At 42.7% G+C, this 1,153,433-nt stretch overlaps 3 protein-coding genes across 10 annotated transcripts; 1 reads left to right on the top strand and 2 right to left on the bottom strand.

Moving 5' to 3' along the window:
• Nucleotides 1-62,800: 62,800 nt before the first annotated feature.
• On the bottom strand, nt 62,801-159,300 carry TXNL1 (thioredoxin like 1). The gene is made up of 8 exons (XM_033933943.1): nt 159,035-159,300; nt 156,791-156,887; nt 148,997-149,170; nt 134,569-134,691; nt 92,602-92,671; nt 76,123-76,295; nt 67,719-67,823; nt 62,801-63,053 (listed from the first exon to the last, which is right to left on the bottom strand). The coding sequence occupies exons 1-8, from the start codon at nt 159,130-159,132 to the stop codon at nt 63,024-63,026; spliced, it is 870 nt and encodes a 289-aa protein (XP_033789834.1). The 5' UTR covers nt 159,133-159,300; the 3' UTR covers nt 62,801-63,023.
• Nucleotides 159,301-194,688: 35,388 nt separating this feature from the next.
• On the top strand, nt 194,689-800,945 carry WDR7 (WD repeat domain 7). 4 transcript variants are annotated; one of them, XM_033933932.1, is made up of 28 exons: nt 194,689-194,754; nt 199,925-200,096; nt 211,639-211,745; nt 219,995-220,073; nt 228,118-228,292; nt 247,393-247,469; nt 250,114-250,233; nt 255,218-255,363; nt 266,746-266,848; nt 269,564-269,705; nt 280,530-280,778; nt 281,090-281,310; nt 286,974-287,169; nt 298,342-298,556; nt 345,361-346,133; nt 358,819-358,907; nt 365,614-365,700; nt 377,948-378,066; nt 402,205-402,328; nt 456,671-456,784; nt 573,194-573,406; nt 633,310-633,496; nt 670,019-670,136; nt 683,119-683,268; nt 688,283-688,365; nt 707,109-707,208; nt 777,829-777,933; nt 798,957-800,945. In XM_033933932.1, the coding sequence occupies exons 2-28, from the start codon at nt 199,938-199,940 to the stop codon at nt 799,158-799,160; spliced, it is 4,455 nt and encodes a 1,484-aa protein (XP_033789823.1). In that variant the 5' UTR covers nt 194,689-194,754; nt 199,925-199,937; the 3' UTR covers nt 799,161-800,945. The 4 variants fall into 4 exon arrangements, with proteins under 4 accessions (XP_033789823.1, XP_033789798.1, XP_033789806.1 ...); XM_033933907.1 differs by lacking the exon at nt 365,614-365,700; XM_033933915.1 differs by lacking the exons at nt 194,689-194,754; nt 365,614-365,700 and adding an exon at nt 194,775-194,884.
• A 285,334-nt stretch (nt 800,946-1,086,279) lies between these two features.
• On the bottom strand, nt 1,086,280-1,139,417 carry ST8SIA3 (ST8 alpha-N-acetyl-neuraminide alpha-2,8-sialyltransferase 3). Of its 5 annotated transcripts, none has more exons than XM_033933876.1 (5): nt 1,139,285-1,139,417; nt 1,138,307-1,138,472; nt 1,105,731-1,105,853; nt 1,090,532-1,091,089; nt 1,086,280-1,087,207 (listed from the first exon to the last, which is right to left on the bottom strand). In XM_033933876.1, exons 2-5 carry the CDS (start codon nt 1,138,468-1,138,470, stop codon nt 1,086,925-1,086,927), a joined length of 1,128 nt encoding a protein of 375 aa, XP_033789767.1. In that variant the 5' UTR covers nt 1,138,471-1,138,472; nt 1,139,285-1,139,417; the 3' UTR covers nt 1,086,280-1,086,924. The 5 variants fall into 5 exon arrangements, with proteins under 5 accessions (XP_033789767.1, XP_033789776.1, XP_033789758.1 ...); XM_033933885.1 differs by lacking the exon at nt 1,139,285-1,139,417 and adding an exon at nt 1,139,196-1,139,271; XM_033933867.1 differs by lacking the exon at nt 1,139,285-1,139,417 and adding an exon at nt 1,139,018-1,139,052.
• Between the last annotated feature and the right edge of the window lie 14,016 nt (nt 1,139,418-1,153,433).

Here is a 1,153,433-nt window from a genome sequence, read left to right as displayed (position 1 = left end):
AGGGCCCCTTTTATCAAGCTGCGCAAGAGATTTGTAGCGCAAGCTAGCGCAGTAAATGCTCATAGAATTCCTATGAGCATTGGAGCTCATACCTCGCCGGCCTGCACTAAAAACCTCTAGCACAGCTTGATAAAAGGGGGAGGATGATAACCTGAAAATAAGTCTTCAGCTACTATACTAGAGAGAGGTTTCTTCTCATCAGCATAAAATTTGCACAGTACAGGCTTAATCTCTCACCATATATTATCTTCTTTACTCAAGCCAATTAAAAAAATTGGGAGGTTTATTTCCAGGTGGACTCTTTGGTTAGAAAAGGGTTTTTTACGCTCTGGAAGCTTTGGTCCATTAGAGCATATTTTGATGCTTCATCGTTCAGAATTATGGTACAATCCCTTATACTAAGTCAACTTGACTATTGCAATATCGCCTATCTGGCAATTACCCAGAAGAACTTGCAGCGATTACAACTGGTGCCAAATGCGGCAGTCAGGCTGATTTTTGGGCTGAAGAAGTTCGATCACGTAACTCCTTCCTACCGACTCGTGCACTGGTGGCCGATGGAGGCTCGTGTGAAGTTTAAGCTCAGTTGTTTCTGCTTTAAGGTACTTTTCAGCCTAGCCCCCAGATATATAGCTGACCTTTTCTCTTTTTCAACCAATCAACGTATGAGAAGCTCAAACGTGAATTTCATTTCCCCACCAATTAGAGGATGTCAATTTAAAAGACATCTTCAACATCTCTTCTCATATCAGGCAGCATTATGAGGTAAAGATCTGAAACAATTACTCATGCTTGCGAATACCTATGGGGAATTCAGGAAACACCTAAAAACATATCTGTTCCTAAAGTACTTAGGCAGCTGATTTGCACAATCTTCCCAAAATAACTGATCTCTAGACTTTAACTCTGTTAGTTCTACTCAATCTGTAACATTTTTAATCATTGTAAACCGCATAGAACTTCACGGTCCTGCGGTATATAAACTGTTATTATTATTATTATTTCACAAAACTATCTTTCAGTTCAAACTTAGCTGAAGTCTAAATTTCTCCTTCTCTGATCTACTGAAAGAAAAACTTTACTTTCTTTTTCGATTAACATTTTTATGCATTTCTTATTATCCCCCAGCATCAATACAGGCTTGGTTAAATGTCATTTGAATTGCTTCCAAGAGGAAATTTCTTTCTTACAACTCTGAAGCTAGTCTTGGGCTCCCTTCCCGAATCATATTTGGCTATAAATAACCAACACTTTACTTTTCCTGCCTATGCAGCAACATTTCCCATATCCCCAAACCAATCTCGTGCTCCAGGGGATTCAGTATGTTTTTTTGAATATAGTTGGAATCTTTACATTACCTGTGGTAATTGCTTTTCTGCAAAGATAGGAGCAGCTGTTTACCTTTTTCCAGCTTTAAGGGCTTATTATCTTTTGATATAGAATAGGCCTACTACTCTCAACACACTAGTTTCAATTGTCTATGCACATCTCTTAAGTGTCAGTTCCCATCTCTCTTTCTAGCATTTTGAATCTTTCTCCATATGCTTATTTTTTTTTTTTCAGGTCTGATTGGTTTTGTAGCTGTCAACATGCAGCCCCTTAAAGTACAATATATCTTTTCTTTATTTATTTTTTAAAAAAATTTAACATTTTGTTAGAATAGGCACACAGAGTCAACAAAGTTTTTTGAGCACAAGCCAAAAAACAATATAGTTTCAACAAAGCCAAACTTATTTACAATAAATACGGTAATCATATTATTCAAAACAATGGCAGAAAATTCAAAATACCTATATAGCTGATTTCCCCTGTATATACTCTTTTTAAAAGAGTGTTTGTGATATGTAATAAAAATACAAATTTATTTACATCGTTTAAGATTAATTCAAAACACAGCAATTTGTTTGATTTTTAATTTAAAAAAAAACATGATCACATCAGCTCCTATTATCAAAAACTTCACTGGTTGCCGTTCGAGGCTAGAGTGTTGTTTAAATTTGGATGTATTTGCTATAAAGTTTTATTTGGGTTAGCTCCATCTTATCTTGTTGCTCATTTTAGATTTTTTAGATGTAAAAAAAATATACGTAGATCTGGTTGGTTTATTGTCCTTCAGCAAAAACGTGCCGCTTTAAGAAATTCTTAGATAGGACTCTGGGGTTTCAAGCTGGAGTTATGAATTCATTTTTGAATGCTCTTATTACTCCAGGGTTCACTTATTATCAGTGGGCGGGGTCTTAGGCACATGGGCCCAACCCAGCCCATGTGCCTATAGGGGGGGGTCGTAGTTTGCAGGGGCAGGAGGGCTTTGGCTCCCTCCTGCCTCGATTGTGTCAGGGAGGATGCCGGTCTCCGGGGTGGTAGGGCTTGGGCTCCCTCCTGCCCCGGTCGTGTCAGGGAAGGGGCTGGATCGCGGCAGGAGAGATGAGCTATCTCTCTTGCCACGATTGTTGCTGGTGGGAGGGAGGGTGGATTCTGTAACCGGTGTTCTTTTTAGCAGACACCAGTTACAGAATCCAGCTCTTGTGTTGGGTGTTTGGGACTTAGGCTTTTTTTTCATTGATTATATGTGGTAAGTGTAGACGTTGTGGTGGTCTGGGCATTTAAACAGCTGAACGTAGAGGCAGGCATTATTTTTTTTTAAACCTCCTTTTGGACGATTTTTTTGAGAATGGACATTTTCCATGCTTCTACTTTCAGATTTTAGGGCCTAGACCAAAAGGGGACTTAGACTTTTTTTTATTATGTCCCTCCACATTTTACAAAACAAAAACTTTAAAACACCTCGCTTGTACATAACAAACAAAAAGATATATTACACCTCACTCACACTAACAAACAACAGAGAAACAGAGTTCCTAACGATCGACATGGTGATTTTAAAGATGAGGCTGAGTTCCTCGATAAATGGCATATGAATCTGAAAGCATGCTCACTAGATCTGATGTTGATTTATACAGAAAAGAACAGATCGGTCATCAACCAATAAAAAGAGAAGTTAGACTTTGAGCTAGTGAAGTTGAAAAATGAGACTTCCACTGATGAGTTTAACAAACAGCATAAAATTCTGCTTGAGACAATCTCTAAATTTTAAAGAAAATCTAAAGAAAACCAAAATGAGAAAATTTAAAAGAGATGAACAGGACTATGCTCTAAAGCTACGAAGCTATTAAACCAAATAACACACACACTGAACTCTGAAGACTTTCTTAGAGATCAAACTCCACAGGTGACCCTTGAGGGGAGGAACACTGGCCTAGTGCCAAACCCTCAGTAAGCCTGGTTCTAAAAGAGATTTTGTAGAGGCTCAGCATTAAAGATAGCTTTCATAGCAATCTGGCTTGAGGAGCACAGCAATTTGCTTGTGGAGAGAGAGCAGTTGACTAAAAGACTTCTTTATATCTGTTTAGGACCTTTTTGAGGCTTTAGGAAGTATTAAGTGGGAGAGAGTCCTGAAAAACTCTTAAGTCAGGCCAAGCACGCTATAAATGGGGGGGGGGTGAATCCTCTCACCCTAACTGAAAAGCGTTCCTTGAAGAGAGACCTCTGGCTGGTTTCAGCCTCTTAGGGCTAGATTCACTAAGCTCACCGATTGTGTTTGTGATTGTGTACCGACCCGATTTACCAACTCTCTGTGCCGATCATCCTCCGATCTAATCCGCACATGCAAATGAGGGGGAACGCATGCAAAGTAGGAAGGTTGCAATTCACAAAACAATTTCAGCAACACCAACTAGGCTGCCCGATCAAAAAACAAGTGACTGCTGAGGACCAGTCGCTTGTTTAAAAACCCCTGCTCTCTGCCCCGATTCTGCTTTTCCTGCTATCTGCCCTGACTCTGTGGTTTTAACCCGCAGTGCAGCCCCGCTTTCAACCTGCGGGTTAAAACCACGGGCTTGCGAAAGTTTCCAGCTCTGTGATAACAACAACAAGAAAAAGTTTCAAGCTCTATCTTCGCGGTGAGCATGCACAGACCATCTACAGGCAAAGGAAATGGTCTGCACATGCGTCAGGATCACTGGAGAGTGATCCGTGTGGTCAGTGGGGGTGTGTGCCTATTATCACCCCATTTGCATGAGGACACGTTGAGAATTTGTCGGCCTGCCACAGATCAGACACGATCAGGAAGGTAAGTGAATCTAGCCCTTAGTTTGAGACTGAATTCTGAGGACTTTCTTAGAGATCAAACTCCACAGGTGACCCTTGAGGTTAATTCCTCCTGGCCACCCCAAAGCAGAGCTTTGCTTTGCTTTGGTAGGATTTCTCTGTTCTTTCTTTTTTCTTCCAGGTGTAAGTACTTCTGCAACCACAGTATGGCTGGGAAACATCGTGTTACCAAATCTGCTGCTCAGGTTACAACTTCTGTCTCTTTGCAGACAGAAAATGTTACCCAGGTGTGTTATTGACTCTCTGGACCATGGGTGGGAGGGTGGTAATTATGAGCAAAGATTGAATTACAGAGAGCAGCGCTGGATACTTGAATTGAATACTGTTTCCCCAGAGTGCCTTAATGAAGAATTAGATTGACTGTCGTTAATTTAACATATTGAGGATTGGACATTTTGGCCCTTTGCTGACATCACTAGTAATGATTGGCTGATCTGGGTCTTTAAATGTAGACGTCAGACACCATTACCATTTTGTGTGAAACTTGAATGAAAAGAAATAGTAGAAAGTAATAAGCAAAATCCTTTGGTGTTGAGTGCGGTTTTTAAAAAAAACATTTTTGGGGACTAAACTGGATATTGTTTCAATGCAGAGATGCCTTCCTGAAGCAGTCGGTGAGGCAAAACATAGCATTATGTCAAAGGCTTGCTGCATGGATATGTGAAGTACTGGAGATTCTATGAATATATCTGGAGAAGATAAATACTCGCCTTCATCAAACTCTCCTCATCCTACCTTAACTTCAGAAAACTAATAAAAACAAACCTGTTCAACCGATTTGTAACCAAGAACCCTTAAACCCTCTACTGTACTCCTTTTCACATCTTCTTGCTTCCCCACATTGTGACTTTATACAACCAAAATTCTCTGTTATTTTTTTTTTTTCTTCTTCGCTGTATCCAAAATCTCCATTGTTATTTTTCCTTCGCTGACTGTCCAGCTCTTCTTGTTGTAAACCACCTCGAACTACTATGGCTTTGGCGGTATATAAAAATAAAGTTATTATTGTTAGTAGTATTATTATGGGAAGAAATATTCTTAAGATATTTGGTTGAGATTAAGAAATTATGAAAAAGTAAAAAGAAATAAACGGACCAATGAAGATGTACATTGGATTCATGCTGACTAGCATTTTGAATCTGAAGGTTTCAAATATCTGAAGATCCCTGAAAAAATATTATTGCTAAATGGCGTTTATTCATGAAAATTTAAACAAGAGCTATGTAATGTAACTGGCTCTGAGGCTCCAGGCACATGATTCTTCACATGAGGAACTTACATCTTCATCCTCTTCAGGACGACACAGTGAGCATTTTATAGACAAAGGAGAGGTGGGAACAGAAGAAGGGAGAGATATGTTATGTTCCTCTGTCCAGACCAGTCACCAAGTCACAGAATCAGAGAGATCAGTGGTAATAAATTTGTCTTGTAAGAATCTAACTGAGCATGAAATCAAGTTGTTATCTAGAGGACTATTATTTGTTCCATCTATCAGATTTGATCTGTTTCAATTCATGATGATTTTGAGAGATTTTTAAGGAGCTTACAATTATAGTTTGTTTTCTGACAAACCTCCATTTTATGAAAGAACGATTCTGAGACCATGTTCCACCTGGACACCTCCAGGTCTTTTAAACGCCACACTGAGCATATTCAAACAGAGTGTAATGAGAGATATTGCACACTGGTATTCTTCACACCCGAGTAATTTTGACAATTTGACAAGTCAACAAAGATCAGCTTTCCATGATCTGATGAAAGATGATTCGATTGTTGTTATTTAGAAAGCTGACAAGGGAAGTGCTGTCATCATAAAAGACAAAATAGATTACTATACAGAAGCAAGTAGACAGCTGAGCGATTTATCTACTTACAAGCCCATGGCGCTTAATCCAACAAAGCGTCTTCAAAGTAAAATACAAAAAATTGCACATGCAGGGATGAATCAAGGTTTTTTATATATCAGAAGATTATAAATATTTGAACAAAGAACATCCAGTTACTCCGGTATTATATCTGTTACCGAAGATACATTAAAAAAATACCTTCATCTCCTGGCCGTCTGATTATGTCTTCCCATGATTCACTTTTAGAACCACTTTCCTGTTTTGCTGACCAGTTTCTTAAACCTGAGGTTATAAAAAGCAACTCGTACATTAAGGGACTCATAATCAAAAAAATATAAATGTCTAATAAGCATCCTAAATCAGCACTTGGACGTCCTAATCACCAGGACCTCTAAGTGCCAATTACACTTCTCCCTCCGTATTCGCGGTTTCAGCATTCACGGTTTTGATTATTCGTGGTTTTTAGCTTGCAGGCTCCTCCCCCCCAAATTACGTCTGCTTGCATAGAGAAATTGCTGATTCCAAGCGTTTACAGAGAAAATTGCTGATTCCCAGCACTTTCTTCACCATGTTTTGCCTCTCTTTCAGGAACAGGCCAGTTCTCCCACCATGTTATTCATGGTTTCACCACATTCACAATGGTTTTTAATAGAAAACAGCAAATAACATAGGAAAAAGTTATTCACGGTTTTTCTATATTCGCGGATCAGTTATTCCCCTATCACAGTGAATATGGAGGGAGAAGTGTATTGAAACAGCCTTTCTGGACATCTAGCAAGTTGTACCAGCCTCTGTGCATCTAGAGTTCAAGATGGGCATGGTGGAGGCGGGCTTTGGGCATGCATATGGACGGGTTAGACTTGGACATCTTGCAGCAATAATCAAACGTTTAGTGAGACATCCAGGACGGAACTTAGACATTCGGAGCTAGACCTGTTTTAGAAGCATCTAAGTGCCACAAAGATGTCCAAACTGATCAGATGACCACTACATGCATCAAGGTAAGACACCCCCCCACACACACACACACACTCTCCCAGTGCTCACTGACCCCATTCCACCATACAAAAATGAGAACAAAAAGGTACACACTTGGCTCTAGAACAGCAGTATCTGCTATGGGGAAGCCTAGTAGAGCATCAGGTGTGTAGCTTAACCTGATGGGTGGGCTAGTGAAACATAGATAGGAGGATCCAGGCCCATAAGGCTACAACATCTATGGTTTTAAGTATGAGCTCATCAAAACTCACCCAAACCCTATTATACCACCTGTAGCCATAAGGTCTATTGGGGTGGTAGACAGGTGAGTATACTAGGTTTGGGGGGAGTTTGGGGGATCACCAGAAATTATAAGGGGGATATGATGAGATATACATCTAATCTAATACAAGAATTCTGAATCACTCTAATACCATTTAGTTCAAGGCGATTTACATAAAAAAGGAGCCATAGTAATTCTATGGGATAATACAATTCCTTGAATAAAAATATGTCCTTACAATTCTTTAACTAAAAGTACTAACTTTACAAACTATCATATAAAAATGTTTTCAACATTCTATGAAATTTCCACCCTTTATATAAAATTCACACTAATAATGAAAGCAGAAAGAGAATCTGAAAAATAAAGATTGTGATAGAGGCAAAAGCTTATAATAAAAAATTTTATAGGTACATTTGAAGCAAAAAGTCAGTTGGTCCAATACATGCTCAAGGGGTAAAAGATCAGGGTTTAATGGGACAAAGCCATTAAGAAATGTTCAAGTTATGAATCAACTCAATGTAACTTTGCATATTTGCAATATGAATGTCCAAACCATTTATTATACTGGCAAGACATTTGGAAGGTCATCACAGGAATTTTTATTATTACTGCTCAAATTGTGAGTGGTGGTCTGTTGATTTGGGGACCCCTATTTCTGCAGAATTGCTACAAATTACATTAAAGTCTTTTAGGCAGTCCTGGGCTTCCATTCCCTTGCTTGAACTGCAATATAAACTGCTCATGCCGGTTTACATCTCCTCTTCTAGGGTCTATCGTGCTGCCTTTCGTCCAGATTCTTGTTGTCCTAAATGTGTGTGTGTTGGTGGGGAGGAGGGGGTCAATGCTACTTTGGGGTGTATGTCCTTTTGTGTTGAGATTTTGGAAGACTCTTCATCATCACATTGCAAAACTTTGGAATACTCGTTGTTTGCCTCATCCGAAGATGCTTTTTACTACTTTAATCTTGACTCATCCTATACCAAGAGGTCTACGTGCCTTTTTGAAGCATGCATTATTGTTGGGGGAAAAGTCTATTTTGGGACACTGGCTTACTGCACATCCCCCTACCTTGTCACAATGGTGATCCTTGATGAATAATTGAAGATGGAACGTTTGGACATTCCTGAGATGGACTCAGTTAAGGAACATCAATTACAACTTACTTGGGAGCCTTTTTGGGCCTCTTTGACTGGATATGCTCGTAGCCATGTACTGAATATTTGACTATATAGTTGTTATTTCATTGTGGTACTTGCTCTCATGCCGCTCCATGCCTTTTTTTTGGTGGGGAAGGGGAGGTTTTTTGGGTTTATGAAAATTTGGTCTGTGTTGCTTGTTGTCATTGTAATATTGGATTGTGTTCTTTGACCAATAAACAGTTTTGAATATATCTGCTCAAATTTAATTACAAAATAATATTTGTAAAATCAGCTTTTTCGTCTGTTTGTGAATATTGCTGAACGCTTTATTTTCTTCAACTGGAAGGATAACTCCAAACTGAATATTCTTTTGGTGGAGTTCTGTTATAAAGTATAATAATGACAAAGCAATAGCAGCAATAGCTAAGCAACACAACTGTGTGAGTCAATATGGAAAAGTCTGGCAGGCAGTGGCGCAGCAGTAAGGGGGGGTGCGGACTGCCCCGGGCACCGTGTCAGTGGGGGCGCCGACACCTCTCTACCCCACCCCGCCACACTTGTGCCATCCCTCCCCCTACCCCATACCTCTGTAGATCTTCGCTAGTGTGAACAACTTCTCCTGCCTGTTGCTCAGGGCAGCCTGGTTCCCCTCTGAATCACTTCCGGGTCATAGGGCCAGGAAGTGATGTCAGAAGGAAAACAACATTGGCACGAGGAGCATGCTGGAGAAGCCACTTGTGCTGGTGAAATTTAGAGCTATTGGGGAGAAGAGAGCGTGCAAGTATGGAGTGGGGGGGGGAGCAGAAAGGAGTGGGAGTGCAGGAGTCATTACTGCCCCGGGTGTGTCCTACCCTTACTATGCTACACCACTGCTGGCAAGCTTCTGATCAATGAGGAAAACCAGAGTCCATGTCACTGGCTGCATCACTTTACAGTCTAGAATATATAAGGTCTATAATATGGCTCCATTTTATGGGTGTTAATTATCTGCCTGTATTTTTTACTTTTTTATATTTTTGTAAATGTTTCTTCATGGAATGAAAACAATAGATTGAACATAATATGGACAAGTGCAAAGTGATGCACATACAGTAGGAATCTTTTTACAAACTGTGGTAAGCACGTCAAAAAGGCTTACTATGGGACATACACTGGCATCCCACAGTAAAATGGTCAATTTGTGCATGCAGACCACAGTCCACGTGCTATGCTAAAAAATATATTTTTATTTTTCCAGAAAGGGTGTGTGTTAGGGGTGGAGATTGGGCATCATAGCACTACTCAGTTACTACATGAGGAATTGCTGCATGCTAACTGATTATTTAGGTAGTTACCGGTAGTTAGTTATTCAATTTTTTTAGCCTATCTTCCCAAAGGAGTTCAGAATGGGTTACAAATCAGGTACGCAATCATTTTCCCCATCTGTCCCAGTGTGCTCACAATTTTTTTAATGTAATGTACCTGGGGCAGTAGAGCAAAGCACTGCCAGCTGGGAAGGTAGGAGTGTGGGAGGGGGGCTGCAGGGGAGGGAATGAGGAGAGAGAGACCAACAGCTGAGGGAAGGAAGGTAGGAGATAAAACTCTGGATGGCAGGGTGGAGGGAGTGAAGAAGAAAGGAAGGAGAGAGATACCTGATGGGGGGAGAGGAGAGAGAGAGAGAGAGAGAGAAAGAGACCCTCAGAGAGAGAGGGAGGCAGAGAGAGAGAGAGAGAGAGACTGAACAAGGGAAGGAGGGAGAGATACCCACGTGGAGAGAGGGAGAAAAAGAAAGAGGGAGGGAGAGAGATGGTAGACAGTGGGGAAGAAACAGAAATGTTGGATAAGGCAGTGGAAGGGAAGGTACAGAAATGGAAGATGGATGGCGAGCATGGAGAAAGAAGAAAATGTCAAATGGGCAGGAGACCCTGTGAGTTAACAAAAGACAAACAAAACTAGAGCCTGAGATCAACATAATTTGAATAAAATTACCAGACAACAAAAGGTAGAGAAAATAATTCTATTTCCTATTTTGTGATTATAATATATCAGATTTGAAATGTGTATTTTGTCAGAGCTGGTGTTAGCCAGCGAGCATGAGCTAGGACCTAACAGAGAGAGGAAAAGACTTTTTTGTTTGTTCTGTTTATAACACACCACTGCCGTGGGGTAGGAGAGGGAAAAGGGGGAGTGAGATGGGCGAAGAGGCTACAAAATCCAAAAGGATAAATATAAAAAATTTAAGAGAGACGAGAGCGACTATATACAACAAAGAGTATATCCCTGGATAAAAACTCAAGATGAGGTGAATTCTGGGAAAGGTAAAAAAGTGGCATTTGACCACACTTCAGAATCCTCTAGTTTTGGCTCAAGTTCTGATGAGGATTTTTTAGGCCCAAAACCTCAGTTCCAGCGCAGAGGTCGGCGACGAAGAGGCAATGGTCGAAGAAACTATTTAAACCAGGGCCAATATCAGAACCAAGGTCAATATCAAAATCAAGGTTCTTATCAATACCAGAGACCTCAGACCCGTTCACAACGGGGGCAACAATTCCCATAGTGAAGCCATCTTGTGTAGGTCAAGGAACACAACCCGACCCTGATACATTAGAGGGCTCCCTGATTGTAAATCTATCAAACCATCTTTTGACAACTGATGAGATTTCTGTATTATCTAAAGGTTTATCCTTTGTTCCGATGGTCCCAGTGGATCTATTCCAAGATAATATTGATATTGAAAAATTCTACCGAATATTGAGAATTAAATCTTATTTTTTCTCAAAAAGATACACCTATACAAGAAGAGTCTGATTCTCTAGTGACACCTAAATCGAGTTGGGTGCCTCCGGGTCCAGTTGACCCTGTATTGGAAACTTTTCACAAACTCATGAGGTTGGATATTGAGAAAATCAATAAGGATAAACAATACATACGAACTTTCAATATCAGTAAGAAAGAAAATAATGCGATATTGACCTTGACGGCTGACAAAGAGTTGATCATCAGGAGAGCTGATAAAGGTGGGAAAATTGTGTTATTGAAAAGAATGGATTACATGAGGGAAGCTCACAAACAACTATACAGTAATGACTATATAGTTTTAGCGGCTGACCCAACTAGTGATCTACAGTTAAGAATTAACAAACTAACCAAAACTGCTTTGGATCAAGGCTATTTAACGAAGAAAGAGTTCCAATTTTTGAATGTGGGATATCCTAAAATTCCGATTTTTTATTTACTTCCTAAAATTCACAAGTCGTTAACTGCTCCGCCAGGGAGACCCATTGTCTCCAATAAGGGTTCACTTTTGGAAGCTGCATCAATTTATATCGATAAATTTCTGCAAAAATTTGTAAAAAAGACTGTTTCATATTTACAAGATACCACAGAATTTTTGAAGAAAATTGAGTTAATCCAACCGGACCAACATTCCATACTGGTTACGATAGATGTATGCTCCCTGTATACCATCATCCCCCAAGAGGAAGCATTGGAGATTATTAACAAAACCTTGGACCTTAGAATGAACCCCAAAGTACCGACTATATTTCTTTACCAACTTGCTAAAATGGTACTCCAAAACAGTTTTTTCATGTTTGAAGACTGCTTGTTTCAACAAAAGTTGGGGATAGCAATGGGTATCACCATGGCTCCGGCTGTGGCTAACCTGTTTATGAATGAGTTTGAGCAGAAATGGATATATCCCTCTCAATTTTTCAGCAAAGTCAAATTGTGGACTCGCTATATCGATGATATTTTTCTGATCTGGAATGGAAGCTCTGATGAACTGAGTGATTTCTTAAAATACATGGATACCTGTCATCCGAAAGTAAAATTTACTCATACTTGCAGTACAGTTGAAATTTCATTTCTGGATGTATTGATTAAAGTTGTTGATGGGAAATTTAAGACACAAGTATATACGAAACCGACTGACAGTAACTCAGTACTTCATTTTTCAAGTGCTCACCCCAGTTCTCTTAGAAAGAGTCTTCCGTTCTCCCAATTCCTAAGGATTAGAAGAATTTGTACTTCTGATGCTGATTTTAAATGGCAAGCTACGAATCTGAAATACAAATTCCTGCAACGGGGTTACCCAGAAAAAACGATTAATAGAGCCTATAAGAGAGCTCTTTATAATCATAGGGAACTTTTGTTAACCCCTAAAAATAGGAATAATGGAAAAAGTTGTGAGAAAGTTATGACCTGTGTGTTGACGTATTCTAATCAGAGCTATAAAATTGCTCAATCTTTGAGAAAACATTGGGAAATATTAAGCATAGCAGGAACATTTAAAGACTACTCCCTCAGGATAGCATATCGCCGTAATAGGAATTTAAAGATTTTATGTCCTTCTCGTCTTAAAGATACCTCCACTAACTCAGCCAGTACTGTGCTAGGTCATCAAGCATGTGATAAGTGTCATGTGATAAGTGTCAGATGTGTGCTCTGATGGAATGCACCAATATATTTGTGAACCCTAAAGATAATAGGGAGTACATCCTGCATCATACATCGAATTGCAAAACTCGTGGGGGTGGTGTATGCTTTGAGATGTCCCTGTAATTTACTATATATAGGCCAAACATCTAGACCATTGAATGTCAGGTTGACTGAACATAAAAGCAATATTAAAAATCTGAATATGGGGGCACCATTAGCTAAACACTGTATTTCAAAAAAACATGACTTTATGGCATTAAGAGCTGTCATCATAGAGATTGTGAGACCGGATAATAGAGGAGGTAACTTTAGACGTACATTAGCCCAGCATGAACAGCGTTGGATCAGTCGATTAAATACATTGTATCCTAATGGCCTGAATAAACAAATAGAATGGCAACATTTTTATTAAATGCTAGCTGGTTTTCATCTCGAGGCTTTGGATTGTTCTCTGCTCTTAAAAATGTAGTATAGACCTGGGGAAAAAATGTAGTATAGACCTAGGAATCGATCAATGAATCTTTGCTCGAATGAAATCTGATACCCTGACTGACGTCAGTACACTGCCGAGCTGTTTAAATCGAGGCTGTCGCCATTTTGTTGAGATTTTGAAACCGCTTTCAAACGAACATTGAGCAGCAAGTAAGTGAGTCTACTGTGATTAATTTGTAAGAAAATTAGCACTGTTCACTAAAAAACTTTTTCTTTTCTTTTTTGTGTCTTCCTTAGCGACTTGTTTCCCAAATTATTTGGCCCTGATGCAGTGGGTTTGAGTTTGTGCCCACGAAACGCTGGCCACGTTGGCTGTTTTGAAATACAAGCGCTGACTCAAGATAAGTAGGCTTTTTGAATAATGAATGTTGCCTAAAAGTTAGTAGGATAGTGATGACACAATAAGAATTCACTACTAGATGTGATTGAAAGAATGTAGTTTCATGAAGAATGCAAGAGTGTAATGAAAGGAATAGGAATATATTAAACAGAATGTTTTAAGGAAAATGGAATTGAAAACATAGAAAGAACTAATTTATATTAAATTAAAAAATAGGAATAACTAATTGATATTAGATTTAGTCTTTTTTTGAATAAAATTAAATAGTGGGAGTAAGGCCAATGATTGGAGAATAAGGAGCAAAATAACTACGCTGAATATCTCAGTCATTGATTTCGACTATGCGTAGGCTCCAGTACTGAGGCCGACTCCTATTAATAGAATAGAACTTTCATTCACATTGCAGTAAAAGTGGGACTTATTTGACTGATATTATACAAAATAAACCCACCAGGATGTTTGAAAAAAAATGCCCGATTAGGTGAGAAAAGCAAATTGAATTGAAAAATCAGTTCAATATGCCAAATCAAATTAAATCAAAAAAAATTTTCCCTGAATCAGGCAGCACTAGTAGACACCGAAGTGTAGACGTCTACCTCAAAGTGATAGGCACCTACCAGCTAATTCATTTTTAAATAGATTTTTAATTGTTTTTTAATAATGCTTTCAATTATCAATCCCAATTAAGCCAATTAAGAAAATTTACCCCCCCCCCCTTTATGAAACCACGTTAGGGGTTTTTATCACTGGCCGCAGCAGTTAAAGCTCCAACGTTCATAGAATTCCTATAAGTGTCAGAGCTTTTACCGCCGCGGCCTGTGATAATAAACCCTAACACAGCTTCATATAAAGGGGAGGGGGGTAAGCTTGGTGCCTAGATCAGCTAGGCGCCAAACTTCCGATGTCTTTTACAGATTTAGTCAATTCAAAAATTAATCTCCAAAGAACTGCTAAAGATACTTTCAAAGATGCAAAAAAAAAAAAAAAGCAGTAATAGTCAATAGATTCTCACATCAGGAACGCTGGAAGGCACTAAAATAATCAATTACACAACCTAATTGTTCTAATGTGAATATGGCGTGCCCTCAGTGTAGGAGTCAGCGATAAGGAGAGCATCACTCCAGCGCTTAAGACAAACGGCAAATGAGCAGTAATGCGACCCACTTCACCTGCACACCTGGACGGCTGGGGGGTTCTCACAGTGAGGTTCTCTGCCTTTTTTTACAGAATGCACTAAGTGTATTATTTATTTATGTATTTATTTATTCATTCAATTTTCTATACCGTTCTCCCAAGGGAGCTCACAACGGTTTACATGAATTTATTCAGGTACTCAAACATTTTTCCCTATCTGTCCTGGCAGGCTCACAATCTAGCTAATGTACCTGAGGCAATGAGGCGATGGGTCATCAAGGAGCAGCGTGGGTTTGAACCCACAACCTCAAGCTGATGAGGCATCACTTTTGATTTGTGCACATGTGATGTGCCCTATGATGGTGTGCAGGTGAAGTGGCTCGCATTACTGCTCACTTGCCGTTTGTGTTAAGTGCTGGAGCGATGCTCTCATCGCTGACTCCTCACACTGAAGGCACGCCATATTCACATTAGAACAATTAGGTTGTGTAATTGATAATTTTAGTGTGTTCCAGCATTCCTGCTGTGAGAACCTATTGACTATTACTGCTCTTTTTTGCATCTTGCACAGATTCAGGGCTTTAGTGCATGGTCACTAATTCCAGAAATAGGAAAATCTACTTAAACTGTTCTGTCCTAAAATCCAAATCTTCTCCCAACTTAGAAATTTTATCGCTCTCACTAACTTCAAAATCCCTAACCGCTGCTTTAACAACCACTTTATTTTATGTTCCACCAAAAAAATGGAATCAAGCCAAGAAGGACTTCTCTGAATTTTTACTAACTAATTTTTTATCAAGCCCATACAACTTATTATGTGGGGATATTAATATTCACCTCGAGCAAATATACCAACCAGAAATCACGGAATTTTGGTCATTCATCTCTCAATTAGGTTACTTCAAACCCTCTCCAGTCAAAACCCATCAAAGAGGTCATCAGCTAGACTTAGTTACATTCTCCTCCAAAGTACCAACCAATCCTAAAATCTATTGGAAACAAGATTGGATAGACTCTTTATGATCTGATCACAGACTATGTAATTTCACTTGACTGCCAACTAAATACTACCAAATCAACAAACAAAAACAACAAAACAAGAAATAATAAAGTTCATGCTAGTAGAGGCAAGATAAATCCAGTTGAATTTTGGTCCCACTATGAGATTATCTCAAAACAAAATGAAGAAACCGATCAACTCATGAACTCCTGGATTAACGATAGCACAAACATTCTAAATGAAATGGCCCCCATTAAAACTCATAGAATAAGAACAAAAAATTTAGATGGATGGTTTGATTCAGAGCTGCTACTTGTGAAGAGGGATTTAAGAAAATCAGAAAGACAATGGATTAAATCAGGAACTCAAGAGCACAGAGTTGCTTGGAGAACAAAATTAAAAAACTACAAAAACCTCTCCAAGGAAAAACGCAAAAACTTCTATGCCCAAAAAATCGGAAACATTTCAGTTAATAGTAGAAGCCTTTGTAATCTGGTCAATGATCTCTATAACCTTGAGACATTCACTGACACCCATGAAGAATCTACCTCAACCGCAAACACCTTAGCAGATTTTATAACTCCAAGATACAAAAATTAAGATCCTCGCTTCCTGCCAAGCCCCACTGATGCTATCCCATTCTGCTAGACGCCGACAAGTCCAGAGCTGATCTAGAGTCCAGAGCTGATCTGAATTGGAACTATTTTACAACCATTGACTGGCAAACTTTTAGCAAATACTACAATAAATATGCCAACTCCTACTGCAGATTGGATACTTGCCCCCCAGATGTCATGAAAACTGCCCGATCAACTTTAAAGTCAAATTGTTGACATGGGTAAACTTTTTATTGTCTTCAGGAAAGTTCCCAGTAGAAAAAGGTCACATCATGATTACTCCAATTAAAAAAATTGCAAAAGAACCATCTAATGTCCCTTCTAATTACAGACCTATCGCTAGTATCCCGCTGGTTACTAAAATAGCAGAAGGGGTGGTAAATACCGAACTCACCACATATTTGGAGAAATTCAACATTTTACATGTCAACCAATCGGGCTTTCATTCAGGCCACAGCACCGAAACCATTATAGCCTCACTGCTCGACTACCTACACTCACTCTTTATCCAGGGCTCAAGCGCCCTGATCTTGCAACTTGATCTGAGTAGTGCATTTGACCTGGTCGACCACACTATTCTCCTGGACTGTCTGACAAACATCGGTATCTCAGGCTATGTTCTCAACTGATTCCGTGGGTTTCTGGAAAATAGATCATACAAGGTGTTTAAGAACAACTCTTTCTCCTACAGCTGGGAAAACTCTTGTGGAGTTCCACAAGGCTCCCCCCCTGTCCCCCACCCTGTTTAATAGCTATCTTGTCTCCCTGGGTAATCTCTTGCAGAGTTTAAAGCTCAAATTCTTCATCTATGCTAACGACATTACTATTATTATCCCGCTAACCTGTTTTTCACCAGAGTTGCTAAACTCTCTATCAATCACGCTTAATCAGATAGAACTCTGGATGTTAGCTTTTAGATTAAAATTAAACTCAGAAAAAACTAAATTCTTCCTGGCAACACCTAACGAAAAAATCAATGACACCACAATACATGTGAATGGGTCGGATTAGAGTCTCGAACAAACCTTAAAAATACTAGGAGTCACTTTAGACAAACATCTTACTCTGGAGAAACACTCCGACCTAGTATTTAAGAAAAGCATCTCGGTGCTCTGGAAACTCCGCAGCATAAAAAAATTCTTCGACGACACCTCTTTTCGTCTGTTAGTACAATCCTCCATTCTCAGCATCCTGGACTACTGCAACATCATATACCTGGGATCCTTGAAAAAAACCATTAGGAAACTGAAACTGATTCAGAACTGCCTCATCTTTGTCACCCCTTTCTACCATAAATTACACTGGTTACAATTTGAATCCAGAATCCTGTTCAAGTTCTCATGCATCCGCTACAAAACAGTATTTGGTATGTCACCAAGTTATCTTAATTTCTTACTTAATAGGGAGATAAAACTTAATCTTCTGTGACAGAAATAACTATATAATATTGTAATCACAGCTATAATCTCTTGTTAATAATGTTGCTTTCTTTAATTTATTTTAAATATTATTGTGAAGTGCTCAGACCAAGTAACCCAAAATATAGTGAAGTCACTACAATGAGGTTAACAAGGGGACCATCATCGCCTTCACCTGTCCCCTTCCCTCCCTACGTGACCACGAACTAATACAGATCAACTTGATGTACTTATCTGAATAGGGGGGTAGTTGGTTTCGTTAATTCTCATTGGTGACTGTATACCAATAAAATTTATGTGCTCCGTTAAAATCCTAGAACTGTTCGTTCATTCTTCCAATCCCGTCCCACCCGACTCGAGTTTCACCTCTTCATCAGGGAGGGACACTGAGGAAAAATCAAACCACGATCAAAAATCACAACTCAAACCTCTTAAAACATAGTGTAAAAATTAAATTAGATTATACTTATAAGTGCTGAGTACTATCAGGTAAATACCAGTGTATTAACTTAATCTTGATTTTAAAGCTCTTAAAATTCCTATATTACCTATATATAAAATTACCTATATTACCTATATATAAAATTCCTATATATAATATTTAAAATAAATTAAAGAAAGCAACATTATTAACAAGAGATTATAGCTGTGATTACAATATTATATAGTTATTTCTGTCACAGAAGATTAAGTTTTATCTCCCTATTAAGTAAGAAATTTAGTACAGAAGGGAGTTATGGCTACTCTGAGCAGGACCTCAAAGTCCGGACTAACAGAAGAACGAATCTCTTCCTTATTGGGTAGTGCCCGACTGTTTGAAGAAGGAGTAATGGATCAGAGTATCACATGGGATGATATAAAATATACCCATAAGGCACTAATTAGATCCCAATTACATTCAGCTGCATTAGTTGAGTATTGCCATTATATGACAGTCCCTAGAGGGCTAAGGCTTTACAAGGAACCCAGGTTCCAGGATAATACTGAATATATTAAAAACTGGAACGAAACTTTAACTCGATGTTCAATCGATCTCATGCTGTTGACCATTGACGCATTAGCTCCAATGATTGATCTACAGCAAAAAGAACTAGGGTCCAAATTAGAACTAATTAAGCAACAGCTCACAGATGAAGGATTTATGCAGAATTATCAAGAACATCTATCTCTAATGGACAAATATCAAAAAGAGCAAAGGCAATTAAAGATAAAAAAGTTTCGGCGAGACGAAATGGATTTTACCAAGGGTTACGTCTACCCCTGGATGAACCGTAGCTTAAAAACTAGAAGACAACGATCAGCTTATAATAAAAACAAGAAATTAGCCTTTAATTTGTCCACCAGCAATTCATCTTCATCGGATGAAAATAAAACAACGAATATCCAGCCGAGTGAGCCATCATATAAAGACTTAAACACTTTATCAGAATCTTTTTTAAGATTACAGCCCAACGACGGGGCTCCTCAAGCAACCAACAAAATCGAAACTCGCAGTACGAACAGAAACAAGAAGTAGCCACAATAACATCGAAAGGGATCTTCAATCTTTCCTCGCGAAGCTTGGACAAACAAGAAGAGGATCTGTTGATGAAAGGACTCTTGTTTGTCCCCAGCATTAACTATGATAGCTTTGACACACGAGTTCACCTGCAGAGATTTTTTCGGTCTATCAAACTGAAACAGTTCTTCCAAGATAATCAGACTAACGACTCCTCCTTACCTGAAGGATTGAAGTATAAATCAACCTGGATGCCTCCAGGGCTGCTGGACCCTCTAATAACTACCTTTGAGAAATTAGTATTAAGGGATGTTCAAAGTTTGGAGTCCCAACATAGATCGTTTAGTCATTCTAATCTTACCCACGAACAGAGGAGAATTATACAAGATCTACACGATGACAGTTCAATAATTATCTCAAGGGCTGATAAGGGTGGGGGAATCGTTATTCAGGATTACCGGGACTATAAAAATGAAGCATTACGTCAACTACAGGATAACTCATATTACACATTATTAACACAGGATCCAACAACCGAAATTAAACAAAAAATTGATGGGCTATTGCACTCTGCTAAAATAGAACAAATTTTATCTCCTAAAGAAATGAGATTCCTTACTAACGATTTTCCCAGGATCCCCAAAATCCATTTCATACCCAAGATTCACAAATCTGACAGGACACCCCCGGGACGTCCGATAGTAGTGGGGATAGGGTCAGTGTTAGAACCCATTTCCCAGTATCTGGATAGTCAACTGAAACATCTGGTTCCTCATGCTGAGTCATACATTAAGGATTCAACCCACTTTTTGCAATTTATTGAACAGTGTTCTGAACAGACATTCTCAGGAGATTCAATTCTAGTAACTGCTGATGTAGTTGCGTTGTACACTAACGTTCCGCAACAGGAAGCAGTGAAATTAGTAGAATCCCAGTTACTGAAATTGAATTTTTCAAACTCCAAGAGATGTCTGTTGAAAGAAATGGCTGAAATGGTCATTTTCAATAATTATTTCAAATTTGAGAGTGAGATATACCTCCAAACTAAGGGAGAGGCCATGGGGGCCACAGTTGCCCCCACATTGGCATGCCTATACATGACTCAGTATGAGGAAACACATGTTTACAGTTCACCTTATTTTCAATCTGTGTCCTGCTGGAAGCGATTCATCGATGACATATTTTTTGTGTGGAGTGGTGGGGAAGATGCGTTAAAAAGTTTTTTGGAGGATCTTAATCAAAAGGATGCTAATATAACATTCACATATAAATCACACAAGGATCAAATATCTTTTCTAGACATCAAAATATTCAAACAAAATCAACACATCTCCACCACCCTCCACAAAAAAATGTCTGATCGAAACACTTTATTGCAATACCAGAGTTTCCATCCACGAGCATTGAGAAATAGTATTCCTACCGGGCAATTTCTCCGTATACGGAGAATTTGCTCGGAGGAATCGGATTTCGATAAAGAGGCTAATGAAATGTATACCAGATTTACACAAAGAGGATATCCTGGGAAAATTGTTAGAAGGGCATGGAAAATAGCTAAAAACTGCCACCGCCCCTGGTTAATGTTAAAAGATCAAAACAAACAACAAGACCAAGATATTGTTTGCGTTATGCCGTACACCAATAATAGTAACGCCATAAAACATATTATTTTGAAACACTGGGCAATACTACAGTATTATCCAATACTACAAAAGTTGCCCAAATTTGCCTTTTCAAGAGCAAAGAATTTGGGCGAACAGTTAAAACATAATTTGCATAACCAGAGATCGGTGTCTAAGCCTTCCCATAAGCCCTGCGGCAAGTGCAGGGTCTGCCGTTATATATTGGAGGCTACTTTTGTGGAAATACCGTGCACTGGGGGACGTCATTTCATCTTGAACACAGGGACCAATTGCGAATCCAGAGGGGTGATTTATTATATACAGTGCTCATGTAGAAAAATATACATTGGGCAAACGATCCGAATGATCAAAACCCGGATCAAAGAACATTTAAGCAACATCAGGACAAATCGAATCTCCGCCCCTCTGGTTTCTCATTGTCTGGAGCAGTCACACTCATTAGAAGATCTGAAGTACACGGTATTGATCCAAACACACAATACCGAGGGCGACATATCCAAAGCACTAATACAAAAAGAGCAACGCTTCATATATAATTGGCAGACCCTGGCGCCAAAGGGTTTAAATTTAGACATAGATTGGCTAGCCGTTTAAAAGCATTACCCTTCATTTAGTGAATTCAATTGAATTCAGTGTTTATTTCCGGTTGTTGGTTGGGCTAGATCTTCCGGTTACTCTCCTTTATAAAATTCACAAGCTGAGCAGACAGATTCAGTTGGCCCGTTTGCTTTGAGTGAGCCTGATCTCAGTGAGCCTTCACCAGGTAATATAGGAATTTTAAGAGCTTTAAAATCAAGATTAAGTTAATACACTGGTATTTACCTGATAGTACTCAGCACTTATAAGTATAATCTAATTTAATTTTTACACTATGTTTTAAGAGGTTTGAGTTGTGATTTTTGATCGTGGTTTGATTTTTCCTCAGTGTCCCTCCCTGATGAAGAGGTGAAACTCGAGTCGGGTGGGACGGGATTGGAAGAATGAACGAACAGTTCTAGGATTTTAACGGAGCACATAAATTTTATTGGTATACAGTCACCAATGAGAATTAACGAAACCAACTACCCCCCTATTCAGATAAGTACATCAAGTTGATCTGTATTAGTTCGTGGTCACGTAGGGAGGGAAGGGGACAGGTGAAGGCGATGATGGTCCCCTTGTTAACCTCATTGTAGTGACTTCACTATATTTTGGGTTACTTGGTCTGAGCACTTCACAATAATATTTAAAATAAATTAAAGAAAGCAACATTATTAACAAGAGATTATAGCTGTGATTACAATATTATATACCAAGTTATCTTAACCCACACTTCAATTTAAATTAAAACAATAAAAGCTCAAGCAGAATTCACCTGTTTGCCTTTCCCTCACTAAAATTATGTCATTTCAAAAGGTTCCTTGATAAAACCTTCTCCTTTCAGGCAGCTAAACTCAATCTATGGCTCGCCCAAATTGTGCTTGATGCCCCCTCCTATCTTGACTTCAGAAAGCTGCTCAAAACTCACTTATTCCACAGACTGAACTCTACCTTTCCCCTTTTCTACTACCTAATGACTGCTTTCCCTTCCACTAATTGGCCTGTATTCACTTCCTGCTTCCTTTTCTAATTCTGTACCCTTCCAACCTGTTATCTTCAATCATTTCATTGTTTGTATTTTTGATTAACTGATGTGAACCGCCTAGAACTCCCTGGGTATGGCGGTATACAAAATAAATTATTATTATTATTTCCAGCCACAGCAAAAGTGGCCTTGGCGTGCAAAAAAGACCCACAGTAAGGGCTACTTTTGCCATGGCTTTAGTAAAAGGGACTCATAGAGAACAGAAACTCATATCATAGCTACAAGATAGTACGCTCATTAGGAAATTGATCTAAATACTGTGATACCCAATTACCCATTACTGTGATACCCAATGTGTGGTGGCAGCCAATAAAGCAGAGACTATTAAGAAAGAAAGAAAGGCCTCTGTATCACTCTATGTTCCTACTGCACCTCACCTTGGGAATTGTGTGAAATTCTGGTCATTGCAACTCAAAAAAGATATACTGGAACTAGTATAAAAAAAACCCGTTTCCTCTTGATGTTTCCTAGCAAGTTTGTAATTTGGATTAAAATTGGGAAATGTGTGTTTTTTGAGTCATCACATATAACAACAGGGAGAATTTGTCAGCTATTGAGGCTTGCCCTCCAACTGTGACATCTGTTAGCTCTCCATAGGAAGTCTGCTAGAGTTGATTGGAGCTTAGACTACCTGCTTTCTCCAAGTGTGCGTTATTTCCTATAGTATATAGAAAAAAACTTCCTATTTTCTCTGTTCTTATAGTCCCCAGTACGTATTGTTCACTTAAATTTTAGAATTAATGTTGATTACACTATATCCCCCTTTTACTAAACCATGATAGCGATTATTAGCGCAGGGAGCCGCGCTGAATGCTCCGTTCTGCTCCCAACACTCATTGAGTTCCTAAGAGCGTGGGGAGCAACGCGGAGCATTCAGCGCAGCTCCATGTGCTAATAATCGCTATCGCGGTTTAGTGAAAGGGGGGGAGTATATATAACATAATTTTATTTTTTTTTTATTCCTAGGTAATGTGTTCTTTCTTAATTGTCTATGCCACAAAAGTATAGAAAGTGGCTATTATTCCTCTTAGACTTTGCTTTTGTGACCAAAACACTGGTATTTTGAAATTTATGTTTTTTTGCAGAACATTCCAGATTGATTCCAAGCTAAGTAAACTTAGGGACACTTTTACTAAGGCGCAAACATCCGGCAGATGCATTTTGCTATGTATGTGACCAATTTATCAAGACAAGAAGGAAAAAGTACTCCATAGAAGCATCTGCTAAGATGTGCGATATCTACAAGACATATTTTGACAGCCTGTTGAGGATCAAGACAAACCTTGGGGCACCTCACTTCACATGTGAGCTCTACCAAAACACTCTGGAAGGTATGACAATTTTGTTTCTCACTAGGATAGCGGAATTATCTCAATAAAATTTCTTAGCTCTGTTCTGGTTATCGCGTAATTTAACAATTGCCTTTAATTTTTGATTTGCCCTCGTATTTCCATATGCAAAAGTGGCCTTTTCTAGAACAGCTTAGAGCAAGGGTGCCCAAAATGTCGATCGCGATCGTGAGTTAATCGTGTTGCCTTCGCATTCTACTTGCTTCCCGACTCAGAAGTGCTGAGCCGACCAACTTCCCCCACCCGACATCAATTCTGACATCGGAGAGGAAGTTCCGGGCCAGCCAATCGCTACCTGGCTGACCCGGAACTTCCTCTCCGACTTCAGAAGCCACTTGTGCTGGCGAAAATTAAGATGTACAGAGGGAGGGAGAGTGCAAGTATGGAATGGGGGGAGGGAGAGTGCAAGTATGGAATGGGGGAGGGAAGGAACGGTGGAATGTGGAAGGAGTGGGGGTGTGGAGATGTGGGCGCGGAGGGCGCAGTGTGTGCCACCGCCCCAGGTACCTCCTACCCGTGCTACGCCACTGCCTGCAACCTCAGGTTCATTGAACCTTACATACATAAATTGCATCAAATTGAGATTGACCCAACTCAGAAGGAAGGGCTTTTTAGCCTTCAAATCTTGAGTTGTGGAACTGGATGCCACATTTTTTCTGAAGTTCCCTTGCAAGTGTTTGGTGGCTTTTCAAAATATAGATTATATTTTTTGGGATCCGGCTCAGTTAATACAATTTCTCGATCAAAAATAATGGGGGGATTACGGTATATATTTTCTTGGTTGAGATGGCTATTCTCAAATTGAGGAGCCCGATTTGAAAAAGATGCTTATATAGAAGGAAGATGTTTTCTTCCTTTTATTTTCCTTTGAAATAGATTTCTGTTATTAAATAGTGCACCTCTTCTTTTAATGAGGGCTAGATGGAATTTCTGATTTTGTAATGATATTAATGTAAAATGATTTGTTATGTTTCCATATCCTGTTATGTTTCTTTGTAAACATTATTTGAAATTTCAAAATAAAAAAATAAAATAAAATTGCATCAAATTGACTAAACACTATAAGGATGTGTGTAAATTGCATACTGCCAAATTCTATATATGGTACACAAATTTGGGTGCATTCCTAATTTGCACATGCAATTTAATTAGAAAAATGAGATAATTGGTGCCAATAATCAGGTACTAACAATTCTTGGCATTAATTAGCAACAATTAGAATTTACGTATATATCGTCCTAGTCAGAATGCTAGAAAGATGAATGCATAAATTTTCTGCGTGGCTCTGAAAATGGGGTGCAGTGGGGCCATAGGAAGGGGCATGAAACGTTAATATGGAAGATCCACACCTAAATTAGGTGCAAGGATTTACACCAGATTTCAGTTGGCATGTATCCTCGCACCCAAAATTGGATGCAGATCCTGGCACTAAGCACTATTCTATAAATGGAACCCAATTTGTAGCACCATTTAGACTTTCTGAGGGGTAATTTTCAATGGGGAAAATGTGCACATATTTCTCCTTTGAAAATTAGTGCATCTTATGCACATGCAAGTGAGGAGGCCTGTTATAAATTTACCCTACATAGTGACCAAATTCAGGGCCTATAATTGCATGGTCCCTGACTATTGAACCTCACCTTGGAGACTTAGGGAAAGAAAATATTTAAATGTGGAAAAATCTGCAGGAAGTTATGAAAGACCAAGGGTACTTGTTTACAGCTGAAAGTACAAAGAAGCAGGACAAAAAACTAGCAGGTAAAAATATCCCACCATCTAAAAATGGAAACTATGCCTGTATTTTCTGTGGCAAACAAAAGCATGCTTACATTTCTGTGTGTGTGTGAGGGGAGGGGGGGGGGGAGTTCTAGCTGTCTAAACACCAAGGTTTGGTGGCCAAAACCTTTTGAAAATTTACTCCTTTCCACAGTGGAGATGAAAAAAAAAAACCAGGGTTGAAAGACTGAAACAAATTAATATTCCCAAAAAAGTTCTTTAAAAGAAAAGTCTTCATTACTGTGACTAGCATACCTCTAATCTGTCTGCTTTATTAGCTGAGAATCTAATGCAGAAAGCAAGTGGTCATGGGGAGTAAAATACATGTTGCAAAAGGTTAGAAAAAGTCACCAAGCAATTTTTATTGTCTACATTCCATCAAGATACTGAAAGTTGGAAATTTCTCCCAGTGTTAATAATACAGTGTTAGTTACACATGACTGCTTTATTGGAGCTAGACCAACACGACTTCTGTTCACACAATCCTAAATTTCTCTAGCGGCCAGTTATTTAAGGAAACAAAGCCTCTATAATCTGATATATAGGTCAGTACCATGCAATGGGAGTTATGAAGACCAAAAGTATTATTTTTGACTGTATGCATTAAAAAGAAAATCAATAAATGTTAGTCAATTTTACAGAAAAAAATAAGAACTAGAAAAATGTTACAAAAATATTAAGATAATAAATGTTGACATGTAAAAAAAATATATATATATATATATATATTACTGTGCAGATGGGAGCTTTTACTAAAGAACAGCAAAACTGACACCATTAAACATATAAGGGACTTATTAATGAATTTTAAGCAGACTAACAGTATATGAACGGATAGTGCTGTTAAACACTGACCACCCCAGTACTATCCATAGAGTGCCAGGGAAAAGCAAGGGTGAGGGGAAGATCCTTCCATTTAGGCATACAGATAGCAGCAACATTGAGCTGTTATCCATATAGCTAATCAGTATAAATTAGAACAGAAGAAAGGCAGCACTGCATGTATGTGAATGATTTTCAGTGCTGCAGCTAGCATTTAAAACATAGCCATAGGTTCAAATACCAACTTGATCATTTGTAATAATGTTCCCGAGGGAGCTACAGGAAGTTTAGGAAGTATGCATATATTCAAATTGCAGGTCATATTCAAAGTACAATAAATCCTTTTCAATTTCTGAGAAGAATATGCAACGATTGCGGATGGTGCAAAATGCAGCGGTCAAGCTGATTTTGGGGTTAAAGAAATATGACCACATTACACCCCTTTACCGGGCGTTGCATTGGTTACCAACGGAGACGCGTGTGAAATTCAAACTCGGTTGCTTTTGTTTTAAGGCTCTATTTAGTTTGACTCCCAAATATATAAATGAGCTTTTTTTCTTTTACAAGTAATAGACATAAAAGAAGCTCACATTTTAATTTTGTTCCCCCGCCTGTTAAAGGATGTAAACTTAAAAACCATCATCAGCATCTTCTTTCATACCAGTCAGCAGCATGGGCCAAAGAGTTAGATCAACTGCTTATGAACATCCTATATAATAAAACGCTAGCCGCGCATGCGCACTCAGACCTGCGTGATCTGTAGGTCCATGGCCAGAGTGCGGGAGAAACAGACTCGAGCGCTGTGGCCGACTCAGGATGGGAGGATGCGCCGCAGCAAAGAGCTGCACAGGTACTGGAGGGAGAAAGACATATCGCTTCTGCACATACCGGTACAAACCTCCCTCCAGCGTTGGCAGTCGCAGCACATTAAACAGGCAGCTTCGCGACTTTCTCCTGCAGTTGAGTCCCTCTGCCGCGTCACTAATGATGTCATCAATGACGCGACAGAGAGACTCAACAGCAGAAGAAAGCCGCGAACCAGCCTGTTTAGCGTGCTGCGGCTGCCAACATTGGAGGGAGGTTTGTTATTAAAGTCATCTCGCCGGGAGGGTCGCAGAGTCAGCGGGGGTTGGGCTGGGAGGGGAGAGAACCGTCTGCCCCGGGTGCTTCAGGCAGCAGCAGCGTTTACAATTCGCTGCTGTTGCGGCTTCAGGCCTTCCTCTCTGACCGGTCCTGCCTACTTCCTGTTTTCATGAACACAGGACCCGCCAGAGAGGAATACCTGAAGCCAGCAACAGCAATGAATTGTGAATGCTGCTGTTGCCCGATGAAGTAGTTGAAGGAGGAAAGTGAGCAGAGGGGGAGAGAATGGCTTGGAGGGAAGAACAGATGGCAGGGCATGGAGGGAAGGAGGAAGGTATGCCAGACCAAGGGAAAAGGAAAGAGGAGATGGAGAGAGGCCATATTGGACAGAGAGAGAGGGGGCAGACACTGGATGGAAAGAGAAGAGAGGGCAGTGAATGGAAGGGGCAACATAAAGGGTGAACAGTATTCTAGCACCCGTTAATGTAACGGGCTTAATGACTAGTAAGAACATAAGAATATAAGAATTGCCACTGCTGGGTCAGACCAGTGGTCCATCGTACCCAGCAGTCCGCTCACCTGGCGGCCCTCTGGTCAAAGACCAGCGCTCTAACTGAGACTAGCCTTACCTGCGTACGTTCTGGTTCAGCAGGAACTTGTCTTAACTTTTTCTTGAATCCCTGGAGGTGTTTTCCCCTATAACAGCCTCCGGAAGAGCGTTCCAGTTTTTTACCGCTCTCTGGGTGAAGAAGAACTTCCTTACGTTTGTACGGAATCAATCCCCTTTTAACTTTAGAGAGTACCATCTCGTTCTCTCTACCTTGGAGGGGGTGAACAACCTGTCTTTACCAAAATTTATAGGGAATTTAGAAAACATTTAGGGCTCCTTTTATGAAGGTGTGCTAGGGACTTAACGTGCGGAATAGCGCATGCTAAATTGCCACGCACGCTAGCCGTTACCACCTCATTTTGAGCAGGCGATAGATTTTTGGCTAGTGCGTGCTATAGCATGCGCTAATCCGGTGCGTGCGATAAAACCGCTAGCGCACCTTCATAAAAGGAGCCCTTAAAAACATATCTGTTTTCAAAATATTTAGGTAGTTAATTTGTAAAATTTTTATTATGCAATAATCAGATCTTTTAGGGTTTTTACTCATTGGTTTTAACTTTCTAATTCTCTTCAATTCTATTCTATTTTAAACAACGTATTTGTAAATGATGTAAACTGCATAGAACTTCACGGCTTTGCGGTATATAAATAAATTGTTATTATTATTAAAATTGTGCATGTGTTTCTTCGATTATGTACAATCTCCTTTAGCATGCTGTCCACCACCAAGAGCAGTGTTTTTCATTGTAAGACTCAGGGGACAGTGACAAACCACTTTAGTCCTAAGTGAGGTTTTCTGACTCTTCCCCCAGTGCATGTTCCCCTTCAGCCTTCTCTGCAGGTTTACTGTCAACACCGCTTCAGGAGCAGTTCTCTTTTCCTTGAAGACTACACAGCTGTCAGGAGGGCACATTTATGAAGGTGCATCTAATTAATGCACATTTTCAAGTTTCTGTTTTGTGCCTAGTTTCAAAGGTGAAGTACACACCTACTTGTATGTGTGCATGCACATAAATGTAAGCATTAATACTTACATCTGCTCCATAGCTGATGTGCTAGCATATACTCTAAAAATATATATACATAAATTAAGACATGTTATAATCTATACATGTAAGAGCGGACCCATTCCCATTGCATCTAAACTAACTCCATACATACCCATAGTGAAAGTACGTATTTTGAAACTTACACATCCGCCTTCACCTTAGATCATCTCAACAGGACTGCCTTATTTTTCCTTCCTTTTGTGTCATTTGTCTCAATAGTGTACAAACCTAACACATCCCCCCCCCCCCTTCCCTTTATAAAGCCACATTAGGCTTTTTTTATCGCTGGCTGTGGCGGTAAAACTTCGCTGCTCATAGAATACCTATGAGAGTCGGAATTTTTACCGCCGTGGCTGGCAATATAAAAGTCTACCGTGGCTTTATAAAAAGGGGGGGGGGGGAATCTTTAGTGTTATGGGTCTGTGAGAGTTCTGTGTGCATAATATAATAGAGTTTGTGCCAGTTTTCTACAGCTTAACACACAGGCATGCTGTATTGTGAAGGACAAGCTGCAGACTTGACTCCTTACTAACATCGACTAGCCTGCCTACTTCGTAGGGCTTTAAACTAGGTAAGTTGGGAGAGGGTACCCATTCAGATACCAGCGCAGTAACTATCCTGAGGAGGTGAGTCGCAACTCCACTTCTGAGTCCGGGGTAAGTACATACACCGAAAACCGAAAATACTTTAGGATTCACACTAACTCAGGCGGGAAACTCTATACAGGGACTTAGCAAACATAAGGTATGGAGGGCTATGTATGTTAATGCACACAGTTTGGGCAATAAAATTCTGGAATTGGAGACGGAAATAATAAACGCTGATCTTGACGTAGTGGCGATATCTGAGACTTGATTCACGGACTCACATGGGTGGAATATGGTTGTTCCGGGTTACAACTTAATTCGTCGAGACAGAGAGGGCAAGTTAGGAGGAGGGGTAGCACTATACACTAAAGAGGACATCAAAACTACCAGAATCACAGATGTCAAGTACACTGGGGAATCCCTCTGGGTGAGGAAACAAAAAATGCCTGTATCTTGGTATGGTATACAGACCTCCAAGACAACAGGAAGATAAGGATATAGAATTAATCGAAGACATAGAGAACATCACTTTGCGTGGGGACACGGTTCTGTTAGGGGACTTCAATATGCCCGATGCAGATTGGAACACACTTTCTGCGACAACCAGCGGCAGCAGAAAGCTATTAACCTCCATAAAGGGAGCACGACTCAAACAAATGGTATTGGAGCCCACTAGGGACCAGGCAATACTGAACCTGGTACTCACCAATGGAGAAAGTGTCTCGGAAGTTTCGGTAGGTGATACGCTAGCCTCCAGTGACCACAACATGGTATGGTTCAACCTCAGGAAAGGTTTCACTAGATCAATGGGGAATGTGTGGCGCGGTGGTTGAAGCTACAGCCTCAGCACCCTGGGGTTGTGGGTTCAAATCCCGCACTGCTTCTTGTGACCCTGGGCAAGTCACTTAATCCTCCATAGCCCCAGGTACATTAGACAGATTGTGAGCCCACCGGGACAGACAGGGAAAATGCTTGAGTACCTGATTGTAGAACCGCTTAGATAACCTTGATAGGCGGTATATAAAAAAATCCTAATAAACTTGAATAATAAACTTGAATAATCAAACACAACAACTAAGGTCCTCAACTTTCAGGGCACTGACTTCAAGCGCATGGGTGATTTTGTCCATCGAGCGCTACAAGACCATGCTGACACTGATAATGTAAAACTATGTGGTCAACCCTGAAATCTACCCTACACGAAGCAACAAACCGCTATATAAAAATGGTAAGCAAACGACAGAGAAACCACAGACCCCAGTAGTTCACTACAGAGATCTCGGACCTCGTTAAGGAAAAGAAAAAAGCATTTATTTCCTACAAACAATCAGGAAAAGGGGAGGCAAAAGACGACTATCTGGTCAGGTCTAAAGCTGTCAAAACGGCAGTCAGAGAGGCCAAGCTTAGAATAGAAGAGAACCTAGCAAAGAACATTAAGAAGGGGGATAAATCCTTCTTCAGGTATATTAGTGATAGAAAAAGAAACACAGATGGGATAGTATGCCTTAGGAAACCAGATGGGGATTATGTAGAATCAGATTCCGATAAAGCCAAACTACTAAATGAACACTTCTGCTCAGTCTTTACCTGCGAGGTGCCGGGGTCCGATCCACAGTTGCAAGCAAGGCAAAGCTCGGAAGACCCGTTTTTGAATTTCAAGTTTACACCTGGCAGCGTCTACTGCGAACTATCAAGACTCAAAGTGAACAAAGCCATGGGACCGGACAATCTACACCCCAGGGTGCTTAGAGAGTTGTGTGATGTTCTGGCAGAACCGTTATCCGTACTCTTCAATCTTTCCCTGAGTATGGGAAGAGTCCCCTTGGAAGACAGCCAACGTCATCCCACTCCACAAAAAGGGCTTCAGGACAGAGGCTGCGAATTACAGACCAGTGAGTCTCACATCCATAGTGAGTAAACTCATGGAAACACTAATTAAACATAAAATAGATACAATCCTGGATGAGGAGAATCTACGAGATCCCCACCAACATGGATTCACCAAGGGAAGGTCCTGCCAATCCAATCTAATTAGCTTCTTTGACTAGGTAACAAGAAAGCTGGATGTGGGGGAGTCCCTAGACATCATGTACTTGGGATTAGGAGAGACATTAATTGCATGGGTCAATGACTGGCTAAGCGGGAGACTTCAGAGGGTAGTGGTAAACGGTGCCCTCTCCAAAACGTCGGAGGTGACCAGTGGAGTGCCGCAGGGCTCAATCTTGGGCCCGATCCTATTCAACATATTCATAGGGGACCTGACTCAAGGGCTTAAAGGTAAAATAACATTGTTCGCTGATGACGCCAAACTATGCAAAGTAAAAGCACTTTGCCCGACAGTATGATGCAGGACCTACTTCTATTGGAACATTGGTCCTCAACTTAGCAGCTAAGCTTCAATGCTAAAAAATGTAAGGTCATGCACCTTGGCAGCAGAAATCCATGCAGAACTTACACACGAAATGGGGAAACCTTAGCTAAGACTAGAGCAGAACATGATTTAGGAGTGATAATTAGTGAAGACATGAAAACTGCCAATCAAGTGGAGAAGGCTTCATCAAAGGCTAGACAAATGATGGGTTGTATCCGTAGAAGCTTTGCCAGCCGGAAACCCGAAGTCATCATGTCATTGTACAGATCCACGGTGAGACCTCATCTGGAATATTGTGTACAATTCTGGAGGCCACATTACCAAAAAGATGTGCTGAGAGTTGAGTCGGTTCAATGAATGGCCACCAGAATGGTCTCGGGGCTCAGGGATCTCCTGTATGAGGAAAGGCTGAATAAATTGCAGATATACTCACTCGAGGAACGTAGAGAGAGAGGAGACATGATTGAGAGGTTTAAATATATCACGGGCCGTATCAAGGTGGAAGATGATATCTTCTTTCTTAAAGGACCCTCGGCCACAAGAGGGCATCCGCTAAAAATCAGGGGCGGGAAATTTCATGGCGACACCAGGAAGTATTTCTTCACCAAAAGGGTGGTTGATCATTGGAATGAACTTCCACTGCAGGTGATTGAGGCCAGCAGCGTGCCAGATTTTAAAGTAAATGGGATACGCATGTGGGATCTCTAGGGGGGTAAAGTCGAGGAGGGTGGGTCATTAGAGTGGGCAGACTTGATGGGCTATGGCCCTTTTCTGCCATCATTTTTCTATGTTTCTATGTTTCTAACATGTGACCAGCTGGAACCAAAATGGATTAAGCTGATGTAATGTGTCACATAATCAAAATGTCACAATAAAAAACTTGTGGAGCACACTATTCCCTTCAAACAATAGGCTAATGTTAGATCTAAGCGTTGATACCCTAATTAAATTGAATGTATTAGATGTATTAGGATCTCAAGCGCTCGCAGTTAAGAGCTAATAGAACTAGTCTTGGCATTTAACTATTTTGCGAGCTATCATCGGTCCTAGCATCTTTTTTAATTCAATTCAAAGTGTAAGACTTATATACTCTCATCTTTTGAGTTTAACTATTTATCCTTGTTTCAATGACGGAAAATCTCCGTTTCGCTCTCATATACAATGAGAGAGCTTCATCAGGACCAGAGTGGTTAACACTACAAAAAGAAAACAAGGAACAACCTAATTTTACATGACCTTATTTATAGATAAATAAATGATTTAATAAATTAATTATCTTATATTTATCCTATACTTTAGATCTTCCAATTAGTGAGAGCATCAGAGAACCTCCTTTGGCCCACCGCTATTATATGTATCCAAAGTCTTTATCTTAAACTTCAACTTCAAATTCATCTACTTAACCTTAAAACCATTTGGTTTAATTTTTTCATATATAATACTTTTAAACTTTTTAAACTTTTTTTTTAAAACTTTTAATATCATACAGATACAAGTTTCAAGTTTCAAGTTTATTGAGTTTTAATATACCGACCATCAGCAAGTATCTGGCCGGTTTACAATAAAATTTAAAAAGATAATAATAAGTAATTAATACTTAGAAAATAATAAAGTGTACATCAAGGACATAAACAGGACAAACATGAAAGTGAGGGAAAAAAGGAAATGGGAGGGAAAGTTACATGTTAAAAGAGGAAAGGAGAGAGAGGGAAGGGGGTAAAACATATGGGGTGGGATCGCTTTATAAAAGCAGTTTGCTGAGTAAGGAAAGAGAAAAACAAAAACAAAAAAAAAAAGGTTGAATAAATAAAATGAAAAATGTCTAAATGCAAGAGAAGGCGTCGCTGAATAAGAAAGTCTTCAGGCTTATCTTGAATTTATCAAGTTGATGTTCGAATCTGAGTTGCTGTGGCAATGCATTCCACAGAGTTGGAGCTACTACTGCAAAATTTATTTTTCAAGTGTAGAAAAAATCTTTTATGGAAGGGATTAACAAAAGGTTCTGGTCTGCTGATCTCAGTAAGCGGGTCGGGCATTGTGGGATGAGAAGTTTATCAAGATATAAAGGCAGGATGTACGTTATTTCACAAAATATTATTTCACAAAAGATTAAATATTAAATATTGGATTTTAAAAAGATTACTCAATCCTGAAACGTCGACTTAGCTGCCTTTTGCTACTAGCCTTTATAACGTATTCAAATACTCATTGTTTCCTTAAAGCTGATCTATATACGATAACACTAAAAATAATTATTTTAAAATTATAATTATAATCCTTTCCTTCAACTAAACCGTTCTATTACAATAGGCTGTCAAACATACCTGTTCGAATAGCCCCTTGATGGCTATTTTAATTACAGTTTTTAGTCGAAGACTCATGGAGAAATTCTTCCGAATTGTTTTTAGAGCGTCCTATGTCACATCCAGGCTTGTTTTACCAGAAGGGCCGATCTGTACTAAAGATCATAAACAGATCCTACTTCTCACATACCAAGATTTTAACGGAGAACAGCTCTTATACCGGAAATCATCTCCCGGAAGTGATGTTACTTAACACCATCATATATTCAGTTTTTATCTTTATTTTTATTGTGTCACATGTCATATGCCTAGCACTGTGAACTGCTGATTCATGGTTAGGTAGTCTGAAAAGGATGAGCTCTTCATTCTAGGATGTTCTCAAACTTCCTGAAGCTTCAAGGACATTTGGGAACCTTCCTGAAGCTTCCAGAATAAGGTATTGATCATAATAGGAGGAAAAAAGGGGAAAATTCTTTAAAAGGCACCTAAAGTTAGGCGCCTAACTTAATCAGTAAATTGGCTTCAATTATCATGCTCATAATTGAAAAAAAAATTGGGAGATAAGACGCCTCTCAGGTGCAATTCTACAAAAGATAAGTGCCTATTGCAAGGTGCCTATTGGTGCGTAACACCAAAGTAGGCGTGTTTATGGGTAGAGAAAGATTTAGGCGTCAATAGGCATGATTATCTAAAGGACTTAGGTGCCTATAATGTAGGCCTTTAAAATCTTGGCCTACATTATTTATTTATTTATTTATTCAGTTTTCTATACCATTCTCCCAAGGGAGCTCAGAATGTCTTTCCTGTTGGGCTCACAATCTATCTAATGTACCTGGGGCAATGGAGGGATTAAGTCACAAGGAGAAGTGTGGGTTTGAACCCACAACCTCAGGGTGCTGAGGCTGTAGCTTTAACTATTGCGCCACACTTTCCTAAGTTTTAAGTTAGGCGCTGCTAATCATGATTCTGTAATGGGCACCTAAGCATAATTGACACCTATCTTTTTTAGGCACCAGTTACAGAATCTGGCCCAAAGTCTTTCCATTCTGTAAAAGCTTAGCTGTACATCGGTACAAGGTCAAGGATCAAAGACTGACCATTTGCTGCAGCTGTAACATCAGACTCGGAGGATGCCTAACTCCCGCTATCTGTACATCTCTCCAGACCTTGCTGCTGACCCTCTGCTCCTTCCCTGCCCCCCCCCCCCCAACTATTGCATGCACATGCCCTTTCCCTCCTTTTGTACCTCTTTAACATTCCTGGTGCAAGCAGCAACCCCAAACCTGCTGCTCATGCCAGCATTGGCTCTTCCTCTGATGTCACTTCCTGGACCATGCCTAGGGAAGTGACATCAGAGGAAGAGCTGATGCTGGCGCGAGCAGCAAGTTGGAGCTGCTGCTCACACCAAGTTGGAGCTGCTGCTCACACCAGGAATGTTAAAGAAGTACGGGGGAAGGGGCGCACACACGCAGGATGAGGGTGTGTGGAAAGGATGGGGCAGAGAAGAGGGCAGGGCAGGTGCCACCGACCCAGTGCCTCTCACTCTCGCTACACCACTAGCTACAAGCCTGAGCAAAGGTTACCTCTGCACTTAAAATAACTTATTCCTCATTTACTGTACCAGTGAGTTAACAAGTTTCAGCAGGGGATTTGTTTCACTTTTTATCCTTGTGGCCCCACTCCACCACTGCCTGCACATTTCTACACTGGCCTAGTCAGCAGCACTTATTCACATAGTAGGTGCTGCCAGCCAGTTAAGTACCTTTGAATATTGATCCATATATGTCGTGCCACTTAATTAGTGAACATAAGAACATAAGCAATGCCTCTGCTAGGTCAGACCTGAGGTCCATCATGCCCAGCAGTCCGCTCACGCGGCGGCCCAACAGGTCCAGGACCTGTGCAGTAATCCTCTATCTATACCCCTCTATCCCCTTTTCCAACAGGAAATTGTCCAATCCTTTCTTGAACCCCAGTACCGTACTCTGCCCTATTACGCTCTCTGGAAGCGCATTCCAGGTGTCCACCACACATTGGGTAAAGAAGAACTTCCTAGCATTCGTTTTGAATCTGTCCCCTTTCAACTTTTCTGAATGCCCTCTTGTTCTTTTATTATTCGAAAGTTTGAAGAATCTGTCCCTCTCTACTCTCTCTATGCCCTTCATGATCTTGTAAGTCTCTATCATATTCCCTCTAAGTCTCCTCTTCTCCAGGGAAAAGAGACCCAGTTTCTCCAATCTCTCAGCGTATGAAAGGTTTTCCATCCCCTTTATCAGATGCATCGCTCTCTTCTGAACCCTCTCGAGTAATGCCATGTCCTTCTTAAGGTACGGTGACCAGTATGTTTTTTGCCAGAATTTCTTCCATTCGAAGTTTTGCCTCCCTAACTGCCATTTTGACCGCTGTAGACCTGGTCCTATATTCTACCTTTGCCTCTCTTTTCTCCGTGCGCTTGTAGGAGAGAAACGCTTTTTTCTTCTCCTTAATGAGGTGCGAGATCTCCGTGGTGAACCATTGGGGTTTATTGTTTCTTTGTCATTTATTTAATGATTTTATGAAGTAGCTAGTTGCTTCATGTATGGTTGATTTTAGTGTTAACCACTTAGCTTCTACATCATCGGTCTCTGCTTGGTCCTACAGCGTCCGATGGACGAAATCTCCCATGCGTGCGAAGTCTGTGCCCCGGAAATTGAGTACCTTTGTTTTCGTGTTTGATCTAGGGAAGCCTTTCCTAAGGTTGAACCATACTATGTTGTGGTCGCTGGAGGCTAGCGTATCTCCTACTGAGACCTCTGAGACGCTTTCCCCGTTGGTGAGTACCAGGTCGAGGATCGCCTGGGCCCTAGTGGGCTCCGTTACCATTTGTTTGAGAAGTGCTCCCTTTATGGAGGTTAAGAGCCTCCTGCTACCGCTGGTTGTCGCTGAAAATGAGTTCCAGTCTGCATCAGGCATATTGAAGTCCCCTAGCAGTACAGCTTCTCCTCGTAGAGATATTCTCTATGTCTTCAATTAATTCTGCATCCATGTCTTCCAGTTGTCTTGGGGTCTGTATACCACACCTAGATACAGGCATTTTTCTCTGCCTCTTGCCAGGTTTACCCAGAGGGACTCCCCGGTGTACTTGACATCTGTGATCCTGGTGGTTTTGACGTCCTCTTTAATGTATAGAGCTACCCCCCTCCTAACCTGCCCTCTCTGTCCTGACGAAGTAGATTGTAGCCATATCCCACCCATGTGAGTCCGTGAACCAAGTTTCAGATATTGCCACCACATCTAGGTCGGCATTCCTTATTTCAGCCTCTAATTCTAGAACTTTGTTACCTAAACTGTGTGCATTGACATACATGGCCCTCCATATCTTGTGTTTGCTAAGTCCCTGTGAGGCGTATCCTACCCAAGTCGGTGTGACTCCTAAAGAACTGTTTGCAATGTGGGTACTTACCTTGGACATGGAAGCGGAGTTTCGACTCACCTCATCAGGATAATTCTTTTCTGCACTAATATGTGAATGGGTACCCTCCCCCGACTTACCTAGTTTAAAGCCCTGTGAAGCAGGCGGGCTAGTCGGTGTCCGAAGACGTTCTTACCCCTACTGGTCAGATGGAGTCCGTCTGGTCCTGAAGTCCTTGTAGCGCTTCCCCATGGTTTAGGAATCCGAAATTCATATCCCGGCACCATCCCTGTAGCCACTCGTTCGTCCTCAAGATACGTTCATCTCTGGCTTTTCCCTTGCCTCTAACTGGGAGGATCGATGAGAAAACCACCTGCGCTCCTGTCCACTTCAGCCTCTCACCCAAGTGCTTCAAAGTCTCTTTTCCCATCCTCCCTCCCTTCCCACCACCCCCATGAACAGCAACAAGCTCTTCTCATGGCTGCTGGAGCTCATTGCCTCTTCCATAGCTTGCATCAGTGGCCCCTCTCAGTTATTCTCACGGGTCTGTATCTCACTTACCTTCTCCACCTGGCATTCAGCATCTGTCCCCAGGGCAGGATTATTCTTCGAGGGCCCCTAGGCACACAAGTACACTGGGCTCCCCTGGGCCTGCCCTGCCCATGCCCCACCCACACCCCATCCCCATTTATCTGTTTTCTTATTTACTTTTTTATTTCCACTTAATTTGTTTTTTTAAAATTCAAAACAAACAAAGATTAGCATACCAGTGCACAGTTTTTCTTCTATGCAACCCCCAAACATCTCTGAACAAATCTCCCTTCCTTCCCTTCCCACCTACTTACCCAAAACTTTAACTCTGAACCCTTTCCATGCATATATAAATGGGTTCAAATATATTGTAAAGCAGTAATACTATCCGAAATATAAATCTATATTAATAACCAAGTTTACAACACCTAACTGCCTCACTCTTCTACATCAACCATATGTATGTATAAACAACCAAATCTGTAACTCCTCTAGTATGTTCTACTCCATGTATGTTAACTTGCAAGGAATCAACAAGACAAGCAGTTGACCAAAGAATCCAACGTGAAACAAAAGAAGATTGGCAGAAAATAAGGAGATTCAAATCAGGTTAATTCAAGGTGCTCCCAAGAACCATGCCTGATGCATTTCGCCAAACAAGGCTAGTCAACGCTAACAAAAAAAACATGTCTTTCATACAAACAGAACACAGAAAACACTTTCGCCTAGTATGGAATATGGATTCACAAACTAACCTCTCCCTCTTTTACAAAACTGTAGCCATGGTGGTAACAGCTCAGATGCTCATAGAATTCTGAGCATCAGAGCTGTTACCACCATGGCCGGCACTTGAAAATGCTCTACAGTTTTGTAAAAGGTGGATAAAATAGAAATACGTAGACAAAGGTTAAATTGAACCACCAAGAAGCTGGACTCAGCATACAATGCAACACCACAGAAACAGTGATGAATCTTCCCTAAAGCAAAAAAATAAATAAATAAATTGAATTTTTTTTCTACCTTTGTCTTCTCTGGTTTCTGCTCTCCTCATCTTCTTGTCACTCTCTTCCTTTCATCTGTCCATCTATGCCACTTCCAGAAACTGTATTTCTCCTCCTTCCATCTTTCCCTTCACCACCATTGGGCTGGCACTTCTCTTCTCTCCTCTTCTTCCCTTCCCTCTTCCACATCCCCATGGTCTTGCATTTCCCCCCCCCACTTCCATCAGCATCTACTCCTTTTCTTTCCCTCCAACCTAAATCCATCCAATATCCTACCCCCTTTCCATCAGTATCAACCCCCTTTCTTTCCCTCCAACCCAATTCCATCCAGTATCCTTCCCCCTTATGTCTTCCCCCTTTCTCTCCCTCCTACCCAATTCCCTCCAGTATCCTTCCCCCTTTCACTGCACACCAATTCCATCAGCATCAGCCCCCTTTCTTTCCCTCCAACCCAATTCCATCCAGTATCCTTCCCCCTTATGTCTTCCCCCTTTCCCTGTACACCAATTCCATTAGCATCTGCCCCCTTTCTCTCCCTCCACCACACTTTCCACACAGCAATGGAAATGCACCCCCCAGCAACGGCAATGGGCCCCCACCCGACATCGATGATGACAACACCACCTCACCCTCCCCCCGGCATCAATGGATGGCAACGCAGCCTCCCCCGGCATCAACATTAAGGCGGCTGGCTTAGCTCCATGAAGATCCCGAGATGAATGCGTCTGCCGGTCCATCCCCCTCCAATGCCACTTACTTCTTCCGGCAGACGCATCCATCACGGGACCTTCTTGGAGCTGCGTTGGCCGCGTTGTCGTTGATGCCAGCGGTTGGCTGTGTTCCTGTCTGTCGATGCCCGGGGGGGGGGGGGGGGGCCATTGTTGTCATCATCGGGTGAAAGCCCATTGTCATGGAGGGAGAGAAGAAGGGGGGCCCATTGCCATCTGAAAAAAAATGGTATGGTAAGTCATCCTTCAGCAGGCCCCCCCTGACTATTTTGGGCCCTAGGCACGTGCCTACTGAGCCTATTGGTTAATCCAGCCCTGTCTGTCCCCCTCTCAATCCCCTCCCTCCCCCCCATCTACCTTAAAGGCGGTCTCCTGTTGGTCCCCAGAAGTGGCAGCATTGCACATATGCTGCTTTTGGTCAGCTCCAAATCGTTCCTATGGCCTTTGCCCACATCTTCTGACATCGGTTCCTGTTTCTGCATGGGCAACATAGGTCAGAGAGAAAGCTTCTGACCAGGCTGCAGGCAGTATATGTGCAGTTCTGCCACTGGTGAGAATCGAGAAGACTGGAGCAGGCAGGGTGGATGGGGCAAAATGTTGGATTCTACCAACATGGGTTGGGAGTGAAAGAGAACAAAAGAGGTGTTTGGAGGAGACAGGAGATGCTTCAGTGTGATTATTTTAAAAAAAAAAAAATCTTTATTAATGCTTTAATCGCAAAGTTAACTGCGATTAAAATGCAGCCCTACCATTTACATGTGTAGCCCAACTACATATGTAAATTCCACTATTTACAGATGCAGATGCTTCTAAAATTACCTCCTTAACCTCACAACTTTACCTAACATAGGCAGTAATCACTCGTTAGCTCACCATCTTATTGAGTCATCCTAGTTATAAGAAGTATTATAAATATTTTACAGAGGAAACTGCAAAATGAACCATACAGAAAACCTTTGCTAAACAGAGCCTTTAGAAAGACTGAGTGCTTGTTCAACAGAGGCAGTAATTATACTGAACAAACTAAGAGGGAAGCAGAAACCATTCAGCATCAGTTGAAAGTCTGGGATTGGCATTTATATTAAATATTCAGTTACACATTAGGCTTTTCATTCCAAAGAACTGAGAAGCCATCCAGCCCACTGAGATGAAAGACTGCATTATAGCAGTTAAAAAAAAGATGAATATGCTTACACATTGGTAGTCGGTGTACCATTTACTTTGTTTGAAAAGAAACTCGGAAACTCTCAGTACGTAGAAGCATTCTGATTTTTGTCACTGCCTTGTTTTCAATTACTGTGGGGGGTTTTTTATGCAACGCACCAAGGGAAATACAACACTCAGAATTGAAGCTAAAGTGCTCCCTGAGACAAATATGATTAATGAGATAATCTTGTAGATTACAATAGTTAGAGGCAGTTTCTGCCATTTCCTGCTCTCGGAGGACCAGGGCTGTGCACATGCAGTGCAAACAGCTGCAGATTCCTCAGCATAGTTATTATACAACATGGAACTATGCATACTAAAATTCTTATGAAATGCACCCACTGCCTATTACTTCCTTATATAAGCCATATGCAGTAAATCTTACAATTACTGCACCTTGATTTTTGCATCTACAGGTGCAGGCTGGGGCTGAATTTCTGAGCAGAAGCTGCACGTCATAATGATTTCTTTATGCTCTAGTTCTACAAAAGGGTTCATTTTCTTGTTAATGCCATTATCAGTGCAAAAAAACAAAACAAAAACCATGATGACACCTTAAGACATACAAGAAATAGTATGAAGGTAAAGACGACTTCAGTCAGACCTGAACAATAAACCAGATTTCTTTAACGTGCCTCAGAACCCTGCCTTTTAACGGTGTCAGGTCAAAAGCGTGCCGGGACAAAGGTGCGTGCAGACAATTGAGCGCAGTGCGGAGGCGCGCACCGCAGAAAATTACTGTTTTTATGGCTCCGATGGGGGGACGTGGGGGGGAACCCCCCCACTTTACTTAATAGAGATCGCGCCGCGTTGTGGGCGGTGTGGGGGGTTGTAACCCCCCCACATTTTACTGAAAACTTCACTTTTTCCCTGTTTTTAGGGAAAAAGTTAAGTTTACAGTAAAATGTGGAGGGTTACAACCCCCCAAACCCCCCACAACGCTGGCGCGATCTCTATTAAGTAAACTGGGGGGGCTCCCCAACAAAACTCCCGGTCGGAGCCCTTAAAAACTGTAATTTTCTTCAGCGCGCGCCTCCGTCTTGCGCTAAGTTGTCGGCGCGCGCCTTTGTCTTTCGCGGGGTTGCCTATGAACCCTTTTAACATAGGGCTCCTTTTACTAAGGTGCGCTAGAGGTTTTAGCGCGTGCTACAATGCCCCGCACGCTAGACGCTAATGCCTCCATAGAGCTTGCGTATTTTTCATTTAGCGCGAGGTTTGCGTGCACTAATCTTCAGCGTGCGCTAAAAATGCTAGCGCAACTTAGTTAAAGGAGCCCTTAGTAACATAGTAAAGGCCTTAACGGTCCATCCAGTCTGCCCATAAATTATACCCATTTTAAAAAATACATGATTAGATTAACTTGTCTCTTCTTTGAAATTTCTAGGCTGTAGATTGTAGTCTGGTATTGTCCTGGGTTCCAAATGCTGATGTTGCCGTCTAAGCTCACTTCAGCCTATCCAACCGTCCCATTGTTTGCAGGATATATACCGTAAAGTCTGGCCAGTAACATAATAAATAATGTGACCATAAGATTCTTGGTGTTCCCTAGTCTAGAATGGATTTGGTAAATTACTGAAAAAAAAAAAAAAAATGAATCAGAGCAATTGTAGGCCTGCTCTGTATTTCTGTGTTTTCTGAATATTGAAAATTTTAAGCCGTTTTAATTTATAATAAAACTGTCCTCCCAATTCACCAAGGATGCCACAGTTCAGTGTTCTGAACAATCACAGTTCTGGTAATGGCTTGCATTTGTTCTTTCAATAATGTTTTTGAGTAGTCATTTCTGATCAGGAAAGCAATATCTGTATATTACCATTGAAAGATATTGAAAAGGAGACTTATATGTGTGAAGGTCCATTTTAGATATTTATTCATTCATTCAATTTTCTATACTGTTCTCCCAGGGGAGCTCAGTACGGTTTACGTGAATTTATTCCGGTACTCAAGCATTTTTCCCTGTCTGTCCTGGCAGGCTTGCAATCTATCTAATATATCTGCAGCAATGGGGGAATTAACCCCCCCCCTCCACACACACACTTTTTTACAAAACTGAAGCGCAGTTTTTAGTGCCAGCCATGGTGATAACAGCAACAATGCTCATAGTAATTCTGAGCGTAAGAGCTGTTCCTGCTAAGGCCGGCACTAAAAACTGCACTATGGTTTTGTAAAAGGGGGGGGGGGGAGGGGAAGTGACTTCTTCAGGGTCACAAGGAGCAGTGTAGGTTTGAACCCACCACCTCAGGATACTGAGGCTGTAGCTTTAGCCCCCCTCTAATTTTTGATTGGTTGGTGTGTGTGTGGGGGGGGGGGGAGTCAAAATCTGAAGCACTCTGTACCCTGCGATTCAGATCAGCTGGGAGGCGGGGCCACAAGGTGATTTCCTGAGCACAAATATACACACTCAACTTCACTTTCAAACGAGCTGCATTGAAGAGGAGCAGCATTTAATTTGTAACAGAACGGGAAGTGCCCCTGAGTTTGCCCCTGACGAAGGACACGAAGCGGGGCTCTGTAGGGCGATCAGCTGAGGCACTCCCTTTAAACGGACGTCCATGATTTGGTGGACGTTTGTGGTCTTCACTAAGATAAGTTCCCGTTTGAAGTGATCTGCATTTATGTGCTTGATTATTATTGATCTCTACTTCTACCATGAGGATCTTTTTTGATGTTGCTTTACACTATTTAATGTTTTTGAATTATCAGCAATGATTGTTTGTGTTTAGCACTTTGGGTAATTATCCAGCATGTTTTAAAACTTATTTAAAAGAAACAAAAATAAATTATGAAATTTATTACATTAGTTCGAGGGTGGACATTATGATGTTTATGAGCTATTCTTGCAATACACTCTAGGGTGCAAATTTATTTATTCATTTATTTATTTATTCAATTTTCTATACCGTTCTCCCAAGGGAGCTCAGAACGGTTTACATTCATTTATTCAGGTACTCAAGCATTTTTCCCTATCTGTCCCGGCAGGCTCACAATCTATCTAATGTACCTGGGGCAATGGGGGGATTAAGTGACTTGCCCAGGGTCACAAGGAGCAGCGTGGGTTTGAACCCCCAACCTCAGGGTGCTGAGGCTGTAGCTTTAACCACTGCGCCACACACTACTCTGGTGAACTTTCTATTGACTCTCAAGAAGTTCCCACGAACTGATTGAACACCCTGGGCTTCTAAAAAATTGGAGTATTGTTCCCTCAGGAAACAGTGCGTTTAAGTACCCTCGGTTCCAAGTGCTTACTGAGAATCGAGAGCAGGTCTTTTATACTAGCATATGATTTGTAACCACCGTGCCATTGTGGAGAAGGGAATCAAGATATCCAGGTCAGGACGTGCTCAGTACCCCTGCTATTTTATAAAATACCCTGCTGAACACAGAGCTTTTTGTAAAATCCCTATGTGTATTTTGCCAGCATATAAAACAGGGACAGCAGAGATTTATGATCCATCTAGTCTGCCCAAAAAAGATCAACTCATAGAATAAGTATGATGTGATACTACATGTGCATACTTGAAATGGATTTGTCATTTTCCACTGGGGGGGGGGGGGGGAAAGAGCACAGACTGTTGAAATCTGCCAGGCGCTTGCCATTTTCAGGGCACAGACTACTGAAGCTGTTGTCGAAACCTCATTCCAGGCCTTCTAAATCTTTCCAGCCACAGACCATAGAGATCAGTCCAGCACTGGCCTATCTGTCCAACCATGATCAGGGAACTTTACCTCCCTAGCATGCTCTGATGTTACATATAAACAGGACCGCCATCAGAAATTTCTGGGCCCCTTACTGAGCAATCCTATTGGGCCCCCCCCCACGCACCCCTTCCCCCCCCTTTTGTCCAGGGGGTGCTATCAGGAAATCGGCAGGGGACAAAAAAAAGTATGACAGCAGTGTTTATTGTTTATTGTTGTGCACAGCAGAAGCATAATACAGGAATTTGTGCTATGGTGGCCTAGGACCAATGTTTTCTCTAAGGATTGATGAGGTGTGTGCAAAAAAAAATATGCATGAGCGACAAGTTACATACTCCACAAATTTATGAGCAGGCACAGAGGACGCATTTTTAAACAAATATACTCCTTATGTATTTTTAATCATCTATGGATATGTTTGTATGTTTATTGTTCAAATGGTTTTATTTATTTCCCCAAATTTATTTTTGTTATACGCATTGAAAATATTTGATATTGCGTTTAAATCAAAATCTCAATAAACTTGAAACGAGTGCCCATGAGATTGTGGGAGGGTTAAATACTCAAAACTTAGAAGAATAACAATTTACTTAAAGTTTTTGCTACATCAGCTTTCTGGTATCTTTACATACAGTGGCGTACCTAGCATATGTAACACCCGGGGCCCATCATTTTTTGGCACCCCCCCCCATCTGTAAGAAAAACATGATTTTTAGTAACAAACCACACGTCACACATGAGTACCTAGGAAAAGGCAGCATCTTGCATATTGCAGTGAGCAGTACATCAATACACCCATTGTAAAACTAAATAAGCCAGACCAGCACAGATCAATCCTACATCGTCAATCCTAACAGAAAACCATGTTTTTCAAACACACAGAACACAGAAAACACCTTCACCTAGTATGGAATATGTCATCACAAACGAACCCCTCTCCCTTTTTCAAAACTGTAGTGTGGATTTTAGCCACGGTGGTAACAGCCCTGAAGCTCATAGAATTCTGAGCAACAGAGCTGCTACCACCACGGCTGGCACTAAAAAACGCTCCACAGTTTTGTAAAAGGGGGGATAAAATAGAAATACACAGTTTCAACGCTCTAGCTCAGAGATGCCCAAACTTTTTGGGCTTGCAAGCTACTTTAAAATGACCAAGTCAAAATGATCTACCAAAAATAAAATTAAAAAACACAAAGCACACTATACGCTGAGAAAATGTTAATTATCATTCCTATTCTGGGTTTTTTCAAAGAGGTCAAGGCAGATGACTCTATGCATTGTCACCTCAGTAACAACCATACAAAAATAGACAAATATACCCCCCATCCTTTTTATTAAACCACAATAGCAGTTTTTAGCGCAGGGAACTGCGCTAAATGCCCAGCGCTGCTCTCGATGCTCATAGGCTCCCTGCACTAAAAAACACTATTGCGATTTAGTAAAAGGGGGCCATAGTGCAAAATATAGACAGCATATATAAATTCAGACACATTTTGATCACTAAATTGAAAATAAAATCATTTTCCTACCTTTGGTAATTTCATCTGGTTGCACTTTATTCTTCTGACTATGCATCCAATATTTCTTCCCTTCTTTCAGCCTCCTGTATGCTTCCTCTCCTCCAGACCTCATTCCCTCCCCCTCTTTCTTTCTCTATGTCTGTCTTTCTCTGATTCTGTGCCCCATTTTTTTGCTTTGTTTCTGGTTCCCTGTCCCCCCCTTCTTTCTTTCTTCCTTCCTTCCTTCCTTCCTTCCTCCGTGCCCCATTTTTTGCTTTTTTTTCTGGCTCCCTGGCCCCCCCACACACACCTTCTTTCTTTCTTCCTTCCTTCCTGCCTCCCCCATGCCACCACCGCCGCGGAATAGGCTGCTGCCGCTGCCGCAATCGGGAACAGGCCGAAATCTCCCTGCTTCTCTTCTGCACAGGGCCGATCAACTCTCGCCGCCCGACGTCAATTCTAACATCGGAAAGGACGTTCCGGGCAGCCAGGCAGCGATTGGCTAGCCAGAACGTCCTCTCGACGTCAGAATTGACGTCGGGCCGCCGCGAGAGTTGGTCGGCCCAGCAGGGAAGAGAAGCAGGGAGATCAAAGACATGGTGCCGGCCTGATCCCCGATGGCAGCAGTGAGAAGGGAAGGGAAGCAGGTTGAGCACCACTGCTCTAGACGAACCACGGGTTGGTGGCTCCTTGCGAGATCCGCGCCTGCGTCTGAAGCCTCTCTGATGTTATGACATCAGAGAGGCTTCCGATGCAGGAGTGGATAGCGCAAGGAGCCGCCAACCCGTGGCTTTGAACGAACGAGCCGGCTGCTGCTCCAAAAGGAAGAGAATGATCGCCTCCAGACCGCGGGCCACAAATAAAACCTGGAGAGCCACAAGCGGGCCACGCGTTTGAGACCGCTGCCTTAGAGGGAACACTGCCTAGGACCCTGGGGGAGCCCGGGCCCCCTGTCACCTCCGGACCCCTGAATGCAGGACTGGTAGTTCTGCCCTGATGGCGGCCCTGCATATAAATTGTGTGTATCTGAACATAACATAACATCGTACTTCTTGACCACGTAACCATAAGTTCTACGTAGTTTACAAAAGATTATAAGCTAAAATCAATTTGATGATGGCAGGAAAATTATTTGACCAAGTATTTTGAAAAAAGATTAGTTTTCAGTTGGGTTCTAAAATGTTTATAGGAACAAGCTCCAAGCAATAACAATTGAAATTCTCTATCGTGGGAAGCCGCTTGGAATGCTAAAGTATGGTCAAGAAATTTCATGCTTTTACAGCCTTGTACTGACGGAAAAGTAAACAGAGCATGAGATCGTCTACTATATTTATACGATGCTAAAGAAAATCTATTAGCCATGTAAAACGGAGCGGTACCATATATAACCTTAAAGCAGAAACAACCCAGCTTAAACAGAACACGAGCCTCCATTGGAAGCCAATGCAACTCCCAATGGAGTTACATGATCATACTTTTTAAGACCATAGATCATTCTAACCGCTGTGTTCTGAATCAATGTAAGTCTGACCATGTCTTTCTTTGAAATTGTTATGGGAGAGTGGCCGGGGCATTCTATAAAGTTGCGCATGGAGTTATAGAATTTGCCCAAAGTGTGTGTATATTGGTACAAGATCTCAATATGTGTCACATTAGGTTAATAACTTGCATTGAAAAAACAGGCACTGCCAAAGATAACTATGCAAATTGTAACCTGGAAAATCTATTTGTTTGTACACAACCCTGTATAGTAAACTTGTTGTGTAATTATGTCAAATTGTAACCTGTCAACGATATAATATGTATGTTTAACCTGTAAGCCAGGGGTGTCCAACCTTTTGGCTTCCCTGGGCCGCATTGGCTGAAAAAAATGTTTCTGGGGCCGCACAAATGCGCGAACGCTGCAGTAAGACAGAGGAGGGAGCCAGCAAGACGGTAAACACCCGGGGGTCAGCAGAGGAAAACACTGCAGCGGGGCCGCACAAAATACTTCACGGGGCCGTATGTGGCCCTTGGGCTGCAGGTTGGACACCCCTGCTGTAAGCTGTTCCGAGCTCTTTTGGGACTATGGGATAGAAAACGAATTAAATAAATAAATAAGTTGAGTGCCATCATTTACACCTACTTTGAGCAGACATAAGTACAGCACCCAAAAGTTAGCCGTGAGATCCAAGTGTTATTCTATAAAGCACACGCTCCCTTTATCCATTAACCCAATTTAGTTTTACCAGATGTCTGGGAGAACCTAGACATGTCCTCTTTTTAGAGAACTGTCCCTGTACCTGGATGGATTTACAAAAAAAGCCTCGAGCTCGAGGCCACGTCTGGAGCATGGGATGCAATGACATCACACGCATGTATATGACATCATCACACTGAATCTGCACAAGCTCGGAGGCCCTCCAGACACAAGCCCAAGCTTGGGGAAGAAGAGACGAGGTTCGTGTGGTGATGGGGCTGGGGGCTGGGGGCAGTGCTGGGGCACAACAGGGTGCAACTGTTGGCAGAAAGGAGCAGGGATACATGTCCTCTTTTTTTTTTATGAGGAAATCTGGTACCCCTAATCCAAATGGAGAGAGGGGTCCAGATAGGGTTACCAGACATCTGGATTTACTGACCTGCTGTTAGTGATCTGTAACCTGTCACTAAAATCGTCTGTAGTACCTGAAGATTGGTGGGTGGCCAATGTTATGATGATTTTTAAAAAAGGTTCCAGGAGAGATCTGGGCAATTACAGACTGGTAAGCCTAACTTCAGTGCCAGGCAAAATGGTGGAAACAATTATAAAAAATAAAATAGTGGAACATGTAGACAGACATGATTTAATGAGAAAGAGTGGGCATGGGTTCAGCCGAGGGAGATCTTGACTCACCAATTTGCTTGACTTCTTTCAAGGTGTGAATAAACATGTGGATAAAGGTGAGCCGGTTGATGTAGTGTATCTAGATTTTTAGAAAGCTTTTGACAAAGTTCCTCACGAGAGGCTTCTGAGAAAATTAAAGTCATGGAATAGGTTGCAAAGTTCAGTTGTGGATTAGGAATTGATTATTGGATAGAAAACAGAGGTAGGGTTAAATGGTCATTTTTCTCATAGGAGGAGAGTAAACAGTGGAGTGCCACAGGGATCTGTACTGGGACCGGTGCTATTTAACTTATTTATAAATGATCTGGAAATTGAAACTATCAGTGAGGTGATTAAATTTACAGGTGACACTAAACTGTTCAAAGTTGTTAAAACTCATGCGGATTGTGAAAAATTGCAGGCAGACAGACCTTAGGAAATTGGAAGACTGGGTATCCAAGTGGCAGATGAAATTTAATGTGGACCTATGCAAAGTGATGCACATTGGGAAGAATAACCCAAATCACAATTACCGGATGCTAGAGTCCACCTTGGGGTTAGCGCCCAAGAAAAGGACCTGGGTGTCATTGTAGACAATTTGATGAAACCGTCTGCCCAATGTGTGGTGGCAGCCAAAAAAGCAAACAAGATGCTAGGAATTATTTTAAAATAGGGATAGTTAACAAGACTAAGAATGTTATAACGCCTCTGTATCACTCCATGGTGCGACCTCACCTGAAGTATTGTGTTCAATTTTGGTCTGGTTATCTCAAGAAAGATATTGCAGCACTAGAAAAGGTTCAAAGAAGATGATAAAGGGGATGGAACTCCTCTCGTATGAGGAAAGACTAAAAAGGTTAGGGCTCTTCAGCTTGGAAAATAGACGACTGAGGGGAGATAGGATTGAAGTCTACAAAATCCTGAGTGGAGTAGAGCGGGTAAAAGTGGATCGATTGCCAGAGGTTGTGGTAAGAGTGGATAGCATAGCTGGTTTTAAGAAGGTTTTGGATAATTTCCTGGAGGAAAAGATATGGGGCATGCCCCTGCTTGCCCTGGATCAATAGTATGGAATGTTGCAACTCTTTTGGTTTTGGTCGCCGTGAAAACAGGCTACTGGGCTTGACGGACCGTTGGTCTGACCTAGTAAGGCTGTTCTTATGTAATGGTAGCACTCTGGGATTGGGGTTACATCCCTCTACAAATCTGAGTTCTTAGCTCCTAGGAAATGTTAACAAGCAACTGACACAAGGCCCAAAGATGATAAAAATAAAAGCTGATTTATTTACAGGCAAGTGAAACAGCTAAACTAGAGGTACTGGCAATTAGAATGCAAGAATTATGTACAAATGCTAGGTAGCTCAGACATGTGCTTTACACGTTAACTTGTGAACAGTTATCAGAAATGGTTTCAGAGTAAACACACACTTCCTGGACCCCCAGTGGCACTACAGAACTTGTATACAACCTGGTAGTGAAGCAAGGTTCTTCTCCTTCAGGAGGGTGTAGGTCAGCAGGTGATCCAGCCGGCAGGAAAGCTCTGAAGTGTCCCAGTAATGCAGAGATAAGTAGACAAGGTCAGTAACATGAGAGTATAGAATGACATGGGGACAAATTTTTCCCCATCCCTTCCCCGCGAGATCTGTCACTGTCCTGTTCCTATAAGCTCTGCCTTAACAGCACAAGCCCCGAACACTTAAGATTTTAAAGCGTTTGAGGCTCGTGCAGACGAGGACAGAGCTTGCAGGGATGGGGCAGGGGCAGGAAAAGAACTCTCTGGGACAGAACGGGACAATGAGTTCCTGCAGGTTCGGGAAAAAATGTGTCCCCATCTTATTCTCTACATGAGACAATGACAGCTTGGATCTGATGGAAGCACCAGATTTGGTTCCTGAGATGCCTCTTTTATAGGATTCCGAGAGATACATTGTTCCCAAAGATAAAGTAAACAATGCATTCTATTTTGGACATTCTGATTTCCCAAACCACAAGAATGTCCAGTTTTTAGAATTCAGGAAAGTCTCTTTGAACCCAGGTTCCAAAGTGGCTAGGGTGACTTGACCATGGAGTCCTTATATCTGCACAAGCCGTCCACAATGAAATTGTTGCAAGGAGGTTGCATCAGTTAAGTGGGTCATAGGCATCTTCCTGCTGAAATGCAGACCTTGGCAGAAACAGGTCAAAGTTCATACTGCATTGAAGCATTGTCTAAATTAGGAACTGCAGAGGCTGTGAACCAAGCTATATAGTCCCTATATGAGTAATCTTTCTCTACTCCACCAATGCCACAACTGACCCTATCTATGCCTGGGCCACTCTAAATTGCTTCAAAGAGGCTTGTATGGTGTGGGGCCTCAGAGTTAGGTGCACACTCAAGTGTTGCTAGGTCCTGCCCCCTCTGTCAAGGCACTATATCACACATGCTGTTTTCAAGAGTTTGGGGGCAGCCTAAGCAAAGGTTAAGAGCAGCAACAGCTGTGGAAGAAGGGAATGAGAAGGCCTTGTCCTGAAATGCACCCCCCTTCTACAAATTCTGCTGCCCTAGGCAGACACCTAACCAACTTGTTGTAAGGGCAGCCCTGGCTTCTATATTACAGTGGGGAGCCCAATGCATTATTTGCCTAGGGCCCACCAAAGTATGAATCCTGCCCTGGGCAGACTGGATGGGTCATTTCTGTCCTTTTCTGACATCATCTGCTGTTACTAGCATTTTCATTTAACATTGTATTTTGAGAGGAAGAGAAGATCTTGCTTTATATTTAAGAGGAGCACACTTCTCACTTATCTCTTCTTATACCCTTTCTCATAAACCACATTCATATGACAAACTGCTCTTATCTGAATCACCAACTATGGACTTCATACTGTGTCCACCTTGCTGCATCTTATGCATGAACAGCCTCCCAAAGCTGGTGCATCATTTTAACTCGTAACTTATTCAGAAACCTCCTAAAAGCTGTACTTGTTTATGTGTAAGTTGTTTTAACTCTTCATTGCCTCAGGCACAGACTGATTGTGAACCCTTGAGGGACAAAGAAATACCTAACACATCTGAATACAATTTACCTTAGGCTACTACTGAAAGGGTATCAGCTAATTAAAATATACATACCTTCTTAAGCTTTCATTCTCCCTAATTATATAGCCTTGTTGGTTTCAACCATGTTTGCTTAAAGTTCATTTCCTAAGGACTCTTACTTACCTTGTCTTTGTGTCTTCGTGAGACTGTAAAGAGTGGGGAGTGTGTGGTATATAGTGGTTAAAACTTCAACATCAACAGCCTGAGGTTGTGGGTTCAATCCCACACTGCTCCTTCTGACCCTGGGCATGTCTCTTAATCCCCCATTGCTCCAAGTACATTCAATAGATTGTGAGCCGATCAGGACAGCAGGGAAAAAGCACGAGTACCTGAATAAATTCATGTAAACCATTCTGAGCTCCCCTGGGACAATGGTATAGAAAATTGAATAAATAAACTCTCTAGAGTAGTGACTGCTTCTTATGTCAAGCTATACATATGGAACCCAGAGATTGACCTCATCCCCTTGTACATCGCTGAACCTTCCTTAAATGGCCATTTAATGGCAGAATTCCTCTATCTGACCGTGGCCTTGTACTTCACTGGATTGACCCGATTTCAAATTAGACTTTATTTTTTTCCGCTAGGTTTCTATCTATTTTTATTTTAGGTTTTTGTTTTTTTAATCCTCCTAAATATTCAGTTTTGGTTTAATTCTTATGTTATTTCCAATTTATTTTATTTTTCCGCCAGGGGTTATTTAATTTTGCTCTTTCCTCTTGTGAGTGCTGAATGCTGGCCTTTGCTACTGTGCATGAAAATATTTTGTTATGTTAGTATGTTAATGAATGTTTAATATGGTGCTTTAGTTAGATTGTGAGCCTTTTTGAACAGATAGGGAAGTTTTAAGCACCTAGTGTTAACCACCTTGATCCGACAATAATTGTATGGAAAAGCGGTATATCAGATAAACTAAACATACATACATATATGTAAGGCAGTGGTCTCAAACTCAAACCCTTTGCAGGGCCACATTTTGAATTTGTCAGTACTTGGAGGGCCTCAGAAAAAAATAGTTAATGTCGTATTAAAGAAATAACAATTTTGCATGAGGTAAAACTCTTTATAGTTTATAAATCTTTCCTTTTGGTTACGTCTTAATAATAATATTGTAATTTATAGCTAAAGAGACATAGGATCAATAAACTGTTTTAGTTTACTTTTATGATTATGATAAACATACCGAGGGCCTCAAAATAGTACCTGGCGGGCCGCATGTGGCCCCCGGGCCACAAGTTTGAGACCACTGATGTAAGGGGTCCTTTTACTAAGGTGAACTAACAATTAGTGTGTGGTAATAGGTATACGATGGGCTTCATGGCACTTAATGCATATTAATTCATTAGCACACCTTAGTAAAAGGAGAAAAAGTAATAGCAGAAAAAGTAATAGCAATACTTTTTTTCACAGTAAAAGAAAAAACTGAACCATCAGTCTATTTACAGATCTTTAAAAATGCAAAGAACTTCACACTTTGTTTATGCACATTTTTTCATTTCAGGTAAATTATAATTATTTCAGTCAGAGAGGTACACTATAGATACTGTTGGTTTGTTTTTTTTGTGTGTGTTTCAGGGTTTGATGTTGCAGTTTTGCTATTTTTTATCATTTTAAAAATCAAAGTACAATTTTGTGGCTGTTTAGGCTTAGTAATCAGAAATACTTAGAAACAACCACATCTGTTAACCAAAATAATTCCTCTGAATTCTCTGAAAATGAGACAATACTTAATTGAGCTAGTAGAAACATATTCAGAAAAAAAGGGAAGAATTTAAAATTTAGGCAAGAAATTAAGGTTTAACTATTCTAAACATACTTTTAGTGACATCTAGTGGTCTACTGCAAAACAACATTTCTTAACAGTTGACAAGTTATTGCTTTCAAATTACTTAAAATATCTTTACAAAGTATAATTGCTAGGTTATGCTTTTAGTAAATATTAGCTGAGCTATATAGTGACTAAGGGCCTGTTTTACGAAGCCCGTGCTATCGGTAACGGCCCCGAAGCCCATAGAGATTTAAAGGGCTTTGGGGCCGTTGCTGTGCGGCTTCGTAAAACAGGGGGTAAATGGTTACCAATTAGAAAATGATCAAAAAGCCCTGTAAACTATCCCATGAAAATGTTCTGTGAAATTTAGCTAAGAGATACAGCTGAACTCTTGACTAATTAGCATCCTTCGCTAAACTTTGCTCAGACTTCTATTGGGTTGCCATAGCCAGGAACCTCGTGCATTAATAGGTTAATATTGTACAAATTTACTCTTTATGGGGGTTTTTTGTTTAAGATTTATTTTTGAGTAACTTTAGATTTTCAAGTTGTTCATGCATATTTAGGCCACATAAATATTTAAATGTCTCTATCATATCTCCCCTCTCCCACCTTTCCTCCAAAGTATACATATTGAAATCTTTAAGTCTGCCCCATATGCCTTATGACGTAGACCACCAACCATTTTAGTAGCCTTCCTCTAGATTGACTCCATCCTATTTATATCTTTTTGAAGGTATGGTCTCCAGAATTGTGCATAATATTCTGAATGAGGTGTCACCAAGTCTTATACATGGGGCATCAATACCTCCTTTTGCCTAATGGCCATTCCTCTCCCTATGCACCCAAGCATCCTTCTAGCTTTCGCTGTCCACCTTAAAATCATCATATACTATTCACAGTTTACAGTTTTATTTAACATTTGATAAAAACACTTATGAAAACCTTCTAAGCGATTTACAACTTAAAATAAGAATACAAAAATTCACAAAAGTGTACATTAATGCAAATGAAAATCATCATTACATACAAAAATACTTACGTAAAATTCAATGGACAATGACTAATAGGCACATAAGGTAAGGAGGGCAGAATTACAATATTATAAAACAAGGTTTACATGAAAGGGAAGAACAAAAGGAAGGGGACAAGCCTATATGAGAATAAAATTTTTGAAAAATGGCAGAAAATATAATGAAAACCTAGTTAGTAGAATTTATATACTAAGGAAGGTAGGGTTAGGTTTCAAAGGCATCCTTAAATAAGAAGGTTTTAAGAGATGACTTAAACTTAACTAATATTGATTCTTCTCTAAGGTAATTAGGGAGTGAATTCCAAGTCCAAGATTTAGATGGTTGAAAACCCACTTATGTGCATTGTCAACCTAAATTTGTTGCTCCTTATATGCATTTAAAATCACAACTAAGCTTGTGAAACTTTATTCTACAATGCAGGAGAAAATGTCCTTTTCCTTCAACACTGGTGTTGCATGTTTAGAGCATTCATTGATTCATCTACCGGCTGCCACAGCACCGGAGCAGAAATGCATATATTTATCATCTGAGCCTGCTTCAATATTCTACTTCTTTGTGCCTGCTGCTTGTTAGGTCCAAATGGACCTATGTGCAGCAGCATGCAGCTTCTCCCCAAAGTGTATACCAGGCAGAGTAGAGGAACAGGTCCTTTCCTGTCCACATGCAGATGGCACGGGTCACAGTAAACTAGTATTGATTGGAGGAAGGACACGGGCCAGGCTTGTTCACTCTTTCCAAAAATACTAGCACTAGGGAGCGACGAAGCTATTAAGTAATAGATTTAAAACAAACCAAAGAAAATAATTTCTTCACACAATCTGTAATTAAACTCTGGAATTCATTGCCAGAGAATGTGATGACATCAATTAGCTTAGCAGGGTTTTAAAAAAGGTTCGGATAATTTTCTACAAGAGAAGTTTATAAGCCATTATTGAGATGACTGCTTATTCCACTGCTTATTCCAATGCTAAGCAGCATAAAATCTGTTTTACTACTTGAGATCTAGCTAGGTACTTAGGACCTGGGTTGGCTACTGTTGGAAATAGGATACCGGGCTTGATGGACCTTCAATCTGTCCCAGTAGGGTAATTCTTGTGTTCTTTGCAGTGCTGCCCAACAACACAGAAAGCTCAGAGCCTGGACAGGCCAGCAATTTATAATTTGATGGATTTTTTTAAACATCTGCCTGAGCAGTCTATACTAGCTCCAGTCACCTCTCCCTTCCCCCCAAACTCACATACACATCAGGGGTTACAGGAGGTAGAAGATAGACACAACAACAAAACAGAGTGACAGTCTCAGAAAGATACCAACCAGTGCATCGGCCCATGGCAAACTCAGGTAGGAAAGGACTGAAGACATGAAGGATTGGGAAAAGAATTTATGTTTGTTTGTTTTTATAACTTAAGTTTGATTAAGAATTAGAGCTGAGAGCAAACTTACAAATACAACTCAAAGATTTTGGCAACAACCATCTAAATATAATTACAAAGCCTGTATAAAATTTCCTTAATATAACTTGATTGCTCCTTCTCCCCATCCCCTATTCTTCCTTCCCCAGCTGCCCACAGCCAGCCCAGAAAACTGGTGATTCTCATCTCACCAAGTAAGCCACTTAAACATAAGAACATAAGTACTGCCATATTGGGACAGACTGAAAGTCCATCAAGCCCAGTATCCTGTTTCCAACAGTGGCCAATCCAGGTCAAAGTACCTGGCAGAACCCCAAAGAGTAGAAACCTTCCAGAGCTCAGATTGTGATGTCATAATGCCTCATTCCACCAATGCCTCCGCAGGCCCTTTTCTTCTGCCCTGAGCTTAGCTCCCAAGAGCTGCTGATCTTCCTTCTTCGACCCTGAGCTTCCAGTTCTCAAGAGCTGATCTTCTCTTCTTCAGGAGTGCCTCTAGTGCAGGGATCTCAAAGGCCCTCCTTGAGGGCCACAATCCAGTCGGGTTTTCAGGATTTCCCCAATGAATATTTATTGAAAGTAGTGCATGCACATAGATCCCATGCATATTCATTGGGGAAATCCTGAAAACACGACTGGATTGCGGCCCTCAAGGAGGGACTTAGAGATCCCTGCTCTAGTGGTACATCTGTTAGTATTTAGAATACCAGCTTGCATAAGAACTCTGAAGTAACCATTAACAGGGTTTCCTCTCCAGACCGCTATCTCCCAAATGAATATAATTCAAAGATATATAACTGCACAGTGCAAAACTCATTGATTCTAAAATCCTAGCTCTAACTCCCCAACCATTTAATAATAATAATTTATTTTTATATACCGCAAACCATCAGTTCATGGCGGTTTACACAATGGTATTACACTAGGGAATACAAATACAAAGTCATAAAACATGGGGAGTAGATTTCCACTTCCCCTAATCCGATTCCTCACAAATGACTGTGTGTTTATCTCTCAGTGCATGATTTGCATAAAGTGCTATCCAACCCCCTCTGCTATGTCACTTATATGAACTGGATGCAATTCTCTATCACAATCAGAACTACACTCTCATTCAGTTTCAATGCAAACAGATAAACGCCGATTTTAAACCTACTATACACAAAGATTTTCTTCTTTTCAAGCTCTATCAGAAGCCCACACCAATGGGGGGGGGGGGGTTCACTATTATAGAGAATAAAATCATGGAAACATGGCTTAATTGAACAAAGTGAACATGGGTTCAACCAAGGGAAGTTTTCCCTCAACAACATGCTTCATTCCTTTGAAGGTGTGAAAAATATGTGGATAAAGGTGAGTCGTTTAACGTAGATATCTATATTTTTAGAAAGCTTTTGACAAAGTTCCTCATGCAAGACTCCTAAGAAAATGTAAGAGTAATGGGATAGGAAGCAATGCTCTATTGTGGATTAGAAATTGGTCATTGGACAGAAAACAGAAGGTAGGGTTAAATGGCCATTTTTCTCAACGGAGGGTGAACTGTGGAATGCCGCAGGGATCTGTACTGGAACCAGTTCTATTCAACACATTTATATGGAACGAAAAATGAGGTGATTAGATTTCCAGATGATACTAAACTCTTCAAAGTTTTTAAAACACATGACTGAAAAACTGCAGGAAGATCACAGGAAACTGGGCATGCAAATGACAGATGAAATTTAATGTGGACAAATGCAAAATGATGCATATTGGGAAGAATAATCCAAATCACAGCTACCAGATGCTAGGGTCCTCCTTAGGGGTCAGCACCACAAGAAAAAGATCTGGGTGTCATGTGGACACTACGATGAAATCTTCTGCCCAGTGTGTAGCTGCAACATAAAATGCTAACAGGATACCAGGAATTGTTAAGAAAGGGATGTCAAATATGAACTAGAGAATATTATAACTCCTCAGTATTGCTCTATGGTGCATCCTTACCGAGTACTGCATTCAAATCTGCTCATCTATCTCAAAAAAGTTAGCAGAATTAGAAAAAGTTCAAACAAGAGCAACCATAATGATAAAGGGGATGGAATGCCACTCATGAGGAAAGGCTCAAGAGGTTAGGGCTCTTTAGTTAGGAAAAGAGACAGCTGAGAGAAGATATTGGGGTCTACAAAATGATGAGTAGTGTTGAACAGGTATAAAGTGAATAGATTTTTTACTCTTTCAAAAATTAAGACTAGGAAACACTCAAAGTTACATAGAAATACCTTTAAAACAGGGGTGTCCAACCTGTGGCCCCGTGAAGTATTTTGTGCGGCCCCGGTCGAGGGTGATGCAGTGTTTTCCTCTGCTGCCCCCGGGTGTTTATCATCTTGCCGGCTTCCTCCTCTGTCTTGCTGCAGCTTTGCGTGTTTGTGCAGCCCCAGAAAAACTTTTTTCGGCCAATGCGGCCCAGGGAAGCCAAAAGGTTGGACACCCCTGCTTTAAAATAAATAGGAGGAAATATTTTCTCACTCAAAGAATAGTTAAATTCTGGAACTTGTTGCCAGAATATGTGGTAACAGTGAATGCAGCTGGTTTTAAAAAAGGTTTGGACAAGTTCAGGGAGGAAAAGTCTGCTTGCCCTGGGTTTGGTAGCATGGAGTTTTGCTACTACTTGGGTTTCTGACAGATAGCTGTGATCGGGATTGGCTACTGTGGAAACAAGACACTGCCCTAGATCAGGGGTCTCAAAGTCCCTCCTTGAGGGCCGCAATCCAGTCAGGTTTTCAGGATTTCCCCAATGAATATGCATGAGATCTATGTGCATGTACTGCTTTCCATGCATATTCATTGGATAAATCCTGAAAACTCGACTGGATTGCGGCCCTCAAGGAGGGACTTTGAGATCCCTGGGCTAGATGGACCATTGGTCCGACCCAGTATGACTATTCTTATATTATATTCTTATGAATATTCATGAGAGATTTGCACACAATGGAGGTAGTATGCATGCAAATATTTCTCAATGAAAACAAAAACAAAGGATACAGATGTTCTGGAGATAATTTATTAAACACTGACATATAAAACCATGAAAATTCATTTAAAAAAGTACAATGATAAAAAATACAGTGATAAAAATCTAACCGGATCCTACACGGTCCGTGTTTCGGCGAACACGCCTTCCTCAGGGGTTGGATTTTTATCACTGTATTTTTTATCATTGTACTTTTTTAGTTGAATTTTCATGGTTTTATATGTCAGTGTTTAATAAATTATCTCCAGAACATCTGTATCCACAGTTTTTGTTTTCATTGGTGGATTGTTTTCACTGTGGATCATTGGGTCTCCCCATTTTTCTTTGTTGTGCTGCAAATATTTCTCATGCATATTCATTAGGGTTATCCTGAAATCCTGGCCTGTTTGTGACTCTTGAACTTGAATTGAACTTGAACTTGAATTGAACTTGAATAAGCCTGATCTAATGACTACTGGAACATATGAGTAGTCAGCATGCCAGCTTGTTGGTGTCTAGTTAATGTAGTAATATTACCAATTCTTCTCTTAATTTAGCAAAAATGGTTGACTTTGATCTCTTATTTCATCGATTAAATTATAGCGCAAATCAGATAATGGTATCACTTTCATTTAAGCTAAGTGTGGTGGTTGTTATTTGTGTCCACATGCAGATATGGAAATAAGGGTCTACAAAGTTGTGTATGACACCTTTTCATTGTGATGACATTTCTGGCTAACTTTTGAGAGGTATTCTCCCTACATCAGTTGCATGAGGAAGGGTAACAACAGCTACACTTCTTCCTCGTTATTCATGGTGGATAGGGGCAGAGCTGGACCGCGAATGGCGAAAAACCACGAATATCCGGCTCTGACCCACCCCCGCCTCCCCCTAGCATCCCGGCTTTACCTGGTGGTCTAGCTGGTTTTCGGGGCAGGAGCGATCTTCCCACACTCCTGCCCCGTGCAGATAGCCATTAGGAAATGGCTGTGGGGAGTTCCCATAGTCCTGTCCCGAAAACCAGCTAGACCACCAGGTTAGGCCAGGATGCTGGGGGGAAGACAAAAACATGGGGTTTCTTTTTCCCTCCTCCCCCCCCCAAAAAAAATCACGATTATGTGAAATCACGATTAGGGAAACCGCAAATGGGGAGGGGGAAGTGTAGTCACAGAAGCAGTGTATTAATCTAATAAATAGGTAATCACCAACACCTTGTTTGTTAGCCTTTTCTTCTACTTGTCAGTTACGCTTCCAAATATTTCATGTTTGGCAAACTATTTTGTCAAAAACATTCACCAGTTCAGAAATATCGCTCTTTTAGGGCCCCTTTTACAAAGCCGCAGTAGTGATGCTACCGCAGTAGAGGCACCGAAGCCCACAAGAATTTAATAGGCTTTGGTGCCTTTATCGCAGCAGCATTGCTACTGTGGCTTTGCATTTGCATATGTATGAAGTGATCTGCATATTTGTTTTTCCCAACAGCCATGACTTGACACTCAGTTTTTAAAAATTTTGAAGCAGTTTATCAACTAGCATGCTGAAAAGTATTTGGGTAAGAGATATCACTACCCCAACAGCAATGACTTCTAGATCATTACGGTACTGAGACGATAGTACCTTTAGTGTTAAAAAGAGTTTACAGGAAATTAACAGTTCCTCTTAAACATATTCCCTCATAGGGTCACATTAAAAGGTTGGCCTCTATAGCACTTAATATGGAAAGTGTAGTTAACACAATTTTTTCTTAAAACATCCTAAGCAATGTTTCTTCCACAGACTTGCAGGAAGCCCATTCCAAAACCCTGGGGCCTTAAAATAGGCTGCTTCTCTCATTAAAACCCCAGAAGGGAAATAAGTCAGGGAAACCCAGAGAAGGAAGCAGCAGATCTCCCAGAGTATGCTTATACAATGCCTACACAACACACAGTAGTCTTGATTATCCAAACCTTCTCCAATCTGACTATCCGGCATATCCGACAGACCCCCGGTGATGTCATCGTTTCACCGTTAAGTGAGACTTCTATTTCTATTTTCCGGCATAGCACAGAGGGAAGTTTTGCATTTGAGACAGTCTGGTTTGGAACCGGGACCCTGCTTTTACTGCCTTTCTATATGCATTGTGCGAGGGGTTAGCATTGTTTTCTGTATTATCCAACTTTTCACTTATCTGACAATGGGTGGAAGTTGGATAATCAAGACTGTACTTGTGAAGGGCCAGAGGGGTAACTGGGAGGTAGGAAAGTTGTTTATTTTCTAATTCTATGCACATTGGAACTTTTCTGTGATCTGGTAAGAATTAGGACCCATTTTGTTTGTTGATACTGCACTACCAGTTGCTTATGTGCAATACTAAGCTACAGGGTTCATAGTTAGTTGCGTGCGAGACACCAGTGTGCCAACAATTCAGCGCAAGATACCAGCGTGCCGTGGGAAAACTTAGTTTTAAAGAGCTCCAAAGCGGGGTGTGAGTGGGGAACCCCCCCCCCACTTTACTGCATAGTGTTTGCGCTGCTGTTGGGGGGGGGTTGGAACCCTCCATTATAGAGAAAACTGAACTTTTTCTGATTTTTTTTCAGGAAAAGTTCCGTTTTCTCTATAATGTGGGGGGTTGCACCCCCCCACACCCCCAACGGCAGTGCGAACAGTATGCAGTAAAGTGGGGGGGGGATTTTCCCCTCCCACACCCCGTCGGAGCTCTTTAAAACTAAGTTTTCCCACAATGCGCTTGTGTCTTGCACCAAATTGTCAGCGCTCGACTGTTGGCGCGCTGGTGTCTGGCGCGCGATTGTCCCGTCACCAGCTACAGCCTATGAGAACAGATTCCTATGTATTTTTCCATTTGAATCACACTATTAAAGGCGCCATATTTTAAAAACCATATCTGGCTGTGTTTTTGAAGGCTTCTTGGCCCACACCTCCTTTCATTTCTGCAGTTTCCATTTCATTATGGTCTCCACTTCTGCCAATAAATTTTGCAATTATAGATACAGTATATATAAAAGCTGTAGCACAAATATTTATTCTATACTTTGGGAGAAATATATATCAGCCAAGTGGATAGTAATATACCAGTGACATCAGTTTGCCAAAAGTAATGAATTTTATTTACAAATACATGTAACCAGATTACAGTAAAACCACTAGTAAACTTCTTAACAAAAGCAATGATTTACTGATAATGGCATTAATCGAATTAGATCAACAGTCTCAAGTGAGAGTAATAAAGCAATTATCCAGGGGGCTTTAAGAAAAATGAAGATTCCATCTTACTACAGTAAGGCCTTCCTGTGTCTTTTTGCTTCTTTTAGTGGCTCTCTCCTTTCTTGCCTACAACCTGAGAGATAGAAAGCAGAAAAATAAATCATACTTTAAAATGCAAGCCGATTTTACAGAAGTAGCCATTTATTTTTTTAAATAGCATTTTAAACAATTTAGGCCAGTTATCTAGTTCAAAGCAGTTATTGGTTAAGCAAGGAAACTCTAGACAAAAGCAGTCTGGTCTACATGATTTCTCCTATAGGAGACACCGCTTACAGAATTATGAAATTAAAAGGCATTTCTGTAAAAGTTTTATAATTAAGATCCTGTCTGATCAAATTAAACTATGATACTGTTTAAGTGAGGAAAATAAGTTGGTGCACATAAGGAAGTAAGTCAGAACATTGTAAGCAAAAATATGGACATTAGTTATTATTTACAGTGCTTTCCAAGAGTCTTCACATCCTCTATAATAAAACCCTAAGCATGCATGCGCACTTACAATGGCGTGATCCCTGCCTCCGTGATGTGTGCCTCTGTGGCTGTGTTCTATTTGCGGCGTGTGTGGCGGCTTGTGGTGATAGGTGGCGGCGAGAGCAACAGAAAGAGGGTTCACCGCCGAGAGCAACGGTAGGAGGGTGTCCTTCGGCTTGGACGATGCAGACAGGGTGCAGGTGCTGCGAGGCGTCCGACTGCTACTGCTGCACAGGGAAGTGGAGTGGGAGAGAGAAAGGGGGCTGCTTTGGGGGGAGGGGTGTACTGGGGGGCAGGCAGCAACCTTGGTTTGCTCAGGGAGTGAGACAGAAGGGGGCCATGGAGAGACAGGCAGGCAGGCAGGGGACCAGGGAGAGACAGAAAGAAAGACAGACAGACAGGGGCCAGGGAGAAACACAGACAGAAAGAATGACAAACAGACAGGGGGGGCCAAAAAGACAGCCAGCCAGCCAGTGGCCAAAGAGAGAGAGACAAAGAAAGAAAGACAGACAGACACAGGGGTTAGGGAGAGAGAGAAAGAAAGAAATAAACAAAGACAGACAGACAGCAGCCAAGGAGAGAGAGAGAGAGAGACAGAAAGAAAGCGCTACTGCTGGACAGGGGGAGCAGGCAAGGGGTGGTGGTGGACAGCCGAGGAAAGAGAGACAGAAAGCGGCCAAGGAAAGAGAGACAGACAGACAGCCACATACATCTATTCTAGCACCTGTTAATGTAACGGGCTTAAAGACTAGTCCAAGTATATTTTTCATTGTCAAAACATACTGCTCTTCATTGATATAAACTGCTCCTTTTAATGAAATGGCCAATCAGGGACTCAGCCCTAATGAAGTCCCTGATTGGCTCAGGCCCCTCCCAAGGGAAGAGCCTGAGGCGCCTAAGCCAATCAGGGCCTTAGGCCCCTCCCTGTGCATCACATGATGCACTGGGGCGGGGCTTAAGGCCCGCATTCGCATCATAGGAGTGGAGGAGCAGGAGGACTTTGCAGTTCCTCCTGCTCACATCGCTGGAGGACAAAACTTTTTTAAAAAGTACAGGAGAGAGAGGTGGGCATGGGTTGATGGTGGTGGTGTTCTGACAGCAGGAAGGAGTTGGCATCCCTCCTGCCATTTTGGGGGAGTTGGGGGGAGGGGGCACTGTCAGGGGGGGAAGGCTTTTATTTTGGCAAGATATTTTGCGTGTGTAATACATGCAAAATATCTCTAGCATTAAATAAAAATGACCCCCCCCCCCCCCACCGGCAGAATCCCTGACAGCAGTGACAGGAGGCTGCTTCTCCTGTCACTACTGTCAGGGCTCTGCCCTGACTCAATCTCTGACTGATTGAGTCAGGAGTTTGAATGCATATGATTTGCACCTCCGTGCAAATCATTTGCATGCAAAAAAGATAGTGAATCAATCGCTGTTTCAAAATCGGCCAGGAGTCAGCCAACAGAGATTGAATCAATATCTTTAATGAATCTGGGCCTAAGTCAAGGGATGTGAAGGCTTATGCAAGTAATACTATTTGGGGGCCATCTATAAAAAGGGTGTTAAGCACTTACCCCCGAATTCTGTATAGGTCGCCCAAAGTTAGATGTGCAATTCTGGCTGTGCATAGCAGATCTATGTGTAAATTAATTGGCTAAATAGGTGATAATTATTGGTATTAACAAGTACTAATTAGGTAGTCTTTAGTAGTTATCTACAGCACTGCCCTACACCCCTATTTTATAACTTGTGCGTTAACTCCAAAAAGGGGCATTGGCAGTCAGGAGCATTTCCAGGATATAGGCACATAGGGCTAGATTCACTAAACCTTCTGATCCTGTTCCAACAATGGTTTTGCAATTGTTCCCTGATCTGATTCACTAAATTGCTGCCCGATCAATCTCCTACCCAATCTGATCCGCACATGCAAATGAGGGCAAATGTCATGCAAAAGTAGGAAGCGATCGATTCACTAAGCAGAAGAAGAAATACTGATTGGGTTTGCCGATCTGAAAAGAAGCGACGGCTGAGGACCTGTCACTTATTATCCTTGCCGACTCTCCTGCCCTGTTTCGCCCTACAATATCAGTATCGAGGTTACAACCCCATATAAAACAACCATCAAAATTAAAAATATAACTGTAAATTAACTTTACATGAACGTAAGGATTCCTTTTTTATATATTCTGTAAAAAGCACATTGTGAGCCCGTGGGTTTTAACCCACGGGTTTAAAGCATGTTTTGTTCGATAATCTGGCTTCATTGCATCAGTCACAAATCATTCCTTTTTTAAAATGTCCAACTCGTAGGGCCAGCAAAAGTAAACTGCGGCCACCTCTCCCCCTTTCTTTTGAGCTCGCTTGTGCTTTGCGGGAATAAATCCCATCCACTAATTACGAAGTAAAAGACGAAGAGCAAGCGCATGAGTAAAATTGCATCAATAACCAACAAGGATACTCTGCGCATGCATTTCGATCGCTATAGGGTGTGCGTCCAATCAGATCATTTGCATGTAGAATCTGTTGTGAATCGGTCGCTCAGCAGAACTCGGCCAAGAATTGCTCAACAACGATCCAGATTGGTAAGTTTAGTGAATCTAGGCCATAGTCATTTTGGCAACTAACTGCCATTAGTTGAGTGTGAGCATTTACACCAGCCTTTGGCAGGCATAAGCGGTCATGCCCAAAGTTAGGCACAAAAATGTGTGCTAAGCTTATATTCTTTGAAGGCCATTCCATATGGAATGATCTTTATAGAATTCTAGCTTAGCTCAGCTTATTTTAATGGTGGTTCACCTATACAGAATGCCTGCAGAAACAAGCATCTATGAGACCACATTAAGAGATTTTGCAGTAGTTGTCTGTTACCACATGTTAAAACATAACATAAAATCTTATTTGTATACCACGATACACCGTGAAGTTCGATGCGGTTAACCCTTTCAGGACCAAGGGACATATTTGTCCCATAACTTTAAAATCCTATAAATTTTGATTGGGATAGTCTACAGTTCTAAATTTGATATGTACGGATTCCATATGATACTGCCTTTATGTAAACAAACTGGTTCCGACATTCATTCATTAGCGTCGTTGCCAGATTGACGAGAAGATTCACTTGCCACACTGTCCATAAGCCAGAAGTTTGATTTAAAAAAAAAAAAATAATGATATTTCACAAAAAAAAATCAATTTTTTGGCATCTGCAAGTCCTTTTTACCATAAAAATGTCATCAAAACCACAAAAATTGGCCTACGATCCTTATGGTCCTGAAAGGGTTAACAAGCATTAACTAAAAGACCATACATAAGAAGTGAGAGTACAAGTACAAACCACACATTATTTAATTTTTTTCAACTTCTCTGTCAGTGGATTTAGCACGAGCAAAGAATGGGCATGGAAGGTGCTTAGCACTTAACATGCTAATTGCCTAACACAAAGTTGTTAATTTCCTTTCCTGGAGTCCTGCTAAACCGTTTACCACCTCTTATTATGCTTATAGTTTCATGCTTCCATGTTTACTAGGAGCAGATACCTTGCATTAATCTGAATGTTAATGTATGACCTGAAAAAAAAATTGTGGAAACACCCTTTCTTGATGGAGCATTAGTTCTGGGCTTGTCTTGCATTAAAATCCCATGTTATAGTGTGTTAAAGCCCATTAGTAGAACAGCCTCGTTTTCTTATTCTTAAATTACTTTTAAAATATTTATCTAATTGTCACACTTAAAGTGTTGAGTATGTTATGTAGATTGGTGAAAACAATGTATTTTGAATTGTATTTTTTAGAAAGCTGATAAAAAAAGCGCTCCCAGTAGTGGATTTTTTTTTTTCAGTCACAGATAGTAAGTACAATATTTACTCCAGTGCTCCAGGATAAATTTTGCACTAGCATCGCATCTTCACTAACTGGTTATAAACAAACTTGATGGGATGACTAACATTTAAAAGTTTAAACGATCAAAAGGAAAAGAGCTTGCTACACATGGAAGCACACTTTGAATACTTTAGGGTTACAATTAGCTTGATGTCTGTCTTCAGTTTCGTACTAAAGTATACAAATAGAAAATCCTTAAGATACGATTATCAGAGCTAAAAATGCTGCTATAATATAAAGTTTAAAAATCTCATGCACAAAACTTTATAAATTAAGGAATGTTTAGGGAGGGAAATAATGAATAAGTAGCATCTTAGATTTGACGTTTAGTACAATGCGGTCATTCATCCTTTGAGGCAGAGAAAATTAGTAAAAATTGACATGGTGCAAAAATCACTTACTCTCTTAAAGTCATTCATATTTGTGGCTTGAACTGGAGTTCCAATAAACGTAAAATATATAATTTTCGTTGTTTCTTCATCACCTTGATTTGACTGGATAAATAGCTTTAAGAAATGGAATAGTAGTCATTATACATGGTCTTAAGTTTTGTTGTTTTTATTTTTATTTTTTTTAACTGAACAAAATGTTCTTCCTTTAACTAAAATCTCAAAGTAAAAGTCCTTTCAAAAATGATTTCTATTTCTAAGTCCAAAAATCCCTATTTTGAGTCTGATACTTTATACCAGTTACACAGCAAGCAAAGCGATAACTGAAAAACTGGGGCTTTCAGTTTCGGTCAAAACTGTATCTGTGGCCATAATTTGCCACTCGGTTTTGGCCATAACTGAAGCTGAAAACAAAACCATACCACCTCCTCTTCCCAACTGAAAATCCACCCCCCTCAGGCCACCCACCAGTTCTGCCATACTCCTACCCAAAGGCCCACATTCTAAAATCTATGGTGGTCTTAGTGCCTCTACAGAGCAGGAGCAATACCAAGTTGCTCCTGCCCCGGCCCACTGCATAGTCAAAATGGCAACTGAGACTGCCACAGGAGGTTGAAGCCGCCTTATTGAGACTGGAAATGGCATAAGCAGGAGCAACTGGAGACTAACATAAGAACATAAGAATTGCCGATGCTGGGTCAGACCAGTGGTCCATCATGCCCAGCAGTCCGCTCACGCAGCGGCCCTCTGGTCAAAGACGAGCGCCCCAACTGAGACTAGCCCTATCTGCGTATGTTCCGGTTCAGCAGGAACTTGTCTAACTTTGTCTTGAATCCCTGGAGGGTGTTTTCCCCTATGACAGGCTCTGGAAGAGCGTTCCAGTTTTCCATCACTCTCTGGGTGAAGAAGAACTTCCTTATGTTTGTACGGAATCTATCCCCTTTCAACTTTAGAGAGTGCCCTTTCGTTCTCCCTATCTTGGAGAGGGTGAACTACCTATCCTTATCTAATAAGTCTATTCCCTTCAGTACCTTGAATGTTTCAATCATGTCCCCTCTCAATCTCCTCTGTTCGAGGGAGAAAAGGCCCAGTTTCTCTAATCTTTCACTGTACGGCAACTCCTCCAGCCCCTTAACCATTTTAGTCGCTCTTCTCTGGACCCTTTCAAGTAGTACCGCGCCCTTCTTCATGTACAGCGACCAGTGCTGGACGCAGTACTCCAGGTGAGGGCACACCATGGCCTGATACAGCGGCATGATAACCTTCTCCCATCTGTTCGTGATCCCCTTCTTTACCATTCCTAGCATTCTGTTCCAGTTCCAAAATAGCAGCTGCAACCTTCTGCACAGTCTTGAGAAGCTGAAGTGGGAAGCCATGGCTGCCCTTCTGGCTACATGGCAGGCAGGGGCAGGAATGACTCAGGATTGCTCCTGCTCAATACAATCCACTAGACACCAGTTATTTCAAACTCAGGCCTGGGGAGGGACTAAAGGTGAGGGCAGGGTTGGTGGGCAGCCTAGTAGGACAGTTTTCTGTTGAGAGAGTGTGAAGTTTCAGTTTCAGCCAAAAATGCACTGGCTTTTTGGCTGAAACCTAAACCTGTATTTCAGGCCAATTTCAGCGCCAAATCAGGAACTGAAATTTGGTCAGCCTCTTCAGCAAACATTCATCCATCTCTCTTGCCCTAGAATCCAAATTTCTTTTATAAATCTAGCCACACAGAGGACATAAACCCAGGTCTTGCACAGCAGTGACCAACACTTTGTAGCCAACTCTATAATTCTGAAAGGGAGAGGCAAATGATGAATATAATGCAGATCAAAAAGGAATCTCTTAAATTTTGCTTCTTTCATAATTGCGGTTTCCTCAATTAGAATCACAAGCACAGAACTATGTGCGAATGAAGAGAATGAAAGTATTTTGGTGAAGGGAAGATTAGATTCTTACCTTGACAATCTTCTTTCCAGTAGATGGGTACAGTAGTTTGGACTATAGGTTTTATCCTCCCAATTGCAGGAACCTTGCAGAAGGCATCAAACAGATTATTCAGCTCCGCCTTCTTGAACTACTAGACAGTGCCCTTCTCTCTCAGTTTGTACCAAAGCAATGGATAACTTCTAAACAGGACAAATAACGAGAAGGACATGGAGAACTCCTCAACAATGTCAAATTTCCTCTGCTCTGCAATCAAAATAAGTAATTAATCAAATGGAAACTTACCATAACCAAGGTGGAACATAACTCACAAAACCTGTGTGCAACCAGTATTAACCTTTATACAGCATTTCTTGCTTCTTATAAGCTTTTGATAGTGAACTATTTTTATCACTCTTCATCTCTACTAGATGGGCATCCCATCTCTGCTAGGTGGGCATCCCATCAGCATTTCTTTACCTCTTAGCTACCCAAGACAAGCATCAGGAACTCCACAATATAACCGAGACCTTAAGCAGGCGTGCTCTGACGAGTGAGCCATCCATACTACTGTACCGTCTACTGGAAAGAAGATTATTGAGGTAAGAATCTAATCTTCCCTTCCAATGCAAAGGGTACAAGTAGTCTGGACTATAGGGACATATTCAAGCAGGGTAGATGAGCCTGCTTGAAGCACTGAGGACCCAAAAGCTGTGTCCTGTTGTGCTGCCACATCCACTCTGCAAAATTTCTGACATCCTTCTTGCCAAGGTAATAGCTACCAGAAACACCATCTTCACGGTGAGACCCATTAGCAACACCTCCTGCAAAGGTTCATACAGAATTCTAATGTTGAAAATGGTCATCTCATGTGAGGATGCAAACGTAATGTTCCCTTGAGGAATCTGACTATATCAGGATGAGAAGCCAAGGATCCCTTTTTTTCTCATTGGTGAAAACATGAGAGGCTTGCCACCTGTATCTTAAGTGAAGCAATCGCAAGGACTTTCTGGAGCCCATCCTGAAGAAATGTCAGGACAGCTGAAATTGGGCCTCAAAAAGCTCAATCATCTGCACCGCACATCAGAGTTGAAATGTCTTCCATGCCTTAGCATAAGCCATGATCATCCCTGGCTTTTTAGCTCTTAGGAGGGTAGTAACTTCCTCTGAATAACCTTTGTGCTCTAGTGCTGCACACTCAAGAACCATGCCATAAGTCCAAAGCTATCTGGACTTTTCAATGCAATTGGTCCCTGTGACAGAAGGTCTAGAAGTGGCTGCAACCTGAGACACTTGTCCTGCTGCAGCCAAACTAGATCCGCATACAAGGTGCATCAAGGCCATTCTGGTGCCACAAGAACTACCAGATCATGATGTTGTATTATTCTTCAAATGAACCGGCCTATCAGGAGCCACAGGGGAAAAACATATAGGAGCTCCTGTGTGGGACAAGTTTGTACTAGAGCATCGATGCCAGGGCTTGCCAGGTCAAATCTGTGGCTGAAGTACTGAGAGACTTTCTTGTTGTCTGCTGACATCATCAGATCAAAAGCTGGCCACCCTCCAGAGTTTCACAATACTGCTGAACGCCCCCTGGGATTGGGACCACTCTCCCGAATCTAGGGTTTGGCAACCGAGACAGTCTGCTTGGACATTGCTCACTCCTGCTATATGAGCTGTAATTATGGCCTGCAGATGATTTTCCACACAACATAACAACAAACTACGTTTCTAGCTTCAACGGAGCACTCTTTGTGCCTCCCTATCTGTTGACGTAAGCCACCACTGTAGCATTGTCTGAGAGACCCTGACCACTTGGCTTTCCAGGTTTGCTTCCAATGCATGCAGTGCTAGAAGAATGGCACCGAGTTCTAAACTGTTGATTGACCATTTTCTCTGAGAGGGTAACCAGTGGCCCTGAACCATCTTACCCTTGTAATGACCTACCCAGCAATACAGACTGGCATCTGCCATGAGTATCACCCAAGATGAAAGGCATTCCCTTGGATAGAGTCTCTACCCAGAGCCACCACTAAACTGCAATGTGCTTCCGCTATCCTGGGTAATAGCTTCGGAGACCAGCATGACAACAGAACAGTCTGAAGCGGGCATAGATGAGCTTTTTCCCAGTGACCACTTCTATGATTGCTACCATCAATTCCAGCACCTGCAGGTAGTGCCAAGCTGTGGGGGGCTGGCATATAGCCAGTATGTCCAGAATCTGATGCCGTAGCTTCAGTTTGGGTGGCTCTGGAAGAAAACCACGGCCCTCTACCATTTTGATGAGGATTCCCAAGTACCCTAGGGACTGGGTCGGTTCCAGATGACTCTTCTGGAAATTGATGATCCACCCCAGGTTCTGCAATAGCTGCACTACTTGTGCCATTGCTTTGTGGCCTGCTGCCTCTGACAGGGCTCTGATTAGCCAACCATTCAAGTATGAAGCACCTGAATCCCCGCCTGGTACAAGTGTGCTGCTGCCATCACCACTAGCTTGGTAAAGGTATGAGGCGCTGTGACTAATCCAAAAGGTAGTGCCAAGAACTGAAAATGCCTCTCCAGCACAAGGAACCTGTGGAATCTTCCCTGTGTTCCGGGAAGATAGGAATATGCAAGTAAGACTGTCAAATCCGGTGAGGCTGGGAACTTCCCTGGTGATATCGAGGCAAGGACCAAACACACAGTTTCCATCCAGAACCGAGGCACTCTTAGGCATGCACTGAAACTTCAGATCTAAAAAACTGGTCTGCAATCATCTGAATCTTTCTTGAGCACAAAGAAGTATACAGAGTAACTGCCTGAGCCTGAGTTTGCATCTGGTACAGGCTCTACAGTACAAATGTCTATTAGACGCTTTACTGTCGCCCAGATTTTGGTCACTTTCTCTGACCTTCCGACCGGGGAATCCACAAAGAAGTCCTGAAGTGGACAACAAAATTTGAGCTTGTAACCCTCTTGAATGATGTCCAGCACCCATTGGTCTGAGCAAATCTGAGAGTCTCCCTCCTATTTGAGCTCGAGCAGCGGCCTGGCATCATTGGGATTTCTTGGTGGAATCTGCCAAAAGGGACCCTGAAGTCTGCACTTGTTTGGAGCCTCCAAACCTCTGCTGAAATCCATGAAAGGGTCTCTGTGCTGAGGAGCTTACTGATTGGCAAGACCTCCTGTAGCTATGAAAGGAACTCCTATCAGACCCTCCTATTGCCTATGGCCTACTGTCAGGCAGTGACTTGGGATGTTGGTCTGTCACACTGGCCGTAAGTCATCCAATCCTTTGCCGAAAAGCATCTGCCCTTTAAAGGATAGTCTGCTTAAGGTATCCTTAGATGTTGAATTACCCGCCCATTCTCCGATCCAAAGTATTCTGCGGGTAGATATAGAGTAAGCAGAGACTTTGCTCTTTACTCTAAATATATCGTATAGAGCAGTGGTTCCCAACCCTGTCCTGGAGGACCACCAGCCAGTCGGGTTTTTGGGATAGCCCTAATGAATATGGATGAGAGAGATTTGTATATAATGGAGGTGACAGTCATGCAAATCTGCCTCAGGCATATTCATGAGGGCTATCCTGAAAATCTTATGTTGGTCCTTCAGAACAGGGATGGGAACCAATGGTATAGAGCATCAGCTATATAGACCACCCCCAAAAGCAACACTTGGGGTAAAGCGCCCTCCTCCACAACCGGAGCAACATCTTGTGGCAAGTTAGCACCACATATGAGGCCACAGTTGCTGCCTTAAGACCCAAGGCTAAAGCCTCGAACTGCCTCTTGAGAACAAAATCTATCCTCCAATCTTGTGCATCAAGATCACTCTGCCTTCACTAGGAAGCGAAGTATGCTTAGTAATGTGCACTACCAAGGAATCCACCTTAGGCTGTGCAAAAAGCTGCTGAAAACTCGAAGCCAATTGGATATAATTTAGACATAGCCCTGGAACCCCCTTAAAGGGCCCTCCGGTGCATCCCAATGCTCTGTCAGCATCATGGTAATCTCTGGATGTAAAGGAAAATATGTGGACTGGGTTTTAGAACTGCTTAACAGAGAAGTTTGAGTTGTGGACATCCAAACCTAACTCCCGCAGGAAAACCATGAAGACTGCCATTAAATCTGACAGTTTTAAAAGTCTACACAGTGTTGGGTCCTTTCCTTGGTCTAGGGCTGCCACAGACTCCTGGTTATGAATGCTCGCCTGAGATCCAGACTCCTCCCAGCTTGCGGAGTCCTTTTGGGAGAGCAGGGGCATCGAGCCCAACTCCCCATCTTCCCAGTTTGTCTCAGATTGGACTTCCAGATCCTACAGATCTACCCTCTGCTGTGGAACTGAGCTGGTCTGGAAAATGATAACCAAAATATTGGTAATATTTTAGTGGCCACTGATCATTTTACCCAATATGCCCAAGCCTACCCTACTAAAAATCAATGAGCAGACACATTTGCAAAAGTGCTAAGAAGAAATATTTTGTACACTATGGATTTCCCAACAGAATCTACTCTAACCAGCTTTCAAAATCTCTACCTTGATCAATCAAAGAAATGTGCAGTTTGTGGCATCAAAAAGTCACATACCACACCGTACCACCAACAGGGAAATCCACAACCAGAAAGATTTAATAGAACTTTGTTAAACATGTGGGGCACTTTAAACCCAAACAAGAAACAATGGAGTCAACATGTATGCAGATTGGTACATGCTTACAACTACACAAAGAATGATGCCACAGGGTATTTCCCTTATTATCTTATGTTTGGCCGAGAAACTAGACTACCTTCGGATGTATGTTTTGGGGTCACACCAGATGGCCACTCATCAGGAAACCATCACAAATGCATTCAGAATCTCAAGAAGCAACTGAATGCTGCTTATCAAGCAGCTCAGGAGACAGCTGAAAAACAAAAATGCTGCTTATTAAGCAATAAACTCTGCTATGATGCCCGAGTCAAAAGCCAAAACTACAAGCTGTGAACAGAGTACTGATTAGGGCTCTACAGGCAAGCACAAGCTATCAAACCACTGGTGCAAAGAGCCCTATGGGCAAAGCTTTTTGAGGCCCCCCTCAAACAAAAAAGCGTTCCGTCATCTATGGTCCAGACTAAGGCACCTTTGTACGGCAAATGAATTTTTGTGGTGAACTGGCAATCTCCTAGACCAGCATATTCACTCTGGCTTGTATGGATACTTTTACCTATACAAATCACAAATTTAAATATAAAATACAGCAAATACCATATTTTCACGTAGATAACGCGCATCCGTGTAAAACGCGCACACGGGTATAGCGCGCGGGAAACCGAAATATATGTAAAAAAATTTTTGTATACCGCGCACACCCGTATACTGCGCATGCAGCCCGACTCTCCCGTCACCGCCCGACTCTCCTTTCGCCTGCCCTGACTCTCCTCTGGCCACCCCGACTCTTCTTTAGCCCGCCCCGACTCTCCTCTCCCCCTTGAAGTCCTGTCCCCACCCTGAAAGCCTGATGCCCCCCCCGACGTCCTATTCACCCCCCCCGCAGGACCGCTCGCACCCCCACCCCGAAGGACCGCTCGCACGCACCCGCACCCCCACCCCGAAGGACCGCTCGCATGCACTCCCACCCGCACCCGCACCCCCACCCTGAAGGACCGCTCGCACCCCCACAGCCTCCCGACCCTCCCCCATCATGCAGAAGCTCCTACCGGTGTCCTGCTGCTTCCTCTTGGCGGTCCCGACTCCCCGACACGATTGGGGCAAGAGGGAGCTCAAGCCCTCTTGCCCCAGCCAACCACGGCACCCCCGACACGATCGGGGCAAGAGGGAGCTCAAGCCCTCTTGCCCCCCCCCAGACTCCCCAACACGATCGGGACAAAAGGGAGCCCAAGCCCTCTTGCCCCGCCGACTCCTCAACTCCCCGACAATATCGGGCCAGGAGGACCCCAAGTCCCTGATTGTGTCGGGGAGTCGGGACCGCCAAGAGGAAGCAGCAGGACACCGGTAGGAGCTTCTACATGATGGGGGGGGTCGGGAGGCTGTGGGGGTGCGAGCGGTCCTTCAGGGTGGGGGTGCGGGTGGGAGTGCGTGCGAGCGGTCCTTCGGGGTGGGGATGCGGGTGCGTGCGAGCGGTCCTTCGGGGTGGGGGTGCGAGCGGTCCTGCGGGGGGTGTGTGAATCGGACGTCGGGGGGGGGGAACTATGTAAAAAAAAATTTGTACAACTCGCTCACGCGTATAACGCGCAAGGTTATGCACGGTTTGTAAAAATTGTGTATAACGCGCGCGTTATATGCGTGAAAATACGGTAGGTACATGGTGAAAGAGTGAAATCTATTTTTTAAGTTATAATTGTTACCCACCAAATGGAAGAGATGCTATTGTCTAGAAACAGTATTAATGGGAGAAATTCAAAGTAGATCACACTGGTAAATTTCTCAAAAGATAAGGATTACATTTAATCATTTGGATTGAGAATTAATATTCTATGCATTATGCATTGATGTATGACTGATAAAATCAGTTTTAACTTACAGTTACACTATTAACATTTTGAAATTTGACATAGCGCAGCTGAACAATTCCATCCTCTTTGATATCGTCTTCCGTTAGTTCCACAGCTTGGGTTGGTTCACTTCTCATGGCCTCATCAAAATCAATTGAGCGAGGAAGATTGATAAAAATCTTTACAAACTTGGGACCCTGACCTGGATTATAGAACATAAATCATTTTAAACAAAACATTAGTGATTTTTTAAAATAAAAATGAAGGAAAAAAAAAGAAAAAATTATACAGGAGAAACATATTAAAAAACATGGAGCCGCAGCTTTGTGGTTAAAAGAATGCTTCCCAAGCCTAGCTATCCAGAATACCTGTCCATCCAGAATGACATGCCTATCTACTAGAAAAAATATTAGCAAGGTAAGAACCTAATCTCTTTTTAACATTGTGCTTTTCAATCTTATCCTGGTAGGCACACCTAGCTAGTCAAGTTTTCAGGATTACCACATAAATATGCTTATTTTAAAGACCCACTGCATGCAAATCTCTCTCATGCATATTCGTAGATAATGGTTAATGCGGATGGGCAGACTAGATGGGCCATTTGGCCTTTATCTGCCTTCATGTTTCTATGTAGTACTAATCCTGAAACCAACTGGCTAGGTGTGCCTACCAGGATAAGATTGAAAAGCACAATGTTAAAAAGAGATTAGGTTCTTACCTTGCTAATATTTTTTCTAGTAGACAGGCATGTCATTCTGGATGGACAGGTATTATTCTAGTGCTCGCGAGCCATGCTGGAGGAATCCACTCTAGCTTTTAAATCATTCCTCCTTACTAGAGGGCTCTGCTGTCCCCTTCAGTTTGTACCAAAGCAGGTGACAGAGACATAGAGAAACATATGAAGGAGGGGTACCCCGCAAACTGGAATGCCATTCTGCTCTGAAATCATAATAAACATTAAACATTTCCCTTAAACAATCAAAACAGAAACATTAATGTAGAACAAGTATAACTCCAAAGTGTTATAGCAATACTAGTCTTTAAGCCCGTTACATTAACGGGTGCTAGAATATATGTCTGTCTCTTTCTTTCGGTCTCTCTCCCTCCCGCTGTCTTTCTTTCTGTCTCTCTCTCTGGCCCCCTTTGTCTGTCTGTCTTTCTGTCTCTCTCCCTGCCCCTGTGTCTTTCTTCCTTTCTTTCTGTCTCCCTCCCTCCCGCTGTCTGTCTTTCTATCTGTCTCTCTCCCTGCCCCCTATGCAGCAGCAGCATTTCTTTCCCCCACTTCCCTATGCAGCAGCCATAGCAGCATTCCCTCCCCTCCATTTCCCTGTGCAGCAGCATTTCCCTCCCCCTACTTCCCTGTGCAGCAGTCGCAGCAGTATTCCCTCCCCTTCCATTTCCCACTTCCCTGTGCAGCAACAGCAGCAGTATTTCCCTCCCCCTCCACTTCCCTGTGCAGCAGCAGCGGTATTTCCCTTCCCCTCCACGTTCCAGTGCAGCAGCAGCAGCATTTCCCCCTATCCCCCTCTTTCCCTTCCCGTGTTCTGGCCTTCTCCCTTAGTCCCTTGCTGCCGCCACCCCCCCCTTCCCTTCCCGTGGTCTAGCCTGCAGGATTAGTTTGAGCCTCGATACATACCACAACTTGTTCAACTTGTCCTAGTCAGAGTTTATTTTTAAGCTTAGAGGTGCCGTGATCTCCGCCTGTGTCAGAAGCCTAGTCGGAGTTTATTTTTAAGTTTAAAGGTGCCGTGGCGGCTCCTCTCATGATCTCCGCCTGCGTTGGAAGCCTTCTCCGACACAGGTGCGGCTTGTGAGAGAGCCACCGCAGCGGCTTTTAACTTTAAAATAAACTTTGGCTGGTAGGGCCGTATTTCCTGGATGGAGGACTGCACAAAGTGGAGAGCAGGGAGGCCATCGCTTTTCAATTTGTCTGGCGGCCACTGGCACAGCTAAGCGCACATGCGCACTCCTGTCGGCCAGGGACCTACGGATCATGCAGGTAAGCGTTTTATTATAGTAGATTTTAGGCTATATCAGTTTATATTTAAATTTTCTGATAGAGATAGGTGTCATTCTGGAGCCTGAAAAGCCGCTGCCAAGCTCCTCACTAGCTGACTCCAAGAACCACACAGACATGCAATGTATTACCAAAATCAGACAATATTTTATTTAAGCAGAGTATAAAAATGTAACAGCAAAATATATTGTCTCAATTGGTATACATTGGAGAGATCATTAGAAAAATCATACAGGTAGATGCCAAGGCAAAAATATCTACCCTGTAAGTAATCATCTCTGGCTTCCTGAAGACATACATCAATTTTTATAACCTTCCCTCATGGTTACACCTCTCACTCTTGTGTCAATCAAGACTTGTCTTGTCATATTTCAAAGATGATTCTATCTGCCCTGTCCTATCATATCCCATTACCATAGTTGCCCTGATCCATAAATGGCCAATTTTTTATACAAATTCCATAGTTTTTTTCTGTAGTTCTCACTTTCCTTATTTGGCAAGTTGTTGGCAGAATGGTCAGTTGTTTTTCTGTGTTATTCAGTGTCAGCTCTGTTCTAGGTAAAAAGTTCAGTACATTCCTAAGACCTGGCCCCTGTATTTTTACATGCAGGCTTGCTTTTCTGTATCAGGAACCATATATCTTCTTGCTCACATGATCCAAGTTCAAATACACGACAGGCCTGTATTCTTCCAGCAGAGCCTTGATGCCCTGCAAGACCTACATAAAGCTTAAGCAGGCTGAAAATCAAAATCAAAATGCAGGCCAGGCCTACATATAGTCTTGACATCTGTGGTTAGTAAGAGTTCTATTTCATGGGGGACAGAGGGCCCTTCCTCAAGCCCCACCCTGTCAGTTATAACCTGCGCCTACCTACTCTCTACTAGAAAAGATATTAACAATGTAAGAACCTAATCTCCTTATCTAGTGCAATAGTTGTATCATTCTAGACGTACAAAATCAGTCCCAGAAATCCTGGGACTACTGCACCTCTTGCTGCTACATCCACTCTGTAAAACATGGAAAATGTATGTAGAGTGGACCAAGTCACTGCCCTACAAATCTCCTCGGAGGGAGACCACCCAAGCTTCTGCCCATGAAGAAGCTATGCTTCTAGTGGAATGTGCTTTTACAGAAACTGGCGCCATTTCCATAAGCAATATATGCTGATGAAATGGCCCTATGGATCCATCCGGAGATTGTGGCCTTGGAGATCAGTGCGCTGCATCTATTCTGACATTTTCATTGGTAACCCTCAAGATATCAGAGCAACCACAAGTTGATTGACATGGAAAGCCAAAACAACCTTCAGCAAAAGGGATGGAACAAAAACTCTGGCATTTGTGAATTTGAGGAAAGGCACTCTGCAAGAAAGAGTCCAGAACTCCGAGACTCTTCTTGCTTAGGTAATGGGCACAAGAAAGATAGTCTTGTGCATCAGATCTATTAAGGACGCTTCCTTTAGTGGCTGAGGCCTTGCAAAACCACAATAAGGTTCCATGTAGAGAATGGGTATCTATCGAGGGTCTGAGACGCAATGCTTCCTTTAGGAATCTGGCTATGTCCAGATGAGACTCCAATAAAGCCTTTCGGCCTCAAGCCCTGAAACAAGAGAGTCCTGCCACTTGGACTCTGAGGGATACCACTGTAAGTCCCTTGTCAAGGCCAGCTTGGAGGTAGGCTAACACCTCAGTGATAGGAGCAGAGAAAAGGCTCCTCCTTTTCCTTAATGCAATCCCAACTTGCCTGGAACAGCATAAGGAGTCTTCAGGTTTCCTTTGAAAATTTGAGAAAGAAGCCTGTTAAGAGGAAGTTTGAGAGACTCCGCAGGAGGCCGAGGCAAACTCATTTCCTCTAAATACTCCTTAGAGTACTTAGAACCAGAGTCCAATTTAAGATCCAAGTCCTCAGACATTTGATGGAGGAAGGAGGAAAAGGACAATTGATCCGCAAGAGGATGGCCTCGAGAGAGACTCGATGACCTCGAGGCGCTTCGAGTGGAAAACGAAGGCGAGGCCTCTCTGGAGTATTGATATCCCAGCAAATAAGCAGACTGGGACGAGGCACTGGGAGAAGCGGAGCCCTCAGGTTCTGTTATTGGTCTCCTGGATAGAGGAGTTGGAGGCCTCGAAGAGCTAGAAGGCTTGGATGATGAGGGCTTCTCTCTGTAGGAGGACCTGCACCTCGATGAGTGCCTTGAGGAGGGCCTTGTCCGGCGATGAGAGTGCTGCCTGGAAGCAGGTCTCGTGCGAGGTTGAGGAGACTTTGCCTATGCCTCAAAACAGACAATGCCTTATGTGAGGATATAGGGCTGGAAGTAGAGAATGACACGGGGAAAAAATCTGTCCCCGTCACTGCCCTGTCCCCGGACCACTGTCCTAGTCACTGCCCCGTCCCCGGACCACTGTCCCCTTCACTGCCCCATCACCATCCCCGCAGCATCCATACAAGCCTCAAACAGGTCGTGAAGTCTTGCCGGTTCAGCTGATCTTGGATTACCCAGAGAGTGATAGAAATCTTGAATGCTCTTCTGGAGGCTGTTATAGGGGAAAACACCCTCCAGGGTTTCAAGACAAAGTCAGACAAGTTCCTGCTAAATCAGAACGTATGCAGGTGAGGCTAGACTCAGTTAGGGCACAGAATAGTAATAATCATCACCTGGTTATTCACATTACCATAGTTCCTTGGTATTCACTCTGTTGGACTGCCAAGGGATAGAGTTATCAGGGTATCCCTAATGAATATGAATGACAAATTTGCATGCGTACTACCTCCATTATACATAAATGTCTATCATGCATTTTCATTAGAAATATCCTAGCATATTAGTAGCCTTGGAAAACTGGAAATTAAGACTAAGGTTTCTAACTACACAGCCTGTAATGGGGTGGGAAATGGGTGGGGACTGTGCACTGCAGTAGCTCTGACACTGTTGTAAATAGCACAGCAACAATAAGTGCAACTGCATCACCAGTAAACTTAACCATGCAGGAACTGTATGGGAAAATATGTTGGGACTCCCGTACATATACACTTACCACGTGGTAAATACTAAGTTAACACACTAAGAGAAAGGACTGACTCCTAATTTTAGGATATTAAGAAGAGCAACAAGGACATCGATTAAAAAGTAAATACCTTTGAAAGCAACACAATAAGACCCAGACATAAATATTTTCCCATAGGCTTAAAACGGTAAAAACCACTACCTCATACTCTCAAGGCCCCAGAAAAACACCCTGGATAAATTAAACACGAAAAGTTTAGCAGTTAAAATAGTTACAGTAAGATCAGTGTAGTGGTCCTAAAATAAGGCACCAATACATTGGCAAGGAACAAGAATCTTCTTAGCCATATAATTTGTCTTAACTGACAGTAGTAAAAACGAGGTGTGCTGACACACCCTTTCAAAAGCCTATAACACTGCACAACAAAGTTTTTGCTTCCTGAACACTGCTGGGTGTTTCTTATAGAATTTTGGGTGCTGATCATGAATATTACATCAAAAATTACCCATCACGTACCATTTCAGAGAAATCTTCAATTTTGTCGTGATTTTTTCTTATATTTGGATGCAAACAATTTTTTCTCCCATAAGTGTCTTATCAACAACGGTTTGTGCCGCCTGGGTATGTCCATGCATAAAATCTAGCCAGGTTGGAAGCTGTTTTATGGAAGATGACATCCTGGGCATGTCTGGGCAGGTCTGAACGAGCTTGCGCTGTCTCACCATGCTATAATGGTGGCTTCCATACACCGATCCTGCTCATTTGGTTAATATAGATAGTCCGTGTGTGTATATAGTATCAGTATAGTAAAGTATAGTAGTATAGTAGCTGTAGCAATATAACAGTAAGTAAGCTTGATGCTATAGACGTTTTGGTGTCGGGCAATATGTCTCGTCGGTGTCGTAACAGCCGCGACACATTCTGCTATATCTGTGGGGAATATACACTTACGCCTCAGAGACGTTCGATGACTGCCCTTGTAAAGAAAGCCTATCATCTGTATTTTGGCTGCAAAATAGGTGATCAAGACAAGCAATGGGCGCCTCACATTTGCTGTGCGACATGTGCTGTTAGTCTGAGAGCCTGGCTCAGAGGTACTCGAAAGACGATGCCATTTGCTGTTCCGATGATATGGCGAGAACAGAAAGACCATGTGACGGACTGTTATTTCTGTTTGACTAATGTGTCTGGTTTCTCTGCCAAAAACAAGAAGTCAATTGAATATCCTAATCTGCCTTCAGCAATGAGACCCATGCCACATGATGACAGTCTTCCAGTTCCGAAACCACCAGAGGATTGGACCTTAGACGAACCAGATGAAGAAACTGCAGTGCAGGGTTCTAACAGTGACATTGACCCGGATTTTGAACCATCCTCATCAGGCGATCCACATCTGATAACACAGTCCGAATTGAACGATTTGGTCAGAGATTTGGGTCTGTCAAAAGCAAAAGCTGAGCTGCTAGGTTCGAGACTGCAGGAATGGTGTTTGCTATCACCAGGTACGAAAATTTCTGTGTTTCGAGACCGGCATCATGATATAACCAAATTTTTTGCACAAGTCGACAGTCTCTGTTTCTGTTGTGACATTGAAGGATTGTTCTCGGTCTTTGGTTGTGATCACAACCCGGAAGAGTGGCGTCTTTTCATTGATTCGTCAATGTTAAGCCTGAAAGCTGTTCTGTTGCACAATGGCAACGTTTATCCTTCAGTACCTGTTGGCTATGCAGCACATATGAAAGAAACATATGAGAATATGGAAATGTTACTAAAGTATGTCCAGTATACCAGGTATAACTGGAATATCTGTGGAGACCTCAAAGTCGTTGCTCTGTTACTAGGACTGCAGCTTGGCTATACAAAGTACTGCTGTTTCATCTGCGAATGGGACAGCCGAGACAGAGAGTCGCACTATTCTAGAAAGAACTGGCCACTCCGTAAAAAGTTAGTTCCAGGACAGAAAAATGTAGCACATGAATCGCTTGTTGACCCGACAAAGATATTTTTGCCTCCTCTTCACATTAAACTGGGACTCATGAAGAATTTTGTGAAAGCAATGAACAAGGAAGGGGAAGGTTTTCGTTATTTAAGACAGATGTTCCCAAGAATAACTGATGCCAAGATCAAAGAGGGTATTTTTGTTGGCCCCCAGATCAGACATGTTATGAGTGACAAGCGATTTGAAGATCTGTTAGTTGGGCCGGAAAAAATTGGCTGGAAAGCCTTGAAAGACGTTGTTGACAATTTTCTGGGCAATTACAGAGCCCCAAACTACATTCAGCTGGTAGACAAACTTCTCAAAGCATACAAGAGAATGAAGTGCAATATGTCACTCAAGATTCATTTCCTCCATTCACACTTGGACTTCTTCCCCGCAAATCTCGGTGCTGTGAGTGACGAGCACGGTGAAAGGTTTCATCAAGACATAGCTACGATGGAGAAACGATACCAGGGCAATTGGAATCCGTCAATGCTTGCCGACTATTGTTGGATGCTACAACGTGATGCACCAGACACTGAATATAAAAGAAACTCGGGAGCAAAACACTTTTAATTCTGTTTCATTTAGTCGCTTGTGCGAAACGTAAACTTGACTATATATTTTATTGTCAGTAAACATAAAAATGTCTATTTCTCATAGTTCTTACGTGATGCAGTAAAACCAAAACCATATTTGAGCATACCAAGTTGGTACCTGTCATAATCACCAAAAACTTTTCAGGAATCAAGACTTAACCAAAAAATTGTTGTGCAGTGTAATCAATGTTTTTGATCTGAATAAAAAACAGTTATGTCACCAACATAGCGAGCACCTTAGGCAAGAAAGAAAACACGTGGGGCTTTATTTGGTAGTGTGAATGAGTAAACACAGCACTTCGATATCCAACCCACCCATGGCATGGAGAACCAGTTAAGGACATCAGCAAACACATTACACACACAGACACACACACACACGTACAAAATAAGCAGCCAGCCGCAAAGAGGCTCTCTTTACGCCTCCGGGGGTAGAGGGGGCTCAGCCGGACGCCACAGTACGGGCCAAAATGGCGATCCCCAGAGGAAGCCTGCACGCCAAGCCAGGTTCTGAAACTTTGCCTGCCCGCTCGGTGTCAGTACCTGTAGCTCAGCCCTCTCCACCTCCCAGTGCGCTCTCTCCATCTCAAAGCAGGCCCATTCGTGCTGGATGTAGTATAGGATACCCGGAATAGTGTAATGCAATGGCCAAGGTCCTTCGCCTCCGCCACCGTTGGTGGGCTCGGACTGTGGAGGCAGCAACATCTGCTGCTCTCCGCCTACTATCCCCGTGGGCTGGGGACCCAAAGGCCCTGCCGGCGATTGTTGCTATGGGTGAAAGAGAAGGGAGAAGACCCAATTGGGAGCTTTAGGGGGAGGAGACAAGGCAAAGGCAGAACTGAAGTGGACAAAAAGATGGCACATAGTAACATAGTAGATGATGGCAGATAAAGACCCGAATGGTCCATCCAGTCTGCCCAACCTGATTCAATTTAAAATTTTTTTTTTTTTTTTTTTTTTTCTTCTTAGCTATTTCTGGGCGAGAATCCAAAGCTTTACCCGGTACTGTGCTTGGGTTCCAACTGCCGAAATCTCTGTTAAGACTTACTCCAGCCCATCTACACCCTCCCAGCCATTGAAGCCCTCCCCTGCCCATCCTCCTCCAAACGGCCATACACAGACACAGACCGTACAAGTCTGCCCAGTAACTGGCCTAGTTCAATCTTTAATATTATTTTCTGATTCTAAATCTTCTGTGTTCATCCCACGCTTCTTTGAACTCAGTCACAGTTTTACTCTCCACCACCTCTCTCGGGAGCGCATTCCAGGCATCCACCACCCTCTCCGTAAAGTAGAATTTCCTAACATTGCCCCTGAATCTACCACCCCTCAACCTCAAATTATGTCCTCTGGTTTTACCATTTTCCTTTCTCTGGAAAAGATTTTGTTCTACGTTAATACCCTTTAAGTATTTGAACGTCTGAATCATATCTCCCCTGTCTCTCCTTTCCTCTAGGGTATACATATTCAGGGCTTCCAGTCTCTCCTCATATGTCTTCTGGTGCAAGCCTCCTATCATTTTCGTCGCCCTCCTCTGGACCGCCTCAAGTCTTCTTACGTCTTTCGCCAGATACGGTCTCCAAAACTGAACACAATACTCCAAGTGGGGCCTCACCAATGACCTGTACAGGGGCATCAACACCTTCTTTCTTCTACTGACTACGCCTCTCTTTATACAGCCCAGAATCCTTCTGGCAGCAGCCACTGCCTTGTCACACTGTTTTTTCGCCTTTAGATCTTCGGACACTATCACCCCAAGGTCCCTCTCCCCGTCCGTGCATATCAGCTTCTCTCCTCCCAGCATATACGGTTCCTTCCTATTATTAATCCCCAAATGCATTACTCTGCATTTCTTTGCATTGAATTTTAGTTGCCAGGCATTAGACCATTCCTCTAACTTTTGCAGATCCTTTTTCATATTTTCCACTCCCTCTTCGGTGTCTACTCTGTTACAAATCTTGGTATCATCTGCAAAAAGGCACACTTTTCCTTCTAACCCTTCAGCAATGTCACTTACATACATATTGAACAGGATTGGCCCCAGCACTGAACCCTGAGGGACTCCACTAGTCACCTTTCCTTCCTTCGAGCGACTTCCATTAACCACCACCCTCTGGCGTCTGTCCGACAGCCAGTTTCTGACCCAGTTCACCACTTTGGGTCCTAACTTCAGCCCTTCAAGTTTGTTCAACAGCCTCCTATGAGGAACTGTATCAAAGGCTTTGCTGAAATCCAAATAAATTACATCTAGCATATGTCCTCGATCCAGCTCTCTGGTCACCCAATCAAAAAATTTAATCAGGTTCGTTTGGCACGATTTACCTTTTGTAAAGCCATGTTGCCTCGGATCCTGTAACCCATTAGATTCAAGGAAATACACTATCCTTTCTTTCAGCAACACTTCCATTATTTTTCCAACAACTGAAGTGAGGCTCACCGGCCTGTAGTTTCCTGCTTCATCCCTGTGACCACTTTTATGAATAGGGACCACATCCGCTCTCCTCCAATCCCCAGGAATCACTCCCGTCTCCAGAGATTTGTTGAACAAGTCTTTAATAGGACTCGCCAGAACCTCTCTGAGTTCCCTTAGTATCCTGGGATGGATCCCGTCTGGTCCCATCGCTTTGTCCACCTTCAGTTTTTCAAGTTGCCCATAAACACCCTCCTCCGTGAACGGCGCAGAATCTACTCCATTTTCTCGTGTAACTTTGCCGGACAATCTCGGTCCTTCTCCAGGATTTTCTTCTGTGAACACAGAACAGAAGTATTTGTTTAGCACATTTGCTTTCTCCTCATCACTCTCCACATATTTGTTCCCAGCATCTTTTAGCCTAGCAATTCCATTTTTTATCTTCCTCCTTTCACTAATATATCTGAAAAAATTTTTATCTCCCTTTTTTACATTTTTAGCCATTTGTTCTTCCGCCTGTGCCTTCGCCAAGCGTATCTCTCTCTTGGCTTCTTTCAGTTTCACCCTGTAGTCTTTTCTGCTCTCCTCTTCTTGGGTTTTTTTATATTTCATGAACGCCAACTCTTTCGCCTTTATTTTCTCAGCCACTAGGTTGGAGAACCATATCGGCTTCCTTTTTCTTTTGTTTTTATTGATTTTCTTCACATAAAGGTCCGTAGCCATTTTTATCACTCCTTTCAGCTTAGACCACTGTCTTTCCACTTCTCTTATGTCCTCCCATCCTAACAGCTCTTTCTTCAGGTACTTTCCCATTGCATTAAAGTCCGTACGTTTGAAATCTAGGACTTTAAGTATCGTGCGGCCGCTCTCCACTTTAGCCGTTATATCAAACCAAACCGTTTGATGATCGCTACTACCCAGGTGAGCACCCACTCGAACATTAGAGATAATCTCTCCATTTGTGAGGACCAGATCCAATATCGCTTTTTCGATTAGGACAACATGGCCACCTGAACTTAGAAGGGCCACCCACAATGAGTCGATTACACGGTAAAAAGCAGTAAGCAGTGAGGGGGTGCTTTTGATTGCGGGGACGAGGCTTATCACCGATCCTGCGGGCGATGAAAAGTTTTGTCTCTATGCTTGCGATGACTCAGGCTTTAATGGCTTCATAGTTGCGGGTAAACTGCGGCCCCCCCGCGGCTTGCTGTGGGTTTTCTTCACCGTGTCATTCTCTAGCTGGAAGCTGTAGATTTAAGTCCCATAGATTCTATGGTCTGGATCGAGGCATCTCAAAGCACTCCTAATGACTTGGCTCCTTGTATGGAGTGTGAGGATTCCAGACGAGACACTCGCAAAGACTGGACTCCTTGCAGAGTGTGTGTAGATTCAGCTCGAGGCACAGGCAAGGACTCGACCTCTTGTGAGACTGCTGAGTGCCCAGGCTGGACTGCAGGAAGCAAAGTTGAGGCAGGACTATATTTGGTCAGTAACTGAACAAATTCCCCCTCTAAAATGGTCTGGATAGCCTGCAATTGTGGATTAGAGTCTGAAACTAGACCACTTGCTGAGGCTAAAGGCTCCGAGGACGAAGAGGAAGAATGCTTCAACTAGGAGGAATGATGTTAGGTAGCTTGAGGACCACCGCTGGAACTGTCTGCTGAGGTATCTGACCTGAGGGAAGCTCAGAAGATTTGGCAGATTTACTCGAGGTTGAGGACGTTCCAAACGAGGAAGGTCTGATGAGAGTCAAGGTTGAAGTAGTGGAGGCAGGAGGCAACCCCGTAGCAGGCCTGACCGAATTGGAGGTCGAGGGTGTAGCAGGGGTTTCCATACCGAAAATCTTCTCCACTTGAACTCGATGATGTTTGAGTGCTTGAGGTTGAAGGGTAGCAAAGCGAACACACGATTCCGGGCAATGGTCAGGCCCCAGACACTGAAGGCACTAGCGGTATGGGTCAGTGAGGGACATCGCACGTTGGCTACACTTCTTGAAGTCCATGACCAGCTGGGACACAGAAGGAAAGATAGCCGCCACAAAGTCAAAGCCCACAGGCTGAGGGCGTGCGACAGTCCCCGCCAGTCACTCGACAAAAAAATTCAATTCTTTTTTAACAATGACCAAAGGAAAAAGCACAGCAACACGGTAATAAGAAAATAAAACACGAGCCGCGGTGAAAGAAGGCACGAAGCAAACTAAGTTCAGCGCAGAGCGTCAAAGATGGACTTAGCTCTGCAGAAAACTGAGAACTGAGGAAATGCGCCCCGTAGTGGGCGGGAAGGCACTCGCGGGACGGCAGACTCAAAACTTCTGAGTTTCTTCAAAGCAAGTCTGCTTGCGAGGCTATCCACATCCGGGCTACGTGGATGATGTCACTCACAAGTGAGAATAGCTGCCTGCTTGTCCTGAGATAACTATCTTTTCAGTTAGTTTTGCCAGAAATGGTATACTTGCAAATGGGCTCGCAAACACTGGAACATTACCCATCCATCCAGAATAACACTCCTATTGTACTAGGAAGTGGATTATGATCCAGGGAAGCCAAGACTCAAATCCTGTATTCTTTCACTAACTTTATGACCTTGGGCAAGTCACTTCACTCTTCATTGCCTCAAGTATAATTTGGGCATGCAAAGAACTCCTGTACATGAATGCAATGCATCTCTAGTTCAGATTTGGAAAAAGTGAGTAATGAATCTAAAATCAATATCCAAAAGTATGAAAACGCAAGTCACAGATAAAGCACTGTCCAGATTTAGTCAGTCATTCTCAATGCACATTGCATATGAACTAATTTGGCACTGGGCTCTCATAGCCAGAAGCAGGAAAACATTGTCTGTACTAGAGAATGACAGGGGGACAAATTTGTCCCTTTCCCCGCAGGAACTCAATTTCCCCCGACCCATCCCGACGAGTTTTTTCGCTGTCCCTGTCCTATTCCTATAAGCTCTGCCTTAACTGCAAAAACCTCAAACAATATGATTTTAAAGTATTTGAGGCTTGAGCAGATGAGGACAGAGCTTGCAGAAATGGGGTGGGACAGGAAAAGAACTTGCTGGGATGGGAAAATTTGACCTCTTGTCATTCTCTAGTTTGTACCACAGAACTGGTGCATAATAAAAGGGCATGATGGACCTAGGTCAGCCCATCCTTTCTGAGCAGTTACTAGCCCAGCCCTGAAGGTATGATTGTGTAAATAGTGAGCTTGGTACAAGTAGTCTAAATATATATCTATTTACCTCTAACATCAGGGCTTGCAAACCATGGACTTTGTTGCTTAGATTGTGAGCATTTGTGGTCATTGCTTTCCAGTTATCTTTCAGTGATAAACTCATTTTTTGTATAGTTTTTTGTTTAGTCTCGCTTCCTATTGCATTGCTAAGAAGTGAGTTGCTAATATTGTTTACACTGCTATTTTTACTACCATCACATCTTGTCTTTTGCTGAGGGTGGCCACTATAATTGTCCTTCATACTTACGCCACCCCCACCCTTTAGTTTAAATGCCTAGAAATGTAGGGGCTCATTTTCAAAGCACTTAGACACACAAAGTACCATAGAAAATGAGCCTCATGTCTAAATTTTTCAGCAAGGATTCTTTTTCCTGTTATAGTAAGATGCAGCCCATTATTACAATATAGTCTCTTTCCTTTCCATGTCTTCCCCCATCCTCCTATGTGCCTAAACCTTTCTTGTTGACACCAATCTTTGAGCCACCTATTAAAGTGCTCTGTATTTTGGAATCTTTCCTCTCCTTTTCCATATGCAGGTTGTATTTCTGAAAAAGCTACAGTCTTTACAATAGGTTTTAAGCCCTCCCGTAGCTCTCAAAAAGCTTTCTGCAGAATTTTGTATTTCGTTCAGTACATCTCTTTCTATTTCTCCAATGTTATATTACAAGCTGGATTCGGCTTCTTGACCAATTGAGTTTCTTCTACACATATCCATTTCTATTTGTGGTAATCTGTTCTGTATTTGGTTAGGCTTTATTCATGTTTTGCATATGGGTCCAAGCTGAAGTATTTCATGAACCTATGGTTTGTGTAGGGATTTGTAGCAGCCTGGTAAGGACTGTTGTAATATTTGCAATGCTGCTTTTTCACAGACACTGTGGCTTGTTACAGGGGTTTTATTTATTTATTTATATAGCACTTATATACCCCCAAGGGGATCCCTGGGCGATTTACATTAAATAGTGGTCAGTTACACAAGCAGTGGCACTGAGTCTTAAACCTGTAACTAGAGAATAACACAGGGACAAATTTGTCCCTGTCCCATCTCCGTAAGTTTTGACATTGTCCCTGTCCCATTTCTGTAAGCTCTGCCTTAACTGCACAAACTTTGAACACTTATGATATTAAAGTGTTTGAGGCTTGTGTAGACGAGGACGGAGCTTGCAGGAATGGGGAAGGAACGGGAAAATGAATCCCTGAGGGGACGGGGAAAAATTTGTCCCCCATTTCATTCTCTACCTGAAACCTTAGGGTGCCAAAGCAGCAGTTCTGGCCACTCCTCTACACTATTATGGGGACAGGTCTCTATCATCAGTGTTAAAAGTATCTTGTTTTGTTGGGGGAAAAAAGCAAAAGGACCAGTTCTGTACTTTTAAACTAATGGTTTAAAAAGCTCATGAAGTCTGTTTCCCTATGATATCCATACACTTTTAGGGAAAAGCTAGACATTCACTGTGAAGCCTAGGTAGCTATGTGTGAACTGTTTTCTGACACAGAACTGGTGATGCTTACGTTTTAATAAAATTTGATGAATCACTTTCTTTTATACATCGCTTCAATTTATATGCTATTTATTTATTTATTTAAAAACTTAATATACCGCTTGTAATCACAGCAGTTTCCAAATAAACATACATAGATCAAAAACAATACAAATCATTCTTCAAATAATAACACATGTGAAAACAAAACCTACAAATTCTTCAATAACGTACTAAAAAATGCCCAAACAATGGGTTAGATTCACAAAGCAAACTGATCGTGTACCGATCGGTTTGCGATCAGTTTGCGACCCCGCTCCCATTCACTAATCTTACTCCTGATCAGATTCCTGCCCGATCCAATCTACGCATGCAAATATAGGAAGGAAGCAATTCACAAAAGAAAACTTCAGGAACACCGACTGGGCTAGCCAATCAAAAAGTGACTGCTGGGGACCAGTCGCTCACCGCCTTTCCGACTGTCCTGCTCTCTGCCTGAAATCCCAGCCCTATCAAAAAAGTGCCCAGCTCTCTGCCGCTCTCCTTCTTCCACCATACTGCCCTGCTCTCTTTGGCCATGCTCCGCTGCGAGCCTATGTTTTTAACCCGCGGTTTTAAACCAAGGGTTAAAAGTGGGGTGCACTTCTCGCCACCAGCCCCGGCTGATCTACTTCACGTCATTTGCAGGGTCAGAGGCGATCGGATATCAGCATGTGTTGGGACAGGCATGTCGGCATTCCCTGTTACAAGTACAGGCAGAAATATTTGCCCTATTGACTCAGGTCCTTCCCTCACTTTCCCCATATAACTTGCGTTATCATTTAGCTTTAGAAACAAGAGGTACATTTGGAAATGTATAAAGAAAATATAGAGTTACTGGATACCACAGAGAGCTCTCAAACAGCTGTCAGCAAATATTTTCACCATGATAATTCTTGCTGAGAGTAAATCACTGGGGTAAAGATAGCTCATAGCCTCCTCGATCCCCCCCTCTCGTGCTGAAAGCCAACGCATGCGCAGACCATCTCCAGGAAAATAAGATGGTCCGCACATGCGTCCCGATCGCTCTGCAGTGATCCGTCCAGTGACTGTATGTGCATGCCTCCAAGCACATTAATTTGCATGAGGAGGCTTGCTGAATCGATCATCCAAGAAGACTCGTAAACGGATAGGCCACGGATCGGCCGGCAAAGGCAGGCTTCGTGAATCTAGCCCAATGTTAGGAAAGACAGATCATAAGTTTGCGTCTACAAACAGCCTGGTTTGCAACAATTTCTTAAAGCTGTAATGGTCTGCACATAATCTTAATTGCCCGATAAGCCTGTTCCAATATGATATTCCAGCAATGGAAAACATTTGAAGTTGAGTTGCCACATATCTTACATTATCAGCTGTCAGTGCTACCAATTTCATTTTCCCCTCAGAGCGTAATGTATATATTTTGAAAGGAATGCCAGTATATGACAGAAAAGTGGGGAAAAGGATACAGGTATACTGAATAATCATCCCACTGGTTTTCTTTCAACAGACCAACCCAAAACACGAGCCTCAGGCTAATATTACATTTAACCCTTGGGAAGAATAGGAAAATGAGCAATGCATAATAAGACACACAGTGCTACAGAGAATATGACAGTCCAAACGCAACAGTGAAGTTCAAACAGTTTGGTAAACAGAAAGACAGTGAATCTGATCTTCTGTTTTGTGAGCTACTTCTCTCTCCTCTCGTTCAAGAGCATTGCAAATGAAGGTAAAAGAGAGATACCAATTTGACTTTTACTCACCATTCTCTGGTCCTTGAAGTTTCATAGAATAAAGCTTAACAGGCTGACTAAAGGCTACAGTCATAAGCAGCTGTGGAGATAAATTAAAGTTTCAGTGCATGCAACTGAAGAAAAAACTACTACAGTGGTACTTGGTTTACGAGCATAATTTGTTCCAGAAGCATGCTCTTAAACCAAAACACTCATATATCAAAGCAACTTTTCCCATAAGAGTTAGTGTAAACTTGAACAATTTGTTCCACATCCCCAAAAACTTAATTACCATTAGGGATGCCTCCACTGCTGCCTCTGCCACAGACCTATCCACGCGGCTCCTCTAATTCTCCTCCTCTGCTGCTGTTCGCTGCCTCTCACTGTGGGTGGTGCTGGCTGTAAGCAAACCGCCGCCACAGAGCCCGACTAGACACTGTTGGCTCTGCCGCTCCCGGACGCTGCCCTCCCCCCTCCCCTCCCCCGGGATGACAATACCCCCTCTGCTGGGACTCTCAGGTGCTGGCTCACTCCTACTGGACGCACCCAGACTCCCATGCTCCACCCGAGGCCACCGGTGCTGCTATCGCCTCTTCCCCCCCTCCACGACTGGCCCTGTCCTTACCCCTGCACCGCCAGTGACAGAAAGTGCCTACCACCGGTCTGCCGCTGAGCCTTGAGCTCAGGCCTTCTGGATCTCACCCTCTCCGAGATTCTCATGAGATCTCGAGTCTCATGAGAATCTCGGTGAGGATGAGATCCAGAAGGCGTTGAGCATGCGCAGATGCTCAAGGCTCAGTAGCAGACTGGCGGCAGGCCCTTTCTAACTCCGGTGGCACAAGGGTAAGGACAGGGCCGGTAGATGGGGAGGAGACGATCGTGAAGGGGGGGAGCAATACTGTTGGTTACGGAGGTCGGGTCGGGTCAGGTGGAGGCTCGCAAATCGAGTCAATGCTCGGTTTGCGAGTCAAAAGTTTGCTGAGTGTTTTGCTCATCTTGCAAAACACTCGCAAACCGGGTTACTCGTAAACCGAGGTTTGACTGTACAATCCATAACAGATTTGTATTTCTAGAGGACTAAACAAACAAACCAAAGGGACCAAGAAAGCCCCCAGAACATACCTAAACCTCCTGGTTTCTGCCTTTCCAGTTGCAATTAGTTTCTTCAAAGTACAGTGCATCCTTCTTCATCCCCTCCCCCCCACCATCAATCTTGACACATTTACCTGAAATAACTTATACGATATCTCTCTCTAAGCCTATGTCCTTTTGTGCTTTCACTTTCTCTTCTATATTTATTATGTTCTATATTTATCAAGGCTTTCAGAAAAATATTAAATAAAAATTTGAATTTGCCTTAACTTCTAACTTGAGGTAAAATAATCAAAGCATGTAACATTCAAAAATCTCACAAATTTCAGCCATTTGGAGGCGGGGTTTGGGTCTATAATAAGGGTATATAACTGGGGTCAAATTTTGCTCAGTCTTTGCACTATATCCGATTCAGTTGTGCTTTCCATATCTTTGGATTTATGACTTCTTTGTACTTTTGGACTGTTTATGCACATTGACTTATTAATAAAAAGATTTACACTGAAATCTCACAATTTTTTTCAACCTCACAAAAGCAAAGCTGATGCTGCTACACATTACAAAAATGCAAATAAGCACATCTTACAATCTGCTACTATATAACAAAGGATGTTGAATTACTGTGTTAATGAAAACTAATATGAAGGATTTTCTGAGGGGGGGGGGTGAGTATTCCGTTGGGCTCCATCATAAAACAAATATATATTTTTAAACAGGAAAATAATTCCACTTTACTTGCTAATTTCTTTTCCTGAAGTCATGCTAGACCAGGGATCTTAAAGTCCCTCCTTGAGGGCCGCAATCCAGTCAGGTTTCTGGATTTCCCCAATGAATATGCATTGAAAGCAGTGTATGCACACAGATCTCATGCATATTCATTGGGGAAATCCTGAAAACGTGACTGGACTGTGGCCCTCAAGGAGGGACTGACATCCCTGCTCTACACCATTAGAGAAGTTTGGGCAGACCCTTTAAAGGAGTACCGTATTTTCGCGGATATAACGCGCACCGTTGTAAAACGCGCACAGGGGTATAGCGCGCAGAAATCACGATGATATGTACAAAAACTTTTCTATACCGCGCTCAGGCATATAACGCGCATGCTGCCCGACTCTCCTCTGGCCACCCCGACTCTCCTTTCGCTCTCCCCGACTCTCCTCTGGCCACCCCGACTCTCCTCTGGCCACCCCGACTCTCCTTTCGCCCTCCCCGACTCTCATCTGGTTGCCCCGACTCACCCTGATTTTCGGTGCACTGCCCCGACTCTCCTCTGGTTGCCCCGACTCACCCTGACTTTCGGTGCACTGCCCCGACTCTCCTCTGGTTGCCCCGACTCACCGTTCACCCGCCCTGACTTTCGGTGCAATGCCCCGCCTCTCCGTGCCTGTCCCCCTTGAAGGTCTGCCTGTCCCCCTTGAAGATCTGCCTGTCCCCCCTTGAAGTCCTGTCCCCATCCTGAAAGCCTGATGCCCCCCCTCGACGTCCGATTCTTCTCCCCCCTCGGCAGGACCACTCGCACCCCCACCCCGAAGGACCGCCGACTCCCCGACAATATTGGGCCAGGAGGGAGCCCAAATCCTCCTGGCCACGGCGACCCCCTAACCCCACCCCGCACTACATTACGGGCAGGAGGGATCCCAGGCCCTCCTGCCCTCGACGCAAACCCCCCTCCCTCCAACGACCGCCCCCCCCCCAAGAACCTCCGACCGACCCGCGACCCCCCTGGCCGACCCCCCCACCCCCCTTCCCCGTACCTTTGGAAGTTGGCCGGACAGACGGGAGCCAAACCCGCCTGTCCGGCAGGCAGCCAACGAAGGAATGAGGCCGGATTGGCCCATCCGTCCTAAAGCTCCGCCTACTGGTGGGGCCTAAGGCGCGTGGGCCAATCAGAATAGGCCCTGGAGCCTTAGGTCCCACCTGGGGGCGCGGCCTGAGACACATGGTCGGGTTTGGCCCATGTGCCTCAGGCCGCGCCCCCAGGTGGGACCTAAGGCTCCAGGGCCTATTCTGATTGGCCCACGCGCCTTAGGCCCCACCAGTAGGCGGAGCTTTAGGACGGATGGGCCAATCCGGCCTCATTCCTTCGTTGGCTGTCTGCCGGACAGGCGGGTTTGGTTCCCGTCTGTCCGGCCAACTTCCAAAGGTACGGGGAAGGGGGGTGGGGGGGTCGGACATGGGGGTCGCGGGTCGGTCGGAGGTTCTTGGGGGGGGGCGGTCGTTGGAGGGAGGGGGGTTTGCGTCGAGGGCAGGAGGGCCTGGGATCCCTCCTGCCCGTAATGTAGTGCGGGGTGGGGTTAGGGGGTCGCCGTGGCCAGGAGGGTTTGGGCTCCCTTCTGGCCCAACTACACAAAGTACGGGGAAGGCGGGTGGGGGTGTCGTGGGGGTCGGCCAGGGGGGTCGCGGGTCGGCTGGGGGACGGGCGGAGGTTCTTGGGGGGGGGGGCGGTCGTTGGGGGGAGGGGGTTTGCGTCGAGGGCAGGAGGGCCTGGGATCCCTCCTGCCCGTAATGTAGTGCGGGGTGGGGTTAGGGGGTCGCCGTGGCCAGGAGGGTTTGGGCTCCCTCCTGGCCCGATATTGTTGGGGAGTCGGCGGTCCTTCGGGGTGAGGGTGCGAGTGGTCCTGCCGGGGGGGGGGGGATGTATCGGACGTCGGGGAGTCGGCCGGGCAAGAGGGCTTGGGCTCGCTCTTGCTCCGATCGTGGATGCGGGTGCGGGTGGGAGCGCGTGCGAGCGGTCGTTCGGGGTGGGGGTGCGAGCGGTCCTGCTGGGGGGGTGAATCGGGCGGGGTGGGAACTATGTTTAAAAACTTTTGTATACCGCGCTCAGGCATATAACGCGCGAGGGGTATGCGCGGTACGTAAAATCACGTATAACGCGCGCGTTATATCCGCGAAAATACGGTATTCTTCAACCTTTTGACACCTATGGACCGGCGGAAATAAAATAATTATTTTGTGGACTGATGCTGGTCTGTGGACCGGCAGTTGAAGAACACTGCGCTAAGTCATGCACGACTCCCAATCTCTGCCCAATCTCTGCCTCAGACCCTGCCCCCATAATAGTACTAATTATAACATCATTTTTTCCCTTTCATTTTTCATACACACACACACAATATAATCGTATTAACAAATAATGGTTAACCACAAAATTAAAATACACAAAGCACACTGTATGCTTTTCAACAGATAACCCCATGCAAATGCACGACCAAAAAATAAAAGTATTAATATTTTCAAACAAACCCTAAGATGCAAGGCTGCAAGCAGTACAACCCCAGAGGAAAAGAAACAAATGCATTTCTTCCTGAACAGACAGCAGATGTAAATCAATCACTACATAAAAAAATAAAAGCATCTCCCCCTACCGTTGTTGTCTTTCTCCCTCCATGCTGTGCCTTGCCTTCTGGCCTGCCCCCCGGTGGGCTGGTCTAAGGTACGATCAACGCAGCGTCTTCGGGCCCGCTGCTTGAGTGCTGCAGTGCACAAAGCTGTGGGCAGTGGCTCTGCGCGCGCCTCATCTGGAAGCCTTCCCTCCGACGTTGCAATGTCAGAGAGAAGTCTTCCGGTTCAGGCGCAGGATGCGCATAGGAGCTTTTTCCCATGGCTTTGTATACTGCAGCACTCAGGGAGCCGGCCTGAAGACGCCGCGTTGATCGCACCGTGGACCGGCGGCTGAAGAACACTGTCTTGGGCTTGATGGATGTGCCGGCCCTGTGGACCGGCAGAAAATTTCTGCGGACCAGCGGATGAAGAACACTGCTTTAAAGCAGTGGTTCTTAAGCCTTTTCTGTGGAAATACTAGCCAGTCAGGTTTCAGGGCATCCGTAATATGAATAATAAAACAAATCAGAGTAACTTACTGCATAAACCATACTATACAACACTGAAAATATTTAAGAAAAAGTTTTGTGATATGTTCATAAGACAGATTTGCAAGTCTGTCATCCCTATTATATACAGTACAAATCTCTCATGCACTTTCATTAGGGATATTCTTAAAACTCAACTGGCCACTGATGAACACCCCCCCAAAAAACAGATTTAAGAATCTCTGCTCTAAAGACTGTTTAATAAATCCTTGGAGATTGAAAAAGAGCCATAGGACTGGAGAAAGTTTGATGTGGCCTCTCTTACAAAGGTGGTAACAGAAATGTGAAAAAACTAGAGACCGGTGAGCCTTTATACCTCGGTGATGGGAAACATAATGAAGACACTGTTTAAGGAAATAACGGTTAACTTTCTACAAGCCAATGAGTTACAAGATCTGAGGTAACATGGCTTTATCAAAGGCAAATAATGTCAGTCAAATCTGATTGTTTTGACTGGGTAATAAAATAACTGGATTGAGGGCATACAATGGATATTATCTATTTAGATTTCAGAAAAGCCTTTGATATTGTTCCTTATATGGGAATTATAAATAAACTGAGCAGCTCAAGGATGGGATCCCAGGAGGTAACCTGGTGACTAATTTGCTCAAAAGAAAGATAAATAAGTGGAGTGCCTCTAGCATCTGTCCCGAGGCCAATTCTGCACAACATATTTGAGAGCGATATGCCAAAGGGTTAGAAGCAAAAAGTATGCCTTTTATGCATAACAAGAGGATGGACACCCCAGAAGGAGTAGAATGCATGAGAAGTAATCTACAAGAATTAAAAGCTTAGGATAATGCATGGCCCTAAGTTTTAAATATTAAGAAATGGAGGGGAATACATTTGGTGTGAAAGAGTCCAAAGAAGCTGTATACAATAGAAGGTGAAAGGCAGAATGTGCACAAAGCAGCAAAAAGACCTCAGAGTAACAGTGCCTGAGAATATCAAGGTGGAACAATGAGCTATATTCACTAAACCTTCCAATCCTGTCCCGACGATCACAAAACCAGTTTTACTGGTTTTGTGATTGTTCCCAGATCCAATTCACTAAACAGCTTCCCAATCAATCTCCGATCCACCCATGCAAATGAGGGGAAATGGCATGCTAAAGTAGGAATACAAAACAAAAAGTAGAATGGGACTAAAATTGGATTTATCAATTCAATTGCACTGATAGATCGTTTACGGAAGAAGGCGAAACCTCAGACCTTATTGCTACGTCTCATAATAGCCAATGGCCATTTGACAAATGCAATGTTGTGGTTTCAATCATTGGTCTGCCTCCATCCCTTTAATATGAGTGCAATAATTCATTGAAGTGCAATAATTAATAAAATAAATTTTTATAGTCAATGAATTTTGTGATTTTATGATAAAGTTGATAGGATTGTCAAAAATTCATAATATAGTAATAAAGTTATATAAATTCATATAAAAATTCATAGAACTTTAAGAATTTGATGAAAAAACCACCATATCATAATGGCAGAAACTTGTTTTACAAAGCTGCACTAGCGGCTGCAGCGTGGTAACGACCCCGAAGCCCATAGAGATTTAAAGGGCTTTGGGGCTGTTGCCGCACGGCTTTGTAAAACAGGCCCTAACGGTTTATGGGACTCACAAAATTTCATAGAAAGACCATTTATCTAGATCAGGGGTGCCCAAAAGATTGATCGCGATCGACCGGTAGATTGCGAAGGCAACGCGAATCGATCACACTGCCTTCACGTTCTACTTGCTTCCCGACTCAGAAGCGCCGAGCTGACCAACTTCCCCCACCCGACATCAAATCGCTGCCTGGCTGGCCCTGAACTTCCTCTCGGACTTCAGAAATGACATCGGGGAGAGGAAATCTGGTCAGCCCGACATTTCTGTGTGGGGAAGCAGGGACAGCTTGGAGCGGTGGTGGTTTGGAGGCCTGTTCCCCGAAGGAAGTGGTGGTGGTTTGGAGGCCTGTTTCCCGATGGTGGCGGCAGTGGCTTGAGAGCAGGCAGGGAGACAGAAAGAAAGAAGGGGAAAAAAAAGAAAGAAAGAAAGGGGGGACAGGAAGACAGTGGACATGGAGAGAGAAAGACAGACAGAAAAAAAAGGGCCAGGGAGACAGAAAGAAAGGGGGGGGGGACAGGAAGATAGAAAGATAGGGGGCATGGAGAGAGAAAGACAGACTGAAAGAAAGAGGGGCAAGGAGACAGAAAGAAAGAAGGAGGGTAGAGAGACAGAAAGAAAGAAAGAAGGGGGGCAGGGAGACAGAAAGAAAGAAAGAAAGAAAGAAAGGGGAGGGGAGCAGGGAGAGAGGAAGAAAAAGTTGGCGGAGAGAATGAGGTCTGGAAGCATACAGCAGGCTGAAAGAAGAGAAGAAATATTGGATGCACAGTCAGAAGAATAAAGTGCAACCAGAGACTCATGAAATCACCAGACAAAGGTAGGAAAAATGATTTTATTTTCAGTTTAGTGATCAAAATGTGTCTGTTTTGAGAATTTATATCTGCTGAATATATTTTGCACTATGGCCCCCTTTTACTAAATCGCAATAGCGGTTTTTAGCGCAGGGAGCCTATGAGCATCGATAGCAGCACAGGGCATTCAGCGCAGCTCCCTGCGCTAAAAAACACTATTGGGTTTAGTAAAAAGGGAGGGGGTATATTAGTCTATTTTTGTATAGTTGTTCCTGAAGTGACATTGCATAAAGTCATCTGCCTTGACCTCTTTGAAAACCCGCGGAATATAAATAATTAACATTTTCTCTGCGTACGATGTGCTTTGTGTTTTTTTAAATTTTATTGTTGGTAGATCATTTTGACTTGGCCATTTTAAAAGTAGCTCGCAAGCCCAAAAAAGTGTGGGCACCCCTGATCTAGATGGATGAAATCAATGCTGTTACGAAATTTCATAAGACATCAAAAATTCATAGGAAAACCACTTATCATAAAATCACAAAATTCATTGACTATAAAAATGTACTTATATTAATTATTGCACTCCAATGAATTATTGCACTCATATTAAAGGGATGGAGGTGGACCAATGATTGAAACCACAATATTGCATTTATCAAATGGCCATTGGCTGTTATGAGATGTAGCAATACGGTCTGGGGTTTTACCTTCTTTTGTAAACGATCTATCAGTGCAATTGAATTGATAAATCCAATTTTGGTCCCATTCCACTTTTTGTTTTGTATTTCGATATTTTGGTTGTGGAATCATTGCTTTTGTGTTATGCTAAAGTAGGACGCCATCGATTCACTAAGCAGAAGAAGAAACACCGATTGGGTTTGCCGATCTGAAAAGAAGCGACTGCTGAGGACCAGTCGCTTACTATCCTTGCCGACTCTCCTGCCCTCTTCATCCTTGAAATATGTTTTGAGATTACAACCCCATATAAAACAATCAAAATAAAAAATAAAACTGTAAAATATCTTTACATATGCGTAAGAATTTCATTTTTATATATTCTGTAAAAAGCGCATTGCGAGTCTTTGGTTTTAACCCATGGGTTTGGTTTAAAGCGTGTTCTGTTCAATAATCTGGCTACACAAAATAATTCACTGCATCAGTCACAAATCATTCCTTTTTAAAAATGACCAACTTGTAGGGCCAAGAAAAATAAACTGCAGCTATCCCTCCCCCCCATTCTTTTGAGCTCGCTTATGCTTTGCCGCCAATGCACATGAGTTTTGATCGCTCTTATAGTGATCAGTGGGATCGCTACAGGGCGTGCGTCCAATCAGATCATTTACATGTAGAATCTGTAGTGAATTGGTTGCTCGGTAAAACTTGGCCACAAATCGCCCAGCACCAATCTAGATCAAGTTTAGTGAATCTAGGCCAATGTGACAAGGTAGTGATCAAAACCAGAAAAAGTCTTGGCTACACTGCATAACCAGCAGCAATAAAAATGGGGTGATTATGCTCCTGATGAAACTACTTTTGGAGGTCACACCTTTAAAGCTGTTCAAAGGAAAGCACTGGAAGATGTAAGGAGAAAAGACTCAAAGACTTGAATATGTATACCTTGGTGAAGGAAGGACAAGTGAGATATGGACATGTATATTCTTGAAAGACAATAAGAAGCAAAATAAAAAGGGAAATGTGTGCTTCAAGAGTACCTCCTCAACCTTCTTGGTCTGTGAATCCTTGAGGGCCAAGCCCCTTTCCACAACAGTAGTCTTTTGAGTCATTGTGGTGATCAAAGAAGCCAAAACAAAATCCAAGTCTTCCTGGGGTAAAGGGGTAGAACTCTTTACCATGCTCTCTTTCAGCACTGCCTCTGGAGTCTCCCATTCAAGAACCAAGAAGGAGGGCCTTATGGAGGGGAAAGGCTCTGGAGGGTTTCCAAGGTAGGGTCTCTACCAATGTTCCCTCTAAGGACAGAGAGTTCATGTGAGCAAACATTTCCCATTACATTGTATGTATGGGAAGATCCCGCAGCCAGTCTGTTACAGTTTGCTGCTGTTTTGGGAAAGCAGCAGCAACAGAAGGTGGGAGGAAGGTGTTGATCCGAACCCCCACCGGCTGCATGGTGGGGCTGAACTGCCTTAGATCACTACAAAATTATCTCAGTTGCTGCAACAGTTTTTCACTCAGTGAATAGTTATGCTCTGGAACCTGTTGCCAGAGGATGTGGTAAAAGCAGTAAGCATATCTGGGTTTAAAAAAGTTTGGACAAGTGCTGTTCCTTATGACCCTGGGAAATCACTTAGGGCTAAATTCACTAAACTTAACGATTCACTAAACTGCTGCCCGATCAATCTCCTATCCAATCCGATCCAACTCATGCAAATTAGTAAAAGCCCATGCAAAATAGTCAAGCGATTGATTCACTAACAACTGCTTGGCTATTTTGAATCAGGTTTTACTATCCTAAAACCCGACTGCTGGAGACCTATTGGTAACTGTATTACTGACAGATCTGCCTGTATTTTTTTTCCATGGCACAGATATTTTGTGTGTGTTACACACGCAAAATATCTGCCCTATAAAAAAAAAAGAATAAACGACAGGTAGACCTGTCAAAAAAAGTCTCCCCTCCGTGACCCACAAATGGCAGGAGGGATGCCGACTCCCTCCTGCTACCCGACGCTCCTCCCACCACACCACTTAAAGGGATGCCCACTCCCTCCTACCATTGGGCCCATTCACGATTCCCCCCCCAAAAAAAAACCAAATGGCAGGAGGGATGCCGACTCCCTCCTGTCACCGGACACCCCTTCCTCCCCGTTGGGAACAGGAGGGGTGCTCAGTCCCTCCTGCTCCTATGCCTGCAGCAACGATCAGTCTATGGGATCAGGAGGAACCACAAAGTCCTCCTGCTCCTCTGCAGGCCCTAATGCAACACTGGCCCTAGGCCCCATCCCGGTGCATCAACTGATGCATGGGGAGAAGTCCAAGGCCCTGATTGGCTCAGGGGCCTCAGGTATACATAATGCAAATAACCCTGGAGAGAGTGGGTAACCCTGCCAATTGCCCCACTCCTCTTTTAAATCAGACTCTTCTGAAAGCTCCAGCTATGCCTTGGGTCTCTGATAGAAAATTATAACTCAATTAAGAAATTCTTCCTGGAAACCAAATGCTTCAACACATACTATACCTTAAGTATTTCCAGGTCCCTCAATCAAATGCCTTTTTTCTATGTCAAAATTTACAACGAGGGCATCCTCTTCCTCCCCTCTGTACTGCCTTTATACCTGTCAAGATCCAGTTTATGTTCTGTATCATTTTTCTACCTGATACAAATCCAACTTGGTCTTTTTGCAACACCTCATTAAGTCTATTGGCCAAGATTTTGGCAAAAATCTTAATATCAGCGTTGAAGATAGAAGCCTGTCTTTGAGAGTTCCGTTATTACTTCTTGAGTAATCACTGAGTTGAAAGAGCCAGCCTCATATTGTTTCCTTAAAGGAGCCACTCTGTGGATCCCTAGTAACTTAGAAAATTCAACACACAGACCATTCAAATCTAGAACTACTGTCAATTTCAGCACACTCAATTAGCTGTTGAAGAGCCACTTTCTGATCTTCTGTTGACTTTTAGCATTGCCACATTCCTAATAAAACTCAACTATATTCCTACATTTTTACCAATGTACCTGAATACAGCTTCTTAATACTTAAAGTTGGGGAATGATTTTTTTTTTAATTTGACCTAGGTCAGCCATCAAATTTATTTGTAACAAGGCAGAAATCACACACCTCCTTTCATTTTTACCACTCTCGCCCAATGCTTGTCTGTCTGATTTAAGTTTCAAGTTTATTCAAAAGTTTGATAAAACGCAAATCAAGGCTTCTAAGCGTTCTACAATTCACATTAAAAAAAAAAAGGGGGAGACAAACAGGTATAGATACCCACAGGACAATACTTGACCAACATAAAACAATGGGAAAAATTGGGAGAACTACAAATATGAGTAAAGAGTACAGAAGAGGTAACTCACAATAGGGAATAAGAATTATTGAACCTCTCTTGCTGTAACCTAGTCTGTTTAACAGTCAAATGCATCTTTGAAAAGGTAGCTCTTTAGCATTTCCTTAAATTTATCTAAAATTTTTTCTGCCCGGATGTAAAGAGGTAAGGAATTCCATATCATGGTTATTGCGAATAAGGTGGCCCGATGTGTACTAATGATTTTTAGAGATGGTGTATGAAGAATGTGCTGGGAAGAGGATCTTAGGACTCTTGTTGGTTCATGTGGGATAAGAAGTTTGTGGATAAAGGACGGTTCTTTAGTGTTTTGAGTATTTAAAGAAAGAATAGCTATTTTATATATGATATGGTGTTGAATTGGTAGCTAATGAGCAGTTTTTAATAGAGGAGTGACGTGATCAAAGTTTTTCCTGTTTGTGATAATTTTTGTGGCAGTATTTTGCATCAGTTCTAGATGACTGATATCTTTTTGACAGATACCCTTATACAATGCATTACAGTAATCTAACTTGGATATGATAAGAGAATGTATTAAAATGTTGAGCGATTGAGGGTCTAGAATGTTCGCAAGGGACCGAATCATTCTTAATCTAATGAAACAGTTCTTTACTGCAGAGTTGATTTGTGGGTGGTAAGTCAGTTTATTATCTATTACAACACCCAAGATTTTAATGGCAGTCACAGAAATAATAGGGGTATCATTTATTGTGATAGGGGATCTAAGCTGAATGTTGTCTTTCCATGGAAAAAGAAGACATTTGGATTTTGATATACTAAGTGACAACATATTTTCATGGAGCCACTGCCAATTTTTTTCTAATTTGGCGTTGAAAAGACTAATGTTATCCGTGCTAGAAGCATTGCTAGGAGAAATGATCTGAATGTAGTCTGTATAAGCATAAGCAGTAAGACCAATAGATTGGCACAGTCTTACTAGAGGAGCCAGATAAATATTAAAGAGTAGGGGGGACAATATAGATCCTTGCGGGATACCAAAGCTGATGACAGCAATGCGGTTTGTGAAATAAGAGTTAAAGGATTTGTTCAGAGATACCTGCTGTTGCTAACCGTTGAAGCAGGAGTTGGTGATCTATTGTATCGAATGCTGCTGATAAATCTAAAGAGATGAGAATAACTAATTTATGCTGGTCCAGTTGTGGTTAAACCTATAAGTGTTCAGCAGAGTGGTTACTCCGGAAACCAGTTTGATTAGGGTGAAGAGCTTGAGTTTTGTCAAAATAGTCTGAGATTTGGTTGAATATGATTTTTTACGTTACTTTTGCAATAAATGGAAGGGTTGAAATTGGTCTGTAATTGGAACAGTCTTGAGTGATTTCTTTATTATTTTTTATCATGGGGTATATTATGGAATGTTTCCAGGCTATGGGCATGATAGCTGTAGTCAGGCTTTTGTGTATTAGTTTAAGAATAAAAGAGCCAAAAATCAAAAAGTATTGTTTCAAAATATTTGGTGAAATTATGTCACAGCTTGCTCCTTTAGGGTTTAGTGATTGCATAATACGCTGTATGTCATTCAGAGAAGGGAGGGAAAAGTGAGAACATGTTGAATTTTGGGATTTATTTCTAATTTCCTTCCTAATAATGTAAATTTTTTCCTGAAAATAGTTTACTAAATTTTGAGCTGAGGGAGCCGAAGTGTTAGAGAAAGTTTGTTTCTGTTTAAATTGTGTTAGCTTTTTAAGAATGGAGAATAAGACAGCAGAATTTTTTGCTTTGAAAATACAACGCTTATAATATTTTCTTTTTTTCCGTGTTTATGGATTGTTTGTAGTGATTTGAATGTTCCTTGTATTTGTTTAGATTAGGGAGTGTAGGATTGGCTCGCCATTTTCGTTCAAGAGAGCGTAACTGGCATTTAAGGAGAAATAACGGATTTTTTTTGTTTTTTCGACAAAATAGTACGGATTATGATGGGAGCTAGATTATCTAGTAAAGTACAACAAGCATTGTCCCAGATCTTTATTCCCATATCAAAACAATTTATACTTAAATTACATCAGCATATTTATTGACCTATGGTGCAATAAGATAAGAATTCAGCTTCATTTGCACTTGGTAAATTTTCTCCCTCATTGCTCCCTCCACTCCTTGTATCAGTTGTCTCTAATTTCTGTAGTTGATTCCCCAAGAAACTAAGGTGGAATTCATCCACCTCCACACCCTGTTACATAAATGATAATTGCACCATACATTACTGCTTTATTTGTCGTAAAAATAATAGGACCCCTCTCTATGGGTTGCATTAAACCTTTCATGCTCTATTCACTGCTGCTGAATATTCCCAACAGACTCCACAGCTGCCCAGCTATTAATTCTTTTCTTCCTTACCTCTCCGTATCGACCAGCATCACTTCTTCCTTCCATCCCTTCCCCCGCAGCTTACCATTAAGCCAGTCTTTGGCCGTGCAGGCAGTGGCAGCCCTGCTGAAAAGCTGCCTGCAGCCTGCACTGGGTCACTCCCTGAAAAAGGGACAGCCAGGGTTAAGGGGAAAGGTTCGGTGGTACCGCTGATTGCAGGGCCAAAGACTGGCTAAGGCCACGGGGGAGGAATGCAGGGGGGGGGTTGTTACTGAGCCATAATATTGGGGGGGGGGGAGAGGAACAGAAGGCAGGAAGAAAGTTGGTTGCAATATATTTTCTTACCTGGGCTCAGCTATCGAGGTGGGAATGGTCCAACAGGGGATTCTTGAGGGAAGGTCACGGCTGAGGCTCACTACTAGAAAAATGGGGTGTTGGATGACAAGCAAGAATTGCTCCTGATTGGCCATCACGCTTCAGCTCTGTCTTTCTGATTTGTGGACGTGCAGCTTACAAGGAACATAGGTCTTTACTGAATGTGTCTTCCACTGAAGCCTCCAATATGTGCAGGGACAAAGTCTCCTTTGCAATAAGGGTAAAAAGCTCCTCCTGATGAAATAATTGGATGAGAGGCCTCCTTACCCTGAAAATAGCCTGCCCCCCCCTGTGAAGAAAGGGCAACAAGAGGACTATTAGTCCCTTCATCCTCATCTGTAGCAGCCCAAATCTCTTCCATAGACAAAGATAGAATAGGCCCATGAACTGTGTCCATGACTTCCCCTAACATCTTGATTCTCTTACAGACCAAGAGGGTGGATGGAGGTGGCTTCTAGTTACCACCTACAACCCCTCCTACCCATTCTCAGGTCCCACTGAACCACCTGTGGAGGCCTGCATGTTACCAAAAGGCTCCCTGAAAGCACAAGATGAGCTCTACAAAAAATAAAGGCCCAGAAAATTCATTCTGGTCAATGCAGGGAGCCCTCCTTTATCGCCTTACCCCACTAGGGAATAAGCTCTTTTGGCACTCCTTGTGGGGGCAGAAAAGCCTATGGTTCTTTTTCAAAGTGAAAAAATGCTAGCTAATCTGTGTAAGGCGTTATCAACCAAGTAAACTATGTAAAAAAATTCCAGCTAATCCGTGTAAGGCGTTATCAACCAAGTAAGTATACACGTGAGCTATGTAAAAAAATTCCGAACACAAGATGAACCTGGCACATTAAGAAGTGAAATATAGAAATATAGAAAAATGAAGGCAGATAAAAACCTTATGGCCTATGTAGTCTGCCTAACCATGTCGCCTACTATTTATCTTCACCTCTCCCTTAGAAATCCAACGTACTTGTCCCAAGCTTTCTTGAATTAGTTCAGAGGCCTACAGGCTGAGTATACAGTTACTTTCACAGGGATAACATAATCAGAGTACTTGATTTGCATCAAGACTTCACCTAGTTTTGTTTTTTTAACATATACAGCCTACAAAGCCTGACAATTGCCCAACTACCGGGTTTCCCTGAAAATAAGACAGTGTCTTATATTAATTTTGGGCCCGAAAAATGCATTAGGACTTATTTTCGGGAGATGTCTTAGTTTTTTCTATGGTATAACAATCATCTCTCCCTTCCTCTTCTCCCCCCCCACCATATGCAGCATCTTTCCTCCCCTCTCACCCATCCCCTTGTGCAGCATCTTTACTTTACTTTATTAGGATTTTATATACCGCCTATCAAGGTTATCTAAGCGGTTTTACAATCAGGTACTCAAGCAATCAGGTACTCAAGCATCTGTCCCGGTGGGCTCACAATCTAGCTAACGTACCTGGGGCTATGGAGGACTGAGTGACTTGCCCAGGGTCACAAGGAGCAGCGCGGGGTTTGAACCCACAACCCCAGGGTGCTGCAGCTGTAGATCCAACCACTGCGCCACACAGTGGTTGGATCTCCCTCCCATCCCCCTGTGCAGCAGAACCCTACCCACTTTCCCACCATGAGACTGACATACCTCCGCTCCAAGGCCTCCAAAAACAGCAACGGTGGCAGCACTCTGAACAGCCTGCTTCATCGCCTTCCCCGCCGGGGCCTTCCCTCTGCCGCATTACTGAAGTCATCAGTGACGTGGCAGAGGGAAGGCCCTGGCGGGGGAAGGCCACGAAGCAGTCCATTCCGAGAGCTGCTGCTGCTTTAGGAGGCCTCGAAGCAGAGGTATGTCAGGTCTCACCAGGGTGTGGGGTGGCGGAATTGATGAGTCCAATGTTTTGGGTGAATTAGGCAGCACTAGTGTCAGGGATGGAGTCAGGGAGTGTTGGGGACATTCCTGGGGGCGGTCAATCTTAACTAGGGTTTATTTTTGGGGTTGGGCTTACATTAGGAGCATCTTTAAAAATTATGCTAGGGCTTATATTCAGGGAAATATGGTACTGAAAGGGTGTATATTCAGGTACAATAAGTATTTTTCTGTCTCTGCAGGACTCACAATTTGAGTTTGTACCTAAAGCAATAGAAGGTTAAGTGATTTGCTCAAGAACACATGGAGCTGCAGTGGGATTTGAACCTGTGCATGGGGCCAGGGACAATGGGAAACCTGTGGAAAGCCACAGAAATCCAAGTCATTACTACACTTTGACCCCAACATCTCAGCTTAAAAATTTTTTTTTAAAAAAAACTCACCCTGATGAAAATTGATCCAAGTGTTCAGTAATTTTGGCAACAAGGGAGACCACTGATAAATTGGTGAGAATATTTTGTCAATTTGATTTGATCGTTTCGACAGAGTATAATCTCAACCGAGCTAGTCTCATCTATGTGGAGTGATAATGTAGCTACCGGTAATTCAAAAAACAGCATTTCAAGATGGTCTGGATAGGTTGCACAAGTCAAAATATTAATCTCGCACTCTCTCATGGACTCCAGCCATCAAAAACTGAAGCTGAGCCTGAGCAATATCACTTAAAAATATGTTAAAAAAGAAGGGAGGAACAGACTGAACAGACATGAACAGACTGAACAGTGACAGCAAATCAAGCTGTAGTTGAGATGCAGCCAATTGCCAAGCAACCAATAAACATCCAAAACGAGAAGCCCGAGGCAGATTTAATTTGAGAATTATTCAAGAGCCAGGAAATGGCTTATCAATGTGGATACATACATATCGAGCTCGGACAAGGAATTTTGTTCATCTCTTACTACCTAGTACCTACTAGCAACGGAGGTTCCATGTGTGGCCAAAATTGATACATATAGCCTGTTTCCTGCTTTAAACTCCTGTTACCAGTACATCATCAGAATGTTCTTTTCAGTTTCAGGACACACAATAAAGGAACATAAAATGGGACCGAATTCTACCTTTGCAGATGGTTTACTATTTTTACATAGTTTGAAATGAATGTTCTCTCATAGTCTATAATAACATAAGAATAGCCTTACTGGGTTAAACCAATGGTCCATCAAGCCCAGTAGCCCGTTCTCATGGTAGCCAATCCAGGTCACTAATGCCTGGCCAAAACCCAAGGTGTAGCAATATTCCATGCTACCGATACAGGGCAAACAGTGGCTTTCCCCCGTGTCTTTCTCAATAACAGACTATGGACTTTTCCTCCAGGAACTTCTCCAAACCTTTTTTTAAAACCAGCTATACTATCCGCTCTTACCACATCCTCTGGCAACACGTTCCAGAGCTTAACTATTCTCTGAGTGAAAAAAAATTGCCTCCTATTGGTTTTAAAAATATTTCCCTGTAACTTCATCGAGTGTTCCCCTAGTCTTTGTAATTTTTGATGGAGTGAAAAATCGATCCACTTGTACCCGTTCTACTCCACTCAGGGCTTTGTAGACTTCAATCATATCTCCCCTCAGCAAGAAAAGCAATGTTACTTACCGTAACAGTTGTTATCCAGGGACAGCAGGCAGCTATTCTCACTAGTGGGTGATGTCATCAGACAGAGCCCCGGTACGGACGTCTCACAAGCACGTGTTGCTTGTAGAAACTTAAAGTTTCTAGATGCCCGCACCGCGCATGCGCCGGTGCCTTCCTACCCGGAGATCCGGGCGTGTCTCCTCAGTTCAGGTAGCTAGCCTGAGAAGCCAACCCAGGGGAGGTGGGTGGGACGTGAGAATAGCTGCCTGCTGTCCCTGGATAACAACTGTTACGGTAAGTAACATTGCTTTATCCCAGGACAAGCAGGCAGGTATTCTCACTAGTGGGTGACCTCCAAGCTAACCTCAGTGGGATGGAGGGGGAGTTGGCGACTTAAGAGAATAAATTTTTCAATACTGTTTGGCCAAACTGTCCATCCCGTCTGGAGAGGGTATCCAGACAATAATGTGAGGTGAATGTGTGAACCGAGGACCAGGTGGCAGCCTTGCAAATTTCCTCGATTGGTGTTGATCTGAGGAATGCTACTGAGGCTGCCATTGCTCTGACCTTATGGGCTGTGACCTTACAAGGGAGTGATAATCCAGCCTGGGCATAGCAGAAAGAGATACAAGCCGCCATCCAGTTAGAGATGGTGCGCTTTGATACGGGTCTTCCCAACTTGTTAGGATCGAAGGAGACAAAAAGTTGAGGAGTGGTTCTGTGTGGCTTGGTGCGATCCAGGTAGAAAGCCAAGGCACGTTTACAGTCCAGAGTGTGAAGGGCCGATTCTCCGTGGTGAGAATGAGGCTTAGGGAAGAATACTGGAAGTACAATGGATTGGTTGAGATGAAATTCGGAGACCACCTTAGGCAGGAATTTCGGGTGAGTGCGGAGGACCACCTTGTCATGGTGGAATACTGTGAATGGTGGGTCCGCCATCAATGCCTGGAGTTCGCTGACTCTGCGAGCGGACGTAAGGGCTACAAGGAAAAGCACTTTCCAGGTGAGATACTTCAGAGGGGCCCTGTTGAGTGGTTCAAACGGGGGCTTCATGAGGTGGGAAAGGACTACATTGAGGTCCCAAACCACTGGGGGTGGTTTGAGAGGAGGGTTAACATGGAAGAGTCCTTTCATAAATCTGGCGACCACCGGATGGGCCGAGAGGGGTTTCCCTTGTAGAGGCTGGTGGAACGCCGCAATAGCGCTCAGGTGGACTCGTATGGATGTGGACTTGAGCCCAGATTGAGATAGGTGCAGGAGATAGTCCAGCACGGAGGATAAGGAAGCTCGCTGAGGTTCCTTTGACTTAGAAACGCACCATGAGGAGAATCTGGTCCATTTCTGGGAGTAGCATTGTCGAGTGGCGGGCTTCCTGGAAGCTTCCAAGACTTCCCTCACTTCTTGTGAGAATTGGTGAGGGGTTACGTTGAGAGGAACCAAGCTGTCAGGTGGAGAGACTGCAGGTTGGGATGAAGTAGTGATCCTTGATGTTGAGTAAGTAGTGAAGGAAACACTGGAAGTGGAAGTGGTTAACGGCTCCTCCCCAAGTTACATAAACACACACTTTAACCTCTACTGCAGCAACAGGACATCACGGAGAACTCAATTGTTCGCCTTCCCTTCGCCTAAACACTGCCCTCTCAAAAGATTCCTGGATAGAACTTTTGCCTTCCAAGCAGCCAAGTCGAACCCATGGCTAGCACAGATGATACTCGAGGCCCCCACTTACCTATCATTCAGAAAACTACTAAAAACGTACCTTTTCAGCAAACACGATCCTTAATAACCCATTCACCTCACAGGACACTTACCCCACCGCTGCCCCCTTCCTCCTTCACCAGCCCCCCCCTCCCTCCCCCACTCTCTACTTCCCCTACCTAGCTCGGTCAAACCTGCAATTTCTGTAATATTGATGTAAACCTGCCCTCTGTGCAGACAGTTAAGAATCGCTGTAACTTCACGGCTGACTGCGGCAAATCACTGTAATTTATCGTAAATCGGCCTGCAATTTTCTGTCAAAAAATTCTTCTAATTATGCTGTAAATCTGCTTCTAATTTTGTAAACCTACTCCTAATTTTGGTTGTAAATCTGCTATTCAATGCTGTAAATCTGCTTCTAATTTTGTAAACCTACCTCTAATTTTGTTGTAAATCTGCTATACAATGCAGATCATTTGCTAATTGATGTAAACCGCCTAGAACTCACTGGGTATGGCGGTATATAAGAATAAAGAATAATAATAATAATAATAATACTGGTTCCCTGCTGCTGAGTTGAAGTAGGAGGGAGAACCAAGGTTGTCTGGGCCACCGAGGGGCTATTAGAATCATGGTGGCCCGTTCGAGTTTCAGCTTGACCAGAGTCTTCTGGATCAGCGGGAATGGTGGGAACGCATATAGAAATCGTTTCCCCCAGTTCAGTAGAAAAGCATCTGCCTCGAGGCGATGAGGAGTGTAGATCCTGGAGCAAAACTGAGGCAGTTTGGCGTTGTGGGGAGCCGCAAAGAGGTCTATCTGAGGCGTCCCCCATTGCGTGAAGATTTGGTGAAGGGGGTTGGAATGGAGAGTCCATTCGTGCGGTTGTAGCAGACGGCTTAGTTTGTCTGCTAGGACGTTGTTCTCCCCCTGGATGTATACTGCTCTGAGTAGGGCGTTGTGGCGCACCGCCCAGTCCCAGACTCGTAGAGCTTCCTGGCAAAGGAGGGACGAGCCCGTGCCCCCTTGCTTGTTGATGTAATACATGGCAGCCTGATTGTCTGTGCGAATGAGGATTACCATGTCGTGAAGTAGATGTTGGAAAGCTTGGAGCGCATTGAAGATGGCTCTGAGTTCCAGTAGATTGATTTGGTGTAGTCTTTCCGCACTGGTCCAGAATCCTTGGGTGCGGAGACCCTCCAGGTGGGCCCCCCATGCGTAATTCGACGAATCGGTTGTGAGAACTTTCTGATGGGGGGGAGAGTGCATCAGCAAACCTCTGGATAGATTCGAAGAGGTCATCCACCAAAGTAGAGACTGCCGAAGAGCAGGTGTGACTACGATGCGTTTGGATAGTGGATCGGATGTCTGATTCCACTGTGATGCCAGGGTCCACTGGGGGATCCTGAGGTGGAGTCTGGCAAAGGGTGTCACGTGTACTGTGGAGGCCATATGGCCCAGGAGCACCATCAGTTGTCTCGCCGGTAGGGTTTGGCGAGTAGCCACCGACTGGCAGAGATGAAGAAGAGACTCCATGCGTTGCCGGGGCAGGAATGCTCGGAGTCGGGTGGTGTCCAGGACCGCTCCGATGAAGGGGAGGGACTGGGTGGGTTGTAGATGGGACTTGGAGAAGTTGATCTCGAAGCCCAAATTCTGGAGGAAGTAGGTTGTAGCCAAGGCCGCCGAAGTGACCTCTGGGGCTGACGGGGCCTTGATGAGCCAGTCGTCGAGGTATGGAAAGACCTGTAGACCCCTGTCCCGGAGTGCTGCGGCCACTACCACCAGGCACTTTGTGAAGACTCTGGGGGACGAAGATAGGCCGAATGGTAGCACTCGATACTGTAGGTGCAGATTTCCCACCCGAAATCTGAGGAACTTTCGGGAGGCCGGGTGAATGGGGATGTGAGTGTAGGCCTCCTTGAGATCCAGGGAGCATAACCAGTCGTTCTGCTCGAGGAGGGGGTATAGAGAAGCCAAAGTCAACATGCGAAACTTCTCTTTGACCAGGAACTTGTTGAGGGCCCGAAGGTCTAAAATGGGTCGCAGGTCGCCCGTTTTCTTCGGGACGAGGAAGTACCGGGAGTAAAACCCTCGGTTCAATTGGTCTGACGGGACCGTCTCGACAGCCCGAAGCTGAAGTAAGGTTTGGACTTCCTGAAGAAGAAGGGCGGTCTGCGTCGAGCTTGAAGGATACTCTCTTGGAGGATGGTCCGGGGGGACCCGGTGGAATTGAAGAGAGTATCCTTCTCTTATGATGGAGAGGACCCATAGGTCCGTGGTTATGGCCTCCCATCTGTGGTAAAAAAGATGGAGGCGGCCCCCTATGGGAGAGGCCGAGGTTATGCTCCCGGGAGGGGCGTCAAAAGGGCTGGGGAGCCTTAGGTACAGCGGGTGGCTGGACTTTTTGCTGAGACTTCTGGGGGGGTTGTCTCTTCGCAGGCTGTCTCGCAGCGGGCGTTTGTCTGGGCATGTAACGCCGCTGGTAAATCAGGGGTGGCCTGGAAGGTCGAGACTGTTGAGGTTTGGGTTTGGGCCGTAGGATGGATTGAAAGGATTTTTCATGATCCGACAGCTTCTTGGTAACAGTTTCGATAGACTCATCGAACAGGTCAGCTCCAGCACATGGTACGTTGGCGAGTCTGTCCTGTAGGTTGGGATCCATATCGATAGTACGGAGTCATGCCAGGCGACGCATAGCTACCGCGCTTGCGGCGGCGCGTGCCGAGAGTTCGAATGCATCGAAGGAGGATTGCATCAGCTGGAGTCGTAATTGGGAGAGGGAGGCTACCACTTCCTCGAACTCGAATCGAGCTTGGTTGTCTATGAACGGAGTGAACTTGCGGAGTACCGGCAAGAAGAACTCCAGATAGGAAGAGAAAAAGAAGTTGTAGTTTAGCACCCGTGACGCCATCATGGAGTTTTGGTAGAATTTTCTACCAAATTTGTCCATCGTTCTTCCCTCTCGGCCCGGCGGTACAGAGGCGTAGACCTGGGAGGGATGAGAGCGTTTAAGGGAGGACTCGACCAGTAGGGATTGGTGGGAGAGTTGGGGGCCCTCGAACCCTTTATGGTGCACGATGCGGTATCGAGCATCGAGTTTGCTGGGGATCGCCGGTATGGAATACGGCGTTTCGAAGCACTGCATGAAGGTCTGGTCCAGTAATTTATGCAAGGGGAGCCGAAGCGACTCCGTTGGAGGGTTAGGTAAGTGCATGGTGTCCAGATACTCTTTGGAGTATCTGGAGCCCGTGTCAAGGGTCACATCCAGATCATCCGCCATTTGTCGGAGGAATGATGAGAAGGACAATTGTTCCGCCAGCGTCGGCCTGTGGGACGGGCTGGAGGAGGATGAGGCCTCCAGGTCTGTGGACATCGGGGAGTGACAAGGAGAATCGGGTACCGATGTCTCCTCGTACTCCGGGCCCCTCGGAGGGGACACCTCTGATGAGGAGTATCCCCTACGTTGCAGTTTTTTCTGCGGTGACACCTCCGAATGGCGTGAGGAGTGCCAGGATGAGTGTCTCGATCGGTGCCCGTCTCGGTGGCGGGACGGGGATCGGGATCGTCTGTGCATCGCATGGTCTCCCGAGGCCCCCAAGTGGATAGGGCTGGAAGCGGTGGATCGCAACTGGGTTTGCGATGCGGGTTCTTGCGATGCTACCCAAGTCTGGTAAGGAGTACGGAAGAACTCTTCCTGACTATGCCCAGGGTTTCGAGTATCGAGCGGAGGTCTGGTCCCATGTTGGCGCGGAGGCGTAATGGGTTCTAATGGCGGCATATCGGTAAGCGAGGCTTGCCGCGTGGGCATCGCCGCCCTCGTCGGTTGTCGAGGTCGAACGGTGTGGGGGAGGGGGAGGGGGCGGACCGCCCCTTTGGATCGGTACCGGGAGGTCACCCTGTATGGCAGCGATGAGCCCGGGTCCGATGGTCTGCATGAGCTCAACGAATTGAGCTTCCAGCACGGACCGTAGCGAAGCCGATAGGGAGGGATCCGCACCGAAAGGGGGTCCTCCTGCACGGACATCGCGCTCCTTCGAGGTCGAGTGCTTCTGCTTAGTAGCTTTCGGCACTTTGATGACCATTGGTGGCACTGTGGAAGGAAGAGGTACCTGAACCGAGGAGACCGGGGCAGGCACCGACGTCGAGCTCGTGGATGGTGTCGGGGTGAGCGATGCCGGTTTCACCACACTCGATGCAGGGGTGGTCGATGCCGGTTTCGCCCGAACCGGGGAGGTATCAGATGAAGTGGAGGCTGTGGGATCCTTAGCTGCGTCCATCTTGAACATCGATTCCCACAATAGGCAACGCCGCTTGAATGAGCGTGCCGTAAGGGTAGAGCAAGGCCCGCACGATTTCGGGATGTGGTCAGGGCCCAAACACTGCAAACAGTGCCAGTGAGGGTCCGTGAGTGAAATCGCGCGTTGGCACTTGCTGCACTTCTTAAACCCGGTGATTGGCCGGGACATAGGCCGGAAAATCTCCGCCGCGAGGTCGAAGCCAGTGGGCCTGAGCCACGTGGCCGGCCCGTTCGACCCGCCGGAGGAAATAATCTTCTCCTTTTTTTTTTTTTTTTGAAAAAGAAAAGAACTGTTAACTGTAATTAAAAGAAAACGAAAACGCGGACAAGGAAGGCAAATTTAACTGAATTCAGCTAGCGCATGAAGAAGTTGAACTTCTCAGCTCCGCGGAAAAGAAAGAACTGAGGAGACATGCCCGGATCTCCGGGTAGGAAGGCACCGGCGCATGCGCGGTGCGGGCATCTAGAAACTTTAAGTTTCTACAAGCAACACGTGCTTGTGAGACGTCCGTACCGGGGCTCTGTCTGATGACATCACCCACTAGTGAGAATACCTGCCTGCTTGTCCTGGGATAAAACCTATTATGCCTGGTTTTATGTTAAAATGCATCCTATGTCTTGTTAAAATGTATGCTTTTCTTGAATTTACAAGATCTTTTAAATGTGGGTTGGGTACAGGGATGGAAAAAAATACTATGAGGATGGTGAGGGGACAGTATCAATATGATGGGAACCACCTCTACACTGCACTAAACATTAAGCTACTCCTCCACTCCAATCAGATGCCAGGATGGTCGAGGCGACACTCAGAAAACAGGTAATGGGGTCCCTTCAACCTGAAGAACAGAACATGCTGTGGCTTGTCTGTACAGTGCAGTATTATTTATTGTGTTTCATGCTACTCTCTCACCTGCCTTGTCTGTGCATAATGCAGTTTTACTTTTGCCCATTTCACCACTGGTGTCCTCAGTTACCCCCTCCCCAAGCTGCTAGTTCCAAGAGACCTGAGTGCAGAAACACATTCCCATACTGGGTAAGACTGAAGACCCATCAAGACCAGTACCCTGTTTCCAACAGTGGCCAATTCAGGTCACAAATACCTGGTAAGATGCCTAAAGAGTAAAACAGATTTTGTGCCTCTTATCCCAGGAATAAGCATTGAATTTTCCAAAGTCCATCTTAATAACAGCTTATGAACTTCTTGTAGGAACTTGTTTAAACCTCTTTTAAAAAAACCTGCTAAGCTTAACTGCTTGTACCACAATCTCTAGCAATGAATTCCAGAGTTTAATTACACAGTGAGTGAAGAAGTATTTTTTCTAGTTTGTTTTAAATGTACTACTTAGTAGGAGGGTTGATTTTATTTAAATCACAATTTAAATCACTAGTCAGGAAGATGATTTAAATCATGCCTGTGACATTGTGAATGGATAAATGGAATTCATTACCAAAAAAATGTAAAAACGTTGCATGAATATGCATCCTCTTGCTAAAAATTAGAAACTAATTTTTATTTCATGATGAATAACATTTGGACTATAATGTTATTTTAAACAGAAAACCATCTTTAGATAAAATGCATTTTTGAGGAAAAATCTATTTTAGAAAAACGCACAAATTTAAATAAAAAAATGAATCACATTTCTTTTATATTAACCCCCCTCCAAAAAAAAAAAATCATTGATTTTTATCCACCCTGCTTAGTAGCTTCATTGTGTGCACCCTAATCCTTATATTTTGGGACAGAGCAAACAAGCAACTTGTGTTTTATCAGCCACTCAGTATTTTAAAGACCTCTATCACATCTCCCCTCAGCTGTCTCTTCTCCAAGCCAAGGAGCCCTAGCCTTTTCAGCCTTTCCTCATAGGAAGATTTTCCATCACCGTTCACTCTTTTTTAAAATTCTGCTGTAATAAACATTGCACACAATATTTGAGGTGTGGTTGCACCACAGAACAATACAAAGACATCATAATATTCTCATTTTCGTTGTCCATTCCTTTCTTAATAATTCCTAAACATTCTATTTGCTTTCTTAGTTGCTGCACACTGAGCAGGGGTGGGGGAGAGGGGTTTCAGCATAAATGATAAAACTAAATCTTTTTCCTGGGTGGTTGATCACGTAGTTATTTTTTGGTTGCCTCTTCCCTACATACCCATATATACACACTCAAATACAAACCGATCTGAATATAAACCGAGGTGACTTTTCCCCATCAAAAATGAGGAAAAAAGGTTGACTTGAGTATAAACCGAGATTAGAAATTTGGGTGATCCTTGTAAGAAAGTCTACAAAGATTCTTGCCATTCGTTTTAACACAATTTTTTTTTTTACTTTAAATATTTTTATTAGCACAAAACCACACAACATTTACAATAACAGCAATTTAAATAGTTCCTCTGATTTAAGGTTTTTGTTCCCACATCCCCTAGTAGCTTGAGAAGCCTTTAAGAAAAATGTATTTTGGGGATCTGCCCATGAAGGTTCCCTAGTGGCTACATGAGCTTGAAGGTAAGAAGCAGTAACAAACTATAGAACAGGATGGTATTAACAGAAAAATAAACCCAAACAAGCCCTTATGGCCTATATCCAGTCCACCCATCCATACTAATTGCTTAACTAAAAAATTCCCACCTTGCCCCCTATGTATTAAGCAAACACAGCAACACTTGCAGCAACCCCCCCCCCCACACACACACTATCTTTCATGGATGCCCCTCCCTCCCCCCCCCCAGCCAGTCATTGAGAACTTGATCCAACAGCCCAGTATCCCGGAGCTAGGACAAATGTAGTTGGTGAGGATGGTGAAGAAGAGTGTAAACAAAGATAAAAGGGGGTACAGTAGAAAGGAGGAAAGGTGGCAGCCCTAGCAGGAGTGAACTGTGTGTGGAGCAGCCTGAAGAACTAGTGGCCTCCATGTCCTTCTAAGAAAAAGGGCCTCCCCCTCAGCCGGTATCATGCTTACCATTGAAGAAAGCTGCTACTACTGCTGCTGTTGCCCCCGACAATAAAGAAAGTTGTTCCTGGAGCCACCAAACTTACTAAAGGCACCACCATCCTTCACGGACATCCCCCCCTCATCTGGAATTATGCTTATGATTTTAGAAAGCTGCTGCTACTGTTGCTCCCGACACCATGAAAGATGTTGTTGCTGCCACCGAAACTGAAGTAAGCAGTTGCTGACAACGCTGTATTGTGATCCAGTGCAGGGCTTTGAGTATCAGTGCATGCTGTTTCCTTTACAGAAGGACTATCTCTACGACCTCATAAGAATTGCTATTTCATATTGGCCTCATAAGAAAGGCCAATATCTTGATTCCAACAGTGGCCAACCCAGGTCCCAAGTACCTAGCTAGATCTCAAGTAGTAAAACAGATTTTATGCTGTTATCGTATGAATAAGCAGTAGATTTCCCCAAGCCATCTCAATAATGACCTATGGCCTTCTTTTTCAGGAAATTATCCAAACCTTTTTTAAACCCTGGTAACCTAACTGATTTCACCACATTCTCCAGCATCGAATTCCAGAGTTTAATTACACGTTGTATGAAGAAATATTTTCTCTGGTTTGTTTTAAATCTACTTAGTAGCTTCATCGCATGTTCCTTAGTCTTAGTATTTTTGGAAAGAGTGAACAAGCAAGTCACATCTATCCTTTCCACTCCTCTCATTATTTTATACACTTCTATCATATCACTTCTACCATGAGTTGTCTCTTCTCCAAGCTAAAGAGCCCTAGCCGCTTTAGCCTTTCCTCATAAGGAAGTCATCCCATCCCTTTTATCATTTTTGTCGCCCTTCTCTGTACCTTTTCTAATTCCGCTATATCTTTTTTGAGCTATGGTGACCAGAACTGCACACAGTATTCGAGGTATGGCTGTACCAGGGAATTATAACATTTTCATCTTTGTTTTCCATTCTTTTCCTGATAATTCTTAACATTCTATTTGCTTTCTTAGCAGCTGCTGCACATTGAGCCAAGGGTTTCAACTTTTCCTCAACAGCGACTCCTAACACAGAACCCAGCATCACATAGCTATAGTATGGGTTCCGCCTTCCCACATGCATCACTTTGCACTTGCTCACATTAAATGTCATCTTCCATTTTGATGCCCGATCTTCCAGTCTGACAAGGTCCTCTTGCAATTTAACTTTGAACAACTTTGTGTCAATCAGCAAATTTAATTATCTTACTACTTATTCCCATCTCTAGATCATTGATAAATATGTTAAAAAGCAGCAGTCCTAGTACAGACCCCTGGGGAACCCCACTAGTTACCCTTATCCATTGAGAACACTGACCATTTAAATCAGTTCTCAATCCATAAAAAGATATTAACTCCTATCCCATGACTTTCTAATTTCCTCATTAGTCCTTCATGAGGAACTTTGTCAAATGACTTTTGGAAAAATTGAAATACACAATATCAACTGGTTCACCTTTTTCCACATGTTTATTCACCCCTTCAAAGAAATGCAGTAGATTGGTGAGGCAAGATTTCCCTTGACTAAAACCATGATGGCTTTCTCTCATTAATCCATGCTTATGTATATGTTTTGTCATTTTGTTCTTTGTAATAGTCTCTACCATTTTGCCTGGCACCGACAACAGACTCACCGGTGTTATGTTCTACAAGCAAGTTGAGAGTCTACAAAACAAATATCAGATAAGTATTCTTCCCTTGTATTACAATTTTAAAACAGTTTGTGTTGTATTTTCTTCCCTCAGATAATTTACTACCAGAGTCAATGCATCCAGGTATACTTCTCCCTCCGTATTTGCGGTTTCAGCATTCGCGGTTTTGATTATTTGCAGTTTTTAGTTTGCTGGCTCCTCCCCACCCCTAATTACATCAGTTTGCATAGATAAATCGCCGATTCCCAGCACTTTCTTCACCGTGTTTTGCCTTTCCTTCAGGAACAGGTCAGGTCTCCCACCATGTTATTTGAAGTGTCACCATATTTACGATGGTTTTTAATAGAAAACAGCGAATAACATGAAAAAGTTATTCACGGTTTTTCTGTATTCGTGGATCTCCTATCACAGCGAATATGGAGGGAGAAGTGTATAACTTTTCCTTTTCCCCGAGTCTTCCCTTTCCTTCTCTTTACCACAATGCAGGATCTACTTATCTGCTAGTCTCTCTCGGCAAGACTTACTCTGTCTTGCTTAGGGGTCCTGACACAACTCTGCTGCTTTCTCTGCTATCTGCAGCTGTACCCCTCTCAAACAAATAAAAAGGATACACAACACCAACTACTCTAACTCAAGTAGGAACTCTGGGATTTACAAAAATAAATTAATTCCCTGTCTAGACTGACCTAATCTATTATTTATTCCTCTGCTCTAGTCAAGGGCAATCTTCATGTCCTTTTCCAGGAACCATACCACAGTTACATTACAGGCACACTGTCAATTCAACACATTAAATGCAGCATTCACTAATATTTCTCAATTCAGAACTGCTTAAACCAGTGTATCTCAAACTGTGTGCCAAGGAACAGTGGTGTGCCCTGAAGAGATTCCAGAATTTTACTTTAATTTTAAAAATTCCCTTCATAAGTATACACGAGAATAGATGACATGTACATTATGTATGTAAGAGACTGTCAATTTTATATGAGTATCTGTGTGCTTAAGGTTACAACTAAATTTTTCGATTCGATTCAGTCTATTGAATTGATTTTTTGATTTGATTTGATTTTCCTGCCCAATTGGGTGGTTTTTTTCAAACATCCTGGTGGGTTTATTTTATAGCCTCTTCACCCCCTTTGCCCTCTCCTACTCACACTGGTCCTGTGGTGTAAACAAAATAAACAAACAAAAAATACTTTTCCTCTCTCTGTTAAATCCTAGCTCATGTTCGCAGTCTAACACCAGCTCTGGAAGGATACACATTTCAAATCTGATATATTGTAATCACAAAACAGAAAATAAAATTATTTTTCCTACCTTTTGTTGTCTGGTCATTTTTCAAATCATGTTGGTCCCAGGCTCAGGCATCTTTCCTTTTTTTCATCTCCATCCCCCCGCAGCTGCAGCGATGGACCCCACCATCCACAGATCCACCATCTCTCCTTTTCTCAACTACCCTTTCATCCAGCATCTCTCTTCTGTGTCCCTGTCCCTATTCTCCTCTCCAGTAGTGTCCCCCTTGTGTCCCTGTTCCTATGCTCCTTCCATGCCCAGCATCTTATCTCTGTTTCATGTCTCTCCCCATATCCAGCTTCTTCTTTCTCTCTGTATCCCCTTCCCCAGGTATAGGCTTTCTCCTATTATGTCTCCTGCCATCCTGCAGTCTGCCCACCTACTTTGGAGCAGTATCTGTCCCTTTTGCACCCTTCCCCTTGTGGTTTTGCATTTCTCTCTCTCTCCATTAGTTCAGCACCTCTCCTCTGCTTTCCTCCCCCTCTTTTTGGTTTGGTCTTTCTCTCTTCTCTTCACCCCAGGTCTGGCATCTCCCCTCCCCTCTTTTACTCTCTCTTACCCCTTTCCTCCTCCTCCCTCTGCACAGGCCTGGCAGGTATCTCTCAATCTTCAACATAGGAGTATAGCAAATGTGTTATACTGCCCCCCCACCACACGAAGGCCTGCTCCCCCCTCAAGCCTGCATGTTCCTCCGCTTCCCCGCTATTACCTTAAGCTAATATGGCAGCCTGCAGGATCGCCAGTGCTATAGCGATTCCTGCAGCTGCAATCGTCCTCAGCAGCACGTCTCCTCTGCCGCGATCCTGACCCTGAGGTCAGAGGAGGGGAGGGACTGCAGAAGAGAGAACGTGCCGCTGAGGACGATGGGCAGCTGCAAGGATCACTACAGCACCGGCGATCCTGCAGGCTGCTGTATTAGCTTAAGGTACAAGTGGGGAAACTGGGGGAACATGCACGCCTTTCCGACTGACCCTCCCCCCTCAAGCTGGAGCGGCAGCGGATGGCCAGCAAGAGGCAGCGCTGCTGTGCCTGTTTTAGGAAGGCACAGGGGGAAGGGTCGGTCATAGAATCGGGAGGCCGATTTTTTTTTTTTAAATTGAATCGATTCACCTGATTCGAATCGTGAATCGGGCAGCACTAGTTACAACCGCCCAGACAAGCATCATTCTTTGATGTGATTAGTCCTTGAAAACTAACTGCAAGTAAGTTTATTTTTATTTTTTATGCAGTAGTTACCTATCCTAACTTAAGCAATCAAGGGATTGTTACAGCAGTGGCAGTGGTCCTGACCCATCAACCTCCCTCCAGGTATGGTGGTCCTGACCGCCAACCCCCCTCCCTCCCTCACCTTCCCAAAGCAGCATAGGCAGCGCTGTAAATAAGCTGTTCATGGCCAGCCCCAGTAGGGCCTTTCCTCTGCCGCATCACTTCCGACGCAGCAGAGGAAAGGCACTGCCAGGGCTGCCTCTGCTAGCTGGTTGCTGCTGCTGCTTCAGTTAGGTGAGAGGGGAGTGAGGGAGGGGGTTTGGTGGGTCAGGACTGCATCAGGTTAGGGAGGTCCAGGAGGCCAGACCTGCGTGGAAGGAGGGAGGGAGGACCGACCTGGGGAGGAGATGGATGGATGCTGGACCTACAAGTGGGGTTGGGGCATGTAGGAAGGGAGACAAAACTATTTTATAGCAACTCTCAAGCAACCAGAAATTACAGTTATCCGGCATCTATCAATCTTAGAATTTTTACCTTTAAACTTAATCAGGCTCATTTTCAAAACAGATAAACGTCTAAAAGAAAGCATAAACTGGCACTTGGACATCTTACTACTCACAATGTTCAAGTGGGCATTCTTGAAAGCACAGTTACTTACCGTAACAGGTGTTATCCAGGGACAGCAGGCAGATATTCTCAGCATGTGGATGTCGTCACCCACAGAGCCCCCTAGCAGACATTTTCGCAAGTAGACTTGCTTGAAGACCTTCAAGCTTGCGAGTGGACTGTGCATGCGCGAGCGCCCCTCCCGCCCGACCTAGGGCATGCGTCTCCTCAGCGTGTCCTCAGTTCAGATAGCTAGCAAAGAAGCCAACCCGGGGAGGTGGGTGGGTTGCGAGAATATCTGCCTGCTGTCCCTGGATAACACCTGTTATGGTAAATAACTGTGCTTTATTCCACAACAAGCAGGCAGCATATTCTCAACATGTGGGAGACCTCCAAGCTAACCAGAAAGGGATGGTGGGAGAGTTGGCAATTTAAGAGAAGATGTTGCAAAACTGACTGGCCAAAATGGCCAACACGCCTGGAGAAAGCATCCAGACAGTAGTGAGAGGTGAACGTATGAACCGAGGACCAAGTGGCAGCCTTGCAGATTTCCTCAAGCGGAGTCGAGTGGAGGAAAGCAACAGATGCCACCATCGCTCTGACCCGGTGGCCAGTGACCCGACCTGGCAGGGAGAGACCAGCCTGAGCGTAACAGAAAGAGATACAAGCGGCCAATCACTTAGAAATGGTCCGCTTAGAAACAGAGCACCCCAAGCGGTTAGGATCGAAAGAGAGGAACAGCCGGGGAAGCAGAACGATGAGGAGCAGTGCGCTTCAAGTAGAAGGCCAGCGTACGCTTACAGTCAAGAGAATGCAGAGCCACTTCTCCTGGGTGAGAGTGGGGCTTCGGAAAAAAACACAGGAAGAACAATGGATTGGTTTATGTGAAAATCCGAAACAACGTTAAGCAAGAATTTAGGATGGGTACGGAGAACTACCTTATCATGATGGAAAATAGTGAAAGAGGGTCCGCAACCAAGGCCTGCAGCTCACTGACCCTATGAGCAGAAGTGAGCACAATAAGAAACACAACTTTCCACGTGAGAAACTTCAAGTGAGCCTGCGCCAGTGGTTCAAAAGACGGTTTCATCAATTAAGCAAGGACCACGTTGAGATCCCAAACCACGGGAGAAGATTTAAGAGGCGGGTGAACATGAAAAAGGCCCTTCATGAAGCGGGAAACCACAGGATGAACAAGAGAGAGGCTTCCCGTCAATCGGCAGATGAAAAGCAGCAATGGCATTAAGGTGGACTCTAATCGAGGTGGATTTGAGGCCAGCCCCAGACAAGTGCAACAGATAATCCAGGACAGAAGACAAGGAGGCGGACTGGGGATCCTGTCGCTGCATAGCACACCAGGAAGAAAAGCGGGTCCACTTCTGATAGTAACATTGGCGAGTGGACTCCTTCCGAGATGCCTCCAGGACATCCAGCACACACTGAGAAAACTGGAATGAGGGCATCAAATCTTGAAAAACCAAGCTGTTAAGTGCAAAGACTGCAGGTTGGGATGAAGCAGAGATCCCCCGACTCTGCGTAAGCAGAGAAGGAAAAACAGGCAGAAGAAAAGGCTCCCTGGAACTGAGTTGTAACAGCAGGGAGAACCACGGTTGTTGGAGCCACTGAGGAGCTATCAGAATCATGGTGGCATGAGTGGACTTGAGCATGACGAGAATCAGAGGGAAAGGAGGAAACGCGTACAGAAACTGGTTCATCCAATCCAGAAGAAAGGCATCCGCCTCGCTCCTGAGAGGGGTGTTAACCCTGGAGCAGAAACGGGGCAACTTGTGATTGAGTGGGGACGCGAACAGATCGATTTCTGGAGTCCCCAACTGAGCGAACACCTGGCGCAGAGTAGAGGAATGGAGAGACCATTCGTGAGGCTGCAAAAGGCGAATCAACTTGTCTGCCAGGCAGTTCTTCTGACCCTGAATGTAAACAGCATGAAGGAAGATGTTGCAGTGGATGGCCCAATCTTAGAGCCACATCGCCTCCTGGCACAGGGACCCCGTGCCCCCTTGTTTGTTGATATAATACATGGCGAACCAGCAGGTGACAAAAAGCCTTCAGAGCGTAGAAAACCGCCTGAAGCTCCAGCAGATTGATGTGACAAAGGCGGTTGGCACTGGACCAAAGACCCTGAGTGCGAAGACCGTCCAGGTGTGCTCCCCCAACCATAGGCCGATGAGTCCATCGTGAGGACCTTCTGCAGAGGAGCATGAAAAAGAAAACCTCTGGAAAGATAGGAAGAGAGCATCCACCAGCGGAGAGACCGCTTCAACAAAGGAGTCACGACAATGAGTTGAGAGACAGGATCCCGATCCTGGTTCCATTGAGACGCCAGAGTCCATTGAGGTATACGGAGGTGAAGTCTGGCAAAAGGAGTCACGTGAACTGTAGAAGCCATGTGGCTGAGCAGGACCATCAGGAGCTGAGCCGGGGCCGAGGACAGGAGGGCCACCCGCTGGCACAGACAAACCAGGGGCTACTGACGAGGCAGGGGCAAGAAGGAGCGGAGGCGAACCGTGTCCAGGACCGCTCCGATAAACTCGAGGGACTGAGACGGACAGAGGAGAGACTTGGGAAAGTTCACCTCAAAGCCGAGGCTCTGAAGGAGCAAAATTGTCAGATTCGTCGCTCGCAGAACCTCCTGATGGGATGATGCTTTGATCAACCAGTCATCGAGATAGGGAAACACCTGAAGCCCTCGGAGACGCAGGGCCGCGGCCACTACTACCAGGCATTTCATGAAAACCCTCGGCCGAAGGGAAGAACATGATATTGGAGGTGGAGATCCCCCACCTGGAATCTCAGATACCGGCGAGAGGCCAGATGAATCGGTATATGCATGTAAGCCTCCTTGAGGTCCAAAGAGCACAGCCAATCCCCCTCGTCCAAGAGGATACAGCGAAGGAAGGGTGAGCATTCTGAACTTTTCCTTGACCAGAAACCTGTTCAGAGCCCTGAGGTCCAAGATCGGATGCAGATCTCCCGTCTTCTTGGGAACCAGAAAATAGCGGGAATAAAACCCCGAATTCCACTGATCCGGAGGAACCTCCTCGACTGCCCTGAGGCGAAAGAAGGTGTGAGCTTCCTTCAGAAGAAGAGGTAGCTGAGATCTGACAGAAGGAAACTCTCTTGGCGGAAGGTCTGGGGGTACGCGACAGAAGTGAAGAAAGTACCCCTCCTGGAAGATGGTAAGCATCCAGCTGTCGGTGGTAAGACTTTCCCACTGAGTGTAAAAATGCTGGAGATGACCCCCGATGGGGAGGGGGGAAGGCTCCAGGAGGAAGGGAGCTAGGAGGCTCAGACTGAAATTGTCAAAAAGACGGCCCAGGCTTCGCCGGAGCCGGCGGCTAGGCCTTAGCAGGACGCTGCTGCTTGGGAGGCGGCCGAGAGAACGCAGGAGTCGATTTCTGCGGGTACCTCCGAGGAGAAATCTTGTATGGCCGAGCCGGAGGAGTTTTTGGTTTAAGCCGCACCAGATAGGCGAAAGACCGTTCATGCTCTGAGAGGTGCTTAATGGCAGCCTCAATGGAATCATCAAAGAGCTCATGCTCCACACAAGGGAGATTGGCCAGATGATCCTGGAGATTCGGGTCCATATCCACAATCCGGAGCCAGGTGAGGCGCCGCATGGCAACTGCAAAGGCCGTGACCCTTGAGGACAACTCGAAGGCGTTGTAAGCCGCCTGGAACATATAGAAACAGAGCTGAGAGAGGGTATCCTCAAGAAGATGAAACTCCTGACGCCGAGAAGCCGGCATGTCCACCTGGAATGAATGGAGGGCGTCCACACAGTACCTGAGATAGGACGGTTCGCCATTATAGAATATTGATACAGGCGGCAACCAAACATGGTACGCCCTTCCCGGCCCGGTGGAACCGCAGCGTACACCTTCGAGGGGTTGGAATTTTTCAAGGATGACTCCACCACCAAGGACTGGTGGGAAAGCTGAGCATTCTCAAACCCCTTGACCGGGACTGTCCGGTAACAGGACTCCAATTTGGAGGGGATGGCAGTAACAGCATATGGCGTCTCCAGGTTCCGGAGGAAGGTCTGCCAAAGAACCTGATGTAGCGGCAAGTGCAAAGCCTCACGGGGTGGATGAGGAACCCCCATCTCCGCCAAGTATTCCCGGGTATAGCGGGACTCAGACTGGAGATCCAGCTGCAAGGCCTTACCCATATTGGAAATAAAACGAGTGAAGGAGGAGTTTCAAAGAGAAGACTCATCCTCCAGAAGGGACCCAGAACGAGATCTGGGGGCAGCAGAAAAAGAGGGAGAAACTTCCCTCGAATAATAAGCCAGAGCCTCGGAGTCACGAGAACGAGAGACCGAGGAAGCTCTACTGAAACGCCTCGTGGGCGAGGAAGAGTAGCCCTGCGGAAAGTGACTCGGGGAGGACCCCGGTGTCTAGGCCACCAGTTTGGAAGCCTCAGCGAAGACGGAGCAAAGGAAAAATCCCCCTCATGGCTCGAGGCAACCACTCGGGCAACATACATCCGGCTGCCCGGGGAAAGCGGAGAGGACGAGGTCAAACGAACACCCGCCTCCAAAGCCAATGACAACAGAGGCCCCGTGGGTCTCTAAGTCAGAGACCAGCTCCGGAGGGGCAGAAAAGACCAAAGCTTCTTAGAAGGAGCGAGCCACAACAAGGCCAAGGGGCGGGCTCCCTTCTGGGACACCTGAAAGGCCACACGCCCCGACTCCGGGGAGGAGGAGTCACTCGAGGACAGTCTGCGAGACTTCCGAGCACGGCCCCGAGACACAAGGGAAGAACGCCCAGGCTGGTCAGACCGGGGCTGGGTTGAGGTCGAGGCCAGTTGACTTGAGGCCGGGACCAGGCCGGGCTCACCACCGAGGAAAGCTGCGTGGTAAGGATAGCCTTAAGCATGTCCTTGAACATAGGCACCGAGACCAGAGGCTATTGGGTCGGAGATGCAGCAGTGCGCTCCTTCGGGGGTGACCTTGAGGAAGAGAATTCCCTACGTGAGGAGGCATGCTTTGAATGATGTCTCGAAAAGGCCGACGAAGCAGCACTCACATGAGACTCCGAGGTAGGCTTCTTTGCCGGCACACCTGAGGAGGCAAGAGGAGACTTACCTGAGGCCGGGGTAGCAGGAGGAGCCGAGGCCGGAGTCTTCGAGGCCAAGAGGGACTTCGAGGCTGAGGCCCCCAATGCCGGGGCCGAGGCTGAGCTCACAGCCTGTCCTGCAGGTTCCATGGGGCCAAACAGTTGAAGAATTTTGGCCACTCTCCGACGAAGCGCCCGCAGTTGCAGGACTCAGTACGGTGGTCCGCACCGAGGCACTCCACACACCAACGATGGGGGTCAGTGATGGAGATCACCCAGCTGCACTGGATGCAGTTTTTAAACTCAGAACGAGGCCGGGACATAAAAAAAAAGCAGACGCGGCCCCGCGAGGCCAAGCAGCTTAACTAAGACCGGTTACCCGGCGCAAAGACACAAAGTGAAAAACAAGACGCAAGCATAGCAACTAACCTGAAAACAAAAAAAGCAAGCTGCAGCGCAAAGAGACACAATGATTTTGCGCGAAGCAAGGGAGCAGGGCTTCTGGCTCTGCGGAAACTTTAGAACTGAGGACACGCATGCCCTAGGTTGGGCGGGAGGGGCGCTCGCGCATGCGCGGTCCACTCGCAAGCTTGAAGGTCTTCAAGCAAGTCTGCTTGTGAAAACGTCCGCTAGGGGACTCCGTAGGTGACGTCAACCACATTTTGAGAATATGCTGCCTGCTAGTCCTGGGATAAACTGACTTTCAAGAATTCTTTCTGGTTGTTTTCTCTCTAGTGCATTTAAATCTTAAGGGTGTGTGTTAGAGGCATGTTTTTGGGCAGGCCTAGGACTTGGGATATCTTACAGAGATAATCAAGCATTTAACAAAACATCCTGGGTTTGTTTGTTTTTTAAATGTTTTGAGCTAATCTGTTTTAAAAACAAATAAGGGTCAAAAAGGTGTCCAAACTGACCAAATTACCACTAGAGAAATTACCACTAGACATGATCCTCCTTTACTCCCCCAATGGTCACTGACCCCCTCCCACCACCCAAAGATGTGAAAAAAAAAGTACATTCTAGCCCAATGGTCTCAAACTCAAACCCTTTGCAGGGCCACATTTTGGATTTGTAGGTACTTGAAGGGCCGCAGAAAAATTAGTTAATGTTATTAAAGAAATGACAATTTTCCATTTAGTAAAAGTTTCCTTTTGGCTAAGTCTTAATAATGATATTGTAACTTGTAGCTAAAGAGACATATAAGAAACTGTTTTATTTTACTTTTGTGATTATGATAAACATACCGAGGGCCTCAAAATAGTACCTGGCGGGCCACATGTGGCCCCCAGGCTGCGAGTTCGAGACCACTGTTTTAGCCTGTATTACGAGAGAGTGGTGAAAAGTTCTCAGCTCAACCAACCAACTAATTTCATAAATTCTGAGTGTTATTTTGCCACTGTAGCTGAAAAGTATGTTATCTTATTTCATTAAGTGCCAATCTGCAGGAAAAAAAATTCTATGTTTTTGACATTGTTTCAAATCATTGAATGAACCATATCCACGTCATTCTCTTCTTGGTTGGGCTGAGAACTTTTGAGCACTCTCTTGTTCAGCTCCAGATTTTCACAGAGACAACCAAGTCTAGGATAGCTGAGCAGAGAGGGGCACTCTAGGGTGTACTGCAGTGAATGTCACATTTCAAAGTCCTAGGTCAGATGTCACTATATCTTGCTTATATTGTAAGTTTTTTGTGGGTTTTGGAGGGCTCACCATACAGTTTATAGTAACACTAGTCTTTAAGCCCGTTACATTAACGGGTGCTAGAATAGATGTGTCTGTCTGTCTGTCTGTGTTTCTTTCTCTCTCTCTCTCCTTGGCCGCTGTCTGTATCCTTCTGTCTCACCCCCCCCCCTGAGAAAAGCTGTCTGCCCCCAGGACACACATCCCCCCCAAAGCAGGCCCCCTTTCCCTCTCCCTAACTGTCTCTCCATGGCCCTCTTCTGTCTCCCCCCCCCAAGCAAAGCTGTCTGTTCCCAGCACACCTCCCCCCAAAGCAGCCCCCTTTCCCTCTCCTATCTCTCCATGGCCCCTTCTGTCTCCCCCCAACACACCCCTCCCCCCAAAGCAGCCCCCTTTCCCTCTCCCTATCCATGGCCCCTTCTGTCTCCCCCAGCACACCCCTCCCCCCAAAGCATCCCCCTTTCCCTTTTCCCCTGGCTCCCGGTATTGATTCCCTTCTTACCCTCCCAACATCCAAGCGTCTTCTGGCCTGCTCCTCTTCACCAAAGCAGCCTGCGATCGTGGTGGACGGCTTTAGCGAACCTCGCAGGCTGCTCTCCAACTCGATAGCACGTTCCCTCTGACGCGATCCCGTGCGTCAGAGGGAGTGTGCTACTGAAGCTGGAGAGCGGCCTGCGAGGTTCTTTAAAGCCGGCCAAGATTGCAGGCTGCTCTGAAGAGGAGGATCAGCGGCGGCAGCGGCGAGTGAGGGCGGGAGGTGACACAGCGACTCCTTCTTCTGCACGGAGGTGGAGAGCAGCTTGCGAGGTTTGCTACAGCAGCTGGCGAACCTCAGCAGGCCGCTTTGAAGAGGAGCGGGAGGGAGGAGTCGCTGGTGTCTTCTGCACAGTCACGCGAAGGCGCCGTGAGGACTGGCACAGAAGCACACCTCATGGTGCCACCGCTCACGAATTTTCAAGAGCACATGCGCCTCTAGCATTTTATTATTATTGATGTGTACATGGGACTTCGAAATGTGACATCCAGTACCCCCCCTAGAGTGCCCCACTGCTGTACTCAGCTCCCTCTGAACAGCTTGCTAAGAATTCTGGATGCTTTGACATCTGAAAAGTTTCAAGTTTATTAGTTTCTTGATATACCGTCTATCAAAAATATCTAAAAACTGTTTACAAAAAAATTGGTTATAAAAATAAAACTATGTAAAAAAGTTAAGGCATACAAAGCCAATATTTAATTGACTAACATGGAGCCAAGAGAGGAAGGGGGGAAGGGAATACATTATATTGTTATGAAAAATTAAAAAAAGAGGGAGGGAAGAGGAGAAACACAAAAGGTTGGGAAGAATGAATGTTTTCCTCATATGAAATGTTTATTCTCATGTGCTGAATGCGTCCTTAAACAGGAACATTTTAAGTTTGGTTTTGAATTTTGATATGGAAGATTCCCGTCTAAGATCCTGAGGCATTGCGTTCCATAAGGAAGCAGCCATGACAGAGAAGATGTTTTATGTATTGTATCATAAATAATTTGATGGATTGAAAAGATTACAAGAAGATTTTGGGAGTTTGGAATATATGGAATAAGTATTTTGTCAATAAAAGCTGGAGAATGTTCAAGTCTAGTTTTAAACGTGAGAAGTAGGAATTTGAATGTTATACGGTATGGGATGGGCAGCCAATGAGCATCCTTGAGAAGGGGGAGGTCACATAGTCAAATTTTTTAGCTTTATATTTGAGAAAGGGCAAAAAAGATAGAGGCACTAAAGGCCAAAACTTCTAGCTAGGTCATCTTAAAAAAAAAAAAAAAGATAGATGTCTTGCTGTTTTGAAAATGGACATATTCTCTACTGGATTTCTGGATGTCTTTCCCAAAACGTTCAAACTCAGACTTATGATCAAAAATGCCCTTCAATCTGTTCTTCACCAACAATAAAACAGAGTTCTTATGCAAGAGCATTAGCGAGCTGCAAGGGAACGGGGACGACGGGAATCCCGCAGGTTCCCCCTTTGGGTTGTGGGGATCCCGCGGGGTCAGAAGCATTTCAAGCCGAGTGGCTCGTCTTCTTTTTCTGCCTTCCTGCAGCGCGCAGCGCTCCCAGCACGCCACACATAGCCGGCCCGGAAGTCTTCCCCGACATCAGAACTGATGTTGAAGGGAGGACCGTGTGTCAGCCACGTGCAGTGTGCAGCTGCAAACACTCCTTCAACTCCTTCATCAGTAGTCTGAACAGAGCTCTGTCTTCCGGCTTGAGAATATGCTGCCAGCTTGTCCCGGGATAATACTTTTTTACAGAAAGGGTGCTAGATGTGTGGAATAGGCTCCCAGTAGATGTGGTGAAGACAGACTGTGTCTGAATTCAAGAAAGTGTGGGACAGGCACATGGGTTCTCTTAGGAAGAGGAGGAGATTGTGGATGCTGTGAATGGGCGGACTGGATGGGCCATTTGGCCTTTATCTGCCATCATGTTTCTATGTTTCCTATACATATTCATTGTGGATATTCTGGAAATCTGAGAGGCTGGCAGTGTTCATCCCAAAATGAACATGTCAGTGGTTCCCAAACCTGTTCAGTCAGTCAGATTTTCAGGATATCTGCAATGAAAATTCATGAGTTAGATTTACATGCAATGGAGGCAGTGCATGCAAATCTAACTCATGAATATTCATTACAGATATCCTGAAAACACCGATATTTTTTGTGGCAACAGGCTATTTTTTCCCTTTAGAAGGCAGCCTCAAACTGAAACTGAAGAGTCTAAGGGGAATGGAGCTGGGGATTCTAAACTCCAAACTTAATCTGGAAGACTGTCTGGCCAAGCCTATCTGGCCAAGCCTATTCTTGTGTCTTAAGTCTTGTTTTAGGCACTATTGGAATGTAAATGTGTGGACAAGAGGTCCATATAATAGCTCTGCAAATCTCTATGGAGGCTGATCTCAAGGAGGCTTCAGATGCAGCCATAGCTTTGACATAATGAGTTGTAAAATACACTGTAGAACAGGGGTTATCAACCTCATTGTCAAGACACTCCTAGCCAGTAAAGTATTGCTCCATGGTACGACCTTATCTGAAGTATTGTGTTCAATTCTGGTCTCCTTATCTCAAGAAAGATATAGTGGCACTAGAAAAGGTTCAAAGAAGAGCGACCAAGTTGATAAAGGGGATGGAGCTCCTCTCATATGAGGAAAGACTAAAAACATTAGGGCTCTTCAGCTTGGAAAAGAGATGGATGAGGGGAGATATGATTGAAGTCTACAAAATCCTGAGTGGAGTAGATAGGGTACAAGTGAATCGATTTTTCACTCCATCAAAAATTACAAAGACTAGGGGACACTCGAAGTTACAGGGAAATACTTTCAAAACCAATAGGAGGAAATTTTTTTTCACTCAGAGAATAGTTAAACTCTGGAATGCAGTGCCAGAGGTTGTGGTAAGAGCAGATAGCATAGCTGGTTTTAAGAAAGGTTTGGACAATTTCCTGGAGGAAAAGTCCATAGTCTGTTATTGAGAAGGACATGGGAGGAAGCCACTGCTTGCCCTGGATCGGTAGCATAGAATATTGCTACTCCTTGGGTTTTGGCCAGGTACCAGTGACCTGGATTGAACACCGTGAGAATGGGCTAGTGGGCTTGATGGACCATTGGTCTGACCCAGTAAGGCTATTCTTATAAGTCTACTGTATTCTGAAAACCTGACTGGCTTGTTACACTGAAAACCACGCACACTTTGTAGATATTTTATAGTGTGGGCAATTTTCAAGAAGTAAATTTTTTTTGAGGGGAAGGGGGGGGGGGGTCTGCCCTGGCCTATGAGCCTGCATGTTCATTTGGGATAGTCACAAGCTTAAGGTTCACCAAGGTGTTCATTCCCCTTGGCACTATATATCACTGAAAAACATAAGTACGCAGTCAAGTTGAAATAAAAAATAAAAAAGCAAAGTCAATTCTCCTACCTGTTCATCACAGTCTGATTCCAAGTATGTGGAGTCTTTTCGTAAACAATTATCAAAACCATGGTCGTCACTTTCATTAAGACATTCACAGCCAGCTTTATGTATAAATGGCATTAAGTCCATCTGCAAAACAACCACAGATAATACTTTCAAAAAGAATGAATCATGTAAAATGTATTTAGTAAAAAAAAAACAAAAAAACAACAACACCAAAAGTTCATGCATCATTATGCATTAGACTGAATGTAATAGTGACCGAGTAGCTTAATAGATCTGTATTGTAGCCTTCCTAAAGATCAAATGAAACCTTAAGAAAGGGGTTCCCAAACAGTCCTGGGAAAACCTCAACCAGTCAGATTTTCAGGATATCTAAAATTTAGATGCTTTGCATACCAAGGTGGTAGTGTATGTAAATCAAATCTCATGAATATTCGCTGAAGATATCCTGAAAACCTGGCTGGCTGCAGTACTCTCTGGACAGGTTTGAGAATGACTACCTTAACTTGTGCACTACACAGTGGTGCAGTTACTTAAAAAAAATAAAAAAGTCTATTCATATTTCCCTAATCTTAGCAGCATTATACTGGTTCTCTGTGGATTCCTTTTATTTTTTAAAATTCTTTTTTTGGTTTTCTGAGCATTATATGAGGGACCAATTTATCTGAAATTTTTGTTATAGTGTATGCTGGGAGAAATCTCAGAAATTCAACAGTTACTTTTAATTGTCCCCAGAGGGATCTAATTGCAATGCACATCCCTGAAACCTGTACAGTTCAAGGCCCTAAATTATGGAACACCTCAGAGATTCATAGAGAGATCATACATATCACATTTAGAAAGAAGGTAAAGACCTGGTTATTTAGAGAAAGGATGCAACTTCTGAATAGGCATACAAGGAGAAGAATTTAGGAGTTTAGTCAGATCATAAAGAAAGATATAAAACTGCTGGAGAGGGTGCAGAGACGAGCAACGAAGCTAGTGAAAGGTATGGAGAAACTGGATTACGAGGAACTGGGGTTGTTCTCCCTTGGGAAGAGGAGACTGCAAGGGGATCTGATCGAGACTTTCAAAATTCTGAAAGGAATCGACAATTTAGAGCAGGAAAAACAGTTATTTACAGTGTCCAATGTGATACGGACAGGAGGGCATGGACTGAAGCTGAGGGGGAACAAGTCCAGGACAAATATCAGGAAATACTGTTCCACGCAGCGAGTGGTGGACACCTGGAATGCTCTCCCAGAGGAGGTTATTGCGTAATCCACCGTTTTAGGATTTAAGGATAAACTAGATGCACATCTCCTTATAAGAAGCATAGAGTGATATGGGTGACTAAATTTATGCCGGGGCACACCTGGCGGGGCCTCCGCGTGTGCAGATCACCGGACTTGATGGACCTAAGGTCTGATCCGGAGATGGCAGTTCTTATAAATTGGAATCTAAAGACTACATCTCCTCAGTGGCTCAGGCCTCTTTTGTAAGTTTAACAGATTTGTGAGAAAGTTAAAGATCTTTATCAAATCAAAAGGATTTAGGGCTAGATGCACTAAACACAGTCACTAAGAACATGCGAGTCAGTGTTGGCCGATTTTTTGGCCGATTGTGGAACAGCGATTGATTTTCCAACAAGTTTCCATGCAAATGTTTGCCATAATCAAATATGGACTTTTTCCCTGACCTTCAGACCATCTGGGCACTAACACCTCCCATAAGACTTAGAGAAGGCTAAGTCAGTGGCTCCCAACCCTCATCACGTGCGACACAGCTAATGGAACACTAATGCTCTTCAGATGACCATCCACCACAAACTTGTCATGAATCCAAGGTATCCTGGCCTGAGTACCGTATTTTCACGCATATAACGCGCGCGTTATACGCGTTTTTACCTACCGCGCATACCCCTCGCGCGTTATATGCGTGAGCGCGGTATACAAAAGTTTTAAAACATAGTTCCCACCCCGCCCGACGCCCGATTCACCCCCCCCAGCAGGACCGCTCGCACCCCCACCCCGAACGACCGCTCGCACGCGCTCCCACCCGCACCCGCATCCACGATCGGAGCAAGAGGGAGCCCAAGCCCTCTTGCCCGGCCGACTCCCCGACGTCCGATACATCCCCCCCCCCCGGCAGGACCCCTCGCACCCCCACCCCGAACGACCGCTCGCACGCGCTCCCACCCGCACCCGCATCCACGATCGGAGCAAGAGGGAGCCCAAGCCCTCTTGCCCGGCCGACTCCCCGACGTCCGATACACCCCCCCCCCCCCCCGGCAGGACCACTCGCACCCCCACCCCGAACGACCGCTCGCACGCGCTCCCACCCGCACCCGCATCCACGATCGGAGCAAGAGGGAGCCCAAGCCCTCTTGCCCGGCCGACTCCCCGACGTCCGATACATCCCCCCCCCCGGCAGGACCACTCGCACCCCCACCCCGAAGGACCGCCGACTTCCCGACAATATCGGGCCAGAAGGGAGCCCAAACCCTCCTGGCCACGGCGACCCCCTAACCCCACCCCGCACTACATTACGGGCAGGAGGGATCCCAGGCCCTCCTGCCCTCGACGCAAACCCCCCTCCCCCCCAACGACCGCCCCCCCCAAGAACCTCCGACCGCCCCCCAGCCGACCCGCGATCCCCCTGGCGACCCCCACGACCCCCCCACCCCCCTTCCCCGTACCTTTGGTAGTTGACCGGACAGACGGGAGCCAAACCCGCCTGTCCGGCAGGCAGCCAACGAAGGAATGAGGCCGGATTGGCCCATCCATCCTAAAGCTCCGCCTACTGGTGGGGCCTAAGGCGCGTGGGCCAATCAGAATAGGCCCTGGAGCCTTAGGTCCCACCTGGGGGCGCGGCCTGAGGCACATGGGCCCAACCCGACCATGTGCCTCAGGCCGCGCCCCCAGGTGGGACCTAAGGCTCCAGGGCCTATTCTGATTGGCCCACGCGCCTTAGGCCCCACCAGTAGGCGGAGCTTTAGGATGGATGGGCCAATCCGGCCTCATTCCTTCGTTGGCTGCCTGCCGGACAGGCGGGTTTGGCTCCCGTCTGTCCGGCCAACTACCAAAGGTACGGGGAAGGGGGGTGGGGGGGTCGTGGGGGTCGCCAGGGGGATCGCGGGTCGGCTGGGGGGCGGTCGGAGGTTCTTGGGGGGGGCGGTCGTTGGGGGGGAGGGGGGTTTGCGTCGAGGGCAGGAGGGCCTGGGATCCCTCCTGCCCGTAATGTAGTGCGGGGTGGGGTTAGGGGGTCGCCGTGGCCAGGAGGGTTTGGGCTCCCTTCTGGCCCAACTACCAAAGGTACGGGGAAGGGGGGTGGGGGGGGTCGTGGGGGTCGCCAGGGGGGGTCGCGGGTCGGCTGGGGGGGCGGTCGGAGGTTCTTGGGGGGGCGGTCGTTGGGGGGGAGGGGGGGTTGCGTCGAGGGCAGGAGGGCCTGGGATCCCTCCTGCCCGTAAAGTAGTGCGGGGTGGGGTTAGGGGGTCGCCGTGGCCAGGAGGATTTGGGCTCCCTCCTGGCCCGATATTGTTGGGGAGTCGGCGGTCCTTCGGGGGGAGGGATGTATCGGACGTCGGGGGGGGGGCATCAGGCTTTCAGGATGGGGACAGACCTTCAAGGGGGGACAGTGCACGGAAGTCAGGGGGGGTGAACGGAGAGTCGGAAAGTCAGGGCGGGCGAAAGGAGCGTCGGGCAGCATGCGCGGTATACCCGTGAGCGCGGTATACCAAAGTTTTTGTACATATCATCGTGATTTCTGCGCGCTATACCCGTGTGCGCGTTTTATACGGGTGCGCGTTATTTGCGTGAAAATACGGTAGTCTATCACACCTCTCTCTTTTTTTAAGCAAAATTGAGGTATTTTAAGGCAGATAGAGGCTTTTATTTTTAAATTGGTAAATCCAAGATGTTAAAATCACTGCTGTGGTGCACACCAAAAACAGCTTGGGGAAGCTACACCAGAGATTTAAAAATAGTGATTTTAATAATAATAATAATTTATTTTTGTATACTGCCATATCCAGGGAGTTCTAGGCGGTTCACAACAATTAGATGAATTACATACAGTGCGGTTGAAATTGAAGAACATAACAAGCAATCATAGAGTCAAACTAGTTTATGTTTACAATTTAGGTGAGGGAAGGACTATATATATATATATACAGTGGTGCCTCACACAACGAACTTAATCCGTTCCAGGAGCAAGTTTGTTATGTGAAACGTTCGTTGTGTGAAACGCGTTTTCCCATAACAATACATGTTAAAAAAAATAATTCGTTCTGTAGCATAAAATATGCTAAGATGACATAAAAAAAGATAAATTTTTGGTTATTATTTTTATTTAGATACATCTAAAAACATAATTGTTTTTTAAAACAACACACATTTTTTAAATTTAAAGACAGACTAAGTAGAGTCTAATTTTACAGTGAGAGGGCAGAGTCTCAGCGGCAAAAACTGGGACTTAACTGTTCATTTTTTTTTTTTTTCTACCGTGTTTCCCCGATGATAAGGCAGGGCCATCAAATAAGACAGCCCCCCCTTTTTAGAAAAAAATGTAAAATAAGGCACCCCCCCGCAAATAAGCCACCCACCGATACCTGCGCTTACCCGAATCGGGTGGTACGGTGGGTGACTCCGTGTGGTCCCTGGCACCCCCGACACGATCGGGGCAAGAGGGAGCTCAAGCCCTCTTGCCCCCCCCGACTCCCCGACACGATCGGGGCAAGAGGGAGCTCAAGCCCTCTTGCCCCCCCCGACTCCCCGACACGATCGGGGCAAGAGGGAGCTCAAGCCCTCTTGCCCCCCCCGACTCCCCGACACGATCGGGGCAAGAGGGAGCTCAAGCCCTCTTGCCCCCCCGACCCCCCGACACGATCGGGGCAAAAGGGAGCTCAAGCCCTCTTGCCCCCCCGACTCCCCGACACGATCGGGGCAAAAAGGAGCCCAAGCCCTCTTGCCCCGCCGATTCCCCAACTCCCCGACAATATCGGGCCAGGAGGGAGCCCAAGTCCTCCTGGCCACGGCGACCCCCTAACCCCACCCTGCACTACATTACGGGCAGGAGGGATCCCAGGCCCTCCTGCCCTCGACGCAAACCCCCCCTCCCCCCAACGACCGCCCCCCCCCCAAGAACCTCCGACCGCCCCCCCAGCCGACCCGCGACCCCCCTGGCCGACCCCCACGACACCCCCAACCCCCTTCCCCGTACCTTTCTGTAGTTGGCCGGACAGACGGGAGCCAAACCCGCCTGTCCGGCAGGCAGCCAACGACGGAATGAGGCCGGATTGGCCCATCCGTCCCAAAGCTCCGCCTACTGGTGGGGCCTAAGGCGCCTGGGCCAATCAGAATAGGCCCGGGAGCCTTAGGTCCCTCCTGGGGGCGGGGCCTGAGGCACATGGTCACTACATTACGGGCAGGAGGGATCCCAGGCCCTCCTGCCCTCGACGCAAACCCCCCCTCCCCCCAACGACCGCCCCCCCCCCAAGAACCTCCGACCGCCCCCCCAGCCGACCCGCGACCCCCCTGGCCGACCCCCACGACACCCCCAACCCCCTTCCCCGTACCTTTCTGTAGTTGGCCGGACAGACGGGAGCCAAACCCGCCTGTCCGGCAGGCAGCCATCGACGGAATGAGGCCGGATTGGCCCATCCGTCCCAAAGCTCCGCCTACTGGTGGGGCCTAAGGCGCCTGGGCCAATCAGAATAGGCCCGGGAGCCTTAGGTCCCTCCTGGGGGCAGGGCCTGAGGCACATGGTCGGGTTGGGCCCATGTGCCTCAGGCCCCGCCCCCAGGAGGGACCTAAGGCTCCCGGGCCTATTCTGATTGGCCCAGGCGCCTTAGGCCCCACCAGTAGGCGGAGCTTTGGGACGGATGGGCCAATCCGGCCTCATTCCGTCGTTGGCTGCCTGCCGGACAGGCGGGTTTGGCTCCCGTCTGTCCGGCCAACTACAGAAAGGTACGGGGAAGGGGGTTGGGGGTGTCGTGGGGGTCGGCCAGGGGGGTCGCGGGTCGGCTGGGGGGGCGGTCGGAGGTTCTTGGGGGGGGCGGTCGTTGGGGGGAGGGGGGGTTTGCGTCGAGGGCAGGAGGGCCTGGGATCCCTCCTGCCCGTAATGTAGTGCAGGGTGGGGTTAGGGGGTCGCCGTGGCCAGGAGGACTTGGGCTCCCTCCTGGCCCGATATTGTGTGGGGAGTTGGGGAATCGGCGGGGCAAGAGGGCTTGGGCTCCTTTTTGCCCCGATCGTGTCGGGGAGTCGGGGGGGGCAAGAGGGAACCAGGCGGAGAGAGGGCAGTTAAGCGCAGTGCCTGCGCGGAAGGATGCAGCTCGGGCGACTTCGTTGTGTGAAACGAAGTTCGTTGTACGGATCAAGACATAAAGTTCGTTGTGCGCAACGTTCGCTGTGCGAGGCGTCCGTTATGCGAGGCACCACTGTATATATATACAGAGCATATATAGTGCATACGAAAAGAGAATACATTGAATTTAAGAGAAGGGAACAAAGCATAAAAGTTGAATGGAGGGAGCAACAATCTTAGAAGAGTGGGGAGGGAAAAGGTAGAAAAGTTAAGGAAGAGGTGGAGGAACCTAGCCACCTTAAGATCATCACATACAATCACAACCAAGTTACCCGACAACCCTTCAGCAATATCGTTTATAAAAATGTTAAAAAGAACAGGCCCAAGAACAGAACCTTGATGCACACCACTGGTAACATACCTTTCCTCAGCACATCTCCATTGATCATTATCCTCTGTCGCCTTCCACTCAACCAGTTCCTGACCCTGCCCGTCACTTTGGGACCCATCCCAAGGGCATTCAATTTATTTATTAGATGTCTGTGTAGAACACTGTCAAAGGCTTTGCTAAAATCTAAATACACCACATCTAGCGCACATCCTCTATCCAATTCTCTGGTCACCCAATCAAAAGCAATTGATCAGATTTGTCTGACAAGACCTACCTCTAGTTAATCCATGTACATGCACCTATATTCCAGAGATATATGGTTAACTTATTGTATTTTATAAGTTGGGAATGTGCCCCGCCCAAGCTCCATTCAGACTTCATTCACGTGTATACGAACTACATGCTACTGGAGGTATGTGTAAATGGAACAAATCCAGCATGTTCATGCCTAGGCACGTATCAGATACATAAATAAAAAATAAATATGTAAATATATGCCAGTATTCTAAATATTCATGCACAGAACTAGTATATATACATTAATGCTACTTTATAGAATGATTCCATCTCTGTATCAAGTACTTTGATTGGAAGGTCATCTCATATCTCCACCACTCTTTTTGAGAATAAATTTTATGATAATGCTCCTATGTCAACCCCATGGAAATTTGTTTCTTGTACAAATTATTTATACCTTTGGAAGTTTCAATGTCTCTTATGATCCCATTTTTCTAAAGCATACATATTTATGCCCTTACAGGGCTTTTGGTGTAGATCTTGTACCAATGCAGATGGACTTCAAGGGAACCAGTCAATATAATAAAAACTGGAAAGATAAAAGCGAGGATTACCTTGGTAAACAGCTGAGAAATTTCCCAACCCAAGGGATCAACAATGTGCATATTTCTATCCTTGGATGAAAAACAGGGTCAGAGGCAGGATTAGATTTTTACATTTTTTTAAATCTACAGGTTTTTAGGGGGAAAAGTACTACAGTACTGCTGCACAAGGCTTCCAAGAACACTAGGATTGCCTGAACACAGTTGCTATGGTTACAACCCTGACAGCAGCAATGTGACCACATCAGCTTCCAAGAGCACCATGGCAACCTGAATAGATTGGCCATAGTTCCTAGTCTAGAATCAATGAACAACAGCCGGCAGGATGTTTCAGCAACAGTCTTTCTAATTTGCGTAGCTGTTAGAGCTATTACAAACTTTGGTTTTAAGACATGAGGGATCTGAATATTGGATTATAGTTCAGGTCCCATAAAACTTAAATCAAGCTAATGAGGCCTCAAATGGCCTACTACTGGAAGGGGTGAAAGCCAACATTATAACTAAATATGTCTGGGAGAAATATGTTGAGCAGGTGGGTAAAACATAAGAGATGATGGCCTAAATATAGCAGTTTAATATTTTCATCTAGCCAAAGTGGCAAAAGAACAGAGAGGAAGACAGAGCCCAGTCAAAAAAGATTTAACCATGTAAGAGCAAGCAGCAAGGAGTTATTCAACATTTGCTGTAACAAGGCACTGTCCAAGCAGAGCCGTTAACCATTTCAGTCCAATGGCGGATCTGGGATGTTCCCCAGAAGTTATGTGGCCACCAGCAATAGTTGATGCTGGTGCCCACATAGGTAATCCAGAGTTGGGGGATGGGGGGTGTTGCTAGAGCAGGTGGAAGCACACAGCAAAACATCACACTTTCATGGCTGCAAAATGCACAGAAGTATTTTATGCAAAACACAACCTAGACAAAGTCCTATTCTTAGCGCTGGCAATATTTAATTCAATGGAAATATGGTTAATTAACTAAGGGCTTCTTTTACAAAGGCGTGCTAGGGTCTTAACACGCGGAATAGCGAATGCTAAATTGCCGCATGCCCTAGCCGCTACCGCCTCCTTTTGAGCAGGCGGTAGATTTTCGGTAAGCGCGCTAATCCAGTGCGTGCGTTAAAAATGCTAGTGCACCTTTGTAAAAGAAGCCCTAAACCTTACGGTTGCAAAGAAGTGTGGAGAAGACAGACAGGTTGAATGCAACAATGGGGATATAATACAAAGTCTGAGTTGGTTGATGTACAGCTTGACTGAAGAGTCAACTGAAGTGAAAGACACTGTTCTACTTAGGAACTTTTTTTTTTTTTTTTTAGTTCAATCATCTTTATTGAAAATTTTTTTAAAATACAGAACAGTAGGGTAACAATGACCAATAAACTAAGCACTTAATATAAGCCAGCCACCCAGCTGATTTTACTGACCACCTGACTAAATTAACAGAAAAATGTTATAATACTACACAGCATCCCTCTCCCATTCCCAGCTAAACAGAGAGTGGGGGTAAATGGACAATACTCGGACTGGAAGAGCGTCACCAGTGGGGTGCTGCAGGGCTCGGTGCTTGGACCCGTGCTCTTCAACTTCTTAATAAATGATCTGGACATAGGAACGATGAGCAAGGTGATTAAATTTGCGGACAATACAAAGTTATTCAGAGTAGTGAAGACGCAGGGGGACTGCGAAGATCTGCAACCTGACATAATCAGGCTCGAGGAATGGGCATCAACATGGCAGATGAGGTTCAACGTGCATAAGTGTAAAGTGATGCATGTCGGTAACAAAAAAAACCATGCACGAATACAGGATGTCCGGGGCGGCACTTGGAGAGACCTCCCAGGAAAGGGACTTGGGAGTTCTAATCCACAAATCGATGAAGCCATCCACGCAATGTGCAGCGGCGGCGAAAAGGGCGAACAGAATGCTAGGAATGATAAAGAAGGGAATTAAACAGATCAGAGAAGGTTATCATGCCACTGTACCGGGCCATGGTGCGCCCTCACCTGGAGTACTGCGTCCAGCACTGGTCGCGGTACATGAAAAAGGACACGGTACTACTCGAAAGGGTCCAGAGAAGAGCGAATAGGATAGTTAAGGGGCTGGAGGAACTGCCGTACAGCGAAAGTTTAGAGAAACTGGGCCTCTCCTCCCTCGAACAGAGGAGATTGAGAGGGGACATGATTGAAACATTCAAGATACTGAAGAGAATAGACTTGGTAGATAAGGACAGGTTGCTCACCCTCTCCAAGGTAGGGAGAACGAGAGGACACTCTAAAGTTGAAAGGGGATAGATTCCATGCAAACATAAGGAAGTTCTTCTTCACCCAGAGAGTGGTAGAAAACTGGAACAATCTTCCGGAGTCTGTCATATGGGAAAACACCCTCCAGGGATTCAAGACAAAGTTAGACAAGTTCCTGCTGAACAAGGACATACGCTGATAGGGCTAGTCTCGGCTATGGAGCTGGTCTTAGACCAGAGGGCCGCTGCATGAGTGGACTACTGGGCATGATGGACCACCAGCAGCAGCAATTCTTATGTACTCTTTCTTGCCACCTAGCTAACAAATATTTCTAGAGAGAACACGGAAGTGTGATAGTTCACCTCAGATAACTCATGATCTAGTGGACCCTTCCTCTCAACACAATAAAAGCCCTGGTAGTCTAGTGGACTCCCTAACCTGACATAAAAAATTAATCTCTGGTAGTCTAGAGCATCTACCTCCCCTCAAAACCCTCGGACCTTCTCCACTCACCTCAAAAAGTTGAAAAGCATAAGTCATTCAAGATGGTGACACTTGTCCCCCTAACAGTGAATTCCAATGCATCACTAGATGTCAGTCTACCAAATAAGGTAATCTTTTTCTTATTTGGTAGGCTGAACCCTTAAGTAGGGTGTTCCAATGCACGATCAGCGGCACCGGAAGCATAAGTGAGTAGCCATTGCTCCTACCTTTCTACTTTCTCATGTGAGTGGGAGAACCTATCATGGGGATGGGAGGAAAAGGGATCCATTACAATCAGGGCTCTTCATGTATTGTCAGGTCGGGGACATGGGGGAGAGAAGCAGATCAAGCAGATTTTCTTTTTCAAACTACCTCCCTTTTTTGTCAGCACAAAAAAGGGGGAGCAAATAAAATCCACAAAATAAATTTTCAAACAAGAAAAGTGGATAAAAATAAATAATAAAAAGTACCTGGATGATCACAAGAAGGACCCAACACAATCCGTGTTTCATAAGTGTGCCTTCCTCAGGAGTCCATATGACTTGATTGGTATGCAAAAATACAAAGAAACCCAGAACAACAGAACCCAATAATAACAAAAGTCAGTACTGCAGTCGTGTTCTGTTGTTCTGGTCTCATTGTATTTTTGCATACCAATTAAGTCATATGGATCCCTTTTTGTCAGTGCATAAGTCAATCACTGTTCACACACACAGACAGGAAAGAAAACATTTTAGCAATGAGCAGCAGAGTACTGCAATGGTATGCATCCTTTCTGAGCACACCAATTTGCATGCTCATTGCTTACTTCAAGGCACTAAACCAAATCAGTCCTGGGGGAAAACCCAGTTGGTTAGGGTTTCAGGATATCCACATGAATATACAGGAAATAGATTTGTATATCAAGGAGTTAGTGACAAGTTTCCAAGTTTGTTTTATACAGTATTTGATAATTCGCCAAATTAGAATCTTTGCTTGATAGCAGGTCATGCGAGTAACTATACATAATAATTAGTGCTGGTTGCACAAGTTTGAATGTTATGTTTATTTTCTATATTTGTTATAGAGCAGAAAAAAATTGTGTCTGGGATTTTTCCCTGTTTTCCTCCTTCCTGTTATGTCTTTTTATTACAGAGCTTCTTGATTGATTGATTGCTTTTGTACAAACCGAGGGGCAGGAGCAGCTTCCTGGGAAGAAGGTGGAGTTGAAAAACATGACTGACAGTTTTTTGCAAGCAACATGTTAGTTCAGATACAAGACCTAGCTAGCGTTCAAGACCACTAGACACACTGATTATTCTAGTGCGATGCCAAGCTATTAGCCAACCTTTTTCTAATTTTCTAAGAGACTTGCTCATTTTTGGCCCTCTGGAATCACTCCTGTCTTCGGCAACCAACAACACATCCAGGACATTAAGATCTCAATCCCTTCTTTAAAAACCATCAACACCCGACGGGATACAATCTTTTCTGTGACTGCCCCCCATCTATGGAACTCACTACCCACTTACCTAAGAGAAGAAACTAATCTAGATAGATTTAAGGGTAATTTGAAATGCTTTCTTTTTAAAGATGAATTCGATCAGTAAAAGCTAAGAGAGAAAAACACTCTAGATGGATTTAAAGGTAAATTAAAATGCTGTCTTTTTAAAGATGCATTAGAACAGCCAAGCTACAAGGTCAATAGGTTACAAGTACTTTCACCTATCGTTATTTCCCTATATGTTTTCTTTTCCTCAAGAATTGTATTTCCACCCTCTTTCCTCTTGTTCCTGTTATTGTACTAGTCTACGTTTTAGTATTTTTTCCCCCCAAATAATGTTTCTCATACTCTATTTTATATTTTGTACCTCACATTGAATATTTGATCATGCGTTTTAATCAAAATTTTATTAAACATGAAACTTGCTTCCAGCACCTCTCTAAACTTCTCGAGGATCTTAACATCAGGTTTCACCGACTTACTTTTCAGTTTTGCTAATTCCAGACTGACATCCTCTCCTGTAAATAGGTTGGGGGTCTACCTAGTAACATAAGGATAACCTCTCTAACATTTAACTCTGGTCCAATTCCAAGCTTTTCTGCAGAGTTCTGCACAGAAATAGAGGTTTCATATTTCTTCTCTCTGTTGTTGTTCTGTTGCCTTCTCTTCCACTATATAACAAATTTTTTTTTGTTGTTGTTCCTGGGTAATAAGTGTTCATTTTTGATAGCCTTTTTCTATACTTTTGTGGCATAATCAATTGTTCCCCTCAAATTTTGCTTTTGTGACCAGGTCATTGATATTTTGAAATTTACATTTTTTTTGCAGAACATTCCAGATTGATTCCAAGCTGAGAAAAACTTAGGGGCCCTTTTGAAGCCCAGGCTCAAGAAGTGGAACTTACTAGATGAAAATATGTAAGTCACAGATTAGAGGAAGCATCATCAAGCTTTTTTCATCTTCTTTACCCATCAAGATGGGTTCTGCTTCTGCCACAATGTGACCAGTTTGAAGCAATTGAAAATCGCCTAAAACCCAAAAGAGTAGCCTCTCTTCATTGACAGTTCATCCAGGAGCATCAAAGCCATGCTGCTCCATATCAGGAACAAGTACCCATCTCTTCCACCGGCTTACTAGGCACTGTGAAGTATGATGAGTACGGCTGGGAGGTCATCAGAGACTTCAAAATAGTGGCAGGGCCTTAGGTGTCTGAGCCAATCAGGGCCTTAGGCCCCTCCTAGTGTATCCCTAATGGGCATACAAATGGCTCCTACTGGTGTGTCCCTAATGGGTATCCAAATGGCCCTTCCGGTGTGTCCCTAATGGGTATCCAAAACAGTTTTACCAAATTTCCCTGCTATCTCTGCCTTTGGGACAGCAGGGTCACAGAGCCACATTACCAAGGCAGGACTGGCCACAACAGACCGAGTTCTCTGTGGGGAGAAACAAAGTCAAATGGGAACCACTGATGGGACCCCCCAGAAGGTGCTGATGCCAATGAAAATGTCAGAGCTCTAGATAAGAAGTCAGAAGCCTTCAAGTACCTTCAAGACATTTTCCCTAATCTGTCCGAGGCAAAGGTCAAAGCTGGTGCCTTCACCGGACCACAGATAAAGATCCTGGAGTGCAAGGAATTTCCCAAGAAGCTAACTAGGAAGGAGAAAGCAGTTTGGAATCGTTGTCGTAGTGGTTGGGGCTTCCTGAGCAATCACAAGGCTGAAAACTACCTGGCGCTGGTTGAGAATCTGGTGAAGAATTACAGTAAAATGGGCTGTAGGATGTCTCTCAAAGTCCATGTCCTTAATGCTTATCTTGAGAGATTCAAGGAGAACATGGGAGAATACTCAGAGGAGAAACACTCACCTTGCTATCAGGATATACTGGACTTTGAACGCCGCTATCAAGTACAATATAATGAGAACATGATGGGAGACTACATTTGGGGGCTGATTCATGAAAGTGACTTACAATATAGAATCGCAAAAAACTACTTGCTTCTAAATCTTCTGTGGTCATTTTTGTAGAACTTTAATATAAATACATGTTACTTATAATTGATATGTTACTTTTTATGACTTTATAAGAATGAAAAGATGAAAATTTAGCACTGTCATGCTTTAAATAGGTAAACTGCAAAATTTGATTATTCTGATCACCAAAGTAAAGTTTTAAGGAAATAACAGACATTTTCTATACTTTTTGGGCATGAGAAATTACACTTACTGCCCAGGAATAAAAATCTTGTTACATGGTGTTCAATACCTTTCCTGACATTTGCCATTTCTCTTCTCAGTTAAGTCTGGCACCTTTCATGCTTTTTTTGCTCTTACCTTTTTAGCTATATACTTTCTCTTGCTATCTACTTACCAGATATAAATGATAATTGTCTTTACAATCGCCCCTTTAACACTGTGATCCATCGTGATCTTTGCTATTTTTTTCTTTTCCATTTTTTAACCACACCACCACTAATTGTATAATCAATATAAAAAAAACTGTCCCTCAAAACTGTATAGGTGAACTTGAAATTAAACCCTTTTGCTATGAATATGTCTTTAAAATATGCACTTCAAGGGTGGAGTCTGTGTTTTCTCTCTCAGCTATAGAATTAGACACCTTGGAAGGACTATATTCAACATTTTAGCAGATTACCTGATGATTTTTGCATGTTTGAACTCCCCCACAAATTTCTCTAGGAATTCTCAACTACTACGTACATATCCTTTTGGAATATCCACGTCCTCGTTGTTTCCTGGGTCATTTTCAAGGTGCTGTTTAATTTTTTCTTCTAGTGCTGCGGCATCAGCTCCCTGATACTGGTCAATCTTTACTTTGTTGCGAAAGAAGAAAAACGTAGGTGTTGCAGTAATATTACAGGTGGCAGCAGTTCCCTGAAATGCAAAAATATTAAACCTCAGACTTAATATAATTTCACTTTGATAGGTTCTGTTATGTATGGGGTTCAGGTTCTTAACTTTGACCTATGAAAATTTGGACTCCTAGTTTCACTAAGCTCCTACATTTAGAAGCTTCAAATGAGGTTGGTGAGAAGGGCAAATTTAGATCAGAGAAAGGAGTTACGAATGTAGCAATTATTTTCTGCATTAGACACTTAAACAGGGCCTCTAAATCTAGGCAAATAAATGATGAGCCTAAATTAAAGAGCATAACCTTTGGGCTCCTAAAATTAGGAGCCTAAATTTTCATCTGAGACCTGGATGCACTAAACTCTTTGATTGTCTAATGATCATCGTTAAACCAGCCAATCAGGGCCTTAGGCCCTTCCCCATACATCCCAGGATGCATTGAGAAGGGGAAGGCCCGCCATTTCAAAGAGGCAGACCTGCTGGCATGAGGGACTAGGCATCCTTCCTGATGTTAGCTTCTTTTTAAAGGTATAGGGGCGGGGCGGAGGAAGGGTAAGGGGGAACCGAGTGGCAGAGGTAGGAGGGAGTGGGCATCCCTCCTGCCTCTTTTTTTTTTGTTTGTTTCAGGGGCATAGTCACAGATTGCCTCAAAAAATGTTTACATGTAAAGTCCGTCGTACATCGATCACCATTTACAAATTGTTAAATGAATTGGCCCACAGCGACCCACTCAGCTAGAGCAACTGTTTTTAGTGCATCCGGGGCTAAGTTTAGTTGAAAATAGGGGACAAATTTAGGAGCTCAGTATTTTTAGAATATCAACTTATGTGCTTTTTGGAAGGAAGAGAAAGTTCTTGTGCTGTGGCATTCAGGATATTCAATACTCTTCGGAGCAGTACTTTATTATTACATTAACCTTAGGTTAGAGGAGAACAATATAAACAACAGTTTAACTCCTACAATCTGGAATAACTGAACTGTTCAAATAAGAACTGAAATTAATTACAAAAGATTTCATAAAACAATGAAAAAACTTTTTTATATGATTTAGGACTCCTTTTACGAAGCTGCACTAGCGGGTAGAGGTCTGCACGGGAATGGGGATTGCGGGAATCCCCCCTAACCCTCGGGACTCCCACAGGGACCCCCCTCTGGCCCACGGGACTCCCATGGGGAACCCCCTCTAGCCAACGGGACTCCCACGGGGATGGAAGCAGGGTTCGTCCATATAATATAATGGACACGTCAGCCTTAGTAAAAGAGGGGGTTTATAAGTTAACTAGTGTTTAAGCCCGTTAGATTAACGGGTGCTAGATGACCACCTCTACTGCTTTTGAACCTGGGCAGGGGCAGAGGCAGAGCCGGGGCGGGGGGGAGTGACGGTGGGAGAGCAATTTCAAAGCCTCGGCAGCGGCGGCTCCTTGACCAATCCGCGCTTACAACGGCCCCACACTCGCGGTCTGGTTGGCTCCCCCACCAAAGCCCTTCTCAGCGGCAGCCCCTCCCGCGTCCCAAGTCTCTCCGAAGGCCGGCTCCCACGGAAATGGTAAGAAAGTGGAGAGGGACAGATTTTTCACACTTTCGAAAACTACAAGAACGAGAGGGCATTCGGAACCAATGTTTCAGAACCAATGCTAGGAAGTTCTTCTTCACCCAAAGGGTGGTGGACACCTGGAATGCGCTTCCAGAGGGTGTGATAGGACAGAGTACGGTATTGGGGTTCAAGAAGGGATTAGATAATTTCCTGAAGGAAAAGGGGATAGAAGGGTATAGATAGAGGATTACTATACAGGTCCTGGACCTGATGGGCCGCCGCATGAGCGGACTGCTTGGCACGATGGTCTGACCCAGCAGAGGCACTGCTTATGTTCTTATGTTATCATATAAGGATTATATTAAGGGCTCCTTTTACAAAGGCGCACTAGGTTTAATGCGCGTAATAGTGTGTGGTAAACCACCGGCAGGTGGTAGTTTTTTGGCCAGCACAGGGGGTTAGTGCGTGATTAAAAGGCGCGCGCGCTAAACCCGCTAGTAGAGAGTTGCACAGGGACAGAAATCCCGCCTGTCCCCGCCAGGATCCTCTCCGTCCCCACCAGGATCCTCTCCGTCCCCACCCATCCCCGCAAGGAATTACCTCCATCCCCGCCCGTCCCCATAAAAAGCAGCAATTACTTCTGACAGAATCAGCAGGATAAGCAGGAGCACGTTACAGGGCTTCAAAGAAGGTTTGGATAGGTACCTGGAGGACAAAGGGATTGAGGGGTACAGATAGGAGTAGAGGTAGGTTGTAGGGCTTAAAGGAGCAGCAGAAGACTTATAAAAAGGATGCAACTCCCTCTCCTGCTCTTGAACTTTGGTTGGGACAATGGAGCTATATCAGCAATAGGTTTATGTTTTGGAGCTAGCTACTATATTATAGCTAAAACAATATATTTAAAATATTTATTATTCACACTGACCACAGATCTAAGGAGGGTACAGGTAAAAACATGCATAATATACTCCATATTATGTGCCTGTGACTGCACTCTTAATCATGTCTCACAGCTATTGGAAAAACATTTGTAAAGTACTTAAAGCCTGAATTTTCTTGCCAAGAAGAATTAGGAACTCTTCCTGGTTTATAATATTTCACTGCCAAGAAGAATTAAGAACTCTTCCTGGTTTATAATATTTCACAAGTTGAGAAGAACAACATAGTATCAACTGATGCAAACACCAGGACAGTTAGGGAGAAATATTTAGAGTACCTGAATGTAAATTGCTTTGAACAAAAGCGATATATAAGAAATGTAAATCTTCTATATATACATAATATCGGATGTATGTACAGTATATATGTTCCAGCATAACTCCGAAACGCATGGACAGATTTCAACCAAACTTGATTGAATTATCAATTATTAGCTGGGAAAAAATACTGTGGTGGTGGGAAGGGGGGATGGCATGTAAAAAATCATCAAAAAAGATAGATATTACTTTAATTAATGGTGTGAAGCTTGGGGAATGATGTCACACAGTCAGAATGATGTCACTGTCAACAGTATATAAGGATGTGCAGCTGTGGTGTGGTGCAGCCTAAACTGAAGCTGAAAACTGACAATTTGGGTGATGTTAATCTTCAAGTGAATGTAAACCAAAACCCAAGAGAATTTATATCGGGCAATGCTGCAAACAACTTCAACTAGAGGTATGGGGCAGAGAAGGGAGCGCGCATGTGGAGGGGAGGAATGGAAAGAGGCGGAGGGGGGGCAGAGAGGAGGAGAGGTGCTAGCTTCAGGAATGATGTCACACAGTCATTTAACAGTATATAAGGAAGTGCAGCTGTGGTGTAGTGAAGCCTAAACAGAAACTGAAAACTTGTGTGATGTTAATCCTCAAGTGAATGTTCCTCAAGGGAATTTATATCTGGGCAACGTTGAGTGATCAGCTAGTACAGGGGTAGGCAATTCCAGTCTTCAAGAGCCGGAGCCAGGTCAGGTTTTCAGGATATTCACAATAAATATGCATGAGATAGATTTGCAGTGCATGTAAATCCATCTCATACATATTCATTGTATATATCCTGAAAACCTGACCTGGCCCCGGCTCTCGAGGACCGGAATTGCCTACCCCTGAGCTAGTAAAATAAAAAAACCCACTTTAAACATGATCCTCCGATCTATAGGAAAACAATGGAGCTTCATGAGAATGGGGGTTACACGATGCTGATACTTCCAAAGCTATCTCTCACAGTTGTACTCAAGCCACGAAGCTCTGTTGACTCCTCCAATTTTCTGGAATTAAGAGCACCCTAGTTAGGGTAGACAATTCTTTTTGATAGCTCCCTCTTTACATGATGACCATCTGAGTGCCATTAGGCAAGTTCAATGTTATTTATGTTTTTGCAAGCAAATAAAATTATGTATGCTCCCGTACCTTGATAATTTACTGTTTACATTACATTGGTGTTTTTTATTCCGCCAATACCTTCCGGTTCTAGGCGGATTACAATAAGAAGAGATTCTGGTCATAACCAGAAGATTACAAGCTAGCTATTTGGTTGGAACAATTGGGCTCTGGAGATAGACTGAAGTAACCGGTTATATCATGAGCTTGTCTTGATAAATTTCTTAAACATGATAGTTTGGTGCTGAGGTAAGCAAATCAGTAAGGTGGTTGTCTAGTTTCTCTGCTTTTGTAGCGAGAATCCGTCATGCATTTTCTTTTGCTGTATACCTTTTATTGGGGGGTGAGTGAAGGGGGGGTCTGTGTTCTCCTTGGTCTGGATGAGTTTTTATGAATTAGACGATTGATTAAGTAGATTGGCCATTTAGGGCTTTGTAAAGAATGCAGTAGAATTTGAAAAGTATTCGTGCTTGTACTAGGAGCCAGTGAGTGTCTAAGTAGGCTGCGGTGATGTGGTCATATTTCTTCAGTGAGTAGATCAGTCTGAGCTGTGTTTTGCACTGTTTGCAGTTATTTTGTGGTGGCGGGGCAGGGTAGGTATAGGATGTTGCAGTAGTGTAGGATTCCTAATATCAGGACCAGGAGTTGGAATTGAGTTTTATCAAAGTATTTTTGGATATGTCTTAGGTTTTGTATAACAGAAAAGGCTTTCTGAACAGTTTGTTGATTTGTAGTTGCATGCTGTCTAGGCTTCACCCTAGAAGTTTTAGATGGGGTTTTAAGGGGTATGTGATGGAGTTTATTTCAAATTTTGTTATGGTTGGGGTGAAGGGATGCAGCTCTGAACCAGGGCAAGGTCAGATCACATAGGCCAGGTCAGCACACTGTTTGGATCTGAGGCCTTGTGAAGGAAGTATGGATCCTTTCTCATTCCCTGCCACGTTGACATTCTATTAGCAAGGAAAATGCTAGCACCTTGTGACGAATGCTGAGGCATTCCCCCCTCCCTTTTTTTCACATATTAACCTGACCCAAGTCTACCTTTATCTTATCCCTTATCTTGTTTAAGAATTCCTTATATGGGCAACAATCAAACTTTGCCTACGTGCAAAAGCAGGCACTGAGTTTAAGGCTAATCCCGAGGTGCTTAAGAAGCATGCATTATAACCTTTGGACTGTCACATGCTATAGTAAGATTTTAGACAGTAAAGAAGTGTATACAAAGGAAATCACTTTATTGTAACTGTTATGATGTATTCATGTCACGTGAGATAGTAGCTTTGAGAAGCACATGAGATATGTAAACAAATGAGTTACCTTACTATAATCCTCACTGTAAATGCATGATGAAATTGTAACCTTGCAGAGCATTAGCTAAGTAATTAATGGAGCTAAGATTCTCAATAAAAGGGAGGGGGAGACCATTCATTAATGTCGCCTCATCCCACTCTGAGCCTTGTGTGTGAAGCCTCATTCCTACATTGGGGCTTTGGAGTTTTCTAGAAGATGGATTTTTGTTTTGTCAGGGTTTAGCTTCAGTTTGTGGTCTTTCATCCATTGTGTTACTGTTTCTAATGTTTTGTGTAGTGAGTCTATTGCGGTGGGGGTTGGTTGGTCGAAGGGAAGGAGTATGGTGATGTCATCTGCGTAGCTGTAAGATTTTATGTTTAATTGATCTAAGTAGGTTCCGAGTGAGGATATGTAGAGACTGAAGAGCATTGGGGATAGTGGAGATCCTTGTGGTACACCACAAGGGTTGTACCAAGATTCTGATTTTTCTTTGTTTGTTTTTACCCTGGATTGTAGGAATCCTTGGAACCATGTGTGGACCCTGCCTGTGATTCCTACTGTTTTCAGTATCTGATGTTTACATGAACTACTGTTGATGCTGTACAATATTTTTTTCATTGGTGTACTACAGAAACTCTTATGTTTCATGCTTTATAGTTTATTGAAAGATATTATGTTTAAAATGCCCTCCACTGTGGACAGCTCTCAGGCAAATGATAAATCATTTACCGTATTTTCACGCATATAATGCGCGCGTTATACGCGTTTTTACCTACCGTGCATACCCCTCGCGCGGTATACAAAATTTTTTTACATAGTTCCCACCCCGCCCGACGCCCGATTCACCCCCCCCCCCCCCCAGCAGGACCGCTCGCACCCCCACCCCGAACGACCGCTCGCACGCGCTCCCACCCGCACCCGCATCCACGATCGGAGCAAGAGGGAGCCCAAGCCCTCTTGCCCGGCCGACTCCCCAATTCCCCGACAATATCGGGCCAGGAGGGAGCCCAAACCCTCCTGGCCACGGCGACCCCCTACCCCGCACTACATTACGGGCAGGAGGGATCCCAGGCCCTCCTGCCCTCGACGCAAACCCCCCTCCCTCCATCGACCGCCCCCCCCCCCCAAGAACCTCCGACCGCCCCCCCAGCCGACCCGCGACCCCCCTGGCCGACCCCCATGACACCCCCACCCCCCTTCCCCATACCTTTGGTAGTTGGCCGGACAGACGGGAGCCAAACCCGCCTGTCCGGCAGGCAGCCAACGACGGAATGAGGCCGGATTGGCCCATCCGTCCCAAAGCTCCGCCTACTGGTGGGGCCTAAGGCGCGTGGGCCAATCAGAATAGGCCCTGGAGCCTTAGGTCCCACCTGGGGGGCGCGGCCTGAGGCACATGGGCCCAACCCGACCATGTGCCTCAGGCCGCGCCCCCAGGTGGGACCTAAGGCTCCAGGGCCTATTCTGATTGGTCCACGCGCCTTAGGCCCCACCAGTAGGCGGAGCTTTGGGACGGATGGGCCAATCCGGCCTCATTCCGTCGTTGGCTGCCTGCCGGACAGGCGGGTTTGGCTCCCGTCTGTCCCAACTACACAAAGGTACGGGGAAGGCGGGTGGGGGTGTCGTGGGGGTCGGCCAGGGGGGTCGCGGGTCTTTATAGTGCTCATGCCTAACTCATTGTCTTTATAGTGCTCATGTCTTTATAGTGCTCATGCCTAACTCAGGGTTACCCGTGTGTCCATTTTTGCGTGCGTGTGTGTACACGCGCCGGAATGAGATATTGTCATCACAACAGCCCGATTCAGCCCTTCCCTGCAGCAATCAATACAGATAAGTGATGGCAGTAACTTTCCGTGCCGCTGACACAGCTGAAACCTGAACACAGTAACTCATTTGAGTTCGCTGCACAGTCTCTTCTCGTGGGCTCTTATTAGACTCTCTGCTGTGTCTTCCAGAAGGGAGGATATTTAGTGGGCAAGCCATAAGCTTCTAATAAAAGCATTTATGAGGGGGCGGTCGGAGGTTCTTGGGGGGGGGCGGTCGTTGGAGGGAGGGGGGTTTGCGTCGAGGGCAGGAGGGCCTGGGATCCCTCCTGCCCGTAATGTAGTGCGGGGTGGGGATAGGGGGTCGCAGTGGCCAGGAGGGTTTGGGCTCCCTTCTGGCCCGATATTGTCGGGGAGTCGGCGGTCCTTCGGGGTGGGGGTGCGAGTGGTCCTGCCGGGGGGGGGGGGCAGGGCAGGGCAGGGCGGGTAAACGGAGAGTCGGGACAGCGCACGGAGAGTCAGGGAGGGCGAAAGGAGAGTCGGGGTGGCCAGAGGAGAGTCGGGGCGGACGAAAGGACAGTCGGGCAGCATGCGCGGTATACCCGTGAGCGTGGTATACAAAAGTTTTTGTACATAAAATCGTGGTTTCTGCGCGCTATACCCATGTGCGCGTTATATGCGTGAAAATACGGTAATCACTACTTACTTGGCACTGATGTACATCAACTTCCAAAAAGACTGCTTGGGGATATTTATTACTCAAAGCATTGAATGCAGGTGCTATCCGTAAACAAGGACCACATCTGCCAAAAAACACACACAAAACCAAAATTAAAACAACATATTAGACAAGTGGTTCACAAACCTTCCCTGGAAGACCCTCAGCCAATCAGATTTTTTAGGATATTTGCAATAAATATTAAAGAAATAGATCTCCATTGCATACAAAATTGTGGATCTCTCTAAAAAGCTGACTAGCTGGGGGTTCTCCAGAAAAGGTTTTGGAACGCTTACACTAAACAATAACAATTTTCACATTATATTTTCAACCCTATTCTCCAGTAACCAAACTACTGCAAAACAGTTCATGAACTGGCATGAAACAGAAATGGGGTATAAGGATTCAGCAATATCACAAGTTACTTGACACACAAAGGGTAGCAGTGTCTCCTAGTGGTTCAACAGATTGCAGCCCTCCTACTGAAGCAATGCCAAGATTAGAGTGTTATATCAACATACTACAATAAAGATTAATTTGAGAATTAAGAAATGTCATTGGGTTTTTTGTCACTAGTTTTGTTCCTTTTTTTTGTCTTGCGTTTCATTTGTGGGGACTTTGCTCTGTTTCCCCTCCCCCCTTTGTAGAGAAAAGTATTCTTGCACATCTGCTTTTGTACTACAACACCCTAGGAACAGTTCTGACACAGAATAAGTGAAATTTGAACATGAATATTACAAGTAGATACCTTAAATATATGGAAATTGAAAAATGTCCTCATTTTCTTTCTGATGAAAGAGCTACCCTAATGGACATACTGCCAGAATTAATCTTAACGGGATGTGACTTTTCATGAATATTAAGTATTACGACCAGGACGAAGGAAGTCATCATGCCGCTGTATCGTGCAATGGTACGGCCGCATCTGGAGTACTGTGTCCAGTACTGGTCGCCGTACCTCAAGAAAGACATGGCGGTACTTGAGGGAGTACAAAGAAGAGCAACCAAACTGATAAAGGGAATGGAAAATCTCCCATATACCGACAGATTGAAGCAGTTGGGACTTTTCTCCCTGGAGAAGCGAAGACTTAGAGGAGACATGATAGAAACCTTCAAGATCCTGAAGGGCATAGAAAAAATAGACAGGGGCAGATTTTTCAAATTAAGGGGCGCCACAAGTACAAGGGGGCACTCGGAGAAATTGAAAGGGGACAGGTTTAGAACAAACGCTAGGAAGTTCTTTTTCACTCAGAGGGTGGTGGATACATGGAACGCGCTTCCAGAGGCTGTTGTAGACAAGAAAACATTAAATGGTTTCAAAGAAGGTTTGGATAGATTCCTAGAAGAGAAAGGGATTGGGGGGTATAGATAGGTATAGACCATTGCTCAGGCAATGGGCCTGATGGGCCGCCGCGGGTGCGGACCGCTGAGCAGGATGGACCTATGGTCTGCCTCAGCGGAGGCAACTTCTTATGTTCTTATGTTCTTAATAGTGGGAATAAGTCTGTCTTACAACTAAATGTGAAGCAGTAGTCGCTGAGAAAAGAAGTAGGGTGCACTGCCACAATTAAATCTGGGCTCCAGTGGATGGTTTTTGCTCTATAAGATATCACACTTTTTATATATTGAAATTGTCAAATATAAACATACTGTAGATTTTCTGAATTTAGGCTATTACAAGTGCCTTTTTGTTGTTTTCTTTGGAACTACCAGTAGAATGCATATTAATGCATCAATTGGTTAGCGAACTGTGGGGTGGGGGTTTTCATTAAATTGCATTTTTTTCTTAATATATTAGAACAAAAAAAAAAATCTTAACTTAAAATCCATGAACATTAACAATTATAGTGTAGAAGCTGTCTAAGCTCAACTTTGCTTTTGATGTTCCTAGCTATTTTGTAATGTCATCATCATCCGTGCGATAGGAGACAACTCTGCTCTTCAAAGGGAACATGCTGGTTGGATTTCCATTATAGTTACATTGCTTTGCATACAAATACATTTCACACGTAGTCTTCGTTGCATCCTAAAAACCCGACCAGCTTGCAACACTCCTACACAATTCAGCCATTCATACACATGACTTCGGTTTCCCACAAAACCGTACTTTGCTAAAGAAAGGAAGCCTCGTCGTATTGTACTAATCTGCTCAGATAGAAAAAGGCTACTGAAAACTCAGTCTCTGCGGCAGGCTGGGTTCTCCCCTTTCACGGTAAGACAACTCTTCCTTACCCTCTCATAGTGAACTTAACCAGGGTGAGCCTGGATCCTGCGCCGCCAAGCTCGGGCTGAAACTCGGGATCGCTGGCGATCACCTTCACACCCACCATGGTCCACCGCAGAAGGCTGGAGGGAAAGGCAGCAGCTACCGGGACGGTGGGGTGAGAATATCACGGTCCCCGTTGGGGCTCCGAATTATATATCCTGGCTCAATATGCCGCTTTCTGGGCTCTACAAAAATCCAGCTGTCTCACTGTATTCCACTTCCGGTTCCGGCTATCAGTCCTCGGCCTCGCGCTTACTAATGCCGAGTCATCCCAGGCCTCTTAGGAATGGGATACGATGCGAAGAGCGGAAGAACGTACCCAGCAAGCACCACGCATGCCCGCTAGCATAAAGGCGCAGGTAGGCGCCATTTCTGAGTGCGCCCATCGCGCGGTGATTACGTTAGTCGGTAACTATAGTATAAACGGCTAGTTTGTATTTTCGGTTTAGACTAGTGGAGCTGGAAAGTTCAGTCTGTTACTGTAACAGGATTTAGTTATAATTTGGCGACAGCAATGGTTTATAATATATGGTATTTTCATTGAATCTCAATGAAACTAAAGAAAAAACTCCAGCGATAAATCGAAATTTGATCGTCACACCATTGCTCATGGAGTTACATTGGCTCCTTGTAGAGAAAATTTGAATTTGAGTTATGCTGCTTTTCAGACATTGAAAATCTTATATGGAGATGCTCCTGATAATTTATCCAGGTTCACAGAACTATTGGGCAGAGCTGTAGAACATCGCAATACAGATCTGACTTTCTCTTTTATCAACTATCAGGCTAGAAAAATCTGGAATTCACTCCCAATAGAGATTCATGCTACTTCTATCTGATTGGTGTTTTGCTAGGATCTGAAAACAAGGCTATTCCAACAAGTCTTTAGTATGAACAGAATTTGATTGTGAATCTACATTGTATGCTCAGTTGTTAAAATCATAAACGCTACTGTAACTGGATATCTACCAGGTACGCTTCAACCATGATCACTTCGATATCTGGAACAACTCATCCAGCGTGCCACAAGGTTCCCCACTGCTTTGCAATGTCTACATGTCCTCATTGGGCATGCAACTAACCCAACTGGGAATAAAACTATTCAGTTACACAGATGATTTCACGATCATCATCCCATTTGCTAGCTCTATCTCAGAAACCATTCCCAAGGCATCAGAAGCCATAAATGAGATGGAACAATGGATGACAGATTTCAAGCTCAAACTCAATCCAGAAAAAAACAAAATTTTTTGTTGCCTCTCCACACCCGCTTGACAACAAACCCGCTAAGTATCAACAAACTTAGTTACCCTATTCAGCCCACCTTGAAGATATTGGGTGTAACTCTGGATCAATGCTTAACCATGAAAGACCAGGTGGACTCCATTATCAGAAAGGGTTTTTTCATTCTCTGGAAACTTAGATCCATTAAATCATATTTCAATACGTCAGCATTCAGAATCCTAGTGCAATCCCTCGTACTAAGTCAACTTGACTACTGCAACATCGCCTATTTAGCAACCTCCCAAAAGAATATGCGACGTCTTCAAATAATGCAAAATGCAGCAGTCAGACTTATCTTCGGGCTGAAGAAACTTGATCACGTGACACCTTATTACCGGCAGTTGCACTGGCTGCCGACAGAAGCCTGCGTAAAATTTAAATTCGCCTGCCTCTGCTTCAAAGTACTATATGGACTAGCCCCCAAATACATAACGAACCTTTTCTCCTTTTCCACCAACAGACACAAGAGAAGCACACATTCAAACTTCGTTTCCCCTCCAGTTAGAGGTTGCATACTGAAAAAACACCATGAATACCTTCTCTCACACCAAGCAGCCATATGGGGTAAAGACCTAGATCAATTGCTTTCACCCACTACTTATGAGGAATTCAGGAAGCGCCTAAAAACATACCTGTTCCTGAAATACCTAGACAACTGACCCGCTCTTCTCTCTCTCCACAATAAAGGTCCTCCCGATCTCTTATCCATTCCCTCTCTCCTCTCATAAGTCCACATAGAGCTTCATGGTTCAGCGATTTATATAAACTGTTATTATTATCATATTGTAATTTTTCGCTGTCTTTTTTGTAATGCGTGACCTTTTCCTAACAGGTCCTCTCAGGAATTTCTCAGCAAACTGTATAACCTATATTCTCGCTCAGCAAACTGTATATTTATATTTTACTTTCTTAAAATTTCTGTACTCTGTATTTCCCCTGATCATCTGCATATTGTAACTCGCTGAATGTTCAGCTCCCTTGATTGTAAACCGCCTAGAAGTCGCAAGATTGTGGTGGTATAGAAGAATAAAGTTATTATTATCTTAGAAAATATTAAGAATTTCAGACTGTAACTAGTTTTGCAATATGTTGTTTTGCTGTAAGTAGAAAATATGATTGATTATAACCCACCTCAAATGCATGGAGGGACATAATCAAAAGAAATGCTTAAGTCCATTTTGGGCCTAAGTCGCAAGTTGCCCAAACTTGGACACTGGAAAATGTCCATTTTCGAAAAATACGTCCACCATTTTTTTTTTTTTTTTAAATCGTCCAACTGATCGCCTAGACCAGTGATTCCCAACCATGTCCTGGAGGAACACCAGGCCAATCGGGTTTTCAGGCTAGCCCTAATGAATATGCATGAGAGAGATTTGCATATGATGGAAGTGATAGGCATGCAAATTTGCTTCATGCATATTCATTAGGGCTAGCCTGAAAACCCAATTGGCCTGGTGTTCCTCCAGGACAGGGTTGGGAACCACTGGCCTAGACCGCTAAGTTGTCCATTTTTATACCCCATTTTCATCCAAAAATTCATCCAGGTCACAAACGCCCAGAAAAAGACTTTTTGGGAGCGAGAGGGGCCAGAAAAGTGATGAACTGGACACCCAGACATGGCACCAGAGTAATGGAGTACCTTACAGGGCACTGCTGTGAACTTCACAAAAAGGGTCCCACATAAACAGGTATTTCAAAGTTCCTTCCTTGAGGGCCGCAATCCAGTCGGGTTTTCAGGATTTCCCCAATGAATATGCATTGAAAACAGTACATGCACATAGATCTCATGCATATTCATTAGGGAAATCCTGAAATCCCGACTGGATTGTGGCCCTCAAGGAGGGACTTTGAGATCCCCGCACATAAACATCTCACTACAGCTTCCATATAGGTCATAGTGAGCCCCCCAGAATCTACTAGACCCATCTATCTACTACCCCAATAGCCCTTATGGCTGCAGGAGCCACTTATAAGAACATAAGTAGTGCCTCTGCTGGGTCAGACCACAGGTCCATCACGCCCAGCAGTCCGCTCCCGCGGCGGCCCAACAGGTCATGACCTGTCTGAATCACCCCTTGGTTTCTCATCGAAGTCCTATCTTCCCATCCAATTTTTGACCCTTTGTCCCCGCACCCCTTTCAGTACCCTACGATCCCTTTGTCCCTCAGGAATCCGTCCAATCCCTGTTTGAATCCCTGTACTGTATTCTGCCTGATCACTTCCTCCGGGAGCGCATTCCATGTGTCCATGACCCTTTGGGTGAAGAAAAACTTCCTTGCATTTGTCTTGAACCTATCCCCCTTCAGTTTCTCCGAGTGCCCCCTCGTACCCGTTGTCCCTCTCAGTCTGAAGAACCTGTCCCTATCCACCCTCTCTATGCCTCTCAGGATTTTGAAGGTCTCTATCATATCTCCCCTGAGCCTCCTCTTTTCCAGAGAGAAGAGACCCAGCTTATCCAGCCTCTCGGCGTATGGGCAGTTTTCCAGCCCTCTTACCAGCTTCGTTGCTCTCCTTTGGACTCTCTCAAGTACCGCCATGTCCTTCTTGAGGTGCGGCGACCAATACTGAACGCAGTATTCCAGATGCGGGCGCACCATCGCCCGATATAGTGGCATGATGACTTCCCGCGTCCTGGTTGTGATACCCTTCTTTATGATGCCCAGCATCCTGTTGGCTTTTTTCGCTGCTGCTGCACACTGTGCGGATGGCTTCATTGATGCATCCACTAGCACACCCAAGTCTCTCTCAAGTCCGCTGTCTCCCAGCAGTGCCCCCCCCCCATTTTGTAGTTGAACAACGGGTTCTTATTTCCTATATGCATGACCTTGCATTTCTCAACGTTAAAGCGCATTTGCCATTTGTTTGCCCAGTCTTCCAGCTTGTACAGGTCCCTTTGCAGGTCCTCACACTCCTCCCTGGTCCTAACTCTGCCGCAGAGTTTGGTATCGTCCGCAAATTTTATAACCTCGCATTTTGCCTCCGTTTCCAGGTCATTGATAAATATGTTGAAGAGTAGCGGCCCCAGCACCGATCCCTGCAGCACACCGCTCGTGACTTCCCGCCAGTCAGAAAATTGGCCCTTCACTCCGACCCTCTGCAGTCTATGGCTGTTATATGGCAGTACAAATGGGTTAGGGTTTTTTTTGGGGGGTGCACATTTTTCAACATGAATTCAATGATTAGAGTGGCTTATGGGCCTGAGTCCTTTTCTCCATGGTTCACTAACCCACCCCCAAGACCACAAGCCACCTCTGTGCAGCTCTATTAGGCTTTCCTATGCCAGGCTGCCAGGTGCTGATGTTCTGGGGCAGTGTGTGGGGGTCTGTACTTTGTGTCTGCCGTGCTTATCTGGTCACTTTGGATACCTTCTTGTGACTTAGACCTGGTTTTAGATGGCCTAAGTCACAACGTCCAAGTTCCCTCTAGGCAGTGTTGTAAAACTTTCAGTTATACATGCAGTACGACTAAGTCTAGGATGGCCCACATCCCGCCCAAATCCTGCCCTCGACACTCCTCCTGAAACGCCCCTTTTAACTCTGGTCGTTCAGCAGCATTGTGAAGGCCTAGGTCATTTTTAAATACGTCTGAAACCCGGTTCAATTATCGGCATTTGGACAACTTGTCTCACTGATTGTCTAAGTGCCGATTTAGGCCGGGTTTTAGATATATTTCCGTTTTGATTATGAGCCCCATATTGTTTTTCCAGTGGGTTTAAAAAAAAAAAAATGTTTATACAGTCTGGAATCTGCAAGATAATGGGTGGGAATGGAGGAAATTAATTTGTGGAGATGGGTGAAATTTATGTTTCTATGCAACTCTCTACTACAGTTCTCAAAAAAGAGAAAGATACTACTATTAAAGTCTGCAAAGGATGATTAATTTTTTTGTGCAAAACTAGAGTCTGGGGCAAAAGTGGAAAATATGTACAACCATCAAGCTGACTGAACCTGTTTTATTTACTGCAAGAATATTTAATTTAGCAGTCTAATAACACCACATGAATCAGGTTTAGGACTATGATCTAAACCATCATAATAAAACATGCTGACTATCCTTTTAAAAATTCAGTGAGCCCATTACATGTACCAGCTTCTGTTCTAGAACTTTCTGAATTTGTGGAATCATTATTATAAGGATTGTAGTGATCCCACAATGTTAGGTTGTAGGGGTTACATGAGGCGCCCTTACAAAACGCCAGGTCCCAGGTTCAATTCCCTCACCGAAGATTCACCAGGAATAGAATCAAATGAGAAGCACAGCCAGAGGTGATTGCATAAAGAATATATTATAGAAATAGGCATACAGAAAAGTAAGATTCATAAAAGTTACACTTAAATGTTAAAATTAATGAGAGATATAAGTTTTACAATTACAGAGATTGCTTCTCTATTCTTGTGAATGAGAGAGAGAGCACACAAAGAAAGAGAGAAAGAGAAAAGGGGGGTGGGGAGGGTGATGTCCCAAGCTTTGGGTTCCAGAAGATAGACAAGAGAGGAACAAAAGGAACAAGAAGAGCAAGACCGGCAAGAGAGAGACCAGAGCCAAGAGAGGGGGGTGATGTTGTCGCAGTGTTCCCGCTAAGGTGCGCTGGTGTGCGCTTGCGCACAAAATATTACCTGGCAGCGCACAAGTTTCTCGTCACAGCGCACACATTGTAGAGCACAGTTCTTCAACCGCCGGTCCGCAAACAAAATCTTGCCGGTCCGCGAAGGATTCGGTCCCCGCCGCAACGAAAGGCCGGCGTCAGCTGACTTGCAACTTCCTGTTGCAGTCGCTGTGCCGGGACTCCTGCCTTCGCCGGGACTCCTGCCTTCCACCGCGTTTGCCTCCTGCCTTGTCTCCGCACCTCCAGACCAGCAGCGGCAGCTCTGTATGTTTTTAACTTCGGCACAGAGCTGCCCCTAATCAATAGTTTAGCGCGGTTTCATAAGGCAGCCTCGGGGCCTTTGCTAGGCCGGCCCACATCGCATCATCGAAGCGGGCCGGCTATCAAAGGCCCCGAGGCTGCCTCATGAAACCGCGCTAAACTATTGATTAGGGGCAGCTCTGTGCCGAAGTTAAAAGCATACAGAGCTGCCGCTGCTGGTCTGAACTCTTGGGCCGCTGAAGGAGGGCAAAAAGCAGCTATCCTGGAGGTTTCCCTTCCTCTCGCCTTACAGGTTCCTTTTTTCCACCTTTTTTTTTTTTCCTTCAAACGGCAACGGGCCCCAGCATCGACATCAATCAAGTAAGTTCCACTGTCAATCAAGCGGTTCTGCTCGGCCAAAGCTTCCCCTGTGACATGAGCCACCCTCAGGGGAAAGAAAGTGACCCACAAAGGTGAGGGGAAGGGGGGCAGATGATGGAAGTTGGGGGGGGGAGAGAGAGAAGGGGCAGATGATGGAATGGAGGAGATGAGAGAGAGAGAGAAGGGGACAGATGATGGAAGTGAGAAGAAGGGAGAGAGAGCAGAAGGCAGATGGATGTCAGTTGAGAGGGGAGAGCAGATGCTGAATGGAAGTGGGGAAAGAACACATACTGGATGGAAGGAGGAGATAAATAAAGGGGGAAGAAAATAGTAAGATAATGGAGGGGTGAGGGAAAGGGGTGACAAGCTGTGTGTAGACACAGTGAAAAGAGGGAAACGGGACTAAATAGTAAGAAAGAATTTAATTTAGATGGAGGCAGAAAATAGAGAAGGAAGACCAGAGAAGAAAAGGGAAGAGAGCAGAGAATGATCAGATCTGAGTGGAGGAAATGAGAAGAGAGATATGCTAAAAACCACAGGGGGGAGGGAAGGATAGAGATGCCAGACCATGAGGGGAACAGAAGGAAGATGATGGATGCTAGACCAAATTGGAGGGTGGGGGGGGGGGCAGGAGGAGAGATGGCAGGGAAAGACAGACAGTGAATGGAAGGGGCAGATGCTGGACTGAAGAGACAGAGAAGGTTATCATGCTGCTGTACCGGGCCATGGTACGCCCTCACCTGGAGTACTGCGTCCAGCACTGGTACTTTAAGAAGGACACGGTACTACTCGAAAGGATCCAGAGAAGAGCAACTAAAATGGTTAAGGGGCTGGAGGAGTTGCCGTACAGCGAAAGATTAGAGAAACTGGGCCTCTTCTCCCTTGAGCAGAGGAGATTGAGAGGGGACATGATAGAAACATTCAAGGTACTGAAGGGAATAGACTTAGTAGCTAAGGCAGGGAGAACGAGAGGGCACTCTCTAAAGTTGAAAGGGGATAGATTCCATACAAACGTAAGGAAGTTCTGTGGTAGAAAGCAACATATTTATTTGGCTCATAACTTGCTGGCGCCCGATATTTTTAGCTCACAGTGAAAAAAGTTTGCTCACAACACCCGCCCGCTTAGAGGGAACACTGGTTGTGAGGGGGCTTTTATAGTTTGGAAACTTATTCTAAATACAGAATCTATTGAGCTTCAATAGAACTTAAACATAGTAAACTTGTGCTAGACAGAAGAAGAATAGGCTGAAGTCAAATGTAATTTCCAGTATGCCTCTGACAATAGTTTCTGATTAATCTTAGTTATCTGTGCACCTGGACCCATTGTATATCCTAAGCATCAGACATTAACACATCTTCTTAGCACCTCTTTGCCCTTCTTAGCTGCAAGTTGGTTTGTAATCGTGATTTAATCAGGGCTGTTTGAAACATAGTCTGCCTGTGATCTATCTGCATCAACATCCCAGAGTCAGATTGATATAATTTCCCATAGACCTTTGCTGACATTAGTTATACCAACTGAAAATACTGATTGCTAGCAATAGCTATGCTGACAATTATCAGATGGAAACTCTATAAATGCACTTGTTGAATCTCATTTACCCTCCTGTGATGTTCACTGCCATGTTTACTGTATAGCCACCTAAAGGTTTTGAAACATTTAAGTTCAGCTTCTTGATATCTGAATACATTATCACTCAGAACATAGGAAACTTATTCAGCTGAATATGTAATGTTCGTAGTAGTCAGTAGGTGACAGCAAAAATCTTATTCTAGCTGAGATTGTGCTATGTAGCTGATACAGCCATTGAAGAATACCATCTCTCTATGGCCTATGCTATTGTGTAAACATGTAAAAGCCTTGAACTTCTGGTTAATCCTATGATATGTATACCTTCGTTTGTGCTATCACACATGAAAAATTAGGGGAAATAAAAGACAAGATTTAGTATAGGCTGAACAGATTGACATTTTATGTGTATGTGAGATGTGACTGACTAAAAGTGAAGAAATAGACCAAAAACATACTGGGTCCATCTAGCCTAGTATCCTGTTTCCACAGTGGCCAATCCAGGTCATTAGTACCTGGCAGAAGTCCAAATAACATCCCATGCTATTGATCCCAGGGTAAGTTTCAAGTTTCAAGTTTATTAAGTCTTGATGAATCGCCTATATAATTTGCTAGGCGATGTACAATAAAAATAACATGTATTAATAAATGAAACAAGTACAATGTTAAAAATGACATAAAAACAAATTTGTTGTGTAAACATGAAACATACTTTACAAACTAATCAAAAACCTAAATTCACAATAATGTGAGGGTAAGACATACAAGACATGTGAGGCTAAATAGGGAAATAGTTACAATTTTGATAGAAGAGAAGAAGAAACATAAAAGGGAAAAACAAAAGGTGGATAAGAGGTGGCTGCTTTTTTAAAAAAGAAAAAAAACCGAAAATGTATATAAGATTGTCAATTTTTACTACTCATAATAACCATACGCATCTTTGAAAAGAAAAGTTTTTAGCATTTTTTTAAACTGAGTTAGGTCTTTTAGTTCTCTGATGTGGCTTCCCTATGTCTTCTCATTAAGGTTACCATATGGCTCCAGAAAAAGGAGAAACAGTAAAATTAAACAAGCAGAATATCAAAAAATACTGTATTACTACCTAAAGATATTCATTCAAAAAAAATTACGTTATCAGTAATTATTCAGAGCAGGTTCCTACTACGGAGAAAAGACCTCAGTGTTCCCCCATCCATTTTCTAATAATTCCTAGCATCCTGTTTGCTTTTTTGGTTGATGACTCAGAATATTGTCTACGATGATAGCTAGATCTTTTTCTTTGATGCTGACCACTAAAATAAACCCTATCATCTGGTAACTATGATTTGAATTATTCTTCCAAATGTGCATCACTTTGCATTCGTCCACATTAAATGTAATGTCATTTGGATGCTCATTCTTCCAATTTCCTAAGGTCTTCCTGCAATTTTTCAGTCTGCATCTGTTTTAACAACTTTGAACAATTTAGTGTCATTTTCAAATTGAATCACCTCATTTGTACTCCAATTTCCAGATCATTTATAAATGTTAAATAGCACTGATCCCAGTACAGATCCCTGTGGCACTCCACTATGTTTTTCTGTGTTGCCTTTGGACCTGTTATTGCTTGTTTTCATGTTGTGCAAAGCAAAACCAGTTCACAAATAGTTTTATGTTGCTGGGGAGCTCCCCAGTATCCCCTTCCTTGTCATGGATTTGTTTAGGTATGTTGCTTAGCTTTGGGACTGAACTACAGGGGGCTTTCTCTCTGAGGTGGGAGGAGCATGTGCTCAGAAAAGTGTTTGGATTTCTGCAACTCTTGGATTGCGGGAAGCAGGGGTGTCAAAGTCCCTCCTTGAGGGCCACAATCCAGTCGTGTTTTCAGGATTTCCCCAATGAATATGCATGAGATCTATTAGTATACAATGAAAGCAGCACATGCAGATAGATCTCATGCATATTCATTGGGGAAATCCTGAAAACCCGACTGGATTGCGGCCCTCGAGGAGGGACTTTGACACCCCTGGCGGGAAGGGATTGAACACTGATTGTACTGAATCCTCCAGGAAATAACAGAAAAGAGATTGAAGATTAAAACTAATCTTCCAATAGTATATGGTGAGCCCTCCAGAACACCCCCCCAAACCTACTATACCCACCTGTCTACCACCCCAATAGCCCTTATTGCTGCAGGTGTCACCTATATGACAGTACAGTTGGTATTGGGTGAGTTTTTGTGGGCTCATTCTTTCCACCATAAATGTAAGTGGGTAGGGTAGGATATGAACCTATGGTTCACCATACCACCCACCAGGCTACTCCAGACACCCGTTTGCTGCTCTACAAGGATTTCCCATAATATCTGCAGCTGTCATAGAGGCTGATTTGCACTGTTTCTTTCACATCTTTAGGGGGGGATCAGTGACCACTGGGGGGGGGGGGGGGAGTGTGGGAGGGTCATAGCATCCAGTAGTCATCTGGTCAGTTTAGGTACCTTTTTGGCCCTTATTCACTTTTAAAAGAGGTTTAACTCTGAACGTCTAAATAATGCCCTGGACATCTTCAAAAAGGTTTGATTATATCACTGCAAGACATCCAAGTCCTAAGGCCACCCTAATCCCACCTAAAACACTCCTCTAACATGCTCCCTTAAGATTGCGATGTACTGGAGGGAAAATGACCTGCATGACATTTAAAAAGTCTGTTTTGAAAATCAGCACTTGGACGTTTTGGCTTTAACCACTAAGCCACACTCTCCACCCTATTCTACAGCCACCTTATCTAAATTACAAAAGATAAAAATATAAATATCTAATGGTAATGAACTCATTTCTCCCTATAAAATATCTTGTGTGCACTAGCTCTCTGCCATAAAATGGCACATGTACGGAAGAAAGATTTGAGAAATGCTGAGCAGAAACTCCGTGATGAAAAAGAATATTGAGAAATCTTGTTTTCTTCATCATGTGATGCAGCAAGCTCCTGATAAGAAAAAGGAAGTACTTTTTAGAAATTATTTTTTTTTAAAGCTGAGAATGGCACTGCATTAGTTATTTTAGGATTAGCCATACTATATCATTCCCACAGCCACAAATTTAAGAAACACATTGAGATATATGACCCGTGAAGGGGCATTTTTGGAAGGATGTCCAACTCAGAGTACGCTGGGGCTTTTGGTTCATTGAATGAAGAGGAGAAAAAAGCTTTCTTACAGACGTTAAGTATTCTAAATATTTTATATTCTTGTCTTGTAGGATTGACCACCTTTAACATCCTGAGGCAGCTTACAATTAGCAAAACGCTGGCCATCGTCGATGTGTGGTGTGCTTTTGTTTCTATCTCTGCGAGATACTGCTCTTCAATGTTGCTGTAGGCACTAGTAGCTAACCTAAATTTTTTTTGGTGTTTTGAACGTTAAGCAGATATTTACCCACTTGCATTGCACAAGGCTTTTTCTTATAGTGAAATATTATGAGGAGATTTTTTATGCCAATGATTTAAATGCACCCCGGTTAGCCTCCACTTATTTACAACCCGAGTCATCTGAGGCTTTTTCCTACCTCAAGATAATTTTCAGAGAAAAAGCGTTTTGAGGTGCTGGTTGTGGATGGTCCGTTTTTGATTTCAATACCTAGTGCTTATAGCAACAATAAGTATCTCCTGTATGGCCCCACTGGTTTTTCATGTTTATGGTTACTGTGCTGTGAACCACGTTGAGAGTATAGTTGGATATTACAACTCAGGATAGAGATATCCAACTCGCATATATTTTCCAACAGGAAATATGTCAGGATCTCCTGTTTGAAAATGGATGATAGACATTTGTGTGTTGAGGGTATCCAGCTTGAGCAGCCATTTTACAAATTGGAACATTTAACGTATGAATGGCAAAAAAAAGAAAAAGCACTCTTCTGTAGCCCTGACATTCTGCATGCCTGATCGCACTGTGGGGTGGGCTCCAGCCAGCTTTTCAGGTGGGGGGGGGGGGGGTCACCTGCCTGACACAAGGGCTCATAAAAAGATGAAAAACCACACATGCAGCTGGCTATAGTCACTCACAAATTCACAGTTCACACTTGAGCTTGGGCATAAGCTGGAGCTGGATAATTACAGTAGGCCGGATAGGCAACGCCATGGTTTCATTCATCCCACTCAAACTCCTCACTTCCTTACTGATAAAACAACAGCTAAGCCCGAGGTGTAAGTGAACCAAACTGGAACTTTATTGAAGTTGATTAAGGAACAGTCTTTAAACTATTTATATGCTCTCAGTGAAACGCAGACACTTTGGTTTCATCAATAGATTTCTCCCAGTCATTTCCAGTTCACTAGAGTAAAAGTTTACAATCTCTTCAACATGAATGATACTCTGGTTCCATCAACAGATTTCCCCCTGTCAGTTCCAGTTCATGGTAAAGTCAATTATTTACAATTTCTTCAGCATAGAAGGTAGACAGGATGGATCCATCAGCAGATATCCCCCTGTCACTTCCAGTTCCCTTTAGTTTGAACTACAGCACTCCCTCCGGATTCACGATTTCCCTACTTGCGAATTCAATTATTCACAATTTTTCTTTCTTTTTGCAGGCTGCCCGGACCTCCCTGGACCTTACCTGGTGGTCTAGCGGTGACGCGGGACAGGAGCGATCTTCCTATGCTCCTTCCCCATGCAGAGCTATCATCAAAATGGCTGCTGTGAGTTTCCGTTGTAGTCTCGAGACTTCAACAGGAACTCATGGCAGCCATTTTGATGATGGCTTTGCATGGGGCAGGAGCATAGGAATATCGCTTCTGCCCCATGTCACTGCTAGACCACCAGGTAAGGTCCGAGGACGCAGGAGGGAGGCAGGGGTGGGTCAGAGCCGGGCCAAAAAATTATTCATGATTTTTCCCTATTCACGGGCCGGCTCTGCACCCAATTCCCGTGAATACAGAGGGAGAGTTGTATTTACAATTTTCTTGTCACTTTTCCCATAAGGCAGTAAACGGGGCCAAAAGACACTATGAGGAGAAAATAGCCAAGAAGGCGAAAAACTTCAAGCCGTACTTTCAATATATTAAGGGGAAATGACCTACGAAGGAAGCGGTGGGACCTCTAGATGACCAAGGAATAAAGGGAGCGCTAAAGGAAGACAAAGCAATCACTGACAAACTGAACACATTTTTTTGCGTCTGTATTTACCGAAGAGGATATACACAGCATACCGGAACCCATCAGGCTATATGCTGGAAGCGAAAAAGGGAAATTGACAGGGTTAACGGTCAGTCTAGAAGAGGTATGCAGGCAGACTGATAGGCTTTAAGAGCGATAAATCCCCTGGACCAGATGGAATCCATCCGAGGGTCATCAAGGAACTGATAGGGCCTATAGCTGAACTGCTTCAGGTAATAGCCAATCTGTCAATCAAATCGGGAAAGATTCTGGAGGGCTGGAAGGTGGCGAATGTTACGCCGATCTTCAAAAAAGGTTCTAGGGGAGACCCGGGAAACTACAGACCTGTGAGTCTGATCTCGGTACTGGGAAAGATGGTAGAGGCGCTGATAAAAGACCGCATCATTGATCACCTTGACGGACACGGTCTGATGAGGACCAGCTAGCACTTTCAGCAAAGGCAGATCTTGTCTGATGAACTTGCTGCACTTCTTCGAGGGAGTAAACAGGCAGATAGACAAGGGTGACCTGCAGTGTTCCCTCTAAGCGGGCGGGTGTTGTGAGCAAACTTTTTTCACTGTGAGCTAAAAATATCGGGCGCCAGCAAGTTATGAGCCAAATAAATATGTTGCTTTCTACCACAGAACTTCCTTACGTTTGTATGGAATCTATCCCCTTTCAACTTTAGAGAGTGCCCTCTCGTTCTCCCTGCCTTAGCTACTAAGTCTATTCCCTTCAGTACCTTGAATGTTTCTATCATGTCCCCTCTCAATCTCCTCTGCTCAAGGGAGAAGAGGCCCAGTTTCTCTAATCTTTCGCTGTACGGCAACTCCTCCAGCCCCTTAACCATTTTAGTTGCTCTTCTCTGGATCCTTTCGAGTAGTACCGTGTCCTTCTTAAAGTACCAGTGCTGGACGCAGTACTCCAGGTGAGGGCGTACCATGGCCCGGTACAGCAGCATGATAACCTTCTCTGTCTCTTCAGTCCAGCATCTGCCCCTTCCATTCACTGTCTGTCTTTCCCTGCCATCTCTCCTCCTGCCTCCCCCCCACCCCCCAATTTGGTCTAGCATCCATCATCTTCCTTCTGTTCCCCTCATGGTCTGGCATCTCTATCCTTCCCTCCCCCCTGTGGTTTTTAGCATCTCTCTCTTCTCATTTCCTCCACTCAGATCTGATCATTCTCTGCTCTCTCTTCCCTTTTCTTCTCTGGTCTTCCTTCTCTATTTTCTGCCTCCATCTAAATTAAATTCTTTCTTACTATTTAGTCCCGTTTCCCTCTTTTCAATGTGTCTACACACAGCTTGTCACCCCTTTCCCTCACCCCTCCATTATCTTACTATTTTCTTCCCCCTTTATTTATCTCCTCCTTCCATCCAGTATGTGTTCTTTCCCCACTTCCATTCAGCATCTGCTCTCCCTTCTCAACTGACATCCATCTGCCTTCTGCTCTCTCTCCCTTCTTCTCACTTCCATCATCTGTCCCCTTCTCTCTCTCTCTCATCTCCTCCATTCCATCATCTGCCCCTTCTCTCTCTCTCTCTCTCTCCCCCCCCCCAACTTCCATCATCTGCCCCCCTTCCCCTCATCTTTGTGGGTCACTTTCTTTCCACTGAGGGTGGCTCATGTCACAGGGGAAGCTTTGGCCGAGCAGAACCGCTTGATTGACAGTGGAACTTACTTGATTGATGTCGATGCTGGGGCCCGTTGCCGTTTGAAGGAAAAAAAAAAAGGTGGAAAAAAGGAACCTGTAAAGGCGAGAGGAAGGGAAACCTCCAGGACAGCTGCTTTTTGCCCTCCTTCAGCGGCCCAAGAATTCAGACCAGCAGCGGCAGCTCTGTATGCTTTTAACTTCGGCACAGAGCTGCCCCTAATCAATAGTTTAGCGCGGTTTCATGAGGCAGCCTCGGGGCCTTTGATAGCCGGCCCGCTTCGATGATGCGATGTGGGCCGGCCTAGCAAAGGCCCCGAGGCTGCCTTATGAAACCGCGCTAAACTATTGATTAGGGGCAGCTCTGTGCCGAAGTTAAAAGCATACACAGCTGCCGCTGCTGGTCTGGAGGTGCGGAGACAAGGCAGGAGGTAAACGCGGTGGAAGGCAGGAGTCCCGGCGAAGGCAGGAGTCCCGGCACAGCGACTGCAACAGGAAGTTGCAAGTCAGCTGACGCCGGCCTTTCGTTGCGGCGGGGACCGAATCCTTCGCGGACCGGCAAGATTTTGTTTGCGGACCGGCGGTTGAAGAACTGTGCTCTACACTGTGTGCGCTGTGACGAGAAACTTGTGCACTGCGAGGTAATATTTTGTGCGTCAGCGCACCCCAGCGCAGCTTAGCGGGAACACTGCGAAGTATATCTGGATTTTTAGAAGGCGTTTGACAAGGTTCCGCATGAACGACTACTTCGGAAAACTGCGAGCCATGGAATCGAGGGTGAAATACTCATGTGGATTAAAAACTGGCTGGTGCACAGGAAACAGAGTGGGGGTAAATGGACAATATTTGGACTGGAAGAATGTCACTAGTGGGGTGCCGCAGGGCTCAATGCTTGGACCCGTGCTCTTCGACATCTTTATAAATGATTTGGACATAGGAACGACGAGTGAGGTGATTAAATTTGCAGACGATACAAAGTTATTCAGAGTAGTGAAGACAGGGGGATTGCGAAGATCTGCAACGTGACATAATCAGGCTCAAGGGCATCAACATGGCAGATGAGATTCAACGTGGATAAGTGTAAAGTGATGTATGTCGGTAACAAAAATCTCATGCACAAATACAGGATGTCCGGAGCGGTACTTGGAGAGACCTCCCAGGAAAGAGACTTGGGAGTTCTGATCGACAAGTCGATGAAGCCGTTCGCGCAATGTGCGGCGGTGGCAAAAAGGGCGAACAGAATGCTAGGAATGATAAAGAAGGGGATCACGAACAGGTCGGAGAAGGTTATCATGCTGCTGTACCGCGCCATGGTGCGCCCTCACCTGGAGTACTGCGTCCAGCACTGGTCGCCGTACATGAAGAAAGATACTCAAAAGGGTCCAGAGAAGAGCAACTAAAATGGTTAAGGGGCTGGAGGAGTTGCCGTACAGCGAAAGATTAGAGAAACTCGGCCTCTTCTCCCTCGAACAGAGGAGATTGAGAGGGGACATGATCGAAATATTCAAGATACTGAAGGGACTAGACTTAGTAGATAAAGACAGATTATTCACCCTCTCCAAGGTAGGGAGAACGAGAGGGAACTCTAAAATTGAAAGGGGATAGATTCTGTACGAATGTAAGGAAGTTCTTCTTCACCCAGAGAGTGGTAGAAAACTGGAACACTCTTCCGGAGTCTGTCATAGGAGAAAACACCTTCCAGGGATTCAAGACAAAGTTAGACAAGTTCCTGCTGAACCAGAACAGACGCAGGTAGGGCTAGTCTCAGGGCGCTGGTCTTTGACCAGAGGGCTGCCGCATGAGCGGACTGCTGAGCATGATGGACCACTGTTCTTTCTGGGAGTCTCTCTTGGTCTCAGGCTTTGGCAGGAGAATGGAACAACCAAAAAGCTTAATTTACTCTCTCACCTTCTGTTTTATAACCTCCCCTTCCCTCCTGGAAAAAGGGACTTACAGCACCTCCCATAGATTGCCTCTAGTCTTAATAAAATTCAGTAACCCCATTTTTCAAAGGGGGGGGGGGGTCACACTTAGAAGAATGCCAATACAGATATTTCTGCAGAGCAGTGGCAGCCTAGTGTTTAGTGCAGTGCACTTTAAAGAAAGGGACCCATGTTCATATCCCATTTTAACTCTTATTAATTTATTTTTTTACTCTGCATCCTCCAGGAACAGAAAAATACTGGCATGTACACCACTTCAATAGCGTTCAGGCTTGCAGGTGGCTTATATACGAGGTACAGTATTTATTTTTTTGCTTCTGGAGGGCTTAAAATAATATTTTGCTAAAAAACATGTTGAATTGGCATTTGAACTTGGGTCCCTTAGTTTAAATTCTACTGCACTAACCAGTGGGCTACTCCTCAGTCTCTTGCTTATGTATGCCTTATCCTTGCTGTACATCCTTGAGTGAATTCCTTCAAAAAGGTGGTAAATAAATTCTAATAATAATATCTACAGTGTATTTTTCTTTAGAAATGCTTATCTTTTTTTACAAAGTTTGTGGAAGAAAAAGTACCTCTGCACAGTGGCTTTGGTAATCCCAGATGACCAAGTAAGACAGCTTTGATTAATACAAGAGTATTTTTTTCGTTATATAAAAATGTTTCTTAGAATCAATCTATCTTGCTTAGAACCTACTGAGTTCCTCTCTTGGTGTCATTTATCCTACTAAAAGCAAAATATATAAAGCATTTTTCACATTGCACCTGAAAGCATGTCACAGTGTGTACAGTTCACAAAGGGATCAATTACATATTGGGACTCTCAGGAGGTCCAATATTTGCACATTGCTAGTGTAAGTAACACTAAAGGGTCCTTTTACTGAAGTGAGCTAAGCAGTTAATATGTGAATTAGCACATTAACCACTTCTGCATAAGCATGCCATCTATTATTGTGGTAAAGATATTGTATATAGAGGCCTTAACTAAATGTCGGATATCAACCCTATAATCGTATACCAAATTGAATGAGGGGAAGATAATCCATTAATTGTATAAAATAATCAAATCATTGAAACAAAAATGAAAACCACTATAGTATCTAACGTAAAAAATGTAAATCAAAATGTAATTTTAAATATTTAAAGGATCACAAGTAAATTATAATCCTAATTGAGTATTAAGATATTGCAGAAAAAATTGTGATGGACATATCATAAATTATACAGACTTCAATCTTTGGAACCTCTTATGATATATACCATTCCAGGTTCCTGTCTTGTATACTGTTGTAATCATTTATGTCCACCACCCCCTACCAATAAACATCATATACTTTATTTATTTTAATTAATTACAATTAATTACATTTTTGTTTCAATGATTTAATTATTTTATACAATTAATGGATTATCTTCCCCTCATTCAATTTGGTAAACTATTATTGTGGTAGCATGGCAGTCTACACACACTAATTCATATGTTAACTACATGTTGTCTTAAGAGGGTGGAGACTAGGTGATTCATGGGTGGAGAACGGGTATGGACTGCATACTACACTACTTAATGTGCAGTCCATTTTGCAGTTAGCACATGTTCACTTACTCCTAAATTCTATATATGGCATCTAAAAAATTAGCGCCGATAAGAAAAGCACATAGCATGATACTGTAAAAGGCAATCACCATATATGGAATCATGCTTAATACCTGTATGCGCGACTAACATTTACATGTACCCATTTAGGTCAATGTGTGCAGATTGGGCATATTCTATAACAATGTGCATAACTTTTAGGAATGTCCACGATCCTCCCATGGTCCTCCCTTAACCACGTCCTCTTTTGAGATTAGAATTTATGTGCACCACTTTGAAGAATGCACTTAGGGCTAGATTCACTAAGCATATCGATCGTGTACTGATCGGTTTGCGACCCCTTTGCGACCCGATTTCCCTCCGACCCAATTCACTTCCTTCCTCGTTGCTGGGTCCTGCCTACTTTCTGTTTCTGCGAAGGCAGGACCCAGCAGCGAGGAAGACCCGAAGCAAGTAAAAGCAGCAAGTTGTAAGCTTCCCTCCTGGGCTCTAACGTGTGCGTGCTGGTTTCCATTCTCTTCCCTCTGAAACCGGAATTTATGTCCCGTTGAGGGGAGAGAAGAGAAGGGAAGCCGGCACGCACACGTTAGAGCCCTAGAGGGAAGCTTACAATTTGCTGCTTTTATTTGTTTCGAGCCTTGCTCGCTGCCGGGTCCTGGCAATGAGGAAGGCTCAAAGCAAGTAAAAGCATGCTGGCAAAAAAAAAAAAGGCAGGAGTCAAACAAAATTTTCGGTGGCGAGTCAGCCCGGGAAGGAGCATCGGCGGTAGCAGCAGGATTCGCCGGGCAGTTATTTAAATTAGCCGGACGGAGCACCCGGCTAAAAGGCCCTGGGGAGAACACTGTAGGTCTTTTAAAAACTTTCATATAGTTGTATTTTCTTATTGTGATGCTGCAAGACAGAGGAGTCTGACAAATCGCCAGGCCCGGACGGAATTCACCCAAGAATACTAAGAGAACTTAGAAACGAAATAGCGGAGTTACTGCAGCAGATTTGTAACCTATCCCTGAAAACAGGGGTAATACCGGAAGACTGGAGGATAGCAAATGTTACACCTATCTTCAAGAAAGGAACCAGAGGCGACCCGGGGAATTATAGACCGGTCAGCTTGACCTCAGTTCCGGGGAAGATGGCCGAATCATTGATCAAGAACAGTATCAGTGAGCACATAGAAAAAAATAAGCTGATGAGAACAAGCCAGCATGGTTTCTGTACTGGAAGATCCTGCCAAACAAACCTACTGCACTTCTTCGAGGGGATAAGCGGACATTTGGACAAAGGTGACCCCATAGATATAGTATACCTAGACTTCCAGAAAGCCTTCGACAAGGTACCTCATGAGCGCCTTCTAAGGAAACTGTGGAACCACGGGGTGGAAGGGGACATACACAGATGGATCAAAAACTGGTTGGCAAACAGGAAACAGAGGGTAGGAGTAGAGGGACACTATTCTGACTGGAAAGGGGTCACAAGTGGCGTCCCACAAGGGTCAGTGCTGGGACCGCTGCTATTCAATATATTTATTAATGACTTGGAAACAGGGACAAAGTGTGAAGTTATAAAATTTGCGGATGACACAAAACTCTCCGGTAAGGTTAGATCTGTAGAGGAATGTAAAAAACTCCAAAGGGATCTGGACAAACTGAGTGAGTGGGCAGATAAATGTCAGATGAGTTTTAATGTGGAGAAATGTAAAGTTATGCACATAGGGAAAGGGAACCTGATGTACAACTACACGATGGGGGGGGGGATGACATTGGGAAAAGGCAACCTAGAAAAGGACTTGGGGGTTTTGGTGGATAAAACAATGAAACCGGTAGCACAATGCGCAGCGGCCTCAAAAAAGGCGAACAGAATGTTGGGCATTATCAAAAAAGGTATCACTACCAGAACCAAGGAAGTTATCCTCCCGCTGTACAGGGCAATGGTGCGACCGCATCTGGAGTACTGCGTCCAGTACTGGTCGCCGTACCTAAAGAAAGATATGGCGATACTCGAGAGGGTCCAGAGAAGAGCGACAAAAATGATAAAGGGCATGGAAAACCTCTCGTATGCTGAGAGGCTGGAGAAGTTGGGGCTCTTTTCCCTGGAAAAGAGGAGACTTAGAGGAGATATGATAGAAACTTATAAGATCATGAAGGGTATAGTGAAGGTAGAGAGAGACAGATTCTTCAGACTGGCGGGGGCAACAAGAACTAGAGGACACTCAAAAAAATTGAAGGGAGATAGGTTTAGAACAAATGCTAGGAAGTTCTTCTTCACCCAGAGGGTGGTGGACACCTGGAATGCGCTTCCAGAGGGGGTGGTTGAGCAGAGTACGGTTTTGGGTTTGAAAAAGGGATTGGACGAATTCCTGAAGGGTAAGGGAATCCAGGGGTACAATTAGAGGGTTACTATACAAGACAAAATGCTCTTGAGTAATAGATCACTACAGGTCATTGACCTGGGGGGCCGCCGCGGGAGCGGACTGCTGGGCATGATGGACCTATGGTCTGACTCGGCAGAGGCCATGCTTATGTGCTTATGAGTCATCTTGAGTGTCTGCTGCCAGCAGCCTATCTACCATCTCTTTCAAGCTGGACAGTGCCTGTGCATATTCTGTTGGTGCTAGCGCTCCAAAATTGCCTTTAAACCGTGGATCCAGCAAAGCAGCAGTACAATGTAACCGATGAACTGGGAAGTATTTATCCAACATGCTAAGCAGATGGGTTTTCAGCTGTATGATGATGCAACTGTCAGAAGCCTTTGCAGTGAAGTGCTTTTTCAGCTTTATTTTTGTAGGTAATACTAGATGCAATGAGGGGCTCTTGTCAGTTGAGAGGCATTTTGTTGCCACATCAACAGGGTCCAAAACCTGAATGACATCAGCCAATAAGTCTTCATTGATATCAGCCAGCAGATGCAAAACATTTCAACTAAAATTTGGCTCTGTGCTTAGTGCATGAAGATTTAAAAAAAATTTGATGACACTGATTTCAGTGTGCTCCCAGACACAATAGGATATAATCCCACTGCTAACAGTACTTCTTTCAGAAATGCTTTTATAATTGTATTTTAGGGTCCTCAGAGGGCCACCACACACTCAACTCATTTCATTGTGTGGGGCTTTATGCTCCCGTTCGTCATTGGGCCCATATTTCTTTCTTAAACTTTTTTTTAGACTTTTTTTAGGGTAATTTTAAATATAAATACTAAAAGTACTTAGCTTTAGGTTAAACGTTAGTCGGGGGGGTAGAAATATCCGCCAACATGTTTCGCCCATCCAACTCAGGGCTTTATCAAGACTCCCTCACCCTAAATGGATAAAGAAAGACAAGCCTAAGTGTCATATAAACCATAAAGCCTATAATCAATTAAATATAAGTCTAAACTCTTACCGTTCGTTATCTGTTAGTAATCATTTTACTGCCACCATCACGTCGCTAGCGTAATGGCGGACTAATTCAGTGTCAGCTGATTTATACGTGAGCATTTATACAACCATTATGATAATAAGAAAGAGTTTAAACACACGAGTTGTCACCAATGTCAATGGTGTGAATCTACGCTTGAAGGGTCCCAATGGAAAGACCCCCAATTAGGCAATATGGTAAAATCTAGGTCTGACACTACTTGCAAAACTAAGAGGGTCGTATACGTAATTGTATGCCCCTGTAACTTAGTATACGTGGGGCGAACCAAAAGAGCCATTAACACACGGTTAAACGAGCATAAATCTCGTATTAACACTGGTACGATGCAAGCTCCCATAGTCCAACATTGGCTGGAAAAAGGACATGGTATTGAACATATTAAATGGAGGATCATGGATCATATACCTGAGACAGACTTAGAAGGAGATTGGGAGGGTAGGCTGAATCATATTGAACAACGATGGATTTATCGCCTTAACACTGTGGCACCAAGGGGTCTTAATAATGAGTTGGAATGGGCTTCCCTACTATGAAGAGTGCCCCAGGGGGTCGTTCTGTTTATCATCCACTATTCTATAGAACATAGACATAATTGATTAGACTGACCTGAGTATGACGTCAACCCTCAACGTCTTTACGGTTGAGACGCTGACGTCTAGCTCACGTATAAATCAGCTGACACTGAATTAGTCCGCCATTACGCTAGCGACGTGATGGTGGCAGTAAAATGATTACTAACAGATAACGAACGGTAAGAGTTTAGACTTATATTTAATTGATTATAGGCTTTATGGTTTATATGACACTTAGGCTTGTCTTTCTTTATCCATTTAGGGTGAGGGAGTCTTGATAAAGCCCTGAGTTGGATGGGCGAAACATGTTGGCGGATATTTCTACCCCCCCCGACTAACGTTTAACCTAAAGCTAAGTACTTTTAGTATTTATATTTAAAATTACCCTAAAAAAAGTCTAAAAAAAAGTTTAAGAAAGAAATATGGGCCCAATGACGAACGGGAGCATAAAGCCCCACACAATGAAATGAGTTGAGTGTGTGGTGGCCCTCTGAGGACCCTAAAATACAATTATAAAAGCATTTCTGAAAGAAGTACTGTTAGCAGTGGGATTATATCCTATTGTGTCTGAGAGTATATAAGGATATCCTTCTTTCATATTCACTAATAGAGTGCCTAACGACTGATTTCAGTGTGAACAGCATACTGTTCCATCGAGTTGATACACAATGCTTAAGTGTTGTTAACAGCTGATTGTTAATTTTTGTGCATTTTGCTAATGTCACCAGTTCTTTCAAGGTGTCAATAAGTTTGGCGACCTCATGTGGCAAACCAGTGCTCTGCAAATTTGTCTGCTGCTGCAGTCCGTGTGACAAAACAAGATTCAGATTATGACATGAACATCCAATCCACGTGTATTCTCGAAAGGCAACTTTCATATTACTGGCATTGTCTGTGGTGAACACATTGTCTCGACGATACGCCCTAAACTCATCCAGAATTGACTTTACTGTCTATTTTATATTTTCAGATGTATGATGCTCATCCAGTAATCGAGTAGCCAAGATACATGATTCAGTTAGCCAGTTATTAACATACTGAATAGTCACAGTTATGTAGCTGTGGTTGTTTTGCTTGTGTGTCCAGAGATCAGTTGTCACCCCAAACTGCGGCACTGAGGCTAACTTGTCGACAAGTGTGATCTTCTGTTTCTCCACAACGCCATCAAGATGACGAGAGATAGTTGACCCACAGGGCAGGACTTGGTCCAGGTCAACATTCCCATATTTAGCACCTATGAAGATGAGCTTCGTTGCCAAGTTCCTAAATCCTTCCCCTTCAATGAAAGAGAAAGGCCTGACATCTGGTGTACACATAGCGACCAAAACATCAGCTACCTCAGATTTTATGTTACCAAGTACTTTATTGGTATTACTTGAGAGAGAAAAACCTGGTAGTGCTGTAATCTTTGTTGTTGGCATCTGGTTTGCACAATAGTCCTTGTGAGCCCTTAAGCCATTGGTTCCATCACGTGATCTCCAAGAGAGAACTGTCTTGCATCTTGAGCAAAGTGCAAAAGGCACTTCTTTGGCATCAACCATTACCACTTTAAAAAAGTTCCATACTTCACTCTTGCCCTTATTTGTTGCATATGAAATAAGGTCGCTGTTTGAATCTACAAGTTTCTGAACTTCAGTTTTCTTCTCCATCACAACAAATAACAGAAATCAGTCTCTGTAACCAATATAAAAGGAAAAATTAAAATGTATTTCCTACTGTACTGAGCAAAATAAGAATCCCAACCCAATATGGTATGGCTGGCATCTCCCTCCATTTCAAACAAAGCTAACCGTATAAATGATTTTGAATATTGACTCAAAAATAATCATATTGATTGAACATATATTCTAATTGTAATGATATTTGGAAATTGCTTGTATATCTAAAAAAAAACAACCAATAAAAACTTTATGAAAGCTTTTAAATGATTTATCACTATGATCACATAATAGTAACTTTCTGATAACAGATGACACAATCTTTAGGATCACCTTTGAGAGAAATAGTCACTATCCTGATATCACTAAAAATAAGTTGCAGCCCATTGTAAAGTACAAACTTAAACCAAGTGAAGACTTACAAACCGTGTCGAGCTCCACTTCCGTGGAGATGATGCGGTATATAAACTTAAGGCTTAGTTTAGTTTAGTTTAAGTTGGGAAGGACAGGCTGGAAAGGAGGGAGCACTAACTTCGGACACAGAAGGGAGGGAGGGAGCATAAACTTGGGAGTGGGACATAGGATGGAAGGGTCGGGGAGGGAACAGAAAGGGAGAATTGTTAAGCATGGGGTGAGTGAGAGGGAAAGAGATGGTGTACATGGGGAAAGGAAGAAAGAGGAGAATTATTGGAAACAGAGAAACATGACGGCAGATAAAGGCCAAATGGCCCATCTAGTCTGCCCATCCGCAGTAACCATTATCTCTTGAATTCAGACCCAGTCTCTGTTTCCACCACCTCTTCCGGGAGACTCACTGGACATGGTGATGGGAGAGAAGTGAGGTAGACAGATAAGAGGGAGAAATGTTGGATGTGGTAGTGGAGAGGAAACAGTGGGATAGATGGAAATGAATACAAGAGGGAGGAATGTTGAACATGGTGGTGGAGGGAATGGAGAAAGAGAATGTGTCATGGAGCTGGCTTGTACATAAGGGCAAGGGGTAAACACAACAAGACTGGGAAAACAGTAAAATGAATTCTAATTTGTACGCAAAGTCCTGGCCACACCTCCAAACAAAGACCAGAAGCCTCAAAGGATAAAGCAGGCAAAGAGAGGAAGCCAAGAGGCTGGGCATTTCATGGTGACAGTGAGAAAAACACAGCCTAATCTGGCTCATGAAAAGTTCAGGATACATTCAGAACCCCCCGCACCCCAATCTGCCAATATTTTGCAAAAGGAATACAATAAAATCAAGGCAATACTACACTCATTTTGACTGAGGGACAAGGGTAATACTCTGGAAATAGCAGGATCTCTGTTGCCTTTTTTATTTTAGGAATGACTGAGTCATAACCGTGCCATCTAAGCAATATATAAACATTTATAGTATGTTAGATTAGAAGTTAGCTTCAAATGGGAATGGTGCTTTTAGGTTCAAATACTTAAACTGTAAATGTATAATCAAATAAATATTGTTCTATACTCAGTGGAAACGAGGCGTTCTGACAGCTAAGGCAAATATATAAACAGTGGTACCTTGATTTATGAGCATAATTTGTTCCAGAAGCATGCTCGTAAGCCAAAGCACTCGTATATCAAAGCAAAGTTCCCCATAGGCCATGATCCAAACTCAGACGATTCATTCCACAACCAAAGTTTGCTATGGTGGACCAGGGGTGGTTACCTGCCTGTGGGTGCCGCAGCCCCTTCAGCGAGGTGGCTTCCTTACCTCAGGTTCCCCTTGCGGCTGCCCTCATGCTTCGGCCGATGCCTCTGCCATCCGCCAGCGCCTCCTGATTCAAGCCGGCCGCCATCCTGTAGAAGCATGTGCATGACTTCTCAGCTCCTAAGCCAAGCCGGCCACCACCCCGACAATATGCGCAACATGTACAAACACGCATGACATCGTGCGTACTTGTATGTGGCACTGGCACCAGCAATTCGACGCATGTAAATTGAACGAATCTCCCCCGCTGTCCGCCAACATCATTTGATACGAGATATTGGGAGAATGTCTCACTTTTTTAAATTCGCTATCACAACGGCTGTGTTAGCAGACCATCGCTTTTTAACGTGGGTTTTTGAGAATCTTGCCCTCAATCCTCTACTGCCCCAAGTACATTAGATAGACTGTGAGCCCGCAGGGACATATAGGGAAAATGCTTGAATACCTGATTTGTAACCTGTTCTGAGCTCCTTGGGGAGGATGGGTTAAAAAATAAAATCCTCTATAATAAAACCCTAAGTGCGCATGCACACTTAGGACGGCGTGATCCCTGCCACTGTGGTCTCTGGGTCCATGCCGAATTCATTTTTGAACACGGAGGCAGGGAACACGCTGGCGACTCTTCCCCTCACCTCCACCCCACCCACCCTCACTCACCAACCGCTGTTGCCGCCACTGCTCCTCTTCAAAGCAGCCTGCTGAGGTTCATGGCCGGCTGTAGTGAACCTCGCAGGCCACTCTGCACCTCGGTAGCACATTCCCTCTGACGTACGGGATCACGTCAGAGGGAACGTGCTACCGACGTGCAGAGCAGCCTGCGAGGTTCGCTACAGCCGGCCGTAATCCTCAGCAGGCTGTTTTGAAGAGGAGGGCAGATGCGAACGACCAGGAAGCCGGATGCTGGACAGGGGGAGCAGGGAAGAGGTGCTGCTGGACAGGAGGGGAGGTAACAGGAAGGGAGGCCTACTGCTGGACAGGGGAAGCAAGGAAGAGGAGCTGCTGGACGGGGGGAGGTAACAGGAAGGGAGGCCTACTGCTGTACAGGAGGAGCAGGGAAGAGGTGCTGCTGGACAGGTGGGAGGTAAAACGAAGGGAGAAGGGCTGCTGCTGGACAGGGGGAACAGTGAAGGGGTGCTGCTGGACAGGGGAGATGTAAAATGAATGGAGAAGGGCTGCTGCTGGACAGGGGGAGCAGGGAAGGGGTGCTGCTGGTCACGGGGGAAGTAAAAGGAAGGGAGAAGAGCTACTGCTGGACAGGGGGAGCAGGCAAGGGGTGGTGGTAGACAGCCGAGGAAACAGAGAGAGACAAAAACAGACAAAAAGCAGCCAAGGAGAGAGAAAAAAAAGACACACACATCTATTCTAGCACCCATTAATGTAACCGGCTTAAAGACTAGTAAATAAATAATTATACAGGGATATAATGATTTCAAATGATAGTAAACCTTAGAAGTAGGCTTATATAACACTATAAAAAGAGGGGCATAGATAAAGTCTGTATGGCTTGGCAGGAGCAATACAGGAAGCACATGGTCTGTTGAAAAGAAACAGCATTAACTGATTTCCTGCCTTGTGAATAATTTCTTTCTGTCTACTTTTATGCTTATACTGTTTTGTGGGTTTTACTAAATTAAACTAAAACTTAGCTTTATATACCAGGTCATCAACCAAAGGAAGCCCTTCCAGCATCCTGGCAAGAATCCACAAGAGGAGAGCCTAAGGACTCCATCCCAGCAGGTTTCCAGGCAAAATTTGCAGTTTTGAAGAACCAGGGAAGTTTAGAAAAAAAAGATAGCTAAAAATCCAAGATGGCCTCCATAAAAAATTTGCGCCAAAATCATGATATTTTTCACACTTCAAAAATGAGTTTTAGGTTTTCTCAAGAGGAGGAACACAGGAACATCCATAAACATTCAAAACCCCACTTTTCCAACCTCCTCCAATGTCTCTCACAGGCTGTCAAGAACATAAGAATTGCTGCTGCTGGGTCAGATCAGTGGTCCATCGTGTCCAGCAGTCCGTTCACGCGGCAGCCCTTAGGTCAAAGACTAATGCCCTAACTGAGTCTAGCCTTACCTGCGTACGTTCTGGTTTAGCAGGAACTTGTCTAACTTTGTCTTGAATCCCTGGAGGGTGTTTTCCCCTATAACAGCCAGCATTCCAGTTTTCCACCACTCTCTGGGTGAAGAAGAACTTCCTTACATTTGTACAGAATCTATCCCCTTTTAACTTTAGAGAGTGTCCTCTCATTCTCCCTACCTTGGAGATAGTGAACAACCTGTCTTTATCTATCAAGTCTATTCCCTTCATTATCTTGAATGTTTCGATCATGTCCCCTCTCAGTCTCCTCTTTTGAAAGGAAAAGAGGCCCAGTTTCTCTAATCTTTCACTGTACGACGCCTGTATACTCACTGTGATCTGACAGGATCTGTGCTGCAACTTGCTTTCCACTCTATCACAGTAGCTGAATGAAAAAATTAATTGCCACAGTGCTAGTAATGCTTCTACAAAGCTGATCTTTGGGCTGCCAGATTCCTATGTCTGACAACACCTCTACCCCTGCAGACCAACGGATGCGCACTGGGTCGGGTGGAGGCGCGACAACACAGCCAGCACCCTGCAAGATACCGCAGAGCCTCCTAAGGGTGCCTAACAGCCTGCACCCAACCCCTGATTAACAGCAGGTGAGGCTACCTTAGGGACGGCCCTGAATTCCAGAGAAACTATGCAGGCTGGCTAACAGGTACCTAGTCAGATCGGCCTGCCAGCTACAGACCAAAGTCTTTGAATTCTCAAGCAGGCAGAGCTTCAAAATTTGCTCTAAGCACTAAATTACCCCAAGAGGGGACGAAATTACACGAGTTAAAAATAATAAAATGGTGAGAGGAGAACAAACAGGCATGCATGCATGCAAAAGGAAAGAACTGAAGGTGGAGCTAGAGAGCCTAGTGAAGTACAACAGAGGCGGAGTGAAAAATCTGAAGTGGATTCCTTTTGTAGCGGCATGCAGCTAAGGGGAAATAACCCTACTGTCTAATGTCTCACCTATTGCACTGGAAATTAAAATTAAATTAAAATAGACCCACCCATAGAGGTAGACTATGCAGATCTCTTTGGGTTTTATTTTTGTTAAGAATGAACACATTACTTTTAAATGGTTGGTTATAATTTTAATCACCTTGATAGACAGACAATCTATTTTCTTTTCAATGTGAAACACATGATCTAATACAGCTGCACATTGTGCTGACAGATAAGCTAGAAAGATCTGGTTCTTGTTGCACTGCCAAGATGGATTAGAATACTTAGGTCTGAGTGTACAGAGATTACTTCATAAAAGACAAATTAACTACTTCAGTTTAATGGTTTACCTTTTTAAGCTAATAAATAATATTTTGTTTCCATTTAAAATACTGCGTCACCTCTCTTCCTTAAACTGAGCATAAATATTAAAATGGGTAAGGGGACACCACGCTTTGTATTATGTGAAAACACTAGTTAATGGAGAGTTTGTTTGTTACTCTATAAATCATTGAGGTGGAATATTTATTGCCATCTAGTGCTGCTAACTTGGTTTGTTCCTGCTGGAGAAGGCTGTGCCCTGACAACTCAGTGAGCACTAACAGTATTGTTGACACTGTGCACAGTACTACCAGCTGGATAGTCTGACCGAGCACAAGAATGAAAAAGTTAATGAAGTTCTGGAAATTTAGTGCTAAAAGAAAAGAAGAAAGCAGGTAACAAGCTGTTTCTTGTACAGTACTTCCTTTAAAGTTCTAAGATGAAAAACTCGTGTTCTTTCACAATGTTAATAAAGTTGGTAGAATGCTTATTGAACTATCCAAGCTCAGCAAAGGTATTCATGCTTGGAAAGCTGAGAAAGTTATCTATAAGTACGTATTGCTTCAAACTAAAATGTTGGCTTTCTAGTTGGTTCACACTATATACCGTATTTTTCGCTCTATAAGACACACTTTTTTCCCCCTCAAAAGTGGGTGGAAATAAGGGTGCATCTTATGGAGCGAATACTAACCAACCTCTCCCTCCCTTTATTTCTCCGGTGGTACTGGCGGTCCAGCGCTGTAGGGCAGGAGCTTTCAGCCTCCTGCCCTTCCATTCGGCTTTCTTACCAGGCAGCGGCAGAGTCGGAGCGGCAAGAAGGCAGGCGCAAGTTTTTCGCTTCCTGCCTTGCCGCTCCATGAATAGAGGTCCAGCGCTGTAGGGCAGGAGCTTTCAGCCTCCTGCCCTTCTCTCCCCGAGCGGCAGAGCGGCAAGCAGGCAGATGCGAGTTTCTCACTTCCTGCCTTGTCCTGCTCTGCTCTGTGAATGGCTCTCCCAGTTCTCTGCATGGGAGCACAGGCTCTTTACACTGGAGGCTTTGTAATGGGAGGAGCAGTGTGCAAAGGATATTGAAACTTAAGTTCTTAGGGGAAGATTCTCAAAACTTTAACGTGGTTACTAAAGCAGTTCCAGCGGCAAATTCTCAAAACTGCTTACTGTGGTCTTTTCCGAGCTTCCTAGCAATCTTTGACTCTGCCATAAAAATGTATTACAACAAGGTCATTAATAGTTAAAGGAGCATTCCAGGTGAATCTCTATTATCGCTGGGTGATTTCCTAACTTTGATGTCCTACATCTGCGAGCAAAATTTTCTGGCAGGTCTGAGCTGTCGTAGCCTTCTTTTCTGGTCAGTGTCTCAGCACTGATTGGCTCAGGCATTGACAGGAAGTAAGGCTTGACCATTCAGACTTGCCAGAAAATGTTGCCGCCGCCGCCAAGCTACCTCTCCCTCAACATTCCACTCCCTTCTACCATCATGTAACAATTCCTGACACCCCTCCCCAGCAGGAGAGATGCCCACTCCTTCCCGCCGCCCAATTCCATTGAATAGATCGTAAAAAGTTGAATAAGATTGCCAAGTGTCATTTGTTTTGCTTCAGTGGCCATGGAAATATTTTGATTCAAAATTGTGCAGGGATACTGTACATGGTTATGTATGGTATTAAACAAAGAGCTATATCTCTGCAAGTATTCTACTGGCAGATCTTAAACTTTACCAGAGTTTGTTTGGGTCATAAAAGATTTAGCATAAAAGGTTTCATCAATATCCATGATGGTGAGGACCCTAAGAGGTGATTTTAACATGCTGGATGTTGACTGGGGTATCCCTATTGCAGGGTCTTCTAGAAGTAGAGATATTCTGGATTCTCTATAAGGAGAACTGTTACAGCAGTTAGTAATGGAACCCACGTGGGATGGGGTCAGACTGGATTTTATGCTTACAAATGGGGAAAGTGTTTCCGATGTTACACTGGGTGATCATGGTATGGTTTAATATAGAGAGGGTTCATTCAAAAGTAAAGGTTCTAGAAAAAAACCCCCAACAACTTTGTTCAGATAGGGGATTACATCAAAGAATTGTTGTCTGGATAGGAACATCTGAAAGGAGTAGAAATGCAGTGGGCAAAACTGAAAGGAGTTACTTGTAAAGGCGACAAACCATTTTGTGAGGCAAGTAAGTAAAAGCAAGAGGAAAAGAAGGCCATTTTGGTTCTCAAAAGTAGTAGCTGAGAAGGTAAGGAATAAGATTATAGCTTTCATAAAGAGGAAGACAGGCAAAAATATAGCAGAAAGAGGAAGACAGGCAAAAATATCTGAAAAAGTTAAGAGAGGCTGGTCGAGTAGTCAGAAAAGCAAAGATGCAAATGGAAGAAAAAATAGCTGAAATGGTAATATGGGGAGACTACATTTTTTTTAGATATATCAGCGATAGAAAGAAATGCAAAAGTGACACTGTGAGACTCAAAAGTGAAGGGGAGAAATATGTGTATCTAGCAGGGCAGTTTACAACGCCTTCAACTGATATAGAACACGGCAGCGAAACTCATCTTTGGAAAACGAAAGTTCGATCATGTCTCTCCTTTATTAAGAAAGCTTCATTGGCTCCCAATCTGTTTTAGAATTCAGTTCAAATGTGCCTGTGTTGTTTTTAAATTTCTCTATGCAATATTTGATCCTTTGGTCCCTTTACACTGGAATACTCTTAGATCCTGCTACTTGAGGAATACACAGAAATATAAACTGTTGTTCTCCTCTTTTAAGGGAATTAAATCTGTTGGGAAGCTTAGTTAATCCTTTGCTTTTAAGTTGGTAGAGACTTGGAATGGACTCCCCAACACTGTTAGAGTGATAGGTCAGCTACAACAATTTCGAAAAGTCTTAAAAACTTTGCTGTTTTCAAAATATTTAAACAGTTTATCTATGGAATCAACTAACTGACAGCATTGTAAGATCCATTTTTATGACAGATTATCTAATCTCTTCTCTTTTACTAATGCGTATTCTGGTCTTGACTACGTGTAAACCGAGTCGAGCTCCGTCAAGAGATGACCCGGTATATAAACTGAAGACTACGTTAGATTCTTCCCTTTATCCCACCATTTCAGTCCTGTTTGTGATTTACTGCAGTCTATTATTACTTGTCTTTTTTATTATATATTATTTTATATTTCCCTATTTTACCTTTGTAAACCGCCTTGAAATCTGACCAGGCGGTATATCAAAATTTTAATAAAATTTGAAAAAAACCTTGAAACTTATATGCACGTCAGAAGAGCGGGACTTGGGTGCGACTGTATGTGATGATCTTAAGGTGGCCAAACAGGTTGAAAAGGTGACTGCGAAGGCTAGAAAGATGCTAGGGTACATAGGGAGAGTTATGGCCAGTACAAAAAAGAAGGTATTAATTCCTCTGTATAAGACTCTGGCGATACCTCATTTATTGTGTGCAATTCTGGAGACTACACCTTCAAACAGATATTAAAAGGATGTTGTCAGTCCAGAGAAAGGCTTCTAAAATGGTGTGTGGTCTTCGTCATAAGGTGTATGCTCAAGGACAGACTTAAATATCTCAATCTGTATACTTTGGATGAAAATCAGGAGAGGGGAGATATGATAGACACGTTTAAATACCTCTGTGGTATAAATGTGCATGAATCAAATCTCTTTCATTTGAAAGAAAGCTGTGAAATGAGAGGTCATAGAATGAAGTTAAGAGGTGATAGGCTCAGGAGTAATCTAAGGAAATACTTTTTTACAGAAAGGGTGAAATAATCTCCCAGAAGAGGTGGTAGAGACAGAGACTGTCTGAATTCAAGAAAGAATGGGATAGGCACCGTGGGATCTCTTAGAGATGAAGAGATAATGGTTATTGCGGATGGGAAGGCTGGATGGGCCATTTGGCCTTTATTTGCCATTATGTTTCTATATGTCTGGATTTAATAGGACATGTCCTCTTTTTAGAGGATTGTCTAGGTGTCTGGACAGATTTTGAAAACCCTGCAGTTTGTCTGGGTTTTGGAAGGCCTCGGTTCTGCCAGAGCTCAAGGTCTTATCTGGAGGGTCTCCAAGCATGCATTGTATGTGATATGACAACATCATGTAACTTGATATAAACAAGCTGACAAGCAGCTAATAAATGTGTTTACCAAGATCTCAAACACCCGAGACATTACTTGAACTGATTTTGTGTCTTTACTGGGGTGACGTATTCATCATCGGTTTTGTTTAAACAAATCACATAAGGGGCCGAAATCTAACACACAGGCTAAGTCGTGGGCCGGATTTTTTATTAAGATGACTTACCCCCTCCTTTGCTGACGCATAGCGTGGGCCCCAGCACCGGTGGCGGCTCCGATGCTCACAGGACTTCTGTGAGCGTCGGATCAATCACCACCGCCAGCGCCAAAACCCACACTGCGCGCCAGCAAAGGAGGGGGTTTGAATTAGTAGAAGTATAGTGATACAACCTCTCCAACCCCACACTGGCTACAAAATAAATAAAAAAGACTTTTCCTCTCTTTTAGGTCCTAGTTCACGCTTGCTGTCTAACACCAGCTCTGGCAGGATGCACATTTCAAATTTGACATACTGCAATCACAAAATAAAATTATTTTTTCTACCTTTTGTTGTCTGGTCATTTTGCTTTTAGTCCCAGTTTCTCTTTCTGATTTTGTCTATCTTCTAATTCTCTTTCCAGTGTCTGCTATCCATTTTTTTCTCCTCTTCTCTCTTGCTCCAATCCCTGTCTCCAACATATTGATTTTTCCCTTTCAACTTTTCTCCTATTTTCTTTTCTGCCTCTATCCACTCAAATCTTGCCCTCATTCTCATCCTTCTCCTTTTTAAATTTTCAGCTACCTATCAGTTTTCCATCTTCTCTTATTCTGTAGCTCTCCTATTTCCCATCTCACTCCTTTCCCAGCCTCCTATTTCCTTCTATCGCTCCTCCTCTCGGTCCATTTTGCTCCCTCTCTTTTCTGTTGTTCTTCTTCCCTCCCCCTTGACGTTAAACAATGAGATGGAAGGAAAAAAAAAAAAAGAGATGCTGCATCTCTCTCTCCCTTCCACCCCCAGGTCTAACATTTCTCCCTCCCATCTCCAGATCCAACTTCTCTCCCTTTCTCTTCCCAACGGTTCTCCCTTCAAGTATCTTTTCACCTCTTCCTCCACACTACCCCAGGTCCAATCTCTCTCCTTTCATCTCACTCTCCTCACAGCCCAGCTTGCCTTTCCCTCCTGTGCCGATACCTCTTTCCTCACAGCCCAGCATGCCTTTCCCTCCAGCGCCGGTCTCTCTCTCCTCACAGCCTGGCGTGTCTTTCCCTCCGGTGGCGGTCCGATGTCGCCCCCAAGCCGAGGAATCTGCCAGCCTCAGCGATTTGGGAGTGTTGTACCCGACTCCTCCTCCTGCAGCGGTCTGTCTCCAGTGACGTGCAACTTCCTGTTTCCGCCCAGATGGAACGTGGCGGATGGAAGGCAGGAGGGGGAGCCACAAACAACACTGCCGAATCGCTGCTGAAGCCGGCAGACTTTCCGACATGACAGCGACTTCGGACCGGCGCGGGATGGAGGGCACGCTGGGCTCTGAAAAGGGGAAGTTCGGAAGCATTGCTGCAGGCCGGGTTCGGCCCGTGGGCCTTGTGTTTGACACATGTGCTCTACCATAGATGAAGCCCCCCTGAGCTCAATGAAGGAGATGAGGTTTGGGGAGGGGGAGTTGGAATGGTGGGGGGAGGGGGGCTGAGCCACATGTCCTTTTTTTTACTTTAACAAATATAATCCTTTCCCCTTCGCTTGTTCAAAAACAGACTGATTGCTTTCAATACATAACCTTCTCTCTATGCTCTTCACCCTAGCCAGCAGTTTAACCATCCCCTGCTAACTGTAACCCCTACTCTAGCATCCTGTTTGTGTCTTCTTGGTTGATTAGATTGTGAGCTCATACGAGCAGGGACTGTCTCCTTCATGACTGTACAGCGCTGCGTACGTCTGGTAGCACTCAAGAAACAATTAATAGCAGCAGTGAATGGATTGCTCATTCTTTCAAAAAGCACAAAGATAAGGAGATGCTCTGTGAAGTTACATGTTAATAACTTGATACCCTTTACCGGAACAACGGAAGGTCTGTGGCAATTCGCGAGGCAGAAAAAAACAGACAGGAGTTCTCTTACCTTAGATATTTCCTGCGCCCTTCTTCCAAGCAGCTCCGTGACAAAAGCCAGTCCTAGGTATCAAGTATCCTAGCGCGGCGAGAGACAAAACGGGAAAAGCAGACTCGCAAGAAAACATATACCACCCACTTCGTTAGCTTTCTGAAATTCAAAAATGCCCCAAAAAAACCCGAGTCCTGCTTCGCTCTCTCGTTTTCAAGCTCACCGACCTACCTTTCAACTTTTTTCTTTCGGGTCCACCACAACAAACCACTACCCAACTTTCCTTCACCGGCGCCCCGCCCCCCCTTCTGAGGCAACTTCCTGTTTGCGGCAGGGCGGAACGCAGAAGAGGGCGAGAAGTTGCGTCAGAGGGGGGCGGAGCGCAGGAGAGGGATACTGTAGGGCCGGTGGCGAGCGGTCTCAGGTATAAGTTTGAAGATAAGAGGAGGGGAGAGCTTGAGATTGTGGGAGAGGCGCTGTGTCGTGGATGGGGAAGAGAGGGGGGAGAAGACCCCCACTCCCTCCGCGCGTGTGACGAGGGGGTGCTTTGATGTGTGAGGGTTTTGAAATACGTGTGATTTGGTATCTGTTCATCGATTTTTTTTTTTTAAGCTTTTGCAGGGGTGATTAACATTAAACTTGATAGAGCTCCTGCTTGATTAGCTCACGCCCCCATTTTCCTGTGTGTAGTTTAAGTACGTCTTAGTTAAATGCTTCACTTGGTGTTCTCTATATAAAATAGGATTTTTTTTTCTCAGTTAAAAATATTAATGAGACTATACACTAGAGAGTGTTGGTGACCTGGGCTCTGAGTATGCAAGGAGGCTAGTGCCCTCCATATATGCACATTAACTGTCCTTGTGTGCTCAGTTTTGTGAAAACTGAACATGTGTGGGAGTGGGGGGGGGGGGGGGGAGGTCTGGTGCAGCAGCCCAGGAAAACCACAGCTAAGCTGCCAAGCATTGGGTGGCAGAAGACATCTGCTGCTGGGTCTTGTAACCCTCACATACCTGAAAATGGTTGGAGGGGGGATCTTCAAGGGTAGAGCACATTTTTTGTGGTCTCCCTCCCCCTGACACACACGCCTTGGGCTCATGGCTTTCTTGAGATCTGGTTATGCACCTGCTAAATACAACACCTCAAGTTATTTAATAAAGGACTGCCAGAAACCTGGCCTTTATGATGGAAAGGTTGCCGGTACAAAGGAACATTTAAGCATAAGTGGTGGGACTGTGAGTTTGTTAAAAAAAAATTCTGAGACTTGGTTCATATGTTTTAAAATGATAATTATTAAAATTTTCATGATGCTAGAAATGACAATATTAGGATAGGGCCTAATTCCTTGTTTATCAAATGAAAACAATTTATTGGTTCAGTCTCTTTATTTATCAGCAAGAAAACGCTGGAAACATGCACAGGCACCCACTCAGAATGAATGGTTACAACAAATATGGGATACAATAAAAATGACAAAAGTGACATCCATTAAACCATAATATAAAGTTTGAGGAAATATGAAACCCTTTCATTAAAAATGACACATTTCTAAGTGCAAACTTTGACTTTCCTTTACTAAGCTTACTGTAGGATGCTAAAATTTTAAAAAAATTTTCTGCGCAGTGGGGCATGTTCAGGGCAAAGAATGGGATTTTCTGTGCTGATCCATTAGCGCATCTACGTTACTGTGTGCTTATTAGTGTGTGAGTCCTTACTATCACTAAGATAGGCACCAGTGAGGATTCCTGCACTAATTTTTTAAAATGTTTGCATATTAATAGAAACACTGGTGCATGGCCATTAATTGAAAAGAATGGAAAATTGGCTATTTTACTGCTGCAAAAAAAGAATGACCTTAGCCTGTGGGAAAGACCCGCATAAGGGCATGCTAAGGCTACTTTTTAACCACAGTTTAGTAAAAGGACCCATTTTTTGAAATTGCATTATCATTTCTAAGGGCTCCTTTTACTAAACCTTGTAAGATCTGCTTACCGCGCGGGCCAGTGAGATAAATGCTCCTATTCTCATTCAATTCCTATGTGTCGGAGCATTTCCTTCTCTGGTGGTAAGAAGCTCTTCGTGGTTTAGTAAAACACATCATAAGTGCAGACTTTATTTCTCAGTTTGAAATATTAGTCATTCTCAAAAAAAGTTACATCAATAGATTAGTTTTGTTTTCATAATATTTTTACCGTGACAAAGCATTATTTGATACAATCTTGAAAGTGATGCAATACCCTCAAACCTCTCATATTTGGCATATTTTACCAGTAGGTTTTGTTATGTTTTATTAAACCAAGATTATATGTTTATTTTTGCATAAGTCTATACACAGGACTGTGTGTTGTGATTGTAATTATATAGTAGAAAAGGTTCAAAGAAGAGCAACCAAGATGATAAAGGGGATGGAGCTCCTCTCATATGAGGAAAGACTAAAAAGGTTAGGGCTCATCAGCTTGGAAAAGAGATGGCTGAGGGAAGATATGACTGAAGTCTACAAAATCCTGAGTGGAGTAGAACGAGTACAAGTGGACTGATTTTTCACTCCTTCAAAAATTACAAAGACTAGATGATACTCGATGAATTTACAGGGAAATACTTTTAAAACCCAAAGGAGGAATTTATGTTTTCATTCAGAGAATAGTTAAGTGTTGGAATGCATTGCCAGAAGTTGTGGTAAGAGCAAAGAGTATAGCTGGTTTTAAGAAAGGTTTGGGCAATTTCCTGGAGGAAAAGTCCATAGTGGTTATTGAGAAAGACATGGGGGAAGCCACTGCTTGCCCTGGATCAGTAGCATGGAATGTTGCTACTCCTTGGGTTTTGGCAAGGTACTAGAGACCAGGATTGGCCACCGTGAGAACGGGCTAGTGGGCTTGATGGAGCATTGGTCTGACCCAGTAAGGCTATTCTTATGTTTATAGAATTGTGCCTATATCAAGTTAGGCACCAGTATATTAGGCCAGATTTTTCTTGACCTAAAATACTGGTGCCTAACTCATTCCACGTCTGAACTTTTCCCCTAACCACACCCAGTGTCTGGGTAGGTGCCTACCTGAAATTTTTTTTTAAAATCATGTTTTAATTGGTTTTTATTAGTGTTGTTTGATTAACAGTGTCGATTGAACCAATTAAAAAAATTAAATTAGGCACCTAACTTGGTAGGCGCCATTTATAGAATCAGGTACACTGGCCCAGATTCTCTATATGGTGTTGATATCGGTGGCCTTCTAAAAAGCGGCTGCCAATTGCTTGTCAATCATGCGATGGCGACGTATAATGAATCACACCTCCAGGAAAGATAGACATTGAAAACGTAGGACAGGATTTTCCAGGACTACGTTTCCATCACCTATTTTTGTCATGAATCATGTCTACTTAGGCTAATGCCACTTCTGGCATTAGCCACGCCCATAATAGCATTAAGCACCGTAAAGCACCTATGTAGGTGTGATTCCATTGCCTATTATTTAGGTGCCAGTAGGCGCTTTAACTTTGCTGTTTTTTGCCATTTTAAGTGGCATTTGTTAATTAACTTAGGCACCGTTTCTAGAATTTTCCCTACTATGCCTAAAAAAAAAAATTGGTGCTGAAAAAAACGGTTAAATGTTATCGATAAATGGTGCCTAAAGTTAAGCACTGTTTATAGAATAGCGCTTACGCTAGGGATCCGTGTCTAACTTTACGTGTGGCTATTTGCACTTTATAAACGTGGTGCAAAACCTTGTGCCTAAAGTTAGGCGTGGATGCCCCTTTATTCTATAATTATGAGTGTAACTGTGATGAACGCCCTCAACCCACCCATGACCTTCTTATTCCGCACCCGCTTTTTGGCTCCTTGCCTAATGTTAAGTTAAAACCAATTAGTGCTAATTGCTTCTTAAGTCAATTATCAGCACAACACACTAGTTCATTATTCAATAAGTTGTGTGCAAATTGGGCGCACACATCCCAAAGTACCATTTATAGAATTAGTGGGTTTCTTAGTACTTAGGGCTCTTTTTATGAAGATGCGCTAGGGGCTTAACGCACGGAATAGCGCGTGCTAGCCACTACCACCTCCTTTTGAGCAGGCGGTAGATTTTTGACTAAATCCAGTGAGTGCAATAAAACTGCTAGCGCACCTTTGTAAAAAGAGCCCTTAGTGCATGCTAATGTATGTTTGTGCTCTAAGCTTTAGTAAAAGGGACCCTATAAAATTCAATAACTGAGTACAAATAAAAAAAATATATAGGGTGTTAAATAGGTTTCATTATGTTGGCTAGGCCATTAAATAAAAGCAGAACGGAGTCTAGCATACATTTTTGACTAGCTTTTTGTGATGAAAACCTCTTTTCTCAGGTCCAGATCTGAGCCATTTACTTGCATCAAAAGAATGTTCAAAGCAGTTTACAATCCAAAGTAAAATATACACCAGTCATTGTTTATCTTAATAATAGGGCTTTACCAAACTCACATTTAATGTATAAACTTGGTCCTTGTTCATTGCTTAAATGTTTTGGTCATGATGGAATAAAATATTTTTTTTGCCGACACATTGTCTCTTCAAAATGAAAATATATTTTGTATGTTTTCAGATATTTTGTATGTTTTCAGATATTTTAGTGATCAAGTAATGAGACTGCTTCTTGCTGATATAACTTTCTTTGAGTAAAGCGGAATGTTTATAAGATTATGTACAGATCACTACAGCTTTAAAAAGATGTTGAAAATCAAGCTGTTTGTAGACACATACTTTTGATCTGCCTTTCCTAACGTTGTTTGGGCATTTTTGTAACATTTTTCAAATACGTTACAAAATAATTTTTAGGTTTTATTTTCATGTGTATTGTTTCTCTGGTATAATTGATGAATTGACAAATCTCTTTATATAAGCTTTGTGATAGTTTGCAGATATGATCTCTGAGGATTGTGTGTTTGTCTTATGTTTTTTATAATTTTATGTATGCAAATTATGTAACTGCACTTCAATATTCACAGCTCTAAAATCATTCATAATCTTACATTTAATATTTGTAAAGTGTTCAGACCCATAACCAAATAAATACTGTGATAAACACAGACTATGGTTACTGTGGGACCATCATTGCTCTTTACGGTCCCATACTGCTCACTTTTATTTAAAACATGTTCAATAATAAATAACGCTAAAGTGACTTATCTGTAGTGGCGAGAGGTTAAAGGAATTTCTTGCTGGTAACCATGAGTCCAAAAAAGTGCTAGTGCAATGATGGTCCCACAGTAACCATAGTCTGTGTTTATCACAGTATTTATTTGGTTATGGGGCTGAGCACTTTACAAATATTAAATGTAAGATTTTGAATGATTTTAGAGCTGTGAATATTGAAGTGCAGCATCATATATCTTCACAGATTATTATTTTGATCTCCCTAGCAACATTGTAAATTATGTAAACCGTTTAGTTCTAAACGGTATAGAAATTTTTAAAATAAATAAATATTATTTTGAAGAATGATTTGTATTGTTTTTTGTTTTTGCTTTATGTATGTTTATTTGGACTCCAGGCGGTATATTAAATTTTTAAACAAATAAATATAACTTTTTAAAATCATTTATTATTTCTGTTATTGAATATGCAGGTGTGGCCAAGAAATGGCAGGAAATAGTCTCGTTCTTCCTATTGTTCTCTGGGGTCGCAAAGCCCCCACACATTGCATTTCAACAGTACTAGTGATGGATAACTTAGCAACAATTGTCACTGGATGTCATGATGGACAGATATGTTTGTGGGATCTTTCTTCAGAATTGGAAGTAAGTGTGAAATGCTTTAAAGTCTTCTTCAATAAATCTTTAAATTAAACTATATATGGTTGAGAATGCAGGTGGGAGAAGCACCTATATATATATATATATATATATATATATATATATATATATATATATATATACAGTATACATAAAATAAATGATCTAAGATTATGTGTATTGCTGGGTATACTTAGAAATGGTTTGAATAAAGTGTAACTTTTTGCCCTCTTCCTTTGAATTATGTATTGACAACTGGTTCTTTTGTGAGTGTAGTGAAATGGTCTGCAACTTTTCTGAACAAAAAAGCCATTTCATTAGCTTTATTATTTGTGTAAAATATTTTGAGAGCTACAACCCTGTTATCATCCAGAGCACTCATATAAAATGCCTCTACATCCCCTTCCTCCATACAGTCAAGTTCTCTACTTGTTTACCTTTATTACCAGTTGTCATTTACTTTTAGTACCACATTCATTTCCTGCAGTCTCTTTTTCTCTCTCTCGAAACCCTAGCCCTACTAGTCTTTCTGTCAATCTACCATCACATCAGCAGTCTGCGTTACAATCTCCCCCCCCCCCCTAAAAAAAAAAAAAATCATCTCTTTAGTCCCCATTTAATTTCCACAGTCTAGTTGCCATTTAAGGCTTCCACCTCATGGAAACTGACACAAACACCTCTTCCTTCCTTATGGCCAGTGATGCCATTCAGTCTGACATATAACACCAGGCCAGCGGAATATTGCCTCCTGATCTTTGGTTAGCATTAGCTGGTAACTTTGCCTTCTTCAGCTGTTGTCTAGAGAATGACACGGTGGCTGTTACCTGCGGGTAACCCGCCAAAACGGTGACCAAAAAAAAAAGGTCACCGCGAGTTCGGGGACAAGGCCATTCACCGCCCTGTGGAGCGGTGAATGGTAGCACGGGGCGGTGAACAAGTAGTGAACCTGCAGTGAACGAGCGTTCGATCCGGCAGCCCACTCTCTCCCGCCGGCCGTCCATGCATCTCCCTCCCTCCTTTTCCCTTACCTTTTCTTCTTGAAACTGGCGATTTCTATAAGGCTACGAGCTGTATTACAGCCGAAGCCTTGAAGTCGCGTCGCGTTGTCTGCTGGAAAAAGTCCTCTGACGCAACTTCCTTTTTCCGGTTGCATTGGAGGAGACTTTTCAAGCAGGCAACCCGACGCGATTTCAATACAGCTCGTAGCCTTATAGAACTTGCCAGTTTCAAGAAGAAAAGGTAAGGGAAAAGGAGGGAGGGAGGGAAATGCTCGGCTGGCCGGCGGGAGGGTGCTGCTGGATCACGTGAAGGGTGCTAGGGGGGGATGGAAAGGAGAAGACACTGGGGACGGGGACGGGGCGGTGAAAGAGACAGCGGTGACGGAGCGGTGAAGGGGACGGCAGAGATGGGGACGGGGTGGTGAAAAGACCAGCGGGGATGAGGCGGTGCAGAGGATGGTGGTCCGGGGACGGGACAGTGACAGGGACAGAATTTTTCCCCATGTCATTCTCTACTGTTGTCACATGAGCTGATGTGGGCCAACTCTTGCTGCAACAGGTGCAGCCAAAGACTCTTCTCTTTCATTTGGTAATGCATGTGCTCATATGGACCTCCTGTAGTCTATGGTATTGAATATTCCACTTCCTCGAGCTGGGCTGCTGGAAGCATCCTTTCCCTGTAGTTGTCTTAGGAGTCATTCAGATACTAAGCAATGCACGAGGCTTGGGAGCAATGACTTAATGATCCCTGATGTAATATAAAGTACAAGCAGAGTCCAGTTGATAATTGGTGATGTAGCCAGGATTGATTTTCTGGTAGAGAACTAAGGCTAACATGGATGATCATTAGACAGCACAGATATTGACATTGCCTTAATTTATTCTCTTGTTGGCTTGTGCTGCTGCCACTGACTGGGTGAGCCAGATTTCAGAGTGGAAGGGGTAGGCATGAACCACCATGCCTACCTGAGGCTATGCCCGTACTACTGACGTAAAGCTAGACCTAGTTTTTAATCACTGAGGATTAGACTATAATTCATGTGCAGTGAAGAACAAAAACAGCAAATAAGTGCACAACATGGATACTTTTGGGGGTATTCGGTGACTAGTACTCAAGTCACTACATCTTGTCTGTGTAAAATCAAGGACTTGGGAAATTATTGGTCAGAAAAGGCCAGAGAAAAGATGACTGTGTCTCATTTGTGGAAATATGATTCCTGTGGCACCGGTAAAATATTTTTGTCAAGGAAGTAAGGTGTTATTCCTTTTTGGAAAATCAGCTCTTTAATAAACTCAGTTTTTGAGTATCAGTGTAATCTTTTAATTGTTTCCATTATGTCCCAAGATTCAGTCCATTTACCAGCAGGTGGAGATAGAGAGTACAGCAGACTTCTGCCTTTTAAAGCTTCTGTGCATCTGCTCTCAGCCAGTATTCTCTATCTCCAGCAGGCTGGTAGAGGCTTATCTTGTGTTGCTCTCTGTCTGAAACTGGTGATTCTGAAGTTGGTCAGTTGAGGTGGGGATTAAGTACCACAACTACAGCAGCTTTGGGTAACCTGGTGGTGCCAGGTCCCTCCCCTCCCCCTGTTGCATTCTGCTGCCTCCTAATTAATGTATTTAATGTTTAAAAATATTTTTTTACCTGCTTTGACTTTAATATTTTCTAAGGGTAGTTCTTCATGTAATATATTGTGTGGTATATTTTCTTTGGATGTGCAAACCCCAGACATGAACATGCAGAGTCATAGGAGCCATTTTTAATGTGCTTGGTACCCCCAGTTATTTTGAAATGTTGGCATCTATGCGCAGATATTTTTAGTTTAGTTGGAAGAACAGAGCTGGATTATGGCATAGACAAACTAGGCACGCGCTTAGGGCCCAAAGGTTTGTGTGGAGTGGGGAGGACCCTTGCAGATGGCAATCCTAGCTTTCTGAGTCCTGAGCCCAACTGTTTGGATTTTTCTGGGTTCTATAGATTTGTAAATGATGTGTCTCAAAACCAGAAGGGTGGTTAGTATCTGAATATTTTTCAGAGTTTAGCTCTCTATAGCACTCTTGTACCCACCCTACCTCTTCCAGATTAGAGGCTGTGGTAGGATGCAGACAATAGGAAGGCTGCTGTAAATCATAGGGAAGAAGGGCTGAACTGGGATAAGTTCCTGTGGAAGTGCTGTGCATAGGATTCTAAGCTCTGTATGAGCGCTTGGAGAGAGTTGTTGGAACATAGAGGATCTCTAATTAGAAAATGAAAAATTAAAGAGCTCAGGCCAGTACTGGACAGACTTGCACGGTCTGTGTCCCATATGTGATGATTTGGTGTACGATTGTGCTGGGGAGGGCATCAATGGGAACTCTACTAATTTGGAACATGAGGATGTTACTGGCCAGACTTTATGATGAGTGTTCTGAGGAGTAGGGGAGATCATTAAGAATGGGTAAAAGTATGAGGAATAGGAGAAATTTAAGGAGGCTAATACAGGCTGAGATAAAAAGAGGTGATAGAAAATACAAGAACTTTACATGATGGGGAGCAGCCAATTAACTAGCGGCTCTGCACAGGCAAGAGCAAAGGAAGGTCACTCCCCTTGCGATTCACTGCTGGACCACCAGGGATACTAAAGGCATGTGGGGGAGGTGGGAGGGAGGTAAAAATTCTTAGAATCGGCTATGACAGGAGGAGGGAGAGATCCCTCCTGTCCCGGCCATCGCTGGACCACCAGGTCTCAGCAGGCTCGGTGGAGGTTTGCAAGTCATTGGGTGGGAAGGGCGACAGGGTTCAGAACCTGGCAGGGAGGGAGTGGGACTGAGTGCAGAGACTCACAGGGGAGGGAGTGCGTGAGGGGCTGGATGCAGAACAGCGATTTGGGGGGAACAGGGTGCAAAGCTTGGCAAGACATGGCACTGCACTTGAATAGTGATATCAACATCGTATAGAAAATCCGGGCCTTAATGCATGTTAGTAACTACTTCCCCTCAAGTCAACAGTCACATTATACAGCAAATGTATTAAAATACAAGTAATTTACTAAAACAGATCATATTGAGTATTTCTGAAATATTATGGGCTCCTTTTACAAAGCCGCGCTAGGCCTTAACGCCTGGAATAGCATGCGTTAAATTGCCAAGCGCGCTAGCTGCTACCGCCTCCTTTTAAGCAGGTGGTAGATTTTCATTAGCGCTATAGCGTGCGCTAATCCAGTGCATGTGCTGAAACCGCTAGCGCAGCTTTGTAAAAGGAGCCCTATATTTTTAAAAGTCTTCTGAGTATCAAATAATAATTTGCATTTCTTATGGTATCTGGCTATATTTGCCTGAAAAGTTGAAGCTTGTCATAAATGTTTCTAACCATATTCCCCACCTGAATTTCCTTTGAATAAGCTGAGTGTAGTATGACTCTCAGAAACTGCAAAGTTTTAATATATAGAATACTAGGACTCAAAAATAAAGGGTATTTTCTGAGGGTATTTCTTGCTCAATTCATCTATCCACAGTTTTATTTTATGTATTTATTTTTGTATACCATCTCTCTTAAAAAAAACTGCAAGATGGTTCACTGCATAAAATTACAGAATACCATTCCATAAGAACATATTCTTCAACATCAACCCATCATGCCTTACATTGTGAAACTGCAATATTTCTTATCATATTATATTATTATCTATATCTATGGATTTCTTTGAGCTCATATGGAAGCTTGTTCCAGAGTGAAGAACCTTTTTTTTTAGTCAGAATTATGCCCACAGGAATTTCCAGAAGAGTCTTTATAATGAATGCAAGGGCCTCAGAGGTTGGTAATGTGGAATTTGTGATGCCAAAACCTTGGTTGCCAGCTCATATAAAATTTTGGCTTTTTCTAATTAATTTTAAGCTAATTTGTAATCATCCACCTTTGAGTGCTACAAAAGCAATTCACTAACAAGTGATAATGTTTTTTCCCAAGTATTATGAAAAGGGGTCAATAGCAAAACATCAGCATGAGAATATCAGCTGCATCAGGCAAAAGAGCTAAGAATCAATAATAATAAAACCGTTAGCCGCGCATGCACATTGAAACTCTGTGCCTCTGCATACGCAGTAGAATAGAACTCTTTCCATCTGCCAGGAGCCTGCGGCGGTTTCCCCATCGCCCTCTCTTGGTTGTGAGTCCAGAGCCAGGGGCGACCACCATGGTAGCGACTCCCCCTCCCGCCCTCTCTCCGTCTGCTGAGAAACCCAAAAGGAAAAGTAAAAACAACTGCTGCCATGTAAGAGGGCTGGGGGCAGAAAAGGGTGTGTGAGAAGGAGACTGCAAAAGGGACATGTGAGAAAAGGGGGTTGGGGCTTGAAGCTGAAAGGGAAAAGAAGGGAGAAGGGGACTGTGGGGGCCTAAAAAGGGGTTTGGAGCTGGGGCTGAAAATAGGGGACGTGTGAGGGAAGGAGGCTTTAAAGGGGGGTTCTTGGGAATGGACCAGGGTCCAAACCACACTTCAGAGGCAAAAAGGGTCAACTAGGAAAAGGAAACTAGGGGCTGGACAAAAGGGGTAGGTGGGAGAAAGGGGCTGGAGCTGGGGGTCGGTTGTAAAAAGGGAACATGTTAGAGAAAGGAGCTGGGAGCTGACAATGGGATGTGTAAGAGAAGGGGGCTGGGGGCCGAAAAGGAGATATGTATGAAAAGGAGGCTGCAAAAGAGACATGTGAGAAAAGGGGCTGGGGCTGGAAGCTGAAAGGGAAAGAATGGGAGAAGGGGTTGGGGGGGCTAAAAGGGGTTTGGAGCTGGGGTTGAAAAAAGGGGCCATGTGAGGGAAGGAGGCTTTAAAGGGGGTTTCTTGGGAAAAGAGACCTGGTGTAGGAGGCTGTTAAAAGAAGACGGTTCGGAGAAGAGGGCAGGAGCTTGGGACTGCAAAAGTTGAGTTGTGAGAGAAGGGGTCTTGGTCTGGATTTGGAGGCTGGGAAGAAAGACAGGTGTGATAAGGAGACGGGCTAGAACTGAGGGCTGGAAGAGCAGGTATGAGAAAGGGGTTAGGGTTGGGGGGCTATAAAAAGGGAATGTGTGAGAGAAGGGAGCTGGGGATGAAAAAAGGGGGAGGTGGGAGAAGGAGGCTAAAAAAGGGGATATGTGAGAGAAAAGGACTGAGACTGAAGCTGGGGCTAAAAAGGGGGCATGTGAGAGAAAGGGGCTGAAGATAGGAGCTGGAAGAATAAGTGAAGGTTGATGGGGAAAGGGGGAATGGAGAAGGAGTTTTATGGACATGAAGGACAGAGAAAAGGGACAGATTTTTAAGATGGTGAAAAAAGTTGGAAATAGGAGCCACACTGGATCAGATTAATCTATTCTAGCACCCGTTAATGTAACGAGCTTAAACACTAGTATTAAATAAAATAGGTAACAGTGGCAAATGCAGAGGTACCTTGCAATTGAACCTCCATGAAAATGAACTTCCTTTCCCTATCTCATCCTGCCATTTTTTCAGTCAGAAAATTGGTGACCCAATTCATTAGAGATCAGAGAAACCCAGACTATTAAACTTGGCCAATAAGAAGTCATGGCTGGTTAAACTGAATGCAGCAAATTGTCATGAAGTTAAATTTATTACTTACTGTATATACTCAAATATAAACCTGGATTTTTGAGCCAAAAAATGGCCTAAAATGAGGGTCTCGGTTTATATTTGAGTCCTCCCCCTCTTAGACCTATTGTAGGCCTCTCTCTGGGCCTAGCTTAAGCCCTGCTGGTCAAATGGTGAGCCAAGGCTACTACTCAAAATAGATGACACAAGTTTATTTATTTGGATTTATTAACTGCCTTTTCATGAAGAGATTCACCCAATGTGGTTTATAATACATTCACTAGTAATCAGATACTCTTAATTAACTTTTCTTCCTATCTGTCCTGGGAGGCTCAAAATCTAAATGTGGGACATGGGGCAATGGAGTGTTAAGTGACTTGCTCAGAGTCACAAGGAGCATGCTGGGATTGAACTCGCACAACCTCAGGGTGCTGAGGTAGCAGCTCTAACTAGTAGGCCACCTATCCACTCCACAGTAACCTCATGAGACTGCTGTGAGTTCGGTTTATATTTGAGTCAACCTTTTCCCCCCTTTCTGAGGGGAAAAAGGTTATCTGGGTTTACCGTATTTTTCGCTCCATAAGACGCACCCTAGATTTAGAGGAGGAAAACAAGAAAGAAAACATTCTGAACCAAATTCTCCCTGCCAGGCTCTATCCAACCCTATACTCCTTGTCAGGTTCTGCACCCTGTCCCCCCTCCCTGCCAGGCTCTGTACCCTGTCTCTCCTCTGGTGGTCTAGTGGTAGGCTTGGACAGGGCACAGGACAGGCAGGCAGGACTAGTGGCCTAGTGACAGGCTGGCATAGTGGTCTAGTGACAGGTAAGCTGGCCTAGTGGCAGGCTGGCCTAGTGACAGGCAAGCTGGCCTAGTGGCCTAATGGCAGGCAGGCAGGCCCCATACCCCCCACGTATCCTAAATCATCCCCTCATACCCCTCACGTACCCCCCAGTACCTTAAATCAGTGGTTCCCAACCCTGTCCTGGAGGACCACCAGGCCAATCGGGTTTTCAGGCTAGCCCTAATGAATATGCATGGAGCAGATTTGCATGCCTATCACTTCCATTATATGCAAATCTCTCTCATGCATATTCATTAGGGCTAGCCTGAAAACCCGATTGGCCTAGTGGTCCTCCAGGATAGGGTTGGGAACCACTGCCTTAAATCATACCCCCTATGTACCCCCAGTACCTTTTTTAATCATACCCCCCTGTACCTTTAAAAATCCCTCCCTCCTTCCCTAGATGGCTGACTTAGTATTTTAAACATTCCCCCCCCCCCACCCCCGGTACCTTTTAAAATCCCTCCCCAGCAGCTTTTTTGTATTTTAAACAGCCCCCCAAGTACTTTTTAAAATTCCTCCCTCGACGGCTATCTTGCTATTTTAAACATCCTCCCCCCCTCCCCGGTACCTTTTAAAATCCCTTCCACGCTCGCTAGCTGTCTCCTCTTCTTATTTTCCAGCCAGCGGCATGGAGGTCAGAAGAGAGCAAAGCTTTCCGCGCTCCTGCTTGGGCCCACGCTGTTTTCTGAATGGCTGCGATCAGTTCTCGCTGGGACTGGGGCTGCACAGTCAGGCACTTAGATGCAGCACAGCCACCGTGGGCCATATAAAATGGCCAGGCATGCCGGATTCAGCCCCTGGGCCTTGTGTTTGACATGTGTGCTCTAAGCAAAGCAAGAATCCTCCACCTATAGCTCTGCCAGTGGATGTCACTGTTTCACTCACATTTTCAATAGAAAGGGGACAGGCAAGCTCTGCAGGTTTTCTGGGAACCTGCCTGTACCTAGCTATTGAAAACTGATATTGAAGTACCACCCCCCTCTGGCTGCAATGAAGTTGGAGGACTCCTACTTCGCTTATTGTGAACAGTGATGTGCTCTACCCTATAAAGACAATGTGCAGTTCCAGCAATTCCATATATTGATAAGAAAGCTGTGGAACCATTCTAAAACTGTAGAGATCAAAAAAAAACCCACCCTTGAATTTCTTTGTATGCCTTTGTTAAACAAAACAATTTAACAATAGCAAATCATTAACAAGAACTTGGACTCTCAGTAGAGAACTATGGAGAAAGACAAAGAAAAATTCTTAATCAGGGTAGAAATCTGGATTGGTCTAGTAGGCAAGAGCTATTTCTCCTTCAATAGCATCCTCATCAGACCAGTCCAGAACGTGCAGGGCACAACAAAGCAGTCTTCATTATGGGAGGGAAAGGGAAGGGGATTGGAACTTGTATACTGCCTTTTTGTAGTTATACAGTCGACTCCACATCTGTTAAGCACACTTTTCGGTTATCCGCAGCCTACCACCATGGTCCCGCTTTTTTTTTTTTTTTACATTAAAGTCAGTGGACGTAAACTCCGGATATTTGCAATTCGGATAAGCACACAATCCGCTTATGCACACTGATGTCATAGGTCCAGCCTCTATTCTTTAACATTATGTTCACTCCGGTTAAATGCAATCATGTTCTGACTGGGAATGGCTAGGCTTCACACAGAAGCTTAAGTGCTGGGACAGCTGGGAAAGTGAGTGCTCCGCTTCCACTCAAGTTGTAGGGCATAGCTTTCCTGTATTTTAGGCTCCAGCAGCCCATGCGCCTTATATAAACTGAGCCGGCTTAACTACAGCTTCTCCTTATCCTCCCCCCACTCCTATTAAGTGCACACTCCGGTTAAGCACACGTGGAGACCCGGTCCGAAGCGCGTGCACTTAAGCGAAGTTGACTGTACACTCAAAGTGGTATACAAATATACAGGTACTTATTTTGTATCTAGGGCAATAGAGGATTAAGTGACTTGCCTAGGGTCACAAAGAGCACAACCTATGAATACAGAGGCAGCTGCTCTACCACTAGACCACTCCTCACCACTTCATAAGCCCCTTCTCCAATTACAGAAGCTCCAAATGAAGCTTCTTCTCTAGCCACAATATCCTCTCAGTAATGCTTGGAAAAGGTGTGGACCATGATACTGCTCTACAAATTTGTACTGGAAAAACTGCTCCAAGTTCTACCCAAGAAATAGCTACGGAACTCATGGAATGGGCTTTCAGTACCAAAGGCAGCTGCCAGCCACTAGACGATATAAAGAAAAATAATTTTATTTTAAACAGTGAGAGGACAGTAACCTTTCTCATAATGTGTAAAAAAAGATCAAAGTCTGTCAGACCTACGGAAATCCCTCTGAAAAGGAAGGATTACAGTCTGATTTAAATGAAATAGAGGGACTATCTTTGGGAGAATTGAAGGAACAGTGCATGTGCATACCCCAGCTTCCCAGGAAAGAGCCTTCAGCTCAGACACAATTCTAGTTGAAGAAACAGCCACCAAAAATACATTTTTTTAATGTAAGATCTTTAGAAGTGGCTATTATTGGGCTCAAATGGCACTCTGTTGCTGCGGACATTTGAGGGTGCGGGGTACAGCTTCGGAGGTTCCAGCAGGAGAGACTGGGCATCCCTCCTACCAGTCGTCTTTGTGTGGGGTCTCTGCCGCGACCGCTTAACTGATCATGGCAGGGATATCCCCTTGCTACGATTGGCTTAGTGGCCACGTCTATTTGCTGGCCTATATTTCAGGTGCCTATCGTGGCCCTAGGGAGATGTCTAAGGCTGCCTAAGCTCGCCTAAGGCCACTTCCATGCAAAACTACGCCCATGCCTAGTACGAGCTTAGGCGGCCCTACGCACCTTCCTAGGCTCGTGAAAACGCCTACAATGTAGGTAACCCTTCTCAGAGTATTTTTTTTTTTTAAATGTGCATCCCGATTGGCTGGTGAGACAGTGGTAGGATGCCTGCCGCTGCTTACAGTCGGGGCGCCGTTTATAGAATTTGCCCCAAAATGCTTGACTCAAAGCCCTGATTCAAAAGAATACCATTTAACAAGAGCCTAAATGGTCTGATGGATGGGAAAAGCCTTAGAAGGCTTTTTAATCCTATCTGGAATATAATTCCCTGGACTGGTCTGGTGGAACTAAAGGAAAGAAAATTAGCAGGCAAGACCTGATTTCTCTTTTCACTTCCCTTATATGAGAATTATATACTATGGAATAAACTGTAAATGAAATAATAGTTCTTCTGTCTAGAATAAATTTGTTTAAAGTCTTTCCTCTTTCTTATTAAAAATTTTTAGGACGTTTATATCCACAACCTTCTAGCATATTATTTATTTTTAATTCATTTTCTATCCTGTTTTCTCCAAAGAGCTCAGAACGGGTTACAGGTTAACATATAATATACAGTTAACAGGTTACAATTTGCCAAAGTTACAGTACAAGTTGTTTTTTTCTTTTATACAAGTTTATATCCTAATTTGCCACATACTAGCCCTAGGTCCAATACCAATATACATAGTATACAGTTTGCAATTTGCCATAATTATAGTGCAGGGTTTTTCAATATAAGTTTTATCCTAACGACACATACTAGAATCTAATGACAATATCCTGTTCTAATTTAAGATAATTATTGCAATTGAAACTTCCTCTTATTCTTGACCAAAAATATAGAGACTTGCTTGATGAAAGTCTCCTGGTGTCCCATTACATTGTTCCAAAATGTCCTTGTTTATATTAATTCCCAAAAATTGTATTTCACTTGATACATCCTTCTACTAAATGTCCAACCCTTCACAAAAAGATTTTACTTAACACAGATTTGTACCAGCCTCATTGAGCTCTCTCAGAAGAGGCTGCTATATATAACCAGCTTTCAGTTATTAAGGCACTGTTATTGTTAAAAAAATGAAATCAATTTATGTAACTTATCTAAAGAAATGAGAGAGCCAAGGCTATAAAAGCAATGTGGGCATTCTACAATAGTATGCTAGAAGATTATGAATATGAATTCCCTGAAAAATTAAGTTAGGCTTTAAGCAAATTTATTCTAGAAAGGAACATCTGTTTGCAGCATACACTTTTTCTTGTGAATCATTTTCCGGTTACAATAGCCTTGAATCTTATGACATATTCATATTTTGTAATGCTTGCGATTTCTAGATCCGTCCCAGAGCCCTGTTATTTGGTCATACGGCTTCTATTACCTGTTTATCTAAAGCATGTGCTTCCACTGAAAAACAATATATAGTCAGCGCATCCGAAAGTGGGTGAGTATTGTACAAATCCTTCACTAATTAATCATAACCATCATTCTCTGTGGCACTGTCACTAAAGTTTGTATAATTTTAGTAAGTGTTCTCTAAAGGAATGTAAGTTCTTATAGTAAAAGCTATAAATTCACTTGTTCCTGTAAATTTTATTCTTTAGTATGCTTATGTACTAAGTGGATTCTATTAATTACATTACATTGGTGATTTCTATTCCACCAATACCTTGAGGTTCAAGGTGGATTATGACAAAATAAGGATCAAAAGAGGGGATAATTGCCTTACAAAACATGGCAGATTGCAAATTCAATTTCTATTAGGGAACAGTTAATTTTTTTTTTTAAATCTAAAAGACCACTTTTACCCTTTTTACAATATGAAAAGAAATCTGTGAAACCTGATCATTATTTTTTTTTTTAGATTTATTTTTTAAATAAAACTACATTTATGTTTAATGTTTCTTGAAACATTTTACTACATATTAGCATCCAAATCCATAGCTCAGGATGTATATTTTAATTGTAAGTTCACTATCATGACCTCTGCCTGGGAGAAGACAGACTCAGGCTGTGGAAGTCTGCTGCTAGTAGGATCAGCTCTCGGGGACATCTAGCTAGCCAGCTTGCCTTTGTAATTTTTGAGATCAGGGGCCATTCCTTGCATAGCTGCTTGCATCTATGATTTATCAGGAGCTTGAGCGCAGGCTATTTGCCTCCTTCCCGGCTTGACTTGGATTAATAGTGGGCTGGCTGAGTGGTCCTCTGCCTCTTTGCGGCGACCAAGTTTGTCCGGCGAACCTGTGAGGCAGAGTTTTCTATTTATCCCAGCTACATTCCTAAGCTGAAACAGGCAGGCACATGACACAGTGAGTAAGACTATTATAGCCTATGGGGAAAATTGGGGCGTGGGGAGGGGGTGTTCTTCAAAACTAAAATGTAAAAGTTTCTGCAGCCAGAGCCAAGGTCCCTCACCTCTAAAAATACCCTTTCTTGCAATTTTTATACTTCAGGGAAGTCCTCAAGGGCCATTTTTGTTGCGATTTTACCGACAGCGGCTATCTTGGATGTTAAACTATCTTGTTTTTTTCCTAAAGCTTCCATCTGCCTCAAAACCCTTCAATTTTACTTAAAATTGACAGGGATAGGCCCCTCAGGCCTTCCTACCTCTATATGCTTCCAGGTTTGTGCTGGATAGCCAGCCGAGGAGAATCCATGTCCTATGTGTGCTAGAGTGTGGGAAAGAGGTGGGAGCCTTGGGCTAAGTCTCCTCCTCCAAGGGAAGAGACTTTTTCCAGAGCCTTCCAATAGTGCGTTGGCCAAGCACAGTTGTGCGTTGGTTGTAGAGCCCAGGAGGACCATCAGGGGGTCCCCATCGGGGTCCTCAAGACCCCCAGTGCAAGGCTTCATCCCTGATTTTATGAGCCTTGTGTTGGAATGCCTACTTGAACTGCCAAGGGTTTTCAGTATCTGCGTTCAGTGCAATGGAGGCAGTAGTGCAGGGGGTCTCCTCTCAGCATGTATTGCAACCAGATGAGGACACAGAGCTTTACCAGGACATAAGAATTGCCATACTGGGACAGACCAAAGTTCCATCAAGCCCAGTATCCTATTTCCAACAGTGGCCAACCCAGGTTCCCAGTACCTAGCAAGATCCTAAGTAAGAACATAAGAACATAAGAAATGCCTCCGCTGGGTCAGACCTGAGGTCCATCGCGCCCAGCAGTCCGCTCACGCGGCGGCCCAACAGGTCCAGGACCTGTGCAGTAAATTTCTATCTATACCCCTCTATCCCCTTTTCCAGCAGGAATTTGTCCAATCCTTTCTTAAACCCCAGTACCGTACTCTGCCCTATAACGTCCTCTGGAATTGCATTCCAAGTGTCCACCACAAGTTGTGTAAAGAAGAACTTCCTAGCATTTGTTTTGAATTTGCCCCCTTTCAACTTTTCCGAATGCCCTCTTGTTTTTTTATTTTCTGAAAGTTTGAAGAATCTGTCCCTCTCTACTCTCTATGCCCTTCATGATCTTGTAAGTCTCTATCATATCCCCTCTTAATCTTCTCTTTTCCAGGGAAAAGAGTCCCAGTTTATCCAATCTCTCAGCATATGAAAGGCTTTCCATCCCCTTAATCAGTTTTGTCGCTCTCCTCTGAACTCTCTCGAGTAATGCCATATCCTTCTTAAGGTACGGTGACCAATACTGGACGCAGTACTCAAGATGTGGACGCACCATTGCCCGATACAGCGGCATGATAACTTCTTTCGTTCTGGTTGTAATACCCTTCTTGATTATACCTAGCATTCTATTCGCTCTCTTAGCAGCCGCTGCGCACTGTGCTGTCTGCTTCATTGTCATGTCCACCATCACCCCCAAGTCCCTTTTTTGGGTACTCTCATTCAATAACATCCCTCCCATCGCATAATTATACCTCGGGTTTTTGCTTCCCACATGCAATACTTTACACTTCTCAACATTGAATTTCATCTGCCATCTCTCTGCCCATTCCCCTAGTTTGTCCAAGTCTCTTTGCAATTCTTCGCAGTCCTCCTTTGTCCGAGCTCCACTAAATAGTTTGGTGTCGTCTGCAAATTTTATTATCTCACACTTCGTCCCTGTTTCTAGATCATTTATGAATACGTTAAAAAGCAGCGGCCCGAGCACCGAGCCCTGCGGAACACCACTCGTGACCTTTCTCCAGTCTGAGTAGTGGCCCTTCACCCCTACCCTCTGTTTCCTACCTTCTAACCAATTTCCGATCCATCTATGCACGTCTCCGTCCACCCCATGGTTCTTCAGTTTCCTGAGTAGACGTTCATGAGGCACCTTGTCAAAGGCTTTCTGGAAATCTAGGTATATGATGTCTATGGGGTCTCCTCTGTCCATCTGTTTGTTAATTCCTTCGAAGAAGTGCAGTAAGTTAGTCAGGCACGACCTTCCCCTGCAGAAACCATGTTGGCTGGTTATCAGAAGTTCGTTTCTTTCAAAATGTTCATCGATGTTTTCTTTTATCAGTGCTTCCGCCATTTTCCCCGGAACCGAGGTCAGACTCACCGGTCTGTAGTTTCCCGGGTCACCTCTTGATCCCTTTTTAAAGATGGGCGTAACGTTGGCTATCTTCCAATCCTCCGGAATCACACCTGTTTTCAGAGATAGGTTGCAAATTTGCTGCAGTAGTTCCGCTATTTCCTCCTTTAGTTCCTTCAGAACCCTTGGATGGATTCCATCCGGACCCGGCGATTTGTCAGTTTTTAGTTTTTCTATCTGCCTGCGTACATCATCAAGGCTCACTTCCATGGATGTTAACTTCTGTGCTTGATTTCCCTTGAAGATTTGTTCAGGTTCCGGTATGTTGGTTGTGTCTTCACTTGTAAATACAGACGAAAAGAACCTGTTAAGTCTTTCTGCGACCTCTTTCTCTTCCCTCACCTCTCCCTTCCGATCTCCGTCGTCCAGTGGTCCCACCTCCTCCCTAGCCGGCTGTTTCCCTTTAATATATCTAAAGAACGGCTTGAAATTTCGTGCTTCCCTGGCTAGCCTCTCTTCATACTCTTTTTTGGCTTTTCGAACCACACGGTGACATTCTTTTTGATACTTTCTGTGCTCTTTCCAGTTTCCCTCAGATTTGTCCTTTTTCCATTTTCTGAATGAGTTTTTCTTATTGCCTATCGCTTCCTTCACTATTTTAGTTATCCACGCCGGGTCTTTTGTTCGACTCTTGTTGCACCCTTTTCTGAATCTGGGGATATACAGATTTTATGCTGCTTATCTTAGGAATAAGCAGTAGATTTTCCCAAGCTATCTCAGTAATGACCTGTGGACTTCTCTTTTAGGAAATTATTCAAACTTTTTTAAACACTGCTAAGCTAACTGATTTTATCACATTCTCCGGCAACGAATTCCAGAGTTTAATTACATGTTGTGTGGTGAAATATTTTCTCTGGTTTGTTTTAACTCTATTACTTAGTAGCTTCATCACATGCCAACTAGTCCTTGTATTTTTGGACTGAGTAAACAATCAATTCACATTATATCCTTTTTATTCCACTCAGTATTTTATAGACCTCTTTCATATCACCCCTGAGCTGTCTCTTCTTAAAACTGAAGAGCCCTAGTCACTTTAGCCTTTCCTCATAGGGAAGTTGACCCATCCCTTTTATAATTTTTGTTGCCCTTCTCTGTATCTTTTCTAATTCCACTATATGTTTTGTGAGATATGGCGACCGGAATTGTACACAGTATTCGAGGCGCAGCAATTCAGTAGAGCGATACAAGGGCATTATAACATTTTCATCTTTGTTTTTCATTCCTTTCCTGATAATCTAACATTCTATTTGCTTTCTAAGCCACCACTGCACATTGAGCTGAAGGTTTCAAAGTATGCTTAACGATGACACCTAGATCCCTTTCCTGGACAAGGTCTCCTAACATAGAATCAACTCTCAAAAAAAACCTTATGAAATTCGCAAACCTTCCTATCAAAAGGATTGCTCTAGTTCAAGCTCCTCTTTCCCACATGCATCACTTTGCACTTGCTCACATTAAACATCATCTGCCATTTTGATTCCCAGTCTCACAAGGTCCTCTTGCAATTTTTCACAATCCTCTTGTAATTTAACAACTTTGAACCACTTTGTGTGATCAGCAAATTTAATTATCTCACTAGTTATTCACATCTATAAATCATTGCATTTTTTCTTACTTTCTTTGGAGTTAAAAAAAAAAAAGCCCAACATTGGCACCTTCTCCCCTATTACCTTAACAGCAACTTGAGTTGTCTCGATTTCATGTTCTTACCCCTATAATGAGTTATATTCACTCATTAGTTTCAGGCTTGATTGATTACTTTCTCCTAAGTCTCTCTATGCTCCTTTCACTAGGAACGTAGGAGTGGCTCAATGGTTGGGGAGGCTGCCTCAGTGCCCTGGGGTTGTGGGTTTGTTTTTCACTGCAGCTCCTTGTGGCTCTGGGCAAGTCACCTAACACTTAGTTTTATTATATGCATATGACCTGGTGATTTCATGAGTCTCTGGTTGCACTTTCTTCTTCTGACTGTGCATCCAATCTTTCTTCCCTTCTTTCAGCCTGTATGCTTCCTCTCCTCCAGACCTCATTCCCTCCCCCAACTTTTTCTTCCTCTCTCCCTGCCCTTTTTTTCTCCCTGCCTCCCTTTCTTTTTTTCTCTCTTCATGTCCCCTTTTTTTCTGTTTCTCTTCTTTCTTTCTGTCTCCCTGCCTGCCCTCTTTCTTTCTTTCTTTCTCCCTGCCCTCCCCCCAAGCCACTGCCACTGCCATAGGGGAACAGGCCCCCAAGCCGCCGCCGCCCCAAGCTCTCCCTGCGTCGGGCCAACCAGCATTCCTCTCCCAGACGTCATATCTGCCGTCGGAGAGGACGTTCTGGCCCAGCCAGGCAGCGATTGGTTGGCCAGAACTTCCTTTCCGATGGCAGAATTGATGACGGGGAGAGGAAGGGTGACCGGCCCAAGATCGCGATCGACCTATTGGGCACCCCTGTTCAATAGACATGCTGCTGGGTCCTGCCTTCGCGGAAACAGAAAGTAGGCAGGACCTGGCTGCAAGAACAGCAAATTGTAAGCTTCACTGACCTGTTTCCCGCCTTAGCCCGTAGCGAACGCAAGCTCCGGGGCTCTAACATGTGCATGCCAGCCTTCCTTCTCTTCTCTTCCCTCCCCTCCTCCCGGACTATAACTTCTGGTTTCGGAGGGAAGAGAAGGGAAGCCGGCACACACACGTTAGAGCCCCGGAGCATAAGTTCTCCAAGCCGTTTTTTTTTTATGTTGAACAGCGGTGGCAGCAGCAAAATTCATGATCGGATGATAGCCGGGCGGTCATCTAAATTAGCCAGGCGGAGCGCCTGGCTAAAAGGCCCTAGGGAGAACACTGGGTATAGTTTCATAGGATAAATGACCAGTCCTTAAAGTCGGGCTATACAGGAACATATGTTAGAAGACAAAAATTTGAAATCCAAAATTACCTATTGCAGTATTTAAATATTGTCAGCGTAAGATAAAAGAAATTTACCTGGACCCAAAGATAACAAACTTAATGTAGTCATAAAAACATTAACCCCCCTCCTTTTATCAAGCTGCACTAGAGGTTTTTAGCACGGGCTGGTGAGGAGATAGATTAATATATTGTGGTCCACGACGTCAAACCCTGCTGACAAATTAAATTGCAACAAAATAACATAAACATAGAAACATAGAAACATAGAAATAGACGGCAGATAAGGGCCCACGGCCCATCCAGTCTGCCCACCTTAATGTCCCTCCCCTACCTTTGCCCTGTGAATAGATCCCATGTGCCGATCCCATTTTGCCTTAAAATCAGGCACGCTGCTGGCCTCAATCACCTGTAGTGGAAGACTATTCCAGCGATCAACCACTCTTTCAGTGAAAAAGAATTTCCTGGTGTCACCTCGTAGTTTCCCGCCCCTGATTTTCAACGGATGCCCTCTTGTTGTCGTGGGACCCTTGAAAAAGAAGATATCTTCCTCCGCCTCGATGCGGCCCGTAAGATACTTGAACGTCTCGATCATGTCTCCCCTCTAGCGCGTTCTATTTAATAAATTTTGAATCTTGTTAATCAATGAGAATAATAAAGTTTCCATAGTGTAACAGGTCCGAAAACCATGCTGAAAAGGATACAGTATCACAAATTTATTTAATAACTCCATAATTGTATAGTGACTATTGGTTCTATTAATTTAGTGAATATTGGAATATTAGCAGTTAGGTGATAATTTGCTGACAATGAGGGACCTATAATGTAGTAGATTTCATAAGTGGAGAAAGCATATCTGACTAACTATATAACACTTAACAATTCTTTTTCTCACATCACACACTAGCAGGTTCTGTGAACCATTTGATGACCCCTAATAGGCATTTTTCAAAAACAGTGTTGCTTTTAGGAAAATATAGGCAGACTCTTTTTTTTTTTTTTTTTAATAATTGACCCTGAAAATTGACAAATTTCAGCCCCTTTGTCAAAGATTTGAAGGAATGTTATGATGCAGCTATTCATGCAGAATTGCTGCAAATTTGAGAGAGTGGTGTCCAATGCGAGGATAATCTATGATAAAAATCAAGTCTGTATTTACTCATGCTATGGAGTTATAGCAACTGATAAACTGGTCAAAATCTGTTGCAACTAGCTGTCAAATTTTTGGGCACACTTTGAGCAGACTTTTCAGGTGGGCTTTTGTAGCATCATTGCAACTAACACAAAGTTATGCTGGACTACCAAAAATTAGCACTCATGACCAATTATTCTCAATTTTACAAGTAGCTAAAATGACACTTTATTCATCACTGTGTACAATTCTGCCAACATCCAGCCAGACAAGTGAGTCTAGCTCAATGACTATTGCAGTTAGGAATCTAAAATCTTAGGAAAATTCTCTTAGTACCCTGACTATTCTACATACAAACTTTGAACAAAATGTGAAACATAATGGTGGGAACCATTCCACCACTTGGCAATGACCCAAATGCTTTTGTTTGTTCAGGAAAACAGTTTGGACCAGATTCTATAAATAGTACCTAGGCGTGCCTACATTGTAGGTGCCGCTCTGTGCGGTTGTCAGTGAACTGCCATTTGTCCTTTATAGAATCCTGTTTAGCAGCACCTAGGCATCCTAGAGGTAGGCGAACTGGCACCTTTCTCGAACACCTAGTGATACCTAAATCAACCATGCCTATTCTCCACCCCTAACCATGCCTTTTTTCCAGGTAAGTGTCGTTAGGCGTCAGATGGCGCCTTGACCTAGGCATTACTAGGTGCTTCTCTGAATTCCATGCAGAACTTTTAAATAGTGAATTTTAAAAAAAATTTAGCAATTTACTTTAGTGGTGCGGTCAATTACCATACCATTTAAGCTAATTAAAATAATTTGAGTTGCGTGTGGATTTTAGGCATTGCTAGGCATCTGCGATTAGGGCACCTAGTGGCACCTACTATAGGCGTCATTTATAGGCAGAAACAGGAAGCTGCGTCAGAGAGGACGCTTTGGACTGAGCAACACTTGCAGTTTTCGTACGTTCGGATTCCAAAGCAGCATTCGGATTCCGGGGTAAAATTTAAATTTTAAAAAAAAGTTCTAGGGTATTCGAATTCCACTGTATAATCAAAATCACTTAAATAAAGACCTGAATCTGTCAAATTAGTAAGTGCTTTTAACAGCAAACAATAATGATGGCACAATGAGTTATTTACTTTTTATTTCTTAACAGGGAGATGTGTCTATGGGATGTCAGTGATGGGAGATGTATTGAGTTTACTAAATTAGCATGCACACATACTGGTATACAGGTTGGTATGCATATTTCTTCTGATATATTCTTTAAAGCAGTGTTTCTCAACTTCTTCAAGCCAAGTACCCCCTAAGTCTAACAAATATCAACTGAGTACCCCATCCAAGGTCCGCCCCTGACCCCACCCCCACAATAATAGTACTAATTGTAATGCAATTTTTTTCCATTCATTTTTCATTTACACACAAAATAATCTTATTAATAATACATGATAACCACAAAATGAAAAAACACAAAGCACACTCTATGCAAAGAAAATGTTAATTATCATTTATATTTGTTTTTTTTTTTTTAAAGAGGTCAAGGCAGATGACTAAAAAATATGAAATGTCAACTCAGGAACAGCTACAAAAGAATAGACAAATATAGTGCAAAATAGCAGATATAAATTCTCAAAACTGACACATTTTGATCACTAAATTGAAAATAAATCATTTTATCCCAGGACAAGCAGGCATGATATTCTCACATGTGGGTGACGTCATCTACGGAGCCCCAGCGCGGACAGCTTTTCAAGCAAACTTGCTAGAAGTTTCAAGTTTGCACACTGCACCACGCATGTGTCTGCTTCCTCGCCCACTAGAGGGCGCGTTCCACCTCGTGGTCCTCAGTTCATTTTTTTCCGCGGAGCCAGTAAGCCCTGTGGATTGTGAGCTCCTAATCTTTTTTGTGTCGCTGCTTCCTGACACCGCGTCTGATTTTTTCGGTCGCTGTGCTTTTCGATTTTCTGTTCTTTTCTGTTCTTTTCTTGTCAAAAACAAAAACAAAAAAAAAAAAAATATTTTTGTTTTCTCGTTGGGCTCCGGGGGCTCCCGGCAGCCGTGGCCGCGGGACGTCGATCGTTCCCGGCCAGTTTCGTCGTTGATGTCCCGTCCTGTAACGGGTTTCAAAAAATGCAGCCGGTGCGAGGGGCTGCTCTCTATTACAGACCCCCACCGGTGGTGCATCGTTTGTCTGGGCCCGGAACACCCTACCACCTCGTGCGATCGCTGTTCCACATTTCAGCCCAGGGCTCTCCGTCGCAGGAGGGCCAGAATGGCAGAGTTGTTTAAGGCGGACCCCGTGGTGAAGGCCTCGACGTCGGCCTCGGCTTCGGCCCCGGCCTCGACCTCGGCCTCGACGTCCTCGGGGCCCTCGGCCTCTCCTCGCCCTTCGACTTCCAAGTCGACCTCGGGAACGAAGACTACCTCGGGTAAGTCCTCCTTTCCATCCCCTACAGGGTCTGCAAAGAAGCCGTCCTCTGCTTCGACCAAGGCGGGTGGGTCGTCCTCGGCCCCGCCTCGGGCCCCGCCCGTGCAAGCCCCGAGGGAACACTCGAGACCGAGGTCGCCCTCCAGGGAGCTTGCCCCGGATTCGGACCTCCCGACCTTCGTCGGGATCCTGGCTTTCCAGGAGCTCCTCAGAGCGCTCATATCAACGGAGCTGTCGGGGGCCCTGGAACAGCTGCAACAGGCTTCGACCCCGGCGGCTGTTGCCTCGGTGGCCTCGGCCTCGGTGGCCTCGGCCTCGGGTGCCGGGGCTCCCTCGACCTCGGAGACCGGGGCTCCTCCGACTTCGGTCTCGGCTGTCGAGGCTCCGCCCGCCTCGGCCTCGGTTTCGGTCTTACCATCGACCGCGGGGGATCAGCCGGAGCGTAGCGTGCGGCCCCGGGACAAGGTGCGTCGGGTCCGCCGCATTTCCTCCTCGTCGTCCTCGAGGTCCTCCCGGGGGTCTTCGCCCTCGCCTCGGACTCGGTCGAGGCGCCGGCCGAGGAAGCCGAAGCGCTCACGGGGTTCGCCTCGAGGGCGCGGTCGGTCTTCCCCGATCGGGGGCGAGGCGTTGCGGGTGTCGGAGTTGCGCATTGACAATCCGAAGCTTCTCCGCTCCCCGGCGCGTCGGGTGTCCCGTTCTTCCTCGCCGAGGAAGCGGGAGGGGGCTCTCGTCCCCCGGACCCCGGGGTCCTCGCCCCGGGCCTCGTCGAGGTGGACTCACTCTCCTACCCCCTCGAGGCCTGTGGAGAGGACATCGTGGGGCTCGGGGTCAGGGAGAGATCCCTTGTATTATTCGCACGAGGCCTCTCCGGTTTCCTCGGCGAAAAAGTCAAGATCTCCTTCCCCGCCTGCTAAACCGTCCTCATTTTCGGTTTTTGTGCAGGACATGGCCAAGGCCCTCGGGCTGGACCTCTCGGTCGGATCCCAATATTCTAAGGAGTTCCTTGAGGAGCAGGACCTTCCAACTCCACCTAGGGAGGCTCCTCGGCTCCCATACAATAAGGTCCTCCTGCAGACTTGGTTAAAAAATTTGTCAAACCCTCTTACGGTCACGTCAGTCCCGTCCAAGATGGAGGGAAAATACAGGACGGTGCCGGCTAAGGGGTTCGACAGGGCGCAGCTCTCCCACCAGTCTTTGCTGGTGGAATCTGCCCTTAAGAAGTCTCAGCCTTCCCGGGTTTCTGCGGCGGTGCCACCTGGTAGGGAGGGCCGAACCCTGGACGCCTTTATTCCAATTCCCTGATGGCCACCAGGGTGCTAAATTATGCCTTCACTTTTTCCTCCTATCTTCGAGGTATGGTGAAGGACCTCCCTCAGTTTCGTGACTCCCTACCGGACTCCCAGAAGGCAGGTTTTGATACATTCATGTCCAACCTGTCTCAACTGCGGTTGTACCTGTTTCACGCCTTGTACGACGCTTTTGAGCTGGTTTCGAGGGTGTCGGCCTTCGCGGTGGCCATGCGCCGTCTGGCCTGGCTTCGCACCCTCGACATGGACCCAAACCTGCAGGATCGCCTGGCAGATTTGCCTTGTGTGGGGTCCGAACTGTTTGACGAGTCATTAGAGGCGGCGACCAAGAGGTTGTCGGAGCAGGAGCGCTCGTTGGCCTCCTTGGTCCGGCCCAAGCCTAGACCCCCGCCGCAGAAACCCTTCCGCCCTCCCCCAAGGCGGTACCCCCAAAAATCTACTCCCGCCTTTTCCAGACCGCCACCTAGACGCCAGGCTCAGAGGGGCAGAGGGGGACAAACGCAAGCCCCGGCGCAGGGCCCTTCCAAGCCCGCGCCTTCTTTTTGACGGGCTGAGCGGATGGGGCAGGTTCCCCTCCGCGACCGCTCAGAAATCCCTGCCTATAGGGGGGCGTCTTCGGTCCTTTTACCCAGCCTGGACCGAAATTACATCAGACGCCTGGGTGCTCCGGACCGTCTCCGAGGGCTACTCTCTCAATTTCTTGTCTGTGCCACCGGATATGCCTCCGGGACCTTCTACTTTCAATCGGAGCCAGCTTCCCATCTTGCTGGCCGAGGCCCGGGCCCTGTTGAAGCTTCGGGCGGTCGAACCGGTTCCCGCAGATCAACGGGGGACCGGGTTTTACTCCCGCTACTTTCTGGTCCCGAAAAAGACCGGGGACCTGCGCCCTATACTGGACCTCAGGAAGCTCAACAAATTCCTGGTCCGGGAGAAGTTTCGAATGCTGTCTCTCCCGGTTCTATACCCTCTCTTGGAGGAAGGGGACTGGATGTGCTCCCTCGATCTGAAGGAGGCGTATACTCATGTTCCGGTGCATCCTGCCTTCCGGAAGTTCTTGAGGTTCCAGGTGGGGGACTTGCACCTTCAGTACAGGGTCCTGCCTTTTGGCCTAGCTTCGTCCCCTCGAGTCTTCACGAAGTGCATGGTCGTGGTCGCGGCGGCCCTGAGAAATCGGGGCCTTCAGGTTTTCCCCTACCTGGACGATTGGCTGATCAAAAGCACGTCCAGGGAGGGGGTTATCTCAGCGACCCGACAGTCTATCGCCTTCCTTCAACAACTGGGGTTCGAGGTGAATTTCCCCAAGTCGCAGTTGCAGCCGGCCCAGTCCCTTCAATTTATAGGCGCAGTGCTGGACACTGTGCGCCGACGTGCCTACCTCCCGCAGCCTCGCTTGGCGGCCTTGGTTCGGCTGGGGCGGTGGGTCTCGCAGCTGCAGGTGGTATCGGCCCAGCGCATGATGATGCTTCTGGGCCACATGGCATCGACGGTCCACGTCACCCCTTTTGCCAGACTGCACCTGAGAATCTCTCAGTGGACCCTGGCCTCCCAGTGGCGTCAAGATTGCGATCCGGTGTCCCGTCTCATTACGGTCACTCCTTCTTTGAAACGGTCGCTCCGTTGGTGGACCGACTGTTCCAATTTTTCCGGGGGGTTGCTGTTCCTGGCCCCTCCCTTTCGCAGGGTCCTGACCACGGACTCTTCGGAGTATGCGTGGGGGGCCCATCTAGACGGGCTGCGGACCCAGGGTCTGTGGTCGTCGGAGGACCGTCGATGTCACATCAATGTGCTGGAACTTCGAGCCATTTACATGGCGGTTCGTGCGTTCGACCACCTTCTTCGCGATCAGGTAGTCCTAGTTCGCACGGACAACCAGGTAGCGATGTACTATGTCAACAAGCAAGGTGGGACGGGCTCTTGGCCCCTCTGCAGGGAGGCGCTTCGCCTTTGGGAGTGGGCAATCTCCCGAAACATCTTCCTACAGGCGGTCTATATTCAGGGAGACCAAAACTGCTTGGCAGACAAGCTCAGTCGGCTTCTTCAGCCGCACGAGTGGTCTCTCCACTCCAGAGTCCTGCGCGAGGTCTTCGACCGCTGGGGGACTCCGCAAGTGGACCTGTTTGCTTCCTCGGAGACTCGCAAACTGCCCCTATATTGTTCGAGGATGTACTCCCTGGACCGTCTGGAGGCGGATGCCTTCCTTCTGGACTGGGAGGGGAGGTTCCTGTATGCGTTTCCTCCTTTTCCCTTGATCATGAGAACGTTGGTACGTCTCAAGTCATCCACGGCCACGATGATTCTCATTGCGCCTCGGTGGCCTCGTCAGCATTGGTTCTCCCTGCTTCTTCAACTAAGTGTCAGGGAACCTCTGCTTCTGCCTGTGTTTCCCTCTCTGCTATCGCAGAGTCGGGGTTCGCTGTTGCATCCCAATCTTCAGTCTTTGCACCTGACTGCTTGGTTCCTTTCCCCTTCACTTCCATCCAGGTTTCCCAGTCAGTGAGGGAGGTTTTGGAAGCCTCACGCAAGGTCTCGACCAGGCTTTGTTATTCACAGAAGTGGACCAGATTTTCATCTTGGTGTTCCTCGCGTCATCTGAATCCTGATTCTGTCCCGGTGGCTTCGGTTTTAGACTACTTGTTACATTTGTCTAAATCAGGCCTGAAGACGACATCTGTCCGGGTACATCTCAGTGCCATTTCAGCTTTTCACCGGCACTTAGATGGTCGTGCTCTTTCGCTTCACCCTATGGTGCAACGGTTCATGAAGGGGCTAATCAATGTTTGTCCCCCTCTGAAGCCTCCTCCTGTTGTTTGGGATTTGAATGTTGTCCTGGCTCAACTGATGAAACCTCCTTTTGAGCCTATGGACGTATCCCTTCTCAAATTCCTTACTTGGAAGGTGGTTTTTCTGATTGCTCTCACATCGGCTCGAAGAGTTAGTGAGTTGCAAGCTTTGGTTGCGGATCCACCTTTCACGGTGTTCCATCATGACAAGGTGGTTTTGCGCACACATCCGAAATTTTTGCCAAAGATTGTATCGGATTTCCACTTGAATCAGTCCGTTGTCCTTCCTGTGTTTTTTCCTAAGCCCCACTCCCATCCTGGCGAGACGGCGCTCCATTCTCTTGACTGTAAGAGGGCGTTGGCTTTTTATCTCCAACGTACCAAGTCTCATCGGAAGGTTCCTCAATTGTTTTTGTCCTTTGATCCTAATCGTCTAGGACATCCGGTTTCCAAGCGCACCTTGTCCAACTGGTTGGCTGCTTGCATTTCTTTTTGCTACGCTCAGGCTGGTCTCCCGCTCTCGGGGCGTGTCACGGGGCATAAGGTCCGAGCGATGGCAGCTTCGGTTGCTTTCCTCCGATCTACTCCCATGGAGGACATTTGTAAAGCTGCCACTTGGTCTTCGGTTCATACGTTCACCTCCCACTATTGCCTGGACACTTTGTCCAGAAGCGATGGCCGGTTTGGCCAGTCGGTGTTACGTAATCTGTTTTCATAACTTGCCATCCTCCCACCTACCCTTTTTTGGTTGGCTTGGAGGTCACCCACATGTGAGAATATCATGCCTGCTTGTCCTGGGATAAAGCACAGTTACTTACCGTAACAGGTGTTATCCAGGGACAGCAGGCATATATTCTCACAACCCACCCGCCTCCCCGGGGATGGCTTCTTTGCTAGTGATGGAACTGAGGACCACGAGGTGGAACGCGCCCTCTAGTGGGCGAGGAAGCAGACACATGCGTGGTGCAGTGTGCAAACTTGAAACTTCTAGCAAGTTTGCTTGAAAAGCTGTCCGCGCTGGGGCTCCGTAGATGACGTCACCCACATGTGAGAATATATGCCTGCTGTCCCTGGATAACACCTGTTACGGTAAGTAACTGTGCTTTCTCTACCTTTGTTGTCTGGCGATTTTATCAGTCTCTGGTTGCACTTCCTTCTGACTGTGCATCCAATGCTTCTATCTTTCTGCCTTCTGCATGCTTCCTCTCCTTCAGATCTCATTCCCTACCCCAACCAGCATCTCTCTCTGTCCCTCCATGAGTCCAACTTTTCTTCCTCTCTCCTCCGCCTCCATTGGCAATATGTCTCTCTCTCTCTCACACTGTCCATCTGTCTTTCTCTCATTCCTTCCCTTGCTGCAAAGGACGTGGGGAAAGTGAGAGAGAGATCCAGGCTGCATCTCTCTCACCCCCTCTACTGCCACATCCAACATTTCTCCCTCTCTCTTCCCCCGGATCATGTGCAACATCTTTCACCAGTGCCCATCAGCCCTATACCCAACATTTCTCTTTCTCTAACTGATGCCACATCTCTCCTTCCACCACTATGTCCAACATTCCTCCCCCTTGCATCCCTTCTAATCTATGCCATTGTTCCCCTCTCCACGACCATATTCAAATTTCTCCCCCTCATCATTTTTTTCCCATGCATCTCTACCTCACTTTTCTCTCTCTCTCTCTATGCCCAATAATTTTCCTCTTTCTTCCTTTCCCCATGTGCACCATTTCTTTCCCTCTCACTCACACATTCATGCCCAACAATTCTCACTTTCTATTCCCTCCCTCCATTCTGTATCCCAAGTTCATGTCCCTCCCTTCCTCCATCCACATACATCTTTTCCCCTCTTCTTTTTCCCTTCCAACCATGTGCACCTCCTCTCTCTATTTCCTTCCATTCCACTTTATCCATGTGCACCTCCTTCCTCTCTCTTTTCTTCTTCATCCATGTAAATATCTTCCCTTTCTCTTCAGTTCCTCTTCCTTCTCCTCCATTCATGTGCATTTCCTCCTCTTTCTTCCCTTCCTCTCCATCCCATAAGAAACATATCCCTTCTCCTCCATCCATGTCCAGCATTTCTCCACACCCAGCCAGCCTTACCAACTCTCTCCATTTCCCCACATCCCTCAGTCCAACATTGCTCTCTCTCTCCTTCCCCTTCCCTCTGGCAAATCCATCATTTCTCCTCCTCTTACCTTCCACCTTTTGCCGTCCTACCTGACCTGGAATCTGGAGTCTACACAGGGCCTGGCACCAGTGCTAACTTCAATGAAGAGCCTTCATGTCCATGCGCTTGGAAGGCCTGTCAGCTCCACCCACTTTGACATGTTTGTGTCAGAGGGGCAGTACTAACAGGACCTCACAAGCGGATAGACTCGAAGGCTCTGCATCAGTTAAGCTATCACCAGTGCCAGGCCTTGTATAGCCTCTGTACTCTGACAGACAGCGGAAGAGAGGCAGAAGAAGGAGGGCTCTTCGTCGCTGGAGTTAGTTTGGTGTTGTCCGGACTGTGGGGCCACCCCGGTTGACCCGGAAGGCTTCCCTCCGACGTCAGCTTTGACATCAGAGGGAAGCCTTCAGGGTCAGCTTTGGAAGAGGGGGGCATGCCGCTGGAGGAAATGGGGTGGGAAACCCACACAAACGGCTCATGTACCCCTAGGAGTATGTGTACCACATATTGAAAAACACTGCTTTAAAGCATAGAATTTTAATTGTAAATACTGGTTGACTAAATCCTAAGAATAGTTGTTCGTTTTAATGTTGCTAGTTCTACCAGTTTTCTGTTGGGACTCAGAGAGAAGGGAGACTCTTGTGCCATGGACATTACCCAGAAATTCTTGTTGTGGATGCTGTCAGCTTGGAGGTCCTTTATTCTTTAGTATCGAAGATATCTCCTGACTGGATCAGTTCCATGAGTATTATTAGATCTCACAGGACCCAAGGTTAGTAGTTGACTGGCTTTTTTTCAATTTATGTTGATGTACAAGCATACAGTTTAAATCCTGCTGCTACACTGCTACAAGGTTACTGAATTTAAACTTACGTACATTTTATTTACATCTATAAATAATTAAGCTAAATATTAGTAAAAGGTTAGAGGGAAAGGACTTAGGAAAGTTGCATTTATAGTTTTGGTTAATTGATTTAGACTAAGGTTTTGGCGTTGCGCTTGGGGTGGCTGTTGCCAGATTTGATCCATATGAACCAATCTGGATTTATCCAGAAACAACAGGTTGGAGATAATATTCGCCGGACCCTAGACTTGTTGTGGGGATCTTATCAATCTGCAGCTAAAATCGTGTTTTTGACAGGGTGTATTGGGGGTTTGTGTGGGTGATTATGGAGATGATGGGATTGGGTGGGATGTTTGGGCAATGGATTCATAGCTTTTACGTTTTCCCACAGGCGTGCATTAACTTAATGGGTTTTATGCAGATTTTTTTCCCATTGCTTGGAGTATGGGACAGGGGTGCCCCTTATCATCGCTACTTTTTGCCATCTATATTGAGCCTTTAGCGTGCTTGGGATTCGGTGCATGGGAGATATTCAAAGTATACATTTGGGAGGGATGGAACATAAATTGGGTCTTTTTGCGGATGATATTCTTTCACCACTAATAATGTAACTTTCCCCCTCCTTCTCTTGTCAACCTCACTTTCATGTTTGTCATCGTCAAATGTCCTTAATGTCCACTTCCCCTTTGCTCTTTTATTAATTTTACTATCTATAAGCATAATTTTACTTCTATTTTATCTTTTATTGTAAACCGGCTAGATACCAATTGATGGTCGGTATATTAAAAATCAATAAACTTGAAACTTGAAACATATGTGAGAGACCCGGCCCTCACTTTTTCAGTATTATTGGAAGTGTTTCGCTTCTTCGGCCAGATTGCTGGATTTAAAATAAATATGGATAAATCAGTGCTAGGAACAGGGTTTGCTTGAGTCTTTTCTTTTTCAGAAAGCTGGCGGTCATCTTAGATATTTGGGTATACAATTGCCACGGGATTTATCTCGCTTATATGATCTTAACTATGCTGGAATTTTTAAATTGGTGCAGGCTGATTTGCAAAAATGGCATGGGTTTTGGCTATTGTGGTGGGGGCGCATAGCTGTGATTAAAATGAATGTTTTGCTGCACTTGTTTTTGTTTCAAGCACTATTAGAGGTGCCCTCTAGGGTCTAAGTCCCTCCACAAATAATTTTGTACATATATTTGGCATGGTAGAACATAAGAATTGCCGCTGCTGGGTCAGACCAGTGGTCCATCGTGCCAACAGTCCACTCACGTGGCGGCCCTTAGTTCAAAGACCAGTGCCGTAACTGAGACTAGCCTTACCTGTATACGTTCCGGTTCAGCAGGAACTTGTCTAACTTTGTCTTGAATCCCTGGAGGGTGTTTTCCCCTATAACAGCTTCCGGAAGAGCTTTCCAGTTTTCTACCACTTCCTTACATTTATATGGAATCTATCCCCTTTTAACTTTAGAGAGTGCCCACTCGTTCTCTCTACCTTGGAGAAGGTGAACAACCTGTCTTTATCTATTAAGTCAATTCCCTTCATTATCTTGAATGTTTCGATCATGTTCCCTCTCAGTCTCCTCTTTTCAAGGGAGAAGAGGCCCAGTTTCTCTAATCTTTCACTGTACGGCAACTCCTCCAGCCCCTTAACCATTTTAGTCGCTCTTCTCTGGACCCTTTCAAGTAGCACTGTGTCCTTCTTCATATATGGTGACCAGTGCTGGACGCAGTATTCCAGGTGAGGGTGTACCATAGCCCAGTACAGCAGCATGATAACCTTCTCCGATCTGTTCGTGATCCCATAGCATTCTGTTCGCCCTTTTCGCTGCCGCTGCACATTGGCTGGACGGCTTCATTGACTTGTCGACCAGTACTCCCAAGTCTCTTTCCTGGGGGGTCTCTCCAAGTACTGCACCTGTATTCGTGTATAAGATTTTTGTTACCGACATGCATCACCTTACACTTATCCACATTGAACCTCATTTGCCATTTTGCGACCCATTCCTCGAGCGTATTCATGTCTCTTTGTAGGTCTTCGCAATCCTGTGTCCTCACTATTCTGAATAACTTTGTATCGTCTGCAAATTTAAAAACCTCACTTGTGCCAATTTCCAGGTCGTTTATAAATATGTTGAAGAGCACGGGTCCAAGCACCGATCCCTGGGGCACTCCACTCATGATGCTTTTCCAGTCCGAGTATTTTCCATTCACCCCCCACTCTCTGTTTCCTATCCGCCAGCCAGTTTTTATTACATATGAGTATTTTACCCTCGATTCCATGGCTCGCAATTTTTCGAAGTAGTCATTCATGCGGGACCTTGTCGAACGCCTTCTGAAAATCCAGATATACGATGTCGACCGGGTCACCCTTGTCTATCTGCCTGTTTACTCCCTCGAAGAAGTGCAGCAAGTTCGTCAAGCAAGATCTTCCTTGGCACAACGGGTGTTTGGTCCACCTGGGAGACAGGGGGCCGAGCAGTTCCAAACTTACACTGGTACTATTTGGCGGCCCAGTTGCGCTTTTTACTGGACATGTTTATAGCGGATGGTAAACTGGGGGGTCCACTTAGAGCAAAGCTTCCTTCCACACTGTAAATTGAAGTATTGGCTCTGGGTGTCTTATTCTGATTCAGAGAGGTTGCAGGAGTTGCATAATCCTTTTTTGAGACATCTTCTATGCTTATGGGGTAAGGTCTGGAAAAAAAGAATATACTGGGGGGAGGGGTCATCTTTGGCATCTATTAGGGAAGAGCCACAGTTTTTGGTGGGATATGATAGGAGGACTTTTCTAAGATGGGCTGATATGAGTTTAATTACATTTCGGGATATTCTGGTGGGTGGGAGGTTACCTAACTTTGATGACTTAGTAGGGAGGGTTGAGGGTCTTCAGGGTGACTTTTTTGCCTACATGCAGTTACGGCATTTTATGATCTCAGTGGGTTGGTGGAGGGAGTTACCGCAGACATTAAAGCATCTGTAAAACTTATGGGTGCATTTGGGGCGGGCACCCAGGCTGATATTAAATTTGTATCTGTACTTTCGAGGGCAGGACATACTTCATTATCTGTACAGGCATAAATGGGAGGAGGATCTGGGCTTTAGTTTACAAGAGGAGGAGTGGATGCAAATTTGTTTGGAGGTCCAGAAGGCTTCACAATGTGTGCTTGTACAGGAAGATGCATACAAAGTGTTAACCTGCTGGTATCTGACTCCTGAGCGATTGCATAATATGTACCCACAGATTACAGATGTTTGTTGGAGATGTTGTAGAGAAAGGGGTTCCTATTTACATATTTGGTGGGCTTGTCCTGATATCCAAGTATTTTGGTTATATGTTATTACCATGTTGACAACCTGGATCCAGGATCCAGTTCAACTCTTGCCTCAGATTTGTATTTTGTGGTTGCATAATGTTAGAACTTCTTCTTGGAGGACCAAATTAGTATGGATGGGCCTAGCAGCTGCTAAATGTCTCATTGCCCAGCAGTGGAAGAGCAGGGCTGCTGTGACTGGGGAAGCTCTGTCAGCTGGTGCAGATGGAGCGTATTGTTGCTCAACATTATGGTTACTATAAACAATAGGAATGGACCTGGAAGAAAATTTTTGCTCTTCTTTCATCCTTTTTTAGGTATTTAGACAAAAAATGGGAGGGGGAGGGAGGGAGGGGTGAATAGGGGGGGCATTCTGAAGGACAAACTGCATACTCCTTTCTGATGCGTAGGGGTGGGGGAGGGGTGGGAGGGGTGGATATTGCAGTGCTTTGGGAGTGCTTATGGTAGTGGGGGGGATTGGACATGAGATATGTATCTCTGTCTAGTGAGGAATTTGCTGTATTAGTTCAGGGATGTGGGGGATCGGGAGCATTCTTATTTGTATATTGTCTGTTGTGTTGCATTCTATTCTATTTTATAAAATGATTAATAATAATAAAAAAAAAGAGGCCTTAAAAACCTTTTGAAAATAAGAGTGATAAAAATACTTTATTATTGGATTTCATTAAAAATACAGTATACTATGAAATGCTGGTGTTCTGAAAGCTGGTTTTTTTTCTTGGCATTTGTAAATTTACTAATGAACCATGACGGCTTATAGTTTCTCATTTAATAAAAAAGAAAGTATTTATAGTGTAAATTGTTCACAATTATGGGATAGTTGTATAACTTATTTTATTATGTTGTTTGTCCAAAAGATCATCGAATCCATTATGATTCCTTAGTTAATTATGCAAGTTAACTAAAGAACAAATCAAATGGACCTGCTTCAAGGGGGGTTGCTGTAGTCTATAAGACAGTGTCTCTCAAACATTTTTTAGCTCCGGCACACTAAACTTAGCAAATGTTTTTAATGACTCCCAAATTTAGAAAATTTTTTTTTCACAGCATATTATAATTGAAATTGCACAATCAAAAAAAAAATTAAGGGGTCCTTTTACTAAGGCGCACTAACTGATTTAGTGCGCTTTAGTAAAAGGACCCGTAAATTTGATAGTTACGTATTTAAAGTTCTTTAAGCTATGTATGGGTAATTGTAACATAGAAACATGATGACAGATAAAGACCAAATGGCCCATCTAGTCTGCCTATCCGTAGTAACCATTATTATCCCAGGACAATCAGGCAGCATATTCCCACACATGGGTGACGTCACCGATGGAGCCCCGCAGCGGACAGCCTCGAAAGCAAACTTGCTTGAAGATCTCAAGCTTTCGAGTGCTGCAGCGCGCATGCGCGCTTGCTTTCCCGCCCAAACTAGGGGGCGCATCTCCTGTGAGGATCCTCAGTTTATTGTTTTCCGCGGAGCTGAGAAGACTTGTGCTTCTGGCTCTGCAGCAATTTGCCTTCTCTCACCGCGGCTGTTATTTTTTTTGGTCGCCGTGCTTAGGGTTTATTCCCTTGTTTATTTTATTGTTTTTGAAAAGAAAAAGTAAAAAAAAAAAATTTTGGTTTCTTTTTTGTTTCTGAGTCCGCAGGCTTAGGCCTAGGCTCTTTTCCCTTTTTTCGACGGACTTTATTTTTTCTATGTCCCAGCCTGGGTTTAAACATTGCTGAAACAAGGCTGCCCTGTGAACTTCTAAAAGCTAAGTTACTCAGCATTTCATATTCTGCTCTTTTCACTGGTTTTCAGCATTATATCTGCTTAATTTCTCTTCTCCTCCCTGTTTCTTACTAAAAAAAAATATAAAAAAGCACAAAAAAATAAATCCTTCTCTTTCCTCTGTTAAATCTTATTTCCTCTTCCTGCATTTTTGTTTAAAATACAGTGGTGCCTCGCATAACGGACGCCTTGCACAGCGAACGCTGCGCATAACGAACTTTTTGTCTTGCTCCCTATAACGAACTTCGTTTCACACAACGAAGTCGCCCGAGGGGCCCGGGGGGGGGGGGCGGAACTACTCTCGCCGCTTCCTAATGTGAGCCGGGAACAGCAGCACCCTCCTGTCTGAATGCAGTGTTCCATCATCTCCCTCCACCTTACCTTAGATGCCGAGTTTTCCGGCTTTCTTTTTCGGCCAGCCACACACTTTCAAAGAGCAGCACATGCGCGCATGCTCTGTTGTTCAATCTTCTCCTCTGACGCAACCGGAAACCGGAAGTTGCAGGAGAGGAGAACATTGATCAACTTCAGCAGCTGCGCGTGCACAGCTTTTTGAAAGCGTGCGGCTGGGTGAAAAAGAAAGCTGGCAAACTCTGCATATAAGGTGAGGTGGAGGGAGGGAAATGTAGGGCTGCAGAACGAATTATTTTGTTTTACATGTATTCTTATGGGAAAACAGGGCTGCAGAACGAATTATTTTGTTTTACATGTATTCTTATGGGAAAACGCGTTTCACACAACGAACGTTTCACATAACAAACTTGCTCCTGGAACGGATTAAGTTCGTTGTGTGAGGCACCACTGTACTGTGTTTTAGGTGGTATAGAGCCTATATTTCTGGTGCCTGTGGCTCAGGGTGACTAAAGTAGGGAAAATCCTGTTATAAATCCTGTGTTTTAGGGTAGCACTGATAGAACCTGCATTTTTGTTTAAAATACTGTGTTTTAGGTGGTATAGAGCCTATATTTCTGGTGCCTGTGGCTCAGGGTGACTAAAATAGGGAAAATCCTGTTATAAATCCTGTGTTTTAGGGTAGCACTGATAGAACCTGCAGTTTTGTTTAAAATACTGTGTTTTAGGTGGTATAGAGCCTATATTTCTGCCTTACTTGTAGTCTTACTTATAGTCCCACCAACCCCAGGGACCACTATTCATATATAGAGACCCATATAATCAGGACTACTCAAATCAAGTCACTTCACAACCAATCAAGATGACCTTTATTCTATGCAATCACTGTGGTGCTTTAATTTCAAGACATACTATTTGGAGGCTTAAGGCTTGCCCCATCTGTCTTCAACTTGCCAGTATTAAGGAGGAGCTCTGCAAACTTAAACAGGAATTGAATACAATTAAAGCAGCTTCCATCACTCCACAAAATCATACCAACTTACCACCTCTACCTCAAAGAATAAAACAGCCCAGGAATAAATGGGTCACAGTAGGCTCAGGAAGACTGCGACATATAACACAGAAACATCCACCTTCACTAATATTACCTCTACAGAATTCCTTCGCTCCACTAGTGCACTGCGATACTCAGGAAAACAGAAGGGAGGTGGGACTTGAACCAATGAAGGAAACTCAAGAGAACAAGAGCACCCTAAGTACAAATAAAAAAGCCATAAACAGAAAACTATTACTGTTGGGGGATTCCATCATCAGAGGCATTAACCTTGGAACACAGGGCGAGGAGACCAAAATAGTGAAATGTCTTCCAGGATCCTCAGCTACCAGGAGTTCCAGGCAAATACTGACTATAATTAAGGAAGAAACTAAGGATTTTAACACTGATGTTGTTATCCATCTGGGAACAAATGACCTGGCCAACTACTCCACACTTGCAGCACAGAAAGCTTTTCGGGAGCTTGGTGAGGGCGTGAAACCTTTTGTAAAGACTTTAGCTTTTTCTGAAATACTGCCTGCATATGGAAAAGGAGAGCAAAGAGTGAAAAACACAGAGGACTTTAATAGATGGTTCAGAGCCTGGTGTCATCAAGAAGGCTTCAGGTACATAGGAGGATGGGGAAATACATGGAAGGACAAGAAGCTATATTGCACTGATGGGCTACATATTACTACAGCAGGAAAAAGAAACCTTGCAGAGAAATTTAGACAATATTTTTCTAGGCATTTAAACTAGAAGGTGGGGGTGGTGTATGTACGAAGAACAATTATAGAGACCACCCCCGGCAAAAGAAAAGATGTGATAGTAGTAAAGGCTGCAACATAAGCAATATCAGCAACTCATTTCTTAGTATTGCAACGGAAAGTGAAACGACACAAAAATCCATACGAAAAAGGAGATTATCGCTGAAAAATAGCTGGAAAGCGATGACCACAAATGCTCGCAGTCTAAGCAACAAAGTTCATGATCTGCAAACCCTGATATTGGAGGCAGATCTAGATATTGTTGCTATCACAGAGACATGGTTCAGTGAATCACATGGATGGGATGCAAACATACCGGGATATAATCTTTTTAGGAAGGACAGAGATGGTCATAAAGGTGGAGGAGTAGCTCTCTATGTAAAGATCAATATCCAAGCGACCGATATGCAAGGGACCTGGGGAGAGGAAGAAGCGATATGGATTGCTCTGAAAAGAGAAGATGGAACTTCTATCTATGTGGGTGTAGTCTACAGACCTCCGACTCAATCGCAGCAAATTGATAAGGATCTGATTGTGGATATCCAAAAGTTTGGAAGGAAAGAGGAGGTTCTGCTGTTGGGAGATTTCAACCTGCCGGATGCGGACTGGAATGTTCCGTCTGCGGAATCAGAAAGAAGTAGGGAGATTGTGGATGCCTTTCAAGAGGCTCTGCTCAGACAAATGGTGACGGAACCCACAAAGGAAAAAGCGATATTGGATCTGGTCCTCACAAATGGAGAGAGTATCTCTAATGTTCGAGTGGGTGCTCACCTGGGTAGTAGCGATCATCAAACGGTTTGGTTTGATATAACGGCTAAAGCGGAGAGCGGCCGCACGATACTTAAAGTCCTAGATTTCAAACGTACGGACTTTAATGCAATGGGAAAGTACCTGAAGAAAGAGCTGTTAGGATGGGAGGACATAAGAGAAGTGGAAAGACAGTGGTCTAAGCTGAAAGGAGCGATAAAAATGGCTACGGACCTTTATGTGAAGAAAATCAATAAAAACAAGAGAAAAAGGAAGCCGATATGGTTCTCCAACCTAGTGGCTGAGAAAATAAAGGCGAAAGAGTTGGCGTTCATGAAATATAAAAAAACCCAAGAAGAGGAAAGCAGAAAGGACTACAGGGTGAAACTGAAAGAAGCCAAGAGAGAGATACGTTTGGCGAAGGCACAGGCGGAAGAACAAATGGCTAAAAATGTAAAAAAGGGAGATAAAATTTTTTTCAGATATATTAGTGAAAGGAGGAAGATAAAAAATGGAATTGCTAGGCTAAAAGATGCTGGGAACAAATATGTGGAGAGTGATGCGGAGAAAGCAAATGTGCTAAACAAATACTTCTGTTCTGTGTTCACAGAAGAAAATCCTGGAGAAGGACCGAGATTGTCTGGCAAAATTACACGAGAAAATGGAGTAGATTCTGCGCCGTTCACGGAGGAGGGTGTTTATGAGCAACTTGAAAAACTGAAGGTGGACAAAGCGATGGGACCAGACGGGATCCATCCCAGGATACTAAGGGAGCTCAGAGAGGTTCTGGCGAGTCCTATTAAAGACTTGTTCAACAAATCTCTGGAGACGGGAGTGATTCCTGGGGATTGGAGGAGAGCGGATGTGGTCCCTATTCATAAAAGTGGTCACAGGGATGAAGCAGGAAACTACAGGCCGGTGAGCCTCACTTCAGTTGTTGGAAAAATAATGGAAGTGTTGCTGAAAGAAAGGATAGTGTATTTCCTTGAATCTAATGGGTTACAGGATCTGAGGCAACATGGCTTTACAAAAGGTAAATCGTGCCAAACGAACCTGATTGAATTTTTTGATTGGGTGACCAGAGAGCTGGATCGAGGACATATGCTAGATGTAATTTACTTGGATTTCAGCAAAGCCTTTGATACAGTTCCTCATAGGAGGCTGTTGAACAAACTTGAAGGGCTGAAGTTAGGACCCAAAGTGGTGAACTGGGTCAGAAACTGGCTGTCGGACAGACGCCAGAGGGTGGTGGTTAATGGAAGTCGCTCGAAGGAAGGAAAGGTGACTAGTGGAGTCCCTCAGGGTTCGGTGCTGGGGCCAATCCTGTTCAATATGTATGTAAGTGACATTGCTGAAGGGTTAGAAGGAAAAGTGTGCCTTTTTGCAGATGATACCAAGATTTGTAACAGAGTAGACACCGAAGAGGGAGTGGAAAATATGAAAAAGGATCTGCAAAAGTTAGAGGAATGGTCTAATGCCTGGCAACTAAAATTCAATGCAAAGAAATGCAGAGTAATGCATTTGGGGATTAATAATAGGAAGGAACTGTATATGCTGGGAGGAGAGAAGCTGATATGCACGGACGGGGAGAGGGACCTTGGGGTGATAGTGTCCGAAGATCTAAAGGCGAAAAAACAGTGTGACAAGGCAGTGGCTGCTGCCAGAAGGATTCTGGGCTGTATAAAGAGAGGCGTAGTCAGTAGAAGGAAGAAGGTGTACAGGTCATTGGTGAGGCCCCACTTGGAGTATTGTGTTCAGTTTTGGAGACCGTATCTGCCGAAAGACGTAAGAAGACTTGAGGCGGTCCAGAGGAGGGCGACAAAAATGATAGGAGGCTTGCGCCAGAAGACGTATGAGAAGAGACTGGAAGCCCTGAATATGTATACCCTAGAGGAAAGGAGAGACAGGGGAGATATGATTCAGACGTTCAAATACTTAAAGGGTATTAACGTAGAACAAAATCTTTTCCAGAGAAAGGAAAATGGTAAAACCAGAGGACATAATTTGAGGTTGAGGGGTGGTAGATTCAGGGGCAATGTTAGGAAATTCTACTTTACGGAGAGGGTGGTGGATGCCTGGAATGCGCTCCCGAGAGAGGTGGTGGAGAGTAAAACTGTGACTGAGTTCAAAGAAGCGTGGGATGAACACAGAAGATTTAGAATCAGAAAATAATATTAAAGATTGAACTAGGCCAGTTACTGGGCAGACTTATACGGTCTGCGTCTATGTATGGCCGTTTGGAGGAGGATGGGCAGGGGAGGGCTTCAATGGCTGGGAGGGTGTAGATGGGCTGTAGTAAGTCTTAACAGAGATTTCGGCAGTTGGAACCCAAGCACAGTACCGGGTAAAGCTTTGGATTCTCGCCCAGAAATAGCTAAGAAGAAAAAAAAAAAAAATTTAAATTGAATCAGGTTGGGCAGACTGGATGGACCATTCGGGTCTTTATCTGCCGTCATCTACTATGTTACTATGTTACTATGTGCGGCAGGACGATTTCTATCACCGACCCTCATAGTCGGAGTATGGTCTGTTTGGGTCGCACTCATCGTCCAGAAGATGGTGATCGCTGTCTGACCCTTCAGCCTCGTGCTTTTCGCTGCGACAGATTCATTGATCTCTTCAAAATGGAGCCTGAAAAAACCTCGGCCTCGACGGTCTCGACTCGTTTGGGTCCCAAGGCCTCGACATCGGGAGCGACCTCGGGCGGTAAGGCCTCGCCCTCGACCCCTGCTTCGACCTCGGCCTCAAAGACCTCAGGGTCCTCGGCCTCGAAGGTCTCCTTGATCCCGTCCTTGAAGCCTGCTTCTGGGGGTAAGTCTCCTGCTTCCTTTTCAGGTACCATGCTCAAGAAGCCTCCAGAGCTGCCCGGGGCTCTGGGTATGCCTCTCTCCTCGAAGCCTTCGACGAAACGTGCCTCCAAGTCTCGGGAATACTCTAAATCGAGGTCGTCCTCCTTGGAGCGTACGGGAGCACCTTTGCTGACAAATCTTTTGGTCTCAGTGCCAATGTTTGAAGATATGCTCAAGTCTATTTTGACTACACAAATTTCTTCTATTGTAGCTCAGTTAGTCCCGTCTTCGACTTTGCCTCGGGTGGACCAGCCTGAGCAGCAGCCTGGAAACCCTGACCCAGCATCCATGGGGCAGGTCTCGCAAGAGAATTTCTTCTTCAGACTCCTCGCCGGATATCGCCTCGAGATCCTCTTTGCTTCATCCGAAGCATCGCTCGAGGCCATCGAAACACCTTGCTTCGAAGAACTCGAGGCATCGGGACACTTCCTCGAAGACGAAGATTGCTGCTTCTTCTTCTTTATCTTCGAGACATTCGAGGTCGAGGACTCCTTTCTCGAGGTCTTTACATCGAGATCTCTCTCCTCCAGTTTCGAGGCATTCTACCCCCGAACTCCGAGGACATCCCCCTCGAGGGGTCTGAAGAGGAAGCATTCCTTCCCTCCACCACAAACTGGGAGTGGGGCTTCTTCAGTGACAGTGAGAGTGGAGTCGGAACCGGTGTCTCAGTACTCACGTGAGTCTTCACCCTCTTATTCCGTGGCTCCTCGTTCCAGGTCTGCCTCCCCTGAGGAACCTTCTTCTTCCAAGTCTTCCTCTTTTGTCAAGTTTGTCTATGATATGGGTCAAGCTCTTCATTTAGACTTGCATTCAGATTCCAAATATATCCCAGAATACTTGACTGACATGGAGCTAGCGCATCCTCCCAAGGAGACCTTGCGTTTGCCCATGACACCAGTGCTTAAACAGACCTTCATCCGCAATATGGAGACACCTTATTCTGTCACTGCTATTCCATCAAAGCTGGAATCCCGTTATCGCACTGTCCCCTGTAAAGGATTTGAGAAGTCACAACTTTCTCACCAATCTTTAGTAGTGGAGTCCTCCCTCAAGAAAGCTCATCCATCTAAAATTTCTGCAACAGTCCCTCCTGGTCGTGAAGGTCGCACTATGGACAAGTTTGGGTGTCGCTTGTACCAAAATTCTATGATGGCAAACAGAATTTTGAATTACAATTATGTTTTTACATCATACTTCAACCATTTTTTGAAGCTGTTGCCATCTTTTTTTCCAGACTTGTCTAAACACCGTCTGTCTGAATTTAAACAGATCCTTCAGTCTCTCTCTCAGTTGAGGCTTTTTATGTTGCAGGCATCTTATGATGCTTTTGAGCTTTCTTCCCGGGTGTCGCCTTGCCTGGCTCCGCATAGTCGATATGGACCCAAATTTACAGGACCGTCTTGCCAACTTACCCTGTCAGGGGAATGAGTTGTTCGACGACTCAATTGAAGCTGCCACCAAGAGGCTCTCTGAGCATGAGCGCTCTTTTGCTTCCCTGATCAGGTCTAAGCCCAAACCGTCTACTGCCCGGGCATATAAACCGCCACTTCGTCGATATCCCATGAAAACAACTCCTGCATTTTCTAGACCACCTCCTCGACGTCCTCAGCAGCAGCAACGCCCTCAGAAATCTCAGGCGCCTGCTGCCACCAAACCGGCTCCGTCTTTTTGACGTTCCGGTAGAGAGCATTCCATCCTCTCTGCAAAATTCTCTTCTGCCCATTAGAGGTCAACTTTCCCTTTTTTCATCACGTTGGGAAAGTATTACATCGGACCTCTGGGTGCTGACAACGATCCGCGAGGGATACTCTCTGCGCCTGTTTCAGGTACCACCAGATCACCCGCCAAGAGAGTGTCATTCCAGGTCCTCACAACTCCCCCTTCTTCTTCAAGAAGCTCGGGCGCTCCTTTGCCTTCGAGCGGTGGAGGAGATACCTCCTTCCCAACACAATCTAGGGTTCTACTCCAGGTATTTCCTGGTGCCCAAGAAGAGAGGGGATTTGCGACCCATTCTGGATCTTCAAGCCCTCAACAAATTTCTAGTCAAAGAGAAGTTTTGCATGCTCTCGCTTCCAACCTTGTATTCCTTAATGGATCAGGGGGATTGGATGTGCTCACTAGATCTCGAAGAGGCTTATACTCATATACCTGTTAATCCTAACTTTCACAAATATCTCAGGTTCAAGGTGGGGAACCTTCATCTTCAATACAGGGTTCTGCCATTCGGCCTTGCCGCCTCCCCCAGAGTATTCACCAAGTGTCTGGTCGTAGTGGCTGCAGCCCTGCGCTCTCGAGGGCTACAGGTGTTTCCTTATCTCGACGATTGGCTTATCAAAGCCCCTTCTCTTCAAGGGGTTATAACAGCGACCTATCAGAGTATTTCTTTTCTTCAAAGTCTAGAGTTCCATGTAAACTTCCCCAAATCTCAGTTGGTTCCAGCCCAGTCCCTTCAGTTTATTGGCGTGACTCTGGACTCTGTCCACATGAGAACGTTTCTACCCTTAAATCGTCAAGAAACCCTCTGTCGACTCTGCCGGCAAATGTCTTCCCTTTCGACAGTGTCTGCCCGTCAGATGATGATTCTGCTCGGTCACATGGCATCTATGGTTCATGTGACTCCCCTTGCCAGACTTCACCTTCGCATTCCTCAGTGGACCCTGGCAACAAGCACTGAACGCGCCTTCTCGCCATATAATGGTAACTCCTTTATTAAAGAAGTCTCTCCGCTAGTGGATGCTCTCTTCCAATCTTTCCAGAGGTTTGCGGTTCCACAATCTTCCACATCAGAAAGTGCTCATGATAGATTCGTCCACCTACGCTTGGGGAACCCACGTAGATGGTCTCCGTACTCAAGGGTTGTGGACGTCAGCAGATCGCCGGTGTCATATCAATCTGTTGGAACTCAGAGCGATTTTCCTTGCTCTCAAAGCTTTCCTTCACCTGCTTCACGACCAGGTAGTCCTGGTTCGGACAGACAATCAAGTGGCTATGTATTATGTCAACAAACAGGGTGGGACGGGATCTCACTCCCTTTGTAAAGAAGCTCTCAGGTTGTGTAAATGGGCGATTTCTCACAACATCTTTCTCAGAGCTGTATACATACAGGGTCAACAGAACTGTCTGGCAGACAAATTGAGCCGTCTGCTGCAACCTCACGAGTGGACACTCAATTCCCCCACGCTTCATCGCTGGGGGACCCCTCAGATAGACCTTTTTGCGTCACCCGGCAACTTCAAACTGCCTCTGTTCTGCTCCCGCATTTTCTCGCCTCATCGTCTCGAAGCGGATGCCTTTCTTCTGGACTGGAGGGAGCAGTTTCTTTAAGCCTTCCCTCCATTTCCTCTGATTCTCAAGACTCTTGCCAAGCTGAAGGCGGAACGTGCCACCATGATTCTGATAGCTTCTCGGTGGCCCAGACAACCGTGGTACTCCCTTCTACTTCAACTCAGTGTCAGGGAGCCTCTACTTTTACCAGTTTTTCCTTCTCTGCTCACTCAGAGTCAAGGGTCTTTACTTCATCCCAATCTGCAGTCTCTACACTTGACAGCTTGGTACCTTTCGACATAACAGACCCTTCTCAATTTTCTCGGTCTGTTCAAGATGTTTTTCTTGCTTCCAGGAAGCCATCCACTCGCTAATGTTATGGCCAGAAGTGGACTAGATTTTCTGCTTGGTGTTCCTCTCGTCAACTTCATCCGATGTCTTCCTCTTTACCGTTGGTTTTGGACTATTTACTTCACTTGTCCCAATCGGGCCTTCAATCTACATCTATTTGAGTCCATCTCAGTGCTATTGCTGCTTTTCATCAGCCTCTGGATGTGAAACCTCTTTCTGCGCATCCCATGGTTTCCCCTTTATGAAAGGGCTTTTTAATCTGCATCCACCTCTTAAACCGTCTCCTGTGGTTTGGGACCTTAATGTTGTTCTGGCTCAACTGATGAAACCTCCTTTTGAATCTATTGACCGGGCTCACCTCAAGTATCTCACTTGGAAAGCTGTTTTCTTAATTGCCCTCACTTCAGCTCGCCGAATCAGTGGCAAGCATTGGTTGCAGATCCTCCTTTCACGGTCTTTCATCATGATAAGGTAGTCCTTCGTACTCATCCTAAATTCCTACCTAAAGTTGTTTTGGAATTTCACATCAACCAATCTATTGTTTTGCTGGTCTTTTTTCCAAAGCCGCATTCTCATCCTGGAGAAGTGGCACTTCATACGTTGGATTGCAAACGCGCTTTGGCTTTCTACCTCCAACGTACTCAACCTCACAGAACATCTTCTCAACTCTTCATCTCTTTTGATCCGAATAGGTTGGGACGTCCTATCTCGAAGCGTACCATCTCCAACTGGATGGCTGCTTGCATCTCGTTCTGTTATGCTCAGGCTGGTCTTCCTCTGCAAGGTCGAGTGACGGGCCACAAAGTTCGGGCTATGGCGGCGTCGGTAGCTTTCCTCAGATCAACTCCTATTGAGGAAATCTGCAAGGCTGCCACTTGGTCCTTGGTTCATACTTTCACCTCTCATTACTGTCTGAATACTTTATCCAGGAGGGATGGCCATTTTGGCCAATCTGTTTTGCAAAATCTTTTTTCTTGAATTGCCAACTTCCCTCCATCCCTTTTTACTTAGCTTAGAGGTCACCCATGTGTGGGAATATGCTGCCTGCTTGTCCTGGGATAAAGCACAGTTACTTACCGTAACAGTTGTTATCCAGGGACAGCAGGCAGATATTCCCACAACCCTCCCACCTCCCCTGGTTGGCTTCTTGGCTTGGTATCTGAACTGAGGATCCTCACAGGAGATGCGCCCCCTAGTTCGGCCGGGAAGGCACGCGCGCCTGCGCGCTACAGCACTCGAAAGCTTGAGATCTTCAAGCAAGTTTGCTTTCGAGGCTGTCCGCTGCGGGGCTCCTTCGGTGACGTCATCCATGTGTGGGAATATCTGCCTGCTGTCCCTGGATAACAACTGTTACGGTAAGTAACTGTGCTTTTCTTTCTCTCTCTGAGAGATCCCACGTACCTACCCCAGGCCTTTTTGAAGTCAGCCACAGTCTCTGACTCCACCACCTTTTCTGGGAGACTGTTCCATGCATCTACCACCCTTTCTGTAAAAAAGTATTTCCTTAGATTACTCTGGAGCCTGTCACCTCTTAACTTCTCCTTCATTGTAGAGTTTACTGTCAAATGAAAGAGACTCAACTCATGCGCATTTAAATTATGTAGGTATTTAAACGTTTCTTATCATATCTCCCCTTTCCCGCTTTTCCTCCAAAGTATACAGATTGAGATCTTTAAGTCTGTCCCCATACGCCTTATGATGAAGACCACATGCCATTTTAGTAGCCTTCCTCTGGACCGACTCCATCCTTTTTATATCTTTTTGAAGGTGCGGCCTCCAGAATTGTACACAATATTCTAAATGAGATCTCACCAAAGTCTTATACAGGGGCATCAATAACTCCTTTTTCCTACTGGCCAAACCTCTCCTTATGCAACCTAGCATCCTAGTTTTCGCTGTCACCTTTTCAACTTGTTTGGCCACCTTAAGATCATCACATACAATCACACCCAAGTCCTACTCTTCTGTCGTGCACATAAGTTCTTCATCCCCTAAACAGCTATTCCCTCTGGTTTTTGCAGCCCAAATGCATGACTTTGCATTTCTTAACATTAAATTTCAGCTGCCAAATTTCATACCATTCTTCAAGTTTCGCCAGGTCTTTCTTCATGTTATTCACACCATCCGGTGTGTCTACTCTATTGCAGATTTTGATAGAAACAACGGTGAAACGAGGGGAGTGGTCAAAATGGCGGCGGTGTGAGGAGTCGCTAGAGAGACAGAGGAAAATCGTGCTTGCTGATGCCTTTCGTTTGAATTTTACTCTTACCTCACTGCTGCTGACTGATTCCTTTTGTGGAAATGCCTCATTCAAAGCGGAAGGTGATGATTAGGGCTGATCCCTCGCAGGCCCTTGTCTCTACACCCGTCCAGCAAACCGTAGACCGCTTCTTTGCGGCTCTGCCGTCGGTTTCTAAAGACTCTGGACGATATGACCCGGCATTGAGGAGAGATATTGGAGAGCCTCTCGGGATTTGAGACATCGTTGTCCCCTCCGGCTCCTTCCAATCCTTCATGCCCAGCCACTACCAGAGCTTTGTTACAGGAGACTCACAATCCCGGAAGTGGATCCGCGGGATCTCCCGGCGAGGGCGCAGAGCCAGCACAGGTAGTGCAGCTGAAGAGCCAACTTGAGAGAAAGGGATCTTATCCCACTCCCACGGAGGCCTCCTTAGGAGACATTTGGACACTCCTTCAACGTCTGGAGACTAAATTGACCCAAACTACTGAGGAGGTAACAGCTATTACTGCTAAACTTGATAACTTAACTCAAACTGTCGATTCAGTTAAAAAAAATCTTTCAGACCAAGCTAGACAAACACAGGATGATATACAGCAGTTGCAACAATTTAAGGTAGCAATGATTAAAGATAATTCCTCAATACATCGTAAATTAGAACAATTTGAAATCTTTAATCGAAGATTGAATCTCCGTATCTTGAATTGAATTGAATTGGAACTCCGCCTATAGAACTTTTTAAAAGATATTTAATTGAGAACTTAAAAATTCCCCCTAACAATATTCCTCCTTTGAATAAAATTTACTACCTACCAAATAAAAAGATTCCTCAAAAGGATGGGTGAAAAGAAGACGGAAAAGAACACGTAGAAGATAAACAGATTGATTTTGGGAATATTTCTGCCCTTTTGGAACAAACTTTGTCTGTAGATACTGAAAGAGCTACTTTTTTAGGGCTCTTTTACGAACCTGCGTTAGCGGTTTAACGCGTGTAATAGCGCGTGCTAAACTTCTGGCCGCACTAGACGCTAACGCCAGCATTGAGCTGGCGTTAGTTCTAGCCGTGTAGCGCGGGTTTAGCTTGCGCTAAAAAGCTGCGTGCGCTAAAACCGTTAACACGGCTTCGTAAAAGGAGCCCTTAGGGTCTTTTGTTTTTGAGCAAGATTTAAATCTGATCTTGAAATTATACTTTAAAAATTCCCAAAAATTATTTGGAGATCAAAGTCTTTGGATAGACCCGGATGTTTCAAAAGTTACGCAAGAGAGAAGAAAAGACTTTCTTCCCCTACGTCAAGAGCCTTTTAAATTTGGTGCTATGTTTCTTTTAGCATATCCCTGTAAATGCCTATTTACGTATATGGGAATAAAATATACTTTTTATTCTCCAGACCCTTTGAGGGAATTTCTAAAAGTGAAAAAGATCATTAAGGATTGATTAAGGAATGGAAATTATGTGAATAATGCAACCAATAGTCCATTAAGCCTTTTCTTTTGAATGTTAGATCCCTATTTTTTCTCCACTAGATTATGATTACCACTCTTCTATATTGTGGTCTAAGGAAGAGGAAAAAATTTATACCTTTTAATGTGGAAAAATTTTTGAGTTTTGAATTGTTTCCTTCTCTGTATTATATGAAACAAGATTTATGCTTGTGAATATTGTGAAAATTAATAAAGAAATAATAATAATAAAAAATAAACAATGGTGAAACTAAAGTAGATAGAATAGAATTGCTAATCAATGTGATGGCTGTGCTTGTTTTTGAGTGCAAAATAACTCTAAATGCGGCTCGATAGTCGACAAGCAAACACGCATTTCATCATCCACCATCTGCAGTCACTCTTTTTTTCAATTTAATTTCTGTCAGAGCTGAAAATCCAAATTCGCAAAGATAAGAAGATCCAAATAGTAATAAAGCCTTGATTGCTTTGTTGCTCAAGTTAGGATAACTAATGCATAAAAAATAAAAGTAAAACTAAAATTACTTGCCGTTAGTTTTCAAGGAGCAATCATGTCAAAGAATGATGCTTGTCTGGATGGTTGTATCCTTACGCACATAGACACTCATAACATTGACAGACTCTTGCGTATGCAATGTACATGTCATCTATTCTAGTGTATACTTATGAAGGGAATTTTTGAAAGTAAAGTAAAGTTCTGGAATCTCTTCGGGCACACAGTTTGAGAGACACTGCTACAAGGTCATTTTGGTAGCATTAGAGTTTTTATTATAATGAATTGCAATGAGAGTATTTTGTAATGGTAGAAGGTGTTCTTATGACAGATGCTATGTATTTATGAATAATGCTGGACTGTTTGTTTCAGAGGATACTGTTGTAGCTGTCTCGGTGACTGGTATTTTGAAAGTGTGGATTGTTACTGCAGACATTAGTCGTATGCAGGTAAGAGATTAAACTTGACTGTGCCAAACTATTACATGTGTTCTGCTTACTACTTCATAAAGTATATTAAAATGACCCAGATTTTCCGTAATTGTGAGCTGTTCAGAAATATATTACATTTATTATTGATGCTACTGTATATTGTAAATGAAGAGTTATTAAAGAGACTGATATTTTTGATTAAAGAAGGAAACCTTCATGTTCGTTCACATCTTGGCCCTTAACATAAGAAGTTACATCTGATTATTTAATTTTTGATAATTACTATTAGAGTTTTGAGCACTGAAAGGATTATTTCCCCTCCTTTTGATTTTGTTGGTCAGCGTTTGTACGTGGTAGCCTAAAAATCATCTATATTAAAAATGCTTCTGGGAGAGTGTAGTTTTGAGGCAGTTTTGAGAAAATAGGAACATAAGAACATAAGCAGTGCCTCTGCTGGGTCAGACCAGGGGTCCATCGCGCCCAGCAGTCCGCTCACGCGGCGGCCCATCAGGTCCAGGACCTGTATAGTAATCCTCTATCTATACCCTTCGATCCCCTTTTCCTTCAGGAAAGCATCCAATCCCTTTTTGAAACCCAATAGTGTACTCTGTCCTATCACACCCTCTGGAAGCGCATTCCAGGTGTCCACCACCCTTTGGGTGAAGAAGAACTTCCTAGCATTGGTTCTGAATCTGTCCCCTCCTAGTTTTTCCGAATGTCCTCTCGTTCTTGTAGCTTTCAAAAGTTTGAAGAATCTGTCCCTCTCCACTTTCTCTATGCCCTTCATGATCTTGTAAGTCTCTATCATGTCCCCTCTAAGCCTCCGCTTCTCCAGGGAAAAGAGCCCCAGTTTCTCTAATCTTTCAGCATATGAAAGGTTTTCTATACCTTTTATCAGTCACATTGCTCTCCTCTGAACCCTCTGAACTAGCCTGAAATGCAAGTTTTTCCTAAGAATCTCTTATAACATAAACCAGTAAGTTTTTCGTGTATTTTTATTTGAATTAAAAAATTCAAAGTGGGAAAAGGTAGGTTGGAGTCAATCAAATTAAAACTTTAAAACAGATACAGCCAAATTTAAACAAAACTCTAGCCTCAAATGGCAACCAATGGAGATTTAAATAATAAGGGCTTACATGATCATGTTTTTTAAGACCAAAAATCAGGTGAACTGCTGTATTCTGTATTATTCTGAGTCTATTAAGAATTTTTTTGAGATCCCAGATAAACAATATTACAGTAGTCCAACTTGACAAAGTTACCGTATTTTTCGCTCTATAAGATGCACCTGACCATAAGACACACCTACCTCCGAGTCCTCATCTCTTGCAGCAGAGCGATGCACAAGGCAGGTGCGAGCTTTTCGTGCTCCAGCCTGGCCTTGCACCGCTTCCTGAATGACTGCTGTCGGTTCTCGTATTAGAAACACTTACCATTTGCAAGCAGTAGGTCCAGTATGATCCTAACACGTGTAGGTTCCATTACCAACTGTTGGACCAGTTCTCCTGCAACAAGGATATCCTAATCAACATTTGACATATTGAAATCACCTGGTAGTAGTAATTTCCCTTTCACGCTATATTATGAATGTTTTCAATCAAATCTGGCCTTTTCTGCCTGTGAAGGAAACCTGTATATCACAGCACTGTAAATAGATTTTTCTTACCATCTTTCCACATTAATCCATAGTGCCTCTTCTGTACCCCTTATGTCTTGCAGTTCTGTTGATTTAATATTATGTTAACGCATAATTCTGCTCCTCTTCCCTTTTGCCCTAATATCCCAGTCATGGTTTTCTGTGAACCATGTCTCCATTCTGCCACTAAATCCAAGTCATCCTCTTTTACAGCCTCTAGATTCTGAACCTTATATACCATACAACAGGGATTAGTATACACAATTTTCCAAGTGTAGAGGAATTTAGGGCTCCTTTTACGAAGCCGCGTTAGCGGTTTTAGCGCACGCAGCTTTTTAGCGCATGCTAAACCCGCGCTACGTGGCTAGAACTAACACCAGCTCAATGCTGGCGTTAGCGTCTAGTGCGGCCGGCAGTTTAGCGTGCACTATTACGCGCGTTAAACCGCTAACACGGCTTCGTAAAAGGAGCCCTCAATGTTTTATTTACGTGAGAGCTTTGTTCACGCATCCCTAATGATTCTAGTTTAAAATTTTCTTAAGTAGGTTAGATGCTATCCTTTTATTTATAGATCGACATTTTTTTGAGCTTTGGGAAATCTCTGATATTGGTTTCTATTATTGTGATAAGTTTTCTATATAGGTCTGGAATGTTTGCTTTTTCCAGAGTTTATTTATTGGAGCTCTGTAGGGGTCCTCCCATCACCTTGAGAAAGATAATGTTACAGGGACCCATCTCAATTTTTTCACCTGGGGTCCATTCGCTCCAACTTATGCCACTTCTGTGAGGGAGGTGACCTCACTGAATATACATTAACTTCATGGACCAGCAAGATGAAAGTACACCTTAGAACCTGATATATTCAGGACACCCGAATAATTGCACCAAGGGGCAGCATGTTATATACATATTTATAGCATCAACCTGTAGTTTTTTTGGACTTGAGTATAAAAGGAATTAGAATGACTTCTCCTTTTATTATGACATTTGTTAAACCAAGTTTCTCTGTGTATTATTTTCTTTTAGGATATGGAACCAGTGTTTGAGGAAGAGTCAAAACCAATCTACTGTCAGAACTGTCAAAGTATTTCTTTCTGCGCGTTTACCCAAAGATCACTTTTGGTGGTATGCTCCAAATATTGGAGGGTAAGGAAAACCATTTAGGAAAAGAAGCCACATGCTTTAAGAAATTATTTGGAGACTATTAAAGCACTCTAGAAACATATATTCTTCCTGAGTTTCCATTCAATGGAAGACAGTTATGCATCTACTTCTCCCCTTCTTGAGATTTGTGGTTTGTATATTTCTTCTACTAAATGATAACCCAGCTCAGAATTCTTGAAGTAATGGTGATCTGTGCCCCATGCAATTAAGAATTGCTTAAAAGAGAACCATATTCTATTAACTGTTCATTATTTCAAAAACTTGCATAATTGATCGTGAGCCTTCCCTAGTCTTGCCCAAACACGCCTCCAACTTTGCCCCCTTGACCGCTGCTGGGTCAGACCAGTGGTCCATCATGCCCAGCAGTCTGCTCACGCGGCAGCCCTCTGGTCAAAGACCAGCGCCCTAACTGAGACTGAGACTAGCCCTACCAGCGTACGTCCTTGTTCAGCAGGAACTTGTCTAACTTTGTCTTGAATTCCTAGAGGATGTTTTCCCCTATGACAGACTCCGGAAGAGATTTAGACAAACTGCATAGAAATATGTCTTGAAAATGAGTTGCTATCTGTTCCTACAGCTGAACTCTTTCAACATTGGGAGGGATGTGCTGGGTGTGCAGGGGTTCTATAATGTATTTTAGGGTGGTCCTCTACATTTTTGTTGTATAGGACTGGGCATTTTGATCTTTTTATTTTCTCCTTTTTGCAGGAGCAGCGATGAGAAAGGGTGGGTACTGTGGTGGAGGGCGGGGGAATTTTGTCCGGTAAATTTGTCCGGTATATTTCTTTAGTGTATAGCACCTGTCTTTTTTTTTGGGGGGGAGGGAGGGGTTAGATTGTAATGCAGCTTTATTTTGCTCATGTTCTGTACTGCATACTGTTTGCTACAGCTGTTTTGCTGGACTTGTTACAGCTATGCTATGGACTGTGAACCTGTTATTCTTCTTCTGTGTGTGTGTATGGGGGGGAGGGTGGTTTCTAGTACAATTGGATTACAAGAGCTGTACTCTTAATGTTACCTTAATGTTACCTTTCCTATGTTGGCTGTCATATTATCATCAATAAAAATTGTTCAGATTAAAAATGAGTTTTGAAAATAGTGATTTGGATGTTTTTGCAAAATAGTAACAAAAAAAAAAAATCCATCTGCCGCTTTGTGCTGTTTTTTTGACGTTTTGCTGTTTCAAAAATGAGCCTCATAGAGTATAAGCTATAAGAAGGAAACATTGACATACAGGAAATGTTCTTTAAAAATAAAATTCACACTTGTCAGAGATTAGTCAGTACAAACACACACTTTACCGCATCGGCTAATAATCAGTAATGACAAAGTTTGACCATAGAACCTGCATGTGTTACCAGTGTCACTTGAAGACATCTAAAGAAGTAGCAGGTCTCTTAGAGATAATGGTTATTTTGATTGGGTAGACTGGGTGAGCCATTTGGCCTTTATCTACCATCATGTTTTTTATGTAGAATTTGTCTTCTGGAAGGCAGTGCTTGCTCTGTAGGACTCAGGTATTTGGCAATACTCGAGAGGGTCCAGAGGAGAGCAACGAGGATGATAAAGGGTGTGGAAAACCTCTCGTATGCCGAACGGTTAGACAGGCTGGGGCTCTTTACCCTGGAAAAGCGGAGACTGAGAGGGGACATGATACAGACTTATAAAATCATGAAAGGCATAGAGAAGGTGGAGAGGGGCAGATTCTTTAGACTAGCAGGGGCTACTAAAACAAGAGGTCACTCAGAAAAACTGAGAGGAGACAGATTCATAACGAATGCAAGGAAGTTCTTCTTCACTCAGTGGGTGATAGACACCTGGAACGCGCTTCCCGGAGAGGTGATAAGCCAGAGTACAATTCTGGGGTTCAAAAAGGGACTGGATGACTTCCTGGAAGCGAAGGGAATAACAAGGTACAGATAGAGGTTTACCTCACAGGACACTGAGCAAATAGGGTATGGACATTTTAGGTTAGGTAGGGAACACTTTCAGGTTATGGACCTGGAGGGCCGCCGCGGGAGCGGACTGCCGGGCACGATGGACCCCTGGTCTGACCCGGCAGAGGCAATGCTTATGTTCTTATGTTCTTATGTAGATGAGTCTAGGGAGGTTAAGAGCAGAAAAGGTAAGGGCCTTCCAGCTAGAGGTGTCCATCTTTTATATCATTTCCAATGACAGTAATGCCAGATATTCTGATAACATTTTAGAAAGCAATTGGTTGGTGAAGCCACAAGAATGTCTAGTTATATCATTTTGCATTTCTCAGAATTCTGGCTGTGCACGGTCTTTTGACTGTGCAGTCATTCTGGTTGCATTTCTTGGAATTCAGATGTAGAGAATGACACGCGGACAAAATTTGTTCCCGTTCATAACCGGGGGAAACCATCCCATGTCATTCTTTTGTGTCTATCTTAACCTCATCCTTCTACACCAACATTCTTCAATGCAAGGCTTGAGGGTCAGTGGCTGTGCCTATTTGATTTTTCCCTCTCTCCTTGAAGAATGACACAGGGATTGTTTCCCATGGGGATGGGGACAAATTCTGTCCCCGTGTCATTCTTTAAGAGCTCTGACCTGTCTTGTGACATCAGTTCTGGGGACTAAGACTCTGAGTTTGGCTCAGTCTTGAGTGTTCTTGTAACCTGAAACTGAGCTGCAACTTGGAATATGTACTGGTGGTGTGGTCCTGTTGATGAATGGATAAGTGGATGTTTTAACTGGGGAGAATGGATATTTATTTTCTTGTAGATAGCTTTATTTTAATTGCACTTTTATTGTTTGATTGCTTTAAGTTTCACTGAGGTCATTCAGAGATGTTCACAGACCCACCAGGAAGGTGGTGTATAAATAGATCTGTGTATTGTAAACAAATAAATAAAAATTGATTATTTTGCTAGATTTTTTTTCTTGAAGATGTTATAGATCGTTTCTAGTTTCAGTATTTTTGGAAACTTATTCCAAACTTGAGTTGCCAGGTCCTTAGTACTGCCTAAAATATTTTGTTGAATGGGTTTTGAGAGAGTTGGCATTCTCTGACCTTAATGAATTCAGTGTGAATAGATTTAACTCATTTATTGAAATAAGCAAGGCAGTTGAACCAATGTCAGTAGTTTGAATAGAGCCTAAGATGGATAGGCAGCCAGTGCAGCTGGGTCAATAAAGGCATTGCTCTATTTCATCTGTTGACCATGGTAATTATTTTTGCAGCTATGCTTATTACCAACTGCATCCTGGTATTCATCCTTTAGGATATGGGTCCTCAATCTAGTCTTTGGGACATACCTAGACAGTCAAGTTTTTGTGATATCCATAATGAATATTCATGAAAGATATTTCCATGCACTAGCTCCTTTGTATGCAAATATATCTCATGCATATTCATTGTAGATATCCTGAAAGCCTGACTGGCTAGGTGTATCCTAGAGACTGGGTGGAGAACCACAACTTTTAGGGCAATCCAAGATAAACCAGATTGGAGTAATCAAAGTGAGAAATCTCTAGTGTCTTCATCATTGTCTAAGATCAGCTTTAGATTTTGTAAATCCTTCTCCTCTCTCTTCCTTATTTTTATACTTTGTAAACCGTGTCGAGCTCCACTTCCGTGGAGATGATGCGGTATATAAACTTAAGGCTTAGTTTAGTTTAGTTTAGAGATCAAATGTGATGCCCTAGGGGCCTCTTTTACGAAGCCGTTTAGCGCGGGCCCCTGCGGTAATGGCCCCGAAGACCATGGAGATTTAAAGGGCTCGGGGCTGTTGCTGCGCTGCAGCTGCTAATGCGGCTTTGTAAAAGAGGGGGGTAGGAGTCCCCAATGAATGTTGACCTCCCTATATTTATGTATTTTCTGGAATTGGTTATATTATTTTGTAAAATGCCTTAGATAAATGTTATACTGTAGATCTAATGATAAAAAAATAGTGATGACTTGCAAGAAAGTAATTATAGTGTATTTAATTACTATATATGTCCAGCAAATATATGAAAAATTATTTTAGAGAAATTGTTGTGGTGATAGGTCTCATCAGGAGTTTTTAATTTCTTGTTTAAATTGTTTATATCAGTGTCTCTCAAATTGTGTGCCAAGACACAGTAGTGTGCCTTGAAGAGATTCCAGAATTTTACTTTATTTTTAAAACGTCCCTTCATAAGTATACACTAGAATAGATGAAGGTAATGGCGGAATAGAAATCTCTAATGTAATGTAATGTATGTTGCATAAGCAAGAGTCTGTCAATGTTATGAGCATCTGTGTGTAAGGATACAATTGCCTAGACAAGCTTCATTCTTTGACATGATTGGTCCTTGAAAACTAACAACAAGGAATTTTATTTTTGTTTTTTATGCAGTAGTTATCCTAACGAGCAACAAAGCAATCGAGGCTTTGTTACCGTTTGGATCTTCTTATCTTTGCGAACTTGGATTTTCGATTCTGAAAGAAATTAAATAATAATAAAAAAATGACAGCAGATGGTGGATGATAAAATGCGTGTTTGCTTGTTGACTGCATTTTGAGTTAATTTGTACTCAAAAACATTGATGAGCAATTGATGAGCAATTCTATTCTATCTACTTTAGTTACACCATTGTTATAATTACCCATACCTAGCTTAAAGAACTTTAAATAAATAACTCTCAAATTTAATTTTTTGTTGGTTTTGCAATGTTATAATTTCAATTTATAATGTGCTGTGAAAAACATTTGTTCCTTTTAGGGCTCCTTTTACAAAGGTGCGTTAGGGTCTTAACGCGCAGAATAGTGCGTGCCAAAATGCCGTGCGTTATCCGCTACTGCCTCATCTTGAGCACGCTAATCTGGTCTGTGCGCTAAAAACGCTAGCGCACCTTTGTAAAAGGAGCCCTTAGTGTGCCAGAGCTAAAAAAGTTTGAGAAACTCCTGGTTTATATGCTTTTATTTGTATTGATGATCAAAAAGTGTTCTTTTGTTTTTCCTGCTGTCTTCTCTCAGGTGTTTGATGCTGGGGATTATTCTCTTTTGTGCTCAGTTCCCAGTGAGAATGGGACAACATGGACTGGAGGTGACTTTATTTCTGCAGATAAAGTTATCTTATGGACAGAAGCTGGAGAGAGTTTCATCTACAAATTACCTGCGAGGTAATGTACTCTGAGTTAAAGTATTTAAAGAAATATAGGCAAATGTGGCATTTTGAATGAATATAAACATAGGTGTAGGTATGTTTTTCAGATTTTGTTTTGTTTGTTTATTTCTCACCTGCCCTTATCCAGGGCGAGTTACATATTAACATACAAAATAAAAGATTTACATTTATCGTATAAAACACTTCAGAGACACACTATAACAAATTACATACTTGCATATCAAATCAAATTACATATAACATACACATCGCATCAACAACAAATATCATTTAAAGCCAAAACTGGCCAAACCCACACATACATCAAAATATAAAATTCCATAAGTATTACAAGATGCCTCAATAGCAGACATCAATAAACCAAATAAAACAAACCAGACTATCCAACACCTCCGTGACCAGCACTCTAGAGTCATTTACTCCTTCACCCTCAACCAAACTCGGACCCTATATTTCATTTTACAGAACAGATGTTTTTTTCAGCAGTTTCCTAAAGTTCTGTACATTTTGCTGCTGGTGAATGTATCCTGGAAGATTGTCCCACTCCCAGGGGCCGATGCTGTGAAAGACACTGTTTCTGGAAGAGGAAAGCCTTAACTCCCATACAGATGGTACAGACAGATCACATTGCTCAACTGAGCGGAGCAGTCAAGCTGGCTCACGCAGCAAGATGCTCTGGACCAGGTGTTTAGGGGCCAACTTCTGTAAGCACATAAAGACATTCACCAGTAACTTGTACCGGATCTTATTCTTTACTTTCAGCCAATACAACCTTATAAAATATTCTGTTACATGCTCACGTCTGTCCAATTTAAACAGAGAGTGCACCACTGAATTTTGGGCCACCTGAAGTGCCCCAAGACTGATTCTGGTACTTCCAAGAACACCAGACTGCAATAGTCGAAAACAGACAAAACCATCGATTGTAACACCATCCTAAACAATGTGGCCGCTAGATATGGTTTCAATCCATTAACTAACTGAAGATGAAAATACACCTTCCGAACTACAGCAAGCACCTGCCCTCTCATAGTGAGTCCTGAATCCAAAAGCACACCAAGATACTTCACCTTGCGCCTTACCAATACTCTCTCCCCCAGCAATTTTGTTGATTAATACATAGAATGGCCTTCAATGGCTTCCATTTCCCTACCACATTTATTGTAAGCTATTCTTTTTGGGTGATAAAAACTTACTATTTTGCCTTGCCGTCATTTCTTACAAATTTCATGATTCCTTACACCTCCTTTAGATACCTTAGGTCCTAGATGCCCACCAGCTGGTAATTCCTGTACCCAAACAGGCTCATTTGGAGAGCCCGAGACATTCATTCCACTTGCTGCTTAATTGCAGCATATTCTCACGTATGGGCGACGGAGCCCCGGTATGGACCACTTTAAAAGTGCATCGCCACTTTAAGACTTTAGAAAGTTTGCAATAGCCCGAACCGCGCATGCGCGAGTGCCTTCTCGCCCGATGTGGTCGCGCAGTAACTCAGTTTCCGCTGTAACCAGACAGACATCGTGCCTGACCTGGTTCCAGTTAAAGTTCCTCCTAAGACACAGAGTAAAACCCGGAAGGGAATGGACAAGGGTTGTGTTAGGAAAAATAGGGATGATTTGCAGGTTAACCACCAGGGGGATCCTGAAATCTCCCAGGATCGCCTGGAAGAGCCATATTTAGGTCACCACAGGAGGAGCCCAAGAGCCACAGGCAGGTCTGCTGACTCAGGTAGAGTAGGGCGTGCCCCTGCAGTACAAAAACCAGCAGCTGAGCACAAGCAGAGAGGCAGGCTAGGGAGAAGGTTGAAACCTTTCCTCCCTGAGAGTCTCCTCGGGCCAAGCAGGGACGATACAGCCTCACCCATGGAGGTACAGGAGGCTGGTGAATTGCTGGAGGAAGTTCTTTCTGACACTGAACTTCCAATGGAACGTGACAACCTGCCTGAAGAAGTGAGTCCTTGTGAGGAAGCCATGGAGGTTGGGCTTTCCATCAGCTGCAAGTCCTAATTGGAAGGAACAGTGAGTTTGTTCAGCTCTTTTTTGTTTGAAAGTGACTGTATGCTGGATTTTTGCTTTACTTTTCTTTTGTTTTTGTGAAGCTGATAGTGTCTGTTTGGGAGAGGTTTGCTGTTACCTGGGAGGGCGATTTTGTAGGCTATATTGTAGCTAATTGAAAGCAAACCTGGGACACTCTTCCTTGCCTGGCAGTGCAGTGAAAGGCTGCCAGAGGCTTCACTTTGAAGCACTGAGAATAGGGTATCCAGTGCCTTAAACCCTATTGTGTTTTTTTTTTTTGATGAACTGAATATCCTGCTTAGGAGCAGGCTGATTTGAATGCTGAGGTGAGCACAAACCTCAGAGGTGTGGAAAAAGAAAAAAACACTTTGGGACTTTATGTTTGAACTGTTTATTACTCTTACTTTTGAATTTGAACTGTTTGAAGTTGGATGTTCTACTTACCTGTTCTGTGGAACTCATAATTATCCTGACTTTGGTGCTTTGGAAGGAATAAACCTGAGATTTTGATTTACTTCCTTTTTGAGAAGATTGTGGTTTATTTTTGTTTTTCCTATTGGTGTCAGTCCAAGCCTGCAGGGTGACTCCAGTCTGGGTCACACGCTAGTGCTATTGTTTTTGTAACCACTGAGGGGCGCTGTTGAGTCTCGCTCAGACCACAGTCCCGGTTACACCGTGGAGCTAGTAAGACATGCTTCAGCTTCTGTTGAAGTTTATTTTCTTCGCTTGCCTTCCTGCTCTCGCAGATTGTGACTTTTTTTTGTCATAATTTGTTTCTTTTCTTTTCATTCTTTCTTTGAAAAAAAAAAGAATAGTATTTTTTAATTTTATTTTCCCGTTGCGGGCTCTGGCCCACTTGAACTTTATGGACTCTTTTTGCCATAGAGTTCGATTTGTCAATGGCTGTCTTCCTGCCCATGTCCCGGCCGTCAATGGGTTTCAAAAAGTGCGTCGCTGTGCTCGGGCCATTTCGTTAACCGACCCTCACCGTTGGTGCTTGTAGTGTCTGGGAGCCGAGCACCGTGCTGACTCTTGCTCACATTGCTCGTCCCTTCAGAAACTCATCCTAAAAATCCAGTTACTTCAGCAAAGACTACTATTCGGCATTGCAATGGACACGGAGCCAATTTCATCTCCAACAACGTCCGCAACACCCAAGACCGCACTGACCAAGACGACACCGAGGGTTGATCCACCATTTTAACTCTGGTGTCGCAACTCACAGTGGGAAAGCTGGCTAGGAAGCCTTCCCCTACCCCCTCTGGGCCTCAGGTCAAAGCAGCAGTGAGCCTGCTGACCTCGAGGAAACCCAAAAAAACATTCCACTCCAATTTCGGTGAGTGCCTTGACTTTTACCTCCTCATCGCCGGAGCATCAAGCAGCCCTTCCATGCTCCTCCTGTCCAGCAGTAGCCCTTCTCCCTTCCTTTTACCTCTCCCCTGTCCAGTAGTACCCCTTCCCTGCTCTCTGTCTAGCATCCGCTAGGCCGGGTAGCCTCGGGGCTTTTGCTAGGGAGGCCCGCCTCGCATTATTGAAGTGGGACGGCCTAGCAAATGCCCCGTGGCTGCTTGATGAAACCGCAGTTGCTGCCGCTGCTGGTCCGGAGGTGAGGAGAAGAGGTGTCCCGGCAGTGTAGTCAGAAGGCAGAAAGTCAGCCAGCGTCTAAGATCGTGGCAGGATCTCAGCTAAGGCAGGCACTGCGCATGCGCAGCACGGATCACGGACGCACGGAGTTTGAAGTGCGCATGCGCGCTAAGGGTTTTATTATAGCGGATATTGATGGCAATGCATTAGCAAAAACTCACTTCATTGTTATTTCTGCAGAAAATCACAAAAACGTGATTGATGAGACTCAGCCTGCTGAAACCTTAATTAGTTGTTGTTTCTACTGCATGTCATAAACCTCAATCACTTAACTACTGTCAGCAGCTTGCTTATCTTATCCCACAGTTAAAAAGAAAAAATACTGCACTTCTGCATGTGACTTTCTTTCTGCTACACAGTCTCTCCTGGCTATACAGATTTCTGTCAGTCTGATCTCTCACATTGTTATTATTGTACTTAAGTGCTAAAACAGGCAGTCACTTCACTGGTTTTCAGCAGCCTTGTTCCAGCTGGATACAAAAATCATACAGACACTTCATTCGTCCCCAGCAGCCTACTTGTTTTGTTTCACAAAAAACAAACAAACCACTTAGCTACTGTGCTCAACCTTATTCAAATTTCACAAATTCTGATTAACAGTCAAAGATATCAAGCAGTGTCAACATTTAATCACTTCTCAGCTTGTAAGAAATCAGGAAAATGAGAAAGAAATGTATGCTTTTGTGAGGATTCTGGAAGGCAACATGTGCTATGCTCTGTCGGTCTCTTACATAAAAGACTTCAGTCCTCCCTTGTGCACTGTGTATCCCTTGTGTAGGGCAACCCAACCACTGGGCCCCTCATCCGGCTCAAGGTTGTGGTACTCTGTGTATACTTTTTGGTTATTGAAATCCACTAGGGTCTGATGACTGAAGTCTTTTATGTAAGAGACCAATAAAGCAACATGTTGCCCTCCAGAATCCTCACAAAAGCATACATTTCTTTCTCTTTTTTCTCTCTTTCTTATTTTTTAATGTCCCTTATTGCCGTTGCTCCTTTTCCTCTCACCAACTCTAGGATCCCAGACCCTGGTGCTCATGATACCTAGACCTTTTCTGTGCAGATATGGGAGCCACAAAAGGAGGGTTCTTGTTGGTCTCTCCTGCACAGCCAGACACAGAAAGGCACAAATCTGACAGCAGAGTCAGCACGAGAGCACATCTTACAGTCAAAAGATTTGGTGCCTGGACTGAATCCCTGAAGGCATGTTTTGGTGTTATTTTAATTTGATTGGTTGGGCAGTCAAACAAAACCAAAACACCTTCAGGGATTCAGGCCAGGTATCAAATCACAGATTACACTATGCACTTCTGTGCTTTAGGGCGGCAGGAGGTGGAGCCCAAATGCTGTGCTGGCCTAAGATTGGCCAGCCTTCATCCGTCAGGGATTCAGAGTCTGTATTGAATCCCTGATGGCATGACGCTGGCAAGATGTATTGTTTAGTCGTCGAACACGGAAGAGGTAAGCCAAGAAGATGTACTCAAGCAGATAGACAGACTAAAGAGCGACAAATCTCCAAGTCCGGACGGCATTCACCCAAGGGTACTCAAGGAACTAAAAAACGAAATAGCGGAGCCACTTCGACAAATATACAGCCTATCCTTAAAAACCGGAGAGATCCCGAAGGACTGGAAAATAACAAATGTCACGCCCATCTTCAAGAAGGGCTCAAGGGGGGACCCAGGAAACTACAGGCCAGTGAGCCTGACCTCAGTCCCAGGAAAGATGATGGAGGCACTGTTTAAGGACAGCATCTGTGAACACATCGAAAACAATGAGCAGCTAAAACCGAGTCAGCATGGCTTCTGCAAGGGTAGGTCATGCCTCACAAACTTATTGCACTTCTTCGAGGGGGTAAACAGCCAGGTGGATAAAGGGGAATCTATAGACATCATTTACCTTGACTTCCAAAAAGCCTTCGACAAGGTACCACACGAAAGGCTGCTTAAGAAGATATGGAACCACGGGGTACAAGGGGTGATCCACCGATGGATCAAAAACTGGCTGGCGAACAGGGAACAGAGGGTTGGCGTAAAGGGCCATTACTCAGACTGGAAAGGGGTCACGAGCGGAGTTCCGCAGGGGTCGGTGCTGGGACCGCTCCTGTTCAATATCTACATAAACGACCTAGAGGCGGGAACCAAGTGTGAGGTTATTAAATTTGCAGATGACACCAAACTATACAGCAGGGCTCAAACCAGGGGAGACTGCGAAAATCTCCAAAAGGATCTAACGCAGCTGGAAAAGTGGGCCGAAAAATGGCAAATGAGCTTCAACATAGGGAAATGCAAGGTCATGCACGTGGGGAAAAAGAACCCGATGTTCACATACAGAATGGGGGGAACACCGCTAGGGGTCAGTAACCTGGAGAGAGACCTGGGAGTGATGGTAGACGCAACACTGAAGGCATCGGCACAGTGCGCTACAGCCTCAAAGAAAGCTAACAGAATGTTGGGTATCATTAAGAAGGGTATTACGACCAGGACGAAGGAAGTCATCATGCCGCTGTATCGTGCAATGGTGCGGCCGCATCTGGAGTACTGTGTCCAGTACTGGTCGCCGTACCTCAAGAAGTACATGGCAGTACTTGAGGGAGTACAGAGAAGAGCAACTAAACTGATAAAGGGAATGGAAAATCTCCCATATACCGACAGGTTGAAGCAGTTGGGACTTTTCTCACTGGAAAAGCGGAGACTTAGAGGAGACATGATAGAAACCTTCAAGATCCTGAAGGGCATAGAAAAAGTAGACAGGGACAGATTTTTCAAATTAAGGACCACCACAAGTACAAGGGGGCACTCGGAGAAATTGAAAGGGGACAGGTTTAGAACAAACGCTAGGAAGTTCTTTTTCACTCAGAGGGTGGTGGATACATGGAACGTGCTTCCAGAGGCTGTTGTAGACAAGAAAACATTAAATGGTTTCAAAGAAAGTTTGGATAGATTCCTAGAAGAAAAAGGGATTGAAGGGTATAGATAGGTATAGACCACTACTCAGGCGATGGGCCTGATGGGCCGCCGCGGGAGCGGACCGCTGGGCAGGATGGACCTATGGTCTGCCTCAGCGGAGGCAACTTCTTATGTTCTTAGGTGATGAGGAGGTTCCAGGAGCTAACAGCTCACAGCCCACGGTCAGAGCCTTCAGGCATAATGTTCATCGTTCATTGGATTCCAAAGAGGTAAGAAGGAGGGCTGGGAGTCCGCATCCCGGGGAATCAAGGACTTCAAAAGCAAAGGTTCTAGATTTTTAAAAAAACTAACTTTGTTCGGATGGGGGTTTACTTCAGTGAAATATTGTTTGGATGGGAACGTCTGGAAGGAGTGAAAATGTGATGGACAAAACTGAAAGAAGCAATTGTAAGGGCAACAAACCTTTTTGTGAAGTAAATAAGTAAAACTAAGAGGAAAAGAGGGCTGCTTTGGTTCTCAAAAGTAGTAGCTGAGAAGGTAAGAAATAAGAGGTTAGCGTTCATAAACTTCAAAATATCACAGATAGAGGAAGAAGACAGGCAAAAATATCTGGAAAAGTAAGGAGAGGCTGGTCGTGTAGTCAGGAAAGCAAAGATGCAAATATAAGAAAAAATAGCTGACACGGTAAAACTGGGAGACAAGACATTTTTTAGATATATTAGTGATAAGAAGTGCAAAAGTGGCATTGTGATACTCAAAGGTTAAGAGGAGGAATACAGTGTTCCTCCGCGAATTTACAGTTCGAGAATCACGGAATCACTCATTCGTGGTTTGCTCCGACCACCTCTTCATGTAAAGTCGGGCTACACCAATTAGGAGCTGCATGTCAAAGCAGCTCCTGATTGGTGTAGCCTGACTTTACTACAGGAAGAGGTGGTCGGAGCAGACTGTGAGTGATTTTCTTCACCCGCCGGCGCTCAAGCTGTTCGTGAGGAGCTAGCTAAACTAAAGGTAGACAAAGCGATGGGACCAGATGGTGTACATTTGAGGGTGCTGAAGAAACTTAGGGATGTTCTGGTAGCTCCACTGACTGACCTTTTCAACGAGTCTCTAGAGTTGGGAGTGGTACCGGAGGACTGGAGAAGGGCAGATGTGGTCCCTCTCTACAAAAGTGGAAGTAGGGAATTACAGGCTGGTAAGTCTGACTTATGTGGAAAGCAAATTAATGGAAACACTTTTAAAACAGAGAATGGTCAAGTTTCTGGAATCCTGTGGATTGCAGGACCGGGGGCAACATGGATTCACTAGAGGTAGGTCTGTCAGACAAATCTAATCAATTTCTTTGACTGGGTGATTAGAGAATTGGATATAGGTTGTGCACTAGATGTGATGTATTTAGATTTTAGCAAAGCCTTTGACAGTGTTCCACACAGGTGTCTAATAAATAAACTGAGTGCCCTCGGGATGGGTCCCAAAGTGACGGGTTGGGTCAAAACTGGTTGAGTGCAAGGCAACAGAGGGTAATGATCAATGGAGATCGCCCTGAGGAAAGGGATATCAGTGGTGTGTCTCAAAGTTCTGTTTTTGGGCCTGTTCTTTTTAACATTTTTATAAACGATATTGCTAAAGGGTTGTTGGGTAAAATTTGCCTCTTTGCAAATGATATCACAATCTACAATAGAGTAGACACTCTGGATGGTGTGAATAACATGAAGAAAGACCTGGCGAAGCTTGAAGAATTTGCAAGCTAAAATTTAATACTAAGAAATGCAAGGCCATGCATTTGGGCTGCAAAAACCTGAGGGAACAGTACTGTTAGGGGGTAAAGAACTTATGTGCATAACAGAAGAGCGGGACTTGAGTGTGATTGTATGTGATGATCTTAAGGTGGCCAAACAAGTTGAAAAGGTGACAGCGAAAGCTAGAAGGATGCTAAGTTGAATATGGAGTGGTGTTGCCATTAGATAAAAGGAGGTATTGATGCCTCTGTATAAGACTTTGATGAGACCTCATTTAAAATATTGTGTATAATTTTGGATGCTGCACCTTCAAAAAGATATAAAAAGGATGGAGTTGGTCCAGAGGAAGGCTACTAAAATGGTATGTGGTCTTCATCATAAGGCGTATGGAGACAGACTTAAAGATCTCAATGTGTATACTTTGGAGGAAAAGTGGGAGAGGGGAGATATGATAAGAGACGTTTAAATACCTACATAATTTAAATGCGCATAAGTTGAGCCTTTTTCATTTAAAAGTAATCTCTGCAATGAGAGGGCATAGGATGAAGTTAAGAGGGTAATTGGCTCCAGAATAATCTAAGGAAATACATTTTTTTCAGAAAGGATGGTAGATGCATGGAACAGTCTCCCAGAAGAGGTGATGGAGACAGAGACTGTTTCTGAATTTGAAAGGGCCTGAGATAGGCACGTGGGATCTCTCGGATAGAGAAAGAGATAATGGATACTGCGGATAGGCAGACTAGATGGGCCATTTGGCCTTTATTTGCCATCATGTTTCTATGTTTCACTGAATCCCCTGAAGGTCCTGAATGCATACCACTGTCTCATACCAACTATAAATGCTAAATTTATTCTCACATGATTATTCAGCAAACCTTTTTCTGTGTCAGGGAACTTCCTGGAGATTTATCTAGTAGTATACTACCTGTACTGCATGATTATGAAGAAAACCAGGTTCACTTTCTAAGAGCTTCTTATGATTCTTTCAGAATGGCAACTTGGTAGTAATAGATGTGGGGTCCCAATGGCTCCAAAGGATTTTAAGAGGATCTCCATGATAGATTAGCTGATCCACCATATCTGGCAGCCAGTTTGTTTGGAGAAAGTCAAAGACAAAGTATCCTTTATCAAAGTCTTTTCTTCTACACTGAGAGAACTCTGCTCTCAAGTAGCTAACAAGTCAACTTTGACCTGTAGACCTCAGTCATCATATTATAGACAAGTGTTTCAGCCACAGTACATTATAACAGATGATGTTTACAGCTGTACAGCCATCTTCTTCTTTAACACTCACCAATCCAACTATTTAGACAAATACAAAGGCCACAAATGGAAGTAGCAGTCTTCTTCTGCTAATGTCAATCTGAAATCTGTTGCCAGCTTTTGCCTACTTACGTGTAAGGGGGAGCCTTATCAATCCTTATCAACCTCTTATCTTCCTGGAAACAGATCCATTCTTCCTGAAGAGTGCAAGATATGAAGAGGTGCTGCCCCAAGATGAAGGCAAGGCTTGTATTCTAGGTATTTCCTCATTCCTGAGTAGTTAGAAGGCCTTTGGCATGTTTTGGACCTCATCGATCTCTTTTTAAAGCAGAGAAACTCAAACTGAACTCATTGTTGACTATATTGCTCCTTCTGTGACAAAGTGAGTAGCTGATCTTGCTGGATCTCAAAAATGGTTGTATGCACATACCTTGTCAGCCTCAAAAATGGAAGTTCCTGCATTTCATTTACAAAGGGAACTTGTATCAACAGAGGGTGTTGGTTTTTTTTAGCCTTTCATCAGCATCCTGTCTTTTGCAATAGAAAGCAGTAGCAGTGGTCCACCTTCAAAAAAGAAAGATTCTTTATCTAGCTGTATTTGGATAATTTTTAAAAGTTTTAAATTCTGCAAAAATCCAACATGCAGTTCAGATAACACTTCACACATTTTGCAACTTAGCCTTCCTGTTAATTCCAGTGCAGTACATCTAGTTCATAAGTGCAGACTGGAGTCTGCATCTTTTCCATGCAGGCAAAGCTGAAATCAAGTTGAAAACTCCGAGCACTGAAAACACCGAATAAATAGAAAAAGAGAGAGCACAACAGACACTCCTTCCGGCTTGCGTGCAAAAGGGAAAAACTGCAGGTGGCAGTAGAGCTCCCAGTGAAGTAGGAGGGACACAGAAAAAATCCAGAGTGGATTCCTTCTGCATATGGCTCGCGACCATGAGGGAGATAACTTGCTTGTCTAGAATGACACACCTGTTGCATAGGAAATGGAGTTGTGGGGTGGTAGACTTAGGAGTAATGTCAGGAAACATTTTTAAATGGAGGGTGTATTGCCTTCCTGGTGTAGATGGTGGAGGCAAAAACAGTGACAGAGTTCAAAAATGCATGGGATAGACAAAGGATCCCTAAATAGAAAGTGGATAGTGTCAAAACAAAACTGAACAGATCAACAGCTACGAGTATAAAAGTTTATTTATGATATACAGCAGTGGTGCTTAAATGACAACTCCAGCAGTGGGGAAGTATAGCCAATGCCAGGCTTCTGCAGTCTATGTCCCATATATGGCAAGATGTATCAGATGGGCTGGAGTAAGTTTTGACGGTAATATTAGGAGCTTGGAAGGAGGGTCATTGCAGGGCAGATTTTTTAACAGTATGAGCCCCAAAAATGGCAAGAATGAATCAGGAGCAAGTATGCGTATTTTATACCATATTCATATCATATGAGTGCAGGTTTTGTAAATCTCAGTGGGGGAGGGGAGGACGTCTTCTAGGGGAATTTAGCAAGTAAAATATAATAACCACTAGATTGTTGGTTCAGTATTCCCTTGATAATGAATGCGAGTGTTGAGCAGATTGGATGGACCATGCAGGTCTTTTATTTGCCATCATTTACTGTGTTACTATTTTCTCAGATTGTATTTTTGCAATTCAAGATTATGATCCTGTTTATCTGTTAATACTTCAGTAATAGGTGGGGATTAGGATTATAGTCTCAAATTACTTGTTTTGTATCTGTTGCTGTTTGCAGCTGACAGACAAGTATATGCACTTTTTTTTTCTTTTCTTCCCTCAGTTGTTTGCCAGCCAGTGACTCCTTTCGCAGCAATGTTGGGAAGGCTATAGAAAATTTGGTTCCTCCCCTGCTTTTTAGTGTGGTAGACAGAACAGGTAAACAGGTAAGTAATTTTTATTTTGTTTGTATATATTCTTGGAAATTACTGTTGATTGAAATTTACAGACTTTATTGCGTATTGACTTTCTTATGCTTTCATCAGAAGTATTTTGGAAAAACTCATTGGTGAATGAACTATCTTCTTGTCTTTTTTATATTCTGTTCCTTGAGTTATCTGATTTTGTAACCTTTTCTGTACTCCTTTGGGAGGATGGGCTAAAAAAAAAAAGCAAAACCAAAAATATGCAACGACAAAAACCCCCCAAACAAACCATGAGCAGATAATGCATGAGATTTTTGCAACTCTAGTTACTTCAGTTTCTGTGTAAAAAGATTGTGTTAATAGCATGACTGCCAAGTTGCAAGAATCACTTTTTTGTTGGAACAAAGATGAAATTGGAACTTGAACAGAGCTGTAAAAGTATCCATTAAAAACAAAACATTTGACATGGGAAATGGGTCAAGATAGTGCAGAGTGAAAACGCAAGCCTCTAAGTTCTGTGTCCTGCCCCTGGAGCCTGTAGGATCAGTGATGGTGAAATGCAGAGGAAAATCCTGGATTTACCAATCTGACTCTAGTGGTCTCTTGGCCCTAGTACAGCAGATTTAATGTTTTCTTGTGCCTGCAGTCTGTTTAGTAGATTGAGCCCAGAATACCATGAGATGCTTCCCTGATGCGAAACTGGAAGCACAGCGCTTCTGCAGGAGCAGCTGCAGAAACTAGAGCCTTTTAGGAAATTATCCAAACTTTTTTTTAAACCCTGCTAAGCTAACTGATTTCACCATATTCTCGGCAATGAATTCCAGAGTTTAATTACATGTTGTGTGTAGAAATATTTATTTTCTATGGTTTGTTTTAGCTGCTTTAACCTTTCCTTATAAGGATGTCATTCCATCCCTTTTATCATTTTTGTCGCCCTTCTCTGTACTTTTTCTAATTCTGCTACATCTTTTTCTTAGGGTAGTTTTTGTAAGGGAATATATGTGCATATTTTTATTTAGAAAGTTGCTATAACTTATGTGCATGCCTGCCACACAGTTTAGATGTTCTAAGATTATTCTGTATTTAATCTGAAGCATGGCTTTCTGATTAATAGTAAGGTGTTTACTACATTATGGAGCTCATGTTCAGAAGAGAAAAATGTTCAAAAAATGGCATAAAGGGGCAGATGGACATTTTTCTCGCCAAGCTCTTCCAATTTGCTATTTTTGAAACCTATTTTCTAGACCGATTTTTATGTTGTTAATCTGCAGTTCATCTAAATCTCAAGGGGGCATGTTAGAGGCATAGATAGTGTGGGTGGGACTAGGGCGGGCTTATGATTTGGACGTTTTTCTGCAATAAACATTTTAGAAAATGTTCAGGGCTCAGTTTAGACATTTGAGGCTAGACTAGATTTAATAACCAAGAATTGCCAAAAGGTTGCCCAAACTGACCAGATGACCACTGGAGGGATGAAGCTATGACCCCCCCCCCCCCAATATTCCCCCAGTGGACACAGACCCCCATCCCCCCAAAGATGTGAATAAAACAGTATATACCTGCCTATATGATAGCTTCAGGTGTTATGGCCAGTCCTTGCAGAGCAGCAAGCAGGTTCCTGGAGTAGTCTAGTGGTCAGTGCAGTGGACTGCAGAAAAGGAGATTCAGGCCCATATCCCATCCTAACTAGTGCCTTTCCACACTTGTGGTGGAAAGTGTGAGCCTTCTAAAATCCACCTAAAATCTACTACCGTGTTTCCCCGAAAATAAGACGGTGTCTTATATTCATTTGGGGCCCAACAAAGGCACTAGGTCTTATTTTTGGGTAGGGTTTATTTTTTTCATGTACAAGATTATCTCTCCCTTCCTCTCCTTCACCCCAATTCTTCCTCTTTGCTTTCCCCCACATGTGCAACATCTTTCCTCCTCTCTCACCCATCCCCTTGTGCCTTCCTTCTGAAGCATCTTTCTATCCCTCCATACCTCCCATCCCTCATGTAGTAGAACCTTTGAGCACCCGCCACCGCACAGCCGAACCGCCGATGACCCTCCATCCTTCCCTCCCAACCGATCCTCGCTGACCGCGACCATCAGTACACAGACAACCCCAGCGAGAAGGCCGTGAAGCAGCCTGTGAGTGCTGCTGTCCCGATGCTTCTCTGCAGCAAGGTATTTATGGTCGCGGTTGGTGGGGATTGGTTGGGAGGGTAGGATGGAGGGTCAGTGGGGGGGGTTTGGTGGTGTGGCAGGGTGGGGCGAGGGGAAGCATGGCTGCCTATGATTTATTTTGGGGGGTAGGGCTTATTTTCGTGGAAACACGGTATATTAGCATATAGATGACACCTACAGGCATAAGGGCTATTGATCTGCTGTGGGCCCAAAAGTGCCCCACTGCTCTGCTGAGATGTCTGTGTGGACAGTCTACTAAGAATGTTGGCCCCTCCTACATCCCAATAGCTTGTTTTGTGTGTTTTTCTTTTGGACGTGTGTGTGTGTGTGTTTCTTTTTGAACCATTAAAAAAAAAAATAGACACAGTGATGAGAAGCATATTTGAGAAATGGCCATTTTCAAAACAAAAAGATAAGATGTTTTTCTGTTTCAAAAATGATCATGTTCGTTACTGGATTTTTGTGCTTGCCCCGCAAAACATCCAAACTCAGATTTGGAGTCATTTCGAAAATACTCCTCCGCATGTTACATGCCTGAAATTGTTTTATTCTCTTCTTCTTTTGCAGTTGCTAATTTGTCCTCCTGTTATTCGGTTCTTTTATGGGCGCAGAGAATGCTTTTACAAACTTCTAATCCAGGGGGATTCTTCGGGGAGGCTGTGCATTTGGCATATACCAGATTCAGTTGAACAACTAGACAGTACAGAAGGTAGTTGAATTCCTGTTTTTATATAAGCATGCTGCTGGCTTTTTTTATTTTATTTTTTTTACATATAAAATTTCATTGATATCTTTTTAACCAGTGCAAATAAAAATACTGTGTGTGTATTGTGTATTAGGGCTGCATTTTGATTAAAATTTGTTATTGCATTAATTGTGTGGTGTTGTTGTTTTCTCCACTGCAACTTCTTGTGACTCTGAGCAAAATGTAATCAAAATGCAGCCTTAAAAAATTAAAGAATGAAAGGATAGGAAATGCAAATTGACAAATTACAAAATATTCTAAAACAGCATGCAGAATAGCTATAAACAGTCTTACGGTTTTCACAGCCTACTTCAGAAAAGCAAGCCAAAAATAAATAACTAAGGCCCTCTTTTATCAAGCCGGGTTAGTGTTTTCTATCGCCGGCTGGCTGCTGTGATAAATGCTCCGATGCTCATAGAATTCCTATTAGCATTCCGAGCTTTTACCGCAGTGGTCAGCGATAAAAAACCCCTAACACAGCATGATAAGAGGATCCAAATAAATAAATAAGGAAGTCAGGCAATGGTCCATCAACCCTAAGATTCTGTCTTTGATGGTGGCTAATATGAGTCATTTTAAAGTTATTCTAATTTCTCTTTTCTGCCAATATCTTTTTGAGGTAACTCACTCCTATCCATATACACCAGAGTCTGTCCGATTCCCCCAAGATTTTTATCTCTTTTTTAAAATTAGTATTGCTAGCATCAGGATTCCTTTCTGCTTAAGGTGGAACCCAGGCTATTAGGGAATGTTTTGTGGAAGGAAGATCTTATTCTGTCACCTAAAAAATAATATAAATTTCTCCTTGCATCATTGTCTCATCCATTTATTGAGATGTTAGCTCTTCAACCTGGTGCTGAGGTCCTGCAGTTAGAGCTGGGAACAAATCTGAGAATGTTACCCTAGGGGTGCTGAATTTTAATCTTCAATGTAGAAGCTTAAATTTCACTCTTACACCCTCTGTTCTGCATTTCCAAATATCATTGGCTGTCCTATAATAGTCTTCTTCTCCCAGCACTCTCTAAATCCTATGTTAGTATTGCAAGGTATCTGTTACTTTCACACCAGCCAATCAAATTACCATCTAGTTCTCATAGGCAATAGCTACCTAGCTACAGTCCTAATAATTGAATTGTAAATAAATAGTAGCCTTATCTATACCCTTTTGGGCACGCACCCTTAGAGATATTTTCTCTCCTCATAAGGAAGGCGCATTGCCTGGAAATGGGTCCCAGTTCAGAATGATGCTTTCCCTTTCAGGTGACCTTGCTTCTTTAAAGCAGATCAGGGGTTGCCAGGTAGAGGCAGAGCAGCCTTACTATGTCCCTGATTGTTTTGTGTATTACTGTAATCTGCACAGCGTGGCAGGTGCTGTTCTGACTGCCATATTGGACAGACTGGATGGGCTATGCAGGTCTTTTTATCTACTGTCATTTACTGTGTGTTACTGTATATAACTATGTCTGCTGCTCTAGCCCCCCCCCCCCCAAAAGATCTATACTCATTCTAAAAGAGCTAAGAATAATTTGCACTAGTTGTACACATATGAGCTGTCCTCAATAAACAGATCACAAAGCAACAAAAAATTTTTTGGGGAATCAACTGACAACACAGCACATTTTTCTAAATCAGTTTTTCACACTGATTTCAGATCTGTTGTTAGTTTTTTTCAGTCACGTAAACTTTTAAAGTTATGCCTAATGTTAGTTTATGGAAACTAAATTGGCGACACCTCCAAATACATTTTTTCCTTACAACGCATTTGGAGGTGACGGCGATTTAGTTTCCAGCAATGAGTTTTTGCCTTTTCTTGTTTCTTATGGATTATCGAATGAATGCTTTTATGCAAACTTGTTTTTTAATTCATGCCATGATTTGCAAGACTCCTGAGGCAGGCCATTTTGTCCAAAACATGTACATGTTGAGTCATTGAATCACTGTTTTGAAGAAATAAAAAGTTTTTTTTAAAGAAATAAAGGATCTTGATGAAATACATCTGAGTCCACCAGTCTTCTTTGGACATTTCCACTCCTTGGTATGCGCTTTTGTGTTTGTGGATTTGATTCTCCTGTGTTATACTACCCAATGTTAGTTTATAGCATTTTAACATATAGGGTTTTAAGAATTGCAGCATCAATTTAAAGAAATGTTGCAGTATCTTCGGTCCAAAGTCTAAACTAAACCTTAAGTTTATATACCGCATCATCTCCATAAAGATAGAGCTCGCGCGGTTTACAGGAACTTTAATATAAGGAAGGAGAAACATAATAAGAATTAGTGATTATAAAGAGGGTAACGAGATTTACATTTTTGAGAATAGCCAAGTTTTCAGATGCTTTTGGAATAATTGGAAAGAGCCCAGATTCTGCAGTGGAGCAGGAAGGTTATTCCAAAGCTCAGTGATTTTGAAGAAAAGAGATTTCCCTAATTTTCCCACATAGATAATGCCTTTTAATGAGGGGAAAGATAGTTTAAGTTTTTGGGTGGATCTGGTAGTGTCAGGACTCATAGAATTCCAAGATAGTGGAATTAGGGGGGGGGGGGGGGAGAATGCCATGCAGGATCTTGAATGTTAGGCAGGCACATTTAAAGTGAACCCTAGAAATTACTGGAAGCCAGTGAAGTTTTGACAGAAGCGGGGAAACATGATCAAATTTACTTTTTGTGAAGATCAACCTAGCCGCAGTATTCTGGATCCGCTGAAGTCTTTGAAGACTTTTCTTGATTAGACTTAGATAGATGGAGTTACAATAGTCCAGCCTGGAAAGAATGATTGATTGTACAAGGATAGCAAAATGTTGTTGGTGGAAGCAGGATCTCACTTTTCTCAACATGTGAAAACAAAAAAAACATTTTTTTACCAGAAAGTTGAGATGGTCATTAAATGAAAGTGTAAAGTCAATAATGATGCCCAAAACTGTGCTTGAGAATTCAATCTGCAATGTGGGACCAGAAGGTAATGAAATGAGCGTGGGTAACTGATCTAATTTTGGACCAAGCCAAAATAGTTTTGTTTTGGACTCATTCAGCTTCATTTGTACAGTGAGGGCCCAGGATTGGAGTTTCATTATGCACGCTATTATATTTTCAGTGAGGTTAGTAAGGTTCAAATCTATCTCAAGAAGGACAAGGATGTCATCTGCATATGTATATAATGTTTCAAAGGGAGATAGAGGGAAGAATTTCAAAGTAGACATATAGATATTGAAAAGAATAGGGGACAGAGGTGATCCCTGCGGAACTCCACACAACTGTTTCCAAGGAGAAGACAAGGTGCCATTCATATTAACAGTGTAATAATAATAATAATAACAACTTTATTTTTGTATACCGCTAAGTGTAGGAGTGGGATCGTAAGAATTTCGAGAACCAGTCTAAGACTGTGGAATCAATGCCTATTTCAGAAAGTTGGTAAATTAGAATATCGTGCTGGGCAACATCAAAGCCGCAGATAGATCAAATTGTAATAGGATTGCAAACTTATTACAAGAGTGTAGTTGTTGAACCTTTGAAGTTAATGAGGCCAGTAGGGATTCGGTGCTGAAATTGGGTCTGAAGCCATATTGGCAAGGTAAGAGAATGGAGAATCTCTCTAAATAAGATGAGAGCTGAGTAGATATGATAGCCTCTAGCATTTTGGTCAGGAGAAGAATATTCGCTATAGGATGATAGCTAGATGATGAAGATGGGTCTAGATCGGCTTTTTTCAGTAATGGGGTCAGGGCAACGTGTCCCATTTCTACAGAAAATAGGCCTGATAGCAAGGCAGAGTTTATATGTCTAGTGAGAGATGAAATAGCCTGCATGGAAATTTTCTCATATAGGTAAGAAGGAAACGGGTCCAGGGCACATTTGCAAGATTTTAATAAGCATACAACATAATTATACTGGACTGTGTCACTTAGCAACCAATAGTTCTTCAAAAATGCTTAGAGTATGATTTATTTTTGTGAGTTGTGTCTGGATTTCCACGGCACAACATCCAGCAGTAGTCGGCCATCATACTTTCATTCCAGAAACCTTAGTGGCGATGCTCCATTAACTGAACGTTCTGGTGAAAACGTTCTCCTTGCTTGTCACTCACCATACCAAGATTTTCCGGAAAAAAGTCAAGATGTGAGTGCAAAATGTGTATTTTTAATGACATGCGACAGCCAAGTTTCTGATATGAGTCAAGGAGATTCTGACCTCCTTCCTTGTATGAAGGAGACTTATGGTTTCCCAGAAAGTTTTCCACTAACCACTTGAATGCCTCCCAAGCTTCAAGCTCAGCTGCTGAGAGTGATTGCTTAAAATCTTCATCCTGTTTAACGAACTTGATCTGTGGGCCTATAAGGATCCTTTCCTTCAGTTTTGCAGAGCTGATTTTTGGAAATTTCTTGACAAGATATTGAAAACCTGGCAAGTTTGCTTTACCCATGGCCTTTACCAGGTTCTTCATCAATCCCAGGTTGATATGAAGAGGTGGAAGAAATATTTTATGAGGATCCACCAGTGGCATAAATTTCACACTGCTTTTCCCTGGGTTATAGGTATCCCTCAGCTGTCAGACATGCTTGACATAATGTTCAGCTGTAGATCTGCTATCCCACAAGCACAGGAAACAGCAGTATTTAGTGAATCCTCCTTGCATTCCCATTAGCACGCCAATGACCTTCAGATCACCACAGGTGTTCTGGTGTGTTTTATAATTGATTGCTTCTAGTAAATTCTTCATATTCTCATAAGACTTCTTTAGATGAGCAGAATGGGCAACTGGTATACTTGGTTTGGCATTTTCGTTGCGCAGTAACACTGCCTTCAAGCTTCTCTGTGAAGAATCAATGAAGACGCCATTCATCTAGACAATGCACTTGTAACAAACTGTTGAAGAGCCCACTGATGTCATGACAAAAGAACAATGAGCCATTTACAGTGAAGAATGTTAAGTTATGATTCCTTTTTCTGTAATGAGTTATATTAGCATCTTTTGCAAGTAAGTGCTTTTGCTTAAGCCTTGAAGCAAGAAGTTCTGCTTTTTCTTAAGATTTAAATCACAAATAAGATCATTGAGCTCAGCTTGTGCAAAGGTCTCTGGTTCTGAATCTTCATCATTGACATAATCAGGATCAGATAATTCTGGATTGTGACCAGCTGCTGTATCATCATCACATTCCTCATCATGTTCCACAGAAGCAAGTCCATCTTGTGGAGATACAGGGACAGGCAGTGAGTCATCATGAGGAACAGCCTAATAGCAGAATCCAAAGTAGGATATATAATTTTGTGCTTAGTTTTTGCTGAGAATGCACTTGTGTTCACAAGACAAAAGTACCAATCTTTAAAATGGTCTCTCAGTTCCCTCCATATCATTGGGATTGCAAATTACATTGCTGCCTTTTGTCAATTGAGCTAGTCATGAAGTCCATTGAACAACTGGTACAGATGATATGTGGAGCCCAAGACTTATCCTGGTCACCCATTGGACAGCCAAAGTACAATTTGTATACCTTCTTCAGTTCTACGGTAATTGGGCAATGTGCTTTCGTCGTGAATGAACCACAGATGTAACAGAAACTGTCTGGATGATTAGTATAATGTTTTGGCATGATAAAGACTGATATTAATCACCGTAAATAATGTCTGTAACATAAAAAAACAAAGATAACTGTCGTTAACCCTCCTTATACGTTTATCCTATAAACACATGATAACATTTATAATTATATATAATGAGCCTCATTGCAAAAATGTGATGTGCTAGTGAAAAACTGAACACAGATTTGAAATCAGCATGAAAAATACTACAAAACCCACCCAACATTAACTCTGACGAAAATGATGTGTTGACCTATCCTTGTTGCTGTTGAGGAGTTTCCATCTTTCTTCTGGACTTCCTATTAAAGATAGTAGGGAATGCTTAATACATTTAAATACATTTGAAACTTGAGATGCATTTAAGTGCTAATACTGTATAACCTTAGAGATTAGATTAGGTTAAACATTTATAAATAAGGATTTAATACAAGTAGCCCTTCAAGCTTTTGATGATATTTTGATTTAATAGCCTTTTTGCTGGGCCCCATCATCTAACTCTCATAGTAATCCAGCTCTCAGTAGTTTTCTAAGCTAGCATTTTATTCTACTTAGAGTAGAGGGCTTTAAGAAAGATTTTAATTTTTACTACTGAGGCATCTAACCCACTTTTAGCCTATTCTTTAATGTTGTTATATATTCTTTTGAAGCCTCTGACCTAGGCAAGAGAGAGAGGGGCTCATTTTCAAAGCACTTAGACATACAAAATTATCATAGAAACTTTGTGTATCTAAGTGCTTTGAAAATGAGCTCCATAATGAACTCCACATAGGAGCCAATAAGACAGAACATAAGAACATAAGCAGTGCCTCTGCTGGGTCAGACCAGGGGTCCATCATGCCCAGCAGTCCACTCACGCGGCGGCCCACCAGGTCCAGGACCTTTATCTATACCCTTCTATCCTCTTTTCCTTCAGGAAATTGTCTAATCCCTTCTTGAACTCCAATACCGTACCCTGTAATATCATGCCATCTGGAAGCGCATTCCAGGTGTCCACCACCCGTTGAGTGAAGAAGAACTTCCTAAAATTGGTTCTGAATCTGTCCCCTTTTAATTTTTCTGAATGCCCTCTCGTTCTTGTAGTTTTCGAAAGCTTAAAGAATCTGTCCCTCTCCACTTTCTCTATGCCCTTCATGATTTTGTAAGCCTCTTATCATATCCCCTCTAAGTCTCTGCTTCTCCAGGGAAAAGAGCCCCAGTTTCTCCAATCTTTCAGCGTATGAAAGGTTTTCCATACCTTTTATCAAACGTGTCGCTCTCTTCTGAACCCTCTCGAGTATCGCCATATCCTTCTTTAGGTACGGTGACCAATATTGGACGCAGTACTCCAGATGCGGGCACACCATCGCCCAATATAACGGCAGGATAACTTCTTTCGTTCTGGTTGTAATACCCTTCTTGATTATACCTAGCATTCTATTCGCTTTCTTAGAGGCCGCTGCTCACTGTGCTGACGGCTTCATGGTCTTGTCCACTATTACCCCCAAGTCCCTTTCTTGAGTACTCTCACTCAGTAACAGCCCTCCCATCGTTTAGCTCTACCTCGGGTTTCTGTTTCCTACGTGTAAGACTTTACATTTCTCTACATTAAACTTCATCTGCCATCTCGTTGCCCACTCCACTAGCGTGTTCAGGTCCCTTTGTAAATCTTTGCAGTCTTCTTTAATCCTAGCCCCATTAAATAGTTTGGTGTCGTCTGCAAATTTTATTACTTCGCACTTCGTCCCTGTTTCTAGATCATTTATAAATACATTGAACAGCAGCGGTCCATGCACCGACCCCTGCGGAACACCACTCGTGACCCTCCTCCAGTCCGAGTAGTGGCCTTTCACTCCTACCCTCTGCTTCCTACCCACCAACCAATTCCTGATCCATCTGTGTACGTCTCCTTCTACCCCATGGTACTTCAGTTTCTGAAGTTCATGGGGTACTTGTCAAAGGTTTTTTGGAAGTCTAAATATACGATATCTATGGGGTCCCCTTTGTCCATCCGTTTGTTAATTTTTTCGAAGAAGTGCAATAAGTTCGTCAGGCACGATCTTCTCTTGCAGAAGCCATGTTGCTTGTTATCATGTTTATTCCTTTCTAGATGCTCCTTGATGCTTTCTTTTATCAGCACTTCCGCCATTTTCCACGGAACTGAGGTCAGACTTACCGGTCTGTAATTCCCCGGGTCACCTCTCGATTCCTTTTTAAAGATGGGCGTAACATAGGCGTGATCCCTATTTTTAGGTTGTGTGTTAAAACTGTACTGAGCTCCAAAACTGTTTACTAAAGCACTCTCTAAAAAAAAATGTTACTACTGATGCAGTGTATCGCAAACTGTGCACTGTGGTGAGATTCCAGGTGTGCCATGAGATGCTGTCGAGGAGGAGAGGCGCCGGCTGACTGCTTACAGAATCTGCCTCTTGCGGCGAGAAGCATGCCCTGTAGGCAGTCAGCCAGTGCTGGCATCTCTCCTCCTCTAGCACCTCCCTACTGGCGTAGTAGTTGCAGGCTCAGGTCCTCGTCTGGAGGGCCTTTGCACATGCATGGACATTGGTGTGACGATGATCACACATGCACGTGATGTCATTCATTTAACGTTCACATTTCTGGATGCCCTCCAGTCGCAACTCCGAGTTTAGTGTGCCATGACTTTAAAAGATTTACGGGACACTGCACTTAACTAATGGCATGCAGATTACCATCGCTCCAAGAAATGTGTGTAGACATGAAAATCTACGTACACAATACAACTGTGGAAAGGTGTGCAGTTTTTTGTTTTTCTTCTTTCCTATTAGTGAATGAGTCAATCCCTGTTCAGTATTTGATACCAAATGAAGATTGGTTCATTTACTGTCATTGCTAAAATGGCAATAAGCATAACTGTGTGATTAGCACAGTTTATTACATTGGCACTATAATACCTTGCTGTGGCAAATTGTATAATTTCCAGTAAAGATTTAATTAAAGCTAGCAATGTATAACATTCCTTATTTTAGCGCGGGGCTGGGCTGGAGATCGAAAAGATCTCTCCTGCCTTGCACCGCTGGCCATGATTTGAGGAGCAGTTGACTCGATTAGCGAGGCCCCCCCCCTCAAGAACCAGCATCGTCCGCCTCCACGCCCAAGAACCGGCATCGCCCCCTCTGCCCGCGAACACCCCCCCACCTGCCCAAACATAAGCCCTTACCCCGATCTGGCACCAGCATTCAGCAACATGGCACCAGCATTCAGCACCAACCCACAGAATGTGCCGGTGCCCGAAGATCCTGCCTCTTGCTTGGGCTGGGCCTTGAACATCTGCGCATGCTCAAGGCCTTCTGGCTCCCGCTCTCTCTGAGAGAGAGCTTGTGTTTGGGTGGGTGGGGGATGCTGGTTCTTGGGGAGGGGTGGAAGTGCGCCAGTGGCCTCAGTGGTGGGGGGTGAGGTGGAGCAGCGCTGGTGGCCTCAGGGGTGGGTGGGGGAGGTGGAGCAACACCAGTGGCCTCGGGGGGGGAGGGGGAGGGAACAAATCAAGCGAGTTTCCCTTACTTCCTATGGGGAAACTCGCTTTGATATACGAGCACTTTGGTTTACGAGCATGCTTCTGGAACGAATTTGCTCGTAAACCAAGGTTCCACTGTATAGGCATTTTTTGCGGCCTATACACCGGGGTGGCCTATATGCGGGGAAATATGGTAAGCAGGTTTATATTTCTAGCTAACACAATAACAGCTTACTTAGCTGACCTATTGTCTCATTCCACTAGAGGTGCTCTCTGCACAGGAGAGAAAAATGGCTTTTTATCTTTTGTGTATCATTGCAAGCAGAAAATAAGATTTTGATTCCTGCTTGAGTGTTGGTGACTTTTAGTTATTTTGCAAAGAAAGCACAGAACCCAATTTTTCTCAGATTAATTCTACAATGTTTAAAAGAAGAAAAAAAGTGATATTTAGAAATTTGCCTGAAACTAGGCTTGAGTAATAGAGGTGTTGAGTTTTTATACTATGATAATCTCAATTTTATTTTAAAGAAAGGATTATTTTATTTGCTAAATCTTACTCCAATGATTTCGCAACCTTTATGGGGACTTCCACAATCAATTAGGCTTGCAGAATAATTCATAATGAATGTGCAGGAGATAAGCTTACTGATCATGGAAAACACATGCATGTTCATTGTGGATGTCCTGAAAATATTGACTGTGAATGTTTTCAGGACAGGTTTGGAGAGTCCTATCTTAGGGCTAGATTCATAAAGCTTACCGATCGTGTACTGATCGGTTTGTGACCCCTTTGTGACCCCGACCCAATTCACTAACCTCGTGGCCGATCAACCTCCGATCCGTGCATGCAAATGAGAGGGAACGGCATGCAAATGTAGGCAGGCAGCGATTCACTAAAGAAAATGAGGAACACCGACTGGGCTGGCCGATCCCAAAAGAAGCGACTGCTGAGGACCAGTCGTCTCACATCCTTTCCACTGTCCTGCACAAAAAACTCTTATCTGGTCTTCTCTCCATGCTGAGTAGAAAGATGCTTTTACACAGCAAACTGCTCATTCTCCTGATGCAGAGCCGAGGATTGTTTTCTTTCTTGTTATTTCTGCCCTTCCTTCAGTAAAATACTGCCACTATTCATGGGGAAGGGTGGCAGAGAGCAATCGGGGCTGCAGGAGAAAAAGCAAATCAGTCACTGGGATTTGGAGCAGAAATGCGTTTTTACTCTCCCGTGTCTCAGGCTAGCCTGCTTTCCCTGCAGTGCAGCCCTGCTTTAAATCCACGGGTTAAAACCACGGGCTCGCAATGCGGGGAAAAGGGCAGGCTAGCCTGGGGCCCGGGAGAGTAAACGGGCTTGTGAAAAATTTCAAAAATCCTCCCTGCTCTGCTTGCGGGCACCCCACCCACCATTGCACAGTTGGGCAGCTCAACAGTGGTGGTTTTGCAGCTCTGGTAAGCATGCGCAGACCATCTGCAGGCAAAAAAGATGGTCTGTGCATGCTTTAGGATCGCTCACTAGCGATCCGTATGGTTGGGTGGGGGTGGGGGAGCGTTCCTCTGATCGCCTCCATTATTTGCATGCTGACCCGATGTGGATGAGTCGGTTTGTCGTAGATCGGCCACAGATCGGGCATGAATGGGCAGGTTAGTGAATCTAGGCCTTAGTCTCTATATTCAAAAAGCAGTATATTTTTCTTATATAACATTTTATTAAAGATATAGCTGTGTAGTAAACTTCAATTTCTTTGTAGGGCTAAAAGTGACAACTTCAACTTGCCTACAGGCAGCATTTGATAAGCTTGCTCATCGTCCTGCTGGAATCATAGACCAGTTAAGTTTGATCCCCAACAACAATGAACCTCTTAAAGTGACAGCCAGTGTGTATATCCCATTACATGGACGCCTGGTTTGTGGTCGAGAGGATGGTAGCATCATTATTGTGCCTGCAACACAGACAGCTATAGTTCAGCTTCTGCAAGGAGAGCACATGCTGAGGAGAGGTACAGTAACAGATTTGGAAATTTTAGTTGACTAATAAAGTGATGAATATTTTACTTAGTATTACTTTTCTGTATTCTAGCACTTGCTTTGTTCTAAAGTGAACAGAGTAAAACCAAATGACGTAACACTAATTCAAAAAATTCATTTTACCCTTATAAAGAACAAAGCATAACCACATAGTTTTGTTTGTTAGTCTGTACATTTAGGGCTCCTTTTACGAAGGTGCGCTAGCGTTTTTAAAACTACCGCCTGCTCAAATATTATACTACTGATATAACAGAAATTTTACTTTTTGTTTTCTAATTTACAGGGTGGCCTCCACATAGAACACTGCGAGGTCATCGGAACAAAGTCACATGTCTCCTGTATCCTCACCAGGTGTCAGCTCGTTATGACCAGAGATACTTGATATCAGGAGGTGTAGACTTCTCTGTGATTGTTTGGGACATTTTTTCAGGAGAAATGAAGCACATCTTCTGTGTGCATGGTGGAGAGATTACTCAGTTGTTAGTTCCACCTGAAAACTGCAGCGTAAGTTTATATTACTTGCAAATGTTCTCATTTATCACTGGCTCTTATATTTTACAGAAATTCACAAGTTTAGAATTTATGCTATCATAAAGACTCAGTGTCAAGTTTAAAAATTCTCCAAAAAAGTGCTTGATTAAAGTTGGAAAAGCACTTCAAAGGAGCAAAGCAAACTAATTGTATGGCATTGGCTGCCTAAACTGACAAAGATATGAAATACAATGAATTAAAACCATCAGTTGACTTTGAGGACATGTTAACCTACAAATGAATGAGAATAAGTTCCTTGGCTGGATCAATTTAGCAGTTAACTTTTTGTTTTGTTGGCTTGTTTAAATTGTTACCCCCCATTTTTATCTTTCTCTGCCCAATTTGTTGGAAAAATTATATGACACATATACATGTACAGTTGGAAATCCATCTTTTTCCCTCATGGATTTCCCTTTAGTGATTCACATGCATTTAGTTTTTTTCCATTAATTCTCCTGTCACAATTACCAGTAGGGATTGTTATGTAATGTAATGTAATTTATTTCTTATATACCGCTACATCCGTTAGGTTCTAAGCGGTTTGAAGAAAATATACATTAAGATTATAAATGAGAAGTAAGAAGGTACTTAAAAAATTCCCTTACTGTCCCGAAGGCTCACAATCTAACTAAAGTACCTGGAAATTAATAAAGAAGAGAAAATAAAGATGGTTGAAAAAAGAAAAATTCTATGTGAATTTATAGGATGGAAATTAAACTGACAGTGAAGAACTGTATGAAAAATACATATGGAATTCACTTAGAGAGGGTAGGTTACAATCTATTTATGGTATTTGTTTAATTGGAAGGTGTTAAGGTGGGTAATTTGGGGGAAGGTTATCTGAAGGTAGGTGAATCTTCTGGAGGTAAAAGAGGAGGGGTTAAGATATTTGGATGAATTTTTTGAAAAGCAGGGTTTTGATTTCTTTTCTGAATGTTTTGAAGTTGTCTGATATTGTCATAAGATTGGAGATGGAATGGTTGATTTTTGCTGCTTGTGTTGCTAGAAGATTGTCAAACATTTTCTTGCGTTGTGTGCCTTTGAGTGGGGGGAAGGCGAAAGGGTTCGAGGTTCTTCTGTGTCTTGAGGTGGAGATTTGGTTTAAGCAGTTATTTAGATAGGAGGGGGAAGAGCCGTGTAATGCTTTGAATATCAGGCAGTAGAATTTGAATTGGATTCGTGCTTGTATATATATATATATAACTGGCATAACAATACAAAGGAAGTCTACTTCAGTGGGTTTTAAACCTATCCTGAGGGACCCCCAGCCAATCAGGTTTTCAAGATATCCCTAATGAATATGCTAGAGGCAGATTTTTATATAATAGAGGTGACAGGAATGCAAATGGTGAGCCTTCCTAGGATGCACCGGGAAGGGAAAGGCCCACCATTTTGTAAGAGGTGGGCCTGCCAGCTGGAGCAGGTAGGCATCCTTCCTGCCAGACTTTGTGAATAAGGTAGGGAGAAGGGGCTCATCAGGGGTTATGGGGCATAAAGTCCGAGCGATGGCGGCATCTGTTGCTTTCCTCAGGTCCACGCCTATAGAGGAGATCTGCAAGGCCGCCACTTGGTCCTCGGTTCATACATTCACCTCTCACTACTGTCTGGATACTTTTTCCAGACGCGACGGCCAGTTCGGCCAGTCGATTTTACGTAATCTGTTCTCCTGAATTGCCAACTATCCCTCCGTCCCATCCTGGTTAGCTTGGAGGTCACCCACATGTGGAGAATATGCTGCCTGGGATAAAGCACAGTTACTTACCGTAACAGGTGTTATCCAGGGACCCTGAGGCCCTGATTCTGCAAAGTGCCGTTCCGATTTTAGGCAGCTGTAGGCGTCCTACAGCTGTCTAATCAACCAATCGGGATGCACGTTTAAAAAAAAATGCTCCCCAGGCAGGCCGCCTATATTGAAGGCGCCTCCGGGAGCCCCGCAAGATGCCTAAGCTCGCCTAAGGGCCTTAGGCAAACATAGGCGGCCCTACGCGTCTCCCTGGTAGAGGAAGAGACGCTTAAAATGTAGGCCAGCAAAATGCTGGCCTACATTGTAAGTAGATGCGGCCGTTATACTTATCGTGGCAAGGGATCTCCCTGCTGCAATAAGTATAGCGGCTGCGGCCGCCTGTCCGATCACCGGCAGGAGGGTGCCGAACCCCTCCTGCCGGAACACCGCCCCCTGAAACTCGCAATCGCCGGCAGGAGGGTGCCCAACCCCTCCTACCGGAAAGCCGGACCCCCTACGGATCCCCCATGCTAACGACCTCCCACCCATTACTCCCCTAACCTCCCCCCAACTAACCTCTCCCCCTCAACTAACCTTTAAATGTTGGTCGGCTGGACGGGTCTTGCTGCCGTCCAGCCGACTGAGTTTTGGCTGTCTTACCATCTGTTTGTGCCAACTCATTTGTCTAAGCATAGCATGGCACGCCTGCTTCCAAGGCCACGATCTCCAGATGGATCTGTAAAACCATTTTGTCAGTCTACATTATCTGTGGGAAACTGTCCCCTGTCTATATTAAGGTGCATTCGACTAGAAGTGTAGCTTCATCATGGGTGGAAGCTAGGGCAGTCTCTCCAACAGAGATTTTTAGAACGGTGACTTGGTCTACTCCAAACATATTTGCAAAGTTTTACAGGGTGGACGTATCGGCAAGAGAGGACTCTGTCTTTGGTTCTTCTGTGTTGCGGGCCAGAACAATCAGCCTGCCCTAGATTCCTGGGACTGCTTTTGTACATCTAGCTTGTCTAGAATGGTACACTTATTGCACTAGAAAAAAAGATTATGTCCTTACTTTGATAATCTTTTCTAGTAGATAGGTGTTTCATTCTAGATTCCCACCCTGTCCTTCCTGCGCCTGCCTACTGTCTCATTCCGTTTATGCTTCTCTAAGTTGTTCTTGGATGCCAGTCAGCCCTTTGGGGTTTGGAAGAATTCTGTATATATGTATATGTGCATGCAGAGGTTTTTCCTGAGCTGCTTTGATGCCTTTGTTAACCGTTTTGGAATTGATATTCTCATGTTCCTTTGTCGAGCAGCGGAGATGTTCAAAGGTCCAGGTGTGCATCTTTATTTCAAAACTCAACCTAATAGTGCGATGGCTTGACATGCACGTGTTCTGCCAATCCAGCCTGCCTCAGGAGCCTTGTTAATGACTTTCAATACTACATAAAGCAACACACAATAAACATAATAGCTTCAGAAAACAACACTTTTAAAACAACACTTGCCTATCTGGAGGGAGGAGTTAAGATGGCGGCGGCACGGAAGCGGCTAAACTGACATCAATCCGATAACATTCTTTTTGCCTTAATATTCCTGTTTTGGAAATGCCACACATGAAGCACAAGGGCAGTGTCCGAACCGACCCCACTGCGGTAGGACATCCATTCCTGTCCAGCGCTCGATTTTGTATTATACCGCCGCCACCAATAATGCCAGAGGTTTACCTGGAGGTACGCTCAGGCGGTCTTCATCAGAGAGAGCGGCTGGAGACTTCGAGCTGGAGGTTTCTCTCTCCCCTCCAGGAACTGTTCCACCGCCACTCCATGCTGTTGTCGCGGCCCTGCTGGGAGGCCCCTGTGTGGAGGAAGAACTAGGGGAAAAACCCGGATCAGGGGGCTGGGCTTGCGATAAATCCAGCAAGCCAGGGAGAACAGAGAGCCAGCTTGGAAACCAGCTTGTTAACACCAAAACTGGCAGTGATTACCCTCGAGAGCATTTGGGTAGCTCTCGAGAGGCTGAACTCCTCAATGACCAGGTCTTCACAGGAGATTGCGACTCTTGTAAGTACTGTGGATGTTCTTGGAAAGTCTTTTCAAAAAACTAAAGAATTTTCTAGTGAAATTCAACAAGTTAAAACAACCATGACAGACGTTCAGGCTGTTACTAATGACTTGATTAAAGAGAGAAACTTTTTGCTTAGAAAAACTGAACAGCTGGAAAATTATAATCGTAGATTAAATATTTGTATACTGAATTTTCCTAAAGCTTTTGGTGTGGCACCATTAGATATGTTTAAAAGATTCTTGATTGAAATATTAAAAATTTCCCCAGATCATATACCGCCGATTAATCAAATTTATTTGCCAACTAAAAAAGTTATTGGAGCTATGCCTGAATCACAGACTCAGCAAGATACTTCTCTAAATATTACCGACCTGTTGGAAACTACTTTATCAGAAAACATTGAGAGGGCTACCCTATTGATATCATTTGTTTTTGAGCAGGACCTGAATGCCATCATGAAATTATATTTTCGGAATTCACAAACTATGTTTCATGGGAAAAAAGTTTGAATTTTCCCAGATGTCACCAGATCTACGCAAGAGCACAGGAAATTGTTTCTTGCAATGAGAAAGGAGACATTAGCTTTTGGTGGGACATTTCTATTAGCATACTCTTGCAAGTGTTTAATAAAATATCTGGGAGTCAAATATGTCTTCTTTGTACCGGAACAATTATGATCCTTTTTGGATCTGAAGACGCTGGTGAAAGGGGGAATATCAGAAACTGTAGAACAGTAGTTATAATATGGTGTTATAGCTAGCTGTTAAGCCTATTTTCAGATTATTGTATTGTATTGTTTTTCCTTTTTGAGTCGCTCTACTCTATGGAATTCTCCTCCAAGTTGTGGTCTGAGAAAGATTGAATATATTTTGTTTGTTAATTAATATTCTTAATTAACATTAGTGATGTAATTTCTTTTATACGTTTTCTTTCTGTTTTTCTTGAACAAGAGGATTCTTGTAAAGTAATTGAAATTTCAATAAAAAATAAAATAATAAAACATCTCTTGCTACTGCACAGAGTAGCATATAATGAGACTACACTGGGCAGCATATATATCATGACTAAACACTTCTGAGAAACGATCTCCTTGATAAAGCCTTGTCAGGCTTCATCGGGGTGTTCTCTGTGCCCCTCCTTTTTCTTTCTCTTTTTGTAGTGGTTGTCAACTGCTTTGGTACGAACTGAGGAGCAGAGCACAGAGCTGGGATAGAGGAAGTGGAGCCAAAAAAACTAGATGATGCCTTCTGCACAACTCATGATTAGAGATGAATTATACCCTGGTTTAAGACTTGTATGCCTTTCTTCCATAAAGTTTATCAAGGTAAGAACCTAATCTTCCCTTTTTTGCACATACTGCACACACAGATTTTTTTTAATTTTTGCGTATTAGGGGGAGAGTAAGCATTTCAGCGCTAATCAGTTAATGCATAGGGCATTGCCGTGCACTAATTACATGGACTTAGTGTGGGAGCTCTTACTGCCTAGAAAATGGATGGTGGTAAGGACTCACGCAATAATATTTTTAATGACCTTGTGCTGATTGTACAGTTAGCACATGGCCATTAATTCCAGAAATAGAAAAATCTGCATATTTTCAGCTGTGACAAAAATTGTCTTGGCATGTGGAAAAGACCCACAATAATGGCATGCTAACGCCATTTTTGCCATGGATTTAGAAAAAGAGCACTGTTCTTATTTTCTTATGTCTTTATTAAAAATGTGACTTTATTTTTCAATTTGTTTGTTTGATTGTAGTGAAGGAAATTGTAGCAGATGACTTCAATTCTGGAATTTTTTTGTAAAATTGAAGGTTGTTAATAATTCTAATTGCATAATTTAATTTTAGGCACGAGTCCAGCATTGCATCTGCTCTGTAGCCAGTGATCATTCAGTTGGGCTTTTGAGTTTACGTGAGAGAAAATGCATCATGTTAGCATCTCGCCATCTCTTCCCTATTCAAGTAATAAAGTGGAGACCATCAGATGATTACCTCATAGTGGGATGTTCAGATGGCTCTGTGTATGTCTGGCAGATGGATACTGGTAAGAATGGGCATTGTAAACTGATTGATTGAAATGCTTAAATAGTATTCCTTTATTAAGTTCACAGACAAAGGTCCAGGGGTAGATTCACAAATATCAAACACTAATGTTTGTATTAATGTGTATATGTCCGTACATGAATTGTTCAGGTGACATGATTATTATAAATTGTAGATACAAATTCTACTGCACCCTATTCAAAGCCCTAAATGGAAATGGACCAAGCTATCTGAACAACCGCCTAATATGGAGAAACACATCCAGACCAAGGAGAACTCAAGCACACTTTACCCACCCCCAATCAAAGGCATGCAAAGCAAAAAAATATATGATGGTCTACTAGCCACCAGAGCAGCAAAAATAGACCACCACCTCTCAAATCTGCTGACCACGATGCCCAACTACAAAACATTCAGGAAAGAACTGAAAACCATACTATTCAAGAAATTTGTCCAATGATCTAACCAAACCGTTATCGACCCTTCTCAGATCCTGACGCATACTATAGCTATCAACCTTGTAATCTCCCTGGGAATGCCCAGGCTAATTTCTTGTTGTAAACTGCCTAGAACTGAAAGGTATTGGCGGGATAGAAGACATCAATGGAATGGAATGTATTCTCATTATATATCTTATTTGTAGTGCAATAGGCACCTCATTCCTGAACTCTTGTGTAGTCGATCCCTTCCCGTGAGATTTGTGTAGAGATCCTCATTAACAAGAGGGCATCCGTGGAAAATCAGGGGCGGGAAACTGTGCGGTGACACCAGGAAATTCTTTTTCACTGAAAGGGTGGTTGATCGCTGGAATAGTCTTCCACTTCAGGTTATTGAGGCCAGCAGCGTGCCTGATTTTAAGGCCAAATGGGATAGACACGTGGGATCTATTCACAGAGAAAGGTAGGGAAGGGTCATTGGGGTGGGCAGAGTAGATGGGCCGTGGCCCTTATCTGCTGTCTATTTCTATGTTTCTATGTTCATTCAAAAGTAAAGGTTCTAGACTTAAAAAAAACTTACTTTGTTTGGATGGTGGATTACGTCAAAGAATTGTTGTCTGGATAGGAATGTTTGGAACGAGTGTAAATGCAGTGGACAAAATTGAAAGGAGTAATTGTAAGAGCGACAAATTTTTTGTGAGGCAAGTAAGGAAAAGAAGGCCGCTTTGGTTCTCAAAAGTAGTAGCTGAGAAGGTAAGTTATAAGAGGTTAGCTTTCATAAACTACAGAAGATCACAGAAAGAGGAAGGCAGGCAAAAATATCTGGAAAAGTTAAGAGAGGCTGGTCGTTTAGTCAGGAAAGCAAAGATGCAAATGGAAGAAAAAATAGCGACACGGTAAAACGGGGAAACAAGACATTTTTTAGATATATTAGTGATAAGAAGAAGTGCAAAGGTGGCATTGTGAGACGCAAAGATGAAGGGGAGAAATATGTGGAAGCTGATAAAGAAAAGGCTGAATTGCTTAACGGATATTTCTGTTCTGTGTTTACAGTTGAAGCGCCGGGGGAGCGGGACTGCAAAAGACAAACATGAATAGGGATGGAGGAGTGGTAGACTCTGATTGAGGGTTGTGTTCGTGAGGAGCTAGCTAAAATAAAGGTAGATAAAGTGATGAGGCTGGATGGTGTACATCCGAGGGTGCTGAAGGAACTTAGGGAAGTTCTGGTGACTCCACTGACTGACCTTTTCAATGAGTTTAGAGTCAGGCATGATACCGGAGGATTGGCGAAAGGCAGATGTGGTCCTCCTCCACAAAAGTGGAAGTAAGAGATAGGAAATTACAGGCCGGTAAATCTGACTTCTATGCTAAGCAAATTAATGGAAATGCTTTTAAAACAGAGAATGTTCAAGTTTCTGGAATCCTGTGAATTACAGGACCGGAGACAAATCTGATCAATTTGTTTGACTGGGTGACCAGAGAATTGAATAGAGTTTGTGCGCTAGATGTGGTGTATTTAGATTTTAGCAAAGCCTTTGACAGTGTTCCACACAGACATCTAATAAATAAACTGAGTGTCCTTGGGACGGGTCCTAAAGTGAAGGGCTGGGTCAAGAACTGGTTGAGTGGAAGGCAACAGAGGGTAATGATCAATGTAGATCGCTCTGAGCAAATGGATGTTACCAGTGGTGTGCCTCAAGGTTCTGTTCTTGGGCCTGTTCTTTTTAACATTTTTATATACAATATTGCTGAAGGGCTGTTGGGTAAGATTTGCCTCTTTGCAGATGATACCAAAATCTACAATAGAGTTGACATGCTGGATGGTGTGAATAACATGAAGAAAGACCTGTTGAAGTTAGAAGAATGGTCTGAAATTTAGCAGCTAAAATTTAATGCTAAGAAATGCAAGGTGATGCATTTGGGCTGCAAAACCCCAGGGAACGGTACAGTTTAGGAGGTGAAGAACTTAATGTGCATGACAGAAGAGCAGGGCTTGGGTGTGATTGCATGTGATGATCTTAAGGTGGCCGAACAGGTTGAAAAGGTGATGGCGATAGCTAGAAGGATGCTAGATTGCATAGGGAGAGGCATGGCTAGTAGGAAAAAGGAGGTATTGATGCCTTAGTATAAGACTTTGGTTAGACCTCATTTAGAATATTGTGTACAATTCTTGAGGCTGCACCTTCAAAAAGATATAAAAAGGATGGAGTCGGTTCAGAGGAAGGCTACTAAAATGGTGCATTGTCTTAATCATTAGGCATATGGGGACAAACTTAAAGATCTCAATCAGTATTCTTTGGAGGAAAGGCGGGAGAGGGGAGATATGATAGAGACATTTAAATCCAAAAATTTCAAAAAATGTCACTCACCAGCAGTGGGCTACCTCAATAAGATCTAACATTAAGATATAAAACAGGTGGAGAAAAAGCCTCAAAACCATGTATCACACAGCAATCTTTGATGATTTTCAGCTGGCGTTGTTATTGTCATTGGCAAAAAACTCACACCGTGAAATAATGTTTAAAGATCTACAGGGTGAATAACCCACTACTGTGCACAGTAATCAAAAAAGTTTTTCAAAATGTGATAATACTTTTTACTATTATTTTAAACGTTTTTATCATTTTTAAATACCTACGTGATATAAATGCACATGAGTTGGGTCTCTTTCATTTGAAAGTTCTGGAATGAGAGGGCATAGGATGAAGTTAAGAGGTAATAGGCTCCGGAGTAATCTAAGGAAATAATTTTTTACAGAAAGGGTGGTAGATGCATGGAATAGTTTCCTGGATGAGGTGGTGAAAACAGAGATTGTCTGAATTCAAGAAAGCTTGGGATAGGCATGTAAGATCTCTTAGAGGAAGAGATAATGCTTTCTGCGGATAGGCAGACTGGATGGGCCATTTGGCCTTTATCTGTTATCATGTTTCTATCTTTTATTATCAAGGCAATGCTGAATGTGATTTGAGCAGACTGGATGATCATGCAAGTTTTTACCTGCCATTATTTATTATGTTGTATTGCTTATGTCATTAATAGAACATTTAAAATCAGTGATTAGTTACCTCTTGCACTGGAGGTATTCATTCAATTTTCTAAACCGTTCTCTGAAGGGAGCTCAGCAGTTTGCATGAATTTATTCAGGTACTCAATATTTTTTCCTTTCTGTCCTGGCGGGCTCACAATCTGTCTAATGTACCTGGGACAATGGGGGATTAAGTGACTTACCCAGGGTCACAAGGAACAGCATGGGCTTGAACCCATGGTGCTGAGGCTGTAGCTTTAACCACTGTGCCTCACTCTCAACATTTATAACAATTAAAATTGAATTTGCCCGCAACTATTCCCCATCTTCTGCATTAGGAAGTAGTAGGTAATGTTAAACATTCTTCAACTAGTATTAGTAAACCATCATAGGAAGATATAATCGTGTCTCTATCTTTTACTATATCTTCCATTATTTTTATGATTTGTGTTTATTTTGAAGTGCCATGTTGCAAGTAACCATCCACTTAGTTATTACTAATTCTAGTGCAATGTGTCTAGTGGTCCTGAACCCTTTAGGGTCTTATATCTGAACCCTCAAGTTGCTTGCAGAAAACTGTCAGTCATGTTTTCAGCTCTACCTCCTTCCCAGGGAGCTGCTTCTGCCCCCCTCAATTTGTTTCTTTCAAGCAAGTTGCTCAGAAGCGTTTTTGATCTGCTCTGTGATTTTTCTCAGAGGTTTCCACTTGTTGGGATTTCTATTTGGGAGAAGACGCAGATTTGCAAGGCAGAAGTCTGCTGCTAGCAGGTTAACATCTAGCTAGCCAGCCTGTTGGTATTTTTTATAGCTCAAGGGCCTACCTTTGCATAACTGCTTGAATCCCTGATTTAGTCAACAGCTTGAGCGCAGGCTGTTTTGGCTCCTCGGCTCAGGCGAGATTAATAGTGGGCTGGCTGAATGGTCCTTCCCCCCCCTTTCGTAATGACGTTTTTCAGGTGTTGAGGCTAAGTCTGACCCTCTATCTGACTGGCAGCCCGAAGACCAGGTTTATCCAGTGAATCTGTGAGGCAAATATCTTCTCCTTTTGTTCTAGCTGAGTTCCTGTTCTGAAGCAAACAAGCACCACGGAAGTTACGTGGAAGCAGATTCCGATAAAGCCGAACTACTGAATGAATACTTCTGCTCAATCTTCACCTGTGAGGCACCGGGACACGGTCCGCAGTTGAAGGCAACACAAAGCACAGAAGACCCGTTTCAGAATTTTGAGTTCACACCAGGTGAAGTTTACAGTGAACTGGCAAGACTCAAGGTGAACAAAGCCATGGGACCAGACAATTTGCACCCAAGAGTGCTCAGAGAATTGAGCGATGTCCTGGCGAAACCGTTGGCTGAGCTATTCAATCTCTCCCTAAGTAAGGGGAAAGTTCCCCTGGACTGGAAATTAGCTAATGTCGTTCCTCTGCATAAAAAGGGTTGCAGGGTAGAGGCTGCGAATTATAGACCGGTGAGTCTCACATCAATAGTGTGCAAACTCATGGAAACACTAATTAAAAGCAAATTGGACACGATCTTGAATGAAGGGAATCTTCGGGATCCCAGTCAGCATGGATTCACCAAGGGTAGGTCCTGCCAATCCAATCTCATCAGCTTCTTTGACTGGGTAACAAGAAAGTTGGACTTGGGAGAGTCTTTGGACGTCGTGTACCTGGACTTCAGTAAAGCTTTTGACAGTGTCCCACACCGCAGGCTGCTAAGCAAGATGGAATCGATGGGGTTAGGAGAGACACTAACTGCATGGGTCAATGATTGGCTGAGTGGCAGACTTCAGAGGGTGGTGGTTAATGGTACCCTCTCTAAAACATCGGAGGTGACCAGTGGAGTGCCGCAGGGCTCGGTCCTGGGTCCACTCCTTTTCAACATATTCATAGGGGATCTGACTCAAGGGCTTCAAGATAAAATAACACTATTCGCCGATGACGCCAAACTATGTAATATAGTAAGTGAATGCAGTTTACAGAATTATATGGCGCAGGACCTGCTTACATTGGAAAATTGGTCCTCAACTTGGCAGCTAGGCTTCAAAGCTAAGAAATGTAAGGTCATGCACCTCGGAAGCGGAAATCCATGCAGGACGTACTTCTTGAACGGAGAAACTTTAACTAGGATTTCAGCAGAACGAGATTTAGGAGTAATCATCAGTGCAGACATGAAAACTGCCAATCAAGTGGAGAAGGCTTCATCTAAGGCAAGGCAGATATTGGGTTGTATCAATAGAAGTTTTGTCAGCCGAAAGCCTGAAGTCATAATGCCGTTGTACAGGGCCATGGTGAGACCTCATCTGGAGTACTGTGTGCAATTCTGGAGGCCACATTACAGTAAAGATGTGCGCAGAATTGAATCGGTTCAACAGACGGCCACCAGGATGATCTCGGGGCTCAAGGGTCTCTCGTACGAAGAGAGACTGAACAAATTGCAGCTCTACACTCTTGAGGAACGTAGGGAGAGGGGAGACATGATCGAAACATTTAAGTATCTCACGGGACGTGTCGAAGTGGAAGATGATATTTTCTTTCTCAAGGGACCCTCGGCCACAAGAGGGCACCCGCTCAAACTCAGGGGTAGAAAATTTCATGGCGACACCAGAAAGTATTTCTTCACAGAGAGAGTGGTTGATCATTGGAACAAGCTTCCAGTGCAGGTGATCGAGGCAGACAGCGTGCCAGACTTTAAGAATAAATGGGATACCCATGTGGGATCCCTACGAGGGTCAAGATAAGGAAATTGGGTCATTAGGGCATAGACAGGGGGTGGGTAAGCAGAGTGGGCAGACTTGATGGGCTGTAGCCCTTTTCTGCCGTCATCTTCTATGTTTCTATGTTTCAAATGGCATGGTGAGTAAGGATATTATACCCTATGGCGAAAATTTGGTGGTTGTAGTGGAGGGGTGTCTGCATCCAGAGCCTAGGTCCCCTCTTCTAAATCCCCTTACTCTGTGTTTTTTGTCCATTAGGGAAGTTTCCATGGGTTGTTTTTGGTGCAATTTTACTGGCGATGGCTACCTTGGAATTTAAACAGTCTTTTTTTCTAAAGCTTCCATTTGCCTCAAAACCCCTCAATTTTGCTTGAAATCAACAGGTGTGGACCCCTCAGGCCTTTTTGCTCATATCTTATGCTAGGTTTTACTATGGCCAGCTGAGGAGCATCCATGTCCCGTGTGCAGCGTGAACATGCAGGGTTGGGGTGCGAGCCTTGGGATTAGCTTCCTCTGAGTCCTCAAGGGTTAGGGATCCACAAGAGGTGCTTTCCCGGGGGAAGAGACCCTTTCCAGAGCCCTCCAAATGTGCATTGGCCAAGTGTAGACGAGTGGGAGTCATGGAGTCCAGGCCTGGTGGGGAGTCCCTGCCATGGTCCTCAAGACAAGCTTCACCATGGATTTTGTGAGCCTCAGCAAGGCCATTCAGCAAGGCGGTGGCGCAGGGAAGTTCCCCTCAGCTGGCACCCTAGCCAGTCGAGAACTCAGTCTTGGACCGGGCTATTCAGTCTGACATAGACTGGGAGGATGATTTTATGCCACTGTTGTCCCAGAATAAAGTTTCACTGGCAGAGTCTGATCACAGACCACTGAGAGCAGGGGTGTCCAATGTCGGTCCTCGAGGGCCGCAGTCCAGTCGGGTTTTCAGGATTTCCCCAATGAATATGCATTGAAAGCAGTGCATGCAAATAGATCTCATGCATATTCATTGGGGAAATCCTGAAAACCCGACTGGACTGCGGCCCTCGAGGACCGACATTGGACACCCCTGACTGAGAGTCTCTATAGAGGTCCTTGTGGTTGGCTAAGGTTATGGCCAAGCTTTACCTGATGGCTTCAGATTTCCAGCAGTTACTTGTTCATCTGAAAGTAGATTCGCTGGTGGTGCAGGTCACCAAACGCAACTCCCTGCCTAGTGAGGGTGGTGTGATGTTAAAGGAGTCACAGGACCGTATAATGGACTTGCTCCTCTAGAGGCAATTTGTAGCTTTATCCTTAGGGCGGCAGCTGTAACTTCCTTTGTGGCACCTTCTTGCAACAAACAACTGTCTCCGAGCATCAGTCCCAGAGGATCCCCAACTTCTCCTAGGTGGGGTGAATTATATAGCAGATGCTTTGTATGATCTCAACAGTGTTATGAGTAAGGCATCTGCCTATGAAATCACAGCTTTTGTTGTATTTTAAACATCCCCCCACCCCCAGCACCTTTTAAAATCCCTCCCTCGATGGCTGTCTTGCTATTTTAAACATCCCCCTACCTCCCAGAACTCGCAAGAACTGATCGCAGCCATTCAGAAAACAGCATGGGCCCAAGCGGGAGCATGGAAAGCTTTGCTCCTGACCGCCGCGCTCTTCTGACCTCCATGCTACTGGCTGAGAAATAAGAAGAGGAGACAGCTATCGAGCGTGGAAGGGATTTTAAAAGGTACCGGGGGTGGGGGGGTGGGTGGGTGGGGGATGTTTAAAATAGCAAGACAGCCATCTAGGGAGGAATTTTAAAAGGTACCGGGGGGATGTTTAAAATAGCAAGACAGCTATCTAGGGAGGGAGGGAATTTAAAAGGTGCTGGGGGATGTTTAAAATACAAAAAAAGCTGTCTAGGGAGAGGTTTTAAAAGGTACTGGGGGTGGGGGATGTTTAAAATACCAAGACAGCCATTTAGGGAGGGAGGGATTTTTAAAGTTACGGGGAAGGGGGATATGATTTAAAAAAAAATACTGGGGGTACATAGGGGGTATGATTTAAGGTACTGGGGATATGGGGGGATTTAGGGTTCGTGGGGGGTATGGGGCCTGCATGCCTGCCTGCCTGCCAGCCATTAGGCCACAAGCCAGCCTGCCTGTCACTAGGCCACTAGGCCTACCTGCCACTAGGCCTGCCTGCCTACCCTGTCCCTGCCCACCCTGTGCCCTATCCCAGCCTACCACTACACCACCAGAGGGAGGGCAGGGTACAGAGCCTGACAAGGAGTGTGGGGTTGGGTACAGAGCCTGGCAGGGAGAATTTGGTTCAGAATGTTTTTTTTTTTCTTGTCCTCTAAATCTAGGGTGCGTCTTATGGTCAGGTGCGTCTTATGGAGCAAAAAGTACGGTATATTGTAACAGTGTGAATGTTAAACTGTAACCCGTTCTGATCTCTCTGGGGAGGACGGGCTATAAAAATAAATAAATAAAATTACTAAAAAAATATGTTTTATATTGGTGGTGGTGGGGGTGTTAAAAATGATTGGCCCAGGGTGTCACATACCCTAGGTACATCACTAGGTATGCCTTTTCACATTTCCTCCTGGCAGACATTCTAACCAGTACCAGCCTTTATGGCTGGGAGTGGGGTGGTCATTGCAACAGTCATTGGACACTGGCTCAACAGAAGTGGTCCATAAATTGTATGGAACTCAGAGCCATTTGACTAGTGCTTCAGGCACTGGAGAAATATCTGGAAGTCAAGGCAGTCAGAGTCGTCTTTGACAATGTGACAACAGTGGACTATGTAAACAGGCAAGGAGGTACAAGTTGTGCCTAGAAGCTCAACTCCTCTTCCAGTGGGTGGAAGCTCATTTGCAGATTCTCTTGGCTGCTCACATAGCAGGAGTAGAAAATGTGCAGGCCAACTTTCTCAGTTGACAGATACTCGACCCGGAGGAATGGTCTCTGTCCTCCCCAGGTGTTCAACGCCATAGTTCAGTGATGGGGGCCTGCACAGATGAATCTGATGGCCTTGGCAGTAAACAAAAAGTGATTTGCTTCTACAGCTAGAGACTTGAGTCCGGAAGCAAGGGGTTGGATGTGTTGGTTTTCCCTGTGGCCCACGCTTGGGCGAGTCATTCGCAGGATTGCAAGGCATCCGTGGTTGTAGTCTTAGTGGCACTTGACTGGCCCTGCAGTCCATGGTATGTGGACCTAATGCGTCTCCAGAGGGCCTAAGACCTCAGTTTGCCAGTTCAAACAGATCTTCTTACTGAGGGTTCAGTTTATATTGAGATTCTAGAACACTTGGGCTTATGGCATGGCTCTTGAGCAGGCAGCCATGACGAGAAAGGGGTATTCATTTTGCTCAGAGCTAAGAGGCTGACCATGGTAGCAGCCTAAGCAAATGCCTGGAAGTCCTTTCAACATTGGTGTGCAGGGGAGGATGTAGAGCCCTTCTGAGCTTCAGTTTTTAGGTGGTCTTGGGACTTTTTTGCAGGAGTGACTTCAGAAGGGCCTGCCAGTGAGTTCACTGAAAGTGCAGATAGCAGGCCTTTCCTGTTTCCAAGTGTGGGGGGATAGAGACTCCTTAGTCTCTCACCCAGATGTTGTCCAGCTCATTAAAGGGGTTATTTGGTTGCTTCCTCTGGTTTGCCTCCTTTTCTCTTCTTGGAATCTTAACACCATATTGCAGGGTCTCAGTGGATCTTCATATATGAACCCTTGCAGAAGGCTTCCCTTCTAGATCTTACCATCAAGATGGTATTCTTGGTGGTTATTATATTGGTAAAACGAGTCTCCGAGTTGTAAGCTTTTTTCTATAGGGAGACATTCCTCAAGGTTACAGAAGCAGGAATCTTCTTACGCATGGTTCCGTCCTTCTTACAGAAGATTGTCATGGTCTTCCACTTTAATCAGAAAGTCTGCCCACTTTCTCTTCTACGGGGTCAAAGATAAAGGACAGGCATTGTCAAGCATGCTCTCCTCTGGTACTTCGAAGTTACCAATGAGTTTTGTGTACCAGATCTTCTTTTTGTCCTGATCAGTCATGTGAATAAAGGGAGGCCGATGTCTGAAGTCTCAATTTCCAGTTGGATCAAGGTGGCCATTTCCTTTGCTTATATGGGCTTTGATAAGCAGCCACTGATCGCATTGAAAGTTCACTGCACCAGAGGAGTTGCCACCTCCTAGGCATAGACTTAGGGTTGTTTCACCTAAGGAGATCTATAGAGTGGCTACATGGTTTACCCTCCTTACTTTCACCAGGTTATACAGGGTGGATGTAGCAGCCAGGAAAGCCACCGCTTTTGGGTCTTCTGTCCTGAAGGCAGGCTCAGTGGGCCTGCCCTAGATTCTGTGGCCTGCTTTGATGCGTCTCTAATGTTCAGGACCACTAGACACATTGCACTAGAAAGAAAGATTAGGTTCTTACTTCAATAATCTTCTTTCTTGTAAATGTGTCTAGTGGTTCTGAGATCCTGCCCTGTATATGGGATTTGCCTGCCTTCTGCTTGGAATCAGTCTGGTGCTTGAGAAATCTCTGCCTTTCAGGAGAGCTGGAAAAAAGAAAGAAAGAAAGAGAACGCTCCAGACAGTATATAGTCTGCTTTAAATCTCTGCTAGATAGCGGGACATACAAGTAGCTATGAGCTCTATATAAACTTAGTGCTGGTTGCACACATTTTTGTATCTGTTTTTATAACAGCTGTTCGAATGTTACAATGTTTATTGGTAATGTTACAGAGCAAAACAGAATTGTACTCTTGGGGATTCCTCCCCATTTTGCTCTTTCCAGTTATGTCTTTTGCCCTTTCCAGTTATATATCTTTCATGCTTGATTGCATTTATACAAATTGAAGGGGCACAAGCAGCTCCCTGGGAAGGAGTTGGAGTTAAAAACATGATTGACAGTTTTCTGCAAGCAACTTGCAGGTTCAGATACAAGACCCTACAGTTTAGGACCGCTAGATATATCTACAAGAAAGAAGATTATCAAGGTAAGAACCTAATCTTTATTTTCCTTACGTTGAAGGTGCTTTAGATCGCTGTGTAATGGGTATCACAGCTGTGGAGATCTTGAATGCCTGCGATGAGGTGGTTCCTGCAGCAGTGGATTCTCTTAGTCATCCAGCTGTCAATTTGAAGCAAGCAATGACTAGGCGCAGCCTTGCTGCTCTTAAAAATATGGCACATCACAAGCTTCAAACTCTTGCCACTAACCTCTTAGCTACAGAGGCATCTGACAAAGTAAGTGGGTTTATTTTTTTAAAAAAACAAACAAACTTTGAGCTTAGCTTTATGTATGTATTTAATGTTATATTTTCTTAGCACTCAACCCTAGGAATAACAGATAACAGTGGGAGAACAGATATTGAAACCTGATATTTTAGGGTTGTCCAAAAATACCCAAAGTCAGAAAAACTATGCAAATTTAAGTTTTTCCCATGAACTTGATTGTACTTGATCAGGAAACAATTAAAAAAAATTTTTTTTAAGCCCATCCTGGGGTTGCTCAAAGCCACCGATTACATAATGCTCCATTTTTCTTAAAATTTGCTATTTTTGCTTAATGGAGCAAATTTCTTGCTATTATAGATATAACTTTTATGTTTTCACACTCAGCAATAATACATTGATAAAGACATTTTATGCAAAAATCCAACAGTATTTTATTAAATGAACCTTCAATATCTGCACTTTATTATGGAAAATAACAGAAATTTAACATACTTCGCTAATAGCTATACATATACATTTGGGTGTAATCATGTACCAATGGTGTTCCAAACACTCAAGCATTCATTCAATGTCTTCTTGAGATAGGATAAAGCCTGCAATGCTGTTCAACTTCTTGCAACAAGGCCTCATGCTCCACTGAATCTGTGATGATGCCAGTGGCAAAATCAGTTATCAGTTTAACACCTCGCTTGGTTGTCTCATTAACCACCTTCACTATGGTGACAAACTGTTCAGCAGTATGGAAGTTTGGTTCTTCAGACCACATGTCCTTTTGCTTTGCCAACCTTTTATTGGTAATACCAAGAGTGTGAAACAAGAAATGTGATTTAGGCCCAACCAGGTCTCACAGTGACATGCTTAGGTTTACCTGCTTGAAAACTGCCTTGCCCCAACAAAACTGTTCGGGCACTGGTGTGTTCAACAGCTTTGAAGGAAATGCCGTTTGACACTGTCAGTGATTGAAGCATGTTTGCTGAAAAGTGTGAAAGATAGAATTTCTGTCGGGTACCATCAGTGGTTAGAAACTTCTTCAACACAATGTCAATGACTTCACAATCGACTAATTTGTAGTCATGCATGTTGCAGAAAAATTGCGGATCAAGAATGGGTGTGTCTTGCTCTGCATGCTCTCATCCACAGTGGCAGATAAAAGAGCACCAAAAAATGATTGAATCGCTTCAGTTTCAAAATCATCTCCTTGTTGTATGGCAGTTGACTGGAAAACATGAACATTGCTCCGTATATGTTGCAGACCATCCAGTGTGCTTCGGTGGAAAGGTTTTGCCAAGATTGTCGGTGCGTGATTTCCTCAGATTCGTATAGGCTTTTGCTTACTATCAATTTATATTGCGCTTTAATACAAACCCTAACAACCATGGATCCCTGAAGAAAGCGTGTTTTCTGAAACACGGACCGTGTCGGGTCCTTAGGTTTGTTTGAAGGTTGGTAACATTAACCACATTTATATTTGATGTAATAAACATAGCTTGCATCTTGTACACTTTGTCTACAGTCTTCTCTTGGTTTTCATGAAATGTACAATACGAGGAGGTGCTGCTCCAAGAATCATAAATGTGTTTTTGATGCACTCATGATAGATATCACGTGGTAGAAGTGTTGAGTCATTGCTTGTTAGGGCTGTTGTCAGTTCTTCAACAACCTTATTTCTAGTGTTCACTAGCCAAGGTTCGTCAATTTTCAGTGTCAGAAATTTCACATCCTGCTTGTCTAGTTTGCCCCACAGTTTTTTGAAATTTGAAAACAGTTTTATCAAACGGACCCTTTGCTATACTGTCCCAATAACTACTTCAAAGATATGATTCTTGCAGAATAAATAGAAGAGCGTCTGAAGACCAATGCCACTATATTGTCATCCAGCTGTAGTTCAAGTAACTTATAAGATGTCTGCTTGCGACATGCCTGTAGCATCAGATAGGCTTGGAACACCCAGGAGTTTACCTTCTGTGTATTTTGGAGCACCAGATACAAGCGAGTCATTTGTGAGATGATCTTTAATCACTTTATCGTTCAGAAAGGAAATAAAAACTATACTCTTCAAGAAATCCCTGAATAAGGCTTAAAACTATGAATACCTTCCTTCTTACCATCCTCTCCCTAACCCCTGATCCTACCTGACATACTCTTGGAAATGATCTTTGATCTAACTTTGTAACCCTCCTTCTATAACTCTTTTTGTAATCTGCATTGAACCTCAAGGTAATGGCAGAATAGAAATCTGTAATGTAATGTAGTGAAGAGCAACATAGCATGGAGGATTTTCTCATACAGTGGCAATAACACCTTAAGCAATTTTTTGTCCTTTAGCCTTCTGCTGTTGCATATAGTTTTTCACATGATTTCAAAGTCGCTGAGGTCACCATTACCAGACTTAATGACTGCTGAGACGATGAGAGTGGTCATTAGTTATTTCATTGCACTGCATTATTTTGCGTGGAAGTTGAATTGTTAAGAAATCAGCTGCTTTGGTCTTTTTTCTAGGTGTGAAATAGTCAACCTCCTTCTGACTTCCTTCAGTGTCCATCTCACCACTATCACATACTTTAAGAACATAAGAACTGCCATACTGGGACAGACTGAAGGTCCATCAAGCCCAGTATCCTGTTTCCATCAGTGCCCAACTTAGGTCACAAGCACCTAGCTAGATCTCAAGTAGTAAAACAGAGCTGCTTATCCTAGGAATAAGCAGTAGATTCCCCAAGCCATCTCAATAATAGTCTAGGTACTTCTCTTTTAGAAAACTATCCAAACCTTTTTAAACCTGCTAACTGATTTCATCACATTCTCTGGCAACAAATTCCAGAGTTTAATGGAAGATTGGAGATTAGTCTATAGTTACTGGGGTCATTTGGGTCAAAGATGGGTTTTTTAAAGATAGGTCTGATTTCCAGCTTTATGGTACTATTCCTGTTTGAAGGGAGGAAGTTATTGGGGGAAAGAATTGATTTAGTGAAGGTGTCCTTTGTGGATGGCATGAGGTTGGGTGGACACGGATCAAGGATGGAGCAGGAGGGCCATAATGTGCTGATTGTTTTTTTGAGGTCATCGTGAGAGACGGATAACTTAGGGTGTCAGATCTCAGTTTTCTATCTGGGTAGGTGTTGTATTGATTGTTTTGTGGGTTTTGGAATGTAGAATCAAGATTCAAGCATATACAATTAATTTTTTCTTGGAAGAAAGTAGAGAGGGTTTCACTGTCTAGACTGGTTCTTAGGTCTTGGCAATTTCTTTGTGAGTTGTTTCTGTTATTTCAATGATGTCAGTTGAGAGGTTTGGGTTTTTTTTTAAGTCGACTGAGTTAGGATTAAGTACTTTCTTGGATGGGGTTGTGTCCTTCATTGCAGGATTTGTTGTGGTGATAGTGAGGTTGAATGAGATTAGGTAGTGGTCAGACCCAGTGTGCTGGTGTGGTGACAAAGTGTAGGGTTTGAGTGTCGTGAGATTGGTCTTTTTGTATGATATCACTTTTGTGTGAGTTGAGAGGCGTAAATATATGCTGTAATATTTACCCCTTATTGTCTTCATGTTTGTTTTTCAGAGTAAACTCCTTAACACAAGTTTGGTGGGACACAGTTCATACTTGCAATATTGTGCTGATATGGCAAACGGTCTAAAAAAAAAAAAAAAAATCTGTAACATGTATCTCAGAAACCTGATGTGCTAGCTGAATTTCAATTACAGATCTGAAATCAGTGTCATTAAATTAATTAAGAACACTTCTTAAGTTCTCAGTAGCAAAGAAAAACTTTTTTTTTGTTGACCAGTGTAATGAGACAGCTGACTCGCCAATCTATACAACATTTACTTTGCCTCTAATAAATTGGATTCTTCAGTGAACACAAGGGCTTTATCAGTAAGCCCTCTGGGAATAGGGATATACTTACTATACTTGAAATAAGAAGACTCCAAATTATACAGAAAACTTCAATGAAGATCATATTTAATGCAAAGAAGTTAGACCATGCTACTCCCCTCCTTTATAAAGCACATTGGTTGCCGGTAGAACATAGAATCGCATACAAAATTCTTTTATTGACCTTTAAAACTAGACAAAATAGTCAACTAGAATTTATCAATAACCTTCTTATTCCCTTTAGTTCTTCTAAGACTCTTAGATCTTCGTTTAAAAATTTGCTATCTGTTCCATTTCTGAAGTTTATCAACACAATGAGGTCTACCATTTTGTCTGTCAGCGCTCTATCTCTTTGGAATACTATTCCGGTCCACTTACGGGGAGAATCAAATCTTCACCATTTTAAAACGAAATTAAAAACATTTCGTTTTCTTGATGCTTTTGAGACCTAAATGCCCTTTTTAGGGCTACGTAGTTTTAATCTACTTTTAGATACCCTCCCTTTTGTCCTTTCCCTATATGTTCTCTTTCTTACTTGATAAATTGTAGTTCTAGCCTTCTTCCCTTTTTTGTTCCTGTTTGTTTTTGTATTGTTTTTAAATGTTTTGAATTATGATTATTGTTTTAAAGGATGTATATTTACCCCATATATGTTTTTAACATAATGTTCACCGCCTAGAAGGCCGATTGGGCGGTTTATAAAATTTTTGAATAAACTTGAAACTTGAATTGCCTTCAACTTCTAATAAAAGTATATGCTAAAATCAGAAAAAAAAGAAGAAACTGCATTTTCAATATTGCAGTCTAGCAGGATTATAGTTGATAATATGGCGAAAGTTCATCAGTTCAGAGCCGGACATCTTTACCTACTGTTGCTCATCTTTACCTACTGTCCATTCAAGAAATATAAAGGCAAGCGACATGGTCATCCATCCACATCATTTTATTTCATTACGGTCTGAACAATATCTAGGAGAAACAGTGCAAGCAGTCTGCAAGTCCTATTCAACTGATTGCCAGCTCCTTGCCAACCTCGTCTTTCTGGAGTCCTGTGTTAAATCAGTAGAGCAACTCTCAGCTATGGAAGTCCTTACTTGTGTGGCACATTCACAGATAAAGCAAAGTTATTACTAGTAATAAGGGTTCTTAGAAAGCAAGGTTGATCAGACACATGTTTCCTTCTTTCTCTTCTGAGAGTTGATTTCTAAGTTTGAAGATGAACTGATGGAACTTGTGAGGCAATGGCTTTACAGGAACTCCTTAGTAGCACTTTTGGACAATATTACTCTTGTGTATGATTTATTCTGTTGGCTATGGAGAACCTCTGCTACACACAAACAACTTTTCTTGGCTATTACTTATTGATATTTCAGAGTTAACTATTTTAAGCTATATGCAATGAAACTTTTCTTCCTCCAAGGATCTAGTCAAGTTTCTTCCTCTTACAATCTAATCAAGATAGACCAGGTAAATAAGCATTCAAGGATAAATCTGAGAAAAGATTTAAAGTTTCATAAATGAGTAAATAGGTGTAGCCAAGCTGAAGAGAGAGACTCTTATCTATTAGGGAAAAGTTGTAAGAGTTGAGTCATTGTCCTATAAAACTCTCTTTATCAGGAACAGAAGCTCTCACCCTAGGCACTTTTAAGAACATAATGCTGCAGTTTTTCATAATATGTGCCAATTGTTATTTGCAAACTACCGTGAAAGTTATAAAAGGCAATTCTATAAGCTAGTGTCTAAATATTGGTGCCCCCTAGTGTGTCTACTTTATAGAATAGTAGCATTTACAAACCTGATTGGCTTCAGTCATTGGCAGTTAGTGTGGGGGTTTATGAGCAAAAATTTGACCCATTCTTCAGATTCTAAAGTGTATATTTTCTGAATTAGAATAATGTATGTTAGTGCATTATTTTAATTTATTGCCTGTTTTTTTACAACACACAGACTGAATTCTTTTGAGACATGACAGTGCCAAATAGGCAATTTGTTATGACTGGAAGTTTGAGCAATAGGCTCTATTGTAACATTTATGAAAGTCTTTTTGTAAGTGGCTATGACCCATTATGTGATTTTACAATCTTGTTTGTTTCAGTTTTAATAGCACATTTTATAGTGCAATTAGTGATAATAGCACCAGATATCACAGATTCTCTGCCTATCTATTGTAAAATATATTGCTTATGAACATACTCTGTTCTGTAGCAATGGTAATTGTTGCCTAGTCTACAAGGAAAACAATTATAGAAGGGATAAAAAGCTTAAGAAGCTGAGGCTGCAAAGGGGATAATCACTTTATGAAAAATGTATGCTGACAAATCATTAGGGATTTCTCTCACTGCTCTCCTGTGCAGAGATTGCAGGTCTCACTGAGATAACTCATGGATGAGAAGCACCCTCCTCATGACATCAGCTTCCTGACCTTGCAAGAGAATGAGCTTTATAATAAAATGATGGTCACAAAAATAGCCGATAGAATGGATTGCTGCATATTGTGTGATTAAAAAAAGAAAGAAAGAAAGAAAAAAAAAACATAGCACATATTAAGGTGAATGAGACGTTGACATCAGTTTGAGAATGAAAACTCTGTGTTTCATCTATCAGGGATGATGTGTGTAGGTAGGGGGAGTCTAATAGAGAACTTCTGGTAATCGCAATTTTTTTTTCCAGTAGATTTAATAATTTAGTACTGAGATGTAGTGGAGAGTGCTGAATACTGGAAATCTCTTTGGAAAATTACTGTTCCTCAGAGTATTTAGTGTTGTGTTTTGTGTGTGTGTCATAGAATTTTCTATTAACTTTTAAGGAGTACAGGAATTTGAATAGCTATAATAGTGAAAAACCACAAGCTTTGAGCAAAAGATTGTAATGATACAAAAAAATGAGTAACATGTACAGTATAGGGCTCATTTTCAAAGCACTTAGACACACAAAGTACCATAGACTTTAGTGAATCCAGCCCAGAAAATACCATAGACTTTGTGGACCGGATGTCTTTGTTACAAAGTTGCGTATGGTATTGCTCCAAGCTATATGACTGATAGATTTCTCATAGCATTCCATAAACATAGGAGAGAATCACATGCATTGTTTAATTTTCCGTTTGCTTAAGGTTGTAAGAACAAGAAATCCTTGGAACATACACTAGCATTTCAGGCTGCTTTCTATGACAGGAAATTTAGGCCACTGTTGTGTAGTACTTGTTCTTACAAGCACTTTAGAATGCAATTGAAAATTCATATTTTTAAAAAATATTTAGCGAACTAATTTAAATCATCCTTAGGTTATGTTATTTTTAATCTTTTGTTCACCACATTGAACTTATGATTATGCGGTTTATAAGTCCGATGTTATGTTATGTAAATGGCGGCAGCCACTTAGAAAAGCGGTGCTTATTACGTATCGCGTAATGGTGCCATTTAGAGAATTGCTGCCACGTTGAAAATAGGCACCGGAAATGTCGACCAGGGTTTTATAGGCCTACATTTCTGGTGCCTGCATGCACCAAGAATTGCGTTCATAGAGGCACTTACTGGTTTGCAAAGCATTTCCATGTGTAAATGACCCAAACTATCTAAGTAACAATTTTAGAAAAGCATGGTAAATACAGTTTACAAAAAGATGCATTCTGGGTGTGGTTCGGTGGGCCTGAAAAGTACACTTGTATTTCCTATTTTGCAATGAAAATACACATCTTCATAAGACCTAGGGCTCCTTTTATGAAGGCGCAGTAGCAGTTTAATGTGCGCGAAACTGCCGGCCGCGCTAGCCGCTACTGCATCCTTTTGAGCAGGCGGTAGTTTTTAGGCTAGCGCGGGGGTTAGTGTGTGATGAAAAGTCACGCGCGCTGAAGCCGCTAACGCAGCTTCCTAAAAGGAGCCCCTAGATGTCAGCATTTATACAAGGGAGTGCTGTTAAGTCTTTGGCTTTTCTTATTTCAGATACTTCTAATAATACTTTCATCACATCAACTTAAGTGACAATTCCAGAAAACGTGAATGCCATTCATTCCATGATCCTGGACGATTGAAGAATTCTACTAAAAAGGTAGCAGAGACCCTGAAGATATCCCGAAAATGAGCAAGCTATATTATTTACAAGATTTTAGACATGAGAAAGTACTCAGCCAAAAGGGGTTCCCAAGTGTCTTAATGCTGACTAGAAGCATTATCGAGTAGTTGCCTCACAATCCATCATGGCAGCTGTCTTATGGGGTGATGAAGGACTTTTGCTTCTGGAGTTCATGCCAAACGAGACAACCATAACTGGGGAGAGTTATACCAACACAATGATCGCTTTACAGGAGTCAATCAAGGAGAAAACATGAGAAAAACTCACAGCAGGTCTGCTGCTTCTTCACGACAATGTGCCGGTGCACTTGTCATGACAATCACAGGCTGCCATCTGAGAATGTGGGTTTCAGCAGCTGAACCATGCCACCCTACTGTCCTGACCTGGCTCCCTTGGATTATTTCTTGTTCCGAGTTTTGAAGAAATCTCTGTGGATAGTAGTTTTCAAGTGATGAAATATGTCAAGGAAGCTGTGATGTCTTGATTTGAAAGTCAAACAGAAGAATTATTTTCAAAGGTGTTAAAGTCATTGCAGGAAAAGTGAATGAAGTAGATAAATTATTGAATGCCCCTCGTGTGTGTATGTGTGTGTGTTTACGGGACAATTCAAAAATCCCATAGTATCCTGCCAAAATCAGTCCAAAATGGATTGCAAGACAACCACTCGATCAAGCTTCTGGTCGGCATTGAGACATTTGGGAACCCATTTGGCTGAGAGTTTTCTCATGTCTAAAATCTTATGAATAATATATAGCCTGCTCTTTTTCAGGATATCTTCAGGGTCTCTGCTACCTTTTTAGTGGATATTCTTCAATCGTCCAGGACCATGGAATGAATGACATCCACGTTTTCTGGAATTGTGACTCCTGAAGCACTAGATCCGATCCAGACAACCTCCTCCCTCCCTCCCTCCCATAAAGCTGAAGTGGCAGCTGGCGAATGCTGGTAAACAGGCTGCTTCCGTCCAGCCCCGGTAGGGCCTTTCCTCTACTGCGTCACTTCCAACGCTGAATGAGAAGAAACCCATGAGAATAGAGTGGGCTTCTTTGTATTTAGAACATTGCTAATCAGTAGATCAGCTTTGTAAAAGGAGCCCATGAATACAAAATGCAGTTTTCTTTCTTTATTCAATTTTCTATACCATTCTCCCAGGGGAGCTCAGAATGGATTACATGAATTTATACAGGGACTCAAGCATTTTTCCCTGTCCTGGACAAGATATATACCATATATGCTCGAATATAAGTCGATCCAAATATGTCGAGACCCCCATTTTTCCCTCCAAAAGGGAGGAAAAAATGGTTGACTCGAATATAAGACAGGGACTTAATATTCAAGTGCCGTGCCCTCCCAGTGTCCCCTCCATCATGCCTTCCCCTGCCAGGCTCTGCACCCAGCCCCCTTCCCTACCCTACCAGGCTATGCAGCCAGCCCCACCTCACTCCCTGCCAGACTCTGTACCCAACCCCGTACACCCTACCAGGCTTTGCACCCTGTCCCACCTTCCTACCCTGTATTCCCTTTGGTGTTCTAGTGGTAGGCCGGGACAGGAGGGATCCCTCTTGTCTCCTGTCCTGGCCAACTAACAAATTCTTTAAACCCCTGCCCGCCTGCGCATACCTTTTATTCTGGCCAACTAACAATTTTTTTAACCCCCGCTCATGCTGAGCAGTCCATTTATACTATTTTCTGCCAAAATAGGGGGTATTGTGGTAATTGGAAAATCCAAGAGGGCCACTACAATAGTGATTCTGGCAAAATAAAAAAATGCAGGGAAGGGGTTTTGGGAGGTGGGAACCTGAGCCCTAAGCTCAGAAGCCTTCAAAAATGAGTTTTAAGGATCCCCCCCCCCCCTGATTTTTCCCATAGGATGTGTTGGAGCTGCATAACCTTAGATCAGAGGTTAGAGAAGATTTCTGTTGGAGTCCAACCTATGGCTTATTTCTTCTGTCTGCCGTCCAGTCCCTGAGTGGGACTGGACCCTTAGTCCTCCACTGGAGCTACACGACATCATGGGGGGAAAATGCAGTTGGCCCTGATCCTGGATAAACTGCCATAGGACCAGCTCAGTCTGCACTCAAGTCCACTGCGGACAGAACCTGAGGTGAGCCACTCAAGCCCACTACGGACGAACCTGGGGTGAGATTGCTCCCAAAGGTATGGACCCTGAGCTCTGAGAACTACTGATACAGACTGGCCATACAGAAATCATGCAAGGCATGTGCCTGTGGGCTACAGACCTCAGCCCTGAGAGTTTGCATCTTCTTGCAGCCAGAGATGTCCCGGGGTGGCCGGGATCTTCTGCAGGACCAAAAGCCTCTGACCAGATAAACTTGAGCAGAACAGACAGGCTCCCTACTCTTTCCTCATAGAGAGTTAAGACTGAGGAGGTGTATCTCATCCCAGAGTGATGGGAGGTGGAGCATGAAAACAAACATAGGGTTATCTACAACCCTCGCAATTAGTGGAGGTTAAAATCCAGTGGTTAAGACTGCCAGTTCTGTTGCATAAGAAAGGACTTTAATAGTTAATTGTTCTTGTCTTTTCATTAGATGCCTTTATCTGGTAGTTCTTCACCATTACTCAGAACACAAAGAGCCAATAGGGTTTTTGGGATATCCACAATGAATATGTATAATAACATTCTCATTTTAATGACAGCTGGAATTGTTCCTCTTATGTTGACATCAGTGAGCTTAGAATCAGCTGCAGTGCAAGTTTGAAACTAGAGCAACTCTGCTTATGTGAATATTAACCCATTTGTGTCTTTACTTGTGCGGTTCTGGTCTTGGACATTGGGTATGACAGCTTGACACTTTGGACTGGGATGGGGAATGTAACTGATCTGGTGTAATATATTTTTATGTAGATATTTTTTAACTCATGTGGAACCATTAAGGGGGATATTCTATAAATGGCACCGAAACTTGGTTGCCTAAGTTAATCTAAAAAAATTATTTAAAATGCTGAAAAAATGGTATAAATAAAGCGCCTACCAATGTCTTAATAAAAGGTGCCATAATCGCACCTATGTAGGTGCTTTAGGCAGCCGAACACAGTAGGCATGGCCAACGCCTGAAGTGGCATTCAGAAATGTTCACAATGCAAGCTCAGTCACCAAGTCATGAATCAGAATGGCTTTTATTTTGACCCCCAGCGGTCAAATGGATAGCATAACAAAAATAACATTCAGCTTGCAAAACCAGTTTTCAAAAATAAAGGCAAAAAAAATAGATACTTCTGGCAAACAGCACAAATGTTATTATGAGCTTTAACTAGCTCCAGTCCAGCACTCCAGTAATTATAACAAAAAGTATTTTGAAGAAAAACAAAAGACAAACGAAATTGTCTTAAATGAGACCATACACTCTGGCTCAGCATTCAAATTAAAGTTGCTCTCAAGAAACAGAGCTACTTCTCTATGGCAGTAATTTCCAGGCAGAAAAAGATATTCACAGAATAATGTTATCATTCAGCAGGTGACAGTTTGAATAATCTCTGAGGGACGAAGAGATATGCTGTAGTGGTAGGTAAGCTCTGCATAAGGCTCTCTAGTCACATTGGTAGGCAGCACAGCTGAACGAGATTCTGTGATTGCTCTCAACAACGGCAAACACAGTGTGTTTTTATCCAGCATTCAGAACATTCACTTTGTCTCAGTGCTCTTTGGCACAAACTAAACATGAAATTAGCAGGCTGCAAAAATCCAGGTAAGCAAACTTCTTAGCCAGAAATAATGGCCAACTCAAAATCAAGAAACAAAACATAAAACATACTTTGGCTAGAGAAAACCCATCATCCTCACAGCTGCTCACGACTTTAGCTAATCTCCATTTGCTCTACTTGGTTTTCTGAGATAGGGCAGGCTTCCTGGATTTCCATTCCTTCCAAACCTCTGGATCCTGGAAGTTAGAAGTGGGGAAACTTTCTTGCACTTTGTCCATGGGCCAGTCTGAGACTCCAGAATATCCCTGGTCTGGCCAAGGCTTCCTGCGTTTCCTCAACCTGCTTGAGTACATCTGCCATATCACTCTCCACTCCCCTTACTACCTCCTTCAGCCTACCTTTAACCAGACCAAAGCCACTCCCCTTCAGCCTGTAGAGGGTGATGGGCCTTGGCTCCACAGTAGGCTGTGTCTGTTCAAGCTTGCTCTACTTGTTCTGCCTTATTCTCAAAGGCACCACTACCTTGGCTTTAGCTGTCCTAGCTGATGTACTGACAGGGTAAAGAGGCTGTGTTTGTTTGCTCATAATCAACCTGATCATGTTTATTACTGTTTCTACAGCATGGGCAAGGAAGGTCAGTCTCAAGCTGCTCACTAGAGCTGATCTGGTCAGCTCTTATTGCCTGCTCTAGGGGTAAAACCAGCGCGGGGGCTGGGTTTGTCACACTATTTAGGGACTGCTTTTGTATGTCCCATCTGTCTAGAATATCTCACCTGTTGCACTGGAAAAAGAGATTATGTACTTACCCTGATAAGCTCTTTTCCAGTAGATAGGTGAGACATTCTAGATCAGAGGTCCTCAAACTATACGGCCCTCCAAAGTCATTTACTCAGCCCCAACTGCGGCCACATTCAGGGCTGCATCCAGTGTCATTAGCGTCGGCCGGGAGGATGCAGTGATGTGACACGCTGGGGCCGAGGACGTGCCGAGCCACCATCACTATGCTGAGGCAGAAAGGTAGTAGCCAGACCCAGAGCAGGACCCCTTACTATCCCGCTGTTTCTAGCTGCCTACACAACAGCAGGCCAGTAATGCTGCCAGTCAGGCCCTGAGCTCAGGCCAGGAGGCCTAAATCGGTCAGTTGCCCACACCCTAGGCCTGACCGGAGCCCCACAGAACCAACAAAAAGTGTGTGGATTCATTACCACCTGGTACCCAGAAGCACAGGTCAGCTGCAGAAGTGATTGCTACACTCACCCATCCCAAAGAAATAATAGCCATTGTGCATCCGTAGGAAACAATTATATCAAGGAAAAGAAAAATTGACTCCCAAGTGCAAGATATGCAAAGAACAGTGGACCTACGATTGCTTTTTCATGCAATACAAGGAGAGAGCTGGTTCTCAGGATTCAGTGGCTGTATTCAAGGAATACAGTTTACGTCAATACTAAGAAACTCGACATAAAGACAAATATGATTGTTCGGGCAAGTGAGAAAAGACAAAATATTAAAACTGAAAAATGGATTGACAACTCAGCAAAATGCTTTTGTGAAGAAGAAGCAGCTAAATATTTTATCACTGTGAACAAGTTTTCAAGTTGCCAAGCTAATAGTGCACAACAGCAGAGTATTCATTGAGGGAAAATTTGTTAAAGAATGTCGTCTTTCTATTGCCAAAGAGGTGTGTCCAGAGAAGGCTGATTTTATTTAGTACAGTGAGTCTTTCAGGACCTACAATTACACGAAGGATTGAAGAAATGGGGGACAATTTGCATCAGCATTTGCAAAACTCCTCAAAAAAACACTTTACTATTTTTCATTGACATTTGACGAAAGCAATGATGTTAGTGATTCTGCACACCTTCTAATTTTCATTCATGAGATAAATGATCATTTCAAAGTTACAGAGGAGCTTGCTGCACTGCAAAGCATCAAAGGAACTAATAACAAGAGAGGATATCTATGAAAAGGTTCGCCAAACTGTGAACGATTTGGAGCTGGACTGGGCTAATTTAGCCAGTGTGACAACTGTTGGTGCTCCTAGCAAGGTGAGGTCTATGAAAGGAGTGGTTGCATGCATTAACCAAGAGATGGACAAGCACAACCATTCGCGTCCAATAGCCATACACTGCCTCATCTACCAACAAGTGCAGTGTTGTACATCACTGAAGTGGGACTCTGTCATGAAAGTTGTGGTGTCCTGTGTTAACTTTATTAGGCCTCATGCACTAAACCACAGACAGTTTCAGGAATTTCTGTCTGAGCTGAATGTTGCCTATGAAGATATTGTGTACCACACAGAAGTCCACTGGCTGAGTCGAGGGAGAGTTTTGAAATGTTTTTATGACTTACTAACACAGGTTTCTGCTTTTCTGCTTTCAAAAACAAAGAAGTACCAGAGCTTAAAGATACAGAATGGAAATAGCACCTTGCCTTTCTGACAGATGTAACAGAGCTCCTCAACAGTTTCAGTTTGCAGAAAAGGGGAAGCTCAAATGTGAAAGCATTTGAAGTAAAATTGGACCTCCTGATTAAACAAATGAAGGAGGAAAACTTCTGCCATCTTCCCACTACTTAAAAGCTGTTGACTGAGAAACCAACAGTTGCATTCCCAAACAAAAAATGTGTGGATTCACTGGAAATGTTGCAAAGAGAGTTTCAAATGAGATTTAAAGAGCTTTATCTCCATGAACAGGATATAAAGCTTTTCTGGAATCCATTGTCTGTTGACATTGAAATTGTTGATCCGCTTTACCAAATGGAACTGGCCAAACTACAGAATTGTGACTCTGAAACACACATTGAATTCAAGCAGTACCTATGTCTGTGAACAGACTTTTTCCTGAATGAAACATCTGAAATCTCCAACCAGATCCAGACTAACTGATGCACACTTGTATCGCTTGTTACGACTGTAAGTGACAAAACATGGAACTGAACATTGATTATCTCATCAGCCAAAAGCAGGCCCATACTTCCTATTGAAATACTGGTAAGTTTATGTTGGTTAAAATTGTTCTTAATTTTAAATATTGTATTGTTGTTTCATTTTTTTTTTTGCATTACAAATAAGATATATGCAGTATGCAAGGAAATTTGTTCATGTTTTGTTTTCAAACTATAGTCCAGCCCTCAACAGTGGACCGTGAACTGGCCCTCTGTTTAAAAAGTTTGAGGACCCCTGATCTAGACCGCCACACAGTCCTTACTGCGCATGTCTAGTGTTTTACTCTGTTTACGCTTCTCCAAGGTGATTCTTGGATGCCTTTTAGCCCTTGGAGTTGGGAAGAATTTGTATACATGTTTCAGCTTTATATAGGAGCTGTTTCTGAGCTCCTTTGAAGCCGGTGTTGGCGGTTAACATTACTGTTGAGTTAATTCTTGAGCAGAACAGTTGGTTTAAGCCTGTTGCTACAGGTGCCTCTATTTCACATGCATTGGGTGGCTCTCAGTGCTTGGGTGCTAACTATAGGTGGAGCTAGAGAACCCAGTGAAGTACAGCAGAGGCAGAGTGAAAAATCTGGAGTGGATGAAGTTAAGAGGTGATAGGCTCCGGAGTAATCTAAGGAAATACTTTTCTACAGAAAAGATGGTAGATGAATGGAAGTGTTTCCCAGAAGAGGTGATGGAGACAGAGACTGTATCTGAATTCAAAAGGGCCTGAGATAGACACGTGGTATCTCTCGAAGAAAGAAAGAGATAATGGTTACTGTAGATGGACAGACCAAATGGGCCATTTGGTCTTTATCTGCCATCATGATTCTATGATTTCTTCTGCAGCAGCACGCGACTATAAGGAAATAACCCATCTGTCTCTAGAATGTCTCACTTATCTACTTGAAAAGAGCTTACCAGGGTAAATACATAATCTCTTTTTATGCTTGGCTATCTAGAAATTCAATCATGTTATCGTGCTTATAATATATTAAGTAATTTCCTTGTTAGGGTTACCAGATTTCTTCATTAAAAAAAGAGAGTACACGTGGTGCAACCCCATTCTGCCCCCAGCCTTCCCCCACACAAACTTTGTCTATTCTTCGAGTCTGGGCCGTAATGACATCACATGAATGCGCACATACGTGTAACATCATTGTGTGCCTTCATGCATGCTCGAAGGCCCTTCAGATGCGGCCCCAAGCTTGGGGGTCTTCCAAAACCTGGACAAACTGCTGTGTTTTGGAAATCCATCCAGCACCCTAAAAAGAGGACATGTCTAGGTTTTTCCAGACATCTGGTAACCCTACTCCTTGCTCGCATCTTGCTACCTAGAACAACATTCTTAATCTGTTGAACTATCAAGGTCACTGTAGATGCTGGGTAAAATGAACACTTTTTTTATCCATTTTTATTTGCTTTGGGGATTACTGCAGTAGAGGGCAGCATATGCCCATTTCTGTTGTACATATCATTGTGACTCATCTTTATAACTGTCTAATTTTTTTCTCCTCAGTTCATTGACATTTTACTTGTTTATTTTTGGGAGTGAGCTGTCTTTTCATGTCTTACAGTAATACCAACTGCTTTATATAGAAGGTGACCACAAAAAAATGTGTTCAGAATTTAAAAGGCATGCCTATAACCTAAGCAGTTGAATGTTTTAAATCCTGTTCTTCAGTATTGTATAGCTGTGGTTGACTAGCAAAGGGTTTGGAATTGAACAAGGGAGATGGTTCAATCTTGTATAAGAATTATAAAATAATCTTTTCTTTATTGACAGTGGAAATTGCTCTCTGCTGCATAAGACCTTCAGTACAGGAGGCTAGGTTAAACATTGCAGCCCACTGTTGTGGAGTTCTCTGCCAGATGGGTTGGTGGGGGGAGGGGGAATGTGATTCTGAAAGCAGATCAGGTTTTTTTTGTATGTACAGGCTTTTGGATTATTTTAGTTAATAGCTGAAAGGAATAATGGTAGAGATACACATTCTTATGTAGTACATTTGTCAGTGTTTTTATTATGAATATTTTGCTGTTCATAGCATTCATTGCTCCTAACTGAAAGTGTGGTGTGTAAGTTTTATGAAATAGTTTTAGTAGTTCCAGCTCATGCAAGTAAGTTAACCGGTATTCAGCTAACTGGTACTCTCAATCAACCAGCCCCCCAAAAAAAATTACAGGTAAAAAACCAAAACTGTCTCCTGCGCTCCTCAGACAACTTCCAAAGTCATGTGCTCCTGACCCCCCCTCTCTCCCTCCCTCCAGCTCCTGAAACTTCAGCGGCAGCCACGAATCTCCCTCCCTCTTCTGAAGCGGCAGTCAGTCAGTCTTTGCAAAATCCTTCCCTACCTCTGGCCCCTGAAGCAGCAGGCAGCCAGCCAATCCTGACAACCCCCCTCCCTCCTACCCTTTCTCCATCTCCCAAAAAAGCAGAGCCAGTCCCTCCCTCCGCCACCCGAAGCAGCAGATTCATTCTTGACAAACCCCTGTCCCTCCCTCCCCTAACACAGTAATGGCAGCCAGTGAACAGAGGAAGCACATAAACAGGCTATTTCTGGCCAGCCCCAGCAGGACTTTTCCTCTGCCGCATAACTTCCAGCATGGCAGAGGAAAGGCCCTGCTGGGGTTGCCCAGAAACTGCCTGTTTATGCGCTTCCTCTGTTCACCGTCTGCCACTACTACTTCTGGTAAGTGGAAGGGGAGGTTGTCATGATCGGTTGCTGCTGCTGCCTTGGGTCTGAAGGGAGGAAGGTTATCAGAACCGGCTGCCTGCTGCTTCGGGGGCCAGAGGAAGGAAGGGAGGGGTGTTGTCAAGACTGTCTGCTGCTTTGGGGGAGGGAGCGAGATTTGTGGCTGCTGCTGATTCTTCAGGAGAGTGCTGAGGGAGGGCAGAGCTGGGGGGGAGGGAGGAAGGGATATGGATACTGGCCCTGCAGGGTGAAGGGCAGGGGAGATGGACAGATGCTGGACCCATAAGTGGGGAGAAAAAGTGACCTAGAAAGAAGGAAAGAACAGATATTTGACCTACAAGTGGGGGTAGGGGATGATAGAGTGAGTTGGGAAGGGAGACAACTATTTTTATAGTAACTCTCAAGCAACCAGAAACTACAGTTATCCGTCATCCACCAATCCCCATAGGTGCCGGATAACCAAGTCTACTGTAATATTCCTGTTGGTTCAATGTAGCTCTCATAGTCCACAGGCTTCTCTTTTTTTCTTTAGTCAAAATTGAGTACACTACTCCCTCCGTATTCGCAGTTTCAGTAAACGCGGTTTCAATTATTCACAGTTTTTAGCTTGCTGGCTCCTCCCCCCAAATTACATCAGCTTGCATAGAGAAATCAATGATTCCAAGCATTTACAGAGAAAATCGCTGATTCCCAGCACTTTCTTCACCGTGTTTTGCATCTCCTTCAGGAACAGGCCAGGTCTCCCACCATGTTATTTGCGGTTTCACCATATTCACGATGGTTTTTAATTTAAAAAACAGTGAATAACATATGAAAAAGTTATTTGCAGTTTTTCTGTATTTGCGGTTCTGTTAATCCCCTATCACAGCAAATACAGAGGAAGAAGTGTAAATTAGGCAAGGATTTCTGGAAGGAGCAGCTTAATTGTTTTAACTCAGAGCAAGGGGATTTAGTAGTCTCTGGTCCTCAAGCACAATCCTTGCAAAATATAGTTCTGCTACAGCACAGTCCAAGAGGTGTCTCTTGAGACTGAAAGCATAAGATTAAGCTGCTAGAAGTGAGTCTTTTTTTCATAAATAATTTTATTGAAATTTTAAATAAATAAACACACAAATCAAAAAAACAACACTGCAAATACAGACCACACTTGGAATATTGTGTCCAACACTGGTCTCCCTACCTAAAGAAGGATATAAAACTGATGGAGAGGGTGCAGAGGCGAGCAACGAAGCTAGTAAAAGGTATGGAGAACTTGAGCTACAAAGAACGACTTAGAAAACTGGGACTGTTCTCACTTGAGAAGAGGAGACTGCGAGGGGATCTGATTGAGACTTTCAAAATACTAAAAGGAATCGACAAAATAGAGCAGGAGAAAAAGTTATTTACAATGTCAAATGTGACTAGTACAAGAGGTCATGGACTTAAGCTGAGGGGGGGACAAGCCCAGGACAAATGGCAGGAAGTTCTGTTTCACACAGTAGTGGACACCTGGAGCGCTCTCCCGGTGGAGGTTGCTGCGGAACCCACCATTCTAGGATTTAAGGACAAATTAGATGCACATCTCCTCGCAAGATGCATAGAAGGATATCGGTGACTAAGGATTTGCCAAGTTACACCTGGCTGGGCCTCCGCATGGGCAGATCGCCGGACTTGATGGACGTAAGGTCTGATCCGGAGATGGCAGTTCTTATGTTTTTATGTTCTAACACAAATAATAGCAATCCTAAAAGAATAAAAATATAACTACAGTCAAACCTCGGTTTACGAGTGTAACATAGTAACATAGTAGATGACGGCAGATAAAGACCCGAATGGTCCATCCAGTCTGCCCAACCTGATTCAATTAAAATTTTTTTTTTTTTCTTCTTAGTTATTTCTGGGCAAGAATCCAAAGCTTTACCTGGTACTGTGCTTGGGTTCCAACTGCCGAAATCTCTGTTAAGACTTACTCCAGCCCATCTACACCCTCCCAGCCATTGAAGCCCTCCCCAGCCCATCTTCCACCAAACGGCCATACACAGACACAGACCGTGGAAGTCTGCCCAGTACTGGCCTAGGTTTGTGAGAGTTTTGCAAGATGAGCAAAACATTCGCAAAATCGGCGCCTCGGAAACCGAGTTTGACTCGATTTATGAGTGCCACTCCCTGCGATCCGGCATCCCCCCCCAGCGATCCGGCATCCCTCCCCCCCCTGTTCGAGTTGTCCCCCCCTGCGATCTTACATGCTCCCCCGAGCACCAAAACGATATCCCTTACCCCGATTGGGCACCGGCACCAGCACCAACGCACAGGACATGCCGGTGCCCGAAGATCCTCTCTCCCTCTTCTGTGCTGGGCTGGGCGGTGCATCGGCGATCCTTCTTCTTGCTTGTGCTGGGCTGGGCTGGGCCTTGCATTTGCGCATGCTCAAGGTCTTCTGGTCTCGCTCTCTCCGAGATTCTCAGATTCAGAATCTCGGAGAGAGCAAGACCAGAAGGCCTTGAGCCTGCGCAAATGCTCAAGGCCCAGTCCAGCCCAGCACAAGCAAGAGGAAGGATCGACGATGCACCACCCAGCCCAGCACAGAAGAGGGAGGATCTATGGGCACTGGCACCGGCATGTCCTGTGCGTTGGTGCTGGTGCCGGTGCCCAATCATTTTGGTGCACGTGATGCAAGAGATATCATTTTGGTGCACGTGGGAGCATGTAAGATCGCGGGGGAGGAGATGACTCGAGTGAGGGGAGGATGCCGGATCGCTGGGGGGGATGCCGGATCGCAGGGGGGGGGGGTATGGAGCAGCGGCGGTGGCCTCAAGGGGGGGGGATTGGAGCAGCGCCGGTAGCCTCGGGTGGGGGGGTTGATGGAACGAATCAAAGCGAGTTTCCATTCATTCCTATGGGGAAACTCACTTTGATATACGAGCAATTTGGTTTACGAGCATACTTCGGGAACGAATTATGTTCGTAAACCAAGGTTCCACTGTATACTTATAATAACTTCTAATTAGACCTAGGAAGTTGCATTTACCCCCATATTATAACAAAGTCAGATAAATATATTAATATATTACAAACATACCACAATTAATTGCCATACCTACTAACAGATTCCCATATTTTCCTAAATTTACCCAAATTACTACAATGAATAGCAAAAATATTTTCATATTTAGCATACAAACAGCATATTTCACCAGATGTTATATAATCTAATTTAGATAAATCTTTCCAATTGATTAATATAGATTTAACCGTTATCATTAGTAAGTTTATCAACAACTGTGCTTTATAAGAATCTAAACCAAGTGCCCCAAATATGACTATTTTAAAAGTTAATGGTTTTGATAAGGAAATTATCTCAGATAACAGTTAACCAAATGATTCTCAGTTGACTATGCAAGATCAGGTTGTACAAGTGGTGAGGTCATCTTTTTTCAGTTAGGCTTCAGTTTACTCAAACATTTCTGGAAATATCAGGCCTGTGTTCCAGAATTTGGCTATTTTAAGGGTGGACAATAGCAATGTCCTATACTTGGGGATTTCTGTTTCTAGATATAGGACATTGCAAATTGTTCAAAATGCTGTTGATTGAGTAGTTAATGCAGGGGTGTCCAATGTCAGTCCTCGAGGGCCGCAATCCAGTCGGGTTTTCAGGATTTCCCCAATGAATATGCATGAGATCTATTAGCATACAATGAAAGCAGTGCATGCAAATAGACCTCATGTATATTCATTGGGGAAATCCTGAAAATCCGACTGGACTGCGGCCCTCGAGGACCGACATTGGACACCCCTGAGTTAATGTGAAAATGTTAACATTCCCATATTGCTCTTCTGTTGAAGCAGCTGCACTAGTTACACATTCAGTTTAAGATATAGTTTAATCTTAATCATTGATTCATATGACTGTACTAGGTTGTAGGCAAACTAAGTTTTTAAAGGAATGAATAAAATTTTCTTCTTTTCTGAATGGATGCTGAAACAACTTTTTCAGTGACTAGATGTCTCTCTTTGTTTTTGTTTTACATTAAATTAAATCTTTGCCTTTTCCACTGAGGGAAGATGTTGGGGAGATATTGATGATGGTGATTTCAGAGAAACTGATACAAATCATGGTACTCTTGGAATAAGTAATAAAGGAAATTGACAAACTAGAGCATAGCTACTCACCTGGACCAGATGGTATACACCCTATTATTCTGAAAGAATGCAGAAATTAAATTCTATTGCAATCCTAAATTCTGAGTTACTTTTGCCACTGCATCTGAAAAGAGTGCTATTTTATTTTGCAAAGTACCAATTTGCAGAATCATAATGCTATATTTTGACATTGTTTAGAAACATAGAAACATAGAAAGATGACGGCAGATAAGGGCCATATAGCCCATCAAGTCTGCCCACACTATTTACCCACCCCCTTAAGTCTTCTGACCCCTTAAGTATAATTGTAATTATACTGTCACTCTACTGACCCGCTCATTCAAGTCCTAGTGACCCTATCCCTTGGCATGACCCCGTAGGGATCCCACATGGGTATCCCACTTGTTCTTGAAGTCTGGGATGCTGCGTGCCTCGACCACCTGCACTGGAAGCTTGTTCCAATGCTCGATCACTCTCTCCGTGAAGAAGTACTTCCTTGCATCTCCACGAAACTTCCCTCCCCTGAGTTTGAGCGGATGTCCTCTTGTGGTCGAGGGTCCCCTGAGAAGGAAGATATCCTCTTCCACCTCGACCCGTCCCGTGATGTACTTAAATGTCTCAATCATGTCTCCCCTCTCTCTGCGCTCTTCAAGAGTGTAGAGCTGCAATTTGCTCAGTCTTTCCTCGTACGGGAGACCCTTTAGCCCCGAGACCATCCTGGTGGCCATCCGCTGAACCGATTCAATTCTGAGCACATCCTTACGGTAATGTGGCCTCCAGAATTGCACACAGTACTCCAGATGAGGTTTCACCATGGCTCTGTACAATGGCATCATGACTTCAGGTTTCCTGTTGACGAAGCTTCTCTTGATACAACCTATCATCTGCCGTGCTTTAGATGAAGCCTTCTCCACTTGAGTGGCTGCCTTCATGTCAGCACTGATGATTATTCCTAAGTCTCGTTCTGCCGTAGTCCTGGTTAAAGTTTCTCCATTCAGGGTGTAAGTTCTGCAAGGATTTCCGTTACCGAGATGCATGACCTTACATTTCTTGGCGTTAAAGCCCAGCTGCCACATCAAGGACCAACTTTCTAAAGTACGCAGGTCTTGCTCCATAGCATCTTGTAGATTATGGCCGTTTACTATATTGCATAGTTTGGCGTCATCAGCGAATAAGGTTACTTTGCCTTGAAGCCCTTGAGTCAGATCCCCAATGAATATGTTGAAGAGGAGTGGGCCCAGGACCGAACCCTGTGGCACTCCGCTAGTCACCTCCGACATTTTAGAGCGGGTACCGTTAACTACCACCCTCTGAAGTCTGCCATGAAGCCAATCTTTAACCCATGCAGTTAGAGTCTCTCCTAATCCCATCGATTTCATCTTGTTCAGCAGCCTGCGGTGTGGGACGCTGTCGAACGCTTTGCTGAAGTCCAGGTACACGACGTCCAAGGACTCTCCTGAGTCCAGTCTTCTTGTTACCCAGTCAAAGAAGTTGATTAGATTTGACTGGCATGACCTACCCTTGGTGAATCCATGTTGGCTGGGATCCCGGAGATTTCCCTCGTTCAGGATTGTATCTAATTTATACTTAATTAGTGTTTCCATGAGTTTACACACTATTGAGGTGAGGCTTACCGGTCTATAGTTCGCAGCCTCAGCCTTGCAACCCTTTTTATGTAGAGGAATGACGTTGGCTGTTTTCCAATCTAACGGAACTTTCCCCGTACTTAGTGAGAGATTGAAGAGCACTGCTAACGGTTCCGCCAGAACGTCTCTCAATTCTCTGAGCACTCTTGGGTGTAAATTGTCCGGTCCCATGGCCTTGTTTACCTTTAGCCTTGCCAGTTTGTTGCAAACGTCCCCAGGTGTGAACTCAAAATTCTGAAACGGGTCATCCACGTCTTGTTTTATCATCAACTGTGGTCCGTGTCCCGGTGCTTCGCAGGTGAAGACTGAGCAGAAATATTCATTTAGTAGTTCTGCTTTTTCTGAGTCCGCCACCGTGTAGTTCCCGTCCGGTTGTCTAAGGCGTACTATACCGTCTGTATTCCTTTTCCTATCACTGATATACCTAAAGAAGGATTTGTCCCCTTTTTTAATGTTCTTTGCCAGAGTTTCTTCCACTCGAAGTTTGGCCTCCCTAACTGCTGTTTTGACCGTTGCAGATCTGGTCTTATATTCTACTTTAGTTTCTCTTCTCTGCGTACGTTTGTAGGAAAGAAATGCTTTTTTCTTTTCCTTAATGAGGTGCGAGATCTCTTCAGTGAACCATTGGGGTTTGTTGTTTTTTTGTCGTTTATCTACTGATTTTATGTAGCGATTAGTTGCTTCGTGTATGGATGATTTTAGGTACGACCACATAGTTTCCACATTGCTGGTCTCTGCATGGTCCTGCAGCGTCTGATGAACGAAATCCCCCATGCGTGCGAAGTCGGTGCCCCGGAATTGGAGCACCTTTGTTTTTGTAATTGATTTAGGGGATCCTTTCCCAAGGTTGAACCATACCATGTTATGATCGCTGGAGGCTAGCGTATCTCCTACCGAGACCTCTGAGACGCTTTCCCCGTTGGTGAGTACCAGGTCTAGGATTGCCTGGGCTCTAGTGGGTTCCGTTACCATCTGTCTGAGATGTACTCCTTTTATGGAGGTCAAAAGCCTCCTGCTGCTGCTAGTTGTTGCTGAAAATGTGTTCCAGTCTGCATCAGGTATGTTGAAGTCCCCTAGCAGTACAGTGTCGCCCCGTAGAGTTATATTCTCTATGTCTTCAATTAATTCTGCGTCCATGTCTTCCGGTTGTCTTGGAGGTCTGTATACCACTCCAAGATACAGGCATTTTTTGCCACCTCTTGCCAGGTTTACCCAGAGGGATTCCCCGGTATACTTGACATCAGTGATCCTGGTGGTTTTGATGTCCTCTTTAATGTATAGTGCTACCCCTCCACCTAACCTGCCCTCTCTGTCCTGACGAAGTAAATTGTACCCCGGTATAGCCATATCCCACCCATGTGCGTCCGTGAACCAAGTCTCCGATATTGCCACCACGTCCAGGTTGGCATCCCTTATTTCAGTTTCCAGTTCTAGAATTTTATTGCCTAAACTGTGTGCATTAACATACATGGCCCTCCACACTTTGTGTTTGCTGAGTCCCTGTAAGGCTATTCCTGACTGAGTCTGTGTGACTCCTAGAGAACTGTTTGCATATTGGGTCCTTACCTCGGAAACAGAGTGTCGACTCGTCCCATCAGGATAGTTCCTTTCCACACCAGTATATGAGTAGGTCCCCTCCCCCAACTTACCTAGTTTAAAGCCCTGCGAATCAGGCGGGCTAGTCGGTGTCCGAAGACGTTCTTACCTCTGCTGGTCAAATGGAGTCCGTCTGGTCCCTGTAGTCCCTGCAGCGCCTCTCTATGATCCAGGAATCCGAAGTTCATATCTCGACACCATCCTTGTAGCCATTCGTTCGTTCTCCGGATGCATTCATCTCTGGCTCTTCCCTTGCCTCTAACTGGGAGGATTGATGAGAAGACTACCTGCGCACTTGTCTGCTTCAGCCTCTCACCCAAGGCTCCGAAGTCTCTGGTGATGGTCTCTGGGGTGTTCCTGGCAGTGTCATTCGTACCTATATGGATAAGAAGCATAGGAAAATGGTCATGAGGTGTAAGTAGTTTACCCAGGCTGGTGGTGACGTCCCGTATTTTGGCTCCAGGCAGACAGCAAACCTCTCTTGAGTGAGCATCCGGTCTGCAGATTGGTCCCTCGGTGCCCCTCAGCATGGAGTCCCCAATGACTATAACTCTGCGCTTCTTCCGTTGTGGAGGGGGAAGTCGGTCAGAAGATGGGGTTGCGTGTTGGGCCTGCTCCTGTTCTTCGTGCTGGGCCTGCTCCTGTACCTCGTCGGCGGCTTCTTCCTGAAGAATCTGGAATCTATTCTTCAGGACGAGTTGAGGGGTTGATGTAGGGTTGACCTGTTGGGAAGAAAAAGAAGAGGATGAAGAGATTGAAAAAAGGGGGGGGGGGATCTTCTATGTTTACCTGTGGAAGAGGTCACCAACTGCCAGGTGTCATTACCGCCAGCCATTTCCTGTATCCCAAATGTTGTCTTCAAAGCTGATGATTTGGGTGTCTCAAGAATGGACTTGTCGTGGGTCTGCTCAGTAATTTGGGACAACTCCTGAACGACTCCATCGATGTAGGCTTCATCCTCTCGGATGCTTCTCAGGCGAACCACCTCCTCCCTGAGGCTCCACAGTTCCTGCATGAGGGCTCCATCCAGCTGAGCAGCCTCCTCTGTCTGCGTGGAGACTGTAGTGTAGTGCCCGGGGGTGGATTCGGTCTGCACGGAGACCTCTGTCCACCGTCCTGAGTCCTCCTCCCTTTGTACGTCGTCCGTGATCTCTTCCAGGGTCCCCATGGTGGCTGGAATGCTGGATTTGATTGTAGCCTTGGCGCTTCTAGTCCTCCCTGCCATTTCCAAGTTGCAAATTAGATCTGCCTGTCAGTAATTAGAAAAAGAAAAGAGTTAGAAAAATCCTACTGAGAGCTAGTGCGAGATTATGAAAGATTTGGGTGTCTGAGAGAATACGAAGTTAGGAGCTAAGGATATCTGAAAGGGTTGGCTGAATGTGAGTGTGAGTTAGCTCTGCGTGCAGCTATATGAAAGAATAGAGAGAGAAGAGAATGACAGCAGAAGAAAAGAGTTTATTTATTTATTTTTTTTTTTTAGTTAGAAGTTTAGGATTCGCTGCTGGGCTGCCTGGGCTCCTTCCAAGGCTCCTACGCAAAGGCGATTCGCTGCGCGCCAAACGGCCGCGCGCCGTTGGCACCCCCCCTCTTAAGGGGGAGTCCGGGCGCCGATCCTGCTGTCGCGGCTGGTGACGCGGGTGGGCGGAGCTAACTCTCGCCGCTACCCGCTCCTCACCGCCGCGTCTCTCCTCGCGCTCCCCGCAGTACCTCTCTGCCTCTGCCACGCGGCTGCTGTGGCTTCCTCCTTGCCCGGCTCCCTTCTCTTAAGGGGGAGTCCGGGCGCCGATCCTGCTGTCGCGGCTGGTGACGCGGGTGGGCGGAGCTAACTCTCACCGCTACCCGCTCCTCACCGCCGCGTCTCTCCTCGCGCTCCCCGCAGCACCTCTCTGCCTCTGCCACGCGGCTGCTGTCTCTGAGCCGTCATGAAGTTCATATTCCTGTAGAAGAAAACTCCAAAGGAAATCCATGATGATGCAAACGCCCATCATAATCCTCAGTGAAGGAATGGTATGCAAACTTTCAGTGTGGAGATTTCGAGATCGAAGATGCAGCAAGGTGCAGTAGGCCTCAAATGGTGTCAACTCCTGAAATTGTTAATCATGTTCATAACCTGATTTTGGCAGATCAGCGAATATCGGCTAAAACAATTGCTGAGACACTACAGATATCCAGGGAATGTGTTGGGTGTATAATTCATGAGCAGCTGGGTATGCAGAAGCTGCCAGCCCAGTGGGTTCCCAGATGTTTGGATGCTGCCGAGAAACAACATCAAGTGGATACTTCTAAGCTGATTTTGCGGCATCTTCAATAAGCCGGTGCCAACTTTTTGGAACCACTAGTTGCTGCTAATGAAACACAATTACACTACTATGATCCTGAGACAAAACAACAGTCCGTGCAATGGTGGCACTCAGGTTCTCCAAGGCCAAGGAAATTCAAGACCCAAAAGTCAGCAGGAAAGGTGATAGCATAGTGTTTTGAGATCATGAAGGTGTTGTAATAACTGACCATCTTCCATGGGGCCAGACAGTTAATGCAGAAAAGCAGACTGCTACTGTACTGTGGGCCAATTAAAGTAGGCAATGGAAGAAAAAAGGAGAGAGAAGCTGCAGAAAGTTTTTTTTTAAATGCAAGACAATGCTCCTGCTCACAAAGCTGGCAAAACAATGGATGTTTTGACTCAGTTGGGTTTTCAGTGCATAGACAATTCACCCTACTCACCAGATCTTGCTCCATCTATTTTCTGTTTCTAAACCTTAAAAAGAGTTTGAAAGGATGACAATTTTCAAATGATTCGGAGGTGATTGCAGTGGTCAGGCAGAATATTTTTTGGAAGGGTTACAGAAACTTCAGACACAATGTACCAAGTGTGTTGAACTTAGGCTTGAATATGTGGAATAGCTTGTAAGTTTTTTGGCTTCACATCATTTCCTTCTTGGTTAGACTGAGAACTTTTCAGCACCCACTTGTAGTTTTGCATCTGAATCCACAAGTTGCTTGCAGAATGCTGTCAGTCATCTTTTGAACGCCACCTACTTCCCAGTGAGCAGCTCCTGCCCCTTCTTTCTTTTCTGCAAGCAAGTTGCTCAGAAGTGTTTTTGCTCTGCGTGCAGTTTTATTATTTTCAGGTATTTTTTTCTAAGTGTTCTGTCAGAGGCTCAGTGTCCAAAGGTTCCTACTTGTTGGGACCTCTGCCTAGGAGACGATACAGACTCACGCTGCGGAAGCCTGCTGCTAGCAGGATCAGCCCTCTGAGACACCTAGCTAGCCAGCCTACTTTTGAATTTTTTGAGCTCAGGGACCCCACCTGCTTAGCTGTTCGCATCCCTGATTTATCAGGAACTTGAGCACAGACTATTTGGCTCCTTCCTGGCTTGTCCGGGATTAATATTGGGTCAGCTGCATGGTCCTCTCCCCCTTTGTGGTGTAAGCTTTTTCGGGGGTTGAGGCTCATTCTGACTTTGATCCGACTGGCAGCCTGAAGGCCAAGTTCGTCCGACGAACTTGTGAGGCAGAGTTCTCCATTTAGCCCAGCTGCATTCCTGAGCTAAAGCAGGCAGGTACATGGCACTGTGAGTAAGGCTGTTATAGCCTATGAGGAAAATTGTGGGGTTTCCAAAAGTGAATTTTGAAGGCTTCTGCAGCCAGAACCAACGTCCCCCACTTATAAAACCCCTTTCCCTGCATTTTTTATACTTTAGGGAAGACTCCACAGGCCATTTTGCTGTGATTTTACTGTCTGTGGCCATCTTGGATTGTATCTTTTTTTTTTTTTTTTCCCCAAGCCTCCATCTACCTCAAGCTTCCTCAATTTTACTTAAAATCAACAGGGATAAACCCCTCAGGCCTTCCTACTCCTATGTCATGCCAGGTTTGTGCTGGCTGGCTGGCAAAGGAGCGCCTGTGTCCCATGTGCAATGGAGCACACGGGGGAGGGGTGGGAGCCTTGGGCTCAGCCTTCTCCAAGTCCTCCAGGGCTGGGGAGATCTGTTCCCAAGGGAAGAGACCCTTTCCAGAGCCCTCCGAAGGTGCATTGACCAAGTGCAGTCATGCGGTGACCACGGAGTCCAGGAGGACTGGTAAGGGAGTTCCTGTCTGGGTCCTTGAGATATCCAGTACAAGGCTTGACCCCAGATTTTATGAGCCTTATGTGGAACGCCTATTTGAACTGCAGAGTGTCCTTCAATCCCCCTTCTATGAAATTTAAAATATCAATATATGGATAATTTAAAGTAGAGCAAATTGTTTCCGTAGGAATAATTGCAGATTCCTTAAATGTTGTTTTCATGAAAAATGATATATTAATACAAGAGAAAACTAGTAACAATACACTATTTTTTTTATAATCGATGCTAGCAAATATAGATTTTGTTTCTAAAATAAAAAAACAACAGATTTAGCAGGGGCCATTTCCTAAATTGTGTTAACTGTATAGTACTGTTACACTTCCTGCCTGTTAATGTGGCAATTAACATGTTAACAGTACAATTAGCATATGTTAGTAGCCATTAGAAAAGGGGCAGAAATCATGTATTTTATAGCAATGGAAGAAAGTACAAAAATGGGGGATAGAACAGCACACAACAACTGGGGATATACTGTATTTTTTGCTCCATAAGAGACATTTTTTCCACCCCCAAAGAGGGAGTGGAAAAGTTTGTCTTATGAAGCGAAGATACAAATTTGTTAAGCCCGCTGCCGCCACTGCATCTTTTAAACCCCCCTGCTGCCACATCTTTTAACCCCCCTCCGCATATTTTAACTCCCCCACCGCCGCATATTTTTAAAACCCTCCCACCGCTGCCACATATTTTTAACTCCCCCCGCCACCACCGCATATTTTAAACCCGCCTACCCACTGCTGTCATACCTGGTGGTCCAGCATATTTCCCAGCCAGTGGTGCACAGGTCAGAAGCGCAGAGAACAGGAACAAACCCTCCGTGCTCCCGCCTGGGCCCGTGCTGATTTCCGAATGGCTGCAGTCAGCTCTCGCGGGAGTTGCGAGAATTGACTGCAGGAATTCAGAGATCTGCACGGGCCCAAGCAGGAGCGCAGAGGCTTGTTCCTGATCTCTGCACTTCTGGCCTGTGCGCCGCTGGCTAGGAAATAGATGAGACAGCTGTCTAAGGAAGGAGGAATTTAAAAAGGTACCGGGGTGGGTGGGTATAATTACAAAAAGGTACTGGGGGTACTTATGGGGATGATTTAAGGTACTGGGGGTACATGGGGGTATGGAGGGATGATTTTAAGGTATATAGGCGTATATGGGGATGATTTAAGGTACTGGGGGAGTACGTGGGGGGTATGGGACCTGCCTGCCTGTCACTAGGCCTGCCTTCCTGCCTGTCACTAAGCCATTATGCCTGCCTGCCTATCACTAGGCCACTAGGTCTGCCTGCTCTGTGCCCTGTCCCAGCCTACAACTAGACCACCAGAGGGGAGGGACAGGGTACAGAGCCTGGCAAGGAGTGTGTGGTTGAGTGCAGAGCCTGGCAGGGAGAATTTGGTTCAGAATGTTTTTTTTTTTTTTTTTCTTGTTTTCCTTCTCTAAATCTAGGGTGCGTCTTGTGGTCAGGTGCGTCTTATGGAGCAAAAAGTACAGTACTCATAGAAGAAAGTCTCAACAACATCCAGAAAACACTTTTTGTACTATTTGAGATTAGTGCTGGTTGCACACAGTTTTTGTACCTGTTTTGATCAGTTACTGGAATGTTTTAATGTTAATAAATATAGAGTAGAACTGTATAGTAGTTTCAGGGATTTTTCTCTGTTTACTCCTTCCAGTTATGTCTGTCATTATAGTGATACTTGATTGCTTTTGTACAAACAGAAGGATAGGAGCTAGTGCTGCCCGATTCACAATTTGAATCGATTCAGTTTTTTAAAAAATAGGCCTCCCAATTCGATGACCAACCCTTTCCCCGTGCCTTCCTAAAGCAGGAGCTGCAGAGCTGCCTCTTGCTGGCCGTTCACTGCTGCTCCTGCTTGAGGGGGGAGGGTCAGTCAGAAAGGCCTGCATCTTCCCTCAGCTTCCCCACTCTTACCTTAAGGCTAATACGGCAGCCTGCAGGATCACTGGTGTTAGACCGTGAATATGAGAGAGGAAATGTATTTTTTATTTGTTTATTTTGTTTACACCACAGGACCAAGGGTAGGAGAGGGCAAAGGGGGTGAAGAGGCTATAAAATAAACCAACCAGGATGTTTGGAAAAAACCACCCAATTGGGCAGGAAAATCGAATCCAAAAATTGATTCATTAGGCTGAATCAAATTGAAATTTGTTTTCCTGAATCGGGCAGCACTAGTAGGAGCAGCTCCCTGAGAAGGAGGCAGAATTTAAAAGATGATTGACAGCATTCTGCGAGTAACTTGTGGGTTCAGATGCAAAACCCTAATGTTTAAGATCACTAGACACATCTACAAGAAAGAAGATTATCGAGGTAAGAGACTAATCTTTCTTTACAAATCTGTTAGTAGGAATCTGTGACCTATCATAAAAAATGGTTATGATATCTAAGGATTGGATAGAACTAATGCAACATATTTTAAAAAGGGCTTTGCAGGTCCAGGAAACTATTGGCCAGTGAGCCTGAAATCTGTGTTGGAGAAAATGGCAGAGGCGTTACTGATAAAGCGAAATAAAACTTTGAATATATGGACAGACTTGGGTTAGTAGATCAGAGCCAAAATGAATTTAGCAGAGGGAAGTCTTGCCTTCAGGAGATGTGGAGAGCCATTTTCAATAGAAAGTCTAAGTCCAAATTTGGACGTTTCCCCCTAAACACCCAAATTCAGGAGTGGAGAAAATGTCCAGTTTTAAACAAGACATTCAAATATTTTTTTTTTGAAAGTTGCTTACTTGGACTTCTTGGCTGCCAAAACATCTAGACCACCAGGACATCTAAAGTTATTCACCATTGTTGACCCCCAAATGTTCAAATTAGAAACATCCAAATCAGTACCATTTAGACGTCTGAGGTGCTAGCGTTGTAATGGATTGGCCACCTAAACATGCCAATAGAGTAGTGGGTCACCTTTGAGGGTACTGCTGTGAACTTCACATAAAAGGTGTCAGATGTACATCTCACCATAACCCCCTTATAATTTATGCGGAGCCCTCCAAAACTCCCCAAACCTACTATTCGACCTGTCTACCACCCTAATAGCCCTTATAGAAACATAGAAACATAGTTGCAGGTTGCAGGTGGCATCTATATGGCAGAAGAGTAGGTTTTTGGTGGGTTTATACTTTTCACCATAAATGTAGTGTTTAGAGTGGCTTATGATCCTGGGTACTCTTCTCTATAGTTCACTAGGCCACCCACTAGACTACTTAAGACACCTGTGTGTTGCTGTACTATGATTTCCTGTACCAGATGCTGCTGTTCTTCAGACAGACATGAATTATTTTATTTAGAAATTTTTTTTTTTTGGGGGGGCAGTGACCACTGGGGTAGTGTGTATGTGTGTGGGGTTCTTCTAGTGGTCATTTGGTCAGTTTGAGTCTCTTTTTGGCACTTGGATGCTTCTAAAACAGGTCTAGGCAAAAACATCTAAGGTCCTTCTAGGACATCTTGCAAAAGGTTTGTTTATCATTGCAAAACATCTAAGTTTAACCTTTGTCAAAGCTCACCCATAAGACCCCTCTTACACACCCCTTCTAGACTTAGACATTCTGGACGACGAACGACCCACAAGACGTCCACATTTGTAGTTTTGAAAATAAGCACTTTGAAGTGTTTAGAGAAAAATATTCAGGACTGCGATCAGGCCATTCCCTATGTTGTGTTTGCAAATAAGGTAGGTAACTCGGGCATCGCTGGGGATACTCACCTCAGCTAATAAATTGTTAGCCAAATGGAAAGGCATGTTTGTGGTGTTCTGACGGTTGACTTATAAAGTGAATCTGGGCTGGGGAAAGTCACAAGAGTATCATGTGAATCTTTTAAATCCCTTGATGGAAAGGGAAGTGCTGATTGGAGAAAGGATAGAAGATGATGGAGATTTGAACCCAGATACTAGAGTCATGGGAGATGAGTAAGCTATTAAAATTGGGGAAACCCTAGAGCCCCAACAAATATTACAGTTACAATCACTAATACATCAGTTTAAGAACTTGTTTTCCACAATACCTGGTCATTCTCAGATCAGGACCCATCACGTAGAAACGATCTCTGGGAGAGTTATTAGGCAAAAATCATACCGACTACCAGAGACCAAAAACAAAAGAGAAGTGAAATGGGAAGTAGTGGAAATGCTGAAGATGGGGATAATTGAGGAGTCAAATAGTGAGTGGTCTAGTTCCATTGTTTTAGCCCCAAAGCTGGATTTGTGTGGATTTTTTTTTTTGGGGGGGGGGGATTTCAATAACAATTTTCAGTTCGATGCCTAGCCCATGCCCCGGGTGTATAACTTAGAACAATTAGAGGGAGCTCAGTTTTTGTCTAACATTGACCTTATAAAAGGATACTGGCAAACCCCCCTTAGAGGAAAAATCTGAGGAAAAGACCACTTTCATCACCCATTAAGTCCTGCATCATTTTAAGGTGCTCCCATTCAGACTCCTGGCCACCCCCTCTGGGCAAGTCACTTAAACCCTCCATTGCTCCAGGTATCATAGTTAGATTGTGAACCTGCCAGACAGGATATGGAAATTACATAAGAGTGTCTGATTATTATTCAGTGTATTGTAAACCACTTTGGGTGAATCTCTTTCTGAAAATGGTGATTAATAAATCCCAATAAATAATAATAATAAATAATAAATGACTGGCTAAATGGAAATATGAGAAAGCCAGTTGCATGTAGTAGTTAGAGTAGAATATAGGCACAAGTCTCCATCTTTATGGTTGACACTACCCCCCGCTAGGTTACTCCAGGAACCTGCTTGCTGTTCTATTAGTACTGGTCATAATATGTGAAGCTGTTGTACAGGCATGTATGTACTGTTTCATTCATACCTAGGGGGGCTGGGAGGAGATCATTGACTACTGGGGGGAGTGTGTGTGTGGGGTCATGGTTACATCCCTCAGTGGTCATCTGGTCAGTTAAAGCATCTTTTTGGCACTTATTTGTTAGTAAAACAGGTCTAGACTCAAACTTCCAAATTGTGCCCTGGATATATTCTTGAATGTTTGATTATGGCAGAAAAATGTCCACGTATTAAGCCCGACCTAGCGCTGCCCATATCACACCTCGAACACATGCCCCTTTAAGCGGATGACAGCATAGATATTTGCCTAGAAAATAGATTTTAAAAATTGTAAATTGAAAGGGTTTGATGAGAAAAATGCCCATCTGCCCCGTTTGAAAATGAGCACCATGCTGTGGTAAATGGCATTATAAATGTATAAATGGTTAATAGGTGTATAAATGGTTAATAGGTGTATAAATGGTTAATAATGCTTACAAAGAAGTGCCTCTTTGTCTTGTTGAAAGACAAACACCACCACAAGAGTAGTACGACAGATTACTTCATCCACTGAAGTTTCAAGGACTTCTGTTAAATTCAAAGGATTAGGAAGTTCGGGAGAAACTTCTGGACCTGAAGTTTTCTGTTTTGATACTGGCAAGTAATATATTCTATGTAAAGGAGGTAGTCCGGCATCAGGATATTTAAATATTTCTTTTAAGAATTTATAAAACATTTCCTTAGGAGGTGTTGTTAACACCTTAGGAAAATTAAGAATTCTTAAATTCAAAATTTTCATATAATTTTCAAAGTTTTCCATTTTCCTAGACTTTTTTAGGCAGAAAGAAGTGACCTTTCTGGACAGTAAGATCAGTATGTTTCCAGACGTCTCAAAAGCAACTCAGACCAGACGGAAGAGGTTCCTTGAACTGAAACAGTTTGTAATACAGTTGGGGGCCAAATACCAATTGAGATATCCTTGCAAATGTAAGATTCTTCTGGACCAACATTCATATATATTTTTTGAGCCCTCACAATTACAATTTTTTCTCGAAGGAAAGGGAATAACAACTTCAAATATCTCTGAAGGGAATCCCATAGTAATGTAAGAAGATGTACTCTACAAATATGGTTTATTAATATTAATTTATTATAAATATCTCTCATAAATGTGAATTGTTTCTCCTCCAGAATGTGGACTAATTAAGAGCAAAATTTTGTTTAACTATGAAACGGATAGTATCCAGATATATTTTTTTCCTTTAAAAATTTGTGGAAGTTCTCTCTTTATTTTCTTATACAAGTAATGTATATGTATCTATATATACGGTTCCTCAGCCCTCGTTTTAGTTTTGATGATGTCATCACATTTTGTGCGGTTCCTCTATTTAGGCTCTGTATTTTGCGACTATATCTTCTTTATGATTTTCACTTCCTGTAAGGTTGTGGCCCGACGGTGTATTGGTAAGTTTCTTGTTATATGTACTTTTTTCGCTTTTTCATATATTTTTTCATCCGGTGCTCCTCTCTTTATTTCTATCCCTCTTTGTCTTATGCACTTCCCTTTTTCTGGCTTTAGTTTCAGCTCTTCACTGTATTCATGTTTTCCTTTAGTTTTTTATCTATTGCAAGGTTATGGCACGATGTTGTCCTGGTTTAGCTTCACTGTATTTATGCTTTCCTTTAGATTTTTATTCATTACAAGGTTATGGCACCACGTTGTCCTGGTTTAGCTTCATGTTTTATTAGTTTTTTTTGGTATTCTTTCTAGATACTTTTTCATGTATCTTTTTTTGACTCGGGTTTTGTGTTCCTCACGGCGTTCTCATGTTTCTTTCTTTTTTACTTTACTTGCACTTCTTACGGCATCTTAATTAGCATTTTGGCCTTCCGGTCTTTTCCTGTTGGCATATATTTTTATTTTTATTTATATTATATTTTTTATTTTATGAATTATTTAGATACAAACGGCATTTCAAGTGGTTCACTTTATTTGTTCACAAACCCAAAGATCTTCAAGGTATTGTAGTTGTCCCTATATATTACAGGTTTTTTGCCTTTTAGTTGTTTTTAAATCATATCTATAAAATATTACAGTTATCCTTTTGCTGTCCTTATATTTGCCTAGCTTTTAAATTCTCTTAATTTTGTTTGATTGACTATATATACTGATTGCTTTTATTATTATTATTTATTACATATTGTTTTATATATTCTTAATATAAGTCTTATATTTACTATTTAATGCGGTCTCTTTTGAGAGATTTTTATATACATTTTTCCATTAATATTTAATTTTGTTATTTATATATGTGATATTCGGTATATTGATTAAATAATATGTATTTTTGAGTCCATGTATTTTACATTTATATATTTTATTTTGTATTGAAGTAATTTTGTCTATATGCTTTGCTGTTTTTAGTTTATAAAATTTATATATTTTTATATTTATGCTCATTCTTGCTCATGTTTTTTTAATATTTATTGTATTATTATATGTTTTATTAATGTTGTTGCATATGACTTGTAGACTCCTGACGCAAGCCTTAGGGCCGAAACATGTACATGTCAGGTCGAGTTACTTTGGATGAATAAAAGATCAATCAGATGAGTTGAAAGACACTTTTATTTGTGCACCTTTCTGATTGGACAATTCCACCCATTTCTGCTACTTTGTATTTTGTGGATTTGTTTCCCCTGTTATCTATGTATCTATATATAAAATGATAAATAAAAAAAAAAATAATAATAATGCTTACAAAAAGGGCATATAGTCAGCTTCAGAGTTAAGTCCATGCGGAAGGATAACAATTTAACAGAAAGATAAACTTTTGCTCTTCTTAAAGCAGAATAGTGTCAGTGTTGTCATTCCTCCATTTTATTAGCAGTGTCTTAATTACAAAAACTTCACATCCTTTACAGAATGTCTAGCTGAATGCCACCAACTAGTGCACTTTGAATGTTTCTATTACTACAGCTCCCATGGTCTAACATTAGTGCACAGCGATTAATGAAATAACCTTGTTAAGATCTTCTTAAGAAAGCACAAGACCTTTCTTTAGGGGACATACTTCATTGTTAGATTTTCTTATAAATGTGAGCTTTCCTACAAAGGTTTTAAATATAGTTTCCATGAACTTAAATGTTTTTGAAGAAGAGGAGGGTGTCGGATCAGGCAGTGACTTGCTTGAGCTCTGAAAAGTTGATTGATGCTTTTACAGGTATTAAGAACATGCGGTGTTTAATTTTAAATTTGCTTATGTTATTAGGCTGGACTAGCTTCAGTTGTGGTTTAGTGTACTATGGGGGTCTTTTACTAAGGCGCGCTAGCCGATTTAGAAACATAGAAATAGATGGCAGATAAGGGCTACGGCCCATCTAGTCTGCCCACCCCAATGACCCTCCCCTACCTTTCTCTGTGAATAGATCCCACGAGTCTATCCCATTTGGCCTTAAAATCAGGCACGCTGCTGGCCTCAATCACCTGAAGTGGAAGGCTATTCCAGCGATCAACCACCCTTTCAGTGAAAAAGAATTTCCTGGTGTCCCCGTGCAGTTTCCCGCCCCTGATTTTCCACGGATGCCCCCTTGTTGCCGCGGGACCCTTGAAAAAGAAGATATCTTCTTCCACCTCAATGCGGCCCATGAGATACTTGAATGTCTCGATCATGTCACCCCTCTCTCTGCTTTCCTCGAGTGAGTACAGCTGCAACTTATCCAGCCGTTCCTCGTACGGGAGATCCTTGAGTCCCGAGACCATCCGGGTGGCCATTCTCTGGACCGACTCCAGTCTCAGCACATCCTTACGGTAATGCGCGCACTAAGGGCCTGATTCTCTAAAAGTGCGTCCCGATTTTAGGCAGCTGTAGGCGTCTTACAGCTGTGTAATCAGCCAATCGGGATGCACGTTTTTTTTAAAAAAATGCTCCCCAGGCAGGCCTGAAGGCGCTTCCGGGAGCCTAGGGAGACCCGCAAGATGCCTAAGCTCGTCTAAGGGCCTTAGGCTGAACCTAGGCGGCCCTACGCGTCTCCCTAGTAGATGAGAAGCTTAAAAATGTAGGCCAGCAAAATGCTGGTCTACATTGTAAGTAGACGCAGCCGCTATACTTATCGCGGCAAGGGATCTCTCTGCCGCTATAAGTATAGCGGGCCATGGCCCCCTGACCGATCGCTGGCAGAAGGGTGCCCAAACCTCCTGCCCGAAGACGCACCCCCCTCCCCGACACTACCGACCGCCCCCCCCACCCCCGACATTACCGATCGCTGGCAGGAGGGTGCCCAATCCCTCCTGCCCGAAGACGCACCCCCCCGGCGCTAACAACCCCCACTCCACCAAACCTGTTCTTACAGATGGGTCTTGCACGTCGAGCAAGCAGGCACGCCTCGTCGAAATGAGGCGGGCCTGCCCCTTCCCATCCCGTCGAAGCCTAACGCCTGATTGGCCCAGGCTCTAGAAGCCTGGACCAATCAGGCCTTAGGCATAGCGGGTCCGCCCATCCCTACTAAGTCTAAGGTCTGATTGGCCAATCAGGCCTTAGATTAAGTGGGGATGGGCGGACCCGCTATGCCTAAGGCCTGATTGGTCCAGGCTTCTAGAGCCTGGGCCAATCAGGCCTTAGGCTTCGGCGGGATGGGCCGGGAAGGGGCGGGCCCGCCTCATTTCGACGAGGCGTGCCTGCTTGCTCGACGTGCAAGACCCATCTGTAAGAACAGGTTTGGTGGAGTGGGGGTTGTTAGCGCCGGGGGGGGGGGGGTGCGTCTTCGGGCAGGAGGGATTGGGCACCCTCCTGCCAGCGACCGATATTGTCGGGGGGGGGGATCGGTAGTGTCGGGAGGGTGCGTCTTCGGGCAGGAGGGATTGGGCACCCTCCTGCCAGCGATCGGTAATGTCGGGGGTGGGGGGGCGGTCGGTAGTGTCGGGGGGGGGGCGGTCGGTAGTGTCAGGGAGGGGGGTGCGTCTTCGGGCAGGAGGTTTGGGCACCCTCCTGCCAGCGATCGGTCAGGGGGCCACGGCCCGCTATACTTATAGTGGCAGAGAGATCCCTTGCCACGATAAGTGTAGCGGCCGTGTCTAGTTTAGGCCGATTCTGAATAGGACGCCTCTCCCGGGCGTTCTATACAGAATCAGGGCCTAGGTGTCTTGCGGGCCTCGCCTTCAATATAGGCGGCCTGCCTGGGGAGCATTAAAAAAAAAAAAAAAAAAACGTGCATCCCGATTGGCTGATTAGACAGCTGTAGGACGTCTACAGCTGCCTAAAATCGGAACGCACTTTTAGAGAATCAGGCCCTAAATGCTAACGCGCCCATTATATTCTATGGACACGTTAGCATTTAGCGTGCGCTAAATTGTCTAGCGCACCTTAGTAAAAGACCCCTTATATTTCTTAGTAGTTTTTCTCTGTATCCTATAAACACATTTTCATTTGCATCGAGGTTGTTCTATAAATTTGAAAAATTATGTGAAAAACATTGAATGCAGTTATTTCTTTAGAAGACTCTCTCAAGGAGCTCTAGAAGAGAATATCATTCTGTTTGTGGGGGACAAGGGACCATTTCTAATATTTCACATAACCTGCTGTGTAAGTAGTAGTATTGTTTCTGACAACAAAGACAAATAGCTCAGTGTATTCTACAAAGGAATAACTCATCTTGAGATATATTTTCTTGATGCAAAGACGTCTTACCTTTGTGTCAAAGGATACCATAAATGCCTGACCAGAAGCTAGATATGGTCAAAAGTAATCATTTGGCAACATCCAGTCCCAAGTCTAATCAACTTGTGTAACCCTTGGGACTGATATGAGTTGGCAAGGTGTTTGTTTTGAAATATGTATAACATCTCAAGCTGCAGAGTTCACTTCTGTATTTCTACGTTGTGCTAAAAAAAAAATTGACTTTCTAGATTCCAAAACAATTTACATCTTTAGGGATTAATATATATAGTAACTCTTGCAAAATAAAATTTACACTTGATCTTAATAGGAATACCAGAATAACTTCTTAGAATGCAGATAAATCTTGATGACAGTGATCTTCTTTTGATTGAATGTTTCACATTAAATATTTTATTCTAGAAGGTGTATTACTGATTTTCACTCAGAATATGGTTCCTTATGAATATAGCAAAATGTGTTACCTCTTGTAGAGTATGTTTTATCTGATAAATTTAATTTAGATATTTATTGTTCTATATCCATAAATGATTGTAGTATAAGTCTGTGGAATACATTTTTATTTAATGAAAAGTGTTAAAATATATGACCTGGCTAAATGAGAAAAAAAAATTTGCTTCCTTTTAGAATTAGCAGCATTAGCCATAAAGGAGAGGTTTTTTCCTATTTGAAAATGCATTGTTTCATCAACTATCAGGGGAAGCAATGGGGATTACCATGGACCCATCTGTTGTGAATCTATTCATGGCAGTCTTTGAATGAAATTGGGTATATACCTCTAGGTATTTTACTGGGGTATTATTTTGGGTTAGATATATAGATGGTATTTTCTTTGTTTGGAGAGAGACAAAAGAAAAACTAGAAATGTTTATAACTTACCTAAATTCCTGCCACTGTAAGGTGAAATTTACCCATCTCTATAGTACATTGGAGATATTGTTCGTGAATGTGAATATCAAGAAGCATCTAAAGTGCCAAAAAGTGCCCAAACTAACCAGATGACCACTGGAGGGTTTGAATAATGCCCCCCCCCCACACACACTCTCTGTGGTCACTACTTCCCACCTACCCCCTCCCCAAAATATGAATAAAACAGTACATACTTGTTTTGGGAACAGCAGCAGCTGGTATGGTAAAGGTTATTAGAGTGTCACACAGGTGTCTTAAGTAGCCTAATGAGTGGGCTAATGAGCCATAGAGAAGAGGACCCAGGCCGATTAGACAATCTTACCATGACATTTATGGCAGAAAGTGTGAGGCCACAGAAATATCAAAGTAGAAAACAACTAAATCTAGGCCATTTGGATGTGGGAGGGGTCAACATTGTTAATGGACTGGCCACATAGACATGCCAATAGAGCAATGGAGCACCTTAGAAGGCACTGCTTTGAACTTCACATAAAGGGCACAAGATATGCATCTCACCATAACCCCCTTTTTATTTTTGTTGATCATTCCAAAACTCCCCCAAAAGCTATTATACCCACCTGTCTCTCAGCCCAACAGCTTTTGTGGCTGCAGGTGGCACTTATATGGCAGTATAGTAGAATTTTGGTGGGATTTGGTGGCGTCATACTTTCCACCATAAATGTAATGATTAGAGTGTCTTATGGGCCTGAGTCCTCCTCTCTATAGCTCATTAGCTCATCCTCCAGGCTACTTAAGACACCTATGCGATGCTCTACTAACCTTTCCCATACCAGATGCTGCTATTCTACAGAAGATATGTACTATTTTATTCTTTTTTTTTTTTTTGGGGGGGTGAGTCTACCAAAATCCTACTAAACTGCCATATAAGCCACCTACAGCCATAAGTGCTATTGGGGTGAAAAGAAGACTATGGCAGAAGAACAAATCTCCCGACCACAAAATGTAATGGAGGACAGCAATAAACAAGTACAAATACAACATCTCAGAGGCTAAGAAAAACTACTACACCAACGAAATAGAAAACAAAACTCTAGACAACAAAAAACTATTTCATCTTGTACGGAGTTTAACAACACCTCCGAAACAGGACACAATAGGCTACCACTACCAACTAACTGCTCAGGACCTTGCTGACATCTTCCTCAATAAGATCATAATGGTTCAAACAGAAGTTGCCAAAATGACCACCACCTAAAAGCTAACACCCCACCCCTTCTGTCTGCTGCATTACTGATGACATCAGTGATGCGGCAGAGGGAATTACCCAGCGAGAAGGCCATGAAGCATCCTTTTTAGAGTGCTGCTGGCCCGACGCTGCTCTGCCGGAAGGTGTTTATGGTCGTAGTCAGCGGGGTTTGGTTGAGAGGGAAGGATGGAGGGTCAAAGGGGATTCAGCAGTTCGGCTATGCGGTAGGGGCAGGGCAGGGGGAAGCGCGGTTGCCTATGACTAGGGCTTATTTTGGGGTAGGTCTTATTTTCAGGGAAACACGGTATACAGAAAGTCCACTGCACCACTAATTCACCTATTCTTGGCATGGTCAATTTCACACAGAAATCTCAACAGTGTACAATTGAACCTCCCCACAACAAAAAAACCTCAAATGCAAATGCATATTCTACTCAATGTTCACATTCTCAGGTGTGAAAACTCGGAATAACCTTACGAGAACTGTCATAACAAATTTAACTACATCACGTTTCTTTTAAACCTTTCTTTTAGACCTTTCTTTTAAACTCCATATGCTCTACCAGAAACTAAGTCCAACTTTCTTCAATGCCAAACTCTTCATCCTACTACCACACTGTATTTATTTATTTTTATTTATTTATTCATTTTTCTATATTGTTCTCCCAAGGGAGCCCAAAATGGTTTTACATGAATTTATTCAGGTACTCAAACATTTTTCCCTCTCTGTCCCGACGGGCTCACAATCTATCTAATGTACTTGGGGCAGTGGGGGGATTAAGTGACTTTCACTAGGAACAGCGTGGGTTTGAACCCACAACCCCAGGGTGCTGAGGCTGTTGTTTTAACCACTGCGCCATACACTCCCCTCATCTACACACCATTTAATGACTGTAACTGATACTGTACTCAGCTACACACCATTTGATGACTGTTATAGACTCCATCTACCTCATGACATCATCTTATCACCTTAACCTTTTTTTGCTGTACTTTACTCCTCCTCTAATTTCTCTCTTAATGTACCTCCCACGGCCCCACTGAGCAGTATCAAACTACCTCTCTCTACTCGGAACAGCATCTCTACCGTGAGAAATCCCACAGGTCTTCATTTACATCTCGTGCATCCTTGTATTGTAATGTTTATCTTAGGTGTTCCGCAGTACACTAAACTGTTCTTTTCTTACTGTAAGTCACATTGAACTTTTGTAGGCACAGTGTGACACACAAATACCAGATTAGATTAGACAGGTGTGTATAGTTGATTTGGGAGAAACTTTGGATGGCTCACCATATATTAAAAGAGAGTTCTGGCGAAATATGTACTGACACCCTTTATGTGAAGTTCATAGTAGTTCCCTCTAAGGTGCCCACTGCTCTAATGGGATGTCTTATGTGGCCAGACCATTACAATGATGACCCTTCCCATGTCTAAATGGTGTCTATTTGAACATTTGTATCTCGGACTTAGGTTGAAAATGGAGAATAAAGTTAGATGTCCTAGTGGCCTAGATATCCAAATAGGGGATTTTTTTTTTTTAAATAATGATTTAGATATCCCATTCGAAAATGGCCTTTTCTTCTCCTCTGACTTTGGACATTTTGTGGGAAACGTCCAAAGTCAGACTTAGACATCCTATTGAAAATGGCCTTTAGAGTGTTTTGAAAAGTACAAGTTACATTACATTACATTACATTACAGATTTCTATTCCGCTTGTGCCTTGCGGTTCTAAGCGGATTACAAATTAAGAGACTGGACAATTTCAGGAATATTACAGTACATAGAATGAGTTAAATGAGTGTTCTGACACGGGTGTCCTGTTTCCCATATAGAACCTCAGTGCAGAATGGAGGTTTTTGACTTTAGTCAGTCGATCTTTTATGTAACCTTTGAATGGTATGCAACAGATTTATTAAAAGCCTAACTTGACATGTTTAAGATAAATGAATAGTTTAGGGCTGTCTATATAGGTTAGTAACATAGAAACATAGAAGATGACGGCAGATAAGGGCCATAGCCCATCAGGTCTGCCCACTCTATTGACCCACCCCCAAGTCTACTATCCTAGGGATCCCACTCCTGGTGACAGGTTCCCTTGGCTTAACCCTCTAAGGGATCCCACATGGGCATCCCATTTGCTCTTAAATTCTTGCACGCTGTTTGCCTCGATCACCTGCACCGGGAGCTCGTTCCAAGGATCAACCACTCTCTCGGTGAAGAAATATTTACTGGTGTCGCCATGAAATTTCCCGCCCCTGAGTTTGAGCGGATACCCTCTTGTGACTGAGGGTCCTTTGAGAAAGAGAATCTCTTCTTCCATCTCGATATGGCCAGTAATATACTTAAACGTCTCGATCATGTCTCCTCTCTCCCTACGTTCCTCGAGTGAGTACAGCCACAAATTTTTCAGCCTTTCCTCGTACGATAGATCCTTGAGCCCCGAGACCATCCTGGTGGCCATCCGTTGCACCAACTCTACTCTCAGCACATTTTTTCGATAGTGTGACCTCCAGAATTGCACACAGTATTTCAAATGAGGTCTCACCATGGTTCTGAAGGCATTATGACTTCAGGCTTCCGGCTGACGAAACTTCTGCGGATGCAACCTAACAACTGTCTTGCTTTAGATGAAGCCTTCTCCACATGATCAGCAGTTTTCATGTCTGCGCTGATGATCACTCCCAAGTCTCATTCTGTTGAAGTTCTAGCTAAGGTCTCACCATTCAAGGTGTAAGTTCTGCACGGATTTCTGCTGCCGAGGTGCATGATCTTGCATTTCTTAGTGTTGAAGCCCAGCTGCCAGGTTGAGGACCAAAGCTCTAACAAATGTAGGTCCTGTGTCATACTATCGGGTGAATTGCTGTCTCTCACTATATTGCATAGTTTGGCGTCGTCAGCGAATAACGTTATCTTACCCTGAGTTTGGTCCCCTATGAATATGTTGAAAAGGAGCGGACCCAAGACTGAGCCCTGCGGTACTCCACTGGTCACCTCCGATGTTTTAGAGAGGGTACCGTTAACTACCACCTTCTGAAGTCTGCCACTCAGCCAGTCATTGACCCATGTAGTTAGTGTTTCTCCCAGCCCCATTGATTTCATCTTTCTCAACAGCCTGCGATGCGGGACACTATCGAAAGCTTTGCTGAAGTCTAGGTATACGACGTCCACGGATTCTCCCAAGTCTAGCTGTTTTGTTACCCAGTCAAAGAAGCTGATGAGATTGGATTGGCAGGACCTACCCTTGGTGAATCCGTGTTGACTGGGATCCCGTAGATTATCCTCATCCAAGATTTTGTCTAATTTACATTTGATTAGTGTTTCCATGAGTTTGCATACTATTGATGTGAGACTCACCGGTCTGTAGTTTGCAGCCTCTGCCCTGCAACCCTTTTTGTGCAGTGAAGACCCTCCTCTTCAACTAAAGATCTCCCTCAGTCTACACCCCCCCTTAAACCCCACCTCCCTCTTCTCTCCCCTATTTAACTTCTCCTAAATTTCAGTATAGTCCTCTCTTAGTCTGTACTCTGATAAATTGTCTGTACTCTGAAAAATTGTTTGTACCCTGATAAATACTGCACAATTTTGTATGTCCAAGCACCTAAACCTATTGTACATCTTATTTGCCTAATTACTTCTACTGTGTATGTTTACTTGTAGACCGTTCTGAGCTACTGGGAGAACGGGATATAAATCTAAATAAATAAATAAATAAAAATAAATAAATAAATAAATAAAAAACGACGTTAGCTGTTTTCCAGTCTATGGGGACTCTCCCGAACTTAGGGAGAGATTGAAGAGTCCTGATAGCGGTTCTGTCAGGATATCACGCAGCTCACTGAGCACCCTGGGGTGTAGATTGTCCGGTCCCATGGCTTTGTTCACCTTGAGTCTTGCCAGTTCGTAGTAGACGTCGCCAGGTGTGAACTCGAAATTCTGAAACGGGTCTTCCACGCTGGGCCTTGCCTGCAACTGCGGACCGTGCCCCGGTGCCTCGCAGGTGAAGACCGAGCAGAAGTATTCATTCAGTAGTTCTGCTTTATCGGAATCTGATTTTGCGCAGTTCTCATCTGGTTTTCTAAGGCGTACTATCCCATCTGTGTTATTTTTCCTATCACTAATATACCTGAAGAAGGATTTGTCCCCATTCTTCATGTTCTTTGCCAGAATCTCTTCCACTTGAAGTTTGGCCTCCCTGGCTGCCGTTTTGACCGCTGCAGATATCGCCCTATGTTCTAGTTTAGCTTCCTTAGTCTCCCTTCGTTTGTAGGAAATAAATGCTTTTTTATTTTCCTTGACGAGGTGCGAGTACCATTGAGGTTTGTTGTTTCTCCGCCGTTTGTGTACTGATTTAATGTAGAGGCTTGTCGCTTCATGTATGTAGATTTCAGGGATGACCATATAGCTTCTACATCATCGGTCGTAGCTTGGTTCTGCAGTGTCCGGTGGATGAAATCTCCCATGGGTTCGAAGTCAGTGCCTCGGAAGTTGAGTACTTTTGTTTTCGTGTTTGATCTAGAGAAACCTTTCCTGAGGTAGAACCACACCATGTTGTGGTCGCTGGAGGATTTCACATTCATTTAAAGGGGACAATTTTTTCTTTGTACAGTAATTAATTGATCTTAATTCTTTCTGAAGTTCTGATGTAATTCATTTTAGTTTGCTTTAAATTTAGCTCATACATTTAATTTACCTCCACAAGCTGACAATAAACTTCAGTGCATTAGAAAAGGCCACTTGAGTATTAGTAGTAGTAGATCAAATATTAGAAATATCTCGCAAAATAAGCACTAGATATTATAAGATTAACATAGTATGAATATTAGCCACAAAAATGAAAGTGAAAAAGCAAGCTCATTGAACTGTTATAATGTAGCATATACATCTGTAATTCTTTAAGTTGCCTTGAACCTATTAAGGCGTAGTGCGACTCAGAAATACTGGTTTAGATTGATCGATTGAAAGCAATAGATGGAGGAAGTTTCAACTTCACTGCTTGCAAAAATTAGTTTTCTGCACTTTTTTTCTTTAAATTGTTTTTGCATTTTAGTTTAACATATTTTTTTGATAATTATGTTGTGTTTCAACTAAAGTAAACTATCATGGCAACCAACAAATTTCAGCTTTACCAGCTTTACTCAGCAAAGGCTTTCTCAAGGAGAATAAGATGTCTTCCCAATAGAGATACATGTCATCTATACTCATACTATAAGATAAGGAATGTGATCAAAAACATTGGTTTTTTTAACCCAGTAAAATTTTCAGATATAAAAATGTATTGTTAATTTCTTATAGCGTGTTTTTATGAGCAGTAATTAGGATGTAAGTCACATGCATAGGTTGCTTTCAGTAGATGAAAGGCTTTTAGCTTTCTTTTATGTTTATGGTTAATATTTATATTCTGTTAACTTTATATCTGGAACTTGTTTTGTTTGTTGATAAACTGTACACAGAATAGTGTTGAAAAAAATTAAAAACTACTCTTAAATTTTGTAATCTTTTTTTTTTTTTTTAACAGGGTAATTTACCAAAGTACTCTCATAACTCTTTGATGGTTCAAGCAATAAAGACCAATTTAACAGATCCTGATATACACCTGCTTTTCTTTGATGTGGAAGCACTGATTATTCAGCTCTTGACTGAAGAAGCCTCCAGGCCTCATACGACACTTATCTCCCCAGAGAGTTTACAGAAAGCATCTGGCAGTGCTGAGAAAGGGGGCTCCTTTCTTGCTGGCAAGAGAGCAGCAGACCTTTTCCATCAGGTCAAAGAAACAATCAAAGAGAACATTAAGGAACATCTTCTTGATGATGATGATGATGATGATGATGAGTTGGCGAGACAGAAGAGGGAAGAAAGTGACCCAGAGTACCATTCTAGCAAATCTAAACCTTTAACTTTATTAGAGTATAATCTGACTATGGACACTGCAAAGCTTTTCATGTCCTGCCTACATGCTTGGGGTTTGAATGAAGTCCTAGATGAAGTATGTCTCAACCGTCTTGGCATGCTGAAGCCACATTGTCCTGTTTCATTTGGTCTGCTTTCTAGAGGAGGTCATATGTCATTGATGCTTCCTGGTTTTAACCAGCCTGTCTATAAACCACAAGAGGAAATCGAGGAAGCAGGAAGGAAAATGTCCATTACTGAAGGATTGGGAAAAGGCACATATGGAGTATCGCGTGCTGTTACCACCCAACATCTCCTCTCTCTCATCTCCATTGCAAATACCTTGATGAGCATGACAAATGCAACTTTTATTGGGGATCATATGAAGAAAGCTCCTACCAGGTACAAAAAAAAAAAGAAAGTATCTATCTATCTATATTCATATATTTTAAAATAAGTCATTTGGGAAGGATAATTTCTCCGAGGACAAGCGGGCCATATTAATTTCACATGTGGGTGATGTCATCCATGGAGCCCCAGTGCGGATGCTTGAAATAGTGTGGTATAGCTTTAAGAGCTCAAAGCTGTGCAGGTGCCTTCCTTTCAGACTTGTGAGCATGGGACCAACAGTCTTTTTTTTCAACCACAGAGAAACAGGAGAACATTATGTGGCAGCTTTCAATCTCAGTTTTAGAATTATTTTTCGATGTGTAGTGCCTTCCCTTGTGGAAATTTTCTTTTTATTTGCTTTTAAGTACCTTTTTCCGTCTTTCCCTTAGCCTTTTATAGATTTTTTTTTTAATCCATCTTTATAAGTTTTCTTTCTTTTTGTGGCTCACAGGCCGCCTTAGGCCTGAGCATTGGTTGGGAACTTCCCCTTCATTTTTCTTCGGTGAGATTCCCATTTTTCTACTTTATCAATAAATAACTCTTCACAAAGACAGTGCAGGAGGTATGAGAAATATTCACTGACAGGCCTGAAATATAACCCCAGGGGTGGAAAAAGCCTCAGTTGACAAATCCTCCCACCATTCACAAAGTGGTATTAAGATGTTCAGGCTAAACCTCATTGGTATAAAAAATCCCCCCTGGACTGCAAAAAAAGGGCTCTGTGCAGTGCAACATGAGAAACCAAGCATATTAAAAGATAGCTGAAGAAATCAACTTATCTCATAAAGACAATCGGTACACCATCGGTGCCAGCGTTTCACAATTCTGCTGCCTCAGTGTGTAACAAAACCAATCAACACTTCAAAGTGGGACTCTGACAGCGTGCCTCCATGCACTCAGAGTGCCTGTCGGTGAATATTTCTCATACCTCTTGCATTGTCTTTGTGAAGAGTTATTTATTGGTACTGTTGGATTTTCACTATATCTGAGTTATTTTGCCATTTTTCTACCTTAGCCATTTGACTTAGCCACATCCATTTTTCATTGCATTGTACTCAATGCAGTCAGACCATTTTTGCTTCTGGGGCCAGAACATAAAATCAAAATTATTAATAGAATTGTGTAATTATATAAATAAAGTGCGCTCAGTGCTCCTATTTACCAGTCATTTAGAATTAGACCAATAATAAAAGGGAACCATCACTGCAACACTTTGTTCCCTGGATAATGGTATATAAATTATAACTAAAATAACAGATAAAGATCAAAATTATTTATTTGCAAGCTGAAGAATGTTGAAGGCTTAATCCAGGAACAAATCAAAGATCCTTATTCATAGTGGTCTCCCAAGTCAAGGTCCATTATAGCGTTCCAAATGAATAGCCAAAACCCCCTCAGAAAATGTGAAAAAAGGAAATAAGAAAAAGCTACTTATAGTCTCATTGACACATAACAAACATCAAATGTCAGTACTGTCCCCCCCCAGTTTTTTTATCCATAAATCCTTCAAGTGTTTTCCAATTTTGTAGCTCACATTCCAAACATTCCAATTCCTATACAATTGGAAAACATTTGAAGGATTTATGGATAAAAAAAACAACAAAACACCCCATTTTTTGGACATTAACCTTTTTAAGCATCACCTTTAATATTAGTTCATCCTATTCTATGTGATATCTTTAACATAAGATGTGCCATACATAAGAATTGCCATACTGGGACAGACTGAAGGTCCATCAAACTCAATATCCTTTTCCCACAGTGGCTAACCCTGGTATCAGTGGCCTATGGACTTCTCTTTTAGGAAATTATCCAAACTGTTTTTAAACCCCGCTAAGCTGATTTCACCACATTCTATAGCAACAAATTCCAGAGTTTAATTACACATTCTGTGAAGAAATATTTTCTCCAGTTTGTTTTAAATCTACTACTTAGTAGCTTCATCAAATGCCCCCTAGTCCTAGTATTTTTGGAAAGAGTAAACAAGTGATTCACATCTACCCTTTCTGCTCTACTCAGCATTTTATAGACCTCTATCATATCACCCCTGAACCATCTCTTATCCAAGATGAAGAGCCCTAGCCACTTTAGCCTTTCTTCATAGGGAAGCTGTTCCATTCTTATCATTTTTGTCATTCTCTACCTTTTCTAATTCCGCTATATCTTTTTTGAGATACGGTGACCAGAATTACATACAGTATTCGAGCTGTGGCCATACTGTAGAGCAATTCATGGGCCATTTTCATCTTTTTTCCATTCCTTTCCTGATAATTCCTAATATTCTACTTGCTTTCTTAGCTACTACTGCACATTGAGCCAAGGGTTTTCTGGGCAGTGACTGCTAACATGGAACCCTGCATCACATAGCTATAGTTTTGTGTTCCTCTTCCCACATGCATCACTTTGCACTTGCTTACATTAAATGTCATTTACCATTTTGACTCCCAGTCTCACAAGGTTCTCTTGCAGTTTTTCACAATTGTCTTGCAATTTAACAACTTCTTGTCATTAGCAAATTTAATTATTTCACTAGTTATTCCCATCTCTAGATCATTGATAAATATGTTAAAATGCAGAGGTCCCAGCACAGACCCCTGGGGAACCCCACTATTTATCCTTCTCCATTGAGAATATTGACCATTTAAACCTACACTTTCAACCAGTTCTTAATCCATAATAGGACATCCCTTCCTATCCTATTCTTTCTAATTTTTTTCAGAAGTCTTTTATGAGGTACTTTGTCAAACGTCTTTTGAAAATCCAAATACACAATATCAACCGGCTCACCTTTATCCGCATGTTCATTCATCCCTTCAAAGAAATGCAGTAGATTGGTGAGGCAAGATTTCCCTTGACTTAATCCATGTTGTCTTTGTCTCATTAATCCATGCTTATGCATATGTTCTGTCATTTTGTTCTTTATAATAGTCTACCATTTTGCCTGGCACTGCCGTCAGACTCTCTGGTATATAATTTCCCAGATCACCTCTGGAACTCTCTTTAAAAATCTGCATCATGTTGGCCACCCTCCAGTCTTCCAGTACTATGCTGGATTTTAAAGAAAAATTATAAATTTCTAACAATTGCTCTGCAAGTTCAGTTTTCAATTCTATCAGCACTCTGGGATGTATACCATTCTGTCCAGGTGATTTACTACTGTGCAGTTTTTTCAAATTGACCCATTAAGAAAAGATGGGATTGGCATGTGGGATCGCTTCATGGAGTTAGTTAGGGGGTGGGCCATTAGTGTGGGCAGACTAGTTGGACTGTGGCCCTTTTCTGCCATAACATGTTTCTATGTTACACCATCCAGTGTTAACAGAGAATTTTGTGCTTCTCTGATTCATCAGAATTGAATACCATTTCTGGCGCTAGTAACTCCCCTACTTCTTCCTTGGTGAAGACTGAAGCAAAGAATTCATTTAAACCCTCTTCTATGGCCTTATCTACCCTGAGAGCCCCTTTTATCCCTCAATCATCTAGTGGTCCAATTGATTCTCTTCCTGGCTTCTTGCTTTTAATATATCTAAAAAAATGTTATTACTGTGTGTTTTTGTTTCCAGCACAATCTTCTTTTCGAGGTCTCTCTTTGCCTTCCTTATTAGCACCATGCATTTGACTTAACTTTCCTTTGCTATTTACAATTATTTTCAGTCAGATCCTTCTTCTACTTTCTGAAGGATTCTATTTTAGCTCTAATAACTTCCTTCACCTCTCTCGTTAATCACGCTGGCTGCCATTTGGTCTTCCTTCCTCCTTTTTTAATACATGGAATATATCTAGTATGGGCTTCAGGATGGTATTTTTAAATAACATCTACACCTGATGTATATTTTTGACCTTTGCAGCTGCACTTCTAAGTTTCTTTTTTACCATTCTCCTCATGATATCAGTCTCCTTTTTTTTAAGTTAAATGCTGTTGGATTGGATTTCCAGTGTGAACTTATTCCAGGGATTATATAAAAACTGATCATTTGCACCGAGCACACATACAAGACATCTCACCAACTGGGAGATAATCATACATACTATTATCAAGTGGCTCCAGCACCATTACTTCATGCACCAATTGATGCACTCCGCTTAGAGCTATGTCTAGAATTGTTTCCCCTCTTGTCTGTAACCATCTGCTCCATAAAGTAGTCCTTGATTTCATCAAGGAACTTTATCTCCCTAGCATGCTCTGATGTTACATTTACCCAGTCAATATCGGAGTAGTTGAAATCATCCATTATTATTGTATTACCCAGTTTGTTAGCCTTCCTAATTTCTGATAAAATTTCAGCATCTGTCCATTCATCTGGTCAGGCAAATGGTAGTACACTCCTATCACTATCCTTTATCCCTTTACACATGGAATTTCTACCCATAGGGAATCGAAGTTGTGTTTCTGCTCCTGTAGCATTTTCAGTCCATTTGATTCAAGGTCATCCTTGACATACAGTGCTAAGCCTCCACCAATTTGATCCACCCTATCTTTGTGATATATTTTGTACCCTGGTAGGACAGTGTCCCATTGGTTATTTTCCTTCCACCTGATCTCAGAGATGCCTGTTATATCTTTATTTTCAATGTACTATATTTTAGTTCAATATATTCTAACTCACATTTTTTTTCTCAGGCTTCTGGCATTTGCATACAGACATTTCAAACAATGTTTATCATATCTATTTATAATTTGCTCAGCAGTTGGCATGAATAATTTATAATCTTTAAAATCAACTTGCTCTGTATTTAAGGAAACCTAGTCTACTGTGGCCTGTATTGCAATTTCACTATCAGGATGCTCTGTCTTCCCTTATATGATATCTTTTAAAGATATCTCATTCTGAACTATGCTCTTTCTAAGCGACTGTCGGCCTTCCCCCAGTTTCTAGTTTAAAATGTGCTCTGTCTCCTTTTTAAATTTTGACGCCAGCAGCCTGGTTCCACCCTGGTTAAGGTGGAACCCATCGTTGTGGAATAGACTCCCCTTTCCTCATTATGTTGTCCAGTTCCTAACAAATCTAAACCCCTCATCCATGCATTGAGACTCTGGAGCTCTGCCTGTGTCTTGGGTCTTGCCTATGGAACAGGGAACACTTTTGTAAACCCTGGAAGTTCTGGATTTTAACTTCCTACCTAAGAGACTAAATTTGACTTCCAGAACCTCCCTACTACATTTCTCTATATTATTGGTGCCCACATGTACCAAGACAGCAGACTCTTCCCCAGCACTGTTTAAAATCATAGTGTGAGATCTGACACCTTTGCACTGGGCAGTCAAGTGACCAAGTGATCCTCATTCCCACCAGCAACCCAGCTAATGCCTAATAATTGAATCTCCCACTACAATGGCCGTCCTAACCCTTCTCTCCTGGACAGAAGCCCCTGAAGACATATCCTTGGTGCGAGAGGACACTGCATCCCCTGGTGGGTAGAACCTGGCTAAAGGATTGCCTCCTAGTTCAGCAGGGTGATGCTCTCCTTTAAGAAGACTTCCCTCCTCCGAGGATGCCAGACTGGAGGTAGGAATTTTCTACAAAGTTCCTTTAGGTCTCCTCTCTGCCTCCCTTCAGCCCCTTCAAGTCTCAAGAGATCGGACCTGTTCTCTGAGTGCTAGGAACTCTTTGCACTGAGCACACATACAAGACCTCTCACCAACTGGGAGATGATCATACATCTGGCACTCAGTGCAGAAGACTGGATGGCCCCCATCTTGCTGTTGGACTACTGCCTGCATCTTAATATTGGTGATTTCTTTGTTAAGTTGCTACAGGAGTTGGAATATGTACACTAAGGTCCCCTAAGATTGCCAGTTATATGTTAGGCTATGGTAATGTTTAATTTTTTATTATTTTGTAATATTGTAATTGGTAGGTTACCCTCCAAGGATTTCTTAGACTATTTCTTAAGAGCTAATTACTAGCTAATAGAGATTAGTTAATACTTTTTTAACATAAGATCAGGCCAGAGATTAGTGAGAGCTGAGGAGGGTGGGTGGGACAAAGACTATCCTCAACTAATATCAGTGCCCTAATCTGATGTTATCTTATGCTCTGTGATGCAACCTAAAATATTAAAATAGACTAAAACACTTTTATATAAAAACCCTAATACTCTAAAAGCTACACTTTTGCTTAAACTGACTTTGCTGAAAAAGCAAGGTATTGAACTAAACAAAGAAAAGAAAAGGATAATGAAATAACCTACTGTAACCCAAATTTTACCTTTTTCCATGTTTGAATGCCATCAGGTAAGATAGTCCAATGGAGGTTTTCTTCTCCTTAGCAGATCCTCATTCATCACCTCTTCAGGAAAAGGAGCAGTTGAGGTTTGTGTTACCTTTTTATTCTGCTTTTAAAGTGAAAGTGATGTCGGCTACACCTTCTGGATGAAAAGGGCAAACAGAATGCTTGGAATGATTAAGAAGGGGATCACGAACAGATTGGAGAAGGTTATCATGCCGCTGTACTGGGCCATGGTGCAACCCCACCTGGAATACTGCGTCCAGCACTGGTCGCCTTACTTGAAGAAGGACACGGTACTACTCGAAAGGGTCCAGAGAAGAGCGACTAAAATGGTTAAGGGGCTGGAGGAGTTGTCGTACAGTGAGAGAGTAGAGAAACTGGGCCTCTTCTCCCTTGAAAAGAGGAGACAGAGAGGGGACATGGTTGACACATTCAAGATAATGAAGGGAATAGACTTAGTAGATAAAGACAGATTGTTCACCCTTTCCAAGGTAGGGAGAACGAGAGGGCACTCTCTAAAGTTAAAAGGAGATAGATTCTGTACAAATGTAAGAAAGTTCTTTTTCACCCAGAGAGTGGTGGAAAACTGGTACGCTCTTCCGGAGGCTGTCGTAGGGGAAAACACCCTCCAGGGATTTAAGACAAAGTTAGACAAATTCCTGCTAGACCAGAATGTATGCAGGTAAGGCTAGATAGACTCAGTTAAGGTTCAGGTCCTTGGCCTGTGGGCCGCCGCGGGAGCAGACTGCTGGGTACGATGGACCACTGGTCTGTCCCAGCAGCGGCAATTCTTATGTTCTTAGTCACCCTGCTCTGATCCTGACCTTTTGACTTTTCCCTTTATTCAGGCACTATTGTTTAACTGAAAGTCAACTAAACAAAAGAGTAGTTTCTAACTGCCTAACTGAAAAGACCTTTGCAAAAAAAATATGCTCTGTATGGCTATTTTTTTTTCTAGCTGTTCTTTAAACTAATGTTAAATACTAAACAAAAGACTTGTCCTCAACTGCTCTTGGTACCCTAATCTAATCTTATGCTCTGAAATGCAACCTAAAATACAAATCTAGACTAAAACACTTTATATATAAATACCCTAATAGATACTCTAATGGCTATACTATTGCCTAAACTGACTTTTCTGAAAAAGCAGAGAACTGAACTAAAAAACTAAAAGAGGACAATGAAATAACCTTTTGAAACCCAAGTTTTACCTTTTCCCAAGTTTGAATGCCAACCGGTAAGATATTCCAATGGAGTTTTCCTTCCCCTTAGCAATTCTCCACTGAGTACCTCTTCAAGACAAAGAGTAGTTGAGATCTGGGTTACCTTTTTCTTTTTGTTATCTGTGCTTCTAAAGTGAAAATGATGCTTCTGAACATTGTTTTCTATGATGGTAACATAATGTTAAGGGCACTTTTATCATGTGCTAAACTCGGTTTTAATGTGGCACATTTTGGGGGTCTTACCTCTATTTTTTATTGCAGTTTATGCTTTAATGTAACCATTAGTGTGCAGTATCTGTGTTAGCCAGATAGTGTATGCTCAATATAATGCGTTAGCTGTTGTAACACTTTCATGCCCACTCAGAAAAATGCAATAATGTGTGGTTTTAATGCATTGTAACAAAGTACTGCACAGCCTCATAACACACTTGTTCTGTAGCCTGTTACCACAGGCTAACTGAGCATTACCCCCCCCCCCAATTCTATATACTGTGCTTAAAGTTGCATGTGAAAATATGTGCACTTTGCCGATTTGCTTGCATAACTTAATTGGTTAACAAACCAGCCAACGCTGATAATTACCAATTAAACAATTATTGGTACTAACTAGAATTTGCATGCACAACTTTCTAAATGTATTCTATAAAGTGGTGCACGTAAATTCTAGTGCATGGAATTCAAAAGGGAATGCAGCCAAGGGAGGAGCACAGGCGGTTTCATGGCTGTTTCTAAAATATAGCCACAGTGTTATCAAATATTCCTGATCCGTACATAGACACAGGCATTTAGTCCTGATTTTCATGAGCATAAATGCCTGCACCTAAATGTTACTGTGTTCAACAACCTTATAAGGCACTGTTTAAAGTCTTATTCCTGGAATTGTCACCATATAGCATAAATCCAATATCAAATTCCAAGCTTCCAACCTTTAGAATATCCTTTAAATCCTTAACTGATGTTGCTACTTCTGTTTTAAAACAAAAAACAACTCGGAAATGTGAAAAGCTAATAATGTTAAAACAAACACTTTCACCAATGCAATAGAATGTCACAAAATTCAGTGCTGCTGCAGTTTCAATAGAGGGAGTTTCAAATGACTGGAGGAAAAAGCCTCAGATTGGAACCCTTCCACCACCACAATAGTGGTCCAAGGTGGTCAGGCGAACACCTCACTGGCAAAAAACCTCCAGACCGACTCCCAATAGTAGTAAACTTGAAGCAGGGCTGTTGTGCAGAAGATAGAGGAAAAATCCACTTATCTAAATTGTTGATCGGTACACCGACGATGGCCAGCGTTTCACATATCTGCTGCCTCAGGATGTAGAGCAATCCGATCACACTTTAAGCTGGACGCAAACCGCATCTCAAGATCAAAAGAGCTACTTCTGTTTTAGCCATAGGCCTCAGAAACACCCCTCCTCCGTCCCATAAAGGTTATGATCTCATAAAGGGGAGATTCATGTGTAACCTCCTCATCGGTCAAGGCTTAAATTTTTAATGGCTGATGCTCAATAATTTTATGTTTATTTTGAACACTTTTTATACTTTAAAGCGACTAATGAAGTTTATGTACTTATCTTCAAAAGTGTTGCTGTACTTAGGCTGGTGGACCCGACATGTTTCGCTGCCGCTTCGTCAGGGATCCACTCTTGCCGTTAACCACCATCCCACATAGACTCTTAGGAGGAGGGGTGTTTCTGAGGTCTATGGCTAAAACAGAAGTAGCAACATCAGTTAAGGATTTAAAGGAGTAACATAGAAAGAATATTCTAAAGGTTGGAAGCTTGGAATTTGATATTGGTATTTATGCACCTAAATGTTAGTCATGTAGATGGGTGCTACATATGTTTCTTTAAATTGTGGCTTAACTCTGGAGAAGGTTTATAGCAGGGGTAGGGAACTCCGGTCCTCGAGAGCCATATTCCAGTCGGGTTTTCAGGATTTCCCCAATGAATATGCATTGAAAGCAGTGCATGCAAATATATCTCATGCATATTCATTGGGGAAATCCGGAAAACCCGACTGGAATATGGCTCTTGAGAACCGGAGTTCCCTACCCCTGGTTTATAGAATAGCGCTAAGTGTCAATTTTTTGGGCATAGAATTTACCGTATTTTCACGCATATAACGTGCGCGTTATATGTGGTTTTTACAAACCGCGCATAACCTTGCGCGTTGTACAAAATTTTTTTTGCATAGTTCCCCCCCCCCCCCCGACGCCCGATTCATCACCCGGAAGGAGCGCTCGCACTCCCACCCTGAAGGACCGCTCGCACCCCCACCCGAAGGACCGCTCGCCCCCCACAGCCTCCCCCCCCTCCCCCATGGAGAAGCTGTCTACCTTGTTTCCGGATGCCAGCGAGCCCAGCTGTTTCCTCTGCCGGCGGTCCTGCCCCTTCTCAGAGCCCTGTGCTGCGCTGCTTCCTCTTCCGGCGGTCCTGCCCTTTCTCTGACATCAGAGAAAGGGTGGGACCGCCGGAAGAGGAAGCAGCGCAGCAGGGCTCAGAGAAGGGACGAGACCGCCGGCAGAGGAAACAGCTGGGCTCGCTGGCATCCGGAAACAAGGTAGACAGCTTCTCCATGGGGGAGGGGGGGAGGCTGTGGGGGGCGAGCGGTCCTTCGGGTGGGGGTGCGAGCGGTCCTTCGGGGGGGGGGTGCGAGCGGTCCTTCATGGAGGGGATGCGGGTGTATGCGAGCGGTCCTTCGGGGTGGGGGTGCGAGCAGTCCTGCGGGGGGGTGAATCGGACGTCGGGGGGGGGGCATCAGGCTTTCAGGGCAGGGACAGGACTTCAAGGGGGAAAGGAGAGTCGGGGCGGGCGAAAAGAGAGTCGGGGTCTCCAGAGGAGAGTCGGGGCGGGCGAAAGGAGAGTCGGGCAGCATGCGTGGTATACAGGTATGCGTGGTATATAAAAATTTCTGTACATAAATTTGTGTTTTCCGCGCGCTATACCCGTGTGCGCGTTTTACACGGGTGCGCGTTATCTACGTGAAAATACGGTACTCCTTAGTGCTTAACACCCTAGTAAAAGGGCCCCAATGAGTGCTGGAGCTTTTACCGTCATAGCCTGCGATAAAGAAACACTAATGTGGCTTCATAAAATGGTGGGGTGGGAAGGTGTCTGTATATAGCCGTTTGGGGGAGGATGGGTTGGAGAGGGCTTCAATGGCTGGGAGGGTTTAGATGGGATGGAGTAGGTTTTAACGGAGATTTCGGCAGTTGGAACCCAAGCACAGTACCGTATAGAGCTTTGGATTCTTGCCCAGAAATAGCTAAGAAGAAAAAATTTAAAAAATTTAAATTGAATCAGGTTGGGCAAACTGGATGGACCATTCGGGTCTTTATCTGCTGTCATCTACTATGTATGTTACTATGTCATCTACTATGTTACTATGTTATTTATGTATTTATTTAAATTGTTTTTGAAACAGTCAATTTGTTTCTCCTTCTTTGGGTTTCCAGTTGTATTCAAGCTGGCTCTAGGTTTCTTTACAGTAATAAAAAAATAGCACACCAGCAGAATTTTGTACTTCTGTGTTCTAAGAAGATTACTTAAAACTAAGCTTTTTGTTGTTGCCTACCTGTGAATTGCTCCCTAGGATTCTGTTCCTCATCTAACTGTAATGATAGTGAAGGATGATTCCAAGGAGTTTTTAGGTTCCACTTCTTGAGTTGCTTTGAATTATTGTATAATGTTATGTATGTTATTTTGGAAACCGCTGAGACTCTAGGCGGTATATACATTTTTTAAAATAAATAAATATATGAACAAGTCTCTGACAGCAGGAATTTGAGTTATCAGAATCTTCTGGTTTTAAGTACTGAGCCTTGGCTTGGATCAGTAAACATGACTACTCTTTGTCCTGGTAGTATTTCAGGCTTTCCTAATTAGAGTGTGTCTGCAGCTAATAGCATGTGCCCAAGCAAGCTTCCCCCTGGGGACAACCAAACCCTTGTCTGTACTGTACCCACTATGAGCCTCTAAGTGTCAGATAACTATTATCCTGTTACAGCCTGCATGATAGCCCAGCAGTATCATAGACTTGGCTTATGCTCCAGTTGTTTGCTTGATGTGGGAAGGATTTGAGCTGTTGCACACATCAGTGCTTCCTGACTGGATTATCAAACAAATGTGTGGCAAGTTTTGAAGGGCATCATGGCCCATGCCTCTCAGCTGAAAACTATTGCTGCAGTGGTGGGGCTGGGGAATAAAATGGTGAAAAAACAAACTATGAGTATAGGTTTATAGCAGCTGAGCTGGTAAGAACTAGATCTGAAGGAAATGGAATCAGAAAGGAGGAGGAACTGGGACCATAGCTGAAGGAAATTGGTTCTCACTTTAATAAATTACCGTATTTTCACGCATATAACGCGTGCGTTATACACGATTTTACAAACCGTGCATAACCATGCGCGTTATACGTGTGAGCGCGTTTTACAATTTTTTTTTACATTCTGATCCGGCATTCCCCCTGCGAACCGGCATCCTCCCCCCCGCTCGCGTCACCCCCCTCCCCAGCGATCCTACATCCCCCCCAGCACCGCAAAGACAACTCTTACCCAATTGGGCACCGGCACCAGCACCAATGCACAGCATGTGCCAGTGCCCGAAGATCCTCCCTCGTTGGTTTGGGCTGGGCTGGGCTGGGCTGGGCCAGGCGGTGCGAGAGAGATCCTCCTTCTTCCTCTGACGGGCTGGACTAGGCTTTGAGCATTTGCGCATGCTCAAAGCCTTCTGGTCTCGCTCTCTCCGAGATAATCTGATGCAAGCGTGGGGGGGGGAGGGAGGATGCCGGTTCGTAGGGGGAATGCCGGATCAGATTATCTCGGATCAGAGGGGGAGGGGGGAGTGACTCGAGCGGAGGGGAGGATGCCAGTTCGGAGTAGGCGGGAGGAGGTTTTAGCATGCGCGGTATACACGTGTGCACGCTATATTAACATTTTATTACATAAATTTGTGTTCCCTGCGCGATATACCCGTGTGCGCGTTTTACATGGGTGCGCGGTATATGAGTGAAAATACGGTAATGACTCTTAAGATCATTTGAGTACAGTTTATCAAACAGTTTTGCCCTAAGCACAAAATAGAGGAAAATGGATCTGCTCCTTTTTGAATAAAGAATTCTGAGTGGACAATTATTTTGTAAAATTCTTCATTAATCTGGATTATTTTAATCATTTTCAGGATTTTGGTTTAATGGTGGGTTTTTTTGTTGTTGTTTCTGTGTTTTGCTTTCATTTTTTAGGCCCCCTAAGCCTGGAACCCCAGAGGTACAGAAAGGGAAGATTTCTCAACCAATTTCCAGTAGTGCTATGCAAGGACAAATTAAACAAGGTAGAGTATCAAGTGACTTTTTTCTTTAAATAATGAATGCATTCTTACATAACACTTGAATTTTGTATAGAACAAGTATATCAATTATGTTTTAGTGCCTCTTGTTATAAAGAATTAAAATATGACTGCAAGTAAATGGTGGAAAGTCAGTTGTATAAAATAAAATTTCAAAGCATTCAGAAACCACTTCACATGTCGCAGACCTGATGGGCCGCCGCAGGAGCGGACCGCTGGGCGAGATGGACCTCGGTCTGACCCAGTGGAGGCAACTTCTTATGTTCTTATGTTCTTATTCCATGTTATGTCATTTCTTCATCAAAACAGAGCAGTTTTTCTACTATAACTTTGCTACAAGATAAGAAACCAAATGAAATAGGTTATAGCCCTATGTACTCGTATTACTATTTTATTATACTTTTCATTGTCATATTAAGTAGTTTGATAACAAATAATGCTAATAAGTTTATACTTATAAAGGACAGTGCAGAGTTTATACTTGAAAAGGACAGTGCAGAGCCGTAACTTAAAGGCCATCTGTCCTTTAGCGTGATGGTTTACTTTTTAGTTTTCTATGTTGATCTTACTCCTGATGTAGTGGAAAAGACATACATTCCCATGGTAACATCCCACCATACTCTACATAAAGAGGAAGTTTCTCTTTTTTCTCTCTCTTCGTTTCAAAGCAAGAGCCAATCTCTGTTCAATATTAAATACATTTTTATTTTTTTTTTACATTATGTTATCTTAATGCATCAGGAATAATTTTCTCAGGGCATTTGGTAGCAAACAGTGTGAAGATTTTAATATGGAAAGGATATATGTGTCCATTCCCATACTGCCATATTCTGCATCAAGTGGAAGTCTCTTTTTTTTCTGTCTCCTCTTTTCAATGCAAGAGACAATCTCTGTTCAATATTAAATACGTTTTTACATTCCATTATCTTATTACAGCAAGAATAATTTTTTTCAGGGTATTTTGGTAGAAAACATTGTGCTAAAGCTAAGCACATAGCCATATTGCTTTGCTTAGTTTGTTACATTACACCTCCCCCCCCAAAAAAAAAAATCTAAATGGTTTCTAAGATTTGTGTAGCAAAGAATGGCAGAAGTGTAGAATGAATGCAATTTATTTGCAATAGTGTATGTATGCAAAAGTGAATGGTAAAGACAAAGATTTTTCCAAAAAACCCTGAAATTATATATCTGCTGTATTTAAAAATCAAAAAGTATTAAGAAAAGATCTCTTAACAGAAAGATCCTACAGTGGAGTGATTTTAAAAATAAATGTTTATAGTTTTATGCCTCATTTTCGTTTCAGGTTATTTGTGACTTTTAAATTAACTGGAATCCAAATTCAAGGCTTGCTTAGGAAGGACAAAGATAGATATGGCTCTACCTAAATTCTATCCTCTTTCCCTTCTCTCACCCATATCATTTCCTGCTATATATATATAGCAGGAAATGCTTAATTGGATGAAGATGTAAAGGACCATGCATCTGTTCACAAAACTATATATATATCAGAATATATATATATAGTTTTGTGAACAGATGCATGGTCCTTTACATCTTCATCCAATTAAGCATATATGGTCCCTGCTGTCAAGCACATTTTTAGAACATTAAAGTCTATCCCTTGTTCCCTTGATTTTAGTGAATTGCTTAGAATCAAAAGCAATATATTAAGCTAACTTGAGATGCTGGTCAGGTTTGGTATCAGTTTGTCAGACAATAGCATAGATCAAACATTTGATGAAAGAATTAAAATTTCTCCCACCTGCTGGTTAATTTGTTTACAGACACTTAAAAAGCCTCACTTCTTGCAGCCAGATTCAATTAAGCTTGACCTCCTATAAACCACATGTAGGTTTTTGCCTTTCACTACCTCCATAACCAGAGTTCTTGAATCATTTTCAGACTCAAGCATTATATTTATTGATAGTTGGTTAAGATGCCCTTTGCTCAAGCTTTATCACATCTTCTTTATATCTGCTCAGTCACTAACCTGCTGTCTTAAGTACATAAGTACATAAGTAGTCGCCTCCGCCGGGGCAGACCAGAGGTCCATCCAGCCCAGCGGTCTGCTCACGCGGCGGCCCATCAGGCATATTGCCTGGTCAGCGGTCCCTGACTAATTTTATGCCTACCTCTACACTTATCTCTAAACCTTCCACTGCTCTTATCTGTACCCCTCAATCCCTTTGTCTTCCAGGAACCTATCCAGGTCATCCTTGAAACCCTGTACTGTGCTATTTCTTATCACGGCCTCCGGAAGGGTGTTCCATGTGTCCACCATCCTCTGTGTGAAAAAGAACTTCCTTGCGTTTGTTTTAAACCTGTCCCCCTTCAATTTCATCGAGTGACCCCTTGTTCTTGTGGTTTCTTTCAAATTGAAAAATCTGTCTTTGTCAACCTTTTCGATGCCCCTCAGGATCTTGAAGGTCTCTATCATATCTCCTCTGAGTCTCCGCTTTTCCAGGGAGAACAGCCCCAGCTTCTTCAGTCTGTCAGTATATGTAAGGTTTTCCATACGCTTAATCAGTTTAGTTGCTCTTCTCTGGACTCCCTCAAGCATTGCCATGTCCTTTTTGAGGTACGGTGACCAGTACTGTACACAGTATTCCAGATGCGGGCGCACCATAGCCCGGTACAGTGGCAGGATGACTTCCTTCGTTCTGGTCGAGATACCCTTCTTAATGATACCTAACATTTGGTTTGCTTTCCTCGAGGCTGTGGCGCATTGTGCCGACGCCTTCAATGTCGTGTCTACCATCACTCCCAAGTCTCTTTCCAGATTACTGACCCCTAGCATTGAACCACCCATTTTGTAAGTGAACATCGGGTTCCTTCTCCCTATATGCATGACCTTGCATTTCCCTACATTGAAGCTCATTTGCCACTTTTTCGCCCATTCTTCCAATGTCGTAAGATCCCTTTGGAGATTCTCGCAGTCAACCGTGGTTTCAACCTTGCTGAATAGTTTGGTGTCATCTGCGAATTTGATGACCTCGCATTTTGTTCCCGCCTCCAGGTCGTCAAACACTCTTTGGATGAATGTCTTGATTAGATTATAAACTCCAAGAATGGGGTTTGTCTCTTGTGTGTCTTTAGAGACATGTGTACATATGGTATGAACTATACAAACAATAACACAACTTTCAAATTCATGACAGAATCTTTGGCTTGCAGGAATGCAAACCAGATTCTTAGTATGATTGGTGAGGAAAGAAGGTACTATAAAATGGATGTCATAGTTCATTTGAAGATCAGTGGTCTTTCTACATAGAAACGGCATCAATGAAGAACAAGGTTTGAAGAATTTAGAGGAAAGAACAGAACACTTTTTTCTTTCCTTGTGCTGCCCGTAGCAGCACACAAGAGTTTTCTCTTGCTACCGGTGACCCAGTCTGTTTGTGATATTATTGATGCTTCCAGGAAGCTAGCCACTCAACAATGTTATCAACAAAAGTGGACTCTATTTTCTTCCTGGTGTCTCCATCATCATGATCCGACTTCCTTGTCAGTGGAATCGGTGTTGGATTATCTACTTCATCTGTCTGACTCTGGGCTCAAATCTACATCTATCAGAGTCCATCTCAGTGCTATTACTGCTCAAACTTTGGTCTCCAGATTCATGAAAGGACTTTTCAATGTGAAACTACCTCTCAAACCTCTAGTAGTCTGGGATCTTAATGTGGTTATTTCCAGGTTAATGAAACCTCAATTTGAACCAATGGCCACAGCTTGTCATCTTTAAGAAATAGGGAATTAAATCTCCACGGAAGCCTTGGCAAAGTAGGTGAAATATTATCCAAATGAAGAAGCACAGCAGAGTGATCCAAATTTGTCCTACTAAGAATACTAGTTTTAGAAATAGAGATTAGAAAAAAATAAATTTGAGAGTGACTATTATGTGGGGATGCGAAAAATGTATACTCCTTTTCCATAGGATTTAAAAGTCTCCAGGGATCAAGTAACCCAAACAAATTTTTAATGTCCTTGATTATCATATGAGATTTAGTATATCTTTATGGGCTGTTTGATTGTCTATCTAAAATTCCATCCTGCAGTCTCTCATTTATTATCCTGTATTAATGAATTTTCAACTCTCTCTGGTTATAAAATTAAGTGGAGTAAATCATCTCTATTGCCCTTAACTCCTTATGTACTAAAACACCATATCTCTCATTTCTCTTTTAAATGGGAGCCTGGTGAGATCAAATATCTGGGCATTTGGTATGGTTCTACTGGTTCTCTGAACTTTAAATTTATAATAGAACTAACAACTAATATTCTAGAATCCTGGTCCCCCCCCCCTTTATCTTTCTTGTTGGGGTAGAGCTGAAACCATTAAAATGGTAGTAGCTCCAAAGCTTAATTATATTTTCAGTATGATACCGCTTCCATTCTTAGCTGGGTTATATAAGAAAGTGGATAGCCTAATGAATAAGTTTCTTTGGAGATCAAAGCCACCTAGGTTTGCGTTTTATAAGCTAAAATTGCCTAAATCTAGGGGTGGTTTAAACTTACCGGATTTTAAAAGGTATCATTTAGCTTTTAGGCTTGCTCAGGGTTTAATGTGGTTTCATAATTTTGACAATTGGAATGTCCCTAGATGGCTAACATTTGAAAAAAATGTTAATTTTTCTGAATCAATACATCTGTTACCATTTATGGATACATTTCCATTTAATGGTACTTTAAAAATAGTTAAATCATCAGCCCTGAACATATTCTCATTCTACAGAGCTATTAATGGCGATATTAGGAAAAGGGATCACGTCCCCCTGTTGTTAAGCAGTATCTTTGACTCTCGACTTTTTAACTGATATAAAGATACTATGTCAATCTAAAAGCATTTGGGCTTTCTCACTTAATCATCGAAGGAAGATTATTTTTGGTAGATGAATTAGAGCATATTTTGGAGTGTACTGATTTAGATGATAATCTTTGCACAATGCTTCAATATCTCTTAATTCACTGTTATCTACATATAGGGAGGCATCTGGTCTCTTCAATTTCTCTAAGATTATAGGCCCACTACTGTTAGCCTGAAAGCGTCAAATCTTTATAAAATATTAAGGGAGGTTGATAGAGAGAAAGATGTTTCCTTTGATTATATGTATATGATCTGGTGACCTAAACTTAAACCCTGGGGAGTTGGACTGGAAATCATTTTGGACATACTCTGCAAGGCCCATTATGTCGGCATCTATTTGCCAATCCACCTATTTTATGTTACATAAAGCTTATTAGACCACCACTAAAATAGCTAGAGTATTACATTTGTCTTCGGATATGTGTTGGTCTTGTCATCAGCAACTTGGAACTCTCTTGCACCTTCTTTATACATGCCCTAATATGCAAATTTATTGGTCGGGTATATGGTCAGAATTCAAGCGATAATGCATATGAATAATAATGGGTTACCTCTATCATATAAATCTATCATACTGCGTTCCGCATTCCCAGATATCTTGTTACCAGCATCATTCGTTAAAATCTTTGATTGTATGATTGCACTAGCCATTCATTATATTATCTGCAATTGGAAAGATAATTCTAAGCTTAACTTCCTTGAATGGTGAAACCATCTCTGTGTTGTTAGGAAATGAGGAAATAATAGCGATTAAGCAAAATAATATTGCTCATTTTACTAGAACGTCGGCCCCTCTAGATGAGTTCTGTAAGGACTTCAATGATAACGTTAATTGACCCTATTATGCTGTGAGAGTAAGCAGCTTATTCTATTGTAGTATTGTATTATTGATATGCTTTATGTACATTTCTGCAATGTACTGTATTTATGTTATGCTTATCTATACATTTCTGTATTTTAAAAATTCAATAAAATATTTTTTTTTTAAAATATTATTTTGTTATTAAATAGACTTATTTTGATATGGAGTAATTTTATATGCAATTTGAATATATGAAACACCATTTTACATGCTATAATCTATGTTAATAAAATTGCCTGGGAAGCAAATGCACATAAAGTAGGCTCTTAAAAGGCAAGAATACTTTCTGAATTTAAGAAAGCATGGGACAAGCACAGAGGATTTCTAATGGAGAGGAAAGGATATTGGAGATCAGTAGTTGGTATGGATGGACAGACTGGATAGACCAGATGAGCTTTATCTGCCAGCATTTTCTATATTTCTATAGAACTTAATTTCATGCAGAGCTGGGATGGTACTGACAGGCATATATTTTATAAACTGCAAATATATTTGCTGATTTCTATAGGCAAAAATATGTAGAAAAGTGTAACTTTCGGGAGCTTTAGATGGGCTATTTTATAAAGGCACATAAATGCAACATTTGTGCTCATGTGCTTTTCTTACTTAGATGCACTATTTTGCAATTACCTTTCATATTTTATAGTTTTAAAGCTTTTAAATCATAGCTTCAGCATCCTTTTATGCTATTTGAAAATGAAGAACTGTTTAAGGACACATTACATATTTATCCTTAGAACATTGGTGGCTTACAAAAACATTGCAAGGAAGAAAAATATTTTTTTTGTGCTGTCTGCTTTCTTCAGCTTGTTCTCTTTTTTTCTTTTGCATGATGCATCTCTTATGATAAAACTTCAGATATATTTGTTTACTGTTATTCTCTCTAGTGATGCTGATCTAGTTTTTAGAAACTTCTGTACCTCATTTTCTCTTTTCTCTTTATCTCCTGTGTCTCCTCTGCAAAGCTGTCACTCCTGCCGTTTCTGCTGTCCCTGAAGCCACTTACTACGGCTCTGACCCTGCTTTACATTCCTGTTTCTCAGTCAATGAAGGTATTCTTGCTATCTGATTTCTGGTTTCTAATTCACTTCTGTCTTTCAACCAATGTGCTTTGGTCTTGCTGTGATATTTTTTAAAGATGTGTATGGTTACTTTTGCTTAGTTCCTGAAAATGTCTTTCTTTGGAGCTCTTTTCTTTCTTTTTTTGGGTGGGTAAAGATAGCCTTGTTCTCTCTTATTACACTCACTTAAGCCCTAATTCAAGCTTCTTATTTGTCTGTCGACTAGATACAGGAGTTTCATACACCTGGAAAAGCCCAGGTACTCAGTTGATGAACAGCCAAAGGGCCAATGGGAGGTGCTTTAGGTATCTGGCCAATCAGAGTCTTAGGCTCCTCCCCAGTATACCCAGAATGCACCGGGAAGGGGAAGGCCTGTCATTTTTTACTGGCGGGGCTTGCCGGCCGAAGGGTGTATGACTCCCTCCAGCTGGACCTTCTGTTTACAAGGTACCGGGGCGGTGGGGTTGGGGGATGTAGTTGCCAGGGGGGTAGGGGTTTGTCGGGTGGGAGGTTGGTCGGTCGACAGGTGGAAGGGGATTGTTCTGGCAGGAGAGAGTGGGCATCCTTCCTGCCTACCGCGATTGGATGGGTGGGGGGAGTTTCAGGGGGATTTGGCATTCCTCCTGCCAGTGGATGCTTTTGGGGGGAAGATTCTTCAGGGGTGGAGGCAGGAGGAAGTGGGTATCCTTCCTGCTGCCCAAATTTGCAGCAGAGGGGGGTTCGCTACTGCTGCAGTTGCCACTGAGCTGATCATGGCAGGGAGATTCCCTTGCCACGATCAGCTTGACATAAGTGTGATTCTCTAACTGGCGCCTGTGACATAGATGCTGGTTAGAGAATCAGGTTGGTTAGATGGGGTTAGGGATCTGTCCATTAGGACAGACACAATTCTATATAGGACGCCCGTGTGTGATTCTCAAAAGCCGCTTAGGCAGCTGCTGAGACTGAGCGTCCTATATAGAATCAGGCCCAAAATGTTTAAATCATATAAGTTTTATTAAATTGGAATATTTACTAGTCTAGTAAATTGCAAATGATCACTGGAAATACAAGTATTGACATAACTATTATTAGAAATCCTAAGTGCATATTCATGTACTTGTTTTTGAGTTCTATATTAAGTTATATCCTAGAGTAGTGTTCTTCAATGCAAGGCCCAGGGGCCAATGGTGGCCCCATTGAAACTTCTTTGGCAGCCCTCGTTGCCTTTCTGATGTTTTTTTTTTTTCTGCTGCTCTGCCTCCCTACCCAGGATCAGGCCAGAAAGGGGAAAGTAATGTAAATGGAGGGGGGGGGGCAAGATCACATGTTTGAAGAACAAAGCATTTCAAAATGGTCACAACCTGGAAAATACTCCCCAATGAAATCTGAAGGTGGGCTCTAGCGATGGATGTCAACTTGCAGAAGAGACAGTTCAGCGGTGATATGATAGAGCTCTGTAAAATAATGAGTGGAGTGGAAAGGGTAGATGTGAATCATTTGTTCACTCTTTCCAAAATACTAGGACTAGGGGGCATGCAATGAAACTACTATGTAGTAGATTTAAAACAAACCAGAGAAAATATTTCTTCACACAACATGTACTTAAACTCTGGAATTCATTGCTGGAGAATGTGATGAAATCAGTTAGCTTAGTGGGGTTTAAAAGGGGTTTGGATAATTTCCTAAAAGAGAAGTCCTTAGGACATTATTGAGGTGGCTTGGGGAAGTCCACTGCTTATTCCTAGGATAAGCAGCATAAAATATGTTTTACTTCTTGGGATCTAGCTAGGTACTTGGGACCTAGATTGGCCACTGTTGGAAACAGGATTCTGGGTGTGATAGACCTTTGGTCTGTCCCAGTATGGCAATTCTTATGTTCTTAGTATTGTGACCCCTACTGATCAAAAGCTTCTCTTTATTCCCTCCATAAAAGACTTTTATTACACCCGGAAAATAAATTTCGCAGTAGCTGCCCCAACGTTATGGAATTCTCTGCCACAGCAACTCCGCGATGAACAACACCTAGACAAATTCAAGATAAGCCTAAAGACTTTTTTATTTCGTGATGCATTCGGCTGCTTTAACAAAGCGACCCCATCCTATACGTTTTATCCCATTCCCACTTTCTCCTTTTCTTCTCAAATATGTAACTTTTCCCCTTCCTTCCCTTTTCCCCTCACTTTCAAGTTTGTCTAGTCGATGTTATCTATGTTCACTTTATTTATTTTTAAATGCCTATTATTTTATCTTCTATCTTTTTTACCCTTTTAAATTTTATTGTTAACCGGCCAGATATTTGTTGATGGTCGGTATATTAAAAACTAATAAACTTGAAAATATTTATCGGCTCTCCTTCAGCTCATTAGAATCCAAAATGATCCCAGCTTAAAAATTAGTGAAGCCCACTGTCCTAGATTTTTGATTCCTGTACTTAAAAGGAGTAGACATACAAAGATATTTCCATGTGTAAGGCCTATTTAGGAAAAGGCCTTTTTAGGAAATTGCTCAGCATTGCATATGTGTATAAGATTCACACTGACAAGTTGCAACATACTTATTTGTAGGTTGGATAGGTCAGGGGTGGAGCTGCAATATATGGATGTGTTTTATAAAATCAATGAGTTCATACGGTAGAGTACACATAAGCATATAAACCTGCTTTGGATTAGCTGTAAACACGTGCATTGGTATTTGTACTCTATTGAAGTTGGCTCTGGGAGCTTGTTTTGTAAAGGCATATAGACCTCTCTAATGGGTTTATAAATAGGCTTAACCTATATGCCTTTTTGCACTTCTCACATAAATGCCCTGTTAAAAAATCAGGCCCATAGATAAGTGGTTCTGCTGTTGGTCATCTGCCCTATCTTACTCATCCTTCAGGAAATCTCTCAAATCTTACCTCTATGATAAATTTCTCGAACCCCTCCCCTCCAAATAACTATACCCTACCACCTCTCCTCCCCCGATCTCTCCTTTCCTCCACCCCAATCCAATACTTCCTTCCTTCCCACTTACCCCTCCCCTCTCGACACCCTCCCGTAATTGATAATTGATACTTGTCATTTACCACTCTTTATCCTCGCCATACAAGTAACTATCTTTGCATAGTAAACCGCATTATCCAGACTCTTGCACTGTATCTTATTCTTTAAGTCTCTCGCACCGCATTTCACTGTATAAATATCTCTGCTGAAGATGTACAGACTCCTGCACTGTAATTCTGCTTTGCTTTCCGCAGTATTGACACCTATGCTAAATATGTACAGTCCCCTGCATTGTAAATTGCTCTCAACTGCATTGTACATTCCCTTACATTGTATCTTAGCTGTATATGTACAGTCTCTTACATTGTAAACCGCTCTGAACTGTTTGTGGTATACAAAAATAAAGTTATTATTATTATTATTATATATAGATATTCATGTTAAGTAATTCTTTAAAATGAACTGGGTCTGCCCTACATTTACCACACAGTGCAGTCAGTTAATGCATAAGCAATAAAATCTGCTTTAGTTCCTTAACACTGCTTAGTAAAAGAAGCCTTATTTAATTAAAATGTATTGGTAAAAATATATAAAATATTACAAATACAACAATAATAATAACAAAAATATTGGAGAGCTTTTCCTGGAGCCAGGTCTTATGAGCTTTCTGAAATATGACCTGCTTTCACATAATTTTCCTCTTCAGGTGAACTCCACAGTGTTGGCCCAAATTATAAAAACATTTTTTTCCTAGTACAGTGGTACCTTGATTTACGAGCATAATTCGTTCCAGAAGCATGCTTGTAATCCAAAGCACTCGTATATCAAAGCAACTTTTCCCATAAGAGTTAATGTAAACTAGAACAATTCGTTCCACATCCCCAAAAACGTAATTACCATTAGCGACGCCTTCCACCGCTGCCTCTGCCACAGACCTATCCACGCGGCTCCTCCAGTTCTCCTCCTCTGCTGCTTTTCGCTGCCTCTCACTGATGTTCGCTGCCTCTCACTGTGGCTTGTGCGGGTGGTGATAGTGCGCCCTGGCTCCAGGGTGCTGGCTTTAATCAAACCGCCACCGAGCCCAAATAGGCACCATTGGCCCTGCCGCTCCCGGATGCCACTACCCCCTCCGCTGGGACTCTCAGGTGCTGGCCCACTCCTGCTGGACTCACCCCGACTCCCATGCTCTCCCCGAGGCCCCAGGCACTGCTATCGCCTCTTCCCCCCACCCCCACCCCCGACTGGCCCTGTCCTTACCTGTGTTCCACCGGTGATAGAAAGTGCCTGCCGCCAGTCTGCTGCTGAGCCTTGAGCATCTGCGCACGCTCAAGGCCTTCTGGATCTCACCCTCACTGAGATTCTCATGTTAGCAAGAATTTGAAGAACACAAAGGTATAAAAGGTGCATAATCGCAAAGTCAATAATCTGGAACTAGTATCTTGAAATTGAGCCTATAGACCCCCAAGGGACTAATGAAGTGATAGCAGAACAAATGCAACATGAACTTCTTTAAAACTGACACTAGGCAGGTAGGTTGTGATGTTTTAGAAAAGTTTGTATGCCAGTCTAAAAAGACATTAGAGTAGTCTAACCAAACAATTTATAACACATAGATCAATTCAAATTTTCTTAAAAAAAAAAAAAAGCAAAATAAGAGGTGATAGGCTCAGGAGTAATCTAAGGAAATACTTTTTTACAGAAAGGGTGGTAAATGTATGGAATAGTCTTCTGGTAGAGGTGGTGGAGACAAAAACTGTATTTGAATTCAAGAAGGCATGGGACAAGCATATGGGATCTCTTAGGGCAGTGGTAGGCAAACTCGTTAGTCAAAAGAGCCAAAATCAGCAGTACAATGATTAAGATTATTTTTGAGAGCCATACCCTGTGCCGACTTGCACTACGACGGCTATGTCAACCCGAATGATACCCCGCTCACCCGCACGTAGTCAAAATCGATTTATGGAAGAGCCTAGAGAATGACACGGGGAAAAAAATTTGTCTCCGTCCCTGTGAGCTTGGTCCCCATCCCCGCAAACCACCTGATCCCATCCATACAAACCTCGAATAGTTTTATACTGAACTTATTATTTTAAAATATAAAAAGAAACTATATTCTGTACAATTGTCAATTTATAAATTAGCGTCTTCTCCCAACTCTCTCTTCCCTTCAGCATCCTCAGCCCACTCTCTCTCCACTTCCCTTCAGCGCATGCACATAAAAACAAGCAAGCAATTTTATATCATTTTCATTCTATTTATTCATAGAAATTAAAGTCTAAATAATGCCAGTCACATAACAAAAACATGATTTTTCAAAAATAATTCCCTGTACAGTCAATCCTGCAAGGATTACTAGATGTATTTCAGCAGCTCCGCTCCCTCCTTCCCTCCCCCTTACCTTCGTGGCCAAATCAAAATGATCTACCAACAATAAAATTTTAAAAAACACAAAGCACACTGTATGCAGAGAAAATGTTAATTATCATTTATATTCCGCGGGTTTTCAAAGAGGTCAAGGCAGATGACTTTATGCAATGTCACCTCAGTAACAACTATATAAAAATAGACAAATATACCCCCTCCCTTTTTACTAAACTGCAATAATGGTTTTTAGTGCAGGGAGCTGCGCTGAATGCCCTGCGCTGCTCTCAATGCTCATAGGCTCCCTGTGTTAAAAACCGCTATTGCGGTTTAGTAAAAGGGGGCCATAGTGCAAAATATAGACAGCAGATATAAATTCTCAAAACGGACACATTTTGATCACTAAATTTAAAATAAAATAATTTTTCCTACCTTTGTTTGGTAATTTCATCAGTCTCTGGTTGCACTTTATTCTTCTGACTATGCTTCCAATATTAATTCCCTTCTTTCAACCTCCTGTTGCTTCCTCTCCTCCAGACCTCATTCCCTTCCCCAACTTTTTCTTTCTTTCACCCTGCCCCCTTCTTTCTCTCTCTCCGTGTCCCATTTCTTTCTTTCTTTCTCCGTGCCCCCTTTCTTTCTTTCTTTCTTTCTTTCTGTCTGTCTTTCTCCATGCCCCCTTTCTGTCTGTCTCCCGTCTCTCTTATTTCTTTCTGCCTCCCTGTCCCCCCCTTCTTTCTTTCTTTCTCCCTGCCCTCCCCCAAGCCACCGCCATTGGGGAACATTCTGACACTGCCGTCAGGGAATAGGCTGCCACTTCTGCCATCGGGGAACAGGCCACTGCCAAGTTCTGAGCTCTCCCTGCTTCCCTTCTCCGCGGGGCTGACCAATTCTCGCCACCCGACGTCAATTCTAAAGTTGGAGAGGAAATTTCCGGGTCAGCCAAGCAGCAATTGGCTGACCCAGAACATCCTCTCTGACGTCGGCCCCACAGGGAAGGGAAGCAGGGAGAGCTCAGAACTCGGCTGCTTCCTGTTCCCCGATGGTGGAGGTGGCAGCCTATTCCCCGGCGGCTGTGGCTTGGGGGAGGGCAGTTAGAAGGGAAGGGAAGCAGGTTGGGCACCCCTGCTCTAAACGAGCCGCCCTCAAGTGGCTAAAGAGCCGCAATTTGCCAACCACTGTCTTAGGGGAAGGAGAAGATAGTGGATGCTGTGAATGGGCAGACTGGATGGGCCATTTGGCTTTTATCTGCCATCATGTTCTATATCTATAATGTATCTATATTAGTCTACTATAGGAGTTTTCAACATAGTCCCAAGACACATCAAAACATTTTGTTCTCAAGCTATCCATAATGAATATGCAATATAGATTTCCATATAATGGAGGTAGTGTATATAAATTTATCAAATTTATATTCATTATGGATATCCTGAAAACCATATTGACTTGGTGTGTCCCGAGAACTGGGGTGAGAATCCTTGGTGCACCAAGGTTTGTCAAAATTAGAAAAGGTTCAATGAAGATATGATAAAAGAGATGGAACTTAGAGGGCTCTTTAGCTTGGAAAAGAGATGTCAGAGAAAATTTGATGAGGTCTACAAAATCCAGAGTGGGAATGGGTAAAAATGAATCGACTTTTCACTCATTCAGAAAGTATGAAGTCCAGGGGACCCTTGAAATTACATGGAAATACTTTTAAAACATATAGGAGGAAATAATTTTTCAAAATTTATTAAAGTTTTGCAAATAGAAAATACAATCTGTCACACTATATAGAATACAGAAATAATTTGAATTTAAAAAAGGTTTGGATAACTTCCTGGTGGAAAAGTCCATGGTCTTTTATTGAGACAGACATGGAGGGAAGCCACTGCTTACCCTGGCATTGGTAGTATGAAATATTGCTATTATTTGAGTTTCTGCCAGGTACTAGATTGTTAGAAGCAGGATACAGGGCTAGATAGCCCATTGGTCTGATTCAGTATGTTTGTTCTTATGTTCTTACTTTTGGAACATGCAGTGTAATAATGTCAATATTGCAAAAGGTGAAGTGGGGAAATATAAATAAAGTCCAAAAAAACTCCACAAAACAACACTGTCACTCTGTGAAGATTCAAGCAAGGTCATATTAGCCCTGAAGAAACATCTTGGTGCTGTGAAACATTGGCATTTTAACAGACTTCTTTAAACACTCACAGTGGTGTCAGTTGCAAAATATCTCTGTCCTCAATTATTTTAAACCTCAACAGCCAATCGCTGCCTGGCTGGCCCAGAATGTCCTCTCCGACGTTAGAATTGATGTCGGAAAGAAGACTTCCTGCCGGGTTTAGCAGCTTTAGCGGCAGGGCAGTAAGAGCAGCAGACAGGGGAAAAGATGGGGAGGCTTTTTTTTTTTTTGCTGCAGGGAGGGAAGGAGATAGGTAGGCAGGCAAGCAGGCTGGCTTTGGCCAGGGAGGGAGGGAGAGAGGTAGACAGTCAGGCAGCCTGGCTATGGCCAGGGAGGGAGGGAGAGAGGTAGACAGGCAGGCAGGCTGGCTTGGGGGGTGGGGGTGGGACAAAGTGTGGAAGGCAGTGAGAGGGACATAGGAAGGAGGCACTGGGGGCACTAAAGACATGGGAAGGAGGCACTGGGGGCACTAAAGACATGGGAAGGAGGCACTGGGGGCACTAAAGACTTGGGAAGGAGGCTCTGGGGGCACTAAGGACATGGGAAGGAAGGAGGGAGGGAATAGAAAGGGACAATTGTTGGGCCTGAGTGCAGAAAGAAAGAAACAAAAGAAAGGATACACAGACAGAAGGAAACACAACCAGAGACTCATGAAATCACAAGACAACAAAGGTAGGAAAAATGATTTTATTTTTAATTTAGTGATCAAAACGTGTCAGTTTTGAGAATTTATGTTTTGCATTATATTTGTCTATTTTTCTTTAGTTTCTGAGGTGACATTGCATATTTGAAAGTCATTTGCCTTGACATCTTTGAAAACCCCCCCAAATATAAATGATAATTAACATTTTCTCTGCGTATAGTGAGCTTTGTAGTTTTTAAATATCTTATGGTTACCATTATGAATTAATAAGATACGTGCACATGAAAAATGAATGGAAGAAATTGGGGGCAGGGCTACGGCGGGGTTGGGGTGGGGCTAGGGTGGGATTGGGGGCGGGACTGACTATTAATAGATGTTCCCTTTTGATTATATTTAGATTTTTTTCTCCTTCTCCCCTCCCCTGTGGTGTCCTGTATTTCTTCCTTTCCTCCCTACCCTGTGGGTTGCAACATTTTTGTCTTTACTTTTCTTCTTCTTACTTTCTGATGCTGTGGGAATGAGGAGCAGAGTCCCTCACTCAGCAGCACCCCAGGATCACCAGTCTAGGTGATATGGTAACTCCCCTCCCCCCAATGACTAGCATTTCGTCCTTCACTTCCTCCACACCCCAGTGGTTACTGGTATATCTCTTCTTCCCCTCCCCCCATGGTTACTGGCATATCTCTCCTCTATCCCTGAGGATCTACATTTCACTACCTACCTCTTGGAGAGGGCAGGAGCCGGCAGGCCTTGAACATTCACAGATGCTTAAGATCCTGCATCAGCCCAGCACATAACTTTGTCAGTTTCAGCCAGAGAAGGAAGAAGAAGATAGGAGGTGAAATGTCAGTCACTGGGGATGGAGACTAGAAATGCTTGTAACTGTGAGGATGTGTGTGTGTGGAAGAGAGAAATGCTGGTGGTGGGGGAGGGGTGGTAAAAAGAGAGGCTCGAATATGAACCAAGATCCTCATTTTTGGGGTTTTCTGAGGATTTGTTTTTTTTAACCAAAACTCACTTTATATTCGAGTATATATGGTATGTAGATGAAAAATCCAAAGATAAGATAAATATTGGTACAGCATTTATTCCATCGGAACAGTAAATTTCAGAACACTGCAGACATTTGAAACCAAGAGGCCAAATTTTGCTAGTCCTTTATGGAGGTAATTTTTTAAATGCCTTTAGCATATCGAAAAAATGCTCAGTGCGTATAAAATTGTCCCTCATGTATATATAGTAAGCACTAAGATAATTTCATGTGATATGCATGTAAGCATTCTTGGGGATAGATTTAGCTTTTATGGTTTTGTGCACAAAGGCCCATATTCTATAAAAGGCATTTTAACTTTGGCACCAGTCCAAAACACCGTTTAAAAGCAAACTTAAAACAAAATTAAAGGTGCATATCATCACCTAAAAAATCATCAGCAGAATCACACCTCCAGAGACGCTTTATGACACCGAATGCCATTTTAGGCGTGGCTAACACCGGAAATGGTGTTAGACATCGTAAAGCGCCTCCGGAGGTGTGGATCATGTAAAAGGTAGGTGCTGGAAATTTAGGCTTTGAAATCCCTGGCCTACGTTTCCGGTACCTAACTTTCCCAAAGGCGTGATTCTATAAATGGCGCTATTACATGATTAATACTCGATCGACGGCTGCTTTTAAGGTGACTGCTTATAATGACGCCATTTATAGAATCCAGACCTAAGTTATTTCTGCCTCAGAGGAGGTATATCTATGTGACAGCTTTCTGGGAGGAAATTTTATAAAGGCTTGCTGGTTCATATGTTGCGTTCATAAAATAGGGGCAACATATTTATTCATTTGCCTTCACAGCCTTCATATGCTCTAGTAATATTGCCATATATGCTCTTATGTTCTAACTCGAGTTCTATCTTTTTTTGTGTGGAAAAGCATTTTGTTCTTATAGTGACACTCTGATGGCTGTATTTTTAACTAGAACTAGGCCATATTTTAATATCTAATGGAAGAGGCTTTTGTAGCTGTTTTTAGGTTTTCTGCATTTCATATGTTTTATATACTTCTATCTAATATAATAAAATGCTAGCCGCACATGCGCACTAAAAAAAACGTGTTCCCTGATCCGTCCCAAAAACACGAGTGCGCATGCGCACGTTTTACGTCATCACCTACTCTCCACCTCGCGCCACCTATTCATCACCTGCTCTCCACCGATCACTGTTCCTCCTGCACCATGCCACGCCAGGCATGTCCGCAGCCGGCCTCGAGCTCCTGGGGGCCGGCGGCGCTGTGCTGAGGTCCCGCCTCCTGCTTCCGCACTACACGGCGCCGCCAGACCCGGCCCTACACTGAGATCCGCGATCGGGTTGCCATGGAAACCCCGCTGCAGCCTCGCAGCTAGGTAGGGGGACAACAATCGCGCTTATGTTCAAGCCGCCGCCACGACTCCCCTCTCGAACCGCACCAGGATCGAGAGAGGAGCTGCGGCGGGGGCTTGAGCATAAGCGCCATTGTTGTCCCCCTACCTAGCCGCGAGGCTGCGGCGGCCTTCCTCACCCGGCTCACATTGAATCCAAGTAAAGAACCGGGGCTGCCTAAAGAAACAAAGTTTCACAGTGCTTGGCCCGTAAAACAATTCCTGCCGTTGCCAAAATTTGGCCCACCGTTCCTTCCCTTCCTCCATCAGGTACAGTTTACCTCCGCCTATGTTAAAAGGAGTTGCTTTGAAATTGGAGCCCTGCCCCCACCGTAACACATTCCCTCTGCCGCGGTCCCATATGTCAGAGAAGGGGCGGGACCAAGGCAGAGGGGAACGTGCTACAGCAGTGGCAGGCCTCCGATTTCGACGCGGCTCCTTTTAACATTGGTGGATTCACTGCACCTGATGGAGGGAGGGAAGGAAAGGTGGTTGGACGCTGTTGAGCCCCTCTTTAGCCTTAGACCCTCTCCTAACTGCTCCCTCCTGTCTCAGACCACTGGAGCACCTGATGGAGGGAGGGAAGGAAAGGTGGTTGTGTGCTGTTGAGCCCCTCTTTGCCCTCAGACCCTCTCCTAACTGCTCCCTCCTGTCTCAGACCACTGGGGGGAGGTGCCTGTCTTCAGCTGCAGGGATGGAGGGAGGGAAGAAGAAAGAAGGGGCCCTGGCAAGCGAGTTATCAAAAGCCAACCATAGCCTGGGACCCCTACATGATATGAATAATGACCAGACAACAAAAGGTAAGAAAAATAATTTTATTTTCTGTTTTGTGATTACAATATGTCAGATTTGAAATGTGTCTTGAGGGAGGCTTCCGCCGCGGCTTTGGACAGAGGGGTACCATTTTCGTGGGAGCCGGCCTTCGGAGAGGCTTGGGACACGGGGACGGATGCGGGAGGGGCTGCCGCTGCGAAGGGCTTTGGTGGGGGAGCCAGCCAGACCACAAGTGTGGGGACGTTGTAAGCGCGGATTGGTCAAGGAGCCGCCGCTGCTGAAGCTTTGAAATTGCTCTCCCACCGTCACTCCTTCCCGCCCCGGCTCTGCCCCTGTCCAAGTTCAAAAGCAGGAGACATCTAGCACCCGTTAATCTAACGGGCTTAAACACTAGTTACAGAATAATCTGTTATTGTGATGAAAAGATGTGGGCAAAAGAGTTTCAGCAAAGAAGACAGTGGGAACGGACAATGAGCACTCTGCAAGAACCAGTAGTATGAAGAAATTTCTTATTTATTTCAATCTGGGATGTACAGTAACATGGACCCATTACTGTACATCCCAGATTGAAATAAATAAGAAATTTCTTCATACTGCTAGCTCTTTGGAGTGCTCATTGTCCATTCCCACTGTCATCTTTGCTGTTTGGGTTTTCGTCCTGTTGGACTTCTGGTGGCGAGTTTCAACATAATGTTTATGCTAAACAATTTTCAATGTAATGAGCTAATTTAAAGGATGTGTTTAGTGACTAACAGTCTTTCTCATAAATTAGAGGACATATCTCTTAACCACAAAGTAAAACCCTCTGAAGAGTTCCAAAATGCAACAAAAACATTTTACAGACTACACTATGACAGTTTTAAATATGTGCCTTGTAGTTTTTGAGCTAGTTCATCATCTGAATCCTCCCTGTTTTTAGGATGGAGTCAGTTAGCTGCCATGCACTGTGTCATGCTGCCTGATCTCTTGGGACTGGATAAATTCCGGCCTCCGCTGCTTGAGATGCTTGCTCGCAGATGGCAGGATCGATGTTTGGAGGTAATACCTTTGTTTCCCTAATGACTATTTGTGACTCAAAAATGCATTGGACTTTAGAGGTATAGTTAACATATTTTTTATTTTCGGACAAGCAGGCGGCATATTTTCATATGTGGGTGACATCATCCATAGAACCTGGTACGGACAGTGCTAAAAGTGTATTGTCACTTTAAATTTGTTAAGAAGCTTCGAGACTGCCCGCATCAAGCACATGCGAGTGCCTTCCCACCCAACTTCAGCTCGCGGTTTCTCAGTTTTTCATTCTCCGCAGAGCAAAGATGTGTTCTGGACTCTGTCCAAGTCGCATTGTCTTTCCAACATATTTTTGCCCTTCGGCTCATTTTTCTTTTCTAAAGTTTCTTTCTTCGGTTCTCTTTTTTTTTTTCTTATAATTTTATTTTTTTTTTTTAAGTTAATTTTTTTGTTTTTCTCAGTCTGGCCTTCTCTTCAGTATTTTTCTCACTAGGTTTCATCTCAGGATACAACCATTGAGTTTTTCGATTTAGCCACTGAGATTTTTCCTTCTGCCAAGGCCTTCTGCTGAATTCAAAAAGTGCACTCATTGCCAAAGGCCCATTTCCATCACTGGTCTGCACAGCTGGTGCATTCAGTGTCTGGGCCTGGAGCATCGAGTGGACACTTGTATCTGCTGTTCTACACTGCAAAAGCACTCTCTTAAGGTTTGGCACATTCAGCAAGAGAAGTTGTTTCAACTGGCCATGGCCTCCGGAGACAAATTGATGCCATTTGTACTGACAGTACTAGTATTGATGCCTCCCTCAACATCTGATGTTGTTCCTGCATTGGGTAAACCTGCTTAGAACTCGCCCTCTACTCCACCAGCGTCACATGCATCTTCATTGGGTGTAGGACCGTTGTTTTACAGTTTGCAGTTGAAGGGCACAACCAGGGGGCATTTTGAGGCATATTTCATCCTGGGTATGGAGGGACCGGTTCGGCACATACAGAGGAAGCTTACTCGTCACATAGGCCGGTGCCATGTTGTGCAAGGATTTGAGTGCTAGCATCAAGCCCTTGAAGACACAACATTTGACTATGGGTAGCCAGTGAGCTGACAACAGAGCATAGGAGACAGGGTCATGGGCACAGAGGTTTTTCAGAAGCCTGATCGTTTCATTTTGAACATGCTGGAGATGTACATAATTCACTGTGAGACCATTGAATAGCGCATTGCGATAATCCATGTGGGAAAGTACTAAGACATAGAGTAGTTGGTCAAAGTCCGACTCTGAAAAATAGTTCCTTATTTTTTGGAGTTGTCATAGGTAGTAAGATGAGGTAGATACCACCTGAAAAATATGGTTGGAAAGCGACAGGTTGCACATCAGATATTCCTAAGCTGCAATTATAGTAGTTGAGTCCCAGCACAAAGAGGGATGGGCAAGGATGCAGCGTTCTTTGTGGATCCAAAGGAGTTTTAGCTTGGAGGCATTTAGTTGTAATTTGTTGATGGACATCTAGTTTTTGATTTCTGAGAGGCAGGTTAGTAGTTTCGCAGTATGGGTGTCACGCGCTTCTCCTAGCGTAGGTACAGTTGGATGTCATCCACGAAGGAATGAATCCATATTTGATGTTTGAGGGCTATCTCTAGGACAGGTTTAATGTAGAGATTGAATAGTAGGGGGATAGCAGAGTCCCCGTGGAACACCATGTTTGATCAGTTTTGGTTTCGATAACACATCGTTGAGCAGAATGCTTTGGGATCTGTTACACTGCACAACAAAGTTTTTGCTTCCTGAACACTGCTGGGTGTTTCTTATAGAATTTTGGGTGCTGATCATGAATATTACATCAAAAATTACCCATCACGTACCATTTCAGAGAAATCTTCAATTTTGTCGTGATTTTTTCTTATATTTGGATGCAAACAATTTTTTCTCCCATAAGTGTCTTATCAACAACGGTTTGTGCCGCCTGGGTATGTCCATGCATAAAATCTAGCCAGGTTGGAAGCTGTTTTATGGAAGATGACATCCTGGGCATGTCTGGGCAGGTCTGAACGAGCTTGCGCTGTCTCACCATGCTATAATGGTGGCTTCCATACACCGATCCTGCTCATTTGGTTAATATAGATAGTCCGTGTGTGTATATAGTATCAGTATAGTAAAGTATAGTAGTATAGTAGCTGTAGCAATATAACAGTAAGTAAGCTTGATGCTATAGACGTTTTGGTGTCGGGCAATATGTCTCGTCGGTGTCGTAACAGCCGCGACACATTCTGCTATATCTGTGGGGAATATACACTTACGCCTCAGAGACGTTCGATGACTGCCCTTGTAAAGAAAGCCTATCATCTGTATTTTGGCTGCAAAATAGGTGATCAAGACAAGCAATGGGCGCCTCACATTTGCTGTGCGACATGTGCTGTTAGTCTGAGAGCCTGGCTCAGAGGTACTCGAAAGACGATGCCATTTGCTGTTCCGATGATATGGCGAGAACAGAAAGACCATGTGACGGACTGTTATTTCTGTTTGACTAATGTGTCTGGTTTCTCTGCCAAAAACAAGAAGTCAATTGAATATCCTAATCTGCCTTCAGCAATGAGACCCATGCCACATGATGACAGTCTTCCAGTTCCGAAACCACCAGAGGATTGGACCTTAGACGAACCAGATGAAGAAACTGCAGTGCAGGGTTCTAACAGTGACATTGACCCGGATTTTGAACCATCCTCATCAGGCGATCCACATCTGATAACACAGTCCGAATTGAACGATTTGGTCAGAGATTTGGGTCTGTCAAAAGCAAAAGCTGAGCTGCTAGGTTCGAGACTGCAGGAATGGTGTTTGCTATCACCAGGTACGAAAATTTCTGTGTTTCGAGACCGGCATCATGATATAACCAAATTTTTTGCACAAGTCGACAGTCTCTGTTTCTGTTGTGACATTGAAGGATTGTTCTCGGTCTTTGGTTGTGATCACAACCCGGAAGAGTGGCGTCTTTTCATTGATTCGTCAATGTTAAGCCTGAAAGCTGTTCTGTTGCACAATGGCAACGTTTATCCTTCAGTACCTGTTGGCTATGCAGCACATATGAAAGAAACATATGAGAATATGGAAATGTTACTAAAGTATGTCCAGTATACCAGGTATAACTGGAATATCTGTGGAGACCTCAAAGTCGTTGCTCTGTTACTAGGACTGCAGCTTGGCTATACAAAGTACTGCTGTTTCATCTGCGAATGGGACAGCCGAGACAGAGAGTCGCACTATTCTAGAAAGAACTGGCCACTCCGTAAAAAGTTAGTTCCAGGACAGAAAAATGTAGCACATGAATCGCTTGTTGACCCGACAAAGATATTTTTGCCTCCTCTTCACATTAAACTGGGACTCATGAAGAATTTTGTGAAAGCAATGAACAAGGAAGGGGAAGGTTTTCGTTATTTAAGACAGATGTTCCCAAGAATAACTGATGCCAAGATCAAAGAGGGTATTTTTGTTGGCCCCCAGATCAGACATGTTATGAGTGACAAGCGATTTGAAGATCTGTTAGTTGGGCCGGAAAAAATTGGCTGGAAAGCCTTGAAAGACGTTGTTGACAATTTTCTGGGCAATTACAGAGCCCCAAACTACATTCAGCTGGTAGACAAACTTCTCAAAGCATACAAGAGAATGAAGTGCAATATGTCACTCAAGATTCATTTCCTCCATTCACACTTGGACTTCTTCCCCGCAAATCTCGGTGCTGTGAGTGACGAGCACGGTGAAAGGTTTCATCAAGACATAGCTACGATGGAGAAACGATACCAGGGCAATTGGAATCCGTCAATGCTTGCCGACTATTGTTGGATGCTACAACGTGATGCACCAGACACTGAATATAAAAGAAACTCGGGAGCAAAACACTTTTAATTCTGTTTCATTTAGTCGCTTGTGCGAAACGTAAACTTGACTATATATTTTATTGTCAGTAAACATAAAAATGTCTATTTCTCATAGTTCTTACGTGATGCAGTAAAACCAAAACCATATTTGAGCATACCAAGTTGGTACCTGTCATAATCACCAAAAACTTTTCAGGAATCAAGACTTAACCAAAAAATTGTTGTGCAGTGTTATTTAGGAAAGAGGAGAACCATCTTAGCGCAATGTCCGGATTCTGATTTCAGAAAGCTGCTCAATGAGGAGAGAATGGTCTATAGTGTCGAAGGTTGTGCTGAGATTCAGCAGCACCAGAAGGATTACCCTTGTCCATGAGTTTCCAGCAGTCATCAATGATTTCAGTAATGTGGAATTTCCTGAATCCCAATTGAAAGGCGGATAGGGTGCCTTGTTCGTTGATGAAGGAATGTAATTGGAATAACACTGTTTTTTCCAGGATCTTGGAGACAAAGGGTAGGTTGGAGACAGGTCTAAAGTGGCTGGGCACGTTAGGGGTGAGCGTGGTTTTTTGTTTTTTTTTTTTCCAAAATCGGACTGATGACTGCTGGTTTCCAGTTTGTGCTGGTTTCCAGTGTTGATGAGAGGAAGGATGGCATCTACAAAGGCATCTTTCACTGCCACTAGGAGATGTGGCTGACGGGGTCCAGGTTGGAGCCAGAAGGGCGAATTGTGTCTACTATCTCAATGATGTCATCATGGGAGACTGTATAGAAGTTAGTTAGTTCCCAGTTGTGGTTTTGATTGTTTTGTCTAAGTTGCAGGGAGACAATATCTGTAACATAGCGGAGCCAAGATGAGACCATATTTTGTCTAATTTGTCAGCAAAGTAGTCTGAGAGTGTTTTGCTGTCGAGTTCAGTGTTAAGATATTGATTGTCTCCTTGTGATGTTATGAGTATATTTTTTTGTTAGTTGATCTTTTGGAGGTCTTTAAGTGTTGTTCAGAGTAGTACTTCTTTTTAGCCTCTAGGGTGGCTATTTTGTATACTTTATGCAGATCTTTCCATTTGGACCTGTCACTATTAAGTCTGGATTGGTACCATTTTCATTCCACTTTCCTTAGTTCTCTTTTCTTAGTTCTTAAGTTGTCAGTAAACCAGGGGGAGGAATATTTGCAGGGGTAGTATTTGATCTTTTTGACCGGGTCTAGCCCTTCATATAGGGATTTTACCTCAGTGTGCCAGTCCACCGCAGCTTCATCAACAGATTGTGAATTTGGTACCACCGAAAGAGTGGTTGATCGCTGGAATAGACTTCCACTTCAGGTGATCGAGGCAAGCAGCGTGCCTGATTTTAAGAGGAAATGGGATCGTCATGTGGGATCTCTGCACAGAGTTAAATAGGGGAGGGTCATTGGGGTGGGCAGACTAGATGGGCCGCGGCCCTTATCTGCCGTCTTTTTCTATGTTTCTCACTAGGTTAGAGAGGCCTGTGGAGAGATTCTCTAGGTTGATTGTGTCGTTGTATATTATTTTATGTTGGGGTTGCTTCCTGGTTGACTGTTGCTTTGTTGTGTAATTGTGGGTGAATGTGGTTAAATGGTGGTCAGACTGGTTTGGTGGTACAGGCTGGGGTTAGGGTGGTTAGCTAAGTGTATTTTTGAGTAAAGACTAGGTCTAGGAAGTGGCCCACAGTGTGAGTTGGCGAGTGGACCATTTGTTGGAAGCCTAGGTCCGCTAGTGAAGTGATGAAGTCTGCTGGTGCTCCAGTCTCATATGGGTAGTTAGCGAAGTTGAAATCTCCACGTATGATGATTTGGTTATATGTGATGATCTGTTTGCTAAGGATGGATTGTAGGTCATCTAGGACAGTAATTGGTGAATGCAGTGCTCTGTATATCAAAGTGAGGGTTAGGTCTCCATTGTGATCCACTGAGAAGGTGAGGCACTCTAATGCGTTTAATGTGATGGCATCTATCAGCCTTGGGTTGAGGTTGGATTTAATGATGGCGGCTACTATTCCACCTCTAGTGTCAGTGTGGGAGCAAGCTATTGCTTGGTATCCTGGAGGGCACAGCATACCCAGAATTGTTCTGTCATTATCTTTGAGCCAGGTTTCAATAATTAGGAAAGTGTCCCAGTTATTGTTTGTGAGGAGGTCATATAGTATAGTGTCTTTGTTGTTTACAGACCTTGCATTTGCCAGTGCCATTTTGAGGTTATTGGGTGTTGGTGAGGGGAGGGTGATAGGGATAGGCCTAAGGTATTAGGATCTGAGTGGTAATGATTTCCTGTGGGGAAGGTAACAGAGGTTACCATATCAGCCGTGGCCTGTGATTACTGGGTTGGAGGAATGCATGTTGACAAGGAGAGTAATTTGCAATAAATAGGAGAACACAGGTTGTGGCATTGGTAATATGAAAGCAATGTAATTTGGAGTGGCTGTGGTGGTTAGGTTAAGGATTTGGAGTTGTAGTAGGATTTGGTTGGGTAACAGGTGGGGTGTGTTGGGGCTGATTTGTAGATGGGTCTATATGTGTAATGTGTGCCCAGGGGTGGGTGGGAGGGCCTAAGCAGGGTTCACTGTGGAGGTGTAGATATTATCTTGAAAGGTCTGGTGGAGTTTAACATATGCTATGTCAAGGTTGCAGTTTTATGGAAGAAAGGAGTCTCTGTTAAAGTCAGATATAGGAAAGAATTGGAGGAGTGGAGCATCTAAGGCGAATTACATATCCACAGGTGAAGTAAATGACTGCCTTCAATGTTGAAGCAGTCTGTTTTAGGCAGAGGGCACAGACAGAGAGATTGGTACTAGTCTCAAGTTTTTAGAGAATGACAAGGGGACAAAACTTGTCCCTGTCCCTGCAGGCTCTGTCCCTGCCCCATCCCCATGGGTTCTATGCCTGCCCCCGTTCCACGGTTACCCATCCCTGTGCCATACTCAAGCAGAGACATATTGTAACTAATAATTATCACCACTGTAAAGCATGTAATACTAAAAAAATGATAATTATAAACTGAGAGCTGAAAGATCCACTAGGTGACATTTTATATATACAGTCAAGCCTTGGTTTGCGAGTAATGTGGTTTGCGAGTGTTTTGCAAGATGAGTAAAACACTCCAGTAAACTGTGACTCGCAAACTGAGCATTGCCTCGGTAAACGAGCACTTACGCGCCACCCGTGAGCCTCTTCCGGTTGGTGTCTACTCTTCCTTTCTCTGTCTGCAGAAACTCTAGCCCGAGGCCGCACTACCAGGGCACAAAAGGCAAAAGCTGCATACGTGAAGACACCGGCACCACATCCACCACTGCCTCAAACATTGCTGTAGTCTGAGAATGCCAGGGCAGTCGCACGGATGCCCATCCTCCCACCAGCCATGCGTGCACCTATTTGGCCGCTTCCCGCCCAACTGTGGGGCACTGGCAACTGAAACCGAGCTCGGGGCCGCTGCCATTTCACCATAAAAAGGGCAATCCTCTGCTTTCCCGAACTCATGCAGGCATTGGGTTGCTAAAAAGGTGACCGCTGATTAGAAAGGACCCCGCTGGAGGACCTGTGGCTGTTAGAGGCGGAGATGTTGGTAGCCAGCTAGTGGGTGATGCTTGACGGAGGATTTTGTAGGTGACAGTGGTACTCCTGATGCTGGAGGAGCCTTAAGTGAAGGAAGTGAGCCGGGCGATGAGGGAGGTACAGTAGTCGATCTTCTCGTTTTGTTCCAGCTCCTTTTAGCTTTGGCTAAGGAATTGGGCTTAATTTCCTCTGCAGCTCTTTGTGACTCTGGGCAAAGTCACTTAACCCTGCCTCTTCTGCGTCCGAGCTTCCATTGTTTTCTATGAAGAAATGTGCTTTGATATACGAGTACTTTGTATTACGAGCATTCTTCTGGAATGAATTATGCTCACAAGCCAAGGTACCACTATATAAAAAAATGATGCTTAGTCCCATACTCCACCTATACCTAGATATAATTTCTTAATGGGTGTAATTTTGGGTGGGTATAAGGGAGGACAGTGCCCAAACAATTCTGGCCAGCACTGGAAAGAGGAGGGCCACACAGTTCCTAACTTGCCCAGATCTAAACACCTTTCTCTGCTGCTGATACTGCTTCGTTTTCTGTTCACTACTCTGATGGTCCTGTGAGCTGAAGTCAGGCAGGAAGTTATCAGCACGCTTAAGGTATGGGCTCTGTCTAAATATTTAAAGTGACAGTACTCTTGGTAGTGTCCATGCTGGGTTCTGTGAATATCATCACCCACAGGTAAGAATACATGCCTGCTGTCCTCAGAGAATACCTGCTACAGGGAATTCACTTTGCTTTCTCTCCATCTTTATCAAGCATAAAAAACACCTTCATAGTGGCATTTATGCAAGACTCTAAATCAGAAGGGTCCAAATTATTTAGAGCAGTGATTCCCAACCCTGTCCTGGAGGAACACCAGGCCAATCGGGTTTTCAGGCTAGCCCTAATGAATATGCATGAGAGAGATTTGCATATGATGGAAGTGATAGGCATGCAAATTTGCTTCATGCATATTCATTAGGGCTAGCCTGAAAACCCAATTGGCCTGGTGTTCCTCCAGGACAGGGTTGGGAAACCACTGATTTAGAGGTTAACATATTCAAGGCTCCTTCCTATGAATCGGGTATATAATCAGGTATATAATAATTTTTGGAGACCAGGATGGATCAGGTACAGTTTTTAGAATGTCCAAAAATTATTTCCTTAATAGTATAAAGAAGATGTGCATAGAGATCCAAGATGGCCGCGAGTGGCTGAATTTTGGAAGCGTTCATCAGAAGCTCGGTGAAATTGAATTTACCTTTAGTTTCAGCTTGGCTGAGTGACTGTTCTTCATGCCGAAAAGGAGGGGGAGAAGTGCTGCAGGAGCCTCGCGGCGCTCTGGAAATCCCCCGACTACTACTATCACTATCGAGCAAATGCTGAATCGGCTTCAGAGGGAGACAACGGCATCAGGGAGTCGCCCGTTGGAACCGGCGACGCAGAGTGACGTCGCTAGAGGGATCCCAGGGCTGGAGGTTACGCTCAGCCCTGATGCAAGAGATACTCCTCCTCAGCCACAACGCACCAGCTCACCACGGGAACCAGACTTGTCCGGAGAGATAGGGTCTGCTATCCGGGAGGCTCTTTCATCGGTGAGTCTGGAGATAGATATCCCCCAGGACTTTTTGAGTCTAGGGAGAGATACAGAAGCGCTGGGAACATCGGAGAAGAGAGAGGAAAAACAAGACAAACAAACTACATCTTTGGAAGGTGAGAATGGTTCCTTTATGGTAAAAAAACCCACTGAAATTACTATGGAGTCTCTATGGGACTTAGTAATAAAACTGGGAAATACTTTGACTCCACAAATTAAAGAAATGGGAAAGACAATTTACAAACAAGAACAAGAACTAAATAAAATACAAGCAGATATGACTTTAACTAAAACAAAGTTGGAAAAAAATGAACTTGAAATAACGGAGGTTAAACAAGTGCAAGAAACAGTGGTTAAAGATTGTGTGAATATTAGGCGGAAACTGGAAATGATTGAAAATGGCCAGCGAGCCAATAATTTAAGGTTCCTAAATTTCCCTAGGGTCTTATCTATGACACCTAGAGAAATGTTAAAGAAATACTTTTTGGAAGTCTTTTCAGTTTCTGAGGAATTAATTCCGCCCTTTTCCCAAGTATATTATTTGCCTGTCAGAAAAATGGGACAACAACCGGGTAATCAAGATCAGCAGGAACCACAAATGGACATATCCACTTTATTGGAATCTTCTACAAAGGACTTGGTTACACCAGCAACACTGTTAGTTACTGTTGCTTTAGCACCAGATAAGAACTGGATTATGAAAATGTTCTTTAAAAATAGAACTAAAGAGTTCCTAGGACAAAAAGTACAGATTTTTCCAGATGTCACCAAAGAGACTCAAAAACGGAGAAGGCAGTTCCTATTGTTAAAACCAGGAGTGATTTCAGTGGGGGGAAAGTTTTTTCTTAGATTTCCCTGTAAATGCATTGTTCTTCATGGTGTAGATAAATATGTTTTCTTTGATCCAATGCACCTAACAAATTTTGTGGCTTTGAAACGTCTTGAGAAAGAAAGAACTGGAATAATAACTGACTCATGATTAGGAAACTCCCTCCGATTTCAGCCACCTTGATTTGCTTATTATTGTTATTTTCTTTTTAATTTATAAGTCACTCTATTTTGAAAATCTTGGATTCAAAAATTGGGGACTACAGATTGCTTAAGAATGAGAGAATATGTTATATGTATTCTTATTATTGTACTTTGGATACAATCTTACTGTACAAGATATAATGCTTGATAATTTTTTGTGTAAAATGATAAATAAATAAATTGAAAAAAAATAGTATAAAGAAAGTTCAGAAACAAGCATTTCAATAATTCCTCAGTAAAATTCACAAGGATCCATGTTTCCTCTGCAAGATCATATTGTCTTTATATTGGTGCTAATCTGTCATTTTAAGATCTGAGATTGATGTGTAGCTAAATTGGATAAAATAGTATAACATCCTTTGTTTGAATCTGACTTTTGCACCACATGAGAATATGTAGAATTGGCCCACATATTAAACCAAGAATTGTTCCATTTTGGTCATCATATGGCAGTGATCTATCAAGAGACACTTTGGGAGCTAGATTTATTATTTCTGAAGTGCCAGTTGGTGAAACTGAAGAACTGACTACTGCAACCCACGTGATCAGATTGGCTACATTCCTACAAACCACCATTGCTCCTCGGCCTACTTCAAAGACTGACTTGTCTCTCTCTATTCCTTCTCTGTGCTATAGGATTGATTCCTTCTTGGTATTGTCTCTTGGGATATATCTCTCTGGGAAACATATTCCTAGCAACTGATCTTGCAGCCTCCCACCCTCTGAAGGTACCAATTACTCAGTTTCCAAATTGTTCAGCCTATGCTAACAGAACACCTGATTGGAAGAAGCCCTTTGAGAGAGAGTGAGGGGTTCTGAAGTCTGGACTGACTAGGGAAGGGATGAATCTGCACCATGCTCATGTGCTCCTACTACAGCTTTATATCTAGATGCCACCATAATGGAGGAATGAAAAATGCATGTCAACAGATTCTCAGATGGAAATCAGAGATTTGGCTATCAACTATTCATTTTTTTTTTTTTTTCTTTTTTTACCTGTTTTGAAAGGAAGTAAAGAATAATGACAATTTTGAAGTTGACATCTGTAGAGTGTCCTTCCATAGTCCTGCCTACATATATTCTTTTAGACAGACCGAGTGAAGGAAATTTTTAGATACACCGGTTTATCTGAAAATTGCTTTCCTTTCAATTACCTGGGCTTCTACAATTTATTATTGTAGCCTAGTTGATACAGAGTAGTAGAACTTGATCTATGCTTGCTTACTATTTTTTTCAGGAAGATATTTTGAAATGGATGGAATAGTTTTCTGCTTGGAGTAAATATATGCAAGAGTATTATACCACCAAATGACCTATTGCAGTGGTCTCAAATAGAGAATGACACAGGAAAAAAATCTGTCCCCGTCACTGCCCCGCCTGTCTCTGCCCCGCCGTCCCCTTCACCGCCCTGTCCCGGCAGCATCCATACAAGCCTCAGTACTGCAAGATTTAGCTTATTCCTTCCTTATAAATCAAAGTTCTGGCTGCTAAACTGGAGAAAGAGATGTTCAGCTGGCAGGGCTTTGTTTATAAATTTTTATCAACACAACTAATACTACTTTATCCTAAAGCAAAAAAAGAAAATAAATAAATATAATTTTTTTTTTTCTACCTTCGTTGTCTGGTTTCTGCTTTCCGAATCTTCTCATTCAATTCCTTCCATCCACTGTCTGTCTTCTCTCTGCGCCTTACATTTGCTCTGTTACTGTGCCTCTCCCTTCACCCCCCCCCCCATTAGTCTGGCACCCATCTTCTTCCCTCCGCTCCCCCATAGTCTGGCATCTCTGTCTTCTTCCCTTCCAGCGTCTTCTTCCCACTCTCTCTCTTCCCCATTCCCTTCAGCATCTTCTCCCCACTCTCTCTTCCCCATTTCCCAGCATCTTCTCCCTACTCTCTCTTCACCATTTCCCAGCGTCTTCTCCCCACTTCCTCCACCCCACCTTCCCCATGTCCCTTCAGTGTTTGTTTTTCTCCACCCCACCTTTCTTCCCTTTCTCCCTCCCTTCCCCTTACTTTCGCGGCAGGCAAGTTCTAAATATATTTCCTACCAGCAGCCAGAGTGTTGAAATTGCATATGGCTGCAGGAAAGATTATCTCTGATGCAACTTCTGGTTGCGTCATAGATGACCTTTACGGCAGCCACACATAATTTCAATGCTCCGGCTGCTGGTAAGAAGCACATTTAGAGAAATTCCTGCCACGAAGGTATGGCAGGGAGGGAGATGCTTGGGCAGCGGCGATCAGGCTCAGGCAGCGGCGGCGATCAGGATTGAGGCAGGGAAGGAGATGCTTGGGCGGCGGCGGCAATCAGGTGACGGCTATCAGTATGGAGGAAGGGAGATGCTTGGGCAGCGGCGATCAGGCTCAGGCAGCGGCGGCGATCAGAATTGAGGCAGGGAGGGAGATGCTTGGGCGGCGGTGGCAATCGGGTGACGGCTATCAGTATGGAGGAAAGGAGCACGGTTGGTGACCGCGCGTGTTTCCTCCCTTCACTGCGGAGACAAGGCCATTCACCACTCCACGGGGCAGTGAATGGCCTTCTCCCCTTACCTGCAGTGACTACTTTCTTTCTCTCCCCCGTTTCGGCAGGTTATGGATAACAACCACTGTGTCATTCTCTAGTCTCAAACTCAAACCTTTTGCAGGGCCACATTTTGGATTTGTAGGTACTTGGAGGGCCTCAGAAAAAATAGGTAATGTTTTATTAAAGAAATGACAACTTTGCATGAGGTAAAACTTGTTATAGTTTATAAATCTTTTCTTTTGGATAAGTCTTAAAAATAATAATATTGTAATTTATAGCTAAAGAGACATATGATCAAGAAAATGTTTTATTTTACTTTGTGATTATGATAAACATACCGAGGGCCTCAAGACCACTGACCTATTGTGTCACGTTTGGCATGCTAAATTGGCAGTAATGAAAGTCTTAAATTCTCTAATGCTAATCTATACCATACTCCCTTCCCTCGCTGCCATTTCTACCTACTCTCACTCCATATGCTTCAGTTTTTCCCATTATACTCATATCCTTCCATCGCCATCATATATTCCTTGTTTCTCTCATTCTCCTTTCATAATCTTCCATTTTCTGCATCACTTCTACAGAACATGCCTTTCACCTGCCTCCTATTCCAGATTCAGTTCATATAAGATACTTAAGATGTATCTTATATTAGGAAAGATTTATTTTATTGTGTGCCCTAAATTTATAAATTTTCTGAATTGCTATTAAAAAATTTTAAGGATAGAACTTTATAGTAGAAGTTCCGACAAAGACACTGCTGAGCAAATCTGTTTTCTGACATGCATGCAGTCAGAATATCAGTTAGCACCTCTTGTTTGATAAATGACTAGATGGCCTTTACATTGCACCTATGCTGCTCTGGCAAAAATGTTGAATCTGCAGAATTCAGAGAAAGATATGAGAAATAGCACTGAAGTTGAGAGATCTGATTGCTTAACTGAAAATGAAAATTTCTCCTGGGTTACTGTTTTAGTCTGGAGTTAATTGAAATGTTGTTTTCTTTTACATGATTTGTGCTGAAGTAATGAACGATATGTTTCTATACAAATAATGCTTATTTCATTAACTAGGTTTACTGAGAGTTTTAGGTTGCAGTTTTTGGAGTTATTTACATATTTTTTACTCTGGTATTTGTGCTATTTCATACTATTTAGGATTCTTATTTTGTGTGCAGAAAAATATGCGCATACAGGTATGTGTGCAAAGAAAAGCATATACAAGGTGCTACCCAAAAATTCAGGGAATTCAATTGTAAAATAAATTGCTTACCGAAACTAGTTTTCATTGTTAAAAGCTACAGTCTCAGCACCTTGGGGTTGTTGGTTCAAACCCATGATGCTCCTTGTGACCCTGGGCAAGTCAAGTAATTCCCCCCCCCCCCCCATTGCCCCAGGTACATTAGATAGATTGTGAGCTTGCTGGGACAGACAGGGAAAATGCTTGAGTGCCTGAATAAATTCACGTAAACCATTCTGAGCTCCCTTGGGAGAACTGTATAGAAAATTGAATAAATAAAATATTTTCTGTTTAGATGTTTTCTTTGATGATGGGTGAATTTCTAAAAATTGCTAAAGTTTTTGTAATGTCTAAACAACTGTTTTCAGTGCAATAGGAATGATATGCTGAACCTCAGGATACTCTTCCATTCTCGCAAGCATACTGCGGAAAGATGTCAGTCACAGTTTTTGAAACCTCTTCCTCCCAGGAGCCTGTTGTCCCCTTCAGTTTCTTTTTCTGCAGGCGAGCATAAAAGGTGTCTTCTGACCTGCTCAGTTTATTTCTTTTTATTTTGCAATAGTTTTTCGATCTAGCTAGTCTTTTTTGTGAAATCAGAGATCCCTTTTGATAAGGGTCTACTCTGCCTGCATGGTGAGGAACAGATTTAAAATCTTCAGCTGGCAGGTGTATTCTTCAGGGACTTGTTTCAGCCTGCCTGCTGAAGATTAGTGGAGCTCAGGTTCCATTCCCCTGGTGTTTATTCACCCTTTTGACTTGGCCAGGGGCTGGAGCACAGACTGTTTAAGTGCTAATAGCATTCCTCCAGGGCACTCAAGGTGCTGGCTGCTTTTTGTTTCCCTCATCTTTTTTGTGAGAGGTCTGTGAGGTTGAGGGTTGGTCTGTGAAATTCTGATTGGCAGTCCAAAGATCTCAACAAGTGGCTGAGTGACTGGAAGCAAAAGGCCTCTCCTAGAACAGCTACACCTGGGAGGAGCTGAAGCATGCAGGAGCAGCACCATTTTCCCAGCACATGGTCTGTGAGTGAGGCTGTGACAGCCTGTGGGAAAAATTGTGTGTGTGTGTAGGGGAGGGGGGGGGGGGTCCTTCAAAAGCTGTTTTTAAGGCCGAGTTTGTCTGCCAGAGGCATGCATACAGACGTTTTAGGGGCAAATTACAAACCACCTGTCACAGCCAGCGCCTACATCATTGGTTGTGGCCTCATAGATGTAGTGCCCTGGTCAGTGGCACATTTCCTGCTACTTCAAAATATGCTATTGTCTCATTGGTCTCCCCAGAGATAACTCCCTACAGGCCCTTCTATCCTGGACCAAGTAGGCTGCACAGCATGAGCTATGGCTCCTCTCACAGTCTCTAGTAAAAGGAATTCCACTTCAGAATGATTCCTGGGTCAATGTATGCCAGCTTGTCAGCTGGAGAGGGAGAATTGGGGAGGGGTGACCTTCAGTGGTTGCCTGGTGCAAGGAACTGGACACCATCCTATGTCAGCTGGCAGGGAGACACCAGAAGCACATCACTACAACTAGAGGCAAAACTACTGTTTACTTGGGCAAAAAACCACCTGCTGGCCATCATGGCTGCTCACGTGGCCAGGGTGGACAATGTGCAAGTGGACTACTTTAGCAGACAGAATTAAACCTGGGAGAGTGGTCGTTGGTCCTGTGGGCGTTCCAAGACATTTTTGGACATCGGTGTCCAACATTCGATTTGATGACAACAGCACGCAACAAGAAAGTACTTCATTTTTTCAGCCAAAGATATGAGACTGGAAGTGCAGGGCTGGACGCTTTGATGCAACCATGACTGAAGTCCAGACTGTTATAAGTGCTTCCTCCATAGCCCCTGATAGACTTTGTGGTCCATCACATAACATCTGGGTGATCCTCATGGCCCCGGATTGGCCCAGGCATCCTTTGGTATGCGGAACTGATACGCCTACAAATGGATGAATGTCTCCTACTCCAGGTGTATCCGGACTTGCTCACACAGGGGGCCAGTTGCTCTAGGAGTTGCAGGTCATTTTAGCCTTATGGCTTGGTTCTTGAGTGCATGATGCTAGCCAAGAAAGGATATTCAAAAGTGGTCATTACTATCCTACTGAAGGCCAGGAAACCATCCATTCTTTCAGCATATGCCAAGGCATGGGATACTTTTCAGCACTGGTGCAATAAGAAGAATCTGGAGCCTAATAAAGCCTCAGTATTGTTGGTACTGGCTTTCCTTCAAGGTGGCCTGGACAAGGGATTAGCAGTGGTGTCCCTTAAGGTGCAGATGGCTGGCCTGGCTTTCTTTAGAGGCAGAGAGAAGCAAATCTCCCTGGCTGCTCACCCAGGCATTATTAGATTTCTACTGATCAAAGATCCATTCCCTTCCTGGAATCTCAACATCATGTTAGAGGGTCTTCGGAGGATCCCATATGAGCCTTTGACGAAATCTTCTCTCATGGATCTTACTATCAAAGTGATGTTCCTGGTTGCAATTATCTCGTCAAGAAGAATCTCAGAACTGCAAGCTTTGTCATGCAGGGAACCATTTCTGAGGATAATAGAAATGAGAGTGACCTTGCATACAGTATCTTCCTTTTTGCCAAAGGTTTCAGCATTTCACATCAGCCAGGAAGTTAGGTTACCAGCCTTTCAACCTATGGGTTCAAAGAAAAAAGACAAGGCTTTAAAGCTGCTGGATGTCCACAGAGTTCTCTTGCATTACCTGGAAGTGACTAATAAGTATTGTCTATCAGACCATCTCTTTGTCCTTACCAAGCCAAGGCAGACCAACCTCCAAGGCCACCATTTCCCAGTGGATTTGGACAACAATTTCTTTCATTTACATTGTCTGCAGAAAACAACCATCTGTGTCATTGAAAGCACATTCAACCGGAGGAGTAGCCGCCTCATGGGCAGAATCAAGGGTGATATTGCTGGAGGAGATATGTAGATCTGCAACATGTTCTTCCCTATATGCTTTCACTAAATTCTATAGGGTGGATGTGGCAGTGCAAGAGGATTCTGCTTTTGGATCTTCAGTACTGAAAGCAGTCTTACCTCTCCCATTCAGGACTTCAGGAACTGCTTAGCATACCATTCCTATTGCATTGGAAATGAGATTAGGTTCTTAGCTTGATAATATATTTTCCGCTAGATAGGAATGGTATGCTGAACCCCCCCACCCAATAATTTCTGATGTGCCTGTTTTTGCCTTATGCTTCATGGTTCTCTTCATAGCTAAGACTTCTCTGCCAGTCGAATTATGGGTTTGTCCCTCCTTCTCCTGTCTTTTACTCTAGAACTCTTGCATGCTTTGGAATGAACTTAAGGGACAGGAAACACTTGGGAGAAGGAGGAGGTATCAAAAGCTGTGATTGACATCTTTCTGCAGTATGTTTGTGAAAATGGACAGAGTACCCTAAGGTTCAGCATACCATTTCTTTTTAAACTAAACTAAACCTTAAGTTTGTATACCGCATCATCTCCATAAAGATAGAGCTTGGCACGGTTTACAGGTAAATTCAATAAATGAGGTAAGGACATAATAAGAAATAAGAGGTTATGAAGAGGATAGCTAGCTTTACATTTTAAATAGGTAGCTTTACGTTTTGGAGAAAAGCCAGATTTTCAGATGCTTTCAGAATAATTGGAATCAGCCTAGATTCAGCAGCGGGGCAGGGAGGTTATTCCAAATCTCAGTGAATTTGAAGAAAAGGGATTTCCCTAATTTACCTGCATACATGATCCCTTTTAACAAGAGGAAGGATAGTTTGAGTTTGTGGGCGGATCTGGTAGTGTCAGGTCTCGAAGAATTCCAGGATAGTGGAATTAGGGGAGGAAGAATGCCATGTAGGATCTTGAATATTAGGCAGGTACATTTAAAGTGAATCCTAGAAATCACCAAAAAGCAGTGAAGTTTTGACAGAAGCGGGGAAACATGGTCAAATTTGCTTTTTGCGAAGATCAATCTAGCTGCAGTGTTCTGGATCTGCTGAATAATAATAATAATAATAATAACAGTTTATATACCGCAGGACCGTGAAGTTCTATGCGGTTTACAATGATTAAAAAGATGCTACAAATTGAGTGGAACATACATAGTTAGAGATTAGTGGCTAACAGTTTAGGGATCAGATTTAAGGGAGAGATTGTGATGGGAGCAATTCTCCAGATTCGTTACCTAGGTACTTCAAGAACAGGTATGTTTTTAGGTGTTTCCTAAATTCGCCATAGTTATTTGCGTGTATAATTAGTTTTTCCAGGTCTTTGCCCCATAAGGCTGCTTGATACGATAGAAGATGTTGATGGTGTTTCTTAAATTTACATCCTCTAGCCGATGGGGAGACAAACTGCAGGTGTGTACTCCTCTTATGTCTGTTGGTTGAGAAGGAAAAGATGTCTGTTATATATTTAGGGACTAGACCGGATAGTACCTTGAAGCAGAGACATCCCAGCTTGAACTTCACACGTGCCTCCATTGGCAGTCAGTGTAGGAGTTGGTAGGCAGGGGTAATGTGATCGGACTTCTTCAACCCAAAGATCAACCTGACTGCCGCATTTTGTACCAGTTGTAGTCTCTGCATGTTCTTCTGGGAGACTGCCAGATGGGCAATGTTACAATAATCGAGATGGCTTAGTATTAGGACTTGTACCAGAATTCTGAATGATGTAGCGTCGAAGTATGCTTTAATGGACCTAAGTTTCCAGAGAGTAAAAAAACCCTTTCTGACTAGGGAGTCCACTTGGTCTTTCATGGTTAGGTCTTGGTCCAGAATTACCCCCAGAACCTTCATAGTAGGTTGAATAGGGTAGCTGAGATTGTTGATGCCTAGTGGAGTTGTAGTGACAGGTGGGTGTGGCGAGGCTATGAAGAATTTAGTTTTTTCTGAGTTAAGCTTCAGTCTGAATTCTGTGGTCCATTGTTCCATCAGGTTTAGTGCTTCTGTTGCCATGGAAGTAGTTTCAGAGGGAGAAGTAGTGAATGGGATAATGATTGTGAAGTCATCTGCGTAACTAAATAATTTTATACCCCGCTGGGCCAGCTGCACGCCTAGTGATGACATGTAGACGTTGAAGAGCAGAGGGGATAATGGAGACCCCTGTGGAACGCCAGATGAGTTTCTCCAGGTTTTAGAGAGGTTGTGATTAAAACATACTTGATAGGTGCGGGACATAAGGAATCCTCGGAACCAGTCAAATACCTCTCCTCCGATGCCGATTGCGTCTAAGCATTGTAGCAATTTCTCATGATCCACCAGGTCAAAGGCTGAGCTCATGTCAAATTGCATGATTAGGGCGTTATGGCCCTTGCTGAATAAGGAGCGTATGTAATCCAGGGTCGCCGCGATTACTGTCTCGGTGCTAACAGAGGTCTGAAGCCAGATTGGGTTTCATGTGGTAGAGAAAACTGGTCGAGGTAGTCCATCAACTGGGTATGTACTAGACCTTCCATTATTTTTACGAAGAATGGAATGGATGCTACCGGTCTATAGTTGGTTACTGATGTTAAGGGTTGTTTACGATTTTTTGGAATTGGGGTGATTATAATGTGACCGTTATTAGTTAGGAATTTTCCATTTTTGAAATTGTTGGTCAAGATAGCTCCACACTGTTAGTTTAAAGTCTAATGGGGCTGCTTTCATAATGCCAGGGGGATAGGGATCTAGAATGCAGTGTGATTTAGAATACTTGTTATAGATATTGATGAAATTATTCCATTTTAGATCCTGAAAGGAGTTCCAAATCATATCCACTGGTATTTCATTTCCGTGTATGCTGGCTATTTGATGTGCATGTATGTTGTTTGTCGGACAGTTGTTCCTTAGGTTTATAATTTTTGAATCAAAATGCTGTGCTAGATCGTTTGCTGACGGTAGTGTCGTATCGTGGATGGATTGATTGTGACGTGTGGTGTCAAATAAATTTGTAACCAAGTTGAACAGTTCTTTAGTGTTGATTCCTTTCAAACTCATATTGGATGTATTAATTTTGGATGAGTAGAATGCTTTTCGTTTTTCTTTTATCAATTGTTTGTAGTCCTTTATGTTGGATCTCCAATTGTTCCGGTCTGATATTTCTCTCGTTTTATTCCAGATCCTTTCTAGTCGTCTTACTAATTGTTTCATTTTTAATAGCTCAGAGTCGAACCATTTATTATATTTATTTGAGCAGTTTTTACTATTTCGTTTAGGGGCAATTTTATCTAAAATGGATGTGCTTGTTTTCGTCCAATATTCCCAAAAATCATCCCCTTCTTCTATTTCCTCACGTAATTCATAATGTGCCCAGTATTCCTCTGGATTGATATGGCCCCTTGTGAGATGATCTTTTTTTATCTTTGGGTAAGTTTTTGCTTTTGGGTGATTCCAGATTAAGTTAAAGTAGTAGGTGAAATGGTCGGACCAGATATCGTGGCACCAGATACCGTCAGATAAAGAAATAGAAGGATCTAGGATCTCCTTTGTGGACATAGCTACCAAATCTAATTGATGGCCTTTTTCGTGTGTTTGTGTGGGTAAAGGGAGATTGTAATTGAGTGAGGATAGGAAGTTTTTAAAATCTTTCGCGTCTGGATTGCCCTCGTTCTCTAAATGTAGGTTTACGTCTCCTGCTATAATATTGTAAGACGGAGTAATTGAATTATGTAAAATGAATTCGTAGAAGTCCTCTCTGGCTTTTGACCAGCTTTTTGGCGGGACATAAAATAGAATGCAGGAGAGGGATTCTTCTAGATCCTTGTTACTAATTTTGCAGGCTAGTGTTTCTAACTGGTTGGTTATCTTGGAATCTACTAAGTTCAGTTCGAGTTCTTCCTTAAGGATGACTGCCAATCCTCTCCCTCTCCTGTCTTCGCGATTTAACATGTGAATTTTATAGTTATCTGGTATAAGGTCATTTAATATTGGATCCTCTTCAAACAGTAGCCAAGTTTCCGTTAGAAAGAGGCAAGCTAATTGCTTGCTGATGATCCAATATTTGATTAAGAAAGCTTTATTCCTTACCGATCTAGTGTTGAGGTAAGCGCAGGGAACAGAAGTGTTTGTGATGGGTCTGGTGAGTGTGGTGATTTTGATAGGTTTTACTTCCCTTGTCCTCTTTTTGAGGGATCGATGTTGTCTGCTGTTGCTTGTGATTACTTTAATATGATTTACTCTTTCTTCCTGTTGATTGATTAGAAGCCTAATGGGTGTGTCAGGGTAAAGGACAGAGTGAAGTTTTGGATGGAGTGAGATAACATCCTTAATGTTATTGCTTATTAGATAGATCAATAGGATCCATAGGAGATTGTTTGCCAATTGTTTGCCAATTGTTATGATTCCTTCCTGTGGAAATTGTTATGTTGGTTTCCTGTCGTTTCAGTAGTAAGTTTGGTATAGAGATTGCGGGGGGGGGGGGGCGTCAGGAGGCGGAGTTGGACTCCCACGCCGACCCAATCTCTCTCCCCTGCCACGGGACGCTGGGTCTTGGTAGGGGCAGCTCCCGATAGCAGTGGAGCTGCCCTGTGGTGGAAAAAGTGTGTTCGAGGCCGCGGGGGGGGGGGGGGGGGCGCGTCAGGAGGCGGAGCTGGACTCTCACGCCGACCCGGTCTCTCTCCCCTGCTGCGGGACGCTGGGTCTTGGTAGGGGCAGCTCCCAATAGCAGTGGAGCTGCTCTGTGGTGGAAAAAGTGTGTTTGAGGCCGCGGGGAGGGGCATTGGTAGGCGGAGCTGGACTACCACGCCGACCCGGTCTCTCTCCCCTGCCGCAGGATGCGTGCTCTCCTGCTGGTTCAGGAGGGGGGCGGAGCAGTGCTCCCACGCTCCTCTTCACTGTGCGGTGGCCGAAGGAAAATGGCCCAGTGCTGCTGTGCTAAAGAGCGTGCTCTCCTGCTGGTTCAGGAGGGGCGCGGAGCAGGGCTCCCACGCTCTTCTCCACTGTGCGGTGGTCAAAGAAAAATGGCCCGGTGCTGCTGTGCTAAAGAGCATGCTCTCCTACTGGTTCAGGAGGGGGCGGAGCAGGGCTCCCACGCTCCTCTCCACTGTGTGGTGGTAGAAGAAAAATGGCCCGGTGCTGCTGTGCTAAAGAGCATGCTCTCCTGCTGGTTCAGGAGGGGGCGGAGCAGGGCTCCCACGCTCCTCTCCACTGTGTGGTGGCCGAAGGAAAATGGCCCGGTGCTGCTGTGCAAGAGCATGCTCTCCTGCTGGTTCAGGAGGGGGGCGGAGCAGGGCTCCCACGCTCCTCTCCACTGTGCAGTGGGTGAAGGAAGTCTTTGAAGATTTTTATTGGAATTACAATAGTCCAGTCTGGAAAAAATAATTAATTGTACAAGGACAGCAAAATGTTGTTGGCGGAAGCAGGATCTCACTTTCCTCAACATGTGAAGACAAAAAAAACATTTTTTTTTTTACCAGAGAGTTGAGATGATAATTAAAGGAAAGTGTAGAGTCAATAATGATCCCCAAAACTTTGCATGAGAATTTGATCTTCAGTGTGGGACCAGAAGGTAGTGGAATGAGTGTGGGTAACTAATCTAATTTTGGGCCAAGCCAGAGTAGTTTTGTTTTGGACTCATTCAGATTCATTTGTACAGAGAAGGCCCAGGATTGGAGTTTCGTTATGCAAGCTGTTACATTTTCGGTGAGGTTAGTGAGGTTCAAATCTATCTCGAGAAGGACAAGGATGTCATCTGCATATGTAAATAGAATTTCAAAGGGAGATAGATGGAAGAATTTCAAAGAAGACATATAAATGATAAAAAGAATAGGAGACAGAGGTGATCCCTGGCGAACACCACATTGCGGACTCCAAGGAGAAGGCATGGTTCCATTCATGTTAACAATGTAAGAGCGGGATCGTAAAAATTTCGAGAACCAGTCTAAGACTGTGGAATCAATGCCTATCTCAGAAAGTTGGTAAATTAGGATATCGTGGTGGACAACATCAAAGGCCGCAGAAAGATTGAATTGTATTAGGATAGCAAACTTATTATGAGATTGAAGTTGTTGGATCTTTGAGATTAAAGAGGCCAGCAGGGATTCAGTGCTGAAATTGGGTTCTAAAGCCATATTGGCAAGGTAATAGAATGGATAATCTCTCTAAGTAAGATGAAAGCTGAGTGGATATAATTGCCTGAACCATTTTGGTTAGGAGAGGAATATTTGCTATAGGACGATAGCTGGAAGGGGGAGGATGAGTCTAGATCAGCTTTTTTCAGAAGTGGGCTCAGGGCAATGTGTCCCATTTGTATGGAAAATAGGCCAGATAGTAAGGCTGGGTTGATAAGTCTGGTGAGAGATGAAATAACCTGTGCGGGAATTTTCTCGTAAAGGTAGGAAGGGAACAGGTCCAGGGCACATTTGTAGGATCTTAATTTGTGGCACAGTTTAGAGACCTGGGCTTCGGATACATGCTCATAGACTGTCCAGGATCTGTCTACTGGGATAGGGTTAGTGTTGCTGGGCACCAGAGAATTGTAAGTGACTGTTGATGGAAAAGAACTTCTGGAAAATTTTTACTGGAAAATATATTATCAAGTTAAAAACCTAATCTCTTTTTTACATTCAAGAATTAAAAAGTAACTAAAATAACAAATAACTTTCATTAAACAAGTAATTAGTAACTATAATCTTTTGCTTCTTTCTTAAAGTATCTAGTAACTTTATACATTATTTTTATAAAGTAAGTTGCTCAGCACTGGCAACCTAATTGTGTGGCAATTCTAGTCATCCTAATTCTGCAACTAGAAGAAATCTTGTTCTATTTTTGCAGTCTGGAGTTTGAGACCTCCAAGAATATATTTAATCAAATTTTTAGATGGCTAAGTGGGCATGAATTTTAGAATTGCTCCACTTGATATGGACTTGACCATATGTTGTCTTTTTTTAAAAAGGCACAATTATGGACATTTCACATAAGTGTCCTGTTATACAATTAACCCCAAGAGCTTTTTGGCAGAGAGAGTGTCCAGTATTTTCCTTTTAAATGTCCATGCTAGATCACTCCAGACAAGTGAACTGTGACCCCTTGCCATGCCTCAGTATCTCTTTGGCTTCAGCAGATAGTGGATTTGTTTCAAGCTCCACCAGAATCTGGGCCTACAGCCTTCTCAGGAGCAGCCTACTCATATTCATTGCTTCATCTGTTAGAGCCAGAGAAATAGTGAGCAGCTGAAGATAGCACCAGCCCCTATAAGGGGAGTGAAGCAACTCTGAACAGCTTTTCTCTGACTCCCCTTGCTAGCAAGGGGCATAACTTGACTGATCTGGAAGGACTCAAATAAAATAAAATAAAAATTAAATCCAAATTTCACCTTATATGTCTGGATTTGTAGCATTTGGCTTATTGATATTTTTCAACATTTTTACCATTCTTATTTTGAAGGTGAGAGAAGCGGCCCAAGCCTTGTTGCTTGCAGAGCTGAGAAGAATTGGGCAGATAGGAAGAAAAGAAACTATTGATTCGTGGGCTCCTTATTTACCACAATATGTTGACAGTGTTATATCACGTAAGTAGGTTCTCATTTGTTTAAAAAGAATGAATAATTATAGACTACATGCCTTGTAAATAGGGGGGAGGGGTCTGGAGACCCAAGGGAACTTATTAGCTTTGTGTCCCCAATGGAAAGGGCAAGCTAACCTTTTACACTGACTTAGACCTGGTGGTTATCTACTTGGGTTGTGCTTCTTTCAAACTTCTCTTGGTCAGGGCGGAATAGCTGATATCCTTCTTATCAATTGTGGCACCGACGGACCCACTTATACGATGGCCCCGCACAGTGCTCAGGATAGCCGGCGTCTCATGTGCTTCCAGTAGAAGTTGGGAAGTCTTGCTGGTTTCTTAGTCATTCAGGAAATACCAAAAGAGTCAGGAACACAGAAGTTCAAAGCAAAAATAAAGTCTCAATTTATTGAGTTCACAAAACCCTGCATAGGTTTTAGTCCATTCTTTCCATGAACAAAAGCAAACAGGAACAAAAACTGGGTTGTTAAAGCAAACACCCCACACCTTCCTTCCAAGTATCACAGGCGAGTAGTTCCTTAAACTGTACTATATCAGTCTTAATGAGTCTGCCTTAGCAAGCAGGCAGGAATAAGGCTATAACACTTCCTTTAAAGCATGAAAGTGTTGCACCCAGGCCTGGATTGAAGCAGGCCGGGCCCCAACCAACTCAGAAGTAGCTGGTGGGGGAGGGGAGTAGTTGAATCCACTAATTTAAATCTGTGTTTAAACAGAATGCCACAAATGGCCCCACAATCCCTCCCAAGGATCTTGTGTGGATTCTCCCCACTTCTAACACCCCTGCACAAAGTCCTTATTGTAATTCCCTTAATCCTAAAAAGGGCAAACAGAAACAAACTTTCCAGAAAAATAAACTTGAATAAAGGTTTCCAGCTTCAAGCACCTTGCAGTGAGCCCAGCACTGCTCAAGGGCTCCACACAGGTGCCAACAGGTTCCAATAAACAAAACCCAAAAAGTTCAACAAGTTAAGCACAACAAAAAAGCAAAGGAATTGTACTTAGCTTTCCTCCATAGCACAAGATTCTGTATCCATGCTAGCGTCCATAAATTCCATGGACTCTGATTCAGCTGGCTGGTTGGCTTCAGAGACAGGGGCTGCATCTAGCATTTCAATATCCTGGAAATGCTGAGGTTCAGGAGAGCTCCCCTGCAAACCTCCTTCCTGGGCTGACCCAGGGCAGACTGTCTGATTCTTCCTCAGTGCTGCCTCAAGAGCACTGAGGCGACCACGCCCTGTTCTATGAGGGGGCAGGGCAACCTGCAGCTTCTGCTTAGATTTCCCAGGGCTTCTAATTAAGCCCTGCAGCTGTGTGTTAGCTGAGCTAGTGGAATTGTGCTGAGGCTGTTCCAGGCTGTTCCCCTCATAATCTTCACCTCCCCAGGGTTTTGTAAACTGGGTTTTAAATGGGAATGCAGAGCTTTCCTTATTGCTGGAGTCTAGCCTGTCACACTGGTTGGCCCTCTTTAAGGCCAGGCTAGGTTTAGGCAGAGCCTTCCCTGGCACAAGCCGAGCTTTAGGGCTAGGGTTGTGACACAATTTAGTTTGCTTTGTGCCAGTGTCTATCATGTGGGCTAATTCAGTTGCAGAAAACAACTCCTGCATCACTCTCCCTTTAACATTCATGTACATCTCTTGTTAACACTCTGCTGTTGCTTGTGGTAGTTTTATGTATTGGCCTCTAAATGTTATAAATATCACATTTCAAAATTAGAAGCTGCCTGAATGTCAGTTGGTTATGGAACCGAAACTGACCCACTATTCTGTTTCTGGCTGGTTTTGGTTTCAGCCAATAGGTTATTTTAATTTTCAGCCAAGATTCAGTTTTTCCTAAAAATACTGTGTGTTATAAGCTAAATTGACACATTCTCCTGTTTTTATTGATAGGTTGATTATACCTTATTCTACAACTAGCCCCCTCTTTTACTAAGCTGCGCTAACTGATTAGCGTACGCTAATCGAATTAGCGCACGCTAAAAGCTAATGCATCCATAGACTAACATGCACGCATTAGTGTTTAGCGTGCGCTAATCGGTTAGCACAGCTTAGTAAAAGGGGTGGGGGTAGGTCTTTAAGATCCACTAATCAGTGTTTCTTATCTGTTCCCTCTCTACATAATATAGTCTAAGACACTACTCGTAAATCCATATTCTCTGTGGTTGCACTGACATTATGGAATGCCCTGCCAATATCCCTCAAACAGAAGAATATGTTACAGAAATTTAAATTAGAACTCAAAACATTTTTATTCAAAGACGTTTTTAGCATGTAAGATTCTAAATTTTATGCCATGGTGCACATTTTATTGTTTCACTACTTCGTGTGCTTTCTCTTTCCCCCCTTTCCTATATATGGATTGCATTTCTTCCCTTCTTCCCTCTTCATTTCATGTATGTAATTGTGTATTTACTTTATATGTTTTTCCTAAATATTTTATTGTACACCGCTTAGATTTTCATTGATAAGCGGTTTATCAAAACTTAATAAACTTGAAGACAAATATTTGTGCTTTCTTCCGTGTGTTTCCCTCTCAACTTCTCCCTGTACTACACTCGGTGGTCTCCACAAACTTACCTTATAACCTCTGGAGTACTAGAAGTACAGTTGAAGTAAGAGCAATCCCTAATAAATCTTGCCCATTCTTATTCTGCTCTTGAGATGGCTGCTGTGACTGCAGCATCGCTCCTACATATCTACACCACTAGACTAACAGGGATTCTAAGGTAGTCCTAAGGTTAGTCCGTAGGGGTACTTCTCTTTGTATACTTTTTTGATTTTGCTACTGTCATTGTATGTGACGCAGTTATGATCTTGCACAATAGTTTATATGGTAAATAGAATTTTCCAAATACATGCTTTTAACATAACATAGTAAACAGCAGCAGATAAAGACCTGAATGGTCCATCCAGTCTGCCCTATAATTACATGCATTACAATTTCACGATTAAATTAGTGTCTTTTTTCTTTGATATTTCTGGTACTGTGCTTAGATTCCACTACTGGAATTGCTGTCAAAGCTCATTCCAGCCTATCCAAACCATCTCATCATTTCCAGGATTCAGACTGTGAAAGTCTGCCCAGCACTGTACTCATGTTCAAAATTGCTGGGACCCCTGTTGAAGCCCTCCCAAGCCTATCCTAAACCAAATTACCATATACGGGACACAGACTGTGCAAGTCTGCCTGGTATTGGCCTTAGTTCTTCAATTTATATCATTCATATTCTAATTAGAGATACCCTGTGTTCATTCCATGCTTTTTAAAAATTTTGTCACCATATCAGACTGTGTCTGAATTCAAGAGGGCATGGGATAAGCATGTGGGATCTCTCAGACAGAGAAAGAGATAATGGTTACTGTGAATGGACAGACTTAGATGGGCCATTTGGCCTTTATCTGCCATCATGTTTCTATGTTTCTCTCTACTACCTCCCTCTGGAGGGCATTCCATGTATTTACCACCCTCTGCATGAAAATAAAATTCCTATCATTACTCCTAAGTCTACCACAATGCAACCTCAATTTATGCCCTGTAGTTTTACCAATTTCCCTTCTCTGGAAAATATTTGGTTCTATATTAATATGTTTCAAGTATTCAAATGTCTGTATCATATCACCCCTATCCCTCCTCTCTTCTAGAGTATACATGTTTAGGTCTTCCAGTCTTTTCTCGTACATCTCTGCTGGAATTGATTTGGTCACTCAGCTGGTTCTGTCCACTTTTTCCTCCTGGCTTTGTGGAGTATGCTCCCAGTCTTCTGCCTTTCTCAGGGCAGTGTGTCACTCTGGAAAGAGCTCTTAAGATATCGTGGACTATGTCTTGCTTTTATCTGCTGGCACAGGAGTGCCAACAGCTTCTGGGTTAGCCTAGGGTATCAATAAGAGATGCCTAGATAGAACATTATCATTCCAAGCTGGTAAATGGAATAAATGTTTAACTGAGTATATCTCAAATGCATTTTCTTACCAAACCTTTAGAAAGTCAATTAAAATGTACCTTTTTAATAAATTTGTTTTATATATCTACAATGATATTTTTCTGAACTTTTCTTGGTGAATTTGTCTGAATCCTATTATGTTGTTGTAATTTTGGAAGTTTATGTAATATCGCTGTCTAAATACAGTCTCTTCTTTTGTAAAGCGCTTTGTGGTATTGCGGTATACAAAAATAAAGTTATTATTATTATTAGATTTTGAATTGCACAGATATCTTCCAGCACCTCTTTTCCCAGAGCAGGTAGTGTGATGCTTACAGATATGCAGGACTGCCGGGTGGATGGTTTCCTCCGGAGGCCTTTGCTGCAGCTGCTTTAGGCATTAAGGCTGCTTTGGCGGCGTCCTTTGTAGCTTGCATCTGTCTGTCTCGGCTTAGCCGCTCTGGAGACTGAGACTGTATAGCTTCCTCCTTACCTTTTTGTTTGCTTTTTATGCAAGTGCTGGCATACTCTGTTCTTCCTTGCTGGATGCTCTGGATCTGCCACTGAGTTGCTTAGTCATGTCAATATAAGAAGTTTTTTGACAGAACTTTATCATTCCAGGCCGCCAAACTGAACATATGGCATGGAAAACCTATACTTGAGGCTACTTCTTATTTTGATTTTAGAAAATCACTAAAGACATGCCTGTTTGACATGTTTACATTTTAGTTGTGATACTGTTTTAACTTCTTCTTGCTTTTTAATTGATGTATTCTTTTTTATCGACTGTTGTGTACTTTATATACATTGACTGTATGTATCTTTCTGTTGTGAACCGCTTTGAACTTTTGGTATAGCATTATACAAAAAAATAAATTATTATTATTATTATTATTCCAATTACAAGGCTCCTTTGGTTCACCTTTCTTTTATTGAGCAGTTTTGGTTTGACAAGAAACTGAACGATCTCATGATTTATGTGATGGACCTTTTCCCTATGTTCCAGCCTGATAGCAGACCCAAATTCTTTAGAGGTTCTGGTCAGTCTTATTTGTGGCTCCTGGCAACTCCACCCGTATACAACTGCTACGTCTCTAGGATTTTCCCAGGGCTCCCAGCAGCGGTACTTCGACTGCAAATGCTTCCAGCTTTCTACCTCCTGTTTTGCGCATAAAGGCGCAATGACACCAGGCCAAAGTATGTCCCTCAATAGATAGGGGGCAGATTCTCAGTTTGCCTGCCGGCCTGGGCTCACCTTTCATCCGATTTGTGTGTCTTGGACGTTCTTCAGTCAGGCTTCACATTGGACTTACCTGACACATTGGACTTACCTGACACATTGGACTTACCTGATTCTCCCATAAATTGACTTGCCACAGTGCTCAAGGGACAAGCCATTGTATAATGCTTGCTGGATATTCAAGCTATAGAGCTTGGGCCACCCAATCTTGGGCTCTTACAGCTACTCTATATTCTTCTTCGTGCCTATAAAAAAATGTCTTTGGCACTTGAAGGTGTGTCCTGGATCTCCAGCATGTAAATGCAGCTGTCAATGATTCCACACTTTTGCATGGACACAGTGCGATCTGGCATTGCAGCGGTGGCCTCAGGAGAGTTCCTCGCCTCTAGATTAGACAGGAATTTATGTGCAGATGCCATCGTTTTCAGCCACACTGTGCATGCTTGCGGTTGCATGTTTAATTTTAAAAAACAACCAAAGAGACACAATCATTGCCTGTTTTCAGTTCTCCGTACCTTTCTGAGGTAATGCTGGTAGTGGCAGCTTATTTACGAAACATAGGTATGCCAGTTCACACTTACTTGGATGACTGCCTAATATGAGCTCCCTCATTAGCCGAGGGTTGCCATTTAGTGGATCCAGTGATCCCCGTTCTGGAGGGCTTTGGTTGCATTGTGATCTCCAGATGGACCAGTCTGATGCCCACACAGCCTCTGGACTATCTGGGTGTTCTGTTAAACATAGCAACAGGTCATGTCGATTTTACAGAGGCAAGCTGACGGTAGCTGTGTTCTCCCAGTTTCTTCCTTCTTGTGAGAACCTGCTCCATTGACAAAGGGTCTTAAGATTCTTGGCAGCCACGTTGGATGTGGTTCCTTGGGCAAGAGCGCTAAGGTGCCCTCTCCAACATGACTTCATTTCTCACTGGGCTCCACACAGGACTGTTACAATCTAGTCTTCCCTGGACTCTGGTGACTCGGGTCCACAGGACTTGGTGGCTTCATCCACAGTTGCTCTTCAGGGGCATGCCGCTGCAGATTGCCTCCTGAGTCATAGTGATGACAGATGCCAGCTTTTGGGGCTAGGGAGCCCACTGTACTAGTCGTCCCATCCTGCAGGTTTGGAATCTCTTCTACTGGATATTGCCAATTGACAAGCTGGAGCTGAAATCCATGCGGCTGGCGCTGAGGCGATTCCAAAGGTTCCTGCAGAGCCAAGTGGTTGAAGTTTTCTCCAATAGTGCACCAGCAGTAGCCAATGTTCCAAATAGCAGTTGCCTATGTGCCAAGAAAAACTCTTAGGCTCAGGAGACTTGCCTTCTCTTTCTGTGGATGGTATGTCCTCTGAAGGTGTTTTCTGCAACACATGTGGCAGGAGTCGATAGTATACCAGTCGACTCCCTCAGCAAACAGGCTTTTGATCTGGGTAAGTGGAGACTGTCCTTGGCGGCATTCCAGTCCCTTGTGCAGCGCTGGGATCGGCCCTGCTTCATACTCATAGCCACGACACAGGGCATGATGAAGCCTCAATTCTTCAGTCGAAGATCCGAGCCAAACAGCACAGATCTCAATGCTCTTGTGCCACTGTGGCCTCAGGGGATTCCCCTACATGTCTTTCCTCCCTGGCCGAGTCATTCGTCAGATAGAGACCCTTCCGGGCCGGGTTATTCTGAAGACTCCAGATTGGCCTCGCAGGCCATGGTATGCAGCTCTGCTACATCTTCACAGAGGTAACAGCTTTCTGGACCTTTCTCTGGATCTTCCTCTATGGAGGACCTTTCTCAGGACCTTCCTCTATGGTGGACCAGGTCACTTTGCTCTTGTGGTATGGTTTATTGCATGCACAACTTTAGTGCTCACAGGCTATTTTGAGATAGTTCTTGCCATGCTTCTCAAGTCTATGCAGTCGACTACTGTGTCTGCCTATGCTGGGGAATGGCGGAATTTCCAGCATTGGTGTGACTTAGAATGGTTGGAGCTGTATTCTGCTCCAATTTCGGTGGTTCTTGCCTTTCTTCTGGATGGTCTGGATACAGACCTCACTGTGGCATCTCTTTGTGTCCAAGTGGCTGGGCTCTCTTGTTTCAGAGCCCGGGACTGTCCTTAGTCTTGGGCGTCTCACCCTGCTCTTGCCAGTTTCTGCAAGGGGCTCTTTGCATTAAACCATCAATTAAAACACTGTTCCCTTTGTGGGACCTCAATCGGGTACTGTCTGCCTTTACCAGGGCTCGCTTTGAGCCTCTTCGGGATGCTTCCCTCTTGGCCTTGACTTTCCTGGTTGACTTTCCAGTCCCTATCTCCAAACTTCAGGCTCTTTCTTGTTGAGAACAGTTCTACTGATTCTCGGTGTCTTGTCTTCCTTGGGCATGGTTTCTTCTTTCTTGCGGAAGTGATTTCTGCTTCTGAGTTCCTCATGAGGTGCGTTTGTCTGTTTTTCAACCTACTGGTTCTAGGCCAGACAATCGCATTTTGAAGACACTTGCGGTGCGCAGGGTGCTTTTTTGTTACCTGGAGGTCACTAACAACCTTCGTCACTTTGACCTTCTGTTTGTGCTGACTCATTTTGTTGAGCGGGACGCTCCCGCTTCCAAGCCCCCCTTTCCCAAGGGATCTGTGGGGCCATTTTGTCAGCCTGTATTCTGGCCGGAACTCAGTCTCCCGTCTCCGTTAAAGTGCATTCATCTAGGACTATGGTTTCTTTATGAGCCAAAGTTAGTGCGGTCACCCTTGAAGGATCCTGTACTTGGTCCTCTTTGCACACATTTGCCAAGTATTGCAGAGTGGATGTGGCAACAAGACAGGACTCTGCCTTCAGGTCCTTGGTTTTCTGGGTCGGCACAGTAAGCCCGCCCTGGCATTTAAGGACTGCTTTGCTATGTCCCACTTGTCTAGAATGAATCCCCTATTGCACTGGAGATAGAGATTATGTGCTTCCTCTGGTAAGCTCTTTTCCAGTAGAAAGGGGAGACATTCTAGACTTCCGCCCTGTCCTTCCTGTGCCTACCTACTGTCTGTTTATACTTCTCCAAGTTGTTTCTTGGATGTTGGTCAGCCCTTGGGCTGGGAAGACTGTCTGTGTGTCACTGTTTTATGCAGGAGTTGTTTCTGAGCTCCTTTGATGCATTTGTTTTTTCATGTTTATTCTTGAGCAGAACACTTGTTTATGGTCATGGGTGTCTCTATTTCATATTTGTAAGATGGCTCTTTGCTTGGGTACTAACTGTGGGTGGAGCTAGAGAGTACACTGAAGTAGAGCAGAATCACAGAGAGAAAAATCCGGATTGGATTCCTTCTGCAGATAGCATGCGGCCATTGGGATACTTCCCACTTATCTAGAATGTCTCCCCTATGTACTGGAAAAGAGCTTACTAGGATAAGCACAAAAGTTAATTTTCTTCATTCCAGCAGCTGAGCCGTTACTGCATAATTATGGAAGCAAGCAAGCACTGGCTGCTGCTTAGCTCCACTGTTGTTTTTCTGCCTCTGACCCATGTGGTACACTCATTCTACCCTGCCAGACCTGCGCTGCATGATAGACACAAGGCTTGGGGAAGCAGTTTTTTTACCAGATACTGTAGCTCAGAGTCTTTAATCCTTTATGGTAGACCAACGATTCGGATGTTCTTACGGCGGTCCCTATTCTCCTGGTCCTCCATACAATCTAAATTGAGCTGAACCTGGCTTTCAAGGGCGGTCAGCCTTCACTCTGTTGATGCCACGTAGTCCTTATAGGTTGACACTTGCTCCTCTGTGTGCTGTATCTGCAACACCTGGCCTGCTATAAAATCCTTTACTTCCTCCATTGAGGTATGCAGCTTGGCCAGATTATCATCTAAGAGTTATGAAAGATGGTGCATGGAAAATTGCATGACATCCTCCGAGCCGCATGTCAAGGATTTGTTGCTTTGGGTCGCCGCCATCTTCATGATCGGGTTTACTGCTTTCTCTTTGCCTAGCTGCAGTGTATTCGTAAGCATGCCAGAGCCAGATCTAGGTGGCTAACGGCAGGCACTTTTTATATAATCATGGCCTCTATGTATAATTTCAAATGTGTAATCCATTACATAAGAACATAAGAATTGCCGCTGCTGGGTCAGACCAGTGGTCCATCGTGCCTAGCAGTCCGCTCACGCGGCGGCTTTCTGGTCAAAGACCTGCACCCTAACTGAGACTAGCCCTACCTGCATACATTCTGGTTCAGCAAGAACTTGTCTAACTTTGTCTTGAAACCCTGGAGGGTGTTTTCCCCTATGACAGACTCCGGAAGAGCATTCCAGTTTTCTACCTCTCTCTGGGTGAAGAAGAACTTCCTTATGTTTGTACAGAATCTATCCCCTTTCAATTTTAGAGAGTGCCCTCTCGTTCTCCCTACCTTTGAGAGGGTGAACATCCTGTCCTTCTGTACCTTGAATGTTTTGATCATGTCCCCTCTCAATCTCCTCTGTTCGAGGGAGAAGAGGCCCAGTTTCTCTAATCTTTCGCTGTACGACAGCTCCTTCAACCCCTTAACCATCTTAGTTGCTCTTCTCTGAACCCTTTCGAGTAGTACCGTGTCCTTCATGTACGGCGACCAGTGCTGGACGCAGTACTCCAGATGAGGGCGCACCATGGCTCGGTACAGCGGCATGATAACCTTCTCCAATCTGTTCGTGATCCCCTTCTTTATCATTCCTAGCATTCTGTTCACCCTTTTCACCGCTGCTGCACATTGCGTGGATGGCTTCATCGACTTTTCGATCAGAACTCCCAAGTCTCTTTCCTGGGAGAAAAAAAGAGTCGTGTTGGGAACATTTTGGGTGTGGCACAGTGTTTACATACAGTATAAGTATATCATTCTGTAATAAATATGTACTGCCACTAAATAGAGATATAATTTAAAATATATAGATTAGACATTTTAAATTGTTTCCTGGATGTCCTGCTCTGTATCGGACCCACAATTATTTTTATTTATGAGTTTTTGAACCATTCAATTGCATGCAGTTTATATTTTGAAGAATCTTGTTGAGAATGATAACATTTTGTGTATATTTAATTTGTGGCAGTTCATGTGCTCAGTTACAGCTCCTCGGTAGAATTCAGCAGCATTTAACCTTTTAAGAGGAGTGGCTGCTATAGCAACTACTGAGGGTTGATAATTTCCTTTCTTCATTGAGGTTGGATGACCTTTCTGATGTACAGGGTCATGCACATTTGTGTATTTCGGATGGACACCCAAGTGCAACCTCCTTTATAAAATTAGAACAGTCTCTATGTAAAACCTGAAATGTTTTGGACTGTAGTTTGAAATATATTTTGAATTTTCTGTGCCTGAGAAATGTGTTGGGAAAAGGACAGCATTACAACCAGTGCATTTTGGTGAATGTGCAATCCTTTGTTCTGGCTGAATCTATGTCATTTTAACTTGCTTAGTGAAGGGTCACTGGGGTCATGGTCCCTTCGCTTTTCTCTGGCAGCATGGGATTTCATTTGTTCTTTTCCTCTTAGAAATGTGTTGTGAGAATGCCCAATACTCCTGTGTTCGGAGGTTACATTTAATTCATTCTTTGTATTGCAGGCATTTTTAAGAGGAATTTCAAGTTTGCGTTACCTTTAAACAATCATTTCTTTCTTTTTCTAAACAAATGGAAATTTACCTTCCTATAAATAGCGTATCTAGCATTTAGTGAAGCAATCTAGATTGAAGTACATCCTTTGTGCTCTGCGTTTGAAATAATGGTTCAAATTACAGAGATTTAAGAAATTTGGTTGTTGGGATAATATTCCTTGAAATGAACATTGTTTGGTCAAAAGTAGTAGTACTTATTCTCTTCATTGACTGAATGGGCATGAATCTAAATGCTTGCTAGTTTTAATGTAACTAATTTGCAGCCATGAATGCAATGTTGATTATCTAAGCCAGTGGTCTCAAACTCGCAGCCCAGGGGCCACAAGAGGCCTGCCAGGTACTATTTTGAGGCCCTCGGTATGTTTATCATAATCACAAAAGTAAACTAAAACAGTTTCTTGATCATATGTCTCTTCAGCTATAAATTACAATATTATTATTAAGACTTAGCCAAAAGGAAAGATTTATAAACTATAAAGAGTTTTACCTCATGCAAAATTGTCATTTCTTTAATAAGGCATTAGCTATTTTTTTCTGAGGCCCTCCAAGTACCTACAAATCCAAAATGTGGCCCTGTAAAGGGTTTGAGTTTGATACCATTGGTCTAAGCTGTTTATCTAATATTTATTTGCTGAAGAACAAAGTTCTATAAAATAAGGGCACAAATGTTTTCCAAAATAATTCACAGTACTCCACTTAGATATGACTAGGAAGCACAGGCAATAGAAATTAGAAGTGACCTTGTTTTTTCATACTGATTTTACCCCGGTTTATTTCATTTTTTTCTCATTGATACTGTATCTTAGACATTAAAATCCTTTTAACTTATCAAGGACTTGAAGGGGATTCAAATTGGAGTCTGCATACTTAGTATTAGAAGTATATTAGCAGAGTGACTATGTAGAGGTTTCTACAGTAGCTTGAATGCATGATTTGTGTTTGTGCTTCAACCCCTCAGGCCCAAGAGGGCAGAAAGTCCAAGTTTTCATTCCTACAGTACAATGTGCTGCAGTGCCACCAAGTCACAGGCCATTTGATTTCCAAAACGTTTTGAACAGAATCTTTAGGGTCAGTAATAAGTGATTTAGCAACCGCATATAGATATAAACATTGAGACATGATGGCAGATAAAAGCCAAATGGCCCATCCACAGTAACCATTATCTCTTCCTCTCTCTAAGAGATGCCATATGCCTATCCCATGCCTTCTTGAATTCAGACACGTCTCTGTCTCCACCACTTCTTCCAGGAGACTTTTCCACGCATCTCCCACCCTTTCTTTAAAAAAGTATTTCCTTAGATTACTCCTGAGCCTATCACCTTTTAACGTCATCCTATGCAGAGCTTCTTTCAAATGAAAGAGCCTCGACTATGCACATTTACACCATGTAGGTATTTAAACATCTTTATCACATCTTCCCTCTCCTGCCTTTCCTCCAAAGTGTACAGATTGAGATCTTTAAGTCTGACTGTCCCCATACACCTTATGATGGAAGACCAACCACCATTTTAGAAGCCTTCTTCTGGACCAACTCCATCCTTATTATATCTTTTTGAAGGTGCTATCTCCAGAATTGTACACAATATTCTAAATGAGGTCTCACCAGAGTTTTATACAGGAGCATCAATACCTCCTTTTTCCTACTGGCCGTACCTCTTCCTATGCACCCTAGCATCCTTCTAGCTCTCGGCATCACCTTTTCAACCTGTTTGGCCACCATAAGATCTTCATATTCAATCACACCCAAGTGTTGTGCATATAAGTTCTTCATCCCCTAAACTGTACCGTTCCTTCAGGTTTTTACAGCCCAAATGCATGACCTGCATTTCTTATCATTAAATTTTAGCTGCCAAATTTCAGACCATTCTTCAAGCTTCTCTAGGTTTTTCTTCATGTTATTCACACCATCCGAGGTGTCTACTCTATTGCAGATTTTGGCATCATCTACAAAAAGGCAAATCTTACTTAACAGCCCTTCAGCAATATCGCTTATAAAAATTATTTTTTCTACCTTTTGTTGTCTGATCATTTTATTATTCAAATCATGTTGGTCTCAGGCTCTGGTTTATGTCTGTCTTCTGTTAACTCGCTCACCAGAGTATCCTGCCCATTTGACGTTTTCTTCTTCTCCGTGCTCACCATTCATCTTTGAACCTTCCCTTCCACTGCCATATCCAACATTTCTATTTCTTTCCCACTGTCTACCTTCTCTCTCTCCCTGCCTTGTGCTCTGAGTCAAACCTCTCTATTCTCCTCCATGCAGAATCTCTTCCATCCTCTCCTCCATTATCATGTGCAACATTTCTTTCTCTCTCCCCATGCACCATCTCCCTGCCCTATGTCCATATTTTTTTCTCCCTCTTCTCCATGTATATCTCCCTCCATTCCACCATATCCAAGATTTCTCCTTCACCCCTTGGTCCCTATTCATAGAAGTGGTCACAGGGATGAAGTGGGAAACTACAGGCCTCACTTCGGTTGTTGGAAAAATAATGGACTTGTTGCTGAAAGAAAGAATAGTGAACTTCCTAGAATCTAATGGTTTACAGGATCCGAGGCAACATGGCTGTACTAAATTTAAATCGTGCCAAACAAACCTGATTGAATTTTTTGATTGGGTGACCAGAGAATTGGATCGAGGACATATGCTAGATATAATTTACTTAGATTTCAGCAAAATCTTTGACACAGTTCCTCATAGGAGGCTCTTGAACAAACTTGAAGGGCTGATGTTAGGACCCAGAGTGGAGAACTGGATTAGAAACTGGTTGTCAGACAGATGTCAGAGGATGGTGGTTGATGGAAGTCACTGGGAGGAAGGAAAGGTGAGTAGTGGAGTCCTTCATGGTTCGGTGCTGGGGCCGATCCTGTTCAATATGTTTGTGAGTGACATTGATGAAGGGTTAGAAGGAAAAGTTTGCCTTTTTGCGGATGATACCAAGATTTGTAACAGAGTAGACACCAAGGAGGGAGTGGAAAACATGAAAAAGGATCTACAAACGTTAGGGGAATGCTCTAAAATCTGGCAACTAAATTTCAATGCAAAGAAATGCAGAGCCATGCATTTGGGAATTAATAATCGGAAGTTGGAGAGGGGAGAGGCTGATATGCACGGACGGGGAGAGGGACCTTGGGGTAATAGTGTCCGAAGATCTAAAGATGAAAAAACAGTGCGATAATGCGGTGGCTGCTGCCAGAAGGATGCTGGGCTGTATAAAGCGAGGTGTAGCCAGTAGAAGGAAGAAGGTGTTGATGCCCCTGTACAGGTCGTTGGTGAGGCCCCACTTGGATTATTGTGTTCAGTTTTAGAGACCGTATCTGGTGAAGGACACAGAAAGGCTTGAAGCGGTCCAGAGGAGGGCAACGAAAATGATAGGAGGTTTGCGACAAAATACCTTGGAGGAAAGGAGGGACAGGGGAGATATGATTCAGACATTCAAATACTTGAAAGGTATTAACATAGAACAAAATCTTTTCCAGAGAAAGGAAAATGGTAAAACCAGAAGACATAATTTGAGGTTGAGGGGTGGGAGACTCAAGAGCAAAGTAAGGCAATTCTTCTTTACGGAGAGGGTGGTGGATGCCTGGAATGCGCTCTCAAGGGATGTAGTAGACAGGAAAACGGTGACTGAGTTCAAAAAAGCGTGGAATGAACACAGAGGATCTAAAATCAGAAAATAATGGTAACTATTGAGGATCTAAGGCTTGCACGATCTGTGTCTGTATATGGCCATTTGGTGGAGGATGGGCTGGGGAGGGCCTCAATGGCTCAAGGGTGTAGATCAGTGGTCTCAAACTCGAATCCTTTGTAGGGCCACATTTTGAATTTGAAGGTACTTGGAGGGCCTCAGAAAAAATAGTTAATGTCTTATTAAAGAAATAACAATTGTGCATGAGGTAAAAATCTATAGTTTTAAATCTTTCCTTTTGGCTAAGGCTTGATAATAATATTGTCATTTATAGCTAAAGAGACATATGATCAAGAAACTGTTTTATTTTACTTTTGTGATTATGATAAACATACCGAGGGCCTCAAAATAGTACCTTGGCGGGCCGCGAGTTTGAGACCACTAGTGTAGATGGACTGGAGTGAGATTTGACGGAGACTTTAGTAGTTGGAACCTAAGAACAGTACCGGGCAGAGCTTTGGATTCTTGCCCAGAAATAGCTAAGGAGGAGAAGAACCCCCCCCACACACAAATTTTTAGAGTGAATCAGGTTGAACAGACTAGATGGACTATTCGGGTCTTTATCTGTCGTCATCTACTATATTACTATGTTTTTGTTTCATCTCTCCTTCCTCTCTTCAGCCCTATGTCCAACAATTCTTCCTTTCTTCTCTCTTCCTCCATGTTTTCTATCCCATCCCCCTAGGCAGCAGCTTTCCATACCTCCCTTCTATCCCCCTGTGCAGCAGCCTTCCATCCCTTCTATCCCCCTGTGCAGCCACCCTACTGCGAGACCTCAACTTTCAGGCCTCCTAAAGCAGCAGCAACGATGAACAGTCTGCTCAAAGCTTACCTGCCAGTGCTTTCCTCTGCCGTATCATTAGTGATGTCATTAGTGACGCGATAGAGAGAAGGCCTCAGCAGGGCAGGCCAAGAGTAGCCTGTTCACTACCTGCCTTTACCACTGCTTCTGCTTCTTTAGGCAAACCAGACGTATTTCAGGAGATTCAGGGCTCACTGAATCGATTAGTGCGATTTTGCAAGAAAACAAATCGATTCACCAAAGTGAATTGGGCAGCAGTAGTTAGCAGACAAGTCTTTAAACTTGCCTCCCTCTGACCGTTTGCAATGATGCTGGGGAGACCTGCTTTTACTCAGCTGCTCCCTAAGACTGCCTGATGCCTGAACTATAGGCATCCTTGGCTTGCTTTCCACAATAGGCAGATGACAGCACTGCAAAAGTGGGAGCGCGAAACGGAAAGATACCAAGTGCTACTGTAGGAGGTACCATAAAGGAAAGAAAATAGTTAAGAACAGAACTTCTGACACACAGTACCTAGAGCCTTATAAGCAATTGCTGAAGTAGATCTTTCAAGCAGTCTTTGAAGCTTGTACTGTAAACATGGCTAAGTTAGAGGCAACACTTTCATTACAACAGTTGCAATAGAATGCACTATAGCAGGGGTGTCCAACCTATTAGCTTCCCTGGGCCGCACTGGCTGAAAAAAATGTTTCTGGAGCCGCACAAACGCTGCAGCAAGACAGAGGAGGGAGCCGGCAAGACGGTAAACACCTGGGGACAGCAGAGGAAAACACTGCATTGCCCTCGACTGGGGTTGCACAAAATACTTCACGGGGCCGCAGGTTGGACACCTCTGCACTATAGCATCAGACAATGTGAAAGAAAGGAAATGTGGCTATTAACATTGTATGGGTAGGTTGTTGCACTGGAAATCACTCATTGCAACATTGCCAGTTAAGCTACAAATGTATAAGATGTCTCTGAGGCATAGTCATAAGCATGCCAAAAAACCAACAATACTGGAGGAAGGAGGTGCCAAAAGTAATGGGTAAAGACAACATTCGTGAACCAAGCTGTCATATAGTCCTTCAGGGCTGAATAACAGCCAGAGGAACTGTACCCAACAGGAAGGAATATCAGAGGCTGTGACAAGCAAATCTTTTTTAGTTTGGGGTGGGTGCTTCTCTGACTTTCCTGACAGAGCCTGAGCCAATCAGCATTCAGGCACTGACAGGAAAGTAAGACTGATGACACTACCAAAAGCTCAGAGCTGTTTGTAGTTTAACAGGAGTTCTGTGCGGTTGGATATCCGAGACCAGGGGTGTCCACATTTTTTGGGCTTGCGAGCTACTTTTAAAATGACCAAGTCAAAATGATCTACCAACAATAAAATAAAAATAAAAAACCACAAAGCACACTGTACGCTCAGAAAATGTTAATTATCATTCCTATTCCGGGTTTTTTCCACAGATGACTCTATGCACTGTCCTCAGTAACAACCATACAAAAATAGACAAATATACCCCCCCTCCATTTTTACTAAACCACAATAGCAGTTTTTAGCGCAGGGAGCTGCGCTGAATGCCCAGCGTTGATCTCGACGCTCATAGGCTCCCTGCGCTAAAAAACACTATTGTGGTTTAGTAAAAGGGGGACAAAGCACAATAAAACAATCACAGCTCTTATAGAAATTATCAATTATTATAAATGTAAATGTAAAGTTCTCAGACCATATAACCATTAATTTAGTGATGACACCAAACGGCGGTTAAGATAGGGACCATCATTGCATTAAACATACACTAGATAAAAGATAACCACTTATCTGGAATCACTGGAAGGTTGGATACTTCATCTAGCGCAGCTGTGATAAAGTGACTGGTGCTTGAAAGTGCTGAAAAATGTTATAAAAATATAAACTAAACTGCCATATCGAAATCCATGACTCCCCGACTCGAGTTTCGGCTCTTCATCAGGAGGGGACGCAGTTAAAACAAAATTTAAGTTTAAAATACTAAACCAGTGTATAACTTACTAATCCAACCACTATAGATTTGTCATCACCTCCCTTCGTACATACTATATTTTGTTACTCATATTCTTTAAATTAAGTAAAATGAAAACCTGGTCTCATACCATATGTCGGCAACCTATATCCGGCAGGCAAGGAAATACGGGCAACAATGAAACCAGAACGACAACTACTCTGCTTATAAATCTATCCCATACCTCACCAGAAATGACGTCTACAGGACAGACATGCTCGCTATAATTTAAGCTACTCTATGTCTGAATTTAGACCATGTGGCATGAGAATATAAGAACATAAGAATTGCCGCTGCTGGGTCAGACCAGTGGTCCATCATTCCCAGCAGTCTGCACACGCGGCAGCCCCCAGGTCAAAGACCAGTACCCTAACTGAGACTAGCCCTACCAGCGCAATTCTTGTTAAGCAGGATCCTGTCCAACTCTGTCTTGAATCCCTGGAGTGTGTTTTCCCCCATGACAGATTCTGGAAGAGCGTTCCAGTTTTCCACCACTCTCTGGGTGAAAAAGAACTTCCTTACATTCTTCTGAAATTTATCCCCTTTCAACTTTAGAGAGTGCCCTCTCGTTCTCCCTATCTTGGAGAGGGTGAACAACCGGTCCTTATCTACTAAGTCTATCCCCTTAAGTACCTTGAATGTTTCGATCATGTCCCCTATCAATCTCCTCTGTTTGAGGGAGAAGAGGCCCAGTTTCTCCAATCTTTCATTGTACAGCAGCTCCTCCAACCCCTTAACCATCTTGGTTGCTCTTCTCTGGACCCTCTCGAGTAGTACCATGTCCTTCTTCATGTATGGCGACCAGTGCTGTACGCAGTACTCCAGGTGAGGGTGCACCATGGCCCGGTACAGCGGCATGATAACTTTCTCCGATCTGTTCGTGATCACCTTCTTTATCATTCCTAGCATTCTGTTTTTCCCTTTTTACCGCCGCCGCACATTGTGCAGACGGCTTCATCGACTTGTCAATCATAACTCCCAGGTCCCTTTATGCCTGAGATTTTTGTTACCGACATGCATCACTTTACACTTATCCACATTGAACCTCATCTGCCATGTCGATGCCCATTCCTCGAGCCTGATTATGTCACGTTGCAGTTCTTTGCAGTCCCCCTGCGTCTTCACTATTCTGAATAACTTTGTATCGTCTGCAAATTTAATCATCTCTCTCATTGTACCTATGTCCAGATCAATTATAAAGATGTTGAAGAGCACGGGTCCAAGCACCGAGCCCTGCGGCACCCCACTGGTGACTCTCTTCCAGTCCGAGTACTGTCCATTTACCCCCACCCTCTATTTCCTATCCGCCAGCCAGTTTTTAATCCATATGAGTATTTCACCCTCAATTCCATGGCTCGCAATCTTCCGAAGTAGTTGTTCATGTGGAACCTTGTCGAACGCCTTCTGGAAATCCAGATATACAATGTCGACTGGGTCGCCCTTGTCTATCTGCCTGTTTACTCCCTCGAAGAAGTACAGCAAGTTTGTCAAGCAAGATTGTCCTTTGCTGAAGCCGTGCTGACTGGTCCTCATCAGATTGTGTCCGTCGAGGTGATCAATGATGCGGTCTTTTATCAGCGCCTCTACCATCTTTTCCGGTACCGAGGTCAGACTCACTGGTCTGTAGTTTCCTGGATCTCCCTTCAAACCTTTCTTGAATATCGGCGTATCATTCGCCACCTTCCAGTCTTCTGGAATCTTTCCTGATTTTATTAGTTGAAGTAGTTCAGCTATAGTCCCTTTCAGTTCTTTTATGACCCTCGGATGGATGTCATCCGGTCCTGGGGATTTGTCACTCTTAAGCCTATCAATCTGCCTGCATACTTCTTCTAGACTGACCGTCAACCTTGTCAGTTTCCCGTCTTCGCCTCCAGCATATAGCCTGTTGGGTTCTGGTATGTTGTGTATATCCTCTTTAGTAAATACAGATGCAAAAAACGTGTTCAGTTTATCAGCAGTGGCTTTGTTTTCCTTTAGTACTCCTTTTATTCCATAACCATCCAACGGTCTCACTGCTTCCTTTGTGGGTCGATTCCCCTTAATATATCGAAAGAACGGCTTGAAGTTTTTCGCCTCCTTGGCTATTTTTTCCTCATAGTCTCTTTTGGCCTCTTTTACCATTTTATGGCACCTGCTTTGATGCTGTTTGTGCTTCTTCCAGTTTTCGTCCGTTTTTGACCTTTTCCATTCCTTGAATGAAGTCTTCTTGTCTCTGATCACTTCCTTCACCGTTACAGTGAGCCACGCCGGTTCTTTGTTCTTTATCCCCTTGGATCCCTTGTTGATACGCGGTATATATAGATTTTGCGCCTCAGTGACTGTGTCCTTAAAAAGGGTCCATGCCTGCTCTAGCGTTTTTACAGTGCTTATCCTCTTTTTTGATCTTTTTCCCCACCATGAGTTTCATCCTTTCGTAGTTCCCTTTTCTGAAGTTCAGTGCCGTGGCCGTCGTTCTGGATCGATGCTTCGCCCCTGCATCCAGGTCAAAGCGGATCATATTGTGATCACTGGTTCCTAGCGTCCCCTCTACTATTACATCTTGCGCCTGTCCTCGTAGTCCATTTAAAATTAAGTCCAGAATTGCATTTCCTCTCATGTTTTCCTTGACAAGTTGTTCCAGGAAGCAATCACCCATAGCATCCAGGAACTTGGTCTCCCTACCGCAGCCGGAGGTGCCTACGTTCCAATCTATTCCCGGATAGTTGAGATCACCCATGATAACTGTGTTGCCTCCCTTGCAGTTGTTAACTCACCTGAAAAATCTTTAATGTGTAACAAGACTGTATCTCACAGCCTCGATGGGATGGGCTTCATGCAACCAATGAGACACTAAGGAGGCGGACTCTCTTTCTACGGATGTTGCTAAGGTGTTCTGTTATCCGGATTTTGATTTTTCTACTAGTCTGACCAATATATATCTTCCCATAAGGGCAAATTATGCAGTATTTCACCCCGCTGGAATTACAATCTGTACCAGAAGACAGCACAAATTTCTTGCTCCCTGAATGTGGGATATCAATGTATGATTGATCCAGTATGTACCGGCATTGGCGGCAATTGTAACATTTAGTATTGGGGGGGGGGGGAATCTTTCTACATTACGTTCAAATTTTCTGTGGTTTTCCCCCAAAATTTTGGGCTCTTGAGAAAGCAAATTTTGGTCTTTCTGACAAAGATGGCTGATATTGTAAAATTGGCCAATTTTTTAAAATAATTTTCTTGATATCATTCCCAAGATTGGAGTAAGGCAGAACATAAGCTATATTTTGATCAGACTTGTTAGTCTTGGGTTGCAGGAGCCAAGAGTGGTGGCAATTTTTAGCTCTTTTCCACGCTCGTTTAACGATTTTCCCCGGGTAACCGTGATCTAAAAATTTGTTATAAATCTGATTTGCTTGCTTATCAAAGTCCATGTCCTCCGAGCAAATCCTTCTCATGCACAAAAATTGACCTGTTGGAATGCTGTTTCTCAAAACTCGTGGGTGGAAACTTTGATACTGCAAAAGTGTATTGCGATCTGATGTTTTTTCATGGAGACTGGTAGTAATACGATTATTAAGTTTAAAAATATTGATGTCTAAAAAAGATATTTGGAAATAATCATATTTATATGTAAATTTGATATTGGGATCTTTTGCATTAATTTCCTCCAAAAACTGATTCAGCTCCAATATGCCACTGTTCCACACAAAAAATACATCATCAATAAACCGTTTCCAGCAGCTTACATGTTGAAAATGGCTAGAACTGTACACAAATGTGTCCTGAAACAATGTCATATATAGACATGCCAGAGTTAGGGCTACCGTAGCCCCCATGGCCACTCTCTTGGTTTGAAAATATAATTCATTCTCAAATTGGAAATAATTGCTAGAACTAACTATTTCAGCTAATTGGTTCAACAAATGTTGTTTAGCCTCTGAAATATTAAGATTAGGTATTTGGCTTTTAATCAGGGAAATGGCCTCGGATTGGGGCACATTTGTGTACAGGGACACCACATCCACAGTGACCAGTATTGATTCATTTGTTATTTGTTGATGTGAAAAATTGTCGATTACTTGTAAAAAGTGAGCTGAGTCTTTAATATAAGATTTTGCCAAAGGTACAAACATCTTTAAATGGTCATCTATATATTGAGATAGGGGCTCTAATACCGACCCTATGCTCACCACTAAAGGACGTCACGGAGGACTAGAAGACGACTTATGGATTTTGGGAATGAAATAAATCACATGTACCTGGGGAAACTCATTAGTGAGGAACCGCAGTTCCTTGGAAGATATTACTTCTGCCCCTTTTGCTTCCTGTAAAATCAGGTCTATTTTATTTTTAATTATCACTGTAGGGTCATTCTCCAGTCTGATGTAATAATTGGTATCCAATAATTGATGCATAGCTTCTGTATGGTAGTACAGATTGTTTTATTGTGCTTTGTGATTCTTCATCACAGATTCAAACTAGTTATCTCCCTATTTTGTTGTTGCATTTAGTAAAAGGGGGGCCATAGTGCAAAATATAGACAGCAGATATAAATTCAGACACATTTTGATCACTAAATTGAAAATAAAATCATTTTTCCTACCTTTGTTGTCTGGTGATTTCATGAGTCTCTGGTTGCACTTTCTTCTTCTGACTGTGCATCCAATCTTTCTTCCCTTTCAGCCTGTATGCTTCCTCTCCTCCAAACCTCATTCCCTCCCCCAACTTTTTCTTCCTCTCTCCCTGCCTCTCTTTTTTTCTCTCTTCGTGCCCCCTTTCTTCTTTTCTGTTTCCCTTCTTTCCTTCTGTCTCCCTGCCCTCCACCAAGCCACTGCTGCTGCCATCGGGGAACAGGCCCCAAAGCCACCGCTGCCCCAAGCTCTCCCTGCGTCGAGCCGACCAGCATTCCTCTCCCCGATGACAATTCTGCCGTCGGAGAGGAAGTTTCGGCCCAGCCAGGCAGCGATTGGCTGGCCCGAACTTCCTCTCCAACGGCAGAATTGACGTCGGGCAGAGGAAGGCTGATCGGCCCGGTAGATCGTCAAGGCAAAGTGAGTCTTGCGATCGAATCACTTTGCCTTGGCGATCTACCAGTCGATCGTGATCGACCTATTGGGCACCCCTGTCCTAGACCTTGCACGGATCTTCTAATGAGCTCGTTGTAATACAAGGGACATTCACTAATTCATCTACCTGAATATGAAAGAAAGTAGCAAGCATGTTGTAACATGTCTCAAGGTTACTCATGCACAGTTGTGACTCAGTGTGAGTCTAACATTTCAAGAGACAGGATATCAGAAGAGTCCTCATTCGAATCAAGTAAGAAACTGCTAGATTTGGAGCACTGTTCAGTGATAACATTTTCCGGTGGAGAAGAGTCCAAAACACAATATGATTTAGCATATTTGTTATATAATTTAATATAATTATTCCATTCTAAATCATGAAAGGAGCTCCAAATCATATCTGCTTGCATTACATTTCTTTGCATATTAGGCATTTGATATTCATGAGTATCATTTATTGAGCAATTATTTCTTAGATTTTTAATTTTTAAATCAAAATGCTGAGATAAATCATTTACTAAAGGTAACATAATATTATGTATAGATTGAGTGTGGCGTGTGGTATCAAATAAATTTGTAACCAGATTGAACAGTTCTTTTGTATTGATACCCATTGCTACCCATTGCATTGATACCCATTGAACCCATATTAGATGAATAAAATGCTTTATGTTTTTCTTTTATCAATTGGTGGTAAATTTTTATGTTGGATCTCCAATTATTCTGATCTAATAATTCTCCAATTTTTTGCCAGATCCTTTCCAATCGTCTTACTAATTGTTTCATTTTTAGGAGTTCATTATCAAGCCACTTATTATATTTATTCGAACAACGTTTACTTTTTCATTTAGGGGCAATTTTATCTAAAATAGGTGTACTTGTTTCTATCCAATGGTCCCAAAAATCAACCCCTTCACCAAGCTCCATTAACAACTCATATTGTGGCCAATATTCCTCTGGATTAATATGGCCCCTTATAAGATGTTCTTTTTTATTTTTGAATGATATTGTATAAGTTTAAATGTTATTTTATGATACACTTGTTGTAAGATGTAAAATGAATAAAGAATAAAAAAATAAATTTTAATTGATTCCAAACTAAATTAAAATAATAAGTGAAATGATCGGACCAAATATCTTGATACCAGATACCATCAGTTAGAGAGATAGAAGGTTCTAAAGTCTCCTTTAAGGACATAGTTACAACATCTAAATGATGACCTTTTTCATGTGTTTGTGTAGGTAAAGGAAAACTAATAAAGCAAAGATAAAAAGTTTTTAAAACCCTCAACATCTATATTATCCTTTTTATCTAAATGTAAATTTATGTCTCCTGCGATAATATTATAGAAATAAGTAATTGAGTTATGTAGAACAAATTCACAGAAATCCTCTCTAGCTTTTATCCAGCTTTTCGGTGGAACATAGAATAATATACAAGAAAGAGGATCCTCTAATTCAGGGGTGTCAAAGTCCCTCCTCGAGGGCTGCACTCCAGTCGGGTTTTCAGGATTTCCTCAATAAATATGCATGAGATCTATTTGCATGCACTGCTGTCATTGTATGCCAATAGATCTCATGCATATTCATTGGGGAAATCCTGAAAATTCAACTGGAGTGTGGCCCTCAAGGAGGGACTTTGACACCCCTGCTCTAATTCCTTGTTATTAATTTTACAAGCTAAAATTTCCAAATGATTAGTCATTTTAGAATCCAATAGTTGAAATTCAAATCTTTCCTTAAGAACAACTGCCAATCCTTCCCCTCTTCTACCATCACAATATTTTCTGTAAGAGAATGAACTGGGATACGCATGTAAACTTTCCTTATGATCCAGTCACTCTTTTTTTTAGGAATGAGGGAAGAATATTTACCTTAAATTTATTTCTGTGTAGAGCAGGGGTGCACACACTTTTTGGGCTTGCAAGCTACTTTTAAAATGACCAAGTCAAAATAATATACCAACAATAAAATTTTAAAAGACGAAAAGCACACTGTACGCAGAGAATATTCCAGGGGTTTTTCAAAGAGGTCAAGGCAGATGATTTTATGCAATGTCACCTCAGCAACAACTATACAAAAATAGACAAATGTACCCCCTCCCTTTTTACTAAACCGCGATAGCGTTTTTTACGCAGGGAGCTGCGCTGCATGCCCTGCACTGCACTTGATTCTCATAGGCTCCCTGGGCTAAAAAACACTATTGCAGTTTAGTAAAGGGGGGCCATAGTGCAAAATATAGACAGCAGATATAAATTCTCAGAATGGACACATTTTGATCACTAATTTGAAAATAAAATCATTTTTCCTATCTTTGTTGTCTGGTGATTTCATGAGTCTCTGGTTGCACTTTCTTCTTCTGATTGTACATCCAATATTTCTTCCATTCTTTCAGCCTCCTGTATGCTTCCTCTCCTCCAGACCTCATTCACTCCCCCAACTTTTTCTTCCTGTCTCTGCGCCTCCTCTCCTTTCTTTCTTTCTCCCTTCCCATTCTTTCTTTCTGTCTCTCTGCCCCCTTTCTTTCTTTCTTTCTTTCTCTGTCTTTCAGCCACCCTTTCTTTTTTCTGTCTGTCTTTCTTTCTGCCTCCTTTCTTTCTTTCTATCTTTCTCTTTCCATGCCCCTTTCTTTCTCTCTGTCTTTCTCTCTCCATACCCCCTTTCTTTCTGTCTCCCTGCCCCCTTTCTGTCTGCCTTTCTCTTTCTATGCCCCCTTTCTTTCTGTCTCCCTGCCCCCTTTCTATCTGTCTTTCTCTTTCTATGCCCCCTTTCTTTCTGTTTCCCTTCTTTCTTTGTCTACCTGCCCCCCCTTTCTTTGTGTCTCCCTGCCTGCCTCCTTTCTTTCTCCCTGCCCTCCCCCAAGCCACTGCCACAGTGTTCTGAGCTCTCCTTGCTTCCCGATGCCATAAAGAGGAAGCAGAAGCGCCAGGCCGACCAGCCTTCCCCACCCGACGTCAATTCTAAAGTTGAAGAGGAAGTTCTGGGCCAGCCAGGCAGCGATTGGCTGGACCGGAACGTTCTCTCCGACGTCAGAATTGATGTCGGGTGGGGAAGGTTGGTCGGCCCGGGACTTTTGTGTCCTCTTTATGGCATTGGGAAGCAGGGAGAATGCGAAGGCAACACAAGTCTATAACAGAGCCTGGGATGGGCTCCGCGATTGACTCACGTTGCCTTCGTGATCGATCTTTTGGGCACCCCTGGTGTAGAGAGTAAGACCGAGTTCTCTGAGATCTAGGATGGAGCACAAGTTTCCATTCTTCTTTGGACTGAGAAAATACTTAAGAGTAGAAACACCTTTTCTTATGGTAGGAAAGACTGTAGTGTTGAACTGAAGCAGGAAATTGGTTTCCTCTTCTAGCAGGAAATTGGTTTCCTCTTCTAGCAGGAAGGTGGGAGAAGGGGGCATGTGAATCTAGTAGAAAGGTTGGCCTGGCGGTTGTATGAGAAACCAAATCTGGTAGCCTGTTTTTGTTGTGCTGAGGATCTGGAAGTCTGTAGGGAAGATGGTGGAAGCTATGATCAAGGATGGTATTTGCGAGCACATCGAGAGAAATGGCCTACTGAGAACAAGCCAGCACGGATTCTGTAAGGGAAGGTCATGCTTAACGAACCTTTTGTACTTCTTTGAGGGAATAAGCAGTCGGGTGGACAATGGGGAACCCATTGACATCATTTACCTCGATTTTCAAAAGGCTTTCGACAAGATGCCACATGAAAGGCTGCTTAGGAAGCTGTGGAACCACGGGGTGGGAGGGGATGTGCACAGATGGATCGAGCACTGGTTGTCGGGTAGACTGCAGAGGGTCGGAGTAAAGGGACAATACTCTGACTGGCGGGGAGTCACGAGCGGTGTGCCACAGGGATCGGTGCTGGGGCCGTTACTCTTCAACATATTTATCAATGACCTGGAAAAGGAGGCAAAGTGCGAGGTTATAAAATTTGCAGACGATACCAAACTGTGCGGCAGAGTTAGATCCAGGGAGGAGTGTGAGGACCTGCAAAGGGACCTGGACAAGCTGGAAGACTGGGCAAACAAATGGCAAATGCGCTTTAACGTGGAAAAATGCAAGGTCATGCATATAGGGAAAAAGAACCCGTTGTTCAACTACAAATTGGGGGGGAGATTGCTGGGAGACAGCAGTCTAGAGAGAGACTTGGGTGTGCTGGTGGATGCATCAATGAAGTCATCTGCGCAGTGTGCAGCAGCCTCGAAAAAAGCCAACAGGATGCTGGGCATCATAAAGAGGGGCATAACAACCAGGACGCGGGAAGTCATCATGCCATTGTATCGAGCGATGGTGCGTCCACATCTGGAATACTGCGTTCAATATTGGTCGCCGTACCTCAAGAAGGACATGGCAGTACTTGAGAGAGTCCAAAGAAGAGCAACGAAATTGGTAAGAGGGCTGGAACACTGCCCATACGCCGAGAGGTTGGATAGGCTGGGGCTCTTCTCTCTGGAAAAAAGGAGGCTCAGGGGAGATATGATAGAGACCTTCAGGATCATGAGGGGCATAGAGAGGGTGGATAGGGACAGATTCTTCAGGCTGAAAGGGAAAACAGGTACGAGGGGGCATTCGGAGAAACTGAAGGGAGATAGGTTCAAAACAAAGGCAAGGAAGTTTTTTTTCACTCAAAGGGTCGTGGACACCTGGAATGCGCTACCGGAGGAAGTGATCAGGCAGAGTACGGTACAGGGATTCAAACAGGGATTGGACGGATTCCTGAGGGATAAAGGGATCGTGGGATACTGAGAGAGGTGCTGGGATGTAACAAAGGTATAGAAAGCTAACCAGGAAATAACTATAGAAACCCAACCAGGTCGTGCATGTGCAAGACCGGAGGGTTAGGACTTCGATGGGAAGATAGGACTCAATGGGAAACCAAGGTGGCAAGGGGGCCCCTTCTAGTGATTCAGACAGGTCGTGACCTGTTCGGGCCGCCGCGGGAGCGGACTGCTAGGCAGGATGGACCTACGGTCTGACCCGGCGGAGGCACTGCTTATGTTCTTATGTTCTTCCAGAATGGAAGGAAAAAAATGGACCCCACTCTGAATAGGCAGAGAAGGTTGTATGCTGTGTAGAGGGGCTATGAGGGTTAGCCATGGTCAAAAAAGAAGACACTGCTTTGGTTGAAGTCCCTTTTGTTGTTGAGTTTTGATAATAAAGGTCATTGGTCTTTCTGAGATTGCCTTTGATAAGGATATCCACTTTCTACTGCATGGAGTATTACAATAAACCTTCCCTGTGCCTTTGTGTTGTAATATCTCATTCTCACAGGCTTCTTCTATTTTTAATATAGAACATCAACTAACTAAAAATATTGTTATACTGTATATTAATAACAATAAGAATTATATATTTTTTTGTTTTAGTTTTTTTAGTGCTGTGCTCAGATTCGCTCACCCCTTGTGCTTAACAGAACTTAAAGCAGAGGCAGTCGGTTGGGACCATCATTGCCACAGTACTGTCCGAAAGCCACCGTCAATACTTTATGCAAATCACTTATGTATATTAGATTTAAAGTTATACTTATCTGAAGACGGTGCTATTCACTTTTCAGCTGCTCTCTATTGTGCTAGAAACCAACCAAAATAACTTCAAACTTCATAAAAGTAAACCATATATCCCGCTAGTGGCTTGACCCAATTCCTCTACTCGAGTTTCGCTCCACTTGTCATCAAGAGGGAGTATGCTCTCGAGATATGGGCTCCTGCCTCGGGAAAAGATTGCTGACTGGAATCACAAGGGATGAACGGATCTGAGCACAGCATTAAAAAAACTAAACATATATAATTCTTATTGTTATTAATATATAACAGTATTTTTAGTTAGTTGATGTTCTGTATAAAAAATAGAAAAAGCCTTTGATAAGGATAGCAAGTATATCTGCGAAGATAAATCCCCTGAAGTGATAAGTTGATTTGTTTTGTTTAGAGGAGGAATTAGTTGCCAGAAGATGCTGTAGGGTATTGATATCTTCACATAAACCCAAAACGCACAACTATGCTAGTCATCTGGCAGCAATAGCATAAGTGGAAATTCTGGAACAAGTTTCAAAGAGGTCATATGTTTTCCTTATAAGATCTATACCACATTCATCACCCTCCTCTAAAAAGGCTGCTAGCTGAATTTAAGCCTGTGCTGAAAGCCTGAGTGAAAATTATACGTATGATTTTTAAAAAATAGTACCAAATTAGAGGATAGTCAAATCCAGACCACCTCTTTGAACTCTCACTTTCATCGCATTTTTTATGATTTTTTTAATGAGAAAAGACCCTCAGAGATACCACCACGATACTCAAGTATTTCATAGCATCTGGCTTTATGCATCTATTCCTCACCGGGTCTTATTATATACATAACTTCAAATATTTTACTCTGCCATTAAAATTAATAGAGATTTTCAAGTACTTAGCTTTTATATTTAGTGGTCAAACTCCCACGGACTAACAAGCCAACATGTTTCACCAGAAGGGTTTCCTCAAGGCTATTATCCCTATAAACAAAGAAAGTAATATATTAATTTATCCCCAGTATTTTGTACAATAAATAGGCTATAAAATTACATCTGAGAAATAGAATCCACAGTAGTATCATGGAAATATCCATACCTTTGTATAGTTTTCCGCTCTATTACCAGCCACCTAGTATCATTTATCAAGACGGCTGCGGCGTCTTTTTCTCCGTTATAAATACCTCCTGGGTCAGCTGTCAGTGACATCATCTGGGCAAAACCAACAAGTGATTCGGGAGGGAGGCTACTGCTGAGTTTTTTAGTATAACTTTACCATATTCGTAAAACACCCCTTTATGTGTATTCATTCAACTCTTCCTTAAGAAAAAATCAAAAGGGGACCCTCCCTGAAATCTACCTCATATCAATTTTAACCATTCTAGTTCTAAATTTAACCCAAACGGTGTTACTGTATTGAGGTGATAAATCCACCTTTGTTCTAGAAAATTAAGTTTCTCTTCCTTATTCCCCCCTTCCCTCATTCCTATCAGATTAGTGATCACTCTCCATTGAATTTGATCCACTGTGTGTTTAAAGCGAGTCCAATGCTGGACCAAAGGGGCTTGAAGAGCTCCCGTAATAATGCGGGACTTATGCTCATTGAGCCGCACCTGAATAGAATGTTTGATGCGGCCCATATATACAAGAGGACACGGGTAGACTATGATATATACCACCCAGTCAGTCTTACAGTTGGTATTTTCACGAGCATAAATGTTCAGCTTGGTCTGAGAATCTTGCCAATGATTTCCCTCAACAGTTTTATCATACCATTGGCAACGTTGACATTTGGTATGCATGCTAAGCTTTTCATGCACCTCTTCATGATGTTCCAGCATTTGACCCATGGTCCTACCTTTTGTAAATGCAAACATTGGAGGTTCTTCCAGACCTCTCAAAGAACTCAAAATGGACCAGTGTTGTCTAATATATCCCACAGTTGTTCTTACTGCATCAGAATAAGGGAGGACGCAAATTAACTTTAATACCTCCAGATCCATTTGTCTGTCCCTAGGTTTTTCTTTCAATAACAATTCCCGTTGAGCATACCGCGCTCGGTACGCTCTATGAATGGATTTTTCTGAATAGCCTCTATGACGGAACCGCTGCTTCATTTCTGCAGCTACCTTCTTAAATTCCATTATATTAGAACACTAAATATAAAAGCTAAGTACTTGAACATCTCTATTAACTTTAATGGCAGAGTAAAATATTTGAAGTTATGTATATAATAAGGCCCGGTGAGGAATAGATGCATAAAGCCAGATACTATGAAATACTTGAGTATCGTGATGGTATCTCTGAGGGTCTTTTCTCATTAAAAAGATCATAAAAAATACGATGAAAGTGAGAGTTCAAATAGGTGGTCTGGATTTGACTATCCTCTAATTTGGTGAATGAATGAACTGTTCTCTCATACAAACTTTTTACGCTACACATAGTGCTGTTCATAACATTAAAAAAGTAGTAGGCATATATTGGAACATATATAGCTGATAAGCTTCAATGCAGGCAGAATGTGTGACATCTTGAAATACTTCCTTGCAAAGTAATTGAAAGGTTTTGCCAGGAGTCATATTGGGAAATTTTCTGCGCTTTTTGGTGATGCAGAGGAACTGAAAAAGGTCTCGCTGAACCTTTAAGACGTGCCGAGCCAAGTTGACAAGTGGACTGGATGTGAAGGGAGGTGGTGGAGAGGAAAACGGTGGCGAAATTCAAAAAAGCATGGTATGAACACAGAGGATCTATAATTAGAAAATGAATGGTATAAATTGATAATCTAATGCTAGTACTGGGCAGACTTGCACAGGTTGTGTCCCATATAAGGTAGCTCGGTATAGAATGGGCTGGGGAGGGTTTTGATAGGATCTACAGTAATTTGGAACATGTGGATGGTGCTGGGCAAATTCTAGGGTCTGTATCCCGCAAATAGATGGTTTGGATAAGCTGGATTGAGCTTCGACGGCAACTCTGGCAGACTTTGACAGTGTTCTACACAGGTATCTAATAAATAAACTGAGTGCCCTCGGTATGGGCCCCAAAATGATGGACTGGGTCAGGAACTGGTTGAGTGGCAGGCTGCCCTGTGAGAACTTGCCAGTCAGCTAGCATCTTTGGGCCACCCGGGATTCTAAAGGTAGACGGGGAGGCGGGAGGGAGGTAACTATTCTTAGAATCGGCTGCAACAGGAGGTGGGAGAGATCTCTGCTGTCCCGGCCCACCGCTGGACCACCAAGACTTACAGCAGTCCCGGTGGAGGCCTGCAAGGCATTGGAACAGAAGGGGGACAGGGGACAGAACCTGGCAAGAAAGGGAGTGGGGCTGGTTGCAGAACCTGACAGAGTAGGGCAGTGATTGAGTGGGCTGGATGCAGAGTCTGACAGAGCAGGGAAGGAGTGGGAGCAGCACTTGAATATTAACCCCCCCTGGTTTATATTTGAGTCAACTTTTTTTCCTTCTTTTTTGGGGGAAAAAGGTTAACTCGGTTTATATTTGGGTCAGTTTATGTTGGAGTATATATGGTAATTATTAATTTATAATGAGTGCAAATTTTGGGCAAACTGGAAGGATTGTTCGGGTTTTTATCTGCTGCCATTTTCTATGTTAGTACTGTAAGTATACATCCCAGGGTACTGTTGCTAAAATCGGCTGTAGTACCTGAAGATTGGAGGGTGGCCAATGTTATGCTGATTTTTAAAAAGGTTTCCAGGGGTGATCCGGGAAATTGCAGACTGGTAAGCCTGACTTCAGTGCAAGGCAAAATAGTGGAAACTACGCATGTTGATTCATAAGTCATGGCAACTGTATTATTTCTTTCAGAAATGTGCCAGCACTGAAAATCTAATATATACATTTGAAAGTGTGTGACATGCACTTCTTAATGTTGCCACCAGATGAGAGATGAGTGCAGCGGTTTCTAGTAGGGGAGAAGGAAAAAACATGACATTTGAAATCATTGTTTTGTTATGGCACACAGTATGCAACATGAACAACTAAAGTACAAGTACAAACTGTTTTAACTGTTGACATCCTTCAGAGTAGTCTCCCAGGTTGTTTTGTGTGTCTTCCAGTTTGTGAGGGTCACACTGTGAATGCACAGTATTACAAGTACCACCTGTGTCGTGCAGTACGGGAGAAACATCCAGAACTGTTGCACAGTGCCATAATCCAACATGACAATGTTTTGAAGGATGTTAACAGTTAAACATACTCACTCTCAAGCTGATTGTGTGCTTGGTTTAGTGAAACAGCTAACATTTATTACTTGTTTGTTAATAAAACTGTCTTCTTTGTGACTGTACTGCGCTGCGTACATCTGGTAGCGCTATAGAAATAATTAATAGTAGTAGTAAAACGATTATTTCAAATGTCTTGCGTTTTGCTTCTCGCCTTCCACAGACCGCTGCACTCATCTTTCATCTGGTAGCAGCATTAAGAAGTACATGTCACACACTTTAAAATGTATATATTAGATTTCCATTGTTGACACATTGACTTATGAATCAACCCTTAAATTAAAAAAAAAAATTACGGAACACATAGACAAACATGATTTAATGAGACAGTCAGCATGAATTCAACCAAAGGAGGTCTTTCCTAACCAATTTACTTGATTTCTTTGAAGATATGAATAAACAGTGGATAAAGGAAAGTCAGTTGATGTAATGTATCTAGATTTTCAGATAACATTTGCCAGAGTTCCCCCTATTCATAAAAGTGGTCACAGGGATGAAGCAGGAAACTACAGGCCGGTGAGCCTCACTTCAGTTGTTGGAAAAATAATGGAAGTGTTGCTGAAAGAAAGGATAGTGTACTTCCTTGAATCTAATGGGTTACAGGATCCGAGGCAACATGGCTTTACAAAAGGTAAATCGTGCCAAATGAACCTGATTGAATTTTTTGATTGGGTGACCAGAGAGTTGGATCGAGGACATATGCTAGATGTAATTTACTTGGATTTCAGCAAAGCCTTTGATACAGTTCCTCATAGGAAGCTGTTGAACAAATTTGAAGGGCTGAAGTTAGGACCCAAAGTGGTGAACTGGATCAGAAACTGGCTGTTGGACAGACGCCAGAGGGTGGTGGTTAATGGAAGTCGCTCGAAGGAAGGAAAGGTGACTAGTGGAGTCCCTCAGGGTTCGGTGCTGGGGCCAATCCTATTCAATATGTTTGTGAGTGACATTGCTGAAGGGTTAGAAGGAAAAGTGCGCCTTTTTGCAGATGATACCAAGATTTGTAACAGAGTAGACACCGAAGAGGGAGTGGAAAATATGAAAAAGGATCTGCAAAAGTTAGAGGAATGGTCTAATGCCTGGCAACTAAAATTCAATGCAAAGAAATGCAGACTAATGCATTTGGGGATTAATAATAGGAAGGAACCGTATATGCTGGGAGGAGAGAAGCTGATATGCACGGACGGGGAGAGGGACCTTGGGGTTATAGTGTCCGAAGATCTAAAGGCGAAAAAACAGTGTGACAAGGCAGTGGCTGCTGACAGAAGAATGCTGGGCTGTATAAAGAGAGGCGTAGTCAGTAGAAGGAAGAAAGTGTTGATGCCCCTGTACAGGTCATTGGTGAGGCCCCACTTGGAGTATTGTGTTCAGTTTTGGAGACCATATCTGGCGAAAGACGTAAGAAGACTTGAGGCGATCCAGAGGAGGGCGATGAAAATTATAGGAGGCTTGCGCCAGAAGACGTATGAGGAGAGACTGGAAGCCCTGAATATGTATACCCTAGAGGAAAGGAGAGACAGGGGAGATATGATTCAGACGTTAAAATACTTGAAGGGTATTAACGTAGAACAAAATCTTTTCCAGAGAAAGGAAAATGGTAAAACCAGAGGACATAATTTGAGGTTGAGGGGTGGTAGATTCAGGGGCAATGTTAGGAAATTCTACTTTACGGAGAGAGTAGTGGATGCCTGGAATGCGCTCCCGAGAGAGGTGGTGGAGAGTAAAACTGTGACTGAGTTCAAAGAAGCGTGGGATGAACACAGAAGATTTAGAATCAGAAAATAATATTAAATATTGAACTAGGCCAGTTACTGGGCAGACTTGCACGGTCTGTGTATGGCCGTTTGGTGGAGGATGGGCAGGGGAGGGCTTCAATGGCTTGGAGGGTGTAGATGGGCTGGAGTAAGTCTTAACAGAGATTTTAGCAGTTGGAACCCAAGCAAGTACCGGGTAAAGCTTTTGATTTTTGCCCAGAAATAGCTAAGAAGAAAAAATTTAAAAAAATTTAAAAAAAAAAAAAATTAAAATTGAATCAGGTTGGGCAGACTGGATGGACCATTCGGGTCTTTATCTGCCGTCATCTACTATGTTACTATGTTATGTTACTATGAGAGACTCCCGAGAAAACTAAAGAGTCATGGAATGTTCTGTTGTGGATTAGGAATTGGTTATTGGATAGACAACAGTGGGTACATTTAAATGGCTATTTTTCTCAATGGAGGCGCGTAAATAGTGGAGTTCCGCAGGGATCTCTACTGATACCGGTGCTAGTTAACATATTTATGAATAATCTGGAAATTGGAACATCAAGTAAGGTGCTAAAATTTAGAGACGACACAAAATTATTCAAAGTTATCAAAACACAGGAGGACTCTAAAAAATTTCAGGAAGACCTTAAGAAATTGGAAGACTGGGCATTCAAATGGCAGATGAAATTGAATGTGGACAAATGCAAAATGATGCACTTTGGGAAGAATAGTCCAAATCATAGCTAACCTTATGCTAGGTTCCATCTTAGGAGTCAGCACCCAATAAAAAAATCTAGGTGTTATTGTAGACTCTATGCCGAAATCTTCTGCCCTGTTTGTGGCTGCGGCAAAAAAGTAAACTGGATGCTAGGAATTATTAGGAAAGGGATGGTGAATAAGACTGAGAATATTATAATGCCTCTGTATCGCTTCGTGGTCTGGTTGTGGTCTGCATTTTGAATGTGTGTCAAAATTCTGGATTTCTCCACTAGAGTCTGATCCCTTACTTGGCGACACAAAGAAACAAAAAAATAAACTAGACTAACTAATAAGCGGGGAAGAAATTTTTAAAATAAATAAATAAATAAGAAAGAATGATCAGGAGAGCTTTGCTTAGTGTCCATTGGCTGAACTGAAAGAAAAAAATTGGAGAGGAGATCATTTCACGCACTCTCAGAATTTTAAAATAAGAGCTGTTGCACCCTCAAGATGATTGGTGAAGCTACCCAGTGTTTCTTGTCAATTGTCTTTATGGTCTGTTAAATTATTGTTTTCCACTACATAGTGAAGATAAAGAAAAATGTTGAGGTACATACTGCCACATTATAGTTATGGCAGATGGTGAACCCTTGAAGCTATTTATTGGGGCAGGAGAGAGGAGGCAAAATGAAGGGCATTGATTTTTAGGTATCGGGGCTTTTTTTTTTTTTCCTGTTCCATTCCAGCGTTGCAAAGGCTTCACAATTGATATTCAGCCTTTCGTCTTATTTTCTTTCTGTGCATAAGAGAGCAGTATAAATTTTCTTGATTAAAGAGGGTAGAATAATATTTTATGTGCTCAAATAGAAATTTATAAAATTGTCCTTGCATATATATGTATGAAAATAGATGTTCAGAACAAATAATACCTGTGATGTGTAGGCATTCCCAGGAGCCAAAAATGAAGGAGCAGGGGCAGAATTGACAGGTATAACCTTCTGAATGAAGCTTTCAGTGAAAAGTTATATACAGTAGTTGCATATGGTGCCTTTTATAAAATAACTGCAGCCAAATATGTTTTTGAAACAATTCTCTCCCTGCAACAATATCAGGAAAAACTTCATAAGAACATAAGAAGTTGCCTCTGCTGGGTCAGACCAGAGGTCCATCGCGCCCAGCAGTCCGCACCTGCGGCGGCCCATCAGGCCCATGACCTGTACGGTGATCTTTGAATGAACCCTTAAATCCTCTTGGACTCTATCTATTCTCTCTCTATATCCCATCTCTACCTCTATCTGTATCCCTCAATCCCCCTATCTTTCAGGAATTTATCCAATCTTTCTTTAAAACCCCGTAGTGTACTCTGTCCTATCACAACCTCCAGCAGCGCGTTCCAGGTGTCCACCACCCTCTGAGTGAAAAAGAATTTCCTAGCATTGGTTCTAAACCTGTCCCCTTTCAGCTTCTCCGAGTGCCCCCTTCATTACTGATTGTTTTCAAAATGAGTACTGACTGAAAACTGAAAGCAATTTGGAAGTTTGAGTTTCTATTCTTTCCTTATCAGCCTGTGGACTGCTGACCATGCTGAACCTTTTACCCACCGAGGGGCCACCTTACCCTAGCCCTCACAGCCAGTGTTTCCAGCAGAAGCCACTTTCTGGAAGCAGTAGATCAGAGGTGTCAAATGTCGGTCCTCGAGGACCGCCGTCCAGTCGGGTTTTCAGGATTTCCCCAATGAATATGCCTGAGATCTATTAGCATACAATGAAAGCAGTGTATGCAAATAGATCTCATGCATATTCATTGGGGAAATCCTGAAAACCTGACTGGATGGCAGCCCTCGAGGACCAACATTTGACACCCCTGCAGTAGATGATAGCGCAACAGCAGTCGCCAGTTGTATTTATACCTTCTATGCCCCCCACACCTTCTTCTTGGATAAATGATTTTTCTTTCATTTTCAATTATTGTAGTTCTTATATATATTTCTTTAAAAAAAAAAAATTTTAATTGCTTTGACTTGGCTGGTCCAAAATTAGGTGATAAATCAAGTGTAACAAATAAACATACTCGTTTTCTTGCTGTGTATGCATTATCTTTTTCATATGCTGTCTCTTTTTAAAGATGCTGCTGTTTGATTTGCATGTGAATGTATTTAAAACTTTTCAATGTGGTTTAAACCAACAATCAGCTGAAATGCAATTGCATATTAACTTGCCATTGTTACTGCTGATGGAAAAAATGGATACTGTATCTTTAATGGGAAGGAAAAGGTTATCTTTCTATGGCTTTTGTGTGTATGTGCTCATGTGGATATGGGCAGCCAGACAGGCAGTGTGTGCAGAGAGACTAGGGAACTGGCTGTAGATCGATACAAGTGGTGTGAAGTGAATTAATGTGAGGCAGGCAGTCTGTCATAAGGATTACAAGGAATGTGGGGCAGCACTGGGCACTCGCTGCAGAAATCTCTTTCCCATAAATTTAAACCTCCTGTCTGAAAATAAACGGTGTAGACACTCACACATTCCCATATTGTTACATCCCCAGTTCATACACTACAATGCTTTATATCCAATTTTTGCCTCCATGTTTTATTTAATTAGGCCTCTAAATACAAGCTGTTTCTTGATCAATATACATACAAATATTGATGGAAATATATGGCAGTGCATTTATAAAGAAGCTGATCATATTTTGTTAAATATCACTATATTGTTTGGTTTGACCACATTTTGCATTAGCTTTTTTATGTTGTTATATATAGATATATTTGTCTGTTTTAACTATCGATAGATATAAACACACATATATATAAAAAAATAATGGGTCCTTTTACGAAGGCGCGGTAGCGGTTTAACGCGTGTAATACTGTGCGCTAAACTGCCGGCCGCGCTAGCCGCTACCGCCTCCTCTTGAGCAGGCAGTAGTTTTTCAGCTAGCACGGGGGTTAGCACGTGATTAAAAGTCGTGCACACTAAAGCCGCTAACGCGGCTTCGTAAAAGGAGCCCTAAGGCATGCTAATGGATTTAGGGATGCTAACAAAATAATGTGCACTAAGTGCCGTGTAACCCATAGGTATACAGTGGGCTGCAAGGCATTTAGCACACTGTAATAATTAGTGTGTTCTAAATCCATTAGCACGCCTTAGTAAAATGATCCCTAAAAAAAATATAGATATTGATACACGGTGTAACCTTGGTTTACGAGCATAATTCATTCCAAAACCATGCTCGGAAACCAAAGTACTCATATATCAAAGCAAGTTTCCCCATAGGAACTAATAATAATAATAACTTTATTCTTCTATACCGCCATAGTCGTGTGACTTCTAGGCGGTTCACATAGGGAAACTCGCTTGATACGTTCCCACCCACCCCCCGAGGTCAGCGGCGCTGCTGTAGCTTACTCCCCCCCCCCCCCCCGAGGCCACTGGCGTTGCTCCACACCCACCCTCACGATCAGGCATCCCCCCACACACACAATCCGGCATCTCGGAGAGAACGAGAACTAGAAGGCAGTTGCTCAAGGCCCAGCACAAGGAAGAGAGCAGTTCTTCGGCCACCTGCATGTCCTGTGCGTTGAGGGTAACACAATGTGTTTGCGTGGGTGGTGCATGGGGGATGCCGGATTGCCGGGAAGGGGCACTCGTAAATCGAGTCAAGCTCGGTTTCCGAGGCGCCGATTTTGCGAATGTTTTGCTCGTCTTGCAAAGCACTCGCAAACCGGTGCAGTCGTAAACCGAGGTTTGACTGCATTTATATTTTAATATGCTTTATTTTTAATAATGTTGCAATTAACCGAAGCACTAGTGTTTCTTTTTTTACTTCGACCATTGTTGATCTTATTTACACCCTCAAATATAATTGCATGCTTCCTAATGTGTGAAAAATAACAAAAACAAAACATGTAAATTATTTAATTGTCTAAAACACAGGTAGAATTAATGGTAATTAATTTGCCAAAATATACTATAGATTTTTCTTTTTAATTGATGTTTATAGCTTGTAAAGCTTAGTTTTCTGTATTCTTGTATATATTTATAGCAACACGGTATACTTTACCAAAAGTAATATTTTACCATTATTATGTCAAATCTGGGTTTTTTTTGCCCCATATTTAACATAGTAACATAGTCGATGACGGCAGATAAAGACCCGAATGGTCCATCCAGTCTGCCCAACCTGATTCAATTTAAATTTTTTAAATTTTTTCTTCTTAGCTATTTCTGGGCAAGAATCCAAAGCTCTACCCGGTACTGTGCTTGGGTTCCAACTGCCGAAATCTCCGTTAAAACCTACTCCATCCCATCTAAACCCTCCCAGCCATTGAAGCCCTCTCCAGCCCATCCTCCCCCAAACAGCCATATACAGACACATATTTGCTAATGCATAGCATACAATAACAACATGGGAGTGTATGGCGCAGGGGTTAGAGCTATAGCCTCAGCACTCTGAGGCTGTGGGTTCAAATCCCTTGCTGCTCCTTGTGACCCTGGGCAAATCACTTAATCCCCTCATTGCCCCAGGTACACTAGATAAAGTTTGAGTCCACCGGGACAGATAGGGAAATATGATAAAGTACCTGAATGTAAACCACTTAGGATATAAGTGGTATATAAATATAAAAATTATGTGCTACATCTTGCTGCTAGAGCACTATTGCATACTAATCATTTGAAAATTTGGGGCATTTTTGAAAAAAATATTGACAAATTTATTATCAAGGATTCTTCTGCTTGGATCATTTCATATCCCTGGGCAAATCAAGAGCATGTTTTGCAGTTGGGTATGTAAGTTATAGAAAGCTGTCACATGTGCAGCTGCCAATTTTAGGCATGACCATTTATACTTGTTTTCAGATTGTATAAATCACTGTTCTTCAGTGCAAGGCTCGCAAGTCAATTGCAGCCTTTGGGGATCTCTTGTGCAGCCCATGCAGTCTGTCAAGTTTTTTTTGTCACCAAATTTAAGCATCTCTGTTTTGTCCCTTCCCCTTATTTCCCATGATCTGGCATCACTTATTTGGCCCTCCTCCCCTGAGTGTGGTATCTTTTCTCTCCCCACCTTCCCGCCTATCTACTTCCTGCCCACTCAGTGGTCTTCCAAACTTGATTCTCTTTCCAGCAGCGATTCATCCAGGCACTCTCAAGCCAGCTCCAGGAGCCTTCCTGCTGTGTGTCCCTCCCATGCAGCAACAGGAAATTACTTCAGAGAGAAGGCCTCCGGGGTTGACCAGAAAGAGCCTGGCTGAATCACTGCTGGGAAGAGGAACAAATCTGTAAGACCATCGGGTGAGCAGGAGGTGGTGAGGGAATGGAGGGTGGGAAAGGGAACGATCAGTCTCGAACAGGCAGAAGAAGGGGGGGAGGCGGTGCTGGACTCAGGGAGGGTGGGCAAGAGTGAGTGATGCCAGACCATGGTGAGGAGCTGTTTACCATGGGATGCGAAAGAAAGGAAGGAAAGAAAGAGATCAGAACCTGAATATGGAGGAGGAGGGGCTGCTTTCAGCAGGATATGGAAGAAAAGAAGGAAAAAAGAGAGGTGAGAACCTGGACATGGGGAAGGAAAGAGACATCAAAGAAATGCTCCATGGAGAAAGTGCATAGGGACAGGTACATAGAGGAGTATTGCTGGACATGAAGGATGGATAAGGATACAGAGGACTGATGCTAGATGCAAGGGAAGCAAAGAAAGAGGGAGGAAATGGTGCACATAGAGGCAGGGGAAGGGAAGGGAGAGTGAGGAGATGTGTACATAAATGTAGAGAAAGGAGAGAGAAGAAAGGAAGGAGATGTTGCATATGGGATGGAGAATTGAGGGGGGATAGGAAAGAAGAGAGAATGGTTCACATGGAAAAATGAGAAGAGGATAGAAGAGAGGGGGAGGAAATGGTGCACATGGATGGAGGGCTTGGAAAAAAAGAGAGGGTGCAGGGAGGGGAAGAGACAGAAGAGATGGCACGTGGAGGAAGGATAAAGAGGAACGAGATGCTGCTCATGGATAGATGGGAAGGGGAGAGAAAAGAGAGGGAGCAGATAGATGAAGGGGAAGGGAAGAGAAAGGGAGCAGTTGGAACACATAGATGAGAAGGGAAGAGATAGAAACATAGATTTGAGAAGAAGGCAGAAAAATAGAAGAAATCTGAATGTGAAAAATCAGTGCCAAAGATGGATGTAGGGCAGAAAATGAAGAAGGAGAGAAAACCATCAAATGGGCAAGGAAGCCCTGGAAGCAGTTAGGTGCACAGACAAAGGAAAATGCAACCAGAGACTGGGAACAAGGTGATAAAAAAATAAAATTACCAGACAACAAAGATAGTGAATATTATTTTAATTTCAATTTAGTAATTTAAAGTATTACTTTCTATTTCTTTGATGCTGCATTAAATGCACATATAATACACAATCTCCAACAAAAACTGCCAATGAAACTTCAAAAGACATAGACCAAAAGGCAGTGAAAGTCAAGAGTTCTGAGAGTGGTTAACTGATAGTTGACAAACCTGAGTGAAATAACACAAAACGTGAATTACGTGAAATATTATTCAAAATTTGTTAATGTGACGGGGTATCCTCAGTGTGAGAGGTCAGCGAAGGGAGAAATTCTCCAGTGCTTTACACAACAAGGCAAAGGTAAGCAAACCTCTGCCTGCACATCATCAAAGGATACCTCACGTGTGCTAAACAAAATAGTGAAAATACCACAGTGAAAATTAATAATCACACAGGTGAAGTCAATCATCAAAACCACTGAAAACTCCCCAGCCAACTCCCCAAAAAACCCTACACTTAGCTGAAAAAAAAAGTGTCCGTAAATATTGCTGGTTCTGCTAAGTGTAGGTTTTTTTGGAGTTGGCTGGGGGGTTCTCAGAGTGGTTTTGATGATTGACTTCACCTGTGTGATTATTAGTTTTCACTGGTATTTTCACTATTTTGTTTAGCACACATGAGGTATCCTATGATGGTGTGCAGGCAGAGGTTTGTTTACCTTTGCCTTGTGTAAAGTGCTGGAGAATTTCTCCCTTCGCTGACCTCTCACACTGAGGATACCCCGTCACATTAACAATTTTTGAATAATATTTCACGTAATTCACGTTTTGTGTTATTTCACTCAGGTCTGTCAACCACTCTCAGAACTCTTGACTTTCACTGCCTTTTGGTCTGTGCATTAAATGCACAGCGTGACATCTTAGGGTTTAGTTTGTCTACATCAGTGGTTTTTCAACCGTTTTACACCTATGGACTGGCAGAAATAAAATAATTATTCTGTGGACCGGCATCGGTCTGTGGACCGGCGGTTGAAGAACACCGGGCTAAATCGAGGGCTAGACCCACCCATCTCTACCCAATCTCCATCCCAGACCCCGCCCCCGCCCCCATAATAGTACTAATTGCACCTTGCACGTCCCGTGCCTCATCTGGAAGCCTTCCCTCTGACGTTGCAATGTCAGAGAGAAGGCTTCTGGTTCAGGCGCAGGATGCCCGTAGGAGCCACTGCCCATGGCTTTGTGCACTAAATCAGTTAGGAAGAGGGAGCTGGCTCAAAGATAACGCAGCATCGATCGCACCGTGAACTGGCGGTTGAAGAACACTGTTTTGGGCCTGATGCACGTGCTGGCCCTGTGGACCGGCAGGAAATTTCTGTGGACTGGCACTGGTCCATGGACCGGTGGTTGAAGAACACTGGTCTACATTATCACTTTTAGTTTGTGGTCCTGTATTTAAAAAGGGCTTATATGTGTTCTACATGTTTTCTAAGGCCAGGTGTTCTGGTAGCAATGGATGATGCAAAGAATTGGTGTCACGGAAAGTAGGAAGGTATTTGTCAGTTCTCCTTAAGCCCTTTGGGATCCAAAACGGCCCCAATTTAAAAATTAGCAAAGACTATTGGCATAATGCTCATGCCTGAAGTTAGACTCTTATTCCATAATGGCAATAAGCAATTTTTTGAGTGGAATTGCCTTTATAAAATTGGCACTTAGGCCCTGATTCTATAAAAGGCACCTGGCATGTAGGCGCTGATTCTATAAATGGCACCTAACATGTTAGGCGCCGAGAAGTACAAGTGTCAATCACAAGTTTAGGCGCCGTTTATAGAATCACTGCTAGTAGCACATAAAGCAGTTTTAGGCAACAGTAGACCTTGAAACCATAGACACACTATTTATGCCAGGATTTTCTTGTCCAAAATTAGTGAACCCAAGTTAGGTGCCTACCAGTGCCTAAGTCAAAACACACCCAAAATCTGCCCGCAATCCATCCCTAACCAGGCCTACTTTCTGGTAGGTGGCTTGGAGTAGATGCCTACCGTGATATTTTAATTGTTTTTTTAATTACAATTTTTAATTAAAGGCACCAGTTGATGCTTATTAAATAAAAATAAAATAATAAAGGCGCCTAGATCAGCTAAGTGCTCCGATCTAGAGGCCTAACTTTAGGCATCTTTTATATAATCAGGGCCTTGGTGCCCATGTTATTCATACCTAGTTTTTGGCGCACTTTCTTGAATCTACCCCATTAGGAAAAATAACCCAAATTCTAGCTGCATGATGCTAGGGTCAACATTAAAAGTTACCACCCAAGAAAAATATCTATACGTCGTCTTAGGCAATATATTGAAATCTCACTTTTCAGCAACTGTCATAAAAGCAAACAATTCTAAGAATTATTAAGAAAGGAATGGAGAATATTTGACTCTATCTTGAGTATTAGATTTGGTTTTGGACACTATGTCTCATAAAAGATATAGTAGAATTAGAAAAGCCCATATTTTTGAGGCTGCTTTTATTTCTTGATGCCTTATTTATCTGTTTGGTACCCATATTTTAATCATTCTCATAATCACAAGAATCAGCCTACACAGGCACCATATTAAATACCACAGAGCTAACCGGTGAGCACTTCTCAAGACTAGGCTATTTCATCGATGATTTTATGGTGAGAATACTAAAAGGACATTTTTAAAACAATCCAGGAGCATAAGACCTTTGAAGCTAAAATGATGATTAAAAAATATATATTTAATTATTGAAAATGCAAAAAAGCTGCATAACGCATAATAAATACAAAAGAGAATGTAAATCAAGCAATACATCAGAACCCCCCCTTCAACATACAACCATTGCAAAACCACTAAAACCCACCCCTTCCCCCATCTCCTCTCCAACTGCAAACCACTAACAGAGAGCAAGGCTTATACTGAGTATGTAACGAAGCTAATTAAAGAGCATCTCCTGATAAGGTGCCCACACTCGCAGGAAGGAGCTCATATTATCTTTACACAATGCTGTCAGTTTTAGTCAGTAATTTGTCTAAAGAAGACACATCTGCTCACTTCTAATAAGAGGTCAAATTCTTGCTGCAATGGCTATCAGAGTCACCAGCCTTTGGGCCCATTCCTCAACGGGTCCATTTAAAAGAAAAATGCATTCCAGTAGGTCAAGGGGTAAAATAACATATAGTAGAGCCAAAACCCATCTCCAATAAACTTGCACTTTGGGGCATTCCCACCAAATGTGAGAAAAAGTACCTATCTGGGCACAACCCCTCCAACATAAACTTGATCCAGTACTGTAAGTTGCCTGCAATTGTTCAGGAGTATAATAACCACTAGAATAAAATTTTGTACCCATGTTCCATCAAGTTAGTAGTAATAGAGACTTTTAATAGACCTCTATATATTCCTTCCCATTGAGTGTTCATGAGAGAGTAACCCAAAAGGCCCTCCCACTTAGTCTCATACTTGCGTTCTGGAGGACAGCAAAGGATTAGGGCCTTATAGAGTCTATAAATAAGCCTTCTTCAAGGACCATGTGATGCCGTGAGTGTTGCAGGACACAACTTCCTGGTGTTGCTCTGAGAGCCCCCCAAAATCTCCATCCATCAACTGCTAGATAGCATTTTTATGCCTCTTTTTTGCACTGTGGAGACAAATGCTACTCTATGGACAGATATAATCAAATCTCCAGAAATTATGGCAACTCGAGCTCAGAAAAAGGACAAAGTTTCACATGACAAGTCCCTCTCCGGGACTGGATTACCACCCACCTCAATTGAAAGATGAAATCACGCTTGGCAGTGGTCTGTGCTTTGGACTTTCACTTCCAAACAACTACTGAACAACTTACCTTGCTCCACAATGTTCTCATGGATATTGCAAAGCGCACGGGTGAACTGGAAGTACAGGGCTCTGATTTGGAAGACCAATCCCAGCCTCCCAGTCAGAGGCTGAGCAGTTAAAGCAACAAGTTCGGGAAGCGATTAAAAAAATTGACGATTTGGAAAACAAATCTCACCGTGACAATTTATGATTTGTGGGATTTCCTGAATCCCTCTCAGTTGCTCAGCTCATCTAGGTTTTGGAGGACTGGCTGCTGGAACAGTTTTCATCATCACTGGAAGGGTAGCCATATTGAATCAAATGAGCTCATCGTTTGGGTCGGAAACATGAGAGGGCAATATGGCCCCGGCTGATCATTCCCAAATTTCACAACTACAAACAGAAAGTGGAGCTCCTTCACTGTTATAAACTGAAACGTGCTGATCTCTGCTATGAGAATGTTCCTGTCTGGATTTTGCAAGATTACTTTCAGGCCTTGTCTGATCCTTTCTGTGCTTACCATGCAGTTTGCTCTTGCTCACCATGCTTTCACTCTCAGCAACCAGGATAAGTTTTTCCAACACAAACATAAGAACATAAGAATTGCCGCTGCTGGGTCAAACCAGTGGTCCATCATGCCCATAGGTGCGCTCACGCGGCGACCCTCTGGTCAGAGACCAGCACCCTAACTGACTTGAAGGGTGTGTTCCCCTATGACAGACTCCTGAAGAGCGTTCCAGTTTTCTACCACCCTCTGGGTGAAGAAGAACTTCCTTACATTTGTGCGAAATCTATCCCCTTTCAATTTTAGAGAGTGCCCTCTCGTTCTTCCTACCTTGGAGAGGGTGAACAGCCTGTCCTTATCTACTAAGTCTATCCCTTTCAGTACCATGAATGTTTCAATCATGTCCCCTCTCAATGTCCTTCGTTCGAGGGAGAAGAGGCCCAGTTTCTCTAATCTTTCACTGTTCGGCAGCTCCACCAACCCCTTAACCATCTTAGTCGCTCTTCTCTGGACTCTTTCGAGTAGTACTGTGTCCTTCTTTGTGTACAGCGACCAGTGCTGGATGCAGTACTCCAGGTGAGGATGCACCATGGCCTGGTAAAACGGCATGATAACCTTCTCCGATCTGTTTGTGATCCCCTTCTTTATTATTTCTAGCATTCTGTTTGCCCTTTTCGCCGCACATTGCGCGGATGGCTTCATCGACTTGTCGATCAGAACTCCCAAGTCCCTTTCCTGGGAGGTGTCTCCAAGTACTGCCCCAGACATCCTGTATTTGTGCATGAGATTTTTGTTACCAAACAAAAGATTTTGTTTACACTTGTCCACGTTGAACCTCATCTGCCATGTCGCAGCCCTTTCCTCGAGCCTGATTATGTCACATTCTAGATTTTCACAATCCCCCTACGTCTTCACTACTCTGAATAACTTCATATCGTCCGCAAATTTTATCACCTCGCTTGTCGTATCTATGTCCAGATCGTTTATGAAAATGTTGAAGAGCACGGGTCCACGCACCGAGCCCTGCAGCACCCCGTTGGTGTCGCTCTTCCAGTCCGAATATTGTCCATTTACTCCCACTCTCTGTTTCCTATGCTCCAGCCAGTTTTTAATTCACGTGAGTATTTCACTCTCGATTCCATGGCTCGCAATTTTCCGAAGTAGTTGTTCATGTGGAACCTTGTCAAACGCCTTCTGAAAATCCAGATATACAATGTTGACCGGTTCGCCCTTGTCTATCAGCCTGTTTACTCCCTCGAAGAAGTGCAGCAAGTTTGTCAAACAAGATCTGCCTTTGCTGAAACCATGCTGGCTGGTCCTCATCAGCATGTATCCGTCAAGGTGATCAATGATGCGGTCCTTTATCAGCGCCTCTACCATCTTTCCTGGTACCAAGGTCAGATTCACCAGCCTGTAGTTTCCCGGGTCTCCCCTCTAACCTTTTTTGAAGATTTGTTAATATATAGCAAACAATATTAGTCAAAAGTTAACGTATATACTCAAATATAAATTGAAATTTTTGGACCAAAAATACGGTCCAAACATGGGGGTCTCAGTTTATATTAGAGTCTTCCCCCTCCACCGCTGCAGCAACCCATCTGAATAGACAGACTTTTGCGGCCGCGATCAGCACATGCCCACACCCCCCAACCCCTACCAGAACATCAGCTACTGCTCCCTCCCAAGCCAGAGGAACACCAGCACCCCTCGGCGCACCACCGGAACATCAGCTAGCGCTTCTTCCCTCCCTAGCAAGCGAGACTAACATCCCCCCAGGCCTAACACAATCTCCTGGAGGACTGGAAACGTGAACGATTCCCACTCGCTCCTACCCATTCTTCCTCCGAAATAAAAATGGCTGCCAAGACTTCCAACAGCAATCTCTTTTTATGTTGTGTTTTATTTGTAGTTTGTTGACCACAAGACTCCTGATGAAGACTCTGAGTAGCCAAAATATGGCCCATGTCAGATCATATTAATAAAGGGTCTGATTTATAAGGACACATTTATAAGCCTGATTTATAAGGACACATACTTTGGGACAGTGATTTTGCTCAGGACCACCATGATTGGAATACCATTGAGACTCTACTTTGTGTGTTACCATATCCATAACGTTACCCCATATGAAAAGGGTGAGAAACATCCCTTTCTTCAAGATATTCCAGGATCTGTCTGTACTTGAACTTTTGGATAAATTTACCCACAACCCTCAAATTAATTACCAGATGATATGATGGCCTTATTACTGCTTATTTTAAAATGCCTGGAACATAACGATGAGATAAAGAATTATTCAATGTATTTTTAATAATGAAACAATCTCAGTCCTACACCTTTCACCAAATTTTCTGGCATAGGATCCCAGTGTTCGCTCTGTTTCTTCTGTAATTTCAGCAAAATGTGACAGTCGTGGAGGTATTGGCTCCAGACAGATTTAGAACCTCCTGACATATAAGAATAGCCTTATTGGGTCAGACCAATGGTCCATCAAGCTCAGTATCCCATTCTCACGGTGGCCAATCCAGGTCACTAGTACCTGGCCAAAACCCAAGGTGTAGCAATATTCCATGCTACCAATACAGGGCAAGCAGTGGCTTCCCCCGTGCCTTTCTCAATAATAGACTATGGACTTTTCCTCCAGGAACTTGTCCATACCGTTCTTAAAACCAGCTACACTATCCGCTCTTACCACATCCTCTGGTAATGCATTCCAGAGCTTAACTATTCTCTGAATGAAAAAAAATTTCCTCCAATTGGTTTTAAAGTATTTCCCTGTAACTTTATTGAGTGTCCCCTAATCTTTGTAATTTTTGATGGAGTGAAAAAATCGATCTATTTGTACCCGTTCTACTCCATTCAGGATTTTGTAGACTTTAATCATATCTCCCCTCATCTGTCTCTTTTCCAAGCTGAAGAGCCCTAACCGTTTTAGTCTTTCCTCATACAAGAGGAGTCCCATCCCGTTTACCATCTTGGTCGCTCTTCTTTGAACCTTTTCTAGCGCCACTATATCTTTCTTGAGGTAAGGATAAGGATACACTGCACAACAAAGTTTTTGCTTCCTGAACACTGCTGGGTGTTTCTTATAGAATTTTGGGTGCTGATCATGAATATTACATCAAAAATTACCCATCACATACCATTTCAGAGAAATCTTCAATTTTGTCGTGATTTTTTCTTATATTTGGATGCAAACAATTTTTTCTCCCATAAGTGTCTTATCAACAACGGTTTGTGCCGCCTGGGTATGTCCATGCATAAAATCTAGCCAGGTTGGAAGCTGTTTTATGGAAGATGACATCCTGGGCATGTCTGGGCAGGTCTGAACGAGCTTGCGCTGTCTCACCATGCTATAATGGTGGCTTCCATACACCGATCCTGCTCATTTGGTTAATATAGATAGTCCGTGTGTGTATATAGTATCAGTATAGTAAAGTATAGTAGTATAGTAGCTGTAGCAATATAACAGTAAGTAAGCTTGATGCTATAGACGTTTTGGTGTCGGGCAATATGTCTCGTCAGTGTCGTAACAGCCGCGACACATTCTGCTATATCTGTGGGGAATATACACTTACGCCTCAGAGACGTTCGATGACTGCCCTTGTAAAGAAAGCCTATCATCTGTATTTTGGCTGCAAAATAGGTGATCAAGACAAGCAATGGGCGCCTCACATTTGCTGTGCGACATGTGCTGTTAGTCTGAGAGCCCGGCTCAGAGGTACTCGAAAGACGATGCCATTTGCTGTTCCGATGATATGGCGAGAACAGAAAGACCATGTGACGGACTGTTATTTCTGTTTGACTAATGTGTCTGGTTTCTCTGCCAAAAACAAGAAGTCAATTGAATATCCTAATCTGCCTTCAGCAATGAGACCCATGCCACATGATGACAGTCTTCCAGTTCCGAAACCACCAGAGGATTGGACCTTAGACGAACCAGATGAAGAAACTGCAGTGCAGGGTTCTAACAGTGACATTGACCCGGATTTTGAACCATCCTCATCAGGCGATCCACATCTGATAACACAGTCCGAATTGAACGATTTGGTCAGAGATTTGGGTCTGTCAAAAGCAAAAGCTGAGCTGCTAGGTTCGAGACTGCAGGAATGGTGTTTGCTATCACCAGGTACGAAAATTTCTGTGTTTCGAGACCGGCATCATGATATAACCAAATTTTTTGCACAAGTCGACAGTCTCTGTTTCTGTTGTGACATTGAAGGATTGTTCTCGGTCTTTGGTTGTGATCACAACCCGGAAGAGTGGCGTCTTTTCATTGATTCGTCAATGTTAAGCCTGAAAGCTGTTCTGTTGCACAATGGCAACGTTTATCCTTCAGTACCTGTTGGCTATGCAGCACATATGAAAGAAACATATGAGAATATGGAAATGTTACTAAAGTATGTCCAGTATACCAGGTATAACTGGAATATCTGTGGAGACCTCAAAGTCGTTGCTCTGTTACTAGGACTGCAGCTTGGCTATACAAAGTACTGCTGTTTCATCTGCGAATGGGACAGCCGAGACAGAGAGTCGCACTATTCTAGAAAGAACTGGCCACTCCGTAAAAAGTTAGTTCCAGGACAGAAAAATGTAGCACATGAATCGCTTGTTGACCCGACAAAGATATTTTTGCCTCCTCTTCACATTAAACTGGGACTCATGAAGAATTTTGTGAAAGCAATGAACAAGGAAGGGGAAGGTTTTCGTTATTTAAGACAGATGTTCCCAAGAATAACTGATGCCAAGATCAAAGAGGGTATTTTTGTTGGCCCCCAGATCAGACATGTTATGAGTGACAAGCGATTTGAAGATCTGTTAGTTGGGCCGGAAAAAATTGGCTGGAAAGCCTTGAAAGACGTTGTTGACAATTTTCTGGGCAATTACAGAGCCCCAAACTACATTCAGCTGGTAGACAAACTTCTCAAAGCATACAAGAGAATGAAGTGCAATATGTCACTCAAGATTCATTTCCTCCATTCACACTTGGACTTCTTCCCCGCAAATCTCGGTGCTGTGAGTGACGAGCACGGTGAAAGGTTTCATCAAGACATAGCTACGATGGAGAAACGATACCAGGGCAATTGGAATCCGTCAATGCTTGCCGACTATTGTTGGATGCTACAACGTGATGCACCAGACACTGAATATAAAAGAAACTCGGGAGCAAAACACTTTTAATTCTGTTTCATTTAGTCGCTTGTGCGAAACGTAAACTTGACTATATATTTTATTGTCAGTAAACATAAAAATGTCTATTTCTCATAGTTCTTACGTGATGCAGTAAAACCAAAACCATATTTGAGCATACCAAGTTGGTACCTGTCATAATCACCAAAAACTTTTCAGGAATCAAGACTTAACCAAAAAATTGTTGTGCAGTGATATCAGAGGGAAACATAAGAACATAAGAATTGCCACTGCTGGGTCAGACCAGTGGTCCATCCTGCCCAGCAGTCCGCTCACGCGGCGGCCCTCAGGTCAAAGACCAGTGCTCTAAATGAGTCCAGCCTCACCTGCGTACATTCCAGTTTAGCAGGAACTTGTCCAACTTTGTCTTGAAACCCTGGAGGGTGTTTTCCCCTATAACAGACTCCGGAAGAGCATTCCAGTTTTCCACCACTCTCTGGGTGAAGAAGAATTTCCTTATGCTTGTTTGGAATCTATCCCCTTTCAACTTTAGAGAGTGCCCTCTCGTTCTCCCTACCTTGGAGAGGGTGAACAGTCGGTCTTTATCTACTAAGTCTATTCCCTTCAGTATTTTGAACGTTTCGATCAAGTCCCCTCTCAGTCTCCTCTTTTCAAGGGAGAAGAGGCCCAGTTTCTCCAATCTCTCATTGTACGGAAACATTACTACAGTAGACAGTTTTGTCCTGGCCGAAAGCTTTAAAAACCTGTTCTGTTAACACCATTGGACCTTAAGCCTCTGTTTGTGACATTTTCACTTTATAGAAATTCCATAAAGTAGAAGTCCTGAAAACCTAACCATCTGGAAGTGTCCTACAGATTGGATTAATAATCACCACTACTACTACTTATCATTTCTATAATACTACTAGCTCTGAACATAATATAATACATACTATAATACATATAGCACTGAACATTAAACATGGAAGAGACAGTCTCTGGGGAGCGGACTGCTGGGCACAATGGACCACTGGTCTGACCCAGCAGTAGCAATTCTTATGTTCTTATGAGAGAAATGTGCATGCCTACTTTATAGGCAAATTTTGCTCTTTCATATTCATTATGGATATCTTGAAAATCCAACTGGGTAGGGGTCCCCCAGACAGGTTTAAGAACCACTGGTCTAGATTTGAATATAGCCAGAGACAAAGCTTGATGTACTGCCTCAGGAAGTCTATTTTCAGGCATATTGTGCAGCAAGATAAAAAGAATGGAGTCCTGGCAATGGATGAAAAGGATACAGATAAGAGAGATTTACCAATGCACACAGTTCTTGGGGAGGAGTATAGGGATCATAATATAAGAATTGCCATACTGGATCAGACCAGAGTGGTCTTTTCTAGCCCAGTTTCTTGCTTCCTACAGAGGCCTATTCAGGTCATAGTACTTGATAGAAACCCAAACAATGGTAACATTCCAATGCTACTGATCCAGGGCAAGCAGTGACTACCCCATGTCTGTCTCAATAGCACGCTATGGATATTTCCTCCAGGAACTTGTCCAAACCTTTCTTAAATCCAACTACGCTAAATGTTGTAACTACTTCCTTTGGCAACGAGTTCTAGAGCTTAATTATTCTTTGAGTAAAAATAACATTCCTCTAAGGACAAGCAGGCATTATATTCTCACATGTGGATGACATTATCAATGGAACCTGGTAGAAACACTACCAAGAGAACTGTCGCTTTAAAATTTTTTTAAGGCAGTGCCCTTACCATGCGCATGCTAGTGCTTTCCTGCCCGAAGTCAGCTTGCGAGACCTACAGTTCTTGTTTTTTCGCAGAGCCGACAAGCTGTATCTTCAGTTTTCTCTTCAGTACGTCAAACCTTTTGGTGTTTCTGTGCTTTACCATCCTTATTTTCACAGTTTTTGTCATAATTCTTTGTTTTTTGTGTTCCTGTATTTCTCCTGATTTTGGTTTCATTTTTACAACTTTTTGGTTTTTGACCTTTGGTCTACCTTTTCCTGCCCAGGAACATCGATTTATTTTTGGGTTTCTTTTTACTTGAGCACCCTGGGCCATTGAACTCTTTGATTTAGCATTTGTCATTTCCACCTCCGTATCAAAGGTGGTACCGAGCGACTTTAAAAAATGCTTTGAGGTAGTCTTTCTGTCCTGAGGTTATACAGCATTAATTGAACACCATATTATGCAACATAGTTCTTTTACCTGTGTCTGTGATCCCTTCTCGAAAATCACACACAACAAAACAGAAGAACAATCCTGTGCAGGTCAAATATCCCCCTTCAAAAATCACCAGTCCTTTGGGTTAAGAGTTTCTTGAGCACTGGGCAAATATATTCCTTTCTGACTTACTCAAAGTCTTTCTTCTCCAGGATCCCTCTCCACATACACTTCTCCCTCCATATTCACAGTTTCAGCAATCATGGTTTCGATTATTCACGGTTTTTAGTTTGCTGGCTCCTCCCCCCAAATTACATCAGCGTGCATAGAGAAATCGCCGATTCCAAGTGTTTACAGAGAAAATCGCCGATTCCCAGCACTTTCTTTGCTATGTTTTGCCTCTCCTTCAAGAACAGGCCAGGTCTCCCACCATGTTATTTGCGGTTTCAGCAAATAACATATGGAAAAGTTATTTGCGGTTTTTCTGTATTTGCGGTTCTGTTAATCCCCTATCACAGTGAATACAGAGGGAGAAGTGTAGATCTTTCCAAACAGTAATTATCTTGTACCCAATACATCCTTTATTAGTCCAGCTTCTAAATGGGGCTTCCCTTTCCTTGTTTCTTCAGATTTAGGGTCAAACAATTGTACCACTTTTTACCCACCTTTCTGTCTACTATAAGTACGATCTTACTTTCACATTCCCTTCACACTGAACACAGACTCAGAACTCAAGGGAGGCTTCACACTGCACATAAATTAGGCTCAAAGGCTGAACCTTAGGCAAACAACCATAATTCACACAACTATCCACAAATCTAACATATGAATCCCCACCACACCCTAAGGGTCTTTGGCTTTATAGTACCACTGAAAGTATCCCAGAAGGGAGATCTAGTAGTCAAAAGTTATTTATCTTCTCTGTATATTGAGTTGGTATGGTCTTGAATGCAGGAGCATACTGGGCTAGCAAGGATCCTGAAAAGATCCTTACATAAGTAACTATCATATGATAGTTCAATTTGTAACTTATGTTATCTGAAATGATGAAGATTAATTGAATACAATAGAAGTTACTTAAAGATAATGTAGTAATGATAGAGTTCAACTCTTAATTACTGTTCTGAATGTTAAAATCAGTTAATCATTTTGACCATATTATATATTGTTGTACATAATACATAACCATGTATACCAAGAAGACTTATTAAAAATCATTCTCTAGTAAAAGGCTGGTTTGCCCGGAATATCTTACTCCCCTCTAATAAAATCCATTAAGAAGACCCTCCTTTACAGCAAAATACTTTCCGGTAATATGAAGATCCATTGCTTTGACAGAGCAGTTCTATAGGGAGTGCATTTTTATAAATTATACAGCAAAGTAGTTTACTTCCAACTGTCTTTCCCACAATGTCTACCATCACTATTCCTTGGAGAATGGTTTCACTCTAGTTAACTATATTAGGGCAATTATAGTGATTTTTTCCCCAACTGATTTCTCCAGTTTTAACCATCAGTCCTGGACATAATGAAAAGATAGCCACTCTGTAGGACAGAAAGTGTGGCAGAATAGCTACACATAATCTCTAATGATGGAGAATGGAGGGTTTACTTGTTAAAAATTGTTTGGAAACTTTGACATTCTATTTCTGGAATGCTCTTTGACAACAATGAGACAGATGTTTCTGAATAGTTCTGTCTCCATTATTGCTGTTAAAATTTGCTTTCCCTTATAGTTGAACCTCTTCAGCTATATAAAATAAATTTCAGTAATATTCCCTTGTGCAAGAATAGGTCATCTAATTTAACTGATTGTTTTTCTATTTAAAAATCAATCAAAAATAAAAACAGTTGGTCTTGATTTTTATATAATCTATTTTATTTTAGCTGGAGTGACAGCAGAATCGATTCAAACTGGCAGTGCAAGTCCAGATTCAGCAGGGTCAGAAGCCAAAGTTCAGGAAGAAGAACATGATCTTGTGGATGATGACATCACAGCAGGTAAGCAGATACACATGTACTGAGTTTAATGCAGTGCTATATCAATAGCATTTCTCCTTCTCCGATGTTTAATACCAAAGGACTGGTCATTTGATGCATTTTTGTAATAGGACTGCCAGTTAGAGATTCAAAATACAAATGAAATTTCATACTAAAGGGGTTCCTCCCTTAAAGTTATACAAGTTGGGTTTGATATTCAGCATTGTGCTGACCACTACCCAGCATTATATCTGGAAATTCAATGCCAGGCCATGTCTGGGCTCTATAATTGAATTTCTGAATATACAGATCTGATACAAACAGCTGGTTAAATATGTTGTAGAACAACATGCAGGTTTTTCATCACAGTAAGGGAGGGCAGTTTTCTGACAACTAATTGATATATAAATGCTTTATATTCATGCAAATCACTTTGAAAATTGCATTATAGCTGCAGAATTGGAGAAAATATTGTTTACAATTTGCCTGCATATGCAAGTGATATAGTGATAGGTTATATATTTTTTGCTATTCATTTCAATATCTGATTCATTCTTGTGTTTTTGATGAGTTGTAGACAAATTTCTACAGTCTCTGAAATGTAAACTAAATTTATAGTGAAAATATGTAGTTGTACATTATATTTTGGATTGTTATCCTTTCTTAGAATATAAATGATGATCTTAGTTAGGCATCTGTATACAGCAGGGGTGGCAAAGTCTCTCCTCAAGGGTCGCAATCTAGTCGGGTTTTCAGGATTTCCCCAATGAATATGCATTGAAAGCAGTGCATGCAAATAGATCTCATGCATTCATTGGGAAAATCCAGAAAACCCAACTGGATTCTGGACCGGAGTTGCCCACCCCTGCCTTATATGCTAATCATACTGCTTGTTCAGCAGCACATGTGATTGTTCTGATTTGGTAACTTATAAATCAAGAAATTGTGTTACGTTAATACTGTATATTGTGACATGCCCATCCCCAAGGATAACCCTGTTAAGGTTAGAATAGGGGTTAAGCCGACTTCCCTAGCCAGGAATCCGGAAGCAGGTAGAGCCTCAGAGGTTGTAGAGGACAGAGCTGCCTATCCTGAGGACAATGAATCTGTTGCAGACCTAGTTCCCTTTCCCGAGCCAAAGCCTGTCAGGAAAAAAAGGTCCCTTAGGAAATACAACCAGCTTCCAGAGTGTAATTTTACCCCTGAACTGAGAGGGAGCCATGGAGCCTCTAAAGCAGTACCTCAGCCACATAAGACTGGGAGTGGCTCTTCTCCCTTGAAGCAGCTCTCAGAGTCTGAGAGAGACAGCTCAGGAAGGGCTGGCAGAAAGAATCCTCCTGGCCAGGCAAGGGCAAGCGCCCAAACCAGAATCCATGGACTGGGAAAGTCCTGTAACACAGGACATAGCAGAGCAAGAGGTTCTAGAGGAACAAATGGAAGTAACAGAGTTGGTAATGCCTGGAGTGGAATCCCTGGAACCCATGGATGTGAGTGTGGTAGCTTCCTGCTCATGAATTATTATTTTGTGTTAAAGAAGTTTCCTTAAAGAGTTTTTGTTGGGACTATTTTTGATTAGAAGGACCGGGCAAAGAATGTTTCTGAAAACTGTTTTTTTTTGTTGCACAACAGCTGGGCCTGGGCTGGAAGCGGTACTGAACTTGTGCTTAGCACTAATTAAGCTACTCCACCCCAGCTGAGAGAGAGCTTTGTGTGAAGCTGGTGTGTGACTAGTGTGAATACTGGAGCAAGTCTGAGAACTTACAGGATTGGGGTTGGGGAATTTTGTGGGTGTCTTGTTCAAAGCTTTTTGTGAGAGTGAACCCAGCAATCCTGTTCCTGCAACACTAGGACTGGAGTGCTGCATAGTGCTGGAGTGTTTGTTATGCTTGTTTAAAAACCCAAAGGACCTGGTGAAGACCGGGACTAGGATAAGCTGAAGTCCAGGGATCCTTGGAGGATAATGAACTGATGACTAGGAGTTTTGCATTCCTTGAAAGAATAGTTAAAGACTGTGCTAAACTCAGAACTTAACAATACTTACCTGGGACAGGATATTTTTGTTTTGATTTCTTTTGGCTACTTGAGCTTCTGAGAACCTTGGCAGGAGTATTGTCTGTCGCTATCTCTGTGCTGAGACAGAAAGCCAGCTTTGTTGCTTTGTTTTTTTGTTTGAATTAAAACTGTTGACCATATGCGGTGTATCTGATGTTGATTTAGTTAATACACCAGTGAACTGAACTACTATGTAGGGTCTTCCCTTATTGGGAGCCACGCCAGGGTTGTGCTGCCACCCGTCGGTGAATTCCACGGTGCCCTCGCGGGCCCGACTGGTTGACAATATAAAGGAGGTCATTGTAGAACAGTTGTGTGGCATATTCAGATATACATAGAAGCATATACTTACCGTATTTTTCGCTCCATAAGACTTACCTGACCATAAGACGCACCCTAGATTTAGAGGAGGGAAACAAGAAAAAAACCCATTCTGAACCAAATTCTCCCAGCCAGGCTCTGCACCCAACCTCACACACCTTGCCAGGCTCTGCACCCTGCCCCCCCTCCTTGCTAGGCTCTGTACCCTGTCCCCCCGCTGGTGGTCTAGTGGTAGGCTGGGACAGGGCAGGCCAGCCTAGAGACAGGCAGGCAGGCCTAGTGGCCTAGAGACAGGCAGGCAGGCTTAGTGACAGGCAAGCAGGGCCCTCCATCCCAAGGCAGGCAGGCAGCCCCCCCCCCCCCCCCGTACCCACCCCAAACTCTCCCAAACCTTATTTTAGTTCCTCTGGCGGTCCAAAATACTTTGAAAATGTACAAACTCGAAGTCTCACCGGCCTTGTGAAAAATCAAACAGAAAAATAGGAGACAGCAAAAATGAAATTAGCAAACACGCACGGGCCACTGCTAGGACTCGCGCAACCCTCTCTGCCCACACACAACAGTGATGGGAAACCAGCAAAGGGCCCATTTGCACGCTTATCTACTGCACAACCATGTGCCATCCAGCCCCTCTCACCACGTGCCCCGGCCGCAGTAGTTACAGTTCGCGTTTTGCCTTGCCTCACTGCGCGTACAGGATTTCTCCAAGAGATGGAAAGAGCGGAGTTTCAACACGTTTGTGGGGGTGTGCATCCAGCCGCTAAGGAGTTTTATACCCTCTCCTAGACAAGGAAAAAAAACCTTGGCGTTCCCTCTCCTTACTACTATAGCTCCTGCAGATAGAAATACTTTCTGCCATGCCCTTCCTCTTCCTGCAGGTAAAACTTTCCCTTCCCCTTCCTATAAGGAGAGCTGGTGTGGATGTATTCGCTTTGGCTCCTCCTCTTCTATGTATGAATTAAGTTACACTGCCCTCTGCTACACGCTGTCTTATCCTGTCATTCCCTGCAGCTTTAAAGGCATTCACGGAGCAGCGCTGGACTGCTGGAGGGGGGAAGGGGGTTAGGTATTCGCTCCATAAAATGCACCCTTCTTTCCACCCACTTTTTGGGGGAAGAAAAAGTGTGTCTTATAGAGTGAAAAATATGGTATATGTGTTGATTTTTCAGTGTTGCTGTGTACATGTGTAAATGCTGCAGGTCAGCTGAGTAGGGCTCATTAGAATCTATAGGATCCTTTTACTAAGGTGCACTGATTTAACACAAACTCAGTGCTAAGAGAAAGGGATTGAGACTTACCGCCTTTTTGTAGTTTTACAACCACATTCAAAGCAGTTTGCATACATTTTCTTCAAGCATTTTCATGCCCATAGGAATAAGAACATAAGAAGTTGCCTCCACTGGGTCAGACCAGAGGTCCATCTCGCCCAGCGGTCCGCTCCCGCGGCGGCCCATCAGGTCTGTGACCTGTGAAGTGGTTTCTGAATATTTCCATAATCTACCTCTAGTTCTATTGTAACCTACCACTAGTTCTATCTGTACCCCTCAATCCCCTTATCCTTAACATTTTAGGATTTATCATGTGCTACCATGTTTCCCTGAAAATAAGACCTTCCCCGAAAATAAGCCCTAGCATGATTTTTGGGGTAGGTCTTAATATAAGCCCTAATTGAAGCGCTGATTTTTGGGGTAGGGGAAAGCAAAATAAAAGTCCACTACTGGTACTGGGATCTTCCTAAATGCTGCAGCAGATCCTTCCATCTCTCCCTCCCCACGCCGAACGCAAGACTGACATATCATTACCTACTTCCAAAAGGCAGTGTTGCAGCAGCAATCTAAACAGGCTGCTTCAGGCCTTCTCATGTCGGGAAGTTCCACTGCCGCATTGCTGATGACATCATCAGTGATGCGGCAGAAGAACGTCCCAATGTGAGAAGGCCCGAAGCAGCCCATTTAGATTGTTGCCGCGACACTGCCAGTTGGAAGTAGGTAATGATATGTCAGTCTTGCGGTCGGCGTGGAGAGGGAGAGATGGAAGGGTCAGTGGGGGTTCGGCTGCATGGCAGGGGGATAGAAAGATGATGTGGGTTTGTGATTGGGCAGTTTCCCTAGTGCATTTTTGGAGCCCAAAAATAATATAAGACAGTGTCTTATTTTCGGAGAAACACGGTAATTGTTAGCATGCGCTAAATCAGTTAAGCACTGTAGTAAAAGGACCCCAAAGAGTCTAATGAGCCCTACTTAGCTGGCTCAGTCTCTCTTCAACTGGCAGGACAAGAGGATCCTTGGTAGACATTCTGCTCTATATGTCCGGTTCTTCTGACAGTTTAACAGCCCCCCCCCCCCCCCAAGTTTTGGCGCTCTAGGCAACTGCTAAGACTCATAGTAATTCTGGCCTAGATTCTGTAACACATATATTGTTTCAACTGTAGCATGCATGATTTGCATGGATATATTAATTATGTAGACAATATGGGGGGCAGTTCTGTTATAGGATACTAGTGTAACATGGTAACTGCATGACTAATATTTACCACTTGCACTTAATAAAAGCAATAGAGCTGGTGTAAGTGGAATACTTTGAGAACAGACAGACATCATATTCTCACATCTGGGGGACATCATCCATGGAACACGGCATAGATAGTCAAAAAGTATACTGTAACTTTAAAAGTTTAGGACCACCCATACTATGCACATGCTGGTGCCTTCCCGCTTGACATCTGCTCATGGGACCTGCAGTTTCCATTGATTTTTTTTTTTTTCTTCAGTTTTTGTCATATCTTTCTTTCTTTTCTTTCGTTTTATCAAAAGATGGTCTTTTTGGGCCTTTGGGCTTTATCCAGCCTGTCCCCAGGCCAGGAGCATCGACTCTTTTTTGGTATCATATCTACTCGAATTTCCCAGGCCATTGAGCCCTTTGACTTTACATCAGCAGTTTTTCCATCTATGTCCAAGGCTACTAGCAGCTTTAAATGGTACACTCGATGTCAAAGGACCATTTCAGGTACAGATCTGCATAACTGGTGTGTTCAGTGCCTGGGTCCTGTTCATCAAGACATTTCATGCATGCTATGCTCTCATATGCAGAAGAGTTTGCTTAAAGCCAGAAAATTGTAATTTGAGAAACATTTTGCTATAAATTCAGAGACATTGAGTACGGCTGGAGACTCCACCCCTAACACATAACCGTGTACCATTCCAGCATCGACACTGGTACCAACTGCATTGACGATGTGTTCCACATCTTCGTCTTCGGTGCCACCAACATTGGGGGAGCCTCATAAAAAAGCTAAAATGCATAAACATGTCTCTCGCTTGAAGCATGCATCACTATTGTTTCATTTGTCTTCTCCATTGACACACTCTAAGCATTGATGCTCTGATGTAGAGAATGACACAAGAAAAAAATTAGTCCCTGTCTCCGCCCCGTCTCCATGAGCTTGGTCCCCGTCTCCACCCTATCCCCGTAAACCATTTGATCCCATCTGCACAAGCCTCAAATAGTTGTATACTGAACTTATTTTATTAAAGTATAAAAAGAAACAATATTCTCTACAATTGTCATTTTATAAATCAAAGATCTGGCTGCTGAACTAGAGGAAGAGATCTTCATCTGGCAGGGCTTTGTTTATAAATGTTTATCAACACAACTAAATTGTTTCAAGGGGGAATAGGTGGAGGAGTTTTAGGGAGGACATATAAATGTTGAAGAGGATAGGAGATAGAGGTGAACCTTGTGGGACTCCACAGATTGGTGTCCAGGGGTATTCTCCCCTTCGCCGTCTCCTACAGCGGCTGCATGTGCACCCCGGATACAGAGGAGGGAGTTAAGCGTGAGTGATCCGGGGGAGGGTGGACTCTGTCCTCTCGCTCTAGCCTGCACGTGACACCTCCCCACAAATCAGCAACAGTCTCTGTCACGTAGGCATGGAGTTCAGCATGTAGGCACACAGAGTTTGTGTGCGTACTTGCTGAGATCACTGCCTACGTGACAGAGATTGTTGCTGCTGATTCATCAAGACTCGGGAACTCAGCCACAGCCACAAACTTCCACTTTTCTGAGTCAGACTCTATACTCCCAAACATCTGGAGTTGGATGCCTTTCTCCTCAATTGGTGGGTCAGGTTTCTACCTGTCTTTTTCCCAAGACCACATTCTCACCCTGGTGAGGCGGCTCTACACACATTGGATTGCAAAAGTGAACTGGCCTACTGCTTGGATCGAACCAAGTCTCACAGCATTACCACTCAATGTTTTATCTCGTTCGATCCTAGCAGACTTGGGAACTCCTGTCATCAAGAGAACCATGTCCACATGGCTGGCAGACTGGATCTCCTTTGAATATGCTCAGGCTGGGCGGATGCTTGAAGGCTGTGTCACTGCTCATAAAGTACAAGTAGTGAACTTCCTTAGCCCATGTTTGTTCCATACCAACTGAAGACATCTGTAAAGCAGCCTTCTGGTCTTCAAGCCACATCTTCACTTCCCATTACTGTTAGGAGAATCATTCCAGATGGGATAGTTGGTTTGGCCAAGCAGTTCTGCAAAATTTATTCTCTACCTAAATGCCAGGTTCATGGTAGTTGCAAATAATCACCAATCACCAAGTAATCACCAAACCAAGAATCTGCAACCCACACAATCAAAATCTTAGCACAAGACTTAGCGGATTTCTTCCTCAATAAGGTCAAATCGGTCCAAACAGACGTTGCAAAAACAGCCACTCAAAACATTCCCCAACCTAACACCACTGAATACTCAGAACTCATAAAAGCCAGTCAAATCTGGCCTCATTCACCAACCTCTCCATCCTCGATACCAAAAACCTATTATCAAAATTAGCTTCACGAAGCAGCCCCCTAGACAACTGCCCCGCATACCTCCTTTCAGCAACTCTGCATCATATCATCACCTGGATCATTAACCTTCTAAACAACTCCCTGAACCAGTGTCACCTACCCAAAGAAATGGGTAAAATAGCCCTAACCCCATACCGAAAACAGCTCAAGCAGACCTCTCCATAGCATCTAACTACAGGCCAATTGCTGGCATTCTGGTCCTCACTAAAATCCTAGAGATCCATGTCAGCAAACAGCTAGCCACCTACATTGAGCAACACTCCTGCCTCCACCCATCCCAATACAGCTTCCGAAAACAGCACAGTATTGAGCTCTTCATCATCACTCTACTCACTAAAATCAAACAACTGCTGAGTTCGGGGCAACAGGCAATATTACTTCAATTTGATATCTCTGCGGCCTTCGACTCAGTGGATCACCAACTACTCCTAACCAAGCTTTCGGAAATTGGAATAACAGGAACAATACTGAAATGATTTGCCGACTTCCAACAAAACTTCAACTACATGGTCAAAAAGCATGAAGAATACTCCAACCCCTGGAAGGCATTCTATGGTGTCCCACAAGGCTCCCTGCTATCCCCAATCCTATGCACATCAAACTGGAAGATGAAACCATACTGTCCTATGCCGACAACATCTTGCTCCTCATCCCCATAACCTATAACCAGCCAAATACTGCTGAAAAAATCTCAAGCAACATAACAAAAATCCAAACCTGGGCAACAATCAACAAATTGAAATTGAACGCCACCAAGACCAAAGCAACTGATTTTCGCACCATGCAACAGAAGGTTATGACTAACCTCACCCTTCTATCTGGCATCGCTCTCACAATGGGAAATCCACCAAAGTACTCGGCTGCATCCTAGACGACACTCTCACAATGGAACCACAAATCTCTAATCTCCGGAAAAAGACCATCTATACTATGCAACAATTGTGACTCACAAGGCCATACTTTCACCCACACTATTTTGCTCTGATTGTCCAGATGATGGTTTTACCTCAACTAGACTATTGAACTCCGCCTACTTAGGCATCAACACCACTCTAATCCACAAACTGCAGCTCATCCAGAACACAGCCATTAGACTAATTTTCAAACTAAAGAAATATGATTCAATCTCTACCTTCATCAAACTACACTGGCTTCCAATACCATCCTGGACAAACTTTAAAGCCTCATGCATCTTACATCACATACTGTACGGAAACTCAGCGGCTCCTCTCTTCCAGCTATTCTCTAGCTTGGTCAACATCCAGAAGACTCATTTACAAAATTCAACTAAACCTGCCATCCACAAAGTACCTCCACTACAAGCGAATCTTCCACTCCATGCTAACTTACCTGGGAGTAAAAACCTGGAACAACCTTCCAGAAGCAATCAGGAAGGAGACAAATCACACCTCATTCAGAAAAAACCTGAAGACTCACCATTTTAGAACTAAATGTTTCAGCTTTTGCCTGTCACCACCCCCACCATCTAGGCCCCTCCAATTGTCTCTTTTCACCCCCACTTTCCTACCCTCTCCTTTTCACTCCTGATCTTGTTGAGGTTTGTGCAACTCACTAATGGAAGATTAGATTAGATTAAATAATCCTCTTCCCAGAGGCATGAACCTGGTAGCTTGGGAGTCCCAGATGTGAGAATGATGCCTGCTTGTCCTATGAGAAAACAGTTACTCAACTGTAGCATGTGATAGTTACCATATAAGCATGTGCTCACCTGTGAGCATGTTACTCACCATATAAGCATGTGCTTATGTGTGTTCTCCAAGGAAAGCAGGCATATATTCTCATAGTCCTCCTACCTCCCCTAGTTGGCTTCTTAGCTTATGAATCGCAGGTCCTGTGAGCTGGCATTGGGCAGGAAGGCACCAGCACACATGTGATATAGACAGTGTTAAAGTTTTAAAGTGACAGTATACTTTTTGACTGTCCATGCCGGGTTCCATGAATGATGTCACCCAGATGTGAGAATATATGCCCACTGTCCTCAGAGAATACCTGCCTTTGTCTGATCCATGTTTCACCCCTTGGGTATGCTCTCCCCCCCTGCAAATACATGGTATATAAGTTAAAAGATATTTAGAGAATAGTGCTTAGGTACCCTGCTAATACTTATTCAGGTATATGGGTACGTACACTTGTAAGTGCTAGTATTCTAAACATATATGAATGTAATATGTAAACGCGAGCACCTAGGTTATAGAATTACCCTCTATGTATCTATTAGCAATCTGAAAAAGTATATTTAATCTTCCTGTTTCCTTACATAATTAACTTGTCCTTGTTGCCAATGAATGTGGTACATAGTCAAGAAAAATATTTGAAAAATTCTGTATATAATTGAAAGAGTAAGTGTTAAAATGCTAGAGGGGAGTGGTCAACTTTCTGCAGCCTTCATCAGTATACTGAGCTAGCCACCTTTAAAATCTGAGACTCAATTGAGCTGTTTATAGATTTTTTTGAGGCCTTAAAAGAAAACTATATTTCTTTTTATTGACTATAAGCTTGTATAAATTACATTGCAAAATATCTGATAGGCAGGCTGAGAGAAACCTGTATGAAGTACAGTAATCTTATTTTTGCTTATCAAATGCTGAGGAAAACATTTGCACACTAAGGAAAAGGTTCCAATATATCCATTAGCCATCTTGATCTGCCTAATCTTAACAGTATCCACCAAAGAACGTTTCATTTTTTTCTCTTTAAAGAGAGTAATTTTCATGTCTCTTCTTTCACATGTTTGTTTTAGGCTCAGCATAGGGCCAGTCTGAAATCTTTGCTACTGTGTATTAATATGCTGAATAAAGTACTTAAGTAAGAAATTATTCATATGTTGCGGTGATTAAAAAAAGTATTTTTTTATATTTTTATCATAGGAATATAAAAACAATTTTAAGAATTGTTCACACATGGTGATAATTATTTAATATACTTGATCCTCATGGAAATACATAATTTCCCTAAATTTAGCTAAACTGAATCTTTAGTGCTGCTATATAAATCAAAGCAAAAGTGAGAATTTTGTTAATTAGTTTGGCTTAAATACAGCTGAAAATCTTAAGCCACAATTTTATGACACTCTAGCAAAAATATGAGTAGACTTACTATCTTTTGTTTAGAAATTAAACAGTTGATTGGTTAATAAACGATTTAAAGTATTGATAGATAAACATAACTTAAAATCAATTGAAATCAGTTAGATTTATTTCAGATGAATAGTTTTTAAAGAAAGAGAACAGCTGGGAAGCAGAAAAGAATTCAGTGTTGTCAGACAATTTAAACTCACCTCGTCATCTTAAAAATATGATGCATTTTCTTTCTATAGCTGTCTTTTCTAAAACTAATATTTATCGATCAACTTTATGAAGTAATGCTGGTGTGCCGTGGTCAACAAGAATTTATCTGGTTTGACTTAAGGTTCATCAAACACTTCCATTTATCCATGTATTTTGTTTTAAAAGGATCTCTTTCTCATAAATCCTATTAAAAATTAATGCATTTTAGTTTAGACAGTAAAAAAAAAAAAATGCTGAAGCTGTTTACAAGAAAAATATCCTTTTTTTTCAAACTGTGTTCTATCCATGTGTAAACAAGCAACAAAGCTTAACTTTAAAAGAGCATTGAATAATAATTGACCCTCAAAGATAAATTAATGAAATATTGCACTTTCATAGTAAAAAAGAAATGCATGTTGTGTAGCATTTTCCTCTGAATATAAATGTAAATTTTCCTATTAATGTTTATCGCATGGTCCTCTCCTTATTATCCAGTAAAAAAAAAAGTCCCGCCCCCTTTTACTAAGCCGTGGTTGAGGTTTCTACCACAGCCCGGAGTGCTAAATGATCTGACGTTGCTCTGACGCTCATAGAATTCCTATGAGCATCATAGCATTTAGCACTCTATGCCACGGTAGAAACCTCTACCGCAACTTAGTAAATGGGGGTGGGGGAATGGAGCTTTACAATGTATTCTTTCTATTTTAATCATTTGCCATAAAAAATCATTTCACAAAATGTACATTTAAGGGTTTATGGTAAAACAAAAAGGCAAGCAGTTTGCAATATCCAGCGGCAGCACTGCCTCTTGCTGGCTTGTCACGGCCGCTTTAGGGTGCAAGTGAGGGAGGATCAGTTGGGAAGGCCTGCCCCCCTCCTTCGAAGGCCTGCATGTTCGACCATATTCCCCACTTTTACCTTAACATAATACGGCAGCCTGCAGGATCGCCAGTGCTGTAGCAATCCTTGCAGCTGCCGTCATCGTCAGTGTCATGTTCCCTCTGCCGCGATCCTGCCCCTGACGTCAGAGGAAGGGCGGGACCGCGGCAGAGGGAACATGCCGCAGATGATGACAGCTGCAAGGGTCGCTACAGCACTGGCGATCCTGCAGGCTGCCGTATTATGTTAAGGTAAGAGCAGGGAAGCTAGCCAAACATGCAGGCCTTCGGATGGGGGCAGGCTAGGTCTTCAGGAGAAGCTGGGGGAAAATACAGGCCTTTGGGGGGCAGGCCTTCAGGGGAAGCTGGGGGAACATGCAGGCCTACGGGGGGCAGGCCTTCTGGGGAGGGTAGCCCTGGTGTAGAAGTATACAGAGGGAGGGAAGAGGGGGTTCAAAGAGACGTGCATATAATGGGGGGGAGAAATATTGGGTCTAAAAATAGAGGACAGGGAGAGAAATGGTGGACAATGGGATTTAGGGAAGGAAGGAACAGAAAGAGAGAGAAGTTGGACACAAGGGATGGTGTGGTGGGGGATAGAGATACTGGATAGGAGGGTAGTTGGGAAGAGAAAGGGAGAGCTGGTGGACCCTGGGGTGCTGGGGAAGAAGGGAGAGATGCTGGATGAAAGGTAGTTGAGAAAAGTAGAGATGGCGGATCTGGGGATGGTGGGGTCCATCGCTGCAGCTGCGGGGGGGGGGGGGGGGAGGGGGAGATGGAAAAAAAGGAAAGATGCCAGTCCTCCGGGGGAGGGAAGGGAAACGGAAGGGGAAGACAGAGATGGAAGATGGATGGTTAGCACGAAGAAAGAAGGAGACCCTGATCAGAAGACAACCAGAGCCTGGGACCAACATAATTGAATAATGACCAGACACCAAAAGATAGAAAAAATAATTTTATTTCTGTTTTGTGATTGCAATATGTCAGATTTGAAATGTGTATTCTGCCAGAGCTGATGTTAGACTGAACATGAGCTAGGATTTAACAGAGAGAGGAAAAGTCTTTTTGTTTGTTTGTTTATTTTGTTTACACCACTTCGCTAGTGTGGGTAGGAGAGGGCAAAGGGGGTGAAGAGGCTATAAAATAAACCATCAGTATGTTTGAATAAAACACCCAATTGGGCAGGAAAATCGAAGCAAAAAAATTGATTCCGTAGGCTGAATTGAATCGAATCGGGCAGCACTAGTATTTACATATGCATGTCCAATATGGCCATGTATCACTGAATTCAAATTCAGGTCAGTTACGTTGTGTTGGTGAAGCTGGAATTAACTGGGCAGGAAAATCGAATCGAAAAATCAATTCAGTAGGCTGAATCGAATCGAAATTTTTTTCCCCTGAATCGGGCAGCACTACTCTCTACCATCAAGATGCTCCATCTTTATCTCTGACATCAGTGCTGGATTATCTTCTTCATCTTTCCAATTCTGGAATAAAAACTACTTCTGTCAGAGTTCACCTCAGTGCTATTAGTGCTTTCCATCTGCCTGTCAACAATAAATCTCTGGCCCTTAACCCCCTTGTTGCCTGGTTTATGAAAGGGCTTTTCAATTCCAAGCCTCCACTCAAACCACCTCTGGGATCTTAATGTAGTGCTTACAACTTTTATGAAACCGCCATTTGAACCAATGTCTTCCAATCATCTCAAGTTTCTTACTTGTAAAGTAGTCTTCTTAATCTCTCTTACATCTGCCCGGAGAGTGAGTGAACTTTAAGCTTTGGTGGCAGATCCATCGTTCACATTATTTCATCATGATAAGGTGGTCATCCGCACTCATTCTAAATTCCTTCCAAAAGTGGTCTCTGAATTTCATCTCAATCAATTGTGCTATCAGTATTCTTTCAAAAGCCTCATTCTCATCCTGGAGAAACAAATATTGGACTGTAAACGTGCCTTGGCTTACTACATACAAAGGACTAAGCCACACAGGGCATCACCTCAACTGTTCATCTCCTTTGATCCTAACAGAGTGGGAAACCTGTAATCAAAAGGACTATTTCTACATGGCTGGCGGCCTTTATTTCTTTTTGCTAAGCTCAGGCTGGGCTGCAGTTCGAGAGACGTGTAACAGCACACAAAGTCTGAGCTATGGCAGCATCAGTAGCTTTCTTACGTTCCACTCCCATTGATGAAATTTGCAAAGCAGCTACACTTCTCCCTCGTCATTCGCGGGGAATACGGGCAGAGCCGGACCGCGAATGCCGAAAAACCACGATTATCCAGCTCTGACCCACTCCCACCTCCCTGCCGCCTTCCCGGCCTTACCTGGTGGTCTAGAGGGCTTTCGGGGCAGGAGCGATCTTCCTACGCTCCTGCCCCGTGCAGATCGCCATCAGGAAATGGCTGTAGGGAGTTCCCGACGTAGTCTCGAGAGACTACGGGAACTCCCAGCAGCCATTTCCTCATGGCGATCTGCACGGGGCAGGAGCATAGGAAGATCGCTCCTGCCCCGAAAGCCCTCTAGACCAGTGTTCTTCAACCTTTTTACACCCGTGGACCAGCAGAAATAAAATAATTATTTTGTGGACCGGCAAACTAATAGGACTAAAATTTAAAAACCCCGTTTACGCTCCATCTCCGCGAGCTCGGTCCCCGCAAACCATCTGATCCCATCTGCACAAGCCGCAAATATGATTTTATATTGAACGTATTTTATTAAAGTATAAAAAGAAACAATATTCTGAACAATTGTGATTTTATAAATACAAATTAGAGAATGACACGGTGAAAAAATTGGTCCCCGTCACCGCCCCGTCCCCGTCTCACCATCCTCTGCACCGCCCCGTCACCGCCATTCCCTTCACCGCCCCGTCACCGCCACTGCCACCCCATTCACCGCCCCGTCACCGCCACTGCAACCCCATTCACCGCCCCGTCACCGTCACCGCTGCATACATAAAAGCCTCAAACGGGTACGATTTTATATACTTTTCTTTATTTACGTATAAAGGAAAAATTCTTTAAAACTTTAAAACTTAGTTAAATATTAGTTAATAACTATACAAAAACAAACACGACATGTACTTTTAATGCTTACAATGTTAGCCTACATGGTAAGTAGACGCGGCCGCTGTACCTAATCGCGGCAAAGATCTCCCTGCCGTGATTAGCATAGTGACCGCGGCTACGGCTGCAAGTCTCCCCTCCCCCCAGCGATCACAGCAGGAGGGCACCCAACCCCTCCTGTAGACCCCCCCCCAACGGCCCTCCCGACAATCGCAGCAGAAGGGTACCCAACCCCTCCTGCCGGTCCTCCCAATGGCCTCCCCTAAGATCGCCGGCAGGAGGGTACCCAACCCCTCCTGCTGGCCCCCCCCCCCCCCCAATGAACCCTCCCACCCCGGAACCCCCTTAGTCTTACTTTCCAAGTTGGACCGGACGGCTCCTCACACGTATGGTCAGCAGGCTTGCCTCCGTCCAAATGAGGCGGGCCCGCCCCTACCCTGCCCAACCCACAGGATCCTAGGGCCTGATTGGTCTAGGCACCTAAAGCCACTCCCGCTATAGGAGGGGCCTTAGGTGCTTGGGCCAATCAGGCCCTAGGATCCTGTGGGTTAGGCAGGGGAGGGGAGGGGCGGGCCCGCCTCATTTGGACGGAGGCAGGCCTGCTGGCCAGACGAGCGAGGAGCTGTCCGGTCCAACTTGGAAAGTAAGACTAAGGGTGGTGTTTCGGGATGGCGGGGTTTGTTGGGGGAGGGTCCGGCAGGAGGGGTTGGGCACCCTCCTATTGGCGATATAGGGGGCCGTCGGGGGGGCCGGCAGGAGGGGTTGGGCACCCTCCTACCAGTGATCATAGGGGGGCTGTTGGGGAGCTGGCAGGAGGGGTTGGATATCCTCCTGCTGCGATCGTCGGGGGGGCTGTTGGGGTAGGCAGGAGGGGATGGGTACCCTCCTGCCGCGATCGTTGGGGAGGGCTGGTTCTGTCGGCATGAAGGGCTGAGCACCTTCCTGCCGGCGATCGTCGGGGGGGGGGGGGGCGGGTTCTATTGGCAGGAAGGGTTGATCTGACAAATGTGGAGCACGGTGAAACACAGGTAAATAGCGGTTCCTAGAAGGGGGTACATTGGCCTGCGGGGACAAATCTTTTCACCGTTTTTGCGGGCGGTGAAAACTTTTGTCCCCGTGTCTGCGGCGATTTGGCTTTGGAGTCTCCATAACCCGCAGCCAAACCGCAGCCACGCCGCAGCTCCCTGCGGGGATCGCTCCCCGTGTCATTCTCTAATACAAATATACAGAGCACGAACCAACAAAACCCCTGTCTCCCCTCCCCTTCACATATATCCCCTCTACTATCAAGAAAACTGAACAAGCCAAGTTCATAGAAATATCATGCTAACAGAATACTGCAGTCCCTAGTTATGTCTCTAGCAGGATATATATTTCAAATCTGGTATATTCTAATCACAAAATAGAAATAAAATTATTTGTTTCTACCTTTTGTTGTCTCTGGTTTCTGCTTTCATCTTCTTTTCACTGTCTTCCTTCCAGCGTCTGCCCTCTCTGTCTCTTCAATCCAGCATCTGCCCCTTCCATATGGTATTTGTCTTCTTTCTATGCCCCTCTCCCCTTTCCATCCAGCCTATGCTCCTCTCTCCTTTATACACAATTCACTCCAGCTTCACTGCTCTCTTCATTTTTATCTCTCCTATACCAGATCTAGCATCTTTGTCCCTCTCAATTTCTCTGCTGACCCCCCTTCCCATCTCATTCCTATCTCTCCCCTTCCCTTCCTCTAATCTCCCTGCAAGCTGTTTCCTTCCTTTTTTCTTCTCCCTTCCCTCCTCCCCCTGTCCAGCAGTAACTCTCTTCCTTTTCCTTTCCCTCCTCCCCTCCCAGCAGCATCTCTCCTTCTCCCTCCCTCCAGGTCCAGTAGCAGCTGTCCCTTTTCCCCCCTTGCCCAGCAGCTTCCCAGACTCCTTTCCCTCCTCCCCTCCCAGCAGCACCTCTCCTTCTCCCTCTCCAGGTCCAGTATCAGCTGTCCCTTTTTCCCCCTTACCCAGCAGCTTCCCAGACTCCTTTCCCTCCCCCCTCCCAGCAGCATCTCTCCTTCTCCCTCTCCAGGTCCAGTATCAGCTGTCCCTTTTTCCCCCTTACCCAGCAGCTTCCCAGACTCCTTTCCCTCCCCCCTCCCAGCAGCATCTCTCCTTCTCCCTCTCCAGGTCCAGTAGCAGCTGTCCCTTTTTTTTTTTTTTCACCATGCCAGCAGCTTTCTCCCCTCCCAGCAACTCTCTTTACTTGCCAGCGCTGCGATTCAGTAAGGCAGCCTCGGGTCCTTTGTTGGGTCGCACCGCCTCTGAGGAAAGCAGAAGTTGCATCATCAGAGGCGGCCCGACTCAGCAAAAGCTCCAAGGCTTCCTTCCTGAATCGCTGCACTTGTAAGGAGAGCCGCTGGGAGGGAAGAAAGCACAGTCTGAGGCTCCCCATTATCTCTCCGGCCCTGCGCTCCTCGATCTTGCCGGTCCTGTGCGGACCGGCAGGAAATTGAAGAAGTTGATCTCGCCGGTCCTGCGCGGACCGGCAGGAATTTTCTGCGGACCGGCACCGATCCGCGGACCGGCGGTTGAAGAACTGTGCTCTAGACCACCAGGTAAGGCCGGGAAGGTGGCAGGGAGGAAAAAAAGATGGATTTTTTTTTTTTACATGAAGACTGTTTTTTTTAATTTTCCCCCTCCCCAGAAAAAAATCACGATTATATGAAACCGCGAGTGCAGGAACCGCGAATGGGGAGGGGGAAGTGTACTTGGTCCTTAATTCATACTTTCACGTCTCACTACTGTCTAGAATCCTATTCCAGACAAGATGGTCATTTTGGCCAAGCAGTATTACAGAATTTATTTTCTTCTTAATAGCCAACTCTTCTCCCTCCATCCCACTGCAGTAAGCTAGAGAGTCCCACTTGTGAGAATATACTGCCTGCTTGTCCTAGGATAAAGCACAGTTACAAACCATAACAGGTGTTATCCAGAGACAGCAGGCAGATATTCTCACATCCCTCCCACCTACCCGGGTTGGCTTCTTAGCTTGCTTACCGAACTGCGGTACCACGCGCCTACGTCGGGTGGGAAGGCACTTGCGCATGTGCCATGCGCGTAGTCGCACAGTTTCTTAAAACTTAAAAGTGATGGTTCACTTTTAAAACTGTCCATACCAGGTTCCGTGGATATTGTCACCCACATGTGAGAATATCTGCCTGCTGTCTCTGGATAACACCTGTTATAGTAAGTAACTGTGCTGTACAAACAAACCATATAAAACTCCATAAATATGAGACATTCTAAAAGGCAGAACAAGTAAATGTGAGAAGGTTGTAAAGTAGGGTTACCATATGTCCGGATTTACCCGGACATGTCTTCTTTTTAGAGGACTGTCCAGGTGTCCGGAAGGATTTTGAAGATCCGGCAGTTTGTCTGGGTCTTGGAAGGTCCCGGCTCTGCCAGGGCAGTGTCTGGGGGGCCTCCAAGCATATACGGATGCAACACGATGACGTCACATACATGCATGTAACATCATTACATCACATCTGCGCATACTTGAGGCCCTGCAGACACAACCCTGAGCTCAAGGAAGGAGAGGAGACAAGATTTGTGTGGGAGCGGGGCTGGGGTGGAATGGAGCGGGGCCATGTGTCTTCTTTTTTTACTTAAACAAATATGGTAGCCCTATTGTAAAGGATCCCCATATATAGCCAGTTTTCATTTAAAACATAAACTGTACCTTGTATTATAAGCTTTCATTGCAGCAGTCAAACATGCTTGTGTTTATGTAACAATGTGAGTGCCAAACAGATAACAGAAACACCCGAAGAATGATATTACTCTGTTTTATACACACTTTTTAGTTTAAGAATTGTAATTTGGCTTCTGGGGAAAACTGTGTCTAGATTAGAGAGCTGCACGGGAACGGGTACGACGGGGGTCCCGCGGGTTCCCCCTCGGGTCACGGGGATCCCATGGGGACGCCCCCTAGGGTTGCGGGGATCCCGTGGGGACGCCTCCGAGGGACGCGGGGTTCCTGCGGGGCTGGATGTATTCAGCCGCGAGGTTCGTCTCCCTACCTGCCCTGCCGCACACAGCCGAACGGAAGTCTTCCTGATGTCAGCGCTGATGTCGGAGGGAGGGCTTAAGCAAAGCCCTCCCTCCCTCCAACGTCAGCGCTGACATCGTGAAGACTTCCGTTCATGTGCTGCGGCAGGGCAGGCAGGGAAAAAGCAGTGGTACAAGGCGGGGGGCGGTCCGCCCCGGGTACAGCACAGCCAGCCAGGTCCCCCGACCGACCGACAACAGGCCCGGTCCGACAAACCTCCCTGCCCTGTAGCCGTGAATCTAAATTACTTTCTTACAGTAGCTTCAATACTCCAGCTGCTGTAAGAAGGTAATTTAGATTCGCGGCTACAGGGCAGGGAGGTTTGTCGGACCGGGCCTGTTCTGTTGTCAGTCAGGCAGGGAAGCGCCACAAAGGTAAGGGGCAGGGAGGGAGAAAGGGAGGAAGAGTGGAGTGGAGAGGAAAAGGCGCTTAAGGTAAAACTGAGGGGGGAGAAGGACGCTGAAAGCACTGGGGAAGACAAAGGGGTGGAGAAGGACGCTGAAAGGACATGGGGAAGACGGGGGGAGAAGGACGCTGAAAGGACATGGGGAAGACAGAGGGGGGAAGGATGCTGACAGGACATGGGGAAGATGGGGGGAGAAGGACGCTGAAAGGACATGGGGAAGACAAAGGGGTGGAGAAGGACGCTGAAAGCACATGGGGAAGACAAAGGGGTGGAGAAGGACACTGAAAAGACATGGGGAAGACGGGGGGGAGAGAAGGACGCTGAAAGGACATGGGGAAGACAGAGGGTGGAGAAGGACACTGAAAGCACATGGGGAAGACAGAGGGGAGAGAAGGACGCTGACAGGATATGGGGAAGACGGGGGGAGAAGGACGCTGAAAGGACATGGGGAAGACAGAGGGGGGAGAAGGACGCTGACAGGACATGGGGAAGATGGGGGGGAGAAAGACGCTGAAAGGAAATGGGGAAGAGAGAGTGAGGAGAAGACGCTGGCAGGGAAGAAGACAGAGATGCCAGACTATGGGGGGAGCGGAGGGAAGAAGATGGGTGCTAGACCTATTTGGAAGGGGGGAGAAAGGGAGGAACAGTAACAGAGCAAATGGAAGATGCAGAGAGAAGAGAGACAGTGGATGGAAGGAATTGAATGAGAACATGAGGAAAGCAGAAACCAGGCAACAAAGGTAGGGAAAAAAATTATATTTCATTTTTTTTTTTTTTTTTTTGCTTTAGGATAAAGTAGTATATTAGTTGTGTTGATAAAAATTTATAAACATTAGAGGCTCTGGTAGAAACCCGTTTACAAAGTATGTATTCTTCCCAATTAATATTTCCAAATTAATAAAGTCTTTTTTGCTTATTTGTAAATGGGTTTCTACCAAAGCCTTTAATTCAGTAGCATAATTAAATGAAATAACTATTTCTGTAGTTTATAGGGACGGGTGGGGACAGAGGGGATTCCTCACGGGGACGGGTGGGGACGGAGGGCATTCCTCGCGGGGATGGGTGGGGATGGGGGGATTCCTCGCGGGGACGGGTGGGAACGGAGGGATTCCTCGCGGGGACAGGTAGGGACGGGTGGGATTCCTCACGGAGACGGGTGGGGACGGATGGGATTTCTGTCCCCGCGCAACTCTCTAGTATAGATTCCTTTTAGGTATGTGTCTTTGAGTGTTTCTTTTATCTGTTTGACACTCATATTTCTGTAAATAGTATTGCATATTCATTATAGATATCCTGCAAATCCATTTCCTGTGTGTGTTCTAAGGAATGAGTTGAGAACCTCTGATCTAATCCTAAAATACTTTAGCCATATTGTGGTTTATTATCAAACATTTCAAAGTTCATTAACCTGGTCAGCTGCAGATTTCACTGATGCAAAAAGTGAAGCAACACATTGTCTTTCTCTCCATCCTACTCCCCATAAGAGCCAAATACAGCTTTTCTTTTCTTTTTTTCTATCCTTATCCCTTATAAAATATATAATTTCTTCTAATGTTAGTAGATATTTATTTGAGATTCTGTTTTCATTGCCTCAAGATAAACATACAGATGGACAGTGCCAAGCTATCTTTAATTATTGAAGAGTGTTTCAATTTTCCATCTTTGCAGCCCTTTTTTTCAACAATGTAAGCTGTCAGGCACAGGAGAAATGCTGATGAACAGAGAAGCCTGTGGTTTCTGACAGCATCAATGAACTTTGACCTTCCAGGACCATAAAATAGCCAACTTGGGTCCATTTTGCATGAAAAGAGGAGGTTGATTTACGTGAACTAGTTTAAGCTGCTGTAACATCCCTTTATGAAGAAATCACAAAAGTTGAGGGGGAAGGGATAGCTTATTAGCATCAGAAAGGCTTAAAATAATAGTGCTTAGATGGTTTTTAGTTTTGCAGTTTGTAAATATCAGTGCAGTTTTTCTAGCAGAAAAGGTGCTGATAGTCAAACACCAGGCAGTTCTTCATTAGTAGGGAGATCACTGAGGAACCTACTCCACAGTAACCGGGTCCCCCTGCAACCAGCCACAGAATCCATGAAAAGGCAGCACTGAGGCTAGGATTCTCAAAAACCCACTTTAAAAAGTAATGGTCTGCTAACGTAGCCGTTTTGATAGTGAATCTAAAAGAGTGAGACATTCTCAAAAAATTGTGCATTCAAATGAGGTTGGTGGACAGCAGTGAAGATTCGCTAAATTTGCATGTGCTCATCACTGATGATAGCGATGGCCACATGCACAGAAAAAATGTTGTCAAGAAAAAAAAAACAACAGCGGGAGAGATGTTCAGTCTTTCCCACTGTCAACCAACAACCCCACCCCCTGCAATGGGAGAGATGCCCACACTCTCCCCCTGCCCTAAAATTCCTGCCATGATGTGACCTGACCCCCCTCCCCCTGCAGTGGGAGAGATGCCCACTCTCCCCCGCTGGCAAGTAACCCCCTCCCCCATCTCCATCTGATTAGAAGGGTGAAGGAGATCTGTTTGCAGAGGGTGGCTGGAGGAAATGATGTCTATGCTGGAAGAAATGTTCTTTAGTTGCAGATTAGCTGGGAGAAGAATATGAAGATTTACATGCAGAGGAGGTCCAGTAATGTATTTTGTGGCGATCTAAAGAAGAGAAGCTTAGGTGAATCTCCCCATTTTATGGACTATAGGATCTGGAAATCAGGTCCAATCACAAGTTAGGGATAGTGTCCAATATCATATCAGGAATAGTGTCCAATCACAACTCAGGAATTCATTTCAAACTGGTGTCTATTCTGGGTGGATGATGTCATCTGGTTTGCTTCCTAGCTGGGCAGAGCCTTGATTGGATTTTAATAGGTTATTATCTGGGGCAGTGATTCCCAACCCTGTCCTGGAGGAACACCAGGCCAATCGGGTTTTCAGGCTAGCCTAATGAATATGCATGAGAGAGATTTGCATATGATGGAAGTGATAGGCATGTAAATTTGCTTCATGCATATTCATTAGGGCTAGCCTGAAAACCCAATTGGCCTGGTGTTCCTCCAGGACAGGGTTGGGAACCACTGATCTGGGGAGTTTCAGGTAGATGGTATCCCTTTTGTCTCATTCCAGCTTTGAATGGCTTAGGCAATTAACACTTTTGCTCCAGACCCTGTGTCTTTTGTTCTACTCCAGCCTCTGTTTGCTGTTCATAGCTTAGAGTTCTGTTTGACACTACTGTAATTTCTATTATTGTGCATACCTTGCAAGATAAAGTTCTGTTTGACACTGATATCAAGCCCAGCTATCTTTACTATTCACTGAAAGGAGTACTTAACTTATTGGTTTCTAACTTATAATAGGAAGAAGACAGATGGCTAGAAGTTTTCAGAGGTCAGTTAGGAAATACATTTTATTCTTAGCTATAATTTCCTTAGATTGAGACACCCCATGAAATTAATCATATTATGGTACAATGTGTGCAAATGAAGTAAGATGGAAAATTTGTGTATGCCCAAAATTAGGTGTAAATATTAGAAGTGTGCATTGGAAATTTTTTTTGTCATATATTTTCTACTAGTTTCTATTTGTTTTGTTATAAAAATATATTTTTTATTTTAGGTTGCTTTGTTGTCAGTAGTGTGCTCAGTTTTCGATAACATGTACTGTTGATGACATATAGAAAAAAAACCCCCAACATTTCAGGATTTGTTTTCTTGTTGTTTTATTCTTGAAATAAGATAGGAAATGCCATTTCAAACTAATATCTATCTATCCGTAGTAAATATATGCACATAAATTCTCTGGGGTAATTTTCAAAGCAGAACTACACATATCCTTTCATTTTGAAAATGTACAGTTACCCACACAGGGAAAAGTACGATATATGCAGTTCTAAAATTATCCCCTAAGCCAATTTGTTTGTTTGAAAGGCACTGCATTCTTAAACATCTTACTTCTTAGCAAGAATAAGCCATGCAGTGACACAAGTCCACAATGTAACTGCTAATAGAGTAAAAGAGTTTTCAATTTTATTAAAATGGCTTAAATACAGAGGTCAACTGGGGTTTCAGGCACTATACCAGGAAATAAAATCAGACTAGATGAGCCTTATGGTTATCTGCTGTCTGATGCTATGCTTCTCTGCTTCTAATAAATATATATTGCCCCCATAGGGTCTCTTAAATGAAAGATAAGCTTTCTCTTCATAGTTGTGTTTGGGATTATAGCTGTTCATGTTTGTAGTTCCATAGGGTACACGGCACACAAAACCCACTTTATAATTTAATTAGAAGAAGCCTCAGAGTGCTTTATATATTTTTGAAATCCGTTCTTTTATACATATATTAATCACTGAAATACATATAATCAGCACAATTTAAGTTTATTATACATAACTTCTATTTTGTGTGACCAGCTAAAGATAGGAAGATTGCCCTGATAAACAATAATTAAAACCTTTCTAGTAAATTAAATAGAAAGAATCTGGTTTTAAAACAGTTTTTGTCAGAGGCATAAAACAAGGGAAAATTTCAAAATAGGAAAAAATTAGAAAATTTGTTTACTGATGGTAATATGATTTTGTGCCTTTGAGTTGCCTGATAAAAATAGTGATAGATCAGTAAATTATGCCTTTGATTGTATTGACATTTGTATATGTTCAGCATTTTGTGAACTTTATACTTTGGTTAAAAAAAAAAGAAAATCTTTTATGTAGATTGGTATTTTGCCAGCCGATCAAAACACTGTTATTACAACTGAACTCTTGCGTAGTTGCTGCGGGAACTCATGGCAACCATATTTTCAGCGAGACTGCATGGACAGGAGCATAAAAGGATCACTGCTGCACCAACTCACCCAGCTGGACCACCAGTGACTGGGGGGAGGTCTATGCTTGTTCCTAAGGGAAGGAATGTGTGGTGATTGTACATTTGACTGACAGCTGGGATCAGGAACTGTCACCTCACCTCGGGGGAGGAAGGGATTGCTCCTATTCTGGCTCGACTCATCACTGGACCACCAGGATTTAAGGTGGACCCGGAGAAAGGCCAGCATGGGGTTTGGGAAGGAGAGACTCTAATATAAACCAAGATTCCCATTTTTGGGCCAGAGTGGGTACTGTACCCACCACCCATATAAAAATCCCTTTATTGTTGAGGAGTCCTTTATTTATCTGGACTCAGGTCTACATCTTCCCCCTTGTTCAAACTAAAGTCTTTTTATTCTCTCCAAAGTCTCTTCTATGCAATTGGGTTACATGAAATTGAGTTTGCCTCCAGGGATCTTGGTCAAACCCAGGTTGTCTTCTGATACTGAATTCCAGTGAGCCCCCTAGTGGTGAGTTATGGAACATATACCCCGACACATTCCCTCCCCCTCAATTCAACCCCCTGGGGTTGAGTTTTCAAGTCTTCCTGGTCCCCAACTCGGGATAAGTAACTCGTGTCTTCCCTGTTCTATTAATTACTTTAAAAAACTATATGCCTGCAGCATCAAATACCATCACATTAAAAAGGTATTGCTATTCTTTATTAAAGTTAACCACTTGAGGGATGCCTGATCAGTCAGAAGAGGAAATTTTCTGCTCAACATAAAAACATAAGAATTGCCGCTGCTGAGTCAGACCAGTGGTCCATCGTGCCCAGCAGTCCGCTCATGCGGCGCCCCCCAGGTCAAAGACCAGTGTTCTAAATTAGTCCAACCTCACCTGCATACGTTCCAGTTTAGCAGGAACTTGTCCAACTTTGTCTTGAATCCCTGGAGGGTATTTTCACCTATAACAGCCTCTGGAAGAGCGATCCAGTTTTCCATCACTCTCTAGGAGAAGAAGAACTTCCTTATGTTTGTCCGGAATCTATCCCCTTTCAACTTTAGAGAATGCCCTCTCGTTCTCCCTACCTTGGAGAGGGTGAACAATCTGTCTTTATCTGCTAAATCTATTCCCTTCAGTATTTTGAATGTTTTGATCATGTCCACTCTCAGTCTCTTCTTTTCAAGGGAGAAGAGGTCCAGTTTCTCCAATCTCTCACTGTACGGCAACTCCTCCAGCCCCTTAACCATTTTAGTCGGTCTTCTCTGGACCCTTTTGAGTAGTACAGTGTCCTTCATGTATGGTGACCAGTGCTGGACACAGTACTCCAGGTGAGGGTGCACCATGGCCCGGTACAGTGGCATGATAACCTTCTCCGATCTGTTTGTGATCCCCTTCTTTATCATTCCTAGCATTCTGTTCGCCCTTTTCGCCCCCGCCACACATTGCGCGGACGGCTTCATCGACTTGTCGATCAGAATTCCCAAGTCTCTTTCCTGGGAGGTCTCTCCAAGTACCACCCCAGACATCCTGTATTCGTGCATGAGATTTTTGTTACCGACATGCATCACTTTACACTTATCCACGTTGATCCTCATTTGCCATATCGATGCCCATTTCTCGAGCTTGATTATGTCACGTTGCAGATCTTCACAATCCCCCTGTGTCTTAACTACTCTGAATAACTTCATATTGTTCGCAAATTTAATAACCTCACTCATACCAATGTCCAGATCGTTTATAAAGATGTTGAAGAGCACAGGTTCAAGCACCGAGCCCTGTGGCACCCCACTGGTGATGCTCTTCCAGTCCGAGTATTGTCCATTTACCCCTCTCTTTGTTTCCTATGCTCCAGTCAGTTTTTAATCCACGTGAGTATTTCACCCTCGATTCCATGGCTCGCAATTTTCCAACGTAGTCATTCATGTTGAACCTTGTTGAACGCCTTTTGAAAATCCAGATATACATTGTCGACTGGGTTGCCCTTGTCTATCTGCCTGTTTACTCCCTCGAAGAAGTACAGCAAGTTCTTCAAACAAGAACTGCCTTTGCTGAAACCGTGCTGGCTGGTCCTCATCAGACCATGTCCGTCAAGGTGATCAATGATGCGGTCCTTTATCAGTGCCTCTACCATCTTTCCCGGTACCGAGATCAGACTCACCGGTCTGTAGTTTCTCAGATCTCCCCTTGAACCTTTTTTGACGATCGGCGTAACATTCGCTACCTTCAAGTCTTCTGGAATCTTTCCCAATTTGATCGACAGATTGGCTATTATATAGCATTGAAGTGTTCCAATGGCCCATTTTAAGGCCAAACACTTTTTTTCCATAGTGGAGTACTGTTGCGCCTCGTTTGACAGTTTCCTACTGAGAAACATCACAGGGTATTCCTCTTCCCCCTTTCCCTGGCTCAAAACTGCTCCCAGTCCTACCCCAGAGGCATCAGTGTGTAGAACAAACTCTTGATTACAATCAATATTTCATAAAATACATTTCTTACACAAACTAATGGTTGATAATGCACTGTCTGCCTCAATGTTCCACTGTAGCTTATTAGGGGCTTTATTCTGTAATAATTTGGTAAGACTGGACGCTATTTCGGCAAACTTAGGAATAAACCGTTGGTAATAACCAACTTTACCCAGAAATTGGCACAAGTGCTTTTTAGTTTTAGGAATGGGCACTTTTGAATAGTGTTGACTTTTGGGGCAAGGGGTTTAACCCATCGCTTCCTTACAGAATACCCTAAGTAATAAACTTCCTATTTCCCCAAGACACATTTTCTAAAGTTGGTGTAAGGCCAACTCATCTGAGGGACTGACAAACTGCATCCGAATGCTGTGAGTGTTACTCCCAGGTGTTAGAGAAAATTACTATATTGTCCAAATAGGTTTTCACATATTCATGTCTTTCTCCACAATGAAGATCTTTAGCAGGGGTTGAGAGATACCAAGTAGGCATTGTCAGGTGAATTCTATACATCCTCCTCCTTTTCCCTTATGTGTTATCTTTTTCTCATTCCCAGGGTGAAATCCCTTTTCTTTATCATAATTTTCTTTCCAACCTTTGGGACTTTGCTGGGAAGGCTCTTGAGACCTTGTCCCCTCCCTTACCTCCCTGCCCCTATTTCCTCTGCATACAAAATATGTTTGGTCAATTCCACAGCTTAGTTTAAAGAAGATGGCTCTTGTCTGGATACCCACTTTTGGGCTTCCAGAGACAAAATATGTATAAATTGTTACTGGACTACAAAACTCAGTACTTCAGCCCCAGTTTTCCTTTCTAATTCTAACCATTGCTTGGCCTATTCTAGCAAATTTTGAACTATGGCTTGTGGCTGTTCTCCTTTCTGGAATTCCCTCTTCTGGATTTTTTCCGATAGAATTCAGGAGACAAATCCAGCTGGTCTTGAATAGCCTCCTCACTTGTCCATAGTTTAGGGCTTTGGCAACATCTAGGGCTGTATACGTGGCTTGGGCTTCCCCAGTCAGATAGGGTGCGAGCCTTATGGCCCATTGTTTCACCGGGTACTGGGCAGCCATTGTCTCTCTTTCAAATGTGGTCAAAAAGGCCTGCAGATCATCCTCTGGTCACAATTTGGTTAATGTGATTCCTTTAGCCCATTCCTCTGTTTTGTCTGGTTGGGCTACCTGTTGGTGAATTCTTTCCACCAAACGATGTAGCTCTGGTTTGTACCTCCAGCAATTGCATCAAGGGTTGCTGTCTGCCATTGTTGCTCCATGGCTTGAGCGAAGCGCCTCTCCATCGCTTCTTGTTGCGCCTTGAGTTACTCATCCATCCATTTAAGACCCGCATCTGATGCCATGGCTTTATTGGGGAAAGAAAAAAATGCCCAAGTGCAGTTTCTTTAGAGTATGTCTTCCTCAAGAAACCTAGGTTGTAGTTACCTGATCTACTGGGAACATGCACCTTCCCCGAGGGGACACAAGTCCTGGTTTCACTGAGATGATTTCAGGATCCTATTCCTGACACAAATTGTGATCTGGTTTATACGGTTCCCTTGGTCACTCTGGTCCTCACGGTTACTTGGGTTCACACTCTAGTCACTCTAGTCACTCAAATTCAAGGCTTACTAGGGTTGCCCGAGAGCTCCTAAAGAAGCTCTTCCTTTTCAAGAAAAATAGTCCTCAGGTCCTTATGCAAACCCCCCTTGAGGGTCGGTACCATCCCCACCACCTGTTCAAAAATCCCCTTAATGTTGAGGAGTCCTCTATTTATTTGGGGTCAGGTCTACATCTTTTGTCTTGTTCATGAAAACATAGAAACATATTTTCTCCAGTCAGTCTCTTCTGAGCAATTGGGTTATATGCAAATTGAGTTTGCCACTAGGGATCTTGGTTAAACCCAGGTTTTCTTTTGATACTGGTTTCCAGTGAGCCCCCTAGTGGTGGGTGATGGAACATACACCCCATCACAGTTACTATGGTACTTTGTGCGTCTAAGTGCTTTGAAAATGAGCCCAATTGCCATGACTCTAATATTAAAAAAATGAAAAAAAGGATCGTATGTGAATGTTCAAATTATATTACTCAGTAAAACATATACATTTTTTGCTAAGTTAACAGCAACTTGATCTTTTGGTGTTGATCATAGAATTTAGGCTATTTTGTATAAAGGGAAAACTGCTCTATTGATACAATTAAATCTGAGCTCTGCATTCAGTCTGGTAGATCATGAAATTTTACTATCCAAACTTACCCCCCTTTTATCAAGCTGTGCTGCTGAGCAACACAAGCTAAGTGCTGAGCTGTCCATAGGAATAGACTGGGTGGCTCAGCATTTAGCTTGTGCTGCATGGCAGTACAGCTTGACAAAGGGGGGAAGGGGGGTAATTATTTTGAAATTAGTGGAAATGTTTCAAATTAATTCTCTTTATTCATGAAAAACTAGATAGTTCTGTGTTATTAGAATTGGAGACATGTCTAACTTCTGGAACCCAAAATTGTGGTGTTCCCCAAGGATTTTCTTTATTCCCTCCCCCCCCCCCATAATGTTTAATATCTATTTGTATTCCCTTGGAAATGTTTCAAGCCATGAGGCTACTATACTTTACTTATGCCGACCACTTGTCTTTCCAATTCAGCACGCTCTGGCTGATACATATAAGCTTGGACAATTATGTTTTGAAAGGATAGTCCTCTGATTGAAAGCTCATTCACTTAAGTTAAATGCTGAGAAAAATAATATTGTGGCAAAGAGGATTCCAAACCAGAGATGGGCTCAGTTATTGAATCCACAGTCCTGGTGTTTGAATTAATTCAGCTTTATTGTTTGGACTAGCCTGTTAAGTATTCAGTATTTTGGTTGTTTTGGTGTTTATGTGTGTGCCATTGCAGCCCAATTATATTTTTTATAGGTGGGATATAAGTTTTATACTTTTTTAAAATATAAATAGAACACAGATTAATCTGCTTATTAGCTCTTCTTTCTGAAAATGAAGATTTTTATGGCAGGTCCAAGATTAGTTTTCTTTAGAAGCTATCCAATTGGTATTTAGCATTTAGCTCACAACTTTCCATTGGTAGGTTAAGGCCAATTGTATTCAGATACAGTAGATATTTCCCTATCCCCGGAGGACTTCAATCTGAGGGATCCTTTTATGAAGCTGCGTGAGGCACTAACTCATACCCAGGAGAGCTTAAAATAACATACCGTGGGATGTGCTCAGGCATCCTGTGGCAACTGCCAAAATGTGCATTCTTGTACTTCCATGTGGTGGAGCAAAACTTCCAGTTCATGGCCTTACCCTTCGGGCTGATCACAGCATCACTGACCATCACCAAAGTGATGGGTTGTAGTTGCAGCACACCTGTGCAGAGCGGGTATACAAACCCATCTGTATTTGGACGATTGGCTGATTAGAGCCTAGTCAGAATCTGAAGGCACGCTTAGCTGTTCAAAGAGTAATTCAGCTGCTGCAGCTGGAGCAATTCAGCAGCTGGTCAACTTTTGGAAAAGTCACCTGGAACTGATACAGATCTTGGAGTATCTGGAAGTCTGATTTGACACATCACTGTGTGTTCACAGTTTTTCTTGTTGCAAACTGCACTGAATTGTGAGGTATTATGGTATAAAAATAAAGTTATTATAGTAGCAAGATGGCCGCGGTGTAGTGAGGATGTTCACTATTTGCTCTCCTGTTGAAATTGTTTCCTCCCGATAGTCGCATTTATTGCTTCAATACGTCATGCCTAAAAGAAGGGGAAGAGCAGCTGCCACAGCCTGGCAGAGTGAGCTTACCCCAGGAAGGCAGGAGATGATTCGGAGCTTCTTTACATCTTCACCTTGGGGCGAACTGGCAACAATGAGTCAGAGGGAAGTCTCGGCGCTCGGGAATGAGATATCGCTCAGCCCTGTAGGACCTGTGCCAATCCAACAGCCGCGAGAGCGGGAAACTACGGCAGCTCAGAAGGGACAGGAAAGATCCTCCCTGACAGAGCTGGAGGGCTTATCGGCATCCCAAGTCTCCCAGACAGAGATACCATCGTTGGAGAAGGCAACGTTGGTGTTAGAGGTTGGAGGACAGGCTCTATCATTCCCCCCCCCCCCACACACTGGACTGCTTTAGGCTCCTTATATAAACTATGTGCAGGAACTCTTCCTCTGGTAAATGCACAAACTGTGAGAACTGACTCTTTACAGGAGGAAATAAAGTCACAGGGGGAAAAGGTGGACTGCTTGGACCAATGGGTTCAAGGTATTCAATCAAGTCAGACTACTTTAATGCAGGACAAACTGTTGCTAGTAAGGAAGGTAGAAAATTATACCAAAATGTTGAACTTGAGAATACTTAACTTCCCAAAGACACAAGCAATGGCTCCTAAAGATTTATTTTATAAATTTTTGAAGGACTCATTTAAATATCCTGAAACTGGTTTTCCTACTTTACATAAAATTTATTACCTTCCAGTTTCAAAGAAGTTTTCTAAAACTAAGGCTTCAACCGATTCAATAAGTCCTATAAATGTAACAAAAATTCTGTTAACCTCAGAAGACGAAATCATCTCACATTCTACACTTCTGGTGACATTCGTCTTTCAGCAAGACAAAGAGGTACTTCTTAGGTTGTTTTTTAGGCTTAAAGAAGTGACTTTTATGGATTCTAAGATCTCCATGTTCCCAGATGTCTCTAAATTAACTCAATCCAGAAGGAAAGGGTTTCTGGAAATGAGACAATCTGTACTATCTTTGGGGGCTAAATTTCAACATAGTTATCCTTGTAAATGTTTGATCAGGCAGCATTATGGGGTAAAGATCTAGATCAATTGCTTACGCCTATTACGTATGGGTAATTTAGGAAACGCCTAAAAACATATCTGTTCCTGAAGTATTTAGGCAGCTGACCTGTACAATTCTTACTCCAAAATAACTGCAATCAATACCTGTTAATCACTAGCTCTTAACTCTGTTTATTCCACTCAAGTTGTACCATCTTTTAATCATTGTTAACCACATAGAACTTCACGGTCCTGCGGTATATAAACTGTTATTATTATCTTTTTTGATCAACATTCATACATTTTTTTGATCCCCCATAGCTACGATTTTTTCTTGAGACAAAAGGAGCAATACTTTCCAGTGCTCCCATAGTGAAATAAGGTCCAATTTTTTTCTATTCGAAGATGTAACACTACATTATTTATGATTTTCTTTAATTCCTGTATATATCATACCCTATGATTGTGAATTGCTTATAATACCCTATGATTGTTAATAATATAATTAATGTTATTTGGCCAGATTGGTCATTTGATTTTTTTTTTCTTCTTCTTTTATTTAATACGTTAAATTAAATCTCTCTTTTCCTTATATAAAGGGGGAAAATAAATAAATAAAGTTATTATTATTATCCTTCCCGAAGCCCACAAGAGAGAAGCTTCTGTGTCAGGTGCTGAAATCAATGGTTACAACCATGAATGTGGACCCTTGGATAAGGGCGCACTTGCATCCTCTCCTGAATGTACTCCTTTCCCATTGGTGCCTGCAGAGGGATGTGCTCCAGCAGCATCAGCGGAAGCAGTCACAGTCTAGCATGGTGTTTGGAGCCTCAATCTCTAATCAGGGGAGTTCCCCTTCGCATCTCCACATGGGTGATCCTGACGACAATCACCAGCCTATATGACTGAGGTACACATTGCGAAGGGTGACCAATGCAGGGACGCTGGTCCCCTTCTCAGAGAAAGTGGTCGATCAGTCACTTGAAACTTCAAGCCATCTGCCAGACACTTAAGGCATTCGGGAGTGCTCTGCAGAGCAAAGTAGTATTGGTTTTCCTGAACAACACAATGGCAATAGCCTATGTCAGTTGCCAGGGGGGCACTCTACATATGGAAGCCCAGATGCAATTTTCGATGTACCGAGGCCCATCTCTTAGTGCTCTTGGTGGCACATGTGGCAGGAATGGACAGTGTGCAAGTGGATTTCCTCAACTGGAAGACCCTAGATATTGGGGAGTTGTCATTGTCTCTGGAACCCTTTACCTGCATTGTGATTTGGTGGGGATGCATCAGTGGCCTACAAGAAGGTGGTTTGGTTCTTCAGTTGAAGATATGAGCCAGGAAGTGAAGGCCTGGATGCCCTGGTACAATCTTGGCTAAAAGCAGGACTTTTTTACATCTTCTCTCCATAAGCATACTTCTGCGCAGGATCATGACGCACCAAGGGCTGGTGATTCTAGTAGCACCAGATTGGCTGAGGTGACTGAGGTATGCAGACCTGGTCCATCTGCAAAGGCACCAAAGTCTCAGACATCCATGCTCACGCAGGGCCCAATTGCCCTGCAGGATCCTGAATGCTTTGTTCTTATGGCATGGCTCATGAGCGCATGGCGCTTGCACGCAAAGGCTCTGCAGCTGAAGTGGTGTCCACCCTTCTAATAAGGGCAAATTTTCATCCATCTGGACCTCTGTTTGTGGGGTGCCGCAGGGCTCACCATTGTCTCCCATTTTGTTTAGCATTTATATGACTACACTACAATTCTTGAAACTATTTCCAACTGAAACAATTTACAATTATGTAGACGATATTTTCATTTTGCTTGAAGTTGACCCTTCCTCGAATAGTTTGACACCAGATATTAATTCTTGTATCCTAAGAATCCAGGATTGAGCATCTTCAATATGCATGAAATTAAACACCCCTAAAACAAAAGTATTATGATTTAGGCCAAAAATAGAACAGTTGCCTAATTCAGGATTGTTAGCCTCTGGTGATTCACTGAAAATTGATTTCTCATCTAAAATTCTGGGTTTTATTTTAGCTTCTTCACTTTCTTTATCTTCCCAAATTAATAATGTAACAAAAAATGTTTTTTTCATTCTTAAGATGCTTAGAAGAGTATGTCATCTATTTTTTCAGCAACCCTTTACAGTCCTGGTTCAGGCTATTATCTTATCTCAATTGGACTACACTTCTCCCTCCGTATTCGCTGTGATAGGGGATTAACAAAACCGTGAATAACTTTTTTATATGTTATTTGTTGTTTTCTATTAAAAAACCATCGTAAATATGGTGAAACCGCGAATAACATGGTGGGAGACCTGACCTGTTTTTGAAGGAGAGGCAAAACAAGATGAACAAAGTGCTGGGAATCAGCAATTTTCTCTGTAAACGCTTAGAATCAGGGATTTCTCTATTTAAGCTGATGTAATTTTGGGGGAGGAGCCAGCAAGTTAAAAACAGTGAATAATCGAAACCGCGAAAACGGAGGGAGAAGTATATAGCAGCACGCTTTATGTTTGTTTAAGTAAATGCAATTTGAAAAGACTACAACTTATCCAGAACATGGCTCCAAATTGATATATGGTAAACACAAATATGATCATGTTACACCTTTATTGAGATCCCTTTACTGGCTTCCTGTTTATTGGAGGATCCAGTTTAAATGTACAACTGTCATTTTAAAAATCTATATAGGATTTTTTTTCCCTTTGGTCCCTGCTTCATTTAATTCACGAAAAAATTCTATTTTCAGGAATTCTCAGAAATTTAAACTTGGCTTTCCCACTGTTAAGAGAATAAAAACTATAGCCAATTGCTGTCGATCCTTTTCCTTTCCGTTCGTAAAAATTTAGAATGACAGTCAGATTTCTCCCTCACTTATCAACATTCCGTAAAGTAGTGAATATACTTATTTCAGAAATTTATTATTGACTCCTCTTCTTCAAGCTAATGACTATAGAAGATAAATTTTGTTCTAATCCCTTGTATTTTTTGCTAACATTTTGTTAACCGAGTCGAGCCCTCTCGTAGGGATGAATTGGTATATAAAACCAAAGATTAGAATAGATATAGAAAGAAAGTGATTCAAGCTGCGTATGTGAAAGCCTGGAAGTATTTCCAGATTTGGTGCACTCAGAGGATTGAGGACCTGAACATAAGAATTGCAGCTGCTGGGTCAGACCAGTAGTCCATTGTGCCCAGCAGTCCACTCACACAGTGGCCCTTAGGTCAAAGACCCCAGTGCCCTAACTGAGACTAGCCTTACCTGCGTACGTTTTGGTTCAGCAAGAACTTGTCTATCTTTGTCTTGAATCCTTGGAAGGTGTTTTCCCCTATAACAGCCTCTAGAAGAGCGTTCCAGTTTTCTACCACTCTCTGGGTGAAGAAGAACTTCCGTTTGTACAGAATCTATCCCCTTTTAACTTTAGAGAGTTCCCTCTCGTTCTCTCTACCTTGGAGAGGGTAAACAACCTGTCTTTATCTATTAAGTCTATTCCTTTAATTATCTTGAATGTTTCGATCATGTCCCCTCTCAGTCTCTTCTTTTCAAGGGAGAAGAGGCCCAGTTTCTCTAATCTCTCACTGTACGGCAACTCCTCCAGCCCCTGAACTCAGCATGGATATCTGTGGTGCTCACCTTCCTGCAGGAAGGATTGGAAAAAGGCCTAGAGGTTGGCTCCCTGAAAGTTCAGATTGCTGGGCTCTGGCTCTGTTTTGGACCTAAGATTAATAAGGACACTGTAGCTGCATATCTAAATGTGGCCAGATTGTTGAAGGGCGTTTTGTGTCTTCATTCTCCGGTGTGACAGCATTTTCTGAAATGGAGTCTTAATCTTGTCCTTCAGGTGCTAGCTAGAGTGTCCTATGAACCTCTTGAACAAGCTACTCTGATTGATCTTACAATAAAAATGGTGTTTTTGGTAATGATTACTTCAGCCCAATGAGTGTCGGAACTACAGGCATTGTCATGCAGTGATCCCTTCCTCAGAATTTTGGATTCAGGTGTGGTCTTGTGCACAAATTCCATCATTCTTATTGAAAGAGATATCCAGATTTTGTATCAGTCATGGAGTACAATTGCCTGCCTTCACTCCCTCGGGATTGAGGAAGAGTGATAAGATGCTGAAATTGTTGGATGTGCACTGAGTATTACTGTAGTATCTGGAAGCTGACAACGATATTCGACTGTCAGATCATTTTTTCATACTCATGGGTGCAGCCCATAAAGGCATTTAACATTTAACCAACTATTTTAAGATTGATCCCTATGGCCATTTCTTTGACCTCTATTGGAAACAGAAAGGTGCACTCCACTAGAAGCTTGGCTTCCTCATGGGTGGAATCTTCAGTGGTATATCTGGAAGAAATTTGTAGAGCAGCCACATGGTCCTCTCTCCATTCATTCACAAAGTTTTACAGGGTGGACGTAGCAGCTACAATGGACTCCACATTCGGATCATCTGTACTATGTGCAAACTCATCTGCCTTGCCCTAGACTCTGGCGACTGCTTTAATATGTCCCAAAGGTTCAAGAATAACGTGTCTGTCACACTAGAAGGAAAGATAAGGTTCTTACCTCAGTAATCTTCTTTCTAGCAGACAGTTTATTCCTGAAGCCCTTCCTGTCAGATGTTCATTTGCCTGCTTACTGCTTCAAATGTGCTAGGGAATCAGGACATCTTGTTTCTTTCATTAATCCAGCTTTAACAAGGATACAGGATGTGACTGCTGTGTTTAAAAATCTGGAAGGTATCTGTAGAATCTCCCACACTCTTGGTGCAGGTTGCGTTCAGGTTGTTTTTCATTTTGTTATATATTGCAAATAGTTAAGTTTTTGATTTGCATGTTAGATTTTAATTTTATCCTTAGACAAACAGGTAGCATATTCTCACATATGGGTGACGTCATCCACGGGCCCGGTACAGACAGTGAAAAGTGTAGTATCACTTTAAGCTTTCCAGCCCTAGGGCTCTAAGCTTTAGACTGTCGGCACTGCGCATGCGCGAGTGCCTTCCTGCCTGATGCCAGCTTGTGAGGTCGTCTGTTTTTTGTTTTCTGCGGAGTGAAGAAGATGTATCTCTTTTTTCTCCGTCGAGTTGCCTTCCTGTTTAAATTTTTTAACAAACTTTTTCATGTATTAGTTTCTTCTTCTGTTCTTTACTTTTGAAAATCAGTGAAGAAGAATAGTAGACAGAAATTCTGAACTTTCTTTAAAAACAAACTTCTTTCAAAGTTCAATAGCCCTCACACATGGTTCCATCTTTACTTCATACCGGGATCATCTATGTATTTTCGGCCTTATATCTACTTTACTCCGGCTTGCCCTCTTTGACTATTTCAGACTCTGGGGCTATGGTTTAGGAGAAGAGAAGCTATATTGTTTAATGTCAATGTTTTTCTCCTTTTGTTTTTTTCTTATTTCAAAATATAGGTCTGGAGTCAGATTTCCAGTGACTGGCACTTGCCGGTACCGGTAGACATCCATACCTTCATCGGTGGCATATTAGCATCGAGTCTATTTGATGCATGCCTTTTTATACCGAGTCCACAGCTGAGATTCTCAGTGAATAGAAAATCCCAGGGCTCCACCTCCCACCAAGGCCCAAAATGTCGTAATGACGCCAGGCATCCTACCTCTCCGTGCAAGATAGGAGGCAGACTGCAGGACTTCCTGGAAGCATGGGAGGCTATTGCGACCAACCAGTGGGCTTTGGAAGTCATCAGAGATGGCTACACGTTGGAGTTCGCCTGTCCCCACTGGTTCATGGACTCACAGGCAGGCAGACCAGAGAATGCAGCCCAGGTCCAGGCGAGCTTCCCAAGGTTGCTGGACATTCAAGCCATTGAACAAGTTCCAGACGCAGATTGGGTTCTGGCAGATACTACATATACTTTGTCATACCCAAGAAAGACTGAAAGGATTGGAGGTCCATACTGGACCTTAAGTGCATCAGTGCAACTCTCTGAGTGCCTCATTTTCATAAGGAGACACTCTAGTCGGTCGTTGCTTCAATGCAACCGGGGAGTTCCTGGCAGCTCTGGACTTGACAGAAGCATATCTCCACATGTCCTGGAGCAGCATTTTAAATTCAAGGCATTCCATTCAGCCTGGCTACAACCCCCTGAACCTTCACCAAGGTGATGGTTGTAGTGGTGGCTTGCCTCAGCAAACTGAGTTGGCTGGTCAGCCCTTACCTGGATTACTGGCTCATCAAAGTGCCCTTACAGGAGGAAGCGGAGAGAGCGGTTCATAACGTCTTAACGACACTTCAAGGTCTGGGTTGGATTGTCAACCTGAAGAAGAGCCAGCTGCAGCCTGTTTAGTCCTTGGAGTATCTGGGTGTCCTATTCGACATGGAGAAAGGCTGAATGTTTCTTCCAAAGGCATGCAGACTGAAACTTGGGAGCCAAATTTCAGCTGTCCTGGCACAGCAGTCTCCGTCGGCCTGGGATTATCTTCAGGTTCTGGTCTCGAAGGCGGCCACTATTGAGGTGGTTCCTTGGGCAAGAGCGTATATGTGCTCTCTGCAGCTCTCTCTTCTCTTTCTCTGGTTTCCGCAGAGGGATCCTCTGTATGTTCCAAAGCAAAATAAATCCCACTCAAGGGTGCTCAATAAGATAGTAGAGATCAATGGTCTCAGAAACCTACTTGGGTAAGGATATATTCAATCCTAGGATATGTTAATCCAATACCAAGTTATTTAAGGTTTATGTTTCCATTATAGATCAAATTACCTCCACCTCTTTATTTGCGTTATGAATTTCTACGATATCAAACATTCATTATTTTAACTTCTTTTCTTGCTTTTTTTTTAAATAGCAGAGAAATCATCTCTTACTGGTATCTTAAAGTGTACAGAGTACTGATAAACCTGACAGGGACCCGTTTCGCACTTAACATGACTTTTTCAAGGGTTCTCAGGACACACTGTCAAAACATACAAAACACAAATCATAATTAATAATCTCTATATATAAACACCCTTTAGCTGTGTTTTAACTCCTATTTAAAGCTCTATTTAAACTAAACCCAAAACTAAAGGCTTCAAAATGCCTTAGAATTCCAAATCACTAAAACTTAATATTCTTAAAGAGGGACTAATTAATAACATTTTAAAGCAAACTAATAAGCATGGTGAGATTAGCTAAATATCAAGCTGTGAACATTTAGGGCTCCTTTTACTAAGGTGCGCTAGCGGTTTTAGTGCGCACAGCACACACTGCATTGTCGCGCACGCTAGATGCTAACTCCAGCATTGAACTGGTGTTAGTTCTTGGAGCGTAGCGTGGGGTTAATGTGTGCGGCAATGCAGCGCGTGCTAAAATCACTAGCGCACCTTAGTAAAAGGAGCCCTTAGTATCAAGCTGTCCATTTCTACTTAAGGAGCTGACAATTTGCCTTTAAACAACACCGTCTTATGTTAGTAGGCTATGGGTCTAACGTTTAAAAATTGTTTTCAAAGAAGCCAAGTCAGATAACTGATACTCAATTATATAAGCTGTTTTTGCCTAGATCTTTTGAAGTAGGAGATGCGTTTTGGCGTCCCATTTGAAGTTTAATCAGATACGTTACACCCTGAGGCATCAGACTTGTGAAACGCTGGCCACCGTTGGTGTACCTATCAACAGAAGATAAGTTGAAAGTTATTCTATCTTTTAGCAAAAGCATAAATAGCACTGCACTAAGCTTTTATCTTTTGCAGTTAAATGGAGGTTTTTTTACCAATGAGGTTAACGCCTAACCACCTTTAACCACCTTTTGTGACATGGGAGTTCCTCAGTCTGAGGCTTTTTCCTCCTTTTTCTAGAAATTGCATGTCGTTATCAAGCCTGAGCCTATCAGACATTGTGCACTTTTTTTGTGTGAAAGTGTTTTTGTAATATTTGCCTAGAGAACATCCATAACCAAGAATCAAAACCACAGCATTTTATATACTTATTTTCACATCCTGCCTCATTTAGGGCTGCCTGATTCTGCTGCAAAAGTCCGCTAGTAACAAGACTTCATTTAAAATTCTCCAATGCATGCGCTTCTTAATTCATAACATAGGCACATGCGTAATTCATCAATCTAAGGCTGCCTGTTTCTGCTGTGAAAGTCCGCAGAAAATTTGAGTTCATTAGAAATTCTCCAACGCATGCGCCTCTTAATTCATATCTTTGGCGCATGCGTAATTCATGTGTTCCATAGCGTTTAACCAAACTTTATTTTTATAAATAGTGTAAATAATTTAAATATTATAAATATTGAAAATCATTTAAATGGTCAAAATATATATACAGTGCTTCAAACTGTCCAAATTATTGCCACTGGCCCCAACATAAAACAAATCACATGCGTAACGCTGCTAAAAACCGCGCTACGTTTAAAATCCTAAAAAGTGCTTACCAATCCAAAAAAAGTCAAAATTAAATATTGCTATTGCCCAACTACTAAAAACACATACGTGACTCTACTACCATTCAAACTGAATTTAAAATTTCTTTAAAGTGCTTGGTTATCTTATATACATGCAGCTAAACTAAATACTAATATTGTAGACCTTACAAAGAAGAATATTTACTAGGCTCCCATTTAAATCAAAATGCCACCTGTCCAGAAATTACATTTCATTTTCACCTATTTAAAAAAACAAAACAGGCTTATCTCTTCCAACCAGGGTTTCTGGGACTGCTTAGGTACTTCCCTTGGTTCAGCATATCATCCCTATTGCACTGGAAAAAGAGATTAGGTTCTTACCTTGATAAAATATTTTCTAATAGATTGGGATGGTATGCTGAACCCCCCACCCATCAATGTCGATGCGTCTGCCTGGACCTCCTGCTATTTGAAGGTTGTATCTGTGACCTTTCTGCCAGCTATAGTAAATTAGGTAGATCAGGGGGACCACAAATTCAATACTTAATGTGGTGTGAGTGATTAAAATGACTATAGCAAACGTAACATAAATTCACTCACAGACATTCAACATCATTTCTTGAAAACTATATCAACTTATAAAGAAATCAGTGCTCAGAGACACGGAGGTGAAAACAAGGGGCAAACCCCTAAACTATCACCTCACTCCCCAATCATTGCTTATTCAACATATTTAGTTGATATTTAGTTGATATACTGCTGTCCACCAGCAGATTATCACTCTCTCATATGTTGGTTAGCAAGTTATTCAAAAATTGTTCAAAAATTATTCAGAAAGCACACTTATCTTTGATGCCAGGTTCTGACGTGGCCCGTTTCGATCCTGCATCAGGGAACAAAAAATCTGAATTCAAAATGTTACTCCCAGGATGAAAGATGTCTCGAAGCAGAATCTTTGAATTCCTTGGTGTTAGAGTATATCCATCAGTATCTTAAAAGTTGAGCCAAAGACAAACTCTCTTTCAAATTCACAGGGTGGCAGCTGTCAAATTGCAACAAAGTGTTGAAAGACATTGTATATTCTCCAATGGCATGGTTATGAGCTATATGTTTATATTTATGAGCAGATCAAAGTCTTGTTGGGGGGGGGGGGTTCTGTTCTCTCCTGCAGGGCTGTTGCTTTGAAACTAACTGACTAGGGGCAGCATAGAACAAGGAGAAGGAGGAGCTACTGAAAATGGTGATCAGTATCTCTTGCAATGGACTCGCGGGAGTGGATGCAAGACCCTTTGTTCAGCATACCATCCCTGTCTACTGCAAAAGATATTATCAAGGTAAGAACTTAATCTCTTTTATGATTCTCTGTGCTCACACCCTTCCAAGCCTACATTTGCCTTTCTCTGACTTTCATTCCATCACCAGTATCACCTCCTTCCCTTTAACTCAACCGTTTCTGATCTCTAGGCCATATCTTCTTTCTTTTATCCAAACCCAGATTCCCATTCCTCCTCTTCAGTTTTTCTTTAGTCTTATGTCCATATTCTCTTAATATTTCTTCCTTGGCATCCTGATCCTTCACACCATTTCTCCACGACCCCTCCAAGCATACTTTCTTCCCTCTCTTTCTCTCTGTCTCACTAGAGATGGTTCTTGTTGCCCTTTCCCCACCAACTACAGCCTTGTTCCTCACCTTCCCTCTCTCTCTCTCTATTCACCCTTGCCCACAGGTTCTTCCTTCTCTTTTTCCCTCTTCTTTCGTGTATCCTCACCTCATTAGAGATTTCCTTTTCCTATCTACTAGAGACCACCCACAAAATCAGTTAATATTCCTTCCCATTCTCACTTCAGTTCACGTACTCAATGCTTTTTTCCCCATTCTCATCCCCACGCTACTTACTCTTGTCCCACCTACCCATTCACTCACTACAAGACTAGTGGTACTTCTCTCCCTCCAGAGAGTTTCCTGCTGAATGCAGGAGACTAGCAGGGTATGATCCAGGTTTGGAGTTGGGTATATTCTGGTTTCTTCCCAGGCACACTGCCACAGGTGCCGCAATAGTAGTGCTTTTCAACCCAACAAGTCAGGTTTTTAGGCTATCTCCGATGAATATTCATGAGTGAAATTTGTTTACCAAGGAGGCAGTTCATGCAAATCTATCTCATGCATATTCAATGTGGATATCCTGAAAACCCAATGGGGCTGGGTGTGCCCCGGGCACTGCATTGAGAAGAAGCACTGCTCTAGTTTGTTGCAGTCACAACTGCAGTCTGCAAATTGAGTGAGTCAGAGATAAACATGATTTTTCTATAATGTTTTTTTTATGAAAGAATTTCTTTATTAAATGTATTCTTTTATTGACTCAAGATTGTAAAACACAATTCAAATTGCAGTTTGAACATTCGTAGTTTATCAAATTTACTTACTAACACAATTTAATGCATGAAAGTCCCATTATTCATTGTGGAGCATTCTTAAATAAGTAACATAGTAAATAACGGCAGATAAAGACCCAAATGGTCCATTCTGTCTGCCCAAATATACACTCTAAATAATGTAATGATTTAATTGAAATTGCTCTTTATCAAGTGTGTGCTAAAATGTATTAATGTGTGTGAAGTTGTTCACAGAAGTTAGTAAACGAGGAGTTGCACAACTGATAAGATTAACTAGCATTTGCTATTAGTTTTAAAGACTAAAACATTTTTTAATGATCCTTTATATACCCATGCAAATACAAAAACTCTAAATCACTCATGAAATGATTGCATCAAGAAAGTTTTAATATAAATATAAAGAGTAGAAAAATGTTTTATATTATTTGCACATTTTTTTTATTTTTGACATTTGCATATGAAAAGTAGAGCCTATTTAGAATGGTGGTAAACGAAAACACATAAGATTTGGTGATTTTTCATGCAGTGATTAAACACAAATTAAAAACTCTTTTGATCTCTGTATGACTTTTGTGAGACCACATGCCAAAATGTATGTTGACAGGGTCTGTGGAAGGTTCTCAGGTTTCGTTTAACTTCCATAAATGGAACTCAGCAGGAACTTTATTCAGAGACTGAATCTTTTGGCACACTTATTGTATTGAACAGTGGGTTACTGTTTGTTGGGGGCGACAGATGGTTTTTGTTTGTTATATACCTCCACTCTAACAAATTTTGGGAGTTGCCTGGCTAGGAAATAAGAAGGAAGGAATGCATGGTTGCATCTGTCTCTCTTCATTGTAAAATTAATTAAATAAAATAAAGCCAAGCTTCAATAAATAATAATATAGAATTGGGGTAAATCTTTAAGGCTAGCTTCAGAGACTCAATAGAGTGAGTAGGCTCCATAAATGGCTAAACAGCTTTCAGTAGTGGTTCATTTCATTTTTCCAAGTTTTGATTTATTAAAAATACATATAAGTAAGAATGTTTAAACTATAAGGAAATATTTTATTTAAATTAAATTGTAAATGTATTGGCAGGAAAAGCAGACATATTAAATTTAAGACATAAAAGGGCAAGGAGAGCTATTCCTTACCTGCTGGGACGTCGGAGGAGACTTGCTTTATTACCCTGTGTCTCCCGCAGCAGCGGCAGGGCTCGGTGGTGGAATCGGGCAGGCACTTCCAGAGACGGACCCCTGACGTCATCGGGTCCGTCTCTCTTGATTTCTTCAGCTTTAAAACCTAGACTGCTGCCGCGGTTGCGGCTGCAGGGCATGGCCGAAGGGGTGTGCCCTAAGGGGCAGGTCTTGCACCTTGGAGCAACTAGGAGCCGGGGAGCGAGAAATCAGGTCGTATAACTTTAACCTTTCATATCATGGGGAAAAGGAAAATCAAGCCTAAGAGCTCAATACCTGCTGTTTCTGGTCCAATGGACAGGCATTTGACTTTTTCTACAGATAATCCAGCACAACCTTTACTTGATGTGAACTCTCCCATGTCGGGCGCACCGATTAGTCCCCTTGAAAGGACCCCCCCCCCTTCACCCAGTATCTTGTGATAGCGGGAAAATTACTCCCGCTATTTCTACTGAATATGTGGTCCCTTCTGTGCAAATAAGTAAATTAGTCTTTATAATAATAATAATAATAATAATAACTTTATTTTTCTATACCGCCATAGTCAGGCGACTTCTAGGCGGTTTACATTGTAAGAAGGCTGGACATTCAGCGAATAACAAGTATAGTACAATACTAATACAATACAATAAATCCACATATAATACAGTAGAGTGAGTCCAAATTCAAAATCATACAATAAGTTTAAATACAGTACCGAATAAAGAGACTAGATGCAGTACAATAGTCTAAATGGTAACTTACATATTAATTGGAGATCTAAAGGTAATGAGTGTCTGAAAGATTTAGAACATCCGTGAGAGGGGTCTTAGTGGGGAGGGGACCGTTTTAGCCAATGAATTTAGCGAATAGGGTGGTTTTGATCGATTTGCGGAAAGTATTATAAGTCATGTTTGGTTCGTTTATGTGATTTTTCAGCCAGGTTTGCTGTCTGTTCGCTTGGAACTGGAAGGTTCTGTCCAAGAAGGATTTGTATCTGCAGCCTGTAATCTTTGGGTATGCAAAGATGTTTTTGTTTCTGGTCGTTCTTGTGGGGTTGTGTAGGATGAAGTGAGTTTGTAGGTATGAAGGTGCTAGTCCCCAGGCTTGTTTGAAACAGGTGCAAGCGAATTTGAATAGAATTCGCGCTTCTATTGGAAGCCAGTGTAGCTTTTTATAGTAGGGGCTGATGTGATCGTTTTTTCTTAGTCCGAAAATTAGGCGAACGGCGGTGTTTTGTATTAATCTCAGTTTTATTATTGTTTTTTGTGGGATGCCTAGGTAGATGATGTTGCAGTAGTCAAGGAGGGATAGGATCAGTGCCTGTACCAGCAACCTGAATGAAGAAGGGTCAAAGTATTTTTTTATGGTTCTTAGTTTCCATAGCGTGTAAAAGCATTTTTTCACTAGTGAGTTTGTGTGGTCGGTCATAGTTAGGTGAGTGTCAAGAGTGATGCCCAGTATTTTTATGTTTTTGGAAATTGCGTATTCGTGATTATTTATTTTTATCGATGTTCTCGTAATTTTGTCATTGGGACTAGCCAGAAAGACTTTTGTTTTTTCTGCGTTTAGTTTTAGTTTGAAATTAGTGGTCCATTTATCGATTTCGGTCATTGTGTTTGAGAGATTATCTACAATTTCTTTTGTGATGTCGTTTAAGGGTATGAGGATGGATATGTCATCCGCATAAATGTAGTATATTAAATTTAGTTTTTGTAGTAGGTGACCTAAGGAGGCGATATAGATATTGAAAAGTGTGGGGGATAGGGGGGAACCTTGAGGTGACCAGCGGAGTGCCACAGGGCTCGGTCCTGGGTCCACTCCTTTTTAACATATTCATAAGAGACTTGACCCAAGGGCTTCAGGGTAAAGTAACTCTATTCGCTGATGACGCCAAACTGTGTAATATAGTAAGTGAAAGCAATCTGCAGGATAGTATGACGCAGGATCTGCTTACGTTGGAAAACTGGTCCTCGACATGGCAGCTGGGCTTCAACGCTAAGAAATGTAAGGTTATGCATCTCGGTAGCAGAAATCCATGCAAACCTTACACCTTAAATGGAGAAACACTAGCTAGGACTTCAGAAGAAAGAGACTTGGGAATAATCATCAGTGCAGACATGAAGGCCGCCAAACAAGTAGAGAAGGCCTCATCCAAAGCAAGGCAACTTATGGGATGTATCAATAGAAGCTTCGTTAGCCGCAAACCTGAAGTCATAATGCCACTGTACAGAACCATGGTGAGACCTCATCTGGAATACTGTGTGCAATTCTGGAGGCCACATTACCGTAAAGACGTGCTTAGAGTTGAGTCGGTTCAGCGGATGGCCACTAGGATGATCTCGGGGCTCAAGGTCTCTCATACGAAGAAAGACTAAACAAATTGCAGCTCTACACTCTAGAGGAGCGCAGGGAGAGGGGGGACATGATTGAGACATTTAAATACATCACGGGACGTGTCGAGGTGGAAGAAGACATCTTCTTTCTCAGGGGACCCTCGGTCACAAGGGGACATCCATTCAAACTCAGAGGAGGGAAATTCGATAGTGACATAAGGAAGTATTTCTTCACAGAAAGGGTTGTAGATCACTGGAACAAGCTTCCAGAGCAGGTGATCAAGGCCACCAGCGTTATTGACTTTAAGAATAAATGGGATGCCCTAGTAGGATCCTTACGAGGGTCGAGTTAAGGAACTAGGTCATTAGTACTCAGACTTAATGGGGTGGGTCAGTAGAGTGGGCAGACTTGATGGGCTATAGCCCTTTTCTGCCGTCATCTTTCTATGTTTCTATGTTTCTATGAAGGGTTTTTCCATGGTTTAGAGTAGTTTCCATTGCTGATTACTCGGTAGGATCTATTTGTTAGGAACTCTTGGAACCATTTCTTTGCCTTTCCCGAGATTCCCATTGCTTCAAGGCACAGTAGCATGATTTTGTGGTCTACCAGGTCGAACGCGCTGCTGAGATCTAATTGTAGGATCAGTGCGCTTTTGCCCTTGCTAAAGAGATCATAAAGGTGGTTCAGCAAGGAGGCTAGGACAGATTCTGTGTTGTATCCTTTTCTGAATCCTGATTGGTGATCGTTAAGGAGGTTAAATTTGTCTAGGTAATTGACTAGTTGAAGGTTGACCAATCCTTCCTGTATCTTTGTGAAGAGGGGAATGCTTGCTATGGGTCTGAAATTGGGTGTCAGTGTTGGGGAGGCTTTCTGATATTTGGGGATTGGAGTGATTAGTATATGTCCCATTTTTTTGTTTAGTGTTCCGTTTGCAAGGGCGGATGTTAGCCATGCAAAAAGTTCCTTTTTAAATTCTAGGGGGGCAGTTGTCATGATTTTAGGGGGACATGTATCAAGTAGGCAGTTAGATTTGGTGTACTTGTTAAATAAATTTAGGAATTGCTGCCAGTTTGGATATTCGAGGTGGTCCCATAACATGTCTACTCTGGTGTCTTGGTCATGGGGATCCAGGAATTGAAGAGCATTTGATGTGGATGTGGGTAGAGTTGCTCTTAATTCGGTGATTTTGTTTTGAAAGAAATTGGCTAGGGTTTGTGCTGATGGAGTTTGCTCAGTGTCCTTTTTCAGTATTTGTGTTGTATCGGTTATAGTTTTTACTAGTTTGAATAATTCTTTGCTGTTTATTTTTGACGTACCGATTTTATTTGCATAATGCTTAGTGCGTTTTTCTTTGATCAGATTTTTGTATATTTTCATTTTTTGTTTCCAGTTTGTCTTGTCTGAGTCATTGTTTGTTTTTTGCCAGATTCTCTCCAATTTTCTTAGTTCCTGTTTGGTGGTTAGAAGTTCACAGTCAAACCATTCGTTTGGTGGTCTATTTTTCTTTTTGTATGTTTTATATGGTGCTATTAGATCTAAGAGTTCTTTGCTGTAGATTTCCCATGATGCGGGGAAGTCTTGAATTTCATTGTTTATGGGTTGTAACTCGTAATGAGTCCAGAATTCGGTTGGGTTAATAGTGCCACGGGTGGTTACTGTGTTCAAATTTGCGTTTTTGTGTTTTTGATGTGTATTCTGTTTCTGCCAATGTAGATTGAACTTGCCAATGAAATGGTCTGACCAGATACATTTTTCCCAGGGACCTGAGTGGTATTGTATTTTGGGGGTTAGTATTTCTTTGTGGGAGAAGGTGATTAGGTCTAGTTTGTGTCCTTTTTCGTGGGTTATTTCTGTGTCTGGGTTTGGAAAGTCCAGTGACATAAGGAGGTTGGCGATTTCAGTTATTTCTGGTTTTGTCTTTTGTTCTAGGTGAGTGTTTATGTCACCCAGAAGCAGGTTGTATGAGCCTTTTAGGTTAGATAAGGTAAGGAATTCGGCGAATTCCTCTTTCGCGCTTGACCATTTTTTGGGTGGGATGTAGAATAGAGTTGTGGTTAATGATTCTTCTAACTGTGCGTTAGTGATTATGCAAGTTAGTATTTCGAGATTATCTGAAGATTTGGAGTCGGTCATGGTGTAATTGTAGTGATCTTTTAGGATGATCACTAGTCCTCCTCCTTTTTTCCAGTTTCTTGATAGTGGGATAATTTTATATCCCTGAGGTAGAAATTCTCTCATGATAGTGTCGGTGTCAGAGATCATCCATGTTTCTGTCAGAAACAGGAGATCGGGTTTTGTTTGTAGTATCCAATCTTTTATTATGTGGGCTTTGTTTCTCACGGAACGGGTGTTTAGGTAATATCCCTTAATGTTTTCGTAACTGTTAGCTGTAGGGATTTCCGAAAATGTTATCTTTTTTATGTTTCTGTTGCCGAGCTTGTTCTTGTGTGGTTTGCGGTGTTTGCGGGTGGTGTTTAGTACTGTGATTTGATGAGGGTCTTGTTTTGGCTGGTTTTGTAGGAGTTGGAGAGGGTTGGAGGGCTTAGTTAGTTCGATTGGTCTGAGCCAGGAGATGGGGTAAGTGTGCATAGGTTGGGGGAGGTTGTCTTCATTGCCCCAGCATTTAGAGCTTAATAGGCATAGGTATAGAATCCCTAAGAGTAGTTGTTGTTTGTTGCAGATTGCCATGTTGTGTGGTAAGGTGAGCGGTTCGGGTTGTGATAAGTGAGGACTATTGCCTGGCTGGGTGTGGCTGGGTCAGCAGATACTAGAGAGGTAGTGGTGGGGTGAAACTGGTTTTGTAGACGAGTAAGTTGGGTGAGGGGACTGAGTTGAATTGTGAGAGCAGGTTGGGTATGGGAGGAACTTACGGTGAGGGGTAGCGAGATCTTAACTATGAATAGAAGGATAATCATACAGTAGAGTCTGTGGGGAAGACAGTTGTGGCTGGTTGTGCCTGTAGTACCGGTCATGCAGTAACATATAGTAATTATTCATGCATTAATTGGACAGGTTATGCACTAACAGGTTGTACATATGGTTGTAGGCTGTTCATGCATTAGTTGGTTATACGTGCGGTTAAATAATATTATGTTTATTAAGCAAGCAGTTGTGCATACGATTACATAATGTTATGCCTATTGAACATGCAGTATCAGTCTGTGCATGTTGACTACTCGTACTGGTCCAATAATAAACATGCAGTATACAATTGTACATGCAGTGTAAACATGCAGATTCTAATTTTAATGTGTACTTATCCTTGTTCTGGAGTGGTGCTTTTCGCTCAGGCGCTTCGCAAAGGTGCGTGCTAAGGTGCACGCGCCTTTGCCGTGCGCCTTAGCCGGCGCGCCGAACGGCTTCGCGCCGTTCTCGCAGGCAAGAAAAGGTATTCGCCGAGGGGGGGCGGAGCTGGCTCACACGCCCGGATGGGAGGTTTCACTGGAGGCTCCGTGGAGGAGCCGGCCCCGACATGAAAATGTGCTGCCGATTGCAGCTGAGGGTGTCCGACGAGGGTCTGTGGCAAAAACGGCCCGAAAACAAACTGAGGCACGCTCTGCCGATTACAGGCTCAGTTCTGGGCTCACCGTTCTCGCAGGCAAGAAAAGGTATTCGCCGAGGGGGGGCGGAGCTGGCTCACACGCCCGGATGGGAGGTTTCACTGGAGGCTCCGTGGAGGAGCCGGCCCCGACATGAAAATGTGCTGCCGATTGCAGCTGAGGGTGTCCGACGAGGGTCTGTGGCAAAAACGGCCCAAAAACAAACTGAGGCACGCTCTGCCGATTACAGGCTCAGTTCTGGGCTCACCGTTCTCGCAGGCAAGAAAAGGTATTCGCCGAGGGGGGGCGGAGCTGGCTCACACGCCCGGATGGGAGGTTTCACTGGAGGCTCCGTGGAGGAGCCGGCCCCGACATGAAAATGTGCTGCCGATTGCAGCTGAGGGTGTCCGACGAGGGTCTGTGGCAAAAACGGCCCGAAAACAAACTGAGGCACGCTCTGCCGATTACAGGCTCAGTTCTGGGCTCACCGTTCTCGCAGGCAAGAAAAGGTATTCGCCGAGGGGGGGCGGAGCTGGCTCACACGCCCGGATGGGAGGTTTCACTGGAGGCTCCATGGAGGAGCCGGCCCCGACATGAAAATGTGCTGCCGATTGCAGCTGAGGGTGTCCGACGAGGGTCTGTGGCAAAAACGGCCCGAAAACAAACTGAGGCACGCTCTGCCGATTACAGGCTCAGTTCTGGGCTCACCGTTCTCGCAGGCAAGAAAAGGTATTCGCCGAGGGGGGGCGGAGCTGGCTCACACGCCCGGATGGGAGGTTTCACTGGAGGCTCCGTGGAGGAGCCGGCCCCGACATGAAAATGTGCTGCCGATTGCAGCTGAGGGTGTCCGACGAGGGTCTGTGGCAAAAACGGCCCGAAAACAAACTGAGGCACGCTCTGCCGATTACAGGCTCAGTTACTGATATACCTAAACCACCTGAATTTTCAGGTGTTGCAGAGGATCACTCACTAGCAGTGGAAAAACAAGATATTACCCTCAAAGATTTGTGGTTAGGTATTTCCAGAGTTGAAGGGTTTCTCAGAGAATCAATGAAACAAACTTTGGATTATTCACAGTCTGTGTCTCAAAAGTTTCTGAATGTGGACTCCAATTTGAGTTGTTTGGATAAAAGATTAAGTGTGGTAGAAATTCAAAGTAATACATTGCAAGCTGTCTCAGTATCTGCTGTTAAGGATTCTATGCTGTTACATTCTAAAATGGAAATGTTGGAAAATATGAATAGAGTGAGAAAGCTCCGCTTGGTTAATTTTCCAGTGACTGACTTATTATCCCCTGAAATTCTGTTCAAGGAAATTTTTTAAAGAGATACTGGGATTACCCAATGCGGAGACTTTTCCAATTAATAATTATTATTATATTCCGCAAAAGAAAATACAATCCGACCAGGAGGAGGACCATCTGGTCACTAGTGGAGTAAATTTGACAGAATTTTAGAAGATAGTCAAGATGTGATTCAGAGTAGGTCCACTATGGTAATAACATGCATGAGTGAGATAGATAAAACGTTAATAATGAAACTTTATTTTAAAAATAGGTTGACAAAATTCTGTGGAGATTTGGTAAGGATTTTTCCCGATGTTTCAAGAGCTACGCAACTAAGAAGGAAAGAATTTTTGAAATTAAGAACAAGAGTTTTAGCTCTTGAGGCATCATTTTATCTAAAATTTCCATGCAAATGTCTCGTCCAACTACAAGACATTGAATATGTATTTTGGGATCCCATTCAATTACAACAATTTTTAATGGCTCGAGAACAGAAATGAGGACTGTTGGTTTAATGTTTCACTACTGAGAAAATTGGAGGATGTTAGACTCCCAATTAATAGGGAATGGTTAAGATTCAATTGAATCAAGAACCAATTCTTAGTTTTCTTTGTATCTTATGTTAGTTGATATAGTGGTATGGCTCCCCAGTCTTGTGGGCTTGAAAAAGAATTTTGTATTATATGTATAATTATTGTAAAACTTTGTGTAAGAATCCTTTTTCTTTGGTATCATTTGATATTATAAATTGTTAAATTTGCATAAATAAATAAAAAAAAGAAATAAAAGGGCAAGCTATACTAACTTATCAATGAACTTATATTCCTCATATTTCAATACAATTCTAAGCTGATCAGTCACATAGTTCTAATACCTGGCTAAATGCAAAATATAGTGTAAAAACAAAGGGCTGTAAGTATGTTGTCTTCAAAATCATGCTTCTGTGCTAGTTGGAATCATCAAAAATAAATGGTTTCAATATATATAATTTATGAGTGAAGGCAATAATCCATCAATAGTCAACTTAATTTGTGCCATACTCTGCTGTACTTAGATATTATCAGTATCACTTGTTGCTTACAGAAATTTCATAGATATTTATTCATCTCATATATCTTATTTCATCTCTTCCTGGATCCCTGTAGAAATATCTCATCAGACTTTCTATGGCCTCAGCGGCTACACTCGGGCATCCTATTTCATGTAACGCTCGAGCCTATCAGTAGCCAGCCTCCAACAATTTTCTCAAATTTTGCATATAATTTAAATAAATATGTAGATTAAATTTAATGAAAGACTTATCTCATCTTAAGAAGATACACTGAATGGGGCTCCGACCTGAATTCAGTTGTTTCGCATTATGTGCTGTTTCAAGGATAGTTCCCCATTTAAGAAAGTATACCACTATCTCTGTGTATGTCTAAAAGCTATCTGTGCTAGTTAGTACATCTGTTTATTGCTCAAAAGAAACACTGGAGCGTAAGAAAATGAGCCAGCCACTGTCCCTGCCTTAGATGCTGAGCGGAAAATGGATACAGCCAGCAGCTAAGCAGAATGTTGTTCAATCTGTTTTATCAGCAGACATCTAGTTAGATAATTCTCTAACTGTATGCTAGGAATGCCAATGGTTCTCTAGCAAAACCTTTAACAGGTTTATTCTCCCAGGAACTGACTTCATCAAAAAATGAGAAAAATATTTTTAATGGTGTAAAATACTCAAAATTATTTAAAATGTGCAATAATAGAGGCTTTAAAATTACTGAATTTTAACTGTTGAGTACATGATTTGTAAATCCTGGAACAGTTTTTTTACAGTGGTCAGACCCAGGTCTCATCTTTACAGATTCATTTGTATGGTTAAGGCTCTTCTTGAAGTATATTATAGTCATACTTTAATTTCAAGCTATTTTTTTTTCTTCCAGTATCTGAGTGTCATCTGATTTTATTCAGGTCACTATTCAGCCACTGTGGTCAGCATTTATTTTTTTTAAACACTGGCTATGTCAGTCAAAAGATATTTGGATATTCAGCAACACTATCCGGATATTTGCGGCACTGAATCGCCAGATAAGGCAGTCAGCTGCAGAACTCTAGATAGTGGCAATGTTCAGTTCAGCTATCCAGATAACTTATTTAGATAACTTAAGAAAACCTCTTTCCTGGATAAATGCAAAGGTAGTCTGTAATTGTAATGATATTCAGAGACAATATCCAACTTCCCCCTCCCACCACCCAAATTCTATATATTAAATTAGTATTTATGGATTGCTAATATACCTCAGAAGGAGTTCAATGGAATTTATAATTTAGAAGAGCCTGGCCATGTCTAGGGATTACATTATTTCATTAGGGTTCATGACACAGATAACTCAGTTTGTGTTTGTGTAGGCATATGACTATGGCATATGGTTTAGAAGAAGATTGGCTATATCTGATGTTGTAGTCTTGGTGGTATGGGTTCTGGTATGGGTGTCACTGGTGTGTGGTACACTGGTTAAAGTTACAGCCTCTGCATCCTGCAATTGTGGGATTGAACCACGCTGCTCCTTGTGACCCTGGGCAAGTCACTTAATCCCTCCCAGGTACATTAGATAGATTGTGAGTCCATCAGAACAGACAGAGAAAATGCTTGAGTACCTGGATAAATTCATGTAAACCATTTTGAGCTCCCTTGGGAGAATGATATAGAAAATTGAATGAATGAATAAATAAATATTATGGGATCTGGTATGAGTGTCACTTTCCCGGTTTCTAGGGCGCTTGGTCATCTATTGAGATAGGAGTTGTGATTTGTGCCTTGTTCGGTTTCTGGTGGTTGTAGCCTATTGTTTGTAGGGATGGGGGATTAAGGTAAGAGAAAAAAAAAGACCCTCACAAAGTTTAAATCAAAACTAAAAAGTTACTTGTATAGGGACGCCTTTAATTAATTTGCCTTTTTAGCTCAGTTGCCATTTCAATTAGAAGTAGGCAAGCACTGATCTAATATAACTCCTATTGTTTTATCCTTATTTGTTGTCTTTCCTATACCAAATTGTAGTTCCTCCCCAATTTCCTTCTTATGGAATGTATGTCTGTCCACCCAAAAATTGTTTGCCTCCCCCATTTAAAATTTTTTATTGTTCATCGCTTTGTAATCATTGAAAAAAGCAATTTTATCAAATATGAAATAAATTTGAAATTTGAAGAATATTGGCCCGTATTAGCAGTATCAAAAAGTTTGGTGGGCAGATGCTATTTGGGTTTCTGCCAGGTACTTGTGACTTGGATTGGTCACTGTTGGAAATAGGATACTGGTCTGACCCAGTATAGCTATTCTTATGTTCTATATAATCCCCCCTCAAAAAAAAAAATATATCAATCTGACAGCTGTATTCTGAAGCAGCTAGATTTTCTTTATCATTTTTACTGAAACCTCTAAATCCCTAAATAGACTGTTACAGTACTCCAGATTATATTCTGAACAAGGCAGCAAAAATGCTCTTCACTAAAATAATGGTGCACCATTTTCAACTACCTAATGCTGGCTTTTACAAAGGTGAGGTACAAATTTCTACCACTAGCAGCCTTGCAGCCCCAGACAATGACCTTCAAAGGATGCTTCACAGTGAGGTTGAATTCCTCTCCAGGAAACCTCCTCGCATAAGTGTGGGAATGGTTACCAAAGAGGCAGAAGGTGCTTTCATCACTGAAAAGCATCTTTTCTCACATTTCACATGTCCAGCTTAAGTGCTTCCGTGCCCACTTGATCCAGTTGCACCTTTGGGCGTTGTTCATCAGTGGATTAATGTGTGCTTTGTAGCCCCATATGCCAAACTGCAGGCATCGGAGATGAACTGTTGATGAGCTGTCACACGTCTGACCACTCAGAAGCTGAGGTAAGGTGGATTTGTGATTGGTCAATGAAATCCATCAAAGTGCACAGTATTGGCGTAATGTTGATGCACATGGTTGACTGAGGTTGAGGGGTGGTAGATTCAAGAGCAATGTTAGGAAATTCTACTTTACGGAGAGGGTGGTGGATGCCTGGAATGCGCTCCCGAGAGAGGTGGTGGAGAGGAAAACGGTGACTGAATTCAAAGAAGTGTGGGATGAACACAGAGAATCTAGAATCAGAAAATAATATTAAATATTGAACTAAGGCCAATACTGGGCAGACTTGTGTCTGTATATGGCCATTTGGGGGAGGATGGGCTGGAGAGGGCTTCAATGGCTGGGAAGGTATAGATGGGCTGGAGTAGGTTTTGATGGAGATTTCGGCAGTTGAAACTCAAGCACAGTACCGGGTAGAGCTTTGGATTCCTGCCCAGAAATAGCTAAGAAGAAAAAATTAAAAAAATTTAAATTGAATCAGGTTGGGCAGACTGGATGGACCATTCGGGTCTTTATCTGCCATCATCTACCTGCTCCGCCCTCTCCCCGACCTGCGAGGGACCCGACTCCACTCCCAGCAGCGCAGACATTTGTTTTTACAGCCAGCAGAGGAGAGGCAGCGTGGGAGCCCTGATCCGCCCTCTCCCCGACCTGCGAGGGACCCGACTCCACTTCCCAGCAGCGCAGCCATTTGCTTCAGAGCCCAGAGCCCAGCAGAGGAGAGGCAGCGTGGGAGCCCTGCTCCGCCCTCTCCCCGACCTGCGAGGGACCCGACTCCACTCCCAGCAGCGCGGACATTTGTTTTTACAGCCAGCAGAGGAGAGGCAGCGTGGGAGCCCTGCTCCGCCCTCTCCCCGACCTGCGAGGGACCCGACTCCACTTCCCAGCAGTGCAGCCATTTGCTTCAGAGCCCAGAGCCCAGCAGAGGAGAGGCAGCGTGGGAGCCCTGCACCGCCCTCTCCCCGACCTGCGAGGGACCCGACTCCACTCCCAGCAGCGCGGACATTTGTTTCTACAGCCAGCAGAGGAGAGGCAGCGTGGGAGCCCTGCTCCGCACTCTCCCCGACCTGCGAGGGACCAGACTCCTCTTACGCCACCACAAGCCAGAGTCTAAACACATAGGCGATTACCTTCACCAGAGAGGAGAGCGATTAGAATCTCTCTCCATCCTCTTCCGTGTCTGATTACTATTTAAAAATAAATAAATAAATAAATACCCTCGAAACCACCAACACCATTGCCACAACTCTAACCAAAGAGATACTAGATCCAAAGAATCTTCCACCCCACAAACAAAATGGAAAATCACGCATACAAAATCATACTTGCCCTCCTAATACTCTCACTACTCATTTCAAACTGGCAAACCACAGGATATCACCTATCACCCATCCCAATTCTGACAGCAACCTTCAGACAACCACATCCATCCAGAAAAATCCACACCACCAGAACCCTAACATCCTGCCCACTGACCAGCCAAGAACACATTCCCACCGTCTGGGGAAAACGACCTCCACCAAAGCACAAGACCACCACACAACAACAACAAACACCAGCAAAAAATATCCTCTACCTCAATTGCAACCTTAACTCCAACACAAAACACACCTCATTAGCCTGTGCCTACATGAATATAAGATCAATAAGCCCAAAAGCAAATCTAATCAAAGACTGGATAATCAAAGAACAACTAAGCTGTCTCTTCCTAGCCGAAACCTGGCTAACATCCAACTCGGACCCATGCATAACCGAATTCTGCCCCAAAGGTTACAAACTAGAGATGGTATGTCGAGAAAACAAACGAGGGGGAGGACTAGCGATTCTAGTAAAAAACAATCTCAACCTAAAAGTGCTACACAAACAATCAACCCCTCACTTATACCTTCTTGCATGCCAACTCTCCGACAACACACTCACAGGCACCTTGAACTGTCTGCTATGCTACATCACTCCAGGAAAATGGAACACCTCAAAACTTGATCTCGAAGAATTCTTATTCCAGAACTCTCTATCCTCCACATACAACTTGCTCCTAGGAGACATCAATCTCCACCTCGAAGACCACACATCCAAACAAGCAAACAAAATACTCTCATACCTCAACGCCCTATCCTACCAGATCCTCAATCTGGAACCCACGCATGAAAAAGGCCACCAACTTGATATAGCAGCATTCACGCCTCATAACCTCCACACCCCAAATATTCACATCACCAATGGTACCTGGCATCCCTCTCTTTGGTCAGACCACCACAAATACACCTTCACAATCAACTGGCCTCAAAATAACATAAAACCTATGCCCCAAAAAACAACCTTCAAATCTAGACAGAAAATTTAACCAGCCACATTCTGGGACAAAGTGGACCCTGCAATCGACCCCACTGACCCTACAGACTTCATAAAACACTGGCGCACCCTAAGTGAAGCAACCTGCAGACCCTCAGACAAGTGGTTCGACTCCGAACTCCACCTACTAAAAAGGCATTGCAGACAACTTGAAAGATCTTGGAGAAAAAAGAGAAATGACCAAACCAAATCCGCTTGGAGAACCCAAATCAAACTATATAACATCAAACTTAAGGAAAAGCGCAAAACATACTACACTAAACTAATTGGCACAAACAACTCCGACACAAAAACACTCTTCAACTTAGTAAAAAAACTTACGGACACAAACCCATTCCTTGCCACTCAAGGCAATAAAACACCAACAGCTTCCCAATTAGCAGACCATTTCAAACTCAAGATCATCAAAATCAGAACTACCTTCAACAACTCAACTACCACACTCGACGAGTTAATAACAACCCCCACAACGGAAGAAGCCATAACTGCAGACAGAACATGGACCACCTTCCCAACTCTACAATGGCCTGATTTGAACCGACTATATAAAAAATACAGCCACACCTCATGCGACTTGAACTACTGCCCATCGTATCTACTCACAAATGCCTCCCCTAAATTCAAAACCAGCCTCACGCAGTGGATACAAAGCACTCTCATAGAAGGCCAATTCCCACAAGATCTTGGAGAGATCATAATCACACCCTTACTGAAAGACCAAAAAGGTCCTGTAGACACACCTACCAACTATAAACCTATCGCTTCGATCCCATTATATGTCAAGCTGATTGAAGGACTTGTGGCTCAATACCTCACCAACTACCTAGCTGACCACAATATACTTCACTCATCTCAATCAGGATTTAGATCTTACCACAGCACGGAAACACTACTAGCAACACTACTGGACATAGCCCGACAATACCTCAGTAAAGGACACAGAATCCTAATTATCCAACTAGATCTTTCCGCCGCCTTCGATCTAGTTGATCATACCATACTACTCCAGATACTTGATGCAATAGGGATCTCAGGGGTGGTTTACAACTGGTTCCAAGGATTCCTTAAAACAAGAACGTACAGAGTTAAGATAAACGATACGAAATCTAACCCATGGTCAAATCCATGCGGAGTCCCGCAGGGATCTCCACTTTCACCCATTCTATTCAATCTCTACATCTCCTCCCTTGGTACCACTCTTGACAACCTAAATGTAACATCATTCAGCTATGCAGACGATATAACTATTCTCCTCCCCTTCGAAACCCAAGACCACACCTCAACAGGACACCTGGAAACAATACTGGACGAAGTAGAAAAATGGATGACAAACCACAAATTAAAACTAAACTCGGACAAAACCAAATTCTTAATGCTTGAAACGGACAAAAAACCATCCATAACAGACCTGGAAATTAAAGCAATCAAATACCCAATCCAAACCTCCCTCAAAATCCTGGGAGTGCTGATAGACAGATGCTGCACTATGCAGACTCAAATCAACAAAACTACCCAAAAAGCATTCTTCACAATGTGCAACTTAAGAAAAATAAGGAAATTCTTTGACAAAGAACACTACAGGATCATTGTACAATCCCTGGTACTAGGTCTTGTGGACTACTGCAATATCCTATATCTACCATGCCCTACAAACATGATCAAAAAACTACAGACCGTTCAGAACACAGCTCTCAGACTAATCTACTCCCTCGGAAAATATGACCACATCACCAACGCCTACCTAGACTCACATTGGCTACCGATTAGAGCCAGAATTCAATTCAAACTGTACTGTCTAATCTTCAAAGTATTCAACGGTACTGCACCTGCCTATCTAAACGATCGCCTAAACCGTAACCTTCCACCCAGAATAAGAAGAACACTGACACCATTCTCATACCCACCACTCAATGGCACTCATCGTAAAAAGCTTTATGATAACCTCATAGCAACGCATGCAGCAAAACTCGAACCCTCCATCACTAGATTGTTAACCTCAACATCTGACTTCAAAGCATTCCGTAAAGAAATCAAAACGTTGCTATTCAAAAAGTATATACAATCTACCTAATCTCCCTCTCCTCTTCCACTTACACCGACCAGGTTTGCTCACTCCCTGGCACCACACCCTCAATCGACCAAAAAGATATTAAAAAAAAATAATAATAAATAAATAAAAATACCTGGAACCTAATTCATCCTACCGAAACCGATTACCTACCAACGTATGGAAACAGACTATTTGATATGTTTAGTAATGTAACCTGATTTATCTTCCATTGTTACTATGTCTACACACTCATTCTGTCATTAAGTCTATACCCTCAATCTGTATTCTCCAATGTCATGTACCCTCCTGGAAATGTCCAGTTCTCTTCTTATGTAATCCGCTTTGAACCGCAAGGTACAAGCGGAATAAAAATCACTAATGTAATGTAATGTATGTTGTCTACTACTGAACTTGTCGCTTTCTTCTTTTGTACAATCTTTAATGTCATCATGTAAACTTCTTAATACAGAGCCACAAAATTTCTATGGCAGCACCAACTGTTTTGGGGGAGCAGCTGGTGGTATCTTGGGTGGTTTGATATAACAAATCATCTGACATAACCAGAAGGTCCCATTCATGAAGTGGAAGAGGTACTTCTGGGTGATTTGACATTATAGACTCAATTGGTTTGCGGAACTTCTTTGCTTTCCACCCTGGCTCCAAACATGGATTATTCCTCTGGGCCTTCTGTAGGTCAGATTTACTTAAAGAAGGTAAACCATCGTCACTTAGGCTGGTGACATTGGTATAAGCCATAGGAAGGATGGTGGCAGACACTCCCAGTGAGGAAACTGCTTCACTCTCAATATTGGGCTGGCATAAGGCTCTGACTCCATCTTCTGATACTTGCACCCATAGGTCAGAAGAATTACTGTTGTATGTTTTTCTTGATAGTGTATCAATGTTTACTTTTCCTTGGTGGTATTTCTAACTGAAGTCATCTGTAGCTAATATAGCAAACCATCTGTGACCAGTAGCATTGAGCTTAGCTGTAGTCAGCACATATGTAAGTGGATTGTTGTCAGTGCGTATTGTGAATTTGGCACCATTTTAGATAGTCATGAAATTTGTCTATTACAGCCCACTTCAATGCCAGGATTTCCTACTGGTGAGCTGGATACTTATTTTCAGGTTCAGATAAATTTCGACTGGCAAAGCGACAGGCCTCATATCCTCTGAATACTCCTGGTACAATACTGCACCTAACCCTTCCTGACTAGCATCTGTATGCAGAACATAGGGCAGTCGACTGTCAGCGAAAGCCAACACTGGAACATTCGTCAAACAGTGGATAATATTCTTGAATGCCGCTTCATGCTCCTATGTCCATCTGGATCTAAAAGACTCTGATGATTTGAAGTTTGTAAGCCCCGACTTTTGTTTTTTGCCTCCTTTTCAGGTGGGTAACCTTTCATGAGCTCAGTCAGCATACATACTATCGCTGAATAATTTTGTATGAACCTTCTGTAGCAGCCACAAAATCCTAGAAATTATTTTAGTGTTTTTAAATCAGTAGGTTTGTCCCAAGTGGCAACTGCTGCAATCTTGTCTGGATCTGTAACAATTCCTCTTTCAGACATAATGTGTCCCACATATTTCACTTGAGGCAAGTCTAATGATAGCTTGAGTCCCTGTGCCTCCAGCCTGTCAAGGGTCTTCATCAGTCTCATCTTGTGTTCTTCTAGTGTTCTTCCAAACACAATGAGGTCATTGAGGTAAACCAACACTTCCAAGAGATTCATGTCTCCACCCGTCTTCTCCATGAGTCTTTGGAAGATACTTGGAGCTCCTGTGATTCCTTGGGGCATCTGTTCCAGTTTGCCAGTTTTTTGTTTTTTTTGACATCTGCATTTTTTTGAAAATGAGCCCCTTAGTGTTTTGTGTCATGACATATGGAAGTAATTAAATCTTCTTGTCCATGCATAAAGCAAAGTTCCTTACCTGAAACTTTTGTTCTCTGTGAACCATAGGCTAAACCAGTTACACAAACTTTCATACGTCTCTTTTTTTTTTTTTATCATAACTTCTGTTCTAGAGCAGAAGTCTTAAGATTTTTCTAAGATTAGCTAGTAAATGTTTTCTTTTCAGAGCTATCTTATAGCCTCATCTCTTATGCATATTTTGTTTTGCAGTTCACGGAAAACATCAGATATAGGTGAATAGCATAGCTTTTCTTATATGATGCTTCTGAAGTACAGAGATTCACCAGTACTACACAGAAAATAAAAGAATTTTGAGGCCAGAAGTTTGTCTGAAGCTGTTCAGGAAGGTAATAAATAATCATAACTGGTATTCAAAGCGAGAGCAGAGAGGCTACAAAGGAGACTGAATATTAGTGAAAGAGTGATAAAAATATAATGACGCATAAGCATCAGAACGATGCTACAGCATCCCCAAAAATTGGCAGTAGGAAGGACTGTAGAGAATAGCATTGGGGTGGGGGCTTGGAGTTCATGGGGGACTCTAGAGAATAGCTTTGGGGAGGATGCCTGAAAAACATGGGGGGCTGTAGAGAAGAACATTGGAGAGAGGCCTGAATATCATGGGGGCTGTTGAGAAGATCATCAGGGAGGGGTCTGCAAAACACAGGAGGCTATAAAGAAGCATCGGGGAGGGGGCTGGAAAGCATCGGGGAGGGAAGCTCTAAAGGAGAGCATCAGGGAGGTGGCTGGAAAGCATGGGGGATTATAGGGGAAAGCATAGGGGAGAACATGAGGGGGCTGTCCCAGATGTTTGTAGCCCATTATCAGTAGTAAAATAAATATTTTAGTAGCTTGACAATTTTAATTTTCAGGTGCCACATGTAACATTTTGAGTTAATTAAATGGCATTCCTGTTAAAGCAGCAGTCATTGGGGGCTGAGAAAGGAGTTTTTTTATGTGACAGACTAGGTGTTTGATTTTTATTACATTTTAAAGAGAGACAGAATGGGGTTGATTAGCCTTGTTGAATTAGCTGCTTTAAGAGAGAAAGGAAAAAAAATTGTTTCAGAACATAACATTAAGGAATGCAGATGTTTCAGTGTGCTTTATGTAGTTTAATTTTGTGGTTACCGTTATATAGTGTTTATAAGATTACATTGCATGTATATGAAGAATGAATGGAAGAAATGGCTTTACAATTAGTACTATTATAATTTTTACAAAAAATAGAATCCATTAAAAAGGAGTAGACCATGTTAGTTATAGCAGCCAATAATACAAATAAATTGGATTTTAAAAATGTTTTAATTGACTGAGGTGTTTAAAATAACATCTAGAAAAGTCTTATTTTCAATATGGAAAGTTCTTGATGACATCAGGTATTCTATTGCAATAGAGTTCTTGGGACTATGGTATCGCAATTAGGACTGGTTACCTGGTTAGAATAGTTTGATCACTGCAGTCTGAAAGAGGCGCAGTGGTTAAAGGTACATCCTCAGCACCCTGAGGTTGTGGGTTCAAATACACGTTGCTTCTCATGACTCTGGACATGTCGCTTAATCCCCCATTGCCCCAGGTATACTAGATAAATTGTGAGCCCACCATAACAGACAGGGAAAAATGCTTGAGTATCTAAATAAATTCCTTGTTACCCGTTTTGTGCTCACGGGGGAGGATGGGATATAAAAATAAATAAATAAAATCCTGGAATATTCTTATGAATTGTATTTGAAAGTTATAAATAAATAAAATAAAATCCTGGAAACAGCAGATATTTTAAAAAAATTGTATTTATGTTACATATAAACACAGGAGTCCGTACATTAGGTGATCATACTCACAAACTGTTTGCGGAAAGATGTCAATCACATCTTTCAGCTCCTCCTCCTTCACTAATGGAGTATAATGCTCTCTTCAGTTTTTCTTTATGGAAGTGAACTGAGAAGGAGTGTTCTGATCTTCTTTCGAGTGCTTTTGTCTTATGGCATGGCTCTTGAGTGCATGGCCTTAACTCATAAGAGTTTTACGGATGTAGTCATTTTGACTCTTCTTTGAGTGAAAAAAAGCCATTGTGGCTTATTCTAAGACCTGGAAGGCTTTCCACCTCTGGTGCTTCAAAGATCAGGTAGAATCTTTCAAGGTGACAATTCTTGTGATCCTGGAGCTCTTTTCCTGTCAGTTGGTTGACCATGTATTAATAAATTACTAATAAAGTGCAGAGTTTGTTGAGCTTTGGAGCCCCTTATGTGTTAGTGCTAGTTGCACACAGCAAGTTGGTTCATTGATACATCTATGTTACAAGTTCATAATAATTATTGTCTTTTTTTATGAGTTACAGAACAGAACAGAAATGTATGATATCTCCGGGGAAGTTCCCAGTGCCCCTCTTTATCTTTTCTTCTGTTACAATGAAGATAATTGTTTTGGTACAAACTAAAAAGGGCACTGTTCTCCACTGGTAAAGAAGGAGGAGCTGAAAGATGTGATTGACATCCTTTTGCAAACAGTTCATGAGCACGGATTGATCACCTAACATACAGCCTCCTGTGTGTTAACAGAAAGAAGATTATCTAGATAAGAACCTAATCTTTCATTATCAATGTCTTAGGGTGCAGATGGTTGTCCGTTCTAGTTTTTTTTCTTGTTGATTGAAACTGAGCTTAGTTGCAGATTTTTTTGCAGCATAATGCAAAATGTTTTTGAGCTGCCTGAATATGCTGATTAATGTCAATTTTTTTTAGCCTTTTATGATGACAATACATTGTTCCAATGCTTTTGCATCATTTTTTTGTTCAAAGCTTAATTCTTAATAACTTGTCAGCATCCTGGCAAAAGGCTGTATACTTTCCCCTACTAAACTATTTATGTTGTTTTCTTTTCTTCCTCATGATATCACACTGAATCCTTCTTTAATGTTTTATCAAAGCTCAGATGGTACGTTTTTTTCACCACTGATGGTATACCCTTTTGGCTCTGATAGTTAAGAGGGCAATTTCCAAATCCATTTTCCTGGATACTTAGAGATTTACTAATGTAAATTGACCTGGCTGAAAACTGTAGCCCTCTGCCTGATTTAAAGCATACATGGATTTCCATAGCATGCATTTTTTTTAATATATTAAAAAGAAGCTTTTCTGTGGGTGTGCTTAAACCAGGGGAAAATCAATATGTGTACATTTGATTTTCAAATGTATACACACTGTTCTCCAAGGAAAAGCAGGCATAGTATTCTCACATGTGGGTGATGTCATCCATGGAACCCAGTATGGATACTGCCAAGTGCATTGTCACATTAAACTTTTTAGGCATTGCCCATACCGTGCACATATTGTACCAATGCCTTCCCACCCAATGGCTCGTGAGACCATCAGTTCTTTGTTTTCTGTTGAGATGAGAAGCTATGTCGTCAGTTTTCCCTTCAGCGCATCAAATTTTTCAACTTTTAAGTGCCTTCCCATCCTTATTTTCATTGTTTTTGTCATATTTCTTTGTTTTTATCATGTTACAATATTTATCCCGTCTTTGGCTTATTTGTCAAATTTTCGGTTTTTGACATTCAGGCCGCATCGAGCCTCGTTACTTACCTGAGAGCATTGAGAATTTTTGGGATGCTTTTCACTTGAGCTTTCTGGGCCATTGAGCCCTATGATTTAGCGTTGGCCGTTTTCCCCTCCATGTCAAAGATGGTACCAAGTGGCTTTAAGAAATGCTCTTGATATTATCGGACCATCTCAGGTTCTGACCCACATAATTGGTGTATCCAGTGTTTAGGTCCTGAATATTGAGACATTAACTGCCCTCTGTCTTCATATGCAAAAGAAGTCACTCAAAGCCCAGAAACTACAGTTTCAAAAACTTTTCAGTTTTGCGTTGTCATCAACATTGAGTATGGTGGGGGGATTCTGAATCAGACATTCAGCGTCCTATAACCCCTGCATCAACATTGCTTCCAAAGCATTGGGCTCCTTGCAGAGGGCTCTACATCATGTTCATGGATGCCTGAAGGAGGTCACATGTAAGAAAGTTAAGAAGCACAAACATTCTTCTCCTTTTAGGCATGCCATTGCTTCCTTCTAGATGTTGACTTCCTTGAAGCAACCTGGATGACCATTCTCCTTCCCTCAAGATGATGTATTCTCATAGGTCTCCCACTCCACAAACCAGTACAACAGACTGCTTCCACGCTGATGTCTCGTCTGGTACCAGCGCCATTTTTCCATACTACTCCACAAACACCTCACAGTTCTATGCAGTTAACATCAAGAGAACTGTGCATTCACAGAATACATCTACATTATTCCCCTAAGAAAGAATTTCTGCCCACAGACAGTTTATAACAATTTCAACAATTATAATAATATAGTAAGTGACGGCAGATAAAGACCCGAACAGTCCATCCAGTCTGCCCAATAGTTATCTAAGAATTGTTTAGTACTAGAAAGTTCATGGCTAGAGCAGTTTTCGATGTCTTTGATGTTTCTTTCAGAACGTCCTTAGCTGGCTTTGAGTTTCTGATCTAGAAACTTCAGTTCAAGAATGCCTTTACAATGAGCCATGTAAGAGAGGTGATTTATTTGAAGAAAAAATTGAAGAGGCTATGAATAAGATAAAACACAGATACTACGACAACTTTATCTAAACCACAAACCTCTTAGTCTTCTTCATCATCTAGAAGATATTCTGCCTCATTCAGACATTTCTATTATTATAATACCAAAGGCGTTACAATCAGCCTTCTTCATTTTCATCCTCTAGACCTGCTCTCGATGATCTCATGTAAGACAACAAAGATCACAAAAATCACAACCACAATCTCAATCCAAACAGCAATTGTCCTTTTGACTTCTTTCTAGAGAGCATTACCAATGTTCTCCTGACTGTTCTTTACAATCTTCCTTTCAGAGGCAAATTAATTTATTTTCACTAATGGTGGACCCTTGTAACAACAGGTCAGTAGGTGCTTTGAGTTGTCTCCCAGGGCAATGCCCTAAGCTTGCTCAAAAAAATTCCAAACCACCTACCGAAAGAGTCTTTTAATTCCATCGAGAAGACCCTCTTTCACCAACAACTCTCTGCCCATATCCAGTTAAACACAGCAGAATCTGTTCCTCTACAGAAGAGGGGTCAGGGGTTTTACTCCAAGTATTTCCTGATACCAAAAATGACTGGAGGCCTTCAACACATTCCAGACCTCTGGAACCTAAATAAATTTTTGCTGAAAGAAACATTTCCAATGGTCTCTCTGAGAGTTCTTCTACCCCTGAAAGAAAAAAGGAGATTGGCTTTGTTCTCTAGATTTCAAGAGGCCTACACTTCTCATTCTGTATTCACAGTTTCGATTATTTGCTGTTTTTAGCTTGCTGGCTCCTCCCCCCCAAATTACTTCAGCTTACATAGAAAAATTGCTGATTCTAAGTGTTTACAGAGAAAATTGTCGATTTCCGGCACTTTCTTCACTGTGTTTTGCCTCTCTCCTTCAGGAACAGGCCAGGTCTCCCACCATGTTGTTCGCAGTTTTACCATATTCACGATGGTTTTTAATAGAAAACAGTGAACATATGAAAAAGTTATTTGCGGTTTTTCTATATTTACAGTTCTGTTAATCCCCTATCACAGTGAATCCAAAGGGAGAAGTGTACATTCACATATCCATCCTGCCTGCTCACAGAAACTATCTTTGCTTTTGAGTTGGATTTCAACACTTCCAATACAAAGTCAGTCCTCGAGTCTTCATGAAATGCCTTGTGGTAGTATTGGCAGCCCTTCATTTATGGGGGTTTCACTTATTTCACTACTTGATAAAAGCGTCATCATCGCAACTAGCTGAGCATGCCATCAATTTCAACAGTTTGTGTGCTGGAGCTCCTTGGGTTTACCGTCAACTACCAAAAGTCACATCTACACCCATATCAGACACTGAAACATAGAAACATGATAGCAGATAAAACCCAAATGGCCCATCCAGTCTGCCTTTCTGCAGTAACCATTATCGCTTCCACTCTCTAAGAGATCCCACATGCCTATCCTACGCTTTCTTGAATTCAGACACAGTCTTTGTCTCTACCATCTCTTCTGGGAGACTGTTCCATTCTACCACTCTTTCTGTAAAAAAGTATTTCCTTCATTCTATGCCCTCTAATTTCAGAGCTTCCTTTCAAATTAAAGAGACTTGACTCATGCACATTTATGCCACATATGTATTTAAACGTCTCTTATCATATCTCCCCTCTCCCGCCTTTCCTCCAAATTATACAGATTGAGATCTTTAAGTCTGGCCCCATACGCCTTATGATGAAGACCACACACCATTTTAGTAGCCTTCTTCTGGACTGACTCCATTCTTTATATCTATTTTTGAAGATGCAGTCTCCAGAATTGCACACAATATTTTAAATGAGGTCTCACAAGAGTCTTATACAGGGACATTAATATCTTAAGTTGTACCAAGTTTCCAAGTTTTATTTAAAATTTGATATGCCACTTAAAAAATTGTCTAAGCGGTGTATAAGGTCATAACAAATAAAATCAAGGGGGAACACACTTAGACAATAACAGACGTAAGTGACGTAATGAAACAAGGGGGATGGGGGGAGGGGAAAGTACAATTTGCGATAGGAGAGAGAAACGGAAAAAGTCAATACCGAAGGTGGGGGGATATGCTCTTCCTTCTTCCTAAAGTCTGGAGATTACTTGTCATATGGGTCCTTATAAAGGAAGGTCTTTAGGTTAGCTTTAAATTTGTCCATAGATATTTCTTCTCCTTTTTCCTACTGGCCATACTTCTTCCTATGCACTCTAACATTCTTCTAGTTTTCGCCATAAACTTTTCAACCTGTTTGGCCACCGTAAGATCATAAGAACATAAGAAGAACATAAGCATGGCCTCTGCCAAGTCACACCATGGGTCCATCACGCCCAGCAGTCCGCTCCCATGGCGGCCCCCCCAGGTTCATGACCTGTAAGTGATCTTATATCTAAAACATTCTATTCCCTAATCATTTAATATCTTGTAGGTAACCCTCTAACTATACCCTTCAATCTCCTTTTCCTTCAGGAAATCATCCAATCCCATTTTGAAACCCAAAATCGTACTCTGCCCTACCACCTCCTCTGGAAGCGCATTCTAGGTGCCCACCACCCTCTGAGTGAAAAAGAAATTCCTAGCATTTGTTTTGAATGTCTCCTTTCAATTTTTGTGAATGCCCTCTTGTTTTTGTTTCCACCGCTAGTCTGAAGAATCTGTCCCTCTCTATCTTCTCCATACCCTTCATGATCTTATAAGATTCTATCATGTCCCCTCTAAGGAAAAGAGCCCCAGCTTCTCTAGCCTTTCAGCATATGAAAGGTTTTCCATGCCTTTTATTATCCTTGTTGCTCTTCTCTGGACCCTCTCAAGTATCGCCATATCCTTCTTAAGATTCGGCGACCAGTATTGAACGCAGTACTCCAGATTCGGGCGCACCATTGCCCGATACAGTGGCAGGATAACTCCCTTCATTCTGGTAATGATACCTTTTTTGATAATGCCCAGCATTCTATTTGCCTTCTTTGAGGCCGCTGCGCATTGTGCCGCTGCCTTCATTGTGTTATCCACTAAAACCCCTAAGTCCTTTTCCAATTTGCCTTCTCCCAGCACCACCACCCCCATCGTGTAGTTATACATCAGGTTTCCTTTCCCTATGTGCAAGACTTTACATATCTCTACATTGAAGCTCATCTGCCATTTGTTTGCCCACTCACTCAGTTTGTTCAGGTCCCTTTGTAGTTCTTTGCATTCCTCCACAGTTTTAACCCTACTGGAGAGTTTTGTGTCGTCCGCAAATTTTATAACTTCACACTTCGTCCCTGACTCCAGGTCATTTATGAATATATTGAACAGCAGCGGTCCCAGTACTGACCCCTGCGGGACGCCACTCGTGACCCCTTTCCAGCCGGAGTAGTGTCCCTTTACTCCTACCCTCTGCTTCCTGTCTGCCATCCAATTTTTGATCCATCTGTGCACTTCCCCTTCCACCCTGTGGTTCCACAGTTTCCTTAGTAGGTGCTCATGGGGGTACCTTGTCGAAGGCTTTCTGGAAGTCCAGATATATGATGTCTATGGGGTCACCTTTGTCCAATTGTTCATTTACTCCCCCAAAGAAGTGCAGTAGGTTCGTTTGGCATGATCTTCCTTTACAGAAACCATGCTGGCTTGTTTTCATCAGATTATTTCTTTCTATATGTTCACTGATACTGTCTTTGATCAATGATTTGGCCATCTTCCCCATAACTGAGGTTAAGCTCACCGGTCTGTAGTTCCCCGGGTCGCCTCTTGATCCTTTTTTAAAGATTGGTGTAACATTCGCTATCCTCCAGTCCTCCAGAATTACCCCTGTTTTCAAGGATAGGTTGCAAATCTGCTGCAGCAACTCCGCTGTTTGGAGAACCATTTCGGTTTTCTTTTTCTCTTGTTTTTATTGATTTTCTTCACATAAAGGTCCGTAGCCATTTTTATCGCTCCTTTCAGCTTAGACCACTGTCTTTCCACTTCTCTTATGTCCTCCCATCCTAACAGCTCTTTCTTCAGGTCCTCTCCCATTGCATTAAAGTCTGTACGTTTGAAATCTAGGACTTCAAGTATCGTGCGGCCAATCTCCACTTTAGCCGTTATATCAAATCAAATCGTTTGATGATCGCTACTTCCCAGGTGAGCACCTACTCGAACATTAGAGATACTCTCTCCATTTGTGAGGACCAGGTCCAATATCGCTTTTCCCCTTGTGGGTTCCGTCACCATTTGTCTGAGCAGAGCCTCTTGAAAGGCATCCACAATCTCCCTACTTCTTTCCGATTCTACAGACAGAACATTCCAGTCCACATCCGGCAGGTTGAAATCTCCCAACAGCAGCACCTCCTCTTTCCTTCCAAACTTTTGGATATCCGCAATCAGATCCTTATCAATTTGCTGCGATTGAGTCGGAGGTTTGTAGACTACACCCACGTAGATAGAAGTTCCATCTTCTCTTTTCAGAGTGATCCATATCGCTTATTCCTCTCCCCAGGTCCCTTGCATTTCGGTCGCTTGGATATTGATCTTTACATAGAAAGCTACTCCTCCACCTTTTTGACCATCTCTTTCCTTATGCTTGCATAGAAGTTTTTCTTGGCTTCATTTGTGTTGAACTTGTATTTGTTAATTACTGCACACCACTGTGCTCTGGCTTTTTGCTCTTTCTCCATTTCCTCTTCAACCGTCTGCATTGTTATTTTTCTGTTATCGAGTCTGTAAACCAGGGTGAGGTTCGATTTGCTTTTATGTTACATGGATGGAGGGGGTAATGGTGTCTAGTGTGTTAGTTATGGTTTTGTTCCAGTTGGTTAGCATTAGAGTTGTATTTTTCAATGGGGTGTTGAGAGATTTGGGTACTGTGTTCCAGAATAGTTCAGGTCTCATCTTTCTGCATACTAGTCTTGTATCCGTGGTGATCTTGCTGTTCTGGTCTTTGTCTGTGAGATTGAGGCAGAAGTTTAGGAGGTAGTGGTCAGACCATGGGATCGGATCCATATGACATTGCTAGTGAGATTTATGGAGGAGGAGGATGCGAATAGATCAAGCATGTGGCCTTTTTCGTGTGTGGGGCCTGAAGGGGCAATTGCGATTTGGCAATCGTCAAGTAGGGAATTTTCCCTTTATTTTTTCAATGTAGAGTTATTTGATTTACCTGCAGCTGTTTTTTCTTCCATGTCATCAAAGGTTCCCAATGGCTTCAGACATTGTGCTTGATGCAATTGGATCAGCTCTGGTTCTGTCACTCATTCCTGGTGTATTCAGTATTTGGGGCCAGATCATAACCATTTAAATTGTCTTTGTTGCTTGTGTTTACAGAAAAGAACACAGAGGTCCAGAAACACTCAAAAGCAGAAAATATTTGGAGTCATGTCTAAATCATTGGTATTGGTATCGACATTGGTGTCTGCACTGGTATCAGGAACATCAATCCAAATGGCTTTGAGACCTGTTTCTGACACTGGGAGTCATATATTGAGTGGGTCTCCACCTTCCTCGGGGTCGATTACTGAGTAGTGCCATTGGGTTCAGTCAGCATTGGACCTGAGACCGAGGAGATGTGGGTATTAGACGTTGTACTCGTTGATACTAAGGTGACTCAATTCTATGCATTGAGCAAAGGCCTTCGACTGGTGGGTTTTACAAATAGTCTGTTTCAATTACGCTGTTTACGGACAACAAAAACCACCAAATTGCCCTTAAGAGCAATTTCATACAGCTCTCAAAACAGAGAATTATTACTAGAGGAACTCTTTGCCCTTCTGAAAACCAGCACAGTCAAACCTGTTCCAGCAGTCAAACCTGTTCCACCAGGAGAAGAAGGGCTGAGATTCTATATTGAAATATTTCCTTGTTCCAAAGAAGATAGGGGAGATGTGTTCCATCTTAGACTTAAGGGACCTGAACAAATATCTCGTGAAAAAGAATTCAGGATGGTTTCTCTGGGCTCCTTTCTCCTAGTGATTCAGGAACAAGATTGCCTGTGCTTTCTGGACTTGAAGGATATGTATATGCATATTCCAATATTTCTGGATCACAGGAAATGTCTCAGATTTCAGGTAGAAACACATCACTTCCAGTACCACGTTTTGCCCTTTGGTCTCGCCTCAGCTCCCAGAGTCTTTACCAAATATCTAGTGGTAGTCACAGCATCATTATGCAGACTTGAAATTTATGTTTCCCTATCTGGATGATTAACTGGTAAAGAGGCTTATCCTTGGCTTCTAATTCAGTAATTGGTGAAGAGCACATCAAAGAAGGGTGCTCAAGTCAGAGAAGTATTTGGGTATTAGAGCTACTAGGGTTCATTTTAAACTACCCCAGGTCCCTTCTGACCCCAGTCAAATGACTGGAATTCATAGGAGCTCTGCTAGATATTGTACAGGCTCACACTTTTCTTCCTGTGACTCAGCAGACACATCCATTTCCCTAGCCACTGAGTTTCAATCCTCACAGCTGGTAACAACACAAGAGATATTGAGATTGCTAGACCACATGGCCTCCACTGTGCATGTCACACCCTTGGCACATCTACCTATGATAACAGACCAGAGGATCCTAGCTTCCCAGTTGTCTCAGGCCTTTGGGAACCTAACAGATGTCATCTTGCTGCAGGGGGGGCAGCACAACTTTTAAAAAAATTGGAGCAGATATTGTGTATGGGTAATAAACACATCTGTGTTCATTTAAAAAAATGATTAATAAACAAAAAGGTTTCCTGCCTGAACAGCTGAGTGGCAGGAGGCTGCTTCAGGACTTCCCCTGCTTCTCAGCTGTTCGGTCTTCCCCTCCTGACTCTGTGCAAGTGTGAGAGTCGCTCTCACAGCAGTCCATCAGACGGAAGAGACAAGGATTATGGCGAACCTCCCCGCAAACCATTACCCCAACATTGACTGGTTAAATGTTACATCAGGGAGTGCTAGGGAGGTAAAATTCCTTGATGTAATAGATGACCTGCTTCTTGGAGCAACTGGTCTGGGAACCGACAAGAGGGGGTGCTATTTTAGATTTGGTCCTTAGTGGGATGCAAGACATAGTACAGGAGTTAACTGTGTTGGATCCACTGGGAAACAGTGATCATAACGTGATCAAATTTGAGCTGATACTGGGAGTAATGTCACAAAAGAAATCTACTGTAGGGTCGTTTAATTTTCGAAATACAGGATGTTTAGTGCAGTACTCGGAGAGACAACCCAGGAAAGAGACTTGGGAGTACTGGTCGACAAGTCGATGAAGCAGTCCACGCAATGCGCGGCAGCGGCAAAAAGGGCAAACAGAATGCTTGGAATGATTAAGAAGGGGATCACGAACAGATTGGAGAAGGTTATCATGCCGCTGTACCAGGGCATGGTACGCCCCCATCTTGAATACTGCGTCCAGCACTGGTCATCGTACTTGAAGAAGGACACAGTACTACTCGAAAGGGTCCAGAGAAGAGTGACTAAAATGGTTAAGGGGCTGGAGGAGTTATCATACAGTGAGAGATTAGAGAAATTGGGCCTCTTCTCCCTTGAAAAGAGGAGACTGAGAGGGGACATGATTGAAACCTTCAAGATAATGAAAGGAATAGACTTAGTAGATAATGACAGGTTGTTCACCCTCTCCAAGGTAGGGAGAATTAGAGGGCACTCTCTAAAGTTAAAAGGTGATAGATTCTGTACAAACGTAAGGAAGCTCTTTTTCACCCAGAGAGTGGTGGAAAACTGGAACGCTCTTCTGGAGGCTGTTATAGGTGAAAACACCCTCCAGGGATTCAAGACAAAGTTAGACAAGTTCCTGTGGAACTAGAGCGTGCGCAGGTAGGGCTGGTCTCAGTTGGGGTGTTGGTCTTTGACCTGGGGGCCACCGTGGGAGCGGACTGCTGGGCACGATGGACCACTGGTCTGACCCAGCAGTGGCAATTCTTATGTTCTTCCGCCCAATGTGCGGAGAATTATTAAAAAAGGGATGGTTAACAAGACTAAGAATGTTATAATGCCCCTGTATCGCTCCATGGTACAACCTCATCTGGAGTATTGCATTAAATTCTGGTCTCCCTATCTCAAGAAAGATATAGTGGCGCTAGAAAAGGTTCAAAGAAGAACAACCAAGATGGTAAAGTGGATGGAACTCCTCTCCTATGAGGAAAGACTAAAATGGTTAGGGCTCTTCAGCTTGGAAAAGAGACGGCTGAGGGGAGTTATGATTGAAGTCTACAAAATCCTGAGCGGAGTAGAGCCGGGTACAGGTGGATTGATTTTTCACTCTGTCAAAAATTACAAAGACTAGGGAACACTCGATGAAGTTACAGGGAAATACTTTTAAAACCAATAGGAGGAAAATTTTTTTCACTCAGAGAATAGTTAAGCTCTGGAACGCGTTGCGGGAGGATGTGGTAAGAGCGGATAGTGTAGCTGGTTTTAAGAAAGGTTTGGACAAGTTCCTGGATGAAAAGTCCATAGTCTGTTATTGAGAAAGACACGGGGAAAGCCACTGCTTGCCCTGTATCGGTAGCTTGGAATATTTCTACCTTGGGTTTTGACCAGGTACTAGTGACCTGGATTGGCCACCGTAAGAATGGGCTACTGGGCTTGATGGACCATTGGTCTGATCCAGTAAGGCTATTCTTATATTCTTATGCATCAATCGCTCTTTTGGAATTGGACAAAAATCGGATTGCAGGGAACCCACACAATATTACCTACCCTGTTTAGTGCATCTAGCTCTGTTTTTTCAAATGTTTGTTTTGGTATTGTTATATACTTCAGGCTTTCTGATGAAGTGTGTTATCAAGTCATATGAAAGTAAAGAATGCAAATGAGGGTCTTATTGTTCATTAAAATCATTAACATCCATTCCTCACCAATGTGCTGTACATATTTAGGCCTTTAAGGATGCAGTATATCAAATGGTCATTAATCTTTACCTGAAGAATTTCTTTCCTTCCCTTTTTGTTCTGAAATTATACTTTTATGTCATCGCACTGGTCTGTTCAGTAATCTTCTACAGTTGTAGAGTATTTGAAATAAATGCATCAACACATAGGGCCTCTTCTATCAAACTGCGCTAGCAGTTTTTAGCGCAGAGCGCCGCGCTGAAAGGCCCACAATGCTCCCGACACTCATAGAAATTCAATGAGCGTCGGGAGCAGCATGGCTCACCGCACTACAAACTGCTAGCATAGTTTAATAGAAGAGGCCCATAGTATAACTGAAAAAATTCAACTTTTCAGTTCATTTGACATTATATACAAGGAAATATTTCAAATGGAACTTCTTAGAAATATTTAAAAATGTCTTGTTTTTAGATGGTTCACTCTTTCCTTCTATTGGTTGCACTCTGATAAATAAATAGATCTGAGATTCAATAGGCCAACTGCAGCATATAATAGCTATTCAGAGGCAATTAAATTGTCTTTTTTTCATGCCAGCTTGTGAGTGCACCCTTTCACAACCTTCAACTTGATTTGTGGTGATTCAAAATTAGCTTAAAAGTCTTGTTTGCTGACAGCTTAAAGCTTAATTGACTGAAAGCTAAATAGTGTTCTGTATTCAGCACTAAGGCTATTGATGAAGCCATGTGCAAATTGTGCATGTTGAAAGACAGTGATTGGGCCCCCCTGTTCTCCTATTAGCCTTCGACTTAGCAGCGCTACACAGTCAGAATTGCTTTGTCATGTCTTTTATCACACCAGGTATTTCTGGAGTTCACATAGCCACAGCAGTCCAACATTGAGCCTCTGCAGTAAAGAAGGGCCTGCTGTAATACTGTTACAGAGAATGTAGTGTCATTTTTTTGCTACCTGGTCCAGGCCTTAATTTCTGTAGTGGTTATTCTGTTGTTTTTGTAATCTCCTTTGTGTCTTTATTTACCTGGATATAATAAGGCCTCAAGAGTTTGGAAACATACACTGATAAACAAGAAAATGAGAAACATTCCTTATTGATTGCTTTGTAGTAGTGAAAACTAAACTTACCATTATTTGCTGTTATGTAGTAAGTATGTATGTATACAAAACTTGGGGTCTAGGAATCAGCAATTGATTAATGCAGTAAGTAAATCATAGCTTTTGAAACATGAATGATTGCATTTATTGAAAATAAAATTAATCTATTTATAGGTACTTTGCCTTTCTGTTTGGAAGTTGTTCTCTGTGGGGAGAAAACAGCATCAGGAAATTATTGTTATTGTTATTTTTATTATATTCTTATCTGAAGCATGTGTATATATTTTTTTTATCTATGCATATATGCACAGATGTATATTTTGGCATTGCCATATAGTATATTAAGTCATATGCATTAGGGTAGTCCGTGGTAGTATGCAAAAAATATCAACCTTGTCGAACCTTATCTCCACAAGGCTTATTTTTGTCTACTTGGTATGTCTTACTCATGTGTCAAATTTCAGCTTGATTAGACGATATTTAGAGGTCACCCCAGTATGCACTGTTTGCTTGTGTATTTTATATGTAAGTAATTGCACCTAATTAGTTAGACTTCTTGGGAAGTCTGTCTGTCAGCTGTTAACTGCTAGACTTCCATGTGGACTGGATGTTCTTTGAGTGGTCAATTTTCATCACTATAACGAAGAAAAACCTATTTTTTTACAAGCACCTTCCTTGTCATCAGCGTTAGGAACAATAGTTCAAAGCCCTAAATGGATGGAACTTTGAGATAGGTTAAAATGTGTAGCACAGACAGAAATTCATAGTGGAGCGATGGTAGATTATTGTAAGAAAGAAATAATTCCTCGTGGACTTAGAATGAATAAAGGTCCAAGACTTTTCACAGATAAGAATTTTGTTAAACGATGAAACAGTATTCTGAACCAATGTCCATTAGATTTAATGTTGCTGATAATTCAGACATCTCAGGAGAAATGGAAAGAAGAAGCAGAGATCATTAATAAAGAAATTGAAGGATTAAAAAATGAGGTAGATTTTCAACAACAGTTTCAAGATCTGCAGAATAAAGTGGATAAATTTAAAGAAGAATTAAGAATTATAAAATATAAAAAATATCAGAGGGACGAAAAAGATTACACAGATGGTTTTGTGTATATGTAATGTAATGTAATGTAATTTATTTCTTATATACCGCTACATCCGTTAGGTTCTAAGCGGTTTACAGAAAATATACATTAAGATTAGAAATAAGAAAGGTACTTGAAAAATTCCCTTACTGTCCCGAAGGCTCACAATCTAACTAAAGTACCTGGAGGGTAATAGAGAAGTGAAAAGTAGAGTTAGAGGAAAAATAAAAATAAAATAAACATTTTAACAAGACAGCATTGATCTAAATACTTTGGAAGGTAGAAGAGAGGAGAGAAAGGAATAGAAGCAGAAGGGGGAGCCATTGAACAGTAGAATTCTGGAGAAATTTAAATGATAGAAATAGAACAAAACAAAGACAAAAGGCAAAACAATAGATAAGATTAAAGATAAATCATAAGCTGGAAAGAAAAATAAAATAAAACTTTGTCTTCAATCCACGGTTTCAGCGTCAGTGATGAAGTGGAGCAAGTAAGTTTAGGAGGAGCGATTGACGTTTCCAGAAAGGGCTTCTTCAGGGAAGAGACTTGGCAGACAGTCCCAGGATGCCTATGTCTCCTCCCCTGCGATGTTCTCCCATCCATGCATTCCCTCCCAGACACACTGCCCGTGCCCCAGCCGCTCCAAGGAGGCTGCCCCAGATGAGGCCCACGGTGAATGCAGGATTCTCTCCTCTGCGGGAAAGATGATGATGGATGGCAGTAAAATAAATAAAGGGATGACTACAACGGATTCTTCAGGAAGTAGTGAGGATCTTAATAAAAAAAAATACTACTGGCCTGAAGCCTTTTTTAGGAAGAAGAGGCCAATTCAGGAGAGGCCTTTGGAAATAAATTCCACAGGGGGGGCCCTGTAACCCAGTCAGCCAGGATAGTTCAGATGGAATAATAAATCTTTCTGCTAGACAGTTATCCTTACAGGAAGTGTCCTTACTTAATAAAGGTTTATCTTTCATCCCATTAAAACAATATGATACTTTTATTTTATGGACTGATCTGGAACGATTTTTTCGAACTCTGCAGTTTAAATTTTTCTTTGCAGATGTTGAACCTAAATCAGATCGTTCTGTAATTCACGAAAAAAGTAAATGGGTTCCCCCAGGTAACCCAGACCCTGTGTTAACGGGGTTTAAAGCTTTAGTTTACACAGAGTTAGAAAAACTTGAAAATGTGCATTACCCCCAAACCCAAAATCTCTCTCTTGGGGAGCGTAAAGTATTGATGAACCTTCAAAAAGATCCTACGATAGTAATACGAAAATCAGATAAAGGAGGAGGAGTTGTGATTTGGGATAAAGAGGAATATTTTTGTGAGGCTTATTCTCAGTTAAATGATGTTCAGGTATATTCCCCTTTGCAGAATGATCTGTGAGATGTGATTTTTTTTTCCAGAAATATTAAGTATTGTCAATGAGGGGAGAAAATCTGGTTGCATTACTAAGGCTAAGTCCAAATTTTTGACTTTTCAGCAGTTTAAGGTTCTGGTGATCTATTTCTCCCTAAAGTTCATAAGGATTTGTTGCACCCCCCGGGGCGTCCAATCGTCTCGGCTAGGAGTACCTTATTAGAAAGAATCTGCAAGTATGTAGATGTGTTTCTTCAACCGTTGATGTCCAACATTCCTTCTTTTCTACTTGACACTACAGATTTTTAAAAATGCTTACATGCACAGAATCAAGTAGACGGTGCAGTTTTGATGGCAACTTTAGATGTGAAATCACTTTACACCTACATTCCTCAATTGGAAGCACAGTTTTAAAGTCAGTGGGCCTTACAGGCAACACTTATTTCCATAGCTTCAGGTTCTGGAAATACCTGTTCAAAAATCTCCATTTGTTCCTCTTGAGGTAGGTCTTCAGCTTCCTGGCTTGGAGCTATCTCATCTCATGTCTTATGTCTAATGCCTTTCATGATAGCTGTCACCCTCATCATCATTTTTTCAGGATGGTTTTATTTTATTGTAAGTTTTTAACTATTAGTCATATATTTATACAATGCCTCTATACGTCTTTATATGATGATATGGTTTTATTTGATGTTTTTATGTTTTTTATGACAGTTGTTATCTTCATTTTTTACGGTACACTTTATACCTTATTTACCATGATAGGTGCCCTCTCATCACAAAACAATGTTACGAATCCGGCACGTTTTGTAAACTGTGACTCATTTGTTCGCCTCTGTGTCACGTCTTTCTGTTTTTCTGTTCTTTTAGCTTTCACTTTTATTTCTCATCAACCTTGTTTCACTGCATGTTTCTTTCCTTGTGTTTAGTAAATCATTTTGTTCTATTAACTTATGTCTATTACTTTCAATATGTTTTTTAAGTATTTATCTCCTCTTCTCTATGTCACATCATCACACTTCTCTTAGGCATGGCATGACAACACCATCCTTTTAGTTTATTTTATATAATTTTTATTATTTTTTGATCACCATATATTCTTTTAGTGTTTATAAGTTTTTAAATATTGCCAATATTGTTTATATTATTTCAGTATTGTATTTTATTTATTAGGACCCCTGATGAAAGTGTTTGTCCGAAACACGGACCGTGTTGGGTCCCTTGATTGGTAATAAGGTTTTTATATTACTGCATTTTATTATGGGATAATAAATTTTTGCCTGCATCGTGTACATTGTCTGCAGTTTTTGTTTGTTCTCCTGCTTCGCTGTTTATTCTGCAGATCTAGTTGGATTTCTTTTTGTTGTTCTTGGAGCTATCTCATCCACCTCCTTAAGTTCTAGATTATTAGGTTGCTCTGGTCTGGCTGGCTGCTGAGCAGTGGAGAGAGAACCATTCCTCCTCCTTGCCCTCTCTAACTCTAGAACAAACATTGCTGGCTTTTCAGTGTGTGAGCCACACCCTGCTGTGCCTGTACTGCTCTGAGGCTCTCTTCGGCTTCCCCTGTGGATCCCTGGGAGAGTGCAAGGTTTTGTCACAGAGGCATTTTATCTGTACCTTATGTTACTGGGTTTGGAAAAAAACCTTTCAGAGCTAGGCTGAGTCTCCATTTCCTCTACCTCTGAACTGTCTGAAAAGAACTCATATTCAGCAAGGTTCTCCTTAGTGTAATTGGGGAACCTAGGCTGCTGTACTCTTCTGGGCTTGGGAACAACTTTTCTGGCCTTAGTTCTGACTTTCCTGGGACTTTTAAAAGGGAACATGTCAGGCACAGAGTCTGGCTGGTTACAATCTGTAGCAGGTATTCTCTGAGGATACCAGGTATATTTTCTCACAACCCACCTACCTCCCCTAGTACGCTTCTTAGCATTCTTACTGAGCTGCAGGTCCTGTGAACTGACGTCGGGTAGGAAGGCATCAACACATGCGTATTATCGGTGGTCCTTAAAATTTAAAGTGACATTATACTTTTTGACTGTCCGTGCTGGGTTCCGTGGATCACATCACCCAAATATAAGACTATATACCTGCTGTTCTTAACGAACACCTGCTACAGATGAATAATTTTGCTATAGGTAGGGTGTCTCTTGCATGGTTTAGCCTCTTTATACCACATTTCTCTCCCGTAGCCTCTTTCCAAACAGATCTTGTGAGCCAGCCTCTTTTCAACAAGAACACAGTGCTTTATTATAGTTTTCAATGGTAAACACAGTCTTAGCCAAGGTAGACAATTTACCCATTCAGTACCCCAGCTATGGTTTTCAACATTTTTACACATGCAGTCTCTTTCTTTAGGGTTTTCTTCTTCTCAGGGAACTTTTACATTACGCTGGGCCTGGCTCAACAGAGAAGAATTTTGAAGTATCTTTCCAAGAGGTATCTTCCTTGTTTCTAGGGGACTTCTTTAACTTCCTCACAGAAAAATTTTCCTCTTTTTCATGGAGTTATTGGGACATTAAACTCCTTTCTAATCATTCGGATTCTGCTCCTGGTTTTCTTCCCCTCCTGAGCTCTCAATCTCTTCTGTGGCTCCCTTATGCTACTCAAGTGGGGGGAAAAGGGGAAATGGATATACTGGGTCCACTCCTAAGATTTTAAGAGAAGGTTGGTATTTTGTAGTTTAAAAAGAACCAGAAATAAAATGGCAGGTGAAATATTGATCAAAGCAAATCTCTTTGGGAATACTTTAAAGGGAGGTTGTTTGAAATATTAAACAGTGTGTTTTGATCTCTCATCCATTGCTCTATAGAATAATTTATGGTATTGGACACCGGAATTACATATAAGTTAGGAATATTTTAGTTGCTGGTTCAGAGGGTGATATTAAATATGTCCCTGTAAATTCAAAATGCTATTTCCTGCTTGTATTGAAATTTTGTAGTACAGTATGCACTTTCAAAAAAGATGAGCTATTTGCCTACTATTTCTCAAAAAATAAGTCCAATAATTTTGTTGATGAATGGCTGAGAATTAATATTGAAAAATTGTTTTCTGAAAAAGTTTGTATTAGCTGCATGGCATATTCATAAAAAGATAAAGGTAGTCCCCTGTACACAAGTACCATTTCTTGTAAGATTATCAGCAGGGTGGTTTGCCATTGTCTTCCATATCATCTTTACCCCTCTGGCTAAGACTGGATATTTATTTACCCATGAAATTGGGTGGATGGCTGAGTTAGCTAGAGGCTAGCTACCTGATATTATTCCCATGATAAACAGAATTTGAACGCAGGTCCTAAGTGTGGTAGTCTAGAGGCCTACTGATTCCACCACAAAGCCTCATCAAAAACATAGTATATTCTTAATCCTCAGTAATACCGTAGCTTTCTTAATCTATTTTATATTTGAGGTAATTTATTTTATTAATTGTTAAAAACAATGGTTTGTGTCTTCATGCTTTCACTTTTAAAAGTATTTTTCATGTTTATTCGCTAGTTTTTGAATATCCATGTTGATTTTACGACATTTTAGCACACTGTTAACCCCAGTTATTAGTAACTACCGTATTTTCACATAGATAACGCGCACCCGTGTAAAACGCGCACACGGGTATAGCGCGCAAAAAACACAAATTTATGTACAGAAATTTTTATATACCGCGCACACCCGTATACCGCGCATGCTGCCCGACTCTCCCGTCGCCGCCTGACTCTCCTTTCGCCCGCCCCGACTCTCCTCTGGCCGCCCCGACTCTCCTCTGGCCACCCCGACTCTCCTTTCGCCCACCCGACTCTCCTCTCCCCCTTGAAGTCCTGTCCCCACCCTGAAAGCCTGATGCCCCCCCTCCGACGTCCGATTCACCCCCCCCAGGACCGCTCGCACTCCCACCCCGAAGGACCGCTCGCACGCACCCGCACCCCCACCCCGAAGGACCGCTCGCACGCACTCCCACCCGCACCCGCACCCCCACAGCCTCCCGACCCCCCCATCATGTAGAAGCTCCTACCGGTGTCCTGCTGCTTCCTCTTAGCGGTCCCGACTCCCCGACACGATCGGGGCAAGAGGGAGCTCAAGCCCTCTTGCCCCAGCCAATCGCGGCACCCCTGACACGATCGGGGCAAGAGGGAGCTCAAGCCCTCTTGCCCCAGCCAACCGCGGCACCCCCGACACGATCGGGGCAAGAGGGAGCTCAAGCCCTCTTGCCCCCCCGACTCCCCGACACGATCGGGACAAAAGGGAGCCCAAGCCCTCTTGCCCCGCCGACTCCCCAACTCCCCGACAATATCGGGCCAGGAGGGAGCCCAAGTCCCCCTGGCTCTTGCGAACCCCCCCCCCCCGCTAGTTGTTCGTGCCAGGAGGGAGCCCAAACCCTCCTGGCCACGGCGACCCCCACCCCGCACTACATTACGGGCAGGAGGGATCCCAGGCCCTCCTGCCCTCGACGCAAACCCCCCTCCCCCCAACGACCGCCCCCCCCAAGAACCTCCGACCGCCCCCCCAGCCGACCCGCGACCCCCCTGGCCGACCCCCACGACACCCCCACCCCCCTTCCCCGTACCTTTGTATAGTTGGCCGGACAGACAGGAGCCAAATCCGCCTGACCGGCAGGCAGCCAACGACGGAATGAGGCCGGATTGGCCCATCCGTCCCAAAGCTCCGCCTACTGGTGGGGCCTAAGGCGCCTGGGCCAATCAGAATAGGCCCGGGAGCCTTAGGTCCCTCCTGGGGGCGGGGCCTTGGGCACATGGTCGGGTTGAGCCCATGTGCCTCAGGCCCCACCCCAAGGTGGGACCTAAGGCTCCCGGGCCTATTCTGATTGGCCCAGGCGCCTTAGGCCCCACCAGTAGGTGGAGCTTTGGGACGGGTGGGCCAATCCGCCCTCATTCCGTCGTTGGCTGCCTGCCGGACAGGCGGGTTTGGCTCCCGTCTGTCCAGCCAACTATACAAAGGTACGGGGAAGGGGGTGGGGGTGTCATGGGGGTCGGCCAGGGGGGTCGCGGGTCAGCTCGGGGGGCGGTGGAGGTTCTTGGGGGGGGCGGTCGTTGGGGGAGGGAGGTTTGCGTCGAGGGCAGGAGGGCCTGGGATCCCTCCTTCCCATAATGTAGTGCGGGGTGGGGGTAGGGGGGTCACCGTGGCCAGGAGGGTTTGGGCTCCCTCCTGGCCCGAACAACTAGCGGGGGGAGGGGGTCGCCAGGGCCAGGAGGACTTGGGCTCCCTCCTGGCCCGATATTGTCAGGGAGTTGGGGAGTCGGCGGGGAAAGAGGGCTTGGGCTCCCTTTTGCCCCGATCGTGTCGGGGAGTCAGGGGGGCACGAGGGCTTGAGCTCCCTCTTGCCCCGATCGTGTCGGGGGTGCCGCGGTTGGCTGGGGCAAGAGGGCTTGAGCTCCCTCTTGCCCCGATCGTGTCGGGACCGCCAAGAGGAAGCAGCAGGACACCGGTAGGAGCTTCTACATGATGGGGGGGGGGGTCGGGAGGCTGTGGGGGTGCGAGCGGTCCTTCAGGGTGGGGGTGCGGGTGGGAGTGCGTGCGAGCGGTCCTTCAGGGTGGGGGTGCGAGCGGTCCTACGGGGGGGGTGTGAATCAGACGTGGGGGGGGAACTATGTAAAAAAAATTTTGTACAACGCGCAAGGGTGTGCGCGGTACGTAAAAACCACGTATAACGCGCGCGTTATATGCGAGAAAATACGGTAGGTCTCATTGCATAAAATGGGACCTGTGCTAAAATAACATGAGTCATTGGTAAAATAACACTTCTTAACGGTAGTCCATGTTGATAATTGTTGCTTTTATTTTATTTGTAGTTCAAACTGTTCTGGTATCTCCGAAAGGCAAAGCCTTATGTGATGCCCAGAAATAGCTTGATATACTACCCAGCCTTCTCAGATCAGGGCGGTATACAAAAGTAAATAAATATGCACTTAGAAGAAAAGAACTCCATTGGTGACAGCAGAAACTTAATTATAGAAATATTATAACAAAATCACCCCACAAAGCAAATAAAAACAAATAAATCTTCCAGACGTCTCATGTAGTTCTTCCCCCTCTTTCATGAAGGGGACAAGACAAATGCTAACTGAAAGAAGTGAGTTTTTTAGCATATACTTAATTTTTTTTTTTTAATAATTAACCTCTGCCCACATTTCTTTTATTTTTCTAACATTCATTTTTTTCTAACTTATTCATTTTATTCATATTTCAATAAAATACATATTGAACAAATACAAGAGTCTTACACATTAAAATAAAAAGAAATTATAAACAAATAAATCAAGTTTCTTTCACTATATCAGTATTCTTGTTTAGTCCTCATTATGGAGAGAGACAATTTCACAATCTGAAGGAATGATACTATAAGCAAAGAGCTTTTAGGAAAGGGAGTGACACATCCCCATTTATAATATGGACTTGCATACTAAGGCACGCTCTTGTGAATTTGCGATGTTACCCCTTTCCCCTCTAGAAAAAATTGTAATAGATCATACTGTTATAGGGGAAAACACCCTCCAGGGATTCAAGACAAAGTTAGACAAGTTCCTGCTAAACCAGAACATAAGCAGGTAAGGCTATACTTAGGGCACTGGTCTTTGACCTAAGGGCCGCCGCGGGAGCGGACTGCTGGGCACGATGGACCACTGATCTGACCCAGCAGCGGCAATTCATATGTTCTTACAAGGGTATCGTAATTGAAATTTTGCTCCCAATGCTTTCACACTATCTGTCATTTCCAGGAGTCTTTTTCTTCTTGTCTGTGTAATTCTGGATACCTCTGCAAACATCAAAATTTTACTATTCAGAAAATAATCTTCATTCAGCCTAAAAAAAAAAGGCGAAGAAGTGCTTCTTTATCTTGATGAAATACAAATGTTACAAGAAGCGTTGAACACAAAATGACTTCCTCTTGAGAATTCTCCAATGTATTTGATATATCCAGTGGACCTGCTGTCGTCTGAGGAAGAACCTCAACAAAGAGGAAGGCTTTGTTTGACAAACTGGCAAATAATAAATATTATGTAGAGGAGGCAGTCCATTATCGGAATATTTGAAAACTTCTTTCAGAAACTTATAAAAAGTTTCTTTGGGTGTCATAGTTAGTGTCTTAGGGAAATTTAACAATCTTAAATTCAATTTCTTTGTATAATTCTCAAGATTTTCTATTTTTCGCAACATCAATAATTTGTCCTGTAAAATAGTTCCAGTAGTAGATTTTATTCCCTGCACCGACTGTTCTAAAATATTAACTTTTTCTTCCTGGGACTTCAAATCCTCTTCAAATTTTTCTAACCTTAAGGATTGAGCCTGAATAAGAGGAAAATATTCCCAGACATACCTTGTAAAGGGAGTCTAATGTAGTCCAAATAGTGTCCAAAGTAACCTCAGCGGGTCTAACAAGGGGCTGTAATGTTGGTAATTCCCCTCTCTCCGCTGGAGCACTATTGACTAAAGATCTTCCAGCCACAAGTTTCTGTGAAGCCGGTGAGCCCGATAGCTCTGGGGACAGCAGGGAATCCACTGCAAACGTTGCTGCCGAAGTTCCCCTCTCTTGCGGCTGTAAGGGAGGTGCAGGTCCCGTGGGACTAAGCGAAATCTCGCTTCCTAGTGCCGACGTTTCCTTTGCGTTTAGCTTAGCAGGATCGCTCCGAGGCGAGGATGTGAAGAAACTCGTGAGTACTTCTTGCCTCGTTAAGGCGGGTTCTGGCTTTCGGGCTGAAACAGCCACCTTGCCTTATCTCTTAGGCATAATAAATGTGCTCAAAGAGCTGTAACACGAAGATAAAAAACTTTTCTGGCAGGAGGAGAACTTTGAGCGACCTTCCACTACAATGCCATCTTGTCTCATCTTTCCCCAAATTTCTTTAGGTAAACTATTCCACAGGTTTGAGGCTAGCCAGAATAAAACACTTTCCCTGGTAGTAGGTCAGTGTACCATCCTAAAGTGAGGAGATGTTATTTTGAAATCTTGTAAAGATCTCAGGCATCTCACTGTTGCATATAATGTAGTCCATTTGTTAAGGTAAGAAAATTCCTGTTCCCATAGGGCCTTGTGTAGTAGACAAAGCAGGCTAAACTTACTTCTAAACACAAAGGGAAGCCTGTGAAACTTCATGAACAAGGAGGGTATGTGGTCATAGATTTGAGTATGTCCCAAAAGTCTAATTCCTGCATTTGTAGTGTCTGAAGCCTCTTCATAAGGGCATGTGGCAGACCCAGGTAGACAGTGTTGCCATAATCTAGCCAGGATGTAAATAAAGCACGCAACTATGTTTATAAAAGTATTTTTTAACAAAATAAAGTTGTCTAAGAGTGAAAAAATCCCTCTTAACAACTGTAGAAACCTGCTCTTCAAATGTAAAGGCTATGATTCACCCAGATATTTAAGGGAAGTGATAGGTTGGATAGATTTACCAAAATGTGTTGGCACCAGTGTAGGACATTCATTGGTTCCTGTAAACCAGGGATGTCAAAGTCCCTCCTCGAGGGCCGTAATCCAGTCGGGTTTTCAGGATTTCCCCAATGAATGTGCATTGAAAGCAGTGCATGCACATAGATCTCATGCATATTCATTGGGGAAATCCTGAAAACCCGACTGGATTCCGGCCCTCGAGGACCGACTTTGACACCTGTGCTGTAAACCAACAAGGTGCAGTTTTAGAAACAGACCAGTTTGCTCTCTTGAAGCCAGTCTGACACAACCTATAACACCTAAAGAAATTTTTACTAGGATGTTTAGGCGCCCTTTATGGAATCAGGGCCTAGATGCGCCTTAATAAAAGGACCCCTTAGTCTTAGTAGAAGTATAGGGTTACAACCTCTCCAACCCCACTCTGTGATGTAAACAAAATAAATAAAAAATACTTTTTCCTCTCTCTTTTAGGTCCTAGTTCATGCTTACTGCTAATGCCAGCTCTGGCAGGATTCACATTTCAAATCTGACATATTGTAATCACAAAATAGAAAATAAAATTATTTTTTCTACCTTTTGTTGTCTGGTCATTATTTAAATCATGTTGGTCCCAGGCTCTAGTTTTCTTCTGATAACTCGCTTGCCAGAGTTTCCTGCCCATTTGTCATTTTCTTCTTTCTCCGTGCTAACCATCCATCTCTCCTTTTCTCAACTACCCTTTCATCCAGCATCTCTCCCTCCTTCCCCACCACCATCTTTCCCTTTCTCTTCCAAACTATCCTCCTATCCAGTATCTCTACACCCCACCACACACACACATACATACACACCATCCCTTGTGTCCAACTTCTCTCCCTTTCAGTTCCTCCCCTCCCTAAATCCCATTGTCCACCATCTCTCTCCCTCTCTGTTTTTAGACCCATTATTTCTTTTCTCCCCTCCCCCTCAATCCGGCATATGCACGTCTCTTTGGAGCCCCCCTTCCCTCCCTCCATCTATGTACTTCTATACCAGCCCACCCTCCCCTTCTTTGTAGCATCCTCTGGCTTCTCTCCCGGTCTCACCTTTAGCTAATTAGGGCAGCCTGCAGAGGATCGCCGGTGCTGTAGCGATCTTAACATGCTGCTGTTGGCCTCCTCAGCACATTCCCTCTGTCGCGGTCCCACCCCTCTTCTTACGTCGGGGGTGGGATCACGGCAGAGGGAATGTACTGTGGAGACTACGGCAAACTGCTAGGATCACTATAGTCGACTGGCGATCCTCTGCAGGCTGCTTTAAAGGTGAAACCGGGAAGTCAGGATGGAGGGCGGAAGAAGCAAAGGGCCAAATCACGGACCAAATTTAATTACCCTGTGGCCAAATTTGGCCCATGGGCCTGAGTTTGACACCCCTGATCTAAGCCAAACCAAAGCTATACCCATTACTCCAGTTGAAGAAAGCCTTGATAACAAAATATCATGGTCCAGAAGATAAAAGCGGCCGTAAGATCCAATGAAACTGCCAACACTAATTGGCCCCTATCCAAGGTCTTCCATATTTTGGTAAGCATTAAACAGAGCAAATGTTTTTTGCGGCACATTATAATTGAAATTATAAAATTGTAAAACCAACAAAAAAATTAAATTTGAGAATTATTTATTTAAAGATCTTTAAATTATGTATGGGTAATTGTAACAATGGTGAAACTTGAATAGAATTGTTAATGCAAATTAACTCAAAACACAACTCGATAGTCGACAAGCAAATGTGCATTTCATCATCCACCATCTGCAGTCGTTCTGTCAAAGCTGAACATGAAACGGGGACAAATTTTCCCCGTCCCCGTGGGAACTCATTTTCCTGTCCCGGCGAGTTCTTTTCCTATCCCTGCCCCATTCCTGCAAGCTCTGTCCTCATCTGCACAGTCCTCAAACACTTTAAAATAATAAGTGTTCGAGGCTTGTGTGGTTAAGGCAGAGCTTACAGGAATGGAATAGGAACAGGAGACGGGATTGGGAAATTGAGTTCCTGTGGGGATGTGGAAAAATTTGTCCCCGTGTCATTCTTTACTGAAAATCCAGTTTGCAAAGATAAGAATATCCAAACAGTAACAAAACCTTGATTGCTTTGTTGCTCAAGTTAGGATAACTACTTTAAAAAAAATTGCCGTTAGTTTTCAAGGACCAATCAGGTCAAACAATGATGCTTGTCTGGAAGGTTGTATCCTTAAGCATCCTTGTATTCATAACATTGACATACTCTTGCGTACATAACGTACATCTCATCTATTCTAGTGTATACTTATGATGAGAATTTTTAAAAATACCCCTTTTACAAAACCGTATTGCAGCATTTAACACCAACTGCGGCGATAACAGGTCCCAAGCTCCTAGGGATTCTGTGAGTGTCGGAGCTGTTACCGCTTCAGCCGGCGCTAAAAACAGCTCTATGGTTTTGTAAAAGGGGTGAAAGTAAAATTCTGGAATTTCTCGTGGCACACCCAGTATCTCTTCAGGGCACACGGTTTAAGAGACACTGGTGTAAAAGTAGACTCTTTTTGTGCACTTACCTATTTTGTGTGCATTTATAAAAGACCTTTTCCATGTTGAAAACATGCTTTACGTGTAGAAATTGTTTATTGATGTACTTCCTATATCTCATCTGAAAGAGCTAAAATAAAGACACTGTCTCTTCTGTTGCTTATAAGTTAAAAAAAAAAAAAGATTAATTTCAAACTGGACTTATTTATTTACTGTGACTTGAATATCTGAGCTTGAGCTGCATTTTAAAAACATTGATTCTATTCTTGTGGTGTTCACTAGGATTTGACTTGAAATAATTGTGGCCTTCTCCAGATACAATGTTTATGTCAATTATCTGAACATAGAGGATAATATAAAATAAATATTTTGTTCTATTTATATATGAAAAGAAGCTGGAAGTCCACAAGTGAGTTTCTTGCAATGAATAGTTATAAATGGCATTAAACGGTCTAATATTTTTTAATGCCATCATTTTGGCATTATATTCAGGAAAGGGTTGAGAAATAGTTTTAAATAAAAATACTATGGGCTCCTTTTACTAAGCGTTAAGCTGGCGTTAGTTCTAGAAGCATAGTGCGCGGTAATTTCCTGCGTGCGCTAAAAATGCTAGCGCCCTTAGTAAAAGGAGTCCTACATGTTAACTGTGCAAAAATACATATTTTAGAGGAAAACTGTAATCTAATATAATAAAATGCTAGGCCGCGCATGCACACTCAAAAGTCGTGTTCCCTGATCCGTCGCGGAAACACGACTGCGCATGCGCGGCCCCGGCTGCGGCGGCGGCTTTCAAATTTTTAAAAAAAAGTTACATAGCTGCGGCGGCCTTCCTCACCCCCGCCTCTCACTGTGAATGGTACCGGCTCCTCTCTCGCACTGCACCAGGATCGAGAGAGGAGCTGCAGCGGCGGCGGCTTTCAACTAAAAACAAAAAAAAAATACACAACTGCAGGTCGCCGCTCTCATCCGGCTCCCACTGTGCGGCTGAGCGCTGGCGGCCGGCGAACCCTAATTGCGGCGGCGGCTTTCAACTACAAAAACAAACAAACAAAAAAAAAAACAGCTGAGGGTAACAGCTCTCACCCGGCTCTCATGGTGCGGCGAACCCTAATGAACATTTAATCAAAGGAAACAACCGGGGGCTGTCCCTTCTCGCATTCTAAAAAAAAAAAAAACAACTGCTGCACACAGGGAAGAAATGCTGCTGCAGCTGCTGTACAGGGAAGTGGGGAGGGAGGAAAATGCTGCACAGGGAAGTAGGGAGGGGGGAAATGCTGATGCACAAGGAAATGGAGGGGGAAGGAATGCTGATATGGCTACTGTACAGGAAAGTGGACAAGGGGAGATAAATGCTACATAGGGGCAGAAAGAGAGACAAATAGAAAGAAAGATAAATAATAGGAGGGAGGGAGACAGAAAGAAAGAAAGACAGACACATATATTCTAGCACCCGTTAATGTAACGGGCTTAAAGACTAGTGTATGATATTTGCTAATGCAAAACAGGATAAATTGGTGTACATTCTTTAATAGGGTAAAATGCTTTAGTACCAGAATAAATCTATGTAAACCGTTCTGAGCTCTCCTGGGAGAATGATATATAAAATTGAATAAATAAATATATAGTTTTGAAAATGTGAAGTAATTCATTGTTCCTTATAGTATAAAATTGTTTTCAATTAGGGATGATCTTTTTTTGGATTCATTGGCACTTTGAGCCACATTTTACTAGAGAGAATTATTAATTGGGACTGTAGATGTTTTTTTTTTTTAAATTGAGAATGAGAAAAATCTATTTTCATTTTTCTGTCAAGGTGCTTTTTTTACTAAAACAGTATTAGAGAAAAAGCAGGCCATGTAAATACTCTCAAAAACACCACTCTTCCCACAAGCCTGGAAAACTTGTTTGCCATCTTTTGAGATCTCTTCACTGCAAATTGTTAGGCTTGGCAGATTAGATAGCAAATAATTTGTAAAACCAGTAGTTTGTGGTTGAATTAGTACTTTGCTTAATAGTATTATTAGCATCTCTTATTGTTAATGAGCATGTGTTAGTCTATCCTAATACTATATTGAATACTGAACAAGTTTACACATTATGCTTTTTAGGAAGAGTGAATGATGGGTAATGATTATTTAATGACAGATCTCTGGACTGAAAGGCACTTAACGCTCAGAGTATTCTGCAAAGCCTATTTCTCAAAGCCTCAGACAGGTTTATTTGGTCTCACCTTCAATAGAACAGTGCTATATTGATTTAATTGGTGTGGATTTAAACATGCCATTGGCTTAGAATAGCACCTACTATGCAGCCGAAAATGATTGTCTTAACCCTGATAGTTGCACTATATCACTAAAGTGTTTGCTTACAGATTCTGGAAGAATGATCAAATTTTAATTGAAATATATTTACTATGATTTACAAATGTTAAAAGGAATTCAAAATATATCATGTTTGATTTGAGTTAGTTACAAAACTGTGGTCAGTGACATGTTCTGAATATGAAACTAATTCATTCCTTGGAAAATATTTTCATCTTTTTGTGTTTTATACACTATAAAAGAACATAAGAATTGCCGCTGCTGGGTCAGACCAGTGGTCCACCCTGCCCGGCAGTCCGCTCACTAGGCGGCCCCCAGGTCAAACACCAGTGCTCTGAATGAGTCCAGCCTCACCTGGTAGATAAAAGGCAAAATATAGTTATTTATCTTTGGGGAAAATTATTTCATTCTTAGTCGAGATACCCAAAAAGACATTGTTAGCGTGTAAAAAGACATTTTCACATTGATCAGGGTTATTTTTAACTAGACCATGTTAACGTTTTCCAGTTAATGTACATTAACTGCTGAGGTTAACTTCCAGAAGCTGCAAAACTTCCTTGATAATTCTAGAGAGTTTCCTTGGCTCTTGACAGAAGATCATTATGTAGCTAGGATGGGGTAGAGGTTGTTGCAATATATTAATGGTGTGTCTGCTAATACAGAATGCAGTCGATTGCACATCTATTCGCTGCATTAGCATTTAACATGTATTCAGGGCTATCGCATTAACTGCTAGGTGGAAGCCCTACTTCTTAACATGAAATTCTGCATTAGGGGCCAGATTCTGTAATTGACACCTAGAAAAGATCTCAGTCATACTTAGGTGCCCATTCCAGAATCGTGCTTAACAGCGCCTAATCTAAACTTAGGTGTCTGCAATGTAAGCCAGGGTTTTAAAAGCCTACATTCTAGTTGCATAAATCCTTTAGAGAATTGCGCCAAGTGATGCTTGTCTTTCTCTACCCCTAAACACGCTTATTTTTATGATAGGCACTGCTAGGCTAGCTCATTATTGAAGCCAATTTACTAATTAAGTATTAGGCACCTATTTATTTAGGCACCTAACTTTAGGTGCCTCTTATAGATGTTTAATACAATAATTAATAAGTACTGTTAATGCAATACATTTTTTAAAGCTTCACATTAATATGTTAAAGCGCCTTTTCTAAGGACAAGCAGACCAAAATCATTCTCACATGTGGGTGATGTCATACATAAGAACTGCCATCTCCAGATCAGACCCATGGTCCATCGAGTCCGGCGATCCGCACACGCGGAGGCCCAGTCAGGTATACACCTGATGTAGTTTTAGTCACCCATATCCCTCTATGCCTCTCGTAAGGAGATGTGCATCTAATTTGCCTTTGAATCCTAGCACAGTGGATTCCTTAATAACCTCCTTTGGGAGAGCATTCCAGGTGTCTACCACTCGCTGCGTGAAGCAGAACTTCCTGACATTTGTCCTGGACTTGTCCCCCCTTAGCTTCAAACCATGTCCTCTTGTCCGTGTCGCGTTGGACAGTGTACTGTCTTTTTAACAGCTTAAGGTAGCACTCCTACCAAGCATGCGCAGGTGCCTTTCCAACCAGCTCGCAAGTTTGGGACCAGCAGTCTTCTTTTATGCGTTGTGAGGGAAAGATGTGTCTTTAGCAGCTCCTCTTAGCGCCATTTTGTCTGTGAGTTTGGATGTCTTCCCTCATAGAATTTTGGGGATGTTGAAATTTCAAGTTTTTTCACTTTTGTTTCAGATCCTGTTCCCTTACTGCCCCTTTTACAAAGCCGCACGGCAACAGCTCCGAAGCCCTTTAAATCTCTATGGGCTTCAGAGCCGTTAGCACAGGGCAGCCGCTAGCGTGGCTCTGTAAAATAGTCCCGTGGAAGGGTATAATCAAAAGGGACGTCTTAAGTCCATTTTCATCTAAGTCGCAAGTTGTCCAAAGTAAAAAAACAGCCTAGGACACATTTTCGAAAAATACGTCCACAATTTTTTTGTTTCTAAAATCGTCTAACTATACATCCTGCCGATCTGATCGTCCAAGTCACTAAATCGTCCATCTTTATACCACATTTTCGTCCAACTTTTCGTCCAAGTCAAAAATGCCTAGAACAAGCCCTGTTGGACATGGGAGGGGTTTGCAAAGTGATGGACTGCACACCCAGACATGGCACCTAAATAGTGGGGCACCTTACAGGGCACCGCTGTGAACTTCACAAAAAGGGTGCCATGTCTTCATCTCACTACAACTCCCTTATAGGTCATAGTGAACCCCCCAAACCACCTCCAGAATCCCCTAGACCCACTTATCTACCACCCTAATAGCCCTTATGGCTGCAGGAGCCACTTATATGCTAGTAGAATAGGGTTTTGGGGTGTATAGGGGAGTGCACATGTTTAAGTATCAATGCAGTGATTACAGGGACTTATGGGCATGGGTCCTCCTCTCCATGAGTCCCTAACCCACCCTCAAAATGGTTTAAGCCGCCTCTGTGCAGGACGACTAGGCTTTCTTATGCCAGGCTACCAGGTGGTGATGTTCTGGATGCTGAATTTTAAAGGTGTGATTAATATTTTTATGGGGGGGAGTCTGTGATCACTGGGGTAGTGTGTGGGGGTCTGTTTTATGTGTTTGCAGTGCTTATCTGGTGACTTTGGGTAGTTTTTTGTGACTTAGACAATGTTTTACATTCCATTGATCGTGGCCTGTATAACTTTCGGTTATACATGCTGTATGACTAAGTCTAAGCCGGCCCATGTCCCGCCCAACTACCACCAGTAAGCGGAATGAGACAGCATCAAAGTACTTTCTGATAGTTCTTAATTTCCACAATATTGAGTAGCCTTTTCTGACCAGCAGGTCGATGTGAGTTTCAAGGGTAAGGTTGCGGTACAGAGTTACTCGCAGAATTTTTATTGAATCTATAATTGGAAAGACTTGACCATTCAAGGAAATTGATGAGTCTTTGATTTTGTCGTTCGGACTCGCCAGGAAGAATTTGTTTTTTTCTGAATTGAGTTTTAAATTGAATTTGGTCATCCATAGTTCGATTTGTTTTAAGATGGATGCCAAGTGGTTCTTCGTCTCAGGAGATAGGTTTGTTAGGAGAAAGACGATGGTGATGTCGTCAGCATAGAGGTAGAATTTGATTTTTAAACTTTGCAATAGGTTCCCCAGTGCAGCAAGATAAATGTTGAACAGTGTGGGGGATAGGGGGGAGCCCTGCGGGACTCCACACGAGTTTACCCAGCTGAAGGAATGAGTGTTGTCGCTGTAAACTTGGTAAGATCGTTTGCACAGAAAATCCTGGAACCATTTTAACACATTACCGGAGAGACCGATTCACTCCAAACAATCCATAAGAATAGTATGATCAACTAAGTCGAAGGCACAGCTTAGGTCAAATTGCAGGACCAGTGCACTTGTCCCCTGGCTAAATAAGCTGTGGAGTGAACCTGGCTTTTCAGCAAATTGTAGCTCTATCCTTCCCCCCTTTCTCTCCCCTCTTCTACACATAACTTCATGTAATCCTTTTTCTTCTTCTCTACCCACTATTTTAAGTTCTTGTAAACCGTGTCAAGCTCCATTCTCATGGAGATGATGCGGTATATAAACTTAAGGTTTAGATTAGATTAGATTAGTGAATCTAGCAGTGAGGTGATGACAGTTTCAGTGCTTTGGTTGTCATTTAGTATGCTGAATTTGTCCAGATATGTTACTAAGTTCTGGTTGACCAGGCCTTCCATCAACGTTACAAAGAAGGGAATGTTTGCGATGGGTCTGTAATTTGAAGACAATTTGATTGATTCTTTGGGATTTTTTTACTATCGGGGTGATCAGGATCTGGCCTAGGGCCTCTGGAAAAGTAGAAGGAAAGAAAGCCAAGTGTGTAACTTGACTTTGAAGGTGACCGGGGCGATTTTCATCACATTTAGTGTGCAACAGTCTAATTTGCAATAGGAATCAGCATATTTAGAGTAGAACTTGGAGAATTGTTGCCAGATGGGGATGGTAAAAAGTGTTCCAGATCATATCTACCCTAGGTTCGTCATAGAGTTGAGCAACTGGGTAGTTCAGACGGTTGGATGTGGGGGCCGGGAGGATGGATCTCAGGTTGGAGATTTTGTTGGTGAAAAATTTGGCTAGGGCATTGGCCGGAGGTGGGGAGTCTGAGGTAGGACAGGTTAAGGTCTGAATGTCGTAAAGATTGTTGACTAGTTTGAAAAGATTTTTGATGTCTATGTTTGGAGAACCGATTTTTTGTGCGTAAAAGTTAGTGCATTTAGTTGTTATGAGTTTTTTATACTCTTTTAATTTCGTTCTCTAATTCACTCTCTCTTGACTATCTCTGGATTTCAGCCATATTCTTTCAAGTTTTCGTAACTCCCGTTTCGCCGTTCCTAGTTCGGCATTGAACCAGCCGTCCAAATTTTTATTTCTCAATTTCCTTGATTTTATGGGGGCCATTTTGTTTAGGATCTGCGGGTTCAAGATGGTCCAGGAGTCTACCGTAAATGAGTCAGGATCTGGGTTGGCAGCGATGTCGTAGTGTGACCAGAATTCCACTGGATTTACCAAGCCTCTTGTGGCTACCACTTTTTTGGACCTTTTTACCACCTTGGGATTGGATGGGGAGTGTCTTACTTGCTAGCTAAGTTGGAAGTTGCATAATCGGTGGTCTGACCATAAGGAATCAGTCCAAGTGGCTTGCTCTCAGAGAATTTTGGGGTAGATTTGTTCTTTGGAGGAGAAGGTTACTAGGTCTAGTTGGTGACCTTTTTGATGAGTCTTTTCTGGGGTCAGCACGAAGAAGTTTAATGAAGTGATGAAGGACAGTAAGTTTTCGGGGTCAATCTGCTCTACCTGTTCTAGGTGAATGTTCAGATCACCGATCAGTAGGTTGTAGGGACCTGTGATTGAGTTAGTGAGGAGGAAATCGGAGAAGTTGTCTTTGGCGGTGGACCATTTCAAGGAAGGGATATAAAATAGCGTTATAATTAGACCATCTTCTAATTGGGCCGACTGGAGTTTACAGGAAAGCATTTCGAGATCCATTAAGGATTTTGAGGCTAAGATGGTGGACTTTGAGGCTAAGATGGTGGACCTTTTGCCGGATAGTGTGAGTCACAGATCTTGCTGTTTTCCAAGAGAGATTCCACTAGAACAGGGGTCTCAAACTCAAACCCTTTACAGAGCCACATTTTGTATATGTAGGTACTTGGAGGGCCATAGAAAAAATAATGTCTTATTAAAGAAATGACAACTTTGCATGAGGTAAACAGATAGACAGAAAGGAAGACAGAAAGACAGCAGCCAAGGAGAGAGAAAAAAAGTCAGACAGACAGTGGCCAAGGAGAGAGAGACAAAGAAAAAGACAGACAGCGGCCAAGGAGAGAGAGACAAATAAAAAAAGACAGACAGACAGCGGCCAAGGAGAGAGAGAGAAAGAAATAAAGAAAGACAGACACACACATCTATTCTAGCACCCGTTAATGTAACGAGCTTAAAGACTAGTTATAGTATAACAAGACAAGATTTTGGACCAACTATTTTGAGGCCCTCAGTATTATAAAGAATGATTCTTTATCGAAAACATGTACCTTACGTGTCCTCTCCACTCCACCTCACAATCGTGTACAGACGCAGGAAAGCACTTGTGAGAGGTTACAGCAGTGAGGCGGGCAACATTCCAGAACATAAGGTAACCATTGGAGGCAGTGCAGCTTGTGCGTGTGTCCAGTGCTGGAGGAGGTGAGAGCTGAAGGCGGTTACAGATGCGACCACCGGACACTTAAGGCACAAATTTTCCATAATCATTCTTTATAATACCAAGGGCCTCAAAATAGTATTTGGCAGGTTGCATGTGGGCCATGAATTTGAGACCACTGCACTAGAAGGTCTTAGAAATTTAAATGGAGGAGGTTTGCCATTTAGTGTGATGGAAAGGTCATAACCCGATCTTTGCTTGAATACCTTTTACATTTTTTCTGTTTCATCTCCATCAGCGTTTACTTTAGTGTAAATTGGAGCTCATCATCATTAAGTACAACCTTTAATTTTATGAAAGGCATGCTTCTACTGGAACCTCCCACTGAGCCTACCACAGAATCGTAGGACTTCAACATGTTATTAACATAGCTAATGAAAACTCCCATTGAGCTGCTTGATACTTATGAAATGAAGTACCTGATCTTAGAAATTCTTATTTTTGGTGGCAATGAGTTCAGCATGCAGAGTAAGTGAGCTTTAGGCTCTAGTACAGTGGTTCCCAACCTTGTCCTGGAGGACCACCAGCCAATCGGGTTTTCAGGATAGCCCTAATGAATATGCATGGAGCAGATTTGCATGCCTATCACTTCCATTATATGCAAATCTCTCTCATGCATATTCATTAGGGCTAGCTTGAAAACCCGATTGGCTTGGTGGTCCTCCAGGACAGGGTTGGGAATCACTGCTCTCTGATCCACATTATACTACAGTACATGCTTTAACAATACTGTGGGTTCTGCACACTGATCTGAAATTTCTAAATAAAGTATTGCTAGATTTCCAGCTTAACTGGTCTATTGTCTTGCCAAAAGTTTTTCCAGGTTTCATGCGCATAAAGATGAGATCACACTGCATATTGGACTGCAAGAGAGCCTTGGCCTTCTATTTGGAAAGGACTTAGAAAATCCACCTAATCTTTGTTTCTTTTGACCTAAGTAGGATGGTGTCTAATTAGCCAGTGAGACAGCATTAGCTAATTAAACTGCATTTTCTTCACTTATGCCCAGGATAACTTGAGGATCTTGTCTCAGATGCGGCTACATTCATAGCCTACTACTGTTTAGAAAAGGATCGCCGACATATGATTGGTCAGTCAGTCCTTCAGAATATTGAAGATTAGAATCCCAACTATATCCCTCCTAGGCACATTTTTTTTTCTCTTCCAGGTTATAACAAAAAAAAAAAAATCTTAGTTATTGCTTTCCTTTTTCTGTTGAAGCTATCCTATAACTAGGGAATCCCATGCTTTCAGGACTTGCTATCCTATGTGTCCTTGGAGAAAATCAAGTTAGTTACTTCTAGCAAGTGTTTTCCATGGTCAGCAGAATACAAGTCCTCATATACCTGCTCAGTGCCTCAAGAAGTTGTATTCTTCTTAAGCTAAGTATATAGACTGAGCTATTACTAGGCGACAGTTGCAAGTGGGACATGGCAAGCATATATGATGGAGTGACCTTAAAAGCTTCAAGTGTATTTTAAGCTAGGGAAGCTTCCCATATAGGCTCTAGCCCAGTAGCCCATCTTCATGGTAGCCAATCCAGGTGACTAGTACCTGCCAAAACCCCAAATAGTAGCAACATTCCTTGCTACCGGTCCAGGGCAAGTAGTGGCTTCCCTCATGTTTGTCTTAATAACAGAGTATGGACTTTTCCTCCAGAAAATTGTCCAAACCTTTCTTAAAACCAACTACGTTAACCACTCTTACCACAACCTCTGACAGTGCGTTCCAGAGTTTAAACTAGCAAATGACATCAGAAGAGCAATCGAGCAAGCTTTAAACTAAGTAGAAGGGGAAAGCCGATAGTTGACCTGGTGTCGACATTTCGGAAGACAGTATCCCGAGAAGATACTGAGTGGGATAAAGGCTGGGATGACGCAGATGGCAAACAACAGGAGCTAAAAAAGCAGGGAAGCCGGACGAAACGTGAGGAGGATAAGAGGAGCGTACTACAAGGGGAAGTCAAAATGGAGCAGGATGAAGGGAAGGAACGAAAGGAGGTCACTAGGAACATACCACAAGGGGAAGACAAAAGAGACAAAATTCAGGAGTCAGCAAGTCAGGGAGGGGACGGAAAGAAAGACGTAGCACAAGAGAAAACAACAAGGAAGAGTAAATACCAGGATTTGAACTGCATGTACACTAATGCACGGAGCCTAAAAAACAAAATGGGGGAATTAGAAGTCATGGCCAATAATGAAGACTAGACATAGGGATCACAGAAACATGGTGGAATGAGGAAAACAATTAGGACATAGTTCTGCCAGGGTACAAGCTCTACCGAAGAGACAGGACACATCAGAAAAGAGGAGGAATCGCACTATACATCAAGGACACCATTAAATCAACCAGGGTGGACGCGGCACTAACAAATGACCAACCGGAATCCCTATGGGTTAAAATACCAGGAAAGAATGGAATCGACATAAAGATGGGTCTGTACTACCGTCCACCTGGGCAATCCGAAGCAATTGATACAGTAATGGAAGCCGAAATGAGGCGGGAATGCAAGAACACAAACGCCCAGTTATGGGAGACTTCAACTATCCCGGGATAGACTGGAGTCTTGGAACTTCAACCTGCACAAAGGAGACAGAGTTCCTGGAGGCTGTACGAGACTGCTTCATGGAACAACTTGTCAAGGAACCAACGAGAGGGTCAGCGATTCTGGATCTAATCCTCAATGGGCTGAAAGGACCTGCAAAGGGAGTGGAAGTAGTGGGACCTTTAGGCAACAGTGATCACAACATGATCCAATTCAAAGTGGAGGTAGGATTACCAAAGGGAAAGAGAACCATTGCAAAAACGTTTAACTTCAAGAAAGGGAACTATGACGCCATGAGACGAATGGTGAGAAAAAAAAACTCAAAAACAGCTCTAAGAAAGCGCAGACTGTGGAGCAAGCCTGGTCCTTATTCAGAGACACGGTAAATGAGGCGCAAAACCTGCATATACCCAGATTTAGAAAAGGATGCAAAAAGAATCAAGCAATAGACCAGGCATGGATAACAACTGAAGTAAAGAAAGTGATAGGAGACAAGAAAAGGACATTTCGGATGTGGAAAAAGGACAAAATCGAAGAAAATTGGAAAGAGCCCAGGAAGCAACAAAAAGAGTGTCACCGAGTGGTCAGAAAAGCAAAGAAAGAATACGAGGAGAGATTAGCCAAAGAAGCACAAAATTTTTAAACCATTCTTTCGATATGTGAAAGGAAGGCAGCCGGCGAGGGAGGAGGTGGGACCTCTGGATGAGGGCAGCAGGAAAGGAGTGGTGAAGGAAGAAAAAGAGGTGGCTGACAGACTGAACACGTTCTTCTCATCTGTCTTTACAGGGCAAGACACATCCAACATGCCAGAACCGGAAAAGATCTTCAGGGGAGATCAAGGGGAAAAACTATCATGCATTGAGATAAGCCTCGAAGACGTACTCAAGCAATAGATAGACTAAAATCTGACAAATCTCCGGGCCCGGATGGAATCCACCCGAGAACACTGAAAGAGCTCAGAGATGAAACAGCGGAGATGCTGCAGCAGATCTGCAACCTAACCTTGAAAACAGGGGTAATCCCGGAGGACTGGAGGATAGCGAATGTTACACCTATCTTCAAAAAGGGATCGAGGGGCGACCCAGGAAACTATAGACTGGTAAGCTTAACCTCAGTTCCGGGAAAGATGGCCAAATCCTTGATCAAGGAAAGTATCAATGAGCATTTAGAAAATAATAATCTGATAAGAACAAGCCAGCATGGTTTCTGTAAAGGAAGATCATGCCAAACTAACCTACTGCATTTCTTTGAGGGGATAAGTGAGCAATTGGACAAGGGCAACCAAGTAGACATCGTATATCTTGATTTCTAAAAAGCCTTCGACAAGGTACCCCATGAGCGTCTACTGAGGAAACTGTGGAGCCACGGGGTGGTAGGGGACGTGCACAGATGGATCAGAAGTTGGCTGGCGGATAGGAAACAGAGGGTAGGTGTAAAGGGACACTATTCAGACTGGATAAGGTCACAAGTGGGGTCCCACGGGGGACAGTGTTGGGACCACTGCTGTTCAATATATTCATAAACGACCTGGAAACAGGGACGAAGTGCGAAGTCATAAAATTTGCAGATGACACAAAACTCTCCAGTAGAGTCAGAACCGTGGAGGATTGCCAACAATTACAAGGAGACCTAAACAGACTGAGTGAGTGGGCAATAAGTTGGCAGATGAGCTTCAATGTAGAAAAATGTAAGATCTTGCATGTGGGGAAGAGGAACCCAATGTATAGCTATACGATGGGAGGGACGGTACTGGGGGAAGGCAGCCTTAAAATAGACTTGGGGGTTTTGGTGGATAAAACAATGAAGCCAGCGGCACAATGTGCAGCAGCCTCAAAGAAAGCGAACAGAATGTTGGGCATAATCAAAAAGGGTATCACTACCAGAACGAAGGAGGTTATTCTACCATTGTATCGCGCGATGGTTCACCCACATCTGGAGTACTGTGTCCAGTACTGGTCACCGTACCTTAAGAAGGATATGGCAATACTCGAGAGGGTCCAGAGAAGAACGACACGGATGATAAAGGGCATGGAGAACCTTTCGTATGCTGAAAGGTTGGAGAAGCTGGGGCTCTTTACCCTGGAGAAGCGGATACTTAGAGGGGATATGATAGAGACTTATAAGATCATGAAAGGCATAGAGAAGGTGGATAAGAACAGATTCTTCAGGCTAGCCGGGCCCACAAAAACAAGAGGCATTCAGAAAAATTGAAAGGAGACAGATTCAAAATGAATGCTAGGAAATTCTTCTTCACTCAGAGGGTAGTGGACACCTGGAATATGCTCCCAGAGGAGGTGATAGGGCAGAGTACAATATTGGGCTTCAAAAAGGGATTGGATGACTTCCTGAAGGATAAGAGGATTGAAGGGTATAGGTACAGGTATTAAATGAATAGGGGATGAAAGACTTAGGTAAGGTCCAATGACAGGTCGAGTGTTCCCTAGTCTTTGTAATTTTTGGTGGAGTAAAAAATTGATCCACTTGTACACATTCTATACCACTCAGGATTTTGTAGTCTTCAATCATATCTCCCCTCAGCCGTCTCTTTACCAAGCTGAAGAATCCTAACCTCTTTAGCCTTTCCTCCTACGAAGCCTTTATCATCTTGGTTACTTTTCTTTGAACCTTTTCTAGTTCCACTATATATATTTCTTGAGATTAGGTAGCTAGAATTGAATGCAGTACTCAAAGTGAGGTCTCATTATGTAGCGATACAGAGACATTGTAACATTCTTAATCTTGTTAAACATCCTTTTATTTATAATTCCTAATATCTTGTTTGTTTTTTTGACCACTTCCGCACTTAGGTGGAAGGTTTCATCATATTGTCTACAATGACATAGATCTTTTTCTTGGGCGCTAACCCCCAAGGTGGACCTTAGTATCTGGTAACTATGATTTGGGTTATTCTTCCCAATGTGCATCACTTTGCATTTATTCACATTAAATTTCATCTGCTATTTGGACGCCCAGTCTTCAAGTTTCCTAAGATCTGTCTGCAATTTTTCACAATCTGCATGCGTTTTAACAACTCTTTAACACCTGCAAATTTAATCATCTCACTCATCATTTAAATAGCACCGATTCCAGTACAGATCCCTGCGGCACTCCACTGTTTACTCTCCTTCACTGAGAATAATGGCTATTTAACCCTACCCTTTGTTTTCTATCCTATAACCAATTCCTAATCCACAACTGAACATTGCCTCCTATCCCATGACTCTTAATTTTCTCAGGAACCTCTCATGAGGAACTTTGTCAAATGCTTTCTGAAAATCTAGATACACTACATCAACCAACTCACCTTTATCCACATGTTTATTCACACCTTCAAAGAAGTCAAGCAAGTTGTTGAGGCAGGATTTCCCTTGGCTGAACCCATGTTGACTCTGTCCCATTAAATCATGTTTGTCTCTGTGTTCCACAATTTTATTTTTTTATAATTGTTTCCACTATTTTGCCCTGCACTGGAGTCAGGCTTACCAGTTTGTATTTTCTAATTATGCACCTATATGTGTGCTCTGCCATTGCTGTTCCCTAACTCTGCTCCTATATATGCCTACTATTTATTTAAGTATTTATATGCCACTTATAGCCTAAGTGATTTACATTCAGGTGCTCAAGCATTTTTCCCTATTTGTCCCGGTGGAATCACACTCTTTCTAATGTACCTGGGACAATGGGGGATTAAGTGACTTCACCCAAGGAGCAGCATGGGATTTGAACTCGCAATCTCAGGGTGCTGAGACTGTATCTCTAACCACTGCGTCACATATTCCCCTACTAGCAAAATGCAACTGATGTTTTATAAGAGGCATGGCCATATATGTGTGAGAATGACCTTATAAAATCACCTCCATAATGTATGTATGTGTAGATTTAAATTAGGTGTCTTTGTAAACTTCTCAGATAGGTACCCTTTATAAAATCTGGTAGTATCCTTCTCTCATAAGAACAGTTAGTCTTAATTTAGATACATTGATTCTTGTTCATTTAAACTTGTAGAACCTAATAGGTCTCTTAATCCTTTTATTGTACTCCGGGATAAATTTATATTACCTTAGAAACATGTAAAGCCAATTAATATGATCTTTAGAGTTGTTTAGTAAAGTGCTTCAAACTGTTACATTTATCTAGACCTCTTGGTTGTACTGATTGCTGTTTAAATGAAGTAATCAATACTTTACTGCTTTTTCAAAGCTTAAACTTAAGTACCGTATTTTACTTGATTGTGTCTTGCATGGACCAGTGTATACTTGTGGGAGGGAATTTTATAATAAGGCTTCTATAAAAATTTTCAGAAATGTACTTATTTTATGCAGGCAACATAAGCGTCTATGTGACTTTAAAAAATTAGCACACAAAAAGCCCTTGCACACAGAGCCGGTGCAAGAGTATTAGGTGTCCAGGGTGAAACTGCAGCCTCCCCTAATTAACTTCAAAGCCCTGTGAGATTTTGATGAAGTAACTCAAAAGTCACAATCACTTCAATATCACTCCTCCCAGAATAACCTTGTAAAACTGCATGATTGGACTACTGTAACTCCTTATTTCTGGGCTTGCCTAAAATGAAATTGAAGGTTTTGCAGGTGCTTATGAATTCTGTAGCTAGGGTGATTAATTGGGTAACGAGGGCAGCCCATATAACCTCCACATTGAAAAGCTTGCATTGGCTGATGATTGAGCAAAGAATTCAGTTTAAAGTGTTGTCCCTGGCATATCAAACCGTATATCAAACCGTGCCACTTTGGCTTCAATCTTTATAGGAGATTTATAAACCTCCAAGGGCACTAGGATCTGAGGGAAAAATAAAATTGGTAGTATTGTCAGCTGATATTATAAGATATGTGGCAACTCAACTCCAAATGTCATTGTCGGAATATCATATTGGAACAATCTTACTGGGCAATTAAGATTATGCACAGATCATTACAGCTTTAAGAAGATGTTGAAAACCAAACTGTTTGTAGACGTATATTTCTGATCTGTCTTTCCTACAGTGTTGGTCATTTCTTGTATTTTTTTAATATATTTTTTTAATATGTTATTGAAGGATTTGCAAATTTGATTTTTATATACATCGTTGATGTTTTCAAGAATGTTTTTGTATTGTTTTGTTTTTCTTGCTTTGTGTATGTTTAATTGGAAACCGCTTTGACTCTAGGCGGTATATTAAGTTTTTAAATAAATAAATAAAATTAAACTTTATTTATAATATATCTAATGAGGGCAATTTCCAAAAGCCATTTTACATAGGTAAATGGGCTCTTTGGAAATTCCCATGCTGCTATTGCATGAAAGTACAGGCCAGTAGTTCTCTTGAGTTTGTGTTGCTGTTCTTCCCCTCCCCCCTCAAAAAAAGAAGAAACCCTTGCTACTCTAGGCAGCCAACTAGTTTACCTGCTATGGGGTGGATGAAGATATATATCTCATATATACTATCTATATATGTGCATGATGTATAAAGTGCATATATTACTGTACATTGGATAGCAGCATAGGCAGAATAAAAAAACTACGCTTTCCAGGATCACTTTATATGTCTACCCCTAAATTCTGTCTATGGTGCCTTAAGTTATGCGTGCAAATTGATATGTTTAGCTATGTGCGCACAACTTAATTGATTGACCTAATTGGTGCTGATAATTGGCAATTAACACCTAATTGGCTAATTGGCACTAATTAGAAACAGAATAAATGAAGGCAGATAAAAATCATATGGCCTATCTAGTCTGCCCAAATGCACCATCTATTATCCCTTTCTCTCCCTTAGAGATCCAATGTATTTGTCCCAAGCTTTCTTGAATTCAGATTTTTGTCTCCACCACCTCCAACGGGAGACTTGTCTATGCATTTACCACCTTTCCATGAAAAAATATTTTGAGATTACTTGGAAATCTATCCCCTTTCACCTTCATCCTATGCCCCCTTATTCCAGAGCTTCCTTTCAATTGAAAGAGACTTGCCTCGTGCGCATTTATGCTACAGAGGTATTTAAATGTCTCTATCATATCTCCTCTCTTTCACCTTTCCTCCAAAGTATACACGCGCAATTTGGAAAGCACAATTTTATTAAAAGCATGCAGTGTGTGCTTTTGAAAAGAAGGCATGGCCAAAGCAGACCATGGGCATTCCTAAAAGTTAAACTCATTGTTATAGAATATTCCTGATCCCGCACAACTTAGGCCTAGGCATTTAGGCCTGGTTTTAGTTGGCCTAAATGGGTGTGCCTAAAAGTTATGCGACGCACTGGCATTTAGTGCAATTCCATGCACCTTGTACAACTTTGCTAAGTGCCTTTCTACTTGGTGATGATTTTTCAAGTGCAATATAGAGAATCAGGCCTATAATGCATAAAAGAAAATGATTTATATGCAAATTCATTTTTTATATGCGTGTTCCCTGTGCAATTTTATAATTATCACTTTTTATATGTAAAGCATGTTTATATGCAGAAAGGGGCTGATTCTATAAATGGCGCCTAAATCAGCCTGTGCCTAAAAAAAAAGGCGCCGGCTACATGTCGGTCATGCTTGGGTGCCTTTTACAGAATCGCAGCTACTGGCACTTAATTAAAAACTTAGGCGCCCACTACCTACGGGGAATTTAGGAAGCGCCTAAAAACATACCTGTTCCTGAAATACCTAAACAATTGACCCGCTCTCCCCTCTCTCTCCCCAAGAACAGTCTCCCCTACCCCTACCTTTACTCCCCCTTACCTCTTCCCACCACCCCCTACCTTTATCCCCCCTCCTTAGTCCACCTGAATCACACGGAATTGTGATTCATATAATCTATTATCTTTATATTATCGTTATTTTTCGTTGTTATTTTCTAAACATACGGCTTATTCCAAACAGGTCCTCTTGGACATTACCTACCAAAATGTACTTCTTATACTCTTGCTAAGCAAATTGTATTTCTATATTCTTTCTTTCTTAAAGTCTATGCTATCTGTATTTCATATGTATATCTGCATATTGTGTTTCGCTGAATGTCCAGCTCTCTTGATTGTAAACCGCCTAGAAGTCGCAAGATTGTGGCGGTATAAAAGAATAAAGTTGTTGTTATTATTATTATAAATGTAGGTGAAGGTTGGAGAATCGCACCTAGTGGCGCCTCACTCATGTTCCACCCATAGAAACACTCAGGCGTTAGGTACCACTAAGAGCATTGCGATAGGTGCCAGTCTTTTATAGGATTGGCTAGGTGCCTACTGCCCAATTATATTTTTTTTAGACTGATTATTGACACTGTTAAATGTATTTTGACAATTTAGGTGCCATTTATAGAATCAGCCCCAAAATGCTTTATAAAATGGTTTACTGTTTATCTGCACTGTTCTAGCAGTCTCTTTATTATTGCATTTACATGCATAGCTCTTTAATTTAGAGGCATTGTATCTGCCACCTATGTCTTACTTTTTTATGCATAATATTGAAACGGTGAACATTACAAACTCTAAATGCAGAACATTTAATTCTTTCACTAGCACACCTTGAGTTTTCCACATAGGTATCTAAGGGTATTAATTTTCTTTCTGTGATAGGGTGATCAACTGTCCTGTCAAGAAAATGGATTTGTGTGTCACCTTTTATCATGATAAAATGTAGGCACAGTACTCTGAAAAAATACCAAATTTTCTTGAGACAAATGAAACTAGAGAGAGAACTTCTTTTATAGGCATTATTTCATTTCCAAAATATCCAGGTGTCAGTTTATGTGTAAGAAATCATTACGATAAAGTGTATACTGTGTTTAATAACTTGGAGCCAGGAAAAGTTAAGTAATTCTTTTCTTTGTGATGGGCTCAAAACCCCCAAACACTACAAAACAGAAACAACTTAAGCTGCTTAGTTTAGTATTCAAAAGTGGTATCCAACCATCAAAATCACTTTTTTCATTGTTTTTTGTATGAAAGGATCAGTATAACTAAGCTATAGTTACATTCAGCAGTGGCTGGTGTCTTGTCATTATTTCTGTTTTTTAAAGGAAAGTTTTACCCCTTTGTGTACTTTGCTGTGTTTTAGAAGAATGTGTAACAAGTGGCAAATGCCCACTCTGCCATTTAAACATGTTACTGATAAGTCTGTGTGTGTGAAATATTTAGTAGATATCATGCAGTATCCCTTAACCTATCAGAGCGATCATGTTATCTGGAGTATCAAATATGGCTTCTCTATCTCAACCTGTGATTGGTCTAATGTTGACTCTTGTGTTACTGATGAAATTGCAGTTTGTAACTCAGGGATTCAGTAGTATTGCAGGGGAGAAATTTAGGAAATTTAAAATATAGTAAGATTTATAATTAATATAAATTGATTATTACTGTTTGCTGGGATACTTTTAAGATATGTTACAGTTCAAAGAGATTACATCTTTCCTTCCAAATCATGTACAGCAGGGGTGCCCACATTTTTTTGGCTTCCAAGCTACTTTTAAAACAACCAAGTCAAAATGATCTACCAACAATAAAATTTAAAAAAACACAAAGGACACTGTTCGCAGAGAAAATGTTAATTTTCATTTATATTTGGGGGGTTTTCAAAGAGGTCAAGGCAGATGACTTTAAAATATGCAATGTCACCTCAGTAGCAACTATACAAAAATAGACAAATATACCCCCTCTCCTTTTACTAAACTGCAATAGCAGTTTTTAGCACAGGGAGCTGCGCTGAATGCCCCTTGCTGCTCCCGACACTCATAGGCTCCCTGCACTAAAAAACGCTATTGTGGTTTAGTAAAAGGGTGCCATACTGCAAAATATAGACAGCAGCTATAAATTTGGGCACATTTTGATCACTAAATTTAAAATAAAATCATTTTTCCTACCTTTGCTGTCTGATGATTTTATGAATCTCTGGTTGCACTTCTTTCTGACTGTGCATTGAATCTTTCTTTTTTTCTACCTCCTGCATGCTTCCTCTCCTCCAGACCGCATTCCATTCCCCCAATCAACATCTCTCTCTGTCCCTCCATGAGTCTAACTTTTTCTTCCTCTCTCCTTGCCCCCTCCCCTTTCTTTCTCTCTCTCTCTCCCTGCCCCCTTTCTTTCTGTCTTTCTTTCTCTCCCTGCTCCCTTTCATTCTTTCTGTCTTTCTTTGTTTCTCCCTGCCCCCCTTTCTTGCCCCCTTTCTTTGTTTCTTTCTTTCTCTCTCCCTGCCCGCCTTTCTTTCTGTCTTTCTTTCTCTCTCCCTGCCCCCTTCTTTCTTTGGCTTTCTTTCTTTCTCCCTGCCACCCCCCCCCCCCCCCAAGCCACTGCCTCTCATTTCTCCCTGCTTCCCCGACGCCAGGCCAGGCACGTACAAGTGCCGGGCCCACAAGCCTTCCCCCACCAACATCAATTCTGACATCAGAGAGGAAGTTCCAGGCCTGCCAGACAGTGATTGGCTGGCCTGGAACTTCCTCTCTGACATCAGAATTGACGGGGGGTGTGAGGAAAGCTGTGGGCCCGGCGCTTGTATGCATCTGACCTGACGTCTGGGAAGCAGGGAGAACAGAATACAGAGGCAACGTGAGTCGATCACTGAGCCACTGATGTACAGCATAGCACTTCATACTGGAAAACAGTGGTAGCAAGGATTTAGGAAACCAGTTAGCATACTGTGTGTTACATTTGTTGTATGTTTATTGCCCCTATTCAACAGAACTCTGGCCTCACAAATTTAATTTTTATTGAGAGACTATAAAGAAATCCTAGCTGTAAGAAGCTATTCTTGCTGCAGTAGCAATAAGAAGGAAAGCATTTTACCTGATTCAAAACATAGTGTTTGAGAAATCTATGTATATGTGAAGGTTTTAAAAGCAACTGTTCTACATCTGAGAGCAAGTATCGTTGTAACTTTGTGCTTTTATTACTTTCAGAGCAAAAATAAAATTTGAATGGTAGACATTTGTGTTTATAGATAATAGTTCTCGTTTTACAATACACATTTGAATGGTAGAAATGTGCATTTATAGATAACATTTCTCATTTTATAGTATACAAAGAGTTAATATTGTGTTTCTAAAACTGAACAAAAGGTAAAGGAACTTGGCAGGGGAAAAAGTTCAGCAAATGTTCCTGTTGTTTAATTTCCTACTGGAAACAGCACATGTGTTTTATTCCCCTTTAAGCAGTGGCCAGTGCAGAGGCTGAACTGCTGGGGTCAACGCCTTGCCTATTGATCAGTATCCCTGCTGTCCCCTACTCCAGCATCTGCTTCATTGGCTTCTTTCAGGGCCTGCTTCAGTACATTAGAATAGAAATCTATAACCAGAGCTGTGCTCATCCAAGCAGGGAAAGAAACTAAATTAAATGGTATAAAACAATCTTGGATCAGGAGTTTGTGCCAATTCATCTTGATCTAAGATGTCACACCGGGCTCTCTGTCTGAGCACCTGGGCTGGAGGCAGCCATAGTGAAAATAGATGGAGCTGTGATCATTCATTTGTCAGCTAAGGAGCAGGCCAGTGGTTAGCAATTCCCTTCTGCAGAGGTCAGCTGACAGAACAATCAGTGCAACTGCAGAATGGAGTTTTCCTTTGAACTATTGTTATGGAGCATGCTTATTGCTTGAACTGGGGGGAGGGGGGCAGCATGATCTGCTTCCTGTTTCGTGTAGAGCAACACAAAATAAATTATTACTCTCAGCATGAAAATAAATTTAATTAGCAAAGCGTAAATGTGTGTGTCTCTAAACACACATGCACAAAGATATGATAGGATATCCATACACATGACAAACAATACTTTCATATATGCCCCTCACAAACCTTTAGACCAGTACAGTATAGCAGTTCTTATGAATTAAATGCAAACGTGTCCTGCATCTATACATCCCTAATAGTACAGGCACATCATAAGTAGCACATTTTCTTTGTGGAAGTTATGGCACAAAAAATTGTATACCGCATTTTTCGCTCCATAAGACGCACCTGACCCTAAGACACACCCTAGATTTAAAGGAGGAAAACAAGAAAAAAACCATTCTGAACCAAATTCTCTCTGCCAGGCTCTGCACCCAACTCCACTACTTGCTAGGCTCTGCACCCTGTCCCCCCTCCCTGCCAGGCTCTGTACCCTGTTCCCCCATCTGGTGGTCTAGTGATAGGCCAGGACAGAGCGGGCAGGGACAGGGCACAGAGCAGGCAGGCCTAGTAGCCTAGTGACAGGCAGGCAGGCCCCATACCCCCCACGTACCCCCCCCCCAGTACCTTAAATCATCCTACATCCCCCACGTGCCCCCCAGTACCTTATATCATCCCCCCACTTGTCTTTTTAATCATACTCCCTTGTACCTTTAATCATACCCCCTTGTACCTTTTTAATCATAGCCCCCCTTGTACCTTTAATCATAGCCCCCTTGTACCTTTTTAATCATACCCCTTTGTACCTTTTTAATCATAGCCCCCCTGTACCTTTTAATCATACCCCCCTTTGTACCTTTTTTATCATAGCCCCTCTTGTACCTTTTTAATCATATCCCTCCCCTTGTACCTTTTTTTTAAAACCATACCTTTTTTAATTCTTCCCTCCCTCTCTTGATGGCTTCGTACTATTTCCCGGCAGCAGGCGCACAAGTCAGGAGCATGGAGGTCAGGCACGAGCTTTCCGCATTCTCGCCTGGCCCTTTGCCATTTTCTGAATGGCTACCAGCAGTTCTCGCGAGTCCCACTGAAAGGTCACGACCCTACACCACGAGAACTGCCGCTATCCATTCAGAAAGCAGCAAAAACCTAAGCGGGAATGTGTAAAGCTTAGGCCTTACCGCTGTGCTCCTGACTCGTGCGCCTGCTGCCGGGAAATAATACAGAGCCATCGAGGGAGGGATATACGCTGGAAAAAAGTGTGCCTTATGGAGCAAATAATATGGTATATTTTTTTAATCTCACTCCATCTGAGTAATAGCAATAGCAGAATGGCAGTATACTACTGGGCACACTGTGAAATAAAGCAAAATCTGAAAAAAATCCTAATTCAACATACATGTAGTAAACCTACCATACAACAGTAGTATTAATTCCTATGATTTGAACAACATGAGCCTTACTTAAAGACAGGCAACACTACAATATTACATGGGATCCTAGAACACCAATATACCTACTGCTAGTTAAACCAAACAATATAACTGCTACAGAGTTACATAGAAACATGATGACAGATAAAGGCCAAATGGCCTATCTAGTTTGTCCATCCACAGTAATCATTATATTGGACTTTGGACTTTGTCCAATATTTACAGGAAGCTTATCGGCAATTGAATGATAGTTCTGTGTATATATGTTCAGTGTTCTCCCCAGAAATTTTTTCCAGCCGGGTGGCATGAAAAGTAGCCGGGCGGGATAGGGAAATTTGGTGGTGGGGAAAATGAAAAGGTCCTTTTACTAAGGCTTGCTAGCCATTTTAACACACGCTAAACGCTAACGTGTCCATTATAGTTTATGGATGCATTAGCGTTTAGTGTGCACTAATATAGCTAGCACGCCTTAGTAAAAAGATCACTAAATGTGCACTATTTTTATTAGTTAATTGTTATTAATTATTTTCCAATGCTCAATATGATTTTCTTTTTTAAGGTTTGACACTTAGGCTGTGTTCCAATAGCATTTAAGCCACCCTTGAAAAAAAGTAATGCAGATCCTCTTATTCCGAATAACTAATGACCAGTATCAAACCTTCCATTTCTTTCAAAACTACCTTACTTCAAACTCAAGTTGAATCAGTTAATGCTTTGCATCCCCAGAAATCTATGTTTTAAGACACAGCACAGAGATAGTAGTTCCTGCCTTAGGACTCCTTCTACAAAGCTGCGATAGCAATTCTGCCACAGCAAATGCACTGAAGCCCATAGGAATTGAATGGACTTTGGTGCATTTGCCATGGGAGTATTGCTACTGTGGCTTTGTAAAAGGGACTCTTACTGAGTGAACTCCATACTAGTCACCTAGAGACCAATGTTTCTCAACTTCTTCAAGCCAAGTACCCCCCTAAGTCTAACAAATACCAACTGAGTACCTCAGTCCAAGCTCCGTCCCTGACCCCACTCCCATTATAATAGTACTAATTGTAATGCAATTTCTTCCATTCATTTTTCATGTACACACAACCCTACTGTACAACCATTAAAATACTCCTCCCCAATATCAAAATTATAAAAATCCTATTAATACAAAAATAATAATAATGCAAAATACATTTATAAGTCCAACTTTAAAAGCAAGGATAAGCCTCCCCAATACACCCCCAAACAATAAGATGTATAATCTAGAAAAGTGTTTCTCTACAGCACTACAACTGCATCAATAAACCCAGGACTACCATACATTCTTCAAGCATCCAGTCCCTACTCTATTAAATAACACCAGTTAAGACCCTCCCACTGCAAAATCATTTTTTTTGGGGGAGGGGGGCAAGGTCGCAACGGTTCATAGTCATTCGTGTGCGGGACTTCAGCGCACCAACATTTCAGCGCAGACAGATCAGCACAAGACTCCAGCAGGCCGCCTAAAAAGTTACTTTTAAAGAGCTCCGACGCGGGGTGTGAATGGGGAAACCCCCCCCCCAAGTTTACTTCATACTGTTCGCGCTGCCATTGGGGGGAGTTGTGGGGTTGGAACCCTCCATTATAGAGTAAACTTAACTTTTTCCCAATTTTTTTAGGAAAAAGTTCAGTTTTCTCTATAATGACACCCCCCCCTCATTTGTTATTCCTCATTTGTTGTGTCTTTGAGGTAATAGGGTTCAGCAATTTGGTTAATAAAGTATTTTGGTTTTCTTTTTATCTTTGGCTGTAATTCTGAAGACCTTTGCTCAAACCTTGCACACAGTATAACATATGGTGATAGCAGTGGCCCCAGGCATCTTAACAGGAGAGACAACCCAAATATCTCTACTGCTTGGGGCCTGAATAGTGGTAGAGTTCTTGGAATGGCTAAAGGGAATAGAGGGAGGGATGGAGGAATAGAAAGATACTGCGGAGGGAAGGCACAAGAGGATGGATGAGAGGGGAGGAAAGATGTTGCAGATGTGGGGGAAAGGAAAGAGGAAGAATTGGGGTGAAGGAGAGGAAGGGAGAGGTGATCATGTACATGAAAAAATACACCCTACCCAAAAATAAGACCTAGTGCCTTTTTTGGGCCCAAAATGAATATTTTGCCTTATTGTCGGGGAAGCACGGTACATGTCCTTTTATCCTAGCATTTTATATTGCTACTAGTCTTATAGCCCGTTACATTAACGGGTGCTAGAATATATGTCTGTCTGTCTTTCTTTCTGTCTCTCTCCCTCCCGCTGTCTGTCTGTCTTTCTTTCTGCCTCTCTCTTTCCTTGGCTGTCCACCACCACCCCTTCACTGCTCCCCCTGTCCAGCAGCAGCCCTTCTCCCTTCGTTTTACCTCCCCCCTTTCCTGCAGCACCTCTTTTCTGCTCCCCCTGTCCAGCAATAGGCATCCCTTCCTGTTTCCTCCCCCAACCCCCCACGTCCAGCAGCACTTCTTGCATGCTCTCCCTGTCAAGCATTTGGCTTCCGTTCCGTTTGCATCTGCCCTCCTGTCCTGTCAGCACCCGCATGACGCCTTTCGCTACAGCTCAACCGCCTGCACGCATCAACAGCTGCCTCAAGACGCCACAGCCTGCACATGCTGACAGCCGTCGCGTACGCCTCAATCCAAAAGCCACCTCAAGTTGCCCTGGTACTGGCCCGTTCTTGGCATCGCTGCCACTGCCGCCATCCATGCTTTGCACGTGCCGACAGCTGCCTCAAGCTGCCGCAGCCTGCACGTGCCGACAGCCGCCTCAAGTCACCCTTGTACTGGCCCGCTCCCGGAATCTTTGCAACCGCTGCTATCTATGCTGGGCAGGAAGGTGGGCTCCATGAGAGGCCCGCGGGGCTGAAGCTGGTCAGCGTGGCTGGGGCTCGGGAGGAGGAGTTCTGGTGTCTTCTTGCGCGCATGCGCATTCTTGCCGGCCACGGACCTACAGATCAGGGATCACGAAACATGCAGGTAAGAGTGCGCATGTGCGCTTAGGGTTTTATTATAGTAGATATTTGAAACAGGAAGCTGGAAATTACATATATATCTATATATATAAAATCGGAGGTATGTATGTGTGTATGTATGTGTGTATGTATGTGTGTTTGTGCCGCGATCACGCAAAAACGGCTTGACCGATTTGAACGAAACTTGGTATGCAGATCCTCACTACCTGGGATGATATGTTCTGGGGGTCTCGCGGCCCACCTGCACACGTGGGCGGAGCTACAAACATAAAATCAGATTTCACCCATTCATGTCAATGGAAAAAATGTAAAAAGCTGCCATTCTCACAGTTATTCCAACTACCTGGGGTGATATGTTCTGGGGGTCTCGTGGCCCACCTGGACATGTGGGCGGAGCTACAAACATAACATCTGATTTCACCCATTCATGTCAATGGAAAAAATGTAAAAAGCTGCCATTCTCACAGTATTTAAAAAACTGCTTGACCGATTTGAACAAAACTTGGTATGCAGATCCCTCACTACCTGGGGTGATATGTTCTGGGGGTCTCGCGGCCCACCTGCACACGTGGGCGGAGCTACAAACAGAAAATCAGATTTCACCCAGTCATGTCAATGGAAAAAATGTAAAAAGCTGCCATTCTCACAGTTATTCCAACTACCTGGGGTGATATGTTCTGGGGGTCTCGCGGCCCACACCTCTATGTTGCTTGCTCAAGGGTGGGTTCACCCAAGAATTTATATGTTCTTGCTCCAAGAGGTGAAACTAAAATTGTTTTTATAATCACGTTTTGCGTTAGTTGTATAGTATTCATTTTGTCAAATATTTCACATTATAATTTGAATATTGTACTTTTTATTAAGCTGTAAAAAAATATTTTCATTCACCACTATAAAGTATCTTTATTTGAATCCATTTACAGTGTTATTGCTATAATTAAATACCCGTGCAACGCCGGGGCATCAGCTAGTATATATATAGTCTGTTCCAGGACCGTTTGAGTTGCGCACCAACAGGAAGTTCTTTTGAGACGCGCTAGGCAGTGTTGAGTAGTTTGAAACCTCATGAGTAACCTCCTTTTTTCCGTTTGTTGATATCTGTTTTTGTCTCCAAGCTACAGCAGTTTTTGTGAAAGTGTGTTTTTGTGATTGGCTATTTTTCATCATGTGCGACCTCAGTGTGCAGTGCTACAGTGTTAAGTTCTGTTTTAAATTGGGTAATACTGCTACAGAAACTTATGAAATGCTAAAAGTGGCTTATGGAGAACATTTGAGTTGTGGAGGTTTTTTGCATGGTATTCACACTTCAAAAGTGGTCATGAATCAGTGGAAGACGATTCGTGAACTGGAAGAACATCAACATGAACTGATGATCACAAAGGTTCTAGATCCAGCCACTCTTAATACCCTCATTCTCTCCCTTATCTTTCTAAACTGGATTGTTCACCATGACTTTCTACAACAAGGACAAACTGTCAATAAAAATTACTATCTGAAAGTGCTGAAATGACTTTGTAATTGAATTAGGAAGAAGCGGCCCAAACTTTGGAGGGAGCAGTCATGGTTCTTGCATGACGACAATATGTCTGTTCATGCCGCTGTCAAAATTTGTGAATTTTGTACAAAAAATGCGATGACTATTCTTCCCTATCCACTTTACTCTCCTGACTTGGCCCCTGCTGACTTCTTGTTTCCTAAACTTAAATCCACACTGAAAGGAAAGTGATTATACACCTTTGAAGACATAAGCAAAATTCAGTGCAGGAACTTTTGGCGATTCCTGAAGATGCGTTTGACGACTGTTTCCAGAAGTGGAAATGACATTGGGAAAAGTATATACATAGGAAAGGGGAGTACTTTGAATGGGACCCATTGGAATACGCTGTAAGATTGTTTAATACATTTTTATAAAAACAGTCCTGGAACTTTTTGAACAGAGTGTGTAAGCTGCCTGATCTGTAACTTTTGTATATATTTTTAATAATGCCTTAATTCATACATGTATCTATGAACCACAAATGTGTTTTTGTAACTCCACAAAACCCTTTAATATCATGGTTTTTAGTGAATGTGCTTTACCGGTACTTTGTTGAGAGATCACTAGTTTTCAGTTAGGTGCTGGAAATATTGTAGAACTATTAAGCATTATGTTTTGTAAAACTATAATTGTATTTTCATTCTCTGCTACTGGACAGATGCAACTCTTTATTCTCTTCCATCTCCCCCCCCCCCCTTTTTTTTTTTTTTTTTTAGCAATGTTAAGTTTACATTTTTGCCTAATTGGCATTATAAGGTTGCATTTTTGGGATTTAAAATGGGATGAGATGTGGATATAAAATATGCATTTATTTTAGAAAAATTAGATGCAGCTTAGAATTTATAGTGAATTTTATTGATTTTAGCGTTGTTCCTGAAGCAGACTTTATTAATGTAATACTGTATGTCTGCTAAATAGTATACTGATTGAGATGACAATATTATTGTTTACGTGCAGAGCTTTTAAAGTAGATGTTTATTTGACTTGGTAAACATCTTGAGTACATATGTAGACAAAGCTGTTGAGTGCCTTAATTAACTGCTTTACATGGTCCCATTTTGTTGAGATATGTGCAATATATACACAAATTATACTTGACAAAGCTTTGTTCATATGTAAGGCTAGGTGTTTTGCATTTAAACCTTATTTGCTTTATGTTTTGTGTTATCTAGTCAGTCTCTTACAAATGAAGAAAGTATCTTCCTCTTATGAAGAGAGGCGCAAGCAAGCTACTGCAATTGTTCTTCTGGGAGTAATTGGAGCAGAATTTGGTGCTGAAATTGAACCCCCAAAGCTATTGACTAGACCACGCAGTTCTAGTCAGATTCCAGAGGGATTTGGACTCACCAGTGGAGGATCAAACTATTCTTTGGCTAGACATACTTGTAAGTATTTTATTATTCATATGTTTCTTTTCCCAAACATATTTTTTAATGCAGGGTAATATTCATGGATAATATTTATGACTTCTCTTGGTTTAGACTGATAAAATCTAGTAATCCCTACCTCTCCCCTCAAGTGGGCAAATTGTGTTTATTGGTTTAAACCATAGGTTCTCAACCTTTTTGGAATCAGAGCCCACTTTTTCAGTAAATGATTTGATAACGCCCCCCTTGGGTAAACTATATTGTACTTACTTCCCTTCAGCGTCTGCTTCCCTCTCTCTCCCCTCCTCACTTCCCTTCAGCGTCTTTTACCCTTCCCCCTCTCCCTCCACTTCCCTTCAGTGCCATTCAATATCTTCCCCTCATCGGGCCACCTTCCTCCCTTCCCCTCACCTTCGCGGGCGCTCTTCATAGTTTTCTCTTTCTGAGGTGTCTGGACACGGCAATGTTCTCACCAAGTTCCGCACGACTGCCCTAAAGCTTCTCTGATGCACTTTCTGTTTCTGCCTGGGCGGCTTGCGTCAGAGGAGAAGCTTTGGGGCAGTTCTGCCATCAGTGGCCATTGGATTTGCCAATTGCTCAAGGAGGCAATAGTTTCAAGTTTATTAAAAGTTTGTTATGCACGCAATATCAAATATTTCAATGCGTATGACAATAAAAAATTTGGGAGACAAAATAAAACCATTTGTACATGTAAACATACAATGTATGTACACAAATAATTAGTGATACATGAGGGAAGAGTGGTGAACTACATCGCCCTCTCAATATGACACAAAATGCCCCCCCTTAGACTTCTCAGCGCCCACCGGTGGGCGGTAGTGCCCCCATTGGGAACCACTGGTTTAAACCAATACACATCATAGTTTTACCTCTGGTGCCCTGTCAGAAAGCCAACTGCCTATGCTGTAGATATAGGCTCATGAACATAATAAAGAAAAGCCACTCTACTCTGTGTTCCAGCTTTTTCTTTTCCCTTGCTATCGGGATAGAGAGGATGGCATTTCAGGAGCAAACACCATAGGACAGGGAAGATCCATTCCACTTTGTGCTCCAGCCTCTCTTTCCAGTTCTACATAGGTGGAAACCCCCAGAGAGAGGAGTTTTTATGCTGAAGAGGATACAGCAGATGAACAGGAACTTTAAATAATTTGTGAAGAGGAAGAAGATGGAAATGCAGAAATGCGAGTGATATCAGGAGAGGTGGAGTACTGGAGTGAGCACGAGAAGGGGGTTGAATGCTGGGGGTGTGAGTGGCGATTATACTGTCTAAAAATTTTAATTATACTATATTATCACAATCTGCTTCATATACAAGGCAGGTGGGTTAAGGTTACCATTGAAGTTGATTCCCAGAGCTATATTCTGTTAAATGTATATAGTCCAAATATTGATGATCCTCACTTTTTTGCTGACATAGCATATCAGCTTGCACATGCTAATACGGATCATGCTTTTGTAGATAGCGACTTTAATATGCCTAAAAATATTGTCTTAGTTAGGAAATTTACTGTTCCTTATAAGGTTCCCAGATCACATGGGGAACTTTAATATCAGATTTGGGGCTGCTAGACATATGGCGCATATATCATCCCAAAGATTTTGATTATACCTTTCATTCTATACCTCATGATACCTATGTATATTTGGATTATTTTTTAGTCTCAGCTGAGTTGGTTTTGTGTTTATCAGCATCCGCCATAGAACTCTTGCATGTTTCGGACCACTGAGCAATCACTATTGTGCTACTTCATCAAAATAGATCTGAGGTTAATAAAACGTGGCGATTTAATTCATTTCTTTTAGAGGAACCTGCTCTTCTCCAGTCAGTTGCCACATGGACTTCAGAATTCTTTCAATTCAGTACTACCAGTGATATAGAATATCACATTATATGGGATGCCTTTAAAGCTTACTTATAGGGGGAGATCATTAGTTTCATGGCTAGGCAGCGCAAGGCACAGTGTGGGACTTTGATTGAGTTGGAGAGGCAAATTAAGGATTTAGTAGCCAGTTATATTCTACACAGCTCCAAAACTATACTTACCCAACTTCAGAAATTGAAATTCCAGTTCAATTTGATTCTTTCTGAGTGGGTAGTTTGCTCTTCTATAAGTGCCTTTTATTTTGAAGGAAAAAATAGAGCTGGGAGGGTGCTCGCTAAATATCTTAAAAGGAAACAGACCAGCTCTAAGATCCCTGCTCTTTGGGTGACCAACTATTAACCTCTCCCTCAAATATAACTCAACAATTCCAGAAGTTTTATAATAACTTATATAACTCCGGTATCTCACCCACCAAGGTTGATATCGGTTCCTTTTTGCAGTTTCCTCCAACTTTAACATCTGCGCAATTAGAGGGCTTGAATAAACCTATTACAGAATCTGAGATTGCTATGGTTATCAAGCATCTAAAACCTTGTAAGGCACCTGAGAATGATGTTTTTTTTCTGGGGACTTTTGCAAGACATTTCCTGAAATCTTGGTGCCTAAATTGGCATGTTTGTATCAAACTTTTTGGGAAAGACAATTTAGTGTGGGCACATTTATTGAAAACAATCATTATCGTATTTCCCAAGCCTGGCAGAGATCCCCGTTATCCCAAAAATTATACACCTATTTCCCTTATTAATTATGATTGTAAAATTTATTCTAAAGTTTTAGTGGACAGATTAGCTGTGGTTATGCCCTCTTTAATTAGTCCCGCTCAGTGTGGTTTTATCATAGGGCGAATGGCATCTGATAATATGCGTGTTTTCTCCCATATACAACAATTATATTGATTCTCTAGCCCTGTTAGAATGGGTCTGAGTTGCTGTTTACATTTTGACTTCTGCCTTCCTTTGCTCTTGTCTGCTATGTGGATTCTTAAGACTTTGTATGTGTTTAGAAGTTGTGTATGTTATCTGTGAGCCGCTTTGATCAAAAGCGTAATACAAATGTGTCAGATAAATAAATAAATTAGCGTCAAAGAGTCATGCACCATTTTGTGTTATGGCATTCGATGCAGAAAAGGCCATTGACCTCATAGAATGGTCCTTCTTGTTTGAAACCCTGTGTTGGTTTGGGTTAGGGCAGGGGTGTCAAAGTCCCTCCTCGAGGGCCTCAATCCAGTCGGATTTTCAGGATTTCCACAATGAATATGCATGAGATCTATTAGCATAAATGAAAGCAGTTTTTCAAATAGATCTCATGCATATTCATTGGGGAAATCCTGAAAACCCGACTGGATTGCAGCCCTCGAGGAGGGACTTTGACATCCTTGGATTAGGGGAATCTTTTATCTCTGATTGCTTTGCTCTAGCATAATTCTCTGGAGGTATTAGTCGAGGATCTGGTTGGATTCAACACTTAGGGCTCCTTTTACGAAGCTGCAGTAGTGGTTTAACGCAAGTAATAGCGCACACTAAACTGCCGGACGTACTAGGCGCTACCGCCTCCTCTTGAGCAGGCGGTAGTTTTTCGGCTAGCGCAGGGGTTAGCATGTGAGTGTTAAAGCCACTACCGCGGCTTCGTAAAAGGAGCCCTTAGTATGAAGGATTTTGTCCATAGTTAAATCTACTTTTTCCCAGTTGTGACTGTTAAGTCGCCTAAAACTGATGATGTCGATACATGATTTTCGGATTGTGGTTCAGACAATAGTCTTATCAAACTTGGACTATTGTAATTCCCTTTTTTTAGGGGTTCCAGCAGTACAATGTAAAGCATTACAAATGATCCAAAATATGGCTGCAAGGCTAATTTGTGGGGTCAAGAAATTTGAGTACATAACAACGTGATTAAAGAAACTGCATTGGTTACCTGTGTGATCACGAATTATTTTCAAAGCCTTAACGTTGGTGTTCAAGGTCATTAACCATGGGATTCCTTGGTATCTGTCACAAACAATGGCAATTTACCGACCATTCAGAACCTTGTGTTCTGAAGGTGCAATATGCTTATTGTTGAAAGATTTCTCAAAAATGCACTATGAGAACACATGAACTTCTGCTATCTCCATCATGGGAGTAACCTTGTGGAACAAATTAACTGGACCACTGAGGGCTCTATCTGATATTCAGAAGTTCAAAAAAATACTTAAAACCACATCATTTCTAGAAGCATTTCAATGAAGGATATGTTATTTAATGCTGGTTTTAAGATAATTGGTACTGTGAGGATCTATGAAATCTTGGTTTTAAGATGTACTTATTCATTTGTAATTTAAGATATTTGTATAAGTCTTATATGTTTTATTTTATGCTTTTGTAATACCGCTTAGGAATAGGCGGTTGATAAATCTTATAAATAAATAAAAATAAATAATGCCTTTTCATTAACTAGAGGGAAGCGTCAGGGTTGTCCCCTCTCTCCCTTATTATCTGATTTGGTTTTAGAGCCCTTACTGCTCAAAATCCAGCAGTCGGAAGGTATATATGATATTTTGGTAGGTAATACTAATGTTAAGGTGTCTGCATTAGCAGATGATATGTTGCTCTATATAACTGACCTTTTAACGTCCTTGCCAGTAATTCTTTCTGTTACTTTTTTTGGGTCCTTGTCTGGCTATTCTATCAATTGGGATAAAACAGAAGTTATGCCTCTCAACAGACATTGTACTAAAGATATGATCACTCCATTTTCCTTATGCTGGTGTCCTACTGATATAAAGTACTTAGGTATACACTTTAAACCTTCTTTAGAAGATACCCTCTGGCATAATGAATCTTTACTGTTACATAAAGTTATGGAGCTCTGATCTACATGGTCCCCATTGTGGTTCACATGGTGGGGTAATAGACAGCTATTCATATGACCATGGCACCTCAGATTCTGTATGGTTTACAAATGTTGCCTTTACCTCTTTCCTCATGTACTTTTAGGACCTTGGATAGGATACTTAATAGGTTTCTATGGCAGTCTAAACCCCCTTTGCATTGCGCTGAATACCTTAAAATGTCCCCGATGTCTGGGGGAAGTTGGTTTTCCAGATTTTCATAGATTCCAATTAGCTGCCCTCTTAAGGACTGCTTGTCGTTTGTTCTCAGTAGAAGCTCTAGAACCGGATCCGATCTGGCTTCTTATCAAGAGGTCACTGGTACTCCCCTTCACCTTGTCTCAGCTTGCAGGCGCGTCGGGGGTTGCCAGCAGATGCATATGTGGCCCATATTGCAGGCTCCAGTCCAGGCTATTACTGCTCTGGATACAGCTTTGCCTCTCTAGATACATCAGACTCTTCCGGCGCTATTGTGGGGCAATCCATATATTAATATTGGGTCACAGGTCACTTGTTGGAATCTCTGGAGGTAATGTGGTATTCAGCAGTTTGATGATCTGCTTGAAGGTTTCATAATTTCATTCTTTTGCCTCAATGGAGCAACATTTTGGGTTGGCTCCCTCACTAGGTTTTAAAACCTGCCCAAAGTAAACCCGATTCTGTAACCGACGTCCATGTTGCAGACGCCGGTTACACAATTGGGTTTGTTTAGACACGGCCGCTATACTTAATCGCGGCAAGGGACCTCCCTGCCGCAATTAGTATAGCGGCTGCAGCTACGGCCACCAGTCTCCCCTCCCCACCCCCACCGACGATTGCGGCAGGAGGGTGCCCAACACCTCCTGGTGACAGAACTCACCCCCCCCCCCCCCGAAGATCACCAGCAGGAGGGTACCCAACCCTCCTGTCGGACTCCATCCAACAACCCCCTCCCCAACAAAATGCCTCCCTGGACCCCCCCAACAGCCTCCCCGAAAATTGCCAGCAGGAGGGTGCCCAACCCCTCCTGCTGGACCCCCCAACGTCCCCCCCGAAGATCGCTGGCAGGAAGGTGCCAACCCCTCCTGCTGACAGAACCCACCCCCCAAAGATCGCCAGCAGGAGGGTACGCAACCCCTCCTGCCGGACCCCTCCCAACGACATGCCCCAAACGCCCTCCCAGGACCTCCCCCCCCACGGCCTCCCCGAAGATCACTGGCAGGAGGGTGCCCAACCCCTCCTTCCAGACCCCCCCCCCAACAAAACCCCCACCCTGGAACCCCCTCTCGGGCTTACCTCGGGGGGGGGGCCTTAGGCACCTGGGCCAATCAGGCCCTAGGATCCTATGGGTTGGGCAGGGGAGGGGCGGGTCCGCCTCATTTGGACAGAGGAGGGCCTGCTGGCTAGACAGGGCGAAGACCCGTCCGGCCAACTTGGAGGTAAGCCCGAGGGGGGGCTCCAGGGTGGGTGTTTCGTTGTGGGAGGGGTACGGCAGGAGGGTTTGGGCACCCTCCTGCCGGCGATCTGTGGGGGGGGGTGTCCAGGGAGGGCGGTTGGGGCATATCATTGGGGGGTTCCGGCAGGAGAGGTTGGGCACCCTCCTGCCGCAATCGTCAGGGGTGGGTCCTACCGGCAGGAATGGTTGAGCACCTTCCTGCCGGCGATCGCGGGTTTTGTCGGCAGGAGGGGTTGGGCACCCTCCTGCCGCAAACGTCGGTGGGGTTGGAGAAACTGGCGGCTGTAGCCGCGGCCACTATACTAATTGCGGCAGGGAGATCCCTTGCCGCGATAAAGTATAATGGCCACGTCTACTTAATATGTAGGTCAGCATTTTGCTAGCCTACATTGTAAGCATCTCCTGCTCTGCTAGGGAGATGCATAGGGCCACCTAGGTTCGCCTTAGGCGGGCTTGCGGGCCTCCCTAGGCTCCTAGAGGTGCCTTCAATATAGGTGGCCTGCCTGGGGAGCATTTTTTTAGAAAACATGTGTACTGCTATTATTCTTAGGGTAAAGCTATATCCCACTTTCCCTTCCCCTCACCAGCTCTCTGACTGGGAAAATTAATAGCATACACAGATGACTGAAAGCATAATATAGGTTTATTCATACAATTTTATAATAATGAAATCATGCAGTAAGGAATCAATAATTTGTTACCATATATTGCATCATCACTCTGATATCGGAGGACCAGCGATCATCAGAGGCAGCGCATTCATTTCATATCAGCATCACACGGCTCGTCAGCAGTGGAGAAGTCCTGATTCCACTGAGTTCTGCCTGTCTTTTTATGCTCAAATTATGGTCAGGATCCGGTTTTGCATACGTGTTCAATCATGAACATGTCACAAACAAGTTAGGCACTTTTTTGCTCAAATTATTATGGTCAGGATCCGGTTTTGTCTATGTGTTCAATCATGAACATATCACAGACAAGTTCACTAACCATGTATGCACATCCTGTCTTTCCCCCCCCCCTTCTCTCGATTGAATCATCCATATCCTGTCTTGCCAGGTGCAAGTTATCTTTCTGAACTCTAGTTCCCCTTTTAAAAAAAGAAAGTTGTTATTCCGTATTAAGATCCCTTTTTGCATGGCAGATGGTTTCTTAAACAGCCATTGTTACAAAAAACAACTCTCAGACTCCAGGTATGTCCCATACGTATCACATTCGGTCCTTAACAATGAGTGTTGTATGTAACCATCATCACTTTTTGTTGTTTACAACAAATGCCATATGCCACATAACAATTAAAATTATTACCAGAATAACAACTATTAACAGAGGATGGATGATCCAATCCAGAGTCGTTTTAGCTGAAGGTGAGTATCCTAAAAATATATCCCACCAATGATGTGAAGTAGCATCAGCTATTCCTGATCCTATTGTCACTATCGAGTCTGCTGCAATAGTGGTGGTAAGCTGATGAGCCATAATACTTTGATTTAGGTATTGGATGGCACTCTGTATTTTGGTTGATTGAGTTAATATGTTCTTAAATTTGGTCAAATTTACATCCAATTTGGAACATCCCATTTAGTGCTATTCCAAATGATAGACACATCCTTATCTACATCGGAAGTTAATATGAATGTGTCATTTTCCCAGTGTAATACTGAAATGTTATGAATACATCCCGAAAAAGGCACTGCCATTCCTGGTATCACTGGTTGATCAGTTACTACACATACCACTTGTGGTGCTATTTCGACCATATACCTATAGGTTATTGGCATAATAGTCCATTCACATTTGTTTACAGTATTTTGCAATAAACATGGCTCATATACAGCAGATTGTAATTTACAAACTTTTCCATTTAAAGTGTTATCACAAAAAGTTAAATCATGAGTACGATTATGCATATCTATCACCTGTCCATAAAAGGTGGGGGTCCAAAAGTGTTGATTAGGAGCTGACCCAATTAGTAAAGGCATCACTATGTATTTACACATTATACTCTGTTTGGTTACATTGTAAATGGTAAAATATCCCTGACATAGGGTTTCCTCACACCTTATCCCCGAACTAGGTATTTGTAGCCAATGGCCTGCACGGATTACATCAGAAAAAACGGTCCTCCACACTTGTTCATTTGCTGTCAAAAGTTGTGTTTGAAAGACATTTTTCTGTTGTTGCTGCTGTAATGTTTGCAAAGAACATATAGTCCAATTGATTATGTGAGTAATATTAGTATCTATAAGGAAGGTTAGAGAATTACTAGCATTAAAAAGATCTAACATATCGTTATCCACGCCAGCTGCTAGTGTCATTGGGTACCAAATAGTAGGCATCCAATTAGCTTGTATAGTTAAAGCATCATTAATTTTACTTCCAGCGTTATGCAGCCTATTTGCTAAAGATTCTATATCATAACTGTTTATTGTCCCGGTAATAGTTCCAAATCCTCCCAAAATAGTATCATACCAGGCTCTCCTATATCTACATCGACTAGAGGGAGGAAAGGTAATTTTAAATTGTACACGTGTTCGTTCCGCATGCTGACCCACCATTTCACATGTTGACGGTAATCGTTTAACCTGCCCTGGATCAATTTTTGCAGAATCTATATTTACAAAGATAATAAAATCTGCCCATGTAGTACGATTCTTAATAAGAGATGCATTAGTACATAGAAAATATTTGGGGTCTTCTAATGTCAGATGCAACACAGTTCCATTCCAGGTGCTACAATTTTGTATTGCCTGCCATTTCTGTTTTGTATTTAATTCTGGGAACACAGTCTTTAAGCAACATAGAAGTGACACATGGGCAGTGACATTTACCACTACTTGACTCTGATATAGGGCATAAAAGATATACCCTCTTCTGTCATTGTGAGGGCCTTTCCATATGTCCACATTAGTTGTGATGTTAGCTATTGTACATCTCTGTCCTTTTTCACAACTAAACTTTTCCTGTTGTCGTCTGCTGATAGCACTTCTCCATCCCCATTGAAATCGAGCATTGTCATCCAAAACCAGACGCCTAGCCGGAGTCCATCCTTCTACGCGACCCAAAGATACGATACCAAGGACTGTGAATACACCTAGGACGATTAGGGTTTCCTGTAAAATTAAACACAGTATTACTCCCGTAAGTAACATTTCTCCTGTGGGACATATTCCCATTTTTCTACACCAGGCCTCATTATCAATAGCGTACGGTCTTTTCCCACTGCTATCACCTCAGCGGGAGAGGAGGGACCATTTCGGTTGCTAATCCATATTTTGGCCCCAACATTTACAGTATTTGTGGATCCAAACCCTTTTGCCCCCCTAACCGTCAATTCTGTAGGGGCTGTGGTTTCTCTTACCGGAGCTATATATATAGGAATTAGCAACAGTTGTGCAATTCTTTCTCCCTGTGCTATTATTACCTCCTCCGCACCTAAGTTAATTAGTATTACCCTAACCTCCCCTTGATAGTCAGCATCAATCACCCCTCCCAAGACAGTTATTCCTTTTGAGGCATAACTGGATCTGGTTACCAATTGCCCATAATGTTCTTTCAGAATTTTTCTCTGTGTTCTCCACAGCTCTAGTGGTGGAATGTGGTACTGCTGGTAGTGTAAATCCTGGAAGGAAAGCATATGGTCATTAACAAAAAGAACAAAGAAAAGAAACACATGAAACGTTTTCCCCTCTGTTAAACATGACTAGTTCTTGTATCGCAGAGTTACCGTCTCTGTGTTGAATTATTGAAAAGATTCAAAAAAGGTTTTTTTTTTCCTGAAACACAAAACACACAGATTAAATAGACTTATTTCAGGGTCCTGTGGCACCAAATATGGCCACAGGAAAATTTAAACAGGCAGATTCTTTATTAGGTTCCTATCCTGAAGAGCTTACTTGTAAAAAGTAAGCAAAATTTCAATTCCGAATCCATCCACTTACATAAAAGTTTATTATAATTATTATTTTCCATTAACCAAGTTAGCAAGCCCTTTGTTTCACATTTATTTTGATTTTCAAAAAAAAAAAAATATATATAGGTACTTAACCTCTATTTTTCTTAATCTTTTTATTTTAAACTTCCCAATTTAATTTTAAAATGCATTTAAATTTAATTACTCCCTAATCATACATTTCGGGCAATGCATACTTTCAAAAAAATACTTTATAAACCATGCAGGGGCACAAAAATTCATATTCAAAACTAACTTGAAACACTGGGATAGAATACAAAGGCAGGAATCTTTTTTTCTTTTGCACACCGTCACAAACACAATATTTCTTTTAAGCATGGCATCTATTGCTAGAATAAATCTTTTTCTTTGCACAAAATTATCCTTGAGCCTAATCGAGGGTTTTTTTTTTCTTCCATCTCCCCTACCTTAGCATATCCCTTACAATCAGGGAATTAACACATTTCACAAGCTTTCTTTCCACATTTTTGTTTTTTTTTTTTCTTGTTCTCGTACAGAACTTTCAGACAAACAGCTCCTAAACTACTAAAATACCTTAATTGTTCTTAACAGCACAGATCTACACTGCAAAAACTCTTCCCTATGTGTGCTCGTAAAGTTTTCGTTCTAAAAATCTAAAAATCCTCCTGCTGCTAACAAGGTAATTGCAAGTTACTACATTTGAAATCCCTCTGCTAGCTAATATTTACAACAGCATAAATCGATACCTGTGTTTGAAAAATTCACTCTTTATTCTTACTGGGATGCAAACCCACATGGTCGTCTAAACACTAAAAAAAAAGTTATCTCTATTGTTCTCAACACAGCAAGAATCCCTTAGCTATGCAAACTCTGATCTCTCACTACGCTGATCTTAGCGTACAGAAGCCCTCTTTTCCTTCTTGTAATGGGCTGCATTCTTTTTATTACAGATGGCGGGTCTATTTCAGGGTCCGGACAGTGGGGTCCCCGGGGCAATCATCCCAACCCCTTTTAATCCTCCCTTTCCTTTTTTTATACTTATTTTGTGCCACTTTTACAGCTGCTCTTTCTGCTACATCCTGATAATGTTCCAGTTTATCCTTTAATAATTTACTATTACATTCCAGCACCAGACACCGTCCCTCTAATTCTAACCTACTCTGTTCTACTCTCCCTTTCTCATTAAGTGCCGTCTGCAACCGCTTGTGCACCCCACGGTATGCAGAGGCCAACACCCAACTCCTTCGAGCCAGGGTAACTGCTTCACCTGTTTTCACAGGGATTGTTTCAAGTACTTGTACCACATTCTTTGGTTCAAATTCCCTTAATTCCTTATCCCATGATTCCGCCAATCCATGATTGGCCATTTCTGCCGCTATTATTTCATACGGGTCCCCGGTCCAGCCAGGTATCCCTGCAGGTTCTTTTTTAGATTTCTCCTTTCGCCGGAACATTGTTCGGTCTTATTTACGGAGATCCTGCCGACTACGCCAATTAATGTACTGCTATTATTCTTAGGGTAAAGCTATATCCCACTTTCCCTTCCCCTCACCAGCTCTCTGACTGGGAAAATTAATAGCATACACAGATGACTGAAAGCATAATATAGGTTTATTCATACAATTTTATAATAATGAAATCATGCAGTAAGGAATCAATAATTTGTTACCATATATTGCATCATCACTCTGATATCGGAGGACCAGCGATCATCAGAGGCAGCGCATTCATTTCATATCAGCATCACACGGCTCGTCAGCAGTGGAGAAGTCCTGATTCCACTGAGTTCTGCCTGTCTTTTTATGCTCAAATTATGGTCAGGATCCGGTTTTGCATACGTGTTCAATCATGAACATGTCACAAACAAGTTAGGCACTTTTTTGCTCAAATTATTATGGTCAGGATCCGGTTTTGTCTATGTGTTCAATCATGAACATATCACAGACAAGTTCACTAACCATGTATGCACATCCTGTCTTTCCCCCCCCCTTCTCTCGATTGAATCATCCATATCCTGTCTTGCCAGGTGCAAGTTATCTTTCTGAACTCTAGTTCCCCTTTTAAAAAAAGAAAGTTGTTATTCCGTATTAAGATCCCTTTTTGCATGGCAGATGGTTTCTTAAACAGCCATTGTTACAAAAAACAACTCTCAGACTCCAGGTATGTCCCATACGTATCACAACATGCCTCCAGATTGGCTGATTAGACAGCAGTAGGACGCCTACAGCTGCCTATAATCGGGACGCACTTTGCGGAATCAGGGCCTAAATGTACAGGTGATAGCTCCTCCTTATGCTGGAATTGCTTGCAAGCAGTGGGCACTGTTGTTTGACTGTGTACATCTGTCTCCTTTTCGGTCTTCAGTCTGGAATACTGTTGTGCACTATACTCTATGTCCTTCTTTATGTTCATTTAATCTTATCATTCATAGATCTTCTATTTTACCTTCATATATGTCTGTGGAACAAGAAAAACCTCTTTGATATTCTCATTGTTATTACTTTGAAGATCATTACATTGTATTGGAATAATGCTGGTGCTATTACTTATCAACACTGGTGGAATTATATTCTTCTTATTGCAAAATATGAGTATCAGCAACTCGAGATCAGTGTTTAGAGCGATACTGACCCTTTATTATGATACTATTACTCACTGCTCGTCTTACTATTCTGATTTCCATTTTATATTTGTTGTTTTTCTTATAGCACCATTTCTGTTCGTAGATGACTTATGCTTAGTCGTAGCTTATCTTGTTAAGGCCTCACACTTCTATATTCGCTGTCTGTCCTTTGATTCTGTTTGTAGCTACTGTCATTGATGTTCTGTAATTTCTGGCAATGTATTTTTTTTTTACTGCTGTTGTTATTTTGGAAATAATTAATAAACTTGATTGAACTAAAACAAATCAGCAAACAAACCCTAATATCTTTCCAAATCTCCCCTTTTCCCCCCAGAACTCCTACCCAACCCCAACTCAAAAGAAGCATTTCCAATTCCCCACTATAACGGGGGAATGGAGCATCCAAGTCACAACCCAATGTGTTCAGGCTCCCGGCCCCACCAAATCGTCGGACCCATAATACATCCACAACATTTTTGTTACAACCGCACCAACCTCATGTGTTTATCTCCCAATCATCCCTTTTACATCAATCTTCTATAGACATACCCGGAACCAGTGCTGAGTAGGGAGGAAGAACTGCTTTAGACCAGAGATAATGACACAGCAGGCCCTTGGGCGTAATAGGTAACGAATGCGCAGTGGCGTACCAAGGGGGGGGGGGGGCGGTCCGCCCCAGGTGCAAGGCCCGAGGGGGTGTTCAGCTGGCCACTTACCGGGCAATAGGCTGCTGCCGGGGAAAGGCTGCCATTACCGTCAACAGAAAGCCGGCACCGAATTCTCCTTCCCTGCTGCTTCTTTTCCCCGAGCCGAGTAACTCTAGCCGTCCGACATCAATTCTGACATTGGAGAGGACGTTCTGGGCCAGCCAATCGCTGCCTGGCTGGCCCGGAACGTCCTCCGGAGGTCGGGGATCGTGCACGGGACACGGAGCTTGGTGGCGCTGCTTCCCGTGGCCTGTACTTGCCGAGCTCCTCTTAGAGCTGGTAGTCGTCGGTGAAGTGGGTGCACGTTGCGGTAGTGGCCATGTTAGGACTGCGAGATCCGCTCGAGCATGGGGCAGGGTAGAAGGAGGAGACGGCGGGGCAGGGCGGCTGCTGCTGCTAATGATGCTCCTCTCGTGCGGCTCTTCCCTCCCTCTCTCAGCTCTCTCTGTGCACAGTCACCGCAGGGTGGGGAGGGAGGGAGGAGGGCGGCCCAGCACGTCGAGCAGCCCAGCACGTCGGGAAGCCAGAGTTGGTCTGCCCGCGGGAAAGGAAGGAGGGCGAATTTGGTGCCGGCCTGTTTCCGATGGCCAGTGCAGCCTTTCCCCAGCGGTGGTGGCAGCATGGTGGTGGTAGCGGCGGTGGCATGGGGGAGGGAAGGGAGAAAGAAAGAAAAGAGGGGGGAGCCAGGAAGCCAGAAAGAAAGCAAGGGGGAGGGACAGGGATCCAGAAAGAAAGAAAGGGGGCAGGGTGAAAGAAAGAAAAAAATGGGGCATGGGGAAAGAGAGAGAAAGACAGACATATAGAAAGAAAGGGGGGCAGGGTGAAAGAAAGAAATGGGGCACGGAGAGAGAGAGAGAGAAAGACAGACATACAGAAAGAAAGGGGGCATGGAGAGAGAAAGAAAGAAGGGGACAGGATGAAACAAAGAAAAAGTTGGGGGAGGGAATGAAGTCTGGAGGAGAGGAAGCATACAGGAGGCTGAAAGAAGGGAAGAAATATTGGATGCACAGTCAGAAGAATAAAGTGCAACCAGAGACTGATGAAATTACCAAACAAAGGTAGGAAAAATGATTTTATTTTCAATTTAGTGATCAAAATGTGTCCATTTTGAGAATTTATATATGCTTCTATATTTTGCACTATGGGCCCCTTTTACTAAACCGCTGTAGCAGTTTTTAGCGCAGGGAGCCTATGTGCGTTGAGAGCAGCATGGGGCATTCAGCGCAGCTCCCTGCACTAAAAAACGCTATTGCGGTTTAGTAAAAAGGGAGGGGGTATATTTATCTATTTTTGTATAGTTGTTACTGAGGTGACATTGCATAAAGTCATCTGCCTTGACCTCTTTGAAAACCCACGGAATATAAATAATAATTAACATTTTCTCTGCGTACAGTGTGCTTTGTGTTTTTAAAATTTTATTGTTGGTAGATCATTTTGACCTGGCCACAACGTAAGGGGGAGGGAGAGAGCGGAGCTGCTGAAAGACATCTAATAATCCTTGCAGGCTTGACTGTGCAGGGAATTATTTTTGTAAAATCATGTTTTGTTATGTGACTGGCATTATTTAGACTTTAATTTCTATGAATGAATAGAATGAAAATGATATAAAATTACTTGCTTTTTTATGTGTGTGCGCTGAAGGAAAGTGGAGAGAGAGTGGGCTGAGGATGCTGAAGGGAAATGGGGAAGAGAGAGTGGGGAGAAGGCGCTGATTTATAAATTGACAGTTGTACAGAATATTGTTTCTTTTTATACTTTAAATAATAAGTTCAATATAAAACAATTCAAGGCTTGTGTGGATGGAATCAGGTGGTTTGCGGGGATGGGGACCAAGCTTACGGGGATTAGTCCAATAAAATGGTATTTTCTTATTTCTCATTATTTGTTTTATTTTTATTTGTTAATTTGTAAAGTGGTGATTGTTATGTATCAGTTTTTTCAAATTTACATCTACTGTCTTTATATTTTGCACAGTATTAGAGGACATGTATTACTGTTTTTGTGGTGTTGTGGTGTTGCATTGTATGCAAAGTCTGGTTTCTTGGCAGTTCAGTTTAACTTTTGTCTACATATTTCTATTTTTAGTTTGTGATTATTCCATATTGGGTGAGGGTGTATCTGTCTGTGTGTATAAAAGGGGCATGGCTTTCTGATAGCATCGACTGTACAGGATCAATTGACTGTGCGGGATCTGGCTTGTTTAGTTTTACAATGTATGTGTTGGTGTTCTAGTGCTCACTGCAGTGTTTAAGATGCTGCCTTTTCCTAGGTACACTCTTGTTGTGCGATATGTAGATTGTTACTAAAAATCATATTTTTCATATAGATGGGGGGAGTGTCAAAAAATGATGGGCCCCGGGTGTCACATATGCTAGGTACGCCACTGCGCATGCATAAGTAAGAGGGTGGGAAGTGTCAAAAAGATTACTGCCATACTGCCTATAAGAATAATTGCTGTCTCATATGATCACCCAAATACCTCACTTTCCCTCACCACTCTAGCTCCCAAAATAATGTTTTATTAAATAATGAATTTCTTTACTCTGCTGCCACACCCACAATGTATTCATACCCCTCACAATCAGTCCAATCTTTCCATAATTAATGTTTGTTACAAAAGTTCTCATACTCAACAAAATAACTAAGGAAAGAATACAGTAGAAAAAGCTATGACCTTTCCATGTCAGTGTTATTGCAATCTGCTAAGTAAAACCAGAGACATTCCTAATTTACTAGGGCTTCACAATCGCATCACTCACACTCTACTGTGTAACCCACTCGCGTACCATTGCCACTCCACATTATGCAATCTCACTCTCACACTGCAAAGCCCAAGGCAGAAGGAATAGGAAATGTTCAAAGATTATAGCTCAAAGTTACCATCCAGTGAAAATAGAGCAAGAGTTAATTCAGCTAGTAGACAATGATTCCTCAGGCAAGGTACTGATGAAGTCTTTAACCACCATTTCATTCTCAAACATGTGCCACTCTCCCGATGTAAAAATTTTGGGGATGGATAGATATAAACATGAAATGGACTTTGCATTCATATAATTCAGTACAAACGGGCGAGAACTGACTTCTGGTATCCAGCAAGACTGCCAAGTAGTCCTGGAAGATCTTCACCGGTTCCCTATCAAAACAGAGAGAGTCCTGTTTCATTTTGTAGTTTTGTAATAGTGCCACTTTGTAGGCATACTTATGGATCTTTGCAATTACCACACATGTTTTTTGCTGCCCATCCAATTTTCATTCCAACCGATGTGCCCACTCCAGACCCATCTGACCTACCTATCTGATAAGGGCAGCTCCTTTTGCAACCATTGCTGTAATGTGGGGATAAGCCAGGCTTCAGGACTAGACTTCAGAAGGCCAGTAAACTAGAAATTATCCCTGTGAGAGCAGTTCTCAAGATCCTCAGTCTCTGCATTTTGAGTTGTTCCCACAAGGCCTCATCCTCCATCAATACCAAACTTCTTGTGTCCTCTACTGAAGACATGTGGGCCTCCAAATCTCCCATGTGACAGGAGGCCTTCATCAGTAGCACTTCTAGATTCGATATCTGCCTCGAGAGCTGTACAAAACAGGGTTCCAAAATTTTCACTACTGCTGAGGTGAGTTCAGTGATGTGCTCTGGAGATAAAGATAAAGCTATTTCTCTGGAGGGGCCCACCATCTTGCTTTCCATTCCTTTAAACTTTTTCTTTCTCTTTTCAAGTGTTTTTAGTGCTTATATTTGAGTCAAGTCGATAAACAAATTTGTCCATATAAGAGTAAAGGGCTCTGTGCTCCAAAATTGTAGCTTAGTTAATCCGATGGTGGTGAATGGTGACAGAGACCCTGGAGCTCAGCAAATGCATGTCTTGCCTTGCTCACCACATCATGTGACTCATCATGTTGATTACTTTTAACTGAGTTTCACAGTCTTTTTAGGTCTTTAAAACTGAAGCAATGCACATTAATATCTGTTATCAAAACATTAATATCTGTTATCAAACAGATGAAACATTAAAAAAGAAAACAAATATGAAAGAAACATTGTAACAGATGGTTGTACCAGTCTTCTCGGTCCAGCTCACGCCTAGTTAAACTGATATAACAATGCTATTTTCTTCTGCTCAAAATCTACAGTGGGTAAATCAAATGTGAAAGCAAGATCAATTCCTCTCCAAGACAGTAAATGAGCTTTAGATGAGTCTTGTTTCACTGTATGGAGAGAACCTGACTCTGCCATGTTGTAGCATGTTTATTTTGTAAAACAGGTATTAAATCAGTAATAGTCAACTTTTCCCTACCTTCAAAATCAATATGCAAAAAAATAATAATAAAATCAGTTTATGAGGTTAGAGTTAGATTTCCCCATCTCCAAAACACCTTTTTTGATGTTTTTTTTTATTTTCAGGAAAGCTGCCACGAGCTGTTTTTTGTGCTATTTTACTGGCGATGGCCATCTTGGATTTTTATCTTTTTTTTTTTTTTTTTTTTTTTGCAAAAGCTTTTTTTCTGCCTCAAACCCCCTCAATTTTCCTAGATATCATCTGTAATGAATTCCCCAGGTCAATCTGACCCTGTTTCATGCCTTTTTTGTACAGTCTTGGCAGCAGACTAGTGACCGTGTTTTACGTGTCACGAGGTGCAGGAGGAAGGGGTGGGAACTTCGGGCTTAGAATCCTCCGGGGCGGGAAAAGCCCAATAAGCCCAGCTTTCAGGGAAGAGACCCCATTCAGAAGCCAAACGCAATGAGGATGTGAAACACAAGCACATGGCGGCGACAGAGATCCAACTACCCGTCAGGGATAATTTGGACCTCATGTTCAGGGGTTTTCAGACTGTCAGTTTTTTTGTGGAAAGCTTATTTGAAGGACCCTATCTAGTCTGTAAGTACAAGTTTATTTCTGCAGAAGGGAAAAAACCTACAGAACCCCTTGTTTGAGTCAACCATTGTGCATGAGTCAATCATTGTGCATGAACTTACTTAACATTTTTATTTTATTTTTATTCATTTATTCAATCTTTACAAGTTACAACACTCATTCTAGAAATTCAGTGTCCTTTTCCAACCCCCCCCCAAAAAAAATAAATAAATAAATAAACCAAACTAAAATAATTATATCACATTACATCAAGAAACTATAATGTTGGATTTGCACTTCTCCTTAGACCACAATATTAAATAGGAGGGAGGATAACAAAAGTATAGAGAGTACTTTAAATTAGACAACTCAAGGAAATAAGCTTAAACAGACAACCACGATCTTCTATCCTTTTACTTCATCCCACCCCACTGGTTAACTTCTTAGATCCAAAAAACATCTCAGACCGTTTGTTAATATCTTCCTGCATTTGTCTTTTCCATTGCAAATGCAAGCAGTGTCTCACTTCCGGTTCACCACACAATTGTTTCCCACGTACTCACCTTTATAGGACCTCCAGGGACCCCTGAAGAAGACTTTTTGTCGAAACGCGGACCGTGTTGGGTCCTGTATCCCTAGCGGACTAGGTCCTTTAAGGCTCTTATGTGGATGATTTACTTTTATGTGGATGGAATTATTTTATGTGGATGATTTTAGTGTACCTTTGGAACTTTGATACTTTCAAATAAAGTCCATTTGGGAACATCGTCAAAAAGAGTTTTTTTTGTTTTATTTGTCTTGGTGAAACATGTTTAGCATTTGTTAAATATGTACCGGGCCATGGTACGCCCTCACCTGGAATACTGTGTCCAGCACTGGTCGCCGTACATGAAGAAGGACACGGTACTACTCAAAAGGGTCCAGAGAAGAGCGACTAAAATGGTTAAGAGCGTCTAAAATGGTTAAGGGGCTGGAGGAGTTGCCGTACAGTTAGAGATTGGAGAAACTGGGCCTCTTCTCCCTTGAAAAGAGGAGACTGAGAAGGGACTTGATCAAAACGTTCAAAATACTGAAAGGAATAGACTTAGTAAAGACATACTGTTCACCCTCTCCAAGGTAGGGAGAACGAGAGGACACTCTCTAAAGTTGAAAGGGGATAGATTCCGTACAAACGTAAGGAAATTCTTCTTCACCCAGAGAGTGTTGGAAAACTGGAATGCTCTTCCGGAGTCTGTTATAGGGGAAAACACCCTCCAGGGTTTCAAGACAAAGTTGGACAAGTTCCTGCTAAACTGGAACGTACGCAGGTGAGGCTGGACTCATTTAGAGCACTGGTCTTTGACCTGAGGGCCGCTGCTTGAGCGGACTGCTGGGCAGGGTGGACCCACTCTGACCCAGCAGCGGCAATTCTTATGTTCTTATGCATGTAATTTTGTAAACCGCATAGTTATTATGCGGGGTATAAATTTTTAAATAAATAAATGTTCAGGGAGGAAAAACACATATCTCAAACCTAAGTATTTTACTACTCACTTGGAAGGGTATGCTAACAAAAAGGTAGCTACCAATTTCCTCGTTTCCTCTCATTACAAGAAAATCTCTCCGTCTCTTTTGAGTTACTTTAGTTACATCTGGATATATCCATATTCTCTACCCACAAAAGGAAGCTATACCTTTTTTTGAAGTAAATTAGAGAATGACACGGGGGAAAAAATTTGTCCCTGTCCCTGCGACCACCATTCTCGTCCCGTCCCCGCAACCACTGTCCCTGTCCCATCCCCATCCCTTTGACTACTATCCCCACAGCATCCATACAAACCTCAGTACTGCAATATTTAGCTTATTCCTTCCTTATAAATCAAAGTTCTGTCTGCTGAACTAGAGAAAGAGATGTTCAGCTGGCAGGGCTTTGTTTATAAATTTTTATCAACACAACTAATGTACTACTTTAACCTAAAGAGAAAAAAAAAAGGAAATAAATATAATTTTTTTTTTTACCTTTGTTGTCTGGTTTCTGCTTTTCTCCTCTTCTCATTCAATTCCTTCCACCCACTGTCTGTCTTCTCTCAGCATCTTCCATTTGCTCTATTACTGTGCTTTCCCTTCACACACAACCCCCCCCCCCCCCAATTGGTCTGGCACTATCTTTTTCCCTCCGCTGCCCCCATAGTCTGGCATCTCTGCCTTCTTCCTTTCCAGTGTCTTCTCCCCACTCTCTGTTCTCCATTTCCCTTCAGTGTCTTCTCCCCACTCTGTCTTCCCCAATTCCCCTCAGCGTCTTCTCCCCACTCTGTCTTCCCCAATTCCCCTCAGTGTCTTCTCCCCACTCTGTCATCCCCATTTCCCTTCAGCGTCTTCTCCCCACTCTGTCTTCCCTAATCCCCATTTCCCTTCAGCGTCTTCTGCCCATTCTGCCTTCCTCATTTTTTCCTTCAGTGTCTTCTCTCCATTCTGCCTTCCCCATTTTTTCCTTCAGTGTCTTCTCTCCATTCTGCCTTCCCCATTTTTTCCCTTCAGCGTCTTCCCCAATCCCCATTTCCCTTCAGTGTCTTCTGCCCACTCTGCCTTCCTCATTTTTTCCCTTCATCGTCTTCCTCCCACCACCACCACCCTTCCCTCTTGCCACCTCACCACCCTTCAGCACCCCTCTCGCGGCCCGAGAATCTCTCTCCCTCCCCTTTACCTTCACAGCACGTTAGTGAAGTAACTCGCGGAAGCCGGCCGAGCCTGCCTGCAATCATATGTGTGTGTGCGGAAGTTTCTCCTGTGACGCAACCGGAAGTTGCTTCAGAGGACAAGCTTCCGCCCACACACACGTGACTGCAGGCAGGCTCGGCTGGCGACAGCGAGTTACTTTACTGATGCACCGTGAAGGTAAAGGGGATGGAGATACATTCAGTAGGTAGGAAGGAGGGAGGGGGCCGCGTGCGATCAGTGATCGCGCAAGTTCCCTTCTTTAACTACGGGGACAAGGCCATTCACCACTCCACAGGGCGGTGGATGGCCTTGTCCCTGTGCCCGCAGTGAGCACTTTTTTTCCCTCCACCGTTTCGGCAGGTTACCCGCAGCCACCCTCAAGTACACTTAAGTACAGCCTTAGCCAGAGGAAGGGCTGTTGTACATGTTTCCCCTGTGGCCAATGATAGGCAGGATCATTTTCAGAATAGCAACCCACTCAGGGTTGATAATCCTGGTTGCTCCAGATTTTCTAATAAATATCCAATAGGTAAAAGTGGGAATAAATAATATAAATAAATAACATATACTCCACTTTGTTAGCTGATGGGTCAAATCCAGATTTTCTGCATTGGTCGTGGTACGTGGATCTGATTCTGCTACAGATGGACAAGTGTCTCAAAATGCCACATCATTCAACTCTTCTCTTGCGGGGTCTGATTGCTCTGCGGATCCGGAACGCTTTGGGCTTATGGCATGGCTCTTGAGCGTGCAGCCTTAGCGCAGAAGGGCTACTCGGAAGTATTTATAGCTAGCCTAAGAAACCGATGTGCTAAGACTTGAAAAATGTTTCAGTGCAGTGTCCTCAACTGAAGGTGGAGCCCTTTAAAGCTCCAATGTCAGTAGTCCTGGCGTTTCTTCAAAATGGACTTGAGAAGAGCCTAGAGGTTGGTTCCCTAAAAGTTCAGGTGGCAGGCCTCTTGTGCTCAAGTGGAGAAAGTTATTTGGCTTCTCATCCTGCAGTAGTCAATTTTTTGAAAGGAGAGTTGCAGCTGCATTCTCCTGTTTGACCACCATTTCTTTTTTTCCAAGTAATTTTTATTGAAGGTGGCAAAGGGAGCGCATACACAGGAAGTATCAATACAAATCCTCCTCCCCACAGAGGAGGGAAACATAGCAGCTCAACTAGACAAGGTAGAAAAGCTGAACATACCATGTGCAATACACTGCCCCTGTACACTCAAATTTTTATCATATAAATACAACCAAACATGCTAGCCCTGTGCAAACCAAGCCCCACTTTGCCCAAGGGCATATCCAACATCCACCTCATACATACTCCCACCCAAACCACCTCATCCCATTCCTGACGTGGAATCTTAACATTGTTTTGCATGCCCTCAGTAAAACCCTATAAGAGCCCTTGAGGCATTGCTGGTGAATTTTACCATTAAGATGGTTTTCCTAATAGCTATCGCCTCAGTGAGAATGGTCTCGAAGCTACAGGCTCTGTCTTGTAGAGAGCCTTTCCTCAAATTTACGGAGGCTGGGGTTTTGCTGCGCATAGCACATTCCTTTCTGCCAAAGGTATTTTTAGTCTTTCACATAAATCAGGAAGTCCAGCTACTCGCATTATATACCACGGGTTCAAAGAGAAAGAAGAAAGTTTTGGTGTTGCTGGATGTTAGGAGAGTTCTTCTCCGTTGTCTTAAGGTGACAAATGATTTTTGTCTCTCAGATCATCTCTTTGTACTAGAATCCTAACTGCCTAGGGAAGCAGGCTTCTAAGGCTCCCATTTCAAGATAGATTTCTTAAAGTTTTAAAAAAACAAAAACTTTGAGTACAGTACAGGAAAAATGGTTGACTTGAATATAAGATGGGCAGCTTAATATTCAACTGCCCTGCCCTTCCAGGTCTGCACCCAGCGCCACCTCCCTCCCCTGTCAGCCTCTACACCCAGCCATCTTCCCTCCCTCCCCTTTCAGGCTCTGCACCTAGCCCCCTTCCCTTCCTCCCCTGTCAGGCTCTGCACCCATCCCCCTCCCTGCCAGTCACTGCACCCATCCCCCCTTAACTCCCTGCCCTTCCAAGCTCTCCACCCTGTCCTCTCTCCCTCCAAGGCTCTGCACCCTGTCCCCCCCCTCCTGCCTTGTTCATCGTACTTTCTCTCTACCAATATCTTGCATCCTTACGTATGACCCGTGTACCTGGAATCCTTGATGGCAGGCAGGCATGAGCTTTCTGCGCTTCTTCCCCGCTGCTGAGCCTGTCGCTGCTGTGAGTTCTGGCAGTTCAGCTGTACCAAGCAGGAATGTGCTTCCTGTGCTGCTGCTCAGTGCTGAGCGGCTTCATGAATGGCTCCAATGGATTTTCCGCAGCCATTCTGGAAGCCGCTCAGTGCCAGTCAGCAGCACAGGAACTACGCTCCTGCTCAGTACAGCTGAACCGCCAGAATTTGTAGCAGCAACCAGCTCAGCAGTGGGGCAGGAGTGCGGAAAACTCACTCCTACACACTTCACCTCTGGACCACCAGGAATTCCAGGTATACGGGTCGTATGGAAGGCGCAGTGGCATGCAGGATATCAGCAGAGAAGGAGGTACAATGAACAGGGCAGGGAGGGGGGACAGGGTATAGAGTCTGATGGCCCGGCGGAGGCCTACAAGTCCGGGAGAGGAGGGTGGGCGCTGGCCCAAATATAAACCAAAACTTCCATTTTTGGGCCAATATTTTGGCCCCAAAATCTTGGTTTATATTTGAGTATATATGATATTTTTATTTTTTACTGATGTGTTCTCTCTTTCACTATGTTTTTCACCCAAAGGTCTGTGTTATTTATACTGTTGTCAGGAAACTGATTCCGGATTCCCACATCTCCCTTCACAAGCAGTGTTCCCCAAAATATGACAACGAAAACCAGAAATGAACTTAAATAATCAAATTAGTTTATTGAACAAATTAATTTAATAATTACAAGAAAGAATTGAACTAGTATAGCTGGTTAATATATAAACTGGAGGCAAATAGATGAATTTCAAAGTCTAATTACATTTTAGAACTAACCTAAATCAGCTAGCCCTTACTCTATGTACTCTTAAATCAAAGGACAAACTAGTTCCTCAATAATTATAACTATAGTCTTTAAATTGGATCAAAGAAAATATATATATTACTCCAAAGTGTCTCTCTCTGGTAAAGCCACATGCCCTGTAGAGGAAGGGAACCAAAAAGCATCAGCTAAGCCCAGTTCCTCTCAGAATAGTCTTTTATCCACAAAATGTATACCATGTGACCATATGGAAAAATCCAAAATCTCATGTATACTTGGCTCAGGCACATGTCTTCTTTGCACAACTTCTCTAAGGAGGGGCAAATGCACAACACCAGCTACTCTTCAGTGGCTAATTTATGCTATACCCCTTCTCCTTAGCGTATGATTGGTGGATACATGATCATGTCAATCTTCTTTACCCAGAACCTCTTGCATACCTAGGTTACCTTGTTCCTCATATCCAGGCATGTCACGGCACTAAGTTAGTTCTTCAGCCCTGTTGATTTCTGCATGATCATCCATATTTGGCTCCAAAAGAACATAAGAATTGCCGCTGCTGGGTCATACTAGTGGTCCATTGTGCCCAGCAGTCCGCTCACACGGCAGCCCTTAGGTTAAAGACTAGTGCCCTATTTGAGTCTAGCCTTACTTGCGTATGCTCTGTTCCAATAGGAACTTATCCAACCTTGTTTTGAATCACTGAAGGATACTTTCCCCTATAACAGCCTGCAGAAGAGCATTCCAGATTTCTACCAATCTCTGGGTGAAGAAGAACTTCCTTACTTTAAACATATGGTCAATTCCATTTATCAGATAGCAATCAAAAGGGCTTTTACTAATTTGAAAAACAACCAAATTAAGAAACTCAGACCTGTCAGCCATTTCCAGAGGGAGACAATTTTCACCTTGTCTTCCATTTTAAAGTTAGCATCTGTCTCACTAATCCTGTTATCCACAATTCTTAAAGATAAAATAATATACTTAGTTCCTTACAGATTAAAGATAGTCCTTCAAAGTATATTGGTGTTGTAAGAAATCACCAATTTCTTTGAGAGCACACTCTGTGTGGAGTGTGGCTACTTCATAGATGGAGTCCCAGGAAGTTCCAGCCAAGGAAATTTGTAGGGTTGCTATGTGGTCCACCCTCATACTTTCAAGAAATTTTACAGGGTGGAAGTAGTGGCACGATTGAACATCACTTTTAGGTACTCAGTGTTCATATGTCTTTTGCACTAGAAGGGAAGTTTAGGTTCTTACCTCGATAATCTTTCTAGTAGAAAGGCATATGAGTCTTGAAGGCCCGCTGTCAGATATCAATAAGCCTGTTTGCTGTTTCAGACATGTATATACTTCCAGATACTTATCTTTTTCCTGTCAGACAGTTTGAAGAATTTTAGTTCCGGTTGCACTCAGGTAGGTAAGTTGTTAGGTCCACGTTGTTTTATGTTTCTTTTGTTATTGGGTTCTTTAATTGTATTCATTCAAGAATAGATTAGGTTTTGTTGGGGGTTCCCCATGCCCCTCCTTTTTTATTTCTCCTCTTATAGTTCTTTGGTACAAACTGAGGAGCTGTAGCACAGCCCACTGATAAAGGAGGCAGAGCCAAAAAGAATGTGCATGATGCCTTCTTCACAACTCATGAGCAGAGGTGAATAACCCACTGGTTCAAGACTCATAGGCCTTTCTACTAGAAAGAAGATTATCGAGGTAAGAACCTAATCTTCCCTTAGACAAAATAGTGAGCAAGAGTTGTTTTTGATGCCCCCTCTCTTTGTGGACTTGCTGCTCATAGACTGAATCTAAAGAGCAGTGTGGTAGCTCCCTGGATTTGGTGCCCTACATGTCTTCTGTGATGACATTGCCCTTTGTTTAACTGGCATTGGGTATCATTTTATCTAAAAGCTGATTTGTCATCTTTACCATCCCTTCCCCATTCAGGAGAAGCTGCTTGGGGGAATAGTTATTGTAGCCATTCAGGCAGCCTCCTCTTTGGAGAAGCAGGGTTAACTGGCATTTATTATTCTTTAGACTGGCTTTCCATAGCTCACAGTGATGTGAAAGTCTATTCAGGGCATAATGTTCTAACCAGACAGAAATCCAAATATCCCTGGATTGTATGGCAAACCAATTTTAATAGTTACCAAGAAAAATCTAACAGTGTTTCTTAATATCACCTACACAAGTATCTCCTTTGTATTTAATCTGTTATTGTGTAGTTGTACTCTTAACAATTATTTGGATTGAGATTAGCTTTAGAAGATCTATAAATATAAACATTTAGAAATTGTGATGTGTTAAGAGCCTTAAGAGATTATTTCCCCTCCTCCCCCCAAAAAAAAAAAAAAAAAAAAAAAAAGAAACAACTAATAGAATTTCTTTGGCAAAAGAAACAATATCAAAATGGATGGCCTAATCTAGCATTCATGAATATCTATTGCTTTTTTGCAATTCCCTACTCTGGCCTGAAATTTTCACTAGTCTTCTCTGATACTTGTGTCGGATCTGTAGTATGAATTGTAGAGATGAACTGTTTAACTCTTGTAGCTGTCTCTTTCCCCTTATTCTTTCTCCCTTTCCCCTTACTTGTCAGTACAAACCCCTGAAAAATTATGTATCTTGTGTATACAACTGTTCCTCTTTATTATGTAAAGAATAATCTTACCATCCCAAGCAAATTTAACTTCTTTTTAAAAATGTTATTTTTTTTAAGCAAATCCATTAAACACTTGTTTATTTTGTGCTAAATTCTGATCATTATCAGCTGTGGAGCTGACATGCATTTGTTCTTGGGCATGCCATAAACAGTGTGACACAGATATCAGCACAGAATTGCTAATGCTGGTTAATGCAGTCTTTGGCTACAGTACCAAGCTGATGTGTATTGGCGAATTCACATTAGCATATCCCTACTTGTCCTGCACTAGATAATGGAATCAAAGGTTAAGAGCATAGGATTTTAACAGCTCCAATCTGCGGAGCCTTTCCGGGGCTAATTACCTCTTTACTGCGCTGACTCTAATGTGACATGTTTATTGCCTTAACTAACAACTCATTAGCTTAGTTGATGTTTTTGTCAATATTAATTTGTTCATTTAAGCCAAGTCAAAGCTTAAACAAAGATGTCCAGACTGAGAAATGGGCAGCAACAATGAATTTTGTTTAGTTCATCTTATTTTGCTTGGATAATTTAAGCAAGATAAATGTAGACAAGAGGAATATTTCAGAGCCTTTCTGATTACATAATATGTGAATTTGTGTGTTAACATGTGTTTGTTAAAGTTGCTTAATAAGACAAAAAAACCTAGATTTTAGAAAATGAAATATGTGGCTTACTAATCCAACAAAACATGACTCTTCATGCCATGTTTCATTTCTAAAGAAGAAGCTATGTCACATTTACACTAAGGGGTAATTCTTTAAGAAGCCATCTAAAGTTAGGTGGCCAGAGCATGTGTAAATGTTAGTATTCCAGCTATTTATGTGCATGTTTTGACACACATGCATCCGCTCAAACTCAGAGGAGTGAAATTTAAGGGTGACACCAGGAAGTATTTCTTCATGGAAAGAGTGGTGGGTCACTGGAACAAGCTTCTGGAGCAGGTGGCCAAGGCCACCAGCGTGCTTGACTTTAAGAATAAATGGGACATCTACGTGGGATCCCTACAGAGGCCTAGTAAGGCACTCAGACTTGATGGGGTGGATCAGTAGAGTGGGCAGACTTGGTGGGCTATAGCCCTTTTCTGCCGTCATCTTTCTATGTTTCTATAAATGACTAGCAAACAGCCCAAATGTCATTCTGTAAACATGCATATGTGTCATAGCATATAGTATAGAAGCAGGCTTTCACCTAGACAGTTTTGGCAGTGTTAGTACAGATGCACATAAATTATAGAATACTTTATGTTCATAATTTAGTGATATATGTCTGATGTATGTGACTGCACCTAGAATATGGGTGCGTTGGCATGTTACACTGGTATTCTATAAAGAAAAGTACCGTATTTTTCGCTCCATAAGATGCACTTTTTCCATCCTCAAAAAGGGGGTGGAAATAAGGGTGCATCTTAAGGAATGAATATATACAGTGGTACCTTGGTTTACGAGCATAATTCGTTCTTAAACCAAAACACTCGTATATCAAAGCAACTTTTCCCATAAGAGTTACCGTATTTTCACGCATATAACGCGCACGTTATACACGATTTTTACAAACCGTGCATAACCTTGCGCGTTATACGCGCGAGCGCGTTGTACAATTTTTTTTTTCATTCCTATCCGGCATCCTCCCCCCTGCTCGCGTCACCCCCTCCCCCACGATCCTACATCCCCCCCAGCACCGCAAAACATCTCTTACCCGATTGGGCACCGACACCAGCGCCAATGCACAGGACGTGCCAGTGCCCGAAGATCCTCCCTCGTTGTTGCTGTGCTGGGCGGTGCAGGGAGATTCTCCTTCTTCCTCGTGCTGGGCTGGACTGGGCTTTGAGCATTTGCGCATGCTCAAAGCCTTCTGGTCTCGCTCTCTCCGAGATTCTCATGAGAATCTCGGAGAGGGTGAGATCAGAAGGCCTGAGCATGCGCAGATGCTCAAGGCTCAACAGCAGACTGGCGGCAGGCACTTTTATCATCAGCGGTGCAGGGGTAAGGACAGGGCCAGTCGGGGAGGGGGGGGAAGAGGTGATAGAAGCGCCGGTGGCCTCAGGGGGAGCAATACTATTGGTTCCCGCGGTCAGGTCGGGTCAGGTGGGGGCTCGCAAATCGAGTCAATGCTCGGTTTGCGAGTCAAAAGTTTGCTGAGTGTTTTGCTCATCTTGCAAAACACTCGCAAACCGGGTTACTCGTAAACCGAGGTTTGACTGTATATATTTTTTTAAACCTGTACTTTTTTTTTGCGCTCCTGTCTCGGTCCTCCTGCTCTCTTCTGGCAACGGCATAGCGGTGCACGAGACAGGCGCATGTTTTTAGCGTGCCTGCCTGGTCTCGCATTGCACTCCGAATGGCTTCCGTCAGTTCTCATGAGTCCCGCAAGAACTCACGGCAGCCATTCGGAGTGCGATGCGGGACCAGGCAAGCACGCAAAAAGCATGTGCCTGCCTCGTGCACCGCTGTGCCTCTGCCGGAAGAGAGCTTTGGATCTGAGGCAGGAGCGCGGAAAGTGCGCTGGGATGAAAAAAAAAAGAAAGGTAAGGGGGGCTGGCTGGCTTGGCTTTGGCTGGCTAGCTGCCTTGGGACTGGCTGGGGACTGGCTGGCTTGCCTCTACATGTGCCCACCACTAGACATGCCCTGTACCCTGTCCCGTCCTACCACTAGACCACCAGAGAGGGAACAAGGTACAGGATACCATTTGGTTCAGAATTTTTTTTTCTTGGTTTTTCCTCCTCTACAGGTGGTGTGTCTTATGGTCAAATGCGTCTTATAGAGCGAAAAATACAGTAAATGCTTTCTTTGTAAAATAGGATCAAAGTAAGAACATTGTAGGTGCCTAAATGTAGGTGCCCCTTTATAGAATTCTCTGCCTTGCTAGGAGAAGGCAAAACAGATCACCGGACTTGATGGACCCAGGATCTGATCCGGAGATGGCAATTCTTATGTTCCTATGTTCTTATGTTCTTATTAATTAGAAGCTATATGACTGATGTTTGGGAGGGGCACAAACTTGGGAAACAGAAGGAGAGGGAGGGAGGGGGGACATAGGATGGAAGGAAGGAAGGAAGGAGGGAGGGGGCACAAACTTGGGACACCGAAGGGAGAGAGGAAGGGGGGACATAGGATGGAAGGAGGGAAAGAGATGCTGAGATGTAGGAGGAAAGAGAAAGGGAGAATTGTTGGGCATGTGGAGAGGAAGAAAGAACATAAGAATAGCCTTACTGGGTCAGTCCAATGGTCCTTATAGACCAGTAGCCTGTCCTCATGGTGACCAATCCAGATCAGTAGTACCTGGCAAAAATCCAAAGAGTAGCAACATTCCATTCTACCGATCAGAGAAAGCAGTGGCTTCCCCTATGTCTGTCTCAATAACAGATTATGGACTTTTCCTCCAGGAAATTGTCCATACCTTTCTTAAAACTAGCTACGCTATCTGCTCATACCACAACCTATAGCAACGCATTCCATAGCTTAATGATTACCTGAGTGAAAAAAAATTTCCTCCTATTGGTTTTAAAAGTATTTCCCTGTAACTTTATCAAGTGTTCCCTAGTCTTTGAAATTTTTGATGGAGTAAAAAATTGATCCATTTGTATTCATTCTACACCACTCAGGATTTTGTAGGTTTCAGTCATATCTCCCCTCAGCTGTCTCTTTTCCAGGCTGAAGAACCCTAACTTTTTTAGTCTTTCCTCATACAAGAGGAGTCCAACCCCTTTAACATCTTGGTCGCTCTTTTTTGAACCTTTTCTAGACCACTATATCTTTCTTGAGATAAGGCGACCAGAATTGAACACAGTATTCCAGGTTAGATCGCACTATGGAGCAATAAAGAGGCATTATAACATTCTTAGTCTTGTTAACCATTCCTTTTTAAATAATTCCTAGCATCTTGTTTGTTTGTTTTTGGCTGCCGCCGCACATTGGGCAGAAAGTTTCATCATATTGTTTACAATGACACCCTGATCTTTTTCTTGGGCACTAACCCCCAAGATTGGACCCAAGCATCCAGAAGCCTGCAGGCAGAAACTGTGTGCCCAGATTTCTTCCCTTCTGGAGCAACCATCTCCTTCATCATAGGATTATCTTCAAGTTCTGGGATTCATGATTGCCAAGCTGGCTGTGGTTCCTTGGGCGAGGGCATACATGCGTCTTCTTCAACATGCGTTGCTCTCTCACTGGGCTCCACAGAGAGATGCCTTGCAGGCCTGTCTATGTTGGACTTTAGAAGCCCAAGCATGCGTGGCTTGGTGGCTTCTGCTCGGCAGGGGTGTACCGCTACACATTGCCTCCTGGATCATGTTGATGACAGATGCCAGCCTTCTCGGCTGGGAAACAAATTGCAATCATCGTCATGTTCAGGGGTGTTGGATGCCCTCTCAGCGAAAGTGGTCAATCAACCAGTTGGAGCTTAGAGCCATACGACTAGCTCTGACATGATTGCAGAAAACTCTGAGGGCCAAGCGGTCAGGGTCTTCTCCGACAATGTGACGGCAGTAGCCTACTTCAATCACCAGGGAGGAAACAAGTGCATTCCTCTGGCTCAGGAAGCCTGCCTTCTTTTCCTTTGGGCAGAATGTCATCCCCTAGCGCTGACGGCAGAGCATGTGGCGGGAGTAGACAATGTTCAAGCAGACTTCATCATCAGACAGACTCTGGATCCAGGTGAGTGGGTCCTGGCCCTGGAGGCAGCCACATTTCAACCTCATGGCCACGGCAAGAAACAAGAAAGTGGATTACTTCTTCAGTTGAAGATCCAAGCCCCAAAGCGAAGGACACAACGCTCTGATGCAGCCATGGCCGCTAGAGATTCTGCTTGATTTTCCTCCTTGGCTGATGATCAGCTGGGTCATTCGGAGGATTGTGGCTCATCTGGTGGCTCCAGATTGGCCTTGCAGACCATGGTACGCAGATCTGATGAGGCTGCGCAAAGGTTGCAGCCTTTAGCTGAGCGCCTATCCAGACCTTCTCACACAGGGTCCAGTATCCATAGAGGATCTGGGTTACTTTGTTCTTATGGCATGTCTTTTGAGTGTGAAGCCTTAGAGCATAAAGAATATTCTGCCCTAGTTGTTGATACTGTTCTGAAGTCTAAGAAGTTGTCCAACCTTTTGGCTTCCCTGGGCCGCATTGGTCGAAAAAAATTTTTCTGGGGACGTACAAATGCTGCAGCAAGACAGGAGGGAGCTGTCAAGACGGTAAACACCTGAGGAAAGCAGAGGAAAATACTGTATTGGCCACATGCGGCCCTCGGGCCACAAGTTGGACACCCTTGCTCTAAAGCATGGAAGGCCTTCCATCATTGGTGTGCCTAGGACCAGGTGGACCCTTATTCAGCTTAGATTTTGCTGATTCTCGCCTTTCTTCAGGCTGGTTTGGATAAAGGTCTCACTGTGGCTTCTCTTCGGGTCCAGGTGGCCGGGTTCTCCTGTTTTAGATCTCGGGGTCGTCAGTCTTCCTTGCCGTTTCATCCTGATGTTGCTAGATTCTTGAAAGGGGCTCTTCTTGTCAGACCACCGGTTAAGCATCCTTTCCCTTCCTGGGACCTTAACTTGGTGTTGTCTAGCCTTACCAAGGCTCCTTTTGAGCCCCTTCAAGATGCTTCCCTCTTGGACTTGAAGCTCAAGACAGTTTTATGATCACCATTTCTTTGGCGCATCATGTGTCAGAACTGCAGGCTTTATCTTATAGGGATTCTTTCCTCCGTATTTTGGAGGCGGGGGTTTCCCTTCGGACGGTTCCTTCCTTCCTGCTGAAGGTAGTTTCGGCTTTCCATGTCAATCAGTAAGTATGTTTGTCTGCCTTTCAACTGACAGGTTCCAAGACACAGGACTGCCTGTTGAAGAAACTGGATTTGCGCAGAGTTGTTCTGCATTATTTGGAAGTCACCAACAAGTTTCGTCTCTCTGACCATTTGTTTGTGCTGACTCATTCAGATGGATCCATAGGACCATTTCATCAGCCTACATTCTTTCTCTGGAAACAGTCTCCTGTTTCCGTCAAGGTGCTTTCTACCACGAGTGTGGCTTCTTCATGAGCCAAAGCTATATCTGTCTTTCCTGAGGAGATTTGCAGAGTGGTAACGTGGTCTTCTCTTCACATGTTTGCCAGGTTCTACAGAGCGGTCATGGCAGCAAGTCAGGACTCTGCCTTTGGGTTCTTGGTCTTAAGGGTTAGTACAGCAACCCATCCTAGCTTTTTGGGGGGCTGCTTTTGTATGTCACTACTGTAGAATGTCTCACCTATTGCACTGGAAAAAGAGATTATGTACTTATCCTGGTAAACTCTTTTCTAGTAGATAGGTGAGACATTCTAGACTCCCGCCCTGTCCTTCCTATATCTGCTTAACAGTTTTCAATCTGTTTATGCTTATCCAAGCTGATTATTGGATGCCTGTCGGCCCTTGTGGGCATTATATGCTTCAATTTATTGGGGAGTAGTTTCTGAGCTTCTTTGAAGCCATTGTTGGCAGTTAACGGTACTGTTTAGTTATTTTTAAGCAGAACAATTTGTTTAAGCCTGTTGGTGCCTCTACTTCACATGTATTGGGTGGCTCTACGTGTATGGGTACTAACTGAAGGTGGAGCTAGAGAGCGCAGTGAAGTACAACAGAGTGAACAGAGTAATATTCTAACTTCTGCCCTTAGATGCCTGGGAATAATAATAATTGTACAAATATTTCCAATCAAATATTGTTTATAAAAATTAACAGAATAATCTTGTTTCAAAAGGCATTTGTACAATGGAGACACATTACAGTCAGAAGTGTAAAATGCACCTTTTCTGAATAAAATGGTCTCAAAAAACTATTCTGCTGCATTCATTTATGTACTCTCACAATGACCAATATTACATAACCCCAATCTACCAAAGGTCAGCCAGCAGAGGCTGTACTTAAATTCCTAAGCACCCCTGCTGACAATTTATTAACAATTTGCAAAACTTGTATTTTCTAGAAAGAAAGAATGCATTTTTACCAGTAACTTATGTCCAAATGGTACTCAGATGCTCTCAGTGTGGGCTTTTTCTGTGTTTGAGCCCCCCTTAATGAGAATTCCTAATGTCCTCCTATATTGGGCTTTAAGGAGCCCTCCCTTCACATCTAGAAAGGCAAGCAGGCCTCTTGGAATGTCACAGACGTAAGAGAGTTTATATGGTAACCTAGCTTAAAGGTCAGATAGGTCAAACTTCAGATATTACCTCTCAGGATTTCTCAAGGTTTAAAATATAAAAATAAAGTTTGCAAAACCAGTTTTATGTTTAAACACACACATATATATATATATATATATATATATATATACAATCACAAACACATAAGGCTCCTTTTACTAAGGTGCGCTAGCATTTTTAGCGCATGCACAAGATTAGCGTGCGCTATAGCACGCGCTAACTGAAAAATTACCGCCTGCTTAAAAGGAGGCGGTAGTGGCTAGCATGCGCGGCAGTTTCACTCGCACTAAGTGCGCGTTAAAACCGCTAGTGCACCTTTGTAAAAGGAACCCATAGTCCGAGGCCCCAAACACGCCACACTCATATTTCAGTCATATTCAATACTTATTTAGAGCATATTTAAGAAATTTTGGCTTTCTTCTCTACCCAGCAATGGAATGTGAGATCAGATATTCTCTGAGCTAGCTAGCTCAGGAACATCTGTCATCAAGTAAACCAAGAGGATTTTAGGTGCATACCTGAAATATTTTAGACAAAGAAAGACAGAATGAAAGAAAGAAATATGGAGGAAGATTAATACCTCTACAAATGTGTTATATATACATATACCCAATGTCCCTTATGATCTTGCTTAATCCAGCAAATTACATCCTATATAATAAAAGGCTAACTCGCGCATGCGCACTCCTATTTGCGTGCTTCCATGATCAGTAGTTCCGTGGCCGCATGAGTGCACATGCGCGAATCCCCAGCACTTCCCTACACTCGCCGGAAGGACTGGACTGAGTCCCCAGCACAAGCGCATCGGCTCGAGCCACTTCTCATCTCTTGATTACACATAACAATAAAAAATGCCCCAGACGTTAACACCAGCCGGAGAGCAAGTGGAGCGCCTGCGATCCACTGTCACGTGAGCCCTGCATTTGGTGTCCGCGATGCCGGCTTCCCTGCGTGCCTTTTCTGTACCGATTACGCCCGAACTCGCCAGAAATCGCAGCTACACCTAAGCGGAAGCTCCTCTCAAGAATCGCATGCAGATGGGGGTCGTGGCAAGGGAGAAATACAGGCAGACAGCTTTGTGATCCAACGTGAATCGAAGTAAACGTGCTTCTATTGACCTGAACAAAGCACTAGCAAGTTTTGAGCCACACCACCCATCGGGCTAATAGCATGCGCATTCAACGGTTGTCAAAGCAAATTTCCACGTGCGCACGTTCACATACCAACGAGTGTCGAGTGCCGGTTTAACTTAGGTAGCAGTGAAACACACTCACAGAAGGGGCTAAAGAGACAGATTGAAAAAAAAATACAGTGGACAAGGAGAGAGAGACACACACAGACACTCACTGAAGGACAGGGGGCTAAAGAGACAGATTGAAAAACAAAGAAAACTACAGTGGACAAGGAGAGAGAGACACACACAGAAGGACAGGGGGTAAAGAGACACATTGAAAAAAAAAAAACAGTGGACAAGGAGAGACAGACACTCATAGAAAGACACAGATTGAAAAATAAAACCCCACAGAGGACAAGAAGAGAGAGAGATGGAGAGAGAGACACACACAGACACTCACAGAAGGACAGGGGGCTAAAGACACAGATTTTAAAAAACACTAAAACCAGTGGACAAGGAGAGAGAGACACACAGGAAAAAAATGACAAACAGACATACAGCAACCAAGGAGACAGACAATAAAAAAAAAATACAGACATACTTGCATACAGCATCCAAGTAGACAGACAGAGAGACAGTGGGCAAGGACACAGCAAAAAAAAATACAAACAGCCAAACAACAGCCAAGGAGATAGATGGAAAAAAAAGGCACACATACAGTAGCCAATTAAAAAGAGAGAGAAACAGTAAAAAAAAAAAAATAAATACAGTGGCCAAGGATAAATAATGGAAAAAAATACAGTGGAAAAAAAATGGAAAAAAAATACAGTGGCCAAGGAGTTAAGACTGCAAAAAAGACATACAGATATACAGCTGCCAATGACACAGACAGACAGCAACCAAGTAGACAACAACAGTCAAGGAGATAGACGGAAAAAAAGGCAGACATACAGTAGCCAATTAAAAATACAGCAAAAAAATAAAAAACATAGAAACATACAGTAGCCAATGAGACATACAGAAAGACAACGACCAAGGAGACATACAGTAAAAAACCACAAACAATCATACAGCGGCCAAGAGACAGACAGACAACGGCTAAGGAGACAGAAAGAAAAAAAATATAAACATACAGCACCCAAGGAGACAGGCATGCAACAAATAGGAAAAATATAAAAACTTTTAATAAATCAACCATACAATGGATATTAAAGCTCTCACATTAAGTTTTCAGTAATTTTTTTAAACTATTAAGATTGCACATCTATTCTAGCACTGTTAATCTAACGGGCTTAAACACTAGTAAAGAGAATATTATTATACTTATTCTTACTATTAATCCCTAGTGTTTTTCTGGCCTTGGCTGCAATCCATATTCAATTTTTTATCTTTGTACCTAACTTTTCATAGGTTCTTAAATGGGCATCACCCTGTCTACCATAAATGCATTACTAACTAGATTTACCCAGAATTATTTGAAAACTAGGTGTTTTGCATGTACCCTGCACACTATTCATGCCATACCCTAGTGCCCCCTGTCCGTTAGCACCTCTCAAGAGGCAGAGTGGATTCTTTTTGCAGCAGCACACAGCTATGGGAAATAACCTTCCTATCTACTGGAAATTGGCAGTAGATTTTCCCAAGTTCATCTTAATAATGGCTTATGAATTCTTTTTTGAAATTATGCAAGCTTCTTTAAATCCTGCTAATCTAACTTCTTTCACCACATTCTCTGGCAACAAATTTCAAAGTTTAATTACATGTTGAGTGAAGAAATATATTTTCTCTGATTTGTTTTAAATCCACTATTTAGTATCTTTATTGCTTGCTCCTTAGTCCTAGTATTTTTGAAAAAAGAAAACAAGCGATTCACGTCTATCTATTCCACTTTACTCATTATTTTATAAATCTCTATCATAGCCAACTCTTCTCCAAGGTGAAGAGCTCTAGCCACTTTAGCATTTCCTCATAGTGAAGTCATCCCATAAGAACATAAGAATTGCCATACTGAGACAGACTGAAGGGCCATCAAGCCCAGTATTCTGTTTCCAATAGTGGCCAACCCAGGTCCCAAGTAATAAAACAGATTGTATGCTGTTTATCCTAAGAATAAGCAGTGGGTTTCCCCAAGCCATCTCAATAATGGCCTATGGATTTTTCTTTTAGAAATGTATCCAAACCGTTTTTAAACCCCGCTAAGCTAACTGACTTCACCGCATTCTCTGACAACAAATTCCAAAGTTTAATTATACATTGTGTGAAGAAATATTTTGTGAAGAAAGTTTAATTATACATTGGGTGAAGAAATATTTTCTCCAGTTTATTATAAATCAACTACTTAGTAGCTTCATCGCATGCCCCCTAGTCCTAGTATTTTTAGAAAGAGTAAACAAGCGATTCACATCTACCCTTTCCACTCAGTATTTTAAAGACCTTATCATATCACCCCTTAGCCGTGTCTTCTCCCCTTTATCATAATTTTTATCGTTATTCTCTCTACCTTTTCTAATTCTGCTATCTTTTTGGATGCAGTGACCAGAATTGCACACACTATTCGAGGTGCAGCGATACAAAGGCATTAAACATTCTCATTTTTGTTTTCCATTCCTTTCCTTATAATTCCTAACATTCTATTTCCTTTCTTAGCTGCCGCCGCCGCCGCCAACTGATACAAAAGTTTAGAAGGAATTTAAGTCTGTACATTTGACATGATAAGCTTATTAGGAATTAGCCTCTCTATGGAGATATGACATCAGCTGTCACTCCAAATGTGGCAGAAAGTCAGCCATTGTAAAACCACTGTGGCTATTTTGCTTGTAGGTAAAAATACAGTCTTTCATTATTTAAATTATTATATATTTCTGGCTTGCATACTGTTTGGGTTATTCTAAAGAATTTCCAGGCTCTGTTGTGTATGATGAAGATGAAGCAATTTAATCAAACTTGTGGTCTGCAGAATGAGAAAGGAACCTGCAGTGATTGATCTTTAGCACAAGTACTGGTCAAGCTTATAGAGCTCCTTTTACTGAGCTGCGCTAGCGTTTTTAGCACGTGCTAACCCCCGCACTATGCGGAAAATACTAATGCTAGCTCTGTGGAGACATTAGCGCAGCTTAGTAAAAGGAGCCCATAGTGTTAGTAAGGAAATATTACAATGAAATTACATTTATATATTAGAAACTAATTTGAGAAATGTATTGCTCTTGATTGTAATTTTTCAGAGCATATAGTCCTCATATTCAGTAACATCAATGTGTTTTTGTTAGGACAGACTTCCATGATATTAGTGTGATGGCAATATCTTTTGCCCATCTAAGGGAAAGCTCAGAAGAAATTTGCAAACCTGTAGCATAATATATAATGTCTGATCATACATTCACTTTTCATTTGTTGCCCTATCTTATCAGAAATCCAATCCTGAAAACTTATTTGCCTATTTGCTCTTGTGTTCTCTATCTGCAATAAAAAAAAAAATAAGGATAAATAAAATATCACTGTATCAAAAAAATGGTTTGTGTGCTATTGTCTATTCTTGTTCAGTAATTTTCCTGTTTTATTTTAAAGAAAATGCTTAGATAGTGAGATTCATTGTGTCTTTTTTTCTTCCCTTGAGACCATGAAATTACTTAACTGTATTTGTTCTCTGATGATAGTTTGCCAGCTTTCCATTTTGGGACTTATTCTTTGCTCTTATTTATTTCTCAGCTATACTAATAATTACACAGGCTGGCAATTGGGTCAGCATAATACAGCAACCCAGCCATGCATGCACAAAAGCTAGGAAACATTCAAGTGGTTATCCTAAGGACACACATACTATATATATAGCACCACTTAGCTGCTGTTATTAGAAAATAACAATTGCAAGCGAATAGTTTACTTAATTTTTTTCTAATATTTATAAAAGTAACCCTGCTTTTTGTGATAATCTATAGATGAGTGATGATAGATAAATAGATTCTACTAATGCAAAATATTTTAAATAAAGAATACTACCAAACAACAGTATTCAGTTCAATTGTCAGATATCAGTCATGCAAGGTTTTAAGGTGCAAATATTATATGCACAGCCTTTAAGTTAGGAATCCCAGAAGTCCATTTCTGATTAATCAGAGTGAATGTAGATTAGATTGATGGAGGATCTCAACTTCTGTTTTCAGAATATTGAAGAGGATGATGGGAATGTGCTGGGAAGAATGTTCTGTTGCCCCAATTCTCGTCCTTTCTGACTTCATGATAGAGACTGAGGTTAAAGCAAGTTGCTGTTGGCTTATAAGCGTTGAATATCAGCTAGCCCTATGAAATACAAATATATGGATTCTTCAGCCAATATGACAGTACCCTTTAGCTTTGTCATTGCATCATAAATGACTTAACCAGTTTCTTATGACATTATCTGACAATATTGTAAAATATTGATAGTTTGAAATGTTTCCCCTCCGTTATTTGGACATCAGTAAATCACAAATTATATCAAGTTTATTTCAAAGTTTGATTAGATCGCAAAATCACAATCCAATGCGATTTACAGGTAATAATAAAATCAGAGTAAAAAGAAAACCACATTGAATGAAAACCGGACAATTTATACAACTTTTGACAAAACAAGACACAAAAGGAAAATAGGATTAAATACGATTCATAAAGAAAAAAAAAGGGCAAAGGTAAAAAAACAATGGAATGAGAAAGGGTTTTCTGTTATGTGATAACTATATCAACTGCAATATCATATATTTGACATTTGTAGTAATAGAAACTTAATTCTTAAAAGTGAGCATTTATAAGGATGATGGGTCCTTGTCTCATTATGTATTATTTTCACTATTCATACTTCAGATCAATTTCTTCTGCTTATTTGTAGTCATGTTCATAAAAAAGTAATATTCTATACCAGTTAGTGTGTCTAATATTATGAAAACCTATCATGTGATGTATAAATGGAAAACAATTATGACCTTCTATGTTTGGTGAGATATGCATGTGAGATAACATAAAACCTTAATGAGATGCTTGACTAGCTAGATCTGTGCGTCTGACATCCAGATCATTGTATCTGTTAATAATAATAGTGGTGCATGCTTTACATTTACATTAGCTCCCTGTCAAGCCTCAGATAAAATTCAAGATTTATGAGGGGCGTTTAATAATTTATCTATCTGAGTTTGAAAGAAAGTAGTAAACGTGTTGAAACAAATCTGTGCATGTTGTGATATGTCTCAAGGTTACTCATACAGAGTTGCGGCTCAGTTGTGAGTCTAACATTCCAAGAGACAGGATGTCAGGAGAGTCCTCGTGTGAATCAAGTAAGAAACTGCTAGATTTGGAGCACCATTCAGTGATAAAATTTCTCACGAAAGAAGGGAAAAAGCCAAAGGAAATGCATGAATGCAATTTTTGTTAAGTCTGCCTCATCATCCTACAAAGTAAAAATGTAAACAAGCGGTTTAAATGGGGTAGAGAGCCTATTGAAGATGACCCTCACATTGGATGCATGGAAAAACCTAAAAAGTCCACAAAAATGGTTCCACAAAAACAGAAGCAAAGCGGAACTGATGATTTTGTTAAAAGCTTTATTTGAAAATGATACAGAAATGTACAAAATAAAAATACTGTATATATAACTTAAAAACACAGTAGATAATTTGTTTTTGTTATATATATTTTTATTTTGTACATTTCTGCACCATTTCCAAATAAAGCTTTTAACAAGATCATCAGTTCCACATTTTATTTTTTTTTTTTTGGCCTCACATAGGAAGGCCCGTGGAAGCAACTTCCACAGAAATATGTAAGAAAGTCAAGGATTTAATTTTGTCAGACAGATGAATTAAGGTTTCCTGAATAGCTGAAGAAATGGGCAGCTTGCAGGTACAGTTTGGAAAATAATTCATGAAAAATTGGTCATGTCCAAGGTTAGTGCAAGATGGGTTCCAAAAATGCTGACGCCATGTCAGAAGGCCACAAGGCTACAATGTTGTCAGGAGAACTTTGAGATGCTCTGTGAAGATCAAGTGAATCTTTTTCATCATTTGGTGACTGAAGATGAGACTTGGTTCTGTCACAGAGATGCCTAGTCCAAAATAGGGTCAATGCAGTGGAAGCGCAACTCATACCCTACCTCAAAAATGTTTAAGACAGAAAAATCTGCAGGCAAAGTCATTGCAGTTGTCTTCTGGGATAATGAAGGACTTTTGCTTCTGGAGTTCATGCCACACAAGACAGCCATAACCAGGGAGCATTACGTCGACACAATAACTTTGTGGGAGTCAAATCAAGGAGAAAAGACAAGGAAAACTCACAGCAGGTGCGCTGCTTCTTCATAATAATGTGCTGGTGTACATCACAACAATCACAGCCTGCCATCTGAGAATGTGGGTTTCAGCAGCTGAACCATTTACTCTATAGTCCTTACCTCATCCAGGTAAGGACTGTAGAGTGAATGGTTCAGCTGCTGAAACCCACATTCTCAGATTTACATTTATGAGGGAAAATGACAGAGCTACCAATTCCAGGAAGGATATTTTTGGTCAGTCCAGATTTTGACTGTACTTTACAAAGCAGTGTGGGATTTGTAGTCCCTCAATCTTCCCACTGAAATAAATGCCGAAGCTTGCGTAATGATTAGGTTGGCAGTGTCGATCCCAGGCTTGACCTTCATTTTCATTCAAGTTTTATTTTCGTTTGATGAATCGCTTATTTAGTTTTACTAAGCAAGGTACAAAATTGATAAAAATATAAACATATATTTAGACATACAATTTAAAATTTAGAATAATGGGTTAGACAGATAGACTTACAGACCGACTAATACACAAGGTAAGAGGGAACAGAACTACAATTCAGTGTTTTAAAGCAGTGTTCTTCAACCTTTTTACACCTATGGACCGGTGGACAAAAAAAAATTATTTTGTGGACCGGCAAACTACTAGGACTGAAATTTAAAAACCCCATTTCCACCTTGTCTCCACAAGCTCAGTCCTCACAAACCATCTGATCCCATCCACACAAGCCTCAGTTATGATTTTATACTGAATGTATTTTATTAAAGTAAAAAAAGAAACAATATTCTGTACAATTGTCATTTTATAAATACAAATAATACAGAGCAAGGATCAACAAAACCCCTGTCTCCCATCCCCTTCACATATATCCCCTCTACTATCAAGAAAACTGAATAAGCCAAATTATTACAGAATGCTACACAGAAATATCATGCTAACAGAATACCTCAGTCACACATAGCAGGAATAGGGTTAGGGGAGTGCAACTAGGGCAACTGCCCCCCTGGTCAGAAAGAGCCCTAAGCCACTGCCTGCACTTTGCAGTCCCCAGTTATGTCTAACACCAGCTCTAGCAGGATATATATTTCAAATCTAAACTAAACTAAACCTTGGGTTTGTATACCGCACCATCTCCATAGTTGTGGAGCTCGGCACGGTTTACAGGAATTGTAATGAGAAAGGAACTCCATGGAAGGGCTAGATGAAGATCAGAGGGGAGAAGAATGTTAGAGGGCTAGGATGTCAGAAGAGGGGGGAGTGTTAGGTTTTAGAGAAGAGCCAGGTTTTCAGATGTTTACGGAAGGGTTGAAGAGCACTCAGGTTTAGAAGAGGGGAGGTAAGGTTGTTCCAGAGCTCGATTAATTATTTGTTTCTACCTTTTTGTTGTCTCTGGTTTCTGCTTTCATCTTCTTTTCACTCTCTTCCTTCCAGCATCTGCCCTCTCTGTCTCTTCAATCCAGCATCTGCCCCTTCCATCTACTATCTGACCTCTCCCCCTTCCATATGGTTATTTGTCTTCTTTCTATGCCCCTCTCCCCTTTCCATCCAGCCTATGCCCCCTCTCTCCTTTTTACATGATTCATTCCAGCTTCACTGCTCTCTTCATTTTTATCTCTCCTAAACCAGATCTAGCATCTTTGTCCCTCTCAATTTCTCTGCTACCCCCCTTCCCATCTCATTTCTGTCTCTCCCCTTCCCCTCCTCTAATCTCCCTGCCAGCTGTTTCCTTCCTTTTTTCTTCTCCCTTCCCTCCTCCCCCTGTCCAGCAGTAACTCTCTTCCCTTTCCTTTCCCTCCTCCCTTCCCAGCAGCATCTCTTCTTCTCCCTCCCTCCAGGACCAGTAGCAGCTGTCCCTTTTTCCCCTTGCCCAGCATCTTCCCAGACTCCTTCCCTCCTCCCCTCCCAGCATGATCTATCCTTCTCCCTCTCCAGGTCCAGTAGCAGCTGTCCCTTTTTCACCTTGCCCAGCAGCTTCCCAGACTCCTTCCCTTCTCCCCTCCCAGCAAGAGCTATCCTTCTCCTTCTCCAGGTCCAGTAGCAGCTGTCCCTTTTTTTTCACCATGCCCAGCAGCTTCCCAGCCTCTAACAGTGGCTTTCTCCCCTCCCTACAACTCTTCTTACTTGCCAGCGCAGCGATTCAATATGGCAGCCTCGGGTCCTTTGTTTGGTCGCACCGCCTCTGAGGAAAGCGGAAGTTGCATCATCAGAGGCGGCCCGACTCAGCAAAAGTTCCTTCCTGAATCGCTGCTCTTGTAAGTAAGGAGAGCCGGTGGGAGGGAAGAAAGCACGCTGTCGGAGGCTCCCCATTATCTCTCTGGCCCTCGATCTTGCCGGTCCTGTGCGGACCGGCAGGAATTTTCTGTGGACCGGCACCGGTCCACGGACCGGCGGTTGAAGAACTGTGTTTTTAAAGTACAGAGAAGAACCATATATGAAGAAAACAATAGGGAGGGAAAAGTGCAATCCTGGAACTGGTTAACTTGACAGTTCTGGAATGGCTCTTTGTAGCTTGAAAATAAGCTAAAATAATTTATTCCACAGTTCAGATACAGCCAAGGAGTCCTGGTCCACATGCTGTTATTTTTTAGCTTCTTCATTATGGAATATAGTCCCTCTTGATATTGGACTGAGACAAAATTGACTCTCTGTTAGAAGGGCAGTGAAGACATAGATTTTTTCCAGCTCTATAATATTTAGAATGTTAGGGACATGCAGTTTAGTGAAGGGCCCAGCAGATTATATGGTGGTGTGAGAGCCCGCTGCTGGATTGGATAAAAGATCTGCCTCCTCATTTGTCTTATATATTCATTTTATTTTGTTGTTTGTGCATCTGCATTTTTTTCAAAATATTTTTTTATTGTATATTTTATTTTTTAAGTTTGCTTTCTTCAGCATTTTGGTTGGCCTTTATTAAAGGTCAGTAATCTATAAATATTTTAATAAATATAATAATTACCTCTTTTTTTTTTTTACAGTTCCAGAAATTATCAGGCTAATCAAATAATTTAAAACGCACAGCTTTTATGGTAAAATGATTTTTATTATTAGAGCAGATAAAACACAGGTACCAAGATTCAGCCTAACAAGCAGTGCTCCAATAACAGTTTAATAGAAAATATTCCCCCCCCCCCCCCAGGACCGGGTTCCCAATGGCAAACACAGAAAGTAGCAACTCAAATAAGAAAAGCAAAGGTTCAATCGACAGTTCAATATACGACTGCGGGCCACTGGAGTCATGGTGTTCCAGAAAAGCTCCCAAACAGCCGTAAAGCGCTCCCCCCGCAATGTAGAGAGATCAGGCACATCTCTGCACTCCCAAGCCAGCAGGAGAATCATATGAGAACGCCACATGGGAAGATTTGGAGCTTCAGTGTCCAGCCATTTAAGAAAAATACATTTTAAAGCACATAAGATGGGCCACCGAAGAAAGGCACTCAAGCCCGCTGGCCTCGGATGATATGAGGGTGAAAGTCCAAAGAGCAGGTGAGGTGAGGGTCGAATATTCACAGTCCAAAGAGTCCCAACATAAGTGAAGAGTCCTTGCTTAAAAGGCTTGCACAGCTGGACAAGACCACAACATATGGCCAATGTAGCAGTCAGATGCCCACATTTGTCACACGAGGCTGTGGGCCGAAATTTTGCACAAAATGCCCTATAAGGTGATACATATATTCAAAATAACAGTTTATATTGCATTTCCCAAAAGTGTGCATACTTTCTCAAAGCAGGCAGCCTGGCCACAGCACGGGACATGACATCCTCAGGAAATATCATATTCAAATCCTGTGACCAAGCTACCATAGTCGGGCAAGAGGGTCTCATCCTTCAAGTGTCTATTATGAAACTTGAGGGGGACTTTTATCTGGGAGCCAAAAGTATAGGCCGTGGGCAATAAATCCTGACGAACAGAATGCAAGTTGGTCTTGGTCAAAGTGGCCACATAATGTGCTATCTGCATATAAGCAAATCTATCCGCAGCAGTGAGGCCATGCACCTGACACAACGTTTGAAAAGGTTGGATTGAGGCATCATCCTGCACCAGAAGAAATAAAAAGATCAACCCCCTTGCCGCCCACTGCTTAAACCATGAGCCCCCCCATGCCTGGGGAAAAATTCCGATTGCGTACAGCTTTTAAAAGCAAAGAAATTAATTTTTCACACTTGTGTCTATTTCTGATAAACTATTGAAATCATGTTCTAAAATGTTGAATATTGGTAGGGATTAGTATTCAGATTGTTTTGGTGAAACTTCTGAAGAAAGTTTGCTTTTATGGCCCTCAGAAATCTAATGTACTGTAACATATTATTACTTTGGTACCAATGTAGAAATCGGTATGTTAAAAGTTGTGCGCTGAAGGGTGAGTACATGATTTCTAATACGAACATAATGTGAAAGTTGCAATAAGCTAATCATGCATATTTGAAGTACATAAAACTTGTGTGTTATTCAGGGTAAGCGCGCCAGACGCGTGCATGCAAGGTTCTGCGACAAGAGCAGCTAGTTCTGTGTACAGGTCTGAGCAAAATGAAAGTGCTGCACATATCTACCCATGTGCTGCATGTTATTTTGCGTGCATAAAATTGTTAATTTATTGATGTAGAACAACATTCCATCAGGAGCACACCAAACTAAGGAAAGGTGCACTAGTGTTTTTAGTGCACTAGCCGAAAAACTACCGCCTGCTCGAGGATGCGGTAGCAGTTAGCGCGTGCAGCATTTTAGCGCGTGCTATTCCACGCATTACAACCCTAACGCACCTTTGTAAAAGGAGCCCTAAATGTCTTAAGATTTAAGTAGGGCAAACCTCCTTCAAAACGCTGAGTATCGATGTTCTAATAATAATAATAATTTTATTCTTATATACCGCCAAAGCCGTAGTAGTTCGAGGCGATTTACAATAAGAGGAGCTGGACAATCAGTGAAGTTAGGTACAAAGTAAGGTTTTAAAGTACATGAAGCGGATACAGGAATAAGAGAGCTGGAACATGCTGCAAACAATCAGCGAGACTAGGGGCACTAGACAGACATAAATACAAGTAGGCCGAGAACAGAGCGGAAATGAGAGCTCGTGGTAAAAATCAGAATGGACTAAAGCGATAGGGCAATGGGAGCAATTAGGTTACAAATCGGTTGAACAAGTTTGTTTTTACTAGTTTTCTAAAACTTAGATAGGAGGAAGAGTGCGTTATTAAGTTGCTCAGCCAGTTGTTCATTTGTACCTGATTTGTTACACCTGAATGTGATTTGAGCCACTTTAAGTGGGAAGATATGTGGGGGTGTCCTAATTTATTCCTCAGTTAAAATACACATTTTTGTGGATATCTTTTGTTTCATGAGTAAATCAAGGAAAAATTTTGTAGTTTACCTGCAATTACATCACTTTCTTTTCCAGAGATAAATTAAAAAAAAGATTTAACAGCGATATGTGAATATTTCTTAAGAAAGAATTGAATATTTCATGGGGTGTCCTATTACTAATCATTTCTTTAGTGCTACTAGACATACACAGCACTGTATATCAAAACACATAACATAACATTGTACTTCTTGACCGCATAACCATAAGTTCTACGCGGTTTACAAAAGATTATAAACTAAAGACAATTTGATGATGGCAGGAAAATTATTTGATCAAGTATTTTGAGAAAAGATGAGTTTTCAATTGGGTTCTGAAGTGTTTATAAGAACAAAGCTGCAAGCAATAAGAATCAAAATTCTCTTTCATGGGAAGCCGTTTGGAATGCTAGAATATGGTCAAGGAATTTATTGCTTTTACAGCCCTGTACTGACGGAAAAGTAAACAGGGCATGAGATCTTCTACTATATTTATACGGTGCTAAAGAAAATCTATTAGCCATGTAAAACGGAGCGGTACCATGCATAACCTTATAGCAGAAACAACCCAGCTTAAACAAAATATGAGCCTGCTCAAAAGAGCTTATAATCTAGTTCAGGGGTGCCCACACTTTTTTGGCTTGCGAGCTACTTTTAAAATGACCAAGTCAAAATGATCTACCAACAATAAAATTTTAAAAAACTCAAAGCACACTGTAAGCAGAGAAAATGTTAATTATCATTTGTATTCAGGTCAAGGCAGATGACTTTAAAATATGCAATGTCACCTCAGTAACAACTATATAAAAATAGACAAATATACCCCCTCCCTTTTACTAAACCGCGATAGTGGTTTTTAGCGCAGGAAGCTGTGCTGAATGCCCTGCGCTGCTGTCAATGCTCATGGGCTTCCTGCGCTAAAAACCGCTATTGCGGTTTAGTAAAAGGGGGCCATAGTGCAAAATATAGACAGCAGATATAAATTCTCAAAACGGACACATTTTGATCACTAAATTGAAAATAAAATCATTTTTCCTACTTTTTGTCTAGTGATTTCATGAGTCTGGTTGCACTTCCTTCTTCTGTAAAGCCAATATTTCTTTCTTTCTGCCTTTCTTTCTCTCTACCCCTGCCTGCCTGTCTTTCTTTCTCTCTACCCCTGCCCCCCTCTTTCTTTCTCTCGCCCCCCCTCTTTATTTCTGCCTTTCTTTCTCTCTACCCCTGCCTGCCTGTCTTTCTTTCTCTCTCCCCCTCCCCCCAAGCCATCGTGCCAATTTCTCTACTTCCCCGATTCTTTCCCTACCCCCACTCACAAACCACCACACCAATTTCTTCCTGCTGCTTCCCTGAGCTAGGCCTGGCGCGTACAAGCGATTGGCTGGACCAGAACATCCTCTCTGATGTCAGAATTGACGTCAGAGGTGAAGTCTTGTGAGTCCGGCGCTTGTACGTGCCAGGCCTGGCTTGGGGAAGCAGCAGGGAGAAAAAGATTGCAAAGGCAACGCATTCGATCTACTGGTCGACCATTTGGGCACCCCTGATCTAGTTACTATTTCAACATGCTTCAGGCTTTTGGTGAGGTGTAATATCAAGTTTTTGTTAATTAAATTCCTTTTTTTAATAAAAATTTACATCGTTAAATACTTTCTCTAAACACTCACTTCTTGCTCCCTGTCTGAGATGGGTCTACTCTTAATATTTATTTATATTTTGTGTAACAATAACAAAGACTTGGAAAGCAAAGTTATAGCCATACTGGAAAGAAAGTTTTAGCATTTCACTGTAAGATATTTCACATTTAGTAGCCTAATCACCCTCATTATTAATACCCTTGAGGATAAGCTTTACATTTTAATATGTGACTTGAAACAATGATCTTGTTAATATTCCTAGCCTTTAGCAAGTAATTTACGTTCTCTGAAATCATCTTAAAAAGATAGATATGGTTAACTTATATGTAAGTCCCATATAAACATGCGATTCATGTCTGGTTCTGATTTAACTCTGATAATGAAATGCATATTGGCTCCTAGCTGTAAAATAAATCCTCACATTAGAGAAGTAAGCTTTCTTTAACAATGACCTTCAAATGATTCTTTTAAATGCCAGTGCAGGTTGTCCAGACACTCTACTGAGACTTGTTGAAGCAGCTCAGCTGACCTCAATAGTGATTCTTAATGTAAAATGGCTGCAGCAACTGACCCAAATGCCCTTTTTCCTAGTACAGGAAAGATAATAAGCAAGTGTAAAGACAGGAAGAGCATAAGTTAGTTTAAGGGCATCTGTGGTTCATCGTTGGGTTTCTACTAGTTATAATTTAGTTTTAAAAAAGAGGAAATAATATTTGGTTTTCACTCTCAAAAAATCAATTTCAAGATTTTCATCTTTTCTTTAGTGTTCTCAAGAGTATAACATATCTATTTAAATTTTTGATGCTGTGTGTATTGTTTCTTTCTAATTTGTGTAATCAGGGGTGTCAAAGTCGGTCCTCGAGGGCCGCAATCCAGTCGGGTTTTCAGAATTTCCTCATTGAAAGCAGTGCATGCAAATAGATCGCATGCATATTGGGGAAATCCTGAAAACCCAACTGGATTACGGCCCTTGAGGACCGACTTTGACACCTGTGGTGTAAGTCATTTAGCGCTCACTCAACCAGTAGGGTTAATAATTTTCTACTACTACTATTCTTTCTCTTTTTGTTCTGTATTTGTGTTAACTCTACATAAATAGAATCCATAGTGTACTATATGTGCATTATTGTGTAGATTTTATAATTTATTTATTTTAAAAATTTCTATACCGCTTAAAACTAAACAGTTTACATAATTTACATACATAATTTTAAAACAAAAAACATGATAAAATAAACATACAATCCTCAGAAATCATGTCTGCAAATTAATACCATAGCTTGCATAGTAAAGATCATGAATAATTCTTCAACTCTGCCAGAGAGGAAAATTATTGGCTAGAGAAAGGCGACTAGAAAATACCAAGAATTGAAATTGTTTCAACCAGTAAGATCCACATGTCTGACTCCCAGGAGAATTTTGATGTCTGCTGGGTTTTTAAAAAATTATTATTATAAAACTAGCTATTTCATATCAACAGGAAAGCTGCCTTCAGTGCTTATGAAACCAAATTTATTTATTTTTTGTTCACTTCAGTCTGGCATGCTATGAAATATTTCCTCTCATCGCTATATAAAAATACTAATTCATTTTCATGGACAGTATCACAGGATACAATCGTAGATGTAACTTAGGGTTATGCAAGTTCAGTAAATGGTACATAATAAAAATGTAATATATGTTGGCAAAGATGAAGAGCATGATTCACTCAAAAGCTGGCTTTGAAAAAAGGTGATGTCATAAAGATATTTGCCAATTTTGATGAATAAAAATGTAATTCCTTTTATAAAATATGGCTTGGAGGCCCAGCATATATAAGATTTAAACAGTCCCCTATATTAAAGTTTTATAGTTACTCAAATGTGCCTTGGGTGATACGTTGCCAACCTTATTACAGTATGCACAAGGCTTTTAACCATTGAGCCACAGCTGCTTCCTTTCAATTGTGGGTTTCTAGCCATGTGAAGGTGAAAATACCTGAAATCATAGCTTAGCAGATCCCTAAGCTATCATATCAGATGTGAGAAAGAAAGACATTAGTGGAAGCTACTGTGGCTCAATGGGTAAAACCCCTGTTCCCATTTTCCAGAGGTCATAGGTTCAAATCAGATCACATATTTTAATTGTGGCATTCTACCTTGCAGGTGCACCTTGATGATCTCACAATAAGGTCAGCATTGTGCAGCTGCATACCTCCATTTGCAATGAAGTAGAAGCCATGCTAAGGTCTATCTGTTTTTAACCTTTTGCAAATGAAGTTATGTATGCAATCTATATATTTTTGTCATGTGCTTTCTTTGCTTTCAAGAATGAGCTAATTGGAACACTGTTTATCAGAAAAAAGGGTAGCTTTTTAGCAAGAAACATAAAGCTGTGTTTTGCATGTGTTGTGCTTCAGTTAATGGATGTTTTCCTCTAATTAGCAAATAGCATTGCAGTTTGTCCACAAAAATAGAAGGTTTTACATGCAATATATCTGTTTTAATGTGCCCTATTTATGTGGTGCCTTATTAAATGTATTTTGAGCTTAAAGCAAAAATAAAAACCTAGAGAGCTATTTAGCAGATCACATTAAGGACGTTCAAACTGTGCCTAAGTTTCGTCCATAGAACTCAGGTCTATCTGAAGCAGTGGCGTACCTAGGGTATGTGGCACCCGGGGCCCATACTTTTTTGACACCCCCCCATGTAAAAAAATATTTTTTGTAATAACCATGAAACTGAATAAATGGTCATAATAGAAACAGGCAGTGAAAATTTTCTTTTATTGAACCTCATATATGTAACCATTATTCCAAACATACCATAACATAACATAAATTATGTCTGAATTGTCATGACATCAGAAGTAGTTGCAGGTGATGCTTGGGACAGTTCTGATTGTGTTAGTTCGGTTTTATGTGTTTTTTGAATAGAAGGGTTTTTATTTCTTTTTTGAAGGTTTTGTAGTTTGTGGTCAAGGTCAATAGGTTGTAGAGTTGGGGGTCGAGTGTTAGGAGGTTGTCGAACTGTTTTTTCTTTTGACGTTTTTGGTTGGAGGGTGTGTGAATGGTGCATGAGTTCTCCTATGTCTGGTTGAGGTGGATTGAATTATTTAGCTGAAGAAATTAGTTACCCCCCCCATTCCCCACACACATTAATTCTCTTCCATTTTTGTTCCCATTATAAAAAACACTGATAAGTTCTCAGAAAAAAAATACATTAAAATAAGAAGTGAAAACAAAGGCCCCTACAGATGAGAACATAACATAAGAATAGCCTAACTGGGTCAGACCAATGGTCCATCATGCCCAGTAACCCATTCTCATGGAAGCCAATCCAGGTCACTAGTACCTGGTCAAAACCCAAAGAGTAGCAACATTCCATGCTACCGATCCAGGGCAAGCAGATGTTTCCCCCATGTCTTAATAACAGACTATGGACTTTTCCTCCAGGAATTTGTCTAAACCTTTCTTAAAACCAGCTACGCTATCTGCTTTTACCATAACTTCTGGCCACTTCATTTTTAAGCTGAGATCTTTCCTTCCAAACAGAGACTTTGCTAGATGTCAAATACAGCACAAGGTAACTTCACATGGACTTAGCTGTGCAGGAAATGTGAATCTCCTCATACACCCACCATATAGTGCAAAAATGTGCAAAGGTCTGGTTTTTTTCTTTCGATCACTACATAGACTAATGCCACACAAGCAGCGCTGTTACAAACATATTCTGTAGGTCAGTGCTAAGGTTAACAGAGTTTCCTTCCTTGGACCAGAAGGAGATACTGACAAACCCCTGGAAGAGATCCCAAAACAACTACCCAGGAGCAACACCCAAAGACCCACTCAGTGTGTGAACCAGTTGAGTTGAGTGGACTAACTGGGGGGTGGAAATGGGCCCGGAGTTTGCTCAGCAGAATTTCCCAGATCACCTCTTCCTCTCAACACATTGACATGCTGCCGCCACCACCACTAGGAACACCTCACCGGGTAGGCCAGCAATGCTATAAACTTTATAAAACACATTATTATATTTTCTTATAAAGCACATATTTTAACTGAACTCTCTGGCATCCTCAGCCTTTCCATTCACAAAAATAGAAGAAAGAAAAGTTCCCATTTCCTGCTGTCTCATGTCCCCGGCCTATACAATATTTTTCTTCTGCAGAGTGCAGACCCTTCAAAAATCTGACCAAATCCTCATTTCACTTGCATTATAAAGTACTGAGGATGCCATCTCTCCCCAATCCCAGGTCCTAAAGTCTAAGACAATAGCGCAAACTAGTGCTGCCAGATTCAGGAAAAAAAATTTTGATTCGATTCAGCCTATTGAATTGGTTTATCGATTCGATTTTCCTGCCCAATTGGGTGTTTTTTTCAAACATCCTGGTGGGTTTATTTTATAGCTTTTTCACCCCCCCTCTTCCCCCCCCCTTTGGCTTCTCCTAACCACACTGGCGCTGTGGTGTAAATAAAATAAAGAAACAAAAAGGACTTTTCCTCTCTCTGTTAAATCCTAGCTCACGTTTGCAGTCTAACACCAGCTCTGGCAGGATACACATTTCAAATCTGACATATTGTAATCACAAAACAGAAAATAAAATTAGTTTTTCTACCTTTTTGTTGTCTGGTTATTTTTCTAATCTTGTTGGTCTAAGGCTCTGGTTGTCTTCTGATAATTTGCTTGCCAGAGTCTCCTTCTTTCTTCTTTCTCCGTGCTAACCATCCATCTGCCATCTTCCTCCCCTTCCGTTTCCCTTCCCTCCCCCGGATGTCTGGCATCTTTCCTTTTTTTTGTCTCCCTCCACAGATCCACCTTTTCTTAACTACCCTTTCATCCAGCAGCTCTCCCTCCTTCTCCACCACCCCAGGGTTCACCATCTCTCCCTTTCTTTTCCCAACTACCCTCCTAACCAGTATCTCTATCCCCCCCCCCTCAACACCATCCCTTGTGTCCAACTTCTCTCCCTTTCTGTTCCTTCCCTCCCTAAAAACCATGTCCATCATCTCTCTCTCTCTCCTCTATTTTCAGACCCATTATTTCTTCCCACCCAAAGTCCGGCATATGCACGTCTCTTTGATCCCCTCTCCCTTCCCTTTGTGTACTTCTACACCAGGGCCCCCCTCCCCTGAAGGCTTGTCCCCCCCCTTAAAGATCTGCATCCCACCCCTGAAGGCCTGTCCCCCCCTTGAAGACCTGCCTGCACCCCCCCGAAGGCCTGCACTCCCCCCGAAGGCCTGTCCCCCCTTAAAGGCCTGCTTGCCTGTTCCCCTTAAAGGCCTGCCCCCATGAAGGCCTGCCCCCCCTTGAAGGCCTGCCCCCCCTTGAAGGCCTGCATCCCCCCTGAAGGCCTACACCCCCCCCCCCGAAGGCCTACACCCCCCTCGAAGGCCTGCACCCCTCCGAAGGCCTACACTCCCCTTGAAGGCCTGCCTGTCTGTCCCCCCCCTTGAAGGCCTGTTCCCTCCCTGGAAAGCCTGTCCCCCCCTAAGGCCTGCACCCCCCCCGACGGCCTGTCACCCCCCCAAAGGCCTGCCTGTCTCCCTTGAAGGCCTGTCATCCCCCCCCCCGAAGACCTGCACCCCCCCGAAGGCTTGTCCCCCCTTTGAAGGCTTCCCTGCCTGTACTCCATGAAGGCCTGTCACCCCCCCCCCTCCACAAGATCTGCCTGCCCGCCCCACCCTGAAGGCCTGCTGCCCCCCCTACCTCGAAGGACCGCTCGGCCCCACCACCACCACGAAGCACTGCTTATTCCTCCAGCCTCCCCGCTTCATTTCTCTGGGGAAACAGCCTGCAGCAAGATCGCGCGATGCCACCGTGGCGGAGGAAACAGTCTAAGCAGGCAAAGATTGCTGGCATCGCAATCTTGCTGCAGGCTGTTTCCAGACGCGACACCCGGCGCAGGGTGGGGGGACCGGACCGGACCAGGAGCACCCCCTCAGGGCTTGGCACCCGGGGCGGATCGCCCCCCACGCCCTCCCCCCCCTTGGTACACCACTGATCTGAAGCCCAAACTATGCTCAAAAGTAGACCTGGTTTTCATTCATCTACAATGTAGGCATGAGATGGACGCCCTAGGTTGCTCAGTGTTATGAAAATGAATCGAAGGATGCCAATATTGAAGCCTTGCCCAGACCACGCCCATTCTACGCCCACACCTATTCCGTTAAGCGTGAGTTTCCCAATGGGCATCCATGAAATTGTGGATGCGCGTATAAAATGACGTCCACATCCTTTGGACGTCCATGTGCCAATTATTGCTCGTTAAAACCCTTAAATAGCTCGTTAACCACTTATTTTGGATGCCTAAGTCCCGCTCAGCGTTAGGCGGGATTTAGGCGCCATTTATAGAATTGGGGCCTCAGTGTACAAAACTTTTCTGAGATTTATTGTGAAACTTAGACATTCAGAGAATGAGGCATAATACTGTGTTTACCCCAAAATAAGACCTATCCCAAAAATAAACCCTAGCATGACTTTTAAAGATGCTCCTAATATAAGCCCTACCCCCCAAATAAACCCTAGTTAAGATCGAAAAATGTACTTTTATTCAAATGCAGTTATGTCAGCCTCTTCTAGAACATCATCATACTATAACTTTCCAAACCCTTTTTCCATGTACAACAATCTACAAAGAATGAGTCCTTTGTAGATTTTGGGAATTGGGCACCATGTGGAACTGTACCAGGACCTCGCCTTTAGTACGCTGTAGAAAAGAAGAATGTTTTGAGAGGCATCCCGGGAGTTGATGAGGGCCAATGTATGGTATCGCTGGGCATTCTCATTTTGGTTGCTGATCGCTTTGAATGGAAGCCCTAATCAGGTCAGCCCAGCAGTCTATTCAACAACGCTTGATCGGCTTCAGATGGCAACGCAGGGAGATTAGATGGGTATCACCTGCGCAGAGGGTAGTGGTAGCCACTTCAGCTGCAGGCCCTACAGCTTGACCTATTGAACATGAATGTTGGCCTTGGATCATTTGCGCTCTGTTTACGCCTTTTCATGTAATTTGTCCCGACAGTTGGATGAAATCACAGTCCACTGCCCCACAAGCTTGAACTATAAACTGTTGGGTTATAGTGCCTTATATGGGGAAAGATGTTTAAACTGTTGGTGATGAGTGCATGTAGGTGTGTGTCTGTGTTGGATGGAGGGCTGATGTGGGCTTTCTTTCACCAGGATTTTGGGGACTATTTTAGGTTTGTTGCAGATTATGTTGTTCAAGGGGGTGCAATGAGTTCTTGTGTGTTGATGTTTGCCACCCTTCGGGGTGGCTTGTGAGTTTGAGGGGTAATCAGGCCATTGTAAGTGTGGTTTCTGTGAATTATTCTGGTAAGGTGGATATATGTACATGTATGTATTACTGTGTCTTTGGCTACTAAAGATGTTTACTTCCTGTTTGTATGGTGGGAGATCTGCTGGGTTTAAGTGGAAGGGGGTGGATGGGTGGGTTAGGATTGGAGGGGGGTGGGGGACAACTATTGGTTTTCACAGGCAGAGTACTCTTTTTCCACTTTGATAGATGGTGGGTTTCAAGGTTGTTTCCTATAATTTTAGGGGGTTAAACTCCCCACACAAACGTACAGTCTTGTTTAGAAAGCTTGTGCACCTTCAAGCAGAGGTATACTTCCTGCAGGAATCCCATCTATAGAGCCAATGAACGGTACGTGCAAGTCTCTAGATTCTGGTGTATTGGGCATCCACGGGGGCATCCAAAAAGAGAAGGATGGGTATTTTGTTCACTAGGACTCTACCCCTGGAGGTCAAGACAATGGTTCGAGACCCTCAGGGTCGATACATTTTGGTAGTGGAAGCTTTCCGGGGTCGCATATATACTTTTGTTAATCTTTATGCACCGAATGAGAGGCAGGTAAATTTTTAGCCCGAGATGACATCTAAGATCTTGCAATACAAAGAGGGCTCACTGATTGTTGGGGGAGAACTGAATATGACCCTCTTTCCATCCTTGGACAATTCGGGCAGTCAGGTGACCTATGGTAGGAGGGATAGAGCTGCGCCGCTTCCTCCGAGATCTTAATCTGGAGAATGGGTGGAGATGGCTATACACAAGGAATTGGGATTACACTTATTTTTCATCCGTACATCGCTCCTACTCTCAAATAGACTACATTTTGTGAGGGAATTGCTATATAACATAACATAACATAACATCGTACTTATGAACCACATAACCATAATCTCAATGCGGTTAACAAATGACAAATAACAATATGACATAAGAAACATATAAATTAATTCACCAGATACTTTGAAAAAAGGTAAGTTTTCAATTAAGTTCTAAAATATTTGTAAGAACAAGCGCTATTCAACAAAGGTCAAAATTCCTTATTGTGGGAAGCAGACTGGACCAAGGTTATATAGGGTGGACCAGGGTTATATAGGGTGGACCAAGCCGGAATTGAGCTGCAGACTTGGTCTGATCACTCACCTGTGTGGGTGTATTTAGATGGAATCTTCCAAAGCACAGGTAATACCAATTGGAGGCAGAATGATGGCCTCTTAGATGATCCTGTGATCCTTCGCAGGATTCAGACTCTTATTGATGATTATGTCCAGTTGAATGTAGGAGGGGAGGCCTCCCAGGAGGCAGTTTGGGATGAGTTGAAGGCGGTGGTAGGGTCCATCTTATCTCTGTGGCGACCCACAAGAAGAGGCAGAGGGTACGGGAGGTTTTGCGACTTCGGGATGGGCACATCTTGCTTAAAATTGTATATGTGAGTCAGATGACAGCGGCAGTGAGCGGATCCCTGATGAAGCCATAGAGAAACATATCGGATCCAGCTGCTCAGTCTGCTAAATAAGCATCAAAATATTTAAACAACCATTGAGATAAGTAAAAGGTTTAGAGATAAACTACTAATGGAGTAAATGATTAACAATTTAATTTTGGGAAAAGAAAAAGAATCAAAATAGATCTTCTAACCTAAACCTATGAGGATCTAACACATAATTCTCCCTGCTGATAAAAAATCTTGTTTTGGACGGTGGAGTGGTGTTTCTGAGGTCTTTGGTTAAGAGAGCATGTAAGAATTGAATTAGAAGATTTATTAACTTTGAGTGAAGATATGTCAGTTTGCAGGTTTTAAGACTCTAAGTACAAAGACAGTAATAGACTATTTAGAAGGAACATCAATATGCTCTAATGTTGCCATTAGCGTGCGGCCAGGAAAAAGAATTATCACATGATCCCTTACCAGCACCTATTTTGTAGGCAGTAAGGGCTCATGTGGTAATCCTACACTAACTGACCAGCATAAGAACATAAGAATGGCCTTACTGGGTCAGACCAAGGTCCATCAAGCCCAGTAACCCATTCTCTTGGTGGTCACTAGTACCTGGCCAAAATCCAAAGAGTAACAACATTCCATGCTACTGATCCAAGGCAAACAATGGCTTCCCCCATGTCTTTCTCAGTAACAGACTATGAACTTTCCTCCAGGAAATTGTCCAAACCCTTTTTAAAACTAGCTATGCTATCCTCTCTTACCACGTCCTCTGGCAATTGCCTTCTCCAATAACAATGTTTAAATATTTTTTTAGCACGTACCAATGTGAAATTTACTGTAAGACATCTGAGTGCATCCTGGAGTAAGCCATTTTAAGTTGCAGTAAGATTAAAAGGGCTCCTAACTAAGCGCTCAGGAGTTTGTTGATGGGTGTTATATCAAATAAACTTGAAATTAGAGTTGTATGTCTATGGGAGTATGTTTTTATGTTGTAAGTAATGTGATAATATGTTAACAGTGTAGTCTGAAATGTCATCGAGATGTAAGGAGATCCTTAATTTACAAAGGCAACTACTCTACATATAACGTATAAAGAAAAGTGCTGTAGAGAGATTAGAGAATATGTTATAGTTTAAAAAACTGTCCTCAGGAATGTTTCTAAGGTGCACACTAAAGAATGATATGGTGACTGTTACCCGCGGCTAGCCTGCCGAAATGGGAAGGAGAAAATAATGGTTGCCACAGGTATGGGGACAAAGCCATTCACCACCCCGTGGAGCGGTGAATGGCCTTGTCCCCACAGTTAAGTATTTTGCGCACTTTGCCTCGCATCACCCTGCGCGATCCAGCAGCCCCCTCCCTCCCGATTGCCACAGTCTGGGCAGCTCCCTCCCTCCTTTCCCCGTCTTCCCCTCTCTCTATCTTCCCCATTTCTCTTCAGCGTCTGATCCTTCCTCCCCTCCCCCTCTCTCTCCATTTCCTTCCAGTGTGTTCCCCTCTCTCTGTCCTCCCCATTTCCCTTCAGCTTCTGTTCCTCTCCCCTCCTCCTCCTCTTTCTCCACTTCCCTTCAGCGGCCTTTGCATGATCCAGCAGCCCCCTCCTTCCTCCCTAACTGAAACTTCTCCTCTGACGCAACCAGAAGCAGGAAATTGCATCAGAGGAGAAAAGGCTCGGGCCGCTCAGAGACAGAACAATGAAAATCGCCAGCGAAGGTGAGGGGAAGGAGGGAGGAAGGGGCTGCTTGACCCACGAAGGCCGCTGAAGGGAAGTGGAGAAAGAGGGGGAGGTGAGAGGAACAGACACTGAAGGGAAATGGGAAAGAGAGAGAGAGAGAGAAACACGCTGGAAGGAAGTGGAGAGAGGGGCGAGGGTGGAGCAGATGCTGCATGTTAGTGGGTAGGAAAGAGAGGGGAGAAGACACTGAAGGAAAGTGGGGAGTGGAGAGAATGAAACAGATGCTGAAGGGAAATGGGGAGAACATACTGGATGGAAGGAGGGGATAAAGAAAAAAGGACACATGCTGGATTGGGGAGACAGATATCAGATTTGAGGGGAGGAAAGGAGGAGAGAGATGCTAAAAACCACCTGGGGGAGGGAAGGGAAGAAGAAAGAGATGCCAGACTATGGGGGGAGCAGAGGGAAGAAGATGGGTGTCAGACCAATGGGGTGGTGAAGGGTATACAAACAGAGCAGATGCCATATGGAAGAGACAGAGAGAAGAGACAGTGGATGGAAGGAATAGAATGACAAGAAGATGAGAAAAGCAGAAATAAGACAACAAAGGTTGAAAAAAATTTCTATTTCATTTCTTCTTTTTTTTTCCTTTAGGATAAAGTAGTATTGTATTTGTGTTGATAAACATTTATAAACAAAGCCCTGCCAGCTGAAGATCTCTTCCTCTTTTTTGGCATCCAGAACTTTGATTTATAAAATGACAATTGTACAGAATATTATTTCTTTTTACTTTAATAAAATAAGTTCAGTATAAAATTATTCAAGGCTTGTGCGGATGGAATCAGATGGCTTGCAAGGATAGGGCAGAGATGGAGACCAAGCTCGCGGAGACGAGATGGGGACCGAGCTTGCAGGGACGGGGCGGAGATGGGGACAAATTTTTTCCCCATGTCATTCTCTAGTGCACACTGCCTTCTCTGAAGCCTGACTCTGGCTGGAGCATAAATGACAAATGATTTTATATACTTTATTTGTTGTATTTTTGGTTCTTGTCTAATTATTGGAAGTTGTAATTTTTTATGATTTTATTGTAAACTACTCAGATGGCATTGTCATTGGGTGCTATATCAAATGAGAAATAAACTTCAAAACTTGTAGCAAAATATTTTTTTTACATCTTTTTTAAATATGTCTAATAAAGAAAGCATTAAAATAGTATTTTAGGAAGAAACAAACAGATCTTAAATGAATTAACAGATTTTTAAATCCTATTTTCTTGTAATAGGCAAGGCATTGACGTTTCTTCTGCTGCAGCCTCCAAGTCCTAAACTTCCTCCACACAGCACCATCCGCAGAACTGCTATTGACCTGATTGGACGTGGTTTTACAGTCTGGGAGCCTTATATGGATGTGTCAGCTGTACTAATGGGGCTTTTGGAGCTCTGTGCTGATGCTGAAAAGCAACTTGCTCAGTATGTACACAATCAGTTAAAACGCTTCTTTTATATTTTCAGCATATGTAGCTGCTGTACTTAAACATTCAGAAAGTCATTTTATAAAGAATTTTCAGTGAGTAAGCCCTGTTTGAAGTACAAGAAAAGGCTTTTATATAATTCTGCAGCTACAATGTGCATAAAAGGATGTGTGGTGACAAGAAGGCATACATTTTTAAGCAAGTGTTTGGGAGCATGGTTAGGATAGAACTCAACCAGAGTAACAAATTATGCATCTAGTTATAAAATATATACCTACATATGTACTTCACATGCATGTATTTTAGCCACAATATATGCTGTATTTATGAGGCTATTTTTAAAGACACATGGAGGGGTATTTTCGATAGTGTGTTTAAGTCCGACTTTGGACATTTCCCCCAAGATGTCCAAGTTGGGGCAGGTAAACATCCATTTTCAAAAACCACTAGACATCCAATTTTTTTTTTTAAATGACCTATTTGGATGTCTTGGCTCTTAGGACCTCTAACTTTTCGGGCCATTTTCAATACAAAAACATCCATGTTCAAAACGTCTAAATCAAGCCCATTTGGACATGGGAGGGACCAGCATCTTAATGGACTGTCCACACAGACATCCCAACATGGCAGTTAATCACGTTAGGGGGCACTGCTGTGAAATTCACATAAAGGGCTCCAGGTACATATTTAACAAGAACCCCCTTTTAGTTTATGGTGAGCCCCCCAAAACCTACTATACTCACCTGTCTACTACCCCAATAGCCTTTATGGCTGTAGGTGTCACCTATATGGCAGTACAGTAGGTTTTGGGTGGGTTTTGATGGGCTTACACTCCATCATAAATGTAATGATTAGTGTGGCTTATGATCTTGGGTCCTCCTCTCTATGGTTCACTAGCCCACCCACCAGGCTACTTAAGACACCTGTGTGCTGCTCTACTAGGCTTTCACATACAAGGTGCTGCTGTTCTAGAGATAGGTATGTACTGTTTCATTTACATCTTTGGGGAATGGGAAGAGGTCAGTGACTGGAGGAGTGTGTGTGTGGGGGGGGGGGGGGCATACTTTCATCTCTCCAGTGGTCATATGTTCAGTTTAGGTATCTTTTTTGCCCTTATTCACTTTAAAAAATAAAAAAATTCCTAACATCTAAATGATGTGCTGGATACCTTGAAAAAGATTTGGTTATCCCTGCAAGACTTCTCAAGTGCTAATCTTGCCCAAAACACACCTCTTACATGCCCCCTTAACATTTTAGACATCCTGGAGGGTGAATACCCTGCAAGATATCTAAAAAATTAGTTTTGAAAAATGACACTTGGATATTTTGACGATTAAAATGTTCAAATACTGGTTTATGCAGTTTTTTGGACATTTGTATTTTTTGAAAATGAGCTCCATAGTAGCCTATTTGCTTCCAGCTATGTGACTTGTTATAAAATTACCCTCTTATAGTGGCATTAGGAATATTGGTGCAGTTATAAAAATATTATCTGGAGAGGGGAGGAAGTGACATCACCAACCTAGATGGACACCTCGGAACTCAACACCCTCAGCAGAATATCGCTAGCATAATCCCCTCCATCGAATATTAGTGGTGCTTGAAATTTGTGGACTTTGCTTTTTCTCAGCATCTTCTATATGGTATTATGTTTTCTGGCAATCAGTGTTCCGCAGGGGTCGGTGCTCGGACTGCTGCTATTCAATATATTTATAAATGATATAGAAACAGGGACGAAATACAAAATAATAAAATTTGCAGATGACACCAAACTATTTAGTGGTGCTCAGACTAAAGAGGACTGCGAAGAATTACAAAGGGATCTGAACAAACTAGGGGAGTGGGCGACGAGATGGCAGATGAAGTTCAATGTAGAGAAATGTAAAGTATTGCATATAGGAAGCAGAAACCCGAGGTACAGATATACGATGGGAGAGATGTTATTGAATGAGAGTACCCAAGAAAGGGACTTGGTGGTAATTGTGGACAAAACAATGAAGCCAATGGCACAGTGTGCAGGGGCTGCTAAGAGAGCGAATAGAATGCTAGGTATAATTAAGAAGGGTATTACAACCAGAACGAAAGAAGTTATCCTGCCGTTGTATCGGGAGATGGTGCATCCGCATCTGGAGTACTGCATCCAATACTGGTCGCCGTACCTTAAGAAGGATATGGCAATACTCAAGAGGGTTCAGAGGAGAGCGACACGTTTGATAAAGGGTATAGAGAACCTTTCATATACTGAGAGACTTGAGAAACTGGGGCTTTTTACCTGGAGAAGAGGAGAATTAGAGGGGATATGATAGAGACTTACAAGGCATTTGGAAAAGTTGAAAGGGGACAGATTCAAAACCAATGCTAGGAAGTTTTTCTTCACCCCACGGGTGGTGGACACCTGGAATGGACTTCGGTATTAGGGTTTAAGAAGGGATTGGACAATTTTCTGAAGGAAAAGGGGATAGTGGGGTATAGATAGAGGACTACTACACAGGTCCTGGACTGCCGCGCTAGCGGACTGCTGGGCGCGATGGACCTCTGGTCTGACCCAGCAAAGGCACTTCTTATGTTCACAGACTTGGCAGTCCAGGCCGCAGTGGAAGGAACCTCAGGCTCTAATTCTGAAGTGTGAACTGTAACCGAACACACCGTAATTGTATTTCCAGCCAATCTTAATTGAGATTTCTGATGTTTTGGGATACAAATGTGTTTTCTTTTAAAATGTATTATGTTTTAGTTTGTTTTATTTGCAGAAATGTGCCAAAAAGAGGAGCAGAATTCAGTCCTGAAACCCGGGCACAAGTTACTGCTTTACGAAATGAGGCTCGCTTATATCGCAGAATTGCATCATCATTGAAAATTTCACTTGGAGTGGTGCTTGCTGCACTTGAACGTGTGAAAGATACTGGATCTTTTGGTTTCAGGCAACGGAGTGGTCGTCCTCGTGCATCAACTAGCCGGGATGAGCGGAAAATTGTAATGACTGCAAAGTTATCTCCTCATATCAATGCACCTGACTCCGTTCTCACTTACCATCTCACCGTCAGAACCTGAGCAGATGGACAATTTGTCGCGGATTGTTTGAAGGTGGTCTGAAGTCATGTCGTCCAGCAAAAAAACCTTCTTCGTCTGCCAAGGACATTGCCGATCAGGAGAAAGTGATGAAGCCACCTTCACTCAGTTTAAGAATTACACTGGGAGGGTTTGGAGACCTGCAAAACAAAGGTACAATGCAAAATATGTGGTGCTTACAGTAAAGCAGTGTGAAAAAGTGATGGTTGGGGTGTAATTTTGGCATGTGGACAAGCTGGAATCTGGATGATGCCTAGAAACCATGACGGGACCTGCAGGTTCTGAAAGACAAGTTACCAGTATTCATGTCCATACATGGTACCAATCATTTTCAGCATGATGGAGCAACATGCCATTCAACTAAAGTAGTTAAAGCATGGATAACGTCATCTGGATATCATTTACTGGCTCCATGGCCTGGAAACTCTCCCGATCTCAATCCAATCGAGAATGCATGGGTGATAATGAAGAGAGCTGTGGCTGACATGCATCCAACATCACTAGAAGATCTGGACATCAAAATAAAACAGGTGTGGACAACTCAGATCTCACCGGAATACTGCCAGCAGCTATACCATTCGATGCCTGCCCAAATCCAAGCTGTACTCGACAGCAAAGGACGACACGCAAAATACTGAAGGAAAGGCTTTAACAACCACAAACTTTGCTTATTTGTATTAATTTTGGACTAGTCAACAACTACAGTATTTTTGTGCATGTGCTTCATTAATAAAATGTTTCTTGGATTGTTTGTACCTCTAAACTAAACTAAACCTCAAGTTTATATACCGCATCATCTCCACGGAAGTGGAGCTCGGCACGGTTTACAAGAACTTAAAATATAAGAAGAGAAAGGAAGAGGTTTACATGAGCTTATAAATAGAATGGAAGAGTAAGGGGGAAAATAGAATTACATGTTAGAGAAGAGCCAAGTTTTCAGCTGCTTGCGGAATAGTTGGAGAGAGCCCAGGTTCCGCAGCGGGATAGTAAGGTCGTTCCAGAGACCTGTGATTTTGAAGAGAAGAGATTTTCCCAGTTTACCTGCATAGAGAATACCGTGTAGAGAGGGGAAGGATAGTTTATATCTTTGGGCGGGTCTGGTGGAGTGTTTCTTGCACTGAAATTTGCACAGAATAGTGGCGTTCACAAACTTTTGTTCCTCACTGTATAATTTGCCTTCAGTTTAGCCAACAATCTGTTTATCCCAACAACTTTTAACCATCTCTCTATATATCTTACCTTCACCGGATATCTCACCCTATTTTATTGACATTATGAGGATCATATGTTGTTTGAATGCTGTCAGGTGTGCCCATTAAAGTATGCAAGTTACAAGTTTATTAAAATTTGACTGATCGCTTTACATAAAATTCTAAGCGATTTACAATTAAAATGAGGGGGAAACACGTATGTATAAAACAAGATGAGAGACAGAGACTTCAAACAGACTGGAACATAAGGAAAAGGAAGAACTATAATTTGTGTAGTAAAGAAACATATAAAGGAAGAATGAGAGGTGAGGGAAAAAAACCTAAAAGTGGAAAGAGCAGATTAATGTTTAACATTGCACGGGAATGTCCATGTTAGCATTCAAAAGCATCTTTAAAAAGAAAGCATTTTAGAGATCCTTTAAATTTGTCTTGACTTTTTTCATCCCTTGAAAAAGTAGGCAGTGAGTGCCATGTAAGGGGAACTGTTACTGAGAACTACAGAATAATGGTTAATCATTTTAGTTATCTAAAAATTTAGTGAATAAAAATGATTTTAATAACTTTCTAAAATGTGCGTTAGAGCAAGACCTTCCAAATAAAATGGATAACTCTTTGTCCCAACTAGCTGCCTGAGAAGCAAGCATTACTGAAACTTTTTATAGATACAACCTCAAACTGGTTGCTGTTTAATATGTATATTTCTAACACTATCATATTATTTCTGTTATGAGGATTGAAGTTGCATGTCTCCAGATTTATCTCATTGATTATAAGAACACTATCATTTTAGATAACTAAAATGATAGCGATATCTGAAACCTGGTTCACGGAATCGCATGGATGGGATATGATTATACCAGGGTACAACATACTTCGTTGCGACCGAGTGGGTAAATTGGGAGGAGGAGTAGCATTATACACTAAGGAAAACATCAAAACCACCAAAATCACAGATGTTAGATACACTGGGGAATCCCTCTGGGTGAATCTGGCCAGAGGGAATGAAAAATGCCTATACCTTGGTGTGATATATAGACCTCCCAGGCAACAGGAGGACAAAGACATGGAATTGATTGAGGACATAGAGAATATCACGCTGCGCGGGGACTCAGTAATACTAGGAGACTTCAACATGCCAGATGCAGACTGGATCACACTCTCTGCTACCACGGGTAGCAGCAAAAGAATATTAAACTCCATAAAGGGAGCACGCCTCAAGCAATTGGTGTTGGAACCCACCAGGGACCAAGCGTTACTGGACCTGGTCCTCACCAACGGAGATAGTGTCACTGAGGTCTCGGTAGGTGACACACTGGCCTCCAGCGACCATAATATGATATGGCTCAACCTCAGAAAAGGATTCCCAAAAACAAGCACAGCAACAAGGATTCTCAACTTTAGAGGCGCAGATTTTAATCAATTGGGAGAGTTCGTCCATCAGGAACTACATAAACAAGAACAAACTAACAACGTGGAGGATATGTGGTTGTCCCTGAAGTCCATACTACACGAAGCAACAAACCGATACATAAGGACAGTAAGTAAACGTAGGAGAAACAAAAGACCCCAATGGTTCAGTAAGGAAATTTCAGAATTAGTTAAACAGAAAAAAGACGCATTTATCGCCTACAAACATTTAGGCAGAGAGGGGGCAAAAGAGGACTATCTTGACAGATCCAAAACTGTCAAAACAGCAGTCAGAGAGGCCAAACTCCGAATGGAGGAAGAGCTAGCACGAAAAATGAAGAAAGGGGATAAATCTTTCTACAGCTATATCAGTGACAGGAAAATAAACAAAGATGGCATAGTACGCTTGAAGCAATCGGATGGTAAATTTGCAGAATCAGACTCTGAGAAGGCAGAATTACTAAACAAATACTTCTGTTCAGTATTCACTCGTGAAGCACCGGGAGCTGGTCCTCAGCTTCAGACGAGAGATAACCGGAAAGACCCGTTTCAAGATTTCGAATTTACGCCCAGTAGCATCTACAACGAACTATCAAGACTCAAAGTAAACAAAGCAATGGGACCGGATAACCTACACCCCAGAATGCTCAGGGAGTTAAGAGAAGTCCTGGCAGAACCATTATCGGTTCTTTTCAATCTTTCCCTAAGCACAGGAAGGGTCCCCTTGGACTGGAAAACCGCCAATGAAATCCCACTCCACAAAAAGGGTTGCAGGTCAGAGACAGCAAACTACAGACCAGTGAGTCTCACGTCTATAGTGTGTAAACTCATAGAAACGCTGATCAAACAGCATATTGACACAATCCTAGACGAAGAAAACCTACGTGATCCACACCAACACGGGTTCACCAGGGGTAGATCATGCCAATCTAACCTGATTAGCTTTTTTGACTGGGTTACTAGACAACTGGACGCCGGAGAGTCACTAGACGTGGTATATTTGGACTTCAGCAAAGCATTTGATAGCGTCCCTCATCGAAGATTACTGAACAAGCTAAAATCGATAGGATTAGGAGACATTCTAACAACATGGATTGGGGATTGGCTGAACGGCAGACGTCAGAAGGTGGTGATGAATGGTACCCCATCTGAAGCGTCGGACGTGATCAGTGGAGTGCCGCAGGGATCGGTCCTGGGCCCAATTCTATTCAACTTATTCATAAGGGATATGACACAAGGACTTAGAGGAAGGGTATCACTATTCGCCGACGACGCCAAGCTTTGCAACATAGTAGGCAAAAGCTCATTACCTGATAATATGACACACGACCTACTGCTGCTGGAACAATGGTCAAATACTTGGCAGCTAGGCTTCAATGCTAAGAAATGCAAGATAATGCACTTGGGCAAGAGAAACCCGCGTAGAGCTTATGTACTAAATGGCGAGACCTTGGTTAGGACCACGGAGGAACGCGATCTAGGAGTGATCATTAGTGAAGACATGAAAGTTGCCAATCAAGTGGAGAAGGCCTCTGCGCATGTGTGGATGTCAACGTGATGATGTTTCGCATCTGGGTGCCTCGAGCTGTGACCACCTCCTTTAGTGTGCCACGGCTTGAGAAAGCTTGAGAGACACTGCATTAACCATTAGGCAACTCCTCCACTCCATATCATTTCTGTAACATGACTAGACATTTGCGTTAGTATTTTTTATGTACAGTATACTTGCAGAACTTTCAGAATCTGGTTGAAGAATAAAAATGGGTATTCATTTAGATCCCTTAAAAACCTCTGTTTTGACCTTACCTAACACAGTTAAACTAAGGGGTCACTTTTTCTATCTTCATCAGAAATTATCAAATGCTAGATTATAATATGCACTTAGCAGACTGAAAAATATGATGGTGATGGGTATGATAGACAAAAATTAGATTTGGCAGTAGACTTCTTCAATTTGAGCGGAAGCAAGCATATGATTGTTTTGCTTTATATTTTTAAGCCTTGCCATTAGCTATTAATGTGCTTGTCTGGGTTGCACTTTATTGGTATTTGACCTCTAGCTAAAATGATTGATGTCAGCATCAGAGGGCAATAGCAGATAAAAGTCATAACTTAATCCTCCTTGAAATCCGTTAAACAGGATTTGATTATCACTAATTGTATTGTTTTATCATCTGTAGTACAGTATATCTCGAGTGCCATTGTAGTGAGGCGTGATACACTATTGTGATGTTTATTATTAAATGACTCTTTAAAGAAATAGAAAACTAACAAATGTTTCCAGACCTATGAAGTAGTTAAAAAGAACTCCAGTCATAGCAATTTCACTATATTGTAGAGTGCCCAGATGACAGGAGTTAAGCTGTGACTAGGGCTTTCCAAACTTGTCTTTGGAACCCTGCAGACAATTCCTCATTGGTGAAAAGAGAAATCAAAAGCTAAAACCAAAAGAGCAAAAATTGTAAGAAAGAAAATAAGCAGCTCAGATTAAGGTAAAACTATACATCGTTTATAAGTATAAGTATAAGACAATAAGTCCCCCAGATCTTCCAGGGCCAGAACCTAGTGACCATTTATAAACCTCTGCAATTGTTAGGGTCAAAAATGGTAGTTATTCTGTTGAAATGTTATTTTATCTGTAAGGGTGGGCGGGGGGGAGGGGAGGGGAGGTGTTAAAAAATTGCATGGCCAACATCATGTTTAGGAATGCTCTATGACATGACCGTTTAAAGGGGGGGGGCAGTCTGTCCCTTTAAGACAGTGAAAGGGAGCCATAGAAGACACATGCAGCTTCCTTGAGAGCCTAGCCCTATCCCCCTTTCCAAGCTGAGGGGGTGTAGCTATGAGCAGCTTAAAGAGAGGATAGTAAGACAGGAAAAGAGGCAGCCATGTAGGGAGAACCGGATGCCTTAACCCCAGCCAGATCAGAGCAGGAGTGAAGATTGGGAGATGGAGGAAGAGGAGGAGCTATCCTTTTCCCCAGCTGTGGTGCAACCCGAAGGAGAGGAAGCCATGGACACTCTGGAGTTTGTAATAGAACCTGAACTAAGCACAGAAGCTATGGACACAAGCTGCTGAGAAATGTGACAATTTTTTGACCTGACATTGTTTGTTTGCCAGGGGATTTTTATTCTGGCTCTGTTTTGTTTTCCATTTTTTGAGCTTTTCTGCTATTAAGAAACCAGGCTGTTAAAGTTGGGTGTGTTAAGACTGCTTTCAAACGGAACTGTGAGAAGCCTCATTTGCATACTGTGTTTTGTTTTCACTGCTGAGTTACGTTTGGCTGAGCCAGCTGGAAGCTGGTCAGCACAACAACTGCTGGGTGTGGGCTGTTCCCAAACGCTGAATCAGCTAGAGCAAAGACTGTAAGAACTTACCTTTCTTTTTAGATTCAAGTTTTTGCATAAGAGAGGAGAGCAAAGTTGTGCTTCTGGATATTTTTTTCCTTTCTGAAGTTACTGCTTACGTTTGTTTTGTATGGAGTACAAACCTGAACTAATTGGTACAAGTGGTTGACTGTTCTGGTGAAGAGGACTTATGTAATATAGCTTCAAAGTCCAGAAGCAGCTACCAGACTCTGAGCCATTCTGACCAATATAAAAGTTTGTATTTTTCTTTGCCTTGTTTTCTGTTTTTGAAACTGCTGGGTTGTGCCATTCTGCTTGTGCAGATGTGTAGTGGACACTAGGACTACGGACTTGACCGGTGGTCAAAATAAAACTTGAAATTTGCCCTTTTGGTTTGTGTGTTCCTCTACGGGAAAGGAATACTTACCAGAGACAATAACCTTAGGCTGCTGCCTAAAAATACTAGTCCTGACGTGTTCCCCGGGTCTTAGGGGACATGCCAGACCAGTACTCATTTAGGCCAGCATGGTCCGCTGCGCATATCAGGGGCCCGGCCTATGACAATATTCAGTGCCAGGGTATGCAGAGCTTCTGGTATTTGAATATAGGAGTATGTCCACTGACCCAAAAGTTAACTAGGCAGCAGCTGATATTCAAACCAGTGTCCAGTTAATTTGGCATATAAAGGTTGGACAGCTGTTTTGCTGTCCTGACTTTATGTGGTTACTTAGATGGTTAGGGACTGACAATTGCTATTAACCAAGAAAGTTGATGCTCTGCCCTAACTCCACCCCTGGCCCGCCTCTAACCTATCTAGTTTAGGGTACAACTGATTAGCAGACAGTTAAATGCTACTTAATATCGACTGCTGGCTTGCTCAGCAAGTTTAAACTGGGCAGGAGCCACTCCTGTCTGGTTAAACTCTTTTGAGTATTGGGCCCCATGTTTTCTGAGCACCCATTTTTATATATTCAAGAAGTATTTACTTGAGTGTTTAAAAGGCTGTTTTATGCTCTCAAATAACTTAGAAAAGGCTCTCCTATGTATGTAATGCTCTATCTATATATCTACTTATCTATGTATATAAAGAGGGAAAGCTAAGTATAATGATAAAAATGTAATTTGTAAAGCTTAGATTTGCATAATGTTATATTATATAATTTGCCAATCATTGTTCCAAGGCTGTTTGTTTTAAAATATAGAATAAAAATCAGTAAAGCTACTATTCTTACAGATGGAGTAATGAAAAAAAATTAAGAAAAATGTCTGTTGCTCCATTCTGCTCTGAAAAGTGTTCTTGCATAAATACTTGTATTTTACTTTTTTTTTTATCCTCTTAACAATGGAATTAGATTATATAGTATTTACTTGGAGCCACTACATAAATACAAGTGTGTGTGCGTGTGTCTTCTAAAGGTAATTTTTAATCTTACTATTACATCCGTAGCTGTCATAAAGATTAGTACGGCTCTCTGTTCCTAGAACACTGAATAAATGAATGCATCAGCATGTAGCCTTGAGGAGCCCAATGCAATTTTCATCATGATAAATTGTGTAATAAGCAAGAAACTGTTTGCTTATTAATCCATAACAAGATTTAGATTGAAAATGGCCTGTTACATCCATGACATGTACAGTACTGACTATAAAGGGATTGAAATGGAGCAACAATGTGTGTAAGGGTGAAGCGTGCATCTTACCCTCCTGGTGCCCTGCTGGGCTGCCCCTTTTTGTGCTTGATTTACCGTGTACACAATAACAGCGCACAGCTGCCTTGCTTCTGTCTGTGGTGTTAAGCATGCTGCATGAAGGCGCTTTTATGTCAGCCTTGTGCTTTTTTTAATTTCAGTTCACATTTATTGACAGGGAAAAAGCCCAGGCAGCAGGGGTTTTTGCTGCACTGAATAAAATAAATTTGAGCGTAGGCCTGCTGCAGAGAACTAAATAATTCCTCTACCATTCAAACCAACCATGTAAGATTACACTGTGTGCGCCATAAGGATTAAGAAAGTATTTTTGCATTAATTCAATTTTGTTTATGGCTATGAAGACCTGCTGATGCCACTGTCTGCTATGTTTGTTCTTTGTTCTGTAAAATTTAGGGGTCCTTTTACTAAGGCGCGCTAGCCATTTTAGCGTTCTAAATGCGAACGCATCCATGATAACGACTAGCGCGCCTTAGTAAAAGGACCCCTTAGTTTGGTTTATATTGTTAAATTAAAAAAATAAAGCCTCATTGGCTATTTAAAGCAATAACTTTAGAATGCAAAACAAATATTATAATAATAATAATTTATTTTTGTATACCGCTATACCAGAAAAAGTTCAAAGCGGTTCACAACAAGATAAAATACATACAATCAATAAAATTGAAATGACATAATAAAGTCAATTAAAATTGGAATACATCAATTAAGAATCAGAATTGAAATGCATCTGTTAAGAAACAAAAGTGAATTAAAACAGTTGTAATACTAGCAGTGGCGTACCTAGCATATGTGACACCCGGGGCCCATCATTTTTTGACACTCCCCCCATCTATATGAAAAATATGATTTTTAGTAACAATCTACATATCGCACAACAAGAGTGTACCTAGGAAAAGGCAGCATCTTAAACACTGCAGTGAGCACTAGAACACAGTTCTTCAACCGCCGGTCCGCAGGAAATTTTTGCCGGTCCGCACAGGACCGGCAAGATTGACTCATTTGAACTTCCTGCCGGTCCGCGCAGGACCGGCAAGATCAGCATCGGAAGCGTGCGCTGGGCCGGAGAGATCTTGGGGAGCTTCCGACAGTGGCTTTCTCCCCTCTCTGCAGCTCTCCTTTACTTCCCAGCGCAGCGATTCACGAAGGCAGCCTCGGGGCTTTTGCTGAGTCGTGGCTGCCTCTGATGATGCAACTTCCTCTTTCCTCAGAGGCGGCGCGACCCAACAAAGGACCCGAGGCTGTCTTCGTGAATCGCTGCGCTGGGAAGTAAGAAGAGCTGCTGGGAGGGGAGAAAACCACTATCAGTCTGGGAAGCTGCTGGGCAGGGGAAAAAAGGGACAGCTGCTACTGGAAAGGGAGAAGGAGAGATGCTTCTGGGAGGGGAGGAGGGAAAGGAATCTGGGAAGCTGCTGGGCAAGGAAAAAAAGGGACAGCTGCTACTGGAAAGGGAGAAGGAGACGGAGAGATGCTTCTGGGAGGGGAGGAGGGAAAGGAATCTGGGAAGCTGCTGGGCAAGATAAAAAAAGGGACAGCTGCTACTGGAGAGGGAGAAGAAGGAGAGATGCTTCTGGGAGGGGAGGAGGGAAAGGAATCTGGGAAGCTGCTGGGCAAGGAAAAAAAAGGGACAGCTGCTACTGGAGAGGGAGACGGAGAGATGCTGCTGGGAGGGGAGGAAGGGAAGAGAGTTACTGCTGGACAGGAGGAGGAGGGAAGGGAGAATGAAAAAAGGAAGGAAACAGCTGGCAGAGAGATTAGAGGAGGGGAAGGGGAGACACAGGCAAGAGAAAGTAGAGAGATTGATGATAGGAAGGGGTCAGCAGAAAAATAAGCAGAGGGACAACGATGATAGATCTGGTGTAGGAGAGATAAAAATGAAGAGAGCAGTGAAGCTGGAATGAATCATGTAAATAGGAGAGAGGGGCACAAGCTGGATGGAAAGGGACATAGAAAGAGGACAGATAGTGGATGGAAGGGGCAGATGCTGGATTGAAGAGACAGAGAGGGCATACGCTGGAAGGAAGAGAGTGAAAAAAAGATTGAAAGCAGAAACCAGAGACGACAAAAGGTAGAAAAAAATAATTTTATTTCTATTTTGTGATTAGAATATATCAGATTTGAAATATATATCCTGCTAGAGCTGGTGTTAGACATAACTGGGGACTGCAAAACCCAGGCAGTGCTTCTTTAGCTTTCAGCTGGCTTAGGGCGCTCTCTGACCAGGGGGCAGTTGCCCTAGTTGCACTCCCCTAAAACTATTCCTGTCATGTGTTACTTCAGTATTCTGTTAGCATGATATTTCTGTGTAGCATTCTGTAATAATTTGGCTTGTTCAGTTTTCTTGATAGTAGAGGGGATATATGTGAAGGGGAGGGGAGACAGGGGTTTTGTTGATCCTTGCTCTGAATTATTTGTATTTATAAAATGACAATTCTACAGAATATTGTTTCTTTTTATACTTTAATAAAATACATTCAATATAAAATCATAACTGAGGCTTGTGTGGATGGGATCAGATGATTTGTGGGGACCGAGCTCGCGGAGATGGGGCGGAAACGGGATTTTTAAATTTTAGTCCTAGTAGTTTGCCGGTCCACAAAATAATTATTTTTTTTCTGCCGGTCCACGGGTGTAAAAAGGTTGAAGAACACTGCACTAGAACACCAACACATACATTGTAAAACTAAACAAACCAGATCCTGCACAGTCAATTGATCCAGTACAGTCGATGCTATCAGAAAGCCATGTCCCTTTCATACACACAGACAGATACACCTTTGCCCAATATGGAATAATCACAAACTAAAAATAGAAATATGTAGACAAAAGTTAAACTGAACTGCCAAGAAACCAGACTCTGCATACAATGCAACACCACACCACAAAAACAGTAATACATGTCCTCTAATACTGTGCAAAATATAAAGACAGTAGATGTAAATTTGAAAAACTGATACATAACAATCACCACTTTACAAATTAACAAATAAAAAAAAAAACAATAATGAGAAATATGAAAATACCATTTTATTGGACTAATTCCCGTAAGTTTCAAGTTTAAGTTTCAAGTTTCAAGTTTATTGGTTTTTAATATACCGACCATCAAAAAATATCTGGACGGTTTACAATAAATCTAAAAAGAGATAAAAGTAAGATAAAATGTTAAGCATTTAAAAAAAATAATTAGGTGAACATAAATAACATCGACTGGACAGACTTGAAAGTGAGGGTAAAAGGGAAGGGAGGGGGAAAGTTACATGTTGGAGAAGAAATGGAGACAGTGGGAAAGGGGAAAAAACATATAGGGTGGGTCGCTTTATCAAAGTAAGCTCGGTCCTCATCCCCACAAACCACCTGATTCCATCCACACAAGCCTTGAATTGTTTTATATTGAACTCATTATATTAAAGTATAAAAAGAAACAATATTCTGTACAATTGTCAATTTATAAATCAGCGTCTTCTCCCCACTCTCTCTTCCCCATTTCCCTTCAGCGTCCTCAGCCCACTCTCTCTCCACTTTCCTTCAGTGCACGCACATAAAAACAAGCAAGTAATTTTATATCATTTTCATTCTATTCATTCATAGAAATTAAAGTCTAAATAATGCTAGTCACATAACAAAACATGATTTTACAAAAATAATTCCCTGCAGTCAAGCCTGCAAGGATTACTAGATGTCTTTCAGCAGCTCCCCTCCCTCCCTCCCCGTTACCTTTGTGGCCAAGTCAAAATGACCTACCAACAATAAAATTTTAAAAACACAAAGCACATTGTACGCAGAGAAAATTATCATTTATATTCCAAGGGTTTTCAGAGGTCAAGGCAGATGACTTTATGCAATGTCACCTCAGTAACAACTATACAAAAATAGACAAATATACCCCCTCCCTTTTTATTAAACCGCGATAGCGTTTTTTAGCGCAGGGAGCTGCGCTGAATGCCCCACGCTGCTCTCGACGCTCCTAGCGCTAAAAACTGCTATTGCAGTTTAGTAAAAGGGGCCCATAGTGCAAAATATAGACAGCATATATAAATTCTACTAGACTATTGCAATGTCATTTATCTGAGCTCCACAAAGAAAACCCTTAGGAGACTAAAATTGATCCAGAACACTGCCGTCCGCCTCATATTCGGCCTGAACAAATGGGACCACATCACACCTTTCTACCACCAACTGCATTGGCTCCCCTTCGAATCCAGAGTCCTATTCAAGTTCGCCTGCTTCTGTTACAAAACTGTTTTTGGCCTATTACCTAGATACCTCAATCACCATTTCACTCTGAACCACACCAACAAGAAATCCCGCAGAATACAGCTGTTTGTCTTCCCATCCCTAAAATTATGGCATTTCAAAAGATTTCTCGACAAAACCTTTGCTTACCAGGCAGCTAAGCTGAACCCTTGGCTTGCCCAAATGATACTCGAGGCCCCCTCTTACCTTAGCTTCAGAAAACTTCTCAAAACGCACCTTTTCCGTGAACAGGCCTTTTAATCCCCCTTGCCCCCTATTTTCTCCCCTTTCCCTCTCTACCCCGCCCCTTCGGCTGTCCCTCTCTCCCTCTCGCTATATCATATCTTCAACCCGTCCTCCTGTATTACCGTTACCTCGACCTAATCTCTTCAAAGAGTTCCCCCCCCCCACTTCATTGCCTGTATCTTTGTCAAAATTTTGTAAATCCGTGTGTTATCACGGACCTTAATTAATGGATGTAAACCGCCTAGAACTTTACGGGTATGGTGGTATACAAGAATAAAATTATTATTATTATTATTATTCTCAAAACGGACACATTTTGATCACTAAATTGAAAATAAAATCATTTTTCCTATCTTTATGTTTGGTAATTTCATCAGTCTCTGGTTGCACTTTATTCTTCTGACTGTGCATCCAATATTTCTTCCCTTCTTTCAGCCTCCTGTACGCCTCCTCTCATCCAGACTTCATTCCCTCCCCAAACTTTTTCTTTGTTTCACCCTGCCACCTTCTTTCTTTCTCTCTCTCTCCATGCCCCCTTTTTTTCTGTATGTCTGTCTTTCTCTCTCTTTCCCCATGCCCCATTTTTTTCTTTCTTTCACCCTGCCCCCTTTCTTTCTTTCTGGATCCCTGTCCCCCCCTTGCTTTCTTTCTGGCTCCCTGGCTCCCCCCCCCCCCTTTCTTTCTTTTTCCCGTCCCTCCCCCATGCCACCACCGCTACCACCACCATGCTGCTACCACCGCCGGGGAAAGGCTGCCATTGGCCATCGGAAACAGGCCGGCGCCAAATTCGCCCTCCTTCTTTTCCCGCGGGCCGACCAACTCTGGCTGCCCGACTTCAATTCTAACGTCGGAGAGGACGTTCTGGGCCAGCCAGGCAGCGATTGGCTGGCCCAGAACGTCCTCTCCGATGTCAGAATTGACGTTGGACGGCTAGAGTTGCTTGGCTCAGGGAAGAGAAGCAGCAGGGAGGGAGAATTCGGCGCCGGCTTCTTTCTTTCCCCGGCGGCAGCCTATTCCCCGGTAAGTGGCCAGCTGAACACCCCCTCGGGCCTTGTACCTAGGGTGGACCCCCGCCCCCGTCTTGGTACGCCACTGAATACTAGGGTCTTTAATGTTTTCCTAAACTCAAAATAAGAAGTGGTCAGAAACCATGATGGGGCCAATAGTAGCAGTGAGAAGATGTGAAAACAAAGACTGTGAGTCTCTCCGAGACATCGAGCCATGGGCCTTTGAAATGTGAGTGTAGTCCTCGACAGACGGATTTAAGAGACGCAAGAGGTCCACCAGCTTCAAAGTGTCACATAGAAAAGAGAGTTCACTCAGAGAATATAGATACTGAGTAAAATAATTACAATCTTTATGGTATCAGTTTTCATATGTCTGTTACAAAAATGGGAGAAAAACTTCAGAAAATAGAATTTCATGTACATTAAAAAATATATCCTCCCCACACACATTGTACTAAGCCGAGATAGAGATTTCTACCACGGTCCAGAGCGCTAAATGCGTCAACGCTGCTCTAGCGCTCATAGGAATTCTATGAGTGCCGGAGCAACATTGGAGCATTTAGCGCTCTGAACCACAATAGAAACCTCTACTGTAGCTTAGTAAAAATGAGGGGGGGGTAAATTAGGAAGATCCTCATAATGAAAGAAGTTGATTTTGGGAATTCATCAAGCAACATTAGGGCCTTAAGTCACATTATTTCGGCCTTAAAATGACTTAAATGGCCCTAACGTTGTTTGATTCAAAATACCATGGTGATATTTAAGTTGCCGTGAGTTGAGTAGTAATGAGATGCAAAGCATATAAATGAAGAGCATCATGAAAACATGGAAGGACTTCACTATCGCCAATGCCATCAATGTCATTGAAAGAGCAATGAAATCTGTTAAGCCAAAGTCTGACCTTGTGCTGGAAGAATCTTTGGCTTGAATGTGTCATTACCAAAAGAGCCAGTCAAAGAAATTATGAAATACATTGTGTACTTGGCAGAGAAGGTGGTTCGGGAAGGCTTTCAAGATATGGATCTGGGAGATATTCAAGATTTAATAGACACCAGAGCTGATGAATTAACAAAAGATGACCTAATGACTTGACTGTTGCCGAAGGAGAGATGGTACCTGATGAAGAGGATGATGGAGAAGAAAAAGAAGTGCCAGAAGTCAAGTTTATATTGGATAATATTGCAGAGGGTCTATGTAGGTTCAAGGTTGTCATGGACTATTTTTACACACAAAAACTACCCCCTTCTACTCAAACGCACTCCAAAGAAAACAGAGAATAAAGTGGAAGCAAATAATCAGCTTTCTGTCAATGCAGAGGCTTTACAAACATCTAAGCCAACTAATGTGAGAGATTACAAAGGAAAAAGCCTTAGAGCCCCTCCCACAAATATCGTAATGAATGAAACATAAGTGGGAAAATATTTCAGGGGTAAAACTCATCATAGGCATAAAAAACCTTATACATTGAGAGATGTTATAAGCCTTAGGCAATGCAGGAAGAGGTTTGGGAGGCCACTCAGAAGCAGAGAAGTTACAAGTGGTTGGGAGCCAGCACATCCTGAAGCAGCCGTTTCTGGCGAAATGCTGGGCATCGCGTCGATGTGATACTTGCTCTACAAACCTACCTTCATGTGAGATAAGTACCACTTCATTTTTTTTTTTTCTCTTCATGATTATTTGAAATGAAGTAATTAGCAGCTGAAAGCGCTTGTTCTTCCTGCATTGCCTAAGGCTTATAACATCTGCCAATGTATAAGGTTTTTTATGCCTATGATGAGTTTTACCCCTGAAACATTTTCCCACTTATGTTTCACTCATTACGGTGTTTGTGGGAGGGGCTCTGAGGCTTTTTCCTTTGTAATCTATCACATTAGTTGGCTTAGATGTTTGTAAAGCCTCTGCATTGACAGAAAGTTGATTATTTGCTTCCACTTTATTCTCTGTTTTCTTTGGAGTGTGTTTGAGTAGAAGGGGGTAGTTTGTGTATTATATGATCCTTCCACACTTGTGTTTGGTGATCTAATATATGGACTATTTTTATGACATCGACCCATCCATGGGACATGCCTTGAAGGTGAAGGAGTTAGCAGAAGTAGCAATGTCTACATACATGAATATATATAAAGAAATGAATTAGCAGAAGAGCCAGACTGAAATTACAATGTATTTCCAGAAGATACCAAAAGTCCCTGCCTCTCCATCCACCTTACGACATCAGGCACCCCCTTCGTCCTCTCCTCCTCTTCCTGCACCACATGCGGAACATGTTCAAGAGGACAAGAATGAAGACACTACCTGAATAAGTGATCAGTATGTGTTACAGTATTATTTTCAACATTATTAAAAATTATATGAATACTGTATATGAACCTGTGTTTAACAAAAGCAAAGAAGTGCTTTTTAGTTCTTTCTGTGCCCTGATATTTTGTATATTAGAGAATTTTCCATGATTTAATGGGATTCTATGTGTATACATGTTCGGTTCTATAATACAATACAAGAACTTGTTTATACTATATAGTACTGTATTTCATACTTTTTTATACACTGAGGAAAAAAGTTAAGATAAAAAAATTATTGCCATTGACAACTTCAGTAGTACAGTAAATGATAAATTAAACTTTAAACAGCCACCTGATTCTTGTTTGTGCATGTGACCAATATAAAGATTCAAGTTACTGTACTTAAATTGACTTTGCAAGTAGAGTACTGTAGTTTGGAAACTACAGTAAAGAGCTTGTATCTTAAATTAATCTATACCAGCAAATATGGAGGGAACAGTATTTGCAAATTTATGGTATTTGTGAGGGCTGTACTCCAAACACTTGTGAATATTGAGAGAGACCTGTATTTACATGTGATTATCCTTATCTGTTAGAAGTTTCAAGGGGTCTAGTTTGGGTGGGCTAAAATCTACACCTGTGTTCCCTGTTATACAAAAGAACATACATGTATTGGGGAAATTCCCACATTGAGATTCATAGCTACTCATAGGCACATATAGATTTTTTTAAAAGCACTTATTTTAGCCAGGGTTTTACATGAGGGATTAAGGAAGTCATTTCCCTTGACCCCCATGTAGATTTTGTCCACATCCAAAATTAAGCCAAATTAAATGTGTAGCTTCCTATTTAATTGGTGGTATTTACAAATGTAGATTTATAAAATGAGGAAGTGCAGGTGAAAGTGGTACCACTTAACATGTGGGAGTTTCTAAATCATCATTTCCATGTTATATAGTAAATGATAGCAGATAAAGACCGGAATGGTCCTTCCAGTCTGCCCAGTCACACTCATTACACATTCATGTTTAAATTGTCTTTTCTTTAATATTTCTGTGCAATAGACCAAAGAAGGGAGTGTAAGGTGAAGTGCTGGAAGATAAGAGCAGCAGGAAGCACAAGGAGTGAACAGAGGAGGAGAAAGCAATTGGGCAGTGTGCAGGGGAATAGAGGATTAGGATGGGATACAAATAGTGTTTTTTGTGAGGGTGGAAAGCATTATGTTGGGATTACTGATCTTCTCTTATCTTCATGAGTAATGGGAATTGTTATTTTAGGAATGGTGAGCCCCTCATTGTTTTTCTGGGTGTGGATGGTATGTTAGAGCTGCTGAGCCCCTCTTGTTGTTTTTGGAGGGGCAGGATGTACTATACTGGTGCCACTGATCACCTCTTGTTTTTGACTCATTTACTGAATCCCCTACTGTTAATGTCATTAATGTCACCGCATGCCACAGGTGATGGCATATATACATGCACTTGCGAGTATTTTAGAAAGGGCCCTGCATCGAAACTGAACACATCCTGACCTGGATGTTTCAATTCTGATCTCTACATTCTGTGCAAAACAATGTTCATCTAATAAGAAATTAGTGAATGTGTGCTTCCAATTTTATAGCATTTATTTTTGTTTCTCCAGATTTGCTGGAAATACCTATTAACAAAATGGCAATGATCTAAAAAGAATTCTCCCAATCTAGTGAGAGAGAAAACATTCTGCTGTGCAACCCCAGTTAAGGTGGTACCCAGTGACTCTGAAATGCTAGCCTTGAATCCCTTTGTTTTGGTCTGTGGCTTCGGTGCAATGTGCTTGCTCTATCACATACAGTTTTCCTCTAAAAGAGAACATGCAGACCAGCTGGCCCAGCCGTAGGAGGGGGTTAATCTCTGCTTATACTTACCACTGCTGGGTGATGTTAATGAATTAACAGGAAGCCTGTTTCTTTTCAGGAAAATTCTTTCTTAACCAAGACCAGGAGAAAAAAAAAATTAATTGGTAGTGTGGACATACCAAATCAAATGAGTAATAAAGAGAAATAGAAGGGAGGCTTTAGAGTGAGTTGTAGGAACACACTTTAGGAAAAGGGCAATTTCTAAGTTTCAAGGATTATATGAAAAATAAGAAAGTAGAAGTTAATTGGGTAATAGTCTGAAAGTGGTCTATAAATGTAAAACATCATGCATTAGTGGCTGATATGAATGCAGGCATTACTGTATTTGTAGATTTAACACTCAGTTCACTAAATAGAGTAAAGCCTTTATTTAATCCAGTATTAAAACTTAATCATGTGTGAGTGCTACTTCTACTAGTGACATAATCACCACAGCCAGTCCCAGTGGAACATGAAAAGTAGCATCTGTCATGGCCTGGAATCCTACCCCCTGACTATCCCTCACCCCTTAGTGGAATAAGGATCCAAGTAACCAAAATAACCCCTGCCCCAAGAAAAGGGTAAAGTCCCATATGGTCTGATCATCTATACATGCAACCAGGTTATTTCCCAGTGTTCTTGGTGTTTTGAAGTTTACGGGGTTGGAAGTAGGTCTGTGCTCTCTTGTCCCCTCATTTCAATTTAGATACATTGTGTGAGGTGTTACTGGCAGGGAGATGGGGAGTATTGATTGGCCAGGCTAGCCCTTACTCTTGCCTTGGGATAAGGGGGATGGTTAGAAAAGTGATAACACGGGAATTTGCTTGAGATCATACAAGCTCTTATTTTTGTGAGTTACACAGATTCTTACCCTTGATTCAGCTTGCAGTTGAGGAATTCATTGCACTAGCAGCAGTGCGCTTGCAGAGTGTGTGTATTGTTTCAACTCAAATGTGTGAGCCAGGTTAAGGCTCTACCTATTCATGATATCATTCCTTTAAGGCAATGTTAAAAGACCCAAGGAAGTGGTGCTAGCCAGTTTGTTCCTTAGTGCTTTCCTGGGGGCTCCAGACCAGTGGCATCTCCCTCCACCATCAGTGTCAGGGACCAGAGCGAATCAGGTTGGAGTGCGAGAATCGCTCTGCCCCCAACACTCCACAACCCAGGTGCCAAATTTAAAAAACTTTAAAGATCTCCAGCTGCTCCTACCTTCTGGAGCTCCAGACTGGTGGTGTCCCCTCCACCATTGACGTCGGGGACCAACATGAGTCGGGCCGGCGTGGGAGAATCACTGTGCCCCCCCCCCAATGCTCTACAATGCAATGCCATATAAGGGCTGCATCACCTAAGACAGGGGTAGACAATTCTGGTCCTCGAGAGCCAGAGCCAGGTCAGGTTTTCGGGATATCCACAATGAATATGTATGAGATGGATTTGTATGCACTGCCTCCTTGAGATGCAAATCTATCTCATGCATATTTATTTTGGATATCCTGAAAACCTGACCTGGCTCTGGCTCTCAAGGACCGGAATTGCCTACCCCTAACCTAAGGCACAAGCCAAAATGTACTGAAAAATCCTGAGGGGAAAACTGGTGTAGAAATCCTCCTCATATACCAACCGCCTGGAAATTGGACGACAGTAGAAGACAAACTAATCAACTTGATCACCCACTGCACCTCAACTTACCCCAATCTAATCATACTAGGAGACCTGAATCTCCACCTAGAAATGTGAGAAGATCCTAAAACACAATCTTTCAGTGAGCAGCTTCTTCAATTAGGCCTCAATACCTTACCACCTGTTCCTACCCACAAAAACGGACACAGCCTAGACCTAATAACATACATATCCAATGACCTTCCAACTTCCTTTGTGGAACATACCAACTGGGAGCCAGTTACATGGACAGACCATCACCTGCTAAACTTCTTCCTCAAGCTACCCAAGCCTGGTATACAAGCAACCAAAGAGACACTAAAAGTATCAAAACGAGGCAAAACATCAGCAGTAAAATTCTGGAATGTGCTTACAGCTCAACTGCAACCACTGGACACAGATCTTGAGATAACCATCAACTCCTGGCAGAGCCTCACCGTATCCATCCTAGAAGACATTGCTCCTCTCAGAACAGTCTAAATAAAGGCAAGAAACAATCCCTGGTACTCAAACTCATTACTAACGCTAAAGAAAAAAATACAGAGAATGGAAAGAGCTTGGAGGAAAAGCCAAAATCAAGTGCACTACATCAATTGAAGGAAGGAAGTAAAACAATGTAAAGAATCGACAGACAAGCAAAGGAACAGTACTTTGAAGAACAAATAGAGAAATCTAAAAACACCCCTAAAAGCCTTTTCAGAATATTTAACTCGCTCATAGATACGAAAGACATAACCGATGACCCCCAAAACAAAACAACCAAATGCATCAGAATTAGTGCACTACTTTTAAGAGAAAATTAGAACGGTAAGGAAAACAATTCACCCACTTCCTTAAGAACAGTGTGGAAGTACCAGTAGAAATGCTGATGAAATAAAGGGAATTCTAGCAGACAGAAACTGGACAGAATTCTCACCAGTCTCCATAAGAGAAACTAGAACCTGGATAAAAAGACTCACCCAAAAACGCTGTCATAGAAACATAGAAATAGACGGCAGATAAGGGCCACGGCCCATCAAGTCTGCCCACTCCAATGACCCTCCCTATCTATCTTTGCGGATAGATCCCACATGTCTGTCCCATCTGGCCTTAAAATCTGGCATGCTGCTGGCCTCAATAACCTGAAGTGGAAGACTATTCCAGCGATCAACCACCCTTTCGGTGAAGAAGAACTTCCTAGTGTCACCGTGCAGTTTCCCGCCCCTGATTTTCCACTGATGCCCCCTTGTTGCCGCGGGACCCTTGAAAAAGAAGATATCCTCTTCCACCTCGATGCGACCTGTGAGGTACTTGAATGTCTCGATCATATCTCCCCTCTCTCTACGTTCCTCGAGTGAGTAGAGCTGCAACTTCCCTAACCGCTCCTCGTATGGGAGCTCCTTGAGTCCCGAACCATCCTGGTGGCCATTCTCTGGACCGATTCCAGTCTCAGCACATCCTTGCGGTAATGTGGCCTCCAAAATTGCACACAGTACTCCAGTTGCGGTATCACCATGGATCTATACAGTGGTATAATGACTTCAGGTTTATGGCTGACGAAACTCCTGCGTATGCAACCTATGATTTGCCTTGCTTTGGATGAAGCTTGCTCTACTTGATTTGCAGACTTCATGTCTTCCCTGACAATCACCCCTAAGTCTCTTTCTGCTTCAGTTTTTGTCAAGATCTCGCCATTTAGGGTGTAAATCCTGCATGGATTTCGGCTTCCCAGGTGCATGACTTTGCATTTTTTGGCATTGAAACTGAGTTGCCAGGACCTAAACCAGTGCTCCAGTAGAAGTAGGTCATGCATCATATCGTCTGCCATTGAATTTTTGTCTGTTGTGCTTTTGCTCACTACATTGCTTAGTTTGGCATCATCGGCGAATAATGTTATTCTACCTCAGAACCCTTCTGTCAAGTCTCTTATGTAGATGTTGAACAAGATCGGGCCCAGGACGGAGCCCTGTGGCACTCCACTTATCACCTCTGACATTTCGGAGGGGGTGCCATTCACCACTACCCTCTGAAGCCTACCTCCAAGCCAGTTCCCAACCCAATTGGTCAATGTGTCGCCCAAACCTAAAGAACTCATCTTGCTCAGCAACCTGCGGTGTGGTACGCTATCAAATGCTTTGCTGAAATCCAGGTAGACGATGTCCAGGGACTCACCAACATCCAGCTTCCTCGTCACCCAGTCAAAGAAGCTGATCGGGTTGGATTGGCAGGATCTCCCCTTAGTAAATCCATGTTGGCGGGGATCCCATAGATTCTCCTCGTCCATGATCCTATCCAATTGGCGTTTGATTAGGGTTTCCATTAGTTTGCTCACTATTGATGTGAGACTCACTGGTCTGTAATTTGCCATCTCCATCCTGGAGCCTTTCTTGTGGAGTGGAATGACGTTAGCTGTCTTCCAGTCCATCGGGACGTTACCTGTACTAAGGGAGAGATTGAAGAGCGCGGATAGCGGTTCCGCTAGGACATCACCCAACTCCCTGAGCACCCTAGGGTGTAGGTTGTCAGGCCCCATTGCCTTGTTGACCTTGATTTTTGACAGCTCGCAGTAGACGCTGCTGGGTGTAAACTTGAAATTACTAAACGGGTCAACTGATTTAACCCTTGTCTGTGGCTGAGGGCCGATTCCCGGCGCCTCGCGGGTGAAGACTGAGCAGAAGTATTCATTTAACAGTTGGGCTTTTTCCGAGTCCGTTTCTACATAGTCTCCGTCTGGTTTTCTGAGACTTACTATCTCGCCCGAGTTCTTATTTCTGTCACTGATATACCTGAAGAAAGATTTATCTCCTTTCTGGATGTTCTTTGCTAGAGACTCCTCCATGCGGAATTTGGCCTCCCTAACTGCTGCTTTGACGGCCCTTGACTTGGCCAGATATTCTACTCTAGAGTCCTGTGTCCCTGATTGTTTGTAAGAGATGAATGCTTTTTTCTTCTCTTTGATGAGGTCTGAGATCTCTGTAGAGAACCACTGTGGCTTGTTGTTCCTACTCCGTTTGCTTACTGATTTAACATAGCGGTTTGTTGCTTCCTGTATGGTGGCTTTCAAAGTTGACCACATTTCTTCCACGCTGTTGGTGCCTGCTTGGTTTTGTAGCGCCTGGTGAACGAAGTCTCCCATGTCTTGGAAGTTTGTGTCCTTGAATTTGAGAACCTTGGTCATTGTGGTGGATTTCGTGAAACCTTTCCTGATATTGAACCATATCATATTGTGTTCACTGGAGGCCAAAGTTTCACCCACCAAGACCTCTGTGATACTTTCCCTATTGGTAAGTACTAGGTCCAGTATTGCCTGAGGAAAAGAGCACAGTAAAAGGGAAAAAAATAGGTAAGGGTAAAAAGCTATAAAGCTAGTTTTGGTCCTTAAAAGGACATCTATTGTCCAAAAGCATCCTGGAATTAGAATATTTAAAATTTTTGATTTGAATTTATTTAATACAGATTCGAAAAAGGACAAAACTGAGGGGAACTGGAAAGAGCACAGGAAGTATCAAAAAGAATGTCACCGAGTGGTTCGAAAAGCCAAAAGAGAGTATGAAGAGAGGCTAGCCAAGGAAGCACGAAATTTCAAACCGTTCTTTAGATATGTTAAAGGGAAGCAACCGGCTAGGGAGGGGGTGGGACCGCTGGACAACGGAGACAGGAAGGGAGTGGTGAAGGAGGAGAAAGAAGTGGCAGAGAGACTTAACGTGTTCTTTTCGTCTGTATTTACAAACGAAGACACATCCAACATACCGGAACCTGAGCAATTCTTAAATGGAAATCAACATCCATGGAAGTGAGCCTTGAAGATGTACGCAGGCAGATAGAAAAACTAAAAACTGACAAATCCCCGGGTCCGGATAGAATCCATCCAAAGGAGGAGATAGCGGAACTACTGCAGCAAATTTGCAATCTATCCCTGAAAACAGGCATGATCCCGGAGGACTGGAAGATAGCCAACGTTACGCCCATCTTTAAAAAGGGATCAAAAGGTAACCTGGGAAACTACAGACCGGTGAGTCTGACCTCGGTTCCCGGGAAAATGGCGGAAGCACTGATAAAAGAAAACATCGATGAACATTTTGAAAGAAACGAACTTCTGATAACCAGCCAACATGGTTTCTGCAAGGGGAGATCGTGCCTAACGAACTTATTGCACTTCTTCGAAGGAATTAACAAACAGATGGACAAAGGAGACCCCATAGACATCATTTATCTAGATTTCCAAAAAGCCTTTGACAAGGTGCCCATGAGCGCCTACTCTGGAAACTGAAGAGCCATGGGGTGCAAGGAGACGTACATAGATGGATCAGAAACTGGTTGGCGGGTAGGAAACAGAGGGTAGGAGTGAAGAGCTACTACTCGGACTGGAGGAGGGTCACGAGTGGGGTCCCGCAGGGCTCGGTGCTCAGTCCGCTGCTATGTAATATATTCATAAATGATCTAGAAGCAGGGATGAAGTGTGAGATAATAAAATTTGCGGACGACACCAAACTATTTAGTGGAGCTCGGACTAAAGAGGACTGCGAAGAATTGCAAAGGGACTTGAACAAACTAGGGGAATGGGCGACGAGATGGCAGATGAAGTTCTAAGTTGAGAAATGTAAAGTATTACATGTGGGAAACAGAAACCCGAGGTACAACTATACAATGGGAGGGATGTTATTGAATGAGAGTACCCAGGAAAGGGACCTGGGGGGTAGTGGTGGACATGACAATGAAGTCGACGGCACAGTGCGCAGTGGCCGCTAAGAAGGCAAATAGAATGCTAGGCATAATCAAGAAGGGTATTACAACCAGAATGAAGGAAGTTATCCTGCTGTTGTATCGGGCGATGGTGCGTCCGCATCTGGAGTACTGCGTCCAATATTGGTCGCCGTACCTGAAGAATGATATGGCGATACTCGAGAGATTTCAGAGGAGAGCGACACGTCTGATAAAAGGTTTGGAAAACCTTTCATACGCTGAGAGATTGGAAAAACTGGGACTATTTTCCCTTGAGAAGAGGAGACTTAGAGGGGATATGATAGAGACTTACAAAATCATGAAGGGCATAGAGAGAGTAGAGAGGGACAGATTCTTCAAACTTTCGAAAAATAAAAGAACAAGAGGGCATTCGGAAAAGTTGAAAGAGGACAGATTCAAAACAAATGCTAGGAAGTTCCTCTTTACCCAACGTGTGGTGGACACCTAGAATGCGCTTCCAGAGGGCATAATAGGGCAGAGTACAGTACTGGGGTTCAAGAAAGGATTAGACAATTTCCTGCTGGAAAAGGGGATAGAGGGGTATAGATAGAGGATTACTGCACAGGTCCTGGACCTGTTGGGCCGCTGCGTGAGCGGACTGCTGGGCACGATGGACCCCAGGCCTGACCCAGCAGAGGCATTGCTTATGTTCTTATATTCGATGCATAAATAATTAGGCAGCAAATTGCAAAGAGAAGGTGCAGTGACAGCAAAATTATTGGATCTCAACGTGTTGATTGATTTTAGTGATGGTACGACAAGAAGATTCTTTGACATTGAACAATGCGATTTAGAGGGACTGTAAGGAATTAAGAGTCTATCAATGAACTCTGGTTAATTGTTTGAACGTGTTGTAAAAGTTAAAAGTAAGATTTTGTAACTAATTCTATGTTCAATGGGTAGCCAGTGTGCGTTGAACAGGAGAGGTGAAACATCATATTTCTTAGTGCCATAGATAATCTTGATAGCTGTATTCTGCACTATCTGAAGGCGTCTTATTTCCTTTTTTGTAATGCCAGAAGACACTTTATAGAAACATAGAAACATGATGCCAGATAAAGGCCAAATGGCCCATCCGCAGTAACCATTATCTCTTCCTCTCTCTAAGAGATCCCAAGTGCCTATCCCACACTTTCTTGAACTCAGACACAGTCCAAGACGAAAAAGGGGATGATCTAAAAAGGTTAGGGCTCTTCAGCTTGGAAAAGAGATGGCTGAGTAATGATATGATTGAAATCTACAAAAACATGAGTGGAGTGAAACGGGTATAAGTGGATCGATTTTTCACTCTGTCAAAAATTACAAAGACCAGGGGGACACTTGATGAAGTTACAGGGAAATATTTTAAAACCAATAGGAGGAAATCATTTTTCACTCAAAGAATATTAAGCCCTGGAAAACATTGCCAGAGGTTGTGGTAAGAGCAGATAGCGTAGCTGGTTTTAAGAAGGGTCTGGACAATTTCCTGGAGGAAAAGTCTATAGTCTGTTATTGAGAAAGACATGGGGCAAGCCACTCCTTGGCCTGGATTGGTAGCATGGAATGCTGTTTCTCTTTGGGTTTTGGCCAGATACTAGTGACCAGAATTGGCTACCGTGAGAACAAGTTACTGGGCTTGATGGACCATTGGTCTGACCCAGTAAGGCATTCTTAAGTTCTGGGAGACTGTTCCGTGCATCTACCACCCTTTCTGTAAAAAATTATATCCTTAGATTACTCCTGAGCCTATCACCTCTTAACTTCATCTCTTCTCCTCATAAGATAAGAGGACTCTAGCCAGTATATCTATCTCTACCAATCTCTCTAACCTCTTTCACAATTCCTACTGTTAAACGCTGTACAAAGTCTTTTGTTAGCTGCATCAAATTCTTGTTGAAAAATTGTGCAATATCACACACGGGCTTCAGATGACAAAGTTATTTTCTTTTTGGATACTATATGGCCTAATGGCCTTAATCAGCGGGTGGAGTGGGTGGCATTTTTTGGATAAGTGACAGTTTGAAGAATGAATGGCAGTTGTATGGACGAATGGCAGCCGGTTTTTTGGCTGCTGTGATGACAAAGTAACCTGGAAGTCGGATCCTGTAGTTCTTTTTAGCAACGGGTGTTTCTTGTGGCGGTGTGCACGGAAGAGGAGTGAAGTTTTCCAGCTGACATATTCCTTGAGGAACCCTTTGAGAGGCGAAACAAGGCACTTGTCAAAGGATTGGGCATGGATTTTGGACTATACATCTAAATGGTGCCGTGGTGTTTTCATCGACAGTCTGGCCAGACATTCTTTATCAGTACAGCACGGCGTTTCAGACCATGGTCCTAAGCTAAGTAAAACTCTTTTTGATTTTGCTTTTCCTGTGCACAGTGATGGGTATATTACCCTTTTGATAATCACATTTCAGTGGTGGTGGAGTTTTTTTGCCAGTGATAGTACACAAGCAGCTTTGAATTTTAAACAGTATTAAAATTGTTTACTGCTGCGTTGAAATTTTTGAGGCTTTTTCTCCACTTTGTTGTGAAATGGTTATCGGGGGGGGGGGTGTTACCCATCTCTGGTGAGTAATATTTTGCAGTTAAATTTTGAGATTTAAACATCTCTATCATATCTCCCCTCTCCCGCCTTTTCTCCAAATTGTATAGATTAAGATCTTAAGTCTGTCCCCATACGCCTTATGATGAAGACTACACACCATTTTAGTAGCCTTCCATTATATCTTTTTGCAGGTGCGGCCTCCAGAATTGTACACAATATTCTAAATGAGGTCTCACCAAAGTCTTATACATACGACCTCCAAAACTGAACACAATGTTCCAAGTGGGTTCTCACCAATGACTTGTAGAGGGGCATCATCACCTCCTTCTGCTGGTTAACATAGAAACATAGAAATTGACGGCAGAAAAGGGCCGCGGCCCATCAAGTCTGCCCATACTAATGACCCACTCCCTGACTTTTACTCCCCTAGAGATCCCACGTGGATATCCCATTTTCTCTTAAAATCTGACACGTTGTTGGCCTCAATTACTTGCTGAGGTAGCTCGTTCCAATGATCGACCACCCTTTCGGTGAAGAAGTATTTCCTGGCATCACCATGAAATTTCCCTCCCTTAACTTTCAGCGAGTGCCCTCTGGTGACCGAGGACCCTGTAAGACAGAAGATATCATCCTTCACCTCTATACGTCCCGTAATATACTTAAAGGTCTCAATCATGTCTCCCCTCTCTCTTCGTTCCTCCAGTGAGTACATCCGCAGTTTTTTCAGCCTTTCTTCATACGTGAGATCCCTGAGCCCCATGACCATCTTGGTAGCCGTTCGCTGAACCGACTCAATTCTCAGCACATCTTTCCGGTAGTGTGGTCTCCAGAATTGAACACAATACTCCAGATGAGGTCTTACCATGGATCTGTACAGCGGCATTATGACTTCAGGTTTTCTGCTGACAAAACCCCTACGGATACAGCCCAACATTTGTCTTGCCTTGGACGAAGCCTTTTCCACTTGATTGGCAGCCTTCATATCATCACTGATGATAACTCCTAGATCACGTTCCACCATGGTCCTGGTCAAGGTTTCACCATTTAGTGTATAAGTTCTGTGTGGATTTTTTTTCCCTAGGTGCATCACTTTACATTTTTTAGCATTGAAGCTTAACTGCCAAGTTGACGACCACTGTTCCAGCTGTCGTAGGTCTTGTGTCATATTGTCAGGCACACTGCTTTTACCTACTATGTTGCATAGTTTGGCGTCATCGGCAAACAGTGATACTTTTCCTCTGAGCCCTTGGGTCATATCTCCTATGAATAAATGGAATAGAATCGGCCCTAAGACGGAGCCCTGTGGTACTCCACTCGTCACGGCTGACGTTTTGGAGGGGATACCGTTTACCATCACCCTTTGAAGTCTACCGCTTAGCCAATCCTTAACCCATGTAGTGAGTGTATCCCCTAATCCCATCGATTTTAGTTTGTTCAACAGCCTACGGTGTGGGATGCTATCAAAAGCTTTGCTGAAGTCCAAATATATCACATCCAGGGACTCCCCGGCATCCAGATGACTAGTCACCCAGTCAAAGAAGTCAATCAGATTTGATTGGCAGGACCTTCCCCTGGTAAATCCGTGTTGGTGTGGATCACGTAGATTTTCTTCGTCTAAAATTTTGTCGAGTTTCTGTTTGATCAGTGTTTCCATGAGTTTGCACACTATGGATGTGAGACTCACCGGTCTGTAATTTTCTGTTTCTGTTCTGCAGCCTTTTTTGTGTAGTGAAATTACGTTAGCCGTTTTCCAGTCCAGGGGTACTCTTCCCGTGCGCATGGAAAGATTGAAGAGCACTGATAGTGGTTCAGCCAGAACATCACACAGCTCTCTGAGCACCCTGGGGTGTAGATTGTCTGGTCCCATGGCTTTGTCTACTTTGAGTCTTGAAAGTTCGTAGTAGACGCTACTGGGCGTAAACTCGAAATCCTGAAACAGGTCATTTTGGCTGTCTTTTGTCTGTAGTTGTGGACCAGCTCCCGGCGCTTCACAGGTGAATACTGAGCAGAAGTATTCGTTTAGTAGTTCTGCCTTGGTAGAATCAGATTCTGCAAAGTTTCCGTCTGATTGCCTGAGGCGTTCTATCCCATCTTTGTTTCTCTTCCTGTCGCTAATGTACCTTAAAAAGGATTTATCCCCTTTTTTAATGTTCCATGCTAGATCTTCTTCTGTTTGGCGCTTAGCCTCTCTGACTGCTTTTTTGACAGCTTTAGATTTGAACAGATAGTCTTCTTTTGCCTCCCTCTTCCCAAGATGTTTGTAGGTGATAAATGCTTCTTTTTTCTTTTTAATGAGTTCCGAAATTTCCTTGTTGAACCATTGTGGTCTTTTGTTTCTCCGGCGTTTGCTTACTGTATTTATGTAGCGGTTAGTTGCCTCGTTCAGTATGGATTTCAGATTTGACCACATAGTTTCCGGATTGTCGGTTTCTGCATGGTTATGCAGCTCTCGATGGACAAAGTCTCCCATATTGTCGAAGTCTGCGCCCCTAAAGTTGAGGACCCTCGTCGCTGTGTTTGATTTAGAGAAGCCTTTCCTGAGGTTGAGCCATACCATGTTATGGTCACTGGTGTTTCTCTTGCAGCCTAACATCCTTTTGGCTATGACCACTCCCTTGTCACACAATTTCATTGCCTTCAGACCCTCAGTCATGATCACCCCAAGTCCCTTTCCTTATCTGTGTGTAGTAGCTTCTCACCTCCTAACACATATGTCCCTCTTGGATTTCTCTTCCCAAAATGCATCAATTATTGGAGTTCCCTTCTTTTTCTACTTGCAATGTAAACCACTTTGATTTTCTTGATAGATAAAACAGTCTAGAAAATCCTAATAAACCATGAACTCTGCACTTCTTTGCATTAAATTCTCTCTGCCAAACATTAGACTATTATTCTAACTTTTGCAGATCATATTTCATGTTGTCCACTCCCTCTTGATGCAAATCTTAATATCATCTGCTAAAAGACAAACTTTACCTTCTAACCCTTCAGCTATGTCATTTACAAATCTATTAAACAGAATCAACCTCAGCACTTCACTACTCACCTTTACTTCTTCTGTGTGAAGTCCATTAACCCCAATTTCTAATCCAGCTCACTACTTTTAGGTCCTAACCAATGTTCCCTCTAAGCTGCTTGGCCAAGTACTTCTTTCGAAGACCCCACACAGTAGGACTTCTACGCACAGCAGGAACAGCACTTCCCTACTCCGTCCTACCGCCATCCTGGTCGCTTATGCTGCTTCTCTAAACTAGCAACAGCAGCGACAAAACAGATTACTTTGCTCTCCCGCCAGCTGCACTTACAGCCTCAATAAGATCAGCTGCTAGTTGTGACCTGGAACCAGAAGAAAACAACATAGGGTCATGACCGGCAGCTGTGAGGATTGAGGCTGCAATTGTGGCCCCACAGGAGAGTGAAATAAGGTGTTTGCCAGTGTTGCTGCTCATTTAAAGAAGCAGCAGCAGTGACTGGTTTGGCCATGGGAGGTAGGAGAAGAATTGCTGCTCTTGGTACACGGCACAAGAAGCAGCAGCAGCCGGGTGACAGGTGGGGAAGAGACAGGAGGGAGGTGTGATAAAAGGGGGAGGAAGTGAGAGGGGAAGACATTGGATGGAAAGAGAGGGGACTGATGCTGTATGAAAGGGGGGAGGAGACACTAGGAGATACTGATAGAAAGGAATGCTTTAGAGAAGAGGATGGAGGAGACAGAGGGCAGATCCTGGATGGAAGAGGGACAGATGGTGTCAAGAAGAGACAAAGATAGGAGATGATGGAAGGAGGAAGTGAAAGGGGATACGCAGGATGGAAGTGAGAGGAAGAGAGAAGAGGTGGGAAGGGGGAAGGAGCTGTAAAGATAGAGGGAGAAAGAGGCCTGGATGGAAGAGAGGAGAGACAGGAGGGAGATGTGATAAGGGGGGGTGTTAGAGGAAGACATTGGATGGAAAGAGAGAAAGGGAGACACTAGGAGATACTGATGGAAAGGGAGGGAGGGAGCAGCTGCTTTATAGAAGAGGGTGGGGAGACAGAGGGTAGATACGGGATGGAAGAGGGGAGAGAAAGATGGTAGATGAAGAGGCGAAGAGGCAAAGGTGAGAAATGATGGAAGGGGAGATGCTAAATAGAAAGGAGAGAGAAGGCATAGCAGATGCTGTATGGATGTGGGGGAGAGACAAGAGGTTGCTGACACTGGAAGGCAAGAGGAAGATATGGATAGAAGGAGGAGAGAGAGGGGGGGGCAGATGCTGTATAGAATTGGGGAAGACAAATTCAGGATAAAACAGGGGAGGGAGAAACTGAGAGGAAAGAGATAATGGAAAAGGGAAAGTGAAAGTGGACATGCTGGAAACCAGAGACTGGTACCAAAACAATTGAAAAAAGTAAATAGCCAAACAACAAAGGTAGACAAAATAATTTTATTTTTAGTTTAAGATAAAGTAGTGTGGTAAGTGTGTTAATAAACAATAATTAAAAATATCTAGAAAATGGAAATAAGGTGTTGTCTTTTTATTGGATTAATCTTATTTATTTTGACTAACTTTAGAGACCAAGGGCTCCTTTTATGAAGCCGCGTTAGCGGCTTTAGCGCACATGACTTTTTATCACACGCTAACCCCTGTGCTATCCGAAAAACTACCGCCTGCCCAAGAGGAGGCGGTAGCGGCTAGCGCAGCCGGCAGTTTAGCACACGCTATTTCGCGCGTTAAACCACTAACACGGCTTTGTAAAAGGAGCCCCAAAACATCCTTCCTCAGGTCAGGATACCATAATAGCAGTATACTGTCCTGACCTGAGGAAGAAGGATTTGGCTTCTGAAGCTAATTGAAAAATGCATTTAGTCCAATAAAATGGTATCATTTCCCTTTTTTTTCTTGTTTTATTTGCATTTGTTAATTTGTAATGTAGTAGTTGGAATATGTCAGTCTAGCAAAGAGAAGAACACCGTGCCTTAAAAGTCCAAACAATCCAATAGAAGGCAAGGTAGATGTCTATTCAACCAATGGGCAAATTTTATTAATGAAGAAAGCTTTTATTTCTAGTTATAGTCCCAACTAGGATCCATGTTTTGGCGGTATCAAACCGCCTTCCATAGGGGACACTCGGCCTAGCTGTATAGGCATCAGTCCTTTTCCCACAGCTCTGCCCTCAGCAGATGTGTAGGGAAAAATCAGAAATTCACTTCCCTTGCTCAGGGACCTCCCTGAACTGATCTCAAACTAGAACTGATATCTGTCTGAGTCACAGTGGCGAGACCCAGGCAGACATGAGTGTATCAGTTCCAGTTTGAGATCAGTTCAGGGAGGTCCCAGAGCGATGGGGGTGAATTCCTGATTTTTCCATAGACACCAGCTGAGGGCAGAGCTGTGGGAAAAGGACTGATGCCAATACAGCTTGGCTGAGTGTCCCCTGAGGAAGACGTTTTGAAAACACCAAAACATGGATCCTAGTTGGGACTATAACTAGGAATAAAAGCTTTCTTCATTAATAAAATTTGCCCATTGCCCATTAATAAAATTTGCCATTGCTACCTTGCCTTCTGTTGGAATATGTTAGTCTGCCATTATTATATTTTGCACAATACAGGGGTCACACATTGCTTTCTCTTTCTCTAGTGTTGCACTATATATGAAGAGTTTAGCTTCTTGGGGGGTTCAGTTTAATTTTTATTTCTATTTTTATATTGTGGCTACTTATTCTAAACTGGGTGAAGATCTGTGTTCTGCATGTTTAAAAGAGACATAGTTTTCTGTAAGCATTGATTGTATGATTATGATTGAAGAACACTGATTTAGACTACCACTTTTGCTATAGCTGGCATACCACTAACACAAACTAAGGGCTCCTTTTACAAAGGTGTGCTAAGCATTTTAGCGCATGCACCGGATTAGCGCACACTAGCCGAAAATCTACCACCTGCTCAAAAGGAAGCGGTAGCAGCTAGCAGGCGTGGCAATTTAGCGCGCGCTATTCTGCCCTAACGCCTTCGTAAAAGGAGCCCTAAGATAACTGCTGAACCTTAGACCTCTATATAGCAGCTCCAGATACGACTGTATCATTCGTTCATTAAACTTTTAGATCTCGCTGGGAAGATTTATCCTAATATCTTTTTCCTTACATTAATTTCTTTAAGCTATTGGAGGTAACTTTTCTCCATTGATGGAGGCTGGTTGGTATTTCTTTAAATTGTTTTTTATTTTCCTTTGTACAATTGAAATGATTACCGTTTTTCTTATAAACTTTTTGGATATGTTACAATTTGAAAAATTCTATTTAAAAAAAACATTAAGATCTCGTATCAATCTGGGAAAGTTTTTAAAAAAATTCTTTATTGATTACAATTCGAATAGAAAGTGCAAAAATTTTACAAACAATAAATGCATTGAACAGCACTTACATCAAATCAAATAATAATACAAAATATATCCCCCCCCCCGTCCCTCCCTGGATGCGTGTGAAAATCACGTAGGAATTAAAGGCTTATACAATTAATCAGATTTAACAAATTCCATTAATGGACCCCATGTGCTTTAAATATTTTATTATGTCTCAATATTTCCGAATTCATTTTTTCATATCTATAATATTTACACAAAGTTTCCCACCAAAAGGAAAAATTTAGCCTGTCCCAGTTCTTCCAATTCCTGATGATCATTTGCATGGCAACCCCTGTCATAATTATAAGAAGTCTGCTTTTGTATCTATTGGGTTTTTAGCTTTATTATATATTAATTTAGGAAAAATCCTCTGCAAATTTTAACATCATTTGAGCAGTTACTTTGTATAAAACTCTTCATTCCTGGTATAACAGCAACTGTCTTGTTCAGGCTTCAGTGGACTGATGTGTTGTCAAAAAAAAAATCATATTGAATGCAACAGTAGTTTAGTTTAGTTTATTGTCATTTCTAGCCCGCCTTTATCCAGTAGTGTTCTTTTGATTAGAAATGAAAATAATTTGTCTTACTGTGAACTTTGTGATTCATAATTTGTTAACAAGACGCTCTCAACACTTGGGACAGATGCATACTGTTTTCAATCTTCATGGTTAATTATTCGATTTTGTATTTGATGCCGGAACACCCTGACTCCTAATCACTGCTCATTGTTGGAAGTCCATTATATTCTCACTGTTTGAGTGATCCCATTGACCTTGAACTGACATTATAAGCTGTGTCTAATCTTTTCACTCTATACTTTTAATACTACTTTTCTTTTTTCCTGTCTGATCCCTGTTTAGCATTACAATGGGACTGCCTCTGAGTCCAGCAGCTGATTCTGCCCGCTCTGCACGACATGCTCTCTCACTCATTGCCACAGCAAGACCACCCGCCTTCATAACTACTATTGCCAAAGAGGTAGGAACTTTTTGATGCTTTCTGAATTGTCCTTCCAGAACAATGATAATTATCTAACACTTTACTTGGAGCTTCACACAACACATATGCAGTTGTTTCAAATAATAATGCTGAAGAACTTGAAATGAAGAAATGGTGTAGCTTAGGCATCTGTGGCAAAAAAATAAAATATTTATTAACAATTAAATCACAGCTCTATTTCAAGTCAAACGACTGTTTGAAAATGAAGTGTTCTAACCAAATGTTCAATAATTCAGTGTTCAAACTCGCTGGGGGGAAAGTTGGGACCTTCTATATCTTCCGTGTCCCTATTCTTCTCCTGCCACAATAGATCAATTGGCAGGAGCGAAAAAAGTTGGTAGCCCCAGCGGTATTGAAATACTGTGCAAACTAGTGCAAATTTGTGCAAATAGTGCAATAAAATTGCACTATTTTTGTACACCACTCATTGTACTCATTTTACGTACCACTCATTGTACGTACTCATTTGTACACCACCTCTCATTGTACGGCAACTCCCCCAGTCCATTAATCATTTTTGTCGCTCTTCTCTGGACCCTTTCGAGTAGTACTATGTCCTTTTTCATGTACGGCGACCAGTGTTGGACGCAGTACTCAAGGTGGTGGTGTACCATGGCACAGTATAATGGCATGATAACCTTTTCAGATCTGTTTGTGATCCCCTTCTTAATCATTCCTAGCATTCTGTTTGCCCTTTTCGCCACCGCTACGTATTGTGCGGGCAGTTTCATTGACTTGTCTACAAGTACTTCCAAGTCTCTTTCCTGGGGGCTCTCTCCGAGTATAGCAGTGCCTCTTCCTTATCCTGCAATTGTGTGGCTTTAATATGATCATTAAAATATAACACCACTCCTCCTCCTTTACTTCCTACCCCGTCTTTCCTGAATAGATTATAGATAGTATAACTATTTCCCAGTCATGGTTCTCCATGAATCACGTCTCTGTGATTGCCACTAAATCCAACTCAGCCTCTTCTATCAAAGCCAGATCCATAATCTTGTTTCCCATATTTTGAGCATTAGTATATACTGCTTTACAGACATTGCCCCTTTTTCCTATTTGTTTAGAGGTATTTAGTGATTCATTTACCTGAGGGCTTATACTCCCCTTGGGGCTTTGATCATCCTGCCCTAACGTTCCTAGTTTAAAGTCCTTTTCAGTAGGTTAGCCAGTCTGCTGCTGAAGACACTTCTTCCCTTGACAGATACAGACCATCCCTGCTCAGCAGCCTTTAGAAAATTATCCCATGGTCTAGGAAGCCAAAAACGCTCTTGATGACACCATCCATGCAGCTATACATTCATCTCCAGGATGTGAGCTTCTCTGCCTTGGCCTTTACGCTCGACAGGGAGGGTCGACGAGAATACCACCTGTGGACCTGACTGCTTCTCTCCCAGAGCCAAAAAGTCACTTTTGATATATTTGGAAGGGCACCTAACTGTATCATTAGTGCCAACATGGATGAACAGCACTGGATAACAGTCATTAGGCTTGACAAATGCACTAATGAGATGTCCCGCTGTTAAAAGAATTTCACAACCTGGCATCTACAACAAACCTGTCATGAAAAAGACTGTTCCTTCTGAAGCTGGAGGAAAGCGCAGACCTAAACATGGGAAAATATGCATCTGTCATCATTTCTTTCCTTGGCCACATTTTGTGAGAGAAGAACATGCATAATATTTTGTGAATATGCGCATGCTTTAACTTTTGGCTGGGTTATTTTAGCCACCTGGTTGTATGTATAATAAAAAGGTATTTCCAAAAAGAAGGGAAGGTCTGCTGAATGATTTATGTTAGTGAACAGCATTAATATAAAACCTCCTATTGATTCCTTTTGTCACAAAAAATTGTTGTTCATTCATGGAGTTGTTTCCTTTCTTCAGGCTACCAAATAGCATTTAAGCTAGTGGTCTCAAATTCGCAGCCCGGGAGCCACATGCGGCCCGCCAGGTACTATTTTGAAGCCCTCAGTATGTTTATCATAATCACAAAAATAAAATAAAACAGTTTCTTGATCATATGTCTCTTTAGCTACAAATTACAATATTATTATTAAGACTTAGCCAAAAGAAAAGATTTATAAATTATAAAGAGTTTTACCTCATGCAAAATTGTCATTTCTTCAATAAGACATTAACTATTTTTACTGAGGCCCTCCAAGTACCTCCAAATCCAAAATGTGGCCCTCCAAAGGGTTTGAGTTTGAGACCACTGATTTAAGCGGTTTACATATTGTTTTCTCTAACAATTTGCAGGCATTTTCTTATTCTGTCTGTTTCTTATTTTAAGGGAAGGTTAAACAAATCTTAATTAACTCATATAAGTATAAATTACTACACTTTCTACAGGTTTTAACTTGACATTATACTACAACAACAAATTTTATTTAGTTATTTATTTAAAATAATTTATAGTTTGCTAATCTACTATAGTTCTCAAATATTCATATAAAACCCCAATCACGAAACCATTTTACTAGCACTATTAAATGTGATATAGTCTAGACCAGTGGTTCCCAACCCTGTCCTGGAGGACCACCAGGCCAATCGGGTTTTCAGGATAGCCCTAATGAATATGCATGAAGCAGGTTTGCATGCCTGTCACTTCCATTATATGCAAATCTCTCTCATGCATATTTATTAGGGCTACCCTGAAAACCCGATTGGCCTGGTGGTCCTCCAGGACAGGGTTGGGAACCACTGGTCTAGATAATCATACTCACAATTTATACCAGAAACATAAGAATGTTCAATTTGTTTAAAATTTAAATAGAAATAGAACACATACAAATATTAATGATACAAATTATATTTGGAAAGTGAGCAAAAGATACTTATTATTGAGAGAAGAAAAACTGAAATTATAACACCTATTTCTCCCAGGCAACTAATTATAATAAAGTTTTTACTAAACTAGAATAGGCAAGGTATTAACTGATTTACCTGTTGTAAATATGCTGGTATTAATTTAACTTACCCAACATATTCTTTATTAATACTAATTTTGAGGTGCACTCCTTTAAAAAAAAAAAAAAAAAGATTGATATGTTTTATTCTCTTTGCTGCTGTTTGTGTTTATTTTATTTTTTTATACAAACTACTAGGGAGAAATCACAACTCTATTTCAAGTCAAACGACTGTTTGAAAATGAAGTGTTCTAACCAAATGTTCAATAATTCAGTGTTCAAACTCGCCGGGGGGAAAGTTGGGACCTTCTATATCTTCCGTGTCCCTATTCTTCTCCTGCCACAATAGATCAATTGGCAGGAGCGAAAAAAGTTGGTAGCCCCTGCGGTATTGAAATACTGTGCAAACTAGTGCAAATTTGTGCAAATAGTGCAATAAAGTGCTGAAATGCGTGCTAGTTCAATGCCTGGCCCCCCGACTCGAGTTTCGTACTCTTCATCAGGAGGGGTAACTGTTAAAAACAAAACTTTAATTAAAATCCTTGTTTAAAACCATTATATTAACTAGTACCTGAATTGCTGTTAATCTAACCTGATATTCATACATTCATGTGATAACCAATCAATTTTACTTAAACATACCTGCATAGGCGTTATAAACCGGGGACAGCACCGGACCAAGAGCTGAGGAAGGAATACTACTCCCAACTTTATATCCCATAATGCCCCACATGACTGACTAAGCGGAAATGACATCAAACCTGAAGAACGTAACCAATCTATATATATAAAATCGGAGGTATGTATGTGTGTATGTGCCGCGATCACGCAAAAACGGCTTGACCGATTTGAACGAAACTTGGTATGCAGATCCCTCACTACCTGGGATGATATGTTCTGGGGGTCTCGCGGCCCACCTGCACACGTGGGCGGAGCTACAAACAGAAAATCAGATTTCACCCATTCACGTCAATGGAAAAAATGTAAAAAGCTGTGGGACCGATTTGAACGAAACTTGGTATGCAGATCCCTCACTACCTGGGGTGATATGTTCTGGGGGTCTCGCGGCCCACCTGCACACGTGGGCGGAGCTACAAACAGAAAATCTGATTTCACCCATTCAAGTCAATGGGAAAAATGTAAAAAGCTGTGGGACCGATTTGATCGAAACTTGATATGCAGATCCCTCACTACCTGGGATGATATGTTCTGGGGGTCTCGCAGCCCACCTGCACATGTGGGCGGAGCTACAAACAGAAGATCAGATTTCACCCATTCATGTCAATGGAAAAAATGTAAAGAGCTGCCATTCTCACAGTAATTCAAAAACGGCTTGACCGATTTGACCGAAACTTGGTATGCAGATCCCTCACTACCTGGGGTGATATGTTCTGGGGGTCTCGCGGCCCACCTGCACACGTGGGCGGAGCTACAAACAGAAAATCAGATTTCACCCATTCATGTCAATGGAAAAAATGTAAAAAGCTGCCATTCTCACAGTAATTCCAACTACCTGGGGTGATATGTTCTGGGGGTCTCGCGGCCCACCTGCACACGTGGGCGGAGCTACAAACAGAACATCAGATTTCACCCATTCATGTCAATGGAAAAAAAGTAAAACGCTGCCATTCTCACAGTAATTCAAAAACGCCTTGACCGATTTGAACGAAACTTGGTATGCAGATCCCTCACTACCTGGGGTGATATGTCCTGGGGGTCTCACGGCCCACCTGCACACGTGGGCGGAGCTACAAACAGAACATCAGATTTCACCCATTCATTTCAATGGAAAAAATGTAAACAGCTGCCATTCTCACAGTACAGTGGTGCCTCACACAACGAACTTAATTCGTTCCAGGAGCAAGTTTGTTATGCGAAAAGTTCGTTATGTGAAACGCGTTTTCCCATAACAATACATGTTAAAAAAAATAATTCGTTCTGCAGCATAAAATATGCTAAGATGACATAAAAAAAGATAAATTTGTCAAAATGGTGAAAATGGTGGTCTTGCTGAGGCCAAACTCTTTGACGAGGTCACACTGTTTTACCCCACATTCACTCCTTCTAATTATTTCCCGTTTCATTTCAACAGAAATCACCTTCCTGCTTTTTTTAGAAGCCATGATATATAAAAAATATTGAGTTTATCTTAAAAGGACGACTGTATACAGTGAGAGAGGGCAGTTAAGCGCAGTGACTAACGACTGCCTGCAGTGCCTGCGCGGAAGGATGCAATACATCGGCAGCTCAGGCGACTTCGTTGTGTGAAACGAAGTTCGTTGTGTGAAACGAAGTTCGTTGTGTGAAACGAAGTTCGTTGTGTGAAGTTCGTTGTGTGAAACGAAGTTCGTTGTGTGAATCAAGACATGAAGTTCGTTGTGTGCAGCGTTCGTTGTGTGAGGCGTTCGTTATGCGAGGCACCACTGTATATCTAAAACGGCTTGACCGATTTGAACGAAACTTGGTATGCAGATCCCTCACTAACTGGGGTGATATGTTCTGGGGGTCTCTTCACCCAAGAATTTATATGTTCTTGCTCCTGGAGGTGAAACTAAAAATGTTGTTTATAATCAAGTTTTGTGTTAGTTGTATTGTATTCATTTTGTCAAATATTTCACATTATAATTTGAATATTGTACTTTTTATAAAGCTGTAAAAAAATAATTTCATTCACCACAGTATCTTTATTTGAATCCATTTACAGTGTTATTGCTATAATTAAATACCTGTGCAACGCCGGGGCATCAGCTAGTAACTTATAAATTTAACCACTCGATCTCGGAGTTTAATCCATTAGGGCTCGTAACTTGGGTGAAAAACTAAAGAACAGGAGAACAGAACAGGTTAGTTATAAGTTACCTTTCCATCAACCTTGTGGGCATTGTCGGACTTATTGTCACGTGTGGCGCCAATCCTTTATAGTAATTCCAGTTTTACAGAGGAAGAAGTTTGAGCTGTCCACGGGTACAAATTGTGACTCTCAAGGGGTTGTATATTGCGTGATCTGCCCCTGCGGTTTACTATATATTGGTCAAACTAGCAGAAAGATCAAAACACGTATTACAGAACATCTTAGTAATATCCGCAGAGGCAGAATTTCCGCCTCCCTGGTTGACCATTGGTTGCAGGAGAAACACTCACTAGAAGAACTTAAATATACAATTTTAATTCACATCAAACAATATGAGGGTGACATATCTAAACTTTTAATACAAAAGGAACAATGTTTCATTTATAATTGGAATACCTTATTCCCTAATGGATTAAACTCTGAGATTGAGTGGTTAAATTTATAAGTTATTGGTTATGTTCTTCAGGTTTGATGTCATTTCCGCTTAGTCAGTCATGTGGGGCATTATGGGATATAAAGTTGGGAGTAGTATTCCTTCCTCAGCTCTTGGTCCGGTGCTGTCCCCGGTTTAGAAAGCCTATGCAGGTATGTTTAAGTAAAATTGATTGGTTATCATATGAATGTATGAATATCAGGTTAGATTAACAATGATTCAGATACTAGTTAATATAATGGTTTTAAACAAGGATTTTAATTAAAGTTTTGTTTTTAACAGAGTCCCCTGCTGATGAAGAGTACGAAACTCGAGTCGGGGGGGGCCAGGCATTGAACTAGCACGCATTTCAGCACTTTTTTTATTTTATTGTACGGCACTCATTTGTACACCACTCAATCTTTTAAGCGGTATATCAAATTTTAAATAAAACTTGGAAACTTGGTAAAGAAAAAGAGGTTAGCTTTCTTAAACTACAAAAGATCACAGAAAGAGGAGATCGGGCAAAAATATGTGGAAAAATTAAGAGAGGCTGGTCAAGTAGTCAGGAAAGCAAAGATGCAGATGGAAGAAAAAAATAGCTGACACGGTAAAATGGGGAGGGACAAGACATTTTTTAGATATGTTAGTGATAGGAAGAAATGCAAAAATGGCACTGTGAGACTTAGAAGTGAAGGGGAGGAATATGTTGAAGCTAATAAAGATAAGACACTATATTTTTCGCTCCATAAGACGCACTTTTTTCCAAAAAAAAATTGTGGAAATAAAGGTGCGTCTTATGAAGCGAATATACTACCACCCCCAGCGGTACCTTTAAATTTTGGAGGTCGGTGAACAGCTGCCTGCTGCTCGTCGGGTCCCATGGTGCACAATCGCGCTAAAGCCTGGGCCTGCAACACTTCCTAATTGTGCCGGTCACTGGTGCTTTGTTTGACGACTGCCTGCTGTTTACCGGCATGTCGGGGCCAGCAGTGCACAAGCGCGCTGCTACGTGGGCACACACCACTTCTGAATGGTTGCCTCAGTTCTCGCTAGCTCCTCACGAGAACTGAGGCAGCCATTCAGAAGTTGCGCGTGTCCACGCAGTAGCGCGCTTGGGCGCCGCTAGCCCCGACATGCCGGTAATCAGGCAGCCGTCCAACGAAGCACCAGTGGCCGGCACAATTAGGAAGTGGTGCGGGCTCAGTCATTAGCGCGCTTGTGTGCCGCAAGTCCCAACAAGCAGCAGGCAGCCGTCCACTGACCTCCACAATTTAAAGGTACCGCTGGGGGTGGCTGGGACGGAATTTAAAGATGTTGAGGGGCTGGGATGGAATTTAAAGGTGCTGGGGGGGGGTATGTAAAAATGATGATTGATTAGGGGGGCTGGGTTGGAATTTAAAGGTGCTGGGGGGCTGGGATGGAATTTAACAGTGCTGGGGGTATGTAAAAGTATTGATTGATTGATTGGGGGAGGGCTGGGGTGGAATTTAAAGGTGTCAGGTATATATTAGTATACAGTTTGGTTCAGAATGGGTTTTTGTCTTGTTTTCCTTTTCTACATCTGGGGTGCGTCTTATGGTGCGAAAAATACAAATAAATATTTCACAGCTGAAATGCCGGGAGCAGGACCACAGAAGAAAAATGCAAATAGGGATGGTAGGCCGTGATCGATTTTCAGAGGATTGTGTTTGTGAGGCGCTAGCTAAACTAAAAGTGGGCAAAGCGATAGTGCTGAATGGTATACATCCAAGGGTATTGAAAGAACTTCGGGAAATTCTGACGTCTCTGCTGGCTGACCTTTTCAATGTTTCTTTAGAGTCAGGAGTGGTAGTGGAGGACTGGAGAAGGACGTATGTGGTCCCTCTCCACAAAAGTGGAAGTATGGAAGAAGTAAGGAACTACAGGTCAGTAAGTCTGATTTCTGTAGTAAGTAAATTAATGGAAACACTTTTAAAACTGAGAATAGTGATGTTTCTGGAATCCAGAGGATTACAGGACCCGAGGCAAAATGGCAGGTCTTGTTAGATAAATCTGATCAATTTCTTTGACTGGGTGACCAGAGAATTGGATAGAGAGAGTGTGCTAGATGTGGTGTATTTAGATTTTAGCAAAGCCTTCAACAGTGTTTCACACAGGTGTCTAATAAATAAGTTTAGTGCACTCAGTATGGGTCCCAAAGTAACATACTGGGTCAGGAATTGGTTGAGTGGAAGAGCGACAGAGGATAGTGGTCAATGGAGATAGCTGTGAGGAAAGGGATGTTAGGAGTGGTGTACCTCAAGTTTCAGTTCATGAGCCGGTTCTTTTTAACATTTTTTAAGCAATGTTACTGAAGGGCTGTCGGGTAAGATTTGCCTCTTTGCGGATGATACCAAAATTTTCAATAGGGTAGATACCCTTGATAATGTGAATAACATGAGAAAGGACCTAGTGAAATTTGAAGAATGGCCTGCAATTTGGCAGCTAATATATAACGCTAAATATTGCAAGGTCATGCATTTGGGCCACAAAAACCTGAGGGAATGGTATAGTTTAGGGGATGATGAACTTTTGTGCACGAAAGAGGAGTAGGACTTGGGTATGATGATCTTAAGGTGGCCAAACAGGTTGAAAAAGTGACTGCAAAAGCTAGAACGATGCTAGGGTACATAGGGAGACGTATGGCCAGTAGAAAAAAGGAATTATTGATGCCCCTGTATAAGCCTCTGATGAGACTTCATTTAGATTATTGTGTGCAATTCTGGAGACCACCTTCAAAAAGATATAAACAGGATAGTCAGTTCAGAAGAAGGCTACTAAAATGGTTGGTGGTCTTCATATTAAGGCATATGGGGACAGACTTAAAAATCTCAATATGTATATTTTGGAGGGAAGGCAGGAGAGGAAATATATGATAGAGACGTTTTAAGTACCTACATGGCATAAATGTGCATGAGGTGAGTCTTTTTTATTTGAAAGGAAGCTCTGAAATGAAAAGGCATAGGATGAAGTTAAGAGGTGATAGGCTCAGGAGTAATCTAAAGAAATACCTTTTTACCAAAAGGGTGGTAGATTCATGGAGTAGTCTGCCAGATTTTAAGAAAAAATGGGATAAGCATTTGGGATCTCTTCATGGAAGAAATTAGGGGGGTGGGTCATTAGAGTGGGTAGACTTGATGGGCGTGGCCCTTTTCTGCCATCATTTTCAATGTTTCTATGTTCTAGAGGAGGTGGAGACAAAGTCTGAATTCAAGTAAGTGTGGGACAGGCACGTGGTATCTCTTTAGGGAGAGTAGGAGATAGTGGATGCTGCAGATGGGCAGACTGACTGGGCCATTTAGCTTTTATCTGCCATATTGGATAACACCCACTGTATATGTTTGGTCTGGGCATAATACCTTTCGTTCTTCTGCCTCCTAGCACATAGTAGCTCTTTAAGCCAGAGCTGACAGTGGATCATCTTTTATGACTCATGAGTCAAGACCCATGTGACCCATCACGCCTTTGAACAATACCCATGACCCATGGTGCATTTTCCCGGCTCCAGGCTCACTGTCAGCAGATAAGGCTACAATTGATGAATATAGGCCTCTTGCTAAATGGCACAAACTACCTAAAATTTAATTCCCTATCCAAAGTACCTTGGTTGGACCTCCTACTCCTAAAATTCACCATATTCTGGAAAGAGATATCAACAACCAAACCGACCCCTGAATTAGCTTCTTATTATAGAAACAAAATAACTCCTGAATCATACTAGAATGAAATCAATAACTCATTATTATCCCTCCCGATCACTGCCAAGACTTTCTTGACTATTGGAAAACAATCAATGAACAAACCTTAAACGAACTAGGCCCACTCAAATACAGCAAAAGAATCCAAATATCCTCAGAAAAATGGTTTGACTCAGCGCTTATGTCCCTAAAAAGAGCTTGCCGATGAGCTGAGTGCTACTGGCATAAAGACCCATCCACAGAAAACAAGACTAAGTGGTGCCAGAAAATCCTAGTACATAAATTACTATTGATGCAAATGAAAAAGAGTACTACTCTAGACAGATCAACACAAAAGATAATCTTAAAATCAACAAACTGTTCTCAATATTAGATAACTTTACCAAGATGAACAAGATCATAAACAGCGACAACCCCTCTATTCCAACAGTCCAAGAACTAGCCAACTATTTTAAAACAAAGATTCAGTCCACCCAAGAGCAGCTACCCCCCACCAATCCAGCCAGACCTGCTGCAACAAAACTACCTATGGAAATACCAGCAGACAGATCTTGGAATGATTTTGAACAGATTACATTCAAAGACACAAAGCGGCTTCTCCTAAAACACTCCAAACCATTCTTCAGCCTTGCACCTTGCCCGTCTTACCTGATAAAAGAAGCCACCCTGACAACCATAGGAAAAATAACCCAATGGTTCAACTATCACCTAAAAACTGGCCTTTTCCCCCAAATTAGGAAGAAGAATTATCTTAACACCCATTCCTAAGAACCCAGAACTCAGTTCTCTGATGTGACCAATTATGGGCCAGTAGCTTTCATCCCCGTAATCATCAAAATGATGGAAGCATATGTTACGGAACAACTTATATGCTACTTACAACACTTCAATATCCTCCACTCTTCACGATCGGGATTCAGAAAAAAATCACAGCACTGAGATGGTGGTCACAGCACTAGTAACATACAGAAAATAACTACTAAGCAAGGGTCACAGTGCAATTGTAATCCAATTTGACCTAAGCAGCACATTTAACGTAGTAGACTTAGATCAAATGTCTGAGATCTTCAGCAATTTTGGATTCAGTGACCCAACCCTTTCTTGGTTCCAAGGCTTCCTAACCACTTGACGCTAATGCAGTATGTAAGGATGGAAAACTTTCAGATAGCTAGCGGGGTTCCTCAAGGATCTCCAACAGCAGCTTCAGCAGCACCCATACTTACTTAATGTAGGCAGTTATTATGCTTGTCTTCTCTCTCCACCGTTGTGAATGCAGGTCTATACAGGAGAAGAAAACAGGCTGTGGAGCCTAATAAGTAAGCATTGTAGAAGGCTCTGCCAGTACTGCTGCCACAGCAACAGGAAGTGTATGTCAGAAGGAGCAGGACCAACAGAGCCTTGCAATGTGCTTGCGCGCCAGGTTCCACAACCAAATTTCTGCTTCTGTTACCAATGCTGTAGCCACAACAGGTCAGGAAGATGGGGCGATGCTGGGTGGAAAGGAGACAGATAGTGAGATATTGGATCACATGGAGATAAACACTAGGCCCTCAAAACTGACGGGGATGAAGTCCTCAAACCTTAATATCCCTAAATCATGCCTTATTTGCACAGGATGTGTGGCTCAAGAGCGCTCTTTTGCCATGTGGCATGGGATGGAGTGGCGGGAACTTTGAGCTTAGCTTCTCTGTAGTCTTCCAGAGCTGGAGAATAGCAAACAGTCCCATTGGGAGGAAAGAAACACTTCCTAGAGCCCTGGAACAGTGGTCCTGCGCACTGTAAGAGTGTAGATGATTCACAGCTCAAGAAAAGGTGATTACTCCAAACTAAGAGGGAAAGAGAGTTGCCCATTCAGGCCATTATCCAAAGTTCATTAATCTACTTGGCAGGCGTATGCACAAGGCCGAACTTCACCTGTCAGTTCCACTGATGAGCAGCCCAGCATGCAGGCCCCTCTGGATACTCAGAAAATTTCTTCCCTGAGAGCAGAGGCTATTCTGGAATGTGGGCCATCGGACAGGGATGAGGAGTCAGATTTAATCCCTTTACTGTCCCTAAAGTAAGACTTCCCTGGTGGGAGGAGAAGCCTCTCATTCAGAGGACCAGGAGGCAATATTGGCCATAGACCAAGGAGAGGATCCTTCCGTTCACTGACTCTTTAAGTTCTCTGCATTACTCGAGATCATTACTAAGTCCCTTCAAGAGCTAAAATTTGACCCTCTGCAAACCCCGTCCTCCCAGTGTTCTCTTCTTAGTGGGGTCTGAACTCAACCTGTGTCTTTTCCGTGGCATCTGGACCTGAGGATCTTCGTCGCAGAGCCCTGGGAGACCCCTGAAGGTGGCTAAATTCATGACTAAGTTGTATCCAATGGATCAAGAATTCCAGCAAATGTTTTTTACTAAGCCAAAGGTGAATTCCCTGGTAGTCCAGGTGATCAAGCATATTTCCCTTCCAAGTGAAGGAAGCATAGTAGATACGGTCCTGCAGAATAGATATGGTCCTCAAGGGGCAGTTTGAAGCTCTAGCCTTAGACTTCAGGGGTAGGATTCAAAGCAGGTACTCAAGTTTTTGAAGTTCTGCTTGCCCAGACTCTTCTCTAGAACACAACTTCCACTTTAGTAATGGTTCATTCATTCACAACTTGTAAGTCCACTGGCTGTAAAACTCCACAGCCTTTCCAGGCAAAGAAAAAAAAATTGCTCACAACACCACAAAGAAAACAAAAATGTTAAGAGTTCAATCCATGGCTGCAAAGTAAGCCGGTACAGGTTTTACTCCCTTAAAATCTCCCAAAACTCCAGGTATATTTTCTCTTAATAATCAGTTTTTAAAATTAACCAACAAACAAGTAGAGAGGCATTTTACTCAAAGAAGAGTTCAGTTCATTGTCCCTCTTGCAAAGGAAATGTCTCCTTATCAGGTTATAGTCTTATAAGTTTAGTTAAGAGCTCATGTTCTCTTTGCTTTTACTTTATATAGTACTGATAAATGTACAGATGTTTCAGGGAATTTTTAAACATGAATAATTGGCAACTGTGTGCAGTGATTCTCTGTATGTATTATTTGTTAGGTGCATCGACATACAGCTTTGGCAGCCAATACTCAATCTCAGCAAAATATTCACACTACAACCCTGGCTCGAGCTAAAGGGGAGATACTGAGAGTAATAGAAATACTTATTGAGAAAATGCCCACAGATGTTGTGGATCTTCTTGTCGAGGTATGGCATATATCATGAATATATCATTAATTCAAGTTGTATATCAGAAGAAAACATATTCCATTTCTTTCTAAGTAGATAAGGGCTTTTTTGTTTGGCATTACTATGGTAGCTAAGTATTTAGCAAGTATATGATGACTAAATATTTGGCAAGGTTTATTAGTGATGAACTTTCTTGCTGCAGATTTTGTTCTTTAGATTCATATTACAGTGGTACCTTGGTTTGCGAGCATAATTCGTTCCAGAAGCTTGCTTGTAAACCAAAGCGCTTGTATATCAAAGCGAGTTTCCACATATAAAATAAGGGAAGCTCAGATGATTCGTTCCACATCCCAAAAAGACACACACACACACCCGAGGCCACTGGTACTTCTCGCTCCCACCCTAGGAACCAGCTTTGCACCACCCTGCGGCCCAAACCCTTACCTCGAGCGGACACCGGCACTCACCAACCCACAGGACATACGCGTGCCAGTGCCGAAAGAGCCTCCCGCTGATCTATGCTGGGCTGCTGCGGGGCCTTGAGCATCTGCGCATGCTCAAGGCCTTCTGGCTTCCACCTTCTCTGAGATTCTCTTGAGATGCTCAAGGCCCCACAGCAGCCCTGCATAGATCAGCGGCAGGCTCTTTCGGAACTGGCACACGTATGTACTCTGGGTTGGTGCGTGCCGGTGTCCGCTCGAGGTAAGGGTTTGGGGGTGGGCCACGGGGGGTGCAAAGTCAGTTCCCGGGGTGGGGTAGGGGCTCGCATATCGAGTCAATGCTCGGTTTGCGAGTCAAAGTTTGCCAGAATGTTTTGCTTGTCTTGCAAAACACTCACAAACAGCATTACTCGCAAACCGAGGTTTGACTGTATATTTATTATTGAAAGGTGCTGAGTATTTTATTCCACTGTACATACATAATAAGGTTTAACCTCTCTATGTTCAAATTGTCTTAAAACATAATCACATACTGCCTTGGGAATTAACAAAAAATTCACTATGGATAACAGCCTAGGCCTGAGTTGAAGAAACTTCCTTACTCACTGTGTGGTTTGAGAAACATTAGGAGAAGCATCCACAATGATCCAGAAAACAAATTAGATTTGAAATATAAAGTGTAAGGCAAAAGCCTGATCTCTGAGATTATAATAAACAATTCCACAAGAGTGATATACATATAGGTTTTATCAGTTGATGTCTTTAAAATAGTTTGTAGTTAAGCCAGAATCAAGAGCATAATAATCCTTTGTATCGCTCCATGGTGTGACCATACCTTGAATGCTGTGAAATAAAATATATAGCGGAATTAGAAAAGATACAGAGAAGGGCAATGAGAATGATAAAGGGGATGGGATGACTTCCTTATGAGGAAAGGATAAAGTGGCTAAGGCTTTTCATCTTGGAGAAGAGACTGCTCAGGGGAGTTATGATAGAGGTCTATAAAATACTGATCAACGCTCACTAGCTGCCTATAGATCATCAAATTTCCTATAAAATAATGCTACTGACATACAAGACCATAACCTCTGGCCAACCTGATTTTATTAACAGGCTACTCATCCCACATACCCCCCCCCCCATCATACATTACGCTTATCTAATCAAAACTTGCTATCCATCCCTTCTTTAAGATACATTAACACTATGCGTACTAGTATTTTTTCTGTTACAGCCCCTACCATCTGGAACTCAGCACCAAATTATATAAGAGAAATTACATCCCTTGATACATTTAAAAGTAACTTGAAGGCCTTTCTTTTTAAAGATGCTTTCGGTGTATAATAGTCCTTCTAAGGACGGTAATGGAAATCTGTTCCTTGCCATTTTTTAATCATTTTAGCCTATTTTACATAATACTCGACTATTTATTTTATTGTTCCCCTTCCTTTTGTTTTGGTCCTTCTCCCCCTCTTTCTCTTTATACAAATTGTATTTCTGTCCTTTTCCATCCTGTATCGGTAAGTTAATGTTTGTCAGTGCGTTTGATTGTTTATAGCATTATTTGTAATTTGTTTTTAACATACGTTCTTTTTATATTTTGTTTTTATATTATGTAAAACCGCTTTGAATTTTCATAAGGCAGTATATCAAATCTTTAAAGAAACCTGAAACCTAAACCTGAATAGGTAGGTGTGAATCGCTTGTTTATTCTGTCCAAAAATATTAGGACTAATGGGCATGCAATGAAGTAAATTTAAAACAAGCCTGAGAATATTTCTTCACTCTGGGGGAAATTGTAGAAATGGTGCCTTATCGGCAAAAAAATCACCATTAAAGCGCCTACCAGTGCTTAAAAAAATACATACCATAATTGCGCCTACTTAGGTGCTTTTAGCCACTAAACACCACTATGGGCATGGCTAACACCAGAAGTGACATTAGGTGGCCTTCGTTGCAATTCACAGCATAGGCACCAGAAATGTAGGCCCAGAAAAGCCTGGCCTACATTTCTGATGCCTATCTTTCACGGAGGTGTGATTCTCTATACTCTATAGATGCCATTGCCTGATTGACATGTGATCAGTGGCCTCCGATATCAGTGCCCTGTAGAGGATCTGGGCCTCAATGTGTAATTAAACTTTGGAATTTGTTTACTGGAAAATGCAATGAAAGCAGTTAATTTAGCAGATTTTTAAAAAAGATTTGGATAATTTCCTAAAAGAAAAGTCCATAACTCATTAGTAAGATGGACTTGGGAAAATCCACTGTTTACTTTTAAGATAAGCAGCATAAAAGCCGTTTTACTCATTTGGGATCTTGGCCACTGTTGGAAAAAGGATACTAGGCTTGATGGACCGTTGGTCTATCCCAGAATGGCAAGTCTTATGTTCTTATATTTTCCCCATCTTTTCATCCATTTCATAGACCTTGAAACATAAATAATATGATTCCCTCTTCGGTGTCTACTCTGTTACAAATCTTGGTATTATGCCCCTTCAGAAAGCACTGGAAAAGGGATAGCAAAAGCCTCAAGAACAGAGTCCAGGTGCCTCTCTGGAGGCGGGGACCTCAAAAGATGCCTGAGACAAACCCTGAGGGCAGAAGTGTTCGAGGAAGAATAAACTTGAAGCAAGAAAATAAACTCAGGGGAGCAGTAATGTCAGCCATAGGAGAAAGAGGTACAGCAAGCTGTGCAGACACTGATATTGGCTGGCTGAGAATACAGCAGGGAGAGCTCTCACACACGGAGCTCAAAACAAGGATGTTCAAAATGGTCACAGGAGCCAGCGACCGAGCTACAAGACAACTCTGGAACCCAATGGCCCGGACCCTGAGGGACATACAGAAATGTGCCCTGCCACTGTTCTTCACTTCCCAGTGTGAGAGCAATGCTTAACAGTCTCAGCTGAGATAGAAAGGAGAATAAACTTAAAGACGCACTCATCACTGTAAAAGGCTGACAGATCTGAAGCAGTTTTCAGTGACTCAGAACTAATTCAGCTCCGTCCAAACTGTGACCACAAGCATTTAGAAAATGCCAACAAATGTCCCATTTTCATGAGGAAGGAGAATGGGACAGTGGCATGGAGTGAATATGGGGCGCAAGAGGAATATGGCACCAAGTATACCCCCTAAAATAGGCACCATTTAGCTAAAACCCCATAGCTCAACTGAACTGAGAAACTCAGAACAGGAGCAAAGTTGTAAAAACGACCAGAAGCTTATGAGGGATCATCTATCTGCCTGCTGAAGATAGAGAATACTGGCTGACCAAAGGGCATACCATCCTAAATGACAGAGCTCAGTTTAATGCTCTCTATTCTCCACCTGCTGGTAGATGGTCATAACCACAAATCTCTAGATTCACCTGTTGCTGATGACAAGGAATTGTAATTTTTGGCACCGAGTTGAGTGTGGCATGGACTGCATGTTGTCCCTTAGGAGACCTTATGCTGTGAAGAATAAGACTAAATATCTATATGTCTCTGCTGCAGTTTATTGTTTATCTTGGCCTGCGAACTCGGGCACAGAATCCAGTGTTGTGGGTGCTTTAGCACCTCCAGTATTGAGCAAATGCCTTCACATTGTCCAAGAATGGATAAATAAGATAGTTTCAGCACCCTCAATCATTGTGAACTGTTGGCTCCTTTTTTTTAAAAAAAAAAAATTTCTATAACGCCATAATCAAAACAATTTCTACACGGTTTACACAAAATAAGGCTGGACAATCAGCGAAATACAATGCAAATAATTAAAATACAAGTTTCTTAAATATGTTCAATGTAAAATTTTGTTAACAGTAATATCAACATTTAGGAAATGAATTTATCAAACAACTTAATCACTTTTCGAAATGAACCATAAGACAGCATAACTCCACTAATACAATTGCCCCACCAGGACTGCTGCTTACTTGCTTGAAAGGCAAGAATCCTATCCAAAAAAATCTTGTATCTGCAGCCAGTAATTTTTGGATAAGCAAATAGATTGGCTCCTATCAATGTTCCCTCTAATTTTTGCTGGTACTCATGCGCCAGTTTTCCACCTTGACTCGACATGTGCAGCATAGCCCATCTTCACAATAAACAAAGCCAGCAAACAGTTGGTGTGCACGGTTGTTAAGCATATTCACTCCCTTTATGACCCATATGCTAGGGAAAAAAAAGAATATTAACACTAGCCAGTCATGAACCAGATTCAACAGACAGTAGAACGTCACTCAATTTTGCCAGTAATTCAACACAAATTTTTGAAGAGTGAAAGTAAATACCAATACTTTAGCCTTCAGAGGGAGCACTGATAATTGCTCTTTCTGATAGATGCTTATACTGTACTTCGTTTTAATATTTGATATCAGAACAGAGGTGTCTTTATCTGCCATCATCTACTATGTTACTTTGTTATGTTATGTTATGTTATGTTTTATCATAGTGCTGATTCTGATGAATGAGTTTTTGTTCCCTGACAATAAGTAGGGCAGTTGTATAGAATCTTGTATAATTCTTTTGAGTGTTCTAGTGGGACCAATTGCCTCTTAATAAAACTAAAATAACAGAAAATTATTTTAATATGTCATGTTTGTTCCCAAGGTGATGGATATCATCATGTACTGTCTTGAAGGATCCTTGGTCAAAAAGAAGGGACTGCAGGAATGTTTCCCATCCATTTGCAGGTAAAATTTTAACCAGAAATAAGATGCAGAAACTATAGCAATTACTATATATTGGGGGGGGGCGGGGGGAAAGGGGTTTCTCATAAAACTAAAGTTTCATATCTTTTCAAAAAGAGTTATAGTATTCAGCCAGGAGAACGCTCCTAATTGGATATCACTTGCACAAGTAAAAGTTTGCTGACAAACTACTATGTAATTCTTTGCACCCTCCATCTAATCCGCCCAACATTCAGCACCATTTAATCTTAGCCAGTTACATAGGGCTCCTTTTACTAAGGCGCGTTATGGCCTTAACGCGCGGAATAGCATATGCTAAATTGCCACGCGCGCTAGCCGCTACCGCCTCCTTTTGAGCAGGTGGTAAATTTTCAGCTAGCGCGCACTAATCCTGTGCATGCATTAAAGATGCTAGCGCACTTTTGTAAAAGGAGCCCATAATGCTAAGCCAGCAAACCACGAATATTCAGTGGGAGCTTGCCAGTTATATCTGCTAAATTTCACTGCTGTATTGGCCAACATAGCTGATTCAGTGACTGACTAAGTTTAGCAGCCAGATAGACCCTCATGAATAGAAGGTCTATCTTTGGCCACTATAAGTTAATCGGTCAGCTGGCTATATTTCTTACAGTCAAAAATCCAATGGCGGTCATGAGATATGGCTAGGCTTTCCAGATTTCCTCTTTGAAAAAAGAGGACACCTGGCCCTGCCCTGTTCTGCCTCGCCCCATTCTGCCTCCAGCTCCTCCCCCAGCCCCACACAAATCTGCCTGAGTTCGAAGGCCACATTTGGAAGCCTTCACGCATGCACTGATGTCGATGCAATGATGTCACACGCATGCACGCATGCATACAATTTCTCCAATGAATATGTATTAGATTTGAATACACTGCCTCCCTTGTATGCAGATAGATCTCACGCATATTCATTGTGGAAATCCTGAAAGCCTGACTTGACAAGGTTGGTCACCCCTGCTTTAGCTCATCTACTGAATCCCCTGTTATAAATGTCACTGTGCACCATTAATTAACTGGCTATCTAAGTCTGTCTCCTGGGCAGAGCTGATGTGACAGAGGGAACCCAGTATGTGTTTGTCTTTTGTTAACATTATACAGGTACAACACTGAATGTTGGCAATACCCAGATAACATCCAAGTTCTCCCAGAGACACAAATATTCAGTTGTGGTGCCAAGATAAGGGTCAGCACTGTATATCTGAGCTTAATTCTGCCCTTGGCGGTCAGTACTGTCAAAAACGCTGACCAGCACAATCTGAATATCGGTCCCAGAATAATTCTGCTTACTGTTATAAAATTAAATTGATTCTTGTTTTTATATTTTGTGTTTTAATTTTCTACCTTAATATTATTGGAGGCCTTGTGATTAAAAGCCTTTACAGAATTTTTTAAAACGTGGCCTTAGTTACATAAAAGAGAAAAGGATAGGATTTCTTAGTGCAAAGATGTTAACTCATAGTGTGCTCTTTCATGGAATTGCTGAGGTCCAGTTTCCCAGAAAATTACCTTTTTCTTCAATTGAAATAACATTTAAACATTGATAAGGTAAAAGCAGGGGTTTCCAAACCTGTCCTAGGGTAACTCCAGCCATTCAGGTTTTCAGAATATCCACAATGAATATTCATGAGATCAATTTGTATACCAAGAATATCTACAGTGAATATGAATGAAATAGATTTGCATATCAAGAAGGCAGTATATGCAAATCTATTTCATAAATATTCATTGTGGCCATCCTGAAAACCTGTTTGCTAATCACTGATCTAAAGTAAAGGTAAATGGGAAATTAATAATGCAATGGAGCTGATCAATTTGCATTTTTATGACCGCACAATATTCTGTTTAACTCTGGAAAATAGTTGGAAATAGCCCTTATGTTCATTAGTTGAAAGCTGATGTGATATTTACCACTGGCTTGAGTGACATTCATGTGTTTTTAGTAAATGAGAATACTCTGGAGGCAATCCAAGTTGTACAACACTATTTATCGTAATGTGGTTAACAAGACTTTTAATATCCATCACCTATGTAATTGTCGACATTAAATTAATAACTCTGGAAGGATTTGTAAATAATGAATATCCATTCTTTTAATTCAGCAGAAAGAATAAATAACACATTTCTTAGGGTTCTGATCACTGAAAATCTTAGTGAACACAAGCTCTGCCCATAATCCACATGCAGATTTAAAACTGATCATCTTTTAGAGGGTTTGCTGTATCTAAGAATTGCATAAACATTTTCACAATAAAAAAGCACAAGATTTTCAAAAAGTAAAAATAAAATTAGGATTCTGTTTTTCAGAAGCCTAAGAATACTTCAAAATTAAAATAGCTGGGGGAAAAAAATATTACATTACATTAGTGACTTCTATTCCACTTATACCTTTCAGTTCTAGGTGGATCACAGAGAAAGATAACTGGACATTTCCAGGAAGAGTTACAAAAAAAAGGGTCCTAATTACATGGATGAGACTTTGCTCAGAAAATTTCAAGTTAGGGGATGGTTAAGGAGGTGAAATAGTTTTCCTTGATAAACTTTCTGAATATCAGGGTTTTAATCTCCCTTCAGAAAGTTTTGCAATCTGTCATAGTTGTCAGTATGTTTGAGAAGTGGTGGTCTAGTTTCGCTGCTTGCGTTGCTAGGAGGTTGTCGTACATCTTCTTGCGCTGTGTGCCTTTGATTGGGGGGTGAGTAAATGGAGTCCTAGTTCTCCTGGGTCTGGTTGATTTGTTCCGGTTTAGGCGATCGATTAGGTAGGTGAGGGCAGTGCCATTCATTACTTTGAATAATATACAGTAAAATTTGGATAGTATTCAAACTTGTGTAGGGAGCCAGTGTGAGTCTAGGTATGCGGTGGCGATGTGGTCATATTTGCTTAGTGAGTAGATCAGTCTTAGGGCTGTGTTTTATACTGTCTGCAGTTGTTTTGTCATGCTTGCGGGGCATGGTAGGTAGAGGATGTTGCAGTAATCCTGAAGTCCCAGGACTAGGGATTGAACTATGAGACGGTATTGCTCCCTGTCGAAGAATTTTCTTATTTGTCTCAGGTTGTGCATGATTGCAAAGGCTTTCTGGATGGTCTTGTTGATTTTTAAGTTGCATCTGTACTTGACCACTGAGAAAATGGATATGTAGACAAGTCTAATCTTCATTTGGAGTATTATTTCCTTGCCTTTGAATACTTTGTCAAGAGCTTTCATTTAAGAGCGACCAAGTTCTATTTTGCAGAGTATTTCTTACCTGATAGTTGCTTCTTTGTTTATGAAAGAGCCTAGGAGATTTAAATCCTTTACAACTTCTATTCTGTTGCCTTCAAGCTCAAAATCGTAATAATTTTCCATGTTCATGATCTTCATCTTGTTTATGTTCAGTTTTAATCCCATGTTATGAATTTCAGCTTTGACTCTTCTCAGTACATACAGCATTTTTTCTTTGCTACTGGTGATAAGCATTGTATCATGTGCATAGCACAGGTTATTTATATTTTGGCCACCAACTTTGAAACACTTTCTTCTTCCAAATTTGCTTTTCTGAAGATGGCTTCACTGTAAAGGTTAAATAGGTAAGTAGAGAATGACACAGTGACAGAACATAAGATTCGCTGCTGCTGGGTCAGACCAGTGGTCCATCATGCCCAGCAGTCACACGGCGGCCCTTAGGTCAAAGACCATAGTAACATAGTAGATGATGGCAGATAAAGACCCGAATGCTCCATCCAGTCTGCCCAACCTGATTCAATTTAAATTTTTTAATTAATTTTTTCTTCTTAGCTATTTCTGGGCAAGAATCCAAAGCTTTACCCGGTACTGTGCTTGGGTTCCAACTGCCGAAATCTCTGTTAAGACTTACTCCAGCCCATCTACACCTCCCCAGCCCATCCTCCACCAAACGGCCATATACAGACACAGACCGTGCAAGTCTGCCCAGTACTGGCCTTAGTTCAATATTTAATAATATTTTCTGATTCTAAATCCTCTGTGTTCATCCCACACTTCTTTGAACTCAATCACAGTTTTACTCTCCACCACCTCTCTCGGGAGCGCATTCCAGGCATCCACTACCCTCTCTGTAAAGTAGAATTTCCTAACATTGCCCCTGAATCTACCACCCCTCAAACTCAAATTATGTCCTCTGGTTTTACCATTTTCCTTTCTCTGGAAAAGATTTTGTTCTACTTTAATACCCTTCAAATATTTGAGCATCTGAATCATATCTCCCCTGTCTCTCCTTTCCTCTAGGGTATACATATTCAGGGCTTCCAGTCTCTCCTCATACGTCTTCTGGCGCAAGCCTCCTATCATTTTCATCACCTTCCTCTGGACCGCCTCAAGTCTTCTTACGCCCTTCACCAGATACGGTCTCCAAAACTGAACACAATACGCCAAGTGAGGCCTTACCAATGACCTGTACAGGGGCATCAACATCTTCTTCCTTCTACTGACAACGCCTCTCTTTATACAGCCCAGCATCCTTCTGGCAGCAGCCACTGCCTTGTCACACTGTTTTATCGCCTTTAGATTTTCGGACACTTATCACCCCAAGGTCCCTCTCCCCGTCCGTGCATATCAGCTTCTCTCCTCCCAGCATATACGGTTCCTTCCTATTATTAATCCCCAAATGCATTACTCTGCATTTCTTTGCATTGAATTTTAGTTGACAGACATTAGACCATTCCTCTAACTTTTGCAGATCCTTTTTCATATTTTCGACTCCCTCTTCGGTGTCTACTCTGTTACAAATCTTGGTATCATCTGCAAAAATGCACACTTTTCCTTCTAACCCTTCAGGAATGTCACTCACAAACATATTGAACAGGATCGGCCCCAGCACTGAACCCTGAGGGACTCCACTACTCACCTTTCCTTCCTTCAAGCGACTTCCATTAACCACCACCCTCTGGCATCTGTCCGACAGCCAGTTTCTGACCCAGTTCAACACTTTGGGTCCTAACTTCAGCCCTTCAAGTTTGTTCAACAGCCTCCTATGAGGAACTGTATCAAAGGCTTTGCTGAAATCCAAGTAAATTACATCTAGCATATGTCCTCGAACCAGCTCTCTGGTCACCCAATCAAAAAATTCAATCAGGTTCATTTGGCACGATATACCTTTTGTAAAGCCATGTTGCCTCGGATCCTGTAACCCATTAGATTCAAGGAAGTACACTATCCTTTTTTTCAGCAACACTTCCATTATTTTTCCAACAACTGAAGTGAGGCTTACCGGCCTGTAGTTTCCTGCTTCATCCCTGTGACCACTTTTATGAATAGGGACCACATCCGCTCTCCTCCAATCCCCAGGAATCACTCCCGTCTCCAGAGATTTGTTGAACAAGTCTTTAATAGGACTCGCCAGAACCTCTCTGAGCTCCCTTAGTATCTTGGGATGGATCCCGTCTGGTCACAATACTCAAATCCTCACTTGACAGGATTAAAAGTCCACATGAAAAATAATCAATGAACACTGAAGAACAAAGATGACGAACCAACTAGTGTCATTCTTCACATTTCTTTTATTGTAATATTCTTGCCCCAATGCTAAAATGCCCGACGGGACCCGTTTCACTAACACTGGCTTTTTCAAGGGTTCCAGCAGGGAGCACTCATTATCGGCTTCCTCTTACTTCCGGGGCAAGAATATTACAATAAAAGAAATGTGAAGAATGACACTAGTTGGTTCGTCATCTTTGTTCTTCAGTGTTCATTGATTATTTTTCATGTGGACTTTTAATCCTGTCAAGTGAGGATTTGAGTATTGTGTGGAGTTTTCCTATATACCTCACTTCCATGGATCCCGTCTGGTCCCATCGCTTTGTCCACCTTCAATTTTTCAAGTTGCTCATAAACACCCTCCTCCGTGAATGGCACAGAATCTACTCCATTTTCTCGTGTAACTTTGCCAGACAATCTCGGTCCTTCTCCAGGATTTTCTTCTGTTAACACAGAACAGAAGTATTTGTTTAGCACATTTGCTTTCTCCTCATCACTCTCCACATATTGGTTCCCAGCATCTTATAGCCTAGCAATTCCATTTTTCATCTTCCTCCTTTCACTAATATATCAGAAAAAATTTTTGTCTCCCTTTTTTACATTTTTAGCCATTTGTTCTTCCACCTGTGCTTTCGCCAGACATATCTCTCTCTTGGCTTCTTTCAGTTTCACCCTGTAGTCCTTTTTGCTCTCCTCTTCTTGGGTTTTTTTATATTTCACAAACGCCAACTCTTTCGCCTTTATTTTCTCAGCCACTAGGTTGGAGAACCATATCGGCTTCCCTTTTCTCTTGTTTTTATTGATTTTTCTTCACATAAAGGTCCGTAGCCATTTTTATCGCTCCTTTCAGCTTAGACCACTGTCTTTCCACTTCTCTTATGTCCTCCCATCCTAACAGCTCTTTCTTCAGGTACTCTCCCATTGCATTAAAGTTCCTTACGTTTGAAATCTAGGACTTTAAGTATCGTGCGGCCACTCTCCACTTTAGCCGTTATATCAAACCAAACCGTTTGATGATCGCTACTTCCCAGGTGAGCACCCACTCGAACATTAGAGATACTCTCTCCATTTGTGAGGACCAGATCCAATATCGCTTTTTCCCTTGTGGGTTCCGTCACCATTTGTCTGAGCAGAGCCTCTTGAAAGACATCCACAATCTCCCTACTTCTTTCTGATTCCGCAGACGGAACATTCCAGTCCACATCCGGCAGGTTGAAATCTCCCAACAGCAGAACCTCCTCTTTCCTTCCAAACTTTTGGATATCCACAATCAGATCCTTATCAATTTGCTGCGATTGAGTCGGAGGTCTGTAGACTACACCCATGTAGATAGAAGTTCCATCTTCTCTTTTCAGAGCAATCCATATCGCTTCTTCCTCTCCCCAGGTCCCTTGCATTTCGGTCGCTTGGATATTGATCTTTATATAGAGAGCTACTCCTCCACCTTTTTGACCATCTCTGTCCTTCCTGCCCTATTTGAGTCTAGCCTTACTTGCATATGTTCTGTCCCAGCAGGAACTTATCCAACCTTTTCTTGAATTCCTGAAGGGTGCTTTCCCCTATAACAGCCTCTGGAAGAGCATTTCAGATTTCTACCCTTTCTGGTTGAAGAAGATCTTCCTTACGTTTGTACAGAATCTATTTCCTTTTAACTTTAGCGAGTGCCTTCTTGTCCTTGGAGAGGGTGAACAATCTTTCTTTCTCTATTAAGTCAATTCCCTTCAATATCTTGAATGTTTCGATAATGTCCCTTCTCAGTCTCCTCTTTTCAAGGAAGAAGAGGCCCAGTTTCTCTAACCTCTCATTGTACAGCAACTCCTCCAGTACCTTAACCATTTTTGTTGCTCTTCTCTGGACCCTTTTGAGTAGTATTATGTCCTTTTTCAGTGTTGGATGCAGTATTCCAGGTGGGGGCGTACCATGGCCCGGGACAATGGCATGATAACCTCTTCAGATCTGTTTGTGATCCCCTTCTTAATCATTCCTAGCATTATGTTTGCCCTCTTCGCCGCCGCTGCGCTTTGCGCAGACAGTTTCATTGACTTGTCTACAAGTAGTCCCAAGTCTCTTTCCTGGAGGCTCTCTCCAAGTATAGCACCGGACATACTGTATTCGTGCATATGATTTTTGTTATCGACATGCATCACCTTGCACTATCCACGATGATCCCCAAGAGAGCAAAGCATGTGTTAAGGCATTTTGTGGTAGTTTCCCTGGTTCTGCAGGTTAAACTGCGCATTGCTAAACTTAAAAAAAATTCTTCAGAGGGTATGGCATGGGTAGAGTGTCGATTAAACCAGCTGAAAATTATTAAAGATTTGCAATTAAACCAAAATCATCAACTAATGCAAATCATTAGAGAGTGGGCATGGAAACATTCACTAACTAGCGCATTATATTTAGTTTTAAGAAAATGTCGAAGAAACACCTCTTCTGTAAGATGAAATATGGGACTTGATTTCTTGTTTTTTGATGCGAGGCGCTGGTAGCCTCTTTGTAATTATAGGAGGCTTTACATTAATTATTACTGTTATGTTTTATTCATGTTTGCTTTGTTGTACTGTATGTATTCTATTGTGACCCGTCTTGGGAAAAGCGGGGTATAATTAAATAAATACAAATACACATGCTAACTGGTTAATGCAGAATTAACACAGGAGCAGCACCTCCTTAATAGGAAGTAGTAAGGCTCCTGTATTACCTCTGTGCAGGTATCACACGTTCATGGTAACACCAGCACACAATCTACCCCCCCCTCCGCCACCACGTACACACACACGATCTACTACCCCCCCTTTCCAAAAATAAAAAATTGCTGGAAAGTCCTCTAAAAGTACTGTGTAAAATTTGCAGGCATTGTACAGTAAAATTCTGAGTTAAAATGTGTTAACTGGAAATTATAGTACACTTTATTAAAAGGGCTCCTATAAGTGTTATTGTGAGAGAAGATGTATTTTGGTGCGACACTTTAGAACAGGGGTGTCCAACCTGCGGCCCCGTGAAGTATTTTGTGCGGCCCCAGTCAAGGGTGATGCAGTGTTTTCCTCTGCCGTCCCCGGGTGTTTACTATCTTGCCAGCTCCCTCCTCTGTCTTGCTGCAGCGTTTGTGCAGCCCCAGAAAATATTTTTTCCGCCAATGCGGCCCAGGGAAGCCGAAAGGTTGGACACCCCTGCTTTAGAAGGTTCCACAGAACTCTCGTCGTCAACTCCCATTCCATTTTTTATTTTTATGGCTGAAAGAGGATTAATTTGTAAGCATTTGACTAGTTAAGGGTGCTGGAGAAAATCCTTTTAAAGAAAAGATACAGTTATTCTATAGCTGGTGTCCCAAAGGGCCATAATTTACCTGCTTCTGTTGTCCCCAAATTGTTCTCACTAATTATACCTTCAGAAATTAATTGGAAAAGACTTACTGTTGACATGTTAATAAACTGCTTGCTGACATTTTAGTTCCGTTCCCAGCTTGCTTGGGAATCTGCTTTATAAATATGCCATTTCTTTGTGTTCAGAGCCTCTTGTGACTATTAGCGCACACCAGAAAATAAAGCTGACAATAAAGGAAAGGCTGCTTACTTTCAGGAATTGAAAGTTTTAAAAAGCACTGATTGGGGTTTTCTTATATCGTTTCTGATTTTTTTTTTTTTGAGGGGGAGAAGGTCCAATTGAGCACATTTCTGACTCGGTGTGTTTGCTTCATTTCCATAGCTTAAATGCAATCATGACATACATTCTAGGAAAACCTTCTCAGGATAAATGTCTGATATCAGGCATCAGTTGGATGACATTCTTAAAAAATGATAGTTCTAGAGTACAGAATTGGGAAAACATTTTAAATTTGAAATCACAAGCTGTGATTCTTTTAGGACAACAGCATAGATTTTTATAATATCAATTGCTTATGTAACAGGGTTTTTTTCCTTTATGAGACTCACAAATGATATTTCACTTTTATAGTTAAAAACTGAGGACCTTATTTGACAAACTTTTTTTCCCATAGACTCACAAAGGAGCCTCATTTACTAAGTTTTATCCCCCTAATTGGATTTTCTAAACTATATGGGACTAGATGCAGGGCCTAAATGTAGGATCAGCCCAAGGGTATAAATGTCCTATGCACACATTCAGCTGCTTCCTTTTCTTCCCTCCATGGCAACTAAAGGCCCAGCTACCATCACCACTTATAGCTCAGCAGCTCCCCATCCCCTCTCTGTGTCCCCAAGTTGCCAGCATCTTCCCATCTCTAACCCCCCTCCTAAATTTGCCCCCGCTCTATTTCTTCTCTTTTTCCTTACCCCCACCTCAAATCCAGCATCTTCCCGCCTGGCTCGTACCCTGTTAAAAACCATGCTGTCTGGGTCCAGCGGTGATATTCAGCAGCAATTAACCATAGAGTACTGCTGAATATGAGCTCTGACCACCTTAGCACTCTCAATGGTAATCCATCACAAAGCTGGAGATTTACCACTGAATGCTAATGAGGGAGGTTCTTCTCAAGGGTTTTAGCCATGGCTAAAACCAGTTCTAGCAGATGTACATTCTAAAAATTAACATATTCATCCAGTCTCTGGATTTTGTTTTCCTCTGCCTCCACATGTTACTTGACATGTATGCAATATTCAGACATATAACTAACTGGCATAGTATATAACATAAACAGTGGTCCTATTGGCACTGAATTTTGGCTGGATCTGGATAACTTCTAGTTGCTGGATATTAAGGGCCTTAAGCTGGATGCACCGGGAAAGGAAAGTCCCACCATTCTGTGAAGGCGGGCCTTCCGGTCGGAGGGAGTAAGCATCCCTCTGGCCAACCAATGAAAAAAAGGTACTGGTGGGATTGGGGGGGGGGAGGGGCATGCCTGTAGGGAGGGTTCCAGCAGGAGGGAATGGGCATCCCTCCTGCTGATGATCTTAGAGGGGGTGGAGGATCTGGCAGGAGTAACTAGGCATCCCTCCTTCTGGGGATGCCTTGGGAGGATGGCAGCAGGAGTAATTGAGCACTCCTGTGGTGGATATTCATAGGTGGGAGTGGCTTCGGGAGTTCCAGCAGGATGGACTGGACATCCCTCCTGCCGGTTGTCTTTGCGGGGGGGACGGTTTTCCTGCCATGGTCGCTAAACTGATTGTGGCAGGGAGAGTCCCTTGCTGCAATTGGCTCAGTGGCTGCATCTATTTGAAATGTAGATCAGCATTTTGCTGGCCTACATTTCAGGTGCCTATCACGGCCCTAGGGAGATGCCTTGGGCCGCCTAAGCTCACCTAAGGCCACTTCCGGATGAAAGCACACCTAGCCTTGGGCAAGCGTAGGCGGTCCTACGCGCCTCCCTAGGTTTGCAAAAACGCCTACAATGTTAGGTGACCCTCGGTTTTGGGTTTGTTTTTTTGGTTTTTTTTAAATAAAAACATGCAGTAGAACACCTTCTTCTGACTACAATTGGGACACCGTTTATAGAATTTGCCCCTGAGTGCAAGTTCCTGGATTGGGTCCTGTATGGAATATTGGAGGCTAATTCAGCCTGCTTAGCTTGTTTATTCAGTTTTACAAATTAAACCAGGCCATTTAGCAAGGTAGTGACTAAATTGTATGCATAGAAAAAAGAGCTACAATATAAAGAATAAGGTGAAATATATATCAATTTTTCATAATCCAAAAATGAGGAGAAAAAGAACCTCAACAGCGAGCATGATTTCTTAGTTCAAATACATAGAAATTCCTCTTCTCTGCCATCAAAGATCCTAAAATAAACTCCATAAGTGCTATAAAAATCAAAAGTTCTCCTTTTTCTTTTATATTGTTTTTATCTTGTAATATTAGTTACAATATAACCTTATAATAAAAGAAAATATTCAAATATATTCAAAATATAGTACCTATCTTATAAACTAGCAGTGGACGAACTTGATTAAAATCTGTACAACTCTGTAGGTCAAAGCCAGTAGCAACAAAGGCCTTAGCCTAATATGCCACAAAGCTGCCATATTATCAGGGGTCCCACAAAGGTTACCTTGTTTTGCCCATCTAGGGCTGCTTCAGGGAACTAGCAGCAAAAAATATATTAAGTAAATCAAAAATCATTCAAGAGACACTGAAGTCTTGCCAGTATCTATAACAGCACGTGTTCATAAACGCTCAAAAAATGGCAGGTTGGCGTTCCTGGTGACTAAAGAATGACATGGGGTTGAGTACCCACAGTTAACAGCAGGGCCCGTAGGAACAGGGGCAAACTTGGCTCTGTGCCATTCTCTAAAAACTTGACACTCTTAGACAATTGTCAACTGAATTCAAAGATTAAGGGCTAGATGCACAAAGCAAACCGATCGTGTACCGATCAGTTTGTGACCCCTTTGCGACCAGGTTTCCCAGGTTGTTAAATCTGGCCCTTAAAAAAAAAAAACTACAGAAGTTGCTTTTGGATTTAAATGAATTACTGTGAAATAACTTAATTTGTGTCTTGTCTTCCTTTGAATCTTGTATGTTGATCAGATTCTTATCATCTGCAACATCCTTCCATCATGTGCCCAGCTGCTCCAGCCAGTGGCATAGCAAGGGCGACTTGCACCTGGGGCAGTGGCACCCCTCTCCTGCCTTCGTTCCCGCCCCCCCCACCGCCCGTGCCCCTTACCCATGCCGAAGTTAAAAAGATACAAGCAGTGAAGAACTTGCTGCCCATGTCGACTTCAGAGCTCTCTCTGACATCACTTCCTCCTGGACGTGACATCAGAGAAAGCGCCGAAGACGACGCGGGCAGAAAGTTCGTTGCTACTCACGCCAGAGTTAAAAAGGTATGGAAAAGGGGCACGGCAAGGGGAGGAGGAAGGGTGCCGGCGCCCCGAGATACACCGTGCCTGGGATGGACCACTCCCCTCGCATCCCCCTTACTACTCCACTGACTCCATCTTACTGTTACTACAACAGATTAATCCATCATTGCTGACATCAAGGAACATGTCCAACATTTAATAGACACTTATTTTCCTGTTCATCCACTGCACGGTTTAGGTTCTCTTCTACACCCAGGTGATGTAAAAACATAGGCAACTGAATCTTTGGAAAGGTTGACTCTTTGGGAATGGAAGACTCTATTTGTGATATATAAACAGTTGTACAGAATATTGTCCTTTTCTATACTTTAATGAAAATATTTAAATATAAAATATAGAGTCTACAGGGATGGGACGGGGACAGAGCTCACAGGGATGGAGATGGGGTCTTCAGGGATGGGACAGAGCCCATGGAGATGGGGTAAGGATGGGAACAGAGCCTACAAGGACAAACTTTGACCCGTGTTATTCTCAACTGGTGACATCATCCATTAATAAAAGCTCCTGATTTTTATAACATTGGATTCCTCAAACTTTAAGCCTTACTTCTGCAGTGGGAGATCTATGCATAGAGCTTGTGTATTGGTTGGAGCACCTTCAAGAGGGTGATACAAGACCAAGAATTGTTATTCTAAAGTTTTTAAGCTTTGCAATAGGAGATACTATGATGTAAAACTTTTGCATCAATGTGCACTATGCTTCACCCTTCAGAGCATTCCCTCTACATTGTTATACCCACCATTTTCTCAATTATGGCCCCCCCCCCCAAAACCTGGAATTTGTTACCTACGCAATTGAGGGAAGAAAATTTTTTAGATAGATTCAAGGGAAAATTAAAAGGTTTTTTGTTCAAAGAAGCATTTGAATCTTAAAATTTCAGAAGAAAAGCTACTTTTAATGCCATTAGAGGCTTTCAACTGTTTTAACCCTACCTGATGTTGTTTCCTTCTATGTTCTCCTTTTCTGTTGCCATTGTATCTCTTCCCACATGCCTTTTCAATCATGATGTTGTATAATTGCTGTCCTGTTTAGGACTTTGTTCATCAAAACATGTTGTTCGTCTTTCCCCTTTTTTAAATTGTATATCGCTTAGAAATCTTGATAAGCGATCTAATCAAATTTTACTTAAAATTAAGGTACAACTGTATTCTGCTAAGATCTAAGATAGTTCCCCTTCTTGTTGGTGCCTGAATCAACTGCTTCATGATGTAGCTATTTATTTGACTAGAAATTTTACCCCCTAGCATTTCCTGAAGTGACATTTAGCCAGTCAATATTGAGGTCACAATTTAGCAGCAGTTTTTTTTTTTATTATTATTGGTTTTGGTAATTGAAATCACACATTATTGTAGTATTGCCAGATTTGCTAGCTTCCTACTCTGTGTTAATATTTCATCATTTATCTACATACTCTAGCTTGGCAAATGATAATACATACATCTTTTCCTTCACACATGGCATTTTAACTCACTGCTAGCTGTCTAAACTGATATTATATTAAACTTTAAAGCAGTAAATTTAAATGCTAAACCATACTCTAAAATGCCTTTGTTAAATAAGCAGGGAAACTTTAAAAGAGACACTGAAATTACCAATTTAAACCCAAGCCTACCTCTCCCCAAGTTTGAAATCAATTTCCCAGCAGGTAAATACTCTCTATTCTAAGACTGCCAGTGCCTATTGCATAAATTAGTATATCTGCCAGATGTGCCTACACTTTTAAATGGAAGAGCTTTTCCAACCGATGTGTCTTATATAGCTATGACCCTCTCTGCTATTGCCATAATGCCATCTTCTGTATTATCTAGGACTTAAAATGTTCTCCAATGTACATCTCAGCATTTTCTTGTGCTACCATGTTCTGATTGATAGAATCCCCGTTTCCTAGAGTCCTTTGACTTCCCAATTCATAAAAAAAAAGGCTTCTTTGTTTCAAGCAATCTTTGAAGAAGCTGCCTGTGTCATGGAACCTTAATATTACATACAAAGCCACCATTGAATTGAATGGAATCTGCTACACTCAGGAATGTTATTTTTCTTGTAATGATAACCTCATCTAGAAGAATATGTGATCTTCAAGCCTTAGTTTCCTATGAGCCTTATACTCAATTTCATCATGATAGGGTAACTCTTCAAACTCATCCCAAGTTCTTACCCAAATTGGTAACAATTTTCCATTTTACAAGCAAGTAGTGCTTCCTATATTCTATTCAAAGTATCATAAAATTCCACATGAGAGAGCCATCTATGATATGTTTGAGGCTTGTGCTGATGAGGACAGCTTGCAGGGATGGGGCAGGGCCAGAACTCGTAGGGACAGGATGGTGATGGAGATAGGTCCCGCAGGGATGAGTACAAATTTGTCCCCGTGCCATTCTCTACCCTGGTGTGTTGGTGGTGTGTGAGGTCCAGTTGCCCATCAGGAAATTATTGCAGGGTTAGGAAAGGGAAAAGATATGTGGCAGCTATTAAAAAAAAATTATTTTCCTTTAGTACAAGAGCAGGGATTGGTTCACACTGATAGAATGGGAAATACAGTCTGTTCTTGTTATTCGTGATAGTATGGTTACTGGGAAAGTTTGCAAACTGCAAAATCATAAATAATGAAGAGCTGCATCTATGGGAAAATAGAGGTCAGGTTCCAGCAGTACATTTTGCACCGCAAAATCACGTAACGTTAATAATGGATCCTATAGGAAAAATAGGGCTAGGTTCCTGCATGGCATAGCATTTGACAAAAACCATAGTAGAACATTTAGAATGCTGCAAACATATTTTTTATTTGCAGTAATGCTGGTAGAAGTAGCATTTTAAAACAAAAAAATTGTACACATCAGTGCTAAAAAATAAATCAGTAATGTACTATACAACATTGCACTACTACAGTAAGCAATTAGTCTGCTTATCAACCAATGCAATGCACTATGGTTTTCTCACCATTAGAAGTACAGTAACACTGTTGAACAAAAACATTACACACAGCAGTACTGAAAAATAAATATAGTAATGTACTGTACAGTATTGCACTACCATAGTAAGCAATTAGGACCCCTTTTACAAAGCTACGATAGTGATTCTCTTGTGACAAATGCACCAAAGCCCATAGGAATTGAATGAACTTTGGTACATTAGCTGCACTGGGACATGCTATTGGCCTTTCTCAAAGGGGCCCTTAGTGTGCTCACCATTGGGATAAAATGGTTCAGAGGTACTGTAGAGGATGCTATAGTGTAGACTGGGAAACAACACTGCCGTTATGAAAACATTGCTTGACAAAAAACCAGCTTTACGGAAATACACTCAAGGTGAACTTCTGTCAGATCAACCACTGGAGAGGGAGAAGCTTGCAGCTCCAGAATGACAGTAGAAGATGAAGACATTGATGTTGATAGGTCAACCTCAGCCTAATCAACCTCTGGCGCATGAGTGGAAGCTGTCAGGTTGACCTCTGACGCATCAACTACTGGAGAGGGACAGGTGTGCATCTCCAGAATGACAGTATCTGTAGAAGATGAAGATGTGAGTGCTGGTAAGTCAACTTCAGCCTGATCAACCTCTGGCACATGAGTTGAGATTGGCAAGTCAACTTCTGTCACATCAACCTCTAGCACAACTTGTTGATTGAAAAAACTGTGTCGGCCTTGTCTGCATAACTTTCCTTCTCAAGTCCTTAAGTGTCTCAGCATAAGGGGCAAACACAGAGCTTGTCAGATGCTTGAATTTTAGACTGCGCTCCAGCATGGGATAACATTCCTCCATGTCACTGAACAGTTTTTCCAGCGTTGATGCTATTTTTGCTGATGTGAGAGGCATGATTTTTTGAATGTTTGACGCCTCTCCATCATCATTGTCTCTGATGCCTTGTGGCACCATCTCATCCAAATCTTCATTGCTGGGCTCTATGGCACTCTCTTCTAATATTTCTTCCACATCTTCACATATCATGTCCTCAAAGCCTTCTCTGCTGATTTTTGAACACAGCGCATAATTGTTTCAAAATTTCTATTTGTGCTTTCTGAAACACCTTCAAAGCCCTCAAAGTTTCTTATACAGTCTGGCCAATATTTTTTCAACAATTGTTCAGTGTTGCCTGTTTGATGCCATCTCAGGCTATGCCAACATAGTCTATGTCATTGTGTATTGTCACTGTCTTCCACTGTACAGCTGTTGCATATAGTGGCTCTTGAAAGCTTTTACTCCTGATCAAGGGGCTAGATAATGGATGTTGTGTTAGGAGGCATGAAGAAAACTTCAACATCAGGGTGTGCATTTTCCAGGTCTTGCCGACAGTGTACTGATCCATTATCCAAATCAGCATTAACTTAAATGCAAGGTTTGTGTGGTGGAGATAATGTTCAACTTCTGGAACAAAACAGTTGTTGAACCGATCTCAAAATAACACGGACGTCATCCAAGTTTTGCGGTGCCAGTTCCAATTCTTTCCTTTAAGTACATAAAGATTTTGGGCTCTGTAGACATAAGAGGCTTGCATTTTAAATCACCATTGGCATTGATACACAGTAGCAGTGTGGTACGATCTTTAAATGCCTGAATCCTGGGGCTTTTGCTTCCATTTCCTTTATATATGTCTGTTTCCCAGTCTGCTTGTAAAGCAAGCCAGTCTCAACCACATTGAAGACCTTCTCTGGCACATATCCCTTTTCTTCAATTACACTTAACAGGTATGTCTTAAATTGTTCGATAGCTTCATTGTCAGCTGAACCCGTCTCCCTGGAAAGGCATTATGATTATTACTCCTATAGAGGAATTTTTGATAGGTCCCTGGAGAGGCTTACATTTTTTTAGTGCTCACAGAAAAGGGTTTCACGTTTTCCTGCCCCTGGGTAAATGTCTCTGACTTTCATCATAAGAACATAAAATTCCCATACTAGGACAGACCAAAGGTCCATCAAGCCCAGTATCCTGTTTCCAACAGTGACCAACCCAGGTCCCAAGCACTTAGCTAGATCCCAAGTAGCAAAACAGATTCTATGCTGCTTATCCTAGGAATAAGCAGTGGATTTCCCCAAGCCATCTCAATAGTGGCCTGTGGACTATTATTTTAGGAAATTATCCAAACTTTTTTAAATCCCGCTAAGCTAACTGATTCCACCACTTTCTCTGTCAACAATATTGTCCACTGTACTTTTTTTCTCATTCACCATTTGCATTATCCACAAATTTAGCCGCTTCCCCATCTTTTCCATTGACTGATTGTGAATCACAGATTTATTTTGGAACTTTCCATTGCAGCTTCACGAAGAGACCGACAAATATCTTCCTCTTTTTGCTGAATGGATCAGATTGTGGATTCATAGCAGAAACAGACTTGCCCAGAACGAAGCCTGTATAAAACATGTATTTTGTTACTCAGACATACGACATGCTTCTTTCTCTTTGGAGCTGTACCTGCAGATGCTTGTAACTCTCTCTTGATGCTTGGTGGCCATTCTCTTTGGAGCTTTACCTGCAGATGCTTATAAGTCACTCTCATAGACTTGTAACTCACTCTCTCTACACTTAGTAACCATTTCTGGAAGCAAAGCCAAAATTGTGAACTGAAAGTGAAAGGAAACAAAGCATTTTTCTAAGGTTGGAGGTCCACAAATATGCAAATACATGGCGCAAATGGCGAATAGTGGTCACAGTGCATGCAACCATGGATAAATAAAACTATGAATCAGGAATACTTGAATAACAAGAACAGACTGTATTTAATTCCTGATATAGCCAATGGCTGAAGATTACCACAGTAGTATGTAATTTTTTTTTCTGTCAGTATGTACTTTTGTACTCTGCAATAATTTACATGCCATTAGTTCCTGCAGCAAGAGAAATGATTTTTTTGCTCATGCCCAGAAGCTTAACACAGTATATTAACGCTCTGTTTGCAACATCAAATCCTGTGTGCACATTCTCATTCTCTCTCTCTCTCTCTCTCTCTCTATATATATATACATGTATATGTGTGTATCTATTTATGTATATATAGAGAAAGAGAGAAAATTTCATAAGCTGTTCAATAGCTACATTTGTGCTTTAGCCCAAAAATAGAATTCTGTAAAATTTCCCACCCTAGATATATGTAAAGGTATGTGCTTAGAGCTTAAACATGTATAAGTTTACCTTAGGACAGAGTTAGGGAAGTATGAATTTAGAGCCATTCTTTTGAAAATGTAACTTGATGCATGGGGTAAGTTTCCAAACTGAAGTTACATGCAAACTTTTGAAAGAATTCTTAAGCATCTACTTAAGAAACACCATAAAAATATAGATATATGTATATGTTGTACTATAGAAAGTGAGTTTTTTTAAATAAATGATGTAAACACAAATTAATATAAACATAACATATTTCCATGCATTTATAGCAAGAAGGCCAGGCTTCTCCTGCTTAATGTTGTGATATTTAATTCAGGTTCTACACGGTCAGCTATTGTGAGCGGAGTCATAGAATAGCAGTTGGAGCTCGCCATGGTTCAGTGGCCCTGTACGACATCCGGACTGGAAAATGTCAGGTAAATAAATCATTGTGACTTCCTCTTTATAACATGTGCAAGTTATTGAAAAGAAAGAGACTAGCTCTGCACCAGTTGACATACTGATCTGCTGGAACATTATGGATAATGGTAAGGGGATCAATAGTTTAATGAAGGACTCAAAGGATATAGAGTCCTACTGTCTTCATTCACTGGAACTGAAGGGCTGCCATAGTTTGGGGAAGTAAGAGCTCAAAGTAAGGTGTTACTTTACTATGTCTATTCTTCGAAAAATATTATTCTGGTTTAATTGTTATGTGCAGGAAATGTTCTGGTCAGTGTTCTCTATTAATATAACCTTATACACCAATTTCATGTTTTAAACCTTTAGAAATCAAATGTATTTCTATTAACAGAATCTGCACAGTAGCATAATGTGAATGTTACTGCAGTATGATGCTCTGCTTTGCTAAAACTAGTCAGGAGTAGAGATGAGATTCTTGCAATGTAAGAGTAGTGATAACTAGATGCTAACAGTGTAATAACATGTTGGAGGAATATATTTATAGTAGTATTACTTCACTGATGTGATTTTTTTCAATCTGTGGAAAAACCAGAATACCTTTTATTCACTTATTCTTTGAATTTGTTAATATACACATGAGTTGTCAGAGCATTGGAAAAAATATAGTTTAAATATTTTCAGGAAAATGATAGAATGTGGTATTCAAGTTTTACTGACAATGAATCTTCTGATTTAAAAAGTGTCTGAGGTACTTGTTTTTTGTTCTGTTCCTTTGATAAAACTGTTTATTTGCATTCTGCAGATTTAATAATGTGTTATTCTGTTTTACAAAGCATACGAGTCCTGACAAGTGGGTTAAATCCCCCCCCCCACCCAAATCATGACCTGTTGCAGAAGGAATCAATATGTTTTCTTCAGCTCCATCTTCTTCCTTAGTGGGCTGTACTGTCTGTCTTCATGAAGGTGTCTTTCTGATCTGCTCTGAGAAGTTTTTATTATTTGGAGGAGGGGGGGTTTCATCTGATTTTGAGGCTTGTGGTGCTTAAGAGTTCCCAGTGACCCTGGGACAACTAAGCCAGTTTGGGAGAGGATGCAGACCCTCTGACAAGCTGTCTGCTGTTGGCAGGGAAGCTATAAAGGAACCTGCCTAGCCAGCTTGCACTACCAGTTAAGGAGCTCGGGAATCGCTCCCCTGAGAGTAGGCTTGCCCCTGATTTATCAGGCACTTCAGCGCAGGTGGTTCAGAGGGGCTTTGTTTGGTGCTAGTTATGTTTTCCTCCCCCTGTTGTGCACGGGTTCGTGGGCGTCTGATATCTCAGTTCAGTGTCGGCCCAACTTGCAACCCAAAGATTGAAGAGTCCTGGACCGAGGATTTGCATGTTTGAGGCAAGGGTTCTCTCCACTATTCAGCTGCAACAAGAACTGAAGCAGGCAATAGCACCAGCACAGCACAGTGAGTATAGCCATTATAGCCTATAGGAAAATCGGGAGGGGGTGTCTCTAAAAGCCAGTTTTGGAGGTTTATGGGGCTAGATATAGGGTCTCCCACCTCCAAAAACCCTTTCCCTGATTTTTTTCCTATGCCAATTTTTGATGACAAAATGCTGTGCATGAGCAAGGGTCATTGACGCCATTTGTGAAAGCTTCAGGTTTGAAAATAATTATACATGCAAAATGACACCAGCGCAAGGTTTTAAAAATTATAACCAAGATTTATTGAATTATTGTTTCTATTTTTCCATTATTAGATCAAAAGCCTCAGCATAATTAATGCTTACGGTTGCGCTAATGGGAGATCGTCAGAGGTGCCAAATACTGGCCTTCTCACAACGGTCTCGTTTTACTAGTTCCAAATTTCCTATTATATGCTGTTGGCTTTTCGTGACATCATCATCATAATCAACCAATAACAATCCTATGGGTGGTCTTAAAGTTGGACAAAGAAACATTCCTCCACATTTAAAAGTTAGACAAAGTTTCAGAAAATTACTTTTGATTTCTGAATTAACATTAACATATTCAAAAGAATTCTACAATTATTAACAGGGTGCTGAGAAATTCTCAACCTCTCCCTAAATTGACAGTAACTTTAGTCTGGAAGAGGAAAGCTGACAGCTTTATGTTACACACAGTGATAAGCATGGGCTTCCAATGCCCCCCCTTCCTATGCTGGAGACTGACTCTAATTATTTCCAGATGTTGTGATCAGGATTTTTCCTTAGTGTTTCTTCAGGTTTAAAATATATAAAATATGTTTTTTCAAAGCAACACAGTCATACACTTCATTTATACTTTGCTTCATTCACTCTTTGCTTGGCCAAGCTTTTCCATTCAATAAATCATAATTTTCATTCAAAACTACATCCAATTCAGTTTGAGACACGTTATCCTTCTTTACCAGTCTAAAGCAAGCCCATGTGGTATTAATTAACACCACGAGGCTGGGAGCGGGAAAAACTCAGAGAGGACAAAGAAGACAGAAACTAGTCACTGGTAAACACAAAGAACCCAAAATGGATTCCATGTAATCCTGATTTCCACCATGATTTGGCTCAACAGCAAAGTACATACACAGATATTATTATGCTTTCCCTTATATTAATCCTTAGTGTGTTTTTCTCTGGCCTTAGCTACATTATATTTAAATTTTTATTCACCTGTTTTTCCGTACGCTTCTATTTGGGCGTGGTCCTTAACTGACACAGATGTTTGTCTAACTAGAATTACCCAGAATCATACGAAAAACTGGCCTTTTGTAGAAAAAAACTCCACAAAAAATACTGCACTTATCATGTCCTAACATCCATTCCCATTTCCGTCCCAAAACCAGCACCCCCTGCTGGCCACGAGCCACTACTCAGTGCAGCAGCCATCTTGAATTTCTCAATTTTATTTTTAAAAAGCCACAGTCTGCCTCAAAACACCTCAATTTTTCTTAAAATCATTTATCATGGACTCCTCAGACCTTTTTATTCCTGTATCATACTCTGTTTGCACTGTATGGTTGACTGAGCAGCGTTCATGCGCCATGTACCATGGCGCAATTGAAGGAGTGAAGGCCCTGGACTTAGTCCCCTCTGGTACCTCTAGGGCTTGGGAGTTGCAGAGGGTTCATTTGCCAGAAAGGAAATCCTTCCTGGAGCCCTTGCAAAATGATTTGGCAAAATGCAAGCGCATGAACGTTGGAGAGCCCAAGAGACAACAAAGCGAGCCCCTGAAAGGGTCTTCTGGGCTTCCTACTCAGGGCTTTACCCCTGATTTTATGAGTCTTATGTGGACTACTTATTTAAATTGTTGGAGTCCACCTGCTCCCACAGAAGGCACACCTGTGACTGTGCAAGAGGGTCTGGCCTCTCATAGCGCGCTTCCCCCAGAGAAGGTTTCTGATTCAGAAACCAGAAGACCAGCCAGAGAAGGACTGGGGAGACAAGGGGTCAGAGTCCATGCCTTTACTGCCCAAGAATGAATCTTCACTTTTAGGAGATTTGGAATCGCAAACAGAGGTGGCTTGTCAGAAGACGATAGTAGCCTTTGATCATGAGGATGACCTGTCAGTCCACTGCCTCTTTAAGTTTACAGTATTGCTGGAAGTTATGAATTCTGTGTGGGAATTAAATGTGGAACCTCCGCAGACCTCAGCTACACGGTGATCTGTTATGGATGGCTCTAAGACTCAGTCTGCATTTTTTCCTTTGCATCCTGACATTACTTTGCTAGTAATGGAGTACTGGGAGACCCTGGAGGTCTCCTTGTGGGTTGCTAGGACAATGTTCTAGTTGTATCCCTTAGCTCCTGAATTTTAGCAGCTGTTTATTGTGCCTTGGTAGCACAGGTTTCTAAACATACTTCCCTCCCTAATGAGGAGGTATAATTTTAAAGGATGGACAGGGTCGCAGGGTAGATGTCCTTAAAAATTAGGTTGAGGCCTTGGCTTTGGGACTCAATGTGGCTGTAGTAGCCTCATGCATGGCTAACACTTGTCATTCATTGTGACAATGGCTCCAGGGGAATTCCCCCCTGGATTTAACAGAGGGTGTTTTATAATTATGTTTTCCATAATGGCTCAGACGCGTATGTCTGTCCAGAATTGGAGATCTTCTCATGCTAGTCAGATATTCTGAATACAATACCATATTATTATTACAAATTTAATTGAGAGTATGCAAACTCCATATATGTTAGTGCTGGTGGCACTCAGATAGGTGGCTTGGTTGTTCCACCTTGTTTTATATGCTATGTTTTGATTAACATTGTTCGTTATACATGTTACAGAGCAGAATGGAAGTGTCTTGTTAGAGAAGTTCCCCGTACCCCTCTTTTTTAGGTTTCCTATTGTAGTGATTATCAAATGCATTAGTACAAACTAGAGAATGACATGGTGGCTGTTACCTACGGCTAGCCACAGGTAACCCACCGAAACGGTGGGGTAAAAGAAAGTGCTTACTGCGGGTATGGGGACAAGGCCATCCACCGCCACATGGAGTGGTGAATGGCCTTGTCTCCGCAGTTAATGGAGGGAACGTGCATGGTCACAGATCACATACAGCCCCCTCCATCCCGATCGCCATCACATCTATCTATCTCTCTCCCTCCTTCCTACCTACCAATCACCGCTGCATCTATCTCTCTCCCTCTCTTCCCCTTACCTTCGTGGCACGTTTTAATTTAATTAGTTCAAGCAGCCCAAGCCTGAAGTCGCATGTGTCTGCGGAAGCTTCTCCTCTGATACAACTTCCAGTTCCATCAGAGGAGAAGCTTTCGCAGCTGCACTTGACTTCAGGTTCGGGCTGCTTGAACAAATTAAATTAAAACGTGCCACGAAGGTAAGGGGAAGGGAGAGAGATGCACGGACTGCGCAAGGGGTGCTGAAGGGGGGTGGAGAGAGGGAAGGGGATGGAAATGAACAGACACTGAAGGAAGGTGGAAGAGGGGTGGTGGAAAGGAACAGGTGCTGAAGGGAAGTGGGGAGAAGACCCTGAAGGGAAATGTGGAACAGAGTGGGGACAACACGTTGAAGGGAAGTGGGGAACAGAGAGTGGGGCGAACACGCTGGAAGGGAAGAAGACAGAGATGCCAGACTATGGGGGGAGCAGAGGGAAGAAGATGGATGCTAGACCAATGAGGGGGGGAGGAAGAGAGGTACAGTAACAGAGCAAATGGAAGAGGCAGAGAGAAGGCGTACAGTGGATGGAAGGAATTGAATGAGGAGAAAATGAGGAAAGCAGAAACCAGACAATATTCTTTTTTTTTTTTTTTTTAGGATAAAATAGTATATTAGTTGTGCTGATAAAAATTTATAAACAAAGCCCTGCCAGCTGAACATCTCTTTTTCTAGTTCAGTAGCCAGAACTTTGATTTATAAAATGACAATTCTACAGAATATTGTTTCTTTTTATACTTTAAGAAAATAAGTTCAGTATAAAACTATTCAAGACTTGTGTGGATGGGATCAGATGGTTTGCGGGACGGGGACTGAGCTGACTGGGACTGAGCTCGTGGGGACAGGGACAAGCTTACAGGGACGGGGTGGAGACGGGAGACAAATTTTTTCCCCATGTCATTCTTTAGTACAAACTAAAGAGAAGGCAGTACAGCCCACTGAGGAAGGAGACAGCTGAAGAAAAAGTATTGATTCTTTCTGCAACAGCTCACAACGCAAAGTGAGTCGATCGCAGAGCCCATCCTGGGCTCCGTTATAGACTCATTTTGCCTTGGCGATCTACCGGGCCGATCAGCCTTCCTCTCCCCGATGTCAATTCTGCCGTCGGAGAGGAAGTTCAGGCCAGCCAATCGCTGCCTGGCTGGGCCGGAACTTCCTCTCTGACAGCAGAAATGACGTCGGGGAGAGGAATGCTGGTCGGCCCGATGCAGGGAGAGCTTGGGGCAGCGGCGGCGGCTTTGGGGCCTGTTACCCGATGGCGGCGGTGGCTTGGGGGCCTGTTCCCCGATGGTGGCAGCAGTGGCTTGGATGAGGGCAGGGAGAAAGAAAAAAAGGGGGCAGGCAGGGAGAAAGAAAGGAAACAGAAAAAAAGAAAGGGGGCATGAAGAGAGAAAAAAAGAAAGGGAGGCAGGGAGAAAGAAAGGGCAGGGAGAGAGGAAGAAAAAGTTGGGGGAGGGAATGAGGTCTGGAGGAGAGGAAGCATACAGGCTGAAAGAAGGGAAGAAAGATTGGATGCACAGTCAGAAGAAGAAAGTGCAACCAGAGACTCATGAAATCACCAGACAACAAGGTAGGAAAAATTATTTTATTTTAAATTTAGTGATCAAAATGTGTCTGAATTTATATCTGCAGTCTATATTTTATACTATGGTCCCCTTTTACTAAACCGCAATAGAGGTTTTTAGCGCAGGGAGCCTATGAGCGTCAAGAGCAGCGCTGGGTATTTTAGCGCAGCTCCCTGCGCTAAAAACTGCTATTGTGATTTGGTAAAAAGGGCGGGGGGTATATTTGTCTATTTTTGTATGGTTGTTACTGAGATGACAGTGCATAGAGTCATTTGCCTTGACCTCTTTGAAAAAACCCCAGAATAGGAATGATAATTAACATTTTCTCAGCGTACAGTGTGCTTTGTGTTTTTATTTTCAATTTTATTGTTAGTAGATCATTTTGACTTGGTCATTTTAAAAGTAGCTCACAAGCCCAAAAAGTGTGGGCACCCCTGCCATAGGTCAACACTGCACAAATAAAAAAACTTCACTGCTGCCTAACAGAAATAAAAAAACTAGATGACTGCTAATAAACTACAGCTCAATGCATCAAAAACAGAGCTTCTCTGGATACACAAGGACACCTGCGCATACCCCCACCCATCTCTTTCTTGGGGAAATGACTTCCTCACAGCCAAAGACAATATCCGCAGCCTAGGAGTGATTTTCGACTCAAACCTGTTGCTCTCAGATCAGGTATCAAAATTAGTGTCTTCATCCTTCTATTACCTCCGCCAACTAAAGTGCATCCGTGCCTATTTTTCAGAAAGCGATTTTGCCCAGCTACTATATGCGTTTGTATTATCCCGCCTAGATTACTGCAGCGCTCTACTAGTGGGCCTATCAGCAAAAACACTCTCCCGTCTTCAAAGGATGCAAAACGCTGCAATCCGACTCCTAAAACAACCTGGGCTTCCGCGACCATGTCACCCCTGCACTAATTTCCATGCACTGGCTGCCTATCCAAAAGCGAAGCGCTTTTAAAGCCTCGGTGTTAGCCTTCAAAACTTTCCACAAGATGACACCAAACTACATAGCATCAAAACTACAAATTTATGTCCCAAACTAATCACTGAGATTCCAAACAGAAAAACAGCTGATCCTGCCACCTGGCCGTTCACTCAAGTCTGAAACAGCCAGAAGTCGCTCTTATTCTCATTACTTACCTAAATTATGGCACACCATCCCCCCATCCATTAGATCTCTAGACAGTCTTTGGAAGTTCAGGAAAACCATGAAAACCTTCCTCTTTACAAACCCAGCTCCTTAACGACCCACGTCCATATCCCTGACGGATGGACTGCAAATACACCAATCGGAATCTCACTAAAACTCGCTTGCCACCACAAATATAACCATAATTAGTACCACATTCTCAAACAATCAAAGATGAACCCACCTGCTAAGAAAAACTCCTTTACCTCCATGTCCATTAAATCTGTATTTTAAGTCTGTATGTTATGTCCACACTGTAAATGCTGAAATCTAAACCCCTTTGTCTATACTGTAAATGCTGTAAACTCTGTATTTCTCACTAAAGCATGTCCTACCCATACTATGAATGTACTCTTGTAACCCGTTCTGGGCTCCTTTGGGAGGACGTGCTAAATAAATGACTAAATAAATGTCTTTCTCAATAACAGACTATGGACTTTTTCTCCAGGAACTTGTCCAAACCTTTCTTAAAACCAGCTATGCTATCCGCTCTTATCACATCCTCTAGTAACGCGTTTCCCTGTAATTTCATCGAATGTCCCCTAGTCTTTGTAATTTTTGATGGAGTGAAAAATCTATCCACTTGTACCCATTCTACTCCACTCAGGATTTTGTAGACTTCAATCATATCTCCCCTCAGCCGTCTCTTTTCCCAAGTTGAAGAGCTCTAACCATTTTAGTCTTTCCTCATACGAGAGGAGTTCCATCCCCTTTACCATCTTGGTCGCTCTTCTTTGAACATTTTCTAGCGCCACTATATCTTTCTTGAGATAAGGAGACCAGAATTGAATGCAATACTCCAATGTTGCACCATGGAGCGATTCAGGAGCATTATGGCATTCTTAGTTTTGTTAACCATCCCTTTTTTAATAATTCCCAGCATCCTGTTTACTTTTTTGGCTGCTGCCGCCACACATCGGGCAGAAGGTTTCATTGTATTGTCTACAATGACACCCATATCCTTTTCTCGGGCACTAACCCCCAAGGTGGCCCCTAGCATCCGGTAACTGTTCTTCAGGTTATTCTTCCCAATGTGCATCACTTTGCATTTGTCCACATTAAACTTCTCTGCCACTTGGATGCCCAGTCTTCCAATTTCCTAAGGTCCGCCTGTAATTTTTCACAATCCACATGCGTTTTAACAACTTTGAACAGTTTAATGTCATCTGCAAATTTAATCATCTAACTCGTCGTTCCAATTTCCAGATCATTTATAAATAAATTAAATAGCACCAGTTCCAGTACAGACCCCTGTGGCACTCCACTGTTTCCTCTCCTCCATTGAGAAAAATGACCATTTAACCTTACTTCTGTTTTCTATCTGATAACCAATTCCTAATCCACAACTTAACTTTGCCACCTATCCCATGACTCTTTAATTTTCTCAGGAGCCTCTCGTGAGGAACTTTATCAAAAGTTTTCTGAAAATCTAGATACACTATATCAACCGGCTCACCTTTATCTTCAACAGCTCTTATGGTAACTGTACCACATACTAAACTAGAGGACAACATCAATCACCTACATTACACATCATTATTTCAGTATTCAATATAAGGGTAATTGTATAACAGAGCATCTGGTATAAGGTCCTACTTTGGTACAGCTTTATAAAATACTAACATAAGCAGTAGAAATGGTGCCTTTCCTTGTTATCAAAGAAATGAATCCAGAGACAGATGGGTTATCACTACCTACTAGCAGGTGGAGATACTGAACTCTTTTATAAGATGGTGAACAGCCCAGATAATCAGTATTTTCATCTGTCTCAGCAGCTGGCAGACGGTATCTCTGCAGCTCCAGGATCTGGGCTCCTGTTCTGGTGGTTTGTGTTCATTTGAGCTGGGGGTTTTAGGCTGAGCTGATGCCTCTCTGGATGACATCTGGTGGTACAGGATCCCTGCTCTCCCCCTCCTGTAGTGCTCGCTCCTTCCTCACCGTAAAAAAAAAAATTTGATCTACCCTTTTAAGTGAGGAGTTCCAGGGATCCAGGCAGCTTTGCCTCAGCCCAAATCTGTGATGCATGAAATCCCTCAGAGGGGGTTGCAACATTACCAAAATCCAGCGAGTGCACATGGCAGGCACTGTGCAGATGCTGTGAGTACCTCCTTTAAGGTTTTTTCTGCTATCAGGTCTAACCATGGCTTTTCCTTTCACTTTCATTTTAAGGGCTAATTTGCTTCCTGCCATGTTTATTCAGCACTGGGCTGTGGATTCTGGTTGGGTGGCAGTGAAGAGCAGTTTTATTGCCACTGCAGCATTCTTTCAATATGGTGGGTCTGAGTGCTTCCTGCACTGATCTTGGCACACTGTAGTCTGCATCTGTCAGGGAGTGCTCCGGTATCCATTTTGTATTCTTGGGGTTCAGAGGCAGCATCGGGTTCGGCTCTGCTATCGGATCTACCACAATCTTGGTTTCACAGTCATCCTTGTCTGCTGCCTCAGCTACTTTGCCTGCTCATGGTTTTCCATTTTCCCTTGAATTTGTCCTGCTCCTGCATCAGGCCTTTTTTAAGCAGAGGTCTCAGGATGCAGGGATGAGTACACAGGAGGCTGCCAGTTCCTCTCTCTTGGACTCTGTTAAGCAACAGCACTTGGACTCGCCAGCTATTTTGCTACCTCTCTCCTCCATCTCCCTTGTAATCGGAAGGGACTCTTTCAGCAGCCCTTCTCCATTTGGGGATCCTTGAAGGGCTGGAGGAGGGAGAGCTTCCTGTGGATGAAACCAATGATCTTATGGCTGCCCATATTTCACAAGGAGGAATTGCCTGTGTTTATTATGCAGGCTTTGGAGGTGTTGAACATCTCTACTCCGGGGGTTCCAACTCCTGCAGCTGTCAATTCTAGAACAGCTAGTACCCAGAAGCCTCCTGGCTCCCTTTTGGTCCATGAGGCAATTCAGGAATTGATTTCTGCACAATGGTATACCCTGGATGCTATTCTGCGGGAGTTCAGGGCCATGGCTGACCTTCCCTCCACCTTCACATGTTCATCAGAAAAAGTTGTATGGATCTGCCTTTGAATTCCACGGCCCCAAAATTTGGAATAGTCTACCACAGTACCTGCATCAATCAAACTCACATTACCACTTCAGGAAAATGCTGAAGACATATCTCTTCTCTTGTTAAGCCTGTAAATTCACTGTTCGTATTAATTGTTCTGTAATCTTATTGTAAACTGCATTGAATCCTTGTTGAAATTTTTGCAGTGTATGAGAAACTGTATGATACGATGTGGCCAGGATATATCCTCTTGCTCCTGAGGACCTGCACAAGCATCAGCTTTCTAAAGTGGATGCATTGATCACAACAGTGACTAAGATGACCACCCTCTTGATAGAAGCAGTTGCTGCTCTGAAGGACAGGCAGGATCACAAGTTGGAGTCCATCCTGAAGTTGGCATTTGAGGTAGCTGGTTTTACCTTGCAAGCATTGCTCTGTGGCACCTATGCTGCCAGGGCTACTTTGTCATGGCTACAGAGGGTGGCAGATTCCTGTCCTAATTCTAATTCTTCATTTTCTGGTGCCTTCCCGTCCATGGAAATGAGATTGATGTATCTGACCTTATACAATTTGGTTAGGGCATCAGCAAAGCAGATGTCATTGGCTGTCTCTGCCCAGCATTTATTGTGACTTTGTCATTGGTCAGCTTCCAAGCAGAGGCTGAATAAGCTTCCCTTTCCCCCAGAACAGAGATGTTCATCACCACCAAAGCCTTTATAATAAACACAGGCAGTTCCTCCCTGTGAAACATATGGGCAGCCATAGGATCATTGGCCTCATCCACAGGAAGCTCTCCTACAACCTTTCCTACTCCTACAACCCTTTCAGGGAAGCTGCTCTTTGGGGAGGATCTGGAAAGGTTAGTTTAAGATCTTGGTGATTCCAAGATGCAGACACTGCCTGAGGTTAAGCCTAGGGGAGCTTTTCAGGGTGGTCCTTCAAGACCCCATTTCAGGGAGTCCAAGAAATATGATCCTAGGAGGACATCGACTTTTCAAAGACCACGATATCAACAGAAGCAGTCGTTTCAGTCAGACAGGTGGTACTCACTAGCTCAGCCTTCCAAATCCTTTCTTGCCTCCAGAGCTTCCAAATGACACCCTGCTGGTCTGCTCCCCTCTCCTGAGGGCTGGGGGCCATCTTTCCATCTTTTTCAGGAAATGGGCCAAAGTTACATCAGACCAATGAGTGCTGGACATTATCAAAGATGAATACAAGTTAGAGTCCTCTCTCCTGTTGCAGATTTTTTTTTTCTTGGACTCCCCCTGCAGATATTCTGTGAATTGGCAGGCATTTCAGGATACTCTCCATTCTTTGTGATACTTGGGGGCAGTGGTACCCATCCCAGAGACCAAGAGAGATGGATGCTGCTATGTCATCTATTTTGTAGTTCCCAAGAGGAGTGGTACCTTCCAACTGGTTCTCAACCTCGCAGATGAATAGGTCTCTGATGGAAGGACCTTTCAAATCTTCCCCTTGCTGTCTTCTGCATCTTTTTATCTCTCCTTCACCTCTGGATGTGTCATTTGCACCCCTCACCCATGGCCCAGCTACTCTCCCCTCTCTCTGAACCCACCATCCCTGCTGTACCTCAGCACCTTCACCAGTGGCAGTAGCGATGTATGTTTGCTGCCTGCACAAGCCTTGTAGGCTTCCCTCTGCCACATCCCACCAGAGAGAAAATAGAAAGTAACGACAGCGACCAGAACTGCAAACAGTATTAGAGGTGCAGTCATACCATAGAGCAATACAAGGGCATTATAACATTTTCATCTTTGTTTTCCATTCCTTTCCTGATAATCCTAACATTCTATTTGCTTTCTTAGCTGCTGCCACACATTGAGCTGAGGGTTTAAACGTATCCTCAACAATGACACCTAGATCCCTTTTCTTGGCAGTGACTCCTAACATAGAACCTAGCATCACATAGTTATAGTTGAGGTTCCTCTTTCCCACATGCATCACTTTACACTTGCTCAAATTAAATGTCATCTGCCAATTTGACACCCAGTCTCACAAGGTCCTCTTGCAATTTTTCACAATCCTCTTGTGATTTAACAACTTTGGACAACTTTGTATCATCAGCAAATTTAATTATCTCACTAGTTATTCCTATCTCTAGATCATTGATAAATATGTTAAAAAGCAGTGGACCCAGTACAGACCCCTAGGGAACCCCACTATTTATAATCAAAACCAAAACTCTATACCAGTTAGAAATTGTATCACTCAAAATATAAGCTGGATCAGTGCATTAGAATCAACAGAAGCAACACAGAAACAATTGTTCAAGGATGAAAAACCTCAGACCCCTGTGGGAAAAACTTCTTTTAACTTAAGAGGATTGGTTAGTGTCACTTGCAAAAAAAAAATAAACTCCTGTCCACCTGTGTTATAGCTGCTAAATTTTAAAGAGCTGCATTTGTTACTGCAGTCAAAATTACATTCAAAAGTGCATTAAGAATATAACATACGAATAGCCTTACTGGGTCAGACCAATGGTCTATCAAGCCTAGTCCAAGTCACTAGTATCAGGCCAAAATCCAAAGAGTAGCAACATTTCATGCTACCGATCAGGGCAAACAGAGGCAGAATGCTTCTTAAAGTGCTGACATTTAAAAGTGCTTCTCAAAGTACTGGTCAAATGTTCACGTAACCAAATGTAAACGCTGCTTTCAAACAGTTCTTAAATGCTGATATGGAACATTGTATCAACAAAACTACAAAAACTAATTTGTGGCTCGTATGCAGGCTGTGTGTCACAATCTTATCTCTGGCAGCTTCTTTTCCTGCCCCATCCAACGTTGGCCAAATAGCATTTTGCCAAAAGGCTGCTTCAGAGATTGGGAGGGATAGTTTGAAAAATGGCACCTGTAGTGCTCAATGCCCATGCCATTCAGAATATTGACCATTTAATCCTACTCTCTGTTTTCTGTATGTCAACCAGTTATTAATCCATAATAGGATATTACCTCCTATCTCATGACTTTTTAATTTCTTCTGAAGTCTTTCATAAGGTACTTTGTCAAATGCCTTTTGAAAATCCAAATACACAATATCAGTCAGCTCACATTTATCCACATGTTCATAAACTGTTCTGAGCTCTCCTGGGAGAACAGTATAGAAAAATGAATAAATAAATTTATCCCTTCAAAGAAATGCATTATATTGGTGGGGCAAGATTTCCTATGTTGGCTTTCTCTCATTAATCCATGCTTATGTATATGTTCTGTCATTTTGTTCTTTATAATAGTCTCTACCATTTTGTCCGGCAGCAACGTCAGTCTCACCGGTCTATAATTTCACGGATCACCTCTGGAACCCTTTTTAAATATCAGCGTCACGTTGGCCACCCTCCTGTCTTCTGGTACTATACTGGATTTTAGAGAAAAATTACTAACAATAGCTCCTCAAGTTCATTTTTCAATTCTATCAGCACTCTGGGATGTATACCATCCAATCCAGGCAATTTTCTACTGTTCACTTTGTCAAATTGACCCATTACATCATCCAGTGTTACAGAGATTTGTTTGAGTTTCTCTGATTCATCAAAATTGAATATCATTTCTGGCACTGGAATCTCCCCCACATCTTCCTTGGTGAAAACCGAAACAAAGAATTTATTTAATCTCTCCGGTATGTCCTTGTCTTCCCTAAGAGCTCCTTTTATCCCTTGGTCATCTAGTAGTCCAACTGATTCTCTTCCCAATGTCTTGCTTTTAATATACCTAAAAAAGATTTTACTGTGAGTTTTTGCTTCCAGCACAATCTTGTTTTTCAAGGTCTGTCTTCGCCTTTCTTATTAAGCAGCTTGCATTTGATTTGACATTCCTTTTGTTGTTTACAGTTATTTTCATTTGGATCCTTCTTCCACTTTCTGAAGGATTCTCTTTTAGCTCTAATAGCTTCCTTCAACTCACTTATTAACCAAGGCAGCTGCCATTTGGTCTTCCTTCCTCCTTTTTTAATACATGCAATATATCAAGTTCAAGTTTATTAATAAAATTTGATAAATCGCCTATTAGAATCACTAAGCGATGTACAAATCAAAAATATAGTAAGATAAAAGAGGTACACATTTAACAATATTCTTATGTCGTAAACAAACGTGAGATTGGGAAGGAAAGGATAAAAGTTACAATTTTCAATTGGGGTAGAAGAAGGGAAAAAACAAAAGGAAAAGGGAAGTAAGCCACAGCATTCATAGGAATCTAACTCTACATTTAAATATTAAAAGCGTCTTTAGATAAATAGGATTTTAAAAGTTTTTTAAATGTTAAAATATCTTTTTCGTTACGAATGTATTGTGGAAGGGCATTCCACCATAGGGAACCCATCACGGAGAATATGTCTGCTCTTCTTGTACCAATGATTTTCAGGGAGGGGACTGAAAGAAGGTTCTGGCCAGCAGAACAAAGTGAGCATTGGGAATTGTAAGGTATTAAGAGTCTAGATATGAATTGGGGTTCGTCGGAGGCCAAAGTTTTGAAGATGAGCAATATTATTTTGAAGGTGATTCTGTGACTAATTGGGAGCCAATGAGAATCTATCAGTAGTGGAGAGACATGGTCATATTTCCTGGCATTATATATTAGTTTAATAGCGGTATTTTGGATCAATTGTAATCTCCTTTTTTCTTTCTGTGAGATATTAAGAAAAAGTGCATTGCAATAATCGAGTTTTGCTATTACCAGAGAATGGATTAGTATCTTAATGGAATTAGGGCTCAGGAATTTGGATAAAGACCTAATAAGACGTAGTTTGAAAAATCAGTTTTTAATAGTGAGAGAAATATGATCATGATAGGTAAATTTTTCATCGATTACTACTCCAAGGATTTTAACTGAAGGGACTAAGTTTAGTGTAGTGTTATTGAGGGAAAATGAATTTAGCAGAGTTATATCTTTTCTCCAAGTAAATAGTACAGATTTAGTCTTCTTTATGTTGAGAGCTAGTTTATTTGAATTAAGCCAGGTATGTATTATTTCCAGTTTGTGGTTAATGGATTTGATTTCTTTATCACATTTTGGATCTAAGGGATGTATAAGTTGAATATCATCAGCATAGGCGAATGGGGTGAAGCCAATGGATTGGCAAATGCTTAGCAGTGGGGAAAGAAATAGGTTAAACAAAAGAGGAGACAAGATGGATCCTTGAGGGATACCGAATGTAGAGGAATAAGTTTTGGACATATCATTATTGAACTTAACGGAAGAAGTGCGGTTAGTGAGATATGAAGTTAGCCAATTTAGGACATTGTCTGTAATGCCTAATGATTCTAGTCTACGTAACAGTAAGTCATGATCTATGGTGTCAAAAGCTGCTGAGATATCTAGAGAGAAAAGAATGACGGATTTGTGATGGTCCAAATGATATTGAATGTTTGAAGTTAATCCTATTAGTGAATATTCTGTGTTATGAAATTTTCAAAAACCTGTTTGGTTTGGGTGTAGTGCATTAGTGCTCTCTATGAAGTCAGAGAGTTGATTAAATATGACTTTCTCTGTTAATTTCCCCAAGAATGGCAAGTTAGCTATTGGCCGATAGTTTGTAGAATCATTTATGCTAATTTTGTGATCTTTAATGACAGGGGTAATAATAGCGGTTTTCCAGAGGGAAGGGACAGTGGCTGTGATTAGACCCTCCTGAATTAGTGAGTGGATAAAAGGTCCAAAATGGGAAAAATATTTTTTTAAATAGTAAGGTGGAATGACCTCAGATCCGGAATTCTTCAGGTTGACTTGTTGAAGAAGAGATTCTATATCAGTAATTGAGGGGATTTTGAAATTTGAACATCTAGCTGTTGGTACGGATTTTGTTTGGCTTGTACTAATTGGATTGCTTGTTATGTTTGAGGTAAAAGAATTACGAATATTGTTAATTTTTTGAGTAAAAGCATCAGCTAAGTCTTGTGCTGTTAATGTAGATTTGTGAGTAGTGTTATTTATTTTATTTTTTGAATCTATTGTTTTTAGAATATTGAATAAGGTGGAAGAATTTTTGGCTTTATCAATTTTATTGGAGTAATATGTCTTTTTTGCTTGATTGATTTTATCTTTGTACAGTATAACGTTATCCTTATAAATTTGGAGATTAGATTGAGTTTTATTATGTCTCCATTTTCGCTCTAATGAACGTAGTTGTTGTTTTAGCAAACGGAGTTCGCCCGAGAACCAAGGATTTGATAATTTACGGACTGAAATGATTTTAGTAGTTAGTGGAGCTTTGTTATCTAAGAGAGATGACAAAGATTGGTTCCATGTAGTTAAGAGGTTTTCTGTGGAATTAGAAGAAGGAGTAAGAATAGTTGGATCAAGAAAGGAAGTTATGTCTATGTTATCTAGTTTGGAATAGTCTCGGAAAGAAATGGTTTTTGTTTTTGGGTGCTGATTGGGATAGTCTTGACTTGCTTAGTTCCAGGGAAAGAGAGATGAAATAGTGGTCCGACCAGGGAACGGGAATAGTAGTCAGATCAGAAAGAGTAAGATGGTGAGATAGTGGGGCAAAAATCATGTCTAAAGTATGGTTTGCAATGTGGGTTGGTTCTTCTATTTTTGGGTATATGTTAAGAGGGATTAGAGTATTGAGTAAATCTTTGGTATATGAATCAGTGATATTATCAAAGTGAATGTTGAAGTCGCCCAAAATAAGGGGAATGGTTGTTGTAGAACAAAAGTCAGTTAAGATGTCTTGAAGGAGAGCAAATTTATTTTGTCCTAGGGGAGGAGGCACGTAAAGTAGTAAAAAGTTGAGTTTATTGTTGGAGTTGCATTTAAGATGAAGGTATTCGATAGTAGCGTCTGGGCTCACAGGATGGTATTTTTGAATAACATCCACGCCTGATGTATATTTTGAGCTTTGCAGCTACTCCTCTAGGTTTCTTTTTTAGCATTCTCCTCATGTTATCATAGTCTCCCTTTTTAAAGTTAAGTGCTACTGTATTGGATTTCCTGTGCAAAATTATTCCATGTATTATATCAAATCTGAACAAACAAACCAAAAAAATTAAGATACCACAATCCAAAATAAAAATATAGAACCAAAAGTGGATCTTATTAACTTTTAGGAAAAATAAGAGATAGTGATAGTAAAAAATATTTATTAATTAATAAATCAGCCCCAAGGATTTTGGGGAAAGGATCTCAGATAGGTTGCTAATACGTACAAGTCAGCTGGCGTAGCCATTCAACCAGAGCAACCATATTCTAATCATTGATCCTCCTCCATAAATCTTTGAATGTGGAAAATTGCAAATCTTTAAGTGTGAAAAATGATTAAATAGTTTATTAAATAATTTTTAAATAGTTTTTCTATATGCTTTATCAATACTTTTTTATTTTTAAAAAATTGTAATTATTGCTAGGTTCCAAGGCCACTTATCTTGTATTGGTGATTCTTACGGGCCTGTTTTGTCCTTCGCTTCCTCAGAGAATTTACCTCATGAAAAATTGTCATTTCTTTAATAAGACATTAACTATTTTTTCTGAGGCCCTCCAAGTACCTACAAATCCAAAATGTGGCCCTGCAAAGAGTTGGAGTTTGAGACCACTGGTCAGAAATGCCTACGACAGACAAAAATACACATTGTTATCACTCATCTAACATTCCAAACTTCCACACCCATAGAACTTCTTACTGGGGCAACTGAAAAAAACAAAAGCATCAACTTAACAGCAGTATAGCAAAAATTAAATGAAAATAAATAAAACGGGGAACAAATAAACTGCTCAATTTAGGAAAAGGGGAGGGGGAAACTTATAAGCCCTCAAATGAAGCATAACTCACTCTTACATCGGAGTGTAGAACCTTTTCTTACCTAAGACAAAAACTGCTAATCAAACTTAATATTCAAAAACGCTGTTCTTAACAAGGCTACTAAGTTTGAAACATCTATCTAAACTTCACTTTCTGCATGTTGCACTGCTTTCAGCTGTGTATAGCTGAAATTATCAAAAGCAATTAAGGAAAGATTTATAAATTATAAAGAGTTTTACCTCATGCAAAATTGTGATTTAGATTCTAATCTAAAGTATCAACTGCAATAGACAAGATTTTGGTGTAGTGCTCTAGGCTTTTATTGTAGAGGGGAGAATCAATATCCCACTTGTACCTGGAAAACTTGTGCTTTAAGTGTCCGGTGGTCACATCTTCATCCGCCTTCAGCTCCCACCTCCTCCAGCACCGGACACAGCCACCATCTTACATCAAGCAGTCACCGCCAGGAGAGATGCCGAATTTCGTGAGAGTTCACGAGATAACGTACACACACAAGCTGCACTGCCTCCAGTGGTTCCCTTACGTACTGGAACGTTGCCTGCCTCACTGCTGTAACCTCACACAAGCGTTTTCCTGCATCAATATGCAGTTGTTCTCTCCACTCCTCCTCACAATCACCTACAGACGCAGGAAAGCGCTTGCATGAGGTTACAGCAATGAGATGGACAACATTCCAGAACAAATGGATAATGAGAGCCTCAAAATAGTACCTGGCGGGCTGCATGCAGTCTGTGGACCACAAGTTTGAGACCACTGGTCTAGAGGAAATAGGTTCCTATGCCAACCAGTTTAAACATTACTCCTCCTTAACTTTAGAAACAGCAAAACATTTCAGAAAGTTTCCCATGCCACAACCTCAGGGTACTGAGGGTGTAGCATTAACCACTGCACCACACACACTCAGATAGCAAACCACATGTCAATTCAGAAGCCAAGCTTATATCCTCTTGATTCATAAGCAGTCATTTCTGTGGGCTAAATTTCAAACATGTACCTTCAACACTTGTCCAGTTCTTCTTTTGGCCTCTGTATTCCTCAATCAAAGCACATGGAAAAAAAATTATACATATATATATATATATGTATATATATATATATATATATATGTATATATATATATATATTTATATATAGCATACTAAACCTATTTTTTTGGTATAAAGAGGACTCCTCTTAGATAATAATGGAAAAATGAAGTTTAATAATGCATTATTCAAGCAAAGCACATGATAAAATCTATTGCATACTAAACCTCATTCCCAAAACTTAAGATGAGAAACCCTACTCACAATGGCTGTGCCTCAGAGTAAGTAGACATGTTTGACGCACAATCTTGACATCATTGTGACATCAATATGCACCTAGATGGCAGATTGTCACTAAAAAAAATAGGAATATGTGCTGGCGTACCTGACCATACTAGGGATTTGAACCCATGGCCTGTGGAAGATGGAAGCAATGCCTTTAACCACTGAGCCACATGTGCTTCCTTTTAGGCAGGGGTTCCTGTCATGTGAGATGATATCTTAGGAGATTATAGCTATCTCAGGGTAAAATTAAGTTTCCCTCTGGACCCTGGAAAGGGCAGAGTGCAAATGTAAATGGCAAAGTCCACAACCCATACTCTCTTATGAGACCAAAAAGAAGCTGTTAAGGGACTGGGGGGGTAGATTTGAACCCATGACCTGTGGCAGATGGAAGAAGTGCTTTTGACCACTGAGCTACAGGATCTTCCTTTTAGGAACATTATGTCATCTAGGTGCATATTGATGATGTCACAATGATGTCAAGATTGTGCATCAGACATGTCTACTTGCTCTGAGCCATAACCATTGTGAGTAGGGTTTCTCTTCTTATTTTCTTAAACTTTGGGAATGAAGTTTAGTATGCAATACATTTGTGCTTTGCTTGAGTAATGCATTATTAAACATTTTTTTCCATTATTATTAAAGAGGAGTCCTCTATACCCCACAAAATAGAAGGTCCATTCACCTAAGTAACGCCTAAGTCGCGTCCGCCTAACTCACTCCCAACTAATGCCTAAAAGTAGACCTGGTTTTGCAATGCCTACATTTTAGGCGAGAATGTACACACGTTAGAACACTGAGTGCCATGCGATTCTGTAACTGGATGTCCATATGAAAGCCAAGCCTATCCTGTTGGGCGCAACTTTTTCCGATGGGTGTCTATGAAATTGTGGACATCTAGTTTGTGAATCACGCACAGCCTTTGGACATCTAACTTTAGGCATCCTTTACAGAATTTGCCCCACAATATCCAAAGAAAAATCAGTTATAAGAGTAGAAATTCAAATATTTTTTTTCTGAAGCGAGCTCACATTAATATAATGTTTATGAATTGAGGAAAAGGAGGAATATCGGGTACATTATCATTAGAAAATTATAAAGGAATTGAGACACACACTGAGGCCCTGATTCTATAAAGACCATCTAAAGCTAAGAACATAAGAATTGCCACTGCTGAGTCAGACCAGTGGTCCATCATGCCTAGCAGTCCGCTCACGCGGCGGCCCTCTAGTCTAAGACCAGCACCCTAACTGAGACTAGCCCTACCAGCGCACGTTCTTGTTCAGCAGAAACTTGTCTGACTTTGTCTTGAATCCTTGGAGGGTGTTTTCCCCTATAACAGCCTCTGGAAGAGTGTTCCAGCTTTCTACTACTGTCTGGGTGAAGAAGAACTTCCTTACGTTTGTACGCCTAACATAATTGATAAATAGGCTTAATTGATGACGATATTGGCACAACATCTTAGGATAGGCTTTAATTGGTCTTAATTGAAAGTTAAGCACCTAACTTGAACCATTCAATTCTATAAAAAGTAAATGTCTAGCCTATATGCGTCTATCTTTTTAAGGCACCAATTACAGAATCTGGCCCTTTGTGTCTATGGCAAAACTCTCTGCTTTTTGATTTACACGTCCCCCCTCCGTATTTGCGGTGGTTAGGGGCAGAGCCGGCCAGCGAATATTTTTAAAACCCACGAATAATATTCGGGTTGGTTCTGCCCCTAACGACCGCTTCCCCCAGCTATTTTAACTCCTGAAAGCCCACCCTTAAGCCTTACCTGGTTGTCTAGCGGGGTTTCAGGCAGGAGCGATTTTCCCTTGCTCCTGCTCCGTGCAGATCGCTCACAGGAAATGGCTGCCTTGAGCTCCCGTAGTCTCTCGAGCCATTTCCTGTGAGCGATCTGCACGGAGTAGGAGCGTGGGAATACTGCTACTGCCTGAAAATCCGCTAGACCACCAGGTAAGGCTTAAAGGGGGCTTACAGGGCTTAAAATAGCCCAAAAAAAGAAAAAGGAATTTTAGGTTTAAAATCGCGAATAAGTGAATCCGTAGATATGGAGGGGGAAGTGTAGTTGGTAACTGCTAGCTACTCAGTGTGCTAGGCTTATACAGAAACTCCAAATTGATTTCTTTATAGTTTTCAACAGTCACACACAGTACGAACTGAGAGCTCTTCCTGGATCAGTTATATACCACAGTTGTCTGTGCTCTTTTTTTTTTTCTAACTAGTATATTTCTGATTCAGGTTTTTAGTGAATGAGTACTGCAAACTATGTAGTTTGCTTAGAAATTAGATCTGATGATTAAAGGAATGATGGATATGCTGAATCACCTTTTTTAAGAAGTAATAAATCAATGTTTTTTTAGACATTTGCAGAATACTGAAAAACTTGACATGTAAACTTTCATATTCAGCAACAGTATATCACTTATTAATATGACCTGCAAAACAGTACCTTCTCCTCTCCAGCTACAGTAACCTAGGGGTCCTTTTATCAAGCCATGCTAGCGGGGTTAGCGCGTCGGACATTTCATCATGCGCTAACCCCCATGGCCGGCTAAAAAACTAATGCCTGCTCAATACAGGCGTTAGCGGCTAGCACGGCAGGCGGTTTAACACGCGGTATTACACGCGTTAAACCCCTACCGCAGCTTGATAAAAGGACCCCCTAGTTTTTGTATTCTAGCATATATAGTTTTCTTTCATGTTGTGTTAGTAGTGTAATTTTCAATTAATCAGTTTCCTAGGCCTTTAAAGAACTCCAGAAAATAAAATTAAATAGTAAAATGAGGCTGCTCTTATTTATTTTTAATGACTTTTAGGTTAATAGGATAAATATTACTGTCATAGATTTAAAAAAAAATATGTTTTGTTCTAATTTTTCATCTCTTCCAAATGCATATATAGATATATGAATCATCTACCTAGGAAATAGACTTTACAAATCACTAAATATAAATGGCATGTTTCTAGCACTGTGTTGTCAGAACATTTTACTTTGCTAAGTATTGTCTTAAACACAAAGCCAATGCTATACTGTAAATTATTCATATGTTGGATGAGTTCATTTTCTTTGAAATCATGTTACAGTAAAGTCATAGTGCTATAGCCCCAATTCACATGCTTAAAACTTTGAATCTTTCTTATTTTGGGGTCCTTTCCTATGGCAGTAATAGTGTATTATGGGAAGTTGATGGGGGTGGTGTTCTTCCCTTAGCTGTATTGATTTGCCCTTCAGCTGTTTGCAGTGCATAGAGAACCTAGGGCCTTGTTGTTGATTATCTACACAATGTCTCTGTGAGCATTATTGACCCGTTGCAGCTTAGTGCCTGTGGCTCTTGATTTTTCACACCGTCTCCATGACACTCGTAATAAAACATACTGTCTTACTGCTACTCAGTTCTGGAAGCCTTATGCCAACTGCAACATTTCTAGAGAACATTTATTGTATGAGGGGGTGAAGTGCTGTATCAATCCTTATATTGTTTCATTCTGTGAGAGGGTTCAATTTCCCACTTTCAGATCCTACTGTTTAAAAATCTTTTTATTGACTGCATAACATCATAATGGTGGAAACAGAAGTAATAGCATGGAATGATACTCAGGTAAAATGAATTTTGAAAGATTTAGCAAATAGAAATTTCATGATCCTCATTCACAGCAGTGAATCTGATGAAGAAGAGACTGTATTGGGTTGATCATGAATTATGTCTAGAAATGTATCCACATGAAACTGACATTACTTTTGCTGCATCTGTACTTTTGCTGTACTTCTTTTTAATCTAGATGATTTCTGGGGCAGATGCTTTTTGCTGTGTGTATGCATAGAGAAGCTGTAATTAGTGTAAAATATATTTTTCTCATATGTATGTGTCCCTTCATAGTGTAGGTATTATGTACTGTTTCCAAACTTTCTTATATCCTTTCACTGGTAGGATAAGAACAATTAAGAGGAGTCATATTAAAACTGTATTTGGTTTGCAGTATAGCAATGAAGATTTGCAGGTAGGTTGTAAAAAGTGCTGCAGTGAGACTGGAGACATCAGAGCACAAGTGTCAAGATGATTAGTAATATTAATATTTTGGCAGTATAAATTTCAAAATGACTAGACAGGTAAATAAGTGATGTGATGGTTTATGGAAAATGCTTCATTTAAATGTTAGTGCATTCAAAACATCTATTTGGCATATGCAAGATTTCTTAATACTCATGATCAGGTATTGCAAAGGTTAAACCTTATCCTCAGCAAAAACACGCGCAGGCACAAAAGGTTGAGGTTTCATCAAAAACTTCCATCCTCACAACCTGTCAACCACAATTTGATGATTATTATTGATTATTTCACAGCCTTTCACTCACGCTCAGCCACTGTGGCCAGCCTTGATGTACAGATAAGGCTGCAGTCCAGCTAAAATAAGACTCCATCTTGATAATAGACTGAGATGAGATACTCTTATTTGATAAAGATAATTGATGTTTCACGGTGAATTGGAAACTACTGCCTAACATACAAGTTCTTAACTATGTTCAGTCCCTAGATATTGTGAGTGTTTGTAAAACAGAGCAATAAGAAGAGCCGAAATAAAATGTCCATTCATGAAATTCTCACAGTATACAGCAGTGTCACATTCTTTTCAAGAATATTTGACTGGTTTCAAACTACTAGTTGAAAAAAATAAAAGAAGCAGCATGCTACGGTATGCTTGTATTGAGATTAACGTTATTTAAAGTCTTAAAGACCTTGGGTATTATTGATTAGATTGCTTGCAGACTTAATACTAAAATCCTTTATTTGGATTTTGATGTAAGCTACAGTGTCCCAAGCCAAACTTAAACATATCTTGCCTTTATATTCTTTGAACATATGATATTCATTCAACTTAAAAGAATCAAACTGGGATTTTTAATTCTCTTTCTTTACAGCAACTGAATCAAACTGGGACTTTTAATTCTCTATTTTTTATAACAACTGTAAAATTAATTCATATTAACTTTAACTGCTGTAGCTTGATCAGGTGCCTTTTGGTTTGTTGATCAAGGTTTTGTTCATTGTACTGTGCTTCGTATCAACCCAGGAGCCTCTAATTAAACTTGTGTTGCTTGTCGTTGAGTCTGGTTATCATGAGCTAATGACACCCCAAGTGTGTTGCCAGCACACGATGCAGCTGTGAGAGCCTCTTATCCTCAAGGGCTGTGATTATCCAATGATAACTGTGCCATTCTATACCTTGTTTTATTACAAATATTCCTGAGGAGAGAAATGAGAACATAGAGTAGATAGAGCAAATGGATTTTTCTAAGCAGTATAAAGTCGCTAATTTGATATAGAATAGTCAGCAATAAGGGGTAAAAAAGCATTAAAAATACTTTAGGAATAATGATAAGGTTCCTTAACTATCAGAATGTATTTTGCCTATTTTGTGTTCTTAATTCTCTTCTACAGTAAACTGGTAAAAGTGTTCTGCACAGTAGCTTATGGTATTGCAGCTGATGTTTAAAATGTATTTGAAATCTTTGATGTTGAATTGCTAATAGTGAAGTTTGGACTGAACTTCTCAGTCCAGAGACAAGTGAAAGTCATAACCACAAAAGTAAAGGCTTGGGAAGGCTAACCAGGAACTAAATTTCCCTCCGTTCCTTGAGGCAGGGTGAATGTTGGGACAAACACATTGTTTGTGGAATGTGTGAGAGTTCTGTATGGAGGGTCATGTTTGATTGCCTATGATGCAGGAAGAATTACACCCCTGATACAGCAAGAGCGAAACGGAGATTTCCCCATCGGGTTGACTGGCTACGGAGTCCGGGCAGTAGTGCATGATTACTGTGCACATTGAAGACAGCTGGGACTTCTTTGGCAGCTAAGTCTTTTTTTGAGGGCTACTACAGTGCCTTATTTTTTTCCACCATTGCTGATTTAACATACATGTGCAAGTGGTTTCAGTTGGTTTGCTTGCATGATACAAAAGTGGAGTTTTTTGCCATATGAAGCTTAACTGAGGCTTTTTCTCCACTTTTTTCCTGTGTCTTTCTCTCTCAGGTTGTGACTGAGTGAGTGATGTGTGTGTAGGGTGGTGAGGCCTTGCAGTGTCCCAAAGATCCCCGGGTGTTCCATTTAGGGCATACATTGAGATGGTTTTTGATTATATATGTCCCTTTCCTTAGATGGTTTGAGTGGTTATTCAAACAATGTCTCCCAAAATATTCTATGGTTGTGTCCCACAGGAAAAAAGACATGAGAGGGTTGTATAAAGTTACATTTTACTATATGCTTTGGGAATGTCACCAAAGAGAATACTGAAACAATAAGATCCACTGGGAAAAAGATCACAAGACCTCCGACTCAATCGCAGCAAATTGATAAGGATCTGATTGTAGATATCCAAAAGTTTGGAAGGAAAGAGGAGCTGCTGCTGTTGGGAGATTTCAGCCTGCCGGATGCGGACTGAAATGTTCCATCTGTGGAATCGGAAAGATGTAGGGAGATTATGGATGCCTTTCAAGAGGCTCTGCTCAGACAAATAGTGACAGAACCCACGAGGGAAAAAGCGGTATTGGATCTGGTCCTCACAAATGGAGAGAATATGTCTAATGTTCGAATGAGTGCTCACCTGGGAAGTAGCGATCATCAAATAGTTTGGTTTGATATAATGACTAAAGTGGAGAGCGGCCGCACAATATTAAAGTCCTAGATTTCAAATGTATGGACTTTAATAAAATGGGAGAGTACCTGAAGAAAGAACTGTTAGGATGGGAGGACATAAGAGAAGTGGAAAAACAGTGGTATAAGTTGAAAGGAGCGATAAAAATGGCTATGGACCTTTATGTGAAGAAATAAATAAAATCAAGAGAAAAAGAAAACCGAAATGGTTCTCCAAACTAGTGGCAGAGAAAATAAAGGCAAAAGAGTTGGCATTCCTGAAATATAAAAAAAAACCCAAGAAGAGGAATGCAGAAAGGACTTCCGGGTGAAACTAGAAGAAGCCAAGAGAGAGATATGTCTGGCGAAAGTGCAGGCAGAAGAACAAATGGCTAAAAATGTAAAACAGGGAGACAAAAATTTTTTTCTAATATATTTAGTGAAAGGAGGAAGATGAAAAATTGAATTGCTAAACTAAAAGATGCTGAGAACTGATATGTGGAGAGTGACGAGGAAAAAGCACACGTGCTAAACAAATACTTCTGTTCTGTGTTCACGGAAGAAAATCCTGGAGAAGGACCGAGATTGTCTGGCAAAGTAACACGAGAAAATGGAGTAGATTCTGCACTGTTCACAGAGGAAAGTGTTTATGAACAACTTGAAAAACTGAAGGTGGACAAAGCAATGGGACTGAACGGGATCCATCCCAGGATACTGAAGGAGCTCGGAGAGGTTCTGGCGGGTCCTTTTAAAGACTTATTCAACAAATCTCTGGAGACAGGAGTGGTTCCTGGAGATTGGAGGAGAGCGGATGTGGTCCCTATTCACAAAATTGATCACAGAGATGAAGCGGGAAACTACAGGCCGATAAGCCTCACTTCGGTTGTTGGAAAAATAATGGAAGTATTCCTGAAAGAAAGGATAGTGAACTTCCTAGAATCTAATGGGTTACAGGATCCAAGGCAACATGGCTTTACAAAAGGTAAACCGTGCCAAACGAATCTGATTGAATTTTTTGATTGGGTGACCGGAGAACTGGATTGAGGACATATATTAGATGTAATTTACTTAGATTTCAGCAAAGCCTTTGATACGGTTCCTCATAGGAGGCTCTTGAACAAACTTGAAGGGCTGAAGTTAGGACCTAAAGTGGTGAACTGGGTTAGAAACTGGCTGTCGGACGGATGCCAGAGGGTAGTGGTTAATGGAAGTCTCTCGGAGGAAGGAAAGGTGAGTAGTGGAGTCCCTCAGGGTTCGGTGCTGGGGCCGATCCTGTTCAATATGTTTGTGAGTGACATTGCTGAAGGGTTAGAAGGAAAGTTTGCCTTTTTGCGGATGATACCAAGATTTGTGACAGAGTAGACACCAAAGAGGGAGTGGAAAATATGAAAAAGGATCTGTAAAAGTTAGAGGAATGGTCTAATATCTGTCAACTAAAATTCAATGCAAATAAATGCAGAGTAATGCATTTGGGGATTAATAATCGGAAGGAGCCATATATGCTGGTAGGTGAGAGGCTGATATGCACGGACGGGGAGAGGGATCTTGGGGTGATAGTGTCCGAAGATCTAAAGGTGAAAAAACAGTGTGAGCAGGCAGTGGCTGTTTCCAGAGGGATGCTGGGCTGTATAAAGAGAGGTGTAGCCAGTAGAAGGAAGAAGGTGTTGATGCCCCTGTACAGGTCATTGGTGAGGCCCCACTTGGAATATTGTGTTTAGTTTTGGAGACCATATCTGGCTAAGGATGTAAGAATACTTGAAGTGGTCCAGAGGAGGGTGACAAAAATGATAGGAGGTTTGTGCCAGAAGACCTATGAGGAGAGACTGGAAGTCCTGACTATATATACCCTAGAGCAGGGGTCTCGAAGTCCCTCCTTGAGGGCCGCAATCCAGTCGGGTTTTCAGGATTTCCCCAATGAATTTGCATGAGATCTATGAGCATGCACTGCTTTCAATGCATAATCATTGGGGAAATCCTGAAAACCCGACTGGATTGCGGCCCTCAAGGAGGGACTTTGAGATCCCTGCCCTAGAGTAAAGGAGGGGCTGACTGGATAGACCATTCAGGTCTTTATCTGCCGTCATCTACTATGTTACTAAGAGAGGATGGGCATGGCATCCAATAGAAGAGACTGTTATAGAGAATTAAAAGACAACATTACAGAGGTAAGGTGGATGGCCAGCATCTAGGAAAATGGCATTCAGGGTGAACGCATGTAAATATCGATACTTGAGTAACCAAGAGCAACATGGTCCCACATCAGGGACTTGATAACTGGCTTTAGGAAACTGAAGATAGCAACAAAAAGAGGGCAGATGGGAGGCAGGGAGCCAGAGAAAGGCTCTGGGGGATGGAAGCCACAGAGAGAGAGATGCCTTAATTTAGAGGAAAAGGTTTGGTTGAAGAGTCCAGATTCTTAGCATTTAGATTTTTGGACTTGCACTGTAACTAGTTTAACTTTGTTATTTGTGTTTCTGTTGAGACATCACAGAAAATATTACTTTTGAGTTATTTTGAGATCCTGTTGCAGTGTCTTCACTTTGGATCATTAAAACTGGCTCTATGGGGTTCTTGAGCACCCCTTATTAACTCAAAACAAGCCCCACACGGACAAACGATACACACACACAACAATACTACAAGGCCTCAAACATACAACCAACAGCATTCACACTCCCCCAAAAGAAAAAGGGAAACAGAAAAAGAAAAAAAGTGGAGGAAAAGGCCTCAGTTCAGCTTCATCTGGCCAAAAAAACTCCACTCCTACAGAAGCTATTTATCTGTTTATGTGTAAATGCTAAAAAATAGTCCAAAAACAAGGCAACTAAAGTAGCCTACCAGGTGGTATCAAGCAGCATGCCTAATACAGATGAAAGTCAGTGGGTGAATGTAACAAAAGGCAGTATAGTCCAGCTCATAACATCCACAGCAAAAGCAAGAAAAAAATAACTTAGCTGCTAATGGCTTCCAAATCCAGGCCAGGCAGTCCTTGCACCCAACGGGGAACCCTCTGTTTCGCATAAAATCGCTGCGTCAGGGGTATTCATATCATTGCTTCACATCCAGATATTCCAGACCCACCATACTCCTCAAACATCCTCACCACTTCATCAATCGAAACTGGCCAGATGAAGCTGAACTGAGGCCTTTTTCTCCACTTCTTTTCTTTTTCTGTTTCCCTTTTTCTTTTGGGGGAGTGTGAATGCTGTTGGTTGTATGTTTGAGGCCTTGTAGTGTTGTTGGGTGTGTGTATCGTTTGTCCATGTGGGGCTTGTTTTGAGTTAATAAGGGATATATTCGGGCCCTAATCCTTGAGTGCTAAGTTCTTGAGCACCCCCAATATTGGACAAACTCCTTGAGCACCTCCAATATTGAACAAACTCCTTGACCTTGAGTGGAAAGTTAATTCATTCATTGTACATTTCATGTAAGTGTTAAAAAGAATGTAATTATCAGGGTCCAATGCAATTTACAAAACTGAAACAGACCAACAGTCATCCATAATTAACAAGCAACAGCAAGAAAATTATGACAACAGTCAAAATAACCTAATCATTTTTTAACAAACAAGAAATTCTTCAATTTCTTACAGAATAACATATACCCCCTCTTTTACTAAGGCACACTAGCCATTTTAGCGTGTGCTAAATGCTAGCACATCCATCTAATATAATAAAATGGTAGGCCGCGCATGCGCACTAAAAAAAACGTGTTCCCTGATCCGTCGCGAAAACACGATTGCGCATGCGCGGATTTTACGTCACCACTTGCTCACAGCGGCTTTCAAATAAAAATAAAAAATTATACAGCTGCGGCGGCCTTCCTCACCCCCGCCTCTCACTGTGAATGGTACCGGCTCCTCTCTCGAACTGCACCAGGATCGAGAGAGGAGCTGCAGTGCCGGCTTTCAACTTAAAACAAAAAAAATTAAAAAACCCCAACTGGAGATCGGCGCTCTCACCCGCTCCCACTGTGCAACCCCCCCCCCAACTGGAGATCGCCGCTCTCACCCCCCTCCCCCTCCCCAACTGGAGATCGCCCCTCTCACCTGGGTCCCACTGTGCAAACCCCCCCCCCACTGGAGACCGCCGCTCTCACCCCCTCCCCCCCCCCAACTGGAGATCGCCGCTCTCACCCGCTCCCACTGTGCAAACCCCCCCCCATGGGAGGATGCGCCGCAGCAAAGTGCTGCACAGGTACTGGAGGGGGAGAGACATATCGCTTCTGCACCGGTACAAACATCCCTCCAGCGTTGGCAGTCACTGCACGTTAAACAGGCTGCTTCTGGCTTTCTCCTGCAGTTGAGTCCCTTTGCCGCGTCACTGATTACGTCATCAATGACGCAACAGAGAGACTCAACGGCAGAAGAAAGCCGAAGCAGCCTGTTTGATATTAAAGTCATCTTGCTAGGAGGGTCGCAGAGTCAGCGGGGGTTGGGCTGGGAGGGGAGAGAAGCGTCTGCCTCGGATGCTTCAGGCAGCAGCAGCGTTTACAATTCGCTGCTGTTGCTGGCTTCAGGCCTTCCTCTATGACCGGTCCTGCCTACTTCCTGTTTTCATGAAGACAGGACCGGCCAGAGAGAAAGACCTGAAGCCAGCAACAGCAATGAATTGTGAATGCTGCTGCTGCCCAATGAAGTAGTTAAATGAGGAAAGGGAGCAGAGGGGGAGAGAATGGCTTGGATTGAAGAAGGAAGGTATGCCAGACCAAGGCAAAAGGAAGGAGGAGATGGAGAGAGGCCATATGGGAGAGAAAGAGAGAGATAGAAAGAGAAGAGAGGGCAGTGAATGGAAGGGGCAACATAGAGGGTGAACAGTATTCTAGCACCCGTTAATGTAACGGGCTTAAAGACTAGTAGACTATAAATTATAAAGGAGAAAAATAATGTGTTAAAAATTCTCCTAAATCACATGCCCAGTGTCCTAAGTACCAGTCACCCCGGCGGGCCTGCTTCATATGTTTTGGTCTTGTGACCGACTACAGACCTTTTCGTCTTTTGTTGCTCTGTATTTACAAACTATATTGAATAAGCGGATTCCTTTGCGGGCGGATATTTTAGTTTTTTTCCAAGTTACTATATTGGGCTTGTCTAGAGGGGGTAATTTGCTGTTACACAAAGCATCCTTATTGGCCAGAAAATAATAACATAACAATTGCCGCTGCTGGGTGAGACCAGTGGTCCATCATGCCCAGCAGTCCGCTTATGCAGTGGCCCTCTGGTCAAAGACCAGCACCCTAACTGAGATTAGCCCTATCAGCGTACGTTCTTGTTCAGCAGGAACTTGTCTAACTTTGTCTTGAATCCCTGGAGGGTGTTTTCCCCTATGACAGATTCCGGAAGAGCGTTCTAGTTTTCCACCACTCTGGGTGAAGAAGAACTTCCTTACATTTTTACGGAATCTATCCCCTTTCAGCTTTAGAGCATGCCCTCTTGTTCTCCCTACCTTGGAGAGGGTGAACAACTTGTCCTTATCTACTAAGTCTATCCCCTTCAGTACCTTGAATGTTTCGATCATGTCCCCTCTCAATCTCCTCTGTTCGAGGGAGAAGAGGCCCAGTTTCTCTAATCTTTCGCTGTACGGCAGCTTCTCCAACCCCTTAACCATTTTAGTAGCTCTTCTCTGGACCCTCTCGAGTAGTACCATGTGGGGGGATGCCGGATCGCGGGAGGCACCGCTTGCAAATCGAGACAAGCTCGGTTTCCGAGGTGCCGATATTGCGAATGTTTTGCTCGTCTTGCAAAACACTCGCAAACCGGTGCACTCGTAAACTGAGGTACCACTGTACCTCCCCCCCACCCCCGATAAACCCGGCAGGAGGGATGCCTATGCAGGAGGCCTACGGAGCAGGAGGGACTGAGCACACATCCTCCCAACTTTTTGAGTTACGGGGAGGGGGAGAGAGCCACAGTTCAGGGAGGAGGGCTCACATTTGTCGGGGGGGGGGGTACTTTTTTTCTTTTTTTTAATTGGCCAGATATTTTGCGATATTCCTATCCTGCTGCACACTCAAAGCCCAACTCACTGCCTTCTTTCCAAAAGGTCTGCAGTTAACACAGACTCCAGCAGCATGACTTTGGAGACCTCCACACTGCACAGTTTAGGTTACAGACACCACCTTATATATCTAGGTTCTAAGGCAAACAACTGTGTTACAGAGAGGTGGTATATCCAGACAGTTACAGAGATGATACATACATCAAAGTTAAATATTGCAACACAGTAAATGACAGCAGAAAAAGACCTGCATGATACATTCAGTCTACCCAAAAAGGTGGCCAGAGCTGCCAGTCACCCATGTTTAAATTCTGCTTGTCAAGTTTACATCATAACAACCATATAGACATCCAAACATGATAGGGATATGTGGTTATAACTAAGACTCTTTAAGTATTGCTGACAGTATCTCCCCTGAGCTGCACAACACTCCCACTCAGTCTACTCGACAATAAAAGATCTAAAACACTGGAGCTGACAAATCTTCGCCTGTCTTTTACCATTTGTGGGACACAGACCATAAAAGTCTGCCTTGCATTGGCCTCAAATCCCCTAATGCTGAAAATGCTAAATATTCTTTTATTCCTTTGCCATTTACAAGACCATAGAAGTCTGTCCAGTGTCAGCATCAGTTCCCACTACTCTTGCCCAAGATAACACCTCAACAGCCATGTTGCATTTCCATCCTCTTTCTATTTAGGCATCTCTTCTGTTTATCCCATACATTTTTTAATTTGCTCACTGTTTTTGACTCTACCACCTCTTGGCAAAATGGGACAATTCATTGTGGCCATTTAAGAGCCGCTAGTTCAGCATGGCCTTTTCATCGTGGGATGTTCCATCTCGTTTCAGTGCTGGCATATCAGCCCCATGGTTTTGGTGTGAAACCCTTAGTCACTGCTAAGCAAAGAATAAGCAGAGCTGCAGGAGAGTCCTCCTCCTATTGGCCTCAATTGTAAGAGACAAGTTGAAATACATAAGAATAGCCTTTACTGGGTCAAACCAATGGTCCATCAAGCCCAGTAGCCCATTCTCATGGTGACTAATCCAGGTCATTAGTACTTGGCCAAAATCCAAAGAGTAGCAACATTCCATGCTACTGATCCAGGGCAAGCAGAGGCTTCCCCCATGTCTTAATAACAGACTGTAGACTTTTCCTCCAGGAATTTGTCCAAACCTTTCATAAAACCAGCTACGCTATCCGCTTTTACTACTACCTCAGGCAACATTTGCCAGGTTGTTGTTTTTTGTTTTGTTTTTTACTATATCACAACACATTTTTAATTACAATTCATGAATTTTATAGAATATTATATTGCTTATAAAAAAAGTCTTTGTTTAGAATTCAGTTTACTTAGGGGAAGAACCAAAAGCAAGCAGACAATTGTTATATGAAATTTGGCCTGAAATTACTATTTTTAGATCCCTAGCTGTGCCTGATGCTTTAGACACATGGCAAAACAGATTATTGGATGCTATGTTGTCTATAACTCTTCAAATGATACTTTCTCATTGGAAATTCGCTCATTTACTAAATATTACTTTTTAGATTTCTACTATAACGATGATCCACAAATATGAATGTAAAGCTGCCTCTCTCTAGCTAATAGAGGCTACACCACTAAGAAAATATGGTCTCTTATATCGTTTTTAAATTATGCAATCTGAATGTTCCAACTACATATATAAGATGCACTTAATATAACTCATTTGATGATACATATGTTCATTATTTACTGAATCTTCTATATGGAAGGTTCTCCAATTTGTTGCAAACTTTATGTATGACTTCATATTTACGGTCCTATACATATGAAGGTACATTTATATTGTTGTTGTGCCTTCTAATATGGCTATATCCTCAAATCGTTTCTGAATTATTGTACATGATCTCATGCCTCTCTTTTGTTATTGGTTAAAAATTTCAATAAAAATATCTTTAAAATGAAAATGAAATTTGGCCTGTTGGAAAAGAGCTATTGACCACTACTCAGTTTTATTTTTTATTTTGTGCTTTTTTGTTGAAAGAAGGCAATCTCTGTATCTTTCCATGCTATACATGCAGCTTATTTTCCTTCTGCTCCCGCATCCCTTCTGACATCAAGACATCAACTGGTGCCCACCCCCTCTGACATGAAGATGTCAACTTCCTGCACCATGCCTGGATGAAAGGGCTGCGATGCGGTGAACAGATGCGATGAAAAGAAAAAAGTTGAGCTGTGAACTAAAACTCTTTTAAAGTAGCGATGCACTGTTTTAAAATACTGTGAAATCCTTTTGATGCATGGGTTGTGAATGTGGAAAGGCTTATGCTCGAAAAGTTGTAAAACGGGCTGTAGATCTGTGAGATGAAACGCTTTTAAAGTCGATGTACTGTTTAAGGTAGTGATGTGAACTCTTTTGTAGTGTAAGGTGCGATGGAACCAATGGGGCTGAAATGCCAGCACTGAAATGGGCAAGATGGAACATCCCATGATAAAAGGGCTCCACTGAACTGGAGGCTCATAAACAGCCACAATGAATCTTCTTAGACCCCTCTCTCAGAAGGGCATCCCAGGCATCGACTACCTCTCCATGAAAAAGAATTTCCTAACATTATTCCTAAGTCTACCACCCCACAACCTCAATTTATACTCTCTAATTTTACCAATTTCCCTTCTCTGGAAAAGATTTGGTTCTATATTAATACCTTTCAAGTATTTAAATATCTGTATCATATCACCCCTGTCCCTCCTCTCCTCTAGAGTATACATGTTTAGGTCTTCCAGTCTCTTCTTGTACTTTATTTGGTGCAAACACCACCACCACCATTTTCGTCACCTTCCTCTGGACCGCTTCAAGTCTTCCTACATTTTTAACCAGATACGGCCTCCAAAACTGAACACCGTATAGTACTCCAAGTGGGGTCTCACCAGCGACCTGTACAGGAGCATCAACACCTCCTTTCTTCTGCTGGTTATGCCTCTCTCTATACAGCCTAGCACCCTTCTGGCTACAACCACCATCTTGTCACACTGTTTCATCGCCTTCAGAGTGTGAGGACTCTTGGTTCCCAATACCAGCATGCTATTAACATGCATGCACATAATCTGTGACAGAGAACCAGGGAAGCAAGCACTAACGTAGACACATGGAGAACACAGACTGATAGTCCCCAGCTCTATTTGTTGTCTATCAGGCAGCAGGTCACAGCTAGCCAGACACAGACAGGGACAAGGTAGGCTCTCAGAAGCTGAGGGATGCACAAGTGAGTTAGAAGGGGCAGCAAGGGAGAGATGTGCAGGGGAATAATAGAGAAGTTACAGGAAGGGATAGCACTCAATGCAAGATAGTAACAGGTGGGAAACAACAGATTTTGGTGGACAGAATAACAGGCCAGCAGATCACTATCAGCTCTATGTATTCCAATCACCACCAACACAAAAAGTCCAAAAAGACAAGTGGAGCCAGTGTTTGGGCATGTTTTATTAGCAAATGTAAATACTGACACTGAAATCTCCTGACTTACATGTTGATGTACTACCCTTTGCTATATTCACTAACCTGGAGATCCGTGTCCGATCTGTGGGCGATTGGAGGCAGGCCGACTGATTCACCAACCATCTTCATGCAAATGGTGGTGATCGGAGGCACGCCCCATCCGAGGACACGGGTCACTAGGTAGTGATCCCCATGCATGCACAGACAATCTACTTTGCCTGTAGATGGTCTGCACATGCTTACCAGAGTTGCCTGAGTGTGCGATGGGTTGGGTGGGTGCCCGCGAGCAAAGCAGGGAGGATAATGGAAGTCCGTGCCACACCAACTCTCCTGCTCTCTGTCGCCTTCCCTGCAGTGCAAGCCTGTGGGTTTAAAGCGGGTCTGCATGTGGCATGTTCTGGAACACGCCGTAGTGCAGCCTCGCTTTAAACCCGTGGGCTCGCACTGCAGGGAAGGCGGCAGATTTCCAGAGTTGGGGCAGCAGAGACCAGTCTGGGCTGCAGAGAGCAGGGGGAGGTTTGGATTTGGGGCAAAGATCAGGGCGGCGAGAGGAGAGTTGGGGCAGTGGGGCTGAAAGGCAGGAGAAGGGCAGAGTGTAGGGTGGCGGAGCTGAAAGGCAGGCGAAGTTGGCAGAGAGCAGGAAAGGTCGTGAGCGACTGGTCACAACCAGTCACTTTTTTTTTTTTTGATCGGCCAGCCCAGTCGGTGTTGTTGACAAAGTTTAGTGAATTGCATCCTTCCTGCTTTGCATGCCGCTTACCCTCATTTGCATGCATGGATTGGAATCGGATCGGCCTCGAGGTTAATGAATCGGGTTGGGGTCGCAAACCGATCGGTACATGATCGGTTTGCTTAGTGAATCTAGCTCTCATGTCCTTGATTTCTTAGACAGCAATATCTGAATGTTGCTGGGAGAGCCATGTTCAAATCACAGCATTTTTAAAATGGCAATTTCAATATGGATATGTGGACATATCCAAGTTTATATTGCGAGTAGTGCTTGTATAAAGACCACCTGTTACTACAGTAGTTGACATAAATTACTTAAGGGTTTAGACGAAGGAAATGGAGGAAATGTTTATAAACCATTATTAGTGATGTAGACTTAAAGCCACTATGAGCAATAAAGAATAGATCTGCACCTTTGAATCCTTCCAGGTCCTTGTGACCTGAATTATCCACTACCTGAATCAGGATTTTGAGCTAAATGAACCAGTATGCCATATCTTATATTGGTTTATTTTTTGATATTTTATAGTAAATCATATTTATATAGTTAAAACAATATAGCATGCATTACTTTTTCTTCTGTGCCTTCTTATAATGACTCCAAACTAAAAAAGTAATCCTACTTTTCCATTGAATATTGATAATATTAATACACCCCACTGAGAAGCTACCTATTACCTAATCAGTAGATATTAAGTAGAAAATTGCCTCAGACACGTGGAGGGGCATAATCAAAAGAAACGTCTAAGTCCAAGTCGTCCAAAGTCAGACACGGGAAAAGGTCCATTTTCAAAAAATACATCAGCATTTTATTTATTTTTTTTTTTTTTCGAAAATCATCCTGTACATCCAGCCATCTGATCGTCCAGACCGCTAAGTTGTCCATCTTTATACCCCATTTTCATCCAAAAATTCGTCCAAGTCAAAAATACCTAGAAAAAGACCTTTTGGACATGGGAGGGGCCAGAAAAGTAAGGGACTGGACACCCAGACATGGCAACAGAGTAGGGAGGCACCTTACATGACTCTGCTGTGAACTTCACAAAAAGAGTGCAACATAAACATCTCACAACAGCTCCCTTATAGGTCATGGTGAGCCCCCCAAAACACCCCCAGAATCTACTAGACCCACCTATCTACCACTCAAATAGCCCTTATGGCTGCAGGAGCCACTTATATGGCAGTACAAAAGGGTTTGGGGTTTTTTTGGGGGGTGCACATGTTTCTCCATGAATTCAGTGATTAGAGTGGCTTATGGGCCTGGATCCTCCCTCTCCATGGTTCACTAACCCACCCCCAAGACCACTTAAGCCACCTCTGTGCAGCTCTACTAGGCTTTCCTATGCCAGGCTGCCAGGTGCTGATGTTCTAGAAGTAGATATGTAAAGTTGTTATTACGATTTTTAGGGGGGTCAGTGATCACTGGGGCTGTGTGTGGGGGTCTGTACTTTGTGTCTGCAGTGCTTATCTGGTCACTTTGGATACCTTTTGTGGACTTAGACCTGGTTTTAGATGGCCTAAGTCACAACGTTCAAGTTCTGTCTAGACAGTGTTGAAAAATCTTCGGTTATACGTGCAATATGACTAAGTCTAGGACGGCCCGGCCCACCCTCTCCACTCCTCCTAAAACGCCCCTTTTAGCTCTGGTTGTTCACCAGCACTGTGAAGGCCTAAGTCATTTTTAAATACATCTAAAACCCTGTTCAATTATCAACACTTGGATGTTTTTTGTTACTGATTGTCCAAGTGCCGATTTAGGCCGGCTTTTAGATTATGGGGCTCATAATCTGTTTCGATTATGAGCCCCAGAGTGTCTATAACAATGAATGTTTCGTGCGCTCTAAATATCAATCATGGGCTTTTTTTTTCCACCATCCACTCATGTTTATTTAATAATTTAATATTTTATCTAGATTCTTTTTTCTTTATGTTTTATGTAAAAGTTAATAGTATATTTCATAATTTTTTTATCTTCATCATGCATTCGTAATAAATATTTCATGTGTAACTGTATCCTGCTTTCACTTCTTTTTCCTTATGATTATCTATTAGATTTTTCTCTCTCATTCACAGGCGATGAACAGCTCTTATTTTTCTGTTTTCTCTATCAGTGAGCAATAAAACATTATCTTCTACGAGAAGCACTTTCCATATTTTTATACACAATACTATATTCATCGTAGCTATTAACGGTACTTATCTGCTGTTTTCTACACTTTGCGGCTCCCAATCTTTAGCCGCCTTGAATCATATACACAGCCCTCCTGATCATTTAAGCCGCTTCAGCTTGTCCCTTATAATGAAACATATTTATCAGATGTGGTGGCACAATGATGCTTACTTAGTGTTAACCTGTTATTGTTGGCCTTCAGTTTATTGTGCTTGTAATAGGAGAAAAATAATTTTCATAAGTAAATAATTGCTCTTTCTGTAGCTTCTTTTCCATTTCATTTAAGCCACTCAGGCCTCTATAATCACTTTTTTAACCTAGCAGTCATTGTAAGCCAAGCTTGTGTCAGTAGTAAAGAGCATGCTAGAGAATGATGTATTACTGGGAGAATACGATGGGCTGTCCATTTTATGGGAATAGCTGCAGTGCACATTAGTTTAGCTCTCTTTGAATTAAAAATGTACCACAGGGAAAATACTCCAAGAGCTGTAGGCATTACATCTTCATACATAAAATACTTATTTAGCTTGTGATGCTATTCAAAAAAATAAGAGATTATTGTTACTTTTCTTTGTTTTTTATTTATATGTCAGAAGGTTGACTAGATCTGGTACATAGCTCAAAACACATAGGGTTCCTTTTGCAAAGCTACGCACCGGATTAGCGTGCTAGCCGAAAAACTACTGCTTGCTGAAGAGGAGGCGGTAGCGGCTAGCACGCACTATTCCGCGCGTTAAGGCCCTGATAACCTTTGTAAAAGGAGCCCATAGTGTAATTTCACTAGCTTTAAAGAGATCATTAGTCTAGAAAAGACCACACCTTCCGTAGTAGTGACTCCATATTAATCTTTTTTGTATATCATCTTTTCTCCCGCTTAGATTATAAACTCCCTTATAGTTTTTCTTTTTAGGAATGAGATGAGTTTTTGATTTTAGCCATTTTTCTATTTGACTTGTATTAATAATTGTATACCTGTGTTAGATTATTTTGTATACCTTGTATCTTTTCATCATTGCATAAAAATAATATGTCATTTCAACAAAGTACTATTATATATAAATTCTGCTGCTTATTTCAACAAACAGTATCATTAACTGTGGTAAAAATGGAGTCAAGTATTAATACTTTTAGGGTAATTTACAAATCAATATCTATTGCTTGCTTGCTTAGCTACCCTGGTTCTTTTCTGTAATCCACTCAAATATATGTATACAGAGTCTCAGTTTCAGTGTAGCAAAAATGCACCCAAGATCTATGTAGGAATCTTGTGTATAAGTAGTTCTCTCTGGGTGACTGACAGAATGCCATATGTTTGCCAGTTTGATTGTGTATGTGCTAAGATTTTACAAAGTGATGCATATATCTTATGTGCTTTCAGCTTGGTGCATCATGGCAGACATAATTGATAGAACCACTCTGAAAGAACAGAGGTATTTACAGTGTGAATAAATGGCAAGCAATGGCTATTGATTTATAAACTAACCTAATTAAATTACACATAAAAGCACTGGTAATTGTAGCTCATTTTTTTCTTTAACCAAGGTTGTGGAATGCTATCCTATTCAAATATAGCACAAGGAGTATATGGGTTCTCAGATAGAAAGAGCAAGAAAACACATCTGGAAAAGGTGAAGAAATAGGGACAGTCATTTAGATTAAGACATGACTGGAAGAAATGATAGCTAAAACAGACACACAAGACAAGACATTTTAATCCCCCCCCCCCCAACAACAACAACAACAACAAAAAGAAATCTTATAACAGAAGTGTAAGTGGAAACAACACCAAGGGGAAAAAACTCAATCCAAGGTAGGCAATGACACATAATTACAGGAAAACATCACCAAAATAATCATTCACAACTTGTCACACAGAATTCTAATAGCTAAGAGCAACCAGAAACAATAGAGTTCCTTATGGAATAGATGACAATATACTGTAGTATTGTAGTCCAAAGGAGTTCAACTACAGATCCAGAACTACAAAAGGCAGTGAGATGGATTGGTTCATAAACAATATAGTTAGATGGCATCTTAATCATACATGTACATGGGATGTTATTGAATAGAGAATCTGTGCAGCTATTGATATGATAGGCTGACTGTTTTATTTTTGGGTGTAATACCTTGATGGAGTCCTTTTTTTACACTTAATTTTTTATTGTACATCACCTTGATTTGTTTGGCAAAGTAGGTGATTTTATCAGATACTAGTTAAATCATAAAAAAGAACTGTTTCCTTTTATACATCCCTAGCTACATCTGAAAACAGAAACACTTTACATCTAAAGAACCGGGTCTTTCAGTTACCAAAAAAGCAATCTGAAAGCTTAGTCCTTATCTAGCTCAAAGCAGTGAGTTCACCATTCTCATCTTCCTTTTCTAAAGTTTGCATTATGTTTAAATCATGCAAATAAAACCCAGGCACCTCAGATCCAACTTGTTCAGCTATGTTTTTTGCAAAAGGTGGAAGATAATATATGCTAGGTAAAGAAGGAGGATTTTCAGATGGTCTTGCAATCTGTGGTGCTGATAGGTATCACTTATTGTAATTCTCTGTATCTTGGCTCTTACAGCTTATGCAGAATGCAACATCCATACTACTTTCAGGTATAAGGTGATGTGATCATATCACCCCAGTCTTGCATAATCTTCATTGGGTTGCCAAATTCATCTTGAATTTTGTGCAGAGCTATGTTTTTGTTGCATAAGGGTCTTCAACAAACATTACCATATCATCTGACTTTTGCTTTAAAGATTTTCCACCTGTCCAGGATGTCCCCCTTTGTTCAAAAAGCACCTTACAGTTGTCTATTCCATCTGGAAAATTCATTTTGCTGAAACAAAGTCATACTGTTTCACTATTGTGGGCTCCGTTGAATGGAACAAGCTCCCAATTGATCTGAAGAAATTGCAGCTTCATCAGACATTTCTGAAAAAGGCCGTGGATACAAAGAATTACAGTAATCTTTTTACTTTCACTTTCCTACTGAAATAACACAGGATTTTGAGATTTCTCTCTGGGCTCAGGCTTTAGGACTGATTCTGATCCCCAAAGTTTGGTAATCGCATTTTGCTCATTGGCCGACCCCTGATGCAAGAATTGTATGCCGAAACACAGCTCATGTTGGGTCAACAAAAACAAATCCCTGTTCACTGAGGTCCTTTGTGCTTTTTTGACTATATTGTGTTTAGTGTGCTCAGTCCCTTTCTGTGCTGGTCAGTCAAAACTGTATGCCATACAAAAGGTGCAATCGAACCATGGAGCAATACAGAGGAATTATGTATTCTCTCTTTCTTTCTAATAATTCCTGTTTTGCTTTCTTGACTGCTGCTGCAGACAGAGCATAAAATTTCAACATAACATATACAGATAATGTCAAGCTCCTTTTCCTAGGTGGTAGCTTCTTTTTTTATATAATTCTTTATTCATTTTATAACTTACATCAACATTGGTATTAACATTTTAACATAGATATATCACTTGAAATTCTACAATTAATCTTATCAAATTAAATTTATTCCAGGTGGTAGCTTCTAATGAGGAACCTCACGTTATGTAACTATAATTTGGGTTGCTCTTCCCCACAGTCATCATTTTCTAGTTGTCCACACTGAACTTTATCTACCATTTGGATGTCTAGTCTACCAGTCTTGCAAGGTCCTCTTGAAGTTTTCTTATAGTCCTGTTTTGATTTGTCAACTTAGACTTTGCAGATAACATAAAATTACTACCATATTTTAAAGCAAATAATGTACCATGTAAATAATGCATACATTCATATAACACAGGTGGAAATGATATATTCAAGTTAAAAAATGATATAGCACATCCATGAATATAATGCACTATTGCATGAGGCAAAACTGATGTATCCATTCAGGAAACACACAGATATAATATACAATGGAGCAAAACAAAGATACACATTTTGATTTTCATAGCTGTTACCAAGGTAAGAGAAAGGAATTTGATGGATAATTTGCATCCTGCATCCAGCATATTCCCTAATCAATTTTTAAAAATTTTTTTAATATACCTTATACTAGGATACCATTCCTAGAATAAAACACAAGTCCTATACCTACAAGTCATTGCCAGCAACAGAGCGACAGCCAGAGAATTAATGGTTGGCAAAAGCTGTGTTTGAGAATGCAGAAAGAAGAAATCTGAATTAAAAAAATAACCCATGAAAGCATACATGCCATGGCAGCAGAGCAAGATGGCCTCAATTGGAGAATGACTTGAAGGAATGGATCCTGACTCAGTGGGAAAATAATTAGACTATTTCCACTTGTGGCAATTCAGATGAAAGCCAAGCATCTGGCAAATGGAAGAAGCATCCACCATTTTAAAGTTGGTTTTACATGGATTAGAAAATTTATGAAAAAAATTCTCTATCTATTAGAATACAATTTGCTGGTGAAAAGGATGATTAAGGCCACTATTTATGCCTTTAAGGACATTCTGGATCTCATTTTCAAAACAGAAAAACATCCCAACAAAACCCAGCACAAAGTGGCAGATAGACTTTTTTCATAAAAATGCCCAAATTGCTATTTTTGAAAATCATTTTTAAGATGTTTTTCTCCGCATTTCATCTAAATCCCAAGGAGGCATGCTTTGAGCAGGTCTAAGGCAGGCTTATGATTAGGATTTTTTTTCTTTTTTGCAATAATGGAACATTTGTAAAAACGTCTATAGGGCAAAAAAATAGGATATTTCTGGCTATACATGTTTCATAATGACTAAGGGGGAATTCATTAAGGTATGAGGGGGAAGGGCCTTAGGCACCTGAGCCAATCAGGACCTTAGGCCCTTCCCGGTGCATCCTAGGAGCCAAGTGGCAGAGGCAGGAGGGAGAGGGCATCTCTCCTGCTAAGAATCTTTGCTTGGGGGGGAGGTCCAGATGGCTGCAGGTGGGAGACTGTCTGGGTGGCCATGATCTTCGCAGGGCGGGGGAGTCCGGGATTTTTTGCCACAAAGTATGGTAACCCTAACCCAAGCTCTGCATATGTAGCAACAGAAAGTAGCATTGAAATGTTTCCCATTTTGTATTTAGTTTAAAACTGATTAATTTCTTTTTCAAGGGTCCCACGGCAAATTAGGGGGCATCCGTGGAAAATCAGGGGCAGGAAACTGCACGGTGACACCAGGAAATTCTTTTTCACTGAAAGGGTGGTTGATCGCTGGAATAGACTTCCACTTCAGGTCATTGAGGCCAGCAGCGTGCCTGATTTTAAGGTCAAATGGGATAGACACGTGGGATCTATTCACAGAGATAGGTAGGGGAGGGTCATTGGAGTGGGCAGACTAGAGGGGCCATGGCCCTTATCTGCCGTCTATTTCTATTTCTAATGACAAGTTTCTTACTAAAACAGTGTGGAAGAGTGGTGTAATCAGGGCAGGAGTGATCCCCAGGTGCTTCTACTCATGCTGGATCTACCCTCAAAATGGCTGCTGAGAGTTTTTTTATGTATTCAATTTTCTATACCATTCTCCTAAGTGAACTCAGAACAGTTTACATAAATTTATTCAGGTACTCAAGCATTTTTCCCTGTCTGTCCCTGTGGGCTCACGATCTATCTAGTGTACCTGGGGCAATGGGGAGATTAAGTGACTTGCCCAGGGTGCTGAGGCTGTAGCTTTGTTCACTGCATCACACTCTCCCAACCACTGCATCACACTCTGCTAGAAGTAATGGCGGCCATTTTGAGAGCTGAGCCGGCATGGGCAGAAGCGCCTGGGGATCACTCCTGCCCTGATTACACCCCTAGACTACCAAGGATTGTAATGATAGGCCCATGGAGGAAAGGCAACTCCCATTCATAGGAGAAGGGGAGGGAGGGCAGCAAAAGGACAATACACAAATTTTCGGTTTCTATTAAAAGCACACAGTTTTGACCAAAACTGAAGCCAAAGCTGTAGCTTTCTGGCAGAAACTGAAACCAGGCAAGAAAAGGGATTTTGGGCCAGTTTCAGCACCGTAACTGCAATTTAATTGGCCTCTAGTTGAGACGGTATAGAAAATTTCTGCTTATTATTAAACTGTGCCAGTCCAATGAACAGAAAGCTTCTGAATCAAGCCCCTTTTCCCTCACATAAAAGTTTGTGGTTATCTATATTTGTCTCGCATATTTTCAGTTAATTAATATTGGCTTCAACCTGGTTCTGATCCAAAGTCTAGTGGTATTGAATACAAATTTAATTTCTTTATGCATTTCACAAAGCAAAATCTTGTACAGAAAAGGAAATTCAGATGATAAATAACAATTAGAAAAGCAAAATTGGTAACAAACTAAACTAAAATGCAGCTATTAATCCTTAATAGTTCAGAGCTCAAGATTATGACAATCCTCCCCCCCCCAAAAAAAAAAAAGTTAGCGCTCAAGCCCAAAGGAAAAAAAAGAACTGAAAAAGGCACCAATCGAGGGGGAGAGTTGTTTGCACTGACAGCATCTTAGAAGCCAAAAGGTTAGCCAAATGAGAGGGCTCTTAAAAGATATATTTTAAAGATTGAAAGGTAACTATACATTTACAAGGAAACTTAAGGGAAAAAGACATGAATGCAACAAAAGAAAGTGTTTCCTAAGAAATACCTAGAAACATACCAATTTTACATAGGAACACAGAAAATGATGGCAGAAAGACCTATGTCTTATCTGGTCTGCCTATCCATAGCATCTAATTTCTTTTCCTCTCTCATAGAGATCCTTCCTGTAGGCTTATCCTAAGCTTTCTTGAACATTTCAACCTTGAGCTCACTTTTCTCACCACTGAGTTGTTTGATTTCTCTGTGGCTATTTTTCCAGATAAAATGTTTCAAAGGAAGACTCCTGGTGATTTTAAGAAGTGTTCCCAGTGCAACAGAATCATATCTACCATCCTTCTTGTGAAAAAAAGTTTCCTAATGTTACTCAAGTCTGCATCCTTATGAAACAACTTCATATCATGCCCCTTAGTCCTAGAACTTCCTTTCCTTTGGAAAATACTTGTTTCTTGGGCATTAATTCAGTTATTCAAATATCTTCATCATATTTTCCCGGTTCTTCCTCTCTTCTAGGTTATATAGAAAAGGAAAAGGACGGGAGATATGATAAAGTAGTTAACAGAATAGCAAAGTGAAATCATCTAGTATTTGGGCTATCATGAGTATTTTACTGAGAAAGGCTCGCCATCATGCATTGAACTGTGAAAACAGCTTGTTCTGTTCATCAGCAGAGCTGTATTCCTTGCTAATAGTTTATAAAGTATATACGAGGGTTTTAATATACGATTTTAGTGAAAAAATGTTTGTGTACTTACATGTTACATTTGTGCACGTCACTTTAAACATTTTTTAAACTTTCTTACAAATAGTAAAAATGAACCAATGGACCATCCTCTATAATAAAACCCTAAGCACACATGCGCACTTACGATGCCGTGATCCCTGCCGCTGTGATGTGTGCACTGCCTGCCTTCTGCCCCAATCTCCGATGCCGGCTGACTTCCTGTGCTGCTGCGATGCCTCTTCTCACCCCTGGACCAGCAAACGCAGCAGCCGCAGTTTCATCTTGCAGCCGCGGAGCATATGCTAGGCCGGCCCATTTCGGTAATTCAAGGTGGGCTGGCCTAGGAAAAGCCCAGAGGCTTCCCAGGCTAGCGGATGCTGGACAGGGAGATCAGGGAAAGGAGAAGGGGGTACTACTGGACAGGGGGAGCAGGGAAGGGGTGCTGCTTGGCAAGGGGAGAGGTAAAACGAAGGGAGAAGGGCTGCTGCTGGACAGGGGGAGCAGTGAAGGAGTGCTGCTGGACAGGTATTGATGGACAGGGGGAGCAGGGAAGAGGTGCTGCTGGACAAGGAGGGAGGTTAAACAAAGGGAAAAGGGCTGCTGTTGGACAGGGGGGAGCAGTAAAGGGGTGCTGCTGAACAGGGGGAGGTAAAAGGAAGGTAGAAGGGCTACTGCTGGACAGGAGGAGCAGGCGAGGGGTGGTGGTGGACAGCCGAGGAAAGAGAGAGACAGAAAGAAAGAAAGACAGACTGCCAAGGAGAGAGAGAGAAGGAAAGAAAGAAAGACTGACACACACATCTATTCTAGCTCCGTCAATGTATCGGGCTTAAAACTAGTTAAAAATAAAAAGGAAAGTGTGTCTATTCTAGTCAAATATTGATGACTAAAGCCCCCATGTTTCTATACTATTTTCTAGTCTGCTTGCCTCCATCCTCGGGCTGCTTAAACCTGCTGTTTCCCAGTAAACATCATCCATTATTTTTGAAGTATACCTCAATAAAAAGTAATTTTTAAGGCTGTTGAAGTGTCATAGGCAGAAAATAGGTTGACCTCATATTTGAAAATTTACAAAGCTGCTTTTGTGATATCCCTACATGTGTTCACAGGGTTTTATAAATTTGATGCCTTGGCTGCAGCAGAGACAAATTTTGATGGAAGGTTACTGCAGCTGCTCTTTCCCTCCTGGGTCTGTTACTTTTATGATACCACTACTTATTCCTCAAGTATGTTTGATTTGTGATTTGATTTCTTTCTTGTCTTTTTCGTTTTTTTTTACCAACAGTGAGCAACCTCCCACCAGAAGATTTCATTTTTATTTTTGCTAGGTGCACTGCATAAATTGGTTTGAATCTCCTGGCTGAATAATTTGATGTTATATGCCCTTATTTGTTATATTAAGAACTCTTTCCTAAGTATGGTTAAATATATTCAGGAAACTTGAACATTGTATGATCTTCAGTGACAAATAATGCACAGCTACTTTACTGTGCAACATTTTTAAATTTGGAGCATATTTTGGCAGCCACCATTTTATTTATTTATTTATTCAATTTTCTATACCATTCTTCCAGGGGAGCTCAGAACGGTTTACATGCATTTATTCAGGTACTCAAGCCGTTTTCCCTGACTGTCCCGGAGGGCTCGCAATCTGTCTAATGTAATGGGGGGATTAAGTGACTTGCCCAGGGTCACAAGGAACAGCGTGGGTTTGAACCCACAACCTCAGGGTGCTGAGGCTGTAGCTTTAACTACTGCACCATACTCTCCCCTGATATGTTGTCCATTTGGTCATTTCAGGATCCAGATTTGCAGCACGTGTTTTTGATGGCTTCTTACTCATGACCACTACTATTTGGTGCTCCTGTGATTTATTGTATCTCTAATATTTATGCTTTCGTGGGTCTCAAACTGTAGTTCTCAAGAGATTTTTTTTCAGAATATCTACAGTGAATATTCATGAGATATATTTGCATGTAGCCTGTGGGCAAGGTACATATTTTATTAATGTGGTCCCCAAAAAACAGATGGGTTAATTTTGTGCATGAACCAAGCAACAGAGAAAATCCACTCTGCACAAGACCCAGGGAATCCAAAGAAGAAGTAGAATGAGCCAGGTCTTCAAATGAACCATACTTTAATGGTAACCAATGTAACATATACAGAATATCATCTAAACATGCAATAGACTCGACACAGGCCATGTTTCGGCAAGTAAGCCTGCATCAGGAGTCCAGGTTGTTAATCAGTGCTTCTGAAGTTAGTCAATGCACATAGATATAGTCCCAAACCATAAAGTTTACCAGATAAATGCTGCTAGTATCACATCAAAAGTGAAAGTGCCAAGAGACGCTAATATTTTTTTTTTGGGGGGGGGGGGGGTTGTGAAGTCAGGAGTTCCATTTTGTTGTGTCTACTCTGTCTACTTGGAGAGGAGCAAATTTTAAATCTGCAGCTGGCAGGTATATCTTTTGGGGACCTGTTTCAGCCAGCCTGATGAAGATTCATGGAGCTCATGGTCTATTCCCCTGGTGTTTGCTTGCCCCTTTGGCTTGGTTAGGAGCTGTAGCGCAGACAGTTGGGGTGCTTAATAGCGTTCCTTCAGGGTGCTCATGGTGCTGGCTGCATTCATAGTAACATACTAACATAGTAGATGACGGCAGATAAGGACCCGAATGGTCCATCCAGTCTGCCCAACCTGATTCAATTTAATTTTTTTTTTTTTTTCTTCTTAGCTATTTCTGGGCAAGAATCCAAAGCTTTACCCGGTACTGTGCTTGGGTTCCAACTGCCGAAATCTCTGTTAAGACTTACTCCAGCCCATCTACACCCTCCCAGCCATTGAAGCCCTCCCCTGCCCATCCTCCACCAAACGGCCATACACAGACACAGACCATGCAAGTCTGCCCAGTAACTGGCCTAGTTCAATATTTAATATTATTTTCTGATTCTAAATCTTCTGTGTTCATCCCACGCTTCTTTGAACTCAGTAACAGTTTTACTCTCCACCTCTCTCGGGAGCGCATTCCAGGCATCCACTACCCTCTCTGTAAAGTAGAATTTCCTAACATTGCCCATGAATCTACCACCCCTCAACCTCAAATTATGTCCTCTGGTTTTACCATTTTCCTTTCTCTGGAAAAGATTTTGTTCTACGTTAATACCCTTCAAGTATTTGAACGTCTGAATCATATCTCCCCTGTCCCTCCTTTCTTCTAGGGTATACATATTCAGGGCTTCCAGTCTCTCCTCATACGTCTTCTGGCATAAGCCTCCTATCATTTTTGTCGCCCTCTTCTGGACCGCCTCAAGTCTTCTTACGTCTTTCACCAGATACAGTCTCCAAAACTGAACACAATACTCCAAGTGGGGCCTCACCAATGACCTGTACAGGGGCATCAACACCTTCTTCCTTCTACGGACTACGTCTCTCTTTATACAGCCCAGCATCCTTCTGGCAGCAGCCACTGCCTTGTCACACTGTTTTTTCGCCTTTAGATCTTCGGACACTATAACCCCAAGGTCCCTCTCCCCGTCCGTGCATATCAGCTTCTCTCCTCCCAGCATATACGGTTCCTTCCTATTATTAATCCCCAAATGCATTACTCTGCATTTCTTTGCATTGAATTTTAGTTGCCAGGCATTAGACCATTCCTCTAACTTTTGCAGATCCTTTTTCATATTTTCCACTCCCTCTTCGGTGTCTACTCTGTTACAAATCTTGGTATCATCTGCAAAAAGGCACACTTTTCCTTCTAACCCTTCAGCAATGTCACTTACATACATATTGAACAGGATTGGCCCCAGCACCGAACCCTGAGGGACTCCACTAGTCACCTTTCCTTCCTTCGAGCGACTTCCATTAACCACCACCCTCTGGCATCTGTCCGACAGCCAGTTTCTGACCCAGTTCACCACTTTGGGTCCTAACTTCAGCCCTTCAAGTTTGTTCAACAGCCTCCTATGAGGAACTGTATCAAAGACTTTGCTGAAATCCAAGTAAATTACATCTAGCATATGTCCTTGATCCAGCTCTCTGGTCACCCAATCAAAAAATTCAATCAGGTTCGTTTGGCACGATTTACCTTTTGTAAAGCCATGTTGCCTCGGATCCTGTAACCCATTAGATTCAAGGAAGTACACTATCCTTTCTTTCAGCAACACTTCCATTATTTATCCAACAACTGAAGTGAGGCTCACCGGCCTGTAGTTTCCTGCTTCATCCCTGTGACCACTTTTATGAATAGGGACCACATCCGCTCTCCTCCAATCCCCAGGAATCACTCCCGTCTCCAGAGATTTGTTGAACAAGTCTTTAATAGGACTCGCCAGAACTCTTTTTTTCGTGAGGTCTGGAGGGTTGAGGGTCAGTCTGGGAAGGTCCGACTGGCAGCCCAAAGATCCCAGTGAAGTAGCTGAGTAACTGGAAACAGAGGGCCTCTCCTAGAACATCTACACCTGAGAGGAGCTGAAGCAGGCAGCAGCACCACCATTCCCCCAGCACATGGTCTGTGAGTAAGGCTGTGATAGCCTGTGGGAAAAATGGGGGAGGGGTTTCAAAAGCTGTTTTTTTTAAATTGTTTTTACAGCTAGGGCCTTGGTCCCCCTCCCCTAAAATCCTATTTTTTTAATAGTTTTGGTCAACCCTGAGGTGATTATAAGCTGTTCTTTATTATAGAGACCTGGGAGGTCTGATTCAGGGGGAAAAATTTTGATTCGATTCAGCCTATTGAATCGATTTTTCGATTCGATTTTCCTGCCCAATTTCTTTGTTTATTTTTTCAAACATCCTGGTGGATTTATTTTATAGCCTCTTCACCCCCTTTGCCCTCTCCTACCCACACTGGCGCTGTGGTGTATACAAAATAAACAAAAAAGACTTTTTCTCTCTCTGTTAAATCCTAGCTCACATTCGTGGTCTGACACCACTTCTGTCAGGATACACATTTCAAATCTGACATATTGTAATCACAAAATAGAAAATAAAATTATTTTTTCTACCTTTTGTTGTCATATCATTTTGGTCCCAGGCTCTGTTGTCTTCTGATAACTCGCTTGCCAGGGTCTCCTGCCCATTTGTCGATTTCTTCTTTCTCAGTGCTAACCATCCATCTTCCATCTCGGCCCTCCCCTTCCATTTCTCTTCCCTCCTCCAGAGGTCTGGCATCTTTCCTTTTTTTTCATCTCCATCCCCAAATCCACATTTTCTCAACTACCCTTTCATCCAGCATCTCTCCCTCCTTCCCCACTACCCCAGGGTCCACCATCTCTCTGTTTCTCTTCCCAAATACCCTCCTATCCAGTAACTTTATCCTCCCTCCATACCATCTCTTGTGTCCAACTTCTCTCCCTTTCTGCTCCCTAAATACCCATTGTCCATCATCTCTCTCCCTCTCCTCTGTTTTTAGACCCATTATTTCTCCCCCCCTCCCCAGTCCGGCATATGTACATCTTTTTGAACCCCTCCCCTTCCCTCCCTCCCTCATAGAAACATAGAAATAGACGGCAGATAAGGACCACGGCCCATCTAGTCTGCCCACCCCAATGACCCTCCCCTACCTTCTACACAAGGGCCCCCCCGAAGGCCTGCACCATCCCCCCAAAGGCCTGTCCCCCCCACTCTTGAAGACCTGTCCCCCCTTGAAGGCCTGCACCACCCCCCTGAAGGCCTTTCCCCCAGAAGGCCTGCATGTTCCCCCCTGGCCTTCCGCTCTTCTATTTACCTAATTCCTGCAGCGGGGCAGCCTACAGAGAGGATCGCCTGTGCTAGTGATTTTTGCAGTCTGCCATCGGCTTCTAGAGCTGTCTTCCCTCTGCCGCAGTCCCGCCCCCTCCTCTGATGTCAGAGGCAGGATGCGGCAGAGGAAATAACAGCTCTAGAGGCCGATGGCAGCCTGCAAAGATCGCTAGCACCGGCGATCCTCTCTGCAGGCTGCTCTGCTGCTGGAATTAGGTAAATGTAAGTGCGGGAGGCCGGGGGGGAAGCCTGACACTGCAGCGCTTTCCGGACTGACCCTCCCCCTTGCCCTCTAAAGCAGGAGCAGCAGCGGCCAGCCAGCAAGAGGCAGTGCTGCCGCTCTTGCTTTAGGGGGGATGGTCAGTCACCGAATCAGAAGGCCGATTTTTTTTTTGTTTTTAAATCGATTCAAATTGATTCACCCAAAGTGAATCAGTGAATCGATTTGAATCATGAATCGGGCAGCACTATTGTGAAAGCTCACTCAAACGGTGGAAGTCATGACTAGGCTGTATCCTTTGGATCAAGTGTTTCAGCAAATGTTTGCTATGCCAAAAGTGGATTCCCTAGTAGCTCAGGTGACTAAGAGTCATGCTGAAGGATACACAGGACCGCAGAGTGGATATGGTTCTCAGGAGGCAATTTGAGGCCCTAGGAATTATGGCGATATCAGCAGCTTCCTTCGTAGCATGTGCATGCCATTCACGGCTACATAATCTGAATGTGGCAACACTGGCCCATTCCCTCAGTTTATACTGGCAAAACTCTGATCTCCATCATCTGAATATCTAATCCTATATGTGTATTCCCCATATTAAAAGGAAATACATATTTATAGGAAACATTTCTCTGCCAAGTCATACACCAGCTCAAAGGCAATGCACGGATTTTACAAAAGTGCGTTTCAGCCTGGGCTTTTTACAAAGGATTAAGGGAGTCACTCCTTAATATCTCTTTGCTTATTTCTGACTCAATAATGAAATAAATAAATAAAAATAGCAACCATACTGCTCTTAATTGGCGGCATTTACACATCTAGATTTAAATGGGTTAGTTAGATGTGAAAGTGTCACCACTTATATGTGGAAGCTGCATAATCACTTCAGAATGGAATTGCCAGCACTTCCACATAAGTTCATACTGTGTATTTGTAAAACAGCAAATGCATCTGTACTTCTGAATGTCCTTACATGTGTTTTACAAAATACTTCACATTCAACAAAGCCTTTGTAAAATACCACTGGAATTTGATACATCTGGATCTGTCTAACTCAGTTCTCTTCATGATATTCTTTGTAAAATGATTCTTTATGTTGTCAGCCCAATGAGAATGTTGCACACATGTTGATTTATTTTAACATTTAAATTCCCATCAACGATTTTGTAAAACACTGAAAACATTCTTATTTTCTAAGCATTTAGCAATTCGTTCTGTTTAACTCTTCTGTATTGTTACTTTTTCTTTTTTGTTATTTTTTTTACTTTTCTCTCCTTATCTTTCAATTTTTATCTCATTATTATTGGTTCACCTTTTAATTGTTAACCGAGTCGAGCTTCATTTTTATGAAGATGACCCAGTCTATAAATTTAAGGTTTAGTTTAATTTAGTTTAAACTTCTGAACTATTGAAGCCAAGGATTCTTGCATGCATTTTGAATAGATTCATTTTGATCCAGTTTCATTCTGCTAAGATTATTACATATTTTCTGTTTGTATTTAACAGTGGTACTCGTAACATTTTGTAGGGAAGAAAACAGTCTTACGGTACTTCTTAGATGTGTCTGTACTACAGTATACTTTGTGAGATGCTTTACAGCAGTTGGCGATTCTCGGCGCATCGGACCTTTTGGTTTATGACATTTTTTACTCTACAATTTTTTGTGGCATATTTTTCCAAACCTTTTTTCATCTTGGACCCCCGACGAAGGTTTGTCCGAAACACGGACCGTGTCGGGTCCAGTGTTTGGTAAAAAGGTTTTTATATATTTATATTTGTCACAATAAATTTCGCCTGCATCTTGTACATATCTGCAGTTCCTTTTTTTTTTGTTTGTTTTGTTGTTGTATTTTGTTTGTACTACAGTTTAAACAGTTGCGTGTGAACATCTAGGAATTTATAGTTCACAGGAGAAAAAAGTTCATGCTAGTTGGAATTTAATTTTTACACTCATAGTTATATAGCACATTGGCTTGAACTAAATATGGGTTGTAACAAACTGGAAATTAGTTACTTAACTAACAGAATTAGTAATATGTAACCTTTTATCACTGTAGAAACAGTTAAACTGTGTCTTTTAACACTTGGCTGGTTGCAGCTGCCATCTGATTTTTCTATATTAAGTTTGGTCAAGAAAGATCCTGCCTCATTTTATGGTTGTCATTTAACTAGGAAGTAAGAAAAAAGTGTAATGAGGGAATCGCAGCAGGAGGACTTCCTAACAAATGTGAGGCATATATTGACTGACAGCCAGCATGCCATTTCAGTGATAAATGTATTTTTACACACTGCTGTTCAAGGTCACTTTGTGCTTCTCATTGTGTGCTGCCTGTGAGAGCCATGTGATTGCCATTGTAATACTAAGTGGTAGTAAAGTTTGTTGCAAATCATCTTACTGTATGAGTTCAAATACGTTCCTTTTTATTTTGAAGCATTATGTTATTTTAGTTTGTGTGTGACATATTTTGTTCTACTGGAATGAGGGAAAACTCAGTTGCAAGACATAGGTGCCATCAAATGGCAAAGGACCTGATTTATACCTTTTTTAGAACATATATTACCTATTTAATGGAATTATTTCAGCATGTATGGTGCTTTTATGTACATAAGTGTCAGGTTAGATGATCTGAATTGAGCCGTGTGTAGTTTTTTGCAGGGGTAATTGAAGGAGGCCTTTCAGAACCAGTCGAAGGCTTTCATTGTCTGGGAGATTTATTTGCCACAAAAAGACATAGGCGGCCCATTTAGGACTTCAGGCACACAATGACCCTCTAGGTGGGCATCATGTTCCTGCTTTAAAAATATGACTTGTGAATATGGCACTTGGAGAGGAAAATTGCTGTGTGACTCGATATGTAGTTTTAATAATCTCAAAACAGAGTACGTATTTCTACACTGAGTTGATTTTATAAAGCATTTTCTCTGTGTAATACAAGCTTTACATACAGAAAAGGGTTCTTGTAAAATTGCAAGGCACCATATACATATATACATGGCAATAAGATAGCTTGTACTTGTATATGCACCACATGTAGGCGGGGCATAGTTTGGGCAAAGGAGAGGTGGTGGTGTCACGTGCATGCCCATTTTATAAATACCATATATACGTCAATATAATCTAACCTGAATATAAACCGAGGTTACCTATTATCCCCCCAAAAAGGAGGAAAAAAGGTTGATTTGCATATTAATAGGGGGGGGGGTTAATATCCAAGTGCAGTGCTTTGCCTTGCCCTGCCAGCCTCTGCACCCTGTTCCCCCTCCCTCACTGCTCTTCCAGGCAATGCATCCAGCCCATTTTTTTGGCCCAAAAATCTCGGTTTAGATTCGAGTATATACAGTACACCTTTGAAGCAGCTATAAATTTGGACAAGCACAATAATGCACTACTAGAGTGCACTTGTTTTCATATCTCTCCATAAAATCCTGTCATTATAAGAAGTTCCTTGAGAGCACCCTCTCATTTCAAGCTGCTAAATTGAATGTATGGCTTAGAAAAATTATGTTAGAAGTCTCTTCCTATCTTGATTTTAGAAAATTGTTAAAGACTCAGCTCTTTGATAGGCTCGTATCTTAATGCATTCTTCTTCATTTTTTTCAGTCAAGTTCCTTATATTCAACTTGATGTATTTTATCTGTTCTATGTATTACTTCTTTCCCTGCCATGCCGGTATTTTATCGCCTGTCTGACTGGCATTTAACAGTTCTTTTTAAACTGTCAACAATGCTTCCCCAATTTTAAACTGTTGTTTTCTTTTCAGCATTATATTATAAATGCTTTCTGTCTTTATCTGTTTTTTAAGTCCATTATTCTAATTTGTATTTTATCTGTATCCCATGTATTAGCTCACCTTGTTGTGAACCGCCTAGAACTTTTTCAGTATGGCGGTATATAAGAATAAAATTATTATTATTACTAGAGATCATTGTAGAATCCATTTTTTAAAGGCATATTAGTCCATGTTGCTTTCCTAAAATAGCAAGTCTAAAACTTGCACAACCTTGAATTCGACCCAGCCTGCTTCTTGTGACTCTGGGGAAGTCACTTGGCACAGAACAAGAGCAAAAACTGCAGTGATGGTGTACAGGATGCCAAGTCTTTTTTGGTCAAACATAAAAATAAAATCATAAAGCAGTTTGTATCCAAAAGAACAGATAAGGCCGGACCCAAAACGGTTCGTTATCTGTCCTTTTGGATACAAACTGTTTTATGATTTTATTTTTATGTTTGACCAATAAAGACTTGGGCCCTGATTCTGTATAGGACGCCCAAGAGAGGTGTCCTATACAGAATCGGTCCTACACTAAACCCCGATTCTGTAACCGGCGTCCATGGTACAGACGCCGGTTAGAGAATCGGGTTAAATTAGACGTGGCTGCTATACTTATGGCAGCAGGGGATCTCCCTGCTGCAATAAGTATAGCGGTCGCGGCTGCCTGTCCCATCGCCGACAGGAGGATGCCCAGTCCTCCTGCCGGAACCCCCCTGGAACCCCCCCCCCCCCCAAACTGGTAATCGTGGGCAGGAGGATGCCCAATCTTCCTGCCGGAAAGCCCGACAACCCCCCCCCCCCCCCAAAAACTAACCTCCCTCCCCCAACTAACCTTTACATGTTGGTCGGCTGGACGGGTCTTGCTGCCGTCCAGCTGACGGGCCCGCCTCGTGGAAATGAGACGGGCCCGCCCCTTCCCGGCCCATCACCGCTAAATCTAAGACCTGATTGGCCCAGGCTCTAGAAGCCTGGACCAATCAGGCCTTAGGCATAGAGGGTCCACCCATCCCCACTAATCCTAAGGCCTGATTGGCCCAGGTGCCTAGCCTAGTGCCTAGCCTGGGTCAATCAGGTCTTAGGATTAGTGGGGATGGGCGGACCCGCTATGCCAAAGGCCTGATTGGTCCAGGCTTCTAGAGCCTGGGCCAATCAGGCTTAGATTTAGCGGGGATGGGCCGGGAAGGGGCGGGCCCATATCATTTCCACGAGGCGGGCCCGTCGGCTGGACGGCAGCAAGACCCGTCCAGCCGACCAACATGTAAAGGTTAGTTGGGGGAGGGAGGTTAGTTTTGGGGGGGGGTCGTCGGGCTTTCCGGCAGGAGGATTGGGCATCCTCCTGCCCACTATTACCAGTTTGGGGGGGAGGGGGGTTCCAGGGGGGTTCTGGCAGGAGGACTGGGCATCCTCCTGTCGGCGATGGGACAGGCGACCGCGGCCACTATACTTATTACAGCAGGGAGATCCCTTGCTGCCATAAGTATAGAGGCCGCGTCTAGAGGAGTGTGTGGCGCAGTGGTTGGATCTACAGCCTCAGCACCCTGGGGTTGTGGGTTCAAACCCCGCGCTGCTCCTTGTGACCCCGGGCAAGTCACTTAATCCTCCATAGTCCCAGGTACGTTAGATAGATTGTGAGCCCACCGGGACAGATAGGGAAAATGCTTGAGTACCTGATTGTAAAAACCGCTTAGATAACCTTGATAGGCGGTATATAAAATCCTAATAAAAAACTTGAAAAACTTGAAAAAAAAAAACTACTTACAATGTAGACCAGCATTTTGCTGGCCTACATTTTAAGCGTCTCTTCATCTACTAGGGAGATGCGTAGGGCCGCCTAGGTTCGCCTAAGGCCCGCCTAAGGCCCTTAGGTGTCTTGCGGGTCTCCCTAGGCTCCCGGAGGCATCTTCAATATAGGCGGCCTGCCTGGGGAGCATTTTTTTTTTTTTAAACGTGCATCCCGATTGGCTGATTAGACAGCTGTAGGACGCCTACAGCTGCCTAAAATCGGGACTCACTTTGGAGAATCAGGCCCTTAGTGTCCTGTACACCATCACTGCGGTTTTTGCTCTTGTCCTTTGATTTGTTGTTTCACTGCAGTTCCTTTGGATACTTTTTTGTTTCTGCCTTTCGAAGTCACTTAGCACTCCATTGCCCCAAGTATCACAGGTAGATTGTGAGCCTCCAGGACAGATATGGAAAATACTTTTCAATGTATTGTAAACTGCTTTGGGTGAATTTCTTCATGAAAAAGTGGTTAATAAATCCAGTAGTACAAAAGGAAGTGGGAACGGACAATGAGCACTCCACTGAAGAACATTGATGTAAAACCAACTTGATTTTTTTCATAAAAGGCCACAGGCAGAAGATGTGGACCCGACACAGCACTGTGTTTCGGCGTCTGAGGAACGCCTGCATCAGTAGTCACTAAACATAAAAACATAACACAACATATTAAAACACATCATATAAAAAATTTTTAAAAATTTCCTAAGCCCCACAAGTAAATGAATGCCAGAGGCCAATCAAGTAAATAAATAAATACATATAAATATAATGAATGATACATATATTGAAGATATATATATATATATATGTGACAAACAAAACATATGATAATGTTTATGTAAATACCTAAAAATGGAATCAAACCTGTGGAGTATATGTTCACAGATGACAGGTCTGGAATAAAACAAAGCTGTTTAGTAAAAATATGGAAATAGGACCATCAAAATACCATATTTCATCAGGAGAAAAACTCTAAAAACTACAGCATAACATAATATTTACATAAGACAATAAAAGAGCGCAAAATATGTAGCTGCGTGAACAAACTTCAAAAGCTGTTTGATTGAAAAAACAAGTTTTGTAACAAGCTAGCAACCATATAGGATGTTAATGCAGAAAATCTCAAGTGTATCACTACATAACTTTGTAACAAAATAGCAACTTTATAGAATGTTAATACAGAGACTCTTGAGTGTAACATTTCATGCATTGTAAAACCTGAACTGAAGAAAGAGGAAGGTGAGTATAAAGAGAAATATGAAAGCCGAAAAAAAGGGGACCAAGAGAAAAGAAGGAAAAAAGAGAGAGAAAGAAAAAAGAAAGGGAGGAAGAGGGGAAAAAAACCACACCAAAGGAAAATAAGCCAAAAGAACAGAGGACAACAAAAAAGGAAACTGTCCCATCAGCATAGCTGTAAGGGAAAACCCAAAATGCTAAAAGTGACACCAACAAGGTGAATGATACAGCAGAAACTATTGAAAAAATAAATCCAATAAGCATATTATAGGTGCCTTTTTGGGCATTGGTAAAAGCCTCCTGTTAAACTTAGGCCCTAAGATGTAGAAAACATATGGAAGTGCTTATATATCCTTAAAAAAATTGTGTCCCCGAAAGCTGCTGCACATAGTTATACTGTTTTCAAAGGCTGTGGCAAGTTTGTGCCTATATGTGCAAGTAGATTTCAATATATATGTGTGTAAGAGTGTAAAATAAGAGTTGCCAGTCTGGAACAGACTGAAGATCCCTCAAGCCCAGTATCCCGTTTCCTGCAGTGGCCAACCCAGGTCACAAGTACCTGGCAAGATCCCAAAAAGTAGAACAGATTTTATACTGCATATCCTAGTAATAAGCAGTAGATTTTCCAAAGTTCACCTTAATAATGGCTTATGGACTTTTAAGAAAATTATCCAAATCTTTTTTTTAAACTCTGCTTAGCTAACTGCTTTCACCACATTCTCTGGTAATAAATTCCAGAGTTTAATTGCATGTTGAGTGAAGAAATATTTTCTCCAGTTTGTTTTAAATCTACTACTTAGTAGCTTCATTACGTGTCCCCCTAGTCCTAGTATTTTTGGAAAGTGTAAACTAGCAAGTCACATCTTACCCATTCCAGTCCACTCAGTATTTTATAGACCTGTATCTTGTCTCCCCTGAGCTATGTCTTTCTTCTAGGCTAAAGAGTACTAGCCACTTCAAAGGAATTTATTTATTTATATAACACTTATAGCCTAAGTGGTTTACATTCAGTTTCTCATAGGGACATCATCTCATCCCATTTATCACTGTTGTCACCCTTCCCTGTACCTTTTCTAATTCCGCTATTGGACATTTACAAAACACTAGCATGTCCAAAAAAACCCGGCATAAACCGGAACTTGGGTGTTTTTCTCGCCAAAACGTCCAAATGCCATTTTTTCAAACTGACTTTCTGGATGTCTTGCTAGGCTTCATAGCCACTATGGGGTTCATAATTAAAAAAAAAGAAAAGTCTAAAAAGTGTCCTAAATGGCTACTTGGACGATCAAAAAGCCTGATCGTCCAAGTACCCATAACCAAAGCTGGTTTTAGATGTATCTAAAACCAGCTTAGGCCTTTCCCCTGCCACTAAACGCACAGAGAGAAAAGAGGCGTGTTTAGAGGAGGGGAAAGTGCGGGCGGTGGGCGGGAGATGGGCCGACCTACACCTAGGCTTGCAACAGGTATAACCAAAACCTTAGGCAGGTTGCCTAGTTGGCACTTATACGTTTTTGACTTAGACGAAGTCAAAACAGGTCTAAGTGCCGAAAAAGGGGCCGCTGAGCTGATGGTGGCTGCTGCGATCAGCTCAGCGGCCCCAGCAACCTGCCTACCCCGTACAGCAATGATCGCGGCAGGAGAGATGCCCAATCTCTCCTGCCGCGGGTCGCGGCAGCTCGGGTAGAGGAGTGATGGCATCGCGGTAGGGGAGATGAGGCATCTCTCCTGCCATGATACATCACCCCCCAACCCACACACACACACACACACACACACAACGGGGCAAGAGGGAGCCCAAGCCCGCTTGCCCCGCAGCACCCACGGCACCCCCCGATTACATACGGGGCAAGAGGCAGCCCAAGCCCTCTTGCCCCGCCGACTCCCCGACAGCATCGGGGCAAGAGGGAGCCCAAGCCCTCTTTCCCCGCCAACTCCCCGACAGTATCGGGGCAAGAGGGAGCCCAAGCCCTCTTGCCCCGCGGCACCCCCGATTACGATCAGGCCAGGAGGAAGCCCAAGCCCTCCTGGCCTCTCGCCCCCCACCCCCCTACACGATCGGGCAGGAGGAAGCCCAACCCCTCCTGCCCAGCGAACCCCCCACCCCCCACTACAATACAGGCAGGAGGGATCCCAGGCCCTCCTGCCCTCAACACAACCCACCCCAATGACCGAACCCCCGATCGGCCCCCCTTGCCAACCCGCCGACTCCAATCCCACCCCTCATACCTGTAAAATTTTGGACGGATGGGTGCCAAACCCGTCCGGCAGACCAGCCGGCTGCAGAATGGGGCCGGATTGGCCCAGGTGTCTGAAACCCCGCCCACGGGAGGGGCCTATTCTGGTTGGCCCAGGTGCCTTAGGCCCCACCTGTGGGCGGGGTTTTAGACGCCTGGGCCAATCCGGCCCCATTCTGCAGCCGGCTGGCCTGCTGGACGGGCGGGTTTGGCACCCATCTGTCTGGCCAACATTTTACAGGTAAGGGGAGTGGGATTGGGAGTGGAGGGGTCACGGGGTAGACGGGTGGTCGCAGGTCGGCGGGGATGCCGATCAGGGGTTCGGGGGGACAGTTGTTTGGGGGGTTGTGTCGAGGGCAGGAGGGCCTGGGATCCCTCCTGCCCATATTGAAGTGGGGGGTGGGGGTAGAGAGTCTGCCTGGGCAGGAAGGGTTGGGCTCCCTCCTGCCCGATCATGTAGGGGGGTGGGGGGCGAGAGGCCAGAAGGGCTTGGGCTCCCTCCTGACCTGATCGTAATCGGGGGGTGCCGCGGGTCAAGAGGGCTTGGGCTCCCTCTTACCCCAATGCAGTGTTCTGCTGCCTCTGACTGGTAATCTCTCTCTTCCCCTGGGGATGGTCCCATCGGTTTTTGGTAGATGGTAGGCACGGGGCTTTGCTCTTCTTTCCCATGTTCTGCGGGATGATGGGAGGCTCTTGTCCTATGATGAGTTGCTGCAGCGTGGCCTGGCTTCTGCTGGCCTTTTTACGCGCATTGTCAATTGGTCCACTATGTGTGGTCTCTTCCTGGGGGTTCCCTTTCTTTGGGCTTTGCACTTCGGTTTCATACCTTTCTGGGGGGGGGGGGGAAGCAGATCCTGAGCCTCAGGTCTCGGTCTCCTTTTTTCATAAACAACTTGGGGCCCTTGGGCCCCCTCGGATTCTCTCCTCTGTTTTGGATGCTTGGCAGCGGGAATTGGGGAGGGAGCTTGGGGTTGATCTATTGCTCCGCGCTCTTAAATGTATCCCAGCTCTGGTACATAATGCTGAACTCAGAGTGCCACTTGCGAGCCTATACCTCCCAGAGTCGGGCCTATCACATGGGTTGTGTGGATACCCAGTACTGTATTACTTGTCTCACTGAAGTGAATTCTTATTTCCATGGCTTTTGGCTTTGTGAGAGTATTCAGAGTTTCTGGGGAGATTTGGCTTTCTTCCTGCGAGGCCTGTTACATGTTCCAGTCACCCTATCTGCGCTTCATATGCTCTTTGCTCACTTTTCTATGTTTTCAGTGAATACCTCTGCTGAAAAATTGTTTTTAAGCAAATGTTATTTATTGGGGAAAAAGTGTATTTTGAGGGTGGTGATAATCCTCCTTCCTTTTGGTATTGGAGGAACAAATTGCATGAACTTATGGGATGGGAGGCCCAAATGGCCTATTCTCGCCACAGAAGCAGAGACTTTGTCCGTGATTGGTCTCCCTATTTGGACATTTTGCCTCCCAGGAGCCGTAGTCGCATGTTGAACTGACTGCAGCTGTTTCCGGCCCCACCTGTCTGACCTTAATTACTATTTTTGCACTTGGTTTTGGGGGGAGGGAGGGAGGGGGAAGGGTTGTGGAGAGGGGATGGGGAGGGGTATCTCTGTAATCCGGGAAGACATCAGAGTCCAGTCCTTTTGGGGGGGTCCCCTTCTTGTACATCTCTACAATCTAAAAATTTAGTTGTCTACTGTTTTGCCTTTGTTGTTATGTGGTTCTTTGTTGTTAATAAAACAGATTTAAACATAAAAAAAGAAAGTCTCCTCTCATCGCCACATAATAGCACATCGAAGGCTCCAAGTCCTCAGCCACATGACCTCTACAGTACATGTAACTCCAGGAAATCTCAATGGGTACTTTTGTTCCAATGATCTCAAGCCACTGGACTACTATCCCAACAGCTGAGAATGACCTCACATCCAAAAGTCACTTCAGTGATGGTTATCGCCAACCAGTCTCTCCAGGGGCCTTTTATTCCAGATGTTACCACATCAAAAGATATTGACAACCGATGCCTCCATGCTTAGATGGGGAGCTCACTTTGATGGATTCCTTACCCAAGGCTCTTGGAGTCCTTCTGAAAGATCTCTCCATATTAATCTTTTCAGGCTTCGAGCAATCTGCAGTGCTCTATACACATTCAAGGATCGTCTCCTCAATCAAGTAGTATGCATCCACACAGACAACCAGATAGACATGTACTATGTGAACAAGCAGGGTGGTACAGGGTCTTGCCTGCTCTGTCAAGAAGCAATCCAAATCTGGTTCAGTGTGATTCCTTGCAACTTTTTCCTGAGAGCAATCTACCTAGCAGGAAAGCAGAATATCTTAGCTAACAAGTTAAGCAGACTCCTACAGTTGCACAAGTGGTCACTCAATGCTACCACTTTACATCAGATCTTTGTGGGTTGGGGAACCCTAAAAGTTGGATCTTTTTGCTTCCCTCTACAGTCACAAACTTCCACTCTTCTGTTCCAGACTCTATACTCCCAATCATCTGGAATCAAATGCCTTTCTCCTTGACTAGCAAGACAAGTTCCTTTATGCTTTCCCTCCATTTCCTCTACTCAGGAAAACTCTACTCAAACTTCGCCAAGAACAAGCTACCATGATTCTCATAGCACCTCAGAGGTTGCATCAGCCATGGTTCCCTCTCCTTCTACAACTCAACGTTCAGGAACCCATCACACTTCAAATTTTCCCAACATTGCTGACGCAGTATAAGAGCTCTCTCCTCCATCCCAGTCTATGTTCATTAACTCTCACAGTGTGATATCTCTCTCCCAACCAATAAATACCTTTGCATTATCTACCCCAGTGTCGGCCATTATTGAAGCCTCTAGAAAGCCTTCCACATAGCGCTGCTATCATTTCAAATAGTCACAATCTGGTGTAATGTTAACTCACCTGCCCTCTCCCATCGGTCCTAGATTATCTTCTACACCTCTGTAACTTTGGATTATGAACTACTTCAGTCAGAGTTCATCTCAGTGCTGTCATCTCAGTGCTATTAGTGCTGTTCATACTCCACTTGACAAAAAAGCCATTGATTATACATCCTTTAATTTCTAGATTCATGAAAGGCCTTCTCCATACCAGATCTCCAATGAAACCTCCTCCTGTAACTTGGGACCTTAATGTTATTCTTTCCATTCTGATGAAGCCTCCTTTTGAGACACTCTCAACTTCATCTTTTAAACATCTTATGTGACAAATAACCTTCCTTATATCTGTCACATCAGGTCAGTGAACTTCAAGCTCTTGTGTCAGATCCTCCCTATACAACATTCTACCATGACAGGGTAGTTCTTCACACTTATTTTTTCAAATGTCTTTTTGGAGTTTCATCTAAACCAGTCTATAGTTCTCCCAGTGTTCTTTCCAAGACCACATTTTCACCCTGGTGAAGTAGCAGTCCACACATTGGACTGTAAACATGCTCTTGTTTACTACTTGGATCGCACTAAACCTCACAGAACTTCCGCTCAACTGTTCCTGTCTTTTGATCCAAACAGACATGGAGCTCCTGTCACCAAGAGAACCATCTCAACATGGCTGGTGAACTGAAACTCCTTTTGCTATGCTCAGGCTGGGCTGACGCTTGAAGGCTATGTCACAACTCATAAAATTTGAGCAATGGTGACATCAGTAGCTCATCTGTGTTCCACTCCCATTGAGGACATCTATAAAGCAGCCACCTAATCCTCAGTTCATTCCTTCACATTCCACTATTGTTTGGACAGTCATTCCAGATGGGATAATCGATTCTGCCAAGCATTTCTACAAAATTAATTCTTCAATAAGGTGCCAAGTTCCCTCCAACCCTTTTGGTTTCACCAGGATCATGGTAGTTGTCAATAACACTCTTATCAGAGGCGTATGATCCTGACAGCTAGGGAGTCCCACATATGAGAATGTACTACCTGCTTTTCCTCAGATAAAACATAGTTACTTACCTGTAGCAGGTGTTGTCCAAGGACAGCAGGCAATATTCTCACAACCGTCCCTCCTCCCATAGTTGGCTTCTTAGCTTTGTTACTGAACTGATAGTCCCATAAGCCAACATCAGGCAGAAAGGTACCTGCATGTGTGTGGTACAGGCGGTTTTAGAGTTTTTAAGTGACAGTACACTTTTTGACTGTCCATGCTGGGTTCCATGAATGACATCACTCACATGAATATCTGTCTGCTGTCCTTGGATAACACCTGCTAGAGGTAAGTAACTATGTTATCTCTGCTTTAAATGATAAGCATTTGTTAGGAAAGTGCATAAATTCAAACATCTAAGTAATTTGGGTCTCATAGGAATGTCAGATAGAGTGTTTGTGTAAGTTGTCAATGATAAAGCCTTACAACTGCCCTATTTCTATTGATTTTAACCTTCATATTACCAAAACATTTTTCAGCAGCAAGTATTAATTGCCTATTAAGTGCTACAGATTTCAGTACAGATTCCAATGTTTCCTATATTGAATTCCCTAATTAACTGGTTTTTTATTATAAAGTAACAGTGGTTATATTAGACAAAAGAGCTTGTGTAAACCAGCATTATTTAATGTTTTTGCTATAAGTAATAATATACTCAAACTCAGACTGTCTCTTACACATCTCCTCTTCCATAACCCTTTCTACACTGCAGTCTATTTCTCTCTCAGTATTCATACAGCACACATGCTTGTAGTTGTCTTTAGTTGCCTTCCATCACCTTCCCGCTTTCAGGTGGATCACAAGTGTAGTGGAATTCTAGTGTAACAGCCATCTCAAGCAACATAGATTCAATTAATTTTCTGTAGTTCAAAAAACCACAGTAATGGCAGTGAGGAGGAGTAGATGCACAAAACAGGGGTGATATTAGAAAATACATATGCATACTAATATTTACTGCCATATTATCTCATTTTATCAGGGAAATTTCACTTATTTTTGTTAGGCAGCTACTGATGCTACTGTAGAACTGAGTAAATCTTTGTATAGTAGATGTCTACAATTGCATAGAGACAAAAATACATCCCATTTGCTTTCCTTTTCACTTGTTCTTTGCTCAAGGTGCTGAGATCCCTTGTGTTAAAATTCTCAAACATGTTGCACAACAGAACTGAATGTGAAGCTCCATGATTTGCAAAGCAGTAATATATTCTAGCTGGTCTTTTACTGCCTACATCCTAGTTTAAAACAGGAAATCTTTTGGATTTATTACTGTATATGTTTATGTTTATTATATATCACGTTACTTGTTCATCCTATTGTTTTTCATCATTTTTCCAAAGCTAGGGTGATTTATATGTGTGTATATCTAATATATCCAATCTATCTTCTCTTCCTCTTCCTCCTCAGTCTGTCCCTCTGGCTTTCATACCTTTATTTTAGTTTTGATCTATGGAGTGTCATCATTACTAGCAGTTGTATTGCATTGCCAAATGACATTATCCAGCACCACAAATACAGCAAGAATGTTGGCAGTGGTATGCAGCCCCAGTGATGGTGTACAGAAAAAAAGGGATCTGCATGGTCCCAAATAAATGAGCCATAATGTGTTGTGTGATGAGCTTAACCATTTGACATTGATGGAATATGTTAAATATCTTAAAGAGGGCTCACCATTTTTAACATCTTTTATTTATTAGTACACCCTACTGCAAAGAGAATCATAGCCATTGCACAATAGAGATAGCTACAAATCAGATTCAGAATATATGCAGATTGACTACTGAAGGGAGTTGTCATCCAAGTTGTCTAACAAGAGCTGTCATTCCATTTGCTACGATCTAAAAAGAAAAGGCAAGGGCCCAGTAGTTGAATATCCCTGGCAACTCTGAATGTATATGTGTACATTAATGTTATATGTTTTATAAGTTTCTGTATATATAGTAAATATAAGAAAAAGTGTACATTTTAGTATGTTTTAGTTGTATGTTGAATATTTGTTTGACATTAGTTATTATGAATGTTATTATGTAATGCGCTCAGAACTGTGGATGTAGAGGACTATAAAATTTTAAAATAAATATGCCAGTTTGAGCTACAAAAATAGGTGTACACACCAATAGAACTGAGACAGATGATTATTCACTAAAAAGACCCGACACTGCCAGTGTTTTGGCTCCTGGCCTGCATCAGGGGTCTATAACATACAAAAAATATTTGCATACATAAATCCAAATGTACAAATTAAAACAACATTTAAAAATATCATCCTACTTTTTACAATTCACACCATCCTATATATATTCTCAGAAATATTTCTCTAATATACCTATATATTCACTAAATTGAAACATTTAAAAACCTTTAAAACCAATCTCATATCAATCAGCATTTTACTCTTTATATCCACAGGCTTATCTATTCATCAATCACTCTGATTCTCTACATAATCAATCTCAGTTTATCTATAAAATCATCTTTATCCGTAAATATGTGTTACTATCATAAAATTTTTCTTATTAAAATAATAAGAGATGATAAGAAAAATAAGTATTCAAACATCTCTATCATATCTCCCCTCTCCCATCTTTCCTCCAAAGAATACAGATTGAGATCTTTAAGTCTGTCCCCATACGCCTTATGATGAAGACCACATACCATTTTAGTAGCCTTCCTCTGGGCCAACTCTATTCTTTTTATTCTAAATGAGGTCTCACCAAAGTTTTATACAGGGGCATCAATACCTCCTTTTTCCTACTTAGCCATACCTCTCCCTATGCACCCTAGCATCTTTCTAGCTTTACCCGTCACCTTTTCAACCTGTTTGGCCACCTTAAAATCATCACATGTCACACCCAAGTCCCGCTCTTCTGTCATGCACATAAGTTCTTCACTCCCTAAACTGTACCATTCCCTCTGGTTTTTACAGCCCAAATGCATGACCTTGCATTTCTTAACATTAAATTTTAGCTGCCAAATTTCAGACCATTCTTCAAGCTTCACCAGGTCTTTCTTCATGTTATTTACACCATCCTGGGTGTCTACTCTATTGCAGATTTTGCCATCTGCAACGAGGCAAATCTTACCCGACAGCCCTTCAGCAATATTATTTATAAAAATGTTTAAAAGAATAGGCCCAAGAACAGAACCTTGAGGCACACCATTGGTAAAATCCATTTCCTCAGATCAATTTCCTTTGATCACTACCCTATGTTACCTTCCATTCAACCAGTTCTTGACCCAGCCAATCATTTTGGGACCCATCCTGAAGGCACAACTTTTATTTATTAGACGTCTGTGTGGAACACTGTCAAAGGCTTTGCTAAAATCTAAATACAGCACATCTAGCGCACTTCCTCTATCCAATTCTCTGATCACCCAGTCAAAGAAATTGATCAGATTTGTCTGACAAGACCTATGTCTAGTGAATCCATGTTGCCTACAGTCCTGTAATCCACAGGATTCCAAAAACTTCACCATTCTCTGTTTTAAAAGTGCTTCCATTAATTGGCATACCAAAGAAGTCAGACTTACCGGGCTGTAATTCTCTACTTCTTCCTTCCACTTTTGTGGAGAGGGACCACATCCGCCCTTCTCCAGTCCTCCAGTACCACTCCCAGCTCCAGAGAATCATTGAAAAGGTCAGTCATCGGAGCCACCAGAACTTCCCTAAGTTCCTTCAGCACCCTCGGATGTACACCATCTGGCCCCATCGCTTTGTCTATCTTTAGCTAGCTCATCACGAACACAACCTTCTGAAAATTGATCATGGTCTACCACTACTTCATCCCTATTCAGGTTTGTCTTCTGTGGTCCTGATCTCAGTACTTCAGCTGTGAACACAGAACAGAAATATTTGTTAAGCAATTCAGCCTTTTCTTTATCAGCTTCTACATATTCCTCCACTTTACCTTTGAGTCTCATAATGCCACTTTTGCACTTCTTCCTATCACTAATATATCTAAAAAAAAGTCTTATCTCCCCGTTTTAGCATGTCAGCTATTTTTTCCCTCCTTTGCATTTTTGCTACACAACCAGCCTCTCTTAATGTTTCCAGATATTTGTGCCTATCTTCCTCTTTCTGTGATCTTTTGTAGTTTATGAGAGCTAACCTCTTATGCCTTACCTGTGGATATCTTTTGTTTCATGAGTAAATCAAGGAACATTTTTGCTGTTTACCTGCAATTACCGTATTTTTCACTCTATAAGATGCACCTGACCATAAGACACACCCTAAATTTAGAGGAGGAAAATAAGAAAAAAAACATTTGGAATCAAATTCTCCTTGTCAGGCTCTGCACCCAACCCCACACTCCTTGCCAGGCTCTGCACCCTGTCCACCATTTCCCTGCCAGGCTCTGTACCCTGTCCCCCCTCTGATGGTCTAGTGGTGGGCAGGGACAGGGTATAGGGCAGGCAGGGACAGGACACAGATGTCAAGGCAGATGACTTTTTAAAATATGCAATGTCACCTCAGTCAGAATTATAGAAAAATAGACAAATATAGTGCAAAATATAGACAGCAAATATAAATTCTCAAAACTGACACATTTTGATCACTAAATTGAAAGTAAAATCATTTTTCCTACCTTTATTGTTTGGTGATTTCTTTCTTTATTTCCTTCTTCAGGCCCAACAATTGTTCCTTCCTCCCTCCCTCCTTCCTATGTTCCCCTCACTGCCTTCCAGTCTTTGTTCTCTTCCCCCTCCCCCCCCCCCAATTCATGCCAACAAATGTCCTTTCCTCCCTCCTGTTCCCCTCACTGCCTTCCTGTCCTCTTCCGCCTCCCCCCCCCAAGCATGCCTGCCCACCCGCCCAATTTAATTACTTCCAGCTGCTGCTGCTGCAAGGCCACGTTGACAAAGCAGCAGCAGCAGGGGGGGTACTCCTAGCTCAGCAGCGCGGCACCCGAATCAGAAGATGTTGCTAGGAAGGGCCAGGCGGGTGCAGCGATTGCACGCCGCCAGCCCAGAAGCCTTACACCCGACGTTGACAAAGCAACAGCAGCGGGTTGGGGGGGATGACTCTTGGCTCAGCGTGGCAACCTGAACAGAAGATGTTGCTACTTGCTAGGAAGAGCCAGGCGGGTGCAGCGATTGCACGCCGGCCCAGAAGTCTTACTCCTGACGTCAATTCTGACATCGGCAAGAAGCAGACCTTCTCACTGACGTCAGAATTGATGTCGGGGGTAAGGCTTTCCATGGCACTGAGCAACCAGCAGAAGCAGTGGCGGGTGAGGGGCAAGCAGTGGCGGCAGTCTAAGTAAGGTAATGGGGGGGGGGGAGAGATTTGAATATTTGCTCCATAGGACGCACCCCTTTTTCCACCCACTTTTTTGGGGGGGAAAAGTGCATCTTATGGAGCGAAAAATACAGTACATCATTTTCTTTTCCAGAGATAAATTTTAAAAAAACGATTTGACATCGATATGTGAACATTTCTTAAGAAAGAACTGAATGGAGGGTCCTAATTTTTTCATATGACTATATATACCATCTAAAAACTAAATGGTTTACAGTAATAAAACATATATAAAATAAGCATCATAAAGTAAAATTTTAAAATCTTCACTTTTAAATAGTTTCTTCTGCTACAAAATCAACCAAATACATCACAGGAATGCTGTATAAAACAGCTGGGTTTTAACTGTTTCTTAAATTGTAACTGGTTTGAGCATAGTCGTAACTGCTCTACCAAAGTATTCCACAACTTAACAACAGCAAAGTCATTGCTTTTGTGTCTATATATCTCCCCTGCAGTATATTGAAATATGTAAAATGTTCACAGTTGTATCTTCAGTTTTATTTTTCTCAATGCTTGTCTTGTCTAAACATTAATAGTTAATGCATTCCCTAAATTTCTAGTATATTTCAAGTACTTTTGGTCTAGTTGATAACAATTTTCTTTCATTTCTTTTGCAGACTATCCATGGTCATAAAGGCCCAATAACAGCCGTATCCTTTGCTCCTGATGGACGATATCTTGCAACTTACTCTAACACGGACAGTCATATCTCATTCTGGCAGGTAAGAAAACACTAACCCCCTCTTTTACTAAGGTGCACTATGCTTTTTTGCGCGCGGTAAATATTAGCACATGCTAATCAAGTACTAAATACTAATGCATGCATGTTATCCTATGGACGCGTTCCAATAATTTTGCTGTCACTGCCCCTACTCTCTGGAATTCGCTGCCTAACTATTTGCGCAATGAATCCGAAATAAAACAATTCAAAGCAAAATTAAAAACATTCTTGTTCCGGGATGCCTTTGGACAACAACTGTCCTCTTAAGGCCAAAAAACTTAAAATTATTACTTGCTACCCTAACCCACTGTGTTTCCCTTTTTTGTTTCCCTTTTCTTTTACGATTGTAGTTCTTCCCCTCTTTTCCTATTGTTTGAAGTTGGTCTATATGTCTTATGAAGTGTTTTAGATTTCATCTAGTATCCTTTTTTTTTTTTTTATTTATGCAAATTTTAACAATTTTAATGACAAATGATATCAAGAAAAAGGATATTTACACAAAGTTTAACATTCATTATACATATAACACAAAATTCCTTTTCAAGCCCACAAAACTGGGGAGCCATACTACCATATGACCTAACTGAAATACAAAGAAAACTAAGAATTGGTTCGGATTCATATGAATCTTAACCATTCACTATTTATGAGACTCTGACATCCTCCAACTTTCTCAGTAGTGAAACATTAAACCAACAAACCTCATTTCTGTTCTCTAGCCATTAAAAATTGTTGTAATTGAATGGGGTCCAAAAATACATATTCAGTATCCTGTAATTTAACAAGACATTTACATGGAAATTTTAGATAGAATAATGCCTCAAGAGCTAAACTCTTGCTCTTAATTTCAAAAAGTCTTTCCTTCTTAATTGCGTAGCTCTTGAAACATCAGGAAAAATCCTAACCAAATTTCCACAGAATTTTGTCAATCTATTTTTAAAGTAAAGTTCCATTATTAACATTTTATCTATCTCACTCATGCATGTTATTACCATAGTGGACCCACTCTGAATCACATCTTGACTATCTTCCAAAAATTCTGTTAAATTTACTTCATTTGTGACCAGATGGTCCTCCTCCTGGTCGAATTGTAGTTTCTTTTGTGGAATGTAATAATAATTATTAATTGGGAAGGTTTCCGCATTGGTTAGCCCCAGTATTTCTTTAAAATATTTCCTTAACAAAATTTTCAGGGGATAATAGATGAGTCACTGGGAAATTAACCAAGCGGAGATTCCTCACTCTGTTCATATTTTCTAACATTTCCATTTTAGAATGTAGCACCGTAGAATCTTAACAGCAGATACTGAGACAGATTGCAATGTATTACTTTGAGTTTCTACCACACTTAATCTTTTATCCAAACAACTTAAGTTGGAATCCACATTCACAAATTTTTGAGAGACAGACTGTGAATAATCCAATGTTTGTTTCATGGATTCTCTGAGAAACCCTTCAACTCTAGAAATACCTAATCACAAATCTTTAAGGGTAATATCTTGTTTTTCCACTGCTAGTGGTTGGTCCTCTACAACACCTAAAAATTCAGGTGGTTTAGGTATATCCATAAAAACTAGTTTACTTATTTGCGTAGAAGAAACCACATATTCAGTAGAAATAGCGGGGGTAGTTTTCCCGCTATCACCAGATACTGGGTGAAGGGGGGAGTCCTTTCGAGGGGACTCATTGATGCACCCGACATGGGAGAGTTCATGTCAAATGAAGGTTGTGGTGGATTATCTGTGGAAAAAGTCAAATGCCTGGCCATTGGACCGGAAACAGCAGGTGTGGAGCTCTTAGGCTTAATTTTCCTTTTCCCCATAGTATAAATGATTTAAAGTTATACAACCTGAGTTCACGCTCCCCGGCTCCTCGTTGCTCCAAGGGGCTCCCAAGGGGCAGAACCTGTCCCTTAGAGCACGTCCCTTCGGTCACACCCTGTGGTCACAACCGCAGCAGCGGTCTTGATTTTAAGGAGAAGCTAATCAAAGCTAATCAGGAGAGAGACGGACCCGATGACGTCAGGGGTCCTTCTCTTGTAGTGCCTGCCCGATTCCACCACCGAGCACTAAGCCACTACTGCAGGAGACACAGGGCACCAAGAAAATCCTCCTCTGACGTCCCAGCGGGTAAGAACAGCTCCTGATTCAACCGCAGCGGCGGTCTTGATTTTAAGGAGAAGCTAATCAAAGCTAATCAGGAGAGAGACGGACCCGATGACGTCAGGGGTCCGTCTTTTGTAGTGCCTGCCCGATTCCACCACCGAGCACTAAGCCGCTACTGCAGGAGACACAGGGCACCAAGAAAATCCTCCTCTGACGTCCCAGCGGGTAAGAACAGCTCCCCTTCATCTAGTATCCTGATTTTTAATATGTTTTTATGTAAATTTTAGATTGTACACCACTTAGAAATCTGATTAAGTGGTTTAAAATTTTTTTTTAAGAAACTTGAAACTCACGCTTTGATTTAGCATGCGCTAAAATGCTTAGCGCACCTTTGTAAAAGGGGCCTGCAGGACTACACTTTGAATTTTATTAGATAAAAGTAATGCTGTGGCCTGTTTGGAAATACCAGTGAGCATTAACATAGCATCATGAAAGAAACAGTAAAATTTCTTGAACATCTCCACTCTATTCTTGAACTCTCAGGTTATATATCCATTCTCGCTAGAATTTCGTAAGAAGCTTCATGTGCATACCTTTTGCACCTCCTCCTTTATCTCGGCACTGCCCATCAGCTCTTCAGTTGTCTTCCTACAAGCGAGACAGTAGGAGCTTCACTTTCTGCTTGTGTTTATTTTATCTTCAAGTTCCATATTCTTCGCTGATTTGCATGATTTCTTTTTCATGCTGCAGAGAATTCCCCTTGGGGGACAGCTCTGGCTGCGTAAAATCGTAGACTCTAAGGCTAGGAGTCTGCTTCTAGGGGGTTGGCTGCTTTGCAGTGCACCCTTTGGACAGCCTGCATTTAAAGATCGGGAGCTCAAGAACATAGCTCGCCTCAGGTTCGCCTCAGGTTCATCTGTTGATGGACTTGAGTGCAGGCTGCATGTCTCCATGGCGGTTTGTCCAGGGCCAACTGCGTTCCTTCCCCATTTGCGTGCACGCGATCCAGGGGAGGGTCAAGGTCTATGGGCAGCATGTCAGGGCCTGAGAAGCAGTCAGAAGATACAGCCAATCCAATTTCCAGGCTTATTGAGGCAAAGGATCTGCCTGTAAACTGTTCAAGCTTCCATTTTGCAGCTCCAAGAACATAGCATTTCACAGTGAGTAACGGGCTGATAGCCTGTGAGATCGATTTAGGGGGATCTTCAAAGACATGTTTTGGAAGGTTTTGTTATTAGTACTAAGTCCCCCCACCTTTATAATCCTAAAATCGCTGTTTTTTTTGTCTGTTTTGTTTTTCCGGTCCGTCTTTTGGCGCTGAAATCATTGCTGTGGTGGCCTTCTTGGATTTGTTATTTTGGGTGGGACCACAATTATGTTGGGTGGACCTTCCTAAACTAGCCCCCCTGCCACATAATTTATCATATATTTTGCTCCCTCTCCTTATGCCCCTGGTTCTGGCATTTGCCACCACCCTCCATTGCCTAGCAGCTGCCCCCCCCCACCCTCTATTGCCTAGCAACTGCCCCCCCATGTACCTCAGTTCCTGGGCAGCAGTAGCGGTGGCGATGTGCATCTGTTACTTAACGCTGACCATGAAGGCTTCCCTCTGCCGCATCCAACCAGAGAAAAAAACAGGTAACATCAGTGAGGGTGGGGTTTGGCAGAGGGAAGTCTGGGGGATGAGCTTAGGAAGCAAATACACATGCTGCTCCTGCTTCTAAAGGTGATGAGGTTCAGTTAGGGAAAGGTTTAGAAGGGGCAGTTGCCAAACTGTGGGCCGATGAGTGAGAGCAAATGCCAGATCCAGGTGTGGGAGAGAGGAGAGAAAGGTAGCCATTGCTGAATTGTCTTAGTGAGCTTGGGCCCATCCATAGTTATACCACTAAGATGAGCAATAAAGAAAATACATGGATCCTAAAATGTAGCTACAACATAAGGCTACCATTTTTTCTCTTTTGTCATCTTCCTTTTCAGCAAGCATCAAATGGCTAAGTCACAATGGAATCTGTAGTACCACAGATATTTTCTTTTAACAAAACTCCTTTGCAAGTTTCTGTAAATCTAAAGTGGTTTGCATACCTTAGAATTCATACTAGTTACAGTGATTAGGGAAATGAAAGTTGCATTGATATTCCTTGCATACCAGTACTTAAGTGCCACAAATAGATCTGATTATCTGAATATGTATGTGGCTACACAGAACTGGATACAGAAAATATCTAGTCTTTGTGCATAGTGTCTTTGTGGTATGTTTAACATATTTGGTAATATGTATTTTCTCAAATGTACTAGATAAAAATGTAGTAGGATAAGAAAAAAATACAACAAAGGTTGATAGGAGGTAATGTTCTGTTTTGGATTAGGAATTTGTTATTGGAAAGAAAACAGAAGGAAGGGATCAATGGCTGTTTTTCTCAATGGAGGAGGGTGAATAATAGGGTGCTGCAGGGATCTGTACTATTTAACACATTTATAAATGAGCTGGAAATTGGAGCAACAAGAGAGGTAATTACATTTGCAGATGACACAAAACTATTCAGAGTTATCAAAACACATGAGGACTGAAAAATTGCAGGAAGACCTTAGGAAATTAGAAGACTGGGCCTCCAAATAGCAGATGAACTTTAAAGTGGACAAATGCAAAGTGATGCACATTGAGAAGAATAATCACTAAGGTGATCCAAAAAATCAAGTTCATGGAACATGACTTCCACAAGTCTATTTTTGTTCTATGTGTGGCCACTGTTAATTGTGCCAAATTATAAGCCTTTTGGTGAACATTTAGAAGTCACTCAATGATTTTTAATTTAACACATACTCGCCACCATTTTACAAAACGGTACAAGAGGTTTTTTGCGCCAGTCAGCACGCTGAATGCTCTGCACTGCTCCAGCACTGCTGTCAGTGCTATAAATCTCTTGCGCGGTTTTGTAAAAGGGGGGGAAATGCAAGTACAGAATTTTTATTAATTTTCCATATAAACCTGAATTGTGAGCAAATATACATGGAAAGATGTTAAAATATATACTGTGTTACTTACAGTTGAAAATAGACATGTTGGCCTAATGATTTATTATGCATTGTTCAATGTTTAGTGATGACTGGTAACTTGTCATTATTCCACAGTAAATACAAAATGTTTATTTGCGAATGACGAACGGTAGTCCTACAATCAATCAGTATTCATCAGTGATCCTTTGGAGCAGGGTGTATTTGATTTAAATCACTAGTCGGGAAGACTTGATTTAAATCATGCTCGTAATATCATGAATGGATTAATGGAATTCATTTACCAAAAATGTAAACATTGCAAGAATATACAGCCTTATGCTACATAATTAAAAACTAATCCTTATTTTGTGATAAATAACTTTTGGACTATAATGTATCTTAAATAGTAAACTACATATCTTTAGATAGATTTTTTCCTAAAAAAAAACAACAACATTTTATCTAAAAAAAATCAATTTAAATCAAAAAAGTTTGATTTTGTTGATTTTATTTTTTTTTTTTTTTAAATCATTGATTTTTATCCACAGTTATCATGTGGATCTCCAGGTCGCTGTATTGGCAAGTTACTCAGTCACACCAATAGTCTCCAGTTGTGGTCAACCTCAATCGCAATCTCTCTACTGAAGCAGATAATTCCCTTGTGAGTCCATTAGGGAATGAGCGTACCAGGGGTTAGACAAGATGCCAGCATTCCTCCTCCCCCCCCCCCACACACACACACACACCGAAGGGTCACCTGCCTTGACTTCTTTCAGGATGCAACATCCCAATTTCCACCTATTTTGTCAAATAGGTTGAGAAAAACTCGAACAGTCAGATCCGTCTGAGCTTCAAATAGATCCATAAGTTCAAGATAAGGATTAAGAAGACATTGTCTATAGTTTAGAAAATAAGTGATGATGCCATTATATCTATCCCTCTAGCTAAAGGAATATGGAAATCATCCATTATGCAAATTACAGCTCCAACACCCCAAGTCAGGTAGGATTAAAAGGCTAGAACATCATCCCCTTTTGCTATAAGAACATAAGAGCATAAGAATTTGCCTCCGCTGGGTCAGACCAGAGGTCCATCGCGCCCAGCAGTCCGCACCCGCGGCGGCCCATCAGGTCCATGACCTGTCATGTTAATTTGATATAGCCCTATAGCCCCTTGTTTTTATCTTTACTCTTTCCATACTCTTATCTACCCTTATCTGTATCCCTCAATCCCCCTATCCTTCAGGAATCCATCCAATCCCTCTTTGAATCCCCGTAGCGTACTCTGCCCAACCACTTTTTCCGGGAGCGCGTTCCATGTGTCCACAACCCTCTGTGTGAAGAAGAACCTCCTTGCATTGGTTCTAAACTTGTCCCCTTCCAGTTTCTCCGAGTGCCCTCTTGTGCCTGTGGTTCCCCGTAGTTTGAAGAATCTATCCCTGTCTACCTTCTCCATGCCCCTCATGATCTTGAAAGTTTCTATCATGTCTCCCCTAAGCCTCCTCTTTTCCAGGGAGAAGAGTCCCAACTTGTCCAGCCTGTCAGCGTATGAACAGTCTTCCATGCCATTTATCATCTTTGTAGCTCTTCTCTGGACCCTTTCAAGTATCGCCATGTCTTTCTTGAGGTACGGCGACCAATATTGGACGCAGTACTCTAGATGCGGGCGCACCATTGCACGATACAGTGGCAAGATGACTTCCTTCGTCCTGGTTGTAATTCCCTTCTTAATGATGCCCAGCATTCTGTTAACTTTCTTCGAGGCCGCTGCACATTGCGCCGATGATTTCATGGTTGTATCCACCAGCACACCCAAGTCTTTTTCAAGATTACTCTCCCCCAGCAATGTTCCCCCCATTTTGTAGCTGTACCTTGGGTTCCTTTTCCCTATATGCATGACCTTACATTTTTCTATGTTAAAGCACATTTGCCATTTGTTTGCCCACTCTTCCAGTTTGCTTAGGTCCCTTTGCAGGTCTTCGCACTCCTTTGTGTTCCTACTCTACTGCAGAGTTTGGTGTCATCAGCAAATTTTATAACTTCACACTTCGTCCCCGTTTCCAAGTCATTGATAAATATATTGAACAGGAGTGGTATGGACAGTAAAACAATATTTTAATGGTTGGGGTTCTCTTTCAATAATGGAACCCTTATGAGCAAGGGAGAAGTTCACCACCCACAAGAATGAAGTTACCGTATTTTTTTGCTCCATAAGACGGACCTGACCATAAGATGCAACCACCTCTAGAGAAGGAAAAAAACAAGAAAAAAAATTCTGAACCAAATGGTGTACCCTGTCCCCCCCTCTGGTGGTAGGCCTGGACAGGGTACAGGGCACATCTAGTGGTGGGCACATCTAATGGTAGCCTGCTAGCCCCAGGCCACCCAGCCAGCCAGCCCCAGTACACCCAGCCCCAAGCCAGCCAGCCCCAAACCAGCCAGCCAGTCCCAGGCCAGCTAGCCAGCCGCAGGCCACCCAGCCAGGCCCAAACCAGCCAGCCAGCCCCCCTGTACCTTTTTTAATCTTGCCTCCTGCTCCAGGTCCATCGGCTCAAGCCCACCTCCCTTTGCTCGTGGGCCCAGCAGCTCCAGCCAGCTTCCCTTCCTCCCGCAGCACTTACTGGTACCTTGCAGACGGTGCTCAGGGGCTCCTCCTTATTTCCCAGCCTATGGTGCAGAGATCAGTAGCATGGACGCTTTACACTCACCTGCTCGGGCCCCGTGCTGCTTTCCACTAGAACCTATGGCAGCCATTTGGAAAGCAGCACGGGGTTGAGCAGAAGAGCGTAAAGCTTGCTCCTGACGTCCGTGCTGCTGATCTCTGCAGGCCGACGGATACACGCTGGACCACCAGGTTAAAAAGGCGGGACAACAACGATGGATGTGGGGTTTTAAAAAAATTGGTGCAGTAGCAGTGGCAGCGGGCGGGGTGTTTAAAAAAAGGCGGTGCGGCGGCAGCAAGTGGGGGTGTGTGTTTTAAAATAAAGGTGGTGCGGCAGGATAACAAAATTTGTACTTTCGCTTCATAAGACGCACCGAGATTTCCACCCACTTTGGGGTGGAAAAAAAGTGCGTCTTATGGAGTGTAAAATATGGTATACTGGTTAAAATTGGAGGACTGTATACATTACAGATTGATTGTGTTGGTTTGTTTGTGTATGCATGGCCAAGCACCTGCCTAATGAGCACTATTCAGTCTTATGTTCCATTACCAAAACTGCATTCTGTCCATCGCACAGACTTGTTTGTTCCTCCCGTTAGGTGTCTGAGATTGAACATTACATGAACAAGCATCGGCCCGCAAGAATGGAATCATGTGCCTATATATATGGCAGCAGGTTAATCTTGGTGTTTTTAAGAAGCTATTGAAGACACCTGTTTTATAATATGAAATATGGGAATTGACGTACTGTATTGATATAAGCGCAGGGTGCTTGTTTGTTTATGTTTTAAATGTGTTTAAATAGTGAGCTGCTCTGTAAAAAGGGGGTTAGAAATAAATAAACAAATGATCATATGGTTCTCCCTCAATTTTCCCCCCTCTATTGCTCACTGGCGAAATTTTTCTATCTCCATATCACTCTCTGGGTCTTTTCCCTCCTCTATTTCCATAGGGATTTCCTCTTCACCAGGGGACTCCCATATCATCTCCTCTTCCTTTGGGATGGTTCCTTTCCCACCTGACACTTACTTATATAGCTTAGGGGCTCATAATCGAAACTTAAATACGTCTAAAAATCTATCCAAGTCGGCACTTGGATGATGTAAAAGACAGGTCGTCCAAGTGTCGATAATCGAAATGGCTTTTTGGACGTATCCAGGGACATTTTAGGCTTCTGAATCCCACTGTGCACCCAGAGCTGAAAGGGGCATTTTTGGAGGAGTGGTTAGGGTGGGATGTGGGTCGACCTAGACTTAGTTGTCCTGCAGGGATAATCGAATGTTTGACAAGACTGCCTAGGTGAAACTTATATGTTATGAGTTAGATGATGTAAAGACAATATAAGTGCCCAAAAGGTATCGAAAGTAACCAGATAACCACTGCAGAGACAAAGTAAAGACATACACACACACACTCCCCCCGTGTTCACAGACCCCGTTGCACCCCCTACAGAGTTCAGAATAAAAACGTACATACCTGCCTCCGGAACATCAGCACCTGGCATAGGAAAGCCTGGTAGAGTTGCACAGAGGTGGCTTAAGTATTTGGGGGTGAACCATAGAGAGAAGGACTCAGGCCCATAAGCCACTCTAATTACTACATTCATGGTGTAAAATGTGAGCCCACCAAAAAAAAACAAAACAACACTGCCATATAGGTGCCACTTGCAGCTATAAAGGCTATTGGGGTTGTAGACAGGTGGGTATAGTGGGTTTTGGGGAGTTCTCCAAAACCTATAAGGGAGTTCTGGTGAGATGTTTATGTGGCACCCTTTTTGTGGTGTTCACAGCAGTGCCCTGTAAGGTGCCCCTTTGCTCTGTTGCCATGTCTGGGTGGCCAACCCATCACAGTGCTGACCCCTCTCATGTCTAAAAGGTCTTGTTCTGGGCGTTTGGGACTTGGACAAATTTTTGATCAAGAATGTGGTATAAAGATAGACGATTTTTGAAAAAAATATATTTTAGATGTACTTTTCAAGAATGGACATTTTACCACTGCCAACTTTGGGCAACTAGTGCCCTACGTCCAAATCGGACTTAGACTTTTTTTTTTATTATGCCCCTCTTATTCTTTAGGGGTACCTTCCTTACTGATTGGAACTTTCTTGGATGGGCTCTCATACCAGGAAATAGGACTTTACTTGCGTTCTCTGATCTCCTACACTTCCCTTCTTGTAATTGTGGGATCTCAGGAAGAGGATTTTCTTTTCTCCCTCCAGAGGTCCCCCATCTTCCTCATCACACCACCCTTCTTTGGAGCAAGTTGGATAGGTCTTTCTGTGCTGATCAATAAGGCGAAGGAGTAGCTGCGTTTGCTTTGTGAGACTTGAATTATACTGGTGCATTAAAGCAATTGCTCTTTCAAGGCGAAGGAGTAGCTGCGTTTGCTTTGTGAGACTTGAATTATACTGGTGCATTAAAGCAATTGCCATTGATGATGCCGACTGCTTCAAATACTGGTAGTTTGGATCATCTCTCCAGTTTGCAGGATCTTTAACTGGAAATTGTTGAGCCTTTTCTTGTCCATTTGTGTCAAGAATACCAAAGAAGATATAGCTTCTCTTAGACATGATGCCAGGCCAATGGGCCCGAGTGACTCAGGAAGGCAGTTATTACTAGTACTATTAATTATTTTTAGAGCGCTACCAGATGTACTTAGCACTTTACAGAGTCACGAGGGAGAAAGTTTCTGCTCAAATGAGCTTATAATCTAATAATCAAGACAGACAAACTGGATGCCAGGGTAGGGTTACAGTTAGAGGGGATGGTTAAACTGTTGGCTAGGGTGGTGGGCAGTAGGGAATTGAAGGCTAATGTGAAAAAGTGGGTTTTCAGCTACTTTTGAACAAGGGAAGAGGTGTGATAGATGGACTTAGCTAGTTTATTTCAGGCATATTGGGCAGTAAGATGAAAGGAACGAAATCTGGAATTGGCCGTGGAGGAAAAGGGTGCAGTTAAAAGCAACTTATCTGAGGAACGAAGTTGTTGGGGAGGCGTATAAGGAGAGATCCTGAGGGGCTGCAGAGTGAACACACTTGAAGGTTAGTAATAGGAGTCTGAAATGTATGTGAAGGATAAGAAGCCAATGAAGTGATTTGAGGAGAGGGGTAAGGGGAGTGTAGCAAGGTTGGCAGAAGATAAATGTGCAGCAGAGTTTTGCACAGATTGCAGGGGGGAAAGGCAGTTTAGCTGGAGACCTGGTAGAAGTAAATTTCAGTAGTCTAAGTGTGGGGTTATGAGAATGTGAACAAGGGTCCTAGGAATGTGCTCAGAGAGGAAGGGGCAAATTTTGGTGATGTAGAAATATAAGGGTTGGAAAGAGGGAGAGGGAAAGAAAGAAGCATCCATGGAGGGGATGGAGGAGGAGAGAGAGAAAGAAAGCACCGGCAGTAGAGAGGGGTCAAAATGAGAGAGAGAAAAGCACCTGTGAAGTGGGGGGGGATTTGGTGGGAGAGAAAAGCATTAAAAGAGTACAGAGGATGGGAAAGGGAACTAAGGAAATGGGTGAAAGGTGGGAGTTGGGCAGGGTGGGGCAGAGCAGTGTGGATGGGGCAGGGCAGGGTATGGGTAGGAAATGGATGAGGCTAAGGTGGGGTCATGTGTCTTCTTTTTGAATTCACAAATATGGTAACCCTATTTAAAGGTTCTAAAAGCGTAGTTCTTTACACAAGCTTTTAATGAGTGTCAGTGATGTGGTGTTTTCAGAGGTATCTTCAGAGACCCAGAGGCCTGTCATAGGTCAGCCATTTCCTTGCCCTCTCAGCTTTGTTCTATCTCTGATCCTGATGACCTTTGCTCTTTCAGTTATGTGTTGGTGTCTGATCCTCTTCTCTTTTTACTTTATTCCTTGATTTTACCCAATAGTTGTATTTGTTTATTATTACAATTATTATGTATACTGGCTTGAAGCTAATGAATGAAAGGCAGTCTATTAAATTAATAGCATATGTTTATAGCAGAGCTTTACAGGAAGAGGTAGGGGCTAGTTGACTGGAAAGGGCAGTGTTTCAATTAAAAGGAGAGAGCATAATGAAATGAGCAGAAGTGAGGAATAGCACAAAGTGGTTTCCTCTAATACATCTTAATGACCTTGTCACTAGCATAACTGTCTTACAGCACATCATCATAAATATATATTTGGTTAGTATTCAAAGGGACCACTAATGATCAAATGGAGTAGGTTTGGCAATTGAAGGCAACACTGTTCTTGATATTACAAAAACCAAAGCTAGATCTTGAAAAGGATCCATTTGTCATTTTCTGCATTTGCCGTGTATGATTACTCTGCTAAACATAACTCCCAGCCTTTTCAGTTGGACTATTGTTGCACATAACAGACAAAGCACTTTCCTAAATACTGTGCAGTATGATCATATATTGTGACTTCTGAAACACGGGTGAGTGGGAACTATAAAAATGTATAGCTATCAGCAAACACATTTAGTTTACCTACAAAGGAATATCTAAAAAGTCATCAATGGTATTGATTTTGATCTGACAAAAATCAACGTTAAAATGAGAAGCATTACATAAGATAGTACTTGATAAACAGTAGTAATGTTTCACCTATTTTATGTAAAGAGTTAAATATACCCTACGCAGTTAATTTTATATTGTGACCTCGTGCACTAGTGATTCTTTTTCTCCTCTGTGTTGTGTTCGGCACTATTATTAATGCAGGAAAATCAGTAACATTAGTCATCTTAAAAGGGTTATTACTCAAGATGATTTAAATTGTGAAAATGTCAGTGTTGCTTGCATGCGCCCTGCTAGAGATGCAGTGATTTACAGTCTCTGACACCATTCTGCTACTGAGAAGGACCAGAAAAAGTAATGGCTTATATTTTATACTGATCAGAATTCAGAACATGATATCGGCTATAACACATCTTAAATGTCCTTAGATTTGCCAGGTTTCATGCGTCAACCATAAGATATACAGTAAGACTAGATACAAATTTGTAGCTCCCAATGCATTGAGATAAAAAGGCTTATCAAGGGCAAAGAAGTGCTTTAATGAGAGAGAATTGTTTTACAATTATCTACAGATTGCTGTCATTTCTATATAAGAAAACAACTATAAAAGGCAATTCTGTAACCTAGGCACTGACAATTTACATGCACTATATTCATAAAATGTTATAATGCTAGCAGGAGTCCTAGGCACTGTTCTGCAAATATCTGAGGAGGGGGAGGGGGTATACACAGGAGAAGATAGGTGTGACTCCCAGTTAACACGACTAACTTACTGAACACTAGTTACGTAGATCCTTTCCACATTTAGGCACCCACACTTATGCCAGCTCTGTGTCTGGTGTAACTGCTGGCGCTTAAATGTTAGGCAATATGAGGTTACAGTAATATTCTGGAATGAAAATTAAGCATCTAGGGTTCAATATAGAATATGGCCCAGATTAAAACATAAAAATGGATTTCTAGACTGCATAACCTTGCAGTTCTATGTGATTTACAAAAGGCTAAATAAAATGTGAATTAGGGAATAAAGATGAAAATTAATTGCCTAAGAACCTAGAAAACAAGTAAGTTTTCAAGTGTCTCCTAAATTTTACATAAGAAAATGAAACAGTAAACAGCTGCTTAAAATCCTTATCCCAAATAGCAACCTGATACGAGAGCGTACGTTCGTGATATCTTTCAAACTTGCAATCCTTCACTGTTGGATAAACAAAGCATGGGTTTTACGAGAATATTTTTGAGTGGAAACCTTTTCAATCAAGTACAGTGGAGCTTCACCCATCAGGACTCTATAATAATGCAATCTACCTTGAAAACAATGTGTGCCTCAACTGGTAGCCAGTGTAATTCCCGAAACAAAGGGGTGGCATGATCAAACTTATTCAGTCCGAAAATAAGTCTAGCTGCGGTGTTCTGTATAATTCACATCCTGGAAATAGTTTTTTTGACACCTGCTAAGTAGACAATGTTACAATAGTTGAGATGACTCTGTACCAGTGATTGGACTAATAGCTTAAATGCCAAAAAATCAAAATATGCTCTGAGAATTTGTAGTTTCCATAAAATGTGGAAACCTTTGCGTACTACCGAGTTCACTTGATTTTGCATAGTCAAGTTCTGATCAAGAATAACTCCTAATATTTTGACAGAGGAATGGATCGGATATTGTAAAGTTTTTATGGTGATAGAAGCTTGACGGAGTGGAGCAAAGAAAAACCTCTTCTTATCAGCATCAATAATTGGCAAATAACACCTAATAATTTTTAATTTGTATTTATTGGGGCTTCATTTTAGCACATTTTAACATGTTAAAATTTTACGTATAAACAATTTTATTGACGATAACAAGCAAAGATGCACACCATAGAAATAGCAAACAATGAATACAGCATGTAACATCAAGTTTTACAAAATCAAACAAGTCCCCCACCCTCCACCCCTTTTTTTGTTCCAGACAAAGTGCAAATGAAACTCTCCAAGCCCCCCAAACCTCACTCCTCAAAGAAACAAACCTTCCCCAAGCCATCCACTGCCCCTTAGAAAACCAGAACCCCCTATCTCAAGAGCACCACCCATACCCGGAGCGAACCCACACACACACACCCCCACCCTCACTCCCCAACTCCCCAACCCAACCCTACGAAGGTGTCACAGAAGGAGGAAACCTAGATGCAGCTGAAGTGGGATCGGTAATACAGTCCCCAAGTCTGTTCAGAAAATAACTGCTAGTACGAGGGGATAGCCTATGAATATATGGTCCCCAGACTGAATAAAAAGATTTAGAGCGTTTGAAGGTGAAAGTCAAGGCCCAAAATTCCAGTAACAGCAAGGTATGTAAACGATTCCTCCTGTTCCAAAAAGAAGGAGCCTCCATCCGCGTCCAGAATTGGAGAATACACTTCTTACCCAAAAGACAGGCCTTCAGGACTCATCGTCGGGCTCTCCTACCCCTAACCTGCAAAGCCGTCACTTGCCCCAACAGTATCCTGCCGGCATGAAGTAGAAGAGATTGACATAAAACATCCCCCAGATAAAAAAGAATCACCTTCCAAAAGTCTGCAATGATCGGGCACGACCACAGAGCATGAATAAAAGTTTTGGAAGCCCCTTTACAACATTCACAACAATCCTTGGCTGCACCCCCCTCCCCCATTAAATAAAGTTGATGTTGGGAGATATAAGCACGGTACATGATGCGGAATTGACATTCCTTCAATTCTGCCAAGACCACCCAAGTGGGACTAAGACGAAGAAATTCATCCACACCCAAATTGGCAGTCCATTTATCCTGGAGCTCCGAGAGCTTCCATGGTGCAGCCCCTGACCTAATTTTTTTATAAAGGAGGGATATAGACAACTGATCTACTTCCTCAAGAGAGAACAACTCATCTAAACAGCTAACCACATCCCCCGATAATGAAATCCGGGGCAAGGACCTAATGTAATGATCTAATTGGCGATGGGCGAAAACCACCGACCACATACCCCCCAAGCCTGTAAAGGAGCCCACCTGGCTTAACGTGTCCTCAGCCGTCAGAACATGATGCAGAATCATGAAACCCTTTGATTCCCAGTTCCGAAAAACAGCCGATTCTAATCCGGGTCGGAAGTCGCCATTCCCCCAGAATGGTAAAAGACAACTACAGTGAGGGTCAAAGTCCCCCCATTTAGCCAGATCCTTCCAACATACCCAATCAGATTGAAAGACACCTGAAGATCGAATGTAGCTAGGAAGCATGCTCGGCCTAGCCTGCAACACATAAAAAGATGCCAAGGGGTACAGTATGCCCGTTCCATTGCCAAAGAGGAGAAGTGGGAAGTATTATTAGACCATTCCCTCACTTGCTGAACCAAGCAGGCAAATTATATAAGTGTAAATCTGGCATCCCCAGGTTGCCCCTTCGCCAATTCCCAATCAACCGTAAGAAGCACATGCGAGCTCTCTTCTCCCCCCCCCCCCAAACAAAAACGTGCCACTGCCCGATATAGCAAGTTGATATCCTTGGAGGTCACCCGAAGCAGGAGAATCTGCAGATAATACAGCCACTTAGGAAAGATGACCATCGCATACAGACTAACCTGCCCCATAAGAGACAGTGGCAACATAGACCATTGGCCAAAGCGAGCCGCCGTGAGATGCAACAACAGAGGTATATTAAGACGATATAACTGAGCAGGATCAGCTCCCCCCAAAAATGCCCAAATATGTTAAAATTTTAATGCACGTTAATAATTTTAATGCAATAATCACGTTAACCCTTCAATCCCCCTCTTCTTTGCAGGACTAGCATCTGTGTGCTCCCTTTCTCTCCTTCAATCCCATTCACAGCGCTTTAATCTTTACTTTCCCAGCAGCGATTCCTACAGGTCTGCTCTAGGGACTTCCCTCTGCCTAGCTCACTAAGGCCCTGATTCTGAAAAGTGCCGTCCTGATTTTAGGCAGCTGTAGGCATCCTTCAGCTGTCTAATCAACCAATCGGGATGCATGTTTTTTTAAAATATGCTCCCCAGGCAGGCCAATCAGGCCTTAGACTTAGTGGGGATGGGCGGACCCGCTATGCCTAAGGCCTGATTGGTCCAGGCTTCTAGAGCCTAGGCCAATCAGGCCTTAGGCTTCGCGGGATGGGCCGGGAAGGGGCGGGCCCGCCTCATTTCGACGAGGCGGGCCTGCCGGCTGGATAGTACCAAGATCGGCTGGCTGGCCAACAATTAAAGGTTAGTTCTGGGGTTCTGGGGGGGAGGTTAGTTGGGGGGGGAAGTTAGGGGTGGTCATTGGTGGCTGTTAGCGTGGGGGGAGGGCTGTTAGCCCGGGGGGGGCCTTCCTGAGGGGGGGCGTCTTCCGGCAGGAGGGATTGGGCAACCTCCTTCCGGTGATCGGTAGTGTCGGGGGGGTATCTTCCGGCAGGAGGGATTGGGAACCCTCTTGCCAGTGATCGGTAGTGTCGGGCGGGGGGCATCTTCCGGCAGGAGGGATTGGGCACCCTCCTGCTGGTGATCGGTAGTGTCGGGGGGGAGGGCGGCATTACAGAATCGGGGTTAGTGTAGGCCCGATTCTGTATTGGTCGCCCCTCCTGGGCCGTCCTATACAGAATCTGGGCCTAAATGTGTATGTGCATATCCACCACTGTCATTCTTTCCAACTTTTGAGTTTTCAGGAAACTCCACCCACTGCATCAGCATCTGCTGTGCCACTACTTGCTGGCTAACTGGAGGGATAGGGTGAGACCTAGAGTGCTGGTAGCAATATAGAAATAATAAATAATAGTGGCAACAGTGAGATCTCAGCCATTGACAGAGAGAGGTGGTACGCACATGACCTGTGATCGCAGTTTTTTCAATTGCGAGTAACCATTTGCATGGCTATCCCGGTCATAATAAGAAATAGCCGACATTTAAATCGGTCCATTGGGGGTTTAATATGAAGTATCATCCCACATATGACTACATCATAAGTCAATGGAATTGATGACTCCATTATGTTATTAATCTGTCCCCCTATTGACTTCCAAAAGTTGAGTATTAAAGGACAATAGAACAACAAATGATCCAGTGTCCATATGTCTAGATGACAGTGCCAGCATCTATTAGACTTAGAACTATCTAATTTCTGCAGATGAACAGGGATCCAGAAACTTCTATGTAACATGTTTGTCTCATAGATGCTGACCCTGTACACCTCATCCTCCAAGTCCAAATTCGTGGCCAATGAGAAGCAGAAATCTGCTGCTTAATCTCAATGCTCCAAATGTCTCTCAGACTAGTTTTTGGTTTTTTGTTCAAATATTCCAGTATTCATTTATACCACTTGGCGGCCTGATGTCCTAGGAAATCAATCTGGAAGCATAGGCCCGGCAAACTATACTGATCCTTTAAATTTTGCCAATCGGGGAATCCTTTCTGAATGGCCTGCTTCAACTGCAACCATTTATAAACTTGAGACTTTGCTATGCCAAATGATTGTTGCAGTTGTGAAAAATCATGCATTCTCCCTTTTGATATCACATCATCTAAAGTACGTATACCTGCCTGCATCCAATGCTTCCAGATGATCTTAAACTTGCCAATTTGAATCTTGGAATTCATAAGAACATAATAATTGCCGCTGTTGGGTCAGACCAGTGGTCTATTGTGCCCAGCAGTCCGCTCACGCAGCGGCCCTTGATCAAAGACCAGTGCCCTAACTGAGCCTAGCCCTACGTTCTGGTTCAGCAGGAACTCGTCTAACTTTGTCTTGAATCCCTGAAGGGTGTTTTCCCCTACAACAGACTCCGGAAGAGCGTTCAAGTTTTCTACCACTCTCTGAGTGAAGAAGAACTTTCTTACATTCATACGGAATCTAACCCCTTTCAATTTTAGAGAATGCCCTCTCGTTCTCCCTACCTTGGAGAGGGTGAACAACCTGTCCTTATCTACTAAGTATATTCCCTTCAGTACTTTGAATGTTTCGATCATGTCCCCTCTCAATCTCCTCTGTTCGAGGGAGAAGAGGCCCAGTTTCTCTAATCTTTCACTATACGGCAACCCCTCCAGCCCCTTAACCATCTTAGTCGCCCTTCTCTGGACCCTTTCAATTAGCATCATGTCCTTCTTCATGTACGGCGACCAATGCTGGACGCAGCACTCCAGGTGAGAGCGCACCATGGCCTGGTATAGCGACATGATAATCTTCTCCGAACTGTTTTCGATCCCCTTCTTTATCATTCCTAGCATTCTGTTCACCCTTTTTGCCGCCGCTGCACATTGCATGGATGGCTTCTTTGACTTGTCGATCATAACTCCCAAGTCTCTTTCTTGGGAGGTCTCTCCAAGTACCGCCCCAGACATCCATATAGATTGACACGTGGATTGTTATATTGGTATAGATGTTAGATTGTTAATAAATTTTAATGTTTTCCATGTATCACATTGTCCTTATAAAGCCTTGGCATCTTAATACTCAAAATATGACATAATCGCAATGGGGACATGAGTTGCCATTCTAAATAAAGCCAATCCGGAAGATGCTCCAAGACTTCAGGAAGGATCCAATACATACCCTGACGCAGAATAAAAGCTTGATGGTATCTATAAAAATTTGAAAAATATACCCCACCCACCGCAATTGTTTGTTTGTTTTTTAAAGATACTAAAGCAATTCTAGCAGTTTTACCCAGCCAAATAAACTTTGTAAGAATACCATTAAATTTTTTATAGAAGGATCCTTGAAAATAAACCGGCAACATACTCATTTGGTAGCAAACTACAGGCAAAATCATCACAGTTTGCACTCTTTCCCCACCAAGAAAGATGTAGGGGGTTCCAATGCTCACACATTTCTTTACTTTCAGCAATAAAAGACTTTTCATTTATTGTCAGTGTGTCTTCCAATGTTCTTTGAATCAAAATACCCAAATATTTTATTCCCTCTTCCTTCCAAAGGAAAGGGAATGTATGTTTAACGGAAGAATCTCCGATTTACTCCAATTTATTTTGTATCCAGAGAATTTACCAAACCTATCAATTCCAGCAAATGCGGAACAGTGGATTTGGGATTCCTGAAATGAAGCAAGATATCATCTGCCTAAGCAGAGATCTTGTATTCCCGACCTGCATAAGGAATCCCTTGTATCTCCTTTGCTTGCCATATAGCCAACAACCAGGGTTCCAGAACAATATCAAAAAGCAAAGGAGACAAGGGACATCCTTTTCTAACTCCCCTCTTCAGACAAAAACACTCTGAAAATGTATTATTAATATATAATCTGGTTAAGGGGGAGTTATACAAGGTTTGAATCATTTGAATAAATCCAGATCCTATACCAAACCAATCCATTGCTTGATACGTAAAAGTCCATTCCACCTCTAATTTCTTTATATATTTTTTACTTATTATGTATGGGCTTTCTCTTCTCCTTTTTTTCTTTTTCCTGTAAAATGCTCTGTGTGATTAAATCTTAAGACACATTCAGACATTTTTTTTTTTTTTATTGAAAATAGTGTTAGTGAAAGGTACATTCATCATACACACTTGTATCATGTACAGTGGTACCTTGGAATCCGAACTTAATCTCTTCCAGAACCCCATTCGAGTTCCAAAACGTTTGAGTTCCAAGACAGTTTTTCCCAGTGAAAATAATAGAAACTGGATTAATCCATTCCTTGGTCTCACAAACTCAGATTTTCAAATAGACAGCAAGATCAGGCTCCCCCAACTGGCATAAACAGCAAAATCGGGCTCCCCAATTGTCATAGGCAGCAAGATCGGACACCCCCATTCGGCATAGGCAGCAAGATCGGACACCCCCACTGGCATAGACAGCAAGATTGGGCCCCCGCTGGCATAGGCAGCAAGATCGTCAACTGCAAGCGGTGCTCAGCCCAAAGCTTCCCTCTGACACGAACCACCCAGGCGGAAACAGGAAGCTGCATCAGAGGGGAAGCTTTGGGCTGAGCAACGCTTGCAGTTCCCATACATTCAGATTCCAAAGCAGTGTTTGGATTTCGGGGCAAATTTTAATTTAAAAATTAGTTTGGATTCCAAATGGTTCTAGTTCTGGGGGCATTCGGATTCCGAGGTACCACTATATAAGGCAACTGAAAATGGTAAATTCATCTTTTGAACAATAGTGAAACTAAAAATGATTAGGAAAGCTGAATTGTATGATGATTGAGATTGTATCACTAGCTTTCATAAAGTATTGAATATGACAGTATTAGCAATGGAAATATTCTTCCAGAAAAAAGATACATACAGTGATGCCTTGGAATCCGAACTTAATCCATTCCAGAACCCCGTTCGAGTTCCAAAACGTTTGAGTTCCAAGAGAGTTTTTCCCATTGAAAATAATGGAAACTGGATTAATCCGTTCCTGGGTCCCACAAACTCAAATTTTAACAATAAATTCACTGGATTTTGGGGGCAGAAACACACATACGGGAGCACTTTGCAGAATCAGGGCTACAATGTGCAGGGTGTTCGGATTCCAAAGCAGAGTTTGGATTCTGGGGCAAAATTTACTACAAAAAAAAAGTTCGGATTCAAAAATGTTCGAGTTCTGGGGCGTTCAGGTTCCGAGGTACCACTGTAGTTGAATATAAAGAGAATTTAGGGCAATAGTTTGTGCTGAATAGTCTTTCTGAAGCTTAGGGACTGATTCATTAAAGTTTTTTTTAGACACAAAATGGGGTAAAAAACCATAGTGAATCAGCTCCTTAGTATAATTGTCAAAGGGAAAGTGCTGCTTTTTAGTGTTTCATTCTTCATTAGCAAATTGATTGATTTCACTGATTTCTTCTTTTACTTAAAACAGATGAATACTTCGCTCTTGGGAAGCATTGGCATGCTGAATTCTGCACCCCAACTTCGCTGTATTAAAACCTATCAGGTGCCACCTGTTCAACCTGCCTCACCAGGCTCACACAATGCACTCCGATTGGCACGACTCATTTGGACTTCCAATCGTAATGTTATTCTTATGGCACATGATGGCAAAGAGCATCGGTTCATGGTCTAAGGTCTAAATTTGTTTTGGACTAATTTTTTTTTTTTCCTTTTCTCATTACTGGTTTCCCCATACCAGTGGTTATATGTAATTTTTGAAAGCAACCATCCAACATTTGCTTCAGGATACTGTACATTCCAAAAGGCAATTATTGATTCATGGGTATAATTCCAGCTAAGAAAAGAAACGACCACACCTGCTTTCATTCTCGCATGATTCCCCTCGCTCATTTTAAAATACCACAGAGGAAAGGGGAGAACAATCCTTTTGAATGGTTTTGTTATCAACGCCATTGCAGTTATTGACTACATCTTCATTTTCGGATATTGGAGTGTTCCGAAATTAGCTTTAATCTGTGTAACTTTATACAGAATGTTGAAGCAGCCCTTCACCTTTTGTGACTGAAAAGTTGCCTTAGTCAACCTGCTTGCCCATGAATTTATGGCACTAAATTGTTGCCTTTCTAAGGAGAAAGTATTTTTTGAATACAACATTTTCTCCATAGTACTGTCGCCTCCTCTTACATGCCATGGACCTGGCTTCCATCTTAGCACTGTTCACAGCATTAAAGAAGCATTTCCAGCTTGCTGGCTCTTATATCAGCTAGGCTTAGATGCTGCTTTAAGGTAATACAGAACCCCTATTTATACACATTATTATTTTGCATTTAAAAGATATGTTTACCAAAAATGTCTCTGTTTACATTTCTTTCGTTTGCACATCAGTTAGTGGCTACCTGCTGTTTAGTCATTACATCTTCATCAGATTTCATGCAGTTTTCAAACTCCCTGGCTTCGGGTTTTGGTTGTATTAGAACAAAAGGGGAAATTATGCTCTCATCTGACCAACTGAGACATGGTAGATTCCATTACACATTTCAATTGGGAAAGTATCTACTATGAAAACTATTTAATTATTTTAATTTGCGCTTGGCTTGCATTATGAATACGGTCTTGGATGTAGTTTCACAATTTCAAATGGGCTCAATTTAAATACATATGGAAATGAGGAAGCTATTGAATAAAATAGGGTACTTATCTCTCACAGAATATTCACGGCCTTCCTTAGAAAGCCCATTACTTAATATAGGAATGCAGGTAAAGTGACCATAATTCTTGGCATTCACTAAAAACAGTGTGAAGATAATTTGCATAACAATATATTTGTGGCCTCAAATGCCAGGGAAAAGAGGATTGAATGACCAGAATTAAGTGAATGCTTATCTTATCCTCATTAAATATGAAATGCTTAATATGAGCTTGGTTAAATCCCTTGTATATAACAGCCTTTTAATTTCATGCTTAGCAATAAGACTGAAATACCTTGTGTTTACCATTTTACTATTCTGTTATTAGATGTGTGTGACATTTATGTAAAAGTGATATATGGTTTTGCATGCATGCTCACTGAAAACTGGTAGAACATGAGATTCAGCCTTGGAAAGTTTCCCAAACCTGATTATGCTGTTGTAATTGACAGATTAGCTATGTTCTTTCATTGATGAATAAAAGGTATTGCTAACTTTCAAGTAATGCTAATCAAAGTAGCTTTACGCCCTATCTTCTAGTAACATATCTGTGTCAAGAGTGTGATTCACCTTCATGATAGAGATCAGAATTGCAGAAATCCATAAAATATTACATTTGTTTTTCTGAGTGTCCTGCTGTATTTTCCCCTTATCATTTTTAGCAGCAGACTAGCAAAAGAGAGGAACTTCTAATAAAGAAATTGCAACGAACAAAAATATGAACTAGAAAACAGAAAATTGAACCATGCAGTTGTTCCAAAGAATGGCAACAAATGAACAGTCTGCTTTACATTTTCAGATGCTCTGATCTTATTAAGCTAAATATCTTACTTTTCATAAGAAATAGGATCCCCAGTACTCTGGTGGCATGTACAATGTGTGTTCTTAATGAGACTACATTATTTAGAAATAAAAGTTAAATAAACTAGCATTTAGGAATGTGAATATCTTATTTCTGTAAATTGTAATTTTGGTAAATGTTGCAAGGCATAATGTATGGTGGTATTAAACCTTTTTACAGTAAAATACAGGTTTTTTTTTTAAAGTAAGCTTATAAAACTTGCATGTACATATTTTGAATAAAATACTGCAGTATTTGAAAAGAGGGCAACATGCTGCACATCTAATGTTCCAGTTAACTACAGTAGGTAACCAAGCCTTTCAGTAAATAGTAATTTCTGTCACTGATTTGGAAAAGCATAATTTTAGCAGTCTAGTGTCAGCCAAACAATTAGATGTATTCACTTTTGAATTTTTAAAGCAGTTGGAATTTGCTAGATTGCTTACAGTTGCATGCCTAGTTTTGGTCTCTTAACTTTTTTTTTTTTTTCTTTTCATTGTACATCACTTTCTTTTACATCCAAAATTATCACATCTCATACATTTTCATGTTCTCTTTAATAAATGGTATATATTGTGCAGGGTTGCCTATGTACCAAAGAGGATATACACAGCATACCGGAACCAATCAGGCTATATGCTGGAAAAGAAGATGGGAAACTGACAGAGTTGATGATCAGCCTAGTAGAGTTATGCAGGCAGATCGATAGGCTTAAGAGCGATAAATCCCCGGGATCGGATGGCATCCATCTGAAGGTCATCAAGGAACTGAAAGGGACTATAGCTGAACTGCTTCAACTAGTAGCCAATCTGTTGATCAAATTGGGAAAGATTCCGGAAGACTGGAAGGTAGCGAATGTTACGCAGATCTTCAAAAAAGGTTCAAGGGGAGATCCGGGAAACTACAGACCAGTGAGTCTGACCTCTGTAGCGGAAAAGATGATAGAGGCGCTGATAAAGGACCGCATCATTGATCACCTTGATGGACACGGTCTGATGAGGACCAGCCAGCACGATTTCAGCAAAGATAGATCTTGTATGACGAACTTGCTGCACTTCTTTGAGGGAATAAACAGGCAGATAGTCAAGGGCGACCCAGTCAACATGGATTTTCAGAAGGTATTCGACAAGGTTCCACATGAACAACTACTTTGGAAAATTGCAAGTCATGGAATCAAGGGTGAAATACTCATATGGATTAAAAACTGGCTGGAGCATAGGAAACAGAGAGTGAGGGTAAATGCACAATACTCGGTCTGGAAAAGCATCACCAGTGGGGTGCTGCAGGGCTCGGTGCTTGGACCCGTGCTCTTCTACATCTTTATAAATGATCTGGACATTGGTACGACGAGTGAGGTGATTAAATATGCGGACGATACGAAGTTATTCAGGGTAGTGAAGACATAGGGGGATTGTGAAGATCTGCAACGTGACATAATCAAGCTCGAGAAATGGGCATCGACATGGCAAATGAGGTTCAACTGAATAAGTGTAAAGTGATGCATGTCGGTAACAAAAAATCTCATGCACGATACAGTATGTCCGGGGCGGTACTTGGAGAGACCTCCCAGGAAAGAGACTTGGGAGTTCTGATCGACAAGTCGATGAAGCCAGAGTACTGCGTCCATCACTGGACACCATACATAAAGAAGGACATAGTACTACTCGAAAGGGTCCAGAGAAGAATGACTAAAATGGTTAAGGGGCTGGAGGAGTTGCCATACAGTGAGAGATTGGAGAAACTGGGCCTCTTCTTTCTGAAAAGAGGAGACTGTGAGGGGACATGATTGAAACATTCAAAATACTGAAGGGAATAGACTTAGCAGATAAAGACAGATTATTCACCCTCTCTAAGGAAGGGAAAATGAGAGGGCAATCTCTAAAGTTGAAAGGAGATAGATTCTGTACAAACGTAAGGAAGTTCATAGAAACATAGAACATGACGGCAGAAAAGGGCCACGGCCCATCTAGTCTGCCCACACTAATGGCCCACCCCCTAACTACCTCCATGAAGAGATCCCACATGCCAATCCCGTCTTTTCTTAAAATCTGGCACGCTGCTTGCCTCAATTACCTGTTGTGGAAGATTATTCCTGCGATCAACCACCCTTTCGGTGAAGAAATATTTTCTGGTGTCGCCATGAAATTTCCCACCCCTGATTTTCAACGGATGCCCTCTTGTTGCCGTGGGTCCTTTAAGGAAAAAGAGATCCTCTTCCACCTCGATACAGCCTGTGGCATATTTGAACGTCTTGATCATGTCTCCCCTCTCTCTGCGTTCCTCGAATGAGTACAGCTGCAACTTACCCAGCCGTTCCTCATACGGTAGATCCTTGAGTCCTGAGACCATCTTGGTGGCCATTCGCTGAACCGACTGAACTCTCCGCACATCTTTTAGATAATGCGGCCTCCAGAATTGTACACAGTTTTCCAGATGGGGTCTTACCATGGATCTGTACAACGGCATTATGACCTCGGGCTTACGGCTAATGAAACTTCTACGGATACAGCCCATGATTTGTCTAGCCCTGGATGAAGCTTTCTCCATTTGATTGGCAGTCTTCATGTCTTCGCTAATGATCACCCCAAGTCACGTTCTGCTACAGTCCTTGTTAGGATCTCACCATTTAGGGTGTAAGTCCTGCATGGATTTTTGCCGCCAAGGTGCATATTTTGGCATTGAAACTTAGTTGCCAACTTAGTTGCCAAGTCTATGACCAATGCTCCAGCAGGAGTAGGTCCTGCGTCATACTGTCGGGCATTGAGCTTTTGTCGGGCACTGTGCTTTCATCTGTTGTGCGGTTGCCTACCATGTTGCATAGTTTGGCGTCATCAGTGAATAATGTAATTTTACCTTCTTCATCCAGAGAGTGGTAGAAAACTGGAATGCTTTTCCAGAGTCTGTTATAGAGGAAAACACCTTCCAGGGATTCAAGACAAAGTTGGACAAGTTCCTGTTAAACTGGAACATACGCAGGTGAGGCTGGACCCATTTAGAACACTGGTCTTTGACCTGGGGGTCAGCGTGTGAGCGGACTGCTGGGCACGATGGACCACTGGTCTGACCCAGCAGCGTCAATTCTTATGTTCTTCTGATGTGGAGTAATGTGGGACCTTGTTTGCATAAGTCAATAGGAGTTGAAACGTGGGTCTGTGTCTGAGAAACACTGTTGCACACTGGTAGGGCTGGCCCTAATATTTTGTATGACCAAACAAACACATTTCTTAAAAATCTTCATTGAGTCCATTTCAGTTTATACCATACTGAGCCTCATCTCTAAAAGGAAAACACTTATAAAATCAGTAACAATTTTCACCTCACTTCCTATTTTTGTTGGCCAACTAAGAGGTAGTGCAGCATATGAAGATTCCAGTTTTCCCATGGCCAATATTGAATACTAGAACCCTTCCATCAATGACAAGAAAAGCATCATGGGATGAGAGATCTCCTTAGGAGGAGAGAGGACTGTCAATGGGACTTAAGGTTTCCTCATCCCCCTCCCCAGGACAATGATAAAAAGAGAATCGGCACAGCCAATACCTTCCACAGGTTCTGGCAAGAGACCAAGATCAGCTGGCAACAGAGGAATTCTGTTACAGGAAAAGAGATCAATCTATATGTAGCTACTGCTTTTTAAAATTAATTCATTCTATGATTTTTATTAATTTCTGCCTAATAAAACTAAGGGCTTCTTTTACAAAGGTGCGTTAGGGCCTTAATGCGCGGAATAGCGTGCGCTGGCCGCTGCTGCCTCCTACAACACATTCCGAAAATCAGTTAAAACCGCTCTATTTGACAAATTCCTTGCCTAATCAGATGACCTCTCTCAGGTATTCTTTCCCCTTATAACCCCAATGTATTATGTAACATCCTTCTTCTTGCATTTTGTAATTCGCTGATTGTCCAGCCTTCTTTCTTTTTTTCTTTTTAAATCATTTTTATTAGTAGCCTAGAAGTCAGTTTGACTATGGCGGTATAAAAAACTAAAGTTATTATTAATAAGCAGGCGGTAATTTTTCAGCTAACGCGCGCTAATCTTGTACGTGCGCTAAAAACGCCAGCGCACCTTAGTAAAAGGAGCCCTAAGTGCATTATTTTAATTCAGTTTACTTGTTCTAGCTGCTGGTAGTGGATCCAGTCAACTAAGAATGGACATCATCAGTTTTTGACTAAAAGAAAAAACCCTTCGGTTTATTGTAATCCAAGCGCAAGTCTTTAGTTAAGCAAGGCAGTTAACTGGACTGAAAACCTCACAAAAGCTAATCAGATTCACTGCTTCTGTGTTGCCAACCGGCTGAACCTTCCTACCCAATTAAGATTGCATTTCTGGACTGTCAAGGATAGAATGTGAAAATGCAGCCAATGGGGAAATAGCATATAAATTTAGTGGATATGAAATGAGCAACATTGTGAAAGAAATGGCTTCCCCTGCAATTGTTAAATGTGGCAATATATTTCAGCCAGTTGTTTTCCAAATTTAATTCAATGGGAGATGTTATTACTAGACTGGAAGTAGTGCTTATTTCTTATACATATCTGACTATCAAACTAGCATTTACATATTGATTAGACACAAATCTTGAGTGATTTTGCCTACCATAATCCCAAACTTCATCACAGTTTAAAGCTTTCAGCGCTGCAGTAAAATTTGTATTGTCATTCCAGTGTAAGCTTTTAGTGTTTTATTGATTTGTTAGTACTGTATTTGGACTTGCCCTTGTAAATGTAAAGACATATGTGGCTTCATTAACTGTTTACAAGCAAAAGATGACATGATGCGATAGCTCTATGAAAATGTTATAATGATTGAAATTGTTGTGTACCATAAATGATTAAAATGTCTTTCTCAGATTACTTGCTGATTCCACTGAATAGATATGTAATAGTACTATTAAATGTTTCTGTGTACATAATATGAGTGAAATTAAACAAAAAACATTATACTGACATAACTTTTTTCTGTATTGTGTTACATGAAATTGCAGCGGATGCTGGAAGAATGGTTCAGGGTTTTACGGTATGGCTAGTTATAAACTTTACCCAGGATGGGGAAAGCATGTTAAAGAAAGTCAGGCTTGGATTCTTTATAGGGCGCTGTCGGTGGCAGCCATCTTAAAAATTTGCCACCAATCACGTGTCAGTCATGTGATAGCACCGTTTATAGCAATGTCCCGCAAACTTTTCCGGCTGGCGGCACACCAAATGCAGTGCCCCGGCCAGGAGGCACCCGGAAGTCGACACGATGACATCACGCACGTGTGACATCATCGTGTCAACATCTGCGCATGCGTGGAGGCCCATGTTGCCGCGACCTTGTCGTTACAGGGATCTGGGAGGTGCAGGGAGAGGAGGAGAAACGCCGGCCAGGAGGAGAGTCATCCACGCGGGCTGACTTCTACAGGACATGCTGTGAGAGGCACGTCCTGTAGGCAGGCAGCCGGCATGGACGACTCTCCTCCTCGCCAGTGTGTCGCGGCACACCAGAAATCTCAGGAGGCACACTGGTGTGCCGCGGCACACAGTTTGCGATTCACTGGTTTATAGAATCGCGCCTTCAGGAAAGGTAAGCACTGGAATTGTAGGCCAAGGTTTTCAAGGCCTACATTTCCAACACCTTTCCCATAAATCATGCCTCTGGAGGAGCTTTATAATGCCTAACGCCACTTCCAACATTAGCCACGCCTACAGTGGCATTGGTTCATAGACAACCCCGCGAAAGACAAAGGTGCGCGCTGACAACTGAGCGCAAGACGGAGGCGCGCGCTGAAGAAAATTACAGTTTTTAGGGGCTCCGACGGGGGGTTTTGTTGGGAGCCCCCCCCCCCCCCCCCCAGTTTACTTAATAGAGATCGCGGCGGCGTTGTGGGGGGTTGTAACCCTCCACATTTTACTGTAAACTTAACTTTTTCCCTAAAAACAGGGAAAAAGTGAAGTTTTCAGTAAAATGTGGGGGGTTACAACCCCCCAAACCCCCCACAATGCAGCGCGATCTCTATTAAGTAAAGTGGGGGGGTTCCCCCCCACACACCCCGTCAGAGTCCTAAAAACAGTAATTTTCTGCAGCGTGCGCCTCCGCGCTGCGCTCAATTGTCTGTGCGCGCCTTTGTCCTGGCGCGCTTTTGACCTGACACCGTGGCATTAGGTGTCATAAAGTGCCTCCAGAGGTGCAATTCCAATGCCTTTTTTTTTTTTTTTTTGCACCTATATTTTTTCTTTTAAAGGCATTTTTTTTGTTTTTAAAATGGTGTTTTCAAATTGTTAGGTGCTGGTAAGGCACCTAACTTAAGGCGCCGTGTATGGAATCCGGGCCTCAATATCTTGTCGAGATGTGATCTCAATAGTTACATAGGGCTGGATTCTCTGACCGGCGCCCGTCACGTGTCAATCACACGATGGTGCCGGATGCAGAATCGCGCCTCTGGCAAAGGTAGGCACCGGAAATGTAGGCCAGGGTTTTCCAGGCCTACATATCTGGCACCTACTTCTGAAGTGAATCGCGCCTCCGTGGGCGCTTTAGGCTGCCTAATGCCACTTCCGTTGTTAGCCCTGCCCAAAGTGGCGTTAGGTGGTCTAAAGCGCCTAAGGAGGTGCAATTTTGGTGCTGAAACGCAGTTAAAAATGTTTAAATGATGTTTCTTACTGAGCTTGGGCACTTACCGGCCCATAGTGCTGGTTATAAATTTTTATTTTACTTTATGGAATATATATCACGTGATCACAGCAAACTTAACCATTAACCACAAGCAATAATCTTGTATAGAATATGAAATATGTTTTCCCTGGCTACCATGTTTCTATATTTCTTTTATGTACAAAATTGTTAATTATGCATGGAGATTTTGTGGCATGGATTGTCATCCATATAGGGATTAAGCCCAAATCATTAAATTAACTTCTCAATTAACATTTTTACTGAGGTTCCCAAGGTGAAATTATGATTCCCTCCCCCCCCAGCTAAAGCTATATCAACAATCTGAAAAGTTGAATATTTGAGTTTACAATTTAAATAATGCTTTCCATTTTCAGAAAAACAGATCAGTTTGAATTGAAACAGTTCTGTAACAATTATTTTTAGCAGTAATTTGGTAATCTCATGTTTGTTGTAATATAATTACAGTCTAAGACTTGTGTTATGATGGTATATTAGCTGCTGATCTAGTTGTTTCCATATAGGCAAAAGATGCTCGGTAGCAGGATTGTATGACTAGTAATCACAAAAAACTGATCAAATGTGGACAATCCATGACTTTAATAGGAAGGTAAAGCTAGGCAGTGCTGGCTGAACTTTCACCTTTCACCTCTTCAGTTGACAGACAGAGCTGAGTGTTGAAAAATCAATACTTAGGAGCCAGGAGGGAAATATTTCCAGCCTCTAACTAGAGAATGTATTTTGACAAGGCCAAGATAATCCAAGCTGCACAGGAGAAAGAGAAAAGAAGACTCATTTTTAAAGCTTGACACTTCAAGGTGTTTTTGTACAATGGTTTAGAGAAAGCGTCAATACATACAAATAGCAAAGGTCAAATAGAAAAGCCAGAAGAATTTTAAAAATTAGATGTAGTGTTTTAAAGCATACTTTTGACTGTTTATTTTACAAAGAGATCTGTTAAATTAGATCTCACATGTTTGCCCATTTCTTTAAAACATTCAAGAAAAAAAAAAAAGATCCGCATTATAATAAATAATCTTGAAGTTTAAAGCAACACAGTCATTCTTCCTTCCAATTATGCTTTCCTGCAACTTCTCTTTTTTGAGGATAGATATAAATTTATAGGTGAGATGGAGATTTATTTAGAACTTTTTGAGAGGTTTAGAGCTATTATATGGGCTGTCTCTTTGTTTTCTATTGAAGTCCTTTCCCCCCCCCTCCGCCATTCTTTTGAAGTTGGTATTTGGCTGATGAGTTTTTGGTGTTGTGGAGAGATTGATTGTGGCATTAATTTGAGTTTACTTTAAGAAAGACATATTATTTAATATTTAGTACATTAGTATTTGTATTTCATGAAAAAAAGGCCATCCATTTTTTTTAGAATGGCATAATGGATACAGATTGAGCTCTGGAAGCATTTTATAGAAATCTTAGTTTAATATTGACACAAAATGATGAAATATCGTCTAGCATGACCTTTGCTAAAATATCTCCAAAGAAAATGTGAAATGCTGCCACCAAAAAGCATACAAGCATTTAGCACAGCTGTCTCTCTTCCTCTGTTCAAACATGTGTAAAAAATATATAAACACAATAATTATCTCCAAATTGCAGTATGAAATAAGCTTGAATGAATGAAAACCACTTAATGACTGTCACATACAGAGCTATTGACAGGTAAACCTGAAATCAGAGATGTACCATTCCCAGAGAACATTACTGCATCCGTTTAAACGAGGACACCTTTATAGAAGGTCTACTTGATATTTATAGGGAGAAAATTGTCTCAGAAATTACACTGGTGTTCACAGTTTTGCTGCAGTTAGTTCTATGAACAGAAAGGAAAACAACCCTGTTTATATCTCTTCTGCTTCAGAATATATTTCTACTTCCATAAAGCAATCCTGCACTATCTTTTCTCATAAAAAGATGAAGTATCTGAATTATACTGCACTATGGATTGCTACTTAATCTTAAAGTGCACAGTTTTAGAAAAAAAAAAAAAATTCCATCTTTATATGCCAGCCCATCCTGGTTTGGTCTCGAGCTTTCAAGGATAGGAGATTCATCTCCCAATGGAATAGTCTCACAAGAAATGAAGAATTCACCTAAGGGAATTGCATCCTTCACTCTTCTCCTCTCACCGTCTCTTCGAGTCAGCGAGATGGCAATTCACTCAGCTGAACACAAAAACAAAGCTATTTCAGTGTTGCATGGTGACGAGTCTGTAATAAACCCAGCTTTTACAGAAGAAATATTCTGAGCAAAATAATGTTAGACCTTCGTGGTTTTGTATAATCCTTGAAACCACTTTATTAATGTGATTCTTTTTTTTAATAAATGTACACATGCTTAGATTTACCTAAGTAACTTATATGGTAAATTTTGTGCTATAGTGTTCAAGGCTCTAGCCTGGAGTTCTCAGGAGGCAAGGTATTCAATAGTGACAATACAATCTATCAAGAGTGGTGGCATTATCTCCTGGTTCTGGGGACCATAATGACAACGTGGTTCCATGGGTGAGAGCCCTTCTGTGTCTGCTGCAGGAAGCTCTATTTTCGCGCTGGAATCCACAGCGGGACTTGTTACATGCACCGCTACCCTGGTCAGCGGTGGCATGCAACGGTCTAGCATGGCGGTCGTGTCCTCTCTCACTGTCCAGGGGCCTTCGGCTCTGGATCTCGGATTGGGTGATCATGTTGTCAGATGCAAGTCCAAAAAAGCTGGGGAGCAGTGTGCATGACTGTCCCAGTTCAGGGCTGGTTGGCGCCATCAGAGCACTTGTGGTTGATCAATCGCCTGGAGCTACGAGCGATTTGGCTTGCCCTTTTCCACTCCAAGGGTCGTCTTCATCATCGAACCGTCCGTGTATTCTCGGACAATGCCACGTCTGTGGCTTACATCAATCGTCACGGGGGCTCGAAGAGTCCCTCTCTGAACGGGGAGGCTCAGCTGCTCTTTGATGGGCGGAGAGGCATCTTGTGGCACTGTCTGCCGAACATGTAGCAGGAGTGGACAACATTCAAGTAGACTTTCTCTCTCATCAGACTCTGGAGAGTGGTCACTCTCAAAAGAGCATTCGATGGCATAGTGGATCAGTGCGTGTTCCCCAAGTGCGACCTCATTGCGACTGCAGACAACGAAAAGGCCAATCAGTTCTTCAGTAGTCGTGAGGCAGGCAGCGAAGGCCTGGACGGTCTTGTTTAGCCCTGGCCCCAGGAGGATTTTCTTTATGTCTTTCCTCCATGGCCCATGATAGGGTATCTGTTGAAGCGGATAATGGACCATGAGGGTCCAATGATTCTGTCGGCACCCAATTGACAGAGGCAGCTGTTGGTTCAGCTCCAGCAGGATCGGGAACTCCAGTTATCTTGTCATTCTTGCCTTCTCACATAGGTCCGATTGCAATGCAGGATCCGGACCACTTCAGTCTGACCAATAGCATCAGTCAATGAAGTTTCAGGTGTATCCACTGTTCCCTCTAAGCTGAGCGGGAGTTTTCCAAACTACATTGTTGCCAGTAAAGGGGGGAGTTCCAGTATTGTGTTTTCAATTGATAGGGACTGTCAGGTATCCTGGAGTCCTGCAGAGTTTGCCTGTCCCTCACCATTGAAAATGTAACAGTGAAATAACACCCCTCACTGACAGGACCATAGGTGGTGAACTTCCATTCAACTTAGAGAGAACAGTGGGTGTAGGGTTACCAGACATCCGGATCTACCTGGACATGTCCTCTTTTTAGAGGACGCTTTTCAAAACCCAGCAAGGGACTGCATCAGGAGGGCATCTCTGCATGAGTGGATTAAACGCTGTGATGTCATGGCGCACATGCGCATGCATGTGACGTCATTGCATTATGCATGCGCAGATGCCCTATCGACGCGGCTCTGAGTATGAGAACAGGTTGGGGGGGGTGCAAGGCTGGGGCAGAATGGGGCATGACTTGGGCGGAACAGCGGGACTACGTGGGGCAGGCCTGGGGCCAAGGCTATGGATCCAGATTTTACAATAGTAAAATCTGGAAACCCTAAGTGGGTATCCACTAACTATAATAATGTAGTTAAGTACTGGCAGAAAAGTGTTTCACCCGTCTTGTGTACTCAGTATTCCTGCCCATACTGGCAAGCAATAGACCTCATCTGTTAGCCAGAATGTCATCACCGGCAAGATGTTTCCTTTTCCAGTACAGTCTCTTTTTCTTGTCTTCCTCCTTAATCCTCCGTCAGCGTGAGTTAATGATCATACAGGATCCTCACTCGGTTTCCTCCAGCACCCTCTTTTCCCATGCCAAACCAAAAGCCTCAGTAAGAGCATGCAATTTTGCTTAAACATGCATAATTCAGTGACCTTTTTAAAAGAAATTACTGTATTCACACACCTGTTTTCTACAGGGCCTTAACATTAATTTAAAAAAAAAAAAAAAGCAAAAGAGTGCTTGCATCTGTGGTTTTAAAAGAATAGATTTAAATATTAATAGAGGGGAGTTTGTAAGTGGAGGTTATAGTGCAATGGATATATGGGGACTTGCAGAATTAAAAAAATGTATGTTTATATTCTAGAGAATGACACGGGAACAAATTTTTCCTTGTCCCCGTGGGAACTCATTTCCCTGTCCCGGTGAGTTCTTTTCTGGTCCCTGCCCCATTCCTGCAAGCTCTGTCCTCATCTGCACAAGCCTCAAACACTTTAAAATCATAAGTAGCAGCATTCTAGAGCTCAGATTGTGATGTCATAATGCGGCATTCCACCAATGCCTAAACTCTGTCCTCATCTGCACAAGCCTCAAACACGTTAAAATCTTAAGTGTATGAGGCTTGTGTGGTTAAGGCAGAGCTTACAGTAATGGGGCAGGGATAGTGACAAAATTCACGGGGACAGGGAAATTGAGTTCCTGCAGGGTCGGGGAAAAATCTATCCCTGCTTCATTCTCTATTTATATCATCTAGGAAGCTAGTCTGGAGGGAGCTAAAATGCAAAAAATAAACATGAAGAATCGCTGTACTAATCCTGCAAGACTCCTCGGGCCAGATTCTGCAAACATAATAATAACTTTATTTTGTATACCGCCATACCCAGAGAGTTCTAGGCGGTTCACAACAATTAATTAAGATTACAAACGAAGATAACACTGGAATTAACAATTTTTGGAATATATATGTCATTGAAGTTGACTGGAATTAACAATTTTTAGAGTGTACAGGTCAATGAAGTTGACAGGAATATACAAGAGTGTACAATAGGAATATGCAAGAGTGTACAATAGGAATATGCAAGAGTGTACAATAGGAATATACAAGAGTGTACAATAGGAATATGCAAGAGTGTACAATAGTGGGTAAAGTTTTATTTACAGGGAAAAAAAATACAGATCAGTGAAGTTAGATGGTTTGGTGGGTGTAGTAGGGGGAGAAAGTGGAGGTTCATGTGTATTGAAGGGAGTAGAAGAAGCGAGTGGGAGTGTTAGGTGTTCTGTCCATGGAATAAGTGAGTTTTGAGGTTTTTTTTCTGAAGTCAAGGTAGGTGGGGGCGTCAAGTACAATTTGGGCAAGCCATGGGTTTAGTTTGGCCGCCTGGAAGGAGAAGGTTTTGTCAAGGAACCTTTTGAGGTGACATAGTTTTAGGGAGGGGAAGGCGAACAGATGAATTCTGCGAGAGTTCTTATTGTTGTGATTTAGTTTAAAGTGGTGAATGAGGTAGCTTGGGGATAGACCAAACACAGTTTTGTAGCTGAGGCTTGCGAACTTGAATAGTACTTTGGATTCAAAAGGTAGCCAGCGCTGTAATAGATGGCTGCCTACCAAAACAGCGCCGATGATGTTTCAGTCTTGCTACGGTGATGTTTGCCGAATCACAGCTTCCATTAAAGGTAGACGCCGGTAATACAGACCAGGGTTTTAAAGGCCTACATTACCGGCACCTAACTTTGATGGAGAATCACGCCTAACAGTGCCTAAAGTCATTTCCGTCCCAGACCACGCCTACTATGAACTTTGGCACCAATAAGCACCTCTGTAGATGCAATTCTAGTGCCCTTTGAATAGGCATCTGCAGGTGCCTACATTTTTTTAATTGTTTTTTAGTTGGCGCAGTCAATTAGTTTAATTAAACCAATTAACCTACCACTGCCTGACATGACACCATTTGCAGAATCTGCCCCTTGTGCTTTTTCTGTTTATATTTCCAGACTTGACCAATTCTGTCAGCGGCGAAGTGAGAGGGGGGTGGAGGATAATAATAACTTTATTTTTGTATACCGCAATACCACAAGCAGTTCAGAGTGGTGTACAGAGGAAGAGATTGTATACAGACAGCGATGTTACAGAAAAGGACATTCAAATTACATTAACATGCCAAGAGTAGTCAAGATTTATCCGGAAGCATTTCAAAGATACAGCAGGGCAGGAAAGGAGGCAGAGAAATTTATCAAAGAGATTTCCTGAAGGTTTGGTAGGTGGGTGCATTTGAGATGAAGGTGGTTAGGCATTTATTCCATTTGCTTGCTTGGAATGATAGAGATCTATCAAGGAATCTCTTGTAGATACAGGCCCTTCAAGGATGGAAAGGCAAACAGATAGGCACTACATGTGCAAGTGGGGCCTGGAAATTCGAAATGGTGCGACAGGTAGATTGGGGATGAACCTGTTATGGTTTTGAAGCAGAGACAGGCAAACTTGAAAATGACCCTTGCTTCCATCGGCAGCCAGTGTAGTTTTTTGTAATATGGGCTTACATAGTCCGATTTTTTTGAGACCATAAATGAGACAGACGGCAGCGTTCTGAATGACTCTCAATCGTTTGATGGTTTTCTTGAAGGACCCCAAGTATATAATGTTGCAGTAATCTAAGATGCTTAAGATCAGAGATTGAACCAGTAGTCAAAAAGAGAGGAAGTCAAAATAGTGTTTGATGATACAAAGTTTCCATAGGGTGGAAAAACATTTTTTAACCTGAGTATTAGTAGGGTCTTCAAAAGTCAAGCATCGGTGGACCACCCCGGACGCTGGCACCTCTCCTCTCTATCCCCCATTGAACCTCTTTGGCTCCTCGCCAGTGTGAGTAGCATTTCCTACCTGCTGCTCAAGCAGGCCTTGGCTTTCCCTCTGAAGTCACTTCCTGGTGTAGGACCAGGAAGTGATGTCAGATGAAGAGCCAAGGTGTGCAAGGGCAGCAGGTAGGAGATGTTGCTCAGAGAAGAGGGTGGCACCACTGACCAAGGGTGGAAAAACATTTTTTAACCTGAGTATTAGTATGGTCTTCAAAAGTCAAGCATCGGTGGACCACACCAGTCGCTGGCACCTCTCCTCTCTGCCCCCATTGAACTTCTTTGGCTCCTTGCCAGTGTGAGTAGCATTTCCTACCTGCTGCTCAAGCTGGCCTTGGCTTTCCCTCTGAAGTCACTTCCTGGTGCAGGACCAGGAAGTGATGTCAGATGAAGAGCCAAGGTGCGCAAGGGCAGCAGGTAGGAGATGTTGCTCAGAGAAGAGGGTGGCACCACTGACCAAGTGCCTTCTACCCTCCCTATGCCACTGAATTCTGGTAAAGTACATGTCAGAGAACCTCTCTGACTGTAAAGATGGCATACTGATATTATAATTCCTTGTTCCTCATTGTCAAAACGGAAAACAGTTTATTTTCAAACAGATTAAGGGCCTATTTTACAAAGCCCCTAAGCCCTTTAAATCTCTATGGGCTTTGGGGCTGTTACCGCGCAGCTTGTAAAACTGGCTAGATTTGGATGTGAATTTAGCTTCTTTTCCCAGTTATAGCTTTAAGGCAGTAATATTCAGATACAGTAAGAATTTTATTTCATTTTATTTATTAAAAAATTTAGACTGCCTTATTCCAAAGTGGTGTACAAAAGTACTTAATATTAAAACCAGGACTGTGGAGTCACCATTATTATTACAACTGTTTATATTATTGTATTTTTAATATTGTGTTTTATGTTATATCTGTACCCAATAGGACCCCTGATGAAGGTTGTCCGAAACACGGACCGTGTTGGGTCCCCTGTTTGGTAAAAAGGTTTTAATATATAGTTTACTTGTCACAATAAAATTTGCCTACATCGTTGTACATATCTGCAGTTTTGGTTTGTTTGTGCCTAGTCAATGCACTAAACATTCCGACTCTTGACACCTTTATTTATATATCTATATTAGAGTTCATGGGGACAAGGTCAAACTCTATCCCCGTATTATTCTCTAGGTGCCACTTTCATTAATATAAATATCATAAAATATATTGCATTTTGTAATCAAAGACTTGATATCAAAATATATTGTAAAAGTAAAACATATCCTGAAACAAATATGTTAATTAATACCTCCCCCCCCCCCCTTTTACAAAATCGTGATAACGATTTATAACGCTGGCCAACACAATGAATGTGCTGCTCCTAACACTTATAGAGTTCCTATAAGAACATACATAAGAATTGCCGCTGTTGGGACAGACCAGTGGTCCATTGTGCCCAGCAGTCCGCTCATGCGGCGGCCCCCAGGTCAAAGACCAGTGCTCTAAATGAGTCCAGCCTCACCTGTTAAGCAGGAACTTGTCCAACTTTGTCTTGAATCCGTGGAAAATGTTTTCCCCTTTAACAGAGTCCAGAAGAGTGTTCCAGTTTTCTACCACTCTCTAGGTGAAGAAGAACTTCTGTATGTTTGTATGGAATCTATCCCCTTTCAATTTTACAGAGTGCCCTCTCGTTCTCCCTACCTTGGAGAGGGTGAGCAATCTGTCTTTATCTGCTAAGTCTATTCCCTTCAGTATTTTGAATATTTCAATCATGTTCCCTCTGTCTCCTCTTTTCAAGGGAGAAGAGGCCCAGTTTCTCCAATCTCTCACTGTACGGCAACTCCTCCAGCCCCTTAACCATTTTAGTCACTCTTCTCTGGACCCTTTTGAGTAGTACCGTGTCCTTCATGTATGGCGACCAGTGCTGGACACAATACATCGGCATGATAACCTTCTCCGATCTGTTTGTGATCCCCTTCTTTATCATTCCAACCATTCTGTTCACCCTTTTCATCCACCACCGCAGATTGCGCGGACAGCTTCATCGATTTGCCGATCATAACTTCCAAGTCTCTTTCCTGGGAGGTCGCTCCAAGTACCGCCCTGTATTCGTGCATGAGATTTTTGTTACCGACATGCATCACTTTACACTTATCCACGTTGAACCTCATTTGCCATGTCGATGCCCATTTCTTGAGCTTGATTATGTCACGTTGCAGATCTTCACAATCCCCCTGTGTCTTCACTGCTCTGAATAACTTTGTATCATCCGCAAATTTAATCACCTCACTCGTCGTACCAATGTCCAGATTGTTTATAAAGATGTTGAAGAGCATGGGTCCAAGTACTGAGCCCACGGCACCCCACTGGTGATGCACTTCCAGTCTGAATATTGTCCATTTACCCCCACTCTCTGTTTCTATGCTCCAGTTAGTTTTTAGTCCACATGAGTATTTCACCTTTGATTCCATGGCTTGCAATTTTCCAAAGTAGTCGTTCATGTGGAACCTTGTCGAACACCTTCTGAAAATCCAGATATACAATGTCGACCGGGTCGCCCTTGACTATCTGCCTGTTTACTCCCTCAAAGAAGTGCAGCAAGTTTGTCAAACAAGATCTACGTTTGCTGAAACCATGCTGGCTGGTCCTCATCAGACCGTGTCCATCAAGGTGATCAATGATGTGGTCCTTTATCAGCGCCTCTACCATATTTCCCAGTACCAATGTCAGACTCATCGGTCTGTAGTTTCCCGGATCTCCCCTCGAACCTTTTTTGAAGATCGACACAACATTCACCACCTTCGAGTCTTCCGGAATCTTTTCCAATTTGATCGACAGATTGGCTATTAGTTGAAGCAGTTCAGCTATAGTCCCTTTCAGTTCCTTGATGACCCTCGGATGGATGCCATCTGGTCCCAGGGATTTATTGCTCTTAAGCCTATCGATCTCCCTGCATACCTCTTCTAGACTGACTGTCAACCTTGTCAGTTTCCCGTCTTCGTTTCCAGCATATAGCCTGATGGGTTCTGGTATGCTGTGTATATCCTCTTCGGTAAATACAGATGCAAAAAATGTTTTAGTTCTGTATCCATGTGATGGACACCAATTTCAAGCCACTACCGGCATTGTTACTTTCGGTTTGTATTATTTCAGCACAGCATATATTCGCTGGGGTTACTGTATTTGTCTTTTCATGGTTGAGCGTTACTGCCGTCCTCCCGGGACCGCCTGTTTTGTTATTTGTTCATTCCTACTGTTGTGCTATAGCCTATGTTTCCTTGTTATGGTGCTGGCTGCTCTTTCAATAAAATTATTATTTTTTTTAAATGTGTTCAGTTTGTCGGCGATTGCTTTGTCCTCCTTTAGCACTCCCTTTATTCCATGGTCATCCAATGGTCCCACCGCTTCGTTCGCAGGCCGTTTCCCCTTAATATATCAAAAGAACAGCTTGAAGTTTTTCACCTCCTTGGCTAATTTTTTCCTCGTAGTCTCTTTTGGCCCCTTTTACCGCCTTATGGCACCTGCGTTGATGTTGTTTGTGCTTATTCCAGTTTTCATCCATTCTTGACCTTTTCCATTCCTTAAACAAAGTTTTCTTGTCTTTGATTGCTTCCTTCACCTCTACAGTGAGCCACGCCAGTTCCTTTTTCTTTTTCCTCTTGGATCCCTTGTTGTTGATACATGGTATATATAGATTTTGCGCTTCAGTGACTGTGTCCTTAAAAAGGTACCAAGCATCGGGAGCAGCGCAGAGCATTCAACGTGCTGGCCTTTGCTAAAAACTGCTATTGTGGTTTTGTAAAAAAAGGGGTGGGGTAAATTATTACCTGTGAAATAAAATTTAAGCATTATAATATTTGCTTGACATACAATTAACTCTCTTAGGAGTTGGAGCTGGAGTCGGCACAATTTCACCGACTCCACAGTCCAAAAACTGCTTCTGACTCCACAGCCCTGATTTTAAACAACAAACCAACAAGGATATAGTAGCAATAGAGAGTTCAGGCCATAAATCCCTTATATCATCTGTCTCGAATAAACAAATGTCACCGCAATAACTGTTTAAACTGACTCAAATATGATTGGTCGAAGTCCTGTCGGCAATCTATTCCAAGCCACAGGGTCTGCCACAAAATAACTTTGCAAGTACGTTCCAAGACGTGCTTCCTGAATCATCCGATTCAGCAGCTGACATGTAGTTTCAGAATGGAGAGACCTCCTTGGTACATACCAGTGAATGCAGTCCTTCAAATATTGACAAGATTATTGATACAAACATGTATGCACTGTCGTCAGCAATTTAACTTGGACCCTATCAGCAGCAGCCAGCCATTGCAACTTCCTATAAAAAGGAGTAATATGTTCATGTTTGTCAAGTCCAAATCACAAACACACGGCAGAATTCTGTATTATCTGTAAGGATCATATTAAAGACGCAGGCAATCCTGTATAAATGCTACAATAATCAATTTCACTTAAAACTAGGCTCTGAAGAACCTTGTAGAAGTCTGCTCGTGAAAGCATTGACTTTCAATTTATTCAAAAGCTGCAGTTTTAAAAAAGGAACACTTAATAACTGAACACACCTGCCTCTAAAATTATAAACCAGAGTCCAAAATAACTCCCAGATATCAAAGAAGGCTGAGTCAGCTTAGCATTAACAAGAGAGTCTGCTGGCAGGAACATGCATTTTATGCCAGCAATAAAAGATCAAATCGGTGATGTCAGCATGTTCCTTGTTTCCCAAAAATGGGGAAAGCTTGTAGACATCAGGCTGTCCCAACTGCTGGCACAGACTTCTTTCTCAGCAGCCATAGGCTAAATCAGAGCTTCATTTGGTTATTGTCTACCTGTATCTTATCTTGACCACATTGTAAGCTCTAACAAGCAAGAGCTGCTTTTAATGTGCCTTTGCATAGCACTTTATAAACCGGCCTTTAGCACTACACAAATTATAATAATTTGCTTAGGTCTAAATGAATTTATTGTCCAGTTTTCACTACTACTTATCCCGTTTCTTCCTTGAGCACCAAGGTGCTGAGCTGATGGAGCTCTTCAAGTAAGCTTATAGGTTGGATATTCAGTGGGTATTATACATTTAAATGCAGCCTCTATGCCCCTTAACCATGAATTTGCAGTGGATGGTGCCACGGAAACTTCACTCTGACTATCCCAGCAATATCTGAAGAGGGGCTAAATTACGAGGCTTTTTCACACATGCATGCCAATACCATATTTTTCAGATTTATTTATTTGTTACGTTACGGGGTTTTATGTACACTGGAACAGGTGCAGCCTATACAAAGGTGCAACTTTGACTAATTCGTTATTTGTCTAATTATCCTAACCTGAAATGCAGACCCCCTGATTTGGATCTGCTCTCCTTCCTGCTGACTGACTGACTGACTTTCTGCTCCTGCGCTTGGCTCGCTACTTCTCCGGGTCTCTAGGGAGCTGCAGCAGCAACAGGAAGCATATGGAAACATTTTCCTTCATGGCGGCTCTTACTCAGCCAGTCTTAGAACCAGGAAGTTACAGCAGAGCTTGTAATCTGTTTCTGGCGGGGCACACAAGAGGGATGTCTTTGTGCCTGCCTTCTTCTTGCTACTGACAGTGCAACTACTGTGCAGGCCAGCAGGAGCAAAAGTAAGTGACTGAGCAGGAATGGAAGCAAAAAGAAAGACAGATGGGGAATGCAAACTATTGCTTGGAGAGAGACATGCCAATTATGCATCATTTTGGTGGTGTGGAGGGAAAGAGAGGGGTGATACTGGATGGCGGGGAGATGGAGAGAGAAGAGACAGAGAGGCTGTCACTTTCTGTAATTAATGTGAAGATTTAACACTAAATATAATTGAGACTGATATATAAAAGCGACTGATAAGCACAACCCAGAAGTAGGGTTGCCAGATTTTCCTTTTGGAAAATCTGGGCCCCTAGCCCTGTCCACAGGCCTGTCTAGTTACACCCACCCCACCTTAATCCCACCCCAAGCCCATACTAGCCCCCCCCCCCCCCACACACATACACACACTGCCTGCTTTTGGGCAGGGAGGAAGTCCGTGTATGTGCGTCCGTCATGTGATGGTGTCACGCGTAATGGCTGCATATGCACAGACTTCCTGTCCGACACAGCTTTTCAAAACCCGGACAAAGTACCGGGTTTTGAAAAGCCCTCCAGATTCCCAGACATGTCAAAAGGAGGACTTGTTCGGGGAAATCTGGACGTCTGGTAACCCTACCCAGAAGAGGAACCTTGAAATTTTAGTGGTGACGGAACTAAATCACACGAGACAACGGCGCGCTGACAACTGAGCGCAAGGTTGACGGCGCGCCGAAGAAAAGCACTATTTTAAAGGGCTCCGATGGGGGGTGTGGGGGGGAACCCCCCCACTTTACTTAACAGACATCGCGCTGCCGTTGTGGGGGGTTTGGGGGGTTGTAACCCCCCACATTATACTTAAAACTGAACTTTTTCCCTAAAAAACGGGCAAAAAAATAAACAAACAAAAAAGACTTTTCCTCTCTCTCTTAAATCCTAGCTCACATTTGCGGTCTGACACTAGCTCTGGCAGGATACATGTTTCAAATCTGACATACTGTAATCACAAAATGGAAAATAAAATTAGTTTTTCTACCTTTTGTTGTCTAGTCATTACTCAAAGCTTGTTGGTCCCAGGCTCTGGTTGTCTTCTGATAACTTGCTTGCCAGGGTCTCCTTCTTTCTTCTTTCTCCGTTCTAATCATCCATCTGCCATCTCTGTCCTCCCTTCCGTTTCCCTTCCCTCCCTGGACGTCTGGCATCTTTCTTTTGTTTCATCTCCATCCACAGATCCACCTTTTCTTAACTACCCTTTCATCCAGCATCTCTCTCTCCTTCCACACCAACCCAGGGTCCACCATCTCTCCCTTTCTTTTCCCAACTACCCTCCTATCCAGTATCTCTATCCCCCCTCCACACCATCCCTTGTGTCCAACTTCTCTCCCTTTCTGTTCCTTCCCTCCCTAAATCCCATTGTCTATCATCTCTCTTCCTCTCCTCTATTTTCAGACCCATTATTTATTTCCCCCCCAAGTATATGCACGTCTCTTTGAACCCTCCCCCTTCCCTCACTCCGTGTACTTCTACACCAGGGCCTCCCTCCCCTAGTCTGTCCCCCTGAAGGCCTGTCCCCCCCTTGAAGGCCTACATCCTCCCTGAAGACCTGCCTGCCTGTATGTCCCCCCCCCCCCTTTTGAAGGCCTTCATCGATGCATCCCCTGAAGGCCTGCCTGCCTGTCCCCCCCCTTGAAAGCCTGCACCTTCCCCTGAAGGCATGTCTCCCCTTTAAGGCCTTCATCCCCTCCAAAGTCCTGCCTGCCTGTCCCCCCCCCCCTTTGAAGGCCTGCATCTCCCCCGAAGGCCTGCCTGTCCCCCCTGAAGACCTGTCGTCCCTTTGAAGGCCTCCAGCCCCCCCGAAGGCCTGCCTGCCTGCCCCCCCCCCCTTTGAAGACCTGCATCTCCCCTGAAGGCCTGCCTGCCTATCTCCTCTGAAGGCCTGTACCCCCCTCCCCCGGAAGACCGCACCCCTCCCCAAAGGACTACACACACACACACACACACCCCGGAAGGCCTGCGTGTTCCCCCTGGCCTCCTGGAATTAATTTTCCTAATTTCAGCAGCCTGCAGTAAGAGCACTGGTGCTAGTGATCTTTGCAAGCTGCTGTACGGCTTCGGAGCTCTCTTCTCTCTGCCACGGTCCCACCCCTTCTCTGACATCAGTATGTGTTGAGTTAGGATAATAACTTGTACCATAACTAAGGCAAATTATGACCTGTTAATTGTGTATTGTGTATGTTGACCTGTGACCCATCCTGGGCTCTTTGGAAGGATGGGATTGAAAATGAAATAAATAAATACTTGGTGTGAAGGTAGTGGATCTCACATATTGCCTAGATAGTATTTTAGATATTGTTGAGGAGGAGCCTGATGTCTTGGTATATGTAGATATCAATGACATCAGAAAATGTGCAAGGAAGGTTCTGGAAGCCAAATTGAGGCTATTAGATAGAAAGCTGAAATCCAGATTCTCCAGGGTAGGATTTTCAGAAATGGTCCTCATTTCCTGTGCAGGACCCAAGAAGCAGGCAGAGCTCCAAAGTCTCACTGTGTGGTTGAGACGATTGTGCAAGGATGAGGGATTTAGATTTGTTAGGAGCTGGGCAACATTCTGGGAAAGGGGGAGTTTATTCTGGAAGGATGGACTCCACCTTAACCAGGATGGAATCAGCTTGCTGGAGATACAGCAGCTTTTAAACAAAAATGCTGACAAAAAGCTGACAGTCACCCAGGAGCGCATGGTTCAATGTGCAGTATCCTTGAAGGATGCTACTGAAACAGGACATTTAGAGACTCCCAACTGAGAGATTTCTACAATGGTGAAAGGAAGCCAGCAGTGTTTAAGGGAAAAACAGAGTAAAGGATGCAAATTAACCCTGTCAACTTCTAAGTAGCTTGCAGATGCAGGGGAAAAAAACCCCACAATTTGAAGTGTCTATTTACAAATGCTAGGAACCTGAAAAATAATATGGGAGAATTAGAATATATAGCACTAAATGAAGAGGTAGATTTAATAGGCATCTCAGAGACCTGGTGGAAGGAGGATAATTGGTGGGACACAGTGTTATCTGGGTGCCAATTATACTGCAATGATAAGAGTGGATCAAATTGGAGGGGGGGTTGTATTATACATTACAGAGGAAATTGAGTCAACCAGAATGAATATTCTATATGAAACAGATAGCTGGAATTCTTTTGGATAGAAATTCTATGTATGAAGGGAAAGCGTGTAATGGTAGAGCTATACTAATGTCTGCTGGGAAAAAATGAACAGACAGATGAAATGTTTGCAGAAATTAAGAAAGCTGATAAATGGGTAACAGTATAATAATCTGTGATTTCAGTTACCCCAATAATGACTGGATAAATGTTACATCAGGGTGTGCTAGGGAGTTAAAATTTTATATGTAATGAATGAAAGGAGGAGTGATTTTAGATCTAGTTCTTAGTGGAATGCAGGGCATAGGACAAGAGGTGATGGTATTAGGTCCATTAGGAAACCATGATCATAGCATAATCGGATTTGAGCTAATATCTGGAGTGCCTACACCTGCAAGCTTCTCTCGAGTACACAGAGCTCCGTCTTTCATCTACAGTGTCTTGGATGTTTTTCAGTAATTCATATTTTGTAGACCACAAATATATTGAACCCTAGGAGGTTGTTCACAACTGAAACACGAACCGCATCGGGTCTACATCATAAAACTCACAACGGAAAACATTTGTTTTATCCATTGATCTATATCACTTTTAATTGTGAAGATTTTTATCAATAAACATTGACATCAAGACCACTGACTCCACAGTTTTGCTTCTTGTGTGAAATCACAAAGGAAATCTACTGTGGCAGCATTTAATTTTCAAAAGGGCAATTGTGTTAAAATGAGGAAAATTGTTGTGTCAGGGGCTAGGGTGGTGACATTGGGGATGGGTTTGAGAGGGTGGAGCCCTACTTAATACAAGCACTTTTCTGAAACCTAAAAATACCAGATAGCAGGTAGAAATCCTAAAGTTGATCACATTTGACACATCTATTTATAGCAGGGGTGTCCAACCTTTTGGCTTCCCTGGGCCGCATTGGCTGAAAAAAATGTTTCTGGGCCGCGCAAACGCTGCAGCAAGACAGAGGAGCCAGCAAGGCGGTAAACACCCAGGAGCAGCAGAGGAAAACACTGCATCACCCTCGACCAGAGCCGCACAAAATACTTCACAGGGCCGCAGGTTGGACACCCCTGTTTTATAGCCACTGGTTTGGATTCTTCCGCGATTACTTCTGAGTCCAGCAGACGCTTCAGGCTTTATTTTTAAAGATTGTATTCCCAACACCGGAGTGACACCTAATGGACCCATAATCACACCCCTGAGGCAGGCTGCCATCCGGTGGCTGAAACATGGACCGTGTTGGGTCATCTATTGGATCCCTCCAATATAGGACATTTCATTTATGGGACTTTTTATCTATGTGGTTTTTATATGTATTATAATTTGAAGAAATAAAGATCATTTTTCTGAAGGTTGACGTGTTCTATCCCACTCCCCACTTATTTTTTTTCTGCGCTATGACAACATGTTGTAGGTGGATTACACTCAATCCCATGCATAATAAAAGGAAACACATACAGAGCTAACAATAATTAAAAATATAAAAATTTCAGTACATGACTGTGCAATATAGTAACTATTTACTCATTTAATACCTTTGGCTCCTTTTTATCAAGTCACGTTAAGGTTTTTTATTGCCGGTTGCTGGAGTAAAAGCGCCGACACTCGTAGGAATTCTGCGAGCATCAGTGCATTTACTGCAGTGACTGGCGATACAAAAAAAATCTTAATGCGGCTTGATAAAAGGGGGGCCTTTGTCTCTTTTCACAGTATAGATTTCCCCCAACTTTCATGACATTTAAGGATTTTATCACTGATCTTGATTCCAAATGCTATTTGATGTAATGTTTATATATGAAAAGCCCTTTAAATATTTCTTTAAATGCATCCAAAATGTATATATTGCAAAACCAGCCTTAAATAATAAAAGCATAAGCCAAGTATATTGTATAATTACAAAACATTTCCTACATTTAGGTCCTCTTTTACAAAGGCACGCTAAGCGTTTTAGCATGCGCTAAATCAACATGTGCGCTAACCGCTAGTGCATCCATAAGATGGCATGCATGCGTTAGCATTTGGCGTGTGTTTACCGCATGCTATATTAAGCGCTAAAAAAACTTAGCACACCTTTGTAAAAGAGGGGGTAAAATTATTTTGAAATCAGACATATGTGACGCTGAATCATCCATAAGTATGTAGTGGGGGGGGGGGGGTTCCCACAGAATGCTAAGGTTTCTGCTAGCCGTACCTTCATTTGATTGGATTACAGTAGAACAGAATGTGTAATTAATTACCAATTGTTGTTTTAAAAAAAAAATCCTTAATTTTGAATAAGCACTTCTACACATATGCTGCAGAGCTACAAAATTAATAGGCAAGAGAGGCACTTGGGAACTTCCTCAGGAATAGCCCAAACAGTGACAGAAGCATCCAATCTGACCACAATCAGGGGTCAGGATGAAGAAAGTCAGCTGCAGATTATCTCTCAAGGTGATAGTCACCTCTGACCTTTCTGCAGTCCAGTGCCACTGGTCATCCATCTTATGGTCACTCACCAGCAACCCCTTAGCCATTTTACAGCCAGCCAATGTTATTTATTGATTTTATTGACTGAAATCTGCATCTGGCAGGAGGTTAAAAAAAAAAAAAAAGAGCTGTCTTTAGACCCTGGAAATTGTAGGCTTTGGGTTTCCTCCCCATTTCTTGTAACAATGGAAATGCCTTAAGAAACAGGGGAAGCGGGAGAAAATAAAAAGGGGAATATAAGCAAATCAGTATAACTTATACTTAAACTATGATGTAAAGTCTGTAACCAGTCTGATGGCAAACCTATACCACAATAATGTACCAAAAACATTGAGAGAAGAAGATATAGAGGAATAATGAGTGTCGAAGATTAATATCAAGTACAGTCAAAGGACGTGTTGATGTAGTTTTATCATGAATCACAAGGGCTAAGTTGGAAAGCTAAATGGTGAATCAGCATATTGTAATAAAGGACCCCAAAGCCTTCTAAACTTATGCATCAGGCCTAATCTTTCCGCAGCTATTAACAATCCCTCATATTATCGATCCCGTGTTTTGGGGCATTGTTTTATGGATTTGTTATGTATTAGTATATGTACCGATGCAATGTTTGACTGATGTTCAGCTCTATTACTTTCTGTTCTTTTGTAAAACCTTAATAAAAACTTATTGAACTTAAAAAAAGAAACAGGGGAAGCGAATTGATACTCTCAAGAATGTGTATAACGAAAAGCAATAAAAATGGAATTTAAATTTTTTAAAAAAAGGCACATACTGAAGAACGTATGCCTGTTAGTATAGTGTAATTTACATATACACAAAGAGTTACCATGTGCTAACAATTAGCACACGCTAAATGCTAACGCGCCCGTAGAATACAATGGGCACATTAGCATTTAGCACGCGCTAATCATTAGCACGCGCTAAATTGGCTAGCGCACCTTAGTAAAAGAGGGTTATTAACGCAAGAAGTTAAGTCAAAGCGGTTTACAATAAAAGCAAGGGTGGCATTTCAAAAATCAATAAACACAAACAAGATAAAAACGCAAAAGCAAACGGGCACAGATTGGCAAGAGGGGAAAGGGAAGGTGTACAATATATTATAAGGGGAAAAAGGGAAAGAAAACAACAAAAGGTAAAGGGGGAAAGTAGAAAACCTTATAGCAGGGGTAGGGGACTCTGGTCCTCGAGAGCCGTATTCCAGTCGGGTTTTCAGGATTTTCCCAATGAATATGCATTGAAAGCAGTGCATGAAAATAGATCTCATGCATATTCATTGGGGAAATCCTGAAAACCCGACTGGAATACGGCTCTCGAGGACCGGAGTTCCCTACCCCTGCTTAGTAACCGAAATAAGGGGTCCTTTTATTAAGGCACGCTTACCAATTTAGGGTGCGCTAAGGCGCTCATAGAATATAATGGGCGCCTTAATTAAAAGGACCCCTAAAACAGAGCTATAAAAGAGTTATATCCAATGCCATTATAAAATAATAGACCTTCAATTGTGGCTCAAAACTTTTAAGTGATTTCTCAGCCCTTAAGTATAATGGAAGAGACACCCAGAAATGGAAAATAGTGGTGATTTTTTTTTTCAGCATCAATATCTAACTCCAGCAGTGCTCTTGCCTGAAGAAGCTCTCATTCTCTCTCTCTACTATTTCCACTATGAAACAAATAATTGGGCACACAATACCCCTTTTCACATTCTTTTTTTTTGTTGTTTTTTTTATTCTAGAATGAAAGCATTTTGTTCTTTCATTTCTACCCAGGGCAGGTCCATTGAAAAAGATTAAAGCGAAATGAACCCTAAATATTGCGTTTGGATCGGCTTTGTGTGCTCATTCTGTATCTTCAAGAGTATTGTTAAGGCATATTAAGCAGAAAAGGAGTTGATTACATGGTAGCTAACTCCTACGACGAGAGCTGAAGTCAGGCGATGGGGTTCTTGCAAGGAAATATATAATTGTCATGTTGAGGGTTTAAGAATTTGTCTTTGTGAAAGAAGGGCTTGTTTCAAACCATTCAGTATGCCCCAGAGAGAGAAATGTAAATAGACTTGTAGCCTACATGTAATATTCACAACAGCCTTGCAGAGTGGCATAATGGTTAATGCAGGGAGTGGGATCCAGGGGAACTAGATTCAATTCCCACTGTAGCTCCTTGTGACCTTGGGCAAGCCACTTAACCCTCCATGGCCACAGGTGCAAAATCTTAGACTGCGAGTCCACTAGCGACAGAGAGAAGTACCTGCGTAATATTGTGTGCGTATGTTTAGTAGTAATAGCAGTATCAGCTGTTATAATTAATTATCTTCTGGGGCTTAGTATGTGATAATATGAGATTTTTCCTGTGTCCTATGCTCATCCCTAAAATAGGGCTTTTTTTAAAAAAAAAAAAAAGTTTTATTTTTGCAGGTCCTGTGCCAATTCTTCCATTACTACGTGGACTTGCAGAAAAACATACCCCCTCTTTTACTAAGGTGCGCTAACCGAATTAGCACACACTTAAACGCTAATGCATCCATAGACTAACATGCACGCGTTAGCGTTTAGCGCATGCTAAATCGATTAGCACAGTTAGCACATGCAAACAGTTATATTACACCCTCCTCATACACCCCCACAACAAAAAAACATATCTATCGCCCTCATAAAAGCCAGACCTGTAAATAACAGAGACATTGAACTAAAAGACCTCACAGATAAAAACTGTGACATATTCCTGACTACTAAAACCTGGCTTACAGACAATGATAGTTACACCAGGTGTATGTTCCTTACCTTATCACATTTTTAGCAGGCTCCAGTTCACAGAAAAGAAGTAACAGCCATTACCTGCCCATGACAAATTGATTGCAGAGAAATATATTGGTACTACCGTGTTTCCCCTAAAATAAGACTAAACTAAACTAAACCTTAAGTTTATATACCGCATCATCTCCACGGAAGTGTCTTATATTCATTTGGGACCCAAAAAAGGCACAAGGGGTATGCACATGATCATCTCTCCCTCCCTCTCCTTCACCCCAATTCTTCCTCTTTCCTTCCTTTCCCCAACATGTGCAACATCTTTCCTCCTCCCTCCCATCTCCCTATGCAGCAGAAGTTTGCCCAGCTTCTGTCCTTCCCTCCCATCCCTCTTCTATCCATCCATCCCTCCCATCCCTTGTGCAGTAGAACCCTTGAACATCCCCCCCCCACCTCCACCGTGCAGCCAAACCCCTGCTGACCCTCCGTCAGTAACACAGCAGAGTGAAATACCCGACGGACAAGGCCAAGCAGCCTGTTGAGAGTGCTGCCGGCCCAAAGCTGCTTCAGATAAAGGTAGGGTTCATTCACAGTTGGCAGGGAGGGAAGGATGGAAGGTCAGCAGGGGTTCGGCTGCACGGTGGAGGCGGGGGTGGGTGGGATGAAGAGTTGCCGGCAAATCCTAGGACTAGGGCTTATTTTTGGGGTAGGGCTTATATTAAGACCTACCCTGAAAATGATGCTAGGGCTTATTTTCGGGGTAGGCCTTATTTTCACATTAGGTCAAAAACATTAGGGGCTCCTTTTACAAAGGCGCGCTAGCTGTTTTAGCGCGTGCTACCGCCTCCTTTTAAGCAGGTGGTAATTTTTCAGCTAGCGCGTGCTAATCTTGTGCATGCGCTACAAACGCTAGCGCACCTTAGTAAAAGGAGCCCTAGGTTAAAAACTTACATAAGAACATAAGCAATGCCTCCGCTGGGTCAGACCCGAGGTCCATCGTGCCCAGCAGTCCGCTCACGCGGCGGCCCAACAGGTCCAGGACCTGTGCAGTAATCCTCTATCTATACCCCTCTATTCTCTTTTCCAGCAGGAAATTGTCCAATCCTTTCTTGGATCCCAGTACCGTACTCTGCCCTATTACACCCTCTGGAAGCGCATTCCAGGTGTCCACCACACATTGGGAAAAGAAGAACTTCCTAGCATTGGTTTTGAATCTGTCCCCTTTCAACTTTTCCGAGTGCCCTCTTGTTCTTTTATTTTTAGAAAGTTTGAAGAATCTGTCCCTCTCTACTCTCTCTATGCCCTTCATGATCTTATAAGTCTCTATCATATCCCCCCTAAGTCTCCTCTTCTCCAGGGAAAAGAGTCCCAGTTTCTCCAATCTTTCTCTATCTATCTATCTCTCTCTATTTCTGTCTCTCTCCCTTTCTCTCTCTCTCTCTCTATTTCTGTCTCTCTCCCTTTCTCTCTCTCTCTATTTCTCTCTGTCTCCCTTTCTCTCTCTCTTTCTCTCTGTCTTCCTTTCTCTCTGTCTCCCTTTCTCTCTCTCTATTTCTGTCTCTCTCCCTTTCTCTCTCTCTCTATTTCTCTCTGTCTCCCTTTCTCTCTCTCTTTCTCTCTGTCTCCCTTTCTCTCTGTCTCCCTTTCTCTCTCTCTCTTTCTGTCCCTCTCTACTCTCTCTATGCCTTTCATGATCTTGTAAGTCTCTATCATATCCCCTCTAAGTCTCCTCTTCTCCAGGGAAAAGAGACCCAGTTTCTCCAATCTCTCAGCGCATGAAAGGTTTTCCATCCCCTTTATCAGACGCGTATTGTTTTGTTTGGAAACCGCTTAGGTTTAAGTGTCTAGAAATTTTAAAAATAAATAAAAATGGAAGAGAAGATTTAAAGAGTTATGAAAATAAAGAGAGTTTGCCTTTATACCTGGTTGTCACCTAGCAAAAGCCTGGGACAAGCACGTAGTGGATGTTGCGGATGGACCATTTGGCCTTCAACATGCACTGCCAAGGATAACTATGCAAATTGTAACCTGGAAACTCTATTTGTTTGTACTAGATCCCTAGTTTGTATCAAGTTAGGACACAATCTTGTATAGTAAACTTGTTCTGTAATTATGTCAAATTGTAACCTGTCAACTATATAATATGTATGTTTAACCTGTAAGCCAGGGGTGTCCAACCTGCGGCACCGTGAAGTATTTTGTGCGGCCCCGGTCGAGGGCGATGCAGCGTTTTCCTCTGCTGCCCCCGGGTGTTTACCGTCTTGCCGGCTCCCTCCTCTGTCTTGCTGCAGCGTTTGCGCGGCCCCCAGAAACATTTTTTTCGGCCAGTGCGGCCCAGGGAAGCCAAAAGGTTGGACACCCCTGCTGTAAGCCGTTCTGAGCTCTTTGGGGACAAACGGGATAGAAAATGAATTAAATAAACAAAATACCTTTTGTCGTATGCCTTTATAGGCATGCTTCGCAACTGCGCATTAGGGCATAAGGATGAGCAGTTTTATTTCATAAGCACAACACAATGGCCTTAAACAGAATATGGTTCACTATTGTGACCATGTCTGGAACTGGGAGCAGAAGAGAGGGGCAGCCACTCGGGGTGTGAAGCCCTTTGTGGGACAGAAAGGTGACCGAAATGCAAACATGGACAGATGAGCTGAAAAGGATGAGAGGTATTAATATTTATTTATTTATATATTTATATAACGCCTTTTAATTGTCTAAGCCAGGGGTAGGCAATTCCGGTCCTGGAGAGCCGGAGCCAGGTCAGGTTTTCAGGATATTCACAATGAATATGTATGATATGGATCTGCATGCACTGCCTCCTTGAGATGCAAATCTATCTCATGCATATTTATTGTGGATATCCTGAAAACCTGACCTGGCTCCAGCTCTCGAGGACCGGAATTGCCTACCCCTGGTCGAAGAGGTTTAAATTCAGGTTCTCAGTCAATATACCTAAACAAATCTTTTCCAAAGGAGTAAAGGTGGTAGACCTAGAAGGCGTGAGTTGAGTTCTCAGTTGGGCCAACTCAGGAAGTATTTTTTCACAGAGAGGGCGGTAGATGCATGGAATGTCTTCCCATGGGAGGTGGTGGAGATAAAAATGTTAACAGAATTAAAAAATGCTTGGGATAAACATAAAAGAATCCTTTATGAAAGGCATGAAACCAAGCAAGCTTTGAAGTGATTAGATGGAAACACCAATATTTGAGAAGCAAAGCCAGTGCTGGACTGACTTCTATAGTCCGTGCCCTGAAAATGGCAAAGACAAATCAAGTATGCATATGAGGTATCACATCATACCTTATGAGTTTATCTTGTTGGGCAGAGTGAATGGATCGTACAGGTGTTTATCTGCCGTCATCTACTATGTTACTACGAAAAATGCTTTCCTCTTATCATCTGGGTTGGAAAAAACAACAAAGAAGATTGGAGATAAGAGTTCACAGGGTGGAGGGAGAAAGGAGATCAGGATGGGAGATGGGATGATGCTATGGATCAACATAAGAATGCCATTTAAATAAAGCTGAGAGTCTGCTCAAATGGCAGAAAAGCCTCAGGTTTTATCGGCAAAACCCAAGCTCAAACCACCCCCACCACCACCACCACATCATTGGTAAAAAAAACTTCCATAGAGTTATTGAGGTTTAAAATAATTGAGGACTGAGATATTTTGCAACTGAAACCACTGTGAGTGTTTAAAGCAGTCTGTTATAGTGCCAACATTTCACGGCATTAAGCCATTTCTTCCCAATCTGTGCCCATTCCAGGCAGGTCCGATGAATTCTCCAGCACGGATTGCAGGTCAGTGATCCCGACGCATGCGCAGACCATCTGTAGATGGTCTGCGCAGTGTCTAGACCCATCCAGCCGCGACATATTTTTTAACTTTTTTACTTCACGCGTGCTGATTCTCCTGCTCTCCCCTTCCAGCCAATCTTGCCGCCCAGCCTCTCCTGCTCTCTGCCACCTTCCCTGCAGTGCGAGTTTAAAGCAGGGCTGCATTGTGGCGTTCAGCCCCACTTTAAACCCGCGGGTTCGCACTGCAGGGAAGACAGAAGATATTAGTCTGAGCGCCGAGAGAAGCTAATGAAATATTTTAGTTTCATAATTTTAAAGTTGTGTCGCCACTGCAGCCTTAAACTACAATGCGGCCAACATGCACTGCTCTCCCCCTGGCCCCAGGGCTTCTGCAGCCCTTGAAACAGTAAAGGCAGCGAGATTGGGTAGCAGAGAGCAGGGTAGAGAGCAGGGCGGCAATGGAGCTGGAGAGTGGGAAAAGAAGTTTTGCGACTGGTCCCCAGCAGTCCCTTCTTGAGTTGATTGGCCAGCCCATTTGGATCGTGAAATATGTGTTGTGAATCACTTCCCTGCCTACTTTGCATGCGTTTCTTCTCATTTGCATGCACGGATTTGAAGCAGATCACAGGAGACATTAGTGGTCACAAAGGGGTCGCAAACTGATCGGTACACGATCGGTTTGCTTTGTGAATCTAGCCCATGGTTATTTATAACCATCTTCACAAACCTACCTGATCACCATGCACTATGGGCTACATCACGTGTCATTACAGCACTCAATATGCACACACATGTCATAGTCAAATCTCATTACATTTCACAACAGAACCCCTGAGGAAGAAGTGTTTTTCGAAACACAGACCATGTCGGGTCCAGATTTAATTCCTAAAGTGAACCATTTTATGAACAACAACGCTTTACTGACTTTAATAAAAGACTTATTTGGCTAGGTAAAACTGCTAGAATTACTTTAGTATCTTTACTAAAACCAATTAAGGCGGGAGAGGTAAATTTCCCAAACTTTTATACGTATCATCAGGCCTATATACTGCGTCAGTATGTATTGGGTCCTTCCTGAGCTCATGGAACATCTTCCTGATTGGCTACAGTTAGACTGGCAAATTATGTCCCCATTACGGCTGTCTCATGTGTTGAGTATCAAGTTATCTAGTTACGTTAAGGACAATAGTATTATATTTGACACCCGGAAAACCTTGAAATTTATTAACAATTTAACAGAAATTCCAGTAGAGAAATCCAAGTGTCGATCCTTATGGATAAATTCCAAGATTCAAATTGATGAATCTAAGATTGCCTGAAAGCACTGGATGCAGGCAGGCATATGTACATTAGATGATGTTATATCAAATGGGAAAATGCTTGATTTTTTACGACTGCAACAATCTTTTGGTATTTCAAAGTCTCAAATCTGCTGTTCTATTGTCCTTTGATACTTAACTTTTGGAAGTCAATATGGGGACAGATTAATACCATACTGGAGGCATCAATTCCATTGACGTATGAGGTAGTCATATGTGGAACGTTATTGCATATTAAGCCCCCCATTGACCGATTTAAATGTCGGCTATTTCTTATTATGACCGGGATAGCCATGCAAATGATTACTCGCAAATGGAAGAATTGAGAGCACCTTAGTTTTCCTTTCTGGTGGATGAGCTTATGCTTAACTTATAAGTATGAGAAAATGAATGCTGACTTTCTGGGGCATAATAAGATATTCAAATTGGTTTGGGGTCCATTGACATCTTTTATAGTTGCCCTTTATCTTTATCTTTTGTTGTTTTGCACCCACACATCCAGGGGGTGGCGGGGGGGGGGGTGAGGGAGCAGGAAGCCTGAAGTCATAATGCCGTTGTACAGGGCCATGGTGAGATCTCATCTGGAGTACTGTGTGCAATTCTGGAGGCCACATTACAGTAAAGATGTGCGCAGAATTGAATCGGTTCAGCGGACGGCCACCAGGATGATCTCGGGGCTCAAGGGTCTCTCGTATGAAGAGAGACTGAACAAATTGCAGCTCTATACTCTCGAGGAACGTAGGGAGAAGGGAGACATGATCGAAACATTTAAGTACCTCACGGGACGTGTCGAAGTGGAAGTTGATATTTTCTTTCTCTAGGGACCCTCGGCCACAAGAGGGCACCCGCTCAAACTCAGGGGCGGAAAATTTCATGGCAACACCAGAAAGTATTTCTTCACAGAGAGAGTGGTTGATCATTGGAACAAGCTTCCAGTGCAGGTGATCGAGGCAGACAGCGTGCCAGACTTTAAGAATAAATGGGATACCCATGTGGGATCCCTACGAGGGTCAAGATAAGAAAATTGGGTCATTAGGGCATAGACAGGGGGTGGGTAAGCAGAGTGGGCAGACTTGATGGGCTGTAGCCCTTTTCTGCCGTCATCTTCTATGTTTCTATGAAGGGGGTATATCTTGTGTTTTGGTATTATTCCTGATGGTAATGTTGGATGGGGAGGAAATTTTATTTTTTGTATAGATTCTGATTGTTTATAAGTGCTTATTTGATTATTATTATTTGTATGTAAATTGTATTGCACTTTTTGTTGGCATTAAAAACTAAATAAAGTTAAAAAAAAAAACTTGCCATTTTGTATATCATTATGCAGTCTCCTTTGGTTTTTGTTGCATAACAATTATTGCAGACTTGTTGGATTTCTCTTTGCTCTGAACTACAATGATTATAGGACAGGAGAACGAGTAAGGTATGAACAAGCATGAGGGGTAGAGGAAAACCGGGGAGATGGCTAAAAGTAGGAGATTCTGATTATGGAATAAGAAAGCTTGTAATATTGCCAGTTGCTAAACTTCAGATTTCAAAAGCATTCTTATACAGTTTTCAGGGAGCCTTTAAATTTATCCAGTACTTTTTTCCTCCCTGAGGTGGATAGGTAAAGAATTCCAGAGTTGGGGGACTGTAACTGAAACGATATTAGTGTGCCATGTATTGATGACCTTCAAGGATGAATAAATAGATAGAAGGTGTTTCTCATTTGATCTCGTATTTGCTGGATGGAGTGTAGGGTATGAGGAGCCTATCCAGAAATACGGGCGATTTTGATGATCTAGTTTGTCCAAGCACAATGGCACACTATTAGGAAACGATCTAGATGCCATTGTAGACAATACACTGAAATCTTCCACCCAGTGTATGGCAGCAGCCAAAAAATGAAACAGGATGCTGGGAATTATTAGGAAAGGGATAGTAAATAAGACTAAGAATATTGTAATGCCTCTGTATCATTCCATGGTGCGATATAAAAACAATACTCACCTTGAGTATTGCATTCAATTCTGGTCATCTTATCTCAACAAAAGATATAGCAGAATTAGAAAAGGTTTAAAAAAGACCAACCAAAATAATAAATGGGTTGGATAGAACTCCTCTCATATGAGCAAAAGCTTAAGAGGTTAGGGCTCTTCAGCTTGGGTACAGCCTGGGATCAAGTAGGCGTTTAAGTATTGCACAAATACAGAAGATAGGCCAACTGGTAGACTTAACCTGGCTGATAGTCAACAGCGATGATCAGCAATTTTTAAAAATACTATCACAGGCTAGATTAATCCAGGATATTTAGTGCTGAACCATGTGTGGGCTCCAGCACTGAATATTTGGAGCTACGTTTTGTGATACTGGCTGCTGTGGGCCCACATAAGACAGTTATGCAAGTCCTGGCTGAAATATCAGCTGAGACTGCATAACTCTTTTCCCATACTCCTCCCAGCCCCCTAACAAAGCTCCCTCCTCCTTTCCCCCTCTCTCATTCTGCCATCACGATCAAAGCTTCCCCCAAACTCCCCAGGAATGCCTGGACCTACCTGATTTCCCTGGTGGTTGGTGGGGGTCATCTTGAGCAGGAGCGAAGGCCGTTTGGTGGAGGATGGGCTGGGGAGGGCTTCAATGGCCGGGAGGGTGTAGATGGACTGGAGTGAGCTTTGACAGAGACTTCAGTAGTTGGAACCTAAGAACAGTACCAGGCAGAGCTTTGAATTCTTGCCCAGAAATAGCTAAGAAGGCACAAAAACAACAAATTTTTAGATTGAATCAGGTTGGGCAGACTAGATGGACCATTCGGATATTTATCAGCTGTCATGTACTATGTTACTGTGTTATTATGTTCACTTGCTCCTACCTCTTGTGCCTTCCCTGAAAAAATGGCTACTGCTACCTCTCGCGGCAGCTCACGGTACTACACAAAGTACTATGAGCTGCTGTGGGAGATCACAAAGATAAGACGTGAATAGCTTTTGCTGCTGCCCCCAACAACCCCCCCTTCCCCCATGACCACCAGGGACATCAGGTAGACATGGGGAAAGAGGGGAAGCATTCCATTGGAATGAGTCATAATATGAAGTGTGTGTTTGGAAACAATTTTTCATGTGTTGTTTCCTCTCCCAACCTAACCACACACCTAGGAAATGCCTGCTTTCAATACAGCTGAAACTGTACATGTTGTGAAAGGGCAAGTATACTTTATCCCCCTCTTCTATGAAACCTAGCGTTTTTTTAGCGCAGAGAGCCACGCTGAATGGCCTGCGCTGCTCCCAATGCTCATTGAGTTCCTATGAGCGTCAGGAGCAGCGTGGGCCATTCAGCACGGCTCTCTGAGCTAAAAAACGCTAGCGCGGTTTCATAGAAGAGGGGGTATGTGCAGTAAGGGGAGGGTTGATCGGTTTTACCCAGGGAAATCTCATGTGTATTGTATTTCTTTTTGTTGCATCTAGCTACAGCAATTACCGATGGAACAAGCTGTATGTTCAGCAGCCAGAGAAGCTCACATATTACATTACATTACAGATTTCTATTCCGCCATTACCTTTCGGTTCAAAGCGGATTACAAAAAGAGTTATGGAAGAAGGGTTACAACGTTAGATCAGAGAAGGTTTCCAAGAGAGAGAAAAGTAGGATCTGGGGTTAGGGAGGGGATGGTAAGAGGGGGGTTAAGCTTTATCATGGTATTAAGCTTTATTAAGGGATTTCTTGAAAAGCATAGTTTTTATTTCCTTTCTGCACATCTTGTAGTCTGGGGTTGTTGTCAATAGGTTGGAGACTTGGTTGTCTATCTTCGCTGCCTGAGTGGCCAGTAGTCCATTGTATAGTTTTTTCCGTTTTACTTCTTTGATTGGGGGGTAAGTGAATGGGGTGTGTGCTTTTCTATGCCTGGTAGAGGTGGTTTGGATGAAAATGCTGTTTGCCTGAGCTTTAATTAAAATAATTTAGCATTCTTCATTTGCATTTGAACAGTCATTACAAATAAGCCTTACCAACCACAGCGAGAATACCAATCAAAACCTTCTCTACCAACTTTAGAATTTATTCTGTAAAAATAAATAAAAAACCTCCTTCATTTTTATGCTACAAATATGAAACCTATTGGGACTGAAATTCTATTGTATTATCTGTAGCAGAGTAGAGCGTGGAATCACACTAGAATATGTGGGCAATTTTATAAGGTGTTAAGCGTGCAAATAAATGCAGATAAATGGTCTCATATGAAATCCTGAATAGTGTGAAAGTGCATGTGTTGGTTTCACGGCCCGTACGTTCTCTGTGGATGGGCAGAGGGGCAGAGTTGGGATGGAGCCCACTTATAATAACATAGTAACATAATAGATGATGGCAGATAAAGTCACACGCATTATCAATTCATGATTAAACCAACAATGAATGTAATACATACTGTATAAAATATGTTTACTTGATTTGATCTTTATTGGCCATTTGGGGGATTCAGACTGCAGAAATCCGTCTGGCACTGTCCTTACGTCCCAACTACTGGCGTTGCCATCAAAGGCCACTCCAGCCTATCCTGATCCATCTTGCCATACATGAGACTCAAAGTCTAAACGTCTGCCCGGTACTGACCTTAGTTCTTCACACCCGAAGTTGTTGTCTAAGCGCCACTCAGAACGCCAACATACATACTGTCATTTAGGCTTTGTTTTTATATTGTCTTCTTTATAATTAAGGATCCTCTGTGTTCCTCCCATGACCTTTTGAATTCTGTCATCATTTCCATCTCCATCGCTTCCTTTAGGAGGGCAATCCAGGCATCACTGTAGATTATAAAATAATTTATGTGTATAAAGTACATGCTAACATTTACACAAGGCATGGACTGGCATATGTGCTAGCATTTACATGTACAAACATTCTTTTACACCCATGTGTCTGGGCTGAGCGGTATTCCCATCACATATCCACACCCCCAGGTACCTTTGTTCACTGTAAAAATATAAATACAGGGTTATACATACATTCCACATTCATTCCCTTAAAACCCGAGTCCTTCCTGTACTATATCTCTCCAGGTCTCCAGAGTCCTTCTTGACTCTCCATTGGCCCTCTCGGTCTTTGGCAGCATCCAGTGCCATTACCGGTCCCTCTGATGGTTGTCAGCATCTCAGCCAGTTCTTCCGCGGACCACTCCTCAGTCTTTTGGCCAAAGCTCCCCAGTTCCTTGGACTCTCTCAGCTTCTCCGTCGCTCAGTCATCTTATCTGGCACACACACACTGAGGGCTCTCCCAGCCCCTAAGTTGTCTTCTCACCAACAAATGCACCGAGGACTCCTAGCTGCCCAATTGCCCAGTTGTCTTATCTGGCACACACAGCCTCTGTCATCTTCTTGCCGACGCACGCACTGAGGACTCTTCTGGATTCTCCTTCATCAGTACCACCTCCGGTCGTCAAGCCTAAGCCCCTCAACTCCAGGCTATACCGGGTTCCAGGTTACTTCTTCAGCTCTTTTCCTGCCGGTGTATAGGTTCCCGCGGACCCTCCCAACACCAGGCTTTCTCTGCTGCACTAGTCCACCTCTGTCAGGACTGGTCAGCCACACAGGGTCAGATCTCTCTCTCTCTCTGCTAGTGTATAGACCCCTGCAGACCCTCCCACCACTGGACTTCTGTTCTCCACTGCACCAGACCCCCCTGTCAGGACTGGTCACCCTGGCAATTCTACTTCACTGTACTAGGCCCCCCGTCAGCGCTGGTCAGCAGTGGCCTTCAAGGCTTAGGCCAAAGTCAGCATTCTTCCTCCTGAGGGTCACCCAGTTCCCAAAGGAGCTTCTTTGCCTTCTGAGCTCTGTGCTGGGAACTGTTCTTTTCAGCACCACAATCCACTCGGTGAGTGGACAGCTCCTAGCAACTCTTATGCAAATCAGCTCTCCTCACAGGCTCCAAGACCTCCACTGCTCAAGCTCCCTCCGCTGGCCAGTGACAAGTACTCCATCCTGCCACACCATGGCAATATTTTATAGTCATGTAGGCATGTGCTTAACTTTGTAGATAGATTGAAGAGAGACAAATGAAAATGCACAATAGCCATGCATGATTTCATAAAATTACTCTCTAAGTGGACAATTTTATAGCTGGGTGCCTCCTATTCTATAACAGCACAAAACAACTCTTCAAAAATGCCAAAGATACTTCAAAAGATCCAAACAAAAGGCAAAAAACAGTCTAAGGATTCTGAGAGTGTAGAATGCTAACAAGACACCCCTAGGCAAGGTAGCATAAACCCAATAGTAAATAAAAACTATATAAATCAATAATTTTAGGGGAAGAGGCAACCTCAGTGTGGAGGATCAGCAAAGGGAGAAGAACTCCAGCGCTTCACACAAAGGGCAAAGGTACATCACCTCTGCCTGCACACCATCATGGATTGCCTCACGTGTGCAGAAATCAAGATACAAATAAGTGCTAAACCACAATAGGATGTAAGTGACACTAGGAGTGAAAAAATAGCAAAAAACACTCAAAGAACCCTCCCCAGCCAACTCCCCAAGAAAAATCAAAAAAAGGCCACAGCCGACTTAGCTTGAATCTGCCTTGCAAATGCTTGTAGAGAACGCGATGCCGGGTTCAACCAAGCCCGGTTTTGGGAGAATAATATCCCTTCATCAGGAACCCTTGAGTGGAGACATAGATATCATCAATTGAAGCCTCCTCCCCCCAGCCGGCTCCAATTGATGATATCTATGTCTCCACTCAAGGGTTCCTGATCAAAATTTTTCCAATTACAATTTTTCCAATTTGCATGGCTATCCCAGTCATAATTAGGAAAAGCTGGAATTTATAGCGGTCTGGGGGGGAGGGGGCTTAATATGCAATAATGTTCCACATATGACTACCTCATATGTCAATGGAATTGATGACTCCAATATGATATTAATCTGTCCCCATATTGACTTCCAAAAGTTGAGTATCAAAGGGCAATAGAACAACAGATGATCCAGTGTCCCAATGTCTAGATGTACCATCTTGAACCTTTTCTAGCGCCACTATATCTTTCTTGAGATAAGGAGACCAGAATTGAACGCAATAATTCAGATGAAGTTGCACCATGGAGCAATACAGGGGCATTATAACATTCTTAGTCTTGTTAAACATCCCTTTTTAAATAATTCCTAGCATCCTATTTGCTTTTTTGGCCACTGCTGCACATTGGAAGGAAGATGTCATCATATTGTCTACAATGATACCCAGATCCTTTTCTTGGGTGCTAACCCCCAAGATGGACCATAGCATCTGGTAACTCTGATTCAGATTATTCTTCCCAATGTGCATCACTTTGCATTTGTCCACATTAAATTTCATCTACCATTTGGATGCCCAGTTTTCCAATTTCCTAAGGTCTGCCTGCAATTTTTCAAAATCCGCATGCGTGGGGGCATCACGTGCCTGCAAATAAGATGGCCGCTTAGTGTTTTGTCTCCGTTGCAGCCTCTCCTGAAATTTCTTTTTTCAGCCCTCCGGAGTGTGCGCTCGTACCGCAAATTACCACCCACACGTCGGGAAATGGCCAGTAAATCTGGTAAGATTGATTCCGCTCCCACCACGAGCTCGGCCGCGCCCCACCCAGCAACTAAGCGCTCCAAACACAAGCCGCCATCACCCGCTAAGGCCCTGACCTCAGACACCGCCGACAGCGGAGGCTCGATCGCGCGCGACTTACAAGTCCTGCGTGAGTTAATGCAGGAGAACCTAGCCGCCACTGCAGACATTAAATCTGAAATGAGCACGATAGTTGTGCAGTTGAAACAGCATAATGCCCACATAGAACTGGTTGAAGAACGATTAGCAGCCCATGACTCCCACCATAGAGACATTAATCGCGATTTACAAAAACTCACCATCCTTCAAAATGATATGGAAGATTTATCAAATCGCATGCGCCGGAGTAATGTGCGCCTTATAGGTCTCCCTAAATCCAAAGAAGGATCAGACATGCTACTTTTCCTGCACTCTTTCATTCCAAGCATCTTAAACCTTCAATTCTCTCCTCCTTTGGAGATTGAAAGGGCGCACAGAGTGCCCTCAGGTCCTCCATCACCCTCTAAACCTCCTCGTCCGGTGGTTTTCAAATTACTAAGGTACACACAAGCCCTTCAAATACTACAAGCTGCAAAATCTACTGAGGGCATTTCTGTGGATGGCAAAAAGATCCTGTTCGTCCCCGATGTCTCTAAAGTCACTGCTCAAAAGAGAAAGGCCTTTCTCTCCATGCGGCCACAACTTAAGAGCATTGGTGCACAATATGGGCTCTACTACCCAGTCCGAATGAGGGTGACCTACCACAACGTTACCAAAAATTTTGATTCTCCGACTGATCTCCAAAAATATCTCGATGACTCCGTGGGAGCTATGACTTGAACCATATGATATGCCTTTTTTCCTTATGTGCATGCTTTGCAGGGCTGCTTCATATTTGTCTCATGGTTTAATAGGGGCGAGCGATGGAGCAGTTCACTGAGCTCCTCTTAACAGCATGCGACCCCATTCCTTGTATTCTGTTTGTTATATTATACCGGATCACTGCAAACATGAGTCTACTGGTTCCTCTCTCTACTCTCCCCCTCTTCTGACTCTTTGGTGTGGATATCCTTTTCCTTCTCTGCATTCACTGACTCTAACTGCTCTTAGCCTTAACTGGTACACACCCAGGTCCACTTTTATATATGGCTAAACTTAATATCGTATCTCTAAACGTTAAGGGGATTAATAATCCAATTAAGAGGAAGAAAATTCTGCACTACCTTAAACACCTTAATGCTGACATCTGCATGCTCCAAGAAACTCACCTTTCCTCTGATGAAGCTCAAAAAATGTCTGGTGGCTGGGTCCAATACTGCTTTTCTGCACCGGCTCAGGGAAAGAAAAATGGAGTCATCACATTATTGAAAAGATCCCTCAATTTCCAACTATCCTCCCATAAATACGATCCCGCTGGCAGATGGTCTTATGTTGAGGGCTCTATTGCAGGTCAACCCTTGAGTCTTTTCAATATCTATGCCCCCAACGCTGATGACTCCTCATTCTTCCAATCATTTCATACGATCAGCACGACCCCACTGTCGTCTCATACTATATTTGCTGGAGACTTCAACTTTCCCATTGACCCCTTTATCGACAGATCTTCTACCTGCCATCCAGCTAAACTGGGGTCCGTACTGCACTTTATCAACTCATGGACTCATATGGATGGTCTGACTTCTGGAGAATTCTCCATCCTACTACAAGAGACTATACCTTTTACTCTGCACCGCACAAATCCCATTCAAGGATTGACTACATTTTGGGTTCCAAGGATTTGATGAGCCTAGTTTCCTCCGCAAAAATCCATGACATTACAATATCAGATCACGCAGCTGTATCCTGTACTATTCAATGGTCTGCCTCTCATACCTCTCGCCACTGGCGCTTCAACAATTTTCTATTGCAAGACGAGACTTTCCTCTCTCGCATCAAGACAGAGTCACTGGCTTTCTTTGACAAGAACATCTCTTCAGTATCTGACTTTTCCCTAGTTTGGGAATCTTATAAAGCCTGGCTAAGAGGGGAGGTCATCAGCTACTCAGCCTTTCAGCTTAAACAGCGTAAATCTACTTTGAACCAACTTGAATCGGATATTCATGCTTATGAGACCCAGCTGTATCATCATCATGATCCCTCCTTGTATAAAACACTACAATCACTTAAATTCCGCTACAATGAAATCTTCAGTTCCATGGCTTCAGCCTCCATATTCAGACGATCTGTTACTTACTACTCCTCCTCCAATAAATCGGGTCGTCTCCTTGCTACTTATCTCCAAGCAAAGGATCTCTCACATCAAATCCTCTAACGGCCTCCTTCATACCTCTACTAAGGATATCCTTGAGGAATTCCGTGCTTTCTACAATGAACTCTACACCTCTGAGCCTCCGTCTACTGATAACTCCACTGTGGACTTCCTTCGTTCTCTCAAACTGCCTACTCTGTCAGCCCTCTACAACAACCTATATCCACGGATGAAATTGTTCATGCCGTTTCCTCCATGCCATCTGCTAAAGCTCCCGGCCCTGATGGCTTGACTTCCGAATTTTTCAAGTCGTTTTCCTCCCTTTTGGCACCTCATCTACTGCTCTTCTATCAAGGTCTGATGTCCAACTCATCTAACCTCCATCGATTCCTAGAAGCAAATATTATCGTCTTACCTAAACCGGATAGAGACCCCCAACTTGTTAAAAATTATCGTCCTATCTCCCTACTTAATCTGGACTATAAGATCTTTACTAAAGTATTAGTGTTTCGCTTGGAGAAAGTTATGCCTACCTTAATTCACAGGGACCAAGTTGGTTTTATGAAGGGCCGTTATGGTGCTGATAATACCAGATTGTTGTGTCATGTGCTCTATTCCGCCTCGTCGAGTTCCGCACCTCATATTCTCGTATCCCTTGATGCCGAGAAGGCGTTCGACAGGGTGGAATGGAAATATTTATTCACTGTTCTCGCTGCATTTGGCTTACCTCCTATGTTTATCCATATGATATCTCTCCTCTATAACAACCCTACTGCCAAGATAATAGTAAACGATTCTTCCTCCTCCTCTTTCACACTCCACAGAGGCACCAGACAGGGTTGTCCAATATCCCCACTACTGTTTAATTTGGCCTTAGAGCCCCTCCTTGTAGCTATTAGGCAATCTCAGGATATTAAAGGAATAACTATAGCTAACATTGAATTCAAAATTTCTGCTTATGCAGACGACGTTTTATTATATCTTTCTAACCCAGAACCTTCCTTAACCTCTCTGATACAGCTAATCTCCTCCTTTTCTCTGATCTCAGGGTATAAAATCAACTGGGATAAAACGGAGATTATGCCTCTTAATGACTTGTGTATCCCTTTCACTATCTCTTCCCAGCCTTTTACATGGGTCTCCTCTGGGATCAAATACCTTGGTTTGCCATTTGATAGGGATCTCCGGTCCTCCTTACAAATGATCTCCTCCAAACTTCTAACACAATTAACGTCTACTCTCTCAAAATGGTCACCCCTACATCTCTCATGGTGGGGTCGACTGGATACCCTGAAAATGATGGTGATCCCTAAACTCACTTACATTTTTAACATGTTCCCCTTATTATTTCCACTATCCATATATAAACAATTGGAATCGAAAATGTCACGATTCCTTTGGAATGATAAACCTCATAGGATCTCACTACAAAAACTGAAAGCCTCCAATCAGCAGGGTGGCGTTAATTTCCCAGATCTCTACTGCTATCATAGAGCCTTCATTTTGAGGCAGGGAGCTGAGTGGCTCTCCTCCCCTCTTTCTTCGGACATACCCAATTGGCTAAGACTAGAATCCTCTTTTATGAGTCCTTTCCCCCTTTTGCGATTAATGGGCTCCAGGAACACACCCAACCTTCTTAATAATCCTATCATATCTACGACTCATAAGGCTCTCGCCGATCTTGACGCACAACTTGATATCCCCTGGATTCATTCCTCACGCTGTCCTCTTTGGCATAACAAGCTCCTCTTAATTGATAAGAAACCAATATCTTGGCCCTCTTGGTTTGATGTGGGTATCTGGGACATTGGATCCCTATGTCATCCCAATGGGACCTTACTCACGTTCCAAGAGTTGATGAGCTCATTTTCCATCAATGCTTCCCACTTCTACAGATGGCTCCAACTCCGATCCTCACTTAAAAAGTCAGGTTTATACCCGGTTCTAACCAACTCCGCTCCTTCACTACTTATTCTCTCACATCAATTTTTATCACTAGGGCATACTGTCTCACACTTTTATAAATTACTTAAATCATTCTATCCTAATCCTCTAACCCAATTACAATCCTCTTGGGAGAATGACCTGGGAACCCCAATTCCTGAAGAGGCTTGGTCACACATTTATTTCTCCACTTTTCATACCTCTCGCTCAGCCTCGAATCTTCAACACATGGTCTTCCTGCTTCATAGAGCGCCATGGACTCCCATCAAATCGCACAAGATTAACCCCTCTTATTCCAATCATTGTTGGACTTGTCATTCCGAGATAGGCTCTCTAAAACATCTCCTTTTCTCCTGTCCAGCCATATCTTCATATTGGACCTCGCTTTGGAACTATAAGTTCCATTTTCCATATAATCATCCCCTTGACCTATCAAATGTTGCTCTTGAAATCTTTTTCTGTCTCCACCCTAATTTCTGACTCAGATGGTTTTTTATTTGACTTGTTACTTTCTTTGGCCTTGAAAGTTCTTCTCACATGTTGGAAGGACCTGTCTCAAGCCTCTTGCTCTCGGTGGTGGAATCTGGTGTGTCTTACCTACCGAACCGAAGCTTATTTGGCTAAATCCTCTAACAGATACCCACAGTTTCAATTAAAATGGACCTCATTGAGGTCTTACTTACACACCAATTCTCCCCATTGAGAGCTCTACTCACTCTTTCCACACGCACCATTCACACCTATCTTCTCACTTTTTGCTCTTTTCCCTCCCTTTTTCCTCTTCTCTTCGCTTCTTTTCCTTTATTCTCATGCTTGCACTCACATGGACGGGACTCTCCGTTTTCTCTAACATGATATGCTTTGATGGTTGTTTTTATTGAATGGTTTATCTTTGATTGTTATACTGAGCTGTTTAGCGATCTACTTGTTTGAAGCAGAGTATATCTCATGTTGATCAATGTGTCTGTTTGTACCTTCCTTACTCTGTATTTTATAAAACACTAATAAACAAACCTTGACTAAAAAAAAAAAAAATCCGCATGCGTTTTAACAACTTTGAACAGTTTAGTGTCATCTGCAAATTTAATCACCTCACTCGTCGTTCCAATTTCCAGATAATTTATAAATAAGTTAAATAGCACCAGTCCCAGGACAGACCCCTGCTGCACTCCATTGTTTACTCTTCTCCATTGAGAAAAATGACAATTTAACCCTGCCCTCTGTTTTCTATCCGATAAGCAATTCCTGATCCACAACTGAACTTTGCCACCTATCCCATGACACTTTAATTTTCTCAGAAGCCTCTCGTGAGGAACTTTATCAAAATCTAGATACACTATATCAACTGGCTCACCTTCAGTTACATATGTGCTTTATTGATGGTTTATCAAAAGTTCAAAAGCAAGTCCTTAATATACAATCATATATATATATATAGTCCCGACTGTGTCGCCTTCCTCAGGGAAAAGAAAGAACTGAAATCAAAATAAAATAATATAACTTTAAAAGAAATAATCTAAAATTTTAAACATGAAAATGTACTGTATATGCAAGAAATATGAAAGGAACAAGATGGGATAAATGTGACATGCAAAATGCATAAGTGTGGGAGAGATAAAATCAATGTACGAAGTTAACAAATAAAAATTGCATATATAACCCGAAAAGCTACTTGACATGAATATGCGAACATACAATTAAACAAATGAAATGAAATAGAGCTGTATTGTGAAATTATTATGCTCACTGGATGCTAAATTTTTTTTTTTTTTTTTAATGGATGATTAATTACATTTAAAAAAGGGGTGAACAATTGATGTATCGAGGAAAATTGATGAAGATCATGGATAAGACACACAAAATCATTTCACTGCGCACATAGATTTTCAAGTTTTGACTATTTGAAATTATTAAATATAAAAATGTATTATTTGAAGTACTTGACCTTTTTGCATATTTTTCTGATTGCTATCGTATCAGATCGAGTTTGTTGTAGATTGTGCTCCCAGTTATTTTGTTGATTATGTGCGTTGTCCCATATATTTTGGTGAAATAATCAGAAGAAACGGTCATACCAACCAATTTAGATGTACTTGTTTCTGGTGCACCTCACCAAAATGTTTGTCTGATAGCATTAATCACCCTCTTCAAGGTTATTAGCACCACCCATCCGTTAGTTAAAATGCAAAGAAAGCACATCACAGACATTCATTACGTTGTTTTAATAAGGATCTTCTTGTTTAGTATTCAGACAGGGGAAGGTTATAAATCCTTCCTTTCGAGTTAAACAGTTGCACAGGAACCTGAAGGATCTTCCTTCATTTTCAGACTTGCTCTGCATAACAACTCATCAGATAACTGACTAATCTTCCAATAAAAGATCCGGTGACCTACTCTTCTGTATGGGGACTCAGTCAAGGTGAATAATTATCTTTTTGCCATCCAGCTGGAGTGCTTAATTGACAAATTGGTCTTTATCAATAGCTGCATTCTTCCAGCTAACAGATGCAATTGAACAGATCTGTTTTCAATTACAAGTGCAAGTGTGTTGCTAAGTTAAAGATTTCCAGGTAAATTGTCTGCCAGGGAGTCCAAGCATGTATGGAATTTACCAAAATCCATTAAATTTGGTAACATTTGAGTAACTTTCCTTTGACTTGCTCTTGGCTGCGCTACCAGACTGCCACTAATGCAGCTTCACTTAAAACCACCTCTTGAAGTGGAATTAAGTGTAGCCTTGTTATATATTGACGGTGACGGGACTAAATCGCACGAGACAACGGCGTGCCGATAACTGAGCGCAGACAACTGAGCGCAAGGTTGACGGCGCACCGAAGAAAAGCATTATTTTAAAGGGCTCTGACGTGGAGGTGGGGGGGAACCCCCCCACTTTACTTAACAGACATTGCGCTGGCGTTGTGGGGGGTTTGGGGGGTTGTAACCCCCCACATTATACTTAAAACTGAACTTTTTCCCTAAAAAACAGGCAAAAAGTTCGGTTTCAAGTATAATGAGGGGGGTTACAACCCCCCAAACCCCCCACAACGCCAGCGCGATGTCTGTTAAGTAAAATAGGGGGGTTCCCCACCAACACCCCCCGTCGGAACCCTTTAAAATAGTGCTTTTCTTCGGCGCGCCGTCAACCTTGCGCTCAGTTGTCGGCGCGCCGTTGTCTCGCGCGATTTTATCTATGAACTCATATTGATAGTTGCAACAATTAGTGTGTGGTACTGAACCACGAGCTAGATTTCACTGGTGGTCACTCCTCTTCATCCATGACCAGTGGGGTTCTTACCATAAGAACAAAGAAACATAAAAATAGACATACTGGATCAGTATTGTGTTTCCAACATTAGCCGGTCTAGGTCATAGTACCGGGAGGAAAACAAAATACAGTAAAACCATGGTTTATGAGCATAATTCGTTCCGAAAACATGCTTGTAATCCAAAATACTCGTATATCAAAGTGAATTGCCCCATAAGAAATAATGGAAACTCCACAACCCAAAAACTTTCAATACAAAATACTGTACGTACTCGTATTTCAAGACTTTGCTTGTTTAGAACAGTCACTACACTCTTGCAGTGATAGAGAGAGAAGAATCATCGGCTCAGTTGTGATGATGTGATGTGTGTATACTGTATGTACTTGTATTGCAAGACCTTGCTTGTATATCAAGTTAAAATTTAATAAAATGTTTTGCTTGTTTTGCAAAACACTTGCATACCATATTACTTGTAATCCAAGGTTTTACTGTAATAGTAACATTCCATACTACCAATCCCAGGGCAAGCTGTGGCTCAATAGCGGACCATTGGGCACTATTTTCCTCCAGGAACTTGTCCACACATTTTTTTAAACCCAGTTACACTAACCGCTATCACCACATCCTCTGGCAATAAGTTCCAGAGCTTAACTATTTGTTGAGTGAAAAAAATATTCCCTCCTATTTGTTTTAAAGGTATTTCAATGCATGTCCCCTAGTCTTTATAATTTTTTAAAAGGTAAGAAATCAATTCACTTTTATCTGTTCTACACCACTCAGGATTTTGTAGAACATAAGAACACAAGAGTTGCTATACTGGGACAGACCAAAGGTCTGTCAAGCTCAGTATTCTGTTTCCAACAGTGGCAAACTCAGGTCATAAGTACTTGGCAAGATTCCAAGGAGAAAAACAGATTTTATATGCTTAGCCTAGGAATAAACAGTGGATTTCCCCAAGACATCTTAATAATGGTTTATGGACTTCTCTTTTAGGAATTTATCCAAACCTTTCTTAAACCCTGCTAAGCTAACTTTTACTATATTCTCTGGCAACAAATTCCAGAATTTATTTATCCATTGAATGAAGAAATATTTTCTCCGGTCAACAACTTCTGGAGAACTTTGCTTTCCTATATTTCATCTCTTGGGAACTGTGGTGTTAACCTTGACACTTTAATTCTCTTTGATGTTTTTTCTTTAAAATCTCCAACACCGAGGGGTTATCATGTTTTTTTCTGAGGAGGAAAGTGATTCTGATGCACCGGTTCGATGTACAACCCCCATCTCTACAACAGTGGCGTATGCAGAAAATCACCTTACTTAAAGTGGAACGGACACAAATTTGAGCTTTTTGATTCTCCACAGTGGAAGATTTTTAGACAAACTTGGAGGGCTTTTGGGGATTCTCTTCCTCCATGAATGCATAGTTATTTGCTGAATGTTTGATGTGTTTGCTACTGTTAGATAATCCCATTCATTTCGGTACCTATTGTGGTATTGCTTGGTGCAGGGGTGGTGGGGGAAGTGGTTGGCGCCTGAAAATCAGTCATTGTTTGCATGAATTGTTTTTGCCCATGTTCAATGAAAAGATTTCAACATAAACTTTTATTTAATATGTCACATTTTGTTGCACTGTTATCTGAAACATACCTGTCATACTAGAAAGAAAAATGTGTGCATTCACAAAAGAATATAAGGAAAAAGATTATGCATCTTACATAAGAAAAAAAAAATGAAAAACAGATAGCAGCATAAATTATTGTAAATTATTTGGTTGCTATTTAGCAAGACTCCAGAAACCTAGTTTAATAGCAGTTCCTGTTAATAAACTGTTTTTGGAAAGCAGGTGAAATTCTTTGTTCCTTCTTTGCAATAAATATGTGGAACTTGTGTTTTGTGCTGCTTTGTTATTTTTCTCTGCCTAAAAAATTTATTGTTCATTGGGCACAGCATGACCCACTGCAGAGGAACGTTTTTGCCAAACCAAGAGATTATAGGATAGGACTGGCTTGGCAGATGGCAGTGGTGATAACTGTGCATGGCTCTGCCGCTTTGTGTGTCTTGAAAAGATTTTCTAAAAGCTAAGATTAGCCTCATGGGGTGACAATAAGTTTCTCCCCATGGCCCTGGAACCCCCCTCCCCCCCCCCATCAGTTTTGTGTTTGGTCATTAATTTTTTTGTTTCTTTTCGCAGGCCATTTCCTACTGGGTATGCACCTCTTCACATCTACTACAGTGGTTCACTAATAAAAATGGGAAAATGTGGACTTGTGTTGAAAACGACATCACTTTAGCAAAGAAAAAAAAAAAGCCCTCCGTGCTTTGTATCAGTCGTGCACTGTTAAAAATGTGTTTAAAGATCAAGAGTATTCAGTCAGGCCCTACGACAGGATAAAAAAGAAATAGAAAATGAAAGTCCCCACATTCCTTTTTACTGAGCTGAAAAAAAGAAATGCTACACCATACTCTAGAACAGACATGGGCGACTCCAGTCCTCGAGGGCCGGAATCCAATTGGGTTTTCAGGATTTCCCCAATGAATACGCATTGAAAGCAGTGCAAGCAAATAGATCTCATGTATATTCATTGGGGGAAATCCTGAAAACTTGATTGGATTCCGGCCCTCGAGGACTGGAGTTGCCCATGTCTGCCCTAGAACAGGGGTAAGCAATTCTGGTCCTCGAGAGCCGGAGCTAGGTCAGGTTTTCAGGATCTTTACCATGAATATGCATGAGATGGATTTGCATGCACTGCCTCCTTGAGATGCAAACCTATCTCATGCATATTTATTGTGGATATCCTGAAAACCTGACCTGCCTGTGACTCTCGAGGACTGGAATTGCCTACCTCTACCCTAGAACAATCCATTTAGATATACAGCATAAAATCATTTTGAATTTATTCTTCTTATCTAACAAGCTGCTACTGGCAATAAAGAGACCCTTTTATTAAGCTGTGCTACAAATGTTCTTAGTACAACCTTATATGGGTCTTTCTTGCATGCTAAGACCATTTCTAGCATGGCCATAAAATCAGCCTTTTTCTATCATATTTTGTTTTGGCCATGGGCAAATGTTTATTTACCTCCCCCCCTCCTTTTTACAAAACAGTGTCGGAGCAGTTACTGCTGTGGCTGGCGCTAAAAACCGCGCTACGGTTTTGTAAAAGGGAGGTTTCCTCATTTATCAGGATTTATTTGCTTATTGAAGAAATCCACCCAAGGTGAAGTACAAGAAAATCAACATGGACATAAGCCCGGATTCTATAAACGGCGCTGTTGTCGGCAGCCACCTTAAAAATCAGCTGCCAATTGCATGTCAATCATGCACCAGTGCCGTATATAGAATCGCACTGTCAGCAAAGGCAGGCGCTGGACATGGAGGCCAGGGTTTTCAAAGCCTGCATTTCCGGCGCTTACCTTTGACGTGAATTGCGCCTCTGCGTCATCTGGCATTAGACCTCTCTGTGGTGGGATTAGACGCGGTAAAGCGCCTCTGTAGGCAAGATTCTGGTGCCGTTTTTTTAAGTTCCAGTAGGCACCTTGGAATTCATTTTAAAGGGTCTTTTAAACAGCATTTGGCACTTAACATAGGCCCTGGTAGAGCACCCACCGGCACATAAGTTAAATCGCCATTTATAGAATAAAGGCCATAGTCAATAGTCAATTCAACAGAAAAAAAATATTCAAATAACAGTACAAATTGGGGTAAATTCTATAAACTGTATGGCGTCTATAAAAATCATCACTGATAATAGTACTATTCTCTAAGCCAGTGTATCGCAAACTGTGTTCCGCGGCACACTAGTGTGCTTTTTGATATTTTAAGTGTGCTGCGGCTCACGGGGCAGGAAGAGAGGCTCTGGCGCCTGTGTCGCGTTGGTCGCGTATCAGCTGGGACTCCTGCCTTCCTCGTCTCCGCACCTCTGGACCAGCAGCAACTTTTAACTTCGGCACACCGCTGCCGCTAAGCAGTAGTTTAGCCACGGTTTCATCAGGCAGCCTCGGGGCCTTTGCTAGGCCGGCCCATATCGCCTCATTGAAGCGGGCCGGCCTAGCAAAGATCCTGAGGCTGCCTGATGAAACCGCGGATAAACTACTGTTAACGGCAGCTGAGTGCCGAAGTTAAAAGCACACAGTGAGCTGCTGCTAGGCTAGACAGGAGAGGTATTGCTGGACAGGGAAGGGAGAAGGGGCACTGCTGAACATGGGGAGCAGGGAAGGGGGAAGTGATACTGCTAGACAAGGGGGTAGGAGGGAAGGGAGAAGAGGTAATGCCGAACGGGGGAGGATGGAAGGGAGAAACGGGTAATGCTGGACAGGGGGAATAGGGAAAGGGGTACTTCTGGACAGGGGGAGGTAAAAGGGAGAAGAGGTGCTGCTAGACCTGGCAGAAAGGGAGGGAAAGGAAAGGTGCTACACACTGGAGGGGAGGGTGAGATGGTGCATGGGGAGAGAGCATGTTGGGTTGGGGGTGGGAAGGAGGGATGCCACTCGAGGGAAGAGGCAAGGACAGAGAGAGAAAGCGTGCAAGAGGCAGAAAGTGTTTGACTCATGGAAAGAGAGAGAGAGAGAGACATGTTGGTTGGGGGGAGGGAAGGAAGACCAGAGGAGAAGCATGCAGCAGGAAGAGAGAAAAAAATGTTGGACTGGTGAAAAGGAGGAAGAAATGTTGGACTGGGGGGGGCCATAAAGAAGGAAGGGAAGGGAGATAGACTACAGGGGGCAGAAAGGAGGAAGGGAAAGATAAATGTTACACTGGGGGAGGGGGGGGAGGAGAGATGACTAAAGGAAGGGAGAGATACAAGACCAGGGAATGGAAGGGAAGGAGGGGAGTCTGGTAGCGCTATAGATATAATAATAGTAGTGGTAGTAGAGAGAAATGCCAGATTATGGGAAGGAGAGGAGAGATATGCCAGGCTGGGAAGGGGGGAAAGGAAGGAGAGAGATGTCAGACCATGGAAAGAGAGATAGGAAGGGGAGGTAAGACATGGAAAAGTAGTTTTGAGAAGAAAGCAGAAAAATTGAATGTTAAGTTAATGCCAAAGATGGATGCAGGTTTGATCCAAACAGACCAGGGATTTTAAATTACAGTCCACTTAAGGGGGCAATACTTTCAAAATAGAACAAAACAAAAAAGACCCCCTCTCATCAATACTGGGCAAGTTTCTCAAGTAATATCATCATATAACATTTAAAGGCTTTTAAATATTTAAATGTGCTCATAAGCTCTTCAGCAAGGTACCACAGCAGCGGTACAATGTCGCTGGAAAGGTGCTTGAATTTTAATCATAACACATTGCATGGAGTAAGGATTCTTGCTTCTACTGGAGTGGCAAATGTTATGGCTCTACAAGAGCTGTTTAACAGTAGACCACTTATCTGATAAGGTCAGTTCACGGCTCCAACACAGTCTGTGTTTCGCTACGCTACATCAGGAAGCCGGAAGGATAAGCTTTTTGTATTGATTTTATTTGCAGTGTGCAGTGCCTGAGACCTTTGGTCTACACACTTGATGTTGAAAAAAGACGCTTTTTTTCAACATCAAGTGTGTAGACCAAAGGACTCAGGCACTGCACACTGCAAATAAAATCAATATAAAAAGCTTATCCTTCCGGCTTCCTAATGTAGCGTAGCGAAACACAGACCCCTCAAACTAAGCTTAAAAGCTAAGTGAACATTAATACATGTAATTAACGTAGTGATGGCTGTTTTTTGATAAATGAAGAGAAGATATTACTCTCAATATACTTGAAGGACTACAAGAATTTTGAAATTTATACAAATTGTTCTTTGTGTCTTAGAGCGTGATCATTGATTTATGAAGTTGCAGTGACTGGAAGGTGAACTCTTATTGTAGGGAGGTTTAGCAGCCTTCCCTTCAGAGTTTCATGTCTCTGAGCATTTTATATATTTAATTGATCACTCTCTATAGACAGTTTTTTCTATTGAAGTCAGTTTTGTTGCATTTAACTTTAGGCATGGCCATTTGCACCAATGAAAATGTGATGCAAATGCCCTTATTCTATAACTATTTGTGTAAATGAAAGGAATGCCCTCGCTCCATCGAAGACCCACCCATTTCTGTGCCCCTTTTTTGACTCACATGTAAAATTTAGGCATAGAACCTGATTCTAATTAGTGCCAATAAATGTTTGTAACAACATCAATTATTGGTGCTAATTAGCTTGTTATTCAACTGCTTAAGCAAATCTGGTATGGGCCCCAATTTGTGCATGCAATTTTTAGTGCTTTTTTTTTTATATAGATTTAAGAGGATTAAGGCACAGTATGCCACTTACAGATAGCTTTAGCAGGTGACCATTTAAAAAAATTTTAAGTATAGGCCAACATCGGGGCAGGCAGTCCCACAGCTTACTGCTCCAGCCAGCTGAAAGGGTCCTTTTGGGATCTTTAAATTGACACCCAGCTTCGGAACGCTGTGGTCGTGAGCCGAAGGGGCGTGGCCAAAGGGGCTTGCCCCTTCGAAGCCCAAGAGGAACAGGGAGCAGGGAGTATCGAAATTTACAAATATGGGCAAGAGGAAGGCCAAAGTAATACCACCAACTTTGATGACTGGTCCGATGGATCGCTACCTTATGGCTCCTGTGTTGTCGCAAGTGAAAGAGCAGGTAAACTTAGATACTCTTAATGCTTCTCTGTCCTCTGGGGAACCTACACCACCTCCTCAACCACCATATTCTCCAGGGTTAGAAGAGTCCCACCCAGCGTTGGAGGGAACATCTTCTTCCCCACAAACATCTTTATCTCCTGGACTAGAGAACTCAGCACAATCCTTGAAGGGACCTAAAGAGCTGACCCCAGTGCAGATGGTCATAGGGCAAGGCTCTGAAGTTCTCCCTAAAGATAAGAGATCACTCTAAACGATGTATGGCTAAGTATTAACAGAATAGAGTCATCATTACAAAAAACTGTTTTGAAATTATGTCAGTTTTTCTTAGATGTAACAGTGAAAATTAATGAACATGATGTTAAACAGGGTGAAACAGCAAAAAAGTTAGAAAAAATAGATCAAGTTGTTAATACTTTACAAGTTACTGCTGTTTCCAATATTAAAGATGGCATGTTGACTCATGCTAAGTTAGAAAAACTAGAGAATTCTATAAGGGCTAAAAACCTCTGTTTATTAAATTTTCCTGTAACACATTATTCGTCTTCCTTAGAACTCTTGAAATGTACTTGAGGGATATATTACAATATACTAAAGTGGATACTCTTGAATTAGATAACCTCTATTACATTCCAAGAATGTCTAAAGAAATACTTCAAGAGGGTGGAATGGATAAACTTGTTTCACCTGACAGTTTGAATGTATCACAGTTCCTTGAATCCTCTAAGGACATAATTGATAAACGAGCAACTTTAATAGTGGTCTTCAAAACAGAGTTGGAAAAACAGGCTATTCTGAAATTATATTTCTTGAAAAAACAAGATCTGTTTTGTGGCCAACGTGTGACAATTTTTCCAGATGTCTCTAGGCATCCACAGTTTAAAAGGAAGCAATTCCTCCAGCTAAAACCTAAGGTGGTGGCAACTGGAGCTACCTTCTTTCTGAAATTCCCATACAAGTGCTTAGTCTCGTATGGAAGTGATAAGTACATTTTTTTTTTAACCAGTCCAGTTAGAAGATTTTATTAAAGGAAAACCTTTGCTGAAAGCTTAATTTCTTTCTTTTATTTATTTATTTATACACTTTCAAATATAATCAATCAAGTAAAACTTGTACAGAAAGCAAGGTCCGAGAAATAAAGAAAAACATCCATCATAATACATACATTCCAATAATTATTCCATCTTAGATCTCGCTCAAGTCCTCATATAAGATCCAAGATTAAATTAAACGGAGTTTAAGGTAATCAATTAAAAGAAAAGAACAATTATAGGTGAGACTATGATTAGGCAGTCATCTATTCATCATGAGCTTTCTCCAGCCGTGACAGAGACAGGAATGTTGTCAGTTGTGAAGGTTCAAAGAAAACAAACTTATGTAATTTATAATGAACGATACATTTACAAGGGTATCGAAGAAAAAAGGTAGCACCCAGGGCAGTAATTGCAGGTCTTAACAATAAGAATTCTTTTCTACGCCTCTGTGTGTCCCTGGCCAAATCAGGAAACATTTGAACTTTTAGTCCCAAAAAGTCTTTAGCTTAATTTCTATTATTAATAACTTTATATATATTGGAGGAGGGTGTATGATTTATATAGATTGGCCAATTACTGCCTGCAATGTTAAAAGATTGATGGATTTAAGTTTCTAATTGATACTGGTGACCATTATAATGTGGACTATATCATTGTTGATTAATTTCCTTTATATGTTAAGTTGTATTTTATATACAGAATTTAGTGGATATTTGTGAATATTTGTTATTGTAATGAATAATTAAATAAAGAATTAAAGAAAAAAAAAAATTAAAGTATAAACACTCACCACCTTCTATTTTGGAGATAGTAAGAGTTCCTGCATTAAGTCTGTGCTATTCAGTTGGCGTGCACACATTCCCCACATTCCTACAAAAATGGTGACTAACTTGTAGGTGACACTAAGCGCACTATAATCATGTTTAGCAGTGCCTAAGTGGTCTTAGGCGCCAGTAGGCATCGAAACCTTAGGGACACTCCCATTTATGCCAGGGTTTTCGTGGCCTACATGAGTGCACCTAAGTCAAACTGTGCCCAAAATCTGCCCCTAAGTGGTAGGCGCCTCCCAGCTAATTAATTTTTTTAAATTCTTTTTTTAAATTACGCTCTAATGGCACTTTTCAATTATCAGCGCCGATTAAGCCTAATTGAATAATTAAGTTAAGTGCCTAGAAGTGGTGTAGTAAGGGGTGTGGACTGTCCTGGGCATTGTCTTGGTGAGGGGCGGTGGCACCTCTCTACCTCTACCTCATGCCACACTCGCACCTTCCCTTCCCCCCATACCAATTTAATCTTCGCCAGCGCAAGCAACTTCTCTGGCCTGCTGCTCGCGTCACCCTAGCTCCCCCCTGAAATCACTTCCTGGTCACAGGGCCAGGAAGTGATGTCAGAGGGAAAGTCAATGCTTGTGCGAGAAGCAGGCCGGAGAAGCTGCTCTCATTGGCGAAAATTTAAAGAAGTACAGGAAGAAGGGAGGGCACAAGTGTGTCAAGGGGGCGGGGAAAGGGAAGGGGTGCAGAAGGAATGGGGGGCAGTGAGGTGGGCATAGGGGTGCCAGTGCCCCGGGCTCCTCCTACCCTCATTATGCCACTGGTGCCTAGATTGGTTAGGTGCCAAACTTCAGGCGCCATTTATAGAATCTGGGCTTAACGTGCGCAGATGGAAAAATTCATGTGGAACACTTTAGCATGTCTCTCGCTAGGCCATTTTAGGTGTGCATTAATGCCTAACGAAGCTTAGTGAAAGGTACCCAGCGGCGTAGTAAAGAGGTGCGGTCCACCCTGGGCACAGTCTTCCTATGGGTGCGATGGCACCCCTCTCCACCCCCCTCCCCGCTCTTCTCCTCGCCATGCGCCTTCCCTCATATCTTTTTGGCGGTCTCTCTGATATACTTCCGGGACCTGTGCCTAGGAAGTGACGTCAAAGAGGATGCAGGGAAAGGGAAGGGGGGCATGCACGTGCGGCAGGGGGTGGGGAAGAGGGCGGGAAAGGAGTGTCACCACCCTGGGCACTGCTCACCCAAACTGCGCCACTGAAAGTATCCTGAATACCTAAGCTCATGAAACGAAATACATCCTCCAGTTTACGATTATCCTACTTTTTATTTCGATATTTGAAATGCAGCGTTCCCCCCGCGAATTCGCGGTTCGCCAATCGCGGACTCGCTCACTCGCGGTCTGCTCTGATCGCCTCTTCCTGTAGTACAGTCGGGCTCCACCAATCAGCAGCTGTGTGTCAAAGCAGTTCCTGATTGGTGTAGCCTGACTTTACTACAGGAAGCAGACCGCGAGTGATTTTCTTCACCCACCGGCGCTTCAGCTGACCTCTCCTGCCTCCCCTGCCTTTTGACAGGCAAAAAAAATCGTATTCGTGGTTTTTTGAAATTCATGGGGGGTTCCTGGAACGGAATCCCTGCGAATTTCGGGGGAGTATTGTATATATCACTTCTACCTGTTAAATATGTTGAGCATAACAATTTGTTCATGCATACTGTACACTGATTTTACTCATTTCTATTAGACACTTTTCAGAAACTAGAATGTATTTCATACATAAATAACTTCAGATGACTAGAGGAACAACGTTAACATTTTCCTTTTATTTATTTATTTTTGTGCCTTATTCTTTGGCCACCAGACTGCTTTTCTTTCCTGAGAGTTCCTGGCTAGGCTCCACTGATCATTCATAATGTGTCAGGTGGCTTGCAGATGGGAACACGTGTCAATCAATTTTTATAAGCTTTCTAATAATGTGTGAAATAGAAATGCTACAAAAAAGAAAAGTCACCCTAAAAGCACACAGGTAAGCTGTGTTTCCTCGATGAAGGTTCTGGAACATTACCAGCTTTGTAAAATAAAACAAATAAACATCAGCCTGGCAGGAAAAACCAAAAGCCATAGGAAAATCATTTACCGGTCAACTTCTCAGTGCAGTGACAGATGTACATGGGTCTTCTAAAAGCTCCAACGTGAAATGAATTCACCCTGTACTGAATTGGCAACAGTTCCACAACTAAAGATCTACACAGGATATGTAATCAAATAGAGGGCCTCAAGATGAGTAGTTATCAAATGCATTGACTTGGAAAATGGGGAAAGTTTAGGGTCAGGCACATGTGTCCTTGGGGGAATGTTTACTTTGCAAAACTAAAGGCACATGAAACCTTTACGCAGCAGTGCTATGATTGCTGATTTTCATTGCTATTTGTTCCGTAAATGTTTTTGTGTTTAAAGAAAACACCCACCTGCCCATAAGCTCCTTGCTTAAGGACAGTGGAAACTTGATTATTTCAAGAGGTAAATACATTGTTGATGATAAGCCTATAGAGTTTCAGTGTCATGGAATGTTTCATTCAAAAGTTGGTATAAACACATAACTTCTAATTGCCATTATAACAAGAGGTTTGCATAAATAATTCTGCTTTTTTTGTAGTTTACATTGATAACAGCAGGATGAATAGGGCAATATGGTAAAAGTAGGAGCTTTCCAGAATTTTGTAAAGAAAGATAATTTACAGTGCGAGATTAGAGAAACTGGACCTCTTCTCCCTTGAAAAGAGGAGACTGAGAGGGGACATGATGAAAACATTCAAGATAATGAAGGGAATAGACTTAATAGACAAAGACAGGTTGTTCACCCTCTCCAAGGTAGGGAGAATGAGAGGGAACTCTCTAAAGATAACACTATGGACTCATATGTCCAACAATTTCAAAAATGGAAAATTCCTATCAAAAAACGGTCACATTATAATCACCCCAATCCCAAAAAATCATAAACTACCCCTAACTTCAGCAACCAACTATAGACCAGTGGCATCTATCCCATTTTTCGTAAAAATAATGGAAGGCTTGGTACAAACCCAACTGATGGACTACCTAGATCGGTTCTCACTGCTACATGAAACCCAGTCAGGCTTCAGACCTCTGTTCAGTACTGAGACGGTGATAGCAGCAATCTTAGATTACCTACGTAACTTATTTAGTAAGGGCCACAAAGCCTTAGTGATGCAATTCGACATGAGCTCAGCCTTCGACTTGGTAGATCAAAAAAACTACTACAATGTTTAGATTCAATCGGCATAGGAGGCGAAGTGCTGGACTGGTTCCGAGGTTTCCTTACGACCCGCACCTATCAAGTTCGCTTCAATTACAACCTCTCTAAAACATGGAGAAACCCATCAGGTGTTCCACAGGGGTCCCCACTATCCCCACTACTCTTCAACGTCTATATAGCTTCACTAGGAACGAAGCTAACCCAGCGAGGCATAAAAGTATTCAGTTATGCAGACGACTTCACAATCATAATCCCGTTCACAACATCCCCCTCTGAAATCACCCCCACAGCAACTGAAGCGCTAAACACGATGGATCAATGGACCACAGATTTCAAACTGAAGCTCAATTCAGAAAAAACTAAATTCTTCATAGCCTCGCCACACGCACAGAATACGACAATACCATTACACATTAACAATCTAAACTACCCCATTCAACCAACGATGAAGATTCTAGGAGTAATACTAGACCAAGGACTAACCATGAAAGACCACATAGACTCCTTAATCAAAAGAGGGTTTTTCACTCTCTGGAAACTTAAGTCCATTAAGGCGTACTTCCACACTTCAGCTTTCAGAATTCTAGTACAATCCCTAATACTAAACCACCTGGACTATTGCAACATCACCCATCTGACAATCCCCCAGAAGCAAATGCAAAGACTACAACTGATACAAAATGCAGCAGTCAGGATGATTTTCGGGCTGAAGAAGTCCGATCACATAACCCCTTCCTACCGACTCCTACACTGGCTGCCGATGGAGGCGCGCACGAAGTTCAAGCTAGGATGTCTCTGCTTCAAAGTATTAAATGGTCTAGCCCCAAAATACATTACAGACCTCTTCTCATTCCCAACCAACAGACATGAAAGAAAAACACACATGAAATTTGTCTCCCCACCGGCTAGAGGGTGCAAATATAAGAGACACCATCAACAACTGCTATCATATCAAGCAAATCTATTATATCCAGCTCCTATATTTAGAAACCTCTCCAAATAGTTTATCAAAAATATCTTCTCATATAGAGAGGTTTATAGTAGTTCAACCCACAGACCTCAGAAATGCCTAGGAGTATGTTCAGTTATCTTTAGAGAACATACAACCCTAAACGGCACCCATAGTCGTCATAGGTCTTTATTTTAATGTTTTTGCATTTATTTAATAACTTATATATATTTTAGATAGTTATATCAAAAGGTACTCATCTTAGCTTTCATCTATGCGGGTGGGGGTAGGCACTCCGACATAGGCTATGTTTCGCCCCAACGGGCTGTATCAAGGAATCCCCCTGCAATAATATATAGTTATTTAGCGTTGTAGCATTACAACAATATAATGATTCTTAACCAGTAGGCATAAGAAAACATTCTACAATACCTTATATCCAGCGACTCATGCTTCCCGCTATAGAATTTTAAATCGGAAAACATGGCCGCGGCGTTTGTAGCTATAAATAGCTGATTTCGTTTCTAACGTAATGACGTCCTTCAGGCGTCAGACACACCCCCGGTCTAGTTTATCTATTATTTTACAGTCAAATTTAAAGACAACGTTCATTCAAATCAGAGTAAACCACTCAAGTTCAGCGTTAAGCCCTAAAGGTATAACAGAATTTAATTTGTAGATCCACTTCTGTTCTTTAAAATTTAATTTTTCTTTAAGATTTCCACCCTCCCACCCTACAGAGACATGATCTATAACCCGCCATTTCATATCAGAAATCTTATGTTTTTTATCTCTCCAGTGTTGGACAAGAGGGGCCTCTAAATTCCCTGTATTTATTCTCGATTTATGCTCAGTAAGACGAATATTTATTTTCCTGCTTGTCCGTCCAATATAAAGCAATTGGCAGGGACATTGAATCATATAGATGACAGAGGAGCTTTGACAAGATGTATTAGAACGAGCCCGATATGTAGTCTCAGTCCTTGGGTCGTTCCAGATGGGGCCCTCTAGTGTAAGATCACACCATTGGCATTGGGCACAAGCTTGATGGTTAAATATAGTCGTGTCATCTCTTCTTTTGATGTCATAGCGGTATGTGGATAGAAAGTCCCCCAATGTCCTCCCCCGTTTATAAGAAACTATAGGATAATTTTGAAATTGAGAGCTAAGTTGAAGAGTCCGCCAATGGTTTTTTATTATCACAAACAGATCAGTACTTAGAGGCATAAATGGAAGAACCATTATCAGCTGTTCATCTCGAAGATCCATAATTTTCTCCCTAAGGAGAAGAGAGCGTTGGGCAAACTTTGCCCTAAGGTAGGCTCGTTTTACTGATTTATGAGAGTAACCTCTCTCATAAAAGCGCTGGCTTAGGAGCTTAGCCTGTATTTCAAAATCTTCTTCTGAAGAGCACAGTTTCTTAATACGTAGGAATTGGCTCACCGGAATATTAAACTTCAGAAAAAAAGGGTGAGAACTGGAAAAATGGAGGAAATGATTTCTATCCACATCTTAAAGAAAAATTAAATTTTAAAGAACAGAAGTGGATCTACAAATTAAATTCTGTTATACCTTTAGGGCTTAACGCTGAACTTGAGTGGTTTACTCTGATTTGAATGAACGTTGTCTTTAAATTTGACTGTAAAATAATAGATAAACTAGACCGGGGGTGTGTCTGACGCCTGAAGGACGTCATTACGTTAGAAACGAAATCAGCTATTTATAGCTACAAACGCCGCGGCCATGTTTTCCGATTTAAAATTCTATAGCGGGAAGCATGAGTCGCTGGATATAAGGTATTGTAGAATGTTTTCTTATGCCTACTGGTTAAGAATCATTATATTGTTGTAATGCTACAACGCTAAATAACTATATATTATTGCAGGGGGATTCCTTGATACAGCCCGTTGGAGCGAAACATAGCCTATGTCGGAGTGCCTACCCCCACCCGCATAGATGAAAGCTAAGATGAGTACCTTTTGATATAACTATCTAAAATATATATAAGTTATTAAATAAATGCAAAAACATTAAAATAAAGACCTATGACGACTATGGGTGCCGTTTAGGGTTGTATGTTCTCTAAAGATAACTGAACATACTCCTAGGCATTTCTGAGGTCTGTGGGTTGAACTACTATAAACCTCTCTATATGAGAAGATATTTTTGATAAACTATTTGGAGAGGTTTCTAAATATAGGAGCTGGATATAATAGATTTGTATTGACAAGAAAAATATGGCTCAATACAAAAATACCTTTGAAGGCTATACAGAAGAACAATTCCAGCAAATTCTACTAAGACCATGTTTGCTGGATGAAGGAGGCGATACAGCCACAACTAACTCCTGGGAAGATCTAGAGAACGTTTGGAGGAGGCTGACTCGGGCCGAGTTACACGAAAGTACTTTAGTTCAATACTTACGTAAGAGTATGATCCCTCGAGGTCTCCGAATTTTGAAGGAGCCAAAGACGTTTACCATGGACAAAATGTTCATGGATAAGTGGACGGCTATCTTAAATAAATGTAGCAGGGACTTGATGATATTATTAGTAGAAACTACTTCTAATGTAGAAACTGAACTACGTGAACAAATTAAGAATATAGAACATACTATTCAATCAGAACAACAAGCTGATAATGATGATGTTGTAATAAAGAGGAAACATTTGGATGACACGATTTTGGCTTTTAAAGATTCCCTACGTTTGAATAAAATAAAGAAATTCAAGCGAGATGAACGAGATTACCAATATGATCGGGTATATACATGGATGAAAAAACCATTGGGAAATAGACAAAGGGGAAACCCAAAGGGGCCCTATAACACTACCAAAAAAGTGGCTTTTGATGGATCTTCTGGTACTTCCGAAGGAAGCAGTGGTGAAACAACGGATAGTTCTAGTCTACAATCAACTACCGAAGAAAGTTCGTCGTCTCTGAAACAAATAGAGCCATCCAAAGGACGAGGGAAAGGTGTACAGAGACCTCGCGACCAAACCGGTCCGAGCCTGCGCTCAAAACAATATCAGAAACATTGATTATAAATCTGTCATCAACCACTCTTTCAGATTCTCAGATTCAAGTTCTTCAGCTCGGCCTAGGATTTGTCCCTACAGCTAAATATGATTCATTTCTAATGAGAATAGCTTTTTTTCGGTTCTTTAGGAAGCTTCAACTGAAAATATTTTTTGAAGAAAATCCTCCGGGATTGGATATTTCAATTATGAAAAGATCCTCTAAATGGTGCCCCCCAGGATTTACTAAACCTTTTCTTCTCACTTTTAGAGATCTAGTATTAAAGGACTTGAGCGAGCTAGAACAACGATATTATGGCCATAATAGAAGCTATAATCTTTCTAAAAATTTAGAGCTTGCTCTTAAGGAACTCTCTAACAACTTAGATATAATGATAATGAGAGCCGATAAAGGGGGCGCCATTACAGTACAAGACCGTGAAACATATAATCTGGAAGTTAACCGACAATTGTCGGACTCTCTAGCTTATATAAAGCTGGATAAAGATCCTACAGAAATGTTGAAAGTGGAAATTGAAAAACTTATTGATGAGGGTATGCAACGAAAATTTCTGACTCAAAAGGAAGCTGATTTCCTCCTAGAAGTAGGACCATCTACTCCGAAAATCTATATGCTACCTAAGGTGCATAAAAGACTTCAAAATCCCCCGGGAAGACCAATTGTATCTACCAGAAGATCAATTTTAGAACCATTGTCTAAATTTGTAGATTATTTTCTAAGACCTGAAGTTCCGAAAATTCCATCTTATTTAAAAGATTCAGCCCATCTGTTACGTATACTTGAAGAAAATAAAATGATAGAAAACGTTACCTTTTTTGTGACTTTAGACATAACATCTTTATATACGAAAATACCCCAAGAGGCTGCTCTTGATGTTATTAAAAAGATTCTGATGCAGATTGATTTGGGCAGATTTAAATCTGAATGGCTATTAGCCTTAGCTAGGCTAGTAATAACGGAAAATTTCTTCTGGTACAATGGGGACTTCTATAAGCAAATTCAGGGGGTGGCAATGGGGGCTACTTTAGCTCCATCTGTAGCAAGTCTATATGTTGCCCATTTCGAACACGATAAAGTTTTTTCCGCTCCTAATTTCCAACATGTCATCCTCTGGAAGAGATATTTGGATGATATTTTGATTCTATGGGATGGATCTGAATCCGAACTGAATGATTTTCTAAGATGGCTGAACTCTCTTAACCCTCACCTGCTGTTTACTATGTCATATCATAAAGATCATATCTCTTTTCTAGATATTCTCTTGATAAAAGATGGAACTCAACATCTCAAAACAACGCTCTTTCGAAAAGATGTGGATAGAAATCATTTCCTCCATTTTTCCAGTTCTCACCCTTTTTTTCTGAAGTTTAATATTCCGGTGAGCCAATTCCTACGTATTAAGAAACTGTGCTCTTCAGAAGAAGATTTTGAAATACAGGCTAAGCTCCTAAGCCAGCGCTTTTATGAGAGAGGTTACTCTCATAAATCAGTAAAACGAGCCTACCTTAGGGCAAAGTTTGCCCAACGCTCTCTTCTCCTTAGGGAGAAAATTATGGATCTTCGAGATGAACAGCTGATAATGGTTCTTCCATTTATGCCTCTAAGTACTGATCTGTTTGTGATAATAAAAAACCATTGGCGGACTCTTCAACTTAGCTCTCAATTTCAAAATTATCCTATAGTTTCTTATAAACGGGGGAGGACATTGGGGGACTTTCTATCCACATACCGCTATGACATCAAAAGAAGAGATGACACGACTATATTTAACCATCAAGCTTGTGCCCAATGCCAATGGTGTGATCTTACACTAGAGGGCCCCATCTGGAACGACCCAAGGACTGAGACTACATATCGGGCTCGTTCTAATACATCTTGTCAAAGCTCCTCTGTCATCTATATGATTCAATGTCCCTGCCAATTGCTTTATATTGGACGGACAAGCAGGAAAATAAATATTCGTCTTACTGAGCATAAATCGAGAATAAATACAGGGAATTTAGAGGCCCCTCTTGTCCAACACTGGAGAGATAAAAAACATAAGATTTCTGATATGAAATGGCGGGTTATAGATCATGTCTCTGTAGGGTGGGAGGGTGGAAATCTTAAAGAAAAATTAAATTTTAAAGAACAGAAGTGGATCTACAAATTAAATTCTGTTATACCTTTAGGGCTTAACGCTGAACTTGAGTGGTTTACTCTGATTTGAATGAACGTTGTCTTTAAATTTGACTGTAAAATAATAGATAAACTAGACCGGGGGTGTGTCTGACGCCTGAAGGACGTCATTACGTTAGAAACGAAATCAGCTATTTATAGCTACAAACGCCGCGGCCATGTTTTCCGATTTAAAATTCTATAGCGGGAAGCATGAGTCGCTGGATATAAGGTATTGTAGAATGTTTTCTTATGCCTACTGGTTAAGAATCATTATATTGTTGTAATGCTACAACGCTAAATAACTATATATTATTGCAGGGGGATTCCTTGATACAGCCCGTTGGGGCGAAACATAGCCTATGTCGGAGTGCCTACCCCCACCCGCATAGATGAAAGCTAAGATGAGTACCTTTTGATATAACTATCTAAAATATATATAAGTTATTAAATAAATGCAAAAACATTAAAATAAAGACCTATGACGACTATGGGTGCCGTTTAGGGTTGTATGTTCTCTAAAGATAACTGAACATACTCCTAGGCATTTCTGAGGTCTGTGGGTTGAACTACTATAAACCTCTCTATATGAGAAGATATTTTTGATCATATCAAGCAGCCATATGGGGTAAAGACCTAGAAAAATTAATTATGCACACAAACAACTATGAAGAATTCAGGAAACACCTAAAAACTTACCTATTCTTGAAATACCTAGGTAACGAACCGGAACATCAACCCCCCTCGTAACATCACCACATACCTGAACGTGCAAACAGCTAACCCCAACCCCTATTCGCTAAATATGAACACTCTATGAACTTACGGAATATTTCTACTTCTGTGTAAACAACTTGGCACTTCCTGGCCTTGCAACACACAAACTGACGTTAACATTATTAATGTTATCAGATGTACACTGCTATATTCTCTAATTCGTTGTACGAGATATACACTGCTATACTCTTTAATTAGCTGTTCGTAAAGTTTCACTTGATTGTATTTACAGTTTCTTTTATTGTAAACCGCCTAGAAGTCGCAAGATTGTTGGCGGTATATAAGAATAAAGTTATTATTATTATTAAAGTTGAAAGGGGATAGATTCCGTACAAACGTAAGGAAGTTCTTCTTCACCCAGAGAGTGGTAAAAAACTGGAACGCTCTTCCGGAGTCTGTTATAGGGGAAAACACCCTCCACGGATTCAAGACAAAGTTAGACAAGTTCCTGCTGAACCAGAATGTATGCAGGTAAGGCTAGACTCAGTTAGGGCACTGATCTTTGACCTAAGGGCCGTCACGGGAGCGGACTGCTGAGCACGATGGACCACTGGTCTGACCCAGCAGCGGCAATTCTTATGTTCTTATGCTCTTTACAATAATGAGGGGGAAACCACCAGAAGGTATGTTTCTGTTTCAATGTCCCTCTGCCCATATTGCACAAATTTCTCCCAATTCTAGATAGGGTGCTTAGAGTTGCACATGCAAATTTGAGAATGTGCCCAATTTGCCTGCACAGCTTAATTGAATAGTGATCCAATTAGTGCTGAAATGATTTATTTATTTTTTAAAATAATATCTTTATTGAAGTAACCAGTACATACACAATACAAAAAAGCAAGGGCAGAAAAAGCATCAAACTCAGTAAGTAAACAAGTGTGATCCCATAATTGAAATCAAACAGGTAAGGTGTTGATAATTTAACACTTCAAGAGCCCATATGGTGTCAGGACATACCAGCTACATTTTGTATTAAAGACAAATCAATCCAATATCCAGCTCCTACCCCTTAAGCTCCTAACAAAAAGAAACCAAACCAAAGCTCAACACGCATACACCATACAGCCCACAATCACTCCCACTCCCCCATCCCATCGGATGAAAATTATTTATTTTACTACATTTATATAGAAACATATAAACATGAGGGCACATAAAGCCAAATGTCCCATCTACAGCATTCACTATCTCCTCCTCTCTCGAAGAGATCCCACATGCCAGCCCCACGCTTTCTTGAATTCAGACACAGTCTTTTTGTCCACCAGCTCTACCAGGAATCTTCTTCCAGCAACTCAGTTACTCACTCACCTGCTCTCTTACACCACCACTGGGTCCTCTGCCAGATATCAACCCTGAGGTATCCTCCTGGTCACCTCCTAAGTTTACCAGGCAGGCCGCTCTAACAGGCATACTGAGGATTAGGCCAGAAGCCAGCATTCCTCCCCTCAAGAGTTGCCTGGCTCCAGCAGGAGCTTCTGTTTGTCTCAGCTTGGGAACTGTTCTTTTCAGCATCATTTTCCCCTCACAGTGAGTGGACAGCTCCCAGCAGCCTTTGTAGGATATTATGCAAACTAGCTTCTTCTTTCTACTGCTCAGACTCCCTCTGCTGGCCAGAGACAGGAACTCCACCTTGTCACAGATTCATTGAACCAAGTACTGTATCTCTATGATAGCAATAATTTCCAAGTCTTTTTCCACTATTAGGACCTGGTGATCTGGAACTGTATTGGGCAGACTATGAGCAAACTAGTAGCTTTCATCTAGTTCTCCTTGGCTTGATGCCGCGGCCAAGCTTATCTTTGCAAAAAGTAAATTCGATCACATCTCACCACTCCTTTTCAAGCTTCACTGGCTTCCGATAATTTCCAGAGTCCACTTCAAATGCATCTGCCTAACTTTCAAGATCCTCCACGGCATCCTTCCTCCATTAATTCCACTTTCCTGGAATTCCTCGAATCACCAGACCTACCCAAAAATCGAAACTATCCTTCCCCTCATTAAAAGGCATTTCCCACCCAGGAAAACTGGGGACTTCCCTCCTCTTCAGATTCACCGAGCTCTGGAATAACCTTACCGCCCCCCTTCGGAACCTGAGTGCTCTCCAACCCTTCTGTAAACATCTGAAAACCTAGCTTTTCTCAAAAATCTAACTCTCCCTCCTCATCTGACATCCTAGCTCTCTAACATTCTTCTTTCCTCTGATCTTCATCTAACCCTTTCCCTGGAGAGCCTTTCTCATTACAATCCCTGTAAACCGTGCCGAGCTCCATGACCATGGAGATGGCGCAGTATACAAACCTAAGGTTTAGTTTAGTTTAGTTTAGATGATGCTCTTTATAGCTTTATATCCACTCTTTTTTTTTTTTTTACCATTCCACTTAAGAATAGGGAACTCGAGATTTTTAATTTTTTCCACAATCTCTATATGTTATCACTAGAATAGTATAGGAAGGAGGTAGGAAATAACTTATTAGTAAGTTAATGAAGACTGTTTACTATAAGAAGTATCTTGAATTGAGCAGTAAACATGATCCTTTTTTTTCCTTTATCGTTGTTTTCATTTGTTACAATAGGGAGATCATGTCAGACAAATCTCATCAATTTATCTGAATGAGTGATCATAAAATTTGATAGACCATAGAAACATGATAGCAGATAAAGGCCAAGTAGCCCATCCAGTCTGCCCATCTGCAGCATCCAATATCTCTTCCTAAGGGATCCCACATGTCTGTCCCACACTTTCTTGAATTCAGACATAGCCTTTGTCTCCACCACCTCTACTGGGAGACTATTCCACGCATCTACCACCATTTCTATAAAAAAGTATTTCCTTAGATTACGCCTGAACCTATCACCTCTTAACTTCATCCTATGCCCTCTCATTCCAGAGCTTCCTTTCAAATGAGACTCGCCTCATGTGCATTTATGCTACATAGGCATTTAAACGTCTTTCAAGAACAATTATGCAGTAACAATAGAAAATCAGTCATTTCAAAAAATGCTACTCACCTGTTATATACCTGTTTTATCATGATTGCTGTGGGAAAAGTTCAACTTGAGGCTTTTTCTCCACCCTCTCTGTTAAATGTGGATCTTAAGGGTATAAAAACTACTGCTGGTGAGTGCCCTTTTTTGAAATTATTGATTTAAACATCTCTATCATATCTCCCTTCTACCACCTTCTCTCCAAAGTATACATATTGAGATCTTTAAGTCTGTCCCCCATATGCCTTATGACGAAGACCACCAACCATTTTAGTAGCCTCCTTCTGAACATACTCCAACCTGTTTATATCTTTTTGATGGTGCTGTCATCAGAATTGTACACAATATTCTACATGAGGTCTCACCAAAGTCTTATACTGGAGCATCAATACCTCCTTTTTCCTACTGGCAATATCTCTCCCTACGTACCCTAGCTTAGTTCTCTTCAGTCTGCCCAGCACACTCATCATTAATTCATGATCAAATTGTCTTTCTTTGGCACTTTTGGGACCTAGACCATAGAAGTCCACCCGACACTGTCCTTGGGTTCCAAGTACTGGAGTTGCCATCGAAGTCTACACCAGCCTATACAAACAATCTTGTCATTTGTGGGGCACAGAGCGTAAAAGTCTTCACAATCCAAATTACTGGAGGTTTTGTTGAAGCCCTCTGCAGCCATCCTAAATCAAATCGCCACATATGGGGTTCAGACCGTGCATGTCCACCCAGTACCTGTTCTTCACAGCTGGAGATGCCATCTAAGTACCACACAACTCATTTAAACTTGTTTTTATACCATTCATTTTGTAAATAGAGATCCTCTGTGTTCTTTGGTGAGAATTATCCATCTAAGAAAAGGAGGGATCATGGGCATTGCTAGAGTGGAGCATGCCAACAAATTCTCCAGATAGCAGAAATCTCCAGATAACAGAAATTCTCCAGATAGCAGAAATCTCAAAAAGTACTGGATCTGTAACCACTAGGAGGTGTAAGGTAGTGGTAGTTGGCAATTCCCTTTTGAAGGGTACAGTCCATCTGCAGACCAGACATGATGTCATGAGAGGTATGCTGTCAGTCTGGAGCCAAAATCCAAGTTGTTATGGAGAGTGTGCCGAGACTCATCAAGCTTGATGACTACTATCCGATGCTGCTCATCCATATTGGCACTAACGATACTGCCAGGTACCCCTGCAAATGTGTCAAAAGTGACTTTGTGACTCTGGGAGAGAAGATGAATCAGCCAGGTGCGCAGGTGGTATTCTCGTTCATCTTCCCTGTTGAGGGTAAAGGTCAGGGCAGAGAAGCTCGCATCCTGGAGATGAATGCTTGGCTACGTAGATGGTGTCATTGAGAGTGTTTTGGCTTCCTAGACCATAGGATGATTTTCCAAGAGCTGCTGAGCAGGGATGATGTGCATCTATCAAAGAAGGGAAGAAGTGTCTTTGCCAGCAGGCTGGATAATCTACTAAAGAGGGTTTTAAACTAGAAGTGATGGGGCAGGGTGATCAAAGCTCCCGGGTGAGTATAAGCCCTCAGGTAAGTAAATCACTTAATACCTCTATTCAGATGGGAAAAGGGGGCAATGTCTGGAAAGCAGTATATACTAATGCTCGAAGCATGGGAAGAAAGATTCTGGATCTAGAAGCTGTGATGCAAGAAGAGGAGTTGGATATAGTGGCGATCACAGAAACATGGTTCATAGAGAACCATGTCTGGGATATAGTTATACCGGGATATAATCTGTTCAGGAAAGACAGGGTAGGAGGAAAAGGAGTAGGAGTAGCATTATATGTTAAAGAACATATTAAAGCCACATAATTGCAGGATCTGCAGGCAAGGAAGAGGCACTATGGATCAATTTGGAAAGAGGGAATGGTGAATATATTTACATTGGTGTGATATATAGGCCTCCTTCACAGACAGAAGAAGTAGATAGAGATTTAATTGTAGACATTCAGAATATATCTAAAAAAAAAAAAAGGGAAGTCTTGCTAATAGGTGATTTTAACATGCCGGGTATCCCTATTGCTGGGTCTTCTAGTAGGGAGATTCTGGATTCTCTACAGGAACTGTTCCAGCAGTTAGTAATGGAACCCACATGGGATGGGGGGGGTCATAATGGACTTAGTGCTTTCAAATGAGGAAAGTGTTTCTGATGTCACAGTGGGTAATCATCTGGCATCCAGTGATCACTGCATGGTACGGTTTAATATTAAGATGGGTATAGAGAGGGCTCGTTCAAAAGCAAAGGTTCTAGACTGTAAAAAAAACTAACTTTGTTTAGATGGGGGTTTACGTCAAGGAATTATTGTCTAGATGGGAACGTCTGGAAGGAGTGGAAATGCAGTGGGCAAAACTGAAAAGAGCGATTGTAAGGGTGACAAACCTTTTTGTGAGGCAAGTAAGTAAAAGTAAGAGGAAAAGAAGGCCACTTTAGTTCTCAAAAGTAGTAGCTGAGAAGGTAAGGAATAAGAGGTTAGTTTTCATAAATTACAAAAGATCGCAGAACGAGGAAGACAGGCAAAAATATCTGGAAAAGTTAAGAGTGGCTGGTCTTGTAGTCAGGAAAGCAAAGATGCAAATGGAAGAAAAAAACAGCTGACATGGTAAAACGGGGAGACAAGACATTTTTTTTAGATATATTAGTGATAGGAAGAAGTGCAAAAGTAGCATTGTGAGACTCAAAGGTGAAGGGGAGGAATATGTAGAAGCTGATAAAGAAAAGGCCAAATTTCTTAACAGATATTTCTGTTCTATGTTCACAGCTGAAGCGCCAGGAGCAGGACTGCAGAAGACAAATGTGAATAGAGATGGAGGAGTAATAGACTCTGATCGATATTCAGAGGGTTGTGTTCGTGAGAAGCTAGCTAAAATAAAAGTAGACAAAGCAATGGAGCCGGATGGTGTACATCCTAGAATGCTGAAGGAACTTAGGGAAGTTCTGGTGGCTCCGCTGACTGACCTTTTCAGCGAGTCTCTAGAGTCAGGAGTGATACCGGAGGACTGGTGAAGGGCGGATGTGGTCCCTCTCCACAAAAGTGGAAGTAAAGAAGAAGTAGGGAATTACAGGTCGGTTAGTCTTAATTCTGTGTTAAGCAAATTAATGGAAACACTTTTAAAACAGAGAATGGTCAAGTTTCTGGAATCCTGTGGATTACAGGACCGTAGACAACATGGATTCACTAGAGGTAGGTCTTGTTAGACAAATCTGATCAATTTCTTTGACTGGGTGAACAGAGAATTGGATAGATGATGTGCGCTAGATGTGGTGTATTTAGATTTTAGCAAAGCCTTTGACAGTGTTCCACACAGACATCTAATAAATAAACTGAGTGCCCTCAGGATGAGTCAGAAAGTAACAGGCTGGGTCAAGAACTGGTTGAGTGGAAGGCGACAGAGGGTAGTGATCAATGGAGATCGCTCTGAGGAAATGGATCAGTGGGGTGCCTCAAGGTTCTGTTCTTGGGCCTGTTCTTTTTAACATTTTTATAAACGATATTGCTGAAGGGTTGTCGGGTAAGATTTGCCTCTTTGCAGATGATACGAAAATCTGCAATAGATTAGACACTCCGGATGTTGTAAATAACATGAAGAAAGACCTGGCGAAGTTTGAAGAATGGTCTGAAATTTGGCAGCTAAAATTTAATGCTAAGAAATGCAAGGTCATGCATTTGGGCTGCAAGAACACAAGGGAACGGTACAGATTAGGGAGTGAAGAGCTTATGTGCACGACAGAAGAGCTGGACTTGGGTGTGATTGTATGTGATGATCTTAAGGTGGTCAAACAGGTTGAAAAGGTGACGGTGAAAGTTAGAAGGATGCTAGGTGGCATAGGGAAAGGTATGGCCAGTAGGAAAAAGGAGGTATTGATGCCTCTGTATAAGACTCTGGTGAGACCTCATTTAGAATATTGTGTACAATTCTGGAGGCCGCACCTTCAAAAAGATATAAAAAGGATGGAGTTGGTCCAGAGGAAGGCTACTAAAATGGTATGTGGTCTTCATGATAAGGCGTATGGGGACAGACTTAAAGATCTCAATCTGTATATTTTGGAGGAAAGGCGGGAGAGGGAAGATATGATAGATGTTTAAATACTTACGTAATGTAAATGCGCATGAGTCGAGTCTCTTTAATTTGAAAGGAAACTCTGCAATGAGAGGGCATAGGATGAAGTTAAGAGGTGATAGGTTCCTGAGTAATCTAAGGAAATACTTTTTTACAGAAAGGGTGATAGATGCATGGAACAGTCTCCCAGAAGAGGTGGTGGAGACAGAGACTGTGTCTGAATTCAAAAGGGCCTGGGATAGAAAGAGATAATGAGAGAAAGAGAGAGAGAAAGATATAATGGTTACTACGGATGGGCAGACTAGATGGGCCATTTGGCCTTTATCTGCCATCATGTTTCTATGTTTCTATATTCAGCCAAACATATTTACTCGTTTTAGGGGACTGCAAAGATAGCAGTGCTAACTTACATAGATTAGCTATTCATTTAAATTTAGAAGTGCATATTAAGCAGTCTTACCCAAATGGCCAGGGCTGCTGAATATTATCTTTATTGGAAGATTCTATACGGCTACTAATAACTGGGGAGTCAATTCAGAGCGGTTTTCAAAGACATCTGTAATGGATTTTAAGTACAGATTAAGATAGATTCCACTGTGATTGTGAAGATTAGGCATAAAGATACGTGCATAAATCATCCCCTTATCTTTAGGTGGCAGTCTGGCATCTGAACATTGGTCTCTTTGTTTCATGTTTATTTCTTGACTTGCATAAACCCTTATTGTGTATCTCTTCAGCTGTGTGTATCTACTATGGCCTCTTACCCTACAGGAATTCCATGGAGATGTCCCTGCATGGTACAAAGCCCCACCTCAGATTAGGCAGTACAAGTGCTGCTAATTTAAATCAATAATAGTCAGCGATGATAAGCTTATTTTTAATGTGAAGTAGATTATTTTCTGAAACACTCATTACCCATCTGAGAAATAATATATAACATAGATAAACCTTATTTTAGTACAGTATTAATTGGAGAACATAACAGGTGTTTCTGTTTTCTGCTAATAATGAATATAAGTGGAGAGAATGTTGTTTGTTTTTTTCTGGATCTGTCTTTCTGATAAAAGATGAAGGGAGACAGAGTTTCAAGTTTAAAGCTTATTTAAAATTTCTTATACCGCCTAATCATATTGAAAATGAATAAAGAATTTTTTTTACATTACATTACATTACATTACAGATTTCTATTCCGCTTGTGCCTTGCGGTTCTAAGCGGATTACAAATTAAGAGACTGTATAATTTCTGGAATAATACAGTATATAGAATCAGGAAAGTATCAAGTTACAATTGATTAGTCTGGACGTTTCCAGGAAGCATTTAGAGCATATAGTAGATAAATAGTAGGTTGTTGAAGTGAGTTGTACAATGTTTAGGTATAGTTATGGTGGTGGTGTTCGTGTGTGTATTTTCTGGTGCTATGTAGAGGTTAAGATGAAGGAAAGTATTTTTTGAAGAGATGAGTTTTGATTTCTTTTCGGAATTCCTTTATGTCTATTGAATTGATCAGTAGATTGGAGATGGTTGTGTCAATTTTTGCTGCCTGTGTAGCTAAAAGGCTGTCATATATTTTCTTGCGTCTTATACCTTTGAGAGGAGGGTAAGCGAATAGTTTTTGAGTTCTCCTTATTCTGTGTGAGAGGTTACGGTGTAGACTTTTGTTTAGGTAGCTGGGTGCCGTTCCGTGTGTTACTTTGTATAGTAGACAGTAGAATTTGAACTGGGATCTTGCTTTTATTGGTAGCCATTACTGACTAAAATACAGTTTTTTTGTTTTTTTTTTAATATTCTTTATTCATTTTCAAGATTACATTAAGTGTTAAAATATATTCAATCACATAAACAATAAATATATCACTTAGAAATAATCAATGACACATCTCACAAATTCTTACCCCCATCCCTATCCCAACCCTCCCTCCCATAAATTCCATTCTCATATAAAACATGTAACAATAAAATCCCCCCCTTCCCTGCACCTTAAATTTACAAATAAATATAAGGGAACCAATTTTAAATTAATCTTTACAATACTTCGTTAATGGTTTCCACACATCCTAAAACTTCTTAAAATAACCCCGCTGTACTGCAATAAACCTTTCCATTTTATGTATATGGCATAAAGAGTTCCACCAGAAGTTGTAATTTAATCTCCTCCAATCCTTCTAATTAAATGTGATCTGCTGAATGGCAACTCCAGTCATTATAAGTAGTAATTTATTGTTATTTGCAGTTTAAAAAAAACACACAACACTAGGGCAAATAAACTAATAAACTAGCAAAGGACTAATAAACTAGCAAAAAAAAAAAATTAACAAACAGAGACAAGCGGGAAAGGAGGGCTGGAACTACAATATGTAAAGAAAAAGAGAACATGTAAGGGAGAAGAACAATAGGAAAGGGAACAGGAAGAGGGGATATCGGGGTTAGTGAGAAGGAGGACTTATTAGAGCCAAATTCAGTAAACGATGCTCAAATTTAGGCGCAAGGAAAAATCGGCACTGTTATTCTATGATGGGTAGTCCAAGCTCAGCGCACTTCATAGAATAGCATTTAGAGCAGATTCCCGAGTACAAAGTGGGCCACGAGAACTTACGTCAACTGAAACTTGGGATAAATACTGGTGCTCAAGTTGGGCATATAACCCTGTTTTTTTTAATATATTATGCCCAGATTTGGGTGCAATGGTAGGGGAAGATAGAGCCAAAGACAGGGCTACTCCCATTAGGCTTGGAATTTATACTTACATTAGGTACATTAGATAGAGTGGGAGCCCACCGGGACAGATAGGGAAAAATGCTTCAGTAGCTGAATAATTTGTAATCTGCATCGAACTGTAGAATATGCAGAATATTCTACACCAAACATGAATTTTCTTCCCACCACACTGCCCATCAAAGGTAAGATAGCCAGCCCTTTGTTCCAGAAGCTAGTCAAAAGATCACATACCTTATCCTGGTAGCGTTGTTTGAGGTTTCTGGTATGACTTTTTAGAAAGCAGGACCTGAGTACCTGTACATTCTGTATATTTAATCTATTTTGCTACACAAATTGGACTTCTGTATTGTACTTATATGGGCACACAAGATCCATAGACAGTCATATTTTAGCTAAGCATTCTCAACAAGGGCAGTGGTATAAAGAAGTTCTTCTTCATCCAGAGAGTGGTAGAAAACTGGAACGCTCTTCGGAATCTGTCATAGGGGAAAACACCTTACAGGGATTCAAGCCAAAGTTAGACAAGTTCCTGCTGAACCAGAACATACGCAGGTAGGGCTAGTCTCAGTGAGGGCGCTGGTCTTTGACCAAGGGCCGCCGTGGGAGCAGACTGCTGGGCACGATGGACCACTGGACTGACCCAGCAGCGGCATTTCTTATGTTTTTATGGCATACAACTTTAGAAAATGTGCTTCCAATATCACACCCAAAAAAATAACTCCAAAACACCTGCCAAAGAAACAGCCTGCTCGATGGTTCTTATACTCTGTAATCTGGGTTCCTGAAGAAAGGATTTTTCCCGAAACCAGGCTGGTTGGATCTAGCATTCTGTGGTTCTCCTTGTCCTGGGAGACCGCTTTATCATCTATCATCAGTTTCAGCTAAGTCGGCTTTTCGTTTCTATTGGGAGTTCTCTGGGGGAGGTTCTCTGAGAGACTCTTTGATTGACCACACTTGTGTTATTGTGTTGTGCTTTATTTTGCACTTTTTCACGTTTTGATTTATTTATTTCACACACCATGGTAGTACCCTATGATGGTGTGGGGGCAGGGACTGGTTGGTCCTTGTCTCAGATGTGAAGCGTAGGAGTACTGCTCCCTTCGCTGCTTTATCACACTGAGGGTACTCCACTATCAAATTATATTAATTATAAACGTGATTTCTTATTATTGGTGTTTATAGTCTGGTCAACAAACAGCCTCTCCGAGAACCACATGATTTTTACTGCCTCCTTGTCGGTATCTTATATCCAATATCACAGGCTTACTCACAGCATAAGTAACCTGAATAATGCCTGTATCTTTAAGATTTTGTGTATGTATGTATGTATCTTCTTTGCTTCTAAACAACCAATTTACTTTGAATAAAGGACAGGCGTATCATAACTGAGGGCTGTCAGATCGTAGGACCTCCTATAATCTATATATTATTTCAGGTCCACAGAAGCAGGACTGTGTAGCCTTGATAGGCACGTTTGAAATGAGGGAAGTTTTCCTTATATGAGGAGTATTACTTTGAAGAAACGGCACTGCGCGGTTGCTTGCCGCCACATTTCAACGGAAAGCTTTTGAGTTCTTTTGAGGGGCAACATTGGTCAGCATTCCCTGAGGGAGGTCTGTTTGGTGCAGAATGAAACGCCCACTCTCCCCCCTTTTTTTCGGGAGGGCGTTGGGAGTTGAACATCTTCATCCAGCGCTGGTTTATGGATTATACCCTCTAGGACAGGGGTGTCAAAGTCCCTCAAGGGCCGCAATCCAGTCTGGTTTTCAGGATTTCCCCAATGAATATGCATGAGATCTATTTGCGTGCACTGCTTTCATTGTATGCTAATTGATCTCACGCACATTCACTGGGGAAATCCTGAAAACCCGACTGGATTGCGGCCCTCGAGGAGGGACTTTGACACCCCTGCTCTAAGATAAGTGTTGCTTTTCTCTTTTTTAGATATATTTGTTTTTTTTTGTTGATTAGTTTCTGAACAATTGCATCATTTGTATAGCACACATTTGCATATAGAAACATAGAAAGATGACGGCAGAAAAGGGCTATAGCCCATCAAGTCTGCCCACTCTACTGTCCCACCCCATTAAGTCAGAGTGCTGCTCGACCCACGTAGAGATCCCACGTGGATGTCCCATTTATTCTTAAAGTCAAGCACGCTGGTGGCCTTGATCACTTGCACCGGTAGTTTGTTCCAGTGATCCACCACCCTTTCTGTAAAGAAATACTTCCTGGTGTCACTACCAAATCTCCCTCCTCTGAGTTTGAGCGGGTGCCCCCTTGTGACTGAAGGTCCCTTAGGAAAGAATATGTCGTTTTCCACCTCGACACGACCTGTGACGTACTTAAATGTCTCAATCATGTCACCCCTCTCCCTGCGCTCCTCTAGAGAGTAGAGCTGCAACTTGCCCAGTCTTTCCTCGTATGAGAGACCCTTGAGTCCGGAGACCATCCTAGTGGCCATTCGCTGGACTGACTCAGCTCGAAGTACATCTTTACGGTAATGTGGCCTCCAGAATTGCACACAGTACTCCAGATGAGGTCTCATCATGGTTCTGTACAGTGGCATTATGACTTCAGGTTTACGGCTGACGAAGCTTCTATTGATACATCCCATCATCCGCCTTGCCTTGGATGAGGCCTTCTCTACTTGTTTGGCAGCCTTCATGTCTGCACTGATGATTACTCCCAAGTCCCGTTCTTCTGAGGTCGTAGCTAGTGTTTCTCCATTCAAGGTGTATGTTCTGCATGGATTTCTGCTGCCGAGATGCATCACCTTACACTTCTTTGCGTTGAAGCCCAGCTGCCATGTTGAAGACCAGTTTTCCAACTTGATCAGATCCTGCACCATACCATCCGTGAGATCGCTTTCACCTACTATATTACACAGTTTGGCATCATCGGCAAACAGCGCTACTTTACCCTGAAGCCCTCGGGTCAAGTCCCTTATGAATATGTTAAAAAGGGATGGTCCCAGGACTGAGCCCTGTGAGGTGAGGTAGGTGAGGAGGGACAGGCATAAGTGATTAAAATCAGGAGTCAGGATGCGGACCTGAAATAATATATAAATAATATATAGATTATATATGGTCCTATGATCTGAATGCCCTCAGCTGTGATACGCCTGTCCTTTATTCACAATAAATTGGTTGTTTAGAAGCAAAGAAGATACATACATAGAAACACGAAATCTTGAAGATACAGGCATTATTCATGATGTGAGTAAGTAAGCCTGTGGTAGGCATTCTAAGATTCTTTTCAGGAATTCTGAAACATCCGAGGTATACCCTATTATTCTATACTATATCTTGGTATGGGTAGGATGATTAGACCATAAAGAAGCCCTTTTTCTTTCTTTATATCCAATATCAAGAGATGCAGAGATTTTAGTTTACTTGTTAAATTGCAAGCCATTCAATGTGATCAATTACTGTTGCAGATTTTTAAAAAGGCTTGAAAGGGTGTCATGGACAGAGCAGACAATGGATGTAGCTATAGCCAAATAATTATATGCTTTGGCTGCCAGCCTGCTTCATACTGATGCTACTGGAGAGGTTCTTTGCTTGAAGCTTCTGCTGTACCCTTCTCCATTCTCCGGCATTGCTGCCTTCTTCTAACATTGTTTGCATATGACCCATGATGACCCACCATTATGATCAAACATACTATTTCCTTATATCCCATGAGATCAGTGTCTTTGTATATACTGGTGTTAGTTTTCCTCCTAGGCCTGCCTTTCACCTTTCTTGGAGTCATTTCTTCATGTCACTCTTTCGGGTGTTGCTTTTGCCTTTTGTATGTGCATTGGGGTCTTCTTCCCTCCATAATACAAAGGGAAAATGGATTGCTTTATCTTCCTGTCACCAAGTGCTCCAGACAGCACTTCCTCCTAGATGAACAATTATTTCACTAGACCTCTACTTTTGATGATACTTATAATGCTGATCTACCTACTGAATTCAAATGGTGAAATATTTGGAAGATAAGACACAGAACAGCAATGTCCAAACATTTCCACATCATTGCCTTTGGATGTTATAGCCAATGCTAATGCAGCTTTGCCCCTTTCATAGTGCCTTGGCTACTTCTAGACAATGTTGCTGCCATGTTACTACTCTCCCATTGATTTTGTGTCTTCATATCAATCTTGGTGCATTTTTCTCTCTCCCAGTGCTTTTGGTCAGTATTGGCTTGTATTTGTGTCTGGAGAACATTACAGATGAAGCTTTAGGCTGATTTTCAATCTTTCTTTTAAAGTAGAAGCACTGAGCACTTTCATGTGACCTTTATGGCAGTGTGGCAGAAAGTATTCCTGGAGAAACCTGTCTATGGAGACCATCAGATATCTTCATATACCTTCATATCTTCACAGAGGCTCAGTTTCCCATAAAAAAATCTGAACCAGACCTAAGCTTCTTAGTGTTTCCTTACCTTGTGCTCAGGTGCAGTGGAGCTTTCCAACTTAACTATGTAGGTGTTCCATTGGCATTTCTCAGGTATGTTAGGGTCTACCAGCCAATCCTGACACTGTATTGCCTATTTTCAAGAGTGTTTGGACCTTCTACTGAATCTTGGTGCTGTGTCAGCCCTCCTCAAGTATTGTAATGTCTTCTAGCCCAGTGGTTCCCAACCCTGTCCTGGAGGACCACCAGGCCAGACAGGTTTTCTGGATAGCCCTAATAAATATGCATGAGAGAGATCTGCATATAATGGAGGTGCCAGGCATGCAAATCTGCTCCATGCATATTCATTAGGGCTATCCTGAAAACCTGACTGGCCTGGTGGTCCTCCAGGACAGGGTTGGGAACCACTATTCTAGCCTATCTAGATGTTGTGTTTGCCCTCTTCAGATGCCTTAGGGCCTTCAAGCCTATCACAATTCTTTGGTGGTCCTCCTCAGATGCTTTACAGTCTTTCAGCCTTTCTTGCTGCTGTGCTTATTTATTTCTAACATTTCTAGACTCCCTATCCCTAAGTGGTTAACAGTAAAACACAATAGTTCAAGACAGGATACATAAAACCATTTTCAGTTACAGTACAATCACATATTAGCATAACCCTCTTCTGATGTTCTAAAGCCTGTCGGTCAATGTTACTACTGTTTTTACCCACTCTTACTGCCTTGGGATCATCTGGCAAGTGTTGTTGCTTCTTTCCCTTGGAGTTTTCCTGTCAATTTTGGAGCCATTAATCCTTCTCAAAGTGTCTTGGAGTGTCTTGGTGTATTTCTTCCCATGTTTGTCCTACTTTACTCTTCACATTATTCTTTAAAGTCTTCATTCCACTGTTTGTGTTGCTTTGTCCTGATGTTTGTGGATTGGAATTTTCATGCCACTTTTTTCCTTTGTCCCTCTGTTGCGGCTTTGGGGTCTTTGTGCTACTCTTCCTGTCCTATAGTGATAGTGATGTTGCCTCTGTTACAAATACCTGCCAGCAAGTTTTAAACAAATTGTTGGCAAGCTCTACTCTTAAAGTAAAAAAAAATTGCTTGCCCCATTTGCTTTGATGGAAATAAAAGTGGCAGATAATTTGGCATCTGAAGATGAACCAAATGGCTTCTAGAATTGAATACAAACCAAACTGAAAAATTTTGCAGTGTGCATCCCTAACTTATACACAGATGCTATCATCTTCTTGGAATCAATATAATCGCATTCATGCATTGGGAGATCTCACATGGTCCTACAGAAACAGGGAACACTTTGATATAATATTACTCCTGGAAAATGGTGATTCAGAGCAAATATACTAAGAAATCTGTAAGAGTGATTGATTTCCAGATAGTTGAAATAAGAGATGGCTTCTTTGCCTTGCTGTAATGGAAACCAGCAAACTGACTCTCTTTGACAGGTCTCCTAAGGCAACATAGCAATGCAGTACATCCATAGTGATAAAATACTGGTTGCTTGCCAAATATACATCTATTTTCAGCTGAGAAAGCTGCTATTAATTCATGTGATGCTTTCTCATTTTGAGTAACCCAGGAAGCCAAGACACATAAAACATTTGCAAAAGGAAAGCTTTCCTGTATTGTTTATGGAACAAAAAGCCCCTCAAAACAAAACATGCTTATCTTGCAATTAACCCAGGATTTGGGCTCTGCTCCCAAACAATTTTACATCTTTAATTTTTGTTTATTTTCTATCTCAATAAATCAAAAGGAGAAACATACCATCTTCTCTTTTGCAGAAACAACCCTGCAGAAAGATTTTAGGCAATATATACTTAAATGATAATTAAGGTACTTTAGAAATAAGTAAAGCGGGAAAACAATGAACCTCTATCTGTTCAGTTTTTAAATGCATGGCAAGCCTTTGTCTAACATGCCAGCTGCAGAGATTAAAAATATCACATATATTCAGCGCTGTTATCTGCACAGCTGGTGGTGCTGAATATCTGTGGACCACCAACGATGATCCAAATATTTAAATAGCGGGGGAAATAAATCATTGCATCAAAGTCCTAAAGCTAAAAAACATTATAACAAAAACCTAACATGCTGCTTATGGGATCTGTGCATTGTCCACACATAATGTACCTTGTATTTTATGCCCTCAGTGGCGACTCGTTTCACTTAAGCAAATTCTCAATAGCTCATTGGGCTTCTGTGCTTTGATTATTCATATCTTTATCAAATAACAGTTCATTTTTTTAGTCCTTATGTTTACTTGTATTTTGCTTATGTAGTATCAACTTATATTCTCTATTTATTTTGCAAAAAATACAACTTATCTTTTGTTCTTATTCATAAGAAGAACACAACATAACTTATATTACCTATATAACTTAAGTTATATATAATAAAAGCACAATAGCCCAATAAAGGGTGAGCTGAGTCATGAGCTATTGGGAGGGGAGGAGTGGGAAAAGGTGGGGGGGGCGAAGAGGAGAAGGGGTGCTGATGCCCCCCCAACATGGTGCCTGGGGCAGACCGCCCTCCCTGCACCCCCCCTTACTATGACTATGGATGTGACAGATAGAGGGATGACAATGGGAGAGATAGTGCTGAGTAGGTGGGTGAGAATCGGATCAGAGGAGCAGGTAGTGGAGTAGCAGGAGAGTGGAGAGAGTGGGTAGTGGAGGAGAGGAGAAGATGTGCAGTTTCCTCTTCAATGATTTCAGAAAAGGAGAAAAAGATGGCAGGGGTTGAGAGGAGGTTGACAGAAGGGACAGATGGAGTGGGGATGTGTGACCTGGTTGAGATCTCAAGATGAATTTTCTGAATCTTGTCAGAGAAAAACTCTGCCATCGTCTGGGGGGAAAGTGAAGGGGGGATTAGAGGTGGGGCACTTTGAGTAGAGAGTTGAGTGTGCCAAAGAGATGGCGAGGGTTAGAGCTAAGAAAGTTAGTTAATTGGGTGTAGTATTCTTGTTTGGCAAATGAGAGGGCAGACTAAAAGGATGTCAGTAGGAATTTGAAGTGTATGAAGTCAGTATGTGTGTGGGATTTAAGCCAAAGATGTTCAGCAGTAGTGGATGTTGGGGGTCAGCTAGGGCTGGAGTTTGGAGTGCCTTTCAGGATGTGAAATGGGAAAACCAAGGGTATCTAGAGCAGAGGAGAGAATGGTGTTAAAGGAGAAGATGGCTTCATTGACAGACGTGTATGACATAGTAGTTGAAGGGAGAGATGAGACAGTGGTGGAGAGGGTTTCAAGGTCAATAGCCAGAAGACTCCTAAGTATATAGGTAATGATTGGCCGGGTCTGTGGGGAGGGTGATGAGCTGTGAAGGTTAACAGATGATAGAGAGGGGAAGAGTTGTGGTGCAGAATTTGGTGGTAGAGCAGTTGGAGGAGAAGGCAAGGTCAAGCCATTGGCCATTCTGATGTTTAGGTTTGGTGGAACACAGTTGGAAATTGTATGAGGATGTTAAAGTAAGAAACCTGGAAATGTAGGAGTCAGAGAGGTCATCAACATGAATGCTGAAGCCACCAAGGATGAGGGAAGGAGATGAGGGTTTGCGAAAGGAGAGCCAGGAGTCAAACTCAGTGAGGAAGTTAGAGAGGGACTTATCAGGGGGTTGGTAAATGACTGCTACTTGGAGAGGTAGAGAAGCAAATAGCTCTTTTGTAATCCGCCTTGAGCTGCAAGGTATAGGCGGAATAGAAGTCCCTAATGTAATGTAATGTAAACTTCAAAGGAAGGAGAGCAGTGATTTTGAGGTGGAGGGAAGGGGTTGATATCTACAAGATGATGAGGGTAATAGCCCACCACCACCTCCACAACCAACTGGGTGAGGTGTGAGTAAAAGTAGCCTCCATGACACGGGGTGGCAGTTGAAGTAGAGTCTTCAGGACAGATCCAGGTCTCAGTTAGTGCTAACAGGTAGAGAGTTCAAGAGATAAAGAGGTCATGGATGAAGGTAAGTTTTTTGGAGACAGTATGGGCATTCCACAGGGTGCATGTGAAAGTCAGAGAGGAAAGTGGGAGGAGAAGAACAGAAATAAGATTGGTTACATTGTGGTGTGAGGGCTGATTTGGAGGATTGGGGTTGATATTTGATGTCTCCAGCAGAGAGCAAGAGAAGGAGTAAGAGAATACAGATGAGTGTGGGAGAGGCATGGGGTGGATCTGCACCACAGTCAAGATACATACAGGTAGAGTGGGGATGGCTGATTGAAAGGAAGAGAGTATTGAAGCTTTAGGGCTGAGAAGAGGGTAGAGGATAAAAGAGAGGGTAAGGTGGTGAAATCAACAAGTGGCATGGTGATAGTGGTAGTTAAGTGGTTTGGGGGTAAAGAGAGAGACTTAGAAGATTCAGTATTAGGAGGAGGAGTTATTGCAGAGAAGTCATGGGGGAAGAGGAAGGAATGGGCACTAGGCACCTCCTTAGTGGACAATGAGATTTAATCTGGATATGGGAGTTTCCTAGGCTTAGATTGGTGATATAAGTCAGACTTGTGAGATAGTGGTGGCTAGTCTCATATAAAGAAGGTGAAAGTAGATTGGTAATGTAAACTTATCAGGGAGAATTGCACATATGAGAGACATCATTATGTGAGCGCCATGGATAAGAAGGTAGGGTTAAAGAAAGGGTAAAAAAAAATCTGCTCATGTCCGAACAAAATGAGGATGAATAAAGTCAGGTATAATTTTAAGGGCCTTTTTAAATGGTTGAATAAGGGCTGAAAGGAGGGGCATTGCCAGATAATGAGTTGGTCACAGGTTTCTGTTGAAGCAAATTTAGAGGAAATCTTGTCAGTCTGTGGAGACAGAACAATGGAATTACCATATTTTCACATAGATAACGCGCACCCGTGTAAAACGCGCACACGGGTATAGCGCGCAAAAAACACATATTTATGTACATAAATTTTTATATACCGCACACACCCGTATACCGCGCATGCTGCCCGACTCTCCTTTCGCCCGCCCCGACTCTCCTCTGGAGACCCTGACTCTGTTTTCGCCCGCCCCGACTCTCCTTTCCTCCTTGAAGTCCTGTCCCTACCCTGAAAGCCTGCTGCCCCCCCCCGACGTCCGATTCACCCCCCCGCAGGACCGCTCGCACCCCCACCCCGAAGGACCACTCGCACGCACCCGCACCCCCACCCTGAAGGACCGCTCGCACCCCCACCCCGAAGGAGCGCTCGCACTCCCACCCCGAAGGACCGCTCGCACCCCCACCCGAAGAACTGCTCGCACCCCCACAGCCTCCCCCCCCTCCCCCATGGAGAAGCTGTCTACCTTGTTTCCGGATGCCAGCGAGCCCAGCTGTTTCCTCTGCTGGCGGTCCCGCCCCTTCTCTGAGCCCTGCTGTGCTGCTTTTTCTTCCGGCGGTCCTGCCCTTTCTCTGACATCAGAGAAAGGGCGGGACCGCCTGAAGAGGAAGCAGCGCAGCACAGGGCTCTGAGAAGGGGCAGGACCGCCGGCAGAGGAAGCAGCTGGGCTGGCATCCGGAAACAAGGTAGACAGCTTCTCCATGGGGGAGGGGGGAGGCTGTGGGGGTGCGAGCGGTTCTTCGGGTGGGGGTGCGAGCGGTCCTTCGGGGTGGGAGTGCGAGCGCTCCTTCCGGGTGATGAATCGGGCGTCGGGGGGGGGGGGAAACTATGTAAAAAAAATTTTGTACAACGCGCTCACGCGTATAACGCGCAAGGGTATGCGCGGTTTGTAAAAACCACGTATAACGCATGCGTTATATGCGAGAAAATACGGTATAACAATTAGCAGAGAACCCAAGATTGCATTTGGAGGCTACAAGAAAGCATGTATAAGATTTTCATATAAATAAATACAAAAGAGAGATAAAGAGTAAATAACTAAATTCTCAAAAGAATAAATGACTAACACAAGAGAATTTAAATAAGCAAAATAAATACACTGAATAATTTAATTAATTGTGCTCAGTGACATCAATGTGCTTTAAAAACCAGTGGAAGGCACAAGAGATATATAAGATTTTCATATACAATTTCAGAGTCCAGAAAACATAATTACCAGAGAGAGATGAGTTCAATAACACTGGTCAACAAGAATTTTGCTACTGGAGTTCTGTCACCTGCACCTTAACAAGGGCCACATGTTGACTCTAAGGGCTCCTTTTACAAAGCCACACTAGCAGGTTTAGCACGCGTGACTTTTAATCACGCACTAACCCCCACGCTGGCCGAAAAACTACCGCCTGCTCAATAGGAGGCGGTAGCGGGCTAGCACGGCCGGCGGTTTAGCGCGCGCTATTACTCATGTTAAACCACTAGCGCGCCTTTGTAAAAGGAGCCCTAATTCTGAAAACAGTTTTCATCTATCACATCCTGTTTTTAAGTTATGCATCAGTTTGTGTTTATAGGTCAACAACCAACAAAAAATCCAACTTAACTGCAGTCAAATATCAAAACGAAGAACAAAAAGAGGAGAGACTGCAGTGATGATGTACAGGACGCCAAGACTTTATTAAGCAATCATGAAACACATAAAACAGTTTGTTTCCAAAAGGATTAATAAGACCGGATCCAACACGTTCCGTGTTTCAAAAAAACACTCCTTCCTCTGGGGTCCAAACGCATGTCAGAACAAAATGACCTGATGGATAACAACTGAATAAAAGCTGGAGACAGCAGTGAGTAACCGTTAGTGCTCTTGCGCGATGCAGGGTCAAAAGGTTGAAAAAAAAGAGTTCAGTTTGTGTTTATATCATTGTCGTCATAATGCTACCGTGAAGCGCCGATATTTTACTGTTTCTGTAACACAATATTGCATTTTAGGACAGCTCATCGATCACATATACCAGTAATTTGAAAGTTTATACTAAAAAGTGATTGTGCTGCTTCTTCTACCTGTGAATTTTTATATTTTGTTTGTTTTTGTCTAAGATATTATAATTATTATGAACAAACGAGGTTGTGTTAACCATCTTGATAATTTCTGTTATGTCTGCAGAAGACTTTTTGTCGAAACGCGGACCGTGTTGGGTCCTGTATCCCTAGCGGACTAGGTCCTTTAAGGCTCTTATGTGGATGATTTATTTTTATGTGGATGGAATTATTTTATGTGGATGATTTCAGTGTACCTTTGGAACTTTGACGCTTTCAAATAAAGTCCATTTAGGAACATCGTCACTCCACAGACTTTTTTGGGTTTGTTTTTGGGGTTTTTTTTTTGGTTTTCTCTGGATTTTCTTCTTTGTGGATATTTTGGGGTCAATTCCTTTTTTTTTTTTATGCAGACAATTTACTGCACAAGATCAGTGAAGGAATCTGTCCAGCAGACTTCGAAGTGCATACAAGCATTATTTTGGCTGTAAAGTTGGCGACCAAGGTAAAGCATGGGCATCTCATGTGGGCTGCACTGTCTGCTATTCTGGATTAACACAGTGGCAGAATGGGAAACGCAAAAAGATGCCTTTCGCTGTACTCATGGTGTGGCGTGAACCAACAAATCATCACTCAGACTGTTATTTTTGCATGAGAAAAATTGCTGGATTCAGAAAGAAGAATAAATAAAAAATTGGGTATCCTGTTTGCCCGTCAGCAATTAAACCCGTTCCTCATGACTTGGAGAATCCAGTTCCAATTTCTCCTTCCACATCTGCAGCACAATGTGTCGAAAGTTCAGATGAAGAATGTGCCTCTGCTGCTGTGGAGGAATTGTATGAATCTGAAGTGGATGTAAAACAACCTCACCTGGTAACTCAAGAAGATTTTAATGATCTGGTTAGAGACTTGTCACTTTCAAAGGAGAAAGCAGAATTGTTGGGTTCAAGGCTGAAGCAATGGAATCTTTTAAGGCAGGACACCAAAATATCTTTGTTTTGTGATCATCACACCATCTTGGCTTCTTTTACCAAATGGAAGGAAACATTTGTTTCTGTACTGATATTAATGGTCTCATATGTGAACTGGGATATGAACATGTTTCTAATGAATGGAGACTATTCATTGATTCAAGCAAAGCAAGCCTTAAAGTGGTACTTTTACATAATGGAAACCAGAAGCCATCTATGTAGTTGCTTATGCAGTTGCTTATGTAGTTGGATTGAAGGAAACGTATGAGTCAACAGAAACACTTTTAAAACTCACAAGCTATGCAGATCACCAGTGGAACCTCTGTGGTGATCTCAAAGTTGTGTCACTCCTTCTGGGTCTGTAACAGGGGTACACCAAATACATGTGCTTCTTGTGTCTTTGGAACAGTTGTGATAATACCAACCACTACAGGCAGAAACAATGGCTAAACTGACTGGCACATTGTATCTGCCAGATACATTCACATTGTATCTGCCAGTAATCCGTACTGGCAGATACAATGTGAAGCACCTGCCATTAGTGCATCATGAAAAAATCTATCTTCCAGCACTTCACATAAAACTGGGTCTGCTGAAAAATTTTGTCAAGGCGATGGACAGAAATAATGATGCATTTCAGCACCTAAGAAGTATACTTGGTTTCAAGAAAAGTGAAGCCAAAATCAAAGGTGTTTTTGTTGGACCCGAAATCCAGGAACTGATCCTTGATGATGCGTTCAAACAGAAGCTGAACCCAGCTGAATCAGCAGCATGGGAAGCATTCATGCTGGTTGTTCAGAATTTTCTTGGTAATCACAGATCAGAGAATTATGCTGAGCTTGTAGAGAACATGCTGACAGCATATCAGCTAATGTGTGCCAGAATGTCACATAAAATACACTTCTTACATTCTCACCTTGACTTCTTCCCACCTAATCTTGGTGATGTCAGCAATGAGCATGGGGAAAGATTTCATCAAGATATCAAGGTGATGGACAGCAGATATCAGGGAAATTTCAATCCCAGTATGATGGGAGACTATTGTTGCTTCTTGCAAAGAGAGACAAATGACAGTAAAAACGTAAAAGCAAGTGTTTCAAACATCTCTGAACATGCTGACATCACTTTTGTGTGAGTTAAGAGAGGCATAAATATATGTTGTAACATGTCTCCTTATTGTCTTCGTGTTTGTTTGCAGAGTAAACTCCTAAATACAAGTTTGGTGGGAGACAGTTCATACTCACAATATTGTGTCGTTATGGCAAACTATCGAAAAAAATCTGTAACGTGTATCTCAGAAACCTGACGTGCCAGCTGAATTTCAACTACAGATCTGAAATCAGCATCATTAAATTAACTAAGAACATTTCTTAAGTCCTCAGTAGCAAAGAAAAACTTTTTTTATGTTGACTAGTGTAATCCCCACAGAAAGAGAATGAACGAAGTCACTTATAAACTTTTAAGAGTTTACCTATTTAAGTCTATCTTTTCCCAAGTGTACATGCAACTTTCCAGCAAATTCTCACTAGTGAAGATCTCTCTGTCTTCGGAAGTCCTCTCATGGCACCTCTTCTGGACCATTCTAGTTGCAGCTGTAAATTCCTGTTTTGTCTCCAGTCTCTGCCTATTCTCCATGTTTCACTTCCAGTTCATGTTTCAAATATAATTCTAGCAATAGTTCCTAGTTCCAACTATTTATTTAATTTTCTATACTATTCTCCCAGGAGAGCTCAGAATGGTTTACATGAGTTTATTCAGGTACTCAAGCATTTTCCCCTGTCTGTCCTGGTGGGCTCACAATTTAGCTAATGTACCTGGGGAAATGGGGGATTAAGTGACTTGCCCAGGGTCACAAGGAACAGCGTAGGCTTGAACCCACAACCCCTGGGTGCTGAGGCTGTAGCTTTAACCACTGTGCCACACTCTCCCCCGCTGAAAGGTGTATGCAGCGTTGTACATTTTGACATTTATAGACGGTCCCTGCTCAGAAGAGCTCACAATCTAACTTGGACAAACAGATATGACATATAGGGTTGGGGATGCAAAACCCAAGGTGAGAGGAGTTAGGAATCGAAAGCACTCTCAAAGAGATGGACTTTTAACTGGACTTTAAACACTGTCAGAGACAGAACTCACAGTAGGGATTCGGGCAGCTTGTTCCAAGCATACAGCGCAGCCCTCTTGCTTCCTAGTTAGAATCCTTGCTGGGGATGCTAGATATCTAGACCCAAATAGCCACATGTTGTAGGAGCTTTCCCACCAAAAGACATAATTTTTATTGAAAATTGACAACTGGATGATTATTTCTTTTAAAACACATCTCCAATCATTGCTTACTATCTGCCATATTGAAATGACTGGAACTGATTCACAATTTCCTCTAGTCTCAAGAGGCCTATAATGACGCCTCTGACATGAGACAAAATGACCAACAAGGAGAAAAGCAAAACACAAGATCTTATTGAGTTACAAACATTGAAAGACATACTGAAGACTCAGAATTAACAAGAGAGACTTGAAGGGGGTTATTAAATTTGATTGAGATGTTCAACCTCTCACAGCAGAAACTGGAAGATTTGGAACAGTGCAGTGTGCAACTAGAACCAAGGGTGAAACAAACTTCTAAAACCAAGGAAGACATCAGAAAACACCAATTAGAATCAGAAGATCACTCCAACAGTACTAGAAGATCAAATACCAGAATATTTGGCCTACCAGAATCTTCAAAGGGATCTGCTATGCTATCCTTCCTATCATCATGGATACCGAAGGTACTAGATTTCCTTTGGCCCAATTCTGGAACTTCAGATGTTTAACAGAGTTCCCTTGAGAATGTTGAAAGATAGTTTCTGTCATGGAATTCTTGTATTACATTTCTTACCAGAACCTGTTCTAAACTCACACATTGCTGCCCTCCTTTCCCCTTACTATCTGATGGTGGGAAGAAAGGGGGAGGGCTAAAAAGATGTACCCTGTGTACTCATTGTTCTCTTTGTCCTCCTTACTTCAGTCAGATACCCTCCCCCCCCTTTCAAGGCTCCTTTTAGTCCCTCCTCCTGATCACCTTTCAACCCCTCTCTGAATGTCGCCTAGAGCCTGAATAGGTATGTGCAACACAAAAATAGAAGATTAGATTAGATATCACATCCCTCTGCTGCTGTGAGTGTACAATGTCAGAAAAAATGTATATCTACTTCTCCCACTCTATGCTGACTAGAAGGATGTATTTAATAATTCTCCTCTCCCCATTGTTTCTCTTTCATATCATGTACGTCAATGTGTAAGTACTTCCCTCCTTTTAGTTTAGCCATGTTTATTATTTTATTTTTTATTTTTTATTATTATATTCTATTTTATTGTTAACCATTTAGATATCTATATGATAAACGGTATATCAAAAATAAAGAAACTTGAAACTTTACAAGAGTGGTACTTCACCCTTGTCATCACTCCCAGTATCCACAATACTTGCCTGAGGGTCAGAAATCTAAGCTGGGAATAAATCTGTGTATCCAACTTGTTAATATATAGCACTTCTGACAGACCTCAGTGCTGATCCTTTATAAAGATATTTTGTAATCTTTTTACATTGTGTAATTTTCTGTGAAAATTTCCCAGTGTATAATATAGTTTTCATTCCCAGTTTCTAATAAGATTATATGCATGTGGTGTTTAGAAAGTATGGTTTCCATTATCTATTGTTTAAAGAAACAGCTTGAGATGAGCGTGGGCAGAATCTAGTAAAGAGCTTATTGGAATGTTTTGCAGTTACTGCTTGCACAATTGCCAACTGTGTTCTCAAGAACATTTTCAAGGACTTGGAAATAGGATGGAAATATGGAACATTGTATGGTTTGCTTAGGCATATATAGCGGATTGGGGTAGGCCAATCAATATTTTGTCCAACCCAGTATCAGCAAATAGAGAGCCTTTTAGCACTATAGAAATTATAAATAGTAGTGTAGTAGTACATTGGTTTGTTTGCCTTCACAATAAAGATGTTCCACTTGCAAACATAGAAACATGATGGCAGATAAAGGCCAAATGGCTCATCCACAGCATCCACTATCTTCTCCTCTGCCTAAGAAATACCACATGCCTGACCTACGCTTTCTTGAATAGACACAGTCTTTGTCTCCACTGCATTTACTGGAGACTATTCTACGTATCTACCACCCTTTCTATAAAAAGGTATTTCCTTAGATTACTCCTGAGCTTATCACCTCTTATCTTCATCCTATGTCCTCTCATGCTGGAGTTTCCTTTGAAATGAAAGAGATTTGCCTCATGCGCATTTATGGCACATAAATATTTAAGCATCTCTATTATAGCTCCCTTCTCCCCCCTTTCCTCCAAAGTATACATATTGAGATCTTTAAGTCTGTCCCCATACGTCTTATGATGAAGACCACCAAAGTAGCTTTCCTCTTGACTGACTCCATCCTGTTTATATCTTTTTGAAGGTGCGGCCTCCAGAATTGTACAAAATATTCTAAATGAGGTCTCACCAGAGTCTTATACAGGGGCATCAATACCTCCTTTTTTCCTACTGGTCATACCTATCCCTATGCACCGAGCATCCTTCTAGCTTTTGCTGTCACCTTTTCAACCTGTTTAGCCACCTTAAGATCATCGCATACTATTACACCCAAGTTCCACAACTCTTTCATGTACAAAAGTTCTTCATCCCCTTAACTATACCATTCCCTCAGGTTTTTGCAGCCCTAATACATTTCTTAGCATTAAATTTTAGCTTCAGACTATTCTTCAAACTTCGCTAGGTCATTCCTCATGTTATTCAGGGGTGTCTATTCTATTACAGGTTTTGGTATCATCCATAAAGAGGCAAATCTTACCTGACAACCTTTCAACACTATCGCTTACAAAAAGATTAAAATGAACAGGCCCAAGAACTGAACTTGAGGCACGCCACTGGTAACATCCCTTTCCTCAGAGCAATCTCCATTGACAACTACCCCTTGTCACCTTCAACTCAACCAGTTCCTGATCCAGTCCATTACTTTGGGGCCCATACCGAGGGCACTCAGTTTATTTATTAGTCGCTTATATGGAACATTGTCAAAGGCTTTGCTAAAATCTTAATACACCACATCTAACGCTCTCCTTCTATCCAGTTCTCTGCTCACCCAGTCAAAGAAATTGATCAGATTGTCTGACAAGACCTACCTCTAGTAAATCCATTTTGCCTTGGGTCTTGTAGTCCACTGGATTCCAGAAACGTCATTATTCTCTTTTTTATAGTGTTTCTATTAATTTACATACCACAGAAGTCAGATTTACCAGTGTACAGTTTCCTACTTCCACTTTTGTGGAGAGGGACCACATCCACCCTTCTCCAGTCCCCCAGGACCACTTCCAACTATAGAAAAGCATTGAAAAGGCCAGCTAGCTGAACCACCAGAAGTTCCTTCAGTACCCTTGGATGTAAACAATCCGGCCCCATTGCTTTGTCCATCTAGCTCTTCACAAACACAATCCTCCGGAAATCGATCAAGGCCTACCACACCTCCTGCCCTATTTGTGTTTGTCTTCTGTGGTCGCACTCCTGGCGCTTCAGCTGTGAACACAGAATGAAAATATTTGTCAAAATTGGCACTCGGCACTTGTTGCCTCCCACCCACTTTCAATACCTTGCAAGTATTACACAGACACGCTGTTCTTCGACAATATGTGGATTTATTAATGGCCGCAGCCGTAAATGCCCTATTACAACATCATCTACAAACAGCAAATACCAACATGCACAATTTAGATACCAATGTATATCATCATATTCATTCGCCTGAACATATTATATATATAGCATAGGCACAACATCATATTGCTGCATCTCAGTCCTTACACCCATCAACTGATCCGTGTCCTGCCCAGCATCTCTGGCTGGGCCACCGTTGTTCTCATGGGAGAGCCGTTCAAGCTGCCCCGTCTTCTCCCCATCCCGTTCAAGGAGGGGCCCTCTACCTGTCGGCTGTTGAAGTAATGTCACACGGTCTCCCCGCCATCCAAGCCGGGAGATAAGCAAGCCTATGAGTGCTTACCTCACTCGCTTCTGCAAGGCTATATGTTGCCACCTCTTTTGCTATCATCAACTGTAATGCAGTGTTCTTTCATGGCGAGGGTCGAACTGCGGCTTCCGCTGCAGTTCGGGTCGCCTCCCCTCGCTCACCCCGCCCCTTGTGCCTACATCCCTGACCTTGATTGGCCCCCCCCCCTCATGGCCCTATTTCTCTCTACCCCAATTTCCCCTCCCCCTCCCTACCTCCCTTTCCCTTCACCCCTAGGCAAAGGCCTCGGCCATTTTGTTGCCGCTGCCCCCTATAAGGTAGGGCGCTTGTCCTTAAACAGCCTTCTACAAATTTCTTCCCTTTACTTTTAAGCTTTCCTTTGTGCTTAGGTACATCATTATTTTATGAGAACATTTCACTCAAGTGACAGTGCCTGTTGGGGAGAGTTTATCCATTGGTCTGTTTGTACTCATAGGTTTGTTTGCACACCCTACTGCCTTTTAGTTAGGCATAAGCATTTATGTCAGCCATTTGGCTGGTGTAAGTGCTCATACCTAAGGTTAGGGATGTAAATGCAGACTTATACTAGCATTCTATAAGAGCCGCAGGGTGGGCCTGGCCCATCCTGTATGGAATAAGGCCTGTCCATTCAGCATCTACAGACCACCAGCAGTGGTTCTTACCCAAAGCCAGTGGCTGACCCAGAAGCCTTCCCTCTGATGCGCTTGCATTTTGCATCAGAGGGAAGGCTTCTGGGTCAGCCGCTGGCCGCATGTAGGAACCACTGTAGGCGACCTGAAGAGAAACAGATAGGGTTGGGAGGTGGGAAGGGAGGGAAAGAGAGAAGCTGCTGCACAGGCTGGGGAGAGGGGGGGGGAAGGAATGGAGGGAAAGAGAGATGCATGCCCACCTTGGGCTTAGGCCTGCCCAAAATGGGCTGTCTGACTATGCCACTGAACAGCAGTTGCGTGGACAACTGCTGTTATAGAATTTTCGCTTAGTACGCATTATCCCAGCACCTTACTTCAGTGTGTCTAATTTTCATAGGAAATAATGCAAGTTTTAACGATTTGCATCTGAACGTGTCTTCATGAAAAATCTAATGTCGATGTTATACTCGCTGCTTGTCGCAAAGAAAGCTCAGTCTCTGGAACAGATCAGTTTTACTGAAAGAGTCATGCAGAACGCTCATTAAAGTTTGATACTGGGGAGTGACTTGAAATTACTGGTCTGCTACCCCAGGGAGGCAAAAAACTAGCAATGCCTTCAAACTGGAAAATAAGTTCCAGCCCACTGGTTGTTTTCGAAAATGAAAGAGTCTGAAACCACTGCGGCCAGTCAGGACACTGGAAGATGCTACTGTCATTGCAAAATAATGGAAAAACATCTATCCATTAATGCTATACAAGGCCTTCTTAAATTTTTGTTCAATTCCATTTTCTTCTTCTTAGACTTTTCTGATCCTTTTTTTTTTAAAAACAATATTTCATGGTTATAGACAATGCATTATCTCCTGTCACGGCAGTGCACTGATGGTTTCCTTTCTAAATAAACAATAAGGCAACCTTTCAGAAGTCTGACAAGCTGTGCTGAAGGCAGTCTTCCTCTCCAGGATCAGCATGTCCTTTGGAGTATTTCTCACAGGGTGACTCTGCCTCGGGGAAAGACTAATTAACTCTGAGGAAAATATTTCAGAAAACATATCAGGGCAAACACCACAGCCAGATAATTCATACGTGCACAGCCAATGAAAACTAACGGCATGCCATGATAACCCATCACCAACATGATACCAGATTGGTCTTGGCACTTCCGCAGACACAGAGGACCTCTTGGTATTGATACGTAAGTATTTATTGATTTTTCTTTGTCCAAGGCACCTACTAGTCATTAGAGCTTTCATCAAAATTTGCCTAACCACCCGAGCCCAGGCTCACCCACTTTGGACTCAATCTCACCTAGCAGAGGCATAGAATGATGTGGCTGGTGGGGATCCCCCAAGCCAATCGAGGTTCTTGAATACAGCACTGAGAGTAAAAGCTTATATATTGGGAAGGAAAAGAACCTCAGAAACCCGCTCAGAATCTGACTCAAGGTAAACAGTCTGAGACTTATCGGTTCTGGCTTTCTATCATAGGTTCTGAAAAACCTTCCGCTTATTTAAGCTTTTTTCAATGCTGTGAACGATACCTTACTAAAGTGAAAAATTACTGATTAGAAAAAAATCATGGTGCACTTAGATAATGCACCAAAATTAAACAGAAACATTTGGGGCTCCTTTTATCAAGCCGCACTAGCGGTTTAACGCACGCAATACCGCGCGCTAAATTGCCGGCCACGCTAACCGCTACCGCCTCCCTTGAGCAGGTGATAGGCCAGCGTGGGGTTAACGTGTGATGAAACGTCGCACGCATTAACCCCCGTTAGCGCAGCTTGATAAAAGGAGCCCTTGATTAAAAAGCAGTTATTGCAACACTAATCATTCTTATCATCAATGCCATCCTTGATAAGCTGGGTGTACTAGCCAATAATTAGATCACCAACCACATTCCACTGAACAATAATCTGGTAGATATGAACGAACTTATCTTAGATAGCTCAGCCGCGCACAAAAGGGACCCGTTTCGCTGAACAAGTCAGCTTCTTCTGGAGATATTCACGGAACAATTGAATACAATAAGACAGTTGTTCAAGGCAATTGTGATGCGTTATTATCTCAAATTTTTCCTCCCCCTGCTGTATAGGGGGGACAGTTCCACCAGCATTTTTAGAACTAATAGGAAATGGGATTTTGTTCCAAATCTCAGAAAATCTAAAGTATATATGTAAGATCGACAGTTTACCAGTTGATCTAACCCCTTTAAAAGAGGGGAAGGAGAGTTTATACTTTTGTATATTCCTGGTATGAGAAATTCGTCAAGCTTTCAGAGATAAAGGTAATAGGGATGTAAATATACCGTGTAGTGTGGAAGAGTGTGGGCAGTGGTTCAAACCCACTCTGCTCCTTATGACCCCGGGCAAGTCCCTTAATCCCTCCATTTGCCCCAGGTACATTAGATAGATTGTGAGTAGAGAATGACACGGTGACAAAATTCATCACCGTTCCCGTCCTCGTGGATAACCACGGGAAATAATCCCAAGTCATTTTTATAGTGTCTATTTCAACCTCAGTCCTTCTACATCAGCATTCTTCAAAGCAAAGCTTGAGGATCAGTGGTTGTGCCCGGTCATACTCTGATTCATCCCTCTCTCCTTAAAGAATAACATAAAGATGGTTTCCCGCGGTTATCCGCGGGAACGGGGACGGTGATGAATTTTGTCACCGTGTCATTCTCTAATTGTGAGCCTGCCCAGACAGACAGGTAAAAATGCTTGTGAACCGTTCTGAGCTCCCTTGGGAGAATGGTATAGAAAATTGAATAAATAAATACTACACAGGCACATTTATGCTGTATTCTCAGGTAAACAGGAAGCCAATGAAGTTGGCTCAACAAAGGAGACACAAGGTCAGACTTTCTCTTTCCAAATATCAGTTTTGCTGCTGTATTCTGAATCAGTTGGAGTCGATTTAAACTACTCTTACTCAAAGTTACATAAACTGAGTTACAGTAATCCAATTGTGCTAGAACAGGGGTCTCAAAGTCCCTTCTCGAGGGCCCGAATCCAGTCGGGTTTTCAGGATTTCCCCAATGAATATGCATGAGATCTATTTGCATGCACTACTTTCATTGTATGCTAATAGAGCTCATGCATATTCATTGGGGAAATCCTGAAAACCCGACTGGATTCCGGACTTCGAGGAGGGACTTTGAGACCCCTGTGCTAGAACAATGGACTGCACTAATACTGTAAAATGTTGCTGATGGAATAAAAGTCTGAATTTCTTCAACGTACATAAGTGGAAGAAGCATTTCTGTACTAAGTGATTAACTTGATCTTTAAATGAGAGGGAGGAGTCTAATAGAATTTCTAGTATCTTGGATAACAATTCAATTTTCAAAGTTTCACCAGACTTCAGTAAGACAGAGCAAGGGAGCTTTTCCTCCCCTTGGGGGCTCTTTTAGCTCATATTGTAGTGTGTTTTTGCCTTCCACTATATCGTTGTGAAAGTGTTTCTTGTTGACACATTTCAGATTTTTCACATATTCGGAGTTTGGACACCAGTTTTGAACCAAACCATAACAGTTTGGTTTTAGCAGCATTAAGCTTCATCTGGATGGAAATTACCCAGGTTTGGAGTTTGGAAATAGAGGAATCTACGTATATTAGATTCTAAATTATTTCAACTAGGATCTACTTCAAGTAAAATAAAGATATTGTCGGCATAGGTAAATAATGATTCAGATACTGTTAAGCTGAGTCTCTTTAATGAGGTCATATAAACATTATAAAGTAACCGAGCTGCAGGGAACCCTGTGGGACTCCATAAGTAGATCTCCGCAGGACAGATGTTTTTCCATCAATATTTACCTCATAAGTGCACATTGTTAAGAAGTTTGCAAACCATCCCAGAACTCTTTTGTCTAGACCTATTTCAGATAATAGATGAATCAGGATGTCATGATGGACTACACAAATGCTGCTGATAAATTGAATTGTAATAAAATTGCATATTTATTTTGAAGTAATATGCTCTGGATTTTTGAGATTAAAGTTGATAGCAGTGTTTCAGTACTGAAATTAGGAGTTAATGGAAAGGCAACAAACCATTTTGTAAGGAAAGTAAATAAAAGTTAGAGGAAAAGAAGGCTGCTTTGGTTCTCAAAAGTAGTAGCTGAAAAGGTAAGGAAAAAGAGGTTAGCTGTCATACACTACAAAAAATTGCATAAAGAGGAAGACAGACAAAAAAATCCAGAAAAGTTAAGAGAGGCTGGTTGAGTAGTCAGGAAAGCAAAGATAAAAATGGAAAAAAATAGTCAACATGGTAAAACAGAGAGACAAGATAGTTTTTAGGTATATTAGTGACAGGAAGTAGAGAATGACACGGGGCCAAATTTTTCCCCATCCCAGCGGAAACTCATTTTCCCATCCCATCACAGTGAGTTCTTTTCCTGTCCCTGCTCCATTCCTGCAAGCTCTGTCCTCATCTGTATAAGCCTCAAACATTTTAAAATCATAAATGTGGGAGCAGTTACCGGCTGGAGGAGAGTTGTGGGGTGACCCGTGGCTGGTCCTGGATTCCACAGCGGCGGCTTCTCTTCCTGCTGGGCGGCGCAGACAGGCATTCACAGAGACGGACCCCTGACGCCACTGGGTCCGTCTCCAACATCGCTAAAGGCAGCCGCTGCTGTGGTTGCGGCCGCAGCCGCGCGGCCGCAGGGCGTGGCCGAAGGGGCGTGCCCTAAGGGGCACGCAAGGCCCCTTGGGAGCCCCTTAGGAGCCACGTGGAGCCCAGGAGCCGATAGTGGGCAACCTTCATTAGGGGTACATAGATCCAGCTTGGATCCTGCTTCCTATTATTGGATCCAAGAAGTTTATCCTATGTCTGCTGCAGTGAGGACGTCGTTGGAATTTTTCTTATTTTAACAATGCCGAAAAGACGGGGAAGGAATACCGGAGGAGCCTCCCGGCGATCCTTAACCCCAGCGGTTACTATTGATGATTTTCTCCGACGCCTACAACGGGAACAAGAAGGGTCGGGGTTTAGCTCGTTGGGGACACCGCCGGAGAGCGGTGCGGTGGGTGCCCCTGAGCATGATGTCACTCTTAGTCCCGATGTTAGGATGCCACCCCTTCAACCGATGCCGCAAGCTGCAAGCTCTCCAAGGGACCAGAATCCACCTGAGGAGGTGGGTTTCTCTTTGTCCACAGAGGCTAGTATGGAGAGCTCGCTGAATATGACAACGCAGAGAGGAATAATCTCTCTGCAAGGACTTGTGACCGGGACAACAGAAGTTGGGGGAATACAAGACGTCACTGAGGTAAAGCCAATTTCAGAACATTTAGTTACTCCACCATTACAACTTTTTTCACCTACAAAACCTCCTACAGTCACACTCGAAGCATTATGGGACTTGGTGGTGAATTTGGGAAATTCCTTAAATCCTCAAATAAAAAGTCTGGATAAAGAATTAAAAGAACAAAAGGAAGAAATAAAAGTTTTAAAGCAGGATATGTTACAATTTAAAACAGAGTCACAAGATACAAATAAGGAGTTAATGTTATTAAAACAAAATCAAGATATGTTGGTAAAAGATAATATATTACTCAGGAAGAAGTTGGAAATGCAGGAGAATAATGGTCGAATAAATAATTTGAGATTTATAAATTTTCCAAAGATCCTGTCAACTTCTCCCAGAGAAATGGTGAAAAGATATTTTATGGAAATTTTGGAAATTCCTGAAAATTCCTTACCTCCTCTTACAAGAGTATATTACTTACCTGCTAAGCCCCAATTCAAAGAAGAAAACATGGAGGAACCCATGGAGAGGTCATTGGACATTTCTGCAATATTGGAACAATCAGATAGAGAGTTGGCGGTTCCAGCTACTCTCTTGTTGTCTGTGGCTTTGGCTCCAGACAAGGATTGGATATTAAAACTTTTCTTTAAAAATAGGTCTAAAGACTTCCTGGGGCAACATATTCAGATTTTTCCTGATGTCTCCAGAGAGACTCAAAAAAGAAGGAAAGAATTTTTAATTTTAAAACCTGGAGTGACTCAATTAGGGGGTAGTTTTTTCTTGAGATATCCATGTAAATGTGTAGTTAGATATTTATCATTGAAATATATATTTACAGAGCCATCTCAATTGATTGGTTTTCTCTCAATGAAACGTCTTGAAAAAGGAATAACAACGTAATAACGCCTATGAGAAATTAGTTCACCGCACTTTAGTTAGACAAGGATTTTTCTTGCTTAATTAATTTGAAATATATAAGTTCTGCTCTTAATAATGGATCCAATAATATTGAGGACTAGTGTGAGAACAGCTAGATTGGTATTTCCTTGTAGTAAATATTAATTTTGGAATTATAGTTTAATATGTAGTTTGATCTCACTTTTCTGTACAAGATGTATATGCTTGGTAAGATTGTAAAATGTTATAAATAAAATATTAAAAAAAAAAAAAATCATAAATGTTTGAGGCTTGTGCAGATGAGTTGTTTTTAATGATTTATTCCCCTCCCCCATTATCTTTTAACTAGTCTTTAAGCCCGTTACATTAACAGGTGCTACAATATATGTCTGTCTGTCTTTCTTTCTTTCTGTCTCTCTCCCTACCCCTGTCTTTTTCTTTCTGTCTCTCTCCCTCCCGCTGTCTTTCTTTTTGTCTGTATCTCTCCCTAGCTCCCTTTGTCTGTCTTTCTGTCTCTCTCCCTGCCCCTGGGTCTTTCTTCCTTTCTTTCTGTCTCCCTCCCCACTTCCCTGTGCAGCAGCAGCTGAAGCATTCCCTCTCCCTCCATTTCCCTGTGCAGCAGAATTTTTTTCCCTCCCCCCCACTTTCCTGTGCAGAAGCTGAAGCAGCATTCCCTCCCCCTCCATTTCCCTGTGCAGCAGCATTTTTTCCCTCCCCCCCCACTTCTCTGTGCAGAAGCCAAAGCAGCATTCCCTCCCCCTCCATTTCCCTGTGCAGCAGCATTTTTCCCCTCCCCCCCCGCTTCCCTATGCAGAAGCCGAAGCAGCATTCCCTCCCCCTCCATTTCCCTGTGCAGCAGCATTTTTCCCTCCCCTCCACTTCCCTGTGTAGCCGCCAAAGCATTCCCTCCCCCTCCATTTCCCTGTGCAGCAGCAGCATTTCTCCATTCCCCCTTCTCTTCCCAAGGTCTGGCCGGCTTCCTTGACAAATTTATTTTTAAGTTTAAAGGTGCCACTGCGGCTCCTCTAACGATCCCTGCCTGTGGCACCTGTAAACTGAAAAATAACTCCAGCAAGGGAGCCGGCCAACTGGCAATTCAATGAGAGCCACAGCTTCCTTAAACACATCCTCCCCCCCCTTCCCTTCCTTCCCGCTGTCAGGCCAGCTGCCTTAGTCCATTGGCAGAATTATTTGTAAGTTGGTCCTGTTGTTCGGTCTGGCCTGCTCCCTGCTCCCTTAGTGCCTTGCCTTAGTGTATTTTTAAGTTCAAAGATGCGGCGGTGGCTCCTCTCACAATCCCTGCCTGCGTCGAACTTCCGACACAGGTGGCAATTGTGAGAGGAGCTGCCGCCGCGTCTTTGAACTTAAAAGTACACTACGGCAAGGCACTAAGGGAGCAGAGAGCAGGCCAGGCTGAACAACCGCACCTTGAGGTCCGCGAGTGTGCTTACAGGAAAACAGCTTCCTTAATCACATCCTCCTCCCCCCTTCCCTTCCTTCCCGCTGTCTGTCTGGAATTTAAAAATATACCACGGCAAGGCAGTAAGGGAGCAGGGAGCAGGCCAGACCGATCAACAGCACGTTGAGGTCCGCGAGTAAAGCAGAACCCTAAGCGCGCATGCGCACTCCTACCTGCCGGGGACCTACTGATCATGGAAAACGGAACACACAAGTAGGAGTGCGCATGCGCACTTAGGGTTTTATTATAGTAGATTGTACACCGCTCAGACATTTATGCATGGTATATCAAGACTAAAATAAATAAACTCTGCTGGCAGAACTTTTCAATGATTCTCTAGAGTTGGGAGTGGTGCTGGAGGATTGGAGAAGGGTGAATGTGGTCCCTTTCCACAAAAGTATAATACAGAATACAGCGGTCAGAATGATTTATGGCATGAAGAAATTTGATCATGTTACACCCTTTTACTGTGAGTTGCATTGGCTAACAATGGAAGCTCGGGTGTTGTTTAAATTAGGCTGTTTCTGTTACAAGGCTGTTTATGGTACAGCTCCTTCTTACTTAGTCAATAGATTTTCTTTAGCATCATACAGACACAGTAGAAGAACTCATCCTTTGTTTAATTTTCTATCTGTCCAGGGTTGCAGGAGTAAGAAATTTCTTAATCATACTTTGTTATTTCAGGCAGCTCTTCATGACAACGAATTCCAAATATTATTGTGTACTACCTGTTTTTATGGACATTTTAGAAAACAATTGAAGACCTATCTTTTCTCTAAATATTTGACTGTTTAATGAACCGTCTTATTTTATGCAATGTTTACTTTGATAACTTTTTGTAAACTGCTTTGAACTTCTGGTTACGTGGTCAATAAGTACAATGTTATGTTATGTTATATTAAAAGTGGAAGTAAGGAAGAAGTAGCGAACTACAGACTGGTAAGTCTGACTTCTGTGGTAAGTAAATTAATGGAATTGCTTTTAAAACAGAGAATACTAACATTTCTAGAATCCAGTGGATTACAGAACCTGAGGCAACATGGATTCACTAGAGGTAGGTCTTATCAGACAAATCTGATAAATTTCTTCGACTGAGTGACCAGAGAATTGGATAGAGGTAGTGCGCTAAATGTGGTGGATTTAGATTTTAGCAAAGTCTTTGAGAGTATGTCACACAGACGTCTAATAAATAAACTGAGTGCCCTCAGGATGGGCTCCAAACTGATGGACTAGGTCAGGAACTGGTTGAGTGGAAGGCAATAAAGGGTAGTGGTCAATGGAGATCTCTTTGAGGATAGGGATGTTACTAGTGGTGTGCCTAAAGGTTCAATTCTTTGGCCTGTTTTTTCAATATTTTTGTAAGTTAAATTACTGAAGGACTGTCAGGTAAGATTTGTCTCTTTCAGGATGACACAAAAATCTGCAATAGAATAGACACCCCTGATGATGTGACGAAGAAGGACCCAGTGAAGCTTAAAGAATGGTCTGAAATTTTGCAGATAAGATTTGGTTGAGTATATCTTTGATTTAGTACATATGTGCATTTTTCAATATTTGTTTTTTAAAAAAATGTATTTATCATTTTATTCATATTTCAATAAGATACATAGTGAACAAATACAAGAGTCTTACACATTAAAATAAAAAGAAATTATAAACATATAAATCAACAGTTTCTTTCACTGTATCAGTACTCTTGTTTAGTCCTCATTTTGGAGAGAGACAATTTCATAATCAGAAGGAATGATACTACTGTATAAGTAAAGTTCTTTAAAGAAAGGTAGTGACACATCCTTATTTATAATATGGACATGCATACTAAGGCACGCTCTTGGGAATCTGAGATGTTACCCCTTTCCCCTCTAGAAAAAAATTTTAATAGATCATACTGTTATAGGGGAAAACACCCTCCAGGGATTTAAGGCTCCTTTTACAAAGGCGCGCTAGGGCCTTAACGCGCGAAATAGCATGCGCTAAAATGCCACGTGTGCTAGCCACTACCGCCTCCTTTTGAGCAGGCGGTAGATTTTTGGCTAGTGTGTGCTATAGAGCGCACTAATCTGGTGCGTGTGGTAAAACCCGTAGCGTACCTTCGTAAAAGGAGCCCAAAGTTAGACAAGTTTCTGTAAACCAGAATTTAAGCAGGTAATGCTAGACTCAGTTAGGGCACTGGTCTTTGACCTAAGGGCCACCGCGGGAGCGGACTGATGGGCACGATGGACCACTGGTCTGACCCAGCAGCGGCAATTCTTATGTTCTTACAAGGGTATCGTAATTGAAATTTTGCTCCCAATGCTTTCACACTATCTTTCATTTCCAGGAGTCTTTTTCTTCTTGTCTGTGTAATTCTGGATACATCTGCAAACATCGAAATTTTACTATTCAGAAAATAATCTTCATTCAGCCTAAAAAAAAAAGGCGAAGAAGTGCTTCTTTATCTTGATGAAATACAAATGTTACAAGAAGCGTTGAAAACATAATGACTTCCTCTTGAGAATTCTCCAATGTATTTGATATATCCAGTGGACCTGCTGTCGTCTGAGGAAGAACCTCAAAAAAGAGGAAGGCTTTGTTTGACAAACTGGCAAATAATAAATATTATGTAGAGGAGGCAGTCCATTATTGGAATATTTGAAAACTTCTTTCAGAAACTTATAAAAAGTTTCTTTGGGTGTCATAGTCAGTGTCTTAGGGAAGTTTAACAATCTTAAATTCAATTTTTGTTGTATAATTCTCAAGATTTTCTATTTTTCTCAACATCGGTAATTTGTCCTGTAGAATAGTTCCAGTAGTATTCAAAATTTGTTCAATTCTAAATAATCCTAAATATCTGCATCTTTCTAGCCAGTTTCTTCTCCTTTCTTTTTCTTTTTTAGTTTCCAAATTTCACATTAGTAATATCCATTTTATTCACATATTTGGTTATCTTTCTCTTTTCTCTTATCTTTTTAAGAACATAATAGCCTTACTCGGTCAGACCAATGGTCCATCAAGCCCAGTAGCCTGTTCTCATGGTAGCTAATCCAGGTCATTAGTACCTGGCCAAAACCCAAGGCATAGCAACATTCCTTGCTACCGATCCAGGGCAAGCAAAGGCTTCCCCCATGTCTTTCTCAATAACAGACTATAAACGTTTCCACCAGGAATTTGTCCAAACCTTTCTTAAAACCAGCTACGCTATCCGCTCTTACCATATCCTCTGGCAATGCGTTCCAGAGCTTAAGTATACTCTGAGTGAAAATTTTTTTCCTCCTTTTGTTTTTAAAAGTATTGCCCTGTAACTTCATCGAATGTCCCCTAGTCTTTGTAATTTTTGACAGAGTGAAAAATCAATCCACTTGTACCCATTCTACTCCACTCAGGATTTTGTAGACTTCAATCATATCTCCGCTCAGCCGTCTCTTTTCCAAGCTAAAGAGCCCTGACCTTTTTAGTCTTTCCTCATACGAGAGGAGTTCCATCCCCTTTACCATCTTGGTGCCACTATATCTTTATTGAGATAAGGAGATATTCTTAGTCTTGTTAACCATCCCTTTTTTAATAATTCCTAGTATCCTGTTTGCTTTTTTGGTCGCTGCCGCACATTGGGCGGAAGGTTTAATTGTATTGTCTACAATGATACCCAGATCCTTTTCTTTGGCGCTAACCTCCAAGGTGGACCCTAGGATGGGCTGGGGAGGGCTTCAATGGCTGGGAGGGTATAGGTGGGCTGGAGTAAGTCTTAACAGAGATTTTGGCAGTTGGAACCCAAGCACAGTACCGGGTAAAGCTTTGGATTCTTGCCCAGAAATAGCTAAGAAGAAAAAATTAAAAAATTTAAATTGAATCAGGTTGGGCAGACTGGATGGACCATTCGGGTCTTTATCTGCCATCATCTACTATGTATGTTACTATGTATGTATCCGGTAACTGTGATTCAGGTTATTTTTCCCAATGTGCATCACTTTGCATTTGTCCACATTAAATTTCATATGCCATTTGGACGCCTAGTCATCCAATTGCCTAAGGTCCGCCTGCAATTTTTCACAATCCGCATGCGTTTTAACAACTTTGAACAGTTTAGTGTCATCTGCAAATTTAATCACCTCACTAATTATTCCAATTTCCAGATCATTTATAAATAAGTTAAATAGCACCGGTCCCAATACATACCCCTGCCGCACTCCACTGTTTACTCTCCTCCATTGAGAAAAATGACCATTTAACCCTACCCTCTGTTTTCTATCCGATAACCAATTACTAATCCACAACTGAACTTTGCCACCTATCTCATGACACTTCAATTTTCTCAGGAGCCTCTCGTGAGGAACTTTATCAAAAGCTTTCTGAAAATCTAGATACACTATATCAACCTGCTCACCTTTATCCACATGTTTATTCACACCTTCAAAGAAGTCAAGTAAATTGGTGAGGCAGAATCTCCCTCGGCTGAACCTATGCTGACTCCGTCTCATTAAATCATGTTTGTCTACATGTTCCACAATTTTATTTTTTATAATTATTTGTACCATTTTGCCTGGCACTGAAGTGAGGCTTACCAGTCTATAATTTCTCGGATCGCTCCTGGAACCCTTTTTAAAAATCGGCATAAGACTGGCCACCCTCCAATCTTCAGGTACTAGAGAGATGATTTTAGCAACAGGTTACAGATTACTAACAGCAGGTCAGCAATTTCATGTTTTGAGTTCTTTTACTACCTTGGGATGTATACCATCCAGTCCTTTTTATTATTTTTATTTCTAATTTCTAAATCTGTCTTTTAATCAAAGGTTCTAGTTACTGGAATTGTGCCATTCACCTACAGGTTGGTCCATAAGAACATAAGAATAGCCTTACTGGGTCAGACCAATAGTCCATCTAGCCCAGTAGACCATCCTCACAGTGGCCAACCCAGGTCCCTAGTGCCTGGCCAAAACACAAGGCGTAGCAAAATTCCATGCTACCAATCCAGGGCAAGCAGTGGCTTCCCCCATGTCTTTCTCAATAACAAACTATGGCCTTTTCCTCCAGAAAATTGTCCAAACCTATCCGCTCTTACCATAACCTCTGGCAACGCATTCCATAGCTTTACTATTCTCTGAGTGAAAAAATATTTCCTCCTTTTGGTTTTAAAAGTAGTTCCCTTTAACTTCATCGAGTGTCCCCTAATTTTAGTAATTTTTGACAGAGTGAAAAATTGATCCAATTGTACCCGTTCGACTCCACTCAGAATTTTGTATAGGTCATGCATTTGGACTACAAAAACCCGAGGGAACAATACAGTTTAGGGAATGAAAAACTTTTTTTGTGCATGAAAGAGGAATGGGACTTGGGTGTGATAGTATGTGATGATCTACAACGTTGACAAATAGGTTGAAAAGGCGACAGTGAAAGCTAGAAGGATGCTAAGGTGCATAGGGAGAGTTATGGCCACTATTAAAAGGGAGGCATTGTTTAAGACTCTGGTGAGACCTCATTTAGAATATTGTGTACAATTCTGGACACCACACCTTCCAAAAGGTATAAACAAGGTTGAGTCAGTCAAAAGGAAGGCTATTAAAATGGTTGGTGGCCTTCGTCATAAGGCGTATGTGGACAGACTTAAAGATCCCAATATCTACACTTTGAAGGAAAGGCAGAAGAAGGGAGATATGATAGAGACGTTAAAATACCTACATGTCAGAAATGCACACGAGCCAAGTCTCATTTGAAAGGAAGCTCTGGAATGAGAGGGCATAGGATGAAGTTAAGAGGTGATAGAGTTAAGTGTAATCTAAGGAAATACTTTTTTACATAAAGAGTGGTAGATGCATGGAATGGTCTCCTGGTTGAACTGGTGGAGATAAATACTGTGTCTGAATTCAAGAAAGTGTGGGTCAGACACATGGGATCTATTAGGGAAAGGAGAAGATAGTGGATGCTGCGAATGGGCAGACTAGATGGGCCATATGGCTTTTATCTGCCATCATGTTTCTATGTTTCTTTGGCAATCAGCAAAACGCTGAATGCCGCCAGCTGAATATCGACCCTCATAGAGGGTAACTTTATAGCAGGGCAAAAAGGCTGCCAAAGCACATAGGCATATATGTTGTTTATATTTTATAAAGGCAAGAGAAAAGTGAGTAGTGGAGTAAGTCAAGAATCGGTCCTAGGCTGGTTCTATTCAATCTCTTGTGAGAAATAATGCTGAAAATTTAGATTTTTGCAGCTGACACAAAAATCTGCAAGACAGTGGTCACTCCCAGAGACCATAGACAATATGAGAAGTGAGTTACAAAACCTGGAAAACTAGTCACATACTTAACAGCTAAGCTTTAATATAAACAACTGCAGAGTGACCTACTCGGGTTACAGAAAGGAGTGCTAGGTAGGGAGAGGTTGATACGCACATAGCAGCGGAGAGATAATAGTGTCTAATGATTTCAAAATAGTTAAATAATGTGATAAGGCAGTGACCAAACCCAGAGACATGTTGGGCTAATGCAGAAAGAGGCATCATGAGCAATAAAAAGGAAGTGAGGATGATCCTGTAAGGTTGTTAGTGAGGCCTTACCTGAAATACGGCGATTGGTGTGCACACGTCCTGGAGAGTGGGCTCCATTAGTTCTGCATAGAACTTCGTGTTTTAAAAGGAAATGTACATTAAACTTCTTTTTTTGCATAGGAGACTATTGACTGTGCACTTTCCAATACGGAAAGCCTTAGAGACATTTTACTGAAGGATGATAATGTCAAGATCACCATTTCACATGATGTTTGGCCAGGAAGCTTGGCTATTACAGTGTGTGTGTGTGTGTGTGTGTTTATATTTCAGCTACAGAGTCTGAAAGTCTTTTTTTTAACTGTATATAGGAAAAAGAAAATCTATTATCTGTATAAATGAAGCAATTTTTCTTCAGACTAAAGAATCTGAGGCAAGAGAATCATGTATTAAAATGCTGCTGCAGTTTCAGTGTGAGTGAAAATTGATTTGCCTAAAAAGGGATCCTGAGGTAAATTTAAAATATTTTAATAACTAATGGCATCACGGAAACATGGTGGAACGAAGAAAATGTCTGGGACACTGTGCTATCGGGATACAAGCTATACCGCAGAAACAGAGTGGATCAAAAAGGTGGGGATATTGCCCTATACGTCAAAGAGGGAATTGAGTCTACCGGAGAGAACACGCCAGAATTGAAAAATAAGGTAGAGTCTCTATGGTCCAAAATTCCATGAACAAATGGAACTGAAACGAAGATTGGCATCTACTACCGAGCCCCAGGCAGTCTGAGGAAATGGATGGAGAAATGACGGATGAGATTAAACGCAACTGCAAGGGAGGTAACACAGTTATCATGGGTGACTTCAATTATCTGGGGATAGACTGGAACCTAGGCACCTCTGGCTGCGGTAGGGAGACCAAGTTCCTAGAAGCTGTAGGTAATTGCTTCTTGGAACTTGTCAAGGAAAATACAAGAGGAAATGCAATTCTGGACTTAATTCTAAATGGACTACGAGGACTGGCGCAAGGTGTAGAAGTAGAAGGGACACTGGGAAACAGTGATCACAATATGATCCGCTTCAACCTGGACACGGGGGCGAAACATCGATCCAGAACGACGGCCATGGTACTGAACTTCCGAAAAGGAAATTACAAAGGGGTGAGACTCATGGTGGGGAAGAAGATTAAGAAGAGGATAAGCACTGTAAAAACGCTGGAGCAAGCATGATCCCTTTTTTAAGGACACGGTCACTGAGGCGCAAAATCTATATATACCGCGTATCAACAAGGGATCCAAGAGGAAAAAGAACAAGGAACCGGCGTGGCTCACTGTAGCGGTGAAAGAAGTGATCAGAGACAAGAAGGCTTCATTTAAGGAATGGAAAAGGATGAAAACTGGAAAAAGCACAACCAGCATCAAAGCAGGTGCCATAAGGTGGTGAGAAGGGCCAAAAGAGACTACGAGGAAAAAATAGCCAAGGAGGCAAAAATCTTAAAGCTGTTCTTTCGATATATTAAGGGGAAACAACCCGCAAAGGAAGCGGTGGGGCTGTTGGATGACCATGGAATAAAGGGAGTGCTAAAGGAGGACAAAGCCATCGCCGACAAATTGAACAGATTTTTTGCGTCTGTATTTACCAAAGAGGATATCCACAACATACCGGAAGCCGACAGGCTATACACCAGGAAACGAAGATGGGAAAATGACTGAGTTAATGGTCAGTCTAGAAGAGGTATGTAGGACCAGATGGCATCCATCTGAGGGTAATCAAGGAACTAAAAGGGGTTATAGCTGAACTGCTTCAACTAATAACCAATCTGTCGATCAAATTGGGAAGAATTCCGGAAGACTGGAAAATTGCAAATGTTACGCCGGTCTTCAAGAAAGGTTCGAGGGGAGATCCGGGAAACTACAGACTGGTGAGTCTGACCTCGGTACCAGGAAAGATGGTAGAGGACCGCATCGTTGAACACCTTGAAGGACACGATCTGATGAGGACCAGCCAGCACGAGGAAGATCTTGCTTGACGAACTTTCTGCACTACTTTGAGGGAATAAACAGGCAGATAGACAAGGGTGACCCAGTCGACATTCAGAAGGCATTCTACAAGGTCCTGCATGAACAACTGCTTCGAAAAATTGCGAGCCATGGAATCGAGGGTGAAATACTCACGTGGATTAAAAACTGGTTGACGAATAGGAAACAGAGAGTGGGGGTAAATGGACAATACTCGGACTGGAAAAGCATCACGAGTGGAGTGCCCCAGGTTTGGTGCTTGGACCCGTGCTCTTCAACATATTTATAAACGACCTGGAAATTGGAATGATGAGCGAGGTGATTAAATTTGCAGACAATACGAAGCTATTCAGAGTAGTGAAGACACAGAAGGAGTGCAAAGACCTGCAGCGTGATATAAACATGCTTGAGAAATGGGCTGTGACATGGCAAATGAGGTTTAACGTGGATGTGATGCATATCGGTAACAAGAATCTTATACATGTATACAGGATGTCTGGTGCAGTACTCGGAGAGACCCCCCAGGAAAGAGACTTGGGAGTACTGGTTGACAAGTCAATGAAGCCATCCGTGCAATGTGTGGCGGTAGCAAAAAGGGCAAACAGAATGCTAGGAATGATTAAGAAGGGGATCACAAACAGATCGGAAAAGGTTATCATGCCGCTGTACCGGGCCATGGTACGCCCCCACCTGGAATACTGCGTCCAGCACTGGTCGCTGTACTTAAAGAAGGACACAGTACTGCTCGAAAGGGTCCAGAGAAGAGCAAGTATAATGGTTAAGGGGCTGGAGGAGTTGCCTTACAGTGAGAGATTAGAGAAACTGGGCTTCTTTTCCCTTGAAAAGAGGAGACTGAGAGGGGACATGATTGAAACGTTCAAGATAATGAAGGTAATAGACTTATGCAGGTTGTTCACCCTCTCCAAGGTAGGGAGAACGAGAGGGCACTCTCTAAAGATAAAAGGGGATAGATTCCGTACAAACGTAAGGAAGTTCTTCTTCACCCAGAGAGTCGTGGAAAACTGGAATGCTGTTCCGAAGGCTGTTATAGGGGAAAACACCCTCCAGGGATTCAAGATAAAGTTAGACAAGTTCCTGCTGAACCAGAAAGTATGCCGGTATGGCTAGACTCAGTCAGGGCACTGGTTTTTGACCTACGGGCCGCTGCGGGAGCGGACTGCTGGACACGATGGACCACTGGCCTGACTCAGCAGCGGCAATTCTTATGTTCTTATGGTGTTATTGTAATCTGAATTTGAGCCCAGTTTCCTTTTTACTTCTGTTTCTGATTCTTTCTGTGATCTTTCTGGTGCCAATATTCAGCTGACAGTGGTTAAAGCCCACTGCTGGTGCTGAACTCAGAAATTCAGTGCTGCACCATATCTGGCAATCGGCATTGAATTTCTGGTTTTATTTCTGGCTGTTGAAACGTAACCAATTAAGCCGATATTCAGTGCTAACTGATTAAGTTTTTAACTGTTAAAGATAGGCCTGCTATTTGTGTGGCCTATTGTAACCACTGATGAGGTTTTGTGAATTTACAGAGGTGGCTGAGTATCAACAAGGTGGGCAAAATGAAGAATGGAGATTAATGTCATAAGAATAGCCTCACTGGATCAGACCAATCATAGGCAGCAGAGTGCTATTTTGTTTGGGGGGGTCCAAAAGATCTGCCCTAGACCCCGCCACAGACCTGACCAAGCTCCACCTCAGACCCACCCAAACTCCACCCAGACCCCACCCCCATAATAATAGTAGTAATTGTAAATGACATTTCTTCCATTCATCTTTCATATACACACAATATAATCTTATTAACAATACACAACGGTAACCATAAAATTAAACTACACAAAACACTCTTTTTCCCCTGCACAGCATTTCTCCCTCTCTCCTCCACCCCAATGTGCAACGTCTCCCTTTCTCTCACTGTCCACCATCTCTCTCTCATTCCCTCCCTTGTTGCAAAGGGAGTGGGGAAAGTGAGAAAGGGTGCATCTCTGTCACCTCTTCTACTGCCACATCCAACATTTCTCCCTCTCTTATTCCCTGGACTGTGTGAAGCATCTTTTGCCCCTGCCCACCAGCCCCATGCCCAACATTTCTCCTTGTATTACCCCTCTCCAGCTCCATGCCATATCTCTTCCTCCATTTCCTCCACCACCATGTCCAACATTCCTCCCTCTTGCATCTATTTGCATCTGTCCCACTGTTCCCGCTCTACCACCACATCCAACATTTCTCCCTCTCATCTCTCTCTACTTCACTCCTCTTCCATCACCATGTCCAACAATTCTCTCCCTCCCTATGCACAACAATTCTCCTCTTTCTTCCTTTCCCCATGTACACCATCTCTTCCCCTCTCACTCACACCCATACTCATCAATTCTCCCTTTCTATTCCCTCCCCCACCTCAGCATCTCTTTCCCCCATCCTTCCATCCTATGTCCCAAGTTCATGCCCCCTCCCTCCCTTGCCACAGTAAGTTCAGTGGCAACCTGATTCTCTAACCGGCATCTGTAATATGGACGTCGGTTAGAGAATCGGGTTCTTTTAGGTGGGCTTAGGCACAATTCTGTATAGAACACCTATGTGCGATTCTCAACACGTGTCCTATACAGAATCTGGACCCTAGAGTCTCCTTTGTTGTTCGTTTTTTGCATTCCAGGAGGGCTCACCATACGTAGAGTATAAAGGGATTATGATGAGACTAGTGTTTAAGCCTGTTACATTAACGGGTGCTAGAATATATGTCTGTCTGTCTTTCTTTCTATGTCTTTCCCTGCCCCTGTCTCTTTCTTCCTTTCTTTCTGTCTGTCTCCTTCCCGCTGTCTATCTTTCTTTCTTTCTATCTCTCTCCCTCCCGCTGTCTGTCTTTCTTTCTGTCTGTCTCTCTCCCTGGCTCCCTTTGTCTGTCTGTCTTTCTTTCTGTCTGTCTCTCTCTCTCTGGCCCCATGTCTGTCTTTCTTTCTGTCTGTCTCTCTCTCTCTGGCCCAATGTCTGTCTTTCTTTCTGTCTCTCTCCCTGCCTGCTGTCTTTTGTTCTTGTGCGCTGCCTGTCTGTCTTTCTCCGTGGCCCCCTGCCTGCCTACCTGCCTTTCTTTGATCATGGATCAAGCAGGTAGGGGTGCACATGCGCGCTTAGGGATTTATTATTAGTGATTTGCATTTTTTAAAACTCTTTTATGGGTGACTAATAGTTTTTTTTTTAGCATTTCACATATTATACAGCCCAAAATAAGGTCACAGCACCTCATGGCCACCTCTGCCCACTTTAATTCTTTATTTAATTTCACTACCAAAACATTTAAACTGCTTAAAATCTGTCTTACCCCCAAAGCAAATTCCCCTGCCCCCCCCAGCACACCCCTCCCCCCCAAGCAAAGCAAGTTCGCTCCCTGGCCCCCTATCCCTCTCCCCCCCTTCTCTGTGCTGCAGCAGCATTCCCTCCCCCTCCACTTCCCTGTGCAGTACGCAGGGCCGGTTCTGAACGTCGGGTGCCATGGGTGGTGCTTGGGGCTTTCCTCTTTGTTGGCTTGCTGGTCCTTGGAGCGGCATGCAGGGTTACTGGCGCAGCGGGGGGATCCCCCGTTTTTGCAGAGTCGTATCCTGTGCTTTGGCTGGTCATCTTAGCCCCGTGTGCATCGTCGGCCTGGAGGAGCCAATCGGGGTGGGGCTCCCGTGCGCGATTCCAAGGTCGGCTGCGTGGGAGTTTAGGGGCATGTGTGAGCAGCGGGCGTAGGGCTTCGGGTGGGGAAGGTCTGGACTCTGATCCAGCAGTAGTCGGGTCGCTGATGCTGGCCTTCTCTCACTGGGTCCCCGCGCCGTCTATGCATGCTGTGCATGAGGCTTCCAGTCCCGCCTCCTTTTTTTGCAGTTTGTATCTCCCGCCGGTACTGTCGGCTGGCTTGGCCCAGCTGGTTCCTAGACTGAATAGTGTGGGCCCCGTGCAGCAGGAGCTGAAAGCAGCACTGGGGGCTCGTGAGAGGAGCTGCCGCCGCTGCTCTTAACCATTCAAGGAAGACCAGTGAATTAAGTGAACTCGGGTATGTGAAGCAGCAGCGGTATTTTCCTCCCCCTCCAGTTCGGGCGTGGAGTGTAAGTGAGTCAGCCAGAGCTCACAACATTACCTTGGGGTCCGCGAGTGTGGGGCGGTTGTAAGCGTGCATGCGCACTCCTGCCTGCCACGGACATACGGATCATGGAACACGCAGGTAGGAGTGCGCATGCGTGCTTAGCGTTTTATTATATATGATGATGATGATGATGATGTGTACCTGGGACCTTGTATGTGAAGTCCACTGCAGTGTCTCCTAGACTGCCCCACTTCTCTGCTGGGATATCTGTGTGGCCAGTCTACTAAGAATTCTGACCCCCCAGACATCCCAATGGCTTATTTTTGTGCATTTTTTTTCCAGCATTCATTTGGGAGAGGGGGGAGTGTGAGGGGAATGGCACCAAAAGATATACACATGGAGCACAAAAGCATCTCATAAACAGTAATTTTGAAAACAGAAAGATGAGTCATTTTCCTGCTTCAAAAACCACTATGTACACCATTGATTTTTGGAAGTTTTCATCAAAACATCCTAAATCAGACTTAGACACAGTGGCATAGTAAGGAGGGTGGGGGAGGACTGCCCCAGGTGCCACCTTTGCGGGGGCCCTGGTGCCTGTCCTCCTCTCTACCCCCGCATGCCTCTTTAAAAGTTCACCGGCACGAGCATCTTCCATCTGCTGCTCATGCCGACCTCGGCTCCTTTCTGGTGTCACTTCCTGGGTACAGGACCAGGACATGACATCAGAGAAGAGTTGAGGCCAGCGCAAGCAGCAGGTAGAAGATGCTCGCGCTGGTGAACATTGAAAGAGGTATGAAGGGGTGAGGGCAAACTGTAGGGGGGGGGTGCATGGCGCAGCGATACCGGGCACCCTCCCCCCCAGACATCAATCTCCTTAGTTATGCCACTGCTTAGACATCGTATCGAAAATGCCCCTCTGTATCTTTTTCTAATTATTGGTTTTATGGTTTCATTTATGATGGTGGATTTTATGGTTGCATATCATTTTGACCGAGTCTTACTGGAAAGGGCAAGCCATAAAATGTTTAATTTAAATTATTATTTGTCAACTAATTATGACTATTAATGTTTTTGCTGTAAATAATAACTGATGAGCGAGTGCCCCCACCATTTGATTCTGTTTCAGGTTTCAGGTTTATTTAAAATTTGATAAGATCACTTATAAAACTTCTAAGCATTGTGCATTTAAAAGCAGGGATACTACGTAATTTAGGAACATAGACAAAAATGAATAAGGACAAACATGATACAGAAGGGTCAGGGGTAGAACTACAATAATTATAGAAAAGAAACGAGCATGGGAAGTACAATTTGGGTTAAAGGAGGAAATGTCTGGAGCCTTCTGAGATTTATGTTTCTTTAAAAATAAACATTATTTAGTTAAAGATTTATGGATCCTTTTACTAAGGTGAGCTAAACGCTAACGCGTCCATAGACTATAATGGACACGTTAGCGTTTAGCGCGCGCTAATATTTAGCGCATGCTAAAATGGCTAGCGCACCTAAGGGCCTCTTCTATCAAACTGCACTAGCAGCTTCTAGCACGGTGAGCCGCGCTGCTCCCGACGCTCATAGAGTTCCTATGAGCGCACGGCTCTCTGCGCTAAAAACCGCTAGTGCAGTTTGATAGAAGAGGCCGTTAGTAAAAGGACCCCTTAATTTTGAAAGGCATCTTTGAATAGGAAGGACTTCAGGGAGCTCTTGAATCTATCACGATCTCATTCTCCTCTGAGAAAAAAGAGGGTAATTTATTCCATAACTGCGGAGCGTATATTGTAAATATTTCATTTCTTCTAGTACTAATTATTTTTAAAGAGGGGATTGCAAGCAAATTTTGCTCTGCGGATCGTAAGGTCCTGAAAGGTGTGTATGGGATTAAGAGTTTGTCAAGAAATGCTGGTAAGTTTGACTGTCGCGTTTTAAAACAAAGCAAAATAATTTTGTACGTAATTTGATGAGAAATTGGGCAACCAGTGTTCATTTTGCAGACGGGGCGTTTGTTATCTGGCTACACATTTTGAGTATTATTTTCAAAGGATTCTAGTTGTTTTAACCACTGAAATTAAACAGAAAAAAAAAGGCAATAAAGAAGGGGGTCAGAAAATGAGAGGGCGGATGAGGCCCCAAGAGGCTGTTGGTGAGACAGCGTGAAGAGGGAAGCCAGCTTGCAACCTGACAGACACTGAATGAGCCTGTACTGAGAGTGACCCAGACTTTTCATTTGCCATCCTTCAGGAATAATGGTGACAGACACTGTACAACACCATACAAGGGTGAGGTCTGTGTATCTGCCAAGGTAGTAGACAGTGACATGCTCTTCCTAGCTCAGTTCACAAAATGCAGGACTAAAGAACAAACCGTAGGAGGGCACCGCAATAAACCAAAGGCCGCACCTTCAAAAAGATATAAAAAGGATGGATTCGGTCCAGAGGAAGGCTTCTAAAATGGTGTGTGGTCTTCGTGATAAGGCGTATGGAGACAGACTTAAAGATCTCAATCTGTATACTTTGGAGGAAAGACGGGAGAGGGGAGATATGATAGAGACGTTTAAATACCGACGTAATGTAAATGTGCATGAGTTGAGTCTCTTTCATTTGAAAGGAAACTCTGCAATGAGAGGGCATAGGATGAAGTTAAGAGGTGATAGGCTCCGGAGTAATCTAAGGAAATACTTTTTTATGGAAATTGTGGTAGATGCGTGGAACAGTCTCCCGGAAGAGGTGGTGGAAACAGAGACTGTGTCTGAATTCAAGAGGGCTTGGGATAGACACGTGGGATCTCTGAGAAAGAGAGAGATAGAGATAATGGTTACTGTGGATGGGCAGACTAGATGGGCCATTTGGCCTTTATCTGCTGTCATGTTTCTATGTTTCAATGGACCACAGGACTGGAAGATCATAGCTTACAAACCACCCTGTATAAACTTTGGATAAGCAAATCTTCAACAAGAAAACACCGTTCCCATTAATTAATTTAATATGGTTTTCAGTGCATTTATGTCTTTTTAAATGTTTTTCATAGCCAGCACTTTATAGTCTATACAGATACAGATAATTGGGCATGTGAAGAGCCTGTGGGACTCATAATCAAAACAAAAAAAACGTCTAAAAAGTGGCCTAAATCAATACTTGGACGATCAAAAAGCCAGATCGTCCAAGTACCGATAATCAAAGCTGGTTTTAGACATATCTAAAACCAGCTTAGGCCTTTCCCCTGCCTCTAAACGCATAGAGCGAAAAGAGGTGTTTTTAGAGGAGGGGAAAGGGTGGGAGGTGGGCCGACCTAGACATAGTCGTACAGCAGGTATAACCAAAAGTTTGAACAGGTTGCCTAGTCGGCACTTATACGTTTTGACTTAGACCAAGTCAAAACAGGTATAAGTAATGAAAAAGTGGCAGCGGCCCCAGCAACCTGCCCACCCCCCACTGCAACGATCGCAGCAGGAGAGATGCCTCATCTCTCCTGCTGCGATCCTCTCCCGAAGTGCCATGGTTCGGGAGGGTATCGCTATCGCGGCAATCTCTCCTGCTGAAACACGACCCCCCCCCACTAAAATACGGGCAGAAGGGAGCCCAAACCCTCCTGCCCCGACGCAGCCCCCACCCCCTGATCGTATCTGGGCAGGAGGGAGCCCAACTCTTCCTGCCCACGATGAACCAACCCCCACGACCTCCCCCTGAAACCCCGATCGGCCGCACCAAACCCCACGATCCCCCTCCCACCTGGCGACACTGCTCTTGTGAAATGATTCACCTCTGATGGTCTGGCAGAGTATTTAACTAAATTTGACTGATGCAGCAACTTAAAATTATCTGGGTCTTATACTAAGGCGCGCTAGCTGATTTAGCATGCGCTAAATATTAGCGCACGATAAATGCTAACGCGCCCATTATATTCTATGGACACATTAGCATTTAGCATGCGCTAAATTGGCTAGTGCGCCTTAGTAAAAGATCCCCTACGTTTGAGATATTAATATTTTGAATCTTATTGAGGTCCAGAGGAGGGCGACGAAAATGATAGGAGGCTTGCACCAGAAGACATATGAGGAGAGACTGGAAGCCCTGAATATGTATACCCTAGAGGAAAGGAGAGACAGGGGAGATATGATTCAGACGTTCAAATACTTAAAGGGTATTAACGTAGAACAAAATCTTTTCCAGAGAAAGGAAAATGATAAAACCAGAGGACATAATTTGAGGTTGAGGGGTGGTAGATTCAGGGGCAATGTTAGGAAATTCTACTTTACGGAGAGGGTGGTGGATGCCTGGAATGCGCTCCCGGGAGAGGTGGTGGAGAGTAAAACTGTGACTGAGTTCAAAGAAGCGTGGGATGAACACAGAAGATTTAGAATCAGAAAATAATATTAAAGATTGAACTAGGCCAGTTACTGGGCAGACTTGTACGGTCTGTGTCTGTGTATGGCCGTTTGGAGGAGGATGGGCAGGGGAGGGCTTCAATGGCTGGGAGGGTGTAGATGGGCTGGAGTAAGTCTTAACAGAGATTTCGGCAGTTGGAACCCAAGCACAGTACCGGGTAAAGCTTTGGATTCTCGCCCAGAAATAGCTAAGAAGAAAAAAAAAAAAAAAAAAAATTTTTAAATTGAATCAGGTTGGGCAGACTGGATGGACCATTCGGGTCTTTATCTGCCGTCATCTACTATGTTACTATGGTAGATGACTTGATACAGACCTTTAAATACTTGAAAGGTATTAATATAGAAACAAATCTTTTCCATAGAAAGCAAAATGGTAAAACTGAAGGGCATGAACTGAGGTTGCGGGGCGGCAGACTTAGGAGTAACGTTAGGAAATTCTGTTTTTTTTACGGAGAGGGTGCTGGATGCCTGGAATGCCCTCCCAAGGGAGGTGGTGGAGATGGAAACGGTGATGGAATTCAACAAAAGCCATCCAGAAATAGCACAAAAAGTAAATAATACTTAGCTAAATGCCAGCTGCTTGAGGTTTCTTTCTTTTTTTTTTTTTTTGGGGGGGGGGGTTGGGCATGTAGCTACAGCCAGGAAAATCATGGAATCATGGATATCTCCTATTATAGGCCTCCATTTTTTAATGTGACAAGGGCCTGTATAATTTTCTATAGCAAAAAAATCATTGGCGTTCCTTGGTCTACTCCTTACCTTTCCCTACAAAATATAAGTAAGCCCTGGTTAAAGCCCACCCCAGGACTTCCAGTCCAGCCCCAATTTGAAAAAGTAATTCCTCTCCAAAAAGCAATTGTCTTTATTCCCCAGACCCCCCCCCCCGGTTTATCATCAAGTCCCTGATGTTTTATTGAGAGCAGGAGTAATCCCCATTTGCGCCTGCATTCACTAAATTACCAGGGATTTGAGAGTAAGCTTGGAGGGGGGTTGAGGAGTGGGGTAGTTTTGGAATAGGAGCAAATTCATAAATCCAGACATGTCCGGGTTTTGGAAAGCCCCGACCAGCCGCGTCTGGAGGGCCTTCAACAAGTATGTGTGGATGATTTTGCACGCATCCGTGCATACTGAAGGACCTCCAGACGTGGCCTGGACATCGAGAAAAAAGAGATGAGGCTTTTGGGGAGCGGGGCTGGAGGTGGAATGGGGAGGGGCTGGGGCAGAACAGGGCGGGGCCATGCATCTGGGTTTGTCCGTCGTTAAATATGGTACCCCTAGTTGTAACTCACCTTAAACTCAGATTTAAAAAGGCAAGTAGTTAAATCTAAATATTTACATCCCAGAATTAAAGATCAAGAAATAAGACCTAAACTAGAAAGCAAGGTATAAAAAAATAAACCTTACTCCCTTAAAGAGCTACCTGCTAAAACTGGGCCTCTTGTTATAGTGAACAGAGTTTGGTGTTTTAATTTAGAATACTTTTCTTGACCCCAAGCAGTATTTTCATCATTACTCTTAAAAGATAACTTTCCCCTCTAGCTCATATTTATTCTAAAGTGTTTATAAAGGGTTCTTACGGTAATCACCCCTGCTGTGCTGAGAGGAAGCAGATATCCACCATAAGTGAATGCACCTTGGCTTTCATTTTCACCAAATCAAAATGGACCTAATGATGTGAACAATTCACACAGCTGGATTCTTCTTGCTTTCATTGAGTACTCTGTGCTAGAGAGGTATGATGATGAAAATATAATGGTGTCTTTGTGCTTTTATTAATATGTTTATCTATCTTAACTAATTTGCTCCCATTGCTGGCCGTTCTTTGTAACTAGGCCCCCTGGGATGGTAAACACATCTCCATGCTCTACTTTTTATAACCTCCTCTTAACCTCTGTCTTTAGGATTCTAGCAACCTTCAAAGACCGAACGTACAGAAGCTTAAGTGAAAGGCTAACCCGGTAATTAATCAGGTTTGCTATCATTATAGGTGAAGAGACTAAAATTAATTACAGTCTGGCCAGTATTCAAAATTATTTCGCTGGCCTGGAATGGCTCCATGGGAATCAACACTGCTCTAATTCACAAACTGCAACTCATCCAAAACACTGCGGTAAGACTTTTCTTCAACCTGAGAAAGTACGACTCAGTCACAACCTTCATCAAACAAATGCACTGGCTACCCATCCCATCACGAATAACATTCAAAATATCTTGCATCATTCACCGCATACTTTATGGAAACTCTGCGGCCCCACTCATCCAACTCTTCTCAATAGCATGGTCTACTTCCCGCAGAACCCTCAACCGGATGCTACTAAATCTCCCATTCACTAAAGATCTTCGCTATAAACGAGTTTTCCACTCCATGCTTACCTTCCTAGGAGTCAAAACTTGGAATGACCTTACAGAATAGACCAGAACTCAACCTTGCCACATCATCTTCCAAAGAAAACTGAAAACCCATCTGTTCGATTCTTAGGGCTCCTTTTACGAAGGTGTGCTAGGGGCTTCACGCACAGAATAGCACACGCTAAATTGCTGTGTGCGCTAGCCATTACCGCCTCCTTTTGAGCAGGCGTTAGATTTTTGGCTAGCCCATGCTATAGCACACGCTAATCCGGTGCGTGCGATAAAACCACTAGCGCACCTTCGTAAAAGAAGCCCTTAATCTCCTTTACCCTCTCTTCTCTCCCTTTCCCTTCCTCACTTCCTCCTCTCTCTCCTCTTTTTCTCTCCCCTTCCTCTCCCTCTTACCTACCCACCTCCTCTCTCTCCCTCCCCTCTTACCTCTCTTTACAGTCGCCTTGAGCTTGTATAGATATGAGCGACGCACAAATAGATTAGATTAGATTAAATCGTTTTAATACCTAACCGTGGATATTCAGTGGAAGATAATTGGTTATCTCCCACTGAATATCCGCAGTTATCGCCCACTGAATATCCGCGGTTAGGGCTAGCAAATAACAGACTATATCACATGATATAGCCAGTTAGGCATGGATATTCAGCACCACCGGTTAGTGGTGAAAGTAGGCTGCATAAATAGCATGCCTATCTTTAATCACTACTATTTCACATATGGTAGTATAGTTATTCCACCATTTAAATACCCTTATGGTTTTTCTATTTTTCCATACAGTTTTAAAGGATCCTCAGCGGCACCACTTGGAACTCAATAATATTTCATTGTACCAAGCTTTACGTGTCAACTCGTCATCGGGTCCCAATTGTTCTAATCAATTTTAACATATAGTCTTCACTTCTGCATATTTATTACACTTTGAAATTCAAATATTTTTGTAATTTTATAAGCTGTCACTTAGCTTTTAGATGTGGTCTCCGGCTAGGGGAATGTCATACCGACATGTTTCGCTAGAAGTAGCTTTATCAAGGAATTTTCCCCTATAAAAACAGCAAAAGTTACATTAGACACTGTACAGAATCGCTGTACGGACAGAATCGCTATCCCAGTGACCCATATATTTTTATAGAAAATCGCTCCGATAGCACACTTCTTACCCAATAATAAGCCGTCAGCCCTTATGACCACTCTGTCTTTAGAGATGGCGTCGGCGTCTTCTGCTAGCTTTTTATATCTACAGGCCCGGGATCACTGTACTACGTGGCAACAGCGTCACGGGACCTGACGCCGGTTTTAAGGTGAAAATCCTACTCGTTTAGATTCAATTCAATAAAGATCTTCACCATGCCCCCCTACCCAGAACAACAGATTAAATCAAGGTCCCCTAAACACTAAACACTAAACACTTAACAGGTCAAAAATGAAAACAGATATTCAATGTTGTTCACCAGATATGGTCTGGCATTGAATATCCAAGTCTGACTGTTTGCTGATTCTACATACAGCACCCAAAAACATCAGTGCTGATTAGAAAGGGGCTTAGCGCAATTAATCAGTTATGTGCACAAATCGGGTGTGAGCACTGATTTGCGCACACAACTTTGGGGGTTAGTGCACACATTTCATCTGTATATGAGGCCTGATAATTAAGTTTGCGAACTTGCCTCCTTGCACCTACATTGGCGGCACTATACAAACAACTCGATAAGGTTTCATAACCTTGTTATATCAGTATCTCACAGCTGGGTTTGTGTCGATGTGTGGCGGTGTCTTGCCCCAGCCCCACCCCCAATTTCTTCCATTCATTTTTCATGTGCACACAATAGCTTATTAATTTATAATGGTAACCATAAAATAAAAAAAACAAACACAAAGCACACTATGCAGAGTAAATATTAATTATAATTTATATGCGGGGGGTTTTCAAAGAGGTCAAGACAGGTGACTTTAAAATATGCAATGTCACCTCAGTATCAACTATAGAAAAATAGACAAATATAGTGCATAATATATACAGCAGATATAAATTCTCAAAACTGACACATTTTAATCACTAAATTGAAAATAAAATCATTTTTCCTACCTTTGCTGTCTGGTGATTTCATGAGTCTCTGGTTGCACTTCTTTCTTTCTCTCTCCCTGCCCCCCCAAGCCGTCACTACCACCGATTTCTCCAAGCCACTGCTGCAGCAACAGGCCTGGTGCTTGCAACGACTGCACAAACCTTCCCCCTCCCTCCCTCACCAACATCAATTCTGACATTGGAGAGGAAGTTCCGGGCCAGGAAGTTCCTCTCCGACATCAGAATTGACATCGGGAGGGGGGGGGGGAAGGCTTGTGCAGTGTTTGAGCAACCCACTTCAATGTTCTCCCTAGCAAAGAGGTGCCCAAAGGCAATTCAATTGACTGGGAACAACGCCAACGCAGGAACAGAGCAGGTTCATGCAGCAACTGCACAAGCCTTCCCCCCGATGTCAATTCTGACATCAGAGAGGAAGTTCTGGGCCAGGAGTGGTATAGGAGTGGTTTGCCATTGCCTTTTCCCATTCAGTGTGGCTCCACTATGCTTCTACTGCCCAAGATAAGGCCCTTTGGCCTACAGCACCTGGCATTTACCAGGTAGTCTCTCATCCAGGTACTAGCCAGTCCTGATCCTGCATAGCTTCCACTAGCAAGAGCAGGCCTACCCAGGGAAGCCAGGCTGTAGGCATTATCTCTAAGGATAGGTCTTTTAAAAATATACAAATAATATTTTCACAATGGACATTCTATATGTAACATACAGTAAGCCCAAGGGAAAATGTAACTATAATTATTTGATGTTAGTAATATGACCCATGGGTTGTGATGAGGTAAGGTGCTATGTTTTTACTTTTTGCGATGGTTCATTGCAGATGGTGGATTTTGACGTCGCTAACACTTTTCTGCTACTCTACAATTTTTTGTGACTTTTTTTGTTATCCTTTTTTACCATGGACCCCTGACGAAGGTTTGTCCGAAACACGGACCGTGTCGGGTCCCTTGATTGGTAAAAGGGTTTGCATATAATTATTTTGTCACAATAAATTCTGCCTACGTCTTGTACAGCTCTGCAGTTTTGTTTTGTTTGCTCTCGGTTGGTTTTTTACTGCAGTTTAGGTTGGGACCTCCCTTTTCTCCTTGTTTTGTTGTAAGGTGCTATGTTACATGTTTCAGATTGGTATCTTAGTTTTTCACTCAGGGTAGTAAATTTTTCTATCATGGCATACATATACACACACACATACTCCTCTAATACTTGACAGAAATGTGCTCAGAGAAGTTGCAAGTGCATTAAAGCTGGATTAAACATGTCACTTCAGAATTAATACAGCCATACACCATGTCGAGGTGGGAGCGTGTAGAGCATTAGCACAATTAAACCTAGCAGATTAAGGGAAGACAAAAGGTGGACATGACACCGCTACATATCATTAACAATGGACCTGGCACTGGATCAACTATGTACCCGCCACAGCAGGATAGCTTTTACTCCATCACACCCTCACTCTTATCTGTGGGTGACAGAATACTGTGTCAATAGGCAGGACAAAGGAAAGGCAAAGGGCTTTCTGAGGAACGATAAAATCATTAACAAACCTGATAATACAGTGAAGTGTTAGCCTAAATAGTAAACTAATAATAATGCAATCCTGGGCTGGGTGGTGGGGGAGGAACAAAGTTACAAGCAGCTTCTGATTGCAGGAACACATGATCCTTCACAAATGTTTTGTCTCTGTCAGAAAACTGATTAGAGGGGGAGCTAGATTTTGGATTTAGCTCATGCCTTTTTCAGATGTTCAAGGCAAGTTACATTCTGGATGGCAATTGAATGGTAAGTGATTTTGCTCAAGTGGAATTTGAACCTTGCTTCCCTGGTTCTCAGCGAGTGGGACGATACCTTTGAAAAGCAAACAAACGTTAAAAGATTCCGGGTTTTTGGGTCAACTGAAGGTCTTGCGCGGTATGATCCTTTCAACTATCTGAAAAGTTCAAAATCTGAGCTGTTGATCCTGCCTACACATTTATCAGCCAGCAGATAATAATTGACTAAAGATGTGTTTATAAGTCAAAGTTGATAGATTTATACGTTTTGTTGACCGCTTAAAGTGAATTACAAACAGTGAGTTATTTTAACTCAAGGATTTGGAAGACATGCCATAGTTGGCCATTGTTCTCTGAACTGATATGAATGTTAAAGTGATAACATATTGATTTATGTGTACATCAACAGTATAGAGTGGATTAGTTTAGTTAAGTTTAATACAATACTTAATATACAAACTTTTATAAAAAAAAATATCAAAGCGGCTCATGAGCCACTTTTTATGTTCTTCTGGAAAAATACTGAACTAAAATGTGGAAAATCACTGAACTAAGGCCCAGATTCTCTAAAAGTGCGTCCCGATTTTAGGCAGCTGTAGGCGTCCTACAGCTGTCTAATCAGCCAATCGGGATGCACATTTTTTTTTTAAAAATGCTCCCCAGGCAGGCCGCCTATATTGAAGGCGAGGCCCGCAAGACACCTAGGCCCTGATTCTGTATAGGACGCCCGGGAGAGGCGTCCTATTCAGAATCGGCCTAAACTAAACCCCGATTCTGTAACCGGCGTCCATGTTACAGACGCGGGTTAGAGAATTGGGTTAGATTAGACACGGCCCGCTACACTTATCGCGGCAAGGGATCTCTCTGCCGCTATAAGTATAGCGGGCCTTGGCCCCCTGACCGATCACTGGCAGGAGGGTGCCCAAACCCTCCTGCCCGAAGACGCACCCCCCTCCCCGACACTACCGACCGCCCCCCCCCGACACTACCGATCACCCCCCCCCGACAATATCGGTCGCTGGCAGGAGGGTGCCCAATCCCTCCTGCCCGAAGACGCACCCCCCCCCGGCGCTAACAACCCCCACTCCACCAAACCTGTTCTTACAGGTGGGTCTTGCACGTCGAGCAAGCAGGCACGCCTCGTCGAAATGAGGCGGGCCCGCCCCTTCCCGGCCCATCCCGCCGAAGCCTAAGGCCTGATTGGCCCAGGCTCTAGAAGCCTGGACCAATCAGGCCTTAGGAATAGCGGGTCCGCCCATCCCTACTAAGTCTAAGGTCTGATTGGCCAATCAAAGGAAACCAATCTCTCCCCCCACCAGCATTAAATCATGAAATTTAGTTAAACCCAAAGAACTCCATCGTTCAAAAACTGGATTATTTATTTTAAAGCCTGAGACTCTCCCATATCTTTCAATAACGTCTAACACCAGCGGCACTGACTTGTCAGGATCCACAATGTACAACGAGATGTCATCTGCAAATAAGTCTATACGATGTTCTATACCATCCACCACAATCTCCCGCAGCTGGAGATGATTCCGAATCAATATCGCCAGCAGTTCAATCGAGAGCGCAAACAGCAAAGGGGAGAGCGGGCACCCCTGACGAGTTCCCCGTGCAATAGGGAAGAAATCCGTATAGTTCTGATTAATCTTAAGACAAGCCCTAGGCTCCCGATATATCGCCCGAACCCACTCCCCAAACGGTCCCCCAGCCCGAATTTCCCCATCATCGCCCATAAAAACTCCCAGAACACCTGATCAAACGCTTTCTCGGCGTCTACCGCCATCAAGACTGCCTTTTCAGGACTCTGCTTCACTTTCCACATCAAATGTAAAGTTCGTCTAATGTTATCACAAACCTGTCTCCTTTGAATAAATCCCGATTGATCTTGATGGATCAGACCAGGAAGGAGCCTCCCTAAATGCAGGGCCAGAATCTTAGCTAGGAGTTTAGCATCGACATTCAAAAGGAAAATAGGCCGATATGATCCACAATTTAACGGGTCTCTGCCCGGTTTCAACAGAAGTGTGATACCAGCCTCTTCCATAGTTTTAGGTAAACACTCACCAATCTGCACTCCATTCATCAACCGGACCAACAAAGGCCCCACTTGCTCACCGAACGTTTTATAAAATTTGCTAGTATATCCATTCAAACCCAGGGACTTCCCTGTCTTAGCCATCCGAATAACCCCCAGAACCTCCCCTAACGTGACCGGTGCATGCAAAAGGAGCTGGTCCTCAAGTGGAAGACTAGGTAAACCCACTCCATCCAAATATTGGTTCACTGTATCCCTGCCGGCCTCCCCTTCAGCACTATACAACTGGCAGTATTGCAAAAAAGAAGTTCCAATAGCCCCATCAGTAACCTGTAGAGTATCCCTCTCATCCCTGATTGAAGTGATGGTCCCCTTGGCTTGTTTTATTTTTATATAACGCGCCAGCCGAGCACTAGATTGTTGCTGTGCTCATATAGATAAGATTGAAATCGTTCTCTCATATAAGTGTATTCTTCCATTTGAAGTTGATACAACTCCCCTTGTAACAATTGTAATTGGATCATAATCCGGGGATCTAATGTCCCCTTATGAGCCAGTTCTAAAGCAAGCAACCGTTCTCGTAAGGTCAGCATGGTCCGTGCCCTTTGTTGTTTAAGAAGAGCTCCCCATTTAATAAAAATCCCTCTGAGAACTGATTTCAATGCGTCCCATAAGATCAAGTTTCAAGTTCGAAGTTTATTAAAACATTCTTTATACCGCTAATTCAAATTTCTAAGCGGTGTACAGCCTTAATAAAAGAAAGCTTTTAAAACACAAATAAAAATTGGTGTTAAAATATTATACAGTACTATACTAGGTTAGTAGACTTTTAGCATAGGACTTATACTGAGTACACATAATTTGGGAACTAGAGTTGAATTACAATAATTATAATAAAGCACACTTAAGGGTTAAAACAATAGGTGGGGAATGGGACTATTGCTGATTTAGTCCTAAAAAGGACAGTTTTATCCAAAAGCATCCTCAAATAAAAATGTTTTGAGTTTTGCTTTAAACTGCTTTATCGAGGTTTCTACTCGTAAGTGATTGGGCAATGAATTCCATAGGGAAGGTGCAGTGATGGCAAAGTTATTAGATCTCAGCGTATTGATTAGTTTCAAAGATGGTACAACAAGAAGGTTTTGTGACGTAGATCGGAGCAATTTAGCAGGTTGATATGGAATAAGGAGTCCATCAATGAATTCGGGTTGGCTATTGGAATGAGTAGTAAGGGTTAACAGTAAAATTTTGTAACTAATTCTGTGCTCGACAGGCAGCCAATGAGCGTCGATTAGAAGGGGAGAGACATGGTCATACTTCTTTGCGCCGTAAATGATCTTAATAGCAGTATTCTGTATTATCTGAAGGCGTCTTATTTCCTTTTTGGTAATGCCCTTATAGAGGGCAATACAATAATCTATGTAGGAAATAACCAAAGAGTGAATTAGTGTGTTCAACGATGAGGGATCGAGCAGTTTAGCAAGAGACCTTATCATTCTGAGACGGTGGAAACATTTCTGAACCACCGTACTGATGTGATTGTGATAGGAAAATTTGCAATCGAAGGTAACTCCCAAAAGCTTTAGAGTAGATACAACTTTAATTGAAAGCGATTTGATTTTCAGAGGGGCCTGAAGAGTTAATCCCTCTTTAAAGGGAAAGATCATTAGTTTCGATTTATTGACATTGAGTGATAACTTATTTGAATCCAACCATCTACGGTATCATTAAATTCCAGATAAGTAGCTATACTTTGAATAATCTCAGCCTTCACCTCAGACTTTTACAATAAAGACTCATTAATCTCCAATAGCGGATCCCTCCACTCAAAATGGCTCCCACCCAATCCACCGAAACCGGTGCATGGTCAGAAATTTGTATACTCCCATTGTCAGCCTCCTTAATCTCCCCCCAATAATTTCTATGTATCCAAACCCCATCAATCCGTGTAGAGGTTTGTTGTGCATGGAAGAAATGTGTATAATTCCTCTGTGTCCCATGTAAGTCTCCAACAATCCACTAGCCCCAAAGCCTATGTAAAGACCTTAAATACTTTGGTACGTGCCCTAGTGGAGCCCCTGCCCCTCTTAGAGTGGTCCAATCTCCCATCCGGGATCACATTAAAATCCCCCCCCCCCAACAAGACAGCTCCTTGTGCGAACAACAGCTCATCTTTTAACGCTTTATAAAACTCTGCCTGCGCAGAGTTGGGCCCATATATATTCACTATGGTCACCCGTTGTCCCTGAATGGTCCCCTTCAATGCCAAGCATCTCACATGAGTGTCTTGATATATCTTTTCAAGAACCAGTCCCAGACCTTTTTTCACCAAAATCGCAATCCCACCCTTTTTAGTAGTGGTATCCCTGTCCTGATGTGCCCAAACTTGTTCAAAGGCAGGATCACGCAACAAGGCCTCATCGTGAGGTCGTAAATCTGTCTCCTGCAATAAACATATATCCCAGCGCAGTCTCTTCAAGTCCCGGAAAACAATGCTTCTCTTCCCTGGACTATTCAACCCGTTTGCATTCCATGACCCAAGCCGAAGCTTTTGTGGCTCCAGCCCAGACCCCAAATGCCTCCCCAAAGAATGCCCCTTCAACCCAATGTTCCCTCCATCCCCCCACCCTCCCGAACATGCTGATCCCAAGCCACCCGGATCAGCCAGTGAGAAAAGTTGAAGCCTCTCCCAAAAGCTGAAGTCTCCCCATACTCCCCCTCCACTCCAATGACACCCACCAAACACTCATACCACACTCAAACAAGCACACTACAAATTCACACATCCCTCTGCCCTCCTTCAAACACTCCACACTAACATGCCCAGCCATTGCAAGATATAAACACCCCCCACCACAAGCTGAAAAAAGATAGTCCACCATTACTAAAGTCCAAAAATCCTGCTGGAATATCACCATCCGCTCCTCCAACCACTGAGGAAACCTGAGTCCCATCACCACAGGCAGCTCTCAGGATTCTCGTGTTGCCACTTTCCTTGTAGATCGTGTGACAGTCCGCCAGGCCCCCGAGGGACGATCTTCTTTCGTTAGGGTTTCCCCCTGAGGAACCTCCGGAAGATTTCCACAGCCCATGTCTTTCAATGCTATCCAGGCATCTCCCACTGTATCCACTCTGCGAGATTTACCGTTCACCGTCATCCAAATACCAAAGGGGAACAGCCACCGATACCGATGGCCCTTCCCCTGCAGAATCTGGGTCACCTCCTGGAAAACCCGATGTTTCTGCAAAGTGGCTAGGGCCAAATCTTGAAAACTCCCACTCCAATCCCATTCCATTGGAACTGGGGGTGCTTCCGAACTGCTTGTATAATTTTTTCCTTAAGCAGATAGTCCCCAAAACAAGCAATAATATCTTTTGGTGTGCCCGGTCTTCCAGCTCCCAAACTTCGATGGGAACTCAGTAAAACTATGGTTGCCGAGCCTACCTGGTCCGTAGGCCCCAGCAGCTGACTACAATAGTCTTGAATCACTTGCTTGCAATCTTTATAGCAGTCAGTCTCAGGAATCCCCTTAAACCTCAAATTGCTCCTGCGGGACCTGTTCTCTAGATCCTCAACCTGAGCCTGCAAGTCCGCCAACTCCTTGACCTGTTGCGTCACCGCTGTTTTAGTGTCCGCCGCCACTTGCGAGACACGTTGTTCCGAGGCCTCAACCCGGCCCCCTAAATCTCCAACTTCCGTCCGCAGCTCAGCCATCACGGTTTTAACATCGTCACGAACCCCTTTCATCTCCGCCTTTAAATCTTGAAACCAGACTTCCAGCGTTTGTTTGAAGGCAGCCGCATCATCCACAGGCAGAGCTGAAGCAGGAACCTGTGGCATCCGTTCCGGTGTCTGCGCCATCTTACTGTGCACAATTGGAGACGCCGGCGATTTTACAGGTCGTTTCCCGCTCACTGTCTCACTGAAACGGAACTTCTCTAGCCTCCGACGACTCGCCATACACTCAAACCGACTGCACACTGCCAAGTACGAGCGGTTCCACTCGTGGGAAGCTTTTCTTTGCACTTTTTCAACATGGCCCCATCCGAGCTCAAGTTTTACCCTGCCATTCGGGCGAGTGACATCACTTCCTCCTTCAAAGTTCTTTTTATAAAAAATTGAACAGTATTCTTATTAAATTTATTTGGAGGGGCAAAACTGCTAGAATAGCTTTAGTATCTTTACAAAAATCAATTGAGGAGGGAGGGGTAAATTTTCCAAATTTCTATAGGTATCATCAGGCCTATATTTTGCATCAGGGTATGTATTGGATCCTACCTGATCTCATGGAACATTATCCTGAGTGGTTAATTTTGGAATGGAAAATTATGTCCCCAATGCGTTTGTCTCATATATTAGACATTAAACTACCCAGTTGTGCTAAGGATAATAATATTATTCTGGATACCTGGAAGACCCTGAGATGCATAAATAAATTAACTGAAATTCTTAGAGAAATCTTTGTCAAACACTATGGCTCAACTCCAAGATACAAATAGGTGGTTCAAAAATTGCATGGAAAGATTGGATGCAAGCAGGCATAAGAACATTAGAAGATGTTATTTCAAATGGAAAACTGCTTGATTTTTCACGGTTGCAACAATCTTTTGGTATCTCAAAATTTCAATTTTATAAATGGTTGCAACTGAAGCAGGTTATTCAGAAAGGGTTCCCTGAATTGCATAATTTAAAATTTTTTTATAGCTTGCAATTCCTCTGTTTTAGGTCAAGTGGTATAAATTAATATCTGAACTTATGAATAAGAAACCCAAAAACGCTCTTAGGGATATTTGGAGCATTGAGATTAAGCAGTATATTTCTGCATTTCGATGACTACGTATTTGGTCTTAGAGGATGAAGTGTACAGCATCAGCATCTATGAAACAACCTTGGTTCTTTTTGTTACATTGTTCTTTTTGGACCCCAGTTAGGTTGAATAAATTAGATAATTCTAGATCTAATAGATGCTGGCGCTGTCACCTAGACATAGGAACATTAGACCATCTATTGTTTTACTGCCCAAGAATTTTGATTTTTTTGGAAATCAATTTGGGGAAAAATTAATAATATTTTAAATTCTGAGATTCCTTTAACTTATGAAATAATAATTTGTGGTACTATTTTGCATATTAAAGATCCCCTAGATAAATATAAAAGACGTCTCTTTTTAATTATGACATGTACAGCTATACAACTGATTACACGAAACTGGAAAAACTGGGATCGTCTCAACTTTACATTCTGGTGGGCAAGTTTATGTCTAATATATAAATATGAGAAAATGAATGCTGCTATATTAGGGAATAATGAAAATTTTAAATTAATTTGGGGCCCATTGACGTCCTTTGTAGAATCTCTATAGTTATGTTTTGTTATTAGATAATATGCACATCCAGGGAGGGGGGAGGGATGGGAGGTAAATAAGATTGGAAAAATTGTTGGAAAATTTTTGATGGGGGGAGGGGAGGGTATTAATAAGCTTGAATATTTGAACATTTTAAGTGATGTCTATATTGTAAAATGAATAATTTACTCTGTATTTCACTTATTGTATGTTTTAAAAATGAATAAAGAATTTACAAAAAAAAATAAAATTAATGAGTATGAAGTTAAATCTGAAGATAGAGCAAAAAAATTGGAAAAATTAGATCACGTGGTACATACTTTACAAGTTAATGCTGCTTCTAATATTAAAGATGGTATGATAATACATGCTAAATTAGAGAAACTGGAGAATCCTATTAGGGCTAAAAACTTTCGTCTTTTAAATTTTCCTATTACACATTACCTTTCTCCAATAGAACTCTTGAAAATGTACTTGAGGGATATATTACATTATATTAATGTGGATTCCTTTAAAGTTGATAACCTCTATTACATTCCAAGAGAAGGTGGTATGGACCAATTAGTTTCACCTGATAGTTTGAATGTATCACAGTTTCTCGAATCCTCTAAGGATATAATTAGTAAACGTGCTACCCTGTAGGTGGCCTTCAAGACGGAGCTTGTTAAACAGGTTATTTTAAAATTATATTTTTTTAAAAAACAAGATCTGTTTTGTGGTCGAGTGACAATTTTTCCAGATGTCTCAAGACATACTCAGTTTAAAAGAAAGCAATTCCTTCAGCTAAAGCCAAAAGCTTTGGCAGTGGGAGCTACTTTCTTTTTTTAAATTCCCATGCAAATGCCTTATTTCGTATGGAAGTGATAAATATGTGTTTTTCGATCCAACCCAGCTAGAAGATTTTATTAAGGAAAAACCTTTATTACAAGTTTAATTTCTGTTATCGCTATTTTCATTTGGGAGGATGTTGTATGATATATAAAGTAAGCCACAATTTAGCCTGTCCATGATGGTAGAATGTATATAGAGTTGATTTCCTAGTTTAAATACTGGCGACCACTGTAATGTGGACTAGATCAAGTTGATTTATTACCTTATATATGTTTCAATGTATTTTATATTTTTGTGGAGTTTTTGTGGATATTCGTGAATATTTGTTATTAATGTAATGAATAATCATAATAAAGAATAAAAAAATGTATTTTAGAACAGGTTCTGCATCGGCGGTTCATAGACAAAATCACGCGAGACAACGGCGCGCAGACAACTGAGTGCAAGGTTGACGGCGCGCCGAAGAAAAGCACTATTTTAAAGGGTTCTGACGGGGGTGTTGGTGAGGAACCCCCCTATTTTACTTAACAGACATTGCACTGGCATTGTGGGGGGTTTGGGGGGTAGTAACCCCCCTCATTATACTTGAAACTGAACTTTTTGCCTGTTTTTTAGGGAAAAAGTTCAGTTTTAAGTATAATGTGGGGGTTACAACCCCCCAAACCCCGTACAACGCCAGCGCAATGTCTGTTAAGTAAAGTGTGGGGGGGTTCCCCCCCCTGTCGGAGCCCTTTAAAATAGTGCTTTTCTTCGGCGCGCCATCAACCTTGCGCTCAGTTGTCGGCGCGTCGTTGTCTCGCATGATTTAGTCCCGTCACCGCATCGGCAGATCCTGAGATGTCCCAACCTGGATATCTCAATTTCAGTTTGAATGTCCTTTCTAAAATGCTGCTCTGTATTTAATTATGTGTCATGTCAATTCATTAATATTCATACTTATAGTATGAGAAAGGTATTTAAATGAACATCTACAGCATTCTTTTTTTTTAAGCAGAGACCTTTTTAAGAAAGCTCTGGCAGTTTCTGAATTTTGTTCAGCTAGGTAAGCAAATCATCCATGCAATGCTAAACAACTTTGTGATGAAGACATTCTGCCACAGTTACTGTATGACTCCAGGAAAAAGTAGGATGGATTGAGACATCCGGGTTTTATCTTCCATTGCTTTCAATGGAAATAAAACCCAGATGTCTTAATCTGTCCTCCTTACTTCCATTGCTCTCAATGGAAGTAAAACCTGGATGTCTCAATCCATCCTCCTTAAATGGAGGCATATGGTAACCCTACATGCTGCTTTTGGCATAAAAGAAGACTAGCTGGGTTAGACATACATACTGGGCCTGAAATTCAGACCACGTGAGGCAGCCTGGCTATTTCCCGTGGTGGCAGCGAACCCAGTACAAGGTTTCAAGGTTTATTAGAATTTGATATCCCGCCTTATCCAATTCAAAGCGGTTTTACAAAAAGTAAAATAGCATGTTTACAACAAAAATAAAAATGTAGAAAGGGGAATGAACTGACTCGATGGACATCAAAACATAAGACATAGACAGACCATACAAATGAAACAAATTGGAACAAGAGGAAAAAGGGGGAAGAACTACAATATATGAAAAGCAAAGAACAATTATGGGAAAAATACAAAAAGGATGGGTAACAAAAAGGATCGGCCTGGAGGCCAGCACTAATATTGTTTTAACATGGTCTTAAAAGGACAATCAAGTTTCAAAGACGTCTTTGAAAAGAAAAGTTTTTAGACCGGGTTTAAATTTATCTAGGGATGTCGCCTCTCTTAAATGACATGGGGGCCAAATTCCAAAGCAAGGGAGCAGTAACAAAGAATATGGTAGTTCTCATAGTATTAATGTGCCGTAATGATGGAATGGAAAGCGGATTTTGATTAGAGGATCGGAGTGAACGATGAGTGGAATGAGGGATCAGAAGTTTGTTGACCTGCTGTTATAGTTTTAAATGTCAACCAACATTATTTTATATGTTATTCGATGCTCAATGGGTTGCCAGTGCGCGTTGTACAGGAGGGGAGTAACATGGTCAAATTTTCTTGCTTTAGAAATGACTTTTATGGTGGAGTTTTGCACGATTTGTAATTCAATGCCAGGCCGTATCCAGTGACTAGCACTGAATTTCCATTTTTTGGGAAGCTAAAAACATAGCCAGTTGATAAGAACATAAGAACAGCCTTACTGGGTCAGACCAATGTCCATCTAGCCCAGTATCCTGTCAAAGGTCGTCAAACCAGGTCACAAGTACCTAGCAAACACCCAAATAGTATCAACATTCCTTGCTACCGATCCAGGGCAAGCAGTGGCTTCCCCTATGTCTGTCTCAATAGCAGAGTATGGACTTTTCCCCCAGTAACTTGTCCAAACCTTTTTTTAAAACCAGTTACACTAAACGCTCTTACCACTTTCTCTGGCAATGCGTTCCAGAGCTTAACTGTTCTCAAACTGAAAAAATATTTCTTCCTATTGGTTCATCAGCAGGCTGGATAAGTTATAGCGACCAAAAATAGATCTGTTATTTATAAGGATTTATCTGGCTGCTCAACTTAGCCAGTCAGCCAAAGAATATTGGCACTAGGACATAGCTGATGACCTGTTATCCATTAAGTGCTAATATTCAGTGGTTATCTCGCACTGAATATTAGCTCATAGACACCTAAGTGTTATTTAATCAGCCAGGAGTCATTTCTGGCTGGTTGAATTGCACTGAATATCAAGCGAACAGAGCCAAAGGCAGAAACAGAAGACTAGGCTTAATGGGTGCCAGGAGCCATGATGCTCTGTCTAAGTGAAATCGTTCAATCCTACCAACCCAAAGGCTAACAGGCCTGTACTTTTTTTTAAAAGAAAACCATACTGTAAGTACAGATATCACTAGGGAGGTATATTTACTACTATACAACAATGATAATAACATCATTAAATATTTTACTGGAATTGCACTATCTCCTATTTGCACAGCTCCCCAAACTGTAAATCTCTTGGAATAGCCCAGTCATCTTTTCTGCATCCTAAACCCTAAATTGTAATTCTCCAATCTTCTTGTAATCCTCCTGGAAATGTCCAGCTGTTTCTTTTGTAATCCGCCCAGAACTGCGGAATAGAAGTCATTAATGTAATGTAATGTAAATATTTGTTTGTGTGGGATATCCTCAGTGTGACGGTATAGCTGAAAAGGGCAATGCTTTACAAGGGCTAAAAGCTCTACCGCTTCAATTTTGGCCCACGTGTTGAAAAGTGATAAAACCTGTCAACCACTATAGGCCGTACACCATCATAGGATATCCCCTAGTGTGCTTTAAATTCATTTGTAATCTTTGTCCACTAATCGGATAATTGTGTATAGTGATAGTTTTGTACATTTATAAATATACACTCCCTGTGCGTATCGTACAAAAATATCTATGTGAAAAGCCAGATAGAATCAATGGAAAGATTGGCTGCATTACTCATGTGGCTTATCAACTGCCATGCTTGTTACACCCTCCCCCCTCCCCCCCAAAAAAAAACCATTCCTGGACTTGCTACATAGAGGGGTTTGAATAAATTAAATATTTCATATTGGATGCACTTAACATCCCCTATAGAGCATCTATACTTAGGTGCTGTATGCTGTATGAGCCTAAATTAGAATATTAGCATTTACATGTGTATTGTACACATATGTGTGTAAATATGAGTAAGTGACTTAAGTTGTATTATATAACTCTGTGCATATCTTCTCTAGAGCACAAGTGAAAGATGAGCATTTACAAAGGTGGAGTCTGGGTGGGTCTTGGGCAGGTCAAACATTTATACATATAATATGGAAAATAGAGAATGACACGATGACAAAATTCATCACCGTTCCCGTCCCCGTGGATAACCGCGGGAAACCATCTTCATGTCATTCTTTAAGGAGAGAGGGAAGAATCAGAGTATGAATATCCACAACCACTGACCCGCAAGCTTTGCTTTGAAGAATGCTGGTGTAGAAGGACTGAGTTCGAAATAGACACTAGAAAATGACATGAGATTATTTCCCGCGGTTATCCGCGGGGACGGGAACGGTGATGAATTTTGTCACCGTGTCATTCTCTAATGGAAAACTCTGTGGGCTCCTTTTGCAAAGGTGCATTAGGGCCTTAATGCGCGGAATAGTACGCGCTTGCCGCTGCCGCCTCCCTCTTGAGCAGGCAGTAGTTTTTCAGGTAGCATGCACTAATCTGGTGCGTGCGCTAAAAACGTTAGCGCACCTTTGTAAAAGGAGCCCTGTGTATCAGACCAACACTAGTAACAACTAAGGGAAGTAGATATCTATATTCCTGTTTAGAATAGATTCATATTAGGCACTCTTTAGGCACCTATATCTAGGCACCATTATATAAAATTGATCCCATAATTATCATCATCCCATAACCCAGGGGTGGGCAACTCTGGTCCTCGAGGGCCGGAATCCAGTCGGGTTTTCAGGATTTCCCCAATGAATATGCATTGAAAGCAGTGCATGCAAATAGATCTCATGCATTGGGTAAATCCTGAAAACCCGACTGGATTCCGGCCCTCGAGGACCAGAGTTGCCCACCCCTGCCACAACCAGTATAATACACATGTGGAGGATGTGGAGGAGTAGCCTAGTGGTTAGAGCAGCTGCCTCAGCACCCTGAGGTTGTGAGTTTGATTCCCACCGCAGCTCCTTGGGACCCTGGGTAAGCAGTGGCAAAGTAAGGGGGGGGTCGGCACCCCCTCGTGATGACATATTCAGTGTTGGTGCCCACATAGCTAACCAGGCATGTAGGACCACATAAGTAGCAGTCTGAGCTTTATCCAGTCAGCTATGTGGGTGCCAAGACAATGCCTGGGTCGGTCTGTTCCCCCCACATTATTATGCCACTGATAGTACCCCCAATATTTAGCCAGTGGTGGGCAGTGCCTTGACTGCCCATCACCAGCACTAAACCTAAATATTTAATACTGAACTGTTTCCAGCTAGCACATGGCCGGTTAAGGTGATAGACATAACTGGCCATGGCTTAGTGGACAATGATGGACCTGCTTTTTATGCGGCCTTATTTGCCCACTAAGCTTTGCCAATTAAGTTCCCTCTGGCGTCACTTCCTAGTCCCTGCGAACAGGAAGTGACATCAGAGAGAGGGATGAGGCCGGCACCAGCAGCGGTCTAGTTGCTCATCATAGGGATCTCGTATTACATTATTTTAAAAGTTCAATTGCCTAGGAGAACGCATCTCTGAATAGGAAAGTCTTCAGATCTTTCTTAAAAGTATTAAGTGAGGTCTGGACTCCGGCGTCTTGATGATGTAAACTACATTGATCTGGAAGGTATTGCGGTCTAGAAATGTATTAATGTAACTGAAAAAAATGGAATTAAGAGGTCTAAAAATATTTCTCTGAATGATGGAACTACTAACCGATTCTAATTGAGAGATCTAAAAGTTCAGGGAGGAGTGTAAGAAGTCAGATACTTACTAAGAAATAAAAGGATATCTGTAGCACGGATTTTAAATATGAGTATGAGAATTTTGTAAGTAAGGTAACCAATGGGCCGATTTAAGCAGTGGTGTAACATGATCGTATTTTTTGTGTACTGTTATAAGTTTTTTAGCGGTGTTTTGAATCAGTTGAAGTCTTTACAAATCTTTTAACTGTAACTCATTGTACAAAGGAATACAGGTATCTAGTTGACTGATGACAAACGCATGGACTAGTCTAGTTAGGGTGCTGGTCTTTGACCAGAGGGCCGCTGCGTGAGCGGACTGCTGGGCATGATGGACCACTGGTCTGACCCAGCAGCTTGTCTGCGGTGTTCTTTGCTCACATGTTTAAAGACAATAGACTGTTTTCAGTCCAATTCTTTATATGTGAGTTTGCAAACCATTGGACCCCTGAGGAAGGCGTGTTTGCCAAAACACGGACCATGTAGGGTCCGGTTGGATTTTTATCACTGTATTTTTTATCATTGTACTTTTTTAATTGAATTTTCATGGTTTTATATGTCAGTGTTTAATAAATTATTTCCAGAACATCTGTATCCACAGTTTTTGTTTTTGTTTTCATTGGTGGATTGTTTTCACTGTGGATCATTGGGTCTCCCCATTTTTCTTTGTTGTGATTCAAGATATGGACACACGAGAGGGTCGTCTCTTTATTCACTGTTGGACCATTCTGTGGGACTCTGACCCCATACATTAGAGACAAAGTTTAGAATTCAGCCCTCCCGTATTCTTGACTGATTGATTTGTTGTGTTATAGGAGTCCTGTATATATAATGCTGCTGCTGTTCCCTGGGTGGGAGGGGAGATGGGCTGGTTACTGATTTCTTCATGATTGTTTGATTGCATTTGTGCTGTATTGTTCTTGTTATACGAGGGACTTTTGTTTGCAACTCTCAATAAAAATTATTTCAAATTAAAAAAAAACCCCAACAGATTGCATTACTAGGTGTCTGGTGCTGGGTGAAATCACTTGACCTTGTGACATCACGATGCATCGGCAGCATGCACCAGGGGCCCAGGAATGCACACTCCATTGTGCCTTATTGCTTAAATGCAATCACACTAATCATTTCAGTAAAAATGTCAGGTGGAATTGAATGCAAGTCTTGGAGGTGAAAGACCAGCGCTTTATACTCTTGACTTACTGAAAGTTAATTTTGCTGTCTTATGAGATTCAAAGTCTCCTTTATGTCTGACCTTCAGCTGAAGAAGAGAGAGAGAAAAAAAGAGAGACGCATAAAACATTAAGAGACGTTCTTTGTCTGGTAAACAGTTGACGATGAAATAAAGAGTAGCATTTTGCTTGTGTTTTGTGAACGCATCATGTTTACAAGGGGGAACCAACCTTTTGACACCCACATAGACATATGCAGCTTTTCTGTGGCCAATAGACATGCGAGACATCAAAATGGCAAGAACCTACTAATTAGTAATTTATAAATATGTGTGCTGTCTTCCTTGAGTAGAGTACCACTTGATGATAGTAATTAATTGTGCATCGATTCTCATAGATTGACAGGAAGCCTTCTCTGGTACTTACATGGATTTAATGCTTAAAGATTAAGGTGGACGTTGATGATTGAAGCAAACGCCAAGACGATTTCTGTGCATCACACTCTGAAAGTGCCATGCACTGCCGTGTGTACTTTATTCAAAAATCACGTTGTGTAACTATATTGTACAGTGAATAATTTTTAAAATGTATAAGCATCTTACATTTTATGTTTCAATCATGTATTTTTTTTTTTTTACACAGATATAGCTGATCAATTGAGCTCTGCTGTACAGAAATACACAGGAATTATGCTGTCACTTCCTTATGGATTTTTATTTACGTTGTGACAGGCTTCAGAATATCAGGGTTGGTCCCTGATGTTTTTGTATGCCGAAGATGTAACAGTCTGAAAATCCATTGAATACAACTGGATTAGAGCTATGAGAGAACACAAGTGGTTAGCTTTTGAATTTACAAGTACTACTCTTAAGCACATGAATTCTGAAGGCTATAATTTAGAAGGACTCGGGTTACATATTTAGCTGAAATTCCCTGTACTATATGGATATTAGTGTCTTTGGTATGTTTCCCCCAATGCTTTGGCATTTTCCCGTTTCCATTCCCTTTCATAGCCCTGTGTGAAGACGGGAAGTGCACATTTCTAGAAATTGTATTGATCCCAGAGAGAAATGAATTTCTTTTCAGGGCATGATACCATTTTGTAGAAAGAATTGAAGCCGAACAATTCTATGAAGAACTATAAAAAGTCATTAAAGAAAATAATAAAAAAAAAAAAAATCATATGGACAAAGATCATTGCAGGTGATTTTAATGCTAAAGAGGGATGTCAAAAAGCATGAGGGCAACCGAACTAGAAGAAAGAAAGAATGGCAAAGAGAATGAACGACATTAGAACTCAGTTAAAAACATCAGGACTACGAGGCGGGTGCTGAAAAGTTCTCAGCCCAACCAACCGATTTCCTAAGGCCCCCCCCTTTGATCAAGCCGAAGTAGGGCTTTTTATCGCCGTCCTCTGCGGTAAAAAGCTCTGACGATCATAGGAATTCTATCAGCGTCAGAGCTTTCACCGCAGCGGCCAGCGATACAAAAGCCTAACGCGGTTTGCTAAAAGGGGGCCTAAGTTCTGAGCGTTATTTTGCCGCTGTAGCTGAAAAGATTATTATTTCGTTAAGTGCCAATTTCCAGGAACGAAATTCTATATTTTGCCACTGTTTCAGATCATCGATTGATACCGCATCCACATCATTCTCTTCTTGGTTGGACGGAGAACTTTTCAGCACCCCTTTGTACATGGATTGAACCAAAAATATCATCCACATATTCACGAGTCACCCAATCAACCGAAGCCGATTAATTCCCAATGGGCTTTGGTGTCATTACCGTGGGCTGCCATGGTAATTGGCTTCATAAAAGGGGGGCTTAATTTGAAATTGAGGTAAACCTGTCTAAGTGATATTACAGTATTTCATCCTAGAGTATAATAGTGAAATGATGAATATGTAGAGACTGAAAATCAAAAATGTGACATAGAGAGTGGAGACTTCTAAAGGCCTGATAAACTTTTTGAAGTATGGAGGATACATGTTGTTTAAATGATAATTCTGAGTCTAGTATAATGCCTAAATATCTGAAGCTATTAACAGGTTGTAGAGAAGATTCCCAAAGAATAAAAGGAGAACCACATAACAGCAGCTTTTGAAGTATTGTATTTAACGCTAGTTTATGAGACTTGAGCCAATGGTTCAAATCGTGCAAGCAGTTTTGAGGTGGATTTAGATTAATGCAATTCAGCAAAGTCAGAGAAAGAAGCAAAATGTTGTTGGCATAAAAATGATGCCACATTGTTGAATTAAGAAGGCCAAATGGGCTAATGAAAAGGTGGGACACCGCATTCCAAATATATTCCTAAACGATTAACTTTAAATGTTCTGTTTATGATGAAGGATTTGAGCCAATCCAGTACCAGTCCTGATATCCCAATATCTTGTAGTCTTTGAATAAGAAAGGGGGAGTCTGATAAATCGAAAGCTGCACTAAGGTCCGGTGAAACTGCTAATATGATTTTATCTTCATCTAGGTTTGTATGAATTTCACTTAATGATGCGGTAATTACGGTTTCTGCACTGTAACCTCTTCCAAAGCCTGATTGCCTAGGGGGAAGAATGTTTGCTTGTGCTAAGAAGTTAGAAAGCTGATTGAAGTCAATTTTCTCAGTGAGTTTTAGAAAGGAAATACAACTAGGAAACTGGCCAATAGTTAGTGGGATCATATGGATCAAGAGAAGGTTTCTTTAAGATTGGTCTAACTAGTGTAGATTTCCAAGTGGAAGGAATTGAGGCTAATGATAGGCAAATATTTATCACTAGTCTTTAAGCCTGTTACATTAAAGGGTGTTAGAATAGGTGTGCCTGTCTGTCTTTCTTTCTTTCTTTCTCTCTCTCTCTCTCTCTCTCCTTGGCTGCTTTCTGTCTTTCTTTCTTTCTCTCTCCCTCTCCTTGGCCGCTTTCTGTCTGTCTGTCTTTCTTTCTTTCTGTCTCTCTCTCCTTGGCTGCTGTCTGTCTGTAGGTCTTTCTTTCTGTCTCTTTCTCTCTCTCTCTCTCTCTTTCCTTGGCCGCTTTCTGTCTGTTTATCTGTCTTTCTTTCTGTCTCTCTCTCCTTGCTTTCTGTCTGTATGGCTTTCTTTCTGTCTCTCTCTCCTTGGCTGCTTTTTGTTTGTTTGTCTTTCTTTCTGTCTCTCTCTCTTTGGCCACTGGCTGTCTGTCTCTCTGGCCCCCTGTCTGTTTGTCATTCTTTCTGTCTGTGTCTCTCCCTGGCCCCTTGTCTTTCTGTCTTTCTTTCTTTCTACCTGTCTCTCTCCCTGGCCCCCTGCCTGCCTATCTCTCTCTGTTGCGCCATACCTGCCTGTCTCTCCGTGGCCCCCTTATGTCTCCCCCCCTGAGCAAAGCAAGATTGCCTGCCCCAGCACACTCCTCCCCCCAAAGCAGCTCCCTTTCCCTCTCCCCCTCCACTTCCCTGTGCAGCAGTAGCAGAATTTTTACCTACATGGGACACCTCGCAGCACCCGCATGACACCCTCCTGCCGTTGCTCAACTGCCAGCTATATGGAGACAAAGTGCTGCTCAAACTGCTGCACACACCCCAAGCCGGTGCACGTGCCACAAATGGAATACGGCCATGGAGGCACACATCACAGCAGCAGGGGTCACGGCTTCGTAAGTGCGCATGCGCGCTTAGGGTTTTATTATAGAGGATGGAAAATGCCAGAGGTAAAATGCAATAAGATGATATGATGATCCATTCCAAGGAGATTGGATCCAGTGGTGATGTAGTAAAATGCTTGAAGCACCTAGATGCAATAAGATGATATGATGATCCATTCCAAGGAGATTGGATCCAGTGGTGATGTAGTAAAATGCGTGAGATCCCCGCTCCTCCCCCGCATCCCAGCACGAAAAAACCAGCCACTCCCGATCCAGCCGGGACTCAAAGGGAGAATCATTCCTTCCACCTAACAATCCGAACCAGACATCAAAAAATGAAGCTCTCCCTGCATACACACACACTAGCCACCCTTCTGATAATCCTCCTCATTTCCAGTTGGAAAGCAGCAGCAAACAACTTACCCACCACAACCACATCCTCCAGTACAACCAACTTCCAACTTCCCAACAGAAGAATACTCACATCAAGAAACTCGAACCACCACACCAGCAATCAACACTCCATCACAGTTACCTGGAGAAGAAGATCAACACTTCCGAAAACAAAATCTCATCCATCTCCCACAACACTCATATACCCGGAAACAACTCACACTCCCCAGACTGACACGACCTCCCTTACATGTGCCTATCTCAACATCAGAGCACTAGGACCCAAAACAGAAAACATAAAAAACTGGATAAAAACAGAAAAACTTGACTGCCTATTCCTCACTGAAACCTGGTTAACCTCAGACACAGACCCTAGAATAAAAGAAGTATGCCCGCCAGGATACAAAATAACAGTAACCTGCAGAGAAAAAAAAAAAAAAGAGGAGGAGGACTAGCTATAATAATCAAGAACTCCCTAACTCTAAACATACTTGAAAAAACATCCACACCGCAAATGGATTTCCTAGCATGTCACCTCACAAACCCAACACTAAAAAACTCACTAAACTGCTTGCTCTGCTACATAACACCAGGAAACTGGACCACAGTGAGACCTGAATTTGAAAACTTCATCTACCAAAACTCATTAACAGCAGACTATAACCTCATCCTAGGAGACCTAAACCTACACCTAGAAGACACAACCTCCACACCTGCAAATAACTGTCTATCCTTCCTCAATGCCTTATCCTTCCAGATCCTAAACCCACAAACCACCCATGAAAAAGGTCATCAACTGGACATTGCTGCATTCATGACTCACCAACCATCCAACCCAGCTATCCAAACACCTAACGGAACATGGTCCCCATCCCTATGGTCAGACCACTACACATATAACTTCAACATCAACTGGACCAAGACCAAACACACACCTCAATCAAAAAAAACCACATATACTACACGCAAGCATATCGACCCAACCACGTTTTGGTCAAAAGTAGACAAAACCATACAAGACTGCGACCCAAAAAACTTCATCTCCCACTGGAAAAATGTGTCCACCAACATCCTCGATGATCTGGCCCCCCTACAAACCAAAACCAGAACCAGCAGGAAATCAGACCAATGGTTTGATAATGAATTACTCCAACTCAAAAGACAGTGTAGAAGATTAGAAAGAAAATGGAGAAAAAAGAACCAAGATCAAACAAAAACCGATTGGAAAAAAAATCAACAAACAATACAAAAATCTACTAAGGGATAAGAGGAAAAACTACTATACTAATCTCATAGGCACGGAAACCCAAGATTCCAAAAAAATATTCCAAATCCTGAAAGAATTAACAGACACCAAACCATACACAACCACCACGAACACCCCCCCACCATCACCCACCCTCTTAGCAGAACACTTCAAGAACAAAATTACCAACACCAGAGCCACTCTCATCCTTAACCCATCCCATCAAAACACAATCACAATCCACCCTTCAGGAAAAGAGGCAACTGCAGCAGACAGAATTTGGACTCAATTCCCCAACATACAATGGTCAGAACTCAACAAATTCTACAAAAAATACAGTCATGCCTCCTGTGACCTCAACCATTGCCCCTCATATCTCCTCACCACCGCTAGTGTAAAATTCCGCACCATAATGCTACAATGTATTCAATTCACGCTCACAGAAGGCACATTCCCTGCTGACCTCAGCGAAATCGTCATCACCCCAATCCAAAAAGACCCAAAAGCACCACAAAACCACCCATCTAACTTTAGACCTATAGCCTCAATTCCGCTATATGTCAAAATTATAGAAGGCCTAGTAGCCAAACTCCTCACCAATTACATAGATGACCACAACCTACTCCACCCCATGCAATCAGGCTTCAGAACAAACTTCAGTACAGAGACACTACTAGGCTCCCTTATGGATACCGTCAGACAACACCTTAGTACAGGGAAAAAAATGCTTCTCATACAACTGGACTTAACTGCGGCATTCGACTTAGTGGATCACAACATCCTTCTACAGATCTTAGACGCAATAGGTATTTCAGATAAAGTTTACTCCTGGTTTGAAGGATTCCTAAAACTCAGAACCTACAGTGTAAAATCAAACAAAGAAAAGTCAGAATCCTGGTCAAACCCCTGCGGCGTACCACAAGGATCTCCACTATCCCCTACCCTCTTCAATCTCTACACTGCTTCTCTAGGAACGCATCTGGACAATCTGGGCATAACTACCTATAGTTATGCTGATGACATCACCATCCTCATCCCATACGATCATTCCAAACCTACCATGACAGACAAACTTCACCAAACACTTGAAACAGTCACAACCTGGATGAAAAATCACAAACTTAAACTCAACCAAGACAAAACCAAATTCATCCTTCTCGAAAATGACAAGATCCAAACCACAACCAACTTAGAGATAAACGCAATCAAATATCCCATCCAAACCACCATAAAACTACTTGGCATGACCATAGACAGATGCTGCACTATGCAACCGCAAATAAATAAAACAATTCAGAAATCATTCGCAATCATGAGAAACCTGAGACAAGTCCGAAAATTCTTTGAAAGAACACAATTTCAACTTATAGTACAATCTCTAATACTGGGTATATTGGACTACTGCAACATCCTCTTCCTTCCTTGCCCTGCAACTACGATTAGACAACTCCAAACAATCCAAAATACAGCTTTGAGACTCATCTACTCATTGAAAAAACATGACCACATTACAGATGCCTTCATCAACTCACACTGGCTTCCAATCCAAGAAAGAATCCAATTCAAATTCTACTGCATATTATTTAAAACCCTACACGGAGACAGCCCATCATACTTGAACAATCGCCTCATCCAAGCACCCACTACCAGACACAGAAAAACGCACTCCCCATTCATACCCCCCCCAATCAAGGAAGTAAAAAGAACAAGACTACACGACGGCCTACTAGCCACTCAAGCCGCAAGACTGGACAACCAAATCTCCAACCTTCTGATGACCACCCCAGACTATAGGACATTCAGAAAGGAAATAAAGACCACACTTTTCAAGAAATTCCTGAAGCAGCAATAACATCACGACCTCTTAGTAACACTAAAACTGACGCTCGATCTACCCATTACTGCACTAATTAATAACAAAAGAACCTCCACTTTGACCACCTATCAACTCTACTACAAACCACCTCACCCTCAACAACCCGCTAAATGTCTATAAGATCTACAACCTACCTCTCTAGCTAATCATTGTAACTCTGTTTTTAAATTAACCTTTTGTAATCCGCCTTGAACCGCAAGGTAATGGCGGAATAGAAATCCCTAATGTAATGTAATGTAATATATGTAGACCGCTTTGAGTACGGTTGTATAACTACAAAAAGGCGATATACAGGTCCCAATCCCTTTCCCTTAATGAAAGAAACGTTTTTGTTACAACAGTAAGAGTGGGCAAATTGAAAGAGGTCCAATGAAATGACTGGAGGTCAATAGTTGTTTAGATCAGTGTTTCTCAACTCGGTCCTGGAATACCCTCTTGCCAGTCAGGTTTTCAGGATATCCACAATGAATATGCATAAACTTGATTTGTATACACTGCCTCTATTATTTGCAAATTTCTTTCATGCATATTCATTGTGGATTTCTTGAAAACCTGATTGGCAAGGGGGTACTCCAGGACCGAGTTGAGAAACACTGTTTTAGATTGACCAGGGGTTGGATTGTGTGGGAGTTACTAAGAGTATTTCTTAGAGAGTCTACTTTACTCACAAAAGTGGTTGCCAAAGCATCTAGATCAGATCAGGAAGGGGAAAGTTGTAAAGAAGAGGGATTGGTTTCATATCCGAGTATAGAGTACAATACCTTCAATGGATTAGAAGAATTTGTTAGAATATGGGAATAGAATGTTTTTTGGGGGGGCATCTTTAATTGTGCATTATAAATTTTACTACATACCTCGTAATTTTGTAGAGAAGCAGGGTTTGTTTGTTTTTATGTCAGAGGAGCTCTGACCTTCTGAATTTTCTCTTTAGAAGGTGTAGTCCTGCATTATACTACCTGTGTTAAATGGGAAATTGTATTTTGAGGGATTAGATTATCTACCACAGAACTGAGGACCACATTCCACGTAACAGATTGTTCTTCAAGCAATTGGGATTTTAAAAAATCTAGTGGAAAGAGAGTAAACAGAGAAGTTGCTGAGGAAATACTGATTTTTCCAAATTTTCTAGTTATTGTGAGATCTCTGAGGATGCTGATTGGCTTGGAAAGAATCAGTAAGATATGAGCTAGAGATGGTGAAAGACACCAGGAAATGGTCTGACCAAGGCACTGGAGTATATGAAAAGGGAGACCAAGAAACTAGAATTAAAAAATGAAGATAGAACCAGTTTCCTGTGATATGAGTTGGAGAAGATACATGTATGAAGTTTAATTCTTTAATTAAGCTATGAAAAAGACTTGCCCTTGAATTTGAAGAGTTATTGGCATTGGCACGTTACAATCTCCCAGAATGGGTATGTTGAAGTATTTAGAGGCTATAATTGCTAATGTTTGGAGCAGATGATCCCATCTCTCTGACGAGAGACAGTAAACTAAAGAACACGTAGTGGAACTGGTAGAAAGATATTTGCAAATAACAGTTCAGTGTACAGAAAATCTGTAACACATAGTTGGACCACCAAAAATGTGTCAGAGTTACACGAGAGATAATCCTCCTTTACGAACTGAGAGGTAGAGAGAACTGGATAATTAGTGGGAAGACCAGCATATAGGTATGAATCCTCTCTTGCAATGTAGTGAAAGGAGATCATAAACACACAGAGCTTTGAATTCGATGGATCTGCAGTTTATGAGACCCCACTTAAGGGAAAGAGCAGGGGACAAAGGGACTCTATGGCATGATGTTAGATATCTTTCTCGCTTCAGGGTGAAATACACATTCTTGTTAGGGTGGTGTCCTCAAATCACAGAAATTTTTTCATACATAGATCACGAGTTGGATGGACCGAGAGAAAAGACATATACCAAGGCTTATAATAACGAATACAGAAACATAGAAACATGATGGCTCATCTAGTCTGCCCATGTGCAGTAACCATTATCTCTTTCTCTCTCCGAGAGATCCCACTTGCCTATCCCAGGACCTCTTGAGTTCAGACACAGTCTGTCTCCACCACCTCTTCTGGGGTAGACTGTTCCATGCATCTACCACCCTTTCAGTAAAAAAGTACAGTAAAACCTTGGATTGCAAGTAACTTGGTTTGCAAGTGTTTTGCAAGACAAGCAAAACATTTTCTTAAATTTTAACTTGATATACAAGCAAGGTCTTGCAATACAAGTACATACAGTATACACGCATCACATCATCGCAACTGAGCCGATGATTCTTCTCTCTCTGACACTGCAAGAGTGTAGTGACTGTTCTAAATGAGCACAATCTTGCAATATGAGTACATACAGTATACACGCGTCACATCATCACAACTGAGCCGATGGTTCTTCTCTCTTTGACGCTGCAGGAGTGTAGTGACTGTTCTAAATGAGTGAGGTCTTGCAATACGAGTACGTATTGTGTTTTGTATTAAAGTTTTTGGGTTATGGAATGAATTGTCTGAGTTTCCATTATTTCCTATGGGAAAATTCGCTTTAATATACGAGTGCTTTGGATTACAAGCATGCTTCTGGAACAAATTATGCTTGCAAACCAAGGTTTTACTGTATTTCCTTAGATTACTCTGGAGCCTATCACCTCTAAACTTCATCCTATGCCCTCTCATTGCAGAGTTTCCTTTCACATTAAAGAGACTCGACTCATGTGCATTTACATTACGTAGGTATTTAAACATCTCTATTATATCTCCCCTCTCCCGCCTTTCCTCCAAAGTATACAGATTGAGATCTTTAAGTCTTTCCCCATACGTCTTATGATGAAGACCACATACCATTTTAGTAGCTTGCCTCTGGACCAACTCCATACTCACTGATAACTGGAAGAGAGCTAGCCAGAGAGAAATTAGAGATCCCTCTCCTCGGAGCTTACCCCAAGGAGCATGCTCAAGGAGTACAATCTGCTCCTTGGTTGTTCTCCTGAGGTGCGCTTGCTTAAATCGGCATAGGGGGCAGCTAGATGAAAGGCACGAAGTCTGGAATTGGCAGTGGAGGAGAAGGGCAAAGCTACGAGCGACTTATCTGAGGAACGGAGTTCTCTGGGAGGTGTATAAGGAGAGAGAAGCGAGGAGAGATATTGAAGGGCAGCAGAATGAACACACTTTCTCTGCCATGCAAAATTTATATATTAATTTTGCATGACTACCAGTTCAGTATTTCTGATTGTTCTGAAAGCCTCACACTAATGGTGGTGTGAAAGAAGTGAATGTGTTCATCTGTGACTGAGAAATGAAATTGTCAGTCTAATATTTTTTTTTAATTTGGCTTTGCAGCTGATGCAGTGAAATGTAATAGTACCCCAAGCTCACGTCTGTCAAAGAACTGAAGTGACAGGAGTGGAGGAGCTCTTCACATCATTTTCTTCAGATTACTGAACTGAGCAGGACGCCGGCAGATTGCATCTCGGCTAATGCAAGTCCTGGCAAAATACACTTGTGACAAGCCGCTGCTTGCAATTGGCACAGACCTCTGCCTGAAAGGTGAAACAACCGCAGTGTGGCAAATCTTGCAGAAAACAGTGCTTTTATTTCAGTGATATAGCACTGCTCATTCCCTGCTCATTTACTGTGGAGTAAATCATTTATGTACAAGCATTTACATACCGATTGGCCCCAAAGCCAAACACTGGCCCATCTACAATGCTGATCTCAGTTATACACTGATGAACTTCAAATTACTAATGTTAGACTCTGTTGCTCTTATTGCCTCAGTTGGAACACGTGGTAACGTAGTAAATGATAGTAGATAAGACCTGAACGGTCCATCCAGTCTGCATAGCAGCCTCATGCGTTATTAATTCATGATTAAATTGTCTTTCTTTGGCATTTCTGGGTCAGAGACCACCCCACAATCTCAATTTTGACAGGCCTCTCCCAGGTCTCGCAGCCTGACCCTTACCATGGTAAAGATGTGTACACTGTCCTGAAGGTGTAGAATGTCTAAATTTTTCTATCCGTCTAAAAGGGTAATTCTATAAGGTGTACCTAAAGTTAGGTGCTAATAATGCACACATATTTATAGAATAGTAGGGAGAGGAGAGACATGATTGAGACATTTAAGTACATCACGGGACGGGTCGAGGTGGAAGATGATATCTTTCTTCTCAAAGGACCCTCGAACACAAGAGGACATCCGCTCAAACTCAGGGGAGGGAAGTTTCGTGGAGACGTCAGGAAGTACTTCTTCACGGAACGAGTGATAGAGCATTGGAACAAGCTTCCAGTACAGGTGATCGAGGCCCGCAGTATCCCAGACTTCAAGAATAAATGGGATACCTATGTGGGATCACTGCGAGAGTCCTACCAATGAATAGGGTCGCTAGGATATAGACTTAATAGAGCAGGTCAGCAGAGTTAAGGGGGCCAGCAGACTTAAAAGGGGGTCAATGGTATGGGCAGACTTGATGGGCTGTAGCCCTTATCTGCCGTCATCTTTCTATGTTTCTAGCATTTATACATATAATTGGTACCAATAACTGGCAATTACATGCCAGATTACTAAGGGCCAGATTCTTGAAAAGCTGCTGAAAGTTAGGCGACAGTGGCTGCCCTATTGCCACCTAACTTAATTGGTTTAATTGTGTTTTAAGTGGCACAATAATTGGTCCAGCCATTAAAACACAATTAAACCCTCATTAAAAAAAAATAAAAATTAAGACACCGCTACTTGGCCTCCGGGACCAACACCTAGGTTCCTGGTGGCTAGCGGCACATAGTAACGCCCATGCTTGGAGGTGGGCGTGGTTAAGGGGGTTTCTGGACTTCGGCGTCACTATGCGCCATGGCCGTGACTCAGAAAGGACCCTGGGTGCCGCTAATGTAGGGCCTGCATCCTTGGGAAGTGCAATTCTGGAAGTGGCGTCTGTTGGTGATTGACATGCAGCAGGCGCCAATTGTACAGGCGCCTGCCATGGCAGGCGATGCCTGCCGAATCGGGGCCTAAGCGCTATTCTGTAAAATATGCGCTTAAGTCCCTGAGCACACAAATGCATGGGGGTGTTAATATGGGAGGAGCATGGGCACGTCATAGATGCTTTGCCTAGTGACATGAGCCACTTATAAAATAAGTTGTGTGCATGGCATGGTACGCCTATGCATGTAAGGGGGGTGCGGGAGGGGGACGGTCCATCCCGGGTGCAGTCTTCCTATGGGCAAGGCACCCCTCCCCCTCTCTGCCCCCCCATTTCTCTCCTTGCCGCATGCATGCCCCTTCCCTTCCCCCATACCTTTTTTACTCCCCCGCCTGCATCGGCATTGATGCTCTCTTTGATATGCTTGCGTACCGCAGCTACCTCTCAGTTCGGTGAAGATAATGCATCATCAATGTCTCCCACTGTTGAAACTGGTGAGAATATTTCTTCTTTAGATATCCAGTTTGGGGACTTAACTAAGCTTGCCAAAGTCAATTTAGACGACCTATGGAAGGTAATTGTCACCATTGACTCTAACCTCTAAAAGGCAGTAACTTTAGTACGTGCTGATTGTGCTACCATCAGCTCTCATGGGATTAAGTTAAAAGAACAAAGTGAGTCTATTAAAAAGCAAAAAAGAACAGATTAACCACATAAAAAGTATGGAGACAGAGATTGTTAAGGAAAGATCTTACGTACAGAGAAAATTGGAATTAATAGAAAACAAGCAAAGAAAAAATAATTTAAGATTACTCAGCTTCCCCAAATCACCTGTAATTGCTCCATTAGTAATGATGCGGAAGTATCTGAAAGGGATTTTGATAATTCCAGAAGAAAGTCTTCCACCAATAATTAGAGCTCAATATCTATCTATAAGTGGTGGGAAAAAAACAGCTTGTCTCCACTCCTGGAGGAGAAATTGAAATACAGCGGAGTAAATTAAATCTAACAAATTTTTTGGAAGACTCGAAGTAATAACTGAGAAACGTAAACTACTCTCATTGTGACTTTTGTCCTAGAGTTTGATAGAGATTTAATTCTACGGACATACCCAGGGCAGGATTAATTCATTGAGGATCCCTAGGCACACAAGTACACTGGGCCCCCTGCCCCACCCCGCCCCACCCCACCATGCCCTGTCCCCTGCCCCGCCCCATTTTCTTATTTACTTATTTATTTCCATTTTATTTCTTTTACTTTAAAAATTCAAAACAAACAACAAAGATTACCATACCAGTGCCAGTGTACAATTTTTCTTCTATGCAACCTCCAAACATCTCTGAACAAATCTCCCTTTCCTTCCTAGAGGAAGAGATCTTCAGCTGGCAGGGCTTTGGGAAGCCCACCAATTTATATTTTGCATAGGGGTAGGAGGCATAGGGAATGGTGGGAAGAAAATTTAGAGGTCCTTTTATCAAGCCGCACCAGCGGGGTTAGCACGTCGGACATTTCATCACACGCTAATTCCCTTGGCCGGCTAAAAAACTAATGCCTGCTCAATGCAGGCGTTAGCGGCTAGTGGTTTAACGCACGGTATTACGGGTGTTAAACCCCTACCGCAGTTTCATAAAAGGACCCCATAGTGACCATGATTTTATTGGACTAATACATTTTTCACTTAACTTTCAGAGGTTAAAACCTCCCTGTCCAGACCTGAGGAAAGGAGTTATGGTCTCTGAATTAGTATAAAATGTATTAAACTTTATCCTAAAGCAAAAAGAAATAAATACAACAAATTGAAATTTTTTTCTACCTTTGTGGTCTGGTTTCTGCTTTCCTCATCTTCTCATCATTCTCTTCCTTCCATCCACTGTCTGCTCTCTCTCTGCCTCTTCCATATGGCATCTGCTTTCTTTCTATGCCTCTTCCAGAAACTGTCTGCCTCCCCCTTCCATCTCTCCCTCCCCTGACCATTGGTGTGGCATCCATCTACTTCTCTCCGCTCCCTCCATGATGTGGCATCTCTTTCCTCTCCTTCTCTTCCCTTTCCCACACCTCCATGGTCTGGCATTTCATTCTCTCCTCTTCCTCCCCCCCACTTCCATCAGCATCTGCTCCCTTTCTTTCCCTCCAACCCAATTCCATCCAGTATCCTTCGCCCTTATGTCTCTCTCCCATTTCCCTGCTCACCAATTGCATAAGCATCTGCCCCCTTTCTCTCCCTCTACCACCCTTCCATACCATCTTTCCCCCTTTCTCTCCCTCCACCACTCTTCCATACCACCCTGCCCCCTTTCTCTCCCTCTATCACCTTTCTATGCTCCTTTCTCTCTCTCCCTCCAAACTAACCAATGTCGTGAAGCAAGGTCCTGCGATGACTTCAGCTGCCGGCTCTGCCCAGGAAGTAAGTGACATCAGACGCAGGGAGTTCCTGCAAAGTCCAACGATGATTGCATCTGCCAGTCCATCCCCCTCCAACGTCACTTACTTCTTCCCTGATCAGAGCCGGCAAATAAAGTCATTGCGGGTCCTTACAGCAACTCTCTGCATCTGCCGGTCTACCCCCCCCCTCGGATGTCACATTACGGATGTGTTGCCATCAATGCGGGGGGCCCAGTGTTGTCAATCTTCCGACGCTGCCGATATTTCCAGGTGGGAGAGGGCAGCCCACATTGCCGAAAGAAAAGAAAAGAAAACAAAAACAACCCCTGAGTCCTCTTTGTTTCTTTGGGCCCTAGGCACATGCCTACTGGGCCTACCCATTAATCCGGTCCGGTACATACTTTAGGCACATATATGATAAGTTTCTCGGTTCTATTATTCGTGTTTTTCCTGATGTGTCTAAAAAAACACAGAAAAGAAGAAAAGATTTCCTTAGCTATAGACCAAAGGTTTTGGCCCTAGGTGCTTCATTTATGTGCTTTCATCTTTAGTAGTGAGCAAATTTTGCTCACCCAACGTCTCAGTATACCAACAGTTCTCTGAGCACTGAATATCTATCTTCTAATTGCATAAATAGTTTGTGTCCCAGTGTGTTGAATGTTACTCTGGAAGAAAGGCAGGATAGAGGGGATATAATAGAGATATTTAAATATCTCTATGGTATTAAGGTGAGCCTTTTTCAATTGAAAGAAAACTCCGGAATGAGAGGGCAAAAGTTGAAGTTATGAAATGATAGGCTCAGGGGTAATCTTAGAAATACTTTTTTTACAGAAAGGGTGGTAGCTACGTGGAATAGTCTCCTGGTAGAGGTGGTGGAGATAAAGACTGTGTCTGAATTCAAGAAAGCATGGGACAGGCTTAAAGAGAGGACGAGATAAAGGTTTCTACAGATGGGCCGACTGGATGGGCCATTTGGCCTTTATCTGCCATCATGTTTCTATATCTGGTTTCCCCAGGCTAATTCATCAGGTGATTTGCATAATTTGCATCTTCTTTCTCCATCACTATATTTGATGGTGTTAACAGCAGTGCAAGTGTGTTAACTTTAAGGCAGGGGTGTCAAAGTCACTCCTCGAGGGCCGCAATCCAGTCGAGTTTTCAGGATTTCCCCAATAAATATGCATGAGATCTATTTGCATGCACTGCTTTCATTGTATGCTAATAGAGCTCAAGCATATTAATTGTGGAAATCCTGAAAACCCGACTGGATTGCGGCCCTCGAGGAGGGACTTTGACATCCCTGCTTTAAGGGAAGAAAGTTAAAGCAATAGGCATTTCTTTTTCATCACATTAACTAACTCAGGCTTTTAATATACATTTAACACTAATGCAGTATAGTAAATAGACTTCAGTGTCTAGTTGGCTTGCAATCTCAGTGTTATTATAGTATATTTTCATTCAATGAAGACTTTTTTGATATGAAGAATAATACATTATTATTTGTTTCTATTAAGAATGGAAGAACACAAAATAATACTATTCACTTTTGGGATTTTTACCATTTTTCCCACTTTCTTCATAGCTTGATAAACAGGAAAATATGTAAGATAGGGATCTGGAATGCCACCCCCCCCCTCCTCGTCACACACTTCTTCATACACCTAATTAACAATGCCCATTTCTCTTTGACTAACCAAGGCTTCTTAGCTCCTATTGTTCACAATCACAATTAATAGACCACAGACACATTATTTATGGTGAAACCAAGGCCGCAGCTTTGTTTATTGAGAAACAAATGAACAGCCAACAACTGTTTCACCTAATCTAATCTAATCTAATCCTTAGGTTTGTATACCGCATCATCTCCACGTTCGTAGAGCTCGGCGCGGTTTACAGTAGATGAAATAGGAAGGAACTACAACAAAGGGTTAGAGGTAGAAGTGTGAAGAATATGTAGAGGACCTGGGATGCTAGATATAAGAGTTTTTGGGATGCCAGATGTAAAAGTTTTTGATACCTAGGTTGGAGAGAGGCTTACATTTTTGAGAAAAGCCAGGTTTTCAGATGTTTGCGGAAAACTTGGAGAGAGCTCAAGTTCCGAAGAGGGGAGGTAAGGTTGTTCCAGAACTCAGTGATTTTGAAGGGGAGGGAGGTCCCTAGCTTTCCTGTGTGGGAAATGCCTTTTAGCGAGGGGAAGGATAGTTTTAATTTGTAGGAGGATCTGGTGGTATTAGGGTTTGAGGAATTCCAAGAAAGAGGGATGAAGGGAGGGAGGATACCGTGTAGGATTTTGAAAGCTAAACAGGCGCATTTGTAGTGGACCCTGGCGATTATCGGAAGCCAGTGAAGCTTAGCCAGGAGCGGGGAAACATGGTCAAATTTACTTTTAGCGAAGATGAGGTTGGCTGCGGCATTCTGAATCCGCTGAAGTCTGTGGAGGTTTTTCTTAGTTAGGCTTAAGTAAATAGAGTTGCAATAGTCCAATCTGGAAAGGATGATGGATTGGACAAGGAGGGTAAAATGTTTTTGATGGAAACAGGATCTAACTTTCCTCAGCATGTGAAGGCTGAAAAAGCATTTTTTTACCAAGGATTGGAGGTGGTCATTGAAGGACAATGTGGAATCAATGGTGACGCCCAAGACATTGCTCGAGAACTCAAGCTGCAGAGAGGAGCCAGAGGGTAGTGGGATGGAGGTGGGTAGGTGGTCTAGTTTTGGGCCGAGCCAAAGAAGTCTTGTTTTGGACTCATTTGAGCTACACAACATAGTGCAATTGACCAATACAAAACTGTAGTCCCCTGACCCCACCATGTTAGCAAGAGCCTAGGGGGTGGGCATGGACCTCCATGCCCTCGTTCAGGATCACCTGCCTCAAAGAATATTCCCCCACCTGAACTCACTTCCCAATACCAGCTCAAGCCTGATGAGCTGGGGGGTAGACATGGACCTCCATGCCCTCTTTTAGGGTCACCTAACCCGATGCGTAACCGTTCACCTGAGCTCGCTTTCAAATAACTGCTCATCTTCTGCTGAGCCGAAAACCTTGTAGCTCGGGATTACCGCCGCTGCGACAGCCCCAAGCATCCCACCTTGCCACTCAAATTCCCTACCTAGGGGTGGGTGAAAGGGAAAGCTGTCTCTGAGGTGCAGGGGAGAACTCTGCACCTCGGAGGTACTAGCTTCTAAGCTCTCATGACGACTTGCTCTTTCCTCCTCATTTGCACTTCTGGCTAACCGGCGGGAAGCCAAGTTGCTCTTGCACTTCCTGCCACCCCCTAACTCTACTCCCCACTTGCCCTACTGAGCCTCTCTCCATGGGCAACCAACTCGGACCATCCAACCCCTTGTTAAGGTCGCCCATCGAGACGTGCTCTCGGGCTCTATCTTGCAACAGCACAATTTACATATAATAAGTCTTCCTTGAGTTTCCTCCAAACTAGTATACACTGGAAGGAATGCTTGTGTCTGCTATACCATATTCCCCCATATATAGGCCGCCCCAGTATATAGGCCACAGAAAATGCTCAGTTTTGTTTTAAAACTCCAAGATAAGCCGCCCCATTAGATAAGCCACGGTGTTACTTGGAGTAGCTGAACTTTTTTTTTTTTTTTTAAATCATCCCCCCCCCCCACGTACCTTTTTGAAATCCCCCTTGGATGCCTCCCTCGCTGGTGGATGCCTCCCTCACTGGCCGGCTGCTGGCTGCCTCCTCCAGTCTCACAGCCAGCAGTGCAGAGCAGGAGCAATTTTTTCAGCATCCAGCCTGTCCCCGCTCTGTTTCCTGGGTGGCTGCTAGTGCTGCCCGATTCAGGAAAAAAAATTATGATTCAATTCGATTCAGCCTATTGAATCGATTTTTTGATTCGATTCAATTTTCCTGCCAAATTGTGTGTTTTTATAAAACATCCTGGTGGGTTTATTTTATAGCCTTTTCACCCACTTTGCTTTCTCCTAACCACACTGGTGCTGTGGTGTAAACAAAATAAACAAACAAAAAAGACTTTTCCTCTCTGGTAAATCCTAGCTCACATTTGCGGTCTAACAAAAGCTCTGGCAGGATACACTTTTCAAATCTGACATATTGTAATCACAAAACAGAAAATAAAATTATTTTTCTACCTTTTGTTGTCTGGTCAATATTCAAATCTTGGTCCTAGGCTCTGGTTGTTTTCTGATAACTTGCTTGCCAGGGTCTCCTTCTTTTCTTCTTTCTCCGTGCTAACCATCAATCTTCTATCTCTGTCCTCCCCTTCCGTTTCCCTTCCCTCCCCTGGAGGTCTGGCATCTTTCCTTTTTTTCGTCTCCATCCACAGATCCATCTTTTCTCAACTACCCTTTCATCCAGTATCTCTCCCTCCTTCCCCATCACCCCAGGATCCACCATCTCTCCCTTTCTGTTCCCAGCTACCATCTCTATCCCCCTCTACACTATCCCTTGTATCCAACTTCTCTCCCTTTCTGTTCCTTCCCACCCTAAATCCCTAAATCCCATTATCCACCATCTCTCTCCCACTTCTCTGTTTTTAGACCCATTATTTCTTCCCCCAAAGTACGGCATATGCACTTATCTTTTAACCCCCCTTCTCTCCCTCCCTCCGAGTACTTCTACACCAGGACCCTCTCCCCTGAAGGTCTGTCCCCCCCTGAAGGTCTGTTCCCCCCGAAGGAATGCATCTCCCCCCAAAGGTCTGTCGCCCCTGTAGGCCTGCACCACCCCTGAAGGCCTATACCCCACCCCTGAAGGCCTGTACCCCCTTGAAGGCCTGTCCCCCCATGAAGGCCTGCACCCCTCCTGAAAGCCTGTCCCCCCAAAGGTCTGTCCCCCCTGAAGGCCTACACCCTACCCCTGAAGGCCTGCACCCCCCCTTAAGGCCTGTCCCCCCTGAAGGACTGTGCCTCCCCCCAAAGGTCTGTCCCCCCTGAAGGCTACACCCCACCCCTGAAGGCCTATCCCCCCTGAAGGACTGTACCTCCCCTCCCGAAGGACTGTCTTCCCCCTCCCCCCAGAATGCCTGTGTGTTCCCCTCTCGTACCCACGCCTCCCTTTACCTGATTGCAGCCTGCAGAAAGGATCGCGGGTACTTTAGCGATCCTTGTAGGTTGCCATAGGCCTCAGGAGCTGTCGTCCTTCTACCATGGTCCTGCCCCTCCTCTGACGTCAGAGGCAGGATCGCGGCAGAGGGACGATAGCTCCGTAGGCCTATGACAACCAGCAAGGATCGCTAAAGTACCCACGATCCTTTCTGCAGGTTGCTCTCTGCCGCAAACAGGTAAAGGGAGGCACGGTAGGCAAGGGGGGAATCCGGACACTGCAGCACTTCCTGACTGACCCTCCCCTCTCGCCCTCTAAAGCAGGATCGGCAGCGCCAGCCAGCAAGAGGCAACACTGCCAATTCTGCATTAGGGGGCGAGGGGGGATGGTTAGACAGTGAATCAGGAGGCCGATTTTTTTGGTTTTGAATCGATTCAAATCTATTCACCCTAAATGAATCGGTGAATCGATTTGAATCTTGAATTGGGCAGCACTAGTGACTGCCGTCAGTTTTGGCGAGACTCACAAGAACTGATGGCAGCTACCTAGGAAACAGGGTGGGGCCAGGCTGGATGCCGAAAAAATCACTCCTGCCCTGCATCCCTGGTCGCGAGACTGGAGGAGGCAGCTGGCAGACGTCCAGCAAGGGAGTTATCTACCAGCGAGGGAGGCATCCAAGGGGGATTTCAAAAAAGTACAGGAGGGAGGGAGATGATTTAAAAAGCTTTAGATAGGCTGCCCCATTTAAGTAAGCCACACCCCATAGGCAGGTTTGTAAAACCCATGTATAAGCCGTGGCCTATATATGGGGAAGTACGGTAATCAGAGGATAAACAGGATGTAAATCCAAAGCTTTCTAACTTTTGTCATTACATAGCCAGAGAGAGCAGAATATTAGCAGCCTAGACACCTGGATCTTCCTTCTGCTGAAATAAAAGTGGATGTCACTCCCAGGGATTTTTAATTAATTGTCTTTCTATTGTTGCTTCCTTTTGGGTCAGACTCCTAAGTGTCTATCGGCTTGATAGCACTCTGGGGAGTCTTTTGTTCTGAATAGGTGAAAAATTGTACCCATGAAAGAGAGCTCCCCATCCAATCAATTCTCTTTAACAACTTTATTGATTAGCTGCAATAACATTTTTCATTTATTAATTATGAAGAAGATGTACTAGGGATTTCTTAAAGTTTACTATTGTGACTTATGTTCAACCATGTTAAACATTGCCTAGTTTTGATGGCAACTATTTAACCTAGAAAAATTTAATTCACGGTGGTATTAGTAATTTAATGTAAATCTAATAAAGCTTTCTCATTTTATATTAGAGAAAGGGAAAAAAGGATGGAGATGGGATCTGATATACTGTACTGCTGTTTTGTGATTGCATGTAATATACAAGTATTTATTTTGCACTTGGGCCAATAGAGGGTTAAGTGACTTGCCCAGAGTCACAAGGAGAATCTTCTATTTGGATCACACAAAAGTAAGCTGATTAATTAATAAGCAGAAAAATATGGATTACATCTCTCAATGATATGTTAATAAGAAAATATAGCCCCATTATTACATGTCAGCTAGTAATGATCAAATATTGAATTAATTACTTCTAATAAAACAATGTGGAAGCCACTGCAATTCTACATGTACTAAAATCAATTGATGTAATAACCGTGGAGGAACTTTATTATTTAAGTTGAAGGGCATTCTGTTTGCAGCACTTGAACATCCAGCTGACCTTTTCAAAGCATAACAGCTAGAATTAAGGGTCCCAAATAACAGACAAAAAAAAAATCCCCAAGTCCCTGCTATGGTCCCAGAAGTGAAAGACTGGAAGGTCACAAATCTGGATTCTATACTTGTCTAAAGTAGACAACAGAAACTGCACCCAGCCCATCATGGAACAATATCTAGAGCAGTGTTTTTCAACCTTTTTTGGGCAAAGGCACACTTGTTTCATGAAAAAAATCACGAGGCACACCACCATTAGAAAATGTTAAAAAATTTAACTCTCTGCCTATATTGACTATATATAAAGTAATTCTCTTGAATAGGAATCAAATAAACACAAAGAAAGTATTTTATAATTACTTTATTATGAAATAAAAATTATAAAATACTTTATTCAGTGCGAAACCTGGGCCTGTTTGGCTGAACACAAAGCTGATATTCTGGCTGGAATGGAAGAAAGACACACACGTACCTCTTCGTCAACAGCTCTCAGTCTCTCTCTGTATTTGGTTTTTATAGCATACAAAAATAGACAAATATACCCTCCATCCTTTTTATTAAACCACAATAGCAGTTTTTAGCGCAGGGAGCTGCGCTGAATGCCCAGCACTGCTCTTGACGCTCATAGGCTCCCTGTGCTAAAAACCACTATTGCGGTTTAGTAAAAGGTGACCATATTGTAAAATATAGACAGCAGATATAAATTCAGAACTGTGCATAGTAAGTGAAGGGAAGTTTTCATCTCTGGGAATTTACCCAGTTAACTATTAAGTTATTTGGGCAAATTCCTTTGAAAACTGTGGTAATACTGCCTCCACTTTGCTAAATTTAAAATAAAATCATTTTTCCTACCTTGTCTGGTGATTTCTGGTTGCACTTTCTTCTTCTGACTGTGCATCCAATCTTTCTTCCCTTCTATCAGCCTGTATGCTTTCTCTCCTCCACACCTCATTCCTTCCCCCAACTTTTTCTTCCTCTCTCCCTGACCTTTCTTTCTTTTTTTCTGTTTCTCTTCTTTCCTTCTGTTTCCCTGCCTGCCCCCTTTCTTTCTTTCTCCCTGCCGTTCCCCAAGCCACTGCCACTGCCGCTGCCATCGGGGAACAGGACCCACCAATGGATAACAGGCCCCAAAGCCGACGCATGCTCTCCCTGACGTCAATTCTGCAATCGGAGAGGAAGTTCCGCCCAGCCAGGCTGGTGATTTCTGGTTGCACTTTCTTCTTCTGACTGTGCATCCAATCTTTCTTCCCTTCTATCAGCCTGTATGCTTTCTCTCCTCCACACCTCATTCCCTCCCCCAACTTTTTCTTCCTCTCTCCCTGACCTTTCTTTCTTTTTTTCTGTTTCTCTTCTTTCCTTCTGTTTCCCTGCCTGCCCCCTTTCTTTCTTTCTCCCAGCCTCCTGTCCAGCAGTAACTCTCTTCCCTTCCTCCCCTCCCAGCAGCATCTCTCCGTCTCCCTCTCCAGTAGCAGCTGTCCTTTTTTTTCCTGGCCCAGCAGCTTCCCAGATTCCTTTCCCTCCTCCCCTCCCAGATGCATCTCTCCTTCTCCTTCTCCCTCTCCAGTAGCAGCTGTCCCTTTTTTTTCCTGGCCCAGCAGCTTCCCAGATTCCTTTCCCTCCTCCCCTCCCAGAAGCATCTCTCCTTCTTCTCCCTCTCCAGTAGCAGCTGTCCTTTTTTTTCCTGGCCCAGCAGCTTCCCAGATTCCTTTCCCTCCTCCCCTCCCAGATGCATCTCTCCTTCTCCTTCTCCCTCTCCAGTAGCAGCTGTCCCTTTTTTTTCCTGGCCCAGCAGCTTCCCAGATTCCTTTCCCTCCTCCCCTCCCAGAAGCATCTCTCCTTCTCCCTTTCCAGTAGCAGCTGTCCCTTTTTTCCCCTGCCCAGCAGCTTCCCAGACTGATAGTGGTTTTCTCCCCTCCCAGCAGCTCTTCTTACTTCCCAGCGCAGCGATTCACGAAGGCAGCCTCGGGTCCTTTGTTGGGTCGCGCCGCCTCTGAGGAAAGAGGAAGTTGCATCATCAGAGGCAGCCGCGACTCAGCAAAAGCCCCGAGGCTGCCTTCGTGAATTGCTGCGCTGGGAAGTAAAGGAGAGCTGCAGAGAGGGGAGAAAGCCACTGTCGGAGGCTCCCCAAGATCTCTCCGGCCCAGCGCACGCTTCCGATGCTGATCTTGCCGGTCCTGCGCGGACCGGCAGGAAGTTCAAATGAGTCAATCTTGCCGGTCCTGCGCGGACCGGCAAAAATTTCCTGCGGACCGGCGGTTGAAGAACTGTGGATTAGATCGCCAAGACAAAGTGAGTCCTGGGTGATCGACTCACTTTGCCTTGGCGAGCTACTGGCGCCCCTGCCTCGGGCCCCCTGTAAGCTCCGGGCCCGGCGGCCCTGCGGCACACCAGGCAACATCTCGCGGCACACTAGTGTGCCGCGGAACAGCGGTTGAAAAACACTGATCTAGAGTGATCCCCCTGGAGAGGAGCTCAGGAGAACAGGCTGGCTGATGCCTTCTCTCTGGCCTATAGTTGTATGGTGTTGCAAATAGGCTTCAGATATTTTGCAAACTCTTCACCCTGGACAATACTCCTTAACATGCAAAAAAAAAAAAAAAAGACTCTATATCATTGGGCATCATGCAAATCTAGAGACTGTTGTATGTTTTTATACTGGGAGGCAAAGATTTGGTTTCTCCAGGGAGACACAAAAATGTCATTCTGTCTCATTTCTGCCACTGGTTCAATTCACATTAATGCAAACTGTAACAACAGGGAACGCTTAGCTGAGTAAATGTTTTGATTTCATTTAATTGCACAAAAGAAGAACTGACAATTTGGCCCATTTCAAATTGTAGGTGAAACATTTAAAACAAGTGAAGAGTTTCACAACTTATGTGGATATTCATAGTAGCAAAGATTAGCTTTATGTACAGGCAGTGTCTGAGTTAAGAACGAGTTACGTTTTTAAAGCTGCTCTTAAGTCGGATTTGTATGTAACTCAGAACTTGTAGATTTTAAGATTCTTGCTGCTTACCTCTGCTCCCAGCCGACAAAAGGGCCAACTGCCCCTACCAGTATTCTCTCTAAGGTTCAGCATGCACAACCATACACTTAATGTGGCTATGCATCAATCCTGAATCTGCCGCAGGAGAAGTTTATGCCACTGGAACTACTGCTCAGTGAAATCAAATAAAACCACAACCACATTCTTAAGTACGAGTTATACTTAAGTCAGGCATCTGTAACTCGGGGACTGCCTGTATTTCCAATTCTAGGATCATTATTAGAAGCATATAAAGGTAATTCTATAGAGGATGCCTAGATTTAGCCACCAATTACGCACACTAATTTATAGATTAGGTGTTCGGTGACGGGACTAAATCGCGTGAGACAACGGCGCGCCGACAACTGAGCGCAAGGTTGACAGCGCGCCGAAGAAAACCACTATTTTAAAGGGCTCCGACGGGAGGTGTGGGGGGGGAACCCCCCCACACTTTACTTAACAGACATTGCGCTGGCATTGTGAGGGGTTTGGGGGGGTGGAACCCCCCACATTATACTTAAAACTGAACTTTTTCCCTAAAAAACAGGCAAAACGTTTGGTTTCAAGTATAATGAGGGGGGTTACAACCCCCCAAACCCCCCACAACGCCAGCGCGATATCTGTTAAGTAAAATAGGGGGGTTCCCCATCAACACCCTCCGTCGGAACCCTTTAAAATAGTGCTTTTCTTCGGCACGCCATCAACCTTGCGCTCAGTTGTCGGCGCGCCGTTGTCTCGCGCGATTTTGTCTATGAACCTAGATACTCAAAAGGGCATGAATGTCACAAATTTACATTTACACATGTATGTACTAAAATGGATACACTATTCACTTGGCATATAGCTGCAAATTGGCTGTACCAGTGGGCATATCATGGGCATTCCGCCTAACAATGTGTACCTTATTGAATAGTATCAGATGTGTGCATTGCAAGGCACACTTAGGAGTGCCAGCTTATGCTTGCCATTCACCTGGTGTAAACTGTTATGTCTACGTTTTGGTGTGCCACCAGCAACTTGGAGCTTCTATTCTATGAAGATTATTTGGCATTGAAAAGCAGTAGTTATGTGGAATATATTACATATGGTTAGACCAGATTTGAGCCCAATAAGCATGAACAAAAGAACAGTCATATCGAAGGTGTCTCAAGTTACCTGTAGCTAGACCACAGGAGCAGCACTGTTTGGGGCAGGAAGAGTCAATCATATGGGATCTCAAAGGAGTCCAAAGTGACCTGTGAATGAGAAAGTGCGTGCCTGATGGCAGTGGATCTAGATGCTTTAAATGTGGAATTGCCGCTACTGGGTCAGACCAGTGGTCCATCGTGCCCAGCAGTCTGCTCACGCAGCGGCCCTTAGGTCAAAGACCAGTGCCATAACTGAGACTAGCCCTACCTGTGTACGTTCTGGTTCAGCAGGAACTTGTCTAACTTTGTCTTAAATCCTTGGAGGGTGTTTTTCCCCTATAACAGCCTTCGGAAGAACGTTCCAGTTTTTGTCTTGGTCTTTATAGCAAAAGAAAAATATATGGAATATTAGGCTTTTTTTTTGTAGACCCCCCCTCACTAAAAACTGGAGGTCATTCTTAGAAGCTCAACAGATTGTGAGCCCACCGGGATGGATAGGGAAAATGCTTGAGTGCCTGATTTGTAACCCATTTTGAGCTCCGATGGGAGGACAGGTTAAAAATCAAATAAATAATGAAATAACATCGTATATACATAGCAACATAGTAAATGACAGCAGATAAAGACCTGAACAGTCCATCCAGTCCAATAGTCACATTCATTACACAGTATATTCATGGTTAAATTATCTTTTCTTTAATATCTTTGGGCAATAAGCCATAGAAGTCTGTCTGGTACTGTATTTAGGTTCCCATTGCTAAAGTTGCCATTGAAGCCCACTCCAGCCTATCCTAACCATCACTGGAGCTTCTATCAAAGCCCTCTCCAGCTCATCCTAAAACAAATCTTCCTATAGGGGATGTCCAGTACCAGCCTTACTTTGTTTTCTACTATTCATTTTCTAATTAGAGATCCACTGTGTTCATCCCACGCTTTTTTTTTAAATTAATTCCTTTTGCATGTAATGGGCCAAGCACAGTTGCCATCACTGAAGTTTGCTTCAGTAAACTTTTATTTGTTGAAATACTAGCTTTTGAATGAAGATTGACCCATTGGAGTGACTGAGAGCTCCTCCCCCCTGCGCAAAATGGAGTTGAGATGGACACCCACATAAATGGCCTTGGGCCTCCTCAGCTACCAGCTCTCTAAGGTGGGGACAATGGAGGGAGCAGTAGCCTAGTGGTTAGAGCACTAGGCTACTGAAGGCTCAATTCCAGCGCTGCTTTCTGTGACCTTGGGCAAGACACTTAACCCTCCATTGCCCAAGGTACCGTAGTCAGAGATTGATAGGGAAAGTACATACATAGAGAACCTGATAAAAAAAAAAAAATTGTACATTCTGAATTTCTCCAAGATAGGGTGGTATATCAAATGTCAATAAACATATGAGGGCTCATAATCAAAAAAAATACATCTAAAAACCCACTTAAATCGGTACTTGGACGATCTAAAAGACAAGTCGTCCAAGTGCCAATAACCAAAACAGGTTTTAGACATACCTAAAAACGACTTAAGCCTTGTCAGTGCTGCTATATGACCAGAGCTAAAAGGAGCATTTTAGGAGGAGTGGTGAGGACAGGATTTGGATGGGACATGGGCTGATCTAAACTTAGTCATACTGCAAGTATAACCGAAATTTTAACAAGGCTGCCTGGACGGAAGTTGTATGTTGTGACTTAGGCCATGTGAAAATAGGTCTAAGTGGCAAAAAAAGTATCCAAAATGACCCGATAAGCACTGCAGACACAAAGTACAGAGCCCCACACACTGCCCCAATGATCACTGACCCCCCCCCAACACCATAAAAATCGTAATAAAAACATACACATCTGCCTCCAGAACATAAGAATTGCTGCTGCTGGGTCAGACCAGTGGTCCATCGTGCCCAGCAGTCTGCTCATGCGGCGGCCCTCTGGTCAAAGACCAGCGCCCTAACTGAGACCAGCCTTACCTGCGTATGTTCCGGTTCAGCAGGAGCTTGTCTAACTTTGTCTTGAATCCCTGGAGGGTGTTTTCCCTTATGACAGACTCCGGAAGAGCGTTCCAGTTTTCTACCACTCTCTGGGTGAAGAAGAACTTCCTTATGTTTGTACAGAATCTATCCCCTTTCAATTTTAGAGAATGCCCTCTCATTCTCCCTATCTTGGAGAGGGTGAACAACCTGTCCTTATCTACTAAGTCTATTCCGTTCAGTACCTTGAATGTTTCGATCATGTCCCCTCTCAATCTCCTCTGCTCGAGGAAGAAAAGGCCCAGTTTCTCTAATCTTTCGCTGTACGGCAACTCCTCCATCCCCTTAACCATCTTAGTCGCTCTTCTCTGGACCCTTTCGAGTAGTACCGTGTCCTTCTTCAGAATATCAGTATCTGGAAGCCTGGCATAGGAAAGCCTAGTAGAGCTGCACAGAGGTGGCTTCAGTGGTCTTGGGGGTGGGTTAGTGAACCATAGAGAGGAGGACCCATGCCCATAAGCCACTCTAATCACTGCATTCATGGTAAAACATGTGCACCCCTCAAGCGCCCCCAAACCCTTTTGTACTGCCATATAAGTGGCACCTGCAGCCATAAGGGCTATTGGTGTGGTAGGCAGGTGGATCTAGTAGGTTCTGGGGTGTTTTGGGGGGGCTCACCATGACTTATAAGGGAGTTGTGGTGAGATTATTATTGGCACCCTTTTTATGAAGTTCACTGCAGTATCCTGTAAGGTGCCCCACTACTCTGGTGCAATGTTTGGGTGGCCAGTCCATCACTTTGCTGAACCTGCCCATATTCAAAAGGTCTTGTTCTGGGTGTTTTTTGACTTGGATGAATTTTTGGACAAGAATGGGGTATAAAGATAGACAACTTAGCGGTCTGGATGTTCAAACAGCTAGTCGTTCAATTAGACAATTTTTTTTTTGGGGGGGGGATATGTTGGACATATTTTGGGGGAATGGACATTTTACTTAGCCGACTTTGGGTTACTAGCGACTTAGGCCAAAAACAGACTTAGACATTTCTTTTGGTTATGCCCCTCATGTTGTTTATTTTATTGCTATAAGATGCATAAATGGAAATAAATAAACTTCAGTAAAATTAAATATTGCTGCACCAGTGGGAAGCTGTTACTGGCAGCTCTCTAATATATAAATGGAGAGTCTTAGCCAAGTGAGAGGTGTGATTTAAAGAGATTTGAGGAGTAAAACTTCATAGAACTAAGCTCTGATAAAATTTGCCACAAAATCTCTGATCTGCAAGTGAAAGAACATAAATATTGTGCTATAAAACCTGGCAGTCATCTATAATGTACAACAAAGCAATATTTCCCATAGAACATGAATGGCCACCAGAGCAGCAAAACTAGACAGACAACTCACCAATCTGCTGTCTTCGATCACAGATTACAAAACCTTCAAAAAAGAAACAAAAACTCTACTCTTCAAAAAATACATAAAACCTATTTAACACGACCAGATCCATCCCAAGCTCCACCTACTATACTGTCTACTCCTTATCAAATCTAAACTGTTCAAATTACCCAACATGTATTACATAATTTCACGACAATTCTTATGTAATCCGCCTATATATCTTGTAACTGCATGACAACTCGTATGTAATCCGCCTTGAACCGCAAAGTAATAGCGGAATAGAAATCACTAATAAGAACATAAGCAGTGCCTCCGCCGGGTCAGACCATAGGTCCATCCTGCCCAGCAGTCCGCTCCCGCGGCGGCCCAAACAGGTCACGACCTGTCTGAATCACCAGAAGGCGCTCCCTTGCCACCTTGGTTTCTCATTGAAGTCCTGTCTTCCCATCGTAGTCCTAACCCTCCGGTCTTGCACATGCACGACCTGTTGGATTTCTATACTTATTACCTGGTTAGCTTTCTATACCTGTGTTACATCCCAGCACCTCTCTCAGTATCCCACGATCCCTTTATCCCTCAGGAATCCGTCCAATCCCTGTTTGAATCCCTGTACCGTACTCTGCCTGATCACTTCCTCCGGTAGCGCATTCCAAGTGTCCACGACCCTTTGGGTGAAAAAAAACTTCCTTGCATTTGTTTTGAACCTATCTCCCTTCAGTTTCTCCGAATGCCCCCTCGTACTTGTTGTCCCCTTCAGTCTGAAGAATCTGTCCCTATCCACCCTCTCTATGCCCCTCATGATCTTGAAGGTCTCTATCATATCTCCCCTGAGCCTCCTTTTTTCCAGAGAGAAGAGCCCCAGCCTATCCAACCTCTCAGCGTATGGGCAGTGTTCCAGCCCTTTTACCAGTTTCGTTGCTCTCCTTTGGACTCTTTCAAGTACCGCCATGTCCTTCTTGAGGTGTGGCGACCAATACTGAACGCAGTATTCCAGATGTGGACGCACCATCGCTCGATACAATGGCATGATGACTTCCCGCGTCCTGGTTGTTATGCCCCTCTTTATGATGCCCAGCATCCTGTTGGCTTTTTTCGAGGCTGCTGCGCACTGTGCAGATGGCTTCAGTGATGCATCCACCAGCACACCCAAGTCTCTCTCAAGTCTGCTGTCTCCCAACAATGCCCCCCCCCAATTTGTAGTTGAACAACGGGTTCTTTTTCCCTATATGCATGACCTTGCATTTTTCCACGTTAAAGCGCATTTGCCATTTGTTTGCCCAGTCTTCCAGCTTGTCCAGGTCCCTTTGCAGGTCCTCACACTCCTCCCTGGACCTAACTCTACCGCACAGTTTGGTATCGTCTGCAAATTTTATAACCTCGCACTTTGCCTCCTTTTCCAGGTCATTGATAAATATATTGAAGAGTAACGGCCCCAGCACCGATCCCTGTGGCACACCGCTCGTGACTCCCCGCCAGTCAGAATATTGGCCCTTCACTCCAACACTCTGCAGTCTACCCGACAACCAGTGCTTGATCCATCTGTGCACATCCCCTCCCACCCCGTGGTTCCACAGCTTCCTAAGCAGCCTTTCATGTGGCACCTTGTCGAAAGCCTTTTGAAAATCGAGATAAACGATGTCTATGGGTTCCCCATTGTCCACCCGACTGCTTATTCCCTCAAAGAAGTACAGAAGGTTCGTTAGGCACGACTTTCCCTTACAGAATGTATTGTAATGTATTGTATGCTACTGTGTTTCACAGATATTGTGACTTTATACTCTTATCTTTATGTTTTGTATATGATTTTGATTTTGATTCAGATATAGATTTTCAGTGTCCCTCCCCGACGAAGAAAACGAAACTCGAGTCGGGGGGACGAGAAATGAAGATCATTTATATAACCATCATTGGATTTTAAGTATCACTCCATTTGATTTGAACACAGTCACCATTGAGATTTAACCAGCTCCAGTTTAACAGCAAATACCACTCCATTCAGATAAGTACTACCATAGTATCTGAATAAGTTTAAATTTACTAGGGAGGGCCGGGGACAGGTGATTGCAATGATGGTCCCCATGTTAAACTCAATGCAGTGACTACACTATTTATTGGGTTATAGGTCTGAGCACATCACCAAAAAATACTTAATATATAAGTATGTAAAGATAAGAGTATAAAGTCACAATATCTGTGAAACACAGTAGCATACTAATTTGAGTTATTCACAGAGTATCATCGCATATTTCCCAATTATTGTTAAGTTTGTAATGTATTGTAACATGAAGACAAAGAACAATCCCTCATGCAATGAATGTAGACAATTTGGATCATGACTTGTTCAAAGGTCTAGAGCAGGGCTGCCGAAGTTCAGTCCTCGAGATCTACTGGCAGGCCAGGTTTTCAGGATATCCACAATGTATATACATGAGAGAGATTTGCCTGCACTGCCTTCTTGGTATGCAAATCTCTCTCATGCATATTAATTGTGGATATCCTGAAAACTTGGCCTGCCAGTAGATCTCGAGGACTGGACTTGGGCAGCCCTGGTCTAGAGAGATAAATTTTTATATCATTTTAAGATTTGCAATTATATACATTTACGGGCAAATTCTATAAATGGCTTCTTGATGTCCTACCACTGTCTAACCAGCCAATCGGGATGCACGTTTAATAAAAAAAAACAAAAAACACCCCGAGGCAGGCAGCCTACATTATAGGCATTTTTGCGAAACTAGGGAGACGTGTAGGGCTGACTAAGCTTGCCCAAGGCTAGGAATGGGTGTGGTTTTGCCCAGAAGTGGCCTTAGGCAAGCTTAGACGGTCCTAGGGCCGCAATAGGTGCCTGAAATGTAGGCCAGCAAAATGCTGGCCTACATTTCAAATAGACATGGAAGCTGAACTGATCGTGGCAAAGGAATCCTCCTGCCACGATCAGTTTAGTGGCCATGGTAGGGAACCCGTTCCCCCGCAAAGTCGTCCAGCAAGAGGAATGCCCAGTCCCTCCTGCTGGAACTCCAGGAAACCTCCTCCCCCCAAATGTCCATGGCAGGAGGAGTGCCCAGTTCCTCTTGCTGCCATCCCCTGAAGATCACAGGCAGAAGGGATGTGCAGTCCCTCCTGCCAGAAACCTAACCCCCACCAAAAATCAACAGCAGGAGGGATGCCCAGCCCCTCCTGCTGGGAACCTCCCCCCTCCCAAAGATTAACGGCAGGAGGGATGCCCTTTTTTTTTTTAACAGAATTAGGTTATTAGTGCAATATTTTTCTGTAGTGCAGTATTTTTTGTAGATCATTCAACATAGGCCTTTGTTTCGTCATGCACGCTTGCCTTACCATTTTTGCCAAGTCGTGCCATACCCTATTGGTCATGCTTTGTAATATTATGTTTACCAAGCTATGTTTTGCCGAACTATGCTTGCCATGCCATGTCTCACCATACTATGTTTTGTCAAATTATGTTTTTTACCAGCATGCCTTGTTGACTATATTTTGCCATCTCTGTCAGACAATATTTACCATGCTATCTCTTATCATACTATGTCTGAGAGTTTGGCACAGAGGTTAGAGCTGCAACCTTGGTACCCTGCGGTTGTGGGTTCAAACCCACACTGCTCCTTCTGATCCTGGGCAGGCCACCTGATGCCCTAGGTACATTAAATAGATTGTGAGCCCACCAGGACAGATAGGGAATAATGTGTAAGTATAGTACCTGAATGAATTCATATAAACCATTCTGAACTCACCTGGGAGAATGGTATAGAAAACTGAATAAATAAATAAACCACATCACAGAACTCTGTATGCAGGTCCAGACTCCAGGAGTTGGATGTATATTAATATAGTGTAGGCCTATAAGTTCTATTGGCATGGGGTTTTGTTTTTTAACTTTATTTGTTGTTAAGATCATAACTGCTACAAGTAATGCTTCATAAAAGAAAACCAGTCATATACCTTTTGGGGCTGCTGAGATCATGAAGAGAACGTTTACAATCAGGTACTCAAGAATTTTCCCTATCTGTCCCAAACACGTGTTGGAGGTAAGGTGATAATGGTAGAAAATCTCAAATGATCATACCACGCTGCTCCTTGTGACCCTGGGCAAGTCACCTAATCCCCCCATTGCCCCAGGTACATTAAATAGATTGTGAGCCCGCCTGGACAGACAGGTAAAAATGCTTGAGTACCTGAATAAATTCATGTAAACCGTTCTGAGCGCCCCTGTGAGAACAGTATAGAAAAGTGAATAAATACATAAAATCAAAGTGAACTCCCCCTAACAACAACAATAAGGCAGTGGGGTAAGCCAAGAATCACAGGGGTGCATTATAAGTATGACCAGCAGAAAAAGCAAGCAATGATACCTTTGAGCAAATCATCAGTGAGCATTATTATGTCAGGTGAAGTTCCAGAAAGAACCAGGAGGGGGATAGGCATTAAAGGCAAGTGATAGGCTTGAAAGCAATAAGACCAGCATGTCTAAAAGGGTGAGGCTATATGTGAGAAAATACTGTTTGGTGAAAGGACAGTATGATAAACAGGGGAGGCAGAGAAGGAAGAAGTGAGAACCGACAGAAAAAAGAAAAATGGACGATAGGGAGATGATGAAATACACAGTCTCACAAGTCATGAATGCGGAGGGGGCTCTTGAATCTACTCAGATATAGCAAGAAGATATGTTGAAGACTGTTCTTACTGTATAAAGCAGAGGAGAAAAGAACAGAATCAGAGCCTGAGGAGTGGAGCAAAACAAAAATCACCTTGGGAACCTGAGTCAATGTTTTCCAGCAAATGCCAGTTAACTCAGTGTGTTGTCCTTTGCTGCAGTCTTTAATCGCTAATGGGAGGACTGTGGTTGAAATGCTGTCAGCCAATATCAGCTGGAGAGTGTCAGCAGGGGAGTGAACAACAGGATAGCTTGCAGCTATAGATCAGAGCTGACAAAGAAAGGCCGGTTACAATGAAGTCATGGAGCTGCACAGTCCCATCAGCAGTGGGGGGAGCCTGGAAGGTGCAACCTTCCTTTCCAGTGGCTAACTCAATGCCTGGTTCTCAGGTTTGATGTGAAGGGTGGGTAGAAGGAATACCACTGTACTGATGGCATTCAGATTGGCAATCCCCAGACTTGCACAAATAATTCTTAGGGAACTAACACAGCAAACTAATAATTGCCAGAAAGCTATGTATAAATAAAATTAGCTATGTATCATGAAAAATTAAGACATTTGGGGCCTGGTTTACTGCATTATTCCTCATGGACCCAGAATGAGAAACGAGCCTTAGTAAATGAGGCCCTTAGTGACTTCAAGTGATAAGTACAAGTCTCATAAGAAGCAGCTCAATATCAACAAAGAGAATCCTTTTGAACTATGGCTATAAAGAATTCAGTATTGAAGCTTGGAAAATTGAAGGAATAGCTGTATATTGTGCATGAAGAATTTTAAAATGAGCTTTTTGTTTTGTTATGCTTCGGTTTGATAAAATCACTAATATTAGAATTGCTACAAAGGGAATGATTATATGTTTGTTGGAAATAACTCAATACTGTTTAAAGGAAATAGATTCACATTTACCGTAGCCTAGCCTACTAGAGTCCTGGGTGTTGCTCAGTGAGCTTGCTTGCTGCCACAGTTCAGAGCAGACAGATAAGGCCGAATGAAACGTATACTTCTCTTATTTGTTTTCTAGATCATGTCAAATTGCCTGATGCAACAAATAAATGTATGATTTTGCCAACAAAAGTGACAAGATTCTCTTTAGCAATCATTTGGTTCCATGGTCTTTGAGTGTCCAAATTTGACCATAAGAACATAAGAATTGCCGCTGCTGGGTCAGACCAGTGGTCCACCGTGCCCAGCAGTCCATTTCCACGGCGACCCTTAGGTCAAAGACCGGTGCCCTAACTGAGTCTAGCCTTACCTGCGTACATTCTGGTTCAGCAGGAACTTGTCTAACTTTGTCTGGAGGGTGTTTTCCCCTATAACAGCCTCTGGAAGAGCGTTCCAGATTTCTACCACTGTCTGGGTGAAGAAGAACTTCCTTATGTTTGTACGGAATCTATCCCCTTTTAACTTTAGAGAGTGCCCTCTTGTTCTCTCTACCTTGGAGAGGGTGAACAACCTGTCTTTATCTATTAAGTCTATTCCCTTCATTATTTTGAACGTTTCAATCATGTCCCCTCTCAGTCTTCTCTTTTCAAGAGAGAAGAGGCCCAGTTTCTCTAATCTCTCACTGTACGGCAACTCCTCCAGCCCCTTGACCATTTTAGTCACTCTTCTAACATAATGAAATAAACTATAATCTAACTCAGTGGTTCCCAACCCTGTCCTAGGGAACATATATGTATGTATTCAGAGACATTGTGAACAAATAATTAGTTATTATTTACTGCTGGCTTGTGAATTATATTTTTATATTTCTAATAAAATACTTCATATAGCCTTGGTCTCTATTCTTAGTATAAACTTGCAAATATAACAAACTTTGGGTAAGGAGTTTATGGTTTCCCCTAGAAAACTAAGAAACACATGACTTGTTTATGTTACGCTAATTAGTACAACCATAAATCTACCTACAATCTATGACGACTCCCAATATTTTGATCGTAGGATTAATCGTGTAGAGAGTTGTGTCTATAAAGATTGAAGATTCATGTATAATTCTAGGTGGAGATGCAACAAAAAATTTGGTCTTATCATGATTTAATTTGAATTTAAATTCCTGCAGCCAAGATTCCATCAATTTCAATATCGACTCGATCGTCTGAGTAATTTGGGATAGAGTAGTGTTACAAGGAATGATAATTGTGATGTCATCAGTGTAACTAAATAATCTAAAGCCCAGTTTATTCAAATGAAACCCCAGAGAAGATAAATAAACATTAAATAATGTTGGAGAAAGTGGGGAACCTCGAGGGACTCCACAAGGATTTTTCCAAGCTACAGAAAGCTGATTATTTGACTTAACCTGGTAAAGCCTTGATTCCAAGAACCCTTTAAACCATGAGAGGACATTACCTTGCAACCCTAGAGTATCCATGCAGGCCAATAAACTACAGACAATCCCCGAGTTACCCGATTTAAGTACGACTAGTACTTAAGAATGCAGTTGTGGCTTCATTTGATTTCACTGAGCAGTATTTCTAGAAACATAGAAACATAGAAAGATGATGGCAGAAAAGGGCTACAGCCCATCAAGTCTGCCCACTCTTCTGTCCCACCCCATCAAGTCTGAGTGCTAATGACCCAGTTCCTTAGCTCGACCCCCGTAGGGATCCCACTGGATGTCCCATTTATTTTTAAAGTCGAGTACACTGGTGGCCTTGACCACTTGCACCGGAAGTTTGTTCCAGTGATCTACTACCCTTTCTGTAAAGAAATACTTCCTGGTGTCACCATTAAATTTCCCTCCTCTGAGTTTGAACGGGTGCCCCCTTGTGACCGAGGGTCCCTTGGGGAAGAATATATCACTTTCCGCCTCGACACGACCTGTGATGTACTTAAACGTCTCAATCATGTCTCCCCTTTCTCTACACTCCTCAGGAGTGTAGAGCTGCAGTTTGTCCAGTCTTTCCTCGTATGGGAGACTCTTGAGTCCAGAGACCATTCTAGTGGCCATTCGCTGGACCGACTCAGCTCGAAGCACGTCTTTTTGGTAGTGTGGTCTCCAAAATTGCACACAGTATTCCAGGTGAGGTCTCACCATGGTTCTGTAGAGCGGCATTATGACTTCAGGTTGACGGCTGATGAAGCCTCTATTGATACATCCCAACATTTGCCTTGCCTTGGATGAGGCCTGCTCCACTTGTTTGGCAGCCTTCATGTCTGAACTGACGATCACACCCAAGTCCCGTTCTTCTGAAGTCCTAGCTAGTGTTTCTCCATTCAAGGTGTAAGTTTTGCATGGATTTCCGCAGCCGAGATGCATGACCTTACATTTCTTAGCGTTGAAGCCCAGCTGCCATGTCGAGGACCAGTTTTCCAACGTGATCAGATCCTGCGTCATACTATCCTTAAGATTGTTTTCACTTACTATATTACACAGTTTGGCGTCGTCGGCGAACAGTGTTACTTTACCCTGAAGCCCTTGGGTCAAGTCTCTTATGAATATGTTGAAAAGAGATGGTCCCAGGACCGAGCCCTGCGGCACTCCGTTAGTTACCTCCGATGTCTCAGAGAGGGTGCCGTTGACCACCACCCTCTGAAGTCTTCCACTCAGCCAATCATTGACCCATGCAGTTAGTTTCTCGCCTAGACCCATTGACTTCATCTTGTTTAATAGTCTGCGGTGCGGGACACTGTCAAACGCTTTGCTGAAATCCAAGTACACTATGTCCAGAGACTCTCCCAGGTCCAGCTTTCCCGTCACCCAATTGAAGAAGCTAATAAGATTGGATTGGCATGACCTACCCCTAGTGAATCCATGTTGACGGGGATCCCTTAGGTCTCCCTCATCCAAAATCGTGTCTAATTTTCCTTTAAGTAGAGTTTCCATGAGTTTACACACAATTGATGTGAGACTCACTGGTCGGTAGTTCGCAGTCTCTGCTCTGCATCCCTTTTTGTGCAGAGGAACGATGTTAGCTGTTTTCCAGTCCAGGGGGACTCTCCCCGTACTTAGGGAGAGATTGAAGAGCATGGCTAACGGTTTCGCTAGAACATCGCATAGCTCTCTGAGCACTCGTGGGTGTAAATTGTCCGGCCCCATGGCCTTGTTCACCTTGAGTCTTGACAGTTCTCTGTAAACATCAGCAGTTGTGAACTCAAAATTCTGAAATGGATCTTCCATGCATTGCTTTGTTTCCAACCGAGGCCCGTTCCCTGGTGCTTCACAGGTAAAGACAGAGCAGAAGTAATCATTCAGCAGTTTAGCTTTATCTAAATCTGTTTCCACATAACTCCCGTCTGGCGTTCTAAGGCGTACTATCCCATTTGTGTTCTTCTTCCTGTCGCTAATGTACCTGAAGAAGGATTTGTCCCCTTTCTTAATATTCTTCGCTAGAGTTTCTTCCATTCGAAGTTTGGCCTCCCTGACTGCTGTTTTGACCGCTGCGGACTTTGTCTTGTATTCAATGTTCGCTTCTTTCTCCCCGGTGCGCTTGTATGAGAGAAATGCTCTTTTCTTCTCCTTGACGCGGTATGAGACCTCATCAGTGAACCATTTGGGTCTCTTGTTTCTTTGTTGTTTATTTCTAGTGGCATAGCCTCCTACATTTCTCTTGTGGTAGATTCAGGAATGATGTATGGCCACGTTAAGAACAGTGTGTGGTTGTGAATGCTGTACCTCAGAAGGAATACTGGTAGAGACAGTTGGCCCTTTTGTCAGCTGGGAGCAGAGGTTAAGAAGCAAGAATCTTAAAATCTACAAGTTCTGAGTTACATACAAAGCCAACTTAAGAACGGCTTTAAAAACATAACTCGTTCTTAACCCAGGGCTGCCTGTACAGTTTTTATTATATAGATCTTATGCACATTCATTGTGGAACTCTTGAAAACCCAACTGAGTTGTGGACTTAAGGACTGTAGTTGCCCATTCTGTTATAGGAGGATAAGTGTCTTAAATCAAGAAGTAAGGCATTTTAAACCTCTACACTTTTCCTAGGGATGTTTATTGCATCAGGCTTTTCTTAATCTAAAATCCATAGCGACAGGCACACTTACTCCCTCTTTTACTAAGGTACGCTAACCGATTAGCGCATGCTAAACGCTAATGCATCCATAGACCAACATGCACACATTAGCATTTAGTGCATGCTAAATTGATTAGCACACGCTAATCGGTTAACGCACCTTAGTAAAAAAGGGCGTTAGACAAATTTTAATTATTATGTAAACTGCCTTGAAGGTTCGAGTAAAAGGCATATATCAAATAAATTTGATACAGAAGGCCTACAACAAACCAGTTCTATTACACAGAGTATTTTAAACACAAATAATAATAATTTAAACATAATTTGTATTTTCACTGGAAGCCAATGTAGTGTAATCTAAAAAGGGGGTAGCTTTATCAACTTTAGTATCTCCCAGACTTCCAATATCAATTTAGCAGTGTATTTTGCAAGGCTTGCAGTATCCATAAGTGATTATCTAGGAGTCCCAAAACAGGAATGTTACATAAACCAAAATTTGATGAAATCATAGATTGAACAACTAACTATGATTCATTGGTATATATGGAACCTATTGCCCACTCAGATCAGGTCACTGGACTCGCTAATGGCCTTTCGGAGAGCAACAAAGACCTTCCTTTTTGCCAAAGATACTGAATGAAGTGATGCCTTATAAATTGACCCCTTCGAAAGCTATCTTTAACCTCTCATCCCTACACTGTGCTGTTGGGAGGATGGGGTTGAAATCTAAATAAATAAATAAATATGAGTAGGCGTGACCATCTACACCAGCACAAACTCCACTGCATCTAGTTGTGATTTTACAGAATTGCACTTAGGGAAAAGGGATGCGTTTCTGAGGTGACCATCAAGGTGCTTGACGCGCTTCTCGTGTGCAACTTTGGACACAATCATTTATGCCGTCCAAAAGCTAGTGTAAATGCTCACGCCCAGCTAATGGCAGTTAGGTGGTCAAATGCAGGTATTCTACTACTACTACTACTACTACTATTTATTATTCCTATAGTACAGGGATCTCAAAGTCCTTCCTCGAGGGCCACAATCCAGTCGGGTTTTCAGGATTTCCCCAATGAATATGCATTGAAAGCAGTGCATGTACATAGATCTTACGCATATTCATTGGGGAAATCCAGAAAACCCGACTGGATTGCAGCCCTCAAGGAGGGACTTTGAGACCCCTGCTATAGCACTACCAGGCACACGCAGTGCTGTACATTAAACTTAGAAGAGACAGCCCCTACTCGCAAGAGCTTACAATCCAATTATGACAGGCACACAAGACAAAAAAGGGGGAAGTTGTACATTTCGCTCATGTGGGGAGTAAGAAGGTGGCTGATGGGGGATAAGAAAGGGGCTGATGGGGTGGAAGAGGTAGGGGACTAATATGTGGCGGGATTAGGATTTAAATGCAGCCTCAAAGAAGTGGGTTTTCAGCCTGGACTTGAAAACGGACAGAGCCTGACGTAGCGAGTCAGGCAGGTTGTTCCAGGCATGCAGCGCAACGTTGAGAGAAGCCTTAATTTAAAAGAATTACGATGGATGTTTATGCTGAAATCTATGGCTCCGGAGGGGCTAAATGAAACGTCAAGCTGGCTAACCCAGGTTGATCTGTAACCAATCCTGCTAAAAAATTTTGAATGCCGTGGTTTATGTCCTACTTTGAAGGGATTTGTTCATCTAATTTCAAGTTCTCCGGATATGACGTCAGGAGTGGAGTATATTTCAGTGGAGTTTAAGGACGCTGCGGCCATCTTTTTGGATGCCGGCGACATAGTAGTCAGTGATGGAATTTCATTAAAGTATGATATCTTCTGATATTTAATTTTAGAAGATTTGTAAGTTTGGACTCTAACTCTGGTGTTTTTTCTGTTTTTATTTTTAGTACCCCCAGCCTTGACAAAGAGTAGCAAAACGCGTTGGCAAAGGGGAGCATTATTGAAATGTTGGAGAAATACACCTGAATTATGAAACAACACTATTTAAAAGCTAAGTTATTTAAAGTTATTTAAAGCAGTGTTTTTCAACCTTTTTACACCTATGGACCGGCAGAAATAAAAGAATTATTCTGTGGACCGGCATCGGTCCGTGGACCGGCAGTTGAAGAACATTGGGCTAAGTTGTGGGCCAGACCCCGCCCATCTCTACCCAGTCTCCACCCCAGACCCCATCCCCATAATAGTACTAATTTCACCTTGCATGTCCCGTGCCTCATCTGGAAGCCTTCCCTCTGACGTTGCAACGTCAGAGAGAAGGCTTCCGGTTCAGGCGCAGGATGCCCGTAGGAGCCACTGCCCGTGGCTTTGTGCACTGAATCAGTTAGGAAGAGGGAGCTGGCTCGAAGATAACGCCGCATCGATCGCACTGTGGACCGGCGGTTGAAAAACACTGTTTTGGGCCTGATGCACGTGCTGGCCCTGTGGACTGGCAGGAAATTTCTGTGGACCGGCACTGGTCCATGGACCGGTGGTTGAAGAACATTGATTTAAAGCATTTAAAGTATTCAATATTAAGTATGTAATGAAATAAGGCAACAAGGGAATTGACAATGAGGAATTGACAGACCCGATGAGTTAGATCACTCAAAAGGTCAATCTGATATCCCGTAAATGTTACATCAGAACTGCTCTACTTTTGTTATCCACTGAGCTAGTATATTCATCACAAAGGGGGCATGGCCAGCCCTCCACATTGAAGCGTTTACTTCAACTGGGCCACTACACAATAAGATGTACCACAATTAAAAGAATTCAGTAATCAAGGAAGTTACTTAACCAACAAAAGGGCTGCACAAATATACAAGTTCTCTTAACAACAAGGATTCAGCTTAGATGCAAGTTATCTCAAAGTGTGGATTATTAAACACTGAAGCCAAATTGAAATTCCAGTGAACTTAGGGGTCCTTTTCTTAAGGTGCGTTAACCGATTTAATGCGTGCTAAAGATTAGCTAATTCAAAACGCCGCGGCCAAGCTTATTTTCGCAAAAGGCAAGTTCGACCACGTTTCCCCACTCCTCTCCAAGCTTCACTGGCTCCCAGTTTACTCCAGAGTCCTCTATAAATGTGCCTGCATAGCCTTCAAGATTCTACATGGCGTCCTTCCTCCTGTTATCCCACTCTTCTGGAACTCCTCAAACCCGCTCTCGACCAGATCCTCCCAAAAACTGAAACTATCTTTCCCTTCTATAAAAGGTATATCCCGCGCAGGAAAACTTGGAACATCCCTCCCCTTTAGAACCACAGAACTCTGGAACAACCTTTCATCCCCGCTCAGAAATTCTAGCTCCTTCCAATCCTTCCGCAAACACTTGAAAACTTGGCTCTTTTCAAAAACCTAATCACCTCCCGTGCTCTAGTATCCTGCCCCCCTCTATCTCCTAAGTCCCTCTCCTATATCCTTTCCTTGTAGTTCCTTTCCTCTCAACCTCTGTAAACCGTGCCGAGCTCTGCGCACGCGGAGATGGTGCGGTATACAAACCTAAGGTTTAGTTTAGTTTAGTTTAGTTTAGCTAAATGCTAAGGTGTCCACAGAATATAATGGATGCCTTAGCATTTAGCATGCGTGTGACATCATCACGTAGCATCCGCGCATGCGCGGACTTCCTCCCTGCCTGGCAAGGCAGGCAGCGGTAGCAGGGCTGGGGCAGGCTTGGGGTGGGATTAGGGCGGGCATGGGCATAACTAGGTGGGCCTGGGGCGGGCCTAGGGGGGGTCCAGATTTTCCTAAAGGAATATCTGGCAACCCTAGTCTGGCATCATTTACAAAACTATGGCCACACTGAAACTTCTGCAAAGCAGAAGAGTAGCCTAGTAGTTAGTGCATCGGATCAAAAACCAAAGGACACAGGCTCAAATCCCACTGTAAAGTTTTGTTTTGTAAATGTGATCCTTCCAGGACCTGAAAAATACCTACAGTACACCACTTCTGGCTTTCAGGTATCTTGTCTTTTTCTGCCTTCATTTTTCTCTGTTTCTATCACTGGTTCTTCTTCACCCAGAGATAGAGAGTTGCGCGGGGACAGAAATCCCACTCATCCCCACCCATCCCTGCCAGGATCCTCTCCGTCCCCACCCGTCCCCGCCAGGATCCTCTCTGTCCCCACCCGTCCCCGTCAGGATCCTCTCCGTTCCCACCCATCCCCACCAGGATCCTCTCCGTCCCCACCCATCCCCGTCAGGATCCTCTCTGTCCCCACCCGTTCCCGCCAGGATCCTCTCCGTCCCCACCCATCCCTGCAAGGAATTACCTCCATCCCCGCCCGTCCCCATAAAAATCCCACTCAGGCTCAAAAATCCCACTCAGGTTCAAATCCCACTGTAAAGTTTTGTTTTGTAAATGTGATCCCTCCAGGACCTGAAAAATACCTACAGTACACCACTTCTGACTTTCAGGTATCTTGTCTTTTTCTGCCTTCATTTTTCTCTGTTTTTATCACTGGTTCTTCTTCACCCAGAGATAGAGAGTTGCGCGGGGACAGAAATCCCACTCATCCCCACCCATCCCTGCCAGGATCCTCTCCGTCCCCACCCGTCCCCGCCAGGATCCTCTCCGTCCCCACCCGTCCCCGTCAGGATCCTCTCCGTCCCCACCCGTCCCCGTCAGGATCCTCTCCGTCCCCACCCGTCCCCGTCAGGCAATTATTTCTGACAGGATCATCAATTCCACAGTTTCTTTTGTGTATGCGCTGCTGTTTTCCTTGTGGAATCTCTTTGGTGGAACCCTTTTTTTTGTTTTCTGTTCAGGTAATTAACTTATAAACCCCCTCTTTTACTAAGGCTGACGTGTCCATTATATTATATGGACGAACCCTGCTTCCAAAGCCTTCCATCCCCGTGGGAGTCCCGTGGGCCAGAGGGGGATCCCCGTGGGAGTCCCGTGGGTTAGGGGGGATTCCCGCGGGATTCTCGCAATCCCCGTTCCCATGCAGACCTCTACCCAGAGAGTGGTGGAACACTGGAACGCTCTTCCGGAGTCTGTCATAGGGAAAAACACCCTCCAGGGATTCAAGACAAAGTTAGACAAGTTCTTGCTGAACCAGAATGTACACAGGTAGGGCTAGTTTCAGTTAGGGTGCTGGTCTTTGACCAGAGGGCCGCTGCGTGAGTGGATTGCTGGGCACGATGGACCACTGGTCTGACCCAGCATCGGCAATTCTTATGTTTTTATGTTAGGAGGGGCAGCGAGCTGGGACAGGGAGTTACGCTCTTTATTCACAAAGTCTTGTACCTACTTACATTTTAGGAAACTACTAAAATCAATATTATTTACAAAATTTCTAGAGCACTTAAACAATCTTATGGCTAGTTTTGTAGATCACTGGAAATGTCCAGTCTGTATCTTTTTGTGAACTGCATCGATACGTAAGGTTTTACGGTCCAGAAATGTAAATGTAAAGTAAATGGCATGGTTAGGCAGACTAGATAGGCGATATGGTCTTTGTCTGAATTCAAGAAGGTGTGGGATAGGCACATGGAATCTCTTAGAGAGAGAAAGAGATAACGGTTACTACGGATGGGCAGACTAGATGGGCCATTTGGCCTTTATCTGCCATCATGTTTCTCGACTCTTATTTTGGGTATTGATGCCAAGAAGGCATTTGATAGGGTTTATTGGCTCTATCTGTTTCTAGTGTTAGAAAAGATGGGGATATCTAGAATTTTCGTACATTTGCTTCGATTGCTGTATATGGCCCCTCTGGCTTGAATAAATATCAATGGAGGATACACTGAATTTTTTATTTTGGGGAGAAGCACTCGCTAAGATTGTGCTTTGTCACCTGTTCTTTTTGCACTAGTTATAGAGCCTCTTGCACAAGTGGTGGGACAAACTTCAAATATTTCAGCTGTAGTGGGTTAGAAACAAAAATTTTACTATATGCAGATGACATTCTTTTCACAATACGAGATCCCTCCACCTCGCTGAAAGCTGTAGTAGAAGTTCTTACAGCTTTTGGACAGATATCAGGATTTCGGCTAAATATGTCTAAGTCAGAAATTCTGGATCTTGTCAGATTTAGATCGTGGATGGATTTCTAGTAATTACTGCTTTAAATGAGTACAACAATCATTATGATATTTGGGGATCAATTTAACAAAACATGTAGATTTGCTATATGCTGCTAACTATCCCCCTCTTTTGAAAGTGATTTGGCAGGATATTGAAAGATGGAAACATTTAAACATCTCTTGGCTGGGTATAGTACAAACAATAAAGATGGTGGTGCTCCTGAAGTTGATATACCTCTTTTCAGCCTTACCGAACCCTTTATCTAAAAAATTCTTTTTATAGTTAGAGCAGAAGATATTCACTTTTATTTGGCACCATAAGACTCCAAGAGTTTCTTGAGCTATGATGTATCAACCTAGAAAACTGGGAGGAATGGCACTACCACAATTTCAATATTATTATTAAGCAGCCCAATTATGATATTTAGTTAACTGGAAATGGGATAGTAGAATATTACATTACATTACATTACATTAGTGATTTTTATTCCGCTTGTACCTTGCGGTTCAAAGCGGATTACATAAGAAGAGAACTGGACATTTCCAGGATGGTACATGACAATAGAGAATACAGTTTGAGGATAGAGACTTAATAACAGAATGATAGTAAAGACTTAATAACATCGGAAGATGTTTTGGACGGCAGTGTTTTGGTTTCTTGGGGGATGGGGTGAGGGAGGTTAGGTAGATTGTATATATTTTTTGAACAGCAGTGTTTTGATTTCTTTACGGAATATCTTGGGTATGTATGGAACAGGAGATATTGGGAGCGCTTCCATTATGGACGATACCCTGGTTCCAACTTTCATGACTTTCAGTAATAGCTAAGAAGTGTAACCCTGTAATACGGCACACACTTGATTTGTGAATCCAGATACGTAGGCGATGTTACGGGGATAAAAAATACTTTATGGGGGCCGCTATTATATATACGCCCAATTTTACTCCAAGAGAAGTTGATGTGGCCTTTCATCTTTGTGGAAAGAAAGGTCATAAAATATTAGGCCAATTGCTGGAAGACGGGAAAATTGTCCCCTTTGAATTATCGAGAGAAGAATATGGCCTCGTACCAGGTGATTTATTCTATTATAGACAAATTGAAAGTTTTATTAGAAAAGTGGTTCTAAAAGAATTAGTTGTTGTTCTACAGTCAGATTTGGGGAAGGCCATGATAAAAGAGAGTAGGAGAAGAAGTATCACTAGATTATATAATGCACAATTGGAGCATCTTCATCCCCCTTCGAAATATAGACATTGCTAGGAAAAGATCATAGGTAAAACTTATTCTGATAAGCAATAGTTTAAAATATTGCACTCTCTTTTATATGGTACTATAGCAGTAATATGATAGAGAATGGATATAAGATGTTTTTTTGTTGGTACTATACACCGTCACGATTGCGAGCTATGTATGGGAATGGATACGATAAATGTTGGAGAGGATGTGTAGAAATAGTGTACTAAAACACAAATCTATTGAGGAAGTACTATGTGTTTCGATCCTTAAAACCATGGAGTGCGGTCTGTTGAATAAGGGGCCAGACACCCTGCCCTTCAAACATCAGAAATTTATCCCTCTATCCTGGAACTCCCCAACCCCTACTTCCTCCAGATCCTCCCAAATTTTTAAACTATCCTTCCCTTCCATAAAAGGTATTTCCCATGTAGGCAAACTTGGGTCATCCCTCCCCTTTAGAATCACTGAGATCTGGAATAACCTCACCTCCCCTCTCCGAACCTCAAGCTCCCTCCAACTCTTCCGCAAACACCTAAAAACCTGGCTATTCTCAAAACTGTAACACTTCCCCCCTCTTAGGCCTCTCACCTTCCCCCTTTACACCTAACTCTTTAATCTCTCCACTGTAGTTCCTCTCTCATCTTTCTTCCTGTAAACCGTGCCGAGCTCAGCATTCGTGGAGATGGTGCGGTATATAAACCCAAGGTTTAGTTTAGTTTAGTTTAGTTTAGATACATTTGATAATGACAGCAGGTCGACTTGTCTTGGCATCTGCCTGGAAACAATTAGATTTACCAGGGTTACGAGTATTACTGGCTAAAGTTCAATATATACAACAGATGTCTAAATTAACTGCTCTTCGGAGAAATCAGCTACAGAAATATAACACCATCTGGAGTGCATATGAAATTTGGATTAATTCCCAAAATGATAGTCCCAATTGATCTCTGATATATAATCTTTCGCCTACATTTTATGAATCTCCTGCACACATCTTTTCACCAGAGTTGGGGGTGAGGGGGAGAGCTGGAGGGTGGGATGGAAGGGATGAGATATATTAGACATCATAGATAATTAAAAATTTTAGGGCTCCCTTTATTAAGCTGCGATAGCATTTTTAGCATGCGTAGCATATTAGCGTATGCTAAACCCGCGCTACATTTCTAGAACTAACGCCAGCTCAATGGCAATTCAGCGCGCGCTATGTGTGCGCTAAAACCACTATTGCAGCTCAGTAAAAGGCACCCTTAGTATTTGTCATGGAATAAGATATATAATGAATCAATGTATTGTTTTGTATACAACTGTATAAGTCAGATGTTTTTAATTGCATTATTTTTCAATAAAATTTAAAAAAATTAAAATAAATCTGCCATCATGTTTCTATTTATCAATGTTTCTATGTATTTTTTCTGTTTCTGGAAGGCTCAGAATTATTTTTAAAAAAGTTGAAGTGGGATTTGAACCTACACCCCCTGATTTAGAGTCCCTTGCATTAATCACTTGGCTACTCATTTGATTTACTTATTGTTTTATTCAGAATGGCTATAATACCTGCAGCTGATATACAACCTAGTTTTCTTTCCCAGGTTCATTTTCAGGGGAGAAGGAGGTGGACAGCAACATTACATTATATTGGTGTCTTCTACCCCGCCAATACCGTTCAGTTCTAGGCAGTAACAATATGAAATAAGCCTGGGCATTCCCAGGAAGATTACAAAGTTGGTAGCTATGGTATGCGTCGGGATCTGGGAAGGGTCGATATGGTTTGGTTAGATCATTTGACAAATTTCTTGAATAGTATGGGGAATTAAGGAGGGGCCCTGTCTTAATCCCTCCAGTGGTCAGTTGCTCAATGAGAGCAACATTTCGAACCTTGAACATGTCTACAAGAAAACGTCTTTCTTTTTTTTTTAAATACATGGACGTTTCTTCCTGTTTGAAAAAGTCTTACTTTTGGGCCCTCCCTTGTCCAGTCCGAAACACACCTAGCCTATGCCCCTTTGCTAGTTGGACGAACTGCAGTGTGAAACATCCACATTCTAATTTTCCAGGATCAGGACTTGGGCGTTTATAGCAGATGGAGTTTTTAAAGTCATTATAAGAGGTCCATCTGCTTTAAAAATGAACACCATGGTCTTACACAAGACTGTAGCTGTAACACCTGGGTTTAAGGGACGATGAGAGAAAATAAAAATAGAGGACACTCTATGTAGCTTGAGTGGGGCAAGCTCCGATTGGATCTGAGGGCCAAAATAGCAAGAAGAAATTATTAGATGAAATGAAAATAAATCAATAAAACTCGGAAAGCAGTGTGATTTGTTGTCTCTTGAAAATAAAATGTACTGTGATTAATATTAACCTATCCTACAAAAGCTGTTAGACAATTGTCTAATAACCTCCCGAGGCCTCTGAATTGCAGAACATTTCCTACATCATTAACATTTCACTGGGGGAATGCATGTTGAGGGCTGAGCGTTACGGTACAATTAGCAATGCTCACTGGTGAATAGACACTGGCATGAGTGTCCATTTTACTCCTACTGTTTTTGTTGAATACTTTGCAGGGATTTGGCTAATTTTGGTCTCTGGAGACCTGGCTTGTGCTGCGAAAAGGGTCTATGGAAGAAATATCATTTTTTTTTTTTTTGCTGCAGTATGCTATGCTAGCTAGCACAACAATTTCTAAAAGCCAGTGCCATTCATTTAGCCTGGCACCCAGTTAAGCTTCAGGAGCTTTACTTGGTAGACCAGCTGAGCCTAGAGCTTGGTTTAGGTAGGCACAGGTCAAAATTCATACTGTTCCTTCTATATTCAGTTTTCTCTATAAGAGAGAGAAACCTGTGGTTTGGCTTCACAAAGCATACGGAGTAAGGCTTAGAATGCAGTATGTTTGGATATCAAGTTGAGGTTCAAATATGCAGATTTTTAGATTTTAACCTATAATAATAATAATAATAACTTTATTCTTTTATACCGCCATCACTAGTAGTTCTAGGCGATTTACATAAAAGAGAAACTGGACAATTAGTGAAAATATATTCACACAATGGATACACTAATTGCAATGTTAAAAGACTCCTAATTTAGGAGATAAATTAATCAAACAAATTGGTCTTAACTAATTTTCAAAAAGAACAATATGACAGGGCTTGAAAGATACATTCGCCTAACCAAGATTGCACTTTACCTGTTTGAAACGCCAATGTCCTGTCTAGGAAGGTCTTATATCGACAAGCTTTCTGTTGTGCAGGAGTTAAGTTATGGAACTCCTTGGTGGATCGGATACAAAATTGCTGTGAAAAGGGCAGGTTTAGAAAACTTCTTAAGACCCAATTATTTGTAAATCCCCTTTTTTTAGCTATTTCTGGTAAAGTTGATGAATTATCCATGATTTTTATTATCTAAACTATGGTATCTTTCTGAGGATTGCTTGCATGTTTATTTTATCATGTGTCTATTTTTAAATACTAAGGGGCTCATAATCGAAAGAGAAAAACTTCCAAAAACCAGCCTAAATCTGCATTTGGACGATCATAAACGAAAGACGTCCACGTGCCGATACTCAAAACGGGTTTTGGACATGTTTACAAATGACATAGGCCTTCCCAGTGCCGCTGAATGACCCAGAGCTAAATGAGGCGTTTCAGGAGGAGTGTCAAGGGTGGGATTTGGGCGGGATGTGAGCCATGCTAGACTTAGGGCTCCTTTTACGAAGCTGCATTAGGGCATTAATACGGGGAATAGCATGAGCTAGACGCTAACACCAGCACTGAGCTGGTGTTAGTTCTACCCGCGTAGGGTACGGTAATACCCTGCGTGTGCTAAAAACACTAGCACACCTTAATAAAAGGAGCCCTCAGTCGTACTGAATGTATAACCAAATGTTTTACAACACAGCCTAGACAGAACTTGGATGTTGTGACTTAGGCCATTTACAACATGGTCTAAGTCACAAAAACCTATATAAAGTGACCAGATAAGCATAGGACAGACCCCCACACACTACCCCAGTGATCACCGACCTCCCACCTAAAAATCATAATCATAACTTTAAATATCTGCCTCCAGAACATCAGCACCTGGCAGCCTGCCGTAGGAAAGCCTAGTAGAGCTGAACAGAGGCGGCTTAAGTCATCTTGGGGGTAGGTTAGGGATCCATGGAGAGGAGGACCCAGGCCCATAAGCCACTGTAATCACTGCATTCATGGTGAAACATGTGCACTCCCCAAAAAACCCCAAAACCCTTTTGAACTGCCATTTAAGTGGCTCCTGCAGCCATAAGGGCTATTGGGGTTGTAGACAGGTGGGTATAGTACATTTTGGGGGTGTTTTGGGGGCTCACTATGACCTATAAAGGAGCTGTAGTGAGATATTTATAGGGCACCCTTTTTATGAAGTTCACAGCAGTGCCCTGTAAGGTACCTCACTATTCAGGTGCCATGTCTGGGTGTCCAGTCCATCACTTTACTGACCTCTCCCATGTCCAACAGGGCTTATTCTAGGCGTTTTTGACTTGAACGAATATTTGGATGAAAATGTGATATAAAGATGGACGATTTAGCAGCTTGGATGATCAGACGGCTGGGTGTATAGTTAGATGATTTTCAAAAAATATATATTTTGGATGTATTTTTCGAAAATGTGTCTTAAGCTGTGTCTGACTTTGGACGACTTGTGACTAGGTGAAAATGGACTTAGATGTTTCTTTAGATTATACCCCTCCACATATGTAAACTATGTAAACCACTTAGTTTTAAACGGTATATAAATTTTTAAAATATGCTCCTGACTATTCCCTCTGGCATTACCGCATGCTTATGCTCCAGCAGTAGGAAAGATGGGATGTCTTGGATTTTTCTTCCTTACGAGGGCGCTCTTTTCAGAGTGCCTGGGAGCCATTTTGGAGTACCATGACCATCTTGGCTCGTAGTCGATTATTAAACTGTTGATCTGTTGTCCTTTACATTTTTCTGAGTAATCTGTATTTCTGTGAATTTATGTACACCTTTCTTTTACTGGTTTCCCCTTTGGTGTATAGCTTGAAGGAGGACTGGGGAGCGAGGGGGTAGACTGGGGGTTACTGTTTGTTACAAAGTGAGCTTGTTTTCTGTATTCAGATGTGGTCCTTGTTTCCTTTTCCTGTTGAGCTCAATAAAACATATTTGCCAATTGAAAAGGTCAGCTAATAACCTATTCATAAACTGACCTCGCACAACAACCCACTTGCTGTATGTATATAATATATATGTCTATTTGCAATAGGCAAAAGTCAGCTTTCATGATACAACAAAGTACAGCACATTGAGCCAATGGATAACACACAGAATGGCCGTCTCCTGTCATGAATCCATCCTAAGTCTAAGGCAGCCAGTATACTACTTATATACTTTAGTAGCCTAGAGTTCCACCTAGTTACAGATTACATACTCACTTTCATCTAACATATCTACTGATTGTATAGTGTGTATATTTACCTTGGAGCCATATTGAAGCATGATGTAACCTAGTGTCAAAACTGACCTTTCTATTTCCCTGACAATGCATTCTTAATACCAAGTTCAATAATTTCTGAGAGCATGCCCCCCCTCCTTCCTGAGCTTCATTGTCCTTCATTAGAAGTTTAGCTAACTTTGGTAGGACATCTTGTTTTGCCGTAATGGTGCCTGGGCTTATCTTCTTGTTTTGGGTTTGTCATCTTCTGGAAAGTCCTAAAATATCCAAGGCTGCTACTGTTAGCAGATAACCAATATTGTAATAGTCAGCAGATGTTTGCCAGCATTTTGGGGCAAAGATGAATCTTTTACAGAGCATATGGTTTTTTTCTTGCTGACAGAGAGAAATATGATTGTCCAGAAACTAGAATTCAATAGCACAATGTCTCTCCTAAAAATATAATTTTTTGGGGTCTCATAGAGGTCTGCATCTACATTTTCATGAAGGTATTACTCCTGATTCTTCCTCACAATAAATTTTTAAATAACTAAATAAACGAGATCTTCTAGTTTCCCTCAAAAGCCTGTATAATTCAAAGTGAGAGGAAAGATAACTTCTTATGCTGCATTCTTGTCAGCTTAGCATATATATAAAAATGTAAAATGAAATGACATGCTCAATGTACAGGTCTACCATCTATAGATTGTAAGCCAAAATTCTGTCTAAACAGCCTGATGCTGTCCATATAATTAAGGGGCAGAGAGTGGGGTAGTAAGGGGGGGTGGGGGGCAGTCCATTCCAGGTGCCAGCTTGCTAGGGGTACCGGCACCCCTCCTCCTCAACACCACCCCGCTCCTCCCCCTGCCGCTCATGCCCCTTGCCTTCCCCATACCTTTATACTTCTCCAGCGCAAGCAACATTGCTGCCTGTGTCAGTATCGGTACTCTCTCTGACATCACTCTTGGGTCCCACGCCTAGAGAGAGCCAACAATGATACGGGAATGCTGCTCACATTGGAGAAGTTAAAAAGGTACAGGGAATGAGAAAGGATGTGCACACAGCGGTGGGGGGAGGGAAGAGGACGAGGGAAGGGCACTACCGCCCCAGGTGCCTCTCATCCTCACTATGCTACTGGAGGTAGAAGAGGGGAAGAACAAGGGCAGGATAGGAAATTATCCCAATATAGTGGCAATATTCTTTGTTTGTACTGGTTGCCAGTTGAAACTTGCATTTTGTTTAAACTTTGACTTCTGCTCTTAAAATTTTGAATGGGCTGGTATTCATTTATCTGAGTAGTAGAGTCACTGTCTACCAGACTGATTAGATCAAGCTAACTACATAAAATCTCATATAATGGATGCCACTACAAAAGATTCCTGGACAGATCCCTGTCCTTCCAAGCAGGCATTTGGAACAATACCCTAAGCAACCTTCTCCTGAATTTGCCATCATACCAATCTTTCAGAAAAAATCATAAAAACCCACTTATTCGACAAGTTTGTCTGATCTTCCAACCTCACCTTCCAGACTAATTCATTCTTCTTCCTCTCCTCTCACTCCCTCTGCATCTCGTTACTCAATGGCCCCTCTCTCTCACTCTAAGCCAATTCCGTAACTTTCCTGTACTCATGTACTCCCTATTCCCCACACTTGTATCAATACTTGTACCCACAGTATCCACATTGTACCTCTCCTTTATTAAACCATCTTGAACTGAAAAGGTATGACAGGATATAAATAAAGCTATTATTATTATATATTTCACATTCATACAAGTGCATCCATTCTATAGCTTCTCAGTATCCCTTCTTTCATATCTCTCCCTATACCCCTTCCCAGGAATTCTATTTATCAGCTAAGCCAGTCTTATCTGCACTCTTCTGCTTCACCACAACTCCAAACTCCATTCCTTTCATCTTGCTGTGTTGTATTCCTCAGTTGGTATGCTATGCTCTGTCTTTGGCACTATTCAAATTCAGCCTAAAAGTCCACCTCTTTGAGGCTGCATTTAAGTCTTCATCCCTTATCATCCTGTTCAATACCCGTATTGTTTTAATCACCCCCACAACAAATGAAACTCCCTAATCTGTTATTTGTCCTGTATGTCAGAAAATTGAAGCAGCAGGCAGAACAGAAGAACACCTCACCTTCGAGAAAGGACAGTCAAACAAAGAAAGGCAAGGGTGGTGTCTTTCCAACTGGTAATACAGTTTTTATTAAACAATTTAAAAAAGTCATACGTTGAGTAGAACTACCCAAAGTTCAGGTTGGTTTCAGAAAAGATCAAGGAACAAGAGACATTATTGCCAATGTTAGATGGATATTGGAAAAGAGCAAAGAATATCAAAAGCCCCTATACTTTTGCTTCAACGACTATAGCAAAGCTTTTGACTGTGTGGATTATAATAAACTATGGAGAACTCTAGCACAAATGGGAATATCCAAACACATAACTCAGCTGATAAAGAGCCTCTATGAAAATCAAGTGAGAACTGAATATGAGAACACTGACTGGTTTCCAATAAAATGAGGTGTTAGGCATGGATGCATCTTGTTACCTTACCTGTTCAACCTTTATGGTGAAGTCAACTTCAGAAAAGCAACTTTGGAAGAAGAGACCATCAGTTTCAAACTTGGTAGCCAAAATATAAACAACCTATGCTTTGAAAATGATACAATGCTCAGCAGCAGCAGCAAAGAAGACATGCTGTATCTACTGAGAAAAGTCAAAGCCGAAAGTCATAACATGGGATTAAAACTGAACATGGAAAATTATGAAGATATTGAGCTTGAAGGTGATAGAATAGAAGTCAAAAGGATTTCAATCTCCTGGGCTCTTTTGTAAACAAAGAAGCAACTAGAAGGGAAGAAATACGCCACAGAAAAGCTCTTGGTCGCCCTTCAATGAAGGTTCTCGACAAAGGATTCAAATGCAAGGAAATAACACTCCAAACAAAGATCAGGCTTGTCCACTTGCTCATTTTCTCAGTGGTCAATTATGGATGCAAAAACTGGACACTGCAGAAACAAGACAGAAAGAAGAATGACCCATTTGAGCTTTGATGCTGGAGAAGGACTTTATGTGTGCTGTGAACCACCAGAAGAACTAATAAATCAATTCTAGAAGAAATTATACCGGCTATATCACTCAAAGCTCAAATGATGAAGTTACAACTGTCTTTCTTTGGTACCATCATCAGATGAAAAAGATCATTGAAGAAGGACATCATGTTTGGGAAGGTTGAAGGAACCAGGGAAGAGGGCGACCTGCAACCAGATAGTTGAACACATTGAAAACAACCATTGGAATGACCAAGGAGGATCTTACCAGAGTAGCACAAAACTGATTTCTTTTTAGATCTGCAATTCATCAAGTTGCTAGGACTTGAACATGAGCTAATGGCACCTAACTATCCCCTCCTTTTACAAAGCCATGTTAGGTTTTTTAATCGCCAATCGTGGTGGTATTAGTTCCCACACTCGTAGGAATTCTATGATCATCGGAGCTAATACCATCATGGCCGGCGATAAAAAGCCTAACACGGCATCATAAAAGGAGGATATGTCTGTCTTGAATAGTGTCATAAGTATACAGCAATGTGGTATTCAAAAATGAGTACCATCAATCGAAACTGGGTTCAAAACAGAGTCCAAAAGGTGTCATTCGTAATGTCTTTAAAAGCATACCAATGACATTTTTTGGAGAAAAGGAAAAGCTTCAGCCAAATTAAAAGTACTAAATAGTCCAATAAAACCAGAAGTTGCATCAGAGAAGCTTCTGCCCACACAAGCACGCGATGCACGTAGGCTCTGGCGGCTTTCAACAAGTACTCTGAAACCTTAAAACACGTCACAAAGATAAGGGGGAGGGAGGGAGATAGATTCGTAGGAAGGTAGGAAGGAGGGAGGGGACCGCACGCGATCGGTGACCGCGCGCGTTCCCTCCCTTAACTGCGGGGACAAGGCCATTCACTGCTCCATGGGGCAGTGGATGGTCTTGTCCCCGCACCTGCAGTGTCACCTTCCCCCCCTCCACCATTTTGGTGGGTTATCCACGGCTACTTGCGGCTAGCTGCGGGTAACATCCACTGTGTCATTCTCTAAACACATAGAGAAAAGGAATAGGACTGCAAGAGAGTGACAGACTGTTATCCAGGGCCCCTGTCCATAGAAGCATATGGTGGGAGGAGGGTTCAAGTCCCACGCTTCTCCTTGTGACCCTGGGCAAGTCACCCAATCCTCCATTGCCCCAGAAATATTGGATAGATTGTGAGCCTGCAAGGTCAGATAGGGAAAAATGCTTGAGTACCTAAATGTAAACTACTTAGACAACATCCATTGATAGGTGGTATCATAGGCATCAGAACAGGGGAAGCCACAGGGGCCATTTGGCCTCCCCATAAATTGGTGGTCAGAGTCAGTTATGGCTCTACTTTCCCAGCCACTGTAATTTTAAATCTTCCAGCAGCTGCCACACAGAGTCAACGAGCAGGCCTGCCCCAGAAGTCTTCAGTCTGCAGCGACACTGCCGGAAGATTTAAAATTACAGCAGCTGTGGTAGGTAGGTGGGGGAGTCGGGCGCTGGAGAGAGAGGTCGTGCAACAGGATACTGCTAGGGCTAGGTCGGAGCCTTTGGACCCCTGCCCCCCCCAAGGAAAAAGAGTTCCGATACCTCTGGGGAAAATGACCCTCTTAGGCACATAAACAATATATAATGGCTCCCTGTAGGACCAGGGAGGTAGTATCCTGAGAGACTGTAGGATCCTAACCCCATGGAAACAGGAGACCTGGAGAACCAAACCGCTGGAAATTAAAGAGATAGACTGCACAGATTTTACAAGCTGAGCCTGAATCTCAAGGTGTGGCGCTTTGATAGAAATTGAAAGAAGATAGCCTTGGAAGCCTGGGAATCTTAAAGTATTGACAGCCAAGCAGGTGGGGATGATGTGTATTTTCTAGAGTTAAAATATCCTATGTGGTGAGGCTTTCAGCAGGCTCAGGGAGTTCTTATCATTCTATGATGAAACTGAGTGCCAAGACTGGTTAGTTGGATATCATGTGACAAAGATTGTTAGAAGCACTTGAAAGAGGGAACTACTTAACATTTTTTCACCTGAGAAAAGGGAAACCAGGCTCTATTCCTTGAACCTGTGATTTGCATATGTAACTGAGATTGGCTGAATCTGTACTTTTGTATTGTGATTGAGACCCTGGATTCCTAAAGACTTCAAATTGGAACCAAATCTTATCTTTGGACATATCCATTAACGAAGAATGACTTTGTTGTCGTTAAATAGCAAAAATAACCACACACAAAAAAACTTTCTAAATACTTCCGATTTATATATATAGGCAGCGGAATGCTGCTTGGTTTGGGGGGAGGCCCAGAATCTCTGCCCCAGCCCCGCAGAATCCTATGGTGTGGCCTTTCCCCAGCTCCTACCGACTTCAGTATCACAAAAACTTGTCTTCGTAGATTGTAACTGATTCAAAATACTGCTACGAAACTGATATTTGGGAAATATAAATTTGACCACATGACTCCGCTGTTCCAGAGTCCTCATTGGCTCCCGGTTTATTTTAGAGTTCAGTTCAAATGTGCTTGTGTTGTTTTTAAAATCCTATATGGTATCTTTACTCCTCTTCTTCCTTTATCTTGGAACGTTTAAAGATTCTCCTTTGCAAGAGGTAATCAACAATTTAAATGATCTCTTCCTTCCAAGAAAGGGATAAAAGGAGCCAAGATTTATACTCAATCTCTGATTTTTAAGCTTTCTCAACTTTGGAATGATCTTCCACTCCTTTTAAGGAGTTCCGGTTCACTCCAATCTTTTCGTAAATCTTTAAAAACCATTTTATTTGCTAAACACTTTCAAAAATTAATTTTCTGAAACTTAGGGCTCCTTTTATCAAGCCGCGCTAGCAGTTTAATGCACGTAATAGAAATATAGAAAATAATGGCAGAAAAGGGCCACGGCCCATCTTAGCCTGCCCACTCTAATGACCCACCCCCTAACTTCCTCCATGAAGAGATCCCACATGCTTATCCCATTTTTTCTTAAAATCTGGCACACTGCTGGCCTCAATTACCTGTAGTGGAAGATTATTCCAGCGATCAACCACCCTTTCAGTGAAGAAATATTTTCTGGTGTCGCCATGAAATTTCCCACCCCTGATTTTCAACGGATGCCCTCTTGTTGCCGTGGGTCCTATAAGAACAAATATGTCTTCTTCCACCTCGATACATATTTGAACGTCTCAATCATGTCTCCCCTCTCTCTGCATTCCTCGAGTGAGTATAGCTGCAACTTACCCAGCCGTTCCTCATACGGAAGATCCTTGAGTCCTGAGACCATCCTGGTGGCCATTCTCTGAACCGACTCAACTCTCAGCACATCTTTTTGGTAGTGTGGCCTCCAGAATTGTACACAGTATTCCAGATGAGGTCTCACCATGGATCTGTACAACAGCATTATGACCTCGGGCTTACGGCTGACGAAACTTCTACGGATACAAACCATGATTTGTCTAGCCTTGGATGAAGCTTTCTCCACTTGATTGGCAGTCTTCATGTCTTCACTAATGATCACTCCCAAGTCTCGTTCTGCTGCAGTCCTTGCTAGGGTCTCACCATTTAGGGTGTAAGTTCTGCATGGATTTCTGCTGCCAAGGTGCATGACCTTACATTTTTTAGCATTGAAACTTAGTTGCCAAGTCTTTGACCAATGCTCCAGTAAGAGTAGGTCCTGTGTCATACTGTCGGGCACTGGGCTTTTGCCTACTATGTTGCATAGTTTGGCATCATTGGCGAATAATGTAATTTTACCTCGAAGCCCCTCAGCCTAGTCTCTTACGAAGATGTTAAATAGGATCGGGCCCAAGACCGAGCCCTGCGGCACTCCGCTGCTCACCTCCGTTGTTTTGGAGAGGGTACCGTTTACCACCACCCTCTGAAGTCTACCTGTAAGCCAGTCCTTAACCCTTGCAATTAATGTTTCACCTAATCCCATCAAACTCATCTTGCTCAATAACCTGCGGTGTGGGACGCTATCAAACGCTTTGCTGAAGTCCAAGTACACGACGTCCAGGGACTCACCCATATCCAGCTTTCTTGTTACCCAGTCAAAGAAGCTGATCAGATTGGATTGGCAGGACCTTCCCTTTGTAAATCCATGTTGATGGGGATCTCATAGATTCTCCTCATTCAGGATCGTATCCAATTGGTGTTTGATTAGTGTTTCCATAAGTTTACTCACTAGCAATGTGAGACTCACTGGTCTATAATTCGCAGCCTCCGTCCTGCATCCCTTTTTATGGAGTAGAATGACGTTAGCCATTTTCCAGTCCAACGGGACTCTTCCTGTACTTAGGGAAAGATTGAAGAGCGCAGATAACAGTCCCGCCAGGACGTCACTCAACTCCCTGAGCACCCTGGGGTGTAGATTGTCTGGTCCCATAGTTTTGTTCACCTTGAGTCTTGATAGCTCATAGTAGACACTGCTGGCCATAAACTCGAAATTTCGAAACGGGACTTCCGAGCGTTCCCTGTCTGCAGCTGTGGGCCGGATCCCGGCGCCTCGCAGGTGAAGACTGAGCAGAAGTATTCATTTAATAGTTTGGCTTTATCGGAGTCCGATTCTACATAATTCCTGTCTGGTTTCCTAAGGCGTACTATCCCATCTGTGTTTCTTTTTCTGTCACTAATATACCTGAAGAAGGATTTATCGCCCTTCTTGATGTTCTTCGCTAGATTCTCTTCCATTCGGAGTTTGGCCTCTCTGACTGCTGTTTTGACTGCTTTCGACTTGGCCTAATAGTCTTCCTTAGACTCCCGCTTTCCTGATTGTTTGCAGGAGATGAATGCTCTTTTCTTCTGTTTTATGAGGTCTGAGATCTCCGCAGAGAACCACTGTGGTTTATTGTTTTTTCGCCGGTTACTTACAGATTTTATATAGCGGTTGGTTGCTTCATGTATGATTGATTTCAGAGTTAACCACAATACCTCTACATTATCTGTTTGCAGCACCCGATGGATGAAATCTCCCATGCTTTTGAAGTTAGTGCCCTTAAAGTTGAGGACCTTGGTTGATGTGTTTGATTTAGTGAAACCTTTCCTGAGGTTGAACCATACCATGTTGTGGTCACTGGAGGCCAACCGAAACCTCTGTGACACTTTCTCCGTTGGTGAGCATCAGGTCCAGTATCACCTGATCCCTAATGGGCTCTAATACCATTTGTCTGAGTCTTGCTCCCTTTATGGAGGTTAATAGCCTTCTGCTGCTGCTGGTCATAGCGGAAAGTTTGTTCCAATCCACGTCAGGCATATTGAAGTCACCTAACAATACTGTCTCCACGCAAAGTGATATTCTCTATGTCTTCGATTAATTCTATATCCATGTCATCCTGTTGTCTTGGAGGTCTGTATACTACGCCAAGATACAGGCTTTTGTCATTCCCCCTAGCCAAATTTACCCAGAGGGATTCCCCGGTATACTTGACATCTGATTTTGGTAACTTTAATGTCCTCTTTAGTGTATAGTGCTACCCCTCCTCCCATTTTGCCCTCTCTGTCTCGACAAAGTAAATTGTATCCCAGTATAGCCATATCCCACCCATGGGAGTCCATGAACCAAGTCTCGGATATCTAGGTCGGCGTTCCTCATTTCCGTCTCCAATTCCAGAATTTTATTGCCCAAACTGTGGGCATTAACGTACATAGCCCTCCATACCTTATGTTTGCTAGGTCTCTGTGGAGATTCCCGCTTGCGTTAATTTGACTCCTATAGTACTGTTTGTACTTACCTCAGACTCAGAAATGGAGTGGCAACTTACCTCGCCAGGTTGGTTACTTATGCTAGTACGTGAGTGGGTACCCTCCCCCAATTTATCTAGTTTAAAGCCCTACGAAGCAGGTGGGCTAATCGGTGTCCAAAGACGTTCTTTCCCCTTCTGGTCAGGTGGAGCCCATCTGGTCCCTGTAGTCCTTGCAGTGCCTCTCCATGGTTCAGGAATCCGAAGTTCATCTCCTTGCACCATCCGTGCAGCCAGTCGTTTGTCCTCTGGATACGATCCTCCCTGGCTCTTCCCTTCCCCCTCACTGGGAGGATCGAGGAGAAGACCACCTGCGCTTCCATCCTCCTCAGCTTCTCACCTAGGGCTCCAAAGTCTTCAGGTATGTTCTCCGTGGTGTTCCTGGCAGTGTAGTTCATTCCGACGTGGATGAGAAGCATGGGGAAGTGGTCTTGGGGCTTGATGAGTCTGTCTAGCAGGCAGTTACATCTCGGATCCTGGCTCCTGGCAGACAGCAAACCTCTCTTGATTGCATATCTTGTCTGCAAATTGGTCCCTCGGTGCCCCTCAGCAGGGAGTCCCCAATGACTACCACTCTGCAATTCTTTGGAGGGAGCTGATCTGTTGTCTCCGGAGCCGGAACCGTCTGTTGGACAACTTCCTGTACCTCATTGGCAGGTCCTTCCTGTAACAGCTGGAATCTGTTCCTCAAGGTGATTTATGGGGGTCAATGTAAAACTGCCCTATATGCAAGAGAAAGACACAGAAGAAGAGGAAGGTCTTCTATGTTTGCCTGTGGAGGAGGTTACCAGCTGCCAGGAGTCAGCGTCTCCAGCCTCTTCTTGTACCCCAATTGTTGGTTTCAAGGTTGCAGGTTTGGTCGTCTTCTCGGATGTTTCTCAAGCACTTTACCTCTTCTCTTAGGCTCCTCAGCTCCTGCAAGATGTCTCTGTCATCTCTTCTGTCCATCTCTTCTGTCTGTGTGGCGATTGTAGTCTTCTGCTTGGGGATGGCCTCGGTCTTTACAGAGAGCTCTGTCCTCCGTCCTGGCTCTCCCTTCGTCTGCACGTGGACAGTGGCCATCCCCTGGATCGCTTCGGTGACTGGACTGTCGGTCTTGATTGTAGTCTTGGTGCTTCTAGTTCTTCCTGCCATTTTTTTTTCTTAGTTATTTGTTAGTTATGTCTGCCTGTTCATCAGTTAGTTAGAAAAGTCTGCCTGTTAGATAGTTTGAAAGTTTGAAGGATAGAGGTAGTTAGTTATTTGTTAGTTAAGTCTGCCTGTTTGTTAGTTGGCTAGAAAGGTCTGCCTGTTAAATAGTTTGAAAGTTTGAAGGATAGAGTGACTGGGGGGAGGGTCGGGGGGTAGGCGGAGTTATCTCTCGCCTCTTCCCCTCGACTCTGCTCGGTGCGCTCCTCTGTCCCTGCTTTCTCCGCTCTATCTGCTACCCCTCTGCTTGTTCTGCTCTTTCTGCTCCGCTCTCTGCTCCTCTCAGCTATCACCGCTCAACTCCTACTAAATTTCTCTCTGCCATGTGCTCTGGGTTTAGCTGGGCACAGCACCTCCTATCTTCCTACTGCATGCGTTAAACCGCTGGCCGCGCTAGCCGCTAACGCCTGCTTTGAGCAGGCGGTAGTTTTTTGGCCAGCGCGGGGGTTAGCATGTGATTGAAAGTCACGCGTTAACCCCACTAGCGCGGCTTAATAAAAGGAGCCCTTAGTCTTATTACTTATGGTTTTTATTTATTAAGTTAATTATTGTAAACCGAGTCGAGCTTTCTTGGACTGATGTCTCAGTATATAAAACCAAGCATTAGATTAGATTATATTAGATTAGACTCCCCACCCTCCTCGGCGCTGTACTTTTTAAATCTTCAGGTAGGCGCTGTGCAGTGTCAGCGAGCAGGCCTGCTCCCGGAAGCAGAATGAAGTGCTCTAGGGCAGGCTTGCTCGCTGACGCTGTGCGGCAGCTGCCAGAAGATTTAAAATTAGAACACCAAGAAGCGGGTGGGTGGGAGGGTGGGCACCCAATCTTTGGGGAGGTCATGGTCCCTGTGACCTCCCCCATTTGGATGCCTATGGGGGTCACCTTAAAAGAAATGCAAGTTTGTGGAGCAGCAGGTTCATGTGTGTGTGTGCACCTTTGAGTTGACCACTGGCCCATGGCTACCTTCACAGTGAGGAATCTGCCCTGTGATATTTCAAGGCAGAACATAGGAGTGGTTTTGTATGGCTCCACTATGTTGCTGCTGCCCAACATAGGATCCTGCAGCCTACAGCACCTGGTAGTCCCCCATCCAAGTACTAGCCAGGCCAGACGCCACATAGTTTCCAATAGCCAGAACAGACTTACCCAGGGCAGCCAGGCCATAGGCATGTAGCATAGTATACCACCAAAAAGGAAAAACATTTTTCTCTCTCTGGGACAGCACTTAAACTGAACAATGAGACATCTTCCTCTCAGCAATGACCAGAAAGTCCTGGGGAAATCTTTATCCATTCTTCCATCCACACAGAGAGCAAATCATTTGTTCTATCCTCATTACCAAGAGAATTGGCCCTTGTACTGCTGAGAGATATATTATATATCATATTATTGCAGTCTCTCCATTCTGAATCATAATGATAACTCAGTCTTTCTTGAGTTTTCTGTTTGCTGCTTTTCAAAAACCCCTAGGGCTTAGCATTATCAAATGCCGCCCTTTCCAGCAGCAGTTCTATTTATGGATCTCAAAATATAAATTTGCCTATGTATTGGCTGTGTTCTTCCCGCGGTGGTTCTTATTCCTGGGCTGTTTACTCCAAGTCGATGTTGTTTCTTGCGTTTCTTTACAAGAAAACTCTTGTGCCGCAACATCCATAATAATCTCTCCTTTCTGTCTTTTCCACACCATTTACACACAAGAATTTATGGTTTGTGTACTGTGGGGCGAAAGGCATAGCTCTGGCCCTCGCCATTTGGGCTTTGGACTGATTCTACTACCGTATTTTCGCGGATATAACGCGCACCATTGTAAAACGCGCACAGGGGTATAGCGCGCAGAAATCACGATGATATGTACAAAAACTTTTCTATACCGCGCTCAGGCATATAACGCGCATGCTGCCCGACTCTCCTCTGGCCACCCCGACTCTCCTTTCGCTCTCCCCGACTCTCCTCTGGCCACCCCGACTCTCCTTTCGCCCTCCCCGACTCTCATCTGGTTGCCCCGACTCACCCTGACTTTCGGTGCACTGCCCCGACTCTCCTCTGGTTGCCCCGACTCACCCTGACTTTCGGTGCACTGCCCCGACTCTCCTCTGGTTGCCCCGACTCACCGTTCACCCGCCCTGACTTTCGGTGCACTGCCCCGCCTCTCCGTGCCTGTCCCCCTTGAAGTCCTGTCCTCCCTTGAAGGTCTGCCTGTCCCCCCTTGAAGGTCTGCCTGTCCCCCCTTGAAGTCCTGTCCCCCTTGAAGGTCTGCCTGTCCCCCTTGAAGATCTGCCTGTCCCCCCTTGAAGTCCTGTCCCCATCCTGAAAGCCTGATGCCCCCCCTCGACGTCCGATTCTTCTCCCCCCTCGGCAGGACCACTCGCACCCCCACCCCGAAGGACCGCCGACTCCCCGACAATATTGGGCCAGGAGGGAGCCCAAATCCTCCTGGCCACGGCGAACCCTAACCCCACCCCGCACTACATTACGGGCAGGAGGGATCCCAGGCCCTCCTGCCCTCGACGCAAACCCCCCTCCCCCCCAGCCGACCCGCGACCCCCCTGGCCGACCCCCACGACCCCCCCACCCCCCTTCCCCGTACCTTTGGAAGTTGGCCGGACAGACGGGAGCCAAACCCGCCTGTCCGGCAGGCAGCCAACGAAGGAATGAGACCGGATTGGCCCATCCGTCCTAAAGCTCCGCCTACTGGTGGGGCCTAAGGCGCGTGGGCCAATCAGAATAGGCCCTGGAGCCTTAGGTCCCACCTGGGGGCGCGGCCTGAGACACATGGTCGGGTTTGGCCCATGTGCCTCAGGCCGCGCCCCCAGGTGGGACCTAAGGCTCCAGGGCCTATTCTGATTGGCCCACGTGCCTTAGGCCCCACCAGTAGGCGGAGCTTTAGGACGGATGGGCCAATCCGGCCTCATTCCTTCGTTGGCTGCCTGCCGGACAGGCGGGTTTGGCTCCCGTCTGTCCGGCCAACTTCCAAAGGTACGGGGAAGGGGGGTGGGGGTGTCGTGGGGGTCGGCCAGGGGGGTCGCGGGTCGGCTGGGGGACGGGCGGAGGTTCTTGGGGGGGGCGGTCGTTGGGGGGAGGGGGTTTGCGTCGAGGGCAGGAGGGCCTGGGATCCCTCCTGCCCGTAATGTAGTGCGGGGTGGGGTTAGGGGGTCGCCGTGGCCAGGAGGGTTTGGGCTCCCTCCTGGCCCGATATTGTTGGGGAGTCTGCGGTCCTTCGGGGTGAGGGTGCGAGTGGTCCTGCCGGGGGGGGGATGTATCGGACGTCGGGGAGTTGGCCGGGCAAGAGGGCTTGGGCTCCCTCTTGCTCCGATCGTGGATGCGGGTGCGGGTGGGAGCGCGTGCGAGCGGTCGTTCGGGGTGGGGGTGCGAGCGGTCCTGCTGGGGGGGTGAATCGGGCGTCGGGCGGGGTGGGAACTATGTTTAAAAACTTTTGTATACTGCGCTCAGGCATATAACGCGCGAGGGGTATGCGCGGTACGTAAAATCACGTATAACGCGCGCGTTATATCCGCGAAAATACGGTACTACTAAAACATAGAAACATAGAAAGACGATGGCAGAAAAGGGCTACAGCCCATCAAGTCTGCCCACTCTACTGACCCACCCCCCCAAGTCTACACCCCAGTGACCCCACTCCCTATCTCCACCCTCGTAGGGATCCCACGTAGGTATCCCATTTATTCTTAAAGTCTGGGATGCTGCTGGCCTCGATCACCTGCATTGTTCCAATGGTCTATCACTCTTTCCGTGAAGAAGTACTTCCTGGCGTCGCCATGAAATTTCCCTCCCCTGAGTTTGAGCGGATGCCCTCTTGTGGCTGAGGGTCCTTTGAGAAAGAAAACATCATCTTCCACCTCGACACGACCCGTAATGTACTTAAATGTTTCTATAGCACTGAAAAGGCATACGCAGCGCTGTATATATTAACATACAATAGACAGTTCCTTCTCAGAAGAGCTTACAATCTAATTTAGACAGGACATTACAGGGTTGGGGAGATTATGGTAGAGGAAATGATACAGTGGGTATAGGTATCTGACAGCAGTGATGAAACATTAGGCGAAATGGGCCTGTCAGAATCAAGGTTTTGAATCAATGATTTCCCAACCAAAAGCTAAGTCATTTTGATATACAAATTTTTACAATACACCATTTAATATAAATATACAAGAGGGTTATTTATGTCCTATGATTACAGTACTGTCTTGTTCAACTGAACAGCCTATTGGTTGGTTTGAAACGACAAAAAATGATCTGAGGTCTTTTTCCCTCTTGATAGGACAGTTTGGATATGATTTACAGTTGAGATTTATATGATTGTAACATCATTATGAAATTAATGTCATCTTTCTGGGTGTTTTTGTAATGAAGAAAAAATTATTTTACTCTACTCTTGACATTTTCCCCATGTCACCATTATTTAGGGTTACCAGACATCCAGATTTCCCCGGATGGCATTTCAAAACCCGGCACTGTGTCCAGATTTTGAAAAGCTGGTGTGATCGGGGCCGGGGCAGGAGTGCATTGTTTCAGCCTGCCTGGAGGTGTATAATATTTATTACCAGTATGTTTTCGGTCCTAGCCCCTCCTCCATTCCTGCAGAAGAAGCTGTGACAGGGTAAGACTGCCCAGTATTTAAATGACCCTTTAGAAGTGTGGGATTATAGATAAGAGCTGTAGGATTTTAGCACTTGATTTATTTGCGCTCCAGGTGCTATGGAGACAACTTGACATTTCTGGCCCTGATTGAAACCCTTGATACCATGAAGTGGGCATCTCTTATGTCCATTATGTTGTTGATACCCCACCTGTTTGGCATTGGTTGCTTCCATGTTGTACAGTACTTAGGTTTTTTTCCTGGGGTCAATATCTTTAAATGTATAATGATCTTTACTCCTAAACCAGATATGTGAAGTGTGATCTCAAGTTTCTCAAGTTTACGGCTAATGCTCAGCAGGATTAATTCCTCAAGGGCCCCTAGGCACACATGTACACTGGGCCCCCTAGCCCCACCCCCATTTATTTACCTGTTTGCTATTTTACTTCTTTATTTCCACTTATATCTCTTTTTTCTTTTATTATAAAATTCAAAACAAACAACAAAGATTATCAAACCAGTACCAGTGTACAGTTTTAGTTCTATGCGAGCCCCAAACATCTCTGAACAAATCCCTTCTTCCTTCCCTTCCCACCTACTTGCCCAGGACTTTAACTCTGAACCCTTTCCATACATATATAAAAGTGTTCAAATGCATTGTACAGCAGTAATATTATCCGAAACATAAGTCTATATTAATAACCAAGTTTGCAACTCCTCTCAATTGTCTCACTCTATGTCGTCCAACTTTAACCCATATGTATGTATAAACAACCAAATCTGTATCTCCTCTGCTACGTTCCACTCCATATATGTTAATTAGTAACATAACAACAAGGCAAGTGGTCCACCAAAGAATCCAACGTGGAACAAAAGAAGACTGGCTGACAATAAGGAGATTCAAATCAGGTTTATTCAAGGTGCTCCCAGGAACCATAACCTGATGCATTTCACCAAACAAGTCTGGTCAATGCTAAGGTTGATAGTAAGGGCTAACTTGATCATATTTTTTTCAAACCGAAAATCAAATGAACCGCTGTGTTTTGTATTATTCTTAATCTATTAGAGATTTTTTTTTTTTTTGTGAGATCCAAAGTAAATTATATTACAGTAGTCAAGGACAGACAAGACTGAAGACTGTACTATTAGCCTAAAAGATGTTAGGTCAAAATATTTTTTAATACGTAGTTTGAAGTTGTTTTATTTGTGAATGGGACCAGCAATGCTAAAGAGTTGCATTACATACATTCAAAAGAAATGGCCACTCCATAAGAATTTGGTTCCAGGACAGAAAAATGTGATACATGAACCACTTGTTGACTCAACAAAGATATTTTTGCCTCCTGTTTGTAGATGCTTTTTTTTGATCTACTGCTTTTGAATTTGCTCTGGTACCGCTGTTATATTTTGTTTTTTGATGATATTGAAAGGTGGGTTTTTGGGGGGGTTTTGAGTATGTAGAACTATTGCTTTGGGATGATGTATATTAGTATGTATGTTGTTACATGGAAACCGCTGAGACTCCAGGTGGTATATAATTTTTTTAAAATAAATAAATAAAACTTGGACTGATGAAAAATTTTGTGAATGCGATGAACACGGAAGGCAAAAGTTTTCTTTATCTAAGACAGATGTTTCCAAAAATAACTGATGCTAAGATTAAGCAAGGCATTTTTGTCGTTCCACAGATCAGTGATGAGCAATTTGAAGATCTGTTAGTCGGATCAGAGAAAATTGCCTGGAAAGCATTCAAGGAAGTCATTGAGAATTTTCTTGGCACCAAACTATATTCAACTGGTTGACAAACTTCTTAGAGTATACAAAACCATGAAGTGCAACATGTCACTGATGATGCACTTTCTACATTCACACTTGGACTTCACCAGAAATCTTGGAGCAGTCAGCAACGAACATAGCGAAAGGTTTCCCTGGGACATTGCCACTATGGAAAAAAGATATCAGGGCAACTGGAATCCATCAATGCTGGATGACTATTGTTGGGCACTGCAATGAGATGCACTGAGTACAAATGAAAATCAGCAGAAAAACATAGTTCAGCATGGCTAAAAATCAGTGTATCAGAAACTTTGTATATCAAAATATGTTATAGTCAATTAAAGATACCATCATGTTTCTCAAAATTCCTATGTGATACAGTCAGTGGGAAATTATATTTGTGTTTATTTTGAAGAGGTCTATCATAATCACCAGTCTATTTTAAGGAAGCAAAACTTTTGGAAAAATTTGTTGTCCATTGAGGCAGTATATAAAAAGATAATAATAATAAAAACTACTGCTAATATCCCAGATTTAAAAGTTTGCAGAAAGAGATATGTCTCCAATTGTTTATTGGAACATGAGAACATAACAATTGCCATACTGGGACATACCGAAAGTCCATCAAGCCCAGTATCCTGTTTCCAACAGCGGCCAACCCAGGACACAAGTACCTGGCAAAATCCCAAGGAGTAAAACAGGCTTATCCTAGGAATAAGCAGTGGATTTCCCCAAACCATCTTAATAATGGCTTATGGAATTCTCTTTTAGGAAATTATCTAAACCTTTGATGAATCCTGCTAAGCTAACTGATTTCATCACATTCTCCAGCAATGAATTCCAAAGTTTAATTGCCCTTTGAGTGAATAAATATTTTCTCTGGTTTGTTTTAAATCTACTACTTAGTAGCTTCATTGCATGTCCCCTAGTCCTAGTATTTTTGGAAAGAGTGAACAAGCGATTCACATCTACCCTTTCCACTCCACTCTTATTTTATAGACCTCTATATCACCTCTGAGCCATCTCTTCTCCAAGCTGAAGAGCCCTAGGCGCTTTAGCCTTTCCTCACAGGGAAGTCGTCCCATCCTTTTTATTATTTTTGTCACCTTTCTCTGTACCATTTCTAATTCTGCAATATCTTTTTTGAGATACGGTGACCAGAACTGCACACACTATTCGAGGTATGGCCGTACCATAGACCGATACAAGGGCATTATAACATTTACATCTTTGTTTTTCATTCCTTTCCTGATAATCCCTAACATTCTATTTGCTTTCTTAGCATCTACCACATATTCAGCTGAGGGTTTCAACGTATCCTCAACAATGACACCTAGATCCTTTTCCTGGGCAGTGACTCCTAACACAGAACCCACCATCACATAGCTTTAGTTTGGGTTCCTCTTTCCCACATGCATCAATTTACATTTGCTCACATTAAATATCATCTGCCATTTTGACACCCAGTCTTCCAGTTTTACAAGGTCCTCTTACAATTTTTCACAATCCTCTTGTGATTTAAGAACATAAGAATAGGCTTTCTGGGTCAGACCAATGGTCCATCAAGCCCAATAGCCCGTTCTCACAGTGGCCAATCCAGGTCACTAGTACCTGGCCAAAATCCCAAAGTAGTAATATTCCATGCTACCGATCCAGGGCAAGCAGTGGCTTCCCCCATGTCTTTCTCAATAACAGACTATGGACTTTTCTTCCAGGAACTTGTCCGAACCTTTCTTAAAACCAACTACACTATCCGCTCATACCAGAACCTCTGGTAATGCACTCCAGAGCTTAACTATTCTCTGAGTGAAAAAAAAATTCCTCACTCGAGGAACATAGAGAGAGGGGAGATATGATCGAGACGTTCAAGTACCTCACAGGTCGCATCGAGGTGGAAGAGGATATCTTCTTTTTCAAGGGTCCCGCAGCAACAAGGGGGCATCGGTGGAAAATCAGGGGTGGGAAACTGCACGGTGACACTAGGAAGTTCTTCTTCACTGAAAGGGTGGTTGATCGCTGGAATAGTCTTCCACTTCAGGTTATTGAGGCCAGCAGCGTGCCAGATTTTAAGGCCAGATGGGACAGACATGTGGGATCTATCCGCAAAGATAGATAGGGAGGGTCATTGGAGTGGGCAGACTTGATGGGCCGTGGCCCTTATCTGCCGTCTATTCTATGTTTCTAATTGGTTTTAAAAGTATTTCCCTGTATCTTCATCGAGTGTCCCCTAGTCTTTGTAATTTTTGATGGAGTGAGAAATTGATCCAGTTGTACCCATTCTACTCCATTCAGGATTTTGTAGACTTCAATCATATCTCCCCTCAACCGTCTCTTTTCCAAGCTGAAGAGCCCTAACCATTTTAGTCTTTCCTCATATGAGAGGAGTTCCATCCCTTTTATCATTTTGGTCTCTCTTCTTTGAACCTATTCTAGCGCCACTATATCTTTCTTGAGATAAGGAGACCAAAATTGAACACATTACTCCAGATGAGGTCACACAATGGAGCAATACAGGGACTTTATAACATTCTTAGTCTTGTTAACCATCCCTTTTTAAATAATTCCTAGCATCCTGTTTGCTTTTTTGTCTGCCGCCACACATTGGGCAGAAGGCTTCATCTTGTTGTCAACGATTATATCAAGATCCTTTTCTTGGGCGCTTATCCCCAATGTGGGCCCTAGCAGCCGATAACTATGATTCAGGTTATTCTTCCCAATGTGCTTTACTTTGCATTTGTCCACATTAAATTCCATCTGCCATTTGGACCCCCAGTTTTCCAATTTCCTAAGGTCCGCCTACAATTTTTCACAATCCACATGCGTTTTAACAACTTTGAACAGTTTAGTGTCATCTGCAAATTTAATCACCTCACTGATTGTTCCAATTTCCAGATCATTTATAAATAAGTTAAATAGCACTGGTCCCAATACAGACTCATGCGGCATTCCACTGTTTACTCTCCTTCATTGAGAAAAATGACCATTTAACCCTACCTTCTGTTTTCTATCTGATAACCAATTCCTAATCCACAATTGAACTTTGCCACCTATCCCATGACATTTTAATTTTCTCAGGAGCCTCTTGTGAGGAACTTTATCAAAAGCTTTCTGAAAATCTAGATACACCATATCAGCCTTTATCCACATGTTTATTCACACCTTCAAAGAAGCAAATTTTATTATCTTACTAGTTATTTCCACTTCTAGATCTTTGAAAAATATGTTAAAAATCAGCAGACTCCTGGAGAACCCCCACTATTTATCCTTCTCCATTGAGAATATTGACCATTTAAACCCACTCTCTATTTACTGTCTTTCAACCAGTTCCCAATCCATAAAAGGACATTACCTCTTGTCCCATGACTTTCTAATGTCTTCAGAAGTCTTTCATGAGGTACTTTGTCAAATGCCTTTTGAAAATTCAAATACACAATATCAACTGGTTCATCTTTTTTTTTTAATTCTTTATTCTAAACTAAACCTTGGGTTTATATACCGCACCATCTCCACGAATGCGGAGCTCGGCACGGTTTACAAGAAGAAAGATGAGAGAGGAACTACAGTGGAGAGATTAAAGAGTTAGGTATAAAGGGGGAAGGTGAGAGGCCTAAGAGGGGGGAAGTGTTACAGTTTTGAGAATAGCCAGGTTTTTAGGTGTTTGCGGAAGAGTTGGAGGGAGCTTGAGGTTCAGAGAGGGGAGGTGAGGTTATTCCAGATCTCAGTGATTCTAAAGGGGAGGGATGACCCAAGTTTGCCTACATGGGAAATACCTTTTATGGAAGGGAAGGATAGTTTAAAAATTTGGGAGGATCTGGAGGAAGTAGGGGTTGGGGAGTTCCAGGATAGAGGGATAACGGCAGGAAGGATGCCATGTAGGATCTTGTAGGCCAGACACGCACATTTGAAGTGGATCCTGGGGATTACTGGGAGCCAATGGAGCTTAGACAGGAGTGGTGAGACGTGATCAAATTTGCTTTTCGCAAAAACAAGCTTAGCTGCGGCGTTCTGAATCCGCTGAAGTCTGTGGAGGCTTTTCTTAATCTTACAAGTGTACAAATAATAAAACATTTAAAATTAAATACATCACTTGAATTTCTTTCTAGTATAACATCAAATAAATAAATGTATTCCCTTCCCACCCACCCTTTCCTTTAGCATTTAATCAAAAATATACAAAAATAAATATTATTTTCTATTGATTAAACCTACAGTAAACTTTAATTCACCCTCCTCCCCCCTTTCAATAGAAAATGGTATCTACTCATTACAGTAAGTTGTCAATGGCCCCCAGATCTTTTTAAATTTATTATAATATCCTTTTTGAATAGCAATTATGCTTTCCATTTTATAAATGTGACATAACGAATTCCACCAGAAGGTATAATTTAATCTACTGCATTTTTTCCAACTGGTTCATCTTTATCCACATGTTTATTCACTCCTTCAAAGAAATGCAGTAGATTGGTGAGGCAAGATTTCCCTTGACTAAAACCATGTTGGCTTTCTCTCATTAATCCATATTTAAGTACGGTATATGTTCTGTCATTTTGTTCTTTATAATAGTCTCTACCATTTTGTCCAGCACCGATGTCAGACTCCCGGTCTATAATTGCCCGGATCACCTCTGGAACCCTTTTTAAAAATCGGCATTACATTGGCCACTCTCCAGTCTTCTGGTACTGTGCTGGATTTTAAGGAAAAATTACAAATTACTAATAATAACTCTACAAATTCATTTTTCAATTCTATCAGCACTCTGGGATGTATACCATCTGATCCAAGCAATTTGTTACTGTTCAATTTGTCAGATTGACCCATTACATCATTTATGTTATGATCACTGTTATCAAGTGGCCCCAGCACCATTACCTCCCTCACCGATTCATGCGCTCCACTAAGAACTAGATCTAGAATTGCTTCACCTCTTGTCAGTTCTTGAACCTGCTGCTCTATAAAACAGTCCTTGATTTCATCAAGGAATTTTATCTTCCTAGCATGCCCTGGAGATACATTTACCCAATAAATCAAAGAAATGGTTGAATGGCGTGTAATAGAACTTCACACAATAAAGAACCATTCATAAAGCAGTAGTGGACTTAGCAAACAAGAAAACTTCAGCTTGTTAAGGGAGAAAAACCTCAGTTTTGCTCAGAACAAGTGAAAGACTATATTAGCCAAACACCACTGGCTACCAACTACTGATATACAATCAGAAGGGGCAATCATGTCACGGATATAAAAAAAACTCCCAATATACACAGTCCAGAGAAACAAAAGTACTTATCTTAACAAACGAAGTCTTCAGATGCTGGTGCCTGATTGGCAGGGCTTTAGGAATTCAAACGAAAATCCCAACAGCTACTATTTAGTCAAAGTAGAACACCAATGCTGGGAAAATATCCACAATTCGGGGTGTATATTGGGAGGGTTTTTTATATCCATGATGTGTTTGTATCCTTCTGATTGTTTATCAGTAGTTGGTAGCCAGTGGTGGTTGGCTAATATAAGGCTCCTTTTACAAAGCCGCGCTAGGGCCTTAACGCGCGGACTAGTACGTGCTAAATTGTTGCACGTGTTAGCCGCTACTGCCTTCTATTGAGCAGGCGGTAGATTTCCGGCTAGTGCACGCTAATCTAGTGCGTGCGATAAAACCAGTAGCCCATAGTCTTTCACTTGTTCTGAGCAACGCTGAGGTTTTCTCCCTTAACAATCTGAAGTTTTCTTGTTTGCTATGTTCACTACTGCTTTATGAATGGTTCTTTTTTGTTTGAAGATGCATTTACCCAGTCAAGAAAGACCTGACAAAGCTTGAAAGAATGGTCTGAAATTTGGCAGCTAAAATTGAATGCAATGAAATGCAAGGTCATGCATTTGGGCTGCAAAAACCCGAGGGAATGGTACAGTTTAGGGAGTGAAGAACGTATGTGCACGAAGGAAGAGCGGGACTTGGGCGTGATTGTATGTGATGAGCTTAAGGTGGTCAAACAGGTTGAAAAGGTGATGGCGAAAGCTAGAAAATGCTAGGTTGCATCTAGGGAGTGATATGGCCAGTAGGAAAAAGGAGGTATAAGACTCTGGTGAGACCTCATTTAGAATATTGTGTACAATTCTTGATGCCGCTCCTTCAAAAAGATATAAAAAGGATGGAGTTGGTCCAGAGAAAGGTTATTAAAATGGTGTGTGGTCTTCGTGATAAAGCATATGGCAGGGGTGTCCAATGTCGGTCCTCGAGGGCCGCAATCCAGTCGGGTTTTCAGGATTTCCCTAATGAATATGCATGAGATCTATGTGCATGCACTGCTTTCAATGCATATTCATTGGGGAAATCCTGAAAACCCGACTGGATTGCGGCCCTCGAGGACCGACATTGGACACCCTTGGCATATGGGGACAGACTTAAAGATCTCAATCTGTATACTTTGGAGGAAAGGCGGGAGAGGGGAGATATGATAGAGTCGTTTAAATACCTACATAATATAAATGTGCATGAGTCGAGTCTCTTTCATTTGAAAGTAAACTGCAATGAGAGGGCATAGGTTGAAATTAAGAGGTGATAGGCTCCGGAGTAATCTGAGGAAATACTTTTTTACGGAAAGAGTGGCAGATGCGTAGAACAGTCTTCTGGAAGAGGTGGTGGAAATCAAGAGGGCCTGGGATAAGCACGTGGAATCTCTCAGAGAGAGAACGAGATAATGGTAACTGTGGATGGGCAGACTAAATGGGTCATTTGGCCTTTATCTGCCGTCATGTTTCTATGTTTATAATATCGGGGTAGTTAAAATCACCCATTATTACTGTGTTACCTAGTTTGTTAGCATCCCTAATTTCTGATAACATTTCAGCATCTATCCGTTCATCCTGGTCAGGCGGACGGTAGTACACTCCTATCACTATCCTTTTCCCCCTTACACATGGAATTTCTACCCATAGGATTATGCCTCAAAGTCTTGGGCAACTCTTTCCATAAAAGAGGCCTAGCAATTGAAAATAAAAACCAAACCCTGCATTGCAATCTGTCTTTTGCCCTCCAGTCTCAATACATGGGTCGGAATATAAGATTTAGTAAATGGTGCTGGAAAAAGCAGAACCAGAAAAATATCAACCGTGTTCCAAGCTGGCACTGTTTATATTGTTACCAGGTTTAAATCCTGGCACATAAGTTAGGCGCAGATGCCCAGTATTCAGTAATACGCTGCACATCTTTGGTAAATGCCCCTGATCCACCCATGGTCATACTTCCCTTTTGCAAAGCATGCTATATTTGTGTGTGGATCTTTATAGACTAGCACTTAGCAAGATGCCTACACAACTCCGGGTTAAGGGGTTGGAGGAGTTGCCGTACAGCGAGAGATTAGAGAAGCTGGGCCTATTCTCCCTTGAAAAGAGGAGACCGAGAGCAGGGCAGGATTAACCAATAGGCCAAGTAGGCACGTTCCTAGGACCCGAAATGGTCAGGGGTGCCCGATGAAGGAGGGCATCAACATTGTTTTTTCCAAATGGTGATGGGCCCCTCCAGCATCGATCGGCAACGCGCACCTTCCCCCTCCCCATCGACGGAAAGTAGGACAAGCAATCAAAGCAGGTAAGAAAGGCAATGGGAACTGTAATTGTGCAAGCAGTGCTGCTTGCCCAAAGCTTTCCTCTGCTTGCCCAAAGCTTCCTGTTTCCGCCTGGGCGCATGGTGGGGGGAGGGGCAGGGGGCCTAGTGTGCTTGTGTGCCTAGGGGCCCTCGACGAATTAATCCTGCCCTGACCGAGAGGGGACATGATCGAAACATTCAATATAATGAAGGGAATATACTTAGTAGATAAAGACAGGTTGTTCACCCTCTCCAAGGTAGAGAGAACAAGAGGGCACTCTCTAAAGTTAAAAGGAAATAGATTCCGTACGAACATAAGGAAGTTCTTCTTCACCCAGAGAGTGGTAGAGAACTGGAATGCTCTTCCGGAATCTGTTTTAGGGGAAAACACCCTCCAGGGATTCAAGACAAGGTTGGACATATTCCTGCTGAACCAGAACGAATGCAGGTAGGGCTGGTCTCAGTTAGGGCACTGGTCTTTGACCTCGGGGCCACCATGGGAGCGGACTGCTGGATGCGATGAACCACTGGTCTGACCCAGCAGCGGCAATTCTTATGTTCTTAATTAATGCCAGTAGTTGATTGCTAGCCAACTTAGTTGAGTACACATCTCAGGATAGTGCGCGAGCTTGCATGTGTGCATTTGCACGCCATTTATAGAATCCCAGGGGATAATGCTTGAGTGAAATCAAAAGGTGCCAAGACAGCGAACACCAAACGGGTATAATTTAATTGTATGTTTACACTTGCATTCAGTTTAACTATCGTTCCTCACTATTTGTGTATTTTCTTGGAAAGATGGGCCATGAGTCTATTGTTAAAGCATATGTGCCAAACCAACGCAGAGATTCTTACTATTGCAACCAATTCTATGCCTATAGTCTACTTATTTTCATAATAAATTCAAAGTAAATTATATAATAAGGAATCCTCAACAATAGAGAATTATAATAGATAGTGCCCCTCCCCCCCGATATTGCTTCAGCTCTTCAGCAGTACATCATCACCGCCTAGGTACACAACACACAGATCAGGCATTTGTTGCGTGGTCCTTGTTACCACCACTTTTTGGGACCCCTGAAGAAGACGTGCAGTTCGAAACACGGACCATGTTGGGTCCCATATTGCATACAAAGTGGTTTGTTTGTACACAACAATCTGTTTGTTTGTTCTAAATATACTTTGCCTGCATCTTGTGCATTGGTCTGCAGTACCTTTCTTTGTCTTTTGCCCCTCCCTCCCCCTCCCCCAATATTTAGCCAGTGGTGGCAAGCATTTTGCTACCCATTACCGGTGTTATTCCTTGTTATTCAATGCCAGGCCCTTGTCCCGGCTTCAGCATGGAATACCCTTTTTTTTTTTTTTTTAGATCCAGTTAACACATAGCTAGTTAATTTAATATTCAGCCCAAGACTGCATAAGCCAAACCACTTAAAGATAAGACTGCTGTTTATGTGTCCTGATTTATGTGATGAGTGGCTGAATATCAGCACTTATCCTGACTTGCACCCCTGGAGTGCCCATGGGTTATCTGCTTTTGAATTCGGCACTAAGTGGTCATTTTCAGCGGAGTGTGGTGAAGTGGTTAGAGCTACAGCCTCAGTTGTGGGTTCAAATCCCATGCTGCTCCCTGTGACCCTGGGCGAATCACCTAATCCTCCACTGCCCCAAGTACATTAGATAGATTGTGAGCCCAGCAGGACAGATGGGGAAAATGCTTGAAGCTGCTTTGAGTGTGGTTGTATAAGTACAAAAAGGCAGTATACAAGTCCCAATCCCTTAAGTGCCACTGAAAATGACCAGATACCATCAAACAAGTGATTTAACTGGCCGGCAGCCATTTCTGACCAGTTAAATTATATATCAGCCAGATTATTGTTCTTGTTTTTATCATTTGTGTACCTATGATATATGTACACCACTTAGATTTAAGCAATTTATAAGTTTTAAAAGATAAATAAATACATTTTATAAAGCTAACAGGATACTGACTGTCCAATATTTAGAGAAGAAATGTGTTTTTAGGAGTTTCCACTAAAAGATGTTCGGAAGTGGTTTGCCTAATACGATAAGGAGGACTATTTCACACAGCAGCACCACTAAAATGATGTATTCACTGACGCACCAGTTGCGGAACAAATAGGGGCTGTAGTTTGAACCCCAAAGTGCACTTTTAGATAGAGCAGTGGTTCCCAACCCTGCCCTGGAGGACCACCAAGCCAGTCGGGCTTTCAGGATAGCCCTAATGAATATGCATGAGAGAGATCTGCATATAATGGAGGTGCCAGGCATGCAAATCTGCGCCATGCATATTCATTAGGGCTATCCTGAAAACCCGACTGGCCTGGTGGTCCTCCAGGATAGGGCTGGGAGCCACTGAGATAGAGGATAATCTCATAGGCCTTTCACGTGCAGTTTGAGTGGTTTGCAGAAGAGAGCATTAGATGAACAGTTGCTTCTGCCAGGGCTGGGAGGAAAAAGGTTAAAAAATAGCCATATTTATTTAGTCATTTATTTAGCCCATCCTCCCAAAAGGATCCCAGAATGGGTTACAAGAGTACATTCATAGTATGCGTAAGACAAATTTTAGTGAGAAATGCAGACTTTACAGCATGGACAAAGGGGTTTAGATTACAGCATTTACAGAATAGAGCCACAGGTTACCAATCCTGGCGCTAGGTCACCGATCTGAAGGAAAGAAGTCTGCACTGATAGAAATGTACAAAAAATGTTCCTGCCACCCCCACACCTAGGCTTACTAGACGTCCGGGAAAGCCCAGACATGTTTATCTGGGTTTTGGAAAGCCCTGACGAGCTCCGGCCGCATCTGGAAGGGCATCTGAGCATGCACGGTTGCCGTCACACACATCTGCGCGTGCTCCAGGCCCTCCAGACATGGCTGGAGCTTGCTGGGGAAGAAGAAAGGAGGTTTGTGGGGGAGAGGCTGGGGCATAACAGGATGGAGCTGAAGACAGAACGGGGCGGGGCCAGGGTAGAATGGGGCGGAGCTGAAGGCAGAACAGGGCGGGCCATATGTCCGGATTTTTGCAGCCCAAAAATATGGTAAACCTATCCCCACCCCAAGTGTGGATCACTGATTTTGTATTGTCTTCCAAAGGAAAAGTCCACCATGTCTCTAGCAGTATTCAAATCCAAGCTAAAAGCCCACTTTTTTTTAAGCTGCTTTTAACACTTAAAAGCCACCCTATCACTGTCAGTAACCTATACCCATTGTATTATTCCTTCTGTCAGAAACTGCTCGACCTTGAAATGTCCTATCTGTCCAAATTAGATTGTAAGCTCTTTTGAGCAGGGACCATACAGCCCTGCGTATGTTTTTCAGCGCTGTAGAAATGATAAATAGTAGTAGTACGTTTCCCGGAGATCACGTGTATTCCCTTTTCCGCCAAAGTCTATTGCTAGGTTATGATTATTTGTAGGGTTAAAAATATTCACAAAGAGGCACAACATGGCATTTTCTCTTAGTATCATTCACAAAATGAATAACATACTTTTAGTGCATGCTAATGAAAGGATTTAAGTTATATTATGACTTTAAGAGTTATGATAGCGCCTGAACACTGCTTAGGCTGTAATGTTATCCTCTGCCACAGTTAAGAGACTCAAGATGACATTGCAATGTCTTACACAGTCAGTGTAGGGCACGCTGCCAGTTCTTCCCAGACAGAATGGCTAGTGGAATATTTAACTGTATTTATATACTTCAGTACTGCATATATAAAGACAGGAAGTGAGCACTAAATTCCTGCAGACTCATAGTCCTCTTAATGCAGGACTTCAGATTTCAGCCCTGGTCAGAGCCTTGGACCACTCATCACTAGATGCCAGAGCTGTGATTTGTGGACTGACCAAGCCTATTAGAATTAATGGGAAGAGCTGTGACCCACACAAACAAAGGGGAGGAGGAGAGAAATGGAAGCCCAGCAAATAGTCAGTGTGAGTCTTTTTAAAAAAAATTATTCTGAATAGTTTCTGTTCATAACTCAGGGCTCAGTTTATGGAAGGCTCTGCCACCTTTTTGTCAGCTTACTCTTGAACCTGTCACTGCTGATTACATAGTGCGTAGTTTCTCCTGGTGTTGTGGAGCAAAATTGCCCTGCAATCTCCTTGATTTCTTTTTGGTGTAAAAATAGACACTTATTTCCCCTTGTCAGTAGCTTAAGAATTGGAAGAGCTTAGGATTTATTTCAGACAACATACCATGTCTGCATATAGGAACACAGCATTAGCTGAAAAGTGTTGATAGTATAGGGAGATATATGCAGTACTTTTATACTGAACTAGCTGATGCCCCGGCGTTGCACGGGTATTTAATTATAGCAATAACACAGTAAATGGATTGAAATAAAGATACTTTATAGTGGTGAATGAAATTATTTTTTTACAGCTTTATAAAAAGTACAATATTCAAATTATAATGTGAAATATTTGACAAAATGAATACAATACAACTAACACAAAACTTGATTATAAACAACAATTTTAGTTTCACCTCCAGGAGCAAGAACATATAAATTCGATCAAGCAACATAGAGTTGTCCATGGGAAAAACAGGGGGATCTTAAATCCACTCCACAGTATGTAATAGTCTGTCCCTGTGATTTGTTGATTGTGATAGAGAATGCAAGTCTCACTGGAATTTGCAATCTCTTAAACTGAAAAGGAAGATCTGTTGGAATAAGTGGCATCCAAAAGTTCCAGTATTGATTAAAACAACTCAATATGTGGAAACTCAGGTTGAAAAGAAACTCCATGCAGTTTGTTCCCGGTTCAGAATGGAACCTGTGCTCCTAGTTCAGCATATGTGAGTACTCATGTAATGTAATAACATTATGAACTGGGGTGCATGAAGGAAACAGTTACAAACACAGTTAGAACATACAAACTCTATATGTATGGTGTCCGTGGTAGAATAGAAACAATGTCCCTAGTGGTTATAGTGTCATAGAAAGTGTTTTATAGTTGGAATTACAGTGAGAATGGCAGCTTTTTGCATTTTTTCCATTGACATGAATGGGTGAAATCTGATTTTCTGTTTGTAGCTCCGCCCACGTGTGCAGGTGGGCCGCGAGACCCCCAGAACATATCACCCCAGGCAGTTGGAATTACTGTGAGAATGGCAGCTTTTTACATTTTTTCCATTGACATGAATGGGTGAAATCTGATTTTCTGTTTGTAGCTCCGCACACGTGTGCAGGAGGGCCGCGAGACCCACAGAACATATCACCCCAGGTAGTGAGGGATCTGCATACCAAGTTTTGTTCAAATCGGGCAAGCCGTTTTTGCTAAGGCAGCTTTTTACATTTTTGTCATTGACATGAATGGGTGAAATCTGAATTTCAGTTTGTAGCTCCGCCCACGTGTGCAGGTGGGCCGCGAGACCCCCCAGAACATATCACCCCAGGTAATGAGGGATCTGCATACCAAGTTTCGTTCAAATCGGGCAAGCCGTTTTTGCGTTGGCAGCTTTTTACATTTTTGCCATTGACATGAATGGGTGAAATCTGATTTTCTGTTTGTAGCTCCGCCCACGTGTGCAGGTGGGCCGCGAGAACCCCAGAACATATCATCCCAGTAGTGAGGGATCAGCATACCCAGTTTCGTTCAAATCGGTCAAGCCGTTTTTGCGTGATCGCGGCACATACATACATACACACATACATACCTCCGATTTTATATATATAGATTATGGAATTCCAAGAAATTGATATTGTACATGCTATTGCACATACTGTACATGCATACGATATAGAACAGATAGATATATTTCGGCATGTGGAGGGTAATTATATAACAGGATGCCTTGGGTAAGAGGGTTCCTACTTAGCTGATATTTATACCATATCTACATTTCTTTATAAGGCACAAGCTTCCATGGCAGGCACAGAAATTTACACCAGCCCTAGGGCAGGTAGTTATGGTTATCTTTATTTGATACACTGCCTTTACTCTGCAGATATCAAAGCAGATTCACTAACTTGACTACCAGGGACGATTCCAGCAGGCCCTACCAATTCACAACAGCCAAATATTGAAATGAGGGCAATCAGAGGAACGCCCCCCTCTGCCCGCATGGATCGCTAGTGTGTGATCCTGATGCATGTGCAGACCATCTGCTTTCCCTGCAGATGGTCTGCGCATGTGTTACGTGTCCGGTTTTTTTTGCTGGGGGTTTTTTGGGGGGAGGAGCTCGACTCTCCTGCTATCCCAGGAAAGGGCTATCCCCAGTGGCAGCAGCCTTTTCCCTTTCGCCAACCCTGTCAGCTGGTCATGCCCTGCTCTCTGCCGCCTTCCCTGCAGTGCGAGCCCGCGGGTTTAAAGCGGGCTCACACTGCAGGAAATGTGGCAGAGATCCAGGGCTCGGAGCAGAGAGGACTTGGGGAAAAAGCAGGGCTGGAAGATCGGGACTGGACAGGCTTCCATTTTGCATGCAGAAACCCTCTCCCCCTCCCCCGAGACTGACAGCTAAGATCAGGCATGGCTGGAAGATCGTGGCAGAGTGCAGGGCGGCAATGGAGCAGGAGAGTCAGAAGAGCCGTGTGCAACTGGTCCCCAGCAGTCGCTTCTTCCTTGATCGGCCAGCCTAATCGGTGTCCCACATTTGTTTTGTGAATCGGGTCCCTGCCTACTTTGCATGCCATTCCCCTCATTTGCATGTGCGGATCGGAAACAGATCTCAGGAGAGGTTAGTGAATCGGGCTGGAGGGAAATGGGGTCGCAAAAGGGTTGCAAACTGATCGGTACACGATTGGTTTGCTTTGTGAATCTAGCCCATTGAACTGTAAGCAGGTACTCTAAGCAGTTTCCTTATCTATCCCAATGGGCTCACAATCTAATTATGATACCTGGGGCACTAGATGGCTAAGTAACTTGCCCAGGGTCATAAGGAGTGGTGCTGGGATTGAACATGCAGCCTCAGGGTGCTGAGACAGCAGCTTTAACCACTAGGCCATTTCTCCAATATCTGTGTCTCTATTTGTCATGTACATCCATAAATTACAGTATTTTAGCATCTATGGGGCTCATAATAAATACATTTAAAAACCCGCCTAAATCGGTACTTGGACGATCAAAAAGATAAGTCGTCCAAGTACCGATAATCGAATAGGATTTTAGATGTGTCTAAACCAGCTTAGGACTTTTCCCTGCCTCTGCGCACCCTGAGCGACAAGGGGCGTTTGGGGAGGAATGGGAGGTGGGCAGGATGTGGGCCAATCTAGACTTATTCTTCCAGCAGTCATAATGTAATGTAATGTAATAATCGAAAATTTTGACAGGTTGCCTAGAAGGAAATTAGACGTTTTGACTTAGACCAAGTCAAAACAGGTATAAGTTCTGAATCGGGCCACTGAGCTGATCGCGGCTGCCACGATCAGCTCAGCGGCCCAGGCAACCTGTAGGCGGGACCTTAGGCACCTGGTCCAACCAGAATGTTAGGCCCATCTCCCAGTGCATTCTGGTTTGCACTGGGAGTGGCCTACGATTCCAATTGGCCAGATCCCTTAGGCCCCTCCTATGACATGGCCATGGGCGGGGCATGGACAGGTCAGAGACATTCTGAAAGGTTGGATGCAGAATTATAGAATATGAGAGATCCATGCCCAACTTACATGCCAATATTTATATTAGGTTTCAGCTGGTGTAAGACAGGTACCCAGAATTGGGCATGGGAATCCACTCTAAACGCTATTCTAAGAACATAAGAACATAAGCAATGCCTCTGTTGGGTCAGACCTGAGGTTCATCATGCCCAGCAGTCCGCTCACGCAGCGGCCCAACAGGTCCAGGACCTGTGTAGTAATCCTCTATTTATACTCTTCTATCCCCTTTTCCAGCAGGAAATTGTCCAATCCTTTCTATAAGGGGTACATGCCATTTATAAAATAGCACTTAGACCCTGATTCTATAAAAAACGCCTACAGTTAGGTGCCTAGATTGGCGTTCCTAGCCGAGCTAGACCCCTAACTTAATTGTTTTAATTGGTTGAATTGATGCTGATAATTAAAAGTGCCATTAAAAACGAATTAAAATTGATTTTAAAAAATTAATTAGCCGGTAGGCATCTAACTTTTTAGGCACCTAACCCTTCAATGTAGGCGTCTACACCAAGGCATCTATCAACAAGGAGGCGTAATTTGGAGCAGATTTGGTGTGGAGTTTAGGTGTGGATTCAGTTAGGCACCAATATATTAGGCCAAGAAAACCATGGCTTAATATATTGCCACCTAAATTGATTTAGGCACCAGTAGACATGATTCTACAAATGACGCCTAACCTTGATTGACATTTGGTAGTTGCTGCTTTCCTAGGTGCCTGCCGAATTAGGCACTATTCATAGAATCTAGCCCTTAGTGCTGATTTTTCCCAGAATTGAATTTTGAGTGCCATTTATAGAATTTCCCCAAAATGTTTTTTGCTTGAAATACCCAAGAATGTATTGGTGAGTGACTGTACTCTCTGCCCTCCTCCCATCTCTTTCCAAAATTATCCTTCTATCTCAGGAAATATATAAAAAGTACCTGTGTGACTGATACCACCTCTAACCACATAAGTATTTTGAGTATTGAATTGCCTGCTTCTTTCAGCCTAACAACTGCACCTACCCCCCCCCCCAAAAAAAAAAAATCAACACAATACTTACATTACATTACATTAGTGATTTCTATTCCGCCAATACCTTGCGGTTCAAGGCGGATTACAAAAGAAGTTATATGGCCATTTCCAAAGGAATTGAAGAGAAGAGTGGGTTGCTTCAGAGAAATTGGGATGAGTCTTGCAGTGTTAGCTTGTCTTCCAGGATTTCTTGAATAGTATGGTTTTTATTTCTTTTCTAAACGATTTGTTGTCTGGGATCGTTATCAGGAAATTGGAGAGTTGGTAGTCCAGTTTTGCTGCTTGTGTGGTTAGAAGGCCATCGTACAGTTTTTTTCGTTTGACGTCTCTGATTGGGGGATGCGTGAACAGTTTGTGGGTTCTCCTATGTCTGGTTGAGGTAATTTGGATTAGGCGGTTGTTTAGGGAGGTTGAGCTGTCTCTGTTTAAGGTTTTAAATAGTAGGCAGTAGAATTTGAATTGTACTCTTGCTTGTATTGGGAGCCAGTGTGAGTCGAGGTATGCCGCCGTGATGTGGTCGTGTTTCCTCAGTGAATAGATAAGTCTTAGCACTGTGTTTTGAACTGTTTGTAGTTGTTTTATCATGGTTGTGGGGCAGGGGAGATAGAGTATGTTGCAGTAGTCTAGAAGCCCTACGACTAGGGACTGGACCAAGAGCTGGAATTGTGTTCTGTTGAAGAATTCTCGAACTTGCCTCAAGTTTCTCATGACCACGAATGATTTTTGTATTATTTGTTGATTTGTGGTTGCATAATACAGCATCTGCCTATCCTCATTCCTAGAAGTTTTAGAGTGGGTTGTATGAGGTATGTGATTGAGTTTATTACTAGATTTGTTGTGGTTGGGGTTTTATTATTTTCGAGGAGAATGAATTTTGTCTTGTCTGGGTTCAGTTTTAGTTTGTGATTTTTCATCCATGTTGCTACTGCTTCAAGTGTCCTGTGTAGCGTGTCTGTCATGGAGGACGTTGGTCTAATTCAATCCATAAATGAAAAAGTTCAATCAGAAATAAAACATTTAAGAAAACGCAGAGCATTTATAGAAACGGAACTTCTATGTCAACACACATCGTAGTTCAAAACAGAGAAGCTACAATGTGAAGAAACTATAAAATGTAAGACAATACAGTCAAACCTTGGATAGCGAGTAACGTGGCTGAACGTAATAAAAGCTGAACATAATAAAAGTGTCACACCCAATTTACCCACAGTTCAAGCACGTACGACATAAGCACATCTTACGCCGAGCGCAGTTGAATATAATAGAAGTGTCACGCCCAATTTACCCAGAGCACTCACAGCATACAGTATTTTGTATTAAAGTTTTTGGGTTGTGGAACGAATCGTCTGAGTTTCCATTATTTCCTACGGGGAAATTCGCTTTGATGTACGAGTGCTTTGGATTACAAGCATGCTTCCAGAACGAATTATGCTCGCAAACCAAGGTTTTACTGTATTTGGATCACTTTGAGATGGAAAGTATTCTAGACCAGTGTTCTTCAACTGCCGTTCCGTGGACCGGTGCCGGTCTGCAGAAATTTTCTGCTGGTCCACAGGGCCAGCACCTCCATCGGGCCCAAGATAGTGTTCTATAGCCGCCAGTCCACTGTGCGATCAACACAACGTCATCGGGCCGGCTCCCTGTGTGCTGCAGTGCACAAAGCCGGAGGAAAAGGCTCCTACACACGTCCTGTACCTGAACCGGAAGCCTTCTCTCTGAGGTCGCAACGTCATAGGGAAGGCTTCCAGATGAGGTGAGGGATGAGTATGCTTTGTGTACTGCAGCACTCAGGGAGCCGGCCCGATGACGCCACGTTGATCGCACCATGGACCAGCCTGAAGATAACACCAGGGGGCAGGCCAGAAGGTAAGGCACATCATGGATGGAGAGAGACAACAACGGTAGGGGGTAATGCTTTTATTTTTTTATTTAGTGATTGATTTACATCTGCTGTCTGTTCAGGAAGAAATGCAGTTGTTTCTTTTCCTCTGGGGTTGTACTGCTTGTAGAGTCTTGCATCTTAGGGTTTGTTTGTAAATATTAGTACTTTTAGTTTTTGGTCCTGCATTTACATGGGGTTATCTGTTTCTGGTAGGAATTAATGTTGAAAAGCATACAATGTGCTTTGTGTATTTTAATTTTGTGGTTAACCATTATGTGTTGTTAATACAATTATATTGTGTGTGTATATATGAAAAATGAATGGAAAAAATGGTATTACAATTAGTACTATTATGGGGATGTGGTCTGGGGCGGAGATTGGATGGAGATGGGCACAACTTAGCCCAGTGTTCTTCAACTGCCGGTCCGCGGACCGATGCCGGTCCACAAAATAATTATTTTATTTCCACCGGTCCATAGGTGTCAAAAGGTTGAAGAACACTGTTCTAGACTAAAACCCATTGTGGACTCTTAAAAGCGATATTAGTACATTGAAACCTATATAAATCAAGAACATATAATTATTTTAATTGTATTTATTTAATTTTAGCTTTTGCTGCAAAGGTGTTTATGGCTTGAATCTTGACTTGAAATGATGTAAATGCTCACCAGGTTCTGTGATTGTCTTTTTTTGCATTTTTGTTTTTATTGATTCAATATTTCTGATTTTTTTGACTGGGCTATTATTTGTCGTCATCAGGTTTATTCAATGTTTTATCACCCAGTTGCTACATCCATTAGTTCACACCCTGGTGATCTCTCATCTCGATTACTGTAATTCTTTATAGGCAGGACTTGATAGCACAGTTACTTACCGTAACAGGTGTTATCCAGGGACAGCAGGCATATATTCTCACATGTGGGTGACGTCATCTACGGAGCCCCAGCGCGGACAGCTTTTCAAGCAAACTTGCTAGAAGTTTCAAGTTTGCACACTGCACCACGCATGTGCTAGCCTTCTTGCCACTAGAGGGCGCATCCCCACCTCGTGGTCCTCAGTTCCATAACATAGCAAAGAAAGCCATCCCCGGGGAGGTGGGCGGGTTGTGAGAATATATGCCTGCTGTCCCTGGATAACACCTGTTACGGTAAGTAACTGTGCTTTATCCCAGGACAAGCAGGCATGATATTCTCACATGTGGGTGACCTCCAAGCCAACCAAAAAAGGGCAGGTGGGAGGATGGCAATTATGAAAACAAATTACGTAACACCGACTGGCCAAACCGGCCGTCGCTTCTGGACAAAGTATCCAGAAAGTAGTGGGAGGTGAACGTATGAACCGAAGACCAAGTGGCAGCTTTACAAATGTCCTCCATAGGTGTAGATCGGAGGAAAGCCACAGAAGCTGCCATCGCCCGGACTTTATGACCCGTAACGCGACCCGCAAACGGGAGACCAGCCTGAGCGTAGCAAAAAGAAATGCAAGCAGCTAACCAGTTGGACAAGGTGCGCTTTGAAACCGGGTGTCCTAAACGATTAGGATCAAAGGACAAAAATAATTGAGAAACCTTCCGATAAGACTTGGAGCGTTGGAGATAAAAGGCCAACGCCCTCTTACAGTCAAGGGTATGAAGCGCCGCCTCACCAGGATGAGAATGGGGCTTCGGAAAAAACACCGGAAGGACAATAGACTGATTGAGGTGGAAATCAGACACAACCTTAGGTAAAAATTTGGGATGGGTGCGAAGAACCACCTTATCATGATGAAAGACCGTGAAAGGAGGATCCGCAACCAAGGACTGTAACTCACTGATTCGACGAGCAGATGTGAGTGCAATCAAAAAGACTACTTTCCAAGTCAGAAACTTAAGATGCGACTTGTCGATGGGTTCAAAGGGAGGCTTCATAAGCTGAGCCAAGACCACATTAAGATCCCACACCACCGAAGGAGGTTTCAGAGGAGGATGGATATTCACTAGCCCCTTCATGAAACGTGTCACCAGAGGATGAAGAGAGAGAGAACGACCCTCAAGATGCCGATGGAATGCTGCAATGGCACTGAGATGCACCCGAATGGAAGTCGTTTTCAGGCCAGACTCAGACAAATGCAAAAGATATTCCAGAATCGAACCCACAGGCACCGAATCTGGTCGCAGACTATTCAAAGAACACCAGGATGTAAACCTGGTCCATTTCTGAGTATAGCAAAGCCGAGTCGAGACCTTACGCGAGGCCTCCAAAACGTCCCTCACGGCCCGAGAGACCGGAAACGAAGTCAGAGGGAGAGAAACCAAGCAGTCAGATGTAAAGACTGAAGATTGGGATGCAACAGCGAACCCCGACTCTGAGACAGCAGAGAGGGAAACACCGGTAGAAGCAGAGGTTCCCTGGTACTGAGTTGAAGAAGTAGGGAGAACCAGGGCTGCCTTGGCCACCGAGGTGCAATGAGGATCATGGATGCTCCGGTCGATCTGAGATGAACCAGCGTTCTCAAAATCAGAGGGAACGGCGGAAACGCATAAAGGAACCTCCCCTCCCATTCGAGGAGGAAGGCATCCGCTTCGAGACGATCCGGAGTGTAGATCCGAGAGCAATAGAGGGGTAACTTGCGATTCTCCGGAGAGGCGAACAGATCCACTTGAGGAGTTCCCCAGCGGTCGAAAACCTCGCGAAGGACTCGGGAGTTCAGAGACCATTCGTGCGGCTGGAGAAGACGACTGAGTTTGTCTGCCAGCTGGTTCTGCTCTCCCTGAATGTAGACCGCCCGCAGGAATATATTCTGGGAAATTGCCCAGTCCCAAAGACGGAGAGCCTCTCGGCATAGAGGCCAAGAGCCCGTACCCCCCTGTTTGTTGACATAGTACATCGCTACCTGATTGTCCGTCCGCACGAGTACTACCTGGTCGCGCAGCAGGTGGACAAAAGCTCGCGCAGCCAGAAAAATGGCGCGAAGCTCCAGCACATTGATGTGGCACCGACGGTCCTCGAGCGACCACAGACCCTGCGTCCTCAGACCGTCCAGGTGCGCTCCCCACGCGTACTCGGAAGAGTCCGTCGTCAAGACCTTGGTGTGAGGAGGAACGCGAAACAGCAAACCCCCTGACAAAGTGGAAGAGTCGGTCCACCAACGGAGCGATCGACGTAAACAAGGAGTTACTGATATCCGGGAAGACACCGGATCGCGATCCTGGCGCCACTGCGACGCCAGAGTCCATTGCGCGATTCTCAGGTGCAAGCGAGCGAACGGCGTGACGTGAACTGTCGACGCCATGTGACCCAGCAAAACCATCATGTGCTGGGCCGACACCTGCGATTGCCCTCGACAATGACGACTCCACCGAAGCAGAGTCTCCCGCCGGGCCGGGGGGAGAAAAGCGCGAAAGCGAACCGTGTCCAGCACGGCTCCAATGAACTGGAGAGACTGCGCCGGACGCAATTGGGACTTGGGGAAGTTCACTTCGAACCCCAGGTCCTGTAAAAGACTGATAGTCTGTCGGGTCGCTAAGATAACCGCCTCCCTGGACGGGGCTTTGATCAGCCAATCGTCCAGATAGGGAAAGACCTGTAGACCCCTCGAGCGCAGGGCCGCCGCCACCACCACCATACACTTGGTGAATACCCGAGGGGAAGATGCCAGCCCGAAGGGAAGAACCCGATACTGCAGGTGCAAATCCCCGACCTGAAAACGCAAGAACCTGCGGCAAGCGGGATGCACCGGAACATGGGTGTAAGCTTCCTTCAAGTCCAGGGAGCACATCCAATCCCCCTCCTCCAAAAGAGGATAGAGAACCGGGAGCGATAACATACGGAACTTCTCCCGGACCAGGAACTTGTTGAGCTTCCGGAGGTCCAAAATGGGGCGCAAGTCCCCGGTCTTTTTTGGGACCAAAAAGTAACGGGAGTAAAACCCCAGGCCCATCTGATCGCGAGGCACCACCTCGACCGCCCTGAGGCTCAACAAGGCCCTGGCTTCCTCCAGGAGAAGGGCCAGCTGGTTTCGATTGGGAGGGCAAGCCCCGGGGGGCAAGTCCGGAGGCGGACAGGAGAAGTTCAGCGAATAGCCGTCTGAGATTATCCCGAGCACCCAGGCGTCCGACGTGATCACCGACCAGGCCCCGGCAAAGGCCGTCAGCCGACCCCCGATGGGGAGGGGGTGGCTCGATATTGCGGTGAGGGCCCGCCCCCAACCGCCTATCCCGTCAAAAGGACGGCGCGGCCTTGGCGGCCCCCTGCGCGGCAGGTTTAGAGGGGCCGCCTCTACTCTGCTGGGACTGTCTTCGAGGGGGCGGTCTGGAGAAGGCCGGTGTGGACTTCTGAGGGTATCTCCTCGGAGGCTGTCTGAAGGGACGCTGGGCAGGAGCCTTAGGCTTCGGCTTCACCAGAGAAGCCAGGGAGCGTTCCTGTTTGGAAAGTCGCTCCGTCGCCGCATCCAAAGTGTCATCAAACAATTCCACCCCAACGCACGGCAAATTAGCCAGGCGTTCCTGCAAATTGGACTCCATTTCGAGGGTACGAAGCCACGCCAGCCGGCGCATGGCCACTGCACAGGCGGATACCCTCGAGGCGAGTTCAAATGCATCATAAACCGCGTGGAATAAATATAGGCGCAGCTGGGTCAGGTTGGAACTAAAGGTGGCGAACCGGTCCCTATGCGACTCAGGCATCACCTCACGAAAGGAGGGGAGGTCCTTCACCATCGTACGGAGGAAGGAAGAGTACGAGAAGGCATAGTTCAGGACCCTGGTAGCCATCAGAGAGTTCGCATAGAGACGGCGCCCAAATTTGTCAAGGGTCCGGCCCTCCCTGCTAGGCGGGACCGTCGCCGAGACCCGGGAAGGCTGAGATTTCTTAACCGCCGATTCCACCAGGAGCGAAGTATGGGAAAGTTGGCCCTTCTCAAATCCCTTGATGGGAAGGGTGCGATACTTAGACTCCATTTTGGCGGGGACCACAGCGACCGTCAATGGAGCCTCAAGATTCCTCAGAAAGGTCTGACAGAGGACCTTGTTAATTGGAAGGCGCGGTGACTCCCTGGGGGGGGCAGGAAGATCCTGCTCCTCCAAAAACTCCTTGGTGTAAGTGGACCCTTCAGACAAGTCAACACCCAAAGCCGCAGCCATATCCTGCACAAACCTCGTAAAGGATGAGGGTTTAGCAGGAGGAGAGGGAGACCGAGACTTCCCGGCAGAGCCGAAGGGAGAGGCCTGGTTGGAGTATCTGGGCTCCCTACCCGACCCCGACCCCAACGAGGCACAGTCCTGCGACCTCGACGGAGTCGGAGACCGGGTGCGCCTGGAGGAAACCCTCGGGGATCCCACCGGGGTCCGAGGCACCGAGGCCCGACCCTTCGGCCCGGGCGAGGAAGCCCGAGAGCTCTCCCTGGCCGGAGACCGGAACAAAATGGGGTTATCGACACGCAAGTCCCGTACCTGCAAGGCACCGCCCCCGGCCGGTGACGAGCGACCACGCCGCCGAGGCGAGGTCCGAGACCGCTTAGCCTTCCTCGGCCTGCGCCTCGCTCGAGACCTGCCCGAGGGAGATGAACCCCTCGAGGACCCCGAGGACGAAGACGAAAGTCTTCGTACTCGGCGCCCCTTGCCCTTCGGGCGCACACTACGCTCCGGCGGATCTCGCGAAGCCGGGTCCGAGGGAACTACCGAGGTCGAGGCTGTGGGCGCCTCGGGAGCCGAGGCCCCGGTACCCGAGACCGAGGTCGCCAACTGCGGGGCCACCGGGGCCGAAGCCCCCGAGGCCGAAGCCCCCGAGGCCGAAGCCTGGTGCAGCTGGTCAATGGCCCCGGTGAGCTCCGAGGCGATTAACGCCCGGAGCAATTCCTGGAACACGGGGATTGACATCCCCTGCGGCAAGACCTGCCGCTGCTCCTCGGAGGGCGACCTCGGTCTCGAGTATTCCCTCGGGGCAGCGGACGCTGGCAACTTGGGCTTCACGGAGGCGGACCCACCCGCCGACGAGCCCGAGGATGGCTTCTTGGATGGAGCTGAGGAGGGAAGCGGAGACTTACCCGAGGCCTTGGAAGAGGCCAGCTGCTTCGAAGGCACCGAGGCCCGAGGCGAAGCCGACGGTCCCGAAGCTGAGGTCGAGGCCGATGTCGAGGCCGAGGTCAAGGCCGGGGCCGAAGCCGAGGCCGAACTCGAGGCCTTCCCCGGCGGGGACTCTACAGAGAAAAGTTCCGCCATGCGGGCCTTGCGGCGTTTAAGTGCCCGCTTCTGAAAAGTGGCACACTTATCGCAGGATGCCGTCGGGTGTTGGGGCCCCAAACACCGCAAACAGCACCCGTGCGGGTCAGTAATCGAAAGGAGTCTTTCACAGCGCCCGCACTTTTTGAAGCCCGTTACGGGCCGGGACATGGGCCCACAAGAGAGCCGGGAACAAGCGAGGTTCCCCGGCCACGACTACCGGGAACCCCCGGTAGTAACGGATACGAAAGATTTTTTTTTTTTTTTTTTTGAAAAAGAAAGAAATAAAGCAAGAAAAAGACGAAAAAACGCAGCGACCGTGCGAAAAAACCCTACACAGCCGCGGCGACAGAAGGCACAATTAGCACAAATTCTCCACAGGGCTTCTGGCTCCGCGGATGAAAAAGAACTGAGGACCACGAGGTGGGGATGCGCCCTCTAGTGGCAAGAAGGCTAGCACATGCGTGGTGCAGTGTGCAAACTTGAAACTTCTAGCAAGTTTGCTTGAAAAGCTGTCCGCGCTGGGGCTCCGTAGATGACGTCACCCACATGTGAGAATATCATGCCTGCTTGTCCTGGGATAACTATTTCTTTGAAAAGACTGCAACTTGTTCAGTCGACAGCAGTTAAATTGATCTTGTAACCCCTCTTTTAAAACCGGAACCCCTCTTTTAAAACTGGAACACTAACTCCCACACTCTCTTTTAGAATAACTTTCAAACTACTGACTTTAATTTACAAGGCTCGCTCATTACATGCTCCTTTATATCTCAGTAAATTGATTATTCCTTACGCTCCATCTAGATTGCTGTGATTTTCTGATAATAGTCTTATTCTTCCACCATTATCTGAAATCCTCCTGGTTATCAGTTTTTCGGTATACTGGGCCAAAACTTTGGAATGATCTGCCAGTCCATCGGACTCTCCCTATACTGGCCACTTTGGATGTCGGCTATCTCTTTAGCTGGCCCAAAATTGTGGAATGCACTGAATGGACCATTAAAATTACGTTCCAATTTTGGATCATTTAAAAAACTACTGAAAACGTACTTATTCATTAAAGCCTTCTATTGATAAGAACCTCTGCTTTGATGTATTCATCTCTTAGGACTTTTACTGATTATTAAGTTTGTATTTTAGTATTGCATTATTTGAATAGGTATGTTTTGTTATGTCAAAGCAAAAAGAAACCAAGTACTGCAATGCAAAAAAGCAAAACGAAACGGCAGCAAATGTACAAGGTGCAGGAATTTATTCAATTAAAAATCATTAAAAACATGTATAATAGCATCAATAAAAGTAATGAAAATAATATAATTATAATGATATTATCCAAGAGCTGGTTCTTCTTGTGAGGCGTGCTGGACCCAACACAGTCCGTGTTTCGAAAAACACTTCTTCCTCAGGGGTCTACGATGTTCAGTACACAAGATTTTCAAGAACCAGGATAGCTCCTCGCCTGTTTTCTTTGCATCTTTGAACAATTATCTCCACCTTATTGGTTCTTGAAAATCTTGTGTACTGAACATCGTGGACCCCTGAGGAAGAAGTGTTTTTTTGAAACACGGACTGTGTCTGGTCCAATACGCCTCACAACAAGAACCAGCTCTTGGATAATATCATTATAATTATATAATTTTTATTACTTTTATTGATGCTATTATACATGTTTTTTAAAATTATTTTTAATTGAATAAATTCCTGCACCTTGTACATTTGCTGCCGTTTTGTTTTAGGGTTTTTTTATTTTTTGTTCTGTGTCATTTATGTATGTTCAACTTGCAATCCGCCCAGCTGATAGGCGGAATAGAAAATTTTTAAATAAATAAAAAGAAATTCATGACTCACTTGTTCTGTCAGTATTTTGGTGTACAGCCCATACCCTAGCATATTACAGATTGAAAGGGACGGAAAGAAAGAAGGAAACGAGAGAAAGGAAAACTGCATATGTGCATTTTGTAATATGATGATTGTATTATGATTTTTCTGTATTATATTGGTTTTTAATATGTTTTTATGGAAACCATTTTGAAGATAAAAGATTTATAGTCAATATTTTCCTTAATCCAGGGCTCTATGACTTTCTCTGGACTTTGTTTTTCTTTCTCCCCCCCGCCTCTTCATTCCATCCTCTCTACCTAGCACTGTGGATCAAGAACTGTCCAAACATGAATAAAACATCATCCAGGTAGACTAGCAATGTCGATGGAAGTTAGCCTGATTGTACAATGCCTCATTTTGTGTCGCACATGGTGAGGTTCTTCAAGTGTTGGAGAAACAAATACCCTTTAAAGAAAGCAAGCTGGAAGGAAATGTACAGAAACAATGTCTAAGCCTTGGTCACCCAGCAATAATCAAGGTCATTACCGAACACGCAGTGAGTGTCAAGTGGATCACATAATATTTATTACAGTACAACCAGGGTGAGTGTAGGTAGCAATTGGCCGCCTGGTTTATTAGAGTTATATAGCGCTGACAGGCAGTGAAAGGAATGGTAGACAGCACTGAAAAAATGCTACGGAGGCAACAACAAGGTGAAGGAGTAAACGCTTCAGTGCCGTCTTCTGCAAAATATAAATCATCTGTGTATTCCCCCCCCCCCCTTAGGAATTATTCTTTGAAGATTGCTTTTAAAGTCATATTATAAATTGTCTGTTTGGGATTAATGCTTTCTCTCTAGCAAGGTGTTAGGAAAGTGTTTTGTTGTTGTTTTATAAGGCAGCACAGTACAGGTTAGCAGTGGAGTGCAGGGTTTAGGGTTAAGCAGGTGTGAATGTAGGGAGCCTGCATCTGGGATTTTCACGAGCAAGAGTGCCTGCTGGCAACAGCCACTCTTGGTTTGGATTAGAGTCTTCTGTTCAAAGCAAATAAGTAGAAAATTGCAGAAGTGCAGTACACAGTGAAAACAGCTCTGAGCAACTCCAATTCTATTTAATGGTGTTGCTGGAGGGTTTCCACGGATGCTAACAGATCACCCGCAGATTGCCCGCAGCCACATGAGCAAAGCTTTTTAATATTCTGTTGACTCTGTTCCCGGAGGATAGCGGCATTAATGGGGAACTTATTCTGTGATGATTCTTAAATTATAGTTGCTGGTCCGAGGATTTGTTCTGATTGCCTTCTTGATAGCGTGGAAGGAACTGCACCTGGGAAACATCACAGGCTGAGGTTCCACTGGATTTTTTTTTGTCTTTCAAACCAATCTTTCCGCGTGTTGCCACTCCCATTCACACAGTTCACTAACCCGATAAAATTACAAATTGACACCAATGGTCCAGTTTGAGAAGTGGTTTATTTAAGGCTGAAGCATAAGCTCTAACAGGACTTAGAATCAAACTTACAACTTCTAACTGAAGAACACTTTTTTTTTTTTTTAAATTAACTGCCATTGAATTGTAGTTGGCCCAGTCTGTCTTGTGAGTTACACAAAGCTACAGCGGGATTCATCATCCATTCACTACTCTGCTTATCAGGCAAACCACTGAAGTTATTTTTTTTTTGTCCCTTTCAGCTTATGCTGCCACGGGTGCTTTCAAAGCATCACTCCTACCTGAATAATCAAATCTAAAGGCCTATTAATTGTAAACCAGTCAACCCTTCCCAATAAAGGCCCAGATTCACAATGCAAACCGATCGTGTACCGATCGGTTTGCGACCCCTTTGTGACCAGATTTCCCTCCGGCCCCATTCACTAACTTCTTCAGCGATCCGCTTTAAATCCGTGCATGCAAATGAGGGGAAACACATGCAAAGTAGGCGGGGACGTGATTCATCAAACAAATTTGGGACACCGATTGGGCTGGCCAATCAAGAAGCGACTGCTGGGGACCAGTCGCACAGGTCTCTGCCGACTCTCCTGCTCCATTGCCCTGCTCTCTGCCCCGATCTGTAGGAAGAGGTTTGCAGCACCGGGGGAATAAAAACATGTGGCTCCCGTCCCTGCTCTGCTCTCTGCCCTGAGCTCTGCCCCGATCTTCCAGCCCTGCTTTCTGCCCCGAGCTCCAACAACCGAAAAGTTTCAGGGAGCAGGAAAGAAAGAGAAGGCAGGAAGAGAAATTGTGACTCTCTCTGCCACCTTCCCTGCAGTGCGAGCTCGCAAGTTTAAAGTGGGGCTGCACGCCACAGTGCAGCCCCGCTTTAAACCCATGGGCTCACACTGCAGGGATGGCGGCAGAAAGCAGAATAGTCTGGGCGGCAAGAGCAGGGCTTGGAAGGATGGGTGCGTGAAGTAAAGTTAAAAATTTTTTTAAAAAGTCGTGGCTGGACGTGTGCATGCATTGGGATTGCAGATGGGGGCGTTCCTCCGATCGCCCCCATTTGCATATTAGAGTTTAGGGAATTCATCGGACCTGCCCGGATCGGGCCTGATCAAGTTCATGAATCTAGCCCAAAGTCAGAGTGTAACATTGTTCATTCGGTTTCATTTGAATCTGGTTACAGTCACAAGCCATGTAAGCTGATGACAAAGTGATGCCGTTATACCATTATTGCAACAGATAACAATAGAGCAAGTTAAGCAAAACACTTTGGGCTAGATTCACTAAGCCCATCTTACCTTTCCAGTCCGTGTCCAATCCTATCCGATCAGTGGCCGGCTGACCGATTCACCATGAGTCTCCATGCAAATGGACCCGATCGGAGGCACGCCCCCACACCAACTCCAGAGCGATCAGGGAGAGCAATCCCGACGCATGCCAAGACCATCTTCTTTGTCTGCGCATGCGCTTGCTCTCTTGACTTCCCTCTCGCCAGCTGGAAAATCCAGCAGTCAGAGCCAGGGGGTCAGCTTGGTATAAGGCAGTGGTCCCCAACCCTGTCCTGGAGGACCACCAGGCCAATCGGGTTTTCAGGAAAGCCCTAATGAATATGCATGGAGCAGATTTGCATTCCTGTCACTTCCTTTATATGCAAATCTCTCTCATGCATATTCATTAGGGCTAGCCTGAAAACCCGATTGGCCTGGTGGTCCTCCGGGACAGGGTTGGGGACCACTGGTATAAGGCGCAGTGTTGATGGCCAATATCACTAATGACGGCCAGATTGCCCCGCCGAGATCGGGCCGGCACTGGGGAGCAGAAAATGGCAGATTAAGAAACCGATGGGCCGCATTCTATTAGCCTGGGTAGTCGAAGTTGTGCAGCAGGTGATGGCTAAATACTACACTGCAGTCCATCATGGATACATTAGATACATACCAACAACATCTCTCGAATCTGGAAAACTGCATGCAGCAATTGGAGGTTGACTATCGACACCTCCAGACCATCGCGAGCCCATGGTTTTAACCCGTGGGTTTAAAGCGGGGCTGCACTGCGGCGTGTTCCGGAACAAAACAGAACACGCCGTAGTGCAGCCCCACTTTAAACCCGTGGGTTAAAACCATGGGCTCGAAGGGCGGCAGAGAGCAGGTTTGCTTCTTTCGGAGCACCTATTACCCAGCTCCCCCTATGAGTGCACCGCTTTTCTGGTATGGAGGGTGGGTGGGTGTAAGTTTTGTGCTTTCAGTCAGTGTCCAGAGAGGCAGGCAGGGTGGCAGAGAGCAGGAAAGGACATGAGCGACTGGTCCTCAGCAGTCGCTTGTTTTTGAATTGGCCAGCCCAGTTGGTGTGCCTGAATTTTGTTAGTGAATTGAGGCCCTTCCTATTTTGCATGCCATTTCCCCTCATTTGCATGCACGGATCGAATCGGGTGTGGATATGCTCGGGAGGAAGGTTAGTGAATCGGATCAGGGTCGGAACACGAGCGGTGAGCTCAGTGAATCTAGCATTTTAAGTAATAGGGCCCCTTTGACAAAGCCACAGTAGCGATTCTCAAAGTTTCAAGTTTATTAAAAGTTTGATATCCCGCCCTATCAAGTTTCAAGGTGGTTTACGTATCAGGTTTCAAGGCGGTTTATGTATTCCCCTTTGTTTAATTAAAACAAAGGGGAATACATAAAATATAAAATAAACAAACAAATGATAATAATAATAATATAATAACTTTATTTTTCTATACCGCCATAGTCAGGCGACTTCTAGGCGGTTCACATTGAAAGAAGGCTGGACAGTCAGCGAATAACAATAAGTCTAAATAGAAAGCTTACATACTACATGGAGTTCCATGGGTACAGAATACATGACAGGAGCTTCTTGAGAGAAAGAAAAGGCGTTTACAGCGGGGGAAATCCTAGTGAGAGGGAGAGGACTGTTTTAGTCAATGAATTTGTCGAATAGGGCGGTTTTAATTGATTTTCGGAATGCACTGTAAGTCAGATTGGGTTCATTTCTGCAGTTTCTCAGCCAGACTTGCTGTCTGTTCGCTCGGAACTTAAAGGTTCTATCCAGGAAGGATTTGTATCTACAGCCCGTGATCTTTGGATATGCAAAGATGTTTTTGTTTCTGGTTGTTCGTGTGGGGTTGTGTAGAGTGAAGTGAGTTTGCAGGTAGGAAGGTGCTAGTCCCCAGACTTGTTTGAAACAGATGCAAGCAAATTTGAATAGTATTCGCGCTTCTATTGGTAGCCAGTGCAGTTTTTTTATAGTAGGGGCTAATGTGGTCATTTTTTCTCAGTCCAAGGATTAGGTGAACGGCGGTATTTTGTACTAATCTCAGTTTTTTTTACTGTTTTTTGTGGGATACCCAGGTAGATAATGTTGCAGTAGTCAAGGATGGATAGGATCAGCGATGACAGTTAATCATGAAATATTAATCAAAACAAAGCCAGAAACAGAGACATAAGGGAAAGAACTACATTATTCAGATAGAAAAGTAGAAAAGAGAGAGAGAAAAAAAAGGGGGTAAGACATTAGGTTGGGAAACTTTAAAAGCCGGCGATAATGCTGGTCTGAAAAACATGTAGAACATCCTTAAAAGGACGATTACTGGTCAAAGGCATCTTTGAACAGGAATGTTTTTAGTTACGATTTGAAGGTGTTTAAAGAGGCAATTGAATGGGCTTCAGAGTATTTGCCAGGGGACTCACTACCACGGTATGCAAAAGGAGCCCTAAGACATGTTCTGTCAATATTCAAGATGATATACTGCCTTTCTGTGTTTACAATCCTAGCACTCAGGGAATGTGCCCGATATCTTGAGGCTAGAGTAGTGGACTTGGAGGAGCTGAGGGATACAGTGAGGTGCATAGAGGAGACCTACAGGTTTGATGTAGGAAAGTCCCACCTCCAGTCTGGCAGCCTCTGTGCTGCCTCGTAGGAGCTGAGGGTTTCAACGTATCCTCAACAATGACACCTAGGTCCTTTTCCTGGGCATTGATTCCTAGCACAAAACCCAGCATCACATAGCTATAGTTCAAGTTCCACTTTCCCACGTGCATCACTTTGCACTTTCTACGTCATCTGCTATTTTGATGCCCAGTCTTCCAGTCTCACAAGGTCCTCTTGCAATTTTTCACAATCCAGTGCGGCCCAGGGAAGCCAAAAGGTTGGAGACCCCTGTTCTAAAGCATTATGTCATACTGTACTGGAAAGAAAAATAATCTGTCATTTTCTTCTGGGCTGCATTTTGATACTGCATCACCGGCACGCCACGTGCCTTGTAGGCGGAGCCTGCATGTCCATTATAGTTGAACAAAACTACAGCTAAAAGTGGCTCTGGGGACCAAATTGTTTGTCCGTTATATGCGAGTCCGCTATATGCGGTGCTTTTCTGCATGTTTGTAAAGGCACATGGCCGGGACCAGCGGACCTCATCCGCTATAGACGATATTCCATTATAAGCGAGATTATATTGTGTTTAAAATGGCAGCCATACAACCGAATCCTCTTGGAAATCTATTCCTAGAATTTGGGTTATTTCCAATTCTTCTTGGCCTTATACTCCTCACAATATATCATCTTCTTAAAGTATGTCAGAAAGAAAAGTGCAGTGGGCAGACTTTCAGAAATAACAATTAGGCAGTCTAAAATAAAAATACATAAATAATATGTGCTGGTATTGATACCGATGGGATTAAGTCTTGGAGGTATCTTCCCTTTTGTGTGTATATATTCACTCGTATTTTAGGAATGAAGGAGAAAATTGGAGAAAAAAAGTCAATCATTGCTTGTAGAACTGTTTGTAATGGGGGTTAAATGAAAAGATTCTCAACCCAGTCCTTGGGACATCAGTGGCATAGTCAGACGCTATATTTTGGATAGGCCAACAGTTAACTTGGATGGGTCCTTCCACACACCCCTCCTGGAGCTATAAAAAAAAAAAAAAAAAAAAAGTTTTTAAAAATACTCATCCATCTCCCCTCTCTCCTCTGTGGCGCCACAGAATCTGCTTTCCCTATCTCTCAAGCCCATCCCCCAGTAAAACCTAAAGTGCAGGAGTGGCCTAGTGATTAGGACTGCAGCCTCAGCACCATGAGATTACAAGTTCCAAACAGTAAAAGTCAATCTTGTTTTTTTGAAAATCACCATTTTTTCAGATGTGCGTCTAGCCAGACAGCCAATTTTGGGTGGCTTTGAACCCAAATTGGGTGGATATCTCTCGCTCTTTCCCTCCCTTCCCCTTCCCCATCCTGTGCAGCAGGCTCTTTCTTTCTCTCCCTTCCCCCAGTCCATGCAGCAGACTCTCTCCTACTCCTCCAGCTTATGCAGCAAATTCTCCCTCTCCCTTCCGTTCCTACCCCCCAGCCCATGTACCATTTATTCAAGTCACTGGCAGTGGTTCCTATACACTGCCTGTAGCGGACCCAGAAACCTTCTGAGGCTAAATGCAAATGGTCAGAGAGAAGGCGGTTCCAGGTCAGCTGCCAGCAGCATGTAAAAGCTACTGGATGTAAAAGCTACTGGATGCAAAAGCTACTGTAGCTACTGGATGACCAGGCCTGAAACCAAACTGGCCAAGACAGGCTCACCCGTGATTATGCCCCTGGCATTGTTTTGAACCATTTTTTTTTTAAACACCCCCCCCCCCATCCAAAAGAAAAATGCACAAAACAAGCCATTGGGATGTAGGAGGGGCCAGCATTTATTGTAGACTGGTTACACAGACTTCCCAGCAAAGCAGTGGAGCACCTCATGGGACACTGCAGCGAACTTCACTTAAAAGTTCCCAAATACATACCTCGCCATAAGTCTGTCCTCATACACCTTAAGATGAGGCTAAATGCAAATGGTCAGAGAGAAGGCGGTTCCAGGTCAGCTGCCAGCAGCATGTATCATTTTAGTAGCCTTCCTCTGGACTGACTATATCCTTTTTAAATCTTTTTGAAGGTGTGGCCTCCAGAATTGTACTGGGCCCCTGCTGTAGGATTTGAACCCATAACCTGTGGAAGATGGAAGAAGTGCCTTTAACCACTGAGCCACAGGAGCTTCCTTTTAGTTATGGGTTCCTATTAATTTTTAGTGACATTCTGCCATCTAGGTACATATTGATGTTGTCACAATGATGTCAAGATTGTGCATCAGACATGTCTACTTGCTCTGAGCCACAGCCATTGTGAGTAGGGTTTCTCTTCTTATTTTCTTAAACTTTGGGAATGAGGTTTAGTATGCAATACATATTATCATGTGCTTTGCTTGAGTAATGCATTATTAAACATCTTTTTCAATTATTATCAGTGGAGTTCTCTTTACACCAAAAAATAGAAAGTTTAGTATGCAATATCTAATATAATAAAACGCTAAGCCGCGCATGCGCACTCCCACCTGCGTGCGCCTGTTTTCTGTGAGCTGTAGGGCACCGTAGGTAGGAGTGCGCATGTGCGCGAAGCTCTCTCTCTCCCTCCCCCCCGAGGCAGATGTCGGCCACGGCGGCTGCTGGCCGCCCGAAGCTCTCTCTCTCCCTCCCTCCCGAGGCGGATGTCGGCCGCGGCGGCCCGAGGTGGATGTCGGCCGCGGTGGCTGTTGGCGGCTGCAGGCCACGGTGGCCAAACCCGGACAGCATCATACTGAGAGCATGAGTTCTGCGGCTGTCGGCGGCCCAAGGCGGATGTCAGCCACGGCGGCTGCTGGCCACCCAAAGCTCTCTCTATCCCTCCCCCCCAAGGCAGATGTCGGCCACGGCGGCACGAGGCGGATGTTGATCGCGGTGGCTGTCGGCGGCTGCAGGCCGCCGCGGCCGAACCCGTTCGGCATCATACTGAGAGCATGAGTTCTGTAATACATGTTATTTAACACCAGGTGGAATAGTAAATAGGGGAGGGAGAGAGAGAGCTTCTGGCGGCCTTTACAGGTTCAGTTGGAGTCATTTCAAACCTCTCCTTGCATATTGTTTTTTAAATGGAGGAAACAATATAGCAAGTTTTTAGACCCTATGCTTGAAACGTGAAGGAAGAAAAGGAGCAGAAGGGGAAAGAATGGTAGGGCATGGAGTTAAGGAGGAAGATATGGGGGGGGAGGAAAATACTGCACAGGGAAGTGGGGTAGGAGGGAAATGCTGCAGCACACGGAAATGGAGGGGCAGAAAAGGGGCTCATGGACAGTGGAAGAGGTGCTGATGGACAGGGGGGGCAGAAAAATGAACGCAGGCCTACTGCTGGACAGGGGGAGCAGGAAGGAGGTGATGATGGACAGGGGGAGGTAAAACAAAGGGAAAAGGGCTGCTGCTGGATAAGGTGAGCATTGATGGGGTGGTGGAGGACACAGGGGAGGTAAAAGGAAGGGAGAATGGACAGGGGGAGCAGGCAAGGGGTGGTAGTGGACAGCCAAGAAAAAAAAAAAAAAAAGAAAGACAGACAGAAATACAGAAAGCAGCTAAGGCAAGAGAAAAAAAAATAAAGACAGACACACACATATATTCTAGCACCCGTTAATGTAATGGGCTATAAGACTAGTACTAAATAACAACATTAAGGGCTCCTTTTTTCAAGCTGTGCTAGCGATTTAACGTGCGTAATACCGCACGCTAAACCGCCAGCTGCGCTAGCCGCTACAGCCTCCATTGAGCAGGCGGTAGTTTTTTAGGCCAGCGCGGGGGTTAATGCGTGATGAAACGTTGCGGGCGCTAACCCCGCTTAATAAAAGGAGCCCTAAGTTCAAGTATGAATAGTTTTAAATAGCATATGACAGATCTTTGCTTAATTTTCTTTTCAGAAACAGATGACTTGAGAGGGAGCCTTTCTGTGTGACATGATTTACAGTGAAGGATGTAGGGAGTGAGTTGCACTGTTATACTGCTGCTGTTGTATGAGCAATGAAAATCTGTCTGAAGATTCTCTCTCCTTTTTTTTTCTTCCTTTGTTGTTGCCTCTGATATAAGGCTTATGAATCTTGGCTCACAAAACTCCTGACTTCTATTAGAAATCCCCTCGTTATGACATGAACCCTTTCATATGTGTGCGTTCCTTGGGGAACATAACACAGCCTGATAGAGTATTGATTTGTGTGTGAATGAAAAATAGATGACCTCTTTTCGTGTGTGATCTGAGGTATGGGGGAAATGTGTAAATTCTTTCCTTTCAGAACGTACAAAGGGGTTTGAGGAAATGCAATCAATCAAATGCCCAGCTTGTAATATGTTTCTCCTGTGCCTAGCTCCTTCACCCAGATTTTCTGCTGCCACATTCCCTTTTAAAATCAATGAATATAGGAGACATGCCCAAACAAATTAAAATGTAAAGGCCAGTTTTTGCTTGCAAAAAAATGGACAAAATACTAATAACAGAAAATATTTTTCAAAGATGGATTTTATGTCTGAATGTCTCCTGTAAAGTATTAAGGGACAGTAGAATCAAAGACTTTGGTAAATATATTTTTCTTGTTTTAGAATGCATCATAGAAATTTAGGGAACTTAGGCCTACTTTTCTGCACAAATTAGACAACTGAGGGCTCCTTTTACGAAGCCGCGTTAGCGCAAGTGACTTTTAATCACACGCTACCTCTGTGCTAGCTGAAAAACTACCGCCTGCCCAAGAGGAGGCGGTAGTGGCTAGCGCGTCCGGCGGTTTAGCGCACGCTATTACGTGTGTTAAACCGCTACCGCGGCTTCGTAAAAGGAGCCCTGAATGGGCTTAAAATATCCAGTTCACCCTTTAATAAAGACAAAGGCCCAGATTCTCTAACCGGCACCGTTATCTGATTGTGTATCAATCATACGATGGTGTCGGTTAGAGAATCACGCCTCAGTCAAAGGTAGGTACCAGAAATGTAGGCCAGGGTTTTCCAGGCCTACATTTCTGGCGCCTACCTTTGATGTGAATTGCATCTCTGTCGGCATTGTAAGGCACCTAACAGCACTTCCGAAGGTAGCCATGGCTGCCGAGGCATTAGGCGCCGTAAAGCACCCACAGAGACGCGATTCCAGCGCTGAATTTTTAGGTGCCAGTATGCGTCTTGAAAAACATCATGCTGTTTAAATGGTATTTTTCACTGAGCTTGGGCGCCTATTGGCACCTAAAAAAGGCACCATATACCGTAGAGGACGTGGGCCAAATTGGGTAGCTGGAATAGACCCATGAAAATACGTTGCTCTCAATTAGGAATTTTTGAAAGAACCTTTTTTTTCCCCTTAGTGGAAATATAAGTGTTTGTTCTGGTTATTAATATTTAGTTAACAATTCAAAAAATTATCACCTTATTTCCACATAAATAAACAACCAAATACTTTTATGGTCGCACAGTGACTCTAGATTTCTAAGTGAGCGCTCAGACCCATAACCAAACTCTAGTGAAAAGTCATGGAGTCAGTTATAATAGAGACCATCACAGCAAGTTCACTGTCTCTGCCACCTGCTAATAACATACAAGGAAAAGATAGATAACTTATCTGAATGCAGGATGGCACTGCTGTTGCTCTTTCACTGCTCCGGGTACATATTTAAAGTACTAACACATTGCAACCGCCATAAGCTGTTAAACCCCCCAACCCGGGTTTCACGATTGGCTTCCTCAGGAGGGGCACAGGGACCAGACACTCTTTTACCCGGCTAGAGTTGCCTGTCAGCCGGGTGAAGGAGTGTCCGGTCCCTGTGCCCCTCCTGAGGAAGCCAATCGTGAAACCCAGCTTGGGGGGTTTAACAGCTTATGGCGGTTGCAATGTGTTAGTTCTTTAAATATGTACCCGGAGCAGTGAAAGAGCAACAGCAGTGCCATCCTGCATTCAGATAAGTTATCTATCTTTTCCTTGTATGTTATTAGCAGGTGGCAGAGACAGTGAACTTGTGTGATGGTCTCTATTATAACTGACTCCGTGACCTTTCACTAGAGTTTGGTTATGGGTCTGAGCGTTCACTTAGGAATCTAGAGTCACTGTGTGACCATAAAAGTATTTGGTTGTTTATTTATGTGGAAATAAGGTGATTATTTTTTGAATTATTATATGGTTATCACCTTTGAAGAAACAAGGTCCCTTATAGTTTATGTATTAATATTTAGTGCCAAGCAAAGAAGTGTTATAACATTATTCAGCTAGAATGAGTTGGAGTTGTTTCACACATAAACAACAGTCAAAAAGGGCAATTTTTGGACAGTCTACATTACAACATGGCACAAAATAGTCAGTCTGTTCCTCACAGGGCGTGCTGCTCTTTTGCAAAAGCGTTGTGAGACCAAGTTGATTAGAGGTGTGCTGCATTTCGCTAGTAACAAAGAGATTCGGTGGGTGGCAGAGGTTGTGAATTTGATAAACTGTCTCATATTTTTAAGTGAAAAAAATGATACTTCATCTTTCTAATGACAGGAAACTTGGGGATGGTTTACTGTAATATATGCCTTTCTTAATACATGGCTTGCAGTCTCAGTCCGAAGGCTATATGAAGAATGGAGTAGCAAGCAAAAGGTTAATAGAGCACTGGTCCTTTTTTAATTGAAAAAATGACGGAGGAACCATGTAGTGGAGCAAGTAGCTGTATTATTGCAGGATGTAAGTACTGGTGCCAGACACTTACTGTTCACCTGGGAGAGGGACAATGAACGTCATACTATGTCTATACTGCGAAAAGGATGTGAACTCATTCTCAAGTAGGTTGATAATAACCACCTCCCTGTAACAGAAGAAAATATATTTTATAAGCCTATCACTTTGACTCCATTTTAGTTGCTAAGAGATCTGTAAAAGATGAAATATACTCAGGAAAGAACAGGTCTGGAGAGCAGCACCTGCAACCCAGATCGGGGCCGCTAATCGGGATATTTTTGAGGCACTATTTGGAGAGTACCACTGATTTTCCCAAAGGAAAATCTGGACCCATGGCCACGCTTCCAGGCCCGCCCCATTCCGCCCCCAGATGGCATCCACGCATGTGCGGACGCGATGCAATAATGTCCCATGACGCGATTTTGACGGGAAGCTTTTCAAAACCCGGACAAAGTACTACTACTATTAATTATTTCTATAGCGCTACCAGGTCTTGAAACCGCCGTCTGGACCCCCAAATATGCCCTTGAAAAGGAGGACATGTCCAGAGAAATCTGGATGTCTGGTAACCCTACTTACAGACTGCCTTTGCATTACACTTCTCCCTCATTATTCGCGAGGGATAGGGGCAGAGCCGGACCGCGAATGGTGAAAAAACGCGAATATCCGGCTCTGACCCACCCCCGCCTCCCTTCCGCCTTCCCCTGGCATCCCGGCCTTACCTGGTGGTCTAGCTGGTTTTCGGGGCAGGAACGATCTTCCTACGCTCCTGCCCCGTGCAGATAGTCATTAGGAAATGGCTGTGGCAAGTTCCCATAGTCTCTCGAGAGACTACTGGAACTCCCCACAGCCATTTCCTAATGGCTATCTGCACAGGACAGGAGCTTAGGAAGATCGCTCCTGCCCTGAAAACAAGCTAGACCACCAGGTAAGGCCAGGATGCCGGGGGGAAGACAAAAATATGGGGGGGGTGTTCCCTCTTCCCCCCCAAAAAAATCGCAATTATGTGAAATCACGAGTAGGGAAACCGCGAATGGGGAGGGGGAAGTGTATGTGGCAATGCTGGTGTAGAGAATGACAGAGGGACAAATTTGTCTCTGTCCCTGCAGGATCCTGCTTCTCTCTTCTGATCTTTCGCAAAACCTTAAAAACCACTATGTTTCATCTCTTTTTAGGCAATGGCTCCACTGAATGCAAATGGATCTTTCTTTGTGATCTAATTATGTAAACCAAATCGAGCTCCTATTTTTAGGAGATGCTTCGTATATAAGACTAAGGATTAGATTAGATCTCAATATCTCTGTCCCCGTGAGTTCTGTCCCTGTCTCATTCCGGCAAGCTCTGCCTTAACCGTACAAGACTCAAACACTTATGATTTTAAAATGTTTGAGGCTTGTGCAGATGAGGACGGAGCTTAGGCATTGGTGGAATGAGGCATTATGACATCACAGTCTGAGCTCTAGAATGTTGCTACTTATGATTCTAAAGTGTTTGAGGCTTGTGCAGATGAGGACGGAGCTTAGGCATTGGTGGAATGGGGCATTATGACATCACAGTCTGAGCTCTAGAATGTTGCTACTTATGATTTTAAAGTGTTCGAGGCTTGTGCAGATGAAGACAGAGTTTAGGCATTGATGGAATGAGGCATTATGACATCACAGTCTGAGCTCTAGAATGTTGCTACTTATGATTCTAAAGTGTTTGAGGCTTGTGCAGATGAGGACAGAGCTTGCAGGGATGGGGCAGGGACAGGGCTTGTGGGGACAGGATGAGGATATTGAGATCCTCCAGGGGACAGGGACAAATTTGTTCCTGTGTCATTGGAGCAACATGTGGATGGAGATAAATTCTGGTTTTGCTCTGACTCAGCCATTCTTTGCCCGGACACTATATGGATATTCAGAGACACTGTCCAGATCAGTGGTTCTCAACCCTGTCCTGGAGGACCACCAGCCAGTCAAGTTTTCGAGAAAGCCCTAATGAATATGCATGGGGCAGATTTGCATACCTCTCACCTCCATTATATGCAAATCTGTCTCATGCCTATTTATTAGGGCTATCCAAAATTGCTAAAGTCCAAGTACCCTACATCTAGCACTACTCCCATATCCAACTGTTTGGTCATCTAGTCAAATAAACCAATCAGATTCTTCTGACAAGACCTGCCTCAGGTCCTGCAGTCCATTCAGTTCTATAAATCTCACTATCCTCCACTTAAGAAGTGTTTCCATTGTAGGAAGTATCAATTTAGATAGATGCAGTTTTTTAGATTGATCTACTTCCTTACGTCTGATTTTATGCAGTTCATCAGGACTTAAAATCTCATTTGACTAATCCTTCAGTATTGATTGTGAATTTATGGTCTTTTCTTGTTTCTTTTATATAGAAAAAAACACAACAAACCACCTTCAAATTCTATGCAACAAGCAGTACATTCCACATGAGAATCAGCTTTCCTTTCTCTAGCTTTCCTTTGGATCTAGCTTTGTGGAACTCTGTCCATTAATATCGTCAATCTGAAACTTGCCTGGACTATCCTCAAAAAGAAGCTGAAAACCAATTTGTTCTCATTGGCCTTTCTAGGAATGCAAGTACTGTATTAAATAAAAATGTATGCTTAGGCAATGGAGAGAGGATTTGGAAAAGACTTTTAGTTGTTGTGTGTCCAAGTGTTATGTTTAATGCTTTGGGCCAGATTCTGTATAGTGCGACCAAAGCTCTGTGTGCAAATCTGTATTTGCAGGTACCACTTAATTGTTTAACACTGATAATTAGCAATTAAAAATAATTGGCACAAATTAGAATCTACACGAACAACTTTCTAAGCATATTCTATAAAGTGGTGCGTGTACATTCTAGAGCATGTTTCTCAAAAGGGGGTGTGGCCAAAGAGGAGCATGGGAGGATCATGGGCATCTCTAAATGTTAGGTGCACTGTTAAAGAATATGCCTGATCCATGCACAACTTAGATGCAGGGATTTAGGCCTGGTTTCATTTGGCATAAATGTTAGTCACTGTGAACGGGCACTATACATGGTTCTATAAACTGTGCCTAACTTCAGGGGCATTTTATAAAATTGTGCTAAGTGCCGTCCTCTTCAGTGCCAGGATTTTAGGCATGATATGTAGAATATGGTCTGTTGTGTGCAAATTGTATAATTATAAGTGACTAGTCTTTAAGCCCGTTACATTAACGGGTGCTAGAACATATGTGTGTGTGTCTGTCTTTATTTCTTTCTCTCTCTCTCCTTAGCCGCTTTCTTTCTTTCTGCCTTTCTTTTTCCTTGGCTGTCCTCTGTTCCTTTTTCTTCACCCCCCCCCCCTGTCCATCAGCATCTCTTTCCTTCTCCCCCTGTCCAGCAGTAGGCATCCCTTCCTTTTTTATCCTCCCTCCTCCTTCTTATCCCTATGATACTCTTACCTTGCTCTGTCCCTGATCAGAGGTTCCCGACAGCCGCCCAGTTGCACCCATTGGAAAAGTTCCCACTGCCGCATCCCGCACCCCTCCTGACACGGCTCCCGCTGTTCTTTATGTCTGTCTCTGTCCCTGGCCCCCTTTGCCTGTCTGTCTTTCTGTGTATCTCCCTGCCCCTGTGTCTTTCTTCTTTCTCCCTCTGTCTGTCTGTCCAAACCAGCATTCCATCCCCCTCCATTTCCCTCCCCCCACACCAGTTCCCTGTACACCTGCCCCTGTGTCTTTCTTATTTTCTTTGTGTTTCCCTTCCTCTCTCTGTCTGTCTGTCCAAAGCAGCATTCCCTCCCCCTCCATTTCCCTCCCCTCCCCCACCCGTTCCCTGTGCAGCAGCATTAGTGTTTCCTCTACCCCCCCCCCCCTTTCCCTTCCCGCGGTCCGGACTACAAACGTGATGATTCCAGCAGCACTTGCATCAGTCTCCACACGCTGCTTCGGGTCCTTCTACTGCCCTGATTTATTCTGGCACGTCCCTGATGACATCATCAGAGATGCGGCAGAGCAAATCAGGGCAGTAGAAGGGCCCGAAGCAGCGTGTGAAGACTGAGGCACACGCTGCTGGAATCGCCATTTGGGCCCACAGGAAGAGAAGGGGGTGGGTGTCAAAGGAGGAACGGAGATCGGCGGCGGCAGGAGGAACGGAGATCGTCATCTGGCTTCGGTTCGGCTTGTGAAGAGCAGGGAGGCTGTGGGGAAGAGAAGGGGGTGGGTGGCAAAGGAGGAACGGAGATCGGCGGCGGCAGGAGGAACAGAGATCGTCGTCTAGCTGCGGTCGGGCTTGTGTAGAGCAGGGAGGCTGTGACGTACAAAGCGAGTAGGTGGTGACATTAAACCCGCGCATGCGCACTCATATTTTCGCGACGGATCAAGGAACACGTTTTTTTAGTGCGCATGCGCGGCCTATCATTTTATTATATTAGATTGGATGTTTGATGCATGTGATTCACAGAAGTCACAAGGGCAAAAGGGATAACCCTACGTAAGTCACTAAGAAAAAGTACAGGGGTAGGGATCAATGTCCTCCAAAACCCAGTGGTTAAAACAGTTTGTTCATATTGAATCTTGAGCAAGTAAATCACAAAACTGATATATTGGCTCGACACGGTGCCATGTTTTGGTAGCAATCCACTTATGTCAGAAGTTGAGATATCTCAGGGCTCCAAAGTAAGGGCAGCTCCAAGACATAATTCAGAAGAGCACTAATATCAGTAATAATAATAAAAAATTTTGTAGTGAGAAGATCTCAATGTGGATTGGTCAGTCAAATGTATGGAAACCGTTCAATCCTTCAATCCGTGGTCGGGTGACAACCCAGCACACCACACCATCATAGAATCTTACTCGTGTGTAGTGAATCAAAATAACAGTGCACAAAAACACTCATGATAAATCATACAGAATTATATAAAGTTGCAGTAACACATTAACTGACAACATGGTAGAATAACTGCACAGTCTATCCAAAAAGCAGTAAAAAAAACTTTACTTAAGTGGACGGCCTGCAAAAGCAGGAACTCCCCAAACGAGTTTCACAAGGGGTCCAATTGCAGAAGCTGTACTCCAAGAAACATATTCTATCATGTTGTCAGTTAATGTGTTACTGCAACTTTATATAATTCTGTTTGATTTATCACGTGTGTTTTGGGGCACTGTTATTTTGATTCACTACACACAAGTAAGATTCTATGATGGTGTGGTGTGCTGGGTTGTCGCCCGCACACGGATTGAAGGATTGAACGGTTTCCGTTCATTTGACTGACCAATCCACACTGAGATTGTCTCACTACAAAATTTTTTATTATTATTACTGATATTAGAGTTACATTTATATATTGTGGCAGTACACATTTTTCTGCCTCAAGCTAGTATCATCTAGAACTTTTCTGCTCACTAGATTAGTGCTATTCTAGTACAATTCAGGTTTTCTTATTTTGATTGCCCTGTATCGGTAGCATGGAATATTGGTACACTAGGTTTCAATGTTTTATTAAAATTTGATTTAATCGCTTATCTAATTTCTAAGCGAGTTTACAATATATATAAAAAAAAGAGCATAAACATAATAAAAATGCCATTAATAATACCATTAATACTTAAAAAAAAAACCCTCAAAAAAACAAATTATAAAGAAACATCAACTAATAATTGGCATATTAAAAAGGGATAAATGAGACAGACAGACGGGAGACAAAAGGAAATAGGGTTAGAAATACAATTTGGATAGGAACGAAAGACAAATAAGGAAAAAAAACAAAAGGAAAGGGCTCGTTGCTGCTTAATTCCTTAAGGGAGTTTAAAAAGGATACTGTAAAATTTAAATCAATTGTTAAAAGCTTCTTTAAATAAATGACTCTTGAGTAGGCTTTTGAAACGTTCAAGATTAGCTTCTTCTCTAACAAGAGCTGGTAGGGTATTCCAAAGTTGAGGGGCTAGACTGAGAAAATGTCATGCCTTTTGGTTCCATGGGTTTTGGCCAGGTACTAGTGACCTGGATTAGCCACCATGAGAACGGGCTACTGGGCTTGATGGACCGTTGGTCTGACCCAGTAAGGCTATTCTTATGTTCTTAATATTGTCAAGTCATTGTCCCATAAGTTGGGCTATTTTAGCACAGGGTCTCACTGCATAAAATGGGACTCTGTATTACAATAACATGACATATGAAAAAATAACCTAATATAACAGTAGTCCACATTGATAACTTCCCTCCTAAAGGTCTCTTTTACAAAACCAATTACCTTGGCGGCCTGCGGTAATCGCACCGAAGCCCACTGGAAATGAATGGGCTTTGGTGCCATTGCCAAGCGGCTTTGTTAAAGGGGGAGTAAATGTTGATGCCCCGTTTCATTCTGACAATAGCTCTGTTGTCTTGTAAACCACAATTTATTATTTTATCAAGTTCAATTTCAATTATACAATCATTTTTATTGCTAGGCAAATTTTATTTTATTTTTTTCATTGAAAAGGTAGTATCTACCACGTGAAGGGCATTTTCAAAAGTAGGGTGCATTCCAGGAGAGAAGCAAACGTCTATAAAACAAATCTCATTCAATAATGAGCCAGAAAACCATTGGCTCAATCACATGCTAATCATTGGATCCACTCCAAATATTTTGTGCCTACAGTATTTTACATTTTAAAATAAAAAAATGTATCCACACTAAAAGCCATCATTTTTGTTTCTAATTCAGAAGAAATAAAAAAAAAATAAGACTCAAAACTTCTATGTAGGTAACATGATGTTGGGATTTTCCAATGCTCCTGAAAATAACAAAGACAGTAATCAGCCAAGGGACTGTATAATCTTGACATATTGAATGGTAAGCTAGTGAAGCTGGTAAACACTATAACTTCTGCTGTTGCCACAGTAGTTAGCTGAGAATTTATGTTTTGAAGGAGCAATGTTATCTGTCATCTGTGAGAAGCCTCATTCACACAGCGACAACATGAGAAAAAGCAATCAGCCTGAAATCTGCTAAGTTGTGAATTTATATCTGCTCAGCCAAGGAACAGTTGTGTCCTGTTTCAGATTCTGTTGGCAAGAGAAGAGAAGCTGAAATTAAGCCCTAAAAAAAAATGAAGAAGTAGAAATGAATTACTGAAATGGCCTTGAGAGGGCAGCCTTCGGAGTAAGGACTAGGGGTTAATACAAAAAAAGTGCCATACAATTCATTTCACAACAGGAGCACATCCTAGGCAGACAACATGGAATCAATGACATTAACTGGAGAGATTTTCTATTAAAGTCGTTCCAAATAATACTAATCAAGATCCTTACAACAACAATGGTGACAGAATGAATTTAGAGATGCAGGGGGAGAGGGGAATAGAGAGGGGGAAGTGTTAATGCCCAACATTTTCTGAAACAACAAAATCATAATACAAAGGTAGAATAGTAATAATAGCAATTACAATAATATTTGTAAAGAGTATCAGTAGAAATGTATCAGTATACAAAGGTTTGTACAAGAAAATTCATGCAATTACAGTAACCCTTTCTTGGAGAGTTCAAAATACTGAGAATAAGGATATTGAATGATTTGCCTAGAGTTGAAAAGAGTGCTGATTGGATGGGGTAGAAGGGAAGCAAACCAGAATCTCCAGCTGTATCAGCTCAGTGGAGTATGTTCATAGGCTGTGGAAAGAAAAGATGATAGATGAGATGCAAATGACAAGGTAGCAATGAAATATAAAATACATATTTCCCTTTTTCATATGTGTCATTGAAGACCTGTCAAGGGGTGAGGAAGTGGGGCAATATTTAAGAGGAAGATTTTAAGATACATTGTACCACTGTCCCCTAACCATCCCTTCCCTGTAGAGGACAGATGTCGACCACAGCCCCCTCAATCTTGAGCAGCCTCTACTTCTCATTGCTAGTCTGTGTGGGCCACTGTTGAAACCCCATGCTGCCACACCTCAGTCTCCAGGCCTTCTGGCTAGTCTACTACTATTAATTATTTCTATAGTGTTGAGTTAGAACTGCCAACTTCAGTAGTTAATAATGAGATAATTGTTATTAACTTGTTATTTATGTATTTCCTACTTTAATTAATCTAGTTCTTTTTATGTAATCCACTATGAACTATTTGTTGGCAATAGTAGAATATAAAACTGTATCTGTAAAACAAGCATCCCATATTTTATGTTCAATCTGTTTTTACTTGTATCATAGTTCAAATAAACAAGAAAAACAGAACAATCAAATATAATATCAAAAAACAAAACAATCTCACAGTTATGAATCAATATATTATACCAACAGCAAAACAAATTAGCCAGTCCCGCATGTTAGCCAGATAAAGACAATACCTTGACGAAATAGCAATAGTATTAATGAGAGATAATGATATATATAAAGGGTACAGTGAAATCATACATAATCCTATGTTCCCTATGACTCACAATAATTTTGAACTCTGGACTAGAGAGTTGCGCAGGGACAGAAATCCCACCCGTCCCCGCCAAAGTCCCACCCGTCCCCGCGAGGAATCCCCTCCGTCCCCGCCCGTACCCGCGAGGAATCCCCTACGTCCCCGCCCGTCCCTATAAACTACAGAAATAGTTATTTCATTTAATTATGCTACTGAATTAAAGGCTCTGGTAGAAACCCATTTAAAAATAAGCAAAAAGACTTTATTAATTTGGAAATATTAATTGGGAAGAATACATACTTTGTAAATGGGTTTCTACCAGAGCCTCTAATGTTTATAAATTTTTATCAACACAACTAATATACTACTTTATCTGAAGCAAAAAAAAAAAAAAAAAAAAAATTTTTTCCTACCTTTGTTGCCTGGTTTCTGCTTTCTTCATGTTCTCATTCAATTCCTTCCATCCACTGTCTCTCTTCTCTCTGTGTCTTCCATTTGCTCTGTTACTGTGCCTCTCCCTTTCTCCCCCCTCCCAAATTGGTCTGGCACCCATCTTCTTCCCTCCGCTCCCCCCATAGTCTGGCATCTTTGTCTTCTTCCCTGCCAGCGTCTTCTCCCCACTCTCTCTTCCCCATTTTCTTTCAGCGTCCTTCTCCCTCCCCATCTTCCCCATGTCCTGTCAGACAGCATCCTTCTCCCCCTCTGCCTTCCCCATGTCCTTTCAGCGTCCTTCTCCCCCCCTGTCTTCCCCATGTCTTTTCAGCATCCTTCTCCCCCTCTGTCTTCCCCATGTCCTTTCAGTGTCCTCCCCCCGTCTTCCCCATGTCTTTTCAGCGTCCTTCTCCCTCCCGTCTTCCCCATGTGCTTTTCAGTGTCCTTCTCCCTCCTCTGTCTTCCCCATGTGCTTTCAGCATCCTTCTCTCCCCCTCTGTCTTCCCCATGTGCTTTCAGCATCCTTCCCCCCCTCCCATCTTCCCCATGTCCTTTCAACGTCCTTCTCCACCCCTTTGTCTTCCCAAGTGCTTTCAGCGGTCTTCTCCCCCCTCAGTTTTACCCATTTCCCTTAAGCGTCTTTTCTTCTCCACTCCACCTTTCCTTCCTTTCTCCCTCCCTTCCCCTTACCTTTGTGGCGCTTCCCCACCTGACCGACAACAGAACAGCCCAGTCGGACAAACCTCCCTGCCCTGTAGCCGTGAATCTAAATTACCTTCTTACAGCAGCTGGAGTATTGAAGCTGCTGTAAGAGGTAATTTAGATTCGCGGCTACAGGGCAGGGAGGTTTGTCGGCTGGGCCTGTTGTCGGTCGATCGGGGGACCTGACCGGCTGTGCACATTCCCCGGGGCGGACCCCCCCCCTCTTTCATACGTCATTGCCTTCTCCCTACCTGCCCTGCCGCACACAGCCGACCGGAAGTCTTCCCGATATCAGCGCTGACGTCAGAGGAAGGGAGGGCTTTGCTTAAGCCCTCCCTCCGACGTCAGCGCTGACATCGGGAAGACTTCCGGTCGGCTGTGTGCTGCGGCAGGGCAGGTAAGGAGAAGGAGACTACCCTCGCGGCTCGAGTCGTGCACTGCGATCCAACCCCGCAGGAACCCCGCGACCCTCGGAGGCATCCCCACAGGATCCCCGCGACCCAAAGGGGGGAACCCGCGAGATCCCCGCGGGTCCCGCGGGATTCCCGTCATCCCCGTTCCCGTGCAGCTCTCTACTCTGGACCATACTTTATCATAGGCAGATAACAAATTTGTTTTTTCAGCAACATATTTTTCATATTTAGAAAATAGACAAACAGTATTCCACCAAGAATTATAGTGAAGTGCTGAAAAGTCTTTCCAACAAGACAGAATACCTTTCAATGTGATCAGAAGTAAACATTTTAATAACTTTGCTTCATGTTTATCCAAAGGTGACATAATAGCATGCTCACCATAAATCAATACGGCGTATGATAGGTTGTCATTGATAGGCAAAAGTTTACAAATTATGCGCCAAATCTCTGACCAGTAGATTTGTAATTGTGAGCATGAAAAAATCATATGATCTAATGTACCAATTTGTTGTTGGCAAGACCAGCAGTTACTAGGTTCCATTGTACTAATTTTGGACAGTTTATATGGCATCCAATAGGCTTTGTGATAAAGAAAAAGTACCAATTGTTAAAAGGCAGAAGATTTTAAGGCCTTAAATAAGGATAGCAGTTATTCGAGTAAGACCTTTCATTCAACCTCACCACAGTATCATGAGACCACACATTGTACAATGCTATTGGAGGAGTAAATTTCTTCCTCTTCAGAAGCTTGTACCATGTAGAAGCTTCACCACGAGTTGATTGAATGACTGTACACCACTTTAATATGGTAGGAGAACCATCTACCAATGAATTTTGCTTTAGGTAAGCAGTTACACAATGTCTCAATTGAAGCCATTTGTAATGCTGTGAAGAGTCTAGATTATAAATGGCTGCCAAGGTGGAAAAGTCCATAAATGTACCGTTTGATAGTAATTGAGAAATAGACCAAATGCTTCTTTTTCTCCCAAGATTTCCACTTCATCAGTGACCTTGTATTTTTAACTTTGGGTTACGCCAAAGTGACATCAGCAAGGTAGTATTCCACTGAACTTCAGAAATGCTGTCCACTTCAAACAAAGCAGATGTGGTAGAAGACAGTATGGGGTTCTGTTTGACCACCTCATCTGAAGATGTATAAGGTGAAAACTTCAGGTAATGCGCATCATAAACTTTTTGTTCAAGCCACAGCCAAGTAGGAATGTCTAAAGAACTCGAATCAATTATCCAACGTGACCCCTGCCTGCAAAGGAATGCCAAGTGATAATCATATATACTGGGGAAATTAACCCCTCCTCTATCTTTAGTACATTTTAATTTTTTGAGCACTATACGAGGAACTTTGTTATTCCATAAATAGTGAACCATCAAGGTTTAAATTTTATGATATGTTGACGCTGGCAGTAAAAATGGAATCATCGAAAGAACATAAGTTATTTTTGGGACCAGTACCATTTTCAGTGAATCCAGTCTCCCCCACCAAGAAAGCTTAAAGGGAGACTAACATACAGTAATGGATATGATAAGCTGGAGTATATATTCGATGTTGAAATTTATAGTCTCTTCCATTGATGTTTCAAAATACACCCCCAGATATTTCAATTTAGTCACCATATATTTGAAGTTCAATTTGGAAATAACATCTCCACAAGGTAGACTATTGATGGGCATAACCTCTGTTTTCATAACATTTAGCTTGTATCCTGAGACTACGGCATATGAGTTGATTGTCTGGAAAATAGTAGGCAGTGATTCTAAATATGCGTACAGCAAGACATCGTCCACATATGCAGATAGTTTGATCGACAAATCCTCAATCCTAAGTCCCTTTATATCCTGGTTGGATCTGATGGTGACAAGAAGAGGCCCCAATGCCATGTTAAAGAGTAGAGGTGATAAGGGACACCCTTGTATTGTGCCTTGTGATGGGTTAAATGCTTCAGAAAGTATATTATTTATCCGCAGTCTGGTAGTAGGGTTTGAATATAAGACCTTAACCATTTGAATAAATTGATCGTGAGTACCAAACCAAGTCATTACTTTAAACAAAAATGGCCATTCCACACAATCAAAGGCCTTTTCTGCGTCCAGGGCGATGGCAAGAAATGAAGGATTATCTGAGAGAAAAGCCTGGTGTTATCACTTGATAATCTTCCCTTCATGAAGCCATTCTGATCGGCATGTATGATTTTAGGCAATATCATTTGTAAACGTAAGTCTAAGAGCTTTGCATAGAGTTTGGCGTCTACATTTGTGAGAGATAGCGGACGATAATTCTATACCTTAAGTGGATCATTGTCAGGCTTTAGTAGTACAATTATAATTGCCTCAGTAAAAGTGCCGCTTGCAGATCCCTCTGTAATGAGGCAATTAAAAAATCATACCAAAAAGGGAAGAAGTATGGATCGGAAAGCTAAATAAAACTCTACCGGAAAACCATTCGGACACGAGGATTTACCCTTGCCATAGAGAGTAATGCCTCTTCTAGATGTTTTTGTTGGAACAAAGCAATAAGAGACTCATTATCGTCATCTGAAATGGTTGGTCTCTGTAATTCCAACAGAAATAAATCCACAGCATAAGAGTCTGGAGAATCCGTGGTATAAAGTTCCTTATAAAAGGACTGGAACTGAGTACAGATGTCTATGCTATTCGTGTGGGTAACTCCCAGATCATCCTTGATGGCTGGTATTGATGTTTTTTTCTGAACGAATCTTCAAATACGAAACCAGCTGAAGTCCACATATATTTCCTGTGGAGTAGTAATGAGTTGATTGAAGGAAAATCTCTTTGGAAGCATTAGTACTGAGTAACAGATTGTATTCATACCGTAGTTTACGGAGTGACTCTAAAAGTGTTGTATTAGTCATATCCTTGAAATGTAAAATTTCCATATTAGCAATCCGTCGTTCTAGAGTGGCTAACAAATGTCCATTATTTTTTTTCTTCTTTGCAGTAAAGGTTATGATATGACCCCTAATATATGATTTAAACGCATCCCAAGTGATATGCCAGGATGTGTCAGAGACTGGATTAAATTCAAAAAATTATTTAATATTAGTTATAGTTTGTTCAATAAAATTAGGATCAGATAGTAGAGTTGTATTAAATCTCCATATCCCTTTATGTCTGGGTGTGCCTATATTTTTGAAGGTCACCAATATTGAGGTGTGATCAGAAACAGTAATTTGATGTATCTCGGATGCATCCAATTTATCTACTAGCGAATAGCTGGAAAGAAAAAAATCAATCCGGGAGTAGGACGAGAGAGGTGGAGAGAAAAAAGTAAAAGCTAACTCATCCGGATGCATTAGTCTCCGTAGGTCAGTCAGTTTCATTTGGTACAATATATCTTGCAAGTAGTACCAAGAGTTGGATTTTTTTGTAGGTCGCCAAAGATTTCCTATCCTTATCTGGATTTAGAACAAGATTGAAATCCTCTCCTAACAAATACAGCGTATCGTCTGCTGTTAAGATGTCATTAGCAAGTTGTTCAAAAACTGGTGGTGAATCGTTATTAGAAGCATAAATATTATATGTCCTGAATGGATTGTTAGCGATAGTTAAATCAGCTCGTATCCATCGACCTTCCACATCAGTTCTAGAAGAGATGATTTTAATATCAGCACGTTTTCTGATCAATGTGAGAACACCATTTTTCTTCCCAATGGCTGGCGAAAATAGTGGAGGATATGCCCAGTCAGGAGCAACTTTTGTGGCCTCCATTACTGAAAGATGTGTCTCCTGAAAAAATAGTACATCAGGATTATATTGTTCAGCATAACGCAAAAGTTTACGTCTTTCCACAGGGTTATTTAATCTCTTTACATTTAATGAAAAGCATATCAGTGACATATGAAAAAGACATGCCAGATTTTCAATAGCAATACAGAAAACTTCCAGATATATAGCATAGTGGCATATATAGGCTGATAGCAATCTAACCAAGCAGTAACATCAGAAATGCTGATGGAAAAAAGTAACACGTATATCATAACTAGCAAGAAATCCAGCAACCAAAGTATATAATCTAATAGTCCCTCGGGCCAGCAAGCTGATAAGAAAAAAAACTGCAGTCATGTGTTAACCAGTGAAAGAAAACATGATAAAACATTGTAGAGAGAAAATATTATAAGTAACAACAATGAAAAGTCTAACACTTGTTTTCCAATCAATTGGAAATATACAAAATCTTCCCATTCATAGTACACTTCAGCGTCACAGTATTACTGGTCATCTATACTGTACTTACAATACTGTAGATATAATGACTGATTCAGGTTTTATCTATGTTAGAAGGTTGAATTGTTTCAACCAATTCTGTAGGATTAGTAAAGTCTTTTGTGGAATTATTGAATGTGACTCGCATACGAGCTGGATACAACATGCCAAATTTAGTGCCAACAGATTTCAGCTTGGGCCTATACGAAAGTAGCAATTTCCTCTTTTTAGCAGTTTCCTTTGAGAGGTCTGGAACAATAAGTAGCTTATTCCCTTCAAATGTAATCAGAGTATGAAGTTTAGCTGCAGTATCTTTAATACTGCATAATAATAATACTGCATAATAATAATGCTGCATTATCTTTAATACTTGATTGAAGCTTAGCATCGTAACGATAATAGGTCTAGGATATCTCCTTTGGAAGCCAGTCTGCTGTGAAACTCGATAAGCACTATCAAAATCCAGTTTGATATCATCATTCATTTTCAGGATTTGTGGTAGTAGAACTGCGAGGAAATCAATCAAATCACGAGCCTCCCTACCTTCCAGCAGCCCTAACAGACGAAAGCTGTTTCTCCGAGCGTAGTTACCAGAATATTCGAGGGCTCTTTCCAGGGTGGTGATACGCTTGGCCTGCTTTCGCAGTTGTTGGATCTCCATTTCTGAAACTTGCACCTTAATTTCCAAAGTGTCCATTCTTGATTTTAGTGTACCCAGTTCTCCTTTGATGTTAGCGAGATCTTCTTTCATATCATCGACATCCTGTTTGTTCTCTACTAACAGTTCTCTAATGGAACGGAGCTCTTCCAAAATGGCGGTGATAGCCGGAGCGTCTGATTTCGCAGAGGTAGTCTTCAAAGGTGAGGAAGGCTCTTGTTAGACTTAGTCGCAGCCATAGTAGCAAAAGTAATTCCGACTTTATTAGGATTGTTTTTGCGATTAAAGATGTTTTCTTGGGTGTTGATTGAGTCTTTCACCGGAGCTCACACACTAAGCGTCCTATCCCATCAGTGCTCACTAGCGCCCCCTAGAAGTGCTCACTAGTGCCCCCAAGCATCCCATATTTGAGGATTTTTAAAATATTCATACTATTAAACTATAAGTTTACTTTATTTCATCATGCTGCTTTCCTTGCCTCTTTATTCATTTTCCTGGTTTGCTATTCCTTTCCTTCTAAGGGCCTGATTGACTAACAATTTTCTCTCAATTTGAGTCTATAAGGAAACATTCTGATATTCTTCCTTTCATTATCTCTTCTAATCCAGCTTTCTGTTCTTTTTCCTGTTGGCTCTTCCATCCTCCCATTCTACTGCATTCTATCCCCTATCCAGTGTTTTCTAGGGGGAAAACTGCAGTGACATTCTTACAAAAGGTCACCATCCCTACTGTAGTCTTGCCCTCACATAGCCTCAATCCTGAACCTGACCAGAGCCTTTGAAAGGCCGCACTGCAAATACCACACCACCATATAGAACATCAACACACCTCTTATTGGAAAACAGAACAACCTAGGCAGCTATAGATCTGTACACAGAAATTACATTTGGGTAAATACCTCACCTTCTCGTAAGTCACAAACAGAAAATGAACCAATTCTTACCAAATATAACATAAGGAATCACAAATTATAAATAGAAATGTATGGCATCTTGGAGGGAGAAATCAAGATGGCATCATAAATTTCAGTTCAGTATAGCTTTGGCTGTTAAATGTCTTATTTTTGTCTGGATGAAGATATAACCTAAACATATGGAGGAGATCAAGGTCTATCCCTCTGAGACCGTGATACCAGTCCACATACAACATGAGACTGATTTGTTTATGAATGATTACCTGGCAGTCTTGAAGGATTCAGTTCTGCTTCTGCAACTATTGGAACAAGTTGGTGTATAAAGTGTCTCTTTCCCCTTTGGGTCATTCTCCACCATTGTGTTTGATTGTGACATCAGCTGCAGCGGAGGTGGCTTCCATTGTTTTTATGTCTTAGTGAAATCTTTCACCTTGCTCTTCGCTTAAGTCGCCAAGGGTCCCATAATAAAAAAACAGACGTCCAAAAGGTATCCTAAATCAGCACTTGGACATCCCAATTGCCAAGATGTCCAAGTGCCGATAATCAAAACCATCTTTCTATATGTTCCAGCCGCTGCACGTTCAGAGCATGAGATGAGATGAGCGTGGTGGAGGCATGTTATGGGCGGGCTTTGGGCAGTCTCATGGGTGGGTTAGACATGGATGTCTTGCAGCGATAATCAAACATTTTGCAAGAAATCCTGGACAGAACTTATATGTTTGGAACTAGACCTGTTTTAATAGTTGCTACCTGGACTAACCAAGCCAAGCAGTATGGTCTAAGTGCCACAAAGGTACCCAAACTGACCAGTTGATCACTGCATGCATCAAGGTAAGACACTCTCACACTCACCCATTGCTCATAGACCGCCTCATGCCCAGAAAGATCAGAATACAAACATACATCTGTCTCTAGAACATCAGCACCTGGTATAGGAAAGCCTAGTAGAGCTGCACAGAGGTGGCTTAAGTAGTCTGGGGGGTGGGCTAGTGAACCATAGAGAGGAGTAGCAAGTCCCATAAGCCACTCTAACTAACACATTCATAGTGGAAAATGTGAGCCCCCCAGAAACCTACTCTACTGTCATATAGGTGTCACCTGCAGCCATAAGGGCTATTTGGGTTGTAGACAGATAGATATAATGGGGTTTTATTTTGGGGGGGCTCACCATAACCTATAAGGGAATTCTGGTAATATGTTTATCTGGCATCCTTTATGTAAAGTTCACAGCAGTGCCCTCTAAGGTACCCCACTGTTCTGTTGCCATGTCTGAGTGGCCAGTCCATTACAGGACTGGCCCCTCCCAAGTCCAAATGGTCTTGTTCTGGGCATTTGGGACTTGGATGAAATTTTGGTCAAAAATGTGGTATAAAGACATCCTAGTCATCTGGGCTTTTCAATGGCCTGGATGTCCAGATAGAGGATTTTTTTTTTTTAATTATTTGTAGATGTCTTGCGGTTTGCTTTTCGAAAATAGGCATTTTCTTACTGTGACTTTGGACATCTAGCGCCATACGTCCAAATTGGACTTAGATGTATGTTTGAAAATGCCCCTCCAAGGTTCTCTGGAAAGCGATCTAAGGGCTAGATTCACTAAAGCTCACCGATCTTTGCAATCCATGGATGATCTGTGGACGAGTCTCCGTGGGTGACCGATTCACTATAGTGTCCTCATGCAAATGAAGTGATCGGACGCATGCCCTTTACAGACCCCACGGATCGCCCCACAGCAATCCAGACGCATGCGCAGACCATCCTCTTTGCCTGGAGATGTGATCCGTGCATGCGCCTTGTCTCTGCACAAGCTTGAGGTCATAACGAAAGGGGGAGAGGTGGCTGTACTCACTGGCCCCATGAGAATCATTGGAACAGAACACACTTTGCAGGGGAACAGAACACGCCACAATAGTGCAACCCTGCTTTAAACCCACGGGTTAAAACCAGAAAGGCAGGGTGGCAGAGAGCAAGGCGGCAGAGAGCAGGGTGCTTTTTGCATAAGGAAGAAGTTTAATTTGTTATTTTTACTTTTTGATACTGGGATTTCAGAGCTGCAGGGCTGGGATTTCAGAGCGGCAAAGAGCAGGACAGTCGGCAAGGACGTGAGCGACTGGTCCTCAGCAGTCGATAAAATTTGGATCGGCAAGCCCAATTGGTGTTCCATCTTCTGTTTAGTGAATCACTGCCTTACTATTTATGCATGCCATTTCCCCTCATTTGCATGTGCGGATGGGATCGGGTGCGGATGGGATCGGGCAGAAGGTTAGTGAATCGGGTCAGGGTCTGAAAAGGCTCGCAAACTGGTCGGTACATAATCAGTGAGCTTAGTGAATCTATCCCTAAGTGACTGTGCAGATAATGAACTTTAACACTCATATTACAGTCAAGCTTGTTGAAATGAAAGAGCATATCCTCTACTAATTGTGTGTAGTTGTCTGCCTTCTTGTTGCCAAGAAAGTTTTTCACAACAAGAACAAATGAAGACCAGGCACATGATTCGATTTCATTCATTAATGCTACGAAAGTTGTCTGATCTGTGGACCATTGAAAATTCCATGGTAAGTCCAGGTAACAGCATATGTGCTATATATTCAGGGGCAAATTCTGTACAGGGCATCTAAAAGTTAGACATCGTTTTGACGTCCAGCAGCACAACGCTCAGCACGATTCTCTTACACATGGACACACAATAAAGAATCGTGCTCAGCATCACTCAGCAATTTTAAATGTGTCTATATAGTTAGGTGTACTTTATAGAATCGCCTTATAGGCATCGCATAGATGTCTTCACGTCTATAATGTTATTGCATTTAAGCGTTCATAGAAACATAGAAAAAGCGGCAGAAAAGGGCTATAGCCCACCAAGTCTGCCCATTCCAAGTATCCCCCCCCCCCCTGAATTTACTCCCTTAAAGATCCTACAAGAGTATCCCATTTTTTTTTCTTAAAATCCGTCACGCTGCTGGCCTTTATCACCTGGAGTGGGAGTCTGTTCCAATGATCCACCACTCTTTCGGTGAAGAAGTACTTCTTGGAGTCGCCATGAAACTTCCCTCCCCTGATTTTCAGCGGATGCCCTCTGGTGGTCGAGGGTCCCATGAGCCAGAAGATATCAGTTTCTGACTCGATGCGTCCCGTGATGTATTTATACGTTTCAATCATATCTCCCCGTTCTCTTCTTTCCTCGAGTGAGTACAGTCGCAACTTCTTTAGTCTTTCTTCATACGGGAGATCCTTGAGCCCCATGACCATCCTGGTGGCCGTTCGCTGAACCGACTCGATCCTCAGCACGTCCTTTCGGTAGTGTGGTCTCCAAAACTGAACACAGTACTCCAAGTGTGGCCTCACCATGGTTCTGTACAACGGCATCATAACTTCAGGTCTCCTGCTGACGAAACTTCTGCGGATACACCCCAATATTTGTCTTGCCTTGGAGGAAGCCTTCTCCACTTGATTGGCAACTTTCATGTCTTCGCTAATGATCACTCCTAGATCGCGTTCCTCCGTGGTCCTAACCAAGGTCTCACCATTTAGTACATATGTTCTACGCGGGTTTCTCTTGCCCAAGTGCATTATCTTGCATTTTTTAGCATTGAAGCCTAGCTGCCAAGTATTTGACCATTGTTCCAGCAGCAGTAGGTCGTGTGTCATATTATCAGGTAATAAGCTTTTGCCTACTATGTTGCAAAGTTTGGCGTCGTCGGCGAACAGTGATACCCTTCCTCTAAGTCCTTGCATCATATCTCTTATGAATAAGTTGAATAGAATCGGGCCCAGGACCACTCCACTGATCACGTCCGACGCTTCAGATGGGGTACCATTCACCACCACCTTCTGAAGTCTGCCGCTCAGCCAATCCCCAATCCATGTAGTTAGAATGTCTCCTAATCCTATCGATTTTAGCTTGTTCAGTAATCTTCGATGAGGGACGCTATCAAATGCTTTGCTGAAGTCCAAATATACCACGTCCAGTGACTCTCCGGCGTCTAGTTGTCTAGTAACCCAGTCAAAAAAGCTAATCAGGTTAGATTGGCATGATCTACCCTGGGTGAACCCATGTTGGTGTGGATCACGTAGTTTTTCTTCGTCTAGGATTGTGTCAATATGCTGTTTGATCAGTGTTTCTATGAGTTTACACACTATAGACGTGAGACTCACTGGTCTGTAGTTTGCTGTCTCTGTCCTGCAGCCCTTTTTGTGGAGTGAGATTACATTGGCGGTTTTCCAGTCCAAGGGGACCCTTCCTGTGCTTAGGGAAAGATTGAAAAGAACAGATAATGGTTCTGCCAGGACTTCTCTTAACTCCCTGAGCATTCTGGGGTGTAGGTTATCCGGTCCCATGGCTTTGTTTACTTTGAGTCTTGATAGTTCGTTGTAGACGCTACTGGGCGTAAGTTCAAAATCTTGAAACGGGTCTTTCCGGTTATCTCCCGTCTGAAGCTGAGGACCATCTCCCGGTGCTTCATGAGTGAATACTGAACAGAAGTATTGATTTAGTAATTCTGCCTTCTCAGAGTCTGATTCTGCAAATTTACCGTCCGATTGCTTCAAGCGTACTATCCCATCTTTGTTTCTTTTCCTGTCACTGATATAGCTGAAGAAAGATTTATCCCCTTTCTTAATTTTCCGTGCTAGCTCTTCCTCCATTCGGAGTTTGGCCTCTCTGACTGCTGTTTTGACAGCTTTGGATCTGTCTAGATAGTCCTCTTTTGCCCCCTCTCTGCCTAAATGTTTGTAGGCGATTAAATGCGTCTTTTTTCTGTTTAACTAGTTCTGAAATTTCTTTACTGAACCATTAGGGTCTTTTGTTTCTCCTACGTTTACTTACTGTCTTTATGTATCGGTCTGTTGCTTCATGTAGTATGGACTTCAGGGACGACCACATATCCTCCACGTTGTCAGTTTGTGCTTGTTTATGTAGTTCCTGATGGACGAAATCTCCCATTCGGTTAAAGTCTGTGCCTCTAAAGTTGAGAACCCTTGTTGCTGTGCTTGTTTTTGGGAATCCTTTTCTGAGGTTGAGCCATACCATATTATGGTCGCTGGAGGCCAGTGTGTCACCTACCGAGACCTCAGTGACACTATTTCCGTTGGTGAGGACCAGGTCCAGTAACGCCTGGTCCCTGGTGGGTTCCAACACCAATTGCTTGAGACGTGCACCCTTTATGGAGTTTAATATTCTTTTGCTGCTACCCGTAGTCGCGGAGAGTGTGTTCCAATCTGCATCTGGCATGTTGAAGTCTCCTAGCATTACTGAGTCCCCGCGCAGTGTGATATTCTCTATGTCCTCAATTAATTCCATGTCTTTGTCCTCCTGTTGCCTGGGAGGTCTATATATCACACCAAGGTATAGACATTTTTCATTCCCTCTGGCCAGATTCACCCAGAGGGATTCCCCAGTGTATCTAACATCTGTGATTCTGGTGGTTTTGATGCTTTCCTTAGTGTATAGCGCTACTCCTCCTCCCAATTTACTCACTCGGTCGCAACGAAGTAGGTTGTACCCTGGTATAACCATATCCCACCCATGCGATTCCGTGAACCAGGTTTCAGATATCGCTATCACGTCAAGATCGGCGTTTGTTATTTCAGTCTCTAATTCTAGAATCTTATTGCCCAAGCTGTGTGCATTAATATACATAGCCCTCCATATCTGTGAAGAGTTTACCTTATTAGTTAGTGTGGCTCCTGAAAACTCAGTGATATTTCTCCCTGACTTATTGTGGGTATCATTGGTACTTACCTTAGACTTGGTAGTATGAGTTCGACTTGCCTCCTCAGGGTAATTTCTTACTGCTCTGGGATATAAGTATGTACCCTCCCCCAACTTACCTAGTTTAAAGCCCTATGGAGTAGGCGGGCCAGTCGATGTCCAAATACGTTTCTACCTCTTCTGGTTAGGTGGAGTCCATCTGGTCCTTGTAGTCCCTGGAGCGTCTCGCCGTGGTTTAGGAATCCAAAGTTCATTTCTATGCATCATTCTCGGAGCCATTCGTTAGTCCGTCAAATACGCTCTTCTCTGGCTCTGCCTTTGTCTCTCACTGGAAGGATTGACGAAAAGACCACCTGGGCTCCTATCTGCTTCAACTTCTTTCCCAGCACTCCAAAATCTCTGGGGATGTTCTCTGTGGTATTCCTAGCAGTGTCGTTTGTGCCTACATGAATGAGAAACATGGGAAAATGATCATTAGGTTTTAGAATTTTGTCTAGGTTAGTGGTAATATCCTGGATCCTGGCTCCAGGGAGACAGCAGACCTCTCGTGACTGCAAATTAGGCCTGCAAATTGGTCCCTCGGTGCCCCTTAGCATGGAGTCACCAATAACTACCACTCTTCGTTCTTTCCGAGGGGGCCGGTCTAGGTGCTCTTGATTTGACGTTGTCAGCTGGGTATCTTCATGAGTCTCTTCTGCTATTTCCTCGGTGCTTCCATCCTGTAAGATCTGATATCTGTTTCTTAGAGTTAGCTGTGGTATTGATGAACAGCTATCCTGTTGAAGAGAAAAAGAAGAAGAAGAGAGTGAGAATGAGGTGGGTTTGTTTCGCTTGCCTGTAGAGGAGGTTACCAATTGCCAGGGGCCAGCATCTCTAATCATCTCCTGTACTCCAATCGTTGTGTTTAGTGCTGTAGGTTTGGGCGTGTCGAGGATGGACCTGTCGTGGGTTCTCTCTGTGATGTGTGACAGTTCCAGGATGGCGTCGTCGATGAAGACCTCATCATCCCTTATGCTCCTCAGGCGCGCTACCTCCTCCCTGAGGCTCAGTAGTTCCTGCAAGATATCCTCGCCTAGGTTTCCCAGCTCCTCTGTCTGCGTAGAGACTGTATTGCTCTTTGAGAGGGGGGGGGGGGAAGGTCTCGGTCTGCACTGACGTCATTAGAATGGAGATTTTATGCTGTATATTACATAAACATTTTATGCAGTAAAATGGCATGCACAAGGCAGACCAATTTTACAGAAGCATTACTATTATAGTTTATTTATTTATATATCACTTATATCCTAGATGGTTTTTACATCTGGCTACTTTATTATATTTCCCTTCTGTCTTGGTGGGTTCAAGAGGAATAAGTGACTTGCTCAGAGTCATAAGGAGCAATGAAGGATTTGAACCCACAACCTGAGGATACTGCGGATGTAGCACTAAACACTGCACCACATATACTCAGATATTAAACCACATGTCAGTTCAAAAGCCAAGCTTATATCCTCTTCATTTATAAGCAGTCATTTCTCTAGGATAAATTTGTGGGATTTGAACCCATGACCTGTGGAAGATGGAAACAGTGCCTTTAACCACTGAGTCACATGCACTTCCTTTTAGGCAGTTGTTCCTGTTATGTGAGATGATATCTTAGGAGATCACAGCCATCACAGGGTAAAAATAAGTTTCCCTCCGGACCCTAGAAAGGGCAGAGTGCAAATGTAAATAGCAAAGTCCACAACCCATAGTCTCTTATGAGACCAAAAAAAAGTTGTTGGGGAACTAGGGGGTGAGGGTTGTGTGGATTTGGACTCATGACCTGTGGCGGATGGAAGAAATGCTTTTAACCACTAAGCCTCAGGAGTTTCTTGTTAGGCATGAGTTCCTATTATTTTTTTAGTGACATTCTGCCATCTAGGTGCATACTGATGACATCACAATGATATCAAGATTGTGCATCAGACATGTCTACTTTCTCTGAGCCACAGCCATTGTGAGTAAGGTTTCTCGTCTTATTTTCTTAAACTTCGGGAATGAGGTTTAGTATGCAATACATATTATCATGTGCTTTGCTTGAGTAATGCATTATTAAACATCTTTTTCCATTATTATTAAAGAGGTCCCCTTTATCCCCAAAAATAGAAGCCACATTCACCTATATATGGATGCTTCCACCTAACTCGCACCCAACTCATGTCCAAAAGTAGACGTGGTTGTAGACACATTAGGATGTTGAGTGGCATACAGTTCTGTAAATGGACATCCATATTTAAAACCACGCCCACACCTATCCATTAGGTGCTGCTTTTTCTGATGGACATCTACAAAATTCTGGACACCTATTTTGTGAATTGCGCATAGCCTTTGGATGTCTAACTTTCAATTATTGCTTGTTAAAGTCGTTAATTGGGCTTATTATCCAATTTATTTGGACACCTAAGTTGCTGGTCATCCACAGAATTCGCTCCTCAATGCATCTTTATGCAAAGCCTTTACAAATTGTTTTATCAGGCCTAGCTTTATATGTAGTGGTGGTAGTATGATTCTGTCTCGTGCTACCAAAGGTTCATTCTTCCAACCACCATATACAGGTATTCCCTCAGAGGCCAATGTTCGTGTTTGGTTCTACTATCCCATACACAAAAAAGACTCCAAAAAAGACTGCCGGAGGAACTTCAAAAGACACAAACGTTAAGGCAGTTAATAAGTCAATGGGTTCTGAGAGTGGAATTCTGGAGATAAGCAATAAATACACTATTTTATATATAAAATTTTTTATGTGAAGCGGGGTATCCTCAGTGTGAGAGGTCAGCGAAGGGAGGAAAACCTCCAGCGCAATGAACAAGGTGAGAGCTAGCAAGCCCCTACCAGCACACCATCATCGGATACCTCACGCGTGCTCAAACTGAATGGTGAGAATCAATGTGATAAATAAATCAATAATTATAATGGCCACACAGTGAAATCAAACAGAAAACCACTCTGAGAACCACCCAGCCAGCTCCCCAGAAGAACTGACTTAGCTTGAATTAGATGAAACAGGTGTAACAGGAACATCCACATCCAGGGAATCGCTAAAATCAAAGATCCCCTGTCGCCGGGTTTTCATTGTTTTCATCTAATTAAAGCTAAGTCTGAGTTCTTCTGGGGAGTTGGCTGGGTGGTTCTCAGAGTGGTTTTCTGTTTGATTTCACAGTGTGGCCATTATAATTATTGATTTATTTATCACATTGATTCTCACCATTCAGTTTGAGCACGCGTGAGGTATCCGATGATGGTGTGCTGGTAGGAGATTGCTAGCTCTCACCTTGTTGTTCATTGCGCTGGAGGTTTTCCTCCCTTCGCTGACCTCTCACACTGAGGATACCCCACTTCACATAAGAAATTTTATATATAAAATAGTGTATTTATTGCTTGCTGTTCACACTACTGTTTATCTCCAGAATTCCACTCTCAGAACCCATTGACTTATTAACTGCCTTAACGTTTGTGTCTACTATCCAATAGGCATAAAAAGCAAGGATACTTTGTGTAGCCACCATATCTAAGAAATTAGAACTGATGTGATCTATCCAAAGCAATTTTCTGAAACAGCGCTCCAAATAAACCCAAGAACAAGTTAAAAAACCCAAGGCACCAAGAAAACAATTTTTTTTTGTTGGTCTGTGTAATCTTTATTTAATTCCCGTACTTCATGTAGGACTCAGCAACGATCAATCTGGAGTTTGGAGCACATATTTAACTTTTTAAAATTTTACTTACCTTACTATTAATTTTGTAGTTCCATTTTGTACTTGATTTTTACTTCAAGCTAATGTTATTCTTATTTTTTAAAAAAAATATTATATTACCTTAACAATATGCAAACCCCATATTTGCTTATGCCACTGCGGTATATCAAGTGTTAAATAAACTTGGAAACTTTTGTTCATAAAAAAATGACAGAGTTGCTCCATGCAATTTTCCTATTTACCTTCAGTAAAACTAAGAGTTTTGTAGGACAAATTCCTAGTATAATACTGCCTTTAAAATGCAGATTTGAATGAAAAGCCAACACAGAAAGTGGGGATTTGTACTAATTCCATCCTATTATAGTGAGGATTTAGACTACTGCCATAATACTAGGTTCCTCTCTCTGATGTTCTTTAACATTGAGATTAATGTCTTAAAGCCGGCATGTATCCATATAAAAATAATCCTTGTTCTTAACTACACAGTCTTTGTTCTGCACCCTTTTTATGAAAGAAAGAACAGTATTCCAATGTACGGTACCCAATTTTCCTACGCATCACGTGATCCTCAACGCCTGCACTACAGCCATGGCCTCACACTGATTCAAAAATGCCTTCCACACAGGTCAACAGTATTTTCTTTTAGAAAACAATTAATAGCCTTCCTGTTTCAACTGACTTTCTGTTAAATAGGGCTGTGATAGAAAAGGTTTACAATATGCCATGTTTGGGGTTTTTTATTATGATGGATGTTATATTGTAAACGGCCCAGAACTAAGGCCAGTACTGGGCAGACTTGCACGGTCTGTGTCCCGTATATGGCCATTCTGTTGAGGACGGGCTGGGGAGGGCTGGGATGGTTAAGATGGGCTGGAGTGAGCTTTGACGGAGACTCCAGTAGATAGAACCTAAGCACACTACAGGGCAGAGCTCTGGGTCTCTGGCCCAGAAATATCTAAGAAAAAGGATCATTTAAATTAAATGATTAATTTTTAGAGCGTGTACAGTTGGGCAGGCTGGATGGACCATTTGGGTCTTTATTTGCCATCATGTACTATGTTACTGTAGATGTAGTGGACTATAAATTTAACATAACATAACATCCACTAACGCCAAGATCTATTTACTCTCCACTAATTAAATCATTAAGCACCCTTTACAGATGAAAGAAAAAGCCTCAGGTCTTGGGTGAGCCAATCACTTACAACTGTACCCCACCACTGACATAATTGGCATAAAAAATTTTCATCTATACAGGTAACATAAATATCACTCAATAATTTCATTTTCCTGCATATAATAATATCATAATATATCCTAATATACAATACAAATAAAGAATAAAGGTACCCAAATATCACTATCAATATTTATTCCCCTTCCTCCAACCCCCCACCCCCCTAGTAATATGTGGATTATCTTTTGTTCTTTCATTTGTATGACACTGTTTTTGATTAAAAATCAATAAAGAATTAAAAAAAAAATTCATCAAATGGGTATGGTTAATTTCAAAAGGAGAAAGAAAATAGTTTTAACATCAATCAACCACAAAGACAAAACAATACCACTGGCCCTTCGATATATAGTCAACATTTCATGGGCGAACCACTTCTTAAGGACTGCTGGACTTTAGTGATTATTAATTGTTGTACACGCTTGACTCTTCTCCCAAAACATAACATTTGTATAACACATCACCCTTCAGATCTATGTGGTTTAACAACAGTAAAGTACTGCTACAACAAAGAATGAAATACATTTTCAATCTTTCAAAAATGTCCTAAATAAATACGTTTTTAATAGTTTCCTAAAATTTTGATATGATGTAAATGTAGAGAATAATTGACGAAAATCAGAATCCCAAGTAGCTGCTTGAAATGACAGTAGTCGATTATGATATCTTTTATAGCGGCAACTTTTGGGCGAAGGAAAATTAAAAAGGGAAGCTATCTGAGTAGAATATCTATGATGAGAAAAATAAATAAATAAATAAACAAGGCTAGGGATACTGGCCACTGAAGTTCCACATGTGTCATATAAGTGGTCTAATACAATATTCCCCATGCATATCCATCATGCATATCCATCATGCTTAATGCCTTTTAAACTAATTGGTCAATATTCAAATGATGTGGCCAGTGTGTTTTAATAAACAGAGGCCGTGATATTCAAATCTATGCCATTTATTCAGTGTCACAAGCCAGATAGTGTGCCTCTCTAAATAAACAGGGTGGGTCAAAAGTAGGTATACCGTATTTATTCATCATTTCATTTTACAGGTGTCATGAATAACATTCATGTGAAGTTTTTGTATCAGTTGCATCATTTCACTTTTACTTGTTTATTACTTAGTAGTGCATTAGGACCTGGGTTGGCCACTATTGGAAGCAGGATACTGGGCTTGATGGACATTGTTCTTATGTAAGTCAAGTATAGAATAATCAAGCCATTGTGACATCACTGATGAGGCTGGCTCTCAGGCATTGGTGGAATGAGACATCACAATCTCAGCTTTGGAATGTTACTACTCTTTGGGTTTCTGCCTAGCCACTTTTGGAAACATCATATCTGCCTGGCCACTTTTGGAAACAGGATACTGGGCTTGATGGACTTTTGGTCTGTCCCAATATGACAATTCTTATGCTCTTATCTATTATGCCTATTCAATACCTATACAATAAAAATAAATAATGAATAAATACTGTATACCTACTTCTGGCACATTCTCAGCAGTGAATACCACTAATTCTACAAATATTGGTGATAGCTAGGTGGAACAACTGCTCGTGCCTACTACTTATAGGGAATTCAGGAAATGCCTAAAAACACATCTGTTCCTGAAGTACTTAGGTAACTGACCTATACAATCTTAGTCCTCAACAAACGATCTTTAGAACTGTTATTCACTAACTCTGAACTTTGTTCATTCCACTCAATCTGTAATATCTTTTAATCATTGTAAACCGCATAGAACTTCACGGTCCTGCAGTATATAAACTGTTGTTATTATTATTATTAAGTTAGGACAGTCATTTAGCTTGCCTAACTTTATCTACACAAAAATTTGGATGTGGCTGAATATTACCAATCTATAGCAATGGTCTCCAACGTTTTTCATGTAAAGGGCCACAATGTGAATATAAGAAAGCTCTGAGGGCCACCAAAATATTTCAAGCCTATACTAGTTAAATATATCATTGAAAATTCTGTTTTCATCATGCATCTTCTAAGTTTTAGCAAACCTTTGTCATGGTTTCCACAGTTCTCTGAACGCAAGTTTCATGGTTTCTCTAGCTTTGTCACACCATTGCAGTCGCATGCATCTAAATGTGAATCCTGACCTTTTACCTCTTCTACATATACATACATATGATGCATATGATGCAGGCATAGTAGGTCCTACACCTGCACTATGCTGTCCTTCATCCGAGCCCAATCTAAGGCAATCCTTTTTTAAGACATTTAATGAACTATCCAAGAGGGCAAGATTGAACTTAATGAATCTGAAGGACTTGAGTAACATTTCAGCCAACTGTTTGAGGGCTACAAACAGGGAATGCATGTGGCCCTGGGGCCACAGGTTAGAGACTACTGATCTATAGAGATAGGTGGAACTCCCACTATCTTTGTTATTCTGGCCTGGCACTATCTGGATAGTGCCTGTGAATATCAAGCCCAAAGATTTCTTGCATGATGACCTTACATGATTTGTTCATATAAGAACAAATGGATACATCATAAGAACATAAGAATAGCCTTACTGGGTCAGACCAATGGTCCATCAAACCCAGTAGCCCATCTTCATGGTAGCCAATCCAGGTCCCCAGTACCTGACCAAAACCCAAAGAGTAACAACATTCCATTCAGAATCCTAAAGAATAGCAAGATTCTGGAATCCCAAAGAGTAACAAAAGATTCCGGAACCCCAAAGAGTAGCAACATTCCATGCTACCAATCCAGGGCAAGCAGTGGCTTCTCCCATGTCTTTCTCAATAACAGACTATGGGCTTTTCCTTCTTTTTAAAAATCTGAAGGCCACACAGGAACTGACACACATCCTTCTTGCTTGTTCTCTAAAGGCTACTTTCTTAAAATTAGCAAAAAATACAGAACACTTCTCTACATTGCCTTTCCTATAGAAAACAATAACAGTAATGCAGGGGAAATAGGAGGCAGGCTGGAGTAACTCATGCTTTTAATTATAATAAATATAGTCTGGGTAAAGTTCTTAGGGAGGCAAATATAAGCTACACAAATAGATAGGTGAAGAGTCACGTGTGGGTGGGAAGAGAGGCAGAGAAGAGCCTGAGAGTAGCATATATAGGCATGTTCAATCTCCTTGTATGCCCAAATATAAGTTGGGGGGGGGGCTAAAAGCCATTAAGCAGGTAATTCTATAACTGGGTGCCCACGTTTTAATGCCACTTGTGTGTGTGTGCAAATGTGCAGAATACCTGAAATCTCATGTATGCATGAAATGGCAGCAGAAGAGTTACACACTCTATAAGGGTGTGCATCCCTGTTCCCTCCTCGAGGGCCGCAATCCAGTTGGGTTTTCAGGATTTCCCCAATGAATATGCATTGAAAGCAGTGCATGCACATAGATTTCATGCATATTCATTGGGGAAATCCTGAAAACCCGACTGGATTAAGGCCCTGTCACAATCCTAGCCCTGAAGCTTGTCTTGTGCCAGGTTTTAGTACTGGTAAAGCTAGCCCAATTGTACAAAAGGCTAACCAGGGAGATAGGGTTGTAGGCAGGAGAACGGAAATTCCTACATTCCCCTTTAAAGCTGAACTAAAGGATCTCCAGGGAGGAGAGGTTGGTGAGAGAAACAGCTTAGAACAGCCTGCTAGGAATTCACCTCCCCCTGTACACCTCCAGCTGAAGGAGATAATTGGAAAACCCAGGAAAGCTAAGCAAATAGTGCTGGCTGCTCCTCCCCCGCTGAGAGCAGGGCGTGCTCACCTCAGCTCTTTAGAAGCTGCTCTGCGAAAGAGAAAAACAGTTCACCCTGGGACAGCCCAAGGAGAGGTCTCTCCTGGCTGTTCTCCTGAATATCAGGACGTGGAGATGCAGGAGAGTGATACTGACCCTTTTGCCCATGGACTGCTCAGCAACAGATGGACTGCCTGAAGACATTCTGATGGAAGAGAATTAAGTGGCAGGGCCAGGTAGTTGTGGGGAGTATTATCTATGTTTCTATATTGCTCAGAAACTGGGGATATTGTAAGTTACATGGGACTTGTGCTGACCTGCTGAGTTCAAGCAGGAAAGAGAAAAAAAAAACACGTTTTTTTTTTTCCTAAACTTAAAGGGTGCTGAAACCATGAAGTTTACTTTAATTTGTGCTGTTAGGTGGTGAGTGAGGGAAGTATTGTATGGGGAGAATCCACTTTACATACTGGTTGGGATTGTGGGGCCATTTGTGGCATTCTGTACTTCAGAAAGTTTAATCAGTGGATTCACTTACTCCCCTCCCCCCATCAACAGTTTGAACTGATTGGGGCCAAGCCTGCTCAACTTTAAGGCTTGAAAACAGCACTGTAAGAAGTGCAAGCAGCAGTGCTGCAGAACTGTCTGAGGTTAGGACAGCAGCAGTTTGGGATTGAGTTCCCAGCCTTTGAAGGCAATTGTATATCTAAGTAGTTTATCTCACTTACCTGTATCAAGGTGAGAGCTGAAGCTTCACTGTTTTGATCAGCTCTATTGTTTTTGTTTGTGGATTTATTTTGTAGTTTTGGGAGTCAGGACTGGATGCAAGTAATCTCCCAACTACACCCCACAATAAACCGATTATGATATGAACTGAGAACTGACCTTTTTTCATTTTGTTTCATATAGTGAGAGTGACTCTAATCCAGCAGGACTTCCCTACTTTACGGGAAGCACGACCGGGAAGCGCTATCGTGAGCGGAGGACTGGCCTAGTGAAGCCACAGGTACCGGCTCCGCTACAGCCCTCTAGGAGGGACTTTGAGAACCTCTGCTCTAAGCTGAGCAGGAGTCCTCCACCTACAGTCCTGCCAGTGAGGGGTGCTGTTCCACAGTCACATTTTCAATAGTGAGGGACTTGCAAGCTCTGCAGGACTTCAGGGAATCTGCCATTACCTAGTGCAGGGATCTCAAAGTCCCTCCTTGAGGGCCGCAATCCAGTCGGGTTTTCAAGATTTCCCCAATGAATATGCATTGAAAGCAGTGCATGCACATAGATCTCATGCATATTCATTGGGGAAATCCTGAAAACCCGACTAGATTACGGCCCTCTAGGAGGGACTTTGAGACCCCTGGCTTAGAGGGAACAGTGGTGTCATAAGTGGCATAGCACCTAACTGCAAATGGGGTATTTACATGGGCACAGCAGGGGTGGGGCATAGGAGTCGCTGGCACATATGTGTCACTCATAGAATACTGTAAGATATAAAACATAACATACATAGTAAATGATAGCAGATAAAGGACCTGAACGTAGGGTTACCAGATTTTACGATCGTAAAATCCGGATCCGTGTCCCACCCAGTTCTACCCAAACCTGTCCTGTTCTGCCCCAGCCCTGCTCCCAACCTCTTCTCGGAGCTGTGTCGGGAGGGCATCTGCACAATGCGCAGATGTGATGCAATGATGTCACACGCCTGCGCGCAGGCGAGTGACATCACCGCACTGCATCTGCGCATGTGCAGATGCCCTACCAACGTGGTCCCGAGCTGTAAGCTTTTCAAAACTTGGACAAAGTGCTGGGTTTTGAAAAGCCATCTAGATGCCTGGACAGTCCTCTAAAAGGAGGATATGCCGGGTAAATCCAGACATCTGGTAACCCTACCGGAACGGTCCATCCAGTCTGCCCAATTCTCATTATACAGTATATTCTTGGTTGTCTTTTCTTTAATATTTCTGGTGAATAGACCATAGAAGTCCACCAGGTACTGTCTTTAGTTTCCCACTGCTGAAGTGCCTACCAGCGCACGTTCTTGTTCAGCAGAAACTTGTCTAACTTTGTCTTGAATCCTTGGAGGGTGTTTAACCCCTATAACAGCCTCTGGAAGAGCGTTCCAGCTTTCTATCACTCTCTGGGTGAAGAAGACTGAAGCTGAGGGGGGACAGGTCCAGGACGAATATCAGGAAGTTCTGTTTCACACAGCGAGTGGTGGACACCTGGAATGCTCTCCCAGAGGAAGTAATTGCAGAATCCGTTCTAGGATTTAAGGGTAAACTAGATGCACATCTCCTTAAGAGTCCTTGTCCCCACTTTATAAGCAAAATAAATCAAACGTGATGCTTTTTCCCTGGAAGGATAATCTAAAACTAAATTTTCCAATTACTATCAAGGGTTTTCCCTTACAACCCTAATACCACCAGATCCTCCCACAAATTAAAACTATCCTTCCCCTCGCTAAAACGCATTTCCCACACAAGAAAGCTAGGGACCTCCCTCCACTTCAAAATCACTGAGCTCTGGAACAACCTTACCTCCCCTCTTCGGAACTTGAGCTCTCCTTAAGAGTGGCATAGAGTGATACAGGTAAGGGTAAATTAGATGCACATCTCCCTTGAGAAGCATACGGTTATATGGGGGCTAAAACTATGCCAGGGTACACCTGTCGGGGCCACCGGACTTGATGGACCCAGGGTCTGATCCGGAGATGGCAATTCTTATGTTCTTATGATAGGAGCTCCAGTGACAGGATGGTTATGATTGGCTGTAGTGGCCCACTACAAGAAGAGAATGAAAGACCTGAATATGTATACTCTAGAAGAGAGGAGGGGCAGGGGAGATATGATATAGACATTTAAATACTTGAAAGGAATTAATATAGAAACAGATCTTTTTCAGAGTAAGAAAAATGGTAAAACTAGAGGGCATGAATTGAGGTTGCGGGGCAGCAGACTTAGGAGTAATGTTAGGAAATTCTTATTCATGGAGAAGGTGGTGGATGACTGGCCCACTACAGCCAATCATAACCATCCTGTCACTGGAGCTCCTATCATAAGAACATAAGAATTGCCATCTCCGGATCAGACCTTGGGTCCATCAAGTCCAGTGGCCCCGACAGATGTACCCTGGCATAGTTTTAGCCCCCATATAACCGTATGCTTCTCAAGGGAGATGTGCATCTAATTTACCCTTACCTGTATCACTCTATGCCACTCTTAAGGAGATGTGCATAAGAATATTGAGAGAATTAGCGCAAAGACATTGAGAAACAAAGCGAATTTGACGAAGCCTAAAAAAAGAGGATTTAACAATGCTACTGATGTGGTCATGAAAGGATAGTTTGTGATCAAAAATAATCCCTAGAATCTTAATATTATCTAATCTAATCCTTAGTTTTGTATACCGCATCATCTCCACGTTCGTAGAGCTCGACGCGGTATACAGTAAGAGAAATAGGAAGGAACTACAACAGAGGGTTAGAGGTAGAAGTGTGAAGAAAATTTACAGGACTTGGGATGCCACGATATAAGAGTTTCCTTGATTCCTAAGTATTTAAATGTCTATATCATATCTCCCCTGCCCCTCCTCTCTTCTAGAGTATACATATTCAGGTCTTTCATTCTCTTCTTGTAGTGGGCCACTACAGCCAATCATAACCATCCTGTCACTGGAGCTCCTATCATAAGAACATAAGAATTGCCATCTCCGGATCAGACCCTGGGTCCATCAAGTCCGGTGGCCCCGACAGATGTACCCTGGCATAGTTTTAGCCCCCATATAACCGTATGCTTCTCAAGGGAGATGTGCATCTAATTTACCCTTACCTGTATCACTCTATGCCACTCTTAAGGAGAGCTCAAGTTCCGAAGAGGGGAGGTAAGGTTGTTCCAGAGCTCAGTGATTTTGAAGTGGAGGGAGGTCCCTAGCTTTCTTGTGTGGGAAATGCCTTTTAGCGAGGGGAAGGATAGTTTTAATTTGTGGGAGGATCTGGTGGTATTAGGGTTGTAAGGGAAAACCCTTGATAGTAATTGGAAAATTTAGTTTTAGATTATCCTTCCAGGGAAAAAGCATCACGTTTGATTTATTTTGCTTATAAAGTGGGGACAAGGACTGTCCGGTCCCTGAATTATATTGCTGATAATAGGCACTGGACCTATGAAAAGGGAACCTGATAAGTGTCGGTGAAAAGCAGTTTTTGTTTTGGATTCTCTTTTTCCTTATAATAAACCCAGTGACATTTTGTTTGAACTGAATCCAATGTCCAGGTTTTCCCTTCACCGACCACATAAAGGACGCACAAAAATCTTACTTGTGGTCCGAGCCGGGTTTTCCCACTTGCTCTGGGGCCTGGCCCGGCCCCATTATATACTTACAAACTATGTCCACGCTTCACCAAAACTCTGCTCCTGTGCATACCATCAGCAAAGTATGTCCCACCATTGTGGGTACTTCTACACTGGTCGTTATTCTATAAAGAGACCATTTGCATGCATATATGACCATAAATATACAAAAATGACTTTTTGAAATTGTCCAGGGAAAGTCCACGTTGGGATTTTTTGAGTCTTTTGTAAAATGTATATAGGACCACAGGAAATACATGCATATGCCCCTACATGTGCAACAGGAACAAGTATTTTGTAAAAGTACATGTAAAAATAAAAAGAAAGAGCAGAATTACTCGGGCCCCTGATTTTCACCACTTGCACATGACAGCACCAGCACTTACTCATATGAGAACTGTGATCCTGAAAATCATAATGTATTTCCATGCTTTGTTATGTATGTAAACTTGTAACCCATTCTGAGCTCTCCTGGGAGGATGGGATATAAAACTAAAGAAATAAATATAAATCAAACATAGGAGCCAAGCTAATTTTTTTACATTTTAAAGGGAAAAGGATCAGGACTTAGATACCGCCTTTTTGTAGTTTGACAACCACACCCAAAGCGGTTTGCACAGGTACTTCAAGCATTTTCTCTATCTGTCCCGGTGGGCTCACATTCTATCTAATGTACCTGGGGCAGTGGAGGATTAAGCGACATGAGGAGTCACAAGGAGCAACATGGGGTTTGAACCCAGAACCTCAGGGTGCTAAGGCTGTAGTTCTAACCACTACACAACATTTAAAACGCCAGAGGGCCTGATAGCTTAAACATCTCTCAATTTTTGGAATCATCTAAAGATTATATAGCTAAGAGAGCGACACTGCTGGTTACTTTTAGAACCGAATTGGAAAAGCAAGCTATACTAAAACTTTATTTTGCAAATCAAAAAGGCCTTGTTTTGTGGACAGCAACTGAATGTATTCCAAGATGTTTCAAAGTAGACACAATATAGGAGAAGGCGGTTCTTGCAGCTTAAGGCTCGTGTCTTAGCTGTGGGAGCTTTATTTTTTTCTTAAATTCCCATGTAAGTGTCTGGTGACTTAGAACAATAAGTTTGTTTTTGTTGATCCAACTCAATTGGAAAATTTTCAAGACAAATCCTATATAATACAACCCTAAGTGCACATGTGCACTTAGGATTTCGTGTTCCCTGCCGCTGTGGTGTGTGATCCGTGGCCGCCAACCCGGCGGCAGGGAACATTCTGGCCACTCCCCTCCTCCCACCCTCACTCACCATGGAAGTCAGGCAAGCTCTCTCCCTGCCCGCGTCCTCGGCAGGGAACACACCTCCCGCCCTCACTCACCGCTGCTGCTGATCCTCCTCTAAAGAACAGCCTGCGATGGTGGCCGGCTTTAGTGAACCTCGCAGGCCACTCTCCAACCTCGGTAGCACGTTCCCTCTGAGGCATGGGATTGCGTCAGAGGGAACGTGCTACTGAGGTTGGAGAGCGGCCTGCAAGGTTCGCTAAAGCCAGCCACCATCGCAGGCTGCTCTTTAGAGGAGGATCAGCAGCAGTGGCGGCGGGGATCGTGAGAGGAGCCGCCGCCGGCACTTTTAAACAAAAAAACCTTCAGCCGCAGCAGGCCAGCCCGCGGGAAGGGAAGGGGGAGGGGCCGAACGGAGCAGGCCAGATCGTGTTAGGAGAAGGGAAGGGCCGAACAGAGCAGGACAGCTCACGGTATGAGAAGGGAATGGGGGGTGGGTGGGGGAAAATGCTGCTACTGCTTCACAGGGACCTGGAGGGGAAGGAAAATACCGCTGCTGCTTCTGCAAAGGAAAGTGGGGGGGAGGGGGAATAGAGACAGAAAGAAATACAGATAGACAAAGGAGGCCAGGGAGAGAGACAGACAGAAATAAAGACAGACAGGGAACCAGAGAGACAGACAGAAAGAAAGAAAGACAGACAGACAGACAAAGGGTGCCAGGGAGAGAGAGAGAGAAAAATAGCAGGAGAGAGAGAGACAGAAAGAAAGGAAGAAAGAGACAGGAGCAGGGAGAGAGACATAAATAAAGTCAGACAGGCATATATTCTAGCACCCGTTAATGTAACGGGCTTAAACACTAGTCTGTAAATAATTCTCCTGAAAACAGTGATGAGGTTGAGAATCAGTGAAGTAGCACAGTATAAACTTAACCTTTTCCTATCGTGTGTCCCGGATGACGGGACATTCCAAAAATGTCGTTGCCATCGTATGTCCCATACTAATAAAGAGCCAGGAACACAAAATATTTGAATTTACAGACTTATGACTTATTTACATTATCTTTACAATAGCCGTAAATGATAATGGTGAATAATACAAAACTTTGCTAAAATAATTACGATTGGAACCAGCGTAACATAAAATGTATTACAATAGGAAAAGGTTAACCTGATTATGGGGTCCTTTTACTAAGGTGCGCTGTTTTAGTGCACGCTAAATAAAAGCTAAGGCGTCCATCAAATATAATGGACAAGCTAGCGCACCTTAGTAAAAAGACCCCTATATGAGGATTATCTTTTTTTATTTATGTGACTCCTCTTGGGGGGGAAATCAGTCCCTATAACGTGGACTTGATAATGCTTAATTGGCTATAATTACTTTGTTTTGAACATTTTTGTACTTCTTGAATTCATTCTCTAATGCCAGAGAGCTAAGCCCAATTGCCCTTTAAATCACTTCTCTAAAGCCCTGGCAGAGACATTTTGCCGTGGAGGAAGCGCAAAAAGCAGACAAGGAAATGTAGAAATAAACATCTGCTCCTGGACCGCCCAAAACACACTCCCCTCTGAATCTGTGAAGTCTGTGCAATTACACACATAGGCCCCAGATTCTATAAACGGCGCCTGAAGTTAGGCACCTAGATCAGTGCGCCTAGCTGATCTAGGCGCCTAACTTAATTTTCTTGATTGGCGCCATTAATTGGAAAGTGCCATTAAAAACAATTTAAAAACCATTATAAAAATGTAATTAGCTGTAGGCACCTACCACATTGACGCAGGCGTCTACTGAGGTACCCATCAACATGTAGGCGTAGTTAAGGGTGGATTTGGGGTATGATTTGATTTAGATGCTATTAGATGTCTCACTTAGGGGCTCTTATTTAGGCCAAGAAAACCCTGGCCTATATGGGAGTGCGCCTAAGGTTTCCACGCCTACTGGTGCCTAAAACTACTTAAGTGCCGCTAAGCATGATTCAATAAACTGCACCTAGTGGGTGATTGACAACGCTTAATGGCACCTAGGAATTATGCACCATTTATAGTATCATGGCCATAAGAGCAAAATTATTGATATTTATACATGCATGCCATCTACATATATTAAGGTTGCTATTTATGTTTATTGGTATTTATAGACCACTATTCGATACATCATCATAGTGTTTACAAGTGTAATTGCCACACAAGGCTTCTAAAATGACCTCCTAAGCCTAGTGTACTGTGCTACGGTATGGAAGGGCTGAGTTTGGGTATGGCTCCGAGTTCAATCGTGCTTTAAAGATGATACAACACCAGTGTTTCTCCAAACAGTCCTGGAAGTATGTCCAAGTCTGGCTTTCATGATATCCATAAAGACAATGCATGAGATTCATTTGCATAAACTACAGACCAAGCCTATCTCATGCATATTCATTATGAGTACACTCCTCCCTCAATATTCGCAGAGGTTAGGGGCAGAGTCGGTCCGCGAATATTGAAAACTTGCGAATAACTTTTGGACCAACTCTGACCCACACCTGCCTCCCTCCCACCTTCCCCTCGGCATCCCAGAACTTACCTGGTGGTCTTTCAGGGTAGGAGCAATCTTCCTACGCTCCTGCCCCGTGCAGATCACTCATCCAAAATGGCTGCCGTGAATTCCCGTAGTCTATCGAGACAATGACAGGAACTCATGGCAGCCATTTTGGATGAGTGATCTGCATGGGGCAGGAGTGTAGGAAGATTTCCCCTGCCCCGAAAGACCACTAGACCACCAGGTAAGGTCCGGGGAGATTCGGGAGGTAGGTGGGGATGATTCCGGTTTTAGGAAATTGTGAATAATCAAAATCATGAGTCCTAAAACTGATTCTGAAAACCAGACTGGTTAAGCGTGTCTCCAGTCGTGGGTTAGGAAAACTGTGTTACAAGGAAAACAAAGAATCTTTTTATCCTTCCATCGTTTTGACTTATATGAGACTTGCTAGTGCCTCTTTCTAAATCCAAGTCTTACCCTCCATATGTTTTGACCTTTTATGTTTTCTTTTCTATACTTATTTTAGTTCCTCTCACTTCCCTTATGTGTAAGTTTATAATGTCTTTTGTCTCCAATGTATTTTAAACATTAGAGACCCCTGCTTTTATTTGCTAATCGCTTTGAAATTGTATATTGCAATTGAATTAAAATTTTAATAAAACTTGAAACTTGTGTTATGTGATGTCAAAGGTCAGTCGAAACTTCTGTCCTTTCTCGTGTTTCCTGCTTCTGGCAGTGGAACAATTCTACAATCCTGGCAAAAAAAAAATTTCAGTAAAGTTTAACATCTAAAATCAGGTGAAGCTGATAACTGAGCCTATCACAGGAAACAGACTTATAAAAGTGGCAAGACTTGTACCTAAATGTGGCTAAAAAAAATCCTGGAATTGCTGTTTCGAAGTACTGGAAGCTTCCTTGTCCTGGAAAAGGGAGGTCAGGATGAGGTAAGACTAGAGAATCGCCTACTCAAGCGGACCAAGACTTGTTTGCCACAGAAACAGAAGCCAAATACATCGGTGCCTTTGCTTGACATATTCATTTAAAACATCAATGAAACAATCCATATAACATATGCAGAAGCTAAGCCATTCACAACACTTTAAAAGTCACTGTTGTTCTAGAACAGATAAGATATGAAAATGTGCAAATCAGGCTTACTGAATGTGCTGCTCTTGAGGCCCTTGCATATAATGGCATGACATTGCTTTGCAGATTTTTTTTTTTTTACAATAACCCTAAGGATGTAGATAAAGGCTAACAGTAGCGCTACTACTACAAGTTGGGTACCAAGCAAATATTTTTTTCCACCAGCGGTCCGATTGCTAACCCTTACAAAACATTAAAATATGAATTTTGGAGATTCTTTTAGTGCTAACTCCTCTATGAAAATACTGTGCTTCAAAATTCATACTTGGTAGCAAATCTACAGGTGCAAAACTTCTGTCAAACATTTTTAAATATCTTTACAAGGTTTTTCTTCAGAGTGATACAATGATAGTGGCAGAGAAACACCCCAGCTCAGCCATTTCTGTCTAAGAGTCTCACCAACAGTGACGCAGACCATAAAAATACTTGTACTGCCATAGGCCGAAAATGACGTATTCAACTTTGAGAACTGTCGGGCACTTTTAACAATCATTTGGCACTTTAAGGTTTTTGTTGTTAAGCACAGGGTGATAATGTCAGCTTGGTTAGTCCTTCACTATGCATTTTATAGAGTAGCTTAAACTCTGCAGGGAGCTGATGGGACTCCTGCCACTTGGTAGTAAACTTTGTTCCTTTTTTATCATAATAGTGATAGGGAAGGTCTTGCCCTGTGTTGGGATCCCATCCAAATGGCCAAAATCCATACAAGTGGATCTCTTCACATATTGCAGAAGCAATGGTGTACATGAGAATACCTGTGCTGAGTCGCTTGGGAGACAAATGTTTCTTTTTCCAGTACCTGGAAAAAAAAAAAAAAACAGGCACGCCAATGTTGATGCAGACAATGGACACTGCTACCAAACAACATTTCAATATTTAGAGCGTATCACAGCTGAATACAAACAAACAAAAAAGTCATTAATTAACACTATAACCAAAGTATCATGAACCTCGAAGCTACTTAACGTCATTATTCTTAAAGAATCTAGCCCTCTCTCTACTAACCCTCCCTAATTGTTCTATCCTTGAATGTTCTTCTTTTTCTCAACGATTGTAGTTCCTCCCCGTCTACTCTCATGTTCCTATATGTCTGATAAGTCTGATGTTATGTTTATGTATTTTTATCCCTGTATAATTTTATTTTGGTATTTCGCCTAGAAATCTTTGAATAGGCGATTATATCAATTTTTAATAAAACTTGAAGAAAGATGTAATTTAGAGAATGACACAGCGATCAAATTCATCACCGTTCCCGTCCCCACAGATAACTGCAGGAAACCATCTCGTGTCATTCCTTAGTCTCCATTTCAACCTCAGTCCTTCTACACCAGTATTCTTCAATGCAAGGCTTGAGGGTCAATGGTTGTGCCCATTCATACTTCGATTTTTCCCTTTCTCCTTAAAGAATGACATGGGGATGGTTTCCTGTGGTTATCCATGGGGACGGGAACTTTGACAAATTTTGTCACCGTGTCATCCTCTAATGCAGAGGTGTCAAAGTCCCTCCTCGAGGGCCGCAATCCAGTCGGGTTTTCAGGATTTCCCCAATGAATATGCATGAGATCTATCTGCATGTACTGCTTTCATTGTATGCTAATAGATCTCATGCATATTCATTGGGGAAATCCTGAAAACTCGACTAGATTGCGGCCTTCAAGGAGGGACTTTGACACCCCTGCTCTAATGTAATACTTCAGTTTCTCCATAAGTAGGTTTCGGAAAGGTTTTGAATATGCGTCTTTTCCTGCCACTGACCAACCAAAGTGACGACTTGTATGAAATCACTTCTTTTCTGTTTTTAACCAAAGTGTCTGAGCCGCAAACATTAAAAACTCTTCCTTTCTCTCCTTTAGAAAGCTTTTTTATTGCCACGTGACTTGATAAATGTTGCTGAAATATTATGGTGAGATTCACAAACTAGGATCCTGCAGGCATTACCGTATTTTCGCGCGTTATACACGATTTTACAAACCGAGCATAACCATGTGCATTATATGTGTGAGCGCGTAATACAATTTTTTACATTGCGATCCGGCATCCCTCCTGCGAACCGGCATCCTCCCCCCCGCTCGCGTCACCCCCTCCCCCGCGATCCTACATCCCCCCCAGCACCGCAAAGACATCGCTTACCCCGATTGGGCACCGGCACCAGCACCAATGCACAGGACGTGCCAGTGCCAGAAGATCCTCCCTCGCCTGGGCTGGGCTGGGCTGTGCGAGGGAGATCCTCCCTCTTCCCTGTGCTGGGCTGGACTGGGCTTTGAGCATTTGCGTATGCTCAAAGCCTTCTGGTCTCGCTCTCTCCGAGAGAGCAAGACCAGAAGGCTTTGAGCATGCGCAAATGCTCAAAGCCCAGTCCAGCCCAGCACAGGGAAGAGGGAGGATCTCCCTCGCACCGCCCAGCCCAGCCCAGCCCAGCCCAGGCGAGGGAGGATCTTCGGGCACTGGCACGTCCTTTGCATTGGTGCTGGTGCCGGTGCCCAATCGGGGTAAGCGATGTCTTTGCGGTGCTGGGGGGATGTAGGATCGTGGGGGGGAGGGGGTGACGCGAGCGGAGGGGGAGGATGCTGGTTCGCAGGGCCAGAAGAGGGAGTAAGTGGGGGTGGCGGGAGGAGGTTTTAGCAGCATGCGTGGTATACGCGTGTGCGTGCTATATAGAATTTTTTTTACATAAATGCGTTGTTCCCGCGCGCTATGCGTGTTATACACGTATGCGCATTATATATGTGAAAATATGGTATATAAAGCAATGCAAGGCAGTTTCAAGCCGTTATGTAAAAACAGCAATATATATATTAATATACTACTTGTAAATCAACTGAAACCTCCGTGTTTCAACAGAGCTTGCAAAATGAAAAAGATCACAGAAAGTCTGAAGAACAGGGACAAAGATGACCTTTATTCAAATAACCCGAAAAAAAAAAAATAACCCGACATGGACCGTGTTTCAGGACATTTAAATAAAGCTCATCTTTGTCCTTTTTCTTCAGGCTTTTTGTGCTCCTTTTCATCTTGCAAACTTCTGAGTATTGCACTTTCATCATCCCTTTTTTTGTGTGTTTCAACAACAGAGCTTAAAATTTCACTGACAAAGAATTAATCTATTCATTTTCTGTTTTTGTTAAAATGCCCTGCTTAGGTAAAGGTTGTATTACAGCCTTTACTATATGTGATGATTCAAGTTGCTAATGTATTGCCTTAGTCAAAAATAGGGAATGGAGGGAAAAAGAATCAAAACTAAAAACTTCACTCCATTAATAATACTGCAACCGGCATAGCTATGCACCAAGTAAATTTCACAAACGAAAGAAAAAGCCTCAGATAACGGGACGTGAACCCACACACCACCCAAACATCACAAGCAGAAAAAAGTTTTGTAAATGTGAAAACGACGAGGTGAAAAAATCCCAAGTGTTTAAACCAATATTAAAGTCCACCGGCCAACAATCGTTTTGTAGCAATAAGCCATGGCCTCTGTATGAAAAATACCCAGTTTAATGGACCAAACATCTGTTCGATGTGTTTTCTCCTCTGCTAATGAACACAGCAGAGGAGAAAACATGGGTATTTTTCATACAGAGGCCCTGAAGCAGTGGCGTATTGCCATGAAACGATCGTCGGCCGGTGGACTTTAATATTGGGTTTAAACACTTAAGGCTCCTTTTACAAAGGTGTGCTAGTATTTTTAATGCACGCACTGGATTAGCACACACTACAGTGCGCGCTAGCCGAAAATCTACCGCCTGCTCTAAAGGAGGCAGTAGCGGCTGGTGCGTGCACACGCCATTCCTCCTGTTAAGGCCCTAGCGTGGCTTTGTAAAAGGAGCCCTTGGATTTTTTCACCTCGTTGTTGGGTGGTAGAGTGTGGGCTCAGCTCTCCTGTTATCTGAGGCTTATCTTTTAATTAATAAAGAGAATCCATTTATACAATATACTTTATATTAGATATGATTTCATAAATATTTAATTCATTCAGAAAATATTTATGAAATCATATCTAATATAAAGTATATTGTATAAATGGATTCTCTTTATTAATTAGTATTTCGCTCGAGTATCCTATTTTTGAATCATTCGCTCTCTAATTATTTTTTATTTGTAAAAATGCAATAAAGACACACACCTGTTAACATGTTGCATTATGTTGCCAGGCCATGCCAACTGCACTTTTAACTGCCCTCGATTTTCAACAAAAAAGTCAACCAATGTCCTGGTAACTGTAGCTGAAGTGTGGAAAAAGAAAGCTGGGATCCAAAGAATGGATCCGTCAAGCTTTTTCAAACTTAGAAAGAAGTTGTTGCGGTCTTGGATGGTCAGAAGATTGTTGTAATACTTTTCCAGGATGCTTGGATTGAAGGTGGTGAGGTTGGTTTTTTTCCCGACATCTTTCTGGAAAGCCTCCGTAGGAGCAAAGTTGCAACGAAAAACAAAATCAGATTTATCTATTTCTTGTCCACACTGGCTCCCCATGAGGATCCCACTGTTTCCAACCACTGAACAAATGTTATAGTGTTTGTGCAAGATAGGCGATACATCTGGAAGCAGAGATCGAAAGTTATTGCTAATAGAAAAAACATATTTATGACTGGAATAATCATAGTGCATCAGTTGCCCTATCCGAACACTGTTCTTCGTCAAAGAAAAATTTTTTATGACATCAACGTTCTGAAGAAGTTCTTGTCTAAAGAAAAATAAAACAGATAACTGTCATTAAGATTAATTACCTAACATTTCACAATTTATTTTCATTGATCCTCATGCATGCTGTAGTTGGTTGAACCTGTAGATTCTGGTACAGTGGTTTTCCAACCAATGTACCATCTGGCTTGTGCAAGTGTACCACAGAATAGTCACTACTGTCTGGTGTGAATATCAAGCTTAGGACATAGCATCTTTCCTAAGCACCTTGTAGGAAGAGGGGACACCAGCAGCAGCAGTCACCTGTGTGAAAGCTCCTTAGTAAGCACATGTGCAATTATGCATGCCTTTTTTTCCTAGCTAAAGCATGCACCTCATAACGTGGGAATTAGTGGACATCATGCAGTATACATACTTAGCTGGATCTGGCTTCTTAATTTTAGTATTTAGCTCACACTTTGCCAGTGGTAGTTCAAGGCGAGTTCTATTCTGGTATAGTAGGTATTTCCCTGTGCCTAGGGGGCTTACAATCTAACACTGGCTTTTACAAAGCTGCGGTAGAGGTTTCTACCACGGTTCAGCAAGGTCCAATGCTCATAGAATTCCTATGAGCATTGGAGCATTTACCTCACCAGCCCGTGGTAGAAACATCTACCATGGCTTTGTATAAGAAGCCCTATGTTTGTACCTGAAGCAATAGAGGGTTAAGTGACTTACTCAAAGCCACAAGAAATGTAAGTAAGTGTGAACTCTAGTCTCTTTGGCTTAAAGCCTGCTGCTCTAACCACTAAGCTTTGTCATCCTCCATCCTCTTTGAGTCTTGGATATAACAGCAGCAGCAGATCTCTGCCAGCCAGGGTTGGTAGTACAGCTGACTTCTATCATTGGAAAAAAGGCAAAAAACAATAGAGCTCTATTATGTGTTTTCCAGTGATTTGAGCATATGATACAGTTACTCCACCATTTCCTTTTTGAAGTAGGAAAAAGGGGCAATATCTACTTCCTAAGCTCACAGGCAGCTGGGAGTTGAAAGCCAGCCTTTTCTTTCACTTGTATTCAGAAAAACCTGGAGTTGTGAAACTGGGAGGTATTTATGAAGTGAAGAAATACAGAATCAGAACAGAGGAAGAAACACTCCATGCTTTGCGAGTAGCTGAAGGGAAAGAAAAACCAAGGATCTGCAAGCGTCTAGTAACCCAGAGAGCAAGAATGTATGTAGGGTGAGAAGCTGAGGAAAATGGGTGACATGCCCAGGTTTAATGAGAAAGACAAACAGCGGCAAAAGAAGAAAGGAGAGGATTCCTGGGGGTGAGACACCTCTCTCCATAGATAGCAAGGCCAAAATGTGTCTGGAGCCCAAGGAACCACATTAAAATTGTGCATAAGCCATGAAGAACTATAGAGATGGCAGAAGAAATTCATGGGTAACAACTAGAAGAACAAAACCAGCAAGAGTTGTCTGTGTGCTGTGTGTATGCACATCTGTCTTTCTGTAGGTATGCAAATAACTATACTTCCCCCTCCCCATTCGTGGTTTCTGCACTCGCGATTTCACATAATCGCGATTATTTTCTGGGGAGGGGGAAAATTTTAAAAAAACATATTTTTTACCTCCCTGTCGCCTTCCCAACCTTACCTGGTGGTCTAGCGGGCTTTCAGGGCAGGAGCGATCTTCCTACGCTCCTGCCCCGTGCAGATCGCCTTGAGGAAATGGCTGTAGGGAGTTCCCGTCGTAGTCTCGAAAGACTATGGAAACTCACAGCAGCCATTTCCTCATGGCAATCTGCACGGGGTAGGAGCATAGGAAGATCGCTCCTGCCCCAAAAGCCCTCTAGACCACCAGGTAAGGCTGGGAAGGCGGCAGGGAGGTGGGGGTGGGTCAGAGCCAGATAATCACGGTTTTTCGCCATTCGCAGTCCGGCTCTGCCCCTATCCCCTGCGAATAACGAGGGAGAAGTGTACATCAATTTAGAGCTGACAGCATGAGGGAGCTGCTGGACCTTTCCACCCCCCACACAGGCAGATCAGTTAACTGGGATGGTCCTATGAGTCTCCAATTCCGCTCTCTCTTTGTTTTAAAATTGGAAAGAGACTAATGGAACTGTCGGTGCTTTTCTAGATCTTTTCTGAGCCATGTAAGTCCTCCCTGTCTTTGTACTACCTACTCTGTGGAGACTGGAGAGCCATACAGCATACTCACTGATACCGTGTTTCCCCGAAAATAAGCCCTAGCATGATTTTCAGAGTAGGTCTTAATATAAGCCCTACCCCCAAAATAAGCCCTATTTAGATCAACCCCCAAAGCCCCTCCCGAATGTCCCTGACACCCCCCAACTCCATCCTTAGATTCGCCGGCAGCAGCGCTTCCCCCCTCCCCCCCAACAGCCGAACCCCGCTGACCCTCCCCCCACTCTCCTGCGCAGCTTCTTTCCATCTCTCCCTCCCATCTGAACCCTTCCCCCTCGAGACCGACATACATCCCTCCAAACAACAGCGTCGGTAGCACTCTAAAGAGGTTGCTTTGCAGTCTTCTCCCGCCAGGTCCTTCTCTCTGACACATCACTGATGATGTCATCAGCGACGCGGCAAAGGGAAGGCCGCTAAGCAGCCTGAGTGCTGCCGACACTGCTGTTTGCAGGGAAATATGTCAGTCTCATAGAGGAAGGATCGGCAGGGTTCTACTGCGTGGGGGGGATGGGAGGGAGGGATAGAAAGATGCTACAGAGGGAAGGCACAAGGGGATGGGTGAGAGGAGAGGTAAGATTCTGCACATGTGGGGGAGAGAAAGGAAAGAGGAAGAATTGGGGTGGAGGAGAGGAAGAGAGAGATGATTATTGTACATGAAAAAAATAAGATATCCCCTGAAAATAAGACCAAGTGTGTTTTTGGGACCCCATATTAATATATGACACTGTCTTATTTTCAGGGAAACACGGTATTTAAGTGTCATGGTCAGTGCTGACTTCAAATGCCGACTGTGGAATTTAAATTTTTATTTGGATACTGGTCCTGAATATCTGAGTATAGATAGCCACTGGAAGTTATCTAGGTATCACTGATATACAACACCAATATCTGGCTAACTATGGCCCTCTTTTATTAAGCCGTGGTAGAGGTTGCTACCGCAGCCTGGGGCGCAAAATGCGCCGACACTGCTCTGATGCCCTATAAGTGTCAGAGCAGCATCGCAGCATTTAGTGCTCCAGGCTGTGGTAGAAACCTCTATTGTGGCTTAGTAAAAGAGAGGGGGGGGTATCTGATAAAGTGCCCTTGTACTAAAGGATATTAGAATCTAGGCTTAGTGCGTCTTAAAGTGAGACTTTCCCAAATGCTAAGCTCAGATTCAGCACAGCAGTATATAGGATTTTTTTCTTTTACTTTTTTTTTTTGCAGGTCCTGCACTAATTTTTCCATTAGCTTGTTGGACTTGCAAAAAATTAACACAGGAACACTCATAGAGGGGCATTTTCAATATGACATCTAACAGATGTCCAAAAATCCAGTAGAGAAATGACCATTTTCAAACCAGAAAAATGTCTGTCTGTCTTTTTTCTTTTTTTTTAATGGCCATTTCCTAAATGTGTTTGTCCCCATTACATCTATCTTTTTGAACCATTCTTGGAAAAAGTCCAAATAAAAAATGCACAAAAACCAACCATTCGAACTTAGGACGGGCAAGAATTCTCAGTAGACTGGCCACATAGACATCCCAGTAGAGCAATGGGGCACTGCAGTGAACGTCACATAAAAGGTCCCAGGTACAGATCTCATCATAACTCCCTTACATTGTATGGAAAACCCTCCAAAACTCACCTACAACCTACTATATACCTCCCCAAAAGCCCTTATAATTGCAGATATCACCTATTTGTCATTACAGTAGGTTTTTGGGCTCACACGTTCCACTACAAGTGTACTAGTTAGAGTGGGCTATGGGCCTGGGTCCCCTTCACTGCAGTCCACTGCACCGACCACCAGGCTACTCCAGAGATCTGATTGCTGATGCAATAGGTCTGGCCATAACATCTGAAGCTGTCATACATGCTGATGTGTACTTTTTCATTCACATCTTTCAGGAGTGGGAAGAGGGCCATGCCTTCATGCCTCCAGTGGTCAACTTGGCCACCTTTCTTGGCACTTATTCGTTATTGGAAGTCCAAACACAAAGAAAAGAAACTGGACAAGGCGTTTATTAAGACAAGTCAAATAAAAAGAAATAAAATGATCTCCACTTATGAATGTATGATGTAATACGGATAGTGTTTCAGCTGAAAGCTTTCTTTAGGAGACCAGGTCAGTATTCACTCAATGGTATGAAAGATAAATAACAAATGTGGATAAAAACCTTGTCCGAGAGTGGCAAAGTAAAGCACTTCTGCAAAGCAGGAGCAATGGCTATTATCCACATTTGTTATTTATCTTTCATACCATAATGTGAATACTGACCTGGACCCCTGAAGAAGGCTTTCAGCCGAAACACAGACCGTGTTGGTCCGTATTACATCATAAGTCAGTCATTCATAAGTGGAGATCATTTTATTTCTTTTTATTTGACTTGTCTTAATAAACGCCTTGTCAAGATCATTGGATTCCACAGTTTCTTTTCGTTTTTTTGTGTTTGGACTTCCATTTTTTGACTGTGGAATATTCGGGCCCTTTTTTTGTTCCTGTTACTTATTCGTTATTGAAACAGGTCTAGGCTCAAACATCCAAGTTTTGCCCTGGACGTTTTCTGCAATGTTCCATTATTACAGAAAAACATCCAAATGTCTGTCCTAATCCTGCCCAAACATGCCCCCAACACGTTTGAGATTTAGATAAACAGCATAGAAAACTGTCTAAAAAAAATATGTTTTGAAAATGGCAATTTGGATGTTTTAACAAACAAAGCATCCAAATGCCACTTTATGCCATTTTTGGATGTTTTTCTCTTTTGAAAACAAACCCGATTGTCTCTTTTTTTAGGAGGTGGAAAGTGCTCCCATGTTAAATCAGCATTAGCGATTAGTGAATAATAATTATAATTTTATTTCTTATATACCGCTATACCATAAGTTCAAAGCGGTTTACAACAAGTTTCCATGCCCATTCTCTGCCCATGACATGCTCCATTAAAAAAATATATTTTTTAAAAATAGCTAATGCATGCCATGCGCTAATAAAATGCTCTAGCCTGTTTTTCATGCACTAAACACGTTAGGGCTTAACACTCTTTAATAAAAGGTCCCCTAAGTTAGAACAGCTATTTTCCTATTCTTGCTTATTCTGATAGCCATCAGGATACCAGCACTGAGTATCGGAGATTCTAGGTAATTTCAGGCTCCGTTCCTGGACTGCACCAACATTATCCAGATAGTCCAGGAGCAGGTTGTAAAGACTTTCAGTTGCATTATCTGGATAATGTTTTATTAGACTCCTCCCCTCCTTACAGTTTCAGGGTCATATTGCATCAGCAATAAGGACGGTGTTTTTTAAGACTCATTTGGCATTGAAAGTGTGTGGTTTACTTTCATTGCCTAACTTTCGTCAAGTAATGCAGTGTTTTCTTCTACCACCTTTAGATTAGTGAAATGCCCTTTTATGTGGTCTTCCAGAGAAGTCTTTACAGGCATTACAAGTAGCAGACTGCTGCGGCAAGAGTGATTAGTGGCATTTCATGTAGGGAACATATTACCCCTTTACTGGCCGAATTACACTAGTTGCCAGTGGTTTGGAGGGTTCAGTTAAAAATTTTGGTGTTAGTGTATAAGGCCTTGCATCAAGCTTTGCCTAAAGTAATGGCAACTTCTCTTGCCATATACAAGCCGTCTCGATCTTTGAGTTCACAATCTAAACAATTGCTGGTTGTACCATCTATACAGACTATAATTAAATCAACCATTCATTCCAAGGTTTTTGTGGTGGCGGGTCCTCAGTTCTGGAACACCCTTCTAGAAAATGTTAATCAAATCTCATTATTACTTTTCCATAAATGTTTGAAGGCTTACTTCTTTCAGAGGGCTTTTTAAAATCTGTGATGGGTTATGATGTTATCAGAATTTGACATTATTGTTTTATTATCTAGCCCCTCTTTTACAAAACCGTTCATACGGAATCTACCCCCTTTCAATTTTAGAGAGTGCCCTCTCGTTCTCTCTCCAAAGTAGGGAAAACGAGAGGGCACTCTCTAAAATTGAAAGGGTGTAGATTCCGTACGAATGTAAGGAAATTCTTCTTCATCCAGAGAGTGGTAGTAAACTGGAACGCTCTTCCGGAGTCTGTCATAGGGGAAAACACCCTCCAGGGATTCAAGACAAAGTTCGACAACTTCCTGCTGAACCGGAATGTATGCAGGTAGGGCTAGTCTCAGGGTGCTGGTCTTTGACCAGATGGCCGCTGCGTGAGCGGACTGCTGGGCATGATGGACCACTGGTCTGATCCAGCAGCGGCAATTCTTATGCTCTTATATTAGTGCAGGCTGCACGCTGAATACTCTGCGCTGCTCCTGAATGCTTTGAGCAATCAGGAGCAGGGCAAAGCATTCAGCACATCGGCCTGTGCTAAAAACCACTTTTGCGGTTTTGTAAAGGGGGGGGGGGGTAATATGTTTTGAAAAATTTGATAATCGTTTTTTTTAATAAGTTGCATAATTGTGTATTTTGGGGATGTTTAAGAATTGATTGTTAGTATTTTAAGATCAGGGTGTGTTTGTTCACCTATGTTTGTGTGTTTTCTTTTGTATCCTTTATAGGTTTTTGGTTAAAAGGGATATGAATGTTTAATTAAATAAATAAATACCCTGGTAGTTTAGATAGATTGTGAGCCCAGGGGGTAATGCTTGAGTACCTGATTGTTAATTGCTTAGATAATTTTGATAGGCAGTATATAAATACCTAAAATAAAATAATGCTTTAGTCAAAAACGGTAAAGAAATTTTTTAAATAAATAAATGCTGCTGACAATCAATGGCTGGCCCTGAAATTCTGCATGTATTTTTATACTCTGCATGTATTTTGTATTTCTATAAGCTTATCCATAATACCGTTTTTATTATTTTTTTCAGTTATGATTTTATTTATGTTTTATCCTGTTTAGTGTCCATTTATCCCTTGATGAAGGCATCTACGGATGCCGAAACTGGAATCCTAGTTGGGACAAAATAGGTATATCCTAGACCAAGGACTGGGATCCTAGACCATCTACCTGGGATCTTACAAAAAAACCACACAAAGATTGCGAATCATCCAAAAACACGGCAATCCGACTGATCTTCTGACTAAAAAAATGGGAACACTTAACTCCCTACTACCACAAACTTCACTGGCTACCCCTGGAAGCAAGAGTACAATTCAAGTTCGCCTGTTTCTGTTTCAAATCCATCCTTGGCTCGGCCCCCCTTTACTTGATTTCCCATTTTATCCTAGACCACCCATCCAAACTCACACGTAGAACCCACCTGTTCAGCTACCCTACCCTAAAGGCCTGCCGTTACAAAAGATATCTAAATAGAACTCTTGCCTTCCAAGCAGGTCAGCTCAATAACTAGCTGGCCCACATCATCTCACGCACTTCATCCTACTTAAACTTCAGGAAACTACTAAAAACTAATCTTTTCACCCGATTCACACCCTAGGACCACTATGCCCTACCCTGGCCCCTTCTATCTCACCATGTCCCGTTCCCCATTAAACTGCTTCCCTTTAAACCGCATCTTCACCCACTGTCTGCACCCCCTGTTTTTTACCTAAATGCCCACTTCCACTGTACCCCTTTGTTATACCTACATTCTTGGATTGAGCCTTTACGCAGATTGTCTTGACCTTCTTCCCTGTACCATTTTTTGCCCTGATTGTACCTATTTTCACTGATTATACCATTTTTCGCCGATTGTACCACTGTTCGCTAATTGTTCCTATTTTCTCTGTTTGTACCATTTTTTCTCTGCCACCTATTTTCTCTGATTGTACCTTTGTTTCAAGTTTCAAGTTTATTAAAATTTTGATTTACATGCAATATCAAATATTTTCAATGTGTATAACAAAAATAAAATTGGGGAAATAAATGAATCATTTAGACAATAGACATAAAACATATCTATAGACGATAAAAAATACATTAGGAGTACAGGGATAAAATTACATTTGTTTAAAAAAAAAAAAAGAAATAACATTTAGGGAGGAAAAACATCAGGAAAGGTATAGGAAGGAAAAAAAAGAAATTATCTAATTTAAGGTTCAAATGCATCTTTATAAAGATAGCTTTTTAAATTCCTTTTAAATTCTACTAGAGAGGTTTCAGCGCGTAGGAAAATAGAAGTTTGTTCCAGAGCTGAGGTCCAAAAATAGAAAAGGTTGTATTTCTTCTAGTGCCTATTACTTTCAGTGTTGGAATGGTTATTAAATATTGATCTGCTGATCTAAGAGATCTAGCAGGGGAATAAGGTATTAAGTACCGATATAAGAATATTGGGGGTATTAGTTTTCTGAATTTTAAATATAAGTAACGCAATTTTGTATGTTATTCTATGTGAAATTGGTAGCCAATGTGCATTTCGCAGAAGAGGTGTGACATGATCATATTTTTTAGAATGGGTAATAATTTTTATTGCAGTATTTTGTATAATTTGTAACCTTCATATTTCTTTCTGTGTTATGCCTTGGTATAATGTATTGCAGTAGTCAAGCTTAGAAATTATTAGAGAGTGAATTAAGATATTTAGAGCTTTAGGTTCTAAAAGTTTAGCTAGAGATCTAATAAGACGAAGTTTGTAAAAACAGTTCTTAACTACAGAGCTAATCTGATCGTGGTAGGATAGCTCGTGGTCTATTAATATTCCCAATATTTTGGTTGTCGTTACTTTTTGTAATGGAAAACTGTACAAAAGGATTTTTGCTTCAAATGTAATTTCTTTTTTCCATGGCAAGAACATTATTGAAGATTTAGATGGGTTGAGGGATAGCATATTGTCTTTTAACCATTGGGTGACTTGTGTTAACTTATTATTTATATTCATTATCTCATTGGAATCGCCGGTATTTAACGGATGAATAAGCTGGATGTCATCTGCATATGCGTAAGATGAAAAACCTATGGATTGACTTATCGTAAGAAGTGGAGCTGGGAAGATATTGAATAGGAGAGGAGACAAAATTGAACCTTGAGGGATACCATATGAGTTTATATAATTATTTGATGAAGTATCATTGAAAATAACTTTAGATGACCTGTCCTGAAAGTATGAGTTAAACCATTTAAGAACTTGTTCTGAGATACCAATGTCAGATAGTCTCTTAAGAAGTAGATGATGATCGATGGTATCAAAAGCTGCAGAGAGGTCAAGTGAAATTAGAAGCACTGATTTATGTTGATCTAAGTAGTTTTGAATATTAGTTGTAAGACCTATCATTGAATATTCTGTGGAATAATTGGTTCTAAAGCCGGTCTGGTTGGGATGTAATATATGAGTTTTCTCAATGAAGTTGTTTACTCGATTGATGGCAAGTTAGCAATTGGTCGATAATTTGATTCCAATGAGATTGGATCTTTATGATTTTTAATTATTGGCCGGATGATTGCCTCTTTCCATTCTTTTGGCATAATGCCGGTTGTTAAACTATTTTCAATCATGGACCTAATAAATGGTCCAAAGAAAGGAAAGAAACGTTTTAAAAAGGATGGAGAAACAGAATAAGGATCCACACCTTTGATGTTAATACTTTGTAATAGTTGTTTAAGGACCTCTAAAGATGGTATTTGAAAATTAGTGCATTTTGAAATGGGTAAAATGGAGATTTGTTCTATATCTATATTATGGTTACTTTTTGCTTTAATGCCATCTCTGATTTTATATATTTTGCTAATGTTTGTGTTTTTGGTATATTTACTAATTCTGGGTTTTCTATACATTTTGGAACTGTAAGATTTTTTAAAATGGCGAAGAGGGCAGAGGAGTTTTTAGCATTTTCAATTTTTTTAGAATAGAAGGATGTTTTTGCTAAATTTATTTTGGTTTTATAATATGATAATTGATCTTTATATTTGTTAAAATTTTCTTGTGACTTATTTTTTCTCCATTTCCGTTCTAATGCCCTAAGTTGTTTTTTAATTAGATTAAGTTCTTCTGTATACCAAGGATTTCTTCTTTTCTTATGATTAATAACTTTTGTACCATTTTCGCTGATTGTCAACCCTTCTTTGTTGTAAACCGCCTCGAACTACTATGGCTTTGGCGGTATATAAGAAATAAAATTATTATTATTTTACTAAGCCGAGTTAGGGCCTTAATGCGCGGAATAGCACGCACTAGACCTTAACATCAGCAATGAGCTGGCATTATTCTAGAAGCATAGCGCACGGTAATTTTGTGCGTGTGCTAAAAAAGCTAGCGCACCTTAGGAAAAGGAGCCCCAAGTTTTTAACTTTATTCAGATGGACATCATATGGGCCAATCTAGGTATATCCTAGACCAAGTTTTAACCTCCATTTGGATAGACATCATATTATAGACTCTAACAATTTTAAGTGACATTTTTATCTTTGATTTAATAAAGTACCCGCTTGGTTGATTTCTTGACATCTCATTTGCCTCGTTTTGTTGTATTTTGCCACTGGGGAGTGACACATCCAAGTAGGAGCTGCTCCTCTTCAAATAAGTGCCACTGAATATTGACACCCCCCCCCCCTCACTTCTTAAGGTAGGTAGGTATACCATGCACTTGAAAAAGGTTGGACAATATTGTTATCAATTTTAAAATATATATATGCTCTTCATAGTGATTGAAAATCTTAAAATTCTATAATGTTTGTTTTAGTATTGAATTATGTTGGCCTAGGGAATATCAGATGTTTGGCATATTTAAAGATAGCAACAATCAATTGTTAAATACAATGCAGTTGAATTTAAATATCTATATGGCTCATTTTCAAAAGAGAAAAACCATCCCCAAAAATGGCATAAGGTGGCATTTGGATGTTTTTCTTGCTAAAACATTCAAAATCACTATTTTCAAAACCAATATTTTATACATTTTTCTATGTTGTTCATCTCCTGTTTGTCTAAAATCCAAGGGGGCATGTTGAAGGCATGTTTTGGGTGGGCTTAGGACTTGGACATTGTGCAGTGATAATCGAACAATTGACAAAATATCTGGGGCTAGACCTGTTTTAAAAACAAATAAGGGCCAAAAAGGTACCCAAACTGACCAGATGACCACTGAAGGGATGAAGGCATAGAAACTGAAGGGATGAAGGCATAAAGAACAAATGGCCCATCCAGTCTGCCCATTCAGACTGGATGATCCACTGTCTCCTCCTCTCCCCCCTAAGAGATCCCATGTGCCTGCCCCACACTTTCTTGAACTCAGACACAGTCTTTGTCTCCACCACTTCTGCCAGCAGACTATTCCATGCATTTACCACTCTTTCTGTAAAAAATGTATTTTCTTAGATTACTCCTGAGCCTATCATCTTTTAACTAAATCCTATGCTCTCTCATTCTGGAGCTTCCTTTCAAATGAAAGAGATTGACATCAGGTGTGTGGGCTGTAGAGGTAGTAAAGTCTATTTGAGTATTTTCTTCTTATATTTCATTTTGAACAGATTTGCTTATTGCCAAGAGTGCACAATGCTTTGAAAGACTTCAGTTGGAGGTGGTTCGGCTTCTGAAGAAGACAGCAAAATAGAGCTCCATCGGGCATATCACGGGCTTACCTTAGAGAATCACAGAGTTTTTCAACACAGATAAGTTGGACATTTCTTGTGCTGAATTTTTATTATATTTATTGTTATACATTGTGCTGGTACACCTTTACTGGACAATTATTATTGAATTTTGAGGACTCGTTGAAAGAGTGAGATGACTGAATTATGAATTTCACATATTTTTTCACTGATTTTGATTAAGCTTTTGATTTGCACGTTATATAATAGACACAACAAATACACTCAATTTTTGCCAAAAATCCTACAATAGAAACAACGTAACGAGGCAATTCAAGTCACTTCAGGGTTTGTTTGAAGGGCGCTCAGGGAACTACACCTATGTTCACAACTCACAACCAGAATCATGTGATTATAATATAATATAATATAAGTGAAGGGTACTCTCAGTGTGAACCATCAGCGATAGGAGTCCAGCTCTGACACTTCACTTCTGGGTCAAGGCGGAAAGCCTCCACCCCCACACCATCATCGAGCACCCTGGTGTGCTACAAATTAAGTAATTCAATAAATCATTCAAATAATGAATCAGTGAATAAATCAAATGTAATTCAACAAAAAATACCTGAGCGACCCCCAAACAAAACCCTGCCAGCCAGACCCCCCAAAAACATTTAGCAAAATCAAAAAACAAAAAACAAAAAATCACATACAAGTTGAAAAACAAACTCATCTGGAAATCCAAAATTTCTAAGAGTTTCATCAAATGCCACAGCCAACTCATCTGGATTCTTCTTTTCCCTGCTTCTACCATGGTTGCAGCTAGTTCAATGTCTCTTAGACCCATGTAAGTTTCAAGAAGGTCATCCACTTTTTAATTGCTTTTTCTTCAAGTTCTGAGGGCATTTGTTCCACAGTGGCAGGACCTTTTGATTGCAATCACAGAGTTTCTCTTCCAGAATAAATTTTGCCATCTGCTAATTTTCCACCTTTTGATCATGGCTCAATCATTTCACATCAGGGAACCATGGCTGTCTTTTCTGGTGCACTGCAGAAGCACCGGGCCCACGAGCCTTCCCCCCACCAACATCGGAGAGGAAGTTCCGGGCCAGCCAGGCAGCGATTGGCTGGCCCGGCACTGCCTCTCCGACATCAGAATTGACGTCGGGGCGGGGGAGGGGGGAGGCTTGTGGGTCTGGCGCTTCTGCAGTGGCTGTACGTACCTGGCTTTTGCGGCGTCGGTGAAGCAGGGAGAACACAAAGGCAACGCGTATCTATGAAAGAGCCCGGGATGGGCTCCGCGATCAACTCACGTTGCCCTTGCGATCGACCTTTTTGGCACTCCTGCTCTAGGGGATACTGCAGTGAACATGCCAAAAAAGTCTCAAGTATACATCTCACCATAACCTACTTATAACTACTGAACACATGGCTCGTAAAACCCATTCTCAAGGCCACTTCTTACGCCGACTTCAGAAATCACTGAAGACCCGTCTCTTTACCAAATTCTAATTCCCAATTCTTGCCCAATCCCCCTCAGCTATCCTCATCCCAATTCCCAATTCTCTTGATTTTAGATTAACTCATCCTTCTTCCCATTTGTAAAGGTATTCCACCCAAATTGTTTTCCCCCTGCATCCCAATCTCTGACTAGATACTTCCTTTTGATTCAAACCATCTTGGTTCTCTTCCATTTGCAATTCGTATCCCGGAAAGTACTTTTTCTGTTCCCCTTACATCTCATACACTCATTATGTGTATCTTGTTGTAAACATCTCTTACTTCTTGTTGTAAACATCTCTTACTTCTTGTTGTAAACATCTCTTACTCTCATTGTATGTAACTTGTTGTAAACCGCTTTGAACTTATGGTATAGCGGTATATAAGAAATAAAATTATTATTATTATTATATTGTATGGTGAGCCCTCCAAAACCTACCCAAAACTTACTGTACCTACCTAAAGATGACACCTGCAGGCACAAGGGCTACTGTTGTGGTACACAGGTGGGTAGAGTAAGTTTGGGGTGGGTTTTGAAGGGCTTACCATACAATATAAGTGGGTTATGGTGAGATTTGTACCTGGAACATTTTATGTGACATTCACTGCAGTACCCCCTAGAGTGCCCCGCTGCTCTGCAGAGCTGTCTGTGTGGTCATTTGCTAAGAATTCTGGCTATCCTATGTCCCAATGGCTTGTTTGTGTGTGTTTTATTTTCAAAAATGGTCAAAGAAGATAGATGTGCCAAGGGTGGACACAACTAGAAATGGCCATTTTTTAAAATAAAAGATAGATGTTTTGCTGTTTTGAAAATGGTCATTTTTCTACTGGATTTTAGACATTTTTTTCCCAAATGTCCAAACTTGGACTTAAGACATCATATCAAAAATGCCCCTCCACGTTTGCTTTATTAAGCCTGTTTGTAAATAACATGCAAAACAGAAGTTCCTAGACTAAACATATGTAATTCCTTGTTATTAATGCTGAATTTTACTAATAAATTATGGATGAGTATTTAGGGTTTTCTGTCTAAAACTGGATGATTGCTCCCCTCAAACTAGTGTAGAAAAGGGATAGAATCTTCAGCAGTATCTGTATTCATAGCTGAGAACAACATTAAAAACTTCTACCAAGGATGTTGATAAAGTCTATATCATTTCTACTTTGGTAACAGCACATTTTCTAATCTACAATTTGTGAGTCGCTCTATGCCTAAGTAGGTTCAAGGTGACGTACAAGTCAAAAGAAGGAGAGGAAAGGGGGGAGTAAGAAGGATGAAGAGGAGAGGGGGGAAGAATAATCTCCTGAAAGGGTGGTAAGAGGAGGATTCATGGTACAATTTACATTGGAAGGAAGCAAGATCCCTGAGTTATAACAAGCTACTGATTGTCAAAAGAGTATATTTTTAGGGCCCCTTTTACAAAGCCACAATCATGATTCTCACGGCAAATTCTCTGAAGCTCATAGGAATTGAATAGGGGCTTTGGTGTATTTGCCGTGGGGGAAATGTTACTATGGCTTTGTAAAAGATATCCTTAGCAACTCACCTTTGCCGTAAGAAAACTGTTCTGTTAAATATCCATTTGTCAAGCTTCTCCTGTAGCTCCTGTGCCATAGAATTTGTAACTGGTACAAAAGATGGATCTAAAAACTTTAGTGCAAATTGTGACCTGAAAATCAGCATATAGAAACAAATACATGTTTATTTTTCAGTATTTGTCCTTTATCCTACAGCGCAGAAGGAATGCAACAGAACTGAGAAAAAAAACAAAAAGTATGTTTCCACCTTACAAAACTGATTCATATTGAATTCAAACATTTTTCTCATCATAGATATAAAAAATGCATCTTACAGTGGATATTCCTTAACATCCCATCCAATTTCAAAAAAATAGAGGTAACTGTGTGAAATTGATGGTAGTGAGTAAAATCTGGTAAATCAGCACCTTGGATAGCATTCTCTGAGACAGGCTGAGCAGTGCTTTCCTTTCCAGGGAGCAGCCACCAGCTTAGGCAAGGGTTAGCCTTCCTCTTTTCTATGCTGGCAGGCACGCATACACTATTGCCCACTCAATCTCTCATCTGCCCCATCAGTTTTAGAAGCCCGATGCCTTCTTTTGTTTTTTCACCGACACAGAAAGACATTTTATTTGAAGGAGAGAGGTTAGAAATGGAAAGTGCTACATGAAGCCCTGTTTCCGAATTGGTTCATTTTGTGCATACCAAAGTCTCTCCTTGAGGGCCACAATCCAGTCGGGTATTCAGGATTCCCCAATGAATAGGCATGAGATCTATATTCGTACACTGCTTTCAATGCATATTCATTGGGGAAATTCTGAAAACCCAATTGGATTGCAGTCCTGAAGGAGGGACTTTGAGATCCCTGCCATGGTGTATGGAGTATGATTTCAGATTCTCCGATTTATTTCTAATACTTATCATGGTCCTTACATCATCTTAAAAGGAGCTTTTTTCTAGAGTTCATAAGATGTTAAAAATTCATCTTAAATCATGCCTGTGCCCCCCAACACAATGAGGAATATTTCTACCTTTCTTTCATCTTTAAAATTAATGACCTTAAATTTGCATCAGTTGCTTTTCGTGGATTTTTCAGTGGCAATATTCCTTTTCCTCCAGTTTCTGGTGAATTATCTTGGTATACTCTCTTTATTATAATATATAGTTAGTAGCATAGAGGCAGTGCTTTATCTCCTACTTAATTGTAGTTAATCCTCTTACATTTTCCATTATATTCTGTGGTTTGTCTCCTGTTACAGTGCGTCCACAAACAAATCCACCATTGCCTTTTTCCTACCATCATATCTAGCCCTAGTGCATCAGCCATGACTGAGCAACTTTTTATCCTAGGTGACATGCAGTCAGTATGCTTTCTTTCTACACTTCTCCCTCCGTATTCATGGTTTCAGCAATCGCGGTTTTGATTATTTGCGGTTTTTAGCTTGCTGGCTCCTCCCCCCAAATTACATCAGCTTGCATAGGGAAATCGCTGATTCTGAGGGTTTGCAGAGAAAATCGCCGATTCCTAGCACTTTCTTCACCGTGTTTTGCCTCTCCTTCAGGAACAGGCCAGGTCTCCCATCGTGTTATTCGCGGTTTCACCATATTCACAATGGTTAATAGAAAACAGCGAATAACATGAAAAAGTTATTCGTGGTTTTTCTGTATTCGTGGGTCTGTTAATCCCCTATCACAGTGAATACAGAGGGAGAAGTGTATTCTTTCCACCCAACTACAGGTTGATTGCAGTGTCCCCTTGCAGAGATTTAGCATAGTTTTTGTTCAATGGAGTCACCACATAAAAATATCCAGCCAGATTTGACATGAAAACTTCATTCTGTCCCCCCTCAGAGATGTACAAAAATCCACCAGCTGCTGCTGTTGAATTTTATTTTGCAGTCCTCTTTGAATCCATTCTATTTTGCATTCTCTTTTGATTCTACTTTATGGTGTGCTTTTCCTATACCTTTATGGCTAATTCTTTGTATTTTCATTATGTTGTAAAATACAATGCAGCTTGCCTACTGAAATGTGCATTTCAATTCTATGTACAAGTAAGCACAATTAAACTTTGAAGATCCAGAATTCTTTATTACTGCATTTCTCATCCATCATAAAAATGTGATGTGCTAGCCAATCCATTTGTAATTTGGTTAAAGTACATGTTCCACTGAAACAACCAGGTTTAATTTCAAAGTATAATCATGAACAATTAAGTATTTCTGTTGATGCTTGGTGGCTTCAGGAGTCAACATTGCATTACATTCTCAAGGTGCTCTAGTACTCTGCTTATATTTCCCAGTACTGAGCAATCATATTTCTATATATCTGAAAACAAAAGATAAGGAAGGAAAAATGCTTCAGTACCTGAATAAATTCATGTAAACCAGGGGTGTCAAAGTCCCTCCCTGAGGGCTGCAATCCAGTCGGGTTTTCAGGATTTCCCCAATGAATATGCATGAGATCTATTTGCATGCACTGCTTTCATTGTATGCTTATAGATCTCATGTATATTCATTGGGGAAAATCCTGAAAACCCAACTGGATTGTGGCCCTCGAGGAGGGACTTTGACACCCCTGATGTAAACCATTCTGAGCTCCCCTGGGAGAATGGTATAGAAAACTGAATAAATAAATAAATAAATTTGTGATGTCACGCACTAAAATATAATTTTTTTAAAAAAAATGTATTTATCATTTCAAATTATCATTACATCACAATGATAAGGCAATACTGAAATACAATACAATCAGTACTAGCTGATCTAAACAAAAAATTAACACAAAAGTAATATTTCATCGCACATAGGGTTCCTCTTATCAAGCTGCGCTAGCGGTTTAAAACGCGTAATAGCGCGCGTTAAACCGCCAGCCGCACTAGCCGCCAACACCTGCCTTGAGCAGGTGGTAGTTTTTTGGCCAGCGCGGGGGTTTGCATGTGATTAAAAATCACGCGCGCTAACCCTGCTAGCGCGGCTTGATAAAAGGAGCCCATAATCCACAATAAGAGAGGAAGACAAGAAAAAGAAAACAGACCCTCGGGGCAGGGATATATCAAACTAAGCTTTAGGAAAGAGAGCAGTTAAACAACCTTCCATTATTTAACACCACAGCTATCCTGATTCAATCCGGATGCGTAGAGATACCCTTACCTTCTAAAAAGAAACCTAATTGGGCAGGTTCAAAGAACCCATGTTTACTTCCCTGAAGGGAAACCACACATTTACAGGGAAATCTTAACTGATAAAACTGCCCCTAAAGTAATCACTTTCGAATGGTAAGATAGGAATTCTTTTCTTCTAGATTGCATCCATTTTGAAACATCAGGAAACATGTATACCCTTTCTCCCAAATAGGATACTTGTTTCAAATTAAAGTACAATTTCAGCAACATTTCTTTATCCTGATGAAACACAAGAGAGACTCATAAGGTAGCCCGTCCCTCTATTTCAATATCAGATGATTGTAATATATCAGATAAATCCGTCTGATCCCTACCTCTTCCTAATTCTCCTTCTTTGATTGAAATTTTTTTTTAAATAATAAATTTTTTGTAGTGGGGGGATTCTGATATCTTTAATGTAGTTAACATGAAATTTCTAAAAATTTCCCAAGGTGACAAACTTTGCTACTGGAAAATTTAAGTCTCAGATTAAAACTTTTCTGTTGGTTCTCCAAGTTTTCAATCTTCATCAGGAATAACATTTTATCTGAAATTTGTTTAGTCAACAAGTTCTTCGTCTCAATTGTTATTTTCTCTAAATTCTTCATTTCTAGCCGTTGCTGCTGAAGTGATTGAAGTTGAATTTAATGTTATTGATACAAAGTTTGCACATACCGAGTGCAGGTCAATGCCGTCCAGATGGAATCAAGTGCAACTGGCTGAGGTCTCTCAAGTGGCTTGAGGGGGGAAATAACCACCAGCTTGTCTTCAGCATTTTCTCCAGGTGCCGAATCCTGGGTTCCCTCACCCTCCCCACCACCTGCTCCTCGAGTCGTAATGCTCCCAGCTCGCTGCGACTCCCCGGCAGGAGTTGGCGTCGACGTTAGAACTTCCGGTTCAACTGCATGTCAAAGCAGCTCCCGATTGGTGAAGCCCGACTTTAGTGCAGGAAGAGGCAATCGGAGCATACCGCGAGTGATTTCCTTCACTCGCTGGTGCTCCGGCTGCTCTCTCCTGCCTCTCCAGCTGCCCTCTCCTGCCTGGTCATTCACAGTCAAAAAATACCACGAATGACTGGGACCGCGAATCGCCAACCATGAATGACCGGGGGAGCACTGTATTTCATTCATTCCACAGCTACTCCAATAGCTCATAAGACATCATGATTAAATGATCTTTGTTTACATAGTTCTCCTTCTGTAAGAGGTGTCCATTTTAAATCAGGTTGTAGAGATCTCATTTTGCTACTGGGCTACAAAAATTTGAAATAATTTACCATTAAATGCTAGATTACAAACTGTAAATTTTTTTCTTTTCATAAACAGTTAAAAAATTTTCTTATTTTGTAAATTTGTAGTGCAAAAAAAGAGTTGCACTGTAGGCCCCTTTTATAAAGCTGCCGTAGTGATTCCTGTACAGCAAATACAATGCAACCCATTAAATTCCTATAGGCTGCGTCACATTTGCTGCACCAGGACTCACTACTGCAGCTTTGGAAAAGGGGCCCTATATTTGCAAATTATTATTTTAGTTTATAAAAAATTTGTAACTTTTTAGAATTTTTAATGATTGTGTTATTACTTCCCAGTAGATTCTCAGGTTCATTGTTGGAATCCACTTTGAACCAGCTCAGGGAGAAGGCACAGTATATAAGACCCTGATTCTATAAAGGGCGCCTAATGGCGACTAAGTCCCGCCTAAGGTTAAGGCGTCCAAACTAAGTGGTTAATGAGCAATTTAAGTGTCTTAACAAGTGGTAATTGGCAGCTGGGCATCCAAGGGATGTAGACGCTAGTTTTGAGATGCATCTACATTTGTGTGGGCACCCTTTGGGAAAAACTGCACCTGCCCATTTAGGCTTTGATGAGCACAGGGCTTTTACCCATTGAGCCACAACAGCTTCAAGACAGGTGTCTCCGACTGCCCTGTGATATCATAGCTTAGCGATATGCTAAGGTATCATCTGCTTAGGTATGATATGACAGTCACCTGAAAGAAAGCAGATCTGGCTCAATGGCTTAACGCGCTGCTTTTATTGTCCAAAAAGGTCAGGGATTCAAATCTCATCCCCACATCTCCAGTAAATTTTACAGTTTCCTATTTGCTCTGATAAGAGAGTATATGGATGTTGGACTTTGGCATTTTCAATAGCACTGTGCCGTTTGCATGCAAACTTATTTAGATCTTCACATGCCTAAAATATCCTAAGCTAGGGTCCACTTTGGAGGTTAGCGCCCAAGAAAAGGATCTGGATATCATTGCAGACTCACAGTGGGAGGGTCAGTGGGGTTCTGCTGCACCGGGGGATGGGAAGGAGGGATAGAAAGGTGCTGCACAAGGGGATGGGTGAGAGGGGAGGAAAGATGCTGCACATGGGGGTGGGGGAGAAAGGAAAGAGGAAGAATTAGGGTGGAGAAGAGGAAGGGAGAGATGATTGTTGTACATGAAAAAAAAATGATATCCCCCCAAAATAAGCCCTAATGCATATTTGGGAGCTAAAATTAACATAAGAGCCTATCTTATTAGCGGGGAAACACGGTATTACTTATCATTTCTATACCACTGCTGTGCTTAACAATACCCAAGATGGGAAAACCAGGCCATCTTTTTGAGAATCTGGGCCAAAACATGTGGTTTAATTGAATAACTAGCAATAATTGTGCACTACTAATCAAACATTACAGTTAATTGGCTCCAATTAGGATTTGTGCATTCATCTTGCCAAGCACTATTCTATGAAGATGTACACACATATTTTAGCATGCAGCTGATAAAGCAGCAGTCATGTGAGAGGCATGGGCACATGGGGAGTGTGTGATGCAGTGGTTAAAGCTACAACCTCAGCACCCTAAGGTTGTGGATTCAAACCCATGCTGTTCCTTGTGACCCTGGGCAAATCACTTAATGCCCCCCATTGCCCAAGGTATATTAGTTCAAAAATTTTATTGGTTTTACACAAACATATAATACATAAGTGATGACTAAGACATGATCCAATCTAGTTGTACAGGCATTGCAAACAGTCTTCTAGGGCAGTGGTTCCCAACCCTGTCCTGGAGGACCACCAGGCCAGTCAGGTTTTCAGGATAGCCCTAATGAATATGCATGAGAGAGATCTGCATATAATGGAGGTGCCAGGCATGCAAATCTGCTCCATGCATATTCATTAGGGCTATCCTGAAAACCCGACTGGCCAGGACAGGGTTGGGAACCACTGTTCTAGAGAATCAATAATCTAGAAATACAACCAGATGACCAATATCTGCCATATAATAGAAACCCACCACGAGTCACACCAATAGGTAAGGGACAGGTATATTAGATAGTGTAAGAGCCCACCAGGATAGATAGGGGAAAATGTTCAAGTACCTGAATGTAAACCACTTAGAGGGGCATAGTCGAAAGGGACGTCTAAGTCCGTTTGCATCCATCTCGCAAGTCGTCCAAAGTTTAAAAGAGCCTAAGACACATTTTCAAAAGATAAGTCCAACTTTTTTTTACTTTCAAAAATCATCCAATTATACGTCCTGCCGATCTGATCGTCCAAGCCGCTAAATCGGCCATCTTTATACCACATTTCCGTCCAACTTTCCATCCAAGTCCAAAATGCCTAGAACAAGCCCTGTTGGACATAGGAGGGGTCTGCAAAGTGATGGACTAAACACCCAGACATGCCACCTAAATAGTAGGGTACCTTACAGAACACTGCTGTGAACTTCACAAAAAGGATGCCATGGATTCTCCTCACTACAGCTCCCTTAAAAGTGACAGTGAGCCCCCCCAAACCACCTCCAGAATCCCCTAGACCCATTTATCTACCACCCCAATAGCCCTAATGGCTGCAAGAGCCACTTATATGCCAGTAAAATAGGGTTTTGGGGGTGTATAGGGCAGTGCACATGTTTAAGTATCATTGCAGTGATTACAGGGGCTTATGGGCATGGGTCCTCCTCTCTATGGGTCCCTAACCCATCCTCAAGACGACTTAAGCTGCCTCTGGGCTGGACGACTAGGCTTTCCTATGCCAGGCAGCCAGGTGATGATGGTCTGGAGGCTGAAATTGAAAGTTGTGAATAAAATTTTTATGGGGGTAGGGGGGGGGTCTGTGTTATATGTTTGAAGTGCTTATCTGGTGAGTTTAGGTGGGTTTTTGTGACTTAGACCATGTTTTACATGGTCTAAGTCACAACGTCCAAGTTCTGTCGATCCTGGGCTGTATAACTTTCGGTTATACATGCTGTACGACTAAGTCTAAGCCAGCCCACGTCCCACCCTCGACACGCCTCCCGAAACGCCCCGTTTAGCTTTGGACGTTGAGTGGCACTATGAAGGCCTAGGTCGTTTAGAAATACATCCAAAACCCATTTTTATTTTCGGCGCTTGGACGTTTTTGAGAAATGTTCATCCAAGTGCCGACTTAGGCCGGTGTTTGGACGTTTTTCTCTTTCGATTATGAGCCCCTTAGGCTACAAGTGGTATATAAATACTCTAAATAAATAAATTTAGGGTCATATTCTATAAAGGATGCCTATAATAGGTGCCCTAATTGCGGCCACTTAGCAACACTTAAGTTAAGGATCCACAACTATGTTTTTTTAATTAGCTTAATTGGCGTGGTAATTGACTGCACCAGTTTTCAGCCAATCAAAAAAAAAGATTAACAATTTAAGAGTTTGTCAGAGGCACGCTTCCACACTTAAGGATGCCTAACGATGCCTAACCTAAAAAGTAGACGTGGTTAGGAGCAGAGAATAGGTGTGGTTGATTTATGCGTCGACAGGCGCCCGACATAGGTGCCGCCAAATCGGCGAGTGAAAAGTTGACCTAATGGAGCGATGCCTATGTCTAGAACACCTAACGATGCCCAAGTCTGTTCAGGCACTGCTAGGTGTAATATCTCACCTGCCCAGCAAATATGATAAAACAACTTCAAACAATAGAAAACACAGTCCTAAGACTTATCTACTCGCTGAAGAAATACGACCATATCACAGAGGCTTACCTCGAGACACACTGGCTCCCAGTTCAAGCAAGCGTACTCTTCAAATTCTACTGCCTATTATTTAAAGCCATAAACGGAGACAGCCCAGCATACTGGAACAATCAACTAAATCAATCCTCCTCAACTAGACACAGGAGAACCCACACACCATTCACGCACCTGCCAACCAAAAACGTCACATGAAAGAAACTGTATGACAACCTTCTAGCCACTAGAGCTGCAAAACTGAACCACCAACTCTCCAACCTACTAATCACGACCACAGACTTCAAAACCTTCAAAAAAGAAACAAAAACCCTACTATTCCCAAAAAAAAAAAAAAAAAAAAAAACACATTAAACTAAACTAACACAACCAAATGCAACACTCCCTGATCCTTCCATCTTAGTAAATTTCCAGACTACTTCTTATATATCTCCAATTGACCTAACCTATATATATAAAATCGGATATATGTATGTATGTATGTGCCGCGATCACGCAAAAACGGCTTGACCGATTTGAACGAAACTTGGTATGCAGATCCCTCACTACCCAGGATGATATGTTCTGGGGGTCTCGCGGCCCATCTGCACACGTGGGCGGAGCTACAAACAGATAATCGGATTTCACCCATTCATGTCAATGGAAAAAATGTAAAGAGCTGCCAACGCAAAAACGGCTTGCCCGATTTGAACGAAACTTGGTATGCCGATCCCTCACTACCTGGGGTGATATGTTCTGTGGGTCTCACGGCCCACCTGCACATGTGGGCGGAGCTACAAACATAAAATCAGATTTCACCCATTCATGTCAATGGAAAAAATGTAAAACAGCTGCCAACGCAAAAACGGCTTGCCCGATTTGAACGAAACTTGGTATGCAGATCCCTCACTACCTGGGGTGATATGTTCTGGGGGTATCGCGGCCAACCTGCACACCTGGGCGGAGCTACAAACAGAAAATCAGATTTCAACCATTCATGTCAATGGAAAAAATGTAAAACAGCTGCCAACGCAAAAACGGCTTGCCCGATTTGAACGAAACTTGGTATGCAGATCCCTCACTACCTGGGGTGATATGTTCTGGGGGTATCGCGGCCAACCTGCACACCTGGGCGGAGCTACAAACATAAAATCAGATTTCACCCATTCATGTCAATGGAAAAAATGTAAAAACTGCCTCCGCAAAACCGGCTTGCCCGATTTGAACGAAACTTGGTATGCGGATCCCTCACTACCTGGGGTGATATGTTCTGGGGGTCTCATGGCCCACCTGCACATGTGGGCGGAGCTACAAACATAAAATCAGATTTCACCCATTCATGTCAATGGAAAAAATGTAAAACAGCTGCCAACGCAAAAACGGCTTGCCCGATTTGAACGAAACTTGGTATGCAGATCCCTCACTACCTGGGGTGATATGTTCTGGGGGTATCGCGGCTAACCTGCACACCTGGGCGGAGCTACAAACAGAAAATCAGATTTCACCCATTCATGTCAATGGAAAAAATGTAAAAACTGCCTCCGCAAAACCGGCTTGCCCGATTTGAACGAAACTTGGTATGCGGATCCCTCACTACCCGGGATGATATGTTCTGGGGGTCTCGCGGCCCAACTGCACACGTGGGCGGAGCTACAAACATAACTTCAGATTTCACCCATTCAAGTTAATGGGAAAAATGTAAAAAGCTGTGGGACCTATTTGAACTAAACTTGGTATGCTGATCCCTCACTACCTGGGGTGATATGTTCTGGGGGTCTCGCGGCCCACCTGCACACATGGGCGGAGCTACAAACAGAAAATCAGATTTCACCCATTCATGTCAATGGAAAAAATGTAAAAAACTGCCATTCTCACAGTAATTCCAATTACCTGGGGTGATATGTTCTGGGGGTCTCGCGCCCACCTGCACGCGTGGGCGGAGCTACAAACAGAACATCAGATTTCACCCATTCATGTCAATGGAAAAAATGTAAAAAGCTGCCATTCTCACTGTGACCAATTTGGACGAAACTTGGTATGCAGATCCCTCACTACCTGGGGTGATATGTTCTGGGGGTCTCGCGGCCCACCTGCACACGTGGGCGGAGCTACAAACAGAAAATCAGATTTCACCCATTCATGTCAATGGAAAAAAATGTAAAAAGCTGCCATTCTCACAGTAATTCACAAACGGCTTGACCGATTTGAACGAAACTTGGTATACAGATCCCTCACTACCTGGGGTGATATGTTCTGGGGGTCTCGCGGCCCTCCTGCACACGTGGGCGGAGCTACAAACAGAAAATCACATTTCACCCATTCATGTCAATGGAAAAAATGTAAAAAGCTGCCATTCTCACAGTAATTCACAAACGTCTTGACCAATTTGAACGAAACTTGGTATGCAGATCCCTCACTACCTGGGGTGATATGTTCTTGGGGTCTCGTGACCCCCCTGCACACGTGGGCGGAGCTACAAACAGAAAATCGGATTTCACCCATTCATGTCAATGGAAAAAATGTAAAAAGCTGCCATTCTCACAGTAATTCACAAACGGCTTGACCGATTTGAACGAAACTTGGTATGCAGATCCCTCACTACCTGGGATGATATGTTCTGGGGGTCTCGCGGCCCACCTGCACACGTGGGCAGAGCTACAAACAGAAAATCGGATTTCACCCATTCATGTCAATGGAAAAAATGTAAAAAGCTGCCATTCTCACAGTAATTCACAAACGGCTTGACCGATTTGAACGAAACTTGGTATGCAGATCCCTCACTACCTGGGATGATATGTTCTGGGGGTCTCGCGGCCCACCTGCACATGTGGGCAGAGCTACAAACAGAAAATCAGATTTCACCCATTCATGTCAATGGAAAAAATGTAAAAAGCTGCCATTCTCACAGTAATTCAAAAACGACTTGACCGATTTGAACGAAACTTGGTATGCAGATCCCTCACTACCTGGGGTGATATGTTCTGGGGGTCTCTCGGCCCACCTGCACACGTGGGCGGAGCTACAAACAGAAAATCGGATTTCACCCATTCATGTCAATGGAAAAAATGTAAAAAGCTGCCATTCTCACAGTAATTCAAAAACGACTTGACCGATTTGAACGAAACTTGGTATGCAGATCCCTCACTACCTGGGGTGATATGTTCTGGGGGTCTCTCGGCCCCCAACTCTATGTTGCTTGCTCAAGGGTGGGTTCACCCAACAATTTATATGTTCTTGCTCCTGGAGGTGAAACTAAAAATGTTGTTTATAATCACGTTTTGCATTAGTTGTATTGTATTCATTTTGTCAAATATTTCACATTATAATTTGAATATTGTACTTTTTATTAAGCTGTAAAACAATAATTTCATTCACCACTATAAAGTATCTTTATTTGAATCCATTTACAGTGTTATTGCTATAATTAAATACCCGTGCAACGCCAAGTCATCAGCTAGTACCTCATATATAATATGTAATATTATAAATTGTAATAATGTAATCCGCCTTGAACCGCAAGGTAATAGCGGAATAGAAACGCTAATGTAATGTAATTCTATAAATGGCACCTAGCACTCACAATTTAACATAACATAAAAATGTATTTATATACCGGAGTACTTTAGAAGTTCTATGAGGTTTACTTGTATTGTAAAATCTCCATTTATTTATTTATTGTCATATTTCACATGTTAAAATTTTCAATAAAATGAAATGAAACTGTGACACATTAAAAGCAAATGACCTAGAAATTACAAAAATTTCTTAAATAAGTAGGTTTTCAATAATTTCCTGAACTGCTGGTAAGAGATAGAGCTAACTAACAGATTTACAAAATCTTTATCACAGGAAGCTGCCGGAAAAGACAGGAGTTGTTGAAATGACCCTCTACCAATGGAAAAGCAAACAAATTACAATTACAACTTGGGCTTTGTGAATGAATGAATAAAAACATGATCCACAAGAAAATCAGGTGCTAAACCATGTAAGACTTTATAGCATATACAACCAAACTTAAATCTTACTCTGGCGTCGACTGGTAACTAATGCAGTCTTTGGTAATAAGGTGTGACATGAACTGATTTTTTTCAGATTTAAAATTAATAAGACTGCCATGTTTTGTATGATGAAGAGTCTCTGAAGATTTTTCTGATAACCTGCTAAGTGAACTATATTACAGTAATCTAAAATACTTAGAATTAATGACTGTACCAACAGTCTAAAAGAAGAAACATCAAAATATGGTCTAAGAGTCTGCTGCTAGTCACCGTTTATAGAATCCAGACCTTATTAAGATGAACCCAGTATTATAGAATTAGGAGGGGGCAAGGCTAATTAGCACACAAGGATTTATGCCACGTTTCAGTTAGTGTAAATCCTTGTACCCACAGTTGGGCAAGAATCTTGGTGCTTCGTGCAATACTATAAAGAGTGCCCTGCTCGACATGCATTTTCGCCAGTGCCCAATTCTGGGCACCATTTACTGAGTCTAGTCCTTGCCTAAGCAGAAGACCTGTCTCGTGTATCCTTTCCCCATGTAACCCCAATGTATTATGTAACTTCTTTCTTCTCTCATGGATTCTTTCCCCATGTAACTCCAATTTATTATGTAACATCTTTTCTTCATGCATTCAATAATTCGCTGATTGTCCAGCCTTCTTTCAATGTGAACCGCCTAGAAGTCATTTGACTATGGCGGTACAGAAAAATAAAGTTATTATTATTATTAGTCCCGCTTTTTATCATATTTATCAATGTTCTAGAGCTGGGAACAACTAGTGAGACAAATTTGCTGATGACACAAAACTTGTTCAAAGTTGTTAAATCACAAGAGGATTGTGAAAAATTGCAAGAGGACCTTGGGAAACTGGGCATCAAAATGGCAGATGACGTTTAATGTGAACAAGTGCAAAGTGATGCATATGGGAAAGAGGAACCCAAACTATAGCTATATGATGCAGGAATCACTGCCGAAGAAAAGGATCTAGGAGTCACCGTTGAGGATATGTTGAAACCCTCAGTTCAATGTACGGTGGCATCTAAGAAAGCAAATAGAATGTTAGGAATTATAAGGAATGGAAAATAAAGATGAAAAATGTTATAATGCCCTTGTATTGCTCTATGATATGGCCGCACTTCGAATACTGTGTGTAGTTCTGGTCACCATATCTCAAAAAAGATATAGCGAAATTAGAAAAGGTACAGAGAAGGGCGACAAAAATGTTAAAAGGGATGGGACGACTTCCCTATGAGGAAAGGTTAAAACGGCTAGGGCTCTTCAGCTTGGAGAAGAGATGGCTCAGGGGTGATATGATAGAGGTCTATAAAATACTGAGTGGAAAAGGTAGATGTGAATTGCTTGTTTACTCTTTCCAAAAATACTAGGACTAGGGGGCATGCAATGAAGCTACTGAGTAGTAGATTTAAAACAAACTGGAGAAAATTTATCTTCTTATAACATGTAATTAAACTTTAGAATTCATTGCCAGAGAATGAGGTGAAATCAGTTTCCAAGTTTATTTACTATTTGATATACCAACCATCAACACGTATCTGGTCGGTTTACAATACTAGCAATTTAAAAAAATATATAAAATTTCTGGCAAGAATACAATTTAAATTCTATTGCATACTATTTAAAACTATAAACGGAGACAGCCCAACCTATCTGAACAACTGCCTCTTCCAAACCACTTCAACCAGACATAGGAAAACTCACATTCCATTCATACACCTTCCAATCAAAGAAGTTAAAAGGAAAAAAACTATATGACGGCCTCCTAGCCACTCAAGCAGCTAAACTAGACAACCAAATCTCCAATCTGCTGATAACAACCTCAGACTACAAGATGTTCAGAGGGAAGCTGTTTTGCTTTTCTGTGAGGACGCCAAGGATCGTGTCGCTGCCCCGATTAGCCCTCTGCAGCAGCAGCGCTTTGAATCAGTTCGGACAGGCAACCTAGTAGACGGACCCCTGACGTCACCGGGTCCGTCTTCTGTGCCTCTGCTCTCTACTATAAATTACTGTCCGCTGCCGCGGGGAGACCGGGAACTGTTTTGCTTTTCTGTGAGGACACCGAGGATCGTGTCACTGCCCCGATTAGCCCTCTGCAGCAGCGGCGCTTTGAATCAGTTCGGACAGGCAACCTAGTAGACGGACCCCTGACGTCATCGGGTCCGTCTTCTGTGCCTCTGCTCTCTACTATAAATTACTGTCCGCGGCCGCAGGGCATGACCGAAGGGGCGTGCCCTAAGGGGCAGGTCACGCCCCTTGGAGTACCGGGGAGAACCGGGGAGTACCGTGGAGCTGTACAGCAGGATATCAGGTCATATAAGTTAACTGATTATGGGGAAAAGGAAAGCTAAATCTAAAAGTTCGACACCTGTTGTTTTAGGTCCTATGGATAGACACTTGACTTTTTCCCTAGACTCTCCAGCACAAAATGTTTCTGATTTGAACTCTCCCATATCCGGAGCATCGATGAGTCCTCTACTAAGGACACCCCCCCTTCACCCAATATCCGGTGTAAGTGGGAATATAACTCCCACTACTTCCACAGGTCCTGTGGTATCATCCACTTCAACAAGTAAATTGACTTTTACTGATATACCTAAACCACTTGAGTTTACTACTGTAGTGGATGAACAACCACTAGCAATGGAAAAACAGGATATCACTTTAAAGGATTTATGGTTAGGTATAACTAGAGTTGAGGGGTTTCTCAGAGAATCAATGAAACAAACATCTGATTACTCACAGTCTGTGGTTCAAAAGTTTGAGAATGTGGATGCCAACTTAAATTGTCTGGAAACTAGATTAGGTATGGTTGAAACTCAAAGTAACACATTGCAAGCTGTTTCACTATCTGCTGTAAAAGATTCTACGTCATTGCATTTAAAAATGGAAATGTTAGAAAATATGCATCGGGGAAAGAATCTCCGCTTGGTTAATTTCCCAGTGACTCATTTGTTACTAACAGAAATATTATTAAGAAAATACTTTAAGGAAATACTGGGATTACCCAATGCGGATAGTTTTCCAATAAATAATTGTTATCATATTCCCCAGAAGAAAAAGGAAACTGTACAGGATGTGGACCATCTGGTAACCGATGATGTTAATTTGACAGAGTTTTTAGAAGATTCTCAAGATGTTATCCAGACTCGGTCCACAATGATTCTAACATGTATGAGTGAGACAGATAAAATGTTGTTAATGAAACTTTACTTTAAAAATAGACTGACCAAGTTCTGTGGGGATTTGGTTAGTATGTTTCCTGATGTCTCAAGAGCCACTCAGTTTAGAAGAAAAGAATTTTTGAAATTGAGAACTAGAGTAGTGGCACTTGAGGCATCATTTTACTTGAAGTTTCCTTGTAAATGTTTGGTTAAGATACAAGATACTGAATTTGTCTTTTGGGATCCCATTCAATTGCAACAATTCCTGGTAGCTCGTGAACAGAAGTGAGATTTATTTTCTTTCTCTTTTTCATTTATTGATGAGGAATTAGGGTAGGAATGTCCAAAATGTCCTAATTTAGTTGGGGATGATTTGGGTTCATTGGAACTCAACCCATTTCCTTGTTTTTCCTTAAAATTTAGTTGATATAAGCAATATGTTTCCCCTTTTAGTGGGCTTGTAAAGGATTGTTTTTTGTATTATTTGTTGTATTGAAAATTTGTATGGAAACCTTTTTTTCTTGATATCTTTATGATATTGTAAATGCATTAAATTTAATTAAAAAAACAAAACAAAACAAGATGTTCAGAAAAGAAATAAAAACTATACTCTCCAAAAAATCCCTAAAAAAAATCATAATTCTATAAATGCCCCCTTTCTCCACACCAACTTCCTGACTCCCGAAACTTCTTTGTACTTCGGGACCGCGGCAGAGGGACGACAACTCAGGAGGCCTATGGCAACCTGCAAGGATTGCTGAAGTACCCACGATCCTTTCTGCAGGTTGCTTTCTGCAGAAATCGGGTAAAGGGAGGCCAGAGGGAACATACAGGCCTTCCCGGGGGGAGGGGGGACAGTCCTTCGGGGGGAGGTGCAGTCCTTTGGGGGGGGGGACAAGCCTTCAGGTAGGGGTGCAGGACTTCAGGGGGCAGACCTTCAGGTGGGGGTGCAGTCCTTCGGGGGGGGGGGGGACAGGCCTCCAGGGGTCCTGGTGTAGAAGTACACGGAGGGAGGGAGGGAAGGGGAGAGTTCAAAGATACGTGCATATGCCGGACTTTGGGGGGGAAGTAATAATGGGTCTAAAAACAGAGGAGTGGCAGAAAGATGGTGGATAATGGGATTTAGGGAGGGAAGAACAGAAAGGGAGACAAGTTGGGCACAAGAGATGGTGTGGAGGGGGGATAGAGATACTGGATAGGAAGATAGTTGGAAAGAGAAAGGGAGAGATGGTGGGCCCTGGGGTGGTGGGGAAGGAGGGAAAGATGCTGGATGAAAGGGTAGTTGAGAAAAGGTGAATCTGTGGATGGAGATGAAAAAAAAGGAAAGATGCCAGACCTCCGGGGGAGGGAAGGGAAATGGAAGTTGAGGACAGAGATGTGGAGGACAGAGATGGAGGACAGAGATTGATGGTTAGCACGGAAAAAGAAACATGGCAGCAAAACAACCAGAGCCTGGGACCAACAAGATTTGAATATTGACCAGACAACAAAAGGTAGAAAAAATAATTTTATTTTCTGTTTTGTGATTACAATATGTCAGATTTGAAAAGTGTATCCTGCCAGAGCTGGTGTTAGACCGCAAACGTGAGCTAGGATTTAACAGAGAGAGGAAAAGTCCTTTTTGTTTCTTTATTTTGTTTACACAACTGGTTCCCAACCTTATCCTGGAGGACCACCAGGCCAATCGGGTTTTCAGGCTAGCCCTAATGAATATGCATGAGAGAGATTTGCATATAATGGAAGCGAGAGGCATGCAAATCTGCTCCATGCATATTCATTAGGGCTATCCTAAAAACCTGATTGGCCTGGTGGTCCTCCAGGACAGGGTTGGGAACCACTGGTTTATACCAGCGCCAGTGTGGTTAGGAGAAGCCAAAGGGGGTGAAAAAGCTATAAAATAAACCCACCAGGATGTTTGGAAAAAAAAAACAAAAAAACAACAAAACACCCAATTGGGCAAGAAAATCGAATCGAATTGAAAAACCAATTCAATAGGCTGAATCGAATCGAAATTTTTTTCTGAATCGGGCAGCACTAGTTTGTGCTACTGTCTTAGACTTTAGGACCTGGGAATGGGGAGAGATGGCATCCTCAGTACTTGATAATGCAAGTGAAACGAGGATTTGGTCAGACTTTTGAAGGGTCTGCAGAAGAAATTTGTATAGGTCAGGGACACAAGACAGCAGGAAATGGGAACTTTTCTTCCTTCTGTTTTTGTGAATGGCAAGGCTGAGGATGTCAGACAGTTCAGTTAAAATATGTGCTTTATAAGAAAATATAATAATGCGTTTTATAAAGTTTATAAACATTGCTGGCCTACCCGGTGAGGTGTTCCTAGTGGTAGTGGTGGTGGCAGCGTGTCAATGTGTTGAGAGGAAGAGGTGGTCTGGGAAATTCTGCTGAGAAAACTCCAGGCCCATTTCCACCCCCCAGTTAGTCCACTCCACTAAATTGGTTCACACACTGAGTGGGTAGTTGTTTTGGGATCTTTTCCAGTGATTTGTCAGTATCTCCTTGTGGTCCAAGGAAGGAAACTTTGTTAACCTTAGCATTGACCTTCAGAATATGTTTGTAACAGCGCTGCTTGTGTGGCATTAGGCTATGTAGTGATCGAAAGAAAAAACCAGACCTTTGCACATTTTTGCACTATAGGTGGGTGTATGAGGAGATTCACATTTCCTGCACAGCTAAGTCCGTGTGAAGTTACCTTGTTCTGTATTTGACATCTAGCAAGGTCTCTGTTTGGAAGGAAAGACTAAGCTTAAAAATTAAGTGGCCAGAAGTTATGGTAAAAGCAGATAGCGTAGCTGGTTTTAAGAAAGGTTTGGACAAATTCCTGGAGGAAATGTCCATAGTCTATTATTAAGACATGGGGGGAAGCATCTGCTTGCCCTGGATTGGTAGCATGGAATGTTGCTACTCTTTGGGTTTTGACCAGGTACTAGTGACATGGATTGGCTACCATGAGAATGGGCTACTGGGCATGATGGACAATTGGTCTGACCCAGTTAGGCTATTCATATGTTATGTTCTCATCTATAGGGGCCTTTGTTTTCACTTCTTATTTTAATGTATTTTTTTTCTGGGAACTTATCAGTGTTTTTTATAATGGGAACAAAAATGGAAGAGAATTAATGTTTGTGGAATGGGGGAGGGGGGTAAATAATTTCTTCAGCTAAATAAGTTTACTTTGGTGTTCAGATGCCAGGCCATTAAAAATGGATATACTAACAGTATAGGATCCCTAGAATAGAGGTTCCCAAACTTTTTAATGTCTCCTTTTTTTACCTATCTTCCTCTTTCTTTCACCCCTCCCAGTATCCACTTTCCTCACATGTTCTTAAGATAAGCCATGCTATGTCAAGCCAAGTTCCTTGGGCAGTCTGCATCACAAGTAGCTGGCAAATACCAAAGTAGATCATATTTTTCACAGTTGATCTGAAACAATGTGATGGCTTTTACTGGTCTTTTTATTCAGCCTCTCCTTTCTGTTCTCCATACTCTCTCTCTTGTTTGTTCTCCTCTGTTTAGTCTATTGGTCCCAATCCTAACTCTTACCCCACTGGTTCAAACTGCCACCTTTCCAATCTTATTCGTATTCCTCCTCTCTTTCTCATGTACTCTGTGAAAAATATTTTGTCTCCAATAAGTTTGCCTACATTCATCTTTCTCTCTCATACTTACCAACTCCCAGAGCAATGAACTACTCCTACTAAAAAGACAATGCAGACAACTAGAAAGAAAATGGAGGAAAAACAGTCAAGATTCCACAACTATGATAAAACAACTACAAACAATACAAAACACAGCCCTAAGACTGGTCTACTCACTGAAGAAATTCGACCACGTCACAGAGGCATACCACGACTCACATTGGCTCCCAATGCAAGCGAGAAAACACTTCAAATTTTCCTGCCTACTATTTAAAGCAATAAACGGAGACAGCCCAGCCTATTGGAACAATCAACTAGTTCAATCCACCTCAACCAGACATATGAGAACCCACACACCATTCACATACCCTCCAACCAAAAATGTCAAAAGAAAAAAAACTGTATGACAACCTCCTAGCCACTCGAGCTGCAACACTCGACCCCCAACTCTACAACCTATTGACCTCGACCACAGACTACAAACCTTCAAAAAAGAAATAAAAACTCTTCTATTCAAAAACACATAAAACCGAACTAACACAATCAGAAATGTCCCAAGTATCACTTGCAACTACACCATATGTACTTCTAATGTCATGACAATTCAGACATAATTTATGTTATGTTATGTTAGGAATAATGGTTACATATATGAGGTTCAATAAAAGAAAATTTTCACTGCCTGTTTCTATTCTGACCATTTATTCCGTTTCATGGTTATTACAAAAAATATTTTTTTACATGAATGGGTGTCAAAAAATGATGGGCCCCGGGTGCCACATACTCTAGGTACGCCACTGGATGGTGTTATGGGAATAGTAAAGTTCCTTGATTGAGGGAACATAGAACATAGAACATAGAAATAGACGGCAGATAAGGGCCCACGGCCCATCTAGTTTGCCCACCTTAATGTCCCTCCCCTACCTTTGCCCTGTGAATAGATCCCATGTGCAGATCCCATTTGGCCTTAAAATCAGGCACGCTGCTGGCCTCAATCACCTGTAGTGGAACAGTCAATAGATTCTGATTGGTGGATCTCAGGGCCTGTGAGGATATGTAAGGGATGAGGTATTTATCTAAGAAGGCTGGGGAGTGAGTGAATTTGATTTTGAAGGCGAGTAAGAGTATTTTATATGTTGTTCAGTAGGAAACTGGTAACCAATTAGCTTCGCAGAGCAGTAAAGTAACGTGATTATATTTTTTTGCTTTGTAAATAAGTTTGATGGCGGTGTTTTGGATCAGTTGTAATTGACGGATTTCTTTTTGAGTTATACCATAATATACCGAGTTGCAATAATCAAGATGTGAAATAATCAGGGAATGAATTAGAATGTGAATAGAGGAGTTAGCTTAGCAGGGTTTTTAAAAGGTTTGGATAATTTCCTATAAGAGATGTCCATAGGCCATTATTGAGATGGTTTGGAGAAATCAACTGCTTATTCCTAGGATAAGCAGAATAAAATCTGCTTTACTACTTGGGATCTAGTTAGGTACTTGGGACTAGAGAGTTGTGTGGGGACAGAAACCAAACCCATTCCCAGTAGAATCAAACCCGTCCCCGTCCCCGCTAGGAGTCAAACCCGTTCTCACCCATCCCCCGCTAGAATCAAATCCGTCCCCACCCGTCCCTATAAACTTCAGAAGTAGTTATTTCATTTAATTATGCTACTGAATTAAAGGCTCTGGTAGAGACCTATTTACAAATAAGCAAAGATACTTTATTAATTTGGAAATATTAATTGAGAAGAATACATACTTTGTAAATGGGGTAAGATTGGGGTCAGGGTTGGGGTTAAGGTAGTTAAGGCCTGGGGAGGGGGCTAAGATTAGTGATAGGGTTGGTGTTAAGGTGGTTCAGACATGGGGAGGGGGGTAAGATTAGGTGATACTGAAAGCCATGGGAGGAGCTCTGGAACTCATTGCCAGAGGAAGTGGTAACAGCAATCAGCGTATCTGGGTTTAAAAAAAAAAAAAAGGTTTGGACAGGCTCCTGGAGGAAAAGTCCATCAGTTGCTATTAATATAGGCATGGGGGAACCCTCTGTTCTATAAATAATGACCCAGTATAGCTATTCATAAGTCCTTATGGTGCTACCTGCAAGACCCTAATATTTTGCACTCTCACTTTTACGGCCACATTCTTCCCCCTCCCCCTTCTTTTACATCTCTGAGGAGTAGGTGGTGGTCTCTTTTCTCCTGTCACCTTTCCTATAAAGCAGGGGCATGGGAGAAGGTCCGGTGGAAGAGGTAGCGCTATAGAAATAATTAATAGCAGTAGTGGCCTTGCCATAGCAGCTCCAAGTCCCGCATCTCCAAGTGCAGCCCAGCACAGCCCATCTGCTCCCACAGAAGAAGAGGGAAGGGGAGGGGGCGGGGCAGGGCCTGGCTCCACCCACAGCTCCGGAGGGAGGGAGGGAGAAGCAGCAGCAGCCGGATCATGCAGACCTGGGGAGGGGGGTAAGATTGGGGTCAGGATTGGGGTTAAGGTGGTTCAGGCCTGGGAAGGGGGTAAGATTGGAGCCAGGGCTGGGGTTAAGGTGCTTCAGCCCTGGGGAGGGGGGCTAAGATTAGCGACAGGGTTTGGGCTTAGGTGATAAGATCTGGGGAGGGGGCTATAATTAGCAACAGGGTTGGGGTTAAGGTGGTAAGACCTGGAGAGTGGGGAAAGGTTGGGGTTAAGGCGCATCAGACCTGGTGATGAGTCTCCTTCTCCATGTTCAACCTGTTGACCTCCACTAGGCGATCTCCAGCATGCAGTCCGGCCGCCTCGTCCCGGGATCCGGGCTCCACTTTGAAGATGTACTGGCCACTCTTGCCTTTCTCTCCATGCAGGTGGAAGCCGTAGCTGCTCTCAGCCCACAGCTGTTTGATTTTTTTTTTTTAGATGTTTTACTTTTAATAATATATTTGAAACCATACGTTGGTTTTGACATCTCCAGTGTCTCTTCCTGTTTTTGTTCACTTGCGCCTTGGTCCTGGCGCTGCTCAGGGGAGGCAGGGGCTCCAAGGATTCGGAGGGTCGGTGCTGGGGGAGGGCAGCTCAGGATCTCCGTTGCCGGCGAGAGGCTGCTGAGCACCTGGGAAGCTGTACGATCCGGCCGCTGGCTGCTGCTGCTTCTCCCTCCCTGCACGTTGCACATTGCATGTGACTGACGTGAAGCCTTCCCTCCTTCAGCTCTGACGTCGAGGGAAGACTGCCAGGTCATTTGACGTGCTGCAGGCAGGAAAAGAAGACGAGTGAGCTGCCTCCAACCCCACTGAATCCCCAAAACCCGAGGGTCGTCTCCATGGATCCCGCGGGAATTCCGTCATCCCTGTTCCCGTGCAGCTCTCTACTTGGGATCTGGGTTGGCCTAATGTTGGAAACAGGATATGGCAATTCTTATACTCTTTTTCTGTAGCACTGTATGCATTTTTTTTTTGTGGACACCCCTGACCCGCTCATGTCTTTCCCATGGCCATGCCTCCTTTTCAGTTGTATATGAGCCAATTTAGCCACTCGGGGAAATTCTGTGAATAGTGCCTAACTAAAAAAAACTTAGGCAACTGTAATGTAGGCCAGAGTTTTAAAGGTCTACATTACAGGTACCCAAGTCCTTTAAAAAAGCGTGCCTAGCAGCGCCTATGCCTTCCTCCACCCCCAAACATGCTTACTTTGGTATTAGCAACCGCTAAGCACCATGCAATATGTGCCTATCTTTTGCAGACTCGTGCCAAAGATAGGTGCTTTTCACCCAATTAAATTTTTTTTTCAATTATGAACTTGTTAAAACTCATAATTGAAGCCGACTTACTAACTGAATTAGGCGCCTCTTATAAAATTTTCCACCTCAGGGCCCGATTCTATGAACGACGTCTAGCAGCCCTTAATTCCTAGATGCCATTCGGTGCAATTGTCACTCAATCAATAGGCGGGTAAAAGTAGATCGATTTTTTTTTTTCACTCCATCCAAAATTACAAAGACTAGGGGAACACTCGATGAAAGTACAGGGAAATGCTTTTAAAAGCAATAGGAGGATTTTTTTTTCACTCAGAGAATAGTTACCGTATTTTTCGTTCCATAAGATGCACCTGACCATAAGACGCAATAGGAGGATATTTTTACCTATAACACCTGTAACCCGGTTACTCAATCGAGGATCACCGAAACGCTAACAAGCAGTCTGGGGAGGTAGGAGAATAAGCTTTTAGTTACACAGAGTTAGGGAGTCTGTTTTTCTCACAGATCTCCCTCACAGAAACCCGCTGCTTTCCCAAAATACACTGCCCCTCTCAGTTTAAGTTTAGTCAGTCCAGAGTTCTGGGCGACAGTCCTTCGCATTCGACCAAGAGCACAGTTCATGCAACCCTGCCTCCGAGAGTTTTTAAGATGCAGCCTTTTTACTTATCCCTGTGCAAGCAAGATCAAAAACTTCAGTTCACCGGGTTCCTACCTCAGTTGGGAATAAGTTACAGTTCTCTCCTGGTCCTCCATGTTCTTCCTTCACTCTGGGATTCCTGGTACTGACCCGGGCTCTTCCTTTTAAACTCTCCGCATCTAATTCCTGGTTTGACACTTTCCTCCCGTCCCCCCTCTCCTGAAGCTGTTTCCCTTTCCAACCCGGCCTTGACTTTCTTCCAGCTGGCCAGGATGAAGAGTGCTGGAGGTTCCTCCAAGAAACCTTCTGTCTGAGGAGCTGAACTAACCCGGGAAAGGGGTCAGGGTTTCACAGCCTCTGTCACAGCACCGTGCCTAGTGGGGAGGGGAGATATGATTGAAGCCTACAAAATCCTGAGTGGAATAGAACGGGTACAAGTGAATCAATTTTTCACTCCGTCAAAAATTACAAAGACTAGGGGAAACTCGATGAAATTGCAGGGAAATACTTTTAAAACCAATAGGAGGAAATATCTTTTTTCACTCAAAGAATAGTTAAGCTCTGGAACGCATTTCTAGAGGTTGTAGTAAAAGCGGATAGCATAGCAGGTTTTAAGAAAGGTTTGGACAAATTCCTGGAGGGAAACTCCATAGTCTGTTATTAAGACATGGGGAAAGCCTCTGCTTGCTCTAGATTGGTAGCATGGAATGTTGCTGGGTTTTGGCCAGGTACTAGTGGCCTGGATTGGCCACCGTGAGAACGGGCTACATGGCTTGATGGACCATTGGTCTGACCCAGTATGGCTATTCTTATGTTCTTACGTGAACCAAGTATAGAACAATTAAGAGATTGTAACATCACTGATGAGGTTGGCTTTGAGGCACTGTGGAATGAGGCATTATGACATCACAATCTCAGCTCTGGAATGTTGCTCTCATTGGGGTTCCAGAATCTTGCTATTCTTTGAGATACTGGAATGTTGCTACTCTTTGGGTTTTGGCCAGATACTAGTGACCTGGATTTGCCACTGTGAGAATGGGTTACTGGGCTTGATGGTCCATTGGTTTGACCCAGTAAGGCTATTCTTATGTTCTAACACTGCTTAGGTGCCAGTAGGCATCATAATGTTAGGTGCCAGTGTATTAGGTCAAGGTTTTCCTGGGTTAATTTACCAGTGCCTCACACAGATGTCTACCAGCAACTAATTCATACCATGCCTAAGCTCTGCCATAACCACACCTACTTTTCAGGTAGACATGGGTAGGGGCCTTGGTATCGGTGCCAATAGGCGCTGCACTGAATTCCACAAACAACTTTAATTATTATTTTTTAATCATTTTCAATTAGATTTTAATTGTATTTTTAATTAAAATGCCAAGATATCAAAAAAGCCATTTTCGTATTATTATGAGGGCCTACAAGTACAATTATATAGGGTGAGAGGGGGGGCTTTCCCTCGGCGGTTTAAATGTACTTCTGCTGTTAGCACACTGTCTCACTCCTTATGGGCCTCTTCAGTTTCTCAGGGTTTTTGGGTTGCCCTTTATAACTTTTTAGGTCAGATACTTCAAATCCCACTGCATCCCACGCTGATTGAAGTATTATTTGACAAACTAGCAGCCACAAGCAGGCGACTTAAAGAACGGGGCCTTTTGGTACAAAAAAGCGTGTAGAGTGGGCAAGAAATGTATTATGCAGCAATGGGGAGATTGCTGCAGCTTGGGAGCACTCTCCGCCCCTCCCCCAACATCAGACAGTTGGAAGGCTCAGCGGGATCTTCTTAATTTAATTCAATTTACATTTTTTATTTTAGGTTTTACCTTTACTTTGGGACCTGCCGACCTCATCGGACCAACTACAGACTGAGGAGAATGCTGCGGTGTGGGAACGCACTCAGCCCCTCCCCCCGACGTTAAATCCGCTGAGCCAATAAAAGGCTCAGCGCTAACGCCTTTGCGAAGTGACCAAAAAGCGACTAAAATCCCAACTAAACAAGGTCACTCAAAGTCCCAAACCCATTTCCCACTTCAGTATCACCTCAGCACCACCATGAACTCTCCTATCCCTACCCATCCTAATACAACGTAAGGATAAAAAATATCTTAACCTCCGAAAACCTCTCCTCCGTCAGTACCCTCTCTAAGCCACCAAAATGAAGCTACTCTCACAAGCCCAGAACACCCTACTGATAATCCTTCTTATAACCAGCAGTAACACACAACTTCTTACTTATTCCCTCAACAACTATAAACAAAATCCACCACCCAAAACAGGAGAATATCAACAGAAAGAAACTCAAACCAATAAACCAACATTCAACATTCCATCACACCAGCATGGGGAAGAAGACCAACACCCAAAGACCAAACCTCACTCTCACTCATCTATCTACCCCCAAAAAATCTCACAATTTTCATACAAGAACCACTACACTTTCATGTGCATACTTAAACATCAGAGCCATAGGCCCAAAAACAGATCTTATAAAAAACTGGATAATAAACGAAAATCTGGACTGCCTCTTCCTCACAGAAACCTGGCTAACCTCTGACACGGACCCCAGAATAACTGAAGTCTACCCACAGGGATACAAAATAACTGTGGTCTGCAGAGAGGGAAAAAAAAAGAGGAGGAGGACTAGCAATCCCAACCAAAGACACCCTAATCCTTAATATATCTGAAAAAACATCCACCCCATACATGGACCTTTTAGCCTGCCAACCCTGAAAAACCACATTAAAAGACACACTTTACGGCATGCTCTGCTACATCACACCGGGAAAGTGGAATACTGCTAGACCTAAATTTGAAGATTTCATATATCAAAACTCACTAACAGCAGCATACAACCTAAGGAGCTCATAATCGAAAGAGAAAAACATCCAAAAAGTGGCCTAAGTCGGCACTTGGACGATCATAAACAAAAGACGTCCAAGTGCCGATAATCAAACTGGGTTTTGGAAGTATTTCTAAATGACCTAGGCCTTCATAGTGCCACTAAACAGGGCATTTCAGAAGGAGTGTCGAGGGCGGGATTTGGGCAGGATGTGGGCAGGCTTAGACTTAGTCGTACAGCATGTATAACCGAAAGTTTTACAACAGAGCCTAGACAAACTTGGACGTTGTGACTTAGACCATTTAAAACATGGTCTAAGTCACAAAAACCCACCTAAAGTCACCAGATAAGCATTGCAAACACATAATACAGACCCCCCACACACTACCCCAGTGATCACTTACTCCCTCCCCAATCCCATAAAAATCGTAATCACACCTTTAAAATTCAGACTACAGACCATTATCACCTGGCAGCCTGGCATAGGAAAGCCTAGTCGTCTAGCACAGAGATGGCTTAAGTCGTCTTGGGGGTGGGTTAGGAACTCTTGGAGAGGAGGACCCATGCCCATAAGCCCCTATAATCACTGCATTGATATTTAAACATGTGCATTCCTCTATACACTCCCAAAACCCTTTTATACTGGCATATAAGTGGCTCCTGCAGCCATAAGGGCTATTAGGGTGGTAGATAAGTGGGTCTAGGGCAGAGGTGCCCAATACGTCGATCGCGATCGAATGGTCGATCACTCAGGCAACCCCAGTCGATCGCAGAGCCGGGTTCCCTTCCCTTCTGTTTTTTCTCCCCCTCCTGACTGGCCCGCCTCTTGAAGAATGCTGGCCATCAAAAGTCAGCTCATTCAGTCCCCGCCGCTCTTCAGGCCCCCCAGGCTGCTGCTGCTGGTAGAGGAGGAAGAGGAGTCCTCGGCGCAGAGCAGGCAGCAGAGGGGCGTAACGCGCTCTCGTCCTTCTGGCAGTGGACATGCTTGAAGGAGCGGGGAAGGGAGTCGGGTTTAGGTAGCAATCGGGAGGGGTGATGGTCGTGGAGCCACTGGCCGGGGACACGTTAATACAGTCATCGTAGGGCAGCTTGCCCTTGTTGCTCTCCACGGAGAGTTTGGGCTTGGCCCCGTTGGTCCACATCTTGCTGTAGCCGTCGGGCGAGCAGCTGCTGCTGGGCGACATCCGGCTTTCTCCCTGGCCTCCCGGTACTTTTAGCAATTCTTGCAGGTTGCCACTGGCCTCAGGAGCTGTCTTCCCTCTGCCGTGGTCCTGCCCCTCCTCTGAGTCAGAGGCAGGATTGGGGCAGAGGGAAGACAGCTCCTGAGGCCTATGGCAACCTGCAAGGATTGCTAAAGTACCAGCGATCCTCTCTGCAGGCTGCTCCCTGCAGGAATTAGGTCAAAGGATGTGGGAGGGCAGGGAGGAACATGCAGGTCTTCCGGGGGGGAGGGCAGGGGCAGGCCTTTGGGGGGTGCAGACCTTCAGGAGGACAGGCAGGCCTTCAAGGGGTGGGGTGCAAGTCTTCGGGGCACTGCTGTAGAAATACACAGAGGGAGGGAGGGAAGGGGGGTTCAAAGAGACGTGAATATGCTGAACTTTGGGGGGGGAAGAAATAATGGGTTTAAAAACAGAGGAGTGGGTGAGAGATGGTGGATTTAGGGAGGGAAGGAACAGAAAGGGAGATAAATTGGACACAAGGGATGGTGTGGAGGGGGGGAAGAGATACTGGATAGGAGGGTAGTTGGAAAAAGAAAGGGAGAGATGGTGGACCCTGGGGTGGTGGGGAAATAGGGAGAGATGCTCAATGAAAGGGTAGTTGAGAAAGGTGGATCTGTGGATGGAAATGAAAAAAAGGAAAGATGCCAGACTTCCAGGGAAGGGAAGGGAAATGAAAGGGGAGGACAGAGATAGAAGATGGATGGTTAGCACGGAGAAAGAAGAAAGAAGGAGACCCTGGCAAGCAAGTTATCAGAAGACAACCAGAGCCTGGGACCAACAAGATTTGAATAATGCTCAGACAACAAAGGTAGGAAAAATGATTTTATTTTCAATTTAGTGATCAAAATGTTGCCATTTTGAGAATTTATATCTGCTGTCTATATTTTGCACTATGGCCCCCTTTTACTAAACCGCAATAGTGTTTTTTAGCGCAGGGAGCCTATGAGTATCGAGAGCAGCGCAGGGCATTCAGCACAGCTCCCTGCACTAAAAACCGCTATTGCGGTTTAGTAAAAAGGGAGGGGGTATATTTGTCTATTTTTGTATGGTTGTTACTGAAGTGACATTACATAAGTCATCTGCCTTGATCTTTTTGAAAAAAAAACCAGAATATAAATGATAATTAACATTTTCTCTGCGTGCAATGTGCTTTTTTAAATTTTATTGTTGGTAGATCATTTTGACTTGGTCATTTTAAAAGTAGCTCGCAAGCCCAAAAAGTGTGGGCACCCCTGGTCTAGGGGATTCTGGAGGTGGTTTGGGGGGCTCACCATGACCTATAAGGGAGCTGTAGTGAGGAGAAGACCCTTTATGTGAAGTTCACAGCAGTGCCCTGTAAGGTACCCCACTATTTAGGTGCCATGTCTGGGTTTTCAGTCCATCACTTTGCAGATACCTCCCACATCCAACAGGGTTCAAGGCGTTTTTGACTTGGACGAAAAGTTGGACGAAAATGTGGTATAAAGATAGACAATTTAGCGGCTTGGACGATCAAATCAGCACAATATACCCCACAGAAAAAGATTCTACCGCAGCAGACAGAACAAAAAGTACAGCTACGCATTCTGCGACCTAAACCACTGTCCACCTTATCTTCTACAAACTTCCAGCACAAAATACCAAGCTCTTCTCCTACAATGGATACAAACGACGCTTACTAACGGCCTCTTCCCAACCGAACTCAGCGAAATCATCATCACCCTGATCTTAAAAGACCCAAAAGGACCAACAGACCAACCATCCAACTATAGACCCATTACCTCGATACCGCTCTATGTCAAAATAATAGAAGGGCTAGTAGCTAAACTCCTCACCAATTATCTAGAAGACCACAATATACTTCACCCCACACAATCTGGCTTCAGATCCAACTTTAGCACAGAGACACTACTAGGATCCCTCATGGACACAGCAAGACAACACCTCAGTACAGGAAAAAAAATGATGCTCATATAACTGGACCTGACCACAGCATTCGACCTGGTGGACCATACCATCCTACTTCAAATTTTGGACACAATAGGTATCACAGATAAAGTATACTCATGGTTTGAAGGATTCCTGAAATCCAGAACCTACAGAGTAAAATTGGATAAAGAAAAATCAGATTCTTGGGCCAACTTATCGCAGCCATTCAGAAAACAGCACAGGCCAAAGCGGGAGCACGGAAAGTTTTGCTCCTGACCTCTGTGCCGCTGGCTGGGAAATAAGGAGACAGCTAGCCAGAGAGGAAGGGATTCTAAAAGGTACCGGGGGTGGGGGGATGTTTAAAATACCAGGACAGCCGTCTAGGGAGGGAGGGAGAGATTTTAAAAGGTATGGGTGGTATGATTAAAAAAGGTACTGTGGGGTACGTAGAGGGTATGGGGGGATGATTTAGGTTATGTGAGGGGTATGGGGCCTGTCTGCCTGTCACTAGGCCTGCCTGACACTAGGCCAGCCTGCCTGTCACTATGCCACTAGGCCTGCCCTGTGCCCTGTCCCTGCCTACCACTAGACCACCAGAGGGGGGACAGGATACAGAGCCTGGCAGGGAGGGGAAACAGGGTGCAGAGCCTGATAAGGAGTATGGGGTTGGGTACAGAGCTTGGCAGGGAGAATTTGGTTCAGAATGGGTTTTATTCTTGTTTTCCTCCTTTAAATCTAGGGTGCGTCTTATGGTCAGGTGCATCTTATAGAACGAAAAATACGGTAACTATTCTCTGAGTGAAAAAAAAATTCCTCCTATTGCTTTTAAAAGCATTTCCCTGTACTTTCATCGAGTGTCCCCTAGTCTTTGTAAATTTTGGACGGAGTGGAAAAAACCCCCCAAAAACAATCCACTTTTACCCGTTCTACTCTGCTAATGAACAAAAAACAGATAGATATACTGTACATAAATAATGTAACTTTTCTGTGCACTAAAAAGATTCTGCTGGACAAAGGGAAGAAGAGGGCAAGAACAGTAAACAGCTACATCAGTGTCACGCGAACTTTTCCAAGACACCGCTCACTAAACTCAGGGCCGCGGCTGGAGGGTTTAAGTGCATGCGCAGACATTGATGCGATGATGTCACGTGCATGCATGACATCATCACTTCAACATCCGCGCATATGCAGAGGCCTTCCACATGGGGCATTGAGCTTGTCAACACCGGTGGGGAGGAGGAAAGGCACCGACCAACTCGCCTACAGGACGTGCCTCTCGCAACACACCTGGAATCTCGCTGCAGCACAGTTTGAGGGAAAGGGGTTAAACACAGAGCTCACGGATCTCAACTGCACGTCCTTAAAAATCTGAGGTCCATGCCACTTTTAGTCTCAGTATAGTTTATGGCTCTGGCAGACCTCTATGACACTTGCCTAACATATGTGACACCTAGGGCCCATCATCTTTTGACACACACCCCCATCTGTATGAAAAACATGATTTTTAGTAACAATTCACACGTCACACAAGAATGTACCTAGGAAAAGGCAGCATCTTACATACTGCATTGAGCAGCATATCAATACACCCATTGTAAAACTAGACAAGCCAGACTAGTACAGATCAATCCTGCACAGTCAATCCTAACAGAAAACCGTGTCTTTCGAACACACAGAAAATACCTTCGCCTAGTATGGAATATGTAATCACAAACTAACCCCTCCCCCTTTTACAAAACTATAGTGCAGTTTTTAGCCACAGTGGTAACAGCTCAGACGCTCATACAATTCCAAGCATTGGAGCTGTTACCACCACGGCTAGCAGTAAAAAAATGCTCTACGGTTTTGTAAAAGGGGGGATAAAATAGAAATACGTAGACAGAGATTAAATTGAACCACCAAGAAGCTGGACTCTGCATACAATGCAACACTACAGAAACATCTTCTATAAAGCAAAAAAAATTAATTAATAGAAAATTATTTCTACCTTGTCTTCTCTGGTTTCTGTTTTCCTCATCTTCTTGTCACTCTCTTCATTTCATCCACTGTCTACCCTCTCTCTGCCCCTTCTATATGGCATCTTCTCTCCTTCTATGCCCCTTCCAGAAACTGAACGCCTCCCCCTTCCATCTTTTCCTTCACCCCCATTGGTCTGGCATCCATCTTCTTCCCTTCCCTCCTCCAATGGTCTGGCATCTCTCTCCTCTCCTTCCCTCTCCCACACCCCCATGGTCTGGCATTTCGTTCTCTCTTCTCCCTTCCCCCCACTTCCATCAGCATCTGCTCCCTTTCCCTCCATTCAGTATCCCTTATGTCTCTCTCTCCTTTCCCTGCACACCAAATCTATCATAGATGCCCCCTTTCTCTCTCTCCACCACCCTTCTATTCTCCTTTCTCTCTCCCTCCAAACCAGCAAGGTCCCGCAATGACTGCATCTGCCGCCTCTACTCCGGAAGACGTAAGTGACGTCGGAGAGGGTGGACCGACAGACGCATGGAGTTGCAGCAAGGTCCTGCGATGACTGTGCCTGCCGGTCCATCCCCTCCAACGTCACTTAAGTCTTCCTGAGCGGAGCTGGCAGACGTAGTTATCGTGGAACCTTCCTGCACTTCAACACTGCTGCCGACTCTGCTCCGGAATAAGTACAGCAGCCGCGCTGAAATGCAGGTCCCTTTGTAATAGCAGTGCGGGAGGTTCCGGACCCGGCCGGCTGTGCACCCCCCCTAGGGCATGCGCCCGGGGAGGTCCACCCCCCGCCCTTGGTACGCCACTGCACTTTAGCTCTGATGGATCCTAATGTTTTTCCTTCCCTATGCTGAGGCTACAAGTGGCAAAACTGAGTTTGCTATACACTGGGCTGCGTGATTCCATGACATCATGCATTTATCTCTGCTGTGCTAGGCCAGTCAGGGCTAAACATGATGTATCAGGCACGGCTCAGAAAGGGCTTATTAGATCGTTTTGAGTTGAGCTGTTGGAACAGGCTTGAAGCCCTGCAAAAATTCCGAGGAAACACCAAATCTGTGAAATCATCTCACACAGAGAACGCATTTATTTATTTATTTACCAGAAATCCTGCAGCCACCATAGGACTTCCACCTGCTGCCCTTAACTGAGCCAGCAAAAAAGATTTCCTCTGTGACTCAGCTAAATGAGGAGAGGAAAAGATCTTGTTTTACGAACACAGAGAAATATTTAAACGACCACTTATACTACATTATTTAAACATACCACATACTACATCGTGGCACCAAAAACAAACAAAAGAAGATTTTATTTTTTTTAATAGCACTACAATATAACAATAAATAGAAGCACTTACCGAAAGCCGGCATGGAACATGTACATTCTAGGCCCCCCTGGGCTGGCAAAGATGTTATCCTTTTTCAGGGACACATAGCTGATCAAGGATAAAATAAGCAAAGCAACGCTTAACATAACCAAACCCAAGATGCTAGCAATGCGGACCATTTTGCAAATTCTCATCCCTGGGAAGAATAAAAGTGAGTGAATCAATCGGAAAAGGTTCATTGGGGTAAAGTACAGCTGAAATTTCAGGCAGAAAGTGGTGGGGGTGGGGGGGAGATGTAGAGGGTGGGAGGGGAGGAGAGGTGGAATCCAAATCGAGGAGAAAAGAATTAAAGAGAAAATGGAGGGCTGAATGGTAGTGCTGAAATGGCAACTGATTGCACTAGGGCAGCGGCATCTTTGATCGGATGCTCTCTCGTTCTCCCCAGGTTTTCAGCCCGAACCGCCATCTCGTTAGTAAAGGCTCTTGGAATGGTGTCAGGGCTTGGGGAGGGGCAACGGAAGAATTCCAGAGGTGAAATGCAAATATATTTAAAAAAAAAAATAAAATAAAATAAAACAAACAACCAAACGCAAAGGTGAAGCTGGTGCTGAACTCTGCGGGAGCAGCCAGACAGACGCAGCATCCAGCAGCAGCAGCAAAACAAAGCAGTGCCCCAAATAGGTCAGACTGGAGCTGGCCAAGGTGCCATTTAAGCGGCAAGAAATAGCCCAGTTTAAATACCTGATCTTCCGAAGGGCTGCCACCCCCTCCCTCTCCACCCCTGTGCACAACAACGGATAAAAACGCTCTCAAACGGTGATTTGCACCCCCCCCTCCCCCCCTCCCCCAGGATAGGGAGAGGAGTATGGTGCTTGCCGAGGGTCAAAAACAAAGACAAAACTAGAAGAGGACTACATACATAAAGAGCCAATGTCTCCCTGGAACTAGGGTTGACATAAAATATGGAGGTTGTTCTTCACTGCATTCTGGCAAATAGCACAGACTTACCAACTATCCTGCACTGAGAAAGAATTCTTAAGTGCTATGTATGTAGGTGGATTCGAGCCAATTGCTGCTTATACAAAGAATACACAAGCAGCTGCAGATCATATCAAATAAAGAGTCTGGTGTACTAACTGGCACTGCTTTCTGTGCAATAATTAGACTTCTTCACACACTATTCTTCTGGAGGGATATGCAAATGAAGGCAACACAGCAGGTGTGCAAAAGTCTGGAAGCACTGCACTGGTGAATTTTGCATTCTTTCAACTTTCTGACCTTTCATTTTATTTTTGTTGACCCAATAGATTTGTCTGTGTACCACATTATAAGGGATATATTTGGCTATTAGAATCAACTTTTTTTTATTCTAGCTTAGCCTTAAATTTCTGACTTTGTTAAAGTTACCATATTAATTGTTTTTCTGTGTAAATCAAAGTAATGTACTCCGCTGGCCAAAAAAGTACATACAAATGTATCTAGCCTTCATATTCATGTAGGTGGCCTTGAGAAAGGCCATTTTGTGTGTCAGGGATGGCTCTGATAAAGATTGGCATCAGTTTTACCTTTGGTGTTGTTTAACGGACTACTCATATATTGTTAAACCTTATCACAGACTCCTGATGGCTGAAACACATGCCGAGTCGAGTGAGCCAAAAATGTAGTCTATTTTAATAAATCTCTCCCATTGATTGTCCAACATCTTTGTCTCCTCAAATGTGTTTGCTTGTGCCCTGAGATGGAACTGTCTTCTGTTCTGCGCCTATCAGTATTTGGTGGGCCAACCTCTGTTCTTGATCACATGTCTGCACGTGTCGGCAGGGCCGGATTTAGATGAAAAGAGGCCCTAGGCTATTCCACTTATGAGGTCCTTTCATCTCCCATTGAACCCCCCACCCCACCCCCTCCGATGCCAGTCTGCCTGCCTCCCATCCCCCTTCCACTGAAACCCCCCACCCCACCCACCCCCCGATGCCAGTCTGGGCCGCCCTGTCCTGACAGATCCACGTTTTGCCTCTCTCCCCGCAGGGCTGGGCTTTTCCCAGTTGTTTCTGGACTGACGTCTCTCCCTCCCCGATCCTCCTCCCAGGGCGAGATAAAGAAAGGGAGAAGCCAAGTCGGCGCCCCGTTGCGGCCAGAGCCGGTTCCGAACCCGAAGCAGAACCGAGGTAACCGGGAAGTGGCTAAAACCTGAACCGGAGGCAGGATCAGATCGGGGATCGGCGCGTGCCCCCCACCCGGGGCTGAGACCGATTCCCCTCTGGAGCCGGGAAAGGGGTGGGGGGAGAGAGAGGAGCAGCGGGATCCGATCCGGAGCTGGAGCACTTGTGCAATTCGGATTCCCCACCCCCGGCTGAATTTTGATGAGTCGCTGGCCCAGGCGCCATGAGGAGTGACGCAGAAGCACACCTCACACCACCAGGACTCACGATATTTCAACAGCGCATGCGCGCTCTAGGATTTTATTATTTATGACTAGCTGATGCCCCGGCTTTGCACGGGTATTTAATTATAGCAATAACACTGTAAATGGATTTAAATAAAGATACTTTATAGTGGTGAATGAAATAATTTTGTTACAGCTTTATAAAAATTAAATATTCAAAGTATAATGTGAAATATTTGACAAAATGAATACAATTCAACTAACACAAAAATTGATTATAAACAACATTTTTAGTTTCACCTCCAGGAGCAAGAACATATACATTCTTGGGTGAATCCACCCTTCCCACGTCTGCAGGTGGGCCGCGAGACCCCCAGAACATATCACCCCAGGTAGTGAGGGATCTGCATACCAAGTTTCGTTCAAATCGGTCCCACAGCTTCTTACATTTTTTCCATTGACTTGAATGGGTGAAATCTGATTTTCTGTTTGTAGCTCCGCCCACGTGTGCAGGTGGGCCGCGAGACCACCAGAACATATCACCCCAGGTAGTGAGGGATCTGCATACCAAGTTTCGTTCAAATCGGTCACACAGCTTTGTACATTTTTTCCAATGACTTGAATGGGTGAAATCTGATTTTCTGTTTGTAGCTCCGCCCAAGTGTGCAGGTGGGCCACGAGACCCCCAGAACATATCACCCCAGGTAGTGAGGGATCTGCATACCAAATTTCGTTCAAATCGGTCCCACAGCTTCTTACATTTTTTCCATTGACTTGAATGGGTGAAATCTGATTTTCTGTTTATAGCTCCGCCCACGTGTGCAGGTGGGTCGCGAGACCCCCAGAACATATCACCCCCGGTAGTGAGGGATGTGCATACCAATTTTCGTTCAAATCGGTCCCACAGCGTTTTACATTTTTTCCATTGACATGAATGGGTGAAATCCGATTTTCTGTTTGTAGCTCCGCCCACGTGTGCAGGAGGGCCGCGAGACCCCCAGAACATATCACCCCAGATAGTGAGGGATCTGCATACCAAGTTTCGTTCAAATCGGTAAAGCCGTTTGTGAATTACTGTGAGAATGGCAGCTTTTTACATTTTTTCCATTGACATGAATGGGTGAAATCTGATTTTCAGTTTGTAGCTCCGCCCACGTGTGCAGGTGGGCCGCGAGACCCCCAGAACATATCACCCCTGGTAGTGAGGGATCTGCATACCAAGTTTCGTCCAAATTGGTCACAGTGAGAATGGCAGCTTTTTACATTTTTTCCATTGACATGAATGGGTGAAATCTGATTTTCTGTTTGTAGCTCCGCCCAGGTGTGCAGGTTGGCCGCGATACCCCCAGAACATATCACCCCAGGTAGTGAGGGATCTGCATACCAAGTTTCGTTCAAATTGGGCAAGCCGTTTTTGCGTTGGCAGCTGTTTTACATTTTTTCCATTGACATGAACGGGTGAACTCTGATTTTATGTTTGTAGCTCCGCCCACATGTGCAGGTGGGCCGTGAGACCCCCAGAACATATCACCCCAGGTAGTGAGGGATCCGCATACCAAGTTTCGTTCAAATCGGGCAAGCCGGTTTTGCGGAGGCAGTTTTTACATTTTTTCCATTGACATGAATGGGTGAAATCTGATTTTCTGTTTGTAGCTCCGCCCAGGTGTGCAGGTTGGCCGCGATACCCCCAGAACATATCACCCCAGGTAGTGAGGGATCTGCATACCAAGTTTCGTTCAAATCGGGCAAGCCGTTTTTGCGTTGGCAGCTGTTTTACATTTTTTCCATTGACATGAATGGGTGAAATCTGATTTTATGTTTGTAGCTCCGCCCACATGTGCAGGTGGGCCGTGAGACCCCCAGAACATATCACCCCAGGTAGTGAGGGATCCGCATACCAAGTTTCGTTCAAATCGGGCAAGCCGGTTTTGCGGAGGCAGCTCTTTACATTTTTTCCATTGACATGAATGGGTGAAATCCGATTATCTGTTTGTAGCTCCGCCCACGTGTTCAGGTGGGCCGCGAGACCCCCAGAACATATCATCCCGGGTAGTTAGGGATCTGCATACCAAGTTTCGTTCAAATCGGTCAAGCCGTTTTTGCGTGATCGCGGCACATACATACATCCGATTTTATATATATAGATATAATCATGAAAATATAAAATAAAGGACGTAATATACATTTTAAAATATGCAAATTAAAACATGTTAAGAACTTACTTAGAATTCCACGAAATGAAGATATTGTCACAAAAAAGTTTTTCAATAGTCTATAAACACTTCACTAAAGTATTGAACCTACTGAACTCAAAAGGCGAGAATCAAATGATCGTGTACGCAATCCTAAAATAAGAATCTTTTCTAATAACATTAACACGTGTTTCATATTATCGAAGTAACACGAATATAACCGAATGTCGGGATATCAATAGGTCTGTTCGTTTGTCTGTTCCAATCTACACCAATCTGCACTTTATTTATGCAAGAACAAACCAGAGCTTAGTAGCATAAGGCACGTCAATATTTACCATAGCAATCAGTGAACGTATGAACTATACTTTGGTGCAATCTAGTATATACAAACGAACAGACCCAATGAGCCGAATGCGTTGATCTTAACCAATACATTTTTATGTTTGTTTATTAGTCATATGCGTAGAATTTCTCCTTATTTTCGGTTCAGTGTTTTGGTGTTCACTGTTTTTAGAATAGTGTAATTTTAATTTTGCTAACAATTTGAATGTAGGTCCCTCTTGATCTTGAGGCCCTAGGCTGAAGCCTAGTTAGCCTATAGGAAAATCCGGCCCTGCGTGTCGGCACTGAGTGAACTAGTTTGATGAGGTGATCATGGGTGACAATGCAGTTCCAGGCTGCAATGAGTGATTCAATCAACTCACGTTTTGATGTTGGAAGACTCTTGGATATTGCCCAGGCCACCTTGTGCCACAATTTCTTGATCGGATTCAGATCCAGAGATTGGGCAGGCTAGTCAATTGACTTGATGTTGTTTTGATGCGTCCAGCTGATCACCTGTTTGGAACGATGGCAAGGTGTGTTGTCATCTTGGAACAGGAACTGGCCTGGAAACAGCTGCTGAGCTAATAGCACCATGCACTTTTGCAGAATTATGATGTACTTGGTCCCGTTGACCATTCCATCAATGATGTACAAACATCTGCCACCACTTGCAGCCATACTGCCCCAGACCATGACCTTCAAAGGATGCTTCACAGTGAGGTTGGTGCACTCAGGCTTGAACTCCTCTCCAGGAAACCTCTTCACATAGGTGTGGGCCTGGTTACCAAACAGGCAGAAGATGCTTTCATCACCAAAAGACACCTTTTCCCACATTTCACAGGTCCAGCTTGAGCTCTTCTGTGCCCACTCAATTTGGTTGTACCTTTGGATGTCTGTCATCAGTGGCTTGTTGTGTGCTTTGCAGCCCCACAGACCAAACTGCAGGCACCAATGAAGAACTGTTGATGAGTTGACACTGACATGCCACTCGTCTGATCACTCATGCAGTAGCTGGGGCGAGGTCAACTTATGATTGGTCAATGAAATACATCAAAGTGCAAAGTCTTGATGTGATGTTGATGCACGTGGAAAACCAGACAAAGACTTGTCTACCATTGAGCCCATTGCTTTCATTACTACTATATTGTGACTGGAGTCAATTTTGCTGGCAATCTGATGGCACAAAAATCCTTCCTTTGCTTGTCACTGAAACAAACACGATCTTCCAATGTCCCCCCTCTCTGCCCCCCAAATCGGCAAGAGGGATGCCCACTCCCTCCTACCTAAGAACACCCCCCAACACCCCAGACACACCACCCAGACAACCCCTGAACTCCCAACACCCCATCCGGACACCCTGCCGACCCCCTTTCCCCCCCCCCCCCCGACACACACACACACACAAAAACCCTATATCTTAAATAAAAAACCGGGATGAGGGATACCTATTGTCAGGTTTGTTAGTGGCCCCCACAATGTATGGTTGGTGGGGTCACTTGAGAGGCGCCCTTACAAACGCCAGGTCCCAGGTTCAGTTCCCTCACAGATGACTCACCAGGAAGTAGAATCAAAGAGGCACAGCCAGAGGTGATTGCATAAAGAATATTTTCTAGAAATAGGCTTACAGAAAAGTAGTATTCATAGGCATTACAACAATTAAGCATTACAATTAAGTAGAGAGCAAAGCAGTTTCCCTGCCTTACATAGTTCAGAGACAAAGAGACAGAGAGTCTGAAGTTCTAGGGAGAGCCAGAGAGAGAAAGAAAGAAAGAACAAGAGAGCCAAGACCCAAGAGCTAGATAGATTTTTGTGTGTTGCAGAGAGGAGGCTTTTATAGCTTGGAATCTTATTCTGAATATAGAAAACTATTGAGCTTCAATAGAAGTTAAATCTCCCCCTTCTTAGTAAACTTGTGTTAGACAGCCGAAGAATAGGCTGTAGTCATATATGGATTTCCAGTCTGTTTCGGACAATAGTTTCTGATTAACTTTGCACATGGACCCATTGTCCTAAGCACCCTCTTAATCAGACATTAACACATTAACACCTTTTAGCTAATCATGATTCAATCAGGGCTACTTAAAACATTCAGGGCTACTTAAAACAGTCTCCCTGCCCTCAGGGTCTATCTGCATTCCCATGCCAGAGTCAGATTGATATAATTTCCCATAGGCCTTCGCTGACATAAGTAATGCCAACTAAAAATGCTGAATGTTAGCGATAGCTATGCTGACACCTACTCCCTCCTGCTGGCAGGCCTGCCTCTTCAAAATGGCGGGCCTTCCCCTTCCCAGTGCAATCCTACCAGCTCAGCTGATCGGAGATAAATTCCCCTGGTGCTATCAGCTTATGGCAGCTGCGGGAGGGGGGGGGGGTAAATTGATAAGGCAAAGCAAGAATATTTACAGAAAAAAATAAGTTCTGCAATGTTTTGTCCAATACAACTATTCTCCGTGGTTTGTAAATCAATAAACCAATCAATGGCAAATTCTATTGAGAATTTATCCTGAGCACAAGAGTTTGCTGTAAGAGTTAAGTTTGGCATCTACTTTAAATATTCAAATAGTGCAAGATGATATTAGTAATGAGAAATGGAAATCATTCTTAATGACTCATCCTGATTTGTTTGACTAGATCAGTGGTCTCAAACATGCGGCCCGGGAGCCACATGCGGCCTGCCAGGTACTATTTTGAGGCCCTCGGTATGTTTATCATAATCACAAAAGTAGAATAAAACTGTTTCTTGATCAAATGTCTCTTTAACTATAAATGACAATATTATTATTAAGACTTAGCCAAAAGGAAAGATTTATAAACTATAAAGAGTTTTACCTCATGCAAAATTGTCATTTCTTTAATAAGACATTAACTATTTATTTCTGAGGCCCTCCAAGTACCTACAAATCCAAAATGTGGCCCTGCAAAGGGTTTGAGTTCGAGACCACTAGACTAGATCCTATAGAGAATTCAGACAGTTACAACTCGATTAGATAAAATATTAAGTTGATATGGGAAATTGTCAAGATCAAAGTTAGTACTCGTCTTTAATGAATATTGTGCTCTTCTTTTGAGAATGGAATCACGCCAGGAGCTTTAAAAATAAAATCAGTTATGTCTTCACGTACGAAGGGGTGCTGAAAAGTTCTCAGCCAAACCAACCAACTTCCTAAATTCTGAGCCTTCTTTTGCCACTGTACCTGAAAAAAAAAAAGTGTTATCTTATTTCGTTAAGTGCTAATTTGCAGAAAAAATTCTATGTTTTGACATTGTTTCAGTTCATTGATTGAACCTCATCCACATCATTCTTTTCTGGGCTGAGAATCAAAATTTAAATGGTTCCCAAACTGATTTCTCAAATTATTGTCCAATAACCAACATACCTTTATTAGGGAAAGTTATTGAACAGGTTTTTGTACCTGGTGTAATGGAGGGTTAGTGACTTACCCAAGAAACTAGAACTGGAATCAATCCTAGTTTGCTAAGTTTGCAACCCACTGCACTAACCATTAGGCTTAGGCGTTATCATATTGGCTCCAGAAAAAGGAGGACAGACTGAGACATCCGGGTAACCCTAATTAGGCTATTCTGCTACTAAGAACTTAAGAATCGCCGCTGCCTGGGCAGACCAGTGGTCCATCGTGCCCAGCAGTCCGCTCCCACGGCGGCCCTTAGGTCAAAGACCAGTGCCCTCACTGAGACTAGCCTTACCTGCGTACGTTCTGGTTCAGCAGGAACTTGTCTAACTTTGTCTTGAATCCCTAGAGGGTGTTTTCCCCTATAACAGCCTCTGGAAGAGCGTTCCAGTTTTCTACCACTCTCTGGGTGAAGAAGAACTTCCACTCCTCCATAGCAGCTGCATTTGACTCAGTAGGACCAGGTCAATGAAGGGTTTCTGTTATTTTACCACCAACTACTGCTGTTGTAGCAAAGGTCCCATTTTGTGCAATGAGACCTATTTACTAATAACTGGGGTTAAGAATAAAGTAAACATGTCTTCTCAGTAGCCCATGTTGGGTGTGGCACAGTGGTTAAAGCTATAGCCTCAGCACCCTGAGATTGTGGGTTCAAACCCACGCTGCTCCTTGTGACCCTAGGCAAGTCACTTAATCCCCCCATTGCCCCAGGTACATTAGATAGAGTGTGAGCCCACCAGAACAGACAGGGAAAAATGCTTGAGTACCTGAATGTAAACCACCTAGGCCAGGAGTCTCAAAGTCCCTCCTTGAGGGCCGCAATGCAGTCGGGTTTTCAGGATTTCCCCAATGAATATGCATGAGATCTATGTGCATGCACTGCTTTCAATGCATATTCATTGGGGAAATCCTGAAAACCCGACTGGATTGCGGCCCTCAAGGAGGGACTTTGAGACCACTGACCTAGGCAGTAGGTGGTAAATAAATAACTTCTCCCCTTAATATCAAGACTATCACATATTGGAGTTAGAGAAACTTTACACTGGTTTGCCTCTCATATCTCTAACAGAAAGCAAAGAGTTTGTATTGAGATGATGGTTCTGACTTGTTCATAATCTCAAGAGATTCTACCTTATTGGTAGCTTTATTTAATATCTATTTAACTCTCTTGTGTAAATTGTTACATGAGTTAGAATACTATTTAGACCAGCGGTTTCAAATTCAAACCCTTTGCAGGGCCACATTGTGGATTTATAGGTACTTGGAGGGCCGCAGAAAAAATAGTTACTGTCTTATTAAAGACATTTTCCAAACTTCTTTCCTCTTTATCAATTCACCAAATCCTTCCTTTGAGTATGTATGCCTGGGTTTGCTTTTAGCCTTTTTTGAATCCTTTAGCTGTGATTGGCCCTGTTTGGGGCTGATGTCATCGGAGTTGCCCTATTTTAGAGTGATAGAGAATGCTGCGGCCATTTTAAGCTGCCAGAGACTATGTTGAAGCATGTAAGCATTATGAATCAAGGTATGTAGATAGAATTAGAACGCTTCCCCTGTGATTATATTGAAACTGGGAGGGAATGCTAAGTATTTATATGCTCCATCTTTATGTTTTGTAGAATTCCCCGTCCTGATGAAGTGATAGCGAAACGCGTCGGCTAAGAGGACAGAAATCATATATATAAAAGCTAAGTTGGCTTCATATATATATATGGCTTCATATATATATATTTATTTATTTATATATATACATATACATATACATAAAGTACATTACATAGATGAAATAAGTAAAAAAGAAAAAAATTTGTTGGCTTCATATATATTAATGGCTTCATATATATATATATATATATATATTTATTTATTTATATTTATATATATATATATATATATACATAAAGTACATTACATAGATGAAATAAGTAAAAAAGAAAAAAAATTGTCAAAACGTCATAAATGCTAGGTTGGGATTAATGAGGATTTTACCACCATGAGTTATGTTACTCGGGTGGCTGTCTGAAAATCCCTGGATACCTGAGCATTGGCATATGCATAGTTAAGCTCACTATAACACTGGTTCTTTATCACTTGTGGGAGTTATTAAAGACATGACAACTTTGCATTATAGTTTATAAATCTTTCCTTAATTGAAACATAGAAACATAGAAAGATGACGGCAGATAAGGGCTACAGCCCATCAAGTCTGCCCACACTATTTACCCACCCTCTTAAGTCTACTGACCCCCTAAAGTATAATTGTAATTGTACTGCCACTCTACTGACCCGCTCATTCAAGTCCATACCCTAGTGATCCTATCCCTTGGCATGACCCTCGTAGGGATCCCACATAGGTATCCCATTTGTTCTTGAAGTCTGGGATGCTGCGTGCCTCGACCACCTGCACTGGAAGCTTGTTCCAATGCTCAATCACTCTCTCCGTGAAGAAGTACTTCTGGCGTCTCCACGAAACTTCCCTCCCCTGAGTTTGAGCGGATGTCCTCTTGCTTCTGATAATTTCAGCTATACACAGCTGAAAGCAGTGCAACATGCAGAAAGTGAAGTTTAGATAGTTTTTCACTTTCTGCATGTTGCGCTGCTTTCAGCTATGTATAACTGAAATTATCAGAAGCAATTAAGGAAATATTTATAAACTATAAAGAGTTTTACCTCATGCAAAATTGTGATTTAGATTCTAAAGCATCAACTGCAAGAGACAAGATTTTGGTGTAGTCCTCTGGACTTTTTTGTAGAGGGGAGAATCAATATCCGATTTGTTCCTGGAAAACTTGTGCCTTAAGTGTCCGGTGGTCGTGTCCACAACCGCTTTCAGCTCTCACCTCTTTAGCACTGGACACAACCGCCATCTTACATCAAGCAGTCACCGCCAGGAGAGGTGCTGATTTTTGCGAGAATTCACGAGATTACGTACACACGCACAAGCTGCACTGCCTTCAGTGGTTACCTTACGTTCTGGAACATTGCCCTCCTCACTGTAACCTCACTCAAGCACTTTCCTGCGTCTATACGCGATTTTCCTCTCCACTCCACTCACAATTGCATACACATTGCAACCTCATGCAGGAAAGCGCTTGCATGAGGTTACAGCAGTGAGGCAGGCAACATTCCAGAACAATGGTAACATACCGAGAGCCTCAAAATAGTACATGACATGCCACATGTGGTCCGCGGGCTGCGTGTTACTGATTTTAACTATTCATAGATGATATGTTGTTGTTTGCTTCATTTCTTGTTGTTGGAATGTTATCTTTACTTAGGAAATTTACTTATACTGTATTCTTGACAGATTTAATCTAAATGGATTGACTATTAATTTTACGAAAACTGATGGTAATTTATAAAAATAAACATTTTCAGAGAACACTGAGGGGAATACTAGTTAAATTGTCTAAAGTGGTGTGTTACCTGGGTTATATATTGGATGCACAATGAAAGATGCAATCACAATTTCTGAGGCATGTTTTAAACCAGTGGTTCCCAACCCTCTCCTGGAGGACCACCAGGCTAGTCGGGTTTTCAGGATAGCCGTAATGAATATGCATGAGAGATCTGCATATAATGGAGGTGCCAGGCATGCAGATCTTCTCCATGCATATTTATTAGGGCTATCCTGAAAACCCGACTGGCCTGGCCTTCAGGACAGGGTTGGAAACCACTGTTTTAAACTAAGGAAGATATACTACTACTATTATTATTAATTATTTCTATAGCGCTACAAGATGCATGCAGCACTGTACAGAGTCACAAAGAGTAAGAAAACAGTCACTGCTCGAAAGAGCTTACAAAACAGGCAAGTTAGACAAACAGGATGTCATGGATACAGTTAAGGGGAATGGTTAATCAACTGGCTGGGTTGGAGGGCAGAGGAGAGTACAGGATAATCAAGCCATTGTGACATCACTGATGAGGTTGGCTCTTATTGGTGGAATGAGGCATTATGGCATCACAAGCTTAGCTCTGCTTCACAAAGACAAGCAGGATGTCATGGATATAGTTAAGGGGAACAGTTAATCAGTGGGCTGGATTGGAGGGCAGAGGAGTAGGGTTAAGGATTGAAAGCTATATCAAAAAGGTGGGTTTTCAGTCTGCTTTTAAACAAGGGAAGGACAACTATTGCATGATGAGGATTTTTGGAAGTGTTGTCCTGTTCTAAATATATGAGAAATGGACATCCATGTGATGGGGTGATGCCCAACATGAACATCCATTTTACAAATTGAAGCATCCAAATGATGAACTGGGAACAATAAGGAACATGAAATTTTTTTGTGGCAGTGTAGGAATATCCATGTTATAAAACGGCTTCATAGACATCTGTGCAAAGCAAACGGGGAACCTAATGGTTAGAGCCAGGGGACACAGGTTCAGCTGTTTGTGATGTTTTTGTTTTTAATAATGAGCCCTCCAGGGATAGGAAAATACCTACAGTACTTGAATGTGCACTGCTTCACTAGCCTTCAGGCTTGCAGGATTCTTATATATTTAGATACAATAGATATTTTTCTGTCCCTAAAGGGCTCATGCATGGAGCCAAGCTGGCATCTGCAGGGTGACATTGGCGCAGGAGGGCTGCCTTACTTCCTTTGATTCCCGGGGCCTTTGGTAGGCCTGAGCGACCTCAGAGGAAGGAAGTGAGCTGCAGTGACATCACTTGGTGGTGACCCGGAACAGCATAAGATCCTGCACTCCCTGTAGCATGCTTCTGCAGGGTACGGTTGAAGGGGCGTGCTAAAGGAACATGCTCTGCCCCCTGTGAGCCCCTTGGAGCGCTGAGGAGCATTGGACTAGACTTTGTGAATTTTTCTTTGTTTGGAGATGCCAGTAAGAGGGAAGAAAAAGAAGACTCAAGTTAATAGCTCAGCAACTGTACGTACCCCAATCAGGGGGCCAAGGGATAAACATGTTGCTTCTTTGATAGCAGTAGCTGCTCGACCTGCGTTGTCCCCCTTCTCCTGATGGAGCTGCTGTAAGCTCACCAGAAAGAACTCTTCCACCTATGGCTAGCACTTCTTTTGTTGTTTCAACTTCTCTGGGGTCTAAAAGAGCAACTTCTGCCAATGAGGCTCTGTCAGTAGTTCCTACAGTCTTTGTGTCTGTGCCCAAACCTGTATCCTCTTCAACAGCTGAGTCTATTTCCTCTGTCCCTGCTCAGGATCAAACTGTCATATTGCAGGACAACTGAGCAATAGGAATGCAGACTATGTCCATGGTTAGATCCCAAGTGCAGCAGTTGTGCACCTTCACCCAAGAAATGGCGTGGAAACTAGAAGAAGTTGATGCTAAATTTTCTGATCTTCAAAACAAACTCCAGGTTATGGAGCCGCTAATTGCTACTCTTCAAACTTCCAGCATTACACTTGTTTGTTTTTGTTTTTTTAAACTTCTTTAATCATTTTAATTCAAATACATAGTGCAAACAAATGAATAAACAGATAATATAACATAGCGCACTTTGTTCCAATCAAATCACATATAATGAATAGAACCCCCTCCAGTGGCGTACCAAGGGGAGACGGGGGTGTGGCGGTCCGCCTCGGGTGCAAGCTCCAAGGGGGTGCACAGCCGGCCGGATCCGGAACCTCCCGCGCTGCTCCAAACAGCACCTCAGCACGGCTGCCGTACTTAGAAGTGAGACGGTCCCGCGTTGACTGCGCCTCTGTTCTGGAAGCAGTAAGTGACATTGAGAGAGGGGGTGGACTGGCAGCTGCAGTCATCGTGGGATCTTGCCGCAACTAACTGCGTCTGCCGGCCCAGCCCCCTCTGACATCACTTACCTCTTCCATCCAGAGCAGAAGCTGTCATTGCGGGACCTTTGGGATGGAGAATGAAAGGAGCATAGTAGGGTGGTGAAAGGAAGTCAGGGTGGCATGGAAGGATGTGGAGGGTGAGAAAGGGGGTCAGGGTGGTATGGAAGGGTATGGAGGGTGGGTCATTAGAGTGGGCAGACCTGATGGGCTATGTCTTTTATCTGCCGTCATCTTCTATGTTTCTAAAGGGGGGTCAGGGTGGTATGGAATCATGGTGAAGGGTGACAAAGGAGGTCAGGGTGATATGAAAGGGTGTGGAGGGTGACAAAGGCGGGTCAGGGTGGTATGGAATCATAGTGAAGGGTGAGAAAGGGGGTCAGGGTGGTATGGAAGCGTGGTGAAGGGAGAGAAAGGGGCAGATGCTGATGGAATTGCAGGGAAAGAGACATAATGGGGAAGGATACTGCATGGAATTGGGTTGGAGGGAGAGAAAGGGGGCAGATGCTGATGGAAGTGGGGGGAAGGGAGAGGAGAGAGTGAAATGCCAGACCATGTGGGTGTGGGAGAGGGAAGGGAAGAAGAGGAGAGGAGAGATGCCAGACCACTAGAGGAGGGAAGGGAGGAAGATGGATGCCAGACTAATGGGGTGAAGGGAGAAATGGAAGGGGGATGCATAAAGTTTCTAGAATGGGAATAGAAAGAGAGAAGATTCCATATAGAAGGGGCAGAGAGAGGGTAGACAGTGGATGAAAGGAAGAGAGTGACAAAAAGATGAGGAAAGCAGAAACCAGGGAAGACAAGGTAGAAAAAAAATTCTATTTATTTATTTTTTTTTTGCTTTAGGTGAGATGCATCGCTGTTTCTGTGATGTTGCATTGTATGCAGAGTCCAGCTTCTTGGTGCTTCAGTTTAACCTTTGTCTATGTATTTTTATTCTATCTTCCCATATACAAAACTGTAGAGCATTTTTTAGCTTTGGCATCTGAGCTGTTACCACTGTGGCTAAAAACCACACTACAGTTTTGTAAAAGGGGGAGCAGTTAGTTTGTGATTACATACTAGGTGAAGGTGTTT

Source organism: Geotrypetes seraphini, chromosome 1, assembly GCF_902459505.1.
Source record: "Geotrypetes seraphini chromosome 1, aGeoSer1.1, whole genome shotgun sequence".
NCBI lineage: Eukaryota > Metazoa > Chordata > Amphibia > Gymnophiona > Dermophiidae > Geotrypetes > Geotrypetes seraphini.
Note: the sequence above shows the minus strand (reverse complement) of the source record. Positions and strands in the feature narration are given on the sequence as shown.

Coding starts and splice junctions, on each gene's coding strand:
- WDR7 (XM_033933932.1), top strand. CDS start 199,938: ATGGCAGGAAATAGTCTCGTTCTTCCTATTGTTCTCTGGGGTCGCAAA. Junction 346,134..358,818: donor ATGAAGAAAGCTCCTACCAG/GTACAAAAAAAA, acceptor TTCATTTTTTAG/GCCCCCTAAGCCTGGAACCC. Junction 573,407..633,309: donor TTCTTTGGCTAGACATACTT/GTAAGTATTTTA, acceptor TTCTTGTAATAG/GCAAGGCATTGACGTTTCTT.
- ST8SIA3 (XM_033933857.1), bottom strand. CDS start 1,138,515: ATGAACCTTTTCCGATTGATTCACTCACTTTTATTCTTCCCAGGGATG. Junction 1,105,854..1,138,306: donor ATGTTCCATGCCGGCTTTCG/GTAAGTGCTTCT, acceptor GCTGATTTTCAG/GTCACAATTTGCACTAAAGT. Junction 1,091,090..1,105,730: donor ACAGTTTTCTTACGGCAAAG/GTGAGTTGCTAA, acceptor ATTTTTCTTTAG/ACAAGAACTTCTTCAGAACG.
- TXNL1 (XM_033933943.1), bottom strand. CDS start 159,132: ATGGTGGGTGTGAAGGTGATCGCCAGCGATCCCGAGTTTCAGCCCGAG. Junction 134,692..148,996: donor TGGATATTCCAAAAGGATAT/GTACGTAGTAGT, acceptor GTTGTTTTGCAG/ATGGACTTAATGCCATTTAT. Junction 76,296..92,601: donor ACTTCAAGGACCAGAGAATG/GTGAGTAAAAGT, acceptor TCTATAATCCAG/GTCAGGGTCCCAAGTTTGTA.